The sequence below is a fragment of the Phascolarctos cinereus genome, unplaced genomic scaffold (assembly GCF_003287225.1).
Source record: "Phascolarctos cinereus isolate Bilbo 61053 unplaced genomic scaffold, phaCin_HiC Scaffold_1;HRSCAF=81, whole genome shotgun sequence".
Taxonomy (NCBI): Eukaryota; Metazoa; Chordata; class Mammalia; order Diprotodontia; family Phascolarctidae; genus Phascolarctos; species Phascolarctos cinereus.
The window spans coordinates 187356321-188509753 of record NW_027555514.1 but is presented as its reverse complement, the minus strand read 5'-3'; the positions used below and the strand labels follow the sequence as shown (position 1 = coordinate 188509753).

The 1153433-nt window shown below is 37.6% G+C and overlaps 1 protein-coding gene, 1 long non-coding RNA gene and 3 pseudogenes across 2 annotated transcripts; 2 read left to right on the top strand and 3 right to left on the bottom strand.

Annotated features, from left to right (window-relative positions):
* Window positions 1-66686: 66686 nt before the first annotated feature.
* LOC110218771 (uncharacterized) lies at window positions 66687-82796 on the bottom strand. Its single transcript, XR_002327402.1, has 3 exons — window positions 82377-82796; window positions 78553-78624; window positions 66687-67100 (listed from the first exon to the last, which is right to left on the bottom strand). It is a non-coding gene; the product is annotated as an uncharacterized LOC110218771 (long non-coding RNA).
* A 123270-nt stretch (window positions 82797-206066) lies between these two features.
* On the bottom strand, window positions 206067-208477 carry LOC110218725 (spermatid perinuclear RNA-binding protein pseudogene; annotated as a pseudogene).
* A 154368-nt stretch (window positions 208478-362845) lies between these two features.
* Window positions 362846-1014554, bottom strand: GRIN2B (glutamate ionotropic receptor NMDA type subunit 2B). The gene is given in 14 exon segments (XM_021001754.2): window positions 362846-363349; window positions 363351-364724; window positions 367916-368154; window positions 370874-371061; window positions 373144-373304; window positions 418673-418902; window positions 422356-422481; window positions 426729-426882; window positions 427060-427231; window positions 427700-427902; window positions 534645-534759; window positions 646949-647547; window positions 836939-837367; window positions 1014120-1014554. Coding segments are annotated over 13 exon segments (4476 nt in total). The 5' UTR covers window positions 837350-837367; window positions 1014120-1014554.
* Window positions 641252-641795, top strand: LOC110218784 (60S ribosome subunit biogenesis protein NIP7 homolog pseudogene; annotated as a pseudogene).
* Window positions 851283-851730, top strand: LOC110218785 (small ribosomal subunit protein uS19 pseudogene; annotated as a pseudogene).
* Window positions 1014555-1153433: the final 138879 nt, after the last annotated feature.

Below are 1153433 nucleotides of genomic sequence, written 5' to 3'. Positions count from 1 at the left end.
GTCACACTAAGACAATCACACAGTTTTGACAATGACTGTGTCAATCTTTCTCATGCCTGAGCAGTCTTGACCCCATATCATCTATATCTTGAATTTCAACTATGGTTCCACTAGCCTTTGTTTGTTTGTTAGGTCAGGAAGGATTTTTAAAACCTGTGGGCTGAAGTATTGTAGATCTAAAGTAATGACTGCAGCAAGAAGGATATATGTATATATTTAATTTTTAAACATTTTTATTTAAAGTTTTGAGCTCCAAATTCTATCCCTCTCCCCCCCTTCCCTGAGATAGTAAGCAATCAGATATATGTGCAATTACATAAAACATTTCTATATTAGTCATTTTGTACAAGAAGACTTGAATAAAAGGAAAAAAAGAAAGAAAGAAAGTGAAGAATAGCATACTTCAGCCTGTGTTCAAATCAGTTCTTTGTCTGGAGGAAGATAGTATGCTTCATCATTAGTCCTTTGGGATTGTCTTGGGATCACTGCATTGCTGAGAATAGCTAAGTCCTTTCCAGTTCTTTGGTGAACAATCTTGCTGTTACTGTGTCCAACATTCTCCTGGTTCTGTTCACTTCACTGTGTTTCAATGCATGTTAAGTCTTTTCAGGTTATTCTGAAATCATCCTGCTTGTAGTTTCTTATAGCACAATAACATTCCATTACAATCATATACCACAGCTTGTTTAACCATTCCCCAACTGATGGGCATCCCTTTGATTTCCAATTCTTAGCCACCACAAAAAGAGCTGATATAAATATTTTTGTACAAATAGGTCTCTTTTTTTCAAATTAGCCAATGATTTCTGCACTTTATTAGATTTTTTTCTCAAAAAAATGCTCCTACATTTACTCAGAAATTCAATCCTTTTATTTTCAGTTTGAATTTGCTTCTCAGATTTTCAGCATTTTTATTTTTGTATTCAATTAAAAATTGTAATTTTTAAAAAAAGTTATATGCTCAATTCATTGATTTGTTTTTTTTTTCTCATTTGTTGGCTAAGGTATTTAGAAATATAAAATTCCCCCAGTTCAGAGATTTGGTTCCATCCCAAAAGATTTGATAAGTTATCTCATTGCAATTAGGATAGAATGACTTCTGTATATTTAGCTTCTATAGACTCAGCCTCCTCATCTCCACATGGAAACAATTTGTTCTGAAAGGTAGAGTATGGTGACTCAAATGATTTTCAGGCATCCACTATGTCAGAAGACCCATGACCTCATGTTGACAGTACCTCTTGTGCCCTTAGGTAGTCAGAAAACTACATCAACACAATCAGTGGCTACCCAGAAGCTATGTCAACAGAGGTGTAGCTTAAGCCTTGACACACTTCCATGCCAATCAATGCTTTGGTGGCTTTTACTGGATGCTCTTCCTAGCACAGGTAGTACTAAGGAAAAAAAAGAAAAAAAATTGCAACTGTGTCCTCCAAGAGTCACCATGGAACGAAGGAAAACATCTATTTCCCCCTCATTCTCAAAAATCCCACAATTGATCTGTCCATCCCCATTAGCTATCATCCTATATCTCTTCTCTTCTCTCTTTTGTGTCTAAATTTTTTGAGAAGGCCATCTATAATCAATGTTTCCACTTCCTTTCATTTCACTCTCTTCTTAACTCTCTGCTGCCTACCTTTCAGCTCATCATTAAGCTGAAACTGCTTTCTCCAAAGTTACCAATCATCTCTCTTAACTGCCAAATCTAATGGCATTTTCTCATTCCTTATCCTTCTTAACTTCTCTGCAGCCTTCGACACTGTTGATTCCCTTATTCTCCTTCATATTCTCTTTTCTCTAGGTTTCTGTAACCTAGAATATTTTCCCCAGTTCTTTTCCTACCTGTTTGACCAGTCCTTCATAGTCTTCTTGTTCATATTCTTTGAGTATTTATCAATTGGAGAATGGCTCTTATTTTTATAAATTTGGCTCAGTTCTCTATATATTTGAGAAATGAGGCCTTTATGAGAGAAACTTGCTTAAAATTTTTTTTCACAGTTATGATTGCTAACCAACCATATTTCCCATTATCCTATTTCCCCGTTGCTCATTCTATTCTCTCTCCCCTTTCACCCTTTCCCTCCTCAAAAGTGTATTGATTCTAACTACCACCTCCACCACTCTTCTCTCCCTTCTATCAGTCCCATTCATTTCTTTTATTTCCTTCCTCTCCTACTTCCTGTAGAGTAAGAGAGATTTCTATACCCAAATGAATATGTATGTTATTCCCTTCTTGAGCCAATTCTGATAAGAGTAAGGTTCAAATGTTCCCTGTCACCTCCCCCATCTTACCCTCCACTGTAATAGCTCATTCTTGCCTCTTTTGTGTGAGATATTTTATCTCATTCTACTGCTCTCTTTTCTTTTCTCCCAGTGCATTCCTCTTTCACTCCTTAATTTTATTTTTTTAGATATCATTCTATCATATTCAACTCATACCTGTGTTCTCTGTCTACTCCTTGTAACTGCCTTAATAATAATAAAGTTCTCATGAGTTACAAGTATCATCTTGCCATGTAGGAATGTAAACAGTTTAACTTTATTAAATCCCTTATTATTTCTCTTTCCTGTTTATGTTTTTATGCTTCTCTTGAGTCTTGTATTTGAAAATCAAATTTTCTATTCAGTTCTGGTCTTTTCAGCAGGAATATTCGAAAGTCCTCTATTTCATAGAATGTCCCTCCCCACCCCAACCCTTCCACTCCCGTGTACTCAGTTTTATTGGATAGGTGATTCTTAGTTGTAATCCTAGCTTCTTTGACCTCTAGAATGTCATATTTCAAGCACTCCACTTCTTTAAGGTGGAAGCCACCAAATCTTGTGTTATCCTGCTGTGGCTCCATGACATTTGAATTATTTATTTCTGGCAGCTTACAATATTTTTTTCTTGACCTGGGAGCTCTAGAATTTGTCCATAATATTCCTGGAAATTTTCATTTGGGGATCTCTTTCAGGAGGTGATAGGTGGATTATTTCAATTTCTGTTTCACCTTCTGGTTCTAGACCATCAGGGGACTTTTCCTTGATAATTTCATGAAAGAAGATGTCTATGCTTTTTTTGTTTTTGGATCATGGCTTTCAGGTAGTCCAATAATTTTTAAATTACCTCTCCGGGATCTATTTTCTAGGTCAGTTGTTTTTCCAACGACACATTTTACGTTGTCTTCTATTTTTTCATTCTTTTGGTTTTACTTGATCATTTCTTAATGTCTCCTAAAGTCATTAACTTCCACTTGCCCAATTCTAATTTTTAAGGAATTACTTTCTTTAGTTAATTTTTGTACCTCCTTTTCCATTTGGACAATTCTACTTTTTAAGGAGTTCTTTCCTTCAGTGGCCAATTCTGTTTTTTAGGGCATTCTTCTCTTCATTGGATTTTTGTACCTCTTTTATCATTTAGCCTATTGGCTTTTTAAGGTGTTATTTTCTTCAGTATTTTTTTTTTTGCCTCTTTAACCAAGCTGTTGACTATTTTTTCATGATTTGTTTGCATCATTCTCATTTCTCTTCCCAATTTTTTTCTCTACCTCTCTTACTTGATTTTTAAAATCCTTGTTGAGCTCTTCCATGGCCTGAGATCAATTCATATTTTTCTTTGAGACTTTGGATATAGGAGCTTTGAATTTATTGTCTCCTTCTGAGTGTGTGTTTTTATCTTCCCTGTCACCATAGTAAATTTTTATAGTCAGATTTTTTTTCTTTTGTTTGCTCATTTTCCAGCCTATTTCTTAACTTTTAACTCTACTAAAGTTGTGTTCTGTTTCCAGGGTGGAGGGCATTGTCCCTCAGAGGTTTTGTGCAGCAGCTTTCAGAGATGCTTCTAGGGATCTGTAATTTTTCAGTTCTTCCAAGGTGGTATGATCTAAGTAGAGGTGTGTTTATTACATATCTAGCCTGTGCTCTGGTCTGTGATGACCACAAGCATTCTTCTCTCTCTCTCTCTCTCTCTCTCTCTCTCTCTCTCTCTCTCTCTCTCTCTTTCTCTCTCTCTCTTTCTCTCTCTCTCTCTCTCCCCCTCTCTTTTTGGCAAGGCAATTGGGGTTAAGTGAGTTTCTCAAAGTCACACAGCTAGTAAGTGTTATGTAGATACAAAACTGGCTGGATTTGAACTCAGGTCCTCCTTATTTCAGGGCTGGTGCCCTATCCGCTGTGCCATCTAGATGCACTTTGTCTCTCTTTTCTACCCTGTAACTGTGACCAGGCCCCCAGCTCCACTGTGGTTGAATGTTATGGTGTGTTAATGCTCTGTTTTGCCCCAAGACTGCCACTGAGGGCTGCATCTTGGATCTAAGTATGGGTAAATCAACAGAATTCTGCCCCTGGTGCCAGCTAAGGGATCCCTATAATCTTTTTCTGACCAGTTCTTCTACCCCCTTCCCATTGTCCTTGTTATGGACCACCATTTGATCTATGGCTTCTGCCACCATGGCCTCATCTGGCCTGGTCAATACCCACCCTGGTAGTGGGGCCATGATTCTGGTAGATATTGGTCCTATCCTAAAGCTAAAAAAGATACAATTCCTGAAGTTAAAAAGGATACCAGCTCAAATAAAACACTATTCTGGCTCTGCAGTCGCCATGACAATGTACAATACTAGGTCAGAAAGACCCTTCAGAGCAATAGAAATATTAAAATTTCACTAAAACCCTCAAGAAGAATTCCCCACAGTCTGAGCCTTTAGGGTCTCACATGACCTCCCCCTGCAATGGACTAACTTAGCCTTCATAAAACAGATGTTCCTTCTACCATCAAATTCATTGATGGCAAGGTCCAAAATTTTTTTAGAGGCCCTTCTGACAATAACAGTCTTAAAACAACTCTGACATCATAAGCAACACCGTAGGAAGAATGTAATATAAATAATGAAAAGGTATGCAAAAATGTGCAAAAAATGCATTTAAAATTTTATTCTACACAGTAGGGGCAATGCCAGGGGCAGTTCAAAGTAAAGACCCTCATGGAAAAATAGCCATCATGAATAAAAGCAGCATCAGAAACTAAGCCAAAGCAATTGTCTACATAGGGCAATAGGAATTCCACTAAAACCTCCAACACCAAGTCTTCATATTCTGGTTCATTTATGCCTTGGGCATTGAAGAATCCAAATGGCCTCCCCACCTACTTAGAGGATCAGCCTAACCTATAAAAAACAGATGATGCTCCTATTACACTTTGTAGCCAAATCATTTTTACTTTCCTTCCTTCCTTCCTTCCTTCCTTCCTTCCTTCCTTCCTTCCTTCCTTCCTTCCTTCCTTCCTTCCTTCCTTCCTTCTTTCCTTCCTTCCTTCCTTCCTTCCTTCCTTCCTTCCTTCCTTCCTTCCTTCCTTCCTTCATTTCTCTTTCTTACTCTCCTTCCTTTCTCTCTCTCTCTCTCTCTCTCTCTCTCTCTCTCTCTCTCTCTCTCTCTCTCTCCCTCCCTTACTCCCTCCCTCCCTCTCTCTCTCTCTTCATCTCTCTCTCTCTCTCTCTCTCTCTCTCTCCTCTCTCTCTCTCTCTCTCTCTCTCCCTCTCTCTCTCTCCATCTCCTCTCTCTCTCCTCTTTCTCTCCTTCTCTCCTCTCTCTCTCCTCCTCTTCTCTCCCCTCTCTCTCTCTCTCTCTCTCTCTCTCTCTCTCTCTCTCTCTCTCTCTCTCTCCTAGGTTAAACTTTGGCCATACATGTTCCCTACAAGTGTTCCTCACAACAATTGTACTCTAATTTTAAACTCAATCTTTCCTTTCTGAGAGAATGTGAAACATGTAATAAGGTTATTCCCCACATGTAACATAGGGTGGCTCAAAGGGAGGCAGAATGGACATCCCTAGCCTCTTCTCCCCTCACCCTTCTTCAGGGAATACTAGTTCCTACTGGGAGGGGAAGTAAGCAACTGCTGCTCTTCTCTTCTCAGAGAGAGGGGTACCGAGCTATAAGTATGTCTATCTGACCTCTTAAATAGTATTAGTCTAGGAGATGTATTTTTCAGGTTCAGGCTGAATCCTATTCTCTATTTATTAAAGGGGAAAGAAAGGAGGACTGCAGCTTAATAGCCAATCTTTCCCACTAAATACCAATTCCACCAGGAAAGCATATAGCAAGTAGCAAAGAAATCCATTTATCTAAGTCAAGAACAAAACAGAAATCAGAGAAAGTATACGCAGGAGAACATATTCTAGGCAATACAGAGTGAAGGAGTTCTCCCACTGGGAGTGAAGTAGCTCATCTCAACAGACAGAAAGAGAGAATCTCACCCAAGAGGAAATTCCCTGAAGTTTTTAGTATAGCAAGTGGGGAATAGGGGCATGAAGGAGACTGATAGGTCCTCTCAAGTCAACTTCTTTCCAGAGTCCTACTCCCCTTTTATCAACCTGAAGCAGGGCTGGCATTGTCCATCTTCTCTCTAAAAGCTGGAAGCCAGACTTGTCCAAAAGTATTGCAGAGCCTAAAGAGACTCGGGACCTGAGGACACTAGAGCTCTCCTCTCTCTAGCTTTCACCAATTCCAGCCCACCCAACTCCCTCCATCTGGGCACACAGCATTGTTCCATAAGTGAGGAGAGAGTTCTATGCCAATGGTCTTTGGGGATGCAAGTTGGGTTACATTGCTCCCCTGGACTGTAACTCTTTGCATTTCCTTGCAAAGATCATCTGAGGCAAGTCTAAAACCTGTAACTGTACAGTATAAACACACACATCAGTGCTTTAAAACAAGAGTGATTTTCCTGATATCCCAGGCAACCAACCTTCTGTATCACTAAAACTGAAATTAAGCAAATATAAATTAACAATAGATTCAATAGACATGGCACTATATAAAACATCACCTAGGAGGATACTACAATGATAATGTGCCTAATTACAGACAAGGTATAATACTTGCATACTTTAAAAGTAAATGCATATCCATAGTTTACACCAATCAATCAAAAGCAATAAACACGATTAACCAAAATGGAAGCTAGCTATCTGGAACACTACCATTATCAACAGGCCTATATATCCATTGGGACTTGGGTTACATATAGCATATACATACACATGGGGGCTCATATCCAGCAGTAGTTGAAACACAGATCTTCAAGGTATTCCTTCTACCCTGAGGAGAGTCATGGTCAGCTACTCTCAGACTACCTGGCCTGCCAAAGTGAGTGGGAATTGTGGCTGCATCCCTACAGGGAATATGTAGGGCTGCATCTCAGCACTTCTTTCTCATAAAATGGCTCAGATCAAGTGCCATCATGTCTGCTAGAGCCATCACTCTGGCATCTGCCTCCCTACATTCTCCCTGTATGTATCTCCATTGTTCATTGGTCTTACAGATACCATGGTTCAATGTGCACTGCTAGTTGTAGTTGCTTCCACAGTTTAGAGTTTGGCCTTGGAACTTCTTGGCATTCAGCCATCAGTGTGTTCACTCTCTCCAGTCAGCTCCTCTATGTGCCATGTAGCTGCTTGACCCAGAAGTACCATCTTCTTTTTTCAGTTCTACCTGTCATGTACTTTCTGTCCCAAGATGGGAGAGAAAGGAAAAGATGCTTGAATCCTTTTGGAATGAGTCTTCATGGTGCAAGTACATGAAAACAGGAGCCAAACATTGGAGGCATCGAGAATAAATTAAGTATTGATGTCAGTGTCTTGGATGTTATGACAATAGGGTCACTGGGGATTGACTGAACTCACAATTGGCCCCAATTCCTTTGCTTCATTCCAAAGTGCTGGAGAATTATGAACACTCAGAAGATACCTTACACCAATGAGAAACCTGTTGTCTGTATTCTCATTAGCTGCAGAGAGTTGAAGCATTGCTGTTTGTCTCAGATGACTTGTTAGAGTATCACAAAACTGGATTGTGCCTCCTTACATGGCAATCAGTTCCTAGGTCTGAGAAGGCCTTTGAATCTACTCACTGAGAGGGGTTGGTGTTAGAGATCCACTGCCCAGATGTTGGGAAAAGAAGAGTTAGTGATAGAGTAAAGGACTAAGTGTAAGCAGCAGAGCCCACCTCCCAGGGCAGTCAGTGACTACTTATCTGGGAATTTGTGTTTATGGAGGAATGAGGTGCTATTGTGCTCTCAAGCTGTCATAGTTGGAGTAAGACACAATAGGTTCTGCCTCCATGCATGACAGTCTACTGCCACCCCCCTTACCCCACCTGCTAGGGCAGTGGGGGATAAGTAAGGTATGAGATGTTTATATTTCTTAGATGGTTTTGGTAAGAGAGGGCAATCATTGTAGGTAGTACCTTTATATGTAGGTCATGGTGTAAGGAGGCCTCTCAATCTATTTCCAGAAGTGAAACTGGGTAGGCTCTCACCCTCCTGAGTAAAGAGATTCTGAAGGAAGCAGTAGATGCTAAGGTAGAAATCTTGACATCAGTGTTGGCTTCCACCAGCTATGGGTGGAAATGTAGGTGTGTTTTCTCAAATGGAGTCAGTGACAGAGGGAGAAATAGATAGGACCTTGGAGGCAAGATAAGGAACCTCCTGAACATTGTGTTTTGAGTGGACATTGAAAGGACCCCCTGTACCCCCCAAAAAACCCAAAACCAAAAAAACCCCATATCTTTTCCATCAGCCTGCTATGGAAGCACTTCCTTCCATAATTCAGTAGCAAAAAATAAACAAACACACAAACCACATCAAATTTGAAATCAGATGAGTTGGAATCTTAGATGTGCCACCTGTCTGAACTTCAGCTTCATCATCTGTTAAATGAAGCTAATAATATTTTTACTAAGCACCTGGTGTTGTGTGGACTAAATAAGAAGTGTAAAGCCGTGTAGAAAGAACTTTATAATGTCAGTTAGTCATTTAATACTCTAATCTTTTAAGTGTCCTTAATGCTGCTGGTTTGGGAGCTTTTGCCACCTATGAAGATTACAAACCCTTTACATCTTAATAGACCATCTTGTTAAGCTGCTGAGGCAAAAGAAATAAATTTTTTAAAAAAGTTACATAATAACTTCATTATATATTCAAAAGGAATAGCAAGTTGTACATAATAGAGATGAAGTTTCATGTACTATCATTGTACCTCCCCCCCCATCCTACTGTTATGGAAATGCTTGTTTTATTTCTTAAATTCAGAATAAAATAAATAACCCCCCCCCCAATCATCACCTTGAATGCAACCTGCTGGATTTAGCTAGATTGGTCCTCAGGTAAGGACAACTATAAATGCTAGCTTTTTATTATTATTATAATCTTATTAAGTTGCTATAGCCATGAAGATGCATCACGCTGCATCTAACTTAGATCAGTTCTCAGGTTTCAGATATACCATCCATCAGAGGACACCCTCAGTTTTGTAGGTTCTGACAGAGCTTGTGTTTGACTGGTGTGGCCTTTGAGAACCCAGGCTTACTTCCACATTACCATTTGGTTGGGGCTGTATTGGAAGCTAAAATTTTATTAAATCAGTTTGGGGAAAAGCACAGAAAATGGTGACAAGGAGGGCAGCATGAGGGCTCCAGGCCAGGCAGGGGAAGAAGATCATTATGTTGAAACATGATTACTTCAGAATCTTGCTTAGGACTGCTTTAATGAGAACCCTGTGGCTGCTCTCTTTATGAAGGCACCACGTTTTACATTCTAAGCCCTCCTTTATACAGTGAATTTTTTTAGATCTTCACTGGTAATACCCCATTTTGTGTCACCAGAGAGCTTACTACAGACTTGTTTTTCTATTTAAAATCCAGAGCAATTGGTCTCATGGGTTTGTTTTTGTGTTCTCCCCTCCTCATATTTTGGGGAGCAAATTGTGATGAATATTCATGGAATTCAGTAATCTTAGAGCCCCACACTAGGGAAGAAATAGTTTCATTCCCTAAGGGATTAACCTCTCTTTTTTATATAATCCCTCTTACCCCAAACCTATTCTTAGCCCAGGGGTGGGAAACTTGTGGCCTCCAGGTCACATGTGCCTAAAGGGCCACACTTCAGGATCTAGAGAGCCACATGTGGCCTTGAGGCTGCAAGTTCCCCACTCTTGTTGTAGCCATTTCATTTCCCCTATTCTTACATAGCAAACACTCACTTAGAAGCAATAAAAGTCAACTTATTATTAGCTTGTGAGTAAATTCACATAAAGCAAATAAATTCATTTATTTGCTACAAAATAGCAGATGGGAAAAGGTTTAAAAGAGCAGTAAACTCAAAAGTGCCCGTTCAGCAGGACTGAGGAAAGAAATGTATAGTACATAAATCCAGTGGATCTCAGGCAGCGCCCCCAGGTGGGCACGGTCAGACAAGCAGCACACATTCTGTCCAAGCAGACCATTCATTAACGGGATGAGTGAAACAGGTAAGGCTCCAACTCCTCACAAATATTGTCAATCCCACATAGTGGCATCTTTCACTTGCAATTGACTCTTACCACTGGTGCACATTTGAATCCCCTTGCCTCTCTTTGCCAAGTTCCAAAGCTCCCAGAATTCCCTTCTCCCTCATGGCATCCTCTTCATTCTGTTTCTTCTAGTCTCTTTCAGCCAAGAAAATTACATTTCCCAGTAAGTCCCATGGCAGATAGAAGGCTACACTGGCATGATTCCCATATTAATCTTTCCATTCTGAAAACACTTCATTATGGACCTTTAATTCCTTTTTAATTTTCTACCTGACATCTAAAAAATTTGTAAGTTCTTCCAGGAAAGACAACAACCCCTACCTGTAGTATCTTTATGAAAGTGTACATTGATCAGGGGAATAACCGACCAATTTTATGAGTATCTCAATCAACTTGATGAGATTAGAGGCATATAGGGGAATCTCTCCAGAAAGAGTGTAGGTGTGCCTTCTACTTCCTTACTGAAAAGCCACAGAGAATTCTCAGTGACTAAAAAGATAATTACATGACTGGGAATAAGGAGGCAAGGCTTGTCAAAGAAACTGCCTCTTTCCATGGTCTCTAAACAGCCTCAAACTATATTATGAAGTGGAATAATCAAAAAATTATTTGATACTGGTTAGATAAAAAAGGAAAGAAGATAGATGGTACAGACTAAATAGGGAAGAATCAGAAATAATTGGACTCTAATCCAGAATTCGATAAACTCCAAAGCATAAATTACCTAGAAAAAACTCCCTATTTGATGAAGATTGCCAAAAAACTGGATACAGCCTGGTAAAAATTAGGTTTAGACCAACACATCACACATATTCCATAATAAATGAAAAATGGGCATATGGCTGGTCTAAATATTAATATCATTTAACTGAGAAAAAATTTTCCATTGTTTTATTGGTAAGGGCTTCATTTCCAAGATATTATATATATATGCATAATATATATATATATATATGTATATATATATACATGATTATATATATAAATGATTAAAATCTATAAGAATAAGATCCATTTCCCAATTGATAAAGGATCAAATGATATGAACAGGTGATTTTCTAAGGAAGAATCCCAGGCTATCAATAGCCATATGAAACTATTCTCCAAATCATTAGTAATTAGAGAAATATAAATTAAAGCATCTTTGAGGTTCTATCTCACACCCATAAAATTGGCAATAAAGGAAAATGATAAATGTTGAAGGGGTTGGGAGGAGGAAACACAAATTAATATACTGTTGGTAGAGCTGTGAATTGGTATAGCCATTTTGGAAAGCAATTTGTAGCCAAGTTCCAAAAGTTATCAGTGCATGCACACCTTTTGACCCTGTGATAGCATGACTAGGCCTATACCCCAAATAGATCAAAAAAGGAAGAAAAGAAGCCATGTTTTAAAAAAAATTATAGCACTTCTTTTTATAGTAGAAAAGAACTGGAAAAGTAAAGGTGTGCTGCCCCTCAATTGGCGAATGTGCTATGAATGTAATGGAATATGATTGTACCATAAGGAATGATGAAAAGGATGGTTTTAGAGAGATGAAGAAAGACTTTTATGACTGATGTAGAGTTAAATGAGTAGGAACAGAGAATTTTATACAATTATAACCATATGCTAAAAACAAACTTTGAATGCCTTAAGAACTTTGATCAGTACAATGAACAACCACAACTCCAAATAACTCTTGATGAAGCATGCTACCTGAAAGAGAGGTGATGGACTCAGAGTGTAAAATTAGACATATTTTTTTTTTGGACAGGGCCAATTTGGGAATTTGTTTTGCTTGATTGTGTAAATTTGTTACAAGGATTTTGCTTTCCTTTTTTGTAATAGATGGGAGGGAGAAAAAAACTATTTAAAAATAAAATTTAATTTAAAAAAGAAAAAAAGATTGTTTCTTTGAAAAAAAACAAAAAACAGGAAAAAAAGCAGTTCATATACTTTTCATAGCTAGGTAGGAGATGAATTTGTAAATAAACAAAGAAGAGAGACAAAAGGCAAAAGATAAAAAGGATAATTTTGATCACATGAAATTGAAAAGTTTACACAAACAAAATTAGTGTATATAAGGTAAGAAGAAAAATCAACTTGGAAAAAGTTTTTGTCTCAAATATTTCTGATTAGATTTAGACATCAAAGCTACATAGACTACTAACAGAAATATATATTAGATATATGGTCAAAGGATACAAGTGAATAGTTCTCAAAGGAAGATTACAAATTGTTAAATTAATATGCAAAAATGCTACAAATCACTAATTAGAGCAATTTAAATCAAAACAAACTATCCATTGATTTAACTTACAAAAGATGGGAATCATCAATATTGGTGGGACTATAGAAAGAGAGTCACACTAATGTGTGACTAATGTGTGCGACTAAAGTTGCACTAATGATGGAGCTATGGATTAGCCCAAACATTCCAGAAAACAATCTAGAATTATGAAAAGAACGTAATTAAAATGCAAATATCTCTTACTAAGAGATTCTACTATTAGGCATATACTTCAACTGAACAGTGACAAAAAGAAAGATCTCAAATACAGCATAATATTTATATACTTACAAAAGATGTTTATATTATAAATATGTAATACTTTTTGAGTTAGCAAAGAACTGGAAACAAAGTGGATTCCCTTCAATGCCTACATAAATTGTGGTACATGCATAAAATGGTATACAATGAATGTGACAAATACGGAGAAACATGGACAGACTTATATGAACTAATGAAAAGTGAAGTAAGCAGAATCAGAAAAACAATAAATACCATGACTACAGCAATAGAAAATGAAAGAACCACTACCACGAAACAAATGAAACTGAATGTTGCGGAGTCATAAAGACTAAGCTTAGGTCCCAAGAAGATATATGAGAAGATAATACTCCACGTTCATTTACAGAGGCATGGTAAATTGCATATAACTTCAGATTTTTTCAATATGTTGGTTAGTTTGGTTAAGTTTCTTTTCTTCCTCTTTTTCATGATTTGTTATAAAGGATAATTCTTTGGGAGGGGGAAAAAGGAATATGGGGAAAATCTATGTGATATAAAATATCATTAAAAATCTATAACAAATAAAATGATCTAACATATCAGTTGACTGTCTTGGAAAGCAGAATATCGTTGGCTCTGGGGATAAGGAAGGCTGTGCCAGTGCTGTCTGCAGGAATTGGAAATATGTGCCCATAACAGAGGCTTATAGGAGTTTGCATGTGCAAGCATGCAGCCTGAAAGTAAACTTTCCCAATTCAAGAGATGGTCACAGCTGGAACACAGATCAGTTTCCTGATGAGCAGAAACAGTCTTGCTCACCTATGTGTCCTGAGAAGTTGCCTGATGGACAATGTTCATGAAATGAAATTTCTTGTGATGAGGAGGGGGAGTTTTGAGTTCTTAGGCAGTGTGGTACCAGAATCTAGCTTTCTAGCTAGAAGATGGAAATTCCCTGAGCAGTGCCAGCCTTGGATTTGGAAATTCTTTATGGTGAGTTTGAATGTTTCCAAGTTCAAGACTTTCTTTTCTAAAAAGAGAAAGAGTTTCCTGATACAGCAAACTTCTTGGGGGAAACATATTTGTCTACACTCCTCCCCACCCTCCAGCTTTAGTCTCGGGGAAGCAAAAGATCTGGACTTTGTTTTCCCCTAACTAGTTCATTTTTTATGGGATTTTAATAATGATTGGCCAATACCTGATATCCATGTTGTTACCTAAAGCATTTGTATGGGAGCTTGACATCCTTGGGAAGCCTAAAGATGAGCTATATCCAAGATTGGAATAGGATATTTCTTGGAATAACTTCTGGTAGGGGCAATGATCCAAAGTGAGGTAAATGACCCTTTGGGGATTCAGTTCCAAGGATTAAACCAGGTCCATATCATATCAGAGTTACATTTGGGATAATTGCATTAGTAAAATATGCTTTTACTTATTCATTTATTCAAATAAACCAGAGCTTCTTAAACTTTTTCCACTTGTGACTCCTTTTTGTCTGAGAAATTTTTATGCCACCCGAAGTATAAAGGTATATAAAATAGGTATACAAATGAAACATTTACTGATAATAAATCATAAAGAAATTTATTTCAAAACAATTCTTTCATATACATATAATTTTACCATTTATTAAAGATGAAAGCAAATTTCCACTAATGAGATGTCTGTGCTTGTTTATTTTTACATCAATAATTAAATCTTGGTGGAATATTCAATACTGCAGGACTTAGAGCGCTTTCAACGTTTTTCAGAGTTGATCAATATTTTGATTTTATAATTGTCAGTGCTAAGAATGCCACTTCACATAAATATGTAACACAAAATGGCAGAAGTATGTTTAGGGCCATTTCAGAAATTGTTGGAAATTCTGTCTTACTCCCACGCCAAAATTCATTTAACGAGTTTGTATGTACAATAAAAACACTGAAATTCATAACATATGATAGTCTCAAACCTGGCAGTGATTGTTGGCATTGCATGACATGATGGCATGCACAGTGCAAAGTGTGCATGTTGTGTGTACAGAACCAAGGCTGCAGTGAGGTTGAGCAATGCAACATAGGTAAGTGCTGCCAGAAACACCTTGGATTCATTACATGTTTTGATTATGAATTATTTTTTGGTTATTGTGAATTCAGAAACATTTTACTATTGTCAAATTTTTTGTGACTCCCACATTTAGTTATGCAACCACATATGGGGTCACAACCCATAGTTTAGTAAGCATAGTAATGAGCTTTTGACAAGTAGGTGGCACATTGGATAGAGTGCTGAACATGGAATCAGGAAGTTCTGAATTCAAAACTGGGCTCAGACACTTAACCTATGTGACTCTGGGGAAGTCATTTAACCTCTATCTGCCTCAGTTCCCTCATCTGTAAAAGAGAAGGCAACAATTAAACAAACATTTATTAAGTACCTACCTTGTGCTAGGCACTGCACTGTTTTGTTTTGTTTTGTTTTTTACAAATATTTCATTTAATCATCATTTAAAAAATGGAGCTAAGAATAGCATATCCCTCCCAGGGTTATTGTGAGGATTAAATGAAATAATATTTGTAAAGCACTTTGTAAACTTTAAGTTGCTACTGTATAAATGCTAGTTTTTATTACTGTCATCATCATCATCATCATTATTTTATTAAAGGCTACTTTGTAGAATGCACTATGCCAGGCATACAAAGCAGACAGAGAGAGAGAGAGAGAGAGAGAGAGAGAGAGAGAGAGACAGACAGACAGACAGACAGACAAACAGACAGAGAGACAGAGAGACAGAGAAAGAGAGATACAGAGAGAGAGAAAGACACAGAGAGAGAGACAGAGAGAGACAGACACAGAGAGAATTCTTGCCCTCAAAGGACTTGCAATCCAGTAAGGGTAATACAGCAAGTACATATATAAGTAGGATGTATATTAGAATATGATATGTGCATAATAGGGAAGTAAGGAGGTACTGATCACTTCCAGATTGAGAAATCAGGGAAAGCTTTTCATGGAAGGGCTACTTGGAAGAATAGTGTGCCAAGTGTAGGAGAGGGGCCAGCAGAAAGGGATCCATATAATATAATTTTGGGCTATGTTCGGCTATCCATGATGTGCACACACTTCAGAGAGGGTACTTTTTGACACCACATCCATGGTTTTGGCATTTATGTTTTTCTTTTTTTTTTTTTTGGTTGAAACAAGGCTTGTGTTCCCTTAAGAACATCTCAAAAACTTTCTTGATTTTGCCTGCAATGTGTGATCGTTTTAAAAGCTAGTCTCTGAGCCTGTATATATCTATGCCTCTTGTCAGCAGCTACTTTGAAAGTGGTGCCATTGATCTCAAAATATTCAGAGGCAAATAAGCAGTCAGTATTGTTTTGACCCCATTCAGGGACTGTTTTTTCTGTCTCGTTCTCTTGTCTGGTATCAAAACAGAAATCTTTTGTATGGAAAAGCATTCTAGACTAAAACTTTCTATTGTTGTCACAGAAAATGAATAAGGTAGCTCTCTAAAACACCCAAACACATTTCTCAGAGCTACTGCTGTACAAAACTGCCTTATTTCTCTGAAGAGAATGTGTGATAGGATTTACCCCAAATAGTTATTCTTTATGTGACTTGCAAGCATGCTTTGATAGGTCAATGGATTTACGATCTCCCCAAGGTATGTACTCCCTCCAGAGGTACTTATGATGACCCATGTAAGCTTACTGATTCTGTACAACTGATGTCCACATGTTCCGTCATTTTTCCACAAGGGGCCCAACCAAATGCTAGAGGTCTTTTTGACATTTAGTGAGTAACATGGGAACATGTGAGCTATTTATCATTTCATATGATTATAGACTCAAAGCTGTAAGAGACCCTCATGGGTTAGGTAGCACAACCTCCACCTCTTAAAAATTATGAAATTAAAGCTTAAAGATGTTGCGTCTTTCCCCAAGATTCTCTAATTTCCAATCTAATGTTTACCACTCTCTATCATATTACTTACCACATCCACTCTCACTAGATAATTGGTCTCCCTCTTTTTTCTATTCACCCATTTCTCAGATAATATTTTAACTTGTTTTTATTTTTACTATAATAATATTATATATTACAATACACAATAGATATAATACAATACATTGTATTCCTATAATTATATTATTAACTAGCAATAAATTATAACATAATCATTATAATAGTTATAATATTAGTAATAAGCTGTAGCCTATTCATAGCTACCACATCTCTCTCTCTTTATTTATTTATTTGTTTGTTTATTTATTTATTTTTGCTTTTTGGTGAGGCAATAGGGGTTAAGTAGCTTGCCTAGGGTCACACAGCTAGTAAGTGTCAAGTGTCTAAGGCCAAATTTGAACTTAGGTCCTCCTGATTCCAAGGCCGGAACTCTACCCACTGCGCCATCTAGCTGCCCCTACATATCTCTTCTTTGCCCTTTGGTTGACATACAACTTTAATTCTGCAAAGACCGAGACATCTCAGATTTTAGAGCTTTGAGAGAATATTGATATTTTTAAAATGGGACCTCTCTTTCAGAGAAAAGCCTTTGACCATGAAAGAACATGACTTAGTTATTTCCCTTATGCCATCTAACATCCTCCTATGAAATTTTGGTTCTAATTCATATTTTGTCTGCAGTGTCTATACCAAATATATGTACTCATGGAGTAGCTCTGTGGGTCATCAACCCAAATGAACAAATTCCATGAGTAGAGTTAGGTTGAACCCTTTTGAATTATTATATATCTTATAAGAAAGACTTCACAGTACTCTGAAGCCTGATGAAATCAAGATGGCACAAGTAGGACCATCTGGAGAACCTCACTATTTTTTAAAGGCAATTAAAGTTAAATGACTTGCCCAGGGTCACACAGCTAATAAGTGTCATGTATTTGGTGTGATGCCGGATTTGAACTCAGGTCCTCCTGACTTCAGGGCAATGCTCTATCCACTGCACCACCTGGTTGTCCCAATAAATGCTTGGTGATGCTTATTTTCTTACATTTTATTTTAAAGACTCAGGTGCTGGGAGTTATGGATATTTTCTTAATTGCATTTTAGTACTAGTAATAGCAGCAGCAATATGACTGTTGTTTAGAGCAGGCCTGAACAACATAAGCCTACCAGCTGCTTGTAGCCCTCCAAAGGATTTTGGGCAGCCTGCGAAAAATGTAGAGGATGTTAAGAATGTAAAGCTGTAACCAATGCTTTGTCCGTGTCCAGCTTAACCCGCCTTTCACAGTCACTATTGTGCCCTTCATGTAAGTAGCGGGTGGGTTGCTGCTGCACACGCTCTCCTGTTTGTCATGTGACCCAGCAACCAACCATCATCAGTCTATTTCTAGTCTGAGAGGAGTGAGAGTCCTGCCTTTTTGCTGTGTTTTCAGTCATTACTGGTGTTGAACAGGGACAAAGTGAGAGAAGCCACGTGCCAATGCAGGTGACGCCACTATGCATTGAGTGACAACAACTCGAGGGCTTCTTCCTCACCTCACTGCGCCACCAGCCACCCTCCAAGTTACATGAGTGTCTGATGCTCTCTCCAAGGTCAAATACTCAGTTCGGTATTTCTTTGTAGGTGAGCAGTTGCTGTGGAGATATTTGGTTTTAACATTAAAGTTTGTGGGGTAACTTTGTAAAATGGGTGACAAAAAGAAATGGAAGATCGATTCAGAACTTAGAATGTTTCATCCAGAATGGACAAATAGTTATTTGTTTATTTACATGAGAGACAAAATACCGTGCCTTGTTTGTTGAGAAGTAGTAGCCATTCTGAAGGAATACAATCTTTGTCACCATTTTGAATCAAAACATCCTGACTTAAGCAAATTGGACACCAACGAGAAACAAATTAAAGCGTCCAAATTGTTGAAAAATCTCATTGGGGAACAACGGTTTTTCAAGAAAGCAAACTCAGAAAATGAGGTGGCTACTAAAGTTAGTTTTCAGATTTCTAAAAAAAAATTGATTTCAGACATGAGTATGGTAAACTGATTGCTCACAAGAAATATAATATGTCCCATTAACTAAATATAAACAGAAGAAAACCTGAAAAATGTATTAAAACTTGTACTGCTTAGCAAAGTAATTTTTTAAACATTAATGTGATTTCATGACAAATAAAAATCTTGAATAATAAGAACAATAAATTGATATCAATTGAAATTTCCTTTTTTTTTAATATGGTTTATTTGCAAAATAGTTTAATCATTAATTATACCTTCACTTGGAAAGTGAGCCTTTAAAAACCTATTTGTCACCCAAATTAGCCTATTTTCATTTTGGCCCCTACCTTCTGCCAAGTTCTGCAGGTCTTGTCTAGACTATGATATGCATCTAGCAGTGGTGTTTTGCTACTAAGCTGTGCATGTAAGGAGAACTGTCAGGGTTATTACTCACACACATCTCCACCCGTGTGAAGGCTCAGTTACACCTCCCCAACCATTTCCTCCATTCCTCCTCTCTAGAGTGGTGGTCTTCAAAATGAAGGTTCCTGGGGATAGGGTGCAGCCTGACTTAAAGGGATATGCAATAATCAGGGGGTATGAAGATATAGCACATGCAAAGATGTGTTGGTAAATGTTTAACAACTTTCTTTCTGGGAAAAAAATAACATACCTATGACACACTTTTAAGTTCAGTCTAAAATATTAATATTTTCTTTATCACTTTCTTAAGTCTAGACAATCAACAAAATATTGTCAAGCCCTGATTTGTAACATTTGCTATCCTTTGAGGTATAAATGCTCATTCTGGGCTCTCTGGAGCCTGTGGGAGCTGGCTCTAACACATCCCTGCATCTTCTTTGATATACCGGTAGTGAGGTTTATTTTCAACACAACTATTCCTACTCGTTCCCTAAAACTTGCCCTCTCTGGTCTATCTCCTCCTCTTGTAAAATACCGGCCCTCTTGTTCCCTTTTGGGCCTAAGAATTAGCCCCTTATAGCAGGTGTAACCCAATCACTCCCCAGATGCCAAAGTGAAAGTTAAGCTAGTAGCTCTGGGGAATAACCACGAGGAATTCCTCCCCCCCCCCCACATCTACCATGACATAACGAGCCTCTGCTTCCCAGATCATCTCACCCCTCACCTAAGGCAGGCTCTACCCTCTGGGGCAAGAACAAGGGAGAAAGGGTCCTTCCTTTCTCCTTTGTCTTTTGGGTGGGGCAGAGTGAGTTAAATAAGCTAGACAGAGATTGATAGATTGTAATTGGTAGTGATGATTCCATTAATCTATTCACTCCTTACCCCTATCCCCTACCCTGTCCCCAACAACCTCTCCCAACCTTCCCTAGTTCAGTTGAGTGTAGCAGCATCCATTTAGTTATTCAGGTTCACAACCTCGACATCGTTTTCAATTCTTTCCTCTCAATCATCCCACATATCTAATAAGTTGCAAAATCTTGTTTCTACATCCCTTTTGTTTCTCCAGCTGTATGTGGCTTTCCCCTCTCTATATGTTACCTTGTCTGAATCCACTAGCTACTAGTGTCACCCCCAAAAATTATCTTTTATTTATTTTGTATAATTTTATACATACATATTTATGAACATGTTGACCCATTCCCCCCAGAATGTACACTTCTTGCGGTCAGTGATGATTTCAATTGTGTCTTTATATCTCTGGCCCTAACACAATGCTTTATAATGGCTTTTGATTGATGAGAATATATCAATAATTCCTCTCATATTTAAAAAACTCCCATAATTTAGAGAGCTTCCTAGGCTCCAAATATTAAGTGATTTGTCCATGGCTCAATGGCGTACACAAACTAACAAAGCAATTAGCTATGTCTATCATAAAAGACAAGGTTTAAAAGACAAGTAAATAAAAAATGACTAAACTCTTAAGAAGAGGAGACAAATTTTTGGAAAAAGGCATAGACTTTCAAGTGGGAGCAGGAAAAAAGGGAAAGAAAATTGAGGAATCACCCTTTATGGGCCTATAGTCTAGGTGGCTTTTCAGTGGCACAATCTATATCAGCTAATATTCACAAACAACTCCAGTCTAAGAGTCTAACCCTGAGGGTGTCACATTGGTGCAGTCTGCTCTTTGGCTGTCTCTGTCTCAGGCCACCATATGACTCCCAGTTATAGCAGCTCCCAGGGTGCTCTCTCCTCCTGGTCCTACTGCCCTCCTGCTCTCATGCAAATCTTGCTCCCTCAATAATGCATTAGTTTGTCAGTCAAAATCCAGTCCCCATAAGCCACAGAGTCAAAAAAAGCTTCTCAGATATTAAGAATAGAAAAACTACATGATTTCTACCTTGACCAGCAAGGGTTCCATATCCAGCCTTCCACATCAAAGCCAAAGTGCAACTGAATGTACAACCCAAACAATTTATCAGAACATACAACTTGGAAAGACATTGCACCCAGATGATGTAGGAGCAAGAAAGCTGGCTGGATTGCCCTTGGGAAATTGTGAAAGACTTTTAGTTACCTCCACACTTACTTCTCCTTGAAACAAAAATTCTATTTTCTTAAATAAAAGTATTTTTCCATTAATGCTGTATTTGTAAATTCCTTTCTGTAATTCCTTTTTATGTCATATTCCTTTCCTTCTATCTCTGATGAAGAGATGGAGTGCTTTTCTTCAACAAGGCCAACTCTAAATGCATCCTTGATCCCATACTCTTCTATCTTCTCCAAAAGATTGCTCCCACAATCATCCTCCTACTCTAATTTCAAATCTCTTTCAATCTGCTGGTTCCATCTCTGCCTACAAACATGTCCAAGTCTCCCCCACCCTATAAAGGCAGTCATTTGTTGTTCTGTCTGACTCTTTGTGACCCCATTTAGAGTTTTATTGGCAAAGACACTAGAATGTTTTCCATTTCCTTTTTCAGCTCATTTTACAGATGGGGAAATGGAGGCAAACAAGATTAAGTGATTTGCCTAGGGTCGCTCAGCTAGTAAGTGTCTGAGGATTTGAACTAGGGTCTTCCTGACTCGAAGACTGGTGCTCTATCCACTGCCCCAACTAGTTTCCTCAAAGACTGTCATTAGTTGCTACTAATCCTGCCTACTTATAGCTGGCTTACCAAAAGCTATTGGGGGAAAGATAAGTGACTGAGGAAAACAATGGATTGGTCTTCCAAGCTTATCGATTTATTAACCGATGCATGCCAATTGGCCAACCTCCAGGACCACAGCTCCTTAGTTTAGTCCTGGACCCAAAAGCCTGAGACAGACTTTTATGCATTAAAAACAATCAGATAAGGCAAATTAATTAAAAGGAAGCAATACAACATTAGGTAATCTGATTTCTAATTGGAGGAAAGATTATGGACTTCACAAATTGGGAGGGGGCGAGTGAGCAGGTACAATTCCCTGAATTCAGAAAAAGTGCTGGTAAGCAATCAGAGGAACATGGAAACAATAGCTGATTGATCAGCACAGAGCCCAGTTTTTATATAAGACATATGGATTGCTTAAGATGTACAGTTGTGAGAAAACTCCTTTCATCAATCTTTGGATACGACTAAGTTTCTAGTCAGCACAATCTAGGTCCTTAGCTAAGAGTCTCTAAGCCACTTGGAGAGGTGGTTCAGTTTCCCAGCCACAGAAGGCTAGGTTCAAACAATGAAATAACATTTTCCTCCCAATTCCCACAATTGAATAAAGTTTCCTCACAAGACAGAAATTGGACTAGACCCATAATTGAATAGAAAGGGAACAGAGCTAGCTCCAGAATTGAGTCACAAGATGGAGTCAGTGTGATGCACTCAATTCTCACAATTAGCCATTTGCTGTCCTAATTTTTCCAGGGGGCTGGATCTCAAAGAATCTCAGCCTCCTCCCACATGAGGTAACTAATGGTTCACCAACCTATGACTTTTGGGAGGTCAGAACTGGCTCCAGCTGGATCCTGGGCTATTTCCCACATGCACAGTGGCCTAGCCTGGTGACCTGTTCCACTCACTCTGTTCCTTAGTTCTCTGGCTAGGCACCAGCAGTCAGAGCTGCTGACAGTTCAGAGCATTGCAGTGTTGGTGCTCAATGCTGTAGCCCCTGGCAATTATTTTTTTTTTTTCCTGAAGGGCTGTGACCAAGATGGCTGTCAAGGCTTGAGTAAACTTCCACATCCCAGAGCCAAGATCTCTATGGCACCGGAAAGAGGCAGGGGGTAAAAAGAGCCTGACTGGATTTTGATGTAAGCCTGTGTCATGTCCTCGGGTGTGCCAATGTAACCTTGATGCTGCTTATGTGGCAGGTATGAGACAGGTGTTCAGGGAGCTCGGGGCAGTGACCATCAGTTCCTGGGCTTTTTTTAAAACCTTCTTTTGTATTCTGGGTGTACTAGACCATGGAAACAGCTGAAGTTGCTTCATCTTTGGTGCATAATTTCTATTCTGGAAAGGTTTGAGAGGTTCTGACAATCAGAGAAAATACCTAGTCTCCCATCTTGTGGCTCACATGACCAAGAAGCTCACATTTAACTGTTAAAGCCCTTCATGACTTGGCCCAAATCACCCTTCAAATGAACACTATTAGACATTACTCCTCTTGCAACATTTTCGTCCAGTCCAACCAGTCTTCTTGCTGTTCCCCACATGTGACGCTTTATCTATCGTCTCCACACCTTTTCATTTGCTGGCCCCATGCCTGGAATGTTAATCTACCTCACTTCTACATCTTAGACCCCTTGTTTCTTTCAAAACTCTGCCTGTATGTTGCCTTGTCTGAATCTACTAGCTACTAGTGCCACACCCCAAAATTATATTTTATTTATTTTTTAGAATTTTATATATACCTATGAACATGTTGACCCATTCCCCCCTTCCCCCTGGAATGTATGCTTCTTGGGGTCAGGGACTATTTCAATTGTATCTTTGTATCCCTGGCCCTAACACAATGCTTTATATTTGCTTTTGATTGGCGGGTGTATATCAACACCCCTCTCATTTTTTAAAAACATAATTTAGAGAATTTACTGTGCCCCAGACATTAAGTGAGTTGTCCATGGTCTCACATGGCTAATGTGCATCAGATGTATAATATCAACCAATATTGACCCTCTGGTCACTTTTCTACACTGCCTTTTTTAAATACAGCTAGTACTGATGAATGTGAATAATGAAGCCTGTGAACTGGTCACATTACTTGAATTTGCAGATTCACACCATTTGAAGTTATAATTATATATAAAATATGCTAATTGATTTTAGTTCAATGGAAATATGCAATGAGAATTTGAATCATGTGATTACTCTACAGGATTCATTACTTGCACTAATCAGGATCTGCCAGAAATCATGCAAGTGTAAGTTGTCATGGAATCACAGATTTTAAAGTTGGAAAGAGCCTCATAGTTCATATAGTCTAAGATCTAACAAATGATTATTTACCTTTATTTGAATACCTCCAAGGAAAGGGTGCCCATTACATTCTGAGGCAGATCATTCCATGTTGGGAGTGTTCTAATTTTGAGGAAATCTCCCATAACTTCAAGCTTAAATTTACCTGTTTGCAGCCTCCTGGTTCTGCCCTCTTGGACCAAACAGAATTAGTGTAACCCCTCTTTTCTACAATTCATCAGAAACTAGTGCACAGCTATGTTCTTCCCAAATCTTCTCCCAGTTACTTCAACTAATCCACACATGTTGTTGTTCAGTTATTTCAGTCATGTCCTCCTCTTTGTGACTTCTTTTGGGGGTTTTCTTGGCAAAGATGTTGGAGTGGTTTTCCATTTCCTTCTCCAGTTCATTTTACAGATGAAGAAACTGAGGCAAACAGGTTAGGTGACTTTCCCAGGGTCACACAGCTAGTAACTGAGGCTAGATTTGGGTCTTCCTGACTCCAGGCCCAGAGCTCTAACCATTGTGCCACCTAGCTGTCTCATACACGACATGGATGAAAGTGTCATCTGTACCATCTCTCTCTATACTCTCTCTAGATTATTCATCTTACTCCTAGACTATTGTGCCCATAACTGACACCGTACTCCAACGTGATCTGATATTTTTGAGAAGATTATGACTTCCTTAGTCATAGAAGGTGTGCTTCTTTTATTTCAGCCCCCAAATCAATTAGTTTTTTTTCCTTTCTTTCTTTTTTCTGCCTGCTGACCCATATTGAGTGTGAAGTTCAATAAAACCTTAGGACTCAGGTCTTTTCTGACAAACTACTCGCTACCATGCCTCCCCATCCTGTGCTTGCAAAGTTGATTTTTTTCACTTAACCATAAAGTTTTACTTTTATCTCTACTGAATTTCATCTTATTAAATTCAACCCAGTATTGCACCCTGGGCTAGAATTTTTTTTAATTCTGATTCTAGCATCCAGTGTGTTAGCTATTCTTCCCAGCTTTCTGTCACCTGAAAATTTGATGGATTTGATATTTATGCCTTTACCTAAAGCATTGAAATATGTTTTCAAAAAGCGGGGAAATATATGACTGGGCAATTGCTGAATTGGCCAGTGAGGGCACAGCCCATAGATTATGTTCAGATTTGCTCTTCCTGGTGGGTTATACAAAGCATGTGCAGATATTCCTTGTAGGTGAACCTACTTCTGGCCAGGAATGACTGAGGGCTTGGTACTATGTGGTGATTAAGAGTTTTCTGGTTGGGTAAGAAGCCAGAAGGATTGGTGACTTCTGAGTTGCTGAGCCAGGGCTAAACATCTCTTCAGAAGGAATGATCCACTCCTCTGTCAGTCCTTTGAATTCTTTTCCTTCTTGGCAGTGGCAGAACCACTTTGAGCTGTCAAGTTGGGGGAAAGGGCACCTACTCTGTCTCCCATTCTGTTAGAGGCAGCTACTTGCACAGTGGACAGAACACTGGGCCAGGAGTCAGGATGTCTTGAATTCAAATTTGACCTGGGAAGTTACTGGCTGTTTGACTCTGGGCAAATCTTTTAATCTCTGTCTATCTCAGTTTCTTCAATAGTAAAATGGGTATAATAATAGCACCTATTTCCCTGGGTTGTTAAAGCACTTAGCACAGTGAGTATTCTAAGAGAGGAGTTCCCAGGTGAGATCCCTCAGCAAAAAGAGGTTCCATCAGCATCCACATTCAGTAGCCCAGCCCACCAAACTGATATGTCCATAGATACATATGAACAGATAGTCCCCCAAAGATGATAGCAGCTTCAGTGATTGTGAACACTCATAACAGAGAAATATTTGCTAGAAACACCAGAAAGGTAGAAAGTACCCAGAAAGAGTCCAGCAGACAGCTACATCAAAAGGGAACCTCATATAAATTACATAAATAGAAAAGAGGTCTCAAGGCTCAGGAAGTGTTTCTTAATCATGTCCTTTGTACATTAAGATTGAATCTGTTATCTCCAGGGACTTTGTGTATATAAGGGAGAGTGTGCCCCTGGGTTGTGGGAAATATTTGTATAACTACTGTTTTACTATATCTTTGTAGTAAAACCCTCTTCTAAAAGCTAAGAGTTCTATTTGTTGGTTGATATGGGGAGTACACTGGATGAGGGTTCCTAAGCAACAGGGCCTGAAACTCCAGCCCCTCAGAGTACTCCTCATAGAACTGTGTTAATCCCCAGCTGCCAGCTGCAGTGAGAGTTGGGAGATTGATCCAAAGGAGGTGCTACAACTGGAAAAGGTGAGCCAATCATGTGATAAATAGTATGTGGTTGTGGAAAGTCTATTTTTCCACTTATATTCATTTAACATCAAGAGACCCAGAAGAAGGCTCCCAGCACATTATGTGGATCCCTTGTGACTGATTAATTGGAAAGGCATGGCCAAATGTTGCACGGGATGAGAAAGCAAGAAAAGTGTTGCTATCTGTATTGCTGGAGGGGGTACCTGTGGAACAGGATATCAATCAGAGCCCTCTGAAGTCCAATCAGCAATCAGATTCTGTAGCAGTCTACCCAATGGATAGTGGCCAATGGCAGAGGAAGCTTCTACAGGCAGCTATGGAAAGGCAATGAACTGATGTTCAACCATTTCCCCCCCATAAATGTTTGGAATCCTTTCCTTTTCCAGATGTCTTGAAAACATATTTCTCAACACTTTCAAAATGATGTGCCTCCAGCATAGACCTCCTTTATGTTCACTTGATCTTGTCCTTATATTTGTTTTGTTTATTGTTTCTATTTTCTCAAACAACATATGGAAGACTTTGACGTTAAAATCCACATGTGGTGGCTGCATTGCCATCAATGGAGAGAATACCTCTATAATAATCTTAAGAGGTTTTCCCCTCAATTTTTGGCTCTTAGTTGTCCTCCTTCCAGTTCCGTCTTTTAATGTTCTCTGATGATCTGGTTTAATTGGGTCTCTCACCAAGCTTTTTATAAACTCATTTTTCCCTCCACTGCCTCTTGCTGTTTTATGAAGTAATACTGTTAATAATCTTCCACAGTTTCCCTCCATCCAATTTTGCAAATAATTTTATGCTCTAAACTGATGTCACCCCTGATGGCTTTAGCTCTTTATTTGGCCAAGAATTTTCATATTTGCTGACATAGGTAGTTTCCAGGCTTTTTTGGTCTTCTTATGGTAGAGATTAATTTATATTGTTTAAACTTCTTTAGAAAATGGTGACAATCTATTTCAAAGTCTTTTTTTCTTAAACCTAGTCTGCATTTTTCAACATCAGTAGCTCGTTTAAATAGGTCAGGTTGTAGTTTAATTACATGCCATTTCTTCTCATTTTTATTCTATCTTCTAATTTAGTATTGATTTTGATCTTTGCTCTAACAAGTTTACAATTGGATTGTAGACAGACAGCTGATTTGGAAATGACTCTTATGCAGATAACCTGTCATTTCCTATAAATATATTTAATAAGTTTCAGCTTTGGGTGATATTATACAAACACAATTTTTAAAAGACCACCCTCCATTCCTCCCAAAAAACACACTCCAAACCTTCCATCAGGCTTCAGAAGTATTTCTATGGCAGGCACATTATTTTAAAACATCTATCCCCTCCATTTTGCCATGAGGAAATGGAGTTTGAGAGAAATGACTTGTACAAGATCATACATGAGTTAGTGACAAGATTAGGATTAGAATTGAGTTTCCCTGCCTCTTAGGCCAACATTTTTTCCATTATGCCACAATTTTGACCTTTGTTAGCAATAGCTGGTAGGGTCACCTCATTCTACCCTCATGGTATTTCTCTAGTCGCTGTTTAGGACCAGAAGCAATACAAGGCTAGTCTCCTGATTCACCACACCTAGGGACAGCACCTATACTTGGACCACATTTTCCAGTTCATGTTGTGACCCTGGGAATGAGGGAGACACCCTCTTGGTCTATTTTAAGTTGTATTTTCCTTTGGTTCTCTGACTCTTTGTAGATATCTGTGTGGAATAACTTCTTCTCCTACCCCCATCCTTGCAGCACTATCTTCCTCCAAAATTAGAACCCAGGAGAAATTGGAAATGATAGGTTTGTAACTGCTGAAAGAGGTATATAGTGGATAGAAAACTGCTTTTGGAATCAGGTCAAAACTGAGCTCTTCAGCTTCCTTGTATTACCTTAGGTAAATTATTTAACTTTTCTGAATCTCTTTTTTCCCTCACCTATAAAATAAAGTGGTAAGACTTTAGCATCTTTTAAGGTCCTTCCAGCTCTATGTTTTATGTTGATCCGGGCTGCAGTAATCTTCCTTTCTTCTTATTCTGGGTTGTCATTGTTGTTGGGCTCTGGGGTATGTGGGCTCATCTCTAGATTTATTATGCAAAAATACTAAAAAATGTTATGTATAAATGTTCTGATACCCCACTACCTGTTGTATCTAATTCAGAAATTAACAAGGGCTCCTGTGAAGGAAAATGGTTTTTCTAGGTCACAGAGCCATAGACCATGTTGTTAGGAAGTTTAGCATTTTTAAAGGCTTTTGAAGTAGAGAATCCAAGGGGTAGGAGAATTTTTTGGCTCTAGTTGAGGAAGTTTGAAGGCCTCCCTGCTCATTTATTAGTTGACTAAATGTGGCCAAGTCTCTGCCAATTAGGAAGCTTCCTGTTGTCTAGTGGGCTTTTAGGTGTTCCTACCGCACGGTAGCTACCATTCTTTTCTCAGTACCTGTGGGAGGTAAAGAGGGAAACCTCATACCAAATACTACTAAAAATCTATCAGCTAGAAAGAAGAAAAATATATCCTGAACATTCATTTCACCCCTAAAGTTTGCAAATAACAAAAACAGAAACAAAAAACTAACAGTACTGCATTAAAAAAAAAGTTGGGAGAGGTAGTTGAGATATTTTTAGAGACGAACCATGAAGACATTTTCCCCATTTATATCACTTGGTTTTACCATCAGCAACATTAATTCTAAGAGTTCACATTTACACAATGCCTATAATCTAGAAAGACAACTTTCCTCATGAGAACCCTGAGAGGCAGAGAGTATAAGTATCATTACCTCCATTTTACAGAGGTTGAAATTGAGTGTCACTCCTTTCTGATTCATCTACCCTGGGCCCTAGTCCAACCAATAGTCTTGTTCTGCCCTGCTTTTTACCTATGCCAGGCTTCACCTTCTTGGTGTGTTCATCTATGGCATCTCCACATGCTGAAATACTATTGCATTCCACTATCCTAGCACAACACCATATAAAACCCTCAATGCCCCTATCCACACTTTCCTCAGTGGTTTGGTACCGGGATAGAAAGGGGCAGGATAAAGGGTGATGTGCCATTAAGGGGAACCATGAGTGAGTTAACACCAAGGGATACAGCACAGAGGAGTGGCAAGGCTTTAAGAAAGAGCAGAGTCACTGATGACTATTGCTATCACTCATCTACCAATGTTAGAGCCCAAGGTTGGTGTGCCTAAATGACCTTTCCAGAGAAAACTCAATAAACGGTAGGGCTGGAAAGAACTGTAGAAAAAAATATAATTCAACCACTTGGCTTTACAGGTGGTGGAACTGGTGCCAAGAGATTGAATGATTTCCTCTAGTTCACACAGCTGCTTAGTGGCAAAGCCAGGGCTAGAACCCAGATCTCCTCACTTACAGTCTGGTACTCTTTCCAAAATAGCATGTTGCCTCCTCTGGTTTGACTCCAGACATCAATAAAAAGTGATTTTATAAACAAGTTTTCTATTGCACACCAGGGCAGAATGGCGCATTTAGGGAATTAAGAAAAATCAAAAGCAAATCCAGGGATTTAGAGTAATGCCATTATATTTTAGCCCACTCCTAGGGAAGTGCTTGGTGAATTTGGGGACTAAAAAGATTTATCGTTTGATATTGCAGAACATTAAAATAACCAAAAAATAAGGAGGAAGCAAGTATGCTTTGGGAATTTGGTAACAGTATTGGGAAGACATTAGGAGTCATTATGAAAGTACCTAATACTATTACAATTATCTCCAAAGTGGTCTTGGGTTTAGCTTATCTCTCCTCCAATTTACTCTTTACCCTGCTGCTCAAATAATCTTCCTAATGTATCACTGATTACATGCCTTTTTTTTTTTTTACTCAAAAGTGTTTTGGGGGGCTTAATTTCCCTCTCTGTAAAATGATGCACATAGTTGAATAGAAGGATTTTTTAAAGCATCATCCAGGCTAAATGTTAGAATTGGCTTGCAATTCCAATCAAAATAGATTAGTCCCCATCTTCCTTTGTCATCCTGAAATCTTCCATTTCTGTGCTTTTGCATACTATTTCTCTTGCCGGGAATTGAATCTTGCCCCCCCCCCCCCATTCCTGTTTTCTACCTGTTTAATTCCATTCTTTAACGTTCAGATAGGGTATCACTTTCTCCATGAAGTTTTCTCTGACCTTCCTTCCCCCAAATTAAAATAATTTCTCCCTCCTCAAGTTTCTTACAGGACAGTGCCTGATTCTTTCCTTTAATAATTTATCTCATACATCCTTGAATCATGATTATATGTCTTCCATTATCTCTTCCAATGTGATTGTAAGATCTTTGAGGGTAGAATCTGTGGTGACATACTTCCTACTTACCTTTATTTCCCAAGTACTTATCACAGTGCTTTGTGCATAATAGATGCTTAAAACATTCATCAATTGAATGAGCAAGTCATCATCTACTTTCTTCTAAAGTAAATATGGGGGAATAGCCAACAGAGTTACTTCTAAATCATCTTCTAGGCACAGATCTTCAAGATACAACTATGTGACCTGAGCTTCAGAAGGGAGAAGACCCTGTCTCATGCTACATTCTGGGGAACATGTATTCTCCTAATTCAATATTAGCCCATCACAGACTCTTAAAACAATCTGAGTTCTGACCTTAGAGCCAGAAATATGATGATGCTAGTGTTTATCTGTAGAGGCAAAGCCAATTTATTACTCACTGCACTTTTTCTCTAATTTTGTGTCATTATGACTATAGCAGAATTGGACAGGACTGGAAGATTGAGTTGGCCTGATTCACCCCAGTTGCTAGGACCAATTCAGTATCTCTGAGTGTAGGGGGTTCTAGAGCTAATTGAACTAACCACATATTATAATCACATTTACTTCCTCCGGTGTCATGGAAATGGGATCTGAGTCTGTTCATAAATGAAAAAAAAAGTTGGTCATTATGTTTCACAAAAAAGTCCTAATTATTGTATACAGAATATGGAAAAGCTTTCTCCATACCTCACATCCCCCAGTCCCTTCATATTCTCTCTGTCCTTCCCTTTCAATAGAGACTCTTTCCTGCTTTTTATCTTCCTCTTCCTTGCTTTCTTTTTCTCCTTTTCTCTCACACTCTAAAGGTACCATATGGTCTTCAAGGTTTAATCTCTCCTACTGGACTTTAAGTCAAGTTGGGAAGCTATGAGTTTTGAGTCCCTTCCCCAAAACCGTAAGGTTGTGGTGGATCAAGGTGTCCTCTAGGTTTCCAATCTTCTAATTGCTTTCTTCAATAAACAAATTGGTAGAATCAGTCACTGAGATAGATATCAAGCCAAGACACCAAAGCACTCTTAATCCAAAGAGCAGCTGAGGGGTGTGATTTTGACATAGACCCACCAATATGACTCAGAAAGTCACAAGCCAACCTAAATCCTAGCTCTCTTTTTACATTTCCAAACTAAAGATAATTTCAATCATTTAGACAGGATGGAAGAACTGGGGGGAGAATAAAAACCTTTTTTTTTTCAGAGAAATGTTCTAAAAACCCTAAGAGGTTTCTTTATATATTGTATTGTTATCTAATAATATTATGTATAATAAAACATATTACTTACAATATATTATAGGTCTTAGCAGGCATATAATACAAACACGCTGAAAAAGAAGGAAGAAAATCTTTAGGGTATCTTTGGCAGCTAGATGCACTTTAAAAATAGTTTTAAAATGTTTTATTGATGCCTTTTTTCACACCATTGTCACTTTCCAATAACTCCCCTCCTCTCTACCTTGAAACAACTTGTTTTGAATATCAACTCCCTATTTGTCATTTTTGTTATGTCTTTTTCTTGGCAGAGAAAACAAATGCAAAATAAAAATTGGACAGTTCTATCTTCTCTTCATCATTAATTATGACCATTAATCCAAGTCCATCACCAGTGGTCCTGACCTATGTCTTGCCACTGGATCTGATGACTCTGGAGGACAAAGTGAGGCTGATGACTTTGCACAGCCCTTCCTCACTTAAATTCAATTCACTTGCAAGTCAAGACATCACCCTCCTGATGTCATTGATCCTCTATAAGAATGAAGGACGAATAACAACAGTTATGGCTATCTCATCTACCTTGAACTGCAGTCCCATCTCTTCTTTGATACTTCCATTTTGCCATAACTTCACGTAATTGCATATGTAATGAACACCATCCAATCCTAGAGAAAGTTTTGAGCATCAGGCAACCCGTCTGTTCTTCTCTGTCACTATCTCATTATCCCTTAATTCTACCTCTGCATCGAGGTGCTGTGCTCTTTCATTCATCTAAGGTTTTAGTGTCTTCCCCAAACACCTTGCTCAGTACATTTGCTTCCTTCTATGAGCTGTCCCTCATTTTATTACCTGTGCCACCAACATTATTTGATAAAAACAAGATGTTGGAATGAAAGCAGTGACTTGCTTGAGCTCTCCTCCAAACCCCTCCAAATACTCATAAAAAATGGCTCTAAACAAATTCTGAAGCAGCAGAACCCACAAAAAGACATAGTGGAACAAATTTCCAGCCCAAGACAACCTGGATGATTGATCAGAAAGGTGTATCTCTCTGGGCTGGGAGGGCAGCACAGTGTAAGCGTGCAGGCCACAGCAAACCTGGAGCAGGCCTCAGAGGACTGAATCACGGGCAGCTGTGGAGGTTTCCAGACTCCTCAATCCACCAATGTCAAAGAAGGTCAGTGGGAAAAATCTGTTTCTCTCTGTGCTGAGAAAGAAAGGCGGGGTCTCAACTCCATTCCCCAAGAGCATGGCCCTGGGGGAGGGGAGCTGCTTTCCGAGCTTCTGGCCCACAGACTGAGGGGGAATCCAGCGACTGATCAGAGGGGAATTGCAGGGATCTCTTTGCCAGTGCTGAGGCAGGAATCTCTTGCTTTGCCCGGGTTTGGATCTGGGTCACAGTTCTGAGTGGCAGTGCTGGGGTGAGGAGAAGTGCTGGCATGGTGGAGCTTGTAGTGGCTGTGGAGAGAAACCCTTCCTCACAGTTACAGGACAGAAAGGAATACTTGTGGTCACAGGCCAGGAAAGGAGTAAACACCTCGCCCCTTATCATACCACCTTGGAAGAACTGAAAATTTACAGGTCCCTACAAGTATCTCTGAAAACAGCTACACAAACCCCTGAAGCTTGGGACAGTACATTCTCCACATTGGAAGCAGACTCTTTCCTTAACAAAGAGTTTAAAACTCAAGTAATTGGCCGGGATCATGAGCAAGCAGCACAGAAAGGGTCAGACTATATTATCTAACTTGGGTGAAAAAGAAGATCAAAACATACAACCAGAAGAAGACAACAAAGTCAAAGCTCCTACATCCAAAGCCTCCAAGAAAAATATGAATCAGTCCCAGGCCTTGGAAGAGCTCAAAAGGGATTTTGAGAAGCAAGTAAGGGAAGTAGAGGAAAAACTGGAAAGAGAAATGAGAGTGATGCAAGAAAATCATGAAAAACAAGTCAACAGCTTGCTAAAGGAGACCCAAAAAAATACTGAAGAAAATAACACCTTAAAAAATAGCCTAACCCAAATGGCAAAAGAGGTCCAAAAAGCCAATGAGGAGAAAAATCCCTAAAAGAAAAATTGGCCAAATGGAAAAGGAAGTCCAAAAGACTACTGAAGAAAATACTTCCTTAAAAATTAGAATAGAGCAATTGGAAGCTAGTGACTTTATGAGAAATCAAGACACTGTAAAACAAATCCAAAAGAATGAAAAATTAGAAAACAATGTGAAATATCTCATTGGAAAAACAACTGACCTGGAAAATAGATCCAGGAGAGAGAATTTAAAAATTATTGGACTATCTGAAAGCCATGATCAAAAAAAGAGCCTAGACATCATCTTTCAAGAAATTATCAAGGAAAACTGCCCTGATATAGTAGAACCAGAGGGCAAAATAGAAATTGAAAGAATCCACCGATCTCCTCCTGAAAGAGATCCCCAAAGGAAAACTCCTAGGAAATATAGCCAAATTCCAGAGTTCCCAGGTCAAGGAGAAAATATTACAAGCTGCCAGAAGGAAACATTCAAGTACTGTGGAAACACAATCAGGATAACACAAGATTTAGCAGCTTCTACATTAAAGGACCGCAGGGCATGGAATATAATATTCCAGAGGGCAAAGGAGATAGGATTACAACCAAGAATCACCTACCCAGCAAAACTGAGTATAATCCTTCAGGGAAAAAATGGTCATTCAGTGAAATAGAGGACTTTCAAGCATTCTTGATGAAAAGACCAGAGCTGAATAGAAAATTTGACTTTCAAATACAGGACTCAAGTGGAACATGAAGAGGTAAACAGGAAAGAGAAATCATAAGAGACTTATTAAGATTGAACTGTTTACATTCCTGCATGGAAAGATGATATTTATAACTCATGAGACCTTTGTCAGTATTAGGGTAGTTGGAGGAAAAAATTATATGTATATAGATAGATAGATAGATAGATAGATAGATAGATAGATAGATAGATAGAGGCACAGGGTGAGTTGAAGATTAAGGGGTCATATCTGGAGAATAAAATTAAGGGATGAGGAGGATTATACTCAGAGAAGAAGAAAGGGAGAGGTAGAATGGGGTAAATTATCTCACAAAAAAAACAGAAAAGTCAGTGGAGGGGAAAGGGGAAGGTGAGAGGAATGAGTGAATCTTATTCTCATAGGATTTGGTTAAGGAGGGAATAACATACACATTCAATTGGGTATGGAAATCTGTCTTACCCTACAGGAAAATAGGGGGAGAAGGGGACAAGAGACAGGGGATGATAGAGAGGAGGCAGATTGGGAAAGGGGTAATCAGAAGTAAATACTTCTGAGGAGGACAGGGTCAAAAGAAAGAATAGAATAAATGGGAGGGCAGAATAGGATTAAGGGAAATAGAGCTAGTTTTTCACAACATGTCTACCATGGAAGTGTTTTGCATAACTGCACATGTACAACCTATGTTGAGTTGCTTGCCTTTTCAATGAGGGTGGGTGGGGAGGGAGGAAGAGAGAAAATTTGAAATCTAAACTTTTAAAAACATATGTTTAAAAAAAATGTTTTCACATGCTACCGGGAAATAAGAAATACAGGAAATGGGGTACAGAAGTCTATCCTGCCCTACAGGAAAATAGAAGGGGAAGGGGATAAGAGAAGGGGGGAGAGAAAGAAAAGAGGACAGACTAGGGGAAGGGATATTCAGAATGCATGCCATCTTGGGGTGGGGGGAAGGGTAAGATGGGGTGAAAATTTGGAACTCAAAAACTTGTGGAAATGAATGTTGAAAACTACAAATACATATATATTAAAATAAATAAATAAATAAAAGAAAAAACATTTAATAAAAGTCATAATAGAAACATATTAATATAAAAGTCCAAATCACTGTATGTATACTATACTTCAACCTGTATGTATAGATGTATACTATACTCCAACCCCTTCACTTAGTCTTTCTCTAAACTTCCCAAGCATGAGGAAGGACAAAACCCCCCAAAGTTGAATTCTCATTTCTTCTTCCAGCTGGGCTTTTATTCACAGACTGGGTAAGCTCAGGGATCATGCTGATGAATGCAGAAACTTCAGGATACCCTGTCTCTCTCTACTGAATGCTGTGTAGGTTGGTGTGAGCTTTCTTCTTGTTCCCTCTGGGTCCTTCACTTGTTGTATCCCTTGAATATGGTGTGTGGATATAAATCTGAATCTTTACTCCCAGCTCAACTTACTCTGCCCCATTTTCACACAAGCTGCCTCTACTTTCCTTCATATTTTGTTTTTCCTTATTAGAAGTTGAGCTCCTTGAGGATAGGACAATGTGTTTGCCCCACCCCAGTGCCCTGTTTTTGTATACTCAGTGCTTAGCACAGTTTTTGATACATAGAAAACACATCAAAATGCTTTATCTATCCTTTTTCTCCATCTCTCTCTCTCTCTTTCTGTATTTCTTTCCCTCTTTCTATCTCTCTGTCTGCCTTTCTGTCTCTATGTCTCTCTCTGCCTTTAGTACTGGAAAAATGTCTCTTGGGTTTCTCCACAGGGAGTTAGTAGTGTTGTTTCATTATCAGAGTCTCTAAAGGCAAGAGGGCTTGCTCTTAGCTAACCATGATTATTACTCCCTAATTTCCTGGAAAAGCCTGTGTACCACATATGTGTCCATTATATCTATTGCTCTTCACATCTGTCAGCTGAGGATGTATGGTCATACCATCTGCTACGTGCATAGACATGTGAGGCCAAGAGTTTTACTGATACTGGCTCCTTCCATGGCTTTCGGTCTCATTTGAATTTCTGGGCATCTTTATTGCCTTTTAAAATTTATTTATTTATTTATTTTTGGTTTTCGACATTCACTTCTATAAGATTTTGAGTTCTAAGTTTTCTCCCCCTTCCTCTGCTCCCACTCCCCAAGATGGCAAAATCTGATATGGGCTATACATGTACAATCATATGAAACATATTTTGACATTAGTCATGTTGTAAAGAAGAATTAGAACCAAAGGGAAAAACCACAAGAAAGAAGAAACAAAAAAAAGAGCAAATAGTATGCTTTGATCTGCATTCAGACACCATAGTTCTTTCTCTGGATGTGGATAGCATTTTCCATCATGAGTCTTTTGGAATTATCTTAGATCTTGCATTGCTGAGAAGAGTTAAGTTTATCAAAGTTGGTCATCACACAATGTTGCTGTTACTGTGTACAGTGTTCTCCTGATTTTGCTCACTTCACTCAGTATCATCTTTATTGCCCCATAGCCTATTAAAACTACCTGAGAGCCTTGGTAGGCTCAAGGAATGATGCCTTCCTCCAGTCCATTGATGTAGCTTCCTGGTAGCCTAAGAACAAAAGCCAGCCCACAAGAAGTCAGGGGTTGCTCCCCATCAGGCTTCTGATGTGGACCAGCATGACCAACACAGAGGCATGGAAGCTATGCCCAACCATCTATATCCTTACTAAATATCTTTTTTCTGCTAAGGCCAAGTAAACTTCCATTTTTAAAATCATCTACAAGTGACTCATATCATTGCAGTTCCAAACCTGAAGTGTCAAAATGGCCTGAATTAGTTAGGGCTGGCCATTTATTGCATTTGGCAGGATTGGATCAGAATGACCTCACAGAAGAGGAAAAAGGGAAGTGAAGAAAAAGGTGAGGTTCAAGTGGCCTCCATTCTTCCAGTGGTGCTGCCAGAAGTGCTGCCAGAATACCATGAGTCAACTTCTGCCCCTCTGAATTGCCTCAGAGATTAGAGAACAACCTGCCTGTGAGAATTCAGTACACAAATATGAATATACTCTGAAAAAGGGTGTCTTAGAGCACTCATCTTGGTACAGGGTGGGGTGGGGAGTGGTAATTTTCAGGTTCTACAATGGGCACTGCTCAGACCTGAGCAAAGAGAAATAGTTCTTAGCCCTGGTATAAATGGTGCAATAGGCCACACCCTCTGATACACTCCCCTCTCCTGTAGTTTAGGCTAATTATTTGCTAAAAGCCAAAGAAGCTGTCCCTAAGACTTGGTTGAACCAGAGGGCTAAAGCTCAAATTGTCTTAACTGTTGACACAGCTTCCTGGTAGACACAGGCCATGTTGACATGCCTTTCTTTTCACATAAGGTTCTCAAAGTGTAGTGTGGAGAGCCCCTGGCCTTTAGTTGTCTTAGTGGATAGAGTGAGGACAACTTTAATTCACATCCCACCTCAGACACTGTGTGACTTTGGGCAAGTCACTTCTCTGTTGTCTACCTTAGTGACCTCAACTGTAAGATGAGGATTATAGCACTGACCTCACAGGGATGCTGTGAGGATGAAATGAAAGTACATTTGTAAAGTACACAGGGCCTGGCACTTAATAAATATTTGTTTCCTTTCTTTCCTTCCCTGGATCCTTTGTGGGGGCTGGGGGAAGGTCTACATAGTAAAAACTATTTTCACAAGAATATTAAGATATTTTAATTTCTAATATGGTAAATATTTATTGATATAATTCACATAAACAAAACTTCTTTGTTAGGTCCTCAGGGTAAAGGGGTCCTAAGCCAAAACATCTGAGAATGGTACAACAAGTCCCACTCATGTTGAGTTAGGGATCTTTAGGAAAGCTAAGTGATGCAGTAGATAAGGTGCCAGGCCCGGAGTAGGAATACTCCTCTTTCTGAGTTCAAGTCTGGCCTCAGACACTTACTAGCTATGTGACCCTGAGCAAGTCACTTAGCCCTGTTTGCCTCAGTTTCCTCATCTATAAAATAAGTTGAATAAGGAAATGGCAGGCTACTGCAGTATCATTGCCAAGAAAATCCCATATGGGGTCACGAAGAGTCAAACATGACTGAAAATGACTGAACTGAGACCAGTGTCCCAAGAATTCACAGGTCTCCCCATTCTGTTGTGCAGACATGGCATGGTTCTGTATGGAAGTTAGGGAGGCCAAGTCTACTGAAGCCAAATGTTCTACATTTGCTAAGTGCACTTTCTACACTATAGCTAATTAAACCTTTTGTTAATAGCTGACTTACTTACATGTATCTCATCTTGTTCTATTATCAGATCTAAGATACCAGGGGACCAACCTGAATCACTCCCACACAACCAGAGGGGAGGAGGAGGTGATTGGGGGTCATTTAACTTGGCAGGGTGGCAAGGCTCAAGATCTGGCCTGAAGATGATGGCATTACTGGGCACAACACAGGTGCTCAGATATTGACAGTGGCTGTGCCACATTGTTGGGACAGTATTCACAACAATGCTTTCCCTGGAACAGGGAGAGAGTGCTCAGCTTTGGCACGGGGGCAAAGGAACATTGGGTAATTTTTGTCCTTGGCACAGGGGAGCACTGATATGACCCATTATGAGGGAGAAGAGTAAACACTTTGCTTCAGTAGAATGTGTAGTGGGAAGCATTTGACCCTAGTGGAGTGGGCACTGGTATAGGAAGGCCCAGTGTCATCTTTGTTTATCATAATGTGAAACTGATAGGTCCTACCACATTGCTGCCAACATAGTACTCAGTGGTTATTGTACAACTCTTTCTACAAGAGGGCTTGGAAGACAAATGTGAGGTGTTTATAGGAGGTAGCTTGCTTTCTGGCTGTAGCAGGAAAGCAAAACTACTTACTTAGTCTGCCAGAGTAGTCTCCCCCACCCCGAACACTTTAAATGGGCAAAGTTCATGGGATATCTGGGGAGGACTAGCACCTCTGTTGAGGTGCTGAGCCCTTTGTAGGGCTACTAATCCACCTTTGGTGGCCACCTGGCACTTAACTGTCACCTGTAGCTCCCAAGAAGATGTATTAAGTGCAGTGGCCACACCCTTGTAAACCATCTCAGCAACTAGGCTAAACCAGGTTGAGGGTAACTGACAGACCTGAAACCTGTTGGTGAATTAGGAGAATATCTACCTCAAGCATGTGAAGATTTCTCCTGATAGAATGGGCCGACGAGAACATTGTTCCAATGACCAAGAAGGCAGCTGAAACAGGAACTTTGGAGTACTTATAGACTGGTGAGACATCTGCATCCCAGGCCATTGCCATTAGTTGTCTTGACTTTTATCTTGCCACTGGACTTGGATGACTCTGGGAGAGAAAGTGAGGTTGTTGACTTTGGACAACTCTGTCTCACTTGAATCCAATATACACTCCAGTAAAGACATCATCTCATGATGTTATTGGTTCTCTTGAAGAATGAAGGACCATCAACAACAAATTGGCAAAGATGTGCTATTTCTTCTAATGGTTGGTGCCCAGGGAAGGGGAGGTTAGGCTGGAGAACATTGAGTGGTAGTTCAGGATGATTCTCAGTATTGACTCTGGCACTGTGATAGGCTGCATGCAAGATGGTAATAACCTCTTAGCTGCATTATTATGAATGACCCTGTTCAATAATGAAGATCAGTGATTGTCCTGTACCAGCATTTGATATCATATCCCTAATATTACTGGTGCTATTTCTACTCTTTATCATCACTTATCACTGGGGGACACTTTAGGAACTGCAAAGATTAGATATCATTTAACACATGAACCAGATCATTAAGACCTAGGATTTGGTCCTTCCAGTGGGGGAGAGGTGAAGTTTGGGATTTCTCATCCTCATTCTCCTCCATATTTTGTTACTTTTTTAGAAGGTCACTATAATACTTGCTGTTTGTTTGTTTTGCTTTTTGTTTTAGTTTTTCTGTTCCTTTTCCAATGCCTCCTATTCTAGCTTTCTTAACCTGCAAGACTAGGGTTGTTCAAAAACAGCCCTGAAACATGGTAGAAAGCCTTATTAGGACTTTAGAAAAGTCTTGTAGGATCTTACCTCTGAGGAGTGGAGTAAGATAGGAGCAATGTCTGGCATGTAGATTAATTATTTTTTTCCTTACATAGCACTCCCTTTGGGACTACTTCCTTAACTCTCACTGATATAAGTAGACTGAGTATGAAGGGGGCAATTATTTTTTTAATCAATTAATTAATTTTTAGTTTTTAACATTCACTTTTATAGGATTTTGAATTCTAAAGTTTCTCTTCTCCCTCCACTCCCCCCCCCCAAGATGGCATGTAGTCTGATATAGGCTATACATGTATGATCATATTAAATATATTTCCACAGTAGTCATATTATGAAAGAAGAATCAGAACAAAAGGGAAAAACCATGAGAAAGAAAAAAATAGTATGCTTTGATCTGCATGCAGACTCCATAGTTATTTCTCTGGATGTGGATAGCATTTTCCATCATGCATCTTTTGGGATCAGATCATTGGAATTTAGATCACCAGAGCTCAGAAGAACTAAGTCTAACAAAGTCAGTTATTACACAATGTTGCTGTTACTGTGCATAATGTTCTCCTGGTTCTGCTCACTTCACTCAACATCAGTTCATGAAAGTCTTTCCGGATTTTTCTGAAGTCTGCTGGCTCACCATTTCTTATGGAACAACAGTATTCCATTATATTCATATACCATAACTAGTTCAGTTGTTCCCCAGTTGATGGGTATCCCCTCAGTTTCCAATTCTTTGTCACCACAAAAAGAGATGCTATAAATATTTTTGTACATGTGGGCCCTTTTCTCTTTTTTATGATCTCTTTGGGATACAGATCTAGAAGTGGTATTACTGGATCAAAGGGTATGCACAGTTTTACAGCCCTTTGGACACAGTTCCACATTGTTCTTCAGAATGGTTGGATCAGTTCACAACTACACCAACAATGCATTAGTGTTCCAATTTTCCCTTATCTTCTCCAACATTTATCACTGTCATGTTAGCTAATCTGATAGATGTGATGTGGTACCTCAGAATTGTTTTAATTTGCATTTCTCTAATCAATAGTGATTTAGAGCATCTGATTTCTTCATCCAAAAACTGCCTGTTCATATCCTTTGACCATTCATGGATTAGGGAATGACTTGTATTCTTACAGATTTGACTTAGTTTTCTGCATATTTTAGATATGAAGCCTTTATCAGAGACACTGGATGTAAAAATTGTTTTCCAGCTTTTTACTTCCCTTCTAATCATGGTTGCATTGGCTTTGTTTGTGCAAAAACTTTAACATAATGTAATCAAAATTATCCATTTTGCATTTCATAATGTTCTCTATCCCTTGTTCAGTCATAAATTTTTCCTTTCTCCATAGATATGTTACCCTAATTTGCTTAGAGCTTCACCTTTTATGTCTACATTGTGTACCCATTTTGAATTTATTTTGGTATACAGTGAAAGATGTTGATCTATACTAACTTTCCACCATATCGTTGTCCAGTTTCCCAGCAGTTTTTGTCAAATAGTGAGTTCTTATCCAAGAAGCTGGAGTCTTTGGGTCTATCAAACAGTAGTTTATTGTAGTCATTTACTACTGTGTCTTGTGTACCTAAGCTATTCCACTGATCTACCACTATATTTCTTAGCCAGTACCAAGTAGTTTTGATGATTGCAGCTTTATAATACAGTTTGAGATCAGGTATGGCAAGGCCACCTTACTTTGCAATTCTTTTCCTCAAGGTGGCAATTATTACCTTACCCTAGTAAATCTAGGGGTAACCCTTAGGATTACTGGAATTTCTAGTGCTATTGCTCACAGCCCCCATGGATGTGCTTCCCATTGATTATCATCCAGACTGATTAGCTTTTAGAAAACATATTTACTAAGCAAGTATAGCAAAGACTATGGTTACAGAAACTATTCCCCCAATTTGGTATATACTCACCCTTTGCATAGATAAGGCTTCAGGAGAAAGTATGTTCATACCTATGTGACCAAGAGGTGATTCAGGGTTCCAAGTTATTAGAAGTTCCCCTTAAGTACAGCTTTCTTCTGGGCTCTGAAGATTGGCACCCTTGTAGAATCCTGAAACTACCTTTCTTTACTGTGTCTCTGGGTTTCTGATGCACATAGTGCTGTTCCAGGGGTAATGTTGCTGCAGTTTCCTATGGGCACTAGTATTAATACTGATGGAGCCTCCATTTCTTCTGACCTTTCTAAGTTCACGAGATCATAACCAGATCAATTCCTTCTCTATATTGTATATTCAGTTGTCTTTTCTCTAAAGGCCTTCTGTGTGTCATTGACCTCTCTCTCTGTTTATCTCTCTTTCCTTTTTCTCTCCCCTTCCCAGGCAGATGTCTACTACTAGTCTAGTGTTTCTGGCAACATGATGGTGGAGGAAAAAGAGGAAGAACTGAAACCTCAAATTTGGAGTAATTTCCCACGTGATTAAGCTGGCTCTGAACCAGCTGCCCAAGAGATATGACTTGGTCTTCTTCAACCAATCACAAGTTTTTTTTCTCTGTAGCATCATCTGTTTTTATCTAATGTCCTAACGCCTCTATGATCCCTTTAAATGATTAAAGGTTTATCCAGACCTATTTTATTTTTGATTGATTGATCTATCAACTCAATGGATCTTCTCTGGTTAATTTGGATGGGGATCTGTTATGGTATTGGAATTGTTCTAGGGAATTAATTGGCTCTTGGGTAACTAAAGCCTGGGCCACTGACATAGCCTCCTGATGACCTAAGTACAAAAACCAGCCCGTGAGAAGTCAAGAGTTGCCCTCGGCCTTCTGTTCAGTGGCTCAGCATGGTCAACACCAAGGCAAAAAAAAAGCTGTGCCCAGCTGAATCAATGCTATGTCTTTGCTGAATATTCTTTCCCTTGTTTGGGCTCAGTAAAATTTTGTTAACTGTTATATGGTATACAAGTGTCTCAAGTCATTCCATTTCCAAAACTAAAGCAACACACTGGCCCAAATCAGACCCAGCCCACATTAGCCTTTTCCCAAGATTGTAGCTCCTCTTTATGTTATCTATCATGGTAGATACATGTAGGCTTTTCTCACAGACAAAAACACTTAAACAACATCTGTCCTTTCATTTCTGATCTTGGCAGGCTCATGTGATTCTGAAGTTTTGTCTCATTCCAACTTAAGAGTGCCTGCAGCTGGTAAACATTAGCCTTTCTCCCCCACATTATATCTCTCTTTTCCTGACACTGATGAACCATTTATTGCTTTCATATGTTAAGATAGGCTTACATCTTTCACTCCTCAGTACCAAGCACATATACTATCCTTATGCCTCTCTTCCTGAAAATCTGAGGGAACAGAGAAGTGTTTGGAAATTAACAAACAAAATGGCAGAAAAACCTTGAAAGGAAGAGCAATGAGGCACATACACACATATACACACATATGTACATATACATATATGCATATACACACATATATGCATATCTTGATCAAGGGATTGAAAATTAAGTAATGAGAAAAAGTGTGCGAGGCCATTTCTAGCTACAGCATTCTTTTTTGTTGTTTCCTCGTTTAGAATGTATGCTCTCAGAATGAGGCAGAGATACAGACACAGAAAGGAAGATAGAAATTCCAAGGGAAACAGAGACCCACAGGAAAAGATTGGGGGGACAATGTCTCTTCAGATTTCACTGGTTCTTAAGTCCTTTGTCATATGCTAATCTGACTTTGCCTGACCACCTTGGGCCTGGGGTTATTGATAGGAATCTTTGAAATAGATCACTGAGCTCCAGGCAGAGAGCAGATGTCATCACTGTGGAGCTGAGGCAGCCTGAAAATTCTAGGATTTCCACAAACCATCAACTCTCTGAAATGAAAGAAAATGGCTCTCATTAAACAAACTTTAATTTCTACATGTTCTTCTCAGTGTACCTTAATATAAATGTATTCCCTATGATCTAGAGTACAAACTTCTCTTCTAATTGGCATGAAGTAAAAATGTCGATCAGTACCTTCTCTGGGAAATGTACTACCTTCTGCCATTAAGGGATAAGATAATAAGAAAGTAAGAGGTTAACTGTTTAGGTGGGGAACCTAGTAAGAACAGAACTGGCACACCTCAAGACTTAATTTTGAAAATTTCTCTGGCCACAGACCATGGGATGAGGAGTACCAAAACAGTGCTGCTAGAATCAAATGGTTACAATACATTTGTAATATAATATAATTTTAATGACAATAACTAAATTTTCTGTCTCTCTTAGTCATAGATTATATTTATTAAAAATGCATTCAATATTCAGAATCTCTGGATACATGGCCAAGAAGACAGAAACTATAGTTAAACTGTGGTGCAATCAAAGAGCCCTGACTCAAGAATGAGAGGACCTGGGTTCAAATCTCACTACTGAAGACTATATATGTATGTATGCATACATGCATGTGTGTGTGCATGTCTATACACATACATACACACATACACACACATACATACATACATATACACACATATAACTTTTATGACCTTAAGCAAGTCATTCAACCTTATTGGGCTTCAGTTTCCTCATCTGTAAAATGAAGAGGTTAGACTAAGTAACCTCTGAAGTCTCATCCACCTCTAAATCTAAGACCCTATGAATTCAAACCCAGCTGGAATTCCCAAAAAAGGCACAGCTGTGAAATGATAATCTTGATGACAGTAACAACGGCATGTCCAGATTGTAATTGTCATAATGGTTTTTCAGGGATTTATCTATCTCCCTTACCATTTCATGTGTCTCCTACTTAATTAAATGTCAACTTCCTACAGCCAGTTAACAAATAATTGTTCAGAGTGGATCCGAATATCAAGGGTGAAAGTTGTGCACATGGGAACATGAGTAAATGATGATCCTTAAATCTTGTCCTGAAGTAACCAAAGGATAGATGTTCTGTAATATGCCATCTTTCATCATGCCTTGACTAACCAACTTCATTGAACTGATATTTATCCACAAAAACACATTCATATGGGCAGTTTATCATTTATAGAACACTTTCTTCTCACTTACCCTGGGAGGTAGGGAGTGCAAGCATAATTATAACTATTATGAGAACAAGAAAAGTAAGGCTCTAAGCAGTTAACCCATAGTTGTACTAATAGTATCAGACGTAGAACTAAGACCCAAGTCTTTGTATTGCAAATTTGGCATTCTTTCTACTCCACCATATGCCCTTTTATTTATATAAAACTTACTAATATAAGGCTTATTAAACACTCTCCTCACAAAAAAATGCAGTTAGTATTAGCCTCATTTTGCAAAAGGAACTGAATTTAACTGATATTAGGAACGTGCCTGCTTAGTCATCCTAGGCAATCTAGTAATTATCAATTAACAGTTGACATCCTTTGAGATAAGTGCAATTGAGAGCATAATCACGCATTTGTCTACTACTTGAATCCCATTGGAACAATGGTTCTCTGAGGGCCGGGGAGAAGAGTGGCAAATGGGTCTTGTGATTGGGCTGAGGCACAAACTTTCTGTTGTGATTTTCTTAAATTTATTGATATTGTAAGGTATGTATTACTCATGCTGGTTATATATATTCCCATGGTTTACCTAAATGCTTCTCTCAAGGAGACATGGATAGATCTCTCTGAAATTTTGACAACTGTTCTCCAAGGGAGACTATGATTCCTGCCTTGAGGGAGCAAGAGAAGAGCTCATGAAAGGTCACACTGTTACTCTGTTCTCTCAAAAAGAAGGGTATTAGGCTAGAATTATATCTATCTGCCCCAGTAAATATATCTGGTGTAGCGGAACAAAATCTAGGTTCCAAAAGCTGCTTTTCTGAACTTTATGGCACTGCAGTTTCCAATGTTGTTTTCCTTCTTTTTCCTATAATCTATCGCAAAGAAATTCTGAAACCATTCATGTTCTCTCTTGAAGGAGTAGAAAGGAATGTTATAACTCTCACACCTATTCTGCCTTTCATTCAGGAATACAGTCATCACCATTTCTTCTCATCAAACAAGAGAGCCTTGTACAAAATACTTCAGGCTTGACCTGGGTTGAATTGTATCTTTTTTTGTTATTGTATCTCCTCCATTTCCAAAGAAATTCCTCCCCCTTTCTTACCCACAGGGTCTTCTCTTACATCAAAGAATTTTTTTAAAAAAGGAATGAAAAGGAAGTTCAGCATAACAAACCAACATATCAGCTGAGTTTGACAGTATAGGCAATGTTTCATTCTCATAGATCCCCACTTCTGCAAAGAAGGGAGGCAGGTGCATTTTTTTTCATCTCTTTTTTAGTTCCCAGCTTGGTCATTGTCATTAAAGGGTTTATTTTTGTTCATTAAGATCATACATTTAGAACTTCAAGGGATCTCAGTGGCCATTCAGTCCACTTCCCTTGTATTATAGATGAGGAAACTGAGGTAAAATTGTTTGCCCAAGATAATATTGGTAGCAAGCTTCTGAGGCAGAATTTGAAATGGGATATGACATCTCCAGAAAGTGCTCTTTCCACTGTACCCCACAGTTTCCCTAATTTGTTTCTGTTACTTCCATTTACATTATTGTACTTGTTATGCTTATTATTTTCCTGGTTCTATTTGTTTCACTTTGCCAAGAAAACCTCAATGGGATCATGAACAGTTGGACATGGCTGAAGAGACTAAAAAACAACCAAAAATTGTTCAGCCATTATCCAGGTGATGGTCATCGAATTTGTTTCCACATCTTGGTTACTTTAAAAAAAAATGTTGTCTTTCATTATCAAGAGGGTTGAGCCTGTTGGTTCAAAAGCACGTGTCTCTTAAGGTGCAACAGCCCCAGTGGTCCTTGGATATGGTACAGAGCTTGAAATGCAGAATGTAGGATTTCATCTACAATTCTTGGGAGTATGAGGAGAAGTACTATTGATAGAAAGGCTGTAGAGAAAGGCCATAGATTCTAGCCATACCAATTCTAAAAGTTTCCTGACTAGGATAAAATATAGGACAGAAGATCCTGAGACCCAAGAGATTTCTGCTTTCTATCTCAGATCTTCTTCTCTGGTGGCTCTATTCAAGGAAGCCTACTCTGCTTCTCTTCTCAAATGGGTAGAGTAACAAATGTCTCTTTGAGATACCAGCTGGCTTAGTGTGGAGCTATATACAAGGGGACTTGGTGTAAGTACTGATGTTTAATTTAATTCTATCCAAATTGCATGTATGCTTATGTTTCTGTATTGTTAGGGTTATTGTTAAGAATTGTTGTTGTTCAATAGTGTGACTCTTCCTGACCCCATTTGGGATTTCCTTGCCAAAGATACTAAAGTTGTTTGCCATTTCTTCTCCAGTTCATTTTACAGATGAGAAAATTGAGGCAAACAGGGTGAAGTGACTTACCCAGGGTTACACAGCTTATAAGTGTCTGAGGCCGGATTTAGACTCATGAAGATGAGTTTTCTTGACTCCATGCCTAGCATTCTATCCACTGAGCCACCTAGCTGGCTGTATTGTTAAGAATTACATATTTTTAAAGAAGTTATTTTTATACTGAATGGAGTAATTTTATGATACTGTTCAAACTGATACCTTCTGAAAAATTCCCAAAGATTGTTGGCTGGGAAAAGGGGTTAACCAGGGCAAGCTAAACTCCACTCATTATACAGTTGGCTTTACTTGTGCAAAATATATATTTAACAAAGATGGGCAGTAGAAAGCAGTTATGAAAGATTAGCAAAATTCCACTGAACGTGATTTCATTTCACTTTGGTGATTTAGGAAGCACTTTAGGATATTAAGGCCCTGTCACCTTGAGAAGAAATCATCACTGCACTTCCAGTATTTGAGCCCTCTGGTAGTTTAGATACTGGTTTAATGAGAGTTTACCAAATATACAAAAATCACTTTACTGACCACAGATACAGAACAAATGTTTATTGGATCCGTTGGAAAATTATGAAACAATTCAAAGGAAGGGAGATAATACTGCAAATGAGTGGGCCAGAGGAATTTTCAATGACAGAATGTTGGAATCCTATTAAAACTATAGGGCCTATTAGCAATATACTTCATTTCTATGAAGAAAAAATGCTATAAATTGTAGAATGTCAGACTTATGACTGAGATGCATTTACCTCCATCATCATTTAAAGTTTCTTTTACTTAATTAAATGTCAACATTTTATAGCCAGAAAGCATATCATCTCTAAAAGTAGTATGGTCATCAATTCAGATCCTAAGCAGAGGCAGGATGAGCTAGCTATTTTAAAGCATCTGGCTATGGCTTACAGGCACTTTGCTTTCCTGTGAGGTCTCCCACTAAAGGGTTGACAGACTGATGGAATATCAGATGTTATCCTTTTATTGTCAAGTCCAGAGACTTTTTCTCAGTCCTCATTTCCTTGACCAGAGTTTCTGTAGCTTTTGACCTTTACCATCCCATCCTCCTGGGTACTCTATTTTTCCTTGTCTTCTGTGACATTCTTGTCTCCTGGTTCTCTTCCTCCTTATCTGACCACTCCTTTTTGGTCTCTTTCATTATTTCCAAAGTCTTGTCTTTCTCCCTAAGAATTATTTCCCCAGACCTTCTCTTCCTCCTACCTTCTCTCCCTTGACGGCCTCATTTGATACTATGGTATCAATTCTTACCTCTATACAAATTACTCCATACAAATCTGTCCACCTAGCCCTCTTTTCAACCCTAAATCCCAGGCTTATCTTTATAAATACCTACTCCACAGCTATCTAAAAGTCCAAGTTAGCATGTCTAACATGTCTAGCACTCATCACTTTCCTTCCCTTCCTTCAAAACTTTCTAATCTGCTAACTCTAAGTCTCACATCCTTTCCCCAACTATCCATGCTTATCATTGTATAGTAGTGCACTGCACATTCAGTGAATATTGAATTCTAGTTAATAGAACGCTGGGTAATGGAAAATGTGCTGCATGCGGTCATTGGAAGGGAGCCAGGAAACCTCATTTTTCAATTCCCAGGTAGATCTCACTGTCCCACTAACTTGCCCTTAACCAAAGCCATTGAATTCTTGGAAATTTTGGAAGAGACATGGGGACAAAGTAGATTATTTGTCTAGGCTTTCACTCTGCATGTACCTAATGAATAAGAGCCTCAGAAGGAAGGGAGGAAAAGCAAATAAAAATACAATAAGATGAGGCATATGAAGATAATTCTCAGACCATCAGAGGCCACATCCCTAATCTATGTCTTCCATGATCCATGGGTAGAATGAAAAAAAAAGACTCATACAATTTAATAAGGTACCTGGTGACTGCTTGATTTGCACTTGTGATATTTTAATTAGGAGAGACCTAGGTAGCTAGATGGGCAGCTAGGTGGCAAAGAGGAAAGAGCACTGGAACTAGAATCAGGAAGACTCACTTTCCTGAGTTCAAATCTGACCTCAGACACTTACTATCTGTGTGACCCTGGGCAAATCACTTAACCCTGTTTGCCTCAGTTCCTCAACTGTAAAATGAGCTGGAGAAGGAAATGGCAGACTACTCCAGGGTCTTTGCCAAGAAAACTCTAAATGGAGTCACCAAGAGTCAGACACAGCTCAACAACAACAACAACAACAACAACAACAATAACAACAAACATATATGTAGATGGTCATCTAGGTGGTGCGGTGAACAGAGAGCTGGGCCTGGAATCAGGAAAATTTACCTTAATTAGTTCAAATATGACCTCAGACTCTTACTAGCTGTGTGACCATGGGAAAATCACATAATTCTGATTGTCTCAGTTTCTTTATTTGTAAAATGAGAAGGAAATGGTAAATCACTCCAGGATCTTTGCCAAGAAAACCCCAGATGAGGTCACCAAGAATCAGATGTGATTGAAATGATTGAACAATAAAGATATGTATTATAATCATTTGTGTTTATATCTTATGGCCCCTTTAAATTATAAGTCCCTTCAGAGGATGAACTATGTTTTATTTAAAATTTCAAATTCTTTCATTAGCTAGTACAGTATTTTATATATGGTAGACTCAATAAATGTTGAATGAATAAATGACTAGATCACTTGGGATAGTTGGTTGTTGAAGACATAAACTAGCTGTATAATCTAGCACTAGTGACTTAACCTCTTTGACCTCAGTTTTCCTTATCAATTGTATGGGGGTAATAATATTTCTCCTATCTTCCTCACAGAGTTACTGTGAGGATGAAAGGTCAGAGACCAGCCAAGATAGTGAAGTAGATGAAGCAATATAGACCAACCCCCCCCCCTCATAACTACTCCATGAAGACCCAGAAAATACACAAGATTGAGTCCTGATAAGGAAATCTAAGGAAAAAGTGGGTCATTTCTCCAGTTCAGCATAGGAAGCAAAGGAAGAAAAACAGAAATTTTCAGTCACTGAGGACAGGGTCCAACCTGTAAGGCACTGTGAGGAGTCTTCCAGCACAGAGACTGGTCTGTGGCCTGAGGCTGTGGACTAAGGTGAGACACAGTCCCAAGTCCAGCAGTTTTGGGCTGGAAGAGGAACAGAAGTAAACTAAGCTGAGTGACACTGTGCTCTGGATTAATATGCTCTAAGATCCAGCCACATCTGAAGCCTAGGGCAGAATAACCATAGAAGGGATCTCAGACGAGGGGAAAGCCTGTAGCTCTGTTACCTTGAACCTGAGGAAACCTCCAGCTAGTTGAGGGTACTTTGGTAGTCTATTAGAGCTTTGATCAGGGACAAGCCCATAGTGTTGCTGCCCATTCCTAAACCCAGGTCAGGAGCTTTCAAAATAGTGATGAGACTTCTCCCTGGATCAGACAGCTTTGGATGTACTGAAAGCTTATAGGTCCCCAGCCTGTGCCACCTTTGAGATCCTTGAAGAACACAGCAATTGATTCCCAGAAAAAAAGAACAGTAGCAGGATTCAAGAAAATTCAGAATAGGACCAAGCAAGGACCAGGCATTTCCTACAGAAGTGTGCAGAGTCTGGCCTTAAAACAAGTCTGAATTAGAGAAATAAGGAAGGAAGAATGAATAAACAACAAAAAAAATCACAGTAAAGAGGTTTTTTTTTTAAATCATGACAGATGCTCAAAAGAAGAGAATGACTCCAAATAATCTTCAAGCAGAGCCTCAAAAAAAAAAAAGCAAAGCTTGAACATGAGTTCAATTGGAATTCTTTGATGAAATGAAGGTGGAATTTTTTTAAGAGTTAAAAAATTTTCATAAATGAAATTAGAGAACTAGTGGAAAGAATTAGAAAAGAATTGAGAGTTGGGGGGAAAGTCTGGGAAAGAGAATTAACAAGAAGAACAAAATTTTATACAAACAACAAATTCCTTGAAAATTAGAATGGATCAAAAAGAAGTTAATGACTCTCTATGTGACAACAAGAAATATTAAAAGAAAATCAAAAGACTTAAAAAGAATTGAATTGAATATCTAAAAGAGTTGACATGGAAAATAAATCAAAGAAATTAATGATAAATTAAGACCAAAAAAGATCCTAAACATCACATTTCAGCAAATCATTAAAGAAAAGTGCCCAGATCTTTCAGAACTGAATAGCAAAGTGAAAATGGATAACATCTACTAGTCATTTCCTGAAAGAAACTCCCAAACAAGAATGACAAAACATAGATAGAATCCCGAATTTCCAGATAAAAAAAATAAATGCTACAAGCATCCCAAATGAAAGACTTTAATACCAAGGAGTCACAGTCAGGATCACACAAAATTTAGTAGCTACCAACAGAAAGAAGTGGAAAACTCAGAAAACAATATTCCTCAAAGTAAAATAGACAGACTTGTAACTAAGAATAACTCACCCAGCAAAAATGAGTATAAGGCTATAGGGAAAAATGAATTAACAAAATAGAGGACTTTGAAGCATTCTTGATGAAAAGGCCAGTGCTGATTAGAAACACCGACATACAATCACAGGAGTCAAGAGCTACATAAAAAGGTAAACCCCCAAAATGTTAATGTAATAAACAATTACATTCTGATAAGTAAGATGACACAATCAACCCCTACAAACCCTAATATCACAGAGGTGCACAAACAATGAAGAAAGAGTGAGGGAAATGAGTGATAGCAACTTAATTTTCATCTGAATTCAAAGGATGGAAGAATGCACAGATATACACAGTTGGGTGCAGAAATATATTTCATTTAATGGGGAAACAGTAGGGTAAAGAGAGAAGAGAGGGTAGAATCAGACAAAGGATAGATTAGGGAAGGGATGAGTCATAAACACAGAAGTTTCTAACCATGGAGGGTGGATCATGAAATGGGGTTTAAAAGCAAAGAAAGAATGAAAAGGAACCTGTTATTGGGCTCTGAGCAAGGAAAGAGAAGAGGGTGTTGATAATACCAAATTAAAAAGATTTTGTACAAACAGAACCAATGCGGCTAAAATGAGAAGGGAAGGTGGCGGAGCCAAGATGGTGGAATGAAAGCAGTGACTTGCTTGAGCTCTCCCCCAAATGCCTCAAAATACTCATAAAAAAATGACTCTAAACAAATTCTGAAGCAGCAGAACTCACAAAAAGACAGAGTGAAACAAATTTCCAGCCCAAGACAACCTGGATGTTTGATCAGAAAGGTATATCTTGCCTGGCTGGGAGCAGAGCACAGTGTGGCGTGGACCTGCAGGCCAAAGCGAGCCTGGAGCAGGCCTCAGAGGACTGAATCTCAAGCAGCTGTGGAGGTTTCCAGACTCCTCAATCCACCAATGCCAAAGACAAATCAGAAGGTCAGTGGGAAAAGTCTGTTTCTGCAGTGCTGAGAGAGGAAGGTGGGGTCTCAGATCCATTCCCCAAGAGCATGGCCCTGGGGTGGGGCAGCTGTTTCCTGAGCTTCTGGCCCATAGACTGAGGGGAAAACCAGTGGCTGATCAGAGGGGGATTGCAGGGATGTCTTTGCCAGTGCTGAGGCAGGAATCTCTTGATTTGCCCATGTTTGGATCTGGGTCACAGTTCTGGGAGGCAGTGCTGGGGTGAGGAGGAGTGCTGGCATGGTGGAGCTTGTAGTGGCTGTGGAGAGGAACCCCTCCTCACAGTTACAGGACAGAAAGGAATACTTGTGGTCACAGGCCAGGAAAGGAGTAAACACCTCGCCCCTTATCATACCACCTTGGAAGAACTGAAAATTTACAGGTCCCTACTAGTATCTCTGAAAACAGCTACACAAACCCCAGAAGCTTGGGACTGTACACTCTCCACATTGGAAGCAGATTCTTACCTTAACAAAGAGTTTAAAACTCAAGTAATTGGCCGGGATCATGAGCAAGCAGCACAGAAAGGGTCAGACTATATTATCTAACTTGGGTGAAAAAGAAGATCAAAACATACAACCAGAAGAAGACAACAAAGTCAAAGCTCCTACATCCAAAACCTCCAAGAAAAATATGAACCAGTCCCAGGCCTTGGAAGAGCTCAAAAGGGATTTTGAGAAGCAAGTAAGGGAAGTAGAGGAAAAACTGGAAGAGAAATGAGAGTGATGCAAGAAAATCATGAAAAACAAGTCAACAGCTTGCTAAAGGAGACCCAAAAAAATACTGAAGAAAATAACACCTTAAAAAATAGCCTAACCCAAATGGCAAAAGAGGTCCAAAAAGCCAATGAGGAGAAAAATGCCCTAAAAGAAAAATTGGCCAAATGGAAAAGGAAGTCCAAAAGATTACTGAAGAAAATACTTCCTTAAAAATTAGAATAGAGCAATTGGAAGCTAGTGACTTTATGAGAAATCAAGACACTGTAAAACAAATCCAAAAGAATGAAAAATTAGAAAATGATGTGAAATATCTCATTGGAAAAACAACTGACCTGGAAAATAGATCCAGGAGAGAGAATTTAAAAATTATTGGACTATCTGAAAGCCATGATCAAAAAAAGAGCCTAGACATCATCTTTCAAGAAATTATCAAGGAAAACTGCCCTGATATAGTAGAACCAGAGGGCAAAATAGAAATTGAAAGAATCCACGATCTCCTCCTGAAAGAGATCCCCAAAGGAAAACTCCTAGGAATATTATAGCCAAATTCCAGAGTTCCCAGGTCAAGGAGAAAATATTACAAGCTGCCAGAAGGAAACAATTCAAGTACTGTGGAAACACAATCAGGATAACACAAGATTTAGCAGCTTCTACATTAAAGGACCACAGGGCATGGAATATAATATTCCAGAGGGCAAAGGAGATAGGATTACAACCAAGAATCACCTACCCAGCAAAACTGAGTATAATCCTTCAGGGGAAAAAATGGTCATTCAGTGAAATAGAGGACTTTCAAGCATTCTTGATGAAAAGACCAGAGCTGAATAGAAAATTTGACTTTCAAATACAGGACTGAAGTGGAACATGAAGAGGTAAACAGGAAAGAGAAATCATAAGAGACTTATTAAGATTGAACTGTTTACATTCCTGCATGGAAAGATGATATTTATAACTCATGAGACCTTTGTCAGTATTAGGGTAGTTGGAGGAAAAAAATTCTATGTATAGATGGATAGATAGATAGATAGATAGATAGATAGATATAGATAGATAGGGCACAGGGTGAGTTGAAGATTAAGGGGTCATATCTGGAGAATAAAATTAAGGGATGAGAGAGGATTATACTCAGAGAAGAAGAAAGGGAGAGGTAGAATGGGGTAAATTATCTCACAAAAAAAACCCCCAGAAAAGTCGGTGGAGGGGAAATGGGGGAAGGTGAGAGCGAATGAGTGAATCTTATTCTCATAGGATTTGGCTTAAGGAGGGAATAACATACACATTCAATTGGGTATGGAAATCTGTCTTACCCTACAGGAAAATAGGGGGAGAGGGGACAAGAGAACAGGGGGATGATAGAGAGGAGGAGCAGATTGGGAAAGGGGGTAATCAGAATAAATACTTCTGAGAGAGGACAGGGTCAAAAGAAAGAATAGAATAAATGGGAGGGCAGGATAGGATTAAGGGAAATAGAGTTAGTTTTTCACAACATGTACTATGGAGTGTTTTGCATAACTGCATATGTACAACCTATGTTGAGTTGCTTGCCTTTTCAATGAGGGTGGGTGGGGAGGGAGGAAGAGAGAAAATTTGAAATCTAAAGTTTTAAAAACATATGTTTAAAAAAAATGTTCTCACATGCTACTAGGAAATGAGAAATACAGGAAATGGGGTACAGAAGTCTATCCTGCCCTACAGTAAAATAGAAGGGGAAGGAGATAAGAGAAGGGGGCAGAGATAGAAGACAGGACAGACTAGGGGAAGGGATATTCAGAATGCATGCCATCTTGGGGTGAGATGGGGTAAAAATTTGGAACTCAAAAACTTGTGGAAATGAATGTTGAAAACCAAAAATAAATAAACTTATATTGAAAAAATAAACAAAAAATGAGAAGGGAATCGGGTAATTGGGGAAATTCTTCACATTAAATTCCTTTGATATTGGTCTCATTATCCATCATATATTCATTTTATGTGTATTTATATTTATATACCATATATATTTATATGTATTTATATATTCATATTGCCTATTATATATTCCAGCATATAAAGACACATATATAGACCTGATACATAAATGTATATATGATACACCAAAATAATATAAACTCATGAGGCCTGAGAAAATTGAAAGTTTTTATTTACAAATGAACAAAAATATACAGGCCTCACATCTGAGCCCATATAAAATAACTATGCTCAGAATAAGAATTTCTCTTCTGAGATCTCTACAATCTCTTTGGCTTTCAGTACTTCTGTGAGTGGGGGGCCCCAGCTGGAAGTGATGAGGATTGACTGGGGTGGGGAGAAGAGGTAGGTGGAGAGGTCATTGCTTCTTTTTCTCTACTGTGTTGTCCATTTTTGCTCCCCACTGCTTCTCCAAGTAGGATGGATTCATCCTCTTGGTGACACCATACTTACCTATTGCCCCTGCACTTCTCAAAGTTTTGTTCTTTCAGCAGGTGAAGGTCAGGTCCACCTCGTTAATCAACTCCCCTCAGAGATTTTTTTTCCAAGAGTATTTGGTAAAATTCAAAATACAATAGATTTTGTTTTTGTCTTCTTTTGTACACATTTCCAACAGCCCTAAAGTTTCATGAACAGGCTTACTGGTGAGTTATGGGTACTCTTCTTTTTTGAGCTGTTCAAATCCTTCTCCACCTTCAACTCTATGAAGGTGATTCAATATCCTATTTCCCCTTCTCTTTCCCTCAGCACCAAGATGTTTGTTTCTACCATCTAACAACAACAACAACAATAGCAACACAATTTTCTGGATTCTCTTTGCCCTGTCTTCCTTAGTCATTACTAGGTGAGACTTCAAGGCTGCTTCATGAAAGATCTCTAAAAGCAAAGAGGGTAGGGCATAGAGTCAACTAGTTTGCTATCCCTGATGTACCTATACTACAGATATTTGTACCACTGTTGTTCAGTCATGTCAAACTCTTTATGACCCTTTTTTTGGGGTTTTCTTGGCAGACACTGGAGTGGTTTTTCATTTCCTTCTCTGTTTCATTTTACAGATGAGGAAACTGAGGCAAACAGCACTATAGGCCTATATATACAGATATACATGGGCACCTATAGCAGAACCTGCACTGAGACTGACTGGCTCATTAAATGGTGCCCTCCAGTAACAATCAGGTCACGTAGGAGTTACTGTTGGTAATTTTCCTCTCTTTGTACAAAGCAGCTTTTGGTTGCTTATTAATTAGTATACAAGACAAAATGTGTCTCTTTTATGTAAATTTTATTTAAATTCCAATCAACTCTTCTATTGCAGTGATGAGTTATTTATACCACAGCTTGAACACTCTGCTGGTCATGGAACTACCCTGGGGACATAGGGCTAATCTACTTAGTTTGGAAAAAATACTAGTAATACAGTTTTGGAAAAATTGCCTAAATTTTATTTTAACCTCTTTCTACTACTCACTAACTCCTGTCCAAAGTGATTTACATATGGGGAAGAGTAGGCATCCAATTGAGGGGTACTCAAAAGTCCTTCCTCCCCCAAATCTCTTCCACCAGCTGAACCCTGTTCTTAAACTACCCATATGGCTTATTTCTTTGGACTAGAATAGGAAAGGTCTCTCTAAATGTGTAATCTAGGCAAAATTACATGTTAAGCCCATGTTAATCTTAAAGCCTAGAGAAGTACAAAATATTATTATCATTAGTTATTAATATCTTAATTTACATTAGTTTGTTGGATGAACTCCAGTTACCTGACAGAGCCCTGAGAATACAGGGCGGTTACATTTTGAAGAAGAAATATCCAGAAAGGTCCAGAATGTAGAGTACTTCTCTTTGTGGGGGCCAATTGGAGGAAGCCTGGGTGATTAAAAGGAGTTTAAAAACATGAAGCCCACCACATGGTAGCAGGGCCAGGTTAGATGAAAATTGTGAAGGAAATAACATGTGTCTTTGGTGACATGACCCCTCTTCCTTGAAAAGTATCCCTCCTATTTCATCCAAACCTATCCCAGCTTGCGTCCCAATCTTGTGTTCCAGTCTCCCCATACTACTTATGAAACATCTGATAGAAACATAGTTGTTTTTCTTCCCAGTCTCCAAAGGTGGTCACTAACAATGGCTTTCTGTTATCACATTCCAGTGATTTTTATTTGGATTTTAACAAACAACTCTTGAAGATTAAAAGTCTTCAATACCCAAAGTAATGACTTTATAATGGTGGGATATAAGAAGGAACAAGAGTGGCTTGTAGATATTTTTGAGCAGGCGGTTTTCAGAAAACCTAAGGAAGTTGGTACCCACATACTGTCTTATTCATAAAGTAGGTCCTAGTAGTAAGATGATCATATAAAGGAGAGCCGTGCAGAAAGGAAAGAATGGATGGAGGGTACTGAAGGAAAATTTTGCCTATGTAATTATGTATAGGGTGTTCTCAGTTTATCCTGATCATACTTCTTTGCCATTTTCTCTTACAAGCAGCCCAGTGTTCCCCTGACCTCTGTATCTTCTCCCTATGCAAGGAAAGCTTTAATGTAATGAAAAGTATCAGGGTCCTGGGGGTCCAGAGACTTGGGTATTGTATTGGTTTTGCCATTTACTCTCTGACTTTGAACAAGTCATTTCATGTCTCTGGGCCTCAGTTTTCTTATCTGTTAAATGAGGGGGTTGGATTATATGATATCTAAGGTCCCTTTCAGTGCTAAATCTACGGTCCTATGACAAGGAGGTCAAATATTCAAAATTCTGTGATTCTGTGATTTTAAGTTACAGTTAAAAACATTTATTTTACCTTGTACCAGGGAAATAAATAGTACATCTTCTGCCTTCCAAAGCAGGGATAATAAGGGCCAAATCTCCTTGTACAGGTTGAATGTAAGGGAGACAAATTATAGTACAATGGACACTTAGAAACACTATACATATACTAGTTGAATAAATGAGAAAGGAAGGAAGGACCCAGTATAGGGAGAGTCATAAATGAGCAAGAAAGAATCAGACAACACATACCTCTAGGGAATGTCTTGGCTAGTTATACTAGACTTGTGCAATTCCTAAACACTGACCTCCTGAATTATAATAATAAGAAAAAGTATCCAGAACAAGGTTCCCGGGGAAATTTATTTGTACATCCAGGTAATGAGGAAAGGGTGGCAGAGTATCTCTTCTCCCAGCATCAAGAAAAAACCCTCAACAGTTCACATGTTCCTTCAAGCAACAATATCATCAGAAACCCCCCCCCAACATTCCAAGTGAAAGATATTTGCTGTACAGCTAAGAAATATAATCAAAACTTTCCACAATGTATGCCTTATACTGCCCTCTATCCTGAACTTTGCACCAATTTGATAAGATTCAGCAGAGGGTAGTGAGTATATGGTAGCAATTCATTCATTCATTCATTCATTCAATGAATATTTATTAAACACCTACTGTGTGACAGGCACTGGGCTAAGCAAATGTTCTAAGGTATGTTAGCCTCTATAAAAAGAGTTCTTAATATTTTTTGTTTCATGGATCCCTTTTGGCAATCTGGTGGACTACTAGAGATTAGTCCCTGGATGACCAGGTAATTCTTTGAGTCTGGAGACTCATAAATCTGATAAAAATATCAAAAACCCCTCAGTCCTGTGTGGGCGACTTCTATTTTCACAGTGATGGTTGCAGAATGGCAGAAAATGGGGCAGAGGGTGATGCTAAGAGTCACACAGTTTTTAGACTGTCTACAAATGAGAATTTAATGGTGAGTTAGATCAAATGTGAGATTTTTGTACAATGACCAATGAATTAACACACTGCTAGAAACCTGGATCATATCCATGTTGATATTATTGCTAGGAATAAAACCAGAAAGGTATAAAAAAATTTGTAGCTGAATGGAAGAAAGCCTTGCTTTTTATTCCCCTCAAAGATCAAATAATGAAATTGGCCAAGTTGGTATCACTATATCCCCAAGGACAACGAAAATATCATTTCATGGAATATCTGGTCATCTCACCTACTAGTGCACATGGGCCATTATGAAGGGAACCAACATGAAGATACTGGCAACATGTGCTAATATTTGCAGCAGAAGATGAAGAAATAGAGGAATTCTAGAAAGAACTTGACAAGATGATATCAAAAACTTCATACATATCTTGATCAATGGTGATGTCAAAGAAAAGGTGGGAAAAGAGGAAGATTGCAAACATATGTTAGAAAATATGATTTAGAATTAAGAAATGAAATTGGCCAAAGGCTTATAGATTTCACAGAAGACTCTCACCCATATATCATGAATATTTTCTTCAAGGAGACCAGACAGGATGCCAAAGTGTCACAAAAATGACATTGACTATTGACAATAAATAATATGTTACTGATGTGAGAATCATTTCAGGATCAGGTGTTTTTATGTGCCAATTATTGTTAGGGCAAAGGTTAAATTTAACTTCAAGTTAGAAGAATTAAAAAATTTGAGAAAACTTCAATTATAATAACTCTAACAAGCTTCTTACTTTGAATAATGGGAAACGGATAAAAGTAAAGATTGTTGATGATCAGTACCATTTCTTACAGAAGACTAACTAACGTAAACTAATTCTCGCTTAGAGAAGGGCAAAAATTCTAGAAACTCATTCAACCAACAAATACTTTATTTCCCTGCCAAGCAGAAAGACAAAGCACAGAAAGACAATGTTAGTTTAGAATACAAGTTCACTGGCAAAACACTAAGGAAGAGAAGGAAGATTATGTATGAGTGATAATGATTCATAAAACAGTGAAAAGTAGTTGAAGAAAAAAATGAGCCAGGAGAAAGCTTGATGTGAGACCTGAGCCAGATCATCCCTAAAGCAATAATAGAGGATACTGGAAAGAAGACAGCAAAAAGATATGAAATAAAAAAAAGATCTGTCCACATTTCTATAATTCTCATCATTGATGACAATAGAACTACCATATTTGAACCATAAAACCTCAGTGTCCCATGTGCCATGTGAGGAAATGGAAATACATTCACAATAACAAAGTTGGCAAGGCTTCTGCACCTATCCAAATATATACAGAATAAATACATGATGGAAGTGACAGAGTTTTAAATGCATTCAGAGATTTATTTTCAAGATATCTTAGAGAAGGAAAATTCTGGAATGGAAAAGATTACAGACAGCAGTATTACAAAATAAGTAAGGAAAGAAAGGAAGAAACAAAGAAAGAAAGAAAAAGAAAAAGAAAGAAGGAAGGAAGGAAGATATTAGCAACTACTAGCCTGTACTCCTACTTTCACATCTTTGTAAAACCTTTATGAGAACAATATATGCTTGCATAGAAAATATTCTTTATGAAAATATGAGAAGAGAACAGGTAGTATTTACAGATAACCTCTATAGCAGCCCACATCTTTGTGATTTCACAAATGAATGAAAAGTATAGTGAGTATAAGATCCTACTTTGTTTATGTTTTTATTACCAAAAAAAAAAAAGCATGTGACAGTAGAGCAGAATGCAGTCTTAAAAAATCTCCATCAATTTGAAGGAAAATGTAGGGAAGGTCATCTTGGATTCAGATTATACAAAATTCCTTAGTAGATGCAACCATAATCATAACTTCTGTAACCCTTGTGACAAAGCCCTCACAACATCTATATGTCCAGGTTTAGTTTGGGGAAATTTCTTACTTTCCTGGCTCATACTTCCACTACCAACCCCACCCAAACTGAACATATGGGGCAGTCAGTATTTTATACCAGCCACTGTGCCATTATCAACTCCCAAAACAAGTAATAGTTAGTCAACAAGCATTTATTAAATGCTTACTATGTGTCAGGCATTATTCTGGGAATAAAAAGAAAGGCATAAATATGATCCCTGCCCTCACAAGCTCCCATTTAAAGGGGCGACAACATGTAAACAGCTACATACATACAAGATATATACAGTGGAAATGGGAGATAATATTAGAATGACAGGACTGGGGGAAGGAGGGAAGACATTGAGCAGTCAAAGAAATTAAAATAACAGAGCTATTAGAAAGTAATGACATTTACCAATGAACAGCCCTCTTCCACATGTGGGCTTGAAGTCTCAGTCACTCAAGGTCAGGTCTAGGTTGGCACTGATGTTTGCTGTTCCTCAGAGGCTCTGATCTGTGAAATGTTGATCCTCCACTGTGGTCTGTCCCACAGTTCTATGCAGCTCCCAGAAACCAGCATCAGGAATTGCTTTCAGGCACAACCAACTCCTCCACCAGAGCAAATCTTTCTCTGTTGTTGGACAGGATTCTCACCCACTACAGGAAAGCTTTTGGCATGTTCCCTATCTGGCAAAAAATGCAGTTTTTTCTGCATTCTATTATCAAATGGCCCAGTACCACAATGGGGGTACTAGACTCAGCTTCCTGAGTTCAAATCTGGCCTCAGACACTTACTAGCTATGTGATCCCGGGCAAATCACTTAAACCTGTTTGCCTCAGTTTCTTATCTGCAAAATAAGCTGGAGAAGGAAATGGCAAACCACTCCAGTGTCTTTGCCAAGAAAATCTTAAATAAGGTCAAGAAGAGTCAGATACAACTGAAAAAGTAACATAATAAGGATCTTTTCTTACTGAAACGACTCTCCTTTGTTGTTAAATGGCTTGCCCAGGGTCACACAGCTAGTAAGTATCTGAGGCCGTATTTGAACTCAGGTCTTTCTGACTCCAGGCCTGGCACTCTATTCTCTGTACCACCTAGCTTCCCCCATTCCCCTTTGTACTCTACCCTTATGGACCTTGGTCACACAAGAGATTTTTCAGGGAACTCAACTCCCACTAACTGTATCTCTGTGACATTCCTAGTCAATAACATCAGGTTCAGACAGAGCAAATAAAAATTATGGTGACTACAGTGCTTTGCATAGAGAAAGAGCTTAACAAATATTTTTTAAAAAAATTCATCTCAATGTCCTTTTTCCCTACTTCACTCTAGAGGTTTGCCTCCCACCCGAACAAGCACTCCTTACTCACTCAGAAGCTGACAAAGTGCCCCAATTTTCCACTAATCATATCTCTTAAATTCCAAGGAGTTTAAGGCAACAGGATGACTAATCACTCAAGTCTTACTGACTTTTACCAGCCACATGAAGGAGGCAACTTTCTAGTTCTCTGTCCTCATTTCACCAAGGAACATGGCTTCTTGCAAGGAGATTGGAAATGATGGTCAAGGAATTATGGCTTTAATAGCCATACATTATACAATGATTCCCTATTTATCAATATTAAGCAAGATATAAAACACAGACATATGTGCTCACCAACAGTGCGAGGAATTGTCAAGGAAGATGTCATGGATAAAGTTCAAATGGAAGAGAAACTTCTCATATACGGGAAGATTCTCTTTGTTTTCCTGGTTGTGGATACCACTGTGCTGATTCTTTTGACCCCTGGAACACAATGGACCTCCTTAATAAGTTCATGATCACTTGAAAGAGATACATTAAGCAATCCATAAAGTAAAAATAAAATAGATGAAGAATGACAATTGTCTATTTTATGCCTTGCAATTGGATAGGCAACCCATTGAATTAAGTCAGCAAGCATTTATTAAGTACCTACTGTGTGCCAGGCACTGTGCCTTCCAAAGCCAGTCTTCCAAACCCAGTCATGGCCTTGGAGATTATTTTCCCAGAGTGAGCAGAATCAGTCAATTAAGGAATCAGAATTTTTGACCAGAAGTATATCCTAAGGATAATCTGGTTGAAACCTTCATTTACAGATGATGTTACTGAGGCTCATAGCAATGAAATGACTTACTCAAAGTCACACAGTTAACCTATGGCAGAGCTGTGATTGAACCCTCCTCTCCTTCTCCCAATATATTGTTCTTTCCACTACAGTGTACTGGCTACTACTACTCCATTCAGAATACCTATGCATCTTGGGAAAACCTCAGGTGTTTCTGCCTTATTTTTTTAAGGGAAATCCCTGCTAAAGGAAAGAACTTACCTTATCAAACCAGAAGCCTAAACCATGTGACATTTTCCTATAGTGTAAAACTAAAATCAAAATTGAGTATCCCCTTCTCTCTCTCTTTTTCTCTTAATTCTATCAGATAAACCTCTACCTTGGGAGTGGGAGAAGGAGGAAAAAGCAGAACTAACTGAATTTTGAGCTTTGCTGGTGACTTTTGAGAATTTAAAAGCTGGTCTAACCCCAATCTTATCAGAAATTTTAAGAAAGGAGACTTTTGCCTTTCAGGAAAGCAGCCCCATATTCAATGTCACACAGTATCAAAGAAATAACATTAGTTTGGGCATCAAAGGATGCTGGTTATCCTTTCTCAAGAGCAGTGTTGACCCTCAGTAGCCAAATATAAAGAGACCAGAGCTTTGGCTTCATTTGAATAGACACACTTTGATAGGTCCTTCAGAAAGGAAAGATCCATTTTGTTTTTCCTAAAGAACAAATGCTTATTCCAAGTTTACATGCCTGCAGCAAGTGCCAGCAATTCAAATAATGCAGCTGAATTTATAAGACAGCTAAATAATTTTATGACTGCTAGAGTATTTATACAGTTGCTGAGGAAGATCAGATAGCAAAAACAGGTAATAAACATCACAATCTGTTCAACTGTATGTAGATCATTGTCATCCATGTGCAAAAAGGATCATTAAGTTTCTAAGCTGCCCATACCCTATTAACCACCAGTCCCATTACTGAACATGGAACCAAAGGTCATTGGGTATAGATATGTTCACTGATGTACTCTTTGTGGTATTAGAGAGCCAGAAACAAAGTATGTGCCCATTGATAGACATATGAGTGAAAGAGCCATAGTTCATTAATTTAGTACGATATTATTTTATAGTAACAAATAATGAATATGAAGAATGAATATAAGCAGGGGAAATTTTGTGTGAACTGATGTGGAGAAAATAAGCAGAATCAAGAAACAAAATATCCACAATGACTCTATCAGCATGAAAAAATCCAAAAAATGAAAAAAAATGTTACTAAAGGAAAGTCACACTCTGAGTAAATTAAAAAGCAGAGAACATTCCTGGAGAACATATAGCTAAACATATCTTACTTACTGCTGTTAGCCATAATTATGGTAATAAAACATTGTGTATGGGCATAACTAGAGAACCTATACAGCCTGGCACTATGGTGTCGATTTTGCCCACTTGGGACATCCTAAAAGAAGAAAGGTGAAAAGTTCTCTTTATCCTAAGTACTTCTGCTGGGTTCAATATTTTTTCTGAAGTTAACTGCAAAGTTGATATACAGAGCTATCTCTAGGATACAGAATTAGCTACTGAGCTAGAACACTGTGTGCATATTAAAGGGACAACTGACCCCTCAGTCACTCTTCTCCTTCTTGCTTTGAAGTGAGAGCACTTTGAGCTGTCTAGAGGACTGGGTGTATTCTTTCCTCTGGTATAAGGCCTTGTGATAACTATCTTATGGTGGCTGAGGTAATCTTCCACTCTGGAAGGGGGAATGGGTCCTTTTTCCCACTCTCACTGTAGCTTAGGCACTCTCTCCTGGGAATGGTTGAACATCCTGTCATCAGCCACTTCTGTTCTAAAGATACCACTGCTGCTGCTTGAGGATGGGAAATGTTGCTGCTGAAACTAAAGGCCTCCAGGCCTTTTGAGCTTTCATAAGGCCCATTTTCAAAAGAAGAAAGACACAAAAGGAAACAGACATCATCCTAGGCATAGGCTTGTCTAGTCAGGGCCATGTGCTCAACTTGGATTACCTTTGACATATCCCAGGAGCTATCATGAAGACTTCATCTTTCAATGAGTGTCTAGAACCCTCCCCATGCTTCCTTTGGTCACTAGGGATTTTAACTGAACATACCCCAAAAGGGATGAGAACCAGAAGGGCAGCTAATACACCTTTAATCAGCCCATAATCACCACTCTACCACCACAAATGTACAGGTATAATAATGCTCCTTACTTACCCAAAGGCTTTCAATAGATCCCCAGTGGCCATTGTATACAATTCAAACTCCTTAACTTGGCATTTAAGATCTTCCACAGTTTGGCTCCAGCCTACCCTTCAAGCCTTATTTCAAACTATTTCCTTTCACCCACTCTGGCTTCCATCTGTTGCTGATCTCATCTTGTCCTCTCAAGCCCCCATGTATTTGTTAACAGGCATCCCCCACAATCTACAAGCCACAATACTTCCATATACCCTTACTGAACTCCTCTCTTTTCCAGTCCCTACTGGCTCCGTGAAGCTTCCCCAACTAAAAGTGATCTCTTTCGCCTTGTATGACTTACAAGACTTTATGTTTATCCATCTTTTGAGCTAATCACATATTCCCTTTGTTTTATACTTAGGTATGTGTAGTGAAGACTGTCTCAATTGGCTTAAAGGGAAACTTGAATAGACATATCTCTAGCGGCTCCTCCTCCCACCCTTTCCCAAGAGAAACTTTAATTCCTGCTAGGAGGGAAAGCAGAAGATTGGAGGCCAAGAGCTGGCCCCTCTGCTCTCCTCAGAGAAAGGGAGCACCAGACACTAGAATTATGTCTATGGGCTCCCTTATATAGAGTTACTCTAGGGATCTAGTTTTCAGGTTTAAGCTAAACTCATGATCATTATTTCTTCACAGGAAAGAGGACCCCAAGATCTATATCCAAGGCTTGAGCTCCTTCCCATCAAATACCAGTTCATAAATACCAATGAACATATACACATACATAGCAGATAGCAAAGAAATCTATTTATCTAAATTAACAGCAAAAGAAAAGTCAGAGAAATTATACCTACAAAATGTGTACCAGACAATACAGAGTGAAGGAGCTCTCCCATTGGGAGTTCAATCCAGGGAGTCCTAGATCTCACCCAAGAAAATTCCCTGAAGTCTCTAGTGTAGCAAACTGAAGATAGGGACATGATGAAGACTGCCAGCTCCTTTTGTGTTGGCTTTTTCCAGTCTTTTTCTCCCTTCAGCAACCTGAAGCAGGGTGGGTACTGTCTCTCTCCTCTCTTGAAGCTGGAAGCCAGAATCCCAAAAAAACTGAAGAGCCTGAAGATTTTCTCCTCTCCTTTGCCAACTTTGTTTCATCCCTCACACAGGAATAGGGCAGTGATCTTTACCAAGGAGGAGACAATCCCGTACCTATGGGATTTGGAGTTAAGATTTCATGTGTAAGTAATCTCCATTGACTATTCCATTAGCATATAAACTCGTTGAGAGTAGGGAGTGCGTGGCTTTTTATTATCACTTTTATAGTTCCATGACCTTAGCATGTTATCTTGCATATATTAATGCTTCATAAATGTCTGTTGAATTGAATTAAGTTGAGTTCTTAGCATCCCCAGGGCTGCCTTAATTCTTCCACATATTGTCCCTTATAGGTTGAATTGGACCACTTTTTCATTTTGACATTGGTTTCACCCATATAAATGTGTTGATGCACAATACTGTGAAATTAAGAAATGCAGAATAGACACTTGATGAAAATCATTATACCCAGGTGCTTGGAAGTCTTTTAAAATATAATCATTGTGCAAAATTTTAAATACCACAATTACTTATTTCTAAGCAATAATTATCTAGGTAACCACATTCATATGCCTTGATCTGTCCTGAATTCCCTGTCCCCTAGCAGGCAAAGAATTTCCTGTCTTTGGCAGGTATCCTGGTATTTATTATTGTAGGGTTAATAGTGCTTAATAATAATGCTAATTAATAAAGCAAATTGATTAATTCTATCCCAAGCACCACCTGCAATCATTTACATGATGGCAGACAGATGTTGTCCAGATGTTTCCAAGACTGATTTGGTGAGTTTCCTTCACCTTAGGCAAGTAAGGCTGAAAGGCTGCTAGAAAGGTGTCTGGCTGGCACTTAGCATCTGTAACTGGGTGAGGAACCGGGCATTTGCAATGTGCATAGGAATGGAACATTGAAGGATACACTTAAAAAAAAAAAGGAAAATAAAGGAAACAGAGCAAGGCAGATCTGTTATCATTTAACTTTGTGTTCATTAGGAATGTGCTATCTAGGCTCTGGCAGCCAGATTCTGGGTCTCATCTGTGACTGTGTCTAGACAGGGAGGTATAAGTTTAAAGAAAAAACAGTTTCTCTTCTCCTCACCCCACACATTAATAATAATAGCTAATGTATGTATATACATACATATATTCCCTCAAAGTCAGCAAAAATCACTTTGCATATATTCTCATTTCAGCAACAACTCTTTGATGACATCATTATATCATTTTACAGATAAAGAAATAGAGGCATAGTAAGGATAAGTGATTTGTCTAGGGTTATGCAGGTAGTTAAGTGTCTAAAACAAGATTTGGACCTATTCCAAATCCAGGATGCCATATATTACACCACACTGACTCTTACTGGGAAAAAAAAATTCTCATCCATGCTATCCTAAGTTCAGTTACAATTATAATCTAGTTCTCTGGTCTTCTGGAAAGTGAAAATTGTGGTTCTCTGGACAAATTAAATCTTCAGCACTAGTATTTGGACACAGAGTTGACTTCCAGAATGCCAAAATTGCTAGATTCTCCCAGAACAGAGTTGGCTGAATGGGTGACTGCCAATCACCAAACCAATTAATAAAAGCTGGGGTACTTGTTACATCAAAGCTGAAGACACCTGGCCCCAGTCAGAGTCCTAGAATCTTTTCGGCACTTTGCTAAGGACCGAACATCATACCAAGAGGCCCTTAACCAAGAGCAACTAAATCTGTAGTAGCTACTATACCTTAAAAATTGTCACTGAAGCTTCTTCCTTAGTTGAATTCAGCCTGGGGGTCATCAAAGAAAAAAGTTACAAGAGGGAGGATCTTTTGTCAAACTCCCTACAATAGAGTCAAAGGTCAAATCTGAGTTTGGGATGTAGGGAAAGGCCAAGTAGTGTATGTAAGTCTCCCAGGACATGCAGCTCAGCAGCCAGGGCTGAGAGACTGTGTTTGTCTAAGGCTGCCACTGTCAGGAGCAGATGGAGAGTGGGAGCAAACAAATGATTTTTGCACTCATAGAGTATATAAGCTAGATGTTAGGATTCTTTTCAGATTTCATCCACCACCTCCCCCCCCCCCAACACTACTATTACAGAACCCAAGTTTATCATAATCATTTGAAAGCCCCAGAATGGGCATATGGATTATACATCCTTAAGAAATAAGAAAGAGTATATGCTGGGAAAAAGAATGGGTGTTTGGTTTAATTGAATTACTGAAGATTAGAGAAATCTAAAAACAAAAATCCCTCTGCCCAAATCAGAATTGGATTTGGTTCATCTGTCTGCCATGTCTTTTCATTTCTGATTGACTCATCTCTGATTGACTCCCTGTCACACTCCCCACAACAACTGTTCCAATACTTTTCTTCCTTTAAGTTCCCAACTTCACCTACACCTCCCTCTTTCTGAACAGTTGACCTCTTCTGTCATTTTACAGAGAATCAATCAATCACCAAACACCTGTTGAGTGTTTACTATGTATACAGATATTCCATTCCATTCATGTGCCACAGTTTGTTTAGCCACTCCCTAGCTGATGGGCATCAACTTTGTTTCCAATTCTTAGCCATTACAAAAAGTGCTACTGTAAATATTTTGGGTATAGGCAGGAATGTATGGGACTTTCTTCTTATCAATGACTTCCTTGGGGTATAAGCCCAGTAATGGAGTCTCTGGCTCCATGGTATGGACATTTTAGTCACTTCATTTGCATAATTCCAAATGACTTTCCAAAATGGTTGCACCATTTTAAAACTCTACAATGTATTTAGTGTGCCTCTCACTCCACAACCCCTCCAGCATTAGCTATTACCATTTTTCATTGTTTTTGCCAATTTGCAGGATGAAAGGTAAAACCTCAGAAATGTTTTGATTTGCATTCTCTCTCATTATTAGCGATTTAGAGCATTCTTTCATGTGGTTATAAATACTTGGCAATTCTTCTTTTGAGAACTGTTTGTTCCGGTCCTGTGACCACTTATCTGTTGGAGACATGTGTAGATTTTATCCCATCACACTCTTATCTTATGTAGTTACTTATATAGTTGTATTATTCTCTAATACAATTGGAGAGTAGGAGGAGGGCAGCACATAGCAGAGGAGGATCAAACAGGATTCAGCCTAGCTGTGGCAGGGACAGCATTCTTGTGTTCTCCTATTGCACTTTAATTAGAATCTACCTACTTCACATAAATATTTGTGGTCTAGGACTATAAAACTCTCTCTTTTCAGAGTTCAGAATAAAAGATGCTTTCCCTGCTCACTCTTTAGGGAAAGGTAACACAGCTTCCTAGCCTTGGCTTAGCTCCTTTTCCTCTTACCAAATGTTGGTTATTCAATCGTGAATAGCTAAGACAAGTCTTTATCAAAACAAGCAGTAAACAGAGATCAGAGAAATTATACAGATTAGAATAGATGAATGAATACACATGAATAAGTGAGATCTTTGGGAGTAAGATGAAGTCTTAGCTCCAGAAGAGAAAGAAGAATTTCATCAGGGGAGTCTGATCTTAGTGTGTAGGGTTACAGGTGTTGGAAACAAGGATGGTAAATGTTTAATAATTGGCTCCCCAAATACATACATACACATATTATATATACACTGACACATACATATGTATGTATATGACATACTTTTAAGTTTAATTTGCATTATTAACAGTTTCTTCTTAATCTAGACAATCAATACAACAATAAATCATGCCCTGTATTACAGTGATGTCAGAATAGCGAATGTTGTAAATTAGAGATGTTGCAAAAGTGAAATCAACAGGCCTTCCTTGTCATGGGGTGAGATATGGTGAGGACTTGAGGTTGATACCTACATTGTGAACCTGTGGGACTGGGAGAATGGTGCTACTCTTGACAGTGATAGGGAGGTTCGTGCTAAGCAGTGGGCTTACAAAAGAAAGGAAAAATGTCCCTGCCCCCAAGGGGCTTATATTCTAATGGAGAAATTGTACAAGATATATACAGAACAAAAGATTCTATATAAGGCCTCTACACAGAGAGAAGGACTTCCAGAGCAGGGGTTGTGATTTAAACTTTATCACATATACTTCTTACATGTGGGCCTCACTATTATTATGGTCTAAGTTTAAGCTCACTTCTCCCATGGACGCTGTGTGTATTTGTGGGAAGGAGTAAACTGGGTGAGCATTTTGTATTAACTATCTTTACCATGTTATCTAAGCAAATACCTTTAGTAAGAACTAAATGAGACTATTGGATGACTGTCAATGGGGACTCCTGCATTGGGCACTCAGGACCTACATAGGAGGTCTCTAGAACCCTGAGAGCAGTAGTAGCTGCCCTCTGGAGACCCAACCTGCCAATTCTAGCAGAAGTTGAGGACTGATGCTATTTCTTCTCCTCCTCCTCCTACTTTTTCTTCCCTTGACACATTTGGTTCCTCTATCCAGCTGGGGCACCAAATGCCCTGCATCAGAGACCTGATGTATATCTTGCCCCTGGGCCCAAATGTCTCCAGAGGAGAAAGTGAGGCTAGTGGCTTGGATGGCCCTCCCTCATTTAAATCCAATTCACTTATAAGTCATGATATCACCCTCCTGATGCCATGGCCCTCTTTGAGAATGAAAGACAAACCAGTACCACCACCACCACAACAAACTGTCCATAGGAATATAGTTTTGGGTTGCTTATATTTTGTAAGATATTTTAGGGTTTAGGGGCTAGATTTTTTTTAAATTTAAATTTTTATTTATTTTAAAAAAGCTGGGATAATTTACATTTTGTCCTGTGCAGTTTTTATTTGCAATTTCTTGAAATGTAGCTCTGAAAAAACAGGCTTTAAAATAGCCCATTGTAATTCAAATGGCATTACTTGACTATATCTTTAAACTCAAATCATTCTGGCTTAGGATGGCCAAGCCTCTGTGGCTCATTGTTTAGTTTTGATGGCATAGAATGAGTGTAAATAGCAATTTTTTTTTCTGTTCTGGTCAGAAACTCTGAGAGTCTTCCTCTCCCAGATTCATATTTTTATGATGACAAACTAGGCCATCTTTTGTGTCAATTCTTACCTAGCCCTTAGTCATTGAAAGGATGTTGCCCTCAGACAAACAGATCTGAGAAAGACCTTAATTTAGAAAGGCCAAAGTTACCCACTGCATCTTGGGCCATCATCAGACATCTTGACTTTTGCCTTGCCATTGGACTTCAATGACTGGTGGAAAGAATGATGCTGACTTTGCACAGCTATGCCTCACTTAAATCCAATTCACTTGCAAGTCAAGATATCACTCTCATGATGTCATTGATTCTCTTGGAGAACAAAGGATGAACAAGAATTGGCAAGTTAGGAGATGGGTAGGGTTTAGGGGAAAGATAATGAGTTCAGTTTGGGATATATTTACTTTAAGATGTCTACTGGACATCCAGTTTGAGATGCCTGAAAAGAAGTTGGTGATGTGAAACTGGAGGTCAGCAGAGAGATTGAAGCTAGATAGGTAGATTTGAGAATCATCAGTATAAAGATGGTAATTACATCCATGGGAACTAATGATATCACCAAGTAGCATAGAGGGAAAAGAGAAGAGGCCCCAAGACAGAACCCTGAGGGACCTATATGGTTAGAGGGAGTGACCTGGATTAGGATCCAGTAGAGGAGATTGAGAAGGAGAAGAAAAACCAGAAGAAAGTGTTCTAAAAACCTAGATAGAAAAGAGGATCAAATTGAAGGTGATCAACTTGATTGATAGGACTATACAATTTAGAGATAGAAGGAACCTTTAAGAGATTATCTAGACCAACTCCCTCATTTTACAGATGTAGAGTTTTAAAGTGATTTGCCCAATGTCACTTGGCAAGTTAGTAGGAAGATGATTAATTTTACTGTAAAGCAACAGGAAAATAATTCAAATACAGATTCAGAACCTTAGAGCTGAAAGAGTCCTTTCTTCATTCAGGACTTTTTGCTTTTATTTCAGAGAGAGAAAATCAAACCCTCCATACACAAAATGAATACAATTTAAAAAAATTTATCAGCACAGCATTTAAAGAAAGAAGTGAATTTATTTATTGAGTACCTCAGCATACAGCTTTTGATTCTACTACACAGACCTTAATGGAGCATCACAGCCTCCATAGAACTTTCTGTTCCTTGCAGACAGAATACCAGATGTGACTTCAGAGCCTCTAGTCAGAGCAGGAATGAGTTAAGAGCTTCAGGCTTCTCCTGAGACAAGCCTCCAGAACCAGCTGATATCCTTGTTTCCCCTTCCCCCGAGGCGAACTAACTCACCCAGTTCCTTGAACTTATTTGAGCTGGAGATAAATTACAAAAAAAAAAAAAAAACCAAGAAGGCATCATAGGTGCTAGTCCTAGGCTATAGTACTCTAAAAATCATATATCTATTTCAATTCCAATATTTTGCCATTCAGACACAATGACAAGTCCATTGCATTTTGCACAGCACAGAAGCCAAGTATTTTTGCAGTCTCTCACAGCTAGGTACTTCCCTAGCTTTCCTGTCCTAATAAAGATTTCTCTGCCTGCTCACCTGTACATAATTGTGATAGGCAGCAAAGCCAGAACAACTAGATGTGACCTTCAGGGCACTGGAAACAATTATGTCCTCTATGAATTACATGATGAGTGATGATGCAAATGAGAGATCACAATTATTATTCAGAGTGAAATCTGAGACCTTGAGCCATCTTATGACTGTCATATTATCATTTTTTAAATATACAATTAAAAAATCTCTATTCCTAATCAATGGTACCTTGACTCCTTATAATGAAATCAATCATTCTTCACCCAATACCCACTTGTATATTACTATGCACTCATGTGCTGTGTATATATGTTAAATGGTTTTAACTTAATTATTGAGTTATGTCTATAATTCACCATGTCACCTTCCTAACAATTAGAACTATCTAAAAATAGAATGGGGTGTCTTGTTAAGTAGTCATTGAACTTCTCCAAGGAAAGGTTGGATTGCCACTTGTCAGTGCTGTAAAAGGGATTTATGCTTCAGGTAAGAGTTGGATTAGAAGACCCCTGAGGTCTCTTCCAACTATAGTGACGTATGAATCTCTCTCTCTCTCTCTCTGCCTCTTTGTCTCTCTTTTTCCAAATATATAAGTGAATATGTATATATACAAACATACATGCAAACACATGCATGTTTAAGGGTAGGGCTCCACTGATTACTCCACTGCAGTGCTTAAAGGTAATTATTTTTCTTAAGTAAGAACACTTCCTCAATCATGAATGGGACCTGCATAACTCTTTGAATCAAAGCCAATATTCTATTTTGCATTGCTCTAAGGAATTTGCATAAAGAGGAGGAGGTCTTTCAGAATCAGTTAGAGGTTCTGAGGATCTAGAAGTAAAGAACAAGGAGTGGGTCATACAGAGCTGAGCCAGAAGAAAGAACTGGCAGTTCAGGGGCAACCAGTGAAAGGATAAAGAAAGGATTTCCCTTCTCTGACTGAGAAGGGAAATATTGAGAAGGGCCAACAGCCCTACAGGAATCTCAGAGCAGAAGACAAAGCTGAAGTCTTCTGCTCTGGGATCTGAAGTGCCTGCTGTAGGCTGAGAAAAGTTCTGAGAAAAGGTCTCCTCTTTCTCCATCTTCCTTTCTTAATACCTGATTTATCCACATGTAATATTATCTGCTGCTTTGTTACCCAAACATTTCTAGTAACCCGAACCTGAACCACAAAGAGACCAGGGGTTAAGTAGAGAGAGTTATGAATGTAAATTAAGATGGAGTGTGAAACCTCTGCCTGAATGCTATGAATTTCTCTAACTGGTAATTCAGAGTGATTGTGACTATATTCATAACTTTTTATATAAAACAAATTCCCTAAAATCTCAGAGAAGGAAACCAGATGCACCTAAGTGTTATTTTTTTGCCCTCTGGTTTAAAATGTGCTAGTTATTATAACAGGGTACTATACACAAGCATATATGTACATATATATGTATATATATAAAATGTGTGTATATACATGTGTATATACACATTCAGTAAAATCAGGGATTGGACTAGATGAAATTGCAACTTTGTCACTTGCTACCTATCTAACTTTGGACAAGTTACCATGTCTCTGGGTCTCAGTTTCTTATATGCAAAATTGTGGGAATAAATAGGCTAGTTGGACTCAGATTTCTTCAGTGCTATATGCTATTCTTCTAAATAAAAGAAACTTTTACCATGCCTTCAAGAGAAGCAAAATCGCTTTGAGTCTAAGCAAACAGTAGGTCATACATAAACCCAGGTGTTCAGGTGTAGAATGTAGAATATACATCATTGGAGTAGACCATACTTCATGGAACATGTGTCACAATAATCTGAGGTTCCCCTGGCCACTGCGTTGACTTTGGGGTAACACATAGCAATAGCCTGCACTCAGTGACATTATCAGGAAGGGGGGAGGTACTTTGAAGGGAACTGGCCATTAAGCCAGGGAGAGCTTGGACTGGCTGAGCCTTTCAACAAAGAAGAGACATTATCCTATAACTTTGTAAAACATCATTTATTGGTTGAATTTTTATAACTTTGCATTTGGGCATAATTATAATCTCCAGGCTCACCAACTATGGTAGGCTTGAAGGCCATGGAAGACAGTTAGTTGTTGAACTGTATAAGAGCTATACTGAGTAGACTGTACTGGGACTCTACGTGGCATTAAAGACTGTCACATGTGGGCCTTGTTGAGACTCTTTTAGTTCAAATCACTGGAGGAGGTACTTGTACAAATAATTTTTGAGCTCTGTAGCTCCCCAGAGAACTTTCCAAAATTGGAGATATAGACAAATGTGTCAACTGTGACCCACTTGATTTGCTGAGGACAACAACCTCTTAACTGTGATGAAGTAGAGCACATTCCATGGAGTATGCACGGATCTCATTTGACTCCCCATCACCACTTCCAGGGACACGTACTTAGTGACGAAAGAATCTGAGATTATGCAACAATCCCTTGGTCTCTGTGTTGGCTGCAGGGGTAGGGAGCTACATCAAAGAAGATTCATCAATGAGCCAAAGAACTGCTCCCTTAGTAGACTTTCAAAGTAGAAACACTTCTATTCTTGATCTCTCCTTTTTCTGTCCCCAACATGATGTAACAGGAATTGGCACATATATAGAAAGCATCAGTGAACTCAGCTGATACAAATTCTGTAGCTGGGAGATGTTGGAGCACCATCTTTGAGAAGGGTCGTGGTGATGTGGAATGAAAGTGCTTTGTAATGCCCTTGGAAAATGAGTAGACATTCCATAATAGTTAAAGTCTACTAATCACATGGTTAGGAAAAGACTTTTTGATTAGTCGTTTTTCTGGGAATTGGGGTGTTTTCAAAAAGGCCTTAGCAAGTCTTGTCAATTTCTCTTTCTGTTGATCTCTTATTCTTCAAATTAAATACTTCCTTATGAAAACTAATCGATATTAAGTGGTTGAACCAAACTGAGATGCTATTGACTAGCACCGAACAGTTGGAGGAACACAACTGGTCAAGGCTCAAGCTGATAGTGTTAAAGAGAGACAAATCCCCCCAACTCCTCAGACACTAGAATTGTGAAGGCCACATGTGACCACCCTGGTTCTGGGATAGTGAGTCAGAGAATGCTTGCTACAGTATAGTATGGAACTCTCTTTCTGGAACTTCCTATGAGAAGAGGAGAGGTGTTCCTTAATGCCCTGCAGTAACTACACACATGTCATTGATCACAGGAGCTACCTAGATGAGCCTGAGCATAGAGTTTGGGGGTTTGTACCAGGAATGTTAAACCACTCTTCCTGTCTTCCTTTTGCCCATCACAGATTCTCCTCATTTATTCTTTTCCTTTTAAGCACTTCTTTATGATACTCTGAGCACAGAATTGTTTTGGTTATGACAATTCCTCCCTGAATCTTCCCTCCCACTCATTCCACTCTCTCCCCCTTTCTTATTGAGTTGAATGTGTTTTTAAACCAAATTCTGTGTGTACAGATGTATGAATTCATGGTGTGTGTGTGTGTGTGTTCTACCTTCATTTGGTCAGTTTGGGTAAAAGTGAGATTCAAGTGATTTCTGGCTACCTGCAACCTTTCCTCCTTGCTTGCATAATTATGTATCCCAATGAGTTCCTCCACTTTTCCTCCCCTTTTCTTCCCTAATGTATTATTTCCCCCTTCCTTTTCCTTTCTTCTTTAAAGATCACTGAAACATAACAAAAGCATTTTCAGGCCCTTTGGCTTATGTAACTCCCTCTATGACCCATGATGAAGTTTCTGCAGGGAAACTTGTGTCATCTCTCCCTACTAGGATGTAAATTCATTATCCTTAATATTGTTCCTCACTCATATTTACTTTCTTATGTTTGTCTTGACTCCTTTGTTTGCATTTCAAAGTTTCCACTCAGCTCTGATCTTTTCATCAAGATTGTTCAGAAGAACTTTTCATTAAAGAATTTCATTAAAGGTACATTTTTCCTCTGTCAGAGTAGAATCAGTTTTTTTCTAAGTTATTCATAATTGTATGTTTATGTTTTTTGCTTTTTGGAATATCATATTCCAACTTCTCTGTTCTTTTACATTAATGTACACTAAATCTTGTGTGGTCCTGACTGACTCCTTGGTATGTGACCAATTCCATATTGGCTACTTGCTGCATTTTCACTTTGACCTAGAAGTTCTGAATGCATTCCTAGGGATTTTCATTTTGAGATTTATTTCAGGAGGTGACTGGTGGGTTCTTTCTACCTTCACTTTGCCCCCAGTTTTAATAGATTTGGGTGGTTTTCTGTTCTTATTTCTCAAAATAGGATATTTAAACTTTTTTTTTGGTTCTGGTTTTCGGGTAGGCCAATGATTCTTAAACTCTCCTTGATTTAAATCTCCTTGATTAGTTTTTAAGGGTGTTATTTTCATATGCTATTTATTAAATTTTCTTCTTTCATAAATCTTTTGATTTTTCTTAAGTATTTTTTTCTTTTCTCCTGGAATATTAACTTCTTTTCAATCCCTTTTAATTTTCAAAAACTTTGTTATTTGGGTAAAATGTACCTTTTGAACTAAGCTGTTAATTTTTTTCCAATTCTTTTATCCAAATCTGTCATTCCTTTCCCAATTTTTACTCTAGATCTCTCATTACATTTATATCATTTCAAAATATCTTTTAAAAAAATTTTAATTTCCATTCTTTCAGGAATTTTAGGTGGCCTTGTGGCCAAGCTGTTTTTCTTTGTGCCTTTGCTTGTAGAGGTTATGAATATACTTACTTTTTCTGAATTTGTATTTTGGGCATTTATGGCACCATAAGAAATTTCTTCAAACTTTACTTCTTGAATTGGTACCTTTACTTAGGACCAAGTATTACATAGTTCTGGAGGGAAATTAGGGCCTGGATTTGTATTCTGATCTGAATTTGCATTCCTTGGGATCCCAATGCTGCTTTCTTCAGGTATTAAGTGCTGTGTTCTTCAGGAATCTCAGGGGTAGATCAGGTTAAGGACCAGCAAACTTTCAATGTGCCCTAAGTGGTCTGATGTAGTGTGAAGTGTGCTTGCTGCCCTCCTTGTCTAGGCTTTGCAAGCTCCTGAGCCCAATTTGGGTCTGACCAACATACCTGCAGGCTTATTCCTGGTTGAAACACCAGTAGTCTTCTGCTGGTGGACAGTCCTCAGCTAGCTAGAAGCATCTGCCAATTCAGAGAGAGAGAGAGAGAGAGAGAGAGAGAGAGAGAGAGAGAGAGAGAGAGAGAGAGAGAGAGAGTGAGAGAGAGAATTGAGGCTTTCCTTGTTCTGAGTTCTTATCCTTCAATGCTGGCTATATCCATGTACAATTATAGAATTTAGGACTACTGTTTCAGCTGCAGTGTCATTTCCAGAAAGTCATTTAAAACAAACCAAAAAATTACATGAATATATATCTTAAAGCTGTGATGAAACTTTTTTCAGGAGCCCTCCTCCAAGTGAATGGGTGATAATAATTATTACAAACTCAAAGGCATTGAATTTAAGCAAGGGCTGAATTTAACTTGTCCTTCTGAATTTGTCCTTTTCTAAAGACAGGAAAGTCTCTTCTCTAACCCAAGTAATTCTATCCCTCCAGATGGCTTTGAAGGTAAACTAAGTTCTGAAGATAGCCTCTAGTAAAATTTAGAAGACACTTAAATTACCAGACTGGAAGGCTCAAGAAAACTTCAGAGCCCAAAACACAGTTTACTGTAATTATCTTTAAGGCATAGTTTTTTAACAACACAGGGCATGCTGAAATTGTTCTCTTCTTGCTAATAGCCACTGGCTGTTTACAATCTAATCTTCCAGGAGTGGAGGGTGCCTCACATAAGAAACTATCATATCTAGAGGCATCATGCAGAAGCATGAAGGTCAATCTGAGCCCCCTTTACTCTGCCTGCCTGTCTTTTATTTCAATGGTCCCCTAAGGATGGTTGGTCACCTGAACCAAGTCCTTTAGAATATCTCAATGCCTTTTTAGGAAAAAGTAGCTTAACCTGATTGTAGGGAGGAAGGAGTGTTAGAAATTTGCTCCTATCAATATCCTTCCGCTGCTGAAGTGAGTGACAGAGAAGATAGTGCAGGGTCTGAAGGATCACAGAGCTCTTTGGACTATCTATCAACATTAACCAGACTGTTGGTACTCTAAAGATGAAATAATGGTCCAGTTACCAATGAGTAGACATACTCCTGGAGAAGCTAGGTGTACAGTAGGGAGAGCACTAGGCCTGGAATCAGAAAGATCTGATTCTAAATCTGGCCTCAGTGGCTCACTAGCTGGGTAACTGAGCAATTCACTTAATCCCTATTTCCCTTAGTTCCTCATCTATAAAATGGGGACACACTGGAAAAAATGGAACTCCGGTATCTTTGCCAGGAAAACCTCATGGACAAAGTCCATGGAGTCATGTAGAATTGGACATGACTGAACACCAAACAATAACACAACAAACACATACTTCTGGAGAAAATGAATAATGTCAGTTGACATTCTCAGTGTGAAAGAACTCAGAAGGTGGAAAAACTTTGAGCTGAATAGAAAGGTGGCTCACAGGTTTTCCTTGCAGACTTGAATAGAAGAATTGAAAGAGGTGGTTTTCTTGTTTATCCAAAAGCAACTCCAAGCATTATTTTGTGGGATGCATTCATTTTGTATTTCAGAGCTAAGAGTGAGCGTTTGTAAAAAGAACAATATGAGCATATTTGTAGTTTATGAATGAGAGGAGTAGGTAATTTAATCCCATGGAAAATTTGATAAGACCCTCCAAATTAAACCAACATGTACTTTAATACTTAATGGCTCTGCAAAGTTCCTGATGATCACCCAAGGGAGGACAGTTAAAAATACATTTAAAAAATTGGTTCAACAGCAAGAAACCAAGAAGACCTTTATTTTATAGCCAATGAAGAAATCTCAGACCTGCATATTGTGAATTATTTCTTAAAGAAAAGAATGGAAAATGTTAGACATGGAAAGCACAGAACAAGATTACAAAAAATCAAATTGATTATATTTCAACAGACAAAAAAGAACTGGTTATCAATGTGGGAGCCATTTCCAAATCAGCTGTCTCAGTACAGTTAAACCATTAAGTTATTAAAGGAAAGTTCAAGATCATACCAAACTAAAAGAGAGAATAAAAAATGAAAAGGTTTGGCTTGCTGAGGCAAGTCCCATCTGACCTGTTTAAATAAGCTACGTATGCTGAAAAATGATAAATGAGTGAAAAAAAGATATTATTTCCTAAAGAAGTTTAACTGATGAAAATCAATCACAGTCCCTGGTGACCTCTATGAAAAGCAGAAATAGGACTGAAGAAAAATAAAAGATGTGGAGCATACACTGAAGTATTTTGGAGGTGACATCATTTTGAGGTCATCAAGGGAGCAATTCTCAAGATCTTAGTGTCACATGGAATGCTAGAGTATCTAAAAAATGAAAGCTTCACAGGGCAGCTAGGTGGCACAGTGGATAGAGCTTCAGCCTTGGAGTTAGGAGGACCTGAGTTCAAATCCGGCCTCAGATACCTGACACTTACTAGCTGCATGACTTTGGGCAAGTCTCTTAACCAAAGATTGCTTAACCAAAAAGAAAAAAAAAGAAAAAAAAAGAAAGAAAGCTTCAAGCCAGTACAACACCAGTGGGGACATGGACAGTGTGACATACTTGCCTGCAAAGAACTACTCACAAGAAGCATGAAGGAGATCTGAGATATATATGACTGGAAGAGTTCTTGTAGGACATCAAAGTACAACCCATATTGTCAACTGGTATCCTAGCATTGTCAAAAGATATACAGCAAAATTCCCAGCATGTTGAGTAGACCCCTAGTTGAGGATATATAAGAGGACATGGATAAGATTTGAACATGATGCTAGGCATGAGAAGGGATGAATGGGTTTTGATCTGTATCAATGGAGGGACTATCTGTATCCATGAGATCACAGATCCATGGAAACCTGTATGTATGTACATACATACATATACACAGAGACACACACATGTATGTATACATATACTTCTGTATATATACACATATGTACATATATACATACAATATGTGAACATACCTTTCCTATCTATCATCTATCTATCTATCTATCTATCTATCTATCTATCTATCTATCTATCTTTCAACATGTATCTAAAGAAGGTACTATGACTCTTTCTGCTCTCAAAGGCAGAAATACTATTTTTCTTCCTATAAAAAGCCAGCAATGTTCTTGCCATGAGGAAGTTGGAAAAGGTTATCAATCTTTTGGATCTGTTCTACTTACCTGTTTCTTTGATTTTCACAGACCATTGAAAGGAATGATGGCAGGTTGGGAAGAGTCTCCTAACCATAGTTTTACCTAACTTCTTGGTTGTTTTGCTAAGTAGAGGCACTCAGAATTATTTTTCCAGGAGCAGGAGTTGAAAGAAATTAAAGGAATTTTTTTGACCTGAACTCAGATAAGAATTAATCTTGAATGACAACAAAAGAGGCAAAATGTTGAAAAAAAAACAGATTTAAACATTTCAAAGGTCAAGCTAACTGGGTGTGGCAAGATGGATCTACATCTTAAATGAGTTGAGCATAGCCCTAGGAATAGAAGCTAGGAAGTAAAAAGACTCTTTCCTAGGTAGCAAGAAGCCACCAAGATTATATTCCATTCCATTCAACAAAATTTTAGCAAGTGCATCTTATACACAAGACATTGCTCTGAGTACTAGGGATGCAAAGAGAAAAAAAACAAACCAAAAAATAAACAATCCTTTCTCTCAAGGACTAACATTCTGCATTTAGTATCTCATATTCCCCCAAGGATAATCACCAATTCTGCTAACAACTTTATAGGCTCACAAGGCTCAGAACATAAAGAAGTTCAGTTATAAATTAATGGAAAGAGAATAGACTTATATAGAAGTCTAACAAGAAGTAATGATACTCACCAATGAGGAACTCTTCCTCCTGAGACCTGCAAAGTCCTTGTGACTTACAGTACGGCCCTGGATAGAGCTCCAGTAAAGGACATTTAGTGTTTGGGTTTCCACATTTTCATTTCTCTTTACAATCCTGCTCTCTCGGTGCAGTATATTGATAGTTTCCTGCAATCTTTGTAGGCCCCCTACTACATTCAGCAGTCCTCATTTTCTGCTCCCTGTTGTTGCTCCTTGTTCCACAGCTCTCCTTCTTGAAGATCTCTGGCTCCCAGCCTTGTAGTCAGCCCCTTTGATATGCTTTGTTCTGTCATTTGCCTCAAATTCCAAAAGATGGTGCTAACTTCTTTCCCCAGGAGAATAGCTCTTCCAATAACTGGCCTAATAGGGAAAGAATGTTCTGAGTATATTTTAAGCTCAAAAGCACAGCACCAGTAGCTATAAGCTCTCCTTTGTCCACAGTCCCCACAGTCCCAGTTCTCACATACAAGGGCTGTCTTCCAGCTACAGGAATGTCATTCCATTGCATTTCGTAATTAGTACTCTGTCTCCAGCCCTAAGTAGGCTCATGCAGACTCATGCCTGTTTGCCTATTCTCTCCCCCAGCATTGTGTCTTCTCAAAGGGTCCAGAGGTTCAGGGAGAGCACTCTGTTTTCTCCCTGGTTGTCTTTCCTCTGTGCAATTAGCAGGACTATTCAAATTAGAAGGAGCTATCCAGGATCTTTTAAAAAATAACTATACTTCAGACAGCCCAACATACTGCACAGACAATGAACTGAAGGAGTCTTTAATCCACGGCTGAGGTAATGTTCACCTTTCAGTTTATGGAACTATAGTCTTGGAAAAGCAGGTAGAAATCAAGAGGATATTGATATGTTCAATGAGACAAGCATCATTTCTGATAAGAATATAGAATCAACCATGAAAAGTTGCAGAATCATAGGAATCTTATTGTCTGACTGGGCCTTTTTCTAGAAATATAGTTGGGCTGCTCCAGAAGAAGAACTGAACCAGAGGAACAAACATTCTCCATACATTAGGTTCCCACTTAGTTGAAAGTAGACCATTGGAAGGAGGAGTTGGAGCAAGAGATGTTTTCTTTTTACTATCACCAATTATCATACTTGGCTTTCTCTACAACTGGAATTCTAGTCAAAGTTCAGTCTCTAATTAGTGTAATCTTGGACAAAATGTCACTTTGACTCTTGGAGTCTCAACTAATCTGTAAAATGAGGGTGGACTACATGACTCACAAGGTTCCTTTAAACATTTATACTAGTTGAGCCTGATATTTTTTGTTATCTTTGACATACTGGCTATAGGTTGCTGACCAATTAATATAATTCATACAAGACTCTTTGTTGGAGGTACACTGTGTGCACAGCACTATTTTAGGATGAAACTTTGCATAGCTAAGCAGTGACTCACCAGCAGGGGAGAGTGGCAGGAAAACTGGATTTACACATATATTTACAGTTAGCTTTGTAAAATCCATCTTGGTCTTCTGGGGCTTCTTAGTACATTGGAAACATGGATCACATAAAGTAGGTTTGCTGTAACCTTTTGTCAACTTCTCAGCAATAGCTCCCCAGGTAGAGGGGGAAAAAGCCTAGTTTGGCCTTCTGTAATATTCTTGGTTGTGTACTATGCCAAGATGGAAACCTAGGTTGGGAATGACATGTGCTAGACTGTTGGCAGTAGAGGAATGGGAGTTCAGTTCACAGATAGCATCCTTTTTCCCCAGCCTGCTACTCCTGCCCAAGCATCAGGAAGAGGAGGAGAGGTGACCTGGACTCCTGAAGGTGACAGCATAGGCAGTAGCTAGGAGGTTGCCTGGAATGCTAGCTTCTGCACCATTTGCTCTTGAGACTGGTGTCTCAATAGCAGGTGTGACTGACATCTAGAGCACTAGAATGTGGATCAGATGCAATTACAGAATGTTAGAGCAAAAAGAACATTAGAGATCAACTAATCGAATACCAGGGCAACTAGGTTGCACATTGGATAGAGTTCTGGTTTTGGAGTCAAGAAGACCTGAATTCAAACCCTGTCTCAAACACTTATTAGCTGTGTGACCCTGGGCAAGTCACTTAACCTTGTTTGCCTAAGGTTCCTCCTCTGTAAAATGAGCTGGAGAAGGAAATGGCAAACCATGCCAGTATCTTTGCCAAGAAAACCCTAAATTGAGTAATGAAGAGTTGGACACAACTGAAAATGACTAAACAACAAGAATCTAATGACTTAATTTTATAAATCAGTCAGCTAAGTCCCAGAAAGTTTGAGGACATACAGCTAGGTGGAAAAGTTAGGGGGTATGGTGGATAGAGCACTTAGAGCCAGAAAGTTCTGAATTCAAATCTGGTTTCAGATACTGGCTTTGTGACCTTGAGCAAGCCACTTAACCTCTGTTTACTGCAGTTTCCTTATCTGTAAAATAAGGATAATAATAGAACCTACCTTCCAGGACTGTCATAAGGATCAAATGAGCCAATATTTGTAAAATGCTATATTAAAACTATCATCATCATCATCATCATCCAGCTAAATAATTGCACACTAAATAGTTCCACAGCTAGGACTAGATGCTCAGCCTGCTGAAATGTAATTCGGTATTTCTACCCTGCTACCTGGATTCTTTTTTGCATGCATGCATATATAAATGATATGTATGTCTAACACCCCTAATCTGCTAGCTGATTTTAGGCATTCTTGGCCAACCTACTTAATTTCTTGCCTTGTGACAGAAGGATAGGTGTGTCAGCTACCTGCTCTGGAGGTTAGGATTAATGTCACTTGAAACCATTTTGATTATTATTGCTAGTAATTCACATATATCAAGCAGTAATGATACAACAGATCTTGTACATATTTCAAGATTACACAAGCACTCTGAGTGGACTCTGGATTTGAGCTAGGAGTTTGCTGACTTCTGTCAGCAAATAAGTGTTTCTCTGAAGAAGCAAGGACAAAAAAAATCCTAAACCAGCTGAGCTTTGATGGCCCAGAGGCTTGGGAGCCAGATTAGTATAATGATTATAATTATTACACTTTGCATCATAGTGTGACTTTTATTCTTTTTCAATGGGTAATAATTTCATATGCATTATTGTTAGAGTCATAATGAGAAGGAAGAATGAGGCCCCTCTCTGGCTTTATAATCCTCTTGAGGTAGCATAGTATGGTGGGAAAAGTTTCTGAGTTCTAGTACTGATTTTGCCACTAACTAGTTCTGTGACTTTGTGCTGGTCAGTTAAGCTCTCTGGGACTCGTTTTTTTCTTATTTGTGAAAAAAAAAAACAAGGGCAGTAGGAAACTTTGGGATACATAACAGCCCCCATTCCCCCAAGAAAGTTTGCAAATTCCAAACCCCTTAGAACAGTACCAGAAATCTGGGTGGCTGGGTCTGTGTGTTGGGTGGGGTGGATGGGGGTGGCAGGAGTAAGCAGAAGGTCATGAAGTAGTGGGAAAGAGAGGTTCACAAAACTAAAAAATATTTACATTAGAAGAATTAGGAGAAAGGTAGGGGCTCCAGAGAAGGAATCAATGATAGGCTTTTGGCACATTGGAGTATAGAAGAAAAGATACTTTTACTTTTTTTCTTTGTAAATCAACTAGCATTTATTAAGCATCTACTAGATGCTATCACTGTGCTAAATGCTGGGAAGATACAAAAAAAAGTTGTCAGCCTGATTGACTGGAAAGATGGCTGTACCTTCCACAATAATAGGAAGTTGGGAAGAGAAGAGGGATTGTGTATGCATGTGTAAGGGAAGGATAATGGGTCCAGTTTTGGACATCTTGAATTTAAGTTTTCTACAGGATATTAAATTTGAGATATCCAGTAGACAGCTGGAGATAGGAGACTGTGGGTTGGGAAAAAGGTGAGGGCTGGACAAACAGATCTGAGAGTCATTTGCATAGAGATGATATTGAAACTATGGGAATTGGCAAAATCACAAGTGGAATAGTACAGAGGGGGGAAGAGAAAAAGGCTCCAGACAGAGCCCTGGGGTATACCCAGATTAATGGGCATGGCCTGGGTAAAGATCCTGCAAAGAAGACAGAGGAGAGGACAAACAGGCAGGAGGAGAACCAGGAGATAACAGTGTTATGAAAACTCAAAGAGAATATCAAGGAGAAAAAGTGTGATCAATAGTGTCAAAGATTTCAGAGAGATGAAGGATAAAAACTGAAAAAGGGACACTAGATTTGGCAATTAAGTAATTATCAGTAATTTTAAAGACAGCAGTTCCTGTTGAATGATGGGGTCAACATTTCTGTTGAATGATGAGGTCATACTGCAAAGAGCTGAGAGAGCTAGAGGAAAGGAAGTGGATACATCAATTGGAGATGGCTTTCTCAAGGAGTTTATCCACAAAAGAAGAGAGACATTGGACAATAACTATTAAGATGCCCAACAGTTTCAATATTAGGATGGTTCAGAAGAGTGTTTTTTTCAGGATGAGGGAGACAGGTGTATCTGCAGCAGAAAAAAAGCAACAAGTAGACAAAGAGCAATTTAAGATTAGTAAGAGAATAGGGATGATAGAGGGAGCAATCTGTTAGAGAAGACAGAAAGAATGGGTTCACTAGTGCACATAGAAAAGTTTGCCACCTCTTTGTGTGAGAAGGACCACCTCACATCTATCAGATTAACTAATATGACAAAAAAGGAAAATGATAAATGTTGGAGAAGATGTGAGAAAATTGGAACACTAATGGACTGTTTTGGTGGAGTTGGGAACTGATCCAACCATTCTGGAGAACAATTTGGAACTATGTCTAAAGGGCTATAAAACTGTGCATACCCTTTGATCCAGCAATAGCACTACTAGGTCTGTATCCCAAAGAGACCACAAAAAAGGGGAAAAGACCCGCATGTACAAAAATATTTATAGCAACTCTTTTTGTGGTGGCAAAGAATTGGAAATTGAGGGGATTCCCATCATTGGAGAATGGCTTGAACAAATTATGTTATATGGATGTGATGGAATACTATTGTGCAATAAGAAATGATGAACAGGCAGATTTCAGAAAATCCTGGAAAGACTTACATGAATTGATGCTGAGTGAAGTGAGCAGAACCAGGAGAATATTGTACACAGTAACAGCAACATTGTGCGATGACCATCTTTGATAGACTTAGTTCTTCTTAGCAATGCAAGGATCTAAGACAAGTCCAAAGGATTCATAACGGAAAATGCTATCCACATTCAGAGAAAGAATCAGGGAGTCTGAATATCGATCGAAGCATACTATTTTCTCTCTCTCTTTTTTTCTTTCTTGTGGGTTTTTTGCCCTTTGTTCTTATTCTTCCTTTACAACATGACTAATATGGAAATGTTTAATTTGATTGTATATGTATATCCCATACCAGATTGCTTTCTGTCTTGGAAAGGGGAAGGGGGAGGGGGTGAGGCAGAAAAAATTTGAAACTCAAAATCTTATAAAAGTTAATGTTGAAAACTATCTTTACATGTAATTTAAAAAAAATACTATTAAGTGGGAAAAAAGAGAAGAACCACCTCTTCATGTGAGGCAGGGTAAGGAGGAGATAGCTGAAGAAGGCATTTTAGTGATGTGAGGAAAGGAGAAGGGGCAAACAAGAAGCTCTCTGGGAATCACCTCTATTTTTTTTTCTTTTTCTTTTAAATTAATTTATTTTGGTTTATCAACAATCACTTCCATATGCTTTTGAGTTGAAAATTTTTCTCCCCCTTCCTCCCCCCCACTCTCCCCAAGATGGTGCACAATCTGATATAGGCTTTACATTTACATAACCATTAAACATATTTTCACATTAGTGAAATTGTAATTAAAAATTAAAACCAATAGGAGGAACCATCAGAAAGATGAAACAAAACTCAACAGAAGGTAAAAATAAGTTGATAGCGATTCGACTTCCATAGTTCTTTCTTTGGATGTGGACAGCATTTTCCATCCCAAGGCCTCTGGAGATGTCTTAGATCCTCCTAATGCTGAGAAGGGTTCAGTTTAACAATCTTAGTCATTGCAGAACATGGCTGTTATTGTGTACAAAGTCCTCTTGGTTCTACTCACTTCACTGAGCATCAGACCATATAAGTCTTTCCAGGTTTTTCTGAAGTCAGCCTGTTCATCATTTGTTATAGCACAATAGTATTCCATTACATTTATATACCACAACTTGCTCAGCCATTCCCCAATTGATGGGCATCCTCTCAATTTCCAATTCTTTGCCACCACAAAAAGAGCTGCTATGAATATTTTTGTACATGTGGTCCTTTTCCCATTTGTTTGATCTCTTTGGGATATAGCCCTAGAAGAATCACTTCTACTTTTCAGTAAAGTATGAGTCAAGGTTCTCAGCTGAGAGGGTGGGGGAAATGGAGCTATGAGAAGTTTGAGAAAGGATGAAAAGGTTTGGAAAAGCTACTGTGGTGAGTAATCATCAATAATTTTAAAGAAATCAGTTTCTGTTGAATGATGAGACCATACCGCAAAGAACTAAGAGAGTGAGAGGAGAGAAAGTGGCTACATCAGTTGGAGATGGCTTTCTCAAGGAATTTAGCCACAAGAGAGGAGAGACATTGGACAGTAGCTATTAAGATGTTTTCCTTTTGTTCTGATTCTAACTTAGAGAATTTTAAAAGGATTATCTTGATGCAGTGAAGGTTCAAGTTAAGATTATATAAAATAAATTTGTAGTGGATCCAGGAAGGATCCAGTTAGCATAGTTTTGTGATTTCTCTAGCTTTTTTTCAGCAGCACATGAGTAAGACAGAGTGAAAGCAATGTCTGGTGGGAGTAATCCAAGGCTACAGTTTGGAAAAGGAAGATCTTTGGTAGGATTAAGGGGCAAGGGACTCTGGAAAAGATAGTTTAGAACTGAACCGGTTCACCAAGGGGTCAAGAAGGAGAAGGAAGGAAAGTATAACTAGTATAGGGATGATGGCTTGAACTAAGGGATGGACAGGTTGGAAATCATGTAAAGATAAAGAACAGGCCTTGAAGAGGTAGAATGACAATAGCTTATGACAAAATTAAGTAATTTCAGAGTTCATAGACTTAGATGTAAACACTTGTGAGTGATGGCAAGACCAATTACATGAATGAACATCTTTGTGAATAGCTTTGTTGGGACCGAGGATTAGCTTATAAGGAATAAGTAAATTCAGGAATTGGAATTGGAAGATTAGGATGTTTGAGGGATTACCAATATGTATGTTGAAGAACCGTCATGTATGAAGTATGAAAGCAAGGGTTGAGGAGGAAAGAAAGACTGATTCAGGCAGGTCTGTAGGCAGTAGTCACAATTGGTTGTCTAATAAATACAAGTTGAATAAACTTCATAAGAAGAGAGGTGACTGAGCACTGGTGATAGAGGGTACGCTTAGATGTGGCAATAGGGAGCAGGGAGAATTCCAGCTTTCCTACTCTGACTAATGAAAAGAGAGATATGAAGAAAAGTACAACCAATGCTGGAAAGAATAGCCAAGGAATTTTTAAAATCATGAAGGACTCAGGTACCCATGAGTACAAGAACATGAAAGCTAATTTGTTACCTAATGAACAGGCATTCTAAATGAATATAGTAGAAGGGCTAAGTAGCTTTAGAGAGGGTCATGTTGAGAGTGGAGGGTGGTTTGAAGTTATGTGAAGAATGGAGTGGTCAGTGGGGAGATGGATAATGGGGCTTGAATAATGGCAACTGGAGGGTGGTTCAGAAACACTGGGATAGGATTGCTATGACAGAGTGGAAATGTGTTGATCATTGAGGAATGAATTCAGGTAGGTTATCATTATCCATAGGGGTTTGACCTTAGCTCATCAGGCAGCTGCATGTAACTGGAAAGAGTGGAAATAGGAGGATATACATGAGCAGGGTAAAGCTACTTCTGGAGAGCTACAGCAGGCAGGAGAGAATGTGAGGGAATGGATGCTGAGGGAGGCAGGTGCAGACAAGACAACTCTTAATGGAGCTCTAGGTGACAAGAGAGGGTACCTGGAGCTCAATGTAATGGTGCACTCAGCTCATTCTTTGAATCCTCAGAAGCGACCTTGACTAAAGCACTGACAGAGATATGTGTGAATGGAAGGATGGTCACTGTCACTAGGATGGACCAGATTCTCCTGTGTCTTTATCTTACCTCTCTGAACTCCTATAGGCATGTGGGGAAAACTTGGTGAGGGAAGAATTGGGCATGGGGATCTAAGGGGAGGATGGAGGATGGATAATGACAATATATATCTTTCATATTGTGAGATTCAAAGAACTTGGGCTTAAATCTTGGTTTTGCTATTTACTACTTTGTAACCTTAGAGAAGCCACTTTCTACACCCATGTTTCTTCAGCCATATAATGAAGAGGTTGAACTAGACAATCTGTAAAATCCTCTCTAGTTCTAAATCCTCCTATCCTGTGAATAACAAGAGCTGCAATAGGCCTGGAAAAGCTCATATTTCCAGTATCCTGAATTTGAAATGCCAGAGAGGTATTGCTGATAATGACCATTAAAAAGCTAGGCCTTCAACCCTAAGCTTAGAGGTCTTAGTGATCCAGGGAGAAAACTACTTTAATCCTTTACTTTCTTGGCAGGAAGCCCAGCTAGGTCTACTTATTTCCCTCAGCAATCCAAAAGCAAGCCCCTGAGCGAGATTTCCAAAAGAGCTATTTAGTTCCATGGCATTTTTGCCAGGGAAAATGGGCAGGAAGCTCCTACTGACTGGTTCAGTAATCCCATCAGTCTGTCCCCCATGCCTTTGAACTCCTTCACTAACTGCAGTTTACAATGGGCCTATTAAAGCCCTAATTGGATAGTTAACACACCAACCATTAGCAGTTGTTAATGAGGGAATCTAGGGGATTACTGCATCAATTATCAAGTTTGATTTCCATAGTGCATATAGCCAACAGTGGCTCCTGTGAGTTCCTAGGATTAATGTTGCACAGTGAGTGGTAAGTAGTAAACATATTCAATACTTTTCCAACACACTATGAATACATAAATATGTTTGTGTAAATATATATTCGTGTGTGTGTGTGTGTGTGTGTGTATGTATGTATCCATCCTATGCATGAGGACTCATATGCCTATATAAAACCTACAGACACAAGGATAACTCTAGTGTTGGAACAATAAGCATTCCAACGACAGTGTTCTGTACTTTCCACTTGTGTTACAGGTTAGAACTAGAAAGGACCTTGGAGATTGTCCAGGCCAACTCTTAATTTTTTTAAATTTTAGTTTTGCTTTTTTCAGTTATAAGCATTTATTTTCTCTCTCTTCCAACTTTTGCCATCAAACAATAACAAAAAAGAAAACATAACAAATATGTATATTTAAGCAAAGTAAATTCTAACTTTAGCCATGCCCAAAAATCTGTCTGATTTTGCATCTTGAATCCATCCCTCTGTCAAGAGGTAGGTAGCATGTTTCATCTTCTGTCTTCTGGAATCCTCATTTGTCATTGCATTGATCTCATATCTTTCAAAGTGTTCTTTATGAAGAAAACAAAACAAAACAAAACAAAGTGTTCTTTATGATGTTGCTTTTGTAAACAATACAAACTTCTCTATTTAACTTTTATAGCCTTATACGACCTAACCCCTACTACTTTTCCAACCTCATTGTATATTACTCCATTTCTTGAAGTCTGAGATCCAACGAACACATCTCCCCACTCTGTGATGTTGCACTGGCCATCACTTATGGCTGGAATGCACTGCCTCCATACCTTAATCTCACAGAATGCACCTCTTCCTTTAAGACGCAGCTACAGCACCATTTTCTGGAGGAAGCTTTTTGTGATCCACCTCCCCCAACTGTTAGTGCCTTTCCTCCAAATTATCTTGCACTAAAATATGTATGTGTGTATTATAAATGTATGTGTATATACATATGTGTGTGTATTTATTAACTTCACATTTGTGTTCTGTGTTGCATATCATTTTAAATGTATTTTCCCCTTATAAGAATGAAAGCGCATTGTGAGTAGGGATTGTTTCATTCTTTTTTTTCTTCTTTTTTTTGTTTCATTCTTTTTAAATGTGTCCCTGTCACCTAACACAATGCCTGGCATATGGTAGAGATTAAATAAATACTTGTTGACTGATTGCTTGAGTGCACAAATTGCGCTTCTGGTGCTGCTCATTTTATTCTGCATCATTTCATACAATTCTTCCCAGGTTTCTCTGAAGCCATCCATTTCATCAATTTTTATTGCACAATATTTTCATATACTCATATTTAGATCATGTATCATGTAATACTCATATAAAAATATTTGTTTAGTCATTCCTCAGTAGATGAGTACCCTCTCAGTTTCTACTTTTTAGCTACTTGAAAAAAACTGTTACAACTATTTTGGTACAGGTCCTTTCCTTTTTAATTGATCTCAATCAGTCAATCAATAAGCATCTATTGAAGAGTCTACTGTGTACCAGGTAATGTGTTAAATACTGGGGATAGAACAAAAAGCAAAAATAGAAAAAAATATCTAGTCCTCCCCTCAAAGATTGTGGTCTAATGGGGGTCACAATATAAAAAAGAATATATGTATGTGTGTGTGTGTATATATATATACATATATATATATACACACATATATATATATGTGTATATATATATATACACACACACATGCATATGTGTATATCTCTGTGTATATGCATACACATAAATATTTATGCACATACAGACATGTGTGTGCATAAGCAAGATATACTGTATTCAGGATAAATTGCAGATAATCTCAAAAAGATCATTAAGATTATGATGGACTGGGAAGGTTCAGATGAGAATGGAGAGAGTTTCAGGCATGAGAGACCACAAAAGAAAATGCAGAGTCTGGAGTTAAAATATCTTCCTTAAGGAACAGTAAGGAGGCCAGTGTCATTGGGTCACAGTACATGGGATATCTGTCTATTTCATTCATATCTTTCTCCAACTTCTGTTAAGACTATCCCAACAGAAGAAAACCATACATGCAACTTCTTTTATGACCTTTGAAGACATTAGGATTCTAAGAAAGCATTTATTTCTTCTCCTTCTATTAGCAGGTAAACATATCCTCATGTAATTCCTTACAATTGATCAAATTTGTGTATTTCTCTTTGTTTCTCTTGATTCATGTATTTTTATTCCAAAGTATCTACTTGATTAAGGCCTTTGCATCAGGAATACTTGAAAATCCTCTTTTTTGGGGCAGCTAGGTGGTACAGTGGATAGAGCACCAGCCCTGAAGTCAGGAGGACCTGAGTTCAAATCTGGCCTCAGACCAAACACTTAACACTTATTAGCTGTGTGACCTTGGGCAAGTCACTTACGCCCAATTGCCTAAAAAAAAAAAAAGACCATATAACAATCTTTATGGGGCAGCTAGGTGGTGCAGTGGATAGGGCAGTGGCCCTGGATTCAGGAGGACCTGAGTTCAAATCCTGGCCTCAGACACATAACACTTACTAGCTGTGTGACCCTGGGCAAGTCACTTAACCTCATTGTCTAGCAAAAAAAAAATTAAAAAAAAAAGAAAATCCTCTTTTTTTAAAGGTTTTTTTTCACTTTAGTAAGATTATCCTAAGTTTTGCCAGATAAGTTATTCTTGGTCATAAGCCTTTACTTTTTGCTTCTTGGAATGTCATATTCCAAGCTTTCCTCTTCAATAAGGTTGTGGCTGACAAGTCTCATGTGATTGTGACTGTGGCTTCTTGGTGTCTGAATTCTAGGGTGTGTCAAGAGCTAATTATTCAATTTTCACTGCGAACATTTATACCACAAAATCATCAAATGCTACAAATCAGGACTTCATTTATTGTTTTTTGTTGATTGTCTAGATTTGAGTGGGTGTTAATAATGCAGATTAAGCTTAAAAGTGTTTTGAATGCACATTTTTTTGAGAGATGGTTGCTAAACATTTATCAACACACCCTTGTATTCTTTCTCTTTGATTGCTAGAAGTATTTTTTTTCTTTGACCTAGAAGCTCTGGATTTTGACAATTATGTTCCTAGGAATGTTCATTTAGGAGTTTCTTTCAGAAGGATATTTATTGTTAGGTTCTTTTTTATTTTCATTTTGCCTCTTGATTCTAAGAGATCTGGGTGATTTTCATTCTTGATTTCTTGAAATATGATATCCAAAGATTATTTTTTTAAGTCCAAGTCAATTGTTTTTGGTATTAGATTCTTTATATTTTCTTCCATTTACATTTTTTATTTAAAAATATTTCTTCTTGTCTCATTGTAGCTTGGTCTATTCTAATGTTCAAGATATTCAATTCTAGATCCATTTTAGGGTGTTCATTTTCCTTGGCATTTTTTTCCTTCCCAGTGAGTCTACTCTTTTCTTTATTCTAGGAACCTTTATAGCTCTTATGGCTGAGAATTGTGGACTTACTCTCCCCTCCTGCATTTATTACTTGGGTATCTCTCAGTTCAAGGTATATCTTCATTGAGTTTAGTGTTTTCTTGTTTACTCATTTCTCCAACCTCTTATTTAGATCAGGTGGGGCCTTTTTCTTGGGTCAAACTGTGTTCCTGGACAATGAAGGAAAGGCCTTGCTTAGTTCTAAGAGTGATGGCGAAGACTAAGTTCCTCTTTCTGCACAACTAGTTTGGCTGTGTCTCCTGCTATTGATTCAGACTCAGGCTACCAGATTCTAGGTTTTGTATGGATGCCAGACTGGATTAGAACTTCCTGGACATTGCTTTGGACTTGTCACCTGCCAGAGCTCCCAAGCTGCCCTCTTTTGGGTGGTACTCCAGGCCTGTCTCCTACAGCACCCAGACTTAATGACTTCTTGTGCTGGTTGCTGCTCTGGGCCTTTTGCCCGATGGGGTTCTGAACATCCCTGTTCTGGACCTGTTGCATTAGATAGACCCACGGCTTGTGTTCTGCTGGGGCTCTGGGACTATCTCCAAGCCTGTTCCCTCCTTGGGGCCAGGCTGCTTCATACTATGCCTGGTAAATTGTCTCTATTCTGCACTTCCTTAGGATTCAGGCACTCTTTTTGTGTAGCACTATACTGATTAGAGAGTTTATAGCTGTTCTTCCAGTATTTTCTTTATCATTGTTCCATCTGGTTTATTTTTAGTGTTTTTCTGAAGTATTTGTAAGGGATCTGGGCTCTTCTGGGTCCTAACACACTACTATCTTTCCACAATCATCAACCTTTTATTTTAAAAATGTGAGAAATCTAAGTCCCAGAGGCAAAATGGATTGCCCAGTATCTCACAGATAGAAAGTCACAATACCTGAATTTGAACTTCTCTCCTTTAGCCATTCCACTTCTATGGGATTTTCCCTACTATATATACTAGCTGTATTCCTTTCCAGGGCTCTCCATACTTCTTTACTTTACTTTGTTCTCCATTTCCTTGATGTATTAATTGCAATAAATATTTGTTTGATTACAAATCAAGCAAAGTTGACAAGTGTTTTTTAGGAGCTCATGATGTGCATGACATTTTGCCAAGCCCTATAGAAGAAAAAAAAAGGATTTCCTCTCATTTCCACTCTGTCCTCAGGTAATTTACAGTATAGTTAAGAAGGCATAATGTATGCATGTAAAACTAAAGGACAATGCAGCCTAGTAAGAATGAAATGCTAGATGATGAGTTAAAAAGCTCCATGTGCTATAAGCAGTTTAGGGACTAGAGAAAACAATCCATGGAAGCATAAGAGATGATTAGGGAGAATATGCCAACAAGAAGGAACAATAGGAGCAAAAGTAACATTTAGTTTGTCTTGGGGGAAATCATTCAGTCATAAATCTGTAGCTCTGAAAGAAGCGTAAAGGTCATTTAGTCCAAATTCCTCATTTTACACTTGAAAGTCAGTATGTCTTAGTGGAAAGAACACTATACTTGAGGAGCTAGAGGATCTGGCTTCCATCTCCATTATGGTAATTATTGGTTCTATGACATTAAGCAGGTCATCTAACCTCCATGGCTCTCAGTTTCCACATCTGTAATGTTATGGAAGAAATATTTCTTTTCTGAGTTTGTGTGATACAGGTAGCTTGATGAAATTGATCTGCCACATCACAGAAATTACAGAGGTAAGAAAAATCTTTTGTTGTTCAGTAATTTAAGTAGTGTCTGACTCTTTGTGACACCATTTTTATTTTGGCAAAGATCCTGGAGTGGTTTACCATATCCTTCTCCAGCTCATTTTATAGATAAGAAAACAGAGGCAAACAGGGTCAAGTGACTGGCCCAGGATCAACCAACTAGTAAGTGCCTGAGGCCATACTTGAACTCTGGAAGATAAGTCTTTCTGACTCCAGGCCTACCACTATATACTTTGCCACCTAGCTTCCCAAGAAAAAAACTAGACTTATTATTATACGTAAGCATAAGTTCATATCTCATACAAAAATAAATCCAAACCATTCTTAGGATTGTAATAAGGTATGCTTACATCAGAGTGACAGAGAAAAAAATCTTTTACAAATTTCAATCTTGTATATTCCTCTTGGGCCATAAAAGTCAAAGAAAAGACAAATCCATAATTCCTTGCTTCTTTCATAATAATGTGTTTATAAAACTTATATAGTTCCCTATAACAATGAATACACATGTCCAATCCTTATTCCTATTCTATCTAAAAGTTGAGTGAACTTAGTTAAACAGAGTCATAATATCATACATGAGCAAACCTAGTTAAACAGACTTTATAAGTAAACATAGTCAGATTATAGATTAAACCACATTTAGAGGGTTCATAAACAGACTAATTGAGAGGGGAGATTTACAGTCACTAAGAAGTCAGTAAAGGACACTTGAGATTCTTCCTCTGGCTTCTTATCTAAGGAATGCTTAAGGACTTAAGTAAATTGCCACATCCCATGGGATAGGTTTTGGTCAGGTGAGGTTAATATTAACAGAATACAGTCTTTTAATTAAGCAAAAGTTACACGAGGAATAAGCCTTAGACCTGAATAATATGAAAGGAAATTAGAAATAAAAATTCCAATCATAATGAGATTGAGATAATACTTACATTACCTGCCTCACAGATTGTGAGGAAACTATAAATGAGAGCTACTGTTATTAGGAAGAATTGAAGCATGGAGAGATTAAATGAATTGCCAAAGGTTATGACCTTTGTTAGTGACAGAGCCAAGACTAGAACCTAGGTCTCCTGACTTCTACTTGTTTCTTCTGAACTCCAGTAACAAGACCTGAATAGTAAGTCACTGTTAGACAGATATAGAAAAGAAGATAGAGTTAGAGCCTAACTTAATAAATAAATAATCCCCTTAATTTTGTTCTGTGAGGCTTAGATTCAGTCAAAGGGTGGCACTTGAGGACCTAAAGGTCCACATGTGGCCTCAAGGCCACAGGTTCCCCACCCCTGAGTTAGACTACGGAGGGTCTTGAAAGTCAAAGTTAAAAGGGTGGACTTAATATGGTAGATGATAGAGAGTTCTTATAAATTTTGCTTGCAGGACACCTATAACTAAAAAAAAAAACAACTGTAGATCAAAAGTGTTTCCCATATTGGACTATACCACTCTGGCCCACAGCCTTTCTGACATGGCTGAATCAAAAAGAATCAAGTGAATGAAACCTTTGGCTATGTTAATGCTTCAATATGGGGCAGAGTAAGGACCATGCAGCTTATAAAGCTGAACTTTGGAGAGGCAAGTTTTGTAAGAGTTAGATTATTGATCTTCCCCCTATCTGGCTCTCAATCTGGTACTGATCTCCATATTTGAATCTTTGTTCTTCCATTCAGTGTCTTGTTCTGCCTCAGTCCCTTGTGGGTCAGTGCTCTAGAACGGTGGTCTCCAAACTTTGTTCATCATGTACTCTATCAGTAAAATACTTTACGAGCATCTATTCCCAAATTTTATACATCTATATCTATATAGAGATATATAGTATAATGCACTACTAATAATATTGTGTTGTTCAGGAGTTCAGTTGTATCCAACTCTTTCAATACCCTGTGGACCACAGTACACCAGTACTATCCATGGAGTCTTTTGGTAAGGATACTGAAGTGGTTTGCTATTTCCTTCTTCAGAGGCAAACAGGTTAAGTAACTTGCCCTGGGTCACACAGTTAGTAAGTGTCTGACGTTGGATTTGAACTCAGGTCTTGTTGACTCCAGGCCCAGCACTCCGTTGAGCGATCTATCTTTCTTTCTCCCTATTCTAATATATGTGAGTGTGTGTGTGTATGTTTGTTCTAATATGTGGGTGTGTGTTTGTATGTGTGTATATGTGTTACGTAATGCAATATATTATATATTGTAACATGTAAATATACATACACACTCATTTATTGGAACAAACATATACATATATGCACATACACACACATACATATATGTACACATAAATCCAAAGGCACATGAGACTCATTTGATGAAAGGTAAGTATATATTTCTTCAAGACATTCTAGGACAAGAAGAGAAGATGGACTGGTCATATACTGAGAAAGAAAGAGAGCTCCATTGGTAACTTTTCAACATCAGGAGAAATTATAATGGTTCCAGCATGGTGGGTGGACTGTCACTTATGGCAACCTAATGTGATATAGCCAAGAGTCACCTGGGATGGGCAGGCATGGAAAGATTATGTCTGAGTCATTTGAGGGAACTTCCAAATTGACAACATCCTAGATCCATTTGGGGGATGTGTATGGGTGTGTACATGCACTCATGTTTCATACATATGTATGTACGCATATTTGTGTATACGTGTGTGTATATGCATATATGTATTTATGCATATGTATATAGACATATACACATACACACATTGGTATACTTATATACTATACAAATAATGTATTTACAAAACTTGTATGGTTTCTTAAAGCAATGAACTCACAGGTCCATTCCTTATCCCTGTTCTATATAAAACTTAAGCAAATGAAATAAAGATCAAATAATATTTAGCCCAATAAAATCAATAGGAAGCTGCTGGTGTTTATTGAATAGGGAAATGAAATGGTCAGATCTGCCCTTTAGGAAAATTACTTTGGCAGCTCAGTGGAGGATGGATTGGAGTGAGAGTGGGGAGAAACTTGAGGCAGGGAGGCCAATTAGATGAATATTGTAATAGTTCAGATGAAAGATAATGATGACATGAACTAGGGCAGTAATTGTGTAAGTAGAAAAAAGAAAAGAGATGTAAAAGATTTTGTGGAGAAAGAAATGACAAGATTTGGCAACTGATTCCACATGTTAGGTCAGTGAAAGTGAAGAGTGAAGGATGGTACCCAGAGAAACATGGGTGACTGGGAGGATGTGATGCCTTTTATAGAAACAGGGACATTTTGTAGATGGGTATGTTTGGGAGAAAAGAATATGTCATAAGACCAGTGATTCAATTCACCAACCCATTCATGGCTTCTCATCCTGTGAAATATACTCTGTCACATCCAGAATGAAAAAGGAGGGAAATGAGGTTATTATTTACCAATCTGTGCCCCAAAGTGAAGTACTTACCCAGTGAGAGGTGCCTGCTACAACCATGGGATGATCTGAGAGATAGGGAGTGGGTTTACTGGGTAGGGGAGAATGTTCACAACTGCATCTACACGGCTATTACTATTGTAGGTGCCTAGGTAGTTGTTAGGTTATATGGTTATGAGGAGTAAATGAGTGCCTTATGATGGTGGGAGAGAAGTTTGCATAGAGAAGAAAGGAGGAAAAGGGAATATTTAGAAACTGGGAAATATGGTTGGGTTTGAAACAAGTCCCATGAATGGCTAGCACGCAAATTAGGGAGTTCCATTCATCTTCCTACCCCGTAGTGTATTGATCAAACATACCTTGGAGTCAGGCTACAAAACCCTTGAATAAAACCATGGCTCCCCATTTTGGATAACACTTCTCCAGAGGTTTGTAGTTCACATATGAATTTCAATTTGCACCGGGAAGAGATACTCTTTAACCACTCAAATGTGAGGAAACATTTCCTTTGTACATGTTTTGTATATGTTTATCTAGATATATGCTATCCCCTACTCCCAACCCCACTTCATAATAAGGGGAGTTTGGCAAGGGTTGGAAGGGGAGGCAGGGTGTACAGAAGCTTTAATTTTTTATTTTGTAATCTGAGAACCCAGTACAGTGCTTAGTACTTAGTAGGTGCTTAATAAATGCTCTTTGAATTAAATTGGTCTAACCACTATTACCTATCATGGGAGGATGAAGAAGTAATACATAGTCACATAGCAATGTTCCCCTCCCTCATTTCTATAATCTCTAGGAATTTACTGACATTTACAGGAACTTTTCAGGCTCAATGTAGTTACAAGATCCTTTTCAGTCAGCTAATAAACATTTATTGAGCACATATTATGTGCCAGGCATTGTGTCAAACACTAGCTATACAAATATGAAAAAGCCAGTCCCTGCTCTCAAGCAGTTTACAGTTTAGTGGAAGAAGACAATTCATAAAAATATAACTGAAAGTGTGTGTGTGTGTGTGTGTGTGTGTGTGTGTGTGGCAGGGGAGATACTTAGAGGCATGGAGGCATGATGGAGTCCAGTACAAATAAGTGCAGCTGAGGGTGAAATGAAGAGATGGCTGCCCAGGGAACCCTCTTCCAAGGAAGAGTTCTTTGCTCTGAACTCCACTCCTCCTGTCAGAGAGGCAGAGAGTGTTGATGCGGTGAGAGTACAAAGGTTGATGAGTTTGCTAATGATGAGGTTCCTGAGGGCATGATGGAGTCCAGTCCAAAGAACAGAGTTGAATGAATGAATATTTCCAATATTCTCCTAAGTACTCCCATTAGAAAGAACCCTGAGAATATTTAAAGGGGCATGATATATTCCTAACACCTATCTATCTCATTATCATAGTCACTTAGGAGACTCCATTCACTTATACCTTTTATTTGTCTAGCTTCCCCCCAAAAAAGAGGCATACATAATAAAATATGATTTCAGGGGTGCTAGTGAGGGATTTCTGTCCTTCAGAACCATCTTTCCCATCATGATTTCCCAATGCCAAAATTTCCTTTAACTTAAGTCAAACTAGAGTTTAACCCCTATAAAAATTCACATACCCTAAAAGGAGAAACTTTATATCATTCATTCCCAAATAATAGTTTATCAAATCGCAGAATCTCTGAGTTGGGTGGAGGTGTACGCATCCCACTCCCTCCTGAAACAGCTTATTCTAATTTTGAATTGTTAGGAAAATTCTCCTTACATTAAGCTGAAATCTGCATCTCTGCAGGGCTCTCATTGCTCCTTCCTAGTTCTACTCTTTGGGGTACAGCAGAACAAATATAATACCTTGTACACTTTTCAAACACTGGAAGACAGATCTCTTCTACCATCTAAATGTTCTCAGTTTCTCTAACTAATTCTCATACAATGCAGAATCTAATTGGTCTCCTCTGGACATGGTTCAATGACTTTCCTGAAGTGTCATGTCCAGAGTTGAAGATGGTCATCCAAGTGTGGTCTGACCAAGGTAGAGTTCAATAAAGTTATTACCTCCTTTGCTCTGGATGATACATCTCTCTTAATTTAGCCTAAATTTGTGTCAGCCTTTTGACCTCAAAATGCCGTTATAGAATGAGGTTACTAAATAAGAGGATGAAGGAAATTGCACATAGGCACAGTATACTTGGTTTCAGCAAAGCATTTGATCGAGTCTTTCATGTTTGCTTTGTGGACAAGATGCTGAAATATGGGCTAGATGCATTTAAATGGATTTGAGCTTGGCTCAGTAGAGACTGTAGTCTGCTAAAAGTAGAATTAATATAAATTAGAGATGAGTGTCTGTTTTATCATGTTACTAAGGTTAGAAGCATGGACAGCTAGACATGGAGTCAGGAAGACTTTAGTGCAAATCCAGCCTCAGACACTTGCTAGTTGTGTGACCCTGGGCAAGTCACTTAACCCTTTTTGCCTCAATTTTCCTCATCTGTAAAATGAACTGGAAAAGGAAATGGCAAATTATGCCAGTGTCTTTGCCAAGAAAACCCCACATGGGGTCATGAAAAGTTGGACATGACTGAAACAATTGGATAATAACAAAAATTTTTTTAAAAAAATTAATTTGAAAAGCAAATTGAGAAGTAGTTACCCTACATAGAATTGTTCCATAAATAATCTTGTTTTTCTCCTGTTTTTTATATGATAGATATTGATTATATTTGTATTTGTATGGATTTTATGCTTGTGTTCTTACGTTTTATTACTACAAGCTACGTACTTATTCAGAAAGAAAACTGCCAAAAAAAAAAAGCATTGTGGTCACCCTGGTATGATCTGTTTTTGATGAAGCTGGTAGTCTCATGAAGCAAATTCCCCTCAGCAATTACTTTTTAGTTTCCTAAATGCTCACAGATCATCCCTTTAGCAAGATGTTATGGAATTTGCCAGAAACCAAAGCCTCCCTGGTCTTTGACCTAAGGCATCTAACTTTTCCCTCTTCGTTTTAGTGCTAGCACTGAGGCTGCTCCACCCCCACACCACAAGCAACTCACACAGTGGGTTGTGTCCCACAGGGCAGTGGTGTCAAACTCAGATAGAAATGGCAGCTATACCATATATAATAATCACTAAGGGCCTCATATTGCTTGAGAAAACCACAAATGACCATTGTCTATGTCTTATGCATAATTATTTATTTTGTTGAATATTTCATAATTACATTTTAATCCATTTCAGGTTGCCTGCAGAAGATCCTTGAATTTGACACCTCTGTTCTGGAGAAAGTCTCAGGTTAGAAGGTATTCTATGGTTCCCTACTTGTAAAACTATAACTCATTAGTCCCTACCAAAGAAATTATCTTTGCTGTAGACTTCCAAAGGCCACAAATTCTCAAAACCAAAACAATTACCAAAAGGGCATAGCATAAGCTGTAGTACCAGAATATTTCCCCCATAAAATGTGGCATTCTGCCACAAATATGCAGTATCAGTAGGAAGAATTAGCAGGCACATTAAGTTCATAAATAGAGAGAAACACAAGTAGGGAATGTGTGTGGCCAAAGCAATTCCCTTTTCTGGTACTCCGCAACCCTCGATGGCTTTTCTCTTCTTGTGCTTTCGTATCCTTATGCTTATCTCCACGGGCAGAGTGTTTCTATTGAGCAGTTCCTTTAGTTGGACTCCCCATCTTTAGTTCAATTTCAGATTGCTGGTATAATTCTCTCTGTTTCTCTCTGTGTGTCTCTGTGTCCATCTGTCTGTTCTCTTTCCCCTCTCCTCTCTTTCAAATTGAACTCTCTGGCCCTGTTCTCTGCTGGCTGAGGCATCTCCTCCTGGGTGAGTTGCTCACCATTGCGAAGGGGAGGAGGAGAGGAAAAAGGAAAAATCCAAATTCTGGAAAAGACACAAAAGAAAAAAAAAAGATGAGGAGTGACTATCTCTCAATAACAGGTTCTTTCTCCCTAGGTGGCTTTCTTCTTCTCTGCCTGACTACCAGAGATAATCCCTTTAAGACTTAAGGAGAGTGTCAAATACAGAGCTGGCTATTTTCTGAAGGACATCAGAGTAGTTGATCTTTTAGCCAGTCCTATAATCCTATCAAATTTGATTAAGTTTTCTACACCTCCAAAAAGAGCAAAGACATATAAACTTTTTTTTTACATTGGCTCTACAAGGAGTATGTTACTGATAATTTGGTATACTTTGTAATTTTTGAATAAATCACTTGTGATGTGAATTCCTTGAGGTTTCACGGAATTCATCAATTGCATCAACTGAATTGGGGATCAAACTGATCAGGTGAAACAGCATCTCCCTCCCCACACACAAAGTTTTGAAAATTAGGGCATTTACTCTATTTAGTATTTCTGTCTTTCTCTTATTCTGCATGATTTTTCTTTTCTTTTTTAAAAATTTTATTTTATTTTTAATTTATGGGATAAACAAGCATTTCTATAACATGGTGTAATAAATAAATCATTGCACATAAACCTGCAAATCTATTATGTACAATTTGCTATTCCATTTGAATAGATAGTAAAGGTATCAAGTAAATTTCTTTTTTCTTTTTTCCTTTTTTTCTCTTCCCCCACCCCATCATTAGACACAAATATGTATATATATGTAAAAATCATTCTATACATGTTTCTATTTATCAGTTCTTTTTGTGGATGCAGATACAGTCTTCCTTCATTTGTCTTTTGCAGTTAATTTGGATATTTCTAATAGTCAAAATGACTTACTCAAAGTTGTTCTTAAAACAATATTGCTGTTAGTATACAATGTTCTCTTGCTCCTTTTGTTCTTTACTATTTTGTTCTTCACTATTTTGTGCAAGTCTTTTCATGTTTTTCTAAGATCATTAACCATATGAGACAGTAGCAAACAATCATAAACACCTAGTTTTCAGTCCAGTAGCTAATCTATACCACTTCCTTGGTTGTCTTGGGTTCTAACTTGTAGTGAAACATTTCTATCCTGTACTTCTTGATCTCAAGATTATTCTACTTTGGCAGAGAAAACAGGAACACATAAGAATTGAGCACTTTTATTTTCTCTCCATTTTTCTGTGGATGAAGAAAATCAAGAAAACCTATGAGGGCAAAAAGTTGTTATAAATTCAGTAATTCTTTTAGATTAATTTGCATTTTCTTAATTACAACAGCATCTGTGTACATTTGAAAAATAATCATTTGTTGTTCAGTCATGTCCAACTCTTTGTGACGCTATTTCGGGTTTTCTTGGCAAAGACAGTGGAGTGGTTTGTCATTTGCTTCTTCAGCTCATTTTATAGATGAGGAAACTGAGGCAAAGAGGCTTAAGTGACTTGTCCAGGGTCACACAGCTAATAAGTGTCTCAGGCCAGATTTGAACTCGGGAAAATGAATCTTCTTTACTCTAGACCTAGTGCTCTATCCACTGTACTACCTAGCTGTCTCCAAAACAATTATATCTAACTTTTTAAAAAGATTATTTTTGTTGTTGCCCACAGCATTAACTGTCAGCCTCAGCTTACTTTGAGCACTAGGGCTACTGATATTATTCATATAGGACCCTGACGCTAATTATACATTCACATTTTCTGTCCTCATTCCATCTGCTATACTTATCATTTAAATAACATTGATGAACACATGATGAACCCTGAGCACATATATAAGCTTTTAAAGCAGCTTTTTCCTTTCCTTCTTCATTAAAATTGTTGATGTTCATCTTTAGAATTTCATTCTCATGTTTTCCATTCCCTGCAGCTTAGGAGTAGAGAAATCAGGTAGATTTTTAAAGTCATAATACCCTTTCTGTGAACTCTTTGAGTTGTACCTTTGTACTCAGAGATACCTTTGAGATATGCTCTTCCAGAATCCCAGGCTGTGTCAGACTCTACGCGACTTTTCCTCTAGTACTCCATCAAAGACTCAAATGAAATAGACCCTTCTTTGCAAAGTTTCCAGTGTGTGTGTGTGTGTGTGTGTGTGTGTGTGAGAGAGAGAGAGAGAGAGAGAGAGAGAGAGAGAGAGAGAGAGAGAGAGACAGAGAGAGAGAGAGACAGAGAGAGAGACAGAGAGACAGAGAGAGAGAGAGAGAGAGAGAGAGAGAGAGAGAGAGAGAGAGAGAGAAACCAATTTCTCTTTTCCTCCTTAATGGTCAAAATTGGAACCAGAATAGTAGCAGCCTTTGATGCTGCCTCCATGTACTGAAGAATAAAATAATCATTAAATCAAGGCAGGAATGTGTCAGTTGCTGTTTTTGGCTGTGTGCAAGCTACCACAGACATCCAGGTATTTGAAGACCCCATTTCCTTTTCTGAGAGCAGTTAGAAACAGAGAATAGCTTAACTCTGTTTCAAAATGTCCTTCCCATCCCCGTTTCAATATGTTTTATAAATATTCCAAGGGGAAGGTAGCATAGTCCCTTTTCAGAGGTCATCTTCTAGAAGGTTGAAGTTGGATAAAGCTCTGGAGGTGGAGTCAGTAAGACCAGATATCTACCTGATATGTGACCCTGAGGGAGGGACTTAACTTCAGCTTCTTCACCTGTAAAACATGGATAGTTAATAGCACTTACTTCTCAGGTTTGTCATAAAGAGAAAGTGAGAAAAATATTTGTAAAGTACTTTGCAGACTTTAAAGCACCATAGAAATACTAGCTATCATCATCATTGTTATTAGCCAAGCTTAGCAAAGAAACTCCTCAAAATACAAATTATTTGATTAGGAACTAGGGGGACTTTATGAGTTCTTTGGAGTAAGACCCATCACTAGTTAGGAAATCTTATGGCGTGTTCCTGCTACTTCTTACTGTTCTATACATCACTTCCTATAAATGTTCTTCACATCATAAGCTTTCTTGGAAACCAAATGGAATGCACTCATGTAACTTCATTTTCCTCCATCACTTTCTATTTTTGATGTGGAAGGGAAAAGATGCAAGGATCATAGTTGAAAGAAATATATTTCAGCGCCTTCGATGAGATTAACAAAAGCAGTTCTCTTTTATAGTGAACAGAGGGATCGGTTAGTGAGACCTGATGACAGATTACTAACAAGAAAGAACTATGCCACCAAGACTCAATTATAGACAGCAGCAGCTAAGTGGCACCCTGAGGATTCTCAGCACTCGAAGCAGCCAGTGAGTGGATGAATATGCTAGCTGGGACTGAAAGATTTGCAACACTAAAGCTTCTGTGAAGTCCCAAAGCTAGAGCTGATAGCCAAGAGCAGTGTGCATCCTTGGAAGATTTCTGACTATGATTCAAGGTGAGTTTATTTAGCCTCAGGAGAGAAAACAGAGGTTAAATCAATCAATGATTAAAAAAAATTGAAGTTTAGTCAAGAAGGAACCTACTGAGGTATTATTTTTTCCTCCTATTCTTTACTGTTTTCCTTCTTTTTGTTTTCTTCCTCCTCCTTCTCCTACTTTTTTTCCCTTCCCTTTTTTTCTTCTCCTCTTTTTCCTCCTAGTCCTTCAAAACCTCAAGGGATCTAATCAATGGAAGGTCTTCCTCCATATGTTATACTGATCACAATATAGATATATATATATATATATATATATATATATATATATATATATATATATATATATATATATATATATATATATATCTCTTCTTAACCCCTGAATTCTTGCTACATTGAAGATTTTCTTCTAGGTCTATTAACACTGTGTGAGAAATAACTTGGTGTATTAATGTTTTCCAGGTTTTCCACCAGTTTTTGTCAAATGGTGAGTTCTTATCCCTATAGCTGAGGTCTTTGGGTTTATCAAACACTAGGTTAGTATGGTCATTGACTACTGTTTCTTGTGTACCTAATCTATTCCGCTGATCTACTACTCTATTTCTCAGCCAGTACCAGATAGTTTTGATTACTGCTTTATAATATAGTTTGAGATCTGGTATTGCTAGGCCACCTTCCTTTGATTTTTTTTCATCAATTCCCTTGATATTCTTGACATTTTGTTCTTCCAGATAAATTTTGTGGTTATTTTTTCTTGCTCTATGAAATATTTTTTGGAAGTTTGATTGGTACGGCACTGAATAAGTAAATTAGTTTAGGAACACTGTCACTTTTATTATATTGGCTTGGTCTATACATGAACAATTGTTATTTTTCCAATTGTTTAAATTTGACTTTATTTGTGTGAAAAGTTTTTTATAATTGTGTTCCTGCATATAGTTTCTGCATGTGTCTTGGCAGGTAGACTTCTAATTATTTTATATTTTTCACAGTTACTTTAGAGTGATGCTTTGTTTTTTCTTTGTCTATTCTAATACCTTCTATTTCTTTTTCTTCTCTTATTGCTAAAGCTAATGTTTCCAGTACGATATTGAACAACAGTGGTGATAATGGATATCCTTGCTTCACCCCCAATGTTATTGAAATGCTTCTAGCTTGTCCCCATTACATATGATGCTTGCTGAAGATTTTAGGTAGATGCTACTTATTATTTTAAGGAAGACTCTATTTTTTCCTATGCTCTCTAATGCTTTTAATAGGAATGGTGGTGTATTTTGTCAAAAGCTTTTCCTGCATCTATTGAGATGATCACGTGGTTTCTGTTAGTTTTATTGTTCATATTACAGTTACTTTAAATGACATTTCTCTTTCTGTCTCTTACTGCTGTGTTTTATTGGTCATATAAAATGCTGATGATTTATGTGGGTTTATCTTCTATTCTACAACTTTGCTAAAGTTGTTAATTATTTCAAGTAATTTTGTAGTTCATGCTCTAGAGCTCTCTAAGTATGCCATCGTGTCATCCGTAAAGAGTGATAGTTTTGCTTCCTCATTTCCTATTCTATTTCTTTCAATTCCTTTTTCTTTTCTTATTGTTATAGCTAGCAAGGTGATAACGGGCATCCTTGCTTCACTCCTGATCTTATTGGGAAGGCTTCTAGCTTATCCCCATTACCAATAATGCTTACTGATGGTTTTAAATAGATACTGGTTATCATATTAAGAAATGTTCCCTTTATTCCCATGCTCTCTACTGTTTTGAACAGGAATGGATGCTTTATTTTGTTAAAAGCTTTTTCAGAATCTATTGAGATAATCATGTAATTGGTTTTGTTAATGATATGGTCAATTATGGTGATAGTTTTCCTACTATTGAACCAACCCTGCATTCCTGGCATAAGTCCCACCTAGTCATAGTGTATAATCCTTGTGATATATTGCTATAATTGCTTTGCTAGTATTTTGTTCAAAATTTTTGCCTTTATATTCATTATGGAAATTGACCTATAATTTTCTTTCTCTGTTTTAGCTATTCCTGGTTTATGTATCAGCACTGTATTTGCATCATAAAAGGAGTTTGGTAGGACTCCTTCTTTGCCTATTTTTCCGAATAGTTTACATAGTATTAGAATTAATTATTCTTTATATGTTTGGCAGAATTCACTCTTGAACCCATCTGGCCCTCGGGATTTTTTTTAGGGAGTTCATTAATGACTTGTTCAATGTCTTTTTCTAAGATAGGGTTTTTAGGCATTTTGTTTTCTTATCTTTTAATCTAGATAATTTATATTTTCATAAATATTCATTGATTTTGCTCAGATTGTCAGATTTCATTTTTGATACTGGATATTTGGTTTTCTTCTTTGCTTTTTTTAATTAAATTAATCAATGGCTTATCTATATTTTTGATTTTTTCATAAAACCAGTTTCTAGTTTTATTAGCTCAGGGTTTTTTTTTTTGTTTAACTTTCAATCTTATTAATCTCACCTTTGATTTCCAGAATTTCTAATTTGGTGCTCAATTGGGGATTTTAAAATTTGTTCTTTTTCTACTTTTTCCACCTCCCACTTGACTTCATAGAGCAAAACTCTGCAGAACAAAATCCAACATAGATGCCCAATTCATTGATCTGTTCTTTTTCCATTTTGTAGTAAGAATTTACAGAAATAAACTTTCCCCTAAGTACTGCTTTGGCTGCATCCCATAAATGTTGGTGTGTTGTCTCATTGTTATTATTCTTTTTAATTAAATTATTGATTGTTTTTATGATTTGGTCTTTGAACCACTTATCCTTTAGGATTAGTTTATTTAGTTTCCAATTATTTTTTAATCTCTATTTCCACTGCCCTTTGTTGGATGTAATTTTTATTGCATTATGAACTGAAAAGAATACATTTATTATTGTTGCTTTTTTACATTTGATTTTGAGGTTTTTATGTCCTCTTACGTGTTTAATTTTTGTGTAGGTGCCATGTGCTGTTGAGAAAAAGGTATATTCCTTTCTGATCCCATTCCATTTTCTCCAAAGGTCTGTCATATCTAACCTTTCCAATATTCTATGTACCTCTTTAGTTTCTTTCTTGATTATTTTTGGTTGGATTTATAGAGTTCTGAGAGAGGACAGTTGAGGTCCCCCCACTTCTATAGTTTTGCTGTCTATTTCTTCCTGTAACTCACTTAATTTCTCCTTTAAGAATTTGGATACCATACCACTTGGTGCATATATGTTTAGTATTGATATTGCTTCATTGTCAATGGTACCTTTCAACAAGATGTTGTTTCCTTCTTTGTTTCTTTTAATTAAATGTATCTTTGCTTTTACTTTTTTCTGAGATCAGGATTACTACCCCTGTTTTTTTGTTTTTTGTTTATTTGTTGTTGTTGTTGTTGTTTTCTTTTTTTTTTACTTCAGCTGAAGCATAATAGATTCTGCTCCAGCTCCTTACTTTTACTCTGTGTGTGTCTCTTTAAGTATGTTTCTCATAAACAACATATTGTGGGATTCTGGTTTTTGATCCACTCTACTATCTACTTCTGTTATATGGGAGAGTTCACCCCATTCACATTCACAGTTATGGTTACTAACTATATATTTCCCTCCATCCTATTTTACCCCATTTGTACTTTTTCTTCTCCTTTCACCCTGTATCTCCTTACCAGTGTTTTGCTTCTGACCCCAATCTCAATCTCAATTTGCTTCTGCCTCCCTCAATCTGCCTTCCTTTCTATCACTCCCTCCCTTTTTTCCCCTTTCCTCTCCCATTTCTGCCCTCCCTTTTATCAGCCTCCCTCCCTTTTCATTCCCCTTTCCCTTCCTACTTCCCTACGGGGTAAGATAAATTTTTATACCTTACTCAATGTATATGTTATTCCCTCTTTGAACTAAATCTGATGAGAGTAAGGTTCAGACAATACTAACCCCCTCTCTTCTTTCCCTGTACTGTAATAGGTCTTTTGCACCTCTTCATGTGATGTAATTTACCCTATTTGCCTCCTCCTTTCCTCTTCTCCCAGCACAATCCTTTTTTCCACGCCTTAATTTTTTTATATCATCACATCAAAGACAACTTATACCCACACCCTCTGTCTATGTATAGTCTTTCTAACTGCCCTAGTAGAGATACACTTCTCCAGAGTTACAAGCATCATCTTTCCAGGTAAGGATGTAAACAGTTAACCTTCTGAATAACATCTTTTTCCTTTCCTGTTTACATTTTTATAATTCTCTTAAGTCTTGTATTTGAAGATTGAATTTTCTGTTCAGCTCTGGTCTTTTCATCAGGAAAGTTTGAAAGTCTCCTATTTCACTGAATGTCCATCTTTCCCCCTAAAAGATTATGCTCAATTTTGCTGGGTAGTTGATTCTTGGTTGTAATCCAACTTCCTTTGCCTTCCAGAATATCATATTCCAAGCCCTTCTATACTTTAAAGAAGAAGCTGTTAAGTCCTGTGTAATCCTGACTGTGGCTCCTTGATATTTGAATTGTTTCTTTCTGGCCCTTCACAGCATTTTTTCCTTGGCCGGATAATTCTGGAATTTTGTGGCAATATTCCTCAGAATTTCCTTTTTGGGATCTCTTTCAGTATGTGATTAGTGGATTCCTTCAATTTCTATTTTACCCTCTGGTTCTAGGATATTAAGGCAGTTCTTCATAACTTCATAAGTTCTTAAAGATGCTGTCCAGGCTCTCCCTCTCTTTTTTTTTTTTTATCATGGCTTTCAGATAGTCCAATAATCCTTATATTATCTCTCCTGACTCTGTTTTCCAGTTCAGCTGTTTTTTCAATGAGATGTTTTACATTTTTTTGTATTGTTTCCATTCTTTTGACTTTGCTTGACTGATTCTTGGTGTCTCATAGAGTCATTAGCTTCCACTTGCCTAATTCTAATTTTTAAGGAATTATTTTCTTCAGTTAGCTTTTGCACCTCCATTTCCATTTGGCCAATTCTTCTTTTTAAGGAGTTGTTTTCATTAGCGGACTTCCCCCCGCCCTCCAATTTGGCCAATTGTATTTTCTAAGAAATTGTTTTCTTCAGTCAATTTTTATCCTTCCTTTTCCAAGCTGTTGCTTCTCTCTTGCATAACTCTCATTTCTTTTCCCAATTTTTCTTCTACCTCTCTTGTTTGATTTTTAAAATCCTTTTGAGCTCTTCCAAGAAGACTTTTGGGCTTGATACCAATTCGTTTTCCCTTTGAGGCTTCACCTGTAGGCATTTTGACATTGTTGTTCTCTTCTGAGTTTGTGTTTTGATCTTCCCTGTTGCCATAGTACCTTTCTATGGTCAGGGCTTTTTTCTGTTTGTTTGTGGGTTTTTTTGTTCATTTTTCAGCCTATTTCATGACTTTTAAAGTTGAACTCTCCTTCTGGGTCACAGAAGGCACTGTCCCACCCTTCTTGCACTGCGGGCCTGGGGCCTGGTCACTGGATTTCCATGCTGGAACCATGGGTGCTGGTGGCTTGCTCACTGTGCTGGAGTGGCCCAGCTTAGTCATGTCTGTCTTGCTGGGGTTCCAGAGCTGGCAGCTTGCCTTGTGTGATGGGGCTGGTGGCCTCCAATCTGGCTTGCTGTGCCACTAGCCTGCTGAACCAGGACCAAGGGGCCTTGGTTGCTGATCTGTGCTATGTCTAAAATACTCCCGCTGACTTGCCTGGACACCATCTGTGCTGGGCTGCACTCCCCTTTCACCTAAATGAGACAGACCTTTCCTGAAGTCCATCCAAAGTATCTTAACCCAGAAAACTGTTTCACTCCATCTTTTTGTGGATTCTGTCACTCCAGAATCCATTTAGAGGCTTGATTTCATGTTGTTTCTGAGGGAAACTGGGTAGAGCTCAGGCAACTTCCTGGCTTTTCTCTGCCATCTTGGCTCTGCCCTATTTGAGGTTTTCTTGGCAAAGATATTTGAGTGGTTTGTCATTTTGTTCTCCAGCTCATTTTACAGGTAAAGCAACTGAGGCAAACAGGGTTAAGTGACTTGTCTAGGGTCATACCACTAGTAAGTGTCTGAGTTCAGATTTGCACTCAGGGAGATGAATCTTCCTGACTATAGGCTTAGCACTGGGAATCAGGAAGACCTGGGTTCAAATTCCATATCAAACATATTCTGCCCATATACCTTGGGCAAGTCGCTTATATTCTTTACAGCCTCAGGTCCCTCATCTGTAAAATGGAGATAGTAGTAGTACAAATATATAAAGTGCTGTGCAAATCTTAATGTACTAAATAAATGTTAGCAATTTTTTTGTGGCCACATAACATTACCATACAGTATCAGTATTTTTAAAAAATGATTTTTTTTTAAATCTTAGGAGAAGCTGTGAAAATTCTGCACAATTCCCCAGTGCAATTCAGGGGATTGTGGGAGCTAGGCCAACGTGGTTTGATGCATAGCCAGGACCCTTTAGAAATCTTCTTTTGATTGCAGGCTCTTTGAGGCAGCTTCTTGGTTGGGAGGAGGTGGTGATTACTGAGAGGATCATCTTGGAAACTGTGACCTGGCTAGCCAGAAAACTGGGACCTTGAGATTTGTTGCTTAGAAATTGCAGAATGAAATGAAGGTAAAATTTCAATGATCCCACAACTTTTCCAGGAGTATTTCCTACCTTTAAGCAGATTTTTTTGTTTGTTTTTGGTTGAGCAATGGGGGTTAAATGACTTGCCCGTGGTCACACAACTAGTAAGTGTTATATGTCTGAGGCTGGATTTGAACTCAGCTCCTCTTGAATCCAGGACAGGTGCTCTATCCACTGCATCACCTAGCTGCCCCCTTTAAACAGATTTTAAAAGGCATTATGGGTCACTGATTCATGTTTTAATTATTTGTCAAAGCATCATTCTGAGTCTTTTCTAAGCATTTCTTTCTTGGAGGAAAAAATAAAGAGCTGTCTTGTAACTGCTGTCTATTATTTTGCACACTGATCACTTTTTCTAGAAGAGACCATTCATCCCTTTAGGGAAAACCCAAGATGTTAGATACGCTTAAATTTTATTTGAGTCCTTCTCCTGTTCAGCCACTGTCTCCCTGGCCACTGAACTGTAGGGTAACATAATGAGCAAAACATGCAAAGAGGAACCCTAATTTTTCTTTCTTTTAGTTCAGCATCCTCTAGGATTGTACCCAGGCTCTGAGAGCCTAGAGCTTGTGGGTGGATGGGTCCCTTCTGATCTGTATATAACATAAACACATGTGTACATGTGTGAATATATGTGTGCATGCACATGCATGTGGTATGTACAGTATGCATCTAGATATATAAATATGCATGTATGTTTGCATAACCATATGTACATGCTAAGATAAATACTAAATGTTCATAGAAAATGTATTAACTCAGAATAATTTCTTATCCTAACAAAATCATTTTATTCTCACTTTTCTCTGTCTTCATTATTTTCACTGTCATTCTTTTCTTCTCAATCTCCTCAGAATATGTCATCTTCACTATCACACATTGGATTTAAAAGACATTACTTTCTTTTTAAAAGAATTGATTTAAGAGATGTTCTTTTTCATGAAGGTAGGAAAACTCCTTAGGTCTACTAAGTTCTGTGTGATTCTTGGAAGGTCTTCTCTTAAATCATAACTTCTTTCCCTTTGGTCCTAAAATGACCTGTATAAGCCGTACTCAGATTTTATACAAGCCAGATGTGGGAGAATGGGGTGAGGTTGGGGAATTTAATCTATATTTGTCCACGAAATCCATAGAAGCATAGAACAAGCTACTTTACACAGCAGGCAGTAAACTTACAGAACTCATTGGCCCCAAGAGGTCATGCAGGCTAAAAATATAAATAGGGCAACAAAGGATTGAGATAAAGCCATGATAGATTTGAAATGGATTATTAAAGGAGTCTTGCTAGGGTTGTTTGAAAAATGCCTATGTCTTTCAGTACCATGGACCCTTCATGCCCCTGTCAGAGACGGAATACTGGGCTGGATAGATCATGAATTGTGGATAATGGATTGGACTCACCATGGTTTTTCTCATGTTTCTCTTTTCTCATGTGTAGGAAGAAAATTTTAAAACTACCACCCTACCATCACCAGGATAAGCATGCAAACTCAAAGTTCAGCATGATTTCTGTGGGAATCATAAACCAGTAGGACTCTTCTACTTCTGCTCTTAGACTAAGGATCTAACTAGTTGAAATTGCACTAAATAGTATCACATATATTTATGCATGCAATGCATTGTTAAAGAAGGCATATATAAAAGACAAATAGTTGAGATAAATAGGGTCACTGTCCTCATGGAATTTCCAGTCTTTTTGGGGATATGTAATGTGCAAAGATGGAATGCTTTCTTGTTCTGCAGCCCTCTCCTCCTTGGGGCTCAAGCCCTGAAAAAAAGAGTAGGAATGAGGCAGCTAGCATGTCCAAAGGAAGTAAGCTATGGCCCTTTCAAGGACAGAGAAGGTGGAATGACAAAGAAGACATGATGAACATCAGGATGGACGTTGGTTAGCCCTATTGGCCAACTTTCTTATGGTCCAACTTTGATGGGTGAAGCTGTGCCCTAAAGCAGATACAAGGCAGCTACATGGAACAGTGGATAGAGGTCCAGACTTGCAGTCAGGAAGACCTGGGTTCAATCTGACCTCAAATACTTACTAGCTGTGTGACCCTGGAAAAGTCACTTAATCCTGTTTGTCCCAGTTTCCTCAACTGTAAATGAGTTGGAGAAGGAAATGTCAAACCATTGCAGTATGTTTGCCATGAAAAGCCCAAACAGGGTCACAAAGAACCATACATGCTTGAAATGACTGAACTCATAGGCTCATAAAATCAGAGGTAAAATATATATAGCAGCAAGAGGTTGGAAATATAGTCAGAACAGAGCTGTAGGCAATGAGCAGAGATATCTTTGCCTGGGATTGAGGAGGAGAAGGTAAGGTGGGGAAAGCAATAAGCATTTATATAGCACATACTGTGCACCACTGTGCTACATGCTTTGCAAAGATCTCATTTAATCCTCATAACAACTCTATGAGGTAGGTGCTGTTATCCCCATTTTACAGTTGAGAAAACTGAAGCAACAGAGTTTAAATGATTTGCCCAGGGTCACATAAGTAGTTAGTGACTGAGGCTGGATTTGCACTAAGGTTGAAACTGAGGCTGGATTTGAACTCAGCTGCCTGAAGTCAGTGTTTGATGCCATAAAGGGAACAACCCAAATCTCAATCAGTTAACAAGTATTTATTAAGTACCTACTATGTGTCAGTCACTGTGCTAAGTGATGGAGAGGCAAAAGACAGCTCTTGCTCTTAAGTAACTTGCATTCTATGGTGAAGATAACATGCAAATAACATGTACAAATGAAATATATACAGGAAAAACTGGAGAAAATTAACAGAGGGAAGACATTGGCATTTAAAGGAAAGGGGTTAGATCAAGAAAGTTTTCTTGCAGAAAGTAAGTCTTTAGCTGAGACGTGAAGGAAGCCAGAGAACCTAGGAGGCCAAAATGAGGAGGGAGAGAATTCTAGGCATGAGGAAACAGTGAAAATGAACAGATTCTGGAGATAGAGTATCTAGTTCAAGGAACAGTAAAAAGGCCATTAGATCACAGAGTAAATGAGCAGGGGGAAAGGGATTAAGGTGTAAGAAGATTGGAAAGGTAGGGAGGAGTCAGATTATGGAAGGTTTTACAAGTCAAACAGGATCTTTTATTTGATCCCAGAGAAATTAGGGAGGGATTGGGGGAGGGGATGATATGGCCAAACCTCTAAATTAGGAAGATCAAATTGAATAGACCAGAGTGGAGAAAAACTTGAGGGAGGGAGACCAACCAGCAGACTATTACTAGGTGTGAAATGACCCAGGTGTCCACCAGAGTAGTGGCAGTGTCAGAGGAAAGAAGGGGGAAAATAAGAATGATATTATAATGGTAGTAATGGCAGGACTTGGCAACTGATTGGATCTGTTGTCCAGGAGATTTTAATCTAAGTATATAAGCCATGTTCTTTAAACTCCAGGATTTTCTTTTGGCATTAGATACAGACAATAGGGAAGTTTGAATCTAAGCACCCAAGTTTTGTCTCTTTGAAGTCCTGGACTGATTTACCTGAAGACCAAAAGGGCCTGAGTTGCTGGTTCTTAAAATACTTGGTCTTCATTTGGTTTTATTCTTTTTGTTTCTACTGTTACGAATAAAGAACTACAGGTATCTATCACATGTTTATGGGCTAGATTTCATGATGCCATATTTCTATGTGATTGAATTTCATTGAATGAAGCTATAAGGAGATAAAATAGAATTGAGATATTTTTGTGGCTCTGTTTATTTTTTTTCCCCAATGAATGAAAGCACAAGCCATAAGAAATAAAAATCCAATTGAATAATCTGCAAACACTACACCCTTAGTCTAAGAGCTGCACTCCACTAAGTGGGTAGAATTTTGGGGATAGAAAAAGCCATCTCTGGAGTTTGATGGAGTAACCTGGGCAGCAGTAGCTTATGGTGGTAAAAGAGAGAAATATTTTATGAACAAATGCACATACACATAAGGGACATAGAAAGGAAGTATTTGCATTAATTCTGTGGGGAAGAAATTCATTACTGACTGGGATGAGAAATCACAGAAATTTTCTCGGAAGAGGTCTCATTTGAGCTGAGTTTTCAAAGATAAACAAGAATCCAATAGGTGAAGAAAGGGAGAGAAGACATTCTGGGTATTTGGATCTGTGAACAAAAGAATAGAAATAGGAAAGTATAGGGCTTGACCAAGAAATATAAAATACTTTATTTTTGCTGGAGTGCAAAGTGCATGCAGGAGAATATGATTAAATAACTTAGAAAAGAAGAGTGGTAGCAGATTATGTAACATATGGAATGTTAGTCTTTGAACTACAGTCAATAGACTATTATTAAACCTATAAATTGAGAAGATAAAATAGAGTGGACTGGAGTGGGGCAAAACTTGAAGGAAGGAGACTAATCAACAGGCTCTTTCTAGATGTGAAGTGATGAGGGTCTCCATCAGGGTAGTGGCATCATCAGAAGAAAGAAGTGGGAAATAAGAGTGATGTTATAAAGGTAGAAATGGCAAGACTTGGCAACTGATTGGATCTGTCCTCTAGGAGATTTTAATCTATGTCAGTATGGCTGACACAAAACCCACAAAAAATGCATAGCCTTGCACTTTTGTGCAACAAAATGATATGGCAGCATCACAGAAGGCTGATCTGGCAGAGAGTGGGGGATGCCTCATAAGGGATGTGAAGGAGTCATTGGACTCTCCAGTTTAGATGGAGTTTCCCCTTTCGGGGGAAAGCTGTTGTTTAGCAGATGTGCCATGATGAGTAGGGAAGGCTAGATACATAAACATTACTGGTGCTGCTTAGTCATAGAAAACTTCATCAAATAAATGGACCGTGTAATGGATTTCGAATCACCTTTAAGCCTTTAAGACTGGGCGGGGACCTTGAGTACCATGTAGCCCCACTGCCTTATTGTTGTTTTTAACCAGTCAACAAGCATTTATTTAGCACCTGCCAGGTGTCAGTCACAGTAATGGGCTCTGGGGAGGTGAAAATGAAAATAGAGCAGGACTTTTCTTTAAGAAAAACTTATATCATATTTCATTTATTTTACATTTTACCAGGGTACTAAGTATACATATATAATTATATAGTGGATGAATAGAAAAGAGATACAGGGTAGTTTTGGGAGGGAGGTTACTTTGTTCTAAACTGCCATGTTCTTTTTGAATCTCCAATCTGTCAACCAAAGGGTTAGTTCTCACAAAATTGGGATGGGGGAAATGCCATTTATATCACTGTTAAAAATGTTGGGATAGGATTCAGGGAAGATCTTTGAGGTATTTTACTGTAGATATCCTTCAAGGCTAATAGCAAACCATTTTTAAAGAAGTTCTGATTCCACCAACTGTACTACCAAATACTCAGATGGATCTGCAGTCGCAGTGATTCAGGAGTGCCCTCCAGTGATGCAGATTGTAACCCTATCCATACCTGCCTGTCCTTCGTGAGTCTTATCTATGTTGTCCCAAAAGGGGATCCAACAAAAGGGATCGACCCAATGCACTCTTCTTGCTCACTCCAAAGAGCCCCTCTGGCTATCTACCTCTCCTTCACTTTTGCTTCATGTCCACACCATCTTCTCTTCCTATAATGCAATGCCTTGAGGAAATATTTTTCTTCTATTCTTAATTGGAGGTCCTCTGTTTTTTTGGTGGCATCCTGCTCTGTCCTTTGTGGAATATTTCAAATCTCTTAGAGGCAGCCTACCCCTTGTTTTATTGACTGAGGAAGCTACAGGCCAGAAGAATGAAATGACTTGTCAGAAAGTCATTGGCAGAGCAACATTCTGATCGCAAAGCCAAGATTCTTTCCACTGTATCCCACTGCCTCAGCAGACCATTGCCCAACTGGCATAGAAACAGATGCACACATTTTATGTTATCAAATCATCAACACTTGGGAGGGTGAGAGGATGGGAGAAGAGGAGGATGGGAGAATGGAAAGATATGTAGGAAGAGGAGAGAAGAATTATTCTGTCCATGGAGCAAATAACAACCAGAGATTAGTGTATGCGTGCCTTTGTTCATGGGAGGCATAATTCTACAAATAAATAGTCCCATTTGTCTAGTGCAGGATTTTCTAAGATTTTTGGTGTCACGATCCCCTGGTGAAGCTGATGGATCATTTTTCAGAATAAGGCTTTTAAATGTACAAAATTAAATGCTTACAATTACAAAGGAAACCAATTATATTGTAACACAGTTATCAAAATATTTTTTAAAAATAAGTTCACAGGCAACAGGTTAAGAACCCCTTGTCAAGTGTTTTGAGGCTTATGAAAGTAAGTTCCTCATAGTTCTGAGGGTAGAAGAATATATGCAAGAGAGCTAGCATTGGTGTCAGGAGATGTTCAGATCTAAATGCCATCTCTAACACTTACATACTATGTGACAATGGAGAAGTCACTTAACTTTTCACTGCTTCAGTTTCTTTGTTTGTCAAGTGAGGATAATTATCTCCATAGACCACTTCACAAGCCTGGGGTTCAGTTCAAATGAGATTATGTATTCAAAATACTTTGCCAACTTTAAAGAGCTCTATAAATATCACTATTATCCTTTATTCTACCCCATTTTACAGATGAAGAAACTCAGGCTCAGGAAACTGGAGTGATTTGCAGATCACTTTAAGACTAATGACTTTACCAACAGGAATGGTGACTAATTTTTAAACAAAAACTTAAATATTCATTAGATTGTAAGGCAGGGTATCCTTGTAAGGCAGCATGTCCTTGAGGGCAGGGACAGGCTTTTGCCTCTTCTTGAATTCCCGGCACTTAGCACAGTGGTTGGCCCATAGTAGGCACTTAATAAATGTTTATTGACTGACTACTGACTCCAAATAAGTGCAGCAATCTACAAAGTTGTCACTTTGTGTGGATCTATGCTTATTCCTACAATGCTCATTGCTCAAAGAATTGTTGGAATTAACTTCTGATTAAAAATTATCTTCACCAGAGACATTTTTTTGAATTACAAAATAAATTTAGTCCCATTTGTCATGTGATCAAATTTCATTAAAAAAAATCATCAAAATTTTGATGAGATAAGATCTTGATGAACCTTATTTTTGGTTGTTTTTTTCTTTTCTTTTCTTTCCTTTTTTTTTTTAATCCTGAGTCTCCCTATCTTACCCAGGCTGGAAGTACAGTGACCATTCCCAAACTTGATCCCAATCCTTGTCAGTATAGAAGCATTAATCTGCACCCCTCCTCCCATTCCCAGATTCCAGAGGCTCACCATATTGGTGCCAGACTTAGTGTGGATGCCCAATTAGTTTTAGCCCTACTATAGCTCAGAACTCCTGAATTCAAGGAATCCACCAATCTCTGCCTCTGCTTCTTCTTGAGGAGGTGGTCAGCACATCTAGCTAATCACCAATTTTATTAAACAGCTTTAGCTCTACATGAATTCTGGTTGGTAAAAAAAAATCATCCCCAAGGATGCAGATTTGCTGCCAAAGGACATTTAAAAAAAAAACAAACTATATAATCAGTTCCACAACATGAATTCCAACAGTCAGGAGTGTTGAAATAAGTTCATAGCCTACCCAGCTGACTACTTTTAAGGACACCATTGCTTTGAAGGAATATATTCAGGCATTTGAAAAAAAATTGTCTTAGCATCTTATTGTAAAGAAGGGGTAGATGGAGGAAAACATAATTGTTATTGCATTTGGAAATAACTAGATGTAGGAGCAAGTTTCCAGAGAGATCATAGGAAAATGGATTTAAAGCTGGAAGGTGCCTTAGAGGCTACTGAATCCAACATCATCATTTTATAGATGAACAAAAGGAGACACACAAAAATTAAGATTTGTCTAGGATAGTATAATTACCATGTCTGAAGCTTAATTTGAACTTAGATCTTCCTCACCCCCAAATCCAGTGCATTAGCCACTGAGATGCCTAGCTATATCTTTCATAGAAGCAGTTAGAACAAGATCCCCTTCAAAACCAAAATGTTTATAGCAACATGTTTTGTTGTAACAAAGTATTAGAAATGAAGTAGATGCCCCTCCATTCTGGAAGAGCTAAACAAATTGAAAGGGCAGGTAGGTGGCAAAGTGGATACAGCACCAGACCTGGAGTCAGGAAGACTCCTCTTCCTGAGGAATATAGCTGTATGAACCTGGGCAAGTCACTGAACTTTGCTTGCCTCAGTTTCCTCATCTATAAAATGAGTTGGAGAAAGAAATGACAAATCACTCCAGTATCTCCAAATGGACTCACAAAGAACCGGACATGACTGAAAAATGACTGAGCAAAGACAGACAAATTGTGGTACGTAAATGAAATGGAATATTGCTGCTATAAGAACTAATGATTGTAAAGATTATAGAGAAGCATGAGAGCACTCAATGGACTGAGGCAAAATTGGCAGAGTAGAACCAGGAATGCAATATATTTAACTACAATCATGTAAATGAAAATTAAAATGACAAAACGAAACTGAGTACTGTGTAATTGTAATGACCAAGCTTGGCCCTGAAGAAAGGAGGAGAAAATGTACCTTCCTTACTTTTTCACAGAAGTGGCAGACTATGGGTATGGAATATTGCATATGCTATCGGATTTGATTGATATGTTGATTAGTTTTCATAAGCTACCTTACTGCACACTCACTTTTTTTTTTACTTTTTAATCACGAGGCATTTTTTTTCTCCCTCCCATTGCTGCCACCCTGGAGGGAGGGGAGAAAAAAAACAAACAAACCAAAAAACACAACCTTTTGAAAATGTAACAAATTCTTGTACTAGGCATGTCCAAAAATGTATTTCTCATTCTGCATATTAGTCCATCACTTCCCTGTCATGAGGTGGGCTCTGTTCATCATCTTCATGGCTGATCATTGCTTTCAGAATGGTTTGTTTTCACAGTATTGATGCTAAATTGTACCGGTTCTGTTCACTTTATTACAAGAGATGGCTTTCTAGGGAGGAAGAGAGAGGGATATACTTGTAAATGAAGGTCACGTAAAAAGAAAAATGACTTTTTAAGCACATAGGACTGACTGAAGGGGAGAAGGACTGGAATTAGGGGTTAGTGAGAGAAACAGGATGACTATAGTTTAAATCAGGGCTTCTTAAATTTTTTCCACTTGCAACCCCTTTTCCAGTTTTGGCAGCATTCATTGGCATTATGTGGCCCAAGGGCATGCGTAATACAAAGTGTGCGTGCTTTGTGTTCAGAACCAAGGCTGCAATGAATGAGCAAGCACTGCCAGAAATCCCTTGGATTCATTGCACATTTAGTTTTTAATTAATTTTTGGTCATTGTGCATTCAGAAACCTTTTACTGTTGCCAAATTTTTCATGACCCTACGTGGGGTTGCATCCCGCAGTTTAAGAAGTTCTGGAGATGAATAAATTGTCAAGGGAAGTGTGAGTGAGAAAAGTCTGCATGCAAGAAATATGGAACAGACAGGAGAAAAAGAGAATTTGGTGAAGGAAGACCACCAAAAACCAAAGATGATGCTATTGCTTAGAGCCAGGAGAGTTGAGTAATGGAGCAAGGCCACTTAAGGAGACAACGAGAAAGTCTTGGCCCGGTCTAATGGACTTCAATAGAAATCTTAAAAGCCTTCATGCTCTCAGTGAGGCACTCTCATGGGACCAAGCTGCCCACAGCTCTAAGCCACGAGTTGCCTTTAGGAGGGATGAATTCTTTCTGTGTGTGCCTCCCTACCAACCAATCTTTTTACTTCTCCTTGGCAATGTGCACTGTCAATTATGCTGAGTGTTTGTGCTCCCTTCTTCTGCCAGGAGATACTCCTTCTTATTACTGGGAAATGCATCTGATCTCATCTCAGCCTTCTCTTTGAAATGGAAATTGCTTCATTTGTCAGTTTGTCAGCCTCCCAACTATTCACACACACACACACACACACACACACACACACACACACACACACACACTCCACTCTAGAGCTCCTGCAAACCTCAGCTCACCCGTATTGCATGCTAGCTCTATCTGTAGACTTGCAAGAATTCTTAACATTTTCTGTCATAAACTCCTTTGGCAGTCTGATAAAGCATATGGATCCTTTCTCAGAAGAATGTTTTTAAACATATAAAATGAAACACATAGGATTTCAAAGGAAATCAATTATTTCAAAATAAAGATGTAATTGTTTTTCTGTCCAAGTTAATAGACCCTTTGGCACCTATCCATGGACCCCAGGCTAAGAACTCCCACCCTAGAGAGTTGTAGTACTGGAGTATACCGTACCATATATCTCTGATCCCACTCTCAACATGTTTATATAGGTGAAATCAGGCTACAATGAACATCAGAGACAGCCTTGAAGGGGAGAAGTGAAAAAAGGAAAATGGCAGCTAGAGCGGCAGATACAGAAGAGGGGAAGAAGCAATTCTACCTTCATACAGTTGGGAATTGTGGAGGCTGTGCTTCTTATAATTGATTTGGCTCATCAGTGGTAAGCTGATCCTATATGATGATAATAACTCATTGTAATACTATCCTCATAACAACCCCCATGAGGTAGTTAATACAAATATTATTATTATCATTTTACAAATAAGAAAAATGAGACCCAAGGGGCAGCTAGATGGCTGAGTGGATAGAACACCAGCCCTGAGGTCAGCAGCACCTGAGTTCAAATCTGGCCTCAGACCAAACACTTGACAGTCAAGAAGACCTTAGTTCACATCTGTCTCAGACACTTACTAGCTATGTGACCCTAGGCAAGTCACTTAACTCTATTTGTCTCCGTTTCCTCATGTGTAAAATGAACTGGAGAAGGAAAGGGCAGACCACTCTAATATCTTTTCCAAGAAAACCCCAAAAGGGTTCAGAAAGAGTCAGACATGACTGAAACAACTGGACAACAACCACAACAACGTATACACATATGTACATACATACAAAATACATGCTACATACTCGACCTTATCATTGTCCTGCTCAATAAACTTCAGTGGTTCCCTGTGACATCTAAGATCAAATACAAACTCTTTTGTTTGGCATTGAAGGCTTTTTACAACCTAGCCCCAACATCCCTTTACACTCTGATTTATCCCCCTTCACATGCTCTATGTGGCCAGCCAAACTGGATCTCTTGCTGTTCATCACTTACAATGCTCAATATTAATCTTCAATTCTTCGAATGGACTGTTCCCCATACTTAAGATGCAATTCCCTCTCAAAATTCCACTTGAGCCCCACTCTCTTATTTTTATATAATATTTATTTTATGTTACATATCTATATTTATTTTATTATATATAACATTTATTATTACATTAGATATTTATTTCTATATTAAATATATTTATTTAAGCATAAAATATATATTGAATTATATGAAATATACAATATAAAATAAACTTAAATATACTTATTATCTTTATATTATATCTATATTTCCTGATCATCTGATAGAGCCTTCACTCCTAAAACTACCTTGTTTTATTTTGTATGTAATTTATATTTTCTGATTTATGTATATATAAGCTGTTTCCTTTGTTCTAATGTAAGCTCCTTAAGGGCACAAATTGTTTTATTTTATCTTTGTATTTTCTAGTACCTGCCACATAGTAGGTGCTTAATAAATGCTTGTTAATAACAACAACAGTAATTAGCTTTTACATAGGTTTGCAAATAATTTTTATAAAACTTATCTCATTTTATCCTCATAATAACCCTGGGAAGCAGGTGCTATTATCCTTTCCAATATATAGATGAGGAAATTGAGTCACTGAGAGGTTAAGTGACTTGCTCCCACAGCTATTAAGTGTTTGAGGAAGGATTTGAACCTAGATCTTCCTGAATTCATATCTAGCACTATACCACAAATGGCCACTCTTAGATAGAGCCATGATCTCTTTCTATCAACTTGAAACACAGCACTCTCATTCCCCCTCTTCCTATAAAATTCTCACCTGTGTTATTCTGTAGGTTTTCCTTAGAGACCTACTCACTATCCTATTCACTATGATTATTTTACTACATCAATATTAAATGTCTGTTAATGTGTCCTATTCACTGTGATTATTTTTATATGTTAATATTAAATATCTGTTCAGTCTCATTTTTAGTACATAACCCTCCTAGTATTTCATGTCCTTGGTGCCTTTTCTGGAACTTCTGGGAAACAAGCTGGGGGTACACTGAGGGCATAGCAATAGAGGTTATATGCTGTGTTGGATAGAGAGCTAGCCTTAGAATTAGAAGACCTGGCTTCAAGTCTTACCTATAACACGGACTGGCTTTGTGACTAGGTAGCTTATTTAACCTCTTGGTGGCTCCAGGAACTCTTTAAGACTATAATTGTAAGGAGGTACAGATCTGAATTGGTGGATAGATTTTCCTCACTGGGAGTTACCTAGACCAATGAAATCAAAGGAGTAGTCCAAACAATATCAATAGATATTGATAAAAAACTAGTTTTGCAAATGTTACCCAACATACCATTCACATTTTCCCCCTTCCATTAGTCTGCTCTCTTCCATTGAAGGGTGGGAACATTTACTATTAGAAAAATAGATGGAATCTTATCCATTTTTATTTGTCTAGTGTTATAGCTAGAGGTGTGTGTGTACATGCACATATCGCCTCAACACTGTCTTCCTCTTATATCCCAAGAATCAACTCAGGTTCGATATACGGTTGGCTCAGAGCCCACCCATTTAAAACTTGTCCTACTTAGATCAAGCCTCCTATCTTAATAAAGTAAGAGAACTTAACTAGAATAGAGAAAGAATGGTAATATTGAGAAGCAACAAGCAACATATAACCAAGAGCCACCACTTTCATTTTAATTCCAAAATTATATCTCTCACTCTCAGGATCCTAGGATCTGATGCTTCTCCATTCATCTTGCTGTCTGGGAGAGAAAGGTAAATAGTTCTTTATAAATTCCTCTTTCTCTCAATGCAATAAAAGGTAGGAAGCAAAGGGAAGAATAACTGTGTCATGAATATAAATGGCTCAGGGAGCTACCAATAGCTCCTTCAGTGTACCAGTTTTCTCCGGCTCAGAATCACCTGGAATGTTGGCTCTTCATGACAGATCTTTTGAACCAGGACAAGAAGTTTCCCTGGGTTGCTCCACTTTCCTGCCCTCTCCAATGCAGGACATATTACTGCCTATCTCACACCAACCTCTTGTAGTGATGGCTGCTCCCAGTAGGGCAAAATGGGAAAAGCACTGGATATCTATAGTCAGAAGACCTAAATTTTATTCTGTATGATTTTGGCCAAGACATTTAATATCTCTGTGACTTAACCTTCTGGTTTGTGAAATCAGGGGTTGAATTAAAGGACTACTATAATATTTTTCAGCTATAAATTTTTGATCCTGTGTTCTTCATATTGCTGCAGTCATTGTTCTTCATTCTCGTCTCCCTTTTTCTCATCACTTCCTTTATTCTTAACTCATCTGACCAATCTGGTCAACATCACGGTCTGCCTCAAATAACTGAGAAATAAGTAATTGAAGCTATACCATAAGTGTCCCACTCCTAGCAGTTACTGGGAAATAGTATTCAGAGAAACCTGGAGCCGTATCTTTTTAGATGATACACCCTTCATCCTAATAAAAATCCTTGGTAGAATAGTAATTAGCAATTTCCAAAGTTGATAAACAAAAGAGGGATTAACACTTGATGGTCTTAAGGACTGATATGCAACTTTCATTTTTTCCCATTCACTGGCCACAGGCTTAATAAATTACTTTATGAATGCTGTCTACCATAGTTCCCCTCTCACTCCAAAACACAGTAAGGCTAGTTGTATTTTTTTTTTCCTGAAAGGTGACAAAGTTATTCCTGGAACTTGATTGGCCCAAGGCCCAAGTTGAAGCCATGTCTCCCTTGGCATAGTTTGTTGGTAGCTTCTGACTGAATTGTTATGGATTGTTTTATCACCTGTGGGCACAAAAAGACACATTCATGAGGGCGGAGCCAAGATGGCAGAGTGAAAGCAGTGACTTGCTTAAGCTCTCCCCCAAACCCTTCCAAATACTCATAAAAAATGTCTCTAAACAAATTCTGAAGCAGCAGAACCCACAAAAAGACAGAGTGAAACAAATTTCCAGCCCAAGACAACCTGGATGATTGATCAGAAAGGTGTATCAGGCTGGGCTGGGAGCGCAGCGCAGCACATCGTGGGAGCACAGGCTGCAGCGAACCTGGAGCAGGCCTCAGAAGAGTGAATCATGGGCAGCTGTGGAGGTTTCCAGACTCCTCAACCCGCTAATGCCAAAGACAACTTAGAAGATCAGTGGGAAAAGTCTGTTTCTGTTGGTGCTGAGAAAGGAAGGCAGGGTCTCAGCTTCATTCCCCAACAGCATGGTCCTGGGGGGGGATGCAGCTGCTTCCCGAACTTCCGGCCCACAGACTGAAGGGGGAATCCAGTGGCTGATCAGAGAGGGATTGCAGGGATCTCTTTACCAGTGCTGAGGCAGGAATCTTTTGCTTTGCCTGTGTTTGGATCTGGGTCACAGTTCTGGGTGGCGGTGCTGGTGTGAGGAGGGATGCTCACACATGCTGGAGCTTGTAGTGGCTGTGGAGAGGAACCCCTCCTCACAGTTACAGGACAGAAAGGAATACTTATGGTCACAGGCCAGGAAAGGAGTAAACACCTCACCCCTTATCGTACCACCTTGGAAGAACTGAAAATTTACAGGCCCCTACAAGTATCTCTGAAAACAGCTACACAAACCCCTGAAGCTTGGGACAGTACATTCTCCACATTGGAAGCAGACTCTTTCCTTAACAAAGAGTTTAAAACTCAAGTAATTGGCCGGGATCATGAGCAAGCAGCACAGAAAGGGTCAGACTATATTATCTAACTTGGGTGAAAAAGAAGATCAAAACATACAACCAGAAGAAGACAACAAAGTCAAAGCTCCTACATCCAAAGCCTCCGAGAAAAATATGAATCAGTCCCAGGCCGTGGAAGAGCTCAAAAGGGATTTTGAGAAGCAAGTAAGGGAAGTAGAGGAAAAACTGGAAGAGAAATGAGAGTGATGCAAGAAAATCATGAAAAACAAGTCAACAGCTTGCTAAAGGAGACCCAAAAAAATACTGAAGAAAATAACACCTTAAAAAATAGCCTAACCCAAATGGCAAAAGAGGTCCAAAAAGCCAATGAGGAGAAAAATGCCCTAAAAAGAAAAATTGGCCAAATGGAAAAGGAAGTCCAAAAGATTACTGAAGAAAATACTTCCTTAAAAATTAGAATAGAGCAATTGGAAGCTAGTGACTTTGTGAGAAAGCAAGACACTGTAAAACAAATCCAAAAGAATGAAAAATTAGAAAACAATGTGAAATATCTCATTGGAAAAACAGCTGACCTGGAAAATAGATCCAGGAGAGAGAATTTAAAAATTATTGGACTATCTGAAAGCCATGATCAAAAAAAGAGCCTAGACATCATCTTTCAAGAAATTATCAAGGAAAACTGCCCTGATATAGTAGAACCAGAGGGCAAAATAGAAATTGAAAGAATCCACAGGTCTCCTCCTGAAAGAGATCCCCAAAGGAAAACTCCTAGGTATATAATAGCCAAATTCCAGAGTTCCCAAGTCAAGGAGAAAATATTACAAGCTGCCAGAAGGAAACAATTCAAGTACTATGGAAACACAATCAGGATAACACAAGATTCAGCAGCTTCTACATTAAAGGACCACAGGGCATGTAATATAATACTCCAGAGGGCAAAGGAGATAGGATTACAACCAAGAATTACCTACCCAGCAAAACTGAGTATAATCCTTCAGGGGAAAAAATGGTCATTCAGTGAAATAGAGGACTTTCAAGCACTCCTGATGAAAAGACCAGAGCTGAATAGAAAATTTGACTTTCAAACACAGGACTCAAGTGGAACATGAAGAGCTGTGGCTTCTCTTGACAACTTCCAGATCAACCACAGGGAAATAGCCAACCTAAATCCCTAAGACTGAAGCTTGAGGACATTTCGTACTTTTACATCATTGACAGAGAAGAGGAATGTTAGCTCATCTCCCTTTCACTACTTCAATCCATGAGTTTATTACTGTTATACAGATCAAAACTCCCTTACACCTAAGGAGGAGACAGTTGCAAAAATTGTACCACCGGCTGGACACTCTTCTAATGATGAGCCTCTACTACTTTATGGGGGAAGGGCGGGGTCAGGGTATTGCTCAAATGATAATCTGTCATGGTCTGCAGGAAATCCAGGCTTATTTCCATGCCAATATGAGATGTCTGAATGAGATTTTGGGTCAGGTTGTCCAACATTGTAATGTCCGAAATGGCCACCATATACTTGTGGTCTGTCTTCCCCCAGCCTTTGCCTCTTCTGGTTAACTTATATAATCTCTTTAACACTCCCTTCCCCACCCTCCACACATCTAATTTCACAAACTTTTAACCCAGTCATTACCTCTTGAAGGCTTTGCTCATGTCACTATTGTGGAAGACAAGAAACTTCAAATAACCATTTCTGAAGAAGATTTCCAAGGAGATTTCATATTAAAAAATAATTTAGTTATTACTGACTTTATTGATATCTAGATGATGAAAGGAGAATGTAATCCCCCTGAGGGCCAGGACCATTTTCATTTTTGCCTTTGCATCCTTAGCACCCAGCACAGAGCTAGGGACAAAATAGGTGCTTAATAAATACTTTTTTTTAATGTGAAAAAAATAAAAATAAAAACTAAAAAAAAAAAGACACATTCATGTGGAGTCAGGATGCTGAAGATTTGGCTGGTGTTTCAAGATGACATGAATCAAGACTTCCGCCTCCAGGAGCCAAGATGGCAGAGTGAAAAGGTAGTCGCTCTCACTCTCCCCTATCAACCTCTGAAAACCCAGAAAACGTCACCCCAGAAAAAAAAAACCCTGGAACACTTGAGCTGGAAGAAAGATGAGGAGCAGCAGTGTAGTAGCCCAGCAAATGGGTCTCCCAGTGCCTCAGCAAAAATAAGGGAGGCAGAACTACAAGGGGCCCCAGGCAGACAAGTACCCTGCAGCATTCATCTGAAAAGAGGTGAAGAAAACAACCTAAAGGCTTCCTAAAGCCCCAGCCTTTCTGATTCCAACCCAACACCAGGTGAGCTGGTAGGAGCCTTGAAGCCTCCAATTGTGGAGAAATCCTGAAGCCCAGGTGGTAGAGTAGGCAAACACAAACACCTGGACCTCCGAGTGCCTCAGTGAGGGCAGGAGAACTGGTGGAAACCAGCTCAGAAAACCACCAGGAGCCTCGGCACTCCACTGCAAAGGAATCTCCCTGTGCATTAGCAGAAATAAGGGAGACAACACTGCGGGGGGCCCCAGGCAGATAAACATCCTGCAGCACCCATCTAAAAGGAGCAGAAGAAAGCTAAAGGAAAGGAAAAGCAGGCAACCTAGAATTGCCTGAAAGTTCCAGCCTTGCTGATTCCAGCCCAACACAAGGTAAGCTGCCAGAAACCTACAGCCTCCAATTCCCAGCATAAGAGGCCCCAGAACGCAAAGCCAGTGACCAAGACCTAGGCTCCCAACACAAGAAGCTTGGGTCAGTACCCTCTGTTCCCCAGCAGGAGAGCTCAATCTCTTTAAAGGCCAGGGAATAAAGAAACACCATGAGTAAAAAGAAACATACCATAGATTCATATTACGAGAAGAGTGAAGATCAAGACAGAAATTCTGAAGAGGACAACATTGTCAACAAACCCACATCTGCAACAACAAAAGGGAATATGAACTGGTCTGAAGCCCAAAAAGCCTTCTTAGAAGAGCTCAAGAAGGATTTTAATAGTCAAATGAGAGAGAAAAGTCCTTCAAAAATACAATTGGCCAGTTGGAAAAAAAATGCACTGAAGAAAACAAGTCCCTAAAAAACAGAATTGGCCAACTGAAGAAGGAAGGACAAAAACTAACAGAAGAGTACACTGAAGGAACAAGTCCCTAAAAAACACAATTGGCCAGTGAAGAAGGAAGTACAAAAACTAACAGAAGAAAACAATCTGTTAAAAACTAGAATTGGACAAATGGAAACTAATGTCTCTATGAGAGAGCAAGAATCAGTCAAACAGAAACAAAAAAATGAAAAAATACATGAAAATGTAAAATACCTCATCAGTAAAACAACCGACCTGGAAAATCGACTCAGGAGAGACAATTTAAAAATTATTGGACTACCTGAAAATCATGATGAAAAAAAGAGCCTGGACAGTATCTTTCAGGAAATCATAAAGGAAAACTGCCCGAAGTCCTAGAACCAGAAGGGAAAATAACCATAGAAAGAATCCACATCACCACCTGAAAGAGATCCCAAATTGACAATGCCAAGAATATAATAGCAAAATTCCAAAATTACCAGATGAAAGAGAAGGTGCTGCAAGCAGCCAGAAAGAAAGAATTTAAATATCATGGAACCACAGTCAGGATTACACAGGACCTTGCAGCTTCTACATTAAAAGACCGCAGGGCATGGAACATGATATTCCATAAGGCAAAGGAGCTTGGAATGCAGCCAAGGATCAATTACCCAGCAAAAATGAGCATCATTTTTCAAGGGAGGAGGTGGATATTCAACAAAATAGGAGACTTCCAAACTTTCCTGATAAAAAGACCAGAGCTCAACAAAAAATTTGATCTTCAAGTACAGGACTCAAGAAGGACTTAAAAAGGTAAATGGGACAGAAGGATACAATATGTTGTTAATAAGGGGGGGCTGTTTAAACCCTACAAGGGAATATGAGACTTGCAACCCTTGTATTGTTATTACACCTTGTTAAAGGAGTATACATAAAGAGGGTGGATATTAGTTGACTTTGATGTAATGATAAAAAAAAATCTAATCAAGTGGGTTAAATGGATCCAAATAAGTGGATCAATCTGATCTTAGAAAATGTACTGAGAAAGGAGGAGGCAGACAAGGGTAAATTACATTACAGGAAAAGACACAAAATCCTATTACAGCAGAGGGAAAGAAGGGGGGAGCATTGTTTGAACCTTACTCTCATCAGATTTGGCTCAAGAAGGGCATAATATAATCAGTTAGGTATAGAAATCTAACTTGCCCTATAGGCAGTAGGAGGGAAAAGGGGAAAGAAAAGAGGGGGGAAAGAAAAGGGAGGGGGGAAAGAAGGGAGGGAAGCAGTAAGACTAAAGGGGAAGAAAAGGGAAAGGGATAATAAAAGGGGAAGGGACTGAAGGAGGCAGTGGTCAAAAGCAAAACACTAGTGAAGGGGAGAAAGGAAAAAGGAGAAAGAAAAGCATAAATAGGGGGAAAAAGGATGGAGAAAAAGACACAGATAGTAATCATAACTGTGAATGTGAATGGGATGAACTCTCCCATAAAACGGAAATGGATTGCAGAATGGATTAAAAACCATAATCCTACAATATGTTGTTTACAGGAAACACATTTGAAAAAGAGTGACACATACAGGGTAAAGGTAAAAGGCTGGAGCAGAATAAATTATGCATCAGCTGAAGTGAGAAAAGCAGGGGTAGCAATCCTGATCTCAGACAAAGCAAAAGCAAAAATAGATCTAATCAAAAGAGATAAGGAAGGAAACTACATCCTGCTAAAAGGCACCATAGACAATGAAGTAATATCATTACTAAATATATGCACCAAATGGTATAGCATCCAAATTCTTACAGGAGAAGTTCCAGGGAGTTACAGGAAGAAATAGACAGCAAAACTATACTAGTGGGGGACCTGAACCTCCCCCTCTTGCACTAGATTAGTCTAACCACAAAATAAACAAGAAAGAAATTAGGGAGGTGAATAGAACATTAGAAAAGTTAGGTATGATAGACCTCTGGAGAAAACTGAATGGGGATAGAAAGGAATATACTTTTTTCTCAGCAGTACATGGCACATACACAAAAATTGACCATGTACTAGGGCATAAAAACCTCACAATCCAATGCAGAAAGGCAGAAATATTAAATGCATCCTTTTCAGATCATGATGCAATAAAAATTATATGTAATAAAGGGCCATGGAAAGATAGACTAAAAATCATTGGAAACTAAATAATCTAATCCTAAAAAATGATTGGGTCAAACAACAAATCATAGAAACAATCAATAATTTCATTCAAGAGAATGACAATAATGAGACAACATACCAAAACCTATGGGATGCAGTGAAAGCAGTTCTTAGGGGAAGTTTTATATCTCTAAATGCTTACATAAATAAAATAGAAAAAGAGGAGATTAATGAATTAGGCATACAACTAAAAAAAGTAGAAAAAGAACAAATTAAAAATCCTCAACTAAACACTAAATTAGAAATATTGAAAACCAAAGGAAAAATTAATAAAATTGAAATTAAGAAAACTATTGAACTAATAAATAAAACTAAGAGCTGGTTTTATGAAAAAACCAATAAAATAGATAAGCCTTTGGTTAATTTAATTTAAAAAAAAAAAAGAAGAAAACCAAATTACTAGTATCAAGAATGAAAAGGGTGAAGCTACCACCAAGGAAGAGGAAATTAAAACAATAATTAGGAATTATTTTGCCCAACTATATGCCAACAAATTTGACAATTTTAGTGAAATGGATACATATTTACAAAAATATAAATTGCCCAGATTAACGAAGAGGAAGTAAAATACTTAAATAACCCCATCTCAGAAAAAGAAATTGAACAAGCCATTGATGAACTCCCTAGGAAAAAATCTCCAGGGCCAGATGGATTTACATGCGAATTCTATCAAACATTTAAAGAACAATTAATTCCAATACTATATAGACTATTTGGGAAAACAGGTGAAGAAGGAGTCTTACCAAATTATTTTTATGATACAAATATGGTGTTGATACCTAAACCAGGAAGAGTCAAAATAGAGAAAGAAAATTATAGACCAATTTCTCTAATGAATATAGAGGCAAAAATTTTAAACAAAATATTAGCAAATAGACTGCAGCAACTTATCACAAGAATAATACACTATGACCAGGTAGGATTTATACCAGGAATGCAGGGTTGGTTCAATATTAGGAAAACTATCAGCATCATTGAGCATATCAACAACAAAACCAACAGAAACCACATGATCATCTCAATAGATGCAGAAAAAGCTTTTGATAAAATACAACACCCATTCCTATTAAAAACACTAGAAAGCATAGGTATAAATGGAGTCTTCCTTAAAATAATAAATAGCATATCTAAAACCTTCAGCAAGCATTATATGTAATGGGGACAGGCTAGAAGCATTTCCAATAAGATGGGGTGAAACAAGGATGTCCATTATCACCACTGTTATTCAATATTGTACTGGAAACCTTAGCTTTAGCAATAAGAGAAGAAAAAGAAATTGAAGGCATTAGAATAGGCAAAGAAGAAACAAAGCTATCACTCTTTGCAGATGACATGATGATATACTTAGAGAATCCTAGAGAATCAAGTAAAAAACTACTTGAAATAATAAACAACATTAGCAAAGTTTCAGGCTATAAAATAAACCCACATAAATCATTAGCATTTCTATATATTAGCAACAAAGCCCAACAGCAAGAGATAGAAAGAGAAATCCCATTTAAACTTACTGTAGACATTATAAAATATTTAGGAGTCTACCTCCTGAAACAAACCAGGAACTCTATGAACACAATTACAAAACACTTTTCACACAAATAAAATCAGATCTAAATAATTGGAAAAACATCAGTTGCTCATGGGTAGGCCGAGCTAATACAATAAAAATGACAATCTTACCTAAGCTAATTTACTTATTCAGTGCCATACCAATCAAACTACCAAAAAATTATTTTATGGAGTTAGAAAAAATAATAACAAGATTCATTTGGAAAAAGAAAATGTCCAGAACATCAAAGGAACTAATGAAAAGAAATGCAGGGGAAGGTGGCCTAGCCATTCCAGATGTTAAATTGTATTATAAAGCAGCAGTCATCAAAACTGCTTGGTACTGGCTAAGAAATAGGGAGGTGGATCAGTGGAATAGGTTACATATGCAAGACACAGTAGTCAATGACTATAGTAATCTATTATTTGATAAATCCAAAGACCCCAGCTTCTGGGATAAGAACCCAATCTTTGAAAAAAACTGCTGGGAAAACAAGATGACATGAATCAGTTGACCAGAAGTATTTCCATATGGAGATGAGAGGAATTTCCTCTGGAGTGCTGGAGTACAGCAATAGGAATATTCTTGTTGAAAAAACTTCTATTGAATAATAGCTGGAATATCCTTATTGAATATCATTTCTATTTTTCTAATATCCTTCCTTTTGTTTTACGGTTCAATTTCCTCATTTTGTTGCAACAACAAAACTGAACCAACAGGGTATTGGCCAGAGTCAAGCTCATGCTTAACTGCCCTCCTTTGGACTCTCTTTTATTTCTAACCATGGGCCATAATTATAGCTGCTGCCTGATTTTGTAAGTGGACAAAGTTCCTACCAAACACTGCTTCACAGACTGGTCCCCACTTCAGTGGTCTATAGCATCCCTGGTAGTACAGAAGGTAGCATATGGATATCTGACCTGTGTACACATGTAATGTTATATGTTCTGGTCAGGATGTCCCTGATCCCCTTCACTCCCAGCCCAGCTGATGAAATAATAGAAGGGGCAAAAAAAATAGAGATAATGAGGTATTTTGCATTAAACAAAGCACAAAGACATATCTATGTCCTATTACCTATTATATGAAGTATGAAGATTTTACTGACCCAACTGTGGGATAATTTATAATTGTCCATGCTGCTTTCAAAAGGGGGCCTTAAAATTATATTGTCAGATACAAAAATAAGTTGAAGTCACAGAGTTTTGTGAAGAGTGACCCCTGGCAGTGTAGAGGAGAGCCAGCTATGGAGGAAGAGCACAGCTCTTAGAGAAGACTGTTCTTTGCTTTTCCCCCTTTGCCCTTATCAGAGGGCAGCAGGAAGGCAGAGGTTTGGTCTCTTCTCTCCCTGTATCAATCATCACATTTTGCAGTAGAGCTACTCACCCAGTAGGACACTATATCCAAATGGGAGTGGAGAAGTCAGTGGAAAAAGATCTAAGGAGTGTGACTCCTGACCGTGGGAAAAAGAGCCAGCTATGGCTTAGAGAATTATTCCTGGTTGTCAGGAGTCAAGCTATGGAGAGGAACAGGCCCAGAGAACCCAAATGAACAACCCATTCAGCAGACACTGTGCCCAGGAGGGAGCAGTTTGACAACATTACTAGGAGAGAAAGAACATTAGGGATGTTCAGTAGTGGAGGCATGCATTACCTTGGTCTCATATGCTCCTCATACCAGTATGATCTGTTTGTTTCTACTGCTCTTATGTGCATTTGTGGAATAGTACACCCTAGATTTTTAAGGAGAATGCTTTGTTGGTTCGATTCTTAGATTGTTATCTTAATAAATGCTTTCACTTTGAGTTAATTTTGACTACTGGCTAACTAGTAAAGGTAAATATACTTGTAGGAGTTCATGAACTATATAGTTTTAGGACTAAAGACCCTGAAAGTAGTTTTGAACCTAGGGCTTACCTAGTCATTTGGGATCCAACCTGCACCTATGATTGCCAATTAGGGAGGCAGTCCATAGAGAATATTACACATACAAACAACCATCTTCTGACCCTCTCTCCTCAGCATGTTGGGAATCTGTCTTACATGATGGAGAACCCTTTTGAAGAGCTACAGAGCTAATGATTGACTGAAAAAAATAATTTGGCAAACAAGGGCATATCAGCTGTAACACTCTCCTGGTACGTTCACAGTAGCTATAATAATGATAATAGTAATAATAACAACAATAACTAACATTTATATAGTGCTTTAAGGTTTATAAAGTACCTTATAAATGTTATCTCATTTTATCCTCATAAAAACTCTGGGAGGTAAGTGCTATTTTTACCCCATTTTACAAGTGAGGAAACTGAGGCAGACAAAGGTTGACTACTGTACCCAATGTCACACACTGTCTGAGGCCAGATTTTTATTCATCACGCTCTGTGCTTTATCCTTCTTGATGGAGAAATTCTACATTTAGCAGTATTTGTTCTTCAAGCTGCTCCTCCAATAGATAAAATGGCAGCAAATGCTGCTACCCCTCTCTTATTGGAAGCTGGATGGGCCACTTAGTGTATTTCACTAGCTCTGAAGCCCAGAAAATCTGATTTATTCCTGAGTTAATCTGTCACCCTCTGGCATCCTTTCAAAACAGCCTTGAGTATAATTGCAGGATTTGGAGAAAATGGGGAAGTCAAGTTCCATTTATTCCATTAAGATTTTAAAAACATTTAATTATGATAAAAACTGAAAAGCAGTTAATGTGAACATGGCTGCTACTTTATCTTCTCCACTCATTCATTCAACCAATTGATCATTTCCCTTGCTGTCTCCAACCAATTATAATTCCTTATATGTTTTCTGTATAGTGATACCACTGTTAGCTGACTGCTTGATGGTGTGCTCATGAAAGCCATATTAATGGTTCTGACGAGTACTTCTGACTGTGGAACTGGTCTGGGGGAGATATTAGATTGTTGGGAAGGATTGGAGAATTGGCCTAATATAATGGTATAACATTCATAGACGAGATCCAGAGCCAGAAGGTATGTCCTCTTTTGACCATTGAGGAAACCGAGGCTCAAGGAGGCTGGGATTTATCCAAAGTCACTCATTGGGCATCAAAAGTGGGGTTTTAACTTCATTTTTATTACTCTAGAGTCAAAGGTCTTTCTACAGGACCACGGGTGTCAAAATGGATTGAATACTTTATTAATTTTCTCTCTTGAAAGGAGCAGCACTCTGCTTGCATCAAAACATTTGACTACAAACTTAAATAGTGGCCTCCTAAGATAGCATAAGGGCCTATTACATGAAGTGATCATTCAGGAATGAAACTTCCAAAAAAATAAAGATGAAAAGAAACTAGTAATAGGCAAACTGCACAAGGCAAGTCTGTAATTCTTGTACCAAAACATGGAAGACAGAATACAATCTGTAATCATTTTCTGTAATGGGCTGAACCTGACATGGGCCAGTACTCTGATAGTTAAATTCCAATATTGAAACAAAATGAGACACTTGTAAGCCATTTAACAATTAACAAAAGATTTACTTAGCCATAGCAGGGGAAGGATAGTCACCGAGTACATGGGGGGAAGACACCAAATTGGTGCAGCTGAGCAAAGCTCCCTTGGTTCTAAGTTGCCTATGGTTATTTTCCAGTCAAACACCAGAGAATGTTGGAGCTTCTCATGTCTGTTTATATGCAGGCAGCTAGAAAGCGATGTCAATAGTAGGAACCCTTAGTTATGGCTGTCTTGAGTATGGTTTCAGTTCCCATTATAAAATAGAAATGATACTTCAGTGCTCTTGATAGCCTTTTAAATGCTCTCTAATTCAACTATTCAGCTTGAATATGTAGGGAAGAAAGATCTGTTTGCAAGGACAAATTGAAGAAGAAAAGGATATGATATGATGAAAAACACACACAGAGTTCTGTTGTGGAAAAAATAGACAGTGTTAACAATGTCTATGTAATTTGTAGTTTGTAATATATGTATATATGTGTGTATATATACATATACATATATACATATACATTTATACTTATACATACATATCTACATCTATATACATACATCTACATCTGTATCTATATATCTAATATCTATATGTCTATCTCTATTTATCTATGTTGTTCAATTGTGTCTGACTCTTCACGATCCCATGGATCATATTGTCTTTGGGGTTTTCTTGGCGGAGTGGTTTGCTATTTCCTTCTCCAGTGAATTAAGGCAGAAGTTAAATGATTTGCCCAGGGTCATACAGCTAGTAAGTGTCAAAGGCTAGATTTGAACTCATATCTTCCTGACTCTAGGCCCAGTGCTCTATCCACTGAGCCATCTCCTAGTAACTCCTAGGTAAACAGAGGTTAAGTGATTTGCCCAGGGTCATATAGCTAGTAAGTGTCTGAGGTTAGATTTGAACTCAGGTCTTCCTGACTCTAAGCTCAGAGCTCTATCCACTGGGCAATCTAGCTGCCTCATATGTGTATCTACATTTAAATCTATATTTATATTTATCTGCATCTATATCTCTATAAAGGCCTGCTAGGTGTCACAGTGGATAAAATTACAGGCCTGGAGTCAGGAAGACCTGAGCTCAAATCTAGTCTTAATCACTTACCAGCTGTGTGATCCCAGACAAGTCACTTGACCCTTTTTCAGTTTCCTCATCTATAAAATGATTTGGAGAAGAAAATAGAAAACCACTCCAGTATCTTTGACAAGAAAACCCCAAATGAGATTATGAAGAGTTGGACATGACTAAAACGAGTGCACAACAAAATCTATATCATCTATGTCTCTCTATACCTACATCTACATCTATCTATCTATCTATCTATCTATCTATCTATCTATCTATCTATCTATCTATCTATGTCTGTCTGTCTCTGTCTTCCTGTCTGTCTGTCTGCCTACCTACCTACCTACCTATATATTTACTCTAATATAAGGACAGCATTTGTGGTGGAGAGAAAGACTGTGAGCCAGGCATTGAACTCACTGAGGGGGAAAAGAGAATGTCCTGAGGGTCGATAGATAATGGCCACCAGGATCTGGACTGGGTGGTAAATTTGGATAGCATCAAACACAGAGGAAATGTTGTTGAGTGTAAACTCGCTTTTTGTCACTCAAATGGAATGGCTTTCTCTAAAGTTAACAATGATTTCTGAATTGTCAAATTCAATGACCTTTTCTTAACCCTCTTCCTTCTTGACCTCTGTGCAGTATTTAGCATAGTTGTCCATTCTCTCCTCCTGCATGCTCTCTTTTCTCTGGGTTTTTGTGATACTCTTCTCTCTTGGTTTTCTTCTTTCCTGATCAATTCCTCCTTCTCAGATACTTTTACTGATTCGTTATCCATCAATATCATACCCATACTCTCTTCCTTTGTCTCTTTATTCTCTCTCACTTGGCAACTTCATCAGTTTCCATAGGTTCAAATTGCCATCTCTATAGCAATGATGCCCAAATCTATATGTCTAGCACTATCCTTCCAACCAGATTTCCTGTAAGTATCTCCAACTTAAGACCAGCATCCTTCCAGTTATAAACTTGGATAATTGGAAGGATGCTGGTCCCTGAAGTGATAATAGGGAAGTTTGGAAGAGGGGAGAATTTGGGGAGTAAATATGAGTTATATTTGGGAATCCTAAGTTGTTTGACCAAAGGGAAGAGAAAAAAATGAGAGATGGAAGATCATTACCTTTTAAAGATCATTCCCTTTTAAAGATCATAGAATCATTGATTCTTCCCATTCTGTGGCCAATAAGAGGATTGCTTCATGATCTCAAAGTTCAACCCTTGACACATTTTCACTCATATGAGAGGACTATGGTCCTCAGAAGTTTTCCGGGTACCTCTAGGACTAATTTCATGGGACAGCCCCTATAGGTCCATAGGCATAATATAGGAGATTACAATATAGCTTTGTAAATGAGAGCACAAGTAGTTGGGAGGATCAGGAAAGGCTCAACATAGGAGGTGATGCTTAAGCTAAGTGATGAAAGAAACCAGAGATTCCAAGAGACATAGGTGAATAGGGAGAATATTCAAAAGATATAGAATGGCCAGCCTAGAGGCTCAGAGAGACAAAATGGAGTGTTGTGCCAGAGGAATGATAGGCAAACCAGTACAGGTGGATGAAAGAAGGCATAGAGATGGGGCAGCTAGGTGGTGCAGTCGATAGAGCACCAGCCCTGAAGTCATGAAGACTTGAGTTCAAATCTGGCCTCAAACCAAACACTTGAGACTAGCTGTGTGACCCTGGGCAAGTCACTTTTTTTCTCTTTTTTTACTTTCATTTTTTATTATTAATTTATTTTGATTTATCAACAATCACTTCCATATGTTTAAAATTTGAGTTTAAAATTTTTCTCCCCCTTCCTCCCCACCACCCTCCCCAAGACAGCACACAATCTGATATAGGCTATACATATACATTCCTATTAAACATATTTTCCCATTAGTGATATTGTAAGTAAGAATTGGAATCAATAGGAAGAACCACCAGAAAGAGGAAACAAAACTCAATGGAAGAGAAAAAAATAGCAAATAGTATGCTTCAATTTGCATTCAAATTCCATAGTTCTTTCTTTGGATGTGGATAGCATTTTCCATCACGAGGCCTTTGGAGATGTCTTAGATCTTTGTATTGCTGGGAAGGGTTATGTTTATCAATATTAGTCATCACACAATGTGGCTGTTATTGTGTACAATGTTCTCCTGGTTCTGCTCACTTCATTCAGCAGCAGACCATACAAGTCTTCCCAGGTTTTTCTGAAGTCAGCCTGTTCATCATTTCTTATAGCACAATAGTATTCTATTACATTCATATAGCACAACTTGTTCAGCCATTCCCCAATTGATGGGCATCCTCTCAATTTCCTGTTCTTTGCCACCACAAAAAGAGCTGCTATGAATATTTTTGTACATGTGGGTCCTTTTCCCATTTGAATGATCTCTTTGGGATATGGCCCTAGAAGTGCTATTGCTGGGTCAAAGGGTATGCACATTTTGATAGCCCTTTGGGTATAGTTCCAAATTGCTCTCCAAAATCATTGGATCAGTTCATAACTCCACCAACAATTTTCCCACATCTCCAGCATTTATTATTTTCTTGTTTTGTCCTTAACCCCAATTGCCTAAAAAAAAAAAAAAAAATGCATAGAGAAGAGTAATATGTAAGAAGATCTGAAAGGTAGGAAGGGGTCAGGTTATGAAGATATTTAGATACTAGAGGAGTTTATGTTGGATCTTAGAGGTAAAAGAGTTTATTGAGTGGTAAAATGAAATCACCTCTGCTTGAGGGAAATCAGATTGGCAGTTGTGGGGAAAATGGATTACAGTAGGAGTATGCTTTAGGTAGGAAGAATAAATAAGAGGCCATTGCAATAGTTCAGGGGAGAGGTGATGAGGGATTGGGCTATGCTGGTGGCTGTGTGAGAGGAGAGAAGAATACACAAAAGATATTGCGGAAATACAAAGAAGAAGAGGTAACCAATTAGATCTTTGGAGGTAATTGAGAGTGAGATGATGGAGCAATTCTCTTATTGGTCACTGAGCAGGAAAAGCCAATGATTCTATGATCTTTAAAAGGGAATGATCTTCTATCTCCCATTCTCTTCTTTTCCCTTTGGTCAAGTACAGCAAGAGGCTAAAGGGTGGAGGAAAGTGGTGAGATTTCCCTGAATACAACAGCAGGTGGCTGCAGGGCCACATGGAAGTTAGAGCTGGGGCTCAGCACAAGGTGAGCTTGAGCCTGGCTCTCTGGCTGCCTTTTCTGCTTTGTGTTTCTTTGTTGGAGCACAGGTAATGAAACAGTGATCCTGAGATGAACACATTCAGTTTTGGAAGTAATCTCGTGAGGCCAAAAGAATCAGAGATCCCAGGTCCCTTGGTTTTAGGCACTCAATTATATCCATAATCTATGTTTTATATGATTTTTTCTTGGAGCACTGGTGTAACAGAGTAAATAACTCAAATATAAAATGATACAAAGAACTTGCTCCCTGTCTTTGGAAATCAGGATCCCTCAGAACTGAATTCTGTCCCAGGATATGGGTCCAGAGCTGAGAGGGGTGTCTTAGTAAATATGGAGAAATGAGTGACACAGGCTCACCTATGGACCCAGCAGCATTTTTTATTACACACACACACACACACACACACACACACACAGAGTACAGTAAGCAATGCAGATAATAAGTGCTCAGTGATTCATCAAATACCCCAATAATGTAACACCAGAAAGGGTACAATAGATAGGGGCTAGTCACTACAGTTGGGTATAGTGAAAACTCACACCACTTACCAAGGTGTGTCAAACATCCTATGCCTCTTTGGGTTTGGCTTGCCTCCTCCAATCAGCTCTTATACTACCAGGACTAAGTTCTCAGAGATACAACACCTCCACATGGTTACATTCAAATCCTCTCAGTATCCTAGGGGGGCTAACCCTTTTGAGGGGGATATACTTGCTTGTTCTTGTTCTTGATCTGATGTGCTTTCTAACTGTGTAATAACCACTGACAAGATAAAGCATCCATCACAGTGTGATACTTATATAACCAGCTACTCATGATAATAAGATTTTTAGATCTTCAGATTTTTATAATGTGATTTTTAGATCTTAAACACAACCATTTACCTAATAGTAAGGCAAAAAAATGTTATAGATACCTATAATATGTACTATAATACTATATATATATATACATATATATATACATACATACATAGCTATATATTACAGCAAAGAATTTAAAAAAAATCATAATACACACGTATATAAAACCAAGTCACACTCCCCCCAATAGTTATGGCAGAATGGGCACATATTTATAGGAACCTGACAGGGGGGTTACATGAGAGAGGAAAATGCATGTACTTAAGGTAACTCACAATTCTGGACTGCAGACTTTAATATTATTGGCCCATTCAGGAACATCTGCCCTACACAGAACTGTTCCTCTGCTCAGTGCTTGACTTCATCATTCTTTTCCAGGGAAATATTTTTTTTCTACCTTCCTGATTTTTTTCCTACTTTGAACATAACTCTTTAAATTAATCACCGACTTTGAGTGTGTAGAAAGTTTTAGCTGTTAATTGTTTCTTTTTAAGCCAGAAAACTGCAAAGTTAATCAAATTAGCTAACTCTGAATTGTATAGAGCTCCTTAGCCAGTTATTCAATCACCATTCTGTCCAATCAGAATAGAGCTCATAGCAACGCAGCTCAAGTTCATCAGGATGCCAGAGCAGCTTGTAAAGTCCTCTCTGCTTTTCTTCTCAGGCCAGAAGGGGCAGCAGAGAGCAACACACCCTTAAGAAAAAGCTTCACCTTTCTCTGACTCTAGGTGGTTCTGAAGGGCAACATCTATCACTGGAGCTCTTGTCTGATGAAGTCGGTCTTCTCTCTAGCCAATCAGAAATCAGTCAGCTACAGCCTTCTGTCGGCTTGGCTACTAAATGCCACAGCATCAATAGAGCAGTTTTAAGCCCATCTGCTGCTGTGCCTTCAATTCTTTTCCCATCTCCTTCTTCTGGTTCTTATGCCATCCCTCTTCCTCTCCTGTGGTCTTGTGTTTGCAGTAACTTGAATGAGAGCTTCATGACTCTTAGTGGCTCACATTTTACTTAAAAAGTAAAAAAATCTCCAAATTTCCCTTATCACACTGATAATACCTGGAAGTCTCAGTTACCAAATGTTTATGATCGCTCATTAAAAAAAAATACTGTAGTTCTAAAACATTTATATGCATATTAACTAACATGACATTATGCTTTGTAGCTCTACAAAGCATGCAAAATTATAGTCTCTTTTTGTTGCCCTTGAAATGTTTTTTTATGCTCACATTTCTTTAGTTTCCAATAAATAAGCAATAATTTCTCTGCCTCTTTAACATCAAACTATTCCTATACAAGCAAGCCATCTCTCTGCCTTGTTGACAAAAAGATCCAGGCCCTTACATATATGACAGATAATTGTCTCTCAAAAACTGTCTAGATCCAGTCTGAAAACTGTTTCTTCATATACATATATCAGCAAGATATATCAATACAAAATTCTTTTTATACTTAGATTAGGTATCAAAATATTCATCTACATTCATCTATAATAGTTGTAATATCTCACATCATTTGACAATTAATAAAAATCTCTTCATTTAAAACATTTTTATCACTTTCTTCACTAAATTGTTCCATTTATCTTAAAGACAAAGTGTATCTCTTTGATATGTATGTTATCTCTCCCATTAGAACATTAATTTCTTGAAGACAGGAATTATTCCACTTTTGCCTTTGTATCCCCACCACTTAGTACAATGCCTGAAACATAGTAAGAGCTTTACAAGTATTTGTTGACAGGTTAACTGCTTTCTCTTGTTGCTGTGATCTTACTTGAAAACTTGGAAAGGATGACTTTTCTTTTCCTTCATTCTGGTGTGGAGTGGAGATCAAAGGGGACATATTTCCTCCAACCCAAAGGTTGGAATATAAATTCTTCTTGTCAAGCTATGTATTAATTTTTCTGAGGGCAAGGAGCCTCAGAAACTTTTTCTTGTTCCACCTGTCATCACCAAACCACCCTAGAAAGAGCCATTTTGTTCTGTACTATCTTCATGAAGTACTTTATGACAAGTTTCAGCCTCTACTCACATATTCTATATATGGAATATCTGTCTCTCTCAGTGAACTTTGCCCTTTTTGTCTCCCATCTGTGTATGTATTTTCTCTCCATATCTATAGTGGTCAAGACTTACTATTAAAGCCAAGTTCCTCACTGAAATTAATTATATGGTTGAGTTAATTTTTGATTTGGGGAAAAACAATGTGCATTGTGGTGGCAGGGTTCCACTGATTATCACCCAGCTAACGTTATTACCTTTGTTAGGTAAGAACAGTTTACATTTTTTGATTGAATTCATTTATCAAAACTGAGCACGAATAGGGCCTCTATACCTCCCTGAATCAATCAAAGCCAATGTGTAAGAAAGTTGATCACACAATAAGAATTTTTTACAAAAGAGAGTACTTATTTCAGAACCATATAGAGATTTTAAGGATTATAGAAGTGGACATAGAGAAGGAGTAATATATAGAACTGAGCCAAGAACAAACATTCCTGAGAATACCTTCAAAAGGAGAAAGAAAATGTAGGAATGATCTGTGGCTGAGAATGAAGCTTTCAAGGAGGGCCAGAAGACATTTTGGTGAAGAAGACACAGGCTCACATCATTAGTATATTGACCTATCTGTTGACTTGAAAAAATCCTAAGAAAAGATGTTTTTTCCCCAGCTTCCCCTCCTAGAGCCTGTGTAACCACAGATTCTATAATATCATGTTGTTGCATTATGTAAACATTTCCAGCAGCCTGAATTTCACAACAATCAGAAAGAGGCTTGCAGTTAATTAGAATTTTATAAAAATGTAAATTTAGGCATAGAACCCAACCTTTGCCTGAATGTTAGGAATTTTCCTATTGAAATTTTCCTATTGAAACCATAACTTTTTGTGTAAAATAAATTCCCTAAAGCCTCAGAAAAGAAAACTCTATGGGCCTTAGGGTCATTATATTGTTCTTAGGAGTAAAAGAGTTAATTATCAGAACTGTTCTAGCATGCTTGTCTGTGCGCTCAATTTTTTTCAGTGTCATCTATCTATCTATCTATCTATCTATCTATCTATCTATCTATCTATCTGTCTATCTATCTCTCTATCCATCCATCCATCTATCTACCTATCTCTCTATCTTTAATTTTATACAGTTGATAAATTTATTCTTCTTTTCTTCAAAGGAATATCTTCAAGTTTGAGTTGTTGGGTACAACCTGATAAAATTGCCACTGTAAAATTGGCAAAGTATAAGAACCCCATGTCCATGAAAAGAGTCTGGATAACACTATGCATCTTCCTTGAAGCCTCTTTGTCATTCTTACTACAACTAATTTGGTTTGAGCTAGGGGAGGAAGATGAGGGAATGAGGAGGAATAGAAAGAAGTATAAAGTACTTGATTTCTTTTTCTTTTTTTTTATTCCACACTTATGAGTATTTCCATATACATAGAAAGACAAAAAAGTGAATTATACTTGACAACATGAATTTCTATTATATACAGTTTGCATAAGAATTTAATAAGTTCTTTGAAATACTGGTTTCAAAGCTGTACTGCTCTTCCATGTTTTTTTTTTCCTGTTCTTTCCTATACATCTTAAAAATTGCAATAATGATCATCTTTTCCTTCCTTCCTTCCTTCCCTCCAGATGTGAAAACTAGACCATGGACCTCCCAGAGTGGAGCTCTGGCTCCTTATTTGGGAAATGGGTTCAATTTTAGGAATTAAAAGACCTGAATCTTGGAATCAAATGGAAACCTTCACTTCTAAAGCAATATGTAGTGCTGTCTTGCTAGGGCTCTCTCATCCTTCCTTGGGTTTCATTCAAGCAAGGAAGCTAACTTGGGCTACTCTACAGGGTTCCTTTGAGTATTGCCCCCTGTCCTTTTGTGTTGCTTCACCCACATGCCTACGGAAGCTTCTTTTCTTCCTTAAGCCAAACAATTATGGAAAAACCAGCTGCAGCCCAGAAGGGGATGGGATCACAGGATCTGCACGAAGAAACAGTCCGTATTCATCTCACATTGAAAACATAATTAAAGCTTCTCTGCTTCCCTTATCCGAGACATGGAAGAAAAATGAACAGAAGGAAGAAAAATAGAGTAGGAAAAAAGCTCTTATCTTTCCTTTTCTGAGATTTTTTTTAGGTGTGGGGAAGGGTCACTATCAAATTATGGGCAGAGCAAGAAAAGAAATGGACACACAAGAGGGGGAAAATTATTTTCAAAAAGGGGCAACCAACCCAGGGATATGTCCGCACTCAAGGTATTGAAGGAAAGCCAGACACAATGTCCTTCTCCAATTTCTGAAGTGGGGGCAGAAGCAGGGAAAATTGTGTAATATTGTACCAATTCCATAACCTGGGCCCAGGTCCAGACCAATGTGTCCCATCACAGGACAGTGATTTGTACTCACCTCATGTAGCCAATAATCCAGCTCTACTGCCTAATATGCCTGAGGCTTTTATATAGTTATAACTATTCCTTTAGCTTTCTTTCCCTCTCTTGCCAAGCTCTTCTTGGGATTCTGGGATAGCCTAATCCTAATTACTGGCACTTGGAAAATTTAAACATTTCTCCAGCTTACCCCTTTTCTATTCTCTTCTCTCTCTGATTCCTCTCCCCTTCTCTCCTGCTTCTGTCTTACTTTGCCTTCTTCTCCCTCTTCTTACTTCATTTCCTCTCCTCTCCTTTCCTCTCCTCTCTTCTCTTCTCTCCTGTCCTCCCCTCCCTTCTCTCTCTCTCTCTCTCTCTCTCTCTCTCTCTCTCTCTCTCTCTCTCTCTCTCCCTCCCTCCCTCCTTTTCTCTATCTCCCTTCTGCCCTGTCACCCTCCCTCCCCCTTTCATTAGCAATTCCTGGATTGCTTCATTCCATGCTGCCTGACTTCTACTATCACATTCATATTGTCCCCATGGGTAACTTAGACACTGAGGCCCTCAGTTTTAATAAGCCAGCTTTTGCCTTATTTTATTGGAGCTTCAACCTGTAAACCACTTCCCTGACAATTCCATGCCTTGGTACCTGCATGCCTCCTCTCCTCTCCAGCTCTTATTTCCAAATACATAAGGAGCCAGAGCTCTACTCTGAGAGACCCATGGTCTAGTTCTCACATCTGGAGGGAAGGAGGAAAGGAAGAAAAGAAGGAAGGAAGGAAGGAAGGAAGGAAGGAAGGAAGGAAGGAAGGAAGGAAGGAAGGAAGGAAGGAAGGAAGGAAAAGATTATTATTGCAATTTTTAAGATCTATAAAAAATAACAGAAGGAATAAATATAAATATAAATAAATATACATTAGAATGTAAGTTTCTTGAGGGAAGGGGCTGTCTTATTTGCTTGTATTTATATCCTCCACTCTTACAAAAGTGGAGCATAGTAAGCATTTAAGCTTTTACCTAAAGCATTTACTTTTATCTACCTCCATTATCCATTACATTAAGCAAACAAATTTTTAAACTGGGTGCATATGATTTCATTCATATTGGGAATTCCTGGAGAAGGAACTCCTTTTACCAATGCAATATAGCATCTGCTCTGCAACCTACAGAGACTTAGACAGTTGCCAGAAGCATTGAAAGGTTAAGTGATTTGACCTTGGTCACAAAGCCAGTCAATGTCAGAGGTCAGACATGAATGCCAATATTCCCCATGCTGAGGCTTTCTCTGTAGCCATCATGTCACTGCTTCATCTAGCCATATCCCACTTTTATTTCACTAGGATAGGAGGCAACTTTCTTGTTTGCCTCTACTCTCTTTGCAGATAATGCAGATCAAAATATCAGAGGCACTAAATTAGAAACATACCTTTCCTTTGGCAGACTCCCTTTTATTGACTATGTTAAAGTGTTTTCAGGATTAAATAATTCAGATGCTGGACAATGAACATAGAATTTAAAGGAAAATAGCATTACAGAGGCATTTCATGGTGATTTAATTGAAATACTGAGGCATAAAGTCAATAACAGAGGCAGGAAAAATTAAAAGACTGCATCAAGGGAGAAGAGAAATGTTTGGCAGATTTGGAAGAGGAGTTGGTGAGGCAGAAAGTCAAGGAAAGAAGATGTTGCAGGTGACAGGAGGTATGAACCCACTAAAGAATGAGAGATGGGCTACACATAAAAAATTATAATATGATAGTTGATATAACTATAATAATTGAAATTATATATAATAATTGAAGGCCTTATGTTTCTTGAAGGCCCTGACTAGCAATAGCTTTTCTCCTCAAGGGTCCAACATCACTCTTTATAACAGCACTTTTCACCCATAGTCCAAATGCCTCCAAATGCCAGCTCTTAGGGGGCCATAGAAGAGTGCCATGCTAGTAGATGAGTCTGAGAAGCAGGTAGTCAGTAGATGTGTCTCTCCAATGACTAAATCTTAAGAATACAGAGAAGCCCCTTTAATTAAAGGGCAACACTAATATTTAGTAGTTCTTTAAATATTGCTGAAATCTGCCTTCATGAACACACTGGGCCCATCTCTGCCATCTGGGGCTTCACAGAAGGTGATTTATGTAATATAGGATTTATTATGAGAGGGTCTGGCTGCTTTAATGATCCTATTTCATAATAAGGACCAGGCACTGGTAATTTCTTACAAACTCCAGTTTTGGGTTTTTTTTTTTGCTCCAACCAGTACCAGCAGCTCCCTAGTACCATCTGGTACCAACCCCTTTATGATTCTCAGAGACATGGCTACCTCTGTCTTCCAGTTCTGTCCATTTTATGGGTGTCAGAACTCATATTCTTGGTCAATTAGTCTCCAACAGCTAGGACAACCACGCAATTAGGAGAAAACTCTACCATTTTCCCTTTGTGATGCATGTCAGTGGATTCTGATCATATGAGTATTGCATGATGGAGCTGATCAAACAAATGCAATTTGACTTTCTGTAGCTCTTTACTCATTCATACCCATGGAAGCAAAAGGACTGGAATAAAATCTACTAAACAACTACCATTATGGCTGCACTCCTACAGATTCTCACATATCCTGGCAGCTTCTAACCAGCAAAAAGGAACATCCAAACCCAGTAATTTTAGGAACAGAATTCAGGTGCCTTGACTCAGATCTCCTCATCAGCTACACCTGCTGGAAGCTAGCAAATGTTCCCTTGTTGCTTTTCCATTTGTCACCTTTTGTAGAGTCCATACTTAGTCAGAATTGTTACTCTGAACCCAGAGTTTTTCATGTGGTCTCAGTCCTCTCATCCTCATGGTTAGCTACCAACAATCTGAATTAAGACAATGATTCATCTTCCAGATCTCACTCGGTGGCTGTTCTTCCCAAACCGTGGCTCCAGATTCTTAGGCTCATCAGATCAGTTTGCTCCTGCTCAGAGAAAGCCTTGTTATCACAGACCAGGAGGAGGAACAAACCATGCTGATGTGTTTGTGGTTTTATTGTCTCTTATTCTCTCTTGAAAAGTCCTGGTACAGTTTGGAGAAGGGAGGAAAGGAGAAATGGGAAGAAGAAATGAGAAGGAGAAAGAAAAAAGAAAGAAAGAAGAAGGAAGAAGAAAGAGGAGGAGGAGGAAGAGAAGAAGAAGGAAGCTCATCAGTGAAGCATTAAAAATACACAGAAAGGAAGACAAGGAAGTTCAGAAGGAAACAGTAAGGCAGCAATGCTACCATGTTAAATTTAACATGCACTTTTGTAATCGAGGCTGATTCTACCTATCTTGTCCCCAACTCTCTGCTGACTTCCAATCTCCAACTACTTTTCAGATATCTTTAACTGAATATCCAATAGGCATCTTAAACTAAACATGTTTAAAATTTAACTCATCATCTTTTCTCCCAAATGCTCTTTGCCTCCTACCTTGTCTTTTACTATACAGGGCATCCTCCCAGTTCTTCAGCCTCACTACCTAGAAGTTATTTGGATTCCTTACTACCTCTCACCCTTCCTCCACAATATTTAATCTATTGCCTATTGAAATCTACTGATTTCATCTTCGCGACATCTGTCATATATGTTCCCTTCTCTCTTCTGACACTACCACCATAATGCAAGTCTTCATCACCTCAAAAACTTGCTGGTGGATCTGCCTGCCTCAAGCGTTTCCATACTTTAATCCATCCTTCACTCAGACACCAAAGTGATTTTCCTAAACAGCATATCTGACCTTGTTACTGTACTATTCAATAAACTCCAGTGGCTCCCTATTGCCTCCAGGATCAAATACAAAATGCTTTGTTTGGTGTTCAAAGCCCTTCATAACCTAGACCCCTTCTTCCTTTCCAATCTTCTTACACCTTTGCTCCCTCCCAGGTGCTCTTTGGTGACAATGACCTTCTTGCTGTTCATATCATGAGCAAGATATTCCATTTGTCAGGTCTTGGCATTTTCTCTAGTTGTCCCCTTATGCCTGGAGTGCCATCATTTCTACCTACTGATTTCCCCTGATTCCTTTAAGTCCCAACTAAAAATTGTATCTTCTAGAGTAATCTTTTCCAACCCCTTTGATCCTAGATTCTAGTACTCTCTTAACCATTTCCTATTTATCCTCTATAAAGCTTGTTTGTATGTGTTTGTTATTTCCTCCCATTATATTGTGAGCTCCTTGAGGGCAGGGATTATTTTTTTGTCTCCTTTTATATGTACTACACTTAGCATAGTTCCTGGTACATAGTAGGTGCTTAATAAATGTTATTGATTGATTGATTGAATTAGCCTATAGGGCTTGTCCCAGGGAATGGAGACCCTGATCTCTTCTGGAAAGTTCTAGGAATTCCAGGGACATGGTGCCTGAGAGCTGGGCCTTTAGGATTGACAAACTTCCTAGCTTCTCCTGGCCATGTGATGGTCCCATTCTTGTTGAGGTGTGACAACCGTGCTTCAGGGTGACAACCTTGAGTGGTTCCTTGGTCCTCCCTTTGCCTGTGACAATGCAGAAAGGTGGGGCATTCTCTCAAGTAAAATGGGAGACAGTTTCTGGATGGGCTTCTCTTCCTTTGATCTTACAGGTGGAATCATGTAAGCTGAAGACTTTTAGTGACAGGATGGGAATATAATGTTCCTTCCAACTCCAGTACAGCAATAGAATGGCAGCTGGAATGGGTAACTTTATAAAGAGACCTTGCTATTGAGCCCCTGGCTACCTTTTTTACCTTATGTTTGTTCTTTCCTGACATTAACCAAACCAGTTTCCATGTAGAGATGAATGTGTACAGACCTGGAGGTTACCTTGTGAGTTCATGAGATCCAAAGATCTTGGGTCCAGTGAGGTCAGAACTGTCTGGAGGCATGGGAGAATTCATCAACTCCAGCAATATTAGAGAAAATGACCACTAGAAAGAGGATAAACCCAAGTCAAGCATTTTACAAGACAGAGATAATGAGTTGTTAGGAAAATGAAGAGTTGAATGAAATGTCTGATGTTTTATCAACAGTCTCACAAACTGCTTTGTCTTCTGATGAGGTTTAAATATCATCTGTCTGAGGCAGAGCTAAGATGGCAGAATACAGTCCAGGACCCCACTGAATTTTCCCAACATTGCCCTCCAAACAACTTTAAAATAATGCTTCAAATCAATGAAAGGTCAAAGGGAGACATTTTTCTAGGCTAAAACAGCTTGGGAGGTGTGAAGGAGATCTGTAAAACCACAGTGAATGCAGGTGAGGGGCATGGCAGGAGCACCAGTTATGAGCCTTAAAGACAGCTGGAGCAACAGCAGAAGAAGTATCTTGGGGAACCGTTAGCCAAGAGATGGTAAAGGGGTTGGACAGCCAGTCAGAAAGAGATTACAGGGGGGACTCTTGCTGGCACTGGGTGTGGGTGGCACTGATTGGCTACTCTATTTCCCATATGCAGTTCTGGGTCACAGTTCCATGGTGGAAACATTCATGATTAATCACAAGGAAGTAGGGGCCCTGAACACTTGTGGCTGCAGGGGGCCAGGGGCCCTTCCTGGGTAAAGACCAGAGTGCAGGACAGGAGAGCAGTGACCATACATTTCTCCATATCACACTACCTTGAAAACACCAAAAACTTGCAGACCCCCCAGAACTAATCCTGAAAACAGCAGCATGAAAAAGCCTTGTGCTTGGCACAGCGACTCCTCACTCCAAAGTGAGCAGAACCCAATTTTAATAGAAAGAAATATGAAGAAATATAAAGAAACATGAATAGCCTGGGAAAATGGGCAAATAACAAAAAAAGAACTTGACCATAGAAAGCTACATTGAGGCAGGGAAGACTAAAACATAAACTTAGGAGATGAAAAGAGGTATAATAAGCAATTGACCTGGAAAATAGATCAAGGTGAACTAATTTAAGAATTATTGGATTACCTGAAAGCCATTATCAAAAAAAGAGCATAGACATCATATTTCAAGAAATTATGAAGGAAAACTGCCCTTAAATCTAGGTGGTCAAATAGAAATTGAAAGAAGCCATTGATCACTTCCTGAAAGAGATCCCAAAATTAAAACTCCCAGGAATATTATAGCCAAATTCCAGAGCTCCCAGATTGAGGAGAAAATATTGCAAGCAGCCAGAAAGAAACAATTGAAATATTGTGGAGACAGTCAGGATCACACAAGATTTAGCAGCTTCCAAGTTAAAGGAGCAGAGGGCTTGCAATATGACATTCTGGAAGTTAAAGGAATTAGGGTTACAACCAAGATAACCTACCCAGCAAAACTGAGTACAGTCCTTCAGGGGGAAGATGGATATTTCATGAAATAGAAGACTTTCAAGCATTCCTGATGAAAAAAACAAACAAAAAACCAGAGCTGAGTAGAAAGTTTGACATTCAAACAAGAGTCAAGAGAAGCATAAAAAAGGTAAACAGGAAAGAGTAATCATGAGGGACTCAATGAAGTTAAACTGTTTATGTTTCTATTTGAGAAGAAAACAAATACAACTCATAAGAACTTTAAAATTGTTAGGGCATTTAGGAGGAATCTGTATAGACAGAGAGCATGAGTATGAGTAGATTACATTGGAATGATCTCAAAAAAAAAAGATTGTAGGAGTAAGAAAGAGGGATGCATTAAGAGAATAGGGAGGGAATAGAATAGGGCAAATTTTCTGACATAAAGGAGGCACTCAAAGAAGAGCTTTTATAGTGGAGGAAAAAATGGGAGGTAGGTAACAGGCAATGTTTGAATTTCATTATCATTGCAATTGGCTCAAAGGGGGAAGAATATATATGCAATATTTATGCTATATATATGTATATATATATATATATATATATATATATATATATATATATATATATATATATGAATGTATGTGTATATGCACACAGCTGGGCATAGAAATCTATCTTACTCAATAGGGAGACAAGAGGGGATGGGGATAAGATATATGGGAAGAATATAAGAAGAAGGGTGGGTTGGGAAAGGCAGTAGTGGGAAGCAAGATAGACTCTTAAGGAGAGAAAGGATGAGAGAGAGAGAGAGAGAGAGAGAGAGAGAGAGAGAGAGAGAAGAGAGAGAGAGAGAGAGAGAGAGAGAGAGAGAGAGGATAAATGGAGGAAAATGGGATGGAGGGAAATGTACAGTTATTGATCATAACTGTGAATGTGAATAGGATGAGTTAACCCATAGAACAAAAGTGGATAGTAGAAGGAACTGGAAATCCAGAATCCAACTATATATTGTGTACAAGAGACCCCCTTAGGATAGAAAGACACACAGAGAGTTGAAATGAAGGGCTGAAGCAGAGTCTATTATGCTTTAGCTGAAGTAAGGAGGGCAGGGGCAACAACCATGATCGCAAACAAAGCAAAAGTTAAAAAAATGGACCTAATTGAAAGAGATAATCAGGGAAACTACATTTTGCTAAAAAGTACCACAGAAAATGAAGTAATATCAAAAATTTTACAGAAAGTTTCTTTGATAAAGGCCACATTTTTCAAATATATAGAGAACGGAGTCAAATTAGAGCCATTATCAAATTGACAAATAGTCGAAAGATATCAACAAGGAGTTTCAAATAAATCAAAGCAATCTATAGTCATGAAAAAAATGCTGCAAATCATTATTAGAGAAAGTCAAATTAAAACAACTCTGAGGTACCACCTCACACTTACCAGAAATGACAAATGTAAAGGGATTAAGGGAAAATAGGCATATTAACAAACTGTTGGTGGAGTTATGAACTAGTTCAATCATTCTGAAGAACAGTTTGGAACTATGCACAAAGTTTATAAAACTCTATACCCTTTGACCCAGCAATACCACTAATGTGCCATGACTATAATGGATTACTATTATACTATAAAAAATGACAAGGGGATGGTTTCAGAAAAACATGGTAAGACCTATCTTAAGTGATATAAAGTGAAATGAGCAAAACCAGGAGATCATTGTACATTATAACAGCAATGTAATGATGATCAACTGTGAAAGACTTGGTTCCTTTGATCAATACAGTGATCTAAGACAACTCCAAAAGATTCATGATAAAAAAAAGTGCTATCCACCTTCTGAGTGCGAATTGAAAAGTCATTTTCTTGCTTTATTTTTTCTTCTTTTTTTGTAATATGGATAATATGAGAATACGCTTTCCATGATTTTCACATGTATAATTGATATCATTATTTGCTTTCTCAGTGGGTGGTGGAAGGGTGGGAGGGAGAGTGAGAATCTGGAACTCAAATTTAAAAAGAAAAGAATGTGAAAATAAATAATAAATGTTTTATAAAAAGAATCATTTTATTAAAGTAAGTAAATAAATATCCTCCTGAAAGGGCATAATAGTAGTTACATAGATATAGATACAGATATAGACAGTAGTTATTGAATCCTGTTTTAAGTTGCACACTGTGAGTCTTTTGTATTGGTTAACATTTCTTTTTATGTATAGGAAATAAAAATCTCTCTCACAGCTGATTTATACTAAGGACCTTTAGACTCCCCTTTTGGTGAGACCTAGATTCGACCCAAACCAAAATTTTTAATAATTTGCTCCCAGAGCACCAGAGTGGGAGTTTGACAAGTCAAAGAGTATGAGAAAATGAAGTCTAGCTCCACCTCTTAGGGCAGCTAGGTGGCACCATAGTACACAGAGTGCTGGGCCTAGAGTTAGGAAAACTCCTCTTCAAGAGTTCAAACCTAGCCTCAGACACTTACTAGCTGAAGATACTTACTAGGGGAAGTCACTTAACCCTGTTTGCTTCAGTTCTTCATTTGTAAAATGAGCTAGAGAATAAAATGACAAATCACTCTGGTATCTTTGTCAAGAAAACCCCAAATGAGGTCATGAAGAGTTAGACACAACTGAAAAACATCAACAGCAAAAGTCACCCTTCTCATTAGAGTCCCTACTCCTCAGAACTGAACCTGACCTGATCACATGCCTGTGTGGGTCCAGAGCACTTAGGGGAGATTGGAGAGGGAAGAGAAGTGCAGTTGTCACTCATTATCAGACCTTAAAAATAAACAAAAACCAGATGTGATAGGGATTCAGTTTCATATATCTTCCTCATTTTAGGTTCTTTATATGTGGATATGTTCATGTTTGTTGATTTTTGTTAAGTTCCTAATAACAAATATTTTTAAAAAATAAAAAATTAAAATACCTAACCTGACCCAGCCACATTCTACATAATCTCCACCCTGTTTGGCTCATGTATTCCCTCAACAGCTGAAGCTTGATGATCACACCCACCCTCAGCTTTCTCTTCAGCTTGCTCATACCCTCCTCCTCAACCCTTCTTCTGTTTGCTGGCCCTGGGTGTGTTCCAGCCCCATTAGTCATGTCAAAGAGGAGGTGGGTGAAAAGAAGGTAGGTCGAGGAGGGATGGTAAAGTAGCATCCCTTTTAGTGGCTATCCTAAAGCATTTTGAAGGTTAAATAACAGAGATGGCAAATAGCTTAGCCTTTTGCTTTCAAGGGTTTTTTATCCTGACAATTACTGTAGATTTAAAACTTTTCTCCTAGAGGCTTTTAACCTCTGTAGCCCCATTTGAGTTCATTGAGTTTCAAAGGCCTGCTAAATCTCAGTCAGGGTGTTAATGTTAGCAAAAATATGCTGGTTCCTCTTCGCCATCTGGACAGCTAAGGGAGCATTTCTTAGTGTCTACTCTTTGGGCCCAAACAAGTCAGTTTTCACATTGGGTCCTGGCTAAGCAACGGAAATAGTGTTGAGCTGCTTAAGCTATTCACCATCAAATAGCATGCATTAAGCTCCCAATTGAGCTGGGAAAATAGGGAAACACCGAGGCAGCCAGCAATAAGTGGACAAAAACTATGTTTTTATTCCAAGAAAAAAGACTAGAGAGAACAGTATATTGAAAGTAGAAGGGAGAAAACAACAACAACAACAACAAAAATCCCTTTCTGAACTCAGTATATAAATATGCTTTGCAATGCTATGGTGCCTACTGTAGCTAAATCAAGCAGCTTACTAAGTGAACCAAGAGAAGATGGACGTCTTGTTCTAAAATACGAAACTAGCTTCAGCTGTAGTCCTGAGGTGTCTGAGAGGCCAAGTGGCAAGGTCAGCTCTGGGCAGAATTATGGAATGGGCAGCTTTTTCTGGGGCACTCTATCATCTCCCTTTTTAGCCAAACTCTTGTTTCTCTCTGTGTTCTACCAGGGTCTGAGAACTTGATTGGAGACAATTTATTAAGACCCAACCTCCCCTCCCCTTTCCTGCCCTTCTAAACAGAGCTGGACTCTTTCTTGCTGCCCTCTGCCAATAATAAGTAGGACAACTGTGGCTTCATGGTATAAATATCAGGGGTATGACCAGAGTCAGTCTAGGTAACTTAATAAATTGAAAGAATGTGACATTTGTTGGGGAATTTGGTCACATCTTTAAGTGGAAGGTATGGACTTATCCATCAGCATTACACGGAGATGAGGGATACAATTGTTTTGATGGTTAGGAGATAACTTTGATCTGTATACTTATTGGATCATACACACACACACACACACACACACACACATTCTTGAGATGAGTGTTTAACAAAAATAATCAGCTATCTGCTGAACTGGGACACCTCCCATGGAGCTTGAGCATGTGTGCTTTGACTTCATGGAGAGAGACATGTGCTCTGGTTCAGTGCTGAAGGACTTGTGGTTTGGTATAATTTAGCAACTGTTTATTGGTCCCTCTGGATTTGCATTTTCAGAAGCCAGGGAATATATTTGGCAATGGACTCATGCCAAATGGACCCCTTGTTATAGGACAGTCATGACCAGAGGCTCCAGATGGTTCTCCATGGTTCCTTACTCAGGAGGGTAGATGGAGTTTTGAGATGATTGACAACTAAGCAGGAAGACTTTAAAAGAGAAACACTTCCACTGTCACCTCTTCTTTCCATTCTTGAATGTATGATTTGGAACTCTGAGAGCTCTTCTTTGACTTTATGGGGTGGGGGCAGAATTTCTCTCCCTTCTTTCCTTCTCAACAGCAGCTACAGGGACTGGATGCACGTGGCAGTGCATACATGTGCATGCTTAGGTTAGACTGAGATCTCAAGTTTCTGACTATCTCTTGTGTTTGATGTTATTTTTTTCCTTCTGAGGACAGGTAACAAAAGAGTAATCCTGAAATGATTGTTTCTGGTTTTGGTGGCTACCTTATAGGTTTGAGTGATCAGGAGTTCCTAGGTGCTTACTGACAATAGAAGGTGCTCTCTGCATCTACATCCTTCTCATAAGGGAAGGATGACCATGGCCAGGAGGATGATCCATGCATACACATCTCACTAGCCAGAAAGTCCAGACCTTCAGTCACTACATACACAATACAGACTGAGGTGAAAATGAAATCTGATCAGCAATTCCACAAGGCTCCCAAGAATTTTTACCTCCCAGAAGAATATAATAGAGGTGGCAGGTAACAAGCATTTCTGTATCCATTTATGGGACTCTTTGAGACCTTTGAATGCTTCATGTGTTTTTGGCCTGCTTTATGGGTTACTATGAGTCTTTTACATCTTTGATTCCCAATTTTTTCTTCCTCCTAGGAAAGTATAAAGAGAATTATGGGTTGCTACTGCATGTTTTGGTCATTTGAAAATGTACACTTATGAGTCTTTTGTGTTTTAAGCATTTCTTTAAACATTAGAGGAAATAAATAGCTGTCCTATACTTCATTTCTAGTACTTTAGACATTAAATAAGTTACTTTAAAAGGGACCCTATTAATCACTTTTGGGAATATCTTAGACATGAGCCAAACATAAGCTTTATTTAAGATTTTCCCTGGAAAATGGGGAAGGGAAGCATAGTAAACCAAAGAGTGTCTGAAAAGCTTGAATCCCTCTCTTTGGGAATCAAGCTCCCCCATGTCTGAATCTGATGTGCCTAGGGCCCCTTTGTGGAGGAAAACACTTCCCCTGCAGCCGTTGATAAGTGATTTAGTCTCAGAATTCAAGGTTGACATGATCTTATCAGGGATAACATAGATCTGAACTTTATCCTCTGAAAATGATTTACTAAAAGCAACAGATACAATAACCAAGCTTGGCCTAAGAGAATAGTTGAGAAAATGTACCCTCCTGCCTTTATAGAGGTGGAGAATTATGAGTATAGGATATTGTATATGCTAACAGATATTGTATGATAAACTGCTTTTCTTTTTCTCCTTTTTTATTCTGTGTTGCAATAGATAACTCACTGGATAAGAAGAAGAGGGAGGGGCATATACAGAAATGAAGGTGATTCAAATACAAAAGGATATCAATGCAATTTAAAAAGGATGAGGAGAGCTGAGAGAGAGAGAGAGAGAGAGAGAGAGAGAGAGAGAGAGAGAGAGAGAGAGAGAGAGAGAACTTGAGTCAGATACTGACGAAACAAAGCTAAGAGAGTTGAAAGCAGCCTTCCTTGGTTCTCCAAGAAGGAAGGGATTACAATGAAGTCTATACATTTGCACTAATAATAGATGTAATTCTCAACTGAGTGGTCTGAAGTGAGTTGTTGTTCTTCCTTCATTCTCAAAGAGGACCAGTAACATGATGAGGGTGATGTCTTGACTTGCAAGTGAATTGGATTTAAGTAAGGCTGGGCCATGCAAGATCCTCAGCTTCACTCTCTCCTCCAGAGTCATTAAGGGTCCAGTGGCAAGATACAGGTCAGAACAGCTGGCTATGGCCCTGGATGTAGTGGGATACCTTGGCCTTTTTAAGCTAAGGTCTTTCCCAAGTGTCAGTTTGTCTGAGGCAACATCCATTCAGTAGTTAAAAGCTAGGTAAGAAGTGAGGCAAAAGATGACCCAGTTTGCCTTCACAAAAGAATCAGTCTGGGAGGAGAAGTTCCTCAGAATTTCTGGCTAGAACAGAAACAATTGCTATTTAGACTCAATCTGAGCCATCAGAACCAAACAATGAGCAAGTGAAGCTTGGTCTAGGGCTTATTATTGGCCAGTTAGTAAGAGCCAGAGTGATTTCAGTTTAAAGCATAATCAAATTGCTCCATTTGAATCCCAATGGGTTTTACCAAAGCCAGGTGTTCCAGAACTGTATGTCAAGAAATCATAAATAAAAACCACGTGGGACCAAAGAGTTAATTGTCCCAGTTTAAAAAAACAACAACGACACAACACAATGACAGAATAAATAAGTAAGGAAGAAAAAATCTAGCCCCCAAACCCTAAGCCATCAAACTTTATATTCCTTTGGACAAAATCATGAAACCCAAGTGATGATGGCAGCCATCTCAGGAAGGAAACCATTTGTCTCTAGGAGGGAAGAGTCAACAGCATAAGGTTCCTGCACCCAGGATCTTTGAGAAAAGAGGAGCAACCATGTAGCTATGGAGATGGAGATGTACTAAAAGACAAAGCTGAGATGAGAAGGAACAAACCTGGATCTTGTCCATGAACTAATTGTATTGGACAGGTCTTATGACTATTTAGCAAATTTCTAGAGATCTAGATACAAAATGTCTTTCTGATGTTACTAGGAGAAGCCTAAGCAGGTATAAGATGAACCTGATTCTAGGTTCTCAGGGAAAACCCTGCATGAGGGCATGAATCAGAAAGAGACAGACAGACAGACAGACACACACACACACACACACACACACACACACACCTCACACACACACACACAGAGAGAAAGAGAGAGAGAGAGATTATTGGGGTACTTCCAAGATTGAACTTAGTACACACAAGTGCATAACTAGGGATGATGTACCACACATCTTTCTCTAGCAGCCCATTTTGTGGTGGCAAGATATTGAAAATTGAAGGGATGCCCATCATTTGGGAAATGGCTGAACAAACTGTGGTATATGAATGTAATGGAATACTATTGTGTAATAAGAAATTACGAGCAAGAAGATTTCAGAAAATCCTGAAAGACTTGTATGAACTGATGCAAAGTGAAATTAATAGAACAAGGAAAACATTGTACACAGTACACTGTTTTATAGAAAGATAATTACAGGACATTAAAAGGATTGCTATGGAGTAGTAATAACCCAGTTGAGATCAGATGTTACATATTTATAGTGAACCTAATCAGCATGTTTATAGGAGTTTCTCTAGCAGGATTCAGCAGCACACAAATACAAATGGACAAAATAGACATGGGGGTAACCCTGGGCTGGGGTTTAGCAATGTGTGAGTTGCAATAGGACAGAGGGGCAAGGAATTTGACAACAGAGAATAGCATATAGAAGAACTGGTCAAATGTAAGATCAAGATTGTGAAGAGAGGAAAATGAGCCTAGATTATGGGTGGTGGACTGGGAGAAATGTGACAGGTTAAAGAACTAGAAGTCAAAATGAGAATGAAAAAATATATTTGGAATGAATTAAATAGAAATATAGAAGGATAGGCTATGACCAGAATGATGAATTTCAGAGACAATGTAGGTAACACATTAATGAATGATGTTGAAATTTAAGCTGTGACTATTTCTGTGTGTGACAGGATTGACATTAAGATAGAAGTTCAGAGATTGATGAGCTGGGAGGTCTGGGTATGTCAGGAAACCTCAACAGCTTGTTGCAGAACTTCCAGATAATAAGGCAATATAAAAGGTTATACAGGATCTAAAAAGAGTAAAAGACTAAATAATGATCAAGAAATCCAAAAAGCACCTAAAAAGAAAGCTCATTCACCTCTAAGTCTGGAACCATCCATTCTAGTACCACTTCTTTGTCTTAGAAGAGAAACAAAATTGAAGAGGCAGCCAGAGAATTGAGAATCATTTTCAGTTTTGTTTAGATCAATACATGTGATCTCTGTCATATAAGATTAACTTCCATATCTGCGAAGGTTGGGGAGGGTGGTGAGGTGTTCCCTAAGGTGAATGAGAGGAGAAGGAATCTGATGGGAAGGAAGGAGGAGGAGGAATTCAAAGAATACCAATACTTTGGACAGATAGGAAGAGAGAGCTTGAAAAAAAAAAGAGAGCAAAGTCAAGTCAAGTCTACTGAGTGGCCTACTATTCCTAGCTCAATAGTCTATTCTTTTTGACATAATCTCAAGTTTTGTGGTTTTTTCTTAAATAGTACTTTTCCCCCAGTTACATGTCAAGAAAATTTTTAGCATTTATTTTTACAAGATTTTGAGTTCCAAAATTTTCTCCCTCCCTCCCCTCTTCTGAAAACAGTAGGCAGCTTGATATAGTTTATACATGTGCTATCATGCTAAAAATATTTCCATATTAGTCACAAATGTAAAAGAAGAAACAGATTAAAAAATAAGAAAGAATAAAGTGAAAAAAATATGCTTCAATCTGCATTCAGAGTCCACCAGTTCTTCATCTGGATATGGATACATTTTCCTTTGTGAATCCTTTGTACTTGTCTTGCATCATTGTGTTGCTGAGATCTGAGTCATTTATAGTTGATCATCATACAACATTGCTGATACTGTGTACAATGTTTTCCTTGTTCTATTAATTTCACTTTGCATCAGTTCATACAAGACTTTCCATGATTTTCTGAAATCTGCTTGCTCGTAATTTCTTATTACACAATAGTATTCCATTACATTCATATACCACAGTTTGTTCAGCCATTTCCCAAATGATGGGCATCCCTTCAATTTTCAATATTTTGCCACCACAAAATGGGTTGCTATAAATATTTTTGCACATACAGGTCCTTTTTCCTTTTTTTTTTATGATCTTGTGGGATACAGTCCTAGTAGTGGTATTGCTGGATCAAAGGGCATTCACAGTTTGCTTGCCTTTTGGGCATAGTTCCAAATTCCTGTCCAGAATGGTTGTGTCAGTTCACAACTCCAACAATGGTGCATTAGTGTCCCAATTTTCCACATCGTTTCCAACATTTATTATTTTCCTTTTTTGTCATATGAGCCAATTTTGATAGGTGAGAGGTGGTATCTCAGAGTTGTTTTAATTTGCATTTCTCTAATAAAAAGTGACTTAGAGCACTTCTTCACATGCCTATAGATAGCTTTGATTTCTTCATCTGAACACTGACTACTTATATCCTTTGACCATTTGTCAATTGGGGAATGGCTTGTATTCTTATAAATTTGACTCAGTTCTCTATATATTTGAGAAATAAGGCCTTTATAGAGATATTTGCTGTAAATATTGTTTCCCAGCTTTCTACTTTTTTTCTAATCTTGGTTGTGTTGGTTTTGTTTGTACAAAAGTTTTTCAATTTAATATAATCAAGGGAGCCAAGATGGCAGAGTAAAGCCAGGGACTACCCTGACCTCTTCCCCAAACCCCCCAAATATCTTTAAAATAACTCTAAACAAATTCTAGAGCAGCAGAACCCACAAAAAGACACAGTGAAACAAATTTGTACCCCAGGACAACCTGGAAGGTCAACAAGAAAAGTCTGTTGCACCAGGCTGAGGGAGGAGCATAGTCCAGCACAGGCTGCACCAGTGTAGACCCGGCCCCAGAAAACCTAGAACAGACCCCAGGGAACTGAATAATTGACAGTAGTGGCAATTTCCAGCCTTCTAAGCACACAGATGCCAAAGACAACTTAGGTCAGCAGGAAAAATCTGTCAGACATAGGTGAGAGAGGAATGCAATCTAATGCAGGCGTGCCACCACAGCCCTGGCCCAAAGAAACCAGGAGCTGGCCTTGGGAGCCACAGAATCATCATCATCAGCAGCTGCTTCTGGAGTTCTCAGCTGATGGATGGTAAGGGGATCAAACAACTGCTCAGAAAAAGATTACTGGGGTCTCTTTGCTAGCACTGAGGCAGAACTCTGTTGCTTTGCCTACACTTGGATCTGGGTTGCAGTTCTGGGTGGCAGTCTGAGGTGAGGAGGAGCACTAACATAGCAGAGCTTTTGGCAACAGTGGAGAGGTTATACTTCTCACAGCTCCAGGGCAAAAAAGAATGCTTGCAGTCTCTCACATACCAGAACATAGGCCAGGAAAGGAGTAAACACCTCTCCAGAGATCATACCATCTTGGAAGAACTGAAAACTTATAGGTCCCTACAGATATCTCTGAAAACAGCTGCACAAAACCCCTGAAGCTTGGGACAGTTTGCCCTCCACACTGGAAGCAGAGCCCTACCTTAACATAGAGTTAAAAAGTCAAAGAATAGGCTGAGGAAATGAGCAAACAATGGTGAAAATGCTAATTATAGAAATTTACTTTGGTGACAAAGCAGATCAAAACACAGACTCAGAAGAAGACAACAAAGTCAAAGCTGCTACATCCAAAGCCTCCAAAAAGATATGAATTTGTCTCAGGCCACGGAAGAGCTTAAAAAGGATTTTGAAAATCAAGTAAGAGAAATAGAAGAAAAATTAGGAAGAGAAATGAGAGGGGTACAAGAAAATCATCAAAAATGAGTCCATACCTTGCTAAAGGAAACCCAAAAAAATACTGAAGAAAATAACACCTTAAAAAATAGACTAAACCAAGTGGCAAAAGATGTCCAAAAAGCCAATGAGGAGAAGAATGTCTTAAAAAACAGAATTGGCCAAATGGAAAAAGGAAGTCCAAAAGCTCACTGAAGAAAATAATCCCTTAAAAATTACAATGGAGCAAATGGAAGCTAGTGACTTTATGAGAAATCAATACATTGTAAAACAAAACCAAAAGAATGAAAAAAAATCAAAGACAATGTGAAATATCTCATTGGAAAAACAACTGATTTGGAAAATAGATCCAAGAGAGATAATTTAAAAATTATTGGACTAACTGAAACCAATGATTAAAAAAAGAGCCTAGACATCATCTTTCAAGAAATTATCAAGGTAATCTGCCCTGATACTCTACGACCAGAGGGCAAAATAGAAATTGAAAGAATCCACCAATCACCTCCTGAAAGAGATCCTCAAAGGAAAACTCCTAAGAATATTATAGCCAAATTCCAGAGTTTCCAGGTCAAGGAGAAAATATTGCAAGCAGCCAGAAAGAAACAATTCAAGTATTGTGGAAACACAATCAGGATAACACAAGATTTAGCAGCTCCCATATTAAGGGACTGGAAGGCTTGGAATATGACTATTCCAGAGTGTGAAGGAGATAGGATTACAACCAAGAATCACCTACCCAGCAAAACTGAGTATAATCTGTTAGGGGGCAAAATGGGTATTCAATGAGATGGAGGAATTTCATGCATTCTTGAGAATAGGCAAGAGGTAAATAGAAAATTTGACTTTCAGATACAAGACTGAAGAGAAGTAGGAAAAGATAAGCAGGAAATAAAAATCGTAAGGGACTTATTAAAGTTAAACTGTTTATATTCCTACATGGGAAGATGATATTTGTAACTCACAAGACATTTCTCTTTATTGAGGTATTTAGAAGGAATATATATAGACAGAAGGCACAGGTATGAGTTCAACATGAAGGGATGATATTTAAAAGATAAAATTAAGGGGTGAGAAAGGAATATATTGGGAGAAAGAGAAAAGGAAAGGCAGAATGGGGTAAATTATCTCACCTAAAAGAGGCAAGGAAAAGCTTTTGCAGTGGAGGGGAAGTGAGGGGAAAGGAGGGGGAGTGAGTGAACCTTACCGTCATCAAAATTGGCTCAAAAAGAGAATAACATACACACTTAATTGTGTATAGAAATCTATCTTACCCTGCAGGAAAGTAGTGAGGGAAGGGAATAAAAGAAGGGGGATGATAGAAGGCAGGGAATATTGGAGGATGAGGTAATCAGAAGCAAAACACTTTTGAGGAGGGACAGTGTGAAAGGAAAGAGAGAATATTATAAATTAGGAGGAATAGGATGGAGGGAAATATAGTTAGTCTTTCACAACATAACTGTTATGGACATATTTTGCAGGACTACACATGTATAACCTACATTGAGTTGCTTGCCTTCTCAGTTAGGAAGAGTGGGGAGGGAGGAAAGGAGAGAATTTGGAACTTGAAGTTTCTTTTTCCCCCCATTGTTTATTTGTTTTTAGTTTTCAACACTCACTTTCACAACATTTTGAGTTCCAAATTTCCTCCCCATCTTGCCCCTCTCCCACCCCAAGACAGTGGGCATTCTGAATACTCCTTCCCCTAATCTGCCGCCCCTTCTATCACCCCCACATCTTCTCCTATCCACTCCCCCTTCTATTTTCCTGTAGAGTAGGATAGATTTCTATACCCCATTGCCCATATATCTTATTTCCCAGTTGCATGTGAAAATAACTTTTAACATTTGTTTTTAAAATTTTGGGTTCCAAATTTTCTCCCTTCCTCCTTCTTCACCCACCCTCATTGGGAAGACAACTCGATACAGGTTATACTTGTGTAGTCATGCAAAACACTTTCCTAGGAGTGATGTTGAGAAAAACTAACTATATTTCCCTTCATCCTATTCTATCCCCCATTTATTCTATTCTCTCATTTAACCCTGTCCCCCCTCAGAAGTGTTTGATTCTGATTGCCCCCTCCCCCAAACTACCTTTCCTTCTATCATCTCCTGGTTCTCTTATCCCCTTCCCCCCTATTTTCCTGTGGGGTAAGATAGATTTCCATACCCAATTGAGTACGTATAATATTTACTCCTTAAGCCAAATCTGATGAGAGTAAGATTCATTCATACCCTCTCACCTTCCCCCACTTCCCTTCCACTGTAAAAGCTTCTTCTTGTCTGTTTTACTTGAGATAATTTACCCCATTCTACCTCTCCTCTCTCCTTCTCCTAGTTCAATCCTCTCACCCCTTAATTTTATTTTTTTGATATCACCCCTTCATCTTCAACTAACCCTGTGCCATCTGTCTGTCTGTCTATCTATCTGTCTATCTACCTATCTATCCATCTACACACACACACACACACACACACACACACACATATATATATATATATATATATATATATATATATATATATATATGTATATATATATATATATATAAATTTTCCCCTCCAACTACCCTAATACTGACAAAGGTCTCATGAGTTACAAATATCATCTTTCCATGCAGGAATGTAAACAGTTCAACCGTAATAAGTCTCTTATAATTTCTCTTTCCTCTTTACCTCTTCATGTTCCACTTAAGTCTTGTATTTGAAAGTCAAATTTTCTCTTCAGCTCTGGTTTTTTCATCAAGAATGCTTGAAAGTCCTCTATTTCACTGAATATCAATTTTCCCCCCTGAAGGATTATACTCAGTTTTGCTGGGTAGGTGATTCTTGGTTGTAATCCTATCTCTTTCACACTCTGGAATAGTCATATTCCAAGCCTTCCAGTCCCTTAATATGGGAGCTGCTAAATCTTGTGTTATCCTGATTGTGTTTCCACAATACTTGAATTGTTTCTTTCTGGCTGCTTGCAATATTTTCTTCTTGACCTGGAAACTCTGGAATTTGGCTATAATATTCCTAGGAGTTTTCCTTTGAGGATCTCTTTCAGGAGGTGATTGGTGGATTCTTTCAATTTCTATTTTACCCTCTCTTCTAGAATGTCCCAACCCACCTGCCAAGTTACATGATGGGCACAATAGTGACTAGTGGAAGGTGGGTTGAGCAGGGCACAGAAGAAACACTCATTACATCTTTACTCTCTTTTATATCCTCTACATTTTTCATGGGCTGCCCAAAATCCTTTGGCAGACCATATGTTGTGCTGGTCTGGTCTATCATATATGAAGGCAATAAAATATTATCATACTGTAAGAAATTATACTATGAAGAATTCAGAGAAACACGCGAAGATGTGTGAGGGAATGTAAAATTAAAAAGACAGGAGAAAAATGATTCTACACAATGACAACAAAGTATTTAATAAAACAGCATATTTTTGTAAAAATCAATATCAAATTTACAAACTTATTTAGGATCTTGACTCCTCAAAGACAGGGATTGGTTCAATTTTTGTACCTAAGGAACTTAGCACAGTGCCTGGCACATAGAAGATGCTTGGAAAAATGCTTGTAAATTGATTTAAAGGTAATGAAAATCAAGTTAGATAATGTTAGTACCAAAGATATTGAAGTTAAAACACACATTCTTCCCTTTTGTTAATAAATAGTAAACTGCAAAAAGGGGGAAAGTCAAATGTATTATTAGAATTTGAAAATTGTCTTTAACTATTTTTAGGAATTATACTTTGTGGGTGGGAGGGCAAGGGTGATTTAGATTAATGTTGACAAGTGTATTGTGTCAAAATGAAATGCATCAGTTTTAAAAAATAAAAGAAACAAATGTTTTCAGTGAGAATTCCTACTACTTCTCTCTAGGAAATCATAACACTGACAGTGATACCTTGAGCTGCCATCCTGAACTTTCTACCTGAACTTCTTCCCATGACTTCTTCCTGCAGCTTCCTACACTGAGCTAAACATGTTTTATCCCCTTCAATTCCAATGTCTTATATTACAAATGGAATTTATTGTTCCTGTAAGCATTTTAATCTTTAATTTGCAAATTATATGCACCATTAGATTCCCCTTTAGGAATCAATTTTGTCCCTCTCTTAGTCTTTCTGCAACTCCCTCCCTTCCTATGACTCCATTCTATTTATGGATTTCTAATTGAGCCCAAAACTTTTCACATTTAGCTTATTGGTAATTGGGTGGTGTGATAGAAAGAGTACTGGACCGAGAGTCAGGAGAATTGGATTCAAGTCCCACACTCACTTAACTGTGTGAACTTAAGCAAACTACTGTAATTATCTGAACCTCAGTTTCTTCCTTTGAGAAATGTACCAACAGACTCAAAAAGTCCATCACATCATAAATTTAGAGCTTGGAGGGATATCAGAGGTAATATATCCCAGCCTTCCATTTTACAGGTGAGGAAACAGGTTCAAAGAATGATTTGAACAAGCTCACACTGGTAATATAGAGTCAATTTTTGAAACCAGCTCTTCAGACTACAGATTCACTCTTTTCACTTATATCACAAAAATAAAAAAGGGATCAATTATTATTATGATCCTAACATAGAAGAAGATGTCAACTTTTAAGCCAACTAGGATCAATCCGGAAGCAGGGAAGCTGAAATCTCACCTACCTGTACCATTTGTGAACTTGTGATTTATTTCAGAAAGCCAATGAACATAGTGATATCCCCCCCAAAAAAAAAACGTCCTAGGTTTTAGAGTTGAAAGGAGTCTTCACAATCATTCAGTACAACATCTTTATTTTAGAGATAAGGAAACTGATACCCAGAAAGGTTCAATGTATTCCCAAGATTGTATAGTAAATAAACTGACCTAAGATTTGAATAAAGATTGTCTGATTTCAAATTTAGTGTGCATTCCACCATGACATTTGACAATGGTAACCACATCTCAATCTTTTAGCTCCTGGGTCCCACCTCTAAACTTCCAAACCAAGCAGCTGGCTAGGAATGTAATCCCACCCAAAAAGGCTCAACCAACATGAAATCAGAAAACTAGACCATGGACCATAAATGTCACCTGGGTTAGATTTACTTATAAATGAGAGTTTGCTAATATATGCTCTGATATTATGCAGAGAAGCCTTTTTATTATACCCATAATTTATCCTCCTGAACAAGGTGATAAAGCTGTGAACAGAACTTCAGAAAATGAGAAGTAAAGGTGAAGAAGCTGAACACCAAAATACAATGGACTAAACACAGTGGCACCATTATTAAATTTTGTCAGTTGGAATTGTAGAAGGGAGGGTTGAGAAAAAAGGAAAGGCAAAAAAGAAGGTCAGAGGATAACTAGTGATGCATGCTACCAAGACCATGTACAAACAGTAAAGGGATAATAATAATTCCTATAATATGTCAGAAGGAAGTCAAAGACAGAAAGTAGGAGAATGGGAATGGCAGAGGAAAGGGGAGATTGCATTTGTATGACTGAAAGAAATTGGTATTCTTAAAAAATTGGGAGGAGGGGATCCCAGTGAAAAATAGTCCTTGGAGGAAGATAAATACTCCTATAATGGGATATGGGAACCTCACAATTTAATGTGGAGGAATTAGTACATTGGTAGGCCATAATTATCTGAGAAAATGTGCCTCAGTGAAAAACTTACTGGCCTAGGAGAAGGAATGTATGACATCTTAAGAGCAGCTACTACCCTGAAGGGTTAAGAGGACAGAGATAAGATGTCATTGCCATTGGGAAGAAGAAGAATCAATATTGTACAATTTTGAACATCAATTTGACAGTTAAGTAGATGATGAACTAGAATGAGTGAGAAACTTGAGGCAAGGAGAACAATCAAAAGGCTAATGCAGTAGCCCAGATGTGAGATGATAAGGGTCTGTACCAGGTGGTATCAGTGTCAGAGGAAAGAAAGATATGGTGAGAGATATTATGAAAGTAGAAATAAAAGCACTTGAAAATTGATTGGATATGGAGCGGGTGTGAGAGAGAGTGAGCAGTCAAGCATTATGCCTCAGTTACAAGCTTGAGTGATTGGGAGTATGTTGGTACCCCTGATAGTAATAGAAAGTTAGAACGAGGGGAGAACTCAAAGGGTAGGGAGTGGAAATAATGAGTTTAGTTTTGGATACTGGTTAGAAGAAAGAACTCAAACCTCGTAATTCAGAAAATTTAACCTTAAAATAAGATAACATTGAATAAAAAATTTAACCCAATGAGGAATACAGACAAATCAAAATAGAAATAAATAAGGATATAGACAATGAATGAGAGAACATTTCAAAATAGGTTGGAAAGGAAGAGAATTAATGAAGAGAATAAAACAAGGAAGACTTCTTAGAAAAGGGTGCTGTAAGAAGAAAACTAACAGAAGTACCTTAAATTGGAGAGCATAAACAAGGAAGATTATTAATTAACCATGTAACTGAGAGGGAAAAGGGAAGGAATAAAAGAAGGGAAATTAGCTGACCAACTAAATGAAAGAAAGGGAAAGAAATAAACAATTTAAGTAAAATTCCAAATAGGGAAAGTGGGAGTAAATGGAAGTTTGGGATGGGAGGAGAAGAGGGCTTGAGGAAAGAGAGTTGCATCAAAGCAATTTAAGCAAAACTGAATGTAAGGATAAAATGTTATCTTAAAATAAGAAAGTGATAAATATTTTGAAGCAAATCTAAAGAAACGTATGACAGAAAACACATCTAACACATAATTTTAAATGTGAATGGATGAAACAATCAAATAAAATGGAAAGAGTTGCGTGATAGATAAGAAAACAAAATCTCACAATCTTTTGTTCACAAGAAAGATATCTAGCAAAGACAGAGAGAAAATTAAAATGAGAAGCTGCAACAAAAATTAATATATATCAAGTGAATCTAAAAATAGCCAGACTTTCAATCGTGCTATCAGATAAAGCAAAAATAAAAATTCACAATACAGAGATAAACAATACAGAAATTACATTACACTTAAAGAAACCATAGACAATGAACAAAATTCAGTATTAAAGATATATAAACCAAATGGTATAGCATCTTAAATTCACAAAGGAAAAATTAACTGAATGGTAAAAAGGCATAAAAAATCACATAGTAACAGTTGTTTACTTTAGTGTCCTTCTCTAAGAGCTGGACAAATTTAAGAGTCAGCCACCAAGAACTTAATAGCACTTAACCACGAACCCTGCAGGCACTGTGCTAAGTGATCTAGATAGGAAAAAAGGCAAAAACATAGACCCTGCTTTCAAGGATCTCACATTCTTCTTTCTTTATTTTTTCTTACACATTTTTTTTAGTTGGGTCTACCACTCCAGAATTTCTGTTAAGGTGTTTTTAAAAAGTTGTTTGGAGGGGATTTTGAGAGAGCTCTGTTGAGCCTCTGCCTTCTTCCTCCATTTTGGCTCTGCCCCAAGATCTAACATTCTAATGGTGGAGACAACATGAAAATAACTATGCATTAATCCAATAATATTATATTTTGTATGTATGTGTGTATGTATGTATATATATATATATATATACACACACACACACACACACACACACACATACACACACATATATAGTATACTATACTAAAATCTTATATAATAAATTACTATATAATATGTTAATAATACAATAATTTGTAATATTATAATTTGTAATCCTAATATATAATACCATATAAACTCACAACTACTAGTACTAAAGGTCTGGGGAATCCTTTTTCCTTTGTAGACTCCTCATGTAGCCTCCATTGGGAACAGCATCTCTGGTGGGTGGGTTGCTCAACTGTTTTTTTGATCTGCTCCTCTCAATAGCTATTCTCTTCTCTGCTGCCATAGGTCCTATTCTCTAAAGTTACTTTCTCTCTCAAGTATTCCTATTGAGCACAACATCTACCAGAAGAATAGCTTTACTTCAAAAAACAGGGCCAATACATGGGGAGGGGGAACGAGAAAGTAATATTTCTCCTTCACTGCACCTCTAACCCACACACACGCACAATTTTTTTTTTCTTAGGGATTGAATCTTCCCTCATTTCTGGCTTCCAGCTTGAAACTGCTTACAGAGTTGATACCCTTAGAGATATGGTGGGATTTCTGCTTAGTCAATTGAGTTATCTCTTCTGAGTCATTCAAGGTACTTATTTGCACCTCATAAATGCATGGCCACAATTTAACACTTTGATACCATATTAAAACCATATCATCTGTTACCAAATTCTGCAACTACATCAATTATATACTTTCTATATATTCTTATAAATTCTCTCCTAGGAAGCATAGCAACCAATGAAAAATTGCAAATATTACCAACCCTCTAGGTATCAAATCTTTTTGCTTCTTCTAGGGGAACATTGTAAAGAATCACATTATCTCTCCTTATAGCTATACTACACAAATTATTCTCAAAAACTGAGAAGAAGAGTAGCCCACTATAGTTTCTTTTTGGTAAGATAAATATGATTTTAATGCCTAAACCAGTAAAAGATGAAACAAGAAAAAATATAATTAAAAACTAGTATCATTAATATATATCAATTCAAAGATTTTTTAAAAATCTCTGCCAAAAGGACTAAAGTAATTTATTTTTTTAAAAAAAGGTCGCTATGATCAATAATGGATTTATACCAGTGCAAATATGGGCCAACATTAGAAAAACCATTAAAAGAATCTTTAAAAGCAATGTATCTCATTTAGATGTATGTCTTTGCTAGACTGTTTCTTGTGAACAAAAGATTGTAGGGTTTTGTTTTCTTATCTATTATACAACTCTTCATTTTTATCACATTGTTTCATCCATTCACCTTTGAAATGTTTTTTATATAAATAAAAATTACATTAAAACAAATTTAAAAGTTTTTTGTACAAATAAAACAAATATAACCAATGTCAGAGTGGAAGCAGAAAATTTTGGGAAAAATTTATACAGAGTTTATGAGATAAAGATCTCATATCTAAAATATATAAAGAACTTTGTCAAATATATAAGAATATGACTCTTTCCCCAACTAATAAGTTATCAAAGGATATGAAGAAATCAAACCAATTTATAGTCATATAAAAATGCTCTGAAGCAATATTGATTAGAGAAATGAAGATTTAAACAACCTTGAAATATCATTTTACACCTACCAGATTGGCTAAAATGATAGCTAGTAAGTGTTGCAGGCTATTTTTAAACTCAGGTCTTCTTGACTCCAGGCCCTGTGCTCTATCCACTGTGCCACCTTGCTGCTAGATGCCATTTTAAAAATTAATTTTGCCCCAATTACATGTAAAAACAATTTTTAACATTTAAATTTTTTTTGAGTTCCAAATTCCCTCCTTCCATCCCTCCTCTTCTCATTCCATTGAGAAGGCAAACAATTTCGTGTAGTTATACATGTACCGTGATGTAAAACATTTCCACAGTAAACATGTTGTGAAAGAAAGCACAGAAGAAAACAAAAAAAAATAAAGAAAAATGTGCTTCAATCTGCATTCAGACTCCATCAATTCTTTCTCTAGAGATGAATAGCATTTTCATACCAATTTCTTGAGAATTGTGTTGGATCATTGTATTGCTGAGAACAGCTAAGTCACTCACAGTTGATCATCATACAATATTGTTGTTATTGTGTACAATAGTATTTCATTACAATCATACACAATAACTTGGTTCAACCATTGCCCAATTGATGGGCATCTCCTCAATTTCCAATTTCCCATTCTTTTCCACCACTAAAAGACTTGCCATAGATATTTTTGTACATATAAGTCTTTTTCCTTTTTGTTTTTTATTTTGTTGAGTTACAGACCTAGTAGTGGTATTGCTTGGTCAAAAAGTGTGCATGGTTTTATAGCCCTTTGGGCATAGTTCCAAATTGCTCTATAGAATGGTTGAATCAGCAGACAAGTTCACCAACAGTACATTAATGTCTCAATTTTCCCATATCCTCTCCAACATTTGTAATATTCCTTTTCTGCTGTACTAGCCAACATAATAGGTGTGAGATGGTTTTAATTTTCATTTCTTTAGTCTACAGTGATTTAGAGCATTTTTTTCATGTGATTCTAGATAACTTTGATTACTTCATATGAAAACTATCCTTTGACCATTTATCGATTGAGGAATGGCTCTTATTTCTATAGATTTGACTCACTTCTCTACATATTCAAGAAGTGAGGTTTTTGATCAGAGAAACTTCCTGTAAAATTTTTTTTCACAGTTCTGATGCATACTAATTATGTATTTCCATCCATCCTATTTTCCTTCTGTTACTCTGTCTTTCCTTTCACCTCATCCATTCTCAAATGTTTTGCTTCTGACTTTTACCTCCACCAGTCTGCCCTCTCCTCCATCAGCTCCTTCCTCTTTTCTCTTATCCTCTTCCCCTCCTACTTTCCTGTATCTTAAGTTAGATTTCTATACCCAAATATGTGTGTATGTTATTTCACTCTTTAAGCTGATTCTGATGAGATTAAGCTCCCCCTTCTCACTTCCCCATCTTCTCTTCTTTTGTAGAAAGTTTTGTGTACCTCTTTCATGTCAGATAATTTATCCCAACTCTTCCTTTTTACTTCTCTCTATGCATTCCTCTCTCTCACCCTTTAATTTTATTCTTTTAGATAATTATCCCATCATATTCAACTCACACTTATGCCCTCCCTTTGTCTATATACACTTCTTCTAACCGCTCTAGTAATTAGAAATTTTTTAAGCGTTATAAGTATCATTTTCCCATGTAGGAATGTAAACTGTTTAATCTTACTGAATCCCTTATGATTTCTCTTCCCTGTTCCCCCTCCCCCCCCGCCTTTTATTTATGCTTCTCTTGAGTCATATTTGAAAGTCAGATTTTCTATTCAGCTCTGTTCTTTTCATCAGGAATGCTTGAAAGGTCAATTGTTTTTCCAATGAAATATTTCACATTTTTTCCTCTTTTTTAAATTCTTTTGGTTTTGTTTTGTTGTTTTTTGATGTCTCGTACAGTTGTTAGCTTCTACTTGTCCAATTCTAATTTTTAAGGAATTATTTTCTTCAGTGGGCCTCCTTTTCCATTTGGCCAGTTCTACTTTTTAAGGAGTTCTTTTCTTCAGTTAATTTTAGTGCCTTTTTTTCCATTTGGAAATTTCTATTTCCATTTAAAAAAGCAATTCTGCTTTTTTAAGGAGTTCTTCTCTTCATTGGATTTTTGTGCCTCTTTTACCATTTGACCTATTCTATTTTTTAAGGTGTTATTTTCTTCAGTATTTTTGGTATCTCCTTTACCAAGCAGTTTACTCATTTCTCAACATTTTCTTATATCGTTCTCACTTCCCTTCCCAATTTTTCCTCTGCTTCTCTTGCTTGATTTATAAAATTATTTATGAGCTCTTCCATGGCCATTTTGTATTTTTATTTAAAGCTTTGGATGTAGTCGTTTTTACTTTGTTTCCTTCTTCTGAGTTTGTGTTTTGATTTTTCCTGTCAGCCTATTAACTTTCTATATCAGAATATTTTTCTGCCCTTTGCTCATTTTTCCAGCCTATTTCATGACATTTAATTCTATGCTAACGTGGGCCTCTACTTCTGGGGTGGAAGGCACATTTTCCCAAGCTTCAGGGTTTTTGTGTAGCTGTTTTCAGAGCTATTTCTAGGGTTCTGTAAGATTTCAACTCTTCTGAGGTGGTATGATCTAAAGAGAGGTGCATTGACTACTCTCCTGGCTTGTGTTCTGGTCTGTGAGTGACCATAAGTGCTCTTTTTTGCCCTGGAACTGTGAGCAGGGTCCTCACTCCCATGTGGCTACAATCTCTGGTATGCTAGAGCTCCTTCTTGCCTTGGAACTGAGACCCAGGCCTGGGACCCTGACCCAAGTCTGAGCGATGCAACAGAATCTTGCCCATGGTGCCAGCAAAGGGTCTCCTGCAATCTCTTCTGACCAATTGTCTGACCTTACCTTCTGCAGAATGAGAGGTTTCGAAACCATCATTGCTGCCCCTGATTCAGTTGCTCCCAAGGCCTACTACTGGTTTGCTGAGACACAACCTGCACTGGACTGTGCTACACTATCACACTGGTGCAAGTGACCTTCCTTGCTGACCTTCTAAGTTGTCTTGGTCTGGAAAAAATTGTTTCACTTCATTGTTTTGTGGGTTCTGCTGCTCTTGAATTTGTTTTGAGGAATTATTTAAAGTTTTTTTTTTTGGAGGGGTTATAGGGAGAGCTCTAGCAAGTCCCTGCCTTTTCTATGCCCTTTTGGCTCTGCCTTCAATACAATTATTTTTAAGAATAAATAATTTGTTACTAAAGAGTATATGTTTACTACCATCCCGGTGGTATTTAGGTATTTGCATGTCATACTCATCAATTTTTTTCAATCTTTCCAATTCTTCTGACTACAACTTAAAAAAAGTAAAGGTTGTTTTTTAACTGAATTTCCTGAACCCATTTTCTATTGTTTCATCTATTTGTATCGTTATTCTACTGTCCTACTGTTTGTACTAACTCCCAGTATAGCATGAACATAATGTTTCCTGATTCCTTCAAATCATGAATAAAGTTAAGAAAGAAGACAGGCTCTTACCTCAAGCCATTAGGGGCAGCAATGTTTTCCTTCCCTATCCCCTCCCTTGGGATGGCTAACAATTTATGATTACCCCATTGGTCTTCCTGTGATTGGTTTATCAATTAGTCTGTGTTTTTATCAAACCAGTTTACACTAAATTTTGAAAAGAAACTTTCAGAAGAAAAGTCTTTTTAAAGGCTTTACCACTCTCCTGCAGTCCTTCCATCTGCTCAGCTTTTGGAGATGGATTTAAAGTAACATAGTCTGGGTTCAAATTTCAGGCCAGCCATTTACTAAATTTGTGACATTAGGTAAGTTAATTCTAATCTGCTTCTTTTCATCTCAGCTTCCTCATCTGTAAAAATTTTGATTAGATTATCTCTAAAATCCACACCTCTTCTAAATCCTTTGCTTTAAATTTAGATTTTCCTTTGATGACCCGAAGTATGAGTTAGACAATCTAAATCCTCCAGGCAGGGAGTAGTCTACCCCAGTAGAAAGAACTGTTGTAAGAATTCAGGGAAGAGGTAATGAAGAGGGGCAGCTAGGTAGTACAGTGGACACAGTGACAGCCCTGGAGTCAGGAGGTTGTGAGTTCAAAATCAGGCCTCAGACACCTGACACTTACTAGCTGTGTAACCCTGTGCAACTCACTTAACCCCATTGCCTAACAAAAAAACAAAACAAACAAGCAAAAGGCAATGAAGGGCCTGAGCTTTGACAGAAGTAATATAAATAGAATGAATAGGGTATTTGTGAGATGCTGAGGAGGTGAAATCAACAATGCTTAGCACTTTATTGGATATGGACGAGTAAGAGAATAAAAATTCAAGGATGATTTCAAGGTTACAAACTTCAGTAACTAGAAGAACAGTGGTATATTCAATAGATTTCATCTCCTATATCCCAAGTAATTTCTTGCCCTCTCTCTTTTCCTAACCCCTTGATCCAATCTAGTTGAAGTAGAAGTGGGAAGATCTTTGCCCTTCTGTACTTCTATTGTGGTTTGTATAATCTGGGAGAAAATCTGTTGAATGTTATCTGACAAGATTATTCTCTGTGGATTTGTGCTTTGTTACCTCTAATTAAGCCGTAATGGGGAAAGGATATCAAGAGGAAAAAATAAGGAAGAGCTCAGAGAAAGAAAAATATCTTCTCTCTGTGGTTAGAGAGATAACCATAGCATAGGGTCACCCTTTGGTCAGCCAGTCAACAAGCTTTTATTAAGTGCCTACCATATGTCAGGTACTGGGGACACACACAAAAATATAAAAGACATAACCTATTTTCAAAGAATTCAGTTTAAAGGGGGACACAGCATGGAAATAACTATAGACCAAAAAAAAAAGATGTGTATGTGTGTATGTGTATGAATTATGTGACAAAATTAAGGATAGTCTCAGAGGAGAGGCACTTAGATTAAGGAGACCTGGGAAAGGCTTTTTTTCCCCCCCCCAGAAAGTGAGACTTTATCTGAGACTTACAGGAAGCCAGGAAAGTCATGAGGTGGAGATGAGGGGGGAAGAATTCCAGGCATGATAAATAGCCAGAGAAAATACTCAGTGTCTGGAGATGGAGTGTCCTCTGCATACAACAGCAAGGAGGTTAGTGTCACTGGATTGTAAAGCACAGGGGAAAGAGCAAGATAAAAGAGCTCTGTAGAGGCAGGAGGGGGATAGATTATGAAGGGCTTTATAAGCCAGACATAGCACTTTGTATCTGATCCTGGAGGTGACAGGGTACCATTGGAGTTTGCATTGGATAGGAGGGCGTTATATGGTCAGATCTGAATTTTAGGAAGATCAATTTCACAACTGCATGGAGAATGGCCTGAAATGGTGAGAGATGAGTCAGGGAAACCAACCAGAAGACTGCTACAATAGTTCAGACATGATGTCATAAGATCCTATGCCGCTAGGATGGTGACAGTGTCAGAGGAAAGAAAGAAGCATATACAAGAAGTGTTGTAAAGGTAGGAATGACAGGATATGTCATTAGACAAGTGATTGGGTGTGAGAAGTGAAAGGGAATGTGTAGTCAACAATGGCTCCCTGTGTTCCAAGCCTGGGTGACTAGGAGGATGGTGGTACCCTTCACAGTAATAGGGAAATTAAGAAGAAGGAAAAGGTTTTTTTTGGGGGGGGTTTGAGGGAGAGGGGGAGACTAGATATGATGAGTTCAGTTCTGAACATGTTGAGTTAAAGATTTACAGGACATCCAGTTCAAGATATCTAGTAGACAGATGTAAGAGTAGAGCCTAAGAGAGAGATTAAGTCTGGACAAGTAGATCTTAGAATGATATAAATAGAGATGACCAAATGAATCCACAAGAGTTGAAGTTACCAAGTGAAATAATATAGAGGGAGAAGAGGGCCTTGATCAGAGCCTTGGGTGGGTAGGAGGGAACCCACCCACTGCTTGTAAGTGTGACCTTGATGAAGATACAGCAAAGGAGATTTAAAAGGAACAGTCAAACAAGTAGGAGGAGAACCAGGAGAGAGCAATGTCATGAAAAAAGACAATTTCAAGGAGAAAAGAGTGATTGACAGTGTCAAAGGCTGAAGAGAGGTCAAGAAGGATGAAGATTGAGAGAAGGCAATTAGATATGGCAATCAAGAGATCATTAAGAACTGGAAAGAAGTCTCAGTTGAATGATGAGTCAGTGGTTAGTAGTGATTTAAAAAGGGATCGAAGGATCCCCCAACCCCAAACCCATATAGCTCATCAACCTGCCACTGTGACTAAAATTCTTACTATTGATGTCTCTCACTATGGAATTTCAAGAAAATGTTACAATTTAAGGGACAATATCATAAGGCATCAAATGGTGATTTCGTTACACTGCTTATGAATAAAGTCAATAACAGAAACAGAGGTAGAAGCACCAGAGAACTCAAATGTTTGGGAGAAAATTGGAAAGAAAAAAGAGTTGGTGGAACAGAAAGCTAAGACTTTGCATGTATGTGTGTTTATATATATGTACTTAACCCTCTGCTTCAAAGAGAGATTTATCTGATTTCCATTCCTTTCACCCCTTCCTCCATGTTTGTATGCTCCTGTTACAAGCAAAAACAAAAAATCTCAATTACAAAACAAAACAAGTTCCACCCTTTCTACTTGGTTTCTATACTAGTGCAGTCTTCCTTTTGTCTTCCCTTCTCTTGCCCCTTTTCAGTCTCTCAGAACAAAATCCATACAGAACATCCATCTTTCTTATTCAACGTCTTCCAATAGCTTTTGAAGACATTAAGATACTTGGTTTTTCTCTCTCATTAGAATGTTAGCACTATTCCATCATATGGCTCTTTTCAATTGCTTAAATAACTTTTTTGAGGTATCTCTTGACCCTTGAATTTGTATTTGAACGTTTCTACTCAGTTCTAGTCCTTTAATCAGAAAATTTTGAAAGTCCCCTGTTTTGTTAAAGGCCTGTTTTCCCCCTTCAGGATTATAGTCAACTTTGCAGGGTATATTATTATTAGCTGTTAGCCTATACCTTTTATCTCTTGGAATATCATATTTTAAGAATTATAATTTTTAGTAGAAGCTGTAGGTCTTTTGTGATCCTGACTGTGGGTCTTTGATACTAGAACTACTTTTTTTCTGGATGATTGCAGTATTTTTTTTCTGATGAGGAAGCTCTGAATTTTGACTATGATATTCCTTGAATTTTTCCTTTTAAGATTTCTTTCAGGAGGTGATGAGTCATTTTTCTCTCTTTTCATTTTGTCTTCTGGTTCTAATAGACCTGGGGTATTATCATTTATGATTTCATAAAATGTAGTGTCCAGACTCTTTTTTAGATCATGGTTTTCAGGAAATCCAATGATTCTCAAATTTTCTCTGAGCTATTTTCCAGAGCAATTGTCTTTTTATATCAGATATCTCATATATTTGCCCACTTCTTTCAATTTTGCTTTTGTTCTAATATTTTTTATCTCATGATGTCATTGATTTCTATTTGTTCTATTCTAGTTTTCAGTAAGTCTGTTACTGGGATAAGATTCACCACTTTCTGTTTGAGCTATTTGTCTCATTTTAGTTCTTTCCTCAAGAGGTTTTGTTTTATCAAAAAATCTCTTGGTTCATTTCTTCTAGGTATTTATCATATCTTCTAGGTCCTTGTCATAATTAACTTTTTTCCTCCCTCTGAATCTTGCCTTGCAGTTGTACTCACTCTTTCTTTTGGGAGATCTCCATAATTGAAATGATTTTTTTCCTTCTCAGTATTTTCTTTGATTTAGTCATCTCTCCAGTTTTAGTTCCTGAATTGGGGCTTGTTTCAGGATGAGGCTCTGTCCTCTACTGCACTATGGGGTGCAGTTGTCTATACTGCTTGATCTTGCTCTATGTCTCATGAGTTCTTATGCTGAAACATTGAGGTTCAGATAGCCAGGTCTTCAGGGCTCTCTCTGGCATCTCAGAAGAGTTTTGGGGGCTCCTGAACCCTTGTGTTTTGAATGTCCTGGTCTGAGCACTGTTCTGCTTAATGTTTTTTCCGTGGCATTTGTTAGGTCACCATTCTATGACTTTCTGATCACCTTAGGACTTTTTTTTGGATGAACCTCAGTCACACAGATCTTTGCTGGTTACAATGTGTTAGGCTTTGGTTGTGGTGGTAGGCTACTTTGTGCTGGGGCTGGCCTTGGTAGCACCTCCCTTTCCTATTTCCCTCAGGCTTATGCCTGACCTCTTGTGCAGTTCCAGGATGGATGAGGTCACTTACTGTAGCTTTTCATTTGATTTCTTGACCATTATTTGGTCTGTTAAGACTGTCAGTGTTTGCTGAAGTGGAAACAGAATGGTTCAAGCAGCTATATTGGCTGTAAATTCCTACTAACAGTATTGTTTTTTCACCCTTTAGTTCTAAACCTCCAAATACTGGTCCTTTTAGTGGACACGAAGGAAGGTGATGCATTTGGGTTTTGCATTTATTTTTTAGTGGCATAAAAGTGTCATCTAGCTATCTATTTAAGTATCTAACTATCTATCTACTTAGAGAGTATTTGCTCCTAAATACTGATAGAGTAGAAGTTTGTTGCTTTTTTCTAAATCTACAAATTAGCTTCTTTAAGCCAGTAATATGTTAGTTTTCAAAGTACATTACTCACAAAACCCTCTGATTTAGAACAAAAATCAATATTTCCATTTTATAGATGAGGAAATTAAGGTTTAGAAAATTCACATGACTTTCTGAAGATCACAATATTAATTAGTTAGTAACAGTTACTTCTTGGTAAAAAAAATTCTCAGACCAGTTGAGCAATATGCTTGGTTTCAGTGGAGGATATAAGATAAAATCACAGGATTTGAGAGCTATAAAAGCACTCAAAGATCAGAAAATTCAGATCTCTCATTTTACAAATAAGGACAGTGAGATTCTGAAAAACTGATCACTTTTACCAAACTCACATAGCCGGTCACATGGGAGTAGAAAGTGCTGTGATTTGGAATAACCATTCTGGAAAGCAACTTAGGACTACACCCCAAAAGTCAATAAACTATACATGTCATTTGATCTAGTAATGTGATACTAGTTACTAAAAAGACCAAAGATAGAGGGAAATGACTCATACATCCAAAAATTATTTATAGCAACTTTTTTTTTCATCATAGCAGTCAATCTGTGAACAATAATTTTTAAGTGCTAATTGTGAGCTAGGCACTATACTAAGCACTGGGGATATAAATATTAGTGAAAGCAGAGGTAGTCCTTGCTTTCAAGGAACTTATATTCTAAAGAGGGAAGACAAGATAATAAAAAGGGAACCAAAAGTGGGTAATGGTAATGTAAGGAAGAGAAGAGATAACCAACTTAGGGGTAGAGTGTTGAGATACACAAAGCCCTTTCTCAAAATGTTGGGTTCCGGAAAATTTACCAATGGGAGAAAGGGCCCCAGGCATAGAAAGAGGAGAGAGCTGAGGCATGGTGGAGGAATTGATAGCAGCAAAGAACTGGAAATAAGTGAGTACCTATCATTTGGGAACAGCTGAACATGTGATATATGAATATAATGGAATATTACCTTTATCATAAGCAAAAGTAAATATGAAGAATTCAGATAAACTTGGATAAGTATGTTTGAACTGATTTAGAGTAAAATGAGCAGGACTAGAAAAATTGACATGATCCCTAAAATAACAGGAAGGTAAACAATTGTAAAAGACTAGAATTCTTATCCATGGAGTGAACAGTCATGACTTCAGAAGATTGGTGATGAAGCACAGCTCTGGTGTTTTGGTAGAAAGATGGTGGACTAGAGGCTCATAATCAGATATATTTTCTGTTGTAGCCAATGTGCTAATTTGTTTTGACTGACCATACTTTTTTTTTATAACAAGAAATAACTATTTGTGAGTTGGGGAAGTATTAGTGCAAAGTAGAAAAGATAGAAAGACGGGGGGGGAGGGAGGAGAAAACAGCATCAATAAAACAAAATGCTCAAGGAAAAAGATGCTCAGAAGGGGTATAAATAGGACAATTTTGATATTACTTTGTTAAATTTAATATACATTAAAAATAATAATGTGTAACATGAGTTTATGCTTTCCTATGGAGTGCTCCTTTTTTTTTGTTGCTCTTTGTATATTGTAGTGTTTGGTTTGTTGATAATTACTGATGAGTTAATTTAAAAAAAACATTTTGGGGACATATAATGGAATTTTATTTCTGGTCTTTGACCTCCTTTGGGTACATGCCCAGGTGTTAGGTTATTGATTCAGAGGATATGAATTTATAACCTTGCTTTGTTATCATACTTTTATTGAAAGTGATCTAGAGAGTTTAGGGGTGGTTATATTCATTAGAGTGGCCTAAGTAAACTAGAAGGTTAAACATTCATTAACACTAGACGTGTTATGCTGACTAAGCAGCATAGGGGCCTGAATTGAAGTCTCCTTCAGTCTGTGTTTGCAGTGTCTCCATCTGTTGATGATATGCTCTCTCTTTGTTCCATTCCATTGCCTCTCCCAATCTCATAGTTGAAACTGTTTTCACAAGACAAAAACTGCCAGAGCTCGTTATGATTGCACATGGATTTTGCTATATTGCATAGATTTTTCCGAACTTGAATATTTTGAATTGACCTCTGAAAGGTAAAGAGAATTAAAGGAATAATTTCTTTCAATCTGCCCACTCTTTTTTATGATTGAGGGTAACAATTTTTACACTTGCACATATCTATTTTTATGCCTCCCTCCCCACACCCTCTGCCCCTATTTAAACCTGAAATATTAATGATATTCAGCATTTGTTAAGAAAAGTTATGGCTCAGCTTCAGAGCAGGTGGGATGTAAATTCATTAGATTCCTGAGAGGTTAGAGGCAGTGAGAGGCAAGGGCTAATGATAACTATCATTTACTGTATATGGTGCTTTAAGGTTTGCAAAGCACTTTACATACATTATCTTATTTGATCTTCATAGCTACTCTGTGAGGTGCCATAAGTACTATTATTATCTCCTACGTGTGTGGGTTGTCTAAATACACATACATAACTCACAGGTGGCATGGGTAGATATGATCTGAGGACTGGCCCACATTTGCTGAAAGTAGGAGAAAGACCATGCCTGTATCACCAGGATAATAGCTAGGAGAAGGAAGGCAATATCTGGATCAGCCAAGACTGGGCAATTTTTCCTCTAGTTCCCAAAAATGGTACTGACCAAGAATTATGCCTCTACCCACCCTCTTAAATATAATTGGTACTGGAGTATGAATCTAGGTTCAGAAGGAAAGCTGCTTCCCATTTTCACTTGACAAATTGGCACTTTCTTACCAAACATTATGAGCAGCCAGGTGGTGCAGTGGATAGAGTGCCAGGCCTGGAGTCAGAAAGACCTGAGTTCAAATCTGGCTTCAGACACTTCCTAGCTGTGTGACCCTAGGCACAAGTGAAGTAGAAAATACTACAAGTAGCCAGAAAGAAATAACTCAAATATCAAGGAGCCATAGTTAGGATGGTACAGGGCTTATCAGCTTCTACATTAAAGGACAGGAGGGCTTGGAATATGACATTCTGGAGGCCAAAGGAGCTTGGCTTACAACCAAGAATCGACTACCCAATAAAACTGAGCGTAATCTTTTTTTTCTTTCTTTTTTTTAACCTTTTTATTTTACTTTTATATATATACATATATATATATATATATATATACATGTTAAAAACTATTTTTAATACTCATTTTCTCTCTCTTCTTCTCCCCCACCCCCCAGCAATTTGATATGTTATACATGTGTAGTCATGCAAAATATTTCCATAATATTCATGTTGTGAAAGGAAGCATAGACAAAAACAAACAAAACTAAAGAAAAACAGTAAAAAAAGTAAAAAAAAAGTATTCTTCAGTCTGCATTCAGAGACCATAAGTTCCTGCTCTGGTGATGGATAGCATTTTTTTTGTTATAAGTCCATCAGAGTTTCTGAGTGAAGTGAGCAGAACCAGGAGAATGCTGTACACAATAACAGCCACATTGTGCAATGACTAATACTGATGAACTTAACCCTTCCCAGCAATACAAGGATCTAAGACATCTTCAAAGCCCTCATGATGGAAAATGTTATCCACATCCAAAGAAAGAACTATGGAATTTGAATGCAGATAGAAGCATACTATTTGCTAGTTTTTTTTTCTCTTCAGTTGAGTTTTGTTTCCTCTTTCTGGTGGTTCCTCCTATTGGTTCTAATTCTTACTTACAACATCACTAATGTGAAAATATGTTTAATAGGAATGTAGATGTATAGCCTATATCAGATTGTGTGCCGTCTTGGGGAGGGTGCTGGGGAGGAAGGGGGAGAAAAATTTTAAACTCCAAAGTATAAGGAAGTGATTATTGATAAATCAAAATAAATTAATAAAGAAATAAGTCCATCAGAGTTGTTTTAGATCATTGCATTTCTGAGAACAGCTAAGTCATTCAAAGCTGATCATCTTATGATATTGCTGTTACTTTGTAGACAGTATATTTCACTTTTCATCAGCCCATGTAGGTCTTTCCAAGTTTTTCTAAGATCATTCCACTCATCATTTCTTATAGTGCAATAGTATTCCATCACAATCACATACCACAACTTTTTCAGCCATTCCCCAATTGATGGACATCCCTTCAATTCCTAATTCTTTGCCCTAAGAAAAGAGTTTTTATAAATATTTTTGTACATGTAGGTCCTTTTCCTGTTTTTTTTTAAATTTCTTTTGGGATGTGGACCTAGTAGTGGTAGGTCAAAAGGTATGCATGGTTTTATAGCCCTTTAGGCTACAAAATTCTAAATTGCTCTACAGAATGGTTGAATAAGTTCATAACTCCACCAACAATATATTAATGTTTCATTTTCCCCACATTCCCTTCAATATTTGTCATTTACCTTTTTTTGTCCTATTAGCCAATCTAATAGGTATGAGGTAGTATCTCAGAATTTTTTTTTAATTTGAATTTCTCCAATCAATAAGTGAGTTAGGGTATTTTTTCATATGGTTATAGATATCTCTGATTATTTCATCTAAAAAATGAATCATATCTTTTGATCATTTATCAGTTGGGACAATGGCTTTCATTTTTATAAATTTGACTCAGTTCTCTATACATTCAAGAAATGAGGCCTTTATCAGAGGAAACTTGCTTCAAAAATTTTTTCACAGTTATATTGTTAGCTGTATTTCCCTCTGTTTTATGCCTCTCCATTTATCTGATTCTCTCTCTCTCCTTTCACCCTGTCCCTTCTCAAAAGTGATTTGCTTCTGACTGCCTATCCCCCAGCCTGCCCTCTGCCCTCCTTTTTATCACCCCTTGCCTTCTCTCATGCCTGTCCCCTACTACTTTCCTGTAGACTAGGTTAGATTTCTATACCCAATTGTATGTGTGTGTTATTCCCACTTTGAGGCAACTCTGATGAGAGTAAGGTTCACTCACTCTCCCTCACCTCCTCCTCTCTTTCCCTCCACTGTAAAAGCTTTTTCTTACCTTTTTATGTGAGATAATTTACCCCATTCTACCTCTCTCTCCCTTTCCCTTTCTCTCAGTACATCATGTTCTCACCACTTAATTTTATTTTTTTAGATATCATATGATAGGTAGATATGAAGATATTCAGCTTACATCTGCGCCCTCTCCCTAAATATACTCTTTCTAACTACTCTAATAGTCTGTCCTAATAGAGAAAGATCTTATGAGTTACAAATATCATCTTCCCATGTAGGAATGTAAACAGCTTAACCTTGTTAAATCCCTTATGATTTCCCTTTTCTGTTTACCTTTTTATGCTTCTCTTGAGTCTTGTATTTGAAAGTCAAATTTTTTATTCAACTCTGGTCTTTTCATCAAGAATGCTTGAAAGTCCTCTATCTCACTGAATGTCCAGTTTTTTCACTGAAGGACTATACTCAGTTTTGCTGTGTAGGTGACTCTTGGTTTTAATCCTATCTTCTTTGCCTTCTGGAATAAGCCCTCTGATCCTTTCATGTAAAAGATGTTATGTTTTGTATTATTCTGACTGTGGCTCCAGGGCACTTGAATTGTGTCTTTCTGGCTGCTTGCAATATTTTTCCTTGACCTGGGAACTCTGGAATCCGGCTTTAATATTCCTGGCAGTTTCATTTTGACATCTCTTTCAGGAGGTGATTGGTGGATTCTTTCAATATCTATTTTATCCTCTGGTTCTGAGATATCAGACAGTTTTCCTTGATAATTTCTTGAAAGATGCTATCCAGGCTATGTTTTTTGACCATGGCTTTCAGGTAGCCCAATAATTCTTAAATTCTCTCTCCTGGATCTACTTTCCAGGCCGGTTGTTTTTCCAATGAGCTATTTCACATTGTCTTCTTTTTTTTTTCATTCTTTTGGTTTTGTTTTGTAATTTCTTGATATCTCACAGTCATTAGCTCCCATTTGCTCCATTCTACTTTTTAAGGAATTATTTTCTTCTGTGAGCTTTTGGACCTTTTTTTCCATCTGGCCAATTCTGTTTTCAAGGCATTTTTCTCCTCATTGGCTTTTTGGACCTCTTTTGCTATTTGGGCTAGTCTATTTTTTAAGGTGTTCTTTTCTTCAGTAGTGTGTGTGTGTGTGCGTGTGTGTCTCCTTTATCAAGCTGTTGACTCATTTTTTATGGTTTTCGTGCGTCACTCTTATTTGTCTTCTCGATTTTTTCCTCTATCTCTCTTAATTGATTTTTTTTGCCTTGCAACTGTGAGAAGGGTCCCCTTCCACTGTGACCTTGAGCTCTGCTGTGTTATTGTTCCTCCTTGCCCTGGGACTGCCACCCAGAATTGCAATCCAGATCTGAGTACCAGTAAAGCAACAGAGTTCTGCCTCAGTGCTTGCACAAAGATCCCTGTAATTTCCTTCTGACCAGTAGTTTACCCCCTTACCATGTGGGCTGAGAGCTCTGGAAGCAGCCACTGCTGCTAAAGATTCATTCAATTCCAAGGGGTTCTGTTTGTTCTGGTTTGCTGTTGCTGGGGCTGTGCTGGCATGGCCTACACTGGACTATGCTTCACTCCCACCCGGATGCAAGGGACTTTGCTGCTGACCTTCTAAATTGTCTTTGGTGTCTGTGAGACTGGAAACACCACTTCTGCCAGTGATACAGTTGCCACAAGGCCTATTCCAAGTTTGCTGGGGCCTTGTCTGTGCTGGCATGGCCTGCACTGGACTGCAACAGACATTTCCTACCAAATTTCCAAGTTGTCTTGGGCTGGAAATGTGTTTCACTCCATCTTTTTTGTGGGTTTTGCTGCTCTAGAATTGTTTAGCATCATTTTAAAAGATATTTGGGGAGGTTTAGGGGAGAATTTTGGTGAGTCCCTGCCTTTACTCTACCATCTTGGCTTAAGCATAATCTTTCAGGGGAAATAATGGATATTAAATGAAATAGGGGACTTTCAAACTTTCCTGATGAAAAGACCAGAACTGAACAGAAAATTCAAAATTCAGACATATGACTTCTTGGAGCCAATATGACAGAGTAAGCAATAAATCACCATCACTCTCCTGTAATCACCTCTGAACAACCATAAAATAGCTGAAAACAAATCCTAGAACAACAAAACCAGCAAAAAGGTAGAGTGAAACAATCTTTTCATCCAAGAATCTTGGAAGATTGGCAAGAAAAATCTGTCTCACTCGGGTAAAAAGGGAACTCAGGCCAGGATAGAATGAGTCCCAGCAAGCCAGCGTCAAGTCACAACTCAACAAACCAGTGAGAGATCCTGAGCCCCAGTATAGTCGAGCAGGCAAAAGACAATACCAAGACCTCTCCACTTGCCTCAGCATAGCCAGGAGAATGGACAGACTTCAGCACCAAGAATGGACATATGCTTCAGCATTGCCCTGGGAAAACAGACAGCCTGCAGCAGCCAGACCACTACATTCTGTAGCCCTGGGTAAACATAGAACACCATGCCCAGCCTCAGCACATGCCAGATATCTCCAGTAGGACCCTAGTTCAGCACCAGGTAAGCTGCCAGACATTAAGGCCTCCAGCAGCGTCAGCCACCCCTCATCCAGGCCCTCAGCAAAGCACCAGACAGGAGGGTTCCCTGTGGGTCTCAGGGTAACATCAGTACTGCATCAGGTAATTTGCTAGGGCCTGTAGCCCCTGGCACAAGAAGACTGAGACTATGACTTTTCCACCCCAGCAAGCAGAGCTCAAATTTACAAGAAAGGAAAAAGGCCAAAAAAAAAAAAAGAGCAAAACATAACAAGAAAAGAAAATTCAAAATTTGAGATTCTAATGGAAGACTCAAGAATAAAAAAAGGTAAACTGGAAAGAAAAGGAAAAAAAATCAACAACATGTTATTCAACAAGGTTAAACTGTTTACATTCCTATACAGGAAAGTGATATTTGTAACTCTTGATAACTGTACCTCTATTAGGTTAGTTATTAGGTCAGTTAGTAGGACTACACATAGTTAGAGGGTGTGGGTAGAAGTTGCCTTTGATGTGGTTGTATAAAAAAAATGAAGGGATGGGGAAAAAAGGACTGTACTGGGAGAAGAAGAAAGAGGGAGGCAGAATACGATACATTACATCATATGAAGAGGCTGAAAAGACCTATTACAGTAGAGAGAAAGAAGAAAGAGGGTGAGCATTGTTTGTACCTTACTCTCATCAAATTTGTCTCAAAGAGGGAATAACATACACACTCAGTTGGGTATAGAAATTTAACTTACCCTATAGCAAAGTAGGAGAGAAAAGGAGAAAAAAAGGGAAAGAGAAGCCTGATAGAAAGGACAGATTGAGGGAGGTGGTGATCAGAGGCAAAATACTAGTGAGGAGAGACAGAATGAAAAGACAGAGAAAAATACACAGTTAGTAATCATAACTGTGAATGTGAATGAGAAATGCAAATTAAAAGAACTCTGAGGTACCACCTTATACCTATCAGGTTGGCTAATATGACAACAACAACAACAAAAAAGGAAAATGATAAATGTCGGAGAGGATGTGGGAAAATTGGGGCACTGATGCACTGTGGGTGGAGTTGTGAACTGATTCAACCATTTTGGAGAGCAATTTGAAACTATGTCCAAAGTGCAGACAAATTGTGCATACCCTTTTATCTAGTAATACCACTACTAGGTCTACATCCCAAAGAGATCATTAAAAAAGGGAAAAGGACCTACATATGCAAAATATTTATCACAGCTTTTTTCGTGGTGCCAAAATATTGGAAACTGAGGGTTTTCCCATCAATTGGGGAATGACTGAAGAAACTGTGGTATACTAATGTAATGGAATACAATAGTACAATAAGAAATGATGAACAGGAGAACTTCAGAAAAACCTGGAAAGAGTTACATGAACTGATGCAAAGTGAAATGGGCAGAACCAGGAAAACATTGTATATGGTATCAGCAACACTGTGTGATGACCAGCTATGAATGACTCAGCTCTTCTCAGCAACACAATGATCCAAGACAAGTACAAAGGACTCAAGAAGGAAAATGCTATCCTTATCCAGATAAAGAACTGATGGATTCTGAATGCAGATCAAAACATGTTTTTTTTTTTCACTTATTTTATTTTCTCATTTTTTTCTATTTCTTCTTTCACAACTGTAGCTAATATGTAAATATTTTTACATGATAGTACATATATAAACTATATCAAACTGCCTACCATTTTTAGAAGAGAGGAGAGGAAGGAGGGAGAAAAATTTGGAGCTCAAAATCTTATAAAATTGAATACTAAAAATTTTCTTGACTTGTAACTGGGGAAAATAAAATAATATATGAATTAAATTAAATTCAAAATAAAACATTCATTAGCTATGTCAGTTTTTCAGTTGTTTAACAAAAAAGCTATATCAGTGAGACCTTCGTTTACTTCAATATTAGAGGAAAAGAAATGACAGTGAAAACAAAAAGCTACATCCTTTGATGGGCTATATTTGAACAACATATGATTTTTATATCAATTTGACTAAATTTCAGTGTTTTTTTTTTCCTATTCTACTTCTGGGAAAAGAAGATCCACCTACTCTGATAAGTACCTTTAAATAATCAAAACTGACATTCTGGTCTATTTGTGGGAATATCACAGATCAGGCTATCAGAATATTTAATAGTTTTGAATAGAAACTACCTTGATTTAAACTAAGAGATCCAGTTATTGGTGCTGGCCATTATTCAGCTTGTTGCACACACTGAAACTGGTGACAGCATCATCTTCATGTAAGCTCTTAGCTGAAGAGAGCAAGGAATTTGCCTTGCTATCAGCACAGTCATTAGAATTCAGTTTGCTGACTCCTTTTCTTATCTTAACAACAAAAGAGAATCCATATTTTAAATTTAAAAGAAGAGTATCATATGATTGAATTGCAATGTAAAACCATGAGGCTATTATACTATTTCACTATAGTCTCAGCAAGAAAGATTAGAAACACTATACCATGTTGGGCACAACAGAAGTGACTGCTTATATAGACCAAAGAATTTTCTAGAATAGTAGTCAAAGGGAAAGAGGAGAAGAAGAGAGGAGGTGACATGACAAGAATAGGGATGTCTACTATGACAACATGGGATTTCTATATATTTCTACAATATTTATATCATGCTGTTACGGGCTTTAAATCTACACTTAAAAATAAAAAGAGTGAGTGTGCAATTAAATTAAAATACAAATCTACTTTTTTCTTTTTCAGACATTGACAGCATATCTTCCATGTATAATGTATTCATGTAGGTTGTCTTGATCTGATTTCTAGGGCAAGTGACTATCCCATCTCCTTTTGTTTTTCTATTGCCTCCTAAGAACTAGAAATGAGAAGTAAAGTCTTTCAAGAATTAAAAGCTAGTCTTCTGCAACAGTGGTGTCAAATTCAAACAGAAATGGGGGCCATTAAATAACACATAAAGATCCCCCCCGGCCATATATTGACAGCTTTATAATATAATGTTATCTACCTTTTATTGTATTTTCATTTACTTTGCTAAATATTTCTTAATTACATTTTAATCTGATTTGGGTCAAACTGGAGAGTGTTGTGGGCCACACACAGGATGTGGGTCATGTGATTGATACCTTTGTTCTGTGACACTCAGTATAGCTCAGTGATGGTTTTGCTGCAGAAATTAGCACTCTTCCATGACAAAACAAAAAGGGAAGGTTCATCAAGAGCCTCCACATTGTAATGTTGAATTTATCTTCCAGAGTATGGCATTAATTCATTTCTTTCATTGGGTCCTCTAATGGACAGGAGAGTTCTTGCTGATCAAATTGCCGCAAAAGGGATCCTATGACATTTCAGTAGCACTCCGTTCCAGAGTAGAGAGAAGAACAATGAAAATGTCAGTAAGAGCAAAATGGCAGCAAGGAAAGCTTCACTAGATAGGAAATGTGGTTACCTTGAATTGTTGACAAGAAAATACCCTCTTCTCATGTTGGGGTAGGGCAAAGAGAAGCCAATAACCCAAAGAATGGTAGTCATAAGGGTAAGATATGATAAGGACAACCAAAAGTCCCCTATCTGGGGACTTTAAAGGCAGATAGTACTGGTGTCACAGGGCACTCCTCCTTCCCTCCAATCTTCACAAATGTTAAGAAAGTTCTCTGTCTACTCTTTAGTCTTGTGGTCAAGAGGAAGTACCAACTCTTTGAAGTAGGAAATTACAGAATCAACTAAAGCAACATTTTTTTTTTATGGACTTCTAAGTTTTTAGTACATTGGCCTAGTATTCTGGGAAATCTCTTCAAAGCAGTATAAAAATCATTAAATCTCAGAGTTGGAAGAGACCCCAGAGGCCATCTAGTTCAACCAGTACCTGACAAGAAATTCCTTCTAAAGAATACTATACAATTGGTTACCTAGTCCCTTCTTAAAGACTTCCAGTGATAAGGAAATTACTCATGAGGCAGTCTATTCCCCTTTCAGTAAGTAAATAATTATTAAAAAGTTTTCCTTAATATAAACCTGAAGTCTAATTCTTGCTAACTTCTAATGACTACTCATAGCTCTGCCCTCTAGAACCAAGCAGAATGAATCTAATTCTGTTTCCCTATGACATCTGCCCCCCTACATATGTTTTCTCTTTTGGATAAAATATTTCCAGATTCTTCATCTAATTTTCATATGAATCTCATCACTAACTTAGCCATTCTCTTCTGGATAAGCTCCAGCTTTTGAATGTTCTCCCTAAACTATGGTATTCAGAAATGAAAACTTTACTTTAGATATGGTCTGACTAGAGCAGAGTAGCTCTATTATAATCATCATTCTGTTTGCAGAATTGATTGTAGAAGCCTAAGATTCTATTATTGCTTTGACTGATGTTTTAACTATGCCAGTGCCTGGCATATGGTAGTGACTATATAAATGCCATTATTATTTATATAGTGACTACCATATGTCAGGTACTGTGCTAAGCTCTTTATAAATATTATCTCATCTGATACTCATAACAACCCTGGGGGGTAATAATAATTGTAATAATAATAATAGCTAAGATTTATATAGTGCCTTCTATGTGTCAGGCACTGTGCTAAGTAATTTATAATTATTATCTAATCTAATGCTTACAACAATCATGGGAGGTAAGTGTTATTATCATCCTCATTTTATGGTTGAGAAAACTGATGCAAACAGAAGTGACTTGCCCAGGATCCTGTGACTAGTAAGTGTCTGAGGCCACATTTGAACTCAAGTCTTCATGACTTCAGGCCCAGCACTCTATCCACTGAGCCACCTCACTGCTAAAATCCTGTCTCTTAAAAAAATAAAAACAAACAAATAAAAACCCAAAAGACTTCTTGGCTATTTCTCCCCCATCCTCTATTTGTACTAGGTATAGCTTTAATGTAACAGTAAGATATGTATTTGTTTGCTTGTTTGCTTGTTTGTTTCTGGGTGACAGTTCTGGAGCTGCTATCCCAACACCAACTCTACTGGCAGGTTAAGTCCCCATTGAAATAGAACTACTTATTCCTTCACAGCTCTAGAGGCAGCCAGGAGAGATTGAGGCTATCTTTCTAATGCCCTAGTTGGTGTGCTTCCTGCCATGATTATGCATCGCTGTCAATTAGTCAGCTTGATGAAATTAGCTTTTAGAAAAGAGTATCTTACTAAGGTGTTAGAAATGAACATGATGCAAAACATTCCCACAAAAAGCTATGACTCACTTCCATCAATACATACAGAGTCCAGTTAAAAGTGGGCTCAATTTTTGAGCACATGTGAGCTCGTAGCTCCTGGAAGTCCTTCTGTTGGAATCCTTAAAATGTTCCTGGGTTTTTTTTTTTCTGCCTCATTGTAGAGCTGTGAATCTATGTTCAGTTTTTCCTTTGCTCTAAATAAAGGTAGCTGTTCTGGGGATGCTGCTGGGACACGAATGGGAAGATGGAAAGGCTAACCCTTTTTCCAATTGTTTGACATATAAGGTATTTCTGAATTTTCACTATAACAAAAAGGGCAACTACAAAAAAATTTGTACATATGGGTCCTTTTTTTTTTCCTTTTCATGATATTTTTGGGGATAGTATTCTAGCAATAGAACTGCTGGGTTGAAAGATAGGGTTGGTTTGTGGTTCATCACATATTGCTGCATTTCTAAAGTGTTTGAGCCGGTCTCATCTCCCAATAGTGATGTATTAGAGTGCAAGTTTACCTACAGCCCCAGGATGATAGTACCCTTAAATAGATTTGACCTGGTTGAATGGTAGGCGTCAAAGAGTAATTTTTAATGGCTCAATGTCAGCTTGGCAGGAAGTCTCTAGTGGAATTCCTAAGAGATCTGTTCTTGGCACTGGCTATTAAGCATCTTTTATCAGTACCTTAAATAAAGACTTAAATGGCATGTTGTTCAATATGGGTTTGAGGATATGGTCAGAGAGTAGGAAGTGAAGTACAAAGATCCAAATTTAGGTTTAATATAAGGAAACACTTCCTAACAGAACGGAGTGGAATAAAGTCCTTAAGGAGAAGCTGATGTGGTGAGTACTTCTTTTTGCTTCTGGTTTGTACTACATACCTAGCAATGTTTATTCCAACTCTAAAATTCTGTTATTTTGAAGTCATTGCAATCTTCCATCACCAAATCCAATTCTAAGGAATAGTTTGGAAGTGGGAGTGAGGAGTAAGGAATATATTTCCTTTTCCTTTTAGAAAATTGTGACAGGAAGGATGGTAGAAGGAATGGCCAAGACTGAAGAGAGTGGGAAGGAATGTGTGTAATATCTTTTGTAGAGAGCCAGGTTTCTGGTAGTTCAAGACAAGGAAAGAGTGTGAAGAACAAAGGCATATTATACCTCCTGTTGTTATTTTGATTCAGTGAATTTCCCCTCTCTGTTTTTTTTTCCTTGAGGCAAATTGCCAAATTCTATTTTGTTCTTCCTTTCTCTCATTATTAATGAATTATGAGTCCTTAAAACTCAAGAAAAACTGTATAGAAGACTCACAAGTATGCTTCAAATCTTTGCTTCAGTTTTTGTAAAAATAAAGATACTTAAATAGCATTTAATTGAATTCAACAAGTATTTGTTAAGCATCTAAGACACAAATTTACTAACCCCAAAAAGCTATTATTTACATTATCTTTAAATTATTATTTAAATTATATTTCAGGAAAAGTAAACTATGTTTCATGATCTGCTTCTGTGGCTTGCAGACTCCTACCTTCTATTCCCCAAATCCCTGTGAATCATCTGTATGTGGTGAGGCAAAAACTACTTTTCTTGCTATTCTCCTATCATTCTCATCTCTATCAGTTGTACCCTGCCTCTGCCTTCTCTTTCCACTATGCCTCTGGAACTTCTCTCTATTATAAACAAACTCCTTTTCGTCCTGGACCTCTTCCCCTCTCACTCTTTCCAGGTTCTGGTACTCATGGAAACTGGTTTTCTCCTGAAGACACCTAGCTTCTTGCCACCCTCTCTAGTCTTGGTCACTTCTCTAGCCCCTTTACATACTGTACAAAGGAAAGAATAAGTATACTTCTTTCCCTTACTGCTACATCCAGACCTTTCCTTTGACACTGTCACTCAATAATTTTTTCTCCTTTAACATTCACTTTAGCTATCTTTATCATCCTGTCCAGATCTTTTACTGAATAAGTTTAATATCTGAATCACAGAAAATCTCTTTACCTTATCTTCTATCACCAGCCTTGGTAGCATGGGTATTCTCATGGTATTCACATGTCCATTTGAACACTCTCACTTTCTAATTTCTCAACTGCACAACACCCATGACCTCCATTGCCACTCAATCTTTACCATCCATAGGGCTTGTCACTGCTATTATCACTATTATTCAAAATAATTTTTCCTCCATGATCTTCTCTTCTATGACAGAAATCTCCTATACTTTCAAATATAAGGGGAGTAGGATTTGATTACCCCCCCATTCCCTATGTAACACAGTTGCTATAAGAACAGAAGTAATGATATCAATGTGTTGTCAAGGTGTTGATTTTCAGTAATTTCTCTACAAGTTACAAACTAAATAAGATACAAACAGAACACTTGAGTGAATTAAAGGGAATAACCTCATTGGTTAAGCAAATATATTACTATACTCCAGGAGTTTTAAATAACTAGATTCTGGGGAGTTCACTTGAATTCAGACATGGGAACATTTTGTAGAGGAGATTCTGAAGGCATGTGGGAGGGGAAGCAGCCTTCCTATAGGGAACTCCAACCAGCAGTTTAAAAATTTGTCAGAAAGAGTTTGGGGCACAGCTGAGGAAGCAGAGACACTCACCCCCAACCCAGACTGACAAAAGAGAAAGCTTCAAGGAACCAGAGTCGTGGTAGAAAAGACTAATTAATTACTAGAAGCCATTTGAGAAACCTGTCCACCAAAGATACTTATGAGAGTGTCATGAGGACTCTATAAAGAGAAATGACTTCTAAGCTCTGGAGATATCAGGAGTGGTGAGTAACTTTTGTCACACACTCAAACTCTAAGTTTGAGTCCATTCTTCCTGTGAACTCTGTGTGTGTTTGTTCAATAGTGTACCCCTCCTCTCATTCAGATGAAGAGTGTTTTGTGGCTACCAGTTTTATTGTGCCTACTGGATGATTGTTAATGGGAAGCACACTGGTGGGGACTCATAAACAATAATGTAGAATTGTAGATCCACAAGCTTACCCCTAGAACTTAAGGTGTGAATGAAAATTGAGTATATGAGATCAGAGAGTACATGTCGTTTCCAACCGATTAATGCTCCTAAATCTGTTATTTGTCCTCACAATGACCTCTATCATTTAACCCATCCCTGTTTTCCCAGTGCAGAAACCCTGCTCTGGCCTCATTTTTCTCTCATCATCGACTTCTGATAGTAACTGTCCAGTTTACCATCCTCCACCCAGGCTCACTTGATTTTCCACCTTTCAAAAACCAGTAATCTTTAACCTTGTGTTGCGCTTCTTTGCTGGATTACTCTCATCCTCCCTGCCATTTTCTCTGCTTCTACTTCTGAGCCACTGAACAGAGCACACAATTGTGCTGACTGGGTCACTAATTGCAGAATGACAGAGATGGAAGAGGCCTCAGACGTTACCTAGCCAAAGCCATAAATTAGCAAGAATCTTCTCTATGATATATCCAACAAATGGTCATTATGCCTTTGCTTGAAGACTTACAGTAAGAGAGAACCTACTACTTCCCAAGGTAGCTTATTCTAATTTTGAATAGCTTTCAACCTTAGGAAATGTTTTCTTTACATCAAGTCTAAATATTCCTTTGTTACTCTGCCTCTGCTCCTAATTCTGCCTAGTTCTGATAATATAATTCCTCTTTCACGTGAAAGCCCTTAATTTGCATAAAGATAGCTATAAGTTTTCTCTTCTCTGGTCTAAGCCTTCCCTGTTCCTTCAACCATGCTTCATATGGCCTAATCTCAAGACTGTTTTCTATCTTTGTAGGCTTTCTCTAAACTCTCACTTGCTTATCAGTGTACTTCCTAAAATGTATTGTCTAGAACTGAACACCATTCTACAGAGTGGTTACACCAAAGAATAATGCAAATGGACTATCATTTCCCTTGTTTAGACATTTACATTTTTGTCTGATTTGACCTTTGATTTCACCAGTGTAGAGAGGCAGTTCCCTTTACCAGTGCAGGTTAGTGAGTTGTAGAATTGCTGTAGAAAATTTTAGGATGCTGAGAGTTTAAGAGAATTGCCCAGAGTCACACAGGTAACATGTGTCAGAGGAGGGACTTAAAACTAAATCTTCCTGACTCTGGGGCCCATCTTCTACTAAGATTGGATGTCTGTCATTTCATGCCACTGATGAATAGCTGAACTTGACATAAACTCAAAGTCCAAGATCTCCTTCGAATAATCTGCCACTTAGCCATACTTCCCTATATTATACCTGAGAAGTTCAATTTTTTTTAGCCCAGGTATGGGACCATACATTTATCTCTATCAAATTTCATTTAATTCAATTTGACCCAATGTTCTAACCTGTAAAGATTTTTTTTTTGATCCTAATTCTGTCTTCCAGTGTGTTAGCCATCTCCTTAAGCTCTGTATCGTACAATAATTGATAATAATAACTAGCATTTATATAGTGGTTTGAGGTTTGCAAAGCACTTCACAAATATTATCTCATTTGATCCTCACAACAGCATTGAGTGGTAGCAGTTAACCCAATTTTACAGATGGGGAAACTGAGGCAGAAAAGTTAAGGAATTTATTTGGGGTCACCCAGCTAGTCAGTGACTGAGGCTAAATTTGAACTCAGTTCTTCCTGATTCCAGGTCTACTATACCATCCACCCTGCCTCATCTGTTAATTTGGCAAACATGGCCTATATTTTTGTTGAAGTCATTAATGAAAATGTTTACTAGAACTGGATCAAGCACAGATTCTTGGGGAGCTCCATTGGAGTTTTCAAAATTTCCTATTTTGAACTTGTTTTGACTCATTTATTGGGTTTTTAATGTCATTTGTATATTCATTCAATTAATTCTCTCTTTTTCTATTTTACCATTTCTGCTTTTGCATATTTTAAAAATATATTTTATTTGTAGTCTATATATAACCTATATACTTTTGTGCACACACACATTTTGTGTGTCCTGGCTCATGATCTAGTTTCCATTCCTTACTGAAACTGAGTTTTTCATACATAGATTTCAATTTCAGTGAGAGTCCACTTCAAGTATGTATGTAGGCACTACAGAATGAGGTTGGGCTAATGGAGTGCACTACCAGTGAATTCCAGCTGTTAAATACAATAGGTTTCTGGCAGCTTCTTCTCTCCAGGTACAAGACTGCCTCAAAAAACACCCAAGTTAGTATGTTTGTAAAACAAAGGGTTAATTTGGATTGGTGAAAGGCAGCCCTGATCAACTGAGTAGGTCCTTGAAGGTTTGGCCACTTTTCTCATCTTAGCTGTTCCCAAAGTCAAGTCAACAATCATTTATTAAATGCTTAGTAGATGCCAGGCACTGTGTTAGGCACTGAGAATACAAATAAAAGGAGACCATAGGCAGTCTCTGCACTCAACGATCTTACATTCTAATGGGAAAAAAAAAACATCATATAAAAGAAAGCTACAAATAAGAAGGTGCTCATGTGGGCCATTGGTAGAAAAAGTCCCATAGAGACTTAGGAGTGAATAGTAGAGAGGAATGAATATATAATTGGTCTGGGCACCCTCCTTAGAATGAAATAAGGTTCAACGAATGTCAATCATTCTGACCTAGCACTCAAAGAAGCATGCTACTGGAGCATGGTGTGACCCAGAGAAGGCAGTGAGATGCAGCAGAGAGAGCATAGAACAGGTCTTTGAACATAAAGACTGAACTTGAACTCTAGAAGCCAACCAACTTCTCAGAGTCTAAATTTCATTTTTAAGAGGAACCAGCCAATCAGAAGGAGAGGGGAGCTTCAGTATGAGTCTAGAGGTAGAGGGAGCTTCTAGTGTGAGGTGGTTTCTGTGGCATTGTAGAGAAAGTCCTATGAAGAAGTAGGGGTGCAGTCTGGAAAGGAATGAACATACTTGGTATCAAAAGGTACTAAAACCCATGCCCTTCCTCCTGATAGGGACATCTTCTAAGTTTCAATTCTGTCTTTCCTCTCATGGTTTCTTACAACAAGATATCCATGAGTGAGTCCATGAGTGAATTTTGAAATGATGTCATAGTTTTACCATAATTCCCTAGTAATAACTACCAGTTCTGTTTATGGTAATTCTTGAGATGTAGATAACTAATGAGGTTTCTATTTTTTCAGGGTCAGCATTCAACTCCTCCTAAGATATTATGTAAAGCATATATTCAACAAATGTTCAGCTTCCCAATCAATTACCTTAGCACAGCAGCCTCTGCATCATTTGACACCTTCAGAAGTCTGCCTCCTAGATCTTTTAAGGTCTGACAAACAGAATGAAGTTATCGAGTAGCAGATGACCTCTAACACCTCCAAGTGGCTAATATTGTCTTTCTCTATGAGTTGCTGAAAAGTGAAGAGAGCCCCAGAAATACCTTGTGATACATACATGCTTAAATTGGAAGAATCCTGGATATCAGTTAAGATGGCCACATGAAAGGTCACAGAGGAGCCCTGCTCTCCTACACTCACTCTAGCAATGATCTAAAAATGGGTACCAGATCAAATAATGATCAAGAGATCTAAAGAGAAACATCAGTAAACCTTTTCATCTAGCCCTGGACTAAGCAAAAAGAAAGTCAAATTCTGAGAACACTTTCCTTTTCCTGATAGGAAAAGGAAAGTCAGCAGGAGCTTAGGTGAATAGGTCAGAAGCTGCAGCAGGGGAAAGGGGAGGGAAGGAAGGAAAGGAGGGAGAAAGAAGGTCTGAAACTAGGAGCCAGAGAGAGACAGAGGGAAAGACAGACAGAGACAGACAGACTAGGAAAGAGAAACAAAGAGACAGAGACAGAGACAGAGAGAACCTAATAAAAAAGAAGAAAACATAATCAAATCCGGTTTAGAAGACAGAGGAAAACCAAATTAACAATATCAAACTAAAAAAGGAGAATTTTCAACAAATAAAAGGACAGTAAAAGAAATTATTGGAAATTTTGTCTATTTATATGCCAATAAAATTTGTAACTTAAATAAAATGAAAGATTACAAAAAAACAAAATACCTATGTTAACAGAATGAGACATAGAATTGAAATAAGCCAGTTGCAGAAAAGAAAGTAAATGATCCATAAAAAAAACTCCTAAAGGGAAAAGGGAGAAATGAGGATGTCAACTGTCATCACTATTATTTTATAAAATATTAAACAAAGCAGAAAGTGAATAAAAAGAAATTGGAAACAACAGGCAAAGAGGAAATAAAATTATCATTTTTCAAGATTATATGATTGCTTAGGGTTCCTAGATATTCAACTAAAATTAACTTAAATAAGTACTTCAGTAAAGTATCAAGATATATAATAAATCTACATATATCATCAGTCATAATAAATATTACCAACAAAAGGCAACAGGAGAAAAAAAGTGAAATTCTATCCAAAATAATTGTGGGATGTATACAATATTAGTAAGTCCACGTACCAAGAGATCCACAGGAACTATATAAACACAGGAATAAAATGCTTTTTACAGGAACAAAGGCAGACCTGAATAATTGGAGAGATTATATGTGCTCACAGGATATGACAACATAATAAAAATGGCAATATTCCATAAATTATTCAATGACATATCAATCAACTGAGCTAAGGGTTACTTTACAGAACTAGAAAAAATAATACCAAATTTATCTGGAAGGACAAAAGGTCAAGAGTCTCAAGGGAAGTAATGAAAAAAAAAGATCTGGGATTATCAGATCTTGACTTATACTACAAATCACTAATCACTGGGCTAAGCTCTAGGAATACACAGTCCTAGGTTTCATGGAGCTAACATTTTAATATGGGTAGAAAGTCCATATAGAAAAATGATGGCCATGGAGGGGAGTTTTGGTCTGCAAAGCGACTAAGATAGTGATTGGAACAACAGGGCAGCCAACTCATGCCCTCTCCAGAGGCACTGATAGGTTTGATTTGATTACAGTTTTCAGAGCAAGGGGAGAGGATACAAGGATGATAACAGGGAAGAAAATGGCTGGAGTGAAGATGAGCCTGCATGATCCCCAAAGTACAGGGCGGAGTGGCCTAGTTCCTCTTGTGCATGGTCTCTGATGGTCTGGTTTAAGAGGTGGGGCTTGAAGGAGGCCTGAGGATTCCAGAGTTAACTCCTTTTTCTCCTAGAGTTAGTGAGGATGGTAAGAATCAGGAAATGATTGGGAGAAAGCCTGGTTTCCATGAATGCAAGACTATGGAAAAAATGTGAGAGGAAGAAATCTAGGATCAAGAGAAGTTTGTTGGTTCCAGAGGTGCAGAGGAAAGAGAAGAAAACAGAGGCAAATAAGGACTGGGATGGTGAAGCACTGAACCGTAAAACATAAGAGCAAGAGCCAAGGTAAAAAGGAAGGGAGCTGTTGCTTCACCAGATAGAGAGGAACCACAGGGATTTGAGGAACAAAAGTGGGAATTGGCTAACTATAGAAGAAGCAAATCACCAAATATAATTTACTTCTCTTCGGACATAATCTGATCAAATTCCATTATCATATTATTGAATACAAGATCTTTGATGCAGGGATTGTGTAATTTGTGTCGTGGTATCCCCATATCTAACACATAGTAAGTGCTTAACAACTATTTGTTGAATCTGATTGAATTAATATTATTTAAACAGAAAATGCTGGTTTTTATGAAATGAAGATAAGAGGGATTTGAACTATTCTTATGGGCCTTTGATGTAATTTTTATTGAGCTTTAGTGTCCCCTAAATCATTAATAATGGTGAAAGGAAGAAGAAAGGCATATTTTATCTCCCATCGTGATTCTAATATGAGATCTTCCCCCTCCACCACTAAAAAAAAAAATCAAGGTAAATTGTCAAATTCTCACTTGCTACAAAATCTAAGTTCAGGGAATGACAACCATCCTGACCTAGGGCACAAAGTAGGATGCTACTGAACCTGACCCTGGCGAGACCCAGAAAAGGCAATGAGATGTAGTGCAGAGAGCACGAGTCAGGTCTTTGAATATGAAGACTTGGCTCTAACTATATGAGTCAGCTAACTTCTCAGAGCCTAAATTTCCTTCTTTGATAAATGGAGGCCCAAGAAGGCTATGATGGAGATGGAAACCATAAAATATTATATGATATAGACTATTACAGTTATATATAGTGTTAGGATTGCATGGGTGAAAATATGAGCACAGAGTAGGCATAGATTTGGAGATAAACTGGATCTCATCTTTGGGGTCAGAGACTGAAGGGAATATACTATTGTCTTTACCATGTATTGATTTTAAAAATCATAATTCCTGTAAGAAAAATGTCAGGAATGTAAAAGAGTCAGAATGATCTAAGACTGGCAAAGAACAATAAAGTTTTTAGCTATGTAGCACCATCTCTGAATCATTCACACACATCTCCAACTCAGCATTGGCAAGAAGGTTTGATTCCTGGAGCAATTTTAAATTCAAAGAATTCGGTGTTCTCACTCCTGAAACTATAGCTCACACGTTCCAACCAGCATGCTTACATTTCATAGTCAGACATTAGCTAAAAGCTAAGGCATTTATTAAGATGGCATAGTGAGAACAGTAGCCAACAACATCCACTCCATAAATCTGGGGCACGTTGTTCCACAAATACCAGGGCCAATTGCCTCCTGAGTTTGTAGCTGACTGTCTTCACCCTTCTCCAAGGGGTCAATACTTCTTGGATTTGCTTCCACTCACTGACTGTGTCCCAGAACTGGCAGGCTTTCATGGTTGATCTTCAGTCAATCAATGGCATGCTGAATAACAACAGTAATAACAGCAGTAGCAACAAAAGCGATGAAATGATGATGATAAATAGCATTTATCTAACACTTCAAAGTGCTATACCTAAGGCATCTCACTGATCTTCACAACAACACTGTGAAGTAATTCCCCATTTTATGGTTGAGGAAACTGAGGCAGACAGTGCTTAAATAACTTACCCAGTGTCATGTTGCTAGTAAATATCTGAGGCAGAATTTCAACTCAGTTCTTCCTGACTTCAAGTCTAGCCTTCTAACCGAATGCCATCTAGCTGTTCCTCTAATTATATCAAAGAGAATTTCTTAACACCAAATAAATGGATACCAATGTAAAAATACTTCTTTTTTACTTCATTAGACATAGTAATTCCATGTTGTCTTCCTGATTTCATCAATTGAGCTGACAGGGAAATCAACTGATCAGACATGTCCTTGACAGATAGCAAGATCAATGACAGAATAGATTTGCTATTTGGGTAGATCAAAAATTGATAGTGAACCATGGAGGAAAAACATTTATTCTTAGATGTATTTTTTTTTTTTGCTTTTCAGGATGTTTTCTAGAAATAGTACTCAATATACAAAACAATTGTTGGGTATAAGACACCTCAATATGTCTAAAACTGAAATCATTATCATTCTCTCTTTTCCCTAACGTTCCTATTAGTGTTGAGGGAGGGTCCCTCTGTCCTCCAGATACCAAGGCTCACAACATAGCTGTCAACCTCAGCTTCTCCCTCATTCTTACCTCCCCCTATATTCATCCAGTTTCTGAGTTCTGTCTATTCTACCCTCATAATATTTCTTTTATACACTCCCTCCTATCTTGTGACACTGCCATCACTCTGGTACAGGCTTCTATCACCTCATGCTTATAGCAACAGCTTTCTGGTTGGTTTCCTTGACTGGATTTTCTTTTCTTTTCTTTTTTTTTTTTTACAACAAAAAACAGTTTATTTGTGATCCTTGTTTTATACTCTAAACATCCTTCACAAATTTAATTTTACATAATCTGAGACTTCATTTAAAACAAACTTTGAGCAGCTAGTTTGTCCCCTAGAACAGAAGGGCTGGTGTAAGTTATTATCGGAAAATGAGGTAACGTTTCACAGAACTAGGTTTTTTTGTTGGGGGTAAGGGAATGGAAGGTTTGTGTATATTTTTTTTTCAAGTTTTAAAGAACTAAATTTGCATTTGTTAAAATCAAAAAATCAAAAGTAGAAAAAGATGTTCTTTACAAATCATTTTTGCACAAGTTATATGTTCAAAAGAAACTGGATAAAAAGGCTTGTTCTCTCTTCTAATATTCAGGACTGGATTGGATTGTTGCTCAATCAATAGGAATTAGCTTCAGCCATTTGCTAAAAGAATGAGTAGTGGGGAACTGGATAGGTTGGGAATTTCATAACGGGCAACAGAATCATTCTCTTGGGTAAACCTGGGCTGGAGCAGCTGTGCTATAGCCATAGGGTGTGCCGTAACCTGAGGAATAGTCTTGTTTTTCTTATTATTTGCTGCATTAGGTCCAGAAAATAGCTTCTCCAGGGCAGCTAATGCTGCACTGGCTTTTGCTACCTTCTTATTTGGACCTGCACCATGGAATTTCTGTCCATCTACTTCTACCTCCATAACAAATCTCTTATCATGGCTTCCACCTGTTTCAGAGATGAGTTCATATTTAAGACCTCTTCTTTTTTCATTGAACTCCATGATAGGGTTCTTACCACTTGCTGTAAGGATAGGGACCTGAGTTCTTACCTCTAAGGTACTGGAGGTTTCAGTTGTAGAATTTCCAGTATTATTGCTTCAGTTTGAAGACACAGTTTCATTTTTGCCTTCATTATCTGACTTTTCATAGGAGCTCATACATTCAATATCTGCATCAAAACCTGTTGGATAGCCCATTGCTTGCAAAACCTTCACTGCTACATGAAGTTTTGCAGTTTCCTTAGATGGTCCTGATGCTTCATATGTTGTGCCATCCACATCTACAGACATTGTGAAGACTGGTGCATGAACAGGGCCAGACTGGGATAAGAGTTTATACTGGAGACCAGGCCTGATCTGGTTGAGTCTCATAAGAGCATTCATTAGATCTATTGCTTTACTGTCCAGAATCTTCCTTAAGTTTCACTTCACCTTTTTATTGGGATCGTTATCATCTAATCCATCTTCAAAAGGTCTCTTCAGAGCTGAGGAATCAGCACCTTCTTTGTCAGTAACAGACCAGGAATATTTCTGGAAAGGTTTATTAGATGGGAGAGGATCCATCTCCAGCACTTTATAAATCTGACCAAAAGTGATAGTCTGAGTGCATGCTGGGCACTGTGTGTAATGTCTTTTTTTTGTTGAATTGTCATATAACTCAATGCACCAGTCGGATCCCTGTCACAGGGATCATGGAGACCTGGCCCCCCAGGAAGAAGTATTCCAGATGCCAAACACTCCGTTACTCATCTCAAAGCCTCCCCAGTGCCCGAAGGTCTATTACAGGTACCTATAGACTTTTCACATATAAGTTTTAGTGGCCATCCTTTTAATGGAGCCCATGTGGGTACTCTGTTGCACAAATCACTCAGAATGTGGAGGACGTAATTGTGATTTTAGTCCATGATTTAGTCCATTTGCCCTTACCTGAAACCATTTGGCATGTCGGAGAGACGCCAAGGCGTTCAGGCATTTCTGCCTGTCCAATAAGTCCGGAGGATCTTTCATTGAAACATTTTCTCCATCTTTCTTCTCCAATTCATCTAATTAGAGGGGAAGTAAGTATCACCTTCAGAGTTAACATGGGCTCTTTTGTATTTGGGATAATAATAGATGCCTCTTTTATACACTGCTCCACTTCATATCTCTCTTCTGTAAGTTTCTGAATTTGAATAGGAAGATTGTCTTTGACAGTGTGTAATAGAGTTTCCGTGGGTTTATCTTTGCACATCAGAACCAGCTCAAGATCCATATCATCTTTTATCAACAAGCCTTTTGCAACTAGGCCAATTCTCATTACACCACAGAGTGTTCAGCCACCTTGATCCTTGGCAGAGTTTTCTGCAGCATCATCCTTTTTCACATCTACATCTCCCTCTGTTTTCCCAGATTTACTCATTTCATCCATCCAATCTGAGACATGTTTAAGGGCACATTCAACAGTAGATACCATGTTCTGGACAGCTTCAAGTTCTTCTGGAGATGGATAAATTGTTGAATGTTTCACCATAACATGGCGATCGTCATGAGCAAAAGATCTAATAGATCTCATGGTTTGCTAAAATGTTTTAGCTTCTTTTTTTTTTCTGTTCTTTTCTCCTCTTCCTTGTTGTCTTCAATAGACACTGTTTTGTGAGACAGAACCTCCTCATAAGCCTCATAAGCAAAGATGCCCCAAGAACTACTCTCCAGAAAACACCCGAGCCGGCGCCCAGTTCCCGCTGTCGGGCCCAAACCCGGGCTCCCTCTGGGCTCCCCGCACCGCCGCCGCCGCGCCGCCTCCTCAGCTCCTGCTCTTCGGTCTAGCGGCAGCGGCTCCAGCTTCTACTGCTGCTGCTGCTGCCGCGGCTGCTCTGGCGGCCTCCTTGACTGGATTTTCTTCCCACTCCTCTCCACTCACCACTCAGCTGTCAAATTGATCTTCCTAAATCACAGTTCTGACCATGTCATGCTCCTATTCCAATTAACTCCAGTGACTCCCTATCATCTATAATATCAACTATAAAATCCTTTGTAAGCCCTTTGTAACATGCCCCATCTTCCACCTTTTCAGTCTTCTTACACCTTACTCTCCCTCGTATACTCCATTATCTAGTGCCATTGTCCTCCATGCTGTTCCTTGCACAACACTCCTTCTCCTATCTCTGAACATATTCATTGGCTATTCCACATGCCTAGAATTCCCTCCTTACTCTTCTACCTCTTCTGGATCTTCTAGCTTCTTTTAGGTTCCAGCTAAAATCCAGAATTTGAATCCCGTTTAATTCTACTACCTTCTCCTCTGCTGATTTTTTCTTATTTAACCTGTCAGTATCCTGTTTGTATAGTTATTTGAATGTTGTCTTCACCATCAGACCACGAGCTCTTTGAGAACAAGGACTGTCTTTTGCCTTTCTTTGTATCCACAGCAGTTAGCACAGTGCCTGGCACGTAGCTGGTGCTTAATATATGCTTATTGATCCACTGATTAGTTGGCTATGGCAACAAGTTAGGAAACTCTCAAGGAGAATGAGGAGAGAAGAGAGAGGCAGTGATCACCTCATGAGAACAATAAGACTAAGGCAGCAGGAGACAGTGTCTGTCACATCTGTTTAAGACCGTGAGAAATGACCTCTATGTAATGGGACAGCTGAGAGATGTGTGTGATTATGTGTTTTATCCTGGTGCTAACCTGAGAAACAAGTCAGGCAGATTGCTTGTTTCCTGCCCCAGCCTTAATTCCATTGGTGTTTTTGTTAAATTTGTTCTGTTAAAGAATATATTTGTTCAATTGTTTTCAGTCATGTCCAAAACTTCATGATCCCATTTGGAGTTTTCTTTGTGAAGATGTTGGAGTGATTTGCCATTTCCTTCTCCAGCTTATTTTGCAGATGAAGCAACTGAGGCAAACAGGGTTAAGTGATTTGTCCAGGATCATATACAGCTAGTGTCTGAAGCCAGATTTGAACACAGGTCTTCTTGACTCCAGGCTCAGTGCTCTACCCACTGCACAATCTAGCTGCCCAAAGAATACATTTGCTAGATTTAATATTATCCCTCCTGAACTCTTATAGTCAACCCTGTCCTTATGGTCTCAGGTGTCCCTTTGAGGCATGAAGGCACGTTGGGAGTCACACAAGAGAGAGGGTTGAAAGCCCAACCTCCAGCCCATTGTTAAGAAACTGTACTTTCTAACCAGATGCATAAGCATGAGTCATTTCATAACCAGCCTGCTAAGTGCATAATCACAATGAATTCAGGCTCTATTTTATACCCTTGCCTCATGGAGGCAAGTCAGAGTTACACATGCATGTATACATGTGTATATGCATGCATGCATGCGTGTATTGTGCTTGTGTGCATGTATGCCTGCATAGGTGTAGCTCTATCCCTGCTTTTCCTAACATTTTCCCCTCTCTGCCCTGATAGTCTGAGATTCAGTTAATTTCATACTAGCTATTTCTCTGAACTTGTTAACCAGTCGATGTGTGAGTAAAATGCAGCTGTGCTCTGGGAACTCAGGCACAAGACAAGGAATGAATAATAACGAAGCAAAAACCCTCTCTCTCTCTCTCTCTCTCTCTCTCTTCCTCTCTCTCTCTCTCTCTCTCTCTCTCTTTCTCCCTCCTCCTTCTCCTCCTCCTCCTCCCTCCCTCCCTTCATCTTTTTCTCTTCTTTCTCTGTCTCTGCCTTTCCCCCCTCCCTCTCTTTCTCTCTTTTCTTTCTCTTCTTCCCTTTCTCTTTTTCTTTCCTTTCTTCCCTCTCTTTTTCTCTTCTCTCTCTCCTTTAAAAACCAACCATTCCATAATAGGCACTCCATTACATCACTGAGAGTTTAATTATACATAGTTTTATAATGTTTGATGCTGGTTTTGGTGCCTTGATTCTGAAAACCTGGATTTCATCCCAACATAAGCTGCCCACCAGCTATTTATCCATAGGAAAATCACTTAAATTCCAGAGACTCATAGGACCAAAGGATTTATAGTGAGAAGGAACCTTCCAGAATATCTAGCATAACATCTTCATTTAAAAGATGAAGAAATTGAGGTCCAAAGAGGGGAAGAGACTCATCCATGGTCATATAGTTAGCAAGTAGTGGAGCTCACATTAGATCCAGGTTTGACTCTAAATCTGATACATTTTCCACTCTGTAACTTCCACTTGACCTAGCTTCCTCACCTGTTAAGTGTCCTTTGTCTTTTTTTTTCCAGGCAGCTTTCCAATCAGAAATATTAACAAAAAATGACATAGTAAATCTACAAGGATTCTCATCCTTCTTATCCTAGTTCCATGCCTATCACCAGAATAGTCTCCCCACTATCCTCTCAAATCTAGACCTCATAGGTACCACATCACACCTATCAGATTGGCCAACATGACAAAACAGGAAAATGATAAATGTTGGAGAGGATGTGGGAAAATTGGAACGCTAATACATTGTTGGTGGAGTTGGAGAACATTTTGGAGAACAATTTGGAACTATGCCCAAAGGGCTACAAAAATGTGCATACCCTTTGATCCAGCAATAGCACTTCTAGGGCTATATCTGAAAGAGATCAAACAAATGGGAAAAGGACCCACATGTACAAAAATATTCATAGCAGCTCTTTTTGTGGTGGCAAAGAATTGGAAATTGAGAGGATGCCCATCAATTGGGGAATGGCTGAGCAAGTTGTGGTATATGAATGTAATGGAATACTATTGTTGTATAAGAAATGATGAACAGGCTGACTTCAGAAAAACCTGGGAAGACTTATATGGTCTGATGCTGAGTGAAGTGAGCAGAACCAAGAGGACTTTGTATACAATATCAGCCACATCATGCAGTGACTAAGAATGTTAAACTGAACCCTTCTCAGCATTACGAGGATCTAAGACATCTCCAGAGGCCTCGGGATGGAAAATGCTGTCCACATCCAAAGAAAGAACTATGGAAGTCGAATCGCTATCACTTATTTTTACCTTCTGTTGAGTTTTGTTTCATCTTTCTGATGGTTCCTCCTATTGGTTTTAATTTTTACTTACAACTTCACTAATGTGAAAATATGTTTAATGGGTATGTAAATGTAAAGCCTATGTCAGATTGTGCACCGTCTTGGGGAGGGTGGGGTGGGGATAAAAAGGGAGAAAAAATTTTCAACTCAAAAGCATATGGAAAAAAAAATTTTAAAAAATCAAAAAAAAATCTAGACCTCATAATTCAAGCACCTTTCAATTGCGCAATGAATTCAGGGCTGGGCCTCCAGTCAGGAAGACCTGAGATTAAATCTGGCCTCAGACACTTGCTGGCTGTGTGACCCTGGGCAAGTCACTTTAGCCTGTTTATCTCAGTTTCTCATCTGTAAAATGAACTGGAGAAGGAAATGGCAAACCACTCTAGTATCTTTGCCAAGAAAACCCCAAATGGGCTCACAAAGAGTTGGACACGACTGAAATGACTGAACAATGACAACAATAACAAGGGGGAAAGGAATAGTTTCTAAGATTCTACACAGTTGATAGTGGGAGAAAACGAGAGAAGAATCTTTCCTTTCATTTTTCTAGAAAGAAAATATGATTACATTGGTAAACAGGAGGGTGAGGGGTGTGATGTCTGAAAGGAGAACAAGAGAGCAAGCTCTTGAATCTCTCATAGACCAAAGGACATGGTCTTCAATTGCTTTTAAACCTGCTTACCCCCTGACCTCCCAAGCACAGGCAGCTCCATACTTGCAAAAACAGTGAGACAGAGAGCAAGGAAAACTTTTACTCAGAACCCAAAAAGAATGGAGAAAAATTAGTAGTGGTTGATGCTTCAGCCACATGGTGTGTTCTTTCATTCATTTTGTAAAAAGTACCCAAACGTGATCTTCACAGAAGTACGTGGAGATAACTGTCACAATGTTGCTTCATTCACAGTGTGGAGTGAAATAATGAATGCCAATGTCTCAGTTCTATAAAAATGGGCAAAAGGTGGGTGAATATTTTGGAACCAATAAGGGAAACCTAGAATCAACCATTAATGAATTGATGCTGTGAATAGTATGAATAACTGTCAACTGTCTAAATTTTAGCTTACAATTTTTTTTTCAGTTTGCTTCAAAAGATCCAGTGTAACAACAGTATGCATCCAAATAACACTTGACTGCAAATAACAATCAAATGTAAATTCTAGCCTTAAAGGAGAGACTGATGGTGATGTAGATAGACAATAAAGGGCTAATGCTAAGGAGCTAATTGGTTCTATACTCACCTCTCCACCAAAGAACTGTTCAGATAAAGGCCATTGCTTCACCTGATCTCCATGCTGAGATATGTTGATCACATAAGCCCAGAGAGATACAGATCTATTTGGTTATTTGGTCATTTGGTATTTGGGTAGTCATTTCAGTCATATCTAACTCTTTTTGACCCACATTTGGGTTTTTGGGGGGTTTTTTGGCAAAGATATTGTAGTTGGTCATTTCCTTCTCTAACTCATTTTATATTTGAAGAAACTGAAGCAAATAGGGTTAAGTAACTTGTCCAGGGTCACACAGCTAATAAGTGTCTAACAGGCCAGATTTGAACTCAGGAAGATGAGTCTCCTTGACTCCAGGCCAGTCACTCTATCTAGTGTGCCACTTTCCATCCATCCAGGGTATGCACTTATTCATTCTGTGGATTGTAAAACACCTAAACTCTCTTTTAATGGCCATTCTGACTTCCTCAGCCTATGTGGATTTTCCATGATTTAGAGACTGTCATGGAAGCTTTGACTTGCTCTATTTCTGACCTGGGCTGCTTCACCTCTGCTTAAGCATCCTGGTGGTCCTTTCCTTGGGCAAAGAGGGACTCAGTACATTGGTGATAGACATTGTGGATGCTCAGTCAGCTTTAGCATCTCTGCAGCTCACAAATCCCAAACTCAAGCAAGCCAACAGCCTCAGCCTTCCCAGAAATAGGGACTACAGTTATGCAATACCAACAAACTATGGAATGCGTGTGTGTGTGTGTGTGTGTGTGTGTGTGTGTGTGTGTAAGAGACAGACAAGTAGAATAGTGAGACAGAGAGAGATGGATGGAGACAGCAACAAAGTGACAAACACACAGCAACAGAGACAGACACAGGCAGAAAATGAAAGAAGCAGAGAGATCTCAAATTTAAAGCTATTTCTGCTCTAGTACAAAGGATAATACATTTTCCCCCCAAGCAAGTGCCTGACTGCTTGTCCCTTAGTAGGAAACAGAAGTATTTGTAGGGAGTTTATAATGGGTCTTGACCTCTCCTTGCCTGTAGTTTCCCTTTCCATTTGGGTTGAAATAAGACGTTAGTTTAGAACATCTTGCTGAGGGAATGAGTGACAGAATGTAAATGGGTAGAAGATCAGAGTAGGGAAGAAAAAAATGGACCAGTTTCCACCTGAAAGGCAATCTGCTGCAATTTCTTAGTGAGCCACTGTGTTTTTGATCTAGCACATGATTTTCCATTGAACCTTTGGACTCCTTGCATCTTTCCCCTGCCAAAAAAGACATCTTGAGAAGGTTAGAAGAAGCTTTTTTAGGTCATTAACCCTTCATCATACCTCCCTTAATACAAAAGTGCTCTGAAATATTAGTCACAGGTAATGAGGTTTGATTTGAAAAGCCAATTAACAGTAATTTCAGTCCTTTCTTCAATGATTTTTGGCATTTTGGTCATTTATAAACTTGCCCTTGTAGTCACAACCCCCCAGTAAATACTATTTTAGGACAGAGATGGATGGATATCAATTTTATGGATATGTTGGTCCACTTTTAATATGGTCTGAGACCAAGGAAGTGATGTGCCTCTGACCATTTGGGGATAATCTATGGGTGCTTTTAGCATTGAAATAGGAATTACACGGAGACTAGGGACAAAGAAAAAAAAGGGAGGTATAGTGTGCTTTCATTTGTTTCTGCAGCAGATAGTCATTGTGCTGTCATATGGTTCAGCATCAGAAGCTGATGTGATTTTATCAGTGGAAATGATGTTAAAGAAAAGCTTTTAACATCTGCTTTATTGTCACATCCTAAGTACCGTGGGACTTTTTTAAAATCTGACTTGCAGTTGAAGCATTCTCCTACTAAAATGTGAGTTCCTTGAGAAGCAGGGACTATCTTTTCTATTTGCATCTCCAAAACTTATCACAGGGCTTCACAAATAATAAGTGCTTAATTAATGCTTCATTCATTCATTTAGATATTTATTGAACAATTTCTTTATGCAGGGCACTGTTCTAGACAGAACCAAAACTGCTTCTGGAACAAATTCAGTGAAAGAGGAGAGTAGGATGAGACATACTAGGGAGTAATAGAGTGGTCCTGCAGTCCTGGGGCAATAAGGACAGGGAGGTGGGGCCCATCATCCAGAAAGGGCCAGTGCTGCACTGAAGGTACTTGGAGATGTGGGGATGACTAGGGGTGTGGCACCTCTGGAGTACTCCAAGGTGTGGGAGCAGTGACCTGTGTAGGAAGGAAGAGAGCTCACTTCCAGGAAGCTTGCATTCCCCAAACAGGTAACATAGAGGCATAAGCTACTTGCCCTCACCTAGACATGGTCACAAGATAGTAAGGCCAGCTCCGGTATGGATATTCCTGCCACCACCACCACCAATATGAATTTATTAAGGTCCTATTTACATGAGAAACCTTTTCAGGCCATGTCATTCAGGTCACCAGGGGAAATTGGTGCCATGGGCAGCAGTAGAGAGTGTCTGAGTAAGGGCCGCATTGCTGTCTGCACTGTTCTTGTCCTTGGGAAGACTGCAGACTCTAACCTCAGGGGAACTGTCAATTCAAGACTAAACTTAGCACTTTCAGAATGGAAAATGAGTGTGGTTTACATAATTTTGGGAGGAGTTGACAGTCAATGGTTTCTGTTCTCCTTCTACTATCCCTTTCTAAGAGCCTACTTCTGACTGTGGAAAGTACCACCTCCCAATTCTCTCCTCCCAGCTAAGGGTCCAAAAACATACCTCAGAGATCATCTACTCATATGTACAACTGTCAGCTCCCATACATAATTGAAAAGAACTCACTAACCCTCTCAAAACAAGCTCCAGCGTTGCTATTGTCTTTCCTTCTGAAACAAAGATAATGGTAAAGACAACAGAGATAGTAGAAGACAGGGGAAAGTATGACCAGGAAAGTTTCAATATAAAGAAAATATGCAAATTCACATATAAGAGACAGCGTGATACATTAGAAAGCACTTTGGACTTGTACTCAGAAGTCCTAGCTTCAAATCCTGGCTCTGACATTACTAGCTATGTGACTATGAACCATTTAATTACTGTGAGCCTCGGTTTCCTCATCTGTACAAATGGTTTCTACTGAGACTCACAGGTTTGTGAGTAAAACACTCTGTAAACTTTAATGAAGCTTACAAATATAAACTATATTATCATACAAGTACCTGTATATATGTAAATACTGATTTTAAGTGCTTATTTTTGCTTCAAGATTTCTAGTACAGAAAAATTTACTACCTGAAAGAGTAACACATTCCATTTTGGGAATATTAGGAAGGTTTTTTTTCCCTTAAATCAGCCTGAAGTTTGTCTCTTTGCAACTTCTACCCATTACTTAATCTGCCCTTTAAATTCAAACAGAGCTAATCCAATCCTTTTCCCACTTGAAAGTCCTTTAAAGGTTGAGAGGGAGCCATCATATCCCCTGGGAGTCTTCTTATCTCTAGATCAAGCTATCTATCTATATATATGTACATACATAAGCATATATATTAGAGAGCAAGGAAGAGAGAAAGAGAGAGAGAGAGAGATCTGTGAGTCAGTCATCTGCATAGAGATGATAATCATAGTGGGTGGGGTGCCACATATTCTACTCAAGCCTCAGACCCTAAGGAAGTAACTAGCCCTCATGGCTAAGCTAGAAATTCAAGGCCAATGTGCAGTCCTAGTCATAGAGACCCAGAAAGCAATGCATAACTGAATGTTTCGGTCTTCAAATGATCGCTGATGAGGGGTGTCAAGGAGGGGGCGTGTCCCAGAGAGGTAGAAATTAGAGTAGATGGCATTTAAAGTTCTCTCCAGTTCTGTGATTCTGGTGACTCTAAGATACCAAGGAGAGGCAGAAAGGAGGTGTAAAATTTGAAGGAAAGGAAGACGTGGGAGAATAATGGCCAGAGAAAGCTAATTATTTTCTCGGGTAGTGTCTTCTTTGGTGAAGGATTGTGCTGTGTGCAGGTTAATGGGAAAGACAAATGTCAGAACAGGCCTTGGAGTATTCCTGAGGAAACACTCTTGGTGCTGGGCGGCATGCCCTTCTCTTGTTATCTTTGCTGCAAAGAAAATTCACAGTCATGGTCAAAGAGAGTAGGGCATGAGAAGATTGGAAACATCTGCCTTCCAAGCAGGACCTGAACCAAAGCAAAAAAGGTGGTTTTCAAGGGCTTTGGAAGAACTTCAGGAAATTGTGGAGGTCTCTTTCCTACAATCCTACTTTTTACCCTCTTTCTTTTACCCCAGACATATAGGCATATGGTAACTGCCTGCTACATACCATAGTGATTTCTTAACACTATTTTCCCTCCACATGTTTTTTCTCCTCTCTTTTTCCTTCTGTCTCTCCCTGATTCCTTTTTTGTATTTCAGAATGTGCCTAAAGAATCCCCCTCTTTTCCTCTTTCTCTACACATTCCCTCTTATCAGCTCCCATGGGTTTAATTATTGTTTTAGGTCAGATGCACAATGATACCAAATGCAACATCAGGATTTGGTGGGATTGAATCAATGTAGAAGATGGCAAAGAAACAAATTCCTTACTACCTAAAAGCAACAGCAAGGGTCTACAGACACATAAGAATGCATATGCATTAATCAATGAAGGTCTGTTGAGACAAGCCCAGGTCAGCAGCAATAAGTCTGTCAGATTCCCTTCCCAGAAACCTCCCTCCCTGTCCCTCTTCAGAGCTGGTTTATATGGAAATTGACAAATCACCAAAGAAGAGCTTTTGGCCAATTATTAAAGACTAGAAGTGCAACACGTTCCTTTTTTGGGGTGGTTCTAATTATTAGGAAGTTTTTTCCTTATGCTAAGCTGAAATCTGCCTCTATGCAACTTCTCATCACTTAGAAGCCCTCTAGAATCAAGCAGAAGCTTAATCCTTCTTTCACATTCAAAGCCCTGAAATTCTCTAAGATAGCCAACAAAGAGACTCACAGAATGTCAGATTTGGAAGAGGCCTCAGCAATCTAACACATACCTGAACAAAAACCCATCTAAAAATACTCACCAATTTTAAGTGCACACTTTTGTTTGAAGACTTCCAGTGCATAGGAACTTACTACCTAAAAGAGTAATACATTCCGTTTTTGGAATATTAAGAAGTTTTTTTCTTAAATCAACCTGAAATCTGTCTGTTTGCCTCTTCCACCCATTACTCCTTCTGCCATCTAAGGCCTAACAGAACTAATAAATCCTTTGCCCACTTGACAGCCCTTCAAAGTTTTAAAGGCAGTTGTCACATCCCTACTGAGTCTTCTTATGTCTAGATTAAACTATTCCTGTTTTTTCATCCAGTTGAAGCAGCTAGGTGGCACAGTGGATAAGGTGCTGCTGAGACTGGAGTCAGAAAGACGAGTTCAAATCTGGCCTCAGAAACTTACTAGCTGTGTGAAACGTGCAAGTCACTTAGCCACTGTTTGCCTCAGTTTCCTGATCTGTAAAATGAGGATAATAACAGCACCTTCCAGAGTTGTTGTGAGAATCAAATGAGAAACACTGTAAAACACTTAGCACAGTGCCTGGCACATAGTAAGCATTACTTAAATATTAGCTATTATTATTATTATTATTCTTATACAATGTAATTTCATGGTCCTTCAGCCCTATGAGGTCCTGGTTGTCGTTCCCTTGATGCTATTTAGCTTTTAGCCATTCTAAAATGTGACACCTGGTGTAATCTTGGCTCTGCCATACTCACAAAGTGAGACAAGCCAAAGGGCATTGTAAGAAACAGATGCAATAAAGAGTCACAGGAGGGAGGAAGGCTGAGATAAAACTAGTGTAAGCATCTATATACAATTAGTCTGGCAATGATGGAATGAGGAACTCAAACTGCACTGAGAAAAATCTCTCTCTGCATCTCGTAAGCTGCCAGCAAGAGACACATCATGACTCTCTTTCCTGTTCATCTCCCTCTGCTCAGGGAGAGAAAGTAGAATGTCTCCTTAGGTCATTTACTTACTTTACAATCCCTGAATCCTTTTGGGCTTGAGAAGCATTAACCTTTGTTGTTTATGCTTATTTTCCCTTCTAAATTCCTTAACGTGATAAAAGTGGAGACTAATCTAAACTGGAGGAGCTGTTATTTATACTTTACTTATTTCTTATGTATATAGATTATAAGAAGAGGGTGGGGGAAGAGGAGAGATAAAGAGATAGAATTCCTTGTTTTAGACATGAGATAGAGGTGAGACACTTTGTTCATTCATGGAAAACTGGACCAAGGGGCTGGAGACATTAGGACAAACGGGAGAAACACAGCTAAATTTGACAATCCTGGTATAGTCCTATCTCAATCAATATAAGAACAAGATAGTTTAAAATGCGTAAACATGGTAGTTCACACCTTCTTTATGAGGTATTAATTCTTTCACTGGGTCAAGAAGAGAATAGTTAATTGATTAACCAAATAAGCTGAGCATGCCTCTGGAGGCTTTAAAAAAGTAGGAGATATTTCAACATTATGCCATCCAAGTAGGGAGCCAGTCCAGTAGTGGAGAACTTCAAACTAAGAATTCCAATTTGCAAGTTGGTGCTATAACCCTTAAAATGGATTGTTTTTTGCCAATTTGCTGAGTTTGTACCCTCTGGATACTCATCTTTTGGAGAGTGGTTTTTATTCTTTTGTATTTCTGTTATTTGTCTACATATTTTAGATACAAAATCTCTTTCTCTGAGAAATTCATTAAGTGTACATGTTTCCCTTTTGATCCCTTGTCTTTCTGTTCTAGATATGTGAATACATACATACATATACATATATATGTGTGTGAGTGTGTATATATATATATATATATATATATATATATATGTTATGTAATTAAAGCTATCTAACTTATTCTTTGTAATTACTGCTATTCCCTGTTTGGTAAAGAATTATTCTCTAACCCATAGCTATGAAAGTTACATAAGGTACTTCTAATTTTTTATGTGATCTTTAATATTTACATCACTCATGTCTTTTGAATTTGTTGTGTAATATGGCATAAGGTGTAAGTTTAAGCCAAATTTCTGCCAATCTGATTTGCAATGTTACAAGCAGTTCTTAATAAATAGGGAGTTCTGAGAGGGGTGGAGCCAAGATGGCGGAGTAAAAGCAGTGACTTGCTTGAGCTCTTCCCAAACCCCTCCAAAAACTTGTTAAAAATGGCTGTAAATTTTGGAGCAGCAGAACCCACAAAAAGACAGAGTGAAACAAATTTCCAGCCTAAGACAACCTGGATGGTTGATTGGAAAGGTCCATTGCACTGGGCTGGGAGAGGAATGCAGTTTAGAATGGGAGTTGCAGGCAAAACAGGCCTCAGTGAACCTGAAGCAGGCCTCAAAGTACTGAATCACAGGTGGCTGTGGTGGCTTCCAGACTTCTCAACCAACAAAAGCCAAAGACAACTTAGAAGGTCAGTAGGAAAAGCCTGTGACTGTGGTGAGAGAGAAGCTTGGTTTCAGCCCCAGTCCTGGCACAGTCCTGGGGCAGTGGTTGCTTCCTGAGCTCAGTGCACAGACAGAGGGAGGATCAAGTGGCTGATAACAGGGGGATTGCAGGAATCTCTTTGCTGGTGCTGAGGAAAGATTCTCTAGCTTTGCCCATGCTTGGATCTGAGTCACAGTTCTAGGTGGCAGTCCTGGAGTGAGGAGGAGCATTGGTGTTGTAGAGCTTGTAGTGGTGGTATAGAGAGAATCCTTACAGTTCCAAGGCAGAAAAGAGTGCTTGTGGTCACATAGACAAGAGCATAGGCCAGGAAAGGGGTAAATACCTCACCCTTGATCATACCACTTTGGAAGAAATAAAAATTTACAGGTCCCTAGAAGTTTCTGTGAAAACAGCTGCACAAAATCCCAAAGCTTGGGACAGTACATTTGCCGCACTGGAAGCAGACCCCTACCTTAAAAAAGAGTGTATAACTCAAATAATTGGCTGGGATCATGAGCAAACTGCACAAAAAAAGTCAGACCATAGAATCTTTCTTTGGTGACAAAGAAGATCAAAACATACAATCAGAAGAAGACAACAAAGTTCCTATATCCAAAGACTCCAAGAAAAATGAGAATCAGTCCAAGGCCATGGAAGAGCTCAAAAAGGATTTTGAGAAGCAAGTAAAAGAAGTAGAGGAAAAACTGGGAAGAGAAATGACAGTGATGCAATAAAATAATGAAAAACAAGTCAATAACTTGCTAAAGGAGACCCCCCAAAAACTGAAGAAAATAACACCTTAAAAAATAGCCTAACCCAAATGGCAAAAGAGATCCAAAAAGCCAACAAGGAGAAGAATGCCTTAAAAAGCAGAATTGGCCAGATGGAAAAGGAAGACCAGAAGCTCACTGAAGAAAATACTTCCTTAAAAATTAGAATAGAGCAAGTGGAAGCTAATGATTTTATGAGAAATCAAGACATGTAAAACAAAACCAAAAGAATGAAAAATAGAAACAATGTGAAATATCTCATTGGAAAAACAACTGACCTGGAAAATAGATCCAGGAGAGAATTTAAAAATTATTGGACTATCTGAAAGCCATGATCAAAAAAAGAGCCTAGACATCATCTTTCAAGAAATAGTCAAGGAAAACTACCCTGATATTCTAGAACCAGACAGCAAAATAGAAATGGAAAGAATCTAATGATCACCTCCTGAAAGAGATCTCTGAGGGAAAACTCCTAGTAATATTGTAGTCAAATTCCAAAGTTCCCAGGTTAAGGAGAAAATATTGCAAACAGCCAGAAAGAAACAATTCAAGTATTACAGAAGCACAATCAGGATAACACAAGATTTAGTAGCTTCTACATTAAGGGACAGGAGGGCTTGGAATATAATATTCTGGAGGTCAAAAGAGATAGGATTACAGCCAACAATCACCTACCCAGAAAAACTGAGTATAACCCTTCAGGGTAAAAAATGGATATTCAGTGAAATAGCAGAGTTTCAAGCATTCTTGATGAAAAGACCAGAGCTGAATAGAAAATTTGACTTTAAAATACAAGACTCAAGAGAAGCATTAAGTGGTAAACAGGAAAGAGAAATCATAAGGGATTTATTAAGGTTAAACTGTTTACATTCCTATGTGGAAAGATGATATTCATAACTCATGAGAACTTCATCAGTATTAAGGCATTTAGAGGGGAAAAAATTATATGTATGTATGTATAGATAGATAGATGATAGATAGATGGCACAGGGTGAGTTGAAAATGAAGGGGTAATATCTACAGAATAAAATTAAGGGGTGAGAGGGTTATACTGGGAGAAGGAGAAAGGGAAAGGTAGAATGGGGTGAAATATCTCACATAAAACAGACGAGAAAAGGCATTTACAGTGGAAGGAAAATGGGGGAAAGTGAGAAGGAATGAGTGAATCTTATTCTCATTGGATTTGGCTTAAGGAGAGAATAACATTCACACTCAATTGGGTATGGAAATCTATCCTACCCTACAGGAAAATAGGGGAGAAGGGGATAAGAGAGTGGGAGGATGATAACAGGAAGGGCAGATTGGGGGAGGGGGTAATCAGAAGCAAACACTTCTACAGAGCGACAGGGTCAAAAAAGAGAATAGAATAAATGGGGGGGCAGGATAAGATGAGGGGAAATATAGTTAGTTTTTTACAACATGATTGTTATGAAAGTGTTTTGCATGACTATACATGTATGACCTGTATTGAGCTGCTTGACTTCTCAATGAGGGTGGGTGGGGAGGGAGGAAGGGAGAAAATTTGGAACCCAAAGTTTTAAAAACAAATGTTAAAAATTGTTTTCACACACAACTGGGACATAAGATATACAGGCAATGGGGTATAGAAACCTATCCTGCCCTACAGGAAAATAGAAGGGAAAAGGGATAAGAGAAGTGGGGGAAATATAAGGGTGGGCAGATTAGGGGAAGGGTTATTCAGAATGCATGCCATCTTGGAGTGAGGGGAGGGACGAGGTGGGGAGAAAATTTGGAAATCAAAATCTTGTGGAAATGAATGTTGAAAACTAAAAATTAATTAATTAATTAATTAATTAAAATAAATAAACAGATAGGGAATTCTTTCCTAAAGTCATGCATGTTTTTAAGTTCATTAAACATTGGGTTTTTAAGTTCCATTATTTCTGATTCTCCCTTTTGTAGTCTTCCACTGATTTGCTTTTCTATTTTTTCTAATAACTGATAGTTTTCATGATTATTACTTTACAATATACTTAATGGTCTAGAAGTGCTATTGCCCCTCTATCCCTATCTTTTTTCATTGTTTCTCTTCAAATATGTTTTCTTATTATTTTATCAAGTCCCAAAAAGTCATCCTTTTGGTAATTTTATTGGTATAGTATTAAAACTGTAAGCTTACTTTGATAATATTGTCATTTTTATAATATACTGGGCGGGCTCAGCTATGTATACTGCAAAGTCCTCCAAGTATTTGCTATTCTTTATTCTTTTGAACAGTTTGTAATTGAATCTATATAAGTATTGAATACTCTTTGGTATATTGACTCACAAATATTTCATGGAGTTGGTAATAAATTTGAGTGGTATTTTGCTTTTTATTATTTGTATTAGTTTTATTATTATTATTATGTAGGAATTCAGTTGATTTCTGTAGGTTTGTTTTGTAGCCTGAACCTTTGTGGAAGATACTATTGGCAGGGCAGCTAGGTGGCGCAGTGAATAGAGCACTGACCCTGAAGTCAGGAGGACCTGAGTTTCAAAATCTGGCCACAGACCAAACACTTGACACTTACTAGCTGTGTGACCCTGGGCAAGTCACTTAACCCCAACTGGAAAGAAGGAAGGAAGGAAAGAAAGAAAGAAAGAAAGAAAGAAAGAAAGAAAGAAAGAAAGAAAGAAAGAAAGAAAGAAAGAAAGAAAGAAAGAAAGAAAGAAAGAAAGAAAGGAAGGAAGGAAGGAAGGAAGGAAGGAAGGAAGGAAGGAAGAGAGCAAGAGAGAGAGAGAGAGAGAGAGAGAGAGAGAGAGAGAGAGAGAGAGAGAGAGGAAGGGAGGAAGGGAGGAAGGGAGAAAGAGAGAAAGAGAGAAAGAAAGAAAATATTATTGGCTGGGCTAGTATCTTTTATTTTTCACTTTCTCCTGGTGCTCCTTCTGTTTCCTTTGCTGGATCCTCATCCAGATCATTCCCTCTAACCACAGGTGTCCCACAGGGTTCTGTCCTGGGCTTTCTTCTCTTCTCCCTCTACACAACTTCATATGGTGGTCTCCTTAGCTCCCATTGATTTAATTGCCATTTCTGTGCTAATGATTCTCAAATCTACCTAACCTGCCCCAGTCTCTCTGCTAACCTCTAGTCTCACATCTCCGATTTCCTTTCAGACCTCTCAAGCTACATATCCAATAGATATCTTAAACTCAACATGTCCAAAATAGAACTCAGTATCTTTTCCCCAAACTCTCTCTCCTCCTTCTCCCTTCCTTATTCTAATAGAGAACACTGCCATCATCTCAGTCCCTCAGGCTCACAATTTGGAGTCATGTTGGATTCCTCACTACCTCTTACCATCCCGCATATTCAATCTGTTGCCAAAACACATTGATTTCACCTTTGCAACACCTCATATCCACTCCCTTCTTTCCTTTGACATTGCCACTATTCTAGTGCAGGCCCTCTCATCACCTCCTGTTTAGATTATTGTAATAGTTGATGTTGGATTTACCACACTAATCCATCCTCCATTCAGCTACTAAAATGTAGTCCTGATTATTTCACTCAATAAACTCCAGTGGTTTCCTGTTGCTTCCAGGAACAAATAAAAACTGGAGTTAGGCATTCAATGACCTTCATAACCTTGTCCTCTCCTACCTTTTAGTCTTCTCCCTCTTCCATTCAGTGGCATTAACCTCCTGACTTTTCTATGAACAAAAAACTTCATCTCTTGGCTCTGGGTATTTTCTCTGGCTGCCCTTTATTCCTGGAAAGCTCTCACTCCTCATCTCCACCTACTGGCTTCCCTGGCCTCATATAAGTTGCTATTAAAATCCTGTCTTCTACAGGAAGCCTTTCACTACTGCTTTTAATTCTAGTGTCTTTCCTCTGTGAATTATTTCCTATTGATCCTGTATATGGTTTTTGTGTGTGTTTGTTGTTTCTCCCATTAGATTGTGAGCTTCTTGAGGGGAGACAACTCCTTGTCTCTTTTTTGTATCCTTGGAGATCAGCACAGTGCCTAGTACATAGTAGGCACTTAATAAATATTGATTAATCAATTGATTCCCTAATATTTTCTAAGTGAACTATCATATTATCAGCAAATAGGTGTAATATTATTTCCTCTTTGCCTATATTCATGTTTGAAATTCTTTCTTTTGCCTTTTTGCTTTTGATAGCATATCTAGAATTAGATAATAGCAGGGAGGCATCCTTGCTTTACTCTTATATTTATTGGGAAGGCTTCTAGTGTATTCTCCTTGCATATGATATTTGCTTTTGGTTTTAGATAGACACTGTTATGTTGTTAAAGGCCTAAGCAGCTCCACTTTCCAGGTCCCACACTTGGTTCTATGGCTGAATCAGTATCTGCCCCTTCTTACAGGTATAGGTGTAGGTAGAGGAAGAGTGATATCCTGGGCAGAGTTTCTGCCAGCTTTGGATTCAATAATCAACGTGGAGCATCATACCCCTCTCCTCCTGTACATATGACTGGGTAGAGTTGCAGTGTTCTTTCTATTGCAACAGAATGCTGGGGAAAAGGCTAGAGTGGGGAGTGCTGACAGAGACTATATCAGGAGATAAATCCCTGAGTAGATGCCAAAACACAAGTCTTTGTGTGGGTTTGTGTACCCTGCTACAGCAGGGGAGTACTGGATACCATTTGAGAGGATTAGGGTCTTCCACTGTTAGTTTATAAGGCTCTTATCTGGCTGGGTTTTTTTGTTTCCTTACTCTGTGGAAATTTTTAAATGTGCTCTCTCCCTCCAGTGTAAAATTTCTCCTTTAGCAGTTTTTCAAGAGTTAGTGAAGATTGGAGAAAATGTTTAGTCCTCCAGTTTTTTGGTTTCATGACCAAGAAGACTAGACCAAAAAACTAGTCAAGAACTAGAACAAAGTATCTCTAGTGTTTTTATCATAAATGTATTTTGTACATCTGCATACATTGATGCAATCATGTAATTTTTATTTTGACATTAATGTAGCATATTATGTTTATAGTTTTCCTAATGAGCCATACATTTCTGGTTTAAACGAGCCTGATCATAATGAATCATCTTTCTGAATATGTATATATTTTGTATTTATCTGCATACATGTTGTTTTTCCTGGTAGAAAGCAAGAATTTGGAGGACAGGAATAGTTTATTTTCCATCTTTTTATCTCCTAGTGTTTAGCATAAAGTGGCCTGTAAATGCATGCTTATGGAATGGAATTAAACTGAATCAAGAAAAAGTAATGTTGCACGTTCCAAGCTTATCTAATTTCCTTTTTATTTGACAAGGTTCATAGAATTCTACAGGTGGTGTTCCTAAGTTGTTTCACGTTATACCTGTGGACAGGATGGAGAGACATTGGCTAGATATTAGGTGGATATTTTACTGATTGAATGATTGAATCCATTGATTTGCCATTAGTTGGTCATCTTGGAAGAGAAGGTGAAAAACATTAGCAAAATGCCACAGGGCAAATGCTCTTGACCTTGTGCTGTTCCTTATTTTTGCTGACTTTGATGAAGGCATAGATGTCAAGCTTCTCAAATTTGCAAATGAGATAAATCTGGAAAGGGAAACTAACACGTTGGATAATAAGTCAAATCCAACACTATGAAATTTAATATAGATAAATATAAAATCTCACAGAGATTGAAAAATTTCTCATGATTTAAAACAGTATAGAGACATTCAAAGTTGCAAGTGGTCACTGGCCCACTTTCTGGGAATTAGCATATACTATAAACTCTGTTATCTGGCAGGATTAAGAAATAGAGTGTTCCTTTTGCCTAAAGTAATATTCTAATTACCACATATTCCAAATATAGATCTCCAATTCACAAAAAGTTGAAGATAGTAATCAATCAATAAGTATTTATAGATTAATATACCTAGCACTACACTTGATAGTTTGGGAAATGCACACACATGAACACCCACACAATAAGACATTTTCTGCCAGAAAGGAGCAAATAAGGAACAGTCATGCATTGAACTGTGTGGTTCCAGATAGAAGTAAAAGAGGACCTCAGAAAAAGGAGAAATCTGGATGAAATATAGGGACTTCATGGAGTAAGTAGCACTAGAGATATTCCTGAGTGACTGAGAAGTATTTGAATGAGCAGAGACAAAGATGGTGGGTATTTCAAGCAAAGGAAACTGAGAAGCAAAGAAACAGAGGGATGTATGAATGCATATTTAACATTAAAACTAAACTGGAGATAATTTTCACATTAATATCTTGCATTATCTCAGGTTCATCATTATGAACATACTAACACTATACAGATGCATCAGTTATTAACTAAGATTGCCAGCTAATAGAATACTATATGACAGAGAGCTCGTTATAAGGGAATAAGGTGTTTATTGGAAGAACTAACATTGACATCATTCATTTTTACTTTTGAGGTCCCACTTTGGAGACATGTTGACTGGCTAGAGGGAAAATTATTAGAAATTAAAATTTCGTACACATTTGCAAGGTGAGTATGATTTTTTTAAAAAGACCTGCTTTTAAAAGAGCAGTAGATCTGTGCCTTTAATTTGTCAGACTGATAAAAAGGGAGTGATGATAGATTTCCCTGTTTTAAAACAAAATTCCAGCAAGAATAATTACTACACATGATGCTTTTTATGCCCTGTGGAAGAAAAATATTGAAGAGATTTAAAGAATCACTATTATTATTATTGCATGCCCCTGGAAGCCCTCGTCAATCTGTGGCTTGAATCAGGTTGTCTAAGTTTTTATCCTACTATTGATCAACCTCACTTACTTCCACCACTTTTAACTAGATTGATCAATTATTCTGCATTAATTGGTGTGTTTAAAGAAAGCCTGTTATTGCAGAAAGGTCTTCAGTAGCATGTTAGGGGCAAAGTTAGATTGACCTATAGATACGTTTAGGCAGCCATCTACATAGTGCAATTTGAAGGATGTCTTAAGGATGTATGATTAAGCTGTAATTTGAGTCATTATTATATTCAGACCTTCACAGATTCTAAATTCCTACGATTAGACTTATTCTCCTGAGTTAAGACATTATCTCCGGAAGTATGTATTGCAAGTTTCATGTTACTTGGAAAGAAATAGCACCTTAGTTAATATATGAATGCATTAGAACCCAATACGTCATGTTAGATGATCAGATTAGTCAGCTATCTCCTACCATTATCTGGTCTGGACAAAATGAGGTACTGAAGAGGTAGAGAAGTTGAAATGGGGTTCAGAGCACAGGTTCTAAGAAAACCAGGCAAGAATGTGCAACTTGAATGGTCAGGTCCCTGAGCAACCAGGCTAAAGCATTAAGACATTAGGTGGGAGCAAAACAAGATGTTGAGGTGGTCCCCAAAGCAAACCTACTTCACTTTTTTACTTAGGGCTGGCTATGGCAGAAAAAAATGAGAAATGACTAAATGGTGCATGGCTAGGAACAGGGAGTAGTGGTTATTTTTACAAACATGCAGGCAAGGTTTGGTGGAAATGATGCCAGAGCCTGGATACACTGGAAATATTACCCAGAAAATTGAGAAGGGAGACTTTTTGGTAGTTGAAATGGACATGCCATTCATCATTTCTTGCCCTGGGAGTAATCTAGTGTGGCAGTGCATTCAAAAACTATCATTGAACACCCTAGAGGTAGCTACATTTTGACAGTGGGTGAATTCATCCAGAAGTCCCTGTTTATCTTTCTAGCAGAAAGGTTGTAAGAGAAACATAAGAAAGACTTTGGCCAGCCTTGCCACTCTATTCATGGGTAGGAGGATGTAACCTCTGAAGGCTTCATTAAACTCAATAAACACCTACTATGTTCAGAGTACTATGGTGTTAGGAGGTAGAGAAGAGGTCCCCTACCTTCACCAAATTCATAATTGCGTAGGGGAAATAATGACATTCTCTTATTTGTAGAGCACATTAGAGTTTATAAAGCACTTTTATGGGGGGGAGAGTTGGGGTGAGGAACCAAGTATACTCAGTACATATGCCTATAATTCGAAAGGAAAAGCAGTCCCTCAATACACATACATTATTGTTTAATTTGATTATCACAGCAATACCATTAAGTAAACAGGACAGGGATTATTTTCTCCATTTTACAGATAAGGAAACTGAGACTCAGAGAGGGACTTATCAAACATCATATACCTAGTTAGGGGGAGGTGGGAGACTGGGACCAGGTTTTTTGTTTTTTAATCCTGTGATCTTTACAAAATATTACACTGCTTCCCACTTTTATGTACGATGAAGAATGTTCAATCTCCTCATCACTTACTCTCCACTACTGATTTTCAGAAAAAAGTTGATGTCTCCTCTTGTTAAGAGGTTGCCCAGATAAGAATGTAGGAAATGTGGAGGAAAGATAAGGGTCAGTGTAATTGTGAACTGGAGGAAAAGAAAGATGAAAGGAACACTGAGAAGAACAGAGGAAAAGGCAGAAAAGCCAGATGCATTTATCTAGTTGGTGAATTGAGAGATGGTTGGAGAGGCTACAGAAAGGAGAGGATAAGGTACCTCCTATTTTAAACAGCTTATCTTCTCTATATGCAATATTTCTGTTGATGCCTGAAAAGGGAGAGAAATGTATGCATGTGAGTGAGTGTGTGTGTGTATGTGTGTGTGTGAGTGTGTGTGTGTGTGTGTGCATGTGTGTGTGTGTGTTTTGGTTAATAACAGCCATCTATTTATAGGGCTTAAATTATACCTCATGAATGCTGCTCAGCAACAAAATGTATTATTTGGCTGCCAAGTAAGGAACAGTATGAAATACACATACATACACTCACAGTCACACATAAAGCTTGAGCTTCCCAGACCCTCTAGCTCCTTTGTCCACCCTGATGTTGTTCCATGTTAAGGATAAATGTAATGTTATGGGACCAGCCTTCTAGAGAAGAACAAATGTTGGGGTAGAGGAGAGAAAGGGGTAAATTGAAAGAGACTTTCTCGAGAAGGGAACATTTACCATATGAACTGTGTCCCTGCAGAACTCAAGGTTTTTCTGAGCTTTTCTCTTCATCTAAAGACACACCCTCATTGACAGATGAGGAAGCTAAGACTTAGAAATGAAGTGACAAGCAAAGTCAAACAGCTAATTACAGAACTGGGACTAGAACCCCACATTTTTATTCCTGATCCATTGTGCTTTCTGCCTTATCACATGACCTGTTGGCTAATTATAGGCTCATAGATTTAGGGACCTCAGACATCACCTAATCCTCCCCTCTCACTAGAGATGGCTCTGGTAGAGCTAAGGACGCATTTCCAGCTCCTATTAAACAACTAGGGGGTATTTTGATTTCCAGGATCTATTATATAACAAAAAAGAGCTCTCATTTATACTTTTTCTGGAACGTCTACTGTCACCTAAAAACCTATCTGAATATTCAACAGAGTCCTTCAAACCATAATATGCCAAAATGATGCTCTTAAGTAAAATAAAAAGGTTACATATGTGCATGCACTCACACATATGTATATGCATATACACACATATTCTATGCATATATGTGTGTGTACATGTGTAGTCTTTTTGCCTAAGATAATCATTTTGGCATACTTGCACATATATAATATATACACATGTATGTGTGTACATGTATGTATATATGTGCATGTCTCTATATGTATAGTCTTCTTTTTGACTAAGAACGTCATTTATATGTGTGTATATGTATATACACATAAATATATACATATATATTTGTATACATACACACATATGTGTGTGTGTGAGGGGTATTCTGGAGATAAGTTGCTACTAGGCTAGACTCCAGCTATACTTTGAGGGCTTGATTCCAGTGGCAAAAAACTTGAATTTCAGTCTCAGACTCGATCCTTGGAGGGAAGAGATAGTTCAGTACATATATGTCCTCATATGAAAGAGATGATGATGATGATGATGATGATGATGATGATGATGATGATGATGATGATGATAAGCAGCACTTCCAAGGAAACCAACGCAATGATTAGCTGAGTTAGCCTACCATCAATTAACCTGATCTAGCATCAATTTCCCTGGTATGGATGACAAGAGGATCAAGCGTATACAGCATCTCCCTCCGTCTATTGCCCTCCCCTCACCCTCCACACAAAGAGACAGAGATTAGGCAAGAGTTTATGAGAGAAATTGAGGTGGAGAGGAGAAGGCAGGAAAGAAGGGACACTATGACATGTCAATTTCATTAATTCTGCTTTTTTAGTGGACAAGTTGTAGTCAGACAAGGTCAGAGGTCCCTGCCACTGTCTGGAGAAATCACCAACCTCCATGAGTTAAAGTGTGCACCAATCTTGTGTATCAACTCCTGTGCCCTAGTGCTGTGAGCAGTGCCATGACTCTGGCATTCTTGCATCTGTGACTGATGACAAGTCCTGAGGGAAATGTAAATGGAAAGCTTCTCAGGGAACTACATGTGGCAGTCCTTGACCTTCTTAAAGGGAGCATTCCAGCTGTAAACTCATTTGTCTAGATCCATCCTATGTCTGCAGGTGAGAAGAAGGAGGAGTTCTATGATTTAGGAAAGCAGTAAGTTAAAGACAAGTGAAGCCAACAAGCATTTATTAAGTGCTTATCACACGCCAGGTTCTGTGCTAAGCATTTGAAATTACTTAGTAGATGTTTCGTGTTTTATTATACTTTATGGTCCCTGGCTACCAAATACTCTTTACTTACTTATTGATTCTATGCTAAATAAAATAAAATAAAAACACTACATGCACCATTCTATCTAACACGTCTGCTTCCCTAGAGACCTGATACCATTATGCCAAGGTCAGAATAGTACTCATTACAACACAGCAAAGGAGATAGTCAGTGAGTGAAGTCTCAGAACTCAGTTCTGATTGGGTAGATCCATATACTTGTACAGTCTTTCCACAGCATCCTAAAACAAGAGGCAGAGCTGAGGGATAGTAGATCTTTGACTATCTGATAACTGTAGAGAACATGGTACTTACTCAGTGCTTGAGGCCCAGCAGGACATGGACAAATCACCAGGCTAAGTGTGGAACTCCCCAGAAAGTAGCTGTCAACACAACCTGTCAGTTAAAAGGGGAATAAGACATAGGGCATGGAAGGAGAATAGAAAGAGCTAGACTTTATATGAAGGTCTAGTCCTTTAAGACTGAGGCAGAAAAATGAGAGAAAGCAATGATATTCTTTTCCCTTTTTTGCACACTGATATGCATACACATCCATCTTTTATTCAACAAATGATTTTTGAGCCTATTGAATACAAGGAAGAAATACAAGAGGAATAAAAAAAAAAGCCAAATGATGTATTAAACATGGCACTGAATTAAATGTTAGGAGATAAACCTGGAGCTACAACTTTTTCACTAAGAACCTGAGTGGCCTTGAGCAACTTACTTCACTTTGATTTTCTCATCTAGAGAGTTAGAGAGCTATGTTTGGTGACCTCTACAGTCTTTCAATCTCTGATCCTTTAAGATTCTATGATCTAGCAAATCCCTATGACCTCTAATATTTTCTAGTCAGAAAGTACATTCAAAGGGCATCCCAAGCATTTGGACATGATCAGTAAATCTCTTTCCTCCTGATTCATGATGATTGTGGCAAGAAGTTCAAGGGTGAGTTAGCTACTAGGAGCTTCCATGGAGCTGGCCTAAGTTCTCTTCCAGCCAAAGGGAGGAACTGGGGAGATTCCACTCAGTCAGATGCCCATGTCTTCTCTCAATGCTCCAACTATATGCTAGGAGTACTAGTAAAAAGGAAAATGCAAAGGGCCAAAGGATAAGAAGTGTTCCTTACAAGCAAGTGCTTATCTGTCTCTTTATAAAGTACCTCTGAGAGGATGTGGGAGGACATATGAAATAATACGCTATTGGCAGGTCTTCAAATTGGTTCAGCCATTCTGGAAAGCAATTTGGAGCTATAGCCCAAAAGTCACTAACCTGTACATATTTTTTGACCCAATGATAACCTACTAGGCATAACCCAAAAAGATTAAAGAAAGAGGAATATTCAAAGCAGTATGTTTTATACATCAGTTTTCTTTGGAGGTTTTTTTTTCTTTGTTTTCCTTGGGAGAAAGAATATGATGTTCTCCTTCACCTCTCTCAAAGAAAAAAGTGTCCAAAATTTTCAATGCACAGAAGCGAAGAGAAAGAAGTTTAGAAGGAAATACAAACAGGATGTCTTTAGAATTAATGTGTTTATATATATATATATATATATATATATATATATATATATATATATATGTATATATATATGTATATATATATATATAATTGGATGTGTTATATACTTTAAAAATAAATCACACCAAGAAATATTATTTATATATTCATGTATAATACTTTTTTGTTTTTTATGTGAAAATGTTCATATATCAATATTTGTCAAGTTTATAACAACAACAATTAAAACAAAAGCTCCTCTGAGTGTGACAGTGACACTAATGACAATTATCCTCTATGATGGCCCTGAACTTTTTAAACTAAATCTTCCACGTCTCCTCTTTATTTTAGTCTATGATGAAGAGGCAGCACTTCCTCTCACCAAAGTCAACCTCACTTCTTGTACCCTGAATGCTATTCCCTCCTATACTCTCTTGTAGATTACACTCATTCCCCCCTCTCTAACATTAGGCTCTATCCCTGCTGCCTACCCAGTTCTCTCCCAAACTTCATAAGCTTTCGCTTGACTCTACCATCTTCTCTAATTGTCATCCTATAGTTCTCCTCACACTTTCACAGCCAGACTCCTAGGTTAAGGAGTTTGCATTCATTACCTTCACTGTCTTTATCTTCACTCATTTCTCAGTCTGTTGGAAGCTGGCTTCTGATCTCATTGCTTTACCTTAAATGGCCTTCTGATAGAGATTCTTTAATTGCAGCAATGAATGAATGAGAATGGATTCTCCATACTATAAACTAGTAAATTTGACTTCAATTCCTTATAAAAATATGTTATTAAAGTGAACATCTACAAAAAGGAAAAGATTACAGATAGCCAGCATGGCTTATAAAAATCAAATATAACAGCCTAAACTTAATTCATTTTTTGGCAGGATGACCAGACTGATACATTACAGGAATGCTGTAGATAGAGTTACCTAGATTTGATAAGGTCTCTCTCAGTATTCTAGTGGAAGTAATTGTTTAGATGTGAACTTGGAAGGTCAACAGTAGAACACCTGAGAGATGAGTTCTGTTTAACATTTTTATCAGTGATTCAGAGAATGATAACATGCTTATCAAATTGGTAGATGACACAAAGCTAAGATTTATCACTAATGCATTGGTTGACATAGTAAGGATCTTAACAGGCCAGAAGATTGGGGCAAATGAAATGAAATGAAATGCAGGAGTGATAAAGTATAATCTATGTGGCTCTAGACTTAGGTTCAATATTGGAGACTTCTCAGTAAGCAACTCTGTGACTTGTGTCCACTCAGGTTTTTCCCTGGAAATCTCAGAATCTGAGGTGTTTATAACCCTTTGAAAAACACAAAAGGTCTTCAGCTCACAAAAAGTGCTCAAGGTAATAAAATAAAATATAAAATATAAAACATGTTTTATTTAACCCAATGGAAAATACAAATAAATACTCCTTTAAAAATATTGTTTCTTTCATCTTTATCAAATATTTTAAAAATTTCTATTTGTTTCTATAATGTTCTATATGTTTATATGTTATAAAATGTTCTATATGTTTCAAAGTACTATATAGCAATATAGCGGTTAATGTATATAATTTGTATGTAAATAAGTATTCATATATTGGGGGTATTTTTTAAAATGCATGTGATCCAAAAAGTTTGGAGACCATTGATTTATAGTGTCAGATATATTGTATGCCATATTATATTACAGTATTTGAGAGCTATCTGGAACATTGAGAGGCTTAGTGGCTTAAATATATGTATATTTATTTAAAATTATATATATATATATATATATATATATATACATATATATATGTATATATATATATATATACACACATACATATTAAGTGCCATACTGTTATATTTTATATGTTATAAAATATATGCACAAAATGTGAAATGGAATGCTATGCATATGAACTAACAAGTAAGCTGGCTTGGCTGAAGTCTAGAGAGTATGAAAGGAAGTAATAAGTAATAAGCATGAAAAATTTTAAAGGGTGAGATAAAAGTTGTTTTAAAATGTATTTATTAATAGTATACAAAGTCTTAATGAGAATAATGTGATTAAATATGCTTCACTTTTTGAAACTCTTGGTTTGACACTTAGTGATAACAATTCAAAGCTATGGTTCTAAGTTTAGTTTACTTCAAAGCTTGGTTTCAATAACTGTCACAGTTAAAAAGAATACTTCACAAAGATGGATGAATAGAAATGGCAGAATTGCATTGCTGGATATGTTTACTAAATCCAGATGTTCATTTTTCAACTTCATCTCCAAATTATGCAAATACCTGTTGAAACTTAGTTAATAAATTCCATCTTTTCTGATGTCAGTCAATTGTTCTTGTAAACTAATTTGAAAGTGTTGCACTTCTTTGTTTTTTAATAAATGGGTTCAAAATCCACTGAAATTCTCCATTTGGAAGATTTTTATATAGATTGGAAAATCATATCCCAAATTTTTTTTTGTTTATTTTTCCTTTTTCTCGTTAACACAGAGGAGATAGATCAGAAAAAGTCTTCATCAAATTAAAGGGCTTTCCTAAACACTGATAACATAATAGAGGGAAGGTGACTATTAGTCACTGATCAAATTGAAGTCAAGTTCTTCAATCAACCTTGTAGAATTATAGGGCATTAGCCATTAAATGAGAGTGATTAAAGAGATGCAGGGAACTTCCAGTGATTGGCTGAGAGGATCATTCATGCCCTCTTGTGGGCCAGATAAAGAGAGGTTTGACCCCTCTCTAAGATAATCGTGAAGACAACCAGATTGATTAGTAGAGTAAAAGGGGTAGGGAATTTCTCTCTCACAGGCAATGGCATTTGTGGCAGAATCACATAGCCATGGAAGATGTGTTTCCATATAGCTGGAGAGTGTAATTCAAGGAATTTGCTTCCTGATCTCCAGTATTTGTGTAGAGTGATGTAAGGTGAAAGAACTTGATAGAAGGAGTGAGGGTACCACTCCTACTGCTTGAGTGATAGCAGAGCCAGGATTTTGAGGCTGCGGATCTGGGAAGGTTTCCCATTGATTCTAAGGTAAGGATTCTAATTCTTTCTGAAAGAGCTTAGTCATACCTTAGCAAAAGATCTGAGTTTGGTTAGAAACTGGATGTTTTGAAGGTCCAGTGATCTCAGTAGAACAACATATCTAAAAAGACATCTCATGCAATGAGGATAGGCATGGATATGTTATGAGAGGATGTTAGGAACACTGCAGTGTTGGAGTTGGGAGTTCTCCAACCAACATGTTCCTCTTCCTTGGCCCCTCTTGAGTTCTCTCTGTACTTGCACACTTTCCCTCTCTGTGGTGTAGATGTTTGTGGAAGAGTGCACCTTAAGTTTATGTAGAGTGATACTCTACCGTAAATATTCTTGCTATGCTTTTCCAATAAATGCCCTTGCATTGAACTAATTATGTCCACTGGCTAATTACTGAATGGTAAACACATTAGTAGTTTTTGAAATACAATCCCACAAATCACCTTAAATCTATATTAGGCATCTCCTAGGGAACCTGCCTGGGAAGCTAATGAGTAGTCCCAAAATATACTATAAGTGTATAGATACAGATGTTTTTATAGGTGACACAATTATATCATCTTAGGCAATAAAAGCTAAGTTTTCAGTGTCGATAATTGTGATGACTTCTTGCTAGTGTCAATATCTTGAAGCACAATATACACTTAGGTTGAGGTATATTTTTAACGGCAGTGGATGTAAATTCACATTTCAAATAATCGTCTCAGTGAATTTGAATTTGAGGGGCTGGTTTCCTTGTCAGATTTGATTAAATCATCATTGTTTTACCTCATAATGTGGCTGACAAAAAGCACATACCAGGAGTAGAAATGTCAGCTCTCCAATTTTCTTGTTTCATTGTACTCACGTTGGTATTGTCATCAATCTGAGATTTATTTGTGGGAATATTTTAAGTCACTTTGTGTCTATTTTGTGAGGGTTTATTTAATTTAAAGTAGACAATATAATCTCTAAGTCCACTTGACCCAGGGCACGTAAACTGCAACTTGTCACAACACACTAAAAACAAATGCTCAAGTAAGGGAGCCACTGTCAAACAGTTGGCATTGAAGAACTCCCACTTTTTCCTCAGGATAACTTCTGTACTATATGGGAAAAGTAACAGTCTTACATAGAATCCAAGTGAGGATACTTATATTAATCTATATATCAAATCAATAAAACTTCATTCCCTGCTTATTTGCTAAAATAAAAAAATAAATACAAATAAAAGAATTGATCATTTTCCTTACCCCCAGTGTATGGGTTGACATGGGTTGACACCTTCCCCTAAGGTGTGCGCATCCCAATCTATAGACTGCTAATATAAATCATAGGCAAAATGTTGACAATGTATTGATGGACAGTGTTTCCACAATACAATTATTGATGAACAGTGTTTCTACAATAGAAGATGAAATCACAGGTAAAAAAAAAATCAAACGTTTTTCTTCAGACCGCTAACATCTCCCTTTTGGGGCACCTTCACCACTTTTTAATTTTCTCTCTTCTTTTTTCCTGTCCTTCAGGCAGTCTTGTATCAAAACTGGTCCTTTCAGGGTGGAGCCAAGATGGTGGAGTAAAGGTAGGAACTTGCCTGTGCTCTCCCCAAAATCCCTCCAAATACCTTTAAAAAATGACTCTAAAACAATTCTAGAGCAGCAAAACTGACAAAAAGACTGAGTGAAGCAAATTTCCAGCCCAAGACAACCTGGAAGGTCAACAGGAAAGGTTTGTTGCCCTAGGCTGAGAGAGGGGTACAGTCCACTGCAGGGATACCAGCACAGACCAGACCCCAATATATCTGGAGTAGGACTCAGGAGACTGAATTATGGGCAGTTGTGGCAGTTTCCAGACTTCTCAGCCCACAAACTCCAAAGACAACTTAGAAGGCCAGCAGGAAAAGTCTGTCAGACCTGTAGGAGGAAGGAGTACAGTATGGTCCTGGCACCAGCAAACCAGAAGCAGGTTTTGGGAGTGATTGAATCAGAAGTGGCAGTGACAGCAGCAGTGGCAGCAGCTGCTTCTGGAACTTTCAAACCACAGAAGGTGAGATCAAACAACTGGTCAGAAGGAGATTACAGGGTCTCTTTGCTAGCACTCAGACAGGACTCTGTTGCTTTCTCCATACTTGGATCTGGGTTCTAGTTCTGAGCGTCAGTCCTGGGGTGAGGAGGAGCACTAGCATAGCAGAGCTTGTGGAAGCAGTAGAGAGGGAATCCTCCTCACACTTGTAGGGCAGAAAACAGTGCTTATAGTCACTCACAAACCAGAGCACAGGACAGGAGAGGAGTAAACACCTCTCCATCTTGGAGGAACTGAAAACTTACAAGTCCCTAGAAGTACCTCTGAAAACAGTTGCATAAAATCCCTAAAGCTTGGGACACTTTGCTCTCAACACTGGAAGCAGAGCCCTACCTTAACATAGAGTTTAAAAGTCAAGTAATAGACTGGGAAAATTAGCAAACAATGAGAAAAAATGCTAACTGTAGAAAGTTACTTTGGTGACAAGGAAGATCAAAACATACCCTCAAAAGAAGACAACAAAGTCAAAGCTCCTACATCCAAAGCTTTCAAGAAAAATGTGAATTGGTCTCAGGCCATGGAAGAGGTCAAAAAGGATTTTGAAAATCAAGTAAGAGAAGTAGAGAAAAAATTTGGAAGAGAAATGAGAGGGATGCAAGAAAATCATCAAAAATGAGTCAAGAGCTTGGTAAAGGAGACCCCAAAAAATACTGAAGAAAATGACACCTTAAAAAACAGACTAGGTCAAATAGCAAAAAAAGGTCCAAAAAGCCAATAAGGAGAAGAATGCCTTAAAAAGCAGAATTGTCCAAATGGAAAAGCAAGTGCAAAAGCTCACGGAAGAAAATAATTCCTTAAAAATTAAATGGAGCAGGGGCAGCTAGGTGGTGTGGTGGATAGAGCACTGGCCCTGGATTTAGAAGGACCTGGGTTCAAATTTGGCCTCACACACATAACCCTTACTAGCTGTGTGACCCTGGGCAAGTCACTTAACCTTATTGCCTACCCAAAAAAAAATTGAGAAAGCACACTACAAAAAATATTTAAGGGGCAGCTAGGTGGCACAGTGGATAGAGCACCAGCCCTGAAGTCAGGAGGACCTGAGTTCAAATCTGGCCTCAGACCAAACACTTGACACTTACTAGCTGTGTGACCCTGGGCAAGTCACTTAACCCCAATTGCCTAAAAAACCCCCCCAAAACTCAAAAAAAAACCCTCCAAAAAACCCCAAAACCCAAAATATTAGATGGAGCAAATGGAAGCTAATGATTCTACACACATCAAGAAATTATAAAACAAAACCAAAATATGAAAAAATAGAAGGCAATGTGAAATATCTCATTGGAAAAACAACTGACCTTGAAAATAGATCTAGGAGAGATAATTTTAAAATTATTGGACTACCTGAAAGCCATGATCAAAAAAAGAACCTAGACATCATCTTTCAGGAAATTATCAAGGAAAACTACCTTGATATCCCAGAACCAGAGGATAAATAGAAATAGAAGGAATCTAATGATCACCTCCTGAAAGAGATACCAAAATGAAACTGCCAAGGATATTATAGCCAAATTCCAGAGTTCCCAGGTCAAGGAGAAAATATTGCAAGCAGCCAGAATCTCACATGGTCCTAGCACAGTATTGGGTACACACTAAGCAGTGGCTGGCCTTACTCAGTAAGGAATTCAGTGGAGCCAATGTGATCTCATTCAATTTGATTAAATAATCATTAATTAAGCTCTTACTTTCTGCAAGGCATTGTGCTAAGTGCTGAGGTCACAAAGACCAAAATTAAACAGCTTCTGCTCTCAAGGAACCTACATGCTATTGTAACTTTCCCTGGAATCATAGACTGTCAGAGTTGAAAGGGACTTCAAAATCCATCTGTAGCCCAGCTTGCATTTGTACAATCATCCTCACTATAGTATCTTTAATAAACGGTCATCTAGCCTTTGCTCAAAGATACGTAGTAAGGGAGAACCTACTACTTTCAGAAGCATCTCATTATACTTTTGGTTATTTCCAATTAGTAGTAATTCCCCACCCTGCCTTATATCAAGATGAAATCTGTTTCTCTGCATCTTCCAACCATTGTTCCAATTATTCCCTATGGTAACAAGCAGAAATCTAATCCCTCTTTTGTATAAAAGCCTTTTAAATACTTCACAATTAACACATACCATAATGTTTCCAGTTCCTTCAACTTGTCTTTTTGTGGCATGTTTTATGGGCTCCACACCATACTGGTTACTTCTTCTCCTCCTCTTCCTCACCTTTACCACCATCATTTTCCTCTTCCTCCTCTTTCTGCTCCTGCTCCTGCTACTGCTACTGGTCACTCTTCTCAGAATACTCCACAGTTGGTCAATGTCCCCACCTTGTCAATTTTCAGGGAGCATATAGGATACCCTGACTCATCAAAATATTTTCCACATCAACTTATTGGTACCAAAAATTCCTCACAAGATTCTGTGAGCAGCAGCAGCAGGAGGAGAAGGTGAGGAAGAGGAGGAGGAGGAGAAGGAAGAGCCTTAGTTTATTTTTTTAACCATATAACTGTGTACTGGCCTTTGAAAATTATTTTTATTTCTCCTGGTTTTGTTGTGATTTCACTTTATTCATTTACTATTTTGTTAATTTGCTTTTCTATCTTCTTTTTTAATCAGATTAGCTAAAGGCTTATCAATTTTCTTGTTCTTTTCAAATAATCATCTTTTAGTTTTGTCTACAGTCTTTTTTTGTTTCCATTTTATCTATTTTACCTCTAATTTTCAGTATCTCCTTTTTGTGCTTATTTTGGCTTTTAAAAAATTTATTATGTTTCTAGTATTTTGAAAAGCATAGTCAGTTCATAATCCTCTCTTTTTCTATTTTGTTAATTTTTGTTTTTAGGGGTATAATTTTTCTGTCTATTGTTAAAGATGATGTTAAGGAACACATTCAAATGTTTATTATTATCATCTTTAACATAAAATCATCTTTATGATTTGCTCTGTGTCTTTTGTTTCTACTCCCTGCACTGATTACTATTTTTATTCCATTGGAGTTTATAAAGAATATATTTAGTATTTCTGTTGTTTTACATTTATTTGTGACTTCCATATGAGGTAACATTTGTTCAATTTCTGTTTAAGTTCTATATGATAAGGAGAAATATGTGCATTTTTAGTGGTTTTATTTAGAAAGCTTCATAAATTCTTTTAGCTTTTATTACTCCGTTCAATTATGTGTGTGTGTGTGTGTGTGTGTGTATAAAATCACTCTCTCTGTTGTATTTGTCCAACCCTGAGAGAGGAACATTAAAGTATCCTGCTATCATTGTTACTGTTTATTTATTTTTGTAATTGAGTTCATTTTTCCTCTATTAATTTAGTTGTTGTGGCACTTGATGCAATAGGATATGTACATGCATACATACACATATATGTTTGTATATACATCAATATACACACGTATGTATATATGTATGTCTGTGGCTCCTTTAACCATGATCTAATTTCCTTGTTTCCCTTTATTTTCACTGTTAATTTTTATTTTTCTTTGTCTGATCATATGATTGAATTCCTGCTTTTTTGGATTCATCTGATGCAAAGTAAATGTTATTCCAGTCTCTCACTTTTATGTGTCTTCCCTAGCTTTGCTCATGTATGTTTATCTTAAGCAATAGAATGTAAGGTTTTATTTTCTTATCTAATTTGTCACTCTTTAATTGTATTGGACTGTTTAATCCATTTGAAATGATGAAATTTTGGTTTATATTTTCCTTCACATGTGTCTCTTGCATTGCTTTTTTTCTGAATTAGGTTTCATATTTGTTCTGCTTCCTCTCTTAAAACTGTAATTTGTCTCTATGATTATTTTTGCTGGATCTTCTTTAAGGCACTTCTGTTACCACAGGTTCTCTTCTCAACTTCAATTTCTCCCTCTAACTCTTCCCATTAATCATCCCTCTCTCTGGTTTTGAAGTTTACTCATTCTTTTTTTATTCCTTCTTTCCCTGTTTTATTCCCTTTTCTCTCTCAGTAAAGTAATTATTTCAAAATCCTCCTTCTTCTTTTCCTCTCCATATTCTTTTCTTTGATTTTAAATTTTTTTAAAAAGGATTTCTTTGGTGTGTTCTTTTCAAGTTTAGTCTTCCATTTCTGTCTATTCTAAACTTTAACTCTGATATATTTATTCCTTCTAAGTCTCTTGGTGTTCCTCATGGAATTAAAGCTTTTAAAATACCAAGTTCCAGTTCTTCCTTCTAAACAATTTCTATGTTAATGCCTTCCTAATATTATCTCCTCACACCTTTTGTTTTTCTATTATACTTCAATGTTAGAAGTATCAATCCTAGTGGGAGGTAAAGAGGGTAGAAGCATTGCTCCATGGCAGAAACTTCCGTGTATCTCAAATCCTTCATTCTAATTCTATTTCCTGCCCTTATTTTTTTTTTATTCATTTGCCATGAAATCTCCTCTCTAGGCCCATGTCCTTTCTTAATGCCAATTGCCTCTAGGAACTCTGATACATCTTTACTAGAAGCAGGAGGTTGTCCATGGAAGTATATAACGTTCTCTCAGAGGAAGTGATCTGCCTGTGAACCGAACTCACACATAAATTAGAACCATTATAATGTTTGGATATGGAGGAACAGAAAGGAGGCTGGTTCCATTGGATCAAAGAGTACATAGAGGGGTGTAAGGTTTAAGAAGATTGTAAAGTGTGGAAGAGGGCAAGTTAGGTAGGGAAAGGGGAAGGGGAAGGAATAAGCACTTATATAGTGCCTACTATATGCTGTTACTGTTTACAAATACTATCTCATTTGATCCTCACAAGAAACCTTCAAGGTATATACTATTATTTTACAGTTAAGGAAACTAAGGCAAACAGTTTAAGTGACTTGCCCAGGTAAGTGTCTGAGACTAGATTTGAACTCAGGTCTTCCTGATTCCAGGACCACTGTTTTATCCAGTACACCATGACAGACCTGAACTTTAGCAAGATCACTGTGACAGCTGAATATGGGATGGACTGGAATGGCAGAGACTAAGGGCAGGCAGACCAAACAGTAAGTTATTGCAATAGTCCAGGAATGGGGTGATAATGACATTCTGCACCAGGATGGTAGCAGTGTTAGAGGAGAGAAGGGAGTTTACAAAGGTAAAAATTGACAGATTTTGGCAACAGATTAGATAGGGGGGAGAGGGATGAGAGAAAGTAAAGAGCTGCAAAATGACATCTAGGTTGTGAGCCTGGGTAACTGAGAGGATGGTGGTGTCCTTGACAGTAAAGGAAAGTTAAGAAGAGGGAAGGGTTATGAGGGAAAGAGAATTTGTTCAGTTTTAAACAGCTTGAGTTTAAGATGTCTACAAGACTTCCAGTTTGATATGTCCACTAAACAGTTGGAGACATGACACTGGAGGTCAGCAGAGTATGAGTTAATAGGTAGAGGCAGAGATGAAATGAAAGGACACCAATAAAATATTTAAGTAGCACACGAAGAAAACAAAAAGAGTTCAAAAGGAGATATGCAACCCACAGCAATCTGTTTCTGTTTAAGTTTGCCACCAGTATGTAGAAGACAGAAGGAATGTAAAGCGTAGAGGTCCAGGATAAAAGGTAGTTTGTTAACAACTGCAGGGGGAGAAGGAAAGAGTCCAGCGATCACAATGGAATGGGAGGGCAGAGGAACACTGTAGAGAGGTAGGGCTGAAGTATAGGGCTAGGTAGAAGAGGTAGAAGTGTAACTCCTGTCTCAGAATCCAGTGGTATGGTACTGTCTCCTCATTGGTGGTGATCAGTGGCCATTCCTGCATGAAGGGCAAGGCAGAGCTGGTGACAGCAGAAGAGGGCTTTGGTTTCTTCAAATTCTCTTCAAGCTTTTAGTCACTTTGGGGATTCCAGCTTTGAGAGAGAAGATAGATGAGTCCAAGCCCATTTCAGGTTCCTGAAGGAAAAAAAATACTCTGGAAAGAAGGTGGTATGAGAGGAGCTGACAGTCTCCATTGTGTCCTTATCCCCACCCTTCTACAATGGAGACTTCAGAGAACTTTCCCTTGGGCAAGATCTGGGACTTTCATGATAGAGCTGAGTGACCTCACTCCCACTGGGAGAGCTCCTTCACTCTGTATTTTCTGGGATATATTTTTCTACATGTACTTTCTCTGATTTCTGGTTGGCTGTTGATTGGATAGTTAGGTTTCTTTGCTAATCACTACGTATGTTCACTGTGTAACTGATAATTTGGTGGGAAAGGAGTCAAGCCTTGGCTATAAAGCTGGGGATTTTCTTCCTTTCCTCAGTAATGAAGCAGACAGAATTTAGCTCAAAGCTGCAAACCACATCCATTAGATCAAGGATATTTAAGGGAGAAAACAGATAAAATTCTAAGTATCCCCTCTTTCTGAGGAGGGCAGAATGCCCAAATTTTTTTACCTCAACCTTCTGCCTTCAGGCAGAAATTAAAGCCTCTCTCAGAAAAGGATGAAGGGAAAAGAGGCTGGAAATGTGAATTCTGCTTCTCTTTGAGCCACACAACACCTCCATGCTACATATAGGGAGACAGCCCCTCACAACACTCAGAGCCTCATTAGAGAGGATTTTCATGCCACTAGAAATTAACTCTGAATCAGAGTTAAGGGGACCAGAAATAGAGGATTTTCCTACTAACACATGGAAAGAAACCAACTGAAGTTGATCAGTGTCCCTTCCATCTAGGGTAACTGGCTTCCTTTGATTCCTAGAGACCTACAGCATCTTAACATGTCCCACTGAAATCAGAAATGCTCCAAGTATGAGTTGGGCAATAGAATGCCATTTGAAGACCAGACTGCTTAAGAGAACCAGTAGGCTGGACACTCAGTGATAAATTCCTTTGACCAAAACAACTCAGAAAATCAATTGCAAAGACAAGGAAGGATTTCAATATTTGTCAGTGGAAGGAATGTCCCACATCGATGATATTAAAGTTCTTTGGTAATAAGCCTAAGCATTATTATTTACATTTTGTGTAAGAGGAAATTTAGTCTGAAAGAGGTTAAATGACTTTCCTGACATCACATAGCTAGTTAAGTGCCAAAGGAAAGGATTTCAACCCAAGTCTTCTGCCCACAGAACCAGTGTTTTTTCCATCATAGCCTACTGCCTGCTGTCACCTCATATTGCCTTCCCACCACCAACAACACCACTGGTTCCCCAGTGTAGCCTAATTCCAATTCAGACATCTTGTTCTGATTTTCTATGTCATAATCCTTTCTGAGTGTGTCCTAAGTACCTCTATAAATTCTGGGCCACACATTCTCCTTCATTTACCCCTTCTCATTCTCTTAGCCCATTTATCTTTCATTCATTGTCTCAGTTGTTTATCTAGATTTTTCTAGGGGCCATCAGTGCTTTCCTGCTCAGCTTCTTCTCTTCTCTGAGATGAAGCTAAACATCTTCCTTCCACCAAAGCTCATTCTGGAACATCTTCCAGTCCTAAGGGTAAGTAGAAAGAACCTCTGTTCAGGTACATGAGTGCATCAAACATCCCTTTAACTAGCAATTTTCCAGCTATATGTTAAGGTCTCTAAGGGTGGGAGGAAGGGGTGGGGAGCTGGGGCCGGGACAATGAAGCCTACCCACAGGCACAGTGAGAGCCTCTAACACCCTCTGATTCCACTGGCACGTTCTAAATCATCTCTCCACAAAAGCTACCTTGGGCATTTATGTAGTTCCATCTCTGAGTACTGGAAAGTTTCTTCAGAAAACTGTATCCATAAAATTTGATAAGGAATCAGTGCTTGAACCCTCCAACCCCATGCCCTAGTTCCACCTGGCATTACCAATTAACTGTTCCTCTGACATAGGGTTTAATTATTTTTATTATTATTCCCCTGAAATCAGGCTATAATTAAATCCAAAATTGTAGTGGAGACTTTATTGTCATGGCAAAAACAGAACAAAATGTCTGGAGACTGAAAAAAAAAAGTCTATTTCAATAAAAATTAATTATGTGCAGCTCTTGTCCCAGTCTCAGTGGAGGTTTGGGGAATGCATTATGAAGACCTGGGGTAACACCATGGCTCCCGGTACTAAAAACTCTCTCTCCTGCAGCTCCAGCTGAGTGCCTACCATCTCCATTCATGTGGAAACCTTACATTCTTTCCTTTCCTCTGGGTTACAGCTTGTTCTTTGCATCCCTATGGCATCTCGTGTGTGTGTGTGTGTGTGTGTGTGTGTGTGTGTGTGCTGAAGGGGAAGAAAACCTAAACTAAAAAACTATGCTAAGAAAAGGAGGAAAGAAAAAACATAAAAACACAAATGGAAGTACATATGATCTGGTATTTCACCTAAATACATTTTTCCTTCACCTAAAGAGGAATGATTTTAATTCTTTCATGAACATAAAGATTTTGCCAGTAGCGCAAACCTGAGTTCCATCTTTTGGCTTGAGTCGCTCTGGGATAAGTCAAAAGAGAAAAGACATAGAAATGAAAGGAGGATTCACTGGAAGTTCCCTTCAGCCATGTGCCAGTGTCTGACATATTTCTTGGTACTGAAGTCAGGACTTTGGGAGGTTCAGCTTTCCTAGACTTTGCAGCTCTGGTCCACCAGTTGGCAAACCTAAGACTTTGGTTTTATTATGTTCCTTATCTCTACTATCGTTATTGAGGCCTTGACCATTATAAGAGCACAAAAAATAGATGTAAAAGCAGATCTGAGGAAGGAAAGAGGCTCTTGAGCAGGAAGGGAAGAGAAAAGTAAGAGAGAGGAAGTTTCTGGGCAGTCATTGGTTTTCATATAAGCAGTCCAGTTAATCATACAATTTTTGTCCCAAGCAAAAAAAAAAAAGAGAGAGACTCTGCAAATACCCAGAGGGACACAAGGCGGTGCTATGTCTTTGGCTTTATCCAGGAAGTAGATTGTTCTTCCAAAGAATCCAACCACTTATTTCCATAGCTTCCTAACAGCCTCTCTGCAGCCGCTTATCCAATAGCTATAGCAATGTATTTGTGTCTGAGGAGATCCTGTCTGACCTTATTTATAAATAAAATGAAATCCATGCTTAATACATCCATAAAAAACTATTTACTATAGTCAGTTTGGTCATTAAACAACCTGCCTACAGAAAGGAAGGTGAGTAACTTAACAGGGCTGAGCAAATCAGAAGAATTGGGATTAAAGTTCAAAACTTTTTACCTGAGTCTATGGGTTTGATCTATACCTTGAACATTGTAGGTGTTCACTAAATTGTTGAATGAATGGATGAATGATAATCATTATGATGATAACTGTGCCTTTGGGATTTTTCCTTTTATTCATGGGACAGGATACACATTGAGATGATGAAAAAGTAAGTTATTTATTAGTTGGATATTCAACACATCTTTCAAGCCTTCTGTGGTCCCTGGTTCTCCTCCTGAAGATGTCCTTTCTCTTATATTCTCTATCCAATGGAGGTCACTGCTTTGCCCATTTCTCTCAACTCCTAGAGCCAGAGTAGGCCATTGTTGAATTGGTGTGGCTTTTTATTATTAAAAAATAAAACAAAACAAAACAAAACTTGAAGGAATCTAAGAGACCAATGAGCCTACTCCTTCCTAGAGTAATTAATTATCTGGGACATGATATAGAAGTTTCTGAGACTTGGCAAATTCAAATAAGGAAACAAAATACAATGCCATGAATTCTGAAATCCAGGGAAATATTTAAGACTTTCAGGGCTATACATAGTGTTTTTAAATCACTACTGCCAAACAAATATAGAGGGTTCAGAAATGAAAGTTATAGCTGGAAAATTGGATACTTGGTTATGGAAACAATGTCTGAGAATGAGACTTGAATTTCTGGACCATGGTTTAAAATAAAACATAGCACATGAGTCACTTCCTTCTCACACACAAGGCCACCAAAATCTTAGGTCCAAGGGATTCTATGAATCCACATCCTTTCAAAACCATAACTCATGAGTCCCCATGAATGCATTTACACAGTTCAATCAAAGCTATTTAAAGAAATAGCACAGTAAGAAAATTCACGATAAAATATTCCCTCTATAATTTAGAGCACATTGCCCCACAAATACACTAATCATCAATGGAGAGAGTGAGCATACATAAGGATCATCAGTCAACATTTATTAAGAACCCTATGTACCAAGCACTGTGTTAAGGGCTAGGGATACAAAAAGAGGTGAAAGATAGTCCTTTCTCTCGAGGAGCTTATAATCTAAGATTAAATTCTGCATGAGGGCATATATGTGCCACACATGGCCAAAGCACATAGATTGAGGGGAAAATCACAGTTCTTTTCTTTCTTATCCCCAAAGCTTAAAACTTTAATCTATTATTTAATTTAGCATTTTATTTCCCCAATTATATGTAAAAACAATTTTCAACATTTGTTTTTAAAATTGAGCTTCAAATTCTCTCCCTTCCTCTCCATCTCCCTCATTGAGAAGGTAAACACGTGTAGTCATGCAAAACATATTTACATATTAATCATGCTATAAAAGAAAACATAGACCAAAATAAAAACCAAAGAAAAATAAAAAGAATAAAAAATCATGCTTTAATCTGTATTCAGACTCCATCAGTTCTTTCTCTGGGGATAGATAGCATTTTTAATCATAAGTCCTTCAGAGTTGTCTTGGATCATTGCATTGCTAAGAATAATTAAGTCATTCACAGTCAATCATCTTACAATATTGCTCTTACTATGTACAGTGTTCTCCTGGTTCTACTCATTTCACTTTGCATCCATTCATGTAAGTCTTGCCAAGTTTTTCTGAGAGCATCTAGCCCGTCCATTTTTTTGTATCACCATGATATTCCATCACAATCAAGCCATTTCCCAATTGATTGGCATCCCCTCAATTTCTAATTCTTTGCCACCAGAGAGCTACAATAAATATAAACAGAGCTGCTATAAATATCTGGTCATAGTACCAAATTGCTCTGAATAGTATTTGAATCAGTTCACAACTTCACATGCACTAAAGCACAACAGTGCATCAGTGTCTCAATTTTCTCACATCCCCTCCAACATTTGTCACTACTTTTCTGTCTTATTAGCCAATGTAGTAGGTGTGAGGTAGTACTTCAGAATTGTTTTCATTTGCATTTCTCCAATCAGTAGCAGCAAATCACAGACTGATGCTGTAGAATCACTCATATCCTCTAGTGATTTCATTGTGCTGCCCTCATTGTGCTTACTCCACATTAAGCATGGTATCACTTTGGGGTGTATTGGGGTTTTGGGGTTTTTTTGGTGATTGGGGTTTAGAGACTTACCTATGGTCACACAGCTAGTGTCATGTGTCTAGTCTGAGGCTGGATTTGAACTCAGGTCCTCCTGACTCCGGGGCCAGCACTCTATCCACTGCACCATCTAGCTGCCCCTGGGGTGTATTGCTGCTAGTCTTGTGACTACTAGATGTGTAGGTGTCTCCAGGTAGTAGGTGACATGGTGGATAGAACACAGGGTCTGGAGTTAGGAAGATCTTAGTTCAAATCTGGTACTTACTAGCCATGTGACCCTGGGAAAATCTTAACCATTCTTGAACCTTGGTTTCCTCATCAATAAAATGGGGATAATAATAGTACCTACCTCTCAGGGTTGTTGTGAAGATTAAATGAGATCATGTTTGTAAAGTACTCAACACAGTGCTTGGCACATAGTAGACAATTAAGAAATTATTGTTTGAGGAAAATGATCAATGTTGGAGAAGATGTGGGAAAATTGCATCATTGGTGGAGCTGTGAACTGAGCCAAACATTCTAGAATGTAATTTGGAACTATGCCCCAAAGTGCTATAAACCTGTGCATATCCTTTGATCCAGCAATACCACTACTAGGCCTGTATCCTAAAGAGATCATAAAAATTGGAAAGGGATCCATATGTTCAAAAATATTTATAGTAGCTCTTTTTGTGGTAGCAAATAATTGGAAATTGAGAGGATGCCTATCAATTGGGGAATGGCTGAGCAAGTTGTGGTATATGAATGTAATGGAATACTATTGTGCAATAAGAAATGATGAGCAGCCAGATTTCAGAAAAACCTGGAAAGACTTACATGAACTGATGCTGAGTGAAGTGAGCAGAACCAGGAGAACATTGTACACAGTAACAGCAACATTGTGTAATGACCAACTTTCATAGACTTAGCTCTTCTCAGCAATTCAATGAACTAAGATAATCCCAAAAGACTCATGATGGAAAATGCTATCCACATCCAAAGAAAGAACTGTGGAGTCTGAATGCAGATCTAGGCATACTATATTCTCTCTCTCACTCTTTCTTTCTTTCTTGTGTTTTTTTTCCCTTTGTTTCTGACTCTTCTTTACAACATAACTAATGTGGAAATATGTTTAATATGATTATACTTGAATTGCCTATATCAGATTACATGCTGTCTTGGGGAGGAAGGAAGGGAGGGGGATAAATTAAAACTCAAAGTCTTATAAAAGTGAATGTTGAACACTAAAAATAAATTGTTTTTTAAAAGATGTTTGTTTGCTTCCTTCTTCATTGGCTCATTGGATTGGAGATGGCTGCTAAGCCCATAGTTTCTGTTCAGTGTTGCTACTAGCTTCTAGATTTATCTTTTCAGGACACACAAGCCATCTCAGCTCCAATCTTCTAGGACACAGTAACTAGAGTCTTCTTATACTTTATTCTCCATCATCTATTTTCAGTCCAGTGACACTGACCTCCATGCTGTTCCAAGAAAAATACATTCTATTTCTTGGCTCCAGGAGCTTTCTCTTACTGTCCACACACCTACCTATTGACTTCTATAGCTTCTTTAAATCTGAAATACAATCTCTTCTTCTACAGAAATTCTAGTATCTCCCTCTGTTAATTATTTCCTATTTATCTTGTATACAGCTTATTTGTACATATTAGTTTGTTGGCTGCCCCCTTTAAATTGCAAGCTCTTTGAGGAGAGAGGCTGTCTTTTGTTTCTTTTTGCATCCTTAGCATAAAGTTTGGCATATAGTAGGGCGCTTAATAAATGTTAGACTAGAGTTACTTACTGGTAAGGACAAATCTGGCAGTTTTTTGATTATGGTTAACAAAAAGCAAGAGTACCTCCTGGCTAAGATTATTTTTTTTTTCCTTTTCCTTCTTGGAAATTAAAGTCTTCTAGATAGATATTTATCTAAATTTAGGAATCCCTAAACCCTTTCTGGTTTAGCATACAAATAAGTTTATGACATAGGAAATTGTATTGTTTGTCCTTCATTTTGAAGAGGACCAATGACATCATGGGTGATATCTTAAAAACTCCTGTGTGAATTGAATTTACAAGGCAGAGTTGCACAAAGTCATTAGCCTCACTCTCTCTTCCAGAGTCATTAGAGTCCAGCTGCAAGACAAAAGTCGAGACACTGGCAATGGCCTGGGATGCAGCAGGTGACCTTGGCATTTTCTATGTCTGACCGAGCTCTAAGCACTCCACAGCACCTGCTTCAGCCTCCTTCGTTGCCGGAGGAACAAATTGTTCTCATTCCTCCATTCTTCATGAGGGAAGTCTTCACATACTTGCAGCAGTCGTCCCCCTAACTCAGACACTTGTTTGGCTCAAGGAACTAAGATCTCAAACTGTTGACATTACTTCCTCATCACTTGGGTACAAAACAGCTACTAGGAATGGTGGTTAGGGGAGGTGGGAAGGAGGTGTTGGATACTCTGGTGCTTGGCTAATGAACACTGCATGCAGTTTTGCTCAGTTGAATCAATTCAGTTTTTCAATGCCTATTCTTGATGAATAACCTACTAGGGCTAAGTATATCTCTTTTAGTTAACTGTCAAATGACCTACAAGTTTCTCATTTTGTTCCAATATTGAACCTACACTACTATGGGACTCACCTGGGTCAGGATTCCCCCAGAACAGAGTCCATGTCACAGAACAAGTTAAGCACCTTGGCTCTAGGTTGTACTGAAAGTTAAGTAACTATAAAGCTGTTTGATAAAGCAAATTATTAACTTTCACCGATCTCTGTAACCCTGTTCTATCTTGTGTAATTCTGTCTGAGAACAACAGAGAAATTTTCAGACATAGGTTAACTCTGCTGTCTCTCTAAGCAGAAATATTTAGGAGCAGTTTAAGCTAAACAATAAAAATTGTTTATGACAGGCTTGTGAATAGAATGCGGAGTACAGAATTTTCTTCCACATAATGCAGAAGCAAATTTTACCTCCTTTAGGTATCAATGAGACAATAATAATAACTCTATAGTGCTTTAAGATTTGGAACATGCTTTACATATATTATCTTATTTGATTCTTACAGCAACCCTTTGAAGTAGGTGCTATTATAATTCCCCATTTTATAGATGAAGAGACTGAGGCTAAGTGACTTGCTCAGAGCTGATAAATATCTGAGGTAGGATTCAAGCTTAGATCTTCCTGACTCTAGGTCCACAACTCTATCCACTCAATGTCTTTGCTGTCTCTGAGCATTTGACCATCTGACAACCACTATTGGGCCTAAACACCAAGAAATAATGAAAGGAGTGGTTTCAGAGAAATCTGGAAAGACTTATATGAACTGATACAGAATGAGGTGAGGAAGGACAGGGGAACAATTTATACAGTAACAACTTTATAAAGAAAAACAATTTTGAGGGATTTAGGAATGTGATCATTGTAATGACCTACCATGACTCCGTAGAGCTGATGATGAAGAATGCTACCCAGCTGCCCAGAGAGGACTAATTGATTCAAGGCATATAATGAAACATACATTTTTGGACATGGTAAATATGGGGATTCATTTCACTTGACAATGCTTATTTTTTTAAAAGGATCCAATTTTGTTGTTTTGTTTTTAAGGGGGGAAGGTAGCTAACAATTGTTTTGCCAAAAAGAAATGTAAAAGGATCACTGAAACATCTTTTTTTTAATTGCACAGAAAAGAACAGAAGGAAGTTCTGAAGGAAATGCAGACAAGCAGAACAGCTTTAAAGTGATATTTGATCTTTGTATCAAAATCCTAAAATGAGTATTTGTTTTTCCAAGATGTACAGACAACTAACATAAATACATACATATTTATATACACATTTAAATGTGTGGGTGTATGTAACCAAATGCCATTCTGTATAGATGTATTGTCAAAGGATGTTAACAAACAGTTCTCAAAAGAAGAAGTTTAAACTCTTAAAACCTGATGATAGATAGACTATTCTAAATCACTAAAAATAAGAGAAATGCAAATCAAAATAACTCTAGGTTTCACCTCACATCTAGGAAATTAACAAAAATGACAAAAGACAAGGCAGTGTTGGAGAGGTGGCAGAGAGGAACCCTAGAATATTATTACTGGAACAGGGCATCAAGAAGATCTATTTTTGAAAATTCTTTGAAATTACATAAGTTAGTTTGTTAAAATGTCATCCTTTGTCATTCTACTCAGAATATGCAGCAAGGATGTAATTGACAAAAAGAAAGGCTTCTTATACATCAAATATTTATATCACCACTTTTTGTGGTAGCAAAGAACTAGAAACAAAGAGATCTCCATTGATTGGTGAATGGTTAAACAAATTATAGTATATGATTGCAATGAATATTACTGCACTGTAAAAAATGACAAATATGATGAATACAGAGTAAGTATGGAAGGACTTTCATGAACTGATACAGAGTAAAGTAAGTAGTACCAAGAAAACTATAACAATGACTACAACAATATACACTATGACTACAACCACAACTACAAACAGTAAAAATTGAATGGTGCACAATTACAAAAATGAGAACAGCCCCCAGAGAACATATATGAGAAGACAGTTTTTCCTACTCCTTTGAAAGGGGTCCAGTTGTGGAACATTGCATATATTTTCATACTTTTTCAGTGTTTTGATCAGTCTTGCTAATTTTTGTCTCCTTTTTCTTTTTTTTCCTCTCTTTAAAGTCTATTCTTTGTTATATAGGATGGTTTTCAAGGAGGAAAGAAGTGAAAGAACAGTGGGAGAAAATTAAGCAATGTCAAAAAACCCTCAAAGAGATCAATCATAATTCTTTAAAGAGAGTTAAGTATTCAATTTATTATATAATTTAAAAAGCAAGCTATAGAGCTTGACAAACTCACTTAGAATCCTCTTTTTGTTCCCATCTGTGGACGTGTATTCTTGTGATCCTGTACTATAGATGACCTGGAAAGGAGAAGAAAATAAATGGATAATTTCAAGAAACAGATCACTAAGTTGATTCATAGGCATAATATAGTAATCAGTGGTACTTCAGCTAGCTGGATATATGCAAGAGCTCTTTATCTCTGTCTCTATCCTTGTATTTCTGTCTGCTTGTTTACCTATCTGTTTATCTGCCAGTCTGTCTCTGTCTATCTGTATGTGAGCCTGTCTGTCTGTCTGCCCCCCCCCATTTGCTTGCTGGCTTGTTCTCCCCTAAAAGCATAGTAGATGATAAATTCTTGCTTTGTCTTAACAATGATTATGTTCTTTAAAAGGTAGAAAAAGAAATACTTCCAGACAAGAAGGCTACCTAAATAGAGGAATACTGTATAGCTCCTACATAGCAACTTCATAAAAAATCTGAAATTTACACCAGACCAAATGGTGATCACGAAATTCAAGAAAAAACTGTGATGACTTCTTCCACTTCAAAACTTCATTACAGAGGCAGCTAGGTGGCACAGTGGATAGAGTACCGGCCCTGAAGTCAGGGGGACCTGAGTTCAAATCTGTCCTCAGAGCAAACACTTGACACTTATTAGCTGTGTGACCCTGGGTACACTTAACCCCAATTGCCTAAAAAAAAGGGAAAAAAAGGGAAAAAAACCTTCATTACAAATCAACTAGAAGCCTAGAAATAATAGGAAAGGGGGAAGCCATCAAAGTCAATGCCAGCACAGGCAAACGAGTCTGTAGTCTTGTAACATGGCCAGAGGTAGGCCAAAGGTATGTGTTACCTGCAAGACTCCATGCTAGAGTCAGGGAGAGGAAGAATGTTCCCTCTCTCCTTCAAAGAAAAATACCCAGGAAAATCAGAGAGGACCAGGATGGAGGCTACAGGTCAGAGAACCCCAAGATGGGGACCTTTGGATAGTGTCACAACAGCCTTTGTGTGGGGCCACCTTATGCCTAGACACTCTGAAGTCCCTAGTATTCTATTCTGGAACGCTATAGAGGGTCCCTAGGATCTTCTCTAAACCTCAAAGAAACTGGAGTGTTTAGCACAGTGCCTGGCACATAGTAAGCAATTCAACTCTCGCTGATTGACTACCTAACTCCGGGAAGTAAGGTCAGCTGCGAAACCCGGAGGACGAAGGTCAAGAATATGTGGGGCTAACCACCCCACCCGAAAGCGAAGCAGTGGGCAGAGCTCAGCCCTGACCCAAAACCCCAATTTGAAAACTAAAGCTGGACAGATGAGTAAGTTCAAGAAAACTGGATAAAAGATTATCAGAGATCTGCCCCCCTCCACGATCCTCCCCCCAAAATGGGCAAGTAACTGAAAATACTGTGCAGCGAATGTCAAATGGGGAAAACACATTTTCTACACGGCTTATTTCAATGAATGGAGAAAGCAAGAGATAAAAGATAAAATTTCTGGATAAAAGAATTAGGAGAATAAGGAATGTAGATACAAAAGTTGTAAACTTTACCAAAGGCAGACTGTCTGAAAACTAGAATAGAACAAGGAGAAATCTGTGACTTTAGGAGAGAGCAAAAAATATTAGAATAAAACCTACTAACAGCATGGAAGGAAAAAAAAAGAGTAAGATATCTGGTATCAAAACCAGCTGACCTAGAAAGAAGGCCAGTTTTAATGATTCTTTTAAGAATCGCTGGAGATGGGGCAGCTAGGTAGGTAGCCCTGGAATTGGGAGGACCTGACTTCAAATCTGGCCTCAGACACTTGACATTTACTAGCTGCGTGACTCTGGGCAAGTCACTTAACCCACTGCCTAGCCAAAACAAAACAAAACAAAAGAATCACTGGAGATAATTTCAAGTGCCAAGATGGCAGACTGAGGAAGGAACCCTTTGAAACACTCCCAGATTCCCCTCCAAACAAGTAGAAAAATGACTCAGAATTGACCTAGGAGCAGGGAAACAGCTTACATCATAACAGGAAAAATCTGTCTCACTGGGGTAGAAGGTGAGTGAGGTCGCAGAGCAGCACCAGCTGGCCTCACAGCAGGGGACCTGCAGCAAGGCTTTAAGCCGGGGCCAATCCATGAGAGAAGCCCTACCCCAGTGATTCCAACAGCCAGCACAAACCACCAGAGAGGTCTTGACCCAACTGCTGACCAGTATTGAAACCCTGCCCCTGGAGCTGGCCAACAGTGAGAACCTGCCCCTGGGCCCTGCAAGCAGAGAGACCATTTCCACAGCAACCCAGCAATAGGGCTCTACTCCTGGGGCAGACCCAGCAACAAGATTCCTCCTGTAGGGCCCCTCTTGAGATCTTGTTTCCACAGCAACAGAGCATCAGGACCCCACCCTGGAGCAGGCCAGCAGCTAAATCCCACATCCAGAGGAGGCCAACAGGGAGGCCTCACCACCCCTCCCACCCCAGTGCAAGCCAGAAGGGAAGCCTACTCTCTAGTGAAGGCAAGCAGCCATGCCCTGAAGCCCAGTGAAAGCCATCAGTAAGACCCTGAGCCTCAGTATAAGAAAGCCTGGGACAGTGTAAAAACAGATCCCAACTCTCACATAAAAACACCAAGTCACCAAAAAAGGCAGAAAAGTGAGCAAAAAACAACAAAAGAGAACTTGACTATGGAAAGCTACTATGGTGATGGAGGATCAAGACATAAAGTAAGAAGAGGACAATAGTGTCAAAATGGCTACATGTGAAGCCTCAAAGAAAAATGTAATTTGATCTCAGGCCAAAAAAAGAATTACTGGAAGAGCTTAAGAAAGGATTTGAAAAAGCAAATAAAAGAAGCACAAGAAAAATTGGGAAAAGAAATGAGAGTGATACAAGAGAATCATGAAAAAAAGAGTCAATAGCATGGGAAACGATATACAAAAATTTACCAAGGAAAATAACTCCCTAAAAAAATAGAATTGGCCAAATGGTTAAAAAAAAAGTACAAAAACTTAACAAAGAAAATAATTCCTTAGGAATTAGAATTGAGCAAGTGGAAGCTAATTATTTTATGAGACATCAAGATATGACAAAACAAAATCAAAGGAGTAAAAAATAAAATAGAAAAAAAAAGTGAGATTTCTTCTTGGAAAAACAACTGACCTAGAAAATAGATGCAGAAGAGATAATGTAAGAATCACTGGACTACCTAAAAGGTATGATAAAAAAAATCTTGGACAACACCTTTTAAGAAAATATCAAAGAAAATTGCCTTGATATATTAGAACCAGAGGGCAAAATAGAAGTTGAAAGAACCTACCAATCACCACCTGAAAAAGATCCCAAAGTGAAAACTCCCAGGAACATCATAGCCAAATTCCAGAGCTCACAGATCAAGAAGAAATTACTGCAAGCAACCAAAAGGAAACAATTCAAATCTTGTGGAACTATAGTCAGGATTATACAGGATTTGGCTGCTTCCCCATTAAAGAACCTGAGGGCTTAGAACATGATACACTGGAAGGCAAAGGAGTTAGGATTATAATCAGGAATAACCTACCCAGCAAAATTGAATATTTTGAATTTTTCAGGGGAAAAATTGAATATGTAACAAAATAGAGGACTTTCAAGCATTCCTAATTAAAATACCAGAGCTGTATTTTAAAAAAATGACCTGCAAATACAACACTCAAGGAAAGCATAAAAGAGTTAAAAAAAAAAGAAAAGAAAAGAAAAGAAAAGATATAAGAAGGAGAAAACATAAAAAATTCAATAAGGTTAAACTTTTTTATATTTCTACATGGGAGGATAATATTTGTAACTCTTAAGAACTTTATTACTGTAAGAGCTATTAGGAGTATATATAGACAGAGGGTGTGGATATAAGGTGACTTTGATGATATGATGCCCCCCCAAAAATTAACAAAATAAAGGGGTCAGAAAGAAAATTGCACCAGAAGAAGGTGGTGGGGAGATTGAATTGGGTAAATTATCCCACATAAAAAAGGCATAAAAGAGCTATTATAATGGAGGGAAAGATTGGGGGAGGTTGACAGGCAATACTTAAACCTTACTCTCATCAAAATTGGCTCAAAGAGGGAATAAGGTACACACACAGTTGGATACAGAAATCTGTCTTACCCTATGAGAAAGTAAAAAGGAGAGAGAATAATAAAAGGATGAGGAGGAGACCTATAAAAGAGAAAGTAAATAGGGGAAGATGGAGATCAGAAGTAAAATACTTGTGAGAAGGGAAGGAGGGACTGAGAGAGGGGGGTGATAAACAAAGGAAAAATAGAATGAAGGGAAATACACAGTTAGTTATCATAACTATAAATGTGAATGGGATGAACTCACCCATAAAATGAAATCAGATAAGTGCAATGGATTAAAACCCAGTATCCTACAATATGTTGTTTACAAGAAACACATTTGAAGCAGAGAGATACACACAGGGTAAAGGTAAGGGGCTGGAGCAGAATTTATTATGCTTCTGCTGAAGCAAAGAAAGCAGGGGTAGCAATCTTGACCTCAGACAATGCAAAAACAAAAATAGATCTGATTAAAAGAGATAAGGAAGAAAACTATATCATGTGGAAAGGTATCACAGATGATGAAGTAATATCAGTACTAAACATATATGCACCTAATGGTAAAGCATCTAAATTTTTGAAGAAGTTGAATGAGTAACAGGAGGAAAAAGATGATAAACTATACTAGTGGGGGACCTTAACTTTCCTTTCTCAGAGCTAAATATATCTAACCAAAAAATAAACAAGAAAGAAGTTAAGGAGGTGAAAAAAATTCTGGAGAAGTTAGATATGATAAATCTCTGGAGAAAATTGAATAAGAATAGAAAGGAATACATCTTTTTCTCAGCAGTACATGGTACCTACACAAAAATTGACCATGTGTGAGGACATAAAAACCTCACAATCAAATGCAGAAAGGCAGAAATAGTAAATGCATCTTTTCAGATCATAATGCAATAAAAACTACATTCAATAATGGACAGTGGAAAAATAGATTAAAAGTTAATTGGAAACTAAATAAGCTAATCCTAAAAAATTAGTGGGTCAAAAACAAATCATAGAAACAATTAATAATTTCATTAAAGAAAATGACAAAAATGAGACAACATACCAAAATTTATGGGATGAAGCCAAAGAGGTATTTAGGGGAAAAAATTTTATCTCTGATTGCTTACATCAATAAAATAGAGAAAAAGCAGATCAATGAATTGGGCATGCACCAAATTAAAAATCCCCAATTGAACACCAAATTGCAAATCCTGAAAAATCAAAGGAGAGAATAATGAAATTGAAAGTAACAAAACCATTTAATTAATAAATAACACAATAACTGGGTTTACTAAAAAAAAACCAATAAAATTGATAAAATGTTCGTTAATTTTATTGAAAAAAGAAAGAAGAAAAGCAAATCACTAGTATCAAAAATGAAAGGGATGAATTCACCACTGATGAAGAGGAAATTAAGATAATTGCTAGGAGCTATTTTGCCTGATTATATGCCAATAATTTGGCAATCTAAATGAAGTGAATGAATATCTACAAAAATATAAATTACTCAAATTAACAAAGGAAAAAATAAAATATTTAAATAATTCAATCTTAGAAAAAAGAAATTGAACAAGCCATCAATGAACTTCCTAAAAAAATCTCCAGGACAAAAGCAAATTCTACCAAACATTTAATGAACAACAATTCCCAATACTATATAAACTATTTGGAAAAATAGAAAAAGAAGGAGTCCTGCCAAACTCCTTTTATGACACAAATATGGTGCTGATATCTAAATCAGGAAGAGTCAAAACAGAGAAAGAAAATCAGAGACCAATTTCCCTAATGAATATTGATGCAAAAATTCTAAATAAAACACTAGCAAAGAGATTAGAGCAATATATTACAAGGATCATATATCATGACCAGGTAGGATTTATACCAGGAATTCAGGTTTGGTTCAAATATTATTAGTGGAATTGACCATATCAATACCACAACTAACAGAAATGCACCTCAATAGATGCAGAAAAACACTATGACAAAATACAGCACCCATTCCTATTAAAAACACTAGAGAGCATAGGAATAAATGGAGCTTTTCTTAAAATGATAAGTAATATTTATTTAAAACCATCAGCAAGCATTATCTATAATGGGGATAAGCTAGAAGCCTTTCCAGTTCAATCAGGGGTGAAGCAAGGATGCCCATTAGTACTTCTATTATTTAATATTGTACCAGAAATGTTAGCTATAACAATAAGAGAAGGAAAAGAAATCAAAGGAATTAGAATAAACAGTAAGGCAACAAAACTATCACTCTTTGTAGATGATATGATGGTATACTTAGAAAATCCCACAGAATTATCTGAAAAGCTACTGGAAATTATTAATAACATTGGCAAAGTTGCAAGATACAAAATAAAGCCACATAAATCATCAACATTTCTATATATTACCAACAAAGTGCAAACTAGCAAGAGATAGAAAGATAAATTCCATTTAAAATAACTGTAAACAATATAAAATACTTGAGAGTCTACCCACCAAGAGAAACGATGGAACAACTATAAAACACTTTTCACACAAATTAAGGCAGATCTAAACAACTGGGAAAATATTAACTGCTCATAGGCAAGCTGAACCAATATAATAAAAATGACATTCTAACTAAATTAATCTATTTATTTATTGCCATGCCAAACTATCAAAAAACTATTTTATAGTTTTTCATCTGGAAGAACAAAAGCTCAAGGATATCAAGGAAATTAATGGGGGGGGAATGTGAAAGAAGGTGGTCTAGCCTTACCAAATTTCAAACTATATTATAAAGAGGTAATTATCAAAACAATCTGGTACTGGCTGAGAAATAGAGTGGTGGATCTGTGGAATAGATTAGACACAAATTACATTTTAGTAAATGATAAACCCAAAGATCTAAGCTTTTGAAACAAAAACTCATTTTTTTTTTGACGAAAACTCCTGGGAAAACTGAGAAAAAAAACAGTATTGCAAAAATTAGATATAGATCAACATCTCACACCATATACCAAGATAAGGTCAAAATGGGTACATGATTTAAAAATGAAGGTTGATACCAATCAGCACATTAAGAGAGCATGGAATAGTTTTTTCTGTCAGATTTATGGATGAGGGAAGAATTTATTATCAAAGTAGAGAAAGTGTTACAAAATGTAAAATAGACAATTTTTGGTTATATAAAATTTTGATTATATAAAAGTTTTTTACACCAACAAAACCAATGCAACCAAAATTGTAAGGAAAGCAGAAAACTGGAGGGAAATTTTTTTGCAACAAATATCTCTGATAAAGGCCTCATTTCTCAAATATATAGGGAACTGAGTCAAATTTATAAAAATACAAGTCATTCCCCAATTGATAAATGGTCAAAGGATATGAACAGGCAATTTTCAGACAAAGAAATCAAAGCTATCTATAGTCATATGACGAAAATGCTCTAAATCACAGTTTGAAGAGGGGAAAGAGAAGGGAAGGTAAAAATAATACATTAATGTAGAAACAAGGAAGAAGGCAATGGAATTTGTTACTTTTCAGAATTTGGGTGTGTATGAAGAGTTTACAAACATGGAGAAAGGACTGGGGAGGGTGACTATCAGATAAACCTCACTCTTATCTGAACTGGACAAAAGTGAGTTAAACAAATACAGAGAGAGAGAGACAGATACAGTGACAGAGATAGAGACAAAGACAGAAAGACAGATTGGTATGGAAATATATCAATACATCAAACTCAACAGGGAAAAAAGCAACATTAGTTAAAATGGAGGATGAACCAGGGATGAAATAACTGAAAATAAAATAAAACAAACTCCCTGTTCTCTCTAAGGATTAAAAACAACACAAAACAAACAAACAAAAAAACAGCTTAGAATTTCTGAGTTTTTCTAAGTCCCTTTAATTTAAAGGGAGAAGCCATCAATTAGGGAATGATTAAACAAACTGTGGTATAGAAATTTACCGGAATATTATTGCACAGAAATAAATAATGAAAGAGATGATTTAAGAAAATCCTAGGGGAGCATGAATTGATGCAGAGAGAAGTGAGTAGAATTAGAAGAACAGATAACACAAGGAAAGCAATGTTATAAAGAAAATTATCAGTAGCAATGCCCTTCCCCTCCCCCTCAAATAGGGTAGTGAACTTTTTTTTAAATATATAGAAGAGCATAAAAGGAAGTTTGAAAGGAAGCATAAACAAGCAAGACAGTTTTGAAAGTAACCTCTGAAATTATATATTCTTTTTAAAAAAGAAAGGAAATATGAAATGGAGATTCATAGTTTCCTACATAGCAGTTTTTTTGTATTGTGCTGCATATTTGGAAACTTTCTTTTTTGTAGCCGTTTAAGTTTAGAACAAAAAAATATAGTGAAAAAACAAGAAAAGGTATGAGTGCTGTGTTCCTCAAGGATCTCAGGCTGGAAACCTGGAAAATTGACCTGTAGCAGTCTGACTAGTGCTCCACTGGTCTAAGCTTTATAAACTCCTGACCTTGGTTTGGGTCTATGAGGTACCACTGTATGCTTGCTGGTAGTTAGAGTTCAAGAAGACAATTGCTGGCCTCAGCCCCTGTAAACTCCCTGGAAGTTTCAGAGCAACAATATTGTAGGCTGTCCCTTGATCTGAGCTCCCTGCCCTGGTCATTCAGCTGCAGCCTTCAAATCAGGTTGGGAGTTGAATCAGCATGCTAACTCCAGGGTCCATGCCAGACAGCTGCTGACTGTTCCTATTTCTTGCAAATTACACAGAGTCAGGTCTAGTCTCTGCTGAATATAGGGCAACTCCTTGCTTAGGAACACCACCTCAGGTCTGCCCCACATTTTACCAGAGGTCCCACCTTCATCCATGCTGTATCTGCCATCCAATTCTGGGCTTAGAGTGACTCAGCTGCTGCCTGAATGTTATTCTTGTTGCTTAGACTTGGGGGAAAAATGGCTCATGTTTTCTCCTTTGATTTTCCAATCACTACTTAGTCCAACGCTCTTCCTAGATCTTTTTTGGAGTAATTGTTGGGGAGAGTCTGGCCTCTACTCTTTCATCTGACTCTGCCATCTTAATCCTTTAGTCTTTCCTCTCTCCAATCCATCACGTACATCAGAGGTGTCAAACATGAACCAGCAGACTTCCATTCCTGAGTGTAGCCAAGCCAGATTAAAATGTAGCTCTAATCGGATTTTAATATGTTGATACATATACACATACCTATATGTATAATGTGTGTATATGTATATTTCTGTATATCATATACAGGTATGGCAGTTGTGTCAAACTTAAACAGAAATGGGGACCACTAAACCATATATAAAGATCTCTGCAGGCCACATAGTGACTTATAAAACCATACTTGTCAATTAAAGTGCCTCTAAGGACCCTTCTAACTAGATTTATTATCCTATGATCCCACTTTGCATGTATTTTGTACTAATCTGTGCAAATGTTGTAGTTCCCCTCCCCCAATAAAATGTAAGCTTCTTGAAGGCAAGAACCCATTTTATTTATAGTGTGTGTGTGTGGGGGGGAGTCAGCACATAGTAGGTGCTTTATAAATGCTTGTTCAATCAGTCAATAATCATTATTGAATTCAATAGAATTGAACTGAACTGAATAAATGTTCCTATAATTCCTAAAACAAGAAGCTAATAGAGCTCAAGTCTTTGACACACTGTTTTTTTCTTTTTAGTAGGTTGGTAGCAAATCTGGGTTCAGGGCTGCCAGCCTCTTGATGCTGGGACATCAGTTAGCTCACTGAGCTAGAATATCTATCAGGAGCACCAGCAGAAGAATCACTGAATGACTTTCCCAAGATAAGCTTTGGAAAGGCACTCAAAAAAATTCAGCTTGTCTCTTCACAGATCTAAGCCTTCCAATTACTGGTCAATCTGAAGTGATTAAAAATATGAGCACATTCTTGAGCTGGAGATGCTTTTAAAAGCCAATATTATGAAATTTCCATAAATTCACATCATGTAATAATTAGAGTGTTCTTGTTCTTTCCTGTCATCAGTTGAAAAGGGTTCTCATCACTGTATTTGTACTTCTAAATGTTATGTGTATAATCCCTGAGAAATGTCACTAAAGCAACAGAAGGAACAATAATCATATTCATAGGGGACATATTCCCCATTTTGAAAAAAAATAAACTATTAGGAAAGGAATTTATTACAGATGAAGGGACCCAGCTCACATCCCAGCAGAAGATTTAAACCCAGAAGATGACATCATCCTAGGGCTGGACCTTCCCACCAAAGATTCTCTCACCTCAACCCCCATCCCCACCCGCACCAGTTGGCTAGAAAGAAGGAAAATGAAGCCTTTAAAGAAGTGGTAAGACACCATTGAGTTGTTCATCTTACTCATGTCATTTCTGAGAGGGCAGTCTATGAAGAGACCTCCAGTGACTGCCTCACCACCTAATGTGAAGGCCACTATGTCATCTTTGACCTCCTTCAGCAGAAGTGATCACCCTCCAGTCTTTTCTAGACTTCTGAGGAACTCTTCTATCTTCAATCTTCAATTATTTGTTAGCATTTTCTTTAAAGGCTTTATCTGCCTATGTCATCCTCCATGGATCATGGGAATGTACTCCAGGTCCTCTACTCTTTGTCTGCTTATAGTCCCTAAGCCTGCCATCTGCCCTCTTGACCTTCCACCGAGAAACAGCCTCCCTCCACCCCAATCCAGAGCTATAGGAGAAACAGACTACCATAGGGTGCTAAAGAGAGACCCTCTAAGTTACAATAATAACAATTGCAATAGCTAATAATAGTGCCTACTACGTGTCAGGAACTATACTAAGTGCTTTATAATTATTGTCTCATTTGATCCTTGCAGCAACCCTGGGAGGTAGATGTTTTTATTAGCTCCATATTACAGATGAGAAAACTGAGGTAGAGATTAAGTGATTTGCACAGGGTCACAAAGCTAGTAGGTGTCAGAGACCAGATTTTAATTCTTATCTTCCTGACTCTGGGCTCAATACTCCATCCACTGTGCCGCCTAGCTGCCCACTCTGACCTTCACAGTGAGGTTCCTGAGTGGGGTTCTAGCTGAGTGAGGATTATGATGTGAATTGAAACTTCAATCCTCCAAGAATGGCAATGCTGGGTTCTAGCACAAACAGGAGAAAATAGCCAAGAACAGTATACAATGTTAAGAATTAGATATGTTTCATGGGCAGGCCACCACAAGCCTTCTATCTCTCTCCACCACAATCCCAACAAGGTACCAAAATTATGACAGAAACAACAACAGTGTTGAAGTGAAAAGAGGACTATATTTGAAGTCACAGGACTTAGTTAAGTTCTATCTTCTAATATTTGCTACCTGAATGACCTTGGGCAAGCCACTGAGATTGTGTTCTTGCAAAAACTCTGTATGATAAGCTTATGCATTCATATACACACAAGTGCATACATGTGCTCACACATGTGTGCATGCTTGTATGTAGGACATTCATAGGTACTTAGAATATGTATAATCTATATACACATGGTTCATATATAGGAAAAGTATATATATGCATTCCTCTACTCTCTATATAGAGAGATTATATATGTACATGTCATATAGAGAATCTAATCTGTATAATCTTTTACATATGAATCTATTCTATAGATAATCTTATAGATAATACAATCCATGTATAATTCTATATATAATATATTCCAAGTATATTTACCTGTGTACATATGCACATATGTTGTTGTTCAGTAGTTTCAGTTGTGTCAAACTCTTTGTGACTCCATTTGGGGTTTTCTTGGCAAAGATATTGGAGCAGTTTGCCATTTCCTTCTCCAATATGTACATATGTGCATTTATAAATAAGGAGAGAGGAACATATTTGGAATAGCAGCTGTGGAACGTATAATAAATTAATCAGAGAAGACTAAAAGGATTGTCATGTTACAATGAGGGCCCATTTGAGATTAAATATGTGACTTTTAAAATTTTTATATTTTATTTTTTCCAATTACATGTAAAAACAATTTTTAACATTTATTTTTTAAAATTCTGAGTTCCAAATTCTCTCTCTCTCTCTCTCTCTCTCTCTCTCTCTCTCTCTCTCTCTCTCTCTCCCTTCCTCTCTCCCTTGCCTCCTCTCTCCTTGAGAAGGCAAGCAATTTGATATAAATTATACATTGCAGAAGGTACATGAATTTTCTGAGAAGAGTTGCATTATTTCTTCCAACAGTGTTCATCAGCTCTGGCATAGGAATAAAGATGTTGGATAGAGGGCGGATCTAGGTTGAAGATTGGCACTGTGTAAAATGTGGAAGAACAATGGGCAAGATGAGGTGAAATATGAAATCTCATTTGATCCTTATAACAGCCTTATGAGAAATGCGTATACATGAAGACACACATATATGTATATTGTAGATATAAAATCTCATTTGAACTTCCAGCAGTCATGTGTGGTTTACACATAGAGGCTTATAAATATATAAACATATAAATATAAATATAAACCATTATTGCTATTATATTCCACATCTGCTGACCTATTGCAGTTCATGTCTGGAAGCACAAGGTTTAACCAGAGAGCCCAGAAATTCAAGAGGACTTTGGGATCTGGCCAAAAGTTGTATGGAGCCCCGTGGAGTCCTACATTTTTATCTGGTGAAACCCTGAGAACCAAAAAACAGTGTCAGTTTGCCAGCTGAGAAGCTGTTGGCAATATCTATTTTCACTCCAGCCTGGCATCAGCGAAAGAAAAAAGACAAACAAAGCTCGTGAGTACTGGATGTGATGATAAATGAATTAGATCCAGATTTAAGAGACCACCTGCATAGGCTTTAGCAAGTCACTTCTCTTGTTGTGGCCTTCATTGCCTCATCTGCAAAATGGAGTGGCAGTTCTATGGTCCCTAACAGTTGCAAATTCTTTGATAGAGGGTTAAGAGGGTAATGGGTAGAATTAAACATTAAAATGCCTATGTACCTAAAAATCTATCTGAAACTCAAAGACTAGAAGTTTATAGCACCATAGATTTAGAGCTTTTGAGGTCCTTTGGTTCAACCTGCTCAATGTAAAGACTAGAAACTGAGATTCAGAGAAATTAGGTGATGTATCCAAGGCTAAAGACAGGAACTGGCAGAGCTGGAATTCAAACCTAGGTCTTCAGATCTCTGAACTAGAATACTTTCTATGCTTCTAATCCAATTTAGGTGGTGTAGTGGATAAAGCACTGGGCTTGGAATCAGGAAGACTCATCTTTGTGAGTTCAAATCTGGCCTCAAGTACTTACTAACTGTGTGACCCTGGGCAAGTCACTTAACCTTGTTTGTCTCAGATTCCTCATCTGTAAAATGAGCTAGAGAAGGAAATGCAAATGATGCCAATATCTTTGCCAAAAAAACAAACAAACCCAAAATGGAGTCATGAAAAGTTGGATGAGACTGAAACAACTGAAGAACAGGAAAAATCCTAATTTGCCGACTGACCTTTGGCAACTAGTTTAATCTCCTTGTGCCTGAATTGATGGAAGCATGTGCAGTACCAAAGACAAAAATTGACAGATATATCAGGAAAGGAAATCATAGCTAATAAAAATAATAATAGTCAAGGAAGAATAGGAACCAATTCCAAGAACGAGAATGCAAATGAAACAGACTTACATAACTCAATAAACTACCACTATTCAACATTACCCAAAGGAGAGTTGCTAATAGTCACAAGAGATAGGGCAAGAATACAGAAAACTTTTCTTTTATCCAGAGAGGATAGAATCTTAATGATTCCATAATTGTATTCATAGCCTCTGGGGCAGGGACAATTGATGATGGAGTTTCATAGGTATAGTTGTAATGTGAGATATTCTTTTTAATCACACATTATACTTAATGGAGTTACCATATACACCATAAATAGCTTGCCAATTTAAAAAAAAAAGATTACAATGAAATATTCTTCACATCAAAAAACTGTTATGAACTTGAGAGGCAATGGGATAAGAAGGACAAAGCCCTTGCCAGGATACTTGGGTTGTTCACTAAATTCTACTATTCCCTCAAGATATCATCCTATCACTTTACTTTCTAAACCAGACTTCTCTTGTTCACTCTTCAACTTTTCATAGTCAATCAATCAATATTTCTTTAGTGCCTACTATGTACCAGTCACTGTATTAAGTGCTGGGGAAACAAAAATGGCTAAAAAGATAGTCTCTGCTTCAAGGAGCCTAAATCTAATGAGGGAGACAACATGCAAACAAATATATACAAGCAAGCTTATGAACAGGATAAATAGGAAATAACTAACAGAGGGAAGGCATTAGAATTGAAAAGAGTTAGAGAGGGCTTTCAATAGAATGTGGGATTTTAGCTGGGACTTAAAGGAAGCCAAGTAAGTCAGTAGTTGGAGTGGAGAAAGGAGAGTGTACCAGGCATTGGAGATAGCCAGAGAGAATGCCCTGAGCCAAGAGATGGAGTGTCTTGTTTGTGGAATAGCCGGGAGGTTAGTGTCATTGGATTGAAGAGGACCTGTCAGGGAGTAAGGCTGTGGTTTGTCCTTCATTCTCCAAGAGGACTATGATATCAGGAAGATGATGCCATGACTTGTAAGTGAACTGGATTTAAATGAGGGAGGGTTGTGCAAAGTCATCAGCCTCACTTTCTTCTCCCACCATCAGGGTCCAGTGGCCAGATATAGATCAGGACTGGGAATAATGTATAAAGAAGATTGGAAAGGTAGAAAGGGCCTAGGTTATGAAGGAGTTTGAATGCCAAACAGAAGATCTTCTCTTTCATCCTGGAGGCTATAGAAAACCACTGGAGTGGTTTTTGAGTGGGGGTGAGGGTGGGGGTGGAGGATGGATTAGAGTTGGGAGCTCTTGCAATAGTCCAGGAGTGAAGTGATAAGGGCTTACTCTAGAGTGGTGGCAAAGTCAGAGAAGAAAATAGGGTGAATTTGAGAGGTGTTGCAAAAGTGAAATTGACAGGTCTTGGCAAAAAATTGAATATGGGGGGAGGGGATGGGGTGAAAGATAGTGAGGAATCCAGGATGACTCTGAATTGAGAGCCTGATAGACTGGGAGGATGGTGTTACTTTCTACAGTAATACAGAAGGTAAGAGGCAAGAGATTTTAGGGAGAAAGATAATGAGTTCCCTTTTTGACATGTTGAGCTTAAGATATCTAGTAGATATTCAGTTAGTGACCCACATCAGCAGAGAGACTGGGGCAGGAAAGGCAGTCTTCTTCTAAATCTCATCACAGAACTGAAAGTGCTCTCTTCAAAAGTACTGATGATCTCTTAATTGCAAAATGTGATGTTTGTTTATTTTTTTCTCAGTCTTTATCCTTCTTGACCTCTCTGAGGCATTTGACACTGTTGACCACTGTTGGGTATGCTGTCCTCTCTCAGTTTTTGTGTCCTATTTCTTTTCCTAATTGAATATTTTGTCTCCTTTGTTGGATCATCTGCACTAGACTCTTTTTTCTTTCTACACTCTCAGTTATATCATCAACTCCCATAAGTTTAATTATTATTTCTATTCAGATGATTCCCAGATCTATATACCCAGCCCCAATCTCTCTGCTAAGGTCCAGGCCCATAACACTGATTACCTATTAGAGATTTCCAACTGGATGCCCTGGGGACATCCAGAAGTCAACCTGTCCAAAATAGAGCTCATCTTTCCCCTCAAATCCTCCTCTCTACAAAACTTCACATTATTTCTGAAGGCACCACCATCCTTCCAATCCCCAACATTTGTAATCTCCATGTTAGTCTCAACTCCTTACTCTCTCTCGGTCTACATATCCCGTCCATTGTCAAGTCTTGCGATTCCACTTCCACAACATCTCTTGCATTTGACTTCTCTTTATTCACGCAACCATCTCTTAGTTTAAGCCTTTATCAACTCTTAAAATTACAAAAAGTTTCCCAATTGCTCTCTTTCAAATCTATCTCTTCTCTATCCCTTTTTTCATTTAGATGCCAAAATGATATTCTTTAAGCATATACATAACCCTTTCTCAATAAATTTCTATTGCTTCTGGAAAAAAAAAATCTCTGTTTAGTTGTTAATGCCCTTCTTCATAATTTGGTCAAAGACAACTAGGTAAGCATAGTGGATAGAGTGCTAGGCCTGGAGTCAGAAAGACCTGAGTTCAATGTGACCTCAGACACTCACTAGCTATGTGACCCTGGATAAATCACTTAAACCCTGTCTATCTCAGTTTCCTCATCTGTAAAATGAGCTAGAGGAGGAAATGGAAAACCACTCTAAGAAAACTCCAAATGGGGTCATGAAAAATTGGATATGATAGAAACATCTGAAAATAACAATAATTTGGCTCAAACTAATGTCTTCGGGCTCATTATAAATTACTTCCTGCATTCCATGGTCCAGTTAAACTCACTTTTTCTCTGTTTCTCACAAATATACTCCATTTCCCATCTCTCTGTCTTTTCACTATCTGTCTCTTGTGCCTAGAATGTACTTACTTGTCACCCCCATCACATAGAATCTTTCCTTTCACGTAAGAAATGCCTCAAGCACCATCTTCTCATGAAGCCTTTGCTGATTCCTACCTGACTATTATTGTTCTTTCTGTACACTCATCTTGTATTTAAATAACTAGCATTTATTTTGTATTTATTTTGAATGTACGTGGGTATGTACCTTTTGTCTCCCCTTATAGAATGTGAACTTGAAAGCCAAGATACCTTTCATCCTTTACATCTCCAGAGATTAGCTCAGTTCCTATCATTCAGTAGGCACTTAATAAATGCTTATTAATTATATTGATTGATTTTAGTTCTATCCTTGCCTCTTAACTTGCTTTATGATCTTCATTAAGTCACTGGACTTCTTTGGATCTCAATATTCTTATCTAGAAAATGAGAAGTCTCTTCCAACTCTACCATGCTGTGATTTTAAGTGTATAAGAACTGTAATAATAATGCTATCTTCAATCATTTCCTCTTCCTCTTGGTGGGTGTGTGAATGCAAGTTCACACTCATCTGTCTGTAAAATATAAATAATCTAAGATTAGTCAATGTGAAAAGAAATGATTGCCTTTCTTTGTATTAATTTCAAACTTCCTTTATTCACAGCCTCATTCCTGGCCATCTACATGCCCAAGTTTTCCCATCCTTAAGAAAAAACAACAACAGCAAAACAACAGCAAGGACAACAACAAAAACAGAAACTTTAATTGACCCCACCACTAGGCTTTCATACTAGATCTCTTCTTTCATGGGTCAAACTCCTACATATATTGTATACATATACATATATTGCCTTCATTTCCCCTCTTTTCATTCATTTCTCAACCTGTAATATGGCTTTAAACCATATCACTCTAATGAAACTCCTATCTGCACATTTATCAACATGGTTACCATAGGAAATTAATCATTCTCCTACTTCCTACATTTATCGGCAATTGTTCTCTACATGAGGGATTTTTATGATAACTAACCACCGTACTGAAGCAAAGAACGACAGACACTGGTAGAATTTAAATATTCTAATGAGGATTATTGAAAAATAATCTTTGTGGCCAGTAGAGGTAGTGGTGGGGAGGAGGGGACAGACCAGTTGGTTAGAGGGACAGTGCAGCAGGCTGTGGTCTCTGATCAACTAGTAAGAGAAGATGAAAGGTAGCTCCCAAAATGGCTAGTGGAGAGTTATGACATCACAGACGGGGTGGTAGCTGTTCTAGTGGGATGCCAGCACCAAAACAAACTTACCTGGTATTCTTTTTTTTTTATTCAAGAAAGCTTCTATTTCTAATATACATCAGAGAGGTTTCAATTTTCTAGTTCCCACCATCTCTAAGGCAGTGATGGTCTAGGTAGGATAGTGAGCATAGAATCAACATGTTCTCTGGATTCGGAAATCTTTTATTACAGTCCTAGGAACTGAGAGTTACCAAAAACAACAGCAACAACAAAAAACTACTTAAGCCTAGAGATGAGCATTACTAAGGTTTTGGAACTAGGGAGAGACTTTCCAGTAGTTGAGAGGTATGTATGAGGCAAAATAGTGATGGATGACACATTGCATAGGTAAGCAGAAAAAAAAAAGCAAAGGTTCTGTAGGAAAAGAACTCCTAACAGAGCTCTTTTATTGCTTAAGAACTTGACTACTGCTCAAGGCGAATTGCTTCGAGGCACGTACTTTTAGTGAAAGGACAATGGTGTGTTTGCTTTAAGGAGTTAACAGTTTTCCCTAGATACTTTTCTAGCAAGCAAGGTCAATTCATTCAGTAAGAGGAAGAACAGCATTTGCAGTTTTAAAAGTCCTGAATAATAGATAGAGACAGCGTGGCATGGTAGATATAACACCAGCCTTTGCATGGGAAAGATTTGGGTTTGAATCCTGCTTGCCTTGGACTTCCATTTTCGAGGTGACCCTGAGTGAATCACTTAGTTTCTCAGTGCCCTAAGGCAAATTTCTAATTCTGTAAATTGCTGAGGTGGTGCCAAACTTTGATGGTAAAAGATGTTTCCTCACTAGGATTTCCTTCTACCAGTAAAATCATTGGGCTGGTCCAATAAATGGACATATGCTTATATACATCATGACAAGGTTATACAAACTGATCAATCAATAAACATTTATTAAGCGCTTACTGTGTGCCAGGAACTATGCAAAGCAATAGGGACACAAAAAGAAGCAAAACAAAGAAAAATTGAATAATTGTTGTCACTGCATAATCAGGTCACCCTGTTTTTTCAGTCCAAAAAACATTGGTTTGTAACCTTTCATTGTGTAATCATCACATGATATAATTCTGTTCCTCAAGCTGCTTAAAAGGTCAACAGAGCAGCAAAGTATTCACCACTGGCATACAGCTACACATTTATCTCTTGCACATTGCAAGCCCCCTAGATTCTCAGAGCATGCACATTCTTAGTATTCAATTTTAATGTGTATTCACGAGTATTCCCTGCATCCTAATCTTACTCCAAAGACAATTTAGTGATAAATTATTTTTAAATAATACAGGAATGTTTTTTAAAGCTTCACATAATGGTTGCACCTCACTTTTTTGCAAAACAAAAATTTGGCATAGAATCTGCGATGCTTATGGGGTGAAATACGGTATATACAGGACAAAAAGCAATTAATTCATAGAGGGAAGAAGTCATTAGACTTTCCCTGGGGGAAAGCTTTCTGTAAAAGATGGAATTTTAGTTGGAACTTAAAGGAAGTCACCGAAGTCAGGGGGCAAAGACGAAGAAGGAGAACATTCCAGGCATCAGGGACCCTCAGTGAAAATGCCTGGAGCTAAGATAGGGAGTGTCTGATTCAGGACACCAGTGTCACTAGAACACAGTACTTGTCCAGAGCAAGATGTAAGAAGACTAGAAAGATAGGGAGGTACCTAGGTTATCAAGGGCTTTGAAAGCTAAGCAGAACGTTCTGTATTTGATCCTGGAGGTAATAGGGAGCCACAGTAGTTTACTGAGTAGAAGGGTACCATGGTCGGATCTGAACTTTAGGAAAATAACAGGCCATTATAGGAGGCATTATAGCAATCAAAGTTTTGTTGACACCACTATGATAACCTCAACTTCTAGGTGGCACAGTGAATAAGTCCTGGGTCTCAAATCAGAAAGACCTAAGTTTAAATATATCCTCAGATACTTCCACCGTGTGATCCTGAGTAAGCCACTTAACCTCTCTCTGCCTGGTTTCTTCAGTTATAAAATTGTGATAACGGTAGCCCCTACCTCCTAGAGGTATTATAATGATCAAATGAAATGATACTTGTGAAGCACTTAGCATAGTGCCTCATGCATAGCACACAGGTGCTTAATAAATCTTGTTTCCTCCTTCCCTCTTCAGCTGCTAAATCAAAACTGGCTCTCATCAGTCCTCATTCTACTTCATGTCTCTATAATTTTGGATACAGCTGACCACTCCTTTCCCTTAGATATCTATTGTTGGGCTTCCATGACAATCCTGATTCTCCTACCACCTGTCTGACTCTTTTTTTCTCAGTCTACTTACTTAGCCGGGTTATCAGCATTCTCCCAATCACTGGCATGGCTACTCCCCAACACCCTTGTTTTCTTCTCTGTTTGCACTCTCTTGCTGGTCTCATTAGCACTCAAGGAGTCAACTATCATCCCTATATGCCTATATATCAGTTCAATTAAATGAAATAAGCATTAAGTGCCTTCTGTGCACGAGGCACTGTGCTAGTTGTGGGAAAGGCAAAAATTGTACCTGAAATCAAGAGGTTTACTAGGGGTTATAGAATGTGCATGGAGAGGAAATACAATGTAATTGGAGGAGAAACAAAGCATTAACAACTAGAGGAATCACGAAAGGATTGATGAAGGAGATAACATCTGAGTAGAGTCCTTAAAGGAAGCTAAGGATTCCAAGAAGTAAAAGAGAAAGCATGATAATTAGCAGAATCTATAAAATCTAAGGTTTTTGGGGCAGTTAGGTGGTACAGTGGGTTCCAAATCAGAAAGACCTGAGTTCAAATATACCCTCAGGCACTTACTAACTATGTGACCCTGGGCAAGTCACTTAACTCCTATTGCCTAAAAAATAAAATGAGAACTAAGGTGGGGTTTTTTTGGCCATAAATAATATTAGGATATCAGCACATTTAAAAAACTTGGAAACAGAATTTTCTACCCTTCTTAAAATCCTACAAAATGAAAGACTTTGACGTCTTTTAAAATTACAAAAATATAAGATCTTCCAATTGGTTTTGAAGAACAAACTGATTGATAGACATTGGGGAAGATGGAAATTTACCAGAAATTTTTAACAAAAACCTTTGCATAATTGAAAGACATTAAAAAAATGAATATCATGATTTCATAAGAGCAGCCAATGATGTATATCTGCTTCGATCTAGATATCTTCAGGAAGTATCTTTTTCAGCTTTGACAGCCATTAAAACAAGTATCCAAAGAAACTGAACTGAGAGGTAGACCTTTGAATCTCTGTATCAAAAAGCACTAAACCAAAATACAAAAAAAAATTATATTCAAAAGGGTTACTCTCAATAAAAATATTATGATTAATAATAAAATTTAGAGAAAGTAAAAATGTTTTGTGTTGTTCATAAATATAATAAAATATTTTTAGTATTGCTTATTTTACCTACATCTCCACCTTTTTAGTATCTACTTGTGTATATGTTGTATAATGAACATACTTTTTTAGTAAGTAGTACACGCACATAGTTTCTATATTTATATGTATGTGCATATATATGTGTATACGTACACATGCATACATTCATACATAAGAGAAGCATCTAGGTAGCTCCACGGATAGAATTCTGGATCTGGAGTCAGGAAGACCTGTGTTCAAATCTGCCTCAGACATTTACTAACTGTGTGACATTGGGCAAGTCACTTAGCCTTTGTTTGCCTTAATCCATGGGAGAAGGAAATGACAAACCACTCCAATATCTTTGCCAAGAAAACCCTATGGGCAGCATTAGTGTGCTATGGTCCATAGGGTCACAAAGAGTCAGACATGATTGAATAACAAATACACGCATAAATAAATGCATACACCCACAAAGTGCATAAACCCATACATGCATGTACAGAGCATTCTGAAAGTTTTAGTGCAGTTTTTATATAGATCATGTTCAAAAATGTTTTATACATAAGGTTGCATATTCAAAAGGTTTGGAGCTTTCTATTATTTGCATTTTGTTTCTGTTTTATTAATATTTTATTTTTTCCAATTACACATAAAAATTTTTAACATTGTTTTTTAAAATTTTGTGTTCCAAATTCTTTTTCTCCCCTCCCTTAATTGAGAAGGCAAGCAATTTTAGCATAGGTTATATATATGCAGTCATGCAAAACATTTCCGTATTAGTCATGTTGTGAAGGAAAACACAGAACAAAAAACAAAACAAGAAAAATAAAATAAAATAAAATATGCTTCCATCTGCAAGAGACCGCTGCTCTTGACAATGCTGCTGACTCCGAATTTGTCTTCTCTCCCACCACCAAATGCACTTACTACTTGTTAGGTAAGCATTAAGCAATGAGGATGCAGAGGAAAACAAAGTCAGTCCCTGGCCTCAGTGTGCTCTTAGTCTAATGATGGAGCTAACATGCAAATAACTCTGTAAAAATAAGGTAGGCACAGGATAAATTAGAGGTCGTCTCAAAGAGAAGGCAATAACATTAAGCAGGACTAGGAAAGGAAGATAGGAAAGTCAAGAGGGAGAGAAGAGAGAGAGAATTCCTGGCATGAGGGAAAGTCAGTAAAAGTGCATGGAGTTGCTAGATGGAGTATTTGGTGTGAAGAATAGCAAGGAAGCCAGTGTCACTGAATTGCCTAGTATGGAAAGGTGTAAGAAGACTGGAAAGGTAGGAAAAGGCAAGATTATGAAAGACTTTAGAAGTTATGGTGGTGAGGATGGGAGCTAGACCTCAAAAAGGAAAAACCCTGGACTTTCCCACATGGTCAAATCTCTGGCTTTCCCCTGAGGCTATAATCCCATCAACTGGCCTTTCATTGTGGCTACACTCAATCTCCCAATTCTCTGTTACCTTTAACCTAGCCTAGCCCTCCATTGTCTTACCTCCCTATGGCCCCAGGCCATTTTCCACCCTTATTCCTAGCTAGGCTCCATTCTCCCATGGCCATGTGGTCCAGGTCCCAGTTTTGTTCACCCCAGCTTGCTTGCCATTTTCATCCAGATCCTCCTTAGACCCCTCCTCTAGTCACCCCAAACTACTTGGCCACTCCTAGATACCTCCCACAGTCTTTCTGTATATAAGGTCCATCTTCTCTCCATTAAGGTGCTTAGATTCTTATAATCTAGCCAATAGCTCACTAATGTTCAGACTCCTTAAGGGTCTGCCCAATGTGACAAATCTTCTAATAAACCTTGTCTTTGGCTGAAAGAAGGCTGGGGTTGAATTCTTTCAGACAGGACCTGCGTGTTCTGACATAGGGCTCCCAGGACCCCTGAACTCCTAAACCTCAACAATAAGATTTGATATTTGATCTTGGAGGTAATACAGAGCCACTGGAGTTTATTGAATATCCTCCCCATGTGCCTACCCCTGCCCCATGATGAAGTTCTTCATCAAAGAGGATTGGTCAATGAGGCCAGGGAGAGAAGACTACTTGGTAGTCCTTAAAAGATACAACTCCACCCTTTGTAACACTCCTCATCTACAAAGTATTTAGGGACCTTGCCATCCTCTTTCTTGGACTTCTCATGGGGGAGAGGGAGAGTTTCTTCTCCTCTTCAGTGCCCTGCCAGCTGTGGCATCTTCTCACACATGGCAATGTGTGCATATGCTGTTGTGTCAGACAGTTAGTTGGAGTGGTGGGTAAGAATACTTGACTGGAAGGCAGGCACACTTGAGTTCAAATCCTGCCTTAGTTACTGTGTTAATGGGATTGAGATCTGGACCCCAGAAAGGAAAAACCCTGGACTTTCCTATTGTGGCCAAATCCCTGGCATTTGACTGAGGCTGTAATCCTATCCTGGCCTTTCATTGTGGTTATGCCCAATCTCCAATTCTTTCTTAACTTTAACCTAGCCTAGCTCTCTGTTGTCTTACCTCCTTATGGCCCCAGGCCACTTCTGACCCTTAACCCAGCTAAACTCCATTGTCCTGCGACCACATGGTCCAGGTCCCTGTCATTCCATTACCTCACAATCCCCACAGACTACTTGGCCACTCCTACATCTCTCCCACAAGTCTTTCTGTATATGAGACCCATCTTGTCTCCATTAAGGGGTTCAGATTCTTAAAGTCTAGCCACTGCTCAGATTCCTTAAGAAACTAGCCAATAGTTCACTAACATTCAGATTCCTTAAGAGTCTGGCCAATATGGCACATGTTCTAATAAACCTTGTCTTTGGCTGAAAGGAAGCGTGGGTCAGATTCTTTTGGGCAGGATCTGCTTATCATCATTTCAGGGTCCCAGCATCACTAAAGCCCTGAACCTCAACATGAATGACCTTGAGAAAGTATTTAAGCTCTCTGTGCCTCAGTTATCTCATCTGTAAAATGGGGATTATGAATAGCACAAGCCTCCCAAACCTGTATAAATGCTAATGATAATAATATAAATGTATAATTATACATCATAATATATAACTATACTATTCATTTATTTTTATTGTTGTTATTATTACCTAAGCCTGGATCACAGGACTTTGACTACCTCTTCCACTTTGTGTTTCTTTCCCTGGGCGTAGATTTCTGAATGACAATTCTGAGGAGACCATTTCCAGCTTTGGAATCTTGTGAGTCTGAGAGATAAGGAGCTACTGGGTCTCTCAGTCTGTGCTGGCTGCTCTGTGGGAAATGCTCCCTACAGCTACAACAATGCATCTTGGAGGAAATGATGTCTGACAGTAAAAGGAGTCCCAGCCATATCCTGGCTTGCCGAAAGATATGAACCTTCAGGGAGTTTTTCAGATAGTGAAAAGTTGAAGTTGAAATGTTTGTTTGACAGCCCTGCTATTTTTTATTTTATTTTATTTCTTTTTATGTCCTAAGTTCTTCCCAGGAGAGCATTACAGTCATTCTGGGTTAATGTCTCATGCTTTAGTCTTTTGTCAATACATACTTGTGAATCTTTGGTGTTTAAACACTTTGGTGTGGAGGATATAAATAGCCATCTTCTACCTGATCAACATTGCACATTGAAGATTTCCTAATCTCTTTGTGGGAGACTCTAGACTCGGGGGTGGGGAACCTGTGGTCTCAAGGCCACGTGTGGTCCTCTAGGTCCTTGGGTGTAGCCTTTTGACTTAGTCCAAGTTTTACAGAAAAAAAATCCTTTTATTAAGGGGATTTATTCTGTGAAGTTTGGATTCAGTCAGATGGCCACACTTGAGGACCTAGAGGGCCACATGTGGCCTCGAGGCTGCAGCTTCCTCACTCCTACTAGACATAACCTGAACCTGAAATAATTTTTCTCTGGGTTCCAGGAATGGGGCATAAAGAATTTGAGACAAAAAGAAGGCTGATCCCTCTTTTTAAAGGCAAGGTTTCCTAGACCTGATTCTGGAATGTATGAGCCTAGAAGCTGCAGCCTATTAGTAGGAGAGGGAATCCTACTGATCTTGGATCTGTTTGTTGTTATCCATGTATTCATTCACTCACTCAACAAAGATATTAACTTCCCTACTACATGAAACCATAGTGGAATAGAAAGGAAAAAAATAAATAAGTGAACCAATTGTTACCTTCAAGGAGCTTATATTTTATTGGTAGGATGAGGACAGCAAGAGGGAAAGAATCAACATGCGCAAGGTTTGGTAAATAAAGAATATCTATAGCTATATCTATATATAAATCATGTTTGAAGAGAAACTTTCATGTGTATGTAATCTTGTTAACTAAATTCATTTGTATTTCACTCCTCAACCTGTCATTTGACTCAATCTCATTTATTCTTATCTTTTTATCTAAACTGATGCAGGGGTTGGTTATTTTTTGAAAATGTACTTCTGATTAATAAAACTGTATTCTTTTTCTCATTAATTAATTCAATGACTCAAGCTAATAAATTATTAATTATTTGATGAACTAGAGAGACCTTTTACCATTAGTAAATACTAATTATCTAATTCTCTATAATCAATTTTTTAAATCCTGGTGAGTTCTCTGTATATCCACATTAGTCTTCATACAAATCCCATTTTTCCTTCTCATTGGAATAGCTTCCCTTTGTGTCTTCAGAATTTCATTCTTGAGCTTCTCCCTGGCTGACTTCCCCTGAAGCATTTTACTTGATGACATTTTACCTATCTTTCCTATGAATTTTTTGAAATGTATTTTCCCAAAATTTTAGTGAATGTCAAATTATGACATGAAGATTTTCTTTCCTCAATCACCAACCCTAGGATGAAGTGGTGACTTCTGCCCAAAGTTCCCATCATTTCAATGCCCAGTACCAGTCCTCACTTTTAGTGAAAATTAGATCCTTTCTCCTTGTTGGTTGCTTCACTATTTGAAGAAAGAAATTATTCCTATGGAAGTTAAGAAGTTATGATCTCCTAAGGGTGTCTGGACAATTGAAATCACCTGTCACTACTAGATAATATTTCTGTGCTAGGTTTGTGATCTGTTTCCCCAATCTCCTCATCTAGTTCTCCTTTCTGTATTACACTTTAATAATAAAAATCACTTATGTTTCTCTTTTGACCTTCACCCAAGTATTCTGTCTCATGGATCTTGGATTTCCTCAGATGAGTATACTTTCTTAATATAAATATAAAATCCCCCTCAATTCACCAATTTTACTTATACTTAAAAAAATAAAGTATACACATCTAAAGCTATCATCAAGTCATGGATTTTGTCCCACCAAGTCTCAGTGAGACCTATGAGATTCCTCCATCTTGCATCAGGACTTCTACTTCATCTTGTGTTTGACTAACTTTGGAAATTTGCATACAGATGTTTGAGGCCATAGGTTTTATCACTGGATCTTTTATTGGATTTTGTGTCCTGTGAATTTTGGGGTGTTTCAGCTGCTATTTTTTCATCTTCTGTAATAACTAATTTGGAGGATATGGATAGACATATATATTTATACATCAGAAAGAGAGCGAAAGCGAGAGAGAGAGAGAGAGAGAGAGAGAGAGAGAGAGACAGAGAGAGAGACAGAGAGAGAGACAGAGAGAGAGAGAGAGCCTATTTCCTCCATCTATTTTAGTTGAAAGCCTTTTTAATTAGATTTGCAAGACAATTGGCAAATGCATTATTTTGTTAGGTATACTCCATTTCTGGCCAGAAATCTGTCAACCCTACATTGTAAACTGTTATTCAGAAATTCTAATCCCAAATTCAATTTTTTCTGCTCTGCATCCCTTGCCTTCAATTTGTATCACAAAGGAAGGTTCAACTTGTGATTCCTTGGTCTTCAGTTTCTTACCCAATTCTTCATAATAAATGGCAATATATTTTAACTTCCTCGTGGAAGTGTCAGTGGCATCCTTATAAAACATCAGAATTGGGTAATTGTCACTCATCTTGATGTCTTAGAACTATCTATTATGTCTTTGAGATATGCTCCAGGGAGACAGCAGATCTCTCTATTGTTTTCATGTGGTCTAAAAATAGTTTCCTTGAGTACCCCTTGAGTACTGACTTCCTTCCTTTCTTTTCCTCCTCCTCCTCCTTCTTCCTCTTCCTCTTCTTCTTCCTCTTCCTCTTCCTCTTCCTCTTCTTCTTCTTCTTCTTCTTCTTCTTCTTCTTCTTCTTCTTCTTCTTCTTCTTCTTCTTCTTCCTCTTCTTCTTCTTCCTGTACCCAAACAACCAGGCAGTATCTAATCTGCAATTTATAGTCTTAGAAAATTGCTTGGGGTTCTAATAACTAATATGTCAGAGGAAGGAAGTCTTCCTAACTCCAAGGCTAACCAATTTTTCATTATGCCATGTTGCCTCTCAGTTGTAAGAAATATATCCCTCTATATTTATCGTATGTTGATTTTAAGAAAGCATTTCTCTCAGTAGGGTAAAATGTGTCCTTTAAGACACAATGTCTTCTCAGATAAGAGGTCTCCCAATGTGATCATCAAAATCATCAAAAACTTTATGACAGATCTAGCTACCAAAGTAAACTTAATCCAAATTTCACAAAGTATTGACAGCTGTCAACCTGATAGACAGAGAGACATGGGTTCATTAAAGGTGTTTGTCATTGTTATTGAAGATGTCCTCTGTAAAGGGTAAAACAAATAAAAGATTTGCTATTGATAGTAAAATTCTCTAAATGCTTCTATTTGCAGATGATATTTTACTAATTGCACTGATCCCTGGGACTCTACAAAACCTCCTTAGTGAAATTTCCAAGAAAATGAAAGAAAGGTATTCTAACCATCCCCATTGGAAAATAAAAATGAATGAAAATATGCATGATGCCCAGATTGTGACATGTAGTTGGATGGGAAGCCATTAAATTAAGCCATCACCATGTGTATCTCAGACAAGCATTGTGGATAGGTGGGAAAATAGTAAGAGGGAAGCAGACTGTTGTGTTTGGGAATTTATGTAGTTTTCTTTCTTTTTTACAAAAATTGACCTTTTTTTGTACACCTTCATTTCCAAATTTATCCTTCCTCCATCCTGCCTAGAATGTCTCTCTTAGAATAATGAAAGAAAAAAAGATAAAAGAAGCAGTTCAGCAAAATTAACAGGTCAATTAAGTCTGGCAGCATATGCAATGTTGCATACCCATGGTCCCCCATCCCTACAATGAAGAGAGAGATATGCATTTTTTACATCTCTTGCCCAGGCCATGCTTAGTCACTACAATTACTCAGTGTCGATTTCATTTTGCTGTTGTTTTTGTTCTTTCCATGTACATTGTTGTGCATATTGTTTTCTAGGTTTTGATCACTTCATTTTGTCTCATTTTATATGTGGAGTTGTGGATAGAGCACTGCCCTTGGAGTCAGGAAGACTACCTTAGACATTCACAAGTTTCATGTCTCTGGACAAGTCACTCAGACTCTTGGGCTTCAATCTCTTCACCTGTAAAATGAAGGGTTGGACTTGATACCATTGATGCTCCTTCCAGCTCTCATCCTATGATACTCTATGAAGGATTTCCAAAAAAATATGGATGGGAATCATAGAAGATGAAAAGGCATGGAGCTTTCTCATCTGTGCTGCTGGAGAAAAATTCCCATACTGACAATAACACAGATGTACACTTCATGTTAACAGCTACTTATAAATCTAGAACAAGGGAGATGACAGCTCCATTGCACTCTGCTCTGGTCAGACTACATATAGAGTATTATATTCAGTTATGGCTACCACATTTAGGAAGAACATCCATAAGAAGTAGCACATCAAGTAGTGGGGGATGTATGCTATAATCCAGTGACATTGGAATCTTCCCTGTTCTTCCATCTCCTAACTATCTTCTTCATTTCCACTTCCTGGCCTCCATCAGCTAACAGTTAAAGCCCACCTTCTTCAAGAAGCCTTTCCCAATCTCCCTTAACATTAGTGCTTTCCCCCTGGGATTATCTCCAATTTATCCTATTTATATTTTGTTTGTATGTAGTTGTTTACTTGTCTCCTGCATTGGACTGTGAGCTCATTGAGGGTAGGGCCTGTTTTTTTTTTTTTGCCATTATTTGTATCCCCAGGATGTAGCACAATGCATGGCACCTTGTGGGCGCTTAATAATTGCTTGTTGACTTGTTGATGAGAATGTTGAGGGAATTTTAAACTATGGCATACAAGAATTATTTATAATAACCAGAAGTGTTCAACTTGGAAAAAAAGACAGGGACAGAGAGGACCCCTGACTTTACTTATTAAAGTGTTTTTGGGTGAAGAAGGAATTAAACAAAGTCTAACTGACCCCAGAGGGAAAAATTAGGACCAATGGTGGAAAACATGAAGAAGCTTTTGACTCAATATAAACAATTTCTTCTTAATAATTAGAGCTGGACAAAAGTGTAATGAGCTGATTAGACAAATAGTGAGTTTCCTAAGCTTTGAAGGTCTTTAAACAGCATCTTCATGGCTACTTGCATGATTATAATGGAATATGCTCCTGCTTAAGTACAGGTTGGCCTAGATTATGCTTGAATTCCCTTTCAATAACCTTTGGAGTCTATGAAACACATTATGTCCTTCATCACTTTCACAGGCAATGAAGTGGAGAGTCCCATTAGATACCAAGGTACAGGCCTACCCACACACAGAAAGGCTTTGCCCTCCTCACAGTGGAGTTTGTTAGGGGATTGTGATATGTAAAGAGTTTAAGAGACATAATTTCGGGATAATTAATCATTTTATTAATTACTCTAGTGGATAATTAATAAAAGAAGTCAGTGGCACTCTTGAATGCCGAAGACCCCACATGGAACCCACTCTATGCTTGTATTCCCTTGAAAGAGAGAATGTTCCTGAGTTTTTATGTTATGTATGTGTGCGTGTGTGTTTGTGTGTGCATATCTCAGGCACACTCAGTGATAATTTCACCAACTCCTGCTCCTCTGCACTTCAGGGTTGTCTCCTTAATTCTCTCTCTATCTCTGTCTCTGTCTCTCTCTCCATCTGTCTCTGTCTCTGTCTCTCTCTCTCTCTGGTTGCAAAGGCAGTCTAGTGAGTATGCTTTAGAATATTTTCAGTAAATGACCCAAACCACAGAAATTCTAATTGTCTTATCCTCCACTAGAGAGTAAAACTAGGCAAAATTTTTTTTCTCCTAAGGGATAGTTTCCTTTCCTTCTACCTCAAACCATGAACTTGTAGGCTTAGATAAAATCACAACAATGGCCATATAATTGACTAGCAATATTGAACGATATAAAAGCAAAGATAAAAATTCTCATCTAAAGTAGATTTCTAATAAAAGCAATCTGAGTTTAAACTATGGGTAAAGCAGGGTGAAGAATGGAGCTATTGGCTGAACTTCACTATCATCAACTGTTACAACCACTTGTTCAACCAGGTCTTACCTCTAGACCAGGGGTAGGGAATCTGTGGCTTTGAGGCCACATGTGGCCCTCTAGGTTCTTTGATGCAGCCCTTTGACTGAATCCAAACTTCACAGAACAAACCCCCTTAATAAAAGGATTTGTTCTGAAAAACTTGGAGTCAATCAAAAGGCTGCACCCAAGGACCTACAAGACCACATATGGCCTCAAGGCTGTGAGTTCCCCACCTCTACTCTAGACCATAACTTCTATGTTCTAATTTATCTCCTCTCATTCTTCATAGAAATCCTCTGGGATAGGTAGTACAAGTATTATCATCCCTATGTTACCAATTGTAAGATGTGTTTATGACCATACAAAATGTATATTTGGGAAGTCTTTTCTCTAGTTTCCAAGAAAGGTAAACAATTAGAATTGTATTTATCTAACTCCTCTAAACATTGTTAATCTAGGAGTACAATAAAACAAATAATACAAAAAACTAAAGCTGCTTTCCTCCTTGCCCTCACCAACTTAGCCCCTTCCCACCAGCCACTAGCTATACAAAAGATAATCACAAATAGTGAATGGAAAGTAAACCCAATTATCCTTGTAAAACAGCAAACAGAAATTGCAGAAGTTTTATAAATTCTATTTGGTTAATTCACAAAAGTGAATGAGTTCTTTAAATTGGGGCAAGATGAGGTCTTAGCTCAGCCAGGAGAGAGGCCTTGATTTCACACAAGTGAAAATCTATGAAGTCTCAAGGGGGGGTCATGCTGGAAATCTGGGATGTGTTGCATCTTTGCAGCTTCCAAAGTATTCCTCTTTTTCTTCTTTTTTCCTGCTTCTCTCTTTCTGTCTCTCTCATCTCCCTGTCTCTCTTCCTACACCCTAGAATCTGTGTTGAACTACCCATGTCTTTCTCCCAAGAATCTCTTGTACCAACTCTGCCTCTTATTGAGGCACTCACTGACATGTCGCTGAACATTCTTTTCAACAATCTCGAATATGTGGTGAGTAGAATATGAAATAACTGAGGAAACAAAGGTTCAAGAGTTCAAGCATATAAATTTATTACGCTATGCATGCAAATTGCGTAACAAATCAGAAGCAGGCCTCCTCTGCTTGGCACTGGACCCAAATGCAGGAGGGGACAGATTTTTATGCATTAGAAGAAAAGAGTCAACAAGATATAAATGATGAGCAAGATTAGGTCACCTGATTTCTAATTGGAGGAAATATTGGGGGCTTTTCATGTTGAAGGTGGTGAGCAAACAGGTGCAATTCTGTAAAATCAGAAAAAAAGTTGTCACACTCCCTCTGTCGGTATTCAACCAAAGGAACATGGAAACAACTGATTGACCAATACAGAGCCAGGTTTCAGATAAGACATATGGGTTGCTTAAGGCTGTAATTGTGAGAAAACTCCTTGTATAAATCTTCAGATCTGACTGGGTTTCTGGTTGGTATAACCTAGGTCCTTGGAAAGGTCTCTAAGCAACAGGTAGAAGTGGTCCAACTTACCAGTCAATTCAGGGCCATTTTCAAATGATGTAATAAAGTTTTCTCACAATTCCCATAATTGAATAGAGTTTTCTCAAAGGACAGAAATTGGACTAGACTCATAATTGAACAGAAAAGGAGCTGAGATAGATCCAGAATTGAGTTGCAGGATGGAGTCAGTGTGGTTCACTCAATTCCCACAATTCTTTCAAGTCACATCTCATATGCAGAAGCATACAAAATGCCCCAGGTTTCATTGAAAACCCAGGTTCCACAATGAAGAGATTCTCAGATGCACTAATGACTTATCTTTGGTTACACAGCTGGGAAATGGCACAGTCAGGAGTCAAACCCAAGTCTCCTGGGCTCTTTCTACCACATCACACTCCTTGGCAGAGATTTGTCAAGATAACGTGTATGGGCTTTAAGACTTAGCACTACAGCTTAACTGCAAACTGGAGAGATTTCAGACCACCCCAAGCTGCCATGCCTAATCCCTCCATTTGCTTTTTGTTTGAAACACTGCTGCTGATATTTCCTCTGCTTGCGGTCTTCTCTTAGCAGCTGATAGTATGCTGCTGTTAGAGAGGGGTATGAGCCTGTGAACGGAATTCTAGCCCTAGGAGCCTCATGGAAGCTGTCCCCTTGGGAGGCTTTGCACAGCTGAACTTCTGATTTAATTTTTGGTTTCCAGAAACTCCAGATGGGGTAAAGGAGGAAGAATAGTAGGAGAAAGATTGCTTTCTCTGTGTCCTCTACTTCCACCTTTCTGAAGAGTTAGATTTTTTTGCATGGCCTGTAATAGTTAATAGCATTTCTTATTATCATGAAATAAAATATTTTGGCCCAATTGTATGTCTCCACCAAGAATCCTACTTAAAATAGGCTATACAGATTTACATAGTAGCATGTATCAGAGAGCTACACAGTTCATACTTAGCAGGGGATCCTACCATAGGGAATACTGATGCTAAATTAGAGGACTTAAAGCTTCAAAGCTGAACCTGAAAGGATATGATAAGATCTCAAGAGGGATGGAGCAGAGCTAGAAGTTGAAGGCAGGAGAATGTTGTTATGACAGCACCGCCTTTGGAGTCAAAACATTTGTGTTTGCATCTTGTCTCTGACACCCATTACTTGTGTGACCTTGAGAAAAAAAATAAAATACACATTCATTAAGCATCCACTACATGCTGGATGGGCAGCTATGTGGTACAGTGGATACAGCATTAGTCCTGGAGTCAGGAAAACTCATTTTCCTAAATTCAAATCTGGCTTCAGACACTTACTAGCTGTGTGACCCTGGGCAAGTCCTTAATCCAGTTTGCCTCAGTTTCCTCATCTGTGAAATGAGCTAGAGAAGGAAATGGCAAACCCCTCCAGTTTTTTTTTTTTGTCTAAAAAGACCCAAATTGGCTCGGGAAGAGTTGAACATGACTGAAAACTACAGAATAACAACACAAATGTGCCAGGCATTATGCTAAACTCTATGGATGCAAATAAGTTAAAGGAAAAACAGTCCCTGCCTTCAAGGAGCTTACTTTTGCTAACACTAGGGGAAGACAACACAGGGCAGAAAGTTAAAAGGAAGGGGATGGGAGAAGGTACCCAGCTGGTGTTTAGGGGCATGACAATGGTGGAGTACAATCCAAAGAGTGCAGCTGGTGGGAAATGAAGTTTGCTGGGCTTCTGAGCCCTCTTTATATTGCATTTTTTGTTGTTGTTGTTCCACCCTCTGGTCCTCCAATCAGAAGAGTAGAAGCTACAGAGGATTCTGATGGGGTGTGGGTGCTCAAGCTGAAGAAAAGCATTGCTGCTGAGATTTCATCTGCTTGTGGCCTTCTCTTAGCAGCTGAGAGGACACTGCTGCTAGGCAGGGGTTTGAGTCTGTGAGCAGAATTCTAGCCCCAAGGTGAGATGTTGTGGAGGTAGTCACGTGTCTGGGCAATACAGAAATGCTTCAAAACAGAGAATAGTGCAAATGTGGTAAAACCAAACAAATAAACAAAAACCCACTGACTTGATATCTTAACTGTCAAACATGTTGCCCTGAACATGAACAGCATAAAGATTTCCCAAACAAAGGATAAAGTTTGTACTTCTTCTAAAGGGGGAAATTTCTAACTTCACTGATATCTGAAATCCCAGTACAATTCTTACAGAAGAAAAGGTTTTAGATGAAGATGATGATAGTGCTTAAAGGTTTAAAAAGCTTTTTACAAATATTATCATTTGATCCTTACAACACATCTGTGAAGTAGGTGCTATTTTTGTCTTCATTTTCCAGATCAGGAAACTGAGACAAAGAAGGGTTGAGAGACTTGACCAGGGCCATATAACTATTTAACAGCTGAGGCAGGATTTGAACCCAAGTCTTCCAGACTTCAACTTCCATACTCTATGTGCTACTCCGTGTTCTACAGATTTGAAAAGTAGTAACCACTTTGTGTTTTATTAATAAGTATGATTTTTGGTAACCGACACCTTTTGTTAATGATACTTGCAAAGCAGTGAGGGGCTGAATATCTAAAGAATCCACAATTTCCATCTTTCAGTAAACCAGATTAATGCCTTTGGTGATTCAAGGAGGAGACAGTAGGTATAGATACTGCTGTTTGTCAAGAGAGAATAACATTTCCTCATATAAAACTGTAGGGAAAGGAGGGAATAAGCATTTATTAAGCATCTACTATGTGCCAGGCACTATGTTAAATGTCTTAGAAATATTATCTCACTTGATCCTCACAACAACTCTGAGAGGTAGGCACTATTATTCTCCCCATTTTAGATTTGTGGAAATAGAGGCAGGTCCAGGTTCACACAGTTATTCAGTATCTGAGGCCGGATTTAAACTCAGATCTTCCTGACTCTAGGCCCCTCAGGACTCCATCCTACACATCCTCAACACCACCTAGCTGTTCCTAAATAGACTTCTGATACCTTATCAGAGGAGTGTGAAGTCTCAAGGAAATTTTCTGTGTCATGAGTGTTGGGAATGTTGATCAAGGACCAAAAGTCAAGATGACTACAATGCTTTTCAAGACTGATAATTTTGTATGTTTTAATTTATCTGGTGTTAACCAAACTTGGTATTCTTTGGGGCATGAAGGGGTAAAAAAAATTGCAATGATTCTGTTTTGGGAGATGAGCAGGGGCTGAATCTCACCCCAGAAAAGAGGCCTAGTGCTCATAGAGGACAGATGAAAGTATTGATAGTCCAGTGACCCAAAAGACTCACATTGTCCTTCTGGCAACTTGTCAAGAAACAGCTGGCCATTACAGTTTGTACATATTAACCTTCTTTGGTTGAGATAACATTGTTAAACCACCTAGAATAAATATTCAGAACTTGCTCTCCTTCCATCTCTGTCTCAGAAACTGGAGAGGAATTTGTTTCCCCAAAGCACTGGCTAGAGGCAAAGCATTTGCATCTAACAACAAGAAAAGCTTTGGCTGAAAGTAGAAATAAATCTACTGGATAGGATGTGCAGAAGGAGTTACCCATGATGCACATGGCCTGGACACTTGGAGTGACATGGAACTTGGGCTCTTTGGATATTGATATACAAAATATTCTCTAATGGGTCATAGGAAGCAACCTGTCAAAATGAGCAAGAATGCTAAATAAGACCAAATATGTTCGAGCCAACAAAGGAACCACTGAAATTACTGCCTGCTACAGAAAAAAAATAATTGTTTCAGTTAGATGAGTGCAGTACCGTTGATTAATTATAGAAATTGCTACCATCTGTCCAGTTTGACTAGACCGTCGGTGGTCTTGCTCATCTTTTAGACAATATGGATGCAAAGTTGTATGAATCAATGACTTCAAAGCTGGAAAGCACCAACTCAAGCTTCAAAGTGATACGTTTGTGACTCTCATACCTCTCTTAGAAAAGATAATCATATCTACTGTGAAGGCTCAAAGAGACGTACATCTGAGTAAAAACGCTGCCAAGGTGCTTGTGAGCCTACCTGATTTACCATTCATGCATGCCAAGGTTTGATGTTTTCAGCAGCATGCCTACCTTTAACGAGCTGCCAAAAGAAAGTAGACTGATAAATGACCTGAACTGGACATTTTGTACTGACTTTCCCTTCTGCCCTTTCCCTTCCCACCCCCAAAAGCACAGTTGTTTTAATTTAAAAAAAAATCAAGTTCAGCCAATTGTTAGTAATACCAGAAAGAAGTCCATAGTAATTCATATTTATTTAAATACTAACATTCTAAATGTATATTATACATATGGAAGGAATCAGGGGTGAAATTTTTTTAAAAATATTTACTTTTGATGATCTTGGGGTATGTGCATTTATGTCTGTGACATATGGTAATGATGTCCTTCTCATTCAACTCTCAAAAGGAAAAGAAAATAAAACTCAAACCTTCCCCTTCTAAGAAACTCTTTTTAGGTGTTTTTTTCTCTCCCAGATTTCATTGGATATTCTTCTATTTTTGTCTAATATGCATTGAATTAATTTTGCTATTTCAAATGCGCTTCAAAAGGTCACTGCTCATTCGTTCATTTGTTTGCTCATTTATTTATTTTTTTATGGTAGCATTGTTTCAAGCATTTAAAATGGCTGCTGCTAAAGATCTGGGGCTATTTTTATTTTTTCAATTGGGCCTATTATTACACAGAGTTTCATTAATTTTTATATGATAATAAGGCCCAGATCTCCATCAGAACTCTATTGGGAAAAAGACATGTTAAAAAAACATTGTACCTCTTTTATCCAATTGGATTTGGAGGAGGAACAAAATTATCTGAATCTCTCACAATGAAACTTACCTTTTATAGTCAGATGAGTGTGTATTCTAATGTAGCATTATTCTCATGAAGAGTTTTGCATAGTGTAATGCAACAACATTTTAGATTGCTGTGGTTTAGGCTGTAAAAGTTTGCACTCATGTATATGTATATACAGCCTATGTTCTGTAAATGTTTGAGGAAATACCTATGGATGAAAAATAGAGATATAGAGAAATCTCTTACAAAGTTAATGTGCTTGCCCAGGGTGTTTTGTTTAGTTTGGTTTGTTTTTGAAAGTATATGTGTAAGTTTCCTTTGAATTTATACAAAAATAAAATTGAGGAAATTTTAACTTCTAATGATGTGTTTTGTTTTTACATTGCCTTCATTTCCTAGCATATCCTTTGCCTCTCTCCTACCTATCAATTCATTAAGCAACTAGCTGGCACAGTGACTAGACTATTAGGCCTTAGTTCAAATCCAATCTCAGACAAGTATTAGCTGTGTGACCCTGGGCAAGTCACTTAACCTGTTTCCTTAACTGTAAAATGAGGATAATAATAGCACCTCCCTCCCAGAATTGTTGGGAGACTCAAATAAAGTAATATTTGTAAAGTAATTAGCATAGTGCCTGGCACATAATAAGCACCTCCCCTCTCATTTCTTGAAACAAAGAATTTTTAAAAAGAGAGGGGGGGGAAGTGTTTCATCAAAATTGAGTTTGTTGGAATATGCAGTGTTCCACAAACTTAGTCCCCCACCTCTGCAAAGAAGGCAAAAAGGGAATGAGCTGCATCACTTTATCTCTTTTTAAGGGACAAGCTAGATTATTATAATTACTCAGCTCTCAATTTCTTTTTTTTTCACAAAAATAAATGACTTTAAAAGAAAATGAAAGGTAGCAATCAAAGGGAAAAATTGTAGTAAAAATGAGGACAGAAAGATTGCTGGGAGGAGGTCAGGAATACTTGGCTGAGAAAGAAATGGGGAAAACAGGAGGCCTTCAAAGCACAACACGTCTTCAGTTTCTTGATGCAATTTGTTAAGCTCATGTCAGGGAATTGTCAAGACTGTAAGGCCCATCACTGTTTCTTGGCAGCGATACAAGAACGCCACTGATGCCACCAGCAGCTGTCCATAGCCCTGAATGACAACCCTCAGATGGTTCCGAAAGGGAGATAAGCAAAGACCTAACAGCACAAGAAATAGGAAAACCTTAGCAGACTGTGATTTGTCCCCTTGGAACTTCTTGTCTCCTTGTGGCAAAGTTAGAAGCATTAATCCCATCAGAGAATGTTTGCTACTGCCCACATGAAAAGTATACCACACTGAGGGAACCCAGGGGTCCTATAAGTTATCAGGGAAAAGAGTTCAGAAGAACATTCCAAATTGTGGGGCATGCCATCCTGGACGGTGCAATACCTTTAGGGATAGGGGGTTGGGGAGTGGGTGGTGTTGTAGCATGATGCCATGCTCAAAATGATTGGATTTTTTTATTTTTAAATATGGTTCTGTAAGAAATAAAAGAGTTAAGTTTCCACATAAGAAGATGGATCAGCAAACCACTTATTAGAAATCACAAACAGGGACTCTGGCTGAATTGGTTGGAAACTCCGGGGTCAACTCCAGGTCAGCAGCCTTTTGCATAGTTAGGTTCTAATGCATATTAAGGGGTGGGGATCACATGTTAGATTGTAACCCAGAAAGATTAGAACCAATCCTGATCCAGAAGGAAGGAGTTAGGCAGCTACTGACAATAAAGCTTGCCCTTGCTTCTGTGCTCTGGGCACTCTCCTCTTCCAAGGAGGTGTGCCCACTTCTCTCGAGAATCGAAAGGATGCACTTTAACCTCTTTAATAAAAAGTCTTTGAGACATTAGTCTTCAGAACTGAGTGTGGGGTCATCTTTATAACAGTTCCTGCATAAATGCATTTATATTTTAAAATGAAAATAAATTTCAACATTAAAACAAGGCTTGAATGCTGAATTTGTTTCAAATGTAATTAATTCAGTGCAAAGACATGATCAAATGAATTCAAATTTGAGTCTAAAATATGGAATCTTGACATGGGAGTCATTTGAGAAGTTAGCAATTGACTTCAGTGAGTGTGGACTAGTTATATGGATGAATTCTCTCAACATTTTGTTTGCAGTATTTGAATGTGAAGCTTATTAACTCAAAGTTAAACAATCTTTGTATGAAAGTTAAAAGTACCTTTATAGTTGTTCTGAAGAGGTCTAGGGGTTTTGGGGTGCTGGGACCCCAAGATCACGGTACCGGGCCCGGCTGAATGAATTCAACTCAAATCTTCTTCAGCCAGAGGAAAAGTTTATTAGTGATAAATCACATTGACCAGGTGATGCCCGTAAAGACTAGCGGGGGCATGAGAAGTTCTCAGCCTTTTGAGCCTGAGATTCTCAGCATCTGAATGAGGGCCAAGGTGGAACTTAAATACTAAAGTAACTTTGGGTGGCCAGAGAAGCGGGTTGGGAAAAGGGTCTAGGTAAGAATTCTAATTGGGGAGGTCAGAGAGATTGAATAGACAATGGGAATAGATAATGGAGGGAACAGGAAGGCAGAAGTTTGAAAGGCATCTGCACAAAATCAAGGTGGAGCTAGGACTTTCAAAAGGAGATAAAGGAAGTCTATATGGAAGGCCTTTCTGGGACCTATAGACAAAAGGGAGCCTAAGGCTTTCAAAGGGATATGAGGGGAGTCGATTAGGAAATTCGAAGGTTTAAGGGTTTTCCGGGTCCTGTAGATAAACAGGAGCCAGATTCTATTCAGGGCAAGGGTTGAAGGTGCATCTGAATAAGATCTAAAGGTAAGCTAGGGCTTTCAAGGGAGATGAGGGTCTGGGGCCTGTGAGTCAGATTCCCTTTTGGGGCAAAGGGCGAAGATCTTGGCTTGGGCCCCGCCCCCATCAGTTCTATTTCTTTATAATAATTCATTTTAGTAAATATATTTTAATAAATTGTTTTCTTAAAAAAACCTATTATAGCTCAAGAACAATTATCAATAATCATTTGCATTTTTGACAATTAAATTTAAATGTGGTTGTTAAAACTTTCATTATTTCTAGTTTTTTTGAAAGTGAAATAATATCTCTTCCTGATAAATATGTGAGCAATTAAAAGAGGAAATCAGCTGCAGCAGCAGAAACTCATACAAGAAAAGCCAAAGAGACATTTTAAGTTATGTAAATACATAAACTCAAAGGAAACAGCCCCAGCTCCAGAAAATATGACCTGCTATATATTTATCGCTGTTATTCACAAACACTCTTACTGATAGGGAGGTGGGAGAAATTACCATTATATTCTTATGTTAATAACTAATTAGTAATTTGTGATCCTGGCTTTTCTCCTTCTATCTCCTCATTAAGGCACAGCTCCAAGTCAGTCTATGACTGATGTGACTGATTGATGAGATTATTCCTAGCCCTCAAGGAACACGCTCATCAATCTTGGGTGGGTCCCCACCTTAAGGGTAGACCTAATTTCCAGTTTAGAGTATAAACAGAATCTAGTCTGGACAAGCCTTTACCCTCAGGGAAGGAACTCCTATTAGAGCTTAGGGTGACCTAGTCCATGAAAGAGAAAACTGGCCAGATGGGTCAGGGTGGAGATGGCTTCCTCCTACCCAAATTACTGGAGTGTAGAGTCTCATGATCAAGCCACATTCTCAGCATGAGGAGCTAAAGACTCTTAGCCCATCTCCTCATTAAACGTCCACCAATCATGGTTGATTTTTCACTTGTCAGGGGAATTCTCTTTCAGAAGTATTTAAGACATTTCAGGATCTCACTCTGTGTCTTTGGTTACTGAGAAAAACCACTGACCGCCAATTTATTGATCACTGGCTAGCTTAATTAATAAATTGGTTATTAATTACCCAGAAACTCTGTCTCTTAGGGTTTTTCATTCATCTCAGAGGAAATAAAAGTACTTTTTTTTGTTTACATAAATGCTCTCGGGGCAGCTACGTTGCACAGTGAATAGAGCACCGGCTCTGAAGTCAGGAGGACCTGAGTTCAAATCCGACCTCAGACCAAACACTTGATACTTAACTAGCTGCGTGACCCTAGGCAAGTCACTTAGCCCCAATTGCCTAAAAAGAAAAAAAAATACATAAATGCTCTAGCTGCAGAAAACATGAAAGCTAAGAAATTTAAATAACATTTTGATAACATCTGCAAAATACTTTTTCAAGAAAAGATATTTTTCTATAGAAAATTAGATGCTTTTAATAATCAAAATTAAAAATTTTCAAAAAAATATATTTGTAACATCAGAAATGATTACTTGTATCATCTAACGTTGCTTATATAGAATTGCTGAAAAGCTTCATTTGATAGAAGAAACACTGGTACTACAGCTGCAGCTATTGATCTGGTCAAAATGATGTTTGGAGAATCATATATATGCAAATTAGCTCAGATAGTTATACTTGCAAATGATTTAGTTGGAGGAAGAATTGCTCATATTTCTAAAGACCTTTGTAATCAATTAATTTAAAAACCAAAACTTTTCTATTTTGTATTGCTAATGGAAAAAGTAACAAATGTAGTTAAAAATTATACTATGTTTGCTATATATTATATCATGTTTGCTATGTTATTGAAACCAATGTTAAGGAAGATTTGTTACTACGCAAACCAATTGATTGTGGTGCCATACTAGGAGAAATTTTAAATATAACTGACAGATTTTTAAAAATCAAAATGATATAATGTAGGAAATTGTATTAGAATCTGTGCTTCTTTTTTTCCATCCTTTGTGTCCCCAGTGCCTGGCATATAGCAGTTGCTTAATAAATCTTTATTAATTGACTGTCGGAGGTCAATAGCTGTCAAGATTAAATGTAAGTCTACAAACAGTTGTGAAAAATATGGTCCTTCTTGCAATTTGGATTACATAACTTGTGCAAAGAATTATGAGTAACAACTTATAGTTGTCCAAGTTGTTGCAACAATATTAAATTTTGTTCTAAAAATTCCATTAAAAGGAAGGCTCTCTGAAAAATTGTGACAATATTGTGTAGAACATAGGCAACTTTTAATTATTGTGAAACACCCTGGCTTTCTTTTGCTTTGGTACTTTGGAGGGTGTTTGAGGTAAAAGGGAAAAAAAAGGCCAAATAAACTAAAAAAGCAAAAGGTAATACTAAACTTTGCCTAAAATACTAAAATTAGGGAGACTGTGATAAAGACAAGAAAAAGAAGAAAGATGATTGACTAGCATATAATAATGGATAGAGCACTAAACTTGGAGCTAGGAAGATTTGGGTTCAAATCCCATTTCTGACACTAAAACTATTAATTACAACATTAATAATATTAATGACAATTGCTAGTAATATTAATAATAACTAGCATCTAGGTAACCCTTTAAGATTTACAAAATACTATACATGTGTTTTCCATTTGATCCTGACAAAACCCTGTAGGGGCTATTATCCTTCTTTTACAGGTGAGGAATATGAGACTGAGAGATGTTAAATGACTTGCTCAGGGTAGCACCACTAGTAAGTGCCTGAAGCAGGATTTGGATTCAAGTCTCTACTCCAAGTCTGGTGCTCTTACTCAGCGTGCCACCTACCTGTGTGACCTTTGAAACGTCATTTAAGCTCTCTTGTGCATCAGTTTCCTCTAAATCTATGATCGTGTGAACACTTGCAGGATTTAATTAGTATGATGCACTTTTCCACAGATGGGGATCTTATCTCTCTGATAAAGAAACATCTTCTTGGGCTCCAAAGAATATGATATAAATATACAGATACCACCAAGAAAGTGATCACACAATAATGGTCGGAGGAATCAGCGAGGTGTATCAGTGGTTAGAAGCACCCTGAAAAGGAGTACAAAGGCACCAATTTAACTATATATAAACAATAGAGAGGTTTGCTGTCTTCACACAGTGTATGTTCCAGAACATTAGACTGTATTCCAAGGCTTGTCAAAGCTGACAATAATCACTGCCAAATCCCTGTGCATTATTTGGATAGAAATGCAGAAAGAACTTAAAAATGGTGGATACATAGGTATAAAACTGAAGACATTAGGTCCATAAGTAGTATTTTCATTTACTGTTGTTGATGAAAGCATGGCTTCAGAAGAGAAAGCAAAAATTTTAATTAGTTAATTGGCTAATTCAGTAAAACACTTATTAAATGCTAACTATGTGCCAAGCACTGTACTAATGGCTGGGGATACAAATAGGAAAAGCATGATGCTTCTCCATCAAGCTCACACTTTAATTGGGAGAGATAACACATAAAAGAAAACTCAACTGCAAGGCAAATAGAATTGCCTAGAAGTCCCATAATTTGGGTAGATGGTAAGTTTATAGGTTACTTAAGTAGGGAAGATAACAGTGCTGTGGCACGGCAGACCATAGAGACGAGGCAAAAAGGAAGGCCTGGAAGACATCAGGAAGCAGTGGGAGATTGCAAAGTCTAGTGGTTCTCCATCTCATCAGAAAAAATGGAGTTGTTGACCATTCAAGCCTTGTGAACTATAGAGAAACTGGGTGGGGGGGAAGAAAAACAAGGGAGAAGTTTCCACCTGGTAGTGGTAGTTGTCCCCTTGCCCAGAAATCTGAAATATATTAGTTAGTGGAGGTGTCAAGAGGAGAACACAAGGTAGATGGCAAACTGGAAAGCTGTTTTGGAAGATGGTATCTGAATGTGGGATTTCACAACCATAACTTAGAAGAATAGTAGGCATTTGCTCAGGCATGAAATGGATCTAATGAAGGCTATTAAAAATATCTGTCTGGAGTCTTGTAAACTTACTCACAAGAGCTTTAAACTGAAAAGAGGAGGAGAGGGGAAACTACCCACATATATTGGTCAAATCAGATACTATGGAGAATATCAGTCACATAGGAAGAAGAATATTTTTTAAATTTTTTATTAATTTATTTTGAATTATCAACAATCACTTCCATAAGCTTTTGAGTTTTAAATTTTTCTCCCTCTCTCTGTCCTTCTCCCTCCCCAAGACAGCACACAATCTGATATAGACTATGCATATACATTCCTGTTAAACATATTTTCACACTAGCGATGTTGTAAGTAAGAATTAGAACCAATAGGAGGACCTACCTGAAAGAGGAAACAAAACACAACTGAAAAAAAAGAGCAAATACTATGCTTTGCTCTGCTTTCAAACTCCTTAGTTCTTTCTTTGGATGTGGATAACATATTCCATCATGAGCCTTTTGGAGATGTCTTAGATCCTTGTATTGCTAAGAAGGGTTAAGTCTATCAATATTAGTTATCTCACAATGTGGCTGTTACTGTGTACAATGTTCTAGGAAGAAGAATATTGAGGAGGATCAGAGATTCATGGATGACCATACTTAAGAAGAAAGCTAGATGTAAAACCTTTACACAGCCTCAGATTTCTATGAATAAAGTATGGGTAATTTTTAATGACTTTTGTTGTTCAGTTGTTTTAGTCACATTTGACTCTTTGTGACTCCGTTTGGGGTTTTCTTATCAAAGTCACTACAGTGCTTTGCCATTTTCTCCTCCAGTTCATTTTATAGATGAGAAAACTGAGGCTAACAGGGTATAGGTGACTTGTCCAGAGTCACAAGTAAGTAAGTGTATGAGGCCAAATTTGAACTCAGGAAGATTTCTTCCTGATCCAGGGCTGGCACTCTATCTACTACGCCACTTAACTGCCCTTAATGACCTAGAGGTCCTTAAAAAGTGTCTACTTCAACTTCATAAGAATCACTAAGTTGTGGTGGGAAGGGACACAGAACTAAAATAAAGTTATGGAAAGAAATACCTTATTCAAAAGGAATAAAGGAGGTGAAGGGGATAGTGAGGTAGCAGTGTGGATTAAGAAGACCAATGTGAGGGAATCCACACCTGGAAGTGGGAACCATGGAGGAGAAAATATGGAATAAAGATCCATGGAGGGAGATGCAAAAATTAAATTGTCTTGGAAGTATCCTACAGACAACCTGGAAAGAAGGAGGAAAAAATTGAGGACCATGGGAAACAGATCACGAGAATGTGACGGAGCCATTATATAATAGTTGTGATGGATTTCAACTATTTAAGCATGTGCTGATGCTTTCTGCCTAATGCAGAACAGTTAACAAAGTCTTACCTTACTAATAATATCATTCTTCAAAAAGTGGTAGAAGCAATAAGGGGACCTCTTTTTCTTTTCCTGGACCTGATTTTGATCAATAAGAGTGAGTTTGTTCTTCAAGTAGAAATCATGGGTATCTTAAAATATCCATCATAAAGAAGCAGAGAAAAGTCAGGCAGATCTTGCTATTTACTCTAGGTTTTTTCAGACAATATTGTAAAGATTTCAGAGAAAGAATATATAAAATCATGAGTAATGAAATTCTATAGAAAAAGTTAGCCCAAGAAGAATGGCAATTCCATCAGATAAAAGTTCTAATGACACCATCATATACTTAATCTAGATTTTTTCCTTTTCTTAATTTTATTTTTCTAAAACTTAAATATACAATAAATAAAAAAGAAACATATTGTAAACTTGAATATTAAAATATAAATATAAAATAAGAAGTAAAAAAAAGGTCCCGTGCACAGCAGAATGTAGAAGATTCAAAATATATAGCAATAAATTTCCGTTTCAAGAAATCCTATGTAATAAGCCTATTCCACATTGTGTTGAGAATTATACATCTTTTCTTTGCTTCCTTGTAAATTTTCTTTTGTTCTCTGCTTGCACTTTTTAATTTGTTCTCCCCTCCCCTCCAGAAGGCTATAATTAAGCATGGTTATATTTATATATTGATATATACATGCATATATACATATATACACATACATACATATGTATATATATAAACATATACTTTCCCTAACAAATTCTACTCCTGATCTTTGTTTCATGTTTCTGCCCATCTCTTATCTCCTATTCCTCCTAACTCTTTTACTTCACTTCCACCCACTACTTTGCCCTCCTCTTACTTGACTTACCCATTCCAAGAATCCCTCCCTTACCCTCCTATTCACATTAATCTAAACACTCTTCTATACCTCCCTTGACCTATTCCCTCACCTTACACTCTAGAAATCCCTCCTTTATCTTCTCCCCCTCCCTATTCCCCTAGCATTTTATTTCTTTCTGAATTTAGAAGGCTTTCATACACTTCCAGATATATATATATATATATATATATATATATAGATAGATAGATAGATAGATAGATAGATATAGATATAGATATAGATATAGATATAGATATAGATATAGATAGATATATATGCATTTTCCCCTTTCTTTTTGCTCATAAGATTTTGTCTTTGAGCTGGGGTTTTTAGAATTTGACTATAATATTCCTGTGGGTTTTCCTCATAGGATCTCTTTCAGGTGATGATCTGTGGACTTTTTTCTTTTTCTACTTTCCCTTCTTGTTTTAATGCTTCAGGACAATGTTCTTTAATTATTTCTTGTATTATTGTATTAAGATTTTTTTTTTTATCATAGCTTTTGGGTAGTCAGATAATACTTATGTTTTCTTTTCCTGATCTGTTCTCCAGATTAGTTGTTTTTCTTACTAGATGTTCCATATTTTCTTCTATCTTTTCATTCTTTATATTTTGTTTTATTATTTTTTCATCTCTTATAACTTCACTGGCTTCCCCTTGCCCAATTCTGATTTTCAAGAAGTTGTTTTCTTCCTTAAGATTCTGGATTTTGGAGGTGGAACCAAGATGGTGGAGTAAAGGCAGGGACTCAACTGAGCTCTCCCCAAACAATTCCAAATATCTTTAAAAATGACTCTAAACAAATTCTAGAGCAGTAGAACCCACAAAAAGATGGAGAAAAAACAAATTTCCAGCCCAAAACATCTTGGAAGGTTGGCAGGAAAAGTTCATTGTATCAGGGTGAGAGAGGAGTACAATCCAATGAAGTCTTCGCCAGTGCGGACTGGGCCCCAGCAAAGCTGGGTGACTGAATCACTAGCAGCAGAGGTAGTTTCCAGACCTCTTAGTCCACAGACACCAAAGACAAATTAGAAAGTTAGCAGGAAAGATCCATCACACTTAGGTAAGAGTGAACTGTAGTCCAGCACAGGTCATGCCAGTACAGCCCCTGCAAATCAGGAGCAGACCTTGGGAGTGACTGAAGCAGCAGTGGCTGTGGCAGCAGCTGCTTCTGGAGTTCCCAGCCCATAAAGACTAGGGAGTCAAACAACTGGACAGAAGGGGATTACAGAGGCCTTTTTGCTAGTGCTGAGGCAGGATTCTGTTGCTTTGCCCATACTGAGATCTGTATCCTGGGTGGCAGTCCTAGTGTGAGGAGGAGAACTAGCATAGCAGAGCTTGTAGCCACAGCAGAGAGGGGACCCTTTTCACAGTTTGAGGGCAGAAAAGAGTGCTTGTGGTCTCTCACAGACCGAAGCACAGGCCAGGAGCATAGTAAACACCTCTCCTTAGATCATGCCACCTTTGAAGAAATGAAAACTTATAGGTCCCTAGAAGTATCTCTGAAAACAACTGCATAAACCCCTAAAACTTGGGACAGTGCACCCTCCATCCTGGAAGCAGAGCCCTATTTTAACAAAGACTTAAAAGTCAATCAAATCAGCTGGGAAAATGAGCAAATAATGGGAAAAAAACCCAAAACCTCTGACTATTGAAAGTTATTATGGTGACAAGGAATATCAAAACACATACTCAGGAGAAGACAACAAAATCAAAGCTCCTACATCCAAAGCCTCCAAGAAAAACTATGAATTGGTCTCAGGCATGGAAGACCTCAAAAAGGATTTTGAAAATCAAGTCAGAGAGGTAGAGGAAAAATTGGGAAGAGAAACGAGAGTGCTGCAAGAAAATCATGAAAAACAAGTGAACAGCCTGCTTAAGGAGACACAAAAAAATACTGAACAAAACAACACCTTAAAAAACAGACTAGGCCAAATGGTAAAAGAGGTCCCAAAAGCCAACGAGGACAAGAATGCTTTAAAAAACAACATTGGCCAAATGGAAAAGGAGGTCCAAAAGTTCACTGAAGAAAATAATTTCTTAAAAATTAGAATGGAGCAAATGGAAGCTAATGACTTTATAAGAAATTAAGAAATGATAAAAGAAAGGCAAAAGAATGGAAAAAAAAAGAAGACAATGAGAAATATCTCATTGGAAAAACAACTGACCTGGAAAATAGATACAGGAGAGATAATTAAAAATTATTGGACTACCTGAAAGCCATGACCAAGAAAAGATCCTAGACATCATCTTTCAAGAAATTATCAAGGAAAACTAGCACCAGAAGGTAAAATAGAAATTAAAAGAATTCACCGATCACTTCCTGAAAGAGATCTCAAAATGAACACTGACAGGAATATTGTAGCCAAATTCCAAAATTCCCAGATCAAGGAGAAAATATTGCAAGCAGCCAGAAAGAAACAATTCAAGTATGATGGAGCTACATTTAGGATAATGCAAGATTTAGCAGCTTCTATATTAAAGTATCAGAGGGCTTAGAGTATGATATTCTGGAGTGCAAAGGAAGTAGAATTACAACCAAGAATCACCTATCAAGCAAAACCAAGTGTAATCCTTCAGGGGAAAATAGATATTCAATGAGATAGAGGACTTTCTTGATGAAAAGACCAGAGCTGAATAGAAAATTTGACTTTCAAATGCAAGACTCAAGCATAAAAAGATAAACAGGAAAGGGAAATCATAAGGGACTTAGTAAGGTTAAACTGTTTACATTCCTACTTGGAAATAAGATATTTGTAACTCATAAGACCTTTCTTATTATTAGGGTAGTTAGAAGGGAGCGTATATAGACAGAGGGAATGGCTGTGAGTTGAATATGAAGGGATGATATCTAAAAAATAAAATTAAGGGGTGAGAGAGGAATGTACTAGGAGAAAGGGAAAGGAGAAGTAGAATGGAGTAAATTATCTCACATGAAAGAGGCAAGAAAAAACTTTTGCAGTGGAGAAGAGGAGGGAGGTGAGAGGGAATGAGTGAACCTTACTCTTATCAGAATTACCTCAAAGAGGGAATAATGTACACATGCAATTGGGTATAGAAGTCTATCCTACCTTACAGTAAAGTAGTAGTGGAAGGGGATATGAAAAGGGTGGGATGGGGATAGAAAGGAGGGCAGATTGGGGAGCAGGTAGTCAGAAGTAAAGCACTTTTGAGGAGGGATAGGGTGAAAGGAGAGAGAGAGAGACTAGAATAAATGGGGGATAGGATGGAAGGAAATACAGTTAGCAATAGTAACTGAAAAAAAATTAAAGCAAGCTTTTCTGACAAAAGCCTCACTGAGTCAGATTTATAAAAAAAAAAAGCCATTCCCCAATTGATAAATGATCAAAATATATGATCAATTTTAAGATAAAGTAATCAAAGCTATCTATAGCCATATGAAAAATATTCTAATTAATTATTGATTGTAGAAATGCAAATTAAAACAATTCTGAGGTACTACCTCATCACTGTTAGATTGGCTAATAGGATAGAATAGGTAAATGACAAATGTTGGAGGGAATGTGGGAAAAATGAGACTTTAATATACTTTTGGTGGAGTTGTGAATTGATTCAACCATTCTGTAGAGCAATTTGGAACTATGCCCAAAGGGTTATTAAACCCTTTGACCTAGCAATACCACTACTAGATCTGTATCCCAAAAAGGGGGAAAGAAAAGGAAAAGGACCTATATATACACAAAAATATTCATATCAGCTCTTTACCAGGGGTAAACAATTAGAAGTTGAAGGGATGCCCATCAATTAGGGAATGGCTGAATAAGTTGTGGTATGTGATTATGATGGAATACTATTCTACTCTAAGAAGCCATGAACAGGATGCTCTCAGAAAAACCTGGAAAGACTTGCAAGAGCTGATACAAAGTGAAACGTACTAGGTACAAAGTAACAGCAATATTGTAAGATGATCAGCTAGGAATGACTTAGTTATTCTCAGCAATAGAATGATACAAAACAACTGCCGTCCTTCCCCAGAGAAAGAACTGTTGGCTTCTGAATACAATTGAAGCATACTTTTTTCTTACTTTCTTTATTTTTCTTGAGTTTTTTTGTCTATGTTTTCTTTCACAAGATGACTATTATGAATATTTTGCCTGACTACACATGTATAAGCTATATGGAATTGCTTGCCTTTTTTTTGGTTGGCAATGGGGTTAAGTGACTTGCCTAGGGTCACACAGTTAGTAAGTGTTATGTGTCTGAGATCGGATTTGAACTCAGATCCTCCTTACTTCAAGGCTGGGAAGCTCTATCCACTGCGCCACCTAGCTGCCCTGATTGCTTGCCTTCTTAATGGGGGTAGGTTTGAGGAGGGAGGAAGGGAGAAAATCTGAAACTCAAAGTTTTAAAAATGAATGTTAAAAATTGTTTTTAGATGTAACTGGGGAAAAATAAAATACTAAATAAAAGCTTAAAAAAAATTCTGGATCTCCTTTTTCAATTGATTGACTTTCCATAATCTTCTTGTTTTTCTTTTATTGCTGGTTTTTGTGTTTGTTTATTTTTCCTCAATCTTGTTTCATTTAAAAAGTCTTTTAAAAATTATTCTATGAATTCTTTTTGGGCAGATGACCATTTGACATTACTCTTTGGGGTTAAAAAAGATTTATTTGCTTTAGTATCTTTCTGTAAAGATGAACCCTGGTCTTCTCTATTCCCACAGTAACTGTCTATAGTGAAATTCTTTCTCCTTTGCCTGTGCTTTTTTTTTTTTTAATTTGTAGTAGCTCAGTTTTTGTAATCATCTCTAGTCCTGGGGCATGGAGGCTGTTGCCTCTGGCCTCAGATCTTCAGTTTTCCCCTCTGACCTGGAACTAGAATCAAGACCTAGCCTCCTGTAAGTGCCCATAGCCAGTGGCTGCCCCGCTGCTTCTGCACTAATCACGTGTGTGCTGGTCCCTTCTTGCCCCATCTCTGCAGCATAAATGACATTCCTTGTCAACAGAGGTTCCCTTGATCTTCCCCGGCTCAGACACCCAATGCCTCTCACTGTCCTGGGGATAAAAGTTCCTACGCTGGGGCTGAAGCAGCCTCCCAACTCGGCTGACTCCAGATCTTGCTGCTTGATGTTTAAGCAGAACTAGGACCTAGCCTGGAAGTGTTTACTCTTCACACAGATCAAACCTCATCCTGGGACTTTTCCTCAGATCCAATTGTTCCAGGAGGACCTCTATTCTGCCCCTACTCTTATTTATTTTTACTGCTCAATATTTGCCCTGAGGCACTATTTCATCTCTCATGTGGGCGAAAATATTGAGAGCTCGGAATTTTCTGACCTACTTCATTATTTTCTCAGAATCCTCTCCCCCAATCTAGATCCTTTTTTTTTTTTTAGTTAGCAATGGGGTTAAATGACTTGCCCACAGTCACACAGCTAGTAAGTATTATGTGTCTGAGGCCAGATTTGAACTCAGGTCCTCCTGAATCCAGGGACAGTGCTCTATCCACTGCGCCACCTAGCTGCTCTTCCTAATCTAGATTTTTAAAAGATATTTGCAACATATGGAAGCAAGGCTAGGTAATAGTGGAGGAATGCACAGAGTGCTGAAAGAATGATGTCAGGGACACTAAAGCTCAGGATTAGCTGAGGCTATCAATGAATGCTGTGGGCAATAAAAAGGAGCTCTTTAGCTATAGGGAAGGATAGGGCCAGAGGAGGGAGGTTAAAAAAAAAAGATAAGGTTACTATTTGGGGTGATAGAATGACAATATTTGATGACAAAGATAAGACAGAACTCCTTGTCTTATTTTGTTACTGGTTTCTCTACCAAGAAGCAAAATGTTGGTTGTAATGATAAGAAAAAAATACAAAAATGGTTAATGGGGAATTAAACTCAAATTGAGTAGAGAGATGGTAAAAGAGTATCTAGTTAGCCTCCATGAATTCAAATCATCAGGCCTAGACAAACACCATCACAGCGGTACTACAAATAACTAAAAATATGTATACTGTCAGCAATTTTTGAAAAATTGGGAAACAGGATAAATGTCATAGAACTAGAACAGGGTAAATGTTCTTCCAAATTTTTAAGAGAAGACAGTAGACTCTACAAATGATGGGTTGCTGAGCTTAAGTTCTATTCCTGGAAAAATTCTAGAACATGTTCTTAAAGGAGTTTTGTGAGAACATTTAGGAAGGGAAAAATAAATCATTAAGAGCCATCATGGCTTTATCAAGATTAAGTAATGCCATAGTAACTTCACTCCTATTTTAAATAGGCTGGCAGATGAGATAAATTTTGTAGACCTTGTATACCAAGATTTCAGTGAAGCATTTGACAAAATATCTCATGATATTTTCATGTTCAAGGGGGAAGATGTTGACTAGATAGTATAGGAAAATATAGTCATTTTGGAACTGATTGAAAGACTTGGTCAAAGGAATAGTCATTAATAGATTAATGCTAACTTGTTAGAATTCTCCAATGTTATACAGCAAGAACACATTCTTTTTTATTTCTTTTTTATTAGTTTATTTTAATTTATCAACAATCACTTCCATAAGCTTTTGAGTTTTAAATTTTTCTCCTTCTCCTTCCCTCTCCTCCCTCCCCAAGACGACATGCAATCTGATATAAGCTATACGTATACATCCTTATTAAACATATTTTCACATTTGTGATATTGTAAGGAAGAATTAGAACCAATAGGGAAACCACAAGAAAGAGAAAACAAAACAGAAGAGAAAAAGTAGCAAATAGTATGGTTCGATATGCACTCAAACTTCACAATTCTTTCTTTGGATGTGGATAGCATTTTCCATCATAAGACCTTTGGAGAAGTCTTAGATCCTTGCATTGCTGAGAAGGGCTAAGTCTATCAATGTTATCACACAATGTGACTGTTACTGTGTACAACATTCTCCTGGTTCTGCTCACTTCACTCAGCATTAGTCCATACAAGTCTTTCTGGGTTTTTCTGAAGTCTGCTTGCTCATCATTTCTTTTTCTTTTCTTTTCTTATTTTTTGGTGAGGCAATTGGGGTTAAGTGACTTGCCCAAGGTCACACAGCTAGTGAGTGTAATGTGTCTGAGGCCAGATTTGAACTCAGGTCCTCCTGACTCCAAGGCCAGTGCTCTATCCACTGCGCCACCTCACTGCCCAACATTTCTTATAGCACAATAGTATTTCATTACTTTCATATGCCACAACTTGTTCAGTTATTCCCCAATTGATGAGCATTTGCTCAATTTCCAATTCTTTGCCACCACAAAAAGAGGTGCTATAAAAATTTTTGTACATGTGGGTCCTTTTCCCATTTGTATGATCTCTTTGGGATACAGCCCTAGAAGGGCTATTGCTGAGTCAAATGCACATTTTTATAGCCCTTTGGGCATAGTTTCAAATTGCTCTCCAAAATGGTTAGATCATTTCACAACTCCATCAACAATGCATTAGTGCTCCAATTTTCCCACATCTTCTCCAACATTTACCATTTTCCCGTTTTGTCATGTTGGCCAATCTGATAGGTGTGAGGTGGTACCTTAGAGTTGTTTTGATTTGCATTTCTCTAATCAATAGTGATTTAGAGCATTTTTTGTATGACCATAGATGGCTTTAATTCAAGAACATATTCTTGACTCTGCTTGTACAACATTTTTTATTCATCATTTGGATAAAGATACATTTAAAGAATTTGTAGGTCTAACACCAGCTTCAAAAGCCTAGCCTACAGAGGCTATATAATTGCTGTTACTGTTGCTTTAAGAGCCAAATGGAATGTTAGAAAAACGGCAGTTTTAACTGTCAAGTTTAACTGTCAGTTAGAAGCGATGATTTGAGAGAAACTGAAGCTGTTGTTGTAACCACAAGATGTTACTAAGGTGACCAGTAGTCTGTGCTCCCCTTACTCTACTCTGCCCCAACTGGAAAGGGATGGAGTCCAAATCCTGACAGAGTACCCAATTTCTCTTGAGCAGAGTGAGACTTTCTCCTGTAGTTCCTCAGCTCCTTCCCTTGTTTCTCTCTGTCTGTCTGTTTCTCTGTCTTTGTCACTCTCTCAACTTCAGGCTCCTCCACCATCTACATATTATTACCCAGACTCATTCTAGGGGCACAGGAAAGTCCTAGACTCCATTTTAATGTTACTTGTCTGCTGTGAGGTTGTAAATTTAAATAAAGTCTTCTCCAGGTGACCTTTTTTTCAGTTGACTTTTTACGTCAATGATACTGGGCCTTCTGGAAATAAAGGCTTTCATGTATTTTTATCCTCTGAAGTTAACAGCCCCTGAACCTCCACTACTCTTTCATTGTTGTTCAGTTGTTTCACTCATGTCTGACTTTTTGTGACCCCATATAGGGGTTCTTTTTGGCAAAGATACTGGAGTGGTTTGCCATGTCCTTCTCTAGCTAATTTTACAGATGGGGAAACTGAAGCAAGCAGAGTTAAGTGACTTGCCCAAGGTCACACAACTAGGAAATATTTAAGGCCACATTATAACTCAGGTCTTCCTCATTTCATGTCTAGCACTCTATCCACTGTGCCACGTAGCTGTCTCTGCAGGTTTTCTCACAGTCCCAGCAAACAGACAACATTCCTCATGATACTGAAAGAGGTCAAGCAGACCAACTTTACCATTAGCTCATAGTGTGAAATGTTGTAGTTGCCTCCTGGCCATCCAGGTATCACCTCAGTACCTGGCTCCACTTCCTTTTCTTCCAAACTTCCAAACCTCTCTATCCCTCAGACTTCCAAAGGGGCTGAGGCATTCCTTCATATTTCAGTCTCTAAGTCTCACACTTGTTAGGAAACTGAATCCCAAAATGATTAACTAGGACCTCGACTTTCTGCTTTGTGGATTTAGGGGATGTAGGCAGGGAGGAGAATAATCTGACCTAGAAGGCATGATATACTATTTACCTATAATGCCTGAAAAGAAGTTGGAGAACACAGTCAATTAATAAGCATTTATTAAACACCTACTATATATCTAGTACTGTGCACTGGAAGAAAAAGATTGGAGAGAATTTCTTTGTTGGTGAAACTATTTTAACCTTTACCCTTAAAAAGCACAAATAGAATTCTCACAGATTATTTGTTATCCTGGGAATGAACTAAATATTGTGGGACTATGTCCTCAGAAGTGAAGAGATATTATCTGCCATCGAAGGTTTGAGGTGACTCTGGTTGTGATCATCACAGCTAAAATATTACAAACAATAATATGTATTTTATTATTGACTTCATTGTTAATAAATTACATATTTACTAATATTTACTTAATCCTAGAATATTTAGGTATTTTTGCCTATAATAACAATTAATTAATGATAACTAGCATTTACATAGCTCTTTAAGGTTTATAAATACTTTACATGTTATTTTTTTTTTTTTAATATAAATTTATTTATTCTTAGTATTCAACATTCCCTTCCACAAGTTTTTGAGTTCCAAATTTTCACCCCATCTCCCCCCACCCCCACCCCAAGATGTCATGCATTCTGAATATCCCTTCCCCTACTCTGTCCTCTCTTCTATCTCTCTCCCATTCTCTTATCCCCTTCCCCTTTTATTTTCCTGTAGGGCAGGATAGACTTCTGTACCCCATTTCCTATATTTATTTCCCAGTAGCATGTGAAAACACTTTTTTTTAAACATGTTTTTAAAACTTTAGGTTTCAAATTTTCTCTCTTCCTCCCTCCCCACCCACCCTCATTGAAAAGGCAGGCAACTCAATATAAGTTGTACATGTGCAGTTATGCAAAACACATCCATAGTAGACATGTTGTGAAAAACTAACTCTATTTCCCTTAATCCTATCCTGCCCTCCCATTTATTCTATTCTTTCTTTCGATCCTGTCTCTCCACAGAAGTATTTACTTCTGATTAACCCCTTTCCCAATCTGCCCTCCTCTCTATCATCCCCCTGCTCTCTTGTCCCCTTTCCCCTATTTTCCTGTAGGGTAAGACAGATTTCCATACCCAATTGAATGTGTATGTTATTCCCTCCTTAAGCCAAATCCTATGAGAATAAGATTCACTCATTCCCTCTCACCTTCCCCTGTTTCCCCTTCCACTGTAAGAGACTTTTCTGTTGTTTTTTTTGTGAGATAATTTACCCATTCTACCTCTCCCTTTCTTCTTCTCCAAAATCCTCTCTCATCCCTTCATTTTATTCTCCAGATATGACCCCTTAATCTTCAACTCACCCTGTGCCCTCTATCTATCTATCTACATATACATACATATAATTTTTTTCCTCCAACTACCCTGATACTGACAAAGGTCTCATGAGTTATAAATATCATCTTTCCATGCAGGAATGTAAACAGTTCAATCTTAATAAGTCTCTTATGATTTCTCTTTCCTGTTTACCTCTTCATGTTCCACTTGAGTCCTGTATTTGAAAGTCAAATTTTCTATTCAGCTCTGGTCTTTTCATCAGGAATGCTTGAAAGTCCTCTATTTCACTGAATGACCATTTTTTCCCCTGAAGGATTATACTCAGTTTTGCTGGGTAGGTGATTCTTGGTTGTAATCCTATCTCCTTTGCCCTCCGGAATATTATATTCCATGCCCTACGGTCCTTTAATGTAGAAGCTGCTAAATCTTGTGTTATCCTGATTGTGTTCCCACAGTACTTGAACTGTTTCCTTCTGGCAGCTTGTAATATTTTCTCCTTGACCTGGGAACTCTGGAATTTGGCTACAATATTCCTAGGAGTTTTCCTTTGGGGATCTCTTTCAGGAGGAGATCTGTGGATTCTTTCAATTTCTATTTTGCCCTCTGGTTCTACTATATCAGGGCAGTTTTCCTTGATAATTTCTTGAAAGATGATGTCTAGGCTCTTTTTTTGATCATGGCTTTCAGATAGTCCAATAATTTTTAAATTCTCTCTCCTGGATCTATTTTCCAGGTCAGTTGTTTTTCCAATGAGATATTTCACATCATTTTCTAATTTTTCATTCTTTTGGATTTGTTCTACTGTGTCGTGATTTCTCATAAAGTCACTATCTTCCAATTGCTCTATTCTAATTTTTAAGGAAGTATTTTCTTCAGTAATCTTTTGGACTTCCTTTTCCATCTGGCCAATTTTGCTTTTTAGGGCATTTTTCTCCTCATTGGCTTTTTGGACCTCTTTTGCCATTTGGGTTAGGCTATTTTTTAAGGTGTTATTTTCTTCAGTATTTTTGGGGTCTCCTTTAGCATCACTCTCAGTTTTTCCTCTACTTCTCTAACTTGCTTCTCAAAATCGTTTTTGAGCTCTTCCATGGCCTGGGACCAATTCATATTTTTCTTGGAGGCTTTGGATGTAGGGGCTTTGACTTTGTGGGCTTCTTCTGGTTGTATATTTTGGTCTTCTTTTTCACCGAAGTAAGATAATATAGTCTGACTCTTTTTGCCTGCTTGCTCATGATCCCGGCCAATTACTTGAGTTTTAAACTCTTTGTTAAGGTACGAATCTGCTTCCAATGTGGAGAATGTACTGTCCCAAGCTTCGGGGGTTTGTACAGCTGTTTTCAGAGATACTTGTAGGGACCTGTAAATTTTCAGTTCTTCCAAGGTGGTATGATAAGGGGCAAGGTGTTTACTCCTTTCCTGGCCTGCGACTACAAGTACTCCTTTCTGTCCTGTAACTGTGAGGAGGGGCTTCTCTCCAATCACTACAAGCTCCACCAAGCCACTCCTCCTCACCCAGCACCGCTGCCCAGAACTGTGGCCCAGATCCAAACACGGGCAAAGGAAGAGATTCCTGCCTCAGCACTGGCAAAGAGATCCCTGCAATCCCTCTCTGATCAGCCACTGGATTCCCCCTCAGTCTGTGGGCCGGAAGCTCGGGAAGCAGCTGCCCCCCGCTCCGGCCACGCTCTTGGGGAATGGAGCTGAAACCCCCTTCCTTTCTCAGGCACCGACAGAAACAGACTTTTCCCACTGACCTTCTAATTTGTCTTTGGCATTGGTGGATTGAGGAATCTGGAAACCTCCACAGCTGCCCTAGATTCAGTCCTCTGAGGCCTGCTCCAGGTTTGCTGCAGCCTGCGCGCCCACGCTGTGGACTGTGCACCCACGCTGCGCTCCCAGCCCGGTGCTACACACCTTTCTGATCAATCATTCACATGGTCTTGGGCTGGAAATTTGTTTCACTCTGTCTTTTTGTGGGTTCTGCTGCTTCAGAATTTGTTTAGAGCCATTTTTTATGAGTATTTGGAGGGGTTTGGAGGAGAGCTCAAGCAAGTCATTGCTTTCACTCCACCATCTTGGCTCCGCCTTTACATGTCATTTCTCATGCTCCTTACAACCCTATGAAGTATATGCTGCCATTATCCCTATTTTATAGATGGTGAAACTGAGGCTAAGAGCAGTTACTTTACTTGTCCGAGGTCACACAGTCAGTAAGTGTTGGAGACAGGATTTGAGTTCAAGTCTTCTTGACTTCAAATCTAGCACTCCATCCAGTGTACCATTGTACCTTCCTAACTGTCACTGGAAAGCTCATTCATAGACAGCCTAGACTTACTGAGCAATGCAGATCATCCAGTGGTCTAGAAAGGATTTTGAGTCTCTTCATTTGTAAAATGGGAATGATAATAGCACTTACCTTCCAGGGTTCTTTTTGAGGGTAAAATGAGATAATATTTATAAAGCACTTTGTAAACCTTAAAGTATTATATAAGTGCCAGTTATTGTTATCATCATCAGCAGTTATTATTATTTACTTCCCCAGAGTAATTGTGAAGAATATGCCATATAAATTACAAAGTATTATATAAATGTGAGCTATTCTTATCATTATGTAGTCCATTTTATTTTGTTTTTAAGGAAATTGATCTCTAGAGATGTTAAGTGATTTTTTTCAAGCTTACCAAGTTGGAGGCAGAGCAAAGGGTGAGGTCTCCTGATTCTGAGTCCAGTGATTATTTCACTAGACTGTGCTGCCTTTTCTCATTCCCATGCCACTGGCCGAAATTCCATTAAAACCAAAGTACATAGGAAATCACATGCACTGAAGCTGCTCTTTAATTACATGCTGTTGAGCATAAGTTAAATGATGTATTCCCTTCTGGGCTCCAAGTAACTGAGCTATACCATTGCTTACAGATCAGTTAAGAAAAATTGTAATTAAATGAGAAATATAATTAAATTTAGCTAAATCGGAAACAATCTTAGAGCCAGATATGGATGTGGGAGGTGAAAGAAGGGGAAGAATTAAAAGATAACTGAAGTTTTGAGCGTGAGCAACTAGAAGGATGGTAGTACTATCAACAGAAATATAGATATTAGGAGGAGGGGTGCTTTCAGGGTAGGGGGAAGAAAAGACAAACTCTCTTTCATACGTGATCAGTTTGAAATGCTTGCAGTACATCAGGCAGAGAGGTGAAGCAGGCAGCTGAGTACATGGGACTGGATATTAGTGGAGAGGTGAATGGTAGATAGATAGTTGGGGGAGTCCCCTGCTCAGAGGTGCTAAATCAGCCAGCGAGAGTAGATGAAATCACCATGGGAAAGAGTGCAGTGAGAAAAGGGAAAGTCAGTGATTATCTTTAGAGAAGTAGATTTAGAGCTGAAAGTGATTTTAGAGATCATCCAATTGAAACCCCTTATTTGCAGATGAGGTCATAGAGTCTTAGAGAAGTAAGTTAACTTGCTCGAAGTCACAGCGAGGAAACAGAAAACCTGGGAATTTTACCTAGGCTTTCAGAGTCCAAGGCCTGTCTTTTTCCACTGCTTTTCATGTTGCCAAAGTTGATTCCTGACATTAAGTACAAGTTCCCTGTGCAAGTTCTAGGAAAGTTAACATGAGGAAACTTGATCAATTTCCCCCTCTCATTTCAATAGCTACATTTGGGAAGACAGGCTACTCCCAAAGAGTAATTACGTGGTAATTCAGTGTCCACACTGGGGAAGGGAAAAGGAGAAAATCTATGCTAAACATTTACCCGTTCAAAGGAGATTTATTTTTTAAAATTCTGCAAAGCTCACCAAGGTTTCAGAGGTCTGGATTCAGGAGTGCCATGGTCTTCCAAGTCTGTACCTTTATTGGGCTAATGGGATGATGGGATGATGGCAGCTCCTAAGACAGCTTCTCAGCTTTCCCTTTTGCAAAGAGAAAAACCTGTATCTGTCTGACATATTTGGGATTTTCTTTCCTTTTCAGAGGTTTCAGGATAGAGTTGTTGGGAAGCAAGACATTATCTATTACCTTCACTTTCATATCTATACTTAGGAATCTTTGAGCACTGTGATGTTTGAAGTGGATGAAAGATAATAAGGTTGGAATATTTGCCAACCTCCTTGAAGTCAGCAACTGAGGGGCCTGTGGGGGATCTTTTGGGGTAAAAGTATATAATGATCTAAGAAGTTTATTTTGACAGATGGGAGAGACTTTCTCAGCATTTGTTTGTTTGTTTGTTTGTTTTTTGAAGGTGAAAGAAAAAAAAAGTGAGAAGCAATTAAACCTGTGTAGGTACAGAGGATAATGGCCAATTAATATGGACATGATTCTGCCCTGGGAGTTCTGCTTGTAAATTGCTCGGCCACTGACAGGAGGATGGCCTTGGATTGTTCCCTGAAGTATGGATTGAAGGCTCCCTGATAATGATTCTTAGAGCTTGGGATTCAATATATAAATGCAAACTGAAATTCTATGGAGGTAAGAGGAATAAGCCAGAGTATCCAAATATCTTTACATTGGTGAAAAGGCCTAAGTTATTAATAAATTGAAGTATACATTTGTGTATGCCTGCATCCATTCTCTAGCAAGAAGTATAAATACATTTGAATTTTTGAAAGACATTTGCTGTTACAAAATCCCCAGCAGCAAACATGTCCCTATTACATCATAAGAAGGGTAATAGAAATGACAAAATAAACACTATGAAATGAATTGTGGCAATCATAGTTTAATGGGCCCTACAACAGACTCTCTGTCCTCTAGTGACAGATTTTATTGACAGGCCCTGGTTGCTCAGTAAACCTGACAGTCCTGTGATTTTGTTCACGGGCGCAGAGTGCCTGACAGCCTAGCATTTCAGTGTTTCTTGATGTGTGGGGCCTCCTATGTGTCCTAGCATCCTAAACTGTGATCCTGTCAACCCCAAAGAACATAGCCCAACAGTATTTCACTTTAATTGGTTGCTAAGTCCTGTCAATTCTACTTCAGTGATATCCCTCACATCTGTCCCCTTTCTACTGTCATGGTGATCATTCTAATTAAGGCTCTTCTTGTCTGGATTAGTGTGATATCCTCCTCACTAGTTTCTGACTCCAGTCTATCCCTTCCCCAAGCCTTTACATCACTGCCAAAGAAATCTTTTTCATTCATATAGTGCTGATCATGGCACTTATTCATGAAAAAATCTTCAAGGGCTCCCCATTTCCTAAGGAATAAAGTACCAGTATCTGATCTTGGCATGCAAGATTCTCCATGATTTCCAACCTAATTTTCAAGACTGATCTCATAATACTCCCCTTTGTAAATGCTACATTCCAACAAAAGTGTTCCCATTATTGTCCTGTTTTCTTCTGAATCTGTAACCTTGGTATATAATCCCTGAGCCTTGCAATGGATGCTTCCCTAAATTCCCCTCTCTGTTTATTTTCTTCCCATCTTTCAAGGCCCAGGTCAGACAATCTTCCACAAAGTTTTCCCAGACTGCTTCTCAAATTTCACTTGGTACTTTGCTTCTTCCCACCACCATTTTCAATTTAATGAATCATAGAATCTGAGTTGGAAGAGACCTCAGGGACCACGAAGTCCAATCCATACCTTTATTGGATTCCAAACTCCGGTAAAGCAAATAAACCATTGCCTAATCTCATCCTGAAGATCTTTAGTGAGGGGAAATCATTAGGCAGTACAGTTTACTTTTGGACAAATTTGATGACTAAGAAATTTTTCGTTAAATCAAATTTAAATCTACCCTTTTTACAATTTCTACCCATTGCTCTCACTTCTATCTCCTAGACATAGAACATGTCTGTTCTTCTAATACAGGCTAGAAATCCCCATTTCCTTCAAGTGATTCTTTCATGGCATGGCCTCAAGGCCCCTCACCACATTTGTTGCTCTTCTTTGAATACTCTTCAATTTGAGAGTGCCTTTGATAAAATGTAGTGAATGTCAAGACCTGAACACAATATTCTAATTTTAGTCTGATTTAGATGTAGTACAGAGAAACTATTACCTTCCTAGTTCCGGACTTTTTGCCTTTCTTAATGCAGTCTAGCAGGGTATCAGTTTTTTGGCTTCCATGCCACACTGCTGGCTCTCAATGAGCTTGCTATCCATTAAAACTCCCCATCCTTGCCATCCACTAGAACTCTCAGATATTTCCCCCCTTCAGAGGAATTAGAGTCTAGCCATGCCTTCAATGTTTTGCTGTGAAAAGTTTATTTTTTCCAGCCTAAGTATAAAGCTTTTTTATTTATCAGAATTAAATTTCATCCTATTAAATACAGGCTGTCATTCTGTGCTGCCAAGATCTTTTTAGATATTCATTTTATCATCCAGAGCCTGAGCTGTTCTTAGCTTCACATCATTGGCCTATTTCTTTGACCTGGAATCTCTGGATATTGGCTTACAAAATTCCTGGGAGTTTTCATTTGGTTTTGTTTTTATTTTTTGTTTTCCCCCTCCAGGGGATGATCTGTGAATTGTTTGAACTAATTTATTTTCCTTCAAACCCTTTTCCCTTACAAACTTCTCTATTACCATTGAGGGTACCATCATCCTGTAGTCATCCAGGCTTGCGAACTAGGTGTCATCCTTAACACCTTAATGTCTCTCACTACTTTTATCCAATCTATTGCTAGTCTGTTGATATCACCTCTGTAATCAAACAAGAGAACGCCTATGTTCTCTCCTCTGATACTGCCACCAGCCTAGTGCAGACCCTTATCACTTCACCCCTTGACTATAGCAATAGCCTGTTGGTTTGTCTGCCTGCTATAACTCTCTACCCACATCAATCCATCTTCCACTCAGGCATCAAGCTAACTTTCCTAAAGCATAGCTCTGACCATGTCACCACCTTTACTTAAATTCCCCTGGCTTCCTATCACCTCCAGGATCAAATATGAAATCCCCTGTTGATATTCAAAGTACTTCATAAGCTGCCCCTCTCCCCTTCCCACTTTTCTGGTCTTCTTACACCTTCTAGCCCCCCACATATTCTTCAATCACGTAACACTGTTCTCTTTGTCATTCCTTGAGTAAGACACTCCATCTCCTGACTCCAGGCATCTTGCATTATACTGGTTGGCCCTCATTTATGTAATGCTCTCTGTCCCCATCTCTGCCTCTTGGACTCCCAGCTTCCTTCAAGTCACAGCTAAAATCCTACCTTCTTCAGGCAGGCTTTCCCCTGTTCTTCACTGCCTTCCCCCACCTTAATTATAGTCCTTTCCCTCTGTTGATTTTTCCAATTTATCTTGCAAATAGCATATTTATATCTAGCTGATTGCATGTTGTCTCCTTCAGTAAACTATGAGCTCCGTGAAACCAGGAACTATCTTTTACTTTTCTTTGTATCTATAATGCACAGAGTATAGCATATAGCTAGTACTCAATAAGTATTTATTAACTGACTAGCTAGCTGGCTTTGCCCTCTGGTGTGAATAGATTGAGGTCATTTAAAAAAAATGATTTCTTGTAATACAGCATCTGTGCCTTTTTTGACCATGATTTTCAGGTAGTCTAATGTTTCTTAGATGATCTCTCTTTAACTGTTTTCCAGGTCAACTATTTATAATAATAATAATAATATGTTTTTAAAAACCTTGTTTTCTCATAAAATATTTCTTGTTTTCTCATAGAATTACTTTTTTTCTGTTTGTCTCGTTCTAATTTTCAGGGAGTACAATTATGAGGTTTACCATCATTTAAGTTATTTTCTTCTTACTGTGTTTTCTTCCATGGCCATCACTTCATTTACTTAATTTCTTCCAGGTACTCTTATAGTTCATGTGATTAGGATATTATTTTCTCTAAGGATGTATTTGGACTTATTGGCAGGTTACTCTTTTCTTCTGAATTTACCCCCTTGAGCCCTCATTGTAAAGTATTTCTTCATTGTGTTAGCCATTTTCTTTTGCTTACTCATATGTCTGGCCTCTGTTTCTGGAGTGTGCTTGGGTCATACTGCTCCCTCACATATTCTTGGCTGTTGTGGGTAGGGCCTGCTTGAACCCGGATGCAGTGGTTAAGAATAGTCATCACCTTCTACAGGAGTTCTTGGGTTTTGGCTCAGTCTTCTGGCTTATATTTGGTTTGTGCCAAACAAACTTCTCTTCTCTGCCTGGTTCTCCTTAACCTAGAGTTAGTCCCATTTTTTTTTCTATGACCCTGATAAGCCCTAAATAGATGTTTTTGATTCAATGATAGTCAGCTTTCTGAAAGATCCCAGATGCTTTATTCCCAGATGCTGCTCTGGATTTTTCACCTGCTGCTGTTCAGGTATGGACTTTATGGGTTCTGGTCTGTCTGAGTACAGGCCTGGTCCTATCTACTGGGTATCTATGGGCTACTGGGATTTGTGCTGCAAATACGCTGCCTTGTTGTTGGATTGGGCACAGTCTGTGTAGATGCTGGTGTGTCCATGTCCACTGCTGTGGCTTAGGTGGGGCTGCCTAGGTACTGTGGTAGGGATTAGTCTCCTGATATGGGTCTAGATGGCTTGTGCACATTTTGCCTTTTACCTAACCTGGCTTACCTCCACCCAAAACTTTCAGAGATTCCAGCAGTCTTCTGTAAACATAACAGCTTCTAGCCACTTTTCTTTGATTTTCTTTATCACTCACTGTTCCTCCTCATGCCTTTCTAAAGCTTTAGTGGAGATATTTGTGAGGAATCTGGATCTGTCTAGGTACTAACGCCATCTTCCCTGAATTCTTCCACCTGAAGATGTCTTTTTATTTTATTTTTATTTGTAATTTAATAAACAATAAATAAAATGGTCTTTCCCATGTACATAGTAAAAGAGAAAAAGAGGACTATACCCACTTCCTCAGTAGCCCACTCCCACTGGAAAGCAATGAAAAACAAAGCCCACATAACAAATATCTATAGTCACACAAAACAAACTCTTAAATTTGGCTATGTTCTAAAATGTAAGTCTCATTCCTGAGCCTACCACTTCTCTCTCAGAACCTCTAAGAATTCTAGTTGATCATTACATTACATTGCTCAGAGTTTTCAAGTCAAAATATTTTACCTTTGTAACATTTTTTGAATACACTCCATTCTATGCATTTTAGTGAGTAGGGAGGAGGGCATAGTTCCAAAATACATTCCAGAATGTATGGACCTATCCATGGCTCCAATAACAGTACATTAGTGTTTCTGTTTTCCTGCATTCTGTTCAACAATTATCATTTTTCATTTCAGTCATTTCTGCCAATCTGATGAATGTGAGGTGGTACCTCAGAATTGCTTTAATTTGCAATTCTCTATTAGCATTTGGGAGCATTTTTTTATGAGACTCTTGATAATTTGTATTTCTTCCTTTGAAAATAGTCTGTTCATATCATTTAATCATTTATCAATATAGAATTGGTCTTTCTTCTTATAAATTTGAATCATTTCCTTACATAAGAATTGAAATCTTTATCAGAGACCATCATATAATCTGCAAAACTTTTATCAAAGAAACTTAAGAAATGTTTTTTTCTCCTAATTATTTGTTCCCCTCTTAATTTTAACTGCATTGAGTTTGTCTGTGCAATTTTAAAAAAATATATAACCAAAATTTTTCTTCTGTGATTCTCTTTATCTCTTTATTGGTAATGATTTTTCCCCGCATCCATAGATCTGAAAGGTCATTTTTTTTCTTATCCTTCTAATTTGTAACCTTTTATGTCTAAGTCAAGTATCCTTTTGAATCTTATCTTTTTTTTTTCAAGTAAGGCAATTGGGGTTAAGTGACTTGCCCAGGGTCACCCAGCTAGTAAGTGTCAAGTGTCTGAGGTCAAATTTGAACTCAGGTCCTCCTGACTCCAGAGCTGGTACTCTATCCACTGTGCCACCTAGCTGCCACCAAAGTATATCCTATTAGATGTTGTTTTAAAATTAAGTTCTGTCAAATTGTTTTCCAGTTTTCTCACTAATATTTGTTGAATAATGAGTTACCTTAGTAACTGGGGTCTTTGAGTTGATCAAACATTATGCTATTGTGTTCATATCCTTCTTTATGTTGTATACCTAATCTATTCCACTGATCAGCCCCTCTACCTCTGAACCAATACCAAAAAGTTTTGAAGATTACTGCTTTATAATCAAATTTGATGCCTGGTACTGCTAGGTTTCCTTCTTTCCCACCATTTGAAATTTTTCCCCCCCTTTGAGACTCTAGACCTTTAATTTTTCTAGATAAATTTTGTTAATATTTTTTCTAGATCTATAAAATTATCATTTGATGGTTTTATTGGACATAATAGCAAAATTGGTTATATGATCACATTATCATTTATTATATTAGTACTCATGAGTAATTAAGATTTCTCTAATTATTTGTGTCTTTTTATTTCTGTAACATGTTTGTAGTTCACATGTGTCTTGGTAGATAGATTACAAAGTATTTTGAAACAACTTTAGCTATTTGGAATGGCATTTATCTTTCTGCTGAGTTTTGTTGGAAATATATAGAAATGCTAAACATTTATGTGGATTTATTTTACATATTATAACTTTGCTAAATTTATTGTTTCCGTTAATTTTTAGTTGACTCTTCAGGGTTTTCTAGATAGACCACCATATCATTTGCAAAACCCCAACAGTTTCTTTCATCTTTGCCTATGTTTATTCCCTTGGTTGATTTTTTGTTTCATTTTGTTGCTATAAGTACCATTTCTAGCACTGTTAAATAGCAATTAGTAACAATGGGCATCATTGCTTTACCTCAATTTTATTAGAAAAGTCTCCAATCATTCTCCTTTACATATGATGTTTGCCCTTACATTTGAGTAGATACTGCTCAGTATGTTAAGGAAAAGTTGATTTGTTCTTATACTTTCTCATGTTTTCAATAGAAAGGAGCATTATATTTTTCAAAAATATTTTTCAGCATCTATTGGTAGAATCATGCTGTATTTCACTATTTTATTATTAATATGAAATTTTGTGTTTGTAATTGTCCTTATATTGAACTAAACATGCATTTTGATAGAAATGTAACTTTCAACATAGTATGTAATATTTTTAATGTATTATAATAGCATATTTATTAATATTTTCTTTTATATTTTTGTATTACTGTTCTTTAGATATATTGGTCCATAGTCTTCTAGTTCTTCTTCATCTCTCCCTGGTTTAGCTCTCCAGACCATATTAGCATCATATAAATAGTTTGTAAACATCCTTATTTTTTTCAAATGACTTATGTAATATTGTAATTACTATTTCTTTAAGTGCTTGATGAATTTTATTTGTAAATTCATCTGACCCTAGAGTTATTTTGCTATGGGAGTATCTATTTTCAGTTTTCTTAATTAATTTTTCCTATGTTGGATTATTTAAGTAATCTCTTTCTTCTTTTGTTACTCTGAGCATAGTACATTGTTGTAAGTATTCATCTATTTCATTTAACTTACCAATTTTATTGGCATATAATTGGGCAAAATAATTTTTGATAGTTTCCTTTAGTTGTTTTTCAACTATTGTGAATTTTCTTTTTTCATTTTTGATACTAAAGATGTATTTTTACTCTCTCCCTTTAAAAACAATTCATTTATTTAACTGGTCTTTTTGTTGCTCACACATAATAATCCATCTGTTTCTGTGCCAATGTTCTTGCCATCCATCCCTCCATGCCTCAAATATACTCCCATCTCACCTCTGCCTCATAGAATCTCTTTCTTTCATCACATTGTACCTTAGCACTATATTCTATGCAAAACCTTTCCTGGGCCTCCAACTGTTAGCATCTTCCCTAATTTCCTTGCATTTAAATAACTTACATTAAATATTGTGTGTATATATATATATATATACACACACACACACATATATAATAAATAACATAACAGATAATATTTTATATATGTGTGTATGCATATATATTTATCATATACTCATCTATTTACTTGTCATTACCTCCTTAGAATGCAAACTAAGATTAGGAATTGTTTCATTCTTCTTGTGTATATTCTTATTGCATAGCAACGTGCCTGGCATAGAGTACGCAATTAATGATTCCTTTTTGATTGATTGATAGCAAAATAACATCCATTTATAGAAGGAATGTGCAATACTACCCTCTGGGGCACTTGCATTTGTAGGATGGAGTCCTGAGACAGCATCAGTCTACTTCTCTCCCTTGAGGAACAGGGTTTTCTACTGTTCTCATTTTTGAGCCTTCACCAGTAAGCTCTCCATTAGCATTGTTGTTGTTCAGTCATTTTAGTTGTGTCCCCACTTGAGGTTTTCTTGGCAAAGATACTGGAGTAGTTTGCCATTTTCTTCTCCAAGTTGACTACATTAGCTTTTCAAAAATAGATTAATGAAGAAATTAAATCAAAAGTAGTTAGTACAAAACATCCCCCCCCAAAAAAATAGGGGAGCACTTCCTCTTTGACACACAAAGTTTCTTGGGAGAATATCAAAGTTATGAGGCACATGTTAAGAGAACACATGGGAAAAAGGGTAACTCCCACTCCTAGCCTTGGAAGTCCTTTTCTTTCCTCCATGGCATCTTGCTGAAGATCTCCTTAAGTGCAGCTTTGTGATGAGCAGGCCACTCCTCTCAGCTTCCAGACTGTGTCTGTACCTTTCCCCAGTCTATAGCCAACACTTCTCTCTTCAAGTGTTAAATTCCTTGAAGCTACTGCCTTCTTGAGTGACTGTCTTTTTACATCCATCTGCGTATATTTCCTCTACTGTTAGCCAGTGCTACTCTAATTTCTACTGCTACCATTATTCTGGTCACCGTGAGACATCTGATAACACCTCTACGCGCTCATCACAGAATATTTATTTACCCAAGATTAGGAAAGAACTAACACTAGACATAAAAATGTATTCGTAGTCACTATCTGACAGGTAGGAGAGTTCTTTACTTATCCAGTTCTAGGGAGATAATTAAAAATCATCCTGCCCCTTCATAGTCACAAAGAAAAAAAGAGAGCCATAAGGAGAGGCTATCCATTTTGCATACTCACTCAGTTCTAGCCCAGCAACTCCTGAGTCATTGGGTCATTGGGCTATGCAGCCAATTAAAAGACTTTTTGTCATCACATAGTACAAAATCCTGAGTCATCCCTGTGGTCACTTGGAATGAAACCAGTCAAGGGATAACTGCACATGCTTTAAGGACTCCCCTTATACTGGATTCTTCCCCCATTACACATATTATGTGTACTTTGTATGTAACTGCAATATGTATGGTATGTGTTATATATGTTTGATTTATAGGTTCTTTTTAATATTCACATTTTTGTTATATGTGCTTGTATTACAGTACGCTGCTGCACAGAACTTAGTTATTGTGTCTGATATGCAATCCTGATATGTCTTGCTTGAAAGCTAATTTTTTTTTTACTGGAGAAAGAGTATAGGTAGCAAAGAGACTTTGGCTGCTGGTGGAAAGTAGAGCAGTTGCCTCCAATTTCAGCACCTCCGCTTGGACTTTGGCAGCATCCTACGTCAAGGCAACAGGATAATTTAAGGTGACCCAGACTCATGACTCAAATATATGAAAGATTTAAAAGAAATTCTGGATTGTAAGAACATTCAGAGTTTAAAATGAGAACACTTGAGAAGCAGGAAGAGAAAAAGAGTGCAAAAGGCCAACTTAATGCCTAAATTTCTCTAGCTAGCTGACCAGGTTTCCCCTTACAGTAGAATAGGTTGCAAAGCAGCAGATGACCAGCAGATGGTAGCAGAGAGTAACATCAGCAATAACCCTCAGAGAGCTTTGAACTCATTAGGTCAAAGATTTAGCACCAGGAGGGACCTCAAGTCCAAGTGTTCCTCATTTTACAGATTATGAAATGGGGGACCAGAGAAGTTAAGTGACTTTTTAAAGGCCATACATATGAAAATAGAGGCTCTCTGACCCCAGAACTGTCTTTCTGCTGTGGTATACTACCTTCCTGAGAACAGAGCATCATCAGATGACACAGGACTTGCCCCAGCTGCACAAAATCTCTGGCCACATGAGATCCCTTTGTATGAACCCTTTCACATCTATTCACTGGCTATACACATATAAGAGTATGCCCCTCCATGTATATTCCTTGTTCAAGAATTTTGTATGCAACTTTCCTTTCCCACTGATGGTATGCTGATTCAGGAAAGTGTGTTAGTGGTTATATGGACAAATATTCTCAATACTTAGTTTGTTAAACTTTTAAATTAAATATCCTTCACTTTGAACTATGGTTTCGTCTTGTTGATTAGCAACAGAAACACAGGTGTAGGATCCTCAGGTATGGCTTAAGTGGATGCTGAGATAGCTACAATGTTCTTCAGACTTAGGATAGCATCCTGGAAAGCCATTATGTAACGGAGCCCCTAGGGGCTACATATGACTTTGCCATTTTCACTCAGGCAAACCCCCCCTTTATGATTTATTCTCATGTTCACAGCCTGACACTGAGGCTTCTTCTGTCTGAATTCTCCATGTTCGTCCTTCTGCTTAGCTTATTTATACATGTTACTGATTTCCAGAAACATGATGACAAGAAGCCGAAATTATTTGGATAGTGAGCAAAAATCTATGTTAGTGATGATAAAGCTGACTAAGAAATTGCTGGGACAAATTACCTACTTTTTAATATCAGTATGCCTTCTACTAACCCTAGCTCAGAAAAAGGGACCCAGCATATTAGTTCTTCTAAGTCCTTATGGCAGTCAGATGGATAAGTTTTACCTGTTGTTTGTTGTGTTTTTGAATCTCTCAAAGAACGATAGAGGAAGTATAAGAGGTAAGGAGGAATCAAGATATGAGAAAAAGAGATAATGTTGCATTAGCTAAGATATTGTCAGACAGAGCCCACAAGCTAAGCAGGAACATATTTATACTGATTCAGAGTGGGGAAACCCTGGGATAAACATATCGAAAAAGTGGAGCCATCTTTGTGTATTTATATACTCTTGGTCCATTCTGACACATAACTAATATATGTGGCAGACGAAAAAATGGTGCCCAGGTAAGATGTCTGGCCACTAGAAGTCTAAATGCCAGGCTACTATTTCTTTTTTTTTTAATTTTTAGGCAATTGGGGTTAAGTGACTTGCCCAGGGTCACACAGCTAGTAAGTGTCAAGTGCTTGGTCTGAGGCTGGATTTGAACTCAGGTCCTCCTGACTTCAGGGCCGGTGCTCTATCCACTGCACCACCAGGCTGCTATTTCTAAATCTGATTCTATGGGGACATTGGACAAGTCAATTAATGATTGCCTCAGTTTCCCCATTTAATTGACTCTGTATAATGCTTATTTCCACCTACTCAATTCACAGCATGAGTGTCTAATGATATGTCTGCTATGTGTTTTTAATTTACATGAAAGGAATTGTAGAAATGGTAGGTCTATACACTCAAAAGGTTTATTATGATTAAGACTATTATTCAGCGGCATACTGCGATATTCATAAGGTGAGAGGTGGTTTTTTCCTTAGTATTATTATTATTTTTTTAATTTCAAGAACAGGCCCAATTCCAGCACAAGGAATTACATTGTGCTTTATGAAGGCCTCCCTCCCCCTACCCCCTTCCATTTCCGTTGTGCACCATTCTTTTCCCTCCTGGCCTTTAGCTGCTTTCTCCTTTTCCAGATATTTCACCCCTGCCAAGCTCCACCTGAGAAACAGAGGCATTTGTGAAAGGAAAGAATAAAAACAATTGCATGGTTCTCAGATACATAGGCCTGGCATTCCAAAACATCTGAAGGGGCTCAAGCAAGGTAAGCTTATTATACTTTCATCCTCATTCATCAGAAAAACTTCAATGAATTAGAAGCTTTCTGTGGAGTTCTGGCATTTGAATGCAAGAGCTATGGTTTTAGATATGTTAGATTGATTAGTTTGCAGGGTGAACAGAACATAAAATTACCTAGACCTAAATGGTATCCATAGAGATCCAGCCCCATTGCAAGCAGCATTGACCCTTTACTTCCTGAGTTGTACCACATGATGCTTGCCCATGCATCCCATTTAGTATCCCCTGCAGGAGGTAACAAAACTTGTCATTCACAACCTTAAAGAGGCCTAGAACTTTCTATTTATTTATTTAGGCAGTTGGGGTTAAATGACTTGCCCAGGGTCATACAGCTAGTAAGCATCAAGTGTTTGGTCTGAGGCTGGATTTGAACTCAGGTCCTCCTGACTCCAGGGCCAGCACTTTATCCACTGTGCCACCTACCTGCCCCATTTTTTTTTTTGTGAGGCGATTGGGATTAAGTGACTTGCCCAGAGTCACACACCAGTGAGTGTCTGAGGCCAGACTTGAACTCAGGTCCTTCTAACTCCAGGCCCAGTGCTCTATTCACTGCATCACCTAGCTGCCAACCTAGAACTTTTCAAGGGCTTTTTCCTGTAAAGCCCGGCCCTGCTTGCTGTAAGTGAGACAATAGCTTGTGAAAAGTCCTTGAGCACTGCCCCAAGGACTCAGATACTGACAGATTGATTTTCATGGGCAAGAACTGTACAAGGGAAGCATCAGAAGGGAAAGAAAGCATGGAAAAGAGAGGAACACAAACAGAAAATATATTTTGCTCCAAGATAAAAAGCAGTTTCCTTGCTTTCTCCATGTCCTAAACATCTTGAATATCAGAGCTCGGAGAGATTTATGTATCATCTAGTTTATCCCTCCATCTTATAAATGAAGTAGTCTATCTCTACAGATTCGGGGAGTCGTCACTTCCCCACTGGGTGTTACTGTTCAGTTGTGTCAGCCATGCCCTACTCTTTGTGACCCTTGTGGGGTTCACTTGACAAAGACACTGGAGCAGTTTGCCATTTCCTTCTCCAGATCATTTTACAGATGAGGAAACTGAGACAAATAGTGTTGAGGGACTTAACCAGAGTCACACAGCTAGTAAATGTCTGAGGCCACATTTGAACTCACAAAGATGAGTCTGACTCCAGGCCTGGTACTCTAACCATGTGCCAACTAGATGAGTTACTAGGCACCTCATTCTGAATGCATCTGCTTCTTTTAGCTCTCCCTCTAAGACAATTAAGTTCAGACCATATCTATTTTACTTTTCTTTTCTCTTGTACCAAGAAAATTATTTAAAGTCAGATATTCTGACTGGAAACAAGCAGATTTGTACAAATAGAACATAAATGCCAACAGGGGATTGAAAGATAAAGTAAAAAGATAGTAAGAGGTTACTTCCCTCAACTTAATGAGTTTAAGTCACTAGGTTTGGACAAACTGCACTCAAGGGCACTGAAAAACTTGTGAATAGGAAATGCTGAATATCAGTGATCTCTGAAGAATCATCACAGAAGGAACCATGCCGCTGGAAATGGGCACTGATTTTTGCCCTCTGTTTTCCATGATCAGACATAGGCTTCCTCATCTCTCCTCTACATGTAAAACTTCTTTGGGTTTTTTTCTCCTCCCTTTCTCTAGATTTAGAGTTTGAGGTGTTCTTCCTTAGCAAAGCTCATCCTTCTTTTTTTTTTTTGTGGGGGGACTAAGCAATGGGGTTAAGTGCCCAAGGTCACACAGCTAGTAAGTGTTATGTGTCTGAGGCTGGATTTGAACTCAGGTCCTCCTGACTCCAAGACCAGTGCTCTATGCACTGTGCCACCTCACTGCCCCTCATCTTTCCTTTGAAGCCTTGACCCCATCCTCTTTTTTCTCCTCTGAGAACTTACTCCACTGGTCATCTCCACTCTATTTGCCACTCGTTTTTTTGGCTACAAACATCTGAAGATTGCTCTAATTCAAAGGGAGATCTTTGACCCTACTAACCCTCAAGTTATCATTTTATCTCATCTCATCTTCTCACTTTTCTTGACAGATGTCTAGACATCTATACTTAATTTCCTCATTATCCCCTCACTCTTTAGTCCTTTTAGAACTGATTTTCCTCCCTATCATTTTATTAAGATCCATCCCCCAAGGTTAGTATGGTAGAAACATTATTTGTTTTGTGTTGTCTGGGCTAATTTCTCTTTAAAGGGACAAGAAGGCATCCTTAGGATTTGACTAGTTCAGGGGACCAGGACTTGAACCATTGGTAGGGTTCCCTGGTTGTCTAGGGCATTAAAATAAAACAAAACAAAATCCAGCCTGCGGGAAGTTGGTGAACTTATGCCTCATTTAATCCAGTTCAAAATCACATTCACTTTATTTAGCTGTCTCTGGAGTTGAGTGCCCCCGAGGCACAGAGGGTCTTACAATAAAGGCTGGATGGTCCCTTGTTGAGGTGGTAGAGGCAATTTGTGATTTGCACATGGTATTAGATGACAACTGAGGTGCCTTCCAATTCTGCAATCCTGCGATCTTATGATTCTTAGTCACAGAGCCAGCAGAGAGAGGGAATGAATTGAAATGGGATCTAATAGAGCTGTTGGTATTTAGTGTTCCTGGGAAAGGGAATGAAGGGTTCAGTTTTATATGTCCTCAGAAAAGAAATAGCTTCACCCTAGTGGAAATTCCCTAGCACTTAAAAACCCTTATGAAGAAGCATTCTCTCCTTTCATGAAACTGAATCTCATTACTCAAAAGTGATCTTCTCTTCCTCTTCCTACAAGGTGGTAGAAGAGGGACTCTAAAGCTGGTACTCTCTTAGTTCAGGTACAACAAAAGGCCCTAACACAGCAAAGATACGCAACAAGTATAGGGTGTAGACATCCTTGCCTACTCAGGGAAATGTATATCATCAGGACATAGTGATTAAAATGGTCTTAGTCATCTACCAAGCTGCAAAGTTTAGGCTCCACACAGCTGGGACATTTTTGTGCCCCTACATGTCCAGGAAGCTGAGTCAGGGAAGTTGGAGCCAATCAGGTCCCAGAGGAAGGAGCTGGGAAGGAAGCTGGGGTTAATCAGTTCCCGGGGGCAGTTTTATTTTCTTATAGGTCAAGGATCCCTATGTTGTAGGTGGGAGGAAAGAAGCTACAATTAAGGAAATGCTAATCTTATCACATGATGTACCCCTTGGGGTGGAAGTCACAGTGACATCCCATTACCCCAGGCCACGAGAGACAGAAAAATGGAAGTGAAGCCTGTACATGTGCTCTTAAATTAAACATTAAATAACATAAGGTCTGGGAGGTCTTTGGCAAGATGTATGGTATTGAGGCATTCTTAGTGGCAACAAAACCAGGTATCCTAGCAACCAGGGCTGATGATAATAATAACTGACATTCCTTTATTGAACATCAGAGTTTGCAAATTGCTTTCCAAAACATTGTGTTATTTGAGCCTCACGACAACAACCCTGTGTAGTAGGTACTCCGGGTCTTATTATCTCTATTTCATAGATGGGGAAACCCGAGGCTCAGAGAGGTTGAGTAGTTTACCTAGAGTCATACAAGAAGTAGCAGGGGGAAAATTCCAGTATAAATCTTCCTAACTCCAGGCCCAGTTCCATAGTCTTGACACTTCATTCTGTTCTTCACTACTAATAAGTGATAGAATAAGAGCTCCAATGCTTAGGCCACTGAACCCATCTTCTTTCATTGCTTATGTTCCCCAGTTAATAACAACAACAACAAAAGCTGACTTCTATATAGCACTTGAAAGTTTACAAGGCATTTTACTTATTTTTCCCCCCTCATTTCATACAGAAAATGTGAAAGGTGAAGGGCTAAGAGCCTTGATATATAACAGAGATTTAGGGAAGCTTCCTCTGACCACAACATAGACTGAGAGCATGGAGGTGAGTCCAGAGATTGAAGCAACATATGATCCCAACAGCTTAGCACCATCAGTGTCATGCTGCACTCTTTTGTGTTATCTTGGCCCAATCCCATCACACTCTGGTTGCCCAGCCAGAACTCACTAAGTCAGATGAACAACACTGGAGTGTAGCCAGACTCACTAGCTTTGAATACAGTTAGGATGTAAGCAAGTTGGAGCATGAGTGAAACTTGAAAACATAGCCTGAAGCTGTGGTCAAAATGATTTCATGCTGTTAAAAGTTAGGAATAGTTCTTCTACCACATTGAGGAAAGTAAGCATCTGTTTGGTTACCTTTTGCCTTAACTTCTTTCACATCATGATTACTTATACTTCTGATGATTCATATAATTGTGATGAAACTGTGAAGAAAATTAGAAAGGATTGCTAAAGATTATGATAATTCTGGGGGGAAAAAAACTATGAACCTTAGGGTTAAAGGTTGCATGTTCATCTTTACTGTTGCTGCTGTTCAGTGTGTGTGACTCATCTTGACTGCTTTTAGGGTTATCTCTATAAAGATACTAGAGGGCTTACCATTTACTTTTTCAGTTCATTTTACAGATGAGGAAACTGAGGTAGACAGGGTTAACTGACTTGCCCAGGGTCACACAACAGTGGCCAGATTTCGACTCACAGAGATGAGTCTTCCTGACTCCAGGTCCAGCCCTCTACCCACTGCATCACCTACCTGCCTTATCAAAGGCAGGGGAATGAGAAAAGAAAGGCTGATTTCAAGAGTGAAAGCTGATAAACAAGATGATCTTTGAAAAAAAACAAAAAAAAGATGATGTTTGAGCATAGAATTTGAATTTCTTGGACTATAGCTTAAAAAAAAACCAGGAATAACAGGTTGCTAACCAGAGAGAAGGTATGCTTAACAAAACACAGTAAAAATGTATATGCCTAGATCCTTACAAAAAAGTCTTTACAGAAGAATCATTCCCCAATGTATAAATGGTCAAAGGAATGAATAGGCTGTTTTCAAAGAAAGGAATATAAGCTATCAATAGCCATAGCAATAAAATGCTTCAAACAACTAATAATTAGAGAGAAGCAAATTAAAGCAACTCTGAGATTCCACTTCATACAAATCAGATTGACAAAAATGACCAAAAAAGATAATGACAAATATTATGGGTGCTGGGGAAAAATACCCTTCTTCCCCCAAAATACATTTGGTAAAATGAGAATTGGTTTGTCATTCTGAAAAGCAACAGAGAACTATGCCTTAAAAATCTGTAAACTATAGATACCCTTTCACCTAATGGTACCACTACTAGGCCTATAACTCAAGGAAATTAAAAAAAGAGGATAAAAATTCAGATGTACAGAAGCTAAGAAAGACATCCACTTATTTGGAAATGGCTAAACATCATTTCATTGCGATATATTAATTTAATAGAATATTACTGTACTTCAATATATAACCAAATGAACAATTTCAGAGCAGCCTGGGAAGACCTTAGGAACTGATGCAGCATGGAGTAAGTAGAACCAAAAGTACAATTTATATAATAACAACACTATAAAGAAAAACTTGGGAGACTTGAGAACTTATTTTTGAAATAACTCAAAGATCAGTGTACTGGACTGATTATGAAGCATGCTACCCTCCTCTTGGCAGAGAAATGATGGAGAATAAGACATATATTTATGGACGTGAACAATGTATGAATTTGTTTTGATTAACTATATACATTTGTTACGACGGTTTTTTTTTCTTTACCAATTGGGGAGTGGACACATCCTATAGGAATAGGGTAGCAAAATAAATAAACAAATAAATGAATGAATGAATGAACAAATAAAGAAAAAAAAGAAGAAAAAGAAAGAAATAAAAGAGGGTCATTATCTTTTTGAATAATGCACAGATGAGACTGAAAGGAAAGTCGGAAAGAAGTACAGATAAGCAGCATAGCTTTGAAAGTTACAGGTTGAACTAAATGTATGTGAAAAGCAAGCTATGTATAATAGACATCTGCAATTTTCTGTTCAATCTTTTTTAAAAATTCGATTATGTATTTGGAAATGCCAATTTTATTTAGGGTAGCTAGGTCCATATAGTCAAAGCTGTGGTTTTTCCAGTAGCAACATATGGCTGTGAGAGTTGGACTATAAGGAAAGCTGAGCACTGCAAAATTGGTGCTTTCAAATTGTGGTGCTGGAGAAGATCTTTTTTTAAGGCAATTGTGGTTAAGTGACTTGCCCAGGGTCACACAGATAGTAAGTGCCAAGTGTTTGGTCTGAGGCCAGATTTGAACTCAGGTACTTCTGACTTCAGGGCCAGCGCTCTATCCACTGTGCCACCTGGCTGCCCCTGGAGAAAACTTTTGAGAATCCCTTGGACAGTAAGGAGGTTAAATCAGATAATACCTGAAGAAATTAATGCAGGCTATTTAGTGGAAGGTCAAATACTGAAGATGAAACTTAAATACTTTGGTCACATAATGAGAAGATGGTACTCATTGATGCTGGGAAAGATTTAAGGCAAAAGGAAAAGGGGATGGCAGAGGATGAGATGGATAAATAATATCATGGAAACAATGAACATGAACTATGACAGATTTCAAGGGATAATAGAGGATAAAAGGGTCTGGTGTGCTATGGTCCACGGAGTCATGAAAAGCTGGACACAACTGAGTGACTGAACAACAACACCAACAAAATATTTAATGTTTGTAAAATTCAGAATTTAAAAAATAAAACAAAACACCAAAGGGTGTTTTAAACTGAAACTTTAAACTGAAAAGGAGAGTGGTTGGAGAAGTAAAAGCAGAAACACACAGACGTTTACAGGAGACAAAGTCCAAGAAAGGAGTAAACAATAAAACCATGCCTTAGATGTCTGTAAATACATGCACCAACTAGAAAACAAGATGAACTACAGAGCCTGATTCAAGAAGGCAAATGCAAATATATAGGTATTACTGGTATTTCATAGGAAGACTAAAGTGTGTCTTCATACATTATATCTCATTTTTGAAAAAGGATTGATGAAAAGGAGACTGGTTAGCATAGAATATTCATGTAGAAGGGTCCCACATATGTACTGGGTGCTCATGTGTAATGTAGTCCAGACACTAGAACCCACTCAGTTTGTATCGTCAATCTGGTTAGTGAGCTGCATCGATACCAAAGTCTTAAGTACCCTCAGCAGTTAAAGAACAGATTGCCTAACTTTTACCCAACACGGGTTTTTCCTTGTTCTTTGATTTACTTTTCCTTAGGAATCTCTCCTTATCTGCATCTAAGAGATAATCTAAATTCATATTCTCTGTTTATGTCTTTCCCTCAGTCTCTCAGCTTCTGTTTCTGTCTCTGTTTCTCTCTATCTATATTTCTGTCTCTCCCTCCATCTCTCTGTCTCTCCCTCTGTCTCTTTGTCTCTGTCTCTTTCTCTCTCTCTCTCTCTCTCTCTCTCTCTCTCTCTCTCTCTCTCTCTCTCTCTCTTCTCTCTCTCTCTCTCTCTCATATCACTCACCTCCTGTCCCTCTGCACAAATGGAATAGGAATGTGCATCTCCCATGTGTGTTTAGGGTTTCAGGCACTGCTAGGGACTCCTATATCTCATCAGTGATGATGAAGGAAGTCTGTCGATGAGGCAGTCCTTTCAGGTTGTCCACAAAACAGCTCAGAAGAGTCTCATTTTTGAGAAAGATAATTTAAAGAGGTAATGCTAAAGAATACCACTTCTAGGTCTGTATCCCAAAGAGATTATACAAATGGGAAAAGGACCCACACGCACAAAAATACTTATAGCAGCTTTTTGTGGTGGCCAAGAATTGGAAATTGAGGGGACACTCATCAGTTGGGGAATGGTTGAACAAGTTGTGGTATATGAATGCAATGCAGAACTAGAACATTGTACACAACAACAGCCACCATACGTGATGACTAACTTTGATAGACATATCTCTTCTTAGCAATTCAAGGATCCAAGACAAGTCCAAAGGACTCATGATGGTAAATGCTGTCCAAGTCCAGAAAAAAAATTATGCAGTCTGAATGCAGATTGAAGCACATTATTTGCTCTTTCTGTTTTTTCCTTTTTTTGTGTTTCTTCTTTCTTGTGGTTTCACCCATTGGTTCTAAATCTTTACAACACAACTGATGTGAATATAGGTTCAATATGAATATATATGCAAGCATATATCAAAGCCTTCTTGGGGTGGGGGAGAGGGAAGAAATAGGGAGAAAATTTGAAACTCAAAATTTTATGGAAGTGAATGTTGAAAATTAAAAATAAATTAATTATACATATTATATCAGTTGAGCTTTGCAATAGCCATGTGAAATAGGTACTTCTGCATAGTATTTATATGAAGAATCTGAGGCTTAGAGGAGTTAAGTGACTTGCCAACATCCACATAGTTTCTAAGTGAGAGAAGCAGGATGTGAATTCAGCTACTTCTAATTCTATATCTAGCTCTCTCTGTCTCTCTGTCTCTCTCTGTCTCTCTCTGTCTCTCTCTGTCTCTGTCTCTCTCTCTGTCTCTCTCTCTCTGTCTCTCTCTCTCTCTCTCACATCACATACACACACACACACACACACACACACACACACACACACACACACACACACACCCTTACCTAAGCTTCCTCTAAGGGTGAAAAATATCTCCCATCCCTTAAAATTCTTCCCAGAAGTTCATTTACAGTTAAGGGCAAACTTACAGGAATCTTGAGAAGTCTGGTAGTTTCCCTCCCTCAGAGTCAATTTTTTTTTTTGATGAGGCAATTGGGGTTAAGTGACTTACCCAGGGTCACACAGCTAGTAAGTGTCAAGTGTCTGAGGCTGGATTGAACTTAGGTCCTCCTGACTCCAAGGCTGGAGCTCTACCCACTGCACCACCTCGCTGCCCCCAGAATTAATTTTAATGGCAATGACTGTTGGGAGTAAAAATCTGGGTTCTACCCAGGAAGAGAAATTTCGCAGTCCATGCACACTTTCTAATGGTGTATGCATACCCAAAGCTCTACAGCATACAAGCAAATAAACAGAAACAGAAAAATAAAGGCTAGCAATAGCAATATTACTAGGTCTAAATCATAACAAATATGCATAAGCAATAGTACATACACAGATATACATTCAACAAAACAATGCATAGCTCACAGACAAATGTTGCTATAGTGCATGTGGAGTGGGCAGAAGAGGGGTCATGATCAATTGACTTCATTTCAGCTCAGAGGTTAACAGAGCAGGTCCAAAAACACAACTACACTCTGTTACTCCTTTAACTGAACCTAAAAAATAATAATAAAGATAAATATAACATCACACTTAGGTTCAAAATATCAACTTTAAAAGTATGAGATGGAGGAGATGTGCTTAGGAAACAAACTGCTGGAAAAAGACAAGGGATTTTTAGAGGACTATCATCTCACTGTATGTCAACTCAATGTGATAGGGCAGCCGAAAGAGTCTAATGGAATCTTGGGCTCCATTGAGAGAGGTAGAACTTCCTCATTGGACACCACCCGGAATATTATATTTGATTCTGAGCGTCACAGTTTAGGAAGAACAAGACCAACCAGGGGAGGACAATCAGGATATGGGAGGCCTTGAGTTCTTGCCTGAGGGTCATGTTGAAGGAACTGGGGATGTTCAGTGTGGAGAAGAGAAGACTGGGGAGGGGCGTGATAGCTATCTTCATGAGTTTGAAAGGCTAGCATATGGCAAATGTCTTGTATTTGTTCTATTTGGCCCCAGCAGGACAGAACCAGGCACAATGCATGTAATGGTGGGAAAAACTAGATCAGATGTGAAGAAAAACTTCCTATAGTTATCCCAAAGTGGAATGGCCTGCCTCAGAGATGTTTTCCCTCATTGTAGACCTTTAAGTAGAAGTTGGATGAATGCTAGTTTGGGTATGTTATACTGGAAATTTTTTTCCAGATACAGATTAGACAAGCTGGCTTCTGTGAGAACTCAGATATCAAATTCTGTGACTCTGTGATTAGTTGCAGAGATAGCAACAATAAATTATGTTTTTTACAAACTTGTCAGAAAGCAGCACCTCCTGAATTTTTGGAAGATAGCCAAAATATAAACAAACAAAAAACCCTTTACAGTAAAACATTTGAATTTCTCACTACAGACACTGAAATTTCATTGAGCTCTGATAGAACCAGAAATTCAGTACTGATAAGGGTTCATAATAAATAGAATTGTGTATTCTTAATCTCTCACTCAAGGAAAACCATCAACAGGGAATTAGTATGTTATACTATAAGGGACATCAAGCTTAGAGTCAGGTAGACCTGGGTTCCAAAACTGGTTCTACCACTTACTAGCTGTACGACTTTGGGAAAGTCACTTAAATTTCTGGGCCCTAGCTCTTCATCTGTAAAATAAGGGAGCTGTACTCTCCAACTCTATTGTCTTATAATAGTTCCCCCCCCTACATTTGCTTGATGTATAAGAAATTTTGTTTTGTTTTTGTTTGTTTGTTTTTGTAGATACATCTTAGCTCTCTTCTGTCCCAATAGACAGATATTCTTTCCCCCATATCTTTTGTTGTGGTTGTTGAGTAATTTCAGTCATGTCCGACTCTTTGTGACCCCATTTGGGGTTTTCTTGGCAAAGATACTGAAGTGGTTTGCCATTCCCTTCTCCTGACAAACAACATTAAGTGACTTGCTTAGGGTCATACAGCTAGTAAGTAACTGAGGCCGGATTTGAACTCAGGAAGTTGAGTCTTCCTGATTCCCAATCCAGTGCTTTATCCACTGAGCCATCTAGCTGCACACTTCTCTACATATAGGACAATCTAAACTTTTTAAAGTGTCAGAATGCTCCCCACCCCAGACTTGACTGACCAGCTTTTTGCTGAGTGGTCCTAGTTGATGAGTGAATGAATACAACCTTACCCATTATATTTAGCCAGATCTATGACACATTTCACATCTCATTCAGCCTTTTGCCAGGATATCAGGGCCTACCCAGTGTAGACATATTGTTACCTCTCCCGCCACTGCTTATATCATCCCCTCCCCCAACTTCCCACCCCCTACACTTGCTCAAGGCTCCTATTCAGTCTCCATGCCTCTCCCCTCTCCAATCCATCCTTCACACAGCTGCCAAAATGATATTCCTAAAAGCACAGAGCTGAATATATCACTCCTTGCTTAATAAACTTCAAGGTCTGACTTGTAGGATCAAATATACATTTGATTTCTAGAATACGTATCTACTCCTCTGTTTGGCATTTAAAGGCTTTAACAACCAGGCCCTCGGCTGCCTTTCCAACCTTATTATACCCTGCCCCCCTTCACACATTCTATCATTACAGTCAAATTGGCCTTGTTGCTATTATTCACACGTAACCCTACATCTCCAACTCCATACTCAGCCCTGCCTGTTCCCCATGCTTGGAATGCACTCTCCTTACTTTCAATTCATAGAATCTCTAATTTCCTTCACAACTCAGGGCACATAAAGCCTTTCCAGATATCCCCAGGTTTTTTAGTGCCTTCCCCTCCAAAATGATTCCCAACAAAATGTAAACTCCTTGAGGGAAGAAAGCATTTCATTTTTAGTTTTTATGTCCTCAGTGCCTAACATGTTATCGGGAATGCAGCAGGTATTTTATGTTACTTGTTGATTGCTAGCTCAGGAGCAAGAATCACAGCCATATTACCACTGCTATTAATAGGAAAGGGTGTGTCACTCTACTGCCCTGGATTTCCACTCACATCCTCTGTCTGCCTAGACCTAAATTCCTTTCCTTAGGTGGCATATGGCTAGAGTATTGGGCCTGGAGTTAGGAACACCTGATTTCAAATACAGCCTCAGACACTCCGTAAGTGTGTGACCTTGGCAAGTCACTTAACATGCCTCAGTTTTCTCAACTGTAAAATGGAGATAATAATAACATCTGCCTCCCAGGGTTGTTGTGAGGATCAAATAAAATCACATTTATAAAATGCTTAAATGCCTGTTTCCTTCCTTCCTTCACCACCACCTAGTCAGTCAGTGAGTCAATCATTAAGGACTGAGTAAGTGTTTCCTACATGCTTGATCCTATATAGAGGTTGGAGATACCAAGTATGGCAAAAACAGTCCATGTGCTCACAGAGTTTATATTACAATGGGGGAAACAACATGTGAATAACTGCACAGTATAAGACATATACTGAGCAGATGGAAGGCAGTCTTGTGGGGCAGGGGGAGTCGCTAGCATCTGGGAGGACTGGGAAAAGCCTCTTGGAGAAGGTGGGATCTGAGCAGATTATTGAAGCAAGACAAAGCTACTAAGAGGCAGAGGACAGGCGATAGGATTCTAGGCATGGAGGACAGTCAGGAAAAGGCAAAAGACGGGAAGTAGTTTCATGTTTGAGGAACAATAGTTGGGCCAGTGTAGACAAATCATGGAGCATGTGGAGGAGAGTAAAGTGTAAGAAAACTGAAAAGATTGATTGGGCCAGTTATGAAGCTCCTTAAATGCCCAACAGTAAACTGCAATCCTGGGTGTAACAGGCAATCCTTGGAGTTCAGTGAGTAGGAGGGCGACATGCCAAACCCAATACTTTAGAAAACTCCTTGGTCACTTAATAGAGGATGGATTAAAATGGGGAGACACTTGTGGCAGTCAGAAGCCTATTTCAGCAGTCCAGGCAGGAGGTGATTTGGACTGGCTGTGTGAATGGAGAGAAGTGGAAATGGTAAGATGTGGCAAGGGATTGGATGTATGGGGTGAAAATGAGGAATAGAGGATAACACCAAGGTCATGAGCCTGGACAGCTGGGGGGATGGGAATGTCCTTAATATTAACAATGAGGTTTAGAAGAACAGAGTATGATTTGAGGGGAAAGATAAGTTAAATTTTGAACATGTTGGATTTTTTAATGCCTATAGGACAAACAGCTTGAGATATACAAAAGGCAGTTAGTTGGTGATCTGTTTCTGTAGTCCATGTTGCATCCCCTTGTCAGAGGGTAAGCTGTCGAATACTGTCCTATTTGGCATTTATATGTCCTGAACTGGCACAGTGCCTACCACTAGTGTAGGGACCTATTAAATGCTTACTCATTGATTGACTGATTGACTGATCTACCTAAGCATAGATAGAAGGCTGTCACCTAAAACTGTGTAGTAGAGCATCATTAGTATCTGGACTTCATGTTTTGAGGGCAGAAGGTTGGAGTGGTATGTTAGCCCAAACTTCAAATTTTCAAAGACCTGGTTGGTTACAACCAGAGACTGCTGCTTCATCCAAATTGACTTTCCTTGCTCAGAGACTGGAACATATTTGATTTTTTCCCTTCTTATTGACATGAGAGGCAGCATGATATAGTGGATTGAGAGTTGCCTTCAGAGGCAGGAACACCTGTTTAGATCCTGCCTCTGACAGTATACTGGCTATATGACCTTGGGCAAGAGCCCTCTTAATGCACTTGGCCAATCTTTTAAGACTCTAAGCTGCAGAGAAGGTGTTGACATGCCTTAGAAAAAGGGGTGCCAGAAAACCCCAGGTCCATTCCCTATTCTTTAGGGCATCCAGCATTCACAACAGATATCCATTTATCCCATTTTCTGAAGGGGCTCAAAACTAAATGCCTTCTATAATCTGACTAATGCCCCTGCCAAGACCTAACTTCTAAAGTGAAGATGATCAGGAGAGAATCAGATGGAATGAATGTGTACATCACTATGTTCAGGTGCAGGTGGGGATGTTTGCAAACAACAGGTCTTTTACTTGGTCCAGTCCTGTTTCCTTGACAGAGAATCCTAGAAAGCTAAGGTTCTGACATTGAATCCCAGTGGGATGCTCTGCTTACTACTAGCGTCCATTGTGTTACATATAAAGGGTGGGATATGGAGTCACTCAAAATGGTGTTAGGAAATGCTTTCCTCCAGGAGGTTCTTTTCAGTTTCCTCAACTATAAAATAAGGGTATTGGATTAGATGACTCCCAAGGTCCTTTTTGGTTCTGACTCTATGTTTCTATGATTGTACTCCACAGACATCCATTAGAGAAGAATGTAGGCTACATGCAAAGACTTGTTGGTGAACTAGAGCCTGGGACCCTTCAGTAAAATATTACTGAAGTTCATTCCCAGTCACCATGGTCACCCTGTAACAACCTTGGGTGGTTGCTTTTTAAGATGTAGTTCATTTTGGTTTATTAAAGTTCATGGTGATAGAAAATCTCAAGTCAATTGCTCGCAGTGGAAGCCTTTGTACTAAGGTATCTATCCTGAAGTTTTTCAAAGTCTCTCTCAGTTAGTCTCCCAAACTGGGCAATATGGCTAGGTGATATAGATAGGTCTGGGCTTCCAGTCAGGCAGGTAACTGCTTTCAGAATGAGACTCAGGCCAGGATGACAAATCGGATGTGATTGTGCTGACCAATGTTGGGGAGGTTGGGAGTTCAGACCTACCTTATTCTCAAGAATTCCCAGACATATTCACGGATACTCGAGTCTCTCCGTTAGTGAAGGTAATGAGTACTATCTCAAACTTCAAACATTTCACTATTACTGCATGCCACCCAGTGTTCAGGCTTAAATATTCTCAAGTGTCTCTCGTGAAGAGATAGAACCAAAGTCTGAATGTGAAACCCATTGCTTTCTTTTGTTGAGTGCAGAGCAGTAATGCAAGTCCATAGTAAGTTTCTACTTCCCTTCAGATCTTGAGAAATTCTGTCTGAAAGCTCAGTTTTGGTAAATGAGGAAGCTTCTCAGGAAGATGAGAAGAATGACTATTCCCAGGTCTTTCTACCAAGGACATTTAGAAAGGAGAGAACTTCTGAAGAAGTTCAATTAACATATATTGGGAACTTCCCTGACACTTAAAGTCTTGCCTGAGGCACAGAGAGATTAAGTGATTTGCCCAAGGATACACAACCAGTAGATGTCAGAGTTGGGATTCAATCCCTGGTCTTCCTAACTATGAAGCTTCCTAATTTTATCTATTACTCCCCACTGCTTCTCGTATGATAGCACCTTTCACTTCTGGAAGAAATAGGTTTGTATGTGGAAAACTTTGTACTTCTAATACATTTGTATAACCTTATGGTTTACAAAATTATTTGCATATATAACCTTATTCAATCCACACAACAATACAATGGGGTAGGCACTAAAATTGTCAAGGCTCAAAGAGACCAAATAATTTGCCTAAGGTCATTAAACTAGTCGGTGCTCTTACTCATATATCAGGCTGCTTCTCTTACTATTTACATGATCTTGGGCAAACTGGTGGACCTCTGGGTCTCCATTTCCTCAGCTGTGAAATGAAAGAGTAAAACAGATTACAACATGCCCTCTCCCACGCACTCTTTCCTCTTAGAATGAGTAGACCAGATGACTACATTCTGTCTACTGTTCACTCCTTCCTCACCTCTGCTTCTTAGAATCCCTAGCTTCATTCACAGCTCTGCTCAAGTTTTACCACTACAGAGACCTATCCTGATTTCCATGTTGCTGGTACTCATCTCTTCTGCACCATTCTTACCCCCAAAAAGAATTTATTCTGTATATGTTTTACATGTATACAGAGAAGTAATATGGTACAGAGGATCAAGTTGAGAAGACCAGGGTTTGAGACTAACCTCTGACATATCCTTGCTGTGTGATGTCACCTCTCTGTGACTCAGGAAACTTTCTAAGAGTATAAACTGCAAAGCATTTACTGATCGCATTGGTAGAAGAATTTCTCTCATTGGGATATCTCTTATACCAATGAAATCACAAGTCATTAAAATAAAAAAGAAAGAAAGAAAGAAGGAAGGAAGGAAGGAAGGAAGGAAGGAAGGAAGGAAGGAAGGAAGGAAGAAAGGCCTGTTAGGCATTTTCCGACCTGTATATATGTTGTTTTCCTTCCATAAGCTCCTAAGAAGAGGGCCTATTTTCTCTTTTATTTCCAAATCACTAACATCTATATATGCCTTATATGTGTAAGTAAGACTTGACTTCAGTTTTTATAGTATAAGTGAAATCCGGGGTGGTACCCATTACTTTCTTCCCTCTAGAAGTAGTGATTGAAAGCTTAACACTTGTGAAGACTTCACATATTACTTTGCTCTCCAATTATTGTGAAAGATTCAACTTAAGAAAGTGATAGTGGTTAGGCATAATATAAGGAAAGCATAAAAATAAGAGAGAAAAAAAGTCTTTATCATCCAAATCCCTGCTTACCTGTTGGTTCCTATTTCATCTCTAGAAAACATAGCTCTTTAAACCAAGTTTATCAATCTAGACTGGAACTGGTAATTAGTTACTTAGAAGTGAAAAGGCCCATATTAAAGCCTCCTAAAAACCTAGATCTATAACTAGGAAATTTTGTGCTCAGAGTAAATACCACAAATCACTCCTGAGTCAATTGATATGAAGTGTACCCTCAGAAACATTAGTCTCAAGCTACTTCTGGGGAGGGTATGGACAAGAAAGCAAAGAGTGGCAGAGGAGTCCATCTTAGCCTGTTATCTGGAAGTTTCCTGTTTTTACTATACATTCTTACTAAGTGCTCTGTTGTTTCTATGGTGCTGAAGGGTTATGAGTCTAAATTTGAGAAGCTCTAAATTTGGTTCCCTGGTACAAATCCCTGACCCTTTACCATAGTTATAATTCTGGAAAGAGAATAGCTTGGACCTTATCCCTTCCCCAATCTTTCCCCATGTCACAGGTATAGAAAAAAAAAAGACCAAGAAAAGGCTCTGATACTGAATTTTTAGGGTTTTCTTACCCTGATATTTTGTGGTAGGTTTCTTTATTTTTTAATATAAAGTGACAGAAATAATTTGCCATTAGAAAAGAGAAAGAATCTTTAACTATTTACAACTTTTATACATCACAATTTTTTTCTTATTTTGTGTTGTGTTTCTTTATTTTTATTGTGTTGTTGTTGTTGTTGTTGTTGTTCCTGCATCATCTGAACAAGTCCCAACTGGAAATCTATACAACTCACAAAAAAAAAACCTTCACCCTAAACCCCCACCCCTACCCATTGAGAAATAAGATAAATCAAAGGGGGAAAAAAATCAACATTTTTTAGGTAATTAATTTGCTTATATATATATATGTACACATATTTTTAAGTTTTTTTCAAGTTCAAACACCAAAATTCAAGAGAAAAAAAGAAAAAAATATCACCCAACCATCCTCCCTCCCTTTTTCCTCCCCTCCCCCTCCCCTATTCCAGAATCTCAGTGGATCCCTGCATATCCAAAATGAGAAATACTTATTTACAGAAAAAAAAGAACAGGGGGAGAAGAGGTGGATGGATGGGGCATCAGAGAGCCAGGAAGAGAGGAAGAAAAGCCTGGGGGGGTATTTGTGAGAATTGGGCCTCCTCATAAAGTCCAGACAAGCCTGAGTTCTTGACTGTGCTTTCCCCAGGAAAACACCATGCTGGGAAAGTTATGACTTTATCCCCCTCCCCATTTTGCTCTGGAAGGGGTGAGGCTCTGAGTTGGCAACCCAACCCCACAGTGGATGTATATTTTAAGGTTCCCCTCATCACCCCCACATACTTACACACACTCATGCGAACACTTACACACACACACATACATGCGTCAGTCATTGTGGCTAAGTATGATTATGAAGCCAGCACTGGCTCCTTTCAAGTTGAGGAAAAGAGACTTGCCCTTAGGGGTTGGAATGAATTGCCCTACCCTGTCTCTTTTCTGCTTCCCAATGTAATGTGTAGTGTAGCTCCCCTGAAATGTTTCCCCAAGCATTACAGCCACTTCCCAGCACCAATGCTAGGGTGGTCATTTAGTACCAAAGTTCCTGCCATAATGCGTTCTTTCTTTTCAACATTTATTATCCACTTCTTCAATGTTCCCCTGGAACAACTGGTCACACCCAATTAACCAGGTATTCAGAATACCCTGAGTTAGGACAATGTTGAGGCAGAGTGAAATAAAGGTCCCGACAGCCTTTTACTCAACCTTGGAGGCTGGACAGCTCCTGACTGCCTTGGTGCAGAAAACAATCACAACAAAACCACCATTGGCTGTTCTCCTTAGACATCCCTATTACAGGGTTCCATTAATTTTCAGTGCAAGATACAGAATAACCCTTTTAGACAGCTTACCTCACCATGCAGTCTTCTAACCAAGGAATGAAAGCTTATGATGTAGTATGAACCAACACTTGGTGGGCAAAAAATGTCTAATTTTGCTGAAACATGTGGCATAACATCAAATTGTATGTCTATAATCTGCTCCATCACTTGAGGAAGGCAGCAATAGTGGTGATGGGCAAAACTTCAGACAGACTTCAAATTTGGAATTTGGAGAAATACCTCCATCAGATAATGCAAAGCCACATCTGGCTTCTGTTTTCTAGCAGTTATTTTGGGAGTTAGAGAACTATTTATATTTAACATGCATATATGATGTGCTTCCAAAGTCCTTAGTTTATGGATTATTGTCCTCTGAATCCACACACCCACACAACAGATATACATATATACATACACATATATATTACGTGTATATTTCTCTTTCTTATCATTTCTTCTGACTTATCAGAGCAGCAGAAAGTATTCTCAAAATTTCAAACTGCCATCTTGCTAACTTTTTCCTCTGTATATTGCTCAATAACAATGCTTTAAAAAATTAACAAACTTGGGGCAGCTAGGTGGCACAGTGGATAGAGCTCTGGCCTTGGAGTCAGGAGGACATGAGTTCAAATCTGGCCTCGGACACTTGACATTCACTAGCTGTGTGACCCTAGACAAGTCACTTAACCCTGATTGTCTCACCAAAAAAAAAATATAACCAACAAGCCATTGAACCCAGTCCTTCTTCATCCTCCAACCTTCTCCCCAGGCTTCTAAGAGGTCTCCAATACCTTTCCCTCATCTTCTTGCCCTTGTCCTTATTCTATGTTACAAAATCAGACATTAAATGAAAGTGAGCTAAGGCAGAGAGCACTCCCTTCTTTTTTTTTTGGCCGGACACTGGTAAGCAAAACTGTTTTTCATTTCTGTTGACATGACAGGGATCTTTTTCTGATAAAGGAGAAGGAAGGTAATGAAAGAATTATGCTGTGAATATCATGAGACTTCTTTGCTTCTCTAGAAGAGACTAAGTTAGTTTAGAGGATTAGCAATAAAAATATGGACTCTGAAAATGTTTTCTTTGCAGAGGAAATAGTCAAATTGCTATGTTTCTTCAATCAAATTTGCTAACCTATACAAAAATCTATCTTTTGGTTCTTCCTCAGATAGTAACAACCTTTTTCTTCTTTAAGCAAGGGTTTTAAAAATTCAAATATCTCTCCAAAACATGGTCAGAACAGTGCCTTATTACTTGAACAGGATTTTATTCATCTCTTGAGTAAATGTCAGGCTAACCTTAGAAGGGTCAAGGCTCAAAAAATGCAGAGCTTCAGGAAGGCTTCAAATATCTGGATACTTAACAAAAATTACCTTTTAATCTTAACCTTCAACTGACAGCATCAACTTTCTTTGGGCTCCCTTTTGATCTTAGAATAATCAGTGTAATTTAAAAAAAAATCTGTGTTCTGCGTATTGGATCACATCACATAATACCAAGCTAGAAAAGATCTGAGAGATCATTTACTTCAACACCCTCATTTTACAGAGTAGGAAACTAAACCTTGATAGATAAATGATTTGCCCAAGGTTCCAAAAGGTCATAACTGATGGACTTTGTATTTGAAACCATGTATTTTCACTCTAACCCCAATATTCAATCCACTGCATTATAGCTTACCTCCAAATTTCCAAGAGATGACTATGCAGCTTTCTCCCTACTCTGCTGTTCCCAGTAATCAATTCCTATAAACAAATGCTCTCTATATCTTAATATGCACTCTGCCTTTCTCTCCAGAAGAAAAGAATTTTTCAACATGACTTTTAAAACATTTTCTACAGCTCCTCTATTCTCATTTCTGAGTCAATAAACTCCTTGTTGACATGTGTAAGCCCAGGTATTAAATCAATTTACGTATTATGCATTTGTAATTTGATCCATCAATTTCTTTCTTAAAGGAAAGAGTAATATAATTGAAAACCTTGTTCTTACTAAGGTGGAATGAATTACTTTCTGACAAAAGGAAAACTATCATGGTCCCCCCCCAAAACTGCATTCAGATTTGGAAAAAATTTAGCTAGCTTTATTCCCCTATTAACATTTTCTGTCCTTAGCTATGTCAGTTTTTCAATTCAAATAAAACAAAGTATCAGTACAAGGAAGGTTGGTGGAATCAGAATATTGCTGGCTTAAAGAAGAAACTCTGGCAATCTTTTAGGAGAAGCAGTCCTTTCAAAAATTAGGAGACTGTCTCTGAAGACTGGAGGGGCAAAATTGACTTTTTGTGGGATCTCTGAGGAAAGCCTCTGACATTTTTCAAGTTAGCCCATCACCATTTCTGAAAAATTAGTGCAACACCTCTGATTGAGAAAGCTACTAGAACTATTTTCCAACAGATCAACTAAACAGCAAGCAAATATTTTGGTCAGGGAACAAGTTTGAGGATCTGAGTGTATGTGCCATTCATAAGTCCCGGAAGATTACACCTTCCCCTCCCTCGTACAACTTTGCTTCTGCTCTGGAGAGACCTCAGACCAAAGTCTCCTGGCTGGCTAGTATTGTCAAATCAGATTTACATCCTTCTCCAAATATAAGTACAAGTAGGCAGACAATATCAAAAGCGGGGAAAAACAAAACTCAACAATGCTTTAAGGACAAACATTACCTCCTATGGCTACTGAGTAGGATTTGTGATAACCTAAAACACAAAGTCTACCTGGCCAGCTGGGAAGTAGTAGCCTGTTACCCTGAATTCCCAAGTAGGAAATGATCTTCCCTCAGGATGCACAGACTTCCTGTGTGAGGGAAATAAAATGTCCTGGAAAAATGACCAACACAAATCCTTCTGTGTGTACCACATGCACCTTCAGCAAGTCATACTCACACGGAAAAAGGTTACTTAAAATTCCAAAGCACATCCCTCCCCACTAATGGGACTGCAAACTGCTGCTGAAGGACACTCAGTTATCTAGCACTTGACCTTGAGGAGGAGTATTTGGTAACAAGGCTTTGCTCACTCCCCTCTCTCTATTACTCTCCCAACCTGAAACAACAGAGAAGGTAAGGGAAAATTGCTGCCAAGAGTGTCTTTACTTTTTTGACCTACCAGCTCCAAAGAGAAGGCAACCCAACAAACTAGTCCACATTATTCCTGCATAGGCAGAAGAGGGAGGAGGGTAACCCAGGCACTGAGGGAACTAAGAAACTAGAAAATGGAAAGGTATTGCCATGTAAAGGACCTGAAAGAATGCTCCCCTTACCCTCCCCCTTTAAGACGTCCCCTTCCTTTGATGGCTATAAAAACAGAGAGATGGCCTATTTATTATGGCTATCATGCATTGATCCAGAGCATAGCACATCAGCAAGGGCTGGAATCATGGCAGGAATAAGATCCAAAGTGTAAAAGGAGCACAGATATCTCTTGAGACTTTAGTGTTTCAAAAGATATTGGGTAAGATGGGGAGAATTCTGACTTCTATTTATCATCATCATAAATGGTTCTACTTTGTGAGATAGTCCTTTGCTTTAAAATGAATTATTCATGTGCCCCTCATTTGGGAAAGCCAAACAAAAAAGTCAATGACCTGAGTCCCAACTGACTGCTAGGGAACAGTGATAGTATATATATGTGTGTGTGTGTGTGTGTGTGTGTGTGTGTGTGTGTGCATGTATACACATATATGCACACACACACACATATATTTGGAAACCTGGGAATTCCAATTGACTATGGGGAGGCAAATGGAATTCTTTAGGAAATGAAGCACATTTCAAGAGACATAGCCAATATAGATCGAAAGGACCAAAATGCTTGATCATAGTGGGTGACAAGTGAATATCTATTCAAATCAACCCCAAAGACTCTGTATTATGGACCCATACTATTTTGTTCTTGGGAAGAAAGAATCCTCTAGAGATAAATTGCTTTTCTCCCCCATGGCTGACAATTTTGGAATAACAGATAACATGAGTATCACCTTCATAGTGTTAAGAGACTACAGAGGAAGGTATCTATTTCATTGTGAAATATTTATAGGAGAATGTGGACAAAAGTCAGGATCTGAAGAAATGGCAGGTATGCAATGTGTGCTACTGCTCTTAGGGCCACTACAAATTGAAATGGACATAGAATTTTGAAAACAAAAAGGAGGTCAAGATATCAGGAAAGTATCACAGGCAAACTCCATTTTCATTAAGAAGAAATGTGATTTTCTTTCTAACAGTAATCTCCCCCTTGAAATCATCACCTGAGTTTTTTGCTAGCAGCTGTTTTCATGGTGAAGATCAATTTTCCTTTAATTTTCTTTATTTCAGTAGAATGGTTAACACAGAGCACTCTAGCATTATACATGTTATTTCCTTTCAATAAAAAAGTTACTCTTCTGAGTATGTACACAGACTTCAAGGATCACATTATCACTGTGTTCATCTGAAAAAGGAATTTGAGCTTCTGCCCCCTTCGGTCCCCTCCAGCCAACACAGCTGAAGTGGCCTGTGGCAGAGACACCTGAGAAGAATGAAGTCGAAAGCTGTCAGGCCCTTTCATTATAGAGAAATTGCATGCATATACGGTAGCACTTACACGAAAAGGGGAATGAGTAAAGTCACATGGAGACAATGTAATATAGCTGTAGCTTCTTTTCTCTTGGATCCCTATGAGGCTCCCAAAATTGAATGTGGTCCATTGGAGGCAGGTAGTACAGTGCATCCAAAAGGCAAATAATGGAGGAAAGGTAAGTTTATTTGTAATCAGCTTGATTTTTCCCCTTTGAGCTCATGGATGATATTAGCACTTGCAGGCCCAAATGTGCAGATGGAATAAGAGTTTTTTCCTACCTTCCTTCCCTTCAGAACCAGGTTCATTTCTGACTATAAGGGAGAATAGGCAGTTAGGAATCCTATCCAGCTATTGACCAGGGGCTTTAAAGTCTCAACCAATCACTTAACTAACAAGCATTTAATCACTTACTATGTGCCAAGCCTTGTACTAGGCACTGGGGGAAAAAGGAAAAAGATGAGATGGTCTTTCTTGTTAAACAAGTTCCTTATGTTTAGAGAGGGAGAGATTGTTTTTCCTCCCAATTCCATAGGGAGGATGTTCCTGAGGAATACGTTGAAGAAACATGTCTACAACCATCCTAAGATCCTTAGATGTCATTATCATTACCAGAGGAGAGCACATACTCTGCATGCTTAGCAAAGACTATTAATGAGAGCAACCAGCCAGTAGACACCATCCCCTGGAGTAAAGGAAAGTTATTAGCTTCTTAGCATGGGAAGACATACCAGTGAGTGGGTGAATACAAGGAGATGTTGGGGGCAGAAAAGTCAGGGCCAAGGAGTCTGAAGGATTAGGTTGGGAAACATGTGAAAATCACTCTCCTTTATTGTCTCCCCAGAAGGGTACTTACTCTTAACTTTTGAAACATTTAACCTTCACTTAGGGCTGGCATGCCTCAGGAAGTATCACTCACTTCCCATGCATCTTAGAATGTCCCACCCTCACTTCTAGATAGAGTTTTTATGTATATTATTTTACTTTCATCCACTTCATCAGGATTCTTCTTCTTTTTTTGACACATGCCCAAGTTATACTTTGAAGCAGGGATCTTACTGGTTTTGAACTTGCAGGAAAAGAAATGGAAGCAATGGGAACAATTCCCATCTTAGACAGGATACACCCTTTACTGTAACTGCTTTCATCATCAACTAACATTAATGTATAAATGAATTGCTGAGTAGCATTATATACATTCCCTCTACACACAGATGTTCTCCCGCATCCCACCCTGACCCCCCCCAATCCATCTCACACAAACATCCACTGGAATAAATCCTCTGCCCCAGTTTCATTCTTGAGTTTCTTTTTATTTTGGTGGTTCACATGCTACATAAAAATTGAATTAATATTAAAAATTTATTCACAATGTTTCCCACCCCACAAAAGTTCAAAAGTCTCTGTTAGGTTTTATTTTCAACTTAAAAAAATTACAGGAACTTCATCACTTTCTGGTTACTAAGCTCCCTATTTGCTCTTACTACCAATGTCCTCTCTCTGGCCAGCTTTTGCATACACATACAAAAGTGCATGCATATGTATGTATAGAAATATTTTAATTTTCCTTTTCTGAGAAACATTGATGTTTGACATTTGTATTTTTGTATTTAAGGAGGGAAGAGATATGTCTTGCAAAGAAAAATTATCAATTTGCTTAAGAATCACTTAATTTAACCTCTTTGTCCTCTCTTCAGTTAGAGGGATTGTGAAAGTTGGACATTGTCAATTAGAGCCCTAATTTAAGGTCACCGAAGGACCTTTTTGAAGAGAATTCTTTTAAGAGAATCTGCTACTAACAGATAATTGAAAACTGCAGTGATGATTTCAGGGGAATGCCATGTGGTATTCAGGACCAACTTTTGTTCTTCTCTGAATGATCTAAAACTTCCAGTAATATGAAGCATGGTTGTTTCTAAGGTACTATGCCACAGGAAAATTTACTATACTAAAAATAAGCCAGATGTAGTTTGGAAATATTAAATGTTATATAGAAGCTAAAACTCCCCAAACTCCCACTGTACTTTTTTGTTTGTTTGGAAGGGGGTGAGTTATAGCTGATAATGCTGTATGGTATATCTTTAGGCCCATTCCATCATAAAACAGAATGGGTCCTAGAAAGAAGGCAAGGGGTGATATAGGGGAATGTGGTTGTTTGTCATCTCAGGAGAATTTAGACTTGCCAGAAAGCAGGGTTGACATCCAATTCATTTCTGAATCAGAGAAAGATTTTTTTTTTAGTGTTCAGTGGGAAGCTTATTGTTACTATTTATGTTAACCTGAGCACCTACCTTAATGATTCTCTTCCCTTCATGTTCCCTGCCTACTTCCAGTCTTGATGTTTCCCTTGCTTCTGACCTTGAGAGAGGTAGAAAGGAACAATCATTGGTTTGCCAAAGGTGGGTGATTTTTCTTGTCTCCCTCACTACCCCTTCTACCTCCCTACATTGTCTTTAGTCCATTGTTTATGCAAAAATAGGAGATAATTAATGAAGAATTGTGGAAATCCCTCTACCAGTTTTGTTTCCAAGAAATGACTGTGTACAAGTGAACTCATATGTATCTAGGCAACAGAACTCTTTGTTCCTAGGAGGTCCTTCTAGCCATCACTACATCTCTATCCTCTTAGAATTAATCCACTCATAGGACATCAAAAGATTATTCAGATTTCAAAATGCGAACTAGGAGAAGGCCACAAAGCTAACATTAGAATGTCCAGTTAATGTTCCCTTCCCTTAAAGTTCAGATGTTCTTATCAGACACCAAGCTTTCAGGCTCTGCTTATGGTTAAAAGACAGAACATTAACTGAAGAGGCCATAATATGTCTGTAATGGATTCCAAATGACCAAATTTCACATGCCAAGAACATATTCCCATCCCTCTAGAAAGTAACGGATATGGGAAATTTGGAATCTATTATATAGATGAGGAGAGAAAAGAAAATAGAGGGGAAAGAAAATTAAGTTCAACCATACCCTTCTGGTCAGTATGTGGAAACAACATTTAAATTACTAAAACAAAGCTTAGATATAGTGCAATGGTCCCAGCCTGTAGGATGCAAATGGTCCTTTGGTCATAGCCAAAGGGGCCTTTAGAATAGCCCTTTGTATTTTTTTTAAAAAGCAAATAAAATCTCCTTAATACTATGCTACAATCAAAATATGAGATTGGAAAGTACAGTTAACTCCACAGATAGCACTGACTATGAGATCTCAGGCAAGTTTTTTTAAAAAATATTTTTAAGTCCTTTCCAGATATAGGCAATATCCTTATCAATAGAAAACAGGCAGTTCAGCATATTCACATTCATGTGGCCATGTCACCTTGGCCTGGACTCCCACTGGATCTCACGAACAATGTAAGAGTTAGTTAGGCTTGGGTGAATGAACTCGCCTGGAGTTAACAAAGGAGGCACCAGATCTGGTATCCTGGAGGCTGTAGAGATTGATTATGGTAAAATTCACTGATCCTCTGCCCAAGGCAATGTACAGGGTACTCTGCTGTATTGTTGGCAGGAGGAGCTGGGAACCTGGTGAGATCTAAACTAAGACCCTTATTCCCTGAGGGCCATTCGAGATCTCACAGGTCAAATATAAAGTGTTGCAGAGATGAATCCCATCTTCTCATCTATTCCAGGGTGTTAATAGTTGCTACTGAAATCAGCCAGGATCCTCTTCTCAGTCTCCTGTCACTGACTAGGGCAGCATTTCAGGCAGCTGCCACCTTCCACAGCATATTGACATTGGATAGAATGGTTCTTAGGTACTTTTATTTCCTTCATTAATCATTTTCCTTCTGCCACTTTCAAGTTAGTATGCTGCTGTCCCACCCCAGGACATGTCTCTCACCCCACCAAAACCTTAGCAGTTTTTTTTTTTTACCATTCAGAGTAAAAACTGTTATGACAACTCACACACGAAAATACTTTCCTCAAGAAAGTCTTGTTTTTTCCAAGTTTTGCCCTCCATTAATCCTAAGACAAACTGACAACTGCCCATCTTCACACAGGTAATTTCCCTTCAACCTTTTTTTTTATCAGGAGTCACCTAATTATGCACTGGTTTCATTGGTAAATCATATAATTGGTCTAAGTGGTAAGAAACAAGATTTATCCACACAAACTCCTATTTCCAACAGCAGGCACTTACGAAGCCAACAGGATTTTGACTAGAAAGAAATTTCCCTTATCTTCCACAGCTTTTTGTCTTGCATTTTAATTTTCATCAAATCAAATTTTTATCTCATATTCCCAACACTTTCTCCCCTCCCCCATTTCTTCTTTATCCCCTCTAATGTCCTCAATGAATTTGTGGGGAATAGACTGAGCTTATTTTCTGAAGTTGAAATTTGTCAACGTCTATGATATATTTGACTATGATTCTATACAGTGTGATTTAAATGAGCACATAATAGCAATGGATGTCTCTCAAGGGAGAATAATTTATGAACAGTGGCAAAGTGAGATTTATAGAGGAAGTTGGCTTAGAGAGAAAAAATAATGGGTAAGACAGTGATGGATAAGTGATCTGGTGCTGGTAACATTCAAATCTGGTAGATTCTGGGAAGCAAATGTTTCTAAGGGAGACTGAAGGAAAGGAGAGAGAAGGATCATGGGACACAAAGTAAAAAATGATATCAGATAGCAGGTGAATACTTAGAATTAATAGGCTGCTGGAAACTGAAGTTGGGGCTTGAAAATCTAGATGGTTTAAAAAAACAATTTGAGCAGATAAGATTAGCAAAATTAGGAGGAATAAATTAGTAATTAAAAGAAGATATTTTTGCTTATGATTGACAAGAAATACTAAGAAGATGAAAAAGATGAGGAAATAAAGGTTGAGCCAGTCTCTCACCTTGGAAGTGTGCCATAGTCTATTACAATATTAAGGATTTTTCCCATTGAAAAAGTAGCAAAAATAATTGCTATTCAGTTTGAGCCATCACATGCCCAGTAAAGAGAGATTTAGAGAATCTCCAATATATAATGCAGGTCCCCAAATGATTTTTCCTCTGAAATATCTAGATACCTGAGGTAAAATAATGATGGTTGAGGGCTTGAAATGTCCTATAATTGATTCAATACTCTCTGTTCTTTTGTGTGAGGTAATCTTAGAGAAGGTACCTTCTATCTGTTAAGTGTTTAATAAATATTTGTTTAACAAATGATTACATTTCAAGAATGAGTAAAAAGCCACGAAGACCTAGAAAATACAAATTATTTAAGAAGAACGATCCAAAAGTGAAATGTGATGCTTTAGGAAATCATGATTTCTCCTTGCTAGAGGTCTTTCAGCAAAGACTAGATGACCACTTGCTGGGGATATCTGAAAAGGGTCAGTTACAGGTTGAACTAGATAGCCTCTGAGCTCCCTTCCAACTAAGATTCTCCCAACGTCCAGGATCTAATAGAGAAACAAATTACATTGATTCTTGGGATCAATGCTACTAAATTGCAATAGACTCTTCCTTCCAGTTATTTCATGTAATAATATGCAGCATGAAAAAATTCCAAAATGTATTGAATTATGGCATAGTGAGTATTAAAGGAGTACAATACAACCCCTGTTCAGAAGATTCTCAACTTCAAATATTTAATACTATCATAAATGCAATTTTAATCCCGTTCTGTTCTGGAACTTTTCACCTTCCCTCTCTTGTATATATAGTACTCTAAGTAAACTTTAAAAACCATGAAACAATCACAGAATAACTTTTAGAATCACAGCAGTAGGCAAAGCATTACCGAAAAAAAGATCTTCCCTCACCCATGCAAAATTATCTGTACCAAAGAAAATATATGAGTATATAAGTGCATACATATACATGTCATGTATTTATGTGTATATATATACATGTATATATGTGTGAGACTTATCCATGGCTGATATTGCAGATATGGTAATCATGAGAGATAGTACAGTATAGTGCAGCAGTGTCAAAGCCAAATAGAAATAAGGGCCATTAAACCATAATAAGGATCCCTGTTGGTCACATACATTGACTTAGAAAATTACATATTAACATTATCCATGTTCTATTGTATTTTTATGTATTTTGTTAAATATTTTCCAAATACATTTTAATCTGGGCAGCCATCCTTAGTCCACCATTGGTCAGGGTGGCCAGGGCACTCTGGCATAGTATGTGGAGGCCAGTGTTAGAACCAACAAAGACCTTGGTTCAAGTTCTTTCACTGACATGTATTTGTTGTCTGACCATGGGCAAGTAACTTAACATCTCAGTCCCTTGGGCAACATACTAAGATTCTAAGTTAGAAATGATTTCCCCAAGAGAATGAAATCACAGGCCCAGAAGAAAAAAAAAACTCAAAAAATAATCATATAAGCAAATTTAAGAGTTTCTTTTACAACTATACAACAAATGGCATCAATTCATTCAAAAAATATTCATTGTGCATCACTGTGTGCAGAGCACTGTCGCAGACAAGGTGGGGATACAAAATAAAGAATAATTCCTGCCCTAAAGGAGCTTATAATCTAGAGGAAGCAATAAACTATATAGTCAGATTACATGACCAAAGCACTATATTATCATCATACAGAAGAATGCTATGGGAGTTCAGAGAACAGAGATCATTTCTCAATGTGGGATCAAAGAAGGCACCAAGGACAAGGTGGCATTTAGCTAGATCTAAGAATGGCACAGAAAGCAGTCAAGCTTGGATGAAATACAGGGTACATGTAACGGAACACTGGGAGGTAAAACTAGAAAGACATACTGGGCCTAGACTGGGGAAAGTTTTGAACATAAGACTAAGGAGTTTGGGGTTAATTTTGTAGGCAATAGGGAGCTACTGGAGGTGTTTTGAGCAGGAAAGGGAGACGTTTTGAACTGTGATTTAGTATTAGCTTCCTACAAGTATGTAGGATAGATTGAATGCATAGTTGGCATGGTTGAAGTAAGGGCTTGGGTGAGTGGAAAGATCAAGGGAAGTAATGGAGGAAATTCTAGGAAGCTAGGCAAAATATCTCTGAAATAGGTGACTATGGGTACAGGACAAGTAAGAAAGCAAGTCAGAAAGTGCTGAATGGGGAGAGAGATGGAAGGTTAAGATTAGGGTGAATGATAATAGTAATGAATAAACTGAAATTTATGTAGGCTTTAAGCTTTTCCAAGCATTTTTCACGTATTATCTCATCTGATCAAGCCAATGACTAGGAGTAATAGAATGGAAGAGGTGGAAGGTAAGAAATTCAGGTCTTTTGAAGATGGGAATAGTTCCAGTGAAACAAGGCTGAAGATACAGCCGTGCCAATAAGTGTTTGGATTAATATGGTTCATTGATATAATATATACAATCTTTGTTTTGTGTTCTTTGTAGTACAGAAAATGTGACAGACAACAGTGTACATAAACATATACAAATATGAATGCAAATATACATATAGTCATGCATACCTTTAAAGTAATAAATGTTCATATGATATAGAACGAAAATCACTTGGCATGGATATTCCATTTCATATCCTTCTTTTGCTATCCCCATAGTAACTAGTTCAGTGCTAGGCACCTAGCAGGCACTTAATAAATACCTGATGTACTCATTTGAATTACCTTTTATAACAAGTACTCTCTGCCCTAACTCCCTGTCCCGTGTTCCCCCTCCCACTTGCCCTCAAATCATATTCAGAAAACTGGCATCTCTTTGGATTTGAGCATTTGCACAGCTGGGTGAGTTAGATGGTTTGAGAAGGAAAATAACAGAAAGGGGGAAACTTATATGGGGCCTGTAGAACATGCTCACACCTAAAACTGTGACTCTAAATGTCACTCTGGATAAGTGGAGGTGTTATCCAAGTACCAATTCTAACTCTTCTTCCTTAGGAGGTTCTCTGAATACACACCTCCCCTTGATACTGTGTAGTATAGTATAGAATCCGGTTCCCCAAATATACATATACCTTTGATATTGTCTAGTAGGTACAGTTTGGTACTTCTCCCCTTTCTCTGACCCCTATTATCATCTTCCATGTCTCCTTAGCCCATCCACTGTTTTCAGCTTTCTTTCTCCCTGCCTCTGTCAAAACCTGCTCTCTATGTAGAAAGGGTGAAAGAAACTTATTCATTCCTGTTCAAGTATGCATGTGTTAGTTACCACTGGGGGATGTGGGTGGGTAGGAGTAGGGATTGGCATTTTAATAGAGGGTGGTAAGCCTGAAGCAACAGGCACCAGTCATCAGACCCTTTAATGATCTGTTCTGCTGTACCTTCCCTGAACTCTACTTTTTTATATTTCCTTAGGTATGAATTTTATGAACTGGAATCTCAAAGCCAGTGGTAAAGTGCTATATATCTTTTCCTGCGTTTTACCCTTCTGTTTAAGTCTATTCTTGCTCTCTTATTCTGATCAGCAATAATTTTTTTTCATCATAACCTGTCTGCCCTTTCATGTGACATACAGAAAGCAACCTCATAAGAGATACTAACAGTAGGTAAATTGTTATGTTATGATTTTTTTTTGCATCGGACTTGTACAATTTTAAATTTATTTTGGTTACTTCTCATCTGATTTTTTTTTTTGTATTTGAAGCATAATCTTTTTTCTTGCTTGGTATTGCTAACTGGGAATCCAACACTTCCCATGATTCTACAAAGAATGGAAATTGGTCAATGATTTTCATTTGGGGGTGGGAGTGGATCATGCATGATCTGTCATCAAAAGATTATTATGTCACAGATTTAGGCCTGGAAGGGTCCTCAGAGGACAGGTAGTATAATCCCCTCATTTTATAGATGAACTGAAGGTAAGAAGTGTATAGGCTACCTTGAGAGGTCTCAGATTTATTTTAGCTCTGGGTATACCCAAAAGACCAGGGTGTACAAGAGAAAAATCCTCTAGCAGACTTGGTAGTTTCCCATATTCCAACGATTCAATGATATAATAAAATTATGGGATAGCTCGACAACCTTCTTGGAAATGGTGGTTGTGGTGAAGGACTCATGGTAATATAAAGCAATTCTCTGAATTGAACCATTAATGATGGGGGTAATATTAGCAAATTAAAAACCTAATTTTTAAAAATATTAACCCAATTGGATATCCCTTTATCATTTCCCAGAAATCTGTATGGGAATTCAAATGCTAGCTCATAAGGTGATTAGGAGTCATTCATATCTCTTGCCCTCATACAAGGTATGGCATTCACAAACTGTAGCTATGTATGGCTACTCAAAGAAAATAAACTCTTGGGCATCAAAATAATTTTGATATTACCTAAACAATTCTTCATTCCATACCTTTTACTGTTTCTTATCCTATCCAAAATGTAATAATTCTCTTGACTGTCTTAAGAGGTTCTCCAAATACACTTGAACTGTAGACAAAACTGTATTAATAAAGTTTGTCTTCTTGTGGTGCTTCCCCCATTTCTATAACCTTTATCCTTCTTTTCCATTCCTCTTCAGTCTGTCTATTGTCTTCAGCCTCTTCCTCGCTGGTCTCCAGAAAGGTTGAAATAAACTCATTCATTCATATTTATATGTGTATGCTACCATTCCTGTAGGTGGGTGAAGGGATTTGCCCTTTGACAGAGGATAAGAAGGTTGAAACAGTAAGTATTGATGATTAAGTGATAGAGAAACTTCTGGTGGGCCTTCTCAGTAACCCTGACATTCGGCCATATACAGTTGCCTATTCTATTCTGCTTTATTCAACAAGGGGTCACTACTTTCTCATTGCTCACCAAGATAAATCATCTACACAGAAGAGGATATTCCAAATCTCAAGCTGAGAAGACAAGTTAACCAGAAAATCTGGCAGCAAAAAACGGGCACCTGTTACCCAGATAGGTTGGATAGAGCAGTCCGCCCATATAACCAGTCTGTTCTACTTGAAAATGCTTCCAACACATTCCACAATCCCACAGCAGTTGCATTATTTTCTATACAGCACATACCTGAAACATTCACTGATAGACACACTGCAGATGCAGGCATGTTCATAGTGTTCCATAAATGGCACAGCGGTTAATAGAGACTAAGGATGAGAATAAGTGCTGGAATAGTGTCTTTCAAAAATTGCTGCTCAAGCAATCCAGGTTAATCTACTCCTGAAGATGAAAGTACTGAAGGCAGTTCTTGGCCAAAATTTGCAGAGTGGCCAGCACTCTGCAACTTCAGTTAAATCTTCACTTCATCTCTAAAGCAGCAGAATAATGCTTGAAGATGTCCAGAGGGGGCTCAGAAAGACTAAATTGTTTATCTTCACCTCTCTGCTCAGATTTTATTTCCTGTAATCCCACAGACAGCCTAGTCCCTATCAATGCCAGCAAGTATTCTTTTCATTGGTGGCCTGTTAAAATGAAAATTAAGGCATTGCAGTGGCCAGAATGGTGGAATGCATACTAGAGATTATCCAAAGATGGTAGCTGATAATATTCAAAGTGGGGGTACAACAGCAGAAACAAATGACTCAAGCAAACATGCTTGTCTGAAGGACAATTAAAAGTAAGATGTCATTGAGCTACTGTTTCCATGGAATCTCACAGCTTTAGACAGATGGGTCTTCACCTGGGCTTATTTATAGCACAAGCAGGGTTTGATGCTAATTCTATTCACATGAATTTAATTTCTTTATTATTTTAGTATGAGACAACTTCTAGAGTATAACAAAGTTCATACCTCCCCAGGCATGAATGTTGTAAACATTCTTTACACTCTGAACTGGGTCATACATTTCTAACCTAGTCTCATCTCACTCAAGTCATTGAAGAAAAGTGACCAAGGGCATGAGGCAAAGAAACCAGATGACCCTGATGAAGGAAGGGCAAGATAGGAGTAGGACAAATTATGCAGAATGGGAATATAATCCGATCCTGAGGTGAAAATAAGACAAACTGCCATGCTTGAAAAAGCCAACAATCTTATAAAAGAAATCCTTTCTCCTCATCTGTCTGAAGTTGGTGTCTGTGTAGCTGATGGTGAATATTTGTCTCGATGATTATAGAAATGAGGACTCAACACCTTGAGATCCATATGCTTCTACCATAGACCTAATTTTCTCAACCTTTAAGATAGGATCCTCCTGTCACTGATATCTGGGAACATCGAATGAAACCTTTCTAGAAAAATGAAGCCTGTGCTTGAAGGCCAGTTGCTTCTGTTAAAACAAAACAAAAAACTTTTCTGCAACTGGGTTTCATTCTTTTTTAGAAAAGTACAGTTAGAGAATAGTGGGAGTTTTGGACGTCTACAGTTGTTTTCCTAGGGCAATTGCTTAAACTATAAGGAAAGAAATGATCAGCTGAGTCAGTATGAATCAGACTGTTGTTGCCCCAAATCAACAAGGCATGCTGGGAACTGGGTGAAGATTCCTGAAATGAGCTTTGGACAATTCTCTCAGGAACACCAGGTATGGAGATAATTTGACTCCACATCTGCCCTCAGACCTCTAAGTCTTTCTCCTAAGGCTATCCTCCTATTCTATCCCAGGTATTAATGGGGATAATATTGTAACTCTGAGGCAAATTCATCTAAAAGATATAGGTAACCTGGAATCCATTCTTGGGGATGGCAGATAAATAAGCCTAGGACTAAGCCTGGAGCCAAGATTGGGCACCAGGCAGAACCCAAGGAGTAGTTTGGGAATCCTTCTCACATACAGATGAAGGGATTGATTAAAAAGGGAGGGGAAAGGAGGGGCCCATGGGACAAGTATGTTTTTCCCTGGCTTTCCGCCTCCTATGGCCTCCTACACAAAATGCTTCAAGACACCCTGCACTGCAGTAAAAGCCATACAAAACAATCCCCATACCCCCACCCCCCCAACTGGAAAATGAAAACCCACAACAAAAACACTTCCCTCTACCCCACTCCCACCCCACCCTGCCAGTCCCGCACCCTGAATACTCACAAGAAGAGGACACTTCATCTATACAAAATTAATTATAAAACAAAATATTTACATATGAAATAAACACCATCTTAGTCTCTGTTGCCGTCAGAGAGGGACAGAGTCCCCTTGGTTCTAGATTGCTGTTCGCTAGGTTAGTTGGTTTGGTTTTTACTTTAAAAGGGTGAGGTAAGACGAAGAGGAAGAGCAAGCAAGAAGCCTGCATTGTTAGATGGAGTCATGTTTTGGTGGCCCTTCCGCATCATCCTCGCCCTTCGTCCTCCCTCTTAGTCTCTCCTTTAATCTCAGATAAAGCACACTGTGCCCCTCTCAAAACCTGTGAGAGGTTCAGCCCTTTCCCCCAACTCCATTTTAGAAAGAAAACAATGCTTCACAAGGCCTTTAGTTGGCTTTAAAAAATGAAAGATATTGAGGTAAAAAATCAACAGTGGGTGGTGGGGAGGTAGGAGGATAATGGAAAGGTAGGAAGGCAGGGCAATGGGGAAGGTAGAGAAGAACCCTGGAGAACATGACTTAAAGAGAAATGGTGGCTTTCTTTCCATGGGAGGAGCACCTTTCTGGTTTATTTGTCCTGTGTGGATAGCAGTGAGCTGCTGTCTTGCTTCCAAACTGATATAAGACCCTTTGGGTGCTACCTGGTAGAATGGAGGTCGGGGTAGCATCCACAGAGTAGGATCTATGAGTCTCTTCAATGCCTTTCCCCACACACAAGATTCAAAGATAGGCAGTGACAAATACCCATTTCCCTTCTTCAGCTACACTATTTTTAAAGAAGGGGGCTTCATTTTTACTAACACTTTTCTTCATGGAGCTAAAATAGTTTTATTCTAGAATGGTACTAATCAAAAGAGGAGTGAGGTTGGTTCCCGACATCAAAAAACTCCTATATCAATAATATTTTACACTAGAAACATCAATATTCTTATGGATGTTAGGCCCCCAATACGGTACCAGCTTAGATCCTACTCCTGATTTCTATCCTCTGGCTTTTTTCAGATTACCTTCTTCTCTCCATGCCACAGGCTCTTAGTATATTTTTAGGCTATTTAATTTATACCAAGCCCCAGTTTTTCTCAAGGAGGCAAGCTACATTTCCCATTGTGTGAAGTATGACAAATTCTGTGGAAAACAAGTATGCTTTGCTCACTTTGGGTTAAGTAAGAAGGGATCAAAGTACTGAGGACATCCCCCTCTCCTACTCACCCTACCATAAAGCTCTTCTTCACTTCGTCAATGTCCCACCTGCTTTTCCTTCCTTGGTGACCCCGGGAACTAACTGCTAGGACATCTGAGCCAAATCATAAGGAAAGGTTTTACAAGACTATGGCTACTTCCCACCACCCTTAACTTGCCCAGGAAAGTTTTATTTTGCCTTGGTTTGTTTTGTTTTGTTTTGCCAGTAATGGTCAACACTGCCATACATCACGGAGGAATCTTCTCTCATCTTTGCTTTAGTTGGCTGATTCACCATCCTTTTGCCTAGACTACAGACTATTTCTAAGTTTGAATTAACTTCTGAATGCATTGTTTGAATCCATTCATAACCACACTTTCTCCCAACCCTCTCTGGATGGGGGCAGAATTTTTAAATAACATATAGTCATGTTCATATAGAAGCCAAAAATATCAACTATCTATGTTTGGTGATGTTGAAACAAACAATTGAATGAGTCAAGAATACTCCCTATGTGTTTATGCACACAATAACAGAAAATATAGTATCTGAATCCCTCTTACCTCCATCATTGCCCAGGATACTACTATAGTTTCCTCTTCAGTTTTGCAGGGATATTCCCAGTGTTTCTGTCAATATTTTCCCTGCATCATTCCACTAACTAATTAAATAAATCTTTAATGTAAGCTTCTTGGCTTATATATAAAAAACAAATATAGTCAGCCTACTTTCTTCTGCTATATAGCAAATGCCCTAATATAAGCACACATAGTCTAGGCAAAAAGAAATTGGTGAGAGCCCCTTCATAATTCATAAACAGTTCACCCATTCTGCCTTCTACTTCTTCACTTGAAGTCAAAATCACTGGGGGAAGAGTTCTCTTCTTTGGCCCATGTGACCATCTCTGACCTCTCCTTGTTTGACTCAAATGTATGTGCAAGGAGAACTATTCAGTCCATGCTGAGAGAGACCAGAGAAGGGCCATTGCTCTGTTCCCCTCTATGTGTAGATACTTCTTTTTCCCACTGTGATACACCAAACTTGAATATCATATTTCAGTGCACTGCTAACAGGAGAAATGCCTGATAGATGAAGGAAGGAGGAGGGAACTAGGAAAGGAAGGATGAGAAAAAGATGTCACCAGTGCTGTCTTCAATGAAAATCAGGACTCCAGGATCCCACAAATAAATGAAGAACCAAGAGAAGAACAAATGGGAACCAAGTTCAAACCCCATCACCCTCTATGACACAGGTACCAAATGACATCATACCCTCCCCCCACAGCCCGCACAGTCCCCTTCCCAACTCTCCCACCCCCCCTCCCCCACTCAGACATCAGATTCAATACTAGAAAGTTTCTCATAAACATGCCCATTGCTGGAGCCATTGAAAGCCCTGGGGTTTTTGTTGTTAGGCACACAGGGGTTGGACTGGTTCCCTATACAGATGTCCTTCTGGAAACGGCCTGGTACAGCCGCATGAAGGGCCGAGACCACTGGCTTGTTGGTGACGATGGCCCGGAAGTCCGGCCTGGCTTTCGTTCCCCCCGCCACCGTGGGCTGCCTGAAGAAGTAGGATTTGCTGCCATGGAGCAAGCACTGGTCATCCCCAAAAGTGGGGATGAAAGGGTTTTGTGTGACCCGGTCAGGGTAGAGCGACTTGCTGAGCATGTAGCCACCGCCGCCAGGATTGTTGTGGTGGTGGTGTCCGACAGTGGGCACTGAGGGCTTGTTGTTGGCAAAGTTGGTCTCACCGCTTGGCATCTCAAACATGTGGGCATAGGGGCTCCCTTCTAGGAAACGGCCCTTGTCCTTCAGGCTTACGCTTCGGGGGGGCCAGAGCTGCTTCTTCTTTCTGCAAGTCCACGAAGGTGTCGTAGGAGTGCTGCCGACGTAGCTTATTCCGGTTCTTCTTCTGTGCCTTGGAATTCGATGGGCTCTGAGGGTACTTGGTGGTAGAGGCATTTGACGTCACTGCCACCGGGGCAGCGGGCTGATCGAGCTCTTGGAGGGAGTTGTCCTCACTGATGTCATAGAGGTTGCCTGCTTTCTTGCAAGCTTCACACCGGATGCAGGCCTGCCTACTGGAGTTCTGCCCCACCACTGGTGTGGTATAGTTGTGTAACTTAGAGGGGCAGCTGCGGCAGAAGTTCCCGCCTGGTCTGTCTTCCCAATCGAGGTTAGTCAGGTTCTTCTCCCATGGTGCCGGCACACCACTGACGACACCATGTTTGCGCTCGTTGGCTCCAAAGTCACTGGTTCCATGCTTGTGGTGAGATCTGTTGGCACAGGAACTGCTCCCACTGACCGAATCACGCTTGAAGTCATCTCCCCGTTCCTTGTAGATATCCGTAAGATCCACATGCTCCCAGTGAGGAGAGTTCTCCTTTGTTCGGAACTGGTCCAGATAGAAGTCCCGTAGCCCTTCTTTGTCCCTGAAGTAGCGCTTGTGGTCCGGGGAGCGGGGCGGCCGCCTGCGATAGGCTAACTCAATCTCATCAAATTCTCGCCGTGACTTGGCTGAAGCCGGACGCTTCTTCAAGCTGTCCTTATACTGCTGCTTCCGCCTCTTGGCCGCATTGCCTTCAATGTTTCCATAGGTTACTGTGTGAGTAGAAATATCTGAAACATCTGAGCGGATTAGGTCATCATGGCCACCAAAACGGTCACTCTTGAAAGAGAACTTGCCATACAAATCACTTAGCTGGTTATGTTTGGTTGATGGCAGGCCAATGTCTAATGGCTTCTTGCTGATTGACCTCGGTTGGGTGGTGAAGGGTGGGTTGTCACAGTCATAAAGCCCATCAATGGAGCTTGCACTGCCAATGCTGTGGGGCCGGTGGTGGTGGTGATAGTGGTCCTGGTACATGTTGCTATCCTTCAGCTGAAGGTTGCCAAAAGTTCGTTCTACCTCACTGATATAGTCACTGAAGAGGTTCTCTTCACAGGGGGGATTGTTGTAGGATTTACAGTCAGAATGTGTGAAGCTGCGACGATGCTCAGAAATGTCATAGACAGATGACTCACGGCGGATAAAGTCCAGGGCACTCTGGGGGGATCCATTGACGCCAGACAAGTTAGCCATATTCTTGGCAGTACGAAGTAGGCGCAGGATATTAGAATGTGTATTGTTCATAGTGGCGGTGGGGGAATTCATCACTGACTGGCGCTCCTCAATAGCCACGCCATGGATGCAACTGTATATACCCTAAAGTGGGAGAAAAAAAAAAGAGGCAGGGACAGATTAGGGTTCTTGTGGTGTTATTATTGTGAAGAAAGAGGGAAATAAATTAGTCTATCTTGCTTGCATGGTCAAGAGAACTTAATGTATGAAATAAAGGAAACAGTAAATCCCATAATTCATATTTTTAATTTAGCAAAATACACTATGAAACCTCATATAGGTGCTATAGCACCTGAAGATTTTCAAAGCTCTTCAGGAATATTTTTTAAAAAATGATCCTCACAGCAACTTTGTGAAGTCAGGGACAGTTTAGTTTTACATCTAATGGGAAAATAGTCCACATAGCCTGATTACATGAATTAAGGCTCAAAAACCAAGTGGTTCTGCCATTGGCAACATCATTGGTTTGAATAGGTCTGCCTCTACTTTATTTCATTGTCTTTAAAAAGAAGACTCTGTATCAACCTATATTACCAGTATCCTGACATTAATGAATAATAGTACTACACATGGTAACTTAATGCTCTGTTTGAGAAAGGGATGGGGCCAAGCTCAATAGGATAAAACTCCTGGGTTCTCCAGCATATAGATTCTAAAGAGGTATTTAGAATCTAATGGTAGCCATATCTAGAGTGGGAGGAGGGAGGAAGAAAAAAAAGGAAAAAAAAGACATTTACATGATAATTTTATTATATAATTCAAAGGAATAGGAAAGAGATTTGCAGTTTCATGTGCAATCATCTTTTTTTAAATTATTATTATACTATGTAATAAAATGCTTGTTTTATTCCATAAATTAAAAGTAAAATAAATTTTAAAAGAATGTGCTTTTAAGTTATGTAAGAGACAAAAAGAGAATAATCTGTATGAAATTAGAGCTATATTATAGATGTAACAATAATTTATAGCTATTTTACATGCATGTAATAATAAAAGCCTACTAGTGACTGGCAAAAAAAAAATCAACCACCAGCTAATAGCTGAACTTGAAACATATAGAAAACATAATTCTGACAGAGAATAGGGAGTTCAGGGCTTAAAGAACATTTTCCTGCTACATGATTTAGATATCCAAGGTGAATTGGGGCAAAATATTAAGTATTTTGTGTGATTAAGGATTTATTTTGCTGAATTCTCTCATTTACTCTCATCTTTCAACTTCCTCATAGTGATTATGGGAAGGTCCTGCAGTTTCCTCAGCATGGTCACTCCCTTCACTAATGTTTAATGACAGCCTCTCTATGGTTTAGTAGTTTAGTTATCTGGAGTTGCCTGGGGCACCTGGAGGCTCAGTAACTTCCCCAGGATTAACAGCTAGAAAGTGTCAAAGCAAGGAGTTGAACCCAGGTCTTCCAGATCTAGGACTCTAGTAAATCGTGGTGCTTTTATTATAATGATTATTTATGTAAGAAAACTGAGATTTTTCTCTTTGCTAAGCAAAGCAATCAGCCTTTGCTATTGACAGATATGAATAATAAAGACTGGACTGCGACTAATCTCGCCTTTTTAGCTTGCCTTTTGATGGAGTACAAATTTATTTGAAGCTAAGCTAAAAAGAATGTGGGGAATATCTGAGTGTATCTAAACCTTAAAGTAGATAGTTGGATCTCAGTCCAATAAATCTAGTTTCTCCTGGATCACCTGTCCTATAGTTTTAATGTACATGATCTCTTCAAGGTGACCTTAGTGAAACAAAAAGGCATAGCTATAGAAGTCACCAAAGGAAATAAGAAAACGAATTGTAGATTCAGTATGATATCCATCTTCAAATATTACTGAATAACCTCAACACATTGTTGGCTAATGAAGAAATAAAGAATTGTTTTTTTTCAAAAATCATTGAATCTATAAGAAAGTGACTTGTTGAAACTATTTGAGAAAAAAAATCATTCTCCTTACAAAAGCTCTACTTGAATAACTTGAGGATTGGACTTTAAGAATAAAGAGGTTTTAATTGTTTGAGTTTAGGTTTGTGCCTATTGGCTATGTTTATAGCTTTGTGATCAGAATCATAGGATAGATCACTGATTCTCTAAGCCTACTGAGGGCACTCATTGAATACTCCTAGATATGTTTCTAGTACTAGAGCTAGGAAGAACAAAACAACCCAAATTAAAGAATGATATGAAAGGTCAGTACCCCATTCCCCTCTTCCCAATTAATTCTACTTCTAAATTCAACTGCTGATATTAACGAAGTTTTTCAAATATAAGGATCTGGTAGCCTGGGGCTGCATTCTTTCGGTCCTCTCATCTATTATCAATGTTTAAAACAGAGTGGAACGGAGCTATATGAGTGGCATCTGAGGACAAAGATCCATGCCTTCATTATTGGTTTTCCATGGGAGAGTGAGAAAAACAGGCCACAGTGAGCAAAATTTGGCAGAAACTTAGCAAATCTGTGGACTAGTAATGATAGCTGGCAGAGATAGTACTTTAAGGTTTGGAACACACTTTACATACATTATCTCATTTGATCCATACAACAACCCTATGAGATGGGTTTCATTAGGAGTATGCTGGGAAATATTTTAGAACCAACCTTCTGGGGGAAAACTGTATACACATACTTTTAAGTTAAATGCGCATTATTAACAGTTTTTCCACCATTTTCTTAACTGTAGAAAAACAATTTTAAAAAAATGGAAGCTCTGATTTATGGCATTGCTGATTTCCAAGTTGTAAATGCTTACAGTAAAATTTTAACAATCATTTCTAGCTCATATGAGCTGGCTCCAGCACACCCCTGAGTACTATTATTATCTCCATTTTAGAGATGAGAAAACTGAGCCTGAGAGAAGTTAAGTGATTTACCTAGATCAGATAGCTGCTCAGTATCTAAAAACAGGATTCGAAGTCAAGTTTTTCTGACTCCAGGTCCTGAATTCTATTCTATATCATGGTGTTTTACTACATCAATTAATGATGATAAAAGAAGTTCGAGAAAATGTCAAGCCATTTTCCATTTTTCATTCCCTTAGTTCTAATTGAAGTCATCTCAAAATATCACAAAGAAAGAAGAATTATGCTCATTGCCCAAGTTAATTCAAAACAAGGGCATAAAAAATTCCAGAGATACTTCCATAATGAGTTTTCTTGTACGTTAGCAAAGGTACTGGTTGGAGGTCATGAACTACCAATCATTTACTCTCCTCGTACAACAGTATACTCAAATATCCCATGTAAAGCCACAACTTTATGGAGAAAAGCACTTACTCTGCTTATAGAGAAGACCATTCCAGGCTTGCCAGAGCAGACTCCCATAAAACAGTGGCGGAACTGCCAATAGAAAAGGTGTTCACAGATGAATGTAATGAGACTGAGGGCCATGGCTGCCCCCAGCATGTAGAAGACACCTGCCATGTTGTCAATATCCAGCTGGCTACTCATGACCTCATTCTTTTCATTGTGGCAAATGCCAGTAAGCCAGAGAGCTTCCAGTTCTTCCATCTCCCCTAGAGAAAAGCAGATATGGGGATTAGGGATGAGAGCAAAGGAAAGAAGTTATGAGAAAACAGAGAATTATAGGGTGGAGGAAAAAGAATCCTCTGAATAAATATTATGAAATAAAATAAAATGAGAGAGAAAATTAGCAGAGGTTTGTTTTAATTATAATATATTCATTCATCCCTGCATGCATTTGTTAAATAATTATTGATCACCCACTATATACAAAGCAGTACATGCAAAAGTGTATAAGTTACAGTCTAAACTTTTCAGAAACATAAAATTTAGGATAGGAGATAAGACAAAATCAGGAATAACTATAATGCAAGTTAGTCAATTACAGTAGGAAAGGAATGATCACTCCCAGCTGGAGGTAGCTTTTAAGCTACAACTTGAAGGATATACATACACACACACATATGTACATATATGTATGTGTGTGTAATTATGTATGTATGTGTAGAGAAAGACAGAGAGAGAGAGAGAGAGAGAGAGAGAGAGAGAGAGAGAGAGAGAGAGAGAGAGAGAGATGAAGATGGAGCTAGAGTAGGGAGGATATTCTGAACAAAGGGGATAGAATGAGAAAAGTTAGAAATGTGGGAAAGGGAAAAGCTTGCCTGGGAGTCAATGAGCTGACCAGTTTGTCTGGAGTGGGTAGTTTGTGTAGAGAAGTAAGTGAAAGTAGCAATGGGAAAGGCTGGTAAAGACCAGCTTTTATAGGGTTTTTAATGCCATATTACATTTTGGACTGTTTTCTCTAAACAATGATATGATCAATGCTAACCTGATAGTAGTGAATAGGATAGATTATAAGGGAACGGATGGAAACTAGAGTTTATTTAAGAGGTTATGTCCCAGCTACAGGGTTATGGCTGTAGTAATAGAAATGAAGGCACCAATATGAGAATAATTGTAAAAGTGGAATCAATAGGACTTGATGATTAACTGGATATGAGAGAAGAGAGAACTAGAGGGAAGAGTCAAGTGTAATTGTAAAGTTTCCAGATGGGATGAATGAGAGGATAGCAATACCCTTAGAGGTGAATCAAAGAATCACCAAATCTTAGAGTTGTAAAGGACCTTAGAGATCATCTTGTCCAACCTCTCTCCCAATTCATGAGTCCCCTCTATACTGCCCTTGCATGCAGACATAGAGTATATACATATTCACCCATAGTGGATGAGGAGCTCATTTTTTTCTTTAAAATATTATAATACTTTAATTATCCTTTCCGTATACCCCTCCTCCTTCTGATTGAATCCTCATTTGTAACAAATAAGTTCAGTAAAGGGAACAGACACGAAAGCACATTCCTTTGTAAAGCAATCCGTTCTGCTGCTGAACATTAAAAATATGTGGAAATTCTTCCCAATATTGTACCGAAATCTGTCTTGCTATTATTTCCATTCACTGTTTCTATCTCTGCTCTCTGGAGATGATTAATTCAGTTATAAACCTATAGAGTTTAAGGTATTGGCAGGACATCCTAGTGGAGATATCCAGCAGGCACTTGGAGATGTGAGGCCACAGTCCAGAGAATGAAGTCAAACATATTTCAGAAGCATTCTGTTTGAGGCAATAGTTTTTCCTTTACCTAAAAATGCTGATCAAGTTGGATTCATTCCAATTCTCTTTTAGGAGAGGAATAAAAAGGTAAATAGAGAAGCGTTCTCAAGAGGATTTTAAGCTTATTGCTTTTGTAGTAAAAACATGCACTTTAGGGATAAAGGTGAACCAGAGTTGATAAAATGTGACCACCAAATTCAGCCCTCCTCCATCTCAACATTTTTCTTTCTTTCTTTCTTTTTTTATTTTTTAGGCAATTGGGGTTAAGTGACTTGCCCAGGGCCACACAGCTAGTGTCAAGTGTTTGGTCTGAGGCCAGATTTGGACTCAGGTCCTTCTGACTTCAGGACCAGTGCTCTATCCACTGCACCACCTAGCTGCTCCCATCTCAATATTTTTCAAATAAAACTCTTGTGTCTTTGATGCCTCATATATAAAATACAGAAAACATAAAAGAAAAGATGAGAGGTGACTTGGGATACACTCTAACTCTGGCCGAAATAGCAAAGTCCTAAATAATTTCATGAATTTGTTCCATAACCTGCAGTTTGGTTAAACCCTTGAGCTTTGGGCTGTCTAATCTGATCTGGTGTTTCTGAATTTTCCACTAATCATTATACCACTACTGCAAACCTCCTGTACACAGGTTTATTACTTTTATTACCTTTAAGTGACAACTTACACTATAATGCAATTAGAAAAGCACTGATACCAAAAAAAGGACACAATCCAGGTTGATCCTTCTCTTCTCCCTCCAATGTTCAAACATATGTTTATTAATTTCTTAGTTCAAACTTTGATTCTTCCAACTACTGATGTCATTTGGAGAATGGTAATGCAGGTAGATTCTTAAAAGTTCACTTTTCTGACTCTTATCAGTACAAATAAACAAAACAAGTCCTCCCATAAACAAAAAAGTCACCTACAAAAGCCACTTTTTTGACTTTGACTCTAAAGATCTCACTCTATGTGTACCAGGTCCTTCCACAGCTGAATATGCAACCCTGGCATTATTTTTGCTTCCACAATCCATGAGGTGTTCATAGACATTCCTCACTATTGTGAAATATCCAGAATGGGCAGGACAGAAAGCAGGGAAGCTGAAATCTGATTGGCTGTCATGTATGTATCAATAAGTACTTTCCTATCTCCTAACTCACCATCTCCAAAGAGCTGCAGAATGGCAAGATCCACCTGGCGCTTCCATCCGGAATCCTTCTGGATGGCAATGCCATAGCCAGTAGAGGCAAATACCTTTCCACTACCAATAGTCACTAGCTTGCATCCCTCATCTCTCCCTGCCATATAGTTCAGGACTGCGGCATCATAGATGAAGGCATCCAGCTTCCTGAGCAGGGTAGAGAACAAAGAAAACCCAAACACAAGATTTCAGTAAAGAGTTACAACAGAATTTAAATTAATGTGACTATGGAACTATGTTCCTGAAGATACAAGGTTCTAGGTAACTCCATATGGAAAGAAGCACTTTTATGAAAGCAAGGCTTGATCTTTTCCTAAATATAGATGGTAAAATGATGTAGACAGTTCTTTGTTTTCAAAAGAAGAAATACAAATTAGCAACCTCTATGTGAAAAAAGTACTCAGAATCACAAATAATCAGTGGAGTAAAATTAAAACAATTCTGAGGATGTTTATATCCATAAAATTGGCAAAAAGGGCTAAATATGGAAAAACCCAATGTGAGCAGTGCTGTGAGAAAATAGGCATACTAATGCACTGCTGGTGAAACTGTGACTGGGTCCAACCATTAGGGAAGCAATACAGAATTGTATAATTTACAAAAATTTTAAAAACTACTCATATATGATGTAGAAATTCCACTACTAGATTTACTAATGCTCTTCCCCTCAAAAAAGAAAGTCATGGATAGAGAAAAATGTTACAATGATGGCACTGTTCCTGATGGGAAAAATTGGAAACAAAACATGTCCCTAATAATTAGAAAATGATTGTGAGAAATATGGTATATGCATGTATGGAGTATTAGTAAGGTACATATAGAACAACAGAATGTGAAAAATTCAAAGAAATACAGGAAGATTATTAACCAATGTATAATGAAGACAGCACACCCAAAAAATATACAAAAATTAGTATAAATATATAAAGATATCAAGGCAACAAAACATAAATTCAGTTCAGTGGACAATGTTGGTACTAGCCTATTAAGTTATGGTCTTCCATTCTTTTAACAAAAGATAAATTACAAAAATAAATGGACTTTGCTGTTTGTTTAGTGTTTATGTTAATTAGCAACATTTAACAATATTTTTTAAAAGAAAAGAAGACTCAGGTTGGGCCATACAAAAGTATAGTAACAGTATTTACAAAATAGATTCTGTGTGTGTGTGTGTGTGTGTGTGTGTGTGTGTACGCGCATGCGTGCGCATGTTTGGTGGGGAGGGCACTAGTTGTTTATCATGGAGCAAACAAGGCTAACTTTAGGACTCTCCACAAAATTCATTCTATTCAATGTCATCCCAAAGCAAAAGCCATTGGGAGAAAGTGTCAATGTGGTTGTGCATAAACAAATAGATGCATTAATAGAATCATATTAGCAATAATTAAGAAATAGATCAGAAATAACAAACTGTCATGAGAAGCTGAAATGAGAACTTTCATGAATACATTCATGATTGTGTCTGAAAGCATTTCTACTATCTTCTCATGGTTGCCTCTCATAGCCCAGTCCCCCATCCCTATCATCTCCAAAGCCCCAGGATCATCTTTGGCTTCTCTCAGTGAAGAAGTATTCATTTCATAATTAATAGCTATACTACTTCTTCTCTCCCACTTATGCATATTCTCTATTATTCTTCCCTTCTTCATGCCTACCATAAGGTAATCTTTAAAAAAAAAATTGAAGAAAATAAACGTCTCCCATGACTACTGCCAATTTTAAGCCAAAAGCTCTTGGGAAGAGGAAATAATCATATCTCATTAAATGCAAATTTTTAGCACCCTATAGGGTATTCTGGTATGCCAATTCAGGTCAATAAACATTGGTTAAGTGTCTGTTACATGTAGAACATTATATTAAGCACTGAGAAGAGATAAACAATTTAGATAGCAAATCATTTCTTTTTTATTAATTAAGTTTTAGTTTTCAACATTCACTTCCATGACTTTTTGAATTCCAAATTCTCTTCCTACCCCCTCCCCATCCACACTCACTGAGAAGGCAAGCAATTCCATATAGGTTATACATGTGTAGTCATGCAAAACACTTTCATAATAGTCATGTTGTGAAAGACTAACTATATTTCCCTCCATGCTATCCTGCCCCTACCCCCGTTTATTCTGTTCTCTCCTTTGAGCCTGTCCCTTTTCAAAGTGTTCAGCAAATTATTTCTTTTAGGAATTTTAGAAATAAGATTGCTATGAAAGAGTCTGAGCTTAGAGTTCTCACCCTGTCTTCAGAGAGAGCAGTGCATCATCCACACCCCTCTGGTTGAATTTTCCCATGTAGGTATGCATTTCAAGATAATTATTGCGAATGTTCCTCTCTGTGCTACCATTGGGCACAGTCCCAAAGCGAAAGGGGGGTGAGAAGTCATTCGGTCTCTGGAACTGGAGAAAGAACAAAGAAGAAAAGTTAGAGAGACTGTGAAGAAAAATGATTATTTATGGATTTACAATGAAGAATATTTGGCTGAAATTTGCCACAACATATTGTTTCTGTTTAAAAATGACAATATCTGAAAATAAAATTTAATTAAGTAAATCAACATTTGTTAAATGCCAAGGATGTGCCAAGTAGTGTAGTAGGGCAGGCAGAGTGATTTTTATCCTTGACTCCAACGCTTTATTTTCCTTTTGTGATCAGCTCCCATGAATTTAATTTATACACAAAACATAAAGGGAAGATAAAGGGAGAGGAGAAGACGATCCATGACAGAGGCTTGGGGGACATTCATGGTTAGTGGGTGCAACTTGGGTGAAGAAGACTGAGAAAGAATGGTCAGACAGGTAGGATGAAAACTGGGAGAAAGCGATGTCATGAAAACCTAGGGAAAAGAGAATATCAAGGAGAAGATATTATGTCAATATATATATTTTTAAAAAACTTAAACCTCCCTGCTGCAGTGGTGATCCAAGTAATGAAAGAGATGTCTAGGCTACAACCAGCTAACAGAACAATTTTCAAGTGCAATTTTGAAAATGACATTTGCCTCCATTGCAACTTATGGGGCCTACTGATCCTGCTTTGACTAAAAAAAGATATCTCACCAATGGATTCTCACTCATATTTCACAAACTTCTTTTATGGTTACTCTCCTACACAACCTCTGTTTTAGTTTGCTATTTATTTCATATGTAATTTGCTAATAAACTGCAATGCATAATTATTAAGCACACATTGGATGGATAGGTGCTAGGAAAGCTATAGAATTTAGTGAGAAGATATTTCCTTCCTTCATGGAGCATACAATCTTGTAGACCATGAGCTATGATAAATAATATTACATGATAAATGCAAAAGAGAAGGTGCAAAACAAAATGTTATATTAAGTCACAAGACAAAGGTCATGACTAGCTAAGGGGAATGGGGAGGATTTTATAGAGGAGGTGGCATTTGAATTTTGCTCTGAAGATAGGTAAGAATCTGACAGGTGAAGAGGGAGAAAAGGCATTCCAGGCATGAAGCATGAAAAGATACATAGAGTCAGAAGAGCCCAGGGTATATTAGTGGAACAAGATCTAATATATGTTTGTTTGTTTTTTTAATTTATATTTATGATCACTTATTCTCTCTCCCACCAGCCCTCTCCCCTTAAAATTAACACAGGTGAAAACCCCTTGTTAAAAATATGCATAGCCAAGTGAAATAAATTCCCCTACTGGCCACATACAACAATGTGTCTCATTTGACAACCTGAATCAATCATTTCTTTGTCAGGAGGCAAGCAGCATGCTTTAGCATCAGTTCTCTGGAAATAGGGTTGTTCATTGCATTGATCAGCGTCCTTAAGAATCTCAAAGTTGTTTGCATGTTTCTTTATACCTTCCTCCTGTCCATGAAATCTGTAGTACAGTGACACTGGCCTCCTTGTCATTTCTCAAATGCAATACTCTATCTCCAGACTCCAGGCATGTTCACTGGCTGTTACCCATGCCTGCAATTCTCTCCATCCTCATCTCTAACATCTGGTATCCTTGACTCTCTTCAAGTCTCGAATAAAATCTCAAATTGTTCAAGAAGACTTTTTTTCCCTGATTCCCTCTAATTTATCTGTATGTCTTATTTCTACAGAGTTCTTTGCATGCTAACCTCCCCATTAGATTGAGAGATCCTTGAAAGAAGGGACTCTTGGGGAGGAGAGGTGTGATTGACTTTCTTTGTATCTCTAGCACTTAGTACAGTATAGGTGCTTTATAAATGCTTAATGATTTTGTTGAGGTCAGAGTTGGGAGACCTGGTTCAGGTGTGAAAGAATTCACTTAGACTTTCTCTATCTCCATTGGTGATGAGTTCAGGGAGGACCCCAACAGGGCCTAGTGTTCTGAAAGAATTCACTCAGACAGTCTCCAAGTTAAAGAAAGGCATTTTTGGGGTGATGCACCGAAGCAGGCCTGCTCCCTGTGAGGCAGAGCCCCAATGGGCTCTACTCCATGGGGGAGGCAGAGCACAGGCCAGGTGCTGCTCTGGGTTAAGGGAGCTTCCCATAGGAGGCAGAGGCAGTTACCTAGGTCAAAGGTATGGTTTAAATGCAATTTTATGGAATGGGGGAAGGGGACAAGAGAATAGGAGGAGCAAGCATGGCTCCAAAATGCCTGGGATATCACATAGTCTAGAGGTGATAAGCAAAGAGAACAAGAAAGGAGAGGGGAAGAGTTGTTCTGGAATTGAGGGTGCTTTGTGAAAGCACACAGACAAGTCCGTCATGGGGGCTTCAATGCATAGTCTTCCTTAATCATTTTTCTGGCTGATTGCATCCTGCATCTCATCTCCCTTCTCATGTCCTGCTTGCTCCATCTGCCTCAAGCACTCTTCTACCTCATCAATTTGACCTATCTTTACTTTGCTATTTTTATTGTAAAAGTTGTCCTTCTGGTTCTGCTTACTTTACTCTATCATTTCATACAAATCTTCCAAGGTTCTCTAAAACCAACCCTTTCATCATTTCTTACTGTTCAGTAGTATTGATACACTCAGTATATTCCATTCATCCATTCTTCAATTGATGGGCACCTCCTTAGTTTCTAATTCTTTGCCACCAAAAAAAAAAAGAGTTGCTATATATTTTATACCTATGGCTCTTTTCCCTCTTTCTTTGATCTCTTTGAAGTATAGACCTAGGAGTGGTATTGTTGGGTCAAAGAGTATGCACAGTTTAGTGACTTTCTGGGCATAGTTCCAATTTGCTTTCCAGGATGGCTGGACGAATTCATATCTCCACTAAATGTTTTTTTTTCCTTTTTTCATAGCCCCTCTAATGTTTGTCATTCTTTTTTCTTTTGGTCATTTTTTGCCAATCTGATGGGTATAATATGAGTTGTTTCAATTTGCAGTTATCAAATTATTAGTTACTTAGAGCATTTTTCATGTTTGTTGGTAGCTTGGATTTCTTCCTTTGAAAACTGCCCATTCATATCTTTTTTCAATTATCAATTGATGAATTTTATTTTGTGAATTTTATTTGGCTCTCTATATGTCTTAGAAATAAGACATTTATCTGAAAAATAAAGGTATTTTTTCCAGTAACCTGTCTCCTTTCTAATTGCATTGGTTCTGTTTATGCAAAAGCTTTTTTTTAAATTTTATGTAATCAAAACTTTCCAGTTTATCCTCTTTGACTCTCTCTCTGTGTCTCTGTCTCTGTCTCTGTCTCTCTCTTTCTCTCTCTCCCTCCCTGTCTCTCTCTGTCTCTTGTTTGGTCATGGACATTTCCACTATTCATTGATACAAAAGGAAATTGCCTTCCAACAAGGTCTAATTTAGTTGCATCATGGCTTCCATTTAGTAGAGTAATATGAGATACTGTTGATTAAGGTAGTGTGGCATCATTTTGGAAGATCTTGAATGCCAGGCAAAATTTTGAACTCTCCTTTCTGGCAGCAGAAACCACCAATAGTTTTTGAAAAGAGGAGCATGATCATTTATATGCATAAGGAGGACACTTCTGGCTGGGACTAAGCATACTGTTTATACTTCATATATTAGCACATGTGGTTAAAGTAGTCTGTATATGCACTCTTTAGTTATTTAACATATGCACTTGTTCTAACTCCTTATCCTGGATTATAAACTCCTGGAAGGCAGGGACTGCATCCAGTGTGGTTCCTAGCATAACACTCATGCCCTCTTTCTTCAATAACAAAAATACAAACCAGCAGAGAACCAGAGCTAGAAAAACCTCAGAGCCCATCTTGCCCACCTCCCTTAATTAACAAAGGAGGAAATTGAGAAGTTATATGACTTGCCCAAGTGATGGGCAGGGTTTGAACTGGGATCTTTGACTTCAGATGCAGTGTTTTATGCACTGTACCATGCTGTCTCACACCACTGTCACACCTAGGTAACAAAAACATTTAATATTATTTACTTATTTTTATTTAAAATTATTACACAGTTACTTTAAAATGTCCTATATTAGAAAGATGTCCACAGGAATAAAGGACTTCAGCAGGCTAGGATATTTCCTTCCATGCAGAACAATGCTTGAATTTAGAATACTATCAAATTAATTTAAAAACTATTTCTGTCAGACTTGTACCTAAAATACAGAGTACACTAATAATATTTTTTTTTCTTCCACGCTAAAATAGTGGTCAAGGCACAGAATCTAGGGTGGAAAGCGGAGAGATAAATTTATGACATCAAAACACTGAACATAACCATTAAAGTTTTCCTAAGACTGAGAGATCTTTTCCCGTACTTCGTGCCTCAAAAAGGCAGTTAGTTCAGTCTGGACAAAACCAGAATCAGAAGTGTGTACCACTCGAGGCCACATTGGCCCCGAGACCACCGGCATATGCCTTTTCCTTTGAGACTCCATGCCCCAACTATGTAAATCACTATTTTAAACAACCACAACAGCAGCAACAGCAAATAGACCACAAATCAATAACTGGTAGAGCTTTAATAACAGAGCTTTAAAATGTTCAACTTTCTTGAACCTCAGGACTAACTTTAAGAGTCACCTGACATTGCTGATTGTGTGCTTCTGGAGTTCTGTGGGAAAGAATGAAAAAATAATAATCTTCCAAATTCCTTGATGATCACAAGAAATGGCCTTGTAATAAAACTTACCTCAGGCTGGGAGGTATTAAATGTCACTTATTTAACCCACAGTTGTGATCAATGCTTTCTGGGGCTTTGAGAAACAGTAAAAATTAGCCCTGCCAAGGACTAGACTGGCTAAGAGTCCACCAACTAAGGAAGACCCTAAGAAACAACTTAAACATAACAAAACAAAACCCAGTATGGGGGAGAAAGATTGGAGAACAGAATTCATTCTTCTTAAAAATGGATAAAATCACAAAGCACCCCTAGCTGACTATCTTTTGTCCATTATGGGAGAAAAATAAAAACAACTTTCTCTTTTGCTTGGAACATTTGTTTTTCTTTGAGACAAAGCCTAGGGAAATAGCTAAGACCGTAACTGCTCCATGGAAGGTAAGAAAGAAAAGGAAAAATAATTGAATAGCCAGAAGAGGCTAGAATTCCACACAGAAATTCATTTTGAGACATAAACTGAAGCTGAAGGAGTTTAAAGGATTGGTTCAAAGTCACACAGCTAGAGTGAAGTGAGCAGAACCAGGAGAACAGTATATACAGTAACAACAATATTGTACAATGATCAATTATAATAGACTTAGCTCTTCTCAGCAATGCAATGATCTAAGAAAATTCCAAAAGATTCATGATGGAAAATGCTATCTACATCCAGAGAAAGAACTATGGAGTTCGAATGCAGATCAAAACATACTATTTTCACTTTGTTTTTTTTTCTTTCTCATAGTTTCTCCCTTTTGTTCTGATTCTTCTTTCACATCATGACTAACATGGAAATATGTTTAACACGATTGTACATGTATAACCTATATCAGATGGCTTGCCATCTTGGGAATGGGAGAAGGAAGGGAAGGAGGGAGAAAAATTTAGAACTCAAAATCTTACAAAAATGAATTGCTGAAAACTATTTTTACATGTAATTAGAAAAAAAAATACTATCAAATGCAAAAAAAAATACACTCCAAACAAAGTCATACAGCTAGCTACTGCTTGACACAGGACTAGAATTCAGCCCTTTTAATTCTCAGTCCAAAATTTGTGATTCACTGTCCTCTCTGAAATACTAATAGAGTTGTAATTGTATAGGAGCTCAACTTGGGAGCTGAGCAACTAAAGCAACATGTTAAATCAGGGCTGGATAACATGTGTAAGCACATAGATCTACTGCCCTTTCTCAAAGGAGTGCTACCTTCCAGATCCCTTCCTTTTGAATCCAACACATACTTTATAGCAATTACCATAATCACATACTTTTGCAAGGGTCAGACATTCACAGAATGTTAAGAGAACTGTAATCTCACTTCATCCTCCTGGCAGACAGTAAGGAATAGGAATTCAAGTCTCTGAGCTATTCACATTGCCCAAGACAGCACCATGTTGCCCTAAAGGTGAATTAGTATTGCCAATCATACAAAGGGAAAGAAGTCCGTAACTCTGGAATAAGGAGTGCTTACAGCCAAAATAACTTGTTTGTAATAGAGAAGGGTGTTATGTCTCTTTTTGCTTGTTGTTCCTTTCCCCATATAAAAATCAAATCCGTTGTTAACTCTGGGTAGGGAGAAAGCCAAAGAATCTCAATCTCTCTCTTTCTCTCTCTGTCTCTCTCTGTCTCTGTCTCTCTGTCTCTGTCTCTCTGTCTCTCTGTCTGTCTGTCTCTCTCTCTCTCTCTCTCTCTCTCTCTCTCTCTCTGTCTTTCTCTCTCTGTCTCTCTGTCTCTGTCTCTTTGTCTCTCTCTCTCATCTCTCTCTCTGTCTCTGTCTCTCTCTCTCTCTCCCTCCCTCCCTCTTTTCTTTCCTTCCTTCCCATCTCATTAGTGCCTGACTTCCTGCCTATCTGCCTTCCATTCATATTGATTGTGGTCCTTACCATCATATGCTTAGTACTGTTCTAGGAACTGTCAGGAACCCAAAGAAGCATGATCGTAAGCTCCCACCCTAAATTGGGGGGGGTGGAGTTGAGGAGGAAAGTCTAAATCCGGTTTAAGGCACAATTCCTTAACTTTGTGAGACTCTTAGCAGGCCAGAGGGCATGACTGGGTCTTTTTAGAAAGTTGCTGGAGTGTACAACCCCAAACCAATAATCAGCTCCTAGCAAGACTAAACATCAACAAGAGACTAACTGGCATGAGTTTGATAGTCAACAGGTACCATGAAAGAAAGCTGAAAAAGACATTGAAGAGAGGTCAAAAGGGCATAGGTTAGGGGTTTGGCTTTATTGGTTGGAAGAAATGGACTTGCAGAGCCTGAAAAGAGAAGAGTCAGTAGGAGCATGATAGTTGTATTGAAGTATTTCATGGTTTCTCTTATAGAAGAGGGATATTGTTCTGTTGGGCCCTAAAGGGCAGAACCAGAAGCAGTAGTTCTTGCAAGGCTTGATCTCTGGAAAAAACTTGCTAGCAATTAGAGATATTTGAAAGCTGGGCTACCTCATGAAGTGGTGAGTTCTCCCTTTTTCTTCTTTTTTTAAGACTTTCATACACAGGCTAGATGATCACTTGCTGGTATGTTATTGAAGGGATGCTTTTCATGGAAGTATTAGACTAGATGGCCACTGAGATCCCTTCCAACTCTCAAATTCCGTGTTTCTGTCATAATCTTGTAAGCATGTAACAAATAGTTATAACGCATAGTGCTATGTAGATGGGATGGGAAGTAAGTTCTACAAGAGTTCAAGATGGGACAGGGGAGAAGTCACTTCTAATTTGTTAGTCATAGAAAGTGAGATTGGGTTTTCATAATCAGGGTTGGAAATGGAGGATATAGTGACCTGTTATCATTGATAACAGTCGTATTGGTGAGAATGTTTATTCTTTTAAAGCCTTCTCCCCAAAGATATCGTCTTTGGGGAGACACAAGAAATACGACTTCTCTAAAGTTAAAAAGGTGAAGATCAGAGTTTGAATCAAAGCAAAATGCAACAGCTTAAAAAAAGGTTTAGTACATCTACAAAGTCCTTGTTCTGACCACTAGACTGTACTACTTCATCCTTAGGGAGTCGTACAATCCTAATGAGGTTAAGTAGAATCAGATGATATAAATGTCACTTGGCATGGGAAAATTAATCAATCAAAATGAGCCAAGAGAGGGCTACTAAGAAACACTTTCTTAAGCAGTAAAAGTTCTTTAAAGAACACTTTCTTTTCACTCAGTCTTAGTCAAATCAGAATGCACAGATGAGAACCAACTAACAGTGTGACCTTGTAGAAATGGAATATTGTACATCTTGTATGAAGGGAATCTTTATGAGATACAGAATCTAGAAGCTTTTGTCTTCAAAGCTTGACAATGGCATAATAAATATTCATTCCATTGCTCCTGGTTTTACATTTGAATTACAACAAAAGAATCAGTGCAATAAGCCATTCAGTCCTCCTTGGGACCCACTGACTAAGAAAAGAGAAATTCTTTGGTCTGTGTTATTACTTACGAGGAGTTGGTAAAACATTGGAGTCCTATTGAGACTGTATTTCTACTTAAAGGACGCACCCTTTCATTATTATGAACATCTCATATTTATATACTATTTTTACTATTCACTTCTCTTTCCTCCCACCTTTTATTAAATCCCATTCGTGGATATCATCTCATTCAGAGTCAGCTAGGTGGCACAATGAATAGAGAGCTGGACCTAGAGCTAGGAAGACCTGAGTTCAAATTTACCCTCACAGGCTTACTAGCTATGTAGCCCTGGGTAAGTCACTTAACCTGTCTGCCTCAGTTTGTTCATCTGTGAAACAGAAAAGCAGAAACATCTGCTAACAGTAGCACCTATCTCTCAAGGTTGTTGTGAGGATAAAATAAAATGATATTTATAAAACACTTTGCAAATTTTAAAGTATCAAATCAATGTTAGCTATTATTTGTATTATTGATCTTCACACAGTACCTAAAAAGTAGGCAGAAAAAGAATCATAATTCCCTTCTTTACAGATGTGAAAACTAAGTCACAGAGTAGTTAAGTAACTAGCCACAGGTAACACAGTGAAGTTTGGGTAGGTATAAGATCAGAATGAAGCTCTTCCTATTCCAATATTCTTTCCCTCATATTCTGCTTTATTTTTTGTTGTTATTGTTGCTTTTTTATTTTTACATTTAATTTTATTTTTTCTCAATTACATGTAAACAAAAATTTTAACATTCTTTTTTTTTTAAATTTTGAGTTCCATATTCTCTATCACCCTTCTTTCCCCTCTACTTGAGAAGAAAAACACTTTGATATAGATTATACAGCTGTGGTCATGCAAAACATTTCCATATTAGCTATGTTGCAAAAGAAAAGACAAACCAAAAAACCCAAGAATAATAGAGAAAATTTAAAAAGTATGCTTCAATCTGCACTCAGACTCTGTCAGTTCTTTCTTTGGAGGTGGATAACATTTTTTGTCATAAGTTCTTTGGAATAGTCTTAGATCACATATTGCTGAGAAAAGTTAAGTCATTCACAGTTGATCATCACACAATGTTGCTGTTACTGTGTACAGTGTTCTCTTGGTTCTACTCATTTCACTTTGTATCAGTTCACGTAAGAGCAGAATTTGTAGTCTGAAAGACCTGGGTTTAAGTCTTGTCTCTGATGTACTTATTGTGAGACATGGCTAAATGGACAAATTATTTAATTTCTAAGTCTTGAATTTTCATCTTTAAAAGGGTTGTTCAGTCATTTTTAAGTCTTTTCCAACTCTTCATGACCCGATTTGGGGTTTTCTTGGTAGAGACACTAGAGTGGTTTGCCATTTCCTTCTCTAGCTCATTTTGCAGATGAGTAAACTGAGGCAAACAGAGTTAAGTGGCTTGCCCAGTCACACAACTCCTAAGTGTCTGAAGCCAGATCTGAACAAGTCTCTCTGACCCCAGGCCCAGTATTCTATCCACTGTGACGTCTTGCTTCTCTTTTAAAAGGGATAACATAACAATACTCATCATACCTGTTTTATAGAATTGTGAGGCTCAAATAGAATTAACATATTTAAAGTATTTTCTAGATTTCAAAGTACTGCATAAATGTCAGTTATTAAAATTCATTACAGGAGACAAGACATGTATTTATATGGACTTGTGATGGGCTAGGGCTGATGGATAAAGAATAACACATATATACTACCTTCTTAAATTACAGTGACTTGGGTAGAGGAATATAACCATACTGACACGAAGAGATATCATAATGAAATTATACATATTAAGTGAATGTTTTGGAGATATTTCATTAAAAATTATTCATTCGTAATGAGTTTATCTTATTCTCAATAAGATTAGAGAATAGATTCTAAGATGTAGTTGTAGTATAAGATGCAATTAATTTCTCCCCTTGACACCCAGGAGGATGCTAACTACAGTTATATAGTGAGAAAATGAGCTGGCTTCCACTACAAGAAATGTTGTAGACTTCTTGTGCATTACATGTCCTTATAGATATCTTAGGTCACAGTCTGTGTGTGAAAAGTCTAATACACATTCTCCATGTGAAAAGACATTAATAATCTCTTTGGTAAACAGAAGGTGAAGAGCTTACCATAAGGAATCATCTATGGATATGGTCTCTAGTCCCCAGCCATGTCATTTTTTTGGAATCTGTGCTCTCAAAATGTGTGCTGCTCTGCTACAAAATAAAACTGGCATTACAGCTCAGGAATGTGTGCAGCCACAAAGGAGTGCTTGAGTTGTTCTGCTGGAAGCTTAGAGTAACCCATATTTCTCTTCCCCAATCTCCCAGGTGGGAGATCCAGAATTTTTCTGCCATTTTTCACATAAGAAAATAAGAGTGCAGTTTTCATTGCCCTGAGTCATTTAGGGAAATGGTGATAGAGAGGGGGAACAGTGTCAGCTCTGATGATTACTGGGTGGTGGAGTATATCAACAGAAATTTGATGTATACTCCTTGTAGGAGAACTCTGGATAGCATGGGAGGTAGAATAGCTCAGACCAGGAGAAAAGGTGCCCAGTAGGAATGGTCCCTGCCTGTTCCCTAGAATTACTCCTATAGGGATATATAATGCAATACTCCTTACTCCTAAGGTTGAATTGTACTCAGAAGGCAATGTGAATGCAAAGTGGCAAGATTACTAAATTGGGAGTCAGAATCATTGTACTGACACTGCTTTAGTTAAGTCACTTAACTTCTCTAGGACTCAGTTTGCTCTTCTATGAAATAAGAAAGTTGGTCTATTTAATCTCTTAAAGCCCCTTCTGGCTCTAAATTTTATGAAAAGGTAAAAGTATAATGACTTTATAATTTTGATTGGCACCTTCCCTGAAACTTACCCATCAATCAATAAGTATTTATTAAGAGCTTTCTATATGCCAGGCACTGGGGATACAAGTACAAAGAATGGAATGATCCCTACTTGCAATTAACTTATGGATTGGAGAGTTGTCTAGACACTAAGAGATAAGATGAATTACACTGGATCATTGCCAGTGTATGTCAAATGTGAGACTTGAATTAGGCCTTCCTGACACCAAGGCCAGCTCTCTACACACTTGACCACACTGCCCCTCATAATAATGATGAAGATCTTAATATAACAATAAAATAATTCATTGATCTATTTTGCAACTTTTGGCCATTTTGAATGCTCAATAAATATTTCAAGGATACTAATTCAATCTAACAATCATTGATTATGTACCAGGTGCTAGCCACTGGAAATAAAGAAAACAAAATGAAAGGGCTCCTGTCCTTATGAATCTTACAATTTATTGAGGCACAACAACATGGATACAGATAAATCAATAAAAAAAAAATTTAAGGATGGTGGAACTTATAAAAACTAGAAGGGATTGGGAAGTTTCCCTTAGGAGGTGGCACCTGAAGGAAGGTAAAGATTCTTAGAGGTGGTAGTAAAGAACGAATGTATTCCAGATAGGTAATGATAGCCTATGAGGATATATGGGGATGAAGGCATAAGGCACTGAAAGGAGAGATGGAATCCTGAATGCAGGGAAAAACCAGTGACCAGAAGGTAAAATACATGTAATTGGTAATTACTGAACAATAGATATTTGGTAATTGTTGAACAAATTTCCAGAAGGCATTGTTACATTTATATTTCCTTTGTAAATTATAACAAAGCCACTGACTCAGTTCCACACTCATGACTTAGTCATGTATCAAAAATACATAAAATAGGCCTCAATATAGTGAGAATACTAGAGTATTTGACATTAACATGGAAAGTTATTTTTATGGACCCTTTTTGGGAATTATATTTAAATAAAAAAATACACAAGGTTATAAAGGGAGCCAATTTCATATAAATAGATTCATCAGTTTTTTTCCCTACATTCCTAGAACCATAGAGCCTTAACCTAGTTCTAGTTCTAGGTTAAGAACTACTACTCTAGTATCTAAGATCAAATTTAAGACATTACTATGGATATTAATATTTATTTGGCAGCAACAATGTGTCAGAGATGATGGTATCATGAGAACATAGATAATTTGTAAGTGAGATATGAAGACAAAGAAATTTTGATCTTAATTTTAACTCACCATGTGCATAATTTGTTGTCTTTGGCAAAGAATAGGCTTACCTCTTCCATTAATGAAGTCAAGTTGCATTATGAGAGTATGTGACTAACTAGATTATCTGATAAGAGCCAATGAGGCCAAGGTCACTGGTTTTATTTAGGGCATAATTTTTGCATAGAAGAACTCCAGCTGAGCTTTCAGAACTAAGTAACTGTGGAGATGGTTACCCAAAGCTTCTGTACCTTTTCCACCTTCACCCAATCTGTTTCTTAAAATTTCAGGGAGGGGGGAGGTCCCAGGGATTTCACTGAGAAGAATATGGGATTTCATTAATGTTTTGGGGCTGTCCAGGAGATTTAACTACTGAGTTAATTATAATAATTGGTATTTATATAGTAGTTTAAAGTTTACCAAGTGCTTATACATATTATATCAGTTGAGCTTTGCAATAGCCATGTGAAATAGGTACTTCTGCATAGTATTCATATGAAGAATCTGAGGCTCAGAGGAGTTAAGTGACTTGCCAACATCCACATAGTTTCTAAGTGAGAGAAGCAGAATGTGAATTCAGCTACTTCTAATTCTATATCTAGCTCTCTCTGTCTCTCTCTGTCTCTCTCTGTCTCTCTCTGTCTCTCTCTGTCTCTCTCTGTCTCTCTCTGTCTCTCTCTATCTATATCTCTGTCTCTCCCTCCATCTCTCTGTCTCTCCCTCTGTCTCTTTGTCTCTGTCTCTTTCTCTCTCTCTCTCTCTCTCTCTCTCTCTCTCTCTCTCTCTCTCTCTCATCACTCACCTCCTGTTCCTCTGCACAAATGGAATAGGAATGTGCATCTCCCATGTGTGTTTAGGGTTTCAGGCACTGCTAGGGACTCCTATATCTCATCAGTGAGGATGAGGGAAGTCTGTCGATGAGGCAGTCCTTTCAGGTTGTCCACAAAACGGCTCAGAAGAGTCTCATTTTTGAGAAAGATAATTTAAAGAGGTAATGCTAAAGAATACCACTTCTAGGTCTGTATCCCAAAGAGATTATACAAATGGGAAAAGGACCCACATGCACAAAAATACTTATAGCAGCTTTTTGTGGTGGCCAAGAATTGGAAATTGAGGGGACACTCATCAGTTGGGGAATGGTTGAACAAGTTGTGGTATATGAATGCAATGCAGAACTAGAACATTGTACACAACAACAGCCACCATACGTGATGACTAACTTTGATAGACATATCTCTTCTTAGCAATTCAAGGATCCAAGACAAGTCCAAAGGACTCATGATGGTAAATGCTGTCCAAGTCCAGAAAAAAAATTATGCAGTCTGAATGCAGATTGAAGCACATTATTTGCTCTTTCTGTTTTTTCCTTTTTTTGTGTTTCTTCTTTCTTGTGGTTTCACCCATTGGTTCTAAATCTTTACAACACAACTGATGTGAATACAGGTTCAATATGAATATATATGTAAGCATATATCAAAGCCTTCTTGGGGTGGGGGAGAGGGAAGAAATAGGGAGAAAATTTGAAACTCAAAATTTTATGGAAGTGAATGTTGAAAATTAAAAATAAATTAATTAAAAAGTAAAAAGAGGTAATGCTAAAGCTTCTGTCCTCAAAGTCATAAAATTGAGAGATAGGTACTTTCTGCACCAGGGGAAGACTTTAGTTTCAGGATATAGTGTAAAGGTGAGATTGCTTAGAAATTTGGATCAAGGAACAGTATGATCAGGGGGAGGGGTTGTTATGAGCAATATTTCTTTACCATCAATGAATTCTTCAAATCCATCAGTTTAAGATTTTAACCATACTTAATGTGTGATATTGACCAGCTGTCATCAGTCCTTGCTTCTCTCAACGAGGATTGTCATGGGGTCTATCATTATACTCCCTGTTGTATTCTTTTTTTCTTTTATTCAGGCATGTATCAGGGCCTACTGCTACCTAACTCCTTTTGAGTATACTCCTGTGAGAACATTAAATTAGATTTTGTAGTGGTGACTAGCCTAAAGTCTGTTAAAGTCAAAACCAGCAAAAACTCAATTAACTAGATTGCTTGGAGAAGGGAGCTGTAACAGTAACTGGATTATCTGGCAGAATAATGGTTAAGCTTCTCCTTTCTGTTTCAATCTTTGTTGAAACTATTTTTTAATTGTCTTCTCTTCTGTCTCAGGGTCATTGGTCTGAACCTTATTGATTACTGTGTAGGACTGTGACATAGATATAGATCCAAAAGTATAGAATACAGGATTGTCTTGTGGCTTTACACAGATCCCAAGAAAAAAATTGTTTTTCCTTTTTACTAAATTCCTGATATAAACTTGTTTGTTTGACCTCTGTTTCTTTCTCATGAAAAAAGATATATATATATATATATATATATATAATATATATACATATATATATGTATATATATATATATATATATTTAAAAATTCTGGTAGATTCAGGAATAGGTGAATTGAGAGTTACATTCCATTAAATGATTGTTGGGCATATATTGGCTAGTCAAGAAGGAGCTGTTGGTTGACAGACTGAGAGAGCTTTGCATTTCTAAAAACTGTACTCTCTGGGAGAATATAAATATGGAGGAAGCCACATTTCCCAGAGGAAAAGCAATCAAGCACAGGTGGGAGAGTCAATCTACATCAACATAATATTATAATCTGAGTTCTGCCAAGCAGAGTGAAAACATTTAGCTGGAACCCTATTTATATACTTCTTTTGTTAGAGAATCATAGATTTAGAGTTGGAAGGGACTTTAGAGGTCATTGTGGACAATGCAAAAGGCAGCTGGGTTGGGTAGTGGAAAGAATGCTGGGCCTGGAGGTGGAAGGTCAAATCTCACCTCCAACACACCCTAGCTGTGAGACTTTGGGTAAGTTACTTAACCTCTGTTTCCTCATTTGTAAAATGAGTCTAATAATAGCACCTTGTGTTGTGTTGTAAAGATCAAATAAGACAAAATTTATGAAGTTCTCAGCACAGTGCCTGACACACAGTAGGCACTATAAAAGTGCCAACTATTGTTGTAATTATTATTAATTATTATCCCCCTCCACTGAGGCCAAGAGAAGTGAGGTGACTTAAGTGTATGTGGAATTCTTGCTGATTAGGTCTTGCTGATTTGAAATCTGGTGTGCTATACGCTATCAGTTGACAAGCATCTATTTTTTTTTGGGGGGAGGCTAGGGTTAAGTGACTTGCCCAGGGTCACACACCTAGTAAGTGTTATGTGTCTGAGGCTGGATTTGAACTCAGGTCCTCCTGAATCCAAGGCCAGAGCTCTATCCACTGTGCCACCTAGCTGCCCCTGACAAACATCTATTAACCACTTATTATGTACTAGGTAGGGTACAAAGCACTAGGATGCAAATAAAGACAAAAATAGTCCATGCCCTCAAGGAAGTTACATTCTAACAAGGGAAACAACATAAATAAGTACATATGATATATAGATAGATAGATAGATAGATAGATAGATAGATAGATAGATAGATATAGATGAGATACAAATAACCAAGCATATAGGAGATACACATATGTACATATAATATCTACATATATATGACATACATATAGAGTATCAGGGGTGGTGAACCTGTGGCTTCAAGACCACATGGATTCAGTCAAAGGTCCACACTTGAGGACCTAGACAGCCATATATGGCTTCCAAGCCACAGGTTCCTCTCTCCTGGAGTACATGGAAGGCAATTTGGGAGGGAATGTCTCCCCTCACTGGAGGGACCAGGAAGGGCTTCCTGCAGAAGGTTGGATTTGAGTTCAATCTTGAAGAAAGGCACATAAAACAAGAGGCAGAACATTTGAGGCACAGAGAACAGTCAAAGAAATGCTTGGAGTTGAGCATAGTTGAGTTGGTATAAATGGACCAACATTCACAAACAAATGAATTCTTCCATAGTATTTTGCAGACTGTGTATGAACAACTCAGGATCTATCCATAGCAGTATATATGGCAGTTATTGCCATGGCTAGAACCATAATTGGAGCTATCAAGGGATCTTTGTAAGAGAAAGTATTCAACTCCACCATGGCTTAAAAAGAACTGATTTGAACAAGAAGTGACTTGAAAGAGCTGTTTGAGATCTGTGAAAAGACATTCGAGGATTCTACCAATCTAACTGGTGCTTATGATAGAAAACTTGAACTTAATTAAATTTAAAAGAACACGAAAGAAAGACTAGAAGAAAGTTTGGGAAACAAAAGCATATCAGAAATCCTAGATTCCTTTAATCAACAATTTAAAGAAAAAAAATTAAGATAATACCAGAAGTCAAAGAATGGCAAAGAACAGGATAAACAATTCTACATGAATAAAAAAAAAATCTTGGGGCAGCTAGGTGGTGCAGTGGATTAGACCACCAGCCCTGGATTCAGGAGAACCTGAGTTCAAATCTGGCCTCAGACATATAACACTTACTAGCTGTGTGACCCTGGGCAAGTCACTTAACACCCATTGCCCAACCAAAAAAAAAAAAAGAAAGAAAAAGAATCTTTACAACAGAGGCTTGAGAAGTAATATAACAACAACAACAATAGCTAGCATGTAATTAGTGCTTTAAATTTTTCAAAGCACTTTGCAAATATTATCTTACTTTTTTCCCCCTCATAACAACCCCAGGAGGTAGATGCTATTATTATACTCATTTTACAGATGAAGAGACTGAGGCAGACAGAAGGTAAATGACTTGCCCAGGATCATACAACTAATAAGCAAAGGGGGTTACATTTGAAACTCAGATTTTCCTGATTCTAGGTCCAGTGTTTTAGCCACTGTGCCCACTTACTGCCAAATAAAGAAATTAGGGGTAAGAAAGAACCCTCAAAGATGGTAAATACAAAAAAATTTCTTATGGTTTTTATGGTTGCAAGAAAACTAACATAATGAAAATATAAGTAGAGTGAGATGAGAAATAGAAAACTTGTCACCACTAATGAATGACAGACTAATTACTTCAAGGGAAATGAGTGAATTCTAGCTTCCCTGCAAAGCTGGAAAATGGTGGGTTAGAGAAGATGTATAATAATTGACTCAAGTGCTTTACAATGGCATATGAATTTTTAGCAAACATTCTACCAGATTCCTTTCAGATGAACATATGATCTCACTTTTCTTAACATAAAGCATCACATATCCACTACCAAAAGATAGACACATCTGTTCTCAACTATAAGCTAAATTATGAGTTTATGCACCTTGTACAAAGCCCTTACAATTTATAACATCTAAAAAATATATCTTATAATATTTATAAGAAAACAATATATTGACTAAGGTACAAAAGGAGTATTCCAAAAGTACCAGGGTATAAAGAAAACTTTATTATGTATTTGGTAATTATTGAACAATATATATTTGGTAATTGTTGAACAAATTGCCAGAAGGCACAGTACCATTTATGTTTCCTTTGTAAATTATCACAAAGCCACTGACTCAGTTTCATACTCATGGCCTAGTCATGTATCAAAAATACATAAAATAGACCTTGATATAGTGAGAATGCTAGAGAGTATTTGTTGTTAACATGGAAAATTATTTTCTACTTAAAATAGTTTACCAGCATAATAACATCAAGGCATTGACTAAATGCTGCAACACATATAAAATATAATATTATTCAAGGAGATAATTTAAGTCCATTATGAATGAGCGAATGTGAAAACCTTTATTAAATATTTATTCTGTGTCAGGCATTAGGCTATAAGCATGGGGGATATAAATATAAAAGCAAAGACAGGCCCTATGTTCAAAGAGCCTGCATTCTAATAGGGCAGACAAACACGAAGGAGTAGTATTTTGATTTAGAATGCTACAGAAATGACAAGTGTAGCCATAGAGGAGTAGAATGACATATTATTTCCAGGTACAGTGGCAGCACTGATGTGATTATGGTTCTAGAAGTAGAAAGAGAAAGGGAAAGTGGTGCATGGCTAGGGTGGATCTACATGTAGTGGATGATTAAGCAACTACAAATTAGGAGAGTAGGAGCTCAGGGCCTGATTTACTATTAGAATGAAAAGGCATGCTTTCTGGCCTGTGACGCAAGGTGTCTGGTGAAAAGATGGCCAAAGAGTGAAAAAAAAGCATAACTACACCTGGATTCAGATATAGCAGGCAACTCAGGTGATTACCATTCAGGAAAGCAGAGTTGCAGGGAAGAGTTTCTAGGGGTAAAAGGTTAAGTCTCCACAGTATGGTTTCAGGGACTTTAATCTCCCCCAAATACAACTAAATATGGCTGCCCAATGAAAAACAAAACAAAACATCTCAACAATCATTTGATATACATGAATCACATCAAGAGATATGGCTTTCACTTAAAAACATATTACATAGCTTCTTCATCTCATGGACTCATTCTCTATTGATATCAAATTTTCATGTGGACTCAAATAAAACATTCTTAAACTCACCAAAGAAAGACAAAAAAAAAGTGTTGAGCTTGAATATAGATGTCATATTGAACCAATGGATGAAAGCAATGCTTACTAATACCTCGGTACTCTCCAGGCAAGACATATTGGTTACAAAAATAACAAAAAGAAGTCTGTGGCCAAGTATGTTAAGAAAATTTCTGACACCCTGAAATTAAAGTTGAATGGGAAGAATACATTTAAACAATTAACACCTACACAGTAATATTTGTTGTATACTTTTGGAATTATAAAATAGATCATAAAAGATTTAGAAAGTAACCTAACAAAAGCCCCTAAAATATCAAAGAAAAATAGGGTTCACCATCTTAAAGCAGCTATTTAAAGATGAGCAATTTCTCACCAAAAAAAAAAAAAGAATTGATAGACATTTTTGGAGCACATAAGAAACAGGTCAAAAACTTCAGAAAGAAATACTTTTGGAAAGAGCAGATATAACTTCAATAAGCAATAATAGAGTCAGGTAATAGGTATATGTCATTGGTTTTGTCAAAGGAAACCAAAAGTGATAGAGCCTATGAAATGGACTAGATATAAGACTGGAATAAAAAATTGGTGAGATCTATATGAACTCAGCCAGCAATATTTCAGCAATCATCAAACAAGTGACTGAGTCATTTGGATTTATTTGTAGAAACAGAGGAGTTTATGATGGCAATTGAGTATCAGGACATCTCCAGCAGACATCACAGAAGGGTTGTTTTTAAGAAGCACGGACTTAAAATATAGTGTAAATTGTACAAGGAAATGATAAGAATTGTGCAACATATCACTGCAGGCTATAAAAATGGTGCGTACAGAGTCTCACAAGAAATGATCTAGTAGATGAAATGACAGTGTACCTGAAAAGTTCACAATCTTTCCTGGATAATAAACAACACATTCCTATACTAGAGTGTTCCTATATTACAATTACAGTATTCCTATACTACAACTACAGACCTCAGAATATCCTGGAGAGCTGAACCAATAAATTGAGCTTGAAGCAGGACATTATCAGAGAATGAATTGTTGTTCACAATTGCCCAGACATAACATCGATTAAAAAAAATTAAAAACAATGTTTTCAATAGATGTCACTGCAGCAGATATTCATAATCTCCAAACTTCATGTCATTAAGAAACTTTCAAACTATAGAGATATAGCAGTGGAGATCAATATCCTGTGAAAATAGAATAAGGTATGTATTATCCCTGTTTTTCTTTATACTATTGAATTTGTATCAAAGGTGCTTTTAGAGATCCTACAGAGGAGAAAAACACTTTTATTTAAAAAAAGTTATTTTGTTCACCTGTACAATACATAGTTCACAGAATATTAAATGTAAAAGAACAGCAAGACTTGTCCCAGAAACATTTCCGTCTAAATTCCATAGAAAAAGATGAGAATAAGATAATAATAATGAGTGACATCTATACAGTGCTTTCCAAAATGCTGTATAGACCGTATCTCATTTAAATAGTCTGTAACACATTACTTAAAAAAAAAGAGCATTGTGAGGAAAAATAGATGAAAAGAAAAGATATATGACCAGGAAAAAAAATGGGCTAAGTATATGGCAAGGTGATAAATAACTAGTGTGCACCCCTGGTAACCATGTAATATGAAGAAATAAAAGGAAGTCCTTCAGCATGTTAGGCAGCTAAGGGACACAGTACATAGAGTGCTGGACTTGGTATCAGTAAGACTTAAGTTCTAATTTTGCCTCAAACACTAGCTTCTGGCCTTGGACAAGTCTCTTAATCTGTGCCTCTGTTTTATTGTTGTTTGTTTGTTTTTATTTTTTTATCTGTAAAATGGGGGTGATAATAGCACTTATTTCAAAAGGTTGTTGAAGGAATCAAATGAGATAATAGATATAAAGTGCTTTGTAAACCTCAAAACTTTATACAAATGCAAATGATGATGATGATGATTTCCTATGTAAGATTTATGGGAGGACATAGCTAAGAAGCACAAAGGATAAGAAGTCCAAAGTACATGGATAAGATGTACAAATAGGCATAGGTGTCTTCTCAGGGAGTACCCATGAAGTTGTGGTTATACATAGACCCACCTGGCTACATTAGAGTGGCATTTCAAATGGTACTTTTGACTCCAAATAAAACTCAAAGCATTTTTCATCCTGTACTTGTGAAGGAAGAGTAAGAAAGGGTCTTGAGACAAGGAGCAAGCAAGGCTTCCTGAGCTTCAGTTAGTATCACCTCTTGGGAAATAATCTAAATACATTTCCTTCACACTTTTAATCACAATTCTAGGTGGCACAATTTTGAGAGGAAAGCACATGTTTGTTAAAAGGGACATTTCCCAAGGTTTCAGAGGAGAGAAAGCCTACATATAGTCTGTGAGGCTGCAGACCCATATTCTGACCTCGGCTCTGTTTGTCACCAGCTATAGCACCTGGAGCTTGTAAAACAGAGGGGTTGGACTGGATGATCTCTGCAATCCCTCTCAGCTTTAAAGTTCTGCCTGTAAGTGGTTGAAAATATTTCTTTATTGCACATTGTAAAAATTATCTAATCTATCAAATACATTGGGGTTTTCTGAATGGATGGCTCCAAGTATGTTGGTACAATCTCCACTTCCCAGAGGGTTGGAAAGAGAAGCAGGCTATTTTTAAGCAATTTCTCCAATTCTAGAATAGGAGTTAATTAACTTAAAGGGGAAGAGCCTGTAGATTCCAATGAGGTAAGGGAAAAAAAGGCAATTCAACATTCCTATTCAGAAAATGAAGGAAGCCTGCCATTGAGTGGATGTGTAACTGGGAAAGTGTTCACCAAAGAAGCAAATCAGCTCTTGAGAAGGAAGGAGGTCTACCAAGTGCAATGGACAGAAACATTTTTCTTAGAAGTTAGAATACAGAGTATGCACATTAAATTATTTGACATCAACAAACTGGATGGGATGGCTATAGAGGTGAACAATTGGGGAATGAGGTTAATAACCTTCATAGGGAAGTTGAAAGAAAGAAGAAGGATGAAAATAGGGAAGTTTATATAAAGAAATTCTTAGGAAAGAAAACTCCAGTGATAAGATGAACACAGAACAGTTTGTTAAAAGCATGACTGACAGATATTTTTGCATCTGCAGTTTAGCTCTCTGTTCTTTTTCAACAAAACTTGAAAAAAGTCATTTACACTTATTTCCTCCACTCATGTCCTTCAATTCTTTTCTAAAGCTTTAGCAATGGCTCCCAAGCTTAAAACTGAACTGAAACTGCTCTCTCAAATGATTTTTAACTGCCAGATCTAATGGTCTCTTTGCAGTCCTCACACTTCTGGACTACAGGGCCATCTTGCCACTGGACCCAGATGGGTCAGGAGGAAAGAGTGAGGCTGGTGACTTTGCACAGCCCTCCATCACTTAAATCCAATTCACTTGCAAGTCATGGCATCACCTTCAGATGATGACCATGGTCCTCTTTGAGGATGAAGGACAAACAACTTCTCGACCTCTTTGCAGCATTCAACACTGCATGGTTGATCACCTTATTCTCCCAAATACTTTCTCCTCTCTGGGTTTTCATGACTGCACTCTATCTTGATTCTTCTCTTAATTGCCTGACCACTCGTCAGGCTCCCTTGCTAGTTCATCATTCATGTCACATACTAATTGTGGGTTTACCCCAAGGTTCTGTCCTGGCCCATCTTCTCTTCCCTCTCTATACTCTCCACTTGTTGAATTCAATAGTTCTCATGATTTTTAAAAATTATTATCTTTATGCAGATGCACATATCCAGCCCTAGTTTCTTTTATATCATGAATTGCTTGTTGAACACTTTAATTTGAAAGTACTGTAGGCATCTCCAATTCAATATGGGCAAAACAAAAGACATTATTTGCATTTCCAACAATTATTCCTTTTTCAAACTTTCCTCTTACTATATAGGGAAATCCCATTCTTCCAGTCATGCACGTTCAATGCCTTGATAAAATCCTTGATTTGTTACTCTTACCCTGTACATTCAATCTTGTTTTCCTCTGCACAACATCTTTCACACATACTGCCTGATCTCCATCCACATATTTACCACCACAGTGTATGCCCTTATTACCTCTGGCCTGAATTATTGCAATAATCTTATTGGTCTCCCTACCTCAAGCCTTTCCCAACTTCAATCCATCCTCCATACAGTTTAAAAATGATTTTCCTAAAGCACAGGTATGGTCAAGTCTCTCCAATAAATATTAGTGACTCCGTATTAGTTCTAGTATTAAACATAACCTCTTCTGTTTGATTTTTAAAGCTCTTCAAACCTTGCCCTTTCCTACCTTTCCACAGTTCTTAAGCATAACTCTTTTTCTTGAACTTCGTAGTCCAGTCATGCTGGCTTAGTTGCAGTACAACATATTTGCCATATTTGACCTTCCCATCTTTGTGCCTTTGCACTAGTTGCCATCCTCCCTTAATGACACTTCCCCCTTACCTTTGTCTCTTGGGATCAATTTCCTTCAAAATTCAGCTGGAGCACATCTTCTATGTGAAGTCTTTCCCCCTTCCCCCTTCCCCATCTGCTAGTTCCCATCCTTATAAAACTCTGAGGTATTCATTTTGTAAGCATCCTGTTTATACAGCATGTCCCAAAAGTCTTAGTGCAGTTTTAACTTATTAAATCTAACTTAAAAGCACACTAAGAGTTTTGGGACACCTTGTGTTTATTTGTCGCACTCCTCTTCAGAATGTAAACTCTTTGTGGATAGGGGGCTAACTTATTTTTGTCTTTGTATCTCCAATACTTCAGCACTAGGCCCGCCATATAAGTAGGGTGTTTAATAATTGTCTATTGAGTGATTAATTGATTAAGACATATTAAATCAGTAATTCAGTGCAAAAGGCTAAAGACTCAAAATTGTTTTGACATTCATAAATAGAAGTGACTCCACATGGTTTCCTTAGCACTGGACAAGGCTGTGTTATAATAGGGCTGTGCTCTGTTCTGGGATCCAAAATGGAACTGGGGCATGGAGAAGTTTAGGAAGGTTCAAAAGACAAGAAGCAAAATGATAGAAAATTTGGAAAATAAGTCTTATGTGCAAAAATTGAAGAACTGAATTTATTTAATCCTGAGGGGTGGGTGGTAGAATCCCAAAAGATCATCCTAACAGCAAGTCTTCATATAAGGCACAGGGATAGGAAATGACTTAGAGTAACATAACAAGTTTAGTGGTGGAGCCAGGACTTGCCCTGAGGCCTCTTATGTAGGTAAGTGTCCAACTATATGAAAGGAATAAGCTGTTTCAAAGCTCAGGCTGCTCCCAGTGACCCACACCCCCATCCATCAGCTTGAGTTCATACATGCAAAATATTTTCTCAATGTGAAAATGCTATCAGTTTGAGTTATTAATTCTCTCTTTCCCTCCTCCCTCCCTCTTTTGCTCCTTTCTCTTTTTCTCTTATTCATCTTGCCTTCCCCTCTCCTCCTCTCTCGGCCCCCCCCTCCCCTCACTGTCTCTGTATCTCTGTCTTAATCCTCCACCCCTCCTACCCCAGTTTCTTCATAAGTAGTGGCTAAAGGCCATTTTCTTCCATTGAAGACTGCACAAAAGGAATTGGTTTGAAGTAGGAGGATTTAGATTAGATTCTGAGGGGAAAAAAACAAACTAAAAACAAAAACCTTCAAGCTGTGAGACAATGAAGTATTCTATTAAGAGAAGATGTTGGATCTTCTCTAGGAATTCATTTAAAAAAATCCATAACTTGAATCTCCTAGAAGTATGATACAATCCTACCTAGAAGTAGTAGAACAGGCAAATTAACTTCCTGAAGATGCTTATAGTTTATGTGTAGCTAAAATTTTACGTCTAGAAACACAACAAAAGTGTTTTTATTCTGTAATTACAGGAAGAGAAAGACTCTTCTCTGAATAATCAAATTCAAAATATGATATAATGGAATGAGAACTGGATAGTCAGAAAACCTGGATTTGAATCCTGGTTCTATGATTTCCTAGTTCTGTGACCTTCAGCCAGTTGTTGAACTTCTCTGGGCAATAATTTTCTCATCTATAGAAAAAGGGTGTTGGACTAGATCATCTCAAAGATCCCATTCAGCTTTGAGGGTCTAGAAGGCCAGATAAAAAGATGGGGCCAGAATATTTTGCTTTTAATATCTATATCTATAACTATATCTATATCTATATCTATATCTATATCTATATCTATATCTATATCTATATCTATATCTATATCTATATCTATATCTATATCATCTATATCTATATCTATATCTATATCTATATCCATATCCATATCCATATCCATATCCACATCCATATCCATATCTATATCTATATCTATATCTATATCTATATCTATATCTATATCTATATCTATATCTATATCTATATCTATATCTATATCTATATCTATCTATATCTATACACATATGTGGTTATTATCAATACAATTGACATAATCATCTATTTGCAAAGTACTTTGGAACTGTTAAGATCAATTCCTCTCTAAGCAATTAAAAAGGAAAGCAAAGAAAGAAGCATTGAAGAAAGGATTAGTATTCTGGGTATTGCCTAAATGTTTTTTAAATTAAATTGAATAGAATAAAGTTAACCACTATCTAAGATAATTGTTAGATTGAGATGTACCAGTCATGCATGGGGTTAGAGAAGGCCTTTGAAATATTTGAAATGTTCAAGTTTGAGAGAAAAGAAAACTTTGGTCTAATATTAGTGTTACATTAATCATACCCAAAGCAAAAACATTTGAGTTTTTCTAACATTTCAACAGCAACATACTTAGAGGGACTACAAACAGGATCACATGGTTAGCCTTTACTAATAAAATGCACTAAAGCTCATATGAAAAAGAGCACATATACCAAAAGCAGCTGCAAGAAAGATATACCCAATTACCAAAGGAGCTAGGGTACTAAGAAAAGACCAACAGACATCAGACTTAAGAATAAATGAAGAACAAAAAAGTATCAAAAGGAAATCTATGCACCATGGCCACAAAGAACAATGTAAAGGGCACAGAGAAATTGACTCAGGGAAGTCTGAGAGGGAAACCAGAGAACTAAGGGTCAGCATCTGAACTTTTCCTGACCAGGATACATTTCCCTTTCCTCATTCCAGGTCTATCTACATCAAATTCCATGTCCTTTATGAATCTTTCCCTACCCATTCCAGTCTTCGCATCTCCCTCTTCTTTAAACTCTACCAAATTACTTAGCATCTAATTATAATCTGCCTTTATTATGATTGCTTTATTTAGTCAGCTCTCTATTTATTTGACTAATATACATTTATTAATTCCCAGTTGAACATTAACTTCCTTTCGAGTAGGAATCTTACCTATGTCTTTTCATATTTTGCACAATGCCTAGCACATAGTAGGCATTGAATATATATTAGATGATTGCTATAAAGGGCAGAATTAATCTTTAGGCAATCTATACCAAGATTTGCTTTGTTCCCTAATCCCTGGTTTTGAGACTATGATGGCTTCTGGGGCTTAAAAAGAAATGTGCTCAAGACTTTATTCCTTTCTTCAAACAGTTTATACTTTAGTTGGGGAGTCAGGATAAGAAAATGATATGACTAAAGGAATGTGTTTTATTTTAATAAGATAAAGACAGAGATTAATCCTGTGATCTCATTGATGTAGGGAACTCCCAGAAGAACTCCTTCTACCTAGGAAAGTTGGCACCTTGTATTGTAACAATAGTTGCTTATTGTACTGAGAAGCTGAGTGAATTGCCCAAGGTTACATAGGTAGCACATGTCAAAGGTCTGACTTGAACTCAGGACTTCTTGGCTCCAAAGCCAGCCCTTTATCTACCAGTCATGCTGCCTTCCAAAAGACACCATTTAATAATCACACCAAAAAAATTACAAAGCATAAATAACAATACTCAAAAGTGTATGCTAAGTGCCTTAGGAATAGTTCGGAAGTTTTTAGATCAGAGGAAATGCTGATCTGTGATGGCTGAGGTGGTTATGAATGGTCTCAAAGATCAAGTCTGTAACATCAGTTTCCCCCAGAGCTATAAATGCTGCTGGTTATTTCATATGTTCTCCACTATACTCGAGAGAATTTTTGGAAGATGTAGTATTTTATGTCATATAAAATAACAGAAATTATTTATGAGACCATAGAAACAATTTTTTTATTATAAAGCAGAAGTAATAATATATTCTTGGAAAAAATTATTGGGTGATAAAAGTGATACTTTCTAATATCCTGAATAAGGTATAGCTCATCTGTAAGAGACTGATAGAGACACAGGGTAGAAAACAGGGGTAATTAAGGATAGCAAATTCAGGGAATCTAAATTTTAATGCTTCACATTTGGACACAGATCATGGTAGACCAAATGGAGGATTTGTTCACCCAATATATTTGATCAGATCAGGTCACAGAACCTAAACTTCAGATCTTGACTCAAGTTGGATTTATTCCATAACTTCCAAATCATTTTCTATAATTAGTTAAATGACACATATGAGAGCTATCTTCTGACCAAAACAAATAGTACACTTCTAGGCATTTTTGAACTTTTCAACAATTTTAGGGTAGCCCCCCTCTGAAATGCTCCCCAACTTGCACTTTCACTCTTGGGTTGGGTCCCCAGAGGATGGTTGCTATCCTCAGGTTGAAGGGGACACTGTTACATTCTAAAGCTCTTAAACCATAAGATCATAAGCCCCCACCAGTATGCTTCCAAATAACTCTCAATCAATAGATAACATTAACTCTTAGTAAAGACATTTACTAAGGTAGCATAGCAAGAACTATAGGTATAAAATCTTCCCAGTATGTACCTGGAGCCAGAAATAGATACAATATCTGTGGGAAGAATAGGTACAAGCTTAGAGTACACTGGTAGTAAGGCAAACATTGGGGAATACATATGGCCAAGGGTACCAATTACTCTGATGGACAAGTGCCTAGAAGTTCTTTCCCTCCTACAGAGTCCTCACAATGCTCTGTCAGTTCAAAGTGTCTCTGTCATATGGATTGCTCAACTATGTTTCAAGGATCTGTTGCTCGTGTGTTATAGTAACTCTTTCTTGTGAATCTGTAACCAGATCTCTGCTGCCAGGGATCATGCTTGTTGAAGCTGTTTCTGGCCTCTAGAGCCTTCTTCTCTGTATCTGTGTATGTCTGTAGCACAAACCTCTCCCTCCTCAACTATGATTTAAACTCTCTTGAACCAACAAGCACTTGAACTGCAACCCAGAGTGTTTCCATGTGGGTGACCGATTAGACACCGTAACAGTGAGAAGAGAGGAAAATTCATCTCCTCTCCCTTCTACAGTGGGATCATATTCCACAACTTCTCCAAGCCTGGATTATCTTCAACAACCTAACTTCTGGCTGCTTCCAGGGATTAACTATTTAAAGTTTCCAGGGACATGGTTGATATTCATCCTCAACAATTGCATTGTCCCTTCTGACTCAACCAGAGAAAAGTTTCCGTACTTTGAAGAGGGATCACTGGCTGTCATCACTTTGTTAGTGGATCAACATCTCTTCATATGCAACTATACCCTACATCCTACATACACAACTATATCACCTGAGCAAACCTTGTCCTGGTTATATCAGGAAAATCCAAGCCCCTGTAGTTCCTCATCTCCCTCCCGCATATTCTATACCTACCTTCTCTGCCATCCACATTAACCTGTTACTGTTTATTGAAAAAGATAAGTGCTGGAGACAGTGGGTGGATAAATATCCTAACTGAGGCTACATAAAGGGCCCAAGTACAATGAATGTCTGTATCTGTGGCAGACTTGATGAATGCATGTGCTTATGATTAAGCCTGCAGCTATCACTCTGGGGTGATAAATTACTTAAATGCTGTCAGGCAGTGAGGTGGTACAATTCTGGGCCTGGAGTAAGGAAGACTCCTCTTCCTGAGTTCAAGTCTGGCCTCAGACACTTACTAGATGTATGACCCTGGCCAAGTCACTTGACCCTGTTTGCCTCAGTTTCCTCATCTGTAAAACAAGCTAGAGAAGGAAATGGCAAACCACTCCAGTATCTTTGCCAAGAAAATCCCAAAAGGAGTCATGGAGACTTAGATATGACTGAAAAATGACTAAACAACAACAAAATACTGCCAACGCTTGATTACCTATGGGAATAGAAGGAGCTATCCTAATGAATACCTGGCTTAACATTCTGGCTCTCCTTCATTGTATCTGTCGTCTCACAGTTCCAGAAAGGTTAGTGTCTTAACTCAACTGCTTTGCTTTCCTGACTGTGAAAACCAGAATGCATTTTTTTCAAATAAGCACTGTTTTGTGGTCTGGTGCTAACCTCCAAAAGTGGATTTACCTTTGGACTTGAGTGACAGATAGTACTAAAGACTGCACTATTCAGGATCTATCCTGAAATCTAAGATCTAGGAATAGAGATAAGAAGGAAGAGATAGAAGGCTCATAACAAGGGGTCACATTTATGTAGCACTTCAGTGGTCCCAAAGTTATTTACATACAATATCCCATTTGATTCTCCAAAACCCTCACAGGCAAGTGTTTATTATGCCCATTTATAGAGGAATAAACAAAGTCTGAAAGATTTAAATATCTTGCCTAGGGTTACATAGAATCTGAGACAGGATTTGAATCCAGGTCTTTGTGTTTACCAAGTCCAGGCTCTATCCACTATATTTTTGTCAATATTTTTCTTGGGCATTTTATTTAGTCAGTATGTCTTTGAAATAGCTAATATCTGTCTTTTATGCCCTTTTTTTCTCCCTCCCAGTGTCCCTTTTCTTAGGGTCCTTAGACTGGTCTAAATGCCTCACCTCCATTGTAGCACTGGATACAGTTGTCATACCTCCCAAAGATTCCATGGTCCAAAAATTATATATTTTCTTCTCCTACCACCAAAAAAATATACCTTTTCCCTCCTTTAGTGAACCTGAACATTAGCTAGGAGTTAGAGGAAAAGCAAGATGGCCAAAGTATTTCAAACACGTGAATGACTTATAGTCCCTATTCCTTCCCTTCGCCATACTATTTTTAACAGAGTGAGCTTGTTGAAATAATATAATCTCAAATTTGTGAAATTTCATACAATGCAAAAAATAAAAAATAAAATGAAGGAAAATCAGGCAGTTCAGTAGAAGATATATTCAGGGTAGTATGGGGCCCACAGCAGGTTGAGGCATTGTGCAGACATAGCTTGGTAGAAAGAAAGTTGCAGTTGCAGATCAGAAAGGGCTTCTGAAAGGACATGGAGGAAGATAGAAAGTCAATGAGAGTTAAAAATCTGCCAAATAATCTATTCTTCAATAATCAAAGTTGTCTATCTTCCTCTCTGTTGTTTCCCTCATGACACAGATGGCTTTTAGCAAATGCATTTGATGTTATGAGGGTTGACTATGCATATACTATACTAGAACTGTTGAGTTTTTTAATATATGTGTTTCATAAATTGATGTGTACATGATTATATCTGACTGTAGGTGTTCTGGGGTATCAATACACATGTGATTGTATCTGATAATTCCAAATTTATGTAATCTTTGTATTTATATGCATATTTGAGAAATTCAAAACAGATTGGCCATAGCTGTCACATTCTTAATCTCATCTTTCTACCTCCAAATAGATCATGTTATGTCAAAACATAACAGCGACCTTAGCATGTCATAGTCTAAGTTATACAGATCTTAACCCTAGGGATTCTCTAGGGAGACAACAAACACTGCGTTCAAAGCTGTCAGCAATCTGGTGTCGGGAACTTGGCTTTCTCTTTCTTTTGCCTTCACCTCAATGTGAAATCCTCTAGTATCATAGGGTTAAGTGACTCCTCTGGCAGTAGACTCTTCTCATTAGCAATTTGGAATCGCAGCTGCGCAGAAGGCTACATTGTTATCCAATGCTGAAAAATCAATTTGCATAATGAAGCAGGTGAGAGAGTTTCTTGCCCATTCAGGCAGTTCTGATTGGCAGAAAGAAAGGGGCTTTATATGTAATTGGCTGCAATTAATTTGAGAAAAAAATAAGAGAAAATTGCCCATTGCTCCAAGTAAAAAGAAAAATCAAATCTGCATATATTTCTGTGCATATTTTCAGTGATGGGAGAGTATGTTGTGTAAAGGTATGTGAGTGATTAACCTTATGAGTTTTTACGCCTTTTTGCAGGGGAAGCTCCCAGAGGCTTACTTCCTACAGTTTTTTTTTTTGCCCCAAAGGCCTTTGGGATTGTATTCTTTTTGCTATATTCTTCAGTTTGCGTTTAAGGTAACTAGAATAAATCATTAGAAGCCATGGCATTCTTTCTTTAGTACCAGGATGACACCCAATTCTACAGCTCTTTTGTGTTCACTCCAAGAATGGTTGTGTCACAGCTGTCTCAGTATCTGCTGCAAATCATTTCTTTGACAAAACCTAGTTAACTTTAACTCAAATCAGAAAAGACTAGGGTGATGGAGATAAGCTGGGAGATTCCTTGAGGAAATATCACAGGACCACATATTTAGGAAATTTAATATCATGGTGCTTTTTTGTTATGATACTTTTGGCCTCACTGCTTCAGGTCTTTGGAAACTTTGGGTGGGGAGCTGTGGAGTGAAAAGAGTGAGAGAACTGACAAGAGGATCTTTTTCTTCAGGAAAAGTGTTTTTTTTTTTACAATGAAATTTCTCTTATTTTATTTCATTTCTTAGATTGGACTATAGTTAAAAGGGAAAGAAAGGCCACTCTTTGCCATCTGTGTAATGGGAGCCAATGATGACAAATGCAATCATACCTTTGAAGATTACCTTGGATGTAGATTAGCAACAAGTCTTCAGATAATGGTAGGGGTTAGGATATATACAGAGAAAGTTACTGAGAAACAGGATAAATACTCAGGGGGCCATATGAGCCTACCAGAAGACCACAGCCTCACACCGGCTACCACCTGGTCTCTCTAGTCAGTCTTTTCAGAGTTCATATAGTATAAAAGAAAAAAGGAGAAAAGGAAAGGAACTTAGGGCTCTTCTATTTATAGTCTATCAGTTAAGAAAATTCTTAATAAAGTATTCCCATCCCCTTCTCATCTCTTAAGAAGGACTGGAGTTGGGAAGAGGAAGAAAGAATAGACTTAGCTGCAAGGTTTGCAGTGGTTCTCACTCTGCTTAGTCATCTCTTTGATAAATGAAGCTGAGTCTAGAGCACATTCTTCAGTCTTTTTACTGGCTATCAGTATTACACTGGATTCTAGCCAAGGCTTTTGACCATCTGATTCAAACCCCTAAGCAGAATTGGATTAAAATACCGTGGACAAATGTCTGATGCTCTGGTGTTCACATAGATAATGGAGCTTTTAAATGGCACTCTGTGACCTTTGCTGGAGGGGGACACTTTACAGTAAATTATAATAAAAATAGTCAGAACTTCCCCCAATTTCCAACTCTCATCAATTCTGTTGGTCCTTACATAGATACAGATACAACTTTGCAGGTAAGTTAAAAAAAAAGAAAAGAAAAAGAAATTTCACATCCCTAGGGGATGGGGAGTAAGTAATAAATTCTACTCTTTGATAAATTCAATTCAACAATTTCTATGTACAAGACCTGAGGATACAAAAATGATAAATGACATAATCTCTGCCCTCAAGGAGTTTGCAGTGTACTAGGTAGCATCTAAGCTTTGGGAAATCCAATGTGTGGGGGCCCCAAGAAAGAAACCTAAAAGAACAGTGTATATCATACTTTTCATTGTTAATAAAATTCTGACTTTGATGTAACCTGATTTCCTTCTGAATCTAGAGCTTATGGGTCTGCACGAATTTTTATGGCTGCATGAATCTTTTCCAAAGGACTCAAAATTCCATGGCCAGAAGTATGATGCTAATTTTTAATATATCAACAACTCACATACCAAGACACATTGAGAATATCTAATCTTATCAATTTTCTAGTAGATGTCTTATTTATCTTTTTTTTTTTAAAAAGAGAATGTAAAAAAGGATGTTGGGAAAATGATTTATTTTTCTTGGGATAGGGTAGAATAGGAATGAGGGAGCAATGAGTTTCAGAATGAAGTAAATGCCTGAAATAACTTTCTTCTCTTGGAACTAGTAACTTGGCAGTTAAAAGAACTACAGTTCATTGGCAATCTTGGGGCCATCTGTTCTTCTAAACTTGTCCAATTTGGGAGAGATGTCCTAAAAGTAAAAGATTTCAAGTGCTAGCCATATACAATTAGAATCAAAACCCTCTCAATCCAAAGAAATGCTTATCGATTTTCTCTAGTTAGAACTTTAAGTTCAGTATCTGTGCTATTGTAGCATCTCCTCTGGTAATCTCTGACTTGTTCTCACACTCATTCATTGGGTCCACAGAGGGTGATCGCTATTCTCAGTTTCAAGAGGTACTCTGTGGGTTTCATACTCTTAAAACTATAACTCATGAGCCCCTACTTGAGGGCTTCCCATTAACAGTTAGAAAGTAAAAGGTGGAATAATAAAAAAAAATAGTAGCTACAGAACATTTTATCACATAAACCTGAGCAGGCTCTCCCACAAATATACACAGTATCTGTTGGAAGAGTGAACACTAATAGTAACAAGGCACACATGTAAAGAACTCATATGTCCAAAGCAACTCACTGTCCTTTCTCTTCTAATTGACTCTTCCTGGTATTCGTCCTAAATCAGGAGAACATTGTATCAGATGGAAGGTCCCTTAGCTAGGCTCTCTGGGTTTACTGCTCTTCACAGCTTGACTGTTGATTGCCAAGCCTAGTCCTTCCTTGAGACCATGATTAGCTCTTTTCTCTACTGCCAGGGATCAGGCTCTTTGTAGCTTCCTCTTTCCTGCCTCTCTGTATCTATGAACGTTGTCTGACTTTGAGTCTCTGCTCCCTGCCCTGAGATACAGACTCTGTGCTTGTTTACAAAGTGAATATCTCTGCTCCCTTAAATGTACCTCAAACTGATTGATGACTCCTGAACTGGGCAAAAATTTCTGTTGAAAAGTTTCAGTGTGAAAGGAAATAAAAATCTCTTCTTTCTTCTCAAGAACAATTGGGTCCTTCTGGGGGGCCATTTTTTCTTTATTGAAGGCTGCTGCTGGACAGCAGCTCAGCTGTAATTTAGAGTTAGTAAATTCAGCTATTTAAGGGCCTACAGGGCATGGCCAATCTTAATCCAGCATTGTCCCTTTAAATCTAATCACCCTTTCACACTTCATAAAGGCATCAACATATCACAGTATTCCTATAAAACATGAGTACAGCTTCACCTCTGTTATCTGCCCCTTGCTTTCTATAGCTTGTTAGAGGGAGAAGAGAAAATCAGTTCTACACTATATTTTACATTTTAACTAAAAAAATAAAAATCAAGTTCCTAGCAGGCATAGGGCTAGGAAAGTTATTTGGCAATGCCAAGAAAGCACTATATCTAAAACATCTTGGCTCGAATACTTACAGGAACAGGTTGTTGACTATATCCTAAGACAAATCGTTTGATGTCTAGATTGTTTTAATTATTAGAACGTTCTTTCTTATGTGGAAGGTAGTTAGATGGCTCAGTGAATAGAGTGCTGGGCCTGGAGTCAGGAAGACCAGAGTGCAAATCTGGCCTCAGACACTCAATAACTGTGTGGCCCTGGGCAACTCACTTAACCTGTTTGCCTTAATCCATTGGAGAAGGAAATGGCAAATGACTTAGTATTTTTGCCAAGAAAATTCCATACGTTGTCATGAAGACTCAGACACAACTGAGCAATTGAAAGACCTTATGTAAAAGCTATAAGAGGTAAGTTTTGGACTCAGAATGACAATACATGAATATAGCTATCATATGCCTCCTCCTTCCACAAAATTGATTTTTCCCTTCCAAGTTAAAAATCCTCAGTTCTTTTGACTATCCTTCATATTTCAGATCTTTTAATTATCCTTGTCAGCATTCACTGGATGTTTCCCAATTCACCACTGCTCTTCTTAAAATGTGGTGCCCAGAATTGAACGCAGTAATACACAGTTGGACTGCAAAGCTCATATTGGGGTTTTTATAGCCCTTTGTCAGGATACTATATTTCTATGACTACATTATTCTTTTGTTTGTTTGTTTTTTACAACCACATCACTTCTCCCTCCTCTTTCCCCACTTATAGATCTCACCAGGTACTGAGAGTTGAGAAAAGCAAGCCACATAAGGAGCTTTTTCCTCTTCCCCAGTCTATCCCCTGCTCAGATTCAACTAGGATCTCACCTCCCCCCAAACTTTCTGCCATGTCCCCATCCCCTTTCCCTTTCCTGGCTAGACACTGACTCTACCTTCCCTCACTCCCAATCCTACCTCTTCAGGAAAGAACCTGAGTGCTCTCCCCCTACACCCAGGTCCATTCTCCTCCCAAGCTATGTGGGCCTGAGCAGCTTGTCTGTGCTTTCCCAGACCATCCATGATATGGGGCAAACATGGCTGTTCATACTCCTTTAGTGAGTGGGAAAAATCACCAACTGCAACCCTTGCAGTAAGATGGAGGAACACTTGGAATTATCATTTGACCTTCCATTGCCCCCTAAAGACTATGGATCTCATCACTGGCCCTCCCATTTGCCCTATATTTGAATCTTTCTTTATGTGTTGCCTGTTCTAATTAGAATGAGATGTCTTTGAAGGCAGGGACTGTCTCACTTTTCTATTTATATTCTAGCACTTAGCACAGTGCTTGTGACATAATAAGTGATTCTTCATAAATGCTTTTACATTAATGAATCAATTAATGCTTTTTACTGGGTTCATGTTGGTTTATGGCCAATTAGTATTCCTCAATCATAGATTTAAAACTAGAAGAAGCCTTTAGAAATCATCTAGTACCAGGGTTTCTTAACTTTGGGTCTGTGAACTTTAAAAAAAGGATTATTTGATAACTGTATTTCAATAATATGGGTTTCCTTTGAAATCCTATGTATTTTATTTTATACATTTAAAAACATTATTATAAAGAGTTGAAGAGGTTGCCCCAGACCTCCACAGGAGTCCATGACACAAGAAATGGTTAAGAATCCCCTTATTTAGTCCATCTGCTTCTTTGTACATATAAGGAAACTGAGGCCCAGGGATGTGTGGTGACTTGACTAAGGTAACACAGGTAAAAAGTGGCATAGCCAGTATTCAGGCTGAAGTCCTATGTGAAGCCAGCATTCTTGGATTTTTAGGTAGCGAGGTGTTGCAGTGGACAGAATGCTGGACCTGGAGTAAGTAAAACCTGAGTTCAAATCCACCCTTAGACCCTTAACTAGTTGTGGCAAGTCACTTAACCTCTGTCTGCCTCAGTTTTCTCACTTGCAAAATGGAGATAATAATAGCAGCTACTTCCCAGAGTTGTTATAAGGATGAAATACTGAATTAAGGATGAAATAAAATAAGTTAATATTTATAAAGCACTTTGCAAACCTTAAAGTGCTAGGTAAATGCCAGCTATCATCATTATTATTTGTCTTTCTCCTGAATCATGCTACTCCTTGAATTGCTACTAAAGCAGGTTTTCCTCAGCCTGTACTTTGGTAGTTCATTTGAGGCCTTCGATGGATAACCTAACATCTGTATCCATTTTCATGTTGTTATATTAGGCCCATCTTTTTTTAAAACTGAAAGTAGCAATTTTATTTGAGTTAAAATTATTTACAAAAACCCGAAGACATACTTCATGAAACTGGTACAAACTAATTTTTCCTGCCGTTGGCTTTTGCTCCAAAGATCACAGCTGAGAAATACCGTATAAAATAAAAATAGAATTGGGATTCAGAAAAGCACTCTACTGTTCTAATTTCCAATTGATAGTATTTACAGAAATATGTTCAATGGAATAAGAGTTACTTTAAAATTTTAATTAATTGGCGAGTCAGCCTCAAGGACCCTTGAATGCAGAGTTCTCTGAGAGGTCCAAATACACAAACACACTGCAGTTCAAAGGTGATCATTTCTCCCTACTGCCTTCCCCCTCCCCATCCAATTCTGCACCTCTATCAGCACTTGACAATTGGTTATTATAAAAAAAACCTGTTAAACACTGAGGTAAATCAATTCCCATTCAAAACACTTACCAGTGTAACAGAAATGGAATTAGCTCTGATTTTCTTCATTATTTCTAACTTTTTCATTATTTGTAACCATCTTAGGCCCATCTTTTCAAATACTGATATCTTTTGGGGATTCTAATTTTATTGTCCAGTATTTTAGAAATGACTAACAGCCTTATCAGCCTGAACCTAAACAGGAATTATTTCTACAATACCCCAACAAATGGACAACCGACCTTTGCTTCATATAATCCAATATTGGATAATTTACTGTCTGCTGAAGTAACCCATACTTCTCTGGGGTTGCTCTAATTGTTAGTATTTTGCCCTTATATCAACCTAAATTGGATCTCTACAATTTCTACCTACAGCTTCTATCCTTACCTCTTGGGAAATGCAGAAAGTGGAATCTATCTTCCACATTGTAGCCCTTCAGATACTTGAAGATAGCTCTTATATCTCCACTGGGACTTTACCCATCTCCTTAAGCTAATGTTGTGGTACAATTTTCCATCCTTTAATTATCCTGGTCACTCTCTTCTAGATTAGCTCCAGTTTGTCAACATTTTCCAGCATTTAGCACAGTGCCTGACACATAGGTGCTTAATAAAAGTTTATTGAATTGAATGCACAAGCAGTTCCCAGAAGTGAATAAAATAGCAAAGATTTGCATGTATTAATGCAAAATATAGTGGAATGATCACCTTTCTAATTCATGTCTTCATCTGATTCATTAATAAAAATGTTGATTACAGGCCAAGAACAGAACCCTATATCCTGATAACATGGACCTCCTTCCAGATTGATATTGATCCAGTAGTGAATTCTTTTAGGAGAAAAGGAGATATAAGACACTTCTCTCTACTACTCTGCTCCACTGTGTAATATTTTATATAATGTCAGATTTTTTTTGATAGACTGGACTATATCATTGATTTTTTTCCCCCTTTTCCTCTTTTTATTAAAATGTTTTATAATGTTTTATATAAGAAAGCTTTTCTGAGAGGAGAGTAGAAAGGAAATCTAAGTAATGTAAAAAAATCATTAAAAAATAAAACTTTCTGGATTTAGTGATTCGTGCTAATACTGTATTTTACATCTACACCCCTGTTTTACATCGATGCCTCTACAATGTCATTTGTTCCTGTAGTTTTTTGGTAGGGTGATTATGATACTTCTAGGAACTGTTCTCAAGAATAATTAATGGTGAAAAAGAGGTAATATGTCCAATATTAACAGAAAAAGAATGAATTTAATGAAAATTGAGCCCTATTTTATTAGTCATATCATATTCATTATGTACAACTTTAATAAGTACAATCTTATTAACTGCATACCAGTAACTTATATGGCACTGTTATTTAGCAAGCATAACCTCTCTGTATGCACATCAACTTTTCCACAATTTTTTAAAAGTCACTATTGTAGAATACATGAAATGAAAAAGTGGGAAATTATAGGGTTGATATTTTATTTATGAAAAGGAGGTTACCGATTTTTCAATTCTATGGATCTCCCAAAAGAGAAGACAGTGGTTTTTATAGGCTGGCTGAGATCAGGGGATCTTAACACAGAGTCCATGGGGCCCCTGATGAATCTGTGACATATTTCAGGGAGTCTGTGAACTGAATGGGGGAAAGATTACATCTTTATTTCCCTAACCTCTAATTGATGTTTAGCATTTTCTTTCAATTACTTAAAAATATTATTCTGAGAAAGGGTCCATAGGCATCACTAGATTGCCAAAATGGTCCAAGATATAAGAGAGGAAACCTTGGTCTAGCTGTATTTCTGCTTGAAGTCACAGGGCTGGATCAGATAATCAAGGTATTTTCCAGCTCCATGACCTTCAGAATATAGCATTCTGGCATGTGGATTGTGTTTACTTAAATCATTTATTGTAGCATTTGTTTAAATCATTTATTACATTTATTTAAAACATTTTACTCTCCCAGTGGAATGTGGCAAAAAAAATCCTACAGAAACATGAATTCTATTTTCTTTAAAGAGGTCTAGATAGAAGACCACATGTCAATGAATGCTACACAATAAAATTAAATAATGCCTCTCATGGTATGGCAATAAAGGAAATATTTATAGGTGGTGAAATAAGTACATGCCCTTCAACTTAATGTGTTCACTGTCTAACTCAGTACTGGCCAACAAGGAGAAGACTCCATTTCACTTATGCCATTTCTAAAGGCCCTTCTGTTTCTGGCCAAACTCCAAGCATAGAGCTACAGACCAGCCTAGACAACAGTGGGCCTGAGGATCTGGGTGGGTGGCATTCTTTTGATGGCAGTGCTTCCCTGGAATCTGCAGAGATAGAGTGACACCTCTTTTCTAAGGAAACCAAACTGGTTTTAGGTCACCTTAAGGGTCACTCCTCAGCAGGCTCAGGGCTCCATGCTGGTCAGTCTATAGATAGCCAGATGGCTGTATGGTTTTTATCATGGTTCAGAGTAACATCGTGCTACTTAAAAAAAAAAAAACAACCTTTTATTGATAGTTTCGTTTTTGTAGTATATTCTTTTCAATATAGTCCCCTTTTTCTTCCCCTACACAACAGATTTTCCCTTGTGAAAAACAGAGTAAAAAAAATTAAAAATAAACAATAGTTCAACAAAAACAATCAATGCATCCGCTATCTACCAAATCTAACAGAATGTGAAACATTCCACACTTACAGGAGTATGCAAATTTAGCTGTTAAGGAAGGGAAAGCCAGCTACTTCCCGTGCACCTGCTGTCTATACTCTTTCCTTTCTAATTGTCACATGCCAGAATCTCCTTTCCTATCACATCTTGAATCCTTAGTCTATCCATAGCTCCAGAGAGTTCCCAGGATTGGCATCACTCAGTTACTTCCAGGTCCAACTGAGTCACAAATCTCAGGCTGCTTTGGCTGAAAATAGTCTCCTATTCCCTCCCTTGAACTCTGTGGCCTATGGTGTGGAGCTGACCTGTTTGTCTGTGACCAGAGGATACAGAATCAGAATGAGGATAACAGCCCCACTCTGGTTTTCAATCTAGAGTTTGTTCAGAGGGTGAAGAGGACAGTTGATCTGGGGATGATGTAACACTGTTTCATTACTTGTGCCCAGAGGCCAATGCTGTGCCCTAGCACATTTCAAGATAAAGATGGTCTCCAGACCCTATGGAATTCCTCAGAGCCTGTAGCAACACCTACCTCATTTCAGAAATGCAATGGGGTTCTTAGGCAGCAACCCAGGAAACTAAGCTACAGCCTCCATATTAGAACCAAAGATTGTAGACCTCATAAGTATTCATATATTTCTGACAAGTTAAAATTTGGGTAATACTTCTACCTATTAAGAGGAAAAGTGCTATAAATTTAATGGTGTATTAATCATGTCAGTCTGGTCCTGGCAGTCTTGGAAGCCTGGGACAGGAAAGTAGGAGCCTGGGGTATGTATACAAAGGTAGCCTGATGAGCAGAAACCACCAGTTGCAAGCATGATGACCTGCTTCACCCACTCTTTTCTCTTCCCTTAAATTTGACTGATTGATCCCCAAGGCACTACTGGAGTATCCAGGAGAGGGGGAAACTGACCCATTTTGGAATGCCTGGGCCCGAGCTACAAGAATCCTCCCCCCCACACCCCCTTCAGTTATTTCCACAGCACTTTGAGGATACCACCTAGGATCTTGTAAGGAATTGTGAATTCTGAAGGGTAGGAGGGAGAGGAAGGAGAAAAACCAATGTTTTTAGTGTCCTCTTTACTCCACTGACAGGGTAATAACTAGTTAAAATCATCTGGCAGAAAGGAGAGACATATCTTTCCACTTTTCCTTCATAACTGTTTCTAGAACTCCACTAACCATCATTTTTACATATGATTCTGGCTATTCCTTTCATAATTTTCGTATTGAAAACTCCTGGATTCTCAAAGGCCATGATGATAGAATTCAAGCCCTGGCTGGTATTACCAAGCTGACAAGTTGTCAAGTATGGGCTCAGCATCTGACTGTATGTCTGTCATATAAAGATCAGCTTAGTTAATTTTGCAGTCATATCAACAAGTAATTCATTATTTTAACCACAATATTCATATAGATTGCCTACTAGCTCATATAGACATTACAATATGCACACAAATGAAAATATGGGCATGTAAGCACTTAAATATATGGTTGAGTATTATAAATTCCCCAACATAGTATATAAGACAATAGTACAAACACTAAATAGAATTCATCTGGGTAATGTGCACAAAAAAGAAGGATTTATCATAGAATTTTCACTGTGAACATTCTTACTTGGTAACTTTTATATAAATGAGATCTTTGTGCATTTTTTATAAAACAAAAATAATTTAATTACACACTTTGTATCTATAAACATTTCTTCATTTGCAAACATTCCTTACTACTTTTGAAAAAATAATTTCACTTACAATCAAGTCATATTGGGATTATATTCAAAGAAAATTTGGGGAAATATTCATCATTTTTGAGTATGTATTAATTTTAGGAGACTATTAATAAGGAAACTAAAACATTATTAAAATAAATTTCAAATTTACTTCATTTCTAATCTCAAATTATTTTGATGTTTTTAAATTTCATATTTATATCATATAAATTTCATGTAAATATATTTACATGTTGTATTGCCAAAATTTTTAGATGTTAATGAAAACTCCATGACTTCTTGTCTCTGATGCCTGCCTGCTTCCTTTAGGTACTTTTGAATCAGAACAATAATCATTTTGACACTTTAAATACATTTGCTGAAAGCTTTGAATGTAATTCATATTACTTTCCCTTATACTAATATGAATTAAACATGTCAGTTATTTAAACATATTTTGGCAACTATGCAGAGTAAATGGTATATGTATAATACGCTAATTTATTACTTCCACATTTGTAAGGTTCTAAAATGCATAAAAAATACATTATTAAGTGGTAAACTAAATAGAACATTTGTCCATAAAGGTCCCTGTTAGCTAACTCCTTTCTACATACATAACATACAAAATAATTTTGGGTTCCAAAAGGATTTGTATAAATAAATTCAACCCCTTCACAACTGGATGAAACAATTTTGCAATACAGGCCAATGGGCTACCTCTTTTCCCCTACCCTATGTCTCAAAATCAGTTGACACCATCCCCTTTTCTGTCCTCCTTTACTTGGATTTCTGATGGAGAGGTGACCCTTCACCCTGCTAAGGCCAATACTTGCATTCATTTACTCCTCTCTCTTCCTTGAAATTAGGCCTAGAATCATTCCTCTCCTACCCCAGGCCAATCCTGTCCTCAATCTTTCCCTGTCTACTGGTTCCTTCCCTGCTGCTTATACATTTGCCTAAGATCTTGGCAGGCCTTAAAAACTCTTCACTTGACCTTACCATCTTCTAAGTTATTACTTTGTACTTCTCCCTTTCATAGCCAAACTCATAGAAAAAGCTTCTTGTCTGTTATTTATCTCCTTTCCCTTACTCCTTACTTCACCACTGCAAGCTGGCTTCTGACAATGGTTCAGCTAAATCTGTTGTCACCAGTTGTTACCAGTGATTTCTTAATTGCCTGTTTCTGTCAAGGACACTACCATCTTTGGAGCCAACCAGGTGCACCTTAGAGTCATCCTTGGCTCTTCACCCTTTCTTACCCACCATCACTCAATAAGCTGCTAAGTTTCATCATTTCTGCCTCCACAAAATCTCTTACGTTTGTCCCTCCTTAGTCCAGGTCCTTCTCAACTTTCACCTGGATTACTGTAATTGCCTGCAAACTGATCTCCCTGTCAGTTGAGTCTCTTCTTGCTGAAATTTATCCTCAACCAAGTGGCCAAGTGATATTCCTAAAACACATGTTAAGGATTCCAGTGGGTCCCCAATGCCTCTAGGATAAAATGCAAATGCTCCTCCTCTGTTTGACATTTAAGGTCCTTCACAGTCAAGAAAAGCCTACTTTTCCAGCCTTCTTTATCACTCTTCACTTCCTCTACCTTCTACCCAAGCTGGACTGCTGTTACTTATTCGTAACATTCCCTCTTTCACCTCTATGCATTTTTCCAGACTGGCCCCAAGGTCTGGAATGCATTTCTCACCTCTGCCTCTTAGAATCCTCAAAGCCTAGCTCTAGAGACTGCCTAAACCTACCAGCTGCTAGTGCCTACCTCCTCCCTCCCCCCACTGAAATCACTTTGTCTATATTTTTATTTACTTTTTAAATTTTTATTTTTAATTTATGGGATACAACAAGCATTTCCATAACTTAGTACAATTAAAAAGAAGATTGTACATGAAGCTGCAAATTTACTATGCATTATTGCTATTATTTTCAAATATACAACAAAATTTTCACGTAAAAATTTCTCATTTTTCCTTCTTTCTTTCCACTGCATTTTTTGTTTACATTGTGAGCTCTGGTGATTTAACACAGTGCTTGGCAATTGGTATACCCTTAGTAAATAAATATTTTTTTAATAATTGATGGATAAAGAAATATAGAAGGGAAAACATCCTCTATCCAGTCTTCAGAAACCTAGTTCAACTAAAAGCAACAGTAGACCTTTCAGTTCATACAAGTATTATTAATCCTGTTTCACAAATAAGGAAATTGAGGTAACTAGGTGGTGCAGTGGATAAAGTGTTGGACCTGGAGTCAGAAAGACCTGAATTCAAATCTGGCCTTATACACTTACTATCTGCCTTAGTTTCCTCACCTGTAAAATGGGGATAATAATAGCACCTACCTCCTAGAGTTGTTGTAAGGATCAAATAATATGATATTTGTAAAATGCTTAGCAAAGCTTAAAGTGCTATATATTTCTTATTGTTGTTATTATTATTATTATTAATGTCATTGTTACTCATAGAGGTCAAGTGGTACAGGACCAAAAGGCTAGTAAGTGATAGAGCCTAGACTCAGGTCTTCTGGTTCAAGTCTGTTGGTCTCTCCACTGCATCATGGTTCCCTTTAGAGAACCATTCAACTTTTGATCAGCAGAATTTCCTATGTTTTTTTTTAGCACCATATGGGAAATTCATGTACTGATCATGACGGGCCCCCAGCTAGAAGACCAAGGGAGTATTGGATTCTTTGTGTAATCATCTCATCCCTTAGCATGTCCAGAAATAAGATTGTTACAAGGGGAAGCTTTCCACCATATTACTTCTTAGGTAGCTAGAGTGAACAACAAGAAAGGTGGGAGCAGAGGCATTCTCTGTCAGGTAGTTTATCCTCACCTAACCTCTAACCACCAAGCCACAGAATCAGATGTTACTGGGAGCTTCAGGAAGAAATGGAATATTAAAATGAGGAGAAAGGAAAGGAATGAGGGGGAGGGGAAAGGAAAAAAAGAAAGAAAGAAAAAGAAAATTCCAAAAGAAAGAAAAACTAAATAGATATGAAGAGAATGAAAAATTATAAGAAATAAAACTCATTCCTTTTTAAACTGTGTATCTTTTCCACATGCTTTTAAATGTTCCTTTAGGGAAAATGAAATAGGGATTGGACCTATGATTTTATTGGCATAAGGAGCTCCAAAGATAAGGACATTCTCTCTACTAATGAAGGATAGCACCTTTTCTGCAATTTATAATTGTAGAGAGTTTCTTAGAACACTGACAGATTAAGTGGCTTGCCTAGCATTATGTATCAGAGACCAGACTTGAACCCATTATACCAAATGCCTCTCTTAGGGAAAATGATTACCTGAGTCAAAGAGGAAAGAACATTAATTCCTTTTCAACTATAATGCATCCTTATATTTTCTATCTAAGTAACTTTCTTAACTATTAGGTCAAGAGATACCAGATGATAAATTATCAGTAATAAACATGAGGTATCTAACTTGGCAGGCCAAATTCACATTTACTTCTTGAAACAGATGAATATTTTCTAAAGCTTGATGAAATTGATGTCAGGAGATTTCTTAGAAGTAAAAATTCCATGATTGGTTTGGAATATCCATGTGTTTACTGGAAGCTTGAGAAGGTGATAAGGATCATTAGTATCATAGCTAGAGGTGACAGGAAATCTCACATGGAAAGCTACAGTATGTCAGCCTGGTAAAATCCCCAATGGGCCAGCACATACTCATCTACTAGAAATGAAAACTAAATATCTTCCCTTTTTTCTGTACCATGCAAGCCAGCTCAGAACAGAACAGGTACAGGACTGGCCTGTTAGCATCATAGTGTGTGGGCAGTCACAGAATTAAAGACCAGTTTTCATGCCCTGAAATACTTCAACACTTTCACATGAGCAGCCCTCCTGCATAGTCTCTAGGATGTGCACAGAGAAGAAACAAAGGCAGAGTAAGCCTACAGTAACTAGTTCATCTGTGGGAAAATGTAAGCCATGATAAGCAAGCTTCCACAGTGCTGGCACACAGGGGCAACCCTCTAATAACAGGCCAGTGCTTGTATCCCTAAGCTACCTAGCTGCCCAACCCTAACAAACCAATGTGCAATCACATGCTAAAAGTGTGGATAAAAAACCAAGCTAGTTATTTGTAGCCCAGGAATCATTTGTGACACTCCCTGCATAAATCAGTAGGTTTGCACAAAGACAGGAAGGGAAAACAATTATTTCAGTAGGGAAACTAATTTCTTCTGCTTCTGCCTTCCAATTTATTTAAAACACAAGTAGGAAATTCAGATGTTAGGAAATTATTAGGATCACGAAAACTTTCAGTACTCCCAGGAGCTTGAAACATGAGCCTAATTAAAATGGGGACCAGAGGGAGAACGTAAGCAACACTTCCTTTCCAGGGAGGTTATTTTGGGTGGAAATGGGAGATTTTCAAAAGTATCTCTTACCTTTTTGTCACTCAGGCCAGAAACTTGGTCCACATACTCCTCTTGAATCATGAAGGCAGCTAAGTTGGCAGTGTAGCTGGCCAGGAAGATGACAGCAAAGAAGGCCCACACTGACACCATGATTTTGCTGGTTGTTCCCTTTGGGTTCTGAACTGGTACAGAGTTGTTAAATACCAGCCCCCACAGCAACCAAATAGCTTTGCCAATGGTGAAAGAGGGACCGCCTGGCTCTGTAGGGACCAACAGATAAGTTTGAGAAGTTACGTCAGTGGGACTCTCACTGTCTGGTTCTACTGATACGTGCAAGAAGATTGGAGTAAGTCCTCCCTATGTGTAACTTCACTGAAACAATGTCATCCCCAGGAAAGAAAGATGCCTCCTCTGTAATGACTATGAAACCCCTTCCTCCTCCTGTTTTGTGGGCCCTTCCAAGGATCTCAGAACCAAATTCTTAATGAAAGAATGAAACCTCCCTAAAGCATCTTCTCCAAGTGTTCATAGGCATCAGTTAGACAATCCTTTAAATAAATACTTGCCCCTCTTTCTACCCTGGATACTTTTCAGAAGACAGAATAGAGAGAAGACCAGAGTCTGAGGACAGAAAATGGTGGAGATTGATATGGGAAGAATGGTGTCCTAACCAATGAGTTTTGACCCCAGACACTAAACAATGAACTTTACTACCCAGTTTATCATAAGCAGATGTAAGAAATGTAGATTTTGTAAAAAAATTATTCATATTAATAATAAAAAATGATACTAAAGAACTTCTTATTTTTAGATCATCATAATGGCTTACACTGGCATGGAGCTTTATATTCATAAGTAAATTATCTCATGTAAGGCTCAAAGTAGGTCTGTAAGATGGGTAATGCATGTATTAATATCTTCATTTTATCAATTAAATTGAAACTGGGGGAAGTAAAGAGACTTGCTCAAGATCACACAATCTATAAACTTCGTACTTAGCTCTTGTTACTCTAAGTCCCATGTTCTTTATACTACCCCAAACTATCTGTTGTATTTGCTTTCTTATTTATTTTCTTTGTTTCTGAAATGTTATTATCATATACTAAGAAAACATAGAAATTTTTATAAAATGTCAGAGTATGTTCTTTGCTATTGTCTTCTTCAAAATTTGTTTTTGATAGCTAATTCTATTTATAGTCCCTGACTTGACTGCAAATGACTAGTCCCCAGAGGTAGAGTGGAGGCTAATGGCCTTGTTTTGTTCGTTTTTTAAATTTTTATTTACTTTTGTTTTATGGAATAAAACAAGCATTTTCATAACATAGTACAATAAAAAGATGATTGCTCATAGAACTGCAAATCTATTATGTACAACTTGCTATTCTCTCTATATATTCTCTAAATAATAAAGTTATCATGTGGATTTCTTTTTTCCCTTTTTTCTTCTTTTTTTGTTTTTTGTTTGTTTGTTACTTGTTTTATTTTATAACTTCTTAAAGCATCTATTTCAGTACAAGGCATTTAAGAGATAGTCCTACTGGCTTCTGATTTATGTCTGGTGAACCTGATCCTTCCACTTCCCTGCCTTATGACCCTTCACAAATACACTCTGACCCCCAGACTGGCAGCATCTGTTTAGGAAACTACTAGGGAGTGTGCATGGTTGCTTGCCCAATCTATGGGATAGCTATGAACAGTTTATTTTGTTTTGTTTTGGTTTTTTAATTTTTTATATAGGGAGGACTGGTCACTGTCTCTTTTCCTATCCCCAACTAATTCTTGTATAACACCTATAGAGTTCATTATTCTACAGGTTTATGTGAATAGGTCATGCGACCCATCCCATCCATCATGTGGAAAAATGAAAACCAGTGTTCATCATTTGGTGGTGGTGACATCTGCCTCAGTATATAAAATTGCACTTGACCCCTCATATGCAGTTATGAACATCTGCTGTTCCATTTCCTCTACATATTAGCATTAGCATATGCCTACGTTGACAAAGTTCTATTAACATCTGTTCAGTCATTTTTAATGTTAAAAACTGCATATTCAGAGGTACAATCTACCACTGTATAGACATCTGTATATGTATGCCTTGATTTACACAATAGATATTTACATAGAACTCTATGTAAATTTAATTTCCATAAATGGATTATATTTTTAAATTCCTAGGGGAACTTGCTATATTAAATTATCCTATAATTAATCTTTTAATAAAGTACTTTGGTAAAGCAAATAATTGCCTCATAGTTTATTAAGCTTAGTAACTTGGGATTTTTAACTTATTTTTCTTAAAATACATCAGTTTGAAGATGTCTTTATATCTGCCCACCCATTTAACAGTACAATTGTATAATTAAATATTAGACTAATCACTGGTGCTGCCCAGAATGTGTCCAATAGTTAATTCCTATAACTGGAAGGGGTCATAGCTGCTAGGAGATCCCTGAAGTGAAATATGAAATCCCATAGCTATATCACACTGTAGGGAGCAATCACTATATACCCCAGAACTTGGAGATCCCACCACAGTTCCAACTCTGGACTAACAGACTTAGGGAACTCATAGACTATGAAGGGAGTCTATTTCTGAGACCAGGCTCACTCCTAGGGTAGAAATTATAAAGAAGTAGGGAATTTCTGCTTCAGTCTCTAACCTCGTTATACCATGTATTTTAGGGGAGTTTTGAGGTGGGGTTATTTTAGTGGCTCCTTTGAAACTCTTCAGGAACCTAATTAACCACCTTTAACAGCCTCATAAATATCTGAAATTCTTGGCAATCACTTAGATCTCTGAGATTGGCCTAGTCTGAAAACAGATTCCTATAAATAGCTTTAGAGGAAGCTAGGTGACACAGTGGATAGAGCATTGAAGCTGGAGTCATGAAGACCTGAGTTCAAATCCAGCCTCAGACATTTACTAGCTATGTGACCCTGGGTAAGTCACTTACACATTGTCTGCCTCAGTTTCCTCACCTCTAAAATGAGAATAATAACAGCACCTGCCTCTCAGAGTTGTTATAATGATAAAACGACATATTTGCAAAGTGTTTTACAGACCTTAAAACACTATTTAAATCCTAGCAATTAAAAAAATGGAGTTGGTAATTGTAGTCTACCCAATTCAAATTCATACATCAGAACCCCACTGCACTGCCATGTGGCTACAACTGGGGGTACCACAGGCTGTAGCTTGAGATTAGTTCTTTAAATGAAGGTATACTACCAGTTTCAGGTTACCACTGTACACCATTGGAGGACACCTACTTGTGACAGCATTTTGACATACAAATCTATACTGCTATCTGTATCTGCTCATAAATATTGCCCATAACCCAGTGTTATCAGAGGAGTAACCAGTTTACTTAACATTCCAGATATGTTTACATTACTGGCCCCCCCTTTTTTTTGTTACGAGGAGGGAAAGGGATCTGGATGATAGGGAATAGAATTGTCCTTGAGGCTAATGCCCAAGATAAGAGGAACCAGGAAGGGAATATATAGTTTCCGATGATCATCTCAATTAAGGCATTTCTGAAGTTAGAATAGGCTGACAAACTAAAGAACCAAGGGCTCATTTCCAGAGTTCAATGAGTTAGGGAGGAAGCACTCTTCAACCAAATGGAGAAGATAGCACCTACAAATTTGAGAGCTGGAGATTGGGAGAGAGAAGAATAGGAAAATACAGCAGCTGAATTTCTCCTTACCTCTGCCATCAGCAAGGCACCGGTTATAACCCACAGGGCTGAAGTATTCGAAGACAAAGACTGCGACCGCTGAGACAATCAGCAGCATTACAAACATCATAACCCACACATCAGCGCTGAATGGCTCTAATGAAGGGAAAGAAATAGGTCTCAGGTAAACACATGCACATAGACACACAGAGATTCCAAGTAATTCTATTGATGCTCATTTCAGTGTTTCTGTCTTTCAAATATGCGAAGAGGAGAGTCGCACCATTGTGTGGCTTTCTGTGTTAATGTCACAGCTTTTACTGATAAACTAGTTCATGTTGGGGTCTACCAGTGGAAGCTGAAAGCAAGGGTTGGTAGAAAAGTAAAGCACAAATTCCATATGCATGGGTGTGGTCAAGAAAAAAAAAAGGCAGCATCCTAAGATTTATAGCTGGAATGGATCTTAATAGATTATCTAATCCAGAGGTTGGCAAATGATGGCCTTCAGGCTAAATCCAACCACATACATCTGTTTTTATAAGTCCTGTGAGCTAAGAATAGTTTTATATTTTAAAATAGCCTCATTTTTAAAATGTAAAAATCATTCTTAGCTTGTTGTTTAGTTATTTTTGAGTTGTGTCCAACTCTTCGTGACCCCATTTGGGTTTTTCTTGGCAAAAACGCTGGAGTGGTTTGCCATTTCCTTCTCCAGCTCAGTTTACAAATGAGGAAGTAAGGTAAACAGGGTTAAATGACTTGCCCATGGTCATACAAGCTACTGAGTGTGTGAAGCCAGATTTGAACTCATTAAGATAAGTCTTCCTGACTCCAGGTCCAGTGCTGTATCCAGTCTACCTAAATGTCCCTCCTTAGCTTAAGGGCCCTACAAAAACAGGGTTTGCTAACCCTTGATCTAAACCAATCCTCATATTTTTACATGTGAAAAAAACCAAGGAAGCTTAAATGAGTGGCCTAAGATCATACAAATAGTGACAATCATGACCTGAGCCTAGAGTCTTTGTCTCCAAATATACTCCATTCTACCTGCTCTTGATCATTCATTTCTCTATCACTATAGGGTTATGCTATAGTGTGGGGACCTTAAAAATTTGTTAGAGTTTTTGTGTTAATAAAATGTCCTTGGTTTAACAGAACAATTAACCATTTCAGTTCTTATCTACATTAGGCATAGTCTTCCCTGCTCTTCCAGTCTATCACCAGTAGTCTGGTATTACTTTCCTCTCTTCAAAGTCTCATTTTTGTAGTTGACCATTTACAAGCATACATTGGCCTATTCTCTTGAAAGTCTTGCCCCCATGTCACAGTGCTATTCATGCCCTACCAATCTTCAACTACTGACCATCGTGTTACTCATCTTTTCCCATCGTATTTCCAAGCTGCTTGAGGAAATCATCCCACCATAAGGAATGAGCCCTTACTGCTACACACTGGGCTCACCTTTTCAATTTAGTGGTCTCCAGAAATTCATCCCAGTGGGGAATAAAGTCAAGAGAGGGTTTGAAACAGCCCTTGAAGGAGGCAAGAATAGAAGTTTTACTGTGGAGCAGTAAGGGCTCATTCAGTATGGTAGTTATGCAGTCCTCTCAAAATGGAAACAAACTTGGGGTTTCTAAAAAGACAACTCTCTTTAACTAGACTTGAACTGTCCAAATAACTCACAATAGTTAATACTGTCCCCCATGTTCTGTCTAAGTCTTTTGCTGATCTCTGTAAATGATTACCGGGCATGAGGTTATTACCCAGTCCTCTCAAGGCTGCCAGTAGATACATCCACACATTCTAGAGGAAGATAACATCAAAGTTCCAAATAAGGGTTCATCAAAATGACCTTCTGATCAATTGCCTACATGAGAAAAGAATTAATGAATTTCTTCTTCTCTTTTTAATTCTCACCTCAAACCCCTTCATGCTTTCACCCATCTACTCCTCTTTTTCTTTTGTCTCTGAAGAAAAGATGATCCTTCTTCTTGCTAAGGTCAGCTCTGCTAACTGTGCCTCCAAGGTCTCATATAGTTCTACTTTTCGCTGACAAATTCTTTATAAGAATCATCCACACTCACTGCTTCTACTTCCTCTCTAGTTATTCACTTCTCAGTCCCTCAATCCTTCATGATGAAGGGGATCTTATTATCCTTAAAAGTTGTTTTCTAACCCTACTACTGTACTGAAACTGCTTTTTCTAAGATTGACAATCACCTCTAACTGTTAAATCTAATTGCCTTTCCTTAGTCCTCACTCTCCTTGACCCCTACACATGAAATAATCCTGTATTTGGAGTCAGGAGACCAGGACTCAAATCTCAACTCAGAGTAGCTATTTGACCATGGGATTTATTTTTACTTTCATTTCCTCATCTGTGAAGTGAGGATACTAATATGTGCACTATCTACCTCACAGGGTTATTGTGAGAAAAGTGCCTTATAAACCTTTAAACTCTATATAAAAAGAAATGTTATTATTATCATCATACTTATATACCTATAAATAAAAAGTATGCTCTTAAGAATAAAAAAATGAGGGTCATCAAAGGGCTTGGTGAGTTTAAATAAGTCTCTGCAAATGGCCATTAACAAATTGCTTGCCAGAGGTAGTATAAAAGATATCACCAAAGACATGTATGACTAGAAAAGGAAGTAGGCCCAGCATGGACTTGAGACAGTAGATGAGTCTCCCAAGTTCTGCACTGGCATACTTATAATGTTAAGGGATTCAGAGGAATACTACTATCTTGATTGGTGGACTCTGTAGAGGGGAGGAACTGGATGAGAAACTCACAAAATGTAAGCCATGGATGCACTGTAATCTGTACCATTAGAGGAAGTACTGACATTGATGAAATCACGATTAATTAAATGCTTTGAACCAAACCTCACTGCAATACTGTCAAACTCTTACCATAATATCATTCAGCTGACTGCCCATGATACAAATCAGATGCTCTAACTACAGAATACAGTCTTTTTTAATGGCATGTTTCTGAGGAACCAATTTACAACAGACAAGCTATACCTATCTAACAGTACAATTCTTTAAATTTTCATAATAATTTCTTCTGGATCCCTCCCAATTTATCCGTATCTCTTTTATTGAGGTGTCCAGAGAGAGAACATTATATTCCAGGTGTCGTTCAGTAGAATGGTGTAAAAAGTAATGATGACAATTTTGTCCCATGATACAATGCTTCTTCAAATTCATCCCCAAAATAGTTCTGGCCTTTGTAGCTGTCAGAATACATTGTAAACTCATATATAAGTGAATTAATATGCAGTTTGCTCCCTCTTCCACATGATTAATAATGATGAAGTTGAACAAAAGGGAAAATAGACTTAAATTAGAAAACTATTTTCTTATTTCAAAGCCTATTTTACTACTGAATTCCTAAGGAAATTGTAAAAGCCTTATTTTTTTTTAGGAATTAAAAATGAAACATGATGAATCTTCAGAAATGAACATACATTCTACTGAACAGTCCCATACCTTATGGAAGTGGTGTGGAGGTTGGTAGATTAAATGTCATAGGTCCTATCAAGTGATATAAAGGAAATACACTCCTTTTGACTCTGTTCTATCCAAATCGCAACTTGAATAAGTGGTCAGTAGCCTTCATTTTTGCCTTGGAAAATGACTAAAGAGAGTTCATTGACTTTAAACTTTCTCCTTTCCCTACAATTCTATGATAACCTTTTGTGTGTTCCTGCATGCCTTCCATGGTAACACTGATCTCTGTATTGAGCCATATAATGGTCCTCATTCTTCTGTCATCTCAATGACTACTCCTGAAATCCAAGTATTACTCTAAGAATCTCTATTGTTCTTTGGTTTCAGAGAGCACTAGCTCTAGTCTTCTAGTCCAAAACCTTAGATAAGTGATATTTTGGGGTTTCAGAAGGATTTGAATGCTGTTTTCTTTACAATTTATTATTATTAAATATTTTTTTGCAAAGAAATAAAGGAAATTAAAAAGAATGTGACCTAAATATGAAATGTATTTAGTGCTCAATGTTCATAAATATTCTTGGGTATTAGAGTATTTTTCATGGAGAATATGGGGGAATGGCCAGGAAACTGCATGTTTCCTTGTAGGGAAGTTCTTTGGGGCCTCTTCAAGAGCAGAACACCAAACAAAACATACAATATACTGCTTCTTTCTACATATAACAATCATTCTAAGTCCTATAATCACAAATCCCATCTCAGAGAAATTCTAGAATTTTGGCATACTTATGTTTAAGAATAAATTAACTTTGAAGAACCCAAAATTCTTGGCTGAATTTAATTCCTAGGAAACTAACTCCTGGCAGAACGGACATAACATGTTCTTCTTGTCTCTTCTTTCTATCTGTTCTCATTTTACATCCATTTCCCCTTAATACATCATTTACCTAAGAAGGCAGATGGTGAGACAGTCCCATTGCTTCGTGACACCATAACACTAATTCCAGTCTCTATGAAGGGCACAGAGAAGTCCACCACTTCTGAGCGTTCTTCATTGATGGTAAGGGATCCCACTGCCATGTAGGCACGCTTCATGACCACCTTGAGGAAGGAGGGAGGGGGGTATATTTCAGTTAGAATGAACAGAACAGCAAGTGGGGAATTAAAAGAAAATGATAACCAAGATTATTCAGAAGAATCTGATGAACAGATAATACATTCAGAAAGCAGATTTGGGAACTTTATGAAGAAAATTATACATACACCCCTACAACTCACCTCTCCAATCATACCATTCCAGGTTCCATTGATTTTCTTCCCATGCTTGCCATTGGTAACTAAGTAGAGGTCATAGGTGAACTTCACAGATTTAGATATTTTCTTGAGGATGTCAATGCAGAAACCCTTGCAGCATTTTTTAATGTAATCTGGCTCCTCATCCGTTTTGTTCCTAACCAGTTATAACAACCAAAGATTAATACAGAAGACAAAGTGTTCTCTTTCACATCACCACATCCCCATTCCAAAAGCATGCTCCCCTTTGTAGCTCAGAACTATTTGTATTGGTATTGAATGTTCAAGTAGTTGCTGTTTTCTATAAATTTCAAATGGTTCATTTCACAAGTTCTGTACTAAGTAAAAAAAAAATCATAAAAGAATCCATAAACTTGACATCCCAGACAGTAGGACCAAATAGGGGCATAACTACCATGAATATAATCTGAGGGAATACACCACAGGCATGGTAAGGAAGATTCTAGATAGCAGACTATAGGACCATAACTAATTCAAAGGTTTAGTAAATAAAATCAGATATAATACATATTTCAGTATGGGAAGCATGGCTTAGGCCAAGTAGATGACAACAATAGGGTATGAGCTGACCAGGGTGGTGCCACAAAGAACCAGTTTGCCATACTCAGTGACAATGCGTTTCTGGCAGGGGACTGTATTCCTCATGCAGGTTCCACTCAATGGGTCTACACTTTCCACAATGACAAATGGAGCTTCTTCCAGGGTCACAATGCTCAAGTGGTCATCCTCCTGCTCTTCAGTCTCAGGACACACACGGGGCCATACGTAGTATTTCATCTGAAGGTTTTTGTCTTTCCACTTTCCTACCTGCAAAAAAGATGAGCAAAACATTCAGAAGGCAATAGCAACCACAACTTATTTCGTTAGCCATCACTAGCTTCTACAAGATAAACACATAAACCACACATATTGTTGAAAAGATAACTTTATTCTTCATATTCAATAACTCTAAAAACAGACACTAGTTTTAACACTTTGTTGTTGTTCAGTTGTTTTAGCTGTGCCCAACTCTTCATGACACCATTTGGGTTTTCTTGGCAAAGATACTGGAGAGTTTTGCCATTTCCTTCTCCAGCTTATCTTATAGATGAGGAAACTGAGGCAAACAGGATTAAGTGACTTTCCCATGGTCACATAGCTAGTAAGTGTCTGAAGCCAGATTTGAACTCAGGAAGATGAGTCTTCCTGATTCCAGTCCCTGCACTCTATTTATTGTGTCTCCTACCTGCCCCTACATTTAACTCTAGGGAAAGCTTTAAACAAGAAAAACAAAAAACAAAAAAAAGTTTAATGACAGGCAGCTTTTATAAAAAAAAAGTTTTTTTTTCTCCCTAACTATGATAAGGATCATAATAGTTAAAAATTACAGCCATCTGTCAATGGGTCAATAGAAGAGTGGAACCAAAAAAAGCAGACTTCAGTTCTTTTACACAGAATATCAAAAGTTATTACAGGTCAAGTCAGAGATGAGCTATGCTGGAGTCCTGAATTAAATTGGCACAGGTTGTCATGGTTCATAAGGAGAAAGATATAAGGAAACCTCATTCAGCAAATTCCCACATAACTTTCAATTCATTCATTAATTCACACTGTAGTAGCAGAAAATCACAATCGTCAGTATCTCAGTGTGCTCTCTTATGAAAAGAAGGATAATAGCAATTTAATCTTTTCTAATTCAAATCCTTATAACCCCATATCTGGACAATTCCCATAGCTTTCTAGATGGTCTCCCCATTCCTAATATTTTCTCCCTCCCAATGTATCTTATACCACTGTTAGACTGATTTTCCAAAAAAGATGGGTTCTTTTTAAAGATACTTTTCCACTTTAATCCTTTCATTTTAATGTTTTAAAATCCTTTAATGTTTTCCCATCACCTCTACTACGATTAAGCCCAAATTTCTCAAGGTTCTTCATAACTTGTGCCTAATCTAAGTCTCTTATTGGTCTCAAAAATGTATACTGTCTCTCTAATTTGAAGAGAAAACAGTGATCTTTGGAAACCATCAGAATTCACTAGGAACAAGCTGCTCCAAGTGTAGCTTATTTCCTTTTCTGATAGGATAATTGGATGGTTAAATAAGGGCATGTGATAGATCCTGATTTCTTTAAGGCACGTGACAACATTTCTTGTGATATCCTTATGGACAAGATGGGGAGATGTGAGCTGCAAAAAATACATTTAGATCAGTTTGTAGCTGCTTAGCTTAAAGGAATTTCAAAATTATCTGACTGTAGGTTTACATAAAAATCTAAGGTTTGCAAACCTTCTAACACCATAGAAATATGAGGTGCTGTAACTGTACTCTTATAATGCATGTGTCTACTTAATTACAGAGGAAGACAGAGGCTTATGTTCACTCTCCCTCCACATCATTCCCCCATTGACTGGATAAGCACTCAAAACTAATGTTTATTAAATTTGTAGATGACAAAAGTCTGGAACAGCTAGCTAATATATCGAATGACACATTTGAATGAAGATTCAAAAAGATAACAAGAGCCTAATAGATGGACTGAAACTAATAGAATGAAATTTAAAGAGGATAAATTAAAAAGTCTTGCCCTTAGATTTTTTAAAAAAGAACAACTACTATATAAATACAGTCTGGAGATAGCTGATTTAATCATTAGATCACATGAAAAAGACCTAGGGAGTTTTAGAATCATAGACTCTCAGTACTTAAAGTTATCAGATGATTTAATATATATAATGTGCTTTGGAAATCTTAAAGCACTGTGTAAATTCCAGCTATTATTGTTACTAATAAAGTTATAGAGCTAGTTAGTGTCAGGGGTGACACTAGAATTAGATCTCTTGCCTGCCAGTCAAATTGATTGACCAGTATACCATACTGTCTTGCATCTAGTTAGTTGAAAGCTCAACATCAGTAAGCAATGTGATGGGGTCAGCAACAAAGCTAATGTAGGCTTTAGGTGCATTTAAAAAAGCACTGTGTTCAAACACCAAAGAGATAATAGCCCCAGTATGTTTGGTTCTAATGAAAACATATCTGGAATATTGTGCTTAGACTTGAGTGCCATGTTCAGACTAGATGATTTCTAAGGTTCCTTCTACCTGTCACACTATTTGATTCTGTGATTTAAGAGGGACATCAACAAATGACAGCTGACTAGGATATTGAAGGGTCTTTGAAAGTCATGTCAAATGATGATTGGCCAAAGAAACTGTAGGTGTTTACCTAGTTAGGAGAAGCCTTAACATGGGCCTTAATAGCTCTCTTGAAATATCTAAATGATAATATCAGTGGGAAAGTAAATAGATTTATTAAGTGTAATTCCAGAGGGCAGGACTCTAGGACTAATAGGCAAAAGTAACAGACAGCAGTTTTCAGGTTAGTTTAAGAATAAACTTTCTAACAATTAGAGGTATCAAAAAAAATGGAATGAGTTATTTTATGAAGTAGTGAGTTTTCAGTCATTTAAAATGCTCAATCAGAGTAATTTTGTCAGATACAGTGTAAAACAGGGCTCCTGCATGGATTGGGAAATTGAACTATATAACTTTGAAGATAATTTTCAACTTGAAGAATCTATGGTCTAGTTAATCCTCATTCTTTTATTTCTATATCCCCATATTTTCTTATGTCATTTTTCTTTTTCACCTACACAGATCTGATCTATCCTTTTCTTTGCAGACTTCTCTAATCATTCCAGTCCATGATGACTTCATCCTACAAACAATTATTGTAACACTGTTCACTTGTGACAAAATTATAGCTATGTCCCTATTAATGTGACTAACGAATCCTGCATGAGGTTGCACTATTTGAAGTTAGTTACATAAATATGTGGCAATTGGTTCCAGTACAAGAGAAAGATAAAACATGAATTTGAATAATGCAACCACTTCAGAGGATGCATTATTCATGGTAATTGGGATCTAGCTACATACCTTGCTTCATATAAAAATTTAACTTTCATTTATTATAACTATATCATATATGCAGCTATATCATGAGCATTGGGGGATCACAGAATCACATAATTTGGGGAGTTGGTAGGGACTTCAGTTGTCATCTTTTCCTTCCTAAAAGGAATCCTACAATAATATGCCTGAGAAGTTGTCATCCAAACTCTTGTTGAAGACTTTTAATGTGAGTGAACTCACCCACTTTCCAAAGTAGCCCATTCCACTTCTATAAAGGTCTAATGGTTAGGAAGTTTTCCCTCATATCAGCCTGTATTTGTTCATTACAACTTCTTTCAGTTGCTCCTAAAGCTGCCCTTCTGGGGCCAAATAGAATAGATCTAGTCCTTTTTCCACATGCCAGTCTTCCAAATACTTGAAAACAACTATCATGTATTCCCTGAGTCTTCTCTTCTCCAGGTTAAACATTCGCATCTTTTTTCTTTTCATTGAAACTCATGATGTGGACTCAAGACTCTTCATCTTCCTAGTAGTTCTTCTCTGGATGCTCTCCAGCTTGTCAATGTTATTCTTAAATTGTGGCCTCCAGAACTAAACACAGTACTCCAGTTGTTATCTTCCCAGGACACAGTAAATAGAAATGATTACCTCCCTGTTCCTGGATGCTTTGTCTTTCAATGCAGCAGGACCAGAACCATATTTTAAACTTCTCATAACTAAAAGCACAATGTTATATCCTTAGTAGATATTCATTGAATAATTTTAAAATGAATTAATACTTTCTTATTACATAAGTTTGTAATAACATCAAGTTATGGCTCTTTTGCTGTTTTTTTTTCAAAGAAAAGAATAAGACTTAATCCCTCAATTAAAACTATTTTAGTAAACACTTCCTATGTACCAGGTATGCTGCTAGCTGCTAGGGAAACAAAGAGAAAAGTAAAACAGCCCCGGTTTTTGAGATTAGAATCCAGATGGATTAGACAATGTGTACATAAATGCTGTGTCAAAATAGATGCAAAGTAATGTTGAGGTGGGAATCACTGGTGCCTGGGAGAATAAAGAAAAGCTTCATATAGATCCTGGCATTTGACCTGAGCCTGGAAAGAAACTTAGGATGCTTAGAAGGGCAGAACAGAAGGGAGGATAATTCAATCATGGAGGTAGCCTTGGGACAAAGTCAAGGACACCATAAATGGAGTGTCATGTGTCAGGAACCACAAGAAGTTCACTTGGGCTGGTCTACAGGAAAAGTGAAGAGAATGGGTGACAAAACAGGAAAGGTAGGTTGGGGTGAGGTTTTAAAGGGTTTTAAATGCCAAACAGAGGAATTTATATTTGATCCTGGAAGTAATTGGGAGCTCACTTGAGTTTATAGAGAAAAATGAGCAGATTCCATTAAGAATGAGGAATGGAAAGAAAACCTTTACAAGGAAAATCTTTTATAAAGATCAATTAATGTCAATAAATGTTAATGATGCTAATATGTAGAAGAACTCAAGATGGATTTGGGGTAATCAATGTCAGGGTAGGAAAAACATAATGAAAAGTTAATAATGAGGTATTTTGGACAAGTTAACAAAAAAAAGAAACAAAAATTAAAACAGAGGTAAAGAGGGGGGCCTTAAATAAATGTTCTACTACATTTTCTAAGATATTTGAGATAACAATAATAACAGAGGAGAAAAAGGAGGAAGAAGCAAAGGAGGAGGAGGAAGTGGAGAAGAAGAAGAAGAAAAAAAGAAGAAAAACTTATATTTACACAGTGCTTTGAGGTTTTAAAACCCTTTCCTCACAATAGCCCTAAGTGTGATTGTTATTTTACAGATGAGTAAACTGAGATATAAGAGGTTAATTGACTTGTCCAGTAAACAATTGACCTGGGGCTCAAATTTCTGAGAGGAACTTAAAATTGGAATACAGCCAGCAAAAATATATAAGGTCAATGTGAGCTTTGAAGACTATGCAGGTAAAGTTAATGAGGAGAAGAGGAAAAGGTATAACATTTTTGAAAGAATTTTTTTTAAATGACTAAAAGACCACCTTGAGAATTAATGAAACACTTCTTTAACATAACTGAGTTTTCCCAGAGAGAACTAAATAAAAATAAGGGATTATCATAAGCATATTCACTAACATCTGTCTATATGAAAATCAATTCATTGCTTTTTTTCTTGACATGTGAAAAGAACTTTTAAGAAAAACTGAAAGCCTTTTTTCATAAAGAATTTTTTTTCCTTCAACTACTCAGGTTAACATGGATTGGACATTGCAAGGATTTGAGGTGGTTGTTCTTAGTATGAGATGAACACCTCCACAGAAAATAATTATTCCTAAGAAGTTACTCCGTTCTATAACCACATGTGTTAAAATTAGAGTGGTATTTCTCCGCGGCAATACAATCCTGAAGAGAATCCCGAGAAACAAATTTCTGGTGATTTTAGACTTCAAAGTCTTTCCTTTGCTCACAGTTTTCTTCCATACAACTAGGGTAATTGGCAGTAATTAGCACCCTGGCTGGCTGTGACAGGCAAGGCCAAGCATTAAAACAACCAAGGAAAACTGTGCTTCCCTCTGAAAGGCCCAGGGCTGGTCCCTCTATGATAAACAGCTGAGGTAACACAGCAGGGTGAACACTGAATGTGCAGGCACAGAGGTGGGTGAGGACACATTGGCAGGTCACTGCTACTGCTGCAGTCCTTGTACAGTAAAGCAAGGGGTGTCAGTCTCTCCAGGCTTTTTCTTTTGTGTGCATCAGCATTCATTTTAAGATCACGGAACAAAGGCACTTATTAGAGCCTCTTTAGGCATCAAAGGTTATTTTGCTAAAATCAAAGCATTTTTTTGTTTCTTGCTTGAGATGACATCTGGATCTACCACTAAACACGGCTTATTTTAAGCCTCCATCTGACTTTTAAAAAGAAGAATTTAAAGCTCCTAATTGAGCAAGCTGAAGAAGGAACCAACTGCACACGCATAGAATAGGAGAGATCTCACTTAACAGCAGTTCATGGGAAATAGGAGGCATAACTAAGGACAAAGAATGTCAGATTTAGAGCCAGATGACTTGGTATTGAAGCCTAATTCCTCCACTTGCCACTTGTGTGACCTTATCATTTTGTGTCTCTGGACCTCAGTTTCTTCATTTGTACAATGTGGAAGCTGAATTAGATGGCTTCCATTCCAAGTCTAAATGTACAACCTTTGTCGTCCTGGGCAAGGAGGCCCAGATCTTGCCCTTCTCTCTCATCTTCAATGCCATCCCTATTCAGGTGGTGCTTCTGGCAGCTCCTGCTATATGTGTGTTGGTGATGCAGCAGGCCAATGGCAAAGGCAGAGAGCCTACTTCTGGAGAACTATGAAATTTAGAAATAGCGGAGATCTTAGATGTCATCGAATCCAGAGCTTCTTAATCCCGTAATCTGGTGAAGCCTAGGAACATCTTCTTAGAATAAGGGTTGGGTTTTGTTTTTGTATTTGTTTTGCCTGCTTTCATAATCGAAGGAAATGCTAAATTTCCATTAGAGATTCCGTTTCCCTCATTCAAGTTCATATATTCTTTGAAATCTATCCAAGAACAGCCCCCTGAAATCTGTCCACAGATTCCCCTCCCTACTAGGAGTCCATAGACCCCAGATAAGGAACTCCTAAACTAGTCTAGTGTCTTCATTTTAAAGATGAGGAACTTGAAGCGCAGTAATTTAAATGCCTTCTCCAAGAACACACAGACGGTAGATAGCAGGGTTGTGTTTGGAACTCAAGTTCCCTGACCCCAAACTCAGTGAATCCATCCTCTGAAATACAAGGTTTTAACTGTTCTTTAATTCTTCCTATCTTCCTGATCAAAAATTATGTTTTTACAAAATAACACAATCTGAGCATTAAAAAAAACCTCACAAAACATTTAGTTCAATCCAAACCTAACCAAGACACCTTTATAAATTGAGGGCTAGTGGTCATCTAGGCTTTGCTTCAAGGCCTCCAGGGCTAAGGAGACTATTTTCTTCTACATGTAGCCCTTTTCACTTTTGGATAGCACAAATTGTTAAAGTTTTTTCCTTGCAGATTTTTCCTAAATCTACTTTAGCGCAAATTTCACTGATTGCTGTGTTTTATCCTCACAGAAAGTCTCATATTTCTTCTGCATGACATTTCTTTATAAACTTAAAGACAGATATAATAATAATAATAATTAGCATCTATATAGCACTTTAAAGTTTTCAAAATGCTTTACAGGTATTACCTCTCTTTATTCTCACAATGAAGTATGATGTAGGTGCTACTATTATCCTCATTTTACCAGATAAGGAAACTGAGGCAGACAGTGGTTACATGATTGGGATCACACAACTTCAAATATGATCTTCCTAAGTCTTCTCTTCTCCAGACTAAATATTTCCCAGTTCTTTAACTGAACTTCATATAGAATGATCCCTTCCTCACAATCATAGTTGCCATCTTTTAAAATTTGGCACCCAAAAGTAAACACAGTAATATATTACGTACGTGGTTTGACCAGGTCATTTTTTGTTCATTCAGTCAGTCATTTCCCACTCTTTTTAACCCTATGGACCATAACACAGTACCTTCTATCCTCCACTATCTCCCAAAGTCTGTTTATTGTTCCATGACACTATCTATCTCTGCTCTGCCATTTCTTCTTTTTGCTTTCAATCTTTCCCAATATGAGGGTCTTTTCTAATTACTCCTGTCTTCTCATTATGTGACCGAAGTATTTAAGCTTCAGCTTCAGTATTTGTTCTTCCAATGAGTAGCCTAAATTAATTATTGACTGCTTTGATCTCCTTGCTGTCCAAGGGATTCTCAAAATCTTCAGCACCATAATTTGAAAGTGTTGATTCTGTAGCACTCAGCTTTCCTCATAGTCAAACTCTCATAGTCATATATTACTACTGGGAAAAAGCATAGATTTGTCTATATTGACTTTTCTTGGCATGGTGATTTTTCTGCTTTTCAGTATGTTTCTAGATTTGCCATAGTTTTCTCTCCAAAGAGCAAGCATATTTTAATTGCTGCAGTGATCTTTGAGCCCAAGAATATAAAATCTTAGGCTGCTTCCATTTCTTCTCCTTTTATTTGCCAGGAAGTGATGGGACTAGATGCCATGATCTTATTTTTTTTAATGCTAAGCTTCAAGACAGCTTTTACACTCACCTCCTTCACCCTCATCAAGATGCTTCTTAATTTTTCTTTACTTTCTGCTATCAGAATGGTACTTTCTGCATATACAAGATTGTTGATATTTCTCCCAGTAATCATAATTCTGGCTTTGATTCATCCAGCCTGGCATTTCACATAATGTACACTGCATTTAAGTTAAATAAATAAGGTTACAATATACAGCCTTGCTGCACTACATTCCCAGTCTCAAGCCAATGAGTTATTTCATGTTTGGTTCTGTTGATTCTCACCTTACATACAGGTTCCTCAAAGGACAAGTGAGGTGATCTGGTACTTCCGTCTCTTCGAGGACTTGCCATGTTTTGTTGTGATCCACACAATCAAAGGCTTTAGTGTACGTAGTCAATGAAGCAGAAATATATGCTTTTTTCTGGAGCTCCCTTGCTTTCTCCATAATCCAGTGAAATGTTGGCAGTTTGGTCTCCAGTTCCTCTGCCTCTTTGGAAACCATCCTATTCTTCTGGTAATTCTTGGTTCACATGTTGCTAAAGCCTAACTTGCATAATCTTAAGCATAACCTTGCTGGCTTGTGAAATGAATGCAGATGTTCAGTAATTTGAACATTCCTTGGCATTTCCCTCCTTTAGGATTGGGATGTAAACATTTTTTCCAATCTAGTGGTCACTGCTGTGTTTTTCAAATTTGCTAGCATATTGAGTGAGCACTTTAACAATATCATATTTTAGGGTTTTAAATAGCTCAACTGGAATTCTATCACCTCCACTAGATTTATTGTTAGCAATGCTTCCTAAGACTCACTTGACTTCGTTCTCCAGGATGCCTGGCTCTAAATCAGTAACCACACCATCTTGGTTATTGGTGATGTTAAGATCTTTCTTATATAGTTCTTATGTGTATTCTTGCTACCTTTTCTTAATTTCTTCTACTTCTGTTAAGTCCTTACCATTTTTTGTCTTTTATCATGCCCACTGTTACATGAAACATTCCCTTGACATCTCTGGTTTTCTTGAAGAGACCTCTTGTCTTTCCCATTCTATTATTTTCTTCTATTTCTTTGCTTTGCTCACTTAAGAAAACCTTCTTATCTCTCCTTGCTATTCTCTATAATTCTGCATTCAGTTGCATATGTTTCCCTTCCTCTTTAACTTTTGCTTTTCTTTCCTCAGCTTTTTATAAATATTAAAGCCTTATCAGACAGCCATTATGCTTTCTTGCATTTCTTTTTCTTTTTGATTTTTTTTTTGTTGTTGTTGCTGCTGCCTCTGTATAATATTGTGAACCTCTGTCCATAATTCTTCAGGCACTCTATCTACCAGATCTAATTCCTTAATTCAATTCATCACTTCCACTTCATATTCATAGAGGATGTTATTAAGGTTGTACATAAATGCTCTGATGGTTTTCCTATTTTCTTTCATTTACATCGAATTTTGCAATAAGAAGCTCATGATCTGAGTCACAGTAATCTCCAGGTCTTGTTTTAACTGACTGCATAGAGATTTTCACCTTTGGCTGAAAATTACATAGTCTGATTTCTATGTTGACCATCTGGTGATGTCCATGTGCAGAGCTGCCTTTTGGGTTGTTGAAAAAGAGTGTTTGCCATGACCAATGAGTTACCTTGACAAAACTCAATTTTGTCTCTACTCTTCTTTGTTTTGTACTCCCAAAGCCAAATTTGCTTATTATTCCAATTATCTTTTGATTTTCTATTTTCACATTCCAATCCCCTGTGATAAATATGACAAAATTTTTGATGTTATTTCTAGATGATGTTGTAGGTCTTCATAGAACTGAGCAAATTTGGCCTCTGGCATCAGTGGTTGAAACATAGACTTGTATTACTGTGATGTTGAATGGTTCACCTTGGATTTAAATAGATATCATTCTGTCATTTTTGAGATTATGCTGTTTTTCTCATCCTTTTATTGTCTATGAGGGCTACTGCAAGTAGGATATGTAATGATCACCTGAATTAAATTCACCTATACCTGTCCATTTGAGTTCACTGACACCCAAGATGCTGATGTTTAATTTTTCAATCTTCTGTTTAATCATATCCAGCTTACTTTGGTTCAAAGATCTTAGATTCCAGATTCCTATGCAATATTGATTTTTATGGCATTGGACTTTCCTTTAGTCACCAGACACATCCACAGCTGAGCTTCCTTTCAGCTTTGGTCTAGCCATTTCATTCTTTCTGGAGCTACTTGTAGTTGTCCTCTACTTTTCCAAAGTAACGTAGCAGACATCTTCTGACCTGAGGGGTTCATCTTCTGATGCTATATCTTTTATCATTTTAATGATATCCATGGTGTTCCTGGCAAAGATACTGGAGTGGTTTGCCATTTCCTTCTCTAGTGAATCACCTTTTGTCAGAACTCTCCACCAGGACCTGTCCATTTTGGGTAACCCTGCACAGGAGAGCTCATAGTTTCATTGAACTACACAAGCTCCTACACTACAACAAGGCAATGATACAGGAGGGGGTTCAGGTTATGGTATCATGTAATTATAAACTCTCTTGTTCTGGACACTATGCTTCTCTTGATTCAGGAAATAGTAACCTTAGCTTATTTTGTTTTGTTTTGTTTGGGGCTGGGTTTCTATGAAACTTTTCACTCAGTTTTAGGTTGCTATTTTGGATGCAGTTTAGTGGAGCAGTGGATAGAGTATGGGGCCTGGAGTCAGGAACACTTGAATTTAAATCCATCATTAGACGCTAGCTGTGTGACTCTGGGTAAGTCATTAACCCCTGGTTGTCTCAGTTTCCTCAACTGTAAAGTAGGAATAATAATAGCACCTACTTCCCAGAGTTGTGAGGATCAAATGGGATAATATTTGTATAACATAGTACCTGGTACACACCAGACACTTAGAAAACCTTGTTCCTTTCCTTGCTATCCAATAAAACCTGCAGATTTTTCCCATTTTTTTCTTTTTTCTTTTTTGTAGGCAATGGGGTTAAGTGACTTGCCCAGGGTCACACAGCTAGTAAGTGTCAAGTGTCTAAGGCTGGATTTGAACTCAGGTCCTCCTGACTCCAGGGCCGGTACTCTATCCACTGTGCCACCTAACTGCCCTGTAAAAACTGAAGATATTTTAAGGAACCATTTTAGAACCACATTTTCTGTTTCTTATATTTTTTGAAAATGATTTGAAATAATTTTTATATTATGGGACTTTATACTTATACATATTACATTTTATTTTATTTTACTATATGTAGCCTATTACTCTTGCCTCTCAAGATCGTTGTGGATCATGGCTCTGTTTACTCTCCTTTCTTGTCCTATGCCATCTTTAAACTTCCCAAATACAATTACATCTTTATCTAAGTCATTGTAACTATGCCGACAATCACAGGCTCAAGGACAGATGCCTAGGGCATGCCACTAGAGACTGCCTTCCAAGTTGGCATCAAGCCATCAAGGCCTACTCTCTGGGTTTAGTCATTTGGAAATTGTCCAATAGGTAGTTGTTGATTCAGGACTGAAGTTCAGAGGAGAGACAGAGCTAGATTTATAGATCTTGCAGTCATCTTCAGAGAGATGATTAATTAAGCCCAAGGGATCTGGTAAAACCAATATAAAGTATGATGAGAAAGGAACAAAAGAAGGCATAAGACAGAGCTTTGGGGTACAACCAAAGTTAGAGAATAAGTCATGAAAGAAAATAGAGCAAAAGAATCTGAGAAGGACTAAACAGATAGAAGAGGAACAAAGAGAAAACAAAGCATTTTTGAATCCACAGTGCTATTGCCAGAGAAAATCTCCTCATTAAAAATTCTGAAGCATATATGTAGTGGTCAAATTTCAATTTCAATACCAATCCCAAAATTTCATAAGCAGTGGGTATAAAGGACTTCAATTATGAAGGAAAAACAATTTTAATAATTTGGGATCATTCTTCAATTATAAGGAGTTGCTGGAAAAAATAGTTGTATTCCAAAAATCAAGCATGTGTAAGCTGCAACTGAAATAATAATGTGTCCTGCACAGCTGATCTTGATGGTAAATGGAGAGGCTTTGATGCAATCTACAATAATTCCAGAGATTATTAGAAATTTGACTTACAAATACTCAAGGAACACAATAAAAATAAAAATAATCAATTATCAAGAAAAGATTAAACAATCAAACCAATTCTCCCATGTTTAGAGTTAAAAAAAAAAGTTGACTGAAGAGTAAAAGAAAAGAACAAAGAGATAATTAAGGAAGAAAAAAAGGTTAAAAGGGGCTAAAGAGTAAATGCAACAGATCACAATACGCTCCAAATGGATAAATGAACTAAATATAAAAGATCATATTAAAAAATAAAGGAAAAGGAAAGTAGATGCCTTTTACAATTATGCCTAGTGGGAAAATTCTCAATTAAACAAGGGGTTCAGATTATCATAAAATATAAAATGGAAAATTTAGATTATATAAAAATAAAAAGCTTTTGCACAAACAATATCAATGCAATTAGAATTAGAGGTGGATTAGTTTACTGGAGTAAATCTTTGTAGCCAATTTCTCTGCTAAATGTTTGTTATTTAAGATATATAGGAAACTGATATTAATCTATAAGAATAAGAGCAACAATAATGTTGCTCATTTAGTTTTGGTTGTTACTCAAGGATATGGAAACAGTAGCAACAGAATTTAGATGGTGGGGATAGGAGAATGAATGAATGCATGAATGAATAAAGTAGGGTTACAAATAGAAAAGTAAAACCTTCACTGTTCTCAAGGAGTTCACACTGTACTAGATGGAGACAAAGCATATGAAGTTTTAGCTGCAAATCAGATGGAAAGGTCTTAGGGTCTTTAGGGTGAAGCAACAAAGTAGATATTAAATGCCTCTTCTTTAATTTCCATTTCTGATGTTGAACCATTCAAAAATGCCAAGAACTTTAGTGGTAAGAACTTTATTCTCTGAGTCTTCAGTAGCTACGGCTTTAGATTCTGCAGAAGAAATAGTCAAGTCATGTCTTTAAAGGGGTTGGTTCCTTGGATTATGGCTCCAAGGACTGGGCTGGAAGAAGCAGCAGTGAGTTGTCTGGGGATGCTGCCACTCCCAGGGCTTTTGCGACTTAGCCGCCTATCAGTGGTTTAGCAACTGGTATAGCTGGTATTATGGAAGGTAGACCCCTTTTCCACTATATGTTTCCTCAATAATGGCTATAGGACCCAGGCTGAAAGCAGAACCAGTGGTCTGAAGGTCACTGCTATTCCCACAGCGTTTGGTTTCAGGGTCCTGGACTATCTCAATCAGTTTCTGAAGGAAGGTATTGGTGGTGGTAGTTTGAGTTGCCAGGCACATTCTACCTTCTGTCTCTCCCTTAGAAGGTCTTGCTGCTTTAGCTAGGCTGGCTTGACTGCCTGTGGATTATAGTTGGTTGGGAATCAGTGGGCATGATTGGTCCCTTCTTTACAGTAATTGCTTCATCAGATAATAGCTTCAGAGAATGAGGAGGGTAGGTACTGGTTAAAGACAAGTATCCTTACTGTAAGGAAGATTTAATGTGGCTTCTTAAAGTGACTGACTTAGACCCTGTGCTGGAGGATTTTCCTATGCAGGTGGTGAAGGCAAAATGTTAAAAGATTTTTTAGCTCCTAAAATATTCAACAAAATTTAACTTAAAATGTCAGGGTAAACTTCAGCTAATCCTTTGTAGTATGTGGATTACTTCCCTGCAGGTGCAAATGAAATCAACGATCGGAAATAATAATACCCACACCTTTATGGATTTACATAGGGACTTGTATCAAAAGAACATCCACTAAGCTAATTTCTCTCAGTTTACAAACCACTTTGGGAATAAGTTAGATACATTTGGAAACCATTAACTCCTTCCAGGCCAATCATTTTGTAAATTATATACAAAATAGTACCATACTGACTTGAAAGACCTAATATAGTTTCAAAAACTATCAGAAAAATCCCGCTCAGCTTTTCCATGTGTTCTTTGCACAAAAAATCCCTATCTAGGGATTTATGGGGAGGAATCTAAATTCTAATGCCAAAGTACAGGCTTTCCTGCTATTCCTTTTCTGAAATAGTTCTGCCAAATCATATTTTCTTTTTGAAGCAACCAAATTGCATTCTTTTATTCCCACCCCCTGGGCTTCTCTGCATCTTTCAGGATGGGATGGGTCAAGAGAGGGCCCACTCAGAATGCCTCTGGACCAAATCAGGTATCTAGGCAATTTCTTGCTTTAAATATTCATAAGGGGGCATCTGGGCAGGTAAGTGGCACAGTTCTGGGCCCGGAGTCAGGAAGAGTTATCTTCCTGAGTTCAAATCTGGTCTCAGACACTTTTTAGCTGCATGACCCTGGGTAAGCCACTTAACCTTGTTTGCTTTAGTTTCCATATCTGTAAAATAAACTGGAGAAGGAAATGGCAAACAACTTCAGTATCTTTGCCAAGAAAACCCCAAATGGGGTCACAAAGAGTCGGATATGATGGAAAAACAACTGAACTGAAAGGGGGACATGTCCCACTTCACAGGTTGGTTGTGAGGATCAAATGAGATAATATTTGTAAAGTACTTAATAAACACTTATTCCTTTTCCTTTCCCTCCCTTCCCAGTATTTCTAATGCCTTCTTGAGGTTTAATGAAGCTTCAAGACAATTTCTATGGCTGAGTGATATTTACCATGTGAAGTTATTGGAAGTAAAAATACACGGAATTATTTCCAGGTACAGAACAACTCAGAAAGGTGTTAAATGTGTATGGGAAGTAAGAGAGCAGTGGCAAGACATCCTCTCCAAATGCTGATTTGAGGAAGAGGTGAAAGGAATTCACTCATTTAATACAGCTAGAAGTAATGGCAGGGGAACCTTTTGTTGAAAGGGGCTAGGAAAAACAAACAAACACAGACAACTCCCAGCTTCCTGAGTGGCTCTTTGGTATACCAGCTAGCAAGAGCTGTGAAGAGCAGTTGGGTTAGATGGCTCCTGAGGTACCCTCCAGCCCTAGACCCACTAGCCACAAAATATGAAGCACAGATAGCCTGTGATAGCAATGTCACTTCCCTAAAGTAACACCGGCAGTAACCAGCAGCAACAAGGTAGAGCTTTAGTTTTTTATTGTTAAGGACAGCAGCTTTGGAATTGGAGAGCAGGGGCTGAGAGAACTTTAGCAGATGATGGCTGTGGAGGCAGAGAATAGCAGAAGCATCAAGAAAGTTTCTGGAAGGAATAAAGGGAGTTGGAGCCAAGAAATTGTAAGGCAAACCAATTGTCAGAAAGCAGAGCCATGAGAACTCAGGGAGGGGAAATTCTTCCATCCTAAACTCAAGGCCAACTTCACAGAAGCCGAAACCTGAGAGTGAAGGGAACAAAGGGTCCAGAACTGATTTCCTTCTCTCAATGGTATATGAGTCTTTGGGAGACTGTGTTCATTTACGTGTGAGGGATGAGAGTGATTCTGATTTTGTGATTTTCTGGCTATTTCCTTTGCTATTCTGTTCTAAGTAAATGTGCTATTTGATTTGTAGTTCCTATTCCATGTTTTGGTAGAGCTGGACTAAGCTCAAGTAGCATTTCTCAGAAACATTAAAACCATGTAACATATGATGCCTGGGTACGGTAAGATGCCTTTCACATCCAATTCAATAAATGCCAGTGTGTTCATTGAGTTACTATGATATACAAAGTTAGTGGTCCAAGGGGGAGGGGAGGAAGTGTAGAGTTGGAGGAGAAGACAGTACTATAGCCTAAAAGGACTGACTGGTATCAGTGCTATGGTCGCTGGAAGCCCTTAGCTATCTTAATTCCCAGAAAGTGAACAAGGTTATATGGCTGAATTACTCAGACCATCCTATTTTTCCTTCAGATACTGATAACAGGGGTAATAACCCTATTTCTATCATCACAACCTTGTTTCTCTTGCTCCCCCATTAATATCAAGTACTTTCTAATATTTTTTTAAACAAAAAAGCTGCAAATAAGGATGATTATTACAAATCCTAGAAAACTTGCGTTAGACTCTAACCCAGTTTACTTTTATGAAAAGGAAGCAAACTGATGCATATTCATAAGAACATCTTTCTAGGAATCTAACTAAAAGTTACCAGGATGAAAAAAAATGGAGAATGGGGAAAGAGGAAACTCTGATAACAATATTAGATATATTTTTTTGTGTGGGTGTGTGCCAAGTGAAGGTGCCAAGTACAAAGGAAGAGTGAGCAGGAGGAGTCTAGGGAAAGACAAATATTTTGTGAAGGGCAATGGTGGAGGGAAGGTTGATGAAAAAGAAACAGGAGAAAAAAAGACTCATCTGTAAAGTAAGAGAGGCACACACTGAAGTGAGCTGCAATGTTGTCTAATGATAGTGTATTTGTCATAGATTCAGAAGGCCTAAAGCCAAATGCCAGTTCCAACACCTCCTAACTACGGGCCACTTAACATCTTTGAGCCTCAGTTTCTTGATCTGTAAAAAGGGGGATAATTGTAATTACTTAACTCATAAGGTTGTTTTGAGTAAAGCAATCTGTAAACCTTAAAGTATCATAGAAATATGGATTACTACAATTAGAGTAATACTAAAGTCCTTTTTCCATGACTTATTGTGACATGGAATTGTGAGCCTGGGTTCTTAAAAGCTATGCTAGTGGAGCCATGTTAGGGCTAGCTAAATGGTAAATGAAACAATAAATTCCATAATGTCTGGTTTATAGTTGCTGTAGCCCTTTATATAATATATTCAAAAATATTCTTGTTATTTTAGACTTGTATAACCATAGATACTATCCTTCCATTATGAATGAATTGACTTTGCTTGCTAGAAAATGCATCAGGGAAAGTTGAAAACTCCTTGACTAAAAACCACTCTTATCTTTTCACCAAAGATGATTCAAGGCCTTTTCCCTTGGTAACATTCAAGCAATTTAGAGATAAAACATAAGATTCTTTTTTTTAAGGCAGTTGTGGTTAAGTGACTTGCCTAGGGTCACACAGCTAGTAAGTTTCAAGTGTTTGGACTGAGCTGGATTTGACCTCAGGTCCTCTTGACTTCAGGGCTGGTGCTCTATCCACTGTGCCACCTAGTTGCCCCAAGATTCTTTAGAATACTTAAGTTCAGGGGCGGAGACAAGATGGCGGAGTGAAAGCAGTGACTTGCTTGAGCTCTCCTCCAAACCCCTCTAAATACTCATAAAAAATGGCTCTAAACAAATCCTGAAGCAGCAGAACCCATCAAAAGACAGAGTGAAACAAATTTCCAGCCCAAGACAACCTGGATGATTGATCAGAAAGGTGTATCGCGCTGGGCTGGGAGCACAGCGCAGTGCGGGGTGGGCGTGCAGGCTGCAGCGAACCTGAAGCAGGCCTCAGAGGATGGAATCGTGGGCAGCTGTGGAGGTTTCCAGACTCCTCAATCCACTAAGGCCAAAGACAACTTAGAAGGTCAGTGGGAAAAGTCTGTTTCTGTCAGTGCTGAGAAAGGAAGGTGGGGTTTCAGCTCCATTCCCCAAGAGCGTGGCCCTGGGGGGGGGCAGCTGCTTCCCGAGCTTCTGGCCCACAGACTGAGGGGGAATCCAGTGGCTGATCAGAGAGGGACCACAGGGATCTCTTTGCCAGTGCTGAGGCAGGAATCTCTTGCTTTGCCTGTGTTTGGATTTGGGTCACAGTTCTGGGGGTGCTGGGGTGAGGAGGAATGCTGGTGTGGTGGAGCTTGGAGTGGCTGTGGAGAGGAACCCTTCCTCACAGTTACAGGACAGAAAGGAATACTTGTGGTCACAGGCCAGGAAAGGAGTAAACACCTCGCCCCTTATCATACCACCTTGGAAGAACTGAAAATTTACAGGTCCCTACAAGTATCTCTGAATACAAACCCCTGAAGCTTGGGACAGTACATTCTCCACATTGGAAGCAGACTCTTACCTTAACAAAGAGTTTAAAACTCAAGTAATTGGCTGGGATCATGAGCAAGCAGCACAAAAAGAGTCAGACCATAGAATCTTACTTTGGTGAAAAAGATCAAAATATACAACCAGAAGAAGACAACAAAGTCAAAGCTCCTACATCCAAAGCCTCCAAGAAAAATATGAATCAGTCCCAGGCCTTGGAAGAGCTCAAAAGGGATTTTGAGAAGCAAGTAAGGGAAGTAGAGGAAAAACTGAGAGTGATGCAAGAAAATCACGAAAAACAAGTCAACAGCTTGCTAAAGGAGACCCAAAAAAATACTGAAGAAAATAACACCTTAAAAAATAGCCTAACCCAAATGGCAAAAGAGGTCCAAAAAGCCAATGAGGAGAAGAATGCCCTAAAAAGCAAAATTGGCCAAATGGAAAAGGAAGTCCAAAAGATTACTGAAGAAAATACTTCCTTAAAAATTAGAATAGAGCAATTGGAAGATAGTGACTTTATGAGAAATCAAGACACAGTAGAACAAAAAAAAAAAAAAATTAGAAAACAATGTGAAATATCTCATTGGAAAAACAACTGACCTGGAAAATAGATCCAGGAGAGAGAATTTAAAAATTATTGGACTATCTGAAAGCCATGATCAAAAAAAGAGCCTAGACATCATCTTTCAAGAAATTATCAAGGAAAACTGCCCTGATATATTAGAACCAGAGGGCAAAATAGAAATTGAAAGAATCCACAGATCTCCTCCTGAAAGAGATCCCCAAAGGAAAACTCCTAGGAATATTGTAGCCAAATTCCAGAGTTCCCAGGTCAAGGAGAAAATATTACAAGCTGCCAGAAGGAAACAGTTCAAGTACTGTGGAAACACAATCAGGATAACACAAGATTTAGCAGCTTCTACATTAAAGGACCACAGGGCATGGAATATAATATTCCAGAGGGCAAAGGAGATAGGATTACAACCAAGAATCACCTACCCAGCAAAACTGAGTATAATCCTTCAGGGGAAAAAATGGTCATTCAGTGAAATAGAGGACTTTCAAGCATTCTTGATGAAAAGACCAGAGCTGAATAGAAAATTTGACTTTCAAATACAGGACTCAAGTGGAACATGAAGAGGTAAACAGGAAAGAGAAATCATAAGAGACTTATTAAGATTGAACTGTTTACATTCCTGCATGGAAAGATGATATTTATAACTCATGAGACCTTTGTCAGTATTAGGGTAGTTGGAGGAAAAAATATGTATGTATATGTAGATAGATAGATAGAGGGCACAGGGTGAGTTGAAGATTAAGGGGTCATATCTGGAGAATAAAATTAAGGGATGAGAGAGGATTATACTCGGAGAAGAAGAAAGGGAGAGGTAGAATGGGGTAAATTATCTCACAAAAAAAACAGAAAAGTCTCTTACAGTGGAGGGGAAATGGGGGAAGGTGAGAGGGAATGAGTGAATCTTATTCTCATAGGATCTGGCTTAAGGAGGGAATAACATACACATTCAATTGGGTATGGAAATCTGTCTTAGCCTACAGGAAAATAGGGGGAGAAGGGGACAAGAGAGCAGGGGATGATAGAGAGGAGGGCAGATTGGGAAAGGGGTAATCAGAAGTAAATACTTCTGAGGAGGGACAGGGTCAAAAGAAAGAATAGAATAAATGGGAGAGCAGGATAGGATTAAGGGAAATAGAGTCAGTTTTTCACAACATGTCTACTGTGGACGTATTTTGCATAACTGCACATGTGCAACCTATATTGAGTTGCTTGCCTTTTCAATGAGGGTGGGTGGGGAGGGAGGAAGGAGAAAATTTGAAACCTAAAGTTTTAAAAAATATGTTTTAAAAAAATGTTTTCACATGCTATGGGGAAATAAGAAATACAGGAAATGGGGTACAGAAGTCTATCCTATCCTACAGGAAAATAGAAGGAGAAGGGGATAAGAGAAGGGGAGAGAGATAGAAGAGAGGACAGACTAGGGGAAGGGATATTCAGAATGCATGCCATCTTGGGTTGGGGGGAGGGGGAAGATGGGGTGAAAATTTGGAATTCAAAAACTTGTGGGAGTGAATGTTGAAAACTAAAAATAAATTAATTTATGTTAAAAAAAGAATACTTAAATTCATGCAATTTTTTTTTTATTTTTCTGCTTAACTGTGGGACTAATTGCTTTCCACAATTTTGCCTTACTGAGATGATCTGTCACTATTTCCAAAATTATGATTTCCCAGACAATGCTTATTTAGCCCAAATGAATTATTTTTTTTTGTAACACATTCATTCCTAGGATTAGAGATAACAGATTCCTGCATCCTGAGCTAAGATAAGAATCATTCAAGATCCTATGGTCACTATCCCATTTAGAAAATTACTACCCCAAAACCCCTACTACCCAAGAATTGAAACAACTGTAAGAGATAAAACTTTCCTGTATACAAAGGGAAATGTGGTGAACCATCTGTGGTATTGATACTGATCTGTGTTGCCATCAGTTCATCCGGGTGTTGACAGACCCAAGAGCCCTCTTGGTGTTGCAGCTTTAATGAGTCATCTGAGGAGTTTCTGCCTCCTTCCTGATGTGAAACCATAGGCTTCCACACTACCTGGAGAGCTACTGGAGACCTAACCTAAAAACCAGACCCAAGGAACCATATCACCTCATCTCCATACCAGCAAGACTGGTTATAAAGACTACCCTTCTATAAAACTAATTCAAATAATTAAGTACTATGAGTGGGCTATTTTTTTCTTTTCTAGTGCAATAACTAGTTAATCATAAGATCAGTCATTTAGAGGGCAATTACTTCTAAATGTAGGTCATAACATAAATAGGAGAATATAAGCAATTCCTCTTTTCAATTATTTCACCAGGCCTTAAATAAGATTAGTCCAGAAGCCTAAGCAAAGCCTACCATCCTAGGAAGACTGAGTATAGGTCTTATAATGGACGGTATGCTTGTCATCTGAGGACCAAATTAATTAAGTTCAAAAATGTTTATTATCAGGTTTGCCATGGGGAAATGAGTTTTTTTTCAGCCATAGAAATTCACATAGAGGGTATATGATTTGCATTGGTAAGAGAAGTACCCCAAAACACAAAATCACAAGTCACTGAAATACTGAAGTAAAAATAATGAAAGATAAATGGTAAACCAAGGAGAAAAGATGATCCATTAAGAAACACATTTTCATGAATGTGCATGTCTTCTCCAAGGCACCCTAAACATTCTTGCTACAATGGTTTCTACACCCTGGTTAGGCTAGGCATCTAGAGCTAATTTTTCCTGAATGGCAAATCCTATTCCAAGATTGCCCAGAAAATATATATTTAAGGAAAGTCATTCTGGTTAAACATGACCTTTGTAAAAAAAAAATCTTGAAAATATTTTGCAGGAATCATGAGTCTACTACCCCAGTGACAATTCTACTGTCACTACAACACAGACAAAATCCCCTGGAACCACGTTTTGAGGGTGCAGTCAGAGTAGAAGAAGTACTTCTAGCCCACTGTTCCCCCTTTCACATTTACTAAGCCACCACATTGATTAAATGCCTACTGTGTGGCAGGCAATGCACTAAGTCCTGATTTTTTAAAATCCCTTTTGAAGTGATTTCTATTGAAGTAATAAATTTCCCAGAACCTCTCAAAGTGGTCACTGATTTAAGCAGACAGGGAGGTGTGAAAGAAATCATAAAATAGAATGAACAAAGGATTGCATATATATATGGTAGAACAAATGAAACCAGATGGGGGGTAGGAAAAAAGAAAAACAGGGATATAAGCAGATTAGAAGTATCACAAGAACCTTTTAAGATCCTTCTAAGGAAAATATAGTGTTGACCCGAGTCCCTTTGTTTGAAGCAAGTTAACATCCCACTGTCACCTCTAAAACTGGAATTAGTTTAACATCTTTTGGTCACAGCAAGTTATATTGAATGATTAACTTTGGCTCTATTGACCAACACAATATGGTGCTATTATTTGAGGATTTCAGAGTTTAGGACTTTGAGAGACTGCTATACAATAAGAGACAGTTACATTAAATTTCTATATGTTCCTCATGTCCCAAATAATATTCATCAGAAAGTATAATCTACTCTTGGGAAATAGTAATGTACTGTCATTTCATAAAGGGCTCTAAAATATCTAATTTGAGTATTTAGTTTTTATTTTTTAATCTATACTTTTGTACTGCAATCCCAGGATAACCCCTCCCTCTCATTTAGTCAGCAAGCCAAGTAACATTTTTTAAGTGCCTATTATATACCAGGAACTAGGGATACAAAGAATGGTAAAAAAAAATAAAGAAGATAAAGTTTCTTTTCTCCAGGAGCTCAGAGTCTAATGGAGTAGGCAACATGCAAAGAACTATGTTCAAACAATGTGTGTGTGTTTACGTGTCTCTCTCTCTCTCTCTGTGTATGTATAATTCTTGTCACTCTTGTTCAGTCATTTCAGTCATGTCCAACTCTTCATGACCCCATTTGGGGTTTTCTTGGCAAAAAAATTGGAGTGGCTTGCCATTTCCTTCTCCAGCTCATTGTACAGATGAGGAAACTGAAGCAAACAGGACATAAATGCATGTACATGTAAAAAATCAGGGATAATCTCATAGGGAAGACATTAAGATTCTTCAAGAAGGTCAGACTTTAGCTAAGGAAGTCAGGGAAGGTAGGAGGTAGAGATTGAAGAGGGCAAGTATTCCAGCTCTGATGCTTCATCTAAAATTCTATGCTTCTATAAATTTTAATTCTTTATTGAAAATGCTCAGTTCATGTTTCCTACAGTACTGCAGTCCATTTGTCAAGTGTCTAAAGACATCTAAAAATAATTCATGTGGTTTGCATAAGATTTACATAGGATATGGAAATTGATTAAGTTTCAATGTGATAGAAATTCTCTGCTGATCCTTGATTTCCGGCACCTTTTCTCCAATATTCTCCAGCTTCTTGGCATTATAGTGACTTGTCATCTTATGCTGGACAAGAACTAACTGGAAAAAGTCCTGGGCAGGGTCTGTCTATAGCTTTAGCTATATTTCAAGACAGCCTATAAGCAAAAATAACAATTGAGGAAAAGGTTCTCCTCAGGGATTCTGATAGTCAGTATGATTGAAGAAATATTAAAAATCTCCAAAGCTTCTACTTTCACAGTTAAGATAAATTTTAAAATGATGAAATATAATTAAACAATGAAAATAACATGTTTCCATCTACCTAGATGAAAAGAATGGATGTTTCTTTATCTCTTTAAATGGAGTACCTGAAAAGCCTTATTAAGTCAGTAATAATATCTTCCAGGTAATTTTACTATTGAAAAAATAGGTGTTTGTTTTTTTTCTTTTTAAGGCCAGCAGAGAAAATGTCCATTTACCAACATTTAGTTTAATTAACCAGCCAATTCAGGTGAGGATACAGAACACAGATGTTTACTACAGCCTGTTAGAAAGAATTCATTAGCAGCAAAACAACCCTTCTCCCGATTTGGGGCTCATTTTCCAGAAAAAAAAAAAGATGGAATTCACTTACTCTCTTGTTTCACTGGAAAGAAGCATGTTCCAACTTAACTAGAGCTATTGGGGGCAGGAGAAACTCAGGACACTCAAGGAAAACTGAAGTGTTGAGCCAGCGTAAGTAAAGATTCAGGGTAGCTATGAGCATTAGATGATCACAACTGACTCAAAACCAATGAAGACGGATGTCCTAAGGTTCCAAAGAGTTGTAAAAGATGTGCAATTGAGTAAAATTGAAATTTAAGTTACACACTTGCAAATACTTATAAATACAGAAGCTGTTTCTATCTCTTCATGAAAATGGAGCAGAGAATTAGGTCAACTAATTGACATTTATTTCATAAAACAAGCTCAACACTTTTGCTTTGATTAGATATCTAATTAATGTCTAAAATGATAGCCAGAAATGTAAATGTTTTCTTTTTTTCTTTCTTTTGACCTGAGTCATCTAGGTAACGTCTCCATTTTCTTTTTTCACATTGCTTATTGAAAGCAAATGTCCTAGAGGGAATTCTTATTGACATTTTGGTTGAACTTGACCTCTGAGGTCTTTTCCACCTTTGATTCTATGAGTCCTGAGCAAGTTTCTTTTCTTTTATCAGTCTAAATTTGACTACATGAATCATAGTGCTTAATGCTTTTGTGCTGCCCAAGCTACCATGATTCTAAGTTGAAAAGCACCACATGAAGTATTTACTTAATTGCTTAAATGATCGTTTTTCAAAAATGGCTATTGTTGGTGGGTAGTTCATTAGGATACTGGGCTTCATCATTTATATAATTGGCTTATTTCAGAGGATGTCAAGCAAGGATTAAGAGGAAATAACCAACAGTCATCAGCTGGAATTTTAATGTTTAACTTTTATGTGTATACATCTATAGACCAGAGAAGCAACATGGGAATAGTGGGTGGTGTTTCCTATTCTAATGAAATCACAGGCTTAGATCCCCTTCCACAACAAAAAAATATAAACTTATATTTAATATTTAATCCATCATGGGTCTAACCTTGTAAGATGATGAAAATAAAACATGTCTGATTCTCTGAAAGAGGTCTTTTACTAAATGGATAACATAGTGTGCAAAAGATGTTGAATAATTTTTTTTTAGTGGGGATGTGCCTAATAAAGGAAGTGTTTGATAATAAATTTAGTTAAAAGTGTGCTGTTGGACTTGGAATCAAAAGATCTGGTTTCAGGTGCAACTCTCCCACTTTATAGCTACGTGAACCTGGGCAAGTCACTTAAGATCTCTGAGCTACAGTGTTCTTATATACAAAATGGAAAAATATATATATGTGTGTGTGTGTGTGTGTGTGTGTGTGTGTGTGTGTGTGTGCATGTGCGGGTGCATGTGTGTGTATACACACATATAAAGATAATAAAGATGATAAAGAGCTTTCTGTAAAGCACTATATAAATGTGAGTTATTATTATATGTTTTGTAGTATGATAAAGTAGAACAAATACTGGATTATGAATTAAAAAAATCTAGAAATAGGTTCCACCACTCTCACTGATGGATTGAGCTAGGCTGTTTCCTCTGTTGGGAAAATGTTTTGGACACTGCCAAATGATTAGGCTCTTCCAGCCCCTAAATACTTAACACTATTTCCTAATCACTTTTGGAGCTCTTGTGTAACTGTCCCTTCAAGCTATGTTCTTTAGTAATCATCTCAATGAGAGACTTTCAGGTTTTTTTTTCCTGCTTATAACACCTAAGAATAGGAGAAAGGCAGGGTTATTTTTATATCTCTTTCAAAAAATAACCTCTACATAAGTTTGAGTTGATCTAGTTTGGAGGTATTGAAAACTCTGATGTCCCATATACTAGACAGAGAGCTCCCTGAGGGCAGCTTCTCCAATGGACTACTGTTGGTTGCTGATCTTCCTGGTACCATTTTCTCTGTGAGGAGAAAGATTTTTCCAGGGCCAAAAAACAGCACAAAGGAATCAAGCTTTGCCACTGACAGTAAAATATTTATAATATATGCATTAAAAAAAGATATGGGCTAGGTGGGTGAGGAATAATCACCTTGTCTCCTAAGCTTAATTTTTGTTCCAGCTCAAATTTGTTTGCATGCTAAATTGGAGATGATCTTGGAAATATCTGGGAGTATCTAACTCTAAGTTAGACAGTTATCTATAACTGAAGAACTTTGATTTCTACCCAAACATGGGAATAGAAAAGGAAAGACCCAATTTTAGCCAGCAGAAGTCATCCTAACTTTAGTAAACTGAGGTTTGATTGTTGTAACTAAAAAGCTGTAAGTCAACTGCACTCTAAGTCTGAAGACAAAATAGTTTGAGTGGCCTTAAAGAGATGATCTCATATAGGGAAGCTAAGCAGTGCAGTGGATAGAGTACCTGCCTTGGAGGCAGGAGGACCTGAGTTCAAATTGGGCCTCAGACACTTGACACTTAACTAGCTGTGCGACCCTGGGCAAGTCACTTAACTCCATTGCTAACCCCCCTAAAAAAAGTAGATGATCCCAAAAGATAGTAGTGTAAAGCAATGCGGAAACTACATGCCCAGAATGTAATAAAACAATGCATCCATTAGAAATTACACAGGACTAATAGAGCAACACACCAGCAGAGTAATCACCATAAGCCTAACCCTATGAAGACCACTAGAGTAACTATCACCAAAAGACCCAATGGAGCAGCAGAGTCCAGTAAAGCTATACACTCAACAGAAAAGCCACCCCTAGTAGGGAGCCAACCCAGTGAAAGCTGAAAAAACCAAAAGACATTGGTGGGTCCTGTAGTCTACATGTTCCATATGTAAACTCATAATTCATGATCCCTATACATGCTCATTCTTCCAACTAATGGTGTATATATTTGTGATAGAGTATGCTCTAGATTTACAATGTGAATGTTCTATTGTGAAACTTCTAATTATTCCACTTCATTAAATATCTTTACTTTGAATTAATTGTGTTCTCTGACCTACTAGAGAAAAAAAGGAACAGAAAAAGTCTCCAAAAAGGTGAATACTCTTGAGCTATCGTTTTTAGTAGATGTTGTCCCAAAGAGTACACTCAATCTGATAAAGATATTTTGGAGGTTGCACATGTGAGAGAGGTGTTTCCCAGGTGCTAAATTTCTATGAATCCTTCCCTCATACACCCCTATTTGAAAGTGGTCACTCCTACCCAATTTTCCTAGATCTGCTTTTTTGTATACACAAACTCCTACTACATTCTACTCTGTATCATATTGTTTATAAACATGGCATATTCCTTCCCCCTCTACCTACCTTAGATTATAAGCTTTATGGACAGGGAAGGGTCTATGTTATTTTTCATCATTCTAGCTACAGTCCAATCCAACACGCATTTATTAAGCACCCAGGAAAAAGGCAAGATGCAACATTGTACTCAATAGAAGGCTTGTCTTAAGAGTCAAGATTTGAGTTAAAGTCCGTTCTATTACATGTACTAGATACATGACCATCAGCCAATCATTTGACTTTTCAGTTCCTCAGAAATTTTTGTAATTCTATAAGTTACAGAGGAGTCGCCAGTATGCTTTAGTGGGGAGAGTTTCCATACAAGGAGTTCCCTGTCCTACATTATTGAAATCACTCCTCTCCCCTCAAAAAAAATACAAGCCGGTGGGTTAAGTACTGAAGACAAAGACAGAAAAGAAGTACCTATGCTCAAGGAATTTACACTTTATTAGAAGGATACAATATATAAACAGACATGCATAAGGGGGAGAGGACTAACGATTAATGGAATTAGGAAATGAGATGGCATATGATCTGAACCTTGAAAGAAGCTGGGGACCTAAGAAATGGGAAACAGACACTGCAAAAGTAAAGAGTTGGAGGATTGAATGGCATTTAGGGTGTAATATGTTGTCCAATGTGGGGAAATTGTAGAGAATGTGAAGAAGAGTCAAGTGAAATAAGTTGGAGAAGGAAGGAGAGAGTAAGAACATAAGGGGCTTTAAATGCCAAGGTGAGGAATGTGGATTTTAGCCTAGAGGAGCCCTTGCAGATTATTGGGTAGAGGACTTCAGCTCCAGGGTGACTGTTATGGCAGTCGTGGGAAGGATGAATTTGGAAAAGAGGAAGACTGGAAGCCAGTAATCTTGTGGCAATAAACCAGATGAAACATGAATAGGGCAGGAACTAGGATCATGGGCATATGAATGAAGAGAAGGGGACAGAGGCAGACCATTGACAACAGTCAACACAGAACTAACTAGGCTTGGCAAATATTGGATGTGTGGATAAAAAGAGGAAAGAGTTGAGGATGACTCTGGTTGTGAATCTCATTAGAAATAGCAAAATTTGGGGGAATAGAGGCTCAGAATGAGTGTGATAATGAGCTCTCTTTTGGATAGGTTGAGTCTGAGATGCCTATGGGATATTTGATTGGAGCTATTCAACAGGTAGTGGTTGATGAAAGAATGGAATTCAGAAGAGATTAAGCTTGATATACAGATCTGTGAGTCATCTCCATAGAGGTAATCTATTGAACTCATGGTAGCTGACTGGAACAGACTTGAACTATTTCTTGATGCTACCTGGTGGAAGAAGAATTTTGACACTTCAGTGTTGTCACACAAATTAGCACAGTACCACATACATTAGATTATTAGTCAATGTTTTCGTTATAATTTGTTGTTAAAGCAGTCATGGAGGATACCCCTCTCCCGCAAAAAAAGTACAGGAAGTTATCCCAGCCCTCAAGGAGCTTAGGGAAACTATTTAAGGTAAGAAGATAAACACACGTGATGAGGTAGTTTGTGTTAAGAACCAAATAAGTGATGAAGGCATTGACAGTTCAGAGAAGACAAAGATCACTGAGGCTGAGGTAGTCAAGAAAAAGGTTCTTGGAGGGAAATTGAGATAGGCCTTGAAATATGGGTGAGGTTTAGACAAAAAGACCTCTGCTCCCATTTCTGCCAGTGGAATGAGAGATTGACCAAAGGGCCTATCTCTCTTCTCATCCCTACTTTGCTCCCTATAGTCTTCATCTGCTTCCTCTCCCTGCCTCCCTTAACTGAAGAATAGTGGTTGTCTATCTCCACAACTTCCTCATACACAAGAGAAAAAAAATCCTTCTAAACTGTCTAAGAAACAGCTCTCAAGAGCAAAAATGCAAACTGTGAACAGCCATGTGAAAAAAAAAGTATTTTAAATCACTAATAAGAGAAATACAGATGAAAATAGCTCTGAGGTTTCATCTCACACCCATCAAATTGGCAGGTATTTTTTTTTGTCAGGGAGGAGTGTCTGGACATGGGATTCCACTGATATAAGGAACTTCCAGAGAGGAAACTTCCTCTATCAATGCAGGATGGCAACTATTCTGCAGCTTACAGTGTTAGAGTTGCTTGTGGAGGCTGAGAGGGTTAAGTAACTTTTCCAAAGTCACACAGCCAGTATGTTATCAGAGTCAGGACTTGAAACTAGGTCTTCCTGACTTGAAGCTAGTTCACTATTAATTATGCCCTGCTACTTCTTCTCTTTTCATAGGTGTAGGGATTTCTTAGGGTGGAAATGCAGATTTGTAACTCACCTATAAATTATAGCCATAAAGAATAATTTGTAATACCAAGAGAACCCAAAGGTCACATAGATAATATTCATGACAGACAGGATTTGAACCCAGGTCTTGGTGAGTACAAGGCTGTCTCTTAATCCACCAGGTCACAATGACTGTTAATAACAATGGAAATAGTTCTAGCCCCAGGATACTGAGATTTAAGATCCAAGATGCTGGTGCTTAGATATTGATGTTCTACACTTAATAGGATAATAGAAACTTTGGAATACTTTTGAGTGTATAGACAATCCATGGGCTAGATAGTTAGCAGACACATTGAAGAAAGCTCAGTTTGTTCAGGACAGTTCTATTTGTTTAGGTATTACTATGACTTTGAGGAAGGAAGTTTGCCCAAATTTGGGGGTATATACCCACATCCCACAGATCTCTGCAGAATCAAGGTTAGAGGAACTATGGAAAGACATTATTTGTGGATCAATGAATTGGTCTAAACATTCTGAAAATTAACTTGGAGTTTTAATAATAACTCAATAATAATAAAATAAACTAGTGATCTCAAGGAAATCAGTCACAACTAAATTTTCCATATATACAAAACATTTTAGCCAAAAAAAGAAAGAAGAGGAAAGTAAATGAAACAATGTGGGTGCCAACTGATTGGGAAATGACTGAATAAATTGAGGTATATAAATATAAATATGTATTTATATTATTTATGTATATAATTTATACAAATATAAATATGAAACATATGAATTCAAATCCTGCCTCAGACACTTACTAGCTGTGTGACCCTGAAAAAGTAATTTAAATTATCTGTGCATCAGCTTCTTCAGCCATAACATGAGAACCAATAAGAATACCTACATCACAGGATTGTTGTGAGATTCCAATGAGTTATCAGACATAATGTGTTTTTTAAACCTTACAGAGTTATATCAACTCTAGCCACTATTCTTATTGTACCCTAAGAAATGATAAATATGAGGAATCAAAGAAACATGGGAAGAATTTTATGAACTGAGATAATTAGAACTGAGGTAATTAGAACAAGGAAACAGTACACATATACTTATAATAATGTAACAAAAACACATTAAAAGTCAGCTAAATTTGGATTAATTTTAATGCAGGTGTTTCTTCTTCTAGCTAGAGGTAAAAGGTTTTAAGTTTGTCTTACTGGTGAGGCAGTAACATTTTTCTTGGTTAGTTTTACTTAGCTTTGTTTGCTTTTTACAGGGAAGGGTTCAATTAATGTGTGTAGAGTGAGGGCAAATGGGTATAATTGGGAAACACTATGATGTAAAACCTAAAAAAAATAAACATCAATAGATCATATTTCCTATGCTCACTAGTGTCCTCCTCAGTCTCCTATTTTTTTTTTTCTGGAGCTTGCTCTGTGAGACTTAGGGCCTATAAATTATGCCCCTGGGCAGTACAATTCATCCCAAGGAGCAGAAGTAATTGAGAGCATGGTGGTTATGGCAAGAGTCCAATATTCAGCAAATGATATAAGGGAGGAGTTATGCTGGCCTGCAAGTGAAATAGTTTTTCCTTTCTCCAATTTTCTTGTGTTAGACAAAAACTTATTAATCAACGTCAGTGCTCAGAAGCCAATGTAATATCTGTACTCATTGGAATAGTATGAATTTCACTTTAAGTATTTGATGATCGAGAGGGCTCAGAGTAAGGCAGAATACAAACTCTTTTACTATGCATGAATATTTGCTCCATATTCTACTGGGATTTAATCCTGAGAAGTTTTAAAATAAAGAATGAAGATAATTAAGGAAGAAAATCTTCACACTGAGAAAAGCTGAATGGTCCAAAACAGTCAGTTACACTCAAGTAGGTTGGGAAGGGCAAAAGACTTGCATTTTTTTTCCTTGTTTTCCAGAAGAAGGAAAATCAATGCAGTGTCTTTTAGAGCTCCATTTTGGTGACAGAAAGGATACCTATCTAATCTCTCCTCTTCACTATACTGATGTCACCTTACCAAACACCTTTACTAGACGTAAATTTTCCTAATGCCCTATGAAGATAATTTTCCAAATGGAGTTAGCAGACAGCTATACACATGTAGAGCAAAACAGACACAATGTATAGAATGTGTGCTTGATTTGGAATCAGAGCATGTTGATTTGAATCCCATCTCTCCTGTTTCCTACATGTGCGACCTTGGGAAAGTCACTTAAATTCTCTGGGCCTCAGTTTTCCTTAGTGTAATGACTAGCTGGACCCTAAGGTATTATAGAGGAGAATGATCTAGCTATGTCTAGATTAATGAAGCATAATTAATGAATTCACAAACTGAAGATCTATATTTATGATTTTCCTTCTAAAAATTTGCCTACTTTAGGTAATATTTTCTTCTTAGAGTCAGGTTAATGGCTATGGCGAGATAAACATGTAATTTATTTTTGTCTTTTACTCCAAGAAAACAAATATATTAGTGAATAAATTTCATAGAAGGCATCAGTCAATACTTTCAAGTGCTGCTACCAGCATTAGAGTTTTAATGCAATTATTGTCTTAATAAAGTGGGTACTCCTAGGTCATAGTAGCTTATTCACATCTTGTCCATCTTGTACAATTCTTGTCAATTACTTCCCATCTATTCTCCATGAGGAGTCCAATATGCTCATCTAAATCTGTGGGCAATGTGTGGATACCAGAAGAGTATGTGGGCTCTCCATCAATTATCCTTATCTCTTATGGTCTGATCAGCCTTACTTCTTTTGCAGTAATATACCTTTCTACAGATATTATTTATACTGTGATTCCTCCATACAGTCTAATCATTCCCACCATGTACCTTTCTATTTCCTTTATTTAACCCACAAGTTTTGTTCCTCAGAGATTGTGGCATCTCCAGAAGATGACTAATGTTTAAAACATGATCTTGGTATGGGAGAGGAATTTGGAGCAATTAAATCACTGCACAATATCACCAGAGCATTTTTCCAATCTATTCTCAGCCTATTACTCATTCAATGTCTAGTCAAGCAACTTGGTCTGATGGGAGCAGTTCTATGGTCTGTCCATTCAATTGAACATCATGGTCTGGACAATAGTCATTTTTCAAGTACTTGGCTTTTCCAGTATGCATAATAAGTTCAAAGTCTTTTAAGTGGTTACAGATCTCATTTAAAAAGCTCTGCCATCTTCAGTGACCTAATACAATCAGTAAAACATCAATCATATATAACAACACCTGGAAGATCTCCCCATCTAAAAGGCATCCCTGTCCTGCTTGCACTCTGCCCTGGACAAGTAAAAAACATTCTTAATGATCTTACATATGCCTATTTTATGGCTTATTTGATGATAACAAGACAGTCACTGAAAATTATCTTTTAAAGAGTCCAGAATTATTTTGACATATGAAGAGAATGAATGTTCTTTTTAGTGGAGAATAGCCTTTAGAGCCACAAATTGTTCTATAAAACAAATACCATTTTAGACAATCAACAATAAATAGAGGAAATAAATAAACATTTATTAAGAATGTACTGTGTGTCAGGTCCTATGATACTACATGAGATAAAGTGAAACATATCCTCATCCCCATTTTACAGGTAAGGAGCTGAAGCAAAGAAAAGTTTAGTGACTTATTTAGGGTTACATAGGTAGTAAGCATATGAGGCTAGATTTGAGTTCAGGTCTTTTTGACTCCAAACTAAATGCTCTCTCTACTATGTCACCAAGCTGCCTTGAAAATGGGATTGTGTATTCTCTATACCTTTCAACTAAATGTATGATGAAAACTACCAGAAGGAGTCTGCTGTACAGGATTGTTTGTAAAAGACTGATTGCTCATATTTCATGCTTTCATCCAGAAAGGCTTTGATGTGAGTATAGCTTATTTTCACACAAACATATACACACACTTTAGAGATGGAAAGGTAGATACATGAGTCACTTGTCATTGATATTCTCTCAAATTCTCTCTTCAATTAACAAGTCATCTTTCACAGAAGAATTAAAAGTGAAGTCCATTTTAATGACTGCCAATTACTCTTTTCTTTTCCCTCACAGGATTGTTAGGAGGACCAAACAAGAGATGAAAATTATCAAGAGTATAGAAAATAGCATTTGTAGCATATATTGAGTGTATATTGTCATAATAAATGTCCATGCTATTGGACTAAACACTAACATACATGAATCAAGAAGAACAATTAAGTAAATTCATAATTTAAGGTCTGATACATGCTTCTTTTATGAAACATAATCACTTTAAAATAATAATTCGCCTTGATTAAAGTCTTCAGGGGATATAAGTAAACAAATATGTGCTAGAACTTCCACCAAACTTATACCAAAGTATGTTAACATAAAAAATAGTATAATAATTTTTTCTATAATAGTATTTATTGGCAAGGGACAGTACCTTGCCTAAACTAACAATTATTCTTTGAGATATTAGGAGGATAAACCGAACCCTGATGTATGGTTTTACTAATTTTTCTTTCCTATTGAGAACATTATCTCCTTAATGCAATCATTATGACTTCAGAAACACAACCATGATAGTCTAAAATATCTGAATATTCCTTTCTACCTCACCTTCCATCAACACACCAACTAAGAAATTCAAATGTATAACCACCAAAATATTTAGCTAATTCAAACCCAGTGTTAGTTAAAAAGTTCAGCTAAGATGGTGTCACTGACCTGTAACTAAGTATGCATGTCTGAGTGGCAAGGGAAACTTCAAAGAAACTAGATTAGACTTATCATTCAAGTGGAAAGCCTGCTTTCTTTTCTCTCAACAGACAGCTGTCACCCCGTCACTGTTCCAGATGGTGGAAGTTATGCCATCAATGACCTGAGCCAAAGAAGATGTAGGGCAGAGCCAAGGTCCACTAAGAAGATCTGGGATGTTTCAAAAGCGCATCACCACAGGTTTCCAGCATATCAGAGACACATTTTATAGACAGAGAAAACATCCTCAATTTTGTGTCCTACACTGCAATGCAAAAAGCAATTGAAAAAAAAAAAACTAATGGAAAGAATGCCTTGAAGTATCCCACTGTATCTGTATAAGCCAATCATAGTTTTAACAGACTAGAGTTTGCTTAGTGATTTTTCTTTAAGAAATACATTTGATGCATGAGATATATGGAAGCAGAAATGTTTGGAGGTAGGCTCTGAAGGACACAGGCAATGTGTTTTGCAATCCCTGGCTGCTAGGATGTGACAGCTGGGGACAGACTTTATAGTCTCAGAACAATCAATGATGGATAATGCCCTGTGTCAGACATTTAAATTCTGGGCCTTCCAGCAAAAATGAATGGATGAATGAACAAAGGAAGGAAAAACCAACCAACCAAGTAAATAAATAGAAAAACAGCTAAGTAAATTAAACAAACAGATTAAAAGGATAAGAACTGCCTCTTTTTATAGAATATGTTCATTCCTGGCTGCTTTGAAAATTATAGGAACAAAACCTATGTGGAACCTGAAACTTTCATATGAAAGACAATTAGTTGGTATAAAGAGCAGTGAGCCATTCTAGTATAACCAATTATCTGTAGTGATATGCACTCCAATGACCATAGCATTATCCTCTCAAGACTAACTATGAAAGAAAATACCGACTATGTATGGTTTGCATGTGAGGTGTGTAAACTAGGAATTCACTCTGGGATGAGTAAAGTTTAGATGCTGGGAGTTACAGGCATATTTCACAGGAAGGAGTATTTAAGAAATAAAATACTTTTTTTCTCTCTTTATGCTTCTATTAGAGATCAGGAGTGCTGCCAAAGGATGGACAGCTGTGTGCATGTGAAGGCCAGGTAATAGCATTGTAATATATTTTCCACTCTTAATCTCTCTTTCCATTCTTAATATGCCTTTTCCATTTCCTTATTTTATTTTAACTCTTTCCTATCCCTACTAGCTCTTTATTCCATTTCCTCCTTCTAACTGCATTCTTTTTCCTTTTTCCTCTTCATCATAAACACACACACATACCATCTCCAACTCTAGCTTACTAGAACTGCACTATAACTAGGAAAAGACAGATCTTCACCTACTTTTTAAATCTACATTTTATGCTTCAGGAAAGAAGAATAGACAAACTTAAAGGATCCAACAGTCCACACTAAACTAATGATTCAAGGAAAATTTAGGTGATAATGTGTCTTAATTCTCAGAATGACAGCAACTTCTTTGAGAGTTGCCCCATTATGGCTGAAATGATGTGTTCTGTGAAGGCAAAGGTAGCAAAAGCACCATTTGTTACTAAATTTTGAGTCAGATATGGTAATTTTTACTTTTTGCCCCCAACATTCTGCAATGAATATTGTTGTACAAGTGTGTCATTTTCTTTTTTCTCTGATTCCTTTTGGGGAGCATATATACTTCAGAGTGATATTGCCAGGTCAAAGGGTATACACACTTAAATGACTCTTGGGGTATAGCTGCAAATTGCTTTCCAGAATGGTTAAACCAATTCATAGTTTCACTAACCATGCATTAGCATCTCTATTCTTCTACAACTGCTGTCTTCCTTTTTTGTCATTTCTCAAACGTAGAGGTAGAATTTTAGCATTGTTTTAATTTGTATTTCTCTTATTATTAGCTATTTGGAGATTTATTCACATTCTTTCATCTAAAAATTTGCCTGTTCATATCTTTGAACATTTATCTGTTGTGGAATAGTTCTTGTTGCTATGTATTAATCAATTCCCAAGGTAGCTTTTTCATCAGACTTTAATTAGAGAAATTTGATTCAAAGAGGAATTGGGTCAATAGTATTAGAGAATAACCCCCATTTCCTTGGGGGTATCTCTAAGATTTAATGGGGGTATGTAGTGCTACCCAGGATAGGAGACTCACCCGAGAGTTTGGACAAGTATCGTCAGAGCTTATGTGGCTACAGAAGAGAACATTGGTAACACTGGGGAAAGCAATTCCACTTGAATGATGAGGTCAGAAAGAAGATTGCAAAGGGTTTAGAAGTGAAGGAAAGGAGAAACGAAGGTATTGAGTATAGATTGATTTTTCAAGTAGTTCAGCTGAGAAGAAGAAGAAAGCTACAGGAAAATTACTACTACTGTTACTACAACTACAACTATTGCTGCTGCTGCTACTGAAATACATATGTCATACTGTGTACCAAGATCTGATAAGTATTTAAATAATAATAATAGCTAACATTTATATAGTGCTTACTATGTGCCAGGCACTATGTTAAGTGCTTTACAATTATTATCTCATTTAATCCTCACAATAACTCTGGGAGGTAGATCCTATTATTATCTTTAGTTTACAGATGAGGAAACTGAGGCAAACAGAAGTTAAATGACTTGCCCAGGGTCACACAGATAGTGTCTAAAACCATGTTTGAACTCAGGTCTTCCTGACTCCAGACACAAGCTTTAGTTACTTCCCTATCAAGTTGTCCTTAGTTATCAGGGAAAGTACAATCAAGTCAGTGTCTGTTTAAGGCTGGAGGAGATGTGGATTTGGTTGTAGCCCCCAAGTAAGAAGCCAGTAGACAGGGAGAGATTGGAGATTAAAGAGAGTGCGAGTATCATAGTGGCTGTGATTTATTTGAGAAGATGAGATTGGCCTTGGCAAGAAGAAGGGCTATTTCATCAAGAGACTAAAGTGAAAGGGAACACAATAGGGAATGATGTCAGAAGGATGTTGTGAGGAGAAGGGGGAAAAAGGAGGCTTTGGCAAATGGCCTCAATTGTTTCCAGTGAAATAAGAGGTAAGGAGAAGGAATGGTAATGCTACAAGAAACTTGAGAAGAGATGAGTAAATTTGGAGTAGCCACTGAGGTGGGTGAGAGAGTGAACTCATTAAGGAGTACTGACAGACCAATTGAGATTATGTAATAAAAATTTTAGTGGATCTAGTCAGCATGGTTATATGATTTTCTCTAGCTACATTCAGTGGCAGGTGAATAGAGTTGAAGGCAGCAGATTACGAGAGTAATCTAAGCCTTGGGTTTGGCAATGCTTGACTAGCGATAGGACAAGAGAGCAATGTATTCAGTTGTTGGGGACATTGTAGACTTAAACTATTCACTAAGGGGTCAATATAGGGAAGGGAGGAAAGCTCACCCATTTTCAGGGTGATAGCCTGAGAAAGAATTGAGGCATAGAAGGATCCAAGGTCACAAAGAAGTTAAAGAACTTGGTTAAGGATTATATGAAAAAGGGAATGACAGATTTCTAAAAGGTATGATCAGATAACTTATAGGATGTGATAAAATCTCTCAGTCAATTGGAAATGACTTCTTCAAGTTTAACACTGTTTCTCTTTATCCAATATTTTGCAAAGCTTTTTCAAATATAGTATAAAGCCTATAATTTATTGAGATGGGAATCAACAACAAAGCTAAAATGTGATGAGTTTGATCCTACCTTTATATATATATATTTAGTATTTTAAAATTTTTGATATTAAAAACCAAAAAAGCCTTTCCATACATATGCCAGAGTATCTATTCACAAAGGAATCTATATGAAACCATGAACCTCCTCTAATATTCTTTTTGTTACAGTATATAATAAAGGCTACCTATTAATTTCAAAACTATCCTGTCTATTCTTTTCTGTTAATTAAAAAAAAAGAAAATCATTTAAAGGGCTTTCTTTCTTATGATAACCATTGCTAACTCCCTCATATTCCTTAATCTCTCCAATTGAAATCCAAGAGAAGGAAAAAAGATCTTTTTTAAAAAATTAGTAAAGTCAGGGAAAATGAAACCTCACAGTGCCATGACCAAAAACGTATGTCTCTTTCTGAACCTTGTGTCCATTACCTCTCTGTGGTGAGGTGAAACATTAATCATAGGCTCTTTGGAGACATGATTGGTCATTGCACAGATTGTCAGAGTTCTTCAGTTTACACAGTATATTTTTCTTACAGTGATGGTGTCCTTATGTAAAATGTTCTCCTGGCTCTGCTCACTTCATTCTGTATCAGTTCATACTACTCAGGATTCTATGAAATTATTTTTTCATCATTTCTTAAAACATGATAATATTCCATGACATTGATATATCATAAGTTTGTCAGCCATTCCCCAATTATGTAATTCCATGACCCCATATGGGGTAATGACCCACAGTTTAACAAGAACTGAAAAGGTCACAAGTAGGAAAAGTTTAAGAAGCCCTGGAGAGGCAATCAAAGGAACTCCCTTAGGTTCTAGTTCTTTTCTTCTCCCACCCCCAACTTTTAATCCTTTCTTTTTAAAAAAATTTTCCCCAGTTACATGCCAAGACAATTTTTTTTGCATTTATTTTTCCAAGATTTTGATTTCCAAATTTTTCTCCCTCCTTCTCTTCCCTCCCTTTCTTCCCTCTCCTCTTCCTAAAATGGTAGGCAATTTCATGTAGTCTATACATATGCTTTCATATAAAACGTATTTCCATATTAGTCACAGTTGTGAAATAAGAAGTATATCAAAAGGAAAAAAAATAACAACTAGAAAAAATAAAGTAGGTGAAAAAATATGCTTTGGTCTGTATTCAGAGTCCATCAGTTCTTTATCTGGATGTGGATAGCATTTTCCTTTGTGAGTCCTTTATACTTGTCTTGGATCTCTGTGCTGCTGAAAATAGCTGAGTCATTCATAGTTGATCATCACACAATGTTGCTGATACTGTGTACAATGTTTTCCTGGTTCTGCTTATTTCACTTTGCAACAGCTCATACAAGTCTTTTCAGGTTTTCCTGAAATCTACCTGTTCATCATTTCTTATTGCACAATAGTATTCTATTACATTCATATTCCACAGCTTGTTCAGCCATTTCCCAACTAATGGGCATCCCCTCAATTTCCAATATTTTACCACCATGAAGAGATGTTTTAAATATTTTTGCACATGTAGGTCCTTGCCCTTTTTGTATGATCTCCTTGGGATGCAGACCTAGTAGTGGTATAGCTGGATCAAAGATTATGTACAGTTTGGTTACTCTTTGAGCATAGTTCTAAATTGAGAGGTTGTATCAGTTCATATCTCTACCTACAGTGCATTACTGTCCCAATTTTCCCATATCCTCTCCAACATTGATCATTTTCCTTTTTTTTGTCCTATTAGCTAATCTGATAGGTATGAAGTGGTACCTGAGAGTTGTTTTAATTTGCATTTCTCTGATTAAAAGTGATTTAGAGCACTTCTTCATATGTCTATAGATAGCTTTGATTTCTTCATCTGAAAACTACCTGTTCATAACCTTTGACCACTTATCAATTGGGGAATCGTCTTGTCTTCTTATAAATCTGATTCAGTTCTTTATATATTTGAGAAATGAGGCCTTTATCAGAGATACTCGCTGTAAAGATTGTTTCCCAGCTTTCTGCTTTCCTTCTAATTTTGGCTGCATTAGTTTTGTTTGTAGAAAAGCTTTTTTATTTTAATATGATCAAAATGATCTATTTTATATTTCATAATGCTATGTCTTCTTTGGTCATGAATTCATCCCTTCTCCATAGATCTGAGAGGTAGACTATTCCTTGCTCTTCTAATTTGTTTATGGTGTCACCCTTTATGTCTAAATCATATGCTCATTTTGATCTTATCTTGGTATATGGTGTGAGATGTTGATCTATATCTAGTTTGGCCTCTATTGTTTTCCAATTTTCCCAGCAGTTTTTGTCAGATAGTGAGATCTTATCCCAAAGCCTGGGTCTTTGGGTTTATCAAACACTAGGTTTCTATGGTCATTGACTATTGTGTCTTGTGTACTTAATCTATTCTATTGATCCACCACTATTTCTTAGCCAGTACCACATAGTTTTGATGGTTACTGCTTTATAATATAATTTGAGATCTGGTGTTACTAGGCCCCTTTGTCTCCAGCCCCTTCCCTTTATTCTGTATGTAGACACATACAGAGTATGCTAGTTTTTGATCCATTCTATTACCCACTTCTGTTTTATGGGAGAGTTCATCCCATTCACATTCACAGTTATAATTACTAATTGTGTATTTCTCTCTATCCTACTTTTCTTCCTATTTGTCCTCTCTCTCCTTTCCCTCCTCACCAGTGTTTTCTTTCTGTCTACCACTTCCCCCAATCTGTCCTCCCTTCTCTCAGTCCCTCTCCTTTTACTTAATCTCCTCCCCTCATACTTCCCTGTCAGTTAAGATAGATTTCTATTTTCAACTGATTGTGTATTGTATATTTCCCTCCTTGAGACAATACTGATGAAAGTAATGCCCATCAAGTAATGCTCATCGACCACCCTTCTATTTTTTCCTCACTGTAAAAAGTCTTTTCCACCTCTTTATGCAAAATAATTTAACCCATTCTGCATTTCCTTTCCTTCTGCACCCAGTGTTCTCCTCTTTCTTATCCCTTAATTATTCTTTTATTTCATTCCCTCAAATTCACCTTATACCTATGCCTTCTGTCTGTGGTCTCTATCTATAATCCTTCCAGCTGTACTATTAGTGGCACAATTTTTAAGAATTACAAGTATCATTTTCCCATGCAGAGATTTAAATAGTTTAGCTCTATTGAATCCTTTATATTTTATTTTCCTTTTTCTTTTTTTAAGCTTTTTATGCTTCTCTTGGGTCTTGATATTAGATATCAGATTTTTGGTTTAATTGTGGTCTTTTCCTTATGAAAGTTTGAGATCCTTCTATTTCATTGAATGACTATTTTCCTCCTTGATGTATTATGCTCAATTTCACCAGGTAGGTAAATCTTGGTTGTAATCCTAGCTCCTTTCCCTTCTGGAATATTAAGTTCCATGACCTCTCATCTTTTAATGTTGCAGTTGCTAAGTCCTGTGTAATCCTGGTTGTGGCTCCCCAATATTTAAATTGTTTCCCTCTGCCCACTTGCAGTATTTTTTTCTTCCTTAACCTGATAGTTCTGAAATTTGGCTATAATGTTCCTTGGAATTTTTATTTTGGCATCTCTTTCTTGAGGTGATCAGTGGATTCTTTCAATGCCAATTTTGCCCTTTGTTTCCAGGATATCATGGCAGTTTTCTTTAATAATTTTTTGAAAGATGCTGTCCAGATTCTGCTTTTGATTATGGATTTCAGGCAATCCAATGATTCTGACGTTGTCTCTCTCCTGTATCTATTTTCCAGGTCAGTTGTTTTTCCCATGAAGTATTTTACATTTTTGTCTTTTTTTCATTCTTTTGAATTTTTTTGATTCTTCTTGTTTCATATGGTCATTAGCTACCACTTGTCCAATTCTAACTTTTGAGGAGTTGTTTACCTCAATCAGCATTTGTACTTTCTTTTCTATTTGGCCAATTTTACTTTTTAAAAGATGTTTTCTTCAGTGGATTTTTGTATCCCCTTTTCCATTTGGCCAATTCTACTTTTTAAGCAATTGTTTACTTTGTCCAAGCTGTTGACTTTTTTCATAATTCTCTTGCATCACTCACTTTTCTTTTCTCAATTTTTCTTGTACCTCTCTTACATGATTTTTTAGCTCCTTTTTGAGCTTTTTCATGACTTCTTTTGGGGACTGAGACCACTTCCCATTTTATTGTAGGGTTTTGCCCATAGGTGTTTTGACATTGTTGTCCTCTTCTGAGTTTATGTCCTGAACTTCCATGAAACCATGATAATTTTCTATGATCAGACTTTCTTTTGTTGTTTTTGCTTATCTTCTTTCGCCTTTTCTCTTTATTTTAAATTTTAATTCAGCTCTTGAGGCTGAAAGGGTACTGTCTCAGGCTTCTTGTGCCAGGGGCTGCAGTCCCTGGCTATTTACCTGGTACTGCACTGCTGTTGCCTTGAGGTCTATGGAAGACCCTCATGTCTGGTGCTGTGGTGAGGGAATGGGGTGGGGGGGCTGGCACTATTGGAGGTCTTAGGGGTCTGGAATTTTACCACGTGCTAAGTCAGGGTCCTAGAGGTGGTGTGTGGCATGTGCTGAGGCTGGTGAGGTGTTTCTGCATTTCTCCAGGGATACACTGAAACACATGGCAGTCTAGCCCCTGGAGGTTGCCTGTTTGCCTTGGGCTATGGTGAAGCACATGATGATTATCAGAGCAGGAGTCTCCATGGCTATACCGAAGCACATGTGGGGTCCTGGCATTGGTGTTTTCCTGTTATGCTACACTGGGGCTCAGGATCTCCCACTGGTTTGCTGAGATGGAGCTTGCTGCTGACTTGCTGGGATGTTTCCTGTCCTGGACTACATTCCCCTCTTACCTGAATGAGACAGAACTTTCTTGCTGATCTTCCAAGTTTCCTGGGCTCAAAGATTGTTTCACTCCTTTTTGCTGGTTCTGCTGTTCCAGGATTTGTTTTGGGGTGTTATTTTTTGGTTGTTTGGAGATGAATATGAGAAAGTAATTGCAATTTACTGCTTACTCCACCATCTTGGCTCCTGGTAGTCTTAATCCTCTCTTAAGAAACAAGAAATTTCTTTTGCTTGTGCTATTCTCTCCATGGTATCAAATTCCCTCAATGCATTTCTATACCAAGCTGTTTGCACGTATGTTTTGTTCAAACTTCCTTGTTTTCTGCTTCAGATAAGTCACGTTCATCTTATACCCACTCTCCCTATTTCTCCATGCTTGTACACTCTTCTCACATACCCAAATTATGAGAAATAGCAAGTTCCACCTACTTCTTATTTCTTTATATATGAACATTTTTTATGCTCTTGTCACTTTCCCTTCATTAGCATTTTAGAATAGAACCAACCTATTTCTCTCCCCTTGCCTCCACCAGGTCCTCTATTTTTCTTATTTAATTCCATTAGTACCTTTTGAAAACAATAAGGTTCTGAAGGAACATTTGTTTCTTTTCCCCTTCATAGAATATTAGCCCTATATCCTTATAGTTTCTTCAAATAACTTAAATAGTTTATCTTTTTAAGTTTCTCTGGAAACCTGTATATTTGTTCATTTCAAAGTTCCTACTCAGCTGGCATCTTTTCATCAGAAATGTTGGAAAGTCCTCTATTCCATTAAAGATCCATTTTCTCTCCTATAGAATTCTCCTCAGCTTTGCAGGGTAAGGATTCTTGACTGCAAGGTGATAATCTATGCCTTTTAGAATATTAAATTTTTTATTTTATATTTTAAAATTGTGTGTGTGTTTTCAATCAGCAAAATTTTGCCTTTTCTGTGTTCCCCATCTTCACTAACAGAAAATGAAAGATAAAACAAAACCCTCACTGCAAATACATGTCATCAAGAAAAACAAATTCTGCATTGGCCATGTTAAAAAAAATCATATGTCTCATTCTGCACTCTGAGTTCCTTTTCTCTCTGTCAGGAGCTGGGTAGCATACTTCATCATTGATCCTCTGGAATCACAGTTGGTGATTATACTGATCAAAACTTCTAATTCTTTCAAAGTTGTTTGCTTCTACCATATTGTTGTCATTGTATAAATTGTTCTCGTTCTGTTCACTTCACTCTGTTAGTTCATGTAAGTCTTCTTAGATTTCTCTGAGACCATACCTTTCATTAGTTCTTACAGCATAATACTACTCCACCACATTTATTACCCGTAACTTGTTCAGCCATTCCACAATTTCTGGGCACCCTCTCTGATTCCCACTCTTCTCCACCTCAAAAAAGCTATAAATATTTTATAAATCCTTGGTTAGAGCTTGTTCTGCTTCGGACCAATCTTTCTCTTCATCTGTGTATTTCTCTCCTTATCCCCCCTATTTTTCTATTGACTGAGGTATATTTTGTACCTAACTCTGGGTGTTATATTCTTCTCTCCTTTGGTTAATTCAAATGACAATAAGATTCAAGTATTACCCACTCTCTCTCAGCCCTTTCTCCTTGTTTGTATAGATATCTATTTGAACATCTTGATTACGCAGAATAATTTTCCCTAAATTTCTTTTCTCTTCCTCATGCTGCTACTCATCATTGTATTGTTCCTTTCTATTATTCTTTTTAAGATCGTCAAGGCATAATAGAACCACTTCCAGGCCTCATCTAATTACACTCCTTCAAAGCCCATCAATTGGGGAATGGCTGAACAAGTTGTGGTATACTAATGTAATGGAATACTTTTGTGTTATAAGAAATGATGAGCAGGTGAATTTTGGAAAAACCTGGAAAGAATCTTTTTACATGAACTGATGCTGAATGAAGTGAGCAGAACCAGGAGAACATTGTACACAATAACAGCAACATTGTGTGATGATCAACTATGATTGACTTGGTCCCTCTCAGCAATACAATGATCCAAGACAATTACAAAAGATTTATGATCAAAAATGTAATCCAGCTTCAGAGAAAGAAGAGTCTGAATGCAAATTGAAGCATACTATTTTCATTTTTGGGGGGGATTGTGGTTTTTCCTTTTTGTTCTGTTTCTTCTTTCACAACATGATTAATGTGGAAATGTTTACATAATTGTACATGTATAACCTATATTAGATTGCTTATTGTCTTGGGGAGGAAGGCTAGAAGGGAGGGAGGAAGACAGAAAAAAGTTGAAAGTCAAAATTTTATGAAAAATGAATGTTGAAAACTACCTTTACATGTAATTGGAAAAAATAAAATACTATTTACCAAAAAAACCCCACATAATTACACTCCCTCTATGACCTGTGATGATGTTACAGTTCAATGGGAATACATGTATCATCTCCCCATATTAGAATGTAAGTAGTTTATCTTGTTTAGTTTATTAATCTTCATCATGTTTTCCTTTTTGTTTCTTTTAACTCATGTGTTTGAACTTAAACACTTCTATATACTTCTAGCCTTTTAAGCAAGAATGCTTAGAAGTCTTCTCTTTCATTAATAATCTATTTTCCATCCTGTGGGAATACATTCAGTTCTGCTGGCTCCATTATTCTTAATTATGAATCTATATCCTTTGCTTTGTGGAATACACCAAGCTCTACACTCCTTCATAGCAGTGACGGCTAAATCATGTGTGATCCTGACTATGACTTCTTGATAACTTCTTTCTTTCTCGATTTTTTTTCCTTTGACCTGGAAGCTCTCAATTTTGGCTATGATATTCCTTGGAGTTTTCATTTGGGGGCTTCTTGTAGGAGGTGACTGACTGATTCTTTCTATTTCCACTTTTCTTTCTGACTCTAAGCAGTTCACAGGCTAAGAATTTTTTATTTTATGTTTTTAAACAAAATTTTATTGTATTTAAAAATGTAAAAAACACTCTTAGACCACAGGCCATACAAAAAATAGAAGGCAGGCCAAATTTGGCCTGTAAGCCAATTCCTCTTTCTTTAAAGATTTCTTGTTTCGGTCATGGTGTTCAGGTAGTCTGATGATTCCTAAATTACACTCTTTGATTTATTTTAGAGATAAGTTGTTTTTTTTTCAATGAGTTACCTTATATTTTCTTCTATTTTTTCAGTCTTTTGACTTTGTTTTAATATTGCATGTTGTCTCATGGGGTCTTTGGCTTCTCAATGAACCAGAACTGGATAGTAGGTAAGAAAACCTCCAGTTGGCATTTCTCCTTGTCAGAATGCCTCAGTAAAGGTCTGGGAGCCCTAGTATGAGTCTAGGGCCTTCTTCTGTCCTGATGCATAGCCTCTCCCTGAGCACTGGAGTGCTTCATAGCTTCTGGACAGACTCACTCCTCAGTCCATACACCTCTCTGTCTCCTTATGATGACCTGTGCTAAAAAAATAACTCACTGAGATTTTTCCTTGGATTTCCACATCAGAATTCAGTCTGGTGCATTTTCTAGATCTGTTTTTATGAATTTACAGGGGACCTCATTGTGTTATTTCCCACTACACATCATCTTGGCTCCACCTGGAATATTGTACTACAAGAGCTTTTATAAGTTACCAGAAGCTGACAGGTCATATGTGACCTTGATTGTAGTTCCTTGGTAATTGAACTGCTTCCTTCTGTATTCTTGTATTTTTTTTATTTGAGCAGGGATATGTGGTTTTGAATATGACATTCCTGGTACTTTCTGATTCAGGGGAGGGATTCTATCTTTACTTAGTCTTCTAGTTCTAATAGATGTAGACAATGTCTAATACATGTTTATGTTATTTTGAAAGATGGTGTTTAGGGTTTTTTTAAGTTCTGGTTTTCAGGGAGTCTAGTAATTTTTAAATTATCTCTCCTAGACCTGTTTTCTGGGTCAATTGATTTTGATACAAAACATTTCATTTTCTTCTATTTTTTCAACCTTTTGATATTGTTCCAATATTTCTTGCTGTCTTATGGAGTCATTGGTTAAGTTTTCAGGGAGTCCATTTCTTGAATAAGATTTACAACTTTTAATTTTAAGCTATTTATTCTCCTTCCAATCATTTCCTTAAGGGCTTTTATTTCACTCCCCCCCCCCTTGATTTCTAAAATGCATGGTCTGAGGTGGGGTTTTTTTGTTTGTTTTTGGGTCTCTGCTTTTAGTTGTAAGAGTTACTTGCTCTTTCTTTTGGGGGATCTCTAAACTTGCTATAATTATTGATACTGGTCAGCATTTTCTTTGACTTACTCATCTCCCCACCTTTTTGTTCCTGAGTAGGAGCTTTGTGCCAGGTACAAGGCCTGCTCCTTACTGTGCTTTTGGTGAGGCTATGCACCCTGTTTTCCCTCAGTCCTGCAGTTTCTTACACTGACTTCCAAGTGACAGGGTTAGCCCTTGTTGGATTTTTGAAGTTTAGAGTGTTGGTTGTTCAGGGTCTTTTCTGGTGTCTCAGGGCAGAGTGTAAGGGGCCTTAAAGCCTCTAGGTCAAGTTGTCCTGGTCTAAATGCTGTGGCACCATGTTGCCTGATTCTGTTCCTGGGACTTCCCAGGTCCTCATTCTGATGCTTTCAGACCATCCTGGGGCTTCTCATGGGAGCCTTCCATTTTTTTTTTTTTGGCTAGGCAATGGAGTTAAGTGACTTGCCCAGGGTCACACAGCTAGTAAGTGTTATGTAGCTGAGGCTGAATTTGAACTCAGGTCCTCCTGAGTTCTAACTACTGCACCATGTAGCTACCCCTGGAGCCATCCACTCTTGCTGGCTCCAGATTCAAAGCCTTATAGGATCTAAATATTGGGTTGAGAAGCTAACTTTTACTGGTGCAGACTCCTTTTACTTAGTTTTCCTATTATTTAAGGGTTTATGGGTAACTATTCTTTGTGCAGTTCTGATGTGGAAGAAGTCCCTTATTCTAATTCCTCATGGGGTTTCTTAATCATTCATCAATCAGGTGCAAGCTCTAGGGTTTTGTTGAAATAGCACTGCAGTCTTACTTTAATTCAGTCTGAATCTTGTCAAAAATTTCCCATTTTTTCATCTTAATTGGTCAATTTAATTTTTTTCATTTGCCATCCTTGTTGACTTCTTTGTTGTACTTGACACTGTTGATAACTTTTACTTCCTGGATGCATGCTCTTTTCTGGGTTTTTATGGCAAATGCTTTCTCTTAGTTCTTTTCTGACCTGTGTGATAGCTCTCAGTCTCCTTTGGTATATATGCATGCACGTCATTTTTACTAACTGTAGGGGTTCTTCAAAGTTCAATCCAGAGGCCTCTTCTCTTTTTGCTCCATATTATTTCACTGGGTCATCTAATTGGCTCACCTGGATTCAATAATCATGTTTATACATATCTACCTATTCACCTTTAGTACCTCTCCTCAATCCAACTGCCTATTGGACATGTTGAACTGTATGTCGAAGAGACATCTTAAACTCAACACATCAAAACAGAACTCATTATATTTCCCCCGCCATAACCTTCTCCCTTCTTAATTTTCCTATTACTAATGAGGGCACAATTTCCAAGTCACCCTGGATCACAACTTTTATGTTATTCTCAACTCCTCACTCCCATTTCTTCCACCTCTCCATTTGCCAAAACTTATCATTTCTATCTTCAAAACATCCATCCATCCATCCATCTATCAATCTATCTATCTATCTATCTATCTATCTATCTATCTATCTATCTACTCTTCTCTACTCATAGCAGCTACTACCTTTCATCATCTCATAAACTACTGTGATAGTCTTCTAATTGTTCTCCCTCCCTCAAGTCTAGCCCTATTGTTATCTATTCTCCACTCAGTGGCCAAAGTGATCTATTTTAAACCATAGTTTTGACCATATCACACACACACACACACACACACACACACACACACACACACAAACACACACAAACACATACTCACTCAGTAAAACTCCCCATTACCTCACAAATAGAATATAAGGTTTTTTTGTTACAGTTTTTGGTGACTCATTTTTACTTTTCTAGTCTTCTTGCACATTACTTCATTCTATACTATGATCCAACCATATCAGCCTTCTTGATAATCCTGTCACATAATTGTCCATTTCTCATTTCTGTATCTTTTCCCTGGTTTGTCCCCCATACATGGGATGTTTGCTCTCCTCTCTTATCTCTTTAAGAATTCCTGGCTTCCATTAAGCCCAAATGCTGCTTTCTGAAAGAGTCTTTTGCCAATCCCAGTACCCCCAATTTCTAGATCATTTCCTTTTAAGTTTACCTTTCATCAACTCCATTATGTGTCATATATTATTTAATTACTTACATGCTACTTCCTCCACTAGAATATAGACTTTTAGAGAAGAACTGGTTTTGCCTTTTTTTTTGTATAGCCAATGCTTAGCATAGTGCCTGACACACAATAAATCCTTGTTGATGGACTGATAGAATTTCATAGTATACCTTCTTTTTTCTATATTTACAAACAACTTATGCAAAATTTGATTTGTCCTTTGGTGGAATTTACTTGTTGATCTCTCTGGATCTGGGATTATTTTTCTTCAGGAGTTCTTTTAAGGAATGGTCAATTATTTTTTCTGGGATTCTGTTATTTAAATTCTCTCTTTCTTGTTCTGTTTAAATGTTTTGTATTTGTGTAAACATTTATCCATTTCACTTAAACCAGTTTTATAGTTACACAGATAAGCACAATAGTTTCTAATGATTTAACTTTTTCTTCTTCATTAATTGTGAGTCCTTTTCCTTACTCTGAAGTATTATAATTCGGTTTTCTTTTCCTTAAAAAATCAATCTAGCTAACAATGTCTATTTTATTAGCTCCTCCTCCAAAAAATAATTAGTTTCTAGTTAAAGTTGATAGTTTTTCTTCAGTTTTTTCTCTTCTTTGATTTTTCAAAATATCTATTTTTTGTGCTTGGGATTACTTCTAGTTCTTTTATTTGCATGTCTAATTAGTGGATTTATTTTTTCTCTCTTGTATTTCAAAAGTTTTTTTCAAGATACACATTTTTCACTGACTGCTTTGACTACATCCTCAAAGTAAAAATTGCAATTGTTGGAAGGACTTTGGGAAGACAGACATGGTGTTATACTATTGGTGGAGCTGTGAATTCATCTAGCCATTCTGGAAAGTGACTTGGAACTATAACTAAAAAATAATTTACTGGGTATGCCCTCTGAGCCAGCAATACCACTCCTAGGCTTATACTCCAAAGTGATCCAATATGCATGTACCCATACATAAAAAATATTTTGTAGCATATATTTACAAACGGAATACAAATACAACTGGAATATGCAACAGTTGGGGAATAGCTGAATAAAATAGGGTATATTTGTGTAATAGAATATTATTACACCATAAAAATTATGAAAAAAAGTTTCACAGGAAGCTGGGAAAACATATGAACCAATTTGGAGTGAAATGAGAAGACACAAAAGAGAAATTTATAAAGTAACCACATTGGGTAAAAACCAACAAATTTGAAAGACTCGAGAAATTTCATCTATGCAATTATGAAGCATGTTACCAACCACCTGACATAGAGGTGATAGACTTCAGGTGCAGAATGGAACACACATTTTGCTTTATAATACTTATTGTAAGAACATCGTCATATTATAAGATTGTAATACTTGCTTTACTTATGTATTACAAGGTTTGTCTTTTTAAAAAAAATTTTTATTGTGAAGCTTGGGAGTGGAAAGGGTAGTTAGCAATGATATCACAAATAAAGAAAAAAATGAAAAGAGGTTTATTAACAGATTTTTAAGTGCATAGTAGAGAACAGAAGGAAGTTCAGAAGGAAACAGATAAGCAAGAGGCTTTGAAAGCAATATAATGAATTTATTACATACTATTCAAGAAGTAAGCTTTATATAATAAACATCCATTAAACACATAATCCCCATTTTCTGCAGCAATTTGTATATGGGAATTTTCTTTTGTCTCTTTGTGAATTTCTTTTTTTAATTACAAATTCTATCCAGGTCCTTAACCTTTATTTTGTTTTTGTTTGTTGATCTGGTTTTTAGATTTGTCTGCATTGGAAAGGGTCACATTATAAGTCCTCAAGTACTATAACTTTGTTGTCAAATTTGTTTCTGCAATATGGTTTTTTAATTAAATCTTTAAATCCTACGTCATTCAATGCATGTATAACAAATATTGTTATTATTCTGTTATCTATTCTGCTGTTAAGCATTGGCTTCTCTACTTAACCTCTTTTAACTATGTCTATTTTCACTATTGCTATATCTGAAAGCATAATTGCCACACCTACTTTTAAAAATGTCTACTGAGACATAATAAATTAAGCTACAATCCATCATTTAAATTCTGTTTGGAAAATCTTTATATTTGAACTGTGTTTCTTATAACATTTTTGATTCTGCTTTCTAATCCATTCCTTCATTTATGAGTTCATACTATTTATGTTCATAACAGTAACTGTTAATTGCATCTTTTGCTCCAACATCCACATCTATCATCTCTACTCATGCCTTACTAGCCTTTCACTTCCACACCACCAGCCTTCTAATCTTGAAGATGCCTCTGCCTTGGCAGCCCCTTTTCTGACCTACATATTATTTATTTGTTTCTTGGTGAATATATAAAACATTATACATAGCTGAGCATATTCTGTCTGTTCTTATGAAAACCAAATCTATTCTTCCAAGGTACTAGGAATTAGGGAAACATATCAATTTCAGGATCAAGGCAAAGTTAAATCAGAAGGATAGACTCAGAGCAACCTGATTCAGTAAATCCACACAAACCACACTCCCTAAATTAGTAAGTCAATATGACCATAAAGGGGATAAAAGATTGTCCATACTCTGAAAACCATAGAGATCTTGGCACTTGCCCAGCCTTTCTACTCTTTAAAGTAGAGTGTCAGAACTTTCACTGTGAGTATGGAACTCTTAGCTCCTAATCCTTCCTGTTTGATTTGAATCAATCAATCAATATTTATTCAGTGCCTACTATGTACCAGGCACTGTGCTAAGCACCAGGGATACAGAAAGGGGCAAAAAACAGTCCCTCCCTCAAAAGAGTTTGCAATAAGATAGGAGAAACAATATGCTAATAAATATGTACAAATTGAGCTATGTATAGGATAAACAGGAAATCATTAACAGAGAAAAGGCAGTAGAATTAAGAGGAGTTGAGAAAGGCTTCCTGTAGAATCAGATTAATGGCTAGCACCACTACATGGTAGTCAGATATAATAAATAGTTGATGCAGTAGAGCAAAATGCTGCCTTCAACAAACTGCCTCTAACATGTATGTGTGTGTATACACACACGTGTGTGTGTGTGTATGAAATCAGACTTGCTTCTTTAAAAGATGTAAAAATAGATAACTTTTTGACAGCCTTCTGTTGATTAAAATCAAGTAAAGCATAAAGTGAAATGCCTGCTTATGAAAGGTGTTTTTCTTCATAAACAATGGTCAGCACAGACGCCAAATGGAAAAGTAGAATTTCTTAAAGATAGGTTCTCCAGATGCTCCTGTTTGCAGATGACATAGTGCTGATTGCTTCAAGTCATGAAACATGGGAGAGTCTTCCAAATAAAATCCATAATTATGCAAAAGGGTTCAGCCTAATTACCCATAAAAGAGAAAATAAGTAGATGCAATTCTGCTCTTCAAATTATGATATAGAATTGGATGGATAACTCTTAGAACTAGTTGATCTGTACATATATCTAAGGTAGATCCCTCAGATGGGTAATTAATATGAATTTACTATAAGAAGAAGATCAGTCCAGATCATGTCAGGAAATTGGGCAATATTTTTATTGACCATATATATATCCTTGAAGTAAAGACTCATTAATTATTCCTTAAGTGATACTGTAATAACTGCAAATTAAGGATGCCATGAACAGTCTCTGAAACACCAAAGTTTCAAATTGGCCAAAAGAGAAGGGAAAATAGACTTTTTCTCAATGTGATAAATTGTTTCTATCTAAAACCAAGAGCTAGCATATTGTATAGTGGAGAAATGCTAGAAGTCTTTCTACTTAAGTCAAGAGTAAAGCAAGTATATTCATGATCATCACTACTTTTTGATATAATTCTAGAAATGCTTGATTACAATAATGAAACAAAAAAAGAAATTAAAGAAATAAACATAGGTAAAAACAAAACAAAATTAATTATTACTTTTTTCAGATAATAGAGCATTTATGTAGAGGGGCTCAGAGATAAAAAAAAGAAATACTTTTAGTAAAGTAAGTTTTTCAGTTTTCAAATTGCAAAGTAGAATATATGGAAATCATTAGCTATTATATATATTATCAACAAAACCAAGTAGGAAAAGGTATAAAAAAATTCAAAATTACTGTGAATGAATGAAATGTTTAGTAGTTTACCTACCAAGAGATAACACAGGAATAATATGAATACAATTTAAAATATTGTCTACAGAAATAAAGACAGACCTAAATAGCTGGAGATATATTAATTGATTATGGTTTTCCTGGCTGTGCTAATATAGCAAAAATATAATATTGTCTAAATTCACTTATTTAGTACCATGTCAATAAAACTAACAAAAGATTACTTTATAGAGCTGAACAAAAATAATAAAATTCATATGGAAGAACAGAAGATCAAGAATATCAAGGTGAACAATGAAAAAATGAGAAATAAGGGAACTAGTACTAGATGTCAAACTACATAGTAATAATCATCAAAACTATTTGTTAAAGGTTAAAAAATAGGAAAAAATATTGAATAGTGGGACATATTAGTTGCACAAGATACAAAAGCAAATGAATATAATATTCAATTAACCTAAATACTCAAATTTACTCATTACTTTGCAAAAACTGTTGGCAAAACTAGAAAAAATTTGGCAAAAATTAGGTTCCACATACTAAAATAAGCTCAAAATTGATATATGGACCAGATATAATTCATCATGTCCTGGACAAAAGGTTAGTGAGATACTTTTTACATCTAGGTAAAAGAAAACTTCTTGAACAAGAATAGTGAGGCTCACAGGAGATAAAATATACAATTTTGATTACATAAAATTGAAAAGCTTTTGAACAAACAAAAATCAATGTAGCTAGATTCAGAGGGGAAGAAGTTAAGTGGGAAAAACAGTCTTTGTAGCTAGTCTCTCTGATAAATATCTACTATCTGGGCTACATAGAGAACTAACAAAAGTATATTTTGAAAAAGAACTATTGCCTAATAAATATTCAAGGATGTTGGACCAAGGGAAGAAATCTAAAGTATCAATGACCATATAAAAATGCTCTTAATTATAAGAAAAATGGAAATTAAAACAACTCTGTTAAAACAATTCAAATCTATCAGATTAGAAATAATGACAAAAAGAGAACATGATGACTTTTAGAAGGGATATGGGAAGACCGGAGCATTAATGTAGTATTGAAGGACCTATGAATTAGTCCAGCCATTCTGGAAAGCAATTTGGAACTATACCCCAAAAGTCACTGAACTGTGTTTTAACCTTACAATACCTCCACTGGGCATATACCTCCAAAGAGATCAAGAAAAGATGGAGAGGACTCTTGCATCCAACACCATTTATAGAAAGAATTACAAGGAAAGTGGGCACCCATCAATCCTTTTTTTTTTCAACCTCTCTGACACTGCTGATCATCCTTTCCTCCTACATAGTCTCTTCTCTATAGTTTTTCAGGGCTCTTCTCTCTACTGGTTCTCCTCCTACCTTTGTGACTGCTCCTTCTCAGTCTCCTTTGTTGAATCCTCATCTAGAGCATGCCTTCTAACCACAGGTGTCCCAAAAGATTTGATCCTGGTCACTCTTTTCCTTCTAACTACTTCACTTGGCAATCTCATCATTTCCCATGGATTTCATTATCATCTCCATGCTGATAAATCTCAAATCTACTCAGCCTCTTTGTTGACCTCCAATCTCATATTTCTAAGTGCTTTCAGACACCATGAACTGGATTTCCACTAGACACCTTAAATTGAACAAAGTCAACATCATTCTCCTAGTTCCTCAAGCTCACAATCTAAGAGTTATCTTTGACTTCTCAGTATCTCTCATCCCCCATTACCAATCTGTTGCAAAGGCCTATTTATTTCACCTTTGCAACATTTCTCAAATATGTCCTTTTCCCTCCTCTGACATTGAAACCACTATGATGCAGGCCCTCTTTGTTTCATGCTTTCAGTAAGTATTGCCATAACCTAATACTGGGACTTCCTGCCTCAGTTCTCTCCCCACTTCAGTCCATGCTCCATTCAGTCACTAAAGTGATTTTCCTAAACTGCATGTCCAATTATGTCATCTCTCTATTATAAAAAACTCAGTGGCTCCCTATCACCTGTAGGATTAAATACAAAATCCTATTTAGCATTCAAAGCCCTTCATAAACTAGCCTCCTCCTACATTTCCAGTTTTCTTATACCTTTGACCCAGTTATACTGGGTCAAGAAGGCTGTTCCAGGAACAAGACACTCCATCTCTCAGCTCTGGGCATTTTCTCTGACTGTCTCCCATGCCCAGCCCAGATTGCTCTTCTCCCTCCTCTTCTTTGCTTACTGACTTCCCTGGCTTCCTTCAAGTCCCAACTAAAACCCCATTTTCCAAAGAAAACCTTTCCCAATCCCTCTTAATTCTAATTCCTTCCCTCAATTATTTCCTAGTTATTCTATATATATAGCATGTTTGTATATATTTGTTTATTTGTTTTCTCCCCCATTAGATCATGAGCTCCTTAAAAGCCAAAGACTGTCATTTGCCTCTTTTTAAACATCCAGTGCTTAGCACAATGCCAGCATGTAGTAGGCACATAGTAAATGCTTGATTGATTGAATTGGGGAATGGATGAATAAATTATTTTCTATGACTATAAAGTAATATTATCATACCATATAATGAAAAGGATGGATTCAGAGAAACCTGAGAAGACTTATGTGAACTTATGCTAAGTGAAGTAAACAGAATCAAGAAAGCAATTTCTTCACTGATTATTACACCATAAAAAGAAGAAACTTTGAAAGATTTGAGGACTCTGGCCAATGAAATGACAGCCATGAATTCTATAAGACTAATATATACTTCATCAAGCATATTCCCACCTCCTGACAAATGGACTAGGGAAGCAGAATGAGGCATGAATTTTTGCACATAACCAATTTACAGATTTGTTTGCTTGACTATGCTTATTAGTTACCAGGGAGACTTAAAAGCTTATCTTTAGGGGAAGGAGGTTGGGAGAGAGGAGCTAGGGAAAGTGAAGTAGAAAAAAGTAAAGAATAATGAGACCATTAATGAAGTATAAAAAAAATTCACAGAAGATATCAGAAAGTGGTTTAGAGGGAAACAACTGATGGGACAATGTTGGAACTAATATGTTGAACATACATATATGAGAACACAAATATGTATATGCCCACATACAAATACATATATAATATATTTGTCATATATATAATATGTATATATAGAATACATGTGTGTTTGTGCACTGTACATATTATGTGTCTATATATGTATATACATATGTTACACATAGTATATATGTATATACAGTATACACACATACTATATAATAGTAATTGTAAAAAATATACATATATATACGAATTTTATATATATTCATCGTGTTTCATATAAAAGGGAATATATACATATGTGTGTGTGTGTATATATATATATATATATATGCATATATGTTTAGTATGTTAGCTCTAAAATTGTCCCATTAGCTGTTTCCCTCTAAACATATTTTGATACCTTTTATAAATTTTTAATACTTCACTGATTTTCTTATCATTGTTTTTTCTACCCTCCTCCCATATATCCTTTATATATAAATTGTTGCTTATATGTATATAAAACATTTAGGTATACATACATACATATATATATATATTTGTTATATATATATATATATATATATTTATAATATATATACACACATATCCCATGTTTCTGTTTTTCCTTTTTCTATTTGCTGGTCAATGTTAAGTTTAAAATTTAAAAAAAATTAAGAGGGCAAAGGAAAGAGGTACACAGTGAAGTAAGTAATTTGTCCTGATAGCCTTCCCTCAAGAAGCTTATGATCTAATAATTAACTTGAGTTAAATCTGTCATTCAAAAGATAACTTTTTTTCAATACTGAATCTCTTATCTTTGATATTGTTGATATTAACTTTTATTATTTTATTTTTATATAAGCTCTTTTAAGCATATATAATATGATAGGTAACATGGCATTCTCATAACATGATCTACTCATGATGTCACAACCAATCTACTTTTCTGGTCCTATTTCCTATTTCTCTGGCACCTTGCTCATAGTAGACAATCAATGTTTGTTGAGTGAGTACAAGAAGAATAAATTCTCATTATTCTTTTTCTTGTGTAGCATTCTATTCTTGCCTAGGTCTAGGCTTAAGGTCAGAAGTCCCTCCTCTAATACTCGGGGATGAGCTTTGGAATATGGGACTTGAAGGTAAGACCCAGTCACAGCTTTCCCTTTTCCCCTTGGTGGTTCCCACTTCTTAATTATCACCCTGAACTCCCTTCTCATGAATTTTCTCTGCAAGTGTGGGGGGAGGATGTGAGAAACAAAGCCACATGTGCCAAAAGTCCAATCATGTCTCAGAAAACAAAATATCTTTCATTCTAACTCATTTTAGAATGAGGGGCAGAAGGAAAATTTCAGATCCAGTTTAGTTTTGCCCTTTGGAGAGTTTGTCCCAAATCTACAAATCATAACCATATGATTCTCTCTCCATTTGACTCATCCAGCCAAGATAAAGCCTGGCACTTTTGAGGAATAACTGACTTCTCCCTAGCCCTCTCCTTTCTATATTTCTGTATACAAATATCAAATACTCTTCCAACATGCTTCTGCCTTAGTGTTCACAAGTAAAGCAGTAGACAATTTCCAAGGAAATTGCATCAATCAGTTTTAGCTAACTGGCAAAAGAAATTGAAAATACTTAAACACAGATTAAGAAGCTTTAAAGCAGAATGAGCTTTGAAGTTAGCTTCCAAACTATTCAGAACAGAGAAGATAGAGAGTGAAAGGGAAACTATACAATCTGTCCTCATCTCAGATAACTACTTCCCTCTCCTCCATTGATGGAAAAAAGAAAACTTAAAACTCCCTAATTTATGGAAATCCTTTAAAATATATACAATTTCCTGACTTTTTAGAGCATACTGACTTTAATTTGATTTTTTATTTGGATGACCTAGTCATATTGAAGTTTGTAGCACCATTTGCCCTTGAACTAAATAACCTTAGGCAATGTATGGGGCATGGGTCAAATCCAGTTTGCTATAGCTTTTGTGTGCCCCCAAGCTAAGAATTACTTTTACATTTTTTAAATATGATGCTATCATATTTTAAAATGCAAAAAACATTTCTATCATCTTATCTCTTCTCTTGCTTCTCAGTGTATCAACTTCATTGAGCAACCACCCCCCTTCCTACCCATTCCACACTCCTTATTTATTTTCTGTAACCTACAAAGATCTAGAGGGGAAACTATATAGTCAAACTTATTAAATTGGTAATCTTAATTTGCAAACAATTCAAATCAAAAGGTTGCCCTCTAGAGGCACCTGTTGTGGCCACATTGTTTCAACTGTGCTAGTACTCAGAGGCATATTTTGCTTGGCTTACTTCTGAATTCACATTGTCTCTAAATGATTTGTTTGATAAAGTTCTGCCAGATGAAAAGGAGCCCTAGTGTACCATAGAACTCCTATGGGTCAGGATGAGGGAACTGTGATTTGCTTAATGCTTTCAAAATTCTAGAAATCAAAAACATAAAACCTTATGAAGGAAATAACAAAAGTCTTTATGAGAAGAGCTGACCACTGTATTTCTTTGCTAATTCTAAGCTTCAAATTGTTTGAAATCAAAGGTGGAGTGGGTGGATTTATGGTATAATATGTTGGATTCATGGAATCAGTGCAGAAGGTATATGTTTTACATTTGGGAAAATGTTAAATAAAAACAAGTATGTTGGTTTTAAATTTAAAAGAATTGAAGTGATGTTATCTGGTTCCTTTAACTTTATTTTATTTTTTCTTGTTTTCATGAATATCCACCTCTCCTTTGCACAATGAAAAAGCAAGAAAAACAAAACCCTTATTACAAATATGTATAATCCTAGCAAAACAATTCCCTGCACTGGTCATATATAAAAAAGTATCAATCTGCATTCTGAATCCACCACCTCTGTATCAGGAGGTAGGTAGCATGTTTCATCATGAATCCGCTGGAATTTGGTTATCTTGCTGATCAAAGTTCTGAGTCTTTCAAAGTTCTTTGTCAGATACCTACTCTTTATTGCCTCCCTTTGTCCCATTCTGGCTGCGGAAAGAGAAATGAAAGAACGAAGCATTTATTAAGTGGTAACTACATGCAAAGCCCTGTGCAAAGTGATGGACATACAAACAGAGAGGTAATACAGTCCTTGAACCCAAGGATCTCATATTCTAATGGGGGAGATGACAAATATGAGAAGTTTCAGCTGTAAGTCAGATGGAAAGTCCCAGATGTTAATACTTCTTCTTTAACATTATTTTCACTAATAAAGTGATAAGCATTCATGATCTGAACTATTTGACAGGGCAAAAGACTTCAGTGGCAAGACATTTCTTTTTCTCAGTTTTCAGTCGATGTGGCTGGAGCATCTGCAGGAGCAGAGGCCAGGCTGCATCTCCCAGGTTTGTCTCCCAGGACGATGGCTATGGACACTGGGCTGGAAGAATTGCCATTCCCAAAGCTCTTGGTTTCTGGGTCCTGGGTTGTGTCCAACATGGTCTGAGGGAATGTGGTGATCAAGGGGGTGTGGTGGTTCCACTTGCCTAGCACATGCTCCTCCTTTCTCTCCCTCAGGATGCCCTGATGCATTGCTAGGCTGGCTTGTCTGCTCCATGTCGGGCAGTTGATGGGGATGGCTGGCCCCTCCTCCACAGGAGTTGCTTCCCCGGATGGCTAAGAGGGCTGGGTGGAAGCAGGGCCTGTGGGCTGAGAGGTGCTGCCCTACCAGGACTCCTGTATTTATTACAGAGGAGTCAGCTTCAGTGCTAGAAGGGTACCACAGACTGCTGTGTCTGAGGTTTAGGTGGTGGTCACAGGATGCTATACCTCAGAGCTCAGTTCAGTTTAAAAACATCTGGTAAAGCAGAGCACTGTCCCATTACTCATTCTTCCTCAAGCATGCCTAGCTCAGAGTCCCTCATAAACTCAGTTCATCCCAGTGCTAAAAGAAAAACACTGTCTGTACAGGACTTACATCTCCCAGAAACTTACCCAGCCAAGCTCTAAACCCTTCTCCTTGACCTCCAAAGTTCCTTTCAAAAGCCATTTACACTTAGAAACTATAAATCTTTTACATGACATAAAAATATCATTCTCTTAAACACGGTTGGCTAGAATTCTGAAAATAACTGTATAAAACACAAATAAATTACGTAAGATGTGGAATTAATAAGTGGACTTTCTACTCTGTACATCAAAATAAAATAATTCCTTCCTATTCTTTTGCATCTCTGGCTGTTTGGCCATGTTCTTCTCTCCCCTCCCCCCTGTCCCACCCCTTACTTCTGCCCTCCATTTAAATCTTTATCGTGACAATTTCATTTTTTTTTGGTGCACATTTCCTCATCCTCCTCCCATCTCCAGTTAAGATTTTGCAAGGCTCTGGAAAGAGCATCAAATTTGTCTTTCTCTTCTCATGCTTCTTATCTTCACCCTTTGATTCCCTGATTGCTTTGCTACCTTGAGCTCCAAGGAAAGTTTAACATAATATTTAATACCTTAAAAAAATGGAAACTCTGAAGACCAGTCAGGGGAAGGTGGAGAAAGATGGGGGAGAGAGAGCCAGATTTGAAAGGATTGATAGGAGTAAATCCCAAGGAATTCATTGTTTTATTTCTGAAATTCAGGTATTTCTGAAGCCAGCCACCAAAGCACCTGAGCACTAACTGATTGTAACAGGGAATGTTTTGCATTAGCCACTGAACAGACCAAAAAGCAGGTAAATGTTTCATTAGTGAATTATGAGAGATTAATGACTGAAAGTTCCTCTATATGGAATTATAAATAACCCAGTTAAAGGAATGTATGTAGTCCTTCCAATGACAGGTTTTATGAACAAGGACATCTGTCTTTACATTGACTATCTTTATTACACTTCTTCCACTCTATTTCTTCAATTTCATTTGTCTCCTACCTTTAAAACCTCTCACTGTGTCCTCAATGTGTCCATCACATATGATGTTTGGTGGTTTGTTTTGTTTTAATTTATACATATTGCCATTCTCAGCCTAGAGGTTATCAGGAAGGGTTTCTGACAAAACTGCTGGGAATAACCACACCTGTAGTTTATACAATGCTTCAGGTCAGAAAGAAAAAAAAAAACCTTGAAATTATTTTCTTCCTTTCTCATTTTCCCCTATGATTCTCAAAGAAAAACAGAATTTTAGAGGATGTATTCATCAGTCCTCGACCAATCCAAACTCAATGACAAATCCCCATTACAACACACCTGCCAAGTGATTAGTCCAAACAGCCTTGGCTAGATGGTCTTCAATAAGGGGTAACTCACTTCTCCAAAGATAGATCATTTGAATTGCTTTTGCATAGCTCTAATCATCAGGAAGTCTTTCTGGCCCTAAGTCTAAACATTGCTCTTGGTAACTTTTATTATTTGCTACTAAATCTGTCCTCCTAAGCTAAATAGATCAAGTCCTGTCCTATTCCCACATGACAACCCTCCAGATACTAAAAGCATGTTCCCTTTGAGCTTTCTCTTCTCCAGGCTAAACATTACCCTAATTTGTAGTGGACTTAGGCATCTTTACCATTCTAGCGGTCCTCCTTTACATACTCTAGAATTTAATGTTCTGATTAAACAGTCGTGCCCAGAAATGAACATAGTATCAATCTGATACTTGAGATGTTATCTAATCAGAGCACAATATAGAACTATCTCTTCCCTAACCCTGGAAATTGGTCTCTCCTAATGCAATCCAAGATCTCATTAGACTTTTGGCTGCCTCACACTGCTGATCCATACTGAGCCTGAAGTCCACTACAACACCCTAGATCTTCAGACAAACTGCTGCCTAATGACATAAAGTTTTTTTTTTTTGCTTGAACCCAGGTGGAAGACTTTACATGTACTATCTATTGAATTTTATCTTTTTTATTTCAGCCCAGTGCTCTAGCCTGGCAAGACTTTTCACATCCTTACTTATCAATATATATTCACTAGATCTCAAAACTGTGTGTGTTGCTAGCAAATTTGATGTATGTCATCTCTGACTTTATTAAAGTCATTGACAAGATGGTGCTATATTCAGAGATCTGCTACCTGACTGGTGGTTACAGAGTACAGAGCCAGGCACAAATTGCTGGAACACTTTACTAGAAACCTTTTGACAAGTTAACATTAAACATTAAAACTACACATTGAGTCCAGCCATTCAACCAGTTCTAAATTAATCTAATTGCATTGTCATCTAGTCCATGTCTCTCCATCTTTTCCACAAAAAAGCATGAGAGGTTTTGTCAAATGTTTTCCTAAATCCTGGGTAAACTCTCTTTTTCCCTCCTCTCTCTTCCCTCTCTCTCAATCTCTGTCTCTGTCTCTCTCTCTCTCTCTCTTTCCCTCCTCTCTCCGTCTCTGTATCTGTCTGTCTCTGTTTGTTTCTGTCTCTGTGTCTCTGTCTCTGTCTCTCTCTCCATTTTAGTAACCCTATCCAAACAAGTTACTTTGGCATGATTTTTTTTTCTTCTCTAGATATTCACTAGCTACTCTTTAATGACCTATCTTTTCAAGACTTTCCCAGGAATTATAATCCACATCTTCCACCAAGTCAAAATCCTGGTAACTTTTGTCTACAGACCACCATCCCCTTCCCTTCTCAATTCAGTACCTGGTTCACCTCGCACTTGGACAGCAACCTACTGGTGAGTCAGACTGCCTCAGGTCTCTTGAACTCCAATCCACCTTCCATTCAGCTGTCAAAATGACTTTCCTAAAGCAAGGGTCTTATTCAGTAAATTCTAGTGACTCTCTAAAATCCCTAGGATCAAATACAAAATCCTCTGTGCAAAGTGTTCAAAGTCTTTCCATAGCCTATGCCCTCCCAAATACCTTTCCAGTCTTCTTACACCTTACTCCCTACCATGTCACTTGTTACCATGTCACTTGAAGCCAGTGATATTGGCCTCCCTGCTGTTCCACAAACAAGACAATCCATCTGTTGGCTCTGGGCATTTTCTCTAGTTGTCCCACATGCCTAGAATACTATCCCTCCTCATCTCTTCCTCTTGGTTTTCTTGCCTGACTTCAAGTCCTGACTAAAATCCCATATTCTGTAGGAAGCCTTTCCCAATATCTCATTTTAATGCCTTTCCTCTCTTAATTACTTCCTATTTATCCTATGTATAGTTTTATTTGAGTATATTTTTCTGCTTGTTCTCTCTCCTGCCCACAGTTAGATTGTGAGCTCCTTGAGGGCAGGGACAATCTTTTGCCTCTTTTTTGTAACCTCAGTACTTGGCACAGTATCTGGCACATAGTAAGAGCTTAATAAATGTTTGTTGACCTAACTTTTATTAAATTCATGGACTAAAGTTTGCAAACTCCATCTCCCCCCATTTTGGAAAATTGGGTGATATTTGCCCTTGGTCAGTATCATTGTACCTCTCCTATTATCCACCATCTTTCAAAAATCACTACTTGTAGCTTAACAGTCAGAACCAGCAGCTCTTTCCCTGCAAAGGATGTGTTCTTTCTTGACCTAGTGACTTAAATTCATTACTGATCCTTGGTATCAATTCCATGTTTGCAATTTTTGTTTTGTGACTTGGTCTTTTTCCTTGGCACAGAAAAGAAAAGCACAACTGGAGGTAAGCACCTATGTTTGTCATCATTATCTTATCCACCACAATAGAGTTTATTTCTTCTTTGATTCTCTGCTTTTTCCCAATATAGCTATGCAACAATCCTTTTGGATGTCTTCAGTTTCCCTCCCAAGCCTCAATTTATTGTGTGTGATATAGTGGGAGAGGTACTAGATTTTGAGTGTGAAAATGTGGTTTTAAATCTTGCTTCTTCTACTACTATCTAGTGATCTTGAGGAAATCATTTACCTTTTCTGGGCCTCAGTTTCCTTACCTGTGAAATTTCCTCCCTGTAAAAGGATTGGACTAGAGGTCATCTAACTCTTTTCCAGCTCTAAAACCAAGACTCTATGACCTTTAATATGTCTAATATTATTTTTACAGGACCATAATGTACTCATAGTAATGCTGATAATAGCCTTTGTATCCATCTTCTCTATATACGTACTTTAAAAAAAATGATTGGTTATTTGTTTCCTTCAGACCACTCCTCATTTTTCCTCCTCATTAGAGTTGTTTTTTTCTTTGTGATTTCAGAATTTTATTCTTGAGAATTTTCTATCCCTCCTAGTCTGAATTCCACCACTGAATTTTAGAATCCCACCACGAGATTCTACTTATCATTCTTCTGAACCCTTAGAAATTTGATTTTTCCAAATCTCAGGTGCATGTCAGATTACGTGAACTCTTTTTTCTAACACAAAATCTGAGAGGAAGTGGTTACTCTAAACTTAAGGGCTCCCACCCTAGACCTCCACTAGAGTTTTCCATCATTTCTATCCCAGCTACCAGTTCCTCCTTCATGAGAATTAGACCCAGACTGGAATTTCCCTTATTGATTCCTCAACTTTTGGAAGGATGTAATCATCATTAAGGAAGTCAAGTAGTTATTGACAACTCTGCTTTTGGCAGAAATAATACTCCAGAAGATTTCAGTATAATTGAAATATTCCACCACTACTATGTCATATCTCTTTGTATTTGATGCTTCTAGAATTCATCTATTTTCAATTTCTGTTCAGCTGGTCTGTGGTATACTCAGAGGACAAAATAGTTTCTTTTTTTTTTTTTTTACTGATCTTTATTTTGTTGTTCTCGACAAAACTTACTTCCTCTCATTTCACATTTCTTCATGAGAATACTTTCTTAATACAATGTTATTTGTACCTTTTCATCTACATTTTTACTGAGGCAATTAGGTGGAATAGCAGATAGAATGCTAGACCCAGAGTCTGGAAGGAAAACTCAATTTCAAATCCAGCCTCAGACTTATTTCCTATGTAATCTTGAGTAAGTCACATAACTTCTTTCTGCCTCAGTTTGCTCATCTGTAAAATAAAGTTAAAAGTACCACCTGTTTCCTAGAGTTCTTGCAAGCATCAAACGAGAAAATATTTGTAAACCACTTTAACAGACCTTAAGGCACAAGTTAAATTCTAGCTATCATTATCCTGTCTCTTTTGAAAGGGTTCAACTAGCCAGTCACATTGCAACAAAGAGTTTGAATCCACAAAGCTTAGTGATTGATATTTTTGATGTCCAGTTTTTTGTCTCAGACTTCTTTCTTATGTTAGAAGGAAAAGGAAAAGAGCCAAGGGGAGGAAGCTGACAAGGGGAATTAATTAAAGCCCAAGAAGAAAGTATTGTGTTCTGTCATTCAAAGCCCTTCATAACCTAGCCTTCCTAAGACACTCCAACAGGTACCCACATCCAGTGACAGTGGCCTCCTAGCTGTTTCATGAACAAGACACTCCATCTGTTGGCTCTGTGCATTTTTTCTCTATGGAATGCTCTCCTTCCTCTGCTCCAAATGCTGACCTCTCTGGCTTCCTTTAAGTCTCAGCTAAAATTCCATCTCCAATCCCCCTTAAATTCCAGTGCCTTCCCTCTGTTAATTATTTCTTATTTTAAGTATATAACTTGCTTTGTATATATTTGTTTTCATGATGTCTCCCCCATTAGATTGCAAGCTCCTTGAGGGCAGGGACTGTCTATTGCCTCTTTTTGTATTCCCAGCCTGGCATGTAGTAGACACTTAAGGCATGTTTATTAATTGATTGATTTCTCTTGTGAAAGACATTCAAACACTCTGGCTCTCTGTTCTTGTGTCTATAAAAAGGGGTTAGGGAGACCAGATAATGTTCATTCTAGGTTCTCTTCCAATGCAAAAATTCTAAGTGAGCACTTTCCATGACCTTCAATAAGACCTAACATTTATGTGTAAGATGCTTTGTGATTTTAAAAGCATTTTTCATGTTTTCACATAATTTGACTGATAGATTTTATTGTTTATTCCAAGAGCAAGCTAAAAAACTGAAACAGAAAGAAACCAAGAAACCAAGAAACATATATATATATGTATGTATGTATGTATATACGTATATATATATAGAGAGACAGACAGACAGACAGGAGACACAGAGACACAGAGAGAGGGAGAGACAGAGAGACAGAGACAGAGAGACAGAGAGAGAAAGAAAGAGTAGCACAAATGTATTCAACATTAGAATCAGATATTGGTTTTATCAATAGAAAAGACACTAAAGGAGATGCAATAGTCTTTGCCTTATCTCTCCACTCTAAGGACCCCTGGACCTTCCCTTCTGACTTTCAGGTGAAACTTCCTATGTGTATTGGTCTCTTCCTACTAGAATGTAAGATCCTGTCTTACCTCTCTAACTGTATTCCAGGTTATTAGCACAGTAATTGGCACGTAGTAAGCACTTATTAAACACTTCTTTAGGATCAAAAATTACATCAACTGCAGTAACTTCCTTTTACCTCTAGGAAAAAATATAATATCCTCTGGATAGCTTTTAAAGCTCTATACCACCAGGCTCCATCCTCTTCCCAATCTCATGTATTTCTCAACCTCTTATACTCTGTGAACTGTACAATCTAGCCAAATCAGTCTTCCCATTATTCCTCACACATGACACTCCACCTTTCACCTCTAGCATTTGCACTGGCCAACCCAGTGCAACCTGGAATGCACTCTTCTGAGGGTCTGTTGTATAGCCAGTGCCTAGGGCTATTCCTGGCACATAGTTGGGGTTTAATCAATACAATCAGCTCTGCTATAACACTTACTTGAAAACGCAAATGTCTTCCAATGCCATTGACATCTTAGGGAACAATTTGAGTAAAATGAAAATTTCACATTTAGTTACTTAAGATTTTGTTAGCAAGAAACAGGAAACTGCACCCAGCTGAAGCGGGCACAAAATACACACACACACACACACACACACACACACACACTTCAAACATCTATCAGCTACCTCAATTCACTGAGTGTGCTATCCTGCAAAGTTGGGTAATACAACTTCACAATAACTCACAAACTAACTCTTCCCATGCCCATTTTCATAAGCAAACTTCATTGTCTCTTTCAAGGTAAAATATATAATTCATTGTATATCTTCTGGTTTAATAGAACACACACACACACCACACACACCCCTTTATTCTTTTTGGACTTACTGTCCACCAAGACAGCCCTCTCACTTGTAGTCATCCACCTTGCCAGCCTGGAGCCTAGGACTAGAGCCAAGTAGCAGCTCAAGGTTATGACACTGTCACTATTTACCATAGTATTTACATATTTCTTAAATATTTAACATGTGCAAAAGTGCTACCACTTTTAATAGGTGCCTATCTTTTTCTTTTTCATGTGATACTGATGAAGTTTTTTGCTATTGTGCTCTTAATGTCATTTCCTCCCCATAAACCCTGTAGTTTTTGTGATTCTGCATAGTGCAGTGATTTTTAGAAAAGCATATGTCAAGTTACAGCAGAATTGACTCTCCTTCTTTGTTGTTAGTTAATTTTTTCATTCATTCCTTTTGTCTGTCTCCTATCATTTAGTGTTTTCTATTCTTACTTTTGCAGGTTACATGTCTTATCTTTCTAAATAAATTGCAAGTTTCTTAAAGTCAAAGACCTTTTCTTCCATCATAAGCATCACATTAAAAATATTTTTTTTGCTTAATTGTTATTGATTGTGAAGGAAAAAATGATAAGAAGTTTTGGACTTGAGATGGGCAGATTAACCAATACCATTAGTTTCAATGATTCAGTCTCTGTTAGGGATTGTTTCTCCTCCTCCTCCAATATGGCTTTGCTTACTGAAATCTTTAGCATGTCATCATCCCTCTTCCCTGAATCAGAAGGTGTTTTGGAATTATCAATGATGAGAGGGAAAAAGTCTCTAATTAGCATATCTTCAGATTTAGTCAGATGGTAAGGGATATCATGAAAACTTATGTGATTTTCTTAATGCAAACTTTGAATGATCTATTCCTATAGTTTGCATTGTGTTACCTGTAATAATGGTTAGCATTTCCTGTAGCTACTAAACGGTCAGACAATATGTCTCTCTCTTTCTTTTCCTTGTTTCCATTATGTCATCAGCATCCATACATTACTATCCAGCAAATGGTGGCCTGAGCAGTAGAATTTTTATTTGTTGAATAAGATGTAGAACTAATTACTTCTTTGCTCTTAAGATTTAATTACATTTTTTCATAAGCTTCAAAATGCTGAGGGGCAGCATTTTATATAAGATGTAGGGCTGGCCTTGAAGTCAGGAAAACCTAGATCCAAGTTCCAACTTGGACGCATGAGAGCTATGTGATCATAGTCAAGTTACTTAACTTCTAGTACTCTAGTACTCAAAATCAAATGAAAATTAGTTTCTGTGGGTCACATATTGACAGAAAATCACAAATTAACAGTATCTAGGTTCTACTGTATTTTTATTTACTGTGTTAAACATTTCCCAATTACATTTTAATCAGATTCGGGTTGCATTCCAGAGCTTTGCAAGCCATGAGTTTGATTCTAAACCTACATATTATACAGAGGTGTGGTAGTGGAGGAAGTTTCCACACTGGGAATTCTTCACACTGATGAAATCACTGTTCTGGACACACACACATATATATGTATATGTGTATGTATATACACATACATGCACACACATCCATGTTTACTCATAGCTGTCAAATTCTTCTGTTCTTTCCTTCTAATCATACATTTCCTTTCCACTACCTAAAGCCCTCACAACCACAAATAAAACAAAACAACAACAAAAAAAACCCCTATGCCTTTGCTTACATTTGGGTGTATTTCCTCCTAGAACTCTAAAATGTTTCTTTCTATCTCTAAATACAGAGTGATGCCCACATAACTTATAAAGTACTATTGGAATCTTCAGATGAAAGGGGCATTATTTAAAAAGCAACATTATTTCTGGAGTTATAAGAGATGGGATAAAAACCTTGCTGCAGGACTTGATATTAAATGACAAGTGGACAGAAAAGCAGGAGGAAATTCTGCCTGACGTCCTTTCAAAGAAAGAACTCCAGATAAAATGGCTAAGTGTGTCTGGGTATGGGGAGGTAAGAGGGAAAATGGGGAGTGTCAGGCACCACAGGTATGGTAACAGATTCCATTTGCTTGTTTACACATGAAAGGTACTGCTATAAAATTGGATATGAAATGCATCCTTTGAGATACTTGCTACTCACTTGTTACATCTGGCCACCCTTTAACGCCCTTGTGAGATATTGCCAAACTACCGAAGTATGGAGTGTTCTTATCATTGGCTCTTCAGATATAGCTTTCTGCCAACGAGATGATTGATTCAGCTTTTGTCCCTCATATTTTTGCACACAGCCCCTCCCCCCAGAAACTGCTGACTTGGTTCACTTTGTAGCTGACTAAAAGAGATTGAAATAGCTAAAAGCACACCCAAAGTCTGCTTTTGGCTATCCTTTGCTGGCAGTTTTTGCTATCCCTGGGCTGGAATCATCAGGAAAACCAGGTTTTGGGCCTGCATAGGCCATTCATTATTCCCAGTGACAACTGCTATTAAGAAGAGCTAAGACAGGAGTGTCTCTAAAAAGTCAGCCTATCTATTTTGTCAGGATGAAATTAAAATTGTATATAACTCAGGAGTTTAATCTTTTGGCCCTGGGTTATCACATACCTGTAGTTGCTATACCTTTGAAAATCTACAAACAAAAGAAATCTTTTAACAAAAAGAAGGAGTAGGAAATGGGTAATAACAACCATAAATTTTTCTTTTTGCATCCCCAATATGCAACACAGCACCTGGAACATAGTAGTCATTAAAATAAAAAAAATTTAAAAAAATGATTACTGATTGAAAAAACTTTTCAGCCAGAGAAAGAAAAGCAGAAAAAAATCCAGAGTCCACAAGCAATGTTCCAGCAACAAGTCTAATAGGAGAAAGAAAGAAAGAAAGAAAGAAAGAAAGAAAGAAAGAAAGAAAGAAAGAAAGAAAGAAAGAAAGAAAGGAAGGAAGGAAGGAAGGAAGGAAGGAAGGAAGGAAAAAACTTGTTTTCGTACCCTTATTTTGAAAAACACGAGGGGCTGATTTTTGGTAGAATATTTGTGCAGTTTTGTTATTGTTGTGTTCTTTTCAGAAATTATCGTTAAAAAGAGTAAAAGCCAGATAGTAAATTTTCAAAAGCATCAAAAAAGTATTTTAGGTCATGAACATAGGACTTTTACTTATACTTCAGTCTTGTCTCTTCCCAGAATCTGACATGATTAGGAGCTACTACTCACATGTTCCAAAATGTTCCAGTATTCAATCCTTGATGCTGGTGATGGTAAAGATAAACTAAACTATGTTTAGATTCCTTTACAATGAAAGCAAAGAAAAGCTAAGCACGTGGGGATTCTCTGTGACATAAGGCCTGAATTTGAGAACTGCATTAGGTAGTCATACTGATTGGATAGCTACACTGGACAGAATACAAGAAAAACTAATTACTCTCACATTATATTTCATCTACTAATCATGTTTCATGACCGTCTTGAAGAGTCCTTATTAAAAGAAAGAAAAATAATACGATTTAGACTGCTGCTTCTTTACCGTCACTGGTTCCTCAAATAATCTATCCTTCCTCTCATCTTTTCCTTTTACCATTTTTCTTTCCTAGACCTGATTCTGAACTCTTCCTACTCTATCTCTAACCTTTCTATCTCTTTTCTTGAAATTATTTTTTTAATCTCATGTGCTCTCTTGCAATCTTGACTTTTCTTTCATTTTTTCCCCTTCTTTCTCAATTATTTCTTCCCATTCTCTCTCATTCATATAAGCAAGTAAAGATGTACCTACTTCTGGTCAGGTACATGTTTGTATCTTTTACACAAAGTGAAAGTGTTTTTTGTCCTTCATAAAATCTTTAAACACTAATAAAGAAAAAAATGGCTGAGGAGGAAACTGGTGCATCCGAAAGTCCCAGGGATGTAAAAAATATCTCCTACTCATTCACTGATAATTGAACAAGCTACCAGAAAACACCATAACTTTTATAACCCCTTCATTGATTATTCCAAGATTTTGTACTTATTATTTAATCATATAATGTAAATATATAAAATTAATCCAAACATAGTTGGAATGCTAGAGTATTTAATACCTAAATGAAAAACTTATATCCTCTACATTTTTCGCAAACAACCTGAAATCATTTGGCGGGCTGTATGTTGTGCAGGCCTGCTCTATTTGAAATACTCTATCAACTTAATACTCTCAAAGACATAAGGGGAAAAAAACAACCATGGCACATTCCAGAGAAAGAATTTAAGTCTATAGTGGTTTTAGCTAGCCTTAAATCCATCGTCATAATTTCTGAATAGAACTGAGTGTGGTTTTCAAGTCAAAGAAGGATTCATACGAAAGTATCATATCAATCACTTGATGTACAAGCTATATGGCTCCACTGAAAATTCTCTTCTGTTTTCACCAACTAGACCCCTTGGTGAACCAATTGACCTCTACTCTCTCTTCCTCCCTCATGTCCCTATTCCCCTTATCAATTCACTGATTGCACCCTCTTTAGACTCAGCCTTGGATGATTTCTGTCATTTGAGTTCAGCAGTCCTACGTACATGTTGCTAAATAAAAGTGGAGAAAATCTTGCAACTATTCTTAACTGGGTCAACTGTAGATTTATGTTACATAATCTCAATTGGTCCTTCACTGCTGCTAGGCAGTTCTTCTATACCTCCCTTATCAACTCACTATTCTACTCTCTGCAGTGATTCTTCCAAACTTTTTCATTCCTCCTCAAACCTGGCTCCCCTTCATCCCACTCTCTCAGCTGAGAAACTTGCCTCATATTTTACAGAAAAATCTTAAGCCATTTGCCATAAGCTACCTCATTTCCTCTCTTCCTCACCTCACACCACTTACATGCCTTCTGCCACTTTCTCCTCTTTTAACCTTATTTCACATGATGTAGTAGCTTTACTTCTTACCAAGGTTAGCCCCTCTACCTACTCAAGTGATCCTATTCCATTTCATCTCCTCCAACAGATGGCCTCTTTTGTCATCCCCACTCTTATACTTATTTTCAATCTCTCTGTTCACAGGCTTATTCCTTACTGATGTCCATGTCTCCCCCTTCATGAAAAAACCTTTACTTGATTCATCTATCCCCACTATTATCCTACATCTCTTCTGCCTTTTGTAATTACACTCTTTGAAAAGGCCACCTACACAGAGCCAAGATGGCAGAGCGATAGCAGTGACTTGCTTGAGCTCTCCCACAAACCCCTCCAAATACCCATAAAAAATGGCTCTAAACAAATTATAAAGCAGCAGAACCCACAAAAAGACAGAGTGAAACAAATTTCCAGCCCAAGACAAGTGGATGATTGATCAAAAAGTTATATCACCGGGCTGGGAGTGGGGTACAGTGTGGCATGGGGGCACAGGCTGCAGCAAACCTGGGGCAGGCCTCAGAGGACTGAATCGTGGGCAGCTGTGGCAGTTTCCAGACTCCTCAATTCACGAATTCCAAAGACAACTTAAAGGTCAGGGGGAAAAGTCTGTTTCTGAAGTGGTGAGAGAGGAGCGCAGGGTCTCAGCTCCATTCCCCAAGAGTGCGGCCTTGAGGGGGCAATCGCCTCCTGAGCTTCCAGCCCACAGACTGAGGGGGAATCGAGTGGCTGATCAGAGGGGGATTGCAGGGATCTTTTTGCCAGTGCTGAGGCAGGAAACTCTCGCTTTGCCTGTGCTTGGATCTGAGTCACAGTTCTGGGTTGTGGACCTGGGGCAAGGAGGAGCGCTGGTGTGGTGGAGCTTGTAGTGGCTGTGAAGATAAAACCCTCCTCACAGTTCCAGGACAGAGAGGAGTGCTTGTGGTCACTAATAGACCAGAGCACAGGCCAGGAAAGGAGTAAACACCTTGCCCCTTATCATACTACCTTGAAAGAACTGAAAATTTACAAGTCCCTATGAGTATCTCTGAAAACAGCTGTAAAACCCCCAAAGTTTGGGACAGCACATTCTCCACATTGGAAGCAGACTCTTACCTTAACAAAGATCTTAAAACTCAAGTAATTGGCTGGGATCATGAGCAAGCAGCACAAAAAGAATCAGACTATATTATCTTACTTTGGTGACAAAGAAGATCAAAATATACAACCAGAAGAAGACAACAAAGTCAAAGCTCCTACATCCAAAGCCTCCAAGAAAAATATGAATCAGTCCCAGGCCTTGAAGAGCTCAAAAGGGATTTTGAGAAGCAAGTAAGAGAAGTAGAGGAAAAACTGGGAAGAGAAATGAGAGTGATGCAAGAAAATCATGAAAAAACAAGTCAACAGCTTGCTAAAGGAGACCCAAAAAAATACTGAAGAAAATAACACCTTAAAAAATAGCCTAACCCAAATGGCAAAAGAGGTCCAAAAAGCCAATGAGGAGAAGAATGCCCTAAAAAGAAAAATTGGCCAAATGGAAAAGGAAGTCCAAAAGATTACTGAAGAAAATACTTTTTTAGAATAGAGCAATTGGAAGCTAGTGACTTTATGAGAAATCAAGACACTGTAAAACAAATCCAAAAGAATGAAAAATTAGAAAACAATGTGAAATATCTCATTGGAAAAACAACTGACCTGGAAAATAGATCCAGGAGAGAGAATTTAAAAATTATTGGACTATCTGAAAGCCATGATCAAAAAAAGAGCCTAGACATCATCTTTCAAGAAATTATCAAGGAAAACTGCCCTGATATTAGAACCAGAGGGCAAAATAGAAATTGAAAGAATCCACCGATCTCCTCCTGAAAGAGATCCCCAAAGGAAAACTCCTAGGAATATTATAGCCAAATTCCAGAGTTCCCAGGTCAAGGAGAAAATATTACAAGCTGCCAGAAAGAAACAATTCAAGTACTGTGGAAACACAATCAGGATAACACAAGATTTAGCAGCTTCTACATTAAAGGACCCAGGGCATGGAATATAATATTCCGAGGGCAAAGGAGATAGGATTACAACCAAGAATCACCTACCCAGCAAAACTGAGTATAATCCTTCAGGGGAAAAAATGGTCATTCAGTGAAATAGAGGACTTTCAAGCATTCTTGATGAAAAGACCAGAGCTGAATAGAAAATTTGACTTTCAAATACAAGACTCAAGTGGAACATGAAGAGGTAAACAGGAAAGAGAAATCATAAGAGACTTATTAAGGTTGAACTGTTTACATTCCTGCATGGAAAGATGATATTTATAACTCATGAGACCTTTGTCAGTATTAGGGTAGTTGGAGGAAAAAATTATATGTATGTATAGATAGTATAGATAGATAGATAGATAGATAGATAGATAGATAGATAGATAGATATAGAGGGCACAGGGTGAGTTGAAGATTAAGGGGTCATATCTGGAGAATAAAATTAAGGGATGAGAGAGGATTATACTAGAGAAGAAGAAAGGGAGAGGTAGAATGGGGTAAATTATCTCACAAAAAAAAACAGAAAAGAAAAGCTCTTACAGTGGAGGGAAACGGGGAAGGTGAGAGGGAATGAGTGAATCTTATTCTCATAGGATTTGGCTTAAGGAGGGAATAACATACACATTCAATTGGGTATGGAAATCTGTCTTACCCTACAGGAAAATAGGGGGAGAAGGGGACAAGAGAGCAGGGGGATGATAGAGAGGAGGGCAGATTGGGAAAGGGGTAATCAGAACAAATACTTCTGAGGAGGGACAGGGTCAAAAGAAAGAATAGAATAAATGGGAGGGCAGGATAGGATTAAGGGAAATAGAGTTAGTTTTTCACAACATGTCTACTATGGAAGTGTTTTGCATAACTGCACATGTATAATCTACATTGAGTTGCTTGCCTTTTCAATGAGGGTGGGGGAGGAAGGAGGGAAGGAGAAAATTTGAAACCTAAATTTTAAAAACATGTTTAAAAAAGTTTTCACATTGCACTGGGAAATAAGAAATACAGGAAATGGGGCACAGAAGTCTATCCTGCCCTACAGGAAAATAGAAGGGGAAGGGGATAAGAGTGGGGGGAGAGATAGAAGAGAGGACAGACTAGGGGAAGGGATATTCAGAATGCATGCCATCTTGGGGTGGGGGAGCGATGAGATGGGGTGAAAATTTGGAACTCAAAATCTTGTGGAAGTAAATATTGAAAACTAAAAATAAATAAATTTATATTTAAAAAAAAAGAAAAGAAAAGGCCATCTACAATAGGTGTGTCCACTTTCTCTGCTCTCAGTCTTTTCTGAACCTCTTATAATCTGGCTTCTGATCTCATCACTTACTCAAACTTCTCTCTCTAAAATTACCAATAATCTCTTGATTGCCAAACCTAGTGGACCTTTTCTCAATCCTCATTCTCCTTAGAGTCTTTACAACCTTTGACACTGTTGATCACACTCTCTTCCTTTGATATTCTTCCTTTTTCTAGGTTTCAGGGACACCACTTTCTCCTTGTTCTCCTTCCTATCTGACTACTCCTCCTTCCTATCTGACTACTCCTTCTTTCTTCTTTACTAGATCCTCATCCAAGTAACTTTCTAACTACATGTGTCTGACAGGGTTCTGTCCAGGTCCTTTTTCTCTTCTCCCTCAATATTACTTCACTGGTGATCCAGCTCCCAGGATAAATCTCATCAGGACTTAATTATTATCTCTATGCTAATGATTCTCAAATCTACCTCTCTGGCCCCAAACTGTCTTGGTGACCTCCAGTCTCACATCTCAAAGTGCCTTTCAGACATACAGCATGGACGTCTTTAAACTCATGTCCAAAAGTGAACTCATTCTCTTCTCCTTTAACATGCCCCCCCCAATTTCCCTATTATAGTTGAGAGTAACAGCATCCTTTCAGTTCCCCAGGAGCACAACCTAGATGTCATCTTCAATTCCTTACTATATCTCATCTACCATATCTAATCTCTTGTCATGACCTGTCTATTTCACCTTCTCAAGATCTATTGAATACAGTCCTTTTTCTCTGACTCTGCTATCCCTCTGGTATAGGTCCTCATCACCTCATGCCTGGACTATTGCATGAGCCTGATGGTGGGTCAATCTGCCTCATCTCTCCCCATTCCTTTCCACCCTCCAAATAGCCACTAAAGTGATTTTCCTAATGCTCAGCTCTAACTATATCACTCTCCTAATAAATAAACTTTAATAGCTCCCAATCACCTCTAAATATAAAATCCTCTGTTTGGCATTTAAAGTCCTTTATAAACTAGCCCCTTCCACCTTTCCAGGCTTCTTATACCTTCCTTGTCATGTATTCTTCAATCCAGTGAAACTGTCTTCTTTGCTGCTCCACAAACAAGACACTCCATCTCTTGGCTCTGGATATTTTCTCTGACTGTCCTCCATGCTTAGAATGCTCTCCCTCCTCATTTCCTCCTGTTGGCTTCTCTGACTTCCTTCAAGTCCTAACTAAAACTCTATCTTTTCCAGGAAGCCTTTCCCAACCATTCAATTCTAATGCCTTTCCTTTCTTATTTCCTATTTATCCTGTATATTACTTTTATGTGTACACACACACACACACACACACACACACACACACACACACACACACACACTTGTTCCACCCCCCTCACATTAGATTGTTAATTCCTTGAGGACAGGAACTATATTTTATCTCTCCAATGCTTAGCACAGTGCCTGGCATATTGTAAGTGCTTAATAAATGTTTCTGACTGACACTAAACAACTTTTTCCTTTTGTGGATATTTTCCCATTGATATCAGTATATCATTTGAACTCAACAACTGAAAAAAAAAATCTTACTATGCTCCAAGAAAGAACAGTGACCAAATTCTTTTAACTTGAACATGGAAGTCAAATGGAACCAATGGATGAAGGCAATATCCACAAATACTTTGTTGTTCCCCAGGCAAGACACATTAAATATAAAGCTATATGTGATATGTATGATTGACATCCTAAAGTCAAAGGTTAATGATAAGAAAACATTTAGTGCAATTAACATCAAGCCTAAAACATGTCTGTACAAAACCTGCAAGATAATGTTAATAAAATATAGGGCTCATCAACCCAAGGCAGTTGTAGACAGGAGGATGTTTTCTCATAAAAATCTCAAAAAAAAAATGTTTGCAGACCATAGGACAAACAGTTTAAGAACTTTACAGAGTACTTTTTGGAACAAACAGAACTCACTTCTCAAAATAATAGTAGTGGCTGACATCAGATATACTCCTTTGGATTTGTTCAAAGTAACCAAGAATGTTTCATCTCAGGATTGAGCCTGATCCAAGATTGGAATCAAAAGGCACTCCATGGGCAATTTGGCAATGAACTCAACCAAAAATATGTTGATAATCCACTGTTCAACAAGTTAAGTGGCTGAGTCATGCAAATTTGCTTATAGAAGTAGAGGAGTTGATGATAGTGATTCAGGATTAGGTAACTGCCACTAGAAATTATAGAAAGGTTATTCTGAGGGAGGCCAGGTCTGATCAAAGCAGATTGTCTTGTGAAATTGTTGTAGAAACTATGCACCATATGATCTCAGGTTGCAAAGATTTAGCATCTCTTACTTACCTAAAAAAAAATTATCAAGTGACTGGAATTATGCACCAGATCTTACCAAACATTGTCCTGCTTGTCTCTTTCCTCTTCTAAAATTTTTTCTGTACTCTTTATATATGTAAGTATGTATGTATGTGTGTATATATGTACACATATATGTGTGTATATGTGTATTATGCATCCATATTTGAATACATAAATACATATATATATACTTTATCTATTTTATTCTGAACTCACAAAATAAAATGAACATCTCCATAACATAGAATAGAAAAAAAAGACTATTGTACATGAAACTGCAAATCTGTTGTGCATAACTTGCTATTCCTTTTACATATATAATAAAATTATTGTGTAACTCTTTTTTTCTTTTTTCTTCACTCCCCTGTCCTAGAGATGGCTACCATTAGACACAAGTGTGTGTGTGTGTGTGTGTGTGTGTGTGTGTGTGTGTGTAAAACAATTCTATACATACTTCTATTTATTAGTTCTTTCTCTGGATGCAGATAGAGTCTTCCTTCATAGGTCCTTTGTAGTTAATTTGGGGATTTATAATAGTCAAAATGACTTAGTCACTCAAAGTTGTTCTTAAAACAACACTGTTGTTATGGTATACAGTGTTCTCTTCTACATATTTTTTTAATGATTTTTTCCTGAATCACAATCCACATCCCCTCCAAATTCTCAATGACATGCTCTCCCTTGCAACAAATATCTATCTATAGTGAAGCAAAAAAAAAAAAATCACACATTGCCCATATCTTATTCTGTAACTTTGGTCCATTATTTCTCTTCATCCTTGGCCCTATGAAATCATGGTTGGTCGTTGTGGTTGTGACAGTTCTCAAGTATTGGAAAGCTGCATTTCTTGACAATGTTGTAGTCACTGTAGATTGTTCTCCATTTCAGTTCATTTCACAGCATCATAAGTACTTAATAAATGCTTTTTCATTCATTTACATCATAAACGGAGGCCTCAGAATGTCTTAATAATCTCAAACAGGAAACTATACTAGAACCAGACCACTATCATTGAATAAGATATTGCCCACAACTGCCCTGGCATAAGTAAGATGGATCCATAAAAAACTTAAGAAGAGTATTTTTCATTGATGCCACCATACCATACAAAATACTCATAATCTCCAAGATGGGTAAAATGAAAAGCTTTCAAAAGAGATCTAGCAAAGGAGATTGCAATAATATGGGAACAGATGAGGCAAGTATCATTTCACATGCTCTTTATGGTCCTGGATTTTCACTAAGGATGTTTACAGTGAGTCTACAAAAGATAAGCTTACATTCTGAAGCTTTCATTAAATTACAAAAAAAGTTATTTTATATCCCATATAACATTAAACATGAAACAATAGTAGTGAGATAGTGAGATCTTAAAATATTTCTATCTGAACTTTACAGGAGGGGGAAGGAAGATGAAAACAAGATAATCATGCTTATATTATTGACAAAAACAATAACCACAATGATAATAACAATCCCTATTTATGTAGTACTTTTGGGTTTGCTGACAAAGCTTTTTCCTTATAACAGTCCTATGAGATATATAGTACATAAGATGCAATGAAAGTAGGCTTACAAAGGGATGACTGAAGAATTCAAAGACTAATGGGCATAGGAAAATGAATAACAGAAGCAAAGCAATGAGTGACTTGGAAACCATAGTTATTACATGGTGTGCTGGAGAAATGGATATGTTCCATGTCTCAGCACTGATGGGCCAAATAACATTTTCATGTAGTAAAAACCATGAATGCTCTCCTGCACTGAGAAGTGCCCAGGTGTTCATTTATTATTCAGTGTATTTATAGAGCCATTTAGATAAGAGCCCCAAGAGACACATTTGCAACTCTAGCCTAAGTCTAAAGAGAATTGTCTTAGGAGAATAAGCAGAGCTCACATTTAGTAATAAAGAAGGAACCAGACTGTCAGATTTCTTCAGCACTCTGAATAACACTGGTGCTCCCCTCTGAAATTATAGAGAGCCATACTGTCTCACCAATTGAGGCCCCTCTATAGTGAGTGGAGAAGTCAAGATGCAACTTAGAGACCTCTTTTACCTTTCTACTACCAGTAAGGTCAGCCAAACAGAACACTGATATGAGTGGTGCCCTTTCTGTGTAGGATACAGATGCTAGCACATGTTTACTTCTATAGCCATCAATTTCCCTCCTTTATTGTCTATTTTATTCTAGTTCCTTTCTTGTTCATTTACATTATAAACAGAGGCCTCAGAATATCTTAATAATCTCAAACAAGAAACTATACTGGAACCAGACCATTATCATTGAATAAAATATTGCCCACAACTGCCCTGGCATAAGTAAGATGGATCCATACTTTCCTTACTTGTTCTCTTTGTCTCCCCTATAGCCACTGCAAAAAAGTAATCTGGAAAGCCCATTTCTAGAAGGGGAGGGGAAGAGAGGATTTCCAGCATTAGTACTGTTTCCATTCACTAGCTCCCTGATTTAAGGAAGTTTATGCAAAATGGTCCCAGTCTCATTAAAACAGTAGGCTAGATTATCACCTCTAAGTGAAAGGATAGCGTGCAACTGGGCCTTCAAGAAAAAGGATTGTTTGCCATAGTATGGAGAATGAGATAGAGAATGGGGAGATAGAAGAGTGAGATAAATCTGGTTTTTTTAACCTATTCTTTCCTTACTTTGTTCCTCAGAAGAATAGGGGTACTCCTTTCTGAGAATAATTCTTCTATCTGTCCTCTATATTACATTCTCTCAAGTCTCCTCAATGAGTAATAAATAACGGTGAGGCCTAGAGGAAGTAACAAAACATTTAGATGCTCTAATGTGGGGGAAGTTTTGTAACTTTCTCTAGAGACAATGAGCATCTTATGCTGCCTAAGTGGACATTAATTGACATGATCATGAAAATGTATTTTCCTGAAATTGGATACAGACTAAATATCAGGAGGGGAAAGGGACATCAAACAAGTAGGGGGAAGAGAAATCAAAAGGAAGAGAGAAAGACATCAGAGACAAAATCAGCTTACTTTACAATTTTCTCTACAACTGGTACTGTCTTGTCCACCATTTTGTTTCTTCCTAATGGAAACTATATTGTTTCACCCAAAGCAAGGTTACTGAGGAACGACAATGGTAACTAAGTTTTTGCTCTTTTGTTTCCCTTTCTTTGAGACATGTTGGGGAAAAGAGAAGAATCAGAGATGGTATAACATCACTGATTGGTATGGATGGGATGATATAATGGATGACAAGTAGAGGACCCAGATTTTACTTTCTTACTTTTCTTCTGTTTTCCCTTTCAAAGAAGATGATCTTTGGGGCTGAAAAGAACAGAACAGAAATTGCTAGTAAGTTTGAATCTAAGGTAGGTAAGGAGACTATAAGGACACCTGGCTTCTTTTTATTAGCTCATGTCACTAGGTGTGATTGTCAATTCAATCAGTAATACTTGAAAGATTATAGAGAACTGGAGTGCTGCCACAAGACTGGAGGAGGGCATATGCTGCTCCAGTTTTTTTTTTTAAAGGAAGAAAGTGGAACAAAAAAACCATAGGTGTACTTGACTTTAACTCTTGGCAAAGTTCAAGAACATATTATGTCCTAAAAACTTTCATAGCTTCAAACTGCACTGATATTTTTGGGACACCCTGTATATTACCCAAAGAATAGTTAGCAAACATATGGAAAAGGATATGGTGAATCAGAAGACTTCTGTAAATAGAAGCTATCCATAATTTGGCAAAGAATTTTACAAACACTCTCATAATAGCCTTGTAGACAAGACAAAGAATTGTAGGGTAGAAGATACTAGATTCAAATTTAGTTTTGGATGACCACTCAACAAGTTGGAGAGAGGTCTCTAATGAATTGTCTCAAGGTACTCTGCTTGACATTTTTTACCAATTACTTAAGTGCTAGAAAGCTTATAATGCTTTCAAATGACACAAAATTAGGAGGAGCTGGTGAAACAAAACTTGGAGTTTTACCAAAGAGCAAACTCAATACATATCAACAATATGATATGGCAGTCAAAAAAGCTCATGTGATTTTTTTGTTCTTAATTAAGAGCAGTGTCTAGAATGAGATAACATTGTACTCTACCCTGGTCATACCTTATCTATAATATCATGTTCAGTTCTTGGTGCCACATTTTGGGAAAAATATTGATAAGTTGGAGAAAGTTCAGAGGAGGGCAGCCAGGATGAAGAAGAGTTTTGTGATCTTGCCATGTAAGAATCCACTAAAGAAACAGAGGATGTTTAACCAGGAAAAGAGACTTAAAGGAGACAAGAATATGAAAGATTATCATATGGAAGAGGGTTTCGATTTCTGGTTGACCCTAAAAGATAAAATTAGGAGTGATGAATGAAATTTGCATAGGGCCAGATTTAGGCTTGAAATAAGAGAAACAGCTTCTATCTATTAAAGCTATCCCAGAGTAATGGTTTTCCTCAAGTGGTAGTGGGTTCACTCTGACTTGCAATATTTAGACCAAAGCTTGATAACCACTTGTGGGGGATACTGTAGAAGGGATTCCTATTTCTGTAGAGTTTATGGCTTCCACGATCATATAAGTCCATGATTATCTCATTAGATCTGCATAAGCAGCTCTGTGACATAGACTGGATAAGTCTGAATGTTCCCAATTTACAGAAGGGGAAATTGAGAATGTTAAGTGCCTTAGCATAAGTCTTATAGCAAATCCATGATAAAGCCAAAAATAAATCTCAGGTCCCTTAAGTTCAAGTGCTTTTCCCACTAGTCTATTTTAATTTCAGAAGAAAAAAATACTTAAAATAAAAATGACTATTGAATTTATAGTGGTTTGTTATTTAAAAAAATAGATCTCCGCTTCTGAAATAACTAGTAAGTTTGAAGTTCATTTAGATATCTCTTAAAACTTCATCTTAAAGCCTTTTCTTTCTTCAGGGTCTTCTGAACACAAGCTTTTCACTGTCCCTTAGCTGGGACAAAGCTCTAGAATAAAGTGAGATAAGAATACATATAATTGACCATAGGTTACCAACTTCAGCAATTATATGATGGATAGAGAATGGTCCAGAAGACATCAAGTGGTCTTGTTTACTTCCTGTTCCTACATTTCATTGTTTAACAATAATACTCTTTTTAAACTAAAAGTATCTTCTCTGCCTAAAATATTAACAAAGTTGATTTTAGTATTCAACTAATCATAGAATTAAGCTATTAGATAGGTCATGTGATATCTTTGAGCCTTAGTTTCCTCATCTGTAAAATGAAATTATTGAACTAGTTGCCTGCAAAGGACCCTTCTAGTTCTGAATTATGATCTTTTTATGCTATTAATCTGGTTTTGGGCATTTTTTCAGACTTATTTAATATAACTTCTCTTTACGCATTCTACATTCGAGGCAAATTGGCATATTTGCTTTTTCTGGGAACTCAGAATCCCATCTCCTGCCTCAATGCTTTTGTGAAGGCTGTTATTCCTGTCTGGAATGTATTCTTTCTTCAGCCTACCTATAAGAACATTAATTTCCATTGGGGTTCAGTGCAGGTGGCTCTTTCTAGGAAAATTCTTTCACCTAGAAATCAGTACTCGTTCCCTCATCAAATTAACTTGTATTTATTTATCAGTTTACACATTGTATCCCACAGTAGAACATAGGCTTTTTGAAGGTAGGAACTAGTTTTCATTTGTATCTTTCTATCTCCAGTGCCTATAGAAATCTCTTCCTCAATTTTTTTTGGAAGGTGATATGATCTGAACCTATAATTTCATTAGTGTAGAGAATTTCTAATGTTAAAATTCTCTCCACCATTCAGACTGGCAGCTACAATTTATGGTTTTAGAATGTAACTGGGACACTGAGAGGTTAAGTGATTTCCTCAGTTACACAACTAGTACGTGTCATTAACAGAATCTAAACCCATGTCTTTAAGATACCATGGCTAGCCCTCTATATGTTATATCAGGCTGCTTCACCCCTTGCTAATAGTTTGTGGGTAATAAAATGTGTCAAATTTAATTGATGAATTTTACGTGGTACCATTTGAACAGCTCAAAATACTTCCAGGAATTACTGTGTTGAAATAGAGCTGTTCTTACTTGATTACCTCAAGTAAAACAAAAACACAGTTAATTTCAGAGCTGATTTTAAAACGATAGGGTGAGAGGGAGCAATACCAGTGATTTGTTCTGGGCTGAGAGTGGAGGAGAAAAAGAGGAAAACTAGAGCCTGTGATTGTATCAATCTGAGGTATACAAACTGCAGCTAACAACACTAATTCTTTTTTTTTCAAATTTTAAAAAAATACAATGTTATTCGATGGACTGAAATTCAATGTGAATGCACAATGAAGTAAAAAAAAATCTGTTTTTTAAAATGTACAGAGGATGGAAAAAATCAAAGTTAATAGAAGATTGGATGCAAAAGCATGGAAAAGTTGTTGAAGAATAATGTCAGAAGTGAAAAAGTTCAGAATGAGCTGCAGCTGATGGGGAAACCTAAGGCCAACAAAAAGTATTTTAAAGACTATGTTGGGGAAAAGAGGAGGATCAAAGAAGGTGTATGACAACTGTTTGAATTGAATGGGCTAATGTCAACAGATGACAGAGGAAAAAGCTCTCTGGTTCTCATTATGCTAGTCCTCTATGTATTATATTATGGCCAAAGAAAACGATCTTTGAGTTGGAAAGAGCAGAATAAATATGTCTAAAAGAAAGTTGTTACTCAAGATGAAAACGGATCTGGTAATAAAGCACCTAGCAGTTCTTGAGTTAAAATCACATGGCCTAGATGAACTATATCCATGAGTACTGAAAGAGCTAGCAGTTATGATTACTGAGCCATGACCATTGACCTTTGTACAATGATGGAAAACAAGAGAAGTACTGCAGGATTGGAGAAAGGCAAAGGTTTCAAAAAAGGGGAAAGAATAAAACCTGAAAACTAGGTTAGTAAGCTTCACTTAGATTTCTGACCAAATTTCATGACATTATTACTCAGATAGTTAATGAACAACTAGAAAAGAAAACAGTGATTATTAGAATCCTGAATAATTTTCTCAAGAATGGGTCATAGCATACTAACTTTATAACCATTTTGATCAGTTTCTAAATTGATCAATCAAAGGGATGTTGTAGATATAGTTTACTTATATTTTAATATTTCATAAAGTCTTTCAAGTTATTCTTGTGGACAAGATGAAAAAGTGTGAAATAGGCAGTAGTATAACTGGGAGGATTTAGATCAGTTTGAAGGTGGGATCGTAAACATATGTCAGTTAATAGTTCAATTACAACTGGGAAGAGAATTTGCAGTAGAGTATCCTGGGTACTTATGCTTGTTTAGTTGTTCAGTTGTGTCCAATTCTTCATGATCCCATAAACCATAGCATGCCAATACTGTCCACGGAGTTTTCTTGGCAAAGATACCAGAGTGGTTTGCCTTTGCCTTTTCCAGTGAATTAAGGCAAACAGAGGTTAAGTAACTTGCCCAAAGTCACACAGCTAGTAAGTGTCTGAGGCAGGATTTGAACTCAGTTTTCCTGACTCCAGGCCCAACACTCTATCCACTGAGCTACCTACATGCCACCTATGCTTACCCTTGCAGTATTTAACATTTATATCATGACTAGAATGAAGGTTTTATGTAAATAAATACTAATACATAAATACCATACTTATCGAATTTGCAGGATGGGAGCTGTAGTTGGGAGCTATTCTAAATGGTTCAGATTTAAGAAGATATCAATCAAGTAGTATTTATTAAACACCTACTATCTGCACACACACCATCCTTAACCATGGGGATAGCAGTATCAATGAATAAATCCCCCTAACTTAATACAGATAAAACTAAAGCTTTATATTTGGGTTAAAAAAATCAATGTCACATTTACAAAACAGAGAGGCATGGTTAGGCAGCAGTTAAGCTTAAACTGATTTGGAGGTTTTTATTGGTGTGGAATCTAAAGTGGATGGTATGATGTGGCAGCCAGGAAAGATAATATAATATCAAGCTGTGTAGTAAGAGAGGTATAGCTTACAGAAATAAAGAGCTTATAGTTTGATTATACTTTACCTTGGTCACATAACCTCTGAAATATTGAGTCTAGTTCTGGAGCCATAATTTAGGAAAGGCATTGATTAGTTGAAAAGTATCCCAATAAAAGGAATCACAATGGAGATGGTCCTAGAATCATGCTATACTGGTATTTATTGAAGACATTGAGGTACTTAGCATGAAAATAGGGATGACTAAGTGGGTGGGATGCAAAGGGATAGCTATGTTTAATTATCTAAAGGGATGCCACATGGAAAACTTGTTAGATTTGGCATGAGGCTATAAAATGTAATATATCATATTAGTGCATTGAAGTTGCAAAGGGACTAATTTAGTTTAGGAAAACCTTCTTAAAATTAGAACTATCTAAAAGTGTTATAGGCTGCCTGGGGAGGTAGAGTGTTCTTCCACACCAGGGGTTGGGGGAAGATCTCCAAGAAGAGAAGATGAGGACTGTTGGACTGTGTTATAAAGAGGATTATTGTTTAGGTATAGTTTGGTCTAGAGGAACACTAAAATCTCTTTCTATAGAAATGTATAGAATATGATCTGGGGGTATCATATACCTAGCCCAAATTCTATGTATACCTCTGTACCTTCAAGCTAGGATATTTTCCGATTCTCTGAGATACATGTGGGCCAGATTTCAGAGGGCCTTAAATACCAGACTGAGGAAACCTGACCTTACTTTGACAAATACAAACCTAACAATCATAACCCTGGGAGGCAGAGCCAAGATGGCAAAGTAAAAGCAGTGAGTTTCTTGAGTTCTTCCCCAAAACCCTCCAAATACCTGTAAAATGACTCTAAACAAATTCTAGAGCAGCAGAACCCACAAAAAGACAGAGTGAAACAAATTTCCAGCTCAAGACAACCTGTATGGTTGATAGGAAAGGTCTGTTGTGCCAGACTGGGAGAGGAGCAAGTTCAGGGTGGGCAAAGATGGGCCCCCAGTGAACCTGGAGCAGGCTTCAGGGGACTGAATCATGGGCAGCTGTGGCACTTTCCAGACTTCTCAACTGACAAATGCCGAAGACAACTTAGAAAGTCAGTAGGAAAGATCTGTTGGACCTGGGTGAGAAAGGAACATGGTCTGGCCCCAGTCATGGTACAGCACCAGGGTGGTGGTGGTGGTGGCTTCTTTGAAGCTCTCAGCCCACAGACGGTGGGACAGCAAGTGGCTGATCAGAGGGAGACTGCATAGATCTCTTTGCTGGCACTGAGGAAGGATTCTTTTGCTTTGCCTGTGTTTGGATCTGGGTCACAGTTCTGGGTGGCAGTCATGGGATGAGAAGGAGACCTGGCATGGCAGAGCTTATGACAGCAGTGAAAAGAAAATCCTCCTCACAATTCCAGGGCAGAAAAGAGTGCTTGTGGTCACTCATAGACCAGAGCACAGGCCAGCAAAGGAGTGAACACCTCAACTTTGATAATACCACCTTGGAAGAACTGAAAATTTACAGGTCCCTAGAAGTATTTCTAAAAACAGCTTCATAAAACCCCTGAAACTTGGGACAGTACACCCTGCACACTGGAAGCAGACCCCTATCTTAACAAAGAGCTTAAAAGTCAAGTAATTGGCTGGGAACGTGAGCAAACAGCACCAAAAAAACAAAACAAAACAAAACAAAACAAAAACCAAACTGAGTTCAAATCTGGCCTCAGACATTTATTAGTTGTGTGACCCTGGGCAAGTCACCTAACACTCTACTGCCCTAATCCATTGAAGAAGGAAATGGCAAGCCATTACAGCATCTTTCTTCTGCAAAAAATAAAAACAAGATAAAACAAAACAAAAGGTGGACAATATGGTCCATAGGGTCACAAAAAGTCAGGCATGACTGGATGAGTGAACAACAACAACAACAACACAGGGGTGTTAGTTTGGTGACAAAGAAGATCAAAGCATAAGACCTGAAGAAAACAACAAAGTCAAAGCTTCTACATCCAAAGCCTCCAAGAAAAGTATGAATTGGTCCCAGGCCATGGAACAGCTCAAAAAAGGATTTTGAAAAGCAAGTAAAAGAAGTAGAGGAAAAGTTGGGAAGAGAAATAAGAGTGATACAAGAAAATCACAAAAACCAAGTCAGTAGCTTACTAAAGGAGATCCAAAAAATACTGAAGAAAATAACACCTTAAAACATAGACTAACCCAAATGGCAAAAGAGTTCTAAAAAGTGAATGAAAAGAATGCCTAAAAAGCAGAATTGGCCAAATTGAAAAGGAGGTCCAAAAGCTCACTGAAGAAAATAATTCCTTAAAAAATAGAATGGAGCAAATGGAAGCTGATGACTCTATAAGAAATTAAGAAATTGTTAAAAAAAAGTCAAAAGAATGAAAAAAAAATAGAAGATAATGTGAAACATCTTATTGGAAAAAACAACTGACCTGAAAAATAGATCTAGGAGAGATAATTTAAAAATTATTGGACTACCTGAAAGCCATGATCAAACACTAGATTACTATGGTTATTTACCCCTGTGTTGTTGTTGTTCACTCATCCAGTCATGCCTGACTTTTTGTGACCCTGTGGACCATATTGTCCACCTTTCGTTTTGTTTTATCTTGTTTTTATTTTTTGCAGAAGAAAGATACTGTAATGGCTTGCCATTTCCTTCTTCAATGGATTAGGCAAGTAGAGTGTTAGGTGACTTGCCCAGGGTCACACAACTAATAAATGTCTGAGGCCAGATTTGAACTCAGGTCTTCCTAACTCCATTTTCCACTGTATCCCCTAAGCCACTTAGTTGCCTCCTTACTATTGTGTAGTGTGTACCCAATCTAGTTCACTGATCTACCCCTCTATTTCTGAGCCAGTACCAGATTGTTTTTATGATTACAGCTTTGATATACAGTTTCAAATCTGGTACTCATAAACCACTTTCTTTCACATTTTTTTTTGCTTCCTGTGATGTTCTTGACCTTTGTTCTTCCAGATGCATTTTGTTATTTATTTCTAGTCATACAAAATGATTTTCTGGTGACCTGATTATTATGGCACTGAATAAATAAATTAATTTAGGTAGAATTGATATTTTTATTATATTGGTTTGGCCTACCTATGAGTAATAAATATTTCTGCAGTTTAGATCTGTGTGTCTTTGTGTGAAAAGTGTTTTGTAACTATGTTTATATCATCCCTGGGTTTGTCTTGGCAGTTAGACTCCTATGTATTTTATCATGTCTGTAGTTAATTTAAATGGAATTTTTCTTTCTATCAATTCCTGCTAGGCTTTATTGGTAATATATAGAAATTTGTGATAATTTATGCAGATTTATTTTATATCCTGCAACTTTTATGAAGTTTTTAATGTTTCAACTATTTACGTTGATTCTCTAGGATTCTTTAAGTATACCATCATATCATCTGCAAAGATTGATAGTTTTGTTTCTGCATTGCCTATTCTTATTTCTTCAATTTCTTTTTCTTATTGGCATAGCTAGAACTTCTAATATAACATTCAATAACAATGGTGGCAATTGACATCCTTGCTCCCCTGAACTTATTGGGAAAGCTTCTAACTTATTCCCATTATAGATCACGTTTGTTCCTGGTTTTACATAGATACTACCTGTCATTTTAAGAAAGGCTGAATTTATTCCTGTTATGTTTTTTAGTGTCTCTTTTTAATGACTAAGTGTTGTATTTCATTAAAAGTTTTTACTTTATATATTGGTATAATAATGTGATTTTTTTTGTGTTTGTTATTGATATGGTCAATTGTGCTTATAGTTTTCCTAACCAGCTTTGCATTCCTGGTATAAGTCCTACCTGGTCATAGTATATGATCTTTGTGATATATTGCTGTAATTACTTGTTAGTATTTTACTTAAAATTTTCGTATCAATATTCATTAAAGAAATTGGCTTATTATTTTCTTTCTCTGTTTTTGCTTTCCCTGGTTCAGGTATCATAAACATATTTGTGTCACAAAAGGAATTTGGTAGGACTAATTTACCTAATTTAAAAAATAGTTTATATGGTATTGGAATTAGCTGTTCCTTAAATGTTTCATAGAATTCACTTGTAAATCCACCTAGCTCTAAGGACTTTTTTTTTAGGAATCTCATTTATGGCTTGTTAAATTTATTTTTCTAAGATAAAGTTAGTTATTTAAGTATTCAATTTCCTTTTTTGTTAATCTAGGCAATATATACATTTTTTCCCCTAAATATTCATCCCTTTTACTTAGGTTGTCAGTTTTACTGATATATAATTGGGTAAAACAACTCCACCTTCACTGGTAGTGCACTCATCATGTTCATTTTTAATACTGGTGATTTGAGTTTTTATTTTTTTAATTAAATTAACCAATATTTTATCTTCTGAATTTTTTTCATAAAACCAGCTCCTAGTTTTATTTATTATTTCATTTTTTAAAACTTTCAATTATATTAATCTCTTCTTTGATAGAATTTCCATTTTGGTGCTTAATTGAAGATTTTTAATTAGTTCTTTTCCTGCTTTTTTTTTACTTGCAAGCTCAATTCATTGATTTGCCCTTTCCCTCTTTTACTGATTTAAGTGTGTAGAGATACAAATTTTCTTCTAAGTGCTGCTTTCATTTCATCCCACAAATTTTGATATGTTGTTTCATTTTTGTCATTATCTTTAATGAAATTATTGACTTTTTATAATTTGCTCTTTGACCCACTCATTCTTTATGATTAGATTATTTTGTTTCCAATTAATTTTTTATCTTTACTTCCATAGCCCCTTATTGAGTGTAATTTTGATTGAATTGTGGTCTGAAATGGGTGAATTTAATGTTTCTGCTTTTATGCATTTTTGTGAGGTTTTATGCCCCAGTTCAAGGTCAGTTTTTGTGAAGGTGGCAGTTTCCTCCAGAGGTCCATCATATCTAATCTTTCCTAAAATTCTATTCATTTCCTTAGCTTCTTTCTTATTCATTTTATAGTTAGATTTATCTAGCTCTGAAAGGAGAAAGATACGGGTCCGCATCAGTATGGTTTAGTTTCTATTCACTCTTTTAATTCATTTAAACTTTCCTTTAAGAATTTGGATACTAAACCTGTGGCACATATATATTTAGTATTGCAATTACATCATTGTCTATGGTGTCTTTTATCAAGATGTAATTTACCTGCTTTTCTCTTTTATTTAGGTCTATTTTTGCTTTTGCTTTGTCTGAGATCATGATCGCTACTCTTGCCTTTTTTTGTTTTTTACTTCAGCTAATACATAATACATTCTGCTCCAGGCCTTTAGTTTAACTATGTATATCTCTCTATTTCAAGTGTGTTTCTTCTAAAAGATGCATTGTTGGATTCTGGTTTCTAATCCATTCAGCTACTCACTTCTGTCTTATAGGTAAATACATCCCATTCCCATTCACAGTTATGATTGCTAACTGCATTTCCCCCCCCCCATATTCTTCTGTTTTAGCTCTCTGTATTTACCCTGTACCTTCTCAAAAGTCTGATTTACTTCTGACTACCACCTCCCTTAATCTGCCCTCCCTTTTGCCACTACCCTTACCTTTTCTATTATCCTTTTCTCCTCTTCTCTGTTGGGTAAGATAGATTTCTATCTTGATTGGTTCTACATATTCTTCCCTCTTTGAACAAATTCCAGTGAGAATGAGGTTCAAGCATTGGCCACTTCCCATCACTTTCACCTCCACTGTAAAGGCTCTTCTTTGTGTACCTCTTTTATTTTGTTATTTTTACTTTCTTTTTTTCTTTCTTTTTTTAAATTTTATTAATTTATTTTGATTTATCAACAATCACTTCCACATGCTTTTGAGTCAAAAATGTTTCTCCCTTCATCCCCCCCACCCTCCCCAAGACAGCACACAATATGATATAGGCTTTGCATTTACATAACCATTAAACATATTTTCACATTAGTGAAGTTGTAAGTAAAAATTAAAACCAATAGAAGGAACCATCAGAAAGATGAAACAAAACTCAACAGAAGGTAAAAATAAGTGATAGTGATTTGACTTCCGTAGTTCTTTCTTTGGATGTGAACAGCATTTTACATCCCGAGGCCTCTGGAGGTGTCTTAGATCCTCATAATACTGAGAAGGGTTCAGTTTAGCAATATTAGTCATCGCATAACGTGGCTGTTATTGTGTACAAAGTCCTCTTGGTTCTGCTCACTTCACTCAGCATCAGACCATAAAAGTCTTTCCAGGTTTTTCTGAAGTCAGCCTGTTCATCATTTCTTATAGCACAATAGTATTCCATTACATTCATATACCACAACTTGCTCAGCCATTCCACAATTGATGGGCATCCTCTCAATTTCCAATTCTTTGCCACCACAAAAAGAGCTGCTATGAATATTTTTGTACACGTGGGCCCTTTTCCCATTTGTTTGATCTCTTTGGGATATAGCCCTAGAAGTGCTATTGCTGGATCAAAGGGTATGCACATTTTTGTAGCTCTTTGGGTGTTGTTCCAAATTGTTCTCCAAAATGGTTGGATCATTTCACAACTCCACCAACAATGTATTAGTGTTCCAATTTTCACACATCTTCTCTAACATTTATCATTTTCCTGTTTTGTCATGTTGGCCAATCTGATAGGTGTGATGTGGTACCTCAGAGTTGTTTTGACTTGCATTTCTCTATTCAATAATGATTTAGAGCATTTTTTCATATGACTATAGATGGCTTTAATTTCTTCATCTGAGAATGGTCTGTTCATATCCTTTGACCATTTATCAATTAGGGAATGGATTGTGTTCTTATAAATTTGTCTTAATTCTCTATATATTTTAGAAATGAGGCTTTTATCAGAGAGACTGGTTGTAAAAATTCTTTCCCAATTTTCTACCTTCCTTCTAATCTCAGTTGCATTGGCTTTGTTTGTGCAAAAACTTCTCAATTTACTGTGATCAAAATTATCCATTTTGCTTTTCATAATGTTCTCTATCTCCTCTTTGGTCATGAATTCTTCTGTTCTCCATAGATCTGATAGGTAAACTATTCCTTGTTCTCCCAGTTTACTTATGGTATCAGCCTTTATATCTAAGTCATGAACCCATTTTGACTTTATTTTGGTATCTGGCATGAGATTTGGGTCTATGCCTATAGTTTCTGCCATACTCTTTTCCAGTTTTCCTAGCAGTTTTTTTCAAAGAGTGTGTTCTTTTCCCAGAAGCTGGGGTCTTTGGGTTTATCAAATACTAGATTGCATATTTAACCTATTCCACTGATCCACCTCCCTATTTCTTAGCCAGTACCAAGCAGTTTTGATGATTGCTACTTTATAATACAATTTAAGATCTGGAATTGCTAGGCCACCTTCCCCTGCATTTCTTTTCATTAGTTCCTTTGATATTCTGGACCTTTTGTTTTTCCAAATAAATCTTGTTTTTTTTTTCTAACTACATAAAATAATATTTTGGTAGTTTGATTGGTGTGGCACTCAATAAGTAAATTAGCTTAGGTAGGATTGTCATTTTTATAATATTAGCTTGGCCTACCCATGAGCAACTGATGTTTTTCCAATTATTTAGATCTGATTTTATTTGTGTGAAAAGTGTTTTGTAATTGTGTTCATAGAGTTCCTGGGTTTGTTTCTGGAGGTAGACTCCTAAATATTTTATAATGTCTACAGTAAGTTTAAATGGGATTTCTCTTTCTATCTCTTGCTGTTGGGCTTTGTTGGTAATATATAGAAATGCTGATGATTTATGTGGGTTTATTTTATAGCCTGCAACTTTGCTAAAGTTGTTTATTATTTCAAGTAGTTTTTACTTGATTCTCTAGGATTCTCTAAGTATATCATCATGTCATCTGCAAAGAGTGATAGCTTTGTTTCTTCTTTGCCTATTCTAATGCCTTCAATTTCTTTTTCTTCTCTTATTGCTAAAGCTAAGGTTTCCAGTATCATATTGAATAACAGTGGTGATAATGGACATCCTTGTTTCACCCCTGATCTTACTGGAAATGCTTCTAGCTGTCCCCATTACATATAATGCTTGCTGAAGGTTTTAGATATATGCTATTTATTATTTTAAGGAAGACTCCATTTATACCTATGCTTTCTAGTGTTTTTAATAGGAATGTGTTGTATTTTATCAAAAGCTTTTTCTGCATCTATTGAGATATCATGTGGTTTCTGTTGGTTTTGTTGTTGATATGCTCAATTACGCTGATAGTTGAACCAACCCTGCCTTCCTGGTATAAATCCTACCTGGTCATAGTGCATTATTCTTGTGATAAGTTGCTGCAATCTATTTGCTAGTATTTTGTTTAAAATTTTTGCATCTATATTCATTAGAAAATTGGTCTATAATTTTCTTTCTCTATTTTGACTCTTCCTGGTTTAGGTATCAACACCATATTTGTATCATAAAAAAGAATTTGGTAAGACTCCTTCTTCACCTATTTTCCCAAATAGTCTATATAGTATTGGAATTAATTGTTCTTTAAATGTTTGATAGAATTCACATGTAAATCCATCTGGCCCTGGAGATTTTTTCCTAGGGAGTTCATCAATGGCTTGTTCAATTTCTTTTTCTGAGATGGGGTTATTTAAGTATTTTACTTCCTCTTTGGTTAATCTGGGCAATTTATATTTTTGTAAATATGTATCCATTTCACTAAGATTGTCAAATTTGTTGGCATATAGTTGGGCAAAATAATTCCTAATTATTGTTTTAATTTCCTCTTCCTTGGTGGTAGCTTTGCCCTTTTCATTCTTGATACTAGTAATTTGGTTTTCTTCTTTCTTTTTTTTAATTAAATTAACCAAAGGTTTATCTATTTTATTGGTTTTTTCATAAAACCAGCTCTTAGTTTTATTTATTAGTTCAATAGTTTTCTTAATTTCAATTTTATTAATTTTTCCTTTGGTTTTCAATATGTCTAATTTGGTGTTCAGTTGAGGATTTTTAATTTGTTCTTTTTCTAGTTTTTTTAGTTGTATGCCCAATTCATTAATCTCCTTTTTTTCTATTTTATTTATGTAAGCATTTAAAGATACAAAACTTCCCCTAAGAACTGCTTTCGCTGCATCCCATAGGTTTTGGTATGTTGTCTCATTATTGTCATTCTCTTGAATGAAATTATTGATTGTTTCTATGATTTGGTGTACCTGTCTTACATAGAAAAATTTCCCCATCTTCGTCTCCTTTCCCCTTTCTCCCAGTGCATCCCTCTTTCTTGCTCACCTATTTCTTTAGATCGTACCAACATTATTGACTCAGTCCCATGGTCTTTGTCTATGTAGAGTCCTTCCAACAGGACTAGTAATTACAAAGTTCTTGGGAATTACATGTACCATCTTTCCATAGTGGAATTCAAATAGTTTAACCTTAATAAGTCCCTTATGATTTCTCTTTCTTGTTTACCTTTTTATGCTTCCCTTAAGTCTTGTATTTAAAAGTCAAATTTTCTATTCAACTCAGATCTTTTTATCAGGAATGCTCAAAGATCTGCTATTAAATATCCAATTTTTCCCCTGAAGGAATATACTCAATTTTGCTAGATAGGTTACTCTCAGTTGTGATTCTGGCTCCTTTGATTTCCAGAATATTATATTTTAGATCTTCTTCTCCTGTAATGTGGTAGCTAATAAATCTCATGTGATCCTGACTATGGTGCCATGGTAGTTGAATGGTTTCTTTACGAGAACCTGTAGCATTTTCTCTTTGACCTCAGAACTTTGGAATTTGGCTATAATATTCCTGGAAGTTTTCATTTTGGGATCTCTTTCAGGAGGTGATCAGTGGATTCTTTTAATTTTGATTTTATTCTCTAATTCTAGAATATCAGAAAAAGTAGAAAATACATTTAAGGTACAGTGTACATCCCTTCCATTCCACACTCCCTCCCCAAGTGTCTGCTAGTAAACTTACCAGTTTTGGAAAGAAAAACCACTGGTTTTTTGTTTGTTTTGGTTTATATTGGGGTTTTTTTCAGGGGGAGGTTTGGGGGGAGAGGACAATGGAATTTCCACTGTAATGTACTATATAGTCCTTAGGTCACAATATATCTGGGGATTTGGCGCTTAGAGGGAATGGGATGGGGGACAGCACAACTGCCTTGCTTCAGAAAGTGAAAGAAGCTGGTTAATACTCTCTGTCAATAGCAATGATACTATAGCAACACATCAGAAAGATTACACATGATGACCAAGATGGATTTACATTAAGAATTCATATAGCAAGCTATCTAATTTTAGGATTTATAATTTCTTGAAATATGATCTCTAGGCTCTTTATTTTATCATGACTTTCAGGTAGTTCAATAATTTTTAATCTCTCCTTTATTTTGGGTCAGTTGTTTTTCTGCTGAGATATTTCACATTTATTTTTTTCATTCTTTTGACTTTGTTTTACTGTTTCTTGATGTCTCATAGAGTCATTAGCTTCCACTTGCTTAATTAAAATCTTTAAGGAATTCTTTTCTTCAGTGAGCTTTTGTGCCTCTTTTTCCATTTGGATAATTCTGGTTTTTTAAGTGCTTTTTTTTTCAGTATTTTTGTTTCTCTTCTATGGAGTAGTTATGTTTTCATAATTTTTTTCACATTGCTCTCATTTATTTCTCCAGTTTTTCCTCTATTACTGTTATTTAATTTTTAAATTTTTTTTAGCTTTTCCAGGAATTCTTATTGGGCTTATGTTGAGTTCATAGCTTTCTTTGAGGCTTTGCTTGTAGTTGTTTCAGCATCATTTTCTTCTTCTGAGTTTGTGTCTTGATCTTCCTTACCACCATAGTAGCTTTTTTATAGTTAGGTTCCTTTTTGGTTGTTTTTCTAGCCCATGTCTTGACTTTGAACTTTATGTTAAAGTTGGGTTTTACTGGGGGTTGGGATATGGGTGGTACTTCCAAATCTTCTGATTTTTTTGCACTGCTGTTTTCAGAGTTAGTTCTGAGAATCTGAAAGTTTTTGGTGCTTCCAAGGTGGTGTGATCTGGGGAGAGGTGTGGTCACTGTGCCTTTGTGACCAGAAGCAATATTGCTCCTCACGACCCTGATCCCTTGTGATTAAAATTGATACTGCTTCTTAAGGCCACTGATCCATTGGGACATCAAGTACTCCTTTCCACTCTGGAACTACAACCTCAAAGTGTATATGGGCAATGGAATTGCCAGACGATTCCCTATATTATGTTCAGTGCTAGAACAGGGTTCCTCTGTGGTCTCTTTGTGATCAATTGCTCAATTCCCCTTACCCTCTCTTGTTTGAGAGCTCACAACGCCACTGCTGCCACTGCTGTTGCTACTTCAAAGATCCACCAGTATTTGTTGCCACCATGTGAGCTGCAGAATAGCCCCTGCTGTAGTGTCACAGACCTCTCCTTCTCACCTTCTAAGGTGTCTTGGGCTGAGAAAGTGTCTCACCCTAATCTTCTTACCTCACTCCAGAATTCAATTTGAAACATTATTTTAAAGTTGTTTGGAGAAGAATGTTGGGAGAGCTTGACTGCTTCCTTTACTCTGCTATCTTGGCTCCACTCCTGGAAATCTAACCTCACTGATTTCTTAGTTCCCTCCAACAATGTAGATTGCAACACATCCTTTTATGCCCATCCTACATGATTTTAGTTAGAGCCCTCTTATAAGTTTCCCATTGGGCATCCACCAAATGCTAGAAACCTCCCTTTATTACTGTTAGTATCATGAGAGTACTCTGGAGGACCCTAGCTGTTGGTCTGCCATCCCTTGTCCTTGACATGAAGCCAGTCCATCCATTGTCTCTTCCTAGCATAGAGTATCCTTGTTGACATCTTTTACTCCTGATATTCTCTAAAGTTATTCATTGGGTTCATGTTGTAATATGTTCATATCTACTATGCACCATGTCATTGCTGTCTGTGTGATAATCATTTTGAATTCTTCAGAGATTCTTATAATCCATGTCTCACTTCCATAAAGCAAGACAAGTGGATGTGAGTATTAAAAACCTAGACTTTTGTTTTCTTTAGAAGCTTGGAGTTATTAAAGTACCTAGAAGATTTGCTAAAAATTTAGCCTGCTATCATTCTCCTGTTCAACTCTGGCCTCATCTGTACTGCTGCCGCCATATGTTGATGGCTAAACTCTATATCTTTTTCCATTCAAATGTATTTTGTAATCTGGGCAACAGAAATTCTTTATTCATTTAATCTTTCCTTTCTGGATAGTTAGGTGAAACTCTTTTTAAAGTAATGATGGAACTCCTCTAGAAGACTACATTCTGGAGCTAGATAAAATCAACATAATGTCATGCTCAAACAGGAACATCTGGAAGACTTCAGCATCCACAGGAAATCTATCTTCTTCTTGAATCTATGTAATCCCTTTCATCACAGTGGTGTACATATTCCTGCTTTATGCTTTCTTAGATGTTTTCGATTGTGGGTCATTCAAAAGGGTTATTTCAATTTTTTTTCTGGGAATCTTGAATAAACAATGAATTTCAATATTCTCTAAATTTTTTTCTAAAATAGGAAGAGATCCTAAAAATCCCTTCTATGCTACAAATACAATCTTGATACATAAACTAATAAGTATCAAAACAAAGAAAGAAAACTATAGACCAATATTTCTAATGAACATTGATACAAAAAGTGTACATAAAGTAATAGCAATAACTCTACAACAACATATCAAAAAGATTATACATAATGACCAAGTTGGATTTACATTAGTAATTCAACATTAGTTTAGTGATAGAAAAGCTATCAATATAACAGACTATATTAATTACAAAAACAAAAAATTAAAAACAAAAATCATATGATTATGTCAATAGATGGAGAAAAAGTTTTTATGAAAGACAATATTCACTTCTATCTTTAAAAATATAGAAAAATAAGCTATCTAAAACTAAGAGCCAGAATTATATGTAATGGGAATAAACTCAAGACCTTTCCAGTAAGATCAAGAATAAAACATGCCACCTAACTGCCATAAAAGGATAGGATACCTCATTGGAATAGTAAGATATGCATGAAGCATGCTAATTCATTACCTATGGAACTGTGATTTGATTCAACTGTTATGAAAAATAATTTGGAGTTACATGAGAATAGTAACCAATTGTTCCTACTCCTTGAATTAAAGATTCTACTCCAAGGATGGTAAAAAAAGAGCCATGTTATGGAATATCTTCTCTATGCTACTTCTTCAACTTGCATTCCCACTCATGGGTTGGTTTTTCAGAGTGTATCTATTGCTTTGGGTTCTGGGGATAATACTGTGGGTCTGCATTCCTAACACTATAACCTACAAGTCCTCACCAGTATGCTTTCCACTAACAATCATCAAGTAGACATAATTAGCTCTGAGCAAAGCAAAGCATTAAATAAATTGCATTGCAAAAAAAAAAAATAACTTAAAAACTCCCCTGGTCCCAAACCCTGGGGGCCATTTCTTATAATTATACACAGCAGCCATGAGAAGAATGGGCTCAAACTTAGAGTACAAAAGTAGGGAGGCACACTTTTAAAATACATTTGTGGCCAAGGCAAACTCTAACTGCTGGTACTTGAAGGCCTGGAATTCTGCATAGAGTCTTCACACAGGTTAAGAGTCGGTTTGCTGTGCAGGTTTGCTGGGCAGGTTGCTCAGCTGAATTATTAGCATCTACTCATCTCCATAATTTCTTCTTTCCTGCCAGAGAACTTGTTCTTCCTTTAAGTGATTGTATCTATGTCAGTCTGGAATATTTCTATAATTCCTTAATTGGGCCTCAACTCTCTTCAACTGGCACTCTTGAACTGCTGGATGGAATGTGTCCTGCTCCGCTGCTAGATAACTTGACCAATAAGGAGGGAGAGAAAATTTCCCTCTTACCCCTTCCCCCCTCCCAGAGAAGTATCTCCTCCACAAAATGTTCCCATGCCTAGAATTTCTCCCACTCTCAGACTGCTGAATTTCATCCAAGGCTTAGCTATTCAAAGCCCCCAGGGGGCATTGTTAATTTGTTTGCCTAGCCAGTTGTTCCCTTCTTGATTCAGTGAGGTGTCTGCATCTCATAAAGGGATCACAGGGATCATTTGGAATCTCATTCTAACCCCATTGAAACTTCATCATGTGTGGCTATGTCCTGTGACTGCATCAATTGAACTGGAGGAAAGGGGTAAGAGGATTACATCCCTCCTTCATTAGATACAGAAAATGTTCATAGCAGCATTATTTATGATAGCAAGAAGCTAGAAAAAATATATCCAGCCAACAATTAGGGAATAAGTGATCAAATTATAGTATAAAAATATGAGGGAATATCACTGTACTCTAAGGAATATGAGAATATAGTACAAAATATTATATATTACATATATAATATTATATGTATAAGAATTTTTTAAATGGGAACCTTCATTTGAAATAATGAGGAATGAAGAAAGCAGAGAAAAAGAATAATATACACAATCACTAAGATATTGTAAATTAAGTCATAGAGGCAAGGTTTGAAAACCCTTAGCTCTAATGTAATAGTCAATGTTAGCACTACACCACAAAGGACATGCCAATTCTTTCTATAAATAATTTACAAACTGTCTAGGTTACAAACTGTCTAAGGTTACCAGGAGGGGTATTTTTTGGGAAGTAGGTACTCCCCTGGAACAAAATGTATTAATTTTCAGAGGCAGATACACACACACATACACAGAGACAGATAGAGACAGACAGAAAGACAGAGACAGAGAGAGAGAGAGAAAGAGAGAGAGAGAGAGAGAGAGAGAGAGAGAGAGAGAGAGAGAGAGAGAGAGAGAGGGAGGGAGGGAGGGAGGGAGGGAGAGAGAGAGAATAGCCTCTAAGACCAGGAAAAGAAAAGAACTAGGAAATGAGTAAGTTGGAAAAAATGAAGCACAAATAATATAACATTAAATAATATAAAGTCATCAATGAAGAAAGATAGACCATTTTTGGTAAAAAATGATTTCTTTTCTGTAAGCAAAGATCTAGCCTTAATAAAGTGGAAGTGCAACAATCTGATAACCAAAGTAAAAGTAAGTAGAAGGTTGTAGCAAATTTCAATAATGACGAGAAATCAAAATTCTCAGGACCAAATGTCAATGGGCCAAAATGCCAGAAGAAACAGCAAAATATGATCAAAGGACCAAGCAACTATAATACTTGAAAACACTGTAGGCAAATATATCAATACTTGAACAAAGAGGCCAGAGAGATTATCTAAAATGAAGACAATATTTGTAAAGCACCGCAGCAGTGTCTAGCACATAACAGATGCTTAATAAGTGTTTATTCACTTTCCTTTCTAAGAGTTATTAGATTATTTGAAAAATACAAAGTGTTTATTATTTTTTTGAAAATCACTCAAAAAATTCCCAGAATCCTTAAAATCATGAGACAGACTACACAGGTGAATAGAACTCATCAGGTAATCTTAGAGAGAAATATCAAAATCAACTTATCCAGACTTATTTTTATCAAAATCAAGAGTTTCACCTGTAAAGAAGGAATCTTACAAGTGGATTAGGAAAAAAAATATTACGTATCAAGTTTCTTTAAATAAAATCATGGAGAATATTCACCCATCATGAGAAAACACAAAAAAATGAAAAATTATTTATAAAAAGTCAAAGGAAATTGAGCTTTTCCCTAAGATCTTCTAATGAGTCAAGCTTGTTAGAAAAATATATGAAGATTTTTATGCACATATCTTCAATCTCAAACTCCAAATTCACAAACATTTTAAAGAAAAGAAAAGCTACATAAAGCATTTAATATAAAAATCAGACCAGGACAATGACTGTAGGTAATTACTGAAGAAACAGCACTAGATGGGGGGTAATTTGATATGCCGAGTCACAGTAAAATTCAAGTAACATTATGAATCACTAAATCAATAGATACATATTTCTTGAAAAAGTCATGTAGGGTAAATTGGCTCATACTTGAGGTATTAGGATCTGAAATTTCTTTAGAGAGTGGTAGGGAAGAAAGAAGTATGGGAAATGGTATCATAGCTACTTGGAATGAGCAAAAATACAGAGGTTTTGTTATGATCCAAATGATATTAAATGATGTAGGGGGGTGAATACTAAGAATTGTAGGGAGAATTGTATTTAGTTTTATACCCATGCATTTGTAAGAATAAGGTCAGCCTAGATAACTATTCCAAATCACTTAAAGTAAGATGCTAAGCCCTGGTACTATTTTCTAGGTGAGAACATTTCACAAGTGAATCAATCAACTAGAGGTATAAACTAGGCCTGATCATCTTTGTTCAACCAAGGCATTTCAACTGAGTTTAAAAGGAAATCAAGGGGCAGCTAGATGGCACAGTGGATAGAGCTCTAGCTTTGGAGTTAGGAGGACCTGAGTTCAAATCCAGCCTCAGACACATAACACTTACTAGGTGTGTGACCCTGGGCGAGTCACTTAACCCCATTGCCTAAACAAAAAAAGGAGAAAAAAAAAAAGGAAATCAACACATTTGTTTGGATTGGTTGGGGGATGTGGTTATGCCTTTTGGTACTTGTATAAAACCAGTTAGCTAGCTTAGAATTAAAGATCTGGAGTGAAAGCCTTTCTGCCAATCCCCTGAAAAGGAGTCCCTAGGGAAGAGGGGAAAGGAAAAGGGCCATGGCTTCAGCCTCCTTGGTTTAATTTTCCTCCTCACTTTCCCTGCCTTTGCTCCTAGAACATCCTGAATTTAAGGGGACTGGAGGATTCATACTCTCTTAGGCATCCTACTAGTGTCCTTGGGAAAACAACGGCTGATTGCAGTGTCTGCATTAGGAGCCAAGGATGGATTGCATGTGATGAGGAAAGGCAGATTCAAGGTTCTACAAGGAGACTAGCAGAAAACTATATGATAACTCCAGCGAATATCTTGAAAACTCCAGTAAAAAAACACTTTGAAGAGCTCAGTTACCATTTGCTATATGTGTTCTCTAAGCTTGAGACCACTTTCCCCAAAGCTCTGTCTGTACTTGTGGGAGAGAGTTACAGATATAGACTTTTTTTGGGGGTGGGGAGGAAGGGGAGGTTTTAATTAACTATCACACCATAGTAAATAACTATTTCTAAAAGATAATTACTGAAAATTTTGTGGGGTTCGTAATCAGTTGGGACTCATGAGATTGAGCATTAGAAAGACATCCCCCAGCACCTCAGATCTATCCCTAGAACCTTTTGGAAGATAGAGTAACTACACTGGGAACTCAGCCTGCTACTGCATGTGGGAGTTGGGAGAGAAACTCCAGAGCATATGCTTGTGTATATATAATGTTATGTCCTTGTGATACTCTCAATCATGTTAATGTTTGATGAATTTGATGAAGAAGGGGTGAAAAGAATTGGCTAGATAAATTAAAAGGGCTTTTAATGTAATTAACATTTAGCAAATACATTATATACATCATAGGGGAATGTTGATGACCAAAAAAAGCCCCACTTCATAACATCTCATATAAATTCTCTAACTTTTAGCTTAAATATATGTCCTCTGGTTCTACGGTCAATTATTAATATATTTTGTTAGAGATAGAATAGGAGGCTTAGCCTTTTCTTCTTCTAACTAAATGATCCCTAATTGTCACAGCCTTTGTTAATCAGGTCTTTTTCTAGTCACCTGATCCAAGCACTCAGGTCAAGGTGATTAAAAATAGCACATGGATATATCAGTGGTTCCAGCTTCAGTTTGTCCAAAAATTCCTTCTGGAATGGAAGAAGTGAGCCAGGATGTGCTCCAATTGCTCCCTAGCATGGCAAGATAAAATGTAAATTTAAGGTAGAAAATACATACCCCTTCATCCCAATCCCCCATTACCCCCCTCGCTAAGTGCCTACCAGCAAAGTTGCCAGTTTTGGAAGGAGCAAGCAATTGGTTTTTGTTTGTTTTTGTTTTGTTTTGTTTTGGGGGGGAGAAGGGGAGGGAACAACAGAGTTTCCACTGTAATGTACTATATAGTCCTTAGGTTCCAACATATCTGGGGATTTCGAACTTGGAAGGAATGGGGGTAGGGAACAATACAATTGCCTTACTCTAGAAAGTGAAAGAAGTTGGTTAATACTCTCTAGTACTGTGCTGTCTGAATCTCACTGCTTCAAATATAAAAGCAAGCTCTTTTTATTATGCTATTGGGAGAGGGAAGGAGCAAAGGGTTCTAATACTTCAGGATATTACTTCTAAGAGTATAGATTGACTCGTACACCTCATATCTTTATCCTAGTAGGTGTCACAATGAGACAGGTCTTGCTGTCATTCACTATTGCCTCACCATGACATCAGAGTTAATTAAAGAAGGTCCTAATAATTACAGTGCCATAGATTGAGAGCATTCCTCTCTAGCAGGGATGAAATTTCATGGACTATGAAGGTCCTGACCTCTTTTGTAGTATGGTATAGAGAAAATGAGGAGAGATTTGTATCATACACAGTCCCCTTGAATTTTAACCTAGACTGCTCTATTTAAGCCCTGTTTACATCTTTCATCTTCAGAATGCACCATCATAATTTCCCAAAGTTATTACTCAGAACACACCCCTCCTGCATTTCAGTTTTATTATCCTCATTTTAGGGATGATGAAATGGAAGCACAGAGCAGTAGCAATTGAGCAAACCAAGAGAGGTTGTGATCAAGCCCCAGAACGCTAAATGCTTTTCTGAGCACTTTCTGCATTTCTGATAATAGTCTTGGCTCTATTGAGAGACGGTTTTTCTGGCTACCCTGCTCCCCTCCATTAAATCTAAAGATAGAAATTCTTACAGATTGACACACAACAACATTGTTAGTTTCTTAGTTAGCAATAGTTAAATAATATTTATATAATATGTGCCAGGTCTTTCAAAAAATTTACCTCATTTAATTTTCAGAACAACCCTGGGAGGTAGGTGCTTTAATTATCCTCATTTTATAGTTGAAGAAACTGAGGTAAACAGAGGTTAAGTAACTTCCCCAAGGTCACAGAGCTAGCAAGTATTCAAGGCTAGATTTGAACTCAGGTCTTCCTGCCTCTAGCCCCCACTCCCTCTTCACTGTGCCATCTAGCGGCCATCTTAGCCAGTCCCACAGATCAAAGAGATTAATGAATCTCAATTCTTATCCAATGTTTTCTTTGCTTTTTTAGCCCTCCTTTATCCTCTAAAGTGTAGCCCAAAGTGCCTAATTGCAACAGGCTGCAGCACAGAACTTTCTAAATGAAGCAGATGGACAGGTTGGTGGCTTTAAAGAATGAGGATTTTTACAAATATAAGGTAATATTTCAGAAAGTACATTTAAATAGGTGGCACTTTTGTTTCATGCATAAAACAGTTGACTTAACCATGAAGGCTCTTCACCACCCTGGAGATTTTGAAGTACACTGATACTGCATAGTGAGAACCTCATTCCAAATTTGGGGAACATATGAGCTCCCTCATGACTTCTTATAATAGCTCCTATTACCCTGTAGTTTTTCAAGATATGCAGATAAATACTGTCTTCAACTAACAGCTTTGGCCCCTTTGTTACTTTCCATAGAACATTTTATCTTTTTTCTGCTTTTTACCTTTTATTTTATTCCCCTACTGCATGAAATTAAAAACCACAGACAATTAAAGCTAAGAGGGAGTTCAGTGATGGTCTAGTCCAAACATCTCATTTTGCAGATAAGGAAACTGAGGCTCAGAGTTCAGTTTGGGACATCCTGAGTTGGGCATATTGGAGTGATGCAATAAGACATACCCAAAAAGCACCCATGTTTGGAACTCAGCATAGAAGGCAGAGCTGTTATTTGAGTCTCCCAAATAAAGAATATTATAGAACCTATTGAAGTAGAAAGAGAAAATTGCCAATTACAGAATCTTAAAGAATTGGCTACTTTTAAGAAGATAGGGAAAAAAAGAAATGACAAATTAGAATATAAGCCAGAAAAGAAAGATAGGAATGAGGAGGAAAAAAGTCATATAAGCCAATGAGGAAAGAATCATAGAATTTTAGAGTTCAGTGAGTCCTTAGAGTTTCCTATATCAAAGCCCCTCATTTTACAAACAGGAAAACTGAGGCACACAGAAAGAAAGTAATTTACTATGCAAATCACATAGGTGGATCATTCTATCACAGGTAGAATTGGGACCAGGTCTCTAGTTCTCACTGACCAGAGTGATCTACATTACACCACACAATGTCAACAGGTGAACTGGATAAGCCAAGAAGAGATCCAGGAGGATGAGGATATACAGAAGGGCCAATGAATTTGTCAATTAGCTCATGGATGGCCTTTGAGAGACAAAATTTAGTGGGATTGTGGTGATAGAAACAAGTTTTCTGGGCTTGGGTGTAATTTGGTGGTGATAAAATGGGTTAGTGAGTGTAGACTACTCATCTAAGTTTGGCAAATGAAAGGAAAAGTAGGATAGCAAAGAGATAACAGGAGGACTTAAAAAAAGATTTTTTTGTTTATTTGTTTTCTTGGGGCTAAACAGAGGTGAACCAGTGGTAGGCAGGGGTTGAGGATGCAAGAGAGATAAGAGAACTTTTTTTTTATTTTTCATTTTTAGATCCCTAGGGCCAAGCACAGTACTTTAAAATAGCAGACATTCAATCAGTATTTGTTGAATTGAACTGGATTTGTTGAATTTATGGATTCAAAGTCTCCTAGAACTATGAAGGCAATAGGATTAACAGAACATTGTAGAAAGTCAGTCTTTGAAAAGAACCTACTTCATAGTATTGTGCCTGCTAGACGCATTTTGGTACATTCACATGGTCTCAGTAACACAAATTCCTCTTCTGGAAATAAACATATATGTTTAAGGTCTTTTTATACATCTGAATTCTATGACACATCTTGAATTATTCTGTCTCTTCTGCATTAGAGAAAAGCAGCTAGATTAAGGGCAAAATAAGATCAAGGAGAGGGGAACCATTTTGGAGGAAATGCTGGCACAACAGGCATTAGAATGCCAAAGAGAATGGATAACCCATAGCTAATAAAGAAGTGGCTTTAGTGAATAGTGAGAGCCTTCTATTTGAAATCTAAAACCTTGACTTCTGCTTGTTATTCAATATATCCAGTTCATACACGTCGGTAACAAAGCCACAGAGGCAAGATTGTTATGTGAGGCCCCTTGTTTCTTATTGAGGGAGCACTGTTCTTTCAAGTATGTCTCTTCTCAGATATGGGAGAGCAATCCGGGGCCCTCCCTCTCAATTAGCTGTCATAATTCTTTTTCAAATATTAGTGGAAAGTTTGACCCCTAGGGGACTAGGAAAACTACCATAAGTATGACCCACAAGAATGAATTTCTAATTGTAACATTTCAAGACACCATATCAACCCAAGTAATCAACTCCCTCATCTACCTGATCATATGGTTGCTCTTATTAAGTGGCTACAAACAGAGTACATAAGATGCTGTCCATCTCAATTATACTGGAGAAGAGGTTTCTACCCCTAAATTAATTCTGCTGCATATTTATAATCTACTAAAAATCAGAGTTCAAAACTAAGCTAGCAGCAGAACCAAAAATGAATGTAACCTCATTTAGAGCCAACAGCCTCTTGTGAAAAGCAAGTTAAGGAGAGAATGAAGACACTCATTTGCGGAAAAACTATGTTATTAAAGTTATCAGTATACTTGTGCATCATGAATTTAGAAAATGATTTGGTCAAGTCAAAGATGTCCTTCCTCCACCCATCTCACATCCTGTCCTCTCTACCTTAGTCTGAGAATTATCAAAGATATATCCTACCCTCTCCCATTTCCTCTCCTTGGTCAGAAGGATTATCACCAATTTGGGGTGCATCTGGTAGCCATCCTCGCTGAAGGACAGATTCCTCCCCTCAAAAGTGACATTGATTAGATACCTAGGAAGATAAAAAGAGAGAAAGAGAAAAATTAAACATGGTATATCGGAAACAATGTTATAAAAATCTTATGTATTGCCTCTCCAACTCTGATCTGTTAGGGAGCTAAAGTGATTACATACCAAGATAGAAAAAAATTTCAAAATGGAAGAAGAAATAAGCTGAGTGCAAACATTTAGAACAATACATAGGGAGAGGAGTGGGAAGTAGGGCCAGTAAAGGTGGAGAAATGAACTTTCAAATAATAAAGCAGAAAGAAGAAAATAAAGATAAAAAATAAGAAACAGAAGTGGTACTCAGTGAAATCACAAGAAGGTATGGGAAGGAAAAATGAAGAAAGTACAAGGAAAAATAAAAATAAATAAAAACTAGAAGAAAGGAAGGCAAATGTAGGAAAAAAAAACAAAAACCAAAGGAACTTCTTTTTTTTAATTGTGAGCAAACAACCATGCTACATGAAGTCTAACATCCATAAATGCTGTCAGATCAAAAAAAATATATACATCAGAGTTAATCTCATACATATTTAATAATATATATTATGAACATTGTACTGCATACTAATTTAGAATAACTTGAAAGGCCATAAGTGGTTAGGAGGTCCCCAAAACAAATTTCATTGATTTCACAGTTTTGCCAATTCTGTTCCCAATTGGTCAGACCCCAGACATGAGACAGTTTTGCTTAAGACCTAGGTTATTCATAGAGTTACAGTTCACTCCCCAGAATTGAAGAATTGCAGAGTTGGGAGGGAAGAAGAAACCTATTCCAACCTGTACCTTTATCCTCACCATAGTATGGGGGTTGACAGATGCTGAGGAGGAAAATGAAGTGGGGTTTTGAGAACAAAAATAGAGAGTATCTCTGGGATCAGCTAAGGGAAAGAGATAACTGAAAGAAGAATGAAGATGCTCTCTCAGGATCTTCTGAAGATAACTGACATCCATAATTCATGATGATTCAAATGCACACACATATGCCTCCTCAATTCTTTGGCAGAGCACATCAATAAATCAATCAACAAGCATTTATTAAGCACCTACTATGTACCATGCATTGATAAGCTCTGAGATTACAAAGACAGGAATGAAATAATCCCTTTTCTCAGGGAGCTTGCATGCGAGAAAATAAACACACACACCCGTGTGTGTACCATATCTATCTATCTATAAATATAGACATACATAATGCACACATTTACACATAAAATAAATATAGGTGGAAAATACTTTTTAAAATGCAAGGCAATTAGGGAAGAAATGCACCAAAAGTTGTGGGAAGTCAGGACAGACATTGTATAGAAGGTGGTGCTAAAGGTGTGTCTTGAAGGAAGTGAGAGATTTAATGAGGTAGAGGTGAGGAAGGATTGCTCTCCAGCCATAGGAGAAGGCTAGTGCAAAGATAGAGAGATAGGAGATGGAATATCATGAATCAGGAACAGAGAGAAGGACAGGTTGGTTGACTTGGAGAATATGAGAAGATTGAACTAGATTGGAGTCATATTGTGAAAATCTTTAAAAGTTAAAAAGAAGAGTTTATTTCTTATCCTAGGAACAATCAGGAGTCACTGGAGGATATTGAGTTAAGGGAGTGATATGGTCAGATCTGCGATTGAGTAAAATCAATTTGGAAGCTGGATGAAGTCATCACAAATAGTCTAGGTAAGAAGGGATGAGAACCTGGACTCTTAAGGTTAAAGTATTAGCAGAGAGAAAGGGACAGTTTTCAAAGACGTTAAAGTAGAAATGGCAAATTTTGTTGATGATTGGATATTTGAGATGAGAGAGAGTGAGGAGTCAAGGAGAAAGCTAAAGTTATGAACTGAGGAGACTGGAAGGATGGTAAGGATTTTGACAAGAATAGTGAAGTTTAGAAGAAAGGTGGGTTTAGGGGAAAGATAACAAATTTTGTTTTAAACATACTGAGTTTGTGATGTCTCCAGGAAATCCAATTTGAAATGTCAAATGGGTAGTTGGTGATGTGGGACTGAAGCTCAGAGGAGACACTAGGTTGGAGATATATATATATATACATATATATATATATATATATATATATATATATATATATATATATATATACATATATATATATATATATGTATATATATATATACATATATATATGTATATATATATGTATATATGCGTATATATATGTGTATATATATATGTATATATATATGTATATATATATATATATATATATATATATATATATATATATATATATATATATATATCTGGAGTCATCAGCACAGATGTGATAATTAAACCCAAGAGGACCAAGTCATTAAGAGAAAAAGTGTAGAAAGAGAAGAGGGCCTAGGGTAGAACTTTTGAGAAAACACTCACAGTTAGGAGGTATGATATGGATAATTATCAGGAAAGGATATTAAAAAGAAGTGGTCAGACAGATAGGAGGAGAACCTAGAAAGAGTCAGCTCATGAAAACTCAAAGTGAGTATCCAGGAAGAGAAAAATCATTGGGAGTTTTTAATGTGACAGAGAAATGGAAAAAGGATGAAATCTGAGAAAAAAACAACAATTGGATATGGCAGCTTGGACAGAGCAGTTTTGAGTGATGAGGTGAGAAGCCAGACTGCAAAGGGTTAAGGAGTGAAGGAGAGGAGAGGAAATAGAGTCCACCAATAGGTGTTTAACTGAGAAAGAGAGGAGAAGTATAAGGTGATAGTTTAGCCAAACAGGATCTAGAAGATGATTTTTAAGGATGGAGACTCGGGCATGTTTGAAGATAATAGGGGGAAAATAGAATATTAAGAAAGATTATGCTGAGTGAAGTGAGTAGAACCAAGAGAACATTGTACACAATAACAGCCATGTTGTGCGATGACTAATATTGATAAACTTAACTTTTCCCAGTAATACAAAGATCTAAGACATCTCCAAAGGCCTTCTGATGGAAAATGTTATCCACACCCAAAGAAAGAACTATGGAATTTGAATTGCTATTTTTTTCTCTTCTGCTGAGTTTTGTTTCCTCTTTCTGATGGTTCCTTCTATTGGTTCTAATTTTTACTTACAACATCACTAATGTGAAAATATATTTAATAGAAATGCATATGTATAGCCTATATCAGATTGTGCACTGTCTTGGGGAGGGTGGTGGAGAGGAATGGGGAGAAAAATTTTAAACTCGAAAGCATATGGAAGTGATTGTTGATAAATCAAAATAAATTAATAAAAAAATTTAAAAAAAGAAAGATTAAAGGTTGGGGGAGAGAGTGTGACTGACTGGAAAATTTACTGAAGGAGACAGTAGGGGATGGGATCAAGGGTGCATGCAGAGAGGGTTGGTCGGTACAAGAAGAGCTATCTAATTATCAGAGTGGAAGAAAAGAGAGTGGGAGGTGATGTCAAGGGGTTTTTAGATGAATACAAGGGGAGAAGAGGGAGCATATGCCAAATGGCTTCACTTTTCTCAGTAAAGCAAGAGCCAAGGGCCTCAATTGAAAGGAGGGAGGGAGCGGGAGACTTGGAGGCTTGAGAAGAGAAGAGGTTTGCAAGAGCTTTTGTGGGAAATAAGGAATCAATTAGAAAGGAATAAGATTTCCACACAGCTTTGAGGGTCCACTTGAAATTAGATAACATATATTTGTACTGTCAGTATGGATGTATGCCTTCCACCAATTTCATTCAGCAGCACATAACTAGAAGTCGAGGAGGTGGATGGTAGAAGTAATCTGATACTGGGGTTTATCAAGTGATAAACAGCACTAAGAGAGAGGAGCAAAGGATTCCATAGGTTAAGATGCTTTGGGATTCTCCAAGTGTGTACCTACCTACCCCCATATGTTGGGAGCTAAGTTAAGGCATACATTTGGGTCAAGTTAGCCTTTTGAAGAGGAGCACCTTCTCTGTTGCAGTGAAAGTTGAATCTACTTTCTTGCTTGTCAAAAATCTGAATTCTCTTTTTAAAGACATCAAATACAGTTGTATCTTTTCACTTGTCAGATCCCTGATTCTTGCTCTTCCTGAGAGTTTCGCATTCTTGATGAGTCAACTTCTCCTACAAAATGTTAGGTCATTACACCCTATATTTACCCCAAAATCTTTTAAATGTGCTTTTCCAAAATCCACTGTGCGTCTGACTTAGACTATACCTGGCAGTTCTCTCCCATTTCACAAACTATAATACATCTGATCATTCCAAAGCCCTGTTCTGAGACTTCAACAATCAGTTCCTACTTGATTAGAATTAAATGGAAATCAGTTTCTTTTTTTGTTTTTGGATGGGATATTAAGGAAAATTATCCAATTACAGTGGATCTCTTCCTCACACACAGCATTCCATCTCTGGAGCATTTTTCTGTCAGGTTGTATCTCATGCCTGGAATAGTCAGCCTATTTGCACCTCTTAAAATCCCTAGTGCCCTTGAGAGGTCAGGTCAAACACCATGTCCATACAGGAGGCCATTTTTGTCGTCCCCATTATCTCAAAAGCTGCTAATGCCTCTCTCTAATAAAAGCTCCTACCTTACCCAGCTGTTGTGAGGATCAAATGAGAAGATATTTATAAAGTGCTTTATATACAAAGTGCTTTACATATAAAGTGCTTTATATATAAAATCTTCAAGTGCTATATAAAGGCTAGCCATAATTATTATTGGGGGGAGAGAGCATGATGATGAGGGAGGTTTGCACTCATGTCTTCCTTCTTACACATGTTGGCTATGTGATCCTGGTCAAGTCACTTTATGTGCCAAGAACACTCTCTAAGATGTCAAGCTGCAGAAAAACTGCCAACTTGAATTGGTAGAAGTAGTTCCTCATTGGGATCTGCCAACATAAAGGAAATTACAGATCCATTCCCTATCTTACACACATTGTCTCCTTCTATAGAATGTAAGCTATTTGAAGGCAGGGACTGTATCATTTATGTACTAGGTTGGTACACAGTGTCTGGAACAAAGGAGACACTTAATAAAATGCTTTTTCTTTTGGTTTAGGCAACAGGGTTAAGTGACTTGCCCAGGGTCACACAGCTAATGAGTATTATGTGTCTGAGATCGGATTTGAACTCAGGTCCTCCTGAATCCAGGGCCGGTGCTCTATGCACTGCACCACTCAGCTGCCCCTAATAAAATACTTCTTGATTGTCTAATTGATTTCTTTGTTCTGAAGGGCTGTGTTCAGTTATCAGTATTACATTTTAGGAAGGATATTGATAAACCAGGGATTGTCTAGAAAAGGGCAACCCATTATTCTGAAGCCTTGAGTTCACACTATTAAAGACCAGTTAAAAAAACTGGGCAGGGACTATGGGAAGGACTATGGGAGAGACATAAAGCATTTGAAAGCTATCATAGAGTATGAAATAAACAATCTGCTTAGTTCCAGGGCACATAATGAAGAGTAATGAGTGGAATGGCAAAAGGACAAATTCAAGTCTGATGTAAGAAAACTTCCCTAACAACTTGCTATCAGAATTAGAAAGTGCTACTTTGGGAGGCAATAGATCCCCCTTTGATGTAATTCTTCCATCAGAAGGTAGATGATAACTTGTTTTCAGTATAAGTTAGCTGGGTAGTACTATGGATAGAGTATTGGACCCAGCAACAGGAAGGCATGAGTTCAGATCATGAGCAAGTCACTTAGCCTTAGTTTGCTTCAGTTATTTCAACTGTAAAATAATTATAATAATAGCACCTATCTCCCAGGGTTGTGATAGGGATAAGATGAGATAATATTTGTAAAGTGATTTGCAATCCTTAAAGCGTTGTATAAATGCTAACTGAATAGATAGTGTAATAAATTACCTTGTAGGGAAGATTCTTCTTTAGGTATAAATTAAACTAGATAATCTTTGAGGTCCCTTCTAATTCAGAATTTTTGTAATTCTGGGAGGTACCTTCCTCCTAAAAGCTTGGAGGAAATGGAGAGAAGATTCAAGCCAACTACAATAAGCTGACACCCACTCATACCTTAGGGGAATGGTTCGTAGGATTGGGCCCCAAGTTAATCAATCATAGACAAGAAAACATGTGCTCTGGGCTGTTAGATTACAATGTTCATAGTGGCACACATGTTCAGATTAGCAAGAACTAAGTAGGTAATTGAGAGGTGTGCCAGTGCAATCCTCCTTGCCACCTGTACCCCAATCCCCGCCACATTTCACTACTGGCTGCTATGATCTGATCATTAGCACATTCCTCACTAAAGAATTCCCAAAGGGGTACTCATTACAACTGCATTAATGCAACTGTGCTAATGACAATTAATGCTCCTTTACCATAACTGACCAAGAAATCAATAACGATTAGCTATGTGTTCACATGACAGGTGCTTCTAAGCCTCATGCCTTGTGCTACCTAAAAGAGATGAATCCACTAAAAAAAAAACTGGAAAGGTAAAGATGATATAATCAGAGAGAAGGTGTTGCCTAACTTGAGAGGGAGGGAGACACAAGAAAGTGGTAGTCAAGTAAACAGATGGGAGAGCTCTTTAATACATTTTAAGGAAAGATATTGATCACCAGAAGCCAGTAAAACGCCTTTTTCTCTACCTCATCCCACAAACTCCAAGTGGTATAATTCTAGGAACCATGTACACCCACACGATCAAGTTGCCAGAACCCCAGCCCCTTCTTAGTTGTCTAAAGCGGCTCTCTGGACAGCATGGAATAGAGCCTTTGTGGGTCACTGTCCCTGTGGTCCAGTGTCTGTCTGGAAACTCACAAACTTTTTATTCATTATCAACAGCTGGCTTCAGAGATATAAATCAAGGACATAGTAGCCAAAAAACCCTTCCTTTTCAATCTAACTCAATAAATCCTACTGTGTACCTACTGTGTGGAACAGACTATGACAGGTGCTAAGTGGGTGAGATGGGAGAAGACTGAGAATTGGAACATCACAGTCTTGGAGAATTTACAATCTACAAAGTAGGGTGAGGGGGAAGATAAAGCAAGTGTACAGACAACCACACTGTAAGCCAAAATATGATGAATGACACAAGAGAGGTGCAAATGAAATGCTGCTGTGGTTCATGAAAAAGTTAGCATTTGAACTGGTCTTGAAAATTGGTTATATTTTTAAGAGGTGGAATTTGATGTGTTGGGGGTGGGGGATGGAGTGAGGGAATTATTTGTAGTAGGAATAGCATTAGTGAAGGTCCAGAGGCAAGAAAGCATGGGTTCTCTTTTGGGTACAAGTGGTCCAATTTGGGTGAAGTATAGCATAAATGTAGGCAAACAGTAAAATAGTCTGAAAGGATAGGTTGAGGACAGAGGAGAGAAGTCCTTCAAAATTGCAATAAAGAACCTTTGTATGGTAGGCAATGAGGTTCCATCAAAGATTTTTGAATAGGGGAGGAACAAGTTTAGTGATCTGTTTTAGCAAGAGTCACCTAGTCTCTAGGGGTACATGTTTCTTCTCAATCTACTATTCTTCAAACCCATTTTTAAAAACTGATTATTTAGTCATGCTATATTAACTCATTTATTATTAATTTATTAGGTCTTAATATTAAAATTAACACTTATCAATAATCTACCTAAGTCTAGGAAAGAGCACCATCAGGTTGGCTGATTTTGGATTGTTTTGAATTTTTTTAGTCATGGCAACTCCTGAGGATTGTCTATCAAGTTATTTTAGTCTACAATTGATGGAGGGAATGGGCTACCCACCTCAATGAAATTACAGCTCACTGAAGACAGTATTAAAAGTTTAAAAGGCACTCTCTTCATAACGAACCTAAGATATTGTTAGCACAAGTATGCTTTCCCTCATTTTACAGATAATGACACTGAAGGTCAGAGATTAAGCAACTTGTCCAGGGTCACACAACTGAAAACTGCCTGAGCCAGGATTTGAACCTCTGTCTCTTCTGATTCCAAGTCCAATGTTCTTTCCACTACATTTTCATAGTTTCTTTTTTCTTTTTTTTTTCCCTAGGCAATGGGGTTAAGTGACTTCCCCAGGGTTACACAGCTAGTAAGTGTTATGTGTCTGAGGCCGGATTTGAACTCAGGTCCTCCTGAATCCAGGGCTGGTGCTCTATCCACTGCACCACCTAGCTGCCCCCTACATTTTGATAGTTTTTAACATATAAGAGACATGGATTTGTCGTTATTGCTGTTGTTTTAGAGGGTATTTTTTTACAAGTCATCCAATCCAACTCTATTTTATAGATGAGGAAACCAAGGACCTGACAAGGAGAGGTGGCTTACTCAGGGTCATCAGCTACTATCAGACATGTCATTTGAACCCATGTCTTCCTGTTTCCAAGGCCACTTTTTTGTTTGTTTGATTGATTTGTTTTTTTTATTAATTTATTTTGATTTATCAACAATCACTTCCATAGGCTTTTGAGTTTTAAAATTTTTTCCCTCTCCCTTCCTTCCTCACCCCCCCCCAGACAGTGCGTAATCTGATGTAGGAGGGAGGTATTTTTAAGACTGGAAGGGTAGTGAACTGGCATGGGCCCAATCCCACTACTTATCAGCCTGGGAGCTTGCTCCTTTTCTTCCTCTGGACAGTGGGTATCTCCATAGGTACCCTGGTGGCTTCCTACTCCTAGGGGTTCACTATGTCAGTGCCAAATAAGCCTTCAACTTTAGCCTTACTGTAGCTCAGAATTCCCAAGTTCAAGTGATCCACTGGTCTCAGCCTCCTCAGTAAGAGGGATTACAGGTATGTACCTCCATGTGTGGCTAGAGGAGTTCTCCAAATGTCTTTTCCCCTGGCTTCTCAGAGCTTTATTTGAATACTGCATAATTCTCCTTTATTCTATATAATGGTATTCCTCAGGCAGGACCATCTCCAGTTGTCCTGATCTATATCTTATCCCTGGGCCCAGCTGGCTCCAGAGGAGAAAGTGGGGCTAGTGACTTTTCACAGCCCTCCCTCACGTAAATCCAATTCACCTCCAAGTCATGGCATCACCTTCCTGATGCCATGGTCTTCTTTGAGAATGAAGGACAACAACAACAACAACAAGAAGTTATTCCTCAGAGAACTAGCTTTGCTGCCTTGTTAATGCCACATTAATCAAAGGTGTTTAGTAGCAAAACTTATTTCTCAGTAAGGCAACTGCATTGAATTTGATAATGGGAAAGTGAATCCACCCTATCTCCATGCCCCATAAGCCCTAGGCATCTTTCCTGTCAAGATCTGGCAGAGTATCAAGGGCAACAGATGTGTTACTGGCAGCAGCCCACGAGAGCAGAACTCGGGGGATGGAATGGGACAGCGGAACCAGGCTAAGAAATGTGAACAAGTGAAGTTGTTTAAAAACAAAAACTAAACTGAAAATAAACAAACAAAAGTCAATTGCACATATTGAAAGGCTGTACTTAAAGGAAAACCAATATTTTTTCATACCACAGTATTAAAATTCTCTTCCTGTTTCACAGATTGAACACTCAATGTATTGGAAAGTTGCCCAGTGCAAGGGATCCTATCTTCTAAGCAGTGGTTTCAGCAGGCGAAAATGCCAAAAGGATAATGAGACTGTATTTACCTTTTGTATTTCTATTTCTTCATTACTGTCTAATTGCATTTACTGAGCATAGTCCTGCCCTTCCTCTATCATTTTTAGTTCCTGGCTGCGCACTAGGAAAGAGCTATCAAAACATCTGATCCTCACTTGCAGCATAATTCTAATTAAAATAACCCTCAACTATACCTTTGTTCATTTCTACATAGGTGGTTTTAGTGGAGAACTTGTAGATATTAAAGTGGAAGGGGCATTTTATGGATCTTTCTCTGGCCTCCATTTTTATCTTCTTTCTCCTTTTCCTACAGCTGACCCTTCCCAGCCTTGAGCCACTCCTTCCATCCTCTTACTTTCAATGCTCAAATAAAATCAGTTCCTAATTGTTCTTCTCTGCTTTAAGTCTCTCATTACTTGAGTCTATCCTCCATCCAGTTGTTCAAGTACTTTTCCTTAAGCACAGATATGATCATGTCACTTCCCTACTCAAAAAACTCTAATGGCTCCCTATTTCCTCTAGGATAAAGTATAAACTCCTCCATTTAGCTTTTAAGGCCTTTCAAAACCTATGCCTAACCTGTTCCACATTTTACATTCTTTACCCTCTTGTGCTCTGAGATCCAGCTAAATTAGCATTCTCTGTTTCACTCACGGCACTCACAGTGCACTTCTCTGCACTGACCGTCCCCCATTCCTAGAATCATACGCTCCCATATTTTCATCATAGAATTCTTTGCTTCCTTCAAGAAACAGCTAAAGTAACACATGAATCCTTTCCTGATCCCCTCAAATACTAGTGTTTTCTCCTCTGTAATTTGCTTACACTTATCTACTCTTCATTTATTTTTATTTATTCTCTTTATACATATTGGATATATGTTTATATATGTGCTTATTTACTCCCCTATTACTCCTTAAGAGTAAGATTTACTTCATTCTTTTCTTTTTTCTTTTGTTTTTTTGTTTGTTTTTGTTTTTGGCTAGGCAATGGGGTTAAGTGACTTGCCCAGGGTCACACAGCTAGTTAAGTATCAAGGGTCTGGGGCTAAATTTGAACTCAGATCCTCCTGACTCCAGGGCAGGTGCTCTATCCACTGTACCACCTAGCTGCCCCTATTTTATTCTTTTAATCTGTATTCCAGCACCTAGCATGATGCCTGGTACACAGCAGTACACATCTTAATAAGTACTTCTTGATTGTTGATTTACTGATATTCAACATCAATACCCCAGCAACCACATGCAAACACCCAATCTATGGTGTTGGTTGGACTATAGAGGACAGAGAAAGACAAAGCCACCTCTGGAGTAATATGCTTAGTTCTGGGCACCACATTGAGAGAAGGACAATCCTATGGGAGGAAGGAAGTGAGGGTCTTTAGCCTGGAAAAGAGAAAACTAAAGACAATGGGACATATAAAACCCACCCTTTTTGCCATATGGAAAAGCAAATGAACTTGTTCTGTTTGACCTCAAAAGCAAAACTAGACATCCTAGGTGAAAATTACAGAAACAAATTTAGGCTCGATATAGAGGAAATCTTACTAATAGTTTAAATTATCAGCTAGTAGACTGGCCATCATAAACAATTACAGGTTTCTCATTAGTGCTTCAAGAAAATTCTGGCTGGTTTCCTGTCCTATGTGTAGTAGAGGGCATTCTTTGGGGGAGCATGGTTGAGATTAAATAGCTACTGAGGTTTCTTCTAACTCCGAAATTCTGTGATTCCATGAATATAGAAGTGGGTGGACAAAAGGTGGTAAAATAAATAGGATATGTTGTAGCATATGGGTATTTGGGATGTGACAGATCATCCCACATAAAATGTGCAGAGCTGCCCTTCTTGCATCCAGCTGACCACATGAGCTAATTCAGTGTTTGCATTTTCGGGAAGCTTCTGACTGAGGTCAGAGGTTTCATTATTCCCCAAAGTACCCAAACACTGAGGTGGTAAGCCAGAAGCAGGAATGACAGGTAGCCATATGCTCCAAGAAAAGATATTCCTGGAAAGGGGAGAGGGAGGACTTAGTATCAGAGGTGCTATCCTGCATATACATGGGGATATATCTTGAGGTAGGATTTCTAGAGAAATTACTCCTGGCAAAGATAAGTCATTTCATCACAATTTGTTTCTTCCACAGGAATGACCAGAAAGGGATTCCTAGGTGAATATAATGTCCCTAGGGAAGATGTGTCAAAAAATTGCATTAAACTCTATATACGGGTATATTAAAATGTGGCCAGAGATTGAGGGTAGGATGCAGAGGCGATAAAGGTATTTGATCTGATATGATCCGTTAGCTTCAGAGGATATTCTATCTTGTGTACCAGTAATAGACATTTGTAGGAAAGTTCTTGATATCTAGTAAAGAAGACAAATGTTTAGCAAACACCTATCCTTCTTACTCTGTTCATCATTGTGACACTAAAATCCAGACTATGGAAGTACAAAACCCACTTTCCAATCCCTGCTGTTCATTCTTCCATTTATTTCAACCTTCTATTCCCCTCCTCCAGTACCCTTCTTAATATCTTCTCACCCCTTCTACTAAGCCCTCTAGAACTTCTGCAGCTTTCAATATAAAGATTGTCTCCTCTGATAGAATATAAACTTTTTCAGTACAGGGATTATCATTTTTACCTTTGCACTCCCAGCCCTTCAAACTGTCTATTACGTAGCAGTTGTTTAATGAATGCTTATTAATATTTATTGACAAAATAGATTATCATAGACAAACCCAGAGAGTGCAACCTTTTATAAGGAAGGGTTTCTTGGGATCCAGTTAGCAGAGGGACAGTCCAGAATATTAATTTTTAGAAAGAGGGGTAGAGTGAGAGGGTACATTCATAGAATGCAGATTTGTTGAAAGGAAGGTACGATTCTGAGTGGATACCAGTGTATCCATATATATGTATATATGTGTGTGTATACACATATGTATGTATGTTTGTATATGTTTATGTTTCCATGGAAACATGCTCTTTAATGTCTCTGAAAACACTTTGCATTTAAACCATTAACTCTTTTCCAAAAAAAGCAGATCATAAAGAGAACTGACCATTCTGAGGTGGAAACTTATTTGTTTTCTATACTTGTCAAAATCATCAAATAAATACTCTGACTCCCTTGCCTCTATTTTTAACCACAATATACTCATCTCAGAATCTGATTTTTTTTATTTCTATTGATAAATTGTTATTTCTAAAAGATCCAAAGAAAAATTAAATTCCAAAAACAATGGCCTTTTATCAGTCTTTTTTTCTTCCTCTTGGACCTTTCTGCAGTATTTGATACAGTTGATATCTTCCTTGCCAAAACATTCCATTTCTTTGGCTTATGTCATACTAGATTGTTCTAGCTTTCCTTACAGGCTATTCCTCTTTTGTCTCCTTGCTGGCTTCACTTCCTCTGGCCTCCTCCTGTACAAAGATTCACTTCAACTCTCTGGTCATCTTACTCTAATGCCCAATACTTCTGAGTTTAATTTCATTCTCATGGCTTCAATTATACTTGGCACAGGTATGGATCCCAAATTTCTAGCCCTCACCTCTGCTGAACCTCAATTCTGTATCTACAAATGCCTGCTCTACCTATTCTTTGGTCTCCCACTGTCATTAAAGATGCTCTAAGCACATTTTCCCCAATCCCTAATCTCAAACCTTTGGTAACTCTGATTTCCCTATTTCTTTTATATTTCCCAAGTCTCCTCTTTACAAAACCTCAGTACCATCTGTGACTCTTTGCTATTTTCTGCGTGGTTTTTGTCTTATACTGTGGGTAAAAGTGCCTATGGTGACACTAATGATAAGTGGAAAGGAAATGTTTGCCCTTGGGAGTAGCACTTAGAGCAACCGGTCAATTCAGTTTAAAAAATCAGTAAACCATGTGTCCAAAAGATCAGTTAAAATGATTGGCATTCTATATACAAAACAACCAGATGATTGACAGAATTTGTTTTACTTTTTAATCAGCAGCAATGTCATATAATTTCTTATCTCCCCAGGTTATATTCACCTCATGGTTTGCTACCCTGAATGTGAAATGGTTTGACAGTCATATTCCTGCCCTGAGTAGACACAGAAGAATCACATTACTGCTGCTACTAGTAGTTCTTCATGCTCCTACTTTGACTAGGGAACCCCAAAAGAGAAGGACCAAGGCAAACGAATTCTTCTCAAGATTAAGAAAACTCAAAAGTGCACTGCTGGTTAATAGATAGTATCCATAGCATAATAAAAGAACATTAGTTACTAGGAGCAGTCAATTTTTCAAAGGTACTCATAAAAAAAATGTTGAAATAGATTGGATTTACTTTATAAGAAAATTTGAGGGAAGACACAAAGCAGGAATGATCACATGGATTTGCAAAGGAATTAATTCTCAGATCAGGCTCTGAGAGCAGGTTAGTTATGAAAGGGGTATATTTTTCTATTCCATGTAAGAAACAGAAAACAAAGATTAAAATATTTTTTTTTTTACCATTCTTGGGATAGAAAAAGTTTATTATGGCTTGGAAAAGGATATCCTAGGATCTTTCTGGGAAAACTACAATAACAGTAATAAAATATTTTTTTCTTGGTGCTACGGTTGAATCTCAAATGCCCTATTTATTTAAAAAAAATTTTTTTTAAGTTTTAGGCAATTGGGGTTATGTGACTTGCCCAGGGTCACACAGCTAGTAAGTGTCAAGTGTTTGGTCTGAGGCCAGATTTAAACTCAGGTCCTCCTGACTTCAGGGCCAGTGCTCTATCCACTGTGCCACCCAGCTGCCCCCCAAATGCCCTATTTAAAAGAGGAGAAACAATCCCTAACATATGAATAAACAAGACAATCACCTTTTCTATCCTTCAAGCTATCCTTTTGTGACTCCTGGAAACATCTTTCCCCAGCTTCAAGGCCTTAATGTCTCTAATGTAACCTACTTACCTACCTATATACATGCATAAATATACACATCAGGCTATGCAATTTGCCTGGATCTACATTGCTATGGGTAAATTAGGGCTCATTGGTCCATTAAGTCCTAAACATATGTCATTGAATGATTTTTAAAAATATTCCTGAAAAAAAATAATTTTTTTTAATTTAAAAAAATAATCCTGGTGGATATTTTTATACTCATTATCTTACAACATTTCAAACATTGTAGAAATTATGAGGGGAAAGGGTTATATTTCTTTAGAGAGATGACTTGAAATTTCAGGGAAATATATGTATGTATATATACATACACATACATATATACACAATATTGGCTTTGTTTAACACCCTTTACAGATAGAAGTCACCTTGTTGGCTTAGGAACATTAAAAATATATTGTATACAGCTTGATTTATTCACTATTGCCTCCAGCATAAAATAAAAGCTCCTCAGTTTGGCATTTAATGTCCTTTACAATCTATCACCAACTTACGTTTTCCACACTTACTATATATTCCTTTTTTATTACACACTCCACACTCCAGCCAAACTGGTATACTTGCTTTTCCTCTTATGCACATTCCTCTATCTCCCATCTACATGCCTTTCCAGGGGCAGCTAGGTGGCGCAGTGGATAGAGTACCAGCCCTGAAGTCAGGAGGACCTGAGTTCAAATCCAGCCTCAGACCAAACACTTGACGTGTACTAGCTGTGTGACCTTGGGCAAGTCACTTAACCCCGATTGCCTCACTAAAACAAACAAACAAAAATACATGCCTTTCCACTGCCTGATGCCCATGCTTGGAGTACAACCTCCTGGGAATTCTCAGTCATTTTCAAGGTTCAGTTCAGGTATTATCCTAATGAGTCCTTTCATGATTCCTCTAGTTGCTAGTGGTCCTCTGAAATTGCTTTGTATTTCTTTTATGCCTTCTAGTTACAGTTATGTGTATATGTTGTTTCACTCATAGACTGAATATAAAATGAATGTAAATTTCTTAAGGGTAGGGACCCTTTATCTTCCCAGTCCTGGCACAGGAAAAAAGTAGATACTTAATTGTTGCTGTTTGTCCTTCATTCTCAAAGAGGACCATGACATCAGGGAGGTGATATCATAGCATGCAAGTAAATTGGATTTAAGTGAAAGAGGGCTGTGCAGTTACCAGCTTCACTTTCTCCTCTAGAGTTATCTGGGTCCACTGGCAAGATATAGATCAGGACAACTTGAGACGGCCCTCAGATCTTTAATTAGTAGACATTGAATGGATGTTAGACATATTTAGAAATTTGAAAGCTTAGGGGCAAAAAAAAAAACAGAAAATTTCACACTAAAGAAGGTCATTGTCCCAAGTTTTCTCATTTTGAGCAGAATGATAAAAATTATTCATGAGAGGAAAAATTCCTCCTTTCCCTTGACTTTTATATCTCTAGCTACAAACATACTTATATGGCTAATTAAAAATCCACATTGAGTTTTCCCTATGTTTGGTATGACTATTGAACTGCTGATGGCCCAGGGACATGGGTGGCAGCTCACTAGAGATAATATACAAAGGGCATTTTCTAAGGTCTTTTACAACTCTAAAATTCTTTAAATTCACCTGAAAGTAATTGGCTGTTGACCATGGTTCTGGATATCTGCTTTGGCTATAACACCAAAAAGCAAAGAAGGAGCCTGAATGCAAACAAAAATATTAGTCTGGAGAGCATTAAATGTCTCTGTCTCAGTAAAGGTTTGAAGCTTTAAGTTGGTAGGTATTGTATTGAAATTAATTTTGCCCAATTGCCCTTCAGAGAAGTAGCAAAGTGACCTAAAAAGAGTAGTGGTCTGGGAGTCATGATGAACTGGGTTGACACTGACACTGACTAGTTTTGTGACCATGGTTAAGTCACTTAATCTCTCAGTCTCAGCTTTCTCATCTGCAAAAGGGAGGATAACTATATCTGCATTACCTACTTCAGAGGACTCGTGTGAGGATCACATGAAATAATGTATGCAAAGAGCTATGCAAAGTAATATACAAAAGCCAGTTATTATTATTCAGAATCATTTAAAAGAAGGACATAATGAAGATTGCCATTTATCTGATTTCTCTTAAATAACTAAGCATTTTTACTTAACTTGGGGAAAATTCAAGGCTTGTGGCAGCTTTCCTCCTCCATGACCAAAACTTTATTTCTTTAATTTTATGAAGTTAAAAATATACTTCCTAAATTTTGCAAGGAAAGAGAAAGACCTCCAGAATTCTTAGTGGATGATGGCTCCCATGACAACAGGAGAGAGAAAAGGAAAAGAAGAGATAAAAAGAGAAAGGAAGACACACACAAAGAGAAAATGCGATAGAGTGCTGAGTAATGTTTCCATAGCAACTGTATTACATGTGCAGAGAACTGCCAAAATAAGTCAAGATTCAGTAACCAATGGGAGAAGGAGTGGAAAGATGTCCTGAAGTAGGTAACAACCACCTAGGGAAAATGAATTCTCTTTGTGGGTTTGCCTCCTGTTCATATTCTGCTTCCAAACCACATCCTAACCCCTATTATAAATGGCAATATTCTTGGAAAACTTGTCTCCACCAAATTCCACCTCATTCAGAGAGATCTCAGGATAACAGGGCCCTGCAGAAAGAATCCAAGGAGAATGGGGGGGGGGACCACAAATGATAAAAATCATTTCCCTCTAGATGTCAGCTTGCAATTCCATCTTTCTAGATTAATTTGAACAAAATAGATATACTTGCTTTCACACTCCAGATGGTTGAGAGAGGAAGAGCCATTCAAAAGATCTTAAATCAAAATGGGAATGTAATTATGCTACAAAGATAGGTACAGAACATATACCAACATCTCACAACATATGCCAAGATAAGGTCAAAATGGGTACATGATTTAGACATAAAGGGCAATACAATAAGCAAATTAGGAGAGCAAGGAATAGTTTACCTGTCAGATCTATGAAGATGGAAAGAATTTATGACAAAACAAGAGATAGAGAACATTATGAAATGCAAAATGGATAATTTTGATTACATTAAATTAAAAAAGGTTTTACACAAAACAAAACCAAATGCAATCAAAATTAGAAGGAAAGCAAAAAGATAGGAAATAATTTTTACAGCAAGTATTTCTGATAAAGGCTTCATTCTTCAAATATATAGAGAACTGAGTGAAATTTATAAGAATACATGTCATTACCCAATTGATAAGTGGTCAAAGAATATGAAAAGGCAGTTCTCAGATGAAGAAATTAAAGCTATCTATAGTAATGTGAAAAAAATGCTCCAAATCACTGTTGATTAGAGAAATGCAAATTAAAACAACTCTAAGGTACAATCTCATACCTATAAGATTGGCTAATATGGCAGAAAAGGAACACAATAAATGTTGGAGAAGATATAGGAAAATTGGAACACTAATGCATTGTTGGTGAAGTTGTGAATTGATATAACCATTCTGGAGAGCAATTTGGAACTATTCCCAAATGGCAATCAAATTGTGTATACCCTTTGATCCAGCAATACCACTACTAGCTCTGCATCCCAAAGAGAACATAAAAAAGGGAAAGGGACCTACGTGAAGAAAAATATTTATAGCAGCTCTTTTTGTGGTGGCAGAAAATTAGAAATTGAAGGGATACCCATCAATTGGGGAATGGCTGAAGAAGTTGTGATATATCAATGTAATGGAATACTACTGTTCTATAAGACATGATGAGCAGGTAGATTTCAGAAAAACCTGGAATGACTACATGAGCTGATGCTGAGTGAAGTGAGCAGAACCAGGAGAACATTGTACACAGTAACAATAATATTGTGTAATGATCAAATTTGATAGACTTAGCTCTTCTCAGCAATACAATGATCCAAGACAATTCCAAAAGACTCATATAAAAAATGCTATCCACACCCAGAGAACAAACTATGGAGTCTGAGTACAAATCAAAACATACTATTTTCACTTTTTTTTTGTTTTTCATGGCTTTTCCCTTTTGTTCTGTTTTTTCTTTCACAACATGACTAATGTGCAAATATGCTTAATATGATTGTACATGTATAACCTATATCAGATTCCTTGCCATCTTGGAGAGGGGGGATGGAAGGGAGGGAGGGAGAAAAAATTTGGAACTCAAAATTTTATTTTAAAAATGAATGTTGAAAACTATGTTTCCATGTAATTGGAAAAAATAAAATACTATTTAAAAAAGAATGCTGCTAATGTAAAAAAAAATAAGGTGCAGAAACAATGAGTTTGATTTTCAGCTGAGTAGGTTCTTTCCATGTCAGAATTATTTTTTTCATTCATTTGGCAGTGCCTGAACTGAAATACATTGTAGGACCCTGACTGAAATTGTTGCAAAGTGCAGAATTTCAAAGTATATGTAAGTGGAGAAATTAGATGCTCCAAAGGGTTTTAGTTATTGAAAAGGCATTGAAAATTTTGGAGTAGAATGGTGAACAATATGTCCTCTTTTACAATTCTGTTACCATCATCCCATAAGCTGATGAAACTACATCAATAAGTAGTGCCTATTCCCTGGAAGAGGTGGAAGAATCACTGAATGAATGGCAGCCTGAGCTAAACTTGAGATCCTGGAATAAGACAATACTCATTACTCCAAGAAAGCAGCCACAGTGTCAGCCCAGACATTCCCTCCCGAAGTACACAGAATCTGGCACAAATACAAGGTCTAAAGTCAGAAAGCAGGCTAGAAACATGAGCAAACAACAACAAAATAGAATTCAAATACAAAAAAAAAATTATGATGGTAACAGGGATATGCAAGACGCAAACCCAGATGAAGAAAAGGCTCCAAAATATCTGTAAAAGCAAAGCCACAAAGAAAAATACAGGTTGGGTACACATTCAACTAGACATTGAAAAACAAGATATAAGAGTTTGGTTTTTTAGAGTTGAAAATATTTTTATAACTGAAATGAGAATGCTAGAAGAAAAATTGGAAAAGAAATGAGAGCAATGGAAGAAAGAATTTGAAATAGGAGTAGCATCTTGGTACAAGAGGTACAAAATCTTACTCGAGAAAATTTTGTTGTTCAGTCATGTCTGACTTTTTGTGACCCTGTTTGGAGTTTTCTTGGCAGAGATACTAGAGTGGCTAGCCATTTCTTTCTCCAACTTATTTTATAAATGAGGAAACTGAGGCAAACAGTGTTAAGTGACTTGCCCAGAATCACACAGCTAGTAGGTATCTGAGTCCAGATTTGAACTCAGGTCTTCCTGAGGAGGTAGGTGGGGTCACTAGGTGACATAGTGGATAGAGCACCTCCGGCCTCAGAAACATACTGGCTGTGTGACCCTGTACAAGTTACTTAACTGTTTGCTACAGTTTGCTCATCTGTAAAATGAGTTGGAGAAGGAAATGGCTACCCACTCCAGTATCTTTGCCAAGAAAATCTCAAACAAGGTCATGAAAACTCAGATAAAACTGAAAAATGACTGAATAAATGAACTTCCTGACTCCAGCCCCAAGAAAATAACTCTCTGAAAATTTGAATGGACCAAACACAAGATAATATGAAACAAGAAACAGAAAACAAGAAAAATAAGTAAAATCAAAAGGATAAAAACTAGAAGAATAACAAAAACAATGAAACTAGAAAACAGTTGAGAAGAGAAAATTTGAGAATCATGAAACTACCTGAAAGCCATGACCCCCTGCCCCCAAAAAAGGAAACTGGATATCATATTTCAAAACAAAATCATAATCAATAGCTGCCTAGAGCCACTAGAACCAGAAGGAAAAGTGTAAAAATAAAGAACTCACTGGTCACATTCTGAGAAACTGAAAAATGAAAATTTCCATGAACACTATAGTCAAAGTATTTCCTTTTTTTGTTGCTTTTTTTGGGGGGAGGGGTAAAGGGGGTTAAGTGACTTGCCCAGGGTCACACAGCTAGTAAGTGTTGTGTGTGTGACGCTGGATTTGAACTCGGTTCCTCCTGAATCCAGGGTTGGTGCTCTATTCACTGTGCCACCTAGCTGCCCGTAAAGCATTTCCTTTGTTACAGGCATGATAGGCTCTTGGATAGGCACCATATACACCTAAAAAAGATGGGTATAAACATATTTGTATGATATTTCATCAAGAGGGTTTTAAAATTAAAATGACAGGCTGGGGGAGAAAACTGCCCACAAAAATCTGAGAAGCCTGAAACTAGAGACAATGCCAATTTCAACACAGGAAGACTAGCTAAAGAGAGAGAGCATGTAATTCACCAGAAAAAAAATTCAAGAAGCAAGACACTTCACCCACAGAAAAAAAGAAAGTTGGTAATAGTCTTAAATACACCACAGATTGAGAGACAAGGTCCAATGCAATAATAATTTTCAGAGGGTGCTAGCTGAAGATGGATGCAAGAAAAAAATCCCAAAGATATAAGAACAAATGGTTGTGATGAGAAAAAAATTAGAGATATCTGACTTGAGGCTCAGATAGGTAGTGAAAAAAGGACAAGAAAAAAATTGTTGAGAGCAAGACAAAGACCAAAAAGTAACAGAGGAGTGCCACTCATGGTAAATGGGAGAATCATGGAACACAATGAGATGATTGAACTACTCAATTATTATTTCATGTATTCTTTTCCAGTGATATTAACCTTTGAAGTGGAAAGGAGAGAATATGCTTAGCAGGAATTAGAAACCCAAGATAAGTAAAAAGACAGTCTGATAACATCTAGTTTCCCTCAATAAGTTCAAATCACCATGTCCTAACAAATAACATCCTTGGATAGTGAAAGAAGTAGCAGATATGAATGCTGAAACACTATCAGACATCTTTGAAAGAACTTGGAGCAGGTGAGGTGTCAAAACCCTAAAGAAATGCAAATGTCCCATGTTTAAAAAAAAAAAAAGAACAAGTATGGAATCTGTAAACTATAGACCAGTAAGCCTAAATTTGTTTCCTTGTAAAATTTTGGAACAGGTTGTTAAAGGGATGGAACTTGCACACTTATGGAAACAATGAAAATTGAAAACTGGCATTTTTTTTTAAATTGAGAACAGGTGATGCTACAGAGAATCAGTAAAGAAACTAATTGACATTATATCTCTAGTAAAGCAATAAATCCAAGGATTACTGGCCTTTCCATGTAGCAATTAAAAAGTAGGAGGAAATAAATACAAAACTATATAATAACTAAATAATAACTACAATGCAAAAAACCAAAAACAACCTGGCAGCCAACTTAAAGATTATATGTGTGTGTATATGTGTGTGTGCATGTATCTATAGATATATATGTGTGTGTATATATACAGAGACATATAGCCACAGCTACATATATATATATGTATATATATATATATATATATATGTGAGCATGTATTCATATTATAGCCACATATGTACATATGTATATAATTACAAAATACTCTTTAAAAATAATTTAAATAAACAATTGAGAGAAAAACAATTTATTATTTTTTTAATCATCATATTCCATAGACCACCCAAACAATAAGAGTAAAACAGACAAGGAGCTCAGGAATCACATTACAAACCTGAGAAAAAGGCATAATAAAGAAGTGCAGAAGCCAATTCCAGACATCTGCTGGAGCTGCCTCTTTCTGCCAAAAGTAGAGTAACTAATAACTTCTTGTCTTGCCTTAATGATAGTTTCATCCTTCAACTGGTAGAGGAAACAAGGGGAAATTTTATACTGCATCTGATTTTCAGAAACAAGGAATAACTGGTTATTGGAGTGTACTCCCTGCTAGAATTTATGATAGAGAAGAAGAGTAAAACTGAGTTCACTCTGATATACACCACAGATTTTGGTGGAATAGATTTTGGAAGGCTTAGGAGGATGAGAAGTTTCCCATGGACAAAAATATCTATCTGAAGGGGAGGAGAGACAGTCATCTAGGAGAGAGATTAGACTTGCCCTGTTTGGCCTCAAAGAAAACATCCAACAGCAATGGGTAGAAATTGCAAAAAGGAAAATTTAGGTTTGATGTCAGAAAAAACTTGCCAATAATTAGAGCTGTTCAAGAACACAATGAACTGCCTCAGAAGGGAGATGGTGAGAAGACCTCAGAGGAGGTGCTTAAGTATAGGATGGATGAATACTTGCTGGGTAGTTTATGGTAAGAATTCCCTTCATGTATAATTTGGTTTGTTGGCTTCTAAAGTCTTTCTCAAATCTAAAATTCAGTATTTCTGTAATTGGAAGGATATTTGCTGCTCATGTTTGGGCTCTGTCAAAATAATAAAAATTATTATATTACCTAAAGCAATTTACAGAAATCGATCAGTGAGAGTGATGAAATGAGCAAAAAATAGATATAATGAGAAAAAAAAATTAGCAAATCTGTGATAAACCCAAGAAAAAAAAATCAAGAGGGTAAGGATAAGAATTTCAAGCAAAACTGAAAAGAAGTTTGACAGAAATTAGGTTTGGTCCAGAAACTTTATATTACATAGCACATATGCATACCTGACTTAAATATGAGGTCACAGCACACACACACATACCATAGTTATTTTGTAAGACAGAATCAAAGGTTTAATAAGTGCTAAAATATTCATAGTAGCAATCTTTGATAGCAAATAACTGTAAACTAAGTAGGCATGTAGTGACTTGGGAATGGTTAAAAAAGTGATAACATGAAAATAATGAAATATTATATGACTAAATTATGACATTATTATATGATTGTAAAGTATGAAATCATGAAATTGTAAACATCCAAGAAACAAGACAAATTTATGATAGAAATAAGCATAACCAAGAGAACAATATATCTATATGAATATAGATAGATATAGATATTCTAATTATAATAATGTAGATGTAGAGGTCACTAAAAGAAAACTGATATTTGTGTAAATTTAAAAAAAACAAAAAATAATTCAAAAAATAATGAAACATGCTTTTCCACTCACAGAGAGATGTAGAGGACTACTAGCCTGGGATATCATAATCACTGTCTAATGATAGGATCACTGGTTGCAGGTGGAAGTGACCTAAGAGGTCTTCTATCCAATTCCTTCATTTTATGGATAAAGAAACTAGGGCCCAGAGAAATTAAGTGATTTGTCTGAAGTCACACAGGTAGCAAGAGGCACAGGTGAGATCTGAACCCAGATCCTCTGAATTTAAAGCCAGGGATTTTTTCACCATACTACAATGCATCTTAGGCACTGTATAAGTTATTTTTGCTTAGTTATTTTTCTTTTTCATAAGAATAGATTTACTCTAGAAGGTAAATGAAATGACACTGTTGCAAAGATAAAAGACGTTAGTAAAATGCATTTTTAAAAAGGGGATAAGGTGCCTCAGGAGTTGATGAATTGACCATAATTATAGGTCTTCAAGCACAGAGTTTTTGTTTGTGCATTGGTTGAACTAGATGGCCAATGAGGCCTCTTCCACTTCTTGGAATCATGAAACCTCAGACTCACTCAGTCAATAAGTATATATTTAGCATCTTCTATGTGCCAGGCACTTGGTATCTGGGAGAGAGGCAGAAATTAACACCTGCTCTAAAAGAGCTCACAGTATAATGGGGAAACAAGATATAAACAACTGTGTACAAACAGGACACAGGATAAATTAGGAACAATCTCAGAGGGAGGCACTAATATTATTAAAGTTTAGAAAAGGTATTTTGTAGAAGTTGGGATTTCATCTGAATGAAGCCATGGAGGACAAGAGAAGAAGATACAATGGGAGAGAATTCCAGGTCAGGAGATCAACCAGTGTAAATGTCTAGAGTTGGAAGACAGTGAATTTTGTGCAAAGAAAATTGAGGAGGCCAGTATTGCTATATCATAAAATACATGGGGGAGAGTAAAATATAAACAGTCTGAAAAGACAGGGGAGGGCCAGGTTAAAAAGACTTTAAATATACAACAAATGATTTTATGTATTGATCCTGGATGTAATAGGGAAACATTGGTGTTTATTGGGAGGGGGGGAATTATCAGACCTGTATTTTAGGAAGATCAGTTTGACAGCTGAACTGAGGATGGTCTAGAAAAAGAATGGATTTGAATCAGAGAGACCAACCAGAAAGTAATTGCAGTGATCCAGACATGAGACAATGAAGACCTATACCACATCAGAGAAGAGGAAGGGGGTGCATACAAGAGCTGTTATAAGGTAAAATTGATAGGACTTGGCAATACGTGAGATATGAGGAGGTGGGGAGGTGACTAAGTTGGAATTCTCCTAGAGTTAGAAGGGCTTTATCCGGTTCAGCCCCTACCTGAAAAATAATCCTTTCAAAATATCTAACAGGTGATCAGGCTTTTGCCTAAAGGCCTCCAGCTCTTGTTCCAACTCTTCCTTTTCCTGATGTTTATCATCAGAAGATCATTAAAAAGGCTATTAATTGAATGCATTTTTTGGTAATCAATAAACAATAAATACAATGGGATCTTTGGGTTTCTGCTTTTGACATGACTATGGCAGAATATCAGAAAATGTGTCTAAGGAGGGTTGGTGTCCATAAACCTCAATCTATTTATGCAACTAAATGTGGGATCCTTGTCCAATGACCAACAAATGAATGTATTGCTAAGGAAGCAAGTCATGTCAATGTTGACATTCTTTTTATAAACAAAATCAGAACAAAGAAAGAAACTGAGGTGAAATGGAAGGATGACCTACAGGATACTCCTTGGGGAGGCAAAGAAGGGAGTTGGTAAGGTGTATTTTATTGTAGTCCTAGAGGCAGCAGGAAACACTATTTCATGAGATTCCGTGGTTATTAAGTTCTAATGATAAATATTGGCAAATAGTCAGCCATGAAAAGTTGTTGTTGTTGTTTGGTTGTGGCACCTTTATATTTAAATTGCTTTTTCTTCATGACCCTGTTCTGGGTTTTCTCAGCAAAGATACTGGAGTGGTTTGCCATTCCTTCTCCAGCTCATTTTGTAGCTGAGGAAACTGAGGCAAATGGCATTAAGTGACTTGCCCATGGTCACATATGTGACACAATAAGTGTTGAAGGCTGGATTTGCACTCATGAAGATGAATATTCCTGACTCTAATCTCTGCTCTCTATCTATGGCACAATCTAGCTGCCCCAAAACAAAAATAATTGCAAGTTATTTATCAACATCTGTTGCTGAGAATGAAATGGTTGAGAAATTCCATCAAGAAATAGACAAGACCTTTCAAATTAACTGATGTTTGATGACGCCAATGCAAAGATGGGAAAAGGTAAGGATAAGCAAGAAAAACAACAAACAGAAGAAAAGAAAAAAAGTTACCGACAATTCTTTTTTGTCAGGGATAATGGAATCATTGCGCTTGGTCCGTAACATCAAACTCACTTCCAAATGTGTTTATAAAGCAGGTAGAAATGGCAAAAGAGAACAAAAATGGTAAATAGTAACCAAAGAGAATCTATGATGGATGTGACACAAGTGTGAGGGGATGGAGAGATATCTAAAAGAGCAGAGTATACATAAGACATGGAAAAAATCTTGGACCTTATGTATACTAAAAAACAGGATGAAGAAAATGTTAGCAACTATTAACCTATATGCCTACTCTCCTACATATACAACATCTTTATGAATCCAGACAAGGAGAGTATGAGGAAAAAACAAGCAGGCTTTCACAAGCAACTTTCAACAGTGAATCACATCTTTAACATTTCACTATTAACTAAAAGATGTAGATTTTATTTTTTATGTTTGAAATCATTATTGAGAGATCGATATTTTGTTAAGCTAAAATTTCTTTGATAGCCCATATAACTCATGGGTTCTTGGGCTGCTTCCACCTGAATCTGAGGGGAAGTGGTATGATTTGACGTATGACATCCTGGCTGACATATGAAGTCTCTTTTCTTTGTCTCAGGGAACATTGCTACTTAGGATGATCTTTCTTGCTTGCCTGTCAGTAGTATATGGTTTACACTCCTGAAAATAACAGTGATCTAAAGAACACCATTCTTACTTCTAGCAGTCATCATTCAGCAAATAAGCATTTATCTGTCAGGAACTTTGCTGAGTGCTGAGTATGTAAAGTCAGGCAAAAGACAATTCTGAAACCCCAGTGCAAGGATAAAATATTAAAAGCAATTTAAATATAATGGTGCCACAATTGGAATCACACAAGACCTAGCAGCAGAGACATCAAAGGACCACAGGTCTTGGAACATTATATATTGAAGAGCAAAAGAACTGGGGTTGTGGCAAAATATCATACCCAGTAAAGTTAAGCATAATCCTGAATGGAAAAAATAGACATTTGACCAACCGTCAGACTTTCAAAACTTTGTTAAAAAAAAAAACCCTGAACTTAATAGATTTGACATACAAGAGCCAAGAGAAACATACAGTACATGACAAAGACTGATTACAAGGGATTCAATAAGGACAGACCATTTACTTTATATATATGTAAAATGTAAAACATATGTCTAAGATTGTCATCAGTAATTGGGTAGTTTGTAAGAAAGATTGGGGTAGACCTGAGTATGATATGACTTTAAAACATAAAACCATTTAGGAACAGCTAAAAAGAGTAATCATTTTACACAAATGAGGGGCAAGAGGAAGAATCAATACAGAGAAATTAGATGGGGGAGGAGGGGTAGTGATTCTGTAACCTACTTTCACTGGGAATGGGTTTAAGTGGGGGGAAAATATATATGTGTATATATATATATATATATATATATATATACATATATATATACATATATATATATATATATATATGTCTAGAAGAGTATAAAAGTCTTCTAAATTCAGAAGAAATAAAATGGTGTGGGTATAGGGAGGGGGAGATGACAAGGGAGGGATTTCTAGAGGGGAGGGTGAGGATGGAATAGGCCAAAGAGGGGTATAGAAGGGTGTTTAGATCAAAGGGAATGGGAGGATAAGGGATGGATCTCTAGAGGAGAGGGGGAAGGAATAGGTTATAGGGGACTATAGAAGGGTGTTTAGATTTATGGGAATGGGAGGATAGGGGAGGGATTTTGGGGGAGTAGGCTAAGTAATAGGAGGACAAGATAGCAGGTAGAAGTAAAGTAGAGGAGTCAGGAGGAATAGGAAAGTAGAAAAAAATATCCACACTTAATTGTAGCCGGGGGGGGGGATGAAGGAGTTCAAAAGAACGAAGTAAAAAGTGCGTAGTAGAGAATTAAAAATAAAACTTACAAGGAAATAAAGAAAAGATGGACAGCTCTCAACATAACATGTAGTACAGGCTTTCTTGATATGGAAATTTATTGCTATATATTTTGAATCCTCTCATCTGCTGGGCACATGACATGCTTTTTTTTTTTTTTTCTTACTTGTATTTGCTTCAATATTTAAGTTTATGATATGTTGCTTCTTCTTTTCTCTATTGTATATTTGAGTTTTGGTGTTTGATTAAAAAAAAAAAGATACTTCCTGTTCTCAAGGAGCTCACAGTCTAATGGCAGAGATAATGTGAAAACACAGGACAACACCATCCCAAACCACTACTAATACCAACCACTGACCAACTGCCAGTGATGGAAAGGTAAATCAAAGACCTCGGTAAATAGTACAACTATCCAGACCACCAGTCCTGCTTCCATCCTGGCCCTAAACCCTATAGAGATCTAACCTGGTAACCACCTCTATAGTTTCTGCGGCCCTTGTCTTTTCAATTGCCACAATAATTGATGAAAAGAAAAATCTTCTCCAACAAATTCCTTGGCAAGGCCAAATGGTTCAACACTACAAACATTTTAATATATATTATATATACATATATATTACATATATTTTTATAAATAATTTTATCAGTGGAAAGGCTATTAAAGAAGATACATCATCATCAGCCTTACTTCTATGCACTGGGCCTTTCCACCTACCTTAAGGATGAATACTCCTATATTTGTTGTCTCTTCCATGTAAATGTGAGCTTCTTGAGAGCAGTCTTGGTCATACTATTTCATTTGTGGTCCCAGTGCTTTGTACATAGTAAGTGTTTAACAATGATCTATTCATTAATTCATTCATTTGTCCATTCAATCATTCCCCTCTTCAACTCCCATTTCATTTACTTTTTCCTCTTTTATCATCAATAGCCACTAAGAGATTGGTTCAAGTTCGGTTGACAGAGATTCCAACACTCTGAACTGGAAGACATGGTGGTGCACATACTAACTAAAATTATATTTGCACCCCTGCTGCACCTGTATCTTTCACTTCTATAGGATTCTAAATCTGTAAGAAACTTAAGTGATTATCTCCAGGGGTGGGGAATCTGGGGCCTGGAGGCCATATGTGGCCTTCTGGGTCCTTGGGTGTGGCCTTCTGACTGAGTCCAAATTTCACAGATCAAATCCTTTTATTAAAAGAATTTGTTCTGTGAAGTTTGGATTTAGTCAAAGGACAGCACTTGAGTGCAAGGAAGGCAAGGTAGTGGGTAGAAGTAAAGTAGAGGAGTCAGGAGGGATAGGAAATGAGAAAAAAAGCATCCACACTTTACTGTAGCCTTGGGTGGGTAGGGAAAGGAAGGGGGAAAAAACGAACAAAATAATAAGTGTATTGCAGAGAACAACAACAAAAAAAACTTACAAGGAAGCAAAGAAAAGATGGAATCCAACCTCTTTTATTTTACAGCGATGGAGAACCACAAAGGATAACTGATTTACCAATGGTCACAAAGCCAGTGACAAAAGTAAAACTAAAAGCTGGGTCTTCTGATTCCTAAGCTTTCAACCTAGGATATGTTTTTAAAATAGGTGTGCAGAAATGCATCAGCCACCTTCTGGAACAGAGTAGAGTGCTTATCTTACTTCTACTACAGTATCCTAGTATGCACCTTAGGGCTGCGTATTATCTAGTTACCATTAAGATGGAAAGGGGTTGCCGTGTCTTTTACTGATCCAAAGAAAGGAATGCATGTAATGTATTTGGTAGACTGTGCAGAAAAACTTGCCATCAGAAGGAAGCTATAATACTGTACTTAGATACTTGACTTGAGAATATGCACCTCAGAAGTCAAGACTTTTTTTTGCAATGAATTTAAAGCATGAGGCCCCAACTCCCCCATTTTTTGACACTTCAGGCCTCAATGACAAGCTGAGATGTTATTCAGAACTAACTCTGACTTGTACCATTTCCTATAGCCACAGCAGCTACGCTGTAGGTTGCCTCTCAACATAATTATGGGACCTTAATATATATATTATAAGATGGAAAAACCACAACACAAGTTGTTCAAAGATATAAATGCACACAGCATGTGTCCTTTGGCTATGTTACATGTGGCCAAGTTATTTTCTATTTTTAAAAAAATGCCTCAAAATCCTATCAGCTTCACCTTTGGCTAAAATCATGAAGCTCCTACAATTATTCCCTTTAGAAAAGTAGAACACCATAAATTCCAGTTACAATTTTTCTTCTGTGTAATGATAGAAACATTACTCAGAATTCCATATTGTGGTGGAACCTGGTGTGGCTGAGGTTGCAATTCTAGCACTTGGTTTCAAACAGAGAGGCCTAAAAAGATGGAAGCTGAAGGACATTGCATTTTTGTCTCACAAGTCACTTAAACTGATTTCAAAATACAGAACAACTATAGCTGATAATGCAGAAAGGGAGAAAAGGAAGCTTTGCATCAAATTCCTCTGATAACAGTTTAGTATCTAAGATATACAGACAACAGCTCTGTGTGTGTGTGTGTGTGTGTGTGTGTGTGTGTGTGTGTAAAACCAAAAGTCTTTCTCCAGTAAAAATGAATGCATCTAAGATAATAAAAGAAGTGACCAAATGGGGAAAAGAAATTTTGGTATTAAATATATCTCTCAAGGTTTGGTATCCATAATATAGACAGTTAACACACATATTTAAGACCAAAAGCCAATCCCCACTAGACAAGTGGGTCAGAGTATATGACCAACAGTTCTCCAAAGAACTGCAAAATTATTAACAACCACATTAAAGAATGTTCCAAATCACTAATAATAAGAGAAATGCAAATCAAAACAACCCCGAGGTTTCACCTCACACCCAGTAAATTGGCAAAGATGACAAAAGATGGAAAGAATCACTGTTAGAGGGGTTGTGAAGAGATTAGCACACTAGTCATTATTGGTAGAGCTGTGAATTAGTGTAGCTGTGCAAAGCATTTTGGAATCAAGCAAATAAAGTGAGTGAAATGCCTATGCTTTTTTGATCCAGAGATTCTAGCACTATGACTATATCCGAAGGAGATCATTAATAAAAAAAAAAGTTTCCATTTGCATGAAAATATTGCAACACTTTTTTTTTGGTAGAAACAAATCATAAATAAAGTAGTTGCCATCTATTGTGGAATGACTAAAAACATTGTGCACATAAATATAATAGAATATTACTGAGCTGTAAGAAAAATGTATATGATGAATATAGAGAAGCATAGAGAGACATATGCACTGATGTGGAGTGAAATAAGCAAAGCCAAGAAAATAATATACATAATGACTGTAACAATGTAATGGAAAGAACAACCACCAATCAACTGAAAGTGAATTTTGTAAAATCACAAAGAATAAATATAAGAAAATACCCCCACTCAAATGCATTCTCTCTCTCTCTCTCTCTCTCTCTCTCTCTCTCTCTCTCTCTCTCTCTCTCTCTCTCTCTCTCTCCTCATTTATAGCGGTGGAAAGATCACAGATATGGATATGTTGTGAGTGTTTTTATCTCTTCTTCTTTTAAAAAATATTCTTTGTCATACAGGATCCTCTCTAGAAGGATGGAGGAAGAGATGCAGAGAAAAATTTAAATGATGTAAAAATAATAAATATGTGTGTGTGTAAATTTATTTAAATCAACAGTAGCTAGTGTTTATAAACAGCTTTCAGATTTGCAAATAGTATCTTGTCTTACTTGAACTTCATAACACTATGACAGGAACAACAGATATCATTATCCCCACTTTATAGCTGAGATAACTCAGTCTCACAGAAGTTAAATTACTTTCCCATTGTCACATAGTTAAGAAGCATCAGAGGCAGTATCTGAACCAGATTTTACTAACTCCAGGTCCAGCAGTTTCATCCTGTTGTTCAACAACAGTCATCTTTATATACAGAAACTGAATTGATTATCATATTTAGTTAAAAGACTATGTAGTGGAGACAAAGTTCATTAAGAAGGACCTTTGACGATCTTTTGAAAAACAAAACTGACATGTTGTGCTCTCCCATTAAGTAAGAATAAAGTGCCTTGTTTATTAAATTAATAATGAGATAAAAAAGGAGGAGGAAATCTGGATTAGGAATCAGAACACCTGGGTTCGAGAGCCAGTTCTAACATAGCCCAGCTGCATTGCTACAGGAACATCACTGACACAATGAACCTCAATTTCTTTATCTATGAGATGAAATATTTGTACTATCTACCTTATGGGGATGTTGCAGAGCTCAAATGAGAAAGGAATGTAAAGTATTCTGCAAACCTTAAAATACTATTGCCATTGAAGTATGAACTGAGGGTGTTGAGCCTAGAAAATTGAAAATAGCTATGTTCTAGTATTTGAAGGGACAGTAGAAGAAATAGGCTTACTCTGCTTGGTTTAACAGGAGAAAGATTGTGGTCTGATGTAAGGAAAAATGTCCTAAAGCATCAGAAATTTACCATAGTATTTAAGATTTGTAGAATACTTTACAATCTTGAGAAATGAGTGCTGCAGAAATAAATATATCCCCACTTTGAGGATGAGTAAACTGAGATGCAAAAAGGACAAGTGATTTACACAAGGTCTCACAGCTAGTAAATATTGGAGACAACATTTGAAAACAGGTTTTCTTGACTCAAGGTCCAGCATTCATTCTGGATACTATGCTATAATGCCTCTCAATCCCTAACAACCAGAAGTATACAACAGAATAATGAGCTGCTTCAGAAGTGATGCTCCTCACTCACTGGAATTTTTCAAGTGAGAGCCAAAGAGCCATATGCCAGTGATTCCATAGAGACATTATTGGTCAGCTCTTTGTTGGACTCAGTGACCTCTGTGTTTCTGAGGTTTTTTTAATAAACAAATTACAAAGTAATATTTATATGTATGTATGTATGTATGTACCTCTGTGTGTATATGTATATATACTAAAAGCTATTATTAATACTGTTTATCACATAGGAACTATTACCCTGGAAGGATTCTTTTGTCTGAATGTTCAATAACTTCAAAAAATTGAACTCAAAATCTGAAACTAAATTCATCTAATACCCTACACACCTATTATTTCTAATGGGTACTTGAGCTGGTTCCTATTATTATCCCCATTTTAAAGAAGAAGAAATTGAGGTAAACAGAGGTTAAGTGATTTCCCCAGAGTCACACAGCTAGTAAGTGTCTGAGACAAGATTTGAATTCAATTCTTCCTGACTCAAAGTCCAGCTCTATCCACTCTGCCATTTAATAAAATATTATTGTACCATAAGAAATGACCAAAAAATTGAGTTTCAGAAGAAACTGGGAAGAGCTCTATGAACTCATGCTATGAAGTGAGCAGAATTAGAATAATTCCTACAATGACAATATTATAAAGAAAAAAACCTTTTAAAATCTTTAAAACTTCAATCAATGTAATGAGAAATAACAAATTCAGAAGATAGAAGACGATCAAATATCTCACCATTTCCACCCAGAGAAGCAATGGAACTAAAATTTAGAATAAGATATATTTTTGGACATGGCAAAGGAGGAGGATTTATTTTTCTGAACTATGAATATTTATTATGAGCATTTTCTTGTTTCATTTCTTTTTGTTGTTGTTGTTGTTCAATTGCGGGGGGCAAGCAGTGGGAAGGAGAGCTAATAAATGCATATAAAAATAAATATTAAAGAAACTGAGGCCCAACAAAATAAGTGATTTGGCCAGGGCCACCCAGCTAGGACATATTTGAGGGCAGGCTTGAACTGACCTCTTCTTGACTCCAACTGCCTCAGTGTCTATCACTCTTAGGTTTAATGCTCTTCTACCCTATCCAGGACAACAGCCATGCTGGGCTACATTGGTGGTGTATGGGATGGCTCTTATACATCTTGGCAGAAAAGAATCTAGAGATAAGAACTATCCACAAGCAGATCACAAGCAAAAATGTAGTTCTGTTGTCAAGTGTGCACAGTATTTAAGTTGTGGAATAGTTCTCAATAAGCTGTGTGTACAGGCAACTGCATAGCCCTTCTACGAATTGCACACAGCTAATCCTCGGTTCATCCCTGTGAAGCACTCCCCAGCATGACCACAGCTGCAGCTCATTTAACTGGCAAGAGAGCAGATGGCCAGCAGGGTTCTGACAAGCAGTAAATGGCAATTTAGTTTGGTCTCTGTAAGGAAAGAGAAGAAAGAATGAGGCAGTATGTCAAAAGAGTGATCTTGCTGAGCTCTCCTCACCTTCATTTCCCTGACCCTTCCCTCGCCCCATTTCTCTCTCCTCACCTGGCCTCATTTTGTTTCCTGTTTTCCCCATTCCACTTCCTTACCAAGAATCCTGGAGCATCCTCATCTTCCCCTATTGTTGGACGAATTTTTGACTTGAATATCTCACCTAGGACTGCCGTCAAAAATAACCTTTTGTTTCATCCTTCCCGCATTCACTTATTCTTTCAACAAGTATTTATAAAGCATCCACTAAGTAAAATGTACTGGAGGAGAAACAAAGATAAGAAGATATGGGTGCTTATGACTGGCTGAAGAGTGATAGGACATATTCACAGACATAGTAACACAAATAGAATTATGATAAGAACCAAAAGGGAATACAAAGTATTATGAGATCATTTGAAGACACTCAATAAGTGCTTACTGACTGATTAAAAGAACATAGTAATAATAAGAAGAAAGGACATTTATATTGGGTTTTTTAAAGTTTATGAAACAATTTACATATATAATCTCTTTGGATCACTCCTAGTTAGGAGTATCAAATACATAATGTCTGAAAGGTTATAGGGACAGGGCATTTCTAGGTATAGGGGATTATGTTATCAAAGACTTAAAGAGGAAGTGTTATATGGTGGAAATAACATTGGCTTTGTAAGCAGAGGACATGGATTCAAAGTTTGACTTCATTGCTTACCAACTTTGGGAAAGCAATTTAACCTCTCCAGGCCACAATTACTACATCTGTAAAATGAAAAAGTTGAAATCATTACCAGAAGTTTAGCTGCCAGACAACTAATTGTTTTCTGGCAATTGCGGCAATGGTGACAAACAGATAACACTAAAGATGATTTATAAAACCTCTTCTAGCTCTAAATCCTATGATTCCATATACTTTAAAAAAGCATGAAATATATTCAGAAGGAGTAGAGAGTCATCCATTGTGGTTGGGAAGTAGTATTAGCTAACTCTGTAAAGCTAGGTTGAAGTCATTTTCTAAAAGTCCTTCAGAATCAGGTTGGAGAGATTGTAGTCTACTGAGCCCATAGTAGACATTGAAGGCTTTCAGCACTGGATTGATATGTGTATTATGAAGGTTAATCTGGTAATGAGTATGATGTGTGTAGGATGGATTAGAAGTGGAAGTGGCCTCATCAAAATTCCCAGGATCTCAGAAAGATATTCAAAGGAAAGTAAGCAGACTAAATTAATCCGTATTTAAGTGTAACTCACTAATGGTTTAGCTCTTAATCCTCACAAGGTGTTTATTTGCTAATCTTGTTCATTTCTATTTGTTGGAATTTCTTGCAATGGTGTGAGAAATATTTCTAGAAAGGGGGAATTTTTCCTTCATTCATATAAATCAGTGTACATCAGGCCCTGGGGGAAATTTAGGAACAGTCTGGATAACAGACTGTGTCCATCGTGCAACAACCAGCCTCAGTACGTATAGAGAGGTATGTCACCACCATCTTGACCTATGAAACATATAAAAGTAGGGGAGGAGGGAAGAGAGGCACTCATGCTTAAAATACTCCAAAGGATGATTTTCTTGAGCTGCTTCTCTGGGTGGCCCTTTGCCTCCTTATCTTTCACTAGGAATGGTTCCTGTGCCTATGCTTCTTTCAATCACAGCTATGCCCTTTAGTGGTAAGTCATTTCTGCTTCCATTTCACCCCTGTCAAGTCAGTGCAGTCAATAAACATTTATTAACTCTACTATGTGCCAAATGTGTTGGAGATACAGAGAAAGGCAAGAGTCCCTGTTATCAAGGAGGTCATAGTCTAAAGGGGGAGACAAGACAACCATGCACAAACAAGTTGCATACAGGATACACTGGAAATAATCAACAGAGGGGAGGCACTAACATTGAGGGAGATCTGAAAGGGCTTCTTGTAGAAGGTGGGATTTTACTAAGGATTTGAAGTACAGCTAGTTCCACCTCCAGAACCATCACTGTGTCCTGATGCTGTCACTTAGCTGCCAATTACCAACACTTCACCTGTTAACCTGTCTCTCTAGTCCAAAGTTATCTGTCATTTTTTTTTTCTGACACTGCTTCCCAGTTCAGGCATCTTCTTTTCCTTTGAAGGGTTTGCTGATTCTGCTTTAGGTAAGGGCTCTTTTTACCTACAGATTGCTTAGGCTGTATACCTAAGGGCTATTTTTTAATGCCATTTTAGGATGAGCTCTTTCAGATCCAACTCAGACCATAAGCCTGGGGGTTATATATCACATTCTTTAATCTCTCTTTTTCACCTACCTGACAGCTTCACCCAGGTAGCATCCAGGCAGGTTATTCAGTTGATTGCTATAAGAGTAAGTCCTCACTATTCTCCACAGAAAATCTCTAGCTCTGCTTCCTACCTTGGTTAGGCTGACCCATTTCCTTTTATCTACCTCAGGAGCACCATCCAAGCTTCACACTGATTATCTGAGGCTGGTAATAATTCACGTACCCATCTGTGTTGGTCCTTTTCATTCCATGATACCCTATCACAGAAATGTTTTTGAAATTCTGATGAGTTTGATGCCCCTTGGAAATACTTAACACTGTGGCAAGCATGGATTATGATATAATCTTTGTTGGTTATGGGAAAAACATTAGAGGCCATTCTAATAAGATTAGAGGTAAAATAAGGATGCTCAATATCACCACTACTTTTTAACACAGTGGTGGAATTGTTAACTATACCAATAATGCAAGAAAGAGAAATTGAGGAAATAAGCATAGAAAAAGAGGGGGAAATTAATGGAACATTTTTGTTTTTGCAGATTATATCATATTTACTTATGAAAGCCTAAAGAGAGAGCTAAAAAGGAATTGAAACAATTTGTAAATTTAGCAAAGTTGTAGCACATAATAGTGGATTATAGTCACTAGATATTCCACTAACTTCAGCTCCTTTGTAAATGAACTCCCAACTGGCGTACTCCTCTTAAATCCTTTCAAATCTGCTTATCCACTTCCTTTACTACTCAGTATTTTCCCTACAAATGCAGCTGTTTGTATTAATACATTTTGTTTTAACACAACAATTACCTTCCCAATATATACCACTCCCTTACTACCTTTTCTTAAAAAAAAATCTAATTGATAAATGGTCAAAGGATATGAACAGGCAGTTTTCAGATGAAGAAATTAAAGTATCTATAGTTATATGTAAAATGCTCTAAATCACTATTGATTAGAGAAATGTAAATTAAAACAACTCTGAGGTACCTCACATCTATCAGATTGTACAGAAAAGGAAAATGATAAATGTTGAAGAGGATGTGGGAAAATTGGAACACTAATGCATGTTGGTGGAGTTGTGAACTGATCTAACCATTCTGGAGAGCAATTTGGAACTATGCCAAAAGGGCTATAAAACTGCATACCTTTGGATCCAGAAATACCACTATTAGGTCTATATCCCAAAGAGATCATAAAAAGGGGAAAAAGACCTACATATATAAAAATGTTTATAGCAGCTCTGTTAGTGGTGTCAGAGAATTGGAAATTGAGGGGATACACATCAATTGGGGAATGGCTGAACAAGTTGTGGTATGTGAATGTAATGGAATACTATTATGCTATAAAAAATGACAAGCAGGTGGATTTCAAAAGAACTTGGAAAGACTTACATGAATTGATACTGAGTGAAGTGATCAGAACCAGGAGAACATTGTACATAGTAACAGGAACATTGTGTGATGATCAGCTATGATAGAATTAGCTCTTCTCACAATGCAATGACCCAAGACAATTACAAAAGACTTGTGATGGAAAATGCTATCCACATCCAGAGTAAAAACTATGGAGATTGAAGCATGCTATTCTCACTTTGTTTTTCTTTTTCTTTCTCATGCTTTTTCTCTTTTGTTCTGATTCTTCTTTCATAACATGACTAATGTGGAAATATGTTTAACATGATTGTACAGGTATAAACTATATCAGATTGCCTGATGTTTGGAGGAGAGGGGAGGGAAGGGAGGAAGGAAGAAAAGATTGTAACTCAAAATCTTACAAAAATGAATGTTGGAAACTATCTTTACATGTAACTGGAAAAAATAAAATACTTTTAAGAAAAAATGTATTAGCAAACTTATTTAACATAGCAATTGTAACTGATAACACAAGCAATTTTCTGCTCTTATCAGAAAGTAAGAAAGTGTTTTTAACATCAATTACATGGAACAAGTGTTGACCACTGTACTTATACTGAATTCTGTTATCCTGCCATGTTGTCTACATTTACATTATTGTAGTAATTTATCCTGGTATTATTGTTTTGGTTCTACTTATTTCACTCTGCATCAGTCTTCTGGAGTTTCTCTAAGTCCTGCAAGTTTGTTACTATTTTTTTTTCTTTTTGGTCTGGATTTGTTATTTATTCAGTCTAGGGGCTCAATACAGAGAGGCACCTGATCTGCAACTTATATGGTCTTCTTCTTTTTGTCTGTCCTTCATTTTTGAAGAGAACAAACATTGGGAAATGACGTCATGATTTGCAAGTAAATTAGATTTAAGTTAGACAGTGCTATGCAAAGTCACCAACCTCACTCTCTTCTCCCTAGCCATCTGGGCCTAGTGGCAAGATATAAATCAGGATGACTGGAGATGGCCCCAGATGCAGTGTGACCTTGGCCTTTTTAAGTTGAGGTCTTTTCCAGGTCTCAGTTTGTCTAAGACAACACCCATTCAGTAACTAAGGCTAGGTAAGAGGCAAAAATGGCCTCTTTTACCTAGTCAAAGGAAAAAAAAAACATAAATTTGGCCAAAACAGGAACAGTTTCTATTTGTACTCACTCTGAGCCATCAACATCAACAATGACCCAGGTAGTCTTGGGCTGGGACCTATTGTTGGTGAATCAGTGAGTCAGAGAGGTTTATATTTAAGGCATCATCCTTAAAAAAGAAATATAGCCCACTAATCCCAAGATATATTATGAGGTTTCAGCCATCAAAATTTATATTCCTTTGGGCAAAGGACCAAGGAGAGGAGGGAGGGAGAGAAGGACAGAAGGAGGGAAGGAAGGAAGGAAGGAAGGAAAGAAGGAAGGAAGGAAGGAAGGAAGGAAGGAAGGAAGGAAGGAAGGAAGGAAGGAAGGAAGGAAGAAGGAAGGAAGGAAGGAAGGAAGGAAGGAAGGAAGGAAGGAAGAAGGAAGAAGAAGGAAGGAAGGAAGGAAGGAAGGAGGAGGAAGGAAGGAAGGAAGGAGGAAGGAGGAAGGAAGGAAGGAAGGAAGGAGAAGGAAGGAAGGAAGGAAGGAAGGAAGAGGAAGGAAGGAAGGAAGGAAGGAAGGAAGAAGGAAGGAAGGAAGGAGGAAGGAAGGAAGGAAGGAAGGAAGGAAGGAAGGAAGGAAAGGAAGGAAGGAAGGAAGGAAGGAAGATGGTCTTAGAGAGCTCTACTGAGAGGTTGGTGATGCATGTGCCTAGGGTCACTGCCAATACAACTCAGAGATGAGACTCGAACTTGGGTTGTCCTGAGTTAGGACTAGCTTTCTAGCTTGTGTACCATGTTGCCTTTCTTATCATTGTTTATAATACATATATTCCATTAAATCAATATACTCTAATTTGTTCAACTATTCATCAACTGACATAAATATAATATGTTTCTAACTTTTTATTCCTGTAAATAGTACTACTACAACTATTTTGGTATATGTATGGGAACCTTAATTTTTGTCACTGACCTACTTGAGACACAAACCCATGACTGGAATCATTAAATCAAAGAATATGAACATTTTAGTGATTTTTTTTTAATCACACAGTTGCAAACTTTCATTCAAAATGGTTAGATTCATTCACAACTCCAACATCTCTTCAAACAATAACTATTTTCTGCTGAAAATTTAAATTCTATCACAAATAGTTTCTCATTCCTTACTGACTCTTTACTGAGTCCCCACCATTCTGGATGCTTCCATACAGGTGCCAATTGATCTGTCCCACTGGTATCCCCTATAAATTCAAATCAATAAACACTTAAGATGCAATTACTTTGTGCAGAACCCATTACTAGGCACTGGGGGAGATACAAATTTGAATAAGAGTCAATTCATTTCTACATGGAACTTATAATCTAAAAGAGAGGTAAGATACAAAGGCAAATTATTATAATCATTACAGTATAATAGGTGTATTAGAGAAGTGCAAAATAAAATACTAGATGAAACCCAAGTGGGAAGGTTATTACCAAAGAACGTTGCATATCATCAGAGAGTTTCTGTTCAAATATCAGCTTTGCTATTTAGTAACCTGCACCACATTGAACAAATTATTTAATGTCTTTGAGACTCAGTTTCCTTTTCTTCAAAATAGTATTTGAACTAGAAAATGTCTAAGATCCCTTCCAACTCTAAATCTATCATTATATGAAAGTGGAAAGAGGGGTTATAAAAAGGAGGTGGATGCTTTGTGGAAGAGCCATCATATGAGGTACATTTTGAAGGAGAGATAGGAATTGAATATGCAAAAAAGGAATAAGTATATTACAGGTATAGGAAATATTGTAAGAAAATATACAAAGTTACAAATTAACAGAATGTTTTAGAGAAGGGGAAAGTAGTCCAATTTGGCTAGAACATAGAGTAATATAATGATAGGATTGTGTGCTTCCAAAATTCTAGGCAAATACATCTTAATTTTATTGTGTATATAATAAATAGGTAGCTATTAAAGTTTTTGAGCAAAGCAGCTAATTTTTTGTATTTCCTTAATGATTGATTCAGTGTTATAAACCTTCAAGAATAGTTTCAGAAGCATTAAATTTCAGGATGAATTGAGGTTTAAGAAGAATGGTAAAACAAAACGGACATTTTCTTTTTAACTATTTTGAGGAAAAGAGGTCAAAGAGGACATAGCATTGCTATTTAGAGAGGAGATATTGGAGAAGATAGAATTACTCAATTCCCAATCCCCAAATCAAGGGCCTTTTCTAAATCCTTGTTTTCTCAACTTTTTTTCAGCCTTGGACACAGAAGATCATGTATTCCTTCTTGATTCAGTCAGTTAACAAATATTTATTAAGAACCTACTATGTGCTGGGCAATGTGCCTAAGTACTGGGGATACAAAAAAAAAGGCTAAAGACAATTCCTATTCTCAAAGAGCTCATAGTCTAATGGAGGAGGCAACATGAAAGCAATTATATAAAAATTTCATGCATATATAAATATGAGGCCGCTAGGTGGCGCAGTAGAATCAAACACTGGGCTTGAAATCAGAAAGAGTCATCTTCATGAGTTTAAATCCAGACTCAGATATTAACTAATTGTGTGACTTTGGGCAAGTCACTTGACTCTGCTTGCCTCAGTTCTTCATCTCTAAAATGAGCTAGAAAAGGAAACCACTCCAGTATCTTTGCCAAGAAAACTGAAAAAAAAAATGATTAATGGATAAAGGAACAGATACTGTCATCCACTAACATCACTTCCTTCATTAATGTAATTATTGTAAAGCAACAAATAAAGAGGTCAAAAGACCTAGAATCTGGCTCATCTAGAGAATACTCAATCAATAACCATTTGTAGCAGAGAAATATGACAGCCAAGGGCAATACTAGTTAAGAACATGAACTTGTTCCTAAAACCCTATCAAGGATCAGGGAAGACTATGTATGATTTTAAAATACTGAGAAGTGATAGAGGGGAGACTTCAAGAAATGAGGTAATATGGAAGGTTATAGTTGAGCATAGCTCCCTTCAGCTTGGTTCTCCTAAGAAACACTCTTACAAAGGGTTTAAATGGTACCAGATGAAGTAATAAACAATAAAATCAGTTGGAAACACCAGTGAGTTTCTTTAAGCCAAGATTGCTAAAGAAGACAACAAGAAGTATAGTGCATAGACAAAATCGATGCACTTAGTATAAGAAAACAGGCAATCAACTTGGGGAAAATGTTCAAATCAAATATCATTGATAATGCCTCATATCCAAAGTACATAGACAAGTAATAGAAACATGTAAGAAAAACAAAAGCACCCCCAATAGATAAATAGAAAGAGAATATTAACAATTTTCCAAAGAATTGCTAAGTACTAACAATATAAAAGAATGTCTCAAATCATTAAAAATATTAGAAGTGAAAATCAAAACACCTCTTAGGTTTTATCTTATATTCAGCAAATTGGCATAAATAACAAAAGAAGGGAATAGCTAATGTTAGATTGATAGTGACAAGTTGAAAACACATTATATACCATAATAAACTGAATAGGATATGTGACCAAGCAGCTAAGTGGTGCAGTGGATAGAGCACTAGCCCTGTAGTCAGGAGGACCTGAGTTCAAGTCTGGCCTCAGATACTTGACACTTCCTAGTTGTGTGACCCTGGGCAGGTCACTTAACCCCGATTGCCTCACCAAAAAAAAATTAAAAAAGGATATGTGACATAAATATTAAAGGTCATATCATAAAAATGTTTTGAAGAGAATCAAACTTTTTACAACTAAGGCTAAGAAATCAATTCTGTTGGAGAGCAGTGTTAGTGAAGGTGTTAGTGAAGGTCTAACCATTCAGAAAAGTAATTCGCAATTATCTTAGGAAAGTGATGAAAATGTTTATACCCTTTGACTCAGAGATTTCCCTACTATGGACATACCCCAAAGAGGTCAATGAGAAAAAGAAAGGCTCCATATACACCAAAGTATTTATAGCAGCACTTTTTGTAGTAACGAAGACTTGGAAACAAAATGTTTCCAATTGCAGAATGGCTAAATAAATTGGATTATATGAAGAAGATTCACTTCTTGTGCTATAAAAAAATTGTGAATATTATGAATATAAACATGCATAGGAAAACTTACATGATAGATTCAAAGTGAAATAAGTAGAGTAAGTAAAACAATATGAATAGTGACTTCAACAATATAAATGGAAAAAAATAACATACTGTTTCATCTGAGTAGAGGAGTATGGATACAGAACACTACAACTGATCCAATTTTTCAATGTGTAGAAGTGCTTTGATGAACTATTTTTGTATCTTTTTTATTCTTGATTACAAGGAATGGTTCTCTGGAAGGGGGAAAAGATACCAAGGTAGATGATATTTGTTGTTGTTGTTTGTCCTTCATTCTCAAAGAGGACCATGGCAGCAGGGAGGTGATGCCATGACATGCAAGTAAATTGGATGTACGCAAGAGAGGACTACACAAAGTCACCAGCCTCACTTTCTCTTCCACAGCCATCTGGGTTCAATGGCCAGATATAGATCAGGACAACTGGAGATGGCCCAGGATGCAGTGGGGGACCTTGGCCTTTTAAAGCTCAGGCTTTTAACAGGTCTCAGTTTGACTGAGGCAATACCCACTAAGTGATTAAGGCTTAAAGCAAAAAAAGATATCAACAAAATTTATTTTTAAACTATAAGTGCATGGGCATAGGTTAGAATAATAAATATATGAACAATCATGATTAGATACAATATCTATTAAAATTAATGACAAATACTACATTTAAAAACCTAGTATATGGGTTAAGGAGAAATAAATTGAGTCACTAGACTTCCTAGAAATTATGACTAAGCAAAAGCAACAACAACATCAACAACAACAACAACTGGATACTATATGTAAAGGAAGCATGAAACTGCCTAGATTTATTGAACCAGAAGGCAAAGTAAAAAATTGAAAGACTCTACCAGTGATTGCCTGGGGGGGAAGTCCAAGTTGAAAACACCCAAAATATAATAGCAAAAATTCAGAGCTTCCAGGAAAATGGAAAAAAAAAATACTAAAAATAATTGCTAAGAAAGAATTAAAGTACCAATCATTCACTGCCGGGATCATACAAGATTATTTTTCAATTACTTAAAAGGAGAGAAAATCATGGAATACCAAAAACAAAAGAAAAAATGGCCCACAATGAAGAATAACTGATTCGGGAAAAGCTGAGCATAATCCTAAAGGGAGAAATGGATTTGTAAAAGAAGAGAAGGCTTTAAACATTCCTTATGAAAATGTAGAGCTGGATTGAATCTTCAAAGTGCAAACCAAGAATATAAGAGAAAACTAGAAAAGTAAATACATTTGAACAATTAGAAAGGGATGTAAAGATCAGATGCTTATATTCTAATAGGGTGAAAAGAAACTAATATCCTTTTAGAATCCCACTATTTTCAAGGATCACAGAGGGAGCAAAGAAAGACAAATTCAGAACACAGGTAAGCTTTTGTTCTGTTTTGTTGGTTTCAAGAAAGAGAAGAAAATATGTAAAGGAACACATTAGGGAATTAATGAGGAGAAAACGTGAGGACCTTATTATTTCTCATAATTGAGGTGTGCCAGAAGAAGACTATATGAATATAGAGGAAACGGTGGAGGGTAAGCATCCCATGGACTTCATTCTTATATGAATCAGGCAAAGAAGGATTAAACACACAATTTTGTGTAGCAATACAATTAATTCAGCAAGGAAACACATGAGGAGTGTTTAATTAAACAGGGAAGTTAAACAGGAAGTTAAACAGAGAATAGAGTAAAGCAATAGTCAAACTTCAACTTGTGATAACAATAGTTGAAATTTCAACTTTGAAGGACAGATTATATAAAAGGAAAGAAATAAAGCATAAGCACTACTGATCAGGATTTGAGTTTTTAAAGAAAGAAGGGGTAAAGAAGTGGAACAACTTCAATTATGTAGCTGCTTACTATTATGAATAATTCTATTCTTTTTCCCTCCTTTTTTTTTCCTCCTTTATAAAGAAAAAGGTGGTGGACAAAGAAAGGAAAACTTTTTAAAAAAAGATGTGATCTATGAGAGGAAAAACACAATTAGCAATCATAAATGTGAATATGAATGGGAAGAAGACATCCATAAAGTGGAAGAGGATAGGAAAATTGACTCTAACAATATGTTGTTTATAAGAAATGTACTTGAAACAGAAAGATTTATAAAGAGTTAAAATAAAGAGCTGAAATAGAATTTATTATGCTTCTGGAAAATTCAAAATTGAGTGGCAATCATAATTTAAGACAAGGCAACAGTAAAAATACACATGGTTAAAAGAAATGAGCAGGAAAATTGCATTATACCTAAAGAACTGATAGTAAGTGAAATAATATCCATACTTTACATGCATGCATCAAATGTTATAGTATCTAAATACTTAAAAGAAAAGCTAATTGAACTATAAGGAGAAATAGCAAAATTATAAAAGCTCGGGACCTGAATGTGCCTCTTTTAGACTTTGTAAAAAAAAAACTTAAGAAATCATGAAGGAAAAATAAATTTATAAAAAAAGTATGAATGAGGCCCAATGAAGACACATCATCATGACAACAAGTAAGCATGAAGCTGAGAGTATCAAAAACATACAGAAAATATTTGTCCATTTTTTAAAGGCAAATTACTTTCTCCTTCAATGACAATGGAGCTATCATATTCGAATTCTAACATCCTGGTTCTCAATGTACTATATGATAAAAGGGAAGTAGAACTAAAGTAGAAAAGATGGGAAGTTCATCTGGACAAGACTAAGTATTCATAGCCTGCTAAAGGTGACACCATTTTGAGGGCATCAAAGAATAAATTCTCAATCTATCCAAAGGGGGGAAGAAACTACTAAAAAGAGGTGATTAAAAGATATGAATAACTACCAAGCCATATACCTAATGTCTCAGCTAAAAAAAAAAACTTTGAGAATATTTGGACATGTATTATCAGCATCTCTAATGGAAATATTAAAGGTAATTGCAGAATTTTCCCATGCAATTTTCTACAGTATGCTTTAAGTCACAAAAATGACTAAAAAGTTCAGAGAATACAAGACCTCAATGTTTATTATTTGTTGACTATTAAAAAGCATTTCATTCATCAGCAGAGCAAAGTACAGCTTTCAAATGCTGCCCTCCAACAGGGTGTTACCTATGCATGTTAATATCTAGATGATTCCTTGATAGGCACACCAATGATGAAAACTTTGTTCAATAACCATGATAATCAAATACAGCCTAAAATAAGGATACTTGTACTAGTCAAATATGTTTACTGCTGTAATGGAAAATATCCAACAAAAAAGTCCAAATGAATACAAGATTCCCTGTAGGTGGTAAGGCCCTCAAAATACTCCTGTTAGTGAAAGACATTACAATTGTTTCAACAAGGTTAAGAAAATTATAGTCTTCTACATCCATAGTCTTTTAACAGAGCTTAGACTATACATACAGGAAAAACAAAGTTGGTGAAAAATATCTATTATCTCGATCATGATATGTAGTTGGATGAATAGCCTGTAGAGCTGGTTCACTAGCATCTGTATTTTGGATAAATATTATATGTGGACAATGAATGAATAAGGTCCCAGACTGACAAAAAAAAGCAAACTGACTAGGATTTCTGGCTTTAGAGTCAGAGGAGCGAGGTTTGAATCCTGTTACTACCTTTGTATGATCTTGGACAAATCATTTAATATCTGAGTCTATTTCCTCATCTTTAAAATGAAGACGTTAGATTAGAAGGACTATGAAGTCCTTTGCAGCTCTGGATCTAATATTTTATGATTGAATGACCTCAAAGTTCTCTTCTAGCTCTAAAATTATTATCATATGAGCCAATAATTGCATTTGAGAAACTTATAGGACTTTTAATAACTCCCAACTTCTCTCTGAAACAAATACCACTCATCTTTGTATCAATATTTTTTCAGTAATGTCATATGCCATTTATTCATGGAATACCACAATCCCCAAGGAATCAAAATGGCACGTTGCCTAAAGGGCAATGGTGAAATGAATTGTATACAAAAGGCAGTGTAAAAGATAGCATTCAACATGTATATATATATGTATATATATATGTATATATATATATATATATATATATATATATATATATATATATGTGTGTGTGTGTGTGTATATATATATATGTGTGTGTGTGTGTGTGTGTGTGTGTATATATATATTAATATATATATATATATTGAGAGAGAGAGAGAGAGAGAGGTTATCTGTGTGACCAGTGAAGAATAACAGACATATAGTAAGCTTACTACATTGGTTCCCACAAAATATTAAAAACAGAGAGTCACAGAACCTCAGAAACTAACTAGCATAACGGATACCCAAAAGACAGTCCTCAGAAAGTTGTGTCCATGTTCTACCATTCCTGTCATCTATGAAAGAAATCAATGAGTCACAGAAGAAGAAAGACTGTCTGGGCTGTGATTTCACAATTAAAGAAAGTAGGATAATGATTTGGAATTATGCACGAAAAATGGTTAAATTGTCATAACCCTTTTCACTCAGTGATATAAGTAGTGGATTATAACCCCAAAGGATTTAAATACAAGGGAAAAAAGGTTCAATATATGCTAAAATAGTCACAGCAACACTCTTTTGGGTAGCAAATGATTAGAAAAAAAGAAGCGAATACCAATGAAGCATAGAATGACTGGGAAAAAAACACTATGGTATGATGGACAGTGTGCTATACTGGATAGAGATCTGACCTTGGAACCAGGAAATAAAACCCGGACCTTAGTCCCACCTCTGAAGCATACTGACTGTGTGCAGGGCACTTAGTCTCTCACTCAGTACTCTACATAATACTCTAAGACCAAAAGTTGTAAAGAAGGTGCTGACTTGCATTAAAAGTAAAAGTTTGCTCTCCTATGAGTTCCCCACACCAGTGAAATCACAGTTCTAGTCCCTATCCTTATATAACTGTAATGACATATCATTGTGCCATAAGAAATGAAAAATGCAATGATTTCATAGAAATATGTACAAAAGAAGTGTTCAGGAATTTTTAAAGTAACCTAACAAGAGGATATCAAGAGATTTCTTAATAACTTGATAATGTAATAGAATTGGGCTACTGTTAGTCAGACCAGATGAATTCAAAGAAGTTCGTCAATCAGCCTAATGGAATTACAAGGCATTAGTTATAGGATGAAGACAACTTCTAGAAACTTGCTACCTCTATGGAGAGGTCACTCTTCACTTTATTCTTTGTGTTGTTTAAAGAATGCAGCAGAGGGGAGGAGCCAAGATGGCTGAGTGAAAGCAGTGACTTGCTTGAGCTCTCCCCCAAACCCCTCCAAATACTCATAAAAAATGGCTCTAAACAAATTCTGAAGCAGCAGAACCCACAAAAAGACAGAGTGAAACAATTTTCCAGCCCAAGACAACTTGGAAGATTGATTAGAAAAGTGTATCGTGCCGGGCTGGGAGAGCAGCACAGCGCGGCGTGGGCAGCCACAGTGAACCTGGAGCAGGCCTCAGAGGACTGAATGTCAGGCAGCTGTGGCAGTTTCCAGACTCCTCAAACCACAAATGCCAAAGACAACTTAGAGCGTCAGTGGGAAAAGTCTGTTTCTGCAGTGCTCAGAGAGGAAGGCGGGGTTTCAGCTCCATTTACCAAGAGTGTGGCCCTATTGCGGGGCAGCTGTTTCCCAAGCTTCCAGTGGCTGATCAGAGAGGGACTGCAGGGGTCTCTTTGCCAGTGCTGACGCAGGAATCTCTTGCTTTGGCTGTGTTTGGATCTGGGTCACAGTTCTGCGCGGTGGTGCCTGGGTGAGGAGGAGTGCTGGTGAGGTGGAGCTTGTAGTGGCTGTGAAGAGAAGCCCCTCCTCACAGTTACAGGACAGAAAGGGTACTTGTGGTCACAAGCCAGGAAAGGAGTAAACACCTCACCCCTTATCATACCACCTTGGAAGAACTGAAAATTTATAGGTCCCTACAAGTAACTCTGAAAACAGCTATACAAACCCCTGAAGCTTGGGACAGTACACTCTCCACATTGGAAGCAGATTTGTACCTTAACAAAGAGTTTAAACCTCAAGTAATTGGCCGGGATCATGAGCAAGCAGCAAAAAGAGTCAGACTATATTATCTTGGTGAAAAAGAAGATCAAATATACAACCAGAAGAAGACAACAAAGTCAAAGCTCCTACATCCAAAGCCTCCAAGAAAAATATGAATCAGTCCCAGGCCATGGAAAAGCTCAAAAAGGACTTTGAGAAGCAAGTAAGAGAAGTAGAGGAAAAACTGACAGTGATGCAAGAAAATAATGAAAAACAAGTCAACAGCTTGCTAAAGGAGACCCAAACACATACTGAAGAAAATAACACCTTAAAAAATAGCCTAACCCAAATGGCAAAAGAGGTCCAAAAAGCCAATGAGAAAAATGCCCTAAAAAGCAAAATTGGCCAAATGGAAAAGGAAGTCCAAAGATTACTGAAGAAAATACTTCCTTAAAAATTAGAATAGAGCAATTGGAAGATAGTGACTTTATGAGAAATCAAGACACTGTAAACAAATCCAAAAGAATGAAAAATTAGAAAACAATGTGAAATATCTCATTGGAAAAACAACTGACCTGGAAAATAGATCCAGGAGAGAGAATTTAAAAATTATTGGACTATCTGAAAGCCATGATCAAAAAAAGAGCCTAGACATCATCTTTCAAGAAATTATCAAGGAAAACTGCCCTATATTAGAACCAGAGGGCAAAATAGAAATTGAAAGAATCCACAGATCTCCTCCTGAAAGAGATCCCCAAAGGAAAACTCCTAGGAATATTTAGCCAAATTCCAGAGTTCCCAGGTCAAGGAGAAAATATTACAAGCTGCCAGAAGGAAACAATTCAAGTACTGTGGAAACACAATCAGATAACACAAGATTTAGCAGCTTCTACATTAAAGGACCGCAGGGCATGGAATATAATATTCCAGAGGGCAAAGGAGATAGGATTACAACCAAGAATCACCTACCCAGCAAAACTGAGTATAATCCTTCAGGGAAAAAATGGTCATTCAGTGAAATAGAGGACTTTCAAGCATTCTTGATGAAAAGACCAGAGCTGAATAGAAAATTTGACTTTCAAATACAGGACTCAAGTGGAACATGAAGAGGTAAACAGGAAAGAGAAATCATAAGAGACTTATTAAGATTGAACTGTTTACATTCCTGCATGGAAAGATGATATTTATAACTCATGAGACCTTTGTCAGTATTAGGGTAGTTGGAGGAAAAAAATTATATGTATGTATATATAGATAGATAGAGGGCACAGGGTGAGTTGAAGATTAAGGGTCATATCTGGAGAATAAAATTAAGGGATGAGAGAGGATATACTGAGAAGAAGAAAGGGAGAGGTAGAATGGGGTAAATTATCTCACAAAAAAAAACAGAAAAGAAAAGTCTCTTACAGTGGAGGGAACAGGGAAGGTGAGAGGGAATGAGTGAATCTTATTCTCATAGGATTTGGCTTAAGGAGGGAATAACATACACATTCAATTGGGTATGGAAATCTGTCTTACCCTACAGGAAAATAGGGGAGAAGGGACAAGAGAGCAGGGGATGATAGAGAGGGCAGATTGGGAAAGGATAATCAGAAGTAAATACTTCTGAGGAGGACAGGGTCAAAAGAAAGAATAGAATAAATGGGAGGGCAGGATAGGATTAAGGGAAATAGAGTTAGTTTTCACAACATGTCTACTATGGAAGTGTTTTGCATAACTGCACATATACAACCTATATTGAGTTTGCCTTTTCAATGAGGGTGGGTGGGGAGGAGGAAGAGAGAAAATTTGAAACCTAAAGTTTTAAAAACATATGTTAAAAAAATGTTTTCACATGCTACTGGGAAATAAAAATACAGGAAATGGGGTACAGAAGTCTATCCTGCCCTACAGGAAAATAGAAGGGAAGGGGATAAGAGAAGGGAGAGAGATAGAAGAGAGACAGACTAGGGAAGGGATATTCAGAATGCATGCATCTTGGGTGGGAGGGGAGATGGGTGAAAATTTGGAACTCAAAAACTTGTGGAAGTGAATGTTGAAAATTAAAAATAAACAAATTTATATTAAAAAAAGAATGCAGCAAAGTATAAGGAATGTATCTCTTTTTCCCCATTGTTATTGACATCTTTTAACAGAAGATGGCAATGTGCAGTAGAGTAGGGTCTATCTAGGAAGTCAAGTTCAGTTAAACTGAATTAGTGAAAGGTGTTGAGAACTTAATGCGTAGAGCTAGGATATTATTCAGGAAGTGGCAGGCCCCAGAAATAAGATTCTTGGTGGTTTGAGAGTATGGGTCTCAGTTCTTTCCAAATGTGTGCAGCAGTACCCTAGGCAGCTAGGTGGTACACCAGATAGAGTGCTGGGCCTTGAGTTGAGAAGACTTGAGTTCAAATACAACCTCAGACACTGACTGGATATGTGACTCTAGGCAAATCACAGCTTTGTCTTCCTCACCTTCCTCAACTACAAAATGGGGATAACACCTACCTCCCAGGGTTGTTGTGAGGATCAAATGAGGTATCTGTAAAGCACTTAGCATAGCATCTGGCACATAGTGAGAGCTTAATAAATGCTTCTTTACTTCCTTCATTTGGTCAGGATTTCAGCTGAGACTAAAGCTAGAGATGGCAAAGACCACAACCAATCATCAGTTGTAAGTTTCTCTCAGGATCAGATTCAGCAGAAATGTTCTATCCATTGAAAAGTAGAATGAGGACATCTTGCAACTATCTCAGTGTCCCTTGCCACACTGGTATGGGTTGTCTTCACCGTGAGTTCTTTCCAAAGGTGCCTCATCAATGATGAACAGTATAGGTAGCCATTCTTTCTGTTGCTGCTGCATCCATTTGTGGAAAAGTATGCCCAAGTACACCACTTTTATAGCGAAAAATGTTTTATTGCTACTTTTCTTATAGCATTTTAGTAAATGCCTGAGCTTTAGATTAATTATGTCCTCTGGCTGACTAATGAAAGGTATAAACATGAATAGGGACTTGTGAGCTATAACTTTAGAAGCACAGACCATAGGGTACTCTTAATTGAGCTAATAATCCCGTGAAGGACCTACCTTGTGACTACATGCTGACAGTGTAGGGGGTGCTAAGGAGAGGCAGTAGCCCAGTGATATGCTACACCATGTGGATTCATATGGAATATATTTTAGGTGGCCTATGTACTTGCAAGGACCTCCTGGAGAGATTCTTATGCTGGATCACCATCCCTAGTATTACAGGGATCCACTGTAAAAAAAGTTAGTATTTTTTTTTGTTTTTGTCATTAGTTTTTCAATGTGTTTCTTTTATAAGTTAGGCCAACTCTCTTTAGATAAGTTTTTCATATGTAATGTGAATATATATGAATACATAATTATTTATATCTTTTTAAAAATTATCTATTATAAATATGGAGGAAATAAGGATGTGGTATTGGCCTAGAATATTGGTGCAACTAGGGACAGCAGAGAGGATTCCTAGTCAAGTGAGCAGCGGATTACGGGAGTGCCTCATGACTTTATAGATAAGGATATTGAGGGCCTAATTGAGGAATCATTCAAATTAATTTTTATTTTACTTGTGAGCAGATGTAGATTGCTTACCCTATTGTAACATTAGTTCAGACAGCTTGCCAAGATCCTTATGACCTGCATCTCAATAGCATAAGGTTTGCCTGATGGCCCAGAAACAGTCAGTAATCATCTCCATGTGTTTAATCCATTTGAGGAATGCCCTATGCATCTTTGAGCTTTTCTTTTAAGCAAACCTACCTATCCTACTGTGGGGTGAGATTGGAGCTCCATTTGGAGTGTCCTATATGTTGCAGGGATTCTTTGAAGAAATTTCAGGTGCCCTTTGTGTTGGTGGGATTCACTGGAGAAATTTTTATTCACACTTAAAGTTTTTAGGGACCCAATGGAGAAATTTATAGTTGCCTATATGCCCAAGTGACCCATAAAAGGAATTTTCACTCAGAGTAGTTTGATTTCTCATTTGAAGGAGGAGGGGAAAAGGTAACTTCCAGGAAACCTCATTGCTCTTACCTGTTAGGAGAGCCCTACATGCTCCATTTGAAAATCATTTGGATTCAGACTTTGCTCTAAGAGAGGAGGCTATCCTCCCAACCTCCTTTTATATTCTTTATTGTCTCTGGATTGGGGCAGGCCTTCTCTATATGTATCAAAAATAGGTGGTAATCTATGAAAATTTGTTAAATGATATTTGCTTGAATGAATTCATATATCCATATAAGTGGGGATGAAAGTTATCTCTAGGCTCACTGGCTGTGGCAGGTGTGGACCTCACAAAAGATTGTTAATTATTAGATTTTCCAAAACCTTTTCACACAGACTTTGCTAAGACTAGTATGAAATAATGAAGGAGGCACTCAAAAGGGTAATGCATCTACAAGTTATTATAGACCTATCCAGGATTAGAAATATGGTGTAAAATATATGTTTAGAGGCTTTCTTTTAAAACCTGAAAACAGAGTGTGAAGGAGTTTTCTAAACAACCTAATAACATGATAGAGTGGTCCATTGTTAGCCATTGATCAAATCAAAGAAGTTCCTCAATCAACTGGAGGAAATTATAGTATGCCTAGCATTGAATGAAGGCAACTGACAGGCCATAGGGAACTTGTAGCTGGCCAGATAATGAGCCACACCATAGTAGTTTTTGTTTTTTTTTTTTAAAGTAAAAATCAATTTGGAGGGCACAGTTCACTCCTTGCCTTCTGTTCTTTCTTAGAGTATATGGGACATGTATTGACTTAGAAAGACCACATGTTAACATTTTCTATGTTCTATTATAATTTTATTTATTTTGTTAAATAGCTCCCAATTACATTTTAATCTTGTTCAGGTTGCACTAAGGGGTGTTACAGCTCGTTGTTACCCTCACTCCATGTTTGATACCTCTTTCTTAGAGAGTGAAGTAAAGTGTGGGAAGAGAGACAGGCAGACATAGTGGAGAGGGAGTGGTAAATTTCCTCTCCTCCCCCAAGGAATAACAGTATTTTAAAGTCTCAGGTGGTCCAAGGTTATAAACTATCAGGCCTCCTGTGTCTACGTTAAAAAGTTCTGGGTTAAGGGAAAGTGAGGACTTGATTTTTTGCCATGATTCCTCAGTAACCAAACAGAATTCTCTATTCATCCATCTTTTTTCAAAAGACAGACATCCTAAATGGATAAAGTTGGAGGCATTAGAAGCATGGTTGAACCTTAACTAGGTAGTCTCCTGGAGGAATTTCCAGAAGGACTGAAAATATGACAGATAGGGGGCACCAAAAGGGAATTTGGGTCCCAGGTGTAAGGTATATTGAGTGTTTTTAAATAAACAGCCAAGAAGTCGATTTACTTTATGAGTACACTGATACCCATAGACCAGGCTAGTTATGTTTAGAGAGATTGTTCACTATTTTTACATCAGGGTAATGACTTTTTCATCTGCAGAAACACTCAAAGATTGTCTATTAAGTCATAGAGGGTTATGAACTATGCCATTGGAAGGAGGATGCACAATGAACAAATTATAGATTCTTGAAGTCTTGATGTATGGTGAGCTGAACCTGTGGCCCTAAGTCATCTAGGCTTGGAGTTTTTGGAGCTAGGTAAGTAGAACCTTAAGTGTGGAACAAATAGGACCTCTGGTTGTAGGGTGACAAAAGATAAATTGTGTTATGAATTTAGAGGATAGTGAGACTGTGTTGACAGAGCAAAGAGGCACATTACATGTGTGAAGGTTTGTAGGAACAGATATAGAATGAAATAAGTACAACTCATCTTTAAGTATGAACTCTATTTTAATTTCTATAGTTAAGATCAGCTCAAGGCAAAAGATCAATGCATCTAGCTAAAAGAATAAAAATCCAAAAGACTGAAATACTTTTGAAGGTATGAGACTATAGATAATGCAATCTTTCTCCCTTCTCTCAAAGCAGACAGGCAGGTGACTATTAGGAAGAATGTTGCATACACTGTCAGTTGAAGTCATTGTAGCCAGTGTTTTTGCTTACCTATTACTCCTTGTCAAAAGAGAGAGTTCGATATAGAGAGAGGGTGATCTGTTATTCTCTTTCCTCAGAAATTACTGTGACCTAAAGACAAATTTCATCAACGAAATGAATTCATAACAAACAAAAATGACATTCCTTCTAAAAACAGATGGTTATGACTTAACCAAACTCCCCTAACATATTGATGGCGTCTCTCTTCCATACACAAAGTAGTCAGTTTTAAGATGCTCTCCCTTTTCATTTCCTTCCCCCATTGCTACTGATGGATTGAGGATGTCAGTTTGTCAAGTCTTATTGGGTATGACTTTGGAGAAGTACATATTGAGGCAGTAAGGATCTGTTTGCCATCAGCTCTTTCAGTAAGTATCAGCAAATGGAAAGAAAGCTGATCTACTCTGCAAGATGCTTCTTCTGATACTTTCAGAAGAAGAAAAAAGCGGTCCATGGAATATCCTGGTGATGGAAAACATTTTTAAAACAACCTATTCTTCAAGCAAGATCAAAGAACAAGAACTTCCCAGGGAACTTTAGAATTCTAGGAAACCTGTTTCTGTACAGCATGGTTGTATTATCAAGGCTAATTTAGACTCTAAGCTGCTTTGAGGTAGGATGACTTTACCCTTTAAAATATACACAATATTGTGGAGTACTGGCTGCCTGATTATTGTTCAATATTGATGGATAATGAGAATGCTACCTACCAGGGAAAACACTTATCAAATATAATAGCACACACAGTATAGAAAATATATAATAATAACAATAATCAAGATTATCATGTAGGAAAAGGATAAGGACTAAGTAGATGAAACACTGGTAATACATGCCATTCATTTATTTGCAATACTATAATTTTACAGATAACATCTGTCAATCTTAAATGCATTTCACTGAGTTAGTATGAAAATGGGAAGGCAAGCAGGCTGCCTAATGAAACTTCAATGTAAATTTCCTATTAGACTTTATTTAGTTTTTTTTTAATATGTTATTAATAGTACCAATCTTGTTGGGGATATACTTGGACAGAAGAGCTACGAAGCATAGTCTTTGTTCCTCACACCCAAAGTCAAGTAGCACACACAGGAAGTTGATATATGCTTATCAAGAAGCTCATAAAACCAGATTTCTATGGTTCTTATAATAGTTTGTGAGTTTCTAGATTTTTGAAGAAAGAGAACCACCATAAGTGAGTTTGTATGTATGTTACAAATGAATGCTCTTGAACTATGCCCAAAGGTCTATAAAACTGTGCATACCACTTCTTGGTCTGTTTCCCAAAGAGATCATAAAAATGGGAAAAGGCCCCACATGTACAAAAATAGTTATAGCAGCTCTTTCTGTGGTGGCAAAGAGTTGGAAATTGAGAGGATGCCCATCAATTGTGGAACAGCTGAACAAGTTGTGGTTTATAAATGTAGTAGAATACTAGTATTCTATAAGAAATGATGAGAAGATGGATTTCAGAAAAATCTGGAAAAGCTTACAAGAACTGATGCTGAATGAAGTGAGCATAACCAAGAGAACACTGTGCACGGTAACAGCAACATTGCGCAATGACCAACTTTGATATAGTTAGCTCTTCTCAGCAATACAAAGATCTAAGACAATTCCAAAAGATTCATGAGGGAAAATGCTATCCACATCCAGAGAAAGAACTATGGAGTCTGTATGCAGATCGAAGCATACTTTTTGCTCTCTCTTCTTTTGTTTCTTTATTTTATTTTGTTTCTTCTTTCTTGTAGATCCTCCCATTGGTTTTAATTCTTGTTTACAACATGACTAATGTGAAAATATGTTTACTATGCTATGTATATGGAGAGCCTATATCAGATTGCATGCCATCTTGGGGAGGGAGAGAAAATTAAAAACTCAAAATCTTATGGAAGTGAATGTTGAAAATGAAAAATAAATAAATAAATTTTAAAAAATGAATGGTCTTGTGAAACAATCTGACACTTGAAAGGAATTCTCAGTTCTGCCTCTATGAGCTCCAAGAACAAAATGCAAGGCATAATATCATTTTGTTGACAAAATAAGTATAATTAGTAAGTTATATATTGTGGATGTAATGTTTTCCCAATGGTCAAATTTTGTTTGAGTGCTATTATTTGCCTTGTCAGTTTTCAAAAAATTTTAACCAGAAGGGTTATGGAAGCAAGAAAGTTGGCTACATATCACAAGGAATGAGTTCCTTCCAATGTTGTCTGCTCCATGATATCTACCTCCAAACCATAATCTGTTCACAATAGCCTAAATCCAAATTATATATTTAAAAAACAGCTACATCAATGATATTTCTCCCTTTTTCACTTTTCCTTAAAGTCTTCAGTGACACAAGAGCACATTTTCCTGATGATGATTTTGACCATTTTTGTTAGTACTTGTTAACAAGTACTTCTTAAGTACTTAGCATGAGCCTAGAACTGTACAAAATGGGCATTATGGGGGATACAAGAAAAGCATGAAATTTGACCTTTATTTTTGATCCATTTACATAAGATATTTTAAAATATAGTAAGATAATAACACAAAGTAACTCATGATATGACATAGATAAAAAAGATTCTCAGTGAAAAGAGAGGATAGAATGAGTTGGAGTAACTAAGGAAGGCCACAAAGGGAAAATGTGAATTTAAGTAAGCATGTTGAAAAATACAACTTTACAAGTAACCAGCATCTTGAATTCAGCTTCCTAAAACATCTGCCTTTTTTTTTTTGGAATAAAAACAGTAACAAATTTGAATTAGCAGAGCACCAAGCCTGACTGTTTGGGTACTCAGAGATTTCAGGCCACTTCTGTACCCAGAACAAAGTTTTTGTTTTCTAGATGTCACCACAAAGAGGCTAACTAATAAACAGGGCATACATAAGGACTGAGAGAATCATAAATTTAACACAACAAGAGACTTCAGAGGTCATCTAATCCAACATCTTCATTTTAGAGATGAAGGAAGTCATTTAGGTAGTTAAGAATGACAAACCTTACTGAATGCTGCCATACAAGTGAGGTAAAAGATGCTTTGGGATAAAGGAAAGGGATGAATTCATAATTCATAATGAAAGGGGATTAATAATTCATAAGGCAAGGGGAAGAGGAAAATTAATGGCCGAAAGAATTTCTCTCATTAGAAGAAATGTCCATTTTCTAGATTCCTAGTTCAGCTAGACGGCATAGTGGATAGAGCTGCAGGCCTGGAGTCAGGAAGACTCAAATTCCCGAGTTCAAATTGGCCTCAGGTCCTCATTGGCTGTGTGACCCTGAGCAAATCATTTAACCCTGTTTGCCTCAGTTTCTTGAACTATAAAATGAGCTGGAGAAGGAAATGGCAAACTATTCTAGTATCTTTGCCAAAAAAACCCCAAGTGAGTCATGAAGAGTTGGACATGACTGAACAACAAGAAGTTCAAAAACTAATCTGTGATTAAAGTACAGTTGTTTTTGAATGTGAACACAGAATGGAAGAGAATTATACTGCACTTGCCAAATGCCCTGCTGCTCTAGTACTGACCTTCCCATATATGGCCCCACTCAATACAGTCAGGTGACTCTAAGTCATTTATTTTCTATCTCCTTGTTCTTCATCTTTCTCACTCTTCTTGTTATAGAATGTCCCCTCATTAGTGTGACAAGCATGAGTGGCAATTCCCTCTACTCAAAGGGAATTTGTTGTAGAAGAAAGAGTGCTTTCTCACCAGAGATGGAACCCTAGACAGTGAAGCTACTGACATTAAAAGGGTGTTTAGTCTTTATGTGGAAGAAAGCAGACAGAGTCTCTGCTTTCTGTGACAGGGAATGGCTCCCACACTATAGATAGCATTAAAATCATAAGCTTAAAGAACAATATTAAAAGCTAAATAGCCCAGCTTCTTTCTCAATGCAGGAATACCTTTAACATTATCTTTGTCAAATGATCATCTAGCCTCTGATTGAATATTCTAGTAAATATTTCTAAGTAATCCATCCCATTATTGCATAGCTCTATTGAATTCAATTCAATTAAAAAGAACAAAAACCAGGCTACCACAATGTAAATCATTGAAAGGAAATCAAAATTTGAGTAATTGAAAAACCAGTTGAGGTCACAGAGAAAAGATAATAACCAAAGTGTTGTATATTTCGTCAGATACAGTCCAGAATTTTTGTAGTTTTTATTTATCATATGAGAAGATTCAACAAGGAAAGAGGTTTCTTAGTGAGATTATTAAGTAGGAAAAAGATAAGGATTGGCAACACAGATCCCAGGGAGTGTTATGGAATAACCACAGGCTTGGTATCCTTTACGCCTTCCCTGACAACCTCCAAGCTACCTAGAACCCTTGGGAAGAACCTGGGCATATTCTTCCTTCTTGCCTTCCCTACAGCTGATTTGTTTTCTCTGTGTTGTATCCCCCAATACCAGGCCAAAGAGAGGAAAGACTGTCTCATTCTAGCTATTTGTATCCAAAGTGCTTGGCACAGAATAAGCAGTTAACAAACACTTTTTCATTCACTTATTCAAAGACATTGAGTTAGGTTTTAGGCATATAAAGAAAAGAAACCAAAAGTCTTTGAGAAGTTTCTATTTTACTGTCAGATATACTATATGTGCAGATCAATAAATACAGGTAATTTGAGGTGATAGATCATTAAAAATTGTAATCAAGGAATGCTTCATGGAAAAGATGTACACCATTCCCCCCCAACTTGGACTCTGAAGGAAGATAAGACTTATGAGAGGCAAGAAGTTCAAGGATGTCTTTTTACAGTTTCTTCAAAGAGAATTTAACTCAGATCAAATGCAGTGCCAATGCCGGTTCCAGAGAGAACTGATATTGGAATAGACTTGTTCATAGTGATAGAAAAGTAGAAAAGTGCCAAGTGATATATACTCTGTCAGTTATAGTTTTTCTATGAGGCATTTTTGCTTACCTTAAAAGGCCAGGGATGGTGGCACATGTCTAATCTCTGCTACCAAAGACACTAAGGCTCATGGATCGCTTGAGATTAGGACTTCTGAGCTTCAGTGGGGTAAGTCATTTGGGCGTCCATACTAGGTCTGGCAACAAAATAGTGAGCCAGTGGGGAGGACCCACCAAACTGTGAAAAGCAAGGCTAATTGTCCCAGGTCTGAAATGGAACAGGTCAAAGCTCCAGTACAAATAAGTAGTAGGATTGGGCCCAGTGAGTGGCCACTGTGCTTTTGGCTTGGGTAAAATAGGGAGATCCAGTCTCAAAAACAAACAAACTAGATACAAGAAAATACTGGAAGTGATCATGGTGTTAAAAAAAATGAGAAAGGGAGGGAGGGAGGAAGGGGGGAGAGAGAGAGAGAGGGAAAGAGAGACAGAGAGAGAGAGAGAGAGAGAGAGAGAGAGAGAGAGAGAGAGAGAGAGAGAGAGAGAGAGAGAGAGAGAGAGAGAGAGAGAGAGAGAGAGAGAGAGAGGATAAACTAACTGCCCTCCACTTTACCAAGCTAAATCATTAGTCTGTAGCTTCTGGAGATATTTAGGATAATACAATTTAATATATCATGTTCTCTGTTTGAAGCAAAGTGGTGAAGTTGATAAAGTAATAGATTTAGAGTCAGGGAGAACAAAATTCAAACCTTGCCTCTGACACTTACTGGCTACATGATTCTAGACAAGTCACTTAAACTTTCCTATGCCTCAATTTGCTCATCTGTAAAATACGAGTTGGACTTGATGACCTGCAAGATCCCTTCTACCTCCAAATTCTGAGATCCTTCATTTACTACTTCTACATATTCCTTGAAATGTCATTACCTTAAAGTTAAATATAAATCAAAAATTAAGTCAAATCAGGGGCGACAATATGGCTGTGGTGATCCTTTGGTAGAAATTAGGTTCTCTTTTTATGGTCTATGAGGTAAATTTCTACATGACAGTAGTAATTACTGAGAATTAATGATTTTAGATCCAATTTTGTATTATTGTTAATTTTCATTAATAAAAGTGAGAGATAACCAGGTCTGTCCATTCAGTACAAAAAAGCTGACATGGGATATACCACTGAAAGAGAAAGATAATTCTTAAATTCTCTTCCTTCCATATTTTCTTCTCCTTTCTGTTTCCTATTTCCTCTCTAGCTTTAAAAGTGAAATTCTCTGGCTCTCCCTAAGCCAGATTTCTCTCTTCCATTGTGAAGCTTCTCATGCTAGTTATACTGACCTCTGGCCCCCTCCTATAGGGATTCCTATTTTTCCCCAACCCAGAAGTGGAACTGAAAACAGCCACATATATTGTGTACTTCTCCAGAATCATGTGGAAGAATCTTATTTTTTTTAATTTTTAAATTTTTAAAATAAATTTATGTATTTTTAGTTTTCAACATTCACTTCCACAAGTTTTTGAGTTCCAAATTTTCACCCCATCTCATCCGTCCCCCCACCCCAAGATGCCATGCATTCTGAATATCCCTTCCCCTAGTCTGTCCTCTCTTCTGTCTCTCCCCCCCTTCTCTTATCCCCTTCCCCTTCTATTTTCCTGTAGGGCAGGATAGACTTCTGTACCCCATTTCCTGTATTTCTTATTTCCCAGTAGCAGGTGAAAATATTTTTTTAAACATATGTTTTTAAAACTTTAGGTTTCAGATTTTCTCTCTTCTCCCTCCCCACCCACCTCATTGAAAAGGCAAGCAACTCAATATAGGTTGTACATGTGCAGTTAAAAACACTTCCATAGTAGACATGTTGTGAAAAACTAACTCTATTTCCCTTAATCCTATCCTGCCCTCCCATTTATTCTATTCTTTCTTTTGACCCTGTCCCTCCTCAGAAGTATTTACTTCTGATTACCCTTTCCCAATCTGCCCTCCTCTCTATCATCCCCCTGCTCTCTTGTCCCCTTCTCCCCCTATTTTCCTGTAGGGTAAGACAGATTTCCATACCCAATTGAATGTGTATGTTATTCCCTCCTTAAGCCAAATCCTATGAGAATAAGATTCCCTCATTCCCTCTCACCTTCCCCTTTCCCCTCCACTGTAAGAGACTTTCTTTTCTGTTTTTTTTGTGAGATAATTTACCCCATTCTACCTCTCCCTTTCTTCTTCTCCTGAGTATAATCCTCTCTCATCCCTTAATTTTATTCTCCAGATATGACCCTTAATCTTCAACTCACCCTGTGCCCTCTATCTATCTATATATACATACATATTTTTTTCCTCCAACTACCCTAATACTGACAAAGGTCTCATGAGTTAAAATATCATCTTTCCATGCAGGAATGTAAACAGTTCAATCTTAATAAGTCTCTTATGATTTCTCTTTCCTGTTTACCTCTTCATGTTCCACTTGAGTCCTGTATTTGAAAGTCAAATTTTCTATTCAGCTCTGGTCTTTTCATCAAGAATGCTTGAAAGTCCTCTATTTCACTGAATGACCATTTTTTCCCCTGAAGGATTATACTCAGTTTTGCTGGGTAGGTGATTCTTGGTTGTAATCCTATCTCCTTTGCCCTCCGGAAATATATATTCCATGCCCTGTGTCCTTTAATGTAGAAGCTGCTAAATCTTGTGTTATCCTGATTGTGTTTCCACAGTACTTGAATTGTTTCCTTCTGGCAGCTTGTAATATTTTCTCCTTGACCTGGGAACTCTGGAATTTGGCTATAATATTCCTAGGAGTTTTCCTTTGGGGATCTCTTTCAGGAGGAGATCTGTGGATTCTTTCAATTTCTATTTTGCCCTCTGGTTCTAATATATCAGGGCAGTTTTCCTTGATAATTTCTTGAAAGATGATGTCTAGGCTCTTTTTTTGATCATGGCTTTCAGATAGTCCAATAATTTTTAAATTCTCTCTCCTGGATCTATTTTCCAGGTCAGTTGTTTTTCCAATGAGATATTTCACATTGTTTTCTAATTTTTCATTCTTTTGGATTTGTTTTACAGTGTCTTGATTTCTCATAAAGTCACTAGCTTCCAATTGCTCTATTCTAATTTTTAAGGAAGTATTTTCTTCAGTAATTTTGGACTTCCTTTTCCATTTGGCCAATTTTTTTTTTAGGGCATTTTTCTCCTCATTGGCTTTTTGGACCTCTTTTGCCATTTGGGTTAGGCTATTTTTTAAGGTGTTATTTTCTTCAGTATTTTTGGGTCTCCTTTAGCAAGCTGTTGACTTGTTTTTCATGATTTTCTTGCATCACTCTCATTCTCTTCCCAGTTTTTCCTCTACTTCCCTTACTTGCTTCTCACAATCCCTTTTGAGCTCTTCCAAGGCCTGGCACTGTTTCATATTTTCTTGGAGGCTTTGGATGTAGCAGCTTTGACTTTGTTGTCTTCTTCTAGTTATATATTTTGATATTCTTTTTCACCAAAGTAAAATAATGTAGTCTGACTCTTTTTGTGATGCTTGCTCATGATCCCAGCCAATTACTTGAGTTTTAAAGTCTTTGTTAAGGTACAAATCTGCTTCCAATGTGGAGAATGTACTGTCCCAAGCTTGGGGTTTGTAAGCTGTTTTCAGAGATACTTGTAGGGACCTGTAAATTTTCAGTTCTTCCAAGGTGGTATGATAAGGGGTATGAAATTACTCCTTTCCTGGCCTGTGACCACAAGTACTCCTCTAACTGTCCTGTAACTGTGAGGACGGGTTCCTCTCCACAGCCACTACAAGCTCCACCATGCCAGTGCTCCTCCTCATCCCAGCACCGCCACCCAGATCCAAACATGGGCAAAACAAGAGATTCCTACATCAGCACTGGCAAAGAGATCCCTGCAATCCCTCTCTGATCAGCCACTGGATTCCCCCTCAGTCTATGGGCCAGAAGCTTGGGAAGCAGCTGCCCCCCCACCAGGGCCATCCTCTTGGGCAATGGAGCTGAGACCGCACCTTCCTCTCTCAGCACCACAGAAACAGACTGTTCCCACTGACCTTCTAAGTTGTCTTTAGCATTTATGAATTGGGGAGTCTGGAAACCTCCACAGCTGCCCAAGATTCAGTCCTCTGAGGCCTGCTCCAGGTTTGCAGTGGCCTGTGCGCCCGTGCTACACTGTGCTACACTCCCAGCCCGGCGCAATATACCTTTCTGATCAACCATCCAGGTTGTCTTGGGCTGGAAATTTGTTTCACTCTGTCTTTTTGTGGGTTCTGCTGCTTCAGAATTTGTTTAGAGCCATTTTTTATGCGTATTTGGAGGGGTTTGGGGGAGAGCTCAAGCAAGTCACTGCTTTCACTCCGCCATCTTGGCTCTGCTCTGGAAAAATCTTAGGCATTCGAATAAGCACTACTGATGACTGCATGTCACACACTCTTCCTCTTCCCTCTTTGTTAAGGTGAGACAAAACATCCTGACACTGGTCATCCGGGCAATCTGCCTTAATTTAAGCAAATCAAGGCATGAAAATTACATAAGCTGAGTTTAAAAGGGGAAGAATGAAAAGAAAACAGGGGAGTGGGGATGAGGCAAGAGCATACATCAATGGATGAGATGAAAGGGACAATCAGGGAGCTATCATCATTCAGTACCAAAATGTTTGCTTTACCTTGTAGCATTAAATGGCATTAAAAACTTCTGCCAGAAACTCCACAGAACAAATTACAATGAAAAAAGGGTTAGTCACAAAGATGCAAAGTACAAGAGTTTATAAAGAGGCTCTGAAAGCATCTTTGGAAAGTCCCAAGGCATCCCTGAAAGATAAACTCTATCACATGAAGTTAATGTTCTGCTGTGGTGAAGAAGGCAATGCACTATGGGGCTATTATTGGTTATATGGCCTCAGTATACTTAATGAACATGAATGAAATTACCAGATCTTTACAAGAATTCCTGTCTTTTATACCATAAGCAGAGAATCACAGTAGAAAATATGATGTTTCAATTAGCACCTTTCTTCATCAGACAATCTATCAATGAATATTTATTAAATGCCACTATGTGCCAGATTACTGTTAAGCATAATTTGTATGTACCTTATGTATGTATCATATATACACATATGCATATATAGCTCACTAATGAGGGAAATTATATAAACATATAGTACATATCTATTTTGTATGTATCAAGGTGTATACATACATGCATATAAATATACACGCAAATTATCATAAAATATTATATGTGTAGATAATGTGTGTATATTTATATATGTACATAGTACACATATATGCATATGTACATATATGTATATGTGTACACATATATATGTGTGTGGATATAAAATATCTTTTCTCTCTCAGTAAATTTTGGGAAGAGAGGGAATGTATTGTTTTTGTCTTTATATCTCCAGTGCTTAGCCATCCCCACTGTCAATCAAATGCCACCCATTGGGGAAGCTAAGCAACGTCTTTGAAGCAGCAGGATATCCTGGGGAAGAGACATGAAGTAGCATGTGCTACATGACTCAAATCACCACCATCACCTTCACTACCATCTCCTATTATACCCTGATGAATACAGCCCAGTAATGTGAATCCAAGATCCTGGAAATAAAAGTGTTTCCCAGATCACCAGTCCAGTTCCATCACTGCAGGGAGAAATGCTGTGAAAAAGGGGGCAACCGTCCTCATCATTAGCAACAGCTATCAGCCAACAGCTGCCCACTGGCCAGCAGATAAGTGCAGAAATCCTGGGGCTGGAAGTACACCAACCCCTGACCACTGCTCTTGCTTTCAACCCAGCTCTCTCAGTCATTCCTGTGGACTAGGGGCCAGTCATCTCCCCCAACTGCCAAACAGCTGCCATTCAAAGTATGGGAAAGCAAAACTAGCTGAAACAGCGAAGTCCCTGAGGAAAAGACAGGAGGCAGTGTACACCAAGCAGCTCAAACTACCCACCATCTTGATCATATTAACTCAGACCTTGATGGAGACAGACAAGGACTCTGAACCTTTGGAGTAACAACACATTCAGCCCAGTAACAAATGGTCCAACATCAAAAACAGAAATAATTTTATCAATGGAAGTAACATTAAACAAAAGGGATTATATCGACTGCTTTGCCACTGTACACTAAGGGTACCTTTCTATGACTTATAGTTGAAACCTTCACTATATGTTATCTTTCCCATTAAAATGGGGAAGGTGGTGAATGAATATTTATTGATCATCTACTACTTAATGTGCCAGGCACTGTGCTAAATTTTTGTAAATATTATCTCATTTGATCCTCACATAACCCTATGAGGTAGGTGCTATATCACATTAGAATGTGAGATCCTTGAGAACAGGGACTTTCTTACTTTTCTATTTGTAATCCCAGCACTTAGCACAGTGCTTTGTACATAGTAATGCTTAGTAAATGTTTTATTCATTCATTCATTCAATACTGCAGAGAGGTCAAAAAAGATTAGGATTGAAAAAAGGCTATTGGATTTGGCAGGTAAGAGATTATTGCAGATGTGGTGAGTGAGGTAAAGAAACAATTACGGAGGAGTAAAAAGATTTTGTTGATGCAATAGGTCCAGTTGATATATATATATATATATATATATATATATAAAACACAATTTGTAATGGACCTTGTTAACATGGTTGAATGACTTTCCTTGTCTCTACTTAGCAACATATGAGTAGGAATGAAGGAGGTAGAGGTGGGCATAATCCCAGATTAAAATTTCTCAAGATATGATTGGCAACAGGACAGAAAAGAAAGAAATTCAAAAGTAGAGGATAGTATACAACTATACACTGACTCAATAAGGGGTCAAGATTGGGAAGGAAATAAAGTGTAGCAAAAGCAGGGATGATGGTTTTGGAAAGTATGGAGGACTGTCAGAGCCAAAATGGTGGAGTAAAAGCAGTGACTTGTTTCGGCTCTCCCACAAACTCCTACAAATACCTGTAAAAATGCCTCTAAACAAATTCTAGAGCATCAGAACCCATAAAAAGACAGAGTGAAACAAATTTCCAGCCTAAGACAACCTGGATGGTTGATTGGAAAGGTCTATTGCACTGGGCTGGGAGTGAAGTGCAGCTCAGCATGGGCATGTAGGCAAAGACCAGGCCTAAGCGAACCTGGAGCAGGCCTCAGAGGACTGAATCATGGAAGGCTGTGGCAGTTTCCAGACTTCTCAACCCACAAACACCAAAGACAACTTAGAAGGTCAGTAGGAAAGGTCTATGACCACAGTGAGAGACAAGCTTGGTCCCAGCCCCAATCCAGGCACAGCCCTGGGTTAGCGGCCACTTCCAGAGCTTCTGATCCACAGACTGAGGGAGAATCAAGTGTCTGATCAGAGGGGCATTGCAGGGATCTCTTTGCTGGTGCTAAGGCAAGGATCTCTTGCTTTGCTTATGTTTAGATCTGGGTCACAGTTCTGGGTGGCAATCCTGGGACAAGGACCTTAAAAAAATGGCTTAACCCAAATGGCAAAAGAGGTCCAAAAAGCCAATGAGCAAAAGAATGCCTGAAAAAGCATTATTGGCCAGATGGAAGAGGAAGTCCAAAAGCTCACTGAAGAAAATGCTTCCTTAAAAATTAGAATGGAGCAAAAGGAAGCTAGTGACTTTATGAGAAATCAAGACATTGTAAAACAAAACCAAAAAAATTAAAAAATAGAAGACAATGTGAAATACCTCACTGGAAAAACAACTGACCTGGAAAATAGATTCAGGAGAAATAATTTAAAAATTATTGGACTATCTGAAAGCCATGATCAAAAAAAGAGCCTAGACATCATCTTTCAAGAAATAATCAAGGAAAACTGCCCTGGTATTCTAGAACAAGAGAGTAAAATAAAAATGAAAAGAAGCCACTGATCACCTCCTCAAAGAGATTCCCCAAAAGAAAACTCCTAGGAATATTGTAGTCAAATTCCAGAGTTCCCAGGTCAAGGAGAAAATGTTACAAGCAGCCAGAAAGAAATAATTCAAGTGCTGTGTAAAACACAATCAGGATAACACAAGATTTAGCAGATTCTACATTAAGGAACTGGAGGGCTTGGAATATGATATTCCAGAGGGCAAAGGAGATAAGATTACAGCCAAGAATCACCTACCCAGTGAAAATGAGTATAATCCTTCAGGGGAAAAAACTGGACATTCAGTGAAATAGAGGACTTTCAAGCATTCTTGATGAAAAGACTAGGGCTGAATAGAAAAATAGACTTTCAAATAGAAAACTAAAGAGAAGCATGAAGAGGTAAACGGGAAAGAGATATCATAAGGGACTTATTAAAGTTGAACTGTTTACATTCCTACATGGAAAGATGATATTTGTAACTCATGAGACCTTTGTCAGTATTAGGGTAGTTGGAGGGAAAAAATTGTATTGATAGATAGATAGTAGATAGATAGATAGATAGATAGATAGATAGATAGATGGCACAGGATGAGTTGAACATGAAGGGGTGATATCTGGAGAATAAAATTAAGGGGTGAGAGAGGATTAAATTGGGAGGAGAAAGGGAGAGGTAGAATGGGGTAAATTATCTCACATAAAACAGATCAAAAAAAGCTTTTACAGTGGAGGAGAAGTGGGGGAAAGTGAGAGGGAATGAGTAAATCTTATTCTCATCGGATTTGGCTTAAGGAGGGAATAACATACACACTCAGTTGGGTATGGAAATCTATCTTACTCTATAGGAAAATAGGGAGAAAGGAGATACAGGGAAGGGCAGATTGGGAGAAGGGGTAATCAGAAGCAAACGCTTCTGAGGAGGGACAGAATCAAAAGAGAGAATAGAATAAATGGGGAGCAGGATAGGATGAAGGGAAATATAGTTAGGTTTTCATAACATGACTACTATGGAAGTGTTTTGCATGAGTACATATGTATAATCTGTATTAAGTTGTTTGCTTTCTCAATGAGGGTAGGTGGGGAGGGAGGAAAGGAGAAAATTTGGAACCCAAAGTTTTAAAACAAATGTTAAAAATTGTTTTCACATGCAACTGGGAAATAAGGTATACAAGAAATGGGGTATAGAAATCTATCCTGCCCTATGGGAAAATAGAAGGGGAAAAGGATAAAAGAAGTGGGGGGAGATAGTAGGGAGTTTAGGGGAAAGGGTATTCAGAATGCACACCGTCTTGGGGTGGACAAGGGGCAAGACAGGGAGAAAATTTGGAACTCAAAATCTTGTGGAAGTGAATGTTGAAAACTAAAAGTAAATTAATTTAAAAAAATTTTTAAAGAAAATGTAGAGTACTATAGGAATGGAAAGTCATGGTGAGAATGAAAAATACATTTGGTAGTATGGCATAGTGAGAGATAGAATGACAGAATATTAGGGTAGGAAAAAAGTAATTTCAGAGTTCTTGAATAAGGAAGTACAACACATTAGGATTACGGTATGACTAGGGATATGACCACCCATCCCTGTGTTTGACTGAGATGGAGTAGAAGAGTAACTAGGTCACAGAAGCTGAATAAACTGAGTAGTTGGAAAGTTAAAGTATTAGAGGGAACATTAGTGTATGCCTAATGACTAGAGACTCAACCATAAACTAACCCTCTCACCTAAATATTATTCACAAAACTTGTCAGACTATTCAATCATACAGTGTCTCATCTAATCACAAAGTTAATCAGAGATTGTCAACCACATATCTAGTCACATGTATGCTGTCACTTAGATCCACTCAGATAGCCTTGTATACCAAATTCATTCACATACATTTACCTGCACAGGAGGTACTCTTCTACCTAAGAAAACTCATGCATTTGTTAACACCTATGGTCCTGTACACAGTGTTCTACCTATGGTCAAATTCACTTTCCCAGTCAATCACTTAGAATCCTCCTCTCAGATACACTGAAAAGTACCCCTACACACACACACACACACACACCACTCATTTGAAAAATCAATTTCGTACACAATCAGATACATTATTATTAAATGAACTAGTACATAGTAATCCATTCATATTTGACCTTCACCACTCCAATCAATACTTGATGGACACATTCACTTACTAATAAGTTCACTACTTTACATTATTCAGAAAGGTGCCAACCATTTATTCAAATGACCTCAATTCTACGGTCAAATGGTCAAATGAGTGGGTTGTATTTTGCTCCATTACTGTATATAAGCCTATTCTAAGGACATTTAAATTGATATAATTGACCAATAAATTTCAATAAATACCTTCTTTAAGAGAATTCTGAGTCCCAAAATGACCTCTCAAAAATGATAAACTAATATTTTTTTTTAAAAAGCTAGTATAGTGAGAAAAGTAGAGAATACAGTATGGTATTCAAGTAAATATGCTATCATAACCAGGCATTGCAGCAAACTTGGCAAATATTTCTAAATATTTAGCAAAGTGCCTAAAGTTGTTTCTCCCTTAATAGCTATATTATATTATATGTAACATAATTACATAATAATATAGAGCTATAATAGCTTGTAAATCACTTTAAGGTACACAAATCACTTTACATATGCTATCTCATTTGAATCTCACAACAATCCTATGAAGAAGGTGCTATTATTACTTCTGTCTTAGAATGAGGAAACTGGGTCTGGGAAAACTTAAATAACTTGCCCAGGGTCACACAGATAGTAATTATCTGAGACAGAATCCAAACTCATGTCTCCTTGATTCCAAGGCCAACAGTTTTATCCTCTGTATCATGCCTGACTCTCCGTGAAGGAGAAAAATTGTCATTAAGGGTAAATTGTTACTAATTTTCCAGCACTTAGCAGAGTGCCTGTGATGTGGAAGGTGTTTCACAAATGCCCATCGACTTGACTTAACTGATCCTAATTTAGCTCAAATGCAAATACCCACTTTTCCCACCTGTTTCAGAAATCCATTCTCTTGTTGACTTGTCCCTTGTGAAGTGTAGCTGCCTTAAGAACCCAGTTTAGTGGAGGAAGATCTTTTGTTTTTCCACAGAAATGAAAAATTATTCAGTGGGGGACAATTATTCTCACTGATTTCCATAGATTTCTATCATAACTTCTGGAGTCTGAGCTCCTAATTAGTAACATCATTTGACTTGTGTAAGACTTCAACCGAAAATCTCAAACATGTTAAATGAGAGGCTGCATAATAGAGTATAAATAGTGGAAGACTACACTTAGAGTAAAGACCTAGGTTCAAATACTGTTTCTGACACTTTCCAGTTGTGCAACCACTGACAAACTACCCTTTTTGAGCCCCAGTTTCTTCCTCTATAAATTAGGGATGACAGTAGGACCTTTTTTAATAGGGTTGTTTTGGGGATTAAAAACAACAATAATTATTTTCAAAAAAATATTGCATTCAAGGCAATCAACCTGGGGTTCAGGTACTAAGAAAAACCAAAACAGTCTGTGATGGGGTTTCCTAAGTTATGAGAAAGTTGGTGTGATACAGTGGAAGAAATGATGGTATTGGAGTTTGTGGACCCAAGTTCAAATTCTGGTTCTGACATTTCCATGTGAGTTTTGGCAAGTCCCTTTACCTTGCAAAGGTCTCACTTTCCTCCTTTACAAAGAAATGGGATAAGACTTTAACCACCTCTAAAGTCCCTTCTCAATCTATGAGCTTTGCTACAAAACATGCCATAAAGTCTGGCTTATAATTGCTATAACTCTTTTATAATATAAATAAAATATCTGATATTTATGATTTTTATAACTGCAAAGGCTATCCTTTATTTTGTGAATTAATTGACATTGCTTATTAGGAAATGTATCAAGGGAAAGCTATAAACTCCTTAAACAAAAGCCCTCCTTGTCTTTTCATAAAAAAACTTGCCTCATGGTAACTTCCCTTGTTGTTTTATTTCAGTCATATCCAACTCATCCTGACCCCATTTGGGGTTTTCTTGGTAAAGATACTGGAATGGTTTGCCATTTCTTTCTCCAGCTCATTTTACAGATGAAGCAACTCATCCGTAAAACTAAGGCAAACTGGGTTAAGTGACTTGCCTAGGGTCACACAGCTATCAAGTATCTAATGCCAGATTTGAATTCAGGAACAAGAGTCTTCCTGACTCTAGGCCCAGTACTCTATGCATTGAGCCACCTAATTGACCTCATTTCCCTTAGCAGTGGTCAAGTTAGTTTAAAGATAAAGAATCCATTGCAATACTGACTGTGTATGTACTTCCTGCTTACCTATGCAAATTATTGCTTGTCACTATTTTGCTTTATAGCTCTAAATCACTGCATAGATATTTCCCTGTATCTAAAAATTTATGATTTCATATAGGGTCTTAAATCTGCCATTCCATCTAGCTTATCACTACCCCAGAGTCCCTGGGAACCAGAACCTGAAACATCACTGACATGTATCAGAAATGGGGCCATTTGTATTTAAAAAGGGAAATCTGGCTCATCTTATTCGGTATGCTACATGAGCCATCTGGGGAGCTAGTTGCCACCTGCCTTGAGCTGATCTGAAACCACAGGCCTCTGACTGCCTGGAGAGCTGGAAGAAATCCAAAATGATACATGGACAACAACATTATCCCTCTCCACCCCCTTCTGACATTACCTACCTCTAAGGGTTCCCCAAGGTTCTATTGTAGAGCCTCTTCACTCTGTATACACTCTCTTGGTAACCTCATCATAGATTGAGTAATTCATTATCTTTATGAAGATAACTCAAAGAGAGCTCCAGTCTCTCCCCTAAGCATCAGTCTCATATCACCAATTTCCTGCTAGAAATTTTATAGTGGGTATCCCAGAGATACCTGAAACTCAAAATGCCCAACAAAATTGAACTCATCTTTCCCCCCAACCTTCCCTTCTTCCAAACTTCTCTATTTCTTCTAAAGCACCACCATCCTTCTGTCTTCCAGGTTTGTAACCTCAGCCTTATACTTGGACTCCTCATTCCCTCACTTCACAGATTCAATCAGTTGGTTAATCTTAAGCTATACATTCACATTATTTCTCACATTGACTCTTTTCTCCCTATCCTGTCAGCTACCACCTTAGTTCAAGACCATGATCAGCTCTCACCTACTGTAACAACCTCCCAATTGTTTTTTTTTCCCTGCCTCAAGTCTTTATCACTCCAGTTTATCCTGTACACTACTGATAAAGGAATTTTTCTTAAGCACAGATCTGATCTTGCCACTCTCCTACTCACCTCTAGTAGCTCCCCACTGCCTTTAGGATGAAATATAAATTTATTTTGAAACCCTTCATAATCTGAACCCAACTTCTATTTCCAGCCTTCCTACCCATTACTCTCTCATCTCTCTCTTGAGGCAGCTAAGTAGCACAATGTATAGAGTACTGGGTATGGAATCAGGAAGACTTAAGTTCAAATTCAGCCACAGATGCTAACTAGCTGTGTGACTCTTGGCAAGTCATTTAACCTGTTTGTCTCAGTTACCTCAATTATAAAATGGGGATAATAACAGCATCTACTTCACAGGGCTGTTGTGAGGATTAAAAGAGATAACATTGTAAAACACTTGTAAAAGTGCTTATCACAGTGCTTGACATGTAGTAGGCACTAATATTTTTTTTCCTTTTCATTCCCTCTGAGATGCTAGCTTAAAACGGTTTTTCTTTTTTTCCACAAACACAACATATCATCTCCTATCTCATTGCTTTTGCAATGGCCATTTCCCAAATCTGGACTATACTCTTTCCTTTGCTCTGCTTCATTGAATACCTCTCTTCTTTCAAGATGTACCTCAAACAGCTTCTCCAGCAGCAAGACATGCTTAATCCTCCCCAACTGTTAGTCCCCTCCCTCCCAAAATACCTTGCATCTACCTGTTTTGTATTTATTCTTTTTATATGTATTCTGAATATATGTATTACCTCCCCCGATAGAATAAAAGCTCCTTAGATAAAGGAAAAATTTCATTCTTTGTATTTTTATCCCCCTGAGCATAACACAGTGCCTTGGACATAGTAGATACTAAATAAAAGCTCATTGATTTCATGACTGATGGCTATAAAAAATACTGTTCAACAAAATTCATTAAGTATGTGTAAGTTCTGTGCATTCAGTACTCTTTTCTCTAAAATCAGCTTTTGGGGACAGGTAGGAGGAGTAGTGGATAGACTACCAAAACTGCAGTTAGGAAGACTCATCTTTTTGAGTTTAAATCTGGCCTCAGATACTGACTAGCTGTGTGACCCTGGGTAAGTCACTTAATCCTGTTTACCTTAGTTCCTCATTTGTAAAATGAGCTGGAGAAGGAAATGACAAATGATTCTAGTATCTTTTCCAAGAAAACCCCAAATAGGTTCACAAAGAGTTGGACGTGACTGAAAAATGACTGAACAGCAACAAGGGTAGTTTAGTACAAAATCACTCCTTCATAGAATAATTACTGCTAAAGGTTGGAAATAATATGGACAGATGAATTTGATCAGGGACGGAATCCAAAGTAAGATGAATTCAATTAGTACCAGGAGAACATTAAGTTGATTGCCACCAGGAGTAACATCAATTCTGTGAGTGAAAAGATAAGCCACTTTCAATCAAACAATTGACAGACATTTATTAAATACCTACTATGTTCTAGATACTATTCTAAACACAATAACAGGAATGCTTGCACTTGACTTTTGGTTGGGGTTTTTACTTTTGTGGTTCCAATCCATAGTTGCTACAATATACTCTCTTCAAAGACGGGTTATAAATAAGAGTAGAATTCTTGGACACAATTCTCAGTAAATGGTAAAAATGAAAAAGAAAACACGTGGAAGCCTAGCAGTCACACCTAGACTGTGGAAAGATGATGGCTAGTGATCTCAAGGTGATCTCAAGATCCAGAAAGCCCCCTGCTGCACTTACAAGTAGGTTTTTATTTTAGAAATTATTTCTGGTAGAAGATGTCATCTTTTCTTAGCAGGAATGGTTTATCCATGATATAACTAAGTCATAAATTGGTATACCACTAAAAGCTGAGTTAGTGACCCTTAATGGCATGGGAACCAAAGTGACAGAAACTGTGTTCACCTTAAAATAGGTCCAGTTAGACCTCATGAGTTCAGAGACCCTTTGAACTAAGAGTACCTCTAGGGGTTAAAATCTTCTCTTTGTTCTGACAGTTTCTCTTAACACATTAGGAACACAGTGTCCTTGAAGACTCGGGGGAGAACCTGAAAGCTACTGCCAATCAAAAGAATAAGGAAGAGGGCACTTGTTGGCCTGAGAGCAATAGCCTAGGTTTGTGAAGAAAGTATTCCAGTATTTAAAATTTAGGGCAGTTTTTGGCACTTGCTAAAGCTTAGGTTTAGGGTAGAAGACTTAAAAATTTAATGCCCTAGGTATCTTTACTGATGATATTCTTTCCAATCACCAGAGATACCAAGTGGTTTGGAGAGGGAGGTGGCACTATCGTTCCTCATATTAGCCTCTCATTTTGGGTCTCCATCGGGCAAGGCAGAGGCTTGTAGTATCAGAGGAGCTCACTGGGGCTACAACACTATGGATAGAAGAATGGAAGACTTGCCAGCTTTGACTTTTCATATAGAAAAAGTTCCTAATCTTTAACACATGTAAATGACATTTCAGATTTTCAGTTCCTAAGGGCATGGATTAGGAGATGTAATAAGCCCATCTATGAAACAATAATGTCCAGAATCAGTAAAAGATCTTTTTAATAACTAAGGACAATATCTCTAGAGTTTTTAATCACACAAACATCAGTGGAAAAAAAATTGAGAACACACCTCCATAAATATATATTAACTTATTTATAAATACACACACATGTGTACAGATATACTAATATACTAACGATTTGGGACATTTTTAAAACCTATGTAAAAATAGAAATAAAAAAAATTATGAGATACAGAAGAAATAATTTTTTCCCTTGAGTCAATAGGGAGTAATCACTAAAATTGACTGAATAAGGGAGTGAATGGTCAGATCTTCATTTTAAGAAAATTGCTTTCAGGAGGACTGGAGTTCAAATCCATCCTCAGACATTTATTAGCTGTGTGACCCTGGGTAAGTCATTTAACCCTGATTGCCTCAAAACAAAAAAGAAAAGAAAATGACTTTGTCAGCTATATCAAGGGGATGGATATGAGATATACTGCAAAGGTAGAAACAAGATTTGGTAACTCAATGGATATGTGGGGTAGAGGAAAGTGAAAGGTAAAAGATAACACCAGCTTGAGAAATCTGGAAGAAAAGATGGATAATATGTCCTCCACAGAAATAGGAAAGTTTAGAGAAGAGGTGTGTTTAGGGGAAAATAATATAAACACACACCAGTCATGTCTGCTTCTACTATGTTACTAACTCTTCCCCATTTAAAAAAAAAAATGAAAAGTGGGAGAGGAGGTTACTCGATTGATTTCACTGGGTCACACAGCTTATCCCTGCAAGGTATCCGCTATAGCCATGAGGTAATGGAGGGGGCAGAGAAAGTATGTACACTGGTGGTGGGGTTGAGTGGCTCTGGGAAATTTTAACCACACTGTTGCTTTATGAATTTGAGTTAAGATAAGTTATAACTACCCTGAGGAGCATATAGATTGCACTGCCAAGCTAGGCCAGAGAGTAAAATGGTTGGAATGGGGAATATTTAAATAGTGGCATAGTTGTGTTGAAAAAGCCCCACACTTGACTATGGGAGGAGAAGGATGGAACATAACCCATCTTTCTACCCTTCCACTGGCTGATAACACCCTCATTTGGGAATCAAGTCTAGAGTTTTTCCACAGACCCACTTGGAGACCACTGGTTTAGAAACATGAAGCCAAATAATGATAAGCAACAAATTGCATAGGTAAGCAGTTATATAAACAATCAGGATGCTAATGGAGCTTTCGTTATCATTAAATAATTTCACCACTGCCAAGGGAAATAGTCTTGAGGAAAAGGCAGTAAGAGGGAGAAAAATCATATTACCAATAAAAAAAATTAACAAGGGAAAACCACAACAGAGAAGATATCAAAATTATTACTAAAGACAAGAGCATTTAAGGAGTTTATAGCTTTCCCTTACTACATTTTCCAGAAAAGATTGTCAATTCATTCACAAAAGAAAGGCTAAAACTGGTATTTATAAAATTTCTGCATAACAAACATATACTTATATGCCTTATAAAAACTGGTATAACAACTAGGAACTAGACATAATGGGATGTATTGTGGCAGTCACAGTTCAGCTGGCCTTGCCAAACAGTCCCTACTCTTAGAGAAAATGCATCTTGCTAAAGAAGGCAGTGCCGCTGATGGTGGTGAGACACACATACACACAAATAAAGATAAAAGAAAGAAAAATAAAGAGGGAGAGACAGTGCTAATAAATGGGGAAATCAGGAAAGGTTTCACAGGGAAAGGGACCCCTGGGCTGACTCTTAAAGAAAAACTGGGATTCTTATGGGCAGAGACAAGGAAAGAGTGCATTCCAATGCAAAGAAGCATGAGTAGAGAGTCAAGTCTGGGGAATGGCTAGGCATCCAGCTTGGGTGGAATGTAAAGTTCATGAAGTGGAATGGTATGGAATAATGTTAGAATCATAGGCCAGCAGGAACCAGATTGTGGAGGGAGAGATTCAAATGCCAGGCTGAGGAGTTTACATTTTATCCTCGTTAGGCAACAGGGGCTTATGGAAGGTTTTTGAGCAGGGGAGTAACATGTCCAGACTTGTTAATCCAGAAAGTTATTTTTGGTAGTTACATGGAGGATGGATTGCAGAGTTTGGAAGCCAATTAGACTATTGTGGTTGCCTAGACAAGAAATGATTGGGTTCAAAACTAGAGTAAACAGCCACATGAATACAGAGAATATGACAGTAATAAAAATGCTGTAAATGCATTATCAATATTGTTTGGATATGGGGGTGAGATGAGAAAGGGAAAGTAGTGAAGGATGACTCTGCAGATGATTCTGAAGCTACAAAGTAGATGACAAGAAGATGGTAATGCCCTAACTGGAAACAGAAATTTGGAAGAGACCAGGAGTTCAAGTCACCTGGCCCAAATGAACTATATCCTTGGGTGCTAGAAAAAGAGGCAGATATGATTCCTGAGTCACTGTCAGTGATAATTGAAAAATCATGGAAATAGGAGAGGTACCATAAGATTTGAGAATGGCAAATGTACTTATTTTAAAAAGAAGGGGAAAAAACCCAATTTGTAAACTATAGGCCAATGAACTTGGCTTCAATTATTGGAAAGATTTTAGAAATGATAATTAGAGAGATAGTTGGCAAACATCAGGAAGTGATGATTACAAAGAGCCAATACAGTTTCATGAAGAACAAATAATGCCAGACTAACCTCATTTCCTTTTTTGACAGGGTTATTAAACTAGAAGATGAAGAAAATGTTGTGGATATAGTTTATCTAGATTTTAGCAAAACTTTTGATGGAAAATCTCAATATTATTCTTGGTGACAAGATGTATAGATATACTAAGCACTCAAAGAGTAGTTGTTAATGGTTCAATGCCAACATGGAAGAAGGTCCCTATTTAGCAATTTTATCAATATTTTAGATAAATACATTGATGGTATGCTCAGCAAATTTGCCAACAACACAAATCTGGGAGGAATAGACAACACAGTGGATGATAGTCAGGACACCAAAGGATCTTGACAGACCAGAGCATTGTAAGTCTAGGGTGAAATTCAATAGGAATTGATGTAAAATTGTCACTTGGATACAAAAAGTCAATCTCACAGGAATAAAATAGAGAAGGCATTAGTAGAAAACTGTTCTGGAAAAAAAAACTAGAGGTCTTACTGGACCACAAGTTCAGTATGAATCAGTCTTTATTATGTGGCCACCAAAAAAAAAGTTAATGCAATCTTGGGCTGCATAAGAGGGACAGAGCCTCCAGGAATAAAAGGATGGTGGCGTGCTTGCATTCATTCTCTCTTCATCAGACCTCACCTAAAGTATTATGTTCAGTTCTAGACACTATAGTTTAAAAAGGACATTGATTTACTAGAGACTGTTAAAGATTGAGCAAACAATATCGAAGGGTATTAAGTCCACAGAATATGAGGATTGGTTGGGAGAAATAAACATGTTGATCCTAGAGAAAAGAATCAGAGGGAAGTATGATAGTGGTTCTCAAGTATTTGAAGGAATGTCATATGGGAGAGGATTGGACTTGTTCTCTTTAGCTCCAAAGAACAGACCCAGAAGCAATGGATGGAAGTAGCAAAGAAGCTAATTTAAGTTCAATGCCAGGAAAAAACAAACGTGGACAGCTACCACAAGAGGAAGTAGATTCCCCTTCCTTAGAGTTCCCTAGGCAAATGTTGGGCACCTGTATCAACTAAGGTCTAGCAGACATGTCTTTAACCTGTAGGTTTGCCCGAATGACTGCTAAGTTTCCTTCAAACTCCAAGATTCTATTTTGTATCCTGTCTTCTGACTATCCTTCTGTCCAGCTTTGGGTCAAAGACTTATCTTCCTCAACTAAGGTTTTAGAAACAAAATAATCAGTTCAATTTTGAACATGCTAACTTTGAGAGACTTAAGGGACATTCACGTAGGAATGTCCAACGAGTTATTGCCAGTGTCGATATTGCTATGAAGGAAAGAGATCAAGGCTGGATATAGAGATTTAGGAGCCATCCATTTAGGGATAATAATTAAATCCATGAGCTCCAGTTAGATGAACAAAGGAGAGAGAGTAGTTAATGAACTAAGTCCAGGAGAGAGCCTTGGAGGACTAATGTTCTTAGAGGGAAGTAGATGGGTGATGATGTAACAGAGAAGATTTAGGAATCATCAGAGAGGTAAGAGTAGAACAAGGAAAGAATGTGTCATGGAATCTAAATAAAGGGATAGATAAAGGAGTGACAAATGTTTGACAGTGTCAAAAGTTTCAGCTTCTCCCAAGCAGAATGAGAACTAAGAAAATGTCATTGGATTTAAGAAACCATTAGTAATCTTGGAGAGACCTACCAGTCTTTCTAGTCCCACCATCCAATGAAATCATGTAAACCTCAAAACACCTTATAAAAAATCAGGTGAAATTACTATTATTAATTAGAAGCAAGTCACCAAAACTGGCTGACCTTGCACATGGGACAGGGAATGAATCTGCCTCATAGACAGTGTGGCTCTTTCACAGCACGAATAAAACATTGGCAAAGACAATCCTGAATTTTGAGCACAATGACTAATGCAGACATAGGTAAATGCCGAGTCTGCCTGTTTTTGTCTAATTGAAAAATAACCTTCTCCCATGGATAATCCCCTGGCTTCTTCCACTTCTCAGTCACCTGTGGCCTGGCATCTGTCACAGGGCATCTTGCTCTTTTGTTCTGGCATACTTAACCAGGCAGCTTTCCTTTTTCACATCACCAATACAAAAACAGCCTGTATGGTATCAGGCTATCTATACCAGTGAAGAGAACTAAACCCAAGATGATCCATTCTATCTATGGTAGATGGATAAGAGTGCAAACTTATCTGAGAAATAAGATTTCTTAGGGTAAGAAGTTGGACTGGAAATCTTTAAGCAAAGCACAAATGAATTTATTACTTTGAGCCAAGGCTTCTTTTTACTTATAAATCAGCATAAACATGCTGGTGGTGGGGTTAATTGTATTGCTGAAGATCAATTTGAAAAAGAAAAAGAAATCCCAAATCCTAACCACTTTATTTCCATCACTAAGTCTCTGCAAAGGGTATATCCTTTTAATATATAAGAAGGCCCTGTATCCTGTAGTGATGACATCTTATATAATTCATCCCCCTCTCTTAGATATCGAAACTCCTTCTTTTTGCCCCAATTTTTTCACTGGAGGGGGGAATATCTTGAGGCAGCTGAAGTGGTCATTTCATTACCTAATGAAAAAAAATCATTTTCAGTGTATTCTTCTCCTATACTACCAAGAGGAAGTTAAATGGCAGAGATATAGCATATGTATGGCTCCCAAAGTGTGTTCTTCTCTTTCTATGTCATTCTGGCCTTGTGATTCTATCAGAATCCTCTAGCAATTTGCCAGAGTTTCTTCTGGGGAAGCAAAAGGATATCACATTTACTGGTCACTTGATCAAGCCAAATCAATCAATAGAAGGAGTCACGGAGTCTGTAATGTAACAAATATTCATTGAATACCTACTATGCACAGGTGACTATTAGGCCCTAAGAGATATAAAAAGATTGCAAAAACATGATCCCTTTCCCCAGAAACTCTTGTTGGGGAGACAACAGATATTCAAAATGCACAACAGAATACAAAGTTTGTGAGGAGTTAATGCACTATGAGAGCTCAAAAGAAGGAGAAGGCTCTTAAAGGTAAGGAATTGGGAAAGGCTTCTCAGAGGCTGTATTTGACCTAAGTCATGAAAGATGAGTAGGACCTTACCTAGTAGAGCTATGAAATGGGAACATTCTAGCTGTGGCAAAATGGTATAAGCAAAACCATAGACTCTTGCAAGGAACAACAATTAACCAGGGAACCCTGGGTTCAAGTCCTGCCTTTGACACAATGATATTGAGCAGCCACTGAACTTTTCAGTGCACCTTGACATGAAAAATAGGACACAACTGAAATTACTCTCTAAGACTCTCTCTGAGACAACTCTCTGAGTTGCAGAACAGTTACAGATCTGCATTTGTAAAGAGAATTTCCTCAAGAGGAGTTCCTTGTGGGAATGAAATCAAAAGTCCAGGCCAAGAAACAACAATAAATACAATTTTTAAAAGTACTTAGAATAGACATTTTGCGCTTTTCCTTCTCTGTCTTTAATATGAGTACATTGTGTGTATTTTTTAAAAGGAACAAAATAAAACCACTACAATGTTTGCAATAATAGTTATGATGGTGATAATGTTTGCATAGTATCTTATGGTTTACAAAGGGTTTTCCTTACCATTTGAGCCAGCCTCAAAATAACTTGGCAGCTAGGTGGCACAGTACATAGAATACAGGCCTGGAGTCAAGAAGACTCATCTTCTAGAGTTCAAATCTGGCCTCAGACACTTACTAGCTGTGTGACCCTGGGCAAGTCACTTAACCCTGTTTGCCTTAGTTCTTCAACTGTAAAATGACCTGGAGAAGGAAATGGCAAACCACTCCAGTGTCTCTGCCAAGAGAATCCCAAATGGAGTCGTGAAGAGTCAGAAATGACTAAAAAAACAATAAGTAGTATAAAGATTATAAATGATTATCCCTATTACGCAGATGATGAAAGTAAGACAAAAAGGCAGAGAAGTTAAATGCTTTGCTTTTTAATAAGTAGAACAGGGATTTGAAGCCAGATCTTCTTACAGTTTTCTTTCAATTATGCAACAGCTGTCTCCAAAATATCCAAAGCTCCCAAATCCCAAAATAAGAGAATTTCCTAGCATGTTGTATAATATATCCTTACCTTTTGTTTCAAATTAAAGAACTATTCCTAAAGCTACACTAAGCCTTCCATGTTGCTCTTCTTTTCCTCTCTCTAGCTTTCCCTCTCAAGGCAATTCTCCCCTTTCCTCTGCCAGTCTCTCTTTGATTTTCTATGATAAACAGCTCTTACTGCAAGAACTCCTGGTCTAGGAATTAGCATATTCATGAAGAGACAGTCTTTAAGCAAAGAGAAAGAAGGATAGAGGAAAGAGGAGAATATGTGGTTAAAAGAGCTAGCAAAAGAACAAGGATCAAAGAAGTAAATCATAGTGGCACCATTTGTAGATCATAAATTACTGCAACCACTCCCAGAAAAAGATTACATAAACATATATAATCCAATGTATATATACACCCATGCACATATATGTATATAGGAAAGAGAGAGAAGAGAGAGAGAAGAAAGAGAGAGAGAGAGAGAGAGAGAGAGAGAGAGAGAGAGAGAGAGAGAGAGAGATTGGACTGGGGGATGGTGATTCTTCACTTTCTTGACATGATTCATCTTGCTAATGAAAGGAAATAAACTACAACACAGAGACAGAAAGAAATGAGGAGTGGGGTGGGTGAGCAGAGAAGAAGACATATGGGGTGGGGGCTGGGGAGGGAGGTAGAGAGAAAAAGAAAGGAAGGCAGAGTGCATGGTGTGCAGTGAGAACACTGTTGGAAGCATAAGAACCGTCCTCCAGAGACAAAATGCCAGCATCTTCACGTCAAATTTTAAATCTTTAGCACATGTACCACTGATTGGGGAAAGATAAAACTTAGGCACGTTTTCCTTCAGAATGTTTCTCTTACCCCTTTTTTTCCCAATAAAACCAACTTTAATATCAGTGAAATACTAAAAATGACAGACTTCAGAATTGTCATGATTTTTTTCTCTAAATCATACAACACATATTTCTCCTAACCTAAACCAAAAACGTAAGCTTAAATTATTCACTTACCGGAAAAAAAAAGGAGGGAGAATAAAGAAAAAAAGAACAAAGATAGATTACATGGTCTAGAAAAGTCCTCAATTATTGCAGAACTTGAAATGTTCCTAAGCGCTTAGGTTCTACATAAACCCATACTACAACCACAAAAGTAAGGGAAATGGGCAAGCAATTCATCCTATGTTTCATATAGTCTTTTTTTTTTTGTCTTGGAAAACCGTGATGAAAAAAAATTAAGCACTATAAAATGTTAAGGGCGAAGGGTCACAAAAACCTTAATGCTTGCAACATTAGATCACATCAAAAAATTCCCACATGAAATATTTCTAAATCTGCTCTCAGTTATCCATGATGCTGTGGCACAAAGGCCAAACGTACAATCTAAAACTCTTATTTTTGACAATGACATCATCTTCTTCTCCCTCTAATCCTTTACAAACATTAAGTACAAACTATGGGTCCAGTTATGAATCTGAATGTGTTGTCCGAGGGAGCCAGTAGCCTAGATAAGGTAGCAGCGAATTATCACCAAGTTAACTGGAAGGTGATGGAGATTTTGACCACTCCAATTCTTAAAGATTTTTCTATGTCACAGAAGATTTGTGGTCTGTTGGTGAGTCTCTCCATAGATCCCTGAAGTATTTACATATTTTCTAAGTAGCAAGGATGATTGATTTGAGCTTCCCATCTGTTTATTTACTTTGTCCACCCGTCTTTCACTAATCATTGAAATGGCCACCTCCTTAGATTCCTGGAAGTTTTGTCCCCCTTAATGCAGTCCAAGATCACAGTAGCTTTTTGGCTTGAGTTTGCAGTCCACTAAACCCCCAGATCTTCTTCAGAATAACTAGCCATACCTCCCTTTCCTTTCCTCCTGACTGCTCAAAGCCCAGAGCTCCCATCAAAGTGCCTTACTTGGACATCTTCTCCTTATGTGTTGTCACACTGCATATCCTCCCATTCTTCCACCCAGGACTTACTCCTGCCATGCTTATCACTTTTCTCTCTTGTCTAGCTCCCCTGTCTCTGCTCCCTATTTTCTTAACCAAAGAACTTTCTCTAAATAAGATCTCGCTGCTCCCAAATCTGTTTCCCTGCTGGTCCCAGTTGGTACCAGTTGTTCCTTGTCATTTTCACACTCTGTTAATTCCACCAATCTCAAGCACTGTCAGATGGCAACATTATCCATATCCTTTCCTGATCACAGCCCTAGTCAGACTACATATGGAGTATTATATTCAGTTCTAGGCACCACACTCTAAAGGTATTGATAAATTAGAGCAGATGTGTCAAACATGTAGCAATACACCATGCTGAGTTTCATTAAAATGTAATTGTAATTTGACAAGATAAATGAAAATACTAGAGAACATAGATTATATTATTATATGGTTTTCTAAGTCAATATGAAGCCTGAAGGCATCCTTAGGTAAATTTTGTTGCTCAGTCACTAAGGCCCACTCTTCTGACTCCATTTGGGGTTTTCTTGACAAAGTTACTAGAGTGGTTTGCCATTTCCTTTGCCAGCTCATTTTACAGATGAGGTAACTGAGGCAAACAGGATTAAGTGACTTTCCCAGAGTCACACAACTAGCAAGTATCTGAAGCTATATTTAAACACATCTTCCTGACTCCAGGCTTGGCACTCTATCCACTGTGAGACCTAGCTTCCCTATGGACATGTTAGTGGCCCCCCTTTATTATGTGAGTTTGACACCACTGACCCAGACAGTATACAGAGGGTAACCAGGATGAAGAAGGGCAATGAGTCTATACCATATAAGAATTAGTTGAGAGAACTCTAGATGTTCAGCTTGGAGAATTGGATAATGAGAGAGGATATGGTTACTTTAAGTAGCTAAAGAGCCAGTAGATATCAAAAGATTTCTTCTACTAAGAGCAACGTGTAGAAATAAGAAAGAGGCAGATTTAGACTTTATGTCAGGACAAACTCCCTGACCATCATCACAGCTCTTGAGAAATGGAATGGGCTTTCTCCAGAAGTTATGGGTTTCCTCTCCATTACAGGGTCTTCAAGCAGAGACTGGATGACTACTTGTCAGTGAGAGGAGAGATTCCTTTCAGTTGAAGGTTGGACTATTGGCTGCTGAGAACCTTTTAAATTCTCAGATTCTGTGATTTCATAATCTTATTGCTAGTGTATAAGAGACATTGTGTTCATGCATAAAAGAAAACTCATGTAACTTTTTAAAGCTGAAGAAACTTCTTTCTTTCATATACATGTGATTCATTCCACAACCAGAACTTTGGCTCAAATTTTCTCACCAGTCCTACTTGATTCAAAAAAGGTTCTAGTTTTTCCCACCTTCAATCTGCTCAGAGCAAAGAACCTTCCCCAGCCTTCCAGATTCCAGTGGTCCTCAATGACCTCTCTATTTAAGAATTCACAGTTGCCTATAGTTTGAGAGCTAACACAAGCCATGTAGGTATTCCTTGCTTAGAAAATGTTGTCCTTGGTCTCTGAAATTTACCTCTTTTTAACATTATTCCTTTGCAGATGAGAGTAACATTTTCACAGAAATTTTGAACACCTGCCTGTCATAAGGCATACAGGATCTGCTAAAAATGGACTCCTAGGTGTCAACAATCATAAAGTTAACAAATAGGCACTGCAGGTCCTACTGGTGATTTGATTTCATTCTTCTACTCTTCTTTCTTAGCTTCCTTTCCTTATTTCTTTTATTTATGCCCTTATGACAATTACTTTTTTCAGACACAATTCCAAGCTGCTGACTAATAGCTAGGCTGACTACCTCAATATGTGGCTGTCTCTTTTAAAGGATTAAAATATTTCAAAGTTTGAATGAAATCTTACCCTCTCTGATCTCTCCTCCTCTCTAACCTTATCATGACCAAAGAAAATACTTTATATAGCTCTTGATAATGAGGCACAGGGCCTTTTCCTCTAAGAAAAGAGGAGTCCATGGGTTCGGGGGAAGAAGAAATATTGAAATAAGGTTAATCTCTTGAGGAAGCTCTTTGGTATAGGATACAATCCCATTTCTTCAGCAGTAGAGAGCCACTCAAAAGGATAGTAGGCTTCTCTGTACTATAGAGTAATCAACAGTCAGGTTAACAACATCTTTTTCCTTTTAGCCAAATCTCTAAACACTTCCAATCAGCACTCAGTGTCTAAGGCCAGGATGAGATGGGTTAAAAAATACCTCCTGGCAACATAAAGCAGTAAGTAGGAAATTCTCCTGAAGAACAAAGGGAAACAGTTTTGCCTTTTTTTTCCCATTAAGAATAACAGTGGTGCTTTTGTCATTAAGATTTAATGTAGGAAGACTTTAGTTAAGTGGCTAAGTGGATAGAGTGACAGTCAGCAAGACTCATCTTCCAGAGTTCAAATTCGACCTTAGACACTTGCTAGCTTAACAAGTCACTTAACCCTGTTTTCCTTAGTTTCCTCATCTGTAAAATGAGCAGGAAAAGAAAATGGTAAACCATTCTAGTATCTTTGCCAAGAAAAACTCTAAATGGGGTCATAAAGAGTTGAATATAACTGATATGACTCAACAGTGACAATCAATAGGAAGAGGAGTCCTTAGTTACCTAAAAATCCCAAAGCATCATCTGTGCTTCTTTCTATGTTTAACCCAGTAAAGAGTTATAGATATATATATATATATATAGATATATATATCTATATATATATATATATAACTCTATAACTGTCCTATATACCAGACAAATATAACATTCCCATACTTGACATTGATAATACCTAAAACAAAGGTTCTATTATTTATTTTAGCCATTTTTAAAATTGCTCTGAGGTATCAATTCTAAGACTCTCCACAGTCAGAGTCCTAATTGCAGTAGCCACCTAATAAAAGCTTGACATGGTGACTAGGACTTTCTTCATGCAAGGTGTCCTGAAAGTCTCAATGCAAAATTGCACTAAAGAGTCAAGGTGTTTCAGGTGGCCCTGAGTGTGAATCCTGGAGTTTGGGGAAGGGAATGTGCTCTGGATTCATTTCCCCTGATCATTCAATAAAGACCAAATCTTAACAGGCCCCTTGGGCATGATGCAAAGTGCCATCTGTTCAGGCAGGCACTTTCGTGATAGATGTGGGAGAACTGGCTGGGTGGGTGTAAGATGAGGATTGAAATTGAAGGATAAAAATCACCTACTTCATGTGTGTGCCTGAAGGCTTCACCACAGTTCTTTCTTATAAAGCAGAACTAACCATAAATAGAAACAGTACTGCATTGTTGAACAGAACATTTTCAGTGTCATGCAAATTCCTTAATCAAATAGATAGAATTGCCTCACCAATGGAATCTCCATGACACAGCTCTGAAGCAGTGCCAACTGCCATGCCCTGTGACAGCAGACTCTCCTCAAGCGATGAATGGCAAGACAACAACAATTATGAAACCAAACTACATGGCCCAGCCAGCATAAACCACTCGCTAAAGCCCAGGGAATTAGCACTTTTCACAAACAAGTCTCTAAATTTGCTCTCTGTAGAAAGGAGTCTCTGAACATCTGGGAGGACAACCTACACCAGATGTTCAAGGTAATTCTTTCTCTGGCTCTAGTTGTGTGTCATCCTCTTTTAAAACATAATGTTTTTTTTTTCCCATCATCATTCTTTTCACTCTGAAACACTTTAAAGGCAATTCCATTAAATGTAATAACACTGTAGTAATACAAAAAAACATCATTTTCCAGTGTTAGAAATGAACATTTCATCGACACTCAGATTTTTCCAAAATTTAGTAAGGCATTTCAATTTCTCAACAAGGGCAGCAGACACAAAATGTAAAGCTTCTCAAGATCACTCATGTGTGCTTGTAATGCATGTACAAAGAACTAACCCTTGAAATTCAAATTTGTTTTGATGTTTATGTTGCCAGGTGATTTTTTTTTAGTTTTTGAGAAGAGGAACTCATCATTCCATATAGATATAAAGACTATCAGAATGAAAGATAGCAGGGATAATCAAAGAAATTGCGATTAACTGTCACAGGGAGACTCTAAATGCAACATCTAGAGATTCTTCACTATCAGAATTTAAAAATTCTAAACTTTCCAGAACCTTCAAATTGTTGTAGAGCAAATAAAATTTCAGACTGGCTATCAAGAAAAAAAAAATGAGAGCAGAAACAAATACCAGTTGTGCTATTTACTTCTTATAAGGTGTTGAACAAGTCACCCTTCTGGGCCTCAGCTTCTTTGCCTATAAAAGGAAGAAGTTAGGCTAGATAACCATTAAGCTAGCATCCTGCCTCTTAGGTTTGCTGCCAAGGCTATCCATGCCATTTATATATACCACTGGTACCCATAAATATGGAATTTATCACTTGATTTTATACTCTTTTTAAATTGTTCTGCAGTTGTTTCATGACCATAAATCTCACCTCCCTGCAATATTATAGGGAAGAAATGTGTCTTTTACTTAGGATCAGAGAGCTAGAGCTGGAAGGGACCTCAGAAGCAACCTACCCCTCTCATGGTATAATTAAAAAAATAGAGGCCCAATAAAGTTAAGTGACTTGCTCAAGATCACACATATAATAAATACCAGAGGTGAGATTTGTACATGTGGCTCAAGAGCCACTGCTGTTTCTACTCTGCTTGTCCTGGTTGCTCATGCCAGGCTTTTGGGACATGTGATAATGGAGAGAAAAAAAATGGCACTCAACAACATAGTGACAAAAATAGGCTAAAGGCAGAAGTATGAGGAATCAGAGCACTACAACCTCTCTCAAGCTGCTGAATGAAGTATCTGCAACTGGTGATAGAGGGTTACAGTACAAACAGACTTGGGTCTTTACTCAGAAAGCTTGGGTTTGAATACTGACTCTGATGCTAGCTGTGTGACTCTATGGAAATAAAATAATCTCAATCCCATTTCCAAATCTATAAAATAGGGTTAATAAAGTTGATACTATCTACGTCATAGAGTTGTTGGGGAAAAAAAAGTATTTTACAACCATCCCCACTTTTTGTTGGAGGGTTGGTGGCACAGGGGATATGATGCTGGGCAGGGAGTCAGGAAGACTCATCTTCCTGAGTTCAAATCTGGCCTCAGACACTTACTAGCTATGTGATCCTGGGCAAGTCACTTAACCCTGTTTGCCTCACTTTCCTCATTCATAAAATGAGCTACAGAAGGAAATGGCAAACCATTCCAGTATATTTGCTATGAAAACCCCAAATGGGGTCACAGAAAGTTGGATATGACTGAAATGACTGAACAATTGGACCTGTGATTTCATGTAGGGAATTCATGTAAGAAGATTTCCTCCACCAATATACATTTGTAATTATTCTGCAATTTTTACATTTTGGGGCATTGTCTGGGGAATCTACAAACTACGAGCATGGTAAATATTGATTATCCTTGTTCGTTACACAGGTTTAGAAGAACCACATTGATCCTAATTTAGCCTAGAGATGGAGTTCTTAATAAAATATACTGTAAGCTTCCCAGTGGATAGATGACTTGCCAACAATGTGTTGGCAGCATGACTTGAACCCAGATCTTCTTTACTCCAAAGCTGAGACTTTTGATACATCACTCTGTTCTGGGGCTGCTCCCTGTAAACTTTAAAGCATTAAATAAATAAGAAATGTTGTGGGCAAAGTTTGAAAGTGGGCAGCTCCTTTGCTGAAGAAAATTTCAATCCAACCATAATAATCAAGTTATAATTACCAAATTATTTCATTTACCACTGATACCTGTGAATATACAATTAACCATTTGATTTTATACTCCTCTTGAATTGTTCTGTTTTTTCATGCATATAAATCTCACTTCCCTGCGAAATTACAAACTGCTGCAGGGAAGAAAATCTGTCTTTTAGTTAGGATCAGAGAGCTAGAGCTGGGCAGGATGGATCTTAGAAGCAATTTCTTGTCATTCAGTCATTTCAGTCATGTCCAACTCTACATGACCCCATTCAGGGTTTTCTTGGCAAAGACACTAGATGAGGAAACTGAGGCAAATAGGGTTAAATGACTTGCCCAGGGTGACACAACTAGTAAGTGTCCAAGGCCAGATTTGAACTCAGGTCTTCCTGACTCCAGGCATCATTCTCTATCCACTGGGCCACCGAGTTGCCCCTCAGAAGCAATTTACCCCTCTCATATTAACAGATAAGAAAATGGAGACCCAAAAACCCTAAATGACTTGCTCAAGATTGCACATACAATAAACAGAAGAGGGGAGATTTGAACATGGGTCCTCTGACTCAAAGTCATTGCTGTGTCTACTGTTCTGTTCTTCCTGTTTTATACTTATCCCCTTCCTCTTTAAGGAATGAGGCAGTTCAGTGGCACAATGCAAGAGCTCCTAGGTAAGGGGCTGGAGTTAGGAAGAGCTAAATTCAAATCCAACCCAAGACACCAACAGGGTGACAAGTCACTCAACTTCTGTCTGCCTCAGTTTCCTCAGCTCTAAAATGGGGTGTTAATATTACCTACATCCTAGGATTGTGAGGATCAAATGAGATAAAGTTTGTAAAGGGCTTAGCAGACTGTCTGGCATAAGAGCAAGCACTTTTAAGCTTCCTTCCTTTCTTTACTTTCAGGCACTCAGCTCTTGGATAAATATTTACTTCCTTGATTCATTAAGGGGAAAAAAATCACGTCATTGACTGACATTATCCAGGGCTAACAGAAAGGAAGATAAGAGAAACAGTACATGAAGATGACACATTTAGAGATCTAGGAAGTCATTACTTTGGGCCCAAAAGGAGTTAAATGTGGACCTCTGCACAGGCACTGGCAAGAAAGCTCCTGCTGTTATAGAAAGTGTGAGAATTTTAATCTTTAGGAATATCTTGAGGCTTTTCCCAGAGGAATGGCCACTAGAGGCCTCTGTGAGTCAAAGTCCTGTGAAAGCCACGTTTTGAACTGGAATAACATCAGAGAGAACTGAAGGCTCTCTACATAAGCAATAGGAGTCATAGCCACATGGGTTTTTCCTATTTTTAAACTTTTACAACAATAATTATAGAAACTATGTATGTGTGGTGACAGAAATGGAGACATTTTATTAGATTTTTAAAATGTATGCTCTTTCATGGATTTTGAAATTTTTAGAAGCCAGAAATTTTAAGACAATTAGATCAATGAATTAAGTTGGTTCTGGATTTGGTAAAATAACAAACCTGGGTGGATTATTTTTTCCTCCTTAACATCATCAGGTTGACTTTTCCAAGAAATGATTCCATTGCAACATGGAATCTGTTTGGGTTACAGAACAGTGAGTGATAACTTTTCAACAGAATTTTCAGTGATTCTTATATGTATTTCCTCATCCCCTTCTGCTTTTTTTTTTCAGGCACTTCCTTTATTCTGGATTGCATTAAAAATGAACTCAAAGTAACAAGCTAAAACTCTTCACCCAGAGAGACCCTATACCCTTTCTGGGGCCAAATAAAAAGAGAAATTGGGGTGTTGTGCCATATGCCCATTATATTTCTTTCTTGTTCGCAAGTTAACATGGACCCCAGATAAAAACAAAATAGTCAAAATTCAATCTTTCCAAAGGACCAGTGACAACAGAGAATATTTTTATCTAAAGTATAGCGTAGGCAAAGTATGCTTCCAGAACTGATCTCTTCAAACTATAAACACAATAAATACTGATTACCCGTGGTTTGTTACACAGGTTTAGAAGAACCATACAGATAGTCTGGTTTTAATTTAGCCCAAAGATGATCATTTTAGCAGACACTAAAAGATGTTACATTTCCATATTATATATATATGGAAATGAGTTCAACCAACTCATTTTATAGACAAGGGCAATTGTGCCAGAGAGGTATAATGATTTGCCCAAGGTCACACAAGTAAGAGCAAAGCTGAAATTCAAACCCATGTCTGCTGACCCCAAATCAACGTTCTTTAAAATGCTTCCTGAATCATCATGCTACTCCACAGCTAACATAATTTAGCCTTTTTATGTTAGGTTCAGCAGAAAGGCCTGAAAAAAAAACCTTAATGACATGGAATTCCTTTGTAATGGTGGTTTAAATAAAGGAATACTTCCTTCCATAAAGGCGAATGGTATATGCACGTATACATAAAAACACACAAGGGCACAATAAATTAATACATGAGTACACAATATGAATATAGAATGATGACTAATTTATCTGCCACCATCAAGGAGAGACAGTATTTGTTTCTTAGAAAATAGAAAATCATTTAAATAATTTAGTAGAGTTCTTAATAAAATGTACTGTAAATTTCCCTGCCTTCTTAAACAGAATATATTGAACTAAATTTAACTTTTTTAATGACTCAGAATTATTGTTAAACACATTAAATATTGTTAATATGCTATGGTAAAACAGTGTCTTCAGAGGATAGTGATCTCTGTAGGGCTAATAATGAAAAGTGGAGTAATGGCTAGAGAGCAGACCTTGAAGTCTGAACACCATAGGCTTGAGTCCACCTCTATAATCCTAGGCAAGTCACTTAACCTTTCAAGTACCTCTTGGCAATTCTCTAAAATTATAAATTGAATAGAAGGTGATGATTTGCATTAGTAGAAGTCCTTCACCAGAATCTCTCTAAACTAAGAAAATTACAGTTCTGTTTTTTTTAAAAAAAAGGACTAATTGTACCTAAACTAAATATTCTTATTTTTTTTAATTTTTATGTCTACTTTTTATGTTTTTTCTCTCACTTCATTGTCAAGTTGTCAACTAATATTTCTAGGTGCTGTTTGGTGGCTTTCTCCCTTCCCCTGTAATAATAACCTTTTTCTTCAATCTGTTGCCTTTAATCTACCTGGGCTAGAAAAACAGCTAGTTGAGTTTCTTAGAATTGTATGCCAAGAAGAATAAGTTAGAATCCCTGGGAGGGTCTGAGGAAAACTACAGTGAATGAGGAACCTGAGCTCTGCTGCATAGATTTTATGACATCTTCTTGGACTGCTCAAGAGACATTTTTACTTCCTTTCTGGATCCTGACTATGTTAAATATAGGTAAACTTACTGACTAAGTGACCTTCAGATAAATGATATGGTTAACCCATATACACACACATATATTTTGACTGTAGAATGATAATTATTGTTGTATACAACTTGCTGACTTTCTCACTGTTTTATAATGGTGCCGTGCACACACACACACACACACACACACACACACACACACACACACACACACACATATATATACTTACATAATAGTTATAAAGAGGTGTAATGCTATATCTACATATTATTTCTTTTAATTTTATTACCAAATACTAACTTATAAGCCTGCTTTCTAATCTCTTTAAATTTTTTATAAGAATGGTCTGTGCAGACTGAAAATATCTTTTTCAGGAAGGGAAGAATCAGGCTCTTGTGTGCGTATTTCTACTGTAGGCCACATCTTCAAGTTCATATACAACTGTTTAATTAGCATGGAGACACATGACCATTGTTCTCTAATTTTTAAAAACTGAGGATATAGAAGAAAATGTATTTTTGAAGTCTCTCTTTAAACAAGGTGTCTTCCATGCATATATTAAAATTATGCATTGTGACTATAATTCAACAATCTGCTAAATAAAGATATCAATAGGGAGAAATAGTTCACTTATGATGATATCCAGTATTGTGGAGGTTGTTCTGCACAACTTCCAGGAAAAAAGAAAGATCCTCTGTTAGTGGCAAAGTTCTCCAGATGCTCCACTTTGCAGATGCCACAGCATTAATTGCATTGAGCCCTAGAACATCACAAAGCCTCCTGAACAATATACATATTGATGCAAAAAGAGACTGAGTTAACTGCTTACTGTGGGAAGGGAAAGTGAATAAACAGTACACATCATCTAGATTATGATAAGCAGCAAGGCAGAAAACCAGACAAACAATGGACTGTATGCAAAGTGAATAGAAAGAGGGGAACCCATCTGGGAAACTGCACAAGGCATTCAAAGACCTGAAAATGCCTAATGATGTGCTATTTTTTGCCCATCTTTTTTACCTCAGTGTTCTCTTGGTAATGCTATTATAGCTACAAATCACGAAGCACCACAATCTAGAAGTGTTGAAATTACAGATAACTAAGGAGCTATAGAAAGATGAACCCCAGATATAAATAAGCTAGAGCATGCTAGTGCCTTGCTTGCCAAGAAATGATGCAAAATGGCATCATGGAGAATATTATGACTGGAAGAGTATATGGTCCAGGTCCATAGTGAGAATGAGAGACAAAAGGTAACCTAAGTAGGTTTCCCTAATAAAAATAACTAGAGCAAGGGTGGGGAGTCTGCGGCCTGGGGGCCACATGTGGTCTTCTAGGTCCTCAAGTGCAGCCTTTTGACTGAGTCCAAGTTTTACAGAACAAATCCTTTTATTAAGGGAATTTGTTCTGTGAAGTCTGGATTCAGTCAAAGGGCTGCACCTGAGGACTTAGGGGGCCACATGTGGCCTCGAGGTTGCAGGTTCTCCATGTCTGAACTAGAGGAATGCCTTCAACATATTGATTGCAACATTTATAGTACAGATGAATCATTATTTACATTGGTATGTGAAGTATCAATAACAATGAAACCATAGGTCTACCAAAGATATATTATGTGTATGTATGTATATTATATATATATATATATATATAGAGAGAGAGAGAGAGAGAGAGAGAGAGACAGAGACAGAGAGACATACACATATATAATGTGTATATATATGTATACAATGGATATGTGTTTGTGTGTGTGTGTGTGTGTGTGTAAGGAGAATGTGAAAGCTGTCTTGAAGCTTAATATAAAAAAAAAACGAAGATCTTGGTAACTGGTCCCATCACTTCCTGGTAAATAAAGGAAGAAGAAATAGAAATAGTGTCAGACTTTTTTATTCTTGGACTAAAAGATCACTGCAAATGGTGACTGCAGCCATGAAATTAAAAGATGCTTGCTCCTTGGAAGGAAAGCTAGGGTAAATTTGGACAGCGTACTAAAAAGCAGAGATATCACCTTGCCAGCAAGGGTCCATATAGTCAAAGGTATGTTGTTGCTTTTTTCCAGCAGCAATGTATGGCTTTGTTGGTTGGATTATAAGAAAAGCTGAACACCGCAGAATTGACACTTTTAAATTGTGGTGCTGGGAACTATTGAAAGTCCTTTGAACAGCAAGATCAAAATGGTCAATACTTAAATTAGTTCAGACTATTCACTTGAAGGTCAAATGCTTGAATTTGAAGCTTAAATACTTTGGTCATATAATGAGATGACAGGACTCATTGGAAAAGACACTGATGTTGGGAAAGATTAAAGGCAAAAGGAAAAGGGGATGGAGGAGGATGAGATGGATAGACAGTGTCATGGAAGCAATAGATATCAGACATGAGCTTGGATAGATTTTGAGAGGTAGTAGAGGATAAAATGGCCTAGCATACTATGGTCCATGAGGTAAAGAAGAGTGGGATAGGACTGAATGACTCAACAATAAATATATATTTCTCCATGAAGTTTTACAAAGGGAATTTGACTCAAATGTCCCAATTTTTGAAAAAGGAAAGGAAGAATCACAAAGGTGAAGGCCAATGAACTTGATTTTTAATTCTGGTAAAATTCCATAGTGTGTTATAAAAGAGATGTTTAGTGAACATCTAGAATAAGAAGTGATGATCACCAAAAGCCATTTTGGTTTTATCAGGAACAGGTCATATGAAACCAATCTTATTTCCTTTTGAGGGGAGGGGGTAGAACAGTGAAATTTCATAGATATATTTTACTTAGATATTTGATAACATCTCCAAAGCTATCCCTATGAAAAGAAGGACAGAGGTGGGATAGATAATAATATACATAAGAAGACTTAGTATATGGCCAGACCCAAAATGTAGTTCAGTGTTAACTTGGAAGGGATTCTCTAGTGAAAAGTCCTGCGATTTGCAGAAACAAGACCAGGAGAAATAACTAAAATGAATGACAAATTTAGGATTCCAAAAAAAATCTTAGGTTAGAACACTGGGCAAAGTCAAATAAAATGGAATTTAATAGGACTGTATATATTACCTTACTTGTTGTTGTTCAGTTGTTTCAATTGGTGTCTGACTCTTTGTGACCCCAATTGGGGTTTTCTTCACAAAGATATTGGAGGGGTTTGCCATTTCCTTCTCCACCTCATATTACAGATGATAAAACTAAGGCAAATAGAGTTAAGTAACTTCCCTAGGGTCACCTAGCTAGTAAGTGTCTGAGGCCAGATTTGAACTCGGGAAGATGAGTCTTCCTGACTTTAGGCCCACAACTTTATCTACTGTGCCACCTACCAGTTCATATTGCCTCACATTAATGTTAAAAAAAAAAAAAGAAAAAAAACAACGTCACAGTCCAAGATAGGAGAAGTAGACTAAAAAGTGACTGTCAGTCAGCAATGTGAGATAGCTCCTAGGAATGTTACTGAAAATTTAAGTTGTATAAGAGAGACATAGTATCAGAGGAGTAGGGAAGTGTTACTACTCTGCCTTGGTCAATCTAAACTTCAAGTATTGTGTCCAGTTTCAGACACCACAGTTCAGGAAGGGCTCTGATAAGCTGGTGAGCTTCCAGAGGAGTGCAATCAGGATGGTGAAAGTCCACAGGTCATGTTGTATAAAAAGCAGCTGAAGGAACCACCAACATGTATAAAGCCTGGAGAAAAGAAGGGGTTGGGGTGGGGGTGCACATAGTATTTGAAAGGCTTTCATGTGAAAAAGGGATTAGACTCATTCTGCTTCAGAGAACATTAATTCCCTCCTGTGGGGTAGAAGTTCTCAGAAAGTCAGATTTCCTAAAAATTAGTCATCTAAAAGTAGATTGGCTTGCCTTGAACAGTAAAGCTCTCCACACACACCCCTTCCCACAATGGAAGGTCTTTAAGCAAAGGCTGAAGAGCCATACGGTCATGGAACCTATCACTGGAAGGGACCTTAGAGCTCATTTGGATCAACACAATCATTTTACAATTAAGAAAACTGAATGCCAGGGATGCAAAGTGACTTGATTTCAAAGCTATATTGGTAGGTAAAGAGTAGAATCAGCATTTGAACTCAAATCACGTGACTCCAGAGCTGCTTTTACTGGACCACATTGCCTCTCATTACCTCCCTCCTTGACTGTTATATCCCTTGTTCAGAGATGGATTAGCTAAACTGGCTTCAGAGGTTCTTTCCAACTCTGAGATTTCTGTGATATTCAAATCTGTGCAATAATGAGCCATCTTATTATTCTGTATACTAGCAGGTCCCCTGTGGATTTTGGATTAAGGAAAGAGATGGAAAAAAAAGGAAAAAATGTGTGGGTACGGCTGAGGGATTCAGTCAGCACTTATTGAGCTTCCTAGACTTATGAATGTACACAATTCATTTCACTTCTCTGGCCCTCAATTTCCTCATTTCCAAAATGAGGGTTTAAGATATGGGATCCCTTGCTGGTTTTGATGGTATGTAACTATGAATGTTGTTCAGTCATTTCAATTGTGTTCAACTTTCCATGATCCCATTTGGGGTTTTCTTGGCAAAGATTTTGTAGTGGTTTGTCATTTCCTTCTCCAGCTGACTTTACAGATGAGGAAACTGAGGCAAACAGGGTTAAGAGAGAAGTTTAGGGTCACACATCTAAGTGAGTATCTGAGGCCAGGTTTGAACTCAGGAAAATGAGTCTTCCTCATTCCAAGCCCAGTGCTCTATCCACTGCTCCACTTACGTGCCCTGTAACGAATACTAACTGTATTTTGCTCTTTCAGTCAGTCAACAAGTATGTATCAAGTACCTACTATGTGCCAGGCACCTGCTAAACTAGGAATACAAAGAAAGATAAAAGACCGTTCCTGCTTTGAAGACACTTACAGCCTAATTGGGAAGACAATGTGCAAACAATTATCTACAAAAAAATATACCTACAAAGTAAATGAGAAATAATCAAAGAGAGAAGGCATTAGAATTAAAAGGGATTAGGAAAGGCCACTTGTAGAAGGTCAGACTTCAGCTCAGACTTAAAGAAAGCCAAGGAAGCTAAGAAGTAACAATAAGGGAAGAGAGAGTTGTGGAATGTAGGAGACTGCCAATGAATGCTCAGAGTTCAGAGGTGGAGTTTCTCATGGCAGAAGAAAAGCACAGAGCCTAGTATCACTGGATCAAAGATTACATGGGCGTAGGGTGTAAAAAGGGGGGAAAGGTGGAGTGATGGGGGTCAGGTTCTGGAGGGTGTTATAAGAAGCAAGGAGGATTTTATATTGGGTACTGGGGGGATAAGGATACTTGGTTTGTAACCAGGATTTGTATTGTCTTCTATATGATTCAAGGAATAACCTAAAGTCTTTGGTCACTAGGCTATTATCAGACACCAAATAATTAGAAGAGCAATAACGATGGCTCATTTTCTACAGTGCTTTAGAGTTTACAAAGTCACCTCCTCACTGTAGCCCTTGAGGTACATAAGCTCAGGCACAGAGAGGTTAAATGACATTCATTAAATGGCAGCTCATTAGGAGCAGATCCAGAATGGAACACATGTCTTGTGACTCCAAGTCAAGCATCCCTGGACCCTATCAGGAGTTTGAAAAGAATCACTGTGAGTTTTGTGTCATGGCTTCTGGAGACAAAAAATGGCCAGGGAAGTGTCCTACTTTGAAAAGGAACTTACTTAGGAATTTAAAAGATTTAAAAGAATTTAAAGGTATTTGGAAACTAATTCTATGTCCTTTGTTACATAGATAGACATGCTATTATTAAATGAGACAGCCAGCAAAACCAAGAAATAACAAACAGGAGATAGATGCTTTTTTGATCAAGTTAAAGTTTATCAGACCTAGCTCCAATTTGTTCATTCTCCTAATTCTATGAAAAGCATAACACTCTTTCAAGTAATTGACTCAATTAGAAGGACAGAGAATTTAATTTTTTTTCAGATTGTTTATTTGAGACCTTTCAAAAGCACGGTCTCCTCTTATACATACATTACTTGTAAGCACTGTAGCTACAATATACCTCTAATGGTAACAGATAGTAATAAAGGAAAGAAAAGTGTTTCTTAAGAACTGAAATTGTGTGATTCAGATTGAATAAGAAATGCCTAAAGAGAGGAGAGGCACAGAGCTAAAAATTAAGGGGAGGAAAGGAAGGAAGGAAGGAAGGAAGGAAGGAAGGAAGGAAGGAAGGAAGGAAGGAAGGAAGGAAGGAAGGAAGGAAGGAAGGGAGAGAGGGAGGGAGGGAGGAGAGGAGGGAGGGAGGGAGGAAGGAAGGAAGGAAGGAAGGAAGGAAGGAAGGAAGGAAGGAAGGAAGGAGAAGGAAGGAAGGAAGGAAGGAAGGGTTGGAGGGAGGAAATAAAGGAAAGAGAAAGTATGAGCAATAAGGGAGGTGGGTGAACAGCTCCCAGCCTGCTGCTGCTGGAAGCTGGACAAAAGTGAACAGATTTCAGCAGCAGGGATCTCTAATCTGTCAGCAGCAGTTACTCTGTGTGTGACCAGCCTGCACAGCTAGAGGACCTGGCACTAACTAAGGCAAGCCAACCCCACCAGTCTCTCCAGGAAAAGAATGAGCCATAAACAAAATTTCAGCTCCAAAGTTCTGAAAAGCTAAATGGAAGTTGTTCATTACCAACTACCAATTCCTCGCCCTTTCCTTTTTCCAAAACATAGTCAAGTTGCTTTCTTTGTGACAATGATTCATTACCACCTAAAAACTGATTCTTAGAGTCAAATTGTTTGAATGCCAGTTCTTCTAAGTTTTAAAAAAAAATTCTACCAGCCATGTCAAGCCCTGACATTACACTGGAGAATTCTTCTCAGGTGGAGGTTACTATCATATTATTGACTTAGAAATTGTGAGAGGGAGTATTATATAGTAAGTAGGTCATATTCTGGATATGCAGTGAGGAAGATCTGCCTTTGAATCCACCTCAGATACTTACCAGTGGAGGACTCTAAGTAAATCACTAAGACTATTTTCTCATATTAAAAATAGGATAATAAGGAATACCACTTAATTAAGGGTTCTTGTGAAAATCAAATTAAATAATTTATATAAAGTGCTTTGTAAACCTTAAAGTGCTATATAAATGTCAATTATTATTAAAACATATATTTAATATTATCAAATTATTATATTATATATTATATATAACAATAAAATATTATATTAAAACAGCAAACTCTTTTAATATAGGTTTCAGAAAAGGTACTGATCTGCATTAGAATTTTTCTCACTTAGGGTTTCCCATACCAATAAAATCATAGGTCCAGTCCCTATTCACCACCAGTGGTGTTCAGGTTACTATGTTATAGCACTGTAAGACATAATCCCTGCCAGAAAGGAAGTTATTATCTACTTAAGCAGACTACATAGGCCCAATATAATCAGAATTTTAAAAAAAGATTAATGACAAATTCATTCTTTGACTTCCCTCCTCCCACTCAATCTAGCCTTTATCTTTTTTGTTATTCAATCATGTCGAACTCTTTGTGATCCCATTTGGGGTTTTCTTGCAAAGATACTGGAATAATTTGCCATTTCCTTCTCCAACTCACCTTACAGATGAGAAATTGAGGCAAACAAGGTTGTGTCTTTTTGACGGTCACACAGCTAGTAAATGTCTCAGGTCAGATTTGAACTCAGGAAGATGAGTCTTCCTGACTTCAGTCCCAGCACTCTATCCACTGTGCCACCTAGCTGCCTAGCCTTTATCTTGGAATGGGGGAAAAAAAACAGATTCTATAAGACTCCCACCCAATTAAGGACATCTACTAAAGCTACCTCTTTTCCCCAATTCTACACTTCAGATTGCCTCCACACCACTTACTACTTATATTTTTTTCTCAATCCTTGAAGAAGAGGTAGCCCTTCTCCTTGCCAAAACCCTTATTCCCATCCCTTCCCTTTTTTCCCAGGATGAGGTCCTTCCAATAATCCTTCTCTCATTCAATCTCTCTGTATCCACTAGCTCCTTACCTACTGCCTACAAATATACCCAAATCTCCCTATCTTAAAAAGAAAGTTCTTCACTTAACCCTACTATGCCCCCTCAAGCTATCATCCCATATCTCTCCACCTTTTCATAGTTGAACTCTAGAAAATGTCTCCTAGCTGGTACCTAGGTGGTGCAGGCCCTGGAATCAGGAGGACCTGAGTTCAAATATGGCCTCAGACACTTGAAACTTACTAGCTGTGTGACCCTGGGCAAGTCACTTAATTCCATTACCTAGCCAAAAAAAAAAGATGCCCTTACATTTACAAGATCACAGATTTTGATGTAGAGAAGGGTCCTTAGAGCCCACCTAGTACATCTTCCTTATTTTATTGATGAGGAAATTGAGGTTCAGAGAAATCAGAGACCATGTCCTAGATTAAAGGAATTTTCTCCATGGAGTTCAACTCTCCTGATTGATGACTGCCTTTCCTGGACCACTACCTCAGGACAGTCTCAGACACTATGCTTCACTTCATCCCCTCCTATCTAACTGACCAGTTTAAATTATACCCTTTTCTTTCCCCCTCCCCCCAACTACCCATCACCCCCAGTTCATGAATCATGGTCAGATCAATTCTGTCATTGTTCTTGGCTAGGATGTGTCAATCTACTCCACTTTGGCCCCACTCATCATCTGGGTAAATTTTGAGAACAAAATGCTCTTCCTTGGTCACCATTCTACTGTATTTTTTTTTCCTCTTTCATTAGAATGTAGGCTCCTTGAAGGCAAGGGCTGTGTTTTCTTTTCATTTGCATTCTAGCATTTAGCACTTTGGCAAATAGTAAGAGCTTAATAAATGGCATTTTATCCTCTTTTTGCTTCCTTCTCTCCCTCCCTTCCTTCTTCCCTCTCTCCTTCAGCCTTTCTTCTTTCCTTCCTTCCTTCCTTCCTTCCTTTCTCTCTTCCTTCCTTCCTTCCTTTCGCTCTTTCTTCCTTCCTTCCTTCCTTTCTCTCTTTTCTCTTTCTTTCTCTCTTTCTCTTTCTTTCTTTCTTTCTTTCTTTCTTTCTTCCTTTCTTTCTTTCTTTCTTTCTTTCTTTCTTTCTTTCTTTCTTTCTTTCTTTCTTTCTTTCTTTCTTTCTTCCTTTCTTCCTTCCTTTCTTCTTTCTTCTCTTTCTTTCTCTTTCTTTCTTTTCTTTTTCTTTCTTTCTTTCTTTCTTTCTTTCTTTCTTTCTTTCTTTCTTTCTTTCTTTCTTTCTTTCTTTCTTTTTCTTTCTCCCTGGACCACACAGGTTACTAGTAAATGAAAGAAACAAGATTTGAACCTAGGTTCAGGGCCAGCTCTCTTTCACACTTACTACTCTGTCTCTATGCATCTGCTTCCTCACTTCCATTGCAATTTGATTTTCAATCTCATTACTCATCTGAAACCATTCTCTATACATTTACCAACAATCTTTTACTTGCCAAATCCAACGCCTTTGTTTTTTTTTCCCTAAAGCACAGATCTGACCACACCATCCTACCACTTAGTTAACTCCAGTGGCTCCCTATAACCTTTAGGGTCCAAGACAAACTCCCCTTTTTGGCATTTAAGGCACTTTATATCCCAATTTCCTACTCTTCTTCATGAACTCTTTGATCTAGACAAATTGGCTTTCTGTTTCTTACACGTGACGCTCCATGTCTCATTTTATACTTTTATATAGGCTGTTGTTCTCCATGACTTGAGAGCACTACCTTCTCAACTACGCCTTTTAAAGTCCCTATTTTCCATCAAAGCTCCAGACAAATGCCACCTTCTACAGGGCCCACACCACCATCTTTTCTTTTCAAAGACAGTGTGTCATCTCACCTAGATTGCATGGGCAGATGCCACTCATGCATCAGATCCCCCTACTCATTTTACTTTCTCCTTTTCTGACCTGGACTGATTTGCCCCTTTTTAAGGCAAACTGGTGGCCTCTTGTTCCCAGAAGCTAATCTAACTGATGCTGAACTTAGTGGAAACACCCAATTGGCATAGTCCACTGCAATTTAGAGATCTCTAGCTGAAGATCCATCAGCCTCAGCTTCCCCTGTAGCTGGGGTTTGAGGTATATACCATCACACCCAGCTATAGTGGGTCTTTCCTGATCTCCCCAAATGTTAGTGCTTCCCTCCAAAATTATGTTGCTTTAAACATTTATTTTGCATATACTTATGTAATACCAGTTTCAATAGATATATACAAGTTGTCACCCCCATTAGAAAGTAAGTTCCTTGAGGATGAAGGTATTTCTTTTTTCTCTTTGTATCCTCAGTACCTTGCATAATCAGCAGCACACAGTAGGTACTTAATTATTATTTGGGTGAACACTTGCCTTATCCTTCCTGGCCTCCTTAGCCTATTGGACTCCTGGTTACTCTTTCTTTCTTGAGTTTTCATGATTTTCTTCCTACCTGTCTTTGGATCCATTTCCATCTTCTTTCCTTCTTTCATGTCCTGCTTCCTAAGCATGAGTGTGTCTCAGGGCTCTTCCCTGGATTTTCATCTCTCCTGTCCCTTCCCCTCTTCATGATCTCAAAACTTCCTAAAAGTAGTGATATTATTTCTATGGACGTGGCTCTCAAATCTATATTTACAGATGTCATCTCTTTCCTAATCCTACCTTTGTCACTGTCTGCTATTTATCACCTTTGTGATTTATTTATCATTTATTTGTCACCTTTACCTATTCGTCCCATACACCTCAAACTTATTTTTTGTTCAGTTGTTTTTAATTGTATTTGACACTTTGTGACCCCATTTGGGGTTTTCTTGGCAAAGATACTGGAATGGTTTGCCATTTCCTTCTCCAGCTCATTTTAAGATGAGGAATTGAGACAAATAGGGTTAAGTGACTTGACCAGAGTCACACAGCTAGTAAGTGTCTGAGGCCAGATTTGGACTCACAAAGATAACTGTTATAAGGTAGGGCTTCCAACAAGTGCTAAGGTTCATCAGAGCTTCTTTAAGATCTAACTTGTATATTAAGCAAAGTGAGATTTCTCTATGTATCTATCTCTAGGTCATTTTCTTTCTAGATTGATGCTGGAGCTGCTTCTCCTGCCTTTGCTTCAATCTCCCTTCTCTTTTTCTTCTGTCAACTCATATCCCTTCTCTACTGAAGCCATTCCTAGACCTCCTGATCCATACATACAGCATGGCAGCCAGCCTACTCTGACCATTCATTTTCTTTTATCTCTTTATTGTCATAACTATGTTTTTCTTTTTTTAAAAAGTGTTCCACATCATTTTTCTACCAGTGCACATACATGCACATACACACAGACACACTTAATATTCCACCCAACACCAAATTTCTTCAAGGGATGTAAGGCTCCCTTCTCCATACCCTGCAGGCAAATTTAGAAATCTAGAAATGGGCTAAAGAATTATATATTATTGTAAAGGAAAAACCAGTTACTTTTGGAAACATTGTATATTTGAGAATACCTATATAGTTTAAAAGAAAAGTAACTGAACTTTACTGAAATAACTACCATTTAATATGTCAACACCATCATAATATGGGAAATGGGAGAGAAATAAAGACTAAGAAGGTCTTAAAATAATTGTAAATAACCAAGTACTGAGTTTTCAAAGAGGCTTTTTTTCTTCTTTTCTTTCAATTATTACCTTGTTGCCTCCCTCTCTTTCTGGTGGTTTACTACATTCTTTTATTTCTCTTGATTTTTGTATGCTCTTCCATTCCATTTAGCAAACATTAAGCACAATATGTGAAAAGTTAGATTTTCACAACAGATAAATTGAAGAGGTTAGAGTATGGTGATTATCAGGATAGACAAAGGATTCAGCATCGGGTTCCTTAAATAGCGAGCTACCTTGGTGCACTTGAAATATGATCAATTCATAAAAAAGACATGCAATGTTCCTATTCACTCATATGTAACACATCTATTATGTAAAATGAGGTTTACCTGTAGCACACAGTCTTGCATATACCTAGTACTCAATAAACATTTAATAATAACTGTGAAATGGGTAATGGCCAAGTAGCTCTTGCCTACACTGTCTGAGAACTAATTGACTCAATCCCTTATTTATTTTACACCTTTCAGCATTTTCCAGGCCAAGCAAAGTCAAACAGGCCTCCCATGGGAGCAATCCCAGTTTGAGGAGTTCTAAGAAGAGGAGAGCTGCCTCAAGATTTTAGAGGCCTTATTTTCATGGTAGCTGTTTAAATAAGACCTTAACAAAACTCCTTTTGTCCCATCAATTAGACAAAAGGTATACTCCCTATTGCCCAAAGGCCAAAGTAATGGGAAGATTCTGGCCAATCCAATACAACACAATCCAACAGGCCTTCGTGTGTGTGTGTGTGTGTGTGTGTGTGTGTATGTGTGTGTGTGTGTGTGTGTATTCAAGATACAGAGAGGAAACCCAAAACATTACCTGCTCTCAACAAGGTTACATGGTTACATTTTACTGGGAGAGGGTGAGTGGGTAGTACTTGGTGGTAGAAATAACACACAAACAGCCAAGTATATGTGAAATAAGTTTAAGGAAAAAGGTGAGAGTACTAACCACTGGGAGAATCAAGAAAATCTAGAAAAGTCTCTTCTAGGAGACAGCACATAAGTTAAAGCTTGAGGAATGCTAAGAGACAAAGGCAGACGAACAGTACATTGCAGGTATAGGGGAGAGGGATGCAGAGGAGTTCTGATTTTGGCTAAAATAAGCAATCCAGTTTAGCTAAAATGTAGATTGTGATGAAGGGAGTAATGTGCAATAAACCTGGAAGGGTAAGCTGGAGTCAGATTGCAAGGGAACTTTAAATGCCAAGCTAATTTTATTTGCTTGTTTGTTTGTTTTGTTTTATTTTGTTTTAACCCTAGAGCCAATTGGGAGCCACTGAAGAGGGAGTGACATGGTCAGACTTGTGCTTTGAGAACAGTTGGTGTGGAGAAAAGATTGGAGAGGAAAGAGAATGGAAGCAGAGAGATTAGGAGTCTATTGTACAATAATTCAGGGGAGAGGCAATGAGGGCTTGAATTAGGGTGATAGCCATACGAGTAAAGAGGTAGAGACTGTGAGAGCTATTGTGGAGACAGTTTTAACAAGACTTGGCAACAATGAATATAAACCTAGAAAACAATTTGGAACTATGCCCATAAAGTTAAACTTTGCATACCTTTTGACCCAGCTATATCACTACTAGACCTATGCCCATAGAAATCAAAGAAAGATAAAACAACCCATATGTACAAAATATTTATAGTAGCTCTCATGTTAGCAGCCCAAAACTTGAAACTAAGGGAATATTTTCATATTATGGAATGGCTAAACAAATAATAATGCTAGAAGTGCTAAATAAATAAAATGCTATTAATAATAGCATTTATATAGTGATTTAAGGCTTGCAAAGCATTTTTAGTTATCTATATGAGTACAACGGTCTATTATTCTGCCATAAAAATTATAAAATGAAACTGATTTCCACTTTCCCAAAAGAAACTGGAAAGATATTTGTTGTTGTTATTGTTTGTACTTCATTCTCAAAGAAGAACAATGATATCATGAAGGTGATGTCTTGACTTGGAAGTGAGTTAGATGGCTGTGCAAAGTCACCTGCCTCATTCTCCTCTTTGGAGCCATCCGCATTGAACTGATGGAGAGTAAAATGAGCAAAAGTAAGAGAAAATTTAATATAGTGATTACCACATTGTTGAGAGAAAACAACTGAAAGTTACAGATCTCTCTGATCAACATAACCATTAATCACAAGTCCAAAAGAATGAAGATGAAACATGCCAATTACCTCCTTGCAGAAAAGTGATGAACTTAGAATGCAGAGAGATATGCATTTTCATACATGATTAATGTGGGAATTTGTTTTCACAGAGTATGTAGAAATGTATTGAGGGATTTATTTTATTTTTTTAACAAAATTTCCTCAGTGGTATAAGTAGTAGTAGGAGGGACAGAGTATTAAAAAAAATACTTATTACTTGAAAATTAAAAAAAAAATACTTCTGTCTAGAGCAGTCTAGAGATCTGCATTTGCTTCACTGTGAAATGTGGCCCCTGACCAAACAGGAGACCAGCACCTTGTTCCAGAAGATATCAAAATATATTAGAGAAAACATTCAATTGCTTGTGGACCGACCTGATAGCACCTACTGTTTCTGCCTCCATAAAGACAGAGTCTACTGTGTAAGTGAGAAGATTCTTAAGCTGGAAGTAAATATCACCTGGGAAAAACTTAGTGTCTCTGGGGACCTGCTTTGGGAAGCTCACTAAGACCCAGAAGTTCAGATTGCACATCACTGCCCTGGATTACCCGGCACCATATGCAAAGCATAATGTATGGGTGAAACCTGGAGCAGAGCAGTCATTCTTGCATGGGAACCATGTGTTAAAGTCTGGCCTGGGCTGAAGCACAGAAAATACTAATCAGTATCAGGGATTGGTGGTGTACTCCTTGGCAGATGTACCTTTGGGTTTAGGCATGGCAGCCAAGTCCACGCAGGGCTGCAGGAAGGTGGACCCTTTTGGCAATTGTTGTGTTTCACAAGCTGACATTGAGAAATATGTATACCACAAAGACACACTGATTTAATTCATCTTATGGACTTACGACCAAGACTTTTTTTTTTCTTGTGGGAGTAGCTGAGCTACAAATCCCCCTTTTTACCAACCTACACCATGACTTGTGGATACACTTGGTCTTCTGCTGGCCATTCTTACTATTGTGCAGGCACTGGGGCATAGTGTATCAAACACTGGACTTGGAAGTTGGAAGACTGGGGTTTGAATCCAGCTCCTAGCATAAACCCTGAATGATTAATGTCATCTCTGACACTTGGCAGATGAGTGATGCTATGCAAGTTACTTCACTAGATTCACCTATGTCACATGGTTGTTGTGAGGATCAAATTGGAGCAAAAGCGGGGTAGAAACCTGAGCTATCATTGTAAGCAGCTGCAGGGTGAGTCTTGTTTAGCAAGAAAGTGACACATTTTGAACCTTTTTTGTTTAATACTGATTAAATTGAGTATCATCTTTTATACAGAATGAAGTCACTTCTTGCTCCTTGGTGTAGGTCCTGATATTTTTTAGAACTGAGGACAAATATAGCTTTTTCTTGTAGCTCTTAAAAAATTTTTTTTTTAATTTTCTGTTGAGAGAGATGGAGAAGGAGGAATATAGGAATACTTTGGGGTTGCAACCCTGGATGATTAGAATAATGAGATGTCCTCAAAATAAATAAGGAAAGGGGAAGCTAGGTGGTATAGTGGATAGAGCACCAGCCTTGGAGTCAGGAGTACCTGAGTTCAAATCCAGCCTCAGACACTTAGCTGTGTAACCCTGGGTAAGTCACTTAACCCCAGTTGCCTCACCCAAAAATAAATAGATAAGGAAGTATGAAAGCAGGATAGGTTTCAGGGGATAGTGATTTACATTTTGGGTACAATGAATTTGCTATGATTCTAATATACTTAGCTGGAGATGTCCAATAGACCACTTGTAATGTGAGACTAGAGCTCAGGAAAGAGACAATTGTTTAATCACCTGCATAGTGAAGGTAACTGAATCCTAGGAGCTGACAGGTTCATCAACAAAAATGGAGTTTCATGGAGAAAGAGAGGAAAAGAAGGTCTAGTGCTAGGACATAGCCTGGGGATAGCCATGGTGAGGGGACAGAGTGGCTAATTCTCCAGCAAAGGAGATTGAGTTGAATGATGAGATTCAAAGTCAGATAATATGATCTTGAAAAGTAAGTGAAAAGTGAAGAATTGGGTGGGGGGCTGAGTAAAGCCTCACAAGATAAGAGTGGCAGATAGTTTTAAATACAGTAGTAGTAGTAGTAATAATAATAATAATAATAATAATAATAATAATAATAATAATAATAATAACTAGCATCAATATAGTGCTTTAAGGTTTGTAAAGTTCTTTACACGTTATCTCATTTGATTCTCACAAAAACCCTAAAAGGCATATGCTATTATTATCTCCATCCTACAGATGAGAAAATCGAGGCACAGGAAGGTTAAGTGACTTGCCCAGTATCACACCATCCTGGCTGAGACAAGATTCAAACTTAAGACTTCCTGATTCAAAGTGCCACTTAGCTGCCCAGCTAACAAGTATAATGCTGTTATTAATCTAGGATACTAGGGAGTCAGAAAATAATCAACACAAAAACACATGAAACATGTCAAATAAAGAATCACATATCTTAAATAGCATCTTCCCTTTCTGCTAATTTCAAAGGGTGAGATATAGAAAAAGTAGAAAGATTGGACCCCTGAACCAAAAATAGAGTCCTGAAGTAACTACAAGATGCTCCATCATCTGAGTGACATAAATAGACTTATACACAGCATTAGAGAACACACTAGAGGAGAAAATAATCATTAACTGGTCCCTGAGAAAGTGATAAAGTGAAAATATAGACAACATACCTACTAACAGCTAATAATTCTCCCCTAGCTTAAGGGGATAAAGATGATTCTGGACATTTGACCTAATCATTTCCAAAACGGTTTTATATTATCTGATTTAAAGGTTCTTTCAGACCACCCTCAGGTTCTAATAAAAACTTTCACATGGAGATAGAGGGAATAAAAAATCCCTTCTTATGTTCAATCAAATTATATTCTCAATGGGGAGTCAAAGACTCAGCACGACTGGGGCAATGGTGCATTTTTGTACCATATTTACTAAAAGGACATGAACAAATATGCCACTTTTACCAACACCAAGAGAGGCATTCAGGCTTTTCTATAACCAGTACAGACAGAGTACATCTGGTAAAATGTTCACTAAGTCTAGCTGGTACTGCTGTAGAGGCTTAAGGAACAAATTCAACTCATAAGGATTCTAGGTTGACATAACATGTTGTTCCTTGGTCACAAAAGATGGAAACAATACAACTTTAAAGGTACTCTTAGATTATGAAGTATCCCTCATTTTTTAATCTTTAATCTTCCTTGAATAACAAAAGAAGCCAATCCCTTTGAGTACTCACCACTGTCTTGGATTTGGAATAGATATAAAACCAATGACATTTCATTTAATTCCACTTGCTATGAAGATTTCCCCAAAAACAATGTAGGAAATAAACATGGTTTGATCAACTATCAGTGGACCTGATAAAGATGTAACAATGTGCCATTAGATAAAGCTTGTAAAGATGTGCCAACAAAGCTCCTAATATTTTTAGCATGAAGGAGAGGTCTCTTTCCCAACATTGACCCTGATGTCACCTGATCCATGAGAGGTTCATTCTAAGTAGCCCCCAGATACCACAGTCTGAAGAGTGAAGGACCTTCCTGACCCTGCTACTACTATAGGCCATTAGTGAAGAAAGGCATGCTTATAGTCCAGTTGTTTGCAGCAGTTTTATCTTCAGCATGTTTTCACTATAGCTATCTTTCTTGGCTTTTTGGTCTGTCATTTAAAAGAGTATTAGTCACAATACCCTGACCCCAGAAAGATTAGAGTACCAATGTGGCTAGGTAGGCTGTTGGCCTCTGGTAGGGGGGCAGACAGTGTGAGTGGCAGCAGGTACAGCTGCCTAATCTCCCTGCTCAGCTGCCAGGTGTCTGCAAAGGCATGATGTCTCTGCTTCTTTTGTCTCCTGGGTTTGTTCTTTCTTGATCTTGGATGAATGGTCCAGAGACCAGGTTATAACCTCATGATCTTTGAAAGGTCAGAGGAGCCATCAGAGATCCAGCAATCAGAATTAGTAGCAGAATCTGTGCCAGTAGGCACAGTAGCTGAATCCACTGAGGAGCCAGGCCTGAAGAGCTAACTGCTTGACCCAGGCTAGGATGGAACCAACCCAGAAGTCAAAGCACCATGTCCTGCAAGCAAGGGAATGACTTTTCCATCAGCTATGGAACACCCAGAAGTGAACTTAGTGAGGACTCTTACAGAAGAGAGAAAATAACTAAAGAACTCTGAGGTTAAGGGTCACCCTAATCACATATGTACATTCCCTACATATATCTCTTGGTACCTCTGTGCTTCAAATTTGAGACTTTTCTCTCCATGATCCTTTTGGATACACAGGGTGTCCCAAAGTTCTTAGTGAAACTTCACATTTTAATAGTTAAATTCAAGTTTAAAACTTCAGTAAGAACGGGACACCCTGTACAAATAGGATGGAGAGTGTGCACAGGGTTGAGGCAGGGGAAAATGTTTTTTATACCACCCAATTTCCCAAGGGAGAGTGTGCTTCCAGTTGGGGATGGGAGGAAACTTTTGTACTTCTACCCTTGATATATTCCTTCTGATTAAATATCCCGTTGTGGAAGCCAACTGATGCCAGCTGGTTGATTAATAATTAGGAGCACCTACTTGGGATTGGGTACTTGTGAATGATAGTATTAGATAGTATTAGAATAATATTAGATAGTATTAGAAATACTATTAGATAGTATTAGAAACACCACCCTCTCAAAGGTTACCCTTCATACCTTGAGAGGAGAGCCCTCTGTGGAGCTGTCCCACCAATGGAAGTGAGAGTTGGGGAGAACAAGCCCATAATAGGGGGCTTGTGAAACATAAGAGAAAAGCAAGGTGTCTGAAGACTTTGATTTCTATACTCAGAAGTTTTAGGATAGAAACAGTCTCACCATATCTGTAGGCTTTAAGATAATATTCATATGATTGCTTTATGTTATTTGGTAACTTCTACTTCGCAGTTTCCTACAGGATTATTCACTTATATTTAATAAGAAACCATTTTTTCATATGTGTGTGTGTGAAATATCCTGAACCCAGATTGAGAGAAGAAAAGGGAACCCAGAACAAAATTTATAGGAATTTTTAAGAAACAGAATTATGTCATAATGGAAATCATAGCTAAATATGATAGCTCTAGATTGCAAGGAGGTATCAGATAGGATAGCTCACAGTCACAAAGGGTACCACGATGAATTATCCCAACCTAGACATCCAATGATGGGGGAAGAGTCTGACATGAGGTACAGATAGCATGTGTTATGGAAACTTATCACTGACTATGCCAATATTCTAGGATAAGCACTGAATTGTGGGCCAAAATTATAGCCCATTTGCATGGGGTGAATGAGCAGAAATGATGGAGCCCAGCAGGACAGCAAGGACCCAAAACAACACAACCTGCATGATGTCTTACCTTTGAAGAGTATACCCTCTATCATACCACACAGTACTCCCAATACAGGGTCACTGCAGTTTGTTTGTTTTCTCCATTGTAGGAGCTGATACCAGGTGAAAGTGACCATATTCAGGACTTGCCTTGCTATAATGAAAGCAGGGGACCCAGCTGCCAGAAGCAACCAAACAGGCTGCTCCGACTGTGGCCTGCTTCAGTTGGGGAAATACTGGAATCCCAATATAATCCAGCCCAGTTTGTGAGGGGAGAATACTGTTGGCATGCCCACAGACCTAGGTATCACCTGCTCACCATTCACCCATCATAGGTGGCATTCCAGAGGAAACAGTGGATTGGCCTTCTCTCGTCTCCTCCTACTTGGGGTATACTGCTACACCAACAACCAAGGACACTTGGAACAGAAACACAAAGAAGCACAATTTGGATCAGAATCACCCCCACCATTCATTGTTCTAGGCCCTCAGCCCAGTCACCAGCCTCCAACCCACTGCTACCTTGTCCTGCATTTCACACTGTTGCTGAAATTCTACACCATTCAATTCACATATTTGAAACCCAGCCCTTCCTCCACCCTCTGATTTCATCTTGCTTCACACTCTTACCTATTTAGCATATTGGATTGGTAGATCCTTTTCTCATGGGTGTTGTAACAGCTGCTCTTAGGCTCAGGGATGAAGCTATGTTCAGATAGCATGTCAGAAGCGGCTGTGGTGATTATGGCGATCCCATCCCTCACCCTGGCAGGAAGGCCATAATCCCACTCATCATATGACACAGAGATGAGCCCAGTGGGGAACTCTGAGGGCACGGTATCTGTATCCCCTGCCACCAGGCTAGGCACAATCCACGTATAGCCATATCCAGTTAGCCCTACAGAGTTAGCCACTTCAAAGATATAGGTAGCTTCTTCCTTAGTGCAGTAAAGAAGAATGATAGGGCTTTGAAGCTTCTTCAGCTGGTTCTGTATCTTGGAATCCCCATCATCTAAGGACATGTCAAGCAGGAGGACCTCCTCTAGCTCCCAACCCACGAAGCTGTTTTCAATGGTGCTGCGGACTTTGTTGACAAAGTCTTGGTATCCAGGGAAGTAGGTGGTGACAATAGAAAAGATGTACCAGTCATACTCCTCCATGATGTTGAGCATTACAGAAGCTTGCTGTTCAATTGATGGGCCAAATTGGAAGAACATGGAGGAATCATCCTAAATGGGGCAAAAAAAAGAAAGACAGAAATCAAATAAGAGAAATCAACATCAGGTTCTGAGCCAGGCATAAGCAAGAGAGATAGAGAGAAGTTGGGGTGGCAGAAGGTGGACAAATAAGATACTTTTGTCCAAAACCCTTTTATACTATGTCTTTTAGACTGCGTATATCTAGAATCACAACTATATTAATGATACCTATACATGATAAGACTTTACCCTCCTCAGACAATATAATACTCCTTAAAAACCAGCTATGATATTTCATGTAAATTTGAAATAATCCAAAATGCCTTTTAACCATTTGGCAGAAACCTACTACCATCACAGATCTAAAATACTTTTGAAAACAGATGGTCACTGTCATAGAGCTGATCTGATAAACTTTCCTGAACCCTAGCCTGGATTCATCCCTTATGAATTGCAAGGAAAGAGGAAAAGGGAAGACATCATGACCTTTACCATGGATATAATGTGATATCCTGGTCACTTGAAAGGTTCTTCTATCAGAGGGAAGGCTGGATCCAGCTTTCACTGGTTTATGGGAGCCAATTGTTAAATTTTTAGTGTAAGCATTTATACCTTGGAAATACATAAATGCTTGAAATTGAAGCTTGATTTATTGTGTTGTTGCTTTCTAGACTTTAAAAAGTTATGGAGAAAGATGTTAATGATGCAGTTTCAACTTAAAAGTATGTCATAAGAACATTTTTTTTCAGTCAGTTGTTAAACATTTACCGGAACAGATAAGTTTAAGTAGCTGCCACCAAGCTAATGGTGCATAGGCCCAGTGATTAGTGAGCCACTAATTCACATTAGTGATAGGGAAGCTGGATGGCACAGTGGATAGCATGACAGTCCTGGAGTCAGGAAAACTCATCTTCCTGAATTCAAATCCAGCTTCAAACACTTACTAATTGTGTGACCCTGGGCAAGTCACTTAACACTGTTTGCCTCAGTTTCCCATCGGTAAAATGATCTGGAGAAGGAAATGGCAAACCATTCCAGCATCTTTGCCAAGAAAACTCCAAAAGAGTTTATGAAGAGTGAGACACAGCTGAAAAATGTCTCAACACGACCAAATTCACATTATTTAGGTGTAGATTTCTCAGAGAAGCAAAAGTATAACTTGTGATCTACTTACAAGCACATCCTCTACAAAGACTACCTGCATATAACATGACAACACAGTTTTATCTACTCTATACTTTTTACTTATAGCAAGACTAAAAATAGTAAACACTTGTCCATTCAGTTGTGTCCAACTCTTTATGACCCCAGGGACCATTGCACACCAATTCAATCCATGGGGTTTTGTCAGCAAAGATACTCAAGCGGCTTCTCATTTCCTTCTCCAGTGAATTAAGGCAAACAGTGTTGAGTGACTTGCCCAGGGTCACACAGCTTGTAAGTGTATGAGGTCAGATTTGAATTCAGGTCTTCTTGACTCCAGGCACAGTGCTCTATCCACTGAGCCATCTAGCTGCTTCTAGTAAATACCTAGATACCACCAATTAAATATCCTTTTCAATATACCCAATAATTATCTAGCTGCTTATTGGCATTTACTTTGTATCACCCACAGTTACCTAGCCTACCTTTTTTTCCTGTCAACTTTGAGCATTCATCATTCAGTCTCTTTCAGTGAGGAAGAGAGACTCCTTTTAATTTTACCATCACAGGCTGACCTAGGCACACTGTTCTAAAATCTTGGGCTATGACTGTTACCTCTGCCTCTTTCTGTGATACTCAAAGATTATGAGGTTTCATTGGTGTGGGTACCACTTCAACTACAGATCCCAGTACTCTATGTGCCCTGGTCAACCATCTTCGTGAGTTGTTGATAAAATGCGTAACAACGGACATCCTACAGTGATCAGCTTCTCTAAGACTAGTTCGGATGACCCTTGGGTATAAGACATATGGTCCATAATCCAGATGGGAGGAAGGGAGGAAGGAAGACAGAAAGAATCTATTAAGCACCTATTATGTGCCAGGAACTGTGCTAAGCATTTTACAAATATTATAGCATTTCCTCCTCCCAACAACCCTGCACACAAGGACCGTAAGAAGTGTTTACTATTATTATCACTACTTTATGGTTGAGGAAACGGAAACAGATAGAAGCTAAAAGGTTAAAAGTGACTTGCCCAGGGGTCACACAACTAAGAAGTATCTGAGGCTGGCTGCAAACTCAGGTCTTCCTGACTTTAGGTGCCATGCTCTATCCATTTATCTATACAACCTCACCACCTCAGTTAGGAGGTACATACTTGCAGTCTTGTATACTTGGTGAGACTTCCAAAGCTTGTGCTCTACCGTCATAACCTTTGAGTCCTTTTCATGAAAAAGCTAGGACTAGGATTCATTGCTGTAAAATAAATCTAAATCCACAAAACAATGGTCTCAATATGACTTCTCTGTCAGACCAAGCTCATCTTTCTTGCTTAATGTTTTATTTATATTCTCTCTCAGTTCAGGTCTGTCCTCCTTTCTCCCATTTCACTCTGTTGCTCAAAAACTTTCATCGACTCCCTACTACCTATAGGACCAAAGAGAATTTCCTTACCCTTGTATACAAAGGCCTCCATCATTTGGCTGTAACCTTAACCTTCCAGTATTTTTTTACATTGCTCTGTTGCTTTGTCTGTCTGCCTGTCTGCCTGCCTGCCTGTCTGTCTGTCTGTCTGTCTGTCTGTCTGTCTCTCTCTCTCTCTCTCTGTCTCTCTCTCTCTGTCTCTCTGTGATTTAATCTAGCTATCCCCAAGGCCTGGAATGCATGCCTTCCTCATCTCTGGGTGTTAAAATCCTTCCCTTCCCTTCCCTTAAAACCTTCTACCAATGCATATCAGCAATTGTTCTGCAACTTGTAATATTAGAGAGATTCCTGAATTACTGGGAGATTGAGTGACTTGGCCAGAGACACACAACCAGTATGTGTTTAAGACAGATGTTTAACCCAAGTCTTCCTGACTGTGAGATTGGCTCTTTATTCACACACTATCTCCCTATTAAGTTGCAAAGGGAAGTAAAAGTTGCCATAACAGCAATATTAAGTGAATAAACTAATTACTGATAAACTTAGTCGCCACTCAAATATGCATCTCTGACTAACTATTGTCTATGCCACTAGTCACCTCTCATCCTCTCAGTGTCAGCCTATAACTGTTGGTAAGAACTTCAAAGGAAAATTATTTGAAAATTCAAGGATTAGGAAAACTAATGAAGACCTCTAACATTTTGGTATCAATGACCATCTTTATGATCATGCTACAAAGACTCAAATATGAAGAGAGGCATATCAGTTAGTCAACAATCACTTATTAAGTGTTTATATGATGTCCCAGGGACTGTGCTAAGCATACAAGAAAAAAAAGTAGCCTTTGTCCTAAGGAACTCACTGTAATGGAAGTACATTTTATTATGTTATCCTATAATTTTGTTGGAAAAACTATACTTAAAAAAATCAGCATTTGATTTTTTTCCCCTTTAATCTAAGAATTTGTGTGTCTTTGCAGCTAAAATTTCAGTTTTGTTATAGATAAAAATTAAACTCATTTTCATAAGTTTTCATTTTAACTTTCAAGTTAGAGTCCCAATCAGACTTTTTTCACTGTTAAAAATAAAATATGAGGCTCTATTTTAAGTAGATTTGTTGTACATGGTCTTTTTCTATTATCTATTATGTTAGAATTAGGAGGAATTTCTGAGTTTGAATGTAATGGGATTGCATGTGATTTGTCCTTCGTTTTCAAAGAGAACCATGACATCAGGAAGATGATGCCATGACTTGCAAATGAATTGGATTTATGTGAGGGAGGGCTGTGCAAAGTCACCAGCCTTACTTTCTCCTCCAGAGCCATCTGGGTCTAATAACCACATATAGGTCAGGACAGCTGGAGATGGCCCACAATGCAGTGGGAGACCTCAGACTTTTTAAGCTAAGGTCTTTTAAGCTACATTCTCACTTTGACAGAGGCAATGCCCATTCGGTGATTAGGGCTGTTTAAGAAGTGAACCAAGGGATGTCCCTTTTAATTCCCCCCCCCCAAAAAAAAAAACCCTGGGAGAGGAAGACCTTCAGGATTTCTGGCCAAAAGAGAAACAATTACTATTTACATTCACTCTGAGCCGTCAGGGGCCAATGGGCATTGCCTCAGTCAAAGTGAGAATTTAGCTTAAAAGACCTTAGGTTATAAAGGCAGAGGTCTCCCACTGCATTGTGGGCCATCTCCAGTTCTCCTGACCTATATCTGGCACTGGACCTAGATGGCTGTGGAGGAGAAAGTAAGACTGGTGACTTTGCACAGCCCTCCTTCACTTAAATCCAATTCATTTGCAAGTCATGGCATCATCTTCCTGATGTCATGGTTCTCTTCAAGAAAGGACAAACCACAACCTGTGAGTAATCTGAGCTGGCCAGTGGGGACCCAACTGGCCAGTTTCATTTGGGCAACTCAGTTCCTCTCCTCTCTCCTCTTTCCACATGGGGTATCATGACCTCACCTGAGGGTGATCTGCCCAAATGAAGGTAAATTTTGAAGGCTGAAACCTACCTACATGTCTTGGGGTTTACTAGCTAGATTTCTTTCTTAAAGACTGTGCCTTAAACCAAATTCACTCTAGTTCTCATGGATTGACCAACAATAGGCCCCTACGCAAGCACATGGGATGCACAGTAAGAAGCACTGAATATGAATTATTAGCAAAACATAGAAAGGCATATGAATCGATGCAAAAAAGAAAGGAGACCAATATTTACAATGACTTCGATAATGTAAATCATCACAATTAAAAAATAAATGAGCTTATAATGTCACGACCAGTCTTGAAAAGCAATAATGAAATGTATTTCTTTCCTCTCAGTATGGAAATGGAAAATTTTATAAAGGTAAAAAAATGTTTCATATGCTGTCAGATGTGATCAATTTGTTGATTGGTTCAGCTTAAATATTTTTCTTTATTATAAATAAAGTCTCAACCTCTCCTCCCTTATTTGCAAAAGTGGGGACTGGCTATGGAATATAGCGTGCACTGTCAGACTCAGCCAATTTGTTGGTTGGTTTTTCTGAACTGTCTTTTTTCTCTTTCTTTTTATTCTTTCTTATGAAGAAAGGTGCATCGTGGGTTCCTGATGAAACTGAATATCAATTCCTTCCATTGGGTAACTGAATAACTGACTAATTTCCCCTAATTCCAAAGTTCAAGGAAGATAATGAGTTGGAAAGATGGAGAGTCCATAAGCAGGTGTCTAAGAAATTTCTAGTTGGTAAAGTGGCATAAATGTTAATTTTTTGAAAGATTTGTTTGTTTAAATCCCTGTATATTGTCAGTTCCTATTTTAGTTTGTAAATATTTAACATTATTAGCTTGAATGAAATAAATCAGACCATTAGAATATTGTTTTGGAAAAATTAAAACATTAATATGCAAAAAATAAACTAAACTATATGTTTTACTATACTTAGTTTGCATTATGCCTTCAAAGTACATTATGTAAATTTTTGTAGTAAAACAAGGTGAAGCCTTATTAAACATCTTCAAAGAAGGTTATCCTAGAGACCAAGTTTCTCATTTGAAATCACTCTTATCTTTCTGACTCTTTGCTTTCCAGTTTTTCCCCTTTTTAAAGACATATTTAAAATCATGTTCTTTCAAAGCATTAGCTAACAGCTTTTGTTCCTATTTCCTGGAGGTGTGATTTAATCAGCTCTTTTCCTAATACAGATGCATCTTGATTCACATTAAAAAATTCTTCAAAGCTGAGAAATAGATTGCAGAACCCCAGAAGTTAAGAGTTGGGACAGACCTTCACAGCCATTTAGTCCAAACCGAACTAAAAGGAATCTTCACTTTGACAAGTCCATCGAGTGGACAACTAAGCCTCTGCTTGAGGATTTTTCCAAGGAACAGGCTTCTTGAGACAGCCCAGTCCATTCTGAACAGTGCTTGAGGTTAAGGAGTTTTTCCCGACTTCAGGCCTACATTTGCCTCTACCAATTACACCCATTTCTCCTGGTTCTGCCCTCCATAGCCAAAGAAAACAAGCCAAATTCCTCCTCCCCCTGAGGACATTCCTTCAAGTATTTAAAGATGGCTATCATATCCTACCCTGAATTTTCTCATTTCCAGGCCAAAAATGTGCAGGTGATTCAACTGATCCTCTTCTACTGTGTACTCAAGACCCTTTACCATAACGGTTGCCTTTCTTGGGATATTTTTCAGCAGAATATAGTTGTACTATCATCTTATTATTCCTGGAGGGAATCTATTTATGCAGTTGAAATACACAGTGGCTGGCATATTACATTACTGACTTATACTGAACTTATGGTTCACTAAGATCCATGGATCATTTTTGTTCTTTTTTAATTCAATTTTATTTTATTTTCTGCTCTGAGTTCTATCCCTCCTACTTCCCCCTATCCCTATTGAGAAAGCATGTGTCAGGCAGTGTGTTAAGTTCTATTTGATCTCTCAGCAACCCTGAGAGGTAGGTGCTATTATTATCCCCATTCTACAGATGAGGAAACTGAGACAAACAGAGGTTAAATGACTTGCCCAAGGTCATATAGTTAATAAGTTTCTGAGGCCATATTTGAACTCAGGTCTCCCTGACTCCTGGCCCAGCATTCTGTCCACTGTATCACCTAGCTGCCTCAATTAAACCTATAACAAACATACATAGTCAAGCAAAACAAATTTCTACATTAGCCATGTCAAAAAAAAGCCTTACTCTTCAGACTCTAAGTCAATTACTTCTCTATTTAGAATTGGGCAACACGTTTCATCATGAGTCCTCGTCGTTTTTCAGTCATGTATGACTCTTTGTGACCCCATTTGGGGTTTTCTTGGCAAAGATACTGGAGTGGTTTGCCATTTTTCTCCAGCTCATTTTACAGGTGTGGAAACTGAGGCAAACATGGTTAAGCAACTTGCCCAGGGTGGCAGAGCTATGAAGTGTCCGAGGCCAGATTTGAACTCATGGAGATGAGTCTTCTTGACTCCAGGCTCAGCATGTTATCCACTGCACCACCTAGCTGTCCCAGTCTTGCAGTACTGAGTCATTATTCTCTCCATCAATGAGGACAGCACCTACATGGCACATATCAGATTCCATCTTATTAGAATCAGTCCCGTATTCTAGCCTGTCAAGCTCCTTTTGGATTCCAATTTTGTCATCTACCATCAGCATTGTGTCCCAGCTTTGTGTCCTCTGGAAATGTGATGATCATGTCCTCTATACCTTTATTCAAGTCATTGATAAAATGTTAAACCCCCCAGGACCAAGAACAGATTCCCTAGAATATTCCACTACAGAATAGGCTTATGCTGAGCCATTCACTTGTTGAGTCTGCCCATTCAACCAATTATGAATTTAACTGCTTGTATCATTTAATCCATATTTATCTAACTTCTCCACAAGAACAGTATGACAAACTTAATTAAAAAATCTTGCTAAAACCCAAGTCATCTCTATCCACAACATTCTACTCTTTTCTAGTTTAGTAATTATTCTTTTTAAAAAAAGGAATGAGGTTAATCTCATATGATCTGCTCTAGATAAAGCCATGCTAATTTTTGTAATCATTGCTTCCTTTTTAGATGTTCGCCAACTGTCTCTTTGATGATCCTTTCTAGATTTTTCCCAGGACTCAAAGTCAAGCTCATTGTCCAATAATCTACAATCTCTGTTTTCTTCTCATATTTGAAAACGTAGTTTTCAATCTTGTTTGACACCATAATGTTTTAAAGTGGGAGTCTGCTTTGGTATTTTTTGATTGATTTCTGAGAATTGTTTTGCTGAGATAATTATTTTTGTTGATGGAGGGAAAATGTCTAAAGTGCATAAACTTTCCTTAAAAGAAAGTTTATGAATTGCGCTGTGGGTCCATATATATTTATGATTTTCCTTCTTCTTTCTAAATTTTTAAAAATTCCATTTAAACAACTAGGACAAGGACAACTAGGACAATAAAATGATGTTGTTATTTTCTTACAAGGACCTATCACTATTAAGATTGTAACTGAAATCTATATTGTACTATTTACAAAGTTCATGATATATTTATCTCATTGGATTTCACAACCATCCTATTAGATAATATGAGTATTATTACTCCTATTTTACAGGTGGGGAAATCGAAACACAAAGTGGTTAAGTGACTTAAATAAGATTACCCACACCTGATAAGTCAGAGCTGTGATGGGACCTTATTTAAAGATTTCTTGGGCCACAAAATACTGAAATGTAGCAAAAAATGAGAAAAAGCCAACTGGCACAGGGACAAATACAATAATTTTGCCATGCATTCCCAATATTAAGTTTTTCTCTATAGAACTACAAGGAGGTGTGGTATAGTGGCTAATACACAGGGAATGGAGTCAGATCTGAGTTTAAATTCTTGTTTTGCTCCACTGCAGCGTTGTGCTATAGACTCAGAGTTTAGAACACCTGAATTCAATCTTTTCACTTAAAATGATGACCATATCATTTCCCAACAGCTGCACTCCTTAGATTTACCTTCACTATCATCTTTCTCCCAGGAAAATACCATCACCAGAAAACTTATCACCCTGGAGATTGCATCAACTTTGGTACTCACACATAACATCAGTGGCCTCTGTCCTCTGTTAGAGGACAGAGCAAAAAATTCTTCCCAAAGCTTCCATTTAAAGAGGGTTCAGAGGGCTCACAGCCCAAACATTTTGTACCAGCTGCACTCCTTGGATTCTACTCCACCATCCTCATAACCTTCCCAGGTACCTTCTCTCCTGCCTTTCCTTCCCTTTCTCTCCACTTTTTGCTTCCTTCTGTGTGTTGTCTTCCCCAATTAGATAGTAAGCTCCTGCCAACAAAATCTAGCAGGAAGAGGTAGAAAGAGAAACTCCATTTAACATAATTGCAGTCAGTATAAAATACTTGTGAGTCTACTTGCGAAGACAAACCCAGGGACTATATGAACACAATTACAAAACACTTTTCACACAAATAAAGATAAATCTAAACAAATGGGAAAATATCAATTGTTCATAGGTAGGATGAGCCAATATAATAAAAAATGACAGGGGCAGCTAGATGGCACAGTGGATAGAGCACTGGCCCTGGAGTCTGGAAGACCCGAGTTCAAATCTGGTCTCAGACACATAACACTTACTAGCTGTGTGACCCTGAGCAAGTCACTTAACCCCATTGCCTAGCTAAATAAATAAAAATAAAAATGGTAGTTTATGTAAATCAATTTACTTATTCAGTGTCATACCAATCAAAATATCAGGATCTAGGAAAAAAATAATAAAACTGATTTAGAAGAACAAACAATCAAGATTATCAAGTAAATCAATGGAAAAAAAAATGTGAAGGAAGGCAGCCTAGCAGTACTAGATTTCAAACTATATTACAAAGCAGTAATAATGAAAGCAGTCTGATGCTGACTAAGAAATACAGTGGTAGACCAATGGAATATATTAGACACATGATACATCAAGCATTTGATAAACCCAAAGATCCAAACTTTTGGAGTCAGAACTCATCATTTGATGAGAAGTGCTGGGAAAATTGGTGAGCAGTTTGGCAGAAATAAGGCATAGACCAACATCTCACACCATATACCAAAATAAGGTCAAAATGGGCAAATAATTTAAACATAAAGAATGATGTCATAAGTAAATTAGGGGAGGATGGAAAATTTTCCTGTCAGATCTATGAATAAGGGAAGAGTTTATGATCATACAAGATAGGATCACAGGAAGTAAAGCTGATAATTTTGATTACATGAAATTAAATGTGTTGCAAAAACAAAGCCAATGAAGCCTGAATAAAAAGGAAAGCAGGAAACAGGAATAAAATTTTTACAGCAGTTTCTCTAATAAAGGCCTCATTTCTCAAATATATAGTGAACTGAGCCAAATTTGTAAAAATAAGAGCCATTTATCAATTGATAAATGGACAAAGGTTATGAACAAGCAGTTTTCAGAAGAAATCGAAGTTATCAATAGTCACATAAAATTATCTAAATCACTACTGATTAAAAAAATGTAAATTAAAACAACGTTAAGGTACCACCACAAACCTATCAGATTGGTTAACATAGCAGAAAAGGAAAATGATAAATGCTGGAGAAGATATGGAAAAACAGAGACACTAATGAACTGTTGGTGGAGTTGTAAGCTGGTCCAACCAGTCTGGAGAACACTTTGGAACTACACACACCCCTTGACCCAACAATACCACTACTAGGTCTATATCCCAAAGAGATCAAAGAAAAGGGAAAAGGACCTATATGTACAAAAAGATTTACAGTAGTTCTTTTTGAGGTGGCAAAGAATTGCAAATTGAGAGGATGCTCATCAATGGTAAAATGGCTGAACAAGTTGTGATATATAGTTGTGATAGAATACTACTGTTGTATAAGAAACAATAAGCAGACTGGTTTCAGAAAAAAACTTGGAAAGACTTATATGAACTGATGCAAAATAAAGTGAGCAGAACCAGATGAACACAGTAACAGCAATATTTTAACAATGATCAACTAAGAGAATTAGCTACTGTGATCAACACAGTGATCCAAGACCATTCCAAAAAATCCATGATGAAAAATGCTATCCATATCCAGAGGGAGAATTGAAGAACTCTGTGTTCAGATTGAAGCATACTCTTTTTTTTTACTTTCTTTATCTTTCTTGCATTTATTGTTTTTTTCCAATATGGCTAATAAGGAAATATGTTTTGCATGACTGCACACATAAAATTGATATCATATTGCATGCCTTCACAATATGTGAGGGGGGAAATAATTCAGACTCCAATTTTTAGTGAATATTCAAAAATAAATATTTTTTTAAAATATAGTGAACTCCTTGAGGGCAGGGACTGTCTTTCACTTTCTTATTTGTATTCCCAGTGCTTAGCACAGTGCTGACACATAGTAGGTGCTTAATAAATGCTTTTTGAATTAAATTGAATAGGATAGTCATCTAACTTCTCACCTATATAACAAAGATAATAATACCTGTAGCATCTACCTAGTAGAGTTTGTTGTAAGGATCAAATGGGGGAAAAATGCATTGAAGTTATTTGTAAACTTTAAAATGTGCTTAATAAAAAAGAACTAGCAGCCACTCAAATTGCTTTGCACATACAAAAGTGAGAAATTCCCTGTCTTCAAAGAATTTATTGCATCCTGCTAGAGGATATAGCACGTCTACAGATAAGTAATTATAGGATATATCCAAAATAAATGTAACTGTTCATCTTTCATTTGCAAAGAGGACCAATGGCATCAGGAAGTGATGTTTTGACTTCCCTGGGAATTTGTATTTAAGGAGGCAGTAGTGCACAAAGTTGTCACCCTCTTTTTCTCTTCCAGAGTCCTGTGACAAGACAAAAGTCAGGATGACTAGCTATGGTCTGGGATGCAGTGAATGACCTTGGCTTCTCCAATGTCTAACCAAGCTCTAAGCACTCCACAGCACCTGCTTCAGCTGCTTTCATGGCCATTGGAATAAATGGTTCCCATCTACCCATTTGGCTAGGAAAAGTCTTCACATGCTTAACACCCCATGCTAGGCATCTCTCTAATGCATGAATGGGTTTGAGGCTTGTCGGCTACTCTCAACCTGGTTTAGCCCATCTGCTGAAATGGTTTTACTAGGGTGTGGCCACTGCTGCATGCTACAGCTTCTTGGAGCCACAGATGAGAGCTGGGTGACAAGTGGACACCACAGGTAGATGAGCAGCCCTGAAAAGGGCTCAGCAAGCCCTCATACCAGAGGTGCTAATCTTCCCTGATTACGCCATACACCCCATCCATGGTAGCTGAATGGTTAAGGCATTGGACTCAAAATCCAATGGGATTTCCTCACATAGGTTTGAATTTTGTTTGTGATGGCCACATCTAACATAAAGAGATTTATGGAAAGCACTAATAACTGGGGGAATTTGGAAAGCATTTTGAAGGTGAGCTTTAAAAGGAATTAGGGATTCTAAGAGACAGTGATAAAAAGGAAGACCATTAACAGTAAGAGGGAAGGGGCAGGTTGTGCAAATAGATAGGTGTGGTGAAAAGGAATGCTATGTACAAACAGAGGCAAGTAGATCTACTTGAACAATGTATAATGTGCATTAACAGAAGCAGTCTATAATCAGCCTGAAGAGAGGCTAGAGGCAGATGTGAAAGGCTTTAAATGTCAAAAGAGTTTGGGTTTTATCCCAGAGGCAATGGGGAGCCACTGAAGTTTCTTGAGCAGGAGAGTGACATTGTCAGACCTGAACCTTAGGAAAATAGCTACCGTTATTGGCTGTAGTTGATTCCATGCTCAACTCTAAGCAAAACTTTGTTTCTCTCCCAGCTGCTGATTAGGAGAAAATAGAACCTAGGGTAGTTGTAGGGTTTTGTTTGTTTGTTTGTTTGTTTATTTGTTTGTTATTGCTTTGGCCAGACATATTCCCCTTGACTGGGAAGGGAGACAATACGTGCTGAATTTCTTATATCTGTTACTTAATGAGTATATAGTCAGAGTATCCCTTGATTCAAAACAGGGAAAGGGTCCTAGTGCTAACTTTTATAGGACCCCAAGCTGAAGTTTCATTACTGAATCACAGATGGCATTATTAATTTATAATAGACACGATTTTAAAAAATAGGGCTTACATAAATGCTTATTGATGAAAATTATGAGTTCTTCTGAGTTCTCCTATTGATCCTCCTGAGAATATTTCTTCCTATAAACTCATCAAGCCAAATCTATATTGATTCTGAGTGATAATGCACAATTTAAGTCCAAGATGGTGGAATAGCAAGTTGTCCATGAATTTTGAGAATCTTATAAAGATCTAATTTGCCAAGAAAGGGAGACCAAAAAAAATCTGTCTGAGCCAAAATGGCCATTACTGTTAGTGACAAGCCATGGCCCCTTGGTGTGATTGTCTATAAGCTAATGGGCATATTTGAAGAGTCTTAAAGAGTCCAATCAGCATGACAGGTTAGGGCAAGCACAGTGCTTATTGAAAGGTCATATTTACTTTACTTATTACCTGAATTATGTAGTAACAAGGAATAAAGATAAGAGCAAAGTAGAATTACTCATTTAGTGGCAAATAAATGGATTGACAGGAAGAAGTGACTCAATTTAATGATTTTTTTTTCTATGAAAGTAAGATTATCATTATCTTGTAGTAGTTTTAGAGGACAAAATTGAGATCAATGGGTAGAAAGTGTGGAAAGGCAGATTTTGGTTGAATAGAAGAAAGAACTTTCTAACCTTTCAAAGTTGATTTGGGTTGCCTTCCTCTCATTATAAATATTTAAATAGAGGCTTGATGACCACCTGTCAGGGAAAGTTGTAGAGGATATTACAACACTGGGTAAGAAGTCAAGTTAATGGAAGCTAAGCAATCTTGCCTGTCTCTACTTCTAAGAGTGACTGTATATTGAGAGTACTGCTCAATCTCACTTTATGCAAACAGCTCTCCTTGAAAAGGAATGCTAGGTGGCACAGTAGATAGGGAGTCAGGCCTAGAGTCAGGAAGACCCAAATTAAAATTTAGCCTCAGACACTTACTAGCTGTATACCTAAGCAAGTCACTTAATCCTGCTTTCTTCAGTTTCCTTATCTGTAAAATGGGCTAGAGAAAAAAAGGCAAACTACTCCAGTATCTTTGCCAAGAAAACCCTAAACGAGATCACAAAAAGTCATATGCAAATGAAATGACTGAACCACAACTTTTTGAAAACTATAAACTGAATTTTATAAAATGATAACATTTTAAATGCACTATACAAGTTGTTTAACCCACCAGTACCTCAATTTCCTTATCTGTAAAATGAGGTTGTACTAGACCTTTAAGGGCTCTTTTTTTTTTTTTTGGCTAGTCAATAGGGTCACACAGCTAGTAAGTGTTATATGTCTGAGCCAGATTTGAACTCAGGTCCTCCTGACTCCAGGGCCAGTGCTCTATCCATGGTGCCACCTAGCTGGCCCCTTCTTGTTCCCAATCTTGAAGGCCCTTTCTTGTTCTCAATAAGCTTTTAAGGCTCTCCACAATCTGAATTCAACCTACCTTTTCCAAGCTTATATTATTTCTGCTCCAGGAAGTTGCTTCCATTTCTTCATGGATGCCTCCTCCTCTATGTTTTACCAGATCTCCCCTAGTTTGTTAGCAATCTTGTCAGCATTTGCAAGACTTTGTCTTTCTCTCATGGATTTATTGTGAACTAAAAGGTATTTCAGCTATGTATATTCTTTACCATCCTATAGAGATTATAACTTTATTGACAGCAGGAAGCATATTTTATTTCTATTTGTATCTTCCTCCAAATCATGGTATTTACATTGCATCCTGGTAGGTAAATAGCAGACTTTTGTTCAATGAATGATGACCACTTGCCCAGTATATTGTGGAGAAATTCTCATTCAGTTATGCGTTGACCAGATAGCCATTGAAGTCCCTTATGACTTTAAAATTCTAAAATTAGGTGAAAAAATGAATAACTTCACAATAATAATTGATAACTATAAAGTGTTTTAAGGTTTGCAAAGTCCTTTGCATACGTTTTCTTATTTGACCCACAAACAACCTTGTGGATAGTGCAAATATGATACCTATTTTTTAAAATATATTTTATTTTCCCCCAATTATATGTTAAAACATTTTTTAACTTAAAGTTTTGAGTTTTAAATTCTATCTTTCCCTCCCCTCCCCCATTCCCTGAGACAGTAAGCAATCAGATATAGTGCATGTGCAATCATGTAAAACATTTCTATATTAGTCATTTTGTATAGGAATACTAAAATACAAGAAAAAAGAATAGAAGAAGGAAAATGAAAAATAGCATGCTTCAGTCTGTATTCAAACAGTTCTTTATCTGCAGACAGTATGCTTCATCATTAGTCCTTTGTATTGCTGAGAATAGATAAGTCATTCACAATTCTTCATCAAACAATATTGCTGTTACTGTGTATAACATTCTTCTAGTTCCATTTACTTCACTTTGTATCAGTTCATGTAAGTCTTTCCAGGCCTTTCTGAAATCATTCTGCTTGTCATTTCTTATAGCACAATAATATTCCATAATAAACATATACCACAGCTTGTTTAGCCATTCCCCAATTGATTTCCAATTCTTAGCCACCATAAAAAGTGCTGCTACAAATATTTTTGTACAAATAGGTCCTTTCTTCTTCTTTATGTCTTTGGGATATAGACCTAGCAATGGTATTGCTGGATCAAGGGGTATGCCAATTTTATAGCCCTTTGGGCATAGTTCCAAATTGCTCTCTAGAATGGTTGAATCAGGATACCTATTTTATAGATAAGTCATACAATTAGTGACCAGGAAAAATGATCATTTAATTTAGCTTTGGTGTAAAACAAGGCAAGTCATGGTAAGGACAAGCCTTCTCTTGCCTCCTTGGTAGGTTCCCAGGACCTCCATAACTAGAGAAACCATCTCCTCTTCTTCCTTAGGCTTATGGATGGTCCAAGGATACAATGTGGATCAAAGACAACTAGGTAGAATTTTAACAAACTACTTCCCTTACCCCTAATTCTCACAACAAATGCCAGGCTTATCCTGAATTCATAGAAACATGTCAAGTCAGGTAGTTGAGGGTTTGTGCAAATGTAAAATATAAAGCCTGTACCTTTTAATTGCTTGACTTCATCAGTGGACTATATTGTTACTTTTCTTTGACTCATTCCCCAATTGTTAGCATACCACTCTACTCCCCCAGCCTCCAATTGCCCCCATTCCTCTGACACTGAACTCTGGGCTACCAAAGAACAACCCTTCCCCCTCTCCAGCCTCAGCCATCCACTCCCTCATTCCCATTCTTCTTAGACTTATCCTTCCCCTTCTCCCACCTCCCATACACACACAGAAGCAACTAAAGATATTTGTCCTTTCCCCTTCCACTGTGCTCTCTGGGAACACATGCTTTAAAACTAGCAAACTTCCTTTCATCTTAAACCTCTTTCCTCTTACTCCTGACATCTTCTATCACTGCCTGAGACTCAGGTCCCTCCTGTTGAAATTGTCAGTCAGTCAATAAAAATTTATAAAGCACCTGCTATGTACCAGACACTGTGCTAAGCCCTGAGGATACAAAAAAAAAAAAGACAAAAGATAGTCCATGCTTTCAAGAAGTTCACAATCAAATGGGGGAGACAACATGAAAACCAGTACATACAAATAAGACACACAACAGGATAAATCAACAGATAATCAAGAGAAGATAGACACTAGAATTAAGGGAGATCAGAAAAGGCTTCGTGCATAATATGGGATTTAGGTGGGACTTGAAGGAAGCCAGAGAAGCCAAGAAGTGAAGCTGAGGAGGTATGGATAATAAGTATCCAGTGAAAATGCCCAGAGTCTGGAGATGGAGTGTTTTTTGCAAGGAACAGCAGGAAGACCAATGGCATTGGCCTACAGAGTAAATGGCAGGGATTAAAGTATAAGAAAACTGGAAAATTAGAGGGCACCAATAGTGAAGAGCATGGAATGCCAAACAGAACATTTTTAATTTGATCCTGGAGATGGCAGGAAACCTAGAGTTTGTTGAAGAGTGGCATAATTTGTTCAAATCTTGACTTTAGGAAGATCACTTTAATGGCTGAGCCACTTTAATGGCTGGGAATGGGGACAGAATTAAGTCAAGGATTCCAAAAGCAGGCTATTGCAATAGTTTAGGAATGAAATTATGAGAACCTACACACCAGTGAAGGGGAGGGAGAATATAGGACATATAGGAGAGATATTATGAAGGTAAAATTGATAGACCTTAACAACAGGATAAAAGACAGTGAGGAGTTGAGGATGACCCCTAGCTCGTGAGCTTGAGGGACAAGAAGAATGTTAACGTCCCTAACCACTCTATTTAGTACCAGTTACACTTTCACTTATACCCCCAAATTTCTGGTTTATGGAAGTAGAATTGGAGTACTAATTGCTCCTTATTGCCCCTTCCAGACTCTACCTCTGAAAAATGCATTTAGTAACTCTTCCTACTTCGAGCTTCATTCAAACCAATCTAAGCCAAATTGTGACAGCTGTTATCTGTTGTTGTTGAGTCATTTCAATCTTGTCCAACTCTTTGTGACTCTATTTATGGTTTTCTTGACCAAGATACTGGAGTGGTTTGCCATTTCCTTTTCCAAGAGCTTATCTCCTGACCACCATTCTTCCCTCTTTTGTCAATGAATCCAGTGCTCTGCTCACAGTATTCCTTTTCAACCTTAATTCCTTTTCTCATTCCAGGGAATTTCAATATATATATTGGTAGTCCTTCAAATTCCCTAATTTCTCACTTACTTAGAAGCCATGACCTTTAAGATTCTCTTTTGCTTCTGACCACTGCCTCCCTTCATCTACCTTTTCTCCTATTCTTCCTAAATACACACTCCTTTCTCTCTTCACTTTTGGATAAGACAAATTTCTGTACCCCAACTATATGTATATGAATTCTCTCCCTATCCCCATCTTGAACCATTTCAGATGAGAATGAGGTTCAAATATTGTTCACTACCCCTTTTCCCACTGCCCTTTCTAATGTATAAGCTCTTTATTGCAAGCCCTATTTTGTGGGATAGTTATCCCTGTTTTTTCTCTCTCTTCAAGTGAACTCTTCTTTCCTACCCATTTCCATTTTCTTTTGAGATTATAAAAAAAAAAACCAAACAACAGCATCACACCCAGGTTCTCTGTCTAATTAGATTTTCTCAAAGACCCCTAGTGATGATAAAGTTCAGAGGGAACTGTATCATCTGCCTATATGCTATCATAAACAGTTTAATCTTTTTTAGTTTCTTATTATTTCTCACTCATATTTACCTTTCAATATTCTCTTGACTACCATGTTTGAATGTATTTGAATTCAGGCTTTTCTGACTCTAGATCCAGCCTTCTATCTACTTCTACTATGTAACTGCCTGGTAGTCAGGAATTTTAAGAGACAGAGGTTAGGAGGAAGGATATTCTAGGCAAAAGCACAGAGACAGGAAATAGAGTGCTACATGTGAGGAATAGCAAGTAAATTAGTGTGGCTGGATGATAGATTATGTGAAGGGCAGAAGAATATAAGAAGACTGGCAAAGTAAGAAGGTGCTGGATTCTGAAGGTCTTTACATGGCAGTCAAAGGAGTTTATATTTGATCCTTTATGTCATAGGGAACTACTAGAATTTATCAAGTAGAAGATTAGCATAGTCAGATGTATACTTTTGGAAAGGCATTTTGCGGAAAAGTCATACTCAAGATAGTGGAGTAAGAGAAAACATTTTTATTTAGCTCTCCCAACACACTTCTTCCATAACAACCTAGAGAACACACTAGAATTAATTCTGGTCTGGAAAGAAAAAAAAAGTCAATGAGTCATTTTTCCAGTCCAGGGCAGCTTAGGAAGACAGAGAGAGGTCAGTAGACACTGGGACAGGATCTGGCTGGAGAGTAGCATAGTGGCAGCAATAATTGAATGAGAAGCATTCCAGTGTCAGGTACAGAAAAGGAACCAAGATAGAGTGCCAAGATAAGGGAGAAAGTACCAGGGCAAAAAAAAAAAAATCACAGGGCTGGATCTGGAGTCAGGAAGGCCTGAATTCAAATGTGTGGTCCTGGGCAAGTCACTTAACCTCTGCCTCAATTTCTCCATCTTTAAAATGGGAATAATACTCCCATGCTTGTTGTAAGGATCAAATGAGCTGATTACAAAGTACTTTGCAAACTTTTAAGCACCATATAAATGCTAATTATTAAGACTCATCTCAAGAGCCACCTACAGGTGGCCTTTCTTGATCTCTACCCATCCGAAGTTGTTCCTTCTATCCTTTCTAGGGTTACCAACTATTCTGTATTTATTTTGTATGTTCTAACTCATATACTTGTCTTTCCCATTAGAATATAAGATCTTTGAAGGAAGGGCTAGCTATCCTTCTTTCCCTGCTTCTCTCTGTCTCTGTCTTTGTCTCTGTTTCTGTCTCTCTCTACCCCCTTTTGTAATTCCAGAACTTCACATACCGCCTGGCCCATAGTAAGCACGTAATAAATGTGGCTGATAGATTGATTTTCCAGTGTCTTTATGGCTCCTTTATGTGATTCATATCTTACTTTATATTATAGTATGGATTATAATTCTGAAAGACCACTAGCTTACTCACTTATCATTGTCTTTGAGTCATTTTAGTTGTGTCCAACTCTTCATAACCCCATTTGGGGTTTTCTTGGCAAAGATACTAGAGTGTTTCCAATTTTCTTCTCCAGCTCATTTTACAGGTGAGGAACTGAGACAAACAGGGTTAAGTGACTTGCCCAGGGTCACACAGCTAGCAAGTGTCTGATGGCATATTTGAACTTAGGAAGATGAATCTTCCTGACTCCAGGCCAGGTGCTCTACCCACTGGGCCACCTAGCTGCCTTACTCAATCATATAATTCAATTATATTTCGCATTTAAAATTCAGAGAAAATATTTACCCTGACTTCTGTCTAAATACATTTTTGGCAGAATTAAGAAATCAGTTTCATTGTCACGTTGTCTCAGGTGAGCAAAGTCTAGAACCATACTACGAAGTTTACCCTAGATTTCTTGAGAACTTAACTCATTCTTATAGAAGCCACCTTTTCAGGTTTACCTCTCAAGAAGGTGGTAGAGTATTTCCTAGAATTACTTCCTTCATTCTATCTTATTACCCACCCTGGACAGTGACACTGAATCCCCAGAATTAACCACATTAATAACGGTAAGCTATTCACATTGCTAACAGGCTACCAAGGTCTCAGAATAGATTTTATAAAATAGAAAGTAAAGGCAGAAAAAATAGTAAGAAGGTGGTCCTTCCAAATAGGATCCCTAAAAAAAAAATTATACAATTAGCCTAAGGGAACAAAGAACCTATAGAAAGCTCAGAAATCCTTCTGCATGTGTTTAGTCTTTTTGTGGAAAAGAACACAACTGCCAAAGCAAATTTAACAAAGGTATTTTACTGCTTAAATTAACAATTCCTTTCTATGAGCTTCTCTATTATGCACATCAAAACAATTCTAAAGCTGGTTGAATTGTATGTTTATTAACAGGACCTTTCTGTTCACAGAATCACCTAGTTAGAAGGAACCTCAGAGGCCATCTAGTTCAAGGAAAGCAGCATGACAAGTTCAGCAATGATCAATTTTTTTGACAAAATGAATATTCTTTTTAAAGAAAGAAAATAAAATTTTATTTTTATGATCAAAACATGAAAACAATTCAAAGATAATTGTTAAGCTTTTCGTATTGGTTAGGCTAAGTGAAGTGGGTTTTTTTAGATGTAAAGAAGAAAAAATTAAAGATAATTTTTAAGATTTTGGTATTGGTTAAATAATAGAGTTGTCAATATATGAAACAAATCTAGTTAATCAGATCTTTTGTACTCAATACTCAGAAGCATCTGTACATTTTTAACAATACTGGTTTCATACAATTATATCAAACAAAAACAGAAATGCCTTATGGGGGATGTTAATTTAATTTAATTTTATTTCATTTTTTTAGGCAATTGGGGTTAAGTGACTTGCTAGTAAGTGTCAAATGTTTGGTCTGAGGCTGGATTTGAACTCAGGTCCTCCTGATTTCAGGGCCAGTGCTCTATCCACTGCACCACCTAGCTGCCCCCAAGGAGGGGGGGATATTAATTTTAAAGAAATTTTGTGTGATTTCACATTTTGGTATAGATTCAGTTCAGAAGTTAGGCATATGATTCTAGATGAATGCTATAATTATGACTAGAGACTCAAGTTGAGTGTTATATGGCATAGTAGCTAGACTGCACGAAATGGATTTAGGAAGAACTGGTTTCAAATCTTACTTCTGATATTTACTAGCCATGTGATTCTAAGAAAGTTACTTAAACTCATATAAGCCTCAGTTTCTTCATCAGTACAATGAAGATAATTGATAATGATAATCATTTAAAATCAATTGAGCCCCAATAAGGGCCAAAAACCTGAATTACTCATTTCTTCCTGAGTGAACTAAGTACCCCTTCTTATGTCAACAGCTAAAGCTGATCAAAAGCATTCTTCTGTTTATGACCACTAAGGTGCCTTTACCCAGACACTACCTTGATGGTGGTGAAGGAAACACAGATATCCTGGATCTGACATTTACCTATCAATTAGAAATCCTGAGTCAGGGTTTAAATGTCCTGCTAAAATTGCTTGATTCAGTCAGAGTTAAAGCTCTGGCTCCATGTACATGTGCTAACTTAAGGGAATAAATAATATGGATTTACTTATTATATAGTTTGTTGTCTCTTTAACTAAACTTTCAGGTCAACGGTAATTAAATAGTTAAAGATATAGATAACAAAAGATAATACCTCTAGGACTTATCACACAGAGTTGTGAGGTTCAGATAAAATGATAATGATGAGTCACATTTACATAGTCCATTAATGTTTGCAAAGTTTACTACATACGTTATCAAGTATATTTTCTAAAGTTCTTATTGACTTGAAGAAGAAAAGGAAGCAGAAAGTTCACCCAGCCGCCTCTGGCCCATCTGTTCTTCTCCATATAGAGAAAGCAGAGAGCAGCTCTTGATTTCGAAACGGGATTAGTCAGGATTGATTGAGGCAGATTAAGAAACCTTGGCTGCAATATGGCATGAGGATCTACTGGGAACACTTTTCTCAAGCTCTCTATGATAGGTTTTCCTAGAACCTCAGGCTGGCAAACAGATTGCTGCAACTTCACTTAAGAGGTGTGCTTAACTGCTCACAATTAAAATCTTTTTGATTTTCCTCTCTTCTTCCCAGATTAATTTAGCTTTCAGCTGAAAAACAGCAAAGAATCTTGAAAGAGCCCGGAAATGAAAACAAAATGACAAAGTGTCATAAAACAAAACAAACAACACAAAACAATGCAGCAATAATAACAACAAAATTCCCAACTAGGTTAGCTTTAAGCAATAGCTGTAGTTGAAGGAGAAATCATCATTGCTTTTATTTTAGTGGGGAGAGAGACTTCTTTGTTCCCTTTATTGTGGGGGAAATTACTCTCTATTTTTGGCATTACTCATGTTTTATTTTTGTTAGATCCATTTTATGACCACTACTTATTAGCAATAAAATGGATCTTTCAAAATCCATCATTCCTTTTGCTTATTCTCTTTTCCTTTCCCCTCAATAGCACTCATTTCAACTACCGTGGGAATGATTACAAAAGGTCAACAATAGTACTATACTCTTCATATGATGCTAAAACTAGAATGGAAACAATCAAAAACCAGACTCATATGAGAAGAATCAATGTTCTATTTCTCTCACTGGATCCAAGTCCATCTCTCCATCTGATTATAGCCAATCAGTTGCCATGTTTTGCTGTTTCTTTCCCCCACAGAACTTTTTTCTTTACTCAGTTACCATCTTAGTTCAGGTCCTCATCACCTCTTGCCTGTATTATTTTAATAATTTAATCATTAATTATAATAATTTAAGTGTTAACAAATATTTAATAATAAATTATAATAATTTAATCATTAATACTAATCATTTAAATATTTTAATTATTTTAATTGATGTCTCTCTCTCTCTTAAGTTTAACATTACTCTAGTACTTCCCTCACACAGCTACCAAAGTCATTTTTTTAGGTCCTGATCTGACCATTGACTCCACCTTCTCAATCAACTCCAGAGGCTTCCTGTTGCCTCTAGGACAAAGCATAAACTCTGTTATTTCATTTTTAAAGTCCTCTACAACTCTGCCCCAACCTCTTTTCATCTTCACTAGGCATTGCTCCCTATCTAGCACTCTGCAGTCCAGGAAAACTGTCCTTCCATTAGTTCCTCACACATGATACTCCATCTCTTGTGTCCGTGCCTTTGTGATAATTGTTCCCATATGCCTAGAACCGTTCCCTTCTTACTTCAAACTCATATATCTTTCTGGTCCTTTAACGCACAGTTTAAGCCCCATATTATGCCTCAAGCCTTTAGAAATACTCTCAAATGTTCTTTATCCACAATACCTTGTAATTAACTATAATGCATATTTTTCATGTCATACTTAAGCTATATATTTATGTATGTATTTCCTATCTTTCCCATTAGAATATAATCTCCCTGGAAATAGAAATTGTTTCATTCTTCGTACTTTTATCCCAAAGATTCAGTGTAGTGCTCACACATATTAGGTGCTTTATAAATGTTCATTGATTGTTGATTGATTCACATATATGCAGTAAATGATCATTTGATTAGACTGAGAATAAACATCATTCTGACTCTCTGATCATATTATCCTGCTTAGCCAGAATCCTCTTATAATTCTCTCCTAAAGTCCCTCTCCTCCACTGCTTTCATACTGTAGCAGCCCAAGCTCAAGATTTCTCCTCTGGATAGCAGTTAGAGTGCTAGAACTGGAGTCTAGAGGACCTGGGCTCAAATTCTGCCTTAGAGTATAACTAGCTGGTTATTCTGGGCAAGTCATCTAACCCTTCTGAGTCTCATCTGTAAAACTGAGATAATAAGAACACCACCCTTACTTCACAGAGTTGTTTCGAGGCTCAAATGAGAAAGCACATTGTAAAAATCAAAGTATTATTTAATGTTATATATGCAGCATGGTGTAACAGATAGAGTGCTGGCCTTGGATCTAGGAAGATCTATGTCAAAGTTCTTCCTCTGATCCATATTGGCTGTGTGATCCTGGGCAAGTCACTTAATTTCTTGGTGTCCTAAGCAGCTCCCTAAGAATATTAGTTGCAGAGAACATGCTAACCTGAATAGGTAAGATGAGCTTCCTCACCCTCAAGATCAAAGAAACCACATGTCTGGTACCTAAACCTATTTTTTTTCAACTACTGTCCTCGTCAATATGACAATCCAAACCATTGGTACCATCCTTGTGTTCCACCCCTTCCTCCACTGAAGTTGTCTTCCAAAGTTCTTTTTCATTGTTGTGTGAAATTGGCAGGTTTTTCAAAGTCTATGCTAGTAAAAAAACAAACTTTTGCAGATCTACCAAGCTTCTAAAAAAATTTAAAAAGTAGGGTGCAATGGAGTGTTGGATATGGAATCATTCGACCTGTGTTTGAATATCAATTCTGTCATTTAATGACCTATGTCACTGCACTGCAGTCTCTATCTCCTCATCTGTAAAATGATGTGTTTGAACATACAAACATCCTGCTCTAAATAGCTGGATCTTTGGGGTTTGAAGAGGAAGTCTATTTTTTAAGGAGCAAGCTATCAAAAGTTTAAGAGGCTTATTTCACAGGAAGCTGGTTACCAAGAGATGCTTTTTTTTTTGGTGATTATTTTGGCTACAGTAACTCGCACAAAAGTAGACTATTAAGGAATTGAAGAGCAGCAATTCAAATTGATGGAAGGAACACCACACTAACAAAATCGTGGATCCTCAAAGTCCTGAATTGTCCCAATGCCACTGAGCTGAGTCCAGGTTTGAGAAATATCAGACCAGTGACAAAAGCTTTTACCAAATTGTGAAAGGTGTTAAACATCAATCAGAGAAATTTGTATTTTAGTCCATGGGCAATAGGCAACCATAGAAATTGTTTTGAACAGGGGACTGCCAATAGTTAGATCTCTGCTTTAACAACATCAGTTTGACAGTTGCATAGAGGATTGTTTGGAGAGGGCAGAGAGGCAGGGATATCAATTAGGAGGCTACTGCAGTAGTTCAGGGGAAAAGTGATGAGAACCTGTTCTAAGGCTTTGAAATTGGCAAGTGTGAGCTAGGTAATATCAGTCAATGATCAGAGACTGCACACCTGGTAAGGACTGAGGAGGGAATAAGATAAGACTTTACTATCATATGATTCTCTGATATCCTAGACTCCTTTTCTTCATAGTCCCTCATTGGTTATAAGCTGCAGTCTGCACACACCCACGATGTGCCTCTCCACTGTCCTTTGGGTGATAACTCATCTTTAATGTTTCATTAACATTATGTTACTGCCTTACGGTAACACCAGTAGAACGTTAGAGTTAAAAGAAGGGATTATGCTTCCATGGAAACAAGAGAGATTCAGGTTTGCCAAAGGTACTCACTACTGTGGTGGGGGAGATCCAAGGTAGAGTCCAGATCAAAGATGCTCTATGATCAAAGATGAACTCTATGGATGGTGAAATTCTCTAGTGGCTCCTGTTTGCAAATGACTTGTGCTGGCTGCATCAAGCCCTTCCCACTCCACCCTTCATTGAAGAACCACTGGGAAGTTATCTATAATCACAAAATACTTTTTGGCCTGTCCACTCATGCAAGAAAGACCAATTTGAAAAAAAAATGTCTATTGCCCGGAATTCAACCAAAACACAGAATCCATTCCTGGGTTGCATCTCCACAGGAGTTGCTCCCCAGAACAATGACTATAGTGGCTGTGCTGTAAACAGAACTGGATAGTGGGGGCCCTTAGGCTTAGCTGCTTTTCAATGGCAGTGGTGACATGAAATGTGGGCTCCTACTCCACAGTGATGGCTGTAGGGCCCAAGCTGACAACAGTCATCTGCAGGGCAGGGGTATTGCTATTCCAAACCCTTGAGTTCAGGGTTCTGAGCTATTTCCACTGGAGTCAGAGGAAAAGTGGTGGTAGAGAAAGGGATGATGGCTTGACTTTCCTGGCACATTCTACCTCCTATCCATCTTGCTGCTTTACCTAGCCTGGCTTGACTGTGACATGGGTAGCAGTTGGTAGGGATGACTGGAAATCTCCACAGGAGTTTCTTCATGATGGCTGTGGAGGCTGGACTTGCGACATTTTAAAAAAACACCTTAAGCCTCTAGGTCTTTTTTATTGTTGTTGTACATGCATGCAAACATATTCATGTCTGTGCCCTTTTTCGCCCGTCAATCAATCAAGTTCTTATTGGATTCTTCATGTGCCTGGCATTTTCCAAGGTGCAATGAGGGATACAAAAGAACTATGTGACATGGCTCTTGTTCTCAAAATGAGTTATTAATGCAAACAGAACAAGTAATGGATAGGACACTGTATAATTAAGTGCCAAAATGTGTGATGCAAACCACAGGTGCCATAGCATAGGAGCTCTGAGAAAGGAGAGATGCATGTGGTCTAAAGTATCAAAGGAAAAAACGTATTTAATAAAATCCATCCTGTTTACTTCTCATTCTTCTGAATTCAATCTCTGCTTCTATTGTTTCCCTTTTCAAAAGGAGATATTTATGAAGTGCTTTGCAAACCTTAAAGCTCTAAGTGCTAGCTATTATTATTATCATTATTAATTTCCAATCCATCCTCCACATAGCTGTCAAATTGAATAGAAATTCCTAAAGCACAAGCCTGACCATGTTGCTCCCCAGCTCAAGAATCCAGTGGCTCACTATTCACTCTAGGATAAACTTCTTAGCCTAACACTTAAAGCCTTTCCCTATCTAGCTCCACATTTATTTCATATTACTTCATTTTACACATTTCTACTGAAGTCAACATGGCATACTTGTAGTTCTCTAAACTCAATGTTTCATCTCCTCTGCCTCTATTCCTTTGCATAAGCCATCCTCCCTTCTTAAAACTCATCCCTTCTCCTCTACCCCTTAAAATTCTTAGCTTCCTTCAAGGTCCGACTTCTGAATTCCAAAGTTAGTAGAGGACTGTTTTTCATTATAATGCCTTGCATATGTAAAAGAGAATGGATTGAATCACTCCTACCTTGACCCCTCCAAGCTCAGTTAATGCAATCACTAAATGATGAGATTTTAATGTATACACAAGAGGCATCTGACCAGTAATCTCCATATGAGGTTCAAACCTCTTTGATGGGTCAAGAAAGGAACAGCATGGTTGTCTGGGGAAACAATCTGGCCACATCAGTGGGAGCTTTAAATAACTAGATCAGGTTCATAATCACCTTGAACAGGACCCTACCATTAAGTACAAGTTGGAGGAGTGGTTCAAAGAGGCAAATGCTATCTTGGTTATTAGGACAACTGTATGAGAGGTTACTCCTCCTGCCATAATTCACAAGCCCCCATCAAGTTGCTTCTGATTAATAACTAGTCAGGTGATTTTATTTCCCTTTTAGCAAAGGAACATACTATCTTGGCATAGTAAGGAGAGTTGGCAGAAAACATTTTCCAGATACTCTCCCACAAATGCACTCAGTTTCCTCGGGGAAAAGCTTCAAACTAGGAGTTCAAAGATGTGAGATACACATATAGAATATGCATGTAGCAAAAGATCATTTAGATTTCATGGTAATGAATAGCCTTCAGGCCATGCCTTCCTCTTTTTGTAGAGTCCTTATACATCTCCCCTGAGGGTTGGTGTCAGCTGGGCAGGTAATTCAAATAGGCTGTCAAGGTCTGGTCTTTTCTTGAGTCTGTAGCTCACATTCCTCTCTACTAGGATGGGTCATGGTCCCTGAAGCTGCCTCGTTAGCATATTCATATCTCTAGTATAAGCTGGATACACTCTCTTCTACTATGCCAGTAGCTCAATTGACATAGCCAATGAGGGGTGGAAGTAAAACAGAAAGTACCCAACCACCCCCAAAGAGATCTTCCCATCTCCAAAACATTATTGAACCTGGACTCCTCAATTCTCAAACTTGAACTTCATCTAGCTATTTAAAGCCTCCATAGGTGTGGCTAACTTACTTGATCATTCAATTTAAGTTCCCTCCTAGACCCAATCAAAGAGGTTCACAGGGTATATAGATACATCTTGTCTACACATTTAAAACTCTTCTTATAAAAGTGCATTCTATGATCAAATTGCCTGAGCTAGGGGAATGGGATGATCATGTTGCCCCTCTCTTACACACTTCATAAATAATTAAATGAAGTAATGAGAATCCCCAAGTGTTCCTTTCATCTCCTGGATCTAACACAGACTTGGTTTTTCTATTGCGGAATAATCCATTTCAAAATCCATTTTGGTAGAGTCCATTCTTTCCTCCACTCACCCTGGCTCACAAGAATGGGGATGGGGGGAAGAGATAGGTGTGCTTTTTGCCATTTAATGCAGCTTCCAAAACCATTATTACACCTCTATTACTAAGTAGCTTTGCAGTTGACCTCCTCTACTTATACTCTATCTCTCATTATTATTATTTCCTAACCCCTCAGTGATTTCAACATTTGGCTCAGCTCTCCTTCTCATCCCACTTTCTATTACCATCATCAGTGATTTTACCATCCTCATTGATAATCTAATCCAATATCTTTGATCTCATAATTCTACAACCTCCTCTACTTCAGTAATGTTCACACCTATTCTACTTCAGCCTGTCATTCAGCCAAATCTTGGATGCGCTCCAGACTATTCTACTTATAAGACCTTAAACTCTGCCATTCCCCCATCTCTCACCCTTCCACGTAAATCAAACATCTTAAACCCCTAGTTTCAGGCTGATGCAAACATTATCTCTTCCCCTTAAAGGCATTCTTTATTTTTTTTTGTTCAGATGATCATATAATCAGATTAACAACTTTGTGAAGACAAAGATTTATCTAGTATTAGTGCAAATAAATTAGTGATTTAAACTTTAAACAAATATGCTGTTTGAGTTTGAAATTAGCTGTGCAGCCAATTCCCCTGATCCTACTAAATATTCATTTTGACTTCTAGTCTCTTGATATCTCCATAGTCTCCCTGTCCATCAATTCCTATCTGTCTTCACTTTCCTGAATACTGGAGTTGGCAGGGATTTTGGAAGACATACTACCCAACCCCCTATCTAATAGTGGAAATCCTTCTACACTGCTCCTAAAAAATAGACATTGGCTATGTCCAAAAAAAACCATGTCTCATTCTTCATATTTAGTTTATCACCTCCCTCTCAGGACATAGGCAGCATTCTTCATCAACAGTTTTCTGGAATCATGGCTGATAGGACTTCTTAAGTCTTTAAAAAATGTTCATTTTCACAATATTTTATAGTGTAAACCATTATTGCTGATTCTACTCACTTCGCTCTGCATCATTTCATACAAGTTTTCCCAGGGTTCCCTGAAACAGTCCCCTTTGCCATTTATGCTACAATGGTGTTCCATTGCATGCATATACCATAATTTGTTCAGTCATTCCCCAACTGATGAAAACTCCCTTAGTTTCAGTTCTTTGCCACCACACACACATACACATACACACACACACACACACACCTCACTATGAATATTTTGTACACACAGGACCTTTTCCTCTTTCCTTAAACTCTTTGGAGTATAGGCCTAGTAATGATATTGCCAAGTAAAAAGATATGCAAAGTTTAGTAACTTTTTGGACATCACTCTAAATTTTTTTATCAGAGTGGCTATAATAATTCATAGCTTACTAACAACTTTTGTGATTTTTATCCATTGGTTCCATGTGAACATTTCAGAGAGCAACACTAGAACCACAGAAAACCAAAATTTTAAATATTTGAAGAATACTAATGATGTTCTCCCTAAACTCTTCTCTATCTTATCCTAAAGAGTCCTTAGGTCTTTAAATAATATGGTTGGAAAGGCCATGGAGTTTGTGTCAGGAAACCTGGGTTTGAGTCTTGCCTCAGATACTTACTAGCTACTTGACCCTTGACAAGCCATTTAATCTCTTTAGGCTGCAGTTCCCTCTTATCTAAAATAGTTGAACTCACTAACCTCTAAGAATACTTCAAATTCTAAATCTATGATCCTGTGTGATTCTATGACATATGACATATGGTCAAAACATTTGTCAAATATCTTGCTAGGATCTAGATATACTAAATATACAGCATTTCACTGATTTCTCCACCTCACACAAAGAAATAAGTCTACTTATTTCTACTTCAGAATGTTAATTCTTAGTGAAGACATGACTCCTGGTTAGCACTGCTTCAATCTATAAATGCTTATAAAATATCCATTTAGTAACTTGCCCTAGATTTTTTAACTTGGCGTGATATGTAGTTTGTCTAATGTACCCCCTTACGTATTTGCCCATCTCCAGTCCCCCAGGTCTTCTCCAAATCTACATTATTCCTCAAAGATAACAGTTAAGTTATCATATCTAAAAGTGTTTTTTTCGTCCTTAATGTCCAATGGGATGATTTATGTGAGTTAGACTGCTTGAACTCATTTAGCATCTTTCACTATTCTCTTTCTTCACCTAGCTTTAAAAAAAATCAGGTCATCAGTATTTTTAATAAGTGCCTACTTCATGTAAAGCCAAATGGATAATATAATGAAGTCAAATGAGAGGAGTAGGCCACATGGCTTCTAATGGACAATCCCTGTGCTTAAGAGTCATGCTATTTAGTTGGTAGGAAGGAGGAGATTATAAGACATAAAAAGGTTTAAAAACCCTAACATAGAATGTAATATATAATTAAATGCTAGATGAATAATAAATGCCATAGATTTTAGATTAGGAAGAGATTGGTATAGACTGGGGTGATCAGGAGAAGCCTTATGGTGAAAAGAGGAATTTTTCTGGGGCTTGGAAGATGATCAAGCCCAAAACAGGAAATGAGACAAGAAAGAATTTTAGGGCAGGGAGGTTGAAAAAAGCTTATGTTAAATCAAGTAGGAAGAAACATGAAAGGTATACTTGGGACAAATAGTAAACTAGTGAAGCCCAAGGGGAAGATTTTGTGCTGTAGGATGGAGGGGAGAACTTGGAAGGTAGTGGAAGCCAAGGCTACAAAGCAGACTGAAGCTAGATTGAAATTCCACCAGTGCAAAGTTTGGCAGATACCTCCAAGCTTCAAGGAAGGACACAGACACCATGTGAACATTATCCACAGAGCAGCCTTTAGCAAGTTCTGATAGTATTACCATCAAAAGTCTGATAACTAGAGGAAAATTATTTTGTTCACAGAAATCCATAAAAGTAGAATCTTGATTAAGTCACTAAAGAAAATAGCTACATTAGTGAAAATCACAGATTTTTAAAGTAATGGAAAATAATGTGTTTGAAGGTGTAGACAAGGTCCTATTCCTTCACCCATTTCCTTTCATGAGCAAAAGTACCCATTTATAAGATGGTTAGCCAGGGAAGAAGATAAACTTACTGATCTGCATAGAAATGAAACATGCCTTTATCCTCATTAGCAAAGTGCTATAAGTAGCTGAGCTAACTAGCCAGTCACAGTCCCATGTGGTTTACCCACTCACCTCCCTACCTCCCTACCATGCTGGATTGCTTGGTCTATTTATATGTTTTGGCTGGCATCCATGCTTTTGCTCATCATTTCCTCCTCTGCACAAATTTTCTCTGGCCTGTTGTCAAGAGTATAAATGATTTTTTAATCTAGATAGACTTTCCTGTAAAGGCTCAGACCAAGATACCTTTGTATTACCTGCTTTTCCCTATCCCTACTGCTCCCACATGAAATAACCTAAAGAGATTCACCATGATTGAGTGCAAAGAGCACTGAACCCAAAGTCAGAAGACCAACACTTAAACCTTTATCACTCCATTCACAATTAATTAATCAACAAATTTTTATTTAGCACCTACTGTGTGTCAAGCACCATGCTAGGCACTTGGAATACAAATACAAATAATGAAATAATACCTCCTCAAAAAGATATTGATGCTTTTTGTTTTTATATCATATTACTTTCTGAATATAGCCCCTTTTCCACTCTTGCTTCTTGTCATGTTTTGGGCATCTAGGCAGCAAAGTGGCTAGAGCATGGGGCCTGCAGTCAAGAAGACCTGAATTCAAATATAACCTCAGAGACTTACTAGCTCTGTGACCTTGGGTAAGTCACTTAACTATCTACCTCAATTTCATCAACTGTAAAATGGGAATACTAATAGCACAAATGAATCGTGATGATCAAATAAGGTAATATTCGTAAGTGTCTAGCACAGTGCTTGTCATAGAATAGGCTCTTGATAATTGCTTGTTCCTTTCCCTCACCATCAAGCCTTCCCTTGTAACAAAGTTTAAAATATTAAAAAAAAAAACAATTTTGCCAAACCACAACTCAGCAAGTCAATCTAGCAACATATACAATATTCTAGACCCATACCCTCTTTCCTCCCTAAAAATAAAAAAGAGAGGTTGATTTTCTCATTTCTTCTCTTGGGCCAAGCATGGTCATTATAATCACATAGCATTCAATTTTGTAAGACTAGACAAAGGAAGGTAAGAGAAGGGAGAACTTGGAGGTCATTTAGACTGAACCTCTCATTTTACAAATTATCAAACTGAGTCCCAGAGAAGTAATGCCAAAGATCACACAGATCAAAGTGCAAGCTGAACCCAGTTCCTCTAATTCTAAAACCAGTGTTCATTTCCATCATACTGTGTTTTCTCTGTTTTGTGATTCTTTACATTCACCATTGTAGAGAGGGAAGATGTTTCTGAAGTATTTTTAAAGTCCTTTTTTCCCCTTTTTTTCTGCTGCCCATGTGCTCATGTGTCTCCGATTCCTCATATATGGCATTGCTGACCTACAACAATGTGAAAATGTGATCGCACATCTCCAGCTGCATACTAAACATCTCAACCTAAATGTCCAAAAGACCACTTAAAGTCAATACTTGCAAAACTGAACTCATTTTTTTCTCTTCTTGATTTCCTCATTTCTGTTAAGAATACCACCATCCTCCCAGCCACCTCTGCTCAATACCTAGATGTCATCCTTACTCCTCAATCTCTCTCACCCTTCATATCCAGTCTGCAGTCATGGCCTAATGAGTTCACCTTCATAGTATCACTCCCTTATACCCCCTTCTTTTCTTCCACCTTGCCACCATTCTGGTGCAGGTCCTTATCACTTCAAGCCTGGACCGTTGCAACAGCCGGTTGGTCTCCTGGCCACACTCTCCTTTCTAGTATATCCTCTACTTAGTTGTCAAAGTGATCTGACAATGTCAATCCCATTTTCAACAAATTCCACTGAATCCCTAGCACTTTCCTGATCAAATATAAAATATTTTGTTTGGAATTCAAGGCATTTCATAATTTGCCATTCCCCAACATTTCCAGTCTTCTTACACCCCACCCCCTAACACTGGCCTCTTTGTTACACAGACCCAGAGAGAGAGAGACACAGACACAAAGACACACAGACACACACACAGACACACACAGACACACACATATGCAATACTCCATCTCCTGACTGGGCATTTTCACTGACTCTCCCGCAAGCGTGGAATGCTCTCCCACTTCCTGGTTTTCCTGCTTCTACAGGAAGATTTCTTAATTCTTCTTAATTCTACTGTCTTTCCTCTGTTGATTATTTCCTATTTATCCCATATAGAGCTTGCTTGTATACAACTGTTTTTATGTTGTCTCCCCATTAAACTGTGAGCTCCTCGAGGGCAGGTACTGTCTTTGCCGTTTTTTGGTCCTCAGCACTTAACTGATGCTTATTGATGGAATGATCGACAATGTAATAATATGCCATTATAGTTATGTATCATTTTTGATTAGCCATTCCCCATTTGATACACACTCACTTTGTTTCCAGGTCATTCCTACCATGAAAGTGCTGCTGTGAATATTTTGTTGTATACAGGACCTTTCTTTCTACCTCTGCCCTCTTGGAGGTATGTGCTCATTTATGGATTCTCTGAATCAAAGATTACAAATATTTCATTCACTTTTTTAGGATAATTATACATTGTTTTCCACAATGATTAGACCAATTTGTGGCTCAATGAATAGTGTATTCATGTGTCTGTCTTCTCTAAATCCAGGATCTTATGTTCTAAAGGACATTAAATAAGGTACCTTCTTGATCCTTACTTTCCTCATCTATACAATCAGGGAGGTTAGACTAGATTACCACTGAGGTCTCTTCCAACTCTTAAATCTATGACTTATATGTCCCTGAACAAGTCAAGAATTCTCCTGAGACCCAACCTCACTACCCTTACAAAATGATAGCGAAAATACTTGCCCCACTCACTCCACATGGCCACTGTGAGCAAAGTGAAACACCACTTTTAAATACACCAAAGCACAGAGATGCTCAGGTGAAGATAATGCTCATTGCCCCAGCCTGAGACTTAAAAGTAAGTTTGTTAATTCATGGAACTTCAGGATCCAGCACAGAAAATAATAAGAACCTTCTCTGTACCATAATCTACAAGTATTCAGCTTCTGCTTAAAGACCTCCAGTGAAAGAGAACTCACTACATCCTGAGGCAGCTGACTCCACTTTGGGACAGCTGTAATCATCAGGAATTTTTCCCTTACATCTAGTCTAAATTTGTATCTTGGCAATTTCCACTCATTGTTCCTACTTCTGTCCTCAGAAGCCAAATACAGTAGAACAAGTTGAACACAAGAGTAAGGAGACTTATTGGTTCTAATCTCACTTCTTACACTTGCTGTGTAAACATAGACAAGTCACTTAATTTTCTGGGTCTCAGTTTCCTCATCTGTAAAATGGTGATGATTATAACAACCTGCCAGGGTTGTTGTGGAGTTCAAATAAGATTATGCATGCAAAATATTTTGAAAACTTTAAAGTAAAATAGAAATCTTTTTTTATTATTTTAATAGTTCTTTCCCCCATGACAACCCTTAAAAACCTTTAAGACATGAAGATATCCATCTTTAATTCATTTGCATGCACTCTATCTTCCCAAGCAAAGGGGGAGAAGTTTGCTGTAATGAAAGCTCACCAGTGTCGTTTGGCACAATATTCTCACATTTCTACAGTAAATCAAATCCCAAAGAAGCAATTTCTCACAACAACCTTGTGAGACAGTTCATCACCATTCTCCCGCCTCCAGAGACTGGGAAACCAACATTCAAAGAGGACAAAGGAGCTGTCCAAGGTCATACAAGCAGCAATCAGCAAAGCTGGGCTTCAAATCAGCACTACACACCCTTCCTTCCTGCCCGACTCCATGTTCAATGTCTCTCCTCCTCCAACTACATTACACTACCTCTCAAGGAGGGATGTTAAATGGCAGTTGATGCAATCCAATTTCTGCCATGGGAATGAAAAAAAAATTTAAGATTTCAAAAAAAGATCAGTAATTGCTGGATCCCCAACAAAGTCCCATTCAATTAAAGGTTTTATTCCTAGAGTTTCATATTGAAAGAGAAATAGAAAAATCATCAATTGTTTTTATTTAAGTTGCTATTCCAAATATTGCTCTGGGTTTTTAATTTAAACAAACTAAAATAATGAATTCCTATGTTCAAAACTTATAGGAAATAACAGGAAAAAATCAACTGCCCGGTAATTCCTCTATTACTTCAGAAATTGCAACCTCCATGAAATTCTTAAGAATCTATTGGAAAAGAAAGGGTTGAGGGTTTATTCTATTGCTTTCTTATAAAAGCAAAAAAAGCTGGTACATTCTGACAAAGAGAATTCCCACAGTTTAAATTACAGATTGCAAAACCCACTCCATTAATCTTATTTGTTACTATTGTACAAGGGATGTATTACTTTATTTTACATAGCTTGAATCATAACACCAAGCCCTCAGATGTGAAATGTAAAATTTACTAAGTATGTTGTTTCGCCCCCTGATTATACCACATAAAGCAAGGGCATATTCAGAAAGGCTAGAAATTATTTGGATGCAGAATATCAGCATTCGTCTTTTACTACTTATTTGAATTCCTCTTGCAAAGTGTCAATGAGTGACAGTTTCTTTTACAAATAGGTTTTGAATCAGACAAAGGAAGGCAACCCAAGTTTTCTATACATTTCAAAATGGGGAAGGAAATAATTATCACTAGCAAGTTTTCTAACTGAAAACCTTCCAGACTCTCCTGCTTGTTGTTAAGGAATTTTGCCCTAAAAAGAAACCTCATTAATTTTGTCTGTTTCATTAGAAACTAATAATTTGGTCAGTATCTAAGCTGAAGCTACCCTTTGCAAGAACCATAAAGAAGAGAATTTAGAAAAAAAATATGCAAAATACAAGTAAATTTGTAGTAAGAATATTTAACTGTTTGACAAAATATGCTTTGGAGATTTAGATATAATTTATCTGCTAATTGTAAATTAATATTCAATAAAGTAGATACCAGAAATAACCTCTATTTAGCAACACTTTTTCTTTTAATTTTCAAAGAAACTACATAAATTTGAAAATATAAAATCTGAATTACTTGTTTAAAAAACACTCTATTTTTAACATATCACTAATTCAGACCTGTGGTGAGTTTTTAATTTTTTTTTCAATTAACAAGCATTTATTTTCTCTTCCTCTCTCCTCACTCCATTGCAAAAAGAAAAAGAAAAACAAAACCCTTGTAACAAAAATATGCATATTCAAGCTAAATAAATTCCCACAGTGGCCAGTCATATCCAAAAAGAAAAAAAGTATGTCTTATTTTGTATCTTGAACTCCTCATTTCTCTATCAGGATGTGGGTAGCATTCATCAAGATCAGTCCTCTGGAATCATGGATAGTTCATCCATTGATCAGAATTCTCAAGTCTTTTGAGTTTTAATTAAGAAAGGTTTTTGTATACATGTCAGGAGACTGAGATTTTTCATTGGTCAAAATATAACACCAAAGCAATGGACTTTATTGCTGACAGATATACATAAAACAATGCAGATAAGTGGGTGGAGAATATTCTTTTGTTCTGACTCAAATTCATTTGCAACTAACCTAGAGAGGGTCCTGGGAAGAACAAAGAGTTTCAACTCAAAATTTAAATAGTTGTGTGTGACAGAAGGCCCAGGACTTTGCCCAGGACATAGGTAGCAAAAAGGAAAAACCTAATCTTAACCTGAGGATGCTCTACCTGGCTTAAAAAATACCTCTCAACCAGCCTTCATCAGGAAGAGATTCTAGCCACAATACCCTAACCCTGTGAAGCTAAGGTGGTATGCCTGATTCTAAAGAGAACCTAAAAGACAATAGTAGGAAGCAAACCCCAGCAAAAATTACATACCCAGCAACTGTGGGAGCACCACTCAGCAGAGAACAAAAGAGGGACACACCCAGAAGAGGAACTATGACCATTAGTTAAAGCACAGGCCCTGTAAGAGCATCATGATAAAATCCCAAGGAGACTTCAGGAAAACTGAAGATTTGAAGACTTGTGTGAGTTTCCCCTGCACATAACTTCTTCAGTGTTGAGATGAGAGCTGTTTCCCATATGTGAGTCCTTTGTGTATGATCTTTAGGCATATAACCACTCTCCTAACTCTGTGTGTGTGTGTGTGTGTGTATGTGTGTGTGTGTGTGTGTGTATGGAGAAGAGTGAGCCCTGGAGTCATAGAAGGAATGTTCTACTACAAATCTTATTGCTATTTTATTAAATCTCTTAGCAAATAACTACTCCTACCTTCTCACTGACTAGAGAAAAAGTAAACAAAACAGTAGGGGCTCTTGAGCTATAGTTTGGATCCAATTTGTATGCAAAAAGTACCTTTAACCAGGGGAGCTATTATAGGGCACATGTATAAGAAGGAGGTGCCCGAGGTGCTTCACATTTTAAGCAAGGCAATGTAGGAAAAGTAAATATACAGGAGGAATGAGTTCAATTTATTTATCTCATTACAATTTTAAAATCAACTCTAGGTAACATCCACTGTCAGACATTTGGTACTGTATACTAGAATGTTCAACTCCTTTTATTGGCATTTGAGGCCCCCCAAAATGGAATCACCCTATTCTTTCAATTTCATATCACAATTTTCCCTTCCACACACCTTGGTAACATGGACTACTAACCCAATCCCCAACATATATTGCAGGTTGTCCTGATTTGGTGCCACTTTTCATGCTGGTGCTTATGCCCTTAGAATACTCTTGACCAGCCTTTTCCTGTTTGAAATCCTACCCATTCTCCAAGTTCCAGTTCAAAAACTATCTCCTCTGGAAACCTTTCTGAGACCTCCTCATTTGGAAATGATTTTTTCTTCCTAAGCCTCCTAGAGTGCTTTGCTTGTAAAACCCATGGACTTATTGTTTTATTTTTAAATAATTTATTATCAACTTAATATGAAACATTAATGCAACTATTAAACTTGATTTGCTGTTTATTTTTAAGTAAATGAGTTGCAATCTATAAATGTCATAACAACTTTTATAACACAAATGTCATAATGACTCCTACTCTCTCTGTGTGAGTATTCTTGATTTGTCCATTTCTTCTTGTTCACATCTCATAAGCTTATAGTTAGTGCATGGTCTGTTTGTCTCATTCTGCTTTTCTCACTTTTCATGATTCTCTTTTCATATTTTTTATATTCCTCAAGTGCATTCATTTAATTTGCATTATAACATCTTACTACATTAGTATACAACAATTTATTCAACCATTCTACTACTGTTGGACATCTAGGTTTTTGTAATTGCAAATAATGTTGCCATAAAAATTTTCAAACAGAGATCACTCATTTTGTTTCTTATAAGACTTTCAGGGTACTTTCTTACAATGAAATTATTGTAACAAAGGATATGATTATTTTTGTAAGCGTTACTGCCTTTTGAGAGATGTCAAAAAGATTCTAAGGAGCTGTAATTCCACCTACATTGAATAAGTGTATCTTTGTCTCTACAACCCCACCAGCATTGAGTTTCAAATCATTTTAGTTAATGTAATGATTGTTAAGTGGGTATCTCAGTTATTTTTATTTGCATCACTTTGGTCATTAGTAGGTAGAAAATTTTGTTTTTTGAAATTTAGGTTTCCTCTCCTGAAGCATGTTCATATCCTTTGTTTATTCTTTATGGATTACAATTTGCTTTTGTACATTTTTAAGAGTCCCTCATTTAGTGTAGATGTCAAGTTTTATCCTGTCATATTTGCTATTAAATTTCTCCCAATGTGTTATTTTTTTCTTTTTTCCTTTGATTATACCATATTTGTGTTTTATAGGCTTTTTTATTTTTTACGTAATTGAGCACATCTCTCTTATCCCTCATGATTCTTTTTGTTAGAAAAATAAATCTTCCCATGACAATAGAAATAAATAAATATTGTAATTTTCTCACACCTTTTTATTGTTTATGTTTAAGTATCTCACTGGCTAATATTCATTGACTTACGGTGAGGTCTGGTTCTACATCTGTTTCCCAATAGTCTGCTACCTAATTTCCCCAAGAGCATTTGTTAAATAATGAATCTTTTTTCCAATTTTTGACTTCTATAGGCTTATCTTATATATAATGTGTGTGTGTGTGTGTGTGTGTGTGTGTGTGTGTGGTTGTGTCTAGTATTTCTATTTGCCAACCCTCTGCTTCCACCAATATCACTGGCTAAAAGCTGTAGGATTCCTTGATCATGAACCCCACCCTGTATTCCCTTTCCTTCCATAAAGCTAAGGAAATGTCCTACTTCCCCATCAAAAGTGAGTGGGTTCCCTGCTTTTCTCCCTTCACACCAGTGGGGCCAGAAGGAACATTCATCCATCTTTACTCCCTGGAGCCCAACTAAAACCTCCCACCTGGCAGAAAGCAGAATCTTTCTATTACTCTCTTCCCTGAACACAAAAAGAGTATTGAATTTTTAAAAAATAACAATAAATTCTGTAACATAGATGATCTGCGGGTTAAAATTCCTTCAGTAATACAAACTGAAGCAGCAATGAACAAGATGGAAAAATACAAAAGGATGAGTTAAATTACATAATAAATCTATTGAAGGAATATTCCCCTCACCAGCCATCATATCACAATGTTGAGAGGAGATTTGTTCTCAGATGATCTGGATCTGAATCCCGGCATTTGTTACTAACTACCTACAGTGACCTAGAATAAGTTGCTTAAATTGCCTAAGCCTCAGGTTGCTCATTTAAGAAATGAGGCAGTTAGATTAATAATCTTTAAAATACTTCCTAACACTAAATCTTATGATCATGTTTTCTATGCCTTTCCAGGCTGAGGATAATTCCTTAACAGAGGTTACAGAAGCAAAATAATGGGTGACTAGTCTTGCCCCTTTTTTGAGTGTCAATGTTGTGCCATCTTGCCACCTGAGCACCTTACTTGGCAACCTCATCTACTCTCATGCTTTCAAATAGAAACTAACAACAAGATCTCATGTCTCCAACTATTGCTGTCATGTGAATGATTCCTTTATCTATATTTCCAGTCCTAACTGCTTTTCTAAATTCAAATTCTAATTCTAAATTCTAAATTCTAAATTACAAATGCATGCTAGACATCTCCAACCTGGATGGAGATCTCCAGCCATACCTCAAAATCAACAGGGTATGTTTTTATTCTTAATTCATATTTAAATGGTACTTCAAAGCTTGCAAAACACTTTACAAATATCATTTCATTTGATCCTCACAACAACCCGGAGAGGCAGGTGTTGTTAGTTACTCCATTTAACAGGTGAGGAAATAGAAGGTAAGTGATGTTGGCCAGGGTCACATGACTAGTATCTGAGGCTGAATTTTAACTCAGGTGTTCCTAACTCCAGATTTAGCCTTCTATCCATTCACTGTACCAACTCGCTGCCTCTGATTTAAAATTGAATTCATCATTTTCCCTCCAGTAACCTAATCCTTCTCTGAACTTCATAATTTCTATTAATGACACCACCATTCTCCAGTCTCTAAAGCCTGAAACCTCCATGTCATCTTTTCTCTCCTGTAGGGCATGAGATTGAAAGGCTAATCTCTGAATTCTAGAAAACCATTGTGGGGAAAAAGGGATGCCCTGGCTCCCATCCAGATCTTCTCTAATTACATGGCCTCCTAGAAAGCTGGTGTTGGGAGGCAGGGCCAAAGTTCAGATGAGCCCCCAGGGATCCAGTGGCCCAGCATAGGAAGAAATGTAGCCTAAGAAGAGATTCATTTGGCCCATTCCAGCAGGACATTTAAATGGCGGTTGAACAGGATCTTGCAAGCAAGGGAAGTGACCTGTCAAAAACTGCACCACATCCAGAACAGAATGTGATGGGATGGATATTCGTAGCAGCTACTCTGAGTTGAAACCCACTTACCCCAGGGACAGAGGTCATAGAGAAGAGAGTATACTCCTGACTTCAGTGGGAGAGGAGAATATTTTCAATTCTGTTCTTAACTATGTCTTCTCAGTAACTATCCCCTTGTAAAAGCAAAATGATGTTATTTCATTAATGGATTTTGAAGAAAAATAAATTTGTTAAATTGATAGCGGAACACTAATCACTGATTGAAATGATAATAAGGAGGTACTAACTGGCATAAGACAAGTAGCTGGTATAGTGGTTCACTGTAATGTAGAGCACTACTCTTGGAAATCAGGAAGACCTGACTTTAAATCTGTCCTCAGACACTACTAGCTGGATGACCCTGGGTAAAACACTTAACCATTGTCTGCCTCAGTTTCATCATCTGCAAAATGGGTATAATAATATCACCTATATCCTGAATCATTATAAGGATAGAATGAAATAATATCTGTAAACTGCTTTGCAAACCCCATAGTACTGTGTAAATGCTAGTTGCAGCTGCTGCTAGTATTATCATTACTGATATAGGGGGAATTCATACTAGAATTATAGCAATAAAAGGACCTTACTATCCTTCTGGGGTATCACTATGTTGATGGGGACATAGGAATAGCCAAGCTCTGGGGGGCCAACCTGTTAGTAAGAATGGAAGTTGGAATAAGGACCCCCCCAAAAAAAACTTACTACATTTTTGTTTAAACATTTGGGTTCATTAAGTTTATAATAAAGCAAAGGAAAAATAAAGTGATCTATCTTCTATGAGAGACAAGCTGTGGCACAGAGGAATAAGCACTGAATCTGTGGTTAGAAGTTCTGAGTTCTGGTATGGGCTCTGTTGTTTTCTAGCCTTGTGATCACAGGCAAGTGATTGTGTTTCTCTGAGCTTCAGTTTCCTGATTTCTAAAATGAGGTGTTGGATATAGGATCCCTTTCTGGTTCTGACACTGTGTAATTTATGAACACTGTATTTTGCTCTTTCAGTCAGTCAACAATCATTTATTAAGTACCTACTATGTGCCAGGCACTGGGGTAAGCCCTGGGGATATAAGGCAAGGCAAAAGACATTCTCTTCTCTCAAGAAGCTCACATTTGAATGGGGAAGACAATATGCAAACAACTGGTACAAATAAGACATATACAGGATAGATTGGAGATAAATAACTGAGGGAAGGCATTAGCATTAAGACGGAGCTTTCATTTCCTAGTAACTCTGAATTTTGTATTCTGTTTATTTATGAGCATACTTTATCACCATTAATAATCTGTAAGCTTGTAGACAGGTTCTACATGTGTCTCTTCCAGCGGGTAACACATTATGTAACACAAAATTGTCTTTCAATAATTCTATTGTTGTTAACCGAATTAATGATAGAATTGACCATCCTTGTCCTAATCTCCCTTCTTCATTAGCTATTTTATACAAGTTTCAGGAAGATGACTTTTTCCTCTTATTCAATGATAGATGAAAACGATAAGTAAAACTGAACCCAAAAAAGATCCTTTACATCACATATTTAGGTCAACAATAATCTACTGCTAACAACTCTCTTAATAAGACCCTTCAGGAATGAATGGTCTAAAAGCATATCTTCGCCTTTACTGATGGGTATGTTACGTAGGACCAAATACAAAGCTGTACTATTATCAAGATAGATTACACTTATTCATTCCACTTGATCTCCTAGGCCTGTAACTTTTGTCATAGAAGATTAAATTAGTTTGACAGGATTTGTTCTTTATGAAACTATATTTTCTAGTTAGCAACCGTAGTCTTTTCTTCAAACTGATTTTGCTATTTTTTTTCCCAAGTATTCTTTCAAAAAAAGCTTGAAGGTATTATTTATTGGGTCATTTCTTTCCCTTTCTTACTTCACAGTTATTAGACTAATCCTGAAACAGCTTTCAAAAATGAGCACTAGAGGTCTTCAACTCAACTTTCCTGGGGGTGGAGGGTAGGGGGGAAGAAGTCTATGTTTTTAAATGCAAATGACTCATTTAAGTGCTGTAGTCTCTTACAGTGACCTCTGAATTGGTCTTTCAGACTCAAGTTTTTTCCCTCTCCAATCCATCCTTCACACAACTACCATAACACTCTTCTCCTCCATAAATCCCAGTGTCTCACTGTATTGCCCATAGTATAAAATAGCAACTACTTTGCTTGAATGTGTGTGTGTGTGTGTGTGTGTGTGTGTGTGTGTGTGTGTGTGTGTATCTTTTAGAACTTGGCCTCAATCTATCTTTCTCACTTCATTTTATGTTACTCTCCAGCTTTCACTCTGATCTGGTTGAACTAGACTTCTTTCTTCACACTTCTCATACTTCACACTTTGCACACTCTCTTCATACTTCAAACACTTCACACAAACTGGACTTCACACAGGGCAATCCATCTTCATTTCTGTGCCTTTGCATTGGCTGTCTGCCATACCTAGAATGCACTACTTCCTCACCTCTGCCTCAGAGAACCTCTTGCTTTACTTCAAGACTCAATTCAAGAACACCTTCTACATAAAGTGCTTCCTGATCCCCTCACCTGCTAACATCCTCCCTCCCTAACTTATATGTGTAACATGCACACATACATACACACATATAGCCACACATATTGAAATGTGTATATATGTATATAATGTGCACATACATGCACATATATTGTTTCCTTTAAACTTCTTGAAACTAAGAATACTTGCATGCTTGTATCCCTAGGCCCTAACACATAGTTGGTGTTATATAAATGTTCGTTGATTAATTGATTACAAATCTTCTCATACTCAAGCTCAAAATCCCACCTTTTCAATTTGGATACTGCTAAAACCTCTTCTCATTTCACTTAAAAATAAAAGTCAATAGAAATCTTCCTTATTATCTGTATTCACAGTTCCACTCCCAGATTGATTCTTTTGAAAAGGCAAACTAGACCATATTTTGCCTCAATTCTTACCTAGCCTTTAATCACTGAATGGGTGTAGCCTCAGACAAACTGAGTCCTGGGAAAGACCTTATCTTATGAAGGCAAAAGTCTTCCACTGTATCTGGGGCCATGACCAGTTGTCCTGACCTATGTTTTGCCGCTGGACTCAGATGACCCTGGAGGACAGAGTGAGGCTGGTGGCTTTGCACAGCTCTGCTTCACTTAAGTCCAACTCACTTGCAAGTCAAGACATCACCCTCTGGATGTCACTGGTCCTCTTCAAGAATGAAGGACAAAAAACAATTCACAGTCATAGATTTAAAACTAAATAGAAACTTAGAGATCATTTGGTTTAATCCTTTCATTTCCAGGCAAGGAATTTGAGGCTCAGGGAAGTTAAGAGATTTACCCAAAGTCATACAGATAATAAAGTAAGTGGGAACCCCAAGATTGGGACCCGGGTCTTTTTGACAACAGCTCTGGCATTCTACCAGCTACACTATGTTGTGCCATAGTTGCTCATCTTAATGTGTTAGATAGATCTCTGATATAGACTGAAGCATATTCTTCTTCATGGCTTTTAGTCGCTGTCCCTTCTCTTTACCTTTCATATAGGGTAACAACAATGGATAGCAATGGCAAAGACCAAAGCTGGCCCAGGACAGAAGTCAGACAAAAGCCTTCCAGTGGTTCTTGATACCTGCCTGTTCAATTTTGGTCACCACTACCTGAGGGCACCGGGGAGATTTTCTCTCTAATAGTTGTTTATCCCTCTCCTCAGTGGTTCATGTGCATAATGGTATATGTAGTTAAAGGTGAAAAGCTGCATTCTTTGAAGAACCAGAGCACAAATTCAACATTCATAAGGCAATAATGAAACAGAGCAGGGAACAGTGAGTAGAGAACTGGTCTCAAAGATAGGAAGACATGGTTTCAAGTTATGCCTCGGACATATATTGACTGTATGACTTTGAGCGAGTCATTTAACCACTCAGTTTCCTAGGCAACTCTTTAAGATTATTTCAGGGAAGGTATTGACTTCCCCTAATGGAGACAGTTTCCACGTTTGGGAGCTCCCTGTAAGTGGGATCATAGATAAACCATTGGGCATGGAGTCAAGAAGATTCATCTTCTTAAGTTCAAACCTGGCCTCAGACACTTTTAGTTGTGTGACTCTAGGCAAGTCACTTAACCTTGTTTGCCTCAGTTTCCTTATCTGTAAAATGAGCTGGAGAAGGAAATGACAAACCCCTCCAGTATCTTTGCCAAGAAAACCCCAAATGGGGTCATGAAGAGTTGGACTGAAATGACTCAACAACAACAATAAATTCCAATGAAATCACAAGACTATCCTAGGTGTCAAGTAGATCAAGTGCTGAGTATGGAGTCAGGAAGATCTGAATTTGAATCCAGCCTCAGGTACTTCCTAGCTGCGTGACCTTGGGCAAGTTACTTAACCTTTGCTTCACTTCCTCCAATTGTACATAGAGGATAATAATGCCACTACCTCACAGGGTTTTCAGGAGGATCAAATGGTAGAATATTTGTATGGTGTCTGGCACATAGTAGGAGCTTAATAAATGCTTGTTGCCTTCCTTCTTTCCTCTCAGATAATGAGACCTTGTGTTTATATGAATGGACTTTTTTGTTTCAAGTACACTTGTATAAACTATCTCATTGACTCCTTATAATAACTGTGTGAGGTAAGTAGGTTTTACCATGATCATTTTGAGTTTCAGAGAAGAGATTAAGCAATTTGCTCAAAGTCACATGACTAGTAAGTAGAGAACTGGGATTTACACCCCACATCTCTCTGTTACTGGCCTAATGTTATTTCCACTACCTAATACTACCTAGTTTCAAATTATTGAATTCCACTTGATCTGTTTAGCTTTCCTCAATCTCTTCTTGGCTTTCCCTATTTCAAGTTCAAATCAGTGCCTGGTCAATCTATCCTTCCTCAATATTTCTCTCCTTTGGTCCTTAGGTCAGAACTCTTTTTTTTAACTAGTCTCTCCTCTGTCGTCCCAGATTTGTCCTTGGTTTTGAGAAAAACAAATTGATATTGTTTCCATTTTGATCACAACAGTTTCAAGTCAGAGTTGTTCTCCTTAAAGCTATTGGTACCTTAACACTCTCTACTCACACCTCACCTCTTCCCAGCATCTAGCTAAGCTCTCCAGAGTTGCTCCCCAGAGATTAACAACATGTTATTTCATATGTTCTCTGTTAAACACTTCTAATGTAACAACACTCAATTCATTCTCTCAAAGAGAGATGGGCTGCATAGGCCCTCAAGATTCCAAGTGTAGCTCTGAGGAGTCAAGGGTGATTCTCTTCTAATGTTACTGCTCAAGTCCTAATTCCTTTGTTTTCACCATTGTTCACTGCCTATGATTTGTACCCCAATTCCATTTAAACTATTAATATCACCTAACTTTTAAAACATGATAATTCACTGAAAAAATAGCAAGAAGTTACAAACATTTCTCTCCAACCTACTCTCCCCTATATCACCCTAGTCTTAGGAGAGAGTAGGTTCAACCTAAACCCAGTCAATACTAAGCATTTGCCCCACCAAGTTCACTTCCAAACAAGATATGGTTGAGTCCACATCTCTCCTGATATTAGATTAGGTAAATCAATTTTCTCAGTACTCTGCTCCTCATTGGTTTGATTTCACAAAATCCAAACATGGACACTATGTCCCAGACTCTGGTAGCATCCAATCACCAGACCAACTCTTCATCATGTGGCTAGCAAACCAGAATTCGCTACAGTACATTTGTGCATGCTCCAAAATAAATGGGATATTTCTGTTATACACCATCATGACTTTGTGTAAGAAGGATTCCCCAACCTCTTCCATGCAGGAGACCAAATAATGGCCCTCTCATTGTACTAGCATTTCAATTAAATTTATTAAACATTTAGTAAGTACCTACTCTGTGCAGAGATTTAAAAGTTTAGCTATGACACAGTCCCTACCCTCTTAGAGTTTACAATCTAATAGGAAATTATGCAAAATATGCAAATAAGTACAATAACAATGACTTATGATGCTACACAAAAGAGATCAAAACAAAGAACTAAATGACTCCTGAGGAAGAATTCATTACTGATTATGATGATCAAAGAAAACAGCTGATGGAAAGACGCACTTGAACTGAACTTTTTCAGTAGAAGATGGGAGAGTATTCTAGTATGGGGAGTAATAACGATATGGAGGAAGGAGAAGTGTTGGGACATATGAAACATATGGAAGAACAGTATGAACTAAGGCTGGTAAAGTAGCATGGCACTAAATTGTAAACTGCCAAGGTAAAGAGTTTTAACTTCATTCCTTCTGATCTTGGCTACATTTGTTTTATTTGTACAAACCCTTTTTAATTTAATGTAATTGAAATTATCCACTTTACTTCAGCTAGGAGGCAACAGGATACTTTTGAGGAATTATAAGCAGAGATCTAACACGATTAGATGTATGCATAAGGAAGATGTCAGCTAACTATTAGAATGCTACTGCAATTTTCCCAGCAGATGGTGAAAGCCTGTACTTGGATATAAGCAGCAAGCATAGAAAAGAAGCAGGCAGATTAGAGATCTTGCAGAAAACAGGACTGGCAACCAAAAAAGATTTAGAGCAAGAGAGAAAGAAGAAGCAAAGTTAAAACAAGAGTTTCAAACATGGATCAGTTAATATCTATGCACTTAAACAAAGAAGTGAAAGTTGCTTTAGGCAGGAGGAATGTAAGTTTGGATTTGAGTTTTCTGAGTTTGAGCTGCTGCTGAGATGCCCAGGTACCAATGTACTTTAGGCCGCTGGATATTGGTGAATCATTCCTTTAGAGACAACAGTTAAAATTGTATGGATAAATGAAAACACGTTCAGAAGGATTACAGGATCATAGACTTCAAATTTAAAAGGATGTTAAAAACTATCTAATACAACCTTTTATTTTACAGATGAGGAAACAGATGCCCAGAGGGTTTATCTAACCTACTCTAGGTCACACAAGTTGAAAATAATAGACTTAAACATGCTATAACCTCTAATTCTAAGACCAGTGATCTTTCCACTGCCCCACAAAAGGGTACTCAGTAGTATCAACTGTTGCAGAGCCAAGAATTAAATAAAGGCCTTTGAATTTGACAACTAAGTCATTATTAGTGACCTTTAAAAATCAGTTTCTGTAAAGTGGGAACAGAAAGCAGATATCAAGGATGTGAGGAGAGAGGATATGGTAGGCAATTGAAGACATTGTTGAATCTAGTCAATTTTTTCCAACTTTCAAGGTAAAGGAAAGAATAGAGACCAGGCTGATTTGGCCAATAGAAGGCCTTTTTTTAAGGACTGTGAAGACCAAAGAACATTTGTAAGCATCTGGAACTGAATCAATGGAGAGGAAGCTACTGGAGTTCCATGAGAGAGGAGAGATGAGCAAGGTTCTTCACCATCTTCCCTTCCAATCTTCCACCTAAAGTATTCATCTCCCAATCACTGACTCTTCCCAGAAACACTTGCCTGAAGAACTATTGTGTCAACAATCCAGTTGTATATTGCTTATTTGGGCCCTGTCCAGATTGGGGGAGCCCATAATTCACACCTGCCTTGAATTTTGCTAAAATGACATATACAGGAGAAGAGGCAGTGGCAAGCTTATTCTACATTTGCCTGGTGCTTAATTAATTTCTTATTCACCCTACAGATATTGCTAAAACATTCTTTATTTCTACTAGTAACTTCTACATGCTTGTAACAGATTGTTAATTGAATGCCTGCCAGAATTTCGCAAAAAGTTTACTCAGAGAAAAAAAATATTCATCATGGCTTATTGTGGTAAAGTGCTAAACTTTAGCAGCTGAAGTGTCATATAATGATACTTGTGTGGCCTGTGTCACAGTTAGGGTTACATTTAAACTAGAAGCAATGCTACTACTACAGTGCAGATGAACCATATTTTTCAAGACTTCTATAAAAACAGGATATGGTTAAAGATATTAAAGACTAAGATGAGAGGGAGATTAAAAAAGAAGGAGTTCTTCAGGGTAGGGGATGTTCCTTACTAATCCTAGTATCCTCCAGGCAAGTCATCAATTCAACATGTACTTATTCGTAAGCGCCTAATATATACCAGGAACACTGCTGAGTGAAGGGAATACAAAGAAAGGCAAAAAAACAAAAATAGCAAAACTCTCCCTGTGCTGAACACAGGACCTTGTAGGTTAGACAAATTCAGGAAATATGTGATGAATTATTTTGGATGAATTAAGTATATCAAATAAAAAATGGAAGAGGTGATGGCCTATAGAAGTAATCCTTTGGTGATCAGAGAGGAGGCCCACCTTTGCCACTACCACCTATACCAACTCTAAGATCCCTGCCACTTAAGGGCTGGTCAGCTAAAAATCTCAGGAATAACAGTGTCTATCCTCCCACACCCATCATACCATTGGCCCTGCTTCTAGGCTGTACTCACAGCCATCATCCCAGAAAACCATGCTTGTACATATGTGGCTCAGTAAGTACCTCTTTAGGTAATGTATCTCCTATCTCCCGAACAGCCACAGAAAGGAAAGTTATTGATTCCAGAGTTCATGGTGCTATCAAATGGTTCAACATCAGAACTAATATACTTTTGTTAATGGAAAGAAGATGTATTACTATCTAAGGCACCATAGTGCCTTACCATCTGACTTGCAGCTAAAACTTCTTCTATGTATTGTCCCCTTCATTAGAATGTAAGCTCTTTGACAACAGGGATTTTTCTGTTTGTATTTCTAGCACTTAGCACAATGCTTTGCATATAACTGAGAAAAAAAATAATGTTTTTTCCCCTTTCATTCATTCAATGGGAGATAAGAGAGTAAGCAGTTCAGTCATAAAGCAAGGCTGATATGAAAACTAAAGTATTGGTAGGTCCCTGAAGAATTTTTAGAGCAAGATAAGCCAAGTGTTAAGAATATCCTAAGTACCAAAAAGTTTACAGAACTAGGAAAAACTTATTTATAGAGAAAATGGTATTTGCTGAACTGAGAAAATAAGTTTCAAAATAAGGTTTTACCAAGTGAATCAGGAGGGATTTATCGGACCTTGCAAAACACTTTGCATGAATGGCTCTATGGTCTGAATTTCAAATTTTTTGAGGAAGAAATATTCTGTTTTCAGAAGTGATGAAATATTTCAGTAAAGTATTTGACAAATCATCTAATAATGTTTTTGTAGATGAAGTTTATATATGGTATCGGGATGATAGTACAGTTAAGTGGATTCACAGCAAGCTGAACAATTTTATCCAAAGAGTAATGATTAATGGATCAATATCAATCGGGAGGAACTTCTTTAGTGGTCACAGGGCTCTGGATTTTGTCCTGTCTCTTGAAGGTATTTGGAGGGTATGCATATCAAATGTACAGATGATACAGAGTTGGGAGTGATTGCTGCAGTAAAATATCAGACAATGGAATCAATGGTCATAATTACATGAAGCAAGGGTCTGGCCTCTGCTTGAACACGTTTTAGTGATGTTATGGAAGGTTAGACTAGATCCCCTTTAAGGTCCCTTTCAAATTTAAGCTTTGATCTTTTTCAGCTTTTTCAGCTTCAAAGTTGAAGTCCCTTCCAGGTCTAAGGTTCTGTGATTTTCTCTTATGTTTTATACACTCCCAGGGTAAAAAATCACACATGTTTTAGTTCCAGCCCGTGTTTTCATCAATATAAAGAATTGCTTTTATGGAAGCTCCCTCCCCTAATACTGATTGGTAATTCATTTTTGATTTATAGTTTTTGAGAATTTTTTTTCCCCAATGGGTTGGGAACAGGAAGGAGAAAAATAAGTATTGCTGAAGCACGAATTCATCAGAATTAACCAAATAAGGTTCATTTTTCTCAGAATTTGAACACAAAGTGAGATAGTCCTTCCAGGGGAAGAAAAGAAGTAGATTCTACTTGGCCTCTTTTTGCCAACCTCCACTGTTCAGAGGGTGAGGAATGGGCTTTATATTGGTGCTCTGCTCCATCTCTGCAATGTCAAACAATAGATTTGCACTGATTGGCAGAAAAGGCTTCTTCTTCCACATTTGTAAAAGGGGTTCTTAACCTGGCATCTATGGACTTTAAAAATAATTTTGATAATTGTGTATCAACATAATTGGTTTGCTTTGTAATCATATGAATTTTTATTCATTAAAAACATTATTTTGAAAAGGGGGTCAATAAGTTTTACCAGACTATCAAAAGGATCCATAATACTGCAAAGGATAAGATAATAATAGCTAACATTTATATAGCACTTACTATGTGCTGGGCACTGTGCTAAGTGCTTTACGATGACAGCCTCATTTAATCCTCACAATAACCATGGAAGGTAGGTGCCATTATTATCCTCATTTTGCAAATGAGGAATCTGGAGCAAGCAGGGATTAAGTGATTTGCCCAGAGTCACATAGCTACTAAGCATATGAAGCCAAATTTGAACTCAGGCCTTCCTGACTCTGAGCCCGGGACTCTATCCATTTGTACTACCTAGTTGTCCTGGTTTAGATGATTTCTGCATTTGAGAATAAGAATTCATTTGAATTCCTGCTCTTCTCAAGGGATAAATGTGTCAGCATGTAAAAAGTCATTTTTGTCTCGATGTTGGGCCTCTAATAAGGTTTATAATGAATTGGTGATTACCTAACAACAAACACCCCATATGGATTTAAAAGGATATCATCAGGGTCCTCAGTGATTTGTGGCATAGTATGTGACCCTGGAACAAAAGAAAGGAAATAGCCCCCTATTAATAATCTCTTTTTCTGAAGGTCCTCTATCAGCTCTGGCACTACTTACGTCTGCCATTTACATTAAATAATTATATAGTAATGAGATCATTTTCTTATGTGAGGATGGCTCCTTATTTTACTCTTCCATTTCATACTTGAAGCATTCCTTTTGACTAATTAAGATTTAGAAAGATACTTGTGCTAAATAAAAGGGCAGCTAGGTGGTGCAGTGTATGATAGAGTGTTGCTCCTACAGTCAGGAAGACTCATCTTCCTGAGTTCAAGTCTGACCTCAGCCACTTAACTAGCTATGTGACTCTAGGTAAGTCACTTAACTTTGTTTACCTCAGTTTCTTCATCTGTAAAATGAGCCAGAGAAGGAAATGGCAAACCACTCCAGTATCTGCCAAGGAAACCCCAAATGGGATCAGGAAGAGTTGGACATAGCTGAAAATGACCAAACAACAATAAAAGATCTCCAAATATTTTTATCTCATACCCTTCTTTTCTCCCCATTACTTCATTCTTCTACCAAATGCAAAAATGCCAGAAGACCTTATCAGAAGATTTCTGAACATTGCAGAACTGCCAGCAATGTCAGAGTTGGCATAACCATGGTCTAGAAAATGGGTCTTTAGATAGATTTCAGGGGGGCTATGAACTTAAATGAGGGGCAAATGCAGCTATCTGTAAATATATATAATATATATATATATATATATATATATATATATATTATACTAAAATGAAGATTATATATAGATATATATAATCTTCATTTTAATATAAATTTTTTCCCTTGTAATACTATGTATTACAATGCATTCCTATGTAAATGGTATTTAATTCATTAGTTACTTCTAGTCTACCCTACATCAGGACTCTTCTCCCTCCCTACCCTACCCTTATTTCACCTAAGAAAAAAAGGGCTTCATCTGATCAAGGTTCCAAGCATAGATCCTCAGGAAGAAACAATGAAATGATAGGGCAGAAGATAGATTTCACTCAATTCGATAAGCACATAATTAGCATCTAATATATGCAAAGTGGTTTGCAAACTTAAACTGTTTTACATGTTATTTATTATGTTATTATCCTTGTGGTGGTTATTATTTTTATTTTTTATATTATTATTAATTATTAGCCAGGCACTGTGATAAGCCCTGGGCAATACAAAGACACAAATGAAATAGTCCCTGGTGTCAAAAAGCCAATGGTAGACTCTACTGTGGAAAAACATCATGTATACCCATTTACCTATATATGTATATGTGGGCATGTGTATGTGTGTGTGTGTGTGTGTGTGCATGTGTAATGTATGCATATGTGTGTGTGTGTACATATACATGCACACTCACACACACAAAATATACAGAATAATTCCAGAGTGGCTTGGGCAGAGAATTCTAATAAGGAAAAGTTCACCTGTATGAGGTGTCACCTGAGCTTGGCTTTCACAGTCAAGTTAGGGATTCTACAAAGTGGAGAAAGAGATCATTCCAGGCACAAGGGACAGCCTGTGAAAGTCATAGAAATGGAAAATAGAATGTTGTGTACAGAGAACAGTAAGAAAGGATGATTTCCCTGGGACATAGTGCATAAGGTGAAATAACATGTGAATCAATCTGGAAAGACAGGTTGAATGAGTTTAAATACCAAACAGAAGAGTTTGCATTTTATCCTAATGGTAATAGGGAACCATTGAAACTTCTTGAATGAATGGAGGAAGGGGAGATTATGCTCACTATGCACTGAAAGTTGAGAATACAAATACAGAAACAGAAACAGCCTCTTCGCTCAAGAAGCTTGCATTCTATTGGGAAGACAACGCATACAGGGGAGAGGTAGCTTGGTCTGGAAAGATATCAGTATGATGAGTGGAACCATAGGGAAGTAAACTGATATCTTTTCAGTATTGATATCTTTTTTTTTTTTTGCTTTTTGGTTAGGCAATGGGGTTAAGTGACTTGCCCAGGGTCACACAGCTAGTAAGTGTTACATGTCTGAGGCCGGATTTGAACTTGGGTCCTCCTGAATCCAGGACTGGTGGTTTATCCACTGCACCACCTAGCTGCTCCTATTGATATCTTTTGATATTGATATTGATATCTTTTCAGTAACCATGAAGTATTGGTTTAATTATGATTACAGAACTAGAAAGGGGAGTGGGCAGAAGGAGTACAGAGAGTGGGTGACTGGTGAGAAGATGTCAGGCAGTGAGTGAAGCATGGCTGAGGTGCCTAGATATAATAGACAATCACCAATCAGCTTGGGGTGGAGGGGAAACCAGGGCAAAAGTTCCTTAGCTGAAAGGGTTACATGCTTCAGAGCCTATTTTCTGGTCCAAGAATTCAGCTTCATGAGCAGGAAAGTGACATGATCAGATCTGTTATGGGAATATCAATTTGGCAGCTATGATGGGACAGATTGGAAAGGGGAGATGAGGCAAGGAGACAAATTAGAATTATTGTTACCGCAATAGTTCAGGGAAGATGATAAGGGCCTAGACTAGTGTGGTGGCTGAATGTAGAGGTAGAATTATCAGGATAATTGATGATGATTTATTTCACATAACTGATGTGAAATGAGACAGAAGTCTTGCCTAGAGCTCCAAGTCTGTTAACCTTTGTGACAGACTCACCTGACAGATGGCACCCTTGACAGAAGAGGGCTGGATTTGCAGGGGAAAAAGATAAGTTCTGTTAGGGACATGTTTGGGATATCCCAGTGGAGATGTCCAGGGGGTAGCTGGAGATGTGGGACTCAAATTCACAAGACATATGAAGCCTGGATATATAGATTTGGAAGCCATTTGTACAGAGATGACAACTGAATCCATGGAAACTGATTTAAGTGACAAAGATAGAGTTTAGAGAGAAAAGACTTGGAACAAAGCCCTTGGGAACCCTTATGCATAGAGGTTAGAATCTGAATAATTACCCATAAAAGGAGAATGAGGATTATATTCTCCTTTTCATTGACCTTATGAGCTCCCAACGGTTCAATTAAAATTGCTAGGCAGATGACTCACAAATCCATGTATCCAGCCTCAGTCTCTCCCCTAAGCTTCAATCCCACATCACCAATTGCCTATTAGGCATTTCAAATTGTACATCATGAAGATATCTTAAACTCGTGTTTCCTACTGCCTCCAGAATAAAAATATCAATTCTTTAGTTCAGTTTTTAAAACCCTTCACAGCCTTGCCTCAACCTCTTTCCAGTCTCATTGGACATCACCATCTTTCACTCTGTGATCTAGCCAGACTGACCATCTCCATCTCCCATCTATATGCCTTTGCATTATCCATCATACCTGGAATGTAATATCTCCTCTCCTCCATCTTATAAAATTAAAAGCAGTTAGGTGGTACAGTGGATGGAGTACTGGACCTGGAGTCAGGGAGACTTGACTTCATATACAACCTCAGATATTTAGTAGCTATGTGACCCTGGGCAAGTGACTCAACCTCTGTACTCAGTTTCCTCATCTATAAGATGGGGATAATGATAGCACCTACCTCCACAGCATTGGTGTGAGGATAAAATTCCAAGGGCATTTTGAAAACCTTAAGTACTAGGTAAATACTAGTTATTATTATTGTTATCATTAGTATTATAATAGCAATCTTCTTTCAAGATGCAACTCAAGCAATTTACTAGGTAGATATTTCTTGATCCCTTCAACTGCTGGTGCCTTTCATGACAAACTACCTTATATTTAACTGCTTTGTATTTATTTGTATTTATTCTCTTTATATTTATTCTTTATATGCTCATGTATGTGTCACTATTGTCTCCTGTATTTGAATGTAAATTCTTTGCAGGTAGGGATTGTTTCATTTTCTTTATTTGTATCCCCAGTGCATAGATATGCTTAATAAATAAAATAATAATAAAAATAAATAAGTAAAAAGCACTTAATAAATGCTCATTGATTGATTGATTAATGATAGGTTGAGGGGACAGCAGGACAAAAGTAAAGGATTTTGTCATTTTTTTCTTCAGGTTTAGAGCTGTCTAGGCATGTTTGCAAGCAGTTGGAAAGGAAGTAGCAGATGAAGACAGACTGAAGATTAGCAAGAGTAAAGGAATAACCAAAGGACAATCTCACAATGGAGGTTGGAAGGAAATAGGATTCAGAGCCTAGCTAGAGATGGGTTGACCTTGATAAGTAAGGAAAGGGATCATCAAAGCTATCATATAGCTTCTTCTGGGACTGGAATAAAAGAAGGAGTAGTGCTTGCATGCATGCATGGGGGCACAGGGGAATACTTTTCAGAAATTTGAGCTATAAAAGTGTGATAAGCTCAACTTTCTCAGTCAAGTATGAGGAAAGGTCCTCTTGAGATGCGGAGAGGTAGGGCAAGTGACTCAATGAGAGAAAAGAAGGTTTAGAACTCACATTGTGGGGAGAGGGACCATAAGGGAAGAGTATGAGGGTTACCATGCTGTGGTGAGGGCCCAGTCGAAAACTAATGACAGAAAAACCTGTAATGGGCCCCGTCAGTAACATTGTGTAACTTTTTTCTGTACTTGTTCAGTAGATTGTGAATAGGAACAGAAAAGGTAGAGATGATAGGGTTAATTTGAAAAGGGATGAGTGTCCATTTGTAATAAAACCACATCCTTGGGGCTTAAAGCTGATATGGATGCTTAGAGAGAGGAAATGGGGGAAAAATAAAAGCTCCCTTTTCTTACCTGGTATCCAAGAAATTAAATTGTGTTAAGAGGGTGTGGACAGACCTAACTACTGGAAAGGAAATCTAAAGTATAAAGGAGAGATTTGGATTAAAATGTAATTTAGGAAATGCTATTACATGATATTTTTGTTGTGCTAAGATTTTATCTCCACCAATGTATAATATACATATATATGCACACGTATACATATATACACAGTTATTGCTATTACTTTTGACCGCGTAAGTGCCAACTTAACATACTTTCTTTCATTATCAGTGTGCCAAACAAATGGCTTAATAATGGCTAATTTCAAATAAAATTGAAAGTAAATAGAATCCTTACACTTACCTGTCACTTCTACCTTAATATGTTACATTTGTATAGTTTTTTCCCACTTAACAAAGTCCTTTCACACACAATAACAATGTCAGGTGATAGGACTGTTATTATTTTCATATAAAAGATAAAGAAACTAAGGCAGTGAAGCTAAATGCATGTTCAAATTCATGTAATCATCAATAGAGTTAAAACAAAAATCTAATTATCTGGAATTACAAGCAATCCTATACCAACTTCTCATCCTTCTGAAGAGAGAAAAATCTTTTTTTCTAACACTTCATGGATATTAGACTTTGGCACATTTCTCAGTAAGGACAGTAAAACCAAAATGGTAAAATTTCATTTTCTCCTTTGTTAGACTGTCTAGGTTGCTATTGGCCAGGATCCAGTGCTGTAGGGCAAGATTTAGCCTACAGCCAAACTAAGCTATACATTTTTGGTACATTTTTGGCTAAATTTGGTTTAAATGTCAGGAAGGGAAACAATGGTATTCTATGATTCACAGCCAAGTAGCATAATTCCCTACTCCCTGGCCATCTTCTTGACAGCCTTACCAACCTCCTTATCCTGTACATATTCTTTCTATCACTACCACTACCACTACCATCCCTCTAGCCCTAGACCCTTGAACAAATTAACTTTGCTATTGTACCTGTAAGGGGTGTGTCAATCTATTCTCCTATGGCCCTATTCATTATACCTATAACTTTCCAGAGGAAAGCACTCCTTCCTGGCCACCACTCCATGAGGTGCTGTCTGTCCCTATTAGAATATAAACCTCATGAAGGTAACAACTATCTTTTCTTTTGTATTCTTATCTCCAGTGCTTAGGTCATTGCTTAACATATAGTAAGTACTTAATTAGTGGGGTTATTTTTCCCCTTATATTAATTTACCAGAGGAACATTAGTGCAGGGCAAAAGGGGAGAGAATTGTTCCCAAAAAGTAGCACCACTGTATATGGATGACAGCCATGGAAGAGGGACAGATGACTAGAGGGAATAGCATGGGAGGACATCCTCTTACTATTCCTAGTTTCACAGGGAGGCCGCTAGATCAGATATTCACTAAGCTATACACTTCATTTCCAGGCACAAAACCACTCAGGACTTAAAATTATATAGCATTTTAGACAAAGATCTGATATGACACTAATAGGAGATTGCCCCACCATCTATCTTCCAAGGGACCATGGCAGTTGGGTAGCCTGCATTCCTGAAATCAAGGCATTTTCTGAGTTGCTTATTATGGAATGAAGAATGAGGGGAAGAGACATAGGAAACTCAACTCTGAGGAAGCACGTGGTTTGGAGGAGCTCAACGCCAAGTCTCTGGGTCAACTAAATATGAGCATACATACGTCCTGGGGTCTGGGACCATACCAGTCAAACCAGCTTTCATAATTAGTATTTAAAAGCTGTGACTTTCCTAGATACGCAGGGATCAGTGACGAAACATCTCCCTTCCTGCAAAGAAGCAACAGTGATATAAACAACCACAAATATTAAGAAAACATAAAAACAAGGTAAAAAAAGATAGGAGAAACTTGGTGGTCATTGAAAATGCTGCATACTTTCCAAAATGAAATCCTGCTACTCCTTTCATTTTCTTCAGTTCCAAGACTAGCTCACTGTGTCTGCCATGTCTGCCTAAGCTCTCTCTAATGATGGACCAGTATAGTATGTTATCTGAAGGGCAATAGAGAGACAAAAATTATGGGTAGAAATAGCCTGTGACACATTGACAACAACATGTTATATACCCCCATCCCAAAAGAGCATAGAAGACATGAATGAATAAAACCTTTATTGTTTACTATATATGAAGCACTGTGCTAAGTACTGAGGATACAAACGGAGAAGTAAGACAGCTCTTGGTCTCAAGGAGCTCACATTCTAATAGAAGACCTTTCCACATGGACGGTTTCAACTGCAAGTCAGATGGACACTTAGGGTATACTTATACTTAAGGTATAGCAGCAAGGTAGATGATAATACCTCTTTTTAAGGTCATTTTCACTGATAAAATCTTGCTGGTTTCTGATGTTGAAATATTTGACAGTGCCAAGGCCTTTGGTAACAAACGTCCCCTGAGTTTGCTTCCCAAGATGATGGCTGTAGACACTAGGCTGGAAGCATTGTGATTCCCAAAGTTCTTGTGTTCAAGATCGTGGGCTATCTCCATCAGGGTCTGAGGTGGTCAAGGTGCTGTCTGGGGGCGGGGTGGGTTGATCTGCCTCACACGTGCTGCCTCATGGCTCTCCCCCAGGGTTATTCTGCTGCTTGAGCAAGGCTGGCTTGCTTACCCTGTGGGTGGTACTTGGTTGGCAGTTGGTGGGGGCGGCTGGCCCCTTCTCCATAGGAACCGCCTGCCGCTTTCATTCCCTGGAGTCCTGTGCCTTGATGATGACATCATCAAAGAAATATAGAACCAGAAAGGGAGGTGAATTCATCATGTAGGAAGAGGGAGGAATAAAATTTGGTCAGTCTACATGGCTCTTATGCTATGTCAAGAGACCTAGAAAAAAATCCCCACGTTAAGTGTGAGTATTTACAAGAGGATCCAGACCAGAGCCACAGAGGAAGAGATTGCATGGATGGGATATGATCTGCCCTTTTGGAGCATATGCCTGCATCTATGAGATCACAGAATCATGGAAATCCTGAACTAAGTCAGAAAAGGCACCTCATTTTTATTAGGTCCAGAAAGTCCCGTTAACACATATGCATAATACACTAAGTCCAATTAATAACTGAACTTCATTTTTCCTGTCTTGAAGGTTGAATTCAGTTCTATTGGGTTTATACATGGGGCAAAGGTGTCCTTAACATATGTAAATCACCACTTTACTCTACCTTGTATCATTTCACAGAACCTCATAGAACTGAATATACTTGCCTTTCAGAAAACAGAACCAAGCTCTTCTTTTAATCATACGTAATTTCAACTTGGACCTACAACAACCCTCAACCTGATGGACCACATTAAGTACCTAAACCTCTATTTCCCCAGAAAGCACAAGCATTTGGTGATTTCTATTCTGAAGCCAGGAGATAGAGGCAACAGAGAAAAAGGTCTGGCACACCAGAAATGGGGCAAGGTTTTGGCTACTGCTTAAAGGACTAGTCATGAGGCTAAAAAAGGCCTAAGTGAACAAAAACCCAGGTGAGCCATGTAAGGCTTGGAAATAGCTCTTTTACTGACTCAAAGGGAGGGAAGGAAAAGCAAACTGACCCATCTTGTTTTGCTGCTAGGCCTTTTGTCCATTTTCTTTCTTAGGCTGCACAGTGAGAGAAGGCAGCTACAAGGAGCAGCAGGAGCTAGAGATAGCACAAGAGAAAGGGCCTATTCAAGAGAGTTCAGTCCTCCCAGTTGGAGAACTCTCCACAAAAGAATGACAGCAAATGTGGACTTGAAAGGAGAAAAAGAAATGTGTACAACAATCCACCTCCTCCAAGGAACCTTTGATAGGCTGGTTCTTACCTGCTGCTTTATCCCTCATTCTTCCCCAGTTAACTGCCTCTAGCTGCAGCAACTGTTTCCTGTAAGAACCTGTGCTGAATAGCTATGAATATGGATCCAAGGAATGGCTGGTGCATGCAGTCAGCTCTAAATCAGGCCAAGGAAAATAACCACCAAAAAGGATTCATTTCTGAAATGTCATCAATAGGTTCTGTTGAATAAATTGGCTTGGGCCCCAGCTGAATTCCAAAGGCCTTAGTGATCATCTCACATTTGATACTGAGGTGCTGATTCAGTTTAATGGTCATTTGGGTCATAAAGCATCTAATAATGAAAAGCTAAGGGTAGGAAAAGAAAGCTTCTGATGATGCTGGAACTGTTTTGTCCAGAAGGGAACTTCAACCCTTAAAAATATCCATTCAATAGACATCAACTTTCAAAATAATTCTATTCTCCATACCTCAAAGGTCATTTAATTGTCTTCTTCCTCCCTACTGGCATCCTCCTTTTGCTTATTTTATGAGACGTTAGCACTTCTACTCGTAGAAGGCAGAACTAAGTATGTGAAATAAAAGCCAAATCAATTTGGTTACCTGTTATAACAGCTCTAGAAAAAGATCTGGTAGAGGAGGAGGTTGAAAATTATGAATTTTAGTCCTTATAATTCAGTAAGCCTTTTGATTTTGGCACAAATGATAGCCTCATCAATAAGTTGGAAATATAGTTCAGATTAGTGTTATCAGCCTTTTAGAGGTGGCCTTCCTTTGTCTTTATTTATTCACTCTGGAAATGGAGGTCGGAGTACCCAGTTATCTCAGATTTTTACAAATAAAGGTTGAATTTTTTGCCCTTTAAATAAAGGTTTCTTTCCCAAAGCTAACAGAATCATAGAATGTCAGAGATAGGTAGGATCTCAGAGGTTATGTGAGGCAGCAAGCATGGTGTAGTGAGAGAAAATGAGGTGTAGTATTCTTCAAAAAGAAAGAGAGAGAACAGAGAGACAGAGAGAGCTTTGGGTCAAGGGCGAGGAACCTTCCAAAGAATTACTCCCAGGTTAAGAATACCATAGCAATGATTGGATGTTCTAGAGTGAGGAGGCCACTGGCACTGAGGAAAGTTTCAGGATGAGGCCATGGTGGGAACATGGTCAGTTTTGAAGTTCAGAAGCTGGAAACAGGTCTAGGAGGGAAATGGTTGATGGAATGGTATGCCCAGCCTAAAGGAGAGAAGACTGAGGGTGAACAAGATAGTTAATTTGACCGCCTAGTATAGGGAAGAGGAATAGATGAGGTGCCAGAGGTCAGAGCTGCAAAGAAGGTAGAACTGGGCTTCATGTAAGCATAAAACTTCCTAATAGTTAAAGCTATCCAAAAGCGGAATAATGAGCTGCCTCTGGATGTTTTTTTCCTCACTGGAAGTATTTTTAAAAAAAGGGGTAAGCCCTCTTCTGCTACATTATAGATTGAATTTTTCTTCAAGTATGGTCTATGTTAGTTGGCTCTTCAGATCTGTCCCACCTCTGAGATTCTGGGGTAAGACTCTCAGTATCCCTGTCAGCAAAAGATAATCATAATAATAATATTTCCTTCCCCTGAGAACATGAAATTCAGGGTTGGCTTCATTTCTCTTGTCCTTTGGGCTCAAACCTCAGTGAGTTTCCAAGGAAATTCTGTGAAAGATACTGATATCAAGAAACTGTTACATGCCCATCTGTTCTGCATATTTTCCTTTGTTCTGACAACCTTCATTGTTCTGAGAAGGACTTCTCAGACTTCAAAACATGCTTCAGATAGTTGTGCATCTCTTCAATTAGGGTAACTACTGTCAACATAACATTATATTTTCTAGTGAAACTAAGTCCATCCCAAAAGGTGCTCAGTTTTGCATAAGATAACCAGTTTTCCAAAATCCTGTGTCTGTTTTTTTATATGCTGAAAACTCTTTGAAACAATGACTGTTCTGCTGTTGGAGTTGATGCTGGGAATATTATCACTTGTGGTTATTTTGTCTATGTTTACCACTTTACCTTCTCTGTGTTTGTTAGGGCTAAATATTGATTAAAGCTAGAAATGGAGCTACATCTATTTGGGATAGCAGTTTTCAGATCACTACACAGTACAGCAGAGCAGCAGGTGGCACAGTGTATAGAGCACTGGGTTTGGAATCAGGAAGGCTAATCTTCCTGAGTTCAAATCCAGCCTCAGACACAGTCATTAAGGCTGTGTGATCCTGGGCAAGTCTCTTAACCCAGTTTGGCTCCATTTCCCCATCTGTAAAATGAGCTGGAGAAGGAAATGGCAAACCACTCCAGTGTCTTTGACAAGAAAACCCCAAATGAGTTGTCACAAAAAGTTGGACACAACTGAAACATCTGAACAACAAAAATACACAGCCCAGCATGGTAACAGTTCCCATTCCATTGGCTTGGGAGAGGCCGTCGCAGGTAGAGCCCCTCTGTTCTACCTCATGAGCTAACTTTGGGCATTGTGGACACTCTCATTTCATTTCTCTGAGTTTATTAATAGAGGTAGCAATCTAAACTGCAACAAAGGAGAAGGCATTCTTTTATGCAGATTCCATAAGGACTCAGAAAGAATTTATATGAGTAATTTGTTGTTGTTCAGTCAATTCTTTAAGACCCTGTGGACCATATCGTCCGTGGGGCTTTCTTGACAAATACATTGCCACTTCCTTCTCTAGCCAATTAAGGTAAACAGAGGTTAAGCGTCTTGCCCAAGGTCATACAGCTAGTGTCTGGGGCCAGATTTGAATTCAGGTCTTCTTGACTCCAGGCCCAGTACTTTATCTTCTGAGACACCTAGCTGTTTCCTTTATATGGATAAAACAGAAGATTAAAATCTTTGCTATTATAGAAACAAGCAGTTCCATCCACAACATTTTTATGCAATTACAGTATGATGCTGTTATAGCTTTTTAAACTATGAAACTCCTAAAAGTTTTACCTTCTGGCTGAAACATAGTATTTGTAATAGAAAAAAAAAAAGATTCTTGCACTATCTACCTCCCCTCCAGGATTCATTGGGGAAAAGGCTTGGTAAGCCTAAAAGTAAAAATTATTATTACTAAATATCTCTTTCAAGAATCTGTTATTTGAACATGTATTTGAGCATACTATATGAAAGGTGACCATGATCTGTCCTTGGAAAAATCCTTGGTGTGCTCCTTTTAAAGTGTTAGAATAATTAAGATCACATACTTAACATCTCATCACATCCACTTCTGGAGAGCCTCTACAATCACTTTTGATGGAAGAAGTTTTTATCATAAGCTGCCATAGAAGCTTGGTTTAAAGGAGAATATGACTAGCTAGGATACAGAGGGAATGTGCAGCCAGGACCAAAAAGAAGAATTTCTGTTTAGTTGAATCGGTTTGAGTATGTAATCAGGGCCAAGGACAGACCAGAAATGAGGATGGAGAGCAGGACCAGGACTGAACCCAAAATCAAGAAAAGCTGAGAGCATTATCCAAATACGGAAGGATGACTGTGTCTAAAACCTGAATCTGGCTATAGGGAACACAGAAAAGGGAGGATGATAAGGAAATACTCGGGTATCAACATCAAGTTGTTCCATCAAAGACTATCAGACAACCAGAGGAAAAAAAGAGCAGTGTAGAAGGAATGAAGGGGTTCAGAAAGTACAGCATACACCCGACTGAATCTAGCTACAAAAGCAAGGATGAGATTCTAACTTCAATAGAAAGGTTCATAAGATTTTTTTAAATAATAAAGCCAAAGATTTCACCTTGAGCTCTACACTGGACTTTACTTCCCATTAGAGTATAACTTGAAACCATATTTACAGAGGACTCCAGTCTATAGTGGTCTCTCCCTCCCAAGAACTCAAAGCACTAGAGGTTTATGCCGCTCATTGCGTAATCAACAGGCTACCCAAAACCCATCCAGCGTAGCCAGGTTATGAAAAGACCTGACACCACCAGGGATATATTCTCCTTGTTGCACAGCCACCATGGCCTCCTGCAGCCCTAAGCCACCCAGAACCTATCCAGGCTACTTAACTGCTCACAGACTTAGGTAAGATGGGAGTCACCAACTCTATTCTTTCCAGGAAGATGGAGGACCACCCAGCCTTATCAGCTGCTCTCCTTCTATACCCTGAAGACTCCTGGCACTGTAAACTGACCCAACAATCTAACCTATAACAACAATATAACCCCTGGGCCTCATTACCCACCCTGCATCTTAGTGTTTCCTGATCTTTCCATGTTTTCTGCAACTGAATTTTTGATGTACTGTCTTCCTCAATTGGAATGTGAGTTTTTTGAGAGCGCGGGCTGTCTCATTTTTTGTATTTGTATCCTGGCACTTAGCACAGTGTTTGGAATATGATAAGCACTTCATAAATGTTTTTAATTCATTCATAATAGCTTTCGTCACTGTAGCTCTCAGATGTAATAATTACACTTGAGTTTTATAGTGCTTTAAAGCTTATGAAACACTTTCCTTACAACGACACTGCAAGGTGGGTAGTGTTAGTACATCATTCAGTTTTTACAGAGGAGGAAACTAGACCCCATAAATACTGAAGTGGTGGCTACATAGACACTGCTGGGCCTGGAATCAGAAAGACTTGAATTCAAATACAAACTCAGACACTCACTACCTGTGTGACCCTGGCCAATTCACTCATCTCTATTTACCTCAGTAAAATGGAGATAATAATAGTACCTAACTCACAGTGTTGTTGTCAGAATCAAATGAGACCATATATTAAAGCACTTAGAGTGCCTGGCACATAGTAAGCATTATGTAAATGCTTACTTCCTTCTCCTTCCCCTGTTCCCCTCCCCCCCAACTTTTGCTCAGGAGGAAAGAAAGAAAGTGGCAGTCAGATATGGAACTCGGCTCCAGGCATCATGACTGGAGCACTTTCAGTGCTTTTTCTACTACCAAATGTAATAACAGCAATAATACTCACGTTGCTGAGCATGATTTCTTCTAAGATTCCTTCCCAGAAAACCTCTCGGGTCTTGGTTGATCTAATCATCCTGGTTTTATTACCTCTCCTCACTGACTCCCACACGCCCATGTAATCTTTTCTATAGCTGAACATTTTTATCTTATATTGTACAAGTTGACTTTCCCAACCTTTGGTTCATTGTCAATCTGGTTTACTCTACTGGGACTATTCATATCCCAATCATAACAGCTAATCACAATAGGCTCTTTCCCCTACATAATTTTCCAATCTCTGTCCATTTTTTCCTCTTCTCTTCAAAATCAGAGTGTTTTTTTCCTCCACTACTCCCAGGTCCTTTGGAAACTATTTCTACTTGTCATTTACGATAGGACATTTAGTTTTTAAAGGGTGACTCCAGGATGCCAGGATATATGTTGAGGTATTCCTGACTAAGTACCTCTGTTACCATGACAACCAGACAGCAGCAGCCACAGCAACAAAAAGGGGTGCCTCAGCGGTAAACAGATTCATTTTAGTGCAATTGTGAAGCTTTACTCTCTTTGGCATTAAGCCTTCACCACAATGTCATAAAAAATACACTAGGGTCTTTCAGTTAATTTCACCTATATGACTTCCTAAGATGTGTGTGTGTGTGTGTGTGTGTGTGTGTGTGTGTGTGTGTGTGTGTGGAGAGAGAGAGGTCATGAAGATCTTGCAACATCAAAGAAAATTTCAAAAAATCTTCACTTTAATGCACAGGAAAATCTTTTCTAGAGACCTAACGAGGACATCTATTTTTTCTCACAACATTGTTAATGTCTTGAGTAATAAAAATAAATCAAAGCTGGAAGTAGAAAGGGCAGATATAATGTAGAACATAATCATCAAATGTTTCTCTAAACACGGAACCTCAGCATCTAGCCTACACCCTCTAGTCAAGTTAACCTGTTGTAAAGAAATAATTCCGATGGTGACCTCCACCATGGACATCAAGCTTGTCCTCTTTCTTACTTCTAAAATATAATACAGGAATTTAAGGGGATCAGTCTCACTTGTTAGCTGTCAGACAGAAAAACTATGTAGTTATCTACAGATGCCTTACCTGCATGTTAGAAAATAGTTCTCTGAATGCCCATTGAGGGCAATGAAGTTCTGGAGCTAACATTATGTTGCTGAGATTTCTTGGTGATTTTGGTGCTGCAAGGAGTTGAATAAAGAGTTTGACTCTGCCTAAGTATAAGAATTCAGAATGACTTAAAAAAAAGGTTCAGCTCTTCTGCTTGATTGGAACCTCACAGCCAGCATGGAGGGACAACAGCAACATCACACCTAGAAATGATGCTTCTGGGAAATGACTCTTCACACTATCCACTAGGCATAGTTTTCCCATCAAGAATCCAGAAGTCCTACAGCTACCACAGAGTGACAGCACCTACATATAAAATCTTGTGAACTTCAATTTTATGCTTTGAAGCAGACCTATTGATTATATTCTGCCGGTGGAGAATGCTACACCAATCTATCTCCCATTGTACTGGATCCCTAATTCTAATACTGCACAAGCAGTTTTACCAGTTTATATAGACAAATGGCTTGTCTGTAATGTTTTCCTTCTTCAGAGCCCCATACTTTTCTATTCTTCATCCACCATCTTTCTTATTTGGTTTAGCCATTTCCTGTCCCATATACTGTGCCTTCTAGAATTTCTGCTCTTTTGCCAACAAACTCCCCTCCACTTTCCAACTATTTAACCAACATTGCTTCTAAACCTTTCTCTTGAATAGCAACCTGAATCTCCTGTCATAATGCCAGGAAGTAGGGTTGGCATATGCCTTACTCCATCCTGCCACTTTCAAAGCATCATCAATCTATTTTCTCTTATCAATCCTGCTTCTGAGGTCTGTACAATATACCTATACCATTCTTGTTGCTCTTATCTCCTGGACTCCAGGTCTTCTCAATGACTTTTTACTTGTTTCTTATTTATTCCACCCTGCCATCTCCTGCCATCATCCTCAAGTACCTCATTTTAGTAAGACAATTCTTCAAATGTTTCAGTTCCTCAACTCTAACAACCTGTTTGTCTACCTTACTTCATCCACACACAGGAAGGGATACACCTTAGACCTCATCATTCCTTTGAATTATTGTACCACTTCCAAAATCCTAAACTTTGAAGTTTCACTCTTTCACCCCATATTTTCATGTTCTTCAACTTATCCCTGTTCTCCAAGTCCACTTACCTCCCCACCCATCCTTTATCAGAGATTTGACCACTTTAATGCCTCTGTAGTTAGAATGCCTTGCCAGATTCATGAAAGTCCTCTAAATTTTAAGTCTTCCTCAGAACCTAGAATAGTGTTTTGAACACAGTAGGTACTTAAAGAGTGTTTGCTGGATGTATGTGTAAACAGGAACACTCCCTAATATGGTATCTTTCTCTATTCTTTTTCCCCTTTCTTCTTTTATTTAGGGACCTCATCAGTTTCCTAAATGTTGTCTGTCATGTGTACATGGGTAACACCCAAACTTCTCCTTCCACTGCTCACATTCAGTACAAGATCCCTCTAAAAATATTCAATTACAAGAATAACATAAAGAAAAATAACTTTGAAAGGTCTAGTCAATAGCATGACAATTCTGCCGAAGGAAGATGCCTATCCTCATTAAAATCCATGTCCAAGGCCTATTAATATTGTGCTTAAAACCCTAATTGCCTTTAGCTAGGCATCTAAGTGACTCAGTGGATAAAACTCCAGACCTGGCTTCAGGAAGACCTGAGTTTGAATCTGGCCTCAGATACTTAATATCTGTGTGACCTTGGGCAAGTCACTTGAGTTCATCTGCCACAGTTTCTTCAACTATAAAATGGGGATTAATAATAGCCCCTGCCTCACAGGGTGCTTGTGATGATCAAATGAGACAATATTTGTAAAGGGTTTAACACAGTGCCTTGCACGTAGTAGGCTCTTAATAAATGTATATTTCCTTCACATCTTCTACTTATTATTTATTCCAGAAAATATTCTACCACCAGAAAGTGGCATGGGAGTTTGACTTCTCTTCTGTAGGGCACAGGAATTAAAGGTCTGAATCTCTCCTATAGGGTTAGATAGCTAAGCATAAAAGGTTATAAAAGAGAAAACTAGAAGTTAGGCTAGTGACTGTATATACCTATAGTTATGAGTGATTTGCAAATAGGCCCTTCCCAAGTGTAATGAATCATTTTGGGGAACCATTAATTAAAACCAACTAAATTATCAGCTAACTTTGAAAGTAGGCAATTATTAGTGAAAAGGTCAGGTTAACTCTCAAAGAAGATATAAAACAATGAACCTAAGAGAAGATACTCATGAGATATGTAGGCCATCCAGTCTTTCTCAGCATAATATTAAGACATTCATAAACAGATTCCCACCATACTTATGCAGTCATTTCTCCCACTCCTCTCCGACATGAACTCTCTGACTCAGGCAGGCATGGAGCTCGTAGGCACTTTTGAGGTCATCCAATGCAGCCCTCTCATTTTACAAATAAGGAAACTGAAGCAGGGAGAGATGAAGACTTAGTCAGGGGCACTCTGAGAGTCGGTGGCACAGTCAGAACTGGAGCACAGATAATTTTACTGTGCTCCACACAGCACGTCCATTTCCTCTTCTGTGTCCTTATACCAGCTGTTCTGACCGCATCAAATCCCTACCCCAGCCTACCCCAACCTACATCCCCTGGCTCTAATCTCATGACAAATATCAGGCAATTCAAACATCCGTCACCCATCAAACATAGGCTATCAGCTCACAGAGGGAGAGATTCATGCATTTGATTTCTTTTCATTTTCCCACTAAATGGAAGAGGGATAAAATATGATAGAATGAGGATAACAATAAAAACAATAATAAATTGACTTTTATACTGCTTTAAGGTTTTCGAAGTGCTTTATACAAGTTTTCCCATTTGAATTTTACAACAACCTCATGAGATATGGCTTTACTAAAATGATTTTAAAGGTCAGAAGAATTAGTTCTGTATTGAGACTGTTTCTTCCGCATAGCTGAAATAAGAGCTAATAGACCTAATGATTGCAAATGGCCTCATGGTTCTCTAATATATGGACCCATCTCTGGCCATTTTCAGATGAGTTCCCCATGAATAAAGGGGAAATTTTCCACATTATTAAAGATTATTATAAGGTTACTCTTGAGGCTTCAAGGTGACACAGTGGATAGAGTACCGGATCTGGTGTGAGGAAGACTCTTCTTCATGAGGACAAATCCAGCCTCACCCACTTCCTATCTGTGTTACCCTGGGCAAGTCACTTAACCTTGCTTGCCTCCATTTCCTCATCTTTAAAATGAGCTGGAGAAGGAAATGGCAAACCACTCTAGTATCTTTGCTAAGGAAACCCCAAATTGGATCACGAAGAGTCAAACATGACTGAAACAACACAACAACAACAAAAAAGTTGTTCTTCATTTTTATAAAAGAAGATCATGACACAGGTAAAACTGCAGAAAGAGAGCTTAGCAAGGTATAAGGAAAAATTTTGTTACTTAAAAGGAGAATAAAATGCTGTAACCAGATATAGGGCAATCTCTATGTCTAGAGATCTTTAAAAATAGGTTGAACGATCATCTATCTTGTATGATTTATGTGCTCACCTGCCTAGAGGCAGAAACTAGACAAATGACCTCTTAAGAGCCCTTCCAATTCTAGGAGTTTCATCCGTAATAATTTTCCATGTCTGTTGCTTCAGCCTTGTAACTCCGCTACTGTTTTTCCTCTCCAAAGGCACCTTCCATTTCAAATCTTGACATAGCTGTTAAAATATCTTGTTTCCATCAGTTTATTTTCATCTTCTTTTATATTATAGTAACTATATTCAAGCTCTGTTTGTCCTCTTGCTATCTTCTCATATTATTCTCCCAGCCTTTGTTATTGTTCAATTGTTTCAAGTCATGGCTGACTCTCCATGAACCCATTTGGGGCTTTCTTAACAAAGATGCTGGAGTAATTTGCCATTGCCTTCTCCAGCTCCTTTTACAGATGAAGAACTGAGGCAAACAGGGTTAAGTGCCTTGCCCAGGGTCTAGCTATGTATCCTTCCATACCTATATCTGCCTTTATATTACAGTTCAAGACCATTTCCTCTAGGAAGACTTTATCTTTTTAACTCCACTCACTTTCCTGTGCATTAGTATATATTATGTGACTCACCTCAAATTCAACCCATTATTACCAGTAAATATATCTTTTGTACCCATTGTCTATTTACATTTTTGGGTTTTCCTCTTAGATTATATGTTCCTTGAAGGTAAGAGTCATTTCTACTCACTCTATTTCCATCCAATTACCAACATTCACAAATCACAGTGTTATAAAGTTTTGGGCACTAAAATGCTTTTCACATAATGATTATTCAACTTTCCCTTTAATTCCTATTCTGGGATAAATGATATATCTTAGAACAACTCTGGAAAAAAGGGACAGGGACAGAGTCTCAAAACACTTCCATTCTCCAATTCAGGTTGCAGTCTACCAACCCAATCCTCTTCAATTTAACGTAATATTTTAATTCCATATGACAGCTTTCCTCCAGGGTCTTCAGAACATTTCATACATAATTCATTTATCTCACAAAGTCCCTGCAAAGAATGTCTATTATAGTTCTGTGGGCATCACTTCCTTGGAAATCCCAAAGCTTGGCCACTAAAAGGCCCAAGATGTCATATTAGGTGTCCTCATACAGGAGTCTAAATCCCAACAGTAATTTACTGTTGTCCTTCCAAGGAGAAAGGCTTGTGAGATCTAGGGCCCTCACACATAGTAGATACAAAAAATATGTAATGAAAGATTTCATTATTATTATATGGTGAGGTGAGGGGAGTGTGTGTGTGTGTGTGTGTGTGTGTGTGTGTGTGTGTGTGTGTGTGTGTTTCATTCCCATCTAAGAAAGGCCTCTAGAAACTGGGTCCAATATTATTAACCTTCCTTCTCTTGGCTAAAGATTTTACCCTTGCCCTGGGTCAGAGGCAACACATGTTGCTCTTCTCCAACGGCTTTTCAGAAGCCATTGTTTTGTGGCTAGGTAATTCTTATGATTTATATACCTGTCCTTTAAGAACTGAACACCAATGTAATTGACATTAGTTAACCCTCTATACCCCCACAAAGTTCTAACATTTAAATGAAATTAAATATCCTTATTGCCCATAAGTGAGGGACACTGGCAGAAAGTGAAAAGGAAATGCCAGCTTTCAGCTTTCCGTATTGGTTGCTGCTCGTATTTCTTGTTCCAAGAACACAGAGTGCTTACATTTCTGTGCACGTCAAACCAATACTGTATCCACCTATACTTACACAAAGCAACACGTGAGGCCATGTCTGATTGCTTTCAGATCATAGGACACCTGAAAGAAAATGAAGCTCAAATCTCAGTGTAAGACCCCAGGGCATGTCTTGTCCATTGCATTCTTCTCCAGGTGCTTGTTGCTGCTGCCGCCACCAACAAGATTAACAAGAAGGTTATATTTAAACTTCCAAGAGGCGCTGCTGTGCCATTATGGCTCTATTTAAAATCCTCTGGGCAGCTGCAGTACATAATAACAAATCAGCAGGAGGGAGGGAGGAAAGGCAGGAGAGGAGATGGAGGAGAGGGGAAAGAGGAAGGGGGGACGTGAGCAGGTCAGGAGCATCACAGATTGTTTCTGTGAAAAACTGACTGTCAAAAGATGGCAGGGGGTGCAGTAGTTAAAGATGCCACCAGCAGAGTCAGAGACAGAGAGACAGAGATAGAGAGACGTATTAGGAGAGTGTGCAAAGAAAAGGCAAGGAAATTATTTAAGACCCCAAGATGAAAAAACACAACTTTTCTACTTGCATAGACTATGTCCTTTTTCAAAATACACAGTTTCTCCCTACAAACTCTATGAAATGGCACAGGCTACCCATTCAACTGTAAAGAACACCAAATGTGTAACACAGGACAGCCCTCCCACTTAACCAACACATGAAATATTTTCCCCAGTCTCATAGACAAGAAGGAAGGAAGGAAGGAAGGAAGGAAGGAAGGAAGGAAGGAAGGAAGGAAGGAAGGAAGGAAGGAAGGAAGGAAGGAAGGAAGGAAGGAAGGAAGGGAGGGAGGGAGAAGGAAGGAAGGAAGGAAGGGAGGGAGGAAGGGAATAAGTACTTATTAAGCACTTCCTATGTGACTGGAATATTGGCTGTGCAATTTACAAATATTATCCCATTTGATACAACAACTGTTAGGCGCCATTATTATCCCTATCTTACAGTTGAGGAAACTGAGGCAGACAGAAGTTAAGTGATTTTTTTTCCAGAGTCACACATCTAGTAAGTATTTAAGGTAGAATTTGGATTCAGGTCTTCCTGACTCAGGATTCAATGCTCTGTCTACTGTGCTACCTATATACTTTACCAAATGGAAATTCTTATCATTTCCCTTGTAGACTATGTCACCTTCAAGCAGAGCTCAGAATTCAATGATATTTCCCATTACTCCCTTTAATTTTGATCTTCAAGTCCTGCATTCAGGTTTGCTACTTTGGATAGGTTTGGGTACACCATATCTCTGAAAACAAAATTCAACTTTTTTTTTAGCAAAAGTTTCCTTCTATTTGCTTTCAAATTCCAAGATTTATCACTGCACTTTTATAATTTAATAGATCTATGGGAAGAAAATCATATCCTTCCTTGCCCTCTACCCAACATAATTTGCATCAGTAGCACCTATTAACCTTGACTGACCTCATATAGTTATTTCTTCACACCATTCAAACTACTGATCATTTTAGTGACTTTATTGAGTTGCTCCCAAGTTGTTGACATCTCCCTAATTCCTCCCCATAAACTGAATGCTTATATAAACATAGTAACCAGTAACCAAAGCCCTGCTAAATTGTACTAAATATAATCCTAAAAAGGTCATCTTCTAGAAGAGCCAGGTGGTAGCAATATCCCTGAAATCAACATAAACTGAATTTGCCAACTGAAACTGATGCAGGATTCCCAAGAACCACAAGCTGGGTATATTCAGCACAAAGTTAATGGAGACAGTTAACAATCACCCGGTTAATTTAAGCTATACAGATAGCATTCTGGATGACCCTAACTCTGTCAAAAGCAAACAAACCAAAAAATACTCTGAATCATCAGAACTGGCTGTTCTTCACACAATCTTTAAACTTCCCATTCACTTTCTACTGTATGAACACAGTCTAAATGACAGGCTGCCTTAAGATATAAATTCCTGGAGGGCAAGACTGAAAAACAGTACAGAATACTGGAAAGAGCAGTAACTGGACTGGGAATAAGGGTGCTTCAGTTCTAAAACCAGGTTTGCCAGTTAACAACTGCATGACCCTGGGCAAATTAGAGATTCTCTGAGTCTCACTGTCTTCATTTATAACATGACAGGGTAGGGTGGTTCATTTAACAAACATTTGTTAAGCACCTAATATGTGCAAAAGATAATAACATCATGCCTAAAGTGCAAGTGCTACTATGATGATTAAGGAACACAGTATGTAAAAAGGGTTTTGAAAATTAAAATATTAACAACTCAGAATGTGTTATTATCAAGCTTTCTCTATGTTCCATGTAGCTTCTAGAGTAAATATTAACAATATAATAATAATAACTTGAAGCAGATTCCTCAAGGACTATGGTTATGTCTTGTATTCCTTTTTAATTTCCCATATTACAGCATTCTACATACAAAGCATGCTCAACAGCTGCTTCTGGCTGAATAAAAGGTAAATGGGAAATAATAAAAAGAGTTGCTCTAACTGAAGGAATAGTACTTTTTTAAATTGGTGCATTAACAATCTATAAACAATACAAAGTCTATGTAAAGTTTTTTTTGTGAAAGATGACAATAATGGATTTAGGAATTAAGTGCCATATTTATTTTAAATCAGAAGAGTTCTGAATGTGAAAAGAATTAAAAAGAACTAGAGGAAGCAGATGGCAACTCTACTATGTATCCAAGAAGTCAGGAATGTGGGAAAGTGTCATATCAAAGAGAAATGGAAAAAGCATCACTGAATTCTTAGAGAAGGAAACCAAATTTAAGATTCTTCCCAAATAAGCAGGAGCTGGACCCTTTAAAGAAAAAAAAATGGATCCTCTGAAAAAGCAAATGCCTGCTTGTTCTGCAAGGAACAAGGAGGTGGATCCACAGTTGCTGTTAGCTGAGAGAAAAAAGGGAAGAGCAAGAAGAGACCCAGGAGTGGTTGATGACTCCCTGCTAAGAGGTACTGAGTCAGTAATTTACTTACTTGATAACATGAATAAAGAGACTTTACTTTCTTTTCAGGGAATGTGTCCAAGATGTGATCAAAAACTCTCTAAGGCTTATCAAAATGAGTGATTATTTACCTATTTCTGGTGATTCATGGGGACATGTTAAGTTAAGAAGTAACCTAGAAAACATTGTTAGAGATTAACAAGTCTTGGGCAAGAAACTGAAGACCATAAAGGCATAGGTGGTATCTTCCTCACTACTGTCAATAAAGAAAAAGAGATTAAGAAGAGAAAGGAATATTTGGAAAGCAAACAGATGCTTGAGAAGATAGTAGGGAATCTTAAGGAGATGGTGGAAACAGAGGTGATTCTCCCAGAATCTCAAATACACCATCATAACATCTCAAAATGGGGCCTGCATAGCAATGTTAAGAGGAGCAAAAGTGAAGAACTCATCAAAAGGTAATTCTTAAAGACAAAATACCTGATAACCAGCTCATCATTCCATTGCTCAAGGCATACCCATGCCTAATACATAGCCATATACTTCAGTGCTGGTCTGAGGCAGCCAAGCATCACTCACTCACAGAGGCTGTCATTTTAAGTGAGGGCATTTGTAGTTTGATATTGGAGCAGGGCAGGGGCAGATCTTTCTCCCAGGGTGAAATAAGAAATAAGCAGGCAGAAGAAGGAACAAAAGGTATATCCAACTGCAGAGGTTTCTCAGAATATACCCTCAGTCATCTCCAATCTCTATTCTGATCACCTCCATCTTCCCCTACCCCAATTCAATTCATCAAGAGACATCATGCTAAAACTTCAAAGCAACCAGGATGATAAAAGGTCTTGAGTCTATGACATACAAGGTTCAATTGAAAGAAATGGGCATAGTTAGTCTGGAGGACATTATCAGTTATTTGAAAGGCTGTCACGTGGAAGAAGGATTACACTTGGATCTGGCACCTCACAGCCAAATAAGGAACAATGAGTTCGAAATTGCAAATGTAGGCTTGAAGGCAGGAAAAACATCTTAATAATTAGAGCTACCCCAAAGTGGAAAACCTGCCCCCAGAGGTGATGGGCTCCTTTTCCCGTCAAGGATAGAGTGGAAAATCACTTGCATAGTAAGTTACAATGAGAGTCCTTTTGTGTGTGGATTGGACTAGACACGCTGCTGAGGTCCCTTTCAACTCTCAAATCCCGTGATTTTTAATACATCAAACAACAAATTTTGTAAACAACAAGGAAAAAATGACTATATTCCAAGGAAAATCTGTTGAAATAACATAAGATTACTCTTTGTTTAGGAGAAATCAAAGTAAAATGTTTTATGTATGTATAACACACACACACACATAAACACATATATACACACACACATATGTGTGTATGTATGTATATGTGTATATATATGTGTATATGTATGTATGTATCCCCACAAGGCAAAGAAGAATTGGCCTCCTCCAGAAAAATGCATTCTGCAAAGCTGAGCCTAATTATTAATGAAAATGATTCAATACTAAACGAAAGGGAAGAATTTGAGTCATGTTTTGAAAAGAACAAAGAGGTAAATAGAGAATTCAATAAGAAAACTGCCTAAACAGAAAAAAATGAATAAAACACCATCAGATAGAAATAAAAACCTAAGAAATACACTGTGTTCTTATATGCCTAGAAGAGGCTACAAATTCAGGGTGGGGTAATCATTTTGTTTATTGTTTGATTTTCTTTTTTAAAATGCTAGTGCATTGTCACTCTAAACAACCTTGAAAAAGCAAAAAGAACATCAATGGAATAAGGAATTTAAGGAGCAAAAGATATAAGAAAAAGCAGAAGAATAGTAGAATAAAGAAGTGAATTAATGTTTCATCAAGAAAAGACTCATTTCTTCATTAGGACACAGTATTATAGGTAATTGTACAACACAGAAAAACTGCTTTTGGTTGGGGCAAGAAGAAGGTATAACCAGGGAACCTAAGGAAAAACTGATCTATACTCAAGAGGAGAGGTGAGTAAAAAGCTTTAATTTTCTCTTTCTGCCTTTGAAGAGGTGGGAGTGTAAGTATAGAAAGGATATTGGGGAACTATTCACAAAGGGAGAAGTGGGACTTGGGTTGGACCAGCAAAAAAGAAAAATTCTAGTAGCATCTTGAATCAATCCCATAGAAATGGAAAGAATTACAAGTGATCTTGTAATGAACTTTCCTTGGGTTGGATGAGGGAGAGATCAGACACTTCAGGAGATTAAACATTCAAAAATGGGATCACTTCCTTTCAAAAAAGACTTGTTCCATTGTTTGTACTTACATCCCCAGTGCTTAACACAGTGCCCAGAGCATACTGGCATTTAATAAATGTTTATTCCCTTCTTGCTACCAAAATGAGAAGAAACTAAGTGGGGAAAGAAAAATAGACTAATATTACTAGTGAATATTGATGCTAAAGTCTAAATAAAATCCTTACAAGGAGACTACAATAGATCCAGGAAATAATTCACTATGATCAGGAAATAATTCACTAGAACTCATACTAAGGAAGAAAGCATGATTCAAACCCAAGAAAACAATTAAGATATTTGCTTTTATAAATAACAAAGCTATGAAAAAACATGTTATTGACAAAGTACACCACTAATTTATGTTAAAAGCATCAAACAGTATAAGCTTCAAATGGCCCTTCACTAATATCATTATAAGCATATTTCTAAAATCACAACCTTGCATTATTTGTCATGGAGGAAAAGTAGAAGCTTTCCCAGTAAAAACTAGGGTAAAGCCAAGTATGTCTGTTACCCCTGCTATTACATGACATCTCTAAAAATTTCTATAGCTATAAGAAAAGAGAACAAAATTAAAAATATAAATATTGTCAAAGAGGAGAGAAAAACATTCCTATTTTCATATGAAATGATAGGATACTTAGAAAATATTAGAGAATAAGAGAGGAAACTGGGGTAATGAATAGCTTCAGTGAAGTAGCTGAATTCAAAGTACAAAAATCATCTGCATTTCTAGAGATCAGTAATAGAATTGAGGAAGAATTAAAAATAAAGGAAAATCCATTCAAAATAACTACAAAATGTATTTTAGAAGCTAGAATTTACAAATACAAATACAAAATACTTTTTGCATACATAGATGCAGAGATTTTTTCACTGTTAATGATTGGGCCATACCAGTGAAATAAAAATAATAGTGCTACCTAAATTAAAGAACATATCTAGTACCATACAAATCCAAATTACCGAAGCAATATTTAAAGAAATAACAATATAACAAAATTCAATTGGAGAAACAAAAGGTCCACATTCTCAAAAGATATTTTAAAAAATACAAATTAAGGAAACATAGCATTCATTTTTAAACTTAGCACTATATTTTAAAGTATTGATCATCAAAATGATTTGGTACAAATTGAAAAGCAAAAAGAGTGCGTCAGTGGAACAGACAAGATAATCTATAAGCAGGAGCAATAAAAACAGGAGAACACAGTTTTATAAACTCATGAACACAAATCAGTGGAACCAAATTCCTTTTATACAGGAATTACTGGAAAAGATATAAAGCATTTTACATGAATTAGTTTTAATTCAATATCTTATATTGCACATAACATTAAGTTCTAAATGGTTATAAGACCTGAATATACAAGGACATATCATCCATTCCCTTCTCTCCCTTCATGTAGCTACCACCCTAATTTAAAACTTCATCGTACTCACTTGAACTTTTGAAATGTCCTCCTATTTCAGCTTCCTGCTTCCACTGTCTTCCTTCTCCCATCCACCCTTCAGATAGTTGCTTATGTAGTATTCCTAAAACACAGGTCTGCCTATGTTATTTTCCTTCTAAAAGGGCAAACTGGCTCCAATAGTCTCCAGGAAGAAATACAAGACTCTGCTGTTTGTCATTTAAAGCCCTTCACAATCTGGCTTCAGCCCGTGTTCCCAGACTTATTACATAGTACTGCTCTTTAGTCATTCTATATAGTTCAACCAAACTGGTCTACTTGTAATTTTTAAAACTTGGCACTCAATCCCCTACCTCCATGCCCTTACGTAGGCTGTTCTCCATGAGTGGAGTGTACTCCCTTCTCACTCCTCCTCTTAGAATCCCCAGTTTCCTTCAAAGTCTTTCTTCATGAAGCCTTTCCTGATTCCTCCCCCAAATCCTAGTTTATAGTAACTCTCTCTTACTCCTTGTGCCAAACTATCTTTTATTTTCTTTGTATGTGTTTTGTACATGTCATTTCCCCTTATAGAACTTTTAGAACATAAGCTACTTGAAGGATGTACTGTTGCATGGTTGTCTTTATATGCCAATCATATAATAAGCACCCCATAAATACTTGTTGATTGACTGAACATAACCAAAAAATGAATTAGAAAAGAACAAAGATAATTTTACAACTACAGCTAGCAGAATAATTCTCTTTTTTTGAAATTTCCCTTTTTATTTTGAACTTAATCGTCCACAAACATTTCAATATATAAAGAACAAAATAACCCTTTTGTCAAAAAAAGTCCTCAAAAAGATGTTTGTTTTGGGAAGATTCATCCATGTACTGGGAAGAAATGCAAACTGAGATGCAGGGGGGAGAATTCGTAAGCAGACAAGGTATAGTGGAGATCATAACAGATAGAAGTGACAATTTTGACTACATAATTCAAAAGCTTTTGCACAAATAAATCAGGAAGGTAGAATTAGAAGACAAATGGCAGCTTGAGAAAATATTTGCATCATGTCACCCATAAAAAACCTGATATACAAGTTACATAGGAAATGGAAATAAATATTTAATACCAAGAATCATTCCCCAATAGTTAACTCTCTCTGGATTTTGCCATCTTGCTTCAGTAGCCTTCTCCTTCTAGTGCTCTCCCACTGGTGAGTACATCTTGGAAATTCCACATTGAAAGAAGAGCCAGGCCATCCATATTTCACTTTCAGGACTCTAGCACCAGGCCTCCATGCAGGTGCCTTCCTCTCCCTCTTTCTCCTTTCATCTCCATTTTATGTGTCATTTTCTTCCATTTGATTGTAAGCTCTCTGAAGGCATGGACTGACCTTTCCTTTTTTTGTGTGGTTTGTTTTTGTAACCCTAGCATTCAGCCTAGTGCATGGCACATATTAGACTGCTTAATAAAAGCTTACTGATGAACAGCTGTCAGTAGCACTGTATACTATAGATGACCTTTAGAAAAATGTTACATATTACTAATAGTTAAAGCAAATGCAAATTAAAAGAACTCTAAGGTTTCACCTCATAGTCTGCAAACTGGGGAAAATGTCAAGATATGGGAACAGCCGAAGTTGGAGAGGCTGTTTGGAAGGCGACAAACTGATCCATCCTTTCTGGATATCAATTTAGACTTAGGTGAGAAAAGTGGCTAAATTGTCTATTACGCTTTGATGTAGCAATCCCACTACTAAAGAAGGGAAAGATCAGAAAAAGGCCCAAAATATACCAAAATGTTCAAAACAGCCCTCTCTGGCAGCAAAGAATTGGGGGTGGGGGTGGAGAAGTGGGTTCTCATCAAATGGCAGATGAATGTAAAGGAGCAATAGCTGGAGTAGAGTAAAATTACCAAAACAAACTTACACAATGAAGAGAACAATGTAAATGAAAAGACCACTAAAATGAAGACAAACTCTAAGTAATTTGAAAACCATTGACGGTCATAGAAAGCAGATAATAAAATATACTTTGCTCTTCGTGACACAGAGTTAGGTGACTGCTAGATCAGGGTGATATATATGGATATAAATATAGACATATATATATATATATATATACTATATAAAACACATACACACATTATATGTGTGTGTATATATACGTAAGTATATGTGTGTATACATATGTATATGTGTATACATATGTATATATGTGTATGTGTGTGTGTATATATATATATATATAGAGAGAGAGAGAGAGAGAGAGAGAGAGAGAGAGAAAGTCTTTGCTCGATAGTTTTTCTTTTTTTTTTTTTTACAAGAGGATCTTCAATCTGGAAGGAATAGGAAAAGGTTTTTCATTTTTTGGTTCGTGTTTTTTTTTTCAGAAATGATTGTGAGATGTAAGGTATCAACGATTTGTTTTAAGAAGATGGTACTTGAGAAAAGGGTTTGTATTTTTTGCTCTCATACAAGGGAAAATTTCCCAACAGACAGAGCTATCTAAAAGAGGAAGGGTTTGTCTCAGGAAGCAGTGGTTATGTCTTCCTGTTGGTCTTTAAACTGAATGACTATTGGAGAAATTCCCCCTTGAAAACAGCCTAGATAGCTTCTGAAATCCCTTTCAGCTCAGAAATACCATGATTCTGTAATAAAATATACATTAGCTTCAAAACTTCAAGGTTCAGTGCTATTGCATGCATACAGGTAGGTCTCAAGTAGTACAAATGATGAATCCCCCAATGAGGTAATATTATTCTCATTCACACTGCATATTTCCATTAGTCTGGAAATAATGACTATATTTTTTGTAATAGGAACTTTCAACAGTGCAGATTTGAATATATGTGATCACTTTAGGGAATTCAATAATCCATTAATCGGGACCTAGCTAATACTTCCTCTACCAACTCATATTAAAAACCTTCCAGTCAAATAACCAATCAATAAGCATTAATTAAATGCCTAGTAATATGTCTTTAGTGAATAGTTTTCATGGATTAATGTGATTGAAAATATTCGTTGTCTGATAGCCAATCCATATGGTGATAAGCCTCTCCAAGTTTAGCCCTGTTGGTCCTTCAGCTGCAGAGACAGTCTGTTGCTAGGCCTGTATTCAAAAACTCCCCAGCTTGATAAGAGCTAGAGCTCCATTTGGATAACCTAAGATCACCTCTACACCATGAAAAGGCATCAGAGCAGATTGGGACAAGGGTAATTGTGGGCAATTAATATGCTAAGCAGTTTGATAACTGCTGTGGAATAGAAAGATAAAAGCTGGCAGAGAAAAGAGAATGCTCCATTAAGATATTCATGTAAGATGCAAATAAATGTTTTAGAGAAAATACTTTATCATGTATATAATGTGTGATAATTTCTTGGATAACTGGTTATATTTTATTATTTAATAATTTAATCCAATTATTTTATAATTACTAATAATGCAATGTGAATTAGAAAAAATGTGATTCATATAATAAACAGTATTTAAAGATAATAATAATAATCCTCAATTTAACTAAAGCTTTCCTCAAATATTCCATCATGCTATTGGCATAACCATAGAAAGCTATGCCCAGAAAGCCCAGGCTCTAACAAGTCCTACAAATCTGAAAATAATTTGCATATAGACCCAATGATAACTGTATGTATGTCACCTGAGCATCAATCTACTATACCTGGAGAAGTATATTGCCATCTTGGCCAAAGCATGCTGAATTTTGTAGCCAGAGCAGTTCACCAAGGTGGGGGTGGTGAGGAGAGGAAAGCCTGTCCACAAAAACATGGAGAAGAATAGGATTGTGTCCATAGGAGGAATATGAATACTGATGAAATCATGAATCCTTGAAAATAATAACCTTCATGAAGTACTATGGCCAATACTCCATCACATTTAACTTGTGAAAGGCTTTTCTCCAAAAGGGCTGGCCACTGGGAGATGCATTATTCTCCTCCACAACGACCCATAAAGATTATCCAGTAAGGTGTGGAAGTAACTATTGGTAGAGGCAACATCTACACAGATGTAATTACAATACTGAAATATTATAAATGTTAAATGGGTATCATTTAGCTTGCACAAATACGCAAATTACTCTCTTAAGGTGCTCCACCAGCCTTAAAGGTAAAATGTGTTTAGTTTCATTTAAGTTTTGACTTTTGACAGAAAATTAGTAAGGAGCAGAGCTAATTAGTATTAATTACATTGCTTTTAAAGAACCAGTATGTAAAACATAAATCATATGTTAGACCATAAGTTATAACCCATGTATCTGAAATCCACAGAAATAAGTATATTCTTTAGCATCAGTCCCTCAGTTTCTCTTCAGAGCCCAAGGAAAAAGAATTCCAAGTCTTATGTCACTTAGTCAATGAGTATTTATTAATCATCTACTATGTGCCAGGTACTATACTAAACTCTAGGAATACAAAGAAAAGCAAAAAATAGTCCCTGATCTCGAGGAGTTCACAATCTAATGAGTCAGACAACATGCAAACAACTTTATACCATAAAGGCATATAAAGGACAAATTGAAAATAATCTCAAGGGTAAGGCACTAGCATTGAAGGGGATTAGGAAATGCTTCTTGTAGAAGGTGGGAGTTTAGCTGAGACTTGGAGGAAGCCAGGGATGCCAGGAGGTGAGGAGGAGGATGGAGAGAATTCCAGGCACAGGGAATAATCAGCAAAAATGTAAAGTTAGAAGATGAAGTGCAAGGAACACCAAGGAGGCCATTGTCACTGTATCTCAGAGTATGTTTAGGGGAGTGAGGTATAAGAAGACTGGAGAGGTAGGGAGAGAGCAGGTTATGAGGGTTTTGAACGACTTTTTGGCAGGATACTAGAGGTGATAGGGATGGATTTTATTGAAGAGGTGATGATAACATATTCAGAAAACTTCTATTACATAGCAAATCCCTAAATCTGATTGGGGGGATGGAAAGGACAGGGTAAAGACAGAATTGCATATGAATAGCTATCCATATATAATTAACCATAACAGATTATTAACAGTGAGGAGGGCCTAAACAAAATCCTATCATAAGCCCCTGTGGATTCACTTCAGAAGGACAAGTCATAAAGAGGAGCCCTAAGTATTTAAGATGGTTGTGCCCTTTCTGTCTCCATCTGTATTGAGGATTAATTTATCTTCCAGATTCTAGGCACTCAGGTAACTCAGAGACCTCCTGGGATAAATCCTCCTGGCAAATCATGGGGTACAATTCTAATAGAGCCCAGTATCCCTTGGGTAGCCATGTCATTTTCAGGCTAGGTCATATAGTCCCCTCCAAGGTACTGATTCATGTAGGAATAAAAAAAATTGTCTTCTTTTACAAAAGAAATCCTTTTTTAATTGAAAAATTACAGTATTTAAATCTGTCAGTATGTAAACCTGCAGTCTACATAATTCTGAACAATCTACATAATGGCTTGCTGTTGTTTTCTTTGTCATATTCAGTCACTACGAAAGAGATGCTTTTCTGTCCCACCTCCTCTCACACACCCCACCCCCTCCAAACACTCCCACCCCACCCCCTCCAAACACTCCCGCCTCATCAAAGGCACAGATCTACCTTCTGGAAGGGAGATGGAAGCTGACTATTGCTTCCTATCTCATGCAGATACTTGCCTGGCCACCCCCTCAGCTTCTGCAATTCTGAATCGGCTCACTAACCACACCTCTGTTTGTTTGTCTTAGCACCCAGACTCAGGCCCCATCCATAGTCCCCTTTCCCTGCACAGCCTTTGCTATCAGTCCAGGTTATCCCAGCCCTCATTGAAAACTGGCCTGACCAAGTTTCTCCATCCAGCATGTACCTCTAAGTGTTCCTCTGACAGTCACTACCCTCTCCCACCTCCTCTGACAATACTCTTTCCTACCTCAATACATAGGACTAAGGGCTCACCTTGTGAAGCCTGGGCAGACCTTTTTGAACCCTAGCTGACACTGGCCAAGTATATATAGTACATGTGGGAAAGCCAATGTCATAGAGTCTTCTGATGTCTTTCTCTACTTGTCCTTTTCCCATTCATCTGCTATTAGGGAGGCACTTCTCTGAGCATTCCTGCATTTAGGACTATCCAAATTATATTTTAATCAATATAATAATAATGTATACACAGGTATGTAACATATCATATAATTATATATTATCCATATGCATGTATTGTATATATTTTTACATGCTGTGCATATGTGAATATGCTTGTTGTGTGTGTGTACGTATATGTATGCGTACATATACTGTATGTGATATACACACGTATATTTAAGTACATGGATCTAAAACCTGCAGTTTATATAATACTGAAAAATCTACATGATGCCTGTCTTTAGTTATATGTGTATGTATCTAAACACATATGTAAAACAACTCAAAACCAAGCATGGATCTATAGTCCGCTCTACTAGAGACTTACCTAATTTTGACATTGAATCGCTATGCTTCTATATATGTTGTATATATTTAAAACCTGCAATTTACATAATTCTGAATAATCTACATAATGTTCATCTTTATCTTTTAGTCATATTTAACATATATAAGTAACCAGTTATATCTTTTAGTTATATTTGTCATGTATATGTATGTGTATATATGCATACATGTATGTATGTGTACACTGACATATAAAATCTTCTGGGCTCTAGAAACAACCGCGGATATAACTACTAAGCTGCTGTCAGTGAGCTCTGAAAAAAAATCGTTAGAGAATGGAAGAGATGTGTCAGGACTACAGATGGGCAAAATGTCCTGATTTTTGGAGAGGAGAGAGTAGAATATAAATGACAGACTGGGAAGCTTGGCTTTGATTTCTGGCACAATTCTCAATCATATTACTGAAGGGATGGTTTGTGAGAGTTTAGCAAGGAAGGTAGAGATCACCATAAACCAGCATGGCTTTGTCAAGAACAGGTCACAGCAGACAAATCAAATTTCCTCTTTTTGGCAGGATGCTAGATTAGAACACCAGGGAAAAGCCACGCATTAAATGGACTTGGATTTCAGAAAAGTATTTGACAATCTGACAAGCTATTCATGAGATAATATTTGTAGTGTTTAGCACAGTGCCTGGCACAAGGTAGATGCTTAATAAATCTTCTCTCCCTTCTTTCCCTATGCTTGCAAGCAAAGTGGAGAGATGTGGGAAGTAGTGCAGTAGTAAAAATTTAACAACCCACTTTCCAGGGGGAAAAAATGTACACACAGCATGCGTTTAAGCTTAATCTGCATTACTAACATCTTCTCCACACTTTCTTAAGTCTAAACAATCACCAAAACAATAAATCAATCCCTGATTTGTAATGTTTGCCAGTTTCTGAGGAATAAATGCTCACACTGAAAATTTAACAATTGGCTGTCACAAGCCAGGTCGAGCTGGCTCCAGCAAAGCCCTGGATGTAGACTACGTGATAATGTCTTTAGCTTGATTAGTCAATTGGAAAACTAGACCCAAAAAGTGATTCAATGTCAAAACTAGTCAGGTCTCTAGTGGAGAGTCCTACAGCTCTGTGCTTGGCCCTGAGTTATTTAATATGTTTATCAATGATTTGAAACATGTTAAATTTGACAATGACATAAAGGTAGAAAAGACAGCTACCATGGTGCACAACAGTCAGGAATCAAAAAGATCTCCATAAGCTAGAACACTGGTCCAGATCTAACAAGGTGAAAAGTAATAGGGATCAATGTGAAGTTCCACATCAGTTAAAAACAATTGACTTCGCAAGAAAAGTTGAGGAGGGTAGGACTAAATAGTAGTTCATCTGAAAAAGAGATCTGGAAACTTTAACGAACTGTCATTCCAAGTGAATTTTTATTGCTTTTTGGCAAGGCAATCAGGGTTAAGTGACTTGACTAAGATCACACAGCTAATAAGTATCAAGTATCTGAGGCCAGATTTGAACTCGGGTCCTCCTGACTCCAAGTTAATGCTCTATCCATTGCACCACCTAGCTGCCCCTCTATGTGAATTTTCAAAAGGTGATAGGGCAACTAGAAAATGTAATGTTATTTTAAGCTGCATTAAGAGATGACTATGTCCATGATTGGGATGTGATCATCTTCCTGTGTTCTGCCTAGTGTATACCACCTCTGGAGTGCTGTATTCAATTTTAGACACTTATTTTGGGAATGACATTACCAAGATGGAGAGGTTCTAGATGAGGATTAGAAAATGGATAAGCATCTATGGTCATGCTATATAAAAACTGGAGGAACTAAGGATGTTTAGACTGGAGAAGAGAAGACTTAGAGAGGGATATGATAACTGCTTTTAGGTATCATAAAGGCAGTGCTGAAATAGCTAGGTAGCTAAGCTGATGGAATGCTGGTTCTGGAGTCAGGAAGACCTGAGTTCAAATCTAGCCTCACACAATAGCTGTGTGACCCTAGACAAACCACTTAACCTCAGCTTGCCTCAGTTTCATCAACTATAAATTAGAGATGATAACAGCACGTGCGTCACAGTTTTGTGAGGAGCAAATGAGATAAATTTAAAGTTCTAAGTAGAGTGCTTATATAAATGCATATTTTCTTTCCTTCTCCTTTCCTGTTAAATAGGAGGATTAGACTTTTTTCTGCTTAACTCCATGGGGGGAGAGCTAGGAGCAGTTAAAAAGAGGCAGATTTCATCTTAATATCTTCCTAACAATTAGAGCTGTCCAAAATTTGAATGGACTGCTTTGAGAAGGAGTGAGGTCCCCCTCTCTAGAAGTTTTCAAGCATGAAATGGAAGACCATTCAACTGACATGTTGGAGGGAAAAGAGTCTCATTTAGTTACTAATTGGACTAGATAGCATCTGAGGTCATTTACAACTTTGAGATCTGAGTAGGAGACTGAATCTAATATGAGGAAGTTCAATGGGGAGAAAGCTGACAATATAATGACAGGAGCACTGAATTTGCACTCAGAGAACCTGGGTTCCCATCCAGGCTCTGCTACTGACTATATGTGTAACCTTGGAAAAGAAACTTAAACCCCTCTGGGCCCCAGAATCCTCATCTATAACATAAACAATTTAAATTTCCTGATCTCTAAGACGCAACAAGGCGACACAATGGACAGGGTGCTAGGTATGAAGTCAGGAATACCTGAATTCACATCCAGCCTCAGATGCTTATCAGCTGTGTACCCCTGAGCAAGTCGCTTAACCTCTGCCTGCCTCAGTTTCCTTATCTGAAAAATGGGAATAATAATAGCACCTACCTCATGGCAAGGATCGCATGAGACAATATTTGTAAAGAGTTTATTAGCACAATGTCTGGCAAATAGTAATCACTTAATAAATGCTTCTTCCTTTCCCTTTTGTCCAAATCTAAAGCCTATGATCCTAGATTATTATAATTGAGTTATAAAAAATTGACTATAAGAAAAAGAATTTGGAGCTATATGAATTTTAAAAATAAAAAAAGTCTGAGGGTTTTAGTGGACTGCAAGTACAAAGCAAACATGACCTTAGAATAATGCATTAAGAAAAAAATTGTCCAGAAACATGGTGGTAAAAGTTCCACTGTACTCTGCCTTTTTCAAGCCACGCTCATAACACTGTGTTTTATTCTCGGCACCATATTTTAGGAAGGCATTGACAAACTGCAGCATGTTCAGAGGGAGCAGAGTAAGATGGTGAAGGGATAGAAACAATGCTATGCAAGGGTCATTTGGACTTACAGATATTTAGCCCTAACACTTAGGTGAAACATGATAGCTCCCTTTAAGTTTTACATAGCATCCTAGATTTGATACTAGAAGGGACCTTATAGGTCATCTAACGCAAATCCTTTATTTTATAAATGAGTACAGCAAGGCCCAGAGAGACCATGGCATCCCAACATTACACAGGTAATAAATGACAAAACCATGACTTGATCCCAGGTGTTCTAACCCCAAATCAGATGCTCTTTCTAATATGTAATGATTCCTTCCTGTTGGAAAACTGACCATAGGGAAGAGAGATTCAAATGGCTCTAATTATTCCTAGAACTGGGAATAATGGGTGGAAGTTTCAGAATTTTTTCTGAATATTTTTATTCACAATATTTTGTCTTATAAAGAAAAAAAGTCCTACAGTTATCAGGTAGCAGGCTATCTAGAATGAAATGGATTGACTCTGGAGAAGGCAATTTTGCCATTCCTTGATGTCATCAAGCCAGACCAGATAAGTTTATTCACAGACTCTCTAGAAGAGATTCCTCTCTAAACAAGTCAACAAGTTAAGGAGCACATATTAAGCACCTGTGATTTGTCAGGAACTATATTAAACACAGAACAGGTTGGACTAGATGACTGAGACTCCTGCTCACTCTGGAATTCTGCTTGAAAATAATACACTAAATGCCTAGTGACATCAATCTATTGTTGTCATATTTCTCTATCTCTCCCAAACTACAGCTTTTGCATTGTATATTTGCACTCCTGTGTGGTCAAATGTTTTTCATTTTCTTGTTTCAGATTTGCCCAGTCTGTGCTGTTTCTTCTTATCTTTAATGGGATGTTATTTCTAGACAAGATGTTTTTTATTAAGTGACATTTTTGATATTGCCATATACTGGACTGGCAAATTAAGTGAATGCCATAGTACTGCTAGATTTCAGTGAAGCATATGACAAAGTTTCTCATTCTATTCCTAGGGGTAAAGTGAAGAAATATAGTCTAAATCAGAGAATGACGATCCTTTTGTAAGCTTAAAAAATTCATCAGCCTCTGCATGCTAGTAGTTGCGGCTATTAGGATACATCAAATGAGAAATTTCATGATTACAAAAAGTTATCAATAAGGAACACTTTGAACTGAATTTGTGTTTTTATCAGCCACAAAACATAGTTTTATGTGTGTGTGTGTGTGTGTCTTTCTGTGTGTCTGTAAGACATATATTCAATAAACAGAAAGTATGTTTGCTTACTTATTTTTGGGTCATGCTACAAATTTTGATGGATCCAAATAAAGATTTAAAATGACATTCCCAGCATACATATGGATTGTAGCTCCTTAGCAATAATATTTCTAAGCTACAAGTCAGAAACCACTAATATTAGTAATGGCTAGAATTATATAGTGCCTTAAGGTTTACAAAGCACTTTACTCATATCATTCCTGTGAAGTAGGTATAAGTATTATATAGATGCATTATATAGATGAGGCCACTGCAGCTGAGAGAAATTAAGTGACTTGCCCAGAGTCACATAACTAGTAAGTGTCTCAGGGAAAATTTGAATTCAGACCTTCCTGACTCCAAGTTCAAAATTGTACCCAGGGGCCAATGAGGTACAGTGAGGCAGATGCATACGGGTTAAATTAGTTGACCACAATGAATCCTTGTTGCTTCCGTGATAAAAATACAGATCTTCATACTGGCAGTTAAAGCCTTTCCCAGTTTGTCTACATCCTATCTTCCCAGCTTCATTTCACGTTACTCGTTTTCAGGCTCTTTCCGATCCATCCAAATTGCCCTGTTCATTGTGGCTTTTGCATAACGTGTCCTCCACACCTTCTTGCCTCCACCTCTTAGGTTATTTCCCATTTTCTTCAAGGTTTACATCAAGTGCCATCTTCTCCAGAAACCTGCTCCTGGTGGTAGTGCTCTCTTCCCCCTTCAAATTATGCTTGAGAAGCAGCCCAGCATAACAGAAAGGGAACCAGTATGGAAATCTTGGATTGGATTTGAATCCAGACTCTGTTTATGCCTATAATGGGATTCCTATCAGGTTCTTGACTCTGGGCAAGTCATTTCACCTCTTAGTAGCCCCAGGGAAATTTATAGTGGAATACTGTGAATCAAAGAGTAGGTGCTTCATGAGAGATAGAGGCAGGAAGGAAAATGGTATTTATTAAGCACTTAGTATGTGCCAGCCATTGTCCTAAATGGTTTACAAATATTATCTTATTTCTTCCTCCCAACATCCCTTGCAAGATAAGTGCTATTATTATCCCCATTTTACAGCTGAAGAAATGGTTAAGTGACTTGCTCAGGGTCACGCAGCTAGTAAATGTATGAAGCTAGTTTTAAACTCAGGTCTTCCTGACTCCAGGGTAGTGTTCTAATCATTGCACCACCCCAAAAGTTCCTTATCTGAATGGAATCAAATGTAAATTGAAATATTTTCATACTGTATCTTTGTATAAAAATAAGCTCTTTGAGAGCAGGAATGATTTTCTGTTTTTATCTTAGTGGCCCAGCACCTGGCACAGTGCTTTGCACAAACTAAGCATTGAACAAAGTCTTGCTGAGCACAGAGCATGTGATGCCCACCTGTAATCCCTACTGGGGGAGGCTAAGGTTGGCAGGTCCCTTGATTTCAGGGTTTCTGGGCCATATTAGAGATTGGCCTGGGGGGCAGCTAGGTGGTACAGTGGATAGAGCACTGGCCCTGAAGTCAGGAGGATCTGAGTTCAAATACGACCTCAGACCAAACACTTGACAACTTACTAGCTGTGTGACCCTGGGCAAGTCACTTAACCCCAATTGCCTAAAAAGAAAAAAAAATAAGAGACTCACCTAGACCTAGAACAAATATCACGAGCTCCTGTTATTAGCAGGGTGAGTGGCAGGGAGGGACTGGGCTGTCAAAGAAGGTCAGAAAACAGAGCAAGTTAAAGCTTCTGTGTCCATCCCTATTGGGATTAGACCCATGAATAACCACTGTATTTCTAGCTTGGGTGAAATAGGGATACCTAGTGGCAAAAAAAAAAAAAGTCTGTTGAAATGAGTGACCTTCAAAGTTCCTTCCAGCTCGGACATTCTGTGATCCTGAGATTTCAAACATTAATCCTCTATTAATTGTCCTGACTATGCCCTGCAGCATGAATTCTCAGGCTGGTTCTCTCCACATATCCCACAAATATTAATGCTTTGTATTTTGCTTTCATTTTCCACTGATATGTTTGCTTTCCTATGTTATTATTTCTTTCAGTCCGACATTCAAAGCCTTCTATAGTCAGATCAAATCTTGCTTTTTTTTATCCTTATCTCCTGCTGTTCCTGAACAGAAATGATATACTCTAATTTGAAATGATTTGTTGTTCCCTAAACATTCATTTTACTTTTTCCAGATCTCCAGTCAAACTATCCCCTCTTCTAGAATACTTCCTTCAAACCTCACTACCATTTACTGAAATCCTGCCCCCTTTGATTCCTTGTTCATATGCCACCTCTACCCCTATCAAATGCTATTCTCTTTTTATGCTCCCTCACTTAAATCCAATTCATTTGCAAATCATGGCATCATCTTCTTGATGTAATGGTCCTCTTCAAGAACCGAAGACAAACCACACAATACAACCTACATTACTCATCCATATGGCACTTGGTACAAACTGCCTTTGCTTATAAATATCAATTTATTTGGCTCAAATTGCCCAAAACAACATCCTTCTAGTCCCCCAGGTTCACAATCTTAACATTATTCTCAACTCTTCACTCTTTGTCACCACATAGATTTACTCTATTGTCAAATTGCATCATTTCTACCTTCAAAATAGCTCTTGTAGCCTTCCCCTTCTACCTACTCAAACTGCCACCATACTAGTCCAGGCCCTTATCACCTCTTGCCTGGACTACTGCAAATGCCTCCTTATTGATCTTCTTCCTGTCTCCCATCTCTACAAGCTTAAATCCATCCTCTAATCACCAGCTAAAGAAAGTATCCTAAAGCACAAAAACTGAGATGAAAGACTGCCTTCTACAAGAAGCGTGTCCTGAGTCCCCTAATGGCCTTGTATTCTTTTTCTCTATTATCTTTCTATGCTGTACATTTTTGCTTCCCTCATTAGAATGTGAGGATGGGAACTATTTTATTTCTGTTTTTGTATTCTCAGTACCTGGAACCTAGCAGGTACTTAATAGATGCTTGTTTAATTGTTTATTTGATTGACTTTTCTCCCATATCATATTGTAATCAAGGTGAGGGCAGAGACCATGTCTTGTATAATTTTACATCCCAAACAGTGCACACAGTAATTGCTTAATAAATATATAGTGAGTGAATGAATAAATGGATTTTCCACTTAAAATCTTTTCTTAAAGATTATGGATGTAATAATAATAATAACAAGAGATAGCATTTATATCATATGATAAGATTTGCAATGTACTTTACAAATATCTCATTTAATCCTCACAACCACATTTGGAGGTAAGTAATTATAGGAAACTGAAGCAAACACCTGTTATGTGAGTTCCCTAGAGTTATACAGCTAGTAAAAGTCTTAGAGTGGATTTGAACTCATGTCTTCCTGACTGCAATTCCAATGCTACCTAGTTTTTATTAGTAACATTACAGCTATTTGTTCTATTTATCATGTACTGTCATTATAGGATATATTTGTCAATATTTTCCCACCAGGCTTTCATTTCCTTTTCTACCTCCAGGAACCTTATCATCCTGCAAGATGGTATTAGCCTTGGTACTCACACCATCAACATCCTCTGCCTTTCTTATTGGAGGAAGGATCAAATAGCTCATTTCAGAGCTCCATTTTAGGAGGGCACCTGGGCCAGTCATTTCTTTATTTCCCACCCAGCTTTTCTATCATGGCCCCATATGGGTACTTTCTTCTTCCTCCTTTTTGGCTTCACTTTGTGTGTTGCCTTCTCCTACTAGATTGTAAGCTTCTTGCAGGGGGAGGATGGATCTTTATTTTTCATATCTGTATCCCTAGTACTTAGCACAGTGCCTGGCACATGAAGGTACACAATAAATATTTATTGAGAGACAGATAAAAGAGATCCTGCCCTTAAGAAACTTGCATATTACTGTGGAGCCACAATATAAAGTAAATAGAAGGTAATTTAAGGTGTAGGGGAGGGGGAAAAGACAGAGAGAAGGAGAGAGAGTAAAAGAGGGGGAGGCAGGGAGGGAGAAAAAGCAAGAGAGAAGAGGAATGGAGAGAAGGAGATATAGAGAGATAGACATAGACACAATCAACAGACAGGAAGAGACAGAGAAAAACAGACATAAAGGGAGGAGAAAGAAAGAAAGATGGACAAAGAGGGATGGGGGAAGAGAGGGAGAGAGAGACAGAAAGAGAGAGAGAGAGAAGGAGAGAGGGAGGGAGGGAGAGGGAGGAGGAAGACAGAGAGAGAGAGAGAGAAAGAGAGAGAGAGAGAGAGAGAGAGAGAGAGAGAGAGAGAGAGAGAGAGCACTAAACATTGAGGGTGTGAAAAAGACTTCCTTTAGAAGGTGCACTTGATCCAATGGAGAGCCAGCATGGTGGGGAGGATAGAGAACTAGCCTTGGAGGAAGGAAGGCCTAGGTTTGAATGCTTCCTTTGGCATATAATGGTTATATGACCATGAGCAAGTTAATTAACCTTTCATTGCCCAAGTCTCTAAAACTCTATGAACAGAAAAGGAGTGTCTCTACTTTAGTGTAGGCAGCCCACCACCAAAAGCTCTCCACATGTATGAAATCACAGGTCTGGACCAAAAAAAAGCCCTCTCAAAAAAAAAAACTAGCCTAATAGGTAGATGTAAGGATGGAGGTCATTCTTGATACAGAAGACAATGAATGGGGTGGCAAGGAGACTGGCACTGGACTGGCAAGTTAAGAAACAGCTAGTAAGCCAATTTGACAAAAATGTAAAGTATGTGAAGGAAAGTAAAAAGGGAAGTGAAAGATGTATAGATTAGAGCTTTATTCTAAAATCCTTGAAATGTCAAAGATAAATGTAATTTGTCTTTGATGTTAAAGGTAATAGGGAGCTAGTGAAGATTTTTGAGGAGAGTAACATTATCAGATCTATGTTTTAGAATATTATTCTAGTAGCTGCGAAGGATGAATTGGAGAAAAAATAGAGAGAAAACAGGGAGTCATATTAGACACCAAATTGGGGTCTATTATAACAATCCAGTCAAGAAGAAGTGATGACCATAACACCACTGGACATGTGACTGAACACTAGTTTTAAATGGAGAAAAGAACTAAAGAATTATGGGACTAAAATGCATTTAGTCTATTTTATCAAAAAACCAAAGCTTTTTGTTTCCTGTTAACTCCAACTTGGTTTGATTCAGATTTTATTTGCCCTGTATACATTCAATAAAATAATCCATTGACATAATTATTTTGCATTTATCTCTTTAGCAAGAACTTCACAATCATTTACCAGTTATTTTCCCCATGAGACAGCTCATCATAGTTATCCCTATTTTACAATAAAAACTCATTCAGGATCAGGGGCAGAGCTGATTCATCAATCCTTAGCTTCTGGCCTACTGATTAGGTGCTATAGCTAAGGCATCATAACCTCAAAATCTAAGCAGAGTTAATCTAGTCCAAGGGTTCTTGCCTTTTTGTGTGTTATAGGCATGGTGGAAGTCTTTTTTAGACCCTTTTTTGGAATGTTTTTAAATTAGTAAAAGCACATAGGATGAAAAAGGAAACCAATTATATCTGAAATACAGTTATTAAAATATTAAAAGAAAACAAATTCTTAGACCCCAGGTTAAAAATCCCTGATATCTAGAAAGTATTTGTAAGTCAAATTTTCAAACAAACATCACAAACACTTTATTGTGCTATTATAGAAAGGCAAGGGTTAAGATACGCATTGGGTGGTGTCCTCATTTCTCTGAAAGTTCAAATAATAAGGTTAAGAGTACTTTTAATTTTAGAAACCCACAATGAATCAGTTCAAATTCTAATTTGAACAATATATCTTGCTTACTTAAATTCCTCCTTTCATTTCCATCAAAGTCTATAGTGTTCCTAATTTTCTGCCCTAAAATCTTGCTTTTACTATGTGGCTCTCCAATGACATCTGTGTGCTATTCCATATCAGAAAAGGTGAAGGATCCCATATGGAGGCTACCACACATCTATTGACATTACTTCATACCAGTAGAGAAATATCAGTCAATCCTGTTAGCCCCACTTCCTTTTCTCACATCAGTCCATAGGCTACCCTTATCCTCTCCTTCACCTCATCCCACATTCTCTTCATCCATAATCACCTTATTTCCTTCATCTAGTACCAGCAACTAAACTTTACTAGGCAAGGAAAGAGTCTTGCTAGAATAAAAATTTGCCTAAATTTTAATCAGCAAGAAAGAAAAAAAAATGTCCAAATTAAGCTTCCTGATTACTGAAATTAATCTTGTCTTTTAGAATCCGTGTTCTACTGAACAGGGCCTTTGATTAGCCTTCTTGTTTGAGAATATTACAAGCAGGCGTTTATTAAGTTGAATACATTTTTCTCCAGACAGGCAACTGGGAGGATAGGGAAGGAAGAAGGACAGCCAATATATGAAAGCTAACGCACTCAGTAAACTAGACTCTGACCCTACCTCTAGCTACATGTTCCCTAGATGACAAGGCAATCCTGGGAACATGATTTGGATTCCTCCCAGTTGGCCTTTATAGTTTCTCCCACAGGATGAATATCACCGAACACAGTCACTGGCTATTTATATAAAGAACAAAGAAAGCAGAAGCAATTGGTTGTTTGAGGGTTTTTTAACTCCTTTTATGAGGGAAATGAGAAGTCTACTATAAAGGTAAATGATAATGACTAAGATGTTGAGATGTGTGTGTGTATGTGTGTGTGTGTGTGTGTGTGTGTATCCTTCTATATTCCTGTAACAGTGATGAATCCTGTTTCTTTCTAGTACTATTTTGTAGTAGATAAAACAGGTCATCATCTGCTAGACAGAAGATGAGCTTCTCTAGGATAGAAGGTTGACTGCACAAAGAAAGTTGACTACATCCACCAGAATGCATTTTTTTACCTTTTTTCTTTTTTTTGTGAGACAATCAAGGTTAAGTGACTTGCCCAGGGTCACACAGCTAGCAAGCTTCAAGTGTCCAAGGCCAGATTTGAACTTAGGTCCTCCTGATTCAAAGGCTGCAGCTCTATCTACCGAGCCACTTAGCTGTCCCAGAATGCATCTATTTTTATACAGCAAAAGGGAAACTTAGCATCCACAAAGTTTGCATGCTATCATAAGATCACAGGATTTAGGTCTAGAAGAGACATTAGAGATCATCTAATTCATCCCTCTCATCAAGAAAAGTGAGATGCATACAGTATTGTAGTGCCTTGCTTTGGGACCCATAGATTGCATAATTCAAAACCAGGAGCTAGAGCTCTTGTCATTAAACTCTGTTCTTCCAAACACAGGAAGTTTATGATCCCTGAAGAACCTTAGAAGTCTTCTCTTGGCTGGAGTCAAATCCCAATTCTGAAGGCTTCAGAAGCAAGGTTGTGCCAATTCTAATGCCAAGGAAGATCTAAGAAGCTCTAAGGAAGGTTTGAGACCTACTCCACAAAAACCTCGGATTTCCTAGTTCAATCCAGCTCTTCCATAATTTTCTAAGAAAGGGCCTAGAGGGCTCCCAAACCTTGGAATTCAGGATGCATGCTAGAGGCATCCAATAGATAATCCAATGGGAAAATGTTGTTATTTTTAATCTGGTTAGTTATCAGGGAACTTTCATCACACTAATCAACAACACAATTCTAATAATACAGATCCCAATTAGTTTGGTTGAATGCTAACTTACTCTTCTGGAGAAAGGAGCAAGGAAACCAATCCAAGGTTTATAGTCATAGAATGTTGAGGATACATAATAATTTTTAATTAATATAATAATTAATAAGTGTTAGGAATGCAAAATTATCTAAAGAATAGTTTTGTTGTTCAGACATTTCTGACTCTAAAGATACTGGAGTGGTTTACCAGTTCCTTCCCCAGTAATTTTACAGAAGAGGAAACTGGAGTTCTGCTTCCAGGAGCCAAGATGGTGGAATATGAAGTAAGTTGCTCTTACTATCCCTTATTAACCTCTGAAAGCCCAAAAAATATCACCCTAGGAAAAACCCTAGTTGAACCAGAAGAAAGAGGGGATGCAGCAGTCCTGTAGCCCAGGTAGCTTAAGGATTAATGGGAAAGGCCCCTCTTGCCCTAGAGGAAGGGGAGCAGTACAGAATGGAAGGCATACCAGCAAGCTAGCAGAAAGCCCCACCTCAGCATGCCAGGGGGAGATCCCCATGTAGTGGAGCAGGCAAACACCAACACCAGGACCTCTGAATGCCTCAGTATGGGCAGGGGAACAGTGGAAACAGGCTTGGAAAATCACCACGTGCCTCAGTGTTCTACAGCAGTCAAGTCTCCCAGTGACTCAGCAAAACTCTGCGAAGCGCTGCAAGGGGGAAAGCCCCAGGCGGAGAAACATCCCACAGCAGGAGCCAAAGAAAGCAAAAGGAGAGACAGAAAAGGCCCAGGTGAGCAGGCAACCTCCAGGGGCCAGACTACCCAGTGTTGCTGATTCCAGCCCAACACCAGGTAACCTGCCAGAACCCTATAGCCTCTAACTGCCAGCATCGGAGGCCCCAGCACACAAAGCCAGTGACAATGCCCTGGGCTCCCAGCACAAGAAGCTTGGGGCAATGTCCCCTGCCCCCCAACAAAAGAGCTCATTTTTTTTTATAGGCCAGAAGAGGAAAATGAAGCAAATTGGGTTAAGTGACTTGCCCAGGGTCATAAAGCTAGTAAGTATCTCAGGACAGATTTGAACTCAGCAAGGTGAGTCTTCCTGGCTCCAGGCCTGGCACCTATCCACTGTGCCACCTAGTTGCCCTTAAAAATAGCTTTGGAACTAACTACTCCCAATTCCTAACTAATAATATAAAATTCTAGTCAGAGACACCACACAGCCTGAATAAGCTGAATGTTCCTAAGGAGATACCTTATCCAAATGTGACTCAAACTAAATGTATGAAAGGTGTCTGAAGGGTTTGGAAAAGAGAGAAATGAATGAGTTAACCTGGAGTAAAAGAGTCTATGCAGCAGCCTACAGGCAGAGAAATAGTGGAAATAAAACTGCTAGATAAAAGATGAGCTCCTTTAGGATAGGAGATTTATTTTATTTATCCTTGAATCTCTACAAGCCAAACACATTGCTCATGTTGGGGAAAGGTTGGAGTGGGACAGGAGCAAGGTGATAGAATGGCATCCCAGCAGTGGGATGGAGGGTTGTCTTGCAAAGAAGCTATGAAGGCTTGCCAGACATCCTGAAACCCAGTCAATTTAGCAACCCAGCCAATGTGATATAACTAATGCTGTGACAATAAGAATAGCATAGAATTTCAGGATGACCCTACTCAGAACTATAATGGCAATCAATTTTATTTCACATGGAAGTGGTACATGCAAGTGGTGTTCCTTTCTGTTCTGACACCACAAAAAGGCAAGCTGTTCAGGAAAAAAAAATAGATATTATAAGACCCCCACTACTGGAAATGCTTCAGTTCAGAAGTACTAACTGACAAATAAAGTGAGCTAACCATGAGTTTGCCTGAAATAGACTTAAGATATAGATGCCAAATATGTTGTTTTAAGTTTTGTTTTGTTTTTTATGAATCAATATCATGTATGAGTGATTATAGGTAATAGTTTTATAGTGATCTGGTTCAAATAGTTTATTGTTGGATTTTCCAGGATATTTGAAGACAGTTCTACAGGATATTTATTTGTAATATGGAAATTTGTTGATTGTCAGTTCAAGAAAACTTCTTGTATATAATTCTAGCCATCAGATCATGTCTTGCTAGGTGTTAAACTTTTACATCATTCATTGATGTCTTGAACAGTCTCCACCATTTCCTTGTATAATCTACATGGATCACTACCCTATGCTCCTTAAGAATAATCTTTCTGTAGTTTCTGGTAGAAATGATGTAGTCCTCAATTGCTGTCATAAACCCTTTCATTTTCACAAACAATTCAGCATAAATTCAGCCATTTATTCAAAAATTCTTTGTGGCTATATCATTGTGCATGTTTATGTGAGGGTCATCCTTTGAAGGCCTTTTGGTTCTATTTGAATCTAGCTACTTTATAAGCTACATCTGGAGTAAGCTAATTTTGTTACATTGACAAATCCAATAGCCTATAACTTTCAACATCTTTTACTTTTTTTCTCTGTAAAGTGATGTCTGCTTATTACAAAGTATTTCTATAAGTTTTTGATTTGCTTATCATATCCTCTCAGAATGTCTATCAATCATCTTCCTCCTTTTGGACATGGAAGTATTCATCTTTTTATAGCTGCCTAAGGATATTAGACGCAATGGTTTTTGTTAATATTGTTTGAATTTTTGTTAAGATACTTTCCAAATCATTTATGGTACATTTCAGTGTTCCAAAAGTATACATTAAGACAGACAATTCATAGGTGTTTGTTACTTATACTTGTTCTTCTCATTCATCTTTGATTTCAGGTTGCCAGAAAGTCTCTTAAGGAATTCAGCCACAACCTTCTTGATGTGTTTATGCTTGATGAGTCTTTCTTAAAAGAGACCTGCCTAATTTTTTGTGGTCTCCCTCTTTACATTTAGATATTCCTAGACTGATGCCCCTCTTACTCCGTCCTCACACCAGCACCAGATGAATATTTCTTATGCTTAGATCTAGTTGTTTATATAGGTAGGTATTTCCTGTATTCATTAGTTCAATGTGACCTCTAGATAAAAGCTTAAAGACTTCAGTCTCTATCTTTCCTTGGCATGCATTAAGAATTTACATTTCTTTAATCCAAAAACATGTTGATATCACTGGAGAAAGATGCTACACGGTGAATGAACAGTTTAATATGTTTGTTTTTTAGTGGTGCTATATAGCTTAATGCTATCCATATACTTCAAATGATTGGTAAAGTATTTGGGATTTAGTATTTATTTAATTTGGAAGTTAATCTTAGTTTCATTAATCTAAGACAGTAACAGATTTAATGCTAAGTAGAACCATAATGATCTTAAACTGTCCCTGAAATCACTATTATTATTGCTAATATTACTATTATTATTATTATTATTATTATTATTATTATATAGTATCACCTTATAGCGTGAGGCTGAAAAAAAGACAAAGCACTTCAAAATCTATAAAACTATAGACTAACATAAGGCACTAGTCATCTAATTTCCGAAATCAAAGCATAGTAATATCTACTCTTTCTGTTTTAAAATCTATCTAAAGCAGTAGGTCAATCAATAAAATATGTAGTTCAAGGGCAGCAAAGGACACAGCATATATTCGTTTTCAGCAGAGTCTGTACATTTGCACAAGAGAAGCAGGTTGTCAAAATGTACAAACAACAAACCTACTTGTTCTCCCTCTCTAGAATTTATTTACTTCTCTGTCCTAATTAATTAAGGTCACTTCCCAATAACACTAATTATCATTGGAAACAATTACAAATCACAAGGCTGATAATGCATGTATTCATGTGCCCATGTATTTTTATGTACTGTATTTTCAGATCATTATGGACGCTAACTCAGAGAAGAGAGTTGGGGGGGAAATGTTGCAGGCTTTTTTGAGGTGAGTGGAGAAAAAGACTAGTCATTGCATCACTTTGGTAGAAAGGCATGAAAATGAATATACCATATTCTTTTCCACTCTCAGACTATATGTCTTGTTGATTGAATCACAAGAAGAAGAGAGGAAAGAAAAGAAAAGGAAAGGAAGAGAAGAAAAGGAAATGACTAAAAGGGAGAAGAGGAGAAGGAGAGGGACATGAGAAGAGACAAGAGGAAGAAGGGGAAAAGAGGAAGAAGAAATGTTGCAAGGAAGGCAAAAGGGAAGTTTAAAACATGACTGGAGAACAGCAAATGTCCCAATTTTCCAAAAGGGGAACAAGCTTGACAATATTTCTGATGTTCTTTGAAAGTAAAGGTGAAGAAATGTAGGCTGGATGATACTATAATTAGGTGAATTTGGAACTACTGAAAGATTTAACTCAAAGAGTTATCTTTAATGGTTTGATATCAACTTGAAAGGAATTTTCTAGTGGAGTGCCCCAAGCATCTGTGCATGATTCTGTGTTATTCAGCATTTTCACCAACAACATGGATAAAGATATGGACCGCACACTCATCAAATTTTCAGATGACACAAAGCTAAGATGTATAGTTAATATTTTGGATAGTAGAATCAGGAGCCAAAAGTTTAGTAGACTAAAACGCTGGGCCAAATCAATTAAGATTAATTTTGGTAAGGATAAATGTGAAGTGTAGATTTTTAAAAATCAACTACGCAAGTAGAAAATGGGAAAGATTCAGGTAGATAAGTTTGTATAAAAGAGACCTTGAAATTTAAATAGACGACAAGCTCAATATAAAATAATAATGTAATATGTCAACAAGTAACACAAATGTAACCCTAGGCTTCATGAAGAGAGGCATCATGTCCAGGCCTGGGGAAAGAAACATCCCACTGTGCTTTCATCCAATCACATCAAAAGCATTAGATACTAAATTTTAGAAAGGGTGTTGATCAATTAAACAGCACCAAAAAAAGCACAACGAAGATGGTGAAGGGTCTCAACACCATGCCATATGAAAATTATTTGAAGGACTAAGAATGTAAACATCCAGAGGATGTTAACCCAGAGGACAGAAGACTTAGGATGACACGACAGCTGTCTTTGAAGGGCTATCATGTGGAAGAACTAGAATGATTTTGCTTGGCTTAGAGGTCAGAATTGGAAAAAATGGGTAGAGAGTCACAGAGAAATTTTTCAATGTTATGTAAAGCAAAACGAATTAAAAGTTAAAGGTATCTAAAAGCTGAATTAGATGACATGAGAGGTAATGGGTTCCCCATCAATGAAAGTCTTCAAGAAAAGACCCAATGGTCATTTATTTATTCTATATGCTGTAGAAGGGAATCTTATTCAAGTATGGGTTGGAATAGATGACCACTGAGGTCTCTTTTAAAACTAACGTTCTCTAACACTTTAACTTTTAGATGGATAACTTTTTATCATTCGTTCAAACCCTTAAGCTATCTAGGCTTTTTTTTCCTTTAAAAAGCTTCAAAGAAAAAAATTCACATGGATATCCAGTTTCTTAATATGCTGGGGGTTTTTCTTTATCAAGATCCCTGTAAGACTTTAGAGGAGTAGCTTTGAATCATAATTTTTATTCTCTCAACTATGAGCATTTTCATTTTTTAAATGTCCAAGTAGAAATTTCTCTGGGTTCCTAATTTTGTAACCTGAGTTCTCAGAGTTTTGTTTTTTTTTATCTCTTGCAGTCCTCCACAGGTATTTATCTTTATATTTGTGTGTGTCTCCCATTTAACACATATTTTAAAAAACTACAGGAGAGAAGAAGAAGCAAAGAGAGAATAGGACAAGGAGGAGAAGAGAGGAGAGGAAAGGAGAGGAGAAGAGAGGAGATGAGAGGATAGAGAAAAAGTGAATTCAAGAAACTAAGGATTGAGAGGACAGGAGATGGGAGAGGGAGAGGAGGAGAACTTACATGATTAAACATATTCTTATATTTAGGTTGTTAGATTTAATAAATTGAGCCAGAATTACAACAGTGTCAGAATATATATGTGTATATGCATATATATACATATATATATACATACACACACATACATACACATATATACAAAAATATGTAAATATGCATATATATTCTGTATATGTGTCTTACATATAGACACATATAACTTTGTTATATATTGCATAGATATATAGACATGTAGTTATATACATATATTATGTTGTTGCTCAATTGCTTTTCAGTCATATCCAATTCTTTGTGACCCCATTTAGGATTTTCTTGGCAAAGATTCTGGAGTGATTTGCCATTTCCTTTTCCAGCTCATTTTACAAATGAGGAACTGAGGCAAACAAAGTTAAGCGATTTGCTCAAGTTACACAGTTATTAAACGTCTGAGGCCAGATTTGAACTCAGGAAGATGAGTCTTCCTAACTTCAGGCCCAGCACTCTATCCACTGTGCCACCTACCTGCCTTGCATATATGCATATAAGTATACACACACACACACACACACACACACTCTCTCTCTCTCTCTCTCTCTCTCTCTCTCTCTCTCTCTCTCAAAGAAGAGCCCTTCAGAATAAAAGACATGAATGAATTTAGCAACGTATTCCAGCCCTGAATGCAGAATAAGCCATTAATCATAACCATGAAAGCTATTACTTTTGACACCATAAGACTAAAGCAATTTCTAAATATCCAAGGATATACAACATCTTCCAGGAGAAAATGGTGAAAAGTAATTAAGGGTGGATTGTTTATGGAGGAATGAAAATGGGTTCATTGGAGGAGAAATATGGAGGGATGTATAATTGGGAGGAAATTGCCTATTTGTCATATCCTGTACTAGATTCGAAGTTCCTTGAGGATAGGGACAGTGAACTGAAATGTCAAGAGAAAAGATTTTTGTATGCATTATTCTGATTTTCTTAAAGGAAATGAGGGCAACCAATCAAGGAAGGAGAAAACATAGCATAGTGAGAAAAGCACTGAATTTGGAACTGGAGGACTTAGGTTATAACCATGGCTCTGCTACTTGCTATCTGTATAATGTCGGGAAAAATCATTTTAAGACTAGGGAAAGAGTTCATGAACAAATAAGGTCATGTGATCAGTGAAAATACATTGATCAATTTCATAAAGTTTTAAAGGTTTTCCAAAAACAAAACCAAGGCAGTTAATACTAGGAGGGAAATGATTAACAGGGGGAGAGGATCTTTGCAGTGACTTTCTCTAACTGAAGATTCATTTCCAAGGAATTAATTCAAATTTATAAGAATAAGATCCATTCCCTAATTTTAAAAAAATGCTCAAAGATTATGAACTGGCAGCTTTCAAAGGAAGAAATCCAATTTGTCAACAACTCTATGACAAAATGCTACAAATCAGTGATCATTAGAGAAACTCAAATTAAAACACCTCTGAAACTCCATCAATTTTATAAGGATGGCAAAAAAGGAAAATGACAAATTGCAAGGACTGAAAGGAAACAGGAGAGTGAATGCCTATTAGTGAAGTTATGAATTGTTTCAGCCTTTCAGAAAACAAGTTTGAAAGTCATTGATTCAACAATACCACAGTTGGACCTATATTCTAAAAAAAAGAAAGAAAGAAAAGAAAGAAGAAAAGAAAGAGGAAATGGATTCATATGAAGAAAACTACATATTACAGCTCTTTTTGTAGTGGCAAAGGACTAGGAACTAAGACAGTGAACATCAATTGGGAAATAGCTAAACAAATTATAGTACATAAATATAATGGAATATTATTGTCCTCTAAGGAGTGATGAAAGAGATGTTTTCAGGGAAACCTAGAAACACTTTCATGAAATAATGCAAAGTGAAATGAGTGGAACCAGAACAATTTATACAATGATAAAAATATTGTAAAGACAAACAATTTTGAAAGCTTTAATGTCTCTGATCAATGATATGACCAACCAAATTGCAGAGTACTAAAGTTGAAGCCTGCTACTCATCACTTGATAAGTAGTATACCTGAGATGCAAAATGAGACAAATTTTTGGACATGATCAAGATGGGACTTTATTTTGCTCAATTGTGAGAAAAATGTCTTATACTCTGACCTCAATAATTACAGATGTTCCCCTCACACCCCTAACTGTTTTCACAATTAATGAGAGATAGAGACATCTCTACTGACGCAATTAACCAATCAGTGAGGCTAATTTAACTAGGTGCAAACAAGTTTCTGATACATGATCCTCATGACATTAGATAAAGTGAAATGATATCGCATAGGAAATGTGTTGGTATTGGCTAAAGAAATTCAGTCACACCTTGAAGGTTTTGCCAAAAATAAAAGACCAGATCAGACCCTAAGGATTCAGGTGGCAAATGAAAATCCACTCCCCTCCCCTCTGCTCCTCAAGCAATTCTTCTTATAGACTTAGCTGGAACTGTTCCTCTCCTCCCTTGCCACCAGAATTCTTGGATTAATTGTTCTCCCCCTACACCTCTAAAGCAGAAGACCTTGTGAACTTCAGAGGCAGGGGATTTAGGCTTTTTCAATGGCATCCTAACAGTGTGCACAGAGCAGCCATGTCTGTGTTGGAAGCCTAGGACAAACTAGATGCACTGCGATTAGAAAAATAAAGACAATTAGATACACAAAACCATCTTAAAAACACAAAAGGGAGTCCAGAAAAGTTTTATCATGCCTAAAGAGAAATTCATAAGAACCCCTCTAGAAACTGTGACCCTTTGCCACATGTGCTCTCTAAGCTTGAGCTCACTTTCCCCTTGACTCTATTCATCCTGGTAGAAGAATGCAGCACAGACTTGTGGGGAGGAGAGGTTTAACAAGCCACTGTATATCGCCTTCATAAATACTCACTTCTAAACACTAATTAAGCCTGAGTGGGTAATTGATATCAAAAGATAATCAATGCACGAGTCATACAGAGGGCAAGAGGAGGGGGAAAGGAAGATCATCAGCTGTAGCATTAGAAATATACCCCATCTCAGCCCCTCAAGATTCCTGAGAACGATAACGAGTGATAGATCAGGCTCTGGGGACCCAGCCTGCCAGGATAAATGGGGGTGGAGCACAAACTGAGCGTATTTGTCCTTTTTCTTTTTTTTTTCAATTGAAGTGAAAGGCTAAAAGGGAGGAAAAGGAGAAATGGGGCTAGCACCACCACCACCACCACCACCCCCAAAAAAGATGAGAAGAGATCTGAAAGAAAGCCAGAAGAAATCACAAACAGGAGAAACTTTAAAGGTTACGTGTTGAAAAGCAAGTTCTACAGAATAGATATCTGCAGACACAAGTACAATCTTCTTCATAATGTAAATGGAAACACTCATTTTATTTGGCAATTGTTCAGAATTTTTTTCTTACAGCCAAAGATAAGGTTTATTAGAACATCAGTCAAGGGTGGGCGAGATTTTAGGAATCAGCCATATTGCCCAGATTCTTAAGGAATCTAAGCATTTGTATCGCTAATGCAAATGGGCCAGATTTTAAGAATCTGAGCACTTTAATGGTGGCCAAGATGGATCTTATACACAGAAAGACTGTGGGAGGGATGTAGGAGTGGCCAAATACTCTGGGGTGACTCAGAATTTTTTAAACTAAAGTGTCAGTTAACCTTTTCTCAGTCTCAATTTCCTCATCTGTAAAATAAGGGAATTAGACAAAATTATTTTGAAGGTCTTTCTATCTCTAGGGTTGTGATAAAATGTTCATCTTCATATCCCTCATAGAACCTAGAATAGGGCCCAGCACAAGAAATGTCTGTTGAATTGAAATAAATCTAGGGTGACTCCATCAAAGATTTCATGTCTTAGAGAAGAATCTCTAGGAGTATTTTTGTGAGAATGTAGAAAGTAAGAAAAACTCCGTAGTGGTGGTTTCCAACCTTTCTGAACAGAACATTTTTTTAAAGTAAAAACATTTAGCAGAACCCCACATGACAATTTTTCTACTGTTTGTGTTGATTGGGAAGACGTGATGTCAGTACTTAGTACATATATGGATTTGTGGCCCCTTAGGCCACATGGTACAGTAGGAAGCAGTGCTCTCATTCACATCAATTCAAATCTAATCCATTAATTAGCATTTATTAAGTGCTTTCCAAGTTCCAACTACTGTGATAAGTTCTGGAGATTTAAAAAAAAAAAGCAAAAAACCAAAATGTTACTTACCTCAGGGAGCTTACATTCTAATAGGAAAATGAGACAAGCAAACAGATAAGCATAAGCAAAATATATTCAAAGTAAATTTAAATTAAGTAATTTCAGGAGTGAGGTGGAGAACACTAACAATTGGGGGACTAGGAAAAGCTTCCTGTGGGATGTGGCACCTGGGATGTGCTTTGAAGGAAGCCAAGGATTCTGAAGTCAGAATCTCACTTTTGCATTTGAATGCCAAGCACTGCATTTGGCACATAGCAGGCATTTGGTAAATTCTAGTTGATTATTAATTCTTCCAGATGATAGTAAGCAGGCACAAGGAGACCACTCCTAACATGAGGGACAGCCTGTGCAAAGGTGTGGACAGGGAGATGGAATGTAGTGTACAGAGGGTAGAAAGCAGGCCAGTTTTGCAGCAACATAGAGAATGTGCAGGGGAATTAATGTGAGATGCATATGGAAAGCCAGCATGGAGCCAGATTGGGAAGGGTTTAAAATGTAAAACAGGAACTTCTAGTGTATCCTATAGGTAATATAGAGTCAGTGCAGATTCTTCAGTCAGGTGGTGACATAATTAGACCTGCGCTTCAAGATTACAATTTTTTTGTATCTCTGGAGGAAAGGAAGGGAAACAAGTACTTATTAAGTTCCTACTATGTGCCAGGCACTATGTTAAATGCTTTACAAATATCTCATCTAATACTCTAAGGAAAAAAAAAATTGTGAGGTGGGCATTGATATTATTTCTGTTTTACAGCTGAGGGAACTGAGAATTAAATGACTCATCCAGAGTCACATAGCTGAGGAAGACTTAGGTCTTCCTGATTCCAGGTATAATGCTTAACCCACTGTACCACCTAGCTACCTAGAAAAAAAAAAAAAGACTGAAGAGTCAGAAAGGCTCATTTTAAAAATTACTATAATAGTCCATATGCGAAGTACTGGGAGGAATTAACTATCTTTATTCAGATCATTCCCAGTCTCATTTCAGGTCTCTTTGCCACTCTCCTAACCCATTCCTCTGTGTCTTTTGAAACCATCACTTTATTGTAAACAAACTACCCTTCCTCTGCCAAGTTATACTCCAGTGTGTTTTTGACGTCTTCAAAATAACTGAAACCTGACTTTTCCTTAAGGACATACTCAAAACCTCCTCACACTTGCCCTGAATTCTAAGATTCAATAGCTCCTATTTCTAGAGCATTCTTTGGTCACCATCCCTGAATTTTTTTTTTATTCTTCAAAGTTCAGGTAAATGGATTATGGAATTTTGGAGTGGGAAGGGTGTTTAGATTCCATCTGATCCAGCATTTCATTGATCAAGAATCCTGTCCCCATTATCCCAAAAACTTGTTATCCAGAGTTTACTCTAGGAAGGGAGAACTTATTGTTTCTAAGATGACTAGTCCATTCTACATCTAGATGGGGCCGCTAGGTGGCACAGTCAATAAAGCACCAGTCTTGGAGTCAGGAAGACTCTTCTTCCTGAGTCCTAATCTGGCCCAAGACATTTACTGGCTGTGTGACACTGGGCAAATCACTTAACCCTATTTGCTTCAGGTTCTTCATCTGTAAAATGTGCTGGAGAACAAAATGGCAAACTATTCCAATATCTTTGCCAAGAAAACCCAAATTCAGGTCACAGATTTTTGAAAAGGACTGAACAACAACTAATTTTCACTCATTGCTTTGAGTTCTGCCCTCTGGGGCAAAGCAAAATAAGTTTAATCCTTATTCTACATGACAGATATTAAAATACATGAAGACAGTTATAATGTCTCCCTTAAGTGTCTTTTTCTTCCGTTCAGGTTCTCAGCTTCTGAAAGTGGCACAGATCTCACTAACCTCCTTTCCACTTCATCACCACAAACAGATCAACCGCACCGAATTCAGTATTCATTTTGGTTTTTTATTCTAAATTTAATAAATACCAAATCAAATTCATATTTCCAGATATAAGTATAGAACAAGAAAGTTGTACATGAAACCATAAAGTTCTTGATCTTCCTTTTATATAACAAATTCAGCATGAAACCTTCAAAGCTGTCTTGTTTGTGCTGCTGTATGATCTTCTGGTTCTTCCGTATATATTTTAAAAAAACATAGATGACTTTCCTTTCTTTTATTTTCTTTTTGGTAACCCTGTCACTAGATTCTGCCCACCCACCATACCCCAACTCCAATTTTACCACCCAAAATTGAAAAAAGACCCTTTTAGCATATATTCAATACCATTTTGATGAATATCTAACCTCATAATTCATGTAACTTCTTCAACATCAACAGCTTCCATATATACTTCCTACTTCATATATAATATAACCTACTTCAATATAATCTGAGCAGCTTAAGTAATGCAGTAGGCAGAGTACCGGGCCAAGAGTCAAGAAGATTTGGGTTCAAATTCAGCCTTACATACTTACTATCCATGTGACCTTAGGCAAGTTATTTAACCTCTGTATGCCTCCATTTTCTCAACTGTAAAATGGGTGTGATAATAGCACCTACCTGGTAGGGTTGTTGTGAAATCAAAGGAGATAATTTTTGTAAGGTGCTTATCACAGTGCCTGGCACATAGTAGGTGCTTAATAAATGTTTTCCCCTAACCTTAGCTGGGTCCTGGGTCCTGAAGGAATCCTTCTAATAAACATTTATTGACTGCATATTATATCCCCCACAGATATCATCCCAACCCCTACAAATACAGCAGGTGTCCTCATCTTTTATTTCACTGAGCATATGGTGGCCATCCAACAGAGCTCCTTCACCTCCTTTATACTTCGAAACTTTCAGTGTTTCACTCCTCAGTATTCGGTATTTCATTTTCTAGGAAGAGGATAAATCCCTAACATTAATCCTTCCCTATATTCCTTTCACCTTATTATCCCTTGGCTCTATCTTCCTTTGACTTCCAACCTCTCCTACATCCTCCAGAAACCTGGTCCTCCAGTCATCTCTTTTCTCTCATGTTTCTATGTCTCTCCCTCCTTATCTGTCTACAAAAGGGTCTGTTTTGCCAATATAATAAACAACTTTCCTTTGATCTCTATTTCCCCAAGCTAAGATAACAACTTTATTGTCATCCCTTTCACAGGGAAATGAACTGAAAGAGTAGTTTACATTTGATAAGCCTACTTTCACATGATATCCATTAATTAAATTTAGAGCTAAAGAGAGCTTAGAGTTCATTTAGTTCAAATTCATTTAACAGATGAGGAAACAGAGGTCTAGATGAGTTAAGTGACTTGTCCAAGTTTACAGGTATGGTGTAAAACAGAATGGCATAAAACTTCTTCAACCCCTTGAAATCCATAGCTTCTGTATTCACTTTTTCAAAGGTCACTTACGACCTCAGCTGCCAAACACAAAAGGCCTTTTCTGCCCTTATTCTCCTTGACTTTTCTGATTCATTTGGCATTTCGGATCATGCTCCTTATTTACTGATACTCCTCTCTCCTCCTTTGGCTTCTACAATACCTCTCTGTCTTCCCATAATCCGTAAGCTGCCAAATACTGTCAGTTCTCCTGCAGAAAAAGCCTAATATCTGTCTCCTTCTTTCCACTGCTGCTAACACCAAACCTAGTCCAGTTTGTCATTACCTATTATCTGGAGCATTAGAATAGCCTCTTAACCGCTCCCCCCAGCTTTATGCTTGACTCACCTTTCATCTTCTCACAACACATTTGAATTAATATTCTTTATGGATACACTTGATCATGTAACTCCTCTACACGTACATACACACACACATATACACACACCCTTCAGTTACTTCCCACTGCCTACTGAACAAAATCCCAAAACTTTGACCTGGAATTCAAGGTTTTTAACAATCTGGTATGCTCTACCTTTACAACCTCATGTTTATATCACTCCCAATCCAACAAGCATTTGTAAACACCTATAAGATTCAAGGCAACATGCTAGGTAATTCAAGTAACATCAAATAAGTCACATTGTGAGAGTTTGAAGGGGAGTAATGTTTACAGTATAAGCCTGATAAGGTAGGCTGGAGTCAAACTGTGAAGGGCTTTAAAAGCCAACCCAAAGAGCTGCATTTTTGTCCTAGAGGGAATAGGGAGCCACCATGGCTTTTTGAGCAAGAGAGTAACGTGCTTTTTAGAAATAGTATCAGGAGAGCTCCAGTTTAGAATAAAATGAAGTAGACAAAGAAAGGTGAGGGCAACAAAACCGGCTTGTTGGTGATACGGTTTTTTAGTTATATTAAGGAGAAGAGGAGAGTTAAAGTAGAGACAGGATCTCTATTAAGGGTAGATGGAACAATTACAAATGACAGTGAGAAGGAAGAAGTAATCTGTTAAAAATACTCTAAATCACTATTGATTAGAGAAATGCAAATCAAAACAACTCTGAGGTACCACATCACACCTATAAGATTGGCCAACATGACAAAACAGGAAATGGTAAATGTTGGAGAAGATGTGGGAAAATTGGGACACTAATGCATTGTTGTGAAATGATCCAATCATTTTGAAGAGCAATTTGGAACTATGCCCAGAGGGCTATAAAAATGTGCATACCCTTTGATCCAGCAATAGCACTTCTAAGACTGTATCCCAAAGAGATCATACAAATAGGAAAAGGACCCACATGTACAAAAATATCTATAGCAGCTCTTTTAGTGGTGGCAAAGAATTGGAAACTGAGGGGATGCCCATGAATTGGGGAATGACTGAACAAGGTTGTAGTACATGAATGTAATGGAATGCTATTGTACTATAAGAAATGACGAGCAGGCAGACTTCAGAAAAACCAGGAAATACTTGCATAGATTGATGCTGAGTGAAGTGAGCAGAACCAGAACAGTGTACACAGTAACAGCCATGTTGTGAAATGACTAATGTTGATAGACTTAGCCCTTCTCAGCAATGCAAGGATCTAAGACATCTCCAAAGGTCTCATGATGGAAAATGCTATTCACATCCAAAGAAAAAACTATGGAGTTTGAATACAGATTGAAACATACACTATTTGCTATTTTTTTCTTCTGTTTTGTTTTGTTTCCTCTTTCTGGTGGTTCCTCCTATTGGTTCTAATTCTTCCTTACAACATCGCTAATATGAAAACATTTTTAATAGGAATGTATATGTATAGCCTATATTAGATTACATGCCATCTTGGAGAGGGAGGGGGAAAAAATTTAAAACTCAAAAGCCTATGGAAGTGATTGTTGATAAATCAAAATAAATTAATAAAAAAAAGAAATGGAAAAAAAGAAGTAACCTGTTAGTAATTTTCTCGTGGGGGGGTGGGGAGGGTTTTTGTCCCCCCAGGGAAATAAAAATTTGACTTGAAAATATTGAACAAAAATGGCTAATATGCAGTTGAAACCCAAGAAGTAGAAGAAGATTGGAAGAGGGTCCCTCGCTATCCCTTAAGTGAACCTAGATAAACTAGGTGCCAGGGCGCTGATAGAACTAGATGCTAGCTGGGGCAAATATGATAGCTACTGTATGACAATGATCTTGGAAATACAGTGGAAAACGGAAAACTACAAGATCAGGGAAGAGCAAATGTCCTGATTTTCATAAAATGTCAAAATACAATCTAAAAACTGAGACCAATTAGCCTGATTGCTAGCAAGATTAGAGAACATCTTATTTAAGGCATTGCAGTGAACAGCTAGAAAAGAAATGTTGATCAAGGACAAGGTCACAATAGACTAACCACTTCAATCTTTTATGGTTATTAAACGATTTGATCAGAGAAATGTTATAGCTTACATAGATTTTAACAAAACATTCTTTTAGAGATAAAACAGAGAGATATCAGATAAAAGAAAGCACAGTTTGGTGTACACAATTCAATTCAATAAACATTTATTAAGTTATGTTCCAGGGATTGGTTCGGGCACCTGTTGTGTTCCAGGTACTATTTAGATAGCCAAACACACAGAGTAAACTTTAAAGATTTTATGTCCATTTGAAAAGAGAAATAGTGTAATTCCCACAGGGATCGGTGATTGACCCAGTGCTAGTTCACATTTTTAGCCCAGCTTTGTATTGAGGTATATATGGTATGCTTCTCAAATTTACAAATGAAACAAAGGTTGGCAAAAAAGCTAACATATTGGATGACAGAGTGAGCATTCACAAAGATTCAAAAGATTGGAACACTGGGCTGACCAAATTTGATGAGCTGCATGTTAGTAAGGATAAATGTAAAGTTTTATAATTGGGTTCAAAAAAAATCAACATAAGTATAAAAGGAACAGGTGTGGCTAGATAGAGGTTAATATGAAAAAGGTTAGGAAGTTTTAGTAGACTGCAAGTACAATGTAGTCACAATATGGCAATCAAAAGGAAAAAAAACTAACTTATATGACAAGTTACATTGAGTTATAGTGTCCAGAAATAAGACGGTGAGAACCTTGATGCACTCTTTCCTGCTCAGCCTGTATCTGGAACACTGTGTTCATTTTTTGATGTTACATTTTGCTGCTGCTGCTACTGCTAATAATAATAATAATAATATTAATAACAATAATTAATAATAATAATATAATGATGGTATTTCTATGGCATTTTGAGGTTTGCAAGGAGCTTTACAAATATAATGTCATTTAGTCCTCATAATTACCTGAGGGGTTAGTGCTATTATTGTCCCATTTTACATATGAGGAAAATGAGACAGAAAGCAGTAAAGAGACTTGGCCAGGGTCACACCTAGTAGGTAGTTCTACCTCCAGCTCTATATAATATACCTCTAGCTCATATTCAAGGTACTAGATGCCTTAAAAATTAAAGCATTTATGCTTAGGAATAATATTGACAAATTGGAGAGAATGATGAAAAGGACAATTAATGTGATAAAATATCTCTAGATCATAACATATAAGGTCTGAATAAGGAACAATTAGCCTAAAAAGAAGATTTAGGAGGCTCATGATAGATGTCTTCCAGTCCTTAAAGAGCTATCATTTGGAAGAAATATTAGACTTATTTGGCTTAACTCTAGAGGCCACAAACGGAAGTCATGGGTCAAAGCTGCTGAGATGAGGATTTAGGTTCAATAGAGAGGAAAATTTCCTAACAGTTAGAGTTACCAAGGGAACAAGGAAGTATGGGAAAGAATGGGCCCCCCCAGGTGTTGGAACAATGGAGAATGTTTGTATTTCTGTTCTTATCTTCACAGTAAATATCCACTTGTAAATGCTAATTAATGTTAGTTGGTTGAGTGGAACTGGGACTTAATTATTGGTGATTGACAGTAGGGGGACCACACTTGGAAATGGTATCTTAAAATAATATCACTGGAGTAAGACTTCTTGAACTTTACAGGGGTACCCCTAAGACCCTAGGGGTGGGGAAAAAAGGAACATATTTCAGACTCACTGTGGGAGAAGAAAATTGTTATATACATTTACTAATTCATACAAAGTAATCCATGATAAGTACATTAGAAGAGCACCCCCCAACAAAATGCTAGGTGAGTTCTGAAGGGGAAAAGATCATTAACAATTTAGGAGATTAGGGAAGGCTTCTTTCAAAAACAAAAGTGAAATTTCAGTTGCATTTGGATAGGAATTCATAGAATTATAGAATCTGTGAGTTTGGAAGGATCTCAGTGGCTTTTTAGTTCAGGGGTCCACAAATTATGACCATATCCAGCCTACAGTTTATTTTTGTACTGACAAAGAACTAATAATGTTTATTTTACAAATATCTCCCCTTTTATTATAAAATCCTTTTTTTTACAAATATCTGTTTGCAAAACAAAAAAACAGGCTGAGGGCTGGACTTGGCCCTTGGGTTATAGTTCCTAACTCCTGATTTAGTCCAATTTTTATATAATATGATTTCCCACTATGACATACACAATAAGAGGTTGCCCAGCCTCTGCATGAAGATCTCTAAAGAAGGAGAACCCACAAACTTTCAAGGCAGCTAATTCTACTGTTGGACCGCTGTAATTGTCTGGAAGTTTTTCTTAGATATTGAACCTAATCTTGCTTCATTGCAACTTCCATATATTGCTACTGATTCAACCCTCTGGGAATAAACTAAATAAACTTAATCTCTCCTCCACACAATGGCTCTTCAAATATAAAAAAGCAGCTATCACATTACTCTGTGTTACCCTGACTCTTCTCTTCTCCAGGCTAAACATCCCCAATTCCTTCAACCAATCCTTATATGACATGGACCTTGAGCTCTTTACCATCTTGGCTGCCCTCATCTGGTCACTATCTAGCTGATCCATGTACTTTTTTAACTTTGGTGCCCAAAACTGAATACAGTATTCCAGATGAGCACAGTAAAACTATCACTTCACCATTTCTAAAGGTTATGCCCTTCCTAATGCTGTCCAAGATCTCATTGATATTTTTAGCTTCCACATCACACCGATGACTGATATCCAGCTTGCAGTTCACTAAAACTCCCAGATCTTTCCCAGAACAACTGTTGGCTAACAATATCTCCCTATGGTATATTTCTGAAGGTGAGTCTTTTTATATTCAAGTGTAGTACTTAACATTTATCACTAATGAATTTGATCTAATGAAATTCAACCTAATAATTCTTTCAGATCCCAGCTCTGTCATACAGTATGTTAGCTATCACTCCTAGCTTTGTGTCATCAGTGTATTTGATAAACAGATGTTATCCATCCTTTATCTGACTCACTGATAAAAATGTTAAACAGGCAGAGATCTCTGAGATATCAGGTTGGAAACTTCCTAACATGTGAATGAAATATTCACCACTATGCATTGAGTCTAGCCACCTAAAGAGTTCTCTGTCCATCATACAGTAGTATTATCTACCTGTATCTTTCCATCTTCTCCTCAAGAGTAGTATGAGATAAATCTAGATAAGATAAATCAAGATATATCAATAGCATTGCCCTCAATTCAACAGGTGAAGAAATAGAAAAAAATGGAGATGGAACAGAAGGGAGAATGTTCAAAGGACATAGAATACTCTGGTTTGGCTAAAGCATTCAATTAAGGGGAGGCAAGGGTGTTATAATATAACCTTTATTAGAAAGATCAACCAGCACCTTTATGGTTGGCCTTGTAAGAAATTTGACCTTTATGCAGACAAGAGAGAGCCTCTGGCAGATAATGAAGAACAGAAGCCATGTGGAAATGACAAATAAGTTTTAAACCAATTTTTTTCTTCAGTCAAAGGGGAAGGTGCAGAATTCTTTTCAGAGTTCAGGGACTAGCTACTTATTTTTTATTTACCCCCTTAATTTCTTACTCATAGGTACCCAGATAAATAGGGTTAAGAGGTTACAGTGACAGTCTCTGTTCAGATAGGGCACTTGGTTGGCTTTTTGGAACCCAGGCTATATGAAGTATTGAAATCCAAACCTAAGAAGGAGGGAGCAACAGAACCTAGTTTCCATAGCACTACCATGGAAACAGCTCTCTGTGAATCTGTGCCTCCAGGCCCCTCTGAAACTGAAGCATCTTTCTCCCTTTCTCTCTCCAACACCCACTTCCACATCACACGCCCTAGCCCCCCTCACAAATGATTAAAGAGTATGTTAGGAAAGTGGGGGCATAACCAGATTCTTGCTTGGATATTAATACACATTAATGTCTTTGAGGGATGAGAAAAGAATTAACTTGTTTGTTCCTCACTCTCATATATAAAAGTAAAACCTAAGGCCCAATACCTATGGTTAAAATAGTAAAATAAAATTCATGCCAAGTAATATATTTTAAAAGTGAACCTAATAATCCCACACAATTTTTTTTAATCTTCCTTTGTCTGGAATACCTACCATTCAAACATGAAGGATTTAGTTAACAATTAGAATATAGAATATGGTACCACTGCAACAGGCAGAGAGGAAGCAAGCAGAGATAGGTATGACTTTTTTTCTGACTTCTTTCTCAAGGCTCATGATTTCAAAGAAAATCTTGAAAAAGACCTTCTAGAAATGGATGGAAATACTTAATAGGAGATATGTGCTCTTTTGATTAAAACTTTGTGTCCCACTTCTTCATTTCTGTAATCCCCTTAAAAAGATGATGGACAGAGTAATGCACTAGCTAAAATCTGTCTATATAAACACATATTCTAACAATCTGTGAGCAAGTCAGTCACAAAAGATCAGAATCCTGTTAATCAGCAGACACTCATGATTTTAACAGGACAGATCATGAACCGAAGCAGCACACCCAACATATCCTAATCTCTTAGGAGTTAAGACCTAAAAGGTAAATTCTCTTCTTAACCTCAAAAGCATAAGTGAGTGAACTTGGAGCAGAGAACCATTGTAAAGGTGATCTAAATGCAGTGGCTCCAAGTGAGATATATGTACTCTAGTGGTAAATGAGATGACCCCAAAGGGTGTGATTTGAAAGATCACCTAGCTGGAAGACAGAATGCATTCCATCCTCATGATTGGTATGGGGCTGGACTCAAACACAAACCCACCACCCTCATGGCCAGGGTCATGAGCTGAAATGATCTGGGGGGTGGATTACGAATTTACAAATAACAGGGAGAAGCAATTTAGCCAACAGCATTTAGGCACCTTCTGTGGGTGATCCTCGCCCAGTCTGAGTGACCAGCTACCATCTAGAACAGGAAGGACGTGGCACCTTTGTTATGTTGCCACTTTGAGCATGCAGTGGTTTGGGGGAAGACAAAGACTTCCACCCCAAAGAGGAGGGACTGAATTTGAAAAGCTTGGTGCTACTGGGAGGAATAGCAGCAGAAGTTCTGACATCCATGCAGGGAGATCAAGAAGTTGTGTAAATCTTTCAACCTTGGGGGAGGAGATTAGGGATTAGAGGCAGGTGGAGGTGTTCTGGGTGCAGCTTTGCAGGACAATGATGGGACATTAAGATAGACAGTGACCTGCAGCACCATACTGGTCCCAGGACTGCTTAGCTTACCTCAAGGTCCCAACTCCCACTCTAAGTACCTCATAGCCTTCTCCCTCCCTTACCCAGGTAGTTTGTCCCAGAACCTAGACCTATTCCCCTTATTCAGGGAAGCAGATCCCAACCCCAACTTTCCCTTTACTTCTCACACAGAGGCACCATGATTCCTGCTTCTCTAATCCCCTTACCCCTTAATTCTGATTCCTGACTAGGCCAAATTCTTCTTACCTAGGCAACAAGATCAGAGGACCCAGTCTTATATCCTTTCCCTAGGTAGATAGTGAGAAAACATGCTGGGGATAAAAAGAATTTAGAAATATTTTTAGGAAGAGCAAAAAAGGTAAAGGAGGTAATCATAAATGTCAGCCCCCACACATACCCACATATTCTCTCACTAGAGCACACTCCACGGAACATGGGTGGAACCAAACTGGGTCAATTTCAGGTGCTCAAGGTCAAAGTTGAAATACTAGAATATGTAACATGACACCACACGTGGACCCCCGAGAGGGCAGAAAAGGGAGAGAGATGCATAAAAAGAAGACTGGCTAACGAGACAAGAAAGGTCACCTACTCAGAGCTAAGGAGGAGGTGGAAAACCTATTCAATAGTCCTACTGAGTGTCTTATGTTTTAAATATCAACCTCTGTAGTAACACAGAAGATGATAGGAGTTATAGGTTACTGTTTCCTATTTCAAATCTTTGTCAGGGGGCATTTATAAATGTTGATGTTTTAAATAATTCTTTAATGTGGAGGAAATAAGTAATTGCCTTATACCTGATCTTTATTATTTCCAATGGGAACAAACCAGATGTGACCCAAACCTATTGTTTAAGTTATTATTGCCTGGGATCCAAGGTGGGAACAAAATAAAAAGTATGAGAAAGAGCCTAGGCCTTCTCCTTAGATGTCCCTTCCTCTTATCAGGAGAGGGAACCTGTACTCCCCTAGGCCAATAGTAGTTCTACTGTTATGAATCATTAATAAGGAAAGAGATAGAGACTGGATATATGATTTCATTGGTATAGGGAACTGACAAGTGAGGAAAGATCCTCTACTAATGCAGGTCAGCACCTTACCCATTATTATATAATCTATAAATAATGCAGATTTATGGGGCAGCTAAGTGGCACAGTCGATAGAATACTAGGCCTGGAGTCAAGAAGACTCATCTTCTTGAGTTCAAATCTGGCCTCAGATACTTACTAACTATGTGATCTTGGGCAAGTCACTTAATTCTGTTTGCCTCAGTTTCCTCATCTATAAAATGAGCTAGAGAAGGAAATGGCAACCACTCCAGTGTCTTTGTCAAGAAAAGCCCAAATAGTGTCACAAAGAGTCAGACATGACTGAAACAGCTGAATAACAACAATGACAACAACAGGGCACTAGGCACTAGTGATTTTCCCCAGGTCACATACCTAGGTCTTCTTGGCTCCAAGACCACATTTCTATCCACTATGGTATATTGTCTCTATTTACCATTAACAAATGAAATGTAAAATCATTTTCAAATATTGTTTATGTTATCTCTATTTTAAATGCCTATTTTTGTGTTTCATAGTATGCATAATGTTAGGCTCATATATGCAAATAATATGTACATAGCACAATAAAAATCATCATGTTGTATACATAAGATAAAATTGTTATATGCACATTAAAATTATTTTATCTATATAACATAATAAAATATAAATCTGCAGAAGATACAAGTTCGAAATGTTTTCAGTGATTCAGGTGAATAATCAAAAATGTTTAGAGATCAACTGCTATAATTTAAAGTAATTAAAGAGAAGGAAAAGAGTCCAGAGCAAGTGGCGAGTACAAAGGGAGAGGGGAGAAGTCTCAACAATGGGCAATATTTTAGTTTTTCAAGGTAACTTTTTAATGTTAAGAGAAAATAAAAAGAGAAGTTAAAGTTGGGAAATAGGACAAAAATCAAGTTCTTTGATATTTTAGCACTTTGATGAACCCTAGTAATAAAATAGTCCAACTCCCTCATTTTACAGATGAGAAAACTGAAGTCCAGAGAGACAAAATGACTTTTCTCCAATAATAATTAGAGAATCCAATTGGAAAATCCAATAATAATCTATTGATACTTACACAGTGCTTTTACAAACAATACCTATCTTATGAGATAGGTACTAAGTGTTAACTCCATTTTACAGATGATGAAACATAGGCCCAGGAAAGTGAAGTGATTTACCATCAACAATAATAATCACTGATATTTATGTAATGCTTTACATACATTTTCATTTGATTCTCCTTTGAAATAGGTATTAGGTATTATTCCCATCTGATAGATAAGGAAACTGAGGTTCAGAGGGGTGACATGATGCCACAAATAATATGAATCCAGGTCTTCCTGACTTCAAATCTAATACTGTGTTTACTATGCCACACTATGTCTGTCTTGCAAGATAAGAAGGTATGATGAACAGGAACAGGATTCATGCCCAGGTCAAAACTCTACTGGGGATGGTCCTGAAGTTCTCTTCTCCTATGCATGTTATTGAGATTCTGTGAAATGAAAAGTGAACCAGATATCAATTTGAGCTAGACAAGGGGAGGAAAGGAAGATTAGAATGTTGAATGGTTCATTTTTATTTATGTATTGTAGTAGCAATTATTCTATTTTTTTGTTCCTTCTAGATGTTGAAATTTTAAAGGGAAAGCTGAATTATTCAGTATGAATCAAGACAATATAAGAAGAGTACTGTCTGTATGGTGAATATATAATAATATTGATTCCTTTTATCATTCTGATGGGCCAGTTTATATTTTAATTAAAAAATCTATGAAGGTTACGATTAATGTGCTGATATTTATAAAGAGAAGCATTGGAGAGTCTTCTGCTCAGTCACAAAGGGGCTTGGCATGGGGAGGGACTGGAAGGGACAGATAGGAGATCCTAGAATGGAAAGACAGGCCCCAAGAAAGCAACTGGGCAAACACACAATGTTTTTTTTTTTCTGCCTTTTTATTGGTGTTATGCTTATTTTGTATCCTTGGTGCTAAAATCTTTTTGTGATCTTACTTCATTCCCCCTTTAAGCCTAGAGGCAAGGCAGGGCTTATACTGGATGGAGTTATTATCTCAATGTGAGAATCTGGGATAAGTAGGGGAAACACAGAAAGTGCAATATAATATTATTCTTAAAATCTGAGGAACCAAAATTCAAATCCAAGCCTCTTTTAGGGAAAATTTCCTCCATTAAAACCAAGTGTGAAGCAAAAAAAGTAAAAAAAAATGTAGCAGGTAGAATGGAAGTTAACTTAACTGAAGGTAAATCAATTAGTATAAAAATCATCAACCCCAAATATTCGCTTAAAAAGGAGAGGCCTTCCTGGGAGAATGTGATGCGAATATCCAGGCTACTCTAAATTTGCTTTCTCTGAGAAACTAAGAGAAGGAGAAAGATGGCAACCCTGAGGTCTTCTTCCACTCCCAGGAACCCAAGTAACCACAAATGAAATAAAGCATGAGGGGAAAAGAATGGCAAAAGAAACACAAGATGAAAATGTTAAATGTCAGAGGAACTGCAAGAAGACAGTTAAGCTAATGGTATGATGAAGTATGCCAACAATGAAAACAAAATTGGAATTAGACTAGAAAAGTCACCAAACTAGACACTCCTTTGACCCAGAGCTTTTATTACAGTGCATGTACACATAAGGTGGTCAAAGACAGAAAGATCCCATAGAGACAAAAATATTTATAGCAATACTTTTTGTAATAGCAAAAAGCAAAAATGGAAAGAAAATAGAAGTCCATCAGTTGGAGAATGGCTGAACAAATTGTCATCTATGAACATAATGGAATATTATTACATCATAATTATGATTATTTTTTTAAATTAATAGATACTTGGGAAAATTTGTATAAACAACTATGAACTTATATGCTGCAGAGTGCAGTAAGCACAAGGAAAACAAGTTATCCAAGTGATAACGAGAATGTAAGGAAAACGATATTAAATGACATCAAGGAGATAGTGGGCTAGAGCAGCAGATGATTGTACCTGAAAGTGCAAATCTATTATGTACAACTTGCTATTCTTTTTAAGTATGTAATAAAGTTATCATGTGACTTTTTTCCCTTTTTTTTCCCTCGCTATCTCATTTTTAAAGAAAAAGAAGAAAGACAGGATAATCAACAGGTGTCCACAAAGAAAGATCTCTACCTACTTATTTTTTCTCTTCCCCAACACCAAATAGAGATAGAGTAAATACTAACTTTGGACCTATCACTCTTGTTGTTCTTATTATTTGTTGTTTTTGTTCATCCTTCATTCTCAAAGAGAACCAATGATGTCAGGAGGGTGATGTCTTGACTTGCAAAGGAATTGGATTTGAGAGAGGCAGAGCTGTGAAAAGTCAACAGCCTCACTCTCTTCTCCAGAGTCATCAGAGTCCAGTGGCAAGACAGAGGGTCAGGGCGACTGGCGATGCCCCCCACCTATCACCCTTACTTTTTAAATGTGGCTACCCCAGGGAGGAGTTAATCCTTGTCACCTTTATTATTATTTTAAAACTTTACAGGAATTTTTTCAACAGCCTGCAGAAACTAGACATGACATGGAGGAATTAGGATTGGGGGGACATGACAGAAGGAAAAAAAGAAGATGCTGATAAGGCTGTGGGGAGGTACTGACAAGGCTTTACCAAATCAACGAAGCAGATCCAGATCATAGGATTTAGAAGTAATGATGGATACAATCCACTAAAAATAAAATGTAGAGCAGTAGCTATAATAGATTGAGTTTTGACTTTGTAAATTCAGAATAAAGCTCATCATTATAGGCCTTCAATTTGAACCAAATTTTGAGACTTTTGACACTGAAGCAATAGTAGCTTCTTGCTTTAAATCTGTGATACTGAGAGAAGTCAAATATTGAAAAATTTAGAGCAAATAATGATTGCTTTAGAGAGGCAATGTGGTGCATACAGTGGATAAAGTACTGGATTTAGGAAGATCTTGGGTTCAAATTTCACATTTGACTATTATGAGCTATGACTCTGATGAGTCACTTAACCTTACTGAACCTTGCTAAGACTTCTCTACCTTTATATATAACTCCCTCTGCCAATGAAAATCAATAATAGCTCTGCAACTTTTAGCTATAGATAATACCCTCAGGCACAGAGTCAAGTGACTTCCTAGAATATTCACCCAGTCAGTATGCCTTAGAAATGGGATTTTAACCTTGACTCTGGAGGCCAGTTCTTTACACACACCACCTCTTACCACAACTGTTCAACTGAGATAGCAAGGGGAAAAAGTGAGCGTCATCTTCCACTGCAATAAGAGAGTCATAGTGTCCTGAACAAGAGAAGTAATGGTGACACGCTATACCCTTACTTGTGTCAGACCATATCTAGAGTATTCTGCTCAGTTCTGGGCGCCATTATTTAGGAAGGGCACTGACAAACTTAAAGCATTAGGAGAAGGGGAGCAAGACAGTGAGAGGACTGGAGGTCATGTCATATAAGGATCAGCTGAAAGAATTGGGAATTTTAAGTCTAGAAATGAATAGCTTCTAACGGGGAGACATGATAGTTGTCTTCAGGTATGATTAAACTTGTTTAATGACTCAGGAGAGTAAAACTAGGAGCAATGCATGGAAATTGTAGAGGAAAATTTAGTTTCTCTATATGGAAAACCTTCCTTACAGATGATAATAAGTGTTACCCTGAAGTAGAAAGAGCTGACCTCAAAAAGTAGCCAGCATTTTACATATCACTTTAAAAGTATGCAAAGTGTTTTATAAATATGGTTTAATTTATAGAACATAACAACTCTGAGAAGTAGGTGTTATTATTATTCCCCATTTTATAGCTGAAGAAGTTGAAGTGGTTAGATATTAAATGACTTGCCCAAAGTCACACAGCTAGTAAGTGTCTAAGGCTGGATTTGAACTCAGGTCTTCCTGACTCCAGGTCTAGCACTTTATCAATTGCATTACCACAAGGTAATATATTCTACATCAATGGAGGTCATCAAGGAGACACTGTGATCACTTGTTGGTGATGCTGTAGAGGAAATTCCTGTTCACATAAAGATTGAAGTGGATTAACCTCTGATTCCCTTCCAACTCTGAGATTCTGTGAATTTGAAGAAACTTTAGAATTTATCTGGTTATACAAGGATTGGCAGAGATTTTAAAATGGGAAATTACCTTAGAGAACATTTAGTCCACCACCCTCATCCTTCAGATACAGAAACTGAGATCCAGAGGTAAACAGTGACTTATCCAAAGTCACACAGACCTTGCATTAGGATCAAGGTCCTTTGACTTCAAATCTCCCACATTATGCTGAAATGCACTCAGCTGAGAAGTTTTAAATGCATTTCAATTCTACCATTCCAAGCAGGGTAAGGGGGAAAGACCTTTAACACACTCTAGAGGAAAAAAAATATTCTTGGGAATTTAACTTCTCCCCAAGCTTTGTTTACTTTTTCCACTCTACAGAAAGAATATGGAATGCAGTGAAGCAATAAAAATCCTCAATCACAGTAATAAAAATAAATTCTTGGGTATAAAATAAATCAAAAATTGGTCTAATGAAAAGCAAGCAGCAGGAACAAACAGAAATTTAATTTTTCTGCCTAACCACTTTATTCCCTTTGCTATTCATGTGCTTTTTCCAGGCACATATTTGTTGTTTTCTTAATTTAGTGATGAGGGTCTTATAGAGTAAGTGGGATGAATAAGAAGAGAAGGGGTTATGTGACATCAGAACATGCTGGCAATGCCATTTCTTATCTTCTTTACCAAATAGAATCTAGTGGGTAGGGTTAAAAGTAGTTTTGGAAATGTGTGTGGTAATAATTATATAATGATTAATGGCCTACTATGTGTTATGTATAGGTTGTGGCACATTAATGTGATGTTGGTTGAGCTGTAAAGTGGTCCAGGCATTCTGGAAAGTGATGTGAAACTAGACCCCAAAATGGTGCATATCTTTCGATGCAGCAATACTGCTATTGGGCCTATAATCCAAAGACATCAAAGAAAGAGGAAAGGATCCATATGTACAAAAATGTTTATAGCAGTCTTTTTATTAGTAGCTAAGATTGAAAACCAAGGGATATCCACCAATTGGGGAACAGCTTAGCAAACTATAATATATGAATATAATGCAATGCTATCTTGACATACAAAATGATAAAAGATACAATTTTGTTGAAACCTAAGAAGAATTGTATGACTAATGAAGAGTGAAGGAAGAACAAGTAGGACAATTTATGTAATAACAACAACACTCTAAAAACAAATTCTGAATGCCTTGAGTACTCTAAACAATGATAAACCATGATTCCAGAGAACCAATGATGAAGCATGCTACCAACCTCTGGACTCAGGGTGCAGAATGAAATATATATGTGTACATATGTATATGCATGTACATATATATGTATTATGTGTAAGTATGTATATGTACATATATAATATATATGACATGTCTAATGTGAAAATGTTTTACTGACAATGCATATTGCTTATAAGTTTTTTTTTTTTAATTTGCTAGCATGGAAGGTGAGAGAGAAAGAAAATTTATGTTTGTTTATTTTAAAAATTAATTTAAAAACATGACCTGCTCTCAAGACCTTTCAACTTCTATTCATCCTCTTCTGTAGCTTATTAAAGTCCTATATAAAATGTGGCACACAAAATTGAATATAAAATACCAGTTGTGGCCTGCCAGGCCAGAGTGTAATAGGAATATTATCTCCCTAACTCTGGGATTCTCTCTCTCTCTCTCTCTCTCTCTCTCTCTCTCTCTCTCTCTCTCTCTCCCTTTCCCTCTCCATGTCTGTCTGTCTTTGCCTGTCTGCCTCTCTGTCTGTCTGTCTCTCTTTATCTCTGTCTCTCTGTCTGTCTCTGTCTCTGTCTCTCTCTCAAAATTAAACACACAAAAAATGATATTTCCATACACACAGCAGACAACAGTAATGGATTCTTTATGAACCCATGAATCTCTATTTCATAAGAGAGCTTTTTTAAAGATAGAGATATTAGATTTTATATGTTACTTTCAAAACTGTCCTACTTTTCTGCGCTTCCCTCTGAACTACCTTTTCTTCTCTTTGCATTTTTAAGTGTTACAATGCCCTTCTTTGTATTTTTTCAGGTTACAAGGAGGAGTTTTCATCAATTTTGCTAACTTCTTTTCCCTGATTTCTATCCTTTCTTCCCCAACTTAAAAACTGAGAGAAAAGGAAGGAAAAAGAAGAAAAAAAACCTTGTAACAAAAAAACATAATGAAGCAAAACAAATCCACTAGTAGTCATACCCTAAAGTATATGTCTCTGTACCTTATGTCCATCACCTCTCTGTCAGGAGATGGGTAACATGATTCATCCTAAGTCCTCTGGAAACACATTGTTTGTTTCATTGATTAGAGTTGTTAAGCCCTTCAAAGTTATTTTTCCTTACAGAGCTGTCATCCTCATATAAATTACTCTTCTCATACAGCTCACTTTACTCTCTTATCAGTTCATATTACCCAGGAGTCTCTGAAATAATCTGTTATGGCACACTATTATTCCAATATATTCATCTACCACAATTTGTTCAGATATTCTGCAAATGTCTAAAAGGCAATCTAAAGCACCAAATTAGATTCTAGCTCTTTTCTTCTTCCCCTCCTTTTAAACTCCACTTCTAGATCAAGAAGTTTGTTTTGCTTGTAAAGATTACTTCCTCCCTCTTGAACTGCACCTCTCCATCTCCAATCATTTCCCTATTGGGTTTGACATATTTCTACATAAAACTGTTTCTCTGTACATATCTGTAAGTTTATCCAACCTTTCTTTGTCCATTTAAGAATGAGATTCATCTAATGCATATTTGCCCTTTCTTCAATATTTTTTTATCTTTTTCTTATGTATCCCAATTATGAGAAAGAACAAGTTCCAACCCCACCTTCCTTCTTTGTATACTAATATATTCCTTCCCCTACCTTCTCTTCCCCCTCTTCACATTCTAAAAGCTAAACCAACCCATCCCTAGGTCCTCTATTTTTACATTTAACTCCCTCAATATGCTTGGATGGCATTAAGGTTCTTAAGGAACATTTGCTTCTTCTCTCCCTAGTAGAATGTTAACACAACATGATCATATAGCTCCTTCCAACTGCTTAAATAAGTTTTCCTTTCCAGGTTTCTCTGAACTCATAGTTTTGTATTTTAAAATTCTGACTACAACTAGTCTTTTCATTAGTAATGCATAAAAGTCTTCTCTTTTTTGCCCTTCAAATATTATATTCATTTTTGTAGAGTAGGTTATTTTGGTTGTAGAGCAAATTGTTTTGTCTTTTAGTATTCCAATATTTCTTGTCATTCAAAGTAGAAGCTACTACATTTTATGTGGTCTTGACTAAGTTCTTTGGTTTTTGAAATACTTGTTTCTGGATGCTTATAGTATTTTTCCTTGTTGTACAAGATCTGAATTTGGGCTACCATATTCCTGGTGCTTTTCCTTTTGGAGGTCTTTTAAGGTAATGGTCAGTGGATTTTTCCTATCTTTTCTTTATGTTCTGGTTGTAAGTGATTTTAGTTTATGACTTCTTTGGGGTTTTTTTTTTGTTTTTTGTTTTTTGGCTAGGCAATGGGGTTAAGTGACTTGCCCAGGATCACACAGCTAGTAAGTGTCAGGTGTCTGAGGCCGGATTTGAACTCAGGTCCTCCTGACTCCAGGGCCAGTGCTCTATCCACTGTGCCACCTAGTTGCCCCTAAGTTTATGATTTCTTGAGATATAATGTTCAGGCCTTCCCTTTTCCTTCCATATAGACTGTGAATCCTAACGACTTTGGAGGACCTACTAATATAAAGTGTAACTATAAACAGCTTACAGGAATATCGGATATCTATACTTCAGTTAGTACATATCTTACTTTCATGTAACTTGAAGTTTTGACACTGTCAATATCCTTCATATCCATATAACAAATATCTCCATCACTGAGATGTGTGACCAACACACTGATGACCTGAAGGAAAATAATTAATGTACATTGTCACTGTACTGAGCAGGAAAAAAAATGCTTCCTTGAACTACTTTTCTTTCCTAAAAACCCTCCATATTGTTCTCTCTCACACATCATTTTTGGTAGGAGCTAACTCTCTATTCTTAATTAATGCCATTGGATGAAACCACTCAACTGCACTGATTAAATGCACTAAAATTTAAGTTATCTAAGCTGAATTTGGCCATCGCTACAGCAAATCAATTTATTTACTTTGACCTAATTGACTCTCTCAGTCCCCAGAGTTTCTGTTCCAAACATTTTCTTCTATCCTCAAAACCCCAACACTACCCTTTCCCCTCTCATTCTCAGCAAGAACCTTACCTCATACTTTATTGAAACTATAGAGGATATTTGTCAAGAACTTCCTCTCTTCCTCAGTCCTACATTCCCTAATGCCTTATCATCATCACCATTGCCTACTGTCTGCTTTGTTCTAGTCACTGATAAAGAGGTGGTCCTTATCCTGACCAAGGTCAAATCCTCTATTTGTGCCCTAGGTCCTATCTTCTCCAGGTTCCTCAGGTAGATTGCCCCCACAAATCATCCCCTATTTGTCTTTAACATTCAGTGTTTCCCTAGCTATCCTTCTTACTCCCTTTCCTCCTACCAATATGTCCAAGACTAATTCATGCTTCAAAAATCTTCATTTGGCTCTACCATACCCTCCCTTAAATTATCATCATATATCTCTCATCTTGCTCAACCAAAATCTTAGAAAAACCTACTTATGCATATCTTCTTTACTTTCTCTCCTCTCACTCATATCTCAGTCCCTTCCATCTCTCAAATGAAATTTCTCTCTAAAAAGTTACCAGTGGCAGCTTAGTGGCCCAAGCCAATGGCCTCATCCTTCCTGAACACTCTACAGCAATTGACAGTTGTGACTACCCCTTACTTCTATACACTCTTTCTTTCCTGGGATTTTTGTGACACTATTCTTTCCTGGCTCTAACTGCAGGAGAACTGGGTTCTGGTCAATCCCTCTTTGTCTTCTTTGGTGAATCATCACCCATTTCTTCTCCTCTATGTGTCCATGTACTCTGGCTCTGCCTAAGCTCTTCTTTTTTTTCCCCTCTATCTACTTACTTTTGATTATCTCATCATTTTACATAGTTTTAACCATTATATCTATAAGGAAGGGTAGAGCCACAAGCACAGTCATTATGAGAATGTACATTGTTCTCTGACAATGTAATCCACAAGTGAACTTGAACATGCACAAATATTTTGTAACAGGTTCCAGTCCACTAAATTGTTAGTGAAAAGACTTTTTGATTGGCTGCAAAGCCAGAGCTAGAGTATGTCCAAAAGTTACTACATAGCCATAGCCAGTTCCTTGGTTAGGAGGCAATTTGAGTGAGAGAAACAAAGATACAAGGAGAGAGTCCTCGGACCCTCCTTGTCTGAGGTCAGAATGTAGTCTATGAATATGGCCTTTTAATATTTCCCCTTTGTGTCTTTTTCATGATATAAATAATATTTCTATGACTGTATGAACTTTGAAAGTTAAAGAACAAGCCACCAGAGGCAGAGAACTTGAATCCATGCCAGAATATACTAGAAGGAAGATGGTGAGGAGCAATGCCCCAAGCAAATTGTCAGGCCCAGTCCAGCAGTTAGCAAATATGCAAACTCATCCTTCTACAGGCAATGGCACATTTGGAAGTGAACTTGGTAAAAAAAAAAAAAACAATGCTACATAGAAAGAGTAGCAGCTAGGTGGCTATGAATAGAGTGCTGGCCCTAAAGTCAAGAAGAGTTGAGTTCAAATCCTGCCTCAGACTTTAACTCTAATTCTATGACCTTGGGCAAAGCATTTAACCTTTATTTGCCTCAGTTTCCTCAATTTTAAAATGGGAATAATAATAGTACCTACCTTTCAGGGTTGTTACGAGGGTCAAATGAGATAATATTTGTAAAGTGCTTAGCACAGTGCATGTCACATGTTATACACCAAACAAATGCTTGCTATAATTATGTTAAGTATAAGCCCACTCTCCTCATGGACTGAGCTAGAAATAAGAAGGAGCCCCTCTGTCATGGGAACAGAGAAATGTTTGTGCTCAAGTTTTCTCTATCTAGGCAGTAAAAATTTCTTTGCAAAAGCTCATTAATCATAATTAATTAAAAGGAACTAGGGTACTAATCAGTGGTAGCTAACAGCAGGAGGAACACATCAGAATTGGAGCTTGAGCTGATGGCCTTAAGGAGAGAATTCCTCAAACTCTCAATGGCATACCTAGTAGCCTGCCTTGATCTGGGAAAGTGAGTCTAATATAATATTATATCTCTAAGCAAATGACTCATAGCTCTACCTATCCAGCCTCAGTCTTTCCTCTAAGATCTAGTGCCATATGACTACTTGCCTTTTGGACATCTCTTGTGGATAGTCCATAGACATCTCACAACTCAATTATATTGTAAAAAGATTTCATTATTTCTACCCTACTTCACCCTATCTTTGCCAAATACTCCCCTCTTCCTAATTTCCTTATTCCTTTCTTCTAGTCAAAGCCTTCTTCTAGAGGCATCTAGGTGATACAGTGAATAGATGGCTAGACTTGGAATTGTCTGAAAGATCTGAGTTCAAATCCAGCCTCAGATGCTTACTAGCTGTGTGACCCTGGAAAAGTCACTTAAACTTATGTCTACTTCACTTTCCTCACCTGAGAATGAGGGTAATGGACATCTACCTCTCAGGGTTCTTGTAAGGATAAAATCAGAAATCATTTGTAAAGGATTTAGCACAGTGCTTGGCACACACTAGGTACTCAATAAATGCTTATTTCCTTCCTTCCTAGTTACCTTGGTTATCACTTCAGAATAATTATCAATTCTTCACTCCACTCTGTTGCCAGTAGTGTTAATTCTGCACAAAATCACTCACACATCCAACCTTTTTTTTTTTCTATGCCAGTGGTCCCCATTTAGTGTACCATGAACTTTTTGAAGTTCACATGATGATCCATGGATCTGGCGCTAAAAATTCTTTAACGGTGCCTTAACCAGTACATAATTGCCCAATTGTTATATTTTTTCTTTGTAAAAACAAGCATGTGCCTGCTTGATACATTACAGGTTTAATTCTGAAGCAATTCAAAATCATCATGATCATGATCATGCATTGTTATGTGCATGATTTTATTGTTAGTCCGGTAATTACATCAAACTCTGTTTCTAAGTGTAACATATTCTTGCAGTTTCTCAACCTGTCATCAAATTGTTTCCAAATCTGCTCAAGGATTTTACATTCTAGCCAAAACTGGTTCCCAGCTGACGATTAGACACATGCATATACCCTAATTGGCAATGATTACTCTGAGCCAGAGCAGCTTCCTTGTTCCCCTCTGTTCCTCTATAGTTGTACCTCATCAGTATTCTCGGAACACAAATGTCAGGCTGTTCAAAAACCATTGTCATTGGACGTGTGCATTACAGGCCGTCTTAAACCCATCACATACAATCACAAACATTCAGCAGGAACAGACCTTATATTGCCTCTCACTGCATTAGTAAGGCTGTTTTCCAATTTAAATTTATCTTCTGCTTTTGTTGTTATTCTTCCGTCTGGTGAATTTTCAAATGAACTGGTTGGCAACAGTGGTCAATCATTCAATAGACTGTCTGTAAGAGTTTAGCTGGGGTACCAGTAGTAGAAGAGAAAAAAAGTCATTTCTGAAGGGAATCTTTTTTTAAAAAAAGATTAGTTTATATGCAAATACTGCTAAAAATAAAGCAATAAATGCAGTTGAACTTTGAGTACATTTATCACTTAATGCAATGCTTGTTATTATCCAGCAGAAAAGTAAAATTTTTAATCACAATTATTTCTTCACTTTCGTCAATTGGTTAGATGACTAAAAATAAATTAATTACCACCTCTCAGCAACAGAGTTTGAAAAATTCTCCCGTCATTTCCTACCATATATTTCTATAACTGAACATTTTCACTTTATTCTTATTTTAAAATCAAAATGCAGAAATAAACTTGATATGTATGAAACCAGACTTGAGATTGTGTTTGTCTGGTGCTGACACAAATATTTCAAACCTTTGTTCAAATAAAAAAGTCTAACATTCAATTTAAGTTTATATGTGATTATTATTTTGTTAAATTGTCTTCCAAATTGTAACTTATTCTGTTAAACATTATTTATTTTCAACAATATTTGTAAAATAATGAAATTTAATATGAAGTAATACAGATAACAGTAAGCATATGAGATCTTACTGGATTGCTTCTTTTAATTTTTACTAAATGTCCCACATAATATATTCATTATTATTATGTAATTCATTTTATAATTTTATATTTAGAGTTTCTATAATTACATGTAGAATAACATTTTGTAATTGTAGAATATAAATTTTAATTTGGAGCTTTTTGGAGGGAGAGTTATTATTGTAGTTATTGTAAGCACCTAATGAATAAATCTAAAAGAAAATTATGAGAAGTATATTAAATTACCCTGTAAGATCACAATACATTTTTACTTTTTTTTGAAAAGGGCTTTTGGACCAATACTGGCAGCCAGTGCTCTACTCATATAGTTCCCACACCAGTTCAGGCCCCTTATTGAATCTTACCTGAATTATTCCAATGATCTCCTACTTGGTTTCCTTATCTTCAGTTTCTCCTTTCACTAATCCATTTTCCACACAAATGTTAAATTAATAATCTTAAAGTATAGATCTGGCTATTTCACTCCCGTGATATTAGAAATCCCATGCATAAGAATACCTATCTCTTAAACTGGAGGCTTGACTGAATTGTCATGATTTTTTACTTATGGAATGCTTTCACATTTCAATGATATGGTATTTATGCTAATGGTTTATAATTCAATATACACACACATAATTCAACACACAGTGCATTTCAGTAATAACAGTGTTTTTTCATAGAGTTAGATGCTTAATAAATTTATAGTAGTGTTGAGTGATATGGTTAAATGGATCTGTAATTCTCTTATCTTTTTTAGCTCTATACTCTGAGCCAGAGAAACTCTTTTGGTGAAACACCTCACTACTAACTCTTTCTTTTTCAGCGGATGTTGCCTCAGTGGTACCTCTTTCCCTTTCTCTCCTCTAAGCATGTTTCCTCCTTAATTTTCCTTCATTTTCAATAAATTAATCCAGATTGGCAAAGGCATTCAGTTAATAATGTTTATAAAGACAAAGTAAATGCAGAAAATAAAATGTAGATAGATTTTCCCCATTCTCAGGGAAAAAAAAAGAGTTTCATAGTCTTCCATGAAAGAGTCCAAGGGGAAAAAGAATAATACAGGATCACTGCCTTGAGGTTTGTAATGAGGTTGGGAAGGTAGTGAGAGAAGAGCAAAGTTTGCCCCATACTCCTCAGGACGATCAGCCCAAAGGCCTCAACCCCAGAATCCTAAGTTCTTTTTCTGGGATGGCTGCTTCTGCCCCTTGCTTCCATTTCATTCCATCTCATGAGATTTCATAGCTTTTTATCTCTAATTCCCTATGTTTTCTATGTGTCTTGCAGGAATTAAGTTACTCTTTGAGGCCTCTCCCATACCCACTGTACCGAATTTTAATGGTCACCCAGAAATGTGGCCTGTTATTCTCCATTCTATGGCATTACTTATTTTCTCGTTTACTCAAGAGAATTGTTTGCACCTCATAAAAGGTTCTATCTCCTGAATGGCCCCATTTTTTACAATTAATTTAATACCTGGGGCAGCTAGGTGGCATAATGAATAGAGCATTGGGCTGGGAGGAATACTCACCTTCCTGAGTTCATATATGACTTCATATACTTATTAGCTGTGTGTACCTGGGCAAGTCACTTAAGCCTATTTGCCTCACATCTGTAAAATGAACTGGAAAGGAAATGGCAAACCACTCCCATATCTTTGTCAAGAAGACCCTAAATGGTGTCACAAAGAGTCAGATATGACTGAAACAACTCAGCAACAACAATTTAATGCCTCATTATCTCGTCCCTTTCCTGTGATTAAGTCTATGAAGACCAATTTTTTTATAAATGTTTGCTGAATTAAACTGGATAACATAGATATGACTAACTTAAGAGTAGTGAATTTACTTAATCTTCCCTCTGTACATTTTAAATATCTGAATAAGTTCAGTATCAAAGCTCTATAGAGATTATTATATTACATATAATATTATAGAGATCCTCTGTGGGTATATGAATTACACCTTTTTAACTTCTTTCTCAGTAAACTGAGTATCACATTCCTACAATAATGAGCAAAAACAATTTCCCTCCCATATAGTCTCCTACTTGTGTCAGCCCTCTTAGCTCTTTGTTGAAGGAAGCCATCTTTGAAGTCATCTTTGGATCTCTCCCAATACCTTGTTCAAATGCAGTATACATGCATTATCTACTAAATTCTTTTTTCTGTTTGTTAAATATATGACAAACTTATTCAATTCATTTCAACATTTATTGAGCACCTACTGTGTGCAACAAACTATGTAGTAACTGGGAATAAAAAGGCAAAGCTGAAATAGTCTCTGCCCTCACAGAGCTTAGAGTCTACTGGAAGGATATAACATGTAGGCATCCACAGATATGCAAATATGAGGTCATTTGAGGAGACAGAAATTGTTAACACCTAGGGCAATCAAAGGAAGTGTCTTAGAATGATCACTGAAGGAAAAGAAGAATCCCAAGGGATAAAGAAGAGGAGATAGATGGCATTTTGAACATTCATAATTTTTAAATGACAGTTCTGTTAAATCTCTGGCTTAAGAAATAGGTATTTTCTTGCATAGCACTTCTAGTGCTTTTTAGTTAAAGATACCCACTAAGTATGGCCTTGCATGATGTCTTTTTCATGTTCCAATCAAAATTGAGGTGTAAAGGTACTACAAGAAACATAAAAGGAGAAAACTAATGATCTGATCTTCTGAGTATACATAGGCGTTATTTTATCTTCAAAACACATGTAAAAAAGAAAGATTTAGGAGAAAATTATCTGTTTCTTATATCTGGAAGAAAAATCACAGAGCAATGAAGAGATCCCTGCCCCTAGTAAGACTCATTTCACTAGTAAAGTGGCCTTAAATGGTGCTAGGCAGCTTCCTTCTTCAAGAGGCCATTTTTCGGGGCAGCTAGGTGGTGCAGTGGATAGAGCACTGGGCCTGAAGTCAGGAGCACCTGAGCTCAAATCTGGCCTCAGATCAAACACTTAACACTTTCTAGCTGTGTGACTCTAGGCAAGTCACTTAACCCCAATTGCCTAAAAATAAAAAATTAAAAAGTTTTATGGGGCAGCTAGGTGGCGCAGTGGATAGAGCACCGGCCCTGGAGTCAGGAGTACCTGAGTTCAAATCAGACGTGTAACACTTACTAGCTGTGTGACCCTGGGCAAGTCACTTAACCCTATTGCCTAACCCCACCCCCCAAAAAAAAAAAGAAAAAAAGGCATTTTTCTTTAAAGAAAAAGAAAAAAGAAGAAGGTCCCACAGTGTGTAACCCAGCCCTACTGTAGCCTCATAAGAAATAAAATCCACCCAGAAAACCACCAGGGTTTTCTGATAAGCTAACTCAATGAATCAACTCTTTAAAAGAAAAGGTAAAAAGTGTTTTGACTTGTTCCCTTCTATATCCTAGGTCAGGAGAAGCAAACTTATTATCCTTTGGGTCCACCAACTTGAACAAAGCAGTATCTACAAGTGCCACTAACAAGTCTTATGGCACGGGTGAAAAAAGAGAAAAGAAAGAGGATGATGCAGAAAAAAGATAGAAATAACAAATGGGAGATAGAGAAGGAAAGCCAGAAAGTAAGAAAAGGAGAGAAAGAGGAGAAAAAGAGAAAAGAAAGAGGTACAGAGGAAATCTGTAATTTGCTATCCACAATTGCCTCAGGTGACACTCAGTAGGTTGCTTGTCCTTGCATTAGATCATAATGGTCCCTTAGTTAAGTAATTTAAAATTTCCATTCTTAATCAACCTCACAAGAATTAATGACTCCTGACATGCTCAAGAGTTCAAAGTCATCAAGCTAAGCTCAAGAGAAATAAGGCAGAAGTACAAAAAATTAATTCAATAATCATTTTCATTAGCATTTTATTAGGTTTCATACAAATTTGTTTTTGCATGAGAGACTTTTGGTGTAGCTACCTCTAAGTAGATGTTGGTTTGTATCTCTGGGAACAAAAGAAAGGTAAGTCATAGAAGAGATGAATACTAGTTAAGTGTGAATGGGTCCAGTATGAATTTAGTAAGCCAATAAAATCTTTTCTGCTAACTCATGTGTTTTTTAATATCTTGCATACTATTACCAAAATATGTAAATTCAATGAAGCATGCAGAATTTGAAGGAGCTAACCTTGTAGTGTATGAAAAGCTTCACTTACAGAAAATGAAGCAAAGCAAAGCTGTCTGCTAAGTCAGCCTAGAACTTCAAGCATTGGTGAAGGTCATAAACTGTTTTGTCTGAAGGTTCCAGTCCTTGCTAACGACTTGACTCCTCGAGTCTTAACCTAGCCACTCCAAGGATCAGAATCTTTCCCCCTGTACCCACTCAGAATCCTAGCCAGGTCTCTGTTCTAATTCTTCCCTGAGTTTTTTCCATTATTACTACTAGGTCTGGCTTTGAAGTGGCAAATATATATGTTCTTATCAATTCAGCCTGTTTTCACACTGTTTCAGAATAAGTATCCTGCACTTCCCCAAACCTGCCCTATTAGAAGAGTGATGCTGACTGAGCCTTGTCTTTACTACACCTTAGTCTACTGAGAGACTCCCTGTTGTGTTATTCTGCAATATATGGAAGGGTCTCCAACGTTGCTATTAAATAGTATCTTACAGCACAGGGTTCATGATGGTGTTGGAGTAATTCGTGATAAAAACCACAATCACAAACTTTTAGTACCAAGGGGGGCTTAGGGGATCATCTCTTTTAATACTTATTTTACAGAAGAACTCTAGACCCATAGAGTTAAATGTCTTCTCCAAGATCAAATTAGTGTCAGACTCAGAACTACAATTTATTTCATAAAATCATACAATATGAACTTGAAGAGAGGGAAAGGACCTTAGAAACAATTTAATTCAATGCTTTTAAAGCTTTCCTGATGCCAACCCATTGTTGGGCACAAGGGGTCCAAGGAGTTATCTCTTAGAGATAAAAAGCTATTTTGATACTTCCTTTGATGATCTTTAAAAACAAACAAGATAGTTCAGTTTCCACTACCTACACTAATATTTTGTCTATATCTGTTTGAGATTAAGTTTTCTGTAGGAGGAGTTATAAGAATGGGGAAGGAAGGTGCATTCATTTATCATTCTTCTGTCTTTGCTATGGCAGTTATAAGTGACATAGTGAAGTAAGTGCTCAATTTAGAATCCAAAGGATCTGAGTTCAAATTTTGCCCATGACACTAGATATAGAACCCTTGGGTCAAGTCATACAACCACTTTCAGCCTCAGTTTGCTAATCTATAAAATGAGGTTGATGATAAAACCTACCTCACAGAGTTGTTATGACAATCAAATGAGATAACATGTAAAGTCCTTTGAAAACCTTAAACAGCTATGTAAACACTAGTGCATGCACTATTGTATAATGTATTATGTATTGTATTCTCAAAACTTAACACACAAGTGAATTTATTGAGTATCTACTATGCCAACTTTTATTGAGTGTCTACAATGTTATTAAGGCAGTCAATAAGCATTTATTAGCTGGCTACTACACTCCAGGCACTGTGCTAAGCACTGGAGATCCAAAAAAAGGCAAAGACAGTCCCTGCCCTCCAGGAACGCATAGTCTAATGGAAAAGAAAACATGCAAACAACCATGAATAAAAGCTAGATTACAGGATAAAGTCCAAACAATCAACAGGAGAAAGTTACCTGAATTAAGGGAGATTGGAAACATCTTCCTCTAGAAAGTACTTATTATGCATGGCATATAGTAAGTGCTTAATAAATGTGGTTTTTTTTTCATTCATTTCTCACTCTTAAGTTGTACTAAAACAAAGTTCATTTGCAAAAGGTTGTTTGTTCCAAGGTCATAAAAGTTGGTTATGTTCCTCCAGGCCACCCCATAAAAATATACTCAAACTTGAATAAAACTAGAATAGAATCTCAAAGCTAGTGAGGAACTTTTCCTGTAGGAGGACCAAACTCCTATAGGACTCTTCTCTACAACATCTCTAACAGACAGACTTCCAGTCTCTAGAACATTTTCACTGATGGGAGCTCATCATCTTACAAGGCAATCCATATTACTTTTCGTAGCTCTAATTATTACAGATTTCTTTCTTATACGATCTTAGTTCTGATGTGTGGAGCTCAACAAAATGAGTGTGGAATGGGAGATTAGCCAATAAAAGCCCAATCTCTGTATAAATAAAAGCCTTTTTAGATATTGGAAGGCATGCTTTTGATCCTCCCTAATGAATTCTTTACAACTCAAAAGTAAACAGTCTCATACCCATTGTTACTCTCAAGACCTTTCACCATTCTACCTACCCTCTTCTGGTTCAATTTGCTTATGTGTATCTTAAAGCATGACACACAGAATTGAACACAATTCATTGGATGTGACCTAACAAGCTCAGAACACAGTGTTCACTTGTTCTGGAACCTGAGTTTATATTCATGTAGTCCAAGATCACATCAGCTTATTTGGATGTTATGTCATGCTCCTGATTCATGATACAAGCTTATAGTTAACTAAGAGTCCTAAGTCTTTTTTGCGTACTTCCTCTGTATTTGTGTAATTACTTTTTCAAAAAGCTAAGCACATGATTTTATATTTATCATGATTATATTTTGTTTTTCTAGACTCAACTCAGTGTCCCAGACCATCAAGGTATTTTTAGATCCTCAGACTGTTTATTACCCATACCAGTTTTATATTTTCCCAAATCTATTACACACATCATCAATTTCTTCACCCAAATCATTGAGAAAAGGTTGAATGAAATAAAATTGAGGGCAGAGCCCCATGGCATCCCACTAGAGACCTCTATCCATGTTGAACCACCATCAAAACTCTTTGTTTCGACATTCAAAAAGCTTGGCAAGCCACTTAATCTCTTGGTGCTGTAGGAAAATCTCTAAGATTATAAATTGAGGAGAAATTGGTAAAGGAAGTTCCTCACCAAGAAGTCCCTTCACTAATGAAATCACAGGTCTAGTCCCTATCTCTGTTCCTATAGCTATTTTTTCCCATCTTGTCAATGATAACATCATTAAACACTGTCAAATAGCAGAATGTTGCCCCCCAAATATACTAATCTATAAACCTGTTGTTTTTATGTTGCTATTTCAATCATGTCTGACTCTTTGTGGCCCCAATTGGGGTTTTCTTAGCAAAGATACTGGAGTGGTTTGCCATTTCCTTCTCTAGCACATTTTACAGACGAGGAACTGAGTTACACAGGGCTAAGTGAATGTCTGAGGTCAAATTTGAACTCAGGAATATGAGTCTTCTTGAATCTAGACCTGGCACTCTATCCTCTGTGCCCTTATAACTCTATAAAAAGAGGAAATGTGTATTATTTGACATGACTTGTTACAGAGTAGGTATTCTTAACCTGGGGTCTATTGATAGACTGCAAAGGGTCCATGGACATGGAGGGTAAAGGTAAGCTACCTTTATTTTCACTAACCTCTAAATGAATTTAGCATTTTCCTTCTATTATAGATGTAGTGAACAAACATTGTTCTGAGAAGGGGTCCATAGGTATTACCAGACTGTCAAAGGAGTCCAATGACACAAAAAAGATTAATCATCACTTATGTAGAGAGATCAGGCTCAGGATTACTCTGGACATGTCTGCTGGGTAACCATGTTTGATATTACCCTCTCCTCTTGGCATTAAATTTGCTCTAATTAAGCACCCCAGGAAGCTTTCCAGAGTGGCCTGGATGATAAATATGTGAGTAACCTTAATAATAAATACAGCTACTTCAGAGTGGCCACTTGGTTTGTAGAATAGTAATGTAAACCCATATAAGATCCTTATTGGGAAACCTCCAGTGGCTTCTCAGACAAGATGAAATTCACTTTCTGAAATCCATTCCCATCAGGGTCCGGGCCACTATGGATTTCTATAGGTCTAAAAGAAAGACCTAAACAGCTATTCATCAGCCATCTGCTTGACAGGCTGTCATGAATTCCTCTTTCATATAAGTATCCTGGATTATTTTTATATCCTTGCCTAAATAAACCTAAGTATTAGCAAACCAAAGCTCTTTGTCTCCATTACTCCAGTATTCTGAAAACAGCCAAGCATGCTTGTTTTCCATGAATACAGGTTGATACCTAATGATTACCCCATTTCTCTTTCAAAGAGTTTATAAGTCATCTATCTAATGATCTATTTTTAAATGTTGCTAGGGAATTGACATAAACCTGAATGCTCTATATCTCCAGGAATAAACCAGAAAGGGTCGGTTTCCTTCTAGCGCTAGGCCTATGATCCTATAAGAGGGAAGATGGAAAAATTTAGGAAGTATGTGGAGAACAGCAACAAAGTGATATGGGGTGGGTGAATCACGTTACTTCAATGTCTTGAGATTCCTAAATTGCAAATAAGCATTTTGCCACAGTAGTTAGCCAAGAAAGCTACCAAAAATAAGGCAGCAGACTGTGAAAACTGCTTCAAGTATGGAGGGAAAGCACAAGACCACAGAGAGAGTATCATGTTTGTATCATGTAACAACTATGTGTAGAAGAAAGTGAAAGGCCTATAGAAAGGAATTTCTTTACTGTCTAATTTATCAGGAACAGTGAAGTGTTCCTTGAAATAATGGAAGGAGCATTTCTAGAAAGAAATAAACAAGTAGATGTAAAGAAGCATACAGTAATAGTCAGCTCTTTTTGGAGGTTAGAATTATTCAGTCAGTCAATAAACATATTTATTAAGCATCAAATATGTGCCAAACATTGTGCTAAGTGCCAAGAATACAAAAAGATACTAAAACAGCCCCTGCCTTCAAGGAGCTCACAATCTAATAGACAACAACCATGTACAAACAAGCTCTATATAGGATATATAGGAAATAATTTAAAAAAGGAAGGTACTAAAACTGAGGAGTTGGGAAAAGCTTCCTGTAGAAGATGAGATTTTAGTTGGGACTTAAAAGAAGCCAGGGAAGCCAGTGGGTGGAGATAAGAAGGGAGACCATTCCAGGCATGGGGAACAGCCAGTGGAAATGCATGGAGCTGAGAGATGGAGTGTCATATTCATGAGACAGCCAGGAGGCCAGTGTCACGGGATCAAATAGTACATGGAGGGAAGAAAGGGGTAAAAAGACTGGCAAAGTAAAAGGAGGTTAGGTTATAAAGCTTCTTGAACACAAAATATAGGATTATGTATTTGATCCTAGAATTAAGAGGGAGCCAATGGAGTTTGTTGAGGGGAAGTGGGATGCACTGTGTGTGACATGATTGGACCTGTGATTTAGGAAAGTCATGTTAGTATCTAAATGGAGAATGTATTGGAGTGCTGAGAAACTTGAGGCGGATATCACCAGGAAGCTATTGCAATAGCCTAGGCATGAGGTGATAAGGGTCTACACCAAGATGGTGGTAGTGTCAGAGGAGAGAAGGCAGCATATTCAAGAGATATTGCAAGGGTGAAATTCATAGGCCTTTGATAGGGAGGTGAGAGAGAAAGGGAGGAGCTGAGGGTGATGCCTGTGTTGCAAGCCTGAAGAACTGAGATGGTGGTATTGCCCTCTTGAATAATAAGAAAGGTGAGCAAGAGAAAGATTAGGGGAAGATGTAATGAGTTGAATTTTGGGCAAATGGAGTTTAGGATATCTGCTGGAATACGATTCAAGATCTAAAAGGCAGTGGACATGCAATATTGGAGGTCAGTGGAAAGATCAAGACAGCATAGGTAGATCTGAGGATTATCAACATAGAGAAGGTTAATTAAATCCACAGGATCTACTGAAATCACCAAGAGAAGTAGGCTAGAGGGAGAAGAGAACAGGGCCAGGACAGAACCCTATGTGACACTCCTGGTTAAAGACTCAATCTGGATGAGAATGCAGCAAAGGAGACAGATGAGTAGTCCAAGAGGTAGGAGGAGAGAATAGAGTCCCAAAAACCCAAAGAGAAGAGAGTATCAGGGAGAAGGGGGTGATCAACAATGTCAAAGGTGCAGAGAGACCAAGAAGAATAAGAACTGAGAAAAAGCCATTGGATTTGGCAATTAAAAGATCATTGATATTAATGACCAATCTTTCTTCCCATAGACTCTTTCTCTTCCGGGTGTTCACAATGCTTCTTTCTTGGTTCTACCATTCTGAAGACTCTTTCTCAGTCTCTTTTGCTGCATTATTACCTATGCCATACCTCCTTACTGATGGTATACTGAAAGCTCTCTCCTAGATGCTTCCCTCTAACCTCCTTTATACTTTCTCACTCTCTCTGTCTTACTAGTTTTCTCTGTCTCTCTGTCTATAGCTCTCTCTGTGACCTCATCAGCTTCCTATAGTTCAATTACTGTCTTTTTGCAGATGACTCCCAAATCTACATAATCTAGCCCCAGTCTCTATCCAGAGTCCTAATGCAATATCACCAAATGCCTATTGCAGATTCCCAACAATGGGATGTCCCATAGGCATCTCAAACTCAATACGTCCAAAATAGAATCATGATCGTTTCCATTACCCATCTATCTCCCTCTTCTGAACTTCTCAAAATCTGTCGAGGACACCATCTTCTTTCTAGTCTCCCTTGTTTACAACTTTAGAGGCATCCTCAATTCCTCACTATCCCTTACTCCCATATCCAAGCAGTTGTTAAGTCTTGTCAATTATGCTAGCGCAATATATCTCATATCTATCTCCTCTCCTCTCAGATGACCATCATATTAGTTCTGAACATCATCACATCTCACCTGTCCTACTGCAATGACCTCAATACTTCCAGGCTCTTCCCTCTCAAATACAATCTCTACCTAGCTACAAAAGTGAAAAGAGTTCCAATGATTCACTATTACTTTTAGAATAACATAAAAACTCTGCCATTTAAAACTCTTCACAGTCTGGTTCCAGTCTACCTTTCTAGTTTGATCACACTTGACACACTGTATTATGAACTGGCCTAGCAAGTGTTCTTCTTGCATAACATTGTGTTTGTCATCACCATGCCTTGCATAGGCTGACCCGATGCTAAGAATATGATAAATGACCTGCATCTTTCCTTTACCTCTTGGAATCCCTAGCTTTCTTCAAAATATACTTTAAGGGCTATCTCACGCATTAGTTCACTCCTGATTCATCAAACTGTTGTTGCATCCCCTACCCCCCAAATTACTATGTATTTATAACAGATATATTTTGAATTTAGCTATATGTGTATATGTTGTCCCCCAGCCCCCATAAGACATAAGCTCCTTGAAAACAAGGATCATTTCATTTTTGGTTTGTGTGCCCAAATCACAGAACTGTGCCAGGTAAATAGTGGGCATTTCATAAATTCTTGTTGATTGACTAATGAATCAATCAACATGATAAGTCATCTAGTAATGGCCAGAGAAAGAAGAGTAGGGTAGTAGTATGTGAGGATGTGAATCAGATAAATTGATTTGATTGTGGCTAATCTGTGTAAACTCAGAGCACAAACTCTAGGCCATTTGGTATCCTCTCTTCTTTCAGATGCTTTGAGAAACAAACCTTAAATGTCCTCAAAAGTGTGTTAACTCTAAAAGAGATCTGCTGTGGGTATAATTGGTTTGGTCCAATCACTTTCTCTATCTTTGTCTTCTTTAATGCATTTCTACTTCCTCATGCATCACACAGGGCACACTATGGTGTGAGAGTCCAAATGTGGTGACTCCACTGTCAATGGATGGAGAAAATAATTTTGTTGCAGAAGTTCATTATTTTCTCATTTTGTGTCTGTTGTTGGCACTCTCTCTCTTTCTCTCTCTCTCTCTTTCTGTCAAAGGTGGTCTCAGGTTCTTTTGGTTTTCTGATTATAATGATTGCTTAATATCAACTAAGCTTCCATAGGATATAGTGTTATTACATATCATTGTGTTTTTCTTTATCCATTACTTATTTTATAGCATTAATAGCTCATTTAAATAGGTCAGATTGTCATTTTTTTGTAAAGAAAAATAGTATGCTTTTATCTTTGCTCTTTGGGAAGCAGCCTAGAAAAATGGCTAACGAGACTGGGAATCAGGAAGACCTTAGTATAAAATTCCTCCTCCGATACTCCCTATGTGTGTGACTCTGAGAAAGTGACTTAACATCGCTGTGCATCAGTTTCTTTATTTGTAAAATGTGGGGTCTGGACTTGATGGCCTTGAAGGTCTCTTCTTGCTCCAAAAATATGACCTATTCATATGACTATAAAAATGGTCATCTGCAAGTACATAGCAGCTAATTCAGAAATTACTCCAATGTCAATATCCAGTTATTTCTTATCTGTTGCAAAATAGACAATTTCATTTTAAAAAATAGTATTTTGTGCTTGTCACTCCCAATGTTTCCAAATTCTCTTCTTGAAGAAATAATTCACTGAATAATGTTGTAAAGTTTCTGAATAGTGCTCAAAGTATTGGCTTCTTTCATTTCTTGATCTTTAGCTATGCTGCTCTATACTCACCTTTGTAATACAGTCATTAAGTATTAAGGAATGTGATGACTGATCTTAGGTGGCTGAGAAGATCCTTTGTAGAATTAAACTACTTCCTCATCTTCTGGGCTTGGCTTCTGCTCATAAATAATGCAATGAAAAATGACCAAATGTCCTACGAAATGATGTTTCTTATTGCATTGGGATACATGGTAAAACCTGCATCGTCAACTTTTTTATTTGCCTCTCCAAGGTCAACCCATGAGTCACCCTTCCACTCACTTGCAACTTCCTGGTATCTTTTGCTTTCATTTATAGTTAGAGTATCAACACTGATATGATTCCCTTGCTTTTGTAGTATGTTTATTCACTAGTCACTGACAGCATAAAGAGTTAAATAAATATTTATAGGTGGTCTAAAAGCTGTGTGATTTTTAGCCTACTTTGCCACCCTTTCTACAAATCTAGCACCATCACTGTAGCAAAGGAAGTACTGCACAGGGTACTTGGACTTTTGTAATTTACTCTACGTCATACACTATGAAAGCCAAAAAAATGTATCACATAGTAGACAACATATTGCAATATGAGCCTCTCCATACTTAGGCTGGTCCTCAGACAGCAGACATGATCTGCTATCAGAGCTATACTTCCTCAAGAAGTAGGGAGGAGTAAGGAGAAAGAATTGATAAAGCCAAGAAAAAAAACTTTTTCCCATTCTCTCTAATGAAAGAATCTTGTGTACAAATAGAAATTTATACATGGTTGGCATCAAAAACTAATTAGATAAAAAAAGACCTAAGAAGAAATTCAGGTAGAAGATTGCCCCTGTAGTCTATTTAAGATAACACCTTCATGGGCAGAGAGCCATAAAAGTATAACTGGAGTTGGTAGAAATTGATTGTGGGGCAGTAGGAAAGAAAGAAAGAAAGAAAGAAAGAAAGAAAGAAAGAAAGAAAGAAAGAAAGGAAGGAAGGAAGGAAGGAAGGAAGGAAGGAAGGAAGGAAGGAAGGAAGGAAGGAAGGAAGGAAGGAAGGAAGGAAGGAAGGAAGGAAGGAAGAACATCTTTTCTTCCTCTGCACCAAGGCAAGCCTAGGCACAAGTACTTACACTGGCATTTGGGGGAAAAGAAGGAATGGAGTGGAAGAAGGGAGGGAGAGAGAAATACACAGAGATAGATGGAGACAGAGACAGAAGAGGGAGAGAGGGAGAGAGAGAGAGAGAGAGAGAGAGAGAGAGAGAGAGAGAGAGAGAGAGAGAGAGAGACGGAGAGAGAATATATCACATGAAAAAAAACAGCAGGAATATGTCCTAATTTGGAGAAACAGGCCATATTGCCATGGAAACTCTGAATCTCCCTAAAAACATCCAGGCCAGTCTTCTACATAGTGTTAAGTAGTTCAATTATGAAAAAGAAGAAAGAAAAGGTACAGGGGGCTTATCACAGGAGGAAGGGGAAGAGGCCAGAAGCTATGGGCCAAAGGGAGACAGCAAGGAAAAAACCAGCCTTCCTTAAGGGACAATATTAAAAAATGAAATGAGTTCTCTGAGTTTTTAAGCTAGATTTCTCCTCTTTGATAAGCAGACTGTATTTTGATTTAATTAATCTAGATCTAAGAAAGCCTCTTCTAAGGTATATGTGCATAAACCCAAAGAGGTGGCAGGAGTTCCTTTATTTATAAAATCACTGCCTGATCTATAAAATCAGGACACTAAGCTATGACATATGTTTAGAGAGATGAAGCAAATGGAGAAAGGAATTGAAGGAGCTGTTTACTGAACTCCTTGAACATTTTTAATTTGAATGAGTTTTTGAAATATTCTCCTTCCCTGGAAATTAATTATTCAAGCTGCACATTTAAATCTCAACATTTATTATCTTGTGAATTATTCTCAACTACATTCAACTTCCATATTTCTCATCATTCTTTATTCTTTAATATGTACCTCTTCATACTTCTATCTGAACTCTCTTATTTATCTCCCTTCCCCTCCTTTCTCTGTTAGCACCATGGGGCCCTACTGGCAAAGATTACTAAATAAGGCAGATATGTACTGAGCAACAAAAGAATTAACCAGAAACAAATGTTTGAATAGCCTACAAGTACAAATTGAAGATGTCTGAAATATAGGGTGTCATAGGCTTCTAGGCAACCAGATGAGAACCAAGGAATCATCAGAGAGGGGAGAATTCATTTACTTCTTTTCTTTCATTCTTCCTTCCTTTCTTTTTGCATAGCTAGAGAAAGTAATTGTCAACTGGAAGGCCACCTTCTTTCCCACTACTTTTATCATGTCATATAAAGTAATCTGTTTAGATTTATTTTGAGCATTTTCATTCTCATTTATTTTGAGCACAAAATAATATTTTTAAACCTATTACAATGCTCTAAAGTAAAATGAATCTACTCAATATATATAATCCCCTGCCTAGGACTACTATTCCCAAAATATAATTCTCTGCTAGCTTTTATCTAGGAAAAAAATCTTTAACTTTGGAAGTTAACTTAGACCATGAGCATTCTCTTCCTCCTTCCTTTCTCCCCACTCTAGAACATAGGATCTAGAGCTGAAATTACTTGGGAAATCATATAGTCTGTTCCTTCATCTTCATTTGAAATGAGGGAACCAACACTTAAATTGGTTAAAGTAATTTGCCCAAAGTCACCCATAGCAGAACTGCAATTTGAACTCAGGTCTTATAACTCCAAATTCAGATCTCTTTGCCTGATATCAGGCTTCTTCTTTCAGGTAACTACTCTTCATCACATGTACCCAGACATCTGATACCCACCAGGACACACCACTATGATTTCCTTCTTTCATTCTCCCTATTTCTTCGTTAGAGAATCATCAAATGAATCTCGAAGGGATTCAAAGAACTAAAAAGAGACAAAGGGGGGAAATATATTGTTTCTAAGTAATGAATAATTAAGAATAGCAGGATGGAAGATTGGCAGTGGATGATGGAAGAGGGATGAAGGGTAGTGGAGGAGGAGGAAGAGAAATGCAAGTGTTCAATATGGCATTGCTCCAATGCTCTACTTGGGAACTGAGATGTATATACGGCCATTCCTACTCCTCCTCTACTCCCACTGTGCTTCCTGATTTGCTGTGTGCATATTCTTTCCCAAGGACCATTCCATTCCACTTAACCTAGTAGTTCTATTTTGGCAATGTTTATGTGTCAGAATAAAGCAACCCTGGCATAATCCCAACCCAAGATCATTCTCAGCTACACAAACACCACCTCCCCAGGATACCTATGTTGTCTATACTCCTAATCCTGTGACACCTGCTCCACACAGGATATATGCTTCTTCCCTCATATAACTTTCTCTTTTCCCTTTTGTTTCTCAGGGAAGATGCCCTGGGTAGAATAATGAACTTGCACCATACTTACTCACTTGGTTACTAAGAAATCTCTTTTACTAATGAAAGCCAGAGCAGGTTGCAAGGAGGGGGCCATGCTGCACTCAAAATTCTCAACTTTCAAAGGTTTTACTATTTCTATCCTATTTTCTCATATTGATATCATGGGAATGGTCAAGGGGAAAAAAGGCCCCAGGACTTCATTTCACACCATGCTTAGAGTCCAGAAAGCATCAGTCATTGGGGTGGGAAATCCTTTGATTCCCTTTCCCAACAAATATGGGCATACAAATTCAATGTCACTACTAGATGAGAACTCTGTTTGGTGGGAAATTATCTGGGAAGCAAAGGCCCTAAAAAGTAGAATATCTTCTGAGTGGATCTACCTCTACCAGTAGAGGTAGAAAGGACCTAATCAGACATCAATCAGTGGAGAAGAAGGAAGAAAAGCCATATGGGTGATAAGTCTGTAATGGTTTCCCTACCCCCAGGTAGCCTGGCTGAATTCTAAAGGCCTTAAAGCCAACAAGATGAATGTCGTACCTAATAGACTACATCAAATTCCCAGGCTTAGTGGATTATGAGAATATAAATTTAGAGTTGTAAAGTACCATAGGAATCAGATAGTCCAGCCTCCTTATTTTACAGATAAACAACTTGGTGCCCAGAGAGGTTAAGGGACTTGTCCAGAGGCACATAGCTAGTAAGTGTCTGAGGCAGAATTTGAAGTCAAATCTTCCTGACTTCAATTCCAACATTCACTCCAGAACACCATACCTACTCTTTTCTCTTTCCCACTGGCCCACAGAAAAAAGCTAGTCTCATCATTCCTTCATGGGTTCTCTGGAGAGATGGTACTATTTGTGCATGGCTGATAAAAACAATCTCATTGATTGATTTTCCATTGTAATTTATCTTGCTATTTGGTCCCAATTAAATACTGCAGATATTAATTTGAGAATTCTGACTGGTCTATAATAGGGTGTTTTCTTGAATGGGAACTTGAGCTATATTTGTAAAATCATAATTATCCAAAATTTTCTTTCACAACGGCCCTGGAAATAGTTAGAGGTTCTATAACTGAAGAATTCTTGTGCTACACCTAGAGCTCCCGTCATCTTTGTTGTTTAATATGTTTTTAAAGTTATTTTAACCAATTCATTACCAATGCTACAAGAATTCAGAGGAGCAGGAAATAATTCCTAAATGAGGTTCACTTCACTGCTACTTAATACAAAAGAATAAAAGGTTGAAAAGAAAAGAAGGGAAATTCAGATACTCTAGTCAAGATTCAGTGGTTGCTATGTAGAGGTAGCTGCCAACTTGCTCCTGGCATCCTGATCATGTAAGACAGCATTAGAATAGTCTCTTTTCACCCCTAAATGTTATTCCAAACACCCTTATGCACATTTGTACTGATTGCCTGGCTTGTTCACAAGCAAGGTCCCAGGGAACCAGTCATCTTCTCCAATCTTTTAGTACAACTCCCAGTGCCTTAATTGCTCACTCTCAGTACTTTCACCTATTCACACCACCCCATAGCAAATGTTACAGCCTGAGTTTCTTCCATCTATATCACTTGCTGTTAACATTGAAGTTGACTCTACACTAGATGGCAAAGAATTCTGTACAGAAAGATGTCAGAGTATATGTGGAAGAAAAACTGAATCTTTGTATACTAGCATGGTGAGTTTAATTTTTTCATTTACAAGTAATTGGATTCTTGCACACACATTTAAATGTTTAATTTTTTTAAAAGTAACAGAAATATATTTGATGTTGGCAAGTGGGCAATTGGTAAGGATATAAGGAAAGTGAAGTGCTATATCTAATTTATTTATATAAGATGACTCAATATTGTATACCAAAGCCTCATTGAAATGTGGAGATAATTCAGTTCTCAAAGGCTATTCCAGTGGAATGCAGACTCTGACTGATCCTACTTCAAGCTAGAAAAATATTGTGTATGTGCCCATTGATGGAAGAGTCTAAGGATGAGTCTAGCTAAATGTGAAGAAACTCATCACCCAAATAGCTAAAGAATAATGAATTTTTCAGCTGCAGAAATTCTTGTAGAGGAGCTGCAATCTGCATGAGTGAAGGAAAGTGCCCATGCTGACAAAACTACAGATCCTTGAAGTACAGGGTATGTGAAGTACAGTGCTGACATCTTTCTCAAATGCCCAGTAACTCAGCCACACAAATGTCTATTACAGTGTTTAGGAATGAGAAGGATGTCTTTTTTGTCAGTCTTTGCAACCCTAGGTTACATGTAGGTGCTTAAAAATTGTTTGTTGAATTGAATAACAGATCATAGGCCCTAAGATTTAAAACACAAGCACCTACAGTAGGGTTCATTTAACTACTTTCATTTTGCAGATGAAGAAATGGACATGAAGTCTCTGAGAGATGCAATTGTTTACACAGTCATAGGCAATAAGTAGCAGAACCAACCAGGAAGCAAAACAAGTTCTCTTAGTCTAAATCCAAGATTCTTTCCCCTAAAACACATGGTCCCTCAGTAAAAACCCTTTGTTTATCAATTCTTCTCTGACAAGAGCAGTTTTATAATTCTTAGAAAATAGTTTTATACTGAAGCTACAGAGAAAATTCCCAAGATGTTAGAATGCAATTATAAGTATCAAATATCTAATAAAAATTCCCTGATTTTAATTAATAATAGCCAGATCAAAGCTTTGAATTTCCTAAGTGAGCCCTCAACGAATATGTCATCTCTACAACATAAAATCTGTGTATGCATATATATATATATATATATATATATGTATATGTGTGTGTGTATATATATATATATGTATGAATGTACATATGTGTATATGCAGCAGATTAGGAAAAGACCCTCCATTTGTAGGAAGCTCTTCAGGAGGTGACCACACTCACTTGTAAGTCATCTTTCAACCTGCTACTTGACTCATTACTGTATTTGATTACATCATCCCTAATTACCAATTTATTGAATATTACTTATTTAATATACTGTAGAAACTTCTTTCCCCATATGCAATTATTCACATCTCTACCTATCAAAACTTTCAATTTCCTAGGAATAGCATAATATCAAAGTTACTGGCTGTGTAATTTATTCACAGTGTGATCAATAATAACACAACTATATCAATAACAATTTACAACATTTTAGCCCAAGAAAGATCACAGATAAGAATCACTTCTAGCCATTACCACAACTACAGATGACTTCTGAACACACAGTTACACCATTCTGTTCACTGATGACACCAAATAAAGTTTCTTCTCAATAATTCATTTCATCCTCTTCTCAAAATAAAGGTTAAAATAGCTCCATCAAGAAAGAAGACCTCTCCATCTTTTTTTCTCTCTGTCTCCTCCTTTTCAACAGGAAAATAATCTCTACAGCTTCTCTCAGGCCATCACTCTAAAGTCTCTCTCTAGACTACTTCTTTATAAAATATCTTTATAATATTTCTTTTAAGACTACTGGTTCATCTATGCCCAAAGGGTTATAAAAATGTATAAACCCTTTGACCCAGCAATAGCACTTCTAGGGCTGTATCCCAAAAAGAGCATACAAATAGGAAAAGGACCCACATGTACAAAAATATTTATAGCAGCTCTTTTAGTGGCAGCAAAGAATTGGAAATTGAGGGAATGCCCACCAATTGGGGAATAGCTGAACAACTTGTGGTATATGAATGTAATGGAATAATATTGTGCTATAAGAAATGATAAGCAGGCAGACTTCAGAAAAACCTGGAAAGACTTGTATGGACTGATGCTGAGTGAAGTGAGCAGAACCAAGAGAACGTTGTACACAGTAACAGCTATGTTGTGCAGTGACTAATGTTGATAGACTTCGCCTTTCTATCCACATCTAAAGAAAGAACTATGGAGTTTGAATGCAGATCAAAGCATACTATTTGCTATTTTTTCTTCTTTTTTGTTTCGTTTCCTCTTTCTGATGGTCCTCCTATTGGTTCTAATTCTTCCTTACAACATCACTAATGTGAAAATATGTTTAACAGGAATGTATATGTATAGCCTATATCAGATTGTGAGCCATCTTGGGAAGGAAGGAGGAGAGGGAAGGAGAAGGAGAAAAACTTTAAACTCAAAAGCCTATGGAAGTGATTGCTGATAAAATAAATTAATAAAAAAGAAACTGTAACTAAAAAAAGAATACTGATTCATGAATAATATGGAAATGTTTTGCATGACCACACATGTATAACCTATATTGAATTCTTGCCTTCTCAATGCAGGGGTGGGAGGAAAGGAGAGAGGAAAGGAAAGAATTTGTAATTCAAAATTTTAAAAACAAATGTTAAAAATTGTTTTCACATATAACTGGGAGAAATAAAATACTAAATGAAGGGGGAAAAAGATACCAGTTAAAAGAAATCTTAGCTAATTTAGCAGGGAGGCTCTGGTGTTCTCTCCCAGAATCAGACTATCTACCTTTCCCTGTCCAGGTTGTAGGGTACCCTAATTGGTTGGGGTAATTTCTCTCTTCTCTACTGTCATCAGCTGAAGCCCTGACTGGCTGTGAGGTACCTGTGAGTAGGTCTCAATTATATTTAACTACTTAACATCAATTAGCTTTTGCAAAGGGATATTTACATTGAAGATACATCAAGAACAAATTCCAAACATTTCTCTCTAATACCTTGGGGATATACTCTTGCTCCAGGAAAAGTAGGCTCAATTTAGCTCAGCTCTTTCGTAGCACCAGTCCCTCCAAGTTTGGGTCCAAAAGCAGCATCTCTAATGGATGAGTATTTGTCTCAGCTGCTGCTGGACTAGACTCTCTTTGCTCCCCAGAATATTGATTCTGGACTTTCTGCAATATGGCAATATGCAATATGGCCTGGATTCCTAGATTTCTATGATTCATTCTCCTGACCTTTAGAAACTCACAAGGTTGGAGAATCCTTTCCCTTTACCTAGAAAGGAAAAGAACAAATGCAAAGACCAAGAATCAGGGCCTATTTCTCAGGTCCACATGACCTCAGATGGTAGAATGCCCCAATGTCTCTCTCTTTACAGTATAGTCTCTTGCCGGACTCAAAAGAATCAAACCATCAAGAACAGAGCAGCCTGAAGAACTAAGGCCAGAGAAACATGAAGGCAGTGAACAAAGGCTTTTTTAATGCCTCCATAGTCTCCCATCAAAAAGCTTTGCATTCACTGAGTTGTTGGCAAAATGGAACCGGTTTCATAATGTCTATAAATGTCCCAGTCTCTCCAAGGCACTTGCCTTACAAGTCATTGTAACTCCCCCAGAAATGAGCTCCCCAGCTTCTCTACACGTAGACATTTCCTCTGAACCACTCTGTGCATGCATCAAACCCCAATTACACAATAAAGTTGCCTCATCCTTTCTCTTTTCATAGTTTCTCTCAATATATCTCCATTAGCTCTTTCTACTCAGTTACATCAAAAACTGCTACACTCCATTGCCAAATTCAAAACATGTCATTTAGTTCTTAAAGCTACACAAACAGCAAACATATACTCTACAGGAGTGGATTTTGAAAGAGTACTTACATGTATTTTTAACACTTAAATTCTTTGTATCTTTTAGAATACATGGAATATTTTTTTTCTCCACAAACTAGCCAATGGAAGAGTAATACTCCAATAATCATCACTAGGAAACAGCTTTGTTCTGTCTGATTTATTAAGAAAGAAGCAAATTTATAAGACTGAAAAAGGCACCTAGATGGCACAGTGGATAGAGTGCCAGGCCTGGAGTCAGGAAGACTCATCTTTGTGAGGTCAAATCCAGCCTCAAACACTTGTTAGCTTTGTGACCCTCGGCAAGTCACTTAACCATTTTTCTCAGTTTCCTCATCTGTAAAATGAACTGGAGAAAGAAACAGCAAATCACTCTGGTATCTTTGCAAGAAAACCTCAAACGGGGTCACAAAGAGTCAATCATGATAGATAGGACTGAACAACAACAACATAAGACTGAAAATGACACTGAAATTCTTTAGGTAGAAGGAATGAAGAAGATGGAAAGGAAAAAGGAGAAGTTTCTGGAATAGGAGAAAAGGTCCTAAGTTTTATCACACAAGGCTTGTTACAGGAGCCTATAACTGGGTCACCTATGAGTCTAGGATCTTCAACTGCAGTGAAGTTGATTTCAGTTCAATGTAAAGCATACTGCTTTCTAAAAGTGGAATAGGCTATCTAAGAAGGTGGTGTCCTGTTTATGTGAACAGAATCATGCTGGGTGTTTTGTTTTGTATTAAGAGTTTTGCTGCTGCCACTGTTGTTGATGTTGTTGTTAACAATGACAATATTTCACTGACTTGTTAAATCTGTTATCCACTCTGACCCCAAGTCATTTTCAGCCATAATTAACTATCATTGGGTAGCCCCTAACTTTTATTCATGCTGGTTTCATCTTCCCTGGGCTACTTCATTTTCCTTAAATGAATTTCATTTTACTGGCCTCTAATATTTTCTCCCATTAATCAATATTTTGATCCTGTTTGCTGTCATTTCTAAAAATAAAAAGAGTATTCTTGGTTCTATGAGTAAATTTGGGATAACCCATACTACCTGTTTCACATGGCTATTGTGGGGAAAGTGCTTTTTGAAACCATGTGGGTTATGACTGTTATTACTGAAAAAAAATTGGCACACAATTTTGATACACATACAATTTCATATTTAATACATGAGGAAAAAGCATAAACATAAAATTTTTCTGTAAGAAACCTCCTTAGAAAATCCTGCCTGCCCTATGTCCAGGGGCAATTGGCTTCTACATTTCTTTGCCTTGCATAGAGTAGGTACTTAATAAATGCTTGTTGGATTCGACTGAAGCTGAGAATGCTACACACATATTTAACATGCCTCTTAGCAATTTACATACTCTTTTTGAATTATACTAATTTGCATGTTGCTTGGTAAGCATTTAAAAATCTTTCATGTTGATTATTCCTAATTAGAATTAAAGCTCCCAAAGACTAGGGACCATGTTTTTTCAAGTTTTTATTTTCTTGTATAAAACATCTTGCCATTTCGATGGATACATCCACTTGACATACACAGTGTGCTCAGTGTCCTTCCTGACTGAAACCTACATTTCTTCCAACAGCCAGAACATGGATGCATAGGATTTGGGGAATATTTTCTAGCCTAACCAGAAGGAAAGTAAAGGAAGCTTTCTGCTGCGTCTCTTTGTACACCTCCTCCCAAACCCCTCATGCATAGACCAGTCTCCCCACCTACAGATGGTCAGAGCCTTCCCAGGCACAAAGAAAAATCCTTTGATACAAACCTCTAGTCATTTATTTATGTATCACACCTCTAAAAGTTAGATCTAGGGTTTTCCCCCCTGATTATCTTTTAGTGTAACAAGGAAGGACAGGAATTGAAGCCTTCTACATTGATCATTTCTCCTCTGTCAGGCCCATAAAATCTTTTATTGAAAGAGACTACAATATACAGCCTTTCTCAGACCCCCTTAACACTAGTGCTCTGAGATTACTGCCAAGTTATCCTGTGTGTATCTTGTTTGTACGTAGTTGTTAATATAGTGTCTCCCCCATTAGATTGTGAGCTCCTAGAGGGCAGTGAGGTAGTGACTGGTTTTTATTTCTTTTCTTCATATCCCCAGCACTTAGTACAGTGCCTGACAGATGTTAAGTGCTTAAGAAATGTTTCTTAACTTGACTACAGCAAAACCACATTATAATCAGTACACTCCAGCTTCAGACAAAAATAAGAGTATGACAATGGCCCACAACAAACAGCTGGTGGAGCAATGGACAGAGTGCTGGGTAAGGAGTCGGAAGAATCTGAATTCAAATTTGACTTCAGACACTCACTAGCTGTGTGACCTCTGTTTGTCTCAATTTCCTTAACTGTAAAGTGGGAATGATAACAGCCCCTTATTTTCTGGGTTTTTGTGAGGATCAAATGAGATAGATCATAATTGTTAAAATGCTTAACATGGTGCCTGGCACATAATAAATGCCATATAAATGTTTATTTCCTTCCCTTCCCAACACAGCAACCTCTTAACCATTAGTTGAATTAGCTGCCTTGGTTCTGTGGATCTTAGGGGTGATGCTTTCTTTGAAATAATTGGTACCAACAATCTTGTCAAGAATCTGGTCAGGGTTGGCAGTGATAACAATAATAATAAGAATAAAACATGGGTTTTTCAGTACAGGAGGATGCCACAGGTTTGTACCTAAGAAGTAGCACCATTAGCAATGAAGGAGGATGATTTGTCAAAAACCCTCTGATGCCAGCTCTTTCTTCCCTCAAATACAGCATCAAATGCTCTATCGCAGATAGAAAACTACAAATGGAATGGCCTGAGAGAAAAAGTTCTCATTCTAAACCAATTACCCACCAGCAGTTCAATTAAATCACAACCAGATCTAATGCACTATAGCCATCCCTCCACCCCTTCCAAGCAAAAGATCAATGGGTTCCCTCAGAACTCCAGGACATACCCGCACACTACACTGGGTCACTGGCATCCACCCCTGGCAGAAGCCAGAATACATAGACTGTACAACAGTGGGAATGAGGAACAAATCCACTAGACACTGTAGGGTAGGTCTTCTTGGAAGATAAAATACTTTAATGACTTGTTCTCAGAAAATAGTAATAACTACATGGCTCTGAAGAAGCCCTTAGCAAACTAAGGGGGCTTCACACACAGCAACATGATATGGTGAATAGAGAATTAGATTTGGAATCAGGAAGCCTATCCCATGTGTTGACTAGCTGTGTGATTACAGGCAAAATGCTTAGCCCTCTGTTTCATTCCTCTCTAGGCTCTATTCCTGACTTCACATATGACCTACCAGTCTTTTTACCCTAGAATGTCACTCTGCCTCTGCAGCTCCCAACCCCAATTGATCTGTTTTCCCACAATTTCCATTTTAATGAAAATTCCCAGGCCAGCCATGTTTACTTCTTCATTCCTCTCTGGGATTTGCTCCAGACTCTTTGAACTTGTTTTTCCACCATACCTCCTATGGGTACCTTCCACTCACCCTCTACTCATATCTCATCTCTACTTTAGAGTTTCCTTTTATTCCCCGTAAGAATGTAAGCTCCTTGTGGGGAGATGCTGTCTTTCTTTCTGCTTGCAGCTATATTCTCAGTGCTTAGCACAGTGCCTGGCAAAGAATGAGCACGTAATAAATGTCTTCAGAGTACAACATACTCACCTGCAAAAGGGAGATAAGCAATTTTGCTACCCAACTGTGAGACCCAAATGAGATTAGGCAGGTAAAGCGCTTCACAAAACCTGAAATTGCTTTTGTTTATGTGTTTGGCTCTATAATGGGTAGGACTTACTTGCCTATTTATAAGCCAGAATATGCCTTAAAGATAGATGATGCCCCCTTGCCTAATTAGCCCTAATCTATACGGTCCTCTTCCTGTTGATTCTAGATGTCAGAATTTTTGATGGGATGCTCACGACAATACCACAGCCAGCAGTTGTGTCCTTGATCATAGGAAGGAACCTTAGATGTCATTGAGTCTAAATGAACTAATTTTATGGGTGAGGAGACTGAAAGGTTAAATGGTTTGCCCAAAGTTACATGTGTGGTGAATAGCAGAGCTGGAATCCAAAACAAGCCCTTGGAATCCAAATCCAGTTTCCATACTACTATATTCTTACATACCCCTCAGACCAGGTAATTTATTTGTGCTAGGGCTCCATGAAAGCTTCCTCCTCTGCAATTGTTACCAATATAATACACACAAAATAACACAGTAACTTCATATGTCCTCTATTAGCAATACCATACATGATACATATATTACAGGTTAATGCTTGGTTTTTCTCTACAGCATTGTGACTTATTTTAGCTGGTACTCTCTTACTATGACAGCCCAGATCATGCTTGTATAGTCAGTCCTGTTCATCACTTTGCTTCCATGTAGTTATTCCTCCTGTAACAAATTATCTTGTACATGTTCCTACTGAACTTAAACCTGTTTATATCCACCCACTTTGAATTCTAATTCTGCCTTCTGAAGTGTTAGTCACCCTTCCCAGCTTAATGTCATCTGCAAACTTAATGAGCAATTCTATGTTCTGTCTTGCAGATCATTAATGAAAAAAGTTTAAATATGTCTGGACCTGGCACAAACCCCTGAGAAATCACCTCCTCTCAAAACTCCTAGATAGAGAGGAATCACTGATAACAATTCTGTGTACAACCTTTATCCAACGATAATTCTAGGGTATAGAGGAGGGACTCAACCTTCCTCGTGTCACGTATCCCTTTGGCAGACTGGAGAAGCTTATAGACCCCTTTTAAGAATAATGTTTTACACTTCTAAGGAGGAACAGGGTCAAAAGACAAAATAGAATAAACGGGGGGTGGGATAGGATTAAGGGAAATAGACTTAGTTTTTCACAACATGACTACTATGGAAGTGGCTTGCATGACTATACATGTATAACCTGCATCAAGTTGCTTGCCTTCTCAATGAGGGTGGGTGGGGAGGAAGGAAGGGAGAGAATTTGGAATCTAAAGGTTTAAAAACAATTGTTTTAAAAAAAATTGTTTTCACATGCAACTGGGAAATAAGATATACAGGCAATGGGTTATAGAACTCTCTCCTGCCCTACAGGAAAATTGAAGGGGAAGGGGATAAGAGAAGGGGGGAGAGATAGAAGGGAGGGCAGATTAGGGGAAGGGGTATTCAGAATGCATGCCATCTTGGGGTGGGGGGAGGGATGAGATGGGGAGAATATTTGGAACTCAAAATCTTGTGGAAATGAATGTTGAAAACTAAAAATAAATTAATTAATTAAAAAAAAGAATAATGTTTTAATTTCACAAAATAAAATACATAGGATCCCAAAGAAAACCAATTCTATTAGAATATAGTTATCAAAATATCTTTAAAAATGAAACAAGTGATGGAACCCAGGTTAATAACTTCTGATCTAAACCACATTTTCTCAGGGTTTCAGGATTCTAAAGGACCAAAGCAAAAATCTTGCAAAAATTAAAATGAAATGTGCTTTCCCTCAAAATATCATTGTATTCAATCTTTTACATAGGATTAAATTATTCAGAAAAAATGCATTGTTTTAAGAATTTAAGAAGCCTATTAGAAAGGATCTCACCCTATGAATATTAAGTATTTGATCAATATTGAATATTCATGAGAAATGTTAGTGCTAGGAAGTAAAAAATACACAAGTATGTTACCTAGCTACCAAACATTCATTCATGTATTAAGTTACTGGGCATTTTGTAACACTGGTAAATGTCATATTTTTTGTCTTCATGGAGCTTAAAGATGATAAGATGCAAACACAGATAAGGTTAATGCTCTGTATTATATGACATGTACATTAAAATTGTAAAACACAGTCAAGATTTTCTGAAGGGAGGTAACCAGAATGACTAATGGATTTTAATTTTAATTAATTTATAGAATTATGAAATAAAGATAGGCATGACAGAACTCCAAACAATGTCATACAACAGTTTGAAGGAAATGGTCATGTGCAGCCTGAAGAAAATAAAAAAACCAAAAATAACTTTGGTGGGACATTTGAGTTTTGCTCCTCTATCAGGTATTAGAAAGGTTGCCAAGTTTAAGTGGTTATTCTGCTTGACCCCAGACTAAAGAGCTAGAAATAATAGCTGGAAGTCATAAAAAGGCAGCTATGGAGAATGCAGAACTTCCTAATAATCATAATAGACCATGGATGAAATGGACTACTTTAGGAGATAGTGAGTTCTCTGCTACTGGAGGCTTTCGAAAAAGGATAGATAAAACATTTTCAGGAAGCTGAGAAGGGATTCAGGCTTCAGGCAGGGGTTAGATTAGAAATATTCAGAGGTCTTCTAACCCATAGACGTTATGTTTTTGTGACAATAAAATGACAGTAATGATGATGATGATGATGATGATTCACATTTAAATGAAAATTTGCAGGTTTGGCAAATGCTTCTCTAACAGCCAAATACATAAATATACACATACATGTTACATGTATGTAATATAGATGGGAGAGAGAGAGAGAGAGAGAGAGTTCATAGAATTCTGTATTTGCCATGCCTCTTTGCAAAAGAGGACTTTTCAGGACAGGCACAAGTTACAAATTCTTCCAGGCTGATTACCTGGCCAGTGCAGCATTATAAAAATGGGTAGCATAAATCCCTAAGTCTGTATGAAATGGAGAAAACTATACTAACATACGACATGGTCACCTGTATTTGCCTGCATATTAAATATTTATATGGTGGACATAGTATGATGCTATCCAAAACCTCTCAGAGCCAATATTATTAAAGCATATTTTAGCACACTTCAAAAACTCCTAATAGGTAAAGGACCTAGAACAGTTTCTCTTTATTATCACCTCAGTAAGAGACCCCAGCCAGGATCTGACTAGGAGGCTTAGTATCCAACAAAGCTTAATGAAGTGCTAATGAAGGGAAAACTCCCCATTCTATTTGGGGCTTATGTTTAGAATGAGCTCAGATCTGGAGAAGTAAATTATTCTTTTAAATTGGGCTTTTTTTCCCCATTGGTGGAGAACCTGGAAGATTAGAAATTTGTATATGACCGGCATCACTATGTATATAACTTTCTTGAAGGTCGGCATACCACTAATCATAGATAAATGTTGAAAATTAATCTTTGTTGCTCTCTTTCTTTACAAATGTCTTATATGTGAAACCTTTCCTGTGACTTCAAATGGGGCTTAGAGACAAGTGAGAGATTAAAGACCCACTAGCAATTGATCCTTTGATCACTATAGCAATTTTAGTCAGAAAAAGTCTTTAATTAAATCTGCTTTATATCTGAATTCTTATTACAAGTGAAATAATCCCTAAGTCTTCTATCCATATATAGTCCCATAATTAATTCTGAGCTATTTATTTTTATACTCCTCTGCCACATTCATGTAGCTACTTTGGGATTATCAGATATGACAATCTCAAGGAATCACCACAGATTGCATTTAACATATCTAATGAAGAACCTGGAGGTTCAGTCTACTAATTTCTTTCTCCCTTTGACCCTCACATGTGCCCAGGAGGGTAGTCAGTCTGGCAATTGTCTGTACGAGGAACCATCCAACATCAAAATGACAGCCTTATGAGCTCAAATTTATGCACTACAAAAATAGGATCTCCAAGACACTCCCTTAACTGTAGTCTTTTGCCTAGCTTCTGTTACTTTTAATAAATTAAAAATATTTCCATGCTCATTATGAACAAAAGACATTCTATTTGGCATTGGAGACACAAAGGTGAAAAATGGCCCAATTTATGGCATTCAATTAGGGAGGATATGGTATGTATATAAGAAGCCATAACATAAGGCATAATACTTAAAACCATAGTTTTAGAGGTAGTAGGAACCTTACGGGTCACCTAGTCCAATCTCCTCATATTATAGATTAATGAATTAATCAAAAACCTGCCAGGTACTATGCTAAGTCCTTTACAAATATTATCTTATCTGATCCTCACAACAACCCTATGAGGCCTGTATCATAATTTATCCCCATTTTACTTTTGAGGAGATTAAGGCAAATAGGGGTAAGGTAATTTGATTAGAGTCACCCAGCTAGTAAGTGTCTGAGTCAGAATATGAACTTAGGTCCTGACTCCAGGTCCAGCATTCTAATCACTGAGCTACCTAGCTGCCTCCAGAATATATTATTCCATTCCCTTCTGCTCTTAGAAATCAGTACAGAATAGTCTTATGTTCAAATTTCCTTTTCTTATATTTGTAGGCCTTTCTCTCATTTGTTTGCTAAATGTATGTCATTGTAATTGTTAAATTTAACCATTATGTGTCTGGGTATTTGAAATGTAGATTTTTTTTTCAGGAGGTAATCTGCGGATTCTTTTTACTAGTGCTTTGGTTTCCCTCTATTCAGAAATTTGAGCATTTTTTTAATTCCCTACAAGTGCTATGGCATTCAGGTTTTTTGACTTATCATGCTTTTCCAGGAGGCCTATGATCTTGATAATATAGAGGTCATTTTTTTTAATGTTATGACTTTTTGCTTCTATTCTTCCAGACTGTCTTTCAATTCAGCATATCGTATTACCAATGTGTTGTCATCTCTTTCTGCTCTTTGAAGAGACTCACCACTCTATATTCAAGTTTTTCTATTTTGCTAATTGTTTCTTTTATGCAAGTCATAAATGTTTTTATTTGTTCCCTTGTAACTTCTTTTAAGATTCTGATCTCTTTTTTAAACTAGAGTAGAAAATCCAAATGACATTTCATGACCTGTTAGGAATCCATAGGGTTTTGTGTTTCATCATATATTGGTTCAATTTCTTTTGTTTTATAATATTTATTTACAGATTATTTTTGCATTCTTTTAGATGTTTTGTTACTCATCTTCCCTTACAATTAGGAGGTTCCCTGTTGCTTTATCTGTTTGTTCTCTAATTTTTTAATCAAGTTTCCTTCCTCCTGTGAAGTGTTGATTGATTTTGGTCTTTTTCCCTTGTATTTTATATTCACTCATTTTCTGACTCCTCCTTTGATGGTGAGTTTACTACTAGAACTGAATCTCAAAGCTGTCAAAGCCTCCTCTAACACTGAGAAATTTACTTTTCATTAGCCTCAGTCCTTGCCCTAAGTAACTTCTTGGGGACAGGACTAACCCTAGTTGGATGCCAATCCCATTTCTTTCAGGCCTAAGTCACCCCCATTTATGGGTGCCCAGCTCTGATTCCCTCAGTTCTTTGCTGTTCTGGTTAAACACAGCTTCCCTTAAAAAAAAAAAAAGTCCAGCCTTCTCCCTCTTCTGCAATAGGCAAAGCTGAGTTCTGCTGCTTATCGTAACAAGAGGCCAGGTTAAGAGCAGGGGCAAAATGTGCTGGAAAAGAAAGAAGCCTCAGCAGAGAAACTGTTGAGTGGGCCCCAGAACACAAACCATGGGAGTCAGCTAGTGCATGATACTGGAGGTTGAAGGCTGAGGATGGGGTAAAGGCCGAATTAGAACTATAAAGATGTTTTCTCCACTGTTACCTCGCTAAGCTTCTTGGTTTCTTGGTCTGTACACACATTGTAATTGCTCTATTTCTAAGGTGCAGCATGGAGGGAGGGTGTTGAAAGTTAGTTGAGAATGAAAAAAAATTCCTAGTCCTCCATCTTGTTGGTCATATCTGTAATTGCTTCCCCTACTCAGATCACTTTTCTACTCTAAGGTTGCAGCTTATGCATTCATTTTCTTTCTCCTCTTTTTTCAAGCTCACACCAACCAATCTAAACACAAAGTCCCTTGGGAATCTTTCTCCAGTGAACAACAATACTCTTCTCTCATCACTATGAGATTGAAGTGCTGGAGGGCTTCATTGAAGTCAGGCAAACTTTGCTCAAGCTCTGGGTTTACAGGCACTGAGTCCAATCTTGATGATTTTGCCAAAAAATTACTATAATTCTCTGTATTGTTGTGCTCTCATCCAGTTTAATCTAGAAAATCTTCTCAATATCGCCCTTGCAATCTTACAGTTGTAGATAAAGGGACAACACAGATCTTACACAAGCAGGATAACAGCACATGCGTAAGTCTTGATTACACAACACAAAAAAAAATTCATAGAACAGGGGACACAAACAAATAAATACTAGTCTTCTATGGGCATAGAACACTCATACTAGTCCCCCAAAAATCAACATAAATTCTCTTTCTCCAATAGGTCAGACTCTCTATAAGTTCCTAAATCCTCTAAACTTATTATGGGATACTGATGTTGGGGCTACCCTTGGAAGGGAAAAAGATTTGGGTCTGCTGAGCATGCCTCTGATTCCACAAAGAGGGAAGTATTTGTTTTGAGCTGCTAGTCAGGAAACTCTTTCTCATCAAACACATATTGTCTAAATAATTGTTGATAATGCTAGAGAACAAAGTATAGGTCCTCTGCTTCCCCATTTGGTGGCTTTAGTTCCTCACTCATGCTCATTCCAATACCCAGAGAAATGTCAATGAGATATGTGGCTCAAAAAAAAAAACGGCATCCTCTCAACAGGCCAGATCCTCAAAATCTTGAAATTGGGGTTACCCATAAGTATTTATTTCCAATGTTATCACTGCCCAGGAAACTCCATGTTCTCTTTAGAATGTTAGATTCTGGGATCACACCACCTAGGATAATTCTCTTCATCTAACTACAAGTCTGAGATTTAGGAAAGATATTGTTTAAGAATTCTCCACTTGGGTCACATGAGTGAGCACATGTCTCTCTCTGCTATATACCTCTCCAGGAACACTTAATACCCCACTATTGAGCTAGTTAGTGTGTTCTCTTCAACCTAGACTGCCATTTCTGGAGCTGATGAGCAGAAAAGGGCTGAGGAGAATGACTAAATCAATTTTTGGGGGCCAGAAACTCTCCTCAGCTTTTCATAGGGGAAAAGGGAACCCCTCTCTTACTCCATAGAGGGCTCCACTTTTAGCTCTGCTGAGCTTCAAAACATCTTTAGAGGAAAAGAAAAGGGGGGAAAGCCAAAAGGGTCTGTAGGCTCCCTTTCATAGACCAGCACAAAGGGGTGGCTTATGCTGAAAGAGTCTGGTCCTCAATTCATTTTAGGGACTACTCTATCAGTAAAATTCATCCTCCAAGAGGTTCCCAGGGGCACTGCTTAGCTAGCTCTAAAGTCCCATTGATAGGCTCACTACCTTGTAAGCTGATCAAGCTGATCATTGATTTCCTTTTACTTTACACAGAATTAAAAATTCTCATCGTTTATATTAATCAACAAATATTTATTAAGTGCCCACTATGAGCCAGGCATGTGTTAGATGCTAAAGATATAAAGAAATAATGAATGAAACAGTCCCTGATTCAAAGAGCTTATGTTCTAATAGAGTAGACAACAAATATATGCATTTTAAAGGAAGAGAGAGATTCTAGATAAAAACAAAGCATACTCCAGATATGGGAAACACCTAGTGCATAGGTAAGGAGATTGGATATAGAATATCTTTTGTGAGGAATAGAGATAAAGCCAGTTTGATTGAATCAAAAGCGCATGGAAAGCAAAGGATGTCCAATTAAGAGGAAAAGATAGGTTTGGGTCAGGTTGTGTAGAGTTTTAGAAGTTAAAGAGAGTTTATGTTTTATCCTAGAGGCAATTGGAAGCACTGCAGTTTGTAGAGTAGCACATGGTCAGATCTGCTTAAGAAAAATCACTTTAGCAGCAATGTGTAGGATGTATTAGAATGTGGGGAGACTTGGGGCAGGGAGACCAATATAGTAAACTATATAAAAACTATAGAAGACTATTTGGGGCATGAAGTGATGAGACACTAAATTAAGGTAGTAAATGTGTCAGTGCAGAAGAGGGGTCATATGTGAAGAAGAGTGGTAACAGAATGGGGGCAGGGCAAAGGATTAAAGAGCAGAAGACAGTGAAGAGTCTACATAAATACCAAATGTTGTAGTGAGGTTGGAGAAGAAAGGAAATGGTAGAGCAGAGGTCATAGCTTGACAAAGTATTGAGGGGGTGAGAGAATGTAAATATCAGTGAGGGCAAGGACAGGTAGAAGAGATAATAAAATATAAAGAGAGATGAAATGATCTGACTATATGGTTAGAAAGAAGATTGTTGCCATTTCTAATTGGAGTAGTATAACACTTGTTAGTAATTGCCAGAGTCAGTAATTGCCAGAACTAGTATGTGGCAAGTAGCGTGGGAAGGAGTAGGTTATAGGACTTAAGAAGATGAGAAAATAAGAAATTATAGAGTTTAGGGAAACTAAAGGAGGGAGGGCATAATGATGTCATTATGCCACAGCTTCAATAATTTTGATTGGGTGGAGAATTTTAATAGTTCATTTTGCACTTCCTCACAATACTCTGTCTATACTAATATACCTAATGCACATAGGAATTGCCTAAAGAAGTCCTCTGTCCAGGATGTGGCAATCTATTCCCTCTGTATCCTATGCTTTTTAATGATTCTTCACTCTACAAATTCTCTTGTATGTATTATTGGGAAGAATAAGAGATTGCCTATAGTAATAATTTTAGAAATATCAAGAATCTTTTCGAAAACATCTTATCCAATGGTTTGTCTTGACGCATAAACTTTCACCATTATGATTCATTCTTTTAATATTTTTTCAGTCTGCCAGGCTAGTATAATAAACTGAAAATGCCCCCTAGGAGAAGAGGGTAAGATATGAAACTACTTAAGTCCTAATTAAGTAACTTAATTTAAATTTAATTTAATGTAATTTAACTTTAACCCATTTTTAGGGCAGTTAGGTGGCACAGTGTTGGGCTTGGGGCTCAAATCCAGTCTCAGATATTTACTAGTGGTGTGATCCTGGGCAAGTCATTCAACCCTGTTCACCTCAGTTTCCTCATCTGTACAGGTCTTCCTAATTCTAAATCCAACACTATCCACTGTGCCACCTAATTGCCTTACCAATTGTGACTTCAGTTTAATTCATTACTTATCAATACTTTAATAGGTTCTTAGTTTATTAAATTTCTTCCTAACTTAGCAATTAAAAGCAAAAATCTATAGGAATGGGATATAGGATATCCTAGTTTTGATAGGGGATTCTTCCCTGGTATCTTAGTATCTAAGTCTCCCACATCCTTTAAAAAAAATATCTCATCTACAATATTTAGTTCCCTATATCTTGCTCCCTTGCTCATCCAAAAAGCTTGGTTAAAAACATGAACGCTTGGTACCTCTACTTCCTGTAGTCTGTCTTCTTAACATTTTGCAATCTGGCTTCCCACTTCAACACTACAGTGAAACTGATCTCTTCAAAGTCATCAGTAATCTCTTAATTACTAAATCTAATGGATTTTCCTAAGTTCTCCTCTTCCTTGACCCCTTGACCCCTCTAGCCATCTAACAATGGTGACTGCCCTTTTCCTTTTGGATGTTCTCTCTTCTCTAGGTTTCCATAACACTGTTTCCTCTTACCCATCTGACTTTTCCTCGTCTCCTTTCCTGGATCATCATCTATATCACAACCACTGACTGTGAATATACATCAAGGCTCTAACCTGAGCCCATACATTCTGTCTCTCACTTAGTGACCTCATCAACTGCCATAAGGCGTGCTTAGCCCAGTACCTAGAACACAGTTAAGTGTCTAAAAATTCTTTTTCATTCCTTCCTTCATTATTTCCTTCTAAACCTGACTGCTCCTTCTGCAGGAGGGGTTCCTTGGTCCCCATCCCCACCCCCACTTAACAGTGCTTTCCTCACCAACGTTACCTAGTAATTGATTTGTATGTATATGTGTTATCTCCCCGATTAGGTTATAAGCTACTTGAGGATGGAAACTGTATAGATTTTGTCCTTATATCACCAGCATATCATGGAACATAGAATAAGCCCTCAATAAATAAATGTTTATTGATTAAGTGATAGAAGTCTTAGGTATCAGGTGCTACCAGAGGAAGGATGACTTAGGTGAGACATTGGAGTATTCCTGCCATTCTGGGAGCAGTATGAGGGCACCAAGCACCTGAAAACATTAAAAGGCACGATTATGTTTGGTTAGGCATGAAAAGAAGTGTAAGGGCACTAAACAAAGACTTTGGACACCTGATAACATTTCAAGGATCAACACTAGGTCAAGGCTTCCAGAGATGCCATGTTGCCCTCACTATGAATCTCTTAAGGATGTGGAAAAGGCTTTCCAACACTGTTTTGGTAATATCTAATGGCAGAAAAAAAAAAGGTTCTACTAAAGCATTCTCCATTCTCTTACTTTTGCCTTGGCTAAAAAATTATGGCCTTTTTTCCCACTATTGATATAATCAGAGAGAAGATAGGAGTGAGGAGAAGATGAAGGTGAGTAAACCAATTTGGCCTCCATACTAACCATACCTTCCTTTAAAGTCCTTAATCTTTAAGTTCATCATCTAACTTAAAGACCAATTAACTCAATTCCCTTGGATCACTGGAGCAGATATTTGTGCAGTGGGGGATGGGGAAGGAGAGAAATCAATTCATTTGGAGGCAGTGCCCTTAGGTGTGCACTCCAGCTCTGCTAATTACTATCAGTGTGATCTTGGGCAAGTCACAACCTCTGAATCTCAGTTTCCTCATTCATAAAATGTGGTAGTTGGATCTACCTAAGGTCTAAATTCCTTGAAGCTCTAAATGTAAGATTATATCATATGATTTTCCCTTCCAAAGTAATAAATGAACCTAGAATCATGGAATCAAAACTTGAAGGAACCTCAAAAGTAATCTAATTAGTCATCAAGCCTCTTTCTTGCTTGATACAGAAATCCTTTTTTCATATCCTTGGTAAATGGCCATTAGCCACTATCTGAATACTTCCATTGCCAAGGAACTAACCAACTCATATAGCAAACCCATTCCATTTGGTGAATGTTGTCATTATTAGAACAGCTCTCCTTATGTTCAAACAAAATCAGTCTCCTTATAACTTGAACAAAGTTGAAAGGAGTCATCATAAGTCATCTAGTTTAACACATTCCTAAACAGGAATACCATTTATAGCATCTCAGACTCATCCAGTCTAACACTGAAGAACTTCAGTGACTAGGGTTTTTTTTTAAAAAGTTCTAATTATTTGGGAGCTTTTCTTTATTAGAAAAGAAATCTGCATCTCTGAAGTTTCTCACTCATTGTTTCCAAATTCTGTTCTCTGATACTAGCCTTGATAGCTCTTCCAAACTATACCCATAGTATTATTTATTTTTCGCATTGATTAATGAAAATTCTCTCTGATCATGGAAAAGGCTGAGGAAAGTACCAGGACAAGACAAAGAAGTTATGGAGACTCCAAAGACCAGTTAGCTAAATCAAGCTTACTTATCTGCTTTCCCCAAACTGGAATGGCAGTATCCTGCAGAGTAGACATGTAAAAAAAAATTGTTGAATTGGTTCTATTTACCAGAAGAAAGAAAGCTTAGCCACCAAATTTATCCTACCTAAAATGTCTTCTCATTTTAATTGCTGCTTGATATAGTCTGGTTTGATACATATGGTGAGGAAACAGGAAGGGAAGCAAAGAAGTGAACTAGGACTTCCCTTAACCTCTCTTTTCTCCACCTGCCAGAATGTTGAGAGCCTGACTTTGAAGGAGACAGGAATAACCATTTATATATGTGCTAGGAACTGTGCTAGATTCTGTTTACAAATATGATTTCATTTGATCTTCACAGCAACCCTGCATTGTCTTACCCCCATGAAGAATGAGCCATAAACCTTGGGATAACCATGGAATCAACCAAATGTTGTGTGTCCTTCTGGGTTATAGACCTCATAAACTATTATATACTTCCCATCACAAGAACAACATGGCTTCCTTTTTGTTTTCTACCATTGACCTAATCACCCTGGAACTAGTGGTTCTGATGCCAGAAGGAACACTTCAAATCAACCTGATTTGCCAATGTCTGTTCTGTAACAACCCACTACCAATTTGCAATTTTGTCCTCCTCTATTACTTCTGGTTTTTCTATTCCTCTATTATCTTTTCCTCAAACAATCTTCATTGAGTATTTTTGAGTGTCCTGTGCTAAGCTGGGGGATGACTCAATCCTCATAGTCTAAAACTAACATTTTACAGATTGTCAAATGAACAAAAAGCATTTTAAGCACTTCCTATGTGCAAAGCATTGCACTGAAAGTTAAGGATACAAATAGAAAAATAAGAAAGTCCCTGCTTTCAAGGAGCTCCCCATATTGATTATGAGCTCCTCCACACTAGATTATGAGCTCCTTGAGGGAAGAGACTACCTTTTACCTTTCTTTAAATCCCCAGCATTTAGCACAGTGACTGTCACATAGTAGATGCTTGATGACTTACTGAGCTTACATTCTAATAGGGAAGAAAACACATGGAGAAGATTCCAGGTTTAAGTCAGATTGAAAGGTCCAATGTTCCTTGGGGTACAGCATCAAAGCAGAATGTAATGCCTCTTTTTCCAGTGATAAAATCGTATCTGTTTCTGATGTTGAACCATTTGATAGTGCCAATGACTTCTGATGGTAAGAACTTTCTTTTCTCAATCTTCAGTAACTGTGGCTATAGAACTTACAAGAGTAGTTGTCAGGCTGCATCTCCATAGAGATGACTTCACTCTGTGAGGGCTGGCCTAGAAGCAGTAAAAGTATTCTGGGAGAGGCTGCCATTCCCTGAACTGCTCTACTTACCTGCTTTTTGGTGGCAATTGTAGTTTCTGCTGGTGAAAAGGAAGGCAAACCCCCTTCTCTGCAAGATCTCTCCTTTTATTAATTGCTGGGATGTAAGCAGGTCTGACGGTTTGGGGAGGGGGCAGAGCTTTTCACTGGATTCAGGGTCATAGGCTATCTTATCTGTATCTCACTCCCTAAATGGTGATTACTGGATGGGAAAGCAGCTTTTCAAGGAAACACCAAGAGCATATACACAAGGAAAGGTTGCTATAGATTTTCTGTTTCTCTTCAGAGGTTTGCACCATGGGAAAGCAAAAAGGAGAAGCTAATGGGGAAAAACTAGCCCTCCACCAGGGGAATACCACTTCTGAGATGTCAAAAACTAACGAAGAGACATAAACAATATATTGTACAATGAAAACCAGCTTACTCCCCTTTCCTACCTCCGTTAATCTAATTCCTTCTTTTCTCTCTTTTCTCATTAACTTCCTCTTTCCCCCATCCCCTTACCTCCCCAAATCATAAGTCTTTGCTTTTCTAAAATGTTACCATAGGTGCTTTTCACCAGAAATGGATACAAATATGTAATGTGGAATGCTGAGGGAAAAGCATTTCATGGCAAGGAGATGAACTGAAGCTATGTAGCAGTCCAGGTGTTGGAACCATAAAGGCAATGGGAATAATGAGGTGCAGATGGCAAGCTTCGGAAATAGAGTAGGCAGCCAGAGTAGGAGGCGCGAGTGGGTGGTGGCAGCAAGCAGGAGCTGCATTAAGGCTCCAGTTCCCCACAGAAGCTTGTTGTCTTGGCAACATGATGCTGGAAAGGCTAAAGGGTTGATACTTCCCCACACCTCCATGAATTCTGTTGCCTAGGCAGCAGAATACATGGGGAGTGTTTGATACCCCCTCTCCCCCAACAGAGAGATTTCTAAAGAGCCTACTGCCCAACAGATTAAGTATGACAGGAACCCTAGTGTCAATGTAAGCCTTATTTGCTGGCTACTGCACTGTATTAATGACCATCCATATGTGTCCTACCACCCTCACCATCCACACATGATGCATGCCACTTTGCTCCCACACCTACCTCATAGCCTTGAGGGTTTTTTCCTTGACTAAATTTGTTTCACGTTTTTTTTTCCTTGAAAAATTTTGTTTCAACACATCATACAATACCCCAGCAAAACTCACAAGAGAATCCCCAATAATGCATAATACCTGAAAGCAGTTAACCAAAACAACAAAAAGAGAAACTGGGACAGATAACACCTTCAAACTTAGAATTTAACACTTTCCATTTGTTAAAGAAAGGAAACGTGCATGTTATGAATTAGTAACAAAACTGTTCTGTGTGTTTATCTGACTTGTTGCTATTGAAAGAGGTCTTGAGTAGTAGTGACTGTGTATGTTCTTGTGCCTCAGTTTTATTTATATCACTTCATACAAATCTTCCTGTTTTTCTTTGAATTATTTTTAAACATTGTTGCTGATGGCATAATCCATTAAAGTCTTCATGACAATTAATTCAATCATTGCCATCAATAACTGGGCACAGAGACTCTGCTATTACAAATGTTGCAGCTATGAATATTCTCATACAGATAAGTCTTCTTTTAAGTAATTTCCTTGATGCACAAATCCAATAGTAGGAGTGTTTGGTCAAAAGATAGGAATAATTTTGTAACTTTTCTTGCATAATTCATTTTCCCCCTGAAATTGATTGGGTCAGCTCATAAGTAACAAGTTAGAGTAGATGTTTGTCATCAAACTCTCCAACTTTGAAGTTTTCTGTCTTCTGCTACCTTTGTCCCCAGTGCATAGCACAATGGCTGGAACATAGTAGGTGCTTAATAAATACTTGTTATTTAATTAAATGTTTGATTTGAAAATTTAATAGCTGTGTGGTATTTAGATCAGAGCAATTTCAATTTGCATTTCTCTGATGATTTAGTAATTGTAAAGCATTTTAAATGGATATTGATGTTTTGTGTTTCTTCTTTTGAAAACTTTTTGGCCTTTTCAACTTTGACCATTTAATTACTGGGAAATGTCTCTAAAATTTAAATATTTTGTCAATTCCCTATAGATTTTAGAGGTTTTGCAATATTTTTCTAGTGCTTTCTTTACTTTTTATTCTAGGAGCATTTATTTTATTTATGCAAAGGGTTTTTTCTAATTTTTCTATAATTGAACTTATTTACTTTTATATTTTCTATGTCACATCTAGTTTATCGTTTCAGTGCTGAAATGTATAATCTTTAATTTTCTGCTTTTTGATAGTGGCACTTTTACATCTAATTCATTTATCCATGTAGAATTTGTTGAATAAAGTGGGAGACTACTAGGTCAGAATATGATGTATACCATGAAATTAAGTTTCTCCCAGGAATATTTTTGCTTAATCATTTTTCTTTGTGACAAGGAAGGGTTCAATCTGGAGGATTGGGAGGAAAGTAACTGTGATTCAAGACAAACAATATAAACAAAATGCATTAAAATGAAACTAAAATGAGGTGGTTAGAATAAATTATCTCTAAGATCTGTTTCAGCATTAAATTATATTATCTTATGAGCTATGATCCTATGTCATCCTCAAATGTGATTTTAATAGAGATGTTTCTGTTTCCTTTCCCCCCACTGACCTTCTTCCTCTCCCTTTTATATAAAAAGACACCTTCACTGTCACAGCAGAACTCTCATCAGTGGATGACAATGAGGACAATGACTAGTCACCTTCCACATAAACAGGTATTTATGAATTAACCTAACTATGCAATTATCCAACCCATATTTCTCCATATTTTCCATAAGAAAAGCATCAGAAAAGCCTTATTTACCAGTCTAATAACCCTGTAAAAAATGAAATTAATGTGAATTACCTATTAGTGATGAAGCCATGTTGGTTCTCTGTGGTCATTATTTCTTTTTTCTAATATTAATTAGCAAACCTTTTAATAATGTTTTAGAATACTTCAAGAAATTTCCATTTGTTATGGAATTTCAATTTTTTAATTTTGTTAGATTTACATATCTGTTGTGAAATCAAATTAACTAATGGCTTGTAAGTTTTGGTGGGGTTTTTTCCATCTTTATCTTTTAGTCAATCATTTAATTCTTTTTAAGCACATCATTAATTTTCAAAATTTTTCTTTTTGTGTTTTGGGTGGCTTATTAATTTAAAGATTGTCATAGTTTTTTTTTTAATTGAATGCTTATTTTATTAGTAGTTTTTTTCTTTTTTGCTAATATAAGTGTTGAGGGATATAAGTGTTCATTGTTAGTATTACTTATCAGTATGCCGTAAATGTTGTTATGTTATCCCATTATTATCATTACCTTAAGTATATTTTTGTTGTTTCTATGATTTCTTCTTTGACTCACTCATTTTTTGTGGATACTATTTTTAGTCAACATTTAAGTCTGTATCTTTTGAGTGATTTTTTTTGCTAATTACATGCTTTTTATGTTACAATATATAAAAGTATAGCATTTCTTTTTCTTTATAAATTCATCACGTAATAAGATGATCAAGTTTTGTATAAATCCCAAGGAAAACTGAATAATGCATGTAATTGTCTAAGGTTCATTCATATTTCTCCATAGATCTATCACACATTATTGCTTTGTTTTGTTTTGGGCAACACCTTTTCTCCAGTCTATAATGTTCCAATTGTGTCACTTTCAATTTGATTTGTTCACATCTGACAGAGGAACATTAAAGTCACCTACAACAATCTCATACAATTCTTTCTTCATTTCAGTTATTCTTTTCCTTTAATGACTTGGTCACTACACAGTTTGGTGCATGCATTTTTAATATTATTAGTGTTTGTCCTTAATGTCTTTATTCATAATATAATGTCCATAATGGTATTAGTTTGATCTTGCCTTGACCAAAATTATGATTATAATTCCTCCTGTCTCTGGATTTAGCTGAAGCCTAATATATTTTATTGTAGTCCTTCACTTGGAACCTAAATAAGTCGTTATGAATTAGATGTGCTTCATATAAACAGAAAAGTGTTTTGTTTTTTAAGTCATCTTATAATGTTATTTTAATTAGTAAATTTATGCTATTAACAATCAAGGTTATAATTGTTAAGTTTCTAGGTCAATAGATGACTGAGAGTGACTAAAATTGTCTCCTTCTCCTAGAGTATAGGTAACATGGACTGCCTTTGTCCCCTGGTTAATGGACTGATGAAGTAAGAGACAAAAGGACTTCTCAGTTTAGCCCTTCTCCTCTGCCCTGCTAGAGATATCATATAGGTTGAGGCACTTCTCTCTATGTATCCCTTTAGTCCTCAAGATGATCTAGTTCCCTCTGCTCCTTTTTGGGCGATTCTTCCTTAAAAATTAGTCTTTGTGTTTTCAATAACCCTTATATTAAATATGGCTGAAAGCCATGCATTTCTATAAGTATATAACTTTATATAAATGAATTTATAGCACAAAAACACTAGATGGTAGCATCATACATTTAGAGCTGAAAGGGACTTTAGAGGCATCTGGCATACTGGATAGAGCTCCAGGTGCAGAGTCATGAAGACCTGGGTTCAAATACTGCCTCTCACACTTACCAGCAACGTGACAAATCTTTAAGCCTTAGAATCCTCACCTATAAAAAGAGGAAATTGGATTATATGGCCTCTTAAGATCCCTTCCAGCTTTAACTGTGTGGTCTCTCTCATTTTATAAATGAAGAAACTGAAGCCCAGAGAGATTAAGTAACTTGCCCAGAGATGAAATGACTACCCAAATCACAGAGGTAGAATTCGAATTTCAGCCCTCTGGCTTCAAATTCAGAGCTTTTTTTACTGCACTATATTGAACCTTTACTCCTTACTTGTTCAAGTCTAGATTATCTTCTTAAATTTTAGCTATTTGGTCAAATTGCTAGTCAAACAGTAAGTTTGAACCAAGTTCTGGTTTTCTAGGAAGGAAAAAATTTCATTTTCTAACTTCACTAAAGAAATGCCTTTTTATGCTAAGTTTTAAGCAATCCTGCAGTACTGACCAATTCCTTTGTTTTTTTTTTCTTATACCTAATTCAATCTGTTACTCTTATTTCTAATCTCCAGTAGTGTTGTAGAAATTGAATAGGCAATTTTGGTTACAAAAACTGTTTGTTCTTTCCTGTTTGGAAATTTATTTCTAAAAATGAAACTTAGTAACTATATTCCTGAAGCAGCATGATCCTTTGTCCTGTGGATTCTGTAGATTTGCACCGTGTAATATTTTTGAGCAATTTTCCTGTATGATTCCCTAAAATATAGGATCCAGACTCAGTTTCTTTGTATGTTTATGGGATACTGATGTTTCTCTGACTGCCTTACGAGCTCTGTTCTCTCTCTTTCTGCTGTTGAACCTTGTGCTTAGGCTGAAGTATAGATCTGACCATGCCACTCTCCTTTTAAAAAAGCTTCAGAGGTTCAATACTGCCTTTTGGATAAAAGAAAAATGCTCTGTTTGGCATCTAAAGCCACTGGCAATATGACTCCAATCTATCTTTCAATCTGACTATATGTGACTTCCCTTCATGCACTCTATATTCCAGTTAAACTTTTCTTTCTTGATATTACCCACACATGACCTTCCATTTCCATAGGCTGTCTTTCTTGTCTGGAATGCACTCACTCCTCACTTCCACATTTTGGAAATCCTTGTTCCCTTCAAGGCTTAGCTTAAATGCTACCTCCTTCAAGAGACTTTTCCTGGGCGGAGCCAAGATGGCTGAGTGAAAGCAGTGACTTGCTTGAGCTCTCCCTCAAACCCCTCCAAATACTCATAAAACATGGCTCTAAACAAATTCTGAAGCAGCAGAACCCACAAAAAGACAGAGCGAAACAAATTTCCAGCCCAAGACAACCTGGATGATTGATCAGAAAGGTGTATCACGCCGGGCTGGGAGTACAGCGCAGCACAGCATGGGCGCGCAGGCCGCAGCAAACCTGGAGCAGGCCTCAGAGGACTGAATCCCAGGCATCTGTGGAGGTTTCCAGACTCCTCAATCCACCAATGCCAAAGACAACTTAGAAGGTCAGTGGGAAAAGTCTGTTTCTGTCGGTAGTCAGAGAGGAAGGTGGGGTTTCAGCTCCATTCCCCAAGAGCGTGGACCTGGGGGGGGGCAGCTGCTTCCTGAGCTTCTGTCCCACAGACTGAGGGGGAATCCAGTGGCTGATCAGAGAGGGATTGCAGGGATCTCTTTGCCAGTGCTGAGGCAGGAATCTCTTGCTTTGCCCATGTGTGGATCTGGGTCACAGTTCTGGACGGCAGTGCTGGGGTGAGAAGGAGCGCTGCTGTGGTGGAGCTTGTAGTGGCTGTGAAGAGGAACCCCTCCTCACAGTTATGAGACAGAAAGGAATACTTGTGGTCACAGGCCAGGAAAGGAGTAAACACCTCGCCCCTTATCACACCACCTTGGAAGAACTGAAAATTTACAAGTCCCTACAAGTATCTCTGAAAACAGCTACACAAACTCCTGAAGCTTGGGACAGTACACTCTCCACATGGGGAAGCAGACTCTTACCTTAACAAAGAGTTTAAAACTCAAGTAATTAGCTGGGATCATGAGCAAGCAGCGCAAAAAGAGTCAGACTATATTATCTTACTTTGGTGAAAAAGAAGATCAAAATATACAACCAGAAGAAGACAACAAAATCAAAGCTCCTACATCCAAAGCCTCCAAGAAAAATATGAATCAGTCCCAGGCCTTGGAAGAGCTCAAAAGGGATTTTGAGAAGCAAGTAAGGGAAGTAGAGGAAAAACTGGGAAGAGAAATGAGAGTGATGCAAGAAAATCATGAAAAACAAGTCAACAGCTTGCTAAAGGAGACCCAAAAAAATACTGAAGAAAATAACACTTAAAAACAGCCTAACCCAAATGGCAAAAGAGGTCCAAAAAGCCAATGAGAGAAAAATGCCCTAAAAAGAAAAATTGGCCAAATGGAAAAGGAAGTCCAAAAGATTACTGAAGAAAATACTTCCTTAAAAATAATAATAGAGCAATTGGAAGACAGTGACTTTATGAGAAATCAAGACACTGTAAAACAAATCCAAAGAAAAAGAAAAATTAGAAAACAATGTGAAATATCTCATTGGAAAAACAACTGACCTGGAAAATAGATCCAGGAGAGAGAATTTAAAAATTATTGGACTATCTGAAAGCCATGATCAAAAAAAGAGCCTAGACATCATCTTTCAAGAAATTATCAAGGAAAACTGCCCTGATATAGTAGAACCAGAGGGCAAAATAGAAATTGAAAGAATCCACCGATCTCCTCCTGAAAGAGATCCCCAAAGGAAAACTCCTAGGAATATTATAGCCAAATTCCAGAGTTCCCAGTCAAGGAGAAAATATTACAAGCTGCCAGAAGGAAACATTCAAGTACTGTGGAAACACAATCAGGATAACACAAGATTTAGCAGCTTCTACATTAAAGGACCGCAGGGCATGGAATATAATATTCCGGAGGGCAAAGGAGATAGGATTACAACCAAGAATCACCTACCCAGCAAAACTGAGTATAATCCTTCGGGGAAAAAATGGTCATTCAGTGAAATAGAGGACTTTCAAGCATTCCTGATGAAAAGACCAGAGCTGAATAGAAAATTTGACTTTCAAATACAGGACTGCAGCAGAACATGAAGAGGTAAACAGGAAAGAGAAATCATAAGAGACTCATTGAGATTGAACTGTTTACATTCCTGCATGGAAAGATGATATTTGTAACTCATGAGAACTTTCTCAGTATTAGGGTAGTTGAAGGAAAAAGATTTTATGTATGTATAGATAGATAGATAGGTAGATAGATAGATAGATAGATAGATAGATAGATAGATAGATAGATAGAGGGCACAGGGTGAGTTGAAGATTAAGGGGTCATATGTGGAGAACAAAATTAAGGGATGAGAGAGGATGATACTCGGAGAAGAAAGGGAGAGGTAGAATGGGGTAAATTATCTCACAAAAAAAAACAGAAAAGAAAAGTCTCTCACAGTGGAGGGGAAACAGGGGAAGGTGAGAGGGAATGAGGGAATCTTATTCTCATAGGATTTGGCTTAAGGAGAGAATACCACACACATTCATTTGGGTATGGAAATCTGTGTTACCCTACAGGAAAATAGGGGGAGAATGGGGACAAGAGAGCAGGGCAGTGATAGAGAGGAGGGCAGATTGGGAAAGAGGGTAATCAGAAGCAAATACTTCTGAGGAGGGACAGGGTCAAAAGAAAGAATAGAATAAATGGGAGGGCAGGATAGGATTAAGGGAAATAGAGTTAGTTTTTCACAATATGTCTACTAAGGAAGTGTTTTGCATAACTGCACATGTACAACCTATACTGAGTTGCTTGCCTTTTCAATGAGGGTGGGTGGGGAGGGAGGAACGGAGAAAATTTGGAACTCAAAGTTTTAAAAACACATGTTTTAAAAAAAATGTTTTCACATGCAACTGGGAAATAAGAAATACAGGAAATGGGGTACAGAAGTCTATCCTGCTCTACAGGAAAATAGAAGGGGAAGGGGATAAGAGAAGGGAGGGGGGAGAGATAGAAGAGAAGGCAGACCAGGGGAAGGGGTATTCAGAATGCATGATATCTTGGGTGGGGGGGAGGGGTGAGAAATTTGGAACTCAAAAACTTGTGGCAGTGAATATTGAAAACTAAAAATAAATAAATCTATATTAAAAAAAGAGACTTTTCCCGATTTCCCCAGCTGTTTTTCCATACAAGCTTCCCTCCACTCTACCCCATCATGGTATATTTCTTTTGCTTTTAGCCTGGATTTACTTATCTGTGAACATGCTATATCCTTCCAGTAGAATATAAGCTTCTTAAAGGGAAGGACCATCTCATTTTGGGATTTTGTACTAGCACCTAGCACAGAACCTGACATATAATGTTTCATTAATATATTTGACTAATTGATTGATTATATTTGGAGGAATTCAAATCAGCTCAAATCAACAAAAATTATTTTACCTAAGTACAATGCACTATGCTAGACACCAGTATCTTTTTTTTTAAGTCTCTTCTCTTAAGGAGCTTAAAAATGTAATAAAACTGAGTGGAAAGCAAGAAATTCATTGAGGTTAGCAAGGTGAAGTTTTGAAATGCAAATACCCCCCAAGGAATGGTTAAGCCTGTGTGTGATTCAAACCTTAGTGTAAATTACTTACTTTAATTATATAATCAACCCACTTTTTTTTTCTTAATAGCAGAATTCCACTGATCACAAGGATGAGATTTTATTTGGGAGATGAAAAAGAGGAATAACATAGGTTCATGAATAGCTTATGGGAAGAGAGGCCTGGGTAAGCTACTAAAGTGGAAGGCTATGGCCAAAGGGGAACATGAGGACATAGAATGCTTGGGGGAGAGAGAGCCAGGAAAAGCATGAATGCCAAACTTCCATACACAGAAATTTTGCATAATGACACCCAGGTGCTAATGAAATATCTTTTGTTTCCCAACCATCCAAGTGAAAATGCAAAAATGAGATAAATAAAGCAGTAGTCCTAAATGTAATGTCTTCATATGTAAAAGAAAGACATGGGGTAGAGCATTACACCTTGATCAACTGTCCTTTTTTCCTATATATTCAATCTGCATTCAGGTCTTGCCATTATCTCAGCTACATACCACATATCTATCCTTTTCCCTTTACTGCCATAGATGATAATCCAAATGCAAACTCTAAATGCCTCTTGCCTAATCCTTTTGCAACATCACCCACTCCTAGTAAGTCATTAATGCTAATGCTAATATTATCTCCTCCAGTCACATTTCTCCTCTTGTTGTCCCTTCCTCAAAATAAAGGACAACAGCCACACCTTTTATGTGTAACATTATACTTTCCAAAGTACTTCCACATCCATTACCTCATTTTATCCTCATAAAAGAGTATCTGACAGTATTAGCACTTGGCCCAGTATCATACAAATATAGATGTTTGATAAATGCTTCTGAAATTGAGGTAGCTCATATCTAGTTATAATGGCAGGAGGGGGACTATAAATGAATCCCTGCAATTCCCAACCTAGTGGTTGGTATACCAAAGAGCACTGTAAGTTTATATGATTCTGTTCTAAAACTTTCTCAGGAACATTAGGCTCAATGTGTATGTAACTAATGGATTTCTCACCATATTAGTAAATGATATCCATAGAGATCAGAGAAAATGTAGGAAGAAAAGTTAAAGCAATAAAATAAGTAACATCATAACCTAAAATAATTGTACTTTATATTGAGTTCAAAGTGCTTTGGGATATATCACTTTATCTGTCCTTACAGCAAATAAGAAATGATTAATCAGTTGATTAAAAATATTTGCTGAAAAAATTAATGAGATATTATTCCTATGAAACAACATACCAGTACAGAGCCAGAGGGCTGGGGATGGTCTCTCCCACTAAGATGCCTTAGCTCTAGGTTCACACCCAGATTGATTTTAACCCTGAGACAGCCTGACCTCAGAAGGGTGGGTCAGGCTTTTTACTCTCTGACTTTTTATACCCCCACCTCAGAAACCCCCAGGAAAACCACTTACAGCTAGTTTAGGCTTGACTCATGTCTAGAGACTTCCCAAAAAGGTGACAAAAGATATATGATGTGCAATATAAATCATATATAGCAAAGTTATTTCCTCCACACAAAATAAATTATTAAAGTACAAAAGATTTATAGCAGCAAGGACTTGAAACATGAAATAGTAACTTATAATTCCTATTATACTCTCTTGGAAAACTGATAGTTTAAACACTAAAGCACAGAAACTTAGTGGTACTACTAAATAGACATTTCACTTTCACCTTTAAGCTCCTCACTTTCTGAGCAACTCCCTCAAAGGCCATGTGTTCTAGCCAGTCAAGCAAGGGTTTAGACTACCTTTCTGGTGGTGGTCATTTTCTCCAAAAATAGTGTAGCTGCAAAAAACTCTTCCACCTGCCAGTAAACTCAGATAGAGGGACCTAAGCTGGAAACATCCATCCATCTCAGGATTGCTATTGAGTCACCTAAGCTCAAGGAAAGAAATACAAAGCAGAATAATTTGGGACTTTGAGTTCCCAAGGTCATACTAAACTAGCATAGACTCTAGCTGCCATGTACAAGGTGTCACCATAGGTGCTGGAGGGTGAGGGGGAGATAACCTATTTCCCCCCCCATGAGAAATTGAAGAGGGAGCTTCATAAAGTCCCCACATGCTTAGAGTGGGGGGGAGAAAGACAGCAGAGAGGGAAAAGGAGAGACAGAGACAGAGACAGAGAAAGAAAGTTGTCTCTCTCTCTAACTAAAAGGAAGGTGCTTCTTGGCTCATCGAGCAATCCTCTCTTGACACATCCCTTGCACCCTTCTGTCACAGGAAGCAAAGAATTACTGCCTTATTTCCAACAGTCCTTCAGTGCTGACCAGAGCCCAAGTGGCCCTTCAGAAGTAACCAGGAAGAGTAGTTTAATTCCACAGATGCTCTATGGGGTGTAGTATAGCCAAAACACATCAAGAGGATGTGAAGGTGGCACCATGATTATGTTCACCTTACTATTTTACAGGAAAGCAGAGAGAGATGAAGTGATTTCCCCAAGATTGCATGGAGTACAGAGCATAGGAAGGCCTTGGGGTAGTCGGTGTTGCTCTGTTTGGAAATAGATTAAAGGTAAGGCTAGCTCATAAAGAGCCTTTAAACTGAGTCAGGATCTTATATATGAGGAAATTCTGTGTCTAGGCATGTGATTGAGGGTATAATCAGCTTGTAAAGAGATTACTTCCCTTTAAAGGTCTAAATTGATGTCTTTAAAGTGAGGTGTCCTTCTGTGTCCAGAAACCTGAAAAGGAAAACTCTGAAATGGGACTGGATAACATGACGTACTATGAAGATCAATGACTGAGAGTCAAAGGAACTGGTTTTTAACCTTAGCTTTGCTAATTAATTTTTTGTTTTGTTTTGTTTTGTTTGGTTTGGTTTTGTTTTTAGGCAATTGGGGTTAAGTGACTTGCCCAGGGTCACACAGCTAGTAAGTGTCAAGTATTTGGTCTGAGGCCAGATTTGAACTCAGGTCCCCCTGATTTCAAGGCTGGTGCTCTATCTACTGCACCACCTAGCTGCCCCAGCTTTGCTAATTATTAAGCATGTGGCCATGAGCAAGTGACTTCATGCTCTGAGTCTCAGTTTCCTCATCTATAAATAAGGAATTTGACTAGATAGACTCACATGTTCTTTTCAGCTATAAACCCTATGATCTTATGAATACAGGGGAATCAGAAAGGAACCAAAAAAGTTTTTTTTTCCCCTTCCTTTTAGGGTTTTTCAAATGTTGAAAGCCCAGGACAGGCTTCAGTGAGACAACAGAAAGCCCTTCTGGGAAGAAAACAATGAAAAGCTTTCAACATGAGTTCATTATCCAGATATACTCAGGCTTTGTAAATCACTAGTCTCAGGTAACCTAAACCAATTACATACAAATAACCAGTCTGAAAACAAAATGGTGGGGCAGTAACAAAAAGCAACTTACACATTTTTAAACTTTTTTGATCACAGACTTTAAACAGACTTCCATTGCAAATTCCTAAGAGGGTATTTCCTTGTTTTTTCTTTCCTTTTGCTGCAGATTGTTTTTTCTTAAGCAATTGCAGGGATGTTTTCTACTGGTGCTCACCTTCATTCTACTCACATTTATTAGGGAACTAATACTGAGAACTATTGCAAGTGGTCAGGGGAATACAAAGATAAATAAAGCAAACTTCCTGCCCTTACCAAGCTTACAATCTCATACAGGAAAAAAAAAGATTGACAAATAACTATAATACAGAGCATAAAACAAAAATGTAAGGTACCAGAAGAGCTCAGGGGAAGCAAAGGCCACTTTTAGCTGTGAGGATGCTCTGAAGCTTCATGGAAGAGGTGAGTAATATTTTTTTTTGCTTTTTTTTTTTTGGTGAGGCAATCGAGGTTAAGTGACTTGCCAAGGGTCACACAGCTAGTGAGTGTCAAGTGTCCAAGACCAGATTTGAACTCAGGTGCTTCTGACTCCAAGGCTGGAGCTCTATTCACTGTGCCACCTAGACACCCCTTGAGTAAGATTTTAATGATAATAATAATAAATAACTATGTGATACTTTAAAATTAGCTCATTTGATTTTAATAAAAAGGGATGAAAGGGAAATTTAAAATGGTCATTCAAATACAGGAAATAATGTGGGCAGAAGTGGGGAAGTATGGAGTTTGGAGGCCAATTAATAGTTCAGTTTGGCTGAAACATAAATTATTGGATATTGAGTCACCTTAGATTAGGTGAGAAAGGCAGTTTGTAGTCAGATTAGGGAAGGTCTCACGCACCTGCCTCAGAAGTTCGGATTTTATTTCATGGACAATGGGGAGCCGATAAAGGTCTTTGAGCAATGGACTGATGTAGCCACTACTATGCATTTCTTTTGAATAGATGTACAGATAGGTTGGACTAGAAAAAGTGAAACTACAGACAGAGAGACCAATCAGGAGGCAATTAAATAACATTTTATGTGAGAAGTAATTAGAGCCTAAATTAGGGTGATGGTAGTGGGAGCACAAATTGACAGCCTTTAGTGATTAGATGTGGGAGGTGAGGAAAAGGGAAGAGTTGAAGATAACACTGAGGTTTAGAGCATGGAAAACTGGAAGGATGAATGGTAGTGCCAGAAATAGAAATTAAGATGTCAGAGAGAGCTTTGGGAAGGGGGCAGGGAAAGAGAGAGAGAACATGAGAAAGAGATGATGAGCTCAGTTTTGTACTTGAGTATGTTTGAGGTGCCAGGGAGACAGATATTTCCAAGAGGTAGCTTCCAATTCAGGTCAGAAGCCCAGGACAGAGGTCATGAATAAAGATATAGGTTTGGGAGTCATCCAAATAGACATCACAGTCAAAACAGAGGAAGAAAATCAGATCACCAAAGGAGAGAATGTAGAAGTAGAAGAGAAGAAGGTCAAAGACAACTTTGGAGAATGCTTGCATTTAGGGAAAGACAGGAGTCAAAGGGGTCAAGGAAGAAGAAAGAGAAGAAACACTCAAAGAGATAGGTGAGATATCAGGGAAAACTTCTTCATTGAAGCCAAGGTACAGATCATTTATAAGAGGTTGTAAAAAATGCATATGAGGTTGTTGGTACCTTTTGAAATAACAGTTTCATCAGACTCCAGAGAAAAGAAGTCAAGTTACAAGTGGTTAGGAGTCATCAAGCTCCTAAAAGAGACCACTCTTTCAATAAGTTTGGCAATGAACAGGGATAAAGGTGAAACGATACCTTGAGAAAGCAGTCAAAGAAATGTTTATTTAAAGGAGAAGAGACTGGACCTAGAGTCTTTATGTCCTCTCTAGCAGATGGAGACACAGGGTAGCTATCCAGCACTGGGTATGGAGCAATGCTAGTACATAGAGATTATCAGCTACATCTACAACATGGCAATTTCACCTTCAGGACTCCTAGCATGGAAGAACATCACCCACTACACAAGATTGTCCTGAGGATGAAATGAAGAAATTGGTGCAGAGCAATAAAGCCTTAAGCCACTATATAAATGTCAGCCATTGTTATCTAATAGGATCCCCAACTGTAGAGGGCTGCTGTTGACAGAGAAATTTCTCCCTAGTCATTCTGCAGCAATAAAATGCATGTTCAAGGTGAAAATGAAAGAGACAGAGACTGTGCTCCTTCATGATGTGGGAAAGCAGCCATGAGGTATTGGGGAGTATGGACTGGCCCATCATGGTATCCGAGATTTAAGGCTAGAAGGGAACTTAGAATTCACCTTTTACAGCTGTTTTATTTTGCTGGTAAGGAAGAAAATCTATGGATATTAAGTGACTTGACCACAGAGCCAGGATGTCAGGGATTGCTGTATTTCCTCAGTGTATACAATTGACTTAACAGGATATCCAGAGGGTATATCTATCACCAAAATACCTCCCAAATCTAATCTCTCATCTATTCCCACTGCTATGGAAATAACCTCCTAAAATAACCCTGCTTCTACTAGTCCTTGCCACCACTCCTATCAAAACATCTTTTATCTCACTGCCATACTAATCTACCTAAGCATAGATATGATACATCAGTACTCCCTAGTACCAGGTACTGTGCTAAGCACTTTACAATTATTGACTCATTAGGTCCTCACAACAACCCTGGGAGGTAGGTGCTATCCCCATTTTACAGATGAAGAAACTGAGGCAGAGTTGCCCAGGATCACAAAGCTAGTGTCTGAGGTCAGATTTGAACTTAACTCTTCCAGACTCTAGGCCCAGCACTCTATGCACTGTGCTCAAAAAAGAAAGCTTTCAATTTTTTTTTAATCAAGCATCACCTAAAATCATAAGACTTGTTTTGTTTGGCCCCAGAGAATGGAACAATGAGCAAAGGGTAGAAATCAAAAGGGGGCAACTTTAAACCTTTTTGTAAGAAAGCTCGCTTACAATTAAAGCTATGGAAAAATCAAACAGGTGCCTCAGGAGATAGTGGGTTCGCTCTGTCACTGAAGGTTTTCAGAGAAAGGCCAGATGACCATTTATTGGATTTCTTGTAGCAAAGATTCTTTTTCAAGTATAGGTTGAATTGGATGGCTGCTGGGGTCCCTTACAACTGCGAAATTCCATTTTACAGAGTTTTCAATGATGAACCAGCAAAGTCTCTCTTTTATACATGCACTCTTACAACTTTCTACCTGCACCCCACACTACACACTCACCCCTTTACACAGATGTGATGTTAATACATTTATGTGTCTGATTAACCTATTTATTTGTCCAAAACATTGAGTAAATCTGTCTGTTCAATACATCCAATAGCTGCTTATTTTGGGTACAGGAGAACCTTCAGGTGACACAAAGTGGCCATATATTTATTTGCCACTTGGGTGACTCATTCCAATTAAAGGACTTTCCTCACAAGTCCCCTAAGTCATATTGTCTTAGATTGTAAGTCCCTTGAAGGCAGGAATAATGTCTGTTTGGATCAAAGGGCATGTGGACTTCCATGCCATTATGCATACTGGCCTTTAACAAATACTCTGCTACTGTTCATATTAAAAACTAGAATTAGAATAAGAAACATACTCTCCTACCTAATTCCTGGAGGAAGCCAAAATGTCCACACCCTTTATCCCTTACTCTTTTTTCTCTTGATAATCATTTAAGATCAATTGAGCTCCAATAAGAGCCAAAACCCTAAATTAATCTTTTCTCTCTGAGTGAACTAAAAACACCCCTTCCTGTGTCAGCAAATTCCAGGACCAGATGGAACTGACCGGTATTCTTCCTGTTCGTTATCACTAAGCCCAGGATGTCTGGGACCAGACACTCTCTTGATTAATGAGACTTTTCCTTATCTTTGTATCCTATGAACATATGTTATGTAGAGGAAACACATATCCTGGATCTATAATTTTGATTGATACTTTGACGTTCTTCTATTGTATTTACAATCTGTTCAATTAAGAAACTTCCTTTTTTTATGCTGTATGTTAAGAAACATACAGAGGCTATACCTTTTTTTTTTTTTGTAAAACAGACATCCTGAGTCTGATCACTCTAAACTGTATAAAACCTTTCTCATTTTATTTAACCTCTGAGTCAGAATCACATTCTGGCTCCCATGTATACATGATTCACTAGCTAAAAGGGAATAAACTATATAATCATGTATCACCTAACTTGCTTGCCTTCTTTAACCAAACTTTTAGGTTGACACTCTCTAATATATTTTTCCCCAATTACATGTCAGCACAATTTTTTTTAACATTTGTGGGTTTTTTAAAGTTTTTAATTTTCCCACCTTATTCTTAAAATGGCTTCCACAAGCTGTGGTGCATTTCTTTTCTTTTTTAAAGAAAAACTTGAGTTCTGTTTTTGAGGGTTTTGTATGATTGTTTGTTGGTTTTTAAACTTGCCCAGGGGCTTATTTCTCAGAGAATAAGGGGAAGATTGCTATTTGACACTGTGAAAAGTTATTTAAGCCTGAGGCTGACTTCAAAATGTTGGTTGCAGTAACTCTCAGAAGATTTTGCTAGAGAGGTGGCTCTCTCTCGTGGGTTTCTTTTCCATTTGAACACTGCTGTATGAACTGCTTCCTATTGTTGAGGGATTGATTATTCAGTCTGTAGTTAAATCAGGCAGTGGAATGGAAAAGAGGAATTCATGGAGTCAGGAAACAGGTTTAAATACTGACTTGCACTACTTACTGGATGTATGACCATGAATAAATCATACACAACAAAAGTGAGCTGTTAAGTAAGAGAATCTCAGAATTGAAAAGAATCTCAAAAGACATCTAATCCAGAGGTGTTGAAGGCACTACCCTCTGGCCTTAAACTGCCAAGAAAATTCCTGAGTGCTGCCTGAAATCGGTTTGAAGTGTAATAGGGTAATGTCTTTAAAAAAGAAATAAAAATACAACATAACATAATGTTAACTTGTGACTTTATATGTCAATATGTGCCTTCAGGGATCTTTTCTATTTGAGTTTGACACCACTAATCTCATCCACCCTGTGCCTGATAGGGAATGCTTCCTATAGCATCCCTAACAGAATCTTCTTGATCCCCTCTGAAAATATCTAGTGAGACGGTGGATTCACTGCCTCCAAAGGCAATCCTTTTTATGTCTGAATAGCTCTATTGTTAGGAAATATTCCCTTAAAGAGCTGAAATCTGTAATTTCCACCCTTTGTCCTTACTTCTTCTGATCTCTCCACCTACTCTAAAGAAAACAAGTTTAAACCCTGTTATGTAAAGAGTTTTTCCACCATTACCAAGTTTTCTATTCTATCCAGGCTAAATACTTATGTCTTCCAAGGGTATGGTTTCAAATCCCTACCCATACCTTACTTTGGACATATTTCAGCATAATAATGTATTTTGTTTTTAGAAGCTCTCTCCTACACAGGGAAGCCACAACTTTTTGCATAACCCTATCAATACCATGGACATCGTTTTATACACACACACACACACACACACACACACATGCATATATATACACATACATATATACATATACATATATGTGTGTGTGTGTATATATATATACATATATAGACATGTATATATATATATATATATATATATATATATATATATATATATATATATATATATATAAAAGTTACTTTTTTGAAGACTGAAAGTTTTTAAAAAAGGTTTTTATAGGATATTCTGCTCAAGGGTAAAACTGGTTGGAGTTAGGAATTCACAGGAGCATTAAGAGCCATCAACCACTAGCTTTAGTACCAGAAGAATCTGGTTTGCTGGACCTGATCCCAGGCTGTATATTTATAAAGGCTTCAGCTAAATGTCTTTCTATAAATCAAAGGTGTGAGGATGAGGTATGTATGCCTCTGAACTAATTCCAATGATTCTGTCGTTAGTCAGAATCAGAGCAAAAGGGACTCCGGCATTTCTTAGAACAATGGAAACTTGACTAGCAATCAGGTATTATCCATCACTACAAAAGGTTAGTGGAGTCAAAGGGTAATTGACTGACAAGTTCTTTCTAAGAATGGTAGTGTTGGTTTGATTTTTGTTATAAAAATAAGATGGGGAGAGGATGGTGTCTCATTTGGACAGTAAGTCTTATGGGTAAATTTCCTTTTCTCATCCCTAGTGTGAACACTTAGTTTACCACACAATCATTCATTTGCAGAAGTATTTGCCACCAAATAGAGAAACTGAAATGGATAAGAGGGAGACTGACTATGTCTCTTCTTTATTTTTAAAGTCCACAAATCCCAGCAGCCACATTCCAATTACTACAGTGAATGATCCAAATTCATCCACTCAGATTAAGTTACAAGGACAAAGAAACCACAGGTAGAAAATTAAAGAAGACAACAGAATTTGGTGGATCTCACATAAATGCAGGTAACAAAGAAGCTCTCTGATCAGATCAAATAACCCCAAACTCCCCTGACTAGAGAACACCAATATTTGGAGGCACCACCCACTGGATGTTGCTTGTCTGCCATAACAAGAGAACAAAAAGAAAACATAGTCTATCTTTCGTGGCAATTAGAGTTTGTTTCTGGAAGACCCTGAACACAAATAGCAACCTAAGAATATTAAGTATGCACAATGTTGTCCGTCTTGAAAACAGCAAAAAAAAAAGGCTCTGATTCTTATAATCTAGCCACTGCTCAGATTTTTACAATCTAGCCAATAGCCCACAGATGCTCAGATTTCTTAAGAGTCTGGTTAATATGGCAGATCTTTAATGAATCTTGTTTTTGGCTGAAAAAACAAAGAAAAGAAAATACCAAAAAAAAAGCACTCATTATTTGGTATCCTAATTTCCTTGAAATGAGTCAAGCAGAGGCTCTTAGGGCCACTTGGTATACCTACCTGGCAACTAAGCACTGTGATAAATTACCTTGTGATTTCTTTCTTCATTGCTCCTCACTCAATATATTCTGCCTACATGATGACATTAGGTTCTAGGAGCAACAGGGAAATAATGAGAACTCCTCATCTTTTGTGATGCTTCAAATAACATACAACTGTTCCAGAATATTAGGTGTCCTGCACAAGACACATCCCTGGGTGAAATCTCTGACCAACCATCCAAGCATAATGTAGAATTTCTCAGCTTCCTAAGGCACTTGAAAGTCTGGGTTCTTATAAGTGTGGCTAGAGTTCATTTCCACAAAACAAATATCCTTAAGCTGTTTCTAAACCTTTTCGTTGCTGTGTTGCTATTGTCATTGTTATAAGGTGAGGGGGTCAATAATGGAGGCAGGGATAGGAAAAGGATATATGGACATGATATAAGAACAAAAGCCATTAATAAAGCTACATTTTTAAAGTTTTATGCCTTAGAACACCCAAATCATTTCCAGGTACTTTTCCCATCTTTGTGCCTTGGCATAACTCATATTCAAAAATAATCTCTCATGATCTAATATACAGCATTTCTCATCAATTCAAGATGTAGTTGAATTAGTTAGACTCATTATCCAAACCATTAGTTTGGCCTACTCCTTGGCCTACTCCTCCTCAAGGCGCAATTATAACCTTTAGCACTTAATAAATTTGCTTTCAGTAAGAATTAATGTGGTATCTCTTGGCATCAGAAACCCAGTTTTACCTTGTCTGCCATTATCATAGATGAGCCTCCATGGATGCCCAGGATGGGAGTGAGAGTCTGGGCTGAAATGAAATCTAGGATCTGAGCGATGGCTTCCTGGTCTGTGTCATCAGCAAATACCACACCCTGGATCTTGCGGTCTGACATGAGATCACAGATACGAGTGATAATGCTCTTGGGGTCAGTCTCATTCATGGCTACCAGCTCCACACGAGGTACCACAGAGAGGTGGTGGAAATCATCTTTCTCGTGGGCATCCTTGATAGCCACCTCGTCTGAAGTGCCCACTAGGATGACAGCAATACCAATGCTGGGGTGACTCTTCTGAGCACGGGCCTTGCTGCCTGACACTGCTAAGACAGCCAGCACTAACCAGAACTTTGGAGAGTAGCACTCTGTCCTGGGCTTCATCTTCGACTCTTAGACTCCCTGAAAAGATAAAGACAAACAAACAAACAAACAAAAAAGAAGTTAAAAGAGTCTCCTTGCTGCATCATCTTAATTATGAAGATCACTGGCCCTCACCAGTCAAGTACTTTATCTCATTTCACTAATCATCTACCCAAATTTACTCTCTTAGTCATATTTCTCGCCTTGGCTTAATTAAGGGGGAGAAACAGAACATTCAAAATATTCAGGATTGTTAAAAAATATGTAAGTTATCAACATTAGAGCTATAGCCAAAGCATACCAATAATTAGCAAAAAGAGACATTTGGAGAAAAGTAATACAGGTATACTCTACTTAAAATTGCTCAGACCAACATCATTTTGCAGTAACATCATTAATACATTACAATCAAACTCTATCATAAAGTTTTCAATCTGAAATGTGACGTCATTTGGATGATAGCCCAGTCACAATAGTCACTGCACTGTCTATAGAACTGTCCCCTATAACATCACTTTGTTGATAGAGTGTTTTCAAGGAGTCAATTAATGATGTTAGGTGAAGTGTATTCACAGTTGCAAAATGATATCAGCAGATATCATATCTCCAAGGGCTCCTAACATTTCTGCTTGACCTCTAACACTATTCTTGTAGCTCATCTCTGACCAGCCATTGGGAGAAGTGAGGGAGTAGAGAACTACAAGAATAAATATGAAGTGTACTCACTCACTGACCTCACCCGCCCAGGAAGAAATATAGGAGGAAAACCATCTAGCCACAAAAAGTCACAAATAAAGAAGGCCTCCCTGTGCCCAGATTTTTACTAGCTAGTAGTGGCTCTACCATGATGCTTATTTTATCAGAATGTACTGAATTTATCAGAAAATACATCTTTTGATAATACTAATTTTTAGTTGTAGAGAAATATTTTTATCAAATCATTTTAAATATCTTCTTATTAAAGCCCTCTACCAGGAGCTCCTTCTTCTCACCTCCTCTTCATTTCATATTACCCATATTACCTCTGCAACTATCTCTTCCTTCAACTCTGTCTCACACAAAAAGATGAATGTTCTCCTTTCCAAGACTAACTCCTCTACATGAATAAATGGCTCCTTTCTATACCATATTCTTTAACAGATAAACCCTGTATGATCCCCACTGTCATTTCTCTTTCTTCATGTCTATTGATTGCTTCCTACTGGTTATGTACAGTTATCCCTTCCATATTGTGACTTTCCACATCATGGTTTCGATATATTTTGAGTCAGCGTAAGAAATTAAATGGGAATTTGCAGGGCAGGGCAGGGAGGAATTGCAGAGGCTGAAAATGACATGCAAAGGCCAGCAGATGACACAGAAAAAGTTTAGAAACTCAGAAATAAGGAAAATATATAATATTGCATAATATCAACATATTTTATCTTTTAATACTCTAATAATTCAGACTTCTCTGGTACAAAGGGAGGGCCAGAAAATTTTACACAGATTTTCCAGATCATGAGGGTGCCAGGCCCCTAACTCCTACAATGTGAAAGAAATACCTGTACATGCCCACGGCTTCCCTTTCTCAAAAAGCTCATCCTCATCATCCCCTCTTGTTATCTTCCCATATTTCTCCTCCTTTTTTTTTTTTGGTCAAATGCTTCAAGTGGGTTATTGTTTAGTCATTTCTGTCACGTCTGGCTCTTTGTGACCCCCATTTGGGGTTTTCTTGATAAAGATACTGAAGCATTTTACTATTTCCTTCTCCAGCCCATTTATAGATAAGGAACTGAGACAAACAGGATGAAGTGACTTGCCCAGGGTCACATAGCAAGTGTCTGAGTCAGGATTTGAACTTGGGAAGATGAGTCTTCTGGATTTCAAGCCCAGAGCTCTATCCATTGTACCTGCAGGTTATTTATAATCAAAGCCTCCACTGCTCTCTTAATTCTTTACAATCTGTCTTTTGACTTCATCATTAAACCAAAACTGTCCACTGCAAAGTTACTGGCAATTCTTATTTACCAAATCTAATGAGTTTTTTCCAATCCTTCTCCTTCTTGATCTCTTTGCAGTCTTTGACGCTATAGATCATCATCTTCCCTCTGGGTTTCCTTGACACTAGATACTACTCTGCTCTAGTTGTGCTCCTACTTTTCTGACCATTCTTTCTCAGTCTCTACTGGATTTTTATCCAGGTTATGTTCACCAAAGGAAGTGTCCCCTGTTGCTCTGTGCTGGGCCCTCTTCTCCCTCTATACTATTTTACTTGGTGATCTCAGTTTCCATGGGTTCCATCTATAATGACTACTTTTATATTTACTTATCCAACCCTGACCTCTTTCCTAATCTCCAGACTTATGTCTCCAACAGTCTAATGAACATCTAGAACTGAATGCCCCATGGATACCTTAAACTTGACATTTCCAAAACAAAACCCATTTTCTTTCTCCCCAAAGCCTCCCTACTTTTTGATTTCCCTATTGCTGTTCAGAACTACCATAGTCTCAGGCTCTCAACTTAGATGTAATTACCAACCACTCATTCTCTTACCCCTCAAATCCAATCTGTTGGCAAGGCCTATCAATTTCACCTTCATAATATCTCCTGTATACACCCATTTGTCCCCTCTGACACAACTACAGCCACAGCTTATTGAAGGCTCTCATTACCCCAAGCCTGGACTACTTCTATAGCTTGGTAATTGGTCTCCCGGCCTCAAGACTATCCCTAATCCAGTTCATCCTCTATTCAGCTGTCAAATTAAACTTCCTAAAGCACAGATCTGACTATGTTATCTCTCTGTACCACCACCACCAATCCCTATTCAATAAACTTTAATGGCTCTCTGTCACCATCAGAAGCAAAGATAAAAATCCTTGGTTTGGGCATTCAGAGGCCTTCTTGCACCTTACTCCTCCTCATGACCTCTGTGAATCCAGGGATAATTGGCTTCCTTGTTATTCTTTCCACAAGACACTACAATCTCCCAACTCCAGTCATTTTCACTGGCTAGCCCCAGGCCTGGAATTCTCTCCCTCCTCATTTCTACTTCCTGACTTCCCTGGATTCCTTCATATCCCAGTTAAAAAAAAATCCCATCTTCTATGAGAAGCCTTTGCTAATCCCTCTTAGTGCTAGCCGCTTCTAGTGATTATCTTCCATTTATCCTTTGAATAGCTTGTATGTACATAATTCTTCCCATACTGTCTCCCTCATTAGTTTGTGATCTCCTTCAAAGCAGGTACTATTCTTTGTTTTTCTTGCCATTTCCAGTGCTTAGCACAGTGCCTTCAATATAGTAGGTGCTTAATAAATGCTTGTTGACTATGTCTATGTTTGTGCTTTGTAGGTTTTATTTGTTAAGCATAAATGAGGATTGTATTTTGTCAAAGCCATTTTCTCTAAAGACTGATATAGTCATGTTATCTGGGGTTTTTTGTTTGTTTGTTTTTCACATGATTAATGGCTTTTCTAAAGCTGAACCATTCTTCCATATCTGGTATAAATCCAACTTGATCATAGTGAATAATTTTTTGATAGATTGCTACAGGGGGTTTTTTTTGGCTGGTACTTTATTTAAAATTGCTGAGCCAAATTCACAAATGATATTAGTCTTTAGTTCTATTTCTTTGCTTTATTTTTCCCTGGTTTAAGTTATCAACCTTTTTTTCTTTCTTTATGAAAGCAGTTTGGAAGAATTTTTTCTTTCTCAATTTTTGAGAATAACTTGCATAGTCAATTAATCAACACACATATATTAAGCACTTTTTATTATTTTTTATTTATTTTATTACTTTTTTTATTATTTATTAACACTAATGACCAGGCATGTTGCTAGGGGCTAGGGATATAAGAAGAATGAAATAATCTCTACTTGAAAGCAGTTTATATTCTAATGAATGAGACAAGTACAGAAATATAGGCAGCATTAATATAAAGTTAATAAATACTATCATATGCCAAGTAGTTAAATACATGGTAATTTGGGAGGAAGAGCCCTAGGAGTGAGGAAATGAAGAAAGTCTTACAGAAGATGGTGCCTGAGACTTATGGGAATAGAGGGAATCATTGAGATAGAGACATGGAAGTAAGGAATTCCAGGCATGGGTAGAAGAGCTAGTGTAAAGGCAAGAAGACCAGTTTGGGTGGGGGAGGAATATCCAATGAGTTTAGAAAGCTAAGTAGGGCTAGGTTGCATCAGTCTTTAAAAGCTAAACAGAGAAGTTTATGTTTTATCCTAGAGGCAATAGGAAGCCACTAAAATGGATTTAGGTCATAAGATTTGAACTTCAGCCCCAATACATAAGATGGACTAGAATGGTGAGAGTCTCAGGACTTCTCCTTTTCAAGGCTTACAAGTGGCCCTGGGTATATGGACCTCGATTCTTTGACTGCCTTGGAGTTTGTTCTTTCATTTTAAGTGGAGGGACTGAAGGCTACAACTTTGTGAGTTTCCAAAGGTCAGGATCATGAGCCATATCAAGTTTTGCAGCCAGCCAGCATCAATGTCCAGAAGAGCTTCAGGACCCAGCCCAACAGTAACTGAAATGAAGACTCATCTGGCAGCAACGCTGAATTTGAACATGAACTAGGTTCTGTAAATGCTATATAGAAACTATGTTAAGCATAAACCCACTCTCCCCAGGGACTGGGGTGGTATAAGGGTATAAGTGCCCCTAGGTGTTGAGGAAAAATATTTGTATTTTTGCTATTGTTATATTTCAAAGTAAATATTCCCTTGTAAATTATAAATAATGCTAATTGTTTAAATGGAACTGAGTGACTAACAATTGGGATGAAGCACCCAAAATGGAGGATCAGTCTGATGACATTAGAGAAAGACACCCAACCATTCAGGTGTACCCCCAGAACTATTAAAAAAAAAGATTAACCAGCCTTGTTCTGGGAATATGGGTCCAGAAGTTACTACATTCACTAATAACAATAAATAATAGATTCTGATCATTCTTTTATTTATTTCTTCTGGTTTTTTTGGTTTTATCTTGCTCATTTTTATTTTATTTTCCTTCTTTTTAAGCAGGGCTAGCTAAAAAAGTTATCAATTTTCCTACTGTTTTCAAATATAACAGCTTTTAGTTTAGTTTATCAGTTCTTTTTTTTGTGTTCCAATTTATTTATCCTTTAATTTTCAAAATGTTTTTCTTTTGTGCTTATTTTAGGGTTATTTGTTCATTTTCGCATTTTTTAAAAAGTTGCATATTCAATTCATTAACCCTCTTCCTATTTCATCAATATATGTTTTCAAAGATCTAATTTTTCATCAAAAACCTACTTTACCTGAGTCCCAAAAAAATTTTATATATTGCCTCATTATTATCATTTTTCACATAATTATTGTTTTTATAGTCATTGTTTCAAATTATAGGTATATCTTTTGCTTACTCCCCTTGTATTAATAACTATTTTTATTGAGTTGGGATATATAAAATAATTTGTCTTTCTAATAATAATTTATAATTTCTTTGTGCACTCCATATGGTCTACTTTTTATAAAAGTGTTATGTTGTACTGAAATATATCATATTCTTCAATGCCGCCATTCACAAGTCATTACAAATCTTTATTCCCTAAGTTTTCCAACAGTTTCTTTAGTTGTATATTTTCTTTTTCCTTTCTCTAAGACTTGTTCATCTCATAAAGAGAAACATTTGTCTCCTATCATTACTGTTATGCTATCTATATGTTTGTACAGTTTCATTAACTCTATGTTTTTGGATGTCATGTCATTTGGTGCCTACGTGTTTAGTATTGATATTGTTGAATTGCCTGTAATTTCTTTAAACATACTGTGGGGTCCATGTCTTAATAGACTGGGTCTATTATCAAAGAAACAACCTAGAGGAGAGACAAATCACCAAAAGACTGGACATTCATTGACGAGATTTTTTTGTTCAATTTAACCAATTGAACAAGGAAGAATAAAAAAAATGTGCCTTAATCTTACGCAGGCCCTTTTTATTTTTGGAGTGAGACTGGCAGAGTAGATCTCTATATCAATGAAATCATAGGTCCAAATCTATCTCTATTCAATACCATAGCAATTAAACTTCAAAAGGAATGTGTTAAACAAATAATAACATAATTCATTTGGACAAATAAAAAATTTCAAGCTAAATAACACAAAAGTAGGAATAGAGGGAGAATATCTACTTCTAGACCCTGAATTATATTATAAATCAGTAATGATCAAAATAATTCAATGATGGTTAAAAAATAGAAAAGTAGATGTATAAAGCAAACTAGATAAGGAAGAAACATAAGCAACTAAACTCAACTGACTAGCAATTAATAAATTGTAAAATACAAATCACTTAGAAAAAAATTCCATATTTGACATGAATTTCTGGGGAAACTGGAAAGAAGTTTTGGCAGAAATTAGATTTAGACAAACTACTTAAATGCCATAAGTTCAATATGACTATGTGACCTAACTGTTACAGTGTAAAGCATTAAAAAAAAATTAGAAGATAAATCAATAAGGGTCTGATATCTAAGTTAGATAGATAATAGAGACATATAAAACCAAAAGTCATTCCCCAATAGATAAATTGGTCAAAAGTTATGAACAAACAGTTCCCCAAAGAACTGCAAACTATTAACAACCTCATGAAAAAAAGGCTCAAAATAAAAGAAATGTAAACCAAAATAATCATGAGGCTTCACCTCACACCCGGCAAGTTAAGAAAGAAGACTAAATACAGAAATTGTTAATATTGGAGAGATTAGAGGGAAGGAGGGAAGCACTGTAATGCATTGTCAATGGGACTGTGAATTGGTTCAACCATTTTGGAAAGCAATTTGGAATTATGCAAATAAAGTGACTAAAATGTCTATGCCCTTTGACCCAGGAAACCTATTACTAGGCTTATTGACCAAAGAGGTCAAAAACATAAAGAAAGGAATCAAATATACCAAAAGATTTATAATAGCACTTTTGTGGGTATGAAGAACTAGAAAGAAAGCAGATGCCCACTAATAAGGAAATTATTAAAGTTGAGATACATTAACATAATAGACTATTCTGTGCTGTATTACTGTGCTGTAAGAAATGGTCGATATGGAGAATCACAGAAAAATGTATGTGAACTCATGAAAAGTGAAATAAGCAGAACGAGATAAATAATATAATGTTTTCATTGTGATAACAATAGCAACGTCAATGGAAAGACAGGAAGACAAAACAAAATAATGCTGAATTTTGTTAAATTGTGATAATCAACATTAGCTCAAATAAAAGATACGAGAAGACTCTTCTTCCCATCCCCAGGGCTTCTTTTCAAAGTTTGGGGGCCATTGGCATGGAATCCCACATAAGACATTAGATATTTTTGATAAATTGGTTACTTTGCTGAATTGGGTTTTTTTCTTCTGTTCTTAAGTCTATTTATTCTTTATTAAATAAGATTGCCCTCTGAAAGGGAGAATAAAGGGTTTCCAGAGGAAAAATGTAGATGATGTAAAACAAGAAAGATATGTATAAACATTTATTTTTTAAAAGATAATCAAATCAAGTATTTTCATAGTTATGAATTTCCAAAAAAAAAGGAATAGAGATGATCATCAATGATAAAATATAATTTTGTTTAAATAAAATTGAAAAAAAAGATTGTGCAAAATCAATACAACTAAGATAAGAAAGGAAGTGGTCAATTGGGGGAAAATATTTGCATTTAATATCTCTAAAAAGCATCTGATATTGAAGATTCATAGGGTGCCAACACAAATGTACAAGGCCAAAAGTCACTCTTCAATAGATAAATATGTAAAGGATATAGGCAGCCAATTCTTTTAAAAATGAATTGCAAAATATTATTAGTCATATGAAACATAACTCCTAATCCCTAATAAGAAGATAAATTCAAAATGAAGCAACTCTAAGGTTTTACTCATACTTTTACCTCATACAGTAATACTTAGCAGAATGGCAAGGATGACAAAAAATGGGAATAGCGTTGGAGTGGCTATAGAAATATAAGCACCCTCATTTACTTTTAGGGGACTTGTTAATAGGTCCAAACATTCTGGAAAGCAATCTGTAATGATGCTAAGTAACAAAAAATGACCAAACTCTTTGACCCAGAGAGAATAGTGCAAGGCATATATACTCCAAAAAGGTCAGTGACAAAAAAAAAGGCTCCATAAACACTCTAATATTTATAGTAGCAATTTTTGTAGTAGAAAGGACAGGAAACATAGCAGAGACTCATCAATTGTGGAATAGCTAAGCAAACTGTGTGGCACATAAACTTAATGGAATAATATTATTGTGCTAAAAGAAATAGAGTGCACAACGAACAGAAAGAAACATGGAACAATATACGAATACAAAGAAATATGAGATTATGTGTATTGACACAAAGTAAAATAAGCAAAGCTAGGCAAACTACAACCACAATGATTACAATAAGGTAAACAAAAAGGGCAACAAAATAATCAAAACACTCCTATGAAATTATAATGACCAAGACTGACCCCAAAGCAGAGATACACTATGAATATGGAATACTGCATTTTAAAAAACAGATGTCAATATTATATTTATATATATTTGTTAATAAAGTTGTTTCTGGATATTTTTTAATTGTATTTATTCAACAGTGGGACAATTTCATGATTTGGTGTCCAAAACCCAGAAGATTCTCACCTTTGAAGTGAAAGGGAAAATGATCCAAGTTGAAGCGCTACTTAATATTTACTGCTCATCCAGAACGTGCTCAGTATTGGAGCACCTAAAGACAGTTGCAAGTTTGGCAAAAATCCTAACCAACAAGGGATAATGAATGAGTCAGTACTGGAAAGATATTCCTCCCTGAAAACAGCCAAGGTCATTAATAATGTGGGAGTAAAGAGATGGAGAGTGAGGAGACAAATATCTGGAGACATTCTGAAGTTGCAAAAAGTTTAATCAAGTTCTGGATCAAAAGCATTCTGGAATATAACCAGTGTAGCTAGCTTTCAGTCATTCCAAATGGTAAAGCTGCACAGATGATCTTGCCTTTCTCTTAAGAATGAGACAAGTAGCTTATGAAAAGAAGTTATATGCCTGTCCAGTTGTGGGGGGGGGGGTTGTTTGTTTTGGGGCTTGGTTTTGTTTGACTTTGGTTTTTGGCCTCATCCTCTGGATCAGTGCTTGGCAAAAAATGGGTGCTCAAGAAATGTTTGCTGACTGACTACCTAGATGAAATCAGAAAACTATAAGACTTCAGTAAAAACTATCCCAAAAGTCGGTACCACGGCCTGGCAAAAAGAAGAATCAGAGCTTAAATTTCTCCTCTAAAAGTTTAAACACATCTAAAGGGGGAAAAAAAACATAAAACAGACAGCTATAGTCAATAAGTATTCACAGAAGAAGGCATGAACTTGGAGCTTCTAAGGACTGTGAACAAAAAATTACTATCAGTTATAAGCTTTACAATGGATTTCTCTTCAGAAAACAGGCTCTCACAGTGAGCCAAAACACAGTGTGATGTAGCTAGCTTCATTCTAGTGGGATTTCTGTGCTGATTAGGGTTAGGAAACGGAGCTGTGATTCCATTTATATAGGGAAGTTCCAAATAAGGAAACTCCCTCTACCAACAGGTCTAAACCTTCTCTGTAGCTTAGAATTTTAAGAGAGTTTTTCAGAGCCCTGGAAAATTGTAATTTAGCCAGAATGTGTCAAAGGCAGCACTTGAACCCAGGTCTCACTAGTTTGAGGTTAGCTCCCTAACCACTACACCCCTCTGCCTGTCAATAGTCTCATGATTACAAATCATTAGACTCTGTCATAGTGAAAAATACCCTTGCCTGTGACCATTTGTACTAACTTTAATGCACTCAGCATTCTCCCACTTTCGTGTGTGCTATTTGCTCTCTTTAAACCATTGTTTGTGGGGGGGTTTTCTCTCTCTCATAACATATTGTATTTTATGGGTGGGATGGTTAGTTGTGATATTCAAAGAATAGAATGTAGCTCAGCAAAGTATCTCTTTTATTTCTAGAATACAGTAAAGCACTTCACAAGACAATACATTATTGCAACACTAGCAGCACAGGAACTGCAAAGATACTGCTATTCAGCAACTGCAAACTCAATTTCCAGTATAAAAAGAGTTTAGTTTAGCTAAAGGAGACCTTCCCATTTTCCTATAGATACCACAGTACAGTTTGGGATAAAAGAAAATCAAACTAGAAGGGAGAAAACCATGGTTCTAATCTCAAGTCCATCATTAATCAGTAGTAGGGCTTTGGCAAGGTACTGGTCCTTTCTGGGTTTTCTGGGTTTTCTCAGCAGTAAAAAAGGAATGATAACTCTCCTACTTCTTGCACATAACTTTTGTGAATATAAAATGAGATTACATGTAAATCAATCAGTAAAATTTTATTAAGTGCCTATTGTATGCTGGTACTTAGGGATATAAGCACAAACATCCAATGGTCTCTGCCCTCGAGGTGCTCACATCCTATTGGGAGAGACAGCATGTACAGATACAAGTATTTATGAAATATATACAATATAAACAAGATAAATACAAGGAGGGAGGCACTGCTTGCCGAGCATATCAGGAAAGACTTCATGTAGGCGTTGGTACTGAAGCTGAGCTGCCATAAGAAAAAGATGCATTCCAGACATATGGGCCATATTTGTAAAGGCGTGAAGATGGGAGACAGAACATCAGGTTGAAAGAAAAACAAGAAAACTAGTTTGCATGGACTTCAAAGTGCATACAGTTTACCTATACAAATAAACTTTGAAAAGTATATGGTGACAGCTAGGTAATGCAGTGGATAGAGCAACTGGCCCTGGAGTCAGGAAGAACTGAGTTTAAATCCAGTATCAGACACTTACCAGGTATGTGACCCTGGGCAAGTTGCTTATCCCCAATTGCTAGAGGGAGAGGGAGACAGACAGAGAGAGAGAGAGAAAGAGAGGAAGGAAGAAAAGAAAAAATATGTGGTATTTTGACCCAGAAATATCACTTTTAGATCTGTATCCTAAGGAAATTAAAGAAAAGGGAAAAGGACCTATTTGTACAAAAATATTTGTAGCAGCTATGTTTGTGATGACAAAGGATTGGAAATCAAGCAAATGCCCATCAAGTAGAGAATGGCTGAACAAGTTGTGGTATATAAATAATGGAGTACTAATGTGTTATAAGAAATGATGAGCAGGATGGTTTCAGAAACACCTGGAAAAACTTATATGAACTGATGCAAAGTAAAGTTATCAGAACCAGGAGAACACTGTACACAGTAACAGCAATATTGTAAAGATGTTCATCTGTGAAAAACTTAGCTACTCTGATCAAGACAATGATCCAAGACAATTCCAAAGGACCCATGATGAGCAATGTTATCTACCTCCAGAGAGAAAATTGATGAATTCTGGATACACATTGAAAGATATTTTTTTTACTTCCTTTACTTTTATTGTTTTGTTTTCTTTGTGTTTTCTTTTGCAACATGGCTAACATAAAAATATGTTTTGCATGATTTCACATGTATAATTGATATCGAATTGCTTGCCTTCTCAAGGAGGGGGGTAGGAGCATGAAGAAGGGAGAGAATTTTGAATTTTAAAAAAACTTCTAAATGATTGCTAAAAATGTACATGTAATTGGAAAATATTTAAGGAAATAAAAATAATCTAAAAAAAGAAAAGTATGAAGTGTTATAAAAATTTTAAGATATGTTATGTGTATTAAGTAACTTACCTGTTTATAGGTACACAAAGTGTATATATATATATATATATATATATATATGTACACTAAATATATATATATATATATATGTACACAAAGTGTATATATATATATATATATATATATATATATATATATATATATATATATATATATATATATATATATATATGGAGAGAGGGAGTAGGGTAGGGAGTATGTACAAAAAACAGAGGATAAGACAAACTTTAAGGATGGAATTATAAGGGTAGTAAGGCTCCTCTGCAGGTTTACTAGATCTCTTTCTAGACAGCAGAATAGCATCAGTTCTCCAGACCTCTTACTTAGGGTCACAGTATCAGAAATTTGGAGGTAAAATGGACTGGAGGGACCATCTACTGTAGCCCTTTCATTTTACAGATGAGGAAACTGGGACCCAGAGAAGTTATATAGGATCACACAGGTAATAAATGACGGAGGAGGCAGGATTTAAACCCAGGTCCTCTGACTCTAAATCTGTTGCTCTTTACACTGTAACATAATATTTCTTCACCATATCATGCTGTCCCTACCTGTAACAGTGATGATAATAACAGCTAGCCTATTATTATTATATATGCTTTAAACTGTGAAAAGTATTCTACCTATGTTATCACACTTGTTCCTCTTAATAACCCTATGGTGCACTTGCTATGATAATCCCTACTTTGTAGATGAGGAACATGAAGCTGAGAGGGGTTGGGCAAATGAGTTCCCCAGGGTAGTAAGTGAATGTGGCAAGATTTGAACTCAGATCTTCCAGACTTCGTCCACTCTGAGACCTAGCTGCCACTAAATGTGGGCAGTATTTACAAAGGGGCAGCATTCTCTAGTTGACATAGACTTGAATACCAGCTATGTTGCTTACTCCTTTGAGTGACCTCCAATACGTACCTTTCTCTCTTGAGGACTCAACTCCCTCATATATAAAAAATGGCAGCTGGAAGATCAGATGGTCCCCTCCAGCTCTAAATTCTTTGGCCTTGGACAAATTGTTTTACCACTCTAAACTTCAATTTCCTCCTTTGAAAAGTGAGGTTATTCCTCACTCCAATTCCTTAGCCTACCTGACACTCCCAAGCCACTTTGAATTTATTTCTGTGAATATCATTTTTTAGATGTTTGACTAAATTTGGATTAAAAAAAGTGAAGTTAATAATACTTGCCCTCCTTAACTCACATTGTTCTTCTATTCTTTTCTTTTTCCCTTCTTTCCTTTTATTCCTTCCTTCTTTCTTTCTTCCTTTATTTTTTCTTGCTTGCTTTGTTTCTTCTTTTCTTTCTTTCAATTGGTTCTACTTATCTCACTCAGGCTGAAAGAACAGAGGCCAGCCAGGGGTTTGATCCCAGTGCTGAATGGGATAAAAGCTTTAGCCTGCTCCATTTTTCTGACATGGGCCAGTTCATCTCTTCTTAGGCAGCCTGATGGCCCTCACTGCCAGGGGCTCCCCTGCCCCACCAGACTTAGTGCAAGTACCAGATTGGCTTTAACTCTATTGTAACTCAAAACTCCTGAACTTATGAGATCCACCCAGCCTCAGCCACCTTAATAGTAGGGACTATAGGCATACTCTAGGTGATTCACATTGTTTTGAAGATAATTAAAATTAATTAAGTGGTGTAAAGTGTATAAATAAATAATATTGAATATTTTACATTATGTTTAATAAATAATAAGTTCAATTAACTAATAAAATTTTGACTTTGCCCTCAAGGAGCATACAATCTGAGAGATGACAAGCTAGGTAAACAATGATAATAACTATATAACACTTTAAAGCTTATAAATAATTTTCTTCACAGCAACCCTTTAAGGTAAGTTGCACAAATGTTGTCACGCACATTTCTACAGTTTAAAAAATTAGGGTTCAAAGAAGCCAACCAAATGGACATTAGAATTAATGTATGCAAAAGTGCTTTGTAAGTCCAAAGTCAATATAAATGAGAATTACTGAATTCACTGGAGGAGGAAGAGGTTCTAGGAATTTGGCCACAAACAGGACCAGACAGACTGTTGGTGTTCACTTCTTTCTCTGCCCCACTTCTTACTCACTCATACTAACACCTCTCAAATCTTCTGCCAAGGCAGATGATGATATATGAGTTAGGGGACACGCTAACCCTAAAAGGAAAACTAGGATAACTGCAACAAGAAATACGGAATGTAATACCATGGTTAACTCGATGTTGCAAGTACCACCTAGAATAATAATAGGTGAGCCTTAGAATGACCATCCCTGCTTTTCCTGACAGCAGACAAGGTGGTGGAAGGGGAGCAGAAGAAGAAGCGAACCTTCCAGAAGTTCACTTACTGCAATGTGGACCTGGATCAGCTGCTGAACATGTCCTATGAACAGCTCATGCAATTGTACAGTGCTCGACAGCGGTGAGGACTCAACAGGGGTCTGCGGCACAAACAGCATTCCCTCCTGAAGCGCCTGAGGAAGGCACCCCCCCACCATGGAAAAACCCAAGGTTGTAAAGACACACCTTCAGGACATGATCATTCTGCCAGAGATAGTGGGAAGTATGGTGGGCGTCTATAATGGTAAGACCTTCAATCAGGTAGAAATTAAGCCCTAGATGACTGGACACTACGTGGGCAAATTCTCTATCACCTACAAACCTGTGAAATATGGCCGGCCGGGTATTGGAGCCACCCACTCCTCTCGTTTCATCCCTCGCAAGTAACCTGGATCCTAACAATAAAAATAAGCTTCAAAAAAAACAAAGAATGACCATCCTTGACCAGTACATCTATAAATAATGAAGCATGCAAAATAATCACTATCCCACTGACATTTTCTATTGGTCCACTCCCCCTAGATTCTACATACCAGAGAGAACTAAATATGGCTCCTTTTTCCAAGATTTTGTTCTGACTTATTCCTGAACATAAAAGGCTCAGGCTGCACCTAGTATATGTGGTCTAGTTTGAGAATACTTTTGCTGATTTTAAGCCCTATGGGGTTCATGCTTAATCCTTCATTAAAAAAAAATACTTGTTATGAAGTGGCACTTTGGGGGGGTTAGAGAAGAGATACAAGAGGAAATGAACTCAATTTATAAATGAAAGACATCAACAAACTATTTTTTTTTGCAAAAAGCATTTGAACTTCATAAGACTCTCTAAATCAAATCTACATATACTCTAATGCATGATGATTTTGATGGAAAAGCAGGGGGAAAACGAAAATGGATAGAAATATATGAAAAAACACTGTTCAGGAAAAAGGCAAGGGAAAGGCAAAGATTTGAAGAAGACCCACACCTCTTGTTCTAGATCAAGGGTATGCTAATCCTGGCCAGCATGGTTTTGATATTTTTAAATAAAGTTTTATCTTATTTAAAAATATCAAAGTATTCTTAGATCAAGGGCTTTACAAAAACAGACAACGGGCCAGATTTGGACCTCAGGCCAGTTTGGTGACCTCTACTCTAGATCATACCTTTTTCAAAAAAAGAAGTGGTTAGATGTTGGACATAAAGGAGCCCCAAATCACACCCTAAAGTATGAAATAGATTATATTTTGACAGGGAAAGACGTGTTATTATAGGAGTTCTTCCTGAGTAAGCAGTGTCTTTATAAAGTGAAACCTCTTCAGCCTTAAGATCAGAATGAATCAGGGACAGGGAGGGGAGGGGAGGGGAGGGGAGGGGAGGGGAGGGGAGGGGAGGGGAGGGAGGGGAGGGGAGGGAGGGCAGGGGAGGGGAGGGAAGGGAAGGGAGGGAAGGGAAGGGAAGGGAGGGAAGGGGAGGGAAAGGAAGGGAAGGGGAGGGAAGGGAAGGAAAATACATGCAATAAAAATTGAAAAATTTTAATCCTGGACTATTTAAAAAAGTAATTGAAAATCAAAAATAGGGAAAGGGTGACAGAATTAATACTAACAAAAACTATAATAATTTTATCCATAGGTTTAACCACTAATTAATCAGCTCAACAAGGAGACCAAAAGAGGATTAGTGAATAAACATCTGACTTATTTGCCAAATGGAGACAGATGACTGCCAAAGTCAACACTAGGTTAGGTTACAAATTTATTAGTAAAATCTTACCAAAAAGAATGATGGACAGTTATAGGCAGTATCATCTTATAAAGCAGTAAGCGGAGGAACATAAACCCAGTTTAAAGAAAGCTGGCAATATACCCAAGAGCAATAGGAATATGAAAATGGTACAACTATAAACTGAAGAAAAATGGGAAAGATCTGCAAAGATTATTATGTTATTCCTCCATCAATGACACTGAAACCATCACACAAACCCTAACATCAAAGTCACATGTTCTTATAAAAGGAAGTAAAAATGGCACTAGAAGTGAATGAATGAATGAATGAATGATGATAGAGAAAGCAGCTGGACTAAACTGGTCCAAGCGTTTATGTAAGGAATCTGTGCAGGAGGTAACAAAATTGTGAGGGTATGAAGGGAACCAGCATACAATGTATCTGAAGGAGGAGAAAAAAATGTTGAACTTCATTAATACTGGAAAAAAAGATGACTGAAATAACATTAATAACTATGAACCTATTCATCCATATCTTCACAAATTGATGGCAAATGTTTTATTCAACACGGGCTACATCTTTACTGCCTCACTATTAACCAAGAGATGTAAAGAATAAAGATCCAGTTGTGCTTACTGATTGTTAATTACTGAAAGAAAGAAAGAAGAGAGAGAGAGAGAGAGAGAGAAGAAAGAAAGAAAGAAAGAAAGAAAGAAAAGAAGAAGAAAGAAAAGTACTTGATTTGGTAGAACCAAAGGCCTTCTTGTAGACTCTTTAAAAAAAGTATTTCCAATCTTAACATCAAAATCATGCAAGATTCTTTGGAACATATAACAACAGAAATTACCCTATTCAATGACCCTCTCATAAGAAATATGAAGTGAGGCACAAAACATGGAGAAGTATGTTAATCAAAGATACTTAGCACCATGATGAAGAAGATGGCAAAGAAGGATTCACTGAGAATGATAAGATCCTCCCAATGTTCCTATTCCCAGATGCCATTATGCTGACTACATTGAGCTCCAGAACATTTTAAAGCCCCTTAGAAGAACTCCATAATCACTCGAAGGAATTTTTGTCTATTCACAAAGGGAAGACCAAGTGGATGAAAACTGTCTATTGCCCATATTTCAACATGCATTTTGATTAACACTGTATAGAACTTGTCTATTAATGTATATCTATGAAAGATATCATAGAGTGACGTTGAGTTGGACTCACATATGAACAGTAGGAGAAGAGAGGACTAAATTGCCTTTAGGAAATTACAAGACTTCTTTATTCATTTCAAGAAAAAGGCCCAGCTTTTCTATACTAACATTCTACAGGTGTTGCCATATGGCAGCAGGAGGTGGAATATGACTGCCTCCAAAGAAATAGCAATGAGCACCTTTTATTGTCATTATTGTCCTCCACTACCACAGGACAATAAGGAGGCACATGGTAAACAGGAGCAGGCTGCTACATATAACCAACGAAGAACTCCCCAAAACAAGAGTAAAAGACATTGGTAAGATTGAATTGCATGATAGTAAGAGAAGATGGATTGCTAATGCAGGGAGGATAAGGAACTGCACTGGATTTCTCATCAGGAAAAAGCAAGGAATGCCTCCAACACACAAAATGCACCCACCGTGACAAACTAACAGAGGAACATGGACAAGAGTCACACAGAATGGTCAGACTTGGATGGATTGAGATCTATGTCATTTTGGGGAAGTCTCAAAGCAGTAAGATCACGGATACCTCTGAGCATATGAAGATACATATATACACATATATGTGTATGTGTGCCCATGTGTATATCTGCATGTATGTGTGTATACACACATATATGTAAATATGTCATGCTATGTTAATTACTTGGGACAAGGTACAAGAATTAAATCTATTAACTTAATAAACCTAACAATTTTTTTACATATTTAAAAACTTTTAATATGCAACATGTACTTCTTTTGCTACTGTCATATGTTTTACATTGTCATTGAGACCACAGGATTTTTATATGAAACCACACTTTTATCACAATTAATATTATTTTGCACAGAATAATCCATCTATTACACATATTTATAGATAATTCACATTTCATGAGATGTATCTTGTAACAAAGTAACAGTTAAGTAAAACTAAAAAGTATATAGTGACTGCAACAGAAAGTGCATGCTGCATTTCACATCTGAAGTATCACCCACCTCTCTATTTTTTTAACGAACAAAAATCTATTTTCTTTCCCACCTATTCCAAACCCCACAGAAAAATAAAGAAAAGGAAAAATTCTCATGATAAATAGGTATAATCAAGCAAAACAAATTCCCCAATGGCTAAACACAAAAATATATGTTTCATTCCACACACAAAATCCATCACTTCTCTGTAATGAATAGCATGTTTCATAACTGGTCCTCTAGAATCATTAATAGTCATTGAATTGATCACAATTCTTAGAGCTTTCAAAGGTGTTTGTCTTGACAATGTTGGTGTACAAATTGCTCTCCTAGTTCTGCTCATTCTTTCATTCTTCATTAATTTATAAAAGTCCTTAAAATTGTTCATTTTTAAAATATTCATGTTATATTATAAATTGTTTTGTTTCTTCTGACTTCACTTTGCATCGATTGACATGCTGTTCCATGTATTTTTTAAAATCAATTTCCTCATTTCTTAAGCAAAATAGCACTCCTTCATATTCACATACTGCAACTTATTCAGTCATTGCTCAATTGTTATACATTCTCTTAATTTCTAGTTTTTTTGGCACCATGAAAACAGGTGCTATAAATATTTTTATGCATAAAGGATATTTTCCTCCTCCTCTGATCTTTTTTTGATGTAGACTCAATGGTGGTATTGCTAGGCTGAAGGGCACAAACTATTTGGGAATGTTTTGTAATTCTAAGTTGTTTTCCAGATTGTTTGTGCATATTGACAGGCCCAACCAACAATACATTAATATGCCTGTTTTTCTACTAATCCTCCAACATAGATCATTTTTCTTTTTTGTTATCTATGCCACTCTGATGTTTGTAAAGCAGAATTTCACACTTGATTTAAATTGATTTCTCTAATTATTCATAATTTTGAGCATTTTTATTTGTTTATAAATAGCCTGAGTTCCTTCTCTTGAAAAAGGAATCCTAAGTAGAAAGAAACTATTTTCCTAGTTATATTTTTCAATGGGTATTAAATTAAAAGAGTTCCTAGGCCTCTGAAGTATGTTTATCTACAGCTCTCAAATAAATTTAATTTTTTGTGGCATGTGGTCATATTATAATATTCTGCTCCAATTTGGATATTTCTATAATTCTAGAACAATTCTGATTCTTAGTATAGCAACATATTTATCAGACTTCTTGGGACTTCCTTTGCTCCTTGAGTAAGTGGATACACTGCTGGCATCAGTTTGTGTCTTGTGTTCTTAGATGCCACTAGAGCTCATGGCCATCCTCAATAACTCTCTTCTCTTTCCCAGCTAAGTTCTACCTTCTCTTTCTCCTTCTATTGGTTGTGCTGGGGCTGCTGATTCATAGCTCAGCCCTATTTGACCTGCTCCTTCTCTCTGCTTTCAAACCTCAGAATCACTAGATCTCTAGTTCTGAAATAGCTCCTTCCTTTCATACAAATTACTTAAGGTTTGACCAAATCTCTCACAGTGGCTTTGACTAATTCAAGGAGGTATATAGATCTTGTTCATGCTCCATTCTGGTGTGTTGACTCAATTAAAAAGTTTCTTACCTACCATTCTTATTTTTATTTTTTTTTAGGCAATTAGGGTTAAGTGACTTGCCCAGGGTCACACAGCTAGTAAGTGTCAAGTGTTTAGTCTGAGGCTGGATTTGAACTCAGGTCCTCCTGACTTCAAGGCTGGTACTCTATCCATTGTGCCATCTAGCTGCCCCTTTACCTACCATTCTTAAGTAAGTAGGATAATCAATGTAGCCTTACTGTTACACACAAAAAAATAAAGTTAGCCTGAGAATTTTCACATCCTCCAAACCTCCATTTATAAATCAACACTACTCAGAAACTCAAAATCCGCTATGGCTCAGCATAAAGCCAGAATGATCCTCCAAGGATATGAATCAATGAGAAAAGTAAAGCCAGAACTGGAAGACTAACACAGAAACTGGATCTGGTTATAAAAATGTTAATATCCAAAGTCACCTTTTATCACCATAGTCAACAAAAGTATTTCACATATTTATAGAGTTTCAGAATTAGAAGAGACCTTAAAGGTCACCTGGTCTATTGGTGTCCCTCATTTTATAGAAAGTCATCATTTAAAAGATGTTACTTTAAAGGTAGAAGATATAGGTTTGAATCATGGCTTTGAAAATTACAAGCTATTCAACTAGCCCTCTCTGATCTTCAATTTCTTCATCTATAAAGTAAAGGTAATGATCCTGGTTTACTTACCTCACAGTGTGTTTGTTTGTTTTTTACTTTAAAGCACTATATAAAGATTGTCAGGAATGAACTGTTGAATTGGATTTTCACTGATTACATGTATTACAATCAAAAAATATAGTTATAGGAAATTCTTTTAAATGAGAAAATACTACAAATTTAGAAAAATATAAACATATATTATATATTTATATATAAAAATGACTTTAGAATATTGTATGATACCCTAGAAATGCCTAAAACCTAAAAGAATGAACGAGAAAAATATTTATAACAGCTTGCAATTCCTCTAAAGAAAGGAGTACCATAAAAGGGTAGCAGTAATAGAGCTATAATTTATCCAACTCTCTTTTATATTTTCCTTTTAAACCTTTCTCAAAAGTAAGTGCCATATCCCAGGCCCTTACCAGGGTTAAGATGGGGCAATAAACCAGGAATGATAGAAGACTCACTTTCTATCTTGAATACCAAAGCTAGAACAAAGGATTTCAACTGTTAGAACTCCATGAATATCAATGAGAAGACAGACCAATATCACACTGTCCACTGCCAGCATATAAATGGCAGGGCACAGACAGCTTGGCACAGCCTGCTCCTCCTTTTTTTCATTACCCACTGAAGCTGAATGAAGGACAATCACTGACTTGCTAGGACCTGGCCTTGCCAGCAATTTCATGGCAAAGGTCCCTACTGCCAGACACATGGCGCAAGATCAGGGCAGCCCTGATTTGCCCTTTTAAAATTAGGTTTTGACATTAGAAACCTAGAATTTTATCTCTCCATATGAAGTCTTAAATCTTTCTCCTCCAAAAGCTAATCAATGAAAACAATAAAAAAAAAAAATTCAGTGAATACCTATGTTAAAATAAGGCTTTGGCAGAGATGCCAAAAACAAAAAAAGGGATATTATCTTCATCTTCCAAGAGTTTATAGTTTAATTTCAAGACAAAATAAAGCATACATATAGTATATGTTTGTGTATTATATATGTATACAATACATACATATATATATATATAATACATACAGAGGTGTGGAAGGATGGTCAATTTAATAAAAACACAAAGATAACAAGATACAAAACAAGAAAGAGAGAGAAAGAGAGAGAGAAGAGAGAGAGAGAGAATAGTGATGGGAAAATTCAATTATCCTGTCATCTGCCAGAGTTCTCTCTACAAAAAGATAGGCTGATGATAATTTTCTGGCTTTCCTTAATGATAATCTTATCCATCAAAAGGTGAAGGAACCATTGAGTGGAACTTCTATCCTGGATAATATACCAAAGAATAATTCGTTTTTGGGGTGGAAATGATGTCACACAGCTAATTAGTGTGTGAGGTAGGATTTGAACTCAAATTATTCTCTCCCCTTACTACCTCTACCAAACTTCACAAGTTCTATCAAGGCTACTACCTTTTTTCCATTCTTTTGGGTACATTCATTACATTTCTTTCTCACACATTCACTCCACGTATCCAATTAGGTGCCACTTCTTACTATTTCTACCTCTACAACTAAGGCATGCGACCAAAACTCTCTACTCAAACAGCGACCACTTCAGGTCCTCATCACCTCTGTCCTGGACTACCATGAAGGCTTACTGATTGATTTTTCCTATCCCAAACCATTCCTTTTACAGTCTGTCCTCTGCACAGCTGTCAGATTATGTTCCTGATCATTCCTCTACTTAATAAACTGCTATGGCTCCCAACAGCCTTAAGACCAAATATAAACTCCTCTGACTTGTAAAGCTCTTCTCAACCTATCTATCAAACCTCTTTATATATTACCCTTTCCCACATCCTTTGAGCCATCTAACCTAACATTCTCTTTACTTCTCACAGATTGCGTTCAATGTCCTATCTCTTTGTCTTTGAAATATTTTGGAATGCGCTTACTTCTTACCTCTACGTTTTAGAATACCTCACTTCCTTAAAGACATGACATAAGCATCATGTTCATCTACGTGAAGCCTTTCCTCATGACCCCAATTGCTAGTGCCCTCTGTCCCTCACGGCCTCATGTTTAACTACTCTTTATTTATATTAGATTATGTATATACATAAGTATATACATATATGTGTGCATGTTATTTTTCCCAAAAGCAAGTAAGCTTCCTAAGGATAAGAATTGTTTCTTTTTTTTGCCTTCATATTCTGAGCACCAAGCATAGTGTTTGGTGCATAGATGCTTAATAATAAATGCTTGTTGATTGATTTGTCAATTAAAGTCTTAGCATCGAAAGCTTTCTTCACTGCTCAGCCCAAGTGCCACCTCATCATAAGAACAAACTAAAGATCTCAACCACAGCTAAAATAAAAAGAAAATTAGCTTATGTTAGGGAAAAGAAGGGAATCAAAGAAGGAGTAGAATCATTGTTCAAGGTGGCTTAAATTATCATAACATATATCAGAAAAAGGCAGAGCTGTTCATTTTAGCTTTCATCTTTTTTTTTGCCAGTGACAATCATATGGTACGTTACCAGAGGCAGGGCTCATCACTTGATAACCTATCTACCCTTGGCCAAGTCATTTGACCTCTCCATGCCTCTGTTTCCTCATCTATAATTAATCAATAAGCATTTATTAAGCACCTCCTATGTCTAGGTATTGTGCTAGGTACAAGGGATAGAAATACAATTAATGCAACAATTCCTTCCCATAAGAATCTTACATTCAAATGGAAGACACAATAAGAATATATAAGAATATAAAGAATAAAAATAGTGAGAACTACAAAGAAACACAAAGTAGTTAAATATAAGATAGTTTGAGAAGGATGCTAACAGTTGAGGGGAGGACAGATTTCACTTAGAAGGTGGTACTCAGCTACATCTTAAAGGAAGAGAAGAATTCTATGAGATGGAGGCGAAGTGGGAGCACATTCCACATTTGTGGAATTGCCCCTACAAAAGCATGGAGAGAGGAAATGTAGTGCCTTGGGTGCGATTTGTTTGGCTGGATCATACAGACTTGGGGAACAGGGATGGGACAGAGAGGAAGAATAATGTACAAGGCCAGAAAGATAGACAGGACAAAGTTATAAAGATTTTAAAAACTAAACAGATGAGTTCACATTGTATTCCAGAGGGAATATTAAGTCTCAGGAGTTTATTGAATAGTAGGATGATATGGAGGTTGTATTAGATGTTCTGTAAGTTATTTTCCAGTTCTACATCAATGAACTTATGACCTTTGACATAAGAACAACACCAGAAAAATCCTAACATGGAATTAATATGTAAAGTGAGAGAACCTAGTTGCCCTTGAGGAGGTCAAGTCATTAAAGTAAAATGAAAGATATCCAAAGGAAGTGAAAGAACTTATATGTGTGTGTTTATTTTTGTATTTATTACATATGTGTAGATGTATTTGTTACATATGTAGTATATGTTATCGCTAGAGCCAAAAAAATATGTATAATACTTGAGAGGAGAGATTTTTTTTAAATTTTTAATAAGTATTCCAAAAACGTAGCATGGCATCTGGTGAACAGTGGACAATCAATAATTAATTACTTGATTGATTGACTGATTGATATGATTAGTAAACCATGGTCAATGATCTTTAAATGTTTATAGAAGAAGTGGTGCAGAATTGAAGGACATCATCTCCCTTTTTTAACAGGATTACTGGACTAGTAAAACAGTAGAATGATGCAGATATGATATACCTAGATTTTGAAGGAATATTTGATAGAGTCTTTTTATCTTATTCTTTTGAACAAGATAGAAAGATGTAGGATAGCTAATAGGATACTTAAGTGGATTCATACCTGCTTGAACAGTTCAACCCAAAAAGCAGTCATTAAAAGTTTAACATGGACCTGGATGGATATTGCTAACAAAGTGGCTGTGATATTTGTATTTATTCCTGTGATATTTAATTTTTTTCTTTTTCTTTTTACTTTTTCACTTTTTGGTCAGTTTTTGTTGATGCTTTTTTTTGCATTGCTATAGGTTCCCCTGGCATCCCTCATCTCCCTTTCTTAGAGAGTCATCCTAAATAAAAAATAGTATTTTTTTAAAGACAAAAGAAGAAGAAGAAAAATCGTATAATGACTAATATAGTGAAGAAGCCTGAATTTACATGTAATGTGCAATACTTGTGATCCTCCTAATTCTGTAAAAGGATGAATCAAGGGTATCTTCTCATATGTTGTTGTTATTGTTGAATCATTTCAGTCATATCCAACTCTCCACAACCTCATCTGGGGTTTTCTTGGCAAGGGTACTGGAGTGGTTTGCCATTTGCTTCTCCAGCTCATTTTACAGATGAGGAACTGAGGTAAACAAGGTTAAGTGACTTGCCCAGGGTCACACAGCTTTGAATTCAGGTCTTCCTGATTCCAGGACCAGTGCTCTATCCACTGTGCCACCTAGCTGCCCCCATCTTTTCATACAATGTTTAATATTTTTACTAGTGAATTGGATTGAAGGCATAGATTATTAAGCGCCTACTATGTCTAGGTATTGTGCTAGGTACAAGGGATAGAAATACAATTAATGCAACAATTCCTTCTCATAAGAATCTTACATTCTAATGGAAGACACAGTAAGAATATATAAGAATATAAAGAATAAAAATAGCAAGAACTACAAAGAAACACAAAGTAGTTAAATATAAGATAGTATTGAAACTACAGATAATGCAAGCCTAGGAACGATAGCTAGCACATTGTATGACAGAGCCAGGCTCCAAAAATAGCTTGACAGGCTAAAACACTAGGCTGAATCTAATAAAATGAAATGTCATAGAGATAAATATAAAGTACTTTAAAAATCAACTTCATGAATAGAATATGGGGTAGTCATGGCCAGATAGAAGTTTTTCTGGAAAGGATCTGAGTATTTTGGTGGACAAAAATTTTAATATGAACCAACAGTGTGAAATAGAATCCAAAAATCTAATGCAATCTTATATTGAATTAAGAGAGACATAATGTCCAAGCTCAATAAAATATACTGTGCCTGGATTAAATTAATCTAGAGTTCACTGTTCTGTTCTAGGTACCACATTGTGGGAAGAATGTTGGCAAGCTAAAGGGTTTCCAGGAGAACACCACCAGGTCAGTGAAGGGTCTCTAGATAGTGCCATGAGGATAAGTTGAAGAACTTGAAATGTTTAACATGGAAAGAGAAGACTTGGAGGGATGAGAAAGAAGAGGATGATTTCTGGCCCAATATTTGAAGAGCTGTAATCATGTGGAAGATAGAATAAATTGGCTGCAGGATGAAACTAGAAGCAATAGGTATAGTTGGGTTTGATGTGAGGGAAAGTTTTCTAACAATTAGAGATACCACCAAGGTGGAAACAGCACCCTCAAGAGGCAGCAAAGGATACATGACCATTTGCTATGTGTTGAAGAAGGAATTCCTGTTCAGATATGAATTACACTAGATGGCCTCTGAAGTCCTTCCAACACTGGGATTCCATGCTTCTATGAAAACATTTTCAGGAGACAATAGATAACCCATTTAGTTTGAAAAGGAGGTTGGGGTTGAATATTTAGAAGCTTGAATAACAAGTTAAGGAGTTTGGGCACTATGCTATGTTGAATAAGGCATCATTAAATAATATAAGAAATGGGGTTTATATCTTCTAATTTAGTATATCCAAATCATAAATTTTTTTAAATTTTTGATAACATTTTGTCAACACAGTAGACACTTTCCATGAAATAGCAGAACTAACCACTTTATGAAGCATGTTTCTTGGAAACAGTTAAACAAACCATTTAATTGAGTAATTTAGACTATGGTACATTCTATAGTGCACCCACATTGTCCATTGAATATGAATAAAATTGTGTTGCCTCCTTTCTTACTGCTGTAATTATGTTGTTTTACCTCTGCTTCTTTACCTAGCATTATTTCATAAAAGTCTTTCCTTATTTTCTTACAAAGTAACACCATTCCATGATATTTATGTAGTTGATTCAGCCATTCTCTCTAGTCATCTCATCCAGTTTGTTTCACAAACAATGTTACCCTGAATATTTTTGTATATATGGGTCAATAATCTCCTCGGGTTATTCCCAGTAGTGAGATCTTTCAACCAAAGGCATAGCGTTTAATGGCATTTCTTGAAAAATTCCAAAACACTTTTCAGACCAGCTGCATCAATACATTGCTACACTAGCAGTGAATTAGCATGCCTGTCTTCTCTCCTTCCTTCCAAAAATGAGTTTTCTCATCTTTTTCTATCTTTTCTAGTTTGATAGGTAAGGTTACATCTCAGTTTACTAAATCCATTTTATTTCATATTGAGTGTGCACCCAGCCCATGGCATTGTAGTGGGAATAAAAGTACAGATGCAGGCAACAGCCCTGTATAGCTGATATGGGAATTATTATATTATGGAAATTCCTTTCTTCTTCCAGATAATGGCAAAACAAGTCATTGCTGAAAAGTTCATGCTCCGCATTTACGAATGGTTAAGAAATAGAAGCTCATATAAAATAATATTCACTGAAGTGTTTCATCTGCAATAATGTTCTCAGAAATACTTTTCTTCCCCATATAAACATTTCCCTACAGTGTTATAGACCTCCAAAACAACAGCTTTGGGCTCAAAATGGAGAAGGTCCTTGGGTACTTAGCTCTCTCTTTTCTCCTATCATTTTCCAAAGTCTATTCTCTCTATTATTTCCTTCCCATGCACTATTATACTTGCTCATTCACTGATTCTTTCTACAATTTCACAATCCACAAGCAGCATTTCTTCAGTTTTCAAATCCATTCTTGCTTCATTACGGTGGGTGGATGGGTGTGAATGTGTAGGTGGAGGTTGGCAGGAGTGAAGAGAATCTTGGGTCTTTTTATTCCATTTGTCTCACCTATTCTGTTCTTTTTTTCTCATTCTTCCCTAAGTATCTTGAATTTATCTACTCTAATTCTCAATTTCAACTCCTCTGGTTCCTTTGGACTGTCTCCAGTCACTTTCATCCACTTCACTACACTGAAACTACCTTGACATAAGTCACTAGCAATCTGTACATGAACCAATCTCCCAACCTTTTTTTTTTCTTTTCTGATTTCTCCCACAGCCTTTGACAAGATTTATCATCACATTTTTTCAAGCCATTTTATCTTTTGTCTTCTCTCATATGGCACTTCTTATCTACTCTACCACCTTCATGACCACTACCTCAGTTTCTCTTTTGGTGATTCTTCATGCACTCCTTTGTCTTCTCTGACCCTTTTTTCCCCTCCTCTCATCTCCCCATTCAAACCCAGGGTTAAATATCTCCAAGCAGCCAATGATTCAAATAAATCCAATTTATAAAAGGGTGGGTTAGGTGGCACAGTGAATACAGTACAGGACGTAGAGTCAAGAAGGCTCATCTTCCTGAGTTCAAATCCCGCCTCAGACACTAGCTGTGCAACTCTTGGCAAGTCAATAACTCTGTTTTGCCTCAGTTTCCTCATTCATACAATGAGCCAGAAAAGGAAATGGCTAGTCCAGCATCTTTGCCAAGAAAACCAACCCCAAATGAGGTCACGGAGAGTTGCACACGAACTGAAATGACTCAACAACAAACATTTATGTTGCACAATTTCAAGAGCAAAATGCTGGAAACTCTACTTTTTGACAAATATTTTCATGGGTCATTTGTTTTTGGTCTTTTGCCCTTGCATTAAACTGAAATTGAATCCTACGGTTTCCCTCATTTTTGGTATACAAACTCTTTTTGCTTTGTTTAATGTAATTCTAATCAAATTAATTCAAAAAACATGTATTAAGTGACCACCATGGGTAAGGCATTTTTTTCCAGGCGTGGAGAGGCAAAAATTGAAAATACCTTAATGCTCTTAACAGCACAGTACAGTGACAAGCTATAGAGTACAAAACAATGGGTAGAATGCTGAGTTTGAGGTCAGGGGAAAATCACTTCATATACTGCCTCTGACATTTACCAAGTGTGTGACTGTGGGAAAGTCATTTAATTATTCCAAGTCTTTGTTTCATCTGCTAGATTTTACAGTACCACTAATACTATAGTTCTGATACATTAATGTCAAATGGGTTAGCTTGGAAACTTAGCAACCTTTTACTAAAAAAAAAAAGCTTTCTCACTTCCAAACAATCCACTTGGAAATGAACTTTTGTAAAATTATTATCATAAATTAGGATTACTTGAACAGGAGCAAAAAGGAGGAAGAGCTGTGTAGATACTCTGCCAGTAATGCTCTGTGTCCTTAATCAACTCACTTAACATCCTGGTTCTCAGTTTCACAGGATAATGGATCAAAGATGGAAGTGACCTCATAGACCATCTAGTTCAACCCAAACACTTTACAAAGGAGGAAGATTCAGTGACTTGTGGAAAGTCATGCAGTATTAGGTATCAGAGGAGGGATTTGAACTGAAGTTTCCCACTGGCATAGTCAGAATTCTTTTCCTAATACCTTATGTGCAAAATGGAGCCATTGAGGTAGGCAATCTCTGAGGTCCATTCCAGTTCTGAAATTCTATAACCCTGCAGTGCTCTTTTGATAACCTACATCTTCATGGTAGACGATGAGAAATGCTAAAGAACTGTTTGGTGAACTGCCACTGAAAGAGAGCCAGCAAAGGAGGGATCCAAAGAAGCCACCACCACAACAGGCAAAGAGAAAAGGGTGACAAATAGCAACATACAAACCCTCACTTGAAGTTCACTCTGTTGGCCTCCCACAAATAGCCCTAAATCAAACCTCAAATATCAAGAGATGAAACATATATTCCTAGAATATAAACTTCAAAATTAAATAAAAATAAGCATAAGGGAAAAAATCCTTATTTTTAAATGAAATTCAAATATACCCACTAAAAATGACAACTTAAAAAATTCTTCAGTGTTTTTAAAGACAAAAGAAAAGAAAAAGTTCTCAGACATTTAATACTTAGGCACTTTGAAGGATCCATAATCTCATCTATGGGTACTCATTCCATTAGTTGATGACTGCAAACCCCTTACCCACTTGTCTTGAACAATTCTTGTCCATGTGATGCTATAAAAGGAGCTACTAAGTGCAATAATCTTCCTCTGGTTCTTCTAATATTTCTTACTAATAAATATTTTTTCAACACACTATACAACCAAACAAACTCATACCTATGTTCCCTACTATGTGCAATGCCCACCAAATTAAACAAAACAGCATGAAAAAGTGACCAAGATTTATAATGTATGCAACCTTATCTTCTAGTAATGTACTGTTTCATGTGTGGCTACTTTTCTCATGAAATCTCTGTAGTCTGAGTATAGTAATAAACATCTGGGAGCCCAAAAAAATGGGGGGGGCAGCTAGGTGGTACAGTGGATAGAGCTCTGGCCTTGAAGTTAGGAGGACCTGGGTTCAAATCTGGCCTTAACACTTGGCACTTACTAGCTATGTGACCCTGATCTCATTAGTGGACAATCCAAGAGGGTGACTGTAGTTGCTAGTACTATTGTTTACAAGCACTCACATGTGTGCTCCTTCTTTGATTATCTACCAGATAATTTGCTTTCAGAAAGGGTATTTACTAAGCAGGTATAACAAAGACAGCTATTATAAAAACCATTCCATCGTTCTTCAAACCAGGAGGGCACTCTGCCCTTGTACACACAAACTATCTGGGGAGAATGGTCTCAAGTGTATAATAAAATAATAGCGAGAAACACATGTATCAAAGGAATAATTCATAACTCCTCATTGCTAGAAGTATTATCATTCTTTATGGAATCCTCACAAAGTTCCTTTTAGGTATAACTTTCTTTGGGATTCCAAGACTTGGTACCCTTATAGAGGCTGACCACAAAGGATACCAATGGTGTTACCAAAGGTGGTACCCTTCTGAGGCTGCCTATTTTTAGTATACACAGTTTGTCCTCAGGGTGTCTTTGAGATACTTTATAGAATTCTGAGGCTGCCTTTTCTTGGTATACACAGCTTGTTCTCAGAGAATCTTGATCATTGTCAATGCTATTTTCAATAGGTAATGCTACAGATGACACTGAGAACTCCATATCTCCCAAGCTCTTTTTTTAAATTTTATTAATTTATTTTGATTTATCAACAATCACTTCCATATGCTTTTGAGTTGAAAATTTTTCTCCCCCTTCCTCCCCCCACCCTCCCCAAGATGACACACAATCTGTTACAGGCTTTACATTTACATACCCATTAAACATATTTTCACATTAGTGAAGTTGTAAGTAAAAATTAAAACCAATAGGAGGAACCATCAGAAAGATGAAACAAAGCTCAACAGAAGGTAAAAATAAGTGACAGCAATTCGACTTCCATAGTTCTTTCTTTGGATGTGGACAGCATTTTCCATCCCAAGGCCTCTGGAGATGTCTTAGATCCTCGTAATGCTGAGAAAGGTTCAGTTTAACAATATTAGTCATTGCATAACGTGGCTGTTATTGTGTACAAAGTCCTCTTGGTTCTGCTCACCTCACTCAGCATCAGACCATATAAGTCTTTCCAGGTTTTTCTGAACTCAGCCTATTCTTCATTTCGTATAGCACAATAGTATTCCATTACATTCATATATCACAACTTGCTCAGCCATTCCTCAATTGATGGGCATCCTCTCAATTTCCAATTCTTTGCCACCACAAAGGAGCTGCTATGAATATTTTTGTACATGTGGGTCCTTTTCCCATTTGTTTGATCTCTTTGGGATATAGCCCTAGAAGTGCTATTGCTGGATCAAAGGGTATGCACATTTTTGTAGCCCTTTGGGCATAGCTCCAAATTGTTCTCCAAAATGGTTGCATCATTTCACAACTCCACCAACAATGCATTAGTGTTCCAATTTTCCCACATCTTCTCCAACATTTATCATTTTCCTGTTTTGTCATGTTGACCAATCTCATAGGTGTGATGTGGTACCTCAGAGTTGTTTTGATTTGCATTTCTCTAATCAATAACGATTTAGAGCATTTTTTCATATGACTATAGATGGCTTTAATTTCCTCATCTGAGAAGTGTCTGTTCATATCCTTTAACCATTTATCAATTGGGGAATGGCTTGTGTTCTGATAAATTTGTCTTAATTCTCTATATATTTTAGAAATGAGGCTTTTATCAGGGAGACTTGTTGTAAAAATTCTTTCCCAATTTTCTACCTTCCTTCTAATCTTAGTTGCATTGGCTTTGTGCAAAAACTTTTCAATTTAATGTAATCAAAATTATCCATTTTGCTCTTCATAATGTTTTCTACCTCCTGTTTGGTCATGAATTCTTCTGTTCTCCATAGATCTGATAGGTAAACTATTCCTTGTTCTCCCAGTTTACTTATGGTATCAGCCTTTATATCTAAGTCATGAACCCATTTTGACTTTATTTTGGTATCTGGCATGTTTAGTAATGATATCACTTCATTGTCTATGGTGTCTTTCAGCAGGATGTAGTTTCCTTCCTTATCTCTTTTGATTAGATCTATTTTTTCTTTTGCTTTGTCTGAGATCAGGATTGCTACCCCTGCTTTTTTTACTTCAGCTGAAGCATAGTATATTCTGCTCCAGCCTTTTACCTTCACCCTGTATGTGTCACTCTTTTTCAAATGTGTTTCCTGTAAACAACATATTGTGGGATTATGGTTTTTAATCCATTCTGCAATTCGTTTCTGTTTTATGGCAGAGTTCATCCCATTCACATTCACAGTTATGATTACTATCTGTGTCTTTCTCTCCATCCTATTTCCCCCTGTTTCTTTCTCCTTTTTCCTTTCCCCCTTTCACTAGTGTTTTGTTTTTAACCACTGCCTCTGTTAGTCCCTCCTCCCTTTTATTATCCCTTTCCCTTTTCTTCCCCTTTACTCTTACTGCTTCTTCCCTTCTTTCCCTCCCTTTTCTTTCCCCTCCTTTTCTTTCCCCTTTTCCCTCCTACTGCCTATAGGGCAAGTAGATTTCTATACCTAACTGATTATTATGCCTTCTTGAGCCAAATCTGATGAGAGTAAGGTTCAATGTCCCCCCCCTTCTTTCCCTCTGCTGTAATAGGATTTTGTGTCTTTTCCTGTAATGTAATTTACCCTTGTCTGCCTCCTCCTTTCTCAGTACATTTTCTAAGATCAGATTGATCCACTTATTTGGATCCATTTAACCCACTTGATTAGATTTTTTTTATCATTACATCAAAGTCAACTAATATCCACCCTCTTTATGTATACTCCTTTAACATGGTATAATAACAATACAGTTCTCAAGGGTTGCAAGTCTCATATTCCCTTGTAGGGGTTTAAACAGTCCCCCTTATTAACAACATATTGTATCTTTCTGTCCCATTTACCTTTTATGTCCTTCTTGAGTCCTGTACTTGAAGATCAAATTTTTTGTTGAGCTCTGGTCTTTTTATCAGGAAAGTTTGGAAGTCTCCTATTTCATTGAATATCCATCTCCTCCCTTGAAAAATGATGCTCATTTTTGCTGGGTAATTGATCCTTGGCTGCATTCCAAGCTCCTTTGCCTTATGGAATATCATGTTCCACACCCTGCAGTCTTTTAATGTAGAAGCTGCAAGGTCCTGTGTAATCCTGACTGTGGTTCCATGATATTTAAATTGTTTCTTTCTGGCTGCTTGCAGCACCTTCTCTTTCATCTGGTAATTTTGGAATTTTGCTATTATATTCCTTGCTGTTGTCAATTTGGGATCTCTTTCAGGTGGTGATCGGTGGATTCTTTCTATGGTTATTTTCCCTTCTGGTTCTAGGACTTCAGGGCAGTTTTCCTTTATGATTTCTGAAAGATACTGTCCAGGCTCTTTTTTTCATCATGATTTTCAGGTAGTCCAATAATTTTTAAATTGTCTCTCCTGAGTCGATTTTCCAGGTCAGTTGTTTTACTGATGAGGTATTTTACATTTCATCTATTTTTTCATTTTTTTGTTTCTGTTTGACTGATTCTTGCTCTCTCATAGAGACATTAGTTTCCATTTGTCCAATTCTAGTCTTTAACAGATTGTTTTCTTCTGTTAGTTTTTGTACGCCCTTCTTCAATTGGCCAATTGTGATTTTTAGGGATTTGTTTTCTTCAGTGTACTCTTCTGTTAATTTTTGTCTTTCCTTCTTCAATTGGCCAATTTTGTTTTTTAGGGACTTGTTTTCTTCAGTTTATTTTTTTTCCAGTTGGCCAATTGCATTTTTGAAGGACTCTTCTACTTCTCTCATTTGACTATTAAAATCCTTCTTGAGCTCTTCTAAGAAGGCTTTTTTGGCTTCAGACCAGTTCATATTCCCTTTTGTTGTTGCAGATGTGGGTTTGTTGACAATGTTATCCTCTTCAGAATTTCTGTCTTGATCTTCACTGTTCTCATAATATGAATCTATGGTACATTTCTTTTTACTCATGGTGTTTCTTTATTCCCTGGCCTTTAAAGAGATTGAGCTCTCCTTCTGGGGAACAGAGGGTACTGTCCCAAGCTTCTTGTGTTGGGAGCCTAGGTCTTGGTCACTGGCTTTGTGTGCTGGGGCCTCTTATGTTGGTAATTGGAGGCTGTAGGTTTCTGGCAGCTTACCTCATGTTGGTCTGGAATCAGCAAGGCTGGAACTTTCCGGCAATTCTAGGTTGTCTGCTTTTTATTTCCTTTAGCTTTCTTTCAGCTCCTTTTAGATGGGTGCTTCAGGGTGTTTATCTGCCTGGGGCCCCCTGCAGTGTTGTCTCCCTTCTGCTAATGCACTGGGAGATTCCTTTGGGTAGAGTGCCGAGGCACCTGGTGGTTTTCTGAGCTGGTTGCCACCGGTTCCCCCGCCCTCACTGAGGCATTCAGATGTCCAGGTATTGGTGCTTGCCCGTTCTACCACCTGGGCTTCAGGGTTTCTTCACAATTGGAGGCTGAAGGGCTCTGACAGCTCATCTGGTGCTGGGTTGGAATCAGCAAGGCTGGGGCTTTAGGCAGCCTTTAGCTTGTTTTCTTCACCTCCTTTCAGATGAATGCCACAGGGTACTTATTAGCCTGGGGTCCCTTATAGTTCTGCCTCCCTTATTTTTGCTGAGACAGTGGAAGACCCGTTTGCGAGGCTGCTGCACTGCTGCTCCCCATCTTTCTTCTAGTTCAGGTGTTCCAGGTTTTTTTTTCTGGGGTGATATTTTCTGGGTTTTCAGAGGTTGATAGGGCAGAGTGAGAGTGACTACCTTTTCACTCTGCCATCTTGGCTCCTAGAAGCAGAGGTCCTCTCCCAAGCTTTTGAAGTTCAGAAGTTTGTTGCATGATCAATGATGGGGTTGTGGATAACTCTAACCCAATATCACCCCCCCCAGGATAATTTTTTCTTAGGCTGAATTCAACCATCATTTAACTCACTGCTGTGGAATGCGTGATACTGAAGTGGCTTGCTATGTTATGTTATACATCAACTCAGAGGTATGTCTGATTATTTCAGCCAATCACAATGTATTTCCTGCATGAGACCAAAAGCTTTCATACAGTGACCCAAAGCCCCTATAAACCTCTCAAATATATTGAGTACTTATTCATACTTAGTTTACTTTTGATGACATTGACTCAATGAAGAGGTCTGGGTCTTCTGAGATTACATTATTAATTACATTAAAAAAGGGATGTGTTCTTAACTTTAATAAGTTAGTATCTTGACCTCCTAATGTTTCATAGGTATCAGTGCAGCACTCTGGTTGTCTAGCTATCATTTCTCAGTTTTGCCCACTTACGCTTCTGATCATACATGCAAAAGATATTATCCCAAGGCATCTTTACTTCTCACACATCATCATCACCAACATAATTGTACTCTCTCTATGTTGGGTTACCTACAGGTGATTTAAAATATTTTTTTAAAAAGAAAGAGATGGTATGGCCAAAAAAAAGGAACATTATGAACAAAAGGCTGAAACAATTAACACTAGAATGAAAGCAGATTGTGTCACATGAATTGTCTGCCTTCTGTATCATGCATCCACGGAGGAGAATATGACTGGCAAATGGGCTTTTTGTGGGCCAGTAAATTTTGGTTGTTTGGTTATAAGACTTATTTTCCAGTTATAATTTAGATTTATAGAAGAACTTTCCTTTACAAAATGATAGCTAGAATTTTTAAACTATCACTGACATCTATTTTCAGGTGATTTTCTTGCAGAGAACTAAGAGATCTCTGCCTCCATTTGCTGTTACAGCTTTATACCAGTTCCTATATTTAGGGACTGGACTGCTATAGCCTATATCCACTCATATAACCCTTAAACAACCCTTTGAATTGTTGTTTTGCAACAATAGCCATCCTTTGTCTTTCAATCAACGTCAACTGAATTAGGATGATAAAGTGAAAAGGGACCCTAGAGATTATCTATTCGAACCCCCTAATTTTACATATGAAGAAACTAAGGTCCCAGAAAGGTGCATTGACTGCCTAAGTAATCAGCTAGTCAGTGAGCAACCCAAGCTTAGAACTCAGGGCTCTTGAGTTTCAGTCAAATCATGTTTCCACTATGTCATGTTGCCCCAGTTGTGAAAGTAATACCATACCTGAGCTAAGCTAAAATGGGAGAGAGGAAGAAAAAGGAAGGGGAGGAGGAAAAAGATGATGGGAAAGGGGGTAGGAGTGAAGTACAGATAGAGATAATAGAATTAAATTTACAATGAAACAAATTTATCTGTAAACAGGAAGCAATTTAGATACTTTATGTATTAGCTTAAAATAGGAAGCAAAGAATTTAATGTTGTGTCTCACTGACCCAGGGAGTCTACAGAGGAAATTTTAGTTGAGAATGCTGTAATTACCCAAGTTAATAATACTTAATGCTCTCTTCTTTCAACCACTTTAGAACTTTCACCTAATTAATTTTCTTAATACTCCTGTGACATGAGTACATATCAAATGCCATTTTTAATGGAAAAATCAAATTCAAAAAGTTATGATTTCACTAAAAAAGAAGAGAGAAATTATAAATCAATATTATACTCCTAACTCTCTGCCAAAATAAATCTTACTGACAGATCTTAAGATTCTTCCAAATTTGGGATTTGCCGTTTATTAGCTTTGTAAGCAAATTCACAGTTAAGCTCTCTGCACCTCAGTTTTCTCATCTTTACTTGTACTACCTACCTCATAGGGCTATGACCATGAAAATGCTTTATAAACTTCATAAAGACAGTACTACATAAACTCTTTGTCTTACCATCTTCCTAACCAACTCCTTTAAAGTAGCTCTGAGGATAAATTTTCATTGGTAGAATTGGTCATGCTTTTTATTTTTAATTCCAAAGAGCCAATATGCCCATAGTTACTTTTGAAATACGAATATGTAACTAACACAGAGAGAGATCCATCAAAAGAAATAAATCCATAACCTTCCTTCCCTAAAGGATATCATTTTTCATTCCTAGCTCCATTACATCTTCCATCTTCCAACAGGTATTTATTACTCAAACAGTCCATCATTGTCTAATAGCACACTGTCTAAGAGGAGCATGGGATGATAGGAAGGTACGCTCACTGTATTAAGGACCCAAAACATCCAGGGCTGGAGATCCAACTTTCCACTTACAAGCTAGGATTTAGGGGCAAGTTATTTACTCTGGCCTCAGTCTCCTCTATCAAATAGATAATACAGTCCTAACTACCTCACAGAGTTGTTGTGAGATTCTAATAGCATGACATAAGAAAGGTAAAGAGTTTTAACATTAAAAGTGCTTTTATAAACGTAAAGATTTATTTACCTGTACACTGGGCTTTGAAGCTTTTCCAGTGTTTCTGAAAAAGTTAATGGGTCTTGAGTATGCTAGTTGTATGGCAACAAACCATCAAAATTCATTGCTATCTCATAACATTGATGTTTTCATCTGTTTTCATCAAAACTTAGAAAAAAGACTCAAGAAATGGCTATGGTAGCTGATGATTTATGTTTTCTGGAGAAGCGTGAAACAGAATATCCCATTTCCACTCTTTTCTGCTGAAAATATTTCTAAATTATATTATTTACTTTTAATATCTTTGACAATTCAGGATTGTACTCATTCATGGCCATCATTCTGAGTGTCAACAAGGTAGGCATGCATATTTAGGAGGCTAGGTTGTACAGTAATATAGAACAGAATTTTCAGGTTGTGCTTTTTCTCCCTTAGAAAAAAGAATGTATATAAACGAAAGGGGATTATAGGTATGTTATTGAATACTTTCTTGTAATAAAAGAATACATAAAATGCAGTATGCCATCAGCTCTCAGAGCACAAGAACCATAGAAGGAAGAAGGAAAAGTAGAGTTTTCCCTCCAAACAGCTCCTAGCCTGAGATTTCTTTCTGGAGTTGGGGTGGAAGGCAAGATGAGAACTAGATAGGATTTCAGAACTAATCTGAGAAGGCCTCCCAGAAGGTTCCAGTTTGATGTAAACTATATGTGAATTAAATTTAACAAATATTTATTAATTAGTTTGTTAATATTAAATGTAACAAATATTTATTAATAAATAACAACTATTTATTATTTTATTGGTCCCTGCCTTCAAAAAACTCACAGAGTATTGTAGTAATTATCCAAGATTCTCTTCCAGCTCTAAATTCTAAGACTCTATGATTCTGTGTTATTTAGGAATTTAAATGAAATTCCCTTCTATTCCTACTTCATCCTCTCTACCTTATATAGACATTCAGAAGTACCCAAAGCATCCACAATGAGAGAAGCTAGTACACTCTCCTGGGAATTCTTGACTTTTATAGCTGTCCAGAAAAACATTTCTGCTCTTTCAGGACAATCCTGGTCTCAGACTATATTCCAATGGAATGAGAAAGATCTGAAATTGTTCTAGTGACAAAGAGTATGTGAAATTCAAATACTGATTATGGATTTTATAATTCATTTCTACAACTTTATTCTGTACTTGATGCAAAAACTCAAGCCTCTTCTGCCTTGGAGTGAAGAAGCTTATGGATTCAAAAGTTCAGTCTTTCTCAAAGTTAGATGCCAAATGTTTAAGATTTCCCACAATTACTGTTAATTTAAAGAAACTCTGAGCTTGAGTTTAGAAGTACAATTCTCTTATAAAACATTCTAATTATATGGAATTGTTATCCCAGCATCACCTGAGCAGTTTACTCATTTTCTTTGAGAAGCAGACTAACTAACTTGCCCCTATCTTTAGCCTTATTCTTGTCCATCAAATCCCCAAGCCTCAGGGAGTCTAAATCACTGAGTCTAAATCAATTACCTTGGGATGCAGCTGGGACTTATAAATTCACAAAAGCATTCTTTGGAGGTGGGGGAAGGGGCGGGTATTTCATCCTACAGGTATGCTACATTCACTTTCTTTAATGTAATCAGTCATGACCCTTCAACCACATAATGTTGCCAAGTCCATGACCAATTGTATGATATCGGTTCTGTTCTTTGTTCTATGCTCATAAAAATAAGTTGCACCTTCAATTCTGGGTCTTTGGCATAAACTGAGGTATTCCATTGACCCATTTATTGACAGCTATACACTTCACTGTTAATAAATGTTACTGCTCAGAAAAACATGTCTCAGTTTACCCTTTTGTTAAATTTCACTCACCACAGGTAAATGTGACTAATAAAATGACAAAGGCCTTGGGATTAGTTGGCTTTTAGCTATTGGAAGCAAAATAAACCAATCCCGAAACTTGGGTCCATTAAGAGTAAGTGTCCTTCCAGTACCTAGGATAGTGACTTACACATAGTAGGCATTCAATAAATGGTTTGTTGAATTGAATTCTGGTGTCTGAGTAGGGTCCTCCAAAGTAGCACTCTACTAAGAGTTGTCTGTTCAAAGCCAGCCTCAGACACATAACACTTACTAGCTGTGTGACCCTGGGCAAGTCACTTAACCACATTGCCTAGCCAAAACAAAAAAACCCAAACAAGAGTTGTCTGAAAACCAAACTAAACCATGGTACTCTTACCAACTCTTGTTGTTGTGCAACCAGCTTCAGTTGGTTTCTTTCTTTGCCATTCTGGAGTATGCTTCAAAAATAGATTATGTGTTTCCTTTGTGTAATGCCCAGATACTGGACTGCAACACAATTGCAACAGATTACACTATTTATTTTACACACTTGAAGTTAGAGCCTCTTGAACTCAATATGCAAATACATGTGAATAATATGCAAATCTGTGTTTTAAGAAAGACCTTGGTATTTTTCTCTTAACAAAAATGCAATAACTGTTCAAGAGGGAAGAGTCACAAGGTGTTTTCTTCTCTCCACCTCACTCCCCACTCCCATTAAGGTCTTGACCAGCTTGTAACACAACTGAGCTTCAAAAATCTAGGAAAATTACTAGCTTGGCTGAATCACGCTCAAACCTGCAACAGTCAGTCCAAATGTTCTTTAGTGCCATTCTATAGATGCGCTACTAACGCAATCCAGTTCACACTATTTCAAGGTCAATTTGGAATCTGTTTTTTTTCTTAACCTCATGGAATCTGACACTCTCTGAGTCATTTTAAATTTAAGTATTCTCATCTACCCTCCAGATGCATCTATACACCCTTTCTAGACAGACCTGGCGGGGGGAGGGGGGAATGCAGTTTACAAAGGTTTCCTAAATGGAATAACAATGCTGCTAGTGAAATGTGTCAAACTGACAACTCTGCAAAATCGAATCCTTTAATTTAGCCATAGAAAGTAAATTACATGTATTTTACATGTAACACAACTTCATAAGTCACAAGGAGAGAGACAGGAGCTCAGTCTTTGTAAAGTAAGCAAGAAAGCCGGAGTGAAATGAGTTCTCAAAGGCACAACTGCCCCCTAGCAACCAAATGAATATTATCATCTCAACCCTCAAACAAGGATTTTCATTCAGTTAGGGGATGGAATGGAAAAGAAAGCATTTGTGAAATCTCTCTCCATAAAGCCTTTCTGACATTTCAGTGATATTTTTCCAAACCTCCTCTTGCCCTCCTCCCAATAAAACCATAACCTTTTATACCTGAAAGAGCCATGAGAATATCTAGGCTGACTTCTTTTTTTTTTTTTTACTTTGCAGATGAAGAAACCAAGGACCACAGAGGTAAAATGAACTAGTCACATCACACAGCTAGTAAGCGGTAGGCTTGTGGTTTAAAATTAAGACTTTACACTCCTAGCTTCATGTTTTCCCCATACACACCATGCCAATGCCTCACATTACAAAGGACTTCACAAGATAACACTTCAGACTCTCATAATTTATTCTTACACAGGTAAGCTTTGGTCTTACTAGGTTGTAAATGGAACAAACGAAGACTTCCTAAGAGGATGCATTATGGGGATGAATAACTCAGATAATGGGAGGCATCCCCCATTCCACCACTACTGTCTCCTACTACATTTCCATATATATTCTGACCCCACATAGAACCTATGATCAGAATGGAATTTTAAACTTTAAAAAAAGGCAGCATGATGCACTGGATAAAGCAGTGCACTTAGAGTCAGGAAGGTCTAGGGTCAAATCTTACCTCAGACATTTCCTAACTCTGTAATCAGAGGCAAGTTACATAATCTCTCTTTCCCTTGGTTCCTTCATAAGTCATCCCTTCCAGCCCTAAATCTATGATACTATGAACTTTTACCCTCCAATAACCCATTTTCTAATATCAGTGTCTTTGGACTGTGTAGCAGCAAGGTAAAGAATATGTCACAACAGCCACAGGGCTTCCTCTTACTGAATATGACTAGGAAGATGTATAGGTATAGAGTTAACAATAGTTCAAAAACATCATCTCTCATAAGATAGGAAAAAAAAATTCTAGCTAACACTTCAATTGAACTATATAGTAAGCAAATGGAATTTAGCGCTCTAATTAACTGAAATTTTGTTTAATATTCAGCTAACCTCTTTGTAGGACATAGACACCTATGAAATCTGTTTTCCTAAATCATGGTTTCTCTTCATTGTCAAAATAAACAAAGCCTAGAGGTTAAATTTATTTCATCTCTCAGATGAAAACGGCAGTGTCATTAACTAGAAACACAAGTAAGTAGGTCAATAATCTAACCTTATACTCTTTAGCTGTTTGTTTTTTTTAAAGGCTGTCATTATCTTAGACTTACTGCCTATTTTGTGATCCTTCATTACTGAAATATATCTAATATAGATACCTATATGTGTGTATAAACATATATATATGCATAGATACACATATGCATAGACATTTTATATATATATATTATATATATATATATATATACATTTCCATATATATTCTGACCCCACATACATATAATTTATGTATTCTTTTTATGTTGACATTTTATTTTTCCCAATTGCATGTAAGAACAATTTTTAGCATTCATTTTTTTTAATTTCCTTTCCAAATTCTCTCCCTCTTCTCCTTGAGATTTAATTTAATATAGGTTACACATGTACAATTGGGCAAAAATTATTTCCATGTTAGTCCTATTGTGAAAGAAAACACAGACCAACACACACACACACACACACACACACACACACAATTAAGTGAATAATAGTATGTTTCAGTCTGCATTAAGACTCCACCAGTTCTTTCTCTGGAGGTGGATTGCATTACATATTCTTTCAAAGTGACTTTTGAAGTATGTTTTCCTTTTCTCAAAAAGGCTTCAGGCAACCAGTTTTTAAGTGTACATATTCAGATCTCCTTATCTTCTGGTTTCAAAGATGTGCCTGGTGGCTTAAGAATTCTGCTTGCACATTGAACATAAGCTTTTTGAGGAAAGGAAGTATGTCTTATTTACATTTGTAATTGCCTGAGACAAGCACAATGCTTGGTATATAATGGGTGCTTACTAAATACTCAATAAATGACTAATAAATGAAGTAAGATACAATTGCATATCCAGTTTTACTTATTCATAATAGAAATATGATCACTTTGATATACTGTGATTATAATCTGTGAAATAATATTTTTAAAGCAGTTAGCACAGTGCCTGACACATAGATATTCTATAGATGTGTATTCTTCCCTCCCCCTCATTGGATTCCCTAAACAGATGAATTATGGGAAGAGGTTAGGAACTGGACCTATAATTTCATCACTGTAGGAAACTCCCATATGAGAAAACTCTCTCTACAAATGTAGGTTGGTACCTTAACTGTAGTTCATAGCTTTAGAGAACTGTCTAAACAGTGCTTCTTAAACTATGGGTCCCAACCCCATGGGGTCTGAGAAATTTGGCAACATTAAAAGGTTTCTGAATGTGCAACAACCAAAAATTAATTAAAAGTTAAATGTGTAACGAATCCAATGTGTTTCTGGCAGCCCTTGCCTATGTTGCATCACCCAACTTCACTGTAGCCTTGGTTCTAAATATAAAGCATGGGCACTTTGCACTGTGCATGCTCTCAGGCCATGCACTGCTGGAACATGAAAAGGGGCCAAGTAGGAAAAGTTTAAGGAGCCCTGAATAGAGCACTGAAAAGTTAAGTGACTTGCCCAAAGTCAGTAGGAGGCAGAATTTGAGCCCATTTCTTCCTAACTCTTGAGGACAGCTTTCTATACCCTTCAGCTTCCTCTACAAAACAAATATAGCCATAAGACTAAATTATTTTTTCAACCTAATCCAGAACATTCCATATGTAGGCACGTTCAACATGTAAAAAAGAAAAGAAAAGAAATAAAAGTGATAGCATAGAAACTAAAAGATTTAATTAACCAAGACAAAATTAGCTTTCAGGTATGATCTGGAGCAGGAAGACAGAGCTAATGCCACAGAGGAGATTCTTTAAATTGGCAAGTAACACAACCCTGAAAACAGGAGGACTGTGACAAGGGAAATGAGTAATGGAAAAGGAAGCATAGAGAAAGGAGTGCAAAGCTGAGGAAGCAAAGGGACACGGTCTAAGAGGCTGTGACAAATCCATGGAGAATTATAATTAAAGATCAAGACATACATTTTGAACAGGATTCTGAAAAAGATATGGTGCCCAGAGAAAGTACGCACTATGTGGATAAAAAGTAATGTGGCCAATGTTCAAAAGATACATAGTAATGTATTGTTAGCTCTTAAGGGAAAGCATGTAACAAGACATAAAAAAAAGTCATGACAAGAAGAAAGAAAAATATGGATGAAGATTTAGGCAGGGCACATGTTAGGGTAGCAGACTTTTTTTCTTGAAAACTGCAAAATGTCAAAATATCAAAAAGAAATATGAGCATACGAGGCATAACTACCCAAAATGAGTGTGATTTACATAAATCACCCATAAAAATTCATCTGATCATTTTATATACAGACAATGAGTATGCTCCTATGTTGATTAAAAAAAAAAAAAGCCCAAGAAAAGAATTCCCAAAACATGGAGTTGGAAGAGTGCTTTTCAAGTCCTGATCTCTACATATACAAAATCTTACAAGTGAGGCATGTATAATCTTCCTGTTTGAAAAACAAATGATTTTAGATTAAGAAAAGGTGCTTTAAATGATGAATTGCTTGTATGTTAATTTTTCTTTAAATTTCTTTGCTTTTACAAAAAGCTTTTTGGCCCACTATGGCTTTAAATCTTTAAAAGAAATTTCATATCCCTGCTACCTGCCAATGGAAAGAACTAGGCATAACAGAGTCTTTCATCTACCTAATAAAGCATCTGTTGATAGATTTTCTTTACTTTAGTTATGGTATATGCTTGCTCCTCTCTTACTCACTTAAAAATGACAGCCAAAGCAAAATGCTATATCCTTTACCATCTGGTTTGTCCCATTTTCTCCATGTTCTCTTCCCTTAGAATACTATAAAAGGCTCAGGTTTTTACCTCATTTCCTGCTATGCTATAAAATTAAACCATATAGCAGTAAAGGAAAGAGAGGAGTAAGAGAAGAAAGGTGGTACCACTGAATAGGCACTGAATGGAGACTCTAGGGACCTGGGGTCTGGTCCTGGCTCTGATGCCAAGGATGTGACTTTGGGTACATTATAAAACTGAGAAATTGTCCCAAAACGGATAGAAAGCTCTAAAGAATGAGATCCTCAGACACAAAGGGAAGTAATGCTGATGGAGAAGGAAAAGGGACCTGCAAAGGAAATTTATCAATCTTAACTCATATTTTTCAGAGACAAAGGATCATGGATTTAGAAGGCAAAGAGACCTGAGTGGTCATCTAGTTCAACCTTCCCATTTTACAAATGATAAAACTGAGCCCCCCAAAAATGTGACCCAAATTCAAAGAGGTATTAAATTACAGAGGTGGTATTCAAATCTAGGCCCTCAACTTCACATCAAGGATTCTTTCCACTGTACTAAAGCTTAAAGCGATTTAACCTATTCAAAATTAAAACTGTGACAACCTTTTGGGACACCTTGGTTATAAAAGATGGAAGCAAGGCCAGTTACCTGAAGAGGAATATAAAGGAACAGCATGATCCTGTGAGGCCTGATGCCAGAAAGGCTAAATACCAGAATAAACTGAAGCTGTTTATGAACACTAATGACATCAAACGAAGAAAAGCTTGGCTGGACTATTCTACTCTTAATTTGCTACTGTTTTCTCTTCCAAGGAGACTGACCTTTTATCTAAGGATATGGTCAATGGTCAATAGGGAATTGAAACCAATGATAAGTAAAGTGGTAGGAAAAGGACAGTGACCCACCTACCTTTAATGAGTTCAAGTCACTGAGCCCTGATGAACTCCATCCTTGGGTACTTAAAGAACTGGCAGGTGTAATTTGGATCTATTTAGCTAGATCTGAAAGCTCATGTCAAAAAGGAGAGTTGTCACAGAACAATTCTCTTCCTTAGAAGGGCAAATAATGCGATTTAATCAGAGGCAGGGAAGGAAAGAAGGATGTAATATAAGAATGAAGGATTTAAAATCTTGTTTTTTACTCCCAACAAGATGCTAAAACACAATGAATGACAGGATGATTTCTGAATATTTGAAAGGGGAAGAACTGACCGCAAAAAAGTGAGTATCTTTTCATTGGGAACAAATTATCACAGGCAAGCCTCATTTCCTTTTCTGATAGTGTTAGACTTTTAGACCAAAGGAATGTTGTAATTTCTTATATATGAACTTCAGGGCAAAAATAAAGCTTAGGAAAGACCCTCATGTTGTTCTTGCGGACCATATGGAGAGATGTAGAATAGATGGTAATGTTTTTTAGTCAATTAGTCACGTCCAACTCTTTGTGACCCCATTTGAGGTTTTCTTGGCAAAGATACTGGAGTGCTTTACCATTTCCCTCTTCAGCTCATTTCACAGATGAGGAAACTGAGGCAAACAGTGCTAAGTGCCTGCCCAGGGTCACACAGCTACTGCTAGGTAAATTCAGAATTGCTTGGATGATCAACCAAATCCCAAAAGTCACAAGAGTGAGTTGGTGTGAACTTGGAGAAGTCTATAGTTGAGAATCCCAGAGATTTGTCCATTTTTAGCAGTGATTTGAATCATGATTAAAAAAAAAAGACATGCTTAGCAAATTTACAGATGGCATGAAATAAGAAAGAATAGGTAATATGTCAGATGAAAAAGTCAAGATCCAAAAGAAACTCAACAGAATAAAAACAGCTAAAATCTGAAATGAAATTTAATAAGTATAGAAATTATCTAAACATTATATTCAAATAGTTCATATTTCTTTGTTCCTTCTTATACCCTCATAAAAGTTATTTTCTGGTTGAGGTGCTTTCTAAGATCTTTTGGTTTCCTCATTGTGGTGACTGATTTGTACCAATTAAATTTCTTTTGAAAATCATGAGAGTTTTTGTCAATGTCTGTCCTTTAATTATTGCCCATTTTTTTATATCAACATCTTGTTTAAATAGATCAGATTGGAATTGCCTCAATTGCGTGCTATTTATTCTTGTTTTCATTCATTCATATAATTATATAACAGTAGAAGTGACCCTGAGATTTCTGAGGCTCAGACAGGAGAGTGTAAGGTCTGACATATCGGAAAGTACAAGTAATTACACAATCCCTTCTAGCTCTAACAATATGGTCCTGGCCACAGACTATGCTTTCCAAAGACCAGCCTAGCTAGGTATAGAACGGTTGCTTCTTTAGAGTTATGGAAAAGGGGAAAAGAAGGTTTTCAGAATAACACTGTTTTTGTACTATTTATAAACATTAATTTGCTGGTACTCTAAAGGAACAGCCTTGCCTGGTGACCAAAAAGAAGACATACTACTGGAAGAAAGAGCATACCAATCTTGACATTTTTGCTATAAATGAAACCAAAAGACAAAAGGAATTGTAACTAAGTTGAAGGATGACTTACAAGATACCCAGAGACTCCAAAAAAGGAGTTAGTATAATTGGTCTTATCATCTGTGAAAAGGAAATAAACAAACTTCATAGAATATTTGGCCATGTGATATATTGCAATGCTCATGATAAACATTTGTAAAAGATCAGTATTAGATACAAATAGTCCTTACCGACACCTATTAAAAGTAAAGATAGACATTTTTAAATAAATTGATAATATCCTTCAAATAAATTATCATATATTCTAATACTAAGTTCATTAAATACAAATGTGGGTATGGAGAGAATGATCAAAAGACATATTGAAAGAGGTGGATCATAAAAAATAAACACAGCCAAAGTCTTCTGTTTCGTGTGAACTGCACAGAAGCACTAAACTATCATGGATACTTGCTTTGAGAAGAGATTTGAGAGGCGCTGTAGATAGTCAGAACCAAATGGAATTTATTATAATGTAACCGAAAGTGATGTTATTGATACAAGATGCGCTTCTGAGGGAGCTATCTGTATATAATCAATCAACTTGTTAGAGCAAAAGTAAAAGGCAACACAAAATCATATGAATGAATAAAAATAAAAATATATAGCACATGATTGAGGCAACTCCAACCTGATCTATTTAAACAAGATGTTGATACAAAAAAATGGGCAATAATTAAAGGACAGACATTGACAAAAACTCTCATGATTTCCAAAAGAAGTTTAATCGATACAAATCATTGGTCACCACACAAGGAGATCAAAAGATCTCAGAAAGCATCTCATCCAGAAAATATCTTGATGAGGGTATAAGAAGGAAACAAAGAAAGCTTTTGCAAATATTATTCTAAAGAAGATCACTATTTTGTAATCACACAATTCATTGAAAAAGTCAGAGAGGATTCTGGGACGATGTTGGAGTAGGTCAGAAAATTTCAAGCTCTCAAGATTTTCTTCCACAAAAAAAGATAAAACAGCACCTCACGGCAAACATAGAGCAATAAAAATAAATAAGAGAAGAGGCAGAACCAGAGTCCTCCTGGGACAATCTGAGAAGATCTGAAGAAAAAAATATTTTTTTTTTGGGGGGGAGGTTGGTCCCTGCGGAGAACAAATACCTCCAGTCTGGGATTTATGGGAATGGGAGGATAAGGGAGGGATCCTCTGAGAGGGGTGGTAGGTTAAGTAATAGGAGGGGCAAGGTAGGGTAGAAGTAAAGTAGAGGAATCCAAGGAAATAAGAGACAACACGCAAACATAAAAACAAAATTAGGAGTAGAATCTCCTAGAGAAAGTATATGTTTATATATGTATTTATGTACATATATGTGTGTGTATAAATACATCCATGCTTAATTATATCCTTGGGCCAGGGTGGGGGATAGGGAGGAAGAAGGGGGGAAAAAGAAAAAAAAAGTAGAAATCGTACAGCAGAGAACAAAAAAAAACCTACAAGGAAGCAAAGGAAAGATGGACAGCTTTCAACATAACACAGTATTTAATATATGGCCTTTCTTGAAATGGAAACTTGCTGTGATATATTTTGAATCCTCTCTTATGTTCTGCTGTGTACATGACATTTTTTTCTTATTTATATTTGTTCTAATATTTCAGTTTGTAATAGGTTTCTTTTTCTTTTCTTATTATGGATTTAACATTCATCTAAAAGAAAAAAGATAAAAGAAAAATTCAGAGAATACAATATACAAATATGCCTATTATGTGACTATTTTTTAAAATGGATTATGCATAGTAAAATGCATCCTTAAAGGTCACCCTCCAAAAGGGTAACTCCCATATATATTTTAAAATCATACAAGGTTTCTTAAATTATGTGACAACAGAGACAACTTTGTTCAATGATACTGATCATTAATCAAGTGAACCATAAAATACAGGATGTGTGCTTACCAAATTTATTTGACACTACATATAGGACATCCAAAAGTCAAAAATCAAAGGAGGATCCTCAGAACATTGTAAAACCACCTCAATAAGATTTATTATCATTCAAAAGAGTTGAGCCTAACCACAAATGAAAAAATAGTGATTGAAGAACGTCAGTTTTCCAATGTCAATATAGAATTGTAGAGAAAACTCATAAATCTGATTCATCAGGATATATACATCAGACAGATTTTTCAGAAATAAGAATGAGCTGGGCCCAGAACTGAATGAGATCAAGAGAGTAGAGTGTATTAAATTTGGGAAACTATATGATCTTTTTAAGGATCTGAAACCTCTTCTGGAAACAAAGACCCATATTTAAATATTAGTATTCTTTTAATGACATCAATGTCTATATAATATATATAGAATAGCACATTATGCAAAACATCTTAAGTGTGGGTCACCACAACAGCAATATTAAAGTTCATTCTTGGCTTGAGTAGGAAAACATATCAGTAAATTACAGATCAAAGAACTGATACAAATACAAATAATTCAAAAATTATTACAGTTAATTACATATCAGCAAAACTGAGAATTTAAAGAAAATTGATATCTACAAAAATAATAAATAATTAATGAGATAGAATGTAAAGCTTATAAAAAACCAAGTCAACACAAAGAAAAATTGATTAAGCCATAAATGAATTACTTAAGGAAAAAACTATTGGACTAAATAGATTTATAAATAATGCCTATTAAACATTTTGAAAAGTAATTGATTCATATTTTACATAATTTTATCAAAGACAGAGAGAAAAATAAGTCTACCATAAATAAATGCAGTCCTGATATCTAAACCAGGGAGAGATAGAACAAAGAAAGAGTAATATAGAAAACTCACTAATTAATATTAATTGTTTTTGTTCAGTCATTTTCAGTCATGTCTGACTCTTCACAACCCATTTGGAGTTTTCTAGGCAAAGAAAAAGTTTTGCCATTTCTTTCTCCAGTTCATTTTACAGATGAGGAAACTGAGGCAAACAGGGATAAGTGACTTTCTCATGATCACATGGCTAGTTTGAAGCTGAATTTGAACTCAGGAAGATTAGTCTTCCTGACTCTAAGTCCAGCACTCTATACACTAAGCCACCTCACTATTAATCTATTAATATCAATACTGATGAAAATTTTTGAATAAAAAATTAGAAAAGATTATGTGCACAAATATGTGCAAAAAAAATTATTCATTATGACCAAGTTGCATTTTTACTAGTGATGCAAAGAGAGTCAACAAAAAATAACAATTAGCATAAATCATAACTTTAAACAGAAAAACAATGGGTTATATCAATAGGTAATAGAGGAGCTGATTGAGTTCCCTACACAGAAGCTGGTGAATCTGCTTCCAGAAAGGTATGATGTTATACAATGTAAGTTCCCTGGTTCCTATGTGAAGTGCATGCATGTGGTCTGTAGCTGATTCCCATATACTATGTCTCCACATCATGAAGAGATGAAGTATTTATTACTATGTAAGTAGAACTGGGGTTCCTTCAAAAAGCACTAGTCAGTCAAAGTGAGCTTCTTGATTCTGGCTCTTTCCAGAGTGGCTGGCTTTGGGGGAAGAAGTTTTCTCAAAAGACCAAAAAGTCATCAACTTTATCAGAAGCAGGTCTCTGAAACATCATATTTTTAAAAGATTTTGTTTGGAAGAAGAATGCAAAGTGCTTCTCTACCATATAGAAATTTGTTGACTTTCAAGAGGACAAATCTTGAAGCACTCACTTGAAATAAAGGACAGAAGCTTCACTCTTTCTGAAAGAAAAAGAAAATCCACTTGGAATACTTTGAAAGAAAGGTGTTATCCATTGGTTGACTTTATTTGCAGATATTTTTAATCAAATGAATGAGATTAATTTCAATTCAAAGTCCTAAAGTTAACATTATGGATGCTTACTAAATAAAATTCCAAGCTTTTTTTCTTCAGGGAGGGTGGGAATGGGTGTTATACTACTGATTGGGAAGAAGAGAATAGAGGCTCATATCCTTGCAAACTTTTAAATGCTAGAGACAGTGTGTGGCCAAGATGGAGTTAAGATTCTCTGTCAATTTCTTTGAAAAAAAGAAATCTGCAAACACTTAGAAACATTTCAGAACTTTCAAGTTGAACCATAGACTCATAATCCTTTTCTTTCTGATGTAAGCTATATTGAAGATGTTGACCTACCCAAAGATGAACTCATTGATTTTAGGGATAAAAAAAGTTTATTACACCTAGAGTTTAACTCAAAAAGCCTTGGAGAATTCTGCTGTTGCTTGAAAGAAGTCTATCCTCACCTCATAAAGTGAGCTACATTCCATTTATAATTCCATTTATAATAACATATCTTTGCAAATGGGAATCTTCAACACTTGTAACCATTGAAACAAAAGTACAAATCAATTGGATTTTCAAAATTCTTTTGTAATACACTCTATTTTGTTCCATGCACTTAAAAACATATTCTGAGATGCATAGGCTTCAATGGAATGCCAGAGGAGCCTAAGATGTTGATCACCTCCTGTATAAAGACAGAAGAGAGCCTAGGACAGACCTATGGGGAACACCTAAAGTTAGTGGGCATGATGTGGAAGATGTGCCAGTTAAGGTTACTCAAAAGGTATGGTCAGACAGACAGGAAGCAAACCAAGAGAAAGAACAGTATTGTCATACAAACCTAGAGAGGAGAGAGTATCATGAAGGAAAAAGTGATCAATAGTATCAAATTCAGACACATAATAAATGCTTGTCAACTGACTGATTAATATCAAGAAAGAGGGGCACATAATTATTTTTATTTACAGAAAATCTGATTGTATGAATCAATCAATAAATATTTACTACGTGCCACACACTATACTAGGTGCTTGAGATAATAATATAAAGAATGAAATATCATCTACTGGCAGGGAGGCTATATTCCAATGGAAGAGAAAATGAGTGCTTGTGTAAGTATATAGATAATAAATAAAGAGAATAAAAACAAATAAGTACAAAATAGTTAAACACAAGTTAATTTGTAAATTAGGGCAATAGCAACCGAAGGAAGAATAAGGAAAGACTACATGTATAAGGCAGTGCTTAAGCTAAAGGAAGAGAGAGTCTGTGATGTGGGAGTGAGTAGGGAGCATATTCTAGGCATGAGAAATGGTCAGAGGTACAACAGCATAGAGACAAGAAAGGGGAGTGCTAAGTGTGAGTACAAAGTCCAGTTTAGATGGATTACAGAGTAGGAGTTGGAGTCCAACAAGGCTAGAAAGATAGGTTTGGATCAAGTTGTGAAGATATTTAAAAGCTAAATAGAGGAATGTGTGTGTGTGTGTGTGTGTGTGTGTGTGTGTGTGACATATGTGTGTGTGTGCTTCAAGAGGCACTAGGGAGTCACCAAAGTTGTGTGAGCAAAGGAGTGACCATCAGATCTACCCTTTAAAAAATCACTTTGGCAGCACAGTGTGAAAAATTACCTGGAGTGGGGATAGGTGAGGCAGAGAGATCTATCAGGGGGTCGTTGCAATAATGTAGGTGCAATAAAAAAGGTGATGAGGTACTGAACTAAGGTGGAAGCCTTTAGAAAAGAAAGAGGTATTGAATGCAAGAGAGGCAGAGATAGAAAGAGCACAATTTGACAACTGATTGGCTATGTGGGTCGAGGAAGAGTGAGGAGTTGAGGATAACACCAATGTTACAAACCTGGGAGACAGGAAGGGTGGTGATGTAGCTGGATTGGAATATGCCAGATTAGGAAGAGTTTTAAATACCAAAAAGTGGACTTCATCCTTGTTCTCAGCCGCTAGAGGAAGGCACTAAAGTTTATTGAGTGGGGGAGTAACACATTTAGACCTATGATTTAGGAAAAAAAGCCACTTCAGCAGCTCTGTGTGTGTGTGTGTGTGTGTGTGTGTGTGTGTGTGTGCGCGCGCGCGTGTGTGTGTGTGTGTGTGTGTGCGCGTGTGTGTGTGTGTGTGTGTGTGTGTGTGTGTGTGTATGTGGAAGGGGTTGGGGGATACTTAAGGCAGGAAAACCAGTAAAAAAAAAAAGCTATTATAATAACCCTGCCTTAAGGTAAAAAGCATGAACTACAGGGGGCCATACAAGTAGAGTGGAGGGGATGTATCAGAGAGATGTTGGGAAGGTGAGGATAGACTAGAGAGGAATGAGCAGAGGGAGTGAGAGAGTGAGAAGTTGATCCACTTCACCTCTGCCTCCTCCCTTCCTTTGTTTCTTTCAAGGCTCGGTCCAAATCCCATCTCCTGTAAAAATCCTTTTCCATCCCTCCAGCTGCTAATGCCTTCCTGCTTTGAGATCATCTTCCATCTCTTCTTTTTTATCTTGTCTGTACCTACTTGTTTATATATTGTCTCCTCCAGTGGAATGTGATTAGGGCAGGGGCTATGTTTTATCTCTTTTCATATCCCAGCATAGTACCCAGCACTTAATAAAAGCTTGTTGATTGACTGATATGCCTTTGACAAAAATGGGGAAGTTCAACAGATATGAGGGTTTGGGAAGAAAGATAACGAGTTTAGTTTTCAATATGTTGTCTTTGAGATGTCTCTGGGATATGCAGTTTGGTATAGGCAACTGGTAATGCAATACTGAAACTCAGAGAGAAACTGAGTCTGGATATAGAAATCTGCAAATCATGTGCCTAGGGATAATCTCTGTTAATGATAACATTAAATTATCCTTATATAATTAGTATTTGTATTAATTATGTAATTTTGATTATAACAATACATCAATTTTAGTAATACATAATATAATACTATATAATATTAATATATTTGATGACAAAATAAATATACAATAATGATAGTATCATTATATTAATTATAATTACTAATAATCTAATCTAATAATCAGGGAAGATGACAAGGTTACCTTGAATGGAGAAAGAGAACTGAAGAGGACCCACAATAAAGATTTGGGGAACAGCCACAGTCATGGGGTATGATGTGGATAATGAGCCATCAAAAGAGATGGAGAAACAGTCTAAGTAAGAAAATCAGGAAAGGATAGTATCATGAAAATGTGGAGAGGAGAGGATATCCAGGAATGGAGAGTAGTTAACTGTGTCAGGCATGGCAGATAAGAGGAGAAAGATGAGTGAGGACTGAGAAAAGAGTCAATAACTTTGCGAGTAACTTTGGGAAGAGCAGTTTCAGTTGAGTCTTTTGCTCTGGAAACAGTAATAAAATTAATACTACCATTCCTACTGGAAAGGACAAGTCAGTTGATTCCTATATAGATCCATTTCAAATCAAAATATTCTTCCCTAGTCATGACCTTCTTATATATGCTGTCTTCCCCAAATAGAATGCAAGCTTCTTGAGAGCAGAAACTGTCTTCTGCCTCTTTTTGTATCTCCAGTAGTTAGCCTAGGTCTTGGACATAGAATGTGCTCAATAAATGTTTGTTGACTGATTGATGCCCTGAGGGAAAGAGCTGTGCTACTTTTGTATTATATCCTCCAACCTTTGCGAAATGATAATTCTAACTGATTTCACTCTCATTCAGTGTTTGCAGAAATACAAGGAGATCTAAATAATCCTAAAGAAAGATATATAGCAGGATCCATTTCCAATTTACACACACACACACACACACGCACAATGGAACATGCTCAATTGACATTCCTAGTTCCAAGCAACCATATGGAGAACTGGTAGGGCAGGGAAATGGGGTACCCAAGAGGTAAGCTGCTTCCAGATATTTATAATACATCACTGCGGACTTCAAAATCATCCCTACCCTAAAGAAAATGTCATAACCAGAGAAGAGGTCAAAGAGATTGCAAAGTCAATCAATATAATTTTTTCCTATGGAAAAAAAAAGCTTTGTACAAACAAAATCTAAATGCCTATAATAAGAAAAAATACATAAAGGAGGAAAAAGCCATATCAAATGTCTCTGCTAAAATTCTGGCATCCAAAACTTATAAGAAATTGACACAAATGTGTAAGACTGAGTCATTCCCTGATAGATAAGTGGTAAAAACACATAAATAGTTTTCAAAGGAATAAATGCTATCTCTCAACTGTATAAAAAATGCTCCAAATTACTAACATTAAGAGAAATGCAAATTAAAATAATGCTGAGGTATTAATGCAAACCCATTTAAGTTTGCAAAGATGAGAAAAGATGGAAATAGTAAATGTCAAGTTCTTCTAAGACATTGCTGTGATAGGTTCAAGCAAACCCCAGCTTCTCCAAGACACCTACAGACATAGGAAACAATAAAACTAAAGAAACCACCAAGTTCTACCACCCTTAAAGGGACAGCACAAAGATTAGACCAGAAGCAGGACCACTCAATCAGTTTCTCAAGGTTTCTCAATAGAGAACAACACAAGAAAACTGAACCAAGGCTTATAAACTTATAAACCAAGGCCTTGTGATGCTTTAAAAGATTATCACAAAATCATCATCTTCAGTGGGGGCATTCCTGGTACTCCCGGATAAAAGCCAGACCTCTGGGTAAGTAACTCAACTAAACAGCAGATGCCCAGGTGTCTAGACCCTAGAAGAATGACTTGAAGGCAGCAAATTCTCACATAGGTACATTCCAGGAATCCAGGGTAAAGCTCCAGATCTCCAGGCAGGTGGCTATACAAGAAAATTGTCCCAAACCACCAGGACAGGCCAAAATGATATGTGTTATATGAATACACAGACTTCTGGTAGGAAACTGATAAGACCAATGTGACCATAGTAAGGCGGAGCTCCAGAAGATGGAGAGAAGTTTCAGTATGCAAAGTTTGATGTTAAGTGATATGTATAGATCCCATCTCAAGGCCAAGACTCTAATTCCATACCAAGGTAGTGTAAGAAAACATGGTGTGGACTTAGGCAACTTCCCACCCAGAGACTGTAGGGAAGCAACTTCCATAGAGCAGTGGTGACAGGTAGTAGACCTGATGCCATATGGTATCATCCCAGTACTACAGGGAGAAATAGGTTCTGGGCCTAGATACCACATTCAGTAGTGCAGGAGGGGACAGAGGGGCAGATCCTGATTCTGGTACAAAATACTCATCTAAGAACTGAATTGTAAAAAGAAGAAAACTCTTATAATGAATTTGGTGGATTTTTTAAATCCCAAAACAAAATCCCATTGGAAGGGAATAACTCTGAAATGATAACAAGTAGGACCTCAGGAAAAAAAAAATGGTTTGGCCACAAGGACTCCAAGAGTGAACAGAAGAAAAACTAAGACATACAGAAAGAAATAAGAATACTTGGGAAAGGAATATGCAGCTTAGAGAAAAAAATAGATAGCTTTACTCAAGTAGTCAACACAGTAAAAAACAGAATGGAGCAAACAACTACATGTATTACTAAGTGGGAAAAAAGAATTGGACAAAAAGATTTCTGACGGTCCAATCTGCTAAGATTCAATGATTGTTTTATTGTGAATAGTCTAGACTGTTGACTAGCAAGACAACTTCAATGAATTATCTATCAACTTGGCTATTACAGTAAAGAATGACAGCATTTATTTTAGTTTGATTGGAAAATTTTAAACATACTTCCTTTTATACCAATTTTATTTCTCCCTCCTTACTCTCTTTTCGTGTTCCTTGTCCTCTGAAGGTTAAAGGAGGGAAAAAAACTAGCATTTTGGAATAAGTCAATGAATGTAGAATAGAATCCTTGAACTTCTGCACTTTGGGATCCTAACTTAATTCCTTCCCCTCTCCCCCACTCCCTTTCCTTCCATTTTATATAACCAATTAGAAAAAACTTATACATTTGTCTTTCTTTTCTATCTCTCCTTTCCCTGTTCCCTTTTTTCCTTTTCCCACCTTTTCCACCACCACTGTTGCTTTCTCTCCTTTCTCCATCTCTTTCTCTGTCTTCCTTATCCCCATCTGTCTGTCCCTCCCCTTCTCATGATGAGTGAGGTATCAGCTGTCAAGCCGCTGGATACAATATATTTTCACAGTACATTAGCACTGTTCACCAGACCATGCTGTGCCTGTGATTACGAAAAAAGTCTAGGCTGATTCTCTTACTGAGACCTATAGGCACTGGTCATAAAATTACCCTAGAATCCAAGAATATAGCACATTATTTACTGAGCCCCTAATGAATGCCACATGAACAGAATGCATTATAACTTGTGGTACAGGACCACCAACCCTGTCCAGGAGACTGGAAGGCAGAGTTAAAACCCTCTAACTTACCCACAAGGCAACATGCAAGCCAGAGAAAGTCCAGTCTCAGGATCTCTCCTTTCAGGCCATATGCATATACAACTACCCCTGCCATGTGTGCCAAGCAGTAATCCCATCAATGCCCTGGCTCCTGGAGTAATATGGCCATGAAAAGTTCTTTCTTAGAAGTACTAGTCCCTTACCTGTGCTCAGAAAAAAGAAACAGAAAGACAGTGAACTTGAAGTTCAGGCTTCTGGGGAAAAGGGCTTGGGGGGAAAGAAAGATGAAAGAACCAGCAAGCAATTGAGAAACTCCCATACATATTTTTTACACTCCAGTTGGTCCAATAGAGGAAGGAAGGAAGGAAGGGAAGGACAAAAGGAAAAGGAAAAGGGAAAGGAAGAAAAAACAAAGCCAGTTTCATAGCTTAACCTTTTATAGACCACAGATAAGGCAGCTTCTCTAACAAGAGCCCATCCTACTGAGCCTTAATCAAACAAATATCAAGAGGCAGCCATAGTCTCTGAATTGCAATCAGTAAGGAAACTTCAGTGGGCAAGCCTCCCTTGATCAAGCTCTCTTTACAACATGGAGCTCCATAGCAATATGTAGCATCAAAAACCAGATGATTAATTTATTAACAACCGTTTTAGCATCAGAAAAAGAACAGTCTTCCTTGGTATAATGGACAAGATTCCCAACTCACTTTAGCACAAAATAAAGGAGACCTAGGATACCTGGTGCTTGCAAGTTTGGCTTCAACTGCCTTCACAACTTTCACCCATTTTTCATCGGGCCTCCCTCAGGCACATGAAATTTTAAATCCTCTTTCAGTGGGACCCACTTAACATTATAATTAGGCCAAGAGTGGATTAGGCAGCTACCTACATAGTGGAACTGGATGGCCTTCTCCTTTGTGCCCCCAGAAGAGGTAAGTTTTTCTTCAGTAGTCCAGGTAGGGGAAGGGAGAGACCTATTTATCATTTTTGCCTAGGGCTGACCCTAATTACAACACATCAGATAAAGTTTATTTTTAATAGATCACCTTGTGCCCAGACAATTCAGGCACACCCTCTTTCCAGCACTTGTGATACTTTGCCAGGTATCTCTCTTTTGGAGCACTCCAATAGTTTCACTAAGCTGATACCCAGGTAAAATGCTGAGCATGAAGGCACATAAAAACCTGATCACATTTTATTGTTTTATCTTCAAAACGCAAAGAAAAGGACATTGGATCACTTCACCTGAATCTCTCCTTTGCACTCTGCATACCCTCACAGATCTAGATTTGGAGAGGATCCTGGATGTCATCCAATTCAACTCCGTCCTTTTAACTACAGATAAGGAAACTGAGGCCCAGAGAAGTTGTCCAGGAGCAAAGATTTGAACAAAGGTCCTCTGGCTATTCTGTTGTGCTTATTTCATTATCACTCCCAATTTGTCTTTTTCTCCTCATTACTTATAAATCTCTGGGATTCACAAGTCCTATACTACAGCATTCTTTGGGGGCTGTGATGAGCACAGGACCCTTAAGATAAATAGGTACTTAATAAAGTTTTGTTTTGTTTTAGTTTTTCTGATTGAATTGAACACCTCAAATCCAGCATGAACTCAGTGCTCCTATGGCCTAGAGCTATGGAATTTGCAATGGACAGCAATGCATTAGAAAATTCTTTTCACCAAGACTGAAAAGAACAGTGGAGCAGTTTTACAGTAGTTCTGCCTATTAATGGGACCTTGACAGCTCCCAAGAGTCTATTTATTGAAAGATTAATCTCTTTATGTGGCAGCATCCATGGTCAAGGATAGTTGAGAATCAGAGATCTTAAAGCAGTAAGGGATCTCAAGCAATTACTAGTCAGCCCCCTTGCCAGTTGGTGTATAAGATATTATTATCCACATTTTATGGGTGAAGTAACTGAGGTCTAGATACCTCAGTGCCTTGCCCATAGGTAATAGGAAAGGGAACTGAAACCTAGATCTCCTGTACACTGGGTACACTGCTCTTTCCACTATATCATGCTTTCCCCCCTGCATTTCCTAATTCAAAATAATGCTACATCCTTTCTGTTTTTACAAATCCCAGGTTGTTTTAAGTATTTTTAGTTACAGTTGCCTTAGGGTTCCTTAAACTCAACTGGGACCAAGGCACTTCAGTCCCAGAATCACTTCTTGGAAAAGATGTTTTTTAAGATATTTCAGAAACTTCTCTCACCCTTATCTTAGCCCTACCCAATAAAATCCAGCAGCTACCTATTACTTCTAGGATCAAATATGCACTCCTTTGTTTGGCATCAAAAGCTCTTCATACATAATTTGGACCCTTCCCATATCTATAGCATCCTTATACATTACTCCCATCCATATAATCTAGGGTACAACTTCGCTGGCCTTGGTTTTCTGATACTCACCCACAATTCTCTGTCTTCCATTTCCGTGCCTTTGACTCTAAAGAATTTGTCATTTAACATATGTGGGTATTCTCTCCAAGGATGCTGATCACAACCTCTGTATGCCTGCCCAGCCTGTACAAATCTTGTCTGAGTCATCCCTTAAATTTTCTACAGAGAGTCTAACAAACATTCTGTAGACTTTTCTCAATTTCTCTTCCCATTAGAGGACACCAAATGAACACATTAACTGTCCACTAGTTTACCTGGCGGGCAGCTAGATGATGCCATGGATAGAGCATCGGGCTTGGAATCAGGAATACTCATCTTCATGAGCTCAAATCTGGCCTCAGATATTTACTAACCATGTAACCCTAGGCAAGTCATTTAACCCTATTTGCCTCAGTTCCTCATCTGTAAAATCCATCCTCGCCTGGAGAAGGAAATGGCAAACTGCTCCAGTATCTTTGCTAAGAAAACTCCAATATAGGGTCACAGAGAGTCAGACAAGACTGAAACAACTGAACAAGTTGGTCTCATCATATTAGTAGAGTCCACCTTAATTTTCAATGCTAAATTTTTCTGATGACCTCTTTTGTGCCACTTTTCTTTCATAATTTCTTATTTGCCATGTATGTCAGCCTGCTTATATCCACTCTGTGATCCTTCTGAGGGAATACCATGTTGATAAGATCATAGAATCATTCGCCTTTAAGTAATCTTCAACTTCAATTCTTCATGACTTCATGACTTTAAATGTATGATCCACTATGACACATCACCAGAAATATTGCCATTTTAAAAAATGAGTCTTTGTTGCAAGAAGAAGCTTGGGGTTTCTTCAAAGATTTTGTAGTTTCTCTAAGGCAATTCAGTCTACTTTGTTCCTATTCAGTTCTGGGCCCAATTAATTGACCACTTAAAATATATTGATATCAGGTGCATACATACAAACATAGAGATAAGTAAGCTCTATAGTTTGTCCATCCGGCTGCAAAATACACTCTGGAAAAATATTCTTAATCCACTTTGTTTTTCCTGTGTGAATAGCTGGGTTAAACTTTTTTTTTAATTGATTATGGACCTCACTCAGGGTTCTGTAATGTTCTAAGATGATGCAATCACCATAATACCCTCTGCAATAGGAGCACACAATAAGGAATATGAATTTTATGTTAGAATTGCTCCATGATAGAGTGCACACCTTTAACAAACATAAATCTCCCTTTTTTAACCCTTACCTGAGGGTCGTTTAACAAAGTTACCTCTTTTGTTTTATCATTCAGAGAATCTTGTATAATTTGAGGCAGATAAGTGGTGGACAAAACATTGGACCTGGAGTCAAGAAGACCTGAGTTAAAATTTAGACTCAAAGAATTACTAGCGGTATGAGTTTGAGCAAGCCATTTAACTTCTACCTGCCTCAGTTTTTTATTGTTTTTCAGTCCTTTTTCAGTCATATCTGACTCTGTGACCCCATTTGGGATTTTCTTGGGAAAGATACAAGGGTGATTTATCACTCCTTCTCCAATTTATTTTACAAATGAGGAAACTGAGGCAAACAGGGTTAAATGACTTGCCCAGGGTCATACAACTAGTAACTGCCTGAGGCCACATTTGTGCTCAAGAAGGTGAGCCACGCAACCCTGTTTGCTCCATTTTTCTCATCTGCAAAATGAGCTGGAGAAGGAAATGGCAAACTACTTCAGTATCTGTCCCAAGAAAACTCTAAATGGGGTCGCAAAGAGTTGGACATGACTGAAAAATGACTGTACAATAAACTTTGATTGTCTGACTATATAGAGACATTTCCTTCAGAAATGAACCCTTCAACGTTTCCTATGAAGTATGATTCCTATTTATTCAGTTTAATCATTCTGATATTATTCAATTCTCTTTATATCAGGTATCTTTTAATTATTTTCTCACAAAAAAAATTCATGATGTATAGGCATGAGGTTTCCACAAAATCTTACAAGTCATCCATATTCCTTATTCCTGAGCCATATTTTTCACTGTCCTTACCCAATGCCTACCTATCTAGTTCTTAGTAGAATTCTGCCTACAGATCAGCCCTACAACAGATGTTAGCACATAAACCATTATTATTTTCATAGTAGTCTTTTTGAAAATACAACAAGCTACAATATGATACAATTAAATGTCCCATAAAATGATGTTTCTTGTAGCCCAGGGATGAATAATAAATCCAATTCCCCTGATTCCTTTATTTGCTTCTCTGAGAAGAACCAGTAAGCCCTCTATCCATTTGGCTGCAAGTTTTCTTTTGTTTTCTGGTTCCATTTACACTAAGAATGCCAGGATTGAGAATATTCAGTTTCTCTAGTAAGTATATCTATTTGTTGGTCATTGGACAGGTCACATTTAAAGCACTCTCTAAGTTATTACTTATAGATAGTCTAAAATTGTGATTGCTAGAATCCTCGAATCCTTTTTCTACCACTTTGCTACCATCACTGTAGAAACAGAAGGGGAGGTTACACGGGTCTAAGGAATATTTTATATTTTTCTTTATTTTATGAGCTACCTTGGCCAAAGAATGCATGGTTAAATAGTCAGTCTATTGATAATAAGCTTCTCTTTATTCAGTTAGTCTGGTTCCCTGAAAGCAGCCACTATTTCTGTGACTGTTCACAAATAAGTTTCCATCATGCTAGAATCTTACTAGAGCTGAGCCTTTGCTGGCATAGCTATGAAAAAGCAGGGTCACCTCCCCACTCGGATAACACACAAAAAGAACACTGTGCATATATTATTTCCATATGCCACAAATTGTTCAGCCACTTGCTTAATGATTAGTTGTATCAATTCCTAGCTTTACCAACAGTTTGTTTGCGTGCTTTTTTTTTCAGTATTCTTGACTTCCCACAGCCCTTCCAGCATTGGTTTTCCATCTTTTATCATCTTTGTCAATTTATAGGTATGAATTGAAACCTCAAAGTTGTTGTAATTTAATTTTTTAGATTTTCTAAATATAAAGGGTTTCCATTTATTTCAAATAAGACCTCAAAAATTACTAAATTTTAAAAGTGGAAGGGACACCAGAAATCACCTACTTTAAGCCCACATTCAACAGACAAGAAAGCTAAGGTTCACAGGAGGTAAGTGACTTGCCCGAAGTTACACAGCTATTTTATAGCAGAAGTAAAGAAGACTACAACTCAGATTTCCAGACTCCCAGTATAATGCTGTTTTTCCCATGCTGTCTACCTAGGGAGGAAAAAACCTTTCAGAGTGCTTAACTCAATAAAAAAAAATATATATATATATATATATATATATATATACATATATATATATGTATATATATATATATATATATATAATATATATATATATATATATATATACACTATGTGACAACTATACATAAGAAACCTGAAATCTATTTATTACTGGGGTCCAAATTAACTACGAACTGTGAAATACAGCTCTTGAGTTGTGTCTACAGCTTTACAAATGAGCAAGTTTTGTTTGTTTATTTTACCAATGTGTGTTTTGATTATTGACCTAAGGTACTCATTGTGGGTGTAATCATCTATACCAATCATGAAGCTTAGAGTACATCTAAAATAAAAATTCTTTGGTCAGACTTAATCTAAATCTTCATTGACAGCTATATCCCTACCTCGGGTAAAATGGAAGTCAAGGTGAACAAAAGACTTCTCACTCCATAAGGGAAATCTTACTTTACTTATAGCAACCACTATATAAGCTCATCATAGGCCAAATGGAAATCCAAGGGCAAAAAGAGTCCACATTCCATATGCAATTATTGCTTTTCATTATTACCCTGTGGGTGATTGTCTTACACACATATATATGCACAGATGTATGTATGCATCTGTGTATACATATATACATCTCCATTTTTTGAGAAACCCAAAGAACCCAAAGAAAAAAGTATCTCAGGGATTTGGTGGAAAATATCAGTCACATGAACTTTTCATATTGAAGCACTAGTTATTGCTACTCTTCCAATAAACAAACTTTACCCAAATATGTTTAGGTTGGTTTTTTGGGGGAGGGGAGGAAGGGTGTCACATAAGAGAAAATATGATTTTATAAAGATGCCAGACAGCACTATGCTTTTTTTTTCTTTTTTAACTTTTACTTTTTCTAACTGCAATGTAGAAACAAATAATCATAAAAAATAAAATTAGAAATTGTCTGTCAGCTATGTAATAGCACTTGGTGTTGCTAGAAGATACATGAGAGGAAATACAAAACTGGAGAAGACCTTTGTCAGGGTATCTCAGGGTCTCCAGGCCACTATTGATTGGCTACAAAGCCATTAGACAATGTTACTTAGACACAATGGTATGTCTGTTGAATGTCACACCTAAGGGATACTTGGCACAGGAAGAGATGAACAAATTAAGGAAGCAATGCAAGCAGGAGACATAATACACACATTGGGCCAGATAACTATCCTTTATAAATCTGGTGACTCCACTGGCAGAGGGTTAAGGCCTACCTTGAACAATTAAATTTGAGTTGTGGAGGGTGGGGAGGGGAAAGGAAATGCAGTTTATCTGTGTAACAATTTGCCTAAGGCAAGACCAGTCCACAAAGGAACTCTCTCAACATAAAACTATGACTGAAACAGGAAAAGTGATAAGAATGCCCCACCATCTTAAATGAATCACTCCTGGAAAATAAAGACTATTGAGATGCCTGCAGTCACATGTCAAAAACTGCTTACTTTCACTGCAGTCTCATGATGCTTTATACAAGCCTCTTCTATGCACTTGTCCCTTGACTGTAGGTATTTGTATACTTGTCTCTCCTACTAGACCATAAACTCAGGGAGGGGTGGGGAAGGGAGAAAGGAGGGGGTAATCCACATTATATTTACCAGTGTAGCCCTCTCTATGCCTAAGATAGTACCATGTACTCAATAACTATGAGTTAAATAAGTGAATGTATTGAGTCAATTAATGGGTCAAATCATGTTTTTTCCATCTATCTTTGGATTGATCTCTATTGGATTTATCATTACTCAGATTATTGACTTGGGCTAAAAATGAGAGTGCAATTCAAGTTGGTCAGTTCTCATCAAATAGGTCTAAAATTGTTCTGGCTGAGCATGGATGTGGGACTATATTTGTGAGTGCCTCGGTGTTTAGTTTCTGTATGTGCAACACAGGCCATCTGTATACATGGGAGAAGAGAGTATCTTCTCTGTCCCATAATAAATTAGGTTTCTATTCATACTAGTATTGCACTTCCCCATGGCATTAAAGGCCTTTTTTCCCAAGAAGCTCAGGAGTGCATCTTTAGAGTTCATTGGTGTTTCTAGGTAAACATTGGAGTCATTATTAAGCTAGTCTTCACCTTCTACAAAACACATTTAGAGCAGGAGTCCAGTACCTGCCCTTGTTCTTAGACCTTCCTCACCAAGGCAGTGCTATGTTTTTTTTTTAAAAATGTCCTTCTACCCACCTTTCACATATGGACTTCCAGAAAAACCATCCCACTCCGCAGCACTGTAACCACTTGAAACCATAGTGAAAGAGTCCCTACTGATATGTTTATTTTTTTCCAACAAACTAGTGAACACTTTATTTCAAACAACAGTATAGAAAATAATTTGACAAGAGAAGATTTCTTATGATGCACACATGGAGTAGACTCTTTCTTCGGTTATAAAATAACCAATAGGGGAAAGCTCACTCACAGAAAGAAACATATATAAACAGGAATACATAGGAAAGACACACATATAAAGAACTTATGTGGCCAAGCCAATTCAAATTTATGAAACTGAAGGATTTGTGATGTCCTCTGCCCACATCATCATGATACCTCCAGGTAGGTGTAAAATCTTTGTTATGATATTGATCCTCTGGTTTCATGGCAACCATAGCAAGCTTCTACCTACTATAAGCTTCTGGGCTTTATCTCTTCAGGGATACCTGCTAGTCAGCTTAGCTCCCATATGCTAGAGTGTGGTAACTAGAAAGGCAACCATATCACTTGTAGAGAAAAATTCCTATAATTCTAGTTTAAGCTGTTATGGGGATTCTATACCCCCTTAAGTTCCATTTCAGGAAGATGCTGCCATAGAAACTCTGCTCTACTCCCAATATCCTCTTAAGATTGACTATGGTTATGGTTCAAATAATTGTGTGTATGCGTGCAGTGTGTGTGTGTGTGTGTGTGTGTGTGTGTGTGTGTGTGTGTGTAACCAGGACAATATAAGCCAGGAGGGTAGAGGACAATGCATTCCTCTTTTAGCTCTTATTAGGGTTCAAATTTATATAAATACATACACACATATATACATATGCATGTATAGCATTATATAATATCTATTTTGATAGATAGACAGATACATAGATATGCAGCAATCTTCCTCCCCAGCCCAACGAACTATTTTTTTTTCTTTACAAAGTTCTCTGTGGCTTCTTGTTAAATTAAAAGGTTATCTTCTGGTTTTCTAAATAATACTTTGACCTGTGGGGATGTGGGAGAAGTGTCTTTTTTTTCCCTTTAACCTGAACCCTAATTCAGACCTGACATTTTTTTCTGTTGAAATGTCAATATCTCTCTCAATATCTTTTGAAAGGAAATAGATTCACTATAGGTGTTCAAGGGCCCCTTTTCAATCAGATCAAATATTTCTATTTTTTTCTAGTTTATTCTCCTTTCCCTCTCTTCACCAGTCTTCTTCTACAAGGTGTTAAATTTAAAGGTTTGAACACACATGTCATTACTGAAGTTATTGACACATGATGAGATAAAATGAAGAGGAAAGCAGTGCCCAGAAGAAACAGAACAATGGAAAGAACAGGGGAAGGAGAGGCAGGCAGGGGTAGAAGGGAGATTCAAGAGGTCCCTTGACATTGACTTATTATCCTTCCCTTCACCCAGGGCATCTTGCCAAATAAGTATCCTCAGAGGGCATTTTTCTGTGGAATAATTAAGTGCATTTATTCCTCACTACTTCATTCTATAGAAAGGGAAATGCGCTAGTATACTCATTAAAATTAAGCTGATAGTGCAGTAATTCTATCACATACTAATATTCACTCTAGGTATAATTTGAATAATTCTACATAGGTGAATGATAATAAACTTAGGGCATGTGGCACTCATGAAGGAAAGAAGGAAGGAAGGAAGGAAGGAAGGAAGGAAGGAAGGAAGGAAGGAAGGAAGGAAGGAAGGAAGGAAGGAAGGAAGGGAGGAGGAGAGGAGAGGAGAGGAGAGGAGAGGAGAGGAGAGGAGAGGAGAGGAGAGGAGAGGAGAGGAGAGGAGAGGAGAGGAGAGGAGAGGAGAGGAGAGGAGAGGAGAGGAGAGGAGAGGAGAGAGGGAGAGGAGAGGAGAGGAGAGGAGAGGAGAGGAGAGGAGAGGAGAGGAGAGAAGGAGAGGAGAGGAGAGGAGAGGAGAGGAGAGGAGAGGAGAGGAGAGGAGAGGAGAGGAGAGGAGAGGAGAGGAGAGGGAAGGAAAGGGAAGGAAAATTAAAGGAAGGAAAAAGAAAGCAGACATTGATTGAGATTTTTAAAAAGAGTTAATAAGCAACACATGGAGAAAAGAATAATTATTTTCTTAATATTTGATGAAATTTTCCAGCATGTAAATATGTGATGGAAATTAATCAAGGAGCCTTTTGTTTGAGGAATACTCTAGATATCCATTTGTTACACCATCATAAAGAGGTGGAATGAAGCACCATTTTATAGTTATGGCTGGGGCAAAGGATGGCAGGAATTCTTAGCCAATCAAGGGAAAGAAGCAACCACAAAGGCAACAGAGGCAATTTCAATTATATAAAACTGAAAAACTTTTGCACAAGTAAAATCAATGCAACTAAGATAAGAGTGGAAACTGCCGATTTGGGCGGGGATGGGGGGCAATACATCAAATATCTTTGATAATGATCTGACAGCTATAATGGTAACTAATAAATATGAAGACCAAGCAACATTTCCAATGGATAAGGAGTCAAAAGAAATGAACAAACAACTCTAAAAAGAATTTCAAACTATTAACAACCATATGAAAGATTGTTCTAATAACTAATAGTAAGAAAAATGAAAATCAAAACAACTCTGAGGTTTCACCTCATACCCAGCAACTTGGGAGTAAAAAATGACAAAAGATGGGAATGATCAATGTTGAGGGGCTTTGGATAAAAGAAAAGTACACTAATTCACTATTGGTAGAGCTATGAATTGGTCAGACTATTTTTGAAAGCAATTTGGAAAGATGCTTTAGGAAAGGGAAACTAAAATGTCAGAGGAATATAAACCTGGAGCTATGGGACAAAGAAAACCAAGGGACCAAGTGGACTTTGGACACAAGAAGAGAGAAGAGGTACTGAGAAGCCTCAAGGTTCAGTATAACAACAATTGCTGGAAGGCTTTTCCTTATTGTCAGAGTCAAAGGAAGACAAAGAGAGAAAGAGAGAAAATCCTACTACATGTGTGTAGGAATTTATTTGTTTCTGCCTCATGTTCAGTTAGTGAGCCACTGTGACCACCAGATCTTTTTTTGGTCATATCCATACCTAGTCAGTCATATCCCAGTTTGTGTTGGTGAAGTTTGTTTTTTTTTCCTCTTGAGGAGACTAATCTATCCCAATACTCAAACACACGGCCCTAAACATCCTATCCAATGTCCAGTTAGATATCCTAAAAAGATTAGAAGAAGAAAGAGTAAAAAGAGTAAAAACAAAGGGGAAGAACTTTAAAAAAAATTAGAAGCATGTACATATTGATGCCATGACAAAAATAGAGTTGGCATTTGCTGTGTAGAGAAAAAGAGGGGCACAATCTTGGAGCCAAAACTCATGAGTAAGGGGAAGAAGTTAGATCTCAGTTGAGCTCCAGTACCAAAGGCATTAGTGACACTCATGCCCTAGTCATGAATACAATATGAGGAGAGATAACATGGCATTGTGGGTAGGATAAGGCAGTTGGAGTGAAAAAGACCTGTATTCAAATCTTGCTTCAGACATAAATTAATTGTGTGACCCTGGCCTCAGTCCCTCATCTGTAAAATAAGGGTTTTGGACTAGATTATTTCTACTCCCTTTGACCCAGAGATCCCACTGGTAAGCAGATACATTAACGAAGTTAAAGGCAGAAGAAGAAAAAAAAATAGATACCATTTATACCAATATGTTTATAACAACATTTTCTGTAGTAGAAAAAAAAGAGAGAGAGAAAATAAAATTAGATGTTCATTGACTGGGGAATGGTTAAAAATATGGCACATGAATATTATTGAACATTTAAGAAGCAATTGATATAAGGGATTCAGCGACACATAGGGAGACTCACAAATGGATACAAAATGATGTCAGCGATGGGGGGGAGAATTTGCACAATAACTACAACAATGCAAGAATTTTATAAAGAATCTAAACCCTAAGTAATCACAATGACTAATCTTTGCCCTGAAGAAGATTTCATAAAATTACTTCCCTCATCTCTTTGCAGCTAGATATATGAATGTGGAATTTTGTAAATGCTGCTAGTCATGATTAATATGTTGATTGTTTTTGCTGAACTGCTTTCCCTGGTCACTCTTTTTAAAAAATCTATGCTATATTTGGTGATTTGCCAGGTGGGGAAAGAGGGAAATACATAGTTGGAAATGAAAGTGATTTAAAAAAAAACAAAAAATCAATTTTTTTAAAAAATGATTTAATAAAAGGAACAGAAAGTTATAGCAATTTGTTTTAAAGGAGGCATTGTATTTAAGTCCAGCTTAAATGATCACCTTAAATGAGCTAGAAATGTGCTAAATAAACTTTTTTTTAACCTGAAAGAACAGATGGAAACAAAATATATATGAAGAAACTCCAGTGGGGGGAAAAATATCAGAGTAATGAAGCAAACAAGTAAGCAAAGCAAAAGCTCTAATAAAATCAAGTAAAAATATGGCTTAAGAGAATCCCAGAAAGAAAAACTACAGGAGAGTTATTCTGGAATAACTACAGTTAAAATCCCAGAAAAGAGAATAGAATGAGCCCAAGAATCTCATGACTAGATGGAAAATGTTTTTTTTTTAATTTTCTTAATTTCTTTTTAAAAAGAAATTGAAGGAAAAGAAAAGGAAGGAATTTAGAGTTCTTAACAGAAAACTGAAATGGACAGATATTTTGAATATATTAGCAAAGCAATGCATGTCCTCAAAAAATGCTTCAGCCAGAACTTTGCAACTGAATGATAAACCAAGAAATATTAGAGCAAAATCCAAAGGAAGAATATGTCATGCCATGGACCTCATCGTCGTCATCATCATCATCATCATCATTATCGCCATCATCATCATCATCACCATCATCATCATCATTATAGCTAACATTTATATATCACCTACTCTGTGTCAGGTACTCTTATAAGTGCTTTACAACAGTTATCTCATTTGATCTTCACAACAACCCCTGAGAGAGAGGTGATATTTTTATTTCCATTTTGCAGATGAGGAAACTGAGGTAAACAGAAACTAAGTGACTTGCCCAGGGTTACACAGCTACTAAGTGGCTGAGGCTGGATTTGAACTCAGATCTTCCTGAATCCAGGCCCAGCATTCTGTCCATTTTGCCACCTAGCTGGCTCTAACAACCCAAGAATCCTTGGTCTTCCAGAATAACATAATGAAACAAAGCTCCCCCAATTTTAAATTTAAGGAAATAATAATTCTCATAAAGTAATTAAACCAGAAAGCAATTTTCAAATAGATAAGTTTCCTCAGGTCATCACCAGAAAAGATTCAGAGGCTTTACTCATCCAGTAATGTCATTGTTAAGCTCCAGAGCTTCCAGGATAAAAAAAAAATACCTAAACTTAGCCAGGAATAAAGATATCACATTCAAGAAAGTTGTATATTCCAATCAGTATTTAGCAAGACTACATATTGGTAATAAAAGAGAGATTAGATTAAAAGTAAAGAAAATCAAAAGAAAATTAATTTTAGCCAAATTAAACATAAACCACAGGGGAAAATGGAATTTTCACAGAATTAATAGTTTCCAGTCATTCCTTTGGGAGGAGGGTAGAAATAGATTTGTCCACAGCCTTTGAAATGTAAATGAAGTAGACAAAGGAAATTTTTAAAAGGAAAATAAGTTCAAAAAACTCCAAAGGGATAGATTTTAATCAGGTGCCTAAATTCTGAAAGGGAGAGAAAAGGGTTATTATGGAACAAAAAGAAATAAGTTCTAAACTTGCTTAGGTATTCAAAAATGAAGAAAAAGAGAGAAGAGAGAAAGAGAGGGTGGGAGCGATTATAGTGTAACTAACCTTTTTTCAGTGCTCCTCGAAAAAATGAAATAAAAAGGAGTAGGCAATGAACAAGAGAACGGAGCTGCCTAATGGGCTGATAAGGAATGGCAGAGCTTTGGAGCCAGTGAAGTATTTGAGGAAAAGCTTATATGGTGAAGTAAACCATTGCATGTTGATCTGAGTAATATCTGGTATCAGTGCTCCCCCAAATCAGTGAAAGACCACCTGACATGTAGAAATAGGGGTTGTTGTGAGGCAACCTTGCAGTGATTGTCCTCTGTGCTTTCCCTGAGCAGAGACTCTATCTTTTAATACCTGGCTTACTTCTTCCTTTGCTTTACATTTTCCTTAATGGAGAACTGGATATGTGGAGAGTGAGTTCCCTTTCTCCATCTTGTGGTATCAGAAAAATGGTAATTTTTAAAACTACAATTGCAGTAAACTGTGTGTGTTTTTAAGTATTTTCTGTGTGTGTGTGTGTGTGTGTGTGTGTGTGTGTGTGTGTGTGTGCTTCTGATAACATCTAATGCCCACTGGAATCTGTGTCAATTCTTGAATACTTGAATAAAAGCAGTAAAACTTATTACGGAAGGAGGACAAAACCCCAAGAAGGAAGCAGATTTAAAATTTTAAGGCTTGTACCTATACAATATAGGTTAATGTTGCAAGAGCAAGGTTTCTGGCTAGAACTTCAAGGAAACAATACTTAATATGACAGAGAAATACAACAATCTGATACCCCAACACAGAGAATCTTAATAGCCACAATTATATGACTAAGCCTCAAGGAGGTTGTCATCTCTTTCATTTGCCCTATAAGCCTGCCATGAGCTTGAAATGAATCAGAAGGAGAGAGAAGAGGTGTATCTAATTGTTAGAGCACGTCCAGTCAGTTCCAGCATTATAAGTGATTGATAGCTCAGCTGGCAAAACTTGCCAGTGCAACCTGATAGTTATACTAATATTTCTTATCATCGTCATACCAAAGAGAGAGAGAAGGGATTGAGAGGATAAAGAGAAAGAATATAATGAATTTCATTCTTTATCTCAGCCAAACAGATAAATGTGTATGTGTATTATATATGTGTAATATATGTGTGTGTGCACATGCAGATGCACATACATGCCATGTACATGCACATACATGCATACAAATATATGTACAAGTACATATAAATGTATGTAAATAAGAAACTGGAAGGGAAATTTCTGAGGGTGAGAGCAAGAAAAAGATTACCACAATAAATAAATTACATTAAAGAAAAATGCTAATATTTGTGAAATGAAGCTAAAGCATTTATCAGAAGAAAATTTATATCTCTGAACATCTATCAAGAAAAAAGAGGGGAAAGACTAATTAATTGAGCATATGATGTTTAAAAAACTATAATATAAAGAAATAATCCCCAAATGAGCACAAAAGTATAACATTTAAAAATCAAAGAAGAGATAAACAAGATGGGGCTGATAAATAAAAACAAATTACTTTAACAATAAAATCAAACAAGAGCTACTTTCCTGAGAAGACAAACAAAATAAACTGTTAGCTAATCTTATTAATATGTGATAGAGGGAGGGAGAAAAACTAAAAAACCAAAATCAATGAGAAAAAGAAATCATAAGTAATGGAAAGAAAGCAATTAAAAGTATCAGAAAGTACCTAACTCTATACTAACAAAGTTGAAGTTGAAAGAATTTTAAAATTGATAAATATTTGCCAAAAAAATTAAACTACTTAAACCCAAAAAAATTAAACTACTTAGATTAATAAAAAATGAAATAGATAATTTGAAAACTTGATATAAGAAAGAGATATAGATCATAAAGGAAACCTCAAGAAAAAAATCTGACTTAATTTTATAAAAAAAATTAAACAACAAATAATTCCTTTGGCACAAAAGAAAATTCACAAAAATAGAGGAAGAACGTATTATGCCAAAGTCATTTTATGAGTCAAGTATGGCCCTGATGCCTAGTTGAGGGGGGGAAAAAACCATAGAAAAAAACTATAGAACAATACTATTAATAGATATTGATGTAAAAATGTTCAATACAAATTAACAAAGAGGCTATAGAAATATAATCAAAGAATTATTAACTATGACCAATGTGAATTTCTACCAAGAATACAAGGGAGGCTCAACAGCATAGAAATTATAGATAGGAACAATCGTATTAATAAGATAAAAATAAAGTAGGAAATCTTCAACAAAATACAGTACTTGTGTATGTTTAACCTACTTAAAAAAGCATAGGCATAAAAGGACAACTTCTTAATATCATCAATAATCTATATCTAAAGCAAGAGAAAGCATTATTAATAGAAAAACACTAGAAAACTTCCAAATAAGGTTAGGAGTAAAGGTAAAGAAAAGAAAGGCATTCCACTAGTCCAAGGATAGACACCCCAATAATTATCAATTATTTGATAATTCTTAAAGAAATAAAAGACCTAAATAATCAGAAAGATAAATTGTCTAGACCATGCAAATAGTTTGTGATGATGTTATGCCAGTATAGCAAAGATGATGAAAATACTTGTTATTCTATAAACTTAGTTGTATATAGACTAATCAAATTGATCACCCTTCAGATTATAAAAAAATGCTAAAATTATGAAATTTGGAGGAAAAAAGTAACAAAATTCATTTGGAGGAAAAACAGTTCAAGAATACCAAGGTATAAATTACATTAACATTCTTTTTTTATTTTTAATTTCAAATTCTCCCCCTCCATCCCATTTCCCACCCATTGTGAAGACAATGTGATACCCATCATATACAAGAAGTTAGGCAAAGTGTAATTTCATATCAGCCATGTTGCAAAAAAAAAAAAAGCAAGTAAAAAAAACCTGGTTCAATATATTCAGAGTTCATTAGCTCCTTTTTTTCTGGAGGTGGATAGCATTTTTCATTATGATTTTTTGTAATTGTTTTAGGTCATTATATTAATGAAAGTAGCTAAGTCTTTCACAGTTGATTATCATTATGATATTGCTATTATTGAGTACAATGTTCTCCTGGTTCTGTTCACTTCACTTTGCATCAGTTCATATAAGTCTTCTCAGGTTTTTATGAAACCATTCCGTTCATCATTTCTTACAGCACAATAATTATTCCATCACAATAATATGCCACAACTTGTTTAGCCATTGCTCAATTTTCAATTATTTGCCACCACAAAAAGAACTGCCATAACTATTTTTGTACATGTAGGTGGTCCTTTTTCTTTTTCTTTGCTCTCTCTGGGATTAAAAAAAACCTAGTAGTGATATTGGTGGATGAGAGGGTACACAGTTTTATAGTCCTTTGGGTATAGCTACAAATTGATCTCCAGAATGGTTGAACCAGTTCAAAACTCCATCAACAATGCATTAGTACACCCATTTTCCCACATCCCTTCTAGTATTTGTCATGTTCCTTTTCTGTTTTGTTAGTCATGTAATAGGTATAAGGTAGTACCTCAGAATTGTTTTAATTTGCATTTTCTAAATATAATTTTTAAAAGTAGAGAGAACAGTCTTGGTAATATCAGATCTCAAAATATACTATAAAACAATGATTGTAAAAACTATATACTGAATTCTAAAGCAGAACCAAGGCATAAAAACAAATAAATTTTGTAGTGTAACAATTGATAAGCCAAGTGCACAAATGACTGAGGAAAGAACTCTTTAACAGACAACAACTCTAGAAAAATTGGAAATGAGTGTACCAAAAAAAAATGGATTTAGATTAGCATCTTATACCATACGCCATAATAATTCCAAACACATAAATGATCTAAAGATAAAATAAAACTATTTAAAAGAGTGGAAGATCATTGCTTTCATAAGTGGGAAGAAATCAATAACAGACAGTTCAGAAGAGGTCATAAAAGGTAAAATAGTCTCAGGTATAAAGAATTTAAATGTTTTTAAACAAATAAAATCATTATAGCTCGCATCAAATGAGAAGATGTGAATGGGGTGGAGGAGGATTTTTCATTAAGCGGCTCTGAAAAAGTCTCACACCAAAAAGTCTACAGGGAATTGATGCAAATTTTTAAAAAATTTCAAATGAACTATTCCCCCAATAGACAAGTGATTAAAAGATATCAACAGTTTTCCAGGAAAAGAAATACAATAAATAACCACTTGGAAATGTTTAAAATTATTAATATTTATATTATATTTAAATTATATAAATTATTATATATTTAAATTATATATAATATATTAATATTTTGAGAAATACAAAAGAAAGCAACACTGAAATATCATCTCATATGCATCAAGTTATCAAAGACAATACTGTTGAAGGGGCTATGAAAAAAAAAACCCACTAATTCAGTACTGACAAAGAAGTGGATTGAACCATTCTGTAAAATCATTTGGTATTATGTAGGAACAGTTCTTAAATTCTTCATGTACCCACTTCATATATACCCAGGGATTCTAGTACAGAAACCACATCACGGTGAAATTATAATACAAGATAAAGTCCATATGTACAAAAATGGCCATTACAGTATTATTTGTGGTTTTTTTTAAGCTAGAAGCAAAAATATGTAACACTGGAGACATATCATTGGAATGGGGAATTACTGAGCAAATTATTGGTTATCAACTAATGTACTGTTACTGGTCACCATAAGGACAGATGAATATAAATGTCTAAAAAACATGAGAAAAAACTATTTGAAATGACCCAAAGTAAAGAAAGCAGAGCCAAAAAGAGCCATCAACAGTAACTATAACAATATAATAAAATCAATGTAGACAATAATAGACAATAAAACACTGATGAATTATAACGTCGATGTAAGTTTGCAACTGTCAGAATTAAAGAACGAATCTTTTCTGAAACAATGTGGCATAGCAAACAAAGACATGCCCTTGGAATCAGGAATGTCTCTGATACCTACAGACTGTGTGATCTCCTATGAGACACTTAACCTCTCAATGCCCTAGGCAACTCTCTAAGCCTAGAAGTTATATAATTGTTGTCAGTCTTCATTAGTAGATGAAACCTCTTCCTATACCGATGGAATCACAGATACTATAAAAAACAAAAGCCAGTAACAACTGATAAATGAACATTTCTTTCAGGGGTTATGATTTGTAAGGAAGTTTGGGTATTTGTTAGGAAATGTTTTCTATGCCAAAGCAAGATACAAATACATTTAAAAGAATAGATGAATAAAGTCGGTGGTACATGAAAAACATTGTTGGGATATGATAACCAGATCCCAGCACTGCCAATTACCTACTCTGATTGCCAGGAAGTCATTAGAAGTTGAGATACTAGATCTGGGGCTAGCATAGAGGAAATGAGCAATTGCTTTTTACTAAAGAATAAGACCAAACTGAGGTATCCTATCCGAGGCTTCCTGAGCTGAGAAAAGTCACACTGATTTTATGTAGGAGCATGAGGCAGCCAGAGGTTAAAACAGGCAATGGCTGAATACACACTTGATCAGAACCTTCATGGCACAAGGAAAGGAATGAGGAGATTTTTTCCTCAACTACAGTCACATCATACATTCCTCCTCCTACTCACTTGTTCAATACAAAGAGAGGAAACAGTTTCCTTGCCCTACTTATTATGAAATGCTCATGGTGGTGACCAGCTATGAACCAGTGTTAAAGTATATAAATTTAATGCTATGCATGTACCAGGTCTCTCCAGGCATGCCCTGTAGTGACTCAAGCATATCTAAACATAACATCAGGAATTCAGTACTACCTGACAATTTTAAAAACTACAATCTTCTCTCTATTCAATATTGCATGACCTCCTCTCAAATATTCACCTTCCCACCAACCCTACCTCATCCCTGCCCTAAACGCAGCACTCAGCTTCTCACACTGGGGTTAAAAAGGATCATAATAATAGCTAACATTTATGGAGCACTTTATAGCTTATAAAACAATCTACTTAAGTAAAAGAGAAAGAAATCTTTTTTTAATAATGGCAGGAATGCTAATCCAAGAGATCATTAGATTCCTATCCACCCAAGCCTACCTTCCAGCCAGCAACAGTCACATGAGGTCAAGGGGTAAAGGAGAAACTACAGAAGTAGAAAGGCCAAAAGGAAAGGGTTTTAAGTATTCCTCCCAGCCTCAAGAGACTTAGAGGAAATGTTGGCCTTGCATATTGGCAAGGAGGGGGAGGGAAGGAAAAAGGACATGATGCTTCCTTCATCCTGGAGCAGGTGAATAGAATTCGATGCTAGGGACTTTCATTAGGGTAAGTGAATCAGGGTAGTCTTACGGCTACATGGACTATAAGGTATAAGGCTATATTACAAGAGAGGCAAAGATAGGTTGATTAACCCAATTCATGTGGCCATGGCAAACTCACTAAAAGAGTTAGTGTAATAACTAGGCTGCAGCAAGAGCAGAGGGACAGATTTCAGGGTATGGCAGCTCAGCAAAGGAGCAGCCCAAAGTGGCTTTGGAGGCAGCCAAAAGCAACAGAGAGAGAGCATAGCTTCAACAGGCTGAAGTAGCAACATCAAGAGGACTCCCAGACCACATAAGAAGCTTTGGAAGTAGGCAAGGTCAAAGCACTGACGCATAGCTAGCTTCTGGGAGAAACTGTGCCATGAGAGGTTTTCGCTATATTGAGTGATGCATGAGTTTTCTGGGGACTTCTTCACTTCTCCCCCTGGGGGAGAACTCTTTGGGAGTTTGTGCTGTGTATAAAGACTGAGAATGATTCTATTGTTTGATTTTTAATTATGATTTACATAGCTAATTTGTCTCAATTACATTCTGTACTATTTTATTTATGATCTGTTTATTGGTAGAGAATGCACTGGATGGAGGCATAAGCTGAATATTAGCCTCCATCTTCGACCTAAGTAGCATTTTTTAAATGAGAAAACCGAGTCATGGAGAGGTTAACTTGTTTGACAAAGTTAATAATTACCAGAGCCAGGCAGCTATCACCTCCCAATCCATTGCTTTTTCCATGACACCACAGCTCCCTCTCTTCAACTCAAATCTATCTCCTTATATTATTAGACCATCTTATAATAGGACCTTGTTCACACAAGAAATCACATAAGGAACTGCCAGGAAATTTGAATTTGGAATCTCAACTGTCTTCTGAGCAGGCTGACCTGCAATATTAGTTTATCCTAATGCATGCAAATTTAGAGACACAGAGATTCAACATAAACTCAACCCCATTCCTCATACTGCCATATTAAAATAAAAATGTGGCCAAGAACTTAGCACAGACATCTAAAAATACCTCCTGAGCAAGGAGGTAACACTTGACCAGATGACTGGACAGTACAATCAAATGGTGAACCTTAATGCCATTGGGTTACTCCAAAGCTTGCTCTGAGGGTAGGGCTGATGAAGGAGAAGAGCTTATATATTTCCTAGTGCTCTCAGCATAGCTAAAAAAAAAAAAAAAAAAAAAAAAAAACACCTTGATAGTCTCATGTCGAGCCAGAGTCAGGGTCAGGGATGAGAGAGTGATGGATTCAAGGCTAGGATAGAAGGCACAGAGGTAACAGGAAAAAAATTGCTTGAGATACCAAGCTACAATCCATTTTTGCTGCAGCAACATGAGACGCAGAAATGCCTGAATTGAATTTAACCTATGAGATCTCCTTCAAAGGTGGCAACCTGATGGTCTAAGGCATGGAGGGGAACCTGTAGCCTCAAGGCCACTTGTGGCCTTCTAAGTCCTTGAGTGCGGCCATCTGACTGAGTCCAAGTTTTACAGAACAAATCCTTTTATTAAGGGATTTGTTCTGTGAAGTTTGGATTGAAGACCTAGAGGGCCACATGTGGCCTTGAGGCTACAGGTTCCCCACCTCTGGATGAGGCAACTTCTCTTCTTCCTGCAACCCTGCACATTCAAATCTCAAATTCAACTCTCACTTTTCATTTATTATTTCCTTCTCTACTACATAAGCCTGAGGCCTCTCAAGAATGCCCCCCAGCCCCTAAAATATTGTCTAACCTGCTATGACATTCAAACTGAGAAATACTGCTGACCTCCACACTATTTTAGGCTATATCTCCCCAGGAACGACGGTCCATAGTTTGGCTAGGCAGTTTATGCATCCTATACAAAATACAGTGTCTAAGCTTCCAAATTCTCAAAGGTGCCCCTGACTCCATGGTGCTAACAATGGATGACCCTTTTTTTGGCTTTCTTTTCCCAAGCCAGCTCAGCCTCCTTTCCCTCAGTTTAATCACTACTACCATCCACCCAACTTCTAAGCTATAAGGTAGGGGTGAGGGAATAATTTGAAACAATTATCAATGCTACCTGAAACACTCTTTGGCTCCTTAAAGGATTTGTTTTTGTTTTTGTTTTAATGCAAATAAAGTAAACTTTTTCCTTTGATCCAACCTATTCAGTGAATCCAAGTTCATTATTCTTCTGAGATGCTTCAGTGACAATATGGTTGTTGTGAAGAGTACTCAGACACTTGATAAAGAGGCATAACTTGGAGATCATTTACTAAAATCTTCTGCATTGACCCATAGCCCTTTCCACTGAAGATTAGGGCCAAAAGGCTATAGGCATCCTCATACAAATGACACAGACTTCACAGTTAAAAAGATCATAAAAATACAATTTCTTCAAGACATGTTTATCTTTTACCAAGACTTGATCTTAAAAAGCAATTAGAGTTATAAATTATCAGCTTTTTAAAGCTGGAAAATTTAGGCTAATTTATATTCATAAGCAAATTTTCACCTTTTTTAAACCTACTTTTCTCTTGACCAAAGGTTAAAGTTGAAGGCTCATCTCATCATAATCCATGTAGATCACAGCTTTTTTAGCACTGTGTCAAATGGAGACAAGGGGCACCTTGCTTCATGCCTGATCTTACTGGGAAATCCTCCAATGTTTCTGATTGTAAATAATGTTAGCTCTTGGTTTTACATAAATGCTTTCAATTCTATTAATTGTAGCTTTCTTTCTATGCAAACTATCCCTCCTCTGGAGTCTTGGTGGACCAGATGTGTTTTCCCACAAGTGGGCAGACATTACTACCAGTTCCCTAGTTTCATGCCACTTTTGATTCTGAAACGAAATGCCTCAGAGAAGCCTGGGCAACTATGCAGATAGACTGAGAAGGGAGGTAGTTTACATGGTGGCTGGCATCCATGTTGGCCAGTACTCCTCCTCCTTTCTAGAATAAGCAGGTGGGGAAGAGTCTCAAGACTACCGACTTTAGTCTATGCTCCATTTAGTTGTCAAACTGATCTTCCTAAGCTCAGGTCCGATAATGTCATATCTATCCACCATTCAGTAAACTAAAGTGGCTCCCTATTATCTCCAGGATCCAACAGAATATCCTGTCTTTGGTTTTTAAAGTCCCTCATAACCTGTCCCCTTTCCACCTTTACAATCTTCCTTCTAAGCACTCTGCAATCTGGTGACACTAGCCAGCCTCATTGCTGTTTCTCATGCAGGATACTTCAATTTTCAACTCTGGGAATTTTCAGACTGTCCCACACAGGTGAAACTCTCCCTCTGCATCTGCACTTCCAGGCTTCCTTGCTTCCTGTAAATAGTTAAAGTTTCACCTTCTGTAAGAAGTCTATCCTGGTTCTTCTCAATCTTAGTGCCTTCTCTCTGAGATTTCATTCCAGTTTATCCTGTCTATATCTTATGCATTCATAGTTGTTTGAATATTGTCTCCCTCATTAGATTCAGAGCTTCTTGAGGGCAGCATCTGTCTTGTTCCTTTTTTTGTATTCCCAGTGCTTAGTACAGTGCCTGGCATAGAACAGGTGCTTAGTAAATGCTTGTTGACTTGAACTAAAGACTGTGGAGAAGTAGATGCTAGACCAGACCTGAGGTGCTCACTGAGCCTGTGTGAGAATGGGTCAAAGCCATGGCAGTAATCAGAAGTAGATACAAGCAAAAGCTAGCAGAACAAGCAGACCATGGCTCAATGAAATGCAGAAATCCAGTCTAAACCGCCTTCCTTCCCCCTCCATCTCTTCAGTTCCCTCTCAACTTACTTGTCCCATCACTCACTTTAAGTGAGGGAAATTTTAAATCTTCGTTTCAACCTGATAGGAGGAAGAAAGTCATTGTCCTATCCCTACAGCAGCCAAAGGAGCCAACATTTGGAAGCTTTATTCTTTTAATTGCTTATTCTCATTGTTATGCTATTTGAAGCTGATATTCAGAAAGACAAAATAGCCATCTAAAATGAATTTTTCCATAAATTCACAAAGAGTGACTGAGGGAGGGAGAAAAACCCAATGAGGAGATATGATTCCCCAATTCAGGATGGGTAAAGGCAGAATTGATCTTTTAAAATTGCTATCAGGAATGATTTTCCAGAGTGCATATATAACTATTTCCATCTGTTACCTATCTAGCTAGCTATTTATATATATGTAGATATATATATAGAGAGAGAGATATAAAGAGAGAAGAGACATAAGACAAGAGAGAGAGAGAGAGAGATGAGAGAGAGAGAGAGAGAGAGAGAGAGAGAGAGAGAGAGAGAGAGAGAGAGAGAGAGAGAGAGAGAGAGAGAGAGATTTAGAGCATATCCTGAACTTTTTCCTTTTGAACCCAGACAGATATAGAGATGCAAGGAAAACAAGCCTAAGAGATTAGATATGGAAAGTTAGAACGGTTTTTGTCTATGGGGCACTTGGCACAGAAATGACTGAGGCTGCCGGGGATGCTGCTAGCCTTACCTGACATTGAGGACCCCTAGTACACACATACTTCAAGGTCTTTCTCCCACTCAAGATATTACTCTGGCACCAGGGGTTAGGATAAGGTAAAGTGATTTTATTCCTTTGTTTTTGAGCATTTTTAACATGTGACTGATTTTTATTGTCAATATGGTTAATTATACTAATGGTTTTCCTAATGTTAAATGATCTTTGTATTTCTGGTCTAAATCCAACTTGGTTATTACATTAGTTCCACCTGGGAAGAGGTAGGACTCTTCTGCTGCAGCCATCTCAACCAACCCCTGAAAGCAATCAGTTCCTGCCTTCCTGACAATAGGATGACAACAGCAATTGCAGGCAGGCTGATTGTTACCAGTAATGTTTCACTGGTGGGTTATTAGGGGCTTTTGATATATATACAGATCTCATTAAATGCACGAACTCCACAAATTGTAGACTGACATTCTTAAGTAGGAGAGTTTATTTATCAAAAGCACAGAAAGCATAAGCTAATATAAATGTTATTATCAGAAAATTACATCAAGTTAATAATTCAGTTCAGCAAACATTACTACATGGAAGGTATCTTGTTATCAACAATGAAAACAGACACTAACTTGTATTAGATTACGATTTAACATTTCCAAACAAATCAATATATCTTATTTGAGGGTGCTTGTCTTTTTAAGGGAAAACTTCAGTATACGGACAAAAATAATCTAATCTGCCTTCCTTTCTTTCTTCTGACTTCCTCAGTACCCTTCCAATTTCTCTGAGGCCAAATGAAGAACTCCTAGCTTCTGTAGGTCCAATTCCATTTTGAATTCTAACCAACACACCCCAGGACTCCACCACGTATTTGAGCTACATTAGTTCCTGCTAGGACAAGAGGGCACAGTGTTGCTGTAAGCAGCATAACCGACCCCTCTATGCATTTACCCCCTGCCTGCTTTTCATGGATATTTTTGTAATTTTTGCTGTCTTCAAACAAATTAGGTCACTTCCTTGAACTCTGTGTGGATTGTCCCACATTAAAGACCTAACAGTGGTCAACTGTATGTTGCTCTAGCAATATCAAGGATAAAATTCAGGTCTCCAGCAATCCATGATCAGGCTTCTCTTGACAAAACCAATGACTAATTAGTTGTTAATCTTTGACAGGAGTTTTATCTCCTCTAAGCCAGGCACTGGATGTCCACATGCATATTTGCAATCTCTATTTTGAGGCCACTTATCCCCATCTCAACCCCTATTTTCGTTCCTAAAAATGTTCCTTTTATTACTACCTGTACGAGAAAAATCATGAAGTGAAGGGGAAAAAGATGACTATTAACATTCAGGAAGCCAGTTCCCAAGATTTCTAACACTGCCAACAGGCAGATAAATGATGTTCAGTTAACATGGCAAAAACTCCTGGAGGTTAAAAAAAAATTCAATTTCTGTCACTACTTGGAAAATCTGTAAAGATAAGCTGAAAAGCTGTTAAGAGTATTGTGTTATATAGGATTCCCCTTCTTTTTATCTTATACTGACCCATTTCACTTTCTTAAGAATCTCAGAGCTTCAAGAATCAATCAACCAACCAATTCATCAACATGCATTTATTAAACATCTTTTGTTGTATGCCTGGAACTCTGCTAGATCAACACTGGGGATAAAAAGAGAAAAATATAATACAACAGTTAATACCCTAGCAGGCGAAAGCACCATGTACTTTTTTTTGCCAATTTCTCCTTTTCTACTGACTTCTTCCCTACTGCTTACAAACATACCCAGATTCCCACCATCCCCAAAAAACTTTCACTTCTTCCGAACCTCCCTTCCTCTATCTCTCCTCCCTTTCACAGCCAAACTACTATCAATTTTCCACAATCTTTAAATGAATAGCTAACATTTTTTAGCAACACAGTTAGCAACTGTCAGAGGCAGAGTTTAACATCCAAACCTTCCTTTGCACAAACAAAGTCAATACAACCAAGATTAGAAGGGAAGCAGAAAGCTGGGAAACAATTCTTATAGTCAATGTCTCTGACAAGGGCCTCATTTTTAAAATATACAGAAAACTGAGTCAAATTTATAAGAATACAAGCCACTCCCCTATTGATAAATGGTCAAAGGATATGAACAGGCAGTTTTCAGATGAAGAAATTAAAGCTAACTATAGTATTTATGAAAAAATGTTCTAAATCACTATTGGTTAGAGAAATGCAAATTGAAACAACTCTGAGGTACCATACCACACCTATCAGATTGACTAACATGACAAAACAGGAAAATGATAAATGTTGGAGAAGACGTGGGAACCCTGGAACACTCATGCATTGTTGGCAGAGTTGTAAACTGATCCAATCATTTTGGAGAGCAATTTGGAACTATGACCAAAGGCTATAAAACTGTGTACCCTTTGACCCGGCAACACCGCTACTAGGTCTATATCCCAGAGAGATCATAAAAAAGGCAAAAGGACCCACATTTACAAAAATATTTATAGAATCTCTTTTTGTGGTGGCCAAGAATTGGAAATTGAGAGGATGCCCATCAACTGGGGAATGCCTGAACGAGTTGTGGTATATGAATGTAATGGAATACTATTGTTCCATAAGAAGTGGTGAGCCGGTGGATTTCAGAAAAACCTGGAAAGACTTGCATGAACTGATACTGATTGAAGTGAGCAGAACCAGGAGACACAGTACATAGCAACAGCAACGTTGTACATTGTACAATGACCGACTTTGTTAGACTTAGCTCTTCTCAGTAATGTAATAATCTAAGACAATTCCAAAAGACTCATGATGGGAAATGCTTTCCACATGCAGAGAAAGAACTATGGAATCTGAATGCAGATCAAAGCATACTATTTTCTTTTTTTCTTTCTTTCTTGTGGTTTCTCCCTCTTGTTCTGATTCTTCTTTTACAACATGACTAATATGGAAATATAATTAATATGATTATATGACTATAGCCTATTTCGGATTGCATGCTGTCTTGCAGAGGGGGAAGAAGAAGGAGGGGAGAAATTTTTAGAGCTCAAAATCTTATAAAAGTAAATATTGAAAACTAAAAATAAATAAATTTTAAAAAATACCTAAGCCTTACTGACTCCAAATCCATCATGCTAGTCACTGCAACCCAGTGTGCCTCTGTTAGATGGAGTCCATATGAAACCTTTTTTCTTTTTTTTTTAATTTCAGAGTTAACAACAATTCCCCAGAACAAACAAGTATTTACATAGTAATTTAAGGTTTACAAAGTACTTTACAAATATGTCATCTGATCCTCACAATAACCCTGGGAGAGAGGTGTTATTATTATCCCTATTTTATAGCTGAGTAAACAAACACAGAAGGGTTAAGCAACTTGCCCAGGATCACACAGATAGTATTTATGGGAAATCAGATTGAAACTCACATCTTCCTGACCCCCAGGGCCAGCACTGTATCCATTGGGCTACCTAGCTGCCTAAAACAGAGTCCGTGTAATGCAGTATTTCAAGACAATCCATATGAATTCCTATGGTATTCTGACTGAGAAACAGCTAGTACAGGAAACATAGGAAAGCAAGGCACAGATATAAGAAGTTAAGCTAGCTAACCTCAGAATGACTTGTCATGTTATTTACTGTTTAAAACTGGGAGATGAAAAAAAAAGGGGAAGGTGACCTTGCCTGAAAATACTCATGTGCCATTTTGAGGTCAGATAGCAAGCTCTCCAGACAAGTAAAGAAAACAAACCTGCTCTTTGGGGCCCTATTTAAGACAATGTGAAATCCCAGTTAATGGCTTGCCCGCCCTCAACTGCTTTGTAGATGCGCCAACTGGAGCATTTAACTTCCTAAGAGGTTCACACAGAAGCAGGTGACCACAAATCCTTTCAAACAACTCAGCTTTTTGGCTTTCAATTTTATAGCCTGCCCAAACAAGCTTATCTCTGAAGGAATCTGAGACAGTAACAGCTTCCAGAGAAATTCTGGTCCAAGATGCTGCCTTCTGATTGAAAGAAGACAGGAGAATAAGAGAATAAAAGGGGGAAGACAGGAGACAGGAGAATGAGAGAATAAAATTTTAAGTGAAGGGGGAGGGGTGTCCCATACCTCTCATCCCCAACTAATGTAATTAACAAAATGTTCCAGATCTAATGCCTTTATCAGGAGAGGGCATCTCTTTGAGTAAATTACAGAATCAATCACAGGTAGAAAATAAGCATGAAAGAGTTCTTAGAAATCTCTATTGAACAATTCAACTAAAGTCATAAACTAGGTAAGAACTGAATAAAAGCAAATGCCATATGGCAAATAGTTGGCCAAGGAGAATCAGTCATGCCCTGTGGAGCTTGAATAAAACCTGTTGGGATCCAGCATCCCAACAGCAAGTGGTCCCAGTGGTGTAATAACATTCTGCCTAACCTCTCCTCCCCAACTGACCAGATGATGACACTGTGAATTTAGAAAGGTAGGAAGATTCAGACTTCCCATAGAGGTCAGTGGCATTGTCCCCAGAACAGCAGTGGCTAAAGGCAGCACCTGTATTCAGAAGTCAAGGACTAACTACACATGCCTAGGAAAGGCAGCACCAGGACTCTACAAGGGCATTAATCCACAGAACAAAAGCAGAAAAACCACATACACCTAAGGAGAACTTCAAGGAAGTGGAAAGGATTTCCATTCAACCAGAAGCTGGGAGCTTACTTCTTTGTCACACGTGATTTCTAAGTCTGAGAGAACACTCTCCCATCTATAATCTGTATGTATTTGTGGGACAGTATCTCAGCCTTGGAGAACGATAATTTCTGCAACAACTTTCCTCACTCTACCTTGGTAAGTATTTATTTATAAAAATTAATTGATTTTAGGTTTGAGAGAAAGGGTTGTAAGTGATAGTATTAGAAACTCCAGCCCCACAAGTTTTCCTCTAGAATCCTGAGGAAGAAGGCACAATTTGCCAGCTTCTGGGGCACCAGGCCACTGGTGTTCTTGGAGTTGGGAGAGTAAGCCTAGAGGAAATGCTATATTAACAAAGGGGGGAGGGGAGGGCAAGGACAAAGAACAAAAAAAGGAAAAGAAGAATCAAAAGCAGTAAATTCCCCCAACAACTTTACCCTGCTTTGAATAGAAATATTTTTTCTTTCCTGTACCTTTATCTCTCTAGGAAGGTTCTAAAGACAGTAGGCCCACTTATAAGGGGGGAAAAGTCCCTCTAAAAGTGGCATCCCTTACCCATCAATTGGAAAAAGGCTGAACAAGTTGTAGCATATGAATGTAATGGAATACCATTGTACTATAAGAAATGAAGAGTAGGTGAATTTCAGAAAAACCTGGAAAGACTTACATGAACTGATGCAAAGTGAAATGAGCAAAACCAGGAAAATATTGTACATAGTAATAGCAACATTGTGTGATGATCAACTATGAATGACTTAGCTTTTCTCAGCAATACAATGATCCAAGACAATTCCAAAGGACTCATCATGGAAAATGCTATCCACATCCAAAGAAAGAACTGATGGAGTCTGAATACAGATTAAAGCATACTGTTTACATTTTATTTATATTTTTGTGGGTTTTTTTCCCTTTTGGCCTGTTTCTTCTCTCACAATGTGACTAATATGGAAATGTTTTACACGATTGCACATATATAACCTATATGAAATTGTTTACCATTTTAGGGAAAGTGAGAAGAGGGAAGGAGGGAGAAAAATTTGGAACTCAAAAATATTTTTAAATGAATGTTAAAAATTGTCTTTACATGTAATTGAAAAAAATAAAATATAATTAAAAAATAAAAGTGGCATCCCTTAATACTATTAGGGGACTATCAAGCACAGTAATATCTCTATACCTGGCATAGTAAAGGTAAGGAATGTTATGGCTCATCAATATTATAATTAACAATAGAGTTTATGTATTGCCTTATCTCCCCCTACTATATTACAACCTCTTTGAGAAGAGAAACCTTTTTATATACCTGTGTTTTCTTCATAGTGCCTCACCCATAATAACCACTCCAGGAGGTATAGTTGGATCTAGATAGAAATTCCTTTCACCAATACAGATCAGCCATTCATTGGGAACTCAAGAGTCATCCAGAATTGCTCAAAGCACAGAAAGATTATCAGCTGACTTGCCCATGACCAAACAGCTAGTACCACAACAGACAGGACTTGAACCCAGCTCTTCCTGATTCTAAAGCCAGACTACTTAGACCACATTATATTTCATTTTGATATTTCTGTTTATTACATTTTGTTCATGATATAATTATACTTTATATAACAAAAAAATGTATCCTGTGGTTTCTAGTTCATAGAATGCCAGAAAATGGCATGTGGCATCTACTTGTATGCAATTCTTACCTAGTTTATACCTTTGATTGACTGGTTCAATTGAGATTTCTCAGAATTGTTTATGCTTATTTTAAACTTGTGATTGATGGATTCCATAATTTATTCAAATTCTGTAGGGTTGTTTATGCATGCCACATATTAAAGAAGTCAGGTTAAGAATGATGATTTTGGCTACGTGGCTGGCATGTGTCCTCCCTCACTAACTGCCTTCTGCTTAGCTACCTTATATTTATTTGTATGGATTCTCTTTATGTTTATCCTGTATATACTAACACATACATTTGTTGTCACACATATCAGAATGTAAGCTTCTTTAAAATTTGGATTGTTCCATTCTGTTCCTTGTTTGTGTATCCTCAGAGCTTTGCACATAATAGGCATTATTAAATGCTTGTTGTTTGCTTGCTTGATTCAAATCAGATTGTTACTTGGGGTAAAATTACAATTACTCAGGAAGAAAACTCATTAGATATAATATTATATTTTAATACTTAAAAAAGAAGCTCATGATATTTGACTCCCAAATGGAATTCATACTGAGAGGAATAGAAAGACCATCAAAAAAACTAATATTTGACTAAAGGCAAAAGGATAATTATCATGTACAATATACAGAGCTATGAGAATGCTTGGTGAGGCACCACATAGGCTAGTAATAGGTCTGGTTTTATTTAATATGTTAATTAACTATCTAAAAGGCAGTATTGGTGTAGTAGATAGATAGCTAGGTTGAAGTCGAAAAGGCCTTGGTTCAAGTTCTATACTGCTTTTACCACATATTATTGCATCAGTAGGGAAAGTACCTCATGGGAAACACTATGCTTATGAAATTAGAGGTGTAAGAAGAAGGAGGAGGAAGAGGAGGAGGAGGAGGAGGAGAAGAAGAAGAAGAAGAAGAAAAATGAGGAGGAGGAGGAGGAAGAAAAAGAAGAAATAATAATAACAATATATAATAAGAATAACAAATTGAGCCCTAAGGTAACCTTTGGATTATACTAAACTAGGAGATTCTATATAAACAGTTAGCAGGTCTTTCTTTTCACTTGACCTTCACCAAACCATAAGATACTTGCCAAATGGTATTACAGATGACATCCCTAGAGGTGAGGAAATAAAAGCTAGAGATGTTTAAAATATTTTTTTTGTTGAAACATTAAACTTTCACCTTGGGAAAATATATGTTAATATTTCTTGGAAAAAAACTGCAGATATTCAATGAATAGGAGAAATATGGAAATGAAAAACAAAATGAAAGCTTGGTGATGGCAGCAAGACATGAGTTTGCAATACAATAAAAACCATTTAAGATAACTGTAAAATTACTACCACTTAAAATGATTGCAAAATTATTGACTGTCTAGGTTACATCACCTTACACATTAGGAAAACAGTTGCCCTTGCTATAAAACTGTGGTCACTGACCTCGACTGTAAATCACAAAGGAGCAGAAGCTATGGGGAGACTTATTTCAGTTCAACATGAGAGAAAATTTCTTTCCAACTGGAGCTTTCCAAAAGCTCCATTAGCCAGGAGGTAGCAAGATCCCCCTCCTACTGGAGGTGGTCCAGTGCTGGCCTGGATAACCATTTCTCAGAGATAGAGTTTGAGAGAATTCCTATTCAAGCAACAGTTGGACTACATGATTTCTGAGGTGCCATCCTATTATGATTCCTTGATTTACTGGACACCTTTTTTCATCAAAAAAGAAGAATAGACCCAAATACATTCAGGAAAGAAAAATAAAAATGTTAGGGAAAAGGAAAAAGGAATAAACTAAATATAGAGCTAACAAGTCTCTAGCTGCTGCCTTAGATGTGATAGATGAGAAACCAATTGATTGGGAAGGAGATTGTTACGGAGAAGCTAACTATTTAAGCTGCAGTATCTATTGATCAATCTCTTACAAATTCAATCATAGACAACCCAAAGAAAGGGGAAATAGATGAGGATCAACACCATGAACAAGTGAGTCTTCTCTTTATGACACAGCATCCACAGATGGCAATTTTCCTACACCACTTATAGATACTACTAGGAGTTATGGAGGAAATCTGTATACAGGGAAGACTATGATAATGACATAGAGGGCTTCTTCCCCTCTTTATGATGAAAGACTAGAATCCAGGCCTTAGGTCTTGAGGAATAGGTGATGGCCTGTTTGAAAGAGAGGAAGGGAAAGGGCTATGCAGTAGCAGCTGAGGGAAATAACTGCTAGGGTGTACATGGTTCCCTATATGGTACTTACTCAGATGGTTGCTATGCATATGATCAGATCAGCCCATAATATCCTTGTTATAACTTTGCAGAAATAATCTAAAGGTGCCCTTGATTTTCATTTTAGCCTTTTTATGTTGAATAATAGGTTCATATGGGATTAAAGAGTTAACATCACATTCTCTTTCCCTCCTGTAAATATTTTAGTTTAAAATTGATTTCACAGATAGGAAAAGGAAGGAAGTGATTTGAAAATATTGTTTTGTCCTAGCTTCATCTTAAGATAGTCCTGCCTTGCATTCAATGTCCCATAGCTCTGGGAAAAGGACCTACCTTGACTTTTTCACTCTTGAGTTGGAATATATTATGCCTGCAAATATCCAAACTATGTCAATGTAAATGGAAAAGAATTTTTTAAACAATGTATCATGGATAGAAAGGGAAAAGAGAGAAAGAAATTAAGGGGTAATTTAGGATATTGTTATTGGGAAATGTTCTAACCCAATGATACCTTTAAGGTGCTATGAAAAACTAGGAAAGAGGAACAGACAGTACTCTTAAATTTTACATAGCCACATAAACATCTTTTTATTCTGTACAACACTCCCTGATGAATTTTTTTCCAAGCATAACTTCTCTTTCCACTTTCTGCCATTTTAAAATAAAATGTTGACATCATATGGTTTTATATCACCTACGTTTATCAATATATCCCTCCCCACCTCTTCCACTCTTGTAACAGGGGACAGGGACAGATACAGGACCTACAGTTTGATTAGGTGAATACTCTTGGTACCAATGCAAGTCAGCACCTTTTCTACAACTTAAAGAGTTTTAGAAAGTTGCCTAGAATAGAGTTGTCAAACAAGGCTGAACCAGATTTAAATGTAATTGGGAAACATTTAACAAAATAAATAAAAATGCAGTTGAACATAGATAATGTTAATATGTGGTTTTCCAAAGTCAATATGCAGTACCAGGGATTCTTATGCACAGTTTAGTTGTCCCCATTTCTATCTGCACTTAAAGCTTTGAAAGATTAAATTACTTTCCCCAAGTCATACTGCAAATGTGTGTCTGAGGTGGGGCTAAAACCCAGGTGTTCCTAAACAGTTCTCTATACATTATATCATATTGTCTCTCCTTTAAAAGAAAGAATGAAAAGGGGAGAGGAAATCCAGCAAATTACTCAACACATCAAAAAATCTGATATTATATAATGTTCCATTATTAATAGTTCCCCACCTCTGCACATAAGGTGGGGGCCAGAGGAGGTGGGGGAAGATTTCTTGCTTTTTTTTACTTTAGGGCCAAATTTGTTCGTTATCATTGCTTAAGATTCAGTTTTAATGGTTTTGTTGGTTTTATTCTTTCCATTTACACTGTGGGCATCATTGTATATGTTGTTTTGCTGAGTCTGCTTACTTCACTTTGAACCCATTTATATGTTTTCTCATGTTTCTTATAGAGCAGTATATCCTATTACATCCATGTTCCACAATGTGTTTATTCATTTCTCAAACACTGGAAACCTAATTTGTTTCTACTTCTTGTGACTACAAAATATAAAGATTTTTGTGTTTGTGGGATATTTTTATTTGTCATCAATGTCCCTGGTCCATATGTCTAGCAGTAGGATCTCTGAGGTCAGAGTATAAATGCTTTTCTCACTTTCTTTGTCTAATTCCAAATAATACAATGAGGATAAGAAGGAAAGTGACCAACCAGGAAAAAATATTTGTGTCAAATGTCTTAGATAAGCAGGGTGGTACAGTGCTAGTTCTAGTACTAGTGGTAGAGCACTAGTTCTGGAGTTAAAGAACCTAGATTCAAATCCCATCTTTCACTGCCCATGTGACTTTACACAAATCACTTTGTTTTTCTATGGGGCTCAGTTTCCTCATCTGAAGAATAAACAAGCTGGAGTAGGTGGCCTTTGGGCCTCTTCCAGTTGTAGACCTATAATCCTACATTATCCAAGATATATTGGTATGTAACACAAAAAGCCATTCCCAAAAGGATAAGTGGTACATTTAGCCAAGTAGTAATTACAGACCAAGATCATGGTAGCTAACACACTGAGAAAATTGGCAAAGATGACAAAAAATGTGAATAGTAGATGGATTAAAGGTTATGGAAAGACAGGCACACTAAAACATTTTTGGTGAAGCTATGAAAAGCCTTGCCATGATTTTTAAATGATTAATACCATATGGATTTGATAATGATTCATTTAACCAAGTTCTGTCTCTAGCACTGACACAGGTGGCACTGAGCTGGAAACCAGGAATATGCAATCTTCCTGAGTTCAAATCCAGCTCAGACACTTACTAGCTGGATGACCCTGAACAAATCACTTCACCTTGCTTGCCTCAGTTCTTCATCTGTAAAATGAGCTGGAGAAAGAAATGACGAACCATTCTAGTATCTTTGCCTGTGAGGTCCAAAGTTACTCAACCTACAATAAAAGAAACTGAGGCAGAGCTCCAAGGCATTAGTACTTTATTAAAGGGTCCATGGTCCCCTTTTATGAAGTGGACCTCAGATCTCCCTCATGACCTAAGATGCCTCCTTCCTCCAAGGCCTTAGTTTTATGATGCTTGATGCCCAGATGATACAGATGAAGCAAACTAAAAATGTGGTATCATTGGCTGATAGATCTTGACCTTGACACTCCAGAAGGGTCTATATAAAATATAGAATCCCATTGGTTGACAAATGAGTCAATGAGCAGACCTTGACAGACATATCTTGACCTTTCAGGAGATCCTACCAAGCTAATGAGCAGACCCATGGGTTGGGCTGATAAACAGATGTCAAAATTTCCACATGGGCTCATGGGCTGGTAGATAGGCAGGCCACAGACCAGCAAATGGGACCACTTGCTAGTCAAGTATTCATGGCCATCTCCCCATGTTGGGCAATAGAGGGATGATGAAGGATGGAAGGGCAACAAAAATAGCTGGGGGACTTTCCATGTCATTGAGTTACCTCCACCACATTGGGCTTGTTCACTATAACAAGTAAAAACAAGGGTGGAAGGCTTCTAGTTAGCTTCCTATGATTAAGCAAGTGAACTTACAATCAGCAGTTCGCAGCTCTGGAGCCTAATATACAGAACTTATAAAACAGGGGTCTAATTAATCATCTGTCACATTTTCCCCTTCAATTCAAAGACAAGTCTCTCTATGGATCACCACAATCTAGATGCATAGCGAGTATTCGTCTATGAGTGACATAAAACCAGAGGGGGCAGTTAATAGTGTGAGGTGAAAAGAGAGAAAGATTGACTTACACATTGACAGGAGCCATTGGGAGCAGTCCCTTTTTGCAAGTAGGTCTTACAGAGGATAATGAAGCAATCCCTTTCTCAGTAACCCATTCCCTCCTGTCCATTTCATCAGTCCATTGTATCTTAAGGGTTAGACATCTTATCTCATACAGTTGCCTGGTTTCCAAAACTACTGCAGTCCTCTGGTCCTCTGGAGATCTCTCCTCTTAGGCACACCAAAATGGGTGGAGCTTCAGAGCAGCTTCTACCAGATTTGCTTCTCCAGTTCAGGTCACTTTCAGAGATCCCCTGTTCTATTAAAAATTTCTTACAAAATAGATCCTAATACAATATAAATTTGCAGTGACAATAACAAGAAAACCTCAAATGAGGTCACAGAGAGTCAGACATGACTGAAACAACTGAACAACAACAAAAAAATGTTAGCTTCCGTGATCTTGGTCCACTGGCTTAAGAAGTTACCCCAAATGCTATTAAATACTACCCAAAGTTTTAAAATAACTGATTCCAACATGCTACCCACATATATCTGGAATTGCTGGCTACATGAAAGAATTTTGGAACAATTTTTTCATCAAAATATTTAAATAAATTCTGAATTTGAACACCAAAAAATAACATTTCCATACACAGAATCAAAGATAAAATATAGGATTCTATATTAAACATGAACCTCCATTCCACACTGTTTAATTTTTTAGCTATATAGTAAATATCATACACTACATTTATAACTGTCCTGTTCTCTTCAATGCAGTTAAAAATACTTTAATGACCTCATTTTTTGTAGCATCACAATATACATATATAAACATGCACACATATATATACATATAATGTGTATATGTATATAGTGGGGGGGTGGAAGATGGCCCTGTGTGTGTGTTTACACACACATATATATATATATATATGTATATATATATATATATATATATATATATACACATATATATATATATATATGTATATGTATATATGTTGATTCCATTCCTGTTTGATTTACTCCTCTCCTCCAAATTAACCAAGAGAAAGAAGAAGAGAGGAAAAACCCTTGTAGCAAATAGGTAAAATAAAGCAAAATGAATCCACCTAGTCATTCCAAAAAATGTCTCTCCACCTTGCGTCCATCATCTCTCTGTCAGGAATTGAGTAACATGCTTTTTCACAGGTCTTTAGGAGGTATGGCTGGTCATTGCTTTGATCAGAGTTTTTAAGTCTTTCAAAGTTGTTTTTCTTTACACTGTTGCTCTTGTATAGTGTTCTCCTTTTTCTGCACTCTTCACTCTCCATCAGTTCACACTACCCCAGATTCTCTGAAATTCTCTCTTTCATCACTTCTTATGGTGCAATAATATTCTGTTATATTCATATATCACAATTTGCTTAGCCATTGCTCAATTGTCTAAGAGGAATTTAAGGCATCACTTTAGATTATAGTTCTTTTCTTTTTTTCCCATTTCAATGTGCCTAAGAGAAGAACTAGATCTTCATGGAGTTCTCTGTAACTCAGAACAGAGTGTTAAGGACCTTAAAGCCCCTGAATCTGTATTGTCTTCTTCTGAATATTATGACATTATAATGGTTGGCACTACACAGGTCACTTCCCATGGCCACACCCCAAAGTCTCAACTCTGGGGCTTATGACTAAACTGGGGTTCTAAAAAGGGAGCCTTCTCTTTCTGCTGCCTTGTACACTATGTCCAGTTTCTTAAATCTGCTATTGACATGATTCCTAATGCCTCTGGGCTTCTGAATGACTTTTTGTAAAGTTCTGGGTGGGAGATGTAACTTACTGTAGTCTCTCATTGATCATTCAGTCTGATATAAATTTCAAATTTGTGGATTTTGCTGGAGTAAGTGTGTGGGATCTGGGTGACCTGCTTCTTGTTTGTGCAGTCATCATGTTTTGAAGTCTTGAAATAACCTTCAATGGTTTTTATGGGGAGATTCTCATGAGCTGCTTTAAAATCAGCATCAGGGACTTATCTGAAAGTTTTACTGATTCCATGAAAAAGGTGAAAAGTATTTAGGATAGGAAGGTATCTCCAAATTAACACATTAATTCTTTACTTCCTGTGCTTCTTAGAAATCTGATGTATTTTTCCCTCCAATCTAAGGGATGCTTAGAAGAAACTGAGACCTTATGATCATAGGATCATGAATTTTAAGCTGGAAGGGACCTCAGAGGCCATCAAGTCCAAACCCCTCATTTGACAGATGAGAAAACTGAGGCATAGGAAAGTTAAGTGACTTTCCCAGGGCTATTAAGTATCTGAGACAAAATTTAAATCCAAGTCTTCCTGGCTGTAAGTCTGGATCTCTATCCATTCTACCATGCTGTCTCATAGGAAAATGAAAACTAAGGCCCCCAAGATATAGAAATGGCATGGGAAAGTAGATAGTCAGGGATCTCCAGAGAACACAGAAATTGAGGAAAGAGCTACATAGGTTTGAATTGCCTTTACTTGCACAACTTTGGGAGCTGAATCATTACAACTGCCTAGCAGCTTTCTTCCTTATTCAAATACAAGCTTACAACTCTGAATAGATGGCACGGTGGATAGAGGACTGGGCCTGAAGTCAGGAAGAAGTGAGCTCAAATCTGGCCTCAGACACTTATTAGCTGTGTGACCCAGGGCAAGTCATTTAGCCCTGTTTGCCCCAGTTTGCCCCTCTGTAAAATGGAGATAATAATAACACTTACCTCTCATGATTGTTATGGGTATCAAATGACAGAATAGTTGTTTGGCATATAGTAAGTGTTATACAAATTTTAACTATTACCATCATTATTATTATTATTATGTATTTGCATTCTATTACCAGAAACAAAGTTTAATTTGTGCCGTCCAAGATCAAGTGAGACATTAGTAATGATATTAATGGCATTGATTTCATTAATGTTCATTACTATACTAATATTGATGATAATCTTAATGCATTACTACAACACCTCTCTACAAATTTATGGAGCCTTATATTTGTCAAAATATTATCACAAAATGAGTGTATTATTTCAGTTGATAAAAAAAAAGTAATTGGATTTTATCAGCTTAGCATGTGAGCTGGTCCATTCCAGTCACCCTTATTTTCATTTTAGTGTGTGGCTTGAAATCAGTAGCAAGGAAAGAAAGGGAAGGGAAGGGAAGAAAAGGGAAGGGAAGGGAAAGGAAAGGAAGGGAAGGGAAGGGTAGAGAGAAAGGGGGAAAAGGAGGAAGACAGAAAAGAAAGATCTCTGCCTTCAAAGACCTTAAATTGTACTAGTAGGAATAATATGTACACAGATAAGTATGTACAACATTTGCAATGTAAACATGAAGCAGTTTTATCAGGAAGAGTGCTAATAACTAGGAAGGTAAAACTTGAGCTATGATTTGAAAGCAGTAAGAAAATTACAAAGTAAAGGTGACAAGAAAGAAAAATTTACAGACAGGATACAATTTCTGCAAAACAGAACGTAGAAAATAGGATATAGAAATTCATTCAACACAGAAAGGTCTGTTTGTCTAGATCATTGAGTGTGTGAGGAAACAATGTCAGATCAGTCTGGAAAGGTTAAGTTGGGGGCCTGACAGTGAAAGTGTTTAAATGCCTAAAAAGAGCAGTATTTTGTGTTAGACACAATATCTGAATCTGAAGCTTCTTGAGTTAGAAAGAAAACCTGAGACATCTCATAGGAAAAACAACTGCACTGAAAATAGATCAAGGAGAGATAATTTTAAGCATCCTTGAACTACCTGAAAATTATGACCAAAAAAAGAGCCCAGATATCATATTTCAAGAAATCATGAAAGAAAACTGCCCAGATCTATTAGAATCATAGAGCAAAGGAAAAAAAGAATCTACTGATCCTTTCCTGAAAAAAATAAAAACTCCCAAAAATGTCATAATCCAAATCCAGAGATTCTAAGTCAAAGGAAAAATGCCACAAGCAGGCAGAAAGAAAAAATTCAAGTACCAAGGAACTACAGTTAGGGTCACATAAGATTTGGCAGCAAATAACCCAAAGAAACAGAAAGGTGGACAAACAAAAATCCAAAAGGCAAAAGATATAAACTTACAACCAAGAAAAACTTCCCCCCAACAAAACTTAGTATCATCACACAGGAAGAAAAAAATGGACTCTTATTGGACTACAGAACTTCTAAGTTTTCCTGATGAAAGGGCCAGAGCTGAGTAAAACCTCTGAAATACAAACATGGAAGTCAAGAGAAGATAAAACAGTAAATAGGAGCATTCAATCAGAAAGGATTAAAGATGGAATGTTTACAGTCTAACAGAAAGAGAGATGATACAAATGTCTCTTCATCAGAGATCACAAAGGGGGTTAAAAATTTAAAAAAGACAGAGCCTGGGAGTAGTTCCATTGTGCTTGTATTGCCTCCGCCCCCCCCCAAAAAAAAAGAAGAAAGGGAAAGGAAGGGGAAAGGAATGCCCTAGGGGAAAAGTGGGAGATGGTATGAGGGAATTATCTTACAAAGTAGGAGTGTGAAAGTAGAATACTATACAAACACAGAGCAAGGCATGTAAAGAGCACATGTCAGAGAGAAAATAGATTTTCTCAACTTAAAAAAAATAAATTTTAAACAGAATATCAATTTGGCAAATAGATGATGGGCAAGAAAAAAGTTTGCACTGGAAGAAAGATCAGTTAGAAGACTACTATAAGAGTTCAGGCAAGAGCTGAAGAGGACCTGAATTAGGATGATGGGAACGGAGAGAAGGACATGAATGAGAGAGATGTTGCAGAGGTAGAATGAACATGATTTGTCAACTACTGAATATAAAGGGTGACTGAGATTGAAGAATGGCTCCTAGCTTGCTATCCTATGTAACCAGAAAGATGGTGGTGTCCTTAACAGAAACAGGAAAATTGTGAAAAGGATGGATGGGAATGGAGAGAGTAAATAATGATTCTGTTTTGGACCAGATGAGTTTCATATCTATGAGAAATCCAAGTGACATGTCTAGTATGAAATTGTTGGCATGGGATTGCAGTTCAGGAGAGAAATAAGAGCTGAAGTCCTTCATAACGTAGTTCTAATCACCATTTCCAGGTTAATCCTTCATTACTCCCTTTTACACACTATTGTTCTACAAAATTGTCTTTTTTTTGCTCAGAAATGATACTCCTGCTCATAACTCCATGCTTTTGTACAGGTTGTCCCCCATTCTTAGAATGTTCTCCTTCCTCTAACTCTGCCTCTTAGAATTCATAATTTTCTTCAAAGCTCAACTCAAATGACATATTCTATGTGGAACCTTTTCTGCTAGTTCCTCCCTTGCCAGATTATATTGCATTTTTATATGTTTTGTAAATACTTACATGCATATATGTTTTCTGCGGCTGGGGACTATTTCATTTTTTTCTTTGTATACCTAGAGCCAAGCGCAGGTCCAGCAAATAGTAGACACAATAAATTCTTGTTGTTTGATTGATATGTAATATAGGGAGTGGCCAACATAAAGATGCTAACTTAATTCATGGGAGCTAATAAGATCACCCAGAACAGGGGTTCTTAACTTCTTTTGTGTTATAAACCCTCTTTGGCAATCTGATAAAGCTTCTAAATCCCTTCTTAGAATAATGTTTTTAAATGAATAAAATAAAATACATAACATTACAAAGGAAATCAGTCACATTAAAATACGGTTATCAAAAAATTTTGAAAAAAAATGTTCACACACTCCAGGTTAAGAATCCCTGATCCTAGAAAGAAGGTATGGATAGAGAAGAAAGTCCCAGAATGAAATCAAGGCTGTAAGTTAGTACTAGTTTGCTCTTTAGCAGACTTTTCTGGCAAGCCAGAGAAGTTAATTCAAGGAGCCATTGTGTTGTTTTTTGTCAAAATGACATTATATATTTTACTGAATTGTCACTTGTATTCTTGAAGTGATATTTCAAATATGTGTGCTGGGGTGAATGGTCATCATAACTATTTAGTTATTGAAACACTAGTTTTAAGTGGTGGGACTTGTGCTCATCAAGGACTGTTGATTTGGAAAGTATCCAAAACCAACCATTAGTCTGTGATGAAGTAGGTATTGAAAAAACTTAAAGCTTTACTGAGGATTCTTTGGGAGAATGCCAGATACTGACTAAGGCATACAAGGAAAAAGACTATGGTAGGTAAACTAGATGAGATGCCTGAAACAGGGGATCAAGTAAGAGAGTAAGACGGGAAGCAGTAGTGGGAAATTAGCTATTAAATCTCTTACTCCTGAACAGGACTTGGTAAATGAATTTACACTTTAATGGTGAAAGCAAGAGGGACTGAGAGTTATATAGGAGACACAGTGTTTTCATCAACAGAAAATGACCTAGTATCAGTATTTTTTTGATATGCAGTAACACAACTTTCTCAGGAGCTAGTGACCTAGTGCCAGCAGTAGTGAAAACTAGTCATATTCCACAGACCAACCAGTACAGTTAAAAAGAATTAACATGGAAAGAGCTGATATCTTTCAGGGGATAAGGTAGGGACAAAGTGAAGTAGATCTTTTGAGCTTTGGCTAGAAAATGCCATGAAGGAGTGGCAGGAGATTGGTAGAGAAAAACATAAGAAATTAAGAGAGAAACTTAGGTTCTTTATCTGTTTATCTGATAGACTCCTTTAAGATGAAACACCCCATGAACATGATATTCAAATATCTGCAGACACTAGACAGTCATTTAATGACACTGAGAATTTATATAGTAGCTTTGTGAATTTTCTTGATACCTTTTAACACAAAGGTTCTTAACCTGGGGTCTATGAACTTATTTTTTTCTACTTTGATAAATGTATTTTGATATGATTACAATTCTATGTGCTATTCATTATTACGTATTATAAATCCTATGTATAACCCTATGTATTTTATCTTATGCATTTAAAAACATTATTCTGAGAAAGCGTTCATACATAGGCTTCACCAGACTGACGGAGGAAATGAGTCCATGGCACCAAAAGAAAGAAAAAACTTTTAAGAATTCCTGCTTTAACAGGAGGGTAAAAAAGTGTCAGAAGTTGGAGGTCCCATTTCAGAGTAATCAAAGGTACAGGGCCTCTGGAAAGCATGCACCGCACCAAATAATAAAGATGATAAAGGCCTTGAGATATGAAATAATGTGTTGCTATTCTTCATGTGTGCATACTACAGAGAGCTGATATAGTTGGTCAGAAAGCAAAGACAGCAATGATAGATAAAGAGGTAACAAATTTTGACTTAGTATGGCTCCAGGACATCCCTTCGAGCATTGGCCAACGGCCCAAAAGAAAGACCTCCTCAGCTTAATGAAATCCACCAAAGCCTCCTAAAAATCAGATTAATGTACACAGCCATTCTTCCCAAAAGGCGCAGTGTCTTGGGACCAGGGATTAAGGCAACCCGCTGCAACTTCAGGAATAGCAACAACATAATACAGGCTAAAAAAAACAAACTGAATTTTCCTACAGATGTAGGCAATAAAAGTACACACAGACTGAGTGAACTCAAGAGGAGAATCCAGCACAGTTTGCCAGAAGCTAAAGCCTACTAGGCCAGCAACAAGAAACAAAGACAAATTAAGGCCCTGAAAACCTTAAACCCTAATCCGTTTTTCTTAGGCCCTTTCCATTTGGATTCATAAGGCCCTGTGAGGCAGTAACAGTGAGGAGAAAAGTGGAGTAGGGTCTTATCGTGCTAGACTGCGGATCCCAATTATCCCAATTATTGGACTATAGTCCAATAATTTTAAGAATGACACTTGCAGCATATGCCTTTAGCATATTCAAAGACTAGGCCTTTGTGGAATAAATGAGAAAGAGTACCCACATTTACGTTATATCAGAGGTTCCCAGGGAAATTATGGGTGTCACAGAGAAGGTAGCCTCCATGGCTGTAGTATGTCTGGCACCGGCAAACAACTGTAGAATTTTTGCATTCAAAGGATCAGATTTAGAGCTGGAAGGAAGCTGAGAGAGCTTTACCTTGTATAACTGCCTTCATTTACAGACAAGAAAACTGATCCTAAAGGATTAAATAACTTCTTCAAATTTACTTGGTGGTGAAAAGCAAAGTAGAAAGCTGAAGAGAAGTCCTCTGACATCATGCTATCGTCATGATACCAACATTCTCACTATCACCCAGGCTTGAAGTTCTAAAATGGTACCTGACTTATGACATTCCCTCAACCCCTGCATCCATTCAGCTATATCCATGGCAACTGCATAGACAAAGTACAGGACCAGGAATCATAAGGACCTGAGTTCAAATCCATGATCTTACTAGCTGTGTGACTTACTTAACACTGTCTGCCTCATGTATACAATAGGGATAATAGCAGCTGCTAGCTACCTCCCAGATTTGTTTTGAGAATCAAATGAGATAATATTTGTAAAATGCTTTGCAAGCCCTAAAATTCTATTTAAAAGCTAGCTATTTCAGGGGCAGCTGGTGGCACAGTGGATAGAGCATCAGCCCTGAAGTTAGGAGGACCTGAGTTCAAATCCAGCCTCAGACACTTGACACTTCCTAGCCGTGTGACCCTGGACAAGTCACTTAACCCCATTGCCTAGCCAAAAAAAAAAAGGGAAAAAGAAAAACTTGCTATTTCAATCAACAAGTCCTATAAATTCTGCCTCCATAAATAGGTCTCACATTCATCCCTTCCTTTCTGCAGCTAGCACCATAGTTCAGGTCCACATGACTTATGAGCTGAACCAAAGCCTCTTTACTGGTCTTAGTTTCTTTAGCCTCTCCTCTCTTTGATCTCCACTTCGTACACTTGCCAAAGTGCAGGTCTGCCCAAGACACCCTAATGCCTACCTCAAATGAAAACAAAGCAGCTAGATGGTGCAGTAGACAGTGCTAGATTTTGAAGTCTTATGTTCAAATTTGGCCTCAGACATCTTCTAGCTATGTGACCCTGGGCAAGTCACCTCACCTCTGTTTACTTCAGTTCCCTCATCTATAAAATAGTTATAATAGTGGCCAAGGTTGTTGTGAGGATCGAATTAGATAATAATTGTAAAGCACTTAGCACAGTGCCTGGCACATAGTAAATGCTATATAAACATTACCTATAATGATTATTAATTAAAACTCCTTAGAGGGGAAGCTAGGTGGTGCAGTGGACAGAGCACCAGCCCTGGAATCAGGAGGACCTAAGTTCAAATTTGACCTCAGACACATAACACTCACTGTATGACTCTGGGCAAGTCACTTAACCCCAATTGCCTCACAAAAAAAAAAAAAGGAAAAAGAAAAAAGCCCTGCACCATGTGGATTTGCATCAGACTCTCTGAACTCGATTCCACACAAACTACACCAGCCAAACAGGACTATTGTCTATTCCATGTTGTTGTCCTCTTCTGTTTTATACCACTACTTCACCTCTGACTGGAGCAAACTATTGCACTTGCTTTACCTTTGGTTGCTAACATTTTTCTCCTACTTCAAAACTCAGCTCAAGGATCTCTTTTATTCAGGAAGCCTCCCCGAATACCTCCCTTCCCTAATCTTTCCCAACACTGTTGGAAATTTCCTGTGTATTTAAACAACTGTCACTCCTGGTGACTAGCATATCGAACTCACCTAACACTTAGCACAGTAAGAGGGGCTTAATAAATATTTGCTGATTAGGAACAACTCCAGCCTGTTCAAAACGCTAGCTAATTAATCTAAGCATTGAGGTAGGGTTCAGTCCTTAACAATACAGGCAGACGGAGGACACTGCTGGCCAAAAATGTCAAAGAAGCATTGAACCCTTCACCTCAGGTACAGAACCCAGAGAAGTTTGACTATGAAGACCCTCCGGTGCCTGAAGAACATAAAGCTGAAAAAAAGAATCAGTACAAGAGCTGGCATATTCTTACTAAGTGACTGGGGGAAGGGAAGGGTAGCCAAGAGCAGTCCACACAATCCACAGCAATTGTCTCAGAAAATTGCTCTCAGTGAAGAGAGTTTGGAGAACATCAGGAATTATTCTTATCTTCAACAGTTCCATGAAACAGTCAGTCATCTTACCCATGTATGGGAGCACAGAGGAAAACTGGGACAATGCAGCTTTATGTAGACTAGGATATTTTGCACAGTAATAAATGGAACAATATTTCAGGCCACAAGTTCAACATTTCCTGGGCTATCTACTGGTTAAGGAGACGAAGAAAAGATGGACTCATTTGCCCAGTGGGAGTCTACCATTCTGAGAGTATGCCCCATGCTCAACAAATTCCTGGAGTTTCTATTATTTTTCAGTAGTTCATGAAAAAAAAATAGTTGGTGTCATGAACTACTTGGATGTGTCGTTACCTTAATTTGCTTACTGTATTGGAAAGACAGTGGAAGAACATGGAGATAGGCTCTTCGGGATAACAGATCAAATACAGCTTCTACTAGTCTCAAAGTTTCAGTTAACAGAGTCTCAGCCTGGAGTTAATGCTGACCCAGGAAAACAGAATGGCATCACCTGGTAAAGTCTGAACAATTAATAAGAACTAAGGACTTTTCAGGGGTTCAGTGGCTGCTATCAGAAATTCCTGAAGAACTATGCCATCAGGGGCAGCTGGGTGGCACAGTGAATAGAGCTCTGGCCTTCGAGTCAGGAGGACCTGACTTCAAATCCAGCCTCAGACACTTAACACTTACTAGCTGTGTGACCTTGGGCAAGTCACTTAACCCCAATCACCTCACCAAAAAGCAAAAAAAAAAAAACTATGCCATCATCTTACAGCACTCGATAATATTACTCATGGTTATGTTTCTTTATATGACACCTGCCAAGGTAGATTTGGGCAGCTAGATGGCACAGTAGTGGACAGACTGCTAGGCCTGGAGTCAGGGAGACTCATTTTCATGAGTTCAAATCCTGCTTCAGATACTTACTAGCTGTATGACCCTCAGTTCCTAGCAAGAACTAGTTCTCAGCTGGAGAAGGAAATGGCAAACTACTCCAATATCTTTGCCAAGAAAACCCCAGAGGGAGTCACAGAGTCAGTCATTACTGAAAGCAACTGAGCAATAAAAAGCTAGATTTCATCACATGAGAATATCTTCTTAATATAAAATCCTACTCTGCCCTCCTTAACCTATCCTTTTTTTTATTAAAGTATATACTTCCAACTCCATGTTCAATTCAACTCAACAAGCAGTTATTGAGCACCTACTGTATGCGAGAACTGTGCTACGAGCTGACGATATAAAGACATAAACAAAACATTGCCTGCCTTCAAGAAGCCAGTATCCAGTAATTCGTCTCATCCTACCAAGTCTCAGGGGTCCCACTTAAGTGGATTAATGATGTCACTGATATTAATGCAAAAATGTAGCTTAGCAACCAATCCCTCCTCTATGACTCTTGTCCAAGTCTTCCCACAAGTTTGTCCCTAGAGGGTTCCATAAATATGCTGGAACACATAGGCTGTCCATAGATCAGTAGTCCTCACTCTTGTCATGTGACTAGCCACCTTTGCAATGAATATCAAAGTGTACAATGATAGAATCCGTACGGTTTTATCAAGTTCTTTACAGAATTTCTTTATTTCATTTTCTAAAACATATTTCGGCTCGTGAGTTACAATTATTTTCATAGTAATCTTTTTGCAAATACTTAGCCTGAGCACAGAAATGTGAGATGGCCAAATATTCTATGATGTGACGTTTCTTGTTTCCTTTGAGCACGTGGTAAAACCCATTCCTTTATTTGCCTCTGCAAGAAAAACCTAAGACTCATCCTTCATTTAACCGCAATTTTTCTCTTCCTTATGGTTCCATTTAAGTGAGAAGGTCAAGACTGATACTTTCAGTTCCTCCATTAGTATGTCCATGCACTGATCTCTGGACAAGAATTTCAAATTTAGAATAACAATGGCAAAGTTAAAGGCTTACAAAATAGGAACTGGATATGTGATCTTATTGGTTAAAGAACTCTCAACGAAGAATCTATCTCTACCAATGAAGGCAGGTACTTTTTCCACAACTTATGATATTAAAGAGTTGCCTAGAGCACCAAAAGGCTAAATGACTCTCCCAGGGTCACAAAGCCAGTATGTATCAGAGGCACAGCTTGAATCCAGGTCTTCCTGAATTGGAGGCCAACTCACAATCCACTATGCCACTCACCACACACTTAGAGGTAGTCAAAAAAAAAACTGTGACTTTTATCATTCTATTTCCACTTTCTGCCATCATTCCCACAGAAGCATAAGAAGACAAAGTGACATGTGATATTTTTCTTTGTTTCAGGGGTTGCTATGGCCAAAGAATTCATCCATCAGTAGCTGGTTTATTGTGGTGAGCTCTCTCTACTTAGCTAGATTGGTTCTCGGCATGTTCAGTCTACTACCAGGATAGCACTTGACGCCTTTCCAAAATAGTAGAATCTGCCAGAGTTTGGGCTTTGTTGAAGCAGTCTTCAAAGCCTCAGAGTCACCTCAGTGGCATGATGAGGCAGCAGAGTAAGAATCTGTGGAGGAGATATCTTTGAGGTAAAATTTGCCTCCTTCCAAGAGAATTACTAATGCTTATTGAAGGTCTCAGGCTTCTAAGGTGGCAAAGTGAATAGAGCACCCAGCCCAGAGTCAGGAAGACCTGATTTCAAATCTGGCTTCAGACACTTACTAGTTGTATGAACCCGGACAAGTCATTTAACCTTGTTTGCCTCAGTTTCCTCATCTGTAAAATGATCTGGAGAAGGAAATGGCAAACCTCTCTAGTATTTTTTCCAAGAAAACCCTAAATGGGGCCACGAAGAGTCAGACAAGACTGAAACAATTAATAACAACAATTGAAGATCTCCACTTAGATACCCAAAACTGTTTGAAATTCAGATTGTCCTAAGCACAAGTCATTACCTTTCTTCTACAAATGTTCCCATCTTCTTAACTTCTTTATTTCTGTGAAGGGCTCCACCATCCTTTTGGGCCCTCAAGTTCAAGCCTCAGTGTCATCCTTAACTCTTTATTCTCCCTCATCCCCTATGTGCATCCCCTCAGTTGCCAAATGGTCTCTATATCCACAAGATCTCTCACATTCTTCCCTTCCTTGCATTCTCATTAGTGAATGGGATGTCCCAGTGAAGACTTCTCAGTGTAATTAAGGCAATGAGTTCAGAAGGTAGTGTGAGAAATGAACTCTCAGAAGTGAAGGCTCCTGAAAGGGCCAAATAATTCTTGATTATTACTTTCAAAATCCTCCCCCACTCAGACCCTGTTTTTAAGCACTTAACAGAAAGAATAAGCCCTGCCTCACCCCCAACCTGAGCCATTTGCCCTTGGCTTCCTGCCTCTTTCCTTGTCTTTGAATTTCACGCCTGGAATGTAAGCCCCACCTCCCAGTTAGAATGTAAGCCCATCCCCAGTTAAGGGCTAAGGGATAGTGGTGGGTGGAGGCTTGTTTGCGTGGTAGGAGGAGATTTGCTTTCATAAGGTGGCCCCTGTTACTGGGTCTCCCTCTCTCTCCACGTGTAGGGGAGGAGCAGAGAGCCATCTCTTGAGATTGTAACAAAGGTAACCTTTGCTTTCCACCTTGAGAAGTCTCTGAGTTTAATTTGGGTTAGGGTCACTGTCTCACACACTAGCATGACCATCATTTGGGTCCTCATCACCTCACCCTTGGACTACTACAAGAGGGTAATAATTGGTTTCCCTTCATCCCTTCATCTCCCTCCTCTCCAACTATCCTCCACATGTTTGCCAAATTAATATCCTTCCACATCATGTCTGACGATGTCACTCCTCAGCTCAAGAAACTCTTTATAGCCTCGGGTCACCTCTATTATAAAATATAAACTCCTGTTTGGCATTTAAAGCATGGCTCTAGACTACCTTTCAGGTTTAATGCATATAATTCCTTTTTACGTTAGCCTATATTATTCCCATAATAGCCCTCTCTGCTATTTCATGAATAACATAGATACTCATATCCAGGCCTTTGCACATGCTGTCTGGAATGCATTCCCTATTCTGCTAGGGCCTTGATGTATCCCAGCTTCTCCAATGCTCAACTCAAATGCCACCCTTCATTAGAATTCCACCTTTCCTGACCACCTCCCCCTCCAAATTAAGTGTGAGGTATTTACTTATCAGTTTAATTGTTATTCCCTCCCCTCAATAGAACATACATTACTTGAGCACAGAATCTGCTTTGCTTTCCACTTTGTTATCCCAATGCCTGACACAAATTAGGTGCTTATCAAATGGTAATTGAATGAGTGAATGAAAGAATCTTGCTTGTTATAAAATACTTTGTTTATTTGTATGTAAACATCCGAGGACTTTCAATCATTTTCAGTCTTGTCTGACTCTTCATGATCCCATTTGGGGTTTTCTTGGCAAAGATACTGGTTTGTCATTTCCTTCTCCAGATCATTTTACACGTGAGGAGACTGAGGCAAACAGAGTTCAGTGACTTGCTCAAAGTTACACAGCTAATCTGGCCTCAAACACTTGACCCTTATTAGCTATGTGACCCTGGGCAAGTCATTTGGTCCCATTACCTAACAAAAGCAATAAATAAGTAATAAATTTTTAAAAAGTCACAGCTAGTAAGTATCTGAGGCTGGATTTGAACTCAGGTTTTCCTGACTTTGGGCCAGGCACTTTATCCACTATGCCATGTAGCTGCCCCATAAAGTACTTTGTGTGTTTGTATATAAACATCTGAGGATTAGTGATTTTATCCCTGGCTCCTTCCTTGGATTTTGTCTCCTGCGGACTCCTCTGAATCTATTGCTACTCTTCTTCTCACATGGTAACTATTTCTGTGATATCTAACTCAGTGAATAGCCATAAGCAGTTTTCTCCTTCCCAATTCCTTTTCAGTTCAACACTTTTAATAAGATTTGTAAGACCCCAGACTGAGCCTGCAAATGGACTAGATTAATTACATAATCTTGAGAGCAAAGAAGAAGCAGGGGCATTGTCTCTGGCTTTAAGGGGGTGGGATTTATAGTGAACACTGAGTGATGCAGAAGTCATTTTAGAAAAGCTATGGCCTCAGAAAAATTGCTGAGGAAGAGGGCAAGGAAGCTTTTCTTCAACCTTTTGTCTTGAGCTATATTCCAATAAAGGCGATTAGTTCAGGATGTCTGAGATTTTGGAGAAGTCGCCAAGTCAGTGTTTAAATATGACTTAGAACAGAGTGATAAATCTTGGGGCCCAGAAAGAAACATGGAAAATGCTCTGGCACTAAATTACACCTTTTAGAATCATTCCTTCTTCAAGGCTCAGCTGACAAGCCACCTTCTTCATAGCCTCCCCACTCCCCTTTCTCCCTGAAAATTGTCTCTCCACAACTATTTCTAGAATACTTTGTGCAATGCTCTCCTTTGCTCCCTACCCTGTGTTATCCTTATTTGGGTGCATATTGTAACTCATTCAGTAGAATGTAAAATCCTTGAAGTCAGGAAGTGTTTAATTTCTATCTTTAGGTCCCCAGGTTCACACACTGTCTTTCTACATAGTAAATGCTTAATGTTTGTTTAATTGAAGGAAGAAGTAAAGATGGGAGTAAAGGTAAGAAGTCAATGATTGTCATTCTAACCTCAGCAACCTAAAGTTAGCATTGGATCTGTCCTTCTAATTGACGGGGTATGAGACTTTTGCCCCTTGCCCCCCCAAAAGAAATTTGGCTCCCATTTGTCTACAGGCCCCAGAAAAACCTTAAACTTTTCTTGACCTCACTCTGGTCTCAAATGGTTACCTACATTCCACTCAATGGTTTTTCCTTATTGACTCTCTTTGAAAACCTTAGCCCCACCTTTTGCCTTTCAAACTTCTTCCTTCCAGTTCCCCTCATTATCTATTCTTATTCAACCTCCAGGACATTTCCATCCCAGCTTCATTATCTATTCCAATTGTCTATTCAATCTCTGAGAGCTTCAGATCTGTTCTCTCCTAGACCCTTTTCCCAGCCCCTCCTCTGGTCACTCAAAGCTTCTTTAGTGTATGTAAGATCCACCCTGGGTATGGGCGTCGCTAGTGTTCAGATTCCTTAAGAATCTGGCTTGTATGCTTTATCTCTAATAAACTTTTTCTCTGGCTGAAAGAAGATTGGAGTTTAATTCATTCAGGTAGGGCCTGCATGTCATTATCTCAGGGTCCCAACACCTTTAGACCTCTAGAACTCATCATAATGACCAGCTTATGCATAGTCTTCATCCCCAAGATCTCAACACAAAAAAGTCAATTGTACATTGTGAAGGGTTCACTGGCTGTATAATCATGTTGGAAATGACACTGTTGAGGTGAAATAATGACAAAGTTAAAGGGAAAAGAAAACCTGGAGGAGGCAGAATTATACAATTTGTGAAAGTGACTGGAGATTTGGGAGTGACCTTTAGATCAACAATGTTACGCTACCCCACCATGATCCTTTGCTCCCAACCCATTTTCCATCTGCATGTGGCTCACCTCTGTCTGGTACTCGTTTCACCTTCCAGCTATCAAGGTAATAACCATATTTATATAATGAAGAGGCTCAGAAACCCTAAAAGAGATTTCCTGCTCCAACTTCAATTTAGGTTCAAGCCCACTCCAAAGTGAACTAAGGACCCTATACCTGAAAGAGTCAGAACAAACTAATTCCCTTCATCCCCTGGGCAAAAGCCAAGTTGGTTGTGGCTTGTGGTGAGACCCTGCAGCATGCGGGTGGCTTTGAGTTTAACCACAAGTCTAGAGTTGAACATTACATTATAGTAACAAACCACAAAGTAACCAAGAGAGCTTATGAATTCTCATGTCCCTTGGCTATAGCTGAGGGAGGAAAGCTTCTCATATTTTATTTATTTTGTAAATAAAAAATAAACATCACTAATCACAAAAATCACTAAAATCACAAGTCACTAACTAAGCTAAAAATTTCACTAAACTAAACTAATTAACTAAATTAAAATCCCAAGATCTTGTACAGTTTCGATGGGCATGTCATACCTCACTGTACAACCCTTGTGGAAAATGTGCAAACTTGAAGTCTTGGTCAAGCTATTGCTTGACTCCTTAAATATTCTCTCATTAGCTTCACAAAGCGCCCTCTAAATGAGAGACACATTATTTTCCTGAATTGTGGATGTTCTCTTCTTTTATATTCTCTCTCTCTCTCTCTCCCTCTGTAACCTCATTAGGTTCCAGAGGGGTTAACTATCACCTCTCTGCAAACGACTCTCAGATCTAGACATCCAGCCTTAATCTCTCCCCCAAGTTTCAATCTCGTATCACCACTTGTGGACAGTTAGGTAGTCCAGTGGATAGAAGACCAGCTCTAGAGTCAGGATGACTCAAGTTCAAATCTAACCTCAGACACTTGTTAGCTATGTGATCTTGAGCAAGTCACTTAACCTGTTTGCCTCAGTTTCCTCATCTATAATTTAGCTGGAGAAGGAGAGGGCAAATCATTCCAGTATTTTTCCCTGTGAGAGATGAACTCTCAGAAGTGAAGCCTCCTCAAAAGGTCAATAATTTTTGACTATTGTTTTCAAAATACTCTCAACTCAGACCCGTTTTTAAGCATATAACAGAAAGAATAAGTCCTGCCCCCCAACCTCAGCCATTTGCCCTTGGCTTCCTGCCTCTTTCCTTGTCTTTGAATTTTGCACCTGGAGTGTGGGCCTACCCCCAGTTAAGGAGATAGGAAGAAAATATTTCACCCTTAGAATGTAAGCCCCACCCCCAGTTAAGGGGGATAAGGGATAGTGGTGGGTAGAGACTTGTTTTTATAAGGCGTCCCTTGTCCCGTGACTGGCCTCTCTCTCCACGTGTATCGAAGGAGCAGACAGCCATCTCCGGAGATTGTAATAAAGGTAACCTTTGCTTTCCACCCTGAGAAGTCTCTGAGTTTAATTTGGGTTAGGGTCGCTGTCGCACACAACCCCAAATGGGTTCATGAAGAATCAGGCATGATTGAAACAGCTGAACATAACAGCATCATGAATTGCCTATTGATCATTTCAAACGGAATGTCCCAGAGATGTATTAAACTCAACATGTACAAAACTGAACTCATTATCTTTTCTTCCAAACCCTCCCCTCTTCCAAACTTTTCTATTTCTGCCAGAAACACCACCATTCTTCCAGTTTCCCAGATTTGTAATCTCACCATTAAATTCAACTCCTGAGTTTGTCATCCCACATACCCAATAAGTTGTCAAATCTTTCAGTTTCCATGTTCACAAAATTTCTTACATAAAGCCCCTTCTCTCCACTCACACAGTTATTAACCTTGATTCAGGCTCTCATCTGCACTCACCTAGACTATTCCAACAACCTTCTTATTGGTCTCCTTGCCTCAAGGCTCTCACCACTCCAATCCATGCTACATACTACTGTCAAAGTAATTTTCCTTAACTACAGATCTGACAGTGTGACTCCCCTACTCAATCAATTCCAAAGGCGTCGTATTGCCTTTAGGATAAAATATAAAGTCCTTTGTTAAGGTTTTAAAGCCCTACATGACCTGACCCCAACCTATCTTTCCAGCTTTGCTGGATCTTACTTCCCCTCCCACACTCTTTAATCCTTCCAAACTGTCTTCTCTGTTCCTCACACACAAAATGACATCCTCCCTTCTCTCTGTCTTGGCATTAGTCATTTCCCATACCTACAATGCACTCCTTCCTTACCTCCACCTCAGAGTCCCTTTCTTCCTTTAAGACATAGCTCAAGTACTACCTTCTACATGTCTTTCCCAATTCTCTTCTAGTTCTAGTCCCCTCCTTCCCAAACTTCCTTGAATCTAACTCCAGTGGGTAGTCAGCTCTGCTATAATGCTTGTTTTGAAAATGTGAATTCATTTCAACTAATTGATACATTAAGGAATAATAACACAACATGAATTTTGTGTTTGCTTGTGTAAGATTTTATCTTCAAGAAAATGAAGACTACTACACTCTATCACAATAACTCATAAGCTGCAACCTTCCTGCTTCCACAAGCAACTTGAGGTCTTTGTAAAAGTAAAGTGCCATATTTATTATATAATCTTCTGATGTAGTAGAAACTGTGGTTTGAGTAGGGCTGGACTGCCCCTACCTTTTTTCCCTCTTCCACCGTAGCCAAGTCCCTGGCCAGGAGTTGAGGCGCACTGAAGCTGCACTCTTGCCCATAGTGATGACTTTGCCAGCTGGGGTACTGTGGGAACCAGGGCACAGGCTAATCAGCAGGCAAAAGATAAGGATATTACCACTATTTATTGTAGCACTTATTTATTTATTTCTTAACCATTTAGCATGTATAAAACTGCTGTTTTTATTAGGTCCATATCTTTTTTTTTTACATGTCACTGATGAAGTTTTTGAGTATTGAGTCCTTATCCCCATTTTCTGTGTAATCACTGTGGTTTTTATTGCACAATTTTATACAACTTGGTGATTTTTTAGAAATGTATATGTCACACTACAGCAGAACTGACTATACTTTGTAAACAATAAAAACAACAACAAAAATAACAATAATAGTTTACATCTATATATTATGTTTTAAGGCTTACAAAACATTTTATATACATCATCTCATTTAAATCTCACAATAACCCCATGAAACAAATGTTATTATTATCCCCTTTTTTTGTTTGTTTCTTTTTAGGCAATTGGGTTAAGTGACTTGCCCAGGGTCATACAGTTAGTGTCAAGTGTTTGGTCTGAGGCTGTATTTGAACTCAGATCCTCCTGACTTCAGGGACAGTGCTCTATCCACTGCACCACCTAGCTGCCCCCTTTTTATTCCCATTTTACAGATGATGAAACAAGCTGAGAGAGTTTAAGTTGCTTACTCATGGACATACAGCTAATAATATGTGACTTGGGAAATATCCAGTTCTGTCTAAGTTCAAATCTAGTATTCTATGCACTGTAGCACCTAGCTTCATATATTTGTCTGAATTAACCTTATATACTCCTTAGAATATAAATTCCTTGCCATTTTATTCTTTATACTTGTATCTCCAGCATCTAGTACAGTGTATGGTACATAGAGGGTAATTAATAAATACTTGTGCATGTAAATGTTTGATATATTAATTTATTGTTGCTTCTCCATTGGTCACTGCATCAATCCTAGCTAGACTGAGTAATCAGCAAATCATCCACTAAACACTATCTGTACTCAGTAATAAGCAAGTCACCCACTAACCACTGTGCCCAGACATATACTTCTGGCTTCCCTAATTCAATTCAATAAACTTTTAAGAGCTCACCAAAAACTCCCTTCACCCTTACTCCTAGTCACACATCCCTTAAAATTCTCCCTTGTCTCCAGCTCTGATGCACCCTAGTTGCCGAATTCCTCGACAAAGGCACCACTTTCCCTCTTCAACCAAGAAACAAAACTTCAATGTATAGTCTGACCCTCTTATCAGGAGCATGCTCCTTCCCTATCAACTATTGAAATCCTTCTTAACCTTCAAGGCACAGAAGACATGTCATTTCCTCCATGAAGCTGATTACCTGATTCCTCACCTCTTCCCCATCCAAGCCCCACTGAAAGCTATCTCTGCATTCTCCAATTTTCTCACAGCATGTCTACCGTGTACTATCTTATATTAGACATATTTGCTGTATCCCTTATTAAATTACAAATTACTTGAGGATAGAGAATTTTTTTCTTTTTTTTTAATTCCTAGAGCTTGATATAGTGCCTTATGCATAGCAGATTCTTAATAAAGTTTGAGTCAAATTGACTCTACCTTAATCACCAATTAGCCTAAACTTCCAATTTCTTTACGGAGCTTTTATCTCATTTAAATTCCATATATTATTCTGATCTAATCTTGTCTCCCACCAACTAGACTATAAAATCTGACTGCAAACCATACAATCTCAGAGATGGAAGGGTTCTAGAAATGTCGAGTCCAATTCAACCTTGAACAAATATCCCCTACCTCTTCAAGAAGTAGTCATTCAATCTCCACTCAAAAATCTCCTGTAAATGGAAACCTAGTACATGTTATGAGGCTGCCCATTCCTCTTTAGACAGTTTTAACTAATAGGTAGTTTGGGGTTTCTTTGGAAAGCTAGGAGGTGCGGTAGATAAAGGACTGAGCCTGGATCAGAGTAAGTTCAAATTTAGCCTCAGAAACTTTCTAGCTATGTGACCTTGAGCAAGTAACTTAACCTGCTTGCCTAAATTTCCTCATATGTTAAATGAGCTGGAGAAGGAAATGGCAAACCACTTCAGCATCTTTACCAGGAAAACCCCAAATGGGGTCATGAAAAGTCGAACACAACTGAACAACAACACAGTTTTGTTGTTGTTGTTGTTGTTGTTGTTGTTTTTGGGGGGTTTTGTTTTTGCCTCTCTGGAACTTCCACTCAAATTCCTTGAAGGCAAGGGCCATGTGGTTTTACTCTTTTAGGCTTCTTATATAGCTCCTAGCACGTAATAGACATTTAACAAAAACTTAGTTTGAAGTACTGAACCCCTTTGGCTGCTTGCTTGTCAGATGTTCTCATAGACTCTTAGTCCTGATCTTTCCAGGCTACTAACCTTACCATTCATTTCCTGTTTGAACACTCATTTCCATTTCACGGCTCAGTTATAATGTTTTTTCCTCTACATGTCCTTTGGTAGAATCAATGGTATTTTGGTGAAATAGGTTGAATAGCATTCAGGAAAGAATACTTGGTGGTTGTTCAGTTTTGTGTGAGGCTGAAATTTCCAGTCATGGGTTGTAACCTGTTGATTTATTTCTTCTATGCTGCCTTCAGCAAAATAACTTATCCTAGCGGGCTGTGTCCATTTTCTATCCAAATAAAAACCTAAGACAGAAAGACAAGGGCAGCCAATAACTAGGAATAATTTAGAATTGGGAGCAGATCAAGGAGCCATCACAAGAAGTTAAAGTCTAGAATGTTCAGGCATGGCTAGCTGAGGAAAAATTCTTGAAAGTCAAATCAAGAAGTTCTGGTACCACAATGTCTGGTGGCAAGACTAACACAATGACCTGTGCCATCCTCCCATTGAGATATATAAGAAAAGAATATTGGAATGAAATGAAGAAATTCTTCCAAAAAGAACTGCCACGTTGTTCTACTTTATACCTCAAAAGCTGAAACCGTGTGTGATTTTCTGATCTAAGATTATTTATTCTGTTTCATAATCTCATTTTCATGGGTCTATGATGGTAAAACTTAAGACTTTAGAACTCCAAGTTTCAGTTCCTTGATTCTTGTTTGCATTGCAAAAAACTACCATATAACAACTTTTCTTGGATTGCAAAAAGGCATAGAACAAACATGAATGCCTCATGAACCTGTAAAAACATTTGCTAGCCATGAACCTGTGAAAACAATTAACTCATATAGGTTAACCAGGAACATCTAGGGCACAACTACTATAAGCCCCTGGGTGTCTAGCTACAAAGATATTCTCTGACTTATCTTCCCTAAGTTCATAAAGCCACAAAATTCTGGTCTTTGAGGTAAAGAAACTGGGAAAGTTCTATTAATATTACAAACACCTGCACAGCACTTTGTGAGTTTTAAATTAATTGTGGTTTAATAAGTGGCTTTTTAATGTATTAGAACAGATGTATTAGAAGTACGGGGAGTCTCATTATAGTCAATAGACCGGTCACTAAGGAATGACTTTTTCAGCAATAGCAACCCCAAAACAAAGAAATATTAAAAATGACCAGTAGTCCAATGTGGTTCCCTTCCATATCTGATATGTAAGATGACAGAATGGTAGAAAAGGTTACAAAGAATGATAATCAAGTTTTTAGATAATTTATAAACTATATTTTTAAATATTTAGGGTTTTTTAAATTTTTTATTCTGAACTTAACAAAAACTAAATAAAATAAGTGTTTCCACATACAAAGTGGAATAAAAAAAGATATATAAAATTGTGAATCTGTATGGTGTACAGTTTGCCTTTTCCTTTTAAGTATATAATAAATTTAATAGGTTATTTTTTGAAGCTCTCCTGATTATTTGCATTTCTTTCTGGTCTTCTTTGTGTTCACTGCCCTACATTTTAAAAATCAATGACCTTTTTTTTTCTTTTTTGGCAACCCTATTGCTAGCCTTACACCTTCACTTAAGCTTCCCCCCTTGGAAAAAAAAAAAAAAGAAAAGAAAAGAAAAATCTTTGTAACCAATGCATATAATCAAGCACAACAAATCTTCAAATTTGCCATATTCAAAAATGTATGTCTCACTCTGCACCATGAATCCATCACCTGTCTCTTAAGAGGTCGATAAAATGCTTCATCATCAACACTTCTGGAATTATAATTGATCATTGAACCAATCAGAGTTTTTAAATCTTTCAAAATTGGATTTCTTTACAATATCATTGTTATTATATAATTTTTTTTCTCTAACTTCTGCTGACTTCACTCTGTATCAGTTAATATGTCTTCCCAGATTTCTCTGACATTATCCCTTTCATCATATTTTACAAATGCAGTTATGTTACATTACATTCACATATCATAATTCATTTGGCCATTCCCCACTTAGCAATCCCTTAATTTTTTATTCTTTGCAACTATGAAAAGCTGCAATAAATATTTTTGTAAGTATGATGCTTTTCATCTTTCTTTAATCTTTGTAGCATCCAACCAAGTACCAGTATTCCTGAGCCAAAGGATATGCAGTTTAGTTACTTTTTTAGCACAATTCAAAATTGTTTTCCTGAAGGCTTAACCAATTCATAGCCCCACCAACAATGCTTTGGTGTGTTTGTTTTCCTAAGGACCATCCACAGTTATCTTTTTCCTTTTTTTGTTGTTAATTTTACTAATCTGATGGTTGTTTTAATTTGCACTTCTCTAATTATTAGTGATTTGCAGCATTTTTCTTAAATGTCTTGTAATAAATTTAATTTCTTCCTTTGAGAGTGACTTGTTTAGATCATTTGGCTATTCACTTATCTGGAAACATCTCTTGTTCTTATACAATTAAATCAGGTCCTTCTCTATTTTGTATATGAACTTTATCAGGGAAACACTACAAAGTAGTTGGGAACTTCTCCTGTACTTAACTGGGTCCCTCCTAATTTTAACTTCTTTAGTTTTGTTTGTTAAAAACTTTAAAACTCTTTAATTTAAAACTTTTAATGTTAAGTAATAAAAAAAATTATCCATTTTATCTTTTGTGATCCTTTCTATCCCTTATTTCATCATAAACTTTTCCTCTATCCATAGTTGCAAAGAGCAAAAATCTTGTTCCTCTAATCCTTTTATGATTTGATCTACATTTAAGCCATTGTCCATTTGGAGCTTATATTAGTATATGGTAAGACGTTTGTCTAACCTTAATTTCTGACAGGGTGCTTTCCAGTTTTCCCAGAATTTTTTGTCTAATAGTGATTCCTTATCCCAACAGTTGGAATCATTTAGTTTAGCAAACATTTTATTACTGTTGTACCTGATCTGTTCCACTGATTTAGCTTTCTATTTCTTAAGCAGTACTAAATAGTTTTTTTATAGTTAGTTTCATAGTATACTTTGAGATCTCACACTGCTAGGCCCACATCCTTCCCACTCCTTTTCCTTATTTCCCCTGGGTTTTTTGACCTTTTGTACCTCTAGGCGAATTTTATTATTTTTCCAGATTTATAACACTTTGGCAATCTGATTAGTATGGCACTGAATAAGTAAACTAATTTAGATAATATTGGCATTTTTATCATGCTGATATGGCCTAATCATAAGCAATCAATATTTCTCCAATTACTTGGGCCTGTTTTTATTCATATAGTGTTTTATAGTTGCATTCATGCAATTTTGGTGGAGATCCTGGTGGATAGAGGCATAAATGTTGTTTGAATCTTATAAGTATTTTTAATGTAATTTCTCTTTTTATCTCTTATTTGGCTTTATTGGTAATACAGAGAATGAATGGCAATTTCTGTGGGTTTACTTTATGTTCTACAACTTTGTTGAAGTTAACTAAATTAACTTCAGTTAAACTTTTTAGTGGACTCTTTAGAGCACTCCAAGTAGTTCATCACATGATCTGTAAAAATCAATAGCTTTATTTCTTCTTTGTCTATGCCTATTCTCTCAATTTCCTTTTCTTGTTTTATTGAAATAGGTAGAATTTCTAATACTATTTCCAATAATATTGGTAATAACTGACCTTACTTTATTAATAATCTTATTTGAAAGGGCTTTAACCTTTCTTGTGGGGGTGGGGGAAGATGTGGTGTTTAATGCCGGTTTTAAGTCGATTCTGCTTCATAAGTTAAGGAAAGCTCCATTTATCCCTGTGATTTTTATTGATTTTAGAAAGAAAAAGGAATTTAATTTTGCCAAAAGCTTTTCAAGCATCTACTTATGTGATCATGTGGTTTTTTGTTGTTTTTCTTATTATTATGGTCGAATAGATATTTTTCTTTCTTTTGAACCAACTATGTGTAAAGGTACAAATCCAACCTGGTAACAGTATATAATCTTTTTAATATGTTGTCATGGCATCTTAGCTAATATTTTATTTAATAATTTTGCTTCAGTATTTGTTAGAGTTAATGGTCCATAGTTTTATTTTTCTGTTTTGCCTCTCCCAAGTTCAGGTATCAAGAATACGTTAGTACCTTAGCAGTTTGGTAGAATCTTTTATAACTGTTTTTTGTAACAACAAAAAAAATGTAATATTGAAATCGTTCCTTCAATATTTAATAAAATGCACATATATAATATATCTGTTTTGGATTTTTTTCTTTGAAAGCTCAATTATTATTTGTTCATTTTCTTTTATTGATATCAGGTTATTAAAATAATATATTTCTAGTTATGTTAACGATTTAAATTTTTTTTACTTAACAAGTATTTTATTAATCTGTTTCTCCTACTAATCCCTTGATAAATGTCCACATAGTTCAGCAAAAGAAATTCACACATTAACCATGGCAAAAAATATGTCACTTTCTGCATTTTAAGTTCATCACCTTTTTGTCAGGAGGTGAGGAGAGTGATTTTATGTTTTTGTACTTGTGGTTTGTCATTGCATTGATCAGAATTCTAAAGACTTTCAGAGTCGGTGGTTTTTTTTGGCAATATTATCATTGTATACATTATTATTCTCCTTGTTCTGCTTATTTTGCTCTGTATCAATTCACAAAGATCTTTTCAATTTCCTATGAAATTGTCCATTCCATCATTACTTGTGGCACAATAAATATTACATCACATTCATATACCATGATTTGCTTAGACATTTTCCAATAAGAGCTTTCCTTTTCCTTTCTTTGATTTGTTTGGGGTATATACCTAATAGTGATAGAACTGGGTCAAAGTTTACATGCAGTTTGGCAATTTGAGGGACCTAGTTCCAAACTGCTTTCCACTACAACTGGAACAAGTCACAGCTCCTCTAATAGTAGTACAATGGCATACCTGTTTTCCCACAGCCCCACTCCACCCCCAACATTTATAATTTTCTACTTCTGTCACATCAGAGATGGTCTTATTTGTAGAACAGCCAGGAGGCCAGTGTCACTGGATTGAAGAATATGCACAGGGGATTGAGGTATAAAAAGAGTAGAAAGGTAGGATAGGACTAGATTACAAAGGGCTTTGAATGCCAGAGAATTTTGTATTTGCTTCTGAAACACTGGAGTTTATTGAGTAAAGCAGTGAAATAATATCTCTCTCTTTCTCTCTCTCTCTCTCTCTCTCTCTCTCTCTCTCTCTCTCTCTCTCTCACACACACACACACACACACATACACCCACATACACACACACACGTTACTCCCTCTCTCATCCCAGACTCAGATCCCTTTATTCTACTTTTACTAATAAAATTTTTCTCACACTTCTCTTTTCCAGCCCAGGTAAGCATATAGTCATTTAGGTGCCATCTTCTATTCCCTATGTACTGATCTCTTCCTTTTTTTTTTTTTTACTTTATAGCTTTTTGACTTTTTGGTGAAGCAATCAGGGTTAAGTGACTTGCCCAGGGTCACACAGCTAATAAGTGTCAAGTGTCTGAGGTCAGATTTGAACTCAGGTCCTCCTGACTCCAAAGCCAGGGCTCTATCCACTGCACCACCTAGCTGCCCCCTCTCCTTTTTTTTTTTTATAATCTGTCCCTATGGAACCCAACTACATATAATTATAGAAGTACAGAGCTGAAAGAATATCAGTGACCAACTAGTCCAAACCATTCATGAAAAGTAAAACGTCTGTACAACATGCCCAATAAATATATATCCAATTTCTGCTTGAAGAACTCCAATGGGGAGAAGCCACCAGCTCCTAAGACAACTCTTTCCTCTTTCGGATCACTCTGGTAATTAAGAAGTTTCTCCTTACATCAAACTAAAGTTGTTCACACTGAAAACATCTGCCCACCATTCCTAGTCCTGCCCTCTAGGGCCAAACAGAATAAATGTAATCTTTCTTCCACATCACAAACCTTCAAATGTTTGAATTCAGTTATTATGTCCCTTTCTCCTCAAGCAAATCTTCTCCATGCTCAATATATCCTTTTTTCTTCAACCAGTCTTTATATGGCATGAATTCAAGCTCATGACCATTCCAGGTGTTGTTCTTAGGAACAGTTTATCGATTTATGAATGTTCAATCAATCAATATCTAGTTTATCAATTTTCTTTTCTAAAATGTCATTTCCATAAATGCATAAAGTATTCTACATGTGGTCTGACCGGGGCAGACTACAGTAGAATTATCACCTCCTTGTATCATGAAATGCTACTTTCCTTCCCCCTCCTTTCTCAAACTTTTCTCTTAAGTATTTGTCTGGCCTACTTTCTTCAGATTAACCCATACCTACTCTCTTTTTTATTCACTTAATTACCCTTAGAGATGAAGGAACAGTAATTTTGTCTCCTTGAAACTTGCAAAAATTGAGTCCTCTCCTAGCCTTTTCATGCTATATGCACTTGTTTGTCTTTATTAAGATTATTTTTCTTCTGCATTTTTATTTCAATGATTAGGCTTACCTCTGAATTTCTCAGAATAGCTGAAAATCTATCATCCTTTAAAAGTTTCTCTTTTCTCAATGAAGAGTATGCTTATCTTTAGAACATTTTTTTGAGGGAAAATTGATTTCCTTTACTTTTTAGTAATATATTTCAACTCTATGTTTCATTTCCTCTCATTAATAAGCAGTTCAAACTAGAATTCTTTGATATTATAAATTGCCTCTTCCTGCATGGCTGTAAAGTTCTTTGTTTAAAATTGAGGCATTTTAGCTAGGCTACTACATTTAAGGATGAGTTACATTCCTGATTTCTCACTGATAGTAGCCCATGTATTCCTTTGTTCTACTTTTTCTTAATACTTTCAAGGAATTTTCTTGTATAATTAACCTGAAATATAGTGTTTAGTCTCTTTGCTTTAGTGTGAATTTTTCTATAAGAGAAATAATTCTCAAAATATGCCACCAAGCTCTGTCTTCATCGCTCAAGGCTTTGGATTTTAGAGATCTCTTGTTTTCTTGAATTTTGCTATTTTTTAAAATTTTTGTTCAGATATTTTTGTATTTGCTTTTTCACATTGTCACTGTCATTCTCTTTTTAAAATTGTATTTTATTTCATTAAGATTTGCCATCATCTACTCTAGACTGTAAATTCTATTGTTTATCTTTTTGGTTTCTTCTTTAGGAGTTCTAATATTCCTTCTTATCTCTTTGTTATTCCTTTAACATACATCATATTCATTCTGGGGGTTCTTATGGTTGTTCAATTTTTTTGAGATTTCTCTTCAACTTCCCCATATAACTCATTCAGGACTTGTTTTTGTTTATTCCTTTCTTTAGCTTTTCATCTAGTTTTTCTATGGTTTTCTTTGTGAGAATTACTTATTTCCTTTCTTTTTATTGGTTTTTTATTATTTTTATATATGTTTATATGTCTAGTTGTGATGTGGTGAAAAAAGCTAGGCTTAGATACAGCAACTCCCTTAGTCATCAAGCTGGAAATCCTCTCTCTACTTTTCATTACCAAGCACGGTCTTTTCTTAACACAGGTGCAATAAATGGTCACATATGGCAATGGTCATGTATGGCTGAGATATTTTCTAGATACTAAGCCAGGCAAGAAGTTCTGCCTTTTCAAAAGACATAAGCTTTCCCACTGCCATTAGAGTTGCTAAGGAGGTCTAAGTTTTGAGGATGATAAGCACCCATGAGAATGGGATGGTGGGGAAGGTTTGGGAGGGAAAGAATTAGCAAAGAATTGGCCATAAAAACCTGAAGATATTGAATTGTACGGCAAGCTATAGGTTTGGAGAGGGTTTGGAGAAAAGGGACACTATTCCTTTTGTCTACGATTTTGGCCCATTCTATTAGGCATACTATCTTCAATTTAACTACCCCATCCCCTGTCCATTCACTCATACCCATTCTCCCTTTTGTCCATATTCTTTCATTTGAACACACATTACCTTCCTTCTGATACTCCATCTCCTACAACTACAATCCCCAATAGATCTCCCATCTGATCTACCAAATAATCTCTTTTTGCACCATTTTTTCTCACTGTAACTTTGCCTGAAGGACACCACTATATTTTTTATAAATGTCTTTATATGGGCAAAAGTGGCCTTAAAAGGGATCATAAAAATGAGTAAGCAGTAGATCCACACACACATGAGTGGTTCTAACCAAATAGTAATTAGACATCCTAGACAGTGTGATTTTGAATCAATCAGTCAATAAGTAAACATTTATCAAGTCTCTACTATGTGCCAGGCATTGTTCTAGTGTCTCATATACTCTTCTATTGTGATGAACCTTCCTCATTCTCTTCAGCATGGTTAGAAACTGACAATGAGTACCATAACATGTAACTTCTGGTCAGAAAAGTCTCCATAGCTGCCAACCCCTAGGTCATTTATGAGCTTCGACTAGAACGGTCAAACCATTGACCCCTCTACTATATAGATCTATCACTATATCACTATCACTTCCAACAGTAACAAGGCCCAAATCAAGTCTGACCTTTTGTTTCTAGGCTATATTTCTATAATAACAGGTAAGCTAACTGAACAGACATGATTTGATTACCTAGAAAATTCAAGAAGAGGTACACACCTTTTTTAGTTTATATATGCTTAGTCTGTATTGCAAGCTTGGCTCCTTGGGAAATTGTGTCCAAAATATAGGGCATTAATTATGTCAAATTTAGCAAAAAGCCACCAGGTATTCTATTTCTAGTTATGGCTAGCCAAAAATCCTCATATTTAGACAAAATCAAAGTATTGTAAAGGTAAATATGAAATGTGTAATTTATCACAGAAAAGTGAAGAGTACAAGGAAAAGAAAGGTAATGAAGAAGGGAGAAATCTATTTAAATATGACAAATTCAAAAGAGGGCACTGAAATTTAAGAAAGGGGGCAACTTGAAACAGAGTGGCTTGAATTTTAGACTGTTACTGCCCTCTTCTGGATGGAAGGTCAGATCAACTTGAAATGTATGAATCATGACTGGCTAAGAATTTCTGTGACTTCATAGCAAGCTAATACATAATTTAGGCACAAACTAAATATTTGAAAAAGCCAGTATTGCACTGTCTACATGAAAATTCTCTCCTTCCAACTCCTCTTCCCAAATGCCATCCCTTATCTGTTCCTACCCAAGCAGATCCCACAAAAAAAAAATAAAAATAAGATAAGACACTATTCATTTAGAATAGGAAAGGGGGAGGGTATTTTCAACTATAAAATATAAAACATTCTTTTTAAAATGTAATTTTATGACTTTTGAACATAAACCGAACTATAAATGGCAACATTAGGAAATAAGTTAATGCAGCAATTATACAATAGGCCTATATTCTTTTTTTTTTTGGAGAGGGTATAGGTATTCTGGAGCTATGATATTACTAATATAGGGAATTATTTCACTAATACAGATTTGTAACTCCTCTGCTTTTTGTCCTGGGAAAAGTTTTCAGTAAAATTAATATAATAAAGTTAATGCCCTCATTAAATCTGTTTTCATTCTATCTTCCCTCAAAGTCAATGTGGCTATGGTCCAGGCCCAGAGGTATAGGCTTATACCAGGTTAAGAAAGGGAGTCTATGCCCACTGCTGTATCATCCCTTATTCTGGGCATGAGCTAGCTATCATAGACTTCTGGATAGTATGTCCTTGAATGACAACGTGTTTTTTACTACTATCATCCTACACTTTCTTGGAACAAATTGTTTCTGGAACTAGAGATAGTGAAAGGTTTGGGCCAGGGAGTGAAGGTTAGAAAGGGAGAAGGGTTTGGGAAGACAGAAAAGGAATTAGGAAGATAGTCTTACCCTGCTTACTGTGGTCCTTAGCTCCAAATGTTACCTAATCTGTTCTTGCAAAGAGTAGCCTCCTAACTATTCATTAGCCTAACAATGTTTCTTCAGTGGACTTTGAAAAAATCCCTCTTCCTAAATATTCCCATCATATGCTAGTCAACGCACCTACCCAAGCAATATTTTAGGGAACCTACCTTACATAAATGAATAATAAGATAAGACACTATTCATTTAGAATAGGAAAGGGAGAAGGTATTTTCAAGTATAAAATATAAAACGTTCTTTTTAAAATGTCATTTTATGACTTTTGAACATAAACCAAACTATAAATGGCAGCATTAGGAAATAAGTTAATGCAATAATTATACAATAAGCCTATATTCTTTTTTTTTTTTGGAGAGGGTATAGGTATTCTGGAGCTATGATGTTACTGATATAGGAAATTATTTCACTAATGCATATTTGCAACTCCACCATAACTTATAGTCTTAGATGTTCTTCAAAAGCACTGAGAAAGTAACTTTACATAATCATATAACAAAAAATATGAAAGTCTCCATGTCAGACCACACATTTCCTGCTTTTTAACACAATAACAAAAACAAATATGTCAGCAATGCCAAGCAAGAAATTTACAAGATCACATGATCAGAGGACCATAGCGCAAAATCTGAAAGGCACCCCAGACACAATCTAATTCAATCCACTCATTTTGGAGATACAGAAGCTGAGTCCTGGGGAGGTTAAGTGACTTACCCAAATGACACAAAAAGCAAGTGGTAGAAGAATGATTTTAATCTAAGCTTTCTTATTCTAACCCAGGGCTCTTCCCACCCTGAGGTTTTATCACATTGTATTTTGAAAGCTAACATATTTCATGATAGAAGATCAAAAACACAAAGTTTTCTCAGCCTCAAAAAATATTTAGAGTACCTTCTGAGTATGTGGCATTATACTAGGGAAGATAGCATGATAGAAAAATAGAATGATGAGATAACATCATTCTGTCCCTGTGTGAGGACAAATAGAAATCTTAAAAGTTGCTGCTAAAGTGATTTTACTTCATTCACACTTTGCTATAGGTACTCTTTTTTCTCAGAACTTTATAAATGGCTCTCCATCCTACTATCTATCAAGTTCTTCCTCCTTCATAAGGATCACTTTTAAGCTGCCCTTGTCTACCTAATCTTCTGTTCTTCTGCTTTCCCCCTTATCTGTATTCAGATGAACATTTTTCACAACAACGACAACTAGAGTTTATTCATATAGTACTTAAAATTGGCAAAGCAATTTATAAATACCTCATTTTATCCTCATGATGACCTTGGAAAGTAGATGTTATTATTATCCTCAGTCTACAGATGAGTAAACTAAGGCACAGAGAGGTTATGTGATTTACCAAGGGTCACACAGCCACTAAGTTTCTAAGGCTGAATTTGAACTTAGGGCTTTCTGATGCCAAGTCCAATGTTCTATCCAAAATGATACCAGGCTGCTTACTTAAGTCATCCAAATTTTTTTAATTCCCATTTGTTTTCATCATTCTCTAAAGTCAAAATATCTTCCCTGCCATCCCCCTAGGTATGTTTAAGGATATTCTAACATCTTCTGTTGTATTTAATTAAACAAAGCTCCTAATAGAAAGGTACTATGCTAGGTGCAAGGAATGCAAAAAAAAAAAAAAGTCCATACCCTCATGGAGCTTACATCCTACTGGTGGATTGAAACCTATGCTCACATAGGTATAAAACAATGAGAAGAGGACCTATGATAAGCCCTCAGGGAATTGACATAATTAGGAGGCATAATGTGGATTATGGGCCATTAAAGGAGGTACAAAACACCATCTGGGAGGTCAGGAAAGGCTACTTGAAGAAGCTGGCCCCTCAGCTAAGTCTCAAAGAAAATGAATGGTCCTGAAAGGCAGAGATGAGAAGGAGGTCAATCACAAATATGATGGATAGCTTGTTTGAACATATGACCCTTCTTTTCTCTCTCTATAGCTTCTCTCAGCAACCTCATCAGTTCCCATGGGCTTAATTCACAACTCTATGTGGATGATTTTCAGATCAATTTTCGCAGCCCCAGGCTCTTTCTCAAGCTTCAGTTCCATATTTCTAAGTGCTTTATTAGACATCTCAAACTCAAAATATCCAAAAATGAACTCATCTTTCCCCCAAAAGCACTCTCCTCTTCCAAACTTCCTAACATCATCATTGTCCTCAACTCACCACCTCACATGCCATCAGTTGCCAACTGTTGCTGTCCCTCCCCCCACCACACCTCTCATATCCAACCTCTTCTTTCTACTCATACAATCTCCACCTTAATTCAGGTCCTCATCAACTCTCATCAAAATTATCTCAACAGACCCCTATTTAGTCCCCCTACCTCGAAGCCCTCCCTTGTCCAGTTCATTGTACACACATCTTAATGAAAATTATTTTCATTAAGCACATCATGATACTCTTCTATTTAGTCAACTCCAGAGGCTCCCTGTTGTCTCTAGGATACAATATAAAATCCTTCACAACCTATCCCAAACCTATCTTTCCATCCTCATTAGACATTACCCCCCCCCTCCTCTACTCTCTAACCCAGCCACACTAGTCTTCTCTCTGTTACTCACATATGACATCTCCATCTCCCATGTCCACATACTGGCTGTCATCCATGTCTAGAATGCACTACCTCCTCAATTCCATGTCATATAACCTCTCTTTTCCTTTCAAATGCAACATAAGTATGTACCACTTTCTGTATGAAGTCCTTACAGATCCCACAATTGTTATAACCCTCCCTCCCACTCTACCTTCTCTGTATTTATTAACAACTCTGTATTTATTTTCTTTATATTCATTATATATGTGTATATACATATATGTATGCACATATGTATATGTGTGCATGTGTGTGCATATGTGTGTATGTGTGTGTATATATACATATATATACTGTATATAGGTATATGTAGGGATTATTTCAGTCTTTGTATTTGTATCACCAGCACCTAGTACACAGTTAAGTGTTTAATAAATATTCATTGATTTATTTATTCATTGATAGAAGGCTATTTCAATAGTCCAGTCATGAAGTCCTGAAGTGGTGAAAGAATATATGAAAAAAAGAAAATGTTTGAGAGACATACTATGGAGACAAAAATGTTGCTAAGACAAAATTTAAGATTCCCTGGATCCCAAAGAATCAAGGATGACACTCACATTTAATATTTGAGTGAATAGAAAAATAGAGGTGCCTTTAACAAAAGTAGGAAAGTTTGGTAGACAGATGGGCTTAAGGAAGCATACTGTGTTTGAGATGCAGTATCAGACACCCAAATGGAGATTTCCATCAGGCAGTAGATGGTTTCAGGGGATGACAGGGTGAAGTGAGGGCTTTTTTTAAAGATGGAGAAGACGTGCACATTTGTAGGAATCAGGGAAATGTTTCAAGAAGCAGAAGTTCAAGAAAGAGTAATCAGTCAATTAATCAATATTTATCAAGCTCCTACTGTGTGCCGAGCACTGTGTTAGAGCTGGATCTTTACTAAATATCTAGATCTAAGAGACATCTGCGTACAAATGATAACTAAATCCATGTAATCAGATGAGATCATCAGGAAAAAGAATTTAGAGAAGGGAGAACAGAGGGTTCAAGATAGACCCTTTAGAGACATCTACACTTGGGGGGGGCAGAAGATATATAATCATACAGTAAAAGAGATTTAAAACAAGTAGTCTAACAGGTATGAAGAGCATTGGTAAAAGCAATGTCATTAAATCCTGGAAAAGAGGGACTAACCTGGAAGAGAAGTGTTCAATAATATCAAGACCTATAAGAAGATCAAGACTCAGGAAAGGACTGCACTGGCTTTAGCAGTTAAGAGATCACTGGCACCTTTGGAAAGAAGTTGTGCTTATGTGTTGGGGTCAGAAGCCAGGGGATTGAGAAGTAACTAAATGTATAATGCAGAGCATTGAGCATAGACAGCTTTTTCTAGGAGTTTGGCTAGGAAAGGGAGAAGATGAAAGACCCAAGTAAAAGGGTTTTTTTTGTTTGTTTTAACATGGGGAGACTAGATCAGGTTTGTAGGCAGCAGGGAAAAAACCAGTAGACAAGGAGGGATTGAAGACAGGAAAAAGCAATAGGAAGAGATGCACTTGAAGATACAAGTAGAAGTCTTGGTCTTGGCACAAAGGACCACTTCTTCCTCAGATCCAAGGAGAAAAGGATAATGTGGGGAAATTTTTAAGGAATAGAATAGGAAGAGGAATGTGATAAAAGCAGACTACCTCTATTTGCTCAGAGGCAAGGTCTTCTACAGAGAAGGAAGGGGAAAGGCAGTGAGAATGGGGTAGGAGAAGAGAACAAAAGGTCACAAAGACTATGAGAAAGAGTCAATCAAGGAAGAATAAAAGGATAATTGTGCAATTGTGAGATTATATATTCATCAGTGCTTGAGTTAGAGTGGAGAAGGCAAATGATAAAGATAACTCAGGGCTGGAATTCGGCAAGGCATGACCCCAATAAGCCGACAAAAGAACCAAGGAAGGGGCTATGACTATAAAGGGAAGAAAATGAGGACAGAGAGGGGTGAACAAAGAATACTAGAGGTTAAGACAATGAAAAGATTCAGGAGGAAGGAGGGTAAAGGGAAAGATGGAAAAATAGAAGGCAATGATAAAAAGAAAGAGGAATTCCATAGTTCTAAGTAAAGGAGTCAGCACAGTTGTGAATGATTATGGTATGGTATGATATGATATGACCTTCTCAGTGGGTGTGTAATCATGGAGTGAAGATGTAGATCATAGTCATTAAAGGGATTGATGAACTGGGAAGCTAGAGTTTTTGAGGGGATAGATAGAAGAGAGAGAGAGAGAGAGAGAGAGAGAGAGAGAGAGAGAGAGAGAGAGAGAGATGATAGAGATAGAGATAGAGATAGAGATAGAGATAGAGATAGAGATAGAGATAGAGATAGAGATAGAGATAGAGATAGAGATAGAGATAGAGATAGAGATAGAGATAGAGATAGAGATGTTGAAGTCCTTGACTATGGGGATAGGGATTATTGTAAAGAGGAGGAATGAGAGCTAGGTATGATACTAAAACAAGGAGAGAGAATGGCTCGGCACAAGAGAAAGACTCAGGAGTCAGAGGACATGGGTTAAAGTCCCACCTCCAATGGTTATTATCTGTGTGACCTTGGAAAGGTTGTTTACCCTCTCTGTTCCTCCATTTCCTTATCTGTAGAAGGAGCAGGTTGAAGTAAACTTCTCTGATGGCCCTTCTAGTTCTAGATCTGTGTTTCTATGACTTGGAGGCTGATAAGATGTCCCTAATAAGGATCCATACAAATAGATCCCAAAAAAGAAAAGGCTTCTGAGTGAACAGGGGCAAAAGAGGCAGTGAGCCCTGGCCCAGTATCTTAATGTGGATAAGAGAAGCAATGGAGAAGGTTGACAGGGATATAGAGTCTTCCAAGTTTCCTCTGAGAAGTGTTCTAACTAAATGCCGTAAAGGTGAGATGACAATTTTTCCACCTCCACCCAATTCTAGGGAACGACTCAAACGTTCCACACTGTAAAACCTTGACCTACTCTAACTTTTACTACTGTAGAAAATTATTTATGTGTTTGTGCCCCTGCTCTACAATAACTCTAATTCAATTGAATAAACATTTCTTAGATGTCGGCTATGTGCAAAGCAATGTCCTAGATCCTGGGATTAGAATGACAAAAACAAAATTATCCCTGCTCTTTAGGAATTTACATTGTCCAGGAGAGGTATAAGATGGACACAGATAAATGAGGGCTCATAAGAGGAGGAGCAAGGGAGGTATTAACAAGTGGAGATATTGAAAAAAAGCCTTCCCTAGCTTATGATCACAATATGTAGCTTGGTGTTAACAATTGGACTGCGTGCCCTTTTAGGACTATGTTTGTAATGTCTTTGGATGAAGGTTGCCATAGTGAGACTGTGCTGGATTATGACATATAAGGTATATAATTTCCTTATGAATATCTTTGATTATAATGACAAGGAGTAGTAATGTGCTAATCACTAATTATTTAGTAGACTGGTTCACATTTATGACCTGTTAGATTTAGTTAAACTAATCCATACTTCTTCCTTGAAAACCATCAGGAGCGAGAGTACAGATTATATCAGTTTCTCCACTTTTTATCTCTCTCCATATTTGGTCTTTGCTAAAGGCAAATAGGGGCCAAGGAGGAGGCTGCTATACTTAAAGAGTGGTCCTATAACTGTGATTTAGAACTTAAGGTAGGATCTTTTAACCTAATGCCAGCGTGACTGGAGGTCTCTCTTTAGTGGAAGATATAGAAGCATTGCCACTTGGTTCACACTCATTTTATATACACACACTGTCCTCATCCTACACCCTGTCTTTCAGGGCTCAGAAACATTTTTCTTCCACTGGACACCACGTTTCTAGTGACCTGATCTTCCTTCTCCTTTAGCAATTTAAAATACTAATACAAACACTGAGCCTTGGTTCAAAAGTGTCTACATCTCCTTTGGAGGTCAAGGGAGTATCCCTACCTCAGGGAAAGAGAAACAGGTGCCAAAATGGGATACAGGCCTTAACAACAAATGTAAGGGATATCAGCAACCAAACTTGAAAGCAGGATTTCAAGAAGAAAGTTGGTGTGAGGAGAGATTTCAAAACAGAAAGGTCAATGTAGAGCTCAGGAAGCCAGCTACTATGAATACTAGCAAAAATAAAATAATGATTTTTTTTTGGTCCAACATAGCTTAGCTCCCTTAGGCTTCAGTCTTTTATGAGAAGGACCAATCCACCATACTACCACCTGCTTGCTTCTTTTTTTCTGAGGATAGAGGAGAAAAACTGTTCCCCTTGTCCCTTTACTATGCCAAACCAATGAGGCTGTGGGTTCAGACATATAGGGCCCTACCTGTTTCTCAAGCTCATTCCCCAAACTTTCTACTTATAACACAAAAACCATACCTGTGGCAACCATGCCTGAAGTGCAGTGCAAAGATGAAGATGTAATGTTTATTCTTCAATCATTACCAGAATTCTAATCCAACACCGTCTAACAGCTTCCAAATCATTTCTGTTATCACAGAGCTGGAGCAAGCAGTATGTTTCTAAATGGGACTTCTCTTCAAAACGTCTTTGCAAATGAACTGGGGCAAAAGTCACCTTTGTATTTTTATCTGCCCTTGAAGAAAGTATGGCACTCATTTATTCAAAAGTCAAATATATTTCAATGAATTGCAAAAAATAAAAGGTAATGTTACCAAGGAGAAAAAAGGAGGGAAAAAGAACAAAACTAGCACATAGAAAGAATATCTTTTTAAACACCAGACTGGGACTGGACAGAGTGGAAAAGAGGACTAATGAAGAGTAGTTTCTAAAAGTGTCACAGGAGTCCTGGGGGGAATTCTTTCTTTTCATCTAGATCAAGTTGACTGGGTCCCAAAATGTATAAAAGTTTTACTCAAACCAGTCTCCAAATGTGCAAAAATTTTACTCAAAAACTGTTGTGATGAAAGGACTATAAACCTTTGTCATTCTACTGGGAAACCAAATAAACTGAAATATGTAGTTCTGAGAGACAACACTGTAAACATCAAAGAAAAGTCCTCATTTTATTAGTCTATAAGGCCCAAAGCTACTCTTCTTAAGCTTTATAGGCTCTCTAATTCTTTTTTGCCACAGTCATCTGGTCCTGCTCAGATGCCAAAGCTTTCATCACTGTTGGTGGTGCTAGAGCCAGCCCTGGTGACAACAAAAGATGATGATTCACAAGTCTTCCTACTGAGGAAAAAGGTGCTCAGACTTAAAAAGGAATTGATTTTACTAAGAACATCTATGCTTCTAATGTTAGAATAATTGGTGGAGAGCAACCTGGATTTAAACTATCGACTCTCTTTTCAACTGGCAGAAACCTGTTGAAATTTAATGGCTTTGTGGCCCAATCGTTCCCCAAAACAGGGACAGGTAAACAGCCTGTAAATTGTGTCTTATGGAAGAATGTGTCTGTGTGTATATGTATATAATTTGGACAAAAGGATGGAACATTAGAGGAAACTGACAAAAAGGCAGAAAAATAGTCAGAGTCGAAGTGATTCATGAGTGAGGGGTGGGCACCCTATCTTAATGTCTGGGACTCAGGAAAGGGCTTCAGTCACAGAAAGAAGAAATGTAGTAGAAGGTAGAGGTAGAGTCTCCATGGAGAAGGAAGAGTTCCATTTGTTGATCTGGATCAAGATTAGTGTGGTACTATAGGGAAAGTAATTTGATGCTGATCCAGTGCCTGGCACATCAGAGCCACTTAATAAATGCTTTTTCATGCATTCACATCATTCATTCATGTTGGTGGCCCTGGGATGATTACCAAATGCTCTTGACATCCATAGACTAAAGAGATGAAAAGTGACCATGTTGTTATTTTTATGGTTACAGGATTATAGCCCATCTTCTCTTTTGACTGATGAAGAAACTAAAGCCCAGAGAGATTATGTGACTAGTCCTTAAGTCACATACTAAGTGGCAAAGCTGAGATTTGAACCCAGCTCATCTAACTCCAGATCTGGAGTTCTTTCCACTATACCATGGGTGGGGAACCTGCAGCCTTGAGGTTACATGTGGCTTTCTAGCTTGGGTGTGGCCTTTTAACTGAGTCCAAGTTTTACAAAACAAATCCTTTTGTTAAGGGGATTTGTTCTATGAAGTTTGGATTCATTCAAAGGGCCACACTTGAAGACCTAAAAAGCCATATGTAGCCTCAAAGCCACAGGTTCCCCACCCCTGCAAACTATGCCATGCTTTGCTACAAACATTTAAGAGGGCAGTTAAGTGTTGGAGCAACCTTGGAGAGAAAGCAGTAAGACGGAGACAAAAGGGTCCTGCAGGTGATGGTTTCTGAGGTCATACAATGACTACCTGGTAATAATTACACAAATGACATGGTCACGTGGCATCTCTTTAGCCTATGGCTGTCAGGAACATCTGGCTACCATAACAGAGTCACAGATACAGCACCCATTAGCTGTAAGGTGCTGTGTGATCCCAGCCTCACTCAGTATGCACCCAGCACATATTCACTGACTTTATGAGAACGCATTAAGCACCACCACCTGTGGGATCATGCATATAGGAGAGTAGGCATCACAATGCCAATGAAAACTACACTAGGATTGTAGTCAGAAGATCCAAGCCCAACATTTCACTGGTTGCACTTGAGCAAGTCACAACTTCTGTGATCCTCAATTTACTCATTTGTCAAATGGGGTAATAATACTCACCCTACCTACCAAATTGCTGTGAGCAAAGTACTTTGTAAACCATAAAGATATATGTGTGTGTGTGTGTGTGTGTGTATACACACATATATATGCATAGATAGAGAGAGAGATATGTGAGCTATAATTAGTATCTTCTTGGTGTCTGACTATAAAAAAATTAGGAAGAGACATTTTTCAATGTACTTATGAAAGCATAAAGAGACAAAGTCATGAATCTTGAATGTGAGTCAGCAACACAAGTACCATCATTAAAAAGAAGAGTATTATTAGTCCGCATTGAACTTGAATATAGAGCATAGAGAATCCAAGTAAAATCGACAAATATTTAAGTACTATGATTCTTCTGCTGTACACAACATTCAGTGTACTGTGACCATATTTAAGAGAAATGTAAACCATTTAAAGAGATTCACATGAGATAATCCCAAAGTACTAAAGAATTGGAATATAGATACTTAATGATTTTCCATTCATGATGATATTTTATAAGATCTAAGAGGAAAAGTCAAGAATGGTTAACTAAAGAGGAAAGGATGCTACTATATATGACAGATAGGAATCAGGTGTGGTTCATTTCCTGGAGGATAGGTTAAAATTGCAACAGGGAGACATATTAATATATTAGAAGAGCTTCATTCCAGGAACGGTTGCCTAAATAATGGAAAAAGTGTCAAAAGAGATTGCAGAATTTCTTTTCTTAGAGGTCATTAAAATAGAATTCATCAACAAATACATCAACAAATGTTTCTTTTGTGATGATGACAAGCTACCTTGCATTCTGCAAGAGATAAAAGGGAAGTACAATAACTTCTTATTTACCCAAAGGTCACTTATCAGGAGCCTCACTTATGCAAAAAAATACTCTCAAGAACCACAAAGCAAGAGGAAATGGATGTCACCAAATCCACATACTAATCTCTGTGGGGTCTACTTGCTCTTAAGTTAGGTATAAATACTATTTTACTCACTTATGTTGACATGGAAGTCACTCACTTTCCAAGTGGGAAAATCAGTGCTTTGGGGATGAGAGGACCTATGTTGAAATCCCACTTCTGATGTTTATTACCTATGTGACCTTGAACAAGCTATCTAACTTCTGAGTCTCACTTTCTTCATCTGTAATATGAGTGGGGTTGGACTCAATGACCTCTACTCACTCTATATGATGCAATGACTTTAGATTATCTCATTTAAATTTTGTACCATTAGTTGGATTCCAGCATTCTTACTTGTTTAAATATTTTTACATGCTTTTGTCATCCAATGAGTTAGATATTCCTCTAAGTTTTATGTCATCTACAAATCACTTCAATCTTATGAAAATGATGAAAAGTAAAAAATTAAAGGTAGACATCTGAGTTACTCTATGAATCCCTGGAGAATTTCAAAGTTTTTAATGATTCATTAATAGCTATGCTTTGGGTGCCATCATCCAGACAGTTCTGAATCTACCCAGTTGTACTTGCTACTAACCCGTAGTTCTCCATTTTGTCAAAGACTATATAAGAAGCCTCAAATGCTTTACTGGAATCCAGATATATAACTATGTCCATTATGTTCATTCCCCTCATTTACCAGGTTACAAAAATAAATGAGGGACAACTAGGTGGCTCAATGGATAGATCACTGGCTCTGGAGTCAGGAGGACCTGAGTTCAAATCCAGCCTGACACTTACTAGCTGTGTGAACCTGAGTAAGTGATTTAATTCTGATTGCCTCTAAAAAAGAGTAGATGAGGTTAGATTGTTTTCACCTGTTCTTGGTGAACCCAGGCAGTTTCTTTACAATCATGGCTTCTATATAGTCACTAAGAATTTCTTTTATATTCTAGAATTTTGGCAGAAATAAGAGTCAAGTTCACAGGGCTATACTCTTCAAACCATTCTCTTTAGTCAGTCACTTAATTAGTTAGCAGTTATTGAATGTATATAATGTGTTAAGTGCTAAAGATACAAAGAAAAGAAAAAAAAGAAACAGTCCTTTCAATCAAACAACTAGCAACCTAATGGGAGAGACAAAAAACATTATGGGTAAATGAGATCTCTACAGGATAAGAGGGAAATAGTCTCAGTCTTTCTAAGGCTGCTAGGACTGGGAAAAACTCCTTGCTGAAAACTTTAGCTGAGACTTGAAGGCAGTTAGGGCCAAGGAGGCAAAGATGAGGAGGGAGAGCATTTGAAACACAAGGGACAGCCAGTGAAAATATCCAGATTAGAGAGAAAGAGTGTCTTGTGTGTGGAACAAGGAGTCCAGTGTCACTGCAAACATGGTGGAGAGTAAAGGAGAAGAAGATTGGAAAGGTGGGAAGAGATCAAGTTATGAAGAGCTTTAAAAGCCAAGCATGGGATTTTCTAATTAATCCTAGAGGTAATAAGGAGCCACTGGAGTTTACGAATAGGTGAGATGGTCAGACTTATGCTTTAGCCGAGTGGAAGACTATAATGGGGAGAGATCTGAAGATGAACCAAAAGACTATTGCAATTGTCCAGGAATGAATAGTCCAAGATCCTATGAAGGCAGAAATAAGTTGCTATTCAGTCATTTTTCAATTATGCTGCCTCTCCCCATTTGGAGTTTTCTTGGCACAAATACTAGAATGGTTTACCATTTCATTTTCCACATCATTTTATGGATAAGGAACTGAGACAAACAGGGTTATGTGACTTGCCCAAGGTCACACAACTAATAAGTATCTGAGGGCAGATTTGAGCTCAGGAAGATGAATCTTCCTTATTCCAGGTCTGGTACCCTATCCATTGTATCACCTAGCATCCCTTTAGCAATAAGACTTGACAACTAATTGGTACAAGAGATGAGAGTGTGAGAAGGCAAAGATGACACTGTTACGATATTAAGAAACACTCTGTTTTCCAGAGCTAAGGCCCAGAAAGCAAGCTGTGCCCTGAGCTTGGTGTAATAGCAATCTTTTGTATTCATCCTCTGGATAAACACTGCAGCAACTAAATCACAGAACTGATGGTCCCTGAGCAGGCACCAGCAGGCCCCACGTGAAGCCCTGCTACGAACGGGCTTTTTGTCACTAGACAACCTTGCCTCATTGTTATTATTGTGCCTCACCATTGTTGCTACACCACACTGTTTTATTCTTTGTCTAGCCACAAATATATAAAGTGAGGTTTAGCCACACTAAATCGGGTTCCCTCACTAAGGGTGGGGCCCCAACACATGTGTCCAGTTTGCCTTCTTGCTTGAGAGCCATTTCCCTCACTTAGAAATTAAACTTCCGTTTGATTCCTGACTCCTATGTCTCTAGCCTGCTCTGTTCAGCTCTGGCCATGCACAGGTTAGAGGCCAGTTCAGTCTGGTTGAGGCAACTTGGGTTGTGAGCCTGGGTGACTGAGTGGATGGTGATATTCTCAATAGCAATAAGAAAGTTAGGAAGAAGGGAGAATTAGGGGGAGGGGAGATAATGAGTTCAGTTTTGGACATGTTGAATTTATTACATCTGCAAGACACCAAGTTCAGTACGACCAATAGACATTTGGAGATGTAAGACTGAAGGTTAGGAAAAAATTTAGGGCTGAATAAATAGATCTGAGAGTCATCAGCACAGAAATGATCACTGAAACCCTAAAGTGAAACACTCTGGAGAAGAGATACCAGAACAGAACCTTTGGGGACACCACCAGTTAGGGGTCATGACTGAGATAAAGATCCAACAAAGGAAACTGAGAAGCAGTCAGAAAAGTAGGAGAAGAACCAGGGTAAAGGAGTGTCACAAAAATCTATAAAGAAAAGAAGGTGCTGGACAATATCATCAACTGCAAAGAGAACAAGAAGGGTGAGGACTGAGAAAAGGCAATAGAATCTGGCAATTAAAAGATTCTTGGTAACTTTGGAGAGTTATTGAATGCTGAGGTCAGAAGCCAGAAAGGAAAGGAAGTAGGGGCACATAGTGCTTTCTCAAGGAGTTTAGTCACAAAAGGGAAGGGAGATAAAAGGTGAGAGCTAATGTGGGTGGGTGGATGAAGTAACGATTTTTTGAGGATTGGGGAGACATGGGCATGTTTGTTGGCAGTAGCGAAGCAGCCGACAGACAAGGAATGACTGAAAATCAGTGAGAGGGTAGAGATGAGAGAGGGGACAATCTGCTGGAGAAGATGGGCTGGAATGGGATTCCTTTACAAAAATTTTGAACACGTTCAGTTTTGCAGCACCTTTCCTACCCGCCTCAATTTTTCAAATGTCATTGGCATCACTTGGCAATCATATCTGGCAGTAGTTTCAGAGCATCCCAGGTTATGGAGCACAAGGCCTGGCAGGCCCTGTGATGCTGGAAAGGCCTCAAGTTCAGGTCTGACAAGCTATATATCTTCCATCTGAGGACCTGAATGATTAAGTTCAAATAGATTCATCATCATAGGATTGGCCGCCAGTAATGAATATTTTGGCTGACTTAGTAAATTGCTGCAGCAAAAGATTAAGTTCACTAGGAAGCAAAAGAAGCTTATAGACTACACATACCTATATGCCACGAATATTTACTTCAGGAAAGGAGTCTGAGGACACTGACTATATTGAACACTGAATAGCAATACATACCAAAAAAAATGGACAATAGCATGACAAGATATACAGGAAAAGAACAGTCACCAACTAATGTGGAATTATTTCAGAATCAGTGTTCTAAAGGCAGATGATAGTGGACAGTGAGGTGGCAAAGTGAATAGAGCACTGAGTCTGGAGTCATGAAGACCTGAATTCAAATCTTGCCTCAGACACTTATTAGCTGTGTGACTCTGGGCAAGTCTCTTAATCATTCCTCAACTGTAAAATAAGCCTAAGAAGAAAATAGCAAACCTCTCCAGTATCTTTGGCAAGAAAACCCTAAATGGAGTCATGAAGAGTCAGGCACGGCTGAAATGACTGAAGAAACAAAGGTAAATGATCAAACTGATGGTTCAAAATCAACAACAAATTAGAAAGATAAAAGATGAGAAGATAATGTGTCCAACTTATTTAAGCAAACTTTGGAAGGTGAACAGAGGCAGAGAAGCACATTGAACAAAGTGCTGGATTTGGAATCAAGAAACCTTGGGTTTAAGTCCTACTTCCAACACATACTAGGCTGTGACCATGGAAGAGTCACTTAATCTTTCAGTGTTCCCTCTAATATTTTAGGAAGATGAAAAAAATTACCATGCACATCATAATGACTTTCATGAACAATGATTAAATAAGCTCTTGCTTTTAAAGAAGTAAGTCACAGTTTTCTGGAAAATACACTTATGAAGAATAGCTCATTGTCCAGCAATACTGGATAAGGGTTATATATAAGACACTGTCCAACAATACTGGATAAGGATTATATGTAAGACAGTCTTTGCCCATCAGGACCTTCAAACCAGCTGGAGGAAAAAAACAGCATTAAATAATTAATAATAAACAATTAACAATTAATTAGCATTTAATAATTGATTAGCATTAAATAACTAGATAAAAATTAATAAATGCCATTGATACCAATAAATAAGTGTCACATTTTGCAGCTCAAATTGAGGCAATTGAAAGAGTGGATTTGGAGTCAGAGTATCTATGCTCAAATCCTGTCTCTACTAATTACTGCCTGTACAACCTCAGGAAAGCAGCTTTATCTTGCTAGACCTAGGTTTCCACATCTATAAAAGAAGGAGGCTGAACTAGTTCCCTTTCAGATTTGAATCTAGGATCCCATGGTCTTACACAGAAGAAAAGGGAGAAGCAAAGGGAGAGCTCAGTATAGCCTGGAAAAGTCAGGGATGCCTTCATAGAGGCTTTGGTTTTGAGGCATATGCTGTTCTTGGATCTAGTTTCTTTCATCCCGTGATCAATATGGAAAAACTCCCATAAAATTATTGAACAAATTCTCTCCCTTAGTAATTTTTGAAAATTATAGGTCTACCCAACCTACATTGGAAAATCATACCCCTATGTGCTCTTGTTCAACAGTTAAGCCTTGAGCATAACCCAAGTCACTTGATTCAGATGTCAATAACTACAGCTTATAACTTCACTGTTGTGGGTACTTCCCCCATTAACACAGATCACAGAAGGTAATCCTCCTTTGACTTAGTAGACAGACTTCTAGAATTTGTTATGACAGAGAATTTCTTCACAGAAATGATTCAGGTGAGGAGCCACTCCAAGCTTAGCTATGGTCCTTCTTAGAACATATATATCCTGTCTATCACCGGCCCATAGTCAAAGCCTTTGAAAGTTGGTAGGGCCTGTCAAAGCTTGTACTCTGCTGGCATGGCCTTAGACAACCCCAGGGTCACCACCAGACAACAATAAGGCACCACAGTTAGTGTTGAGTTAAATGGGATTTTCTTTAAGGCTTGAGAATGTGAGCTGTGAAGCTTAAGTACATATTCCACTTGTCAAACTAATGTTTATGCTTGGTGGGAAAAGGATGCCAGGAGGCTTAGATTGACAGTGTTTGGTTTTGTTTGGTTTTGTTTTTTCTTTTGGTACTGGAAGATGTAATTCATCTGGGCCAAGAGACTTGAATTCATCAAGGGCAACTAGGTACACTCTTACTTATTTTGAGTATCAAGATAAGTCATTTTTTTTTGTCATTTCTAGTGCAACGTCCATAAGCTAAAAACAAAATGAATAAAAAAAATGTTTAAAGACATATATCTTCCTGGAATAAGGAAGAATAATACCACTATATTCTGCCTTTGTCAGACTTCATCTGGAATACTGTGTTGAATTCTTGCTACCATAGGTTAACAAGGACATTGATAAGGAAGTGAGTGTCCAGAGGAAAACAACCAGGATAGCAAAGTGTCTTGAGTCTATTTCATAAGGGAACTGGTTGAAGGAAGTGGTGTGTTTAGCCTGGGGAAAAGAAGACTCTATAAAAATGATAACTATCTTCAAGTATTTGAAGGTCTGTCATGTAGGAGGGACTAAATGTGCTCCATTTTAGCCCCAAAAAGAAGAACCAAGAAAAATGGGTGGAAATAGCAAAGAGGAAAATTTAGGCAGGATTTCAGGGAAAACTTTCTAACAATTCATCTAATACAGAAAAAGAGAATGGGATGTATTGAGATGTGGTAGGTTGCCCCTCCTTGCACCCTTCAAGCAGAGACTGAATGACCACTTGTTCAAGTTTACTATAGTGGGCACTTCTTTCATGTATGGATTGCTCTAGATGACCACTGAGGATTCTTCCACCTCTGAAAATCCATGATTTGTTTTTGTGTAGTAGAGGGTTTGGGCAGTTTGCTGAAGAGAACATTCCATTATGTTTTAATATAATATTTTCACCTAATACATGTATCATGTTACATGGTAAGTCTAATGTATATATTTCTTTGGGAAAAATTGCAGAAACATTAAGGTCAATAAGATGTGCCTATTCTTATGGAAAGATGGGAGATAAACGGCCTCCAACAAATCATGGAATCATATACAAGGGTCTGGGTATTCAATGTACTCTTCAGACTCACTCTGGCTGTCTCCCAGGTGACTCATCTCTATGGGATGGTTCAAACGTACAAAAAGAACAAAAGTTAAATAGTCATTCTGGGTTAGTAATTCTGATGGGATGGAGAGAACGGTTGGGAGTATGTGAGAGAAAGGTTTGAAAGAACCATTTGGAAAGACTGCATAGAAAAGACAGAGGAATTATAAAAGATTTTCCCAGACCTCCAATCAGGGAGCTAGACTGCTTAGTCCTGTGCAGCCTGTTTCCTTCAGTTTTGTTGTGCCAATGTAAGCAATAAAACAACTTTAGAGATACAATTAAAGGTCTCAGGCTGGACATTAACCCATGATCCAAACCCTCTAGGGGAAGTGATAGAGACAGGCCACAATGAGAACGAGGGGTCAAGGGCCAACAAGCATAACCTAAGTGATGGAGATTTGACTTCTCAAAAGTTAGATACCTACCTGTGCCAGGGAGAATAAAATTTTATGGAATTACGAACCAATGAACAAGCATTTATCAAGCACCTTCTATGTGCCCAGTACCATGCTAGATGCTTGAGATACAAGTAGAAAGAATGAAACAATAGATATTCACAATAAGTTTATATTCTAATGGGGAGATAAGTATATTTTAAAATATATATATAGAACAAATATAAAGTTAAGAAATGCATCTATACACACAAAGTAATTAAATACAAGATAGTTTGTGAAGAAAGACACTAGCAGTTATAGGGATCAGGAAAGGGGGTACTCAAGCTGCCTTGAAGAGAGGGATTCTGAGGCAGAGGTAAAGAAGAAATGCCATTTCAGGGAACAGGGGTGACTGGCACAAAGACACAGACAGGAGATGGACTATAGTGAAGGAGGAACAGAGAGGCCAGGGGGGCTGGATCATTATGTGGCGGAAGGAGTAACAACATCCTATGAAGCTGGAAAGAAAGATCAGGGCTCGGTTGCGTAGGGCTTTAAAAGCTAAATGGAAGAGTTTCTGTTTTATTCTAAATCGAAAAGGAAGCCACTGGAAATGGTTGAACAGGGAAGTCGCCTGGTCAGATCTATGCTTAAGGAAAATTACTTTGGCAGCAGTGTGTAGAATAGACTGGAGTGGTGAGAGCCTTGAGGCATGGAGACCAATTAGGAGGTGGCTGGCAATCATCTAGGAGAGAGGGTCATAAGGGCCTGAACCAAGGTGGTAGCTGTGTGAATGGGGACTTTTATCTTGGTATCCCACGTTCTGCCCCCACACATTGTGTCCTGGACAATTGTCTACTACATCTATCCCTTGTCCTGGCTCTGATTGGGGCTGAGGGGCAGGGCAAGGGCAGTATAGGACCAGAAGGGGCAATAGGAGTCATGTTGTTCAAACCCCTCCCTTGGCAGCTGAAGACCCTGAAGCAAAATGTCACACCTGCACCAAGGGTTAAAGACAAGATTTAAACTTGGGTCCTCAGACTCCAAGGCCTATATTCTTTCAATGTGTCATATCACTTCCCTAGAACTAAAAGAAACTAGTCAGAAATACAAGCTATGACTGGGGAAGGGCTAGATTCAAAGTACTGTGTTCTTGTAATTTGTCTACCTGTTTATTCATAGCATGACTGAAAGATTGTATCATAACAGGGTAGGTTCTCCCACACTAAATGACCAAAGAGATTAAATAATATGCCCTATTTCATCTAACTAGCAAGTGATAAAACCAGGATTCAATCTGGATATTCTGACTCCAAATTCACTACACTATATTAGAATGCTGTTACAACATGGTTTTCACACAGATTCAATATACCAAGGGTATATTTCTCATAAAATACAATATACTGTTAAGGGCAGATATAGTATGATTAGCTTCTGTAAGCAGAGGGTGTCTAGAAGTGCCTTCCAAATCCTTCTTCCTTGAAAGGGGCTTTGCCCCCCTGCATATGCATGGGAGAGGGAATGAGCTTTCTCAATCAGCAGGTTATTTTGCCCTCCCCTTGGAAAAATGAAGCAGTTGAGAGAGGCTTCCTGCTTGTGGATGGGAGCTAGAATTTTCCTAAAAATAGGGTTAGCACTCCTTACAATGAGCAGAAATGGAAATTCCAGACAGATGAAATCTCCCCCACCACAACCATTCCTTGCTCAGTGGCTGAGACTCAGTCCCCCTAGAGTCCAAATAAAACAGAGGAATGAGAGATGTCCCTCCTCCTCAGATAATCCATCTTCCACTAGGGTTCATAGAAAGCTCATTGTATCATTAAAGCAATGTAAATAAAAAGATCAGTAAAAGGAAGCAAATTCTTGAGTTACTGAAAAACCAATAATGGTTCCAGGGATCAGATAAAGACCTACCTACACCTCCCTCCTAGGGGTAGAGAGAAGGGTAGAATGCTGTATGCAATGTCATAGTCACTGTATTTTTGCTTAAATGACCTTTGTTACAAAGGCAGGTTCAATTTGGGTAGGGGAGGGATATTTATAAAAAATGACAATGATACAATGACAAAATGCATCCATAAGATAAGAGATGGGTGGAGGGAGGGAAGGAGAGAAAGCAAGCTCGCTCTACCGAAAGACTATGTCCAGAAATATAATTGTACAGATACTGGGAAGAATGTATTATATTGTTTCTGTATCAATCTAAGGAAAAACTTTTCTTTAGCTTATAGAAAAGAAAGCATAGACTTGTAACAAAGTCAACAGGAATAGAAAAAATAAACCCACTGTTATTAATCTACTCCCTCATGTTTATTTACACACCATAGAAACATAATTTATAATAATCCTGAATTCACAAAGGCTATGACATTGGAGTACAGTATTCCACCAACCTGAAAAACCTTCAAGCTGGGAGGCCAGCAAATAGACGCAGCTCTTAGATGGTGCGGTAGAGGGAGGGCTGGAGTCAGAAAACCTGAGTTGAAATCTGGCCTCAGACACTAACTAGCTGTTTGATCCTAAACTAGTTGCTTAACCTCTGTCTGCCTCTGTTTCTTTAACTGTAAAAGAAGGATAATAATAATAACAACTCATGGGATCAATGTGAGGATCAAATAGGATACTATCTGTAAAGTGCTTAGCACAGTGCGTGGCCCCCAGAGAGCACTAAATAAATACTTGTTCTCTTCTGTTTCCCCTCTCATTTGAGAAATAGCTTTGCTAAATTCAGAGCGACTTATCATTAGAAGACTAGACACCAAGAATAGTTTGGAACCTCAGCAAGTCATGAATGCCATCTACCTTCTGTCTTAGAAGGGCTGTAATCTGTATCAGGAGAGGAAGCACTTATATTTATCAAATCATAGATCTTCTGAAGAAGTAAAGATGCAATTATATTTGCACGAGTTCAGGAAAGATCACTGTGTGGGTTATGCTAAAGGGGCAATGTGAACAATATGCTGGACCCAGAGTCAACAGAGCAAGATTCTATTCAGGGCTTTGAACATAATTCTGTGACCATGAGCAAGTATCTGCACTTTATTTTCCTCTTCTGCAAAATGGGATTATTTTTCTTGACTACTTCCCTCACAGAGACGTTGTGAAGAAAACCCTTTTAAACTTTAAAACATGTTAAAAATGTAAGCTGTTGTTATACATAATTACTTTAAAGGCATGTGTACAGATTGGTATATATATTTATACACACACACATGCATATATATATGTAGATATATATATATAAACATATATGTATCTACACATATATATATGTATATCTACATGGGTACCATGTGTGCATGTCATGTGTGTATCATATCACTAGTGGTAGACATACATACTAAAAAGACATAACTGATTTTGAAATAAAGAAAAAGATGGCTTAATTGAATTTAATAGAAGTTATTCTGAAGAACTTTACACAAGAATCAGATTGCACAAGTCCCCATGTGTTAATGAAGTTTGTAAAGCTACAGCCTTGTCCATTAGCCTTTAAAGAGTGTGCCCACAGGAATCTGCAAAATTGGAATCTGAGGTTAGCCATGATTTGCATCATGGAAAGGAAAAGGAAAATGGTTTTCTCAGAGCCTAGTAATGTTGCTTGATAACCAATCTTTGCCTGTTTGCTCCTTTCTTGCTCCTATTTCCATCTCAGTGCACTCCTCTAACTCATTCTTTATGCCATCTTTTATACCCACTTCTTTTCACACCTCCCAGTATTCTTCTTGCTGAATCCTCTCTATTATTCCATGGGCATCCTCTTCAATACTGACAAAGTTTAGACTAAGAGGCTTAAGGTAGTTATAGCCAATGCAATCATCAGCTCCATGCAGGCACTTTCCCTTCTTCATTGTGTCCCAGGATGATTCCTCCTGATTTTGATCCTAAACTCATCTACCTCAATGCCTCTTTGATGACTGGGTTATGTAGGGGCATTCAGGAGAAGGCCTTAGCCAGTTCACAAGTCAGCAGGGACATAATAGGTGAGAATTAACCCCCTGCCTTTCAGGCCAAGACCTAATTAGCACAAGGAATAGTGGAGATATTCAACAGGACCACACCATTAGCTCAGAATTCCTATACATATCTTGGAACCTTGGGCTGCAGAGTTCTAAATAAAAGCATTATAACAGGTTGGCATAGCATAGTGGATATTGATGGACTTGGAATTAGGAAAGAGCTGGGGTCAAATCCTACCTCTGACATTAACTGTGTGATTGTGGGCAAGTAACAACCTCTCTAAGCTTCAATTTCCTTATCGGTAAAGAGGAGAGGATGATATCTGCAGTATTTGCCTTGCAGGACTGTTAGGAAGATCAAATAAAATACGTCAGGTTGTACAAAATGCTATTGAAATGTCAATTATTATACGAAAACATGTCCATTTACAGATAGATGGCCAGATGGGTCCCTGTCCCATGTTCAAGAAGATTATTTGGGCACATTCACTAACTAGCAGTTAAAGAAGCACATAAAGGTGAACAAAACACTTATGTAAGCTCTCAGTGGAATCTCACAACAACCCTATCAGGTAGGTATTACTATTATTCCTGAGTACAGATGAGGAAACTGAAGCTAGATGAAGTCATGTGACTTACCCTGGATCACACAGCTGTAGAGGTTGAGATAGGTAGGATTTTAAGGTCTTATTGACTCCAAGTCTAGCACTCTATCTACTCTACTACTTAGCTACCCTTCAACACACAGAGTAAGAACTCAGTGTCTTGATAGTTCTGGACCATCTTAAAAAGTATCCTGATCTTAGTCAAAATCTGTGTAACTTCATTTGGGCAAGTATCTGCCTGTGGACCACCAGTTTCTGTGCCTTTAAATATTAAACAGTAGCAAATAGTTGTAAGCAGTTAATTTGTGAATTCATTAGGACACACAACTTACACCAGAAATTTATTTAAAAAAATTATTAGGGAAGTATTTTTATCTATGTCAAAGTTTCTTTAGTATCATCATCATCATCCTCTATAGCAAAAAAAGTGCTTCTTCCCAGAATTCCTACTTCTAGCTGTTAATTCCCAGAAATATGAATACCTAGCATGGTATCACATCTGTCCTCTCTAGTCCTAACTTTGACACCAATGGACTTCTTTGATGACTCTGGAGGAGATATGGCTTTGCACAGCTCTGCCTCACTTAAATACAATTCATGAGCAAATCAAGACATCACCCTCATGATGTCATTGGTCTTCTTCAAGAAAGAAGGACAAACAACAATGACATCACAAACAAAGTGATCTTTGATCAAAAAGTTCTAAGTCTCCACTGGAAAACATGTAGATACAAATTATGCTGACTAGCTCGGTGGCACCATTTAGCTGTGTGATCCTAAATGATAATCAAACAAAATGATATTTGTTGAGTGCTTCTTACAGTGCCTGGCACATAATAGGTGCTTAATAAATGATCCTACCTAAAGCACTTAGCACATAGTAGGTACTTAATAAATGCTCCTTCTCTTCCCCTAAAATAACAAAAGATATATTTTATGTCCAACGTGCCTGCTAATAAAATAGAAAACAAAAGGAAATTTTAAAAATATGATCTGAATAGAAATGTAATAAGCAGTAACCATTTTTCCTGAATTTAGACATTTTAAGGCCATCTTGTTCTGTAATTTTTCCAGCCCAGCATCTCCACTCCTCTTTCTAGTTCTATAATTAAACTTTCTGCTTTATTCAGGAAAGTACTTTTGTTACTCTGAGTTTAGACAGCTCTGATTTTCATGTGTAAACAGACTCAGTGTAACATTCCAGTTTATGGACCTATGTCCCATCCATTAAGCAAAGTTCAATATTTTTTCTTACAATAATTAATTATAAATTAGATGCAAATTCAAAATGAATAGACTATATGATTAAGGGGAGGAAATGAGCGAAAGAGGAAGGAGGGCCTATGTCATGCTGTAGCTTATTTCATTGGGTACTCCCATGGGACTGTCAGCCTCAGATGTTTCAGCTTGGCTGCAGCAGAAAGTTTGATACTGGGGATCTCTCTTGGGGTTATGAACTCACTGAATAAGTAACTAATGCATTTAGGCACTGAGATCTGGGAGGAAAAATGAGCACAGAGCTGTTTGGAGACTTGAGGTGAGCACACTGTATATGTATAGGCATGTGACAGAGACGTGAGGTGTTTCTCAGTGGAGTTCAGAGAGAGGAATTTCAAAGGAATTCTTTTACCTACTACTAATTAACTTGCCACTGTGCTGAAATGAGAGGACTGACAAACAACTTTCAGGCCCATTTTATAACCCTCTCCCAGCCAGCCTCTGAAAAGAAAGCTAGCCCTCCTATACAACCCTTCAGGATTTGATCTCAAAAGGAAATGTTACCCTCAAGAAGGTATGATCTCTGAGCTCCCATATTATTCCTCAGTAGGGGAAATGGGAGACTAGAAAACTACTGTAAAAGTGCTGATTTTCCTGTGTTGGTCCTATGAAATATCTCCAATAAGGAATGCCAAGGGTATAGTGGAAAGACTGTTGGATTTAAAATCAAAAGATCGGGATTCAAATCTTGATTTTGCCATTTAATACCTGTGACAGTCTGGGCTAGTGAGTTACTTAACTACTCAGCCTTCCGTTTTCTCAGCTGTAAAATCAATGGGTTATACTGTTGAGTCATGTCTGACTCTTCGTGACTCATGGACTGTACTATCCATGGGGTTTTCCTCAGCAAAGATACTAGAATGGTTTGCTATTTCCTACTCCAGTGGATTAAGGCAAACAGAGTAAGCGATGTGCCCAAGGACACAGCTAGTTAAGTGTCTGAGGTTGGATCTGAACTGAGGTCTTCCTGACTCCAGGCCTAGTACTTTATCCACTGAGCTGTCTAGGTGCCTCTTCCTTAGCATAAAGGGTTATCCTAAATGACAGTGCACGTCCCTTTCTTCTTCATGTTTATAACCTGTGATCTATAGGTCAGTAGCATGCGTATTTCTGAATCATGATCTCACTATCAACTCCCTCCTAAAATGCTGGCAATTCTATTTACATATCAGTTACTTAAGCCACGAAATAATAACTCAGCACTACTCTCTACAGAAGAGAAAGCACGGTGTTAAGACAAAAAGAAACGTCCTTGGATCTCTTCCTAGAATTGGGAAAGAAATCAGACAAACTGACATTATTTATTTAGCTCACAGTATTATATTGAAATGTAGAAAATATATCTTTATCAAAAAGGAGAAGGCCCAGTTCCTAGAAAACTAACCACATGGGGGCCCAAAACACACATACAGAAAAAAGCTTTAAAATATTTCAAAAAAGCTACAAATCAGCCAATATAAGTTGGTGATTTGGAATCAGAAGACTTAGGTGTGACTCTAGGTACTGATACTTAACTATGTGTCATCTTGGGCACTTATTTAACCTTTCTTAGCTTCAGTTTCATCTGCAAAACAAGGGGGTTGGAACAGATAATCTGTAAAGTCTCTCCATGCTCTAAATCCCACAAACCAGCTTTGATCAGAATCTGATGGGATTAATCATGGAAGGTTTCCTGACAGATGGATTATAAGGAGAGTTTTGAAGGAGATTATAGAAATGTATTAGTAGAGAAAAAAAACAGAAAAAAGTCCAGGAAAGAGGAAGATAAACATGCCAAGTTACAGAAAAACAGGAATGAAAATTGAAAAATGTGTTCAATAAAACACCAAACAACTTAATTTGGCTATAACAGAGTTCAAATAGGAAAATAATAAAGAGAAGAGGTTGATGGGGGTTGAGTATGAGGAGACCAATATCAATTGGTTAAGGACTTTGAAGGCTGTATAGGGGATTCATATTTGTTAAAAACAAGGAACAACCACAATAAGTAGGGGAGTCACATGATGAATAGCATTCAAAGAAGACCATTCTAAAAGACATATGTAAGATCCTCCATTAAAATCCTCTGGTACCTCAACCAGCATTGGGGGAAAGGGGGAAGGAGTGACACTGTGCTCTAAGCCCTGACAGGTTATACCAAAGTAGAAAAGCTTGAAGTCTTAAGGTTGGTGATGGACTATGTGTCAGTCATCAGAGGACCAGACTAGCTAAATTTGGAGAAGTCCATTACCAGAAGGTTTGCCTTCGGATGATAAATTTTCTTGGCTATACCAATTCATGAAATCACCTGCCAACTGTGTTGGTGAGTAATAGTCTCATTGATGAAATTCCCAATCCTCAAGGTAGATGGGGAAGGAAGATGGGAGGGAAGAGGCTCAAAGCACAAAATCAAAGAATCACAGAATTTTAGAGCTGAATGAAATCTCAGTAGCTCTATAGTATAACTCTAACCTGAAAAACAAACCCCATGATAACATGTCCAACGAGTGGTCATCCAACTTCTGCTTGAAGATTTTCAATGAAGGGGAATCTGTTAACATCCATGGCAACCTATTCTACATTAGGATAGCTCTCATTATTAGGAAGCTTTTCCTATGAGTGTAGCACAGTGAATAGGGTGCCATTCTTGGATACATCAAGGCCTGCTTCAGATGTATATTAGCTGTGTGACTATGTCCCTTTACTTCTCTGGTCCCCAGTTTCCCCACATGTAAAAGGAGAGACTTGGATCCAATGACCTCTCGTGTCTTTTCCAGCCCTGGTTCCAAGAGTTAGGATTCCCAGATCCTCAATATGCCAATTCACATCCTCCAGCAAATTCTCCTGGTTCTGCTCTCTGTGCAAAAATAAAATAAATCTAATTCCTCTTCCACACACGACAACCATTCAAATATTTCAAGAAGTCTATCATATTCCCCTTAGTCTTCTCTTCTCTAGACTAAATATCCCAAGATCCTTCAACTGCTCTTCATAAGACATGGACTTACAGCCTTTCACCATGCTGGTTACCCTTTTCTGGATACTTTCCAGCTTCTCAATATCTTTCCTAAACTGTGGTGCCCAGAATTGAACATGATGCTCTAGGTGGGGTTTGATGAGGACAGAAAGGTCACCTCCTTTTTCCTGGAAGTTGTGCCGCTCAGTATTGCATTAGCACAATATTGCGATAATTTTTTTTGGCTTCTGTGTCATACTTTTTTGATTCCTATTGAACTTACATTAAAAGTCCCAGATATTTCTCAAGTTGTTATCTTACCACTCCTCTCCCACACTTTGAACTCAAGCATACAACTTCATACTTTCCCCTGCTCAATTCCATCTAGTTAGATTTAGTCTAATGTTCAAGCTTGGCAACATCTTTTGAGATCCTGACTCTGTCATCTAGTGTACTGTTAACCCTCCCAGCTTTGAGTCATATGAAATTTTGATAAACCAGCCACAAAGCATTGATTTTTAAAAATTTTATTATCTTTTTTTTATTTTAATTTAGGGAATAAAACACACATTTCCATAACAAAGTACAGTAAAAAAAGATGATTACACATGAAACTGAAAATCTACTATGCACAACTTGCTATTCCTTTCAAATATACAAAAAAATTATCACGTAAATTTCTTTTTTTTTCCTTCCCTAACCCCTTCCCCAACCTAGAGATGGCTACCATTAGACACAAATAGTTATTCATATGCAAAATTATTCTATACATACTTCTATTTATTAGTTCTATCTCTGGATGCAGATAGTGTTTTTCTTCATATGTTCAACAGCACTAGGTCAAGCATGGGTCCCTTGGAGTATTTCTTTTCAAGAGTAATCAAACCATTGACTACTTTGAGACCTGCCATTCAACCATTCAAGTCCATCTAACTGTACTGTCATAGGATCCATTCCTGTGGTCACTGTTTCCTTTTTTAAGATGTTGACTAACCAGTGCTCTAAAAATACAATACAAAATTTCACCAAAAAAATCGAAGTCAAGCTCATCAATTCTATTCTATTTTTTCTGTTGAAAATCAGAACATTTTCCCTGCTCCAGTCCTATGGTACTTCTGCACTCCAAAATCATTCATGGGTAGTGCAGAAATGTTGTGCATAACTTCATATGTATAATTAGTGTTATATTTCTTCCCTTCTCAATGAGTAGGGTAGGGGATGGAGGGAGGGGAGAAATCACAAGATGAAATAAAACTGAATTTTAAAATCATTCAAAAAGCACCAATAGTGGCTCAGAAACCATATCCACCAATTCTTTTAGTACCTAGGAATGTCATTCAATAGACCAGGTGACTTGAATCATTCAAAGGAACTTGGGTGCTCTAGATTCTCTCAATGCTCTCAATTCCCTTACTTATACTAGGTATCCATCCCGTATTCTCTTCTGTCCAAAGATCATTTTCCTTGGCAGAGGAAACAGAAGTGAAATGAGAATTTGAACATCTCAGACTTTTTTATGTTGCTAGTCATCATCATTTAGCATGTACCATCACCCCAAGGAGCAGTCCCATATTTTCATTAATTTTTCTTTTTCCCCAATAGAGGTTTAACTTTCATTTTTGTTATCCTTAGCTTTACTCCCCTGACTCGCCTCATTTTGGCATACTGACACTGTTCTCTCTCTTTTTTAAGGCAATTGGGGTTAAGTAACTTTCCCAGGGTCACAAAGCTAGTAAGTGTCTGAGGCCAGAGTTGAACTCAGGTCCTCCTTACTCCAGGACAGGTGCTCTATCCACTGCACCATCTATCTGCCTCTCACTGTTCTCACTATGCTGTTATTTGGCCTTGCTTCCATTTTCTGCATATATCACTTGAAAATCTGATTTAGTTGATAACTTCTCTGTGTTTACTCATCAGTCTCTTCAAATAATTCCCATTTTTTCTCTTCATTCAGATCATTTTGATTTATATCTTCAGAATTTCATTCTTGAGAGCTCCCCATCTCTCCTAGGATGACTACCTTTGTAGAATTTTAGTCCATGGAATTTTCTACCTATTCTTCCTTCAAAGCCCCTGAAATCTACCCTAGCAAAAGTTTTGTGTGTATATCAAACTAGCCCAGACTTCCTTTCTTTTTTCACAAGTTTGAAGAAGAATGTTAACTTCCTCCCAAGGTTCCCATCATTTCCACCACAGCAACTAGTTCATCCCAGTTAGTGAGATTCAAATATAGAAGAGAATTCTCCCTTGTTGGTCTCTCTACCCTTTGAAGAATGAAATTATTATTAGTGAAAGTCAGGAAATGATTACCTACTCTGCTTTTGGCAGAGAAAATGCTTTAGCAGATTCTAAATAATTGGATTCGCCCATCAGTACCAAGCACGCCTCTGTGCCAGGCTTGTGATCTGTTTCCCAAATGATTTATCTATTTCTTCTTTTTTCTGTCTAGGTGGTCAATAGTATACTTTGATGATAAAACTGCTCCACTGATCTTCACACAAATGTTTTCTACCATGCTCCTCCTCTGATTCCTGGATTCCTTCATATGAGTGCACTGAGAGAAAGGAGATATAAAGCAGATTTATATCTTAAGATGGCACCATCTTAGTATACAAATCTACCTCACCCCCATACGCTTTCATCTATTCTGTTTCTTTTGAATGGGCAGCTAGGTGGCAGAGTGGATAGAATGCCAGGCTTGGAGTCAGGAAGACTCATCCTCCAGAGTTCAAATCTGATCAAAGACACTTAGGAATTGTATGACCATGGATGAGTCATTTAACTGTATTTGCCTGTTTCCTCGCGTATGAAAGGAGCTGGAGAAGAAAGTGGAAAACCACTCCAGTATCTTTGCCAAGAAAACTCCAAATAGGATCTCAAAGAGTTGGGCATGACTGAAAACAACCAAACAAAAACATTTTTTGAATAAGCTATAGGACCCATCCAGGGTCCCATTTCAGTTATGAATATCATCCTGCTGAAACTCAGTGGTAATTATGATGTCAAATTTGCTTCCTTACATAAGTACCTCTGGCTCATCCTCTTAAACTTTGTACATTTTTGTGTAGGCATTTAAGGCCATTGTTGTACTTTTGGCTCTCTGCTTAGATTTTGTCTCTGGTGAGCTCCTGAATGTACTTCCAAAAACTATTGTTTTGTATCCTACATTGTAGCCTCTCTCTATGATATGTGGCTTGGAAAATACATGTAGGCAGTCTCCTCCTGCCCTATTTTCATTTTAAAATTCCTTTGATTAGAATCACAAGACACAAATCAAACACATTTTTATCAGCCTTTCTTAGGTGTATTCAATCCCTATCCAAGAGCATATTACTCCTAGATTTTAAGCTATGACCCAGAAACCCCAATCCCAATCTCAGCCATCATCTACTTAGCCAGACATTTACTTCCCAATCAGCTTTTCTCTTCTGTATTCCTTGCCTTCAGTAGGAGACAGTGATAAAACCACCACCTTGTCCCTATGGTCTTCAATCTCTTGCCTATGACTTCATAATCTTTGTTAATGCCCTCCAGCTTTTTTCTTTGGGCAGTATCACTAGTGTCCACATGAATTACCAGTTCTTTGTTATGTTTTAGATACATACTCCAAAAGACAAAAGACATCTCTATTATTTATCAAATAGACAAATAGCTGCCTTAGTACCCTTGAGCAGGGAATGGTGAACCACCATCTCTCCTTTCTCTGACTTTTACTGGATGGTCTTTAACCTGAAAGCATGTTATGGACCTATTTTATCATTACTTGGAGGACAAGCAACTGATTTCTTCTTACAGCATCCAGCTCTTTCTTTTTCGAAGGAGCTCAAATTTGTTTGTTTTTATCTCCAAGTAGTCCTTTTTCCTTTCCTCCTCTGTAGGAAATTCTTCCACTCCAACCTCCTGGCCCAGATTAACTTTCCCCTCTGCCACTCCAATTTTTTAAAAATTATTTTAACAGATTTTTCCTACTTTTTTCCACATAAAAGCCTTATGACTATTATATCTACAGGCCAAATGTTTCTAATTCATTCAGCCAATCCTCATAGAGTATGATCTTAATGCTTTTCACCTCCAGTTGTAATCTGATGATCTCTTCCCTAGCCCTAGGCAATAAGTCTCTCAATGCAGCATAATTTTTTTTTTGGCTGCCATATCATGCTGTTGACTTATGTCAAGCTGGCAGTGCAGTCAAATCCCTACATCTTCATCTAACCACTATCCAGCCATACCTCCCTGGCCATTTTATATTTACAAAGTTGATTTTTTTTTGGAACTCAAGTATAAGACTACATTTACTTCAATAGACCAATATAAGTATTTTCCCCAAAGATACAGATTACAAATACTCATGACTTTTCATCCTGTGTTACTTGTCTATGAATTCATATAAATAAAGGCTCTACCCAATGTACTGCAAGACTTATTCTAGATGTCTTTGCACCACCTCGGTACTACTGGAATATAGTACATCCATCTTACTATGTTACTCCTTATAGTTCTTCATGCACAACACTTGGTCTCCATTCTCCATGCCTTTACATTGGCTGCCCTCCATATCTAGAATGCTGTCCCTCTTTAGCTCCATCTCTTAGAATCCCTTGTTTCCTTCAAAACTCAGTTCAAGTGCCACCTTCTACATTAAGCCTTTTCTGATCCTGCTTCCCAGCTGCCAGAGCCCTGCTCACAAAAATTTCCTAGTATTTATTTTGTATATATACTTCTATGTATTCATGATATCTCCCAAAATAGAATGGAAGCTCCTTGTTTCATTTTAGCCTTTGTAGCCTCAGCACCTAAAATATGCCTGGTGCATAGTAGGTGCTTAATAAATGCTTGTTAATTGATTATATGACCAACCCACATACTCTTCTAGTCATACATTTATTTGATGATGTCTCTTGCACCATCTTTGGTCTGTTATTCAGCACTGGTAACATTCTGCAGCCTATTGACATCTACCAGATATGTCTCTAAAAGAAAGCAAAGAACAGTGGATAGAGAACTGGCCTTTGTCAAAGACAGGAAGATTTGCATTCAATACCTGCTTCTAACACATATTTACCTTAATTTAAATCATACTTCATTTAACCTCTTAGTGATCTAGGAAACTCTCTAAGACTACATGTTGTATGATATCTACACTGATACTGTATAGCTTCTAGGAGTAGTAATCAAATAATATCAACAATGATCTAAAAATGGGAGTATAATTAGAAGTTATGAACTTCAAAGGACAGGTGTCATGGTATCTGGGTCTTGACATTGCTGTGGGGAGTAGCTGCATACTCCCCCATAGCAAAGTAGGAAGGAAAATGGATTCTCAGCCAGATAACCTGGTTTCAAATTCCAACTCTGTCACACTGACACATATCAACTTTATGACCTTAGCCAAATCACTTCAGTTTCATCAGTTGTAAAATGAGGCAATATGACTTCTAAGATGACTTCTAGGGTGCCTTCGCACTCTAGAGCTTATGACTCTATGAAGATGGTGGAGAGGAGGAGAGGCTGAGCAGGAAAAGAAGCAGTCAGCATTAGGGATGACTGTCAGAGATGTTGAGTCCTCAGGGGAAAGCAAGGTTTCAGCTAATGCATCTTACATTCTTTCAACCTCCTTAAAGAGATCCAGAAAGAAGTAGAATTTGTTAACTATGAAATGGATTCCAAAGGGCACAGGCGAAAGGCCTGCCAAAAATTTCAAGCCTTTGCAATTTCTAAAAAAGTGGTAGTCTGACATAATGAAATGACAATTTCTTTCCATATTCTAAAATATCTATAAATTGTATATACTGTTTAATTAATAACTTTTACCGTGTCCTTCCTAAACCTAACTTGTTTTTATGCCTCCCAATCCCATGTTATCTTTTCTCTCTCTCTCTCTCTCTCTCTCTCTCTCTCTCTCTCTCTCTCTCTCTCTCTCTCTCTCTCTCTCTCTCTCCCCCTCTCTCTCTCTCTCTCTCTCTTTCTCTCTCTCTCTTTCTCTTTCTCTCTCTCTTTTTTTTAGGCAATTGAGGTTAAGTGACTTGCCCAGGGTCACACAGCTAGTAAGTGTCAAGTGTTTGGTCTGAGGCCGGATTTGAAGCCAGGTCTTCCTGACTTCAGGGCCTGTGCTCTATTCACTGTGCCACCTAGCTGCCCCCCATGTTATCTTTTCTAATGTCCAAGTCACAGTTCACTTTTTCAGTAAGCAATAAAAGCAAACCCATGTTTTTCCTTAATATATGTTAGAAGATACTTTCCCTTTCTGTCTTTTGTTCCTGATATGACTTTGCAAACCTTCATGAGGTCTATAAATGTTAGCTATTATTATATCAATAAAATTTCTTTCAATATCCCATTATAATTTTTCACCTTGCATTTATTCTCTTTCATAGTATTGGCTTTCACTATTGTCTTTGAATAAGGCCTACCTGACCACTGCTTTGCCTCTCATTTCACCTCATTATTCAAAATTTTTTGTTTAGCCTGCTAGCCTCTTTTATGCAAAAAATACACATTTTTCTTGTGTCCTTAGCAATGCTTCCTTAAGGCATAGCCAGCTATTCTTTGAACTGTTTTACCTTTTATGCCTTTTTTCAATAAAGTCCTTTCCTATTATTTTTTCTAAAATACCTGAAACATTATTTCTCAAAATTTGCTTTATGTTCCTTGTTTCCATCCAGTTCCATTTTTAATTAATCCTAAAAATTATATAGATCAGGAGTGGGGAACCTGTGGCCTCAAAGCCACATGTGGCCCTCTAGGTCCTCAAGTGTGGCCCTCTGACTGAATCCAAACTTCACAGAACAAATCCCCTTAATAAAATGATTTATTATGTAAAATTTGGACTTAGTCAAAAGGCTACACTTGAGGACCTATAGGGCCACATGTGACCTCAAGGCTGCAGGTTCCCTACCCCTGAGTAGATTCATGGTCACTTTGTCCAAAGTCACGTTTGAATCAGACTTATAGAAGTTTAATACTAGAAATGAATTTAGAGATGAGTTAGTACAACCCCATTCTACCTTTAAATCTTTAATTGATTCTTATCTGTTCTTAGTGTTCCAAGACATTGTTCTCAGTCTTCTCTAGGAGCCAACACAGAATCCCTCATTAGCTAGGTTGATATGCTACTCAGAAAAAGCTATATAAGTCTTCTCCTCTTGACACAGAGGTACATTACAAACTAGGACCATAAAATTATTCTATGATATCATTTAACATGCAAAGGAATAACCATTATGCACGCAGCTTCTATACTTCAGCACACCCATGAATTCATGAATGAGTACTCCCTCCAACAGCAAAGACAGCAACCCATTTATACCTCCTCATTCAATGTGATTCCCTATCCTCCCATAAGTCTTCCACAGACAAATCTACCCAACACACTGGAGGCTTCTCCTACAAGACTTTCAATATCCTGGGAGTATCAATCTAATATTTAGGCTATCTGTTGTGACTCACTCTCAATGCATGACCAGGGCATTTTCTTTCTTTATCATACATTTCCTCACTGATATCTTTTATGCTTCTTTCAGACATCCATCCAGTCATCCAACCATCTGCCTATTGCCACTGTCCTGCTCCCCTCCACCTGGACCAGTGCCCTCCACCAGACCTGAGAGGTGTACCTCTACATCCAGGGCTTATAGAATCCATGACCCAATTCTCTCAAGAAGTAATCCATTAATCTTTGGAGCCCCTACCCAAAGACCATGATCCATTTGTTAGTAACTGGTCATGTGCAAATTAGCCACTTAGCCTATTGTATCTCCTGGCTAGCCCTAGCCACCAGACCAGGCTTCAGCCTCACTTCTATCCAGCCATTCACTCAAGCCATTTCACCATCTACTTGCCATTATACATGTTCCCCTCCCCAAATTTTCCAACTCCCCATATTTAAGTGGAGGGCAGGTATGGGGAATTTCTATTACTAAGGGAACAAGGAAACTCCAGGAGTCTATTATTTCTGGAGGTCTTATCCTGTGTATGCATACCTTGTATTCCTTTATGTTTCATGTCTCTTGAGAAGTCACAAAACTACAGAGACAGAAAGGATCTCAGTGGTCACATGGCCCAGCTAATACCTGAAAAAAAAAATCCCCTCTAGAATAATCCCACAAGTGGCCATCCAATCTTTATTTGAAGACCTCCAATAAAGTGGAAGCCACTACCTTCTAAGAAATCACATTACAGTTTTGAAAACTGTATTTGTTATGGAAATGTTGCATCCATTATAGTAACTTCTGCCTCATTCCTTGTTTTCTACAACATGCCTGTGTTGAATGTCATAAGGCCTCTGATATATGGAGCTAAAACACAAGACAAGTAAAGAAATGTTAAGAAGATATCTGTGGTTATCAACAAATATCAATTTGAGTTGAAAGTGGTGAAATCACTAATCATTACATACCAGCAGTATGGGATGAATGATATCCTGGGGTACTAAAAGAATATTGATGTAATTGTTGAATTACAGGTCAGTGATCTTAGAAAAACTGAAGACAATGGGAGAGATGCCACAGGACTAGAGACATGAAAATTTTCTGACTATTTTAAGTAAGAAGGTAAGGTTCAGACTGGAAGCAAGTGAGTTTGATTTTACTTCTAGGCAAAATTCTTGCAACATATTCAAAGAATAGTTTATGAGCACCTGGAAAGGGAATCAATGATTGTGGATGTAACAGATCTTTCCACAGCCTTCCCAGATTTCCCAGGTAAAGAACCAACAAGGCTAAGGGAAGGCAGGAAAGGTGTGTGGGCATACATTTCCCAGAATCCGTGAGATTCCCTCTTCCTTTGGCCTTGAAGAAATTTCCTGCTGAGAGTTTCACAGGCTTAGGGGAGCAAAGAAGCATATATCCCCACTCCATTTTGGGTTTTCCTTCCAAGCAGCTAGAGCACAGGGCCGCAACACACTGGTGTGGCTGAGCCAGCCAACGACAGCAAAGGGAAGCAAGATGTGGGATTACTCCTAGAGAACTGTGGGAGCCTTCACAGTAAACCTCGAGCATACTGACTGGAATAGATTGGAGATTTGTGAGATGAGAGTGCCATGAACCACAGGCACGGCAAAAGCAAACGGTGCCAACCTCAGCACTTCTCCAGCCCTCGTTTCCTCAAAGTGGTTGCCAAATTGGTAAATTACAAAACTTGCCAAAATGTTTCTTTATTCTTTTCCCACTTCATGCCCTATCTTATTTATGAAGACAGAATGAGAGCCTTTGTTAACTGGTTAGCTAAAATCCAGGTATTTTATGCCAACAACCTTTTCCTTATCTACCTATCTAATTACCACGTTTTTAAAAAAAAGAAAGAACAAATGAAAAAAGAAAGAACAAAAGAAGAAAAGAACAGATGAAAAAGAACAAAAGAAAGAAAACTTGAACCTCCTACTATGAGCTTAAAAAAAAACAACAAACAATGAAGTGAATACAAGATGAGGAAGGCATAGATAGACAATTCATTTTAAAAAAGGTTTTTGGTGGCCTATTAACTAAAAAGACCAATAGCGTAACATGGTAACCAAAAATAAAAAAACTGATGTCATTTCAGGCTGCATCTGTGTCATAGATATAGACCTGGACGAGATCGTAGAGACTAATTCTGCAATTTACATATATGGAAACTGAGGCCCAGAGAAGTTAAATAATTTGCCCAAGGTCACATTATAGTAAGTAGCTAAGTTGAGATTTGAACCTAGGTCCATTAACTCCAAATCCAGTGTTCTTTTTTTATAACCCACTGCCTCCCTAGTGAACAGAATAATAAGTACAGAAGACACAGAAGTCACAGATGAAATCTCAACTATTGATCCAGCAACTGTGGGGCAATGAGTAAAGATGTCACCCATTTGATCTTTAAGTAACTAGTTTTTCATGTCTTTCTTTTTTTTGAAGATCTAGCCACACCTGTTCAAAGGGCTGTTTCTGTGGGCAAGGGATCAGACTTGTTCTGAAGGCAGAACCAGAAGCAATGAGTGGAAGTTGTTCACATACAAATTCTGTCTTGATATTAAAAAAAAAAACTTCCCAACAATTAAAACTTTCCAAAAGTGGGATGGAATTAATGAATTCCACGTCATTGAACATCTTCCATCATAGGGTAACTCCTTGTCAGAGATGTTGGAGGATATCCTTGCTCAGATGAGGCTCTGACTAGATGGAGGGTCCTTTGAAAAGTGTATCATCTAGGGGCTATACGAGCCAGAGATCATTGGCTAAACTCTGCCAAACCTAACTTTGCTTTTCATATAATGTTTAGGCTCCTGGAGAACAAGAATTCTATGTACCATAAGTGGCTAGCATTCAGGGGAGAGCACAATACACATAAATAAATACACAAAGTACTCAATTCTGATTCAATTCCAACCAATAAAGGTTTGGGTTTTTGTCCTTTAGCTTTTTTTTCTCCACATTCCTAATGATGTAGCAGCAACAAACCCTAACTGTCTGCACATCACATTGTCCTGCTCTTCTTTGCTAATGGTTGTTCTGAATTCTTCTTAAATCAAAGGACAAATGAAAACTAGTCTCTCTTAACTCTGTTACCTATGTGAAAAAGTAATTCTATTTTAGTAACCTGGATGGGCTTTGCCCAAGGCTCAGAGGTTTGTTTTATTCTCCTTTCTCAAAATTGCTTGCAGTCTTTTAAATAAGATTTGTTACTGTTCATTTTGTAGATAAAAATCATTGAAAGTGAAACAAGAACACAGAAGATGGGCACTCACAGCCCACAACGTCAAGCCTGTGGCTTTGTCTTCTAATAAGCTGTCAGCCTGCCACTGCTCCCACTCCTATCCACCCAACATTCTCTAGTATCTTTTCCTAAAGACGAGTGGAGACACTATAATGGATAATGATGAAATATAAGATATTTCTAATCTAATAACCCTTTGGAGGCTGTTACCAATAAGCCCTTTTATAAAAAAAAAATATATATATATATATATATGAGGCATTATATGAAGTGTGGCATTATACTTTTTATACCCGGATCTTTTATTAGTAGGGGCAGCTAGATGGCACAGCGGATAGAGCTCCAAGTCCAGAGTCAGGAAGACTCATCTTGCTGAGGTAAAATCCAGCCTCAGACACTTACCGGCTAGGTGACCCCAGGCAAACAGCTTAACACTGTTTATCTCAGTTTCATCATCTATAAAATGAGCTGGAGAAGGAAATGGCAAACCACTCTAACATGTTTGCAAGAAAACCACAAATGGGGTCATGAAAAGTCGGATACAACTGAAACAACTGAACAATAACAGCTTTTATTAGTGTGTGTATGTGTGTACATGCTTTTATTTCATTAGCATGAAGAAATTCTTGTATGGAAACTCTCTCCACTAATATAGATAAGGAATTTCTATGTAAATTATAGTCTTTAAGAGTTGTGTAGGTCATCGAGAGAATGTGGGTTTTTTTCCGTGCCATGATCATAAAGTTAGTAAGTGTGAAGGATAAGATTTGAATCCAGATCTTCCCAATTGATTCTAAGACCAGTCCTTTATCTGCTATGCCATACTATCTCTCAAGAACACTTATGTAGTACAAATAAGAGAAAACTAAGACATGAAAAAGATATTCACACTGTATAAAAACTTCAATAGGTGAAGTGAATTTTAACTATTACAAAAACACAGTGCCTTTTAAATGTTTTAGGAAAAACAGTGTTTGAGATTGTTAAATGTGATTACAAAAAATCACCTTCATAACTACAAGATGGAGGAAGAATGGATAGACATTAATTGTTCTGAAAAAGACCTGGGAATTTTAGTGAACTACAAGTTCAATATGCGAGTCAGCAGTGTGAGGTGGCAGTCAAGAAAGGCAGTCTTGGCCCTCCACGAAGGGAGGCATTGCTTCCAGTAATAATCACGTTGTACTATGAGTTCATCAGACCTCATCTAAAGTATTGTGCTCAGATCTGAGTGCCACACTTTAAGAAGAATATTAATAAAATAGAGAGAATTCAGATGGCAATCAAAATGGTAAAGGACCTGGAATTCAGGTCATTTGAGTATCAGTTGAAGGGAATGGTTATGTTAAGCCTGAAAAAGAGAAGATTCTGGGAAATATGATAGCTGTCTTCCTGTATTTTAAGGACTATTATTGGAGAAAGGATTAGATTTTTTTGTGTTTGGTCCCAGAGAGTAGAACCAGGAGCAGTGGATGAAAGTTGTGAAGAGGAATATTTATAATTGATGTCAGGGGAAAACTTTCAACAGTGGGCACTGTCCAAAAGTGGAATGCATTACCTTGAGAGGAAGTCTATTCCCCTCATTGGAAGCCTGAAAGTAGAGGATGGATGACCATTTGTCAGGCGTATTATAATATGAATCCTGTTCACACATAAGTTGGACTGGATGGCCGCTAAGGTCCCTTGAAAGTCTCAAATTCTATGGCCACAGTCATTTGTTCCACCTGTACACTTTGAGAGGGTGATACTTTAAAAAGATAATATTTAGTCACTTTGGATAAAAGAAAAACAAAATACCCAGAATCTGGTAACAATGCAATTACTTTTTCTTCCAGCAAGATGACAGTCTAAGGTTCAAGGTTAGCAGGTGAGTGGGAATTGTCAAGATTATTGGTGAAGCAAAGGCATAAGTCATGTCCACTATTTAGAAGAACAGAAGACAGTGATCTACAGTGAAATTAATTGCTCAGCTTTTATCAGCGGTAAATTAAGATTAAAAGGTTAACTAGAGTTTTTAATGGTTTTGTGGTTTTAATTCTCCAGCTTAGACAATGCTACTATTTGCCAGGAGCAAGGCACAAAGCATTCCCACTAGCCTACAAACAGAAAGGGTCCAAATAAGAGCTATTTTAGATTAAGTCCCAAATTAGACTCTGTTTATAGCTCACCCTGTGCACAATAGCAAACACCTTTTTCCCCTAAGCGCAAATCTCAACAGAAAGAAAAGTGAAGGAATTGCATTTTTTTCCACTGCTTATCTTCAAAGTACTCTTATCAACACTGACTACTCAAAGATTGCGCCTTTTTTGCCTGAACCTAACTGTCAGCACACACGGCTTTGCTATTCTGAGCTTCAGTTACATACACACAGCTTCCTTAATAACAATGTCCAGCTGCTGTGAAATCCCTGCTGTGCTTCCTGTAGGATTCATTGATGATTCCCAATGCTGCGGGTCTTGAATTGGAAAGGCAACATGGCGCAAGAGTCAGAAAAGTTGGGCTTGGAGGCAGGACATCTGCATTTGATCCTGAATCCAACACTTACTGGCTATATATGACCATGAACAAATCATTCAATCCCTCAAAGCTTTGTGTTTGTTTTTTTCCTTTATAAAGTGGAGATAATCACATGTGCACTACCAACCTCATAGGTTTGCTATGATAAAGGTACTTTAGAAGCCTTAAAACATCAGATAGGAATTATTGTTATATCTGGAGGTAATGCATCTGTTTTGAATATAGCAGCACTGCAATTTTGCAAATAAGAGTAGAATGAGAGGTAGCTGAAAATGAGTAGAATGATGAATGGAAACTTTTTCTAAGAAAACATCTTCAGCACAAAATAAAATATGAGGCTTTAGCAAGGATCTAATACTCTAGAGGTGAGATATAGTTGAAAGAACACTAAACAGAATCAATTAGCATTTATTAAGTGCCTACTATGTGCCAGGCATGATACTAAGACCTAGGGTCCAGTTCTGGCTCTTAAAACTTGCCAGCTTTTTGACACTAGGAAAGTCACTTATCTTCTCTGCACCTCAATTTCTTCATCCATAAAATGGGAATAGTCATACTTACTCACAGTATTATTATAAAGACTATGCTTGCTTTATAGGCTAGAAAACAATACATAAAGATGAGTTAATATTTTGGTACTTTTACTCCTTCCCCAAACTCTGATCTTGACTTCAAATAGCCATTCTGATGTTAACTCAAAAACCATCCAAATTATAATGATCTATTCCACAGATTAAAAAGAAAATTTCTCTACAGTTTTAAAAAGCTGGTTGAGAGGCAAGAAAATGAAAGTATAAACATGAAAGACTAAATCAAGTTCCTCTTGCATGCCCAATTCCTTCCCTCATTGTAAAACATTTATTGAGCATCTCCTATGTGTATAGCACTATGCTAGACGCTAGGCATACACAAAGGTAGACTTGGACCTGCAAAGAAAAATCAAGAATTATACACAAACAGAAAAAGAACAATATCAGGAAGCAAAAGCCTACTTGGTAGTTTGTGGTTTGTTTTTTTTTTCTACTCAAATCTAAAAGGTTTCTGCCCTTATAGCCAATAATGACTCTTGGGAGTTGGGAACCATAGCTTTTAATGCAACTTGGCACAGAGGTTAAATATTTCTGCCACCCTTTCTCCCAGGTAATCAGGAGGGGAATGAGGGAGATGAGAATTCTCTCTAGTCATGCAAGCTCTGGATCAAGCCTTTTTTATCCCCAACCCAGAAACAAATTCTGAGAATTTCTTAGTGCCATTCAGGAAAGAGCCAGTAACCACAAGGATGCCAACCATATTTCTACAGAACTCACGAGGTTTTGCATCAAAACATGGGTGAGTATGGAAATATTCAGTCTAGATATTTTCCATATACAGTGAAAAGTATCTGGATTTTTGATGATTGAATAAGCTGTTCAGTTCCCTTTCAGATGTCTGCCTTGTGTATCTATGCCTCTAGAACAGTTACCACCAAGCCCACTTGGAGAGCACAGCCATGTTCAGGACAACCCAAAGCAATCTTTCTATCCAGCAACATCTGTCTAGAACTGCTCCAAAGAAAAGCTGATCTTTTTATCTTTACAGATAGCATAGCTATTTGTACAGACAAACATTTTTTAAAAAGCTTCTCCCCTTTACTGCAGTTTGATTGTCATTTTTTTTTAAAAAGCGGTTAAAGGGTTCAACAACTAAGCCAGCCCAATAATCAATGATTAAAATTCCTGTCAGAGAATAAAGGCACCCTAATACCTCCTACCCTCCTCCTTCTCTTCAGTCTTCAATACTCGATTTCATGCATTTTGAGGAAGGTTAATGAAGCTGGCAAACTCCAACCAACACTGTGATAAATGCACCATTAGCCATCCTTCACCAGTCACTCAGAGTCTTCTTACCCAGCCCAATTTATTCATAGGTTTCCGGTATTTACAGTGGTCCAAGGGGGTAGATTGTGTCATGATACTGTGACCACTAACTGTTAGGCTCTGACAAAGGCACACCAATGAGAGGAGAGAAGGGCTAAAGAATGTAGTGGCAGTCACTCACCTTGTGACACAGTAGCATCACTGCCCCATCTCTTTGGTTTACTTTCTATCTAAGCCTCAAGCAGCTTACAATACAATCTTTTCTATGGAGTCTGAAAGAAGGTGATATAGTAGAAAGATCATTAGATTTGGATTCAGAGAACCTTGGATTGAAGCCCTGTTCTGCTACTTACTATCTCTGTGGTCTCACACAAATCACTGAACCTCCCCAAGCTTATTTCTTTATCTAAAATGAGTGGGTTGTACTATATGATCTTCTAAGGTCCCTTTTAACTCTAAATCCTAACCTGTGTGAAATAAGTGCGGGTCTTAAAAATGTCTAATTTAGCTGAGGACAGTGACTGGCTCAGCAATATACTCTGCATTGTACTTAATGTGATATTATCTCCATGTTGAAAATGGGGAAGGTGAGGCTCAGTGACTTGCCCACACAGCTAGGAAGAGTGAGAACCAGGACTTGAACCCAACTCTCCTGACTTAAAGGCCACCAGGTTTCTGATCTCTGAGATCTCTTAAAGAGTCTATAACCAAACATCTCAATGCCTGTATCAATATGCAGAAACTGGGAGGTGGAAACACTTAAGGTTTTCCTCTATACCTTTCAATAATGATCCATATTAATCATCAGTGATGGCGGAAATGTTTGGACCTTAATCCATCATTCCTCTCTGTGCTATATGAGGAATTTTAAAACGTACAACAAGAAGATGAAGTCAGGAAAAACATCTAAAGCAGATTAGGTGCACACAGAGAAATTTGGACTAGAGTTGACGCAATCTCAAGAGGCATTGAGTGATCATCTTATAAGCTATCTCGCGGAGGAGAAGATACCGAAAGAATGGAAAAACACTATGAGTGATATTACCCAAAAAGCAACTAAGAAAATATCACTAACGACTGCCTAAAGGGTCTAGGTGGAGCCACAATGCATAAAGCATGAGACTGGAATTAGGAAGACCTAAGAGTTCAAATGTGATCTCAGTTATTTAGGAGATATTTAGCCCTGGGCAAGTCATTTAACCTCTATCTGCCTCCATTTCTTCAACTGGAAAATGAAGATAATAATAGCATATACATCCTAAGATTGTTGTGAGGATCAAATGACATGGTATTTGTAAAACACTTAGCACACTGCCTGGCACAGAGTAGCTGCTAATAAATGCTTATTTCCTGAGTGAGCCACATGGCTTTTTTCCCATTTTAGAGGGAGCTCAGTGGCACAGTCAATATAACCCCGGGTCTGAAGTCAGGAAGACCTGAATTCAAATCTAGCCTCAGATACAGACTAGCTATGTGACCCTGGGGAAGTCACATAATCTTTGACTGCCTCCATTTCCTAAACTGGAAAATGGAATTGCACCTACGCACCAGAGTTGTTGTGAAGATCAAATGAGATATTATTTGTAAGGTGCTTAGCACAGTTCATGGCATATTGTAGATACTTAATAAATGCTCATTTCCTTCTTTTTAAATGCCCATATTTTGCATAACTGCATATGTGTAGTCTATATAAAGTTGCTTGCTTTTTCAATGAGAGTGGAGAGGAAAGAGGGTGAAAATTTGGTACTCAAATTTTTTTTAAAACTGTTAAAGATTGTATTTACATGTAATTGGGGCAAAAGAAAAGAAAATGTTAAATACTTTACTCACACATATCAAAGGTATCCTTGATGAAAATGAGAAGGGAAAAAATAAGCAGGCTTTCACAAATGATTATCTAGAGCAAGCCACACCTTTATACAGTTACACAGTTTGCTACAAGGTACAAAGAATAGGTAGATCTTAATGTACTTATTATTTTTTGATTCCAAATGATCATTTGTGTCAGTAAAGTGAGACACAACATTAAGGCTCCCTACCCCCAAAGGAATATCTCAAGCACATGTTTAGATTATACAATCTACCTTGATAAGTGCAACAACAGAGATAACCCTGTTTAAACACCCTGGTAATATGAAGTTGGGCATAAAAGAGGAAGATGCATGCACCCCAAAAGCACTGACTGCTTCAATGTACAAGGCCTCCAAATGAAAGAAGAATTCCCTCTGGATGATGAGACACTACAGATGCTGAATTGTGCTGATTCTCATTGAGCCCTGAAATACCACAGTGACACATAATTACATCAAGCATATTGCCTTAACAATCCATACAGAGAAAACATAATGGATCAAAAATGCCTATTGTCAAGATAACATGATGAAGTAGGACAGCCAGTCTCTAGAGTTAGTACATTGGTACCAAATTCTGTGAGCAACATTTCAGATGGACAATGATTTTGGCCCAGAATTAAAATGATGGAAAAAGGTCAACTGGATTTCATTTGGAAGATGTGTAATGTTTTTAATGATCCAACACTGCACCCTGTTATGTTGAATTGGTACATATTATATGTATATATTAGCACATATAGATAAGATAGATAGACATGGAGAGATAGATATCCTAATAGATATATAGATATGGAAATATAGATCCAGATGTAAATGTAAATATAGCTATAGGAGAGAGAGAGAGAGAGAGAGAGAGAGAGAGAGAGAGAGAGAGACTGGGAGAAGCATTACAGATACCCAATGATTTGAGCCCAGAATTAAAATGGAGGAAAAGGATATGCTGGATTGCTTTTGAAAAATTGTATAGAATTTTTATAATCCAAAATTACACCCCAGTATGTTAAATGTGTACATCTAAGATAGATAGATAGATAGATAGATAGATAGATAGATAGATAGATAGATAGATAGATAGACAATTAGTATAGATAAGATAACTAAATGTATACATATACATAATGATAGATGAATGTGGATATACATATAGATGTAGCTGGAAAAATAGCTATAGATTAGAGATAGAGATAGATCTAGAACAAGCATTACAGATACACAAAGATTTGGGCCCAGAATTGAATAGGAAGAAGAGAATTGGCTGTATTACATTTGGGAAAATACCACAGTGTTTTTCAAGAGTCAGTGCGGCTCCCCAGCACAAAACACCATCCTTTTAACAGGAATTTCCTGGCGATATTCCATCCTCAGAAGAATCAAAGATGCATGTGAACCAAAGGACAATAATAAGATGCACATTCACCTCAAGGAGGATGCAGCACGTTCTGAATGATGTCCAAGGTGCAAGAAGTGGCTTAAGGAGGAAGAGTATGATTAGAAAAGGGGGTGGGCCCAGCTATAAGGAAACAGGGAGAGATGACAAATGGACAGTTTAAGGGCCACTCTGGTAACCAGGAAATACGTGAAGATATAAAAAAGGCCTCCAAGATATTGAGTGAATCCATGGGAGAAGATAGACAAGAATCATTTAGGCTGAGATGGCTTGGATGGATTTTAATATACAATAGAAGGAATATCCACATTGATAAAGTCATAGTCCCACTGAAGTGCTGAATATTATTTTCAGCCAGTCTTTGGGTAGTTATATCACTGAGTACATTTATCCATGGATAAAACAGAGTGTGTGTGTGTGTCTGTGTGTCTGTGTGTGAGAAGACACAAAGAATTTGTTTTGAAGGCAGCAGCTAATGTGACATCTTAACTAAAAAATACATTTATATAAAATTTAGCTAGAGATGAGAGTTACAATAGAAAGTGCAAGGGGCATAATAGCCTCAGAACATGTCTCCTCTCTTTCTTCAGAAACTATACTCAGTTATTTGAGGAGTCAAAGACAACTCGGCTATAGATTTCCCCTACAGTTCTCCCTCCCCTGACAATTTAGTATACATTTCTTCAACCCTTCTATTTAAGTCCACTCTTAAAAATAAGAGGAATAAAGGCCTGAGATTTTCTGCACAAAGATTAAGGAAGAATATAAAGCAAAGTGTACCTTCTTGACATTTTTACCTAAAGAAAGAAATGTGAGGGCTGGCTCGTGGGAGAATATTCCACAGCACTTTAGCTATGCATATATACAGTGTAATTTACCTTTTCGAAGTCAAATAACGAGGCCAGAAAGTCAATTGTTCTCCACCTCAAATTGTGCTCATTTCAGATCTATGCCATGTACATTTTCCTAAACTAGCATGCTCTGAAACTTAAATCTGTCATTGTTCCTATAGTGCCATGTTCTAGGGAAGATTTTCAGCCCACAGAAGCCTGCAGCTACTCTCCATCTGTAGCCTGTGACATCCTCACACGACACATATTCTCTCTTCACCTCAGTCTCCTTCCCCTTGTCCCCTAAAAATACTACCATATCATATTCCTTTGATTTCCCCAGCCTTTGGCAAAAACCTAAGAAATCCATGATTCTTTTCACAGATTTATAGTGTGTTCCTGATATTAATGAGGCAAACAAAAATGATACACAAACAACTGGAGAAAGAGAAGGAAGGAGAGGCAAACAAAAGGGAGTGAAGGGAAATAGAAGATGAAAGAAATACAAGGAAACATCCATCTCAAATACCACTTTCTTCCAGCACAAAAATGGAAGTTATTCAACTAGATGTGATGCTTTCCCATAGCAAATCATCCCCAAACATGGATATTCTCCTGCTTAAATTAAAAAAAAAACACTCCCAAAACGTCAGGCCAGGAACAGATTAAATTATGAATGGCTAGTCCTAGTAGCAGGCTAAATAAGTGTGAAATCTTCATAGGGTTTCTCTAGAAAGCCCCCAGCCCCACTCTCTCCAGACACTATCATCTACATTTACAAAAAATGACTGAACTTCATTCAGCATCCTAGACCTTCACTTCAAAGATGGCAGAAAGGTTTCTAGTATTATTACATGAAATGTTCTATAAGCATAGCGCTCTTTGCATGAACAACTAACTGTTTTCGGTAGTAATGGGTTATAGAGATTGTACACACAGCTAATCCTCAGATAATCTGAAAGTCTTATTTTGATCAATGCAAGGTTGGAAAGTCTCCACTAAAGTCTATGCCAATGCTACATCATATACGGAAGAGAGCCTGGTACGGATTACAAGTTCTGACAGTTCCTATAAGCCCAGGAAGGATGAACTAAGCCTGGTGAGAGACAGTTAAGTCTCTAATCTGAGGACTATCATAGCTAAGTTTGGAAATGCTCATTACCATGATGGCCACAGGATGATAAATTCTTCAACTACGAATCAGAAAGTCCTGAGTTCAAATCTGGTCTCAGTTACTTAAGAGCTGTGTGGCCCTGGGTAAGTCACTTTACTTCTGTTTGCCTCACCTTCCTCATCTGTAAAATTGGACAATAATATCATCTACTTCCCAGGGATGTTCTGAGAATCAAATGAGATAATAATTGCAAAGCACTTAGCATAGTGCCTGGCACATAGTAAGTGCTATATAAATGTTAGCTATTAAATGTTAGTTAGCTATAACTACACCTCTCCAAAACCATCTGCTAAGTCAAAGAGAGGCTGTGGTCTGGTTCTGTGGAGGAAGTAGCATAACAACAAAATTTCAAATTATTGTGTATTAAAATATGTGGCAAGAATTCTGAATTAGGAGTCAAAAGATTTTGGTTGCAATCACAGCTCTTCTACCAATTAGCGATGTGACATCTGATGCATCACTTCAAGCTCTAATTTAAGTAGCCTTCCAACTCTTAAATTCTACAATCCCTCCCAATATGACACTTTTAAACTCCCCACCCCAACCAAGAACAACTGACTAAAATCAAAATCAACTGACTGTAATTTTACTTTTTAATCTGGTTGTGAACACACTTGGGAGTGTAGTAAACTGCATGCAGTCCATGGTCACGTTTGATACCTCTGGGATAGTGGACAAAGAGCTGGCTTCAAAGTCAGGGAAACCTGGGGTCAAATCCCACCTCTCACATACCAGCTGAGTGACTCTGTCAAAATCACCTAACCAGTCAGTGCTCTAGGCACCCAAGCGCAAAAGGTGCTAATCTACATTGGTAAAGGGAGTCTTCTCCCCTAGGAGTTCTTTACACCAACGACATCATAGATCTGGTCTCTACCCTACCTGTGTGCTCTTTGACAATGGTGGTAGAGACTAAATTTTTATTTTATTTTAAAAAAAAGAAACTTCTAAAATATTTAGGGGAAGGGGGAGATAGTAAAAGAAGAGGAAGAAAAGATGCTTAATTCCATTCAAGTGTCCATTATTGATAAGACCACATTAAACAAGTGTAATTATTCCTTTATCAATTTGGTTCCTCATGCATAAGAAGACAATGCCAGCCTACTCAGTCTTCTCAATACTGCAGCTGTGTATGTCAGCCCACATCTGCCTCCCTTTCCCTCCTTCCAGAAGTTGAATCTCTGCTATGATCTTGTCACATACACCTAGACATCAACCAGGGCCTTTGCATCTTGCTTCATTAATAAGACTATCTAAACTTTTTTTAAAATTTGTATTTATTTTATTTTAGTTTATGAAATAAAACAAGCATTTCCATAACACTATAATGAAATGATGATTGTACACTAAATTGCAAATCTATTATGTAAAACTTGCTATTCCTTTTAAATATTCCTTTTTTTTCCTTCCCTCTCCCCATCATCTCCTTTTTTTAAATAAAATTTTCTCCTTTCTAAGACAGAAGCTTCCAGTTGTCTTTATACATTGTCTTTCCCCATTAGAAAGTCAGCTCCTTCTTTGGCATGCTTGGAATTGTTATCTCCAACAATCAGCACAGTGCACAGTATTTGGCACATAGTAAGAAGTGCTTACTAAATGCACTAACTAGCTAGCTATTTACCTGTCTATCTAGCTTTATTCTTTGCTAGCAGAAGCACCTGTCACCTTGCCCTTTTTATTCTTTACTTCAAAACTTCAAAGACCTTTTGGTTTCATTGACATGAACATTCAGGTCAACTGACACAAATTGTGACTCATCTACAAGCTGCATGTGAGTATCATTAAGAGCGGCTTTGGCAGAAAAATCTGTCACCCTGTGGCCATCCTGTTGATGAACCCCTTTAAATGGAGCTAGACTGTTCGTTTGACAACAGATTATAGACTGGCACTCAGCCTGCCCTCAAAGCCTTCCCAGCTTCATAGGTAAAACCTTCCAAAGTCTGTACATCACCAGAATAGCCTTTGAGAACCTAAGATCAACTCCATACCACAATGAGGTATCAAAGTAGGATTCCAATGGAATTGGTCCTTTAAATGGAAAATATAAGAAAATCAAGACTCAGCAGAGTTTCTCTCTGCTAAGGGGTTAAAAGTGCATTTTGCAAATAAGCTAATAGACAGCAGCTAGATAAACTTCTTGATGACAATTCTCTCCAATCACTGCCCTGGTGATTTCCTTTTCAAAGCCCTCTTCCTGCACACAGCTATCTGCATGTGAGTTTAATAGCTGAAGTCCTAGAAGGATCCCGACACAGATGGAAGAATGAGCAAGACAAGACAGGTCAGTGACTCTCCCAAATAAGTATCATCCTAGGATAAGAAAGTATCAAGGAAGATGCTATCCTCCCACCAGAAGTCATTGTTCTCAGGCTGAAAGAAAGCCAAACAATGCAAAACAGTGCCGAGAGGAACTTTTTTTATTCATTTTTATTCCTTCTTTATTCTTTTTTTCTGATTTTCTCCCTTACTTTCTTCCTTCTTCACCCATACAGCAGACATGCTCAGAGAAAGTGAGTCTTCTATTTCCAGAACAAGGTGCAAATTCCCCCTGCTTTGAGTCCTCTACCAGTGAGGATCACTGAGTTGATAACGTATTAATAATAGATTTCACGGACTTGTTTGGTTTTTAAAAAGAGATAAGATCCACCATGAGACAGGTACATGTGTACACACACACACACACACACACACACACACACACACACACACACACAGAGAAGAGACAGAGACAGAGCTACTGAGATTCTGGACTATATAAGATTCTGGAGAAAGACTTGCATAGGAAGCCCCTAAGGAATTATATACAACCAGGGTCCAGGACCAAAGATAAAGAAGATGGAGTCTCAACAAAAGGAATAAGGTTTGGGGGTAAAGATGGCTAGAGAAGATACAGAAATGTCCAGCCTCACTCAGACCTGGAGAGAGGTCCATAGGTTACACTGTCTATGGAGCCCAAACAGGGAAGAAGAAACAGCAGAGAACCATGTTCCCTGGGAAGCAACCCAAAGCTATTCCTTCACTGGTACCATGAGTCATGGGAACTGGATAATATGAGAAGAAAGGTTGCTCAGACTCCCCCATACACACACACAGAGGAGAGAAGTAATATGCTTCAGACAAAAAGATAGAAAGTTTTCCTGACAGTCAAGGGGCTCACTTTTTGAGTCTATTCTATGTTTTCTGTCACATCGATATCATAGGTCCAGTCTATATCCTACCTATGTATTCTTTGATGATAGTGGTAGAAGCCAAAATTTTATTTTACTAAAAAAAAAAAGAAATTTCTAAAATCTCTATGGGTAGGGGTTTTGAACAAAAACTGTGCTGTTATCTCATGTCTGGATACAGGTGATCTAAAGGTCCTTTGGGCGACCAGACATCAAATTCTAATGTTATCAGGAGAAACTCAATTTATACAAAATGAACCGAATTCTGGTGTTTTCAGGGGAAAGCCTGCATGAGGGTATAAGCCATAGAAATTATTGAGAGACCTCCAAGGTTAATGTAATACAAATGACACACCATGTGTTGTACCTACATCATAATCACCCAAAATTAAATGCTAAAGAATCATCAAATAAAGATTCCGTACTGATAGAGCCAAGAAGAGAGCTAAAATGTGAAAAAATATGAAAATACTGAGTCCTTCTCTTCACCTCTCAACACCTACCTACAAACCAGGCATACACTTTGGTGTTCAGAGCTCCATCACACTGTGATATACCTGGGAGACAAAGAAGGTCATTGGAATTACTCCTCTTCCTTGAAATTCCTTGTCCTGCTTTCTTTCCCTGGAAGACCTTCATGAAGATGAAGTAAAAATTCATTTTAATTTGGGACCACCATGATATTAATTTTCAGCAAATTAAAAGGTAAATAAAGGCTTCCCTTCCTCTATGTCACAGGCAAGCAGACCAAGAAGGAAGGAAGGCTTTGTTTCCTATAAATTTGTTTGAAATTTACATCACAGTGATCCCTCAATTAAAATTAATTTTAACTTTCTCCCACCACTAGCCCCATTTCTTTCTCATGCAACCCATATGGTAAACAGGAAAGGCAGAAGAAGCTGAGCCCCAAACTGAGCTTAGCCAGCACCCGGTGCTGTCAGGAGAAATAAGGAGGAGAACAATGACACCAACATCACAGAACCCCACTGAGTCACAGTGTCACAGAAAGCATCTTGGCATGAAGCCAAACACCTGCTTCTTCCCAGTGTCTCAAAAATTTCTTTAGACTCCAGAAAAGGTATTAACAACCTGTACGGCACTAGGGCCACTAAGCTAACACTGAGGCAATTTCTCAGTATTCAGCCACCAACCTACCCCCCAAATGGAATTTTATTACTCTCTCTCCTTCTTCTCTTCTCCCTCCTCCTGTGCTCCTCTTCTTCCTCTTCTCCTTCTCCCTTTTTGTTCCTTATTCCTCTTTGCCTATTATTTAGGTCAACTGGTGACACCTACAAGCATTTCTTTATTTCCCTTGAATTGGGGCAAGGGGAGGGGGGATATGCAGTGCACTTAAAAACAAAAAAAAAAAACTAAAGAAACCCCAATAGAGCGGAAAGAGTTAAGGATTTGGAGTCGGATGATCTGGGTTCTAAACCCCTGCTCTAGTTCTACTCATGTGACTTTGGACAAGTGACTCCCCTTCACTGGGTCAGCTTCTTCCTCTTCATAAAATGAAGGATTTTGATTAAATGGTCTTAGATCTAGAGCTGAAGCCCCCATCTAGTCCAAACCCTTCATTTTACAGATGAGGAAAGTGAGGCCAAAGGTGGTTAGATGACTCTCTGAGGTTATTTCCAGCTCTAATTCTATGACCCTATGTCTGTTCTTGATTCCCTCTGCAGTAAAGTATCTTTATCATCATCAATGACATCATCAGAAAAGTGAGTGCCTACTACTGGTAGGGTTTAAGGCTAAGCACCGAGGAAGATGCAAAGAAAGCTATCCATGTCCATACTTTCTGTGCATGCAGCCTTGGCACACAGTATGTCCTTCTTACCCAAATCATCATTTCTGCAGGAAAAAAAATGATCCTCATACTTGAAAGGAGGAGAAGGCTGTAAAACAGTACAGATGTTCCTAAGAGAATAGCTAATTACTAGATAAACTTGGCCGTTTATAGACAGGGTGAGAACATGGCTCAAAGTGGAACCCTACCTCTCCCTGGAAACAAAGGGGTGCCTCATAACCTAAGCACTAAAAATTCAGAAACATTAAAGCTTGAAAAAATGGATCATATACATCCTCTTACTTCCCCCTCTCTGGACAAAGAAAAATGACTACCTCCACTTCACAGAGTCACAGAATCACAGAGTTAGAAGGGACCTCCAAAGTCATCTTGTCCAACCCATGCCTTAAAAGGAAGCCCCCTCCATCCTTCACAGTGGTCATCCAGCCTGTGCTTCAACATCTCCTGTGATGGGGAAAACTAACTCTAAGATCATCAAATGCCTTTATTCTGTTTAGACACAAATTTATCATCTTAAATAATTAGAACATTTTCAGTAATCCAGTTTTAAACATCTGCAAGGCCTTTGACTGCTTCCTATGATCTTCCTAGATCTCTCCAGTCTTCTTGCATTATTCCAAAATGTTGGCATAAAATATGTTTTAAAAAAAAAAAGCTTTTTGAAAATACTGATGATAAAGAATTAAAATTCATACTCATAATGTTCCGAGATAACAATGTCTAACCAGTTATTATTATTTAAGGTTCTCTGTCAAATACCAAATCCAGAGTTTTGACACTTTTTAAGTTTAGAGTTGTAGGACCTGAAGACCCAAGAAAGAAGCACCCAGACTCTCTATCTTATCATGGTCCTTCGCTCTATGGGCAACCTGATTTCCTTTGGAGTTCAGTCTTGCATTTCATTAGTGACTAGCTAAAGACAGATGAGGCAAGTGTTCCTCATTTCTCTTTTCACATACATGAATATAATACACAGTACCTAGAAGAACAGTATCTTCCTTTTAAAATTGAGTAGAGGAACATAATAATTAAAGCCTTTATTCTATTTTAAGGGCATAAGGCACACAGATCACACATCCCTTTGTTTAACACAAAGACTCACGTGTCAAATTATGCACCCCTCACACATGCACAGCATTTTAGAACTCTGCAACATAGCCATTTTGCAGGAGTGTGGAAGTAACAGTTTGCTTGGGGGATGTGTGTGTATAAATAGATGTGTAGACAGAAGGAGCTGAAAATAATAGCATATAAAATATAAATTAAGAGCAAAATATTTTCTGAATGCATTTCTTCCCAGAATTATCATTTTCACCTGTCTAAAAAGCACCCTTCCAAAGTGTGTTCTTGGGACCAACCCATTCTCCCACCTTGACCAGACCCTCTGCAATAGGCTTCCCAGCATCTCCAAGCCCAGGGTTAGCCCAATGTCTAAAAAACAGCAAGTGGATTTTTAGTTCAACAACCATAACCATTCTTAACAGTCATTTTTATTTTGAAGAAGGGCATGGAGAGGAGGCAAAGAGGGAGGCATGGAGGTAGCAAAGGAGACAAAGCTTAAAAAGGAAAGATTATTTGATTTCCTATACCCCATAAAAACACAGATTAACCTATGAATGAATCAAAATGCCATTTACCTCAAAAATCACACAGGTTTCTCTGCCATGCTTGTACACACCCTTCAACCACTAAGTTCCTTCCTATCCTCCTCACCTCACCACCCCCCTCCAAAGAAAAAACCTGTTTGATGAGGCAAGGAAGCAGCATGATCTTTTTTACCCCTTTTTTTTTGCAAAAACAGCATTATTTTCCTGTCCCTATTTTACATATCCTTTTAAGTAAGTCATGTTCTGCCCTCTCTGAAAAAAAAAAAAGATTGAAGGATTTAGAGAGAAAGATGAACAAAGAGTGATTACCACTGGTGAGGAAAAAATAAAAAGAATTTTCTCTACCTTGGTTTGTAGAAGTAGAACCTCTATACGGACAGATTAAGGGAGTGAACATGTTGGGAGTATCCAGTCTCCTCTTCTTGCTTGCATATCCACATAAGAAAGATAAGGGAGAAATGAAAGAGAATTTAAAATCCAATTTAGCTGGGAAATTGGGGGTGGGGGGCGTTAATCTTCTGGCTTGAGGTGATGCAAATTCAAAGTAAAAATGATTCCATTCAAGGGTAATGCAGCGAAAGGAGAGGCTTTCCCAATGCAGAATCCAGAATAATTATTCCATTTCCATGTGAGGTTAGGGGCTGGATTAAAAAAATTTTTAAGATTCTTCTAATAATTATGCTTTTGGTTTTCTGGAGCTTTAGAGGAGGAGGCTGTGTTTGGAGAAGCTGCAGGTCCGATCTGTTCCTCTGTGGAGCATGATTATTTCCAAGGCATCCCCTCCCTAAGGAGGGAAAAGAGGGGGTCAGTATTTTATTAGAGAGCGTACCAGGAATGATGACAAAATTGCATCCCAAAAAAAGATATCAAGTCGTTTTAGGAAGAAAAGGGGGGGGAAAGAAAACCCGCATTTCTCAACAGAGTGCACGCGAGAAGAATTGGAAAACAGCTGGCACAGGTCTATAAATAATTCAGGAAAGGTCTCGCTATATTCCTGGGACAGGCATGGATGGGAGGTAGAAAACCAAATCTGAATGAGAGAGAGCGTGAGCCGCGACATAGCACCACACACTCACACACGCAAAAACACAATACACACTTAACTCGCTAGCAAGTGCGGTTCCCATCACCATCTGCATTGCTGCTGACATGTCTGTCTTTCTCTTCCCTTTGCCTCCAACAGCAGCGCCTCCTCCCACCCCGCTGTGTGGAATCGGTTTTTGACTGTGCACAGAATGTACATTTTGCATTTCTTGAAAGGGGCACACTGACACACACACACACACACACACACACACACAGCACACGCACACATAGGCGCGCACGCACACACACACACACACACTCACGCAAGCCAGTGGTGCTGATGTGCGGACCACTGTGTTTCACCTGCAACGTGTCGATTGGACAGACAGATAATCGCAGCGCGTGGCTGTAGCCTCGGCCACCCGCTGACATCCCTCTCAGCTCCAGAGAGGGGGCGGGGGGGGGAGTGGAATTTAAAAGCATCTCCCACCCTCACCTCCAGCCCTGGGGAAACCACACACACACACACACACACACACACACACACACACACACACACACACACACACACCCCTAAAAAGATAAGTTTGCATCCCATTTAAAGGCTTTCTCCGATACCCGCCTGGCTCCCGAGTTTCCCTGCACCTGACTCTCCTTCCCGGCCGGCCACACATCCAGCCCTAAAGCCTGGGCAAGCGACTCCCGGCAAATACTGACCTATCCGCCGAGCGCCCGCGTTGCAACGACTCCGAATTCCCTGGGGTGGGGTGGCCAGCGGGAGGGGGGGAAGGAAGAGGAGGAGGAAGAGAAGGAGGAGGAGGAGGAAGAAGAAAAGGAGGATGGAAGGATGGATGGATGGATGGATGGATGGATGGATGGATGGATGGATGGATGGAGGAAGGGGGCGTTTAGGGTTCTCCTTTCCTGTAAAGCAGGATTTTTAAAAAATCCACCTCCGACGCTAGGAAGTTGAAGACTCTTCTTTGCAAACCCAGAGCCAAGGGGCTCGGATGAGAAGCTGCTTATTGATCACAATCGATAACGATCAATAGCAATAACGCCGACAGTCCCTTTGGAGATACCAATTCCAGTGATTTCCTGGAGGTGAAGAAACCAAAGGAAGTGATTGGGGTGGGGGGTGGAGAACCCCAGAAACCTTCCTTTCTCTTAAAAAAAAAAAGGAGGGGGGAGTGGGAGAGAAAAAGACAGATTCCAATTGGCGATGATGGGGGTGGGGGTGGGGGTGGGAAGGGGCTTTGCAGAGCAACAGAAAAGAGGAGGAAGGCAAGGAGGAAGAGTGAGGGATAGGGTAGTCATGGCCAAAGGTGGGGGGAGAAAATACATCTGGGCTTGCTTCATACTCAAAAAACATGACACACGCGTGCACACACACACACATACACACATGCACACATACACATACATACACACCCCTACCTCTCACACACACAGAGGCTCTTGGGGCGGGTAGCCCACGAAGCTAGAAAAGAAATCTCTTCTCTCGGTGTATGTCTGTGCGTGTCTCCTCCTTCGAGACACCCCCCACCCCACCCCCCACCCCCAAACCCCTCCACTCCTTCACTCCTATGGCTAAGACTCTGGCTGAGGCAGCTTCCAACGTCATGTACCAGGGAAGCGGGAAGGCAGGAGACTGGTGGGGGCGGGGGGGGACGAAGAAGGAGGGGCAGAGCTTAACCCGGGCCCGTGGCGCCTCCTTCTGGCAGCAAGATGAAATTCCTGCCCAGGATTCTGGATTCTGGAGAAGGTTCGTGCATTCACCCTCTCAGAACAGGAGACCCAGGGAGCAGGTAGGTGAGAGGAGGTAGGTCTCCTTTCTCCCAGTGCTATGTTCAGCTTACAGAGCATGCTCCTCAGAGTATTCTTAGGACTAAGGATCTGGAGAAAGAAACACTTCCTCTAAATCACAGATTTTAAGGTTTGGATTTAAAGGTGATTTGTTTTTGATAAGGATTTTTAAACATTTTATTTTGGATAAATTTTATTTTGACCCAACAAAGTGGACCACAGAAAACAGTTAAGCAAATCTGCCCACTGAAGCAATTTTGAAACAGATCATACCGTCTCTTTACGCTTTTTTAGTTTACCATTACATCATAGGGTGCCCACACTGTCCTTGGGATTTGCTTTTTATTGCTACCTTTACCCAAATTGTTATAGTTCTTTCGCATCTACTTTCTTCCTACAAGTCTTCCCACAATTCTCGGAAAACTTCATATCCATTATTCTTTAAGGGCCAGTGATATTCTTTTACATTTGTTCACCACAATTTTGTTCAGCCATTCCCAATCATTAAGCATATAATTTTTTTCCAACTTTTTGTTTTTATAAATAATGCTGCTATTAATATTTCCATATGTATGCATATATGTACACGTGTATGTGTCTTTTGGCCATTGATAAGCCTTTTTGGAAGATAAGCTTGTCATGAGATTTCTGAGTCAAAGAATCTGAGCAATTTTGTCACTTTTCTAGAACAATTCCAAATTATTTTCCAAGCTGAGCCAATTTTCCACTTTGCCAACAGAAACAAGAAGTATTTACTGAGTATCTGTCATGTATTTAGTATTGTGCTATGTCCTGTAAAACATACAAAAGTATAGATTAGGACATCCCATCTAGGAGCTTATAATCTGTTTGAGATTAGAGGAAACACATGAAGCACCAACAAACAATACAATATAGAATATGATTAAGAATTAAATAGCATATTACAGACCACAAATATTAAAATGTTGACAGATCAAATGTAGTCTAAAAGAATCATTATAATCAGCAGCAGCATGGTGTCATTAGAAAGTTGATTTCAAAGTCAGGAGGGCCTAGATTTAGGTCCCACCTCTGACATATACCATCATACCCTGGACAAGTATTTGTCCCTAGGCAGTGCTCTATGACTCTTAAATTGCAAAGAAGATTCAGACTTGCATTAACAGAGAGTATTTCCTCACCTGTGAGTTCCCTATACCAAAGTAATCACCTCATTCATATTACTAGTAGTAATAATAATAGCAGAAGACTTTTATATAATGGTTTAAAGTTTTCAGAACATTTTGTGTACATTATCTTATTTTGTTTTTTAAAACCAATGTTATTTGAAACTCTTGGAGAAAAAGATATAATGAATCACAAAGAAAAATTAGACCTTATAGCACTTAGAAATCTACCAAGAAGTAACTATATAAAATAAATATTTAGATAATCTGTTATGTCTTTTCTGAAGGGATCTCCTCCTCCACTGATGATGTGGAAATCTCTTAGTATTGCTAATAATAGCTTACATTGCATAAAGCAATATGTATGTAATCTTACTTGATCCTCATAACAGTCCTGTAAAGAAGCTAATAAAACTAGGCTCATAGGGTCATAGATTTACAGCTGGAAGAAACCTGAAACTGTCATCTAGCCTAGCACCTTCATGTTACATACAAGGAAATTTAGGCCGAGAGAGGCTAACTGACTTACCCAAGGTGATGCAAGTAAAAAGATAATGGTCAGAATATGAACTTAGGACTTTCAATCCAACACTACACTACAATGTTTCATTATCACTATATTACAAATGAAGAAAGTGAGGCTCAATGGATAAAGTGATTTGTTATAGGTCATTCTTGGCAGAGTCAAGATTCAAACCAGATCTTGCGGATTTATTATCTGTGTGACTTTGGGCAAGTCACCACCTCCCTGGGCTTCAGTTCCCTCATCTAAATGAAGAGGATTGGGCCAAAGGGCCTCTGAGATCACTTCCAGGTCTATGTTTATGATCTTCTGTTCTTACATCTTTACTACGTAGCTGATGTCATTTTAGTATATGATTTTCATGAGTTTCTGTGACTAAAAAAAAAATGCATCACTGATGCCTCCTGCTCTGGTAAATGATTCTTTTCAGGCTTAGTTATTGCTCTATAGACTGTTAGGAGCTAGAGCTTTTCCAGACAGACTTAAAGGTGACTTCAGTAGCACTGTGACATCAAAATTGGGCTTCAGTAGAGGACTGTATACACATATGATTTTTATTCTATCTCAGTAGAGGACTGTATACACATGTGAATTTTATTCTATGTCCAATTTCAAAGCTGTGTAAAAATAGATACTAGACATTGATACATAAAATATACCACAAGTATATAATACTTTTAATGTTCCAAATCACTTTCACAACAGTGTGCCTTGGTATTCCTCAGTTATCTAGGATTTAACTCATCAGTAAATAACTCTTCTCCATGAATATTAGACTTAAGATATAGAATAAATGCATTAATAGATGTCTTTTCGATTGCCTACAAAGTCTTCCTCTGGACTTTTGGGTCATGTGACCAACAAGAGAAAGGACTACACCTTTGCTGGGATCCTCAGTACCTCTCAAACATCTACAAAATAGGAATTATGTACCAGAAATCAAGAAATTTCAAATGTTTCCACAGTCTAGGACACTAAGAACCATAACAAGGTAAAAACCCAATGAACTAACAAAGTTTTCCTCTGGTGCCTCATTGTGGCATGGGGTGACTCTGGATTCAAAATAAGAATAGAAATGAGAATAAATAGCTAACATTTATATAGCACGTTAATGTTTACAAAGAGCTTTACAAACATTATCTCATTTTATCCTCATAACAACCCTGAGAAGTAGGTACTATTACTTATTGCTGTTGTACAGATTAAGAAACTGAAGGAGACAGAAATTAAGAGCCATGTCCAGGATCACATAGCTAGGAAGGTGAATGAAAGCATTTTTTTTTATTCTTAGGCAATTAGGATTAAGTGACTTGCCTAGGGTCACACAGCTAGTAAGTGTCAAGTGTTTGGTCTGAGGTCAGACTTGAACTCAGATCCTCTTGACTCCAGGGCCGGTGCTCTACACATTGAGCCATCTAGCTGCCCCGAAAGCATTTATTAAGTGCCTGCTATGTGCCAGGCACTGTGCTATGTGTTTTATAAATATCTCAATTGATCCTCACAACAACTATGAGGGGTAGATACTGTTATTATCCTTCTATTTTATAGTTGGAAAAACTGAGCCAAAGAGAGATAAGTGACTGGCCCAGGGTTACAGAGTTCCTAAGCATCTGAAGCCAAATTTGAACTCAGGTTTTCCTGACTCCAAGTCCAGCACTCTATCTACTATACCACCCAGCTGCACAAAAGCTTCTCAGAGGCTATGCCAGAGGATCAGTCATAAGCTCTGTTAACAACCATGCAGGAAAGCATTTTGAATACAGTATCCAACGTACACTGAATCTGCTACCCAAGAACTAACCTGCCTGACTACTAAGACTTTCACTGCCATTATGTCGACTATTTGGTAAGGAATTCTTCGGCCATGGCAACTCAAGAAACAAAGAATTTTAAGATAGCCCTCAGTCCTTCGGGCCCCTATCTGCTTCCAGAGTGGCAATGATGGAATTGCAAAAAGAGGAACAGGTAGTGCTAAGTATCACAGTTTTTAGAACATCTGTAAATATTAACTGAGATCAGCTAGGTGATGCAGTGGATAGAGCACTGACTCTGGAGTCAGGAAGACCTGAGTTCAAAATCTGACTTCAGACACTTCCCAGCTGTGTGACCCTGGGCAAGTCACTTAACCCAGTTTGCCTTAGTTTCCTTATCTGTTAAAAAAAAAAGCTGGAGAAGAAAATGGCAAACCACTCCAGTATCTTTGCCAAGAAAACCCCAAGCAGGGTCATGAAGAGTCAGACATGACTGAAAATGACTGAGGAACAACAGAGTATTAAGAGCTGTAGGTTCTCTAAACATGAGATCTTTGCCCACTGATCAGCAAATTGAAATATTGCGGCAAAAAATATGTTAATAATGAGATAGTCATGAATATCAATAAGGAAGACAGTATCATATAGGAGAAAGGTTGGCTGGAGACAGTAGAAATGACTGCCATTTCCTACCTGTGTGATCTTCAGTAACTCTTTCCCTTTCTCTGGACCCAAGTTTCCTCATCTGATAAATGAGAAGGGGAGAAAGCAGCAGCAGCAGCAGAAAGCTATATTGCACTACCTGGCCACAAAGTGCCTGTGAACTCATAGCAAATTGGGGTTTTTCCTATCTTTTGTGTCTACTTTTTGCTGATCCACCTCTTCCTGCTTGATTATTTTTTGTTTTGTTTTATATTTTTTGGTAATATGTAATGACTCATTATCTGCTTATTTTATATTCTGCTACTTTATTGAAGTTATTGGTTCAATCAATTTTTAGCTAAATCTCTAGGTCCTCTAAGTAAACCCCCATATCAACTGCAAATAAAGATATTATGTTTCCTCTTTATCTGTGCTTACACTCTGAATTTGTTTATTATCTAGATAGCATTTCTAGAACTATATTAAAAATAGTAGTGACCATGGACATCCTTGAATTGCCCCTAAAATTACTGAGAAATTTCTGGTATGTGTCCATTATAGATAATGCTAGCTTTCAGTTTTTGATAGATACTGTTACCATATTAAGGAAAGGACCATTTATTCATATGTTTTCTAATGAGTCTAATATTAATACTTCAGTGTTGTATTTTGTCAAAAAGCTTTTTCTGCATATGTGTAATCATGTGGTTGTTGGTGGTGGTATTGTTAATATGGTCTGTTATTTATAGCTGTCCTAATGTTGCTTTGACCTTTTGTTGATAAAAGTATTTGGAGATATAATTTTTTTCCCTAAGGACGACCTTCTTTTTATCATACAAGTTGTCTCATTGTTATCATTTTCTTTTGTAAGGGAAGCGGCTGACACCTCCATTTAAATCAGTCAACTAACATAATTAGGTTTCTAAAATCTGCAAACAGGATATATATCACATGATCCCATTATCAGTTTCAAACTCTTCTTTAATTGGCTCAAGAAGGGCACAGCATAATTAGTCATGAGAACCATGTCTCCCAGTTCCCAAGTTTCCTTAAACCGTGCCCCTTGGGGCTTTAAGTAATGGAGAAAAAAATCACTGGGCCCTCACTTCAGTGGCAGTCCAGTTCAGGGCTCCATACTTGAGAGCACTTTGAAAAGGTGGACCCTTCGGTTTATAACAGAGGGCAGCAAGAGGATTGAGGAGTGAACATGATGGGACATAAATATTGACCAGTAGACTGGACCAGTAGGAACCACCATATCCATACAAGAGCAAAGTGAGACATATCGAGAACAAACATATATGAACATGGAATAAAACATATGCAAAAGACAAGCCACCTAAGGGAAAAGATATTTTCAAGTAGCATTATCCCTTATACCACAGAAAAGCACAGACCCACTGAGCTCAGTAAAAAGCTATACTTAAGAGGAACTTCATGAATTCTCTATGAAGGTAGACAAGAACTTGACAGTAATCAACAGTCATGAATTACACCTTTTCCCCATATGTATAATACACATGGACCTCACTACTATTGTATTCTAAGCTTGAGTCCGCTCTTCCTATGGATCTCTTTAGGGGGAAGAGAGGTTTTATACAACTGTTCTTACTATTCCATCTTAATAAATACCCTTTGCTAAAGCCCTCAGTAAACCTTTATGTGGCTTCCCTGCCTCAAATCTCTCCCTACTCCAGTCCACCCTTAACTCAACTGTTAAAATGATCTTTCTAAAGTATAAGTCTGACCATGTCAGCCCCTCCCCCCACCTCTGTTTGGTCAGCTCTAGAAGCTCCATTTTGCCTCCAAGATCAAATACAAATAATGTGAGGGGCTGGTATTTTTTGTGCTATTACCAATAAGCTCCCACTGAGATGCTTCCTATTAATATCAGTCAGTCAGATTTCATTTATCTTTCTTTAGCAAAGGGTATTTGTATATAACTGTTTTCATGTTGTCTCTCCCATTAGACTGTGAGCTCCCTAAGAGCAAGGACTATGTTTTGCCTTCCTTTGTATCCCTAGTGTGTATCACAATGCCTAATGCATAGCAGGCCCTTAATAAATGGTAGGTGACTGATTAATTTGTTCTTTGACCCAGATATTCTTTAGGATTGCATTATTTCAAATCCATTTGTCTAAATCCTTTTTTTCCAAATTAATCTTATTAACTATAATTTCTATTGTGTTGTGTTCAGTAAAGGATGTGTTTAATAAATCTGCTTTTCTGCATTTTTTCTGAGTTTCTTTAAGCCCTAGTACATGCTTAGTTTTTGTAAAGGTGCCATGGGAAGATAAGAAAAAAATGCTCTTTACATTTTGCCCTCAGTGATCAGCAGCGATTTCTGATATCTAACAATTAAAATTCTGTTTTTCTACTTTAATTCTTTCATTTTCAAAATTTTTAATCATCAAAAAATCTACCTTCTCTCCCTCTCATTCCACTTCCCTCCCAATTGAGAAAGAAAAAAAAACATTTTACAAACAGTTTACAAACAAACAAAAAAAAGACCTGTTACAAACATGCAGAGTCAAGCAAAACACATTTCTTTATTGACCGAATTGGAGGGAAAAAAGTTTCATTCTATAACCAAGTCTTTCAACTCTCTATCAGGAAGTGAGTAGCAAATTTCATTATGAGTGTCTGAAACCATAATTGGTCACTGTGCTGATCAGACTTCTTAAGACTTTCAAAGTCTTTACAGTATTGTTGTCCTATAAATTATTCTGGTTCTGTTCACTTCACTACACAGCAGTTCAATAAAATCAGCCCAGATTTCTCTAAAGCTATTCCATTCATTCTTTCTCATAGAGCTATAGTATTCCATCAGATTTACATTCTATAACTTGTTTAGCCATTCCCAATTAACAGGGAATTTTCCAGTTTTTTCCGATTTTCATTTTCCAATTTTTTGCCACAACAAAAAAAAAAGCTGCTATAAATATTTTGTACATCCTTAGAGTTTATTTTGCTCCTTTAATCTACCTTCCTTCTAATTCCCACCGCTCCTATTTCCCTGATGAATAAATTTCTTTTTTTAAAAAGTATTTTTCTCAGTTACACGTCAAAATAATTTTAGCATTCATTTTTACAAGATTTTGAGCTCCAAATATTTTTCCCTTCTTCCCTCCCCTGCCCTCTTCCAAAAATGGTAGGCAATTTGATATAGGTTATACATGTGCTATCATGTAAAAAAATGTTTCCATATTAGTCAAAGTTGTGAAAGAAACAGAGCAAAAGGGGAAAAAAACACAGAAAAGAATAAAGTAAGTGAAAAAAAGTGTGCTTCAATCTTCATTCAGAGTCCATCAGTTATTTATCTGGATGTGGATAGCATTTTCTTTCACGAGTCCTTTGTGCTTGGATCATCGTATTTGCTGAGAAGAGCTGAATCATTCATAATTGACCATCTCACAATGTTGTTGATACTGTGTACAATGTTTTCCTGCTTCTGTTCATTTCACTTTGCATCAGTTTGTACAAGTCTTTCCAGGTTTTTCTGAAATCTACCTGTTCACTATTTCTTACTGCACAATAGTGTTCCATTACATTCATGTATCACAGATTGTTTAGCCATTCCTTAATTGATGGGCATTCCCTCAATTTCCAATAATTTGCCACCATGAAAAGGGCTGCTATAAATAGTTTTGCAAATGTAGATGTGTTTCCTTTTTTATGATCTCTTCGGGATACAGTGGAATTGCTGAATTGAAGGGTTTGCACAATTTGGTTGCCCTTTGGGCATAGATCCAAATTGCTCTCCAGAATGGTTGGATCAGTTCACAACTCCACCAACAATGCATTGGTGTCCCAATTTTCCCACATCCTCTCCAACATCTATCATTTTCTTTTTTTTTTGTCAGATTAGCCAATCTAATAGGTGTGAGGTGGTACCTCAGAGTTGTTTTAATTTGCATTTCCCCAAATTTACCTTATACACATACCTTCTATCTATGTGTATTCCTCCTAGTTGTACTATTCATGGTACAAGTTTTTAAGAACTACAGGTATCATCTTCCCATGTAAGGATGTAAACAGTTTAGCTCCCTTGAATCCCTTATGTTTTCTTTTCATTTTTTAACCTTTTTAGGCTTCTCTTGAGTCTTGATATTGGAGATCAATTTTTTTGTTCATTTCTGGTCTTCTCCTTATGAAAGCTTGAAATGCTTCTATTTCATTGAATGATTATTTTTCCCTTAGAGGATTATGCTTAATTTTTCTGGGTAGGTGATTCTTGGTTGTAGTCCTAGCTCCTTTGCCTTCTGGAATATCATATTCCATGGCCTCCAATACTTTAATGTTGTAGCTGCTAAGTCCTAGGTAATGCTGATTGTGGCTTCCCAATATTTGAGTTGTTTCTTTCTGTTCACTTGCAATATTTTTTCCTGATCTAGGAGGTCTGGAATTTAGCTATCATGTTCCTTGAAGTTTTTATTTTGAGATCTCTTTCCTGAGGTGATTGGTGGATTCTTTCAATGATTATTTTGCTCTCTGGTTCCCGAATATCAGGGCAGTTTTCCTTGATAATTTCTTGAAAGATGCTGTCCCCGTCCTCTTTTTGATTATCAATTTCTGGTAGTCCAATGATTCTGGCATTGTCTCACCTGTATCTATTTTCCAGGTCAGTTGTTTTTTCAATGAGACATTTTACATTTTCTCCTTTTTTTTATTGTTTTGAATTTGTTCAATTGATTCTTGATGTCTCATAGAGTCATTGCTTCCACTTGCTCAATTCTAACTTTTAAGGAATTATTTTCCCCAGTTAGCTTTTGTACTTCCTTTTCCATTTGACAAAAAATTGTATTTTTTATGGAGTTGTTTTCTTCAGTGGATTTTTGTATCTCATTTTCCATTTGGCCAATTCTACTTTTTAAGCAGTTATTTTCTCTTTCCAAGCTGTTGGCTCTTTTTTCATAATTCTCTTGCATCACTCTCATTTCTTTTCCCAGTTTTTCTTCTACCTCTCTTATATGATTTTTAAGCTCCTTTTTGAGCTCTTCCATGAGTTCTTTCTGGCCTTGAGACCACTTCCCATTTTTCCTTGGGGTTTTGCTCATAGGTGTTTTGATATTCTTGTTCTCTTCTGAGTTTGTGTCATGATCTTCCCTGTCACCATATTAACTATCTATGGTCAGATTCTTTTTTTGTTGTTTTTTGCTCATCTTTGGCCTTTTCCCTTTCTTTCTTTTAAATTTGAGTTCTACTCCCAGGGTGGAAGGGGCACTGTCTCAGACTTCTTGTGCCAGGGGCTGCAGGCCTTTGCTGTTTATCTGGTGCTGCACTGATGTTGTCCTGAGGTCCATGGGGGATCCTCATGTCTGGCACTGTGTTGAGGGGGTGGGGGTGGCTGGTACTGCTGAAGTCAGAGGGGGTCTGTCAGTTTGCCTGGTGCTGAGCTGGGGTCCTAGTACTGGTGTCTGGTGTGTGCTGAGGCCAATGGGGGTGTTTCTACATTTCCCCTGGACTACACTGAAGCATGTGGTGGTCTGGTCTCTGGAGGCAGCCTGTTTACCAGGGGCTTCATTAAAGCATGTGGCAGTTCTTGGAGCTGGAGTCTGTCAGTTCCCCTGGCTATGCTGAGGCACACTGTGGGTTCTGGTGTTGGCATTTGCCTGGTGGTCCACCACACTGCTTTGCTGAGGTGAGCTTGCTGCTGGCTTGTTGGGATGCTTCTTGTCATGGACTGTACTCCCTTTTACCTGGTAAGACCGACCTTTCTTGCCAATCTTCCAAGTTTCTTGGGCTAAAAGAATGTTTCACCCCATCTTTTTGCTGGTTCTGCTGTTTCAGGATTTGTTTTGGGGCACTATTTTATGGTTGTTTGGAGGTTAAAATGGGAGAAATAGTTACAGTGATTTACTGCTTAATCAATCATCTTGGCTCCCAGAAATCATATCTTCCCTGCTGAATATATTTCTGTGCCCATCTGTATGTGATTATTCCAGTCCAGATGAGAGTAGAGTCCACCTGTTTCTTCCCAATCTTTCCATTTTGTTTGTATAGACTTCTACTTCTATATTCTGACTATGTGAGATAGCTTTTCCTGTCTTTCTTCTCTCCTCCATATCCATTCTTCTTTTAATATTATTAAGATATAACAAAATTACTCCTCAAGCCCTCTAATTAAACTCCCTGTTTGACCCTTGATGATGATACGGTTCTTAGGAGAAAGAGTATCATCTCTCCATATTAGAATATAACTTTTTATCCTTGCTTAGTCCCTTATGGTGGTTTATGCACATTTACATTTTTATGTTTTTCTTGACCCCTGTAGTTAGACTTCAAAGTTTCTATATATCACTGGCCTTTTCATCAAGAATATTTGAAGGCCTTTATTTTGTTCAGTCTTTTCTTGTATCTGTTTCAGTCGCTCTTCTCCTAAGTTTGTACCTTAAGTGTCCCTGTTACCACCATAATAACTTTTTCTGTGGGATTTTTTTTTGTTTGCTCATTCTTCTAGCCTTCATCCTGACTTTGGACTTTGGCGGCCTCCAAGGGGGGCTGAAGGGGAAGTCTGAGTTGGTGCTATTGCTGGTTTCATGGGGTATTGCAAATTCTGTTATTCCAAGATCTCAGAAAAAGCTCAAATTGGAATATTCAGGCTATCAGAGCACCTAAAGTGTTCTGATCTTGGGCAAAGTCTGATTAGTGCCTCTTTGGTCTGAGTTCTGCAAATTGCTGACCTAGATTCAGTTCTGTGGATTGGTGAGTCACAAGCCAGTGGGCTTGCCCCTGGTTGGAGTTCCAGTAGATTGCTGCTGGAGTCAGTCACTATCACCCAGCCAAAAGTTCTTATGATTCAAAGTGACGGAACTGTAGGCATTCTTTTAGTCTGTGATTCCTGCCCTTGTTATTCCTCTTCAGGCTTCAGACTGTGCTGAAAACTAGAAATCAGATACTACTCCAGTCTTGGCATATGAGTCACATCACTGCTGCTTGCTTCTAAACTTGCTCCTTGCTCAGCACACTGTACCTGTGACCATACCTCACCCAGGAACATTCTCCCTGGACACAAGCCCCTTCCTTAGTCTGCCCTGGATCTGTGACCCAGAAATAGGTAGTGAATGACAGAGTTGCAAGTTGACACCTGTTCATGAATGCTACATAATTTTAGGTACATCTACAAAGGATCTGAGACTTCTTTTTACCCTGTGCATAGCCTCTTCCTATGCTAGTTTACTCTTGGCCAGACCACCCATCCCCAATGGAGGAATTTCTCTCTCTCTCTCTCTCTCTCTCTCTCTCTCTCTCTCTCTCTCTCTCTCTCTCTCCCTCTCTCTCCCCCCCTCTCCCCCCTGTCTCTCTCTCTCTCCCCCCCTTCTGCTCCCCTCCCTCCCCTCCTCTCTCTCTTCCTCCTTATATTGACCTGGGCTGCAGGGGAAATTGCTTTCAGTGATTTTTTTCTTGGATTTCCCAATTAGGACTTGGTCTCATACATTTTCATTCTTTTTTTGGGGGGAGGGGCAATTGGAGTTAAGTGACTTGCCCAGGGTCACACAGCTAGTAAGTGTCAAGTGTTTGGTCTGAGGCCAGGTTTGAATTCAGGTACTCCTGACTTCAGGGCTGGTGCTCTATCCACTGTGCCACCTAGCTGCCCCGGTCTAATACATTTTCTAGATGTGTTTGGAAGAGCTGAGGGAGGAGGAGGCTGAATATGAGTCTTCCTGCTACTCTGCCATCTTGGCTCCATCTCCCAGATATTTAACTTCTTACTTGTTTACCATTTTGTTAGATTTGTTTATATCTGAATATGACACATTAAGGTTGCTAACAATTATTATTTTGCAACTCTGAGGAACCATCTCACACTTTATCAGATTGGCTAATGTGACAGAAATGGAAAATCATAAATTTTGGAGGGGAAGTGGGAAAAATGGGACACTAATGCACTCTTGGTGGACTGGTGAACTGATCCAACAATTCTGTAGAGCAGTTTGGAACTATGCCCAAAGGGCTATAAAATTGTTCATGCCCTTTGATCCAGCAATACCACTCCTAGGTATGTATCCCAAATAGATTTTTTTTTAAAAAGGAAAGGGATCTATTTGTACATGCATATTTATAGCAGCTTTTTTGTGGTGACAAAGAATTGGAAATTGAGGGGATGTGGATCAACTGTGGAATGGCTGAAGAAATTGTAGTATATGGTTGTAATGGAATACTATCATGTTATAAGAAATGAAGAGCAGGAGTTCCACTTCCAGGAGCGAAGATGGCACAGTAAGAAGCAAGTCACTCTCATCTTCCCTTATTGACCTCTGAAAGCCTAGAAAATATCACCCCAGGAAAAACCCTAGGACAGCTGAACTAGCAGAAAGACAGGGTGCAGCAGTCTTGTAGCCCAGGAAGCTTTGGGGATTAATGGGAAAGGCCCTTCTAGCTCTGGGCAGAGGGAACACAGTATAGAATAGAAGGCATGCAGCAAGCTAGTGGAAAGCCCCACCTCAGCATACCAGGGGGAGATTCTGAACCCCAGTGTAATGGAGCAGGCAAACACCAACATCAGGACCCCTGAGTGCCTCAGTACGAGCAGGGGAACTGGTGGACACAGGCTTGGAAAACCATCACATGCCATGACATTTTCTGGCAACCAAGTATCCCGGTGCCTCAGAAAAATTTGGGAAGCCCAACTCCAAGAGGTAAAGCTCCAGGCTGAAAGACATCCTCCAGCAGCAAAACATTCCTGTGCAAGGCCCAGGTGAACAGGAGCCAAAGAAAGGAATGCAAGGCCTGGATGAGTAGGCATTCTCTAAGGGCCAGACTCCCCACCCCTACCCCTAGAGCTCTAGTGTTGCTGATTCCAGCCCAACACCAGGTAAGCTGCCAGAACCCTACAGCCTCCAACTGTGAGCACCTGAGACCCCAGCACACAAAGCCAGTGACCAGGCACCAGGCTCCCAGCACAAGAAGCTTGGATCAGTGTCTCCCACTCACCAGCAGGAGAGCTCAATTTTTTTAAAAAGTCAGGAAATAAGCAAAAACCATGAGCAAAAAGAAATGTACAATGACCATAGATTCTTATTATAGGGATCAAGGCAGAAATTCAGAAGAAGACAACATTGTCAATATAGCCACATCAGAAACCTCAAACGGGAATATGAACTGGTCTCAAAGCTAAAAAGCCTTCTTAAAAGAGCTCAAGAAGGATTTTAAAAGTCAAATAAGAGAGGCAGAAGAAAAACTGGGGAAAAAATGAGAGGTATGCAAGAGAAAGTCAATAGTTTGGAAAAGGAAGGGCAAAAATTAGCTGAAGAAATGATGAGCAGAATGATTTCAAAAAAGCCTAGAGTTACATGAAATGATGCAGAGTGAAGTGAACAGAACCAGGAGAACATTATAAACAGTAACAGCAATATTGTATGATGAACAACTGTGAATGACTTAGCTACACTCAGCAAAACAATGATTCAAGGCAATTCCAAAGGACTCATGATAAAAAGTGTCATCTGCTTCTAGAGAAGGAATTGATAGAATCTGAATGTAGATTGAAGCATGCTATTTTTCATTCTTGTTTGTTTGGTTTTCTCCCACAAAATTATGAATATGGAAATATATTTTACATGATTATACATGTATAAACTATATCATATTGCTTACTGTCTCAAGGGAAGGGGAGGAGAGGGAGGAAAAGAGAAAATTAGGAACTCAAATTTTTTAAAATGAATGTTAAAAATTGTTCTTACATGCAATTGGGGGAAAAATAAAATATTATAAAAAAAAGAAAAAAAATGTAATTTTAATATGTTGGTCTTCTCCCCCATTTCAATTATCTTTTCTTTAGGTATTTAGATCCTATGCCATTAAACATATGTATATTATTTCATCCACCATAGTGACTTTAAGTGTATTATGGTTTCCTTGTTTATCTCTCTTAACCATGTTTTTTTTTTACTGTTACCTTGTCTGAGGTAATTTTTGCCTTCCCTACTTTTTTCTTATGCACCTGAGACATAATAGATTCTTCTCTAGCCTCTCATTTTAAGTCTCTGTGAATCTTCATGTTACTCATGTATTTCTTAAAAACAACATATTTTTGAATTCTGCTTTCTAATCAATTTTAGCACCCTTTTTCATTTTATGAGTAAGACAATACCACTCACATTCTTGTTTATAATTGTAAGGTGTCTTTTTTCCCATCATATCCTATTATAACGTTTCCTCTTTCCCACCCTCCTCCAATCCACTTTGACAAAGGAAAAAGAAGGTGGTAAAAGAAAAGGATTGATATTAATACTATTTTTCTAAAATTGAGTGCTTTGCTGCTATTCATTTCCCTTTCCTTCCTTCATCTAGTCCAGACCTAAGTTACTATGGCTTGCCCTCTTCTTTTGATTCTTCTCTATAATCCATCTAGTGCCATGCCAGAAAACTGAACCACTTCCTGTTGAATTGTCTTAGGAAGATTCTGAAGATGACCTGGAAAAGTAAGGTAGTAGGCACTAAGTTCCTCTCTTGAGCTAAGCTGCCAAGCATTCAAACTCTACTGCAGAGAGAGCAGCTCTGCTGGGCTGGCCAAGTAGCTCAAATGCCAAATGCAGACTTACCTAAAAGACGGTTTTACAGAGAGCTCACACATGAGCACTCACATGGTAGTATGAAGAAACCATACAAGGACACTCTCAATGTCTCTCTGAATTTATTATTATTTGTGAGAAATGGGAGATGCTGGCACAGGACCACTCAGCATGATATGCCTATATCAAAGAAGATGGACAAAACAGAATCACAGAAGCACAAAGGAAATGCAAGCTGTGAAAATCCAGAGCTACCTCCATTCCAAATCTTCTAGTGGACTACTTGTGCCCAACTTATGGTAGAGCATTCCAAACTCATGTTGGACTGATCAGCCACAACCAAACACATTATATACCCTGACTCCAACATCATAATGTCATTGCTCTTCTTCAAAACGAAGGATGAACAGCAATAATCTATTCTCAATAACCAAAGCTTGTTTTATAATTCTTCCTTCTCAAATTCTCCCTTTCCTCTTAAGCTCCTGCCTGTCTCTCACTATCCCCATCTATTTTCTCATTAATTTGAATGTGTTTCTAAACTAAATTCTGCATGAATGTTGTGTGTATTCAATCTTCCTTTTGCTAGTTCCTACAAGAATGAGTTTCATGAGATGCCTACTGCATTATGATTTTAGTTCCTTGGTATTTGAATTCTTTCTTCCTAGCTGTTCATTGCATTTTTTTCTTTCAGCTGAAAATATGAGATTTGGCCATATCAATTTTGGGTTTCTTTCAGAAGGAGGTGACTAGTAGATTATTTCTATTTCTACTTCACTCTCTGACTCTAATAGATCTGAGCAGTTTCCGTTTATGATTTTTTTTAAATAGGCTATCCAGATTTTGTTGTTGGGTCATGGTTTTTAAGGAGTCCAATGATTCTTAAATTATCTATTATAACCCTGTTTTCCAGATCAGTTGTTTTTATAGTATCTCACTTGTTCTTTTCATTTTTAAGTCTTTTGGCCTTGTTCTAATATTTCTTGTTGCCTCATCGAATCATTGAGTTTTATATGTGCCATTCTTTTTTTTTCCCAGTATGTCAGTTACTTGAGGAAGGCTGTCCACTTTTTGCTCTAAATAGTTTAATTCTCTTTCTAAGTATTCTAATTTTTTTAATCCCTTGTTTTGGCTCTTCCTTTATTTCTTCCATCCATTCTTAGAGTCTCTATGACCAGCTCATTCTTTCTTCTGAGGTTCTATTCGTAATTATTGTATGTATTTCCTTCCTCTGGGATTTTATCTTGAGATTTTTTTGGGGGGGGGTTAGGCAATGGGGTTAAGTAACTTGCCCAGAGTCACACAGCTAGTAAGTGTTATGTGTCTGAAGGCCAAGTTTGAACTCAGGTCCTCCTGAATCTAGGGCTGGTGCTCTATCCACTGTGCCACCTAGCTGCCCCCAAGACTTTTTTAAATCTGGAGTATTGTAAAAGGTTGGAGTTTTTTTTCTGTTTACTCTTGCTTACAGCTCCTTTTTTTGGTCTAATCCCTTCTGAAAGATTTATGAAAGTACATGAAAAAGTGTCATACAAAATGAGAAGTCATGGATGGGTTGAAATCTTCATTTTTGATATGTATTCATCTTTCTTATAGTCTTCCCAGCTATGTGGATGCAAATCATAACATATGGTTTCTATATATTCACTGAGAAAAAGTTAAAGAAGAAAAAGATAAAAGGAAGAATTAGGACAGGGTAATACATCGAAAAGGAAGGTTAAGACAGAATCAGTGAAAACAAAGTGGGACAGGCTTTATCTTGGTCCTGTTTTATTTTTGCATTATTATCTGAATGCCTTTTGTAATAGCATGTCTTTAAAATATCTCAAACTAAAATATCTCAATACTCTCATCTAAATCAATTCTATGAGAAACAATTATAAATTTCTCAAACAACAACACAGCTAGCAATAAAATACCAAGAAAAGGAGTGTTTCCTTTACATAGGGAAAGATAGGACTGAAGTCAACTTTTCCAGACTGTTTAAATACAATAGAGATCAACATTATGGACTTACCTAAATAGATTCTCAAGATACTAAAATTTAGAGATTCATTTTGTTTCCCTTTGTTGTATACTGGGTCAGATACAGTAGTGTAATGTGCTTCATATCTTTAACAAAAAAAAAAGACACAAACAACAATTACTAAGGCAGTTGTGATACCTAACTGTGTTTAATAGAGGGTTATTTTCATTCAGAGTGCATCCGTGCAGGAGCTGAGTGACACCCAAAATAATACGATGCAAATTCTTCTCTTTCTTTTATTACAGAGAACACTAAATATCATCACATCACAACTTACATCTTGTGCTTTCCAGATTCAATCATTCTTCTCTCTGCTTAAAGAAGTCTTGCATTACAGCTTTTCTCTCTCCTTCCCTTCTTCCCACACTATCTTGTTTCGACAAGAGCCAGATCCATGAAGAAAGGTATTTTAAAAAGCTTTACTAAGAAGGTAGAATGTTGATGCCCCAAAGTGTACGATGTAACAACAGGGCTTAATAAAATAGTAGTTGGTGATTTTTAATTTTTTTTTTGAGCTGAAGAATGGATAAGACTTCAGACAAAGGGGACAAGTGTTTGTTCAACTTCCTCTTTTAAAAGCAGAGTACCAGAGTAGCATAAGAAAAATAAACAGACTCTTTTTTTTCCCAGAAGGTCCATTGTTGTCCTGATTACAAGATGGGCTAAAGTTAACATCAAAGAAAAGAAAGCATTGTCTGTGTATCTCCCGCATGCTCCCAGAATTTGCAGAACTGTAGTCAGAAGAAGGCAGATTGGATTAAGCAAAGGGGAAAATATTTATGTTGTTGAATTCAACTAACTAGCTTTTAAAAAGACAGAAAAAATGCAAATTATCATCTGAAGAACCAAGCCTGCCTAGTTCATACTAAGTACTAGGGTTTGGTTTGCAGATGTGTTTCCAAATAAATAGAATTTATTTTATGTTTTGTAAAACATGACTGCCAAAGGCAAAACACGGTCTTTGAATCTGTAGATTATGCCATGAAGAAGGGTTTCAGTGTCTTTAAGGATTCAATGTTTGTTCAAATTAGCGGTCTGAGAACTTTTAAACAGTGCTGTCAGCAGCCTTCAAAAGGAGCCTCAATAAACAATGCTGGGAAATATAGTCCAAAGATTTGTCTCATAACATTATTGCTTTCCTCCAAGCAGATAACAGGCAAGATGGATAAAAGCCATTAAAATAGATGTTGCCAACTAGGAGATAAAGAATGTGTATTTGTGGTATGGGGAAATGCCATTTTAGGTTTCATTTATTTGAAGTTCTGTCTATGGTCCACTGAAGCAAAAGATGTATGTGAATGATGGTATGTCTGATATTCAATGAACCTGGTTCTCTCCACTCCAGAGTGGACCATGCTGAATAAAAACATTGAGGACATCTCCCTCCTCTCCACACAAATGGAGCAGAACCTATATTTAGCTGTTACACAGACCTGCTTGAAATAATAGCATGATGATCCTCAGCATTCCTTCAGCACTGTTGCCACAAGGCATTGTGCTAGACACTAGGGATACAGAGAGTTAAGTTGGAGAGTAGCCCCTCTTCAGGTAACTAGCACATATAAGTCACCCTATCAGTGACAAATTAGTGGTATGTATGTATGTGCCCAAATAATTCATAATCTAGTGACCAGCCTTCCCATTGACATTTGCATATTTAGCCCAGTTGGGAGGCACAATCTGGTTTATTAGAACCTGGCAGAATTTGTGCTCCACTGGTATAATCTTCAAGAAAGCAGGATCATCTTCATACCATAATGAGACATTGAATGAAGACAGGTGACAAAGGTAATAACACATTTTTATAACTTTAGCATACACAGCTATAAGATAGGAAAGACAGAGACAGGCAAATCACAACCTCTCTGAGCTTCCACTTCTTTATTTTATTTTAAGTGTAAATAAAATTTATTTTTAAAAAGTATTTGAAGTCAGTTGGAAAGGAACCAGCAGATTGAGAGAGGTCAAAGATTACAGAAAGGGGAGATGATTGAAAGTGTCATATGCTGGAGATGGGAGGAGAATGGATCAAGGTCTTGTAGAGGGGTTTGCTTAGAAAGGAGAAAGGCTGGGAGATAATTTTGAGGAGTTTAGATAAAATGGGAGTGGGTAGTAAATGGCCTCAATTTTATTTGGTAAATGGTAATAGCAAAGTTTATTGAAGTTCCTCTGCTGAGAAAGTGGGAAGTGAGGGGCGGGGGCATAGGAGATAGAAAGTTTGGAATAGCTTTTATAGGGAGTGAGATAGGGAACCAATTAGGAGTGCAGAGAGGACCCCACTGAAGTTGAATAACTCATACTTCTAGGGACCTTAGGTAGTTTGGGGAAGTATCAACATGGATGTTGAAGTCCCCTAATATAAGGGCCAGAGTTGAGAAGTAGAAAAAGACAATGAAACAGGTCCTGAACTCTTTAACAAAGGAGGGGAAATTTCCCTGAATGCTACTTCAAAACAGTCAGCATGATTTGAATAAAGTAGAAAATTTTATTCAAGTAAATTTCAAAGGAGGAGAAGCTGCTGAATGATGGCTTAAAAATAGAGAGAGGTGACAATGAAGAACAAAAATTATTCCAGCTCCCCTTCCAGGAACCACATTATGGAACCAGGAACCAGCAAATGAGGGTACATCTAGCAAAGATGGCCATGGATGCAGTGGCATCTAGAAAGGGCCATGTCTCAGTGAGAACAAGAAAATGGAAGGAGTTGTGGTAGAAGAGGTACAGAATGAGTGGGAATGTGTTCACCATGGAATAAGAATTCCAGTGGACACAGTAGAAGTGGTGGGAGGATTTAAATAGAACATGGGTAGAATATGGTCGAGAAATATAGAGATGAGAGACTAGAAGGTGGGGTTTGGGAGTCATTTCCTCCTAGGTAAACCAGGCATAGAAAAAGTAACTGATAATAGGAAATTACTAAACATAAGGATACCCAGCATCCATCTCCCTATTGGCCTTTGGGTCATGCATAACTTTGATTCTTCAGAAATTGTTATTAGAAGTGTCATAACCAAATAGAATTGTCTGGAAAGAAACACTTATGGGCTTTTTATAATGAAATTTTATACAAGGGAGCAGTATTGGGTCATTTTAAATACTCCAGAATCTCTGAAATGCAGTCCAATCTGCTTTCTTTGTATTCAGTTCTGGCCCAGTTCGTTGTCCATCTGAAGCTCCAGAGACAGATAGACATGTTAGCATGTGCATATAAATAGTATATACACAAATATATATATATATATATATATATATATATATATATATATATATGTATATGTGTGTGTATATATATATATATATATATATATATACACACACACATATATATATACATGCACACATATATATGTACAGTTATCCTTTCTACATTGCTACTTTCCCCATCACAGTTTCAATACATCACAGGTCAGCATAAGGGATTAAATGGGAATTTGGGGGGAGTTTTGCAGAAGCCTCAGATGACACACAAAGGCCAGCAGGTAACGCAGAAAAAGTTTAGAAACTCAAATGCATAAAATATATGTATAGTATTATGTAATATCAACACAAATTTTACAATCAGGTATTATAACAACCAAATTTTAAAATAGCACTGCATAAAAGAAAAATAAAAAAATCAGAGTTCTTCTCTGATAGAAAGAGAGGGCCAGAAAATTTTACTTGGATTTTCCAGATCATGGGTGCACCACACCCCTAACCCCCATGAGGTGGAAGAACTGTATTATATGCCTGTGTGCTGAATCAATGTACCAGCCATACAACTGTATGTCATATTCTGGGATATAGGCATTTTTCACTCATTTTGTTTTCTCTGTGGGTATTATTAGATTAATATCTTTTGAGTAATCATGGCTGCTATATTGTGGGGCTTAATGTGATCATAACATTATGCACAAACAGAAAGTTGTGGAAGATCTTATTATTGATAGGGAATCTCTTCTGGACCTTTCATAGGGTATCTTCCATGATAATGGTGAATGTCATATTCTGGGATATAGGCATTTTTCACTCATTTTGTTTTCTCTGTGGGTATTATTAGATTAATATCTTTTGAGTAATCATGGCTGCTATATTGTGGGGCTTAATGTGATCATAACATTATGCACAAACAGAAAGTTGTGGAAGATCTTATTATTGATAGGGAATCTCTTCTGGACCTTGCATAGGGTATCTTCCATGATAATGGTGAATGCCTAGTACGTGTAAACCTAGGTTGATTTTAATAATCAGTGGGTCGTTCCTTTACTATGGCTATAATTACATCCCTCAAAAAAGCCAAGTAATACATTTGTCTCCCATGTTATACTCCGGATTCAATTATATAATTTTCCAGTTTTTATCCCATTAATAGTATGCACTAAAAAGGCTCAGTCAGCTGAATAAGGCAAACTCAAAAGTTATGAATTTTAATTATCTGCACAGTATTTAGTGAACTGCATGACATTTATCTATGCCTCAATTGTTTTCAAATCTATGAAGAAGTCATATCAAGTAGCACACTAGACTTGAAATCAGGAAAACCTGAGTTCACATCTTGCCTCAGACAGTGACTAGCTGTGTGACCCTAGGCAAGTCACTTAAATTTGAATTCCTTCAGTTTCCTAATCTGTATTATTATTATTAGAAAAAATCTGGTTTCACATGCAAGTTTCTTTTTTCTTTACATATTGTAATGTTCATATTTGCAGATGACTGTTAAGTTTATAATAAAAAAGAAAATATGAAAGAAAAAAGTGATAAAGCTCATTGAACCTCTGTAGTTGAATTTATTAAAGGATTATGTGTGTGTAAGGAAGGTCCTAAGGCTGCATTTTTCATGACTGTATCAAATCCCTGTTTATAATCAACAAAAAATAAGTACAGTGGGAACGATGTGACCACGGCCTCTCAAAGCTGTATTTGAACCATGATGACTCCAGAGCCAAATGATAGCTATTAGTCGTTCTCTGGGCTGCCTGAGAAACTGCCAGGAAAGACACTCCAAAAGGTAGATGGTACTTTATTCTAAGCATCTATTGTTGGGACTAAAATGACTATTCCTTCCCACTATGCTGCAAAGGAATTGTTGAGCAACTATATTATAACTCCCCTGGAGATAGTTTATGTATGTATGTATGCAGAGAATGTTACAACTTTATTCTCTTCCTTGTTATTTTTATTGTTTCATCTTTTTTCATATTATCTTGCTCTTAGGTTTTGTGTTTCTCTGGTATGGTCAAGGAGTACATTGCATAAGGTGTTGGATCACAAGTTAAGTGATTAGACATGTTCCACTTGGTCCCAAAGAGCAAAACTTAAGAACAATCAATGGAAGTTTCAAAGAAGCAAACAGCATAAACTTCTTAACAACTAGAGTTCTCCAAAAGTAGAATGTGCTGCCTTAGGAAGTAATGAATTCCTCACTGGAGATTCTCAGGCAAAGACTGGGTGACCAGCCTGATGTGTGTTAGAGTGGACATTCTTTAGTTGGATTAGATGTTGTCTGTGGACCCTTCCAACTCCGAAATTCTGTGATTGTGTGTGTGTGTGTGTGTGTGTGTGTGTGTGTGTGTGCACAAAATCTATCAGTAGTTAGAGGATGCTACACAAATTAGATTTCTTAGAGATTGTGGTATTTCATGATGCTCAATAACTTTCTATCACCAGAAGAGCATTGGTGTTTTTAAAAATGAACTTTTTCTATCTAAATTAATTTACTTCTTTAGTGCCATACCAAGGAAACTACCAAGTAATTATTTTATAGAGATAGAAAAAAATAACAAAATTAATCTAGAAGAACAAAAGGTCCAAAGTATCAAGAGAATTAATGAGAAGAAATGCAAAGGAAGGTCGCCTAGCCATACCAGTTCTTATATTGTGTTATAAAGCAGCAATCATCAAAACTACTTGGTATTGGCTAAGAAACAGAGTGGTGGATCAGTGGAATAGGTTAGGTACCCAAGACATAGTAGTCAATGACTATGGTAATCTACTGTTTGATAGACCCAGAAACTCCAGCTTCCAGGATAAGAACTCACTATTTGACAAAAACTGCTAGGAAAACTGGAAAAGAGTATGGTAGAAACTAGGCATAGACCAACATCTTACACCATATACCAAAATAAAGTCAAAATGGGTATACAGCTTATATATAAAGACTGATACTATGAGCAAACTGGGAGAGCAAGGAATAGTTTACCTGTCAGGTTTATGGAGTGACTTTGTGACCAAATAAGAGATAGAGAACGTCATGAAATGTAAACTGCATAATTTGATTACATTAAATTGAAAAGTTTTTGTACAAAGCCAATGCAAAAGATTACGAGGGAAGCAGAAAACTAGGAAAGAATTTTTATAACCAGTGTCTCTGATAATGGCCTCATTTATAAAATATATAGAGAACTGATTCAAATTTATAAGAATGCAAGTCATTCCCCAATTGATAAATGATCAAAGGATATGAACAAGCAATTTTCAGATAAAGACATTAAAGCTATCTATAGTCACATAAAAATGCTCTAAATCAATATTGATTAGAGAAATGCACATCAAAACAACTCTGAGGTACCACATCTCATCTATCAGATTGGTTAACATAACAAAATGGGAAAATGATAAATGCTGGAGAAGATGTGGGAAAATTGAAATACTAATGCATTGTTGGTGGCATTATGAACTGATCCAACCATTCTGGAGAGCAATTTAGAACTATGGCCAAAGGGCTATTAAACTGTACACACACCCTTAGGCCCAGTAATACCATTTCTAGGTATGTATCCCAAAGAGATCATACAAATGGGAAAAGGACACACATATACAAAAATATTTATAGCAGCTCTTTTTGTGGTAGCAAAGAATTGGAAATGGAGGGGATGCCCATCAGTTGGGGAATGGCTGAACAAGTTGTGGCATAGGAATGTAATGGAATACTATTGTGTTATACGAAATGATGAGCAGGCAGACTTCAGAGAAACCTAGAAAAACTTACGTGAACTGATGCCAACTGAAGTGAGCAGGACCAGGAGAACATTGTACACAGTAACAGCCACACTGTGTGAAGACTAACTTTGATAAACTTACTCTTCTTAGCAATGCAAGGATGTAAGACAATATCAGAAGACTCGTGTTGGAAAATACTGTCCACATCTAGAAAAAGAACAGTAGAGTTTGAATGCAGATCGAAGCATATTATTTGCCCTTTTGTTTGTTTGTTTGTTTCTTCTTTCTCATGGTTTCTCCCATTGCTTCTAATTTTTCTTTGCAATATGACTAGTGTGAAAATAGCTTTAATATGAATGTATATGCTGAGCCTATATCAATTCATATGCCATCTTGGGGTGGGGGGAGGGGAGAGATGGGGGAGAAAATTTGGAATATGGAAGTGAATGTCGAAAACTAAAATAAGTAAATGTTGAAAACTAAAAATAAATAAATTTATCATTTTTTAAAAACCAGCAAAGAAAATGAATTTTTTTCTTATTCCATTTCAATCCCTTTGATTTCTCTTATGCTTCCCTCTACTTGAATATTCTCTAACATCATTCTCCTCAATGATGAGGATGAAAATGAGCGTGAGGATGCTGGTGCTGATTTATAAAACAGCTTATATTTATATAATATGTATTATATTTATATAATAGACATTATCTAATTTGATACTCACAACACCTTTGTGAGATGGCTACTATTGGTACCACTTTGTCTATCTTACAAATGAGGAAACTGAGACTCAGAGGGGTATGTTAAAGTACCACTAGTAGATATGAGTTGCTCCATTTCTTGTGGCCCCCTCCATCCTGGGTTAGGAGGAAGAGTTAACTTATTCCTTGCTCTCCACTATTACTTTTAGATTCTGTCTTGGACATCATCGCTCTCCTCTTCCTTTGCTTCTTACCCCACCTACCTAAATCATCCTACCTAAAGCCTATTTCTGTCATCTACCAGATTCCAAATCATTGTCCTTTCTCATAGAATTCAGTACCTGACCCATTGGTATTCCCTCCACCATTGTACTTGAGAACTTCAAAATATATGTTGATGTCCCTTTAAACACACTGTCCTCCCATTTAATCAACCTCTTTAATTCCAATAACATGTTTCTATCTACCTCAGCCACTCTTGGAGATCACCATACCTTAGACCTTCTCATCACCCCTAACTATGGCACCTCTATGATCTTGAATTTTGACATGTTCCTTTCTGATCACAATTCTCTGCCCTTCCATTTCTCCCTCCTGCTTATTCCCTCTAGACCTATTATTTGTCTTCAACATGTCGTCCATTCTTGCTCTCCCTCTCTGTTCTTCCAGTAAATCAGTACTGCTCTGGATTCTTTTCTTCCTTCATAATCTTAAGCCCAGAGTGGACTAACTCACCTATGCACAGCCTTTCGCTCTTCAATCTCCTGTCCTATTACCCTACTGCCATCCATTACCCTACCAATCATCCAGAGGCAGCATGTCAAAGTGAGTAGAGTATTAAACTGGGAGTCATGAAGACTCAGATTCAAATTCCACCTATGGCATGTACTAGGTATGAGACTATAGGCAAGCCACTTAATCTTCCTGAAATTGAGCTTTCTCAACTGTAAAATGTGGATGATAACATCTATAGTACCCAACTCATGGAATTTTCAGTCATCAGTAAAACACTGTATTAAAAGGCTCTTCAGATATTAAAGCACTAAATGGGTTGGTTATGTAATTTGTCCTCTAGGCTGACCCCCTAAACTCTGACTGTCAACATAGCATGTCTCTGAGAAGTTCTATTCCCCACTATTCCCCACTCCACCACATTCCTGTGGACTAATTGGATGTGGTGGTTGGGATCTCAAATAGTTTATGATGCTGTCTAAATATCACAATCCATCAAATACCAGAAGACAGATTTTGTAAAATGCCAGAATGAACTAGGGACTTTAAAGAGCCCATATAGGAACACACACTTCACCCCTACTCTGTCTTACTAATGGAAGGGCAAGTCTTTGATGGGCTACTGTGCAGAGCAAAGGACTCTTTCATTTAAACTGAGAAAAACCATCTTCCATTCATCGCCTATACAGTAGTGGCTTAGATTGCTAAATTAAAAAAAAAATTTTTAAATAACTGGAAGACAAACAGGAGAAAAATAAAAGAATGATCACAATTAACTGCCTTAATTTTGTCCTCTATATGATCATAGTCATTAATAAATGCTTGCTGAAGGTCTAACTATATATTGTATAACACATTGTGCCAGGTGTTATAAACACAAAAAATATAACTACATTATAAAACATTAATGAAATAGTTAATTTAAAAAATTTGCAGTGTCTATGCATGTATACGTTTGTCAGTACAAGTGCATCTGCCTTGGATTGTATTCTTTTCAACTCAATTCAACTAGGATTTACATACGTGCTTGTGTATGAACTGTTAGGTACTGGCACTTGTAAAACAAAAATGAAACCCCACCCTTCAAGGAGCTTTCACTCTACCAGACCAGCTCTGAGGGACACCCTTTGTATAGCACCTGGCACAATGTTGCTGTGCGCAACTGCTTTCAATGATGATCCTTTGAAAGTATGCAATGAAGCATTCTGGGCACCTGCTCTCAAATAGGGAAATTCTATGCCCTTTGAAAAACCATCAAGATTTATTTTCCATCACATCCTTTAACCCAGTGCTTATTAAGGCTTTTTCTGTGGAATTTCTTCAGCTACACCTATTCACAAGATTCACATTTTTCCTTCATCTCTTAGAATGAGCCAGTTGGTGGGATGCTGAGAGCACTGATTCATATATGATTTATTGACGCTGCAGGGAAATCTTTAGCTTCTATTTGATGGCAACTCCTTATAGTTTATCACCATGCAAAAAACATTTCACAGATTTTTACAAAAAAAAATTGAGAATATTGTCAGGCAAGTCAGTTTCCTTCTAAATTTGAATTTAATTTAAAAAAACTTATGCTGCCCAAACCAATTTTAACAGAAATGTGTTTGGGCAAGCAGATGTTTGATTATTTTGCACCCCCCCTTTATTGCTCTGCAGAGTCAAACTACAGAATTATGAAACTGCTGAATGTATCTCAGTTATTTGAATCCTAAGGTAATGATATTGACAATAATCACTCTCTCTTACTAAGCCAAAAGATCAAGCATTTGCTGCCAATTCAGTGGGAGAGAAATTCGAAGGAGAAACATTATAAGTACTTTCACTAAAAATACATACATAACAAGAATGCCAACTTTTGCCACTTTTCTTTGACATAATAATGAATATTCTAACAATTTCAGCAAGATAGAGAAAATATAATAGATGGATTAACATTGGAAATGAAGAGGTCAAAATATCATTATTCATGAGTGGATGTGATGGACAATTCAATTATCTCAACCAAAAATTAATTAATGAGTTCAAAATAATAAATGAGTTCAGCAGGTCACTGGAATTAGATTAATACAGGCACACGCATGCACACACACACACACACACACACACACACATCTCATTCCTATTTTTAAAATAAGTTTTTATGAATGATTTCTGTTCCTTACATCATCATAGCTATCCACAGTATTCTTCCTCCTTTCCCTCCCAGAGAGCCATCCCATTTAACAAGTAGTATTTTTAAGAGGGAAAAAAATCAGTGCAAATGATGAATACGTTGAAAAGTTCAAAACTATATGCTATGTATAAAGGCTGTGGACCTCCTACCTCTACAAAGGGGTAAGATGGGGATGTCTTCTTATATTTCTTCATTTGAGCCATGCTTGATCTTTATAATTTTGTTGCACTCACTTTTGATATTTTTATGTTTATTTGTTCTTTCGATTTACATTGTTTAAGTTGTGTATGTTGTCTTCTTGGTTTTGCTTACTTCATTCTGCATCCGTGTATGTAGATGTTTCCATGTTACTCTGTATTCATCACGCGTATCATTTTTACAGCATTCCATTACATTCATGTACCACAGTGTATTTAGCCACTCCCCAATTGATAGACATCTACTTTGTTTCCAATTCTTAGAGAACACAAAAAGTGCTGTTACAAATATTTTGTTGTACATTGACTCTTCTTATCAATAGATTCCTTGGGATATAAACTCAATAATGTGGTCTCTGATTGAAAGAATATATTAGTGTATATATATATAAATATAGATATGTATGTATGTATATGTATGTATGTATATGTATGTATGTATATGTATGTATATGTATATGTATATGTATATGTATATGTATATGTATATGTATATGTATATGTATATGTATATGTATGTATATGTATATGTATATGTATATGTATATGTATATGTATATGTATATGTATATGTATATGTATATGTATATGTATATGTATATGTATATGTATATGTATATGTATTAGTCACTTTATTTGCATATACCAAAATGCTTTCCAAAATGGTTGTACCATCTTATAGCTCCACCAATAATGTATTCAAGTGTCTATCATTTCCCAACTTCTCCATCATTGAATATTGATGTTCTTATCATTTTGCAAATTTTCAGAGTGTGAAGTGAAACCTCAGAGTTCTTTTGATTTGGATTTCTTTTATTATTAGTGATTTGGAGCATTCCTTCATTTGGTAATGAATACATTGCAATTCTTTTGAGAACTGTTTATATCTTTTGACCACTTATCTATTACAGAATGGCTATCTGTCATATACATTTATTAACTATTTATATACCCTTGGATATAAATCCTTATCAGAGAAATTTGGTACAGATTTTTCCCATTCAACCATTTCCCTTCTTATCTCCAAGTGCATTAATTTTGCTTGTGCAAAAACTGTTCAGTTTCATGCAAGGCTATCTACTTTATCTTTCATAGTTACCTCTGTCTCTTATTTGGTTATGAATACATCTCCTACATGTCCATAAATTGGGGGTTGGCTGAAAAAGTTATGGTATATAATTGTGGTGGAATACTACTATGTTATAAGAAATGATGAGGTAGGATGGTTTCAGAAATGTTAATGTTAAAATTACATTTTACAGGTAATTAAGAAATAGCTAATGAAATAAATTTTTAAAAATTTACCTTTCAAAAAAACCAGAATACATCTCCTACCCATTGCTATGAGAGGTATATGATCTACTCGTCTTCCAAATTTTCTATAGTCTGATGACAAATGTTAAAGTTGAGTGTTCATTTAGAAAGTATTGAGGGACATGATATAAGGTGTTAGTATAAGCCTAATTTCTGATGGACTGTTTTCCAGTTTTCCCAGAAATTTGTTTTTGTTTTTATCAAGTAAGGAATTTTTTCCTAGATACTTATATTTTCCACTTTATCAAACACTAGGTTATTGAGTCCCATTATTTCTGATTAGCCTTCATATGAACTAGAAAAATGCTCTAGAGAAAATTGGTTAGCAATTTGGTAAGAAATGGATTCAGAATCACATCTCATATCATATAGATCTGAAAATATATCTAAATGTTAACAAAAGAATTTTTTTTAAATATGTGAAAATGAAATAATGTATTTACGTAAAATGAGAACAGGAAATTATTTTTTTAAAATTCAACAAATAGAAGGAATTATTAGGGACAAAATAGGTGAGCTTGATTACATGAAAATAAAAATCTTCAGTTAAGAGAAAACAAAATAATAAAAAAGAAAATATTAGGAAAATATTTAGAACAAAAATTTACACATAAAAGTTTGACGAGTAAAACATGTACAGATTTTTAGAAATTAGCAAAACTAACTCAGCCCACAACAGATAAATGGCCAAATGATACAAACACATTATTTTCAAAAGAGCAAATGAAGGCTGTTAAAAATTGCTTGTAAAAATGCTGAACTTTATTACAAAAACAGAAATAGAAAATAAAGCAATTTTAAGGTATTAGCTTATCTTAAAATTGTATCTTATTCTGGTCCATCTGACCACTCTCACTTCTAGTTAGTATAAATTTTTAAGTAGCCAACGTAGCCTACCATAGCAGGAAGTAAGTTTGCAAAGGGCAACCTAGAAATCACTTACAGATTGTCCCACAGATCAAAGGAACATAATGGTTCCTTGAAAATTGTATCATAAATTAACTAAAAGTCACATCCTGGGACTATATGCTAAATCAAGGGAAGCCACCTACGCCTTATAGTCAAGGCCCTTTGGTCCTGCTAACCGTTCATGGTCTGTAAGCCTCAGATAAGCTCCAGACATCTGCAGCAAGACCAACAAAACACCAAATGTTGCTGTTACTTTGAGATAATGTAGATATGTTAATTAACTAACCCCAAGGTGGCATGGAGAAGAGTTAATCTGTCCCCCACAAAAACCCTGTAAAAATGAGACCCCAGATTCCTGCCCTGCCAAATGCTCTTCCATCTCCTAAGGGCCCATGCTTCTCAAATGCTCCAAACTCCAATCCACAGTTATATAGATGATTCTTCCCCTCCCCACCATCTTCTCCACACAGCCTGCCTTCCTCCACCACCCTATCCTCATCCCCATGCCATCTACCTCTATAATTCCCCTCCTGTGCCTTTTTTCTCTGTATTTTCTGTACCATTTTCACCTGTGCCCTCTGTGCCTCATTAAAGTGTAATTGAAGCATTATTCCCCACTGCCTTTATGATTTTTCACAGTGAGTATCCAATGAACTAGGCATGCCTACCTCCATTTGACCTGGAGGGACCACGGTGTAATCCCATTCCCTTATTCAATTAATAAGTCCATAAATTAATTAGCAATTCACACATCACACCCTTCAAATTGGTGCACATAATTAAAAGCAATGAAATCAAATGATGGTAGTTTGAGGTGGAATTTCAATTTTATATAATTATAATATGTAAAATAGTATATAATTTATATATGTGAGTATATATTTCCCCCACTTTGCTGGTGGGACTGCAAGCAAGTAGAATAGTTTTGGGCAATCTGGCAATTCAAAAGAAAAGTTACAAAAGTAATATCCCTTAACTCAATAATTCTAAAATTGTAATAGACACTGAAATTGTTATCAAGAACAAAGCAAGAGGTATCTAGGAAAAGATGTTTTAATAGCGGCATTGTTTGTAATTGGAAAAAAAACTAGAAACAAAGCAAATGTCCACCAGCAGGGTAATGGTTAAATTAATTGTGGTACATTAATGTAATAGAATACCACAAATTAGATTAAAATTGCAACTAAATTAGCAAATATGAGGAATATAAATGAGAGGCATGTGAAGTAACATGGCCTCATAATAGAATGCTGGCTTTGAAGTAAAAAAGATCTAGGTTTAGATCCCATCTTTCACACTTTATTCGCTGTTTGACCATGCACAAGTCACAAACTCTCAGAATCTCAATTTTCTCATTTGTAAAATGCCATTAATACTTGTAGTATCTACTTCACAGGGTTGCTGTGATCCACAAGTATATATTGCATATGTAAATTCCTGTGTGAACATTAAAACAATATATAGGCTTCTGATGTTGTTGTAAAGAAATATAGGGGCAGCTAGGTGGTGCAGTGGATACAACACCAGCCCTGAAGTCAGAAGGACCTGAGTTCAAATCCGGCCTCTGACCAAACACTTGACACTTACTAGCTGTGTGACCCTGGGCAAGTCACTTAATCCCAATTGCCTAAAAGCAAAAAGAAAAGAAAAGAAATATAGGTGTACCTTTATGAAATAGTGGAAATTGGGAAGAAAAAAAAGCAAAATCAGAACTCTGACTATGTAATAACCAAAGTTAATGGAAAGGAGCAGAAAAAGAATCTTGATGGAGACTGGTGAAAAGAGTGAAAATGAATTAGGACATTTTGGGGTTGAAACTAATTTATTTAAATATAAATAGTCTAATTTGTTTTATTAGACATTAGTTCAATATTAAGTTTAACTTACAATTACATAATTACACACAAATGACGCTTATTTGGTGTCATGAAGTCAAAGCATCTTGATGTTTAGCTTTATTACAGTATTAATTAACTGGATTGGGGTGGGTAACCTTCTATAGGCACAACCTTCATCTCCTGTTTCCTTATAACTATTTTTCACCCCTAAAAGGAGAGCTACCCAATGTCTGGTAACTGTTGCCCTTTCTGCTGCTATTATTTCCCAACACCTTTAGCTATACTGGCAAAATCCCACTGCAATGAAATTCATAGGACATCTAAAGTACTTTGTTGTAGTAGAATTTTTGTATGTGACATGATGTAGATTTGCTGGAAATCAAGATAAAAAGAATGAGGAAATAGGATCTATTTGTGTAATGCTTTACAATTTCCAAGGTCATTTCAAAGAATTTGCTTTAATATTAAAAAAAAAAAGGTTTTCCAAATAATAGGCATTCATTTTCTCACCCTCTAACCTCCCCCCAAGGGTAATAAATTTTTTTTCTCCTATAACAAATAACATATAGTCAAGCAAAACAAATGCTCTCAAGTGGCCATGTCCAAAAATATTATGACTCAGTTTATACCTAGAGGCCCTCACCTCTTTGTAAAGAGGTGGGTAGCATATGCCATCTTCTGGATCATGGTTGGTCATTGTATGGATCAGAATTCTTAAGTCTTTCAAAGTTGTTTGTCTTTTTTTATTACTGTATAAATGGTTCTCCTGGTTCTGCTCACTTCACTCTGCATTAGTTCATATAAGTATTTCCAAGTTTGATTGAAATGGTCCTTTTCATCATTTTTTAGAGCACACTAGTATTCCATCACATTTATGCACTATAATTTGTTCACCCATTCCTCATTTGATGGGGAATTTCTAGTTCTTTGCCACTTCAAAAAGAGCTGCTATATTTTGTGCCTTGAGGACCTTTTCTTTTTTCTTTGATTCCTTTGGGTTATAGACCAAATACTGGTATCACTGGTTATACATTCAGAGTTTAGTAACTTTTAGGGCAAAGTTCCAAGTTGCTTTCCAAGAAGGACTAGACTAATTCACAGTTCCACCAAAAGGGCATTCATGTGCTTGTTTTCCTGTGGCCTCTCCAACATTTTATATGTTTCTTTTTTGTCAGATTTGCTAATCTTATGGGTGTGAGGTGGGACCTCAGGTCTTTTAGGTTGAATTTCTCTAAGTATTATGTAAAGTGTTTTTTCATATAGTTATTGATAGCTTAGATTTTTTTCCCTAGAAAACTGCCTGACCCTATCCTTTGATCATTTATCAATTAAAGAGTAAGCTTAATTTGTATAAATTTGAATGGGTCCCTTACATATCTTGAAAATGAGAAACTTGTTGCAAAGATTTTTCCCAGTTAATGGTTTTGCTTATGATTTTATCTCCATTGGTTTTGTTTTCATGTTTTCTAAAATTTCGTGTAATCAAAACTCTCCTTTTTCCTTTTCGGTGATCCTTTCTACCTCCTGTTTGGTCATAAACTCTTCCTTTCTCTTTAGTTCTAAAAGGTGATTTTTGCCTTGCTCCTCTAATTTGTTTAGGATGTCCCTCTTTCATGTCTAAGTCAGGTATCCATTTAGAGCTTTTGTTGGTTTTTTGTTTGTTTCTCCTCTATTTTTGAAGAGGACCAATAATATCACAGAGTGATGTCTTGACTGGTGTGTGCACTGGATTTAAGCGAGGCAGAGTTGCACAAAGTCATCAGCCTCACTTTCTCTTCCAGAGTCACCAGAGCCCAGTGGCAAGACAAAAATCAAGAAGACTGGTGGTGGCCTGGAATGCATTGGATGAACCTGGAATCCCTAATGTCTGACCAGTCTCTAAGAGCTCCACAGTACCCGCTTCAGCCACCTTCATGGCCATTGGAACAAATTGTTCTCATCTGCCCATTCTACTAGGGGAAGTCTTCACATGCTTGGGGTAGACACCCCCCCAACTCACTGACAGGTTTGAGGCCTGCCAGTTACCCTCAACCTGGTTTAGCCTATCTGCCAAGACAATTTACTGGGGTGTGGCCACTGCACATGTTACAACTTCTTGAAGCCATAGGTGGGAGTTGAGTGCCAGGTGGATTTCAAAGGTGGATGAGTAGGCTTGAAAAAGACTTGGCAAGCCCTCACAGCAGCGGTGCTAGTCCTCCTCAAACACCCACAAAGACAGTGCAAGATTTTGGCCCATTCCTAAATTTTGCCTGCTTGCTTTCTAGTTTTCCCAGTAGTATTTTTGACAGTTTGTGAAGTGTTGCCCCCGTAGGTGAGGTCTTCAGGTTTATTGAACATTATGCTGATGTTTTCTTTTGCTTCTGTATGTTGTGTGCCTAATTTTTTTTGATGATTGTCCTCTTTATTATTTAAACTGTCCCAAATAATTTCAATGATTATTGCTTTAGAGTATAATTTGAAATCTGATGTTGTTAGACCCCATTCCTTTTCACTTATTTTCATTATTTTCCTTGAGATAATTTATCTTTTCTTCCTCTAAATAAATTTCATTATCCTCTTTTTTTTAAAATCTCTACAAAGTAATCCTTCAGCTTGGTTGGTATTATACTGAATAAGTAAATTAACTTTTAGTAGTATTATTTTTATCATATTGTCATGGTCTATCCATGAACAATTAATATATCTCCATTTATTTTAGTTTGTATGTCTGTAAAAAGATTTTTACAGTTTTATTCATGTAGTTCCTATGTGTTTTTTGCTAGCTACACTTCCATGTATTTTTATACATTTGGTAGATATTTTAAATTTTTTATCTCTTTCTGCTGTGTTTGCTTGGTAATATACAGCAATACTGGTGATTTATGCAGAATTATTTTATTATCTGCTGTTCTGCTGAAGTTATCTCAATTCATTTTTAGTTGATTCTCAAGGTTCCTCTAAGTAAACTATCATGTTATCAGCCAAAAAAAAGCAATAATCTCATTTCCTCTCTGCCTATGGAAACTCATTCAAATTGTTTTGGCAAATTATAAAATGCTATAATGGATGGGGAAAATGCAATTAATACTCATCACCATAAATATCAATGGGATGAACTTACTCATAAAATCAAAAAGGGGATCAGATTGGATTAAGAAGCAAAACTCCATAAGTATGTCTGAAGCATAAACATTCACACAGTGTCCAAATGAAGAGCTAGAGAAGAATTTACTGCTCACGTAAATATTTTAAAATAGGCTGGCAATCATTATCTCATATAAAGCAATAGTAAAAATGAATGTGGCTTAAAATAGATAAGCAAGAAAACTGTATTATGCTTAAAGGTATCATAAATAATGAAGTAATGTTAATCTATTGTTCATTGTTTACTATGTGTCTGACATATCAATACTTAAATTAACAGAATGGCATAACAGCTAAGTACTTACACAAAAGTCTAATCAAGTCAAGTAAAATCAACAAGCATTCAAGTGTCTTTTATCTACCAGACTCTGTGCTAAATTCTGGGGATACAAAGAAAGGTCAGAAAAAGAAAAAAAGTCCTTGCTTTCAAAGAGTTCACAGTCTAGTGAAGGAAACAACATGTAAACAGCTGTGTACAAACAAGATATGTACATTATAAATTGGAAACAATCTTAGAAGGAAGAAACTAAGATTGAAAAGCATCAAGAAAGGTTTCTTGCAGAAGACAGGACTTTTGCTGTGACTTAAAAGGAGTCAAGGAAGTCAGGAGGCAGAGATGAAGGGGAAAAGTTAGTGAAAATGCCTGGAGTCAAAAGATGAAATAACATGTGTGAGGAACAGCAAGGAGGGCAGTGTCACTTAATCATAGAGTACATAGAGGGGAGTAAGATGTAAGAAAAATTGGAAAGTATTGGAAAGGGGCAAGATTAAAAAGGGTTTTAGATTTAATCAAATTGAATTTTAATCAAACTATAGAGAGAAATATATTGCAAAACTGTAACAATAGAGAACCTCAATGCCTCCCCTTTTTGACATAACAAAACCCCTAACCCTAATTGTACAACAAACACAACAAAAATATAAACAAGAAAAAAGTTAAAGCCTTGAGCTGAATTCTAGAAAGACAAGATGTGCTAGAGCTCTGGCAAATACTGAATGGGAATTATAAGGCATATTCTTATTTCTAAATAATAGGTATTTCCTATTCCATGGTAACTTTACAAAAATTGACCATATACTAGGGCAAAAAAAAATACAGGAAAGAAGAAATAATAAACACATCCTTTACTGAATAAATGGAATGAAAGTTATAAACAATAAAGGACATTGGAAGAAAGTATTCAAACTTAAATGGAGACTAATTAACAATCCTCAATAATATGTGTGTGTCAAAGAACACAATAAGATAACATACCAAAACATTTATATGTAACCAAGTAGTCCATAGAGGAAATTTTATATCTCTAAATACTTTCATCAAGAAAAGAAAAAGAACAGAGTAATAAGTGGTTTGCTATGTGAAAGAAAGAAAGAAAGGAAGGAAGGAAGGAAGGAAGGAAGGAAGGAAGGAAGGAAGGAAGGAAGGAAGGAAGGAAAAAGGGAAAAATAAAAACTAAAAGAAACAAAGAAATTTTGGAAGATATAGAATTAAAAACAAAGAACCACTGAATTGGTAATAAAACTAGAATGTGGTTTATTTTAAATTAATAAAATAGATAAATGAGAGAACCAAATTAACAAAATAATAAATTAATGAAAGATTTTTTGAAAAAAGAACCCAATAGCCTGAGCATAATGGATCCTAAGAGGTAATCTAGTTCAACCCTTTCATTTTATAGATACTAAAATTTAAGTCAAGGGAAAAGGAGCAATAGTATGGCACAGTGGATGGAGAGACAACCTTGGAGCCACGAAGACCTCCTGTCTCTTAACATGTTGGCTATGTGAACCAGGACAAATCACTCAGTCTTCCAGAGATCTGGGGAAAACTCCAAGACTATGAGTTACAGAGAAGATGCCGATCTGCAACAGTAGAAGAAATTTCCTATACCAATGAATCACATGTTCAGTCTCTGTTCCTACTAAAACAATTAGTAAGTGGCAGAGGTTAAATATGAATCCAAGTATTCTAACTCCATGAGTTAGTGCTATTTCTATTGTCCTAAGCTGAGAATTCATATGAAGAGGAAATAAAATGTGTAAGAAGAAATCAATCAGGAAGGATATAAAAACTGTCTTCAAGTATTTAAGGGTTGACATGTGGAGAAGGAATTAAATTTGTGTTTGGCCCCTGAAGGCAGACTCAAGAACAATGGATAGCAAATTCAGGCTCGATGTCCTAACAATCTAAGCTATCCGAAAGTGGAACCAGATGCCTGGAGGGCTATTGGAAGTAGTGGGCTCCACCTCTTTAGAGTTCCATAAGCAGAGGCTGGGTGACCACTTGTCTGCTAGTCTGCTATATTATAACAGGGATTCCTTCCATGTACTTTTTTTTTAACTAGATCAATGCCAAGGTCCATTCCAATTCTCAAAGCCTACTATTCTAAGATTCTATAACTAGATTCCTTCTAAGATTCTTTCCAGCTCTAATTCTGTGATCTTTTCAGAAATCATTAATTGTCCAATTTAACAGCCTTTTCTCAATTTTCATCATTTGAGACCTTGCAGCATATAGCACTCTTTACTACCTTATCCTGCCAGGCATTCTTCCTTCTCTGGCCTTTTGCTACACTGTTCTTTCTCTGTTCTTCTCCTCTCTGTCTGACCATTCCTTCTCTGTTCCTTTGTTGGATCATCATCTGTATCATATTCTGGACCTGGATGGAACCTGGAGCCATGTCCTGGGCCCTCTTCTTTTCTCTCTACATTGTCATCAACTTCTGTGCCTTTAATTATCATCCCTACACAGATGATTTCCATGTCTATGTATTTAGTCCTAATCTTTCTTGAGATCCATTCCCATGCCATTAACTTCTTATTGGATATTTCAAACTGGGTGTCTTGTCAGCATCTCAAACTCAATATGTCCAAAATGGAACTAGTTATCTCTGTCCCCAAACTCATCACTCTGTTGAAGTTCCTATTTCTATCAAAGACAACACCATACTTACAGTGCCCAGGTTTACTGTCAGCCTCACTTCCTCACACCCATTCACTACCTATATCCTATCATTGTCCAGATTTTTTAAGTTCAACCTCCACAACATCTCTCACATACATACCTTTTCTTCCAATTCACATAGTCATAACTCTAGCTCAGGTCCTCATAATTTCTCACTTAACTACTACAATAGCACCCTAGTTGGTCTCCCTGGCTCAATAGTTCTTCCTATTCAAAGCTATCTTCCACATAGCTATCAAAGGCACTATCCTAACGCATATGTCTGACAACATCACCCCTTCTCAAAAGCTTCCAGTTCCTCCCTATTACCACCAAGATACAACCTCAAATGTTTAGCTTTCCTTTCCCTTAATTGATTAACCTAGATCATTTGCCTGCAGTCTAAAGGTCTGAAGCTTCCATTACCTTTCTTTCTCCTTTTTTCAAATTGAGACAATGTTCCTTTCCCTATTCCTGGGATACCTTCTCCACAATCTTTCCATAGTCACTAACCAGTGGCTCAACAATCATATTTTCCAGTTCTTTCCCAAGCATGTCAGTCCTTTGGCTTGAATTTACCTAGAACAATGAGATACTTTCTTACTACCTCCTTATCTCTCTTACAACCAAACCCTGTTGGTCACTTCTGTTCTGCAATTTCCATTCTCTTTGGCAGAGAAGACAAAAGAAAACTAGAATTAAGCAGTTCTGTCTCTTTACGGTGAGTTAGCCTACTCCACCCACATTAGCAAGTAATCATCTTTTCTTTGATCCTCCTATTTCCCTCCACATATCTGAAGTAGAACCCTTTGGTGTCCTTAGTTTCTTCTAGCTTCAACTCATTCTGAGTTTTATTATTCCTGAAAACATTCTTATTGGACTGGGCTAAAGTCTTCTATTCATTCTCATTTAAGTGCCTTTGCTTCCATCCTCTGATATATATTTTTAAAGCCTGAGTCAGTGAGTTACCTATACAGCCACATTAGTCTTTTCAGATAAGTCTCATTTTTCTTCCTCTTTGGAAGTTTCCCTTTGTATCTTCAGAATTTCATTCTTGAAAATGTCCTATCCTCCACAGGTGACTTCCCTACAGAATTTTAGTCTACCTGACCCTATCTGTACCTCCTCTAAACTCTTTGAAATCTGGTCTACAAAACTCTAAGATGCATGTCAGACTATGGTCTGCTTTCTTCTCCTCTATCACAAACAGTAAGGGAGAGTGCTCACTTCTCATTAAGGTTATCAACATTTCTACTCCAACAAAATATGTAAGAGTGATTACTCTGGCCCTGACTTCCAGAGGACCAAGTGTTTTACATTTCACCTCTCCCCCTGGAGTTCTCCAGTACCCTTAATGGGTGTATGAGGCATCTAGTGTCTGTCAAGTCATCTAGTGTCTGTCATTGGCTCAACCCCTCCCCTGTTGTGTTCCATCAGCTTTAGTTAGTGTGCATCAGATCCAGAACACAATTTCCCTTTGTTGGTTTATCTACCTTTTTAAGGATGAAATTATCACCAAGTTAAGTCAAAAAGTTATTAGTTGTTCTTTCGGCAAAAAGAGTATTCCAGCAGATATCTGGAAAAAAAATCAAGTCTCCTTTTACTATTATGCATACCTTTGTGACAGGTCTATGAATTGCTTTCCCAAACTAAACTCATCTTGTATTTCTTTACTCTCTCTGAGTGCTTTATATAATACTTTATTGGCAAAATCTCTTCTGATATTCCTTCAACTGATTTTTACCCACATGCTCTCTAACATTCTTCATCTCTCAACTTCCTAGATTTTCTCACATCTCACATGAGTATATACTCTTTAATATACAATGCTTTCAGGGCAACCAGGTGGCAAAGTAGATAGAGCACTGGCCCTGAAGTTAGGAGGACCTGAGTCCAAATCCAGCCTCAAACATTTAGTGGCTATGTGACTCTGGGCAAGCCACTTCATCCTGATTGCCATATATTTATGTGTGTGTGTGTGTGTGTGTGTGTGTATGTATACAACTATACATACATATATATATACATGCATTCGTAATATATACAATGCTTTCCTACTCAACCTTGCCTGCTGCACACACACACATGCACTGTTTTACATATCCTGTATTTTTTTAATAAAATATACCCATCCAAAGCCATATTTCAGTCATGGAGTTTCATTCATCCCACCAAATTTCATTTATGCTTCTGAAGTCAATGTAAAGTCCTTGCATTAAAAGCTTTAGTTCCATTTGGCTTTTTTTTTTGTAAATTTGAATATAAACATCAAGGGGCTGGCCTATATATAGAGCAGCTTTGACAGTATCTCTCCATGAGGACGAAAATGCTTCTGGAAGAGTTATGATTGTGTATAATGGATGTTCCACAGACATACTTGAGCATAAGTAGAAATTCTGTAATGGGCTCTGGTCTGCTAACTGTGGGGTCAGAAGAAGCCTTTTCTACTGGCTATATAGCCAGAACTGGGGGGCTTTCAAAAAGGCACTAGGAACCAGAGCCTGAGCCATTTTGTTTTCTGCCTACTCCCTCTTGGTTTGACACCTTCACTGATAGCATCCATCAATAGACAGAGTTGTAGGGAAAAGCCTTGGGCCTTCTAACAAGTTGTCCTGTAGAAATGGGCCCTAGTCCTTTTGCCTCACCATTTGTTCTTTTCCATTTTGGGGGAAGTGATTGGAGAATCAAATCTTGTGAGTTTTGAAAGGTCAGGAAAGCATCCTGTCATCCAGGTTTGCTACCAACCTAGCACCAATGCCTCAGGTAACAAGGAGTGGCCTTCAGGACCCATTCCAACAGTAGCTGAGACAAAAACTCATTGGGCATTCATGCCACATTTGGACAAGAAGTGGTGGGGTTGGTGCTATATAGAAACTGTACTAAGAGTGAACCCATTCTCCCCAGAGACTGGAGTAATGTGGAGAGAGTGTTTCCCAAGGTGTGGGGAAGAAATGTTTGTACTTTTGTTATTGCTCTATCATCTTAAAGCTAATTGATGTGATGTCGTTAAATGGAACTGGGGTGCTCCTCACTGACACTTAACAGTGGGAGCAACACAAAAGTGAAGGCTCAACCCAGTAGCATTAGAGACGAGTCAGCTCCAAACTCTTCAGAATACCCCTAGAACTCTGAGGGGCAGTTGTGCTTCAAGGGACTGAAGCCAACACATACTTACTACATACATATTTACTGTATTTGAGACCATAGGTTTTACTACTGGCTCCTTTCTTGGATTTTGTCTCCTGGGAGCTTCCAAGGGCTATTCTCTATGATATTTAGTTCGATGAATTTATGCAGGCAGTTTTCTCCTTCCCTTATTCCTTTTAGTGGAAAGATTTTTTTCATTATGAACACAGAGCAGTTAAATTATTACTCTTATGTTTTAGGTACACTCTGGGAGTCTGAATCTTTTAAGCCAAAATCTAGAAATCCAAATGCCACCTTGAGGCACCACCTTCTTAGCCAGCTTCATTTCCCAGATCAGTCATTCTCTCCTGCCTTCCTTGCCCCAAGACTTCAGAGTCTTTGGCAATGCTTTACAGTAGTAGACACACATTTGGGTAAGTCTTAATAGCTTCTTTGTTACGTCTTATCAAGTTAACAAATTTCTGAGCGGGTCATCACTAACCACCACCACTCTTATTTTCTTGCTTTGACCCCTACTGTAGGCTGATCTCACCTCATATCTTCTGTCATTGTTACATCATTACTTGAAGTTCAAATAGCACCTCCTCCTCAGAGCATTCTGCTCCCTCCTCTTCAGGAAGAGCCTCATTTTTGTTTTAACTTCAAGGGCACAATTGTGTTATTCTTTCCCTTCCATGTGTCACTCTTACTCTTAAAGCTCCTGACAACCTCCTCCACTTAAGATTCCTTTTTCCCCCACTGAAATTCTTCATTAGTAACTTGATACCTGAGTTGCTTATCCAATAATGATGATGCTTCATTGTGATATTTGCCCAGAATCTCTATAATTAATCAAAATATGCACTATAAAATGTCTCGTTAAAGATAGAGATATGATTAGAACCCACTGTTGTCTGTAATCTTTCTTCAGGAACAGAGAGCTCCTATGCCTTCTTCCATTTATTACACAATTGTTGAATAAGGTGCTCACTGCTGCTATACTACTCAGAAGGATTGGTGTTTTTAATGCAGAATTCATTGATCATAGATGCATATGCTTTTAACAGGTTTTAGGTATGCTAATCCACACATTGAAGGGGAGGGATCCTGGGGGAAGGGAGTGGGGAATGTCACAACTCTCTTTAACTACTGGGTCATTTTCAGCATTCTTAGAGAATCAGGTATTTTCATAAATTAATACAAATTCACAATCTCTCTTCTGAGTTGATTTGCTTATCCCTCATCTCATAAGCTTTCACTCATCTCTCTCTCTATCTCTCTCCCCTAACTTGTCTCTTCTTCCTCTCTCTCTCCTCTCTCTGTGTCTCTTTCTCTGTCTCTCTCAGTCTCTGTCTCTCTCCTTCCCCTCTCTCTTCTCTTTCTGTCTCTGTGTCTCTGTCTCTGTCTCACTGTCTGTGTGTGTGTCTCTCCCTCTCTCTCCTCTCTTTCTTTCCCCTCTCTCTCCTCTCTCTGTGTGTCTCTGCATGTGTCTCTGCCTCCATCTCAGTCTCTGTCTCTCTCCTTGTCTCTTTCTGTGTGTGTGTCTGTCTGTCTGTCTGTGTCTGTCTCTGTCTTTCTCCTTCTGTAGAATCGGGTTTAAATAAACATCAATGTTACAAGCTACATAATTTATTAACATGATAACAAACAATACAAAGCTGTATTTAAATATTTCAAGAATGTATCAGTTAATGCCACGTCTATCAACTGCAAAAACTAACCCCACAATCCAACTATTCAGTTCTCTCAGGACGTCATTAAAATCCCTCAAGAATTCTCTTTAGATTATTTTCTCCACAAGATAAGAATTAAACTAAGAAAATGCCTCTTCAGACTCTTTTTCCTTGACAGTTGACTCATTCCTTTGGTCCTTTCTCTCGAGTACTGTACACAGTCTCTCTCGTGATGACAGTTAACTCTCCAGATGACAATCTGTCTCTTTCTCTCAAGTTTCTATTACCCCTTAAAGATACAGCAAAAGAAATATTTTTAAAAAAATTTAAGATACAATAAAACCATCCAGTGTCTTTGTGGGAGAAACTATTAAAAATGGTGTTGTATACCATTTATTGGATTGGATTATTGGAATTGAACAAAATCTTGGAATTTAATCAAGTAAAGTTCCTAGTTTTACAAATGAAGAAATAGAGGCCCAGAGAAGTTAAAACCCTAAAAGTATCAAACTAGAATTCAGTGTTACATATACTTCATGTGATAAACGTTTTAAAAGACATGAATTCTTTTCTCTTATGTCCAGGAATGTGCTGGAGCCAACTCATAGATCCATTTTTTAAATTTTCAGTTTGACCATTTACACCTCAAAAATTGGCAAATGCTACAAATCAGGCTTAATTTGGTGTTTCATTGATTTCTAGACTTAAGAAAATGATGAAGAAGATGTTAGTAATACAGATTAAACTTAAAAGTATTTATGCTTTTTTTTGCCAGAGAGCTTATTGTTCAACATTAAACAGCACACCTCTATCTGTATCAGATATATTGTATAAGAACACATAAAGTACAAACATTCCACTGGTCCACTTGAAAAAGGGAAAACAATGAGTCTTTAAATTACTGTACAGCAGTTTTATCAAACCCAGATAGAAATGAGGGCCACTAACCAGTACATTAGGATCCCTGCAGGTCACATATTTACTTAGTTTTAAAATGTAATATTACCTGTGTTTTGCTTTATTTTTATTAATTTTGTTAAATGTTTCCCAGTTACATTTTAATCTGGTTCAGGCTGTACCCAGGAGTGTGGTAGGCTACCAGTCACACACATTTCACATCTCTGTTGTACAAGCTTTAAAAAAAAAATACAACCATATCCTCCCCAAAGCACACCAACTACAACCTGTAAGTAGTAGTGAATCCCACTTTAAAATCTTTTCACTAAAATAATAAATCATACATAAGACCTTAGTCAGTCAGTTAACAAGTGTTTACTAAGTACTTAACAGACAGCCCAAGGAGCTTATTATATTCTAATAGGAGACCATAACACATAAAAGGGAGCTGAAAAGAGGACATGGGGAAGCAAAGGGGAGGGGTGGGTACAGAAAGTACCCACCTGGAGAGGCAGTCTGGAGAAAATGAAGACACCACTTGCCTGTGTGACCTCAAATGGAGGTTCTTGGAACAGAGGGTATTTCCAGCATGTGAATTCCAGGGCTGGAGGAAACTTTCAGGATGAAAGCTTGGTAGAAAAAGTCCAGAGTGCAGCCTGAAAAGGAATATTACAGCTACTTAGGTAAGAATTTTCTTTTTAAAAAAAATTACTTATACCTTAACAGATACCCCTCTCACTCTCCACTTCCAGCAACAAAAACAAACAAACATACACAGAAAGTCATATGCAGGAACAAAGTAGTAAGAAGTCAGAGACCTCAGTTCAAATGCCACCTCAAACATGTATTAGCTGTGTGACTCTAGGCAAGTCATTCAACCTCTCTGATGCTCAGAAAATGAAATAATATATGTATTAAAGCTTAAAAGTGCACTAAGACTTTTAGGCCACCTTGTAGAGCACATTATGGTTTATAAAGTGCTATACTTATCTTACCTCATTTGATCCTCTTTATAATCCTGCAAGGTAAGTGCTACAGATGCTATCATCCCCACTTTATGAGATGAGGAAACTGAGTATCAGAAAGGTTAAATGCTTTTCTATTAAAGCTTAAGACTGCAGTGAGATTTGGGGGTCACCCTGAATAAATAACAGTGATAATTAATGTTGCTATTATTCCTAAACCGTATGAGTAGTGGCAAGCATGCTGAATTTAAATTCAGATGACCTGGGTTACTTCTACTTACTGCTGGTGAAACCTTAATTTCCTCAACAGTAAAATGAGTAATAGATGCTATAAAAGTCCTTCTGGCTGTAAAACCTGTTATCTTTGAAATGAGGTAGATATTCTTTTACCCACTAGTAATCACATGAATTAGTTTGGAATATATCCCACACAGCATGAGCTGAGTTGCTCTGACTTTTGTTGTTGTTGTTCAGTCATTTTGGTCATGTCCAACTCTTCATGACCTCATTTGGTGTTTTCTTGGCAAAGATACAGGAGTGGTTTGTCATTTCCATCTTCAGTTCATTTTATAGATGAGGAAACTGAGGCAAACAGGTTTAAGTGATTTGTCCAAGGTCACACAGCTAGTAAGGGCCTGAGGCCAAATTTGAACCCCAAAAGATAAGTCTTCTTGACTCTAGGGAGGGCACTTTACCTGCTGTGCCAACTAGCTGCCCTGCTTCTGGCCAAATGTTTCCCTGCAACGTGAGTTAGGCCTACCCCTCCTTAGCTGTCCCTATAGAAAGACAAAGCTGTCTCTGAGATTTAATTATTCTGGGCTTTCATGATGTCTTTTCCTGGTCATATCCAAAGATGCTAAGTGCCACTGTATCTTTGTTGTACATCTTTTCTGTGTTAGGGCAAAGTAAATCCCCCTTTATTAATTGCTCAATGATTTTTGAGTATCCCATTTTATCCCAACACTGAACCTGAACTTGGGGAGTGTTGGTGTTAGAGCACCTCCAATACCAACATTTGGCTCAGCTTTTAGACTTATAATCACGGCGAAATACAAGTGGTTCCTTTGCTGCCTTCCTTCATCTTTTTATAGCTTAAAGGGAAAAGGTTAGAGAGGTTATTCAAAGCTAAGTCAGACAGGATTGGCCACTAAACCAAGAGGAGTGGTCCACTCAGTAGCTCTTATAGGGAGATACTCTGACCTCTGATTTCTCTCTCTCTCTCTCTCTCTCTCTCTCTCTCTCTCTCTCTCTCTCTCTCTCTCTCTCTCTCTCTTTCTCTCTCTCTCTCTCTCTCTCTCTCTCTCTCTCTCTCTCTCTCTCTCTCTCTCTCCCTCCATCTATCTCCCTATTCCTAATAGGACTCTTTCAGTCTCTTCCTGTGAAAAGTTAGGGAAAAATCATCTTTCCCCTCATCCTGGAAATATGGCAAGTGGGAACACAAGGCAGGTTTAAAGAGGTCTGATACAAAAGACAGACAGGAAAAAAAGATAGATCCAGAGGACTGAGTCACTTCCCCAAAACAGAAGGGTCCCCTACATACCAAAATATTCATTGGGACATTTGTGTGTGTGTGTGTGTGTGGTGGCAAAGAACTGGAAATAAATGTCAGGTCCTTCAACTAAGGAAAGCCTAAACAAATTTTGCTTCATTAATGTAACAGAATGTTACTGTGTCATAAGAAACAACGAATATAAAGAATGAAGAGAATATGAAGCCTGGGGAAATGTCCATGAAGCATTACAGAGTGAGTTAAGGAGAACTAGGAAAGCAATACACCCTGTGACTAGAGCAATGTAAATGTTCCTGTTCCAATAATAACAAAATAACAGCAACAACAAAAGGAAACTCAGTGCTGTGTCATTATAATGACTGAGCTCAATCCTGCAGAAAGGAGATTTCTTAAAATGCACCCTCCTTTCTCAATAGAGGTTGAGGACTCTGGATATTCAACACTGAATATACTGTCAGACTCAATGATGGGTTAGTTAGTTTTGCTGAAACCCTTTTTGCATCTTTCTTTTTGCTTCTTTGTTACAAGGTATAACTCAGTAAGGAAGAAAGAGGGATATATTCAGCAATAAAAGTGATGTAAAAAAAAAGATAACAATAAGAATTTAAAATTTGAAAAATTGAGGGGGATGGAACTCAACGGTCTCTAAGGTTTTTTTTGAGTTCTACATACTATGACCTAAACTTTTCTCTCCCAAGCTACATGAAGTTTTCTGTTCGGTACTTTCTTTTAAAAAATGAAAAAAGGAAAATGTTTCAACACCTAAAGAGTTGTTTGATCCCAGATCACAGGAATTGTCATGCTTAAAATAAATTCCATCTCCCTGATACCCAAAGGCATCTCTTATTTCACTTGTTCTTCAAAGGCCTTTTGTTTTTCTGAGGAGGAGCCTTATTCAATGGAAGTGTCCTGTCCTGGGTAAGAGTCCTAGGGAGGAAAAAAGCATTTGCAGGGTCCTCTTTGTTCTTTCCATCCCTCTAACCACCAACATCCCCCTTCTTTATAATCTAAAGTAATGAAGACAAAGGCAAAGAAGAGGTTATTTATGGAAGCTAGAAGAGAGGTTCTGCCTTGGACATCTTAGGAATGTTTCTGACCTCCCCTTTAATTTTCCCAGAGTATTACACAGTTACATCTTTTTAAAATTCCTTAATTGCTTAAAAGCAGTGTAATGGGAAGAAGTTGATCAGGGCATCCCTGGTCATCCCTGATTTCCCCTTGTCTCAACTGATGAAATTACAGAAGATAAGGTAGTGGAAACAATGAAAAAGAAGATCCTAAACAAGTGAAAAGAAAATTGTGCACTTTTGTACCCCTTTCTGAGGTTGTGGGTCAGTCAAGCCTGAATTAGAAGAAGAGCTAGCTCACATCTCTGAAACTTCAGAGCCCTTGTCCCTTCTCTTCTCCTGATATCCTTATGCTGCTCCCCTTGGGCAATAACAGCTGGGCTGTTCCCCGCCCACTCTGGTGCCTCATACTAGATGAGAGGCTGTGAGAGGCGATGACTGATTTACAGGAGAGGGGAGATATACATTCCCACACACCTCCCACTCAATGGGCGCTGTATAAGAACTATTATCTCTCAAGAGCTAGGCTGTTCTTCTGAATTTGTCTTTTTCTCTGTTGCCAAAGGTCACACTCTTCAGACCCATCTCCTGCCTCAGCTGACTTTCATAAAGAGTGAGTTTTGCCTTTTTATTCATTTTCTTTTTTATTATGAGTTTTCCAAACAGAAATATGCACATGTCCATGTACGAAGAACAGGAAAAGAAGCTTACATATGAAACTGTAAATCTCTACTGTATATAGCTTTTTAAAAATATATATTACATTTAATATAGTAATACCAATATTGCCCTGCTTGGCTGTGTCTCCTTCTGAATTCCCAAATGTTTCTTTCTGTGTATTTTTAAAATATTTTATTGACATTATATATTTCTCTTCCTTTTTCCTCTTCCTCTTCTTCTTCATCTTTATAATCATCTTCTTCTTTTCCTTTTCCATCATCACCATCATCTTATTATTATTCTCTTCTCGTCTTTCTTCCCTTCCTTCTTCATCTTCATCACCATCACCTTCTCTTATACTCTATCTTCTTCTTCTTCTTCTTCTTCTTCTCTTCTTCTTCTTCTTCTTCTTCTTCTTCTTCTTCTTCTTCTCTTTCTTCTTCTTCTGCCTTCACTATCACTATTTTTGGACTTCACAGCACCCTTATCCTTGTCACAACTCTCTCCCACAAAAAAATAAAAACAAATAAAAATGAAAACCCCTCCCTTGTAACAGAAGTGTAACACTAACTTTCCTGGCCCCTATCACCTGAATGCCAGTTATGTTACATTTTACCTTTCCACAAGGTTCTCTGGTATCCTTAAGAGGGTTTGGAGTTTGTCTAGGTTCTCTGCAAATGACTCTAATCCCCCAAAATAATGTCACCCCAAGTGTGAGGGAGTCCCCTGCACCTGCAGTTCATTTAACCACTTAATAGTCAAGTAAGTGCAATAACAAATATACAGATAGCTTGGCTCAATTCCTATATAAAACAGTCCCAAGTTCCAAGTCTAAAACCTGCCTTGTGCCCAAATTCTGGGAGCCCTGGCCTCTCAGGGTTTCCCTGCCAGAGCTGTAATATATCCTTTCTAAAACCCTGCCTCCAAGCTCATCAAGGAAAAATGACACAAAAGAGAAATAAACACCCCCTCTGACCATTTCTTGGAGCCACAAGGTAAAAGGGAGAAGAGGGGGTGAGGTTTCTTCCCTTTCCAGTTCAGTTGATGGCTTTCAAGCTATGCATGATCTTTACCCTCTGCAATCAATAGGAAAGAAGGCAAAGGAAAGAAACTGTCTTAGTCTGGCGGTTTTTAAAGACAGCCTATTCTACCTACACAGTTAATCAAAGGAGGCTACTTTCATCCACATCCTAGAAGAACACAAGATACAGGGTACCTCCATGTTAGGCAATCTGGGCATGACCCTATCTCCATTACATAAGTCTAGTCGAGCAAAACAATTTCACATATTGGCTTCTGAATATGTATGTATCATTCTGCACTTATAGTTTACCACCTCTCTGCCAAGAAGAAAGAATCGCTTCATCATCAATCTTCTGGAGTTGAAATCAGTTGCTGCATTAATCGGAATTCTTAAGTCTTTAAAAATTGTTACAATGTTGTAGTCATTGCATAATTTGTTCCCTAATTCTCCTCACTTCACTCTGCATAAATTCATACAAATTGACATGGTACAACATAATACTATTCCACTGTATTCGTATAACATGATTTGTTCAGCCATTCCCCAATTTATAGTCACCCACTTTTTTTCCATCTCTTTGATAAAACAAATAGTGCTGTTATAAATATTTTTGTACTTATGAATCTTTTTTCTCTGCCTTGAGCCTCTTTGTGTATGTCCAGAAGTGATATTCCTGGGTCAAAGAATGTGTACAGTTTACTGCTTTTTTGGGCAAAGTTCCAAATTGCTTACCAGAATTATAGGATTACTTCACAGTCCCACCGACAATGAATTAATGTCTATCCCCTACCACAGCCTCTCCTCCAAAAATTTCCCTTTTCCTTTTTTGTCATCTTTGCCAATCTGATGGGTACAATGTAAAATCTCAAAGTTTTATAATTTGAATTCTTCTTAGTATTAATGATTTAGGGAATTATTGTCATGTGATGATTGAGAATTTTATTTCTTCTTTTAAGAACTTCCTGTTGAATGCCTGCCACAGGCATCATGTAATCTGGGATCACAGGATGGACATACTGCAATTGTGATAAGGGGATAACCAGTGAAAAGGGAAGAGATTAGGAGCTGGTAAAGCCAGGGAGGCCAATGAGTGTAGAGGTAGAGTGGTTGTATTGGAAATAAACCTCACAATTAGCTGAGGGATGATATGATGCAATCCACCTTCTCAAATTCCAATTGGTTGATCATCTACCCTGGGGCCACAGCCCCCAGATGCCTAGGGCCCCCACTCTATAGATGATTGTCCTAAATGTTTGCTTTTAAAATGTAAATATCCCTGGGCAGGCAAACACATTGGTAATAATAATACCAACTTGCACCTGTATAACAATTTACATAAAATATTTCTCACAACAATCCTATGAAGGTAATAAAAGCTTGTAGCAATGCATAGGAAGTTCTCCCCTTGTCTCATCCACTTCTCCACCATCCTCCTTGCTGTTCACCACACTGTCAGTCTGCAGAACCTGGTGTAGTCCAGTACGCAAGTCATATGATCTTTCCTCTGGCACTATACTTCCTTTCCCAAAGGACCATTTAATCAATCCTTGAAGACTTGCCACAGCTACTAGCATCAGTCTCCCAGGTGCTACATTCATATTACTACTAATATCTCTGGGATACATATGTAATCCTTGTGCTCTTCTTCTGCTTGACCAGTTCAGTTCATTTATTCATACATTTGCTTGATTATCATTTCAACTCCAAGTACTTCCACTGGCTTTCCATACCAAGAACTCTCTTTCCCTCTTCATCTCTGTCACCTTAGTTCTAGGCTTCCTTTAATTTTCATCTCAAATCTCACCTACTAAAAGATGCCTTTCTCAGTCCTCCTTCTTCCTTAATCATAGTGCCTTCCCTCTGTGATTATTTCCAATTTTTTCTATTTATATATCTTATTTGTATATAGTTGCTAGCATGATAACCATTAAATTGTGAGCTCCTGGAGACTATCTTTTGTGAGCAGGGATGATTTTTTGCCTATTTTGTATCCCTAGAGCTTAGCACCATATCTCACATATCATGTTGATTAATAAATGTAATTTGATGACTTGATGATGAAGTATGCCATTTCTCATCACTGACAAGTCATCACTGGTGTTATAGTGAAGCTGATTTAAACTCACTGTACAGCTTTTCTTTGCCATTTGAGTCACCAGAAAATGCATTAGTCTGATCTTCTGAGTTGGATATGTGAAAAGACATGGTCCAGAATCATGCTGAAGAGGAAATTTTGGAGAACTTCAAACCTACACAATGAGACCACACCATACCAATGAGATCACAAATCCACTGAATATGGATGTAATATTTATATTATAGCCTAAAAGTAAGAAGATGTCATGTACCATGAAAGAGTCTTTGGGAAAAGTACCTCCCTTGACACAGACAAGGGAGGAAGTTATGATACTAGCATGTTAAATTTAATGTATACAATTTTAATGTACACATTAATGTACAAAACAAACTGTTTATAACAGAAGTCCATGCTTTCTTATACAATCCTTTTTATTATTATTTGTATATTGAAATTTTCATGCTTGTTGATATGTTTCAAGTTCACAAAAAATTGGGGAGTGGTTCTTATTCTTATATATTTTTATTGACTCCTTATATCTTTATTTATAGAAATGACATTAAAGAAAATGCATGATCATCTGCTTTGCCACTGCACCTTAAGAAACAAAGGGTCTTTCCACTTGACCAGTATGTGCAGTTTTCTTGCATATTATCCCCTTGTTGAGGGACAATCTTAAGAATCTAATAAGGGTTTAAGATACAAGGCAGAGTTTGACCTCTGCCCAGGCTTTTACTCAAAAGGGCTCAATGATTAAGTGGTACGGCTGTCCAATCCCTTCCTGATTAGGAGAGACATTCCTTCTCACTCTTTGAACCTTAGATTTACACATTCACTCCTCTATGCAGGTGGCACCAAGGCACCTGGGAAAACCTTGGAACTTACAACCCAATCTAGGAACCCTGATAATGAGGAAATTCATGTTGTCACATCCTCAGCAGATGTTTTGGGGAGATCTCACAGGGAGGACTCTTTGAAGTTAGGCTACATTTTCTCTATATATCCTGTACCCTCAGATGAATAAACTGAGTCAGTAATGCTGCTCCGCCTGGCCCATGTTACAAGTTATTTCATGCCTCTCTGTTCGGTGTACAATCTGGTTGTGGGCAACACCCTTATATCAGCCCCTTAAAAGCAGCAACTGTCTTATTTTTCTATCTGTATTCAAAGTCCTTAGCACATTGCTTAGCACATAACTAGTGCTTAATACATTTTTTAAAAAAGTATTCATTTATATCTTGAATAGCAGATCAAAAATCAAAGAAATTTTCTGCGAATGTTTTCCCAGTTAATTGCTTTCCTTTTAATTCTACATTGATTTTGTTTGTGCACATAAGTACTTTTCAATTTCACATGACCAAAATTGTTTTCTGTCTATTCCCCTCTGTTCATCTCTGTCCTTTTCTTTTTTTCTTTTTGGCCAATCACTCTCCCTCTATACAGAGTTGTGAAGGGTTTCTGCTTCTTTTCTTCTCTGGTTTTGTTTATACAACCATTTAAATCTAGGTCAATTATCCATTATGTATTGAGGAGTATGGTAGAAATGCTCATCTAAACCTAGTTTTTCCCAGACTGATCTCCAATTTTTCTAGGATTGAATTCTTTTCTGAATAGGTTGTTTCCTTGGGCTCGTCCCACACTACACTACTATGTTCTATTGTTCTAGACCTTATGTTCCTAATGTTCTGTTGACCAAAGTTTCTATTTTTTAACCAATACCAAAATACTTTGCAGTGTAGCTTGAGATCTAGTACTGCTAGACCTCCTTCGTTTCCATTTTTTTCATTATTTTCTTTTCATTATCTACTGACTTTTTGCTCTTCCAGATTAATTTTGTTATTTTATCTAATTCTATAAAACAACCTTTTGGTATGGCAGAGAATCTATAAATTGGCTGAGCTATCCTACAACTTCTCTGGGGATACACAGTACACAGTGAAGGACTTACACTTGTGATGAGGAAACCAAACAGGACCCATGTAGTAGGGGAAAGAAACTCTCAGAAGAGGATTGGGCATTGAGCATGGAAAAAGCACCCACTCGTTAGACTTCAAATAGCCAGGGAACTTCTGCTTTCTCTCTGTTCTTCCCCTTTCTGGAATATGCAACATGGAATTTCCTCTCTAGGATTTACCACCCTCTCTTCCATTCCTCCACTTATTCTAGGTGCTCCCATGTGGCAACTAGAGTTCAATGAGAATCTGAAGGCCCTTACTATCTCTTTCTTTGACCATGAGTGACTAAAATAATCCTAATATAGGTGTTTTCAGCTTAGAGGTCAACCTTGTGAGTTTGAGGGATTGGAGGTTTCCGGGTTTTTCAGTTGGTGCCTGCTACAATTAAGGAAATGCTCCCTGTTGCCTCTATGATGCTTCTTAAGGTATATTACTATAGCCAGGAGAAGTCTAAACCTTGGCCTGGTTTGCCAGAAAATGTGGGCCTCAAACTATGATCCTTATCTCTTACATTTCTTTCTTCTTTTTAACTCTCCTTCTATGATCTTTTGAAATTTTTTTTGCTTGTAACTGTTCCTTATCCAACTCTACTCAATTTCTAACTTTAACCCTTCTACAATGTTCTGCTCCTACCTCTATCTCTAATAAATTTAGTGTATTTCTTCAGCAAGGGATGTGTGTTTTCAAACCTCCTTTTCCTGGTTTAGCTATGAGTGAAATTCATGAGATGCCACATCCCCCACCCCGTCTTCCACATTTGTGAACTCTGCTTCTGGCACACCCAAATTATGGTTTGGACCATAAAAGAGCCAAGGTGGGGGTGAAATGACTATTCAACAGTCCCACTAGCAGTCTCATGTTTTATTATATGGATTTCTGTATAATATTTTCAGTATCTGTCATTGTGTATTCATGAATTTTTTGTGTTCTGAGCATCTTTTAGATATGGAAGAAACAAATAACTGTCCTATATCTGATTCACATTTTAACTTGTGTACCATTCTACTCTCTTTAAGGGAGACACTTGGAATGAAACAAAGTTTACCCTCAGTGATTTTCCTCAGGGTTCTGGGTTTGGTGTGTAAAAAGCTGGGGAGTGTAAGAAACAGCTTGATCCTTCTCTTTAGAGGCCAGGCTTCCCCCAGGACCAAACCCACTTGGCATGATGCCAGAATATCTTCTTAACTCTAGGCCCAGTGCTCTATCCACTGTACCACCTAGCTAATAGACAGATAGCTAGAACTAGCTAGCTAGCTGGATAGATAGACAGACAGACAGACAGACAGACAAAGGCAGATAGAATCTTTTCAATTCATATTCAGCAATTGACAGAGAGCTATGAGGTCAAAATTTTGTCCCTCACTATGTCCCTCACTATTTCAGTTTTCTTCTTTATTTCTCTCTATAATTCAATCAACTTTTCCATTTAAGTACTTAGATGATATGTCATTCAGCACAAATATATTAAGTATTGACATTAGTTTCATTATCTATGATGTCTCTAGGCATAATGTAGTTTCTCTCTTTTAACCATGTCTATTTTCATTGTTGCCTTTTCTGGCGACATGTTTCTACTCCTCTTTTTTTAAATTCACCTCAGGCATAATAAATTCTGCTTCAACCCCTCATTTGAATTTCATGTGACTCTTTGTTTCAAACATGTTTCTTATTAACAACATATTGTTAGAATTTGCTTCCTAATCCATATTGGTACCCTCTCCCTTTTTATTCACATTCACAGTTTTTTCTTTCCCCACCATCATATCCTCTAATTTTCTCTCTTCTCCTCCTATCCCCCTACTCCTTCCCTCCCACTGCTGCTATCTTTGTAAAGAAAAAAATAATTTGGAAAAGAAAAGGAATGTGATCAACACTAGTAATATGTAATAGAAGTTGTCTTATCTTACTCATCTGTCCCTCCTTTTTTCACTCAGCTTAAACTATGATCCTTATCTCTTACATTTCTTTCTTCTTTTTAACTCTCCTCCTATGATCTTTTGAAATTTATTTTGTTTGTAACTGTTCCTTATGCAACTCTACTCAATTTCTAACTTTAACCCTTCTACATCTTCTGCTCCTACCTCTATCTCTAATAAATTTAGTGTATTTCTTCAGCAAGGGATGTGTGTTTTCAAACCTCCTTTTCCTGGTTTAGCTATGAGTGAAATTCATGAGATGCCACATCCCCCACCCCATCTTCCACATTTGTGAATTCTGCTTCTGGCACACCCAAATTATGAGAAATCATATGTTCCTCTCCCACTTCCTCATTTTCTTTTCTAGCATATTAGTTTTCCCTTCTTTTTTTGTTATCTCTTAAAACCAACAAGACAGAACAAAACTAAGACCAAGCTCTGTGTTGTTCTTTCATTACTCCCTCCTCGACCCTTGAAAACATTAGAATTCTGAAGGCACATTTCTCTATTCTCCACCTAGAATATAAGCACCTGATCATAATTTAGCCCCTTCCTGTTACTCAAATGTATTGATTTTTTTAATGTTTCTCTTGTCTCCTGTGTTTTGTTTCAAAGAATATACCCAGATCTGGACTTTTTATCAGTTATGATTGAGTCTACTATTGCATTAAAAGTCCCCTTTTCCCCCATAGGATTATACTCAGTTATGAAGGGTAAGCTATGCTTGGTTATGAGACTTTTTGTTTTGTCTTTTAGAACATCGTATTCCAATTTATCCTCTCCTTCTGTGATCTTGTCTGGCTGCTTGGTACTTGAACTCTTTACTTCTGCTTGCAATGTTTTTTTCTTGACCTAGAAGTTCTGGATATTGTCTATAGAATCCCAAGGTGTTTCTATTTTGAGATTTTTCTCAGGAGGTGACCAATATATACTTTCTATTTTCATTTTGTCCTCTGAGTTCTAACATCTGTACAGTTTTCCTTTATTATTTCTTGAAATATGGTTGTTGTTGTCTTTGAGTCATTCAGTCATGTCAGACTCTTTGTGACTGCATGGACCATAGCACACCAGGTCCTTCTATGCTCCACTATCTTATAAAGTCTGTCCAAGAATATGTTCATTGCTTCTATGACATTATAGATCCATCTTATCCTCCTTTATGTCCATCTCATCTTCTACTTTCCCCTTTAATCTTTGGCCTTCAATCTTTCACAATACCAGGGACTTTTCCAATGAGTTCCAACTTCTCATTATGTGGTCAAAGTATTTAAGCTTCAGCTCCAATATTTAGCCTTTCAATGAATAGTCTGAATTAAATTCTTTAAGTATTAACTGATTTGAACTCCTTGCTGTCCAAGAGACTCTCAAAAGTCTTCTCCCGTACCACAATTTTAAAGCGTCAATTTTGTGGTGGTCAGCTTTTTTTTTATAGTCCAACTCTCAGCCATAAATTACTACTAGAAAAACCATAGCTTTGACTAATATGGCCCTTTGTCAGCAAAGTGATGTATCTGCCTTTTAGTAGGCTTTTTACCACATTTACCACAGTTTTACCAGATCTACCATAGTTTTCCTTCCAAAGAGCATCTTTTCATTTCATAGCTGCAGTCACCATCTGTAGTGATCTTTGAGCCCCAAAATATAAAATCTGACACTGCTTCCATTTCTTCTCTCTCTGTTTGCTAGAAAGTTATGGGACCAGTTGCCAAGATCTTGGGGGAGGGGTTGGAAGGGGTGTATGTTAAGCTTCAAGCTGATTTTTACACTCTCCTCTTCCACCCTCATCAATAGGCTTCTTAACTCTTCTTCAGGTGTTCAGTTGTGCTCAACTATTTGTTACCCTATGCTGTCCATGGGGTTTTCTTGGCAAAGATACTAGAATAGTTTGCTATTTCCTTCTCCCATGGATTAAGGCAAACACAGGTTAAGTGACTTGCTGAGGGTCACACAGCTAGTCAGTGTCTGAGACCAGAATTGAACTCAGGTTTTCCTGACTCTGGGTCCAGCACTCCATCCACTGAGCCACCTAGCTGCCTCCTGAAACATGGTATCCCAGTGGCTTTGTTTGTTTGTTTGTTTGCTCACCATCTTTAAGGAGTCCAATTCTTGAATTATCTTTCTTTGACCAGTTTTCTAGATTAGTTATTTCTAATAGTAGATATCTTAGTTCTAATATTTGTCTTTATCTCATGGAATCATTAAGTCTTGTTTATTCTGTGATGTTGCCCTTCTATTTTCTTGAATTTCATTCCCTCTAATGCCCCTTTAGGTATTTCTGGGATGTGTATGGTAAAGCTAGTTTGTTATGGTAAAACTAGATGTTTGTGGTAAAGCTATCAGACCCAGCCTGGGCCTGCTCTCCCAATCCAAGTTAATGAAGAAGGAAGAAGAACCCCACCCTGGAATAAAGTCCTAATCTAGGATCTGAACCTGGAGAAATGAGTATATAGAAGAAAATTCCTAGAATGATGAAACTATTTTATGGGTTAAGTCAAAAAGAAAAGTGTAACTCCACAAGTATAAGAAAAGAATGGCTTGGGATGATACCATAAACAAATTAGAAGAGCATGGAAAATCTTACCTGTCTGAGCTATGGATAAGAAAGAATTTATAACCAAGCAAAAGAAAGGGGACATTATAGTGTGTAATATGGACAATTTTGATTACATTAAATTTAAAAAAAAGGTTTGCACAAACAAAACCAAAGCAGTCAAGATTAGAAAGAAGCAGAAAATTTAGAGGGGGAAAATTTACATTAAATTTCTCTAATAAAGGCCTCATTTAGAGTCAAATTTATAGAACTGAGAACTGAGCCAAATCTACAAAAATAAGAGTCATTCCCTGATTGATAAATGGTCAAAGGATATGAACAGACAGTTTTCAGATGAAGAAATCAAAGCTATCAATAGTCACATGAAAAAAATGCTCTAAATTACCACTGATTAGAGAAATCCAAATTAAAACAACTCTAAGTACCATCTCATACCTATCAGATTGGTTAACATGACAGAAAAGGAAAATGATAAATGCTGGAGGGGCATTGTACACTAATGTACTTTCTCTCCCTGTATCACTGCCTTATCATGGTAGAGGGGCCTGTGCAGCTCAATGAAACTATGAGCTATGTCTTGTAGGGTTACCCAAGATAGACAGGTCATAGTCGAGAGTTCTGAAAAAAAGTGATCCACTGGAGAAGAAAATGGTAAAGCACTCTAGTATCTGTGCCAAGAAATCCCATGGACAGTAGTAAAATGATAAAAGATATGACATTGGAAGATAAGCCCCTTAGGACAGAAGGTGTCCAACATGCTACTGGGAAAAAGTAAAGGACAACTACAAGTAGCTCCAGAAAGAATGCAGCTGTTGGGCCAAAGTCAAAAGGAGGTCAGCTGTGTGTGTATCTGGTGATGAAAGGAAAGTCTTATGCTGTAAAGACTGATATTGTATAGGAAGCTAGAATGTAAGATCTATGGACCAAGATAAGTTGGATGTGGTCAAACAAGAGACAGAAAGATTAAACATAAACATCTTGGATGTCAGTGAATTTAATGGGAATGGATGAATTTAATTCAGGTGATCATTATATATACTATTATGAGCAAGAATTCCTGAGAAAAAAATGGAGTAACCCTCATAGTCGATAAAAAAGTGAGAAAGACAGTACTGGTGTATAATCTCAAAAATGACCAAATGATATCTGTTTCAATCCAAAGCAAACCACCCAACATCACAGTAATACAAATCTATGCTTTAACCACTGATACTGAGGAGGCCAAAATTGGTCAGTCTTATGAATATCTACAACATCTTCTAGAAATAACACCAAAAAAAAAGATGTCACATTCATGATAGGGGATTGGAATACTAACATAGGACATCAACAGATAATTGGAATAACAGGCAATTTTGGCCTTGGAGTACAAAATGAAGTAGGGCAGAGACTAACAGAGTTTTTGTCAGGATAACTCACTGGTCATAACAAACATTCTTTTTCAACATTCCATAAGACAAATCTACACATGGACATCACCAGATGGTCCATGTCAAGATCAGATCACAAGTTTATGTGTCAGTCCTAAAGAATGGCAATGCCAAGGAATGTTCAAATTACTGAACAATTGTGCTCATTTCACATGCTAGCAAGGTTATGCTTAAGAGTCTGCAATCTAGGCCTTGACAATATGTGAACCAACAATTAACAGAACAGACTGGTTTTGAAGAGGCAGAGGAACTAGGGACCAAATTGCCAATATTTGCTGGATTATGGAGAAATTGAGGAAGTTGCAGAAAAAGTCTACTTCTTTGACTTCTTTTACTGTGTGGATCACAACAAAATGTTACAAGTCCTCAAAGAGATGAAAGTATCAGATCATTTTACTTTTCTACTGAGAAATAGAACAAAACATGAAACAACTAATTGGTTTAAGATTGGAAAAGGAATATGACAAGGCTGTATTTTGTCACCTTACTTATTTAACTTACATGCAGAGTACATCATGTGAAATGTCAGGCTGGATGAATCAAAAGCCTGAATTAAGGTTGCCAAGAGAAATATTAGCAGGCTCAGATATACAAACAATACTCCTCTGGTGTCAAAAGGTGAAGAGGAATTAAGAAGCCTCTTGATGAAGTTGAAAGAGGAGAGTGTAAAAGCTTGTTTGAAGTTTAACATACAAAAAACTAAGCTCTTGGTAACTGGTCCCATCACTTTCTGGCAAATGGAGTGAGGAGAAACAGAAGCAGGGTCAGGTTGTAAATTCTTAGACTCAAAGATCACTGCAGATGGCAACTGCAGCCATGAAATTAAAAGATGCTTGCTACTTGGAAGCAAAGTTGTGGCAAATTTGGACAGCATACTAAAAAACAGAGCTATCACCTTGCCTACAAAAGTCTGTATAGTCAAAACTATGTTTTTTCTAGTAGCAATTTATGGCTGTGAGGAAAGCTGAATGTGACAGAATTGACGCTTTTGAATTGTGGTACTGGAGATGACTTTTCAAAGTTCCTTGGAGAGCAAGGAGGTCAAATCAGTCAGTAGTTAAAGAAGTTAATTCAGGCTATTCACTGAAAGGTAAAAAAAAAAAATGAAACTGAAGATTAAATACTTTGGTTACATAATGAGAAGATAGGACTCATTGGAAAAGACCCTGATGTTAGGAAAGATTGAAAACAAAATGACAAGGGAATGGCAGAGGATGAGATGGATAGATAGTATCATGGAAACAATGAACATGAACTTACAGATACTTTGAGAGATAATGGAGGATAGAAGGGTCTAGAGGTCCATGGAGTCACAAAGAATTAGACATGACTGAACAACTGAGCAACAACTATAACAACAATGCATTGTTGGTGGAGTTGTGAACTGGTCCAACCACTCTAGAGAATAATTTGGAATTATGTCCAAAGGGTTTTCAAACTGTGCATATCCTTTGACTCAGCAATACCACCACTATATCGGTATTCCAAAGAGATCAAAGGAAAAGGAAAAGGACCTATATGTATAAAAATACTTATAGCAGTCCTTTTTGTAGTGGCAAAGAATTGGACATTGAGGAAATGCCTATTAATTGGGGAATAATTGAACAAATTGAGATATGATTATGTTAGAATACTATTGTGCTATTAAAAAAATGATGAAGCAATATGGTTTCAGTAAAATCCAAGACTTATGTGAACTGATGCAAAGTGAAGTGAGTGAAAGTAAGAGAACATTGTACACAGTAACTGCAATATTATAATGATCAACTGTGAAAGGCTTAGCTACTGTGATCAATACAATGCTCGAAGACAATCCCAAAACACTCATGATGAAAAATTCTATCCACTTCGAGAAAGAGATCTGATGAACTCTGATACAGAAGCATGCTTTTTTCACTTTCTTTATGTTTCTTGCTTTTTATTTTTTTATTTTTTGGCAACATGACTAATATGGGAATATATTTTGCATGACTTCACATGTAAGAAATATATACACCATTTTTGTTGTTAGTATCTCTTACATTCTATGACTTCATCAACTGAGCTGTGGAGAGTTGGGAGCAGAATCAGTTGATTAGGTGTCCTGATTTCATCACAGACACGTAGACAACAACAATAACAACAACAACAATTACTACTAGTACTATACTATTACTACTATTACCACTACTACTAATGGAGAAATCAAAACAACTAATTTGCGAAAGACAAAAGGCTTGTAAGAGATCACTAACTCAATCAATAATAAGATCTAAAAGTACCTCAATATAACAGGACTATGGGCTATACCAAATAAAATTAAAAAATAAACTTTGGAAGGGTGGCTATAATCTAGACCTGCCATTTCATCAGAGTAAGGGAGTTCCTGGTGTGGAAATCCCTTCCACTAGCAAAGATTGAAAATTTGTCTGTGACAAACAGTGTTAGAAAGTTGACTGGTGCACTAAGAAATTAAATGACTTGTCCAGGGTCACACAGCTAGCGTGTGTTGTAAATCCAGGTCTTCCTGCTTCCAAATCCAGCTCTCTATCTGCTATGCTACAGTGCCTCTCAAGATAAAATGTGATAAGGATTTATATAAAGTCCTACATTTGGTTTCCAAAATTGTAGCTGGTATTTCTGTAACAGGTTTAATCTCTGTGGAGAGCAAAGAATCCTTGGAAGTTCCCACAGCAGGAAATAAAATTGTGAGATACTGGGAAATGACGAGATCTGTGTCTCAGTGAATGGGTCTCAGGGCTCCTTTTTCCCCCTTCTTTGTCCTTGAGAAAGCTTCCTAATAGCCATTAAGGTAGGTGTAACAGTGAAATGATGTTTCTTTATTGCTTTTGGGTATATGATAAAAACAGCTCTGTTCACTCCTTTGTTTGCTCCTTTTAGGAGAATCCTTAAAGTCATCCTTCCACTTAGCCACAAATTCTAACCTTCTTCTGGTTTAGGATGAGTACAATTTAGCTTTTTCCATAATATGTCTACTTGTTGGTTTTAGATAAGTATTTCGTATTTAGGGAACCAACAGCTATGTTAAAATTTATAGACAATCAAAAAACTGTGATGCCATGCTTTTGCCCTTTACTGCCACTCTCCCACCATCACTACAGAAGCAGAAAGGGACTGCACAGGATTGAGAATTCTTCTACATATTATTATTTCAAGGATGCTCTTTACCAAAGAATTCGTGACCAAGTAGCCTGCCTACTGGTAATGAGCATCTCCTCACCGAAATAGGCTGGTCTTCAATACCAGGGATAAAAAGACAAAAATGAAAACAGTCCCTTTCCTCAAAGAGCTAATATTGTATTTGCATTATATATAGATTTATAAGATTTGCAGTTATAGTTCCTTCTTCAGGTTTCTGACCTCTAATCATCATGGAAGTATTGAACGAAATCACGGATCTCTCCTGGATGGATATTCTTTCTCTGGAGAAGAAAGAGCTGTAGCTACAAATCTTAGATAAAATGCACCTTTTTTTCTATATTAAGCAGTAAATACTGGTTTGATTTCTAAAAATAAAAACAAGAAGTAGAAGTAAAGAGAGCTCTAGCTTTATCAATTAAATTGCCTGTACAAAACTGAACAGCTCGTGTGTCATTCATGTTACATCAGTTCAGACTATGCCAATAAAACTTTCTTGTATGAATTTTATGAACATTTCTTTAAAAATGTTCCCCAAACAGGTAACTGGAAAATTATCTAGTTCTGGTAATATGTTTTTGGTTAATGGGGCCATGAAAACCACTCTGTTCAATTGCAATATAAAAGGTTTTCAAAGAAATTATTATGTTGTTACTGCCCACCGTACTATTTAATAGGGAGTTTTCTACCACTAGAACTAAGTAGTCAAGAATTCCTTGCAATTTGAACCTACATTGGCTACTGCTCAGACAGCAAATAATTGATAGACTGAATTCTCTGCAGTAACAAGAAGCTAGCTGAGATAGTGTCCACAAAGAGAAAAGAGAAAGAAAGAAAGGATGAGAAGAGGCCTAAAGAGTCATTTTTCTATAGTAAATTTGCTGCAGTTTGGCATGGTAAATAGAAACCTACCTGGAATCAAGCTCTGCCTCTGTTTTAAGCTCACTACACAATCCTAGATGAGACCCTTAACCTAGCAATGCCCCCGGGCAATTCCCTAAATCTAGGTTGTAGAGCCTTTGCTAATTTGCATTTGTAGCACATGCTCTGGAATATTCTTCTAACTTTTATTCACACTTACATGTTGGATACCTAGAGAATGACTGCTGCCCCCAGGACCCAGGGGTAACCTAATCCACCCAAGATCCTCCTACTATACCTCCAAGCCTCCACCTGTGTGTTTTAACAGTCAGCCAGAAGACACCATTAGCTCCAAGTAGGGCAATTTACTACGATGTCATGGTAAGAGTAATCACTACAAAATATTTTCCACGTAAACCTGAGGCACACTTTCTCATTAACATGTGTGTGTGTGTGTGTGTATACATACATACATACACACACACACACAAGTACACATCTCCATGGAAAATGTGGGAACAAACTTTTAATCCAGTGCACATGTGTAGGAAAGGCATGTAGCTAAGGCTACTCATCCTTCCAATACTGCTGTGTCCCTTGGGGAGTCCTTCAAAGCTTCCACCTTGGTGCAGCACCTCTGCTGAGGAGATTATTCTGCTATGTACCCTTTTCATAGGCCAACTTTTGATTGCTAGGTTTAACTCTTCAATCCACAGCAAGCTCTCATCATCGTTGGCAGAGGTCCTGCTCCTTGAAGCTGCTTCTAGCTTCAAGTGATTGCTTCTCTCTTCATATCTATCTGGAGTGTGTGTGTCCTTCAACTGAGCCTCAAACTCCCAATAGTTCTCCAACTGTTGCATGAGGTGTATCCTTTAGGATAAGTAGCTCAAGTATTAAAGGTCATGGTTGATGTGGGAATAAGGAGAGAAATGCCTTTCTCCCCAATCCCAAGAGCATTTCCTATTACCCTTCATATGATTTTACAAATGGGTTAATATTCTAAACTGATATTGCCTTTGACTGCCATGTCTTTCTACTTGGCAAAGTGTTTGCTGACTAAAACACTTTTGGGGCTCTTTCGGGCTCATTATTTTGGAAATTCATTTATACTAGTTAAACTTCTATATGAATTTACTGTAGTCTGTATCTCCATCTTATGTCCTGTTTGCTTTCTTTTTAATCAACCCAAACTGCTGAACTCTCATATTGCATCAACTCTTGGCAGGTTTAGATATTTAAAGTCTCTAAATGCTGTGGCCAAGTTTTTACTTGGCACTGGCCAAGATCCCTTTAATTCTATCAGATAAAAGTTTTCATACCCTACAAGGGGCAACAGGATGTCAACAACTTAACACACATTGTTAACTTCATTACTTTTGTTATCTGTCTTCTATCTCTGTGACCACATCAACCAAACGGGGAGGAGACAGAAATAAATTGGCCAAGTACAACTGCCCTCTACACATTACTAGAGAGAGCTTCTTCATTGGGAATTGTTACATTGATGAAATCACAGGTGGCTTGTGGTAAGCCAGATGAACTGGCTCAAGTTGAACTGGTACTTGAGGTTGGTTCCAGAGTGATGTGAAATGGGATATTGATTATTCAACTAACAGTTTACAAAAATTTTATCTATAGCAGGAGGGAAAAATTCATAACAGAGAAAGAATGCTCTTCCACAAGATAACCTTGATTTGGTTGAACACCAACTCCTTGTTTCTGTGTTGCCCATGATTGTTTGAAGCCTGAAAAAGGTACTGTAGCTAGAAATATCAGGGACAGGGTGGGGAACCTGCAGTATCGAGGCCACAGGTGGCCTTCTAGATTCTCAATTGCAGCCCTTTGACTGAATCCAAACTTCACACAACAAATCCTCTTAATAAAAAGATTTGTTCTGTAAACCTTGAACTCATTCAAAAGGTACTCAAGGACCAAGAAGGCCATATGTGGCCTCAAGGCCACAGGTTCCCCATTGCTTCTCTAGACTTTCCTGTACTCAATCAAGTGGGAAGTTACATCAACATTCATTACCCCAGCACTCTTAACCAATCAAGTCTGGAGGACTGTTACAGAGCCTTTTGGAGGAAAAATTTACACACACATGTTGGGAAACTCCATCAGATAATCTTCCAATAGCATCCTTAAAAAAATTTAATTCCTCATTATAACTTGTCTATTGTCCCAGTCCCTCTACCTCCAATACACAAATATAAACATACATGTGCACACGCACACACACACACACACACACACACACACACACACACACATCTCCCCATACCCAAATTATGCAACTAGAAATGATTTTTATTCTCCTACTTATACTTGGATTCAAGCACTCCACCATAACTCTAGTGGGTAGTCAAATTATCTCTTTTTGAACATATTATAGGAAGAGATGTCTCTATCTCCCATCCTGTGGTGTTAACTTTATAATCCCAGGTAACCACCAAGATTATAGAAAAGGAGGATTTAAAAATTCATTTTATTATCATTTCTTCTACTAAAGTATCTCTTTTCCATTGTATCTTAGCTTCATTTCTATACACTCCTGGATTCTTCACCATTTTCTTCTCCCTACTTCCCTCAGAAAGTAAATCAACCAAAAAAAAAGGGCAATTAAAAAGGCCTTTGATATTTAAAAAAATGATAGACCCCAAAACAAATACCAAAAAAATACCATTGTTAATAAGTTGAAAGAAAGGCCTTATTATTTTTAATGTATTTAGACCATTCCTCCATTAAAGGTATCTTCTGATGCCAGGTGAAAATGACAATGCCCTTAATTAATTTGGTTATTCAGTGCAATAGCAACCAAACTACCTAATGATTATTTTACAGAACTAAAAAAATAATAATAAAATTCATGTGGAGGAACAAAAGATTAAGAATCTCAAAGAAAATAATGAATCAAAGAGGGAAAGAAGGGGATCTAGCAGTACCAGATCTCAAACTGCTTCAAAGCAGTAATCATCAAAATAATTTGGTACTAGTTAAAAATAGAGAAGCCAATGTAAGGAACAGATTAGGCACACAATGCATAGAAGCAAATGAGCCTAGTGTCTAAAGCTAGTGGTGTAAGGCCTCCCTCACTGGCAAAAACCTTTGGAAAAGCTAGAACTCAGTTTGTCAGAAGGTAGATATAAACCAACTTCCCACATGGTATACCAAGATAAGCTGCAAATGAATACATGATTTTAAAGTGACACTTTAAACAAATTAGAGAAGAAAGGAAGAAATTACCCTTCAAAACTAAATATTGGGAAAGAGTTTATGACCAGAAGATAAAGAGTTCTGATCACAGAAAATAAATTGACAATTTTAATTACATAAAATAGTCTATGTACTAACAAAGCCAATGTAGCTAAAATCAGGAGAAAACAGCCAACTGGTTAAAATATCTTTTCACCAAGTTTCTCTGATAAAGGTCTTATTTTTAAGATGCGTATAAAGAACTGATTAAAATTTATAAGAATAAGAGCCATTTACCAAGAGATAAATGGTCAAAGAGTATGAATAGGCAGTTTTCTGAGGAAGAAATCTGAGCAATCAATAACCATATGACAAAATGCTCCGAATCACCAATAATTGGAAAAATTCAAATTAAAGGTAGCTCAAAGTTTCCACTTCACACCCATGAGAATGCCAAAGTTTACAAAAAAAGGAAAATGACAAATGTTGGAGGAACTACTGTAGCAAAATAAGACACAGAGATGCACTGTTGGGGGAGTTGTGACTTGATCCAGCCATTCTAGAAAGCAATTTGGAACTATGCTAAAAAGCTTATTAAAGTATGCGTACTCTTTGACCCAGTGATAACAGTACTAATCACATAATCCAACAAAGCAACAAAAGGAAAAGGACCCTTTTGTACAAAAATAGTTATGGCAGTTTTTTTTTAATTTTTAGTTTTTATTGAAATTCTTAATTTGCTTATCTATATTAATGCCTTTCAAATGTAAGTAAAGTCCTTCTCATCTGTACAAGTGGATTAAATACTGGTTCTAAAATGACTTTTCTACAAGTTCAGAGGATGTATATAACCTGAAAAGTGGGCAGGTATCCTTTTTTCAGATAACTTCTTATTGGTACATTCTGTGATATTGTAGAGAAATCCTAACACAAGTTGTTTTTCTGATACATTATTCAGTGGACCCAGAAACTGGTTGTCATCATTTCTTACAGCACACAATTAGGAAAGCAGTAGATTCAAATAATTTATTCTAGACCTTTTCTTCTTTCATACTTTAAAATATCCTCTTCATGTTGGTGGAAGAGGAAGGCCCACAGGCCTGAAGTAGTGCCCAAGGTTAGTATAACTTTCAGCCAGTTGGGTTTGTCATTTTGGTTGTCCCAAATATAAAGTGCTGAATGAATCAAAGTGTGGTGTGGGAACCAGGGCTCAGAGAGGAGCAGGAACAACAGTGGCAGCAGCATCAGAGACGGTGCCATCTTGGTCCACACATCATCAAGGAGCCCCCTCTTTTTTGTTTTAACAAAGACGTAGAAGCTAAGGGAGTGCCTATCAATTGGGGAATGGCTAGAATAAATTCTTGTATATGAATGTACTAAAATACTATCGTACCATAAGAAATGACAAAGTAGATAGTTTCAGAAAAACCTGGGAAGACTTGTTTGAACTGATGCAGTGAGCTGAGAATAACCAGGAGAACAATTTATATGATAACAATATTACACAGAAAAGCAACTTTGAAAGACCTGACAACTCTGATCAATGTAATGACCAATCACTGATGATAAAAGATGTTACCCACACCTTGACGAAGAGACAATAGGCTCAAGTTGAAAAATAAGGCATACACTTTTGGACATAACCACTGTAGGAATTTGTTTTCCTTGACTATGAGGGCTTTTATTTGGTTTTGCTTTTGGTTCTCTATAATGCTAGTGTGGTAGAGTGAAGTGGGAAAGGATAAGGCTAGGCTAGGAGGAAAAAAGAATCTCGTTGGGATTTTTAATGAAGAGAAAATAATAATAACTAACATTTATTTAGAACATACTGTGTCAAGCACTGTGCTAAGTGCTTTACAAATATTATCTTATTTGATCCTCACAAGAACAGAAGGTAGCCAAGAAAGACGAGCAAACATGGAAGACAGTGCTAAAAGCTACCAGTTGAATTTATTATATACTTGAAGAGAAAATTGTGCCTAGCAAAGATCTGTGCTCACACATACAATCCAATTTTTCTATTCCACTATGTTCATGGAAATGCTCATTTCATTTAGTGTTTGTTAAATTCAGAATAAAGAATAAATCTTTAAAAAGTTAAGCAGAAATTTTAAAATGTAATTTTAAGAACAAGAAGACTTTGGGCTGAACATCTACTCTCTCTCTTGGTAGAAGAAAATGGAGGAGGGAGGCATGCCATTATCTCTCTCTGAATCAGTCACCTTAAAAGGTAAATAAAGTTCCATAACAATAAGACCTGCCTGTCAACTCAATCTTGAGCATGTCTAATCTGATGCCAGTGAGTTTAAGTTGCTGAGGCTGATGGAATAGTTCATCCCCAACCACTGCTTTCTGTGTCCTACTTCCATCTCTTCCAGTCTTAAATGCCATTACTTAAAACACTTCTGAAGCTTCTACAACTCCAAGTCAAATGAAATCAAGCTCAGAGTCTCTTCCCAACTTTGTGCCTGTACTTACACATTCACCTGTTTCCTTTCCCATCTTCTCCTTCTCTCTCCTCCTCCTCTTCTTTTCTCTCTTTGTCTCTGTCTCTGTCTTTCTGTCTCTGTCTTTGTCTGTCTCTGTGTCTCTCTTCCCCCCCACCTCCTTTCTGGGTCTCCTTGGAAATGCACCAGTCACATACGTTCCCATCCCATTGCTGATCAGCAGAGAAGCTTCAGTCTGATTAATTTCTAATCTGGGCCACTTTGCATGCACACACACACACACACACACACACACACACACACACACACACCAGGCAACTTGGTAGTGCCTTGTTTCTGAAAGCTCACCATGTTGGTGCCAGATAGAGCAGGCTATCACATCAGCTCTAGCTCTGCTGTCACTCAGAACCCAAGCAATCTGCTACCCTAAATCTCCTCAGTAGCCAGGATTCCAACCATGTGCCACTAGCTTTCTCTCCTCTGAGAGGTTTTCCTCCTATTTTGAACCTGAAGTTATCCATGGTTCTGAAAGTTTTCCTTTGCCCACAGAAATTCCTCTGCAATACCCTATTATGCTTCATCACCACATGGAGATGGCATTTAATTCTCATAGCTAAGACAGGAGAGTATAAGTTCTGGTAGGTCGTGTTAATTTTGAGTGGTTTTGAGTATGGCCCAAGAAAACAGCATGTCTGCCACTTGGAGACCACTCTAGCTAAGTGTGGAGAGGTTCATCAGCAGGATGATCACTGGGTGAAAAATTTTGGGGCCAATCATGAAGATCATCTACATATATACAAAGGTATACCAATCTGTATACATGGAAGGAATATTCACACCAATTTTGAAAAATGCATTGCTGCACATTTAGATCTTTATCAAACATCAGCATACTCAATATTTAAAAGGAGCATGAAAAGAATTACCAACCCACGAGCACTGAATGAACTGGGAATTTCATAATCCTGCTAAATGAGGGAAAGCTTTAGAAGTCAAGTGTTTCTATAGGCATGATTAATTGGGGTCCTCCAATAGATGGAGCTGACTGTATTCAGCACTTAAGTCAATTCAGGATAAAAAGGTGAAAGGTATTCTTGCTCTCCTACTTTAAATCTAAGCCTTTTAAAGCAGCCTTCCTACTTAGAAATATGCATAATTACTCCCCTCCCCAATTCTTTGGGGAATTGGTATTAATAACTACATACAATAGAACCTTCAGATTAAATAGACATAAAATTAAATTTTATCTCCTCCAGCATATTTTCCTAATATACTAAGCTCCCTTTAGTCAGAGGAAGAGGGGGTTTTGTATTTATTAATTTAATCCTAAAAGCTATAAAATAGGCTAGATTTTTCTTTCCTGATTTGTGTCTTTATGTCTTGCTTGAATGAGCTGTATCAGTCAAATCACATTTTATTTGGGGAAGACAAAAGAATGAGCAGAATGAGATAAATTAGGCAAAGGCTTTGGAATTACTTGTTTTTAGTACATGAGTTATACAAAATTATTGTCAATAAATGAAGATTTCATGAAAAAATAAATGCCAATTGGATTTTTTAAGGGAATATCATTGAATTACTTCCTATCATGGTTTAGAAAGCTCTGCTCTGATTTTTGGATATGGACAAAGTTGGAGGACACAACTCATCCCAAGAAATGTGGGGTAGGGCTGTTAAGTGAATATTCACAGAGAGGGGTAAGCAGCAATAAGTGGGCAGTAACATGAGTTCTGATCATTAGAATGGACAGGTAAAAATGATAGTATGAAAAAATAATTTTTCTTTTAATTTTCCTTTTCAAAGAGTGACAGAATAGCCCTCATAGTTTGGTTAATGATTCTATATGTTTTATTTATTACTCTCAAACCAAGAAATGGTCAACAGAGCATTCAGAATAGGAGAATTAAAATAATTTTGCAGAATTGGGATGGCACAGTTGGAACTTTGGAAAGTAGTCTAGTACCAATTCCTTTGTGCAATTCATTATGAAAGGACTGAGTAAATATGCCTTTGGGTTCTTATAATTATTTGTAATGGATGCTAATTCACCTCACCTCTGCTTTCCTCAAACATTTCTCCTTTTTAACAATGTCCTTGTAAATGTTGTCGTTAAGTTGTTTCAGTCGTGTCCAATTCTTTGTAACCCCACTTTGGGGTTTTCTTGGCAAAGATACTAGAGTGTTTTGTCATTTCTTCCTCCAGCTTATTTTATAGATGAGGAATTAGGCAAACAGAGTTAAGTGACTTGCCCCAGGTCATACAGCTAATAACTGTCTGGGGCCAGATTTGAACTCAGGAAAAGGAATCTTCCTGACTCTAGGTCCAGCTCTCTATCCACTGCAACATCTAGTTACCCTTGGGAAATAGGTTATTAAAAATCTTAGGTTAGGGCAGTGAAGTGGTGAAGTGGATAGAACACCTGTCCTGGAGTCAGGAGGACCTAAGTTCAAATCCGGCCTCAGACACATAATACTCACTATCTGTGTAACCCTGGGTAAGTCACTTAACCCCATTGCCTAGTCCAAAAAAAAAATCCTAGGTACTTACATATGGCCAAAAAGTCCACTAAGGTAAGGCTGACCTATTTTAAACCATATTTAGTATACTTGAAAGAGAAGTAGACTCACACTCAAAACATCTGAATTCAAGGCCTGTCTTAGACATTGCCTATGTGACCATGAGCAAACTGCCTAAGCCTGTCACAGCTTCAGTTTCCTCATATTTTAAGTGGGGAAAACGCTATTTATGCTACCTACTTCACAGGGTGATCAGAAAGAAATTGTAAAGAACTATATAAATGTAAGTATTCATGAGAATGATTATTATATTAGCCCCTAAGGTCCATGTGATCATTCTTATCAATCAGTCCAACTGTTACAATGGATGATTGAATCTGCTCATTATCATATGTCTATCAACACTTTTTTTTTCTGTTCTTGCCATTTCATCAGTGTGTGGAATTTTAGGTGAGAAAATGACCTCTGCCAATTTATTGGTGTTGTTCAGTCATTTCAGTCATATCCATATCTTTGTGACCTCATCTGGAATTTTCTTGGCAAAGATTCTGGAATGACTTGCCATTTCCTTCTGCAGCTCATTTTACAGATGAAGAAATAAGCAAACAGGGTTAAGTGACTAGCCCAGCTGGTAAGTGTCTGAGGCCAGATCTGAACTCAAGAAGATTAGTCTAACTCTAGGATGAGCACTCTATCCACTGTGCCACCTAGCTGCCCACCTCTACCAATGCAATTGTCTTACAGCATATAGTCTTAGAAAGTTGCCTAAGGATGCTGAAAGGTTAAGTGATTCAAATGGCCTGTATGTGTTGGGACAGAACTTAAATCCAGATCTTCCTGACTCAGAGACCCATTCTCTCTCCCCTATTCTATACTTCCTCATTATCCACAGACACAGCTTTAATCAAATACCATCATAGGGTCTTATGGACTTAGGATCATAACATTAAAGCTGAAATGATCCTTAGAGATCTTATACCCCAATTCCCTCATTTTACAGATTAGGAAAATGAGACCCAGAGAATCAAAGTGATTTGTCCAGGATTATCGAACAAGGGAGTGGCAGCACTTATTTCAGAACCCAAGTCTGATAAGACTGAATTTCATGTTGTTAAGGTAGAAGATACATAAATTCATGGAAGATTGCTTGGTAATTCCTGACTTTTGTGGGGGAGCTCAGAATATGCAACAGCAGCCAATACAACCCAATTTATTTTCTAGCATCATATCCTTAAAGGGAAAAAGTTCGATTCTGTTTTCATCACTGGAAGCACAAGCTGCCATTGTTACCCTAGTATTTTCCCCACCATCTAGGTGAAGTTAGTCCTGGTGGGGCAGGTAGGTTCACAGCATGTGGGGCTTGTGAAACAGGCATGCCACCAGGACAGTTTGCCAGCAGTGTGCACTCCTGCAGAGGGAAAAGGCTGAGACTTCTCACTCTACAGGAGTGCTACACAGCTAAAGGTGCCATTTTAAGATGCAATTTGTGGGAGACTGATCCAAGAGGATGGAGTAAGAAAATTGAAGGAAGCCAGGCTGGTCACATCCTAAACACACATTAAAAAAAAAATTAAAAAGAAAAGAGGAAAAAAGAAATTTTTTTTAATTGAAATGAGTAAATAAAGAGTGCCAACACAATTACAGAATACTGGAGAGCAACTGAATCAGGGAATCAAATAAAATACCAGCAGGAACTGCGATTAAAACACACAGAGATGTGCACATGCAGTATCCTAAGAGATATCTTCAAGTGGATAAATGATAAAACAAAAAGAAAATTCAGCATTGTCAGTGCTGAAAACAAAATTACCCAAAAAATTAATCAAACAAAAAGAAGAGTTTGGGGGAAAAGAACAAAGCCATAAACTCCAGTTTGTGATGTTTCACTGTTGCTAAATTCTTTGGTAAATGCAACTGGTTTCACATGACCATTACTCTTTGCTGAGATTGCTCTCAAGCCCCACAACTTACCATATCTCCTGCATCCCAATCTATATGCAGGATAAAAAGCTTCCTTGAATTGGCATATGCCAATACATTTAGTAACTGTGTGACCATAAGCAAGTCATTAACTTCTGTCTGCCTCAGCTTCTTCAACTGTAAAATGGAGATAATAGTAGAACCTGCTTCCCAGGATTGTTATAAGGATCAAATGAAATAATATCTGTTAAACACTTTTTATCACAGGGCCTGGTACATAGTAAACACTTTTAAAATGTTTGTTTCCTTCCTTCCAGTACTGGTGCATGGGTAAAGCAGTTGGCCAAGACTTTAAATGCTTATCCACACATCTGTCCAAAATCCCCAAAGGGCTTTCTTATTCAAAACATTCTTTGTGATTCTTGTCTTTCTGCTTCTGCCCCTCTTCTGTCATTCTGTTCAAGAGAGGTCATTTAGCAGTTTACCAATAGCATCATAGTTTTTAATGAATTTCCAACAGTAAACACTATTTGTTTTTTTTTAAATCCTTAGATCATTGACTGTGGCCAAGTCAGTAATGCCGCTATCTTCTCAGACTCAGTGCTCACACCCTGTTGTGATACAATGTGACCAACAGAGTTGACAGAGGTTCTACAAAACTGACATCCATCATTTGAAAGTTTTAGGACATTTTCCTCTAGTTGATCAACACTTTCATCAGTCTCTCCTCATGTTCTTACAGGGTCTTCTCAAAGACAATAATGTCATCTTGGTACACTGACATTTGCAGGTAATTTGTGTCACCAGTTACTTGCTCCATTACCTTCTCCATCTTTGGAAGTTGAGAGGTATCCTAAGATGCCCTGGTGCACATGTTCAAACTGGTAAAACTCCAGCTGGACAGACAAAATAGTCTTTATTTTCCTCTGCCATAAGAAACTGATAATAGCCACTGTGCAAATCCAACATAGAAAACCATAGGCTGCCTAACAGACAATTCAAGCCTTCTCGAACCTTTGGCATGGTATATTGGTTCACTTTAATTCTCTTGTTCAAAGTCCAGTAGTCTACACACATTAATCTTTCTATTCTTCTCTGGAACTATAAGCAATGTATTGGGAGCTATTAGACTCTACAATGATACCATTTACCATCAGGTTCTTGAGATGTTCTCTGAGGTCACCCATCACTGCCAAAGAGATATTTCTAGTTCTTTCCCAGAATGGTCATGAATCAGTAAACTGAATTTTGTGGGTTATTCCCTGTGCACACCTCATATCCCACTGATGCACTGAGAACACATATCCTTTTGCCAAGCTTCTGTCTCAGCCATTTCTTCTGGCACCAAAGAATCCCCAAAGGCAAACATCTAAGGTTCCATTTCAGTAATAGAAGAAGCAGTAGAAGTATGCCCTTATGATGATCACTATCACCATTTGACTATAACTTCCCATATGCCTCTAATGCAAGCTGCACGAATGGTTAAAGTTTGTAGGCATTGTCTCAGCTTGTTGTTTGTTACATTCATCTCATAACTTGAGACTGTAATTGGTTCTAATTAGTTCTGACATTCCATTGCTACCTAAAAGGTCTCAATAAATAAGAGTCAAAATGTCAACTACTTTGTTAACACTAGCAATATTTGCAGGAAATTGCAAGGTTACTTAGAAGTATCCCAGGTTTGGGTAGTTTTTATCATTCAGTCCTCCAAGGCCAAAACCCACAAGGAGTTAGATATATATTTTCTTTAAATGTGTTTCATAGAATGATTGGAATACAACGGTCACTTCAGCTCCACTGTCCAGGATAGCAATGCAATCCACATTCCCTTTTTTATACACACTTCTGTTCAAGGTCCTATGATACCAGATAGAGAAGAGTCAATAGAAATCACTAATGAGGTCATTGTCAATGCTTTGGAAACTAAGGTGACCTCATCCCTGATGTCATTTCCTTTTCTCTGAGACTGGTCCCTGAAGTACTGAGGTTTCATTCTTTTCCTGAGTACATTTAGCCTGTGCATGCCCTTTTTTTCCACAGTCTTAGAATAAATTAAGCCTATCTCCCCAATCTTTTCCAGATGACCATGTATGACCATTAATCTGTTGTGGTCTATGCCCTCGACACAAGGCTTTTCCTGGGATCCAAGGATCCTAGGCCTAAACTTTGTATTCCCCTTCAGATGTGTTCTTGTGTGACTCTTTTTCTATTTCTGCATCACAAAAGTAATTGTTTCACCTCATATTTTTGGTCCATGTTTTGCTGTGAGTTGGGGCTTCCCAGGGGGTATTACTCCTGCATGACAGGCTATCCTGCTGTATGATGAATTCATTGTATTTAACAACTGCACAGCACTCCATCCATCCTGACGTCATCCCTCATATGAAGCATTACTGCCCATAGGTCTACTAATCTAGAGCTGACAGAATGGAAGCTTCTCAGGATTGCTTATGTTGCTCTTTACTACCCATTTATGTTTGAGAGAGGGAATGTCAGACTTAGCACCTGTTTTTCTGTGAGTTGGGCTTTCTTGTTAGAAGAAGTTTGTGGCTGATTGAACAAATCAGATCCTCTGTTATTTACATATCTGAGGCACTTGAAAGTTCTTCTGCTTAAGGGAATTACTGGTCAATGAAAAGATCCAACATTTTTCTTAGCATCCTGTTAAAGGTGGACATGAGTGAAAAGAACTTGCTATTATTTCTTCGTCTTGTAGGGTAGAAGAGAGGCAGCTTTGCCCAGGAGGATGGTGTAGATTCAAAGGGGGCAGCTGGAAGAAAAATCACTCTTTGTAACATAGATTTTTCCTAAAGGAACCAAGGACATCAAGGTCTGAAATCCAGGGTTGTTAGTTATAATGGGTTTCCTTATTTCCTCGTTTATTCCTGATTTGTGAGTATAAGTGTGTGCCCACTCTTCCCCATGGACTCTGCATACATTTATAGGAAAGTATAAATGTAAGTTTACAAGTATACTGTTATTCTTTGATTATTTGTGATTTTGCTTATTATTTAGTAAATTTTGTATTATGATTATTTTATGACTTCCTCTCAGTAAATGTTTCATATTTAAGAGTTTGTGTATCATTTTAACTGATTTGTGTAAATGGGAAGCACATTGATGGGGGCTCAGGAGCTACCATTTTGAAAATACACATGTATTTTCCCCTACCATGGTTATACCTAGAATCTTGAGAGAGTAGTGTGTTGTAGAAGTGTGGATATCCCTGTGAGGAACCACTTCTAAACAGCAGGAGTGAGTGTAGGTGGGGTGAGCAAACCAGGAAGAGAGACTACCTGGAGAGTGGGGGAGGAGCATCAGTGTCACACCTGTATTTTATACAATGGAAGAGAAAAATAAATTGGACAATCTATGGGAAGATAGGAGCACTCACATCCTCTTTATTAAACTGTGGATTGGTTCAATTATTCTGGAAAACAATTTGGAATTGTGTTTGAAATGTTAGTAAGCTATTTATACTCTATAACCTAGCTACCCCATTATTGAGCATGTACTTCAAGGAAGTTTGAAAAAGCACATAAACAGGGGGCACAGTAGATAGAACACCAGCCCTGGAGTCAGGAGGACCTGAGTTCAAATCTGGCCTCAGATACTTGACTCTTACTAGCTGTGATTAAGCCCAATTGCCTCACTAAAAAAACATAAAACAAAAAACAAAAAAACCCCACATAAACAAAAATCCCATATATATCAAAATATTTACAGCAGCACTTCTAGGGATAAGAAAAAAAAAACGGGAAACAAAGTTGGTGCCCATTTTGGGAGGAATGGCTGAATAAATTTATGTGAATGTTACAGAATTTTATTACAGTGTAAGAAATGATAAATATTAGAAACTCAGAGGAATATTGCAGACTCATATGCAGGGAGAAGAAAGTGGGACTATTTCCACAATATCAATGAAAACATTCATAAGGCTGCTAAAGTCAGATTAAAGACTTTGCATCTGTTGTTCTCCCTGGGTAGAACTTGTTGGAACAAGCTTCAACCACTTCTCACTGAGTACCTCCCAGTGGGTCTCCTCCTCCCCCTCTTACTTGTCTCCTATTATGTGCTGTCTTCCCCCATTAGACTGTAAGCTCCTTGAGGGTAGTGATTGTATTTATTTTTCTTATTTGTATTCCCAGTGCTTAGCACAGTGCCTCCCATGTGTTGTTGTTGTTTAGTTATTTCAATCATGTCCAACTTTTCATGACCCCATTTAGGGTTTTATTGGAAAGATACTATAGTGGTTTACCATTTCCTTCACCAATGCATTTTACAAATGAGGAAACTGAGGGAAACATGGCTTAGTGGATTGCCCAGGATCACACAGCTAGTAGAGACCAGATTTGAACTCACAAACATGACTCCTTCCCCAGCACTCTATTCATTGCTCCACCTAGCTATGTCTGGTACATAGTAGGTGCTTAATAAATGCTTCTTGAATTTTTATTGAATATCTAGTACATTGGTTTTTGAAGACAAATAAAGCACTCCTCCTTCCTCTTGCTAGACAGGTAGAGAACCACAAATGCCAAATGCAGGCACTGACAAACAAGTTTTCTGTGTTGGTTGGTTATTTTATTTAATTTTGTCTTTGCCACAAGAGAGGGTTTTATGGCGAGAAATGAGGGGGTGAGGAGGGTTGAGAAGATAATGAGAAATAACTGTAGCATAAAGAACCAAAGGCATCAATAAAACGTTAAATAATAAAAATTTAATAATAACAATAAACCAGAATAAAGAATCAGTGTGTTTTATGAAGGATTTATATAAAGACTTTTACTAGTATATTCCTAAGGTTACTGTTAAGAGTGATAATCTCAACTTATATTGGTGTTGTATGTTTATGAGCTAAAAAATCAAGGATATGCTGGAGCCAGCTGCAGCCAGCTGAAGACAGCTGATTGTCAAATTTTCATTATAAGCATTTATACATCATAAAATGACAAATGCCACAAATCATAGTTTTATTTATTCTTTTGTTGATTTTCTAGACTTAAGGAAGTGATGGAGAAAAGGTTAATAATGTTGATTAAACTTAAAAGTGTTTGCTGAATACATTTAAGAGGGACAGCCAATTGTTAAACATTCATCAGCACACCCCTGCTTGTAATCTATGTATTAGTTACGTTTTATTGTCTTTCTCTCTTAAGTAAAATTTTTTGTTTATTTTTTTTCAGGGTGGGAGAAGGAGGCAGGTTATCTTACTAAGATTGCCCTACTGGTCATCATGAAAAAGGCTCATTGTCCACTGTGACATAAAATGACTTGGGGGTTTCCAGATGAATTCTTTGGCCCTGGAAATCCATGAAACAAGTTGTTGAAGTTGTTGTCATTTTAGTTGTTCAGTTGTTTAGTTATATCTGCCTCTTTGTGACCCTGTGTACTATAAGACGCCATACCCTTCTGTCCTCCACTGTCTCCTGAAGTTTGTCCAAGGTCGTGATCACTGCTTCCTTGACACTATCTATCCAACTAATTATCTGCTGTCCCTTTCTCCTTTTACCTTCAATCTTTCTCAAGGTCTTTTCCAGTGAGTGTCATCTTCTGTTTATGTGCCCAAAGTATTTAAGTTTCAGCTTCAGTATTTGGCCTTCCCATGAATTATTCCAATGAATAATTTCTTTAAGTATTGACTAATTTGATCTCCTTGCAATCCAAAGGACTCTCAAAAGTCTTCTCCAGTGCCACAATTTGAAAGTATTGATTCTCGGGTGCTCAGTTTTCTTTATACTCCAACGCTCACAGCCATAAATTGCTACTGGAAAAACCATAGCTTTGACTAATATGGCCATTTCTCATCAAGGCAATGTCTCTGCTTTTTAGTATGTTGTCCAGATTTGTCATAGCTTTCCTTTCAAAAAGCAAGCATTTTTTCATGACTGCAGTCACTATCTGCAGTGATCTTTGAGCCCAAGAATAAAAAATCTGACAGTGCTTCCATTTCTTCTCCCTCTATTTGACAGGAAGTGATGGAACCAGTTGTCAAGATCTTAGGGTTTTGGATGTTAAGCTTCAAGTCAGCTTTTACACTTTTCTCCTTCACCCTTATTGAGAGGCTTCTTAAGTCTTCCTCTTTCTATCTTCTTTCACACTTCTTAATTTTTATTCATTTTCTGCCATCAGAGTGGTATGGTCTGCATATCTGAGATTGTTGATATTTCTCCCAGCAACCTTAATTCCAGGTCCAACTTGGCATGTTGCACGATGCAATCTGCATATAAGTTAAATAAATAAGGTGACAATATATAATCTTGTCATATTCCTTTCTCAATCTTAAACCAATCACTTATTCCATGTTTGGTTCTAAACGTTGTTTCTTAACCCACATACAGGTACCTCGAAAGACAAATAAAATGATCTGATACTCCTATCTCTTTGAGGATTTGCCACATTTTGCTATGATACACATAGTCTAAGCTTTTAGTATAATCAATGAAATAGAAGTAGATGTTTTTCTGGAACTCCCTTGCTTTTTTTCCATGATCCAGGGAAAGTTGGCAATTTGGTCTCTAGTTCCTCTGCCTCTTCAAAAACCAGCCTTCACTTTTGGTAACTTTTGGTTCACATATTGCTGCAGCTAACTTTCAGAATCTTAAGCATAAACATTGCTGGAATGTAAAATGAATGCAGTTGTTCAGTAATTTTGAACATTCTTTGGCATTACCCTTCTTTAGGATTGAGATATAAACTGATCTTTTCCAATCCAGTGACCACTGTTGAATTTTCCAAATTTGCTAGCATATTAAATGCAGCACTTTAACAGCATCATCTTTTAGAATTTTAAATCGTTCATCCAGAATTCCATCACTTCGTTCTTAGTGTAATTGTTAACAATGCTTCCTAAACCCACTTAACTTCATTCTCCAGAATGTCTGGCTCAAAATCAGTAACCACATCATTGTGGTTATTGGGATGTTAAGAATGTTTGTGCATAGTTCTTCTGAATATTCTTGTCACTTCTTCTTAATCTCTTCTACTTCTGTTGAAACTCTACCATTTTTGTCTTTTATCATGCCCATTTTTGCGTGAAACTTTCCCCTGATATCTTTAATTTTCTTGAAAAGATCTTGTCTTTCCCATCCTATTATTTTCTTCTATTTCTTTACATTGCTCATTTAAGAAAATTTTCTTATGTCTCATTGCTATTCTCTGGAATTCTGCATTCAGTTGGATATCTTGTTCCTTTACTTTTCTCTTTCCTTGTTTCCTCAGTTATTCGTAAAGCCTCACCAGTCATTTTGCTTTCTTGCACTTCTTTTTCTTTAGAATGTTTTTGTTGCTGCCTCTTGTACAATATTGTAAACTTCTGTCCATAGATCTTCTGGCACTCTGTCTACCAAATCTAATCTCTTAAATCTGTTTATCACTTCCACTCCTTATTCATAAGAGATGTTATTTAAGTCATACCTGTAGGTTCTTATGTTTTCCCCTACTTTCTTCAATTTAAGTCTAAATTCTGAAATCAAAAGCTCATGATCAGAGTCACAGTCATCTCTAGGTCTTGATTTGACTGGCTGCAAACTATATAATCAATCTGATTTTAATATTGACAATCTGGTGATTTCCATGTGTAGAATTAACTTTTGGGTTGCTGAAAAAGCATTTGCTATGAAGAATGAGTTATCTTAAAAGACGCTATTAGTGTCTGCCATGCTTCATTTGTACTCCAATGCCAAACTTGCTTGTTATTCCAGTTATCTTTTTTTAATAGTATTTCTTTTCAATTACTTGTAAAGACAACTTTTAACATTCATTTTCAAAATATTTTGAATTCCAAATTATCTCACTTCCACCCTTCCATACCCACTCCCTAAAATGGTAAGCAAATTAATATAGATTATATATGTGAAATCATATAAAACATACATCCATATCAGTCATTTTGTGAAATAAAAAAAGACCAAAAGGAAAAAACTATGACAAAAATTAAGTAAAAATAGTATGCTTCAATCTCCATTCAGGCTCCATCAGTACTTTCTCTGGATGTGGACAGCATTTTCCATCATGAGTCTTTTGGAATTGTCTTGGATCATTGTATTGCTGAGAAGAGTCAAGTTATTCCTAGTTGATCATCACATGTTGGTTGGTTGTTGTCCTTTGTTCTCAAAGAAGACCAAAATAGCATCACTTTGCTAGAGTCAAATTACAGTGTGTCTGACTATGGATGATCAAACCAATACAAGCCACCACAAAAAGTGATGCTATGAATATTTCTGTACATGTAAGCACAGGCCTGGTTAATGGTATTGCTGGATCAAAGGGTATGCACAGTTTGATTTCCCTTTGGGTATAATGCCAAATTGCTCTCCAGAATAGTTGGATCAGTTCACAAATCCACCAAGAGTGAATTGATGTCCCAATTTTCCCACATCCTCTCCAACACTTATCATTTTCTCTTTCTGTTTTATTAGCCAATCTGATAGGTGTGAGGTGGTACTTCAGAATTGTTTTAATTTGTATTTCTCTAATCAATTATGATTTTAAAACATTTTTATATGATTGTAGATAGCTTTGATTTCTTCATCTGAAAACTGCCTGTTCATATCCTTTGACCGTTCATCAATTGGGGAATCAATTTGACTCAGTTCTCTATATATTTGAGAAATAATGTCTCTTTAATCAGAGACATTTGCTGTAAAGATTGTTTCCCAGCTTTCTGATTTCCTTCTAATTTTGGTTGCACTGGTTTTGCTTGTGTAAAACCTTCTTAATTTAATATAATCAAAATTATCAATTTTACATCTTGTGATCCTCTCTATCTCTTATTTAGTCAAAAATTCTTCCCTTCTCCATGTATCTGACAGGTAAACTATTCCTTGCTCTCCTACTTTGCTTATGATATCACCTTGTATGTCTAAATTATGTACCCATTTTGACCTCATCTTGGTATGTGCTATAAAATGTTGGTCTATACCTGGTTTCTGACATACTGTTTTATAGTTTTCTCAGCTATTTTTATCAAATACAGAATTCTTATTCCCAGAAGCTGGGGGTCTTTGGGTTTATTATGGTCATATACTACTGTGTCTTCTGTACTAATCTATTTCATTGATCTACCACTCTATTTCTTAGCCAGTACCAGATAGCTTTGATGATTGCTACTTCATAACGTAGTTTGAGATATGGTATGGCTAAGCCATCTTCCTTTGTATTTTTTTTTCATTAATTCCATTGATATTCTTGACATTTTGTTCTTCCAGATAAATTCTGTTATTATTTTTTCTAGGTCTATAAAATAGTTTTTTGGTAGTTTGGTATGGCACCAAATAAGTAAATTAATTTACAATTTAAGAATTGTTATTTTTATTATATTATCTCCGCCTACCCATGGGCAACTGATATTTTTCCAATTGTTTAGATTTGACTTAATTTGTGTGAAAAGTGTTATGTAATTGTGTTCATATGTGTTCTTGTGTTTGTTTTGGCAGATAGATTCATAGTATTTTATATTATAAACAATTTTTTGAATGGAATTTCTCTTTCTATCTTTTGGTGCTAGGGTTTGTTGGTAATATAGAGAAATGCCAATGTGGGTTTGTTTTATAGCCTGCAACTTTACTGAAGTTGTTAATTATTTCAAGTAGTTTTTTTAGGTGATTCTCTAGGATTCTCTGTCATATCATCTACAAAGAGTGGTCATTTTATTTCCTCATTGCCTATTCTAATACCTTCTACTTATTTTTCAATTTATTTTTCTTATTGCTATAGCTAACATTTCTTGTACAATGTTGAATAGTAGTGATGATAATAGGCATTCTTGTTCCACCCTTGATTGTATTGGGAAGGCTTCTAGCTTATCCCCATTACAGATACTGCTTGCTGATGGTTTTAGATAGATATTACATATTGTTTCAAGGAAAGCTCTATTTATTCTTGTGCTCTCTAGTATTTTTAGTAGGAATGGGTGTATTTTGTCAAAAGATTTTTCTACATCTATTGAGGTAATCATATATTTTTGTTGGTTTTGTTATTGATGTGGCCAATTATGCTTATAAATTTCTTAATATTGAACCAGTCCTGCATTCCTGGTATAACTCCCATCTGGTAATGGTGTGATATATTGCTGTACTCTCCTTGTTAGTATTTTATTTAAATTTCTTGCATCAATATTCATTAGAGAAATTGGTCTATACTTTTCTTTCTCTGTTTTGGCTCTTTTTGCTTCAGGTACCAGAACCATATTTGTATCATAAAAAGAATTTGATAGAACTTCTTCTTTGCTTATTTTCCCAAATAGTTTATATAGTATTAGAATTAATTGTTCTTTCATTGTTTGGTAGAATTCACTTGTGAATCCATCTGGCCATGGAGAGTTTATCTTAGGGAGCTCATTGAAAGCTTGTTCAATTTCTTTTTCTAAAAGGGGTTAAGTATTCTTTCCTCTTCTGGGCGATTTATACCCTTGTAAATATTCATACATTTCACTTAGATTTTCAGATTTGCTGGCATACTGTTGGGCAAAATAGCTCCTAATTATTGTTTTAATTTCCTTTTCATTGGTGGTGAATTCACCCTTTTCATTTTTGATACTGTAACTTGGTTTTCTTCCTTTTTTTAAATCAAATTAACCAATGGTTTATCCATTTTACTTTTTTATAAAACTGATCAATTTTAATTATTAGTTCAATGGTTTTCTTACTTTCAGTTTTTTAATCTCACCTTTTATTTTCAGGATTTCCAATTTGGTATTTAATTGGGAATCTTTAATTTGTTCTTTTTCCACCTTTTTTAGTTGCATGCCCAATTCATCGATCTCCTCTTTATTTTATTGATTTATGCATTTAGAGATATATATTTTCCCCCTAAGTACTGCATCCCATAAATTTTGTTATGTTTTCTTATTGTTGTCATTCTCTTTGATGAAATTATTGACTTTTTCTATGATTTGTTGTTTGACCCACTTATTCTTTAGGATTTGATTATTTAGTTTCCAATTGATTTTTAATCTATCTTTCCATGGCCCTATATTAAATGCAATTTATTGAATCATGATCTGAAAAGGATACATTTAATATTTCTGCCTGTCTGCATTTGATTCTGAGGTTTTCATGCTTCAACACTTGGTCAGTTAGGTGCCATGTACCACTGAGGGAAAAATAAATATATTCCTTTCTATCCCCATTCAACTTTCTCCAGAGGTCTATCATATCTAACTTTTCTAATGTTTTATTCACCTCTTTAATTTCTTTCTTTTTTATTTTGTGGCTAGATTTATGTAGTTCTGAGAGGGGAAAGCTGAATTTCCCCACTAGCATAATTTTACTATGTATTTCCTCTTATAACTTATTTAATTTCTCCTTTAGAAATTTGAATGCTATACCATTTGGTGCATACATGTTTATTATTGATATTACTTCATTGCCTATCGTACCTTTTAGCAAAATATAGTTTTTGTCTCCCTTAATTAGATCTATTTTTGCTTTGTCTGAGACCATGACTGCCACACCTGCTTTTTTTTTTTACTTCAGGTGAAGCACAATATATTCTACTTCAGCCTCTTACTTTTATCGTTTGTGTGTATATGTCTCTCTCTGACTCAAATATCTTTCTTATAAACAACATGTTGTAGGATTTTGGTTTTATGGGTGAGTTCATCCCATTTATATTTGCAGTTGTGATTACTAACTGTGTATTTCCCTTTGTCTTATTTTTCCCCTTAAACTTTTCTTCTTCTTTTCTTTCACCCTGCCCCTCACCAGTATTTTGCTTCTGACCACCATCTCCCTCGATCTTCCCTTTTTTCTATTATTGACCCCCCTTTTCTTGACTCCCTCCCCCTTCTACTTCCCTATAGGTAAGAGAGATTTCTAAATCCAATTAAATGTGTATGTTATTCCCTCTTTGAGCCAATTCTGATGACAGTAAGGTTCAAGCAATGCTTACCTCCCCTTCCCTTCTTTCCCTCCACTATAATAGGTCTCTAGCACCTCTTCATATGATACAATTACTCCATTCTGCTTTTCTTTTCCATTTTTTCTCAGCGTAATCCTCTTTCTCACTCCTTAAATTTTTTTGTCATCCCATCAAAGTTAACATACCCAGACTCTCTGTCTATGCATACTCCTTCTAACTGTTCTAATAGACATATAGTTCTTAAGAGTTATAAGTATCATCTTCCCATTTAGAAATGTAAACAGTTTAACCTTATTGAATAAACTATGTTTTTTCTTTTCCTTTTTTGCTTCTCTTAAGTCTTGTATTTGAAAATTGAATTTTCTGTTTAGCTCTTGTCTTTTCATCAGGAATGTTTGAAAGTCCCCTATTTCATTGTATGTCCATCTTTTCCTCTGAAAGATTATGCTCACTTTCACTGGATAGTTGAATATTCCTTTTAATCCAAGCTCCTTTGCCTTCTGCAATAACATATCTGAAGTCCTCAGATCCTTTAATGTAGAAGCTGCTAATTCCTGTGTAACCCTGACTGTGGCTCCTCAATATTTGAATTGTTTCTTCATTGTGTATTTTATCATTATGGACAAAAAAGGAACTTCCATTCTTTGTTTTAACACAATATTCTATAATACATGTAATATTTGGAAATCATTCAATTTTTGAGGGGGGAAATGATCTTAAGTATCATTTTCTAGGTCCAGTGTAGCGTAAATAATTTAACTCTATTTAGAAAAAAATATTTGAATTGTTTCTTTCTGGTTGTTAGCAGTATTTTCTCCTTGACTTAAGAGTTTGGGAATTGGGCTATAATATTCTTGGGAACTTTCACTTTGGGATCTCTTTCAGGAGATGATCAGTGGATTCTTTTAATTACTATTTTACCCTCTGAATCTAGGATATCAGGACAATTTTACTTGATAATTTCTTGAAAGATGTGCTGTCCAGGCTCTTTTTCTTTATTGTGGCTTTCAGGTAGTCCAATAATTCTTAAAGTGTCTCTTCTGGGTCTATTTTCCAGGTCAGTTGTTTCTCCAATGAGGTATTTTACATGCTCTTCTATTTTTTTTCTTCCTTTTGATTGTGTTTGATTGATTCTTGATGTCTCATATGGTCATTAGATTTAACTTGACCAATTCTAATTTTTAAGGAATTAGTTTCTTCACTTAGCTTTTGTACCTCTTTTTCCATTTGGCCAATTCTACTTTTTAAGGAGTTGTTTTCTTTTTCTATTTTTTGTGCTTCTTTTACCAAGTTATTGTCTCTTCTTTCATGATTTTCTTGCATAACTCTCATTTCTTTTCCTAATTTTTCTTCTACCTCCTTATTTGATTTTTTTAAATCTTTCTTGAGCTCTTCCAGGAGGACTTTTTGGGACTTGAGAAATTTATATTTCTCTTTGAGGTTTTTGCATGTAAGTGTTTTGACATTGTTGTCCTCTTCTGAGTTTGTGTTTTGATCTTCCCCATTGCCATAATAGCTTTTTGTGGTCAGGGTGTTTTTCTTTGTTTGTTTTTTAATTTTTTTTCTTTCTTTGTTTGGCTTTTGTTCATTTTCCAACCTATTTCATGACTTCTAAAGTTGAGCTCTGCTCCTGCGCTACAGGGGACATTGTCCCAAGCTTCTTGGACTGGGGCCCAAGAGCCTGGTCACTGGCTTTCTGCATCAGGATCTCTGGAGCTGGTGGCTTGCCTGCTGTGCTGGGTTCACCTAGTCTAGTCTAGCAGGCTGTACTGGGCTCTGGGGCCTGCCAGGCCTGACCACTAGGCATTGCAATTGACTGAAGGCACCATAGCTGGCCTAGTGTAATGCTGGCCTGCTGAGCCAGGACTGCAGGGCTTCAGTTACTAATCTGTTAGGGGCCTACCAATGGCTTGCCTAGAAACCAACTGCACAGGGCTGTGCTCCCCTTTTACCCAAGTGAGACAGACCTTTCTTACAGTCCTCCTACATTATCTTGGGCTGGAAAACTATTTCACCCCATCCTTTTGTGGGTTCTATTGCTCTAGAACTCATTTTGAGGCAAGATTTAAAGTTGTTTCAAGAGAAATTGGGAAGAGCTCAGGCAACTTCCTGCATTTTCTCTGCCATCTTGGCTCTCTTCCCTCCCAATTATCTTTTGTTTCCTATGTTGCCATTCCAATCCCCTATGATGAATACGACATTGTTTTTTTGATTTTTAGTTTTGGGGTTTTTTTGTATTATTTCATTCTTTCTGGAGCTACTTGTACTTGTCCTCTGCTTTTCCCCAGTAGTATGTTGGACACTTTCTGACCTGAGAGGCTCATCTTCTGGTGTCATATCTTTCATCATCTTAATACTATCCATGGGATTTTCTTGGCGAAGATATTGGAGTGGCTTGCCATTTCCTTCTCCAGTATATCATCTTTTGTCAGAACTCTCCACTGCGACCTGTGTGTCTTAGGTAACCCTAAATGGCATAGCTCATAGTTTCATTGAGCTACATAAGCCCCTCCACCACAAGGCAGTAATCTAAGAGGAGATGAAACAAGTGATAATATCAAATACCCCCACCCCTGGTGCTGTGCTGGCCATGTCCTGTTTCCACAATGATGATGATATAGTAGCTGAAGAAGGAACAGAACTTAATAAGAACTGTAGTTTTAGACCATCTATACTTGTTGTTGTTCAGTCATTTCAGTTGTGTCCTACTCTTCGTGATTCCATTTGTGATTTTCTTGGCAAACATACTGTAGTTGTTTGCCATTTCCTTCTCCAGCTTATTTGACAGAAAAGGAAAATAAGGCAAACATGGATGAATGGCTTGCCCAGGGTCACACAGCTAGTAAGTGTCTGGGGCCAAATTTGAACTCATGAAGATGAGTCATCCTGACTCCAGGCCCAACTCTGTTGCCCTGATGAGTAAGTATAATTGATGATGCTCCAAATTGCTTTTCCAACAAATGAGTTTGTGTGCTACTAAAAGAATTCAATCATATCAATAATGTTGATGGAGGCACCTTACATAAGCACCATTATAGTTCAGGTTTAATGTTAGGTTGAAATATGACATTCATAGGCCATTGAAGAGTTAACAAAAGGTGGTTTACTTAGCTCTAACACAGAAAGGATATCCAGTAGCTCTGGTAGATTTCATGCCACTCAACTCCATGTAGAAATATATCTAGTCAACAGCACAGGGTGTAATGACTCATGTGGCCCTGGAACCTCCACCAGGTTTAAAGGGTGATGACTCCACCTTTTATGCCCCCTAAGTATGATATATTTCTGTAATCTCCTTGCTAGCACTTTATTTAAATTTTTTACTTCAATATTCATTTTCTCCATAATCTCCTCACACCTTAAGAGACTTTTTTATCTGAGTTACTGAGGTATTCAAAATAATTATTTTAATTCTTTGTGATATCTAACATCTTCTGACTCTTTTCTTGAAGAAAATATTCGTGAGAAATAAATATGAAACTCCTGAGCAATCCACAAGTATTTAGCCCCTTCATTTTTTTATGTTGACTGACGTTTTCTAACATATTTTGCCATCTTGCCCTTGCCTACTTTTGCAATGAAGTACCCTCATAACATGATATAAATTGGCTTGGTTTGGAATATATTGTCAAGTTCTCAACATAGTTTTTCTTGTCCATCCTGTGCAAAAGATATTGGCTATTAAGTTGTAATTTTCTGCATGCTGGTCTTTTTACTTGTGCTCTTCTCAAACACTAGGAGTGAGACGAATAATTATCCATTAAAATACCTTTTTCGTTTTGCTTTTGCATTTGCCCATACAACGAAACCAGTTATACCAACTCCTTTATTTACTTCTCCAAGGAGAACCTTTAATCCATCCTTCCATTTAGCTTCAAATTCCTTATGCTTTCTGGTTTCATTCGTAGTGAGAATGTCAGTATTGGTGGAGTTGGTGATTGTTGGACAAAGGTTGGTGTGGATGAGAAAAAGTACTCATACAGAGGCATGGTAGCAAAACACAGAAAGTCAGAAGCACAACTGTGAAGGGAATGAAATGTGGCTAGCCTGAGACTGTCCAAAATGGAGTCCCTGGAAGATATCCAACAATAGGAGAAGGGGGCCATCATTGAGGAGGGATATTGCATGGTAAGAAGGCAGCTGAATTATGGTGGCTAAATCCAGAAAGTCAGAAGCCCATTTGGGAGCAGTAGATAAGCTGAACATGAGTGAGGAGCATTTTGTATTTTTATTTCTTTCATGAAGTATCATAGCCAGAGAATCTGTCATCTAGTTGCCTACCTATTGGCTATGAACCCCCTGTAGGATAATCCTCAGGAAGCAGACACATTGTTGCCCAGACAATATCAAAGCCTTTCCAGCTTGGACTCCACTAACATAGCTTTCAAAGAACTCAAGGTCACCTCCATGCTCTAGTGAACTACAGGAGCAGAATTTCTGTACGAGATTACATATAGTTGCAATAAGAAATCAAAGTTCTTTCTTGGGCTAAATAATGCCAGTCCCTTCCATATTTCCTTATAGACCTACTTTTTCAATCACCTTTAAGTTATTGTGATGATATTCCTCAGTTTTTCATAGTGGAAATTTTAGATTTAGATTTAAATTTAAAATTTAGATTCAGAAAACTTATATTTGAATCCCAGCTCTGCTGCAGAGGTAATTGATATTACCTTATGCAAGGCAGTTACTCTCTCAGGGCCTCGGTTTCCTTTTTTTTTATAAAATGGGGGGTTTGGACTAGATAACCTATGAATTCTCTACCTCTCAAACTATTATTCTATAACCTTCTCTAGATTATCCATGTCCTTGAGTTGTGTATTTTGGAATATATCATAGCACAGTACTGTAGATAGGATATGTCTGAAGGTGGATATGATGGGAATATTATAAGACAGTACTGTTGATAGGATATAGTTGAAGTTGAATATGATAGGAGGATGATAACAATCTCAAGATGTTAAGATTTCTTAAATTTGTGTCACACTTTGTTTAAAACCTGTTAAGACACTGTTTGTTCATGGTGAGCAGGTGGTCAATTATGACAATGAAATTTTTCTTTTAATCACAGAAAGATTGCTATACAATGCTTTATAGTTCTCCTTTATAAACAAACACAATAGATCAATACTATTAGTTCTGATTTCATTGCTAGAAAAATTCACAAGGACACAGACAGGTTAATAGAAAAGCCAAAAATAGAATTTCTGAGGAAAGCTCTCAAATATGTTGGCTAGTTCCAAATTCTAGCTACTTCCATAAGCTAGTTTAGGCAATTTCAATGATACAAGACTATGAGGCAAAGTTTCCATAGGCAGCAGGTCACAAAATATGTGCCTTTGAGTCCAAACCTGATTAATCCATTTAGCCACATTGATTCTCAATATGTGACTACTATTGGCTTTAAAGTACTGTACTCAATATACCAGCAAATTTGGAAAACTCAACAGTGGTCACCAGATTAAGAAAGATCAGTTTACATCTCAATCCTAAAGAGTAGCAATGTCAAAGAATGTTCAAATTACCAGACAATTGTGCTCATTTCACAAACCAGCAAGGTTATGCTCAAGATTCTGCAAGCTAGGCTTGAGCAATATGTGAACCAAGAGCTACCAGAAGTGCAGGCTAATTTTTGAAGAGGCAGAGGAACTAGAGACCAAATTGCCAACATTCCTTGGATTATTGAGAAAGCAAGAGACTTCTATAAAAATATCTACTTCTGCTTCATCAACCACACCATACTTTAACTACATAGATAGCAACAAAATGTGGCAAGTCCTCAAAAGTGATGAAAGTACCAGATCATCTTGTCTCCAGAAAAACCTGTATTTAGGTCAAGAAGTAACATTTAGAACCAAACATGGGACTACTGATTGGACAAAGCACCTTATTTATTTAACTTATATGACAATTGTATTATGTGAAATGCCAGGCTGGATGAATCAAAAGCCAGAACTAAGGTTGCCAGGAGAAATATCAATATCTCAGATATGTAGATGATACCATTCTGGCGGCAGAAAGTGAAGAAGAATTAAAAAGCCTCTTGATGAGGGTAAAAGCTAGCTTGACATTCAACAATGAAAAAAACTAAGATTATGGCAAGTGTTCCCATCACCTCCTGGCAAATAGAGTGAGAAGAAATGGAAGCAGTGTCAGATTTTTTTTTTATTCTTAGGCTTAAAGCTTCCTGTAGATGGCGACTGTAGCCATGAAACTTCTTGGAAGGAAAGCTATAGCAAATCTATACAACATACTAAAAGCAGAGATATCACCGTGCTGACAAAAGGCCATGTTAGTCAAAGCTATAGTTTTCCCAGTAGCAATATTTGTCTGTGAGAGTTGGACTATTAAGAAAGCTGAGCACAGCAGAATTGACACTTTCAAACTGTGGTGCTACAGAAGATTTCTGAGAGTCTCTTGGACAGCAAGGAGAACAAATCAGTCAATACTTAAAGAAATCAATTCAGACCATTCCCTGGAAGGCTAAATACTGAAGCTGACACTTAAATACTTCAGCTACATAATGTAAAGACAGGACTCACTGGAAAAGACCCTGGTGTTGGGAATGATTGAAGGCAAAGATAGAAGGGAATGGGAAAAGATGAGATGGATAGATAGTGTCAAGGAAGCAATGACCATGAGCTTGAAAAGACTTCATGAGTTAGTGGAGGAGAGAAGGGCCTTGCATGTTATAGTCCATGGGGTCATGAAGAGTTGGACATGACTGAAAGACTAAACAACAAATATCTGTAGGCCCATGAGAGTCTTATTTTATCCTGAAGTTATATATTTTCACCTAAGAACCCCAAAGTGTTTAACCTAAACAAATCTCTCAATGTTCCCAAGAAGGAGCCATTACTACTTAACTTTATTACATTAAGATTTTTTAAGATCTGTGATTTCATCCATTTGCATGCTTTCTCTAGTTATGGGAATTCCTTAAGACCCAGTAATCTTTCTTCCTGAGTTGCTGCACCCCTAAACATTTACCTCCTAGTAGATTCTGGTCATGAACTTCTCCCAAATTAACTCTGTTTGATCCTTAGATGGACAACACACAGTATGGTATGCGACCTTTACTTAAGGTCTCTCCAAATTGGTAAGATCTTCCAGAGTTTACACTTTGCTAACACAGCCTTGAAGAACTCAAGGTCACCTCTAAGCCATGATGATACATCAGAGTAGGACTTTAGCTGAAGTATTTAATCTTACCAATTGTAAGTGTTCTCCATTATACTATAAAATTGAAGAATGAAGAATTATAAAGTTTAAGAATCCAAACGTATTCCATCTTTTTTTCCAATCTGGACCATGCAATATAGAGTCCAAATACTGAAATTGTGAAAATCTCTCTGATCTCAAAAATTCTTTGCAACACTGGGATGTGAATGGCAGCAGCATACTACAAACTAGCAGAGGACAGGATAGGGAGTCTAAATAAGTCAAAGGCGCTCCAGGTCTAGGCAAACAAAATATTAAGCCAAAGGTCAGGTAATAAAGAGTAGGAAGATAGTCTGGGTAGAGATAAGCAAGAAGAATCCAGAGTTAAAGAAATAAAAAAAAGATTTGGCAGAAAAAGATGACCAATAGTGGCAACATACCGTATCTTCATTTTATCTTCTACTAGGATTGCGGGGCTCTGGATCTATAAATGCTGATTGTGTCTACAAAGTAGATTGAGGCCCAAAGATCACTAGTTCCCAGACTTATAAGAGCTTGAGGGGACTTTAAGATCTAGATTTCAGGAACAAAGAATCTATACTTTCCTCACATCCCTCTTTTAGTAATAATAATATTTCATAGGGTTCTATCACATAAGCTGGAATGGCTTTCCCTAAGACCTTACCCCATGAAGACTAGTTGTTTTGTTTTGTTTTCTCAAAAGGCATCGAAATAATCTTCAAGATTTTATTGGTTCAGGCTTTTAAGACCTGGTCCTTTGACATAGTAGTGGGGATATAAGTACACAAAAGCCAGGTCATGGAAAGTCATTTGGCCTTTACTACCTTCTGATCAACTGACCATCACAAACAATGCAGAGGCAGGGTTAAAGCATATATAATCAATGCAATATCCTTTCCCTGGAAAAGCTGAGCAAACCTTTTGTGGAGGGAAGTAAAGAAGGAAGGAAGGAAGGAAGGAAGGAAGGAAGGAAGGAAGGAAGGAAGGAAGGAAGGAAGGAAGGAAGGGAGGAAGGAAGGAAGGAAGGAAGGAAATAAGTATTTATTGGGGCAGCTAGATGGCACAATGGATAGAGCACTGGCCCTGAAGTCAGGAGGACCTGACTTCAAATTCGGCCTCAGACCAAACACTTGACACTTACTAGCTGTGTGACCCTGGGCAAGTCACTTAACCCCAATTGCCAAAAAAAAAAAGAGAGAAAAGAAAAGAAATAAGCATTTATTAAGCACCAGGCACTATTCTGAGAAACTTACAAATATTATCTCACTTAACCCTCACAGCAACCCTGAAAGGTGGGTGCCATTATTATCCCCATTTTACAGGTGAAAAAAACCAAGGTAAACCTAGACATTAAGTAACTTGCCCAGAATCACATATTTGAGAAATGTCTAAGGCTGCATTTGAACTCAGAGCTTCCTGACTCCAGGCCCATCCACAATGCCACTTAATCGATTCTATACTATAAGCAACTATGAAGTTACAACTGTTAAATGATCTACAAAGATTTTCTTTTGTTCTAGTTTTGAACCTAAACTTCCAGACCAGCCTGAGTCAGGCTTAGCCTCCAACATCTTCCTTATACATAAGGGATGACCTTACAGAAGTGTCCTTAGAACAGTTTTTCATAAATTGCTCTATGCCTATAAAATCCTGAGAAAACATACAGGAGAAAATTAAAACAACTGTATTATGCCATTTTGAGCGGCAGTGCCCACTACAGACAGCCTAAAAAAAAATTAAGGAAAAATGCTAACTGGTACCAAGAGAGCTCTTAAAAACCTCAAAATCATCAGAGCTAAAAATCATCCTTAAATGCTGCTACTTCAATGCTCTATTACCAATAATACACTAAGAGGCCTACAGCAATTTGAATACTAGAGGTAGGCAGTGTTCTTAATCCATGTCAGCATTTGCAAATGAAGCAAAAATATTGCTTTGACTTTGATTCTTCCAGAAAACCAGCATAGTGAATAGCCATATTGGAATTTTAAAATGTATTTTATATACATTTACATGTATATATATATATATATATATATATATATCTCCTCTGATAGAATGCAAGTTCCTTGAAGTCAGGGTCATTTTAATTTTCTTTATATCCCCAGAGCCTAGATGATCTAATCAACACATGATCAACGGATATTAATACTAGCCAATCACCAGAGGATTCTGAAGACAAGATGCACCTATAATTACTGGGTTAAGGAATGGAAAGCCACTAAACTGGCACTTTCAATCATTCTCATACAAACAAGTCATGAGTCCTAAGTCTCATTTTCAGACAAGAAATGCAAGCTTTGTTCTCTCCTCTTTCCTTAATTTTGGCAAGTTCAGTCCTGCCTCCCAGGGTTCCTTAGAAGTGTACATTCCCATATTTTAATGATAAGTGGATAAATGACTGAGCGTGTGTAGTGTAACAGAGTTTAGAGTTGTAATCAAGAAATTAATGGGTTGTAATCAAATTGTAGATATGATAATAGATATCCCACCTATAGAGATAGAGGAGGTTTCCTCATGGGATGAAAAATACAATCTGCACTTAATATTGAATAACTTTATCATAACATCAGCTTATATCTTACCTCTACCCTGAAGTTCAATATGGAGAAGTCTCCAGATAGAGTTCAAGTATACCTGGTCTCTCATATTCCATTATAATTCTCATCTCCACCCCAGTTTTGCATAAGCCACAAGGAAAATGCATTTACATTATCATTTTAGGTATATTTATGGAAAGAAATGGGAAACTGACAAATTACAGTATGTGACTCCCCAAATAACAGCTCGCCATTCAGGTAACATAATCAGCTGTATCCTCAACAGCCCCTACACTGCCAGTTCTTCACATAACCACTCTTCCCAAGAGAATCATCAGAACACCTCCCCTCCCTGTTCCCACCGTCTTCACCATCTGCAATCAGGTGAATCTACGTGCTTCATTGGACCGATGCTTGGCCATATTCCACAGTCAATGTCTCAGAAAAAAGAGGAAGGAATTATCTCACCAAGATCCAAGTCAGGACCTGTACCTAAGATCCCACAGACTCTGACCGCAGGCATACCACCCCTACTTCCTGCTATAGCTGGTCTCCAGAAAAATCTCACTCCAGCCCTCGATGGACTCTGAACCTCCAACAACCACCCAGAGGCCAGAGTCTGCTTTGGTGCAAGATATGCCACATGGCGGTCAGGTATGAATGGTTGTGTCTCTTTGGTTTCACATGGTTCTACCCTCAGATAGCTCCAGCTTCCCCAGATGGTCCTCCACCAAAGACTAAACTGCCTTTTCAGAGCTCCACACTTATGATCAATCATGACATTCCACCACTTTTTGGCTTTAGGCATTTCCTCCTATCTCTCTGATTTCTTGCTCAGGCAGAAACCATAGAAATGTCATGGAAAGTTGCTCCTATCTAAGTGGGTATTGCAGAATAAAACTTACAACTAAATTAATTTAGCATATATTAATGATATGCATAATGACTATTGTGCATGTGGTAATTAACCATAAATGGTAAGCAGTTCTCATAAATAACTGTAATTAGTGTTACTTTTACACAGCCAAATCACTTTTTTTTAGATTTGTTTTTTTGTTGGTTTTCCAGTATCTATAAATAGCATCAATGTAGACAGTTTCTTCTAATATCATTTACAGTTTAATCCTCACTACACACATTGACAATCACACTCATTATACGAGAAAGGTCTTGGATCCAAATCCCCACCAGCAATGGTTCCCTATGCCCCCACCAGTCCCTAGTCCTACAGTTCAGAGCTGAAATTTCCAGTGTTCACCTCACACATTGCTCTTTCTATCTGCTACTCCCACATGCCTTAGAGATCATTAGACAGTGTGTCTTCCTGCATACTTCCTGCAACATGTTCTCTACCTGAAAAAGCAAGTCCCAGGGGTCCTGGGCATCAAAATCCAATCTATACCGGCATACTTCTATTGGGGGGAATGGAGGTAGAGAAGGGGGCCACCACATGCCTACAGATGAAAGGGAAGATTGGTAAAGAAAGAGGAGCCTGAGTGTGTCAAAGACTACTGCCTACGACTGTGCTATTTACCTTCAAAGGGAGCAAAATAAATAAAAGCTGGGTGCAGAGGTATCTTTGCTCCTGGTGGGGCACGAACATACATGTATACATGTACATGCACATGCACAGATTCGTGCAACTTATTTGGAACACCAGGCCTCTAAACCTTTTATGAGGAGGAATAATCGCGTTCATTTGAGGTTGCGTTATGGTTGAGTTTTGTGGTTGCCAACTGCTTTACCGTAATCCTGTGAATATGGTCTACAAATAGCCAAGTGAAGAAATTCCCAAAACTCCATTTCCCAAGAGACCATGTATCTGCATACAAGGTGATTGGATCACCAGAAGAAGATTTTGATTGGTGTGAAAGACTTCTAAGAGTTAGAAACTTTAAAAATCATAGAAGCCAGCATGCCAGGGTGGTAAAAAAAGCCTGATGAGTTGGCATTAGAATGGTGATAAGCAAATGAAGGTGCAAGAAAGATTGCCGTGGCCTTCTCAAACCCAAGAATACTGAGAGAAACCTGAAGACCTCACAGAATAAGTTGAGATGAATTACTGAGAAAAAATTAATTATTATTACATTTTTTAAAAAGGAATTACTGAATCAGAGAGGCTTAAGTAGACTCTCATGTTAGCTTCAAGCTGTGAGAGAAAGAAAGAGCCATGGAGACTCAGACTGGAGAATTTTTCCAGCTATTATAACAAGGCAGATTGCACCTTTCCCACCAGCATGTGCATCTGTAGTACTGTAGATTGTGTTTTATTTGTGTATAGACTAAGGATCCTCTAATTGCTTCTCTTTCCCCTGTCATTTATTTTGCTGATCTTTCTTCATTAAATACATTGCTATTTGATTTCTAGTTTCTATCTGGTCTGTTGATAGAGTAGGCCCTGGCTATTTAAACGTAAGCTTGGTTTTAGAGGTTTCCAGTCTGTTTATCTAAATGTTTATCTAAAATACCATTAGAGTGAGGGTAGCTAGATGGTGCAGTGGATAGAGCACCGGCACTGGATTCAGGAGGACCTGAGTTCAAATACAGCCTCAGACACATAACACTTATTAGCTGTGTGACTCTTAGCAAGTCACTAAACCCCAACTCCTGGCCAAAAAAATAAAATAAAGTAAATAAGTTAAATTAAATTAAATGCCAATAGGGCAGCTAGGTAATACAGTGGATAGAATGCCAGCCCTGGAGTTAGACCTATGTTCAAATCCAGCCTCAGACACTTACTAGTTGTGTGACCCTGGACAATTTATTTAACCCTGTTTGCCTCAGTTTCCTCATTTGTAAAAATGAGCTGGAGAAGGAAATGGCAAACTACTCTAGTACCTTTACCAAGAAAATACCAAAAGGGATCATAAAGAGTTGGATACAACTGAAAATGACTAAACAACAACAAAATACCTACTTCAAGTAATATAACATCAGAGTTGAGTGGACTAAGGGTTGAACATTTCTATTGCAGTTATTACTAAATGTTATTAGATTAGTTATTAGCAGCTCTAAAGTCAAAGCCAAGAACTCAACAGAGCCTAGGTTATTGCAGTGACAGATGGATCTCTTCAGGGCGATACAGCACAGACTGAGGGAGATCGTTGCTTCACCTCCTTTATGAATACCAAGGATCCTTCTGGGCCTTTAGAAGACTTCAGTCCAAAAATCTTTCACTGAAGAAAATTTTACTTTAAATAAAGGAGAGCTTTATCTCCTTGGAAACGGATTCCCTCCTCCTCATTCTTTGTTTAAGATGATGGCCAGTTTTTCCAGTCCCCATCCTCCATATCCTTCCTTCTTAAAAAAAAAAGCTCACAGTATAATAAAACAGGTTGATGGCCCAAGGCAAAATGCCTAACAAAGTAAACGGTGAAATAGCTGCTGAATGAGGGTCCTTAATCATTTCTGATTTTAAGTCCATGATGTTTGAGGAACAGAAATTGAGGCAACAGAATATCTGCTTATTAGTGGTAAGGAATGAAGGTTATAAAAATGTTCCATGGTAAAAGCTCACAGTAACATCAGCTGTGACGTGGAATCCTATATAAGTTAGGGCCACCAGAAGGGGGGATGATTATGGAATTACCTCCTTATAAGGCAGTTTTACCTATAAAGTGGCCCCCATAACAATAACACAGAAGCACAGAATCTTGGGATATGAAGGGACTTCAGAGATGAACTGCTTCAACCTTTCTCTGCACCATTCCCAAAACATAGTCAGCCAGTCTTCATTTGCAAACCTTCTTTATTACCTTCCAATTGAATCCATTCTATTTTGGGGCACCTCTGATTAACAGGATTTGTTTTATGCCAAGTTGAGACTGGTCTCTCTGTACTTGCACACATTGCTCCTAATTCTACCCTCTGAGATGAAGCAGACTAAGTATAATACTTAAAAGTGACAGCCCTTCTAGTACTTTGAACACAGCTAACATTTCCCTACAGCCATCAAAGCCAAAATTTCTCTTCTTCAGGCTAAACCTTCTCAAATTCCTTCCACTCATCCTCAAATTGCATCTGGGGTCTTGTCAATCTCCTAATCACTCTCCACTCCAGTTTATCAATGTCCTTCCTCAAATGTACTTCCCAGATGAGGTCTGACCTGACAGACAACCACAGAATTGTTGCCTCCCTCTTTCTGAACACCATGGTTCTATTACTACACATTAAGACAGAATTTCCTTTTTTTTTTTTTGGACCAGTATGGTACAGTTTGGCTGTGGATAAGCTTGTCATCCAATAAAGCCCCCATATCTTTTTTATCCAACCTGGTGTCTAGTCATGCCTCCCCTGCCTGTACCCAGATAGGTAATTTGCTGAAACTCAGGTTTAAAACTTTACATTTATCCCTGATGCATTTCTTATTTTATTGAGTAATAAAATAGTCTGGCAAGTCAACATTTATGAAACACCTACAGGTGCTTAATAGGCAAAAGACAGTCCCTCCTTTTGAGGAGTTCACAATCTAATGAGGGAAACAACATGAAAACAACTATGTACAGTAAGATGTATAGAGGATATTCTTAACCAAATAAGAAATAGAGGAAATTATAAAAGATAAAATAGATAATTTGGATTAAACACAAAAAGCTTTTTCACAGACATTAATGCATCTAGGATGAGAAGGAAAGTGGTCAAATGGGGGGGGGGGGTTCTTTGTAAAAAGGTGTATACAAAAGAATAAATTGGCCATAACCAAGAAAAGGAAGGCAATGGGATTAATGAGACTTAGGAAAGGCTTCCTGTAGAAAGTAGAATTTTAGTTGAAGCTTGAAGGAAGCCAGGGAAGCTGGGGGGGAGGGGGCAAGTTCTAAGTTTGGGGGATAGCCAGTAAAAATTCCCAGAGCCCAGAAATAGAATGTCTTGTGTGAGGGACAGCCAGTAGGTCAGTGTCACTAGATCACAGAATACTTGATGGGGCATAAGGTGTAAGAAGACTGGAAAGTTTGAATGCCAAAGCCACCATTTTACATTTGATCTAGGAGGTGATAGGAACCCCTGGAGTTTCTTGAGTAGGGGAGTGACATGGTCAGACCTGAGCTTAAGGAAGATCAATTTGTCAGGTGAGTGGAGAATAAACTGGATTGGGGAGAAATCTGAGGCAGAGATAATGAGGACATTCATCAAAACAGCAGTTGTGGCAAAGGAGAAATGTTACAAAGATAGAAAAGATGGGAGTTGGCAACTGATGATTTAAGGAGGGAGGTGAGAGAGAGTGAGGAGGCTAGGACACCTAAGCTGTGAGCCCAGGGGACTGGGAGGATGGTGGCACCCTCAACAATATTAAGGAAGTTTGAAAGAGGTGGATTGGGTGGGTGAGGGGAATATATATGCAGTGATCATAATCATGTAAAGGGAAATTATCAATGCAATGACCAATCTTGATTACAGAAAAGAGCTGATGAAACATAGCATCTTTCCTCTGAGAAGACAGAGAGGTTATGTTCTACACTGTTACATATAGTCTTAGTTTGTTTTGCTTAATTATACTTTTTTGTTATAAAGAAGATTTCTATAAGAGAAAGGGATAGTGAGAGTGATATTAGGAATTAACAGTGATTTTTTTGCTGGGGAGTGAGGCAATTGGGTTAAGTGACTTGCTCAGGGTCACACAGCTAGTAAGTGTCAAGTGTCTGAGGCTGGATTTGAACTCAGGTCCTCATGACTCCTGGGCCAGCATTCTATCTGCCATGCCACTTAGCCGCCCCATGAGTGTTTACTTAAAAAGCATCAATAAAACCTTTAAAACATTTTCAAAGAAAACATGGCTACTTCATAGCTCTAACTATATACAATTGACTGAACTGACTGGCTACATTTGCTGAATCTGGAAATTATTAGGTAACATGTTTTCCATCAAATCTAGGGACAAGACATTTGACTCTTCTAATCCAAAATCAAAAAGTTAGCAAAGGTGTCTTGAATCTTAACTCTCAGCTGGTCACATCAAAGTTGCACCTCCACATTACTATTCCCTAGAGTTAATTCAATGGGATCAGAGCCCATAGGATAAGTTTTTCATTTCCCTCAAACAAAATGAAGTTTTTTCCCCCTATTTTTCTCTCCATTTCCTAATTATTGAGTGATTTATTCATGGTCTAGTGAAAAGTAACCAGAAAATTTCTCTGGGAAGAGTGGGCTCATACTTAACAGAATTTCTATGTATCATATGTCACTGGAGAAGGAAATGGCAAACCACTGCAGTATCTTTGCCAAGAAAACCCAATGGATAATATGATCCATGGGGTCACATGTGGTCACAAAGAGTTGGACAACGAACAATGGTTGAACAACTGAACAACATATATCATTGGTCCTAGCAGGACCACATTCAAATGCATCACTGCTGGATTAGTGCTCTTATCAGCTATTCTGGCCTGTTCTTAAAGTCGTTCCTCAGTCTTCAGGGCGTCAGTGCTAGACTGGCTATAAAACCCATCACAGACTTGACTCCTAGACTCTCTTGGCTTCCTGGACTCCCAGGCATTGGGACAATTTGCTCTCCTGCCCTTTCAAAATTCACGAAGTTATGGTCTCCAGTGCCTCCAACTAAAACAAAAAAAAAATAGCAAGGCCTGCTCCCATGGGGCCAAATGTCAGCCCCTTTGGGAGAGGGCTCGGGGAAACAAGGCAGACTCAGTTGTTTTGGAAGGTGCCCCAACCTCTAACTTTGCAATCATAGCTAATCAAAGATACTGCTGTCCACTGTGCAGTTAGCAGACTAGAATCTGTTATAAAATGTCAGTTCTCCAAATTTAGGAATGAAGCATTTGGTTCAAATAAAGGGAGGCTAGAACCAATAGTGCAAAGTTGAGCTGGGGGAGAGACAACATCAGATTGTCACAAGCCTAGGGAAAAAAAATACCCAAACTATCTGAACCTGGGATACAGTTAAAAACCTTCTTTTTCTTTATTTTAGCCAGAAGCAAATCATAGGCTGAATTGAACAGCTGTTCTTGGTCTGATAAGCTCAAGCACCTTGTCCTTTTTAAAGGATTCCCAAGGCAAAGCCATACCCCAGAAAGGGAGTGATTTTCTAGAAAAGCTACACCCATATGAAAAATTGAGTGAATTACCCAAACATGAAGAGACAAAGCCTAGGGAAGCATGACCACTTTGTAACCTGGACCTCATATGACATCAAAAGGCATGTAATACTCACAAATAGCTAATAGCCTAATCACATGTAAGAAATCTTAGGAGGGGGGCAAATTCTGGCATAATTCAGAACAAAAAGAAAAAAAATTATTAAAAAGGTCATTCTCTCTTGTACCTATACATAGAAAAGAGAACATTATCATATATCTCAGGGGGCATTTTGTTTTCAGTGAGAGCTCACTCACATGAGTCACATAGCTAAATTCTACCAATTTCATTCCGGACAAATGAGAAAATTGAATCTGTTTTGTGACTAGAAAGACAAAATTATCTGAATAAATGTTCAGCAAATGGGAGTTACACAAGTTGTCTGATGCAATTTTGCTAAAGATCAATCTAAGAGAGAAGGCTATAGCAGTGTCCAAAAGCTGTATGTCATCATAGCAAGCTTGCTAGAACAAGAAATATGGGTAAATGCAGACTGGGAAAGTTTGAATCATTGACTCAGAAGAAGCTTTCCTTTGGGCAATACCAAATATTTTGTCCCTCATCACATTATGGCTTCTTCCTTTTCCTTTCTGTACCAAAAACCTTGAATTTTGTTGCAAGGGATGATATAGAAAAAGAGCTCGGACGAGTTCATTCAAGGCAATAATGAATTGTGTTCATCAGAGGCCTGCATTTAAACCCTTAGGTTCTGAAGTACGTTGCTCTCCAGACCTTGGTTACCTCACTCCTCACCAGATGACTTCAAAAGTCTAGTCTAGCTCTGTAGTCATAGAATTGCAGCAGGATGGCTACATAGAAGCATAAAAGCCCAGTTGCTTTTTCTCACCTCAGCAAAGCAAGAAATAAAAAGGGGGAAGAAAAGAAGAGATAAAGTTAAAAAACAACAACACACCAAGAGAGAAGGAGCAGTAGTTGTAAGGAAAACCTCAAATAAAAATCAACTCTAACAGAAGTGTATTGGTATTACTTGGTATTAGTACATAAGTGTATTCTTATATGCCCTCCAACACTAACTGAATCTGTCTTTTACCATCTTTGCCACTGCGATGGGTGCGAGATAACACTTTGAGGCTGTTTTTGCACTTCTCCTATTAATGATTTTAGGGTGTTTATTTTTCAAATAATTTTTGCAAGTTTGTACTTCTTCTTTTGAAAACTTTTTGATCATATCCTTTGGTCACCTATCTATCGGGAAATGACTAAGCCTTATAAATTTGTTTCAATTTCTCTGTCACATAGGACTTCTACTCTTTCCTTGGGTCTTCTCAGAGCTAGGGTGGCATGTGGCCCTTGGAAGAGGGATCTTGCTCCCACTTAGTCCTCCCTGGCCAGTATTGCATGCCATAACAGCTAGAAGTCTTAGCTAGTGCTGTTACCCATCTCTATCAAGCAACATCTAATTTGACACTGGTCAGAATATGTTTAGTGGATTATTATCAGTCTACACTTTCAACTTTGCTCCATCCATACGTCTTTGAACTTCTCACCGATCATCCACTCCAAAGCCAAGAACTCTAACTTACATATAGGTTAAAGACTTTAATTGCAAATGGTTTCTGGTGACCATCACTGTCTTGGTTCAGGACCGCTTCCAAGACCTCCAAGCTAACATTTGTATATAGAGCAAAGTCTTTTTTGGATTTGCCTAAATCAATACTGATGCAAGTTTATGGCAGCTGACCAAGTCTTTGAAAACTCATTTCTGTCCATCCATCAATCTCCAAAGGACTATACTTTTTTAGACAAATTGGCCATTTTTGTCCTTCTGCTCCTGCTTTTCTTCAATCATTTAAGTATAAGTATTCTAATAGGAAAGACATCATGTAGATATGTCAATATATAGAAAATATATATAAAATGAATAAATGGGAATTTAGAGGAGGGCAGCATTAGCTGGTGGAGGATTCAGGAAAGACTTAATGTAAAAGGTGGTACTTGAGTTAAGTTTTGAAGGAAACAAGGTTTCAAAAGGCAGAGGTATGGAGAGAGAACATCTCAGGTGTAGGTTGCAGCCAGTGCAAAGGCAGAGACTGAACATTGAATCTCATGAGCAATGAACAGCAAATATCTTCCCTTAGTAGGATGATCAGTAGCATGTTAAATCCGTAAATTAATTAGATGATTATACTGGCACAGCCCAGCTATAAAGAACTATCTCTTTAACTATTTAGGTCTTCTTTTATATATGGGAACATAACATCTACCTAACACTTGAAGAATGTCTGAAAAACTATAGTGCACAAATTAATATATATTAGTATGTCATAAAAATGACAAATACAAAGAATTCAGAGAAACATGGAAAAACACTCAGTGCTACAGAATGAAGAAAGCAGAGACAAAGGAAAAATATGCACAGTGGCTACAATAAAGCAAATAAAGTCCACATGGAATGGTCAATTAAAATGATCGGTGTTAGTATAGCACTGTCAGAATTAAAGGCCACATCCCTCCTTTCTGTTGACACTTAATAAACTAGATAAGTAGAAAGTGACATGTGCTATCAGTCACAATCCCATTATTAAGCAGTTTTGTATTTTCTAAAAGAGATTGTTTGGATATTTACTGGGCAGTGTAAGTTGTATCAAAAAGTTATCTATAAATTTAAAAAAAAATCTATATGATCCTAAATTTATGGACAATGAGATGTAAAATTTAAAGCTATGCTTTTTGGGGGAGAGATAGAAAGCATGGAATAGTAGAAGTGGAAAGGATTTCTCAACCCTCTCCATCTTAGATTACAAACTCTGCAAAGGCAGGGCCCATTTTTGCCTGAGCATTATCACCCCCAAGACTCCACCAGCAGCACAGTTCTCTGCACACGAGAAACACTTAATATATGTTTCTTCAAGTGAAATAAATTATTGAATCTTTATGAACTAGGAAGGTTGTAAGAAGTTCTGTTAGAGGAAATTAAATGAAAATTTGCACAGGACCACAATGCTCATGGAACCCTGAGGCCAATACCTGAGGCAAAAGCCAAAAGCAATTCCCCTGATCCTGCAATACAACTCAGCAGAAACCTTAGGCAATTTTTTTTTTCTGAACTAGCTATCATATATTGGAAGACCAGCATGTCTCAACCACCTAATTGCCACCACTGAGGGAAATTACTACTATAACCGCTACCACCAATGCCATTGCTACCACTACCACTGCTACCACTACAAAATGTCTATGCCTACAAATTTGGATTGTAATTCTTAAAAGGACATGGAACCCACACACACATATGGGTTTCTGATTGCATGACCTATTGTTGAAAAGTTCGTATAAGCTATCCAAAGAACCTATCCAAGCAAGTGGGTAATTCTGTCAATGGCACTACCATTAGAATTTTTTCAACCACCCAGTCTCATAGCCTGAGGGTCATATTTTATTTCTCCCATCTTTTTGACTACTGTAGCCAGTAAAAAAAGTCCCACACCTAATTCCCTTCCTTTCCAGTCCTACTATCCCTACATTATTCCAGGACCCCATAATTTTAAGTAATAGAATATTATACCACAAAGGGACCTTGGAACTCATTGTATCCACCTAATTATTTTATAGACAGAGCCCCAGGAAGGTGAACTGATTTGCCAAAGTGATATAGGTAATAAATGACAGAGCTGAGACTGAGATTCAGTGCCCTAGACTCAGTGCCAAGACACAATTAAGGAAAAGGATAAGGAGGAGAATCAGGAACTAGCCACCCCTTCCAGAACTGTGATGGAATAGCCATAGCAGTATCCAGACTACAGAGGGTATGTGATCAGATAGGGCTTTCCTATACCATCCAAAAATGAGAGTGGGGTGGTGCCTAGCCATGACGCCAGGCCCCAATCAAAAAAGTAAGGCTGGAAGATCTGGATAAACTGAAAGAAACTCTAAATTGTCATATGGAATCTCATAAAAAAAAAAAAAAGAACGGCATAGTCACAAGGACTCTATGTAATAAAGAGCACAATATTTTTTAAATGAAATCACAACTCTTAACAAAAAAAAAAATTTAATAGGCATCTTAGAAGGGAGAAAATATGATCCAAGTTGCAGATACAATGAAAAATAGAACAGAGTGAATAGAACTCAACCATTCAACAAGACAATAAGAAATATTAGAGCAGTCAAAAGACTGAAAAATTAGAAATTGTGAGGTATCAAAAACAACATCTGGAAAACAAGTTGGGGAGAGAAAATGTAAGACTCTTTAAGACTACCTAAAAAACTATGCTTAGGTATGCATAGGTTATTAAAATAATATCAAGACCATGTGTGTGTGTGTGTGTGTGTGTGTGTGTGTGTGTGTATACATACATACATACATACACATATACACACACACCAGATAGTATAGCATCTAAGTAACTATGGGAACAGCTTATTGAACTGCAGAGAAAGATAAAGTAAGGCACCTCCATGGGCCCCTTGCAAATTTACATAAATCTAATGATGAACCAGAAATAAGAAAGAATTTGAGGACCTGAGTAGAATTCTAGAGAACTTAGATATGATAGCTCTCTGATGTCTGATGAAGGGGGAATTCAAAAGGAGTATACATAAATGCATCCTTTATTGATGAAAATGCAATAAAATAGTAATAAATTAAGGGCACTTGAAGAAAGATTCAAACTACAATGGAAACTCTTCATTTTCTTCAACTCTTTATTATCCATCAGTGTCTCTGCTGGGTTTGTCAACTCCCCAAACATCATGCCTCTCCCAGGATAAACTGATCACCTGAAATCTCATCACCATGCAGATTGACTCAGCTTCTGATAATCAGTACTTTCTCAGCTCCTTCAGTTGCCTCTCCCTTCTGTTTGGAGGGCTGGAGGATGGACTCACAAATTCTTCCTGAATCCTTCCTTTATAAAAAGCTCAGAATTTTCCAGCTGATTCATCTTCCATCAGCAGTTCTGCTTAGTTTTGACTCCATCATGTCCCCACACTGGTAACTCTGGCATCCCCCACTTTTTTTAGCTTCCTTTTGTGTATTACCTTCCCCTGTTAGATTGTAAGCTCCTTAAAGGCAGAAGCTATCTTTTTCTAATTTGTATCTCTAGTATTTGCCATAGTACCTGGTCCAAAATAGGTGCTTAATAAATCTTTATTGAATAGAATTGAAACTAAATAATATATCATACTATAGAGTATGTGGGTCTAAGACCAAATCAACGTAAAATTTTATCAAAAAAGTTATAATAATGAGACAAAATAGCAAAACCTTTGGGATGCTTGTAAATTAAAGATGAGGGAAAATTATATGCCTCTAAACACTTTCATCAACAAAAGAGAAAAAGATCAATGAATGGAGCATGTAACAAAAAAAAACACTAGAAAAACAACAAATCAAAACCCCTCAACTAAATTTTCAAAATAGAAATTTTGAAAACCAAACAAGAGAAAAAAAGCTATTGAACTGATAAATAAAAAGAGGAGGGTTTTTTTAATGACAAAATCGATAAGGGAAAATTCACAACTGATGGAAAAGAAAGTAATAAAATTATTAGAAACTTTTTCCAAATAATATGCCAACAAAACTAATAACCTAAATGAAACAAGTGAATATTTACAAAATATAAAATGCCCACAGAGTATCCAGAAGAAGTATAGCAAGCTGAACCTCACACCTTCAACTCCTCCCAATAGATCTAGAAAACAGACCAGATTGAATCTTGATCAAAAAATCCAAGAAAAAAAGTTATAGTCATTTTTCAAATGTAGATCAACATAAGGAGACAAACAAATTTATAAGAATACAAGTCATTCCCCAACTGATAAATGGTCAAAGAATATGAACATGAAGTTTTTAAAATTAAAGTTATCTATAATCACGTGAAAAAATGCTCTAAATCACTACTGTTAGAGAAATGAACATTAAAACAACTCTGACTTACCACATCACACCTATCAGATTGGTAAACATAACAAAACAGGAAAACGATGAATGTTGGAGAAGATGTGGGAAAATTGGAATACTAACGCATTATTGGTGGAGTTGTGAACTAATCCAACCATTCTGGAGAGCAATTTGGAACTATGCCCAAAGGGCTATAAAACTGTGCATACCCTTTGACCCAGCAATACCAGTACTATGTCGGAAAAGGGCCCCAAGTGCACAAAAATATTTATTGCAGCTCTTTTTGTGGTGGCAAAGAAGTGAAAATTACAGGAATGCCCATCAATTGGGGATTGGCTGAACAAGTTGTGGTATATGAATGTAAGGAATACTATTGTTCCATAAGAAATAATGAGCAGGCAGACTTCAGAAAAACCTGTAAAGATTTATATGAACTGGTGCTGAGTGAAATGAGCAGAACCAGGAGAACACTTTACACAGAAACAGCAACATTGTGAGATGACCAGCTTTGATAGATTTAGCTCTTCTCAGCAATGCAATGATCTAAGACAATTCCAAAAGACTCATGATGGAAAATGCTATCCACATCCAGAGAAAGAACTATGGAGTATGAATGCAGATCGAAGTATGCTATTTTCTTTTTGTTGTTTTTTCTTTCTTATGTTTTTTTCTTTGGTTCTAATTCTTCTTTATAACATGACTAATGTAGAAATACGTTTAATATGATTGTACATGTATAGCCTATATCAGATTGCACACTGTCTTGGAGGTGGGGGGCAGAGGAAGAGAGAGAAAATTTATAACCCAAAATCTTACAAAAGTAAATGTCGAAAGCTAAAAATAAATACATATTTTTTAAAATCTGTACTAAATTAAAAAAGATAAGGAAATAGAGAAATAGGTGGACAGCAGAGATAAGGTCTGGTCAGGAGTATACTGCACAGAGCATCCTAGCTCAGGAAGCAATTGTGCACCAAGGCAAAATGTCCCATATACAGAAAAAAGGGGGTCAAATTTGTGTAGGGTGCATGAACTGGTGTCAACTAGCAGCTCTGTCACTCTACTGATTTCTGGGTCTTAGGCATAGAACAGACTGAGGAAAGGACCTGCACCAAGGGATGACATTCCAAGGCAAGGATTCAAATCCAGGCTGTATAGCAAGCAAGGAGCAAATTCAGAAGTAGCAACTGTGTGGCTTAGATATCAAAAGCAGAGTAAGGTCTCCATGCCAGCTTCCAGCCCCAGTAAGAAGCATACAGAGTAATGATCAAGTCAGGGATCCCAAACCAAAGGGAAGTTTAAAGTTCTGTCACTGAACCAGCAAAACTTTTGAGCTGGTTAATAATGGCTGAGTCCAGCAGCAATCTACTGGAACTACAACAAACCTAGGTCAAGAACTTGCAGAACTCAGACCAGCATTGGAGAGGGAGGCAGAGAAATCAGACTTTGCCCTAGATCATACCATTTTAGGAACACTGAAAAATTGCAAGTCCCCAGGCTGAACCAAGTTAAAAGACTGAAATAAAATAGAATAAAAATGAAAGATATCTTATTGCAAAAACAACTGACATGAAAAAGAAACCAAGGAGAGATAATTTGAAAATCATTAGACTACCTGAAAGCCATGAACCAAAGAAAAGCCTAGACATCATATTTCAAGAAATATTAAAAGAAAACTGCCCAGATCTCATAGATCCAGAAGGAAAGTGAAAATAGATATAATCTACTGGTCACTTCCTAAAAGAAATCTCAAAATGAAAAATTCTAGGAGCATCATAGCCAAAATCCAGAGCTTCCAAGTGAAAGAAAAATACTGCAAGCTGCCAGAAAGAAAGAATTCAAGCACCAAGGAGCCACATTCAGGATATTTAGAAGTCATCCTGTTAAAAGAATAGAGAATATGGAACATAATACTCTAGAAGGCAAAGAATATATAGGTTTATAACTAAAAAGAACTTACCCAGTAAAACTGAGTATAATCCTATAGGTGGAAAATGGGTCATTGTTGCAATAGAAGATTTCCGAACATTCTTGATTTTAAAAAAATTAATTAAAGTAAAGTAAAAAAGGACTTGAGCTGCATAGAAACTTTGAAGTTTAAGCCTGGGAGGCAAGAGAAATATAAAAACGTAAACATGAATGAACAATCATAAGGATAAACTATTTACATTCTAATGCGGAGAGATAACAGGTTTGTCCTCTTTGAATGGTATCATTATTAGGGTGATACAGGGAATATAATTAGACAGAAGGCCTGGAAATTGTTCTTTTTGTATCTTGATCTCAAAAGAAGAATGGAAAGGGAGGGAAAGAGCTAGACATTAGTAGAAGAAGAAAGGGAAATCAGAATACACAAGTAGAAGTCTATACAAACAAGGAAGAATGGATGTAAGGAGTGAGTGACATTTGAACATTACTCTCATCTGAATTGGTTAAAGAAGGAAAGGAAAAGAGAGAGAGAGAATTCATTACAGAAACATTTCATATGACAGCTAACAGGAGGAAAAGGAGAAGAGAGAAGGGGGGAAATAAGAGGGAGAGTAAAAGAGAGATTAGTACTAAGCAAAACAAACTCTAAACATTACAAAAACATTCATAGATCTTTTCTCAGTGGGAAAGAATTGGAATCTGAAAGAGTGACCATCAACTGGGGAATGGCTGAACAAGTCATGGCATATTAAATGTGATAGAATACTATTATGCTGTACAAATGATGAAGGGGATGATTTAAGAAATACTTGGGAAGGTTTATATGAGCTGATGCAGAGGAAGTGAGCAGCACCCAGAGAACAATTTATACAATGACAAAAATATTGTAAAAGCAAAAAACTTTGAAAGAATTAGGAATTCTGTTCAATGTGTAATAATCAACCACAATTCCAGAGGACTCATTATGCAATATGTTACCTACCTACAGATGGAGAGGTGAAGAACTCAGAACTCAAAAGAAGATTTTTTTTTTTAAATGGTTAGGGACAGCTAGGTGGTGAAGTGGATAGAGCACCGGCCCTGGATTCAGGAGGACCTGAGTTCAAAACCGGCCTCAAACACATAACACTTACTAGCTGTGTGACCCTGGGCAAGTCACTTAACCCCCATTGCCCAACCCCCCCAAAAAAAATGTGGCCAATGCACAAATCTGTTTTGCTTGATTATACATGTTTGTAACAGGGGTTTTGTTTTTCTTCTTTCTCAGTTGGGGGGGTAGGGTGTAGTTGAAGGGATTGAAAATGGATTTTTGGTAATTGAGAAAAATAAAATTTAATTTTAAAAATTAAATTGGCTCTCATGAACCTTAAAACACCTCTTATAATTAAAAATAAAAAGAACACAATTGCAAAGGATACATTTCAAATGGAAAAAATAATAATAAAAGTTATTCCTCTCCACTGCCCAAATCTCCAGACCAGGAAAAGTTATCCAGCAAGTAATAAGACCTCAGCAGTATTCTTCTGACAATCTTTTCCCCTCCAGGGTAAGCTTGTGTTCTTAATGCCAATGTATAAAGTGGTGGGCAAGATTGAGCAAAAGGATCTGACTGTAACTGTCATATATGCAGGAGCATGTTTTTATGCTCTTTTTTCAAAGGGGCCAATCACTATCTCTTCCCATTGATGTCAAGCTCCTACCACATCCCACCCTTTCATAGCAAGATCCCAAAAGTTTTATAAGGAAGCTTGCACCACTAAAGCAATCTTAAAACAACTCTAACAATTGGAGGAGGAAGTTGTATAAAAATTAAAAACATTAAAATGTAAAATAATATAGTCTTAAAACAGTGGGGTAATATTGTCAGGAGCAGCTAAATAAAAAAGTCTTATGGGCTAAAACAGTCATGATGTCTAAAAACAGAACTAGAAATATCTAGTCCACTGAATTGATTTTAAGCCTGTAGCTTTTGCCTTTTGGATTATCATAGTCCAAATTCTCTACACCATTATAATAATAATTATAACTGCCAAATCTTGAGTGAACTTGACTATGACTCCTCAGTACTTGAATCATTACTTCTGGTTGCTTGCAATATATTTTTTTTCTTTGACCTGGAATCTTTGGATTTGGGCTATGTTATTCCTCTGAGTGTTTATTATGTGGTTTTCATCAAGAGGTGACTTATGAAATCTTCCTATTTTCACTTTGCCTCTTGTTTTTAATAGGTCTGAAAAGCGTTTGTTCATGATAGGAGGTATCCAGGCTCTCCTCTTTTCTTTTCCAATTATTTTCATTTATAACATGACTTTTTAACTATTATTTCATTTCTACCAGGAATTTTAGCTGATCTTGTGGCCAAAATGATTTTTTTCCTTTGAGCTTTTGCTTGTGAATGTTGCTGAATTATCTTCATCTTTTGACTTTGTGCCTTACGATCCATAACATCTCTTTATCATTGTAATGCCCCCTCAAAGTTCATTAATCTAACTTGTACCACCACTGACATATTGGGTTCCCAGAGGGATAGTTGTTACTCTTCCCATGGTTCTTAGAGAAAGTTCTGTGGGTCACTATCATTCTAAACACAAGCTTATGAGCAGCATCAATATGCCTCTACTTAACAATTAACCAGTAGATGCATTTCCTTAACAAAGACACTCAAATGATATAACAATAAGAATAGCTATGAGACATTTCCCCAACATGAGTAGCACACTCTCCCACAAACACAACCAGAGTCCAGAAAGAAAGAAATGTGGGCATAAATGTAAAATATAATGGTAGTGAGGCACACCTGTAGTGAATACAAGTGACTAAGGCCACTCACATCTCTAGAACTACAGGTCTTTCATATTCTTTTTCTCTCTAGAGGGTGTGAGTTGCTCCACTGTTCAGGTGGGCTAACTCTCCATAGAACTAGTTCTTTTCAGGGTAGCATCTCCACTGGACTGGTGCTTCAGCTCAGTTCAGTTGCTTTTCCTATGGTGTAGTCTGTCAACTAGAAGGAACAATCTCCTGCTATGTTAAATCAAACAGGAAACTTGGCTATGTTGACTTCTCTCCAGGACCCACGATAGTGCTGGGCAGGCTAACACTGCAATGGGACAACTATTGTCATGCTGGGCCAGACAGGTACCTTGGTCATTTGGCTCTTCTCAGAATGTGGTTACCCTATGGGATGGGTTGATCTGCTGGAATCCTAAACTTTTTTAATGGACAGCTGCTATCTTTTTTCCCCCTTTCAGTCACTGACTGAGCTGGAATTAGGATGGAATTGGGTTCAGGTGGGGAAATGCCCCTTCGCTTAGAATCAGCAGAGGCATCTTTGTCTGACTCCCTCAGAGCCTCAGGTCTGAAGTTATTTGTTCCCTTCATGCAAGAAGGAGAAGGCTTGCTTCCCCTTTAACAAATTCTTCTTCATTCAAACATGCCTTAGTAAGCTTTTCCGTGTTTCCTTAGGATGATTAGTTTCCATTTCAGTTATTTTCACCTCCCTACTCCTTAAGCAATCTTATGCAATCAATCAGTCAGTGAACATTTATTAAGTACCCACTATGTGCCACTGTGCTAGGCCTGGGGATCAAAAAAAGAGACAAAAGACAAAATTTGCCCTGATGGAGCTTACAAGTGAATGGGGGAGACAACATGCAAACAAATATAAACAAAGCAAACTATACACAGGATAAATAAGAGACACTTAATGGAGGAAAGGCACTGGAATTAAGAGGGCTGAAAAAGGTTTCCTGTAGAAGATAGAGTTTTAATAGAATTTAAAGGAAGCCAGGGAGGTCAGTAGGGGGACTGGGACAAAAATATGAATGTATTCTCCAACCTGGAGTCATAGTTCATTGTCTTTCTGTCTCCTTCCCATGTAACAAGGTATTCATACCTCCTACTTTTTATCTATTTTCTGTCTCCCTTACCTCTCTTTATCTCTGTCTTTTAGCTTTGCATTTTGCTGAAGTTGCACTAGGGCGCTCCCTTTGTATCATGGGCGTCTTTCTTTGTTTAATAAATAAATCTTCCTGCCTTATTTCCAAACTTTGTATTTTGTGTCAGGCATGGCTTTGTGCACTTCTGGAGAGAGTGATTGGCCTTGTTTGGTCCAGGTCTGTATTATCTGAGGTGCCACCATCTCTTTTTCTGGGAACTGAGTTGGATATTTTTAATGATCTCAGGGGCAACTTTCAGCACACTTTAAATTCTCTCATCTAGGGCAAAGTGTTATTTTCACTGTCCTGGGATGAGCTCTGCAAACTCCCAATCCAGTTTGAGTCTGGGCAATACAACTGTAAGCTTGTCCTTGGTTGGAGCTCCAGTTCACTGATACCAGTTCCAAGACCTGTCAAGCCAGCTGAAAGGTCCTGCAGAGCAACAGAACTGAATGTTCCCCCTTTTTCTGAGTTCCCTGAGATCTTCTGGACCTTGATTAGTCAGATGCAGGGCCCAGCCCATATCTACGGACTGATCCACAGTCCCTTCATGGAATGAGAGCTGCCCAGCTACCACTTGCTTCTTGAACATCCAGTTCTGGACATCCTATTCAAACTGAATCTGAAACCATCACCCCCTGTCCTGGTAAACAAGCACAGACTTGTGCAACCCCCATCTAGTGCTTTCTGTAGGTCTTCCTAGCTGAACCTCTTTCCTAGGGCACAAGGTCTCTGGCTGTCTCTCTGCAGATCTGAGCTAGAAAAATGACCCACTGTGGTTTCTCCATGGATTTAATCGTTTACTCATCCTGGTGCTTTTCATCAGTCCCTATTGTAGTAGTTGTGGGAGAAAGCTGGGTTGTTCTGCTTCCTCCTACTCTTCTATTTTTGCCAGTACTTGAAGCTCTTACTTTAAGCATAGGGTTGATATCAAATAGATAATGCCTTATAACTAGAACACAATATCTAATAAAACAGACTTGTGCAGAGTGGCTGCAAGCCCAATGAATGGTCTCCTAAATCATCAGCTATTTGGCGGCTTTCAGGGACCTCTAACTGCTCTAAGCCTTGACTAGCCCATCATGAATGGGGAATGGGGACTGATTTGGCCTCAAGCCCAGAGAACATGCTAGTCTCCTAGCCTGACCTCTTCCTGCTCAGAGGAGATCAGACAGATGCCATTCTATCACATGCTGATCTCCTAGATTGGCTTCTTCCTGTTCACAGCAGCTCAAAAGACCATCATGTGTCATTCTCCCAGACTGGTCTCTTTCTACTTATAGAGGGATAAAAAGTAACCACGTCTCCTAGGCCAGCCTGCTCCCTGCCAATTGGAGAGATGACATTCTATCACATGCCCATCTCCTTTGCTAGCTTCTTCTCACTTGCAGGGGATACTGCCTCTAAGTGAAAGAGAGGCATCATTCCATCCTGCTCCCTTCATCTATCTCCTTGCCTGACCTGGCCTGTCTGCAGGGAAAAGAGAAATGCTTATTCCATCAGCTTCCTCCACCAGTCGCCTTGCCTGAGTTAAACCCACTGATCTTTGCTGACTCCAGATACTAAGAAGTTAACAAGTTACAAACCCAAGGTCAAGACATTCTCCCCACCAAATCAGCTGACTCCTGTCCCTATTACTCAACCTCCAAAATAAGGAAAGTGATTGAATAGACTCACCTACAGGCTTCTTTTCTGCCTACCCTAAGGCTGTGTAAACCCTCTAAGTGTGTGTCTCCCTTTGTTCTCAGTTGCTGGCCACCTGACAACCATCTATCAGTTGATGCAAATTAAACTTTTTATCTTCCAGTCTTGCCTGTTGTTTTCTTGACCTGCAATCAAACAGACCAAGATAGAAGTAATTACCCACTCGATAAACTCCAGAGGCTCACCAACACCCCCAGGACCAAATATAAAATCCTCAGTTTGGAATTCGAAGCCCTTCATAGCTTGCCAACAACACCACCATCATCACCTTTCCAATCCTCTTATTCACCCACACACAGTCTTTGAGCCAATGATACTGGCTGCTTTCACATGACATTCCATCTCTTGCCTCCATGCATTTTCACCAGTTTACCACCGTGCCAGGAATTCTATTCCCTCCTCATCTCCATCTCCTGACTTCCTTCAAGTCTCAGCTACAATTCCACCTTCCTTAAGAAACCTTTCCTGATTTCTCTTAATGCTAGTATCTTCCCTCTGAGATTATTTCCAATTTATCTTATATGTATCTTGTTTGCACATAGTTGTTTGCATGTTGTCTCCCTCGTTACTTTACGATCTCCTTGAGAGCAAGAACTAACTTTTGCCTTTATAGCTTCAGCTCTTAGCACAGTGCCTGGCACCCTAGATGCTTAATAAATATTTATTCAATGACCAATTGCCCTCAAGGAGCTGAACCACCACTGTTCTACCCAGTTTGTCTTTCACCTTAATCTTGAGTGTCATATCAATGGGAGTGGGGGTAATGGGGAAAGAATAGGTACTGCTGATGGACATTCTGTTTCTTGGTGTTGAGATCAGGGTTTTGTGTTTGAGGCAGAAGAAAGATAAGAAAAGAAGACATTTCTTACAGATCTCCATCCAGAATAAAATTCCTACTTTGTCAAATTGTGACAATAGTGAATTCTGTGAGAGTTATTGGGTCACAGTGTAATTCCAGACCTGTCTTTTTCTAGAGAGTATCTATAAAGGATGTGTTTGAAACCTCTGGAAAACAGTCTCTGTTCATTGTTTTAACCCAAGTCTGAATGAATTGAAGCATAAAATGGTTGCTTTTTTTCCCTGCTTTTGATTTTTGCTTCCACTTCTGTTCTGATTTTTTCCCCTATCCATACCCAACCCACCCCCTTCTCTTTTCCTCCTCCTCTCTTTTTTTTTTTGCAGTTTGTTGGAGACGCAGCTTTAGTTACAGCCCTGACTACAAATCTCTTTGCTTTACAAAAGGCTGATTGCTGGCCAAAATACTGGGCTCAGAAATTACAGAGCACTTTCCCCAGACAGTCTGTTTTTGCGTTTTTATCCTCATGGTTAAATGGGTGCATTTTTTTTTTCAAATAGGCACAAGAAAGTGCAATGGAGGTGAGGGGAGGATCATGAGAAAAAGTTCCAGAATTATTAACAAGGATTGATTCTAACCGGAGTCGTTAGCACAGTAGTCATCCCTGTGTAATGACTGTTTTGTCTTTAAGTGAAACCTTTTTTGGTAAAGTCAAAGTCCCCTAGGGGCAAAAAGCCTCAGACTAAAACACCTCTAATATAAGCAGCCATCCTCCTCCTCCAAACTGGTCAACTCCTCAGAAGCCAGTAAACCAAGAGACCACAGACAAACAGTACTCAAGTTGTTCCCATTGGTGGCTGCCAAGTTTGGGGTGAGAGACAAGGAAGAGGGGGCGTTGGATGCTGGGAACTGTCAATCTAAGCCTCCTTCTTCCCTAGCATGAAATTTGTGTATGCGCAAAAAGCACAAGTAAGTGGTGAAAAGAGAATAGGAAAAAGATCTGAAGATGAAATTGCTGTTTCACTATTTTGAAAAAATTCCAAAATTGGCGATGTGAAGATTTCACCTTGATCCTTTCTTGTTTCCATACCAAAAGCTGTCTTTCAACTGTTGCTACAACATAGACAATATTCATCTACTTTTAAAGGGGGAAGGGAAAGAAGAGAGTGACAGCATTTTTTATCTTCCTTCCTCAGCAGTAAATATCAATCAACCAATATTTATTAAGCGCTTGCTATGTGACAGGCACTGTGCTAAGTGCTAGGGATACAAAAAGAGGCAAAAGATAGTCCCTGCCCATAAGAAGCAAGAAATATTTTGCCAATTAAATTTATCTAACTGCACAATTTATCTAATTGTACAATCCAACTGACTTATATATAGCTATCTGTTGGCTGATGCCAATTCATAGGATCATAGATTTAAAGCCGAAAGGAACCACAGAAGCCATGGAGCCCAATCCCCTCAATTTACAGATAAGGAAACTGAGGCATAAAGAAGTTAATTGACTGCCAGGGCCACAAAGCCATTAAGTGGCTGAAGCAGGATTTGAAACTAGATAGTAACTATGCCAGTAACATGTTGCCAGTAATTATGCCATCCTGTCTCTTGTGAGTTAAGAATAAATAAGATTTGAAAACACTCTGAGAGCCGATAATATTGAAGGAGAAGGCACCATCTTAAATGTCAATTCCTGTTTACATTCGGAAAACAACCCACATGAAAAATCACAGAATCACAGAAGCTAGGAGCTAGAAGGAGCGCCAGCAGTCATCTAGGCCAAGCCATACCAAAAAAAAAAAAAAGTAACATGCCTTAAAAGTATCCAGCCTGTGTTTGAAGACCTTCTAGGAGTGGTAAATCACCACATCTCAAGGCAGTTCCACTTTTGAACAGTCCTAATTATTAAAAAGTTTTTCCTCACATCAAGCCTAATTTTCCCCCTTTATAACTTCCACTGTTTGCTCCTAGTTCTGCCTTCTAAGGGCAGACAGAAAAATTCTAAGCCCTCTTCCACATGACAAATACTTGAAGACAGCTATCATATCTCCCCTGAGTCTTCTTTTCCCCAGGCTAAAACTGCCCAGTTCCCTCAACCAATCCTTGTATGACAGGGACTCAAGGCCCCACACAATTCTGGTTGCCTTCCTTTGGACGCTGTCCAGCTTATCCATGCCTTTCTTAAGCCATGAAACCCAGAACTAAACACAATACTCAGAGCACCAGACGAGGTCTGACAAGGGTAGAGTGCAGTGGGACTGGAAGCTCCGCCCCTCTTAATGCAGCCCAAAGATAGCATTCGCTTTTTTTGGCAGCCACAACCCTCTCCTGCCTCATACTGAGCTTATAGTTCATATACAAAGGAAAGTTGATTTCAGACCCTGAATACTCTGCATTCTACTTTAGATTATCATTAAATACAATGTGGTCTAGTGCAGTATATTTGGAACTATTTGAGACATACCTCATTGGAAGCAGCTTGGTAGGTTGCTAGGAGGCACTTTTTTTTAAGTGATTAAGGAAAAATATTTTACTATTTTAAAAAATGTTAGGCATATGTAACTTGAGTTGCTTCTGACTTTGCCTTTCATGGTTCAGAGGGTGTTCACATAGTATCCTCCCTAGGGCATGGTTAATATTTGTATGTATCAATATAGGTAGCCCTCATTTGGAGCAAACTTGGTTGTAGAGGGCACCAATTTTGGATACTGATGGGAAGGAGAGCAAAGCATGGCCCTTTATAGTCATATTATTTGCATGGCAATAGAAGCATTTGGAGGGAATCTCCTCAATCCCAGCTCCACCCAATTACTTTGCAGTTTTCTTAAGCAGAATTCCCAGAATGAAATGATGGTGACCCAGGCCCCTGGGCCTAGGGATATGATAGGACCCAGAAGAAATTTCAGATGTAACAACTCAGATAAGAGCTTTAAATGAGAGACCTTGTGTCTAAACAAGAAAAAAGGAGTTTAAAAGATGGCCAGTCTAAGAGCTTTTTTTTTACTGGCTGCCAGGCTGAAAGAGGTTTAATAGTCCCAGGACTATGACTTCAAGAGCTTGACTGTCCCCAGAGAGAAAAGGTAACTAAAAGCTGTAGAACAGCACATAGCAACAGAGAGAGTACCAGAATATTTGAAAAGACTGCATGGCAGCAGCAAAAGACTAGCAAACAACAGCAGAGAATCAGTCAATCAATGAGCAGAGAATAGTGGAGATCAACTCGGTGAGGACACATGAAGGAGAGAAAGAGCAGCACAACAGGGGGAACAGAAGCAGGGAAGAGCTCCTTCCTCCACCCGCAGCTCAGCTGATCTCCAATAGCATCATGGTCATTCAATAACATTGGAGGCATGCTTTGGCCATATGTATTCCTTGTGCCCAGACCCCTTGACACGTATGCATTTGCTCCTCTCCTCATATTCCCTAGTCATATATGCCCTACCAGTGTGACACATACGCTAACCTTTCCCTTCCTGTGTATGGAAGATAACCTTTGTCACTTAATTCACTATGCTAAATAGCTAAACAAAGTGTAGCATGTGGACATGATGAAGTATTGCTGCCTTATAAAAAAATTAGGGAGGGGGAAGGTAAAGGAACAAGCATTTAAACACATATTATGCTCCAGGCACTGTGCTAAGTATTTTCCAAATATTATCTCATTTATGAAGAATACAAAGAAGCATAAAAAGACTCGTATGAACTAATGCAAAGTGAAGTAATCAGAATCATGAAGACAATATACACAATGACAATAAAAGTAATAGAAACTGAATGTTACATAATTATAATGACCAAACCTGTCTCCTAAAAGAGACATGTTCTTCTTTAGTGGTTCCCCAGGCCCTCCCTTCTTTGCAGAGGTAAGGAATCATCTATGTGGACTGCTGCAGGTATCTTCGGACTTCACTGATATGTTGGTTAGTTTCATTAACTGCCTCTTTTCCTTTTATTTTTTGTTACAAAGGAAAACTGGGGGGGCATGAAGGTGATGTGAAAACAAAAGATATCAATAACAATTTTTAATTGCAGTGCTAATTGATGGATTCTGGTTGGTCTCATAAAAGAAACACAAAAGTTGAGGTTTGCGAGCTATGGCTTTGAAAGACTGCTGAACCTCAGGTATGGGGTGGGACTGGGTGTTACACAATATGCTGAATGATGAACTTACAGAAGTAACAAAATAGAAGCTACAATGTTAAGGAATTCTCATCATGACTGTTACATGGCAGTCCCTTTTGGTAAAGCATGATATTCCAGTTCAGTTCAATTAAAGCATTATAAATATCAGGACTAAAGGTATCAGAATCATTTAATTGAAGAATGTCAGAGTTGAAAAAGGACTTTCATGGTCATCTAATCCAACCCACATCTGCCACTCCAGATAATTAGTCATCCAAGCATTGTCTGAAGACCTGCAACGAAGGGAACATTCTACTTCTAAAGGAAACCTGCTCCACTTTGGAATAACTCAATCAGTATATTTTCCTTACACTGTCAAAATTTTCTTCTTTGCAAATCCCACCCATTGGTCCAACTTCTTCTCTCTTGATCCAATGAGAACAAGATTAATTCCTCATCTACGTAACAGTGCGTCAATGATTTAAGACTCCCTCCACCACTGTGTGGGCAACTAGGTGCTGCAGTGGATAGAGTGCTTACTGGGAGTCAGGAGGACCTGAGTTCAAATCATAGACACTAGCTGTGTGACCCTGGGCAAGTCACTGACCCTCCATTTGCTTCAGTTTCCCCATCTCTAAAATGGCACTTATGATAATATAATAGCACCTAGCCTCCAGGGTTTTGTGAGGATCAAATGAAGTCCTTAGCACAATGCCTGGCACATAGTAGGTGCTACATAAATGCTAGCTATCATCATCATCATCATCATCATCATTATTATTAAGCACTAAGGGTTAGTTCTCACACAAAGCATCCTTCATTTGCAACTGCTGCTGCTGCTTTTGCTGCTGATGCTCCTGCTTCTCCTTCAAAAACAAAAAACAACAAACTTTTGGGATGACAAAACCCTGCTCCAACCAATCTAAATGATATGGTGCTCCATCTCTCCCCAGACTGGGAAAAGACTACAAGTCCCAGAGTCCTCAGTGACTGTTTAAGCTATTTTCTTTGCCATAGAGAAATTCACCTGAAGCTGTCCAAATATTTTGTTACACTAGGATAGGAGGGAGGGAGCTACCTATAATAGGCAATGGTTTTCTGGAAGTATTTAATTACAGTAATGATAGATGTTATTAGGATGATACATCTGGAGAATTACTTAGAGAGCAGTGTGAAGAATAGATTGGAGAAGGGACAGCAGCTTCAATACTCTTAAGAGGGGATTGCAATACTCTATCTAAGTAAGAGGCATTTAGGAACTGATATGTAGGATGTTTGCGGTAAAAGTGAGAAAGGAAATAAATGCAAAAGAAATTAGCAAGATAGAATCAACAGGAATGAGCAATTATTTATAGCATGCTAGTAATGTCAGGGAAAGGAAAGAGTCAAAGACGATATGGAGGGCATGTGGCTGGATAATGGGGAAGGATATTGTAACCACAAACAGAAGTTACAAGAAAGAACAGGTCTTGTGGGGGAAGATGAAGAGGAAAAACTAGGAATATCTAAAAGTTGACAAAAAGCAGATGTAGAAATTCTCAGTGTAAGGAAAGATTACTTAGCAATTGGAACAATCCAAAAGTGAAATAGGATACTGAAAAAGGTAATAGCTTCCCTTTCACTGTAGTTCTTCAACTGGAGACTTTGCCAGAGATGTCATAGTAGACATTCTTGTTCAAGCAAGCTGAACAAGATGGCTTCTGAAGTCTCTTCCTACTTAGATTCTGCAGCATGGAATTCAGTATTGGATATGTTAAGTTTTCCGAATATACAGTTAGACATCCAAAGAATGGTTGAAAATATGAAACTGGAGCTTTGATGAGAGATTAAGGGTTGAGATATTAATTTGGCAAAAATTGAAGCAATGGGGATTGATAAGATCACCAAATGAGACAGTATAGAAGAAAGTAGAAAATGAAAGGAAGAACTGTGGGGGATATCTGTGCTTAAGGGAGAGAAAAAATGAGTCAACGAAGAAGATAGAAAAGAAAGAGTAGTCAAAGATGTAGAAGAATCCCCAGAGTACAGTACCATGGAAGACAAGGGAAGAGAGGGTAATGGCTTTCCATGGTGATGAGTGATAGGGTTATAAAACGTGAGAGTTAGATAGGACCTAATTCATCCAGTCCAATCTTCTCATTTTATAGAAGGGAAATTTTTATCTTTTTATAGAAGGGAAATTTCTAACCTCATTTCTCCACCTTTCCAACTCAGACACCAGGTTGAATATGGAAGCATAGAATATAAAAAATATAGCAAATAAGAATATATTTTTAAATTGAAGTTTATTTCTTTTTTTCTCCAAGGACCTATTCAAGGAAATGTGCCCCATGAGTTGGAGAAGGGTAAGAACTCTTCCACAGGGAGGACTGGTTATAATTCATGAAGAATTCAGATTCATCCAAGGGCAGCTTAATTCCAAAGAAGTTAGTCAGACTTTTCTCAAACTCTTTGGTTTGTTATGTTCCCTTCCCATAGTAGAACACCAGGGAAAATCTCTAAAAACAAAACTCAGGATATCCCAAAAGGGATAACCAGGGTCCCTTCTAGAAAAGATATTCAACATATCATACACACTATACAATGTATAAGACCTGAGTTTAAATCTGGCCTCAGACACTTACTAGCTGTGTGACCCTAAGCAAGTCACCTAACCTGTCTGCCTCAGTTTCTTCAACTGTAAAATGGGGATAATAATAGCACCTTACATTTTAATGGTCATTTTAAGGATCAAATGAGATAATATTTGTAATCTGCCTAACACAGTGTCTGGCACATAGTAGGTACTTAATAAATACATGTTTCCCTTCTCCCACTAACCCCTCAGATTTTTTTTCAAACTGCCATCTAACCAAGCCTCACCCATCTTGCACTTGTGAAGTTTGCTGACCCCAAGTACGTTATAGTCAATGTATCTCATCCATCGCACAATGTGTATGATACATCGAACGCCTTAATGTGTGCTGAAATAAACATCAAGCACAGGACAGTTATTTTTTTCCCTCCACCACAAATGAAGCGCGTTCCCAAGTCAACCAATGCTCTGTATTGTTCTACCTCCTCACTAGTAGTCTTGCCTATGCCTAGATTCCTCTACTCTGGCACCTGCCCACCTGATTGGTAAGTTCCTAGCCATTTATAGAAGGCCATCAACCCTATTCTTTTCACTCTCAGCTCAACCCCTTCTCTGGATTGATTCACCTTCTCATTAGCAGCTTTATCATGTGTGAGTAGACTTTTCCCCAACCCCATTTCCAATTCCCTTTTATGCATTGTCTTCCATGGGGTACAGAAGTCTATCCTGCTCTACAGGAAAATAGAAGGGGAAGGGGATAAGAGAAGGGAGGGGGGAGAGATAGAAGAAAAGGCAGACTAGGGGAAGGGGTATTCAGAATGCATGCCATCTTGGGGTGGGGGAGGGGTGAGAAATTTGGAACTCAAAAACTTGTGGAAGTGAATGTTGAAAACTAAAAATAAATAAATTTATATGCATTGTCTTCCTCTATTAAAATGTAAGCTTTTTAAGAGTAAAGAACATCTTGTTTTCTTGTGTTTGTATTGCCAGTGCTTAGCACAGTACCAGGCACATAGTAAGGGTTTAATATTCATCTGTCGATCTAAAACATAAAACTTACGAATATGTACTCAGAAATACTTAAAACATTAAACAATAACTAATCACTCTCATTGTACTCTCCCTGAAAGGCAAAGACCATTTGTGGGACTGCTGAACAGATCTTCATTTTTACCCTTTGCCTGCACTGTCCCAATAACTTACAAAGTCCAGAACTTCTGGCCAGGCAGGCACGCCAGCCAGCTTCATGGGAGGTGCCTCAGTTTAGCAGATGAGAGGATTCCCATATTACCCTCATAACAGAGTTTTTAAAAGTGAAGGAGAAGATCTGATCTTTGTGTAACACTGATAACTGTACTCTGCCCCCACCACCTGAAAGCCAAGTAGGTTGTTTGTTTGTTTTGTTTTGTTTTATTTTACCCTGAAGGTTCTCTGGTATTCTTAAGGGGATTGGGGTAGGGGTGTCTACACGCTCAGGAAATCACTTTAGCCACCACCAATAATATTCCCTCAGTTTTAGAGGATGGGTCTCCTGCACTCCAGTTCCATTTAGGCATTTGCAGTCAGATTAGGTTTAATGCAGAAATTTTCACTCCAAAGAGTATAATCACAAACATACAAACTTACTCCCAACATTCCCCACCACTTCAATCTCTGGAGAGCAAAAGGAGATTAGGTTTATAGTTTAACTCAGTTCCTATAGAACACAGTTCCAGTTCTAAATCCAAAACCATCCATGGCTACAAGTCTCAGGTACCCTGACTTACCAGGTTTTCCATGCTGTGTTCCATGCTGCAATCCTGGCTCTAAGGCAGCAGTAGGTCAACTTACAATCCAGTGGGGATCATGTCTGGTACCTAAAATAATACAACATAAACATACCCCCAGGCCCATTTCTATGAGCTGCAGTAAAAGAGAGGAATCAGTGGAAAGAAATTCCCTCCTTTCCCACTGGTCCAGTTCTTCAGATCATAGCATCCTCACTTTGGTGAACTGGGATCTTCAGCTTCTGGGTGCAGCAGATAAGAACTGCCAAAAAAAAAATTGTAAATAGGAGTTTCACCAATTATAAAGAATCAAGTAACCAGTCAAATGAGGCTACCTGCACCCACATCGTAGGACATGTAGCAGGTTCTATATTGGGCAACCTGGGAACGCTCAAATGACTTTTCATGGATATGTCCACTTTAGAAGAACTGGGCATGCCCAGACACTTGGAACCAGGCCTCCTTCTTCTCTCTTTCCCTTGTTTTCTATTATTTGTTAAGCCAATTGAATTATCTGAGATCATATTGTCTGGATCAATTCACCATTCACCCAAAGTGCATTATGAAGAAACAGAAAATCACCAATCCCAATATTCGATGAAACGTTTTATCTCACAATGAATTTGCAACACCTCCTAGAATTTTTTTCTATTAACAGTATCAGTGAGATGAGAAAAGAGCTCCAGGGATCAAAGGACCATTAATTCAAAGCTGGAAGAGACCATTTGATTATAAGATCATAGATCTGTCACTGGAAGTGACCTCAAAGGTAATTTGGTCCAGCCCCTTCATTTAATAGATGAAGAAAGTGAAGACCAAATAAGTTGTATTACTTGCCCAAGATCACACTGACAGTTACTAGCAGAGCCGCCTTTTAAGCTGGAGTCCTATGACTCAAAATTCAATATACTTTCAACTTAGCCCTGTGCTGTATAACATTTTTAATCAATGATGGAGATTTTTAAAATAGATGACATGATTATCACATTTACAAATGACACAAAACTGGAAGGGATAACTAGGCTGTTGGATGATAAAGTCTGCATCTAAGAATGTTGGGACAGAGCTAACATTAAATTTAACTGGTAAACCCCACCCCACCCCCATGCACACACCCCTCCCCGGAGCCTGCAACTTCCCTTCCACTACTAGTCTGAGTCCACAGGGGGCTGACTACTCTTCAGGTTGCATTGTCGTTCATCCTTTTCCACGTCTGACTCTTCGTGGTCCCATTTGGAGTTTTCTTAGCAAAGTTACTGGTGGCTTGCCATTTCCTTCTGCAGCTCATTTTACTGATGAGAAACTGAGGCAACTGGGTTAAGTGACATGCTCAGAGCAACTCAGCTAGTAAATGTCTGAAACCAGATTTGAACTCAGGAAGATGAATCTTCCTGACTCCAGACACAGCACTCTATCCACTGCACTACTTAGCTACACATTCAGGTTTAGAATATTCTGCATTTGTATTCCTAAAAGGCTAACCCCTTTACCTTCAATAGTTAGCCTAAGGATACAATTAACTCAAAAGAAAGGTTTTTACAGAAATAGCATCATAAGAACAATAGTAACAAAACATCCCCTGCATAAACCTGGGATACATCCTCCCACAACTACCCAGAATATCAGTGAAAAAAATGGACATGCACATAGTTGCTGTTCATCCTTCCTTTTCAAAGAGGACCAGTGATATCACAATGATGCCTTCCCTTGTGAATTAACTGGATTTATGCGAGGCAGGGTTGTGCGAAGTCAGCAGCCTTACTCTCTTCCAAAGTCTTCAAAGTCCAATGGCAGGACAAAAGTCGGGATGACTGGCGATGGCCTAGGATGCAATAATGGCCCAGGATGCAGTAAATGACCTTGCTGTCTTCAACCTCTAACCAAGCTCTAAGCACTCCACAAAGCCTGTTTGAGCTACCTTCATGGCCATTGGAACAAACTGTTCTCATCCACCCATTCCACTGGAGGTGGGCAGGGTCGGGGGGAAAGTCTTCGCATGCTTGGAATAGACACCCTCCAACTCACCAACAGGTTTGAGGCTTGTTGATTACATAGAATAGCCAGTTAGAGAGGTACACATGTAAGGAACACAAGAAGCCAAGGTAATGCACACTTCCAGTGCTGAAGAACCCTGTTGTCTTTTCTTTTCTTTTGGTGGCCTCACATTGGTCTCCTCTGGTCACAGCTTCTCTGCTAGGTAGATTACTCAGCTGGGCTTCTTGAGCCTTCTTCATTCCACAGCTCAGCTCCCAACTGCCAGTGCTAACTCTTTTTTAAATCCATAGCTGGCTCTCTTTTCCACTGCCAGAACTCATATGTCTCAGAGTTGCCTTAACTCTTTTACATATGTGTTTATTTGCTTGTTTGTTTGTTTGTCTGTTTGCTCCTTACTGAGTGCGATGTCTCTTATTGAGTAAGGAAAGATGCCATTGATGATGAGGGTGGGGAGGAAAGAGAAATCCCCTCCTCGGTTACCCAAAAGAGGACCCAGGAACCTCCTTTAAAGAAGTAGGTTCTTCCTTCACAAGTCACAAGTGACTTTCTTCTCAGCCACCAGAGATAATACTCCTCAAGGTATGTCTCCACTAACTCCTGATCTGAGAAAGATGCTTTTAAAGACTACCAAGGATATGATCAATCTTTTTATCTTCAATGATTTCATTAACTCTGCTGAAAGGAAGTTAACTGATCAGGAATGTTCTGACTTAGTCTACTCTTTGCCATCCCCAAACATACACTGTTTGGGGATAAATGTAAAATCTTACTCTTGAAGACAATGAATCTCACAAGTATAAAATGGGTGGCAGTTTGAAAAAAAATCTGAGCAGTTATAGGAGAGCATGCATTTATTAAATACCTACTGTGTGCTAGTACAATGCTAAGTGCTTTGCAAATATTCTCTCATTTGATCCTTACAATGAGCCTGTAAAGTAGGTGCTACTGTTATTCCCATTTTACAGATGAGAAAGCTAAGGCAGACAGAGGTCAAGTGATTTGCCCAAGGTCACACAGCTAGTAAGTGCCTGAGACTGGATTTGAACTCAGGTCTCCCAGACTCCAGGCCCAGCACTCTACTACTGCACCACCTAGCTACTTCCTGCAAAAATCAATATGGATCAAGAGCATGACGTAGCAGCCAAAAAACAAAATCCAAAAAACTGAACATGATCTTAGGCTGCATTAAGAGAGTGTCCATCACTAGAAAGATTATGATAGTTTTGATACCCTGGTCTGAACTGGTCAGATCATACCTTATTAATCTCTGGTTGCCCTCACTAGAGGTCTTCAAGCAAAGACTGGATTCCTACTTGTTGGGTATATTGTAAAGGGCATTCTTGTTCAGGCAAGGGTTGGACTTAGATGGCTTCTGAAGTCTCTTCCTTCTCCATAAGTCTGTGAATGCAGAGCTAAGACTAGACAAGAGAGGGCTGGAAAGCTTCTATTTTAACTCTTCCCTTCCCTTTGATTCATCTGCTATCAGTGCTTTTCATCTCACATTCATTCCCACATTCATTTCCAACTGAAAGTACACACCAGCTGTTCCAGTTGGAATGATCAATTTTTTACTGTTGTTTTTCCTTTGGAATTTATGCCAAGGTTCAACCATGTTCACCATTTAAAGGGGAAGGGCCATTAAGGAAAAATAAAAACAGTAGGTGGCATGAAGAGGAGGTGAGATACAAGAGTGAGAAAAGGGGAAGGATGAGTGTGGGAACAGAGATGGGGAACACGACTTGAGAAGCTGATGGAAGAGAAGAGGGAGGAGGGGACTGAGAGTGAGAAGGTGGAATGGACATGAGAAAGAAGAGAGAGGGGTACCAGACTGTTGATTGCATCACTGGATATTATGCAAGGAGATTATTTTTTTTTATTGCCTGGCAGAGACTTTGCAGTTGCTTAGTAACTGCAGAACAATAACAGAGAAGCAGTTTAGCCTACATTCTATATGAAATGAGGGGCAATACAGTCCCATAGGCAGACCCTTAACCATGGGTGACTTAATAATGCTCCTTTGATCTTTACCAACCAGAAAGTAATAGGCTATTTGTATATGAAAGGGTTTGGGCTGTTACCTGGGCTTGCCCTAATGAAATGGTAATTGGTCAATGACAGAGGCAGAAGTTAGGGTAGGATCTGGTAGTGTCCTTAAAACTACTGTTTCTTTAATCTATGTTAATTTTTCAATCTGTTGCTGTCCCTTTCCTCTAGCCTTAGGATGGCAGGACTGCTCAGAACTAGAACAGGTTGACCCTTCTATCATCTGCAAATCCCTGCTGCTTGGTGGTGCTGATAGGTTTTTTTTTTCTCTTGAATGCTTTGAAAAGAAAGTGAGTAACAGATGGGGGAGTTTTAAAAGACCGACCTCCTCGTTTCTGTGCTGCCATTTGATTTCTTAAGGCTATGACTGCCATTCCCCTGACTGCAGACCAACTAGGCTGCTTATAGGCGCTCCTTTGCCTCTGCTCTCTAATTTAATAGGGAAAAAAAAAAACCATTCTCCTCCTCCCATTCAGCTTAGGGTAGCTATTGGCCAGGCCAATCATTATAATCTCATTTCCTTTAAGGCTCCACCTGCAACCTTACGGTTGGTATACTTGCCTTTAGACAAGGAAGCCTGTACTTTCCACTGATATTAAGTTAAATAGCATAATGTTAATTGATATTAAACAGGGATAGTTACAGAGAACAGCCCCTTCATTTAAAGTGAATAAATGAAACTCGCAAGTATGTGAAAAGAAATGGTTTGGTCCTTGGAAAACCGTTTTTATTAAATTGAATTAACTATTACCAGAGTTTCTATGGAGTGGGTTTGATTCTGTCAGCTAAGAAATAAAAGCAATCTATGAAAGGAATGAATAAGACGTGTTCAGTGGAAGTGGGAAAAATGAAAGGGAGACCCAAGGCTAGGTTAAGTAAGTGTTCAAAAGAGCTCAACACAAAAAAAGTATATGGCTAAAGGGAGGCATCAGGTTCAAGTGAACCTAGCCAATGAAATGCTGAAGGTCAAAAATGGAGAAAAAAGGAGACAATTTTCATTATGTATTTAATAAATATTTGTTGAGCAACTACTATGGGTAAGTTACTCCACTGTGCCAGGTGCTCTAAATGTATAAAGCTTTGTTAGACACCAACCCTACCCTGAAGGAAATAATAATCTGCTGAGGAGAAATAAGACATAACCTTTAAATTCTATGTGAATAAATGTGAATTGCTATTATCATTATTATAACAGCATGAGGAGATGAAACATAAAAGCTACATGACTGGTGCAGGTCAGTGCTATAGGAGTTAAGCGCAGATTAAGACGTCATCATGGAAGGTGTCATGCACAGGACACTTCCTGAAACTATGCTTGGAAAGATAGCTATGTTTTAATAGATTTCAATTGGCATAAAGAATAAGTCAAAGCAGAAAGAAAAGTCAACAAAGTACAGGGGCAGTAAAAGACAAAATGTTTTAAAGGAATAGAGAGTGGTCAAAGTGACAAGACCATCAGGGGATTTGGTCAAGCTAAGGCTAGAAAATTAAGTTGGTGGCTAAATCATGAAAGACTTTGAATGTCAGGCTAAGAAGTCTAAAGAGAATAAATAGTAGATGGTAGGAAGCTATTGGGGGTTTTAAGCAGAGAAATAGCATAACTAGATCTGTGTTTTAGAAAGATTAATTTGGCATTGGTGTGTAGGATGGACTAAAGTAGGAACTAACTGGAGGCAGGGGAAATAGGAGGATAGAGAAATAATCTCAGAGAGAAGTAATGAGTACTTAAATAAGGGTATGTATCTTGTTGTCCCTACTAAATTGTAAACTCCTTGAGGGCAGAGGCAGTGCTTTTATTTTTGTATTCCACTCTTCTAACAGCATTGTAGATGCTAGGGGCCTAATAGATGTTCAAATAAATTATAGTCACCTAGGGTCTGAACTAGGATGGTGACAGGAGATTAGAAATGAGATTAGAAACAGGATTTGGTGACTGATGAGATATGGGGAATAAGGGAGAAGAAAAAAGTTGAAGATAGCCACATGGATGAATGAATGAAAAACTCACAATATGTAAAGCACTGTTCCAAATACTGGGGACACAAATTTAAAAAGTAAGAAAATTTCTGTTCTTGAGGGGTTTATTTTCTAATGTGGAAAGGAGGCACACATAAGAGATTTCAGCCACAGGGCAGATGGAAAAGCCTAAAGGAATTTAGGGCACAGTGGCAAGGCAGACATTAATGTGCCTTCTTTAGTGCCATTTCCATTGATAAAACCATATCCTTTTCTGCTGTTGAACCATCTGACAGAGCCAAAGAGTTTGGTGGCATGAACTTTCTTTTCAGGATCTTCAGGAGCTGTGGCTTGGAGGCTGCAGGACTCGTAGAAGCAGTAGCCACTATAAATGGCCCTGCAAAGGTTAATCCCCTGGATTTTGCCTTCAGGGGCTATGGAGGGGAAAGAAGTAGTAATCTGCAGGGAGTTGCTGTTCTCAAGGTTCTTAATGGCAGTATTCTGATAATAACTCATGCTTTGAGCAAGGGTGACTAGGATGGTAGTTCAAAAAGTAGGGAAGTCTGTTGGAGCTGGTTTCAGAGTGAATAAATACTAAATTCAGTTAGGCACATTAAGTTTAATGCGTTGGTGGTGAATCCATTTGAAAATATCTATTTGATAATTTAAAATCTAAGCCTGTAGCTCAGGAAAAGAGAGTTGATCTGAAGATAAAGATTTAGAGTCATCCAAATAAAGATTTTCAATATCATGTAGTCAAAATTATCTACTTTTTTGTAATTTTTCTTCTGTCTTTTGGTTAAGAATTCATTCCCTACCCACAGCTGTGAATGAGTTATTTATTCGTTTCAAATTTTATTTATGGCATGATCTTTAGTATTCCGGTCACATATCCATTTTGAATTTATTGTGGAATATGGCATAAGATATTGGTCTAAATTTCTTCTGCCACACTGCTTTCCAATTTTCTCAAGAGGTCTTGTCAAATAGGGATTTCTTTCCTAGGTAATTTATGTTTAAAGGTTTATAGAATACTGGATTAGTGAGTTATTTCTGATTTTTCCTTGTCTAATCTGTTCTATTGATCTTTTTAAATTTTTAACCAGTACTGAATGATTGCTACTTTAAAATATAGCTTGCATTCTGGAAGTGTTATTCCCCTTTCATTTCTACCTTTTCCATTATTTCCCTTGATAACATAGATCTTCTGTACCTCCAAATTAATTTTGTTGTCGCTTTGTTTAGTGTTCCTTTGGTAGTTTGATTGGCATAGATTGTAGCTATTGTAAGCTATTCTTAGTTTATCTCTTGAATTTCTCTTAATCCATAGTATTTCCTTCTCTCTTTTTTTGGTATATTTTTATATCCAATTACATGTAAAGATAGTTTGCAATATTCATTTTTATAAGATTTTGAATTTCAATTTTTTCTTTCTCCTTCCCTTCCATCTCCTCTCCCCCAAGATGGCAAACAATCTGATATAGATTAAACACTCGAAATCACATAAACATATTTCCACACTAGTCATGTGGTGAAAGAAGAAACAGAACAAAAGGGAAAAACCACACACCACACACACACACACACACACACACAAAGTGAAAATAGTATGCTTCAGTCTGCATTCAGACTCCAGTTCTTTCTCCGGATGTGGATTTTCCATCATGAGTCTTTTACCCCATAGTACTTCTTAATTGTGTTTGATGTCTTCTGTTCACACATTTTTTCAGACTTATTTTTTAGATTGGGATTTTGTGTTTGGGTCAGTCCCCTATGGAAACCTTGGATCAGCTTGATAGGTTATGTTTTGTTATGTTCCTTCTATAATATGGATGCTTCTACCCTCCATTAATCTGGATGTGGTGGCTAGTATGAGATCCCATCTTCTGCCCTGGCATTTAAGATGCTCCATAAAGCTCCAAACTGTCTTCCCAGACTTACTTCATGCCCCCTAATACCTTACCTCATCTCCCCTAAAGAATTCTACATTCTAGCCAAACTATATCACAAACTGTTCCCCAAACTTGACATTCCATCCTATTTCCATGGTGTCTCAAAAGCCTCTAGAATTGCACTCTGTCCTCATCCCCTTCTTTCAGAATCCTTGCTTCTTCAAGACCCAACTCAGGTACCACTTCCTCCCTTGAAACCTTCTCTGATTCTTTCAGTTGCTAAGATTCTCCTCTTCCTCTAATTACCTTGTATTATACTCAGTAGCATTCATGTTCTACGAGTATGGTAGAATGTGATACCCTTGAGCATGATACAGAATACTCTGTATTCTGAATTATACTCAGTAGCATTCATGTTCTACGAGTATGGTAGAATGTGATACCCTTGAGCATGATACAGAATACTCTGTATTCTGAGTGTATTACTATGGACTTAATAAATCTTTGCTGAGCTGAATAATTACAGCTAACAGAAAATGACATGGGCTAACTCTGGAGGGAGTGAATTCCACATTGTAGATACATAAATAGGGACTTGGATGACCACAGCTCGGAGAAATTCCCTTCCAAGGCTGTAATTCTACAGTTCTACCATATTCTTATGGGCCCTTGCATCAGGCCATGACTTCTGAGATTGTGTTATCTGACATGTGCTCAAACAGAATGAACCTTTATTGAACTGTTTCACCCTGAGATAGTTTCACGATAATGCAAAACTACAAGTCAGCCTTTTAGCAGCAAGAGTGTCATACCATATTGGGGTTAAGAGAAAGGAGTGGAGTCTTGAGCTCTAGAAACATAACATGGGTGAGGTACACACTTAGCATCAACACCAGTGTTGAAAAAATATCAATATTGTATTGTGCTTTTTAAAAATTTTCATTTATTTTTAATTTGTGGAACAAAACAAGCATTTCCATAATATAAGTTTTTTGAAAAAGATATTGCACATGAAACTGCAAGTTTGTGTGCAAGTTGCTATTTCTTTTAAATATGTAATAAAGTTATCATGTAAATTTCTTTTTGTCTTCCCTTGAGATGGCTACCATTAGACATAAATATATATCTATGTAAAATCATTCTATACATACTTCTATTTATCAGTTTTTTCTCTGGATGCAGATAGCATCTTGCTTCATCTGTCCTTTGTAGTTAATTTGGGTACTTATAATACTCAAAATGACTTATTTGCTCAAGGTTGTTCTTAAAACAATAGTGCTGTTATATTATACAACATTCTTTTGGTTCTGCTCATTCCACTCCACATTATTTCATGCAAGTTTATCCATGTTTTTCTAAGATCTGTACTGTGCATTTTAGGCACAAATTTACCAAAAACAATTTTATTTAATTTATCATTAAGTAAAATGGCTTAGAGAAAGAGATGCCCCAAATGGCATAATTTCCCCACCACTTCTGACATGTCTCTGCCCCAAGATAATTTTAGGTAGCATTAGTAGGAATCTTGAAGAAGAAAATCACAATGTAAAAATACAGTTTGAGACTAATATTCTAAAATAGTTGGGTAGCAAAATCATCATCTGATTTCTTTCTGGACCACTCTCCTCAAGGAATCAATGAGACTCCTCCGAGATAGCCATATGGAGAATATCTTCTGCAAAATAAAAGAGGAGGGGGCAGCTAAGTAGTTCAGTGGATAGAGCACCGGCCCTGAATTCAGGAGGACCTGAATTCAAATCTGGCCTCAGACACATAATACTTACTGTGTGACCCTGGGCAAGTCACTTAACCCCACAGCCTAGCCAAAAACAAAACAAAAAAATAAAAATAAAAATAAAGGAGGGTGCTTCTCTTTGAATGGAACAAAGGGCATTGCCCTTGGGTAGGTCTTGGGCTTCAATGGATAAAGAAGACCAGAGATCCCCTTTGTTCAACTTTAATAAATAACTTTAACCAGTTTCCTTATGAGAGGACTTTTTTGTCTTTGACCTATAACCTACCTTTCAAAAGGCCTTTCCAAGGACTCTGAGAAAGGCTTTTCAAACCTCAGAAAAATATTATCTCTTAATGTTGTCAGTTTTATAAATGAGGAGGCATTTATTATGCTTCCATATCAGTGATGTGTTCACTCTAGTAACTATCTGTAAATAGAGGAAAATAAGGCATTTCTTCATCTTTTCAAAGTCATGGTGTCACAGACCTGGAATGAACCTTTAAAAAAGAATCTTCTCTACCTTTAGGGGAATGAACGCCTTTTGAAACCAACTATAAAGGCCTGTGCCTAGACAAAATTATGAACTCAATAGACTTCAGCAATTCCAACAATGGAGATATTATGAAACCTCTAAGAGTATCTTTTCCCTAATCTCCTACCCACCCACCTTAACTATCTATTACCTTGCTTCTCTTTCCCTATCTTCCACATCAAAATGAATTCATAGGAAAAAAAAAACCTGGAAATAGTTCTCAGGAAGGAATAACCCCCTATAAATTTAAATTGGTAACAAAGTATTAAACTAAAGGAATGAAGCTGCAATTGAAATTTTAGGCCTCAGCAAGCAGGTGTGGGATCAATGAGAAGGAAAGCTGTGCTTTCCTGAACCCCTAAAATTATATGAAGTGTAATAACAATATATGAGGCTGTGTATAATAGGACTCCTGCACAATTTGTGTCAATAGTGGCTGAGACAAGGGGACTCCCATTCAGTGGAGGAAGTCTATGATATCAGAATCCCATAGAACGTGAATGGATTGCGTCAGGAGGTGCTGGTTCAGTTAACAAAGGAAAAAGACACTGGAAGGAGGCTTAATTAAAGAAGAACTGGTGAAATCCCCTCTCCCTGGAACAATCTGATGCTTGGAGTGGCCTTTGATGTTAGACAAACTTTACTGAGCAGGAGAAGAAGCCTACTGCTGCCCGATTTAGGCTACAGAAACTAAAGAAAAATAAGCCAGGAGATCAATTTTATGTGGAATAAACTGAGAGCCCATTGCCAAGTCTGAAGCAAATCCGTGCCTCTAAAAGGTGTCCATGTATTTCCATGCTGACTACTGAGAGCAAACTGAAAAGAAACAGGGAATGTTTTCCTCACCCCATCCACCCATTCATAGGCAAGATAGTTTTCCAAAACCAAGATGAATTTCAGGAGTAATTATTTCTCCAATGGTGCACATATAGGAGGTTGCAGCCATTTGTAATTGAGTAGAGCAGGGGATAAGAGACTGAGAATGATTGTTTTGCCAGTTTATTTACTGAGAGTTATTGTCATAATTAAGGATTTTATTATTTGATTTGTGATTCTTGCATGGTTTATGATCGCACTAGAATCTGTGCTTAAGTCATATTTGCATAATTAGGATTACCTAAAACACTCCTTACTGAAGCAGAGGTTGTCAAGGTCTGCAAAGAGATAACTGATGAAGGAGAGGCCCGGGTTATACAAGGAAGGACTCCACCTGCAAATAAAGCAAGCCCAGCAAGCAGCATAGATGGTTGTGCATTTCCTTGAAGATCTCCTAGGATACAGACTCCATAACTTCCTTCAGTATCTCTTCTACACGTCCAAACAAAATCCCTCCTACTTTAACTTAAGCTCTTTTCAATCCTCTAAGGACATGGAGGATAATAATAGCTTACTTAATACAATGCTTTGAAATCACAAAGCACTTTCACATCCATTATGTCTTTTGATCTTCCCTGCAGTCTGGTAGGTAGGAGAATCTCAAATATCCCCATTTTACAAATGGAGAAATGGAGACTGTAAAAAGTCACTGACCTCCCTACCCAAGATCACATAGTCAGCCAGTGGAGGAGCTAGGATTTAAACTCAGGGCTAGTAGATTTCCCACTATACCAATAGGCCTTTCAGTATAGACATTCTTTTTTTTTCTTTTTTCTTTTTTTTTCCTTCTTTTTTTAGTGAGGCAATTGGGGTTAAGTGACTTGCCCAGAATCACACAGCTAGGAAGTATTATGTGTCTGAGGCCAGATTTGAACTCAGGTCCTTATGATTCCAGGGCTGGTGCTCTATCCACTGCGTCACCTAGCTGCCCACCCCCCCCAGTACAGACATTCTAAAAAAAATTTTTGTATTTTTAAGACATTGAGTCTCTTGATTTATTGATTATTTGATTTATTGATTATCCATTATTGAGTCTTCTCTCAATGTTCTTTTCTCCCAGGCTAAATAACTCCCATTTGTCTTACTTTTTCTCACAAGGACCTATATTCTGTCCCCTTTGTAAAGTGCCTTTAAATTCTCTCTTGTTTCTTTGCACCATTTTTGAAAAGTATGATAACCAAAACCAAAGAGAAAATGGGACCAGGAACAGAGGCCAATATCACAGGATGATAGAAGGAAATTGAAACTAAGGTATAGAGAGGTTAAGGGACTTGCCTATGGTCCCACAGCCAGTATCAGGATTTGAACCTGGATCTTCTCAACTCCAGGTCCAATGGTACCATTGTACCATGCTGTCTTGGACATAATAGCTCACCGCTATGTACTGGGTCTTGTGTCATACTAGTACTTCGTCTAAAAATCACTTCTTTACCTGTATCACACTTTACCTGAAGCGGTATTTGTTTGAACACTTAGAAGCCCCTTGAGGGCAGAAAATGGGTCATTTTATTTTTTTCTACTTTTATATCCATAACATCTGGCACAGTATTAATAAATGTTTGTTGCACTAAGTTGAAGGTTTCAAGCATTCAAGGTGTAACTACACTGACCTCCACTGACTGATTGAAGGCCGTCTGTTACATTCTACCCCTCCCCCAGAGTTCTCCAGTACCTTTAAGGAGTTTGGGAGGTATCTAATCCCTCTACCCAACTCTCACTTATGGCTCTAAGAAGCTGTACCATGTGCAGCAGCCACGCCCCAGTAAAAACATCTCAGCAGACAGCTAAAACAAGTTGAGGGTAACCGACAGGCCACAAACCCATTGCCGAGTTAAGGGGATGTCTACCGCAAGCATGTAAAGGCATTCCCCAGTGGAATGGGTGAATGAACACAATTTCTTCCAACAGTCATAATAGCGGTTGAAGCAGGCATTGTGGAGCACCTAGAACTTGGTCAGATGTTGAAAACGCCCACATCATCCACTGTATCCCAGGCCATCACTAGTGGTCTTGACTTTTGTCTTGCCACTGGACTTCAATGACTGTGGAAGACAGAA